This window comes from Camelus ferus, chromosome 15 (assembly GCF_009834535.1).
Source record: "Camelus ferus isolate YT-003-E chromosome 15, BCGSAC_Cfer_1.0, whole genome shotgun sequence".
NCBI classification, from domain to species: domain Eukaryota; kingdom Metazoa; phylum Chordata; class Mammalia; order Artiodactyla; family Camelidae; genus Camelus; species Camelus ferus.
Window position 1 is genome coordinate 31017396 of NC_045710.1, and position 930768 is coordinate 31948163.

General features: G+C 37.9%; 10 protein-coding genes and 3 long non-coding RNA genes across 33 annotated transcripts; 9 read left to right on the top strand and 4 right to left on the bottom strand.

Annotated features, from left to right (window-relative positions):
- Positions 1–19972: 19972 nt before the first annotated feature.
- PLEKHH2 (pleckstrin homology, MyTH4 and FERM domain containing H2) lies at positions 19973–107359 on the top strand. Of its 6 annotated transcripts, XR_004326290.1 has the most exons (31): positions 19973–20120; positions 26698–26827; positions 35606–35668; positions 43140–43289; positions 44397–44480; positions 45072–45153; positions 46717–46902; positions 48598–49559; positions 52352–52427; positions 53771–53865; positions 54471–54615; positions 56852–56988; positions 57096–57206; positions 57375–57461; positions 58792–58950; positions 66344–66424; positions 70321–70500; positions 73706–73814; positions 74761–74873; positions 77998–78177; positions 79495–79592; positions 80971–81148; positions 82053–82208; positions 84242–84339; positions 90420–90561; positions 95597–95742; positions 96789–96918; positions 97679–97765; positions 100127–100264; positions 101532–104483; positions 104998–107359. XR_004326290.1 is itself a non-coding variant. In XM_032497419.1 (30 exons), exons 2-30 carry the CDS (start codon positions 26705–26707, stop codon positions 101712–101714), a joined length of 4479 nt encoding a protein of 1492 aa, XP_032353310.1. In that variant the 5' UTR covers positions 19973–20120; positions 26698–26704; the 3' UTR covers positions 101715–107359. The 6 variants fall into 6 exon arrangements, 2 of the variants coding, with proteins under 2 accessions (XP_032353310.1, XP_032353311.1); XM_032497419.1 differs by having other exon boundaries at positions 101532–107359; XM_032497420.1 differs by lacking the exon at positions 44397–44480 and having other exon boundaries at positions 101532–107359.
- On the bottom strand, positions 33460–34577 carry C1GALT1C1L (C1GALT1 specific chaperone 1 like). The gene has a single exon (XM_032497936.1). It carries the CDS (start codon positions 34575–34577, stop codon positions 33588–33590), a length of 990 nt encoding a protein of 329 aa, XP_032353827.1. The 3' UTR covers positions 33460–33587.
- A 2048-nt stretch (positions 107360–109407) lies between the features above and the next one.
- On the top strand, positions 109408–138189 carry DYNC2LI1 (dynein cytoplasmic 2 light intermediate chain 1). 2 transcript variants are annotated; one of them, XM_014560976.2, is made up of 14 exons: positions 109408–109686; positions 111585–111702; positions 118144–118178; positions 119182–119251; positions 121341–121429; positions 125477–125663; positions 126618–126686; positions 127297–127374; positions 130521–130597; positions 131199–131269; positions 132809–132906; positions 133329–133421; positions 136482–136557; positions 137885–138189. In XM_014560976.2, exons 1-13 carry the CDS (start codon positions 109484–109486, stop codon positions 136548–136550), a joined length of 1257 nt encoding a protein of 418 aa, XP_014416462.2. In that variant the 5' UTR covers positions 109408–109483; the 3' UTR covers positions 136551–136557; positions 137885–138189. The 2 variants fall into 2 exon arrangements, with proteins under 2 accessions (XP_014416462.2, XP_006186864.2); XM_006186802.3 differs by lacking the exon at positions 136482–136557 and having other exon boundaries at positions 109417–109686.
- A 697-nt stretch (positions 138190–138886) lies between these two features.
- ABCG5 (ATP binding cassette subfamily G member 5) lies at positions 138887–165331 on the bottom strand. 2 transcript variants are annotated; one of them, XM_006186801.3, is made up of 13 exons: positions 165049–165331; positions 164265–164386; positions 160247–160383; positions 160055–160153; positions 155970–156102; positions 154487–154626; positions 153602–153731; positions 152990–153203; positions 152702–152907; positions 151746–151884; positions 146315–146500; positions 141625–141737; positions 138887–140858 (listed from the first exon to the last, which is right to left on the bottom strand). In XM_006186801.3, exons 1-13 carry the CDS (start codon positions 165192–165194, stop codon positions 140665–140667), a joined length of 1959 nt encoding a protein of 652 aa, XP_006186863.1. In that variant the 5' UTR covers positions 165195–165331; the 3' UTR covers positions 138887–140664. The 2 variants fall into 2 exon arrangements, with proteins under 2 accessions (XP_006186863.1, XP_032353312.1); XM_032497421.1 differs by lacking the exon at positions 160055–160153 and having other exon boundaries at positions 165049–165224.
- Positions 165332–165420: 89 nt separating this feature from the next.
- ABCG8 (ATP binding cassette subfamily G member 8) lies at positions 165421–182530 on the top strand. The gene is made up of 13 exons (XM_006186800.3): positions 165421–165614; positions 169782–169883; positions 170848–170998; positions 174307–174545; positions 175021–175153; positions 175244–175513; positions 177768–177930; positions 178021–178104; positions 178993–179192; positions 179556–179632; positions 180370–180637; positions 181641–181768; positions 181853–182530. The coding sequence occupies exons 1-13, from the start codon at positions 165435–165437 to the stop codon at positions 181988–181990; spliced, it is 2133 nt and encodes a 710-aa protein (XP_006186862.2). The 5' UTR covers positions 165421–165434; the 3' UTR covers positions 181991–182530.
- Positions 182531–191579: 9049 nt separating this feature from the next.
- Positions 191580–285339, bottom strand: LRPPRC (leucine rich pentatricopeptide repeat containing). Its single transcript, XM_032497422.1, has 38 exons — positions 285142–285339; positions 273383–273579; positions 271889–272011; positions 269292–269413; positions 269130–269188; positions 268362–268448; positions 267593–267719; positions 267120–267264; positions 266683–266828; positions 266303–266408; positions 266114–266221; positions 262396–262514; positions 260579–260672; positions 257388–257454; positions 248078–248105; positions 246296–246353; positions 245117–245223; positions 244814–244891; positions 244442–244486; positions 243984–244097; positions 242840–242970; positions 242035–242120; positions 240412–240619; positions 232423–232547; positions 231840–231946; positions 220603–220671; positions 219721–219811; positions 213613–213755; positions 213372–213477; positions 210238–210364; positions 205517–205605; positions 201725–201929; positions 199860–199999; positions 199608–199723; positions 197062–197136; positions 194949–195033; positions 192840–192982; positions 191580–191739 (listed from the first exon to the last, which is right to left on the bottom strand). Exons 1-38 carry the CDS (start codon positions 285288–285290, stop codon positions 191683–191685), a joined length of 4182 nt encoding a protein of 1393 aa, XP_032353313.1. The 5' UTR covers positions 285291–285339; the 3' UTR covers positions 191580–191682.
- Positions 285340–347504: 62165 nt separating this feature from the next.
- Positions 347505–367441, top strand: LOC116668846. Its single transcript, XR_004326040.1, has 3 exons — positions 347505–347598; positions 366083–366178; positions 367206–367441. It is a non-coding gene; the product is annotated as an uncharacterized LOC116668846 (long non-coding RNA).
- A 42248-nt stretch (positions 367442–409689) lies between these two features.
- Positions 409690–488459, top strand: PPM1B (protein phosphatase, Mg2+/Mn2+ dependent 1B). 5 transcript variants are annotated; one of them, XM_032497424.1, is made up of 7 exons: positions 410006–410136; positions 449077–449936; positions 457588–457705; positions 461452–461563; positions 461957–462014; positions 481626–481670; positions 482374–488459. In XM_032497424.1, exons 2-6 carry the CDS (start codon positions 449091–449093, stop codon positions 481668–481670), a joined length of 1179 nt encoding a protein of 392 aa, XP_032353315.1. In that variant the 5' UTR covers positions 410006–410136; positions 449077–449090; the 3' UTR covers positions 482374–488459. The 5 variants fall into 5 exon arrangements, with proteins under 5 accessions (XP_032353318.1, XP_032353315.1, XP_032353316.1 ...); XM_032497425.1 differs by lacking the exons at positions 481626–481670; positions 482374–488459 and adding an exon at positions 472201–473946; XM_032497423.1 differs by lacking the exons at positions 481626–481670; positions 482374–488459 and adding an exon at positions 470299–471361.
- A 13276-nt stretch (positions 488460–501735) lies between these two features.
- On the top strand, positions 501736–545310 carry SLC3A1 (solute carrier family 3 member 1). Of its 6 annotated transcripts, XR_004326295.1 has the most exons (13): positions 501736–501880; positions 507612–508072; positions 511420–511599; positions 511867–512021; positions 516943–517068; positions 526300–526419; positions 528268–528392; positions 529883–530078; positions 532685–532852; positions 533992–534108; positions 540291–540403; positions 544488–544857; positions 544961–545310. XR_004326295.1 is itself a non-coding variant. In XM_006186795.3 (11 exons), the coding sequence occupies exons 2-11, from the start codon at positions 507643–507645 to the stop codon at positions 537872–537874; spliced, it is 2058 nt and encodes a 685-aa protein (XP_006186857.1). In that variant the 5' UTR covers positions 501738–501880; positions 507612–507642; the 3' UTR covers positions 537875–538072. The 6 variants fall into 6 exon arrangements, 4 of the variants coding, with proteins under 4 accessions (XP_032353319.1, XP_006186857.1, XP_014416459.1 ...); XR_004326294.1 differs by having other exon boundaries at positions 544488–545310; XM_006186795.3 differs by lacking the exons at positions 540291–540403; positions 544488–544857; positions 544961–545310 and adding an exon at positions 537434–538072 and having other exon boundaries at positions 501738–501880.
- PREPL (prolyl endopeptidase like) lies at positions 536030–570757 on the bottom strand. 3 transcript variants are annotated; one of them, XM_014560970.2, is made up of 15 exons: positions 570565–570757; positions 568742–569282; positions 563863–563985; positions 562413–562479; positions 561666–561869; positions 560145–560280; positions 555024–555240; positions 554219–554404; positions 549587–549784; positions 546895–547070; positions 545514–545730; positions 540474–540623; positions 539971–540094; positions 539069–539142; positions 536030–538685 (listed from the first exon to the last, which is right to left on the bottom strand). In XM_014560970.2, the coding sequence occupies exons 2-15, from the start codon at positions 568958–568960 to the stop codon at positions 538596–538598; spliced, it is 2181 nt and encodes a 726-aa protein (XP_014416456.1). In that variant the 5' UTR covers positions 568961–569282; positions 570565–570757; the 3' UTR covers positions 536030–538595. The 3 variants fall into 3 exon arrangements, with proteins under 3 accessions (XP_014416456.1, XP_006186853.1, XP_006186856.1); XM_006186791.3 differs by having other exon boundaries at positions 561666–561872; positions 570565–570755; XM_006186794.3 differs by lacking the exon at positions 568742–569282 and having other exon boundaries at positions 561666–561872; positions 570565–570749.
- Positions 570758–571084: 327 nt separating this feature from the next.
- Positions 571085–887105, top strand: CAMKMT (calmodulin-lysine N-methyltransferase). Of its 3 annotated transcripts, XM_032497430.1 has the most exons (12): positions 574584–574992; positions 575650–575695; positions 577852–578024; positions 584782–584846; positions 837465–837525; positions 839501–839555; positions 840619–840682; positions 848221–848287; positions 864082–864156; positions 870859–870922; positions 880753–880884; positions 886549–887105. In XM_032497430.1, the coding sequence occupies exons 2-12, from the start codon at positions 575693–575695 to the stop codon at positions 886624–886626; spliced, it is 837 nt and encodes a 278-aa protein (XP_032353321.1). In that variant the 5' UTR covers positions 574584–574992; positions 575650–575692; the 3' UTR covers positions 886627–887105. The 3 variants fall into 3 exon arrangements, with proteins under 3 accessions (XP_032353322.1, XP_032353320.1, XP_032353321.1); XM_032497429.1 differs by lacking the exons at positions 574584–574992; positions 575650–575695 and adding an exon at positions 571086–571336; XM_032497431.1 differs by lacking the exons at positions 574584–574992; positions 575650–575695; positions 839501–839555; positions 840619–840682; positions 848221–848287 and adding an exon at positions 571085–571336.
- On the top strand, positions 621230–636290 carry LOC116668967. The gene is made up of 3 exons (XR_004326296.1): positions 621230–622528; positions 627402–627405; positions 636280–636290. It is a non-coding gene; the product is annotated as an uncharacterized LOC116668967 (long non-coding RNA).
- On the top strand, positions 640509–652938 carry LOC116668968. The gene is made up of 2 exons (XR_004326297.1): positions 640509–646175; positions 646938–652938. It is a non-coding gene; the product is annotated as an uncharacterized LOC116668968 (long non-coding RNA).
- Positions 887106–930768: the final 43663 nt, after the last annotated feature.

A 930768-nucleotide genomic window follows, 5' to 3' on the forward strand; every position in this document is an offset into this window, starting at 1 on the left:
TATCCCAAGGGAATTTTTTAAAGAATCAGTAATCCTTAATATATGAAAGTGTAAGAGGAAACATTTAACTGACATCTTACTGTAAAAGTAGACTACATAAAATCATGAAAAGTGATCAGTATATCCATGTTTTATTTAGTGTAGTTTAACTTTGTAAATATGTACCTGGTAAAGCAGCATTTTCCCCTCAGGGAAGGGTATTTTTATGGTTATCTAATGGCACACTTTCACGCATAATGGTTTTTTAAACTTTTTACATTTGGAAGGACATTTGGATAATTAAAATTTGACCTTTTGAAAACCACCAAAAAAGACTTCAATGCCTGTTCATTTAATACTTGTTCATAAACTTCAAGACCAATCAGAAAGTATGGTATTGTTTTTCAATAACTGAGAAGTGTAATAGAGTCTGTCAGTCGCATAATCACCCTTAACATCCTAAAAAAGCACAATTTATGGTAATCTGCCAGCAATGCATGCTAATTTACATAACTAAGGAATCCCTCCTAAAAAGTCCTGTTTAATAGTTTCATGTGTAAAATGCAGTCCAAAACTAAAGCTGTGAATGTGAATATTTTATTGTTTATTAATATAAGATTATATTTTGTTCTTTGTTAATATAAAATGTTATTTAATATGTTTGTCCCCAAGTCAATGAATGAAAGCATAGTACTTCTATTATTTATCTATTGATGCATAATAAATGATCCCAAAACCTAATGCCTAAAACACTAAAAACATTTATTAGCTCAGTTTCTATGAGTCAGAAATTCAACAGTTGCTTGTCTCAGTGCTTCTGGCCAGGGGTCTATCATAAGGTTGCAGTCATCCAGGGGCTTAGCTAGGGCTGAAAGATCCATCTCCAAGATGACTTAACTCAATGGTGCTCATTGTTGACGGAAGCCTCAGTTCCTCCCTAAGTGGGGCCTCTCCCCCAAGCTGCTTGAGCATTCTCACAGTATCGTGGCTGGCCTTCCCCAGAGAGAGCAAGGTAGAAGCTTCGGTGGTTTTTATGGCCTAGCCACACAAGTCACACACATCTCAACAATATCCTGTTGATTACAAAGATCAGCCCTATTCATTGTGAGAAGGGACTACACCAACCCATAAATACCAGGAGGCTAGTATAATTGGGGGTCCATTTTGGAGACTAGCTACCACAGATCTACAACACGACTGCAGATTTCTCTTGATACTTAAAATGACTAATGGTTTACACCTAAGGAATGATTTATTTAAGAGTTGATTGATTATAATTTCCAAGTACCTCTTAGGGAAACACTAATGCTCATGTGTTCTTACAAACTTGTTTGCTTTTTAGTGATACACATTTTCATAGAAGACAGCCACAAAATTTAAACATAAAACTAGGTTTACTAGATGCATAGGGATCCTTGGGGCCTGAGACTGGCTTCCAACCTAGCTTCCTGGGACTTTGGTAGCCTTCATACCAGACTGGCTGAGTGGCAGGGCAGAAGTCAATCAAAATGACCTAGTGGGTCCTGGAGGAGATTAAGAGTGATTTAGCTGATCCACTATGTTGTGGAGTATCAGAACACTAAGGCTTGACAAATGAGTGCACCCAGTACCAGCATGTGTTACATAGAAATCTCATTTATTTGGCTACCATCACAGATGCCAACCCAACCAGTGCTTCAGAAGCAATGGAATAATCTTCCAGTTGGCTGTTGAGAGGTGTAATTGAATGTAATTCATTTCCTATGGAGTAGAGAGACAGGATCTTTACCAACTTAACTGCTTAAAACATAAATGAAACTTCTGTGACCCTTTAGAAAATGTGAAAAAAGCTATTCAATTAAGTATTCTCAATGTAAATATTTATTTTAATAATTAAGCAGATTTCCTCTAAAAACAAACAGGTTTATTATGAGTAAGGAACATTTTAGATGTTCTTCAAAGTTTTTCTTTCCAAAGAATTCTGATCCTATCCCTTCCCTACTTAAGAGCACATAGTGGCTGTCTTCCATGTGAGTTCTCTTTTCCTTCCCCATACACCACGCTCCAACTTGTGGGACCGTCTCAGTATTCCCTGATAGCCCTGTTCTTTCATGCACTGTGCTGTGCTCTCTGCTAGAACAGAAACATAAAAATATTTTCTCAACTGCCCCACAGATTGGTTAAAACAACATCTCGAAACTCATGTATCCAAATTGTGTGATGTTTCACTTACTTCCTCCGCTTGCCACAGCGTCAGGCGTGGGTGTACTTCTTAGCAAACTCCTTCCGATCATGGGCTGTAGTGCCATCCTCTAAGTCGTGTTTCTTCAGGGCCTAAGTAGCGCACTCTATGGAGTCCTGTGTCATCTCCTTGACACATATGCATTACGGTTGCAGGTGGTTCCCCTGCAGCAGGGCCTGGCCATCAGCTGTGGTCTGGGGGAGATCAAGCCAGGCACATCTCAGCTTGGACAAGACTCTTCTGGTTTGGCTGGCGCTAGCCTCTGCCTGTGCCCAGACTTTGGTTTGGGAATGGGTGAATTCAGGCAGTGAGGGGACCATTCCATAGCATTTTTGAAAAATTTGTCCAAACCTGGCACCTCTTCCTGGTCTGGTAGCACGCACAAGCCAGAAGGGCAAGGTTGAGGATTCTCAGAAAAAATAAACTATGCTGGCTGTACCACAGCATTCAGGAAACCTTTGTGCTGTTCTAAGAAGGGGAACATACCTCAGAGGGCCCCACAAGAAGAGGAATAACTGCCAGCCCAGGAGTTAGGCTTATACTAGCCCATCACTCTGGAAGCCAGGCAAAGTCTCTCCACCTGCAGGACTCCATGCTGGCCCCTAGGCCCAGAGCTCTCCTGGACTAGGGAGAAATAGATGTAATCCCTTCAACCAGACCCCTTCCCTTAGCCCCAGTCATTCTCATTCATTCCTCAAACACAGACCTGGGAAGCAGGCAGGGCTGGGATTCTCATTTTACTGATGGAGAAACATTAAAATGGAACAGATTGCTAGTGTGCGATGGTTCTGATTTTTAGTCTAGGGCTCTAACCATTATATTACACACTTTCCTTTTATATGCAAATGAGGCCAGTTGTGTCAGTGCCACTTTCCTACAACATGAAACAATGCCCTAATAACAAGGTCTTGGGAATTAATGGTACTAAATGGGTAATTTGGGTTTAATGTTAAATCCTGGAGTAGGTGACCCAGAGCCAGAAAGAATGGTTTTCCAAGTGTCACCTCTGCCATCTGGTGGCCAAATGGCAATACAACTAAAGCATCTGAGTATTGATACTATCATCATAGAAAAGTCACGCATGACCCAGAGGCTAAGTGAATGATCTGAGTGTGAGCTCTGACTTTTAGGGCCTGAGATGACAAAATAAAATGTTAAGTCTACAAATTAAGGTCAGAGGTTTTCCACAGTTATTTCTGCTCACGGTGAGGAACCTCATAGTTTACAATGGAAGAGCCCCTTCATCCATTTATTCAACAAATATTTATTAACCTTGTCTTAAGTCGGTTCCCCAGGAAACAGATTCTAGGCAGAGATTTGCATAAAGGAGGGTTGCTGCGGAGTATTCTTGAGAACCACAGAACTGGTCAGAAAGGATTGAACTGGGATGATTTCGCTACAGAGCCTCTGCCTTAGCCAGTCCTACTGAGAGCTCTGGAGTTGGCTTGGCAAGGGACAGAGCCTCTGTCCTTCTGTCCTTCAACTAGTTACTGATCAGGCAGTGAGCTGTAGCATCTGAGATTAGCGCATCTGGGGCAGGGAGGAATAAATGAATTGGTCCTGAAGTGGAGATCTGGGCAGCACATCACAGCATCCACACTGTAGACCCCTACCATGTTCTGGGCACTGTGCCATGGTCTAGGGATACGATGTTGGACATTGCTGCCTTCAAAGGTACCCGTGGGTGCAGAATTAAAGAATAAATGTTTAAAAAAACAGGAAATAGAAAATTATCTTGTAGTCAGAAAATGTATCCCATAAACTTAAACAACAAAGAAAAATCCTTGCCATTTATTGATGACAATAAAGAAGGTTGAAAATATTTAGAGTGAAGTGAATTCACTTTCTACAAATGTAAAAATTGAAGAAGAAAAGAAAAGTCACCCAGGAACAGTTCTAGAGAAACTTGACCAGCAAACGTCACTGAAGCAGCAGGAGATTACTTTGGCATTCATCTGTGATGGACTGTGGATCCCTTCAGCTCTTCCCAAGAATAGTTGATGGGGCTTTATCTCTGTCCCGAGGCCTGTAAGTGGTCTCAGCTGTTGGAAAGGAGGGCTGCCTCTCCAAGCAGGTATATGCTGCTTGTGATGCTGGTTCTGTTCCTGTCCATTTGGAGCATTCCTATGGAATCTTTATTTCACCTCAGAGTAAAGTACTTGGATTTGCCAGTTATTCCAGCCTGTAAACTATAGCATGACAATGAACTTTATACCTTGAGCTCTTTAGGGCCTAAATATTTTAAATGCACAAAGCTATTCCTCTGCCAATGAGTTTCAGAAAAATCACATGGGACTTAAAAGGCCAAAAATTGCCTTCCTTGTTCGTTGGTTGAGCAGTAGTGTCTCTGAAGCAGGAGGGATGGATTGTCCTGAAGGTTTGGGTAGGTCAGAGGACCACAGTAGAGGTACCTGCTGACCATCCTAAACTCCCTTCAGAGATTCAGATTCTGACTTTAAACAAATATCTCTACTCGGGTGCCCTACCTCAAACTCCAGTCTCTTTTTGCCTCATTTCTGCCTAACTAACTTCTCCTCCCAAATCCTCTATACCACAGCTTGTGCCCTAAGCAAGCAAAAACTCTTGAGTCTTTCTTTCCCTCGAACTCCACTCCCTCCTAGCTGACTAATCACCGTTGACATTTTGGACCAATGATTTTTTGTTGTGAAGCTGTCCTGTGCATTATAGGATGTTGAGCAGCATCCCTTGTCACCACCCACTAGATGTCAGTAGCACCCCTTAGTTGTGACAATTAAAAAACGTCTCTGGACCAGTACTGTGTTGGGCCATGCTGGAGCCTGAGGCAAAAAGGAAAAATCTGTACTCTGGGTACAGTTATCAAAATGTCCTCTCATTTTCGGACCCAAATCAGAAAAGTTAATGAAAGTTCTGCAACAACAAGAAGACGGAATTTACTGTACGCTAATGGAAAATTTGAAGGAAAAAAGACATCTAGAAACCATTCCGGAGAAACTTTGCAGGGCCCCATACAAAATGAAAATACAGAGCCCCTTCTTTAAAATTATGAAGAATTTCAAGACAGTGACCACAGAGCAGTAAACCAGCTAAGCATGGGGTCCTTCTGCATGTAGGGCACTGTTCCGCTGCACGCTTGAAGCTAGCCCTGAACCCCACATTACCCAATCTGCCTGATGGGAGATGTAACAGCTATGTGGGCCCTGGGAACCCCAAGCTGATGGGAAACAGCTGTTCCCATTGCACAATAACACAGGGTCCTAAAACAAACAACATCGCGAATTTTTGGCATCAATTTTGATTTTTAAAAAATATTACATTAACATATTATTTATCTTGGTTACTGAGAATTTTACCAGCCTCTTAAATTCTGTGCCTGATGTGAGTTCCTTCTTAATCTGAGCCCTGCTCCAGACTTGTTCAAATATTCCTGCTGATTTAGAGCAGTGATTCAAACTTTGGCCTGTGTCAAAATCACCTGGAGGGCTTGTTGAAACGGATGGTGAGCCTCAATCCCAAAGTTTCTGATTCAGTCAGTCTAAGGTGGGGCTTGAGAATGCGCATCTTTAAATCCTTAGGCAATGCTGAAGCTGCTGTCAAGGGCACATTGAGAACCACTGCTTCAGAGCCATCCTCATGGCTCAGCAGTGAGAATGATATTTCCAAAATACAAGGCACTTCTCTACTTAAAACCAGCAGGTCCCCACATCTTAAAGGATACAATATATGGTACTTGGCATGGCATTTATCCCTCCTGTGGGCCCCCTCTAGTGCCCCACCCCAACAAGATGCTCTAGTAATATTGGACTGGACGCCTCTTAAACATCCTTTAACACTCAAATCAGCTGTCATCATCCCTAGAAATTTTCTTTAAGCCTCTAGATTGAGTTAGGTGCCTTTTCTTTGTCCTCCCAGTGAGCATTGAGTATACCCCTCCATTAGCATTTCACTTTGTATTGAAATGATCTGTTTATGTGAATGTCTACCCCATCAGGTAGCAGAATTCTGGAGGGCTGGAATTATCTTTATTCCTCTAGTCCCTTCTACAGTCTGTGACAAACAAGTGCTCCAGTAGCATCCAGAGAACTGAGCTGGACTTACCTGAATGCCATTCTGTTCTGATGTTAGTAAAAACAAAGAGAAAAAGACTACAAACTCAAGAGACAGCTGGAGATTCAAGTGCGTGGGGGAGCACAGCTGGGTCTCAAGAGTCTTGAGCTGTAAGAGTCTCTTAAACAGTTTTCCAAATGTCTGTAAGAGTCTGATTTTTTTTTATTCAGAATTAACCCTTAATGTGTCATTGGTGACCTCTAGATCTTATTGATAGCGAACTCCATATAAGCTGTGAAAGACAACAGCTAGGCAAGAAAAACGTGAAACGTTGGTTAGAACCAGTAAGAAAGAAAGAGCAACAGTAGAATAGAATGGTCTAGGATGACACAGGGGAAAAAAAAGAGCACAAGAGAAAAAAGTATTAGATTCAGAGGAAAGGTGTTTTCCCCCCACTAGAAGGTAATTTTTATAATGTTTAAATTCTTCAGTAATATCTATTATATTGAAAATGTTTCAAGAAATCTATTAGCTTCATTGCTTTAAGAAAAGGTTTAAAGAATCGTTTATAATATAAAAGATTAACACTAAGTACGGAGTTACCATATTAATCAGTTTAACAGAAATATGTTTGGATAGTTGGCTCCTGATGTCGTGGAAAAGGGATGGAATAATGAAATTCACAACACCTCAAAGGAGAGAGTGATCTGCAACCTGCCATGAAAAATGTTGTCTTTTGGGATGAAATAAACCAATATTCTGACTTTAAAATATTACCCATCAAACTTAAAAAAAAAAAAAAAGGAAGCTACAAGGCAGTGTTTCAAGTTCCAACAGTATCTCTGAGGAAAATGCATTCGTAGTATATTTCCAATATACTGATTTCCATCATACATCTTTGATGTTTTCCACACCTTTTTAAATACACACATTCTTGTTAGGGAAATTCGAATATAACCTACCTCATTTGTAATCATGACTGGAAGTTTATGGAGTAAGACTGCGGTGGATCCAGAGGTCCTGCTTCAAGGAAGGACTTGCTGCCCAGGCTGCTTGGAATTCGGTGACCCAACAGCCTCCAGCTGTCACTCCCATCAGGGTTTCCCTGAACTGTTGCCACATCTAAGCACACACCTTCCCTTCCAACTACTGATAGTATGTTTGTGGTCATTGTGGGACAACTCTGACTGGGGGTGGTATGTGCTCTAGGACTCCCCATGGCATTTCCTGAGGCTCTGGGGAGACTACATCTCATTTGCACTCCAATTCTACCTCCTCCCCTTCCAACAGGAAGTTGGTCCCTAATAAACATCATTCATCCAAAGCCCATTTCATTTCAGCTTCTGATTTCACAGAACTAACTGGAGACAAATATTAACAGGTTTATTGAATAAGACACATTTGTGGTTTTTCACCTCCTTTACTAATCAGGCAAGAGCTAGAATACAGATGGATGGATGGATGGATGGATAGATGGATAGATTTTATTTTGTTTTTTCTATCTATATCTATTTACACATATCTATAATTATATTGGTTTTTACTCTGCTGTCATTCTTTTCTTGATGTAGGAGAATCCTGGGCTTTTCCAGTCATTGTCTTCTCCAAGAACTAGCATCAGTAAATTACGTGTAGAATCAGTACAATTACTCATTCATACATTTAACAAACATTTAGTGAGTACCTATTCCAATGCTAGCCCCTTTGGGTTCCTAGTGCCTAAGCATAGAAAGTATATGAGACATACTTTCTGTTCTCTAAGGAATTTCATCTAGTGTTGAAGAAAAACATTGGCAAAGGCTAGAACAGAGAAATCAGCGATTATAGTGATGGGACAAAGTAGCGAGTGATTACTTAGGCTTTTGTAGGGCAGGAGAAGCCACACAGCAAAAGGTTTTTCAGGATGTAAAGGTGATTAAGTTGTAAACAGGGTGGCATTCTAGCTTTTCCCAGCACAGGGAACAATGTGGTGCAAGACTTGAACACATGAAACAAATCAGCACCTTTGGGGACATTAAGTCTTTAGCCTGACAACAGCCTCTCTCACTGTTCAGTCTTTCAATAGACCCGTCTCTTTCCATGAAACACTCTTGGCCCAGTAATGTTGGTTCTACAACATGGCTAATTTCTCTCAGCTATTTGGGGTAATATCATGAAGGATTTTTGTTAAATGTTCACTGTTATTATGGCTATCTTTTTAGGTACCAGCAAAACATCTCAAGATTCTTTATTTCACAGTCCATTTTACAAGGGCTCCTGTAATGGTCAGGAAACTCCTTTGTTTCTGAAGCCTTTTGAAATCACAGACTAACCCAAACAATACCTACTATCAGTACAAATATTTTATCTTTTGTTAGCTGGCACTGGGCAAGAGCAATTATATGGTCATCTGAACTGATTTAATTTCTGCGAGAAGCTTAAATTTCAAGGGTAAATTCAAGTCTGTGATAGCCTGCTTGGCAATTTTTAGTTTTTAAGTATGAGCCATTACAAAATTAAATCAGGAATACTCAAAGGAGTCTCTATGGGACATGGAGAGTTCCCTGTTAAGGGTTAAGTCATCACAGGGTGCTCTCTTTTCAGGTAAAGGAAGGAGAGTGGTTGTGTTAGTGTCACAGTGATATGGGAGGGAAATACAACAATATTTTAAAAGATGAAGTGACTAGCTGTAAAGTGATGAGCATTTACTATCAATAGAAGAGACTATATAGCACAGGAACCATTAAGGTTAATGGAAAATCTTAAAACAAAATCAGTTGATGTTTTTACATGTTACTGTTGCTGTCACACTTTTGGACCAGGTGGCTACGTTTTGGCTACTTAGTGAAATGCTGAAATGAGCTATAGGCTTTGAAAGATTACCATGGATTTGTGTTAATACCACTAGTGTTTATTCAGACTTTGTATGAACCAAAAGGGAAACAGGAATTGAGAATCTAGAATCCTGGAGAACACTTTAAATATATATAGATATAGATATAGAGAGATATATAGAGAGATATATAGATATATACACATTATATGTTTATATATATATATATATATATATATATATATATATATTTTTTTTTTTTTTTTTTTTTTGATGGAGGAACTGGGATTAAACCCAGGACCTCATGCATGCTAAGCATACACTCTACTACTGAGCTATATCCACCCCCCTGGAAAGAACATTTTAATAGGTAGTTGTTGTACTAATCTTTGTGCTTATACGTGAGCGTATAGTTGTTTTTTCTTAAATTTGTATCCAATCATAGAAAGTATTTTTATTTAAGGAAGACATTTTACCTAAGTGTAATTTTCCTAAGAAGATAAACTTTTTTTATTGTCAGGGTTTTTTTTTTTTAATCCTAAATTTGTTAAACAAAACTCATACAGGTTTTGAATTAGTTAAAATTTGGAGAATTTTACACAAACCTAAATATTCCTGTTTCCTTTTCTTTTATTGAGTAATGGAGCCAATCTTTGTGCTACCTACAAGTCAGGGAACTGAAAGATAGCTCTGTCATAAAAGGCATCTTAGCAGTTTTATTATTCTGAATTTGAGGACTGAATTTAGGAAAGGCAACATCGAGAGTGATTAAGGAGACAGATTCATAAATAGCTAAAGACAAAACAATTTTCAGTAAAATTGTAAAATCACAGCAATAAGCAAAAATTGTTGCTAGGAATTTAACTTTTTTTCAAAAGTAAGAACTCTTGAAAAATGATTTAAAACTATGTCAAGAAACACCAGGAGTTAGCAAAATAATTTGGTGACTTCCACTGGTCTGTTCATAAAATAACTTTTTAATTTTATAGAAAAAAAGATCCAAATTCTAATTTTACTCCTTTTGTATATTATTCATGTAACTATTTGAAGTAAAAGACTTATTGATATATGATATACCTTAATATGTATTCAATCCCACATACATAAACAGATACATATATATAAATAGATATTAATTTGAAGCCTTTAATTATAGTTTTATTTTTACTTTATTCTTTTTGTTTTTAGGTTTTTTTATTTCAGGGGAGGTAATTACATTTATTTATTTGTTTACTTTTTTAGAGGAGGTACTGGGGATTGAACCCAGGGCCTTGTGCATGTTAAGCACACAGTCTACCACTTGAGCTATACCTTCCCCTATAGTTTTAAAATATAATTAACTTAGTAATAGAGTAGATAAAATGTATATAGGATAGTAAATTTGCCATCTGAACAAACTATAACTTTCTTAATGAAAACAAAATCATATGCATTATCATTGCATATATATTTGTTTTTTAAAAACTTTATTGTATTTACTGTAATTAAACAATTATATTGTTATATTTAACCAAAGTAACCAACTTTTTTTCTTCAGACACAAAAGAAAACTAGAAAATTGAAAACCAAACGTGTTTTTCTCCTTTAGCACTTACTCCATATAATTGTATCAAATTTGAGGAGATAAAAATAAATAAGTTGTGTGTGTATGTGCGTAATACCATTTCAATGTATTTGCAAATGTTAATGTACTGTCAGTTGAAGCAAGAAGGTAACTTAAAATTGTTTACTGGCCAATTTTTCTGTTTCTTTTTTAGAAGCTGTCTCGACCTCCAAAGATTATTTATTAGTTAACTTAGTCATTTGTCTAAGGTTTTAAAGTTAAAGCTCTGGCAAATATAATTTAGCTAACACATTAAACCCTTATGATTTGTAGCATTGTAAGAACTTCATTAAATTAAATTCTTTGAACAGACATTCATTATCATTCCGTTTAGTTGAATACAATTTCATATGTATAATTTTTACTTAAAGCAAGTTATAGAAACAGTGATAATTTATTTAATTTATAAAACCAATGTAGGAAATTTAAGATGTTTGAATCACAAGAAATTTAACCCTGGCCCTAAATGAACCAAACTATTGTGCTGACTTTATTTTTATAGGCTGAACAAATTTTTTCTTAATGTTTTTCCATTTAATTTAATTTATTTATTTTATTTGGGGAGGGGGAAGGCAATTAGGTTTGTTTATTTGTTTGTTTGTTTACACATTTTATTTTATTGAGTTATAGTCAGTCTACAATGTTGTGTCAATTTCCAGTGTAGAACACAATTTTTCAGTTATACATGAACATACATATATTCATTGTCACATACTTTTTCACCATGAGCTACCACAAGATCTTGTATATATTTCCCTGTGCTATACAGTATAATCTTGTATATCTATTCTATATATACCTGTCAGTATCTACAAAATTTGAACTATTCATTTATTTTTAATGGAGGTATTGAGAATTGAACCCAGGACCTCATGCATACTAAGCATGTAGTCTTCCACTGAGCTATACCCTCCCCTTGGTGAACTAATTTTAAAGACTCTTTAATCGCAGCAAAAATTCTTCTTTTATCTTAAAGTTAAAGGCTTTTCTTCCTATTTCATAGCTGTTATGCAGGCTAATGTGTAAATATACTTTTTAGTGTCAACAGAAAGAAACACGGTTTAATAATTTTTTTCTTTCTTTGAGATATTTTTGACTGGTTACCTGGACTATACCCCTAGGGTGATCACATAACAACTAAGGCTTCTTTAAAATTAATTTGTCATTAAAGTCTCCCAAGAGAAGGAAAAAGAGAGGAAGAGAAACAGAAAAAAATGTGAGGGAGCTGTCTTCAGACAAATATGAAATTATTTTTGTAAAAAGCTAATTATGTTCCCTATGCAAGGAGGGGAAGAAAGTTTAGATGTAGAAAAATAAATTTGATGTATAGACACACAAAAGGGAGTGATGTGCATATGGTTTTGACATAACTTGAATCCTTGAAAATTTTTATCAAGCCATAAATTAGAACGTCAGATCTCACTAATCTCTAAAGTACAAAAAAAGGGAGAGGATATTTCTTAGGTTAAACAAACTTTTCTCTCTTTTAGGCAAACAAGACAATCTTCTTAAGAAACTTTCCTTTTTTTTCTTCTGAGGCACTTCTCAAATGAATAACCTCACTCATGTCAAAAGTTCCACAGATGAGCCACTTCATTCCAAACTGTCTCTGGTGAAATCGTGCCAGTTAGGAAGTCAAGTGTACAAGTTAGCATATAAAGAAGAAAACATGAAGGCAGCAGGTGTTTAGCCTGGAAGAGGTGCTGTTTTATATTGAGAAAACCCCCTGAGAATGGAATGGTCCATGAGGATGGTGCTTGGCTAACTTTGTGTCTGCGGAGCTTGGCCAAAGGCCAACTGTAGCTAATCCAGGGCTCAGCAGTCTCCTGATTTGCTGCAGATGAAATTAAACACAGCAGTTCTCAGGGAAACAAAGACAAGACTGAGGGAGAAGTCCTTATAAGGTCTGTAAAGGTGATCCATGGAAAAGCTCATTTTAATTTTCAAGCTGGTCTGTGGAGACTTATGAACTCCTTGGTCCTTGAGGCTTGCTCAGAGACAAACTAAATTTCCTCCCTCTACAAATATGAAATTGTTCTTTTAAAAAGCCAATTTCTCCCTGCAAGGAGAAGGAAGAAAGTTTAGGTCCTCCCCCTGTAGAATTTTCCTTTTACAAACAACACTCAAGATGCTTGTCAAGCAGAAGTGGGTGTTGGCTAAAAAGTAATTTTGCCAAAAAACAATACAAAACTGGTGAGGTTTTAGAAAAAAATCCCAAGGGCACTTATTCCTATGAAAACAAAATAAACCCAACACTAAAGGGCTTCAGTGAAATATTGGAGCTCCTTTTTAGCATGTGCAGGTAGAGACACAGGGATCTCAGATGTGCACAGGATTACTGAGAGTTGAGGGTCCTGCCCACAGTGAGGGCTTCTGCTGAGTCTCTGTGGAACATCTACTTCTGTCAACTCCCTCCAGCCAAAGACATGCTTGTAGTTAAACAAGTTGGGTTTATTACTTATTGCAGCTAAGACAAACACACACTGTGGGGAACCATGACGTGTCGGTAAGTGGGTGTAAAAAGAACTAATTATAGGATATAGAGAGTGGGACCCTCATTCACAGCTGGTGGGGATGTTAAATCATGCAGCTGCTTTGCAAAACAGTCTGGCAGTTCCTTAAAAGGTTAAACATAAAGTTAACCGTATGACCCAGCAACTCCAATACCAAGAGTTGCTGCAATTCTTCCAACAGAATTGAATACGTAAGTCCATACTAAGACTTGTACATAAATGTTCATAGCAGCATTCTTCATAACAACCAAAAAGTGGAAATAGCCCAAGTGCCCATTATTAGGTGAATGGATAAACAAAATGTGATATATCCAACACAATGGAATAATATTTAGCTATAAAAGGAATGAATTGCTGATACATTCTACAACATAGATAAATCTTAAAAACATTATGCTAGGTGAAAAAAGCTAGCCCCAAAAGACTGTATGGTTCCATTTATTTGAAATACCCAGAATAGGCAAATCTATAGGAGTAAACAATGGATAAGGTGTTCCTGAGGCCTGGTGGCGGGGAGGGGTTGGAAGGTGATGGCTAAACTGTATTGAGTTTCTTTTGGGGTTGATGAAAATGTTCTAGAATTGATCATGGTGATGGTTACACAAATCTGTGACTATACTAGAAATCATTGAATGGTACACTTTAAATAGGTGAATTGTGTAGTATGTGAATTGTATCTCAACAAAGCTATTATTAAAGTCTTCTAAGACATTATTACATTAGGAACATATTGAAACAGTTATGCTGTTTTTATAATAGTAAAAAATTAGAAATAACCTAATTGTGCAATAATAAGAGAATGGTTAAGTAAATTAGGGTAAAGTCCTATAGTGGAATATTAACCAATCCTTAAAAGTGTTTTCCAATAATACTTAATGACAAAGAAAATGCTCACAATAAAATCTTCAGTGTTAAAGCAAGATAAAAAGTATTCAGCATACTCTTATAAGGAAATCTCATTAAGGGAAAATGTGTCTTACAGGAAAAAAGACTGATGATGAATTGTGAGTAATCTTAGTTTTCTTCTTTGTTCTGTCTTTATATTTTCCAGTGAAAATGAATTTATATTGCTTTTATAATCAGGAAACAATATAAAACAACTGGCTATAGGGAACTGTTTTAGAAAAGTTATTCTATTGATTTGCATATATAACTGGATAACACAGCACTAAAGTTCAAAGTCCAGGGCCACCATATGAATTCGATTAAGTAAAGGAAAGACTTATTGAAAGCAAGGATGCAAGTAATTACTTTGATTCAATTGTTAGTTCAAAACACTGTTGCCAAGTCTTCTCACATTATTTCAGCTGGGCTCAGTGCAAACCCACTTCTTGAGTTCAACAAGACATTGACACTCTTCTGTTTCTACATACAGCCCTCTCTCATTTTTCCATTTCCTTTTTTCCATCTGCCCACTCCTCACCTCTACTCTTAGGATTTTCTGGCTGTATATCTGCAATCCTTCAAATAAATGCTCCATGCAAGCTTGTACTTTTGTTCCATGGCAATCAAATACCTCTTCATTCACCCTGTCAGGTTTTCTGAAACATCCGTATATATTCCATAGGCAATGGTAGAAGAAGAAATCTGATTGATACAGGCTCTTCGGATTGTGTTGTATTAAGTCATGCTCCTGAACACCTCAGTGTCAGCTATTAGAATCAGACTGTCAACTGACGCCAAACCTCTTTCCTTCCAGCTGGGCAGGATGACTCAGTCTCCCTCATGGACACCACCCTCATTCATTCATTCATTCATTCACCTACGGGTTAGTGCTTCTTGTCTTGGGCTTGGCTCTGGCAGTTTGCCTCACCTCCACCCCAGCAATACAGCAACCAGTTCCAACAATCTTTCCCCAGCTCATGCTGCACCTTTTCACTGAGTATTCTCTGCTTGTTACCATTCTGGTGACCTCTGCCTTCTCCAAAGTCTTTTGAAGATTCCTTTTCATTTTACAGTTATCACACAGCACATAATAATGTCCTTATAATGTGTCTTTTCTCCAGTTGTCAGTGTCAGGGGATGTTGTGATCAGTTTTGCAGTGTTTTTTGTTCCTTTACTTATGGTTTAAGCTTTCTCTTTATGCAATATAAAAAGAGGGGAGAAAGTTTTAGTTATTAGCTGTAATGAGCATCTGTACCAGAATGGCAGTCTCTGCCTGGTAGGTACTGACCCAAAACACAGTAAATCCTCTGTTCACATTTTAACACTTTTTGATACTCTTTGGGTCACTGTTTTCCTATGTGTCTCTCATGTGGTGTCTTTTTTTTTTTTTTCCTTTACTTCATGAGTCCTGACCAAGTTATTGCTGACTACCCTTCAATCTGCTCGTCCTTTCACCTACCTTAAAGTAAGTTATCCACAAAGCTCTGCCCCAGCACTTTTCATTTTCCTCTGTACACAATTGCTTTCCCCGTGGCCTTATCAGTGCCCATTAAACTCTCACCACCATCGGTCTTGACCTTGGCCTTGACCTGGCCCCACCTGTGAGCTGCTGCCCACAGCAGTCTGTGTTAGAGGGGGCCCAGCTCCCCTGGTGAGGCGGGGTTAAAGAGTGCCCTGCCTTCATTCAGACCCAAAGGACTGAACAAGCCATTACGCTGTAGGCACTGGGGACACACTAAACAGGCCATCTTCCTGTCCACCCCCTCTACGAGGGCCAGGTTGTTTGTCTGTCTCCCTGGTTCTAGGGACACTTTGGTGCCCAGAGTTTGCTGGTCTCTTGAGCTGCAGGTAAACAGCTTGGGGTGCCTGGGCCTATACCCCAGGTTGTACCCTAGTCAGCTAGTAAGAGCTTGCTCTACAGGCTCTTTTTTCCCCCCAATCTTTTTCTCATTGACTTTGATGTATTTCCTCAGGTGCTGGGACTTCTACTTTTTGAACTAGGGTTTCCAATATCTCTGCTCCAGAAGCCATATGCTCTTTCTAGTGGGGTCAGTGTCTCCTCTCCCCTTGTTTCTTTTGTGATTTTATGTGCAGTTGGATTAAAGAGCCAGACTCTTTTCCCTAGTATTTACCCAGCTCCCTTAACCCTGCCTCCTTCAAACTCTCTGCTCTTGCTCGCAGTATGCCAAGCAGCTATGTGGTCAGCAATCATTCTGCAATTTACAAAAATCTCCTCTCCATGCAGATTATCTTGAAATGTATGCCCAAACCCAGGCCTTTGTCCTCCACTCAGCCTGACTTATTTTCTTCTGGCTCTCTCTTCCCAGATATTTCAGTGGCACCTCAAGTTGCCCTCAGCTGATCCAAGACAGATCTCATTCTTTTTCTCCTTAACTAATTCCTTCTGCTCTTTGCTTCTCTACTTTGGTTAGTGGGACCATCATTTCCCAGTCACTCAAAGCCTCCAAGACCCTCATGTCCCCCTGTTCTAATCAATTGTCAGACCTGGTAGATTCAGTTTTTTGAAAGAAGTTGAGATGCTGTTATAGAGATGACTGTGAAGCCAGAATTCCCAGTCCCAAGCTTAATGTCTGTGCAACCTTAGGACAGTGATTTAAATTGTGCTCCTCCACTGCCTTATCTGTCAGATGGGAATAATTGTACCTATATCACAAGGTTGTCATGAGATCATATACACTAAAGCACTTGGAAGTGTCCTATGCATTGTAAGCACCACATACTTGTTTACTATTTTTATCTATTCCACCCAGAACCTTTTAATTCCCACCAGAGGCTCCATTTCATTCTTGCCATGAGCCCCCTGGTTCAGATCTCCATTGAACTACTCCCTTAGCCTCCTCATTGCTCTTCTCTCCAGCTGTTTCCTCCAGCACACTAGACAGAGCTTCCTAAAGCACAGCTATGTTCATCCATTGCTTCTTTGAATCACCTCCACTCCCCAGTTGCCACCACTTCTCACCAGGATAACTGACATACATTGAATCCACTCTTGCTCTTTTCTAATCCACTCTGCAACTTGCCACATCTGATCTTATCACACCCCTGTTTAAAAAACTTGAGGGGATTCTCAGTGCACTTAGAATAATGTTGCTGTAGTCTTGCTACTCAAAGCATAGCCCTGGAGCTTACTAGAAATGCAGAATCTTGGTCCACATCCCAGGCTTATCAAGTCTGAATTTGCATTTTAATAAGATCCCCATTGAAGTCTGAGAAACCCCGTTCTTCAAGGCCCCACATGGTCTGGCCCTCCCTCTGCAGCCTCCTCCTGCTCTACTCTTCCCCTTGCTCCCTGGGTCTCATTGTGCCCCTGCCTCACTGGCCTTCTTTCAGCTCCTCCTCACCGCAGGGCCTGGCACCTGTGGTTCCCATGCCTTAGGATGCTCCTCCCATTACTTCTTTGCTCTTGCCTGGCTTCAGACCTCAGTTCAACTGTCATTTTCTCAAAGAAGGACTTCCTGATTCCCAGATCCTCTTCTTATTCAGTTGCATAGCACCTTGTGCTGCTATTCCTTCAGAACTTCTAATGCAATTTGTAATTATGTATTTATTTGTGTGAACATCTAATGAATATGCACCACTCCTCCTAGACCACAATTCCATGAAGACAGAAACTGAGTCTGTTTGCTCCTGGTGACCTGGAACATTACAAGTACTTAAGAAAATATATCCCTTGCCATCTTCATTCATTTAATAAATACTTTATGTGTACCTGCTACCTGCCAGGCACTGTGCTAGATGCTCATATATATTCCAGAGGAAAACCAGTTTCTACTCATTCAGCACTTACAGTCTAGCAGGGGGAAACAGAAAATCATATAATTACAAATATACATAATGTTACAACTAAGGCAAATACAATGAAACAAAGGTACATAGTATCATGAACATTCACCAGGGCTGGTCAGAGATATTTTCCAACTGCTGCTACTTAACATAAAAACAAAATTCAGCATGTATTTTTTAACGAACAGCTCTATTGAGATATAATTCACATAACATACAATTCACCCATTTAAACTGTACCCATCAATGGCCTCTAGTATATTCACAGAGTTGCACAATCATCACCACAAATTAGAATGTTTTCGTTACCCCCAAAGAACCCCTCTCTCTTTAGCCATCACTCCCATCCTCCCCAGCCCCTTATAACCACTAATTTACTTTCTGTCTCTATAAATTTGCCTATTCTGCACATTTCATGTAAATGGGATCATACAAAACGTGGTCTTTTGTGACTGGCTCCTTTCACTTGGCATAATGTTTTCAAGGTTTATCCATGTTGCAGCATTTATCAGTACTGCTTTTCTTTTTATTGCTAAATAATATTCCATTGTTCTACGTATTTTTCTTAGCACAACCAGGAACCGGATGCCATTCCACTGTATTCTTCACGGCCAAACAAATTTAGTTTGTCATGTTTTTAGAAGAAGGTGACAGTAAGTAAATGTTGGCTGAGCCTTACGAGAGTGGCAGCCGTGTTTAGAAAGCTTCTTTTCATGAGTGACTTTATTCACTCAGCTCTCTTAGCCTATTTAGAATGACTAAATGTATTCTGACTCACAAACGGAAGTGATTCTATTTTGGCATTCTTTCTTTCTCCTGAACTTAGCTCTTTGGTCTCTACTGACTCGCTGTGTTAAATTTTGCAAGTTACTTAAACTTTGTTTATTTAACTCCTGCGTGCTCTGTAAAATAAGCCCAGTCCAGCCTGAGTGTTTGCCAAAGCTGTTTGGAGACGATTTTTCATATGATATGCATCATCAGCTCCCACAAAAGGCAAAAGGAATTTGATGTGTGGGGGTAGGCTGGGATCCAGTCCAAAATTAGTGCTCATCTGGAAGAAATATGGAAGCCTGATTCTCACTTGCTGGCTTTTTAGTCGTACTCGTTTATTGCCTTCCCTAAATCTTTATCTCCTTTGTGCTTTTTCTATATAAGGTGAGATAAACTGAAGGGAAAAAAAGATTGTAGTGAAAAAAGCCTTATTGCAGTTTCTATTGGCCACTTGTGAACCGAAGGGTGTAATGTGTCTGACCTAGCTTTGTGACCTGGGGAAGGATTACCCATAACATTCAGAATTCTCTCTCTCTTTTTTAACCCTGAGATTGGCCTCTCCAGACCCCATCTTGGGATGTAAAATCCAATTACATTAAAATTATCACTCACTTACTTATGCAATGCTCTGAGCTAGATGCTGAGAAGGATACAAAAAGAAAGAAAACAAATCTCTGGTTTCAAAGAGCTCACAGTCTAATGGAGAGATAAGGAATGGTACACGAGGCAGAAAGCTAAGTGCCAAGCGGAGTAAAAAGCTAAATGCTCAGGGAGCAGAAACAAGAGAAGAGATTACTGCTAGGTGGGGTGACAAGCATGGTTACCTGGAGAAGATTATTTGCGCTGTATCTTAGAGGATAGTTAGAACTTTTAAAGGTGGCCGTTGGAAATAGTAGGTAAACATTCTAAATGGACTTTCCTAGGATGGAGAAGTGCACAGCAATAGTCTCAGGTGTGTGAAAGGCAGCTGCGAAAAATAAACCTGACAAAAGTAGGATGGAGGCCTGGAATACTAGACTAATGAGTCTGTTCTTGATAACTTAAGCAAAAGGAAGCAAATGAGGGTCTCTGTTAGGGTGCACATCAAAACTGCGATTAAGGACAGTTAACCTGGGAAGAAGGTGAAGGATAGATTGGTAAGAGGAGACACTTCAGGCTGAGACCAAACAGGAGGGTGCCGAATCGAAGCAAAGGTAATGTAAAGGAGGTGACCGCCACAACAAGGTCTAAGTGTGGTAAAGCCCAGGGGTACAAGCTCCTGGACAGTACTCACTCCTTGGGGAGGGACTGGGAGGGGTCAAAGTCATAGCCACACCCCAGGTGACGTCAGGATGTCGACTGAGGCCTCTGATTGCCTACTCCGGCCGCCAGTCCCAGGACGAGGCGGTGCCCTGCCCCCCGCCCGCTCCAGGCTTGGTGTGAGGCGGGCGCGGGCTGAGAGCCCCAGGAGCCCCGCATCAGGCGCTGCCAGGACTTGGGCGCTGCCACCGGGGGCCGGCTCAGAGGTAGGCAGATGGGACAGGCCGGGAGCCGAGGGGCGACCCTAGCACCTCCGCTGCCCGGGGTCCCCGCCCCCTCGAAAGCGTGCAGTTGCGGGTGGGCGAGCTGCGCTGAGGATGGGGCTTCGGGCCGATCCCGCGGGCCGGACACGGGGGATGGAGCGGGCCGGCAAGGGACTCGCCTCTGCGCCTCCCGCCGCAGCCCAGGCGCTCGACGTCGCTCGCTTTGCTGCCCCCAGGGCTGGGGTCTCGTCTGGGGGCAGTGGCCCGCGGCTCCTCACCCTCTGGTCTCCTGTGACATTTTGTTTGAAAACGCGGGGCCCGGGTTTGTGTTGTAGCGCGGGCGTTCACGGGGAGCCCCGGGCTGCCCCGCGCCCTCGTGCCGAGTGGCCCACAAAGTTAGGGGTGCTGCCGCTCGGCCTCCGCTTCTTGAGAGCCCCTTCTTGTGTTCTCGGGGGCGAAAGTTCTCAAAACTTTAAAGAACCACATTCTACACCTTGAGCTGCTGGAATGTCAAAGTGCCCTTAGGTGACCTACCGTGAAAGCGCGCTGTTCCTGAAGTTATTAGACCACTTTTTAAAAGATGGAACACTTGAGCCGTAGATTTTGATGTGCGAAACGCAGTGGAAAGAGAAGTTGAGCCACTTACGCTGGAAAAGCCGTAGTGCTGTGCTACCTGCAGGTCACTGCTTTTTTTGTGAAAATGCCAGTTGCAAGCCTCGACCACACAGCTGTGTGTGACCCCGAGGAGCTGTGGAGTGAGGAGCACGGTTCTTAGCAGTGCCACCGACGGGCAGGCTTTGCCCGAGTGGTGTTGGGTGATGGTCGGGAGGTTCCTTAAACAAGGCAAGCCTCAGTGTGGTCAAGAAAGACATCTTGAATGCTTTAGAAACACACACACACACACACACACACACACACACACACGTTACCTGAATGCTTTAGAAACACACACACACACACACACACACGTTACCTGAATGCTTTAGAAACACACACACACACACACACACACACACACACGTTACCTGACCAAGTAAAGCTGACCCTTAAGAGAAGAGAATTAAAGAATATGAGTGGCTGCCCTGTGCTTCACTGGGGTAAGCCAAAGTAGATGAATTCTTTCTTTTCTTTTTCTTTCCCTTTAGGGATTTGGAAGAGAAACAGGAAGTTAAAGATTCAGGAAAAAAGAGCATTCACTCCACAATTGTAAACAGTTTATTTTGTGTCAGTGACTGTTTCCAAGAGTCATTGGGGGTATTTGGAAACCCAAGACTTTTTCCTGTCTGCTGCAGTGAAGATAGATTACTTTCAAATTCAAAATTTAGAAGTGATATTTATTTAGCACGTGGTTGTAGCTCCCAAAGTTATATCGTTAGGCTTTATAAAATTAGTGGTAGTGGAAAAAGATGGTGGACATTCGTTCAAAATTAGAATCTTCACTCAAGATGGTGAATTAATACAGCAGTTACTTTATACTAACTGAAATTGCGGAATGAAATGAGGAAATCAGGTGTCTAGACCTCAGAATAGACTAGTAGCCAACCAATCTTGTTGTTCTGAAATTTTAAAAATAGGGAATGCAAAAAAAATGGAGGATAGACTGGGATTTCAAAATTGTAGAATAGATAAACAAGATTACACTGTATAGCACAGGGAAATATACACAAAATGTTATGATAACTCACAGAGAAAAAAATGTGACAATAAGTGTGTATATGTCCATGAATGACTGAAAAATTGTGCTGAACACTGGAATTTGACACAACATTGTAAAATGATTATAAATCAATAAAAAATGTTAAAAAATAGAGAATGCAGATATTAAATGCCAATAATATTCTTAAGGTTTTGCTACTTCACTGTAAAATATGTAATTAGTGTAACTAAAAAGTAAATAGATATGTTTAACAGAATTTATCTGATGTGTTGTTTTCATAGCAGAGTATTCTTGGTAAGATATATGTCTGATACTTGTCGTACTTTGGGTTAACAGTTAACTCTAAATTATTTGAGTTAATGGTGGAATTCTTGGCAGGGATAACCGCAAACAATGGATTATTATTTATATATTCACTTAAACTATTACTTTTTCTTTACTCATTTGTAAATATATGCTCTTTTTTTATTGAGGTATAATTCACAAACCATAAAATCTACCCTTTGAAAGTGTGCAGTACAGTTGTTTTTGTTATATTCACAAGGTTGTGCAACCAACAGCCCCATCTAATTCTAGAATATTTTCATCACTCCAAAAAGAAACCCCAAACCCGTTAGTAGTTGATCACCATTGCTCTCTGTTCACAGCCCTTGGCAACCACTAAGCTACTTTCTGTCTCTTGGGATTTGCCTATTTCATATAAATGGAATCATGCAATATGTGACTGTTTGTGTCTAGCTTCTTTTACTTGGCACATAGGGTAATATTTTCAAAGTTTGTCCATTGTTGTAGCATGTATTATTGCTTTATTCCTTTTTTGTGGCTGAGTAAGATTCCATTGTATAGATATACCTCTTTTGTTTATCCATTCATCTGATGATAGATACTTGATTTGTTTCTACTTTTTGGCTGTTTGAATAATGTTGCTATTAACTTTTGTATACAAGTTTTGGTGTGGACTAATGCATTCAATTCTCTTGGGTATATACTTAGCATTGGAGTTGCTGGGACATATGGTAGCTTTATGTTAAAACTTTTGAGGAACAGTTAAACTATTTTCCAAAGCAGCTGTAGCATTTTTATGTTCTCAACAGCAGTATATGAGAGTTCCAATTTCTCTACATCCTCACCAACACTTGTTGTTACATGTCTTTTTTATTATAACCATCCTATTTGGTGTACAGTGGTTTGTCATTGTGAATTTGATTTGCATTTTCCCTTATAGCTAATGATGTTGAGCACCTTTTCATGTGCTTATTGTCCATTTGTATGTCTTCTTTAGAGAAATATCTATTTAGATCCTTCACCTACATTTTAATTATATTTTTTTTATCATTGAGTTGTAAGAATCCTTCATGTATTCTGGATTTAAGTCCATTATCAGATAATATGATTGACGGATATTTCTCCCCATTCTGTGGGTTGTCATTTCACTTTCTATATGGTGTCCTTTGAAGCACGAAATTATTTAATTTTAAGTTCAATTTATTTTTTATTTTTTTATGTATGCTTTAGTTGTCATATCTAAGAAACTGTCGAGTATTCAAAGTCACAAAGACATATGCCCATTTTTTTTTTACTAAGAGTTTAGCGCTTAGACTCTTAAATCTAGGTTTTTGATCCAATTGGGGTTAATTTTTACATATGGTATGATGTCTTGGGTCCATATTCATTCTTTTACATGTGACTATCCAGTTGTCTAGCATCATTTACTGAAAAAACTATTCACTCTCCATTGAATGAATAGTCTTGACACCCTTGTCAAAAATCAGTTCACTCTAAATGTGAGGCTTTATTTCTGTATTTTTAAAAAATGGATTTAATTGCTCCCCGCACCCCACTCTGCCTCCACACACACACAAAAAGAAGATATATTGAAATCCTAACCCCTGGTATCTCAGAATGTGATCTTATTTGGAAGTAGGGTTATTACAGATACAATTTTTTAATTGAAATATAATTGATGTACAATATTATGTTAGTTTTCAGGTATACTATATATGAAGTGATCACCACTATATGTCTAGCAACCATCTGTCCCCGTACGAAGTTAGTACATTGACCATATTTCTTATGCTGTGTATCACATCCCTGTGATTTATTTATTATACAACTAACATGAGGTTTGTACCACCTGATCCCCTTCACCTATTTTGCCCCCACCCTTATTTCTTATTTCCTTATTTCTGTACTTACAATTTTATTCCATTGGTCTATGTCTTTTTTTTTTAATGCCAGTACCACACAGTCTTGATTACTGCAGCTTTGTAGTAATTTTTGAAATTGGAATATGTGAGTCCTACAACTTCTTAAGATTGTTTTGGTTATTCTGGGTTCCCTTAATTTCCATATGAATTTTAGGATTAGATTGTCAATTTCTGAAAAAGATGCAGTTGGAATTTTGACAGGGATTGCACTGAATGTGTATATTCATTTGCCAGTATTTGCCATCCTCACAATAATAAGTCTTCCAATCCATGAATGTGGGGTGTTTTCCATTTATTTGAGTCTTCTTTAACTTCTCTCATTTTGTAGTTTAAAGAGAACAAATCTTTTGTTAAGTTTACTCCTAAGTATTTACTTCTTTCTGATGTTTTCATACATGGAATATATTCTTGATTTCATTACTGAAGTTTTCCTTGCTAATGTACAGGAAAACAAGTGATTTTTGTATATTGATCTGGTTTCCTGAAACTTTGCTGAACTCATATAGTTCTAATAGTTTTTTTATGGATTCCTTATAATTCTTTATGTATAGGATTATGACATATTAAAATAGAAATTGTTTCAGTTTTTCCTTTCCAATCCATATGCTTTTTGTTTAATTTCCTTGCCCTCGTTAGACCCTCCAGTATGATGTTGAATAGAAGTGGCGAGAGAGGACATCCTTATGTTGTTTCTGATCTTAGGCGAATCAGTCATTTACTATTAAGTGTGATGTTAGCTATGCTCTTTGTCAGGTTGAAGTTCATTTCTATTGCTAGTTTTGAATGTTTTTATCATAAAAGGGTATTGGGTTTTGTCAAATTTTTTTTCTGCATCTGTTGAAATGATCATATGATTTTTGTCTTTTATTCCTATGGCGATTTTCGTTTGTTAAAAAATATGTTCATGTTATTTTTTAAAACTGTAGAAATTTTACAGTAGAACATAAACAGGTTATTTTAAATGTGGAACAAAATTTGACCAACATGAAATAGACTCTTCTTATTGGTTAAGATAGAGGAATGTCCCTACATTTCTGGGCAGGGTTTAAGGCTGGTTCAAGGTTTAAGGATGTCCATTTCAGGACTGCTTTTTATTTTTAATATTTCACCTGTGTTTTCTTCCGTGTCCACTCGAAAGCTAATGAGGAGAGAAATGAAGTAGTAGCAGAACTTGAGAAAAAACTTGTGACTGACAAAGTGCCTTATTTACTTCTAAATCATTGATAATAAATGCTGATATGGGTAATGAAAAGGTCACTAACAATGCTAATATCCTTAGGAAAAAACTCAGAAAACAAAGAAATGAAAAGAGAACGATTTCTAGGTCTACAATAAGTTTCCCTTAAATTACAGCTAGAATTTAAAAGCATCTGGAGGCTTTGAGATGTTGGGGGAGCTGTTAATAAAGTTGTAGCCTTTGTAGAATAGCTGTGCTTATATTTATTTCTAAATTATTGAGTGATAATGTAAGTGTTAATGTGAACACTGATTTAAGCACAAAACAATATTTATGCTAGAAAAATAATCTTTTGCAGGTTTTAAAAACTGGTATAGGTTTAGGAAAGGGTTGTATTACACTAAATACTGGGAAAATAAACTTGGTTAATATTTTTGTAAAACAAAAGAACAGAATAGTACACTTCAACTGCAGTTCCATCCTGGGGTCTGAGAGTTTTGCTGTCACATATGTTCCAAAAGTAGGGCTTGGCTTCTCTCTCCAGGAGAGCCATTCCTAATGCAGATTCTGTCAGTTCATTGCAAGGGCAATTCAGAAATACACTATCAAGCCATCTATGAAAATGGCCTGATAAAACATTAACAAACATTTAAAACTACTTTAATGAATCCCAGAGCTAGAAACAGTCGTGCTTTCAAAATCAGGCAATAGTTTTTTGCACTTTAGAATTTCAGAGCCAGTTCCCCTGCCTCTTGGCTTACCCCTGATAGTGCTTCTCCCAGGGATTAATCTCCTCCAAAGGGAAAGTTAATATCATGGAAAACACTGATTCCAGGTTTACTTTATGTAGATGATTCCAAATTTCGTATTTATATGTTTTCTCTTCTTGCACCAAATAAAAATTGTGCAAACTTGTCCAGGATCATAATACTTTGCCCATTTAAATATGCCAAAAGATTTTTGGCTTGAAAGATAGCCTGGACCTGGACAAATTTAGTGTGATGGTGAGGAATAATTATAATATAACTCTAAGCCATAATTGCAACACCGATATGCAGTTTCTTCAGATTATTCTATCATGCTCCTAATTGAATCAAAACTATAACAATTCTGTAAGTTTAAGAACATGGTAAAATTATGAGCTGACAGATTTTTAAAAATTCGTTGAGGAGAGCTAAAATAATGACTCTGTTTGGTGCTATTATATTGTCCAAAGTGCTGTTGAGAACATCAATATTTAATTTGTTCCTTAAACATACTCATGAAGAAGGATGATTTGTTATTATCGCATCTCCCATTTCCTAGGTTGAAAAAGCTGAGATGTAGAAAGGATAAAAGTTACACAGAAAGTTTACGTAACCCACTTGGACCTCCAACCCTAGCCTCTTGTCTGTCACCAGTTCTGGAATTTATCTTAGAATTCAAAAAACTTGTGTCTAGATATCATTAGATGGTGACTAGAATGTGTACATTGGGTGATTTAATGAATTCTCTTAAATGCTAATTGGTATTATGCCATTTGAATGCTTTCTTTTCTAGAATAAATATGGCAGAGCTCTCTGAGACAGAAGGACCAGTAGATTGGAAAGAACGATGTGTAGCCCTGGAGTCCCAGCTCGTGAAATTTAGAGTTCAAGCAAGCAAGATAAGAGAGCTCTTAGCAGAGAAGGTAAGCTTTTCTCCCTCACCTTTGTTAGTAAACATCAGCTATTTGGGGCCCACTTCATTTGTATGAAATAGCCCCAGTACTTTAGGGAGTAAACATTTCTTAAGTAATGAATATAATTTAGCTTTTCGTCAGGGATCTGAGGCTGTATTTGGCATATTTTTCTGCCAGTTTTAGAATGGATTGGACATTAAGACAAAAAACACTTCTTTGCAAATACTAGTGGAATATGTAAGAATTGTGTATATTTGATGAAGGTGGAGTTCATTTATTCCAGAGAGAACAACTATAACTTATTTGATTTTATTAGAGAAGTGTGACAGCATTTTGATCTACTAAATGTTTAGGAAAATCAACTTTAAAGTGATTATAGAAGAATGTTCCCTATTGATAGTAGATTGTGTTTATACTGCATTTGGAAGTATGCCACCTATTTAGGAATTTGTGTTGACTAACTATATATCACTAAACTATCATCTGGGCTAGAATTGAATTAATATAACTATATGCTTCTCTTAATAGTACTAATCATGTGATTAAAATTTAATTTATGTCATAGGAGGTTTTTTTCACGTGTATGTGTATAAAACCTATAGATTAACTCATTTTTTATTCATTCAATAAATATTCATTGAGGGCTGATTTTGTGCCAGACCCTGTTCTTAATGCCAAAGTTACATCTGTGAATTAGACAACCCATGGTCCTATTTCTGGCAAGCTTGGATTCTAGACCTGCGCTGTCCAATATGGCAGGCACTAGCCACAAGGGGCTTATGAGCACTTGGAATGAGTCTAGTTCAAATTGAGATGTGTTGGAAATGTAAAATACACACTGGATTGTAAAGATATAGTATGAAAAAAAGAATGTAAAATATCTAATAATAATATTTATATTGATTACATGTTGAAAAGATAATATTTTAGATATTAGATTAAATAGAAAGTTTTAAATTTAATTTTACCTATTTCTTTTTACTTTTTTAACATGAGTACTAGAAAATTTTAAATTATATATACATCTCACATTGTATTTCTGTTGAACAATGCTGTCTGTATGGTTGGATAAATGATACTAATGGTTGTTCAGAACTGATCAAAAGAACTTATAGGTGGTTTCTTAAACTCTAGTCTGCATAATCTTTTTTGGGTAGAGACTGGTACACATATCACATCTCCAAAAATTGTCTTAAACCTTCCTTTCATTGCTAGCCCAAAATCTCTTAGCACAGAAGAATTCTAATAAAGTCCAGTAAAACATCATTCAGTTCAAACGTTTATATATAGCATCTTAAATTTTTGAGCTTTTACATCGGTTGGATGGAAAGATTAAAGTTATCCTATTCACTTTGGGTCAGACAGTGACCCAGTAATAGGCTTTGTGGAATGAATTCCCCAATATCAATTTGCTTTCTTTATTGTTATTAGAATAAAAACTATAACTTGAAAAGAATTGCCCTGTGAATATCTCCAAGTTGGGGAAGCCTATCCTAACTCAGGGTATATACGTGACTTGTGCTGTTTGCTCCTCTCTATAAAAATCATTTCCCAGGTTATACTCTGATTTGTCTAGTATTTTCCACAATCCCAGCCCCCCATGCAATAATTTTGTCAAGATTTCCAATTATAACCTTGTTGCTAAACTTCACGGGCACCTCTGAGGCATCCCAGATGCCCTAGCCTCTCAACGGTTGGCCCACTCTTGACCACAGCCTCCTCCAAATTTTCTTAGTTCCCTTGACTACTGTGCTCGCCTAGTCTCCTTATGGACTTTCTTTATAAGAAGTTATGCTTATTTGGGTTCCAATTAATTGACCTTTAAATTCTAAATTTAATGGCAACATTTGTTCTGTTTGTCAGACTTGTTGCAACAAATTTCTTTGTGAGTGCGCATTTTTTAAATTTTAAAAGTGTCATTTTCTCTGTAAGTAAAATTGTAAATTGTTTTTTGATTATTAATTTATATTATTAGATTTTCTTTGTCAGTGAATGAATATTGAGAGGACTATTATTTCAGAATTGCTGTTTTAGTTGTGGTTTCTTTTTCTTCTTCTTCTTCTTCTTTTTTTTTTTTGGTCTTCTGTATTTTGTATCTGTCTTAAATCTTTTGACAGATCTAAGAGATGGAATGATTCAGATGTGTTTTATACAGTGGAAACTGGATAAGTATGCCAAGTTACTCATGGTTTCCCAGTAAATATATTCAACACCAAAATGAGAATAACGCTTGTTTCACAGTATTTTCTGTTATATTCCATTATGAAATGTTTTTCTCTGGATTAAAGATTATTTTTGGTACTCAGCCATGTTTTAATAAAAATACCAAATATTGATTTATTATGTACCATGCACTTTACAGGTAGGATTTATTTAATTCTTATAACAACCTATGAAGTAAGAAGCTTTATTGTTCCCATTTTATAAATTAGGAAACTGATGTTTTCTATGTGCCTGGCAATCTTCTAAGTGCTTTTTGTGTATTAACTCTTTAATCCTTATAACAACCATGTGAGGTAGGTACAAATATTATTCATATTTACACAGGAGGAAACTAAGGTACATAAAAGTTATTTAACTTGTCTGAGTTCATGCTGAAATGTAAGTGATGGAGCCCAGATTTGAAAATAGGCATTTTGTTTGTTTTTAGAGCTTGAATGCTTAGCCATCACCCTATATGGCATCTCTAATCTAGTTTTATTACCACATACCTTGCTTTCTCTGATATTCTTACTTACTCATCCATTCTGTCTTCTCCTATTAGTCACACAATGTATAAATCCATCTCTGCTTGGCAGCAGGTGTCTGTGTAAGTTAAGATGTGCGTATGTATGCAGTAGTAACAGTTTACATAATAGTACATATTTTCCAAAGCAAACCCTATTGCATTGCTTCTGCATGCCAGCTTGAGTCAAATATTGCATTCCAGTGGCTAGTCTGATCCCATCCATACATAGCCTTTGGTTTTGCATTAGAACCATTTTGCCTCCACAGCTTCTTCCTAACAGTTCTCCATACCTTCCCTCTGGGTGGATGCAGGCTTAAGACGGAAGAGTCTTGAGAGCATACTCATTTGATTCTTCAGCTCTTTGCCAGAAATTCTGTCCAACTTTTCCTATCTGCTATAGTTCTTGTTTTCAACTCTGTTTTCTTGGCTCTGACTATAGGTAGCTAACACTAGGTGCCAACTATGATTCCTAATCCTGGACTACAGCCATTAACTGGTTTAAACCCCACAGTAACTCTATGAGATAACTATTGTTACCCCCAATTTCAAGATGTTGACATGAAGACTAAGAGTATCCGAGTAGTGTGCCCAGTGTCGCACAGCCAACAACAGCAGAGCTGACATGAAACCTTAGCTCTTTCACACTTTTTTGTGTGATGCAGCTAAAAGAGTTCCTGGCACACAGAAGTTTATCCTTCTGCCTGGACACACTGGTTGAGTGTACAAGGAGATGATTTAAACCAGTAATTATAGATTGATGGGAGACATCTTTCTGGATTTTTTAAGGAAAAATGTGTGAAAGGATCTCAGAGTGATTTTTTTTTTTATAATTAAAGGTGGATTTCAATTATATGCCCCTTATATATTTTTGGAGATGTATTAGGAGAATACATTATGGATTTTTTTAACTATTTTTTTCACCTATTTGGTTTTTTCCATCACAATTTCCAAGTAACTTTGAATATTGAAGCTTGTAAAGAAAAAGGCCTTATTGGAGTCTTGGGCAAATTCTGCTGTAAGTGGGAGAGGTCTTTAGAGGAATTTAAGGAATGGTGTTGGAAATATCTCTAGTATGCCAAACATAAACTCTTCAGGGAAGCTGAGATTTAAGTAGTTTTCCTACTTTACAGTATTACTAGTTCATTTTCTGAGTCAGGGAGGGAAAGAGAAAGTTTCTTTTTCAGTTGAAGTGAATGTTATTTCCTACAGGTTAGATTTTCAGTGAAAAGGAAAAGGTGAAAAGTATGAAGAATTTTCCCTTTCAGCATGGCCCACGTAACCTAAGGCTGCCTCTACCTGATACAGCATTTCTGTCTGGAGTTCCTGCCACTTGACCTTCCTCTTGTGGTATGTTTCCCCTGAGGTGGTGTAGGAGGATTCTCTTCTGGGAATAATGAGTCCCTAGGCAGCATGGTATTTGCTTTCATATAACAGTCCTGTCAAATCACAAGTATCTTTTCTTGTAACATCCTTGTCTGGTTTTGGTATCAGAGTAATGCTGGCCTCACAAAAAGAGTTTGGAACAGGTCCCTGCTCTTCTATTTTTTCTGGAATAGTTTGAGAAGGATTGGTATTAATTCTTTGAATGTTTGACAGAATTCACCAGTGAAGCCATCTGATCCTTGACTTTTTTGTTTGTTGGGAGGTTTTTGATTACTGACTCAATCTCCTTACTGCTAATTGTTCAGATTTTCTGTTTCATCATGATTCAGTCTTGGTAGGTTGTATGTTTCCAGAAATGTATCCATTTCTTCTAGGTTGCCCAAATTGTTGACATATAATTATTTATATTGGTCTTTTATGATCCTTTGGATTTCTGTGGTATTAGTGATCATATCTCCTTCATTTCTGATTTTATATTTTGAGTCTTCTCTCTTTTTTTCATAGTAAGTCTAGCTAAAGGTTTGTTAGTTTTATTTTTTTTCAAAGAATCATATCTTAGGTTCATTGATATTATCTACTGTCTTTTTAATCTCTGTTTCATTTATTTTTGCTCCAATCTTTATTATTTCCCTCCTTCTACTAACTTTGGGTTTCATTTGTTCTTTTTCTAGTTCCTTGAGGTGTAAAGATAGGTTGTTTATTTGAGACTTTTCTTGTCTCTTGAGGTAGCATTTATTGCTGTGAACTTCCCACATAGAATTGCTTTTACAGCATCCCATAGATTTTGGTATCTTCCATTTTCATTTTCATTTGTCTCAAGGTATTTTTTTAAATTTCTCTTTTGATTTATTCTTTGACCCATTTGTTTTTTGGTAGCATGTTGTTTAATCTCCACATACTTGTGAATTTCAAGTTTTTTTCATGCAAAAAATTTCTAGTTTTATACCTTTGTTGTCAGAAAAGATGTTTGATATGATTTCAGTCCTCTTAAATTTATTAAGACTTGTTTTCTGACCTAACGTGATCTCTTTAAATACATCTGAAATCATAATAAATGTTTTCTATTTCTATATATCATGTAGATGGAGTTTTCTTTACCTATCCCCTCCCATGCTTTTTTTCCCTCTCTGATACTTTGGAAGCTATAAACTGAATTTCTGTTCTTTTAAGTAGTTATTCTTAACTCTTTTTAAAAAGAAAGGTCAGCAAAAATACTTTATACTGTAACAGTAGAATTTGAAACTGAATATGGCAAGGAAATATTAGGGAGTTGGTGATAATTACCAAAAAAAAAAAAAAAACTATATATAGGGTAGTATTGTGGTGGGAGTTTGGTGAGGGAAAGAACAGGAAGCCAATACCAATGGAGAGCTGAGTATCAAAAACAGAATCTGCTGAAGCTGTTAGGATAGCCAGCACTGACTTTTCTTTAGAGAGCACTTTAGAAAATGGGCATTTTCTAAAATAAATAATGGCACCTTTAGTCAAAGTTTTCAAAGCAAGCTCTTGGAATGTAGGTAATTATTCAGCTTTGATGAATACTAGAAGATGCTAAATATTGTATAAGTCCATTAGAAGCTATCGAATGGGAAAATGTCAGGCAACCAGAAAGACTTCAATCATCCCATCTTGTCTTAGAACTAATGGTTTTTACAACATCACCATAAAACTACTTACTTTAAAAGCCTCAGGTAGTGTGGGGATGTGTTGAGATAGGATTTGCTAGTATCACATTTTGGGTAGGATGATAAATACAACCAAAGGAAATCTTTCAGTTGTAGTAACAATTTAGCCCTCAACAACTCCTTAGTCTGCCATGGCTTTGCAATAGCAGCAGACTTTTAATTTATAATATAGATGTGTTTTCATAAAAATAAAGAATACAGATATGTTTTACATATAAATATGTTTTAAAGGCTAAATCCAAAATGGCACTGTGTCACTTCCACTGCATTCTGTGGGTCAAGGCAAGTCACAAAGCCTTCCCAGTTCAAGAGAAGAGGCAGTAGACCTCACCTCTCAATGAAAGAGGTAGCAGAAAGAAAGTTAATTGGCAGTAGTAAAAATAATGTTCCTTCTTATAGGCACAGTACTTGACATATGTAATTTCATTCAATAATCTATAATACGTTAAATACCTCGTATGTATAAAGCCTGTATTAGGGTATGTAACAGTGAAGCAAACAGACAAGGCTACTGTCCTCATTGTTACCACTAGAAAGCAAACATTTCAGAAAGAGAAACCTGACTATATTTGTATGGTCCTTGTTCTGGCTGCTATGACAAAATACCGCAGACTCTAGTTTATAAACGACAGAAATTTGTTTCTCACAATTCTGGAGTCTGGAAGTCTGAGATCAGACTGATATGTAAAGTGAGGCATATGTAATTAAAAATTTTCTAATAACATTAATGAAAAAGAAACAGATGGAATTAATTTTAATATTATGTCTTATTTAATGCATCATATTCCAAAGGATTATCATTTCAATGTAGGTCACTATGAAAAATTGCTGAAGCTTTTATACTTTTTGTAATAGGTTTTCAAATAATATAGTATTGAGTGAAGTGTGTAGTTTACACTTACACCACATCGCAATTTGGACTAGCCACATTTCAAGTGCTCTTGGACAGCACAGTTCTGTTACTCCCCAGCCCTCAGTCATTTTCTGAACCATTTGGAGGCAAGAAAATCAGTGTGTCATTGAAATAATGTCCAAATGCCCTGAGCCGATACACACCATACATCATTACTGTCATCTTTTGGGGAGTCAGTCTACTAAAAGTAACAGCCATATCTGAACAGCAGCCTTCTACTACTGGCTGACGGTTATTAGACATTGTCTCTCTAATAAGATGTGCAATTGGTTTTGTATTAAATATAGCTCTTCCTTCAGAGTCCTCTGCATTTTCTGCAAGAACTCCCACGTATTTCAGGCAGACTGCCAGCTGCATATCTGCAGATGACTCCCAAAAGGCCCTTTGCTCTGCACACTTTTTAGTCTTATTAAGAAAGCTGTTAAGTCTTTTCAGAGTCTCCATACTTAAGACAATTCCTCCTTTCATAGTCACATATTTGAGGTCGCCAGATGTTGCAGTGTGACCCAGATAGAAAGGTTGTGATGCGTCCTTAGTAAACAGAAGATACTTTAAATTTTCAATGACAGCAAATGTAGTGGGGTGTGCAAGAAAGAACCAGCTGTAGTTGTCCCCATGCTTTTCAAAGACATGTTGGTAAGTTTTCCTCATCTGTGTCCACTTGTCATTTTCTTTATTAAACAAATTATCATTTTTAGTATTGTAGAGCTTTGCTTTGTCACAGTGTTTGGTCCAAGTCTCTTTCAGTACAGCCCAATAATGCTCATCATTGGATTCTCCAAGGATGATACAGTAAATACGGATATTTTTGCTAAGCTCCATGCGTTGCACTTCGGAAATGTTTAAGAAATCTTTTGTGTGAGGTAGGCGGAGGTGATGATGCGCGTGGTCTTGAGTTCTACCTCTGTGTCGCATGTTAATTTGCCCAAACATAGTTATAAAAACACAGCAAGTGCTCCCAACCAGCATACCCTTAAGAAATGATACACCTGTAGCAGGAAACCATCTTTCAGGCGTTGAGGACAGCGCGCGTAGGTCAAACGCAGCCATAGGTGGAATCTGTCGCCCAAGCCGTCCGGAGCCAATGGCCACGCTCCCTGCGGGCCGCTCTAGCTGCCGTGGGCCGCTTCTTGGTGGTTTCGAGAAGGGGGCGGGGCGGGGCCGGCGTATTGGCTATGGGGTGGTACCCAGAGTTACCCAGAGTCCTGTGAGTTTGAGATGCTCTAGAAGTTCTGGGCGTCCGGGAGTATCAACCAACAATAAAACTGATAATGAACACAGATCAAGCCACAGACGGCTCTAGGGCTGACCAGACTTCAACACTCAGAAAAAACGAATTTGAAATTTAGTTTTACATCACGTTTGTGTATTCAGTATTTGGTTCACACCTCTTATATTAATCTGCATTGGGTCCTTCATAAGACTTTTGTTTATTTTACTTGTAATATTTATTTTAGTATTTTACTTTAAATCTCTGAACTTTTTATTCTCCACAGAACTTAAAAAAAAAAAAAACCAACCAACTTTTACATTCTCTGTGCCCTATGCATTTGTGGACGTTTGTGGATTTATTTAGAGTCTCTTCTGTACTGTTTCCATCACAATCTATAAGAATTAAAACTACTTAGTCGTGACTTAAACATCCCATCTACGGAGCTTATGAGAATACACCACTTTCTGATATCATTGGGACTTTTTTTTTTTTTTTGAAGTAAAGTCAGTTTACAATCTTGGGCATTGGGACTTTTTGATCATCAAATCAAAATAGGACTTTGAGGTCTTACTATTCGCTTAGATTTAATTATAATTCTTAATACTATTGCCCAGTAATTTCTAACATACAGTCCAATGAAGAAAATTCTATTGATGAAGACTCATATAGTACATATTACATTGTATTAAAAGGATAAAACCTTTGGGTTTTTTTTTTTTTTTTGATCAGTTTAAAAATATACTCTGAAAGAGCCTTCAGTGTGTTAAATTGTATGCTATTCGTATCCACTGAACTACTTTAAATATTCTTAAAGAATTCCAAAAGGGATATACGAAATTTTAAAATATTTTCCCCTACTTTACAGATGCAGCAGCTTGAGAAACAAGTTATCGATGCTGAGCGTCAAGCAGAAAAGGCTTTTCAACAGGTAGGATATCATTTTATTGAAAAAATTGTTTTCTGCCTCTACCAATGTAAACATTGTTTTGCCCAAAACAGTCTCCTGAAAGTAGTCTTCAGCCCTCCTGTTCATCGTATCATGTTGACTCTTCATGAGCTGGATTCATAGAGAAAATTGAGACTCTAACATCATTTTGCTCCATGACAAATTTTCAAAAGGACAAAAATGCTTCCATCAGGAAGTTTTATCTCACTTCTGAAAAAATCAAATGTGACTTTTATCCCTAACCGTAATGAAATTTTATGTGTAAATATGTTCAAGGCAGCCTTATAGTAATAGAGTTGGAAATAAAATGAATGCTGTTTTGTAGGACAAAGAGTAAGTGAACTGTGTCTACTCCATGAAATGTTAAAGAACCATTAAAATAATTATTACAAAGGATATATACAAATATGGAAAAATGCGTAGAGTTACATTAGGAAAAATATACACAAAATTTTATACTTAATATGCTAATAGGTATGGGAGAGAAAAGTCAAACCTAAGAGTTGAAAAAAAGCTATTAGGAAACACCCAAAATTTAACAGGTTTGTGGAATTATGGATGATTGGGTTTTTTCTTCTATATTTTTATACTTTCTTGTGTTTGTTTTTGGTACTACTTTTATTTAAAAGTAATGTTTTAGTAAGTCACTTAACCCTTTCTGAGCCTTGACAACAGTATAGTGGTAAAATGAGTGGCTTGGATGAGCCCACCAGCCTTAAAGTTTGTCTAAGGAGCCTAAATTGATAACCTCACATTTTATGAAAAAGATTCAGTCAAGAATTTCAAAAGTCTTAAATACAAAAGTATTTATTCCAAGAAGTGCATATTAAATTTCTTATACTTACTCTAAGGTTTTAATGTTTCTTTCCTTCAATTTGAGTAGTACCAAATCTTGTTTTCGCCTAAAAAATTTTAATTTTATACAGGAGATTGTTTTAGTGGCCTGACAAATTTCTAAATAAACCCAATATAACCTAACACTTGATTTTCTTAAATTAGTTATTCTTGAAGATCTTAAAACTTTGTTATGCAAAATTTCACCCACTACAATAGTAGAGAAAATAGTATAATGAACCTCTATCATCAACTTCAACAGTTAGTTGACTCACTGTTAGTTTATACCTCCACCCACCTGCTCGCTCCCCACCCCTACACTGGGTTATTTTGAAACAAATCCTAGATAACATATCATTCCACCCATGAGTATTTCAGCAACTCATCTAAAAATAAAGATTTAAAAATCATAACTACAGTGCCATCACGACACCAGGAAATTACCAATAATTCTTTAAAACTTCAAATATAGGTTTTGCTACAAGTACTAGTAGTAATGGTAAGGATGTATACTTTGCTTGTTTTTTTTTTTTTTTTTTTGTATTTTATATTCTTTAGCTGATGGGACCAAATAGTAATATTTCTACTTATATCTATAAAAAGCCAATAATTAATAGTAAAGTCATGAAAGATCACCTTTATTCTAAAAGAAAGACTCCTATGTTTATGTCTCTCTATGCCAAGTGTGTTTTTCTGTAGTGGGCCCTATATGTGTGTCCCTGTTCAGCCCCACGCCTTGCTGCACACGTTTGCATTTTGTCCACCTCTCTGACTTTCATGTCTCCTTCCTTATCTTTCCCCTTCTGACTCTGGCCTTCCCTGTTGACATCTCTGTTTATCTGTACCCATGGCTGTCTCCGTACGTCTGTCTGCTCTTCCCTAGCTTTCCCTTCCCTTTCTCTCTTTTAACTGCCCATATTATAGGAAAAAAAGGAAAGAAATTCAGGATGATTTTGCCTTTTCTTAAAGTTCTGAATTCACATATGCAGCAAATGTGTTTAGCTCTGAAAATTAAACTAAGTTTAAGTATTTTTTATTTGTGATTTTTATTCCCCCACCCCTCTGGGTGGGGGAAGCTATCAGGGCCCAACCACTGATCTTGATAAGTTAATAGGAAGAATTTCTTCTTTGAAGCTGTCTTTTGAGGATATCAGGTGTAAAGTTATTTAATTCTATGTGCTACATTTTTAAGCAAAAAGATACAATGATTGGTTGTTTATGCATACTGCCTTAAATCAACACTCTCCCCCCTCCCCACCATAAAAGAATGAAAACTACAAATCTCCCAGAGCTTCCATATAATTTAGGAAAATCTGTAGATATTTCTTTTTGTCGCAACACTTTAAATTTATACAGTACCTGTTTTGCTATGCTTTAGAATAATTTTTTTCTTAAATATTTCATAATGATTCTAAAAGTTAACAGGAAATATAAACAGCAGATGAATTCTAAGGCACTGATTATATTACCTTTTTTTTTGCCTTTGCAAGACTAAGTAAATATTTTTAATTTAGAGCAACTGAATCCTTTGCTATCTTTAACAGTTTCCATGGGACTGTGACTTATCTGCTGTTTATGTTACTTAAATTCAGCTTGTCCTTTGTCATTGAGCCATATCGTAAGACTTAAACTGTATTTATATTAACCAAGAAAGAATGTTTCACCACTAAAAGCAATAGTCAGCTGAAACCAGCTCGACTCTACACTTTGGCTTTGTACATTTTTCTCCTTGTTTATTAATGGGTGGGTGTCACCTGCATAACCATGAAATCAGTTCTTTATAGAACAAAGAAAATCACACATTCTTCCAGAGACATCTTGGCAGTCTTTATACTTAACACTGTAGTATGTTTTTATTGTTGTTCACAATTCGGAACGCACTATGTGCAAATCAACCCAGTACTACTTAGGAGAACTCTTGTGAGGCAGAGAAGTGGCAAATAGCACATTTGAGAGATACTGATACACAGGATTCCTTCTCAAGTATCTGATTAGGTGTTTACTCCAGTCTAATATACTAATTTATGTTAATCAAAGAGGGGTAGATAATTTCCTCTGTAGAAGTTTGGTTTTCATTCTGTCCTTCTGGGCTCAATCCCTTGCCTGTATTTGATTCAGGTTTGGTAGAAGCTGGATTTAAATTTCCCTCTGACCATTCTAATATGTGAGCTAATCTGCCTTTTGTAAAGTTGGTTCTTAGTAGTATCCAAGTCATTTTTGGTTCTTAAAAAATGTTAACTATTCAACCATCCTAACATCCAAGACCTTGTGATGTTTTGCTTCATTGCGTAGAAACCTACTTGATCCACCACAGTTCCTTTTCACCTTCAGGGAGAATGGTTCTGACCCGACTGCATAAATTATGGAACACTCTGCCAAAATAATGATGTTTAAAATATGATCAGAATGATTAATTAATTTGCAATAAATTTCAAATAACTGGAAGACGATCTGGGATTCAAAATACTCTTAACAATTTCTTTCTGCATTGTATTTTGGAATGATTAAGTATCTTTGTCATATCGTTGCATTGCTTATATAGAAATTGAAACTTTCAACTACCACTCAGAAATATAGTCACATTTTGATTACCTGTAGTGGGGGAGGGAGGGATGAGATTAGAAATGGGAAGAAGGAAATATGGATGTGGGCAGTTACAATGGGAACAATATTTGCAGATTCTGCTTTCTCCTGCATGGGCAAGATAGTGGAAAATAGCATTAGGAGTTGTGTCAGGATCCCCAAGACTACCTTCAGGTTTAATGATTCACCAGGAGGACTCTTAGAATCCCGAAAAGCTGTTATACTCATGGTTGTGGTTTATTACAGTGAAAGGATACAGATTAACAACGAAGGGAAAATGTACATAGGACAGAATCCAGGAGACACCGGGGAGGAGCCTCCAGTTATCCTCTCGCAGTGGGGTTGCACAGGGATGCACTTGCTCCTCCCGTCCGTGGTGTGTGATAGCACATACAATGTATCGCCAACCAGGGATGTTCTGCCGAGCCCAGGTGTCTGGGGATCAGTCCTGTAGGAACGGAATGCGTGTGTAACCCACCTTAGCTACTCAGTCTTCAGCTCCTTCAGAGGTCAAACTGATACAGAGTGACCCATGATCCAGGTAAATGAACAAAAATGGCATTCACCATAAATCACATTGTTAGCATAAATTGTCTGGTGTGGCCCAATATCTCGGATATATAAAAACAGCCTTATCAAACGGAATATTCCAAGGGTCAGAGGTTAGTTCCCAGGAGACAGTAACGGGCCAGTTCCTTTTTTGAAATATTCTGGCTTTGAGCACCCCAAGTCTGCTGAGTTAACCCTTCACTTCACAAAAGCTCAAAATCAACGAGGCTTTCGAGAAGTGGCTGAGGAGTGTGCCAAGGTGGTGGATGTAACGAGAGGGTCTCCTGGAAGTAGAGGAGGAAGGTAGCCTGAAAATACAAAACATTCCTCACCAGAGGATATCCACATATAGATAATTGCAAGAGTGTAGTTAACAGCTAATTTGAATTTGTAGGTGTTTGTTAATTGGCCAATCTCCGAGTAGTTAATATTTTTATATAGGTTCAAGTTAAATGAATGGGAAAAGATCTGGCCTGTTTTCTGTGTACTTGTGGTGAGATATTTTTAAAGGCTGCTTGGTTTTTCTGTAGGCCTCTTAGCGTCTATAGACCTCTTGTTCCCACTAATTGCCAAGGAAGGCTGGTGAATCCTGTGGAATTTTGTCTGAATAGGACCAGTTGGTAAGAAGGTTGCCTGTAACTACTTTGTGATCTGTCTCCCTAAGAGATTTTTCCACCTTTATCAATACTTTTCTTGCCCAGCAAAATTGTTTATCTAAAAGTAATAGTCTAATTAAGCAGTTGCACAAGGCAAAGATGCAGCCAAGGAGCCCTGACTAGCATCCGTTCATAAAATGAGAACAACTTTCAGGTTGACTGTGTTTTTCAGGGAAAAAGAGTACTCACAAATCATAATTTTTCGGGTCTGCAGGCCTTTTTAAAGCAATTAATAGGGCAATTCTATGTGGCAGTCCAATGTCTGTAAGGTGGCTTGCTCCAACTTAATAAAAGGAGACTGTAGATGTAGGTCTGGTATTATTTCCTTTTATTCTTACTTAGTTAATTCTGTTTTTCTTAAGATATGTGATCTATTACTCTATGCCTGGAGGAGAACTACCATTTTGCACTTGGTCTCAACTCTTCTTTCCCTGCTTCCACAGCTACAGGAAACCATGCATGGAACTGGCTATACTCTCTTAAGACTGACCCTTGGTATTTACTGTCCAGCTCTCTGTCCTGCTCTGGCCGTTCTTCATGACAGCATCTCTGATATAGACCTTTGTCCTCCATTCTCTTGGTCTGCAGTTCCTGCAGAAAGCCTGCTATATTATGTTTAAAAATCTAAATCCTAAGATAACTTAAAGTTATCATTTGGATAGTGGAATATGTTTTTTCTCCTCTTTTTTGGATCTACTTTTATTTTCATTTCTTCCAGCCACGTGGGTGGTATTTAAATAGGATACTTTTGGCATTTGAGTTGAATTTACATTTGTGCAGTGAACCCACAGATGAAACCTTGTATTCATGGTTAAAAAAACAAAACCAAACTCACCTTAACACCTTCCTTCTAGGAGCCCTCATTAGTCAAGTATTTTTGAGCTTTGAGTAAGTTCATTGTGATTTTTCAGAGGTGTTTTAATAGTTTAAGATTTTTCATCTTAATGATCAACTTTAATTTCTCAAATGGCTTTACATATTTTTCTTCTTTGCCCCCTTTAATGTAAAACATTGCTAAAATTGCATTCTCACCTATTTGGAATGTATAGAATAAAAGTCTTAATATTGTGTACTGTGCTCAGTGCTTTATTTTCTTTCTTATTGTCATTAACATGTCACAATTCCCTTCAAAGCTTTCATGTGCCCAAATGTGTTCTGCAGAAGATCCAAGCAGAACCAGTACATCTTAGATTTTATAATCGAGGCACCACAACTCCCAGCCATACAGTGATCTCCTTTATCTTGTTTTATTTTCCCCATTCTCCTGATTACATTCTGTAACATACTGTATAATTTTTATGTCTTCACTATATTTGTGATCTCTCTTACCCACTAGAATGTAATTTCAATGCAAATAGAGATTTGGGGGGTCTATTTTATTCACTGGTGTCTTCCCAGGATCTGGAATAGACCTGGCACTTGGGAGGTATTCATTGAATATTTATTAAATTATTGAATCAATAAATCCTCAGAATCCACCTCAGGAATGCACTCTCCTACCTATATTTTGACTCTTACACTCTTTTGCTTTCTATGATTTTATCATTGAGGATTTAAGGTTCTTTTGTTTTCCTTTAGCTTTGCATTGCGTATGTGTATCTTTTTCATCTAAATTCAAAATTTTTCCCCAATATGTGTTATTATATTGGGTCATCCAACCTGAGTTTTATCGCACCACTGACCTTCTTTACTTGATATTCTTACTTCGTTTAAATATGAAAAAATGAGGGCTGGAAACTTTCTGATTCTATGCTTGTATGAAATACTTTGCATATTATCATTGCTCTACTTAACATGTACATTTCTTTACATGATAGCAATATCTGAGAATCTTTTTTTTGAAGTATAGTTGATTTACTGTTTCAGGTGTACAGCAAAGTGATTCAGCTATTCAGATAGCTATATATTCTTCTTTAGATTCTTTTCCATTATAGATTATTGCAAGATATTGAATATAATTCCCTGTGCTAGGCAGTAGGTCCTTGCTGTTTATCTATTTTATGTATAGTAGTGTGTATCTGTTAATCCCAAATTCCTAATTTGTTCCTCCCCTCTTTTTCCTTTGGTAACTGCAAGTATGCTTTCTGTGTCCATGAGTCTGTTTCTGTTTTGTAAATAAGTTCATTTGTATCATTTTTTTAAACTCCACATATAAGTGATATTATATGATATTTGTCTTTGTCTGATTTCACTTAGTATGATAATCTCTAGGTCTATCCATCTTGCTGCAAATGGCATTATTTCATTCTTTTTGTGGCTGAGTAATATTCCACTGTGTGTGTGTGTATATATATATATATATATATATACACCAAATTTTCTTTATCCGTTTATCTGTTAATGGACATTTAGGTTGCTTCTGTGTCTTGGCTATTGTAAGTAGTGCTGCTATGAACATTGGGGTGAATTCTGAGACTCTAATGTAGCCTTATGCATCTCAGAGGTAACACCAATTGGCAAAATAATCTTCAGACTTTATAATTGTTAAATACATTAAAACTTGCAGTTCATAGATAAACAACAGGTTTCTTCTGTATAGCACAGGAAACTATATTCAGTATGTTGTAGTAATCTATAATGAAAAAAATATGAAAACTAATATATGTATGTTTATGTATGACTGGAACATTGTGCTGTACACCAGAAACTGACACAACATTGTAAACTGACTATACTTCAATTAAAAAAAACCCCAAAATTTGCTGTTCAGCATTTCCCTTTTATGATGATACTTTTTAGGAATCTATTTAATGTTTAAGTAAAATTCTAAATTTAATACTATGATAAATTAAGTACATGCATAATTTAAATATTTTATGCTCTGACTTTAGGTACAAGTTATGGAAGAGAAATTAAAAGCAGCTAATATTCAAACCAGTGAATCAGAGACGAGGTTGTATAAAAAGTGTCAAGATCTGGAAATCCTAATACAGGAAAAAGATGACATCATTCAAAACTTGGAACTGCAACTTGAAGAGCAGGTTAGGAAAAATTTGATCATCAAAGAGTTCTAAATATGTGCATTCATTTACACATAATAGCAAAGATTAAAAAGAGAGAGCCTAAATTTAGATCAGAAATCTTACTCATTTGGTTAACCCATAGAATTTCATCACATCTGTTGGTGAAAGGTGCAAGTTAAAGTGACATCCACTTCAAGTCCGGGGTGATTCCAACGAAGCATCTACTGCTTTTTGGATGTGACAATACTCCTTAAGTTGAAAATGCTTGGTTATCAGTGGGCATTTATGTCTGTAAAATGTTTGAAACAAATATTTGCTTTAGATTATTAGAGTGTTGGAAATATTTATAGAACATTAAAATTTAAATATATGTTTGACACTAATCCTTCTGCTTAGAAATGTGTACACTATTGACATCATGTATAGTATTTAGTTTATTTTTAAAAATGTCTTTAGGAAAATTTTCATTAGGGTTATTTACTTAGAAGATCATTTAGCATCACTAAGTATAACCACTATAAAGTTGTTAAATGTTTAATCGTTTATTTTCAGTATTTTTAAAATTTCTCTGGGGGGGGTCAGCGTTCCTTTAGATCAGTGGTTTTCAGCCTCAGCCCCCACCCACTGAGATTTATATGATAGTCATATTCCCAGTAGTTTTGTGACCATGACCAGAATTAAAAATTGGTAGATGTGAGCTAGAGTTTCTCAGTCTTTATTTTTTCTTGATCTTTTAAAACTAGAACTCCAGGGGAAAATAAGCCATACCCCAGAGGAGAGTCTCATTCTCCCCTCCCTGCTCTGGTTGACTTCTGTTCCACCGTCCTCAACCCCAGACCATTTCCAGAAATGGTTTATTTTGTTGATTAAATTCTCTGGATTGATTTCAGTATATGATCTTTCAGAGAAAGAGAATAGCAGATGTTAAAACTAGAAATATTTGTGTATGCCTTTATTACTGTATCTGCTGACAGTCATTCTCATTTTTTCCTGTTTGGTAATGTGAAGGTAGATGTCTTAACTTGGAAAGAGTTTGTAGTGGACTTGCCTTTTATATCTATGATGTAACATTTCCAGACCAGTGAGCTTATGTTTGAACTAAACAAACTGCTAATATTATTTCAGAAACAAATAAGGATTCAAGAAGCTAAAATAATAGAAGAGAAAGCAGCTAAGATCAAAGAATGGGTAACAGTTAAGTTGAATGAGGTATTTATTGCCATATCTGTCTTTTCTTTACCTTTTAGTTCTTTTGAATAGAAAAGTCATCAGAAAATCTGAATGAAACAAAATTCTGATCAGTTGGTGGTGCTGCTGGCTTCTGGTATATGTGAGATAGGTAGCTTTCACTTTAATGTATTTCTAAAATAAAAACATTGATAGACTCATGGTAATCAGTATTAAGTAGCCTCATTCTGATTAGTTGACTTTAGTTCTCATTAGTTAATATTAAATAGAGAATATATGTGTATATCTCATAAAATTAATGTATTCAGTATCTGAGAAATACACATTATTTAGTTTATATGGCAGATTAAATGCTAGAATAACTTGGTATTTTACTGTGGAAAAAAGCATAGGAGTGAAAAACAATGAAAACTTTTAGTTCTTAAAAAAAAATATTAAAGCCGTAGTAATCTTGGTGATAAGCTGTGCTGATAAATTCATCTGATGTTTACTTATTTCTTTTGTATTTTGCTCATGTGTAATTAGATATTAACATTTTCTAATTACTATAATTTACTAGTATATTTTAGAAAAATTATCCCTGTTTAGAAGAAAACCATTATGTTCTTTTAGCTGGAATTGGAGAATCAGAATCTGCGTTTGATCAACCAAAACCAAACTGAAGAAATAAGAACAATACAGTCAAAACTGCAAGGTACGAGCACTTTGACTAAGACAACCTAATTGAATTTACTTGCCTGTTGCTACTGAGCACTTGATGTATGACTACCACAACCAAGGAACTGAATTTTACATTTTATGTAATTTGAATTGACTTAAATTTAAATAGCTACATATCCATATCAGCATAGCTAGACAGTAGTGAATAACTCAAAGGAGGTAACACTAATTTGCACATTTAATCTGAAGTATGTTTACTTTTAAAAAATCAATCTTGCTGTTTTCCATTTTCACTCTGTAGCATTGTGATCAACAAGGACTGAAATTTTTGCAACCTGAATATTTTGAGCAGAATTTTATAATGTGAATTAACCTTTTGCATTTATCCAATGCTTAGGGTTACTTTCTTTCTTTTCAACTTTAAAGCCTAAGGATAGGTGGTAAAGTTAAAGACAGAGATTTACTTACTTTGCTACTCCTTACGCTCAAGTGCTCACTGAGCTGAGGAGGAGGTGAATCAGCAGGGTGTATGGATAGCCTATGCATATTAGACCCATGGCCCAGTATAGTGCTTTTCAAACTTTTATTTAGGAGCAGAACCCTTTTTAAAACGTTTTTTTCCCCCCTGTAGAATCTCAAGAGATAAAAGAGGTAAAAGCATTATTGGGTGATGGGTCCAGAGTTCTGCAGACTCAGTCTCCCCTATGCCTTTTCTTGCATTTCTTGTATCCTCTGTGACGTTTCCACAAAGCCCTGGGGTTTCCTAGAATGCTATACTCTACTCAGTTATCAGTTGCTATTTAACTTAACCCTTTGCTGCTGTAATTTCTTTGGAAACTTTTCTTACTGTCACTGGGATCTCCAACCTTTTGATCTTAGAAGCAGCAATGCTACAAGTCCCAGAAGATGACTTAAACCCATGCTTAGGTGCTTGAGTAATCACTACCCTAGCTGTCTAAATTCTCTATCTAACAACTGTCCCCTCCTTTTTTTTCTCTAAGGATGTGATTAAGGCTCTTCATATTGTGGTCACCATAGACCAAGCCCCTTCATCTGGTTTCTTAGGAGAAGCATACTGAAAACTAAGCTAAGCAAAAAAGTTATTCCAGTGATCATGTGATATTTGCCCCAGTGATCATCTAAATTTTCCTGGATTGTCTTGGCAACCAGGACCTCAGCCCCTTTTTTCTCACTGATGGTAGCATTTCCAAACAATTATTTTTTACCAATACTTGAGTGGTATTTACCAATACTTGACTTTGCAAGAAGCTGTAACTCTCTAGTTGTTTATAAGCTGGTTTTGGGTTTTTTTGGTTTGTTTTTTTTGAGCATTAACTATTTTTAAGGGGATTAGATATATTTCTCTTTGCAGTTAAAAATATTTTGCACATTCAAAATAAATAAACTGATTTTAAATATTGGTGTGTGAGACTAGACACTGAGGGTTCCATGTTACTATACATAAATAAAGATGAACTTCAAGCTTTTTTCCTAGTATAAGGAGTGATTTGTCCAAGTTTTTATATGCTTTGGTTCCCTGTTTAACAAACTGTTATTTAAAAAATTCAAGTCTTAATTTTGATTAATGATCTTGCAGAAGTTCAAGGGAAGAAGTTGTCTGCTGTCTCCACGCCAAAGCTTTCAGAAGGCCAGCGCCTGAGCAGTTTGACCTTTGGGTGCTTTTTATCCCGAGCAAGGAGCCCTCCTCAAGTAGTAAAATCGGAAGAAACAAGCAAGATACCATCTAAAGAACCTGAGTTCACTGAAGAAAAAGACATAGAAGGTATTTATGGACTAAAGGAATTTACTTCGACATTTTTTAAAAAGGAAAAATCGTTTGCTAAGATTAATCCAAATATAGCTTAATTTTCCTTATTTTCTTCTTGACCACTTGATGCTGTAAGAGACTATTTCTAAAGCACAATACAGCATTTAACTTTGTGTATCTAGTTATCTTGTATTTTTTCTGAGACTCTTTGCCAGTGAAGCACAGGAAAAACTGGTTTTCCCTACTTGGTACTTTTTTCCATAGTAGGTAGCAGTAATATTTAAAATTAAAAAGTATATAGTCATACCTACAAGTACTTGTTTTAACTGAGTTTCAGATTAGAAGTATGAATTTTCTATTCATTATTTAAAGTGTAAAAAACTATCTATTACTCAATATGAAGTTAAATATGATGTGACAAACTTATAAAGAAAAAGAACACCAGGGGACAATTTAGTAACAGCTTTGATTTTCCCTTTATTGTCTCAAAGAGGAAAATATTTATCGGGATGTTTAAGCCCTGGACCTGTGTGCAGATTTCTACCCACTTTTAGTCTTAAAGCCCCTCTAAATTTTGCTTTATTATGCAACTGCTGGCTTTGCCACCACTAGTATGACTTTTCCCAGTTATTTTAGAGAAGCTTGAATTTGCCTCTTCTATTTTCGGTTCCTGTTTCCTTCCTCCAGAGGAGAAAAATTATAGCTCTCAAAGCTGTGTTGATTATGAAGTTCTGAAAACTACATAATGTTTTTCCATTCAGAAGGCTCCTTTGACACCTGCTTGTATGTCGTTACTTGGGGTTTTTTTTTTCTTTTTGAGAAGTCATTTTGACTTTTTCCCTACTTTCTAACAGTCAGTTGAGTATAGGTTGCCTGTCCTACAACTCTTGCTTATTTGCAGATTTAACAAACTGCCTGACACCAAGTTGTAGAGTGTATTTCTCGTGCTTCTGTATCCGTAATTATGAAGGTCCTGCCTATGTGTTCATGTTTTCTTTTGTACTCTCCTATCTAAATTTTTAGCTTACTGTTTATGAAGTCAGTGGTTCATTTTAATAATTATGTTATAAACAGAAACAGCCATATCTAAAGACGTTTTTAAGAGTGTTATTCTTATTGTAAAGACACATTTTGTAGTTATGATTAAACCAAAAGAGTGAGTCAGGCTTTTCTCTGTGTATGTTTTCTTCATGGTTTTGCATATTTCATGTATTGAAGCTTGGGAACAAAGTTTGTTTTTTAAACTATAGCTTTACATTTATTATGTTTAAGTTTATTTATGATAATTTTGGAATTTTGTAGAAAGAGGGTTGTCATTTTCTTTGCTTCAAGAATGGAATTAATGTTGTTCATTTTTTTAGCTGTCTCTTTCTTTGATAGTCAACATTGCCTTATTCCTCATTTTGCTCTTGTATTATCTCTCCCCTAGACTATTGTTAGTTTTTTTTTTTTTTTCAACATGTTTCTTTCTAAAAAGCAACTTCATTTTGATACTATTCTATTGAAGGGTTAGGGCTCCGTGTTTTATAGAAAGCTTAATAGGTTTCAAACTTGAGTTTAGAAAAAGACATATGACTAAAAAAGGGATAATGTAAATTGACTTTATTCATATGAAAATTCCAGTTTGTACAGTGTGGTTACATAAAGCTAAATGTACAGAAAGATTGCATGATGAAAGGCAGCAGGCCAATATAATGTGTGCTTTTCTAGAAATGGAAATTCCAGAAAAGTCTGTCGATAACCAAATTCAAGAAAACAACCGAGGTCAGAGAACATTGCACCAAACCCCTTGTGTCTCAGAACAGACTCGGAAAACAAGGACAAGCTTTGTGACGGATGGCGGCATGTCCCAACATTCTGGGGCTCCAGGGAGTGACTGGAGTTCTGATGAGGATGACGAGGGTAAAGGAAGATCCAAGTCCAGGTACACGTCCACCCTTTCCAGCCACACCTCAGAGGAAGGGGTCCAGTGTAGCCGCATGGGCAGTGAGACGTATCTCACAGCCTCCGATGACAGCAGCTCTATATTTGAAGAAGAGACTTTCGGCATAAAGAGACCAGAACACAAGAAGCTGTATTCTTGGCAACAGGAGGCACAGTGGAAGGCTCAGAATTGTCCTCTCGGAAAGGGAAATTCCGAATCGAGTAAAAAGGAGCATGATAGCTCCTCAGATGAACTGAATAAAAAATTTCAGTCTCAGAGACTGGATTATTCATCTTCATCGAGTGAGGCCAACACCCCAAGCCCTATTCTGACCCCAGCTCTGAGTCCAAAGCATCCTAACTCACTCCCCGGGAAAGGCACACAACTCATGCTTTCCTCAAACCTGCCACCTCCAAAGTTAAGGATTCCTAATGTTTTCAGCATTAGTGTAGCCCTAGCCAAGAGACACCTAAGCCAGCCACAGTTAAGTTCCGACAGGATGTTTGGTACAAACCGAAACGCTATAAGCATGATACGGCCACTGAGACCTCAGGAAACAGATCTCGATCTAGTTGATGACGACAGTACAGAAATTTTAGAGAATATGGACACAAGTTGTGATGATGGATTATTTTCCCATGACTCCCTGGAATCCCCGTGTTCAGATGACCAGGAAACCTGCGACTCGGCAAAGAAGGCGGCCTGCGGCAAACCTCCAACTCCTCCCCTGCACCGGTTTCCCTCTTGGGTAAATTATATCGCTGTGCACAATGCACACACACTCATTTTTTCTGAGCACTCATTTTTAGGTTTTACTTTACTTCTTGTCCTGTTTCTTTTCAAATCCAGCTTTGTTCTGTCAATCCCCAGTTTTCAGAATTCAGTCTTCCCCTATTTTTCCCCCAGAGTTCTGAACCAGTTGAAAAATAAGACAAGGATAAGACAAATGCGAGATCAAAATGTTACCTTTATTACCAATAAAACTGATTTTAGACAATTGGTGGGCAAATGAACCCATACTGCACCCAGGAAAGAGCTGGATTTATTCACCCAGTCCCGGGTAGCTCTGGACCAACCACCACAGCTTCCTCCAGTGAGCCCCCGCTCCTGTAAAGCATGCATCCTAGGCAAAGAACAAATGGTTTTTTCCTGCACAAGCTACTTCTCAGGAGAAAGGAGGGAGGAAGGTGCTGGGCTCTGCATGTCCAGTTTCTCCTAGGCTAACCTATCACGTTGAGCCACTCTTCCTTCTTGGAGAGGAGGAAGTGAAAGATTGGAGCAAGGTCAGGTGTGCTCAATTTTTGGAGCCCCCTCCACGTGGAAGGAAACATCAGAGGTGGAGACAAAAGTTTCTTCCTAACCGTGTAACACTTTTGGGTGAATTCTGGTCCAGGACACTTATTGATCATCAAGTTTTAAACTTAGTTATTTACTTGATTGGCTTTAAGAGAAACTTAATTGTACTCTTCATGAACTTATAAATCCATTGCTTTAACCAAAAGCATCTTCCTGTGTATCTAGAATAGACTGAAATTTCTTCCATTGAAACACTGACCATTAATACAATAATTTTGTGATTCTTCTTTGGAATCGCTAGATTAAAAAAATATCTTCCTATATTTGAAACAAAGTGAAATTATTCTGTTTGTAGATTTAAGTTTTCCTTCACATATGGGCATAATTTAACCTTTGGCCTCCAGAGAATCATATGGGTTATGGGATTTTGGGGGGGGGTTGGAGTCATGTTCTGTTATTATTTTTTATTTAGTGATGAATGCAGTTTTAAGTAAATTAAGGCAACTATGTTTTCCTACTATAAATCCAGACCTTGAGATATATCTGCTCACTCTTACTTTTAAAAGAACATTTCATTGCAGTGTCCACATGAAACCATCTGCAGTTTATTACTGAATTCTGGATAGCATAAAAAATTGGATGTTATTGGCTTGTGAACCTCTGGAATTCCAATTATGTTACCCGTTAGGCAGTCAGGAGTTGAAATTTTGCCTCTTTTATTATGTTGAGATTTTCAGAGATTTAGGTCCGGCTTTCAAGTTCGTTTTCTTTGGCAAGCCATTTTGACTACTTTTTTTTTGCCTTTCTTCTCCTTGTCTTCTGAAGCTATCCAGTCCTGAAAAAGTAGCATTGCTTTTCAAAGGCCTTCTAGCAGACTGGCCAAGTTTGAGGTGTTATTTCTGTTTGTTAGGGAAATTCAAGTTTCAAGGAAAAGAGAAATATTGTAGTTACCTCACTTTATGAGAGTTCAAGGATTTTTAAGAGTTTATTTTCAGGCACAGCCCATCCTTATTGAACTGGAATATTATTCAGAAATACAGTCGTCACTCTCGTGGGACAACAGGTGATGATTCAGCAGCCCCTCTGAGAGTCAGCTCCTTAGAAACAGGTGACACCCACTGTCCCTGGTCCAGTGGCTCAGCTCGTCCTCTCCTGTCTGCAGGGACTCTCTGCTTCTCTCACTGCTGCCAGCTGCTCTCCTTTGCTCTCTCATGGCTCAAAGGGCCTCATGTCTTCTACTTACTGCCTTAATTTTATGTCTTTTCCACTCTGCTGTGTGTCTCTCTGTGTCTGTCTCACAATCATGCTCTCAAAGAAACTGCACTTGATTCATTCGTTCAGCCACTCTTCAACCTAAAGTGTCTCAGATGGTTAGAGATCTCATGCCTGTTACTTCACAGGCCACTGGCTACCACGGTCCCGAGGAGGACTGCCTTGCTGCCCACTGTGTCCTGATCCAGGCAACTGTCCAGGATAGGTGCCTAACAAAGTCAGGACATGGTGATCGATGCCTTAGGAACAAACTGGAGTCTCTTTTCTCACAAGGGACAGGGCTGATAACCTTCCGGTACCCATTTCAGAAATCTCTCTCTGAGAAGAAGAGAAGGCAAAATAACAACCTACTTTTGGATCCAGATCATGTAAAACCCTTGCAATTCTCAGATTCATTTATTATTTGACCTCAGGTATTTCTTCTGCTTCATCGAAGTGTACATTGAAATATAAAGGTGATAGCACTTAATCCTACTCTGTGCTTTCTGACTTCACATTCTAGCTTTCTTTTTTCTTTAAGCATATTCTAGAACAATTGAATATTAAAGACAATTTTTGTGTGAAGTCAATGATAATGAATGGTTTCTGGATTCAAGTTACACCATTCAAGGTTTTCCCTTTTTGTTTTTCCTCTTTTAACCATTTCTAAAATGGTGGAATATTAATGGTGGTACTTATGAATAGTCAGTGATTGCAAATGTGCTTTCTCTCACCTTTTTCCTGTCTCTTCGAAAAAATTTAATATACTGAGCAAAAATTTGGGGACAAAGATAAATAATGGAATGACTAATGGATGGAAAACATTTCTGCAGTGCTGTTCATAGTGGCATATTTTAGTTGGCACTGATGACAGTTTTATAATAATGCTGTACTCGGGTGAATATTAAATGAAGAACAAATGAAAAACATGTGCACTGAAAGTAATCATTTCTTTGCTTCAACTATCCAGCTTAAATCTCTCTTTTACGTTAGGAAAGCAGAATTTATGCTGTAGCCAAATCAGGCATTCGAATGTCTGAGGCCTTCAATTTGGAGAATGTCCATAAAAGTAAGTGATTTTGCATGCTACAACATGGATAAACTTTGAGGACATTATGCTAAGTGAAATAAGCAGTCACAAAGGACGAACACTGTATGAGTCCAGATTAGATGAGGTATCTAAAGTAGTCAAATTCTTAGAAACAGAAAGTAGAGTTGTGATTATTAGGGGCAGGGAGTGGGGGGGAGCAAGGGGAAGCCGAGTAGTTGCTTAAGTGGTATAGAGTTTCAGATTTGCAAGATAAAAAAGTTCTGGAGATCTGAATCGCAGCTATGTGAATGCATTTAGCACTGAACTGTGCACTTATAACTGTTTAAGATGGTAAATTTTATCTTATGTGTTTTTTACTGCAATAAAAAAAGTTAGAAAGAAATAAGTGATTTTGTTTTGCCATTTCACTAGCCAAGAACTTCCTGAATGTCTAAAGTCATTGGAATAAACACAGCTTTGCAAACTTTAGAAAATGCTTTTTAAGGTTGCTGATTTGTATTTTAAAATTGAAATTCTTGTTACTCAGTATAGGGACACATACATATGTTCAACTCTCTCATGCAGCGAGTGCCTCATGTTTTTACCTAAAAGAGCCTAAAGCTAAGAAACGGTGGAGTTTCAGCTGTTTAAGTGGTAAAGATACCAGTCTGTGTCTTCTTTTCCCGGAGTTTAAAGCACATTCCTATAAAAATCGTAGGAATCTTTGCACAATGCTATAAAAATTATTATAGAAATAACACATGTCCCTTATGAAAAATAAAACTAAACAACAGAAAACTGTCTGGAATAAAAAGAGAAAAATTTCTGGGGTTCCTTCTACCAGGCCCCTCCCTATCCTGCTGCTAATCCATATCTTAGAGGTAACCACTGTGTTCCCGTCCTTTTCAGCTCTCTTCAGTTCTTGCCATTCAGGAAATCTATTCTCACCTTTCAACATGAGGTTCACCTGAGACAGGTTTAAAAGTGGCGATGTTTTAACACCATGTCCGTAACAGGGTTATGAATAATCAGAGAGTAGCTTCATAGGGTACTGCTTGCTGAGTGAGTCAGCAGGTGTTTGTACTCATTTCTGCCCAGCCTGAGCTGGATGGAGATGCTGAAGAATTAAAAGCTAAGACCCTTGCTCTCAAAGAGCTTACAGTCTAGTTGGGGAACCAGCACACTTGAGGAAATAATGAACCATGTAAGAGTATATAATTAAAACTCTAAATGCCATGATTCTTAGACTCTATAATGAATATCACGTGTGTTAATCCAATTTCTCTTTCATTGGAAATTTTGCTAATTCACATTCATAAGAAATAGACCTAGGTGCTAGTTAGAAGTCTTTTTAAAAAAACTTATTTTGTTTTCTGTTTCAGATTCTGTTGCAATGCTTTCCTGTACCACATCAGGACTGTATACATCTCTGATATATAAGAACATGACAACGCCAGTATACACAACCTTGAAGGGGGTAACTCATTATTGTTACCGTTAACATCTGGTTCTCTTCATGATAGATCAAGAAAACTGTTTATTCAAGCTCCAGATTCCATTCTTGACTTTTACATGGACTCTCCCTTTATAGAGAGTTTTAGTAGTTCACACTAACATAAAATATAAAAAGAGACGAAATGGAAACATCTGGAGAAGATATTCTTATCACAGTATTAGAGGTCTGATGGGCTCCTGTTTTGTTATGCTACATGTGAGCCTCCACCCCTCCATAGCTGTTCCTTGTTTAAAGGGGACAGTATTAATGAGGTACCAAAAACTCCTAATATAGAAAGATCTTTGCGTCACGGCCAGGGCTCTCCTCCCTTGTGTGAAGTACCTAATTAAAATGAGTATCGCCAGGTATTAACAGCCTTACATTCTTAGGAATCTTTTATAATTGACAAATGTCTTTTTTGATCAGAATTTGGGATTTAACAACATGACTTTGATAATGGCAAAATATATTCTTGTATTCCTTTTCAAAATCGTATTCCATAACTTCTTCTGATAAAACATCCTTCTATCTAAAAAAAGAAGTGACCTTGGAGGTGGACACAGGGAGATTGTTTTTCTTTTCCTTAGAAGGCGACCCAGATAAGCAGCAGCCCATTCCTGGATGACTCCTCTGGGTCCGAGGAGGAAGATAGTTCCAGATCCAGCTCCCGGACTTCGGAGTCAGACTCCCGCGGTCGGAGTGGGCCAGGCAGCCCCAGGGCCATGAAACGAGGTAAGGGAAAGTCTCAGGCATACAAGACGACTCCCAATCAGAATATTTAATGGGAATTTTATCTCTGTAATAGGACTTAAAAAAAAATCAAATTCCTGGCTTTCAATCATAGTAAAAAGAGAATTCACCAAGGACTAAGACGTGTATTTTAGTTCTAATTCTTTTCTTAATTCTCTGTATGATTACGGACAAGACTGTCTTTTTTTTTTTAAACCTTATTTTGTCTGTAAAAGAGAGTTCATTTCATTATAGGAATGAACTAAGGTACTTGGCCAAAATGAGGTTTTTCTTTTATAGTTACTGCGTGATTTTTTGGATAGTTTATGGGATAGACTTATTCCAGCTAAATTTCTACACTGCTAAATGGCAGAGACTACACCTAAAAATGTGGTAGTTAATCTCATAGTAAGATGGAAAGTAACAAAAGTTTACTTTGGGCATGTCTACAATTTTTAATGGATTTGGAAGAAATTTTTCGCATATGTACAGGTTATAGAGAGCGCTAATCACAGTGAATGACATCTGTATTTTACAAAAGTCTTTGATGCAGCACAGTATATTGGTTTTCAGACTGTGTTCCATGGAACCCCTAAGTACTCCCAAACCCCTCAGCTTCCACTGGAGCTGTTCAGCTCTCATAGGGTTAATATTTGGGGCTGTCATTGGTCTCTTTGCTAATAGCTTGCCCCTTTGACAGCCTGAATGAGATTATATCACACTTTTGCTCTTTAAAACACTGCAAGGACGCCTTATAATGATGATAAGATACTATGTGATCCTTTGATGTCTTTGACTTCATTTCCTCCTTTTTCCTCTTACTGAGCTCTGGCCACCCAGACCCTCTTGCTGTTCCTAGAACATGCCATGCGTGCTTTTATTTCAGGCTCTTTATCCTGATTGCTTGCTCTCCCCGGTGTTCTTCCCCCACATGTCTTACTGGCTGGTTCCCCAGCCTCCTTCAGTGCTGTGCTCAGACACTGCCTTCTTAGTGAGACCCACCCCGACGGCACCATTCAAACGCAGCCCTTTCCCCTTCTCCAGCTGCTAGCCCCTCTGCTCCCTTTAATCTGCGCTCTTTTATTTTTTCACAGCTCTTACTGTCTGTTTTTTTGCCTGTCTCCTCGACTAGAATCTGTGTTCCATGAGGGCAGAAGTTTTTTTGTTTTGTTCTCTACTCCATCCCTAGCACTGAGGTTAGTGCCTAGTGCTCTGGCCCCGGGGCTGGGAGCCTGAGATTTGCACTCCAGCATCGCTTCTGCCTAGTGGTTTGGCTTTGGACAAACCTTTTATTCTGTGGACCTTAGTCTCCTTAGAGAGTGAGGGCTTGAACCAGGAAGATCTCTAAGGTCCTTTGTCAACCTAAATTTCTGTTACTCTTTAAAAACTAAAGATACTACTATTATCACAGCCGTTACTTGTCTTAGTCAAATAAATAAGAGGAATGATACAGTGACATTGTCCTAAGGGGTCCCTTAAATGTTAATAAACACTCTTTAAAAAATTGCCAGATACTATAATGAATAGTGGCCTAAGTCCTTGATTTTATTTAATATATTCAAAATCTCCAGTTGTAGTGTCTCTCCAAATGTGGCTTGCAACTCGCAAGTGGTTTTCTAAAATGGCAAGTGAATTATTGTGAAAAATGTTCCCTTGAATTTTATATTAGAGCTGCTAGAAAGTGAAATGGTCTGTTTATATCTTTTAGTCTTAATTGCTTTTTTTATGAAAGATTAAAAAAATCTATAAACCAGTAACATTGGACTTACATGAAAAATACTACTAAAATTGTGTGTGTGTTTTTTTAATGTGATGTTACTTTAAAACTAATTATAAAAATTAAGTGATTTAAGGTGTGATTGTATAAATCTTGGTAAATTAAGATTCAATATTTGTTTGCCTATATGCCAATATGTAAATATGCATATTTTAATCCTTAATAAAAGAAACTTCATTAGGCTATTACATACACTTTATATATGTAAAAATAGCTGTGCTTATAATCATATCAAATATTATTCATGTTCCTTTGACTTCCTTGGGGATTTGCATGGTAAGATCCTTACCCTTTAGTTCTGTTTTCCACTTTAGTGGTTCTTCCTGGCCAAAGGCATGGAATAAATCTAGTCTAGGAAGGTTTATGATTTAGGAATAGCTGTATTCCTTAGAGAACTGACAGCTGGCATTTGGACCACCCAATTATTAAATACTGACTTGGTTTATTTCTTTATTCATCTAGGTGTGTCTCTCTCTTCTGTGGCTTCTGAAAGTGATTATGCTATTCCCCCAGATGCTTACTGCACAGACACAGAGTACTCGCAGCCAGAGCAGAAGCTCCCTAAAACTTGCTCGTCTTCCAGTGATAATGGGAAAAATGTAAACACTGAATCAGGTTTTTTTTTTTTTTTTAACATTGATGAATCTGTTAGCCTTGAGCCTCCAAATGGACACTTAAATATGTTTTAAAATATCTCTTTAATTAGGAACCACTGGAAAAATCTGGCTATTTATTAAAAATGAGCAGTAAAGTCAAGACTTGGAAGCGGAGATGGTTTGTTCTTAAAGGTGGTGAATTACTTTACTACAAATCTCCGGTAAGTGGAAAGTATTTGTTATTTAGAACTGAATTCATCAAACTGTAAATCAAATTGCTGATTGATTTTCGATTTTCTTCAGTGTAACACAATTAATTGGACAAAACATTTCTTATTATGACTGTTATAGGTAATCAATTTGCATTTGATTTTCTTCCTTTCATACAGAGTGATGTAATTAGAAAGCCCCAGGGCCATATTGAACTTAGTGCGTCCTGCAGTATTTTAAGAGGAGATAACAAACAAACAGTTCAGGTACTTTTTTTTTTTTTTGTATCATGCAAAATTCAGTTCTCAATTATGCAATAGAGTGGAGATTGGATGATTCAGTGTTTTGGTTTATTTTTACTCCATTTTGAGGTCAGTTTGATGCCTCAGAAATGTGTGAAACCCCAAGTTAAAATTAGAATATAAGCTAAGTTTATGTTAACTCCCCATTACACTTTCTTTGCCCTTTATCCTTTAGACTGTCCTCTCTCCATACTAACCCTCCCAGTCATTCTCAGTTCTCAAACTGTCAAGTTGTTTTAGCAGAGGGTTATTTGATAAATGAATTCCCAGTAAGATAATCATAATTTAATGTACTACTAAGTTCAGGAATGTTTGCATTTTAATACAGAGCCAGAAAATGGCAGTTCTGTGAACTTCAGATGCTGTAGCACCTAAGTGGGAAAGATATTGGTGAGCAGAAGGGCTGTTCTAGGTCCCACCAAGTCACACCATAGGGGTAGCTGGTGTCCATTTCACCCACACGTAATGCCAGTCTTGCCAGAAACCTTTGTTAAATTAAAAAAAAAAACAGGCTGTTGAGATAGTTTCGTATATGTGATTTAAATTTGAGAGCCTTTAGTTCTGAAATGCCTTCAATAATCATTATTTTCTTATTGCTCCTTTGGAGGGTGGAATGCAACACTTACTAGAAAGATACATTAACAGTGCTTCCAGTGGGTAATATCAGAGAACTACCCAAAAATGGAGAAAGAAGACTCAGGGAAAGCTTTGTCTTGGAGCATGGCAGATAAAAATCGTTTATAAGCTTCTGAAATATTTGAAATTTTTGAAATGAGGCTTATTTGAGCCTGAGAAGTTGGGAGTTTGTAGTATCTAATCACATCTTCTAAGATTCTCTTCTTCTATAAATGTCTTCTTATTTTACTTATTATAATTGATTTTCTCATTTCCATAACCGAGAGCGGCTCTTTATTTGCTTAAAATGTGTTCTTTTACTACAGTCTGCAATCATTCTGCTTAGTTCCACAACTAGGAGCCTGTAGCACATTTAAGGGAGAAAATAAAAATATCATGAATAAACAAGATAAAAAATCATGACCCAAAAGCTTAATACTGTGAACAGTTTTAAAGTAAACAGAAGTGGAAGAAAATTATTTCAACAAAAAGTTGTCATTCTCACAAAAGGGTTAAAATATGCTAAATGATTTATGAAATCATTTATTTAGAACCTAGGATTCAAAGTTTAGCATGTTTGATTCCTTGTTAGATAGTGATGTTTGAAGAATGGACAAGGAAATGCTATTAATTCTAAAATCTTCAATTCCTTTCCTCTCTCTTTCTCATCCCATTCTAGTTGACCACTGAAAAACACACATACTATCTGACTGCAGATTCTCCCAATATATTGGAGGAATGGATTAAAGTGTTGCAGAATGTTCTTCGAGTACAAGCTGCCAACCCACTTTTCCTGCAGCCTGAGGGGAAACCAACAGTAAAGGGATTGCTCACCAAGGTGGGAACTTTACATACCTACTAGCAATGTGCCTGGGCAGAATTAGCCCCACTGATCATGAAAAGTGGGCAGCAGAGAATATGTATATTGACTATTCATATGATCTTAGTAAGAGTGTTTTAAGTATGATACCAGAGATAACATAAGGATGAAAAATGACAAAATTGATTACTGTATAAAAAAATGTAAATGTTCTTACTATCAGAAATTCTCTAAGCAGAATTTTAAAAAGACAGATGAGAAGCTTTTAAAAGGTATTTGAACCATGAAAAATAAGCATTTTCTAATCAGTGAGTAAAGGCTAAATACCAGTGGGGGTTGGGGGATGGGGAGGAACAAAGGACACAGTGGGAGAGAGGCAGAGCTAGTAGAGATAAGGAGAAATACATGATCAATAAGCACATGGGAAAACGTTTTACTATCACTAATCATTTTCTTAAAAAGGGAAATTTGAAGTAATTGAAGTAATAGATATTTTTAAAAATCTGGTCGAGGGAAAACTTTTTTTAAAAGTATGAAATGCAGAGGGGGAGGGTATAGCTCAGTGGTAGAGCATATGCTTAGCATACACGAGGTCCTGGGTTCAATCCCCAGCACCTCCTTTAAAAAAGAAAAATCAATCAATCAATCAAACAAACAAACAACCTAATTATCTCCCCACTGTGGGTGAGGGGCGGGAGGGGAAGGGAAAAAAAAATATGAAAGGCAGTATTGACACAAATTAAGAAACTTTCTAGTGAGAGTATTACTTTTGAAGACAATTTGGCAATGTCTTGGCCTAAGTGTTTACTCAGTAAGTATTTTTGAATGAACAAATCAATGAATGAATGTTAAATGTCTTAAAAACATATATACGTATCCTGTGATCCACCAATCTCAATCTAAGAAATTTATGCTTAGGAAATTATCTTAATTTGCAAAAGATTTAAGTATTTCCATCACAGCATGGTTTATTTTTTTCTTAGTTAAAAAAATTAGATATAATTAACATATGTTGAAATGCAGATCGTGAGTGTAGCGTTTGTTCAGTTTTGACAGGTATTTACTGTCATCCTATCAAGATATAGAACATTTCCATTACTGCAGAAAGATTACTTGCATATCATAGTTTGTAAGAAAAACGGGAATCAACTTAGATATAGACTAGGGGATAGTTTAAGTAAACATTTAAATAATCAGATAATGCTTTTTACTATGCATTTTAAATGTTGTAGAAGAATATTTAATGTTTTAGAAATATGATGTATTGTTAGGTGATAGAATAAGTACAGTATTATATTGTTATCCCATTTTTGGTAAACGTATTTGTAGAAAAATGACTAAGAAATATACTCAGATATATTAGATATCTCTATGTGGTTTTACTTCATTTTTTCTTAGTTCTATTTTCTAACTTTTTTAGCATGAGTAAGTATTGATTTATGCTAAGATGAATATTATTTTTAAATTTTAAAAAGTTCAGTTGGTCACTTTTAGAACAACACCATAAAATACTTACAAAATATTATATAAAAATAATCTCTACATAAGCACTCATCACTTGTGTGCTTTGTTTATGTAAGAGGTGAAAAGTTTAACTGTAGATGGGCTATGCCACCATGTAATTTATACTTAATATTAATGTGGGGATTTAGTTGGGTGCTCTTCAGTAATATTTCCTAAGGCTGACCAGCTATTCTAAAAGTAAGAGGAAAAAATTCACCAATACATTCAACAAAGAGATGCACTATTTTTTTTTTCCAAAATATTACATTACCATGAAAATGTCTTTTCAGTTACTGATGGGTTAGAGAATTTACCCACTGATGGATATTGTGCTAATTTATATTTTCCAGCAAACACAGTGCCACTTTAAATCGCATTCTTATTCTAATACATAATAACTAGTTGTCTTCTTGTTTCAAGGACTATGTATATCAAACCTTAGACTTTAATATAATCTCATGGCTAAAGGTTTGTTACTTCTTTCATAATTAGTGTTTTTGTTTGTTTGCTTGTTTTTGATGTATCGTCATGGCTTCTCAATTTCTGCTCCTATTACATTTCTGTGGTTCCCTGCTTCCCATTTCACTGTTGCATTTTGAATGAATATAAGTTCATGTGATTATCAGATGTCTAAACCATTAGGGTTTGCAGACAGGATGCTTATTAGGTTTCCTTCCTGCCATGTGTGAAGGCTTGTCCACCCCCATATTTTCACCCTTAAAGTCTTAGAAGAGAAAAACTCCTGAGTGACTGTTTCAAGCTCACATGCCGGTTAGAATCCGAGATACTGCAGATACTGAAATACTTTGGAGGGAAGGAGCCTTTTTAAAGCTGTCACACTGTTATTATTAAGTACAGAAATATGTAGGTAGATATTAAGAACTTCACTAATTTGATTCTGGCTAGTCACTCTTGCAACTTTTATTTTAATGCTTAGGCAGAATATTTTCTATATAAAAGTTCACTTATTTAAAAAAAAATCTATTGAGCAGGCATGGTGGGAAGGTACAGTGCAGGGGCTAGACTTGCAGAAAGGTGAGGAAGGATGGTATTTAAGTTTGTGGGGCAATGAGTAAGAGCATTCAGATGTCCCCAGTTTTCTTGATGAAGATGGCTCTATTCCACAATTTTATGAGAGCAAAGATAAGGACTGAGAATAATAACTGAAGTAGAATATACCCAAGGACAGACAGAATGATCGAGCATTGTTATTGAGGACCCACTTGTCTTCAGTGATCTGAGTTCATCTTGATTCTTTTTCTCTAAGATGCCCAGAAATAAGAGCAGAGAATTTACATTGTAGGGATGTGAGGATCATCATTTTTTTCTAACATCTTATTATGTAAATTCTCAAATATGCAGAGAAGTCAGAAGAATATTTTGCAGTGAACACCCATATTCCCACCACCTAAATTCCACAATAACATTTTACTTGCTTTATACATATCAAGATGATGATTTAATTTTAAGATGTATTTACTTTATTTTTATTTTATTTATTTTTTGAAGGGGGAAGGTAATTAGGTTTATTGATTTACTTATTTTTTAAATGGAGGTACTGGAGATTGAACCCAGGACCCCGTGCATGCTGACCAGGCACTCTACCACTGAGCTATACCCTCCCCCCAAGTTGATGATTTTAAATCAGTTGTGTTTTATTATGGGCATTTTCAAACATCTGTGAAAGTGGAAGGAATAATAGAATCTTCATATATTCATTACCCAGTTTCAGCAATTATTAACTATGGCTGATGTTATTTCTTAAAACCTCCCATTACCTTCTCTTTCTTCCTACACTCTCCGCTGGATTACTTAAAAGCAAATGGAGGTGAAGTTTTGTTGAGTGGATTTGTTAAAAGCATAGGAATGCAACATAATCACAGGCCACAAGAGTTGTTTTGTGATCAAACATTGGATCCAAGATTGATGGAGAAGGAAGAGAGGCCAGGAGGGAAATGATAAACTGGAATAAAACAGAAGGATCGAGGACTTAAAAGTTTTGAATGAGGTAGGAGAATAGGAGAGCAGGCAAGGAGAAAGGGAGCTGCGGGGAAGGTTGAGCTCAGAAAGTAGAATGTAAATTTTAGAAGTGAAGCAGTTCCCAATGAAGGAAAAAGGGCCAGGGTGTAGCCAAGGGGATGGATGGCAAAAACGGAGGGATAGTTAGCAAAGGTTTTTGAAAATGAAGAGAGTGAGGAACTAACTGTGAGTTAAGATTGGAGAGAGGTGGTGTAGCAAGGAGGTGAGGGCAAGAATTTAGGAGCCAGACTGCATGGGCTCACATCCTGGCTCTGACACTTGTGTGACCTTGGATAGTTTACTTAAAGGCTCTGTGCGTTAGTGTCCTTATCTGTAAAGTGAGAATAATAATAGTGCCAACCTCACAGGATGTTGGGAAGATTAAATGGAATTATTTAAGCATGTAAAGTGCTTTAGAACAGTGCCCCATCATCATAAACACTCCAGACATACTCGCTATTATTATCATGAGAGTTTCACCTAGATGCTGAAATCAACGAGGCAGGTGGCAGGGTTTGTGGTGGAGAAGGTTACAGGCATGAAAATATAGGAGAGGAGAGAAGACCATGGGAACTTATGTTTTGTGCAGTGACAACGACTAATCAGGGTATGATATATGGTTTGTCATCAAAGTTTCAGACCTTTTTTCTTAATTCTTATTTTTTTATTGAAGTGTAGTCAATTTACAGTGTTACTTTCATGTGTATAGCAAAGCAATTCAGCTATACATACACATTTTTTTCAGATTCTTTTCCATTACAGCTTATTACAAGAAATTGAACATAGTTTCCTGTGCTATACAGTAGGTCCTTGTTGTTTATCTATTTTATATATAATAATGTATAGTTATTAATCCCAAACTCCTAACCTATCCCTCCCTACCTTTCCCTGCTGGTAACCACAGTTTGTTTTCTATCAGAAATTACCTTTGTTATAGATGCAAGGTAAAAAAATTATTCTTTCAATTACTTAGTTCACCAAAGCCTTGAGGTCTGAGACTGTCTTTAAATCTTCCCAAGGATTCTTCTAGTGTAATTTGCTTTACTATGATTTTTTCAGAATAAGTCAGAGTTGGAAGAAATCTTAATCCAATTAGATTTACATAAAATGATAGACTGTGTTTTTAAAACACAGCTTTTACAGTGAGTTGGCAAAGGTCTTCGTCAATTTGTAGTTCCTCAAAGGCACACATTGTTCTATTTAAAGATAAGTCATTTCAGAAGTATATTCTATATAGCCAGATGCTTTATGCTCCAGTTTTGGTGAGACTCCTTTCTGGAGTTTGTTTAAAACAGCAACAAAAAAAGCCTGCATAATACAAACTATTTAAAACTTCCAGGCTATTTGTCTGTAAATATATGTTTCTAAATTTAATTAAACTGAAACATATCTTGCCAAATGAAACATTTTTTTCTTTTTCCTCAAGCGACATTCTAAATCCGTCAAACTGTTAGATGGCAGAGTTATTTGTTTGTTTAAACCATAGCTTTGAAAGCCCAAAGGCTGGCTGCCTTTGTGGGTTTAAATGAAACATGTGTTTCACTTCTCCCTGTGCATAGTGAGGAAGAAGCTGTCGTTGAGTAACAGCTGTTATCCTTTATTTACATTTTCTCCTTTGGTCATGGCGACAGCCCCAGTGAGGTGTTCAATAGTCCCATGGTAACAGCAGAAATTGGGAGGTTAAGTCAGTTGCCTGAGAACATCCATACAGTACGTGATAGAACTGCAATTTAAGCCTTGATCCTTTTGACCTCAGAATCCAAGCCTTCTCTACTATCGTGACTTACCAACTGTAAAATCTACAGTGGCAATAGTTGATACTCTTCTCAATATGGTACTGTCAGAACAGTCCACATAAGTGATGTCATTACAAGGGCCCTGCAGATATGTGTGCTTCCCACCACACACGCTGCCCCTCCCCAGTGACGTCTCCCATTGCTCACTCAGTCTCAGACACAGGGGCCCACACCATCTCAGGGCCAGCGCTGGCTGCTTCTCTTGTCTGGAGTGGTTTTCTCTTCTTAGGTGATTGCATAGCTCATCTACCTCCTCCAGGGCCTGACTCAGTGTCAGTGGCCTTCCTGACCACCTTTTTATTTTATTTTATTTTATTTTAATTTATTTTATTTTATTTTAATTTATTATTTTTATTGAAGTGTAGTTGATTTACAATGTTGTGTTAGTTTCTGATGTACAACATAGTGATTCAGTTATACATATGTGTGTTCTTTTTCATATTCTTTTCCATTATAGGTTATTACAACCTATTGACTATAGTTCCCTGTACTATAACAGTAGGACCTTGTTATTTATCTATGCTTTATATAGTAGTTTGTATCTGCTAATCCCAAGCTCCTTATTTATCTCTACCTCCCCCCTTCCCTTTGGTAATCATAAGTTTGTTTTCTATGTCTGTGAGTCTGTTTCTGTTTTGTAAATAAATCCATCTGTGTTGTTTTTTAAGATTCCACACATAAGTGATGTCATATGGTATTTGTCTTTCTCTGTCTGACTTACTTCACTTAGTATGATCATCTCTAGGTCCACCCATGTTGCTGCAAATGGCCCTTATTTTAAATTGTAAAACATGTCACCCCGTCTCCAAGTGCTTCCTTCTCCTTTCCTGCTTTATTTTTCCCTTTCGTATTTATCACCATGGGCAAGCAGGACAGCAGAATGTTGCACTTTATTTGTACTGGCCAGTGTCTTGGTTTCCAAGTGGCAGTGCTACCCAGACTGAAGCCCACTCTGACTACTGCAGGAGAGGGTCAAGCCTCAAGGTGGACATTGGCATGCTGCCGGGGTAGTAGGCTAATAGGGCAAGCTCAACCAGGCACACCACATTCTGGGTCTGGGGCACCAGAGCCTGTTATAAATCTTACCCACTGGTGGGAATCAGGTTTTGGGGGTTTTTCTAGGCTTGGGCGTGAAGCTGGGACTGTCTGGCAAAGATCTGCAGTGCCTGTACCTGGGCAGGACTGGGATAGGGAGGAACTCACAGTGAAGGTCTTCATAAAGCCACCAAATGATGCAAAACCTTCAGTATTCAATACAAATTTTGGTAAAATGTTTTTACACACACAGACACAAAATACATGTACATGTGTTAAACTCTGTGTTCTTGATGAAGATACATAGCACACTGCTGTGTTACTTATCTGTCTTCCTCACAAGGCAATGAGCTCCTTGAGGAAGGAGACTGTGTCTCATTCATATCCATATCGCCAGTACCTAGACCAGTCTCTGACTATTCAGAGTCAAGAGCTAGATTCAAATTCCATCCCAGTCATTTAACATAGTTCCTGACCTATAGGAAGTACTCAATATATAATAATAGCTTTTAAAATGATTTTATTATTTTGTGTGAATCCTTCTGGAGAAGGCATAAAATGTGTATGTTCAGTGTATGGTTACTTCTGGAGAAGGCATCAAATATTTTGAACAAGTGAACCTTTTACATTTTGGAAATCACTGAAATTCTCAGGTTTCATTCTTTTGTTTCTAACATTTGGATGTTAACCTAGAGAGCCATAGGGTTATTGGAAATCTATGGAATGGATATGGAATATTATTGGATTATTAGTAATATGGAAACTATGAAATATACGTACTTGTGAAAATGGCATCTCTGAATCCTCAGTCCTAGGCATAGTACTTGACATATAGTAAACTTCTGTTAGATGTTGAATGGTGAGCACCAAAGCAACACACAAACATGCTACTACTATAACAGGTAAATTTTAAACAGCATTTGGGCAATCTAGTTGGAATATCACTTATACCTTGAGCAAACTGGATAGCTGAACAGCTTCGAACTGAGTGTATAAACCATACTTCAAGGTGTCAGAGTTCTGAGCTACGTTTGTAATTCTTTGAAATATGATTTCAGGTGAAACATGGCTATTCCAAGAGAGTCTGGTGTACACTTATAGGAAAAACATTATATTATTTTCGTAGTCAAGAAGATAAGGTATGTATGTATTTTTAATATGTAAATTAGAGGACTTTTGTTTGTTTGTTTGTTACGGCTTCAAGTTTTCCTGTTCATTGTTCTGTTGCTAGATCAAACTTTAGAATTTTTGGTAAGCTTGAAATTTTGCATACAATGTACTACTAAGGTAATCATAGACCTGTTAAGTGTCTTAATTCTTAATAAGCCTTAGCAACTCTTAATGAGTGCTTCTGAGACCTAGAGGAGAATTCTTCCTCTACCCCTCTGTCAACCATCAATTTATCCTATTTCTAACAGACTAGATCAGGTTGAATGAAAGGGAACAGCAGGCTAGGAAAGAACTAGGGAGGGAAAAGGATCCAGTCCTGTCCCAGGCCCTTGAATCCCTAGACACCACTTATCTATGCATCCATCTACCTATTTATATCCCATTTGTTCATTTTAACTAGTCTCTTCCCCCAAAGAACTTGAGTTATCTCACTTTTCAAAGCAAAAAGATGGATATCTTCCAAAGGTGCAGTGTATGCCTGACTATCAATATGAACACTCCATGTCATTTTTGGATTACTGAAGCGATAAGAATTGAACCAACGTGGGTCAAGAGTACTTGCATAAAGTAAAATGCCACCTCCACAGAATAGCAGCCTATGACTGATGACTGTGTTAATGAGACTAAACTTCTTGGTCCCGCGACCGTGTGGGTCAGTTAGTATTTCCGTGTTCTATTTTCACAGCCTGAGCTCTCAGTTCTGACTAGCTGTATTTAAAATGCATGCCGTTATTCTCAGTATTGCTCATGGAATGAGACTTAGCACAGCACAGCCATTAAGAATGGTATCTCTGAAGTAATGTGGGAATATGCTCATAAAATGATACAAGAAAATAAGTGCAACATAAAATTGTATGTTTAGTATAACCCTAACTCAGTTATCAGTCGGGGAAACAGAAGCCACTCCGTTTATTCCGGGTATAACTGTTTTAATGTAGAATTAAGAACATACATAACTTTTAGAAAAGTTGAGGGAACAGAGGTCAGAGAAGAAGCCGCCACTGAAGATTCGAGAATTCAGCACTGACAGTCTGAGCGCAAAGCGCAGAGGCAGCTGGTCCTCGGCAGTTTACTGGGATGCCTCTGTGATGCTCACATCAGCCCAGGCACCTGACTGCAAGTGTCTTGGGAGAATAGTGACTCTTCATTCACCCTTACCTTCCATGTTACATGCAAATTCTCTCACAGGTGAGCTTTATCTTGGGACCATATAGGGAAGGGGATTCTGACAAATATAGTTCCCAACTTCATTTCTGCAATTACGGGTAGACTTTAGAAGAGGGAGGTTGAGATGCTGAGTTTATAATTCTCAGTCCAGTGCAGCTATGTAACAATACACCAGCAGAAAGATCAGAAAGAATTGTACCAAAATTATCTGCGGTGGGAGAATTGTGGATGATTTTTTTTTCCTCCCTTTTTTTTATACCTTTCTGTATTTATCAAGTTTCTATAATAAACATATATTTTATAAATAGAAAAATAATTTAAAATTTGCTAAGAGAATAGAATTTTAATCTCACCAATAATAATAATAATAATAATAATTTTTATTATTTAATGAAGATGCATAGCATTGGTCACAGAAGGAACTAGTTATAAGAATGTAGATAGATGAGCAGAAATTGACTATAATTACTGGAAAACTATTGAGAATGCATGGAAGGGGTGTAAGCCTACTTCATTTTGTGCAATAGATGTTTCAGAAACCATTTGTCTTTAAAAAGACAAAGTGTCTTTTTAAAAATTCAGTGAAAATATTTAAAGGCACCACATCTATTCACTGTTTATGGAGCCATGGTGAGTCCTTTGGTGAAAGGAATAATCATCTTTAATTATTGGAGCAGATGGAACCTTGATTTTCATATGATTGGACATGCCTGAAGCACACAATTGGGATGGTATTGTCATATATTATAGTGGAATTAATTTTCTTTATCCCATTTTTAAAGCTTGCTTTTTATTTATTACTGTGACTTTTCTGCCTTGTTATTTAGCTTTTGTTTTACTACTTGTCTTTTTCTGAACGTGTGGTTAAGTTAATTTCTCATTTTTCCTTCAGAACTAAACATTCTTCATTCAGTACCCAGAATAGTGCTTTGCACATAGTAACTACTCAGAAAATAATTGTTATTAATTTGATGGGGAAAAGCAATGTTTCTTATAAAAGACAACACATTTAATTAAGTGAATTAATTTTTTACTGTTGATCAGCTATTAGGTAGATATTATTGCATTTTAGATAAGATACCTAGGTAAGACGTCACTTAGAAACTGACATTTAATTGGGTTCTGAAGGAAGTAAAAGAGGCAAGAACATTCCAGGCCAAGGGGACAGCAGGTGCAAAGGCCCCGGCAGGAGCAAATCTGGTGTGTTTAAGGAAAAATGAGAAGGTAAGTGTGACTGGACTGAAGTCCGTTAGGGACAGAGTAACAGGATGTGAGATCAGAGAAGTAACGGGGACCAAATCGCATGGGGTCTTATCAAAGGAAGGACTTTGGCTTTTACTCCAAATAAGATGAGAAGCCATGGGAGGTTTTCAAGCAGAACAGTGACATGATCTAACCTTGTCTAACGGGAACACGCTAGCTACCGTCTGAGAGAATTAGGAGGAGACTGGTTAGGAGGCTGTTAATAGTAATCCAGGTAAAAGATGATTGTCGTTTTGTGGTAGCAGTGGAGGTGTGAGAGGAGACCAGATTCTGGATACATTTTGAATGTTTTGGTGACAGGACTTGTTGACTGAAAGGGTATGGAAGGTATGGGATATGAAAGAAAGAAAAGGGTGAAGGTTTGACGATGCCAAGATTTTTGGCCTGAACAGCTGGAAAGATACAGTTGGCAACAACTGAGATGGGGAAGACTGGAGAGCAGGCGGGGAGGACTTAGCAAGTGATGTTTGAGACACTGTTAGACATCTAAGTAGAGGTAGTGTGAGTCGTTAGTTATCCATCTGGGAGAGGCTAATACATCCTGGTACTAAAGTCATGAGCTTGGATGAGATCACCCAGGGGAGTGAGTGTAGATGGGAAAAAAGTCCAAGCACTGAACCCTGGGCCTGAGCATGAAAATGTAAGATGGTAAATGTCTTTGGAGTTAGAATGAACTTTTTTAGACTGCAATTGCAACCCTGACCAAATATTTTAGAAGCTGTAAATCTAAAGCAGACTATATACGTTCCTTGAATAAACGTACTTAATTAAAGCAAAAGTTTTAAAACAAGCTAAATATTGAACACAGCAAATGATTGTTTTTGTCAGTAAAAGAGTAGGTAAAATTTAATGTAAGTCATTTTAGGATGTTTTTCTTATCCTTAAATTAAGATAGAAGAAATCATGGCATTTTTTTTGTGATATATTATGTATGTATAAGTAGCCTCAAAACCTCATTTTTTGAGGTTCAGAGTGATAGTTAATCAAACTTCTTCACATCAGCTGTTAACCTTGTTACTTTTTCTATGAATAGTATTGAGACTATATCTACAATTGCCCTTTTGATCCAATAGCTTAATCAGATCAATTCTATGGGGAAAAAAAGCCAAGTGACTATTGTGACTGAATAACCTACTTGTTTGACTAGGTAATGGGTCACTTTAGTCCAAGTGAATAATTCAAGCCGTTATAGAGAAGTAGCTTCTTGCTTTTTCCACAAAAGTTAAATGCCTGGTATTCAAATTGTTCTTTATATTACTATTGGCATGTTGGTTTTGGCCACTACTTTTGTAACAATATGGATAATCCAGTTACCTCTAGGCATTCATTTTGAAAAGAATGCTTTATAAAGGTAGGAATGAAAAGGATGATGAAAAATTTTAGTAGGAAGAGATTTAGAAAGTGCCTTCCTTACAATTACCAATATTTACTTTAGTTTCCTTTAGGTCAGATCAAACTCTGGGAGGCTAAAGTTGAAGAGGTTGACAGATCCTGTGATTCAGATGAAGATTATGAAGCCAGTGGGCGAAGTCTGTTATCCACACATTACACTATTGTGATCCACCCCAAAGACCAAGGGCCAACATATCTCCTAATCGGATCCAAGCATGAAAAGGTCTGTGAGGACTAGTTGCTTGACTTGGAATGATTTAGACTATTATTAAAGTATTGGAAATAATTTTCAAATGATCGTAAGTACAATCAAAGATGTACATATAAATTTGTTGGACATAGTATTCTTTTAGAAATAATTTTATTTCTGATATATTTCAAACACAAAATATAACAGACACCCTTTTTTACTTAACAGATGCTGGATTTCATAGTATTTTTTATCAGTGTGAAATTAGTAACCAGCTAACTGTTCATTGGTATGAAATTGATTAAATAAATATATGTCCATATAATAAAATACCCTGCAGCCTTGTATCTCTTTTTTATAAAGAATTTCTAGCAATAAGGAAGTGTTTATACAATGTTGGTAAAATTCAGAAATTATAATTTATCTTTTATAACCTAATCTCAATTTTCACTATGTGAAAATATAATGTACATACATATTTTAATAGAAAAAAATGCCAGTATATTTTATATTTGGGGAGAAGAAAAATAGGTTCTTTTCTTTCTTTATTTGTTACATACAAAAGCTATAAATAATGTATAGAATTTAATGTTTTAAAAAGAATTATGCACTCATGAAACTGTCACCACCATCTATGCCATAAACCTATCCATCAGAAAAGTTTCCTCTCAAACTCTTATTCATCTTGTTTAACCAAAACCATGTACTCTTTGATTAATACCTCCTGTTTCTGCCTCCCTCCAGCCCCTGGCAACCACCATTTCAGTCTCTGCTTCTATGAGTTTGACTTTTTTAGGTCTATCATATAAGTGGTATTATGTGGTATTTGTCTCTCTGTGTCTGGCTTATTTTACTTAGCAGAATATTCGTCTTCCTGATTCATCCATGTTGTTGCAAATGGCAGGATTTCCTCCTTAAAGGCTGAATAATATTCCATTGTGTGTATACACCACATTTTCTGTATCCATTCATCCATCGATGGACACTAGGTTGTTTCCATGTCTTGGCTATTGTAAATAATGCTGTGATGAGCATGGGGGTACATATTACCTTTTTGAGTTAATGTTTTATATAAATTTATATTACAAAGCTTCCTGAAGATAAACACCCAGAAGTGGAAATGCTGGATCATATAGTAGTTCTATTTTTAATTTTTTGAAGAACCTCCATACTGTTCTCCCCAGTGGCTGCACCAGTTTACATTCTCGTCATCAGTGTGCAAGTTTTCCCTTTTCTCCACATTCTCACCAACATTTGTTATTTCTTGGTTTTTTTGTTTTGTTTTGTTTTTGAGAATAGCCATTCTAATGGGTGTGAAGTAACTCTTTATGGTTTTGAGTTGTATTTCCCTGATGATTAGTGATGTTGAGCTCCCCTTCATGTACTTGGCCATTTGTATGTCTTCTTTGAGAAAATGTCTATTCAGATCCTCTGCCCATATTTTAATTGGATTGTTCATCTTTTTTGCTGTTGAGTTGTATGAGTTCTTTATATGTTTTGGATATTAACCTCTTATCAGAAATATGATTTCTTGTGGGAGGTGGGTATAGCTCAGTGGTAGAGTGCTTATTTAGAAATATGATTTGCAAATATTTTTTCCCACTCAGCCGTTTGCCTTTTCATTTTGTTGATGGGGTTTTTTGCTGTGCAGAAGCTTTTTAGTTTGATGTAATTTCACTTGTCTATTTTTGCTTTTGTCACCTTGTTATTAGTGTCATATCTAAGAAATCATTGCCAAGACCAATGTCCAGAAGCTTTTTCTCAATGTTTTCTTCTAAGAGTTTTATAGTTTCAGGTCTGATGTTTAAATCTGTATTCTATTTTGAGTTGATTTTTGTATATGGAGTGAGATCAGGGTCCAGTTTCATTCTTTTGCGTGTAGATATCCAATTTTCCCAACACCATTAATTGAAGAGACTTTCCTTTACCTGTTGTGTATTCTGGGCACCCTTGTCAAAGACTCAGTTGACCATATATGTATGGGTTTATTTCTGGGCTCTCTATTCTGTTCCATTGGCCTAATGGGACATTCATTAGGCCCATTGATGGGCCTAATGTCTATTTTTATGCTGGTACCATACTATTTTGATTACTGTAGCTTTGTGATATATTTTGAGTCAAGGAAGTATGATCCCTCCAGCTTTGTTCTTCTTGCTCAAAATTGCTTTGGTTATTTGGGGGCTTTTATTGTTCCTCATGAATTTTAGGATTTTTTTTTCTATTTATGTTTTTTAAAAAATTGGGGTTTTGGTAGGGATTGCATTGAAACCCTGTGAGTTGCTTTGAGTAGTATGGACATTTTAACAATATTCATTCTTGCAATCCATGAATGCTGGATGTCTTTCTATTTATTTGTGTCTGCTTTAATTTCTTTCATCAGTGTTTTGTTGTTTTTGGTGTACAGGTCTTTGCTTGGTTAAGCTGTTCCTAAGAATTTTAATTTTTTTTTTCTGGCTATTGTTTTGGGATTATTTTCTTAATTTCCTTTTCAGATAATTTCTTGTTAGTGTATTGATTTTGCATCCTGCCGCTTTGCTGAATTTATTAGTTCTAACTGTGTTTTTATGGAATCTTCATGGTTTTCTACAAATACGATTGTGTTACCGGCAAACAGAAATGATTTCACTTCTTCCTTTACAGTTTGGTTGCCTTTTTTTCTTTCTCTTGCTCTATTGCTCTGGCTAGGACTTCCGGTGGTGTGGTGAATAGAAGTGGCAAGAGTGAGTGAGCATCCTTGCCTTGTTCCAGATCTTAGAGGTGTGGGCTTTTCTAATATGGCCTTTCTTGTGTTGAGGTATGTTGCTATGGGATATTACTTTCTTCTTTATTTTTTCTAGATTTCCTGAGTACTTTATATGTGTCATTTGTATGTACTGGGAGTCGGATTTTAAATTTAATAGAATTTATTATATTTCTTAAAAGAATATTAACAGGTTGTATTTACTCTAGTCTCTTACTATCATAATACTTTCCTTAATTGTCTTTTCTTATGCTTTTCTAAGAAACAATTACAGAAAATAATATAAATGTGAACAATGGGAAAATATACTATGAGTACACTTCAAGTGAGCCTGCCTCAGAACTCTTTTTTCTAAATGGCTTTTAATTATTATTTAAAAATCAAGAGTTTTTTTTCAGTGTCAAAGTTTTCTACTGTTTATACAAGTTATGTTTTTCCTTAAGTCATCAAAAACTATATCTTGGTTAACACCTCTATTAATATGTTCTGATTTTGAAGGACACTTGGCTTTATCACCTGACTGTTGCGGCTGGAAGTAACAATGTAAATGTTGGATCTGAATTTGAACAACTTGTTTGCAAATTGCTAAATATAGAAGGAGAGCCTTGTAAGTTTATAATATATAAGGCTTTATGGTTTATGAAATGAGCCCCAATTCCTTTAGCCTAATAGAGTTTTCACTTTGTGAGTTCCTGGTTCCCTGCATTGTACCCATCTTTTCATTGGCTTTGCTTGTCATGGACCAGGATTCTCACTGCAGTTCTTCAACCCTGGGAACACCATTCCTCCATTAAACCACATCTTGTCACACTTCTCTGCCTTTGCTCACACTACTCTCTCTGCCTAGAACACCCCTCTTCCTTCACATTCCTCACCAACCTGATAAAATCCTACCTACCTTAGGAGCTCCCCAAGCCAGCCCATCCTAGCTCAGCATCTGGCTCATAAAAGGTGCTTAAATAAATCCTAAAATAATATCCCAATGCACTTTACCATTTAACCCTTTTGTAGCATTTGTTGCTTTGCATTGAATATTTTTTTTTGGCTGTTTCCCTAAAGTGAGTCTGGATTCTGATCTCTGCTTTACTTAATAATACAGGTCACATTTTATTTGCATATCCAGCATAAGAATTTAATAAATGTTAATTTGGGGAGTGACTTCAAGTTCCACTTTATATTTCTGCCTCCTCCTCCTCCTCTGGCTTCTCCTCTCTGTATCTTCCCCTGGTTCCCCCCTTATGTATAGTCATCTCTCTACCTAGGTCACCAATCTTTAGCACATTTAAGCAATATGATAGTGTTCTGGTAGACTTGTTTCAGCCTGGAATATTAGTACCAAACTCTCTAGATTTAATGTATCCAAAATAGAAACATGAGAATCCCAATGGCCTGAGAACTGAAAGAAAATAGTGTTGCCAAAGGTTTTTCATGACCTTTATGACTTACAGTTGTGAGCCAGGTCTGAATGAGCTAATTTCTAAAGGGCTAATTTAATGGGAGGCCAAAGTAAGTGATTCTTTCTGTTTCCTGCTCATATTTTATTCTATGTTTAGCCTCTCAGATATGGAGACACCCTACTTTGTGTCACAGCAAAGAAGGAATCATTTCCCCTTTGACAACACTACCTTCAGAAGCTCTACAGACAGAAGCTATTAAATTATTTAAGGTAAAATTTTATATGGAGTTATATGCTGTTAAACATTTTAATTGGAAAAAATTTGGGTTATAAGGTTTCATTCTTTCCAAGAAAATTCAAAATATGATGATGATGATGATGAAGAAAATCTACTGAAATAAAATTAGGTGAATTTAATATACTTTCTGAATGAGGATTTGAGATATACTGAAATAAACTATATGGTTTGGATCATGTGAAACACTTTATGTCAGAAGAATCATTTCCTCTTCAACCTCTCAAATGGAGAGACTTCTGACATCACATGTACCTCAGTGTTGGGAGAGGGGTCAACACTCTTCTTCTTCAGTGCTACTCTCAAATTCTTATTACTCAACCTCTATTAGAAATCCCTGATCACTTGAAACTGGCCATTCAACTATGTCACTGTTTATCCCCTGCCCCCAGCATCTCTGTCATCAGTCACCTTCTGATAACTTCTCAAATTTCATTAAGGATTTTGGCTACCAACCCACATTGTTTCTCTCTACCTCAAATCTTGCCATTATCCTAAACGATTTTATTATCACTTCACTCACCAATGCCATGGCCTTAAGATTCCTGACCTTCTCAGTGTCGGTAAGCTTTGCCTCTTTACTCTGCTTCACCTTCCCATTCTCCGTGTCCACACCCTGACCTCAACATTCCTCCTAAGTACACCACTTCTAAAACCTTAAATTCTAATGTATCTTTCTTTAAACATAATGTCTTAGCCCACGAGCTCTCTTATTTTCTTACTCTTCTATTACTCATTCTCACTAAGACTTTTCTTTTGAGCCATTTATTTTCTTTGAGATCAAGAGAGACCATGATAACTGCCTCTTGGCTTTTCTTCCTTCTTTACACAGTCTGGATTACTTTCATTAATACTCATATTTCCTTGGGACACAGAATTCCATGAATTCTTCTGCCAATCCCCAACCGAGATGCTGCTGTCTTGTCTGCTTCCATATTAATCACATGCATACTGCTAGAGAGTATCAAATAGCCATATGGACTGCAGCCAGTATAAATCTGTGGTCTTCATTCCTCAGGGCCAACTGTCTCTCTTTTTGCTTGTCTTTGGTCACATTGCCCTCTAACTCCCTACTCAATAATGCTTCTCACAACAAACTTACCTCTAGTTGGCCATGATGAAGCAACAGGAACTAGATTTACCCTAACAATGGTTCTCAGACATTGAACAATGGGCAGTGCAGGACAGTGATCCTCAGAAAAACAAATGAAGTAAGCCTTATGATTGCTGCAGCTTAATGTCTTAGAGAGAGTTTCAAGATTACCGTGCAGGGAGGGACACCCAAATAGTGCCTGGCAGTCTTCCTGAGTTGCCAAAACAGAGTTCAGAATTTGAGGTGGTCAAGATGGTTAGAATTCACAAGATTGAGAGGAGAAAGCTGAAGAGAAAGGGAAAGTATTCCACAGATCTGTAGAGGATTCCTTTTGACTTTTCAGCTGAGAACTGATAAGCATATGTGTACAAGGAAATTACTGGAGGCTAAGGAAAGAACTACCAGAAAAGAAGGGGAAAAAATTCCTGGAGGTTACGCAGAGCTGAAAATAGCTTGTGTTCATCCAGAATGAAAGGACCTCCTAGTGCACTGGGCATCAAGTAGAGTACCCAAGATGGAAACCACTTTGATTTTTAATAACATAACCTCAGAAATGGCATGTCATCATTTCTGCCATAGTCTACGGGTCACACAGACTAACTCCAGTACAATATGGAAGGAAATTACCTCAGGGTCTGAGGTATCAAGAGGTGGAGATCATTGGGGGCCATCTTGGAGATTAGCTACCACACTTCATATGTTCAAGAAGGTAAAGGAAATCATAAGCATTTTAAGAAGAGTAATGGAAGATATTTAAAAGATCCAGATTGAACTTTTAGAGATGAAATAATGTAGTGGCTAAATTGAAAAATACTATTGATGAGATTAACAACCAATAAGATGATGCAATAGGAAAGACTAGTGAACTTAAAGACATGGCAAGAAAATTATCCAAAATGAAACAGAGTTTTTTTTAAAACTGAAAAAAATTGAATAAAGTACAGTGAGCTGTGGGACATTTTCAAGCCGCCTAATATATGTGGAATTGGAGTTCCACAAAAGGGGGTAGAGCAACAGAAACATGTTTAAGGAAGTAATGGCTTAAATTTTTCCAGATTTAATGTAAACCCTAAATTCTCAAATCTAAGAAACTCAAGCTCAAAAAGAAGAAATATAAAGAAAACTACTCTAAGGCACATCATAATCAATTGCTTTAGACGAATTATAAAGAGAAAATCTTAAAAGCAGCCTGGGTGTGTACAGTGGGGAGAGTTTGAGGGGAATAACATAACACAGAGAATATAGATAAGAATAACACCCGACTTCTCATTGAAAAGTATGTAAGTCATAAGATAGTGGAGTAACATCTTTGGTGGGGGGAGGTAATTAGGTTTATTTAGTATTTATTTATTCCTGGAGGAAGTAGTGGGGATTGAACCCAGGACCTCAAGTATGCTAAGCATTTGCACTACCAGTTGAGCTGTACCCTCCCCCCCACCACATCTTTGAAGAACTGCAAGGAAAAATAGGTGGGCAAAGAGGTCATTAATGTTCCATATGGCCTTAACACTAATGCATATTTTGCTCCATGGCGGAGTACTCTACAAATGTCAATTAGGGCATGTTGGTTGATAGTGTTATCTGGGTTTTCTAAATCCATACAGATTTTGTCTACTTACTCTCTCAAATATTAATGGGGGTATTGAGATCATTGACTATAATTGTGAATTTTGTCCATTTATCCTGGCAGTTCTATCAGTTTTTTTCACCATATATTTTGTAGCTGTGTTATTAAAACATTTAGGATTGTTCTGTCCTCTACAGAAACTGACCCCTTTATCATTATAAAATGACCCTGTTTTCCTCTGGCAGAATTTCTTGCTCTGAAATCTACTTTGGCTGGTATTAATGTAGCCACTCCATATTTCTTTTGATTAGTGTTATCAAAATATGTATCTTTCCATCCTTTCAAACAAAAAACTATTGCTAAGAATTAATATAACTCATGCAGAATAAATCTAACCTTTTCTCACCTAGAGTATATCAATTTTTTTCATTTAATTCAGACCTGCCAGCTTTTTATAAATGCAGCAGTTGACTCTCCTGCAATTGATTACCACATATCTCTAGCCCAGAGTGCTTTGCAGATCTGTCTGACACATCCTGAGCTACAGAATGAAATTTGCTGTCAGCTCATTAAACAGACAAGACGGAGACAGCCGCAGAATCAACCAGGGCCACTGCAGGTATGTGTTGACACTCATACATGCAATTTTAAATGATGTTGTTTTCCTGATTGTAAGAATAATACATATTCAATATAGACATTTGGTAAATACAAAAAGTACGAAAAGGGAAAATAGCTATCAATATTTTGATGTAAGTCCTTTCACTTTATATATTCATATATAAATGTATATGTGTATATTTATGCACACTCAGTTTTTTTTTAGTTTCTTTTCTTTTTTTTATGGGGGAGCAATTCGGTTTATTTATTTATTTTTATATGTTATTACTATTTGTTCAATGAAGGTGCTGGGAATTGAACCCAGGACCTTGTGCATGCTAAGCATACACTCTACCACTGAGCTACACCCTCCCCCCTCACATTCCTAGAGTTACAGTGGGCATACTACTTTTTTAAAATGATAAAACATAATCATTTCCCCTATATCCTTCAACAGTTTTCAAAACATTAATACTAGTTGTATTAATATCAATTACTATAATTTATTTTTTTCCAACTATTTTTTCATATAGTAAATACCACTACAATAGACATATTTGAACCTAAATTTTGTGTGCAAGTACAGTGAATTTCATTAAATTCACTTCTAGAATTTTCCTATATCTTTAACAATATTCAGTGTAATTCTTCTTTTAAATTCTTTCCAGGTAAAAAATAGTATTCCACTATTGATTTTGGATGCACTTATTTAATTATTAGCACAGTTGAATTTATTTTCAAGTGGTTTTTAGTTGCTTGTGTTTACTCTTCAGTGAGTGCCTGTTTTAATCTTTGCTTATTTACTTCCTGTCAACCGCAGGATAATACAGAAATTTCTTACCGTAGCTTATAAGATTCTCAGGGGTGGATCCAGGTTTTGTGGGACTTGAAGCTTATACAGTGAATATTTTTGTACTCTCCAAGAGAAAGAGTACAAAATATCTTTCTTTCTTATTTTAAAAGAAAATATGACCATGTAAATACTGCCGATAGGGCCTGTCCCAGGGACCTGGAGGGGACCTGTGCAAGAGAGTAAATACATAAATGAACAAAAAGGAACAATTTCCCTAATCTTTGAGTGTGATATCAAAAAGGACTACTATATCATGTCCTTTGCACCTCAGTTGTAGACGACAGTATACCCAGCTAGATGGATCATGGATCTGACCCAACGTGGAGCTTTTATGTTTTTATGTATTATAAATGCTCTAAGCAGATAATGCATATGTGGAAGAAGCAAGAACATTTTGGGTCAAGAAAGATTATCATCATCCCTTTGCTCTCACAGCCTCTGCTAGTGGTGTAGATCTAACCTGTGATGCTTCTCTTCGCCCAGGGCTGGCAGCTCTTGGCGCTGTGTGTTGGGCTCTTCCTTCCCCATCATCCTTTCTTGTGGCTCCTCAGGCTCCACCTGAAAAGGAACGCTGATTCCAGGTATGCAGAATACTAGCCAGCTGAACCATTTATGTGGCCTCTGAAAGTCTACAATGAATCGTAAATGTGCTTGCCAGGTGCATTTGTGGAAGAATGTGTGAAACAAATGTTGGTACAGGAATCTTTTGTTAGCCCTTACACAGAGCTGGGAAAATATTTCCTTTGTTATGTTAAATCTCTTATGGAAGATTGCAGTAAAAGCTCGAAAAGCTGACAAAGAGCATTTTAAGTGAGAAGTCTATGCACATTTCAAGAATGAATGTTTTATCATTAGTGGATGTTCATTCAATCAAAGCAACTATTTTGTTTCCTTATTTTCCCTATTACTATTTTCCCCACACTGAATTCTTTTATGTAAACGACTTCTCTAATGGTCGTCCTGCCTTTTATAATTGCGTCTATTTGAATAACTTCAGAATTTTTACTCCTTTAAATAAGACATTCAAAATTCAGCTTCCAGAATGGTTTTCCTGCAGTGGGACCTGGGCACCCAGCCAGGGGTTATCAGGATCATTTAATCCAAGAGGTTCATGTTAGGTTGTTTAGACTCTGGGACTCAAACAAGTCAACCAACACAATGAAATGAAAAACTACTTGTAAACAGTATGAAAATACCCTCCAGTTCATAATATATTTTGGAGACTCTGTCATCAAGGTCATATGATTTCAGTTGCAGTCACTGAGGATTCTCCGGGCAAACGTAACATTTTAAAGTCTACCTAGAAGGCACTTGAATACAAATATATTTAAGAGATTTTATCAGTCTTCTTTTATAAACAGAATACAAATTATACATAACAAATGAGGGAGGGCAAATAAGATTATCCAGCTTTTACTGACTTTATTTACTCCAGCGGTTTTGTTTATTTACTGCTTAATATTTTTTTAAGAAGTGCATATTTTATGAAGAAAGGAAATACATTTTTATTTTTGAAGGTATTTTCCTACCTTGCTTAGCAGTCAGGCAGTAACCTCCATGTTCTTCAAAAGAGAACTCTGCTACGTCATGCACTTCTTAAGTTTTCCTGTACTAGTCTTTATACAATTATTTTCTTTATATTTGTTAATGTAATTACTGTGTTTGAACCATGTAATATCTAGTAATTTTAACTTAATTTTGTGACTCTAATAATACAATAAAGATAAAGACTGCTTCGTGGGAAGTCTGGTTTAGTCAGTGGCAAAAGTAAAGACACTAGAATTTAAGAAAAGTGACAGCAGTTAATACTATCACTCAAAAAGAAAAATTACTATCAACATTAGCATAATACACTGTAATAATGTACACCAGGGAAAGCTTTCTTAATGGCTGCATATATACAAAAGGTAGTCTTAGTTAAACTTATTCCTAGGCTTTATCTTAAATTTTGTGTTATAGGACAGAATTTGGAAAATATGCCATTTACTGCCAGCGATGTGTAGAGAGAACGCAACAGAATGGAGACCGAGAAGCAAGACCCTCAAGAATGGAAATCCTTTCAACTCTTCTTCGAAACCCGTATCATCACTCTTTGCCCTTCAGCATCCCCGTGCACTTCATGAATGGGATATATCAGGTGGATTAGACTTTCTACCTGATGAAAACATGCTTTGCCTAGAATCCTATGTATAGCCTCTGTGGAATAAGGAAGTGAGTCTGTCTCTCCCCCTCTGTCGGCAGCTGGCAGTGATAAACGTGCAATTATATTAGACCTCCTCTCAGGACAGCTCAGTTTTGAAACAGTTTTGCTAGAAAGGATTCACACTAAAAAAATCCCTACTGAACCAGATAATGGAGGAGTTTCACTGCCATTATAATTCTGATGGAGAAAAACAGAAATATTTTGGTGGAGGCCTTCTCCCACCAGTGTACTGGCTAGGTGAGGGAATAATTACTAACATGGGGCATGTACAGGTTTAGTCTCTAAAATCTCCAGATCACAGAAGTTATCTGTGAAAACTTGTCCTAGCCCTGCCAGCTCTCAGATCTAGATGCTTGCGTGTTAACTGAGGCAGCTGTATTCCAAAGCTAGCAATTAGTCTTTGCAGCTCTAAGCCTTTTATCACGGAATTCAGATACTTAACTGCATATTAAAGAAACAAAAATTAAATGTATAAAAGTGTTCATTTGTTTAAGTGCATTTCTTGTTTATTTTTTTTTCTCCTTTGCTTAAAGATTACATACTGTACAGTAGTTCTTGGCATAATATCTCTGCAAGATGTTTATAGCTGTCAAATGATCTTTCTATTTGAATTCATATCTGTTGGCTGAAGCCAAGATTTTTGAATTCTTACAGCAAGCTAATGACTAAGATGACATTAATTTTCTCCTGTGGAGCTTTGAAAAAAAAGTTAAAGCACCTAGATAAATGTATGTTATCATTAATCATGCATCAAGTATGCCCTGTTTCCCCACTGAAATCTGAGTTTGAAATGTGCATACCTTTTTATTAAGAGAACAACTTTGTTATTTCTGTTTAGGTTGTTGGATTTGATGCATCCACCACAGTGGAAGAATTTTTGAATACTTTGAACCAGGATACAGGGATGAGGAAGCCAGCACAGTCTGGATTTGCATTGTTCACAGATGATCCTTCTGGCAGGGATTTAGAGCATTGTCTTCAAGGAAATATCAAGGTAAAACTAACTCCTTTTAGGGAGGCAGACCCCTCAAACATGAAGAAGCTACTCTTTGCTATTTGCAAAAATTTAGCTCAAGAATTTTCCCCAAATTTAAACAATCTAATCTTCATAATAAAAAAAATATTGCAGGACTTTGTTGAAGCCATAGAATTCTGACAACAATCTGTGCACACACACATACTCCATGTTAAAGAAAAGGATTAATAATAATAATAATAATAATAATAATAATAATAATAATACCCTAAATATTAGGCTAAAAAGGGTGGAGATGTGGAAGCTCTAATAAAATGGCTTTCCATTTTATTCACTCACTCAGCAGTATTTACTGAACTATTTATTATGTCCCAGGAGCTGGACCAGACCCTGTGGGGATATAAAAAAGGACCAGAAACAGTTCCCGCCCACAGTGAACTTCTAATTTGCTTAGGGAAGAGTAGCTTTCTACACTGATAAACTTAAATCTGAATGTGATACATGTTTTAAGAGTGCGGTGAACATTCTACAGAGGGAGAGATTAAATTCAGATTGGAAATTAGGGAAAAGATCGACTGGACTTTGAAGGATTGGTAGAAAATGGACCTGTGGAAATAAAGAAGGGATTCTAGGCATGACGAAAATCATGAGCAAAAACGGAGAATTGGAAGATTCTTTAAAAATCTTTTCTAGATCAGAGTAAAATAACTTTATTAAAGTTTCCATCTAGTGATGGCAACAATTAAAAATATAGAATAAAGAACCGTAAGGAGGAGGGAGGGTATAGCTCAGTGGTAGTGCATGTGCTTAGCATGCATGAGGTCCTGAGTTCACTCCCCAGGACCTCCATTCAAAAAATCCAAAAAACCTAATTACCTCCCCCTGAGGAAAAAAAAAGAAAAAAGAAACAAAAGAAAAAGAACCGTAAGGAATCTTAGAGAAATAACCTACATATTTTGCAAATGAAGAAACTGATGCACAAAGTGGAAAATGATTTACTACAAATCAAGCAGCTGGAACCGGGTCTGGACCCTCTTACTTGAGGTTGTCCTTGATTGCTCTTGGGAATAAGTACTTTGTTACAGAGTGAAAATATTTCTGTGCTTTGAAGATTAAAGAATTAGAGCAAAGCAGGGGAAGCTCCCATGAGTTTAGAGCATATGAAACATCAGTACTTTCATCTGACTCCCAAAGCCTCCCTCCACTTGCGGAACGATCTTTTAGGTCTCCATGGGGTTCCACAGGATATGCTGAAGCTCATACTTACTTCGTTAGCAGTGTTCATCAGAAAATATGATCCTACCTCCCCCGCCACCACAGCCCCACCTGTTTCTTCACCTGCATATTGAGAGATCTAGATAAATGACTGTCTTTTTCTTCTCAGCTCTAAGTATATCCCGGTATATTAAGATCAACAACTCCAAATGTAGATTTTTGAGACAGACGCTCCTAGAGCACAGTTCTTAATGATTAGTCAAGAAGATAAGCTAGTATTTTTGGTTGACTTGGGCTCAGTAAATATTTGGGGCTTTGGTGAATAACTACTTACCACATAATTTTGAAAACTTTTATTTATAATTCTGTAAATGACCAGTTAATAAAACAAACATTTATTTGGTTCCTGAAGGATTTTTGTTCTTTCCCAATCAAAAAATATTAAGATTATATTTGATTCCTTTGGCATTCAGTTATTCCAATCTTTATAAACTCAGAAGGTAGAAAAGTTTCTTCTTCTGTGACTAAATCATGAAAAAATTCCTGGAATCTTCTTGTTTCCAGTCTCATGCAGTCCTTCATTAAGATTCCTTTTCAAGTAAAAAAATTCATGGCCATAGTCCAAAGTTAATGTGTGTCCAAAAGGATAAGTGGACCAAAGAGTGATTTATAATTAAATCCTAAACTCAAAGCTGCAGAGGCTTAAAACAGAAAGCTTCAGTCCATTTAGTTTGATCACATGCATTGAAAATTTTTAATCTACGGACATGCTTGTCTTAAAAAAACAAATACCAATGTGAAAAATATTGAGTCTCCATTTTCCACTTCCCTTCTAGATTTGTGACATTATTTCTAAGTGGGAACAGGCTTCCAAAGAACAGCAGCCTGGGAAATGGGAAGGTACGAGAACTGTGCGTCTCACGTATAAAAACAGGTGTGTAACGCATCGCCAAGTGCCACAGCAAGAGTGTGCACACGTACGTTCAAATCATGCACCTACAATTCAGTTTCCTACTGAATAGCCTTAAAAGTTATATTTATTTGTATGTTTGTTGTCCTACAAATGCTAACTCTACTTCTGCAGGAAGAAACTTGTCACATAAAATTTTGTCTCTAATGCTAGTCTTTTAATGTCACGAGTAATTATATTTTATAAACATAAGCATTTGGACAAAGATTGAAGAAAACCGTGGGGAAAAATATCTGCTCTCTTGGGATAGTCGATACAACGGTGAATTTTTCACTTTCAGAATTTCAATTAACACTGTTAATACACTTTTCATCAGACTGAATGCTCAAATACCCTACTGTAGATCTGTAGTAAGAAGAGATATTTATGTTTGCCCAAGTCTTTTAGCAGTGATATATTCATGTCCATTCATTCTTACTCTTTTGTATTCTCTCTGTATTTATTAAGCTTCAGCTATAAGCCAGGCACTTAGCTAGATGCTCTGAATACACGATAATAAAAACAAACACACTCCCTGATGTTTTGGAATTTACAAGCTAGTGGGGAAGGGAGTTGTTAATTTTCCAGTAACTGTAATGAGTATATAATGACACGTAAAGTTCTCTGAAAGAAAACAGCATGTCTCTGTGAGATTACGTAGCAAGTAGCCTGACCTAGACTGGAGACATCCGAGGCTTCTTTGAGGAAATGATACTTGTCCCAAGGTCAGAAGGGGGCTGGGAGTGGGAGCATTGAAATGGGTAAAAGAGGATGTTCAGAAGCCTTAGAAGGAGGCTGCACAGTGTTTCAGGAACTGGGAAAAAGCCAACGGGGCTGGAGCTCATAACTTCTCAACTAATACAGTTTTAATAGACTTTGGCATATGGTCAGACACCAGATTTTCTTCTTCTCTTTTAAAAATGTCTTCTTTTCCTCCATGTATTAGCAGAAGGTGGTGTTTAATAAACAGTGTTCACTGACCAGGTCATAGTAACTGTACCAAAAAAACCCACAAAAAACCATATTTTGCTTATTTTATTTAGCTCTTATACCCCATAAAATAAGGAATCTAAAATATTAGACTAAGATCCTGGTAGAATTATTGGTGTAGTCTTGACTTCTTTCAGAGGTCTACTTTTGGAAGATGTTCATAGATCTGAAATTGGAATGTAAAAAGTAAGGGTACTATATAACATAAAGAATGTAGTAGCCTTCGATCCAGTTCAGGATTTCTTTTTCTGATAATTTATCCCACAGGAATACCCATATAAGCAAGCAAGAGTATTCTAACAGTTTTTAAAACAGTGAAAAATAAGTGTGTGATGGGGAGGACTTACGTCTGTTAATAGAGGAGCAGTTACATAAATATTGGGCATTCATATTGAGGACCCCTCTCACACAGTCAGCGCTAAAGGGTCACCACTGCTTGAACAGACTCCTTTGATCTGAATAAATGGTGGCTGTGAGCCCCTGGAGCTTCTCTGTTCGGGGGTTCATGAGCTGTGGGGATTTGCCGGAGTTATGAGTAACAAGAAGGTGACTGTTGAGCTTTGGTATCTAAGGTTTTAAAGTCATGTATTCCTGGAGATGAGCAGGATTACTCAGATAATAGAAGTCTCACAGGCTCTGCTCCTGGAGAACCTGTTTCCACTGATGGCAGTCTTCATCTGTGGCCCTCTGGTGACTGGCAAGAACAGCAGGCTGGAAGACTTGCAGCTTCTAGATGATTGTTTTAGTTTTATGACCACTGGGGCAGTGGTTCTGAAAATGTGGACCCGGACCTGCAGCATCAGTGTCACATGGAAACACGCTGAAATGCAAATTATTCAGCCCCACTTTAGCCCTACTGAGTCAGAATCTCTGAGGGTAAGACCCAGGAGACTGTGTTTTAAGTAGGTGATTCTTACGCGTGCTAAGTTTTAAAAAGCACAGACCTAGAGGTCCGTGTTGATGCCCGTGTCTTTTGATCTTATCTTTGTGGAAGGAAGCCAGCTCCTGGATCTGATCTGCATATATCTTTATGTAGAAAAGCTTCAGAAATTCTCATTTGGTTTTGTTGGCACTAAATGGAATTACTTCCATGTCTAAGATTATTCCTAATAATATGTAACTTATGAATGCTGAATACATACTAATTTTGACTATGATGGCCACAGTTGGAACCAAAATTAAATTTGGATGCAGTGGAGAAAAGTGGTCTGAAAAACACATAGGAGTAATGCACCAAGTCCAGCAAACACCACCAGGAAGGGCAAAGACAGTCATGAATAACACATAACAAAGATTGCCTGTTAACAACAACAAAAAAGCCTCATGACAGTATCTTTGACGTCAGAAAAAAAAAGCAGCTCAACCATAAGGTTTAATTTTTAACAGAGGTCTGAAATGGCTGGACAGCCACAACTATAAGAAAGTACTATTTCTGAATATGGTCGTGCTTTGCATATGTGTGTAAATAGCTTAGACAATGAGCTCTAGTTTCCAGTGACACACTTAGGAGGGGAACTGTCGGTCTATCATGCATCCAAGGACTTGATTCTTCATCTGTCAAGCAGCACTGTAGTAAGTGTAATAAGCAAAACTCAGACATCAGCTCTCTATCATGGGGTTTTTAATGTATATTAATTCCATGATTAGTAAATTATGGAATTTCAATTATGTAGATTTAGTGGTTAATGATGTAATTTATAGGTTTTGGACTTGTTCTCTTAGACAGCCATTTGGAAACTAACGTTTAAATTCTGTTTATATTTAAGCTGCTTATTCAATTTGGTTTATTTCTGTGTATTTAAAATTGCAAAATCAAGACATGTTTTTAACCAAGCAAAACTGACAAAGGTCCTTCCCTGGAGAGAACAACTCCTCCCCACCCCCTTGAAACAAAAGATTATTTTCAATGATTATTTGTCCTTATTATTTTCCAGAGCATAGTTGAACGTTCCCATCTCTGCCACCCTTGCTGATGGTAAGGGCACCCAAGCCACTGAATCCTAAGTCAGGAAGCCTCTTGACTGGTCACCTGGTCTACCTCATTTCTTCCAGCTATGTTCACACCCAAAAAGAAAAAAAAAATTCCAGGATGAAGAGACTCTTGTGATTAAAAACCTCTAGAGAATAATAATAATATATTATAAAAATATATGGAATAAAAATTATTATTATTATTATAGTAAACAACTAGCACTTTTTGAGCAGTTACCACAAGGTCATTATTATCTCCATCTTATAGCTGAGGAAACTGAAGTTTTAGAGAGTTAACTCATTTACCGAAGGCTACAGAAAGGGGATTCTTCATGCTTTTATGGGCAAATAATCTCCATATTTAGCAACTCTGCCTACCGGTTATCTGTTTCACGCAGTAAACATCTGTTCAGTGTCTGCCAGTGCCAGGCCCTGTCGAAGCCCTAGAGATTCAAAGGTGAACAGAAATTTTCCTGCCCTCTAGAATCTTACATTTTCTAGGGAGACACAGACACGAATTCTTCGCGGTAGCAATAAGAGTGTGGCAGGAGAGTGAAGAACTCGGGCTCTGGAGAGAAACTGCCTGGGTTAGAATCCCGGTCCCCGCCCCGTCACTCTGCAGCCTTGAGCAAGTCACTTACCATCTCTGCGCCTCGGGTACCCTCGTCGTGAAACGGAGATGAAAACAGTACCTACCTTTAGGGTTGCCTGAAGGACTGAATGTTGGCAATGTAAAGCACTTGAATCAGAGTCTGCCGCCTAGCAGGTACCCCAGCAACATCTGCTCCTACTGTGAATGTTACAGCATCGCAACATTCACTCCTCTCATGGCTGTGACAAGATGTTGTGGGAACATGGACGAAGGCCTTGCAGAGTGTGACTTCTGAGCACAGGGCTTGAGGCGGTAGCCACAGAGGCAGGAAGAGAACGGGGCGGGGGGAGTGGCCACAACGGCATTATTTTTATTTATTTATTTAATTTATTTGTTTGTTTGTTTATTTATTTGCGTGAAGTATTATCAGCAAATCATGTGGACAAGGGAATGAAGGAAGGGAAATGGGGAGTGGAGGCAGGCTGCTTCCTCAGTAAGTTTACCCGACAATGAGAAAGACGACAGGAGGAAATAAATGTTCTGTGGCATGAAATACAGAGCCAGTTGGAGGCGAGCAAAAGGATGACCCAGCAGTGCTGAGAGCTCTGCTGAATTGGGAGCAGCGTGTGTTTGGTGACACTGGTCCACATGGCAGTGTGATTTCCATCCCACGGTGTTCAGCTTCCTGGATGTCAAGCGAGGAGGAGGACAGTTGGGAAGACCCCTCGCTGTCCAACCTGCACCCTCCTTGCTGTGACGGAAGCCCACTCTCTGCTTCAGGCCCCTTTAGGGCTGGTGGGCAGCAGCTGGAAGCTGGTCATCTTGGGAGAGACTCAGAGCACATTTCCTGGCGCCTTTCCTATTCAAGTTTTGTGGATTTAATTTTTGACTTCTTGATCATTTTTGTGACTCTTTAGATCCTCTCTATAGTCTCTCCAAATGCGTGTATAGTTGTCGGAGCCCAGACTGTTCCATTAGGGGCTCGAGCCCATGATTCCTATGCGTTGCATTCCTAGGTATGTGTCTGGAATTGTTTTTCTCTTTTGTGTGTTTTTCTCTTTTCTCTTATAGTGCTTCAGTTTTCCTCCCCAGATTCTATCTTCTTGGCATGCCAGAAATGACAGAAAGTAAACTTTAGCTCTCCTTGCCCGTAGCCATTTGAACATTTGGTTTTGTTTTCCCTCCTAGCTTTATGACCAGTCCAAACTCTTACTAAGACCCTTCCAGTGATAACACTTAGCTAAACCCTAGTGGATCACAGTGATGAATAAGACGTGCTTCTTAATGTAAGTGGAGAAAGTAAGCTAAGTACAAAAATGTTCACATGCCAAAAAGGGAGGGCTTTCATTTTAAACTTATTCCCTTGTTGTATACCCCTCTGCTGACATCATTTTGAATTTTGAATCTATTTCTATTGCACAGCCCTGTTCTTCTCCCAGTTAACAATTTGTCATCATGCAGTCACAGATTATTTTTTCAAGAAACCACTCTGAACGGCAGCCCAGACCAGTGATTCTTAAGCTTCCGTGAACAGAAAGAATTATCAGAAGAGCTTTTCCAAGTACACCCACCATGCCTCCCCCAAGATTCTGACCTGCTGCCCTCTCATCCCTTGCTATTTGAGATAATTATCTCCAGTGGTACTGTAACTGATGACAGTGTGTCCTCTCCCTCAAGTGAACAGGGGAAAAGAAAAAAGGCTGGCAATCCAGTTGTAGCTAGCCGAGCACACACTGAAGAAATGCTGGATCTGAATCTCTCTTTTCCTGCCACTGTGTTGTCATGACAATATTAGGGGCTGTCATGGTGCTGCTCACCCACCCCACTGTCACAGTGTTTCCAGCACTCTTTGCCTGCTCTGCAGCCTAAAGTCAGAGCCCAGAATTCTCACATACAAAGAAACAGCACAGTGAATAAAAAGAGGGCCACTGAATTGATGAAGACCCAGGTGAACAAAAACCATGTCATATTTCAACCATTAATAATAATAACATGTAAACTACTTTTGAGAGCCTAAGGCTGCTGATCAGAATGTGGCCCAAAAAAGTCAAAACATTTAAATGTGCAAATGTGATTTTTTAGATTCCCAGAGAAAACTGCCCCACTTGACCATTGGATGTTGATTTTGAATTGAAACGTTCATTTTCTATTCCCTGGTGTGTCCAAGGTATTTAGGAAGGATCGTGAGTGTTTTGAAAATTGGGTTTACTGGGTTTATACAGCCCATTGGTGTCTGAGGTCTTTCCGCAGTTACACCTAAGGTATTAAGGTATTTCAGGGCATAAAAATAACATCGAAGCATCCTTCAACCTCAACTTCAAAGCAGTGTTTCCTCAGTGTACAGAAAAACATTATAAAGTACAGAGAGGTCATTAACAGATGGTAATGGTGTAAGTTTGTGTCACTTAGAGAACTATTATTAGAACAACCCCATATCAGTCCTCTAGATTTCTCTTTACTTTCTTTTTTTGTAAGCATATCATTTAAAGAAAAATTTCCTCTTTTTTTACAGATTGTATTTCTCAACGCAAGCTCGTGGAGAGACTGATAGAGAAAAGTTGCTGTTAATGTACCAGACAAACGATCAAATAATAAATGGACTTTTTCCTCTGAACAGGGACCTGGCGTTAGAAATGGCAGCTCTTTTAGCTCAGGTAACTTCCGTGTTATATAGAGTAACATTTTGTAAAGATAAAATATTAATTTCTCCCCTGAATTAAATGTAGTAAAACAATATACCTTTCCTAATTCTAAATTCATTTTGCTCTGATTAACACCTTAAAAATTACAGGCATTATAATTACAGTGTGACTTCCATTGCTGACAATTGCAGTGATGCAGAATGAGACAATATTCCATAAAGAGAACCTAATTTCTTAATTCTCCTGAAAGTATCCCAGTAGGCTTTGCATTTAATAAAGGAGTTTGAGTGTCGAGCAGTGGGGCTGCGGATGCCTTGTGGAAATCGTTCAGTAGTCTAATAGGATTAGTCTTTTAAAAAGCTAAAAGCCCTTTCTATTATCTATTGTATCAATTAAGATTAAGTTCAGACGTCTGTGAACCCACACACGTGCGAATTAATAGTGACAATCAAAACAGAAGCGTATTTGTCTCTCACAAAGAGACTGTGGGGTCCAGGGAAGTATGCCCCAAAATATGCCTCAGTGACATATTGATTATTTTGAATTAAAGTTACCTGAAAAACAGCTGGTGAAAAAAAATGATATGTATTAAAAAAAAAAAACAAAAAAAAACCACTCTGACCTTCCTCCTTTCCCCTAAAAGCAGGAAATAAATCTCCCAAGTGAAGGTGTCCCCCCTCTACCAGGAAGATAGAAAGCACCCTTATCCACAGAGTTAGGGAATTCAAAGCTAAGAAAACTGTATAAACAAACTTTGTTACTTCTTCACTAGCCTGCTACCACAGCACAAGCCCCTTTGCTTTGTTAAATTTTCATAAATAATTGTCTTTTTGTCTAAAAAATGGTGCATAAGCAGCCTGCTTTGTTCATCTCAGGAGTCTGTTTTTATGAGACCTCCGTGTGTTAAATAGTTTTTTTTCTCCTATTAACCTGTCTTGTGTCAATTGAATTATTAGACCAGCTAAAAGAAGTCAAGAGAAGTAGAGGGGAAATCTTCCCCTGTCCGACAAGGGATAGGCAAGTTGGCGCCTCTGCAGTCATTTGGGGCATGGCCTTTATCCTGCCTGCCATTCTGCTGTGATCTTCACAGTCCTGGAGATCTGCCAGAGCTCCAGCCATTACATCAGTGTTCCAGGCATCAGACTGGATATGCGCATGCCCTCCTACCTTTGAGAAACTTCCCAGCAGTTACACAGAACACTTCTGTTGATGTTTCTCTAGTCAAAACTTAAGTCACATGGCCTTGCCAACCTACAAGAGTGACTGGAGAGTGTGGTCTTAGCTGGGCGGCAATGAGCCCACCTAAATTCAAGGTTTTTATTACTCAGAAAGGAGGAGAGAATGGTCGGAAGAGGCAACCCACAGTCTCCACCCAGCCTGAGTCTTTACACAGGTTAATTAGGGGGAAATAATATGTCATTATCATAGATTCCCTAGGGTATTTAGTATTCTCACTCCGCATACCAAGCCAGGACATCTTAATCATTCTCTTTATTTTATCTACAGCCTATGTTGATAATTCACAAATCTTTGCTCTCCGGCTTGTGTTTCTTTGATGGGCTTCCTCAATTCAACATATCAAGAACAGAACTAATCGTCCTCCCTTCTCTTCTTCCACATTTTGCATCTTCACTGTGATATTGCCTCTGCTCCATCTCCCAAACAAGCTTGTCACCGACTCTGCCCTCCCTTCCCCTGTGCCCCGAGTCGCCATGCCCTGCCCATTTTCACTCTGTTCCCTCCTCTCCATGCTGACCACCGTTGCTCTGGTTCAGACCATCATCATATCCTGCTTGCTCTCCTGCATCAGGCTTCAAACCAATATGTTCTCCTCTGGTCTGGTCCCCCAACACACTCTTATCCTCCACCCCGAATCTAGATAGATTGCTCAGGTTACCTAGTTTCCACATAGCAAATGACTCCAGGACTCAACCCAGAATAACAATTTGGGCAGAGACAGATAAGGACAGCTCATCTCTGCTTCATATGGCATCAGCTGGCAACGGTTACAGACTGGTTGTGACTTGACAGCTGAGGGCTGGAATCGTGAAGTCTCGTTCACTCACATGTCTGGGGGCTGATGCCAGGTGTTGCTTGGTACTCCTGCTGGGGGTATCTGCTGGGACACCTGCTTGTGGCCTCTTCAAGTGGCTGCTGGTGCTTCCTCACAGAACAGTGATTGGGTGACAAGAGCAATGTCCCAGAAGAGACAAGAAGTGGAAGCTGCCATTTTCTTAAGTTTCCAGCCTGGAAACTGTGCCATGCTGGTTTGTTAAGCAACCCTAGTAAATGGGATGGAGATACAGTAAAAATGTGAATCTAGCTACAGCATTCTCGTGTTTACTTAGGTCTAAAATCTGCCTGACTCTCCAGCTTCATCTCTTAATACTCCCTACCTTGAACTTTATGCTCCAAAAAAGCATACCCTCTGGTTCCCTGCACAGTCCCCTGACTTGTATATGATTCACTTTTTCTTACCTCTTACGCTTTTCTTGTTTGTCTGCTCTGCTTGGAACATCTCTACTCCCATGCCTCTACCTGCAGACTCCAGCTTAGCCTTTAGTTTTCATCTTAGCTGTCACTCATTCCAGGAGACCTTCTTGAATTCTGCCTGGGCGGGTTCAGTATCTCACCCAGGTTTCTTTTGATGTCCTGATCACAATGGTTTATTATTATTTATTTGTTCCTGCTTTGCACCACTGACTGTGGCCTTCCTGAGAGCAAGGACTATCCCTGTTCATCTTTGTGTCTAGAACAGTGCCTTACACACAATCCATTCTCCATAAATATTCTTGGATGAATGAACAGTGCTAATTTAGTGTACTATCAAAACAATCTTGTGGTCATCCAAACTTGAAAGCATTAGTGCTACACTGAGTGTTCCCTTTTTGCAAGTGATAAAAAGCTGAATAAAGGAGAACTAGGTCACGTTTTTTCTTGGTGATAGGATTAGGAATGATTCCTTATCACATGCCATTCTTGGTTTTGTTCTCCAAAGGCACAGATGCTCTGTTAAAATCACTCTCATTTTTACTAAAGTTTAAATTCATCTCCTTACTTTAACTTTTAATTTTGTCAAGAAAGCTTCTCCAAGAAAAACGACCATATACTTTGGAGATACATACCTCAAACATTTTTAAAATGAATTTGAGGAAGGGGTAGAAAGGTAAAGCCATACACATAGAAAATTCTGAGCACATTACTAACTAAGAAGTATGCTTTCTCATCGGCAAAAGGAAAGTTAAGCCATACCTCTGATCTTTTCCTCAGAGTAGTTTTTGTGAAGATAAATGAAACATGCTTAGGAAATCTGAGCTCTGTAGAAGAAAAAAGTTCTTTCTGTTGTCGATTTGAGTATCTGCAGGTCCTTGTTGATAATCTGTCTTAATTAGGAAATTCTTTGAGCTGATCATGAATTGTTGTTCAAAGTGTCTGGTAAGGTGTCACGTTGATGGGAGGCATATTGGGAATGATCTGAATTGATTTTTACTAATTTTCCAAATATTTACTGTGCTCATTCTATGCCATATAGTATGCCAGGGGCCAGAGAGAGAGAGACACTGAGCTTGAATGTCCCACTGGAGAGTTTTCTAACAGCCAAAGTTGCCTTGACTGGCCTCCTACATTTGTAACTACTATTTGTCCAACTGCCATATCCTTGGAGGTTAACTCTTGGTCTGAGGTTTCACAGCTAGCGCTGCTGAGTACTACCTGCTGAGAGGTGGGGCCAATGAAAAGCTTGCTCTGGGGGAAGGATTTTGGTGTGTTTGAAGAGCAGATGGACAACTTTTATTTGGTGTGAGGAAATTAGGATGATACCTGACTAGATAGGAGACAAGAGTGAAAAAGCTGAACAGCAAAGCCAAGCCAAGAAGCCAACAAGTGGGGTCAAGGAACCTAGAAAGTTATGAGAATAGACTGTAAGGGTGAAGCTCAGCCAAGGAATTTAGACAGTAACTGGTCAGATTAAGAACTGACTATATACTTCAATCAAAAAAAAAAAAAAAAAAAAAGAACTAGATGTGGAAGTCATAGGGGTCAGAATCTGAGGCTGGTCGTGCTAACAGCTTACCTGCCAGCAGAGGGCCCTTTTAAGATGGGACCATCCCAGTCTTGATGGAACCCTCCACCTGCTTGTTGGGGAGTGCTGCAGGTAAGGACGTGGATGTTCAGTAGGACATTCATCTGAATGTCCCCTACCCTGTCTCACTTGTTGAGCCCTCTCTGGTACCCTGGACAAAGCATTTAACACAGTTTATCACAAGTATTTGTTTATTCTTCAGTTTTCCCTACTAGACAGTAAACTCTTTGAGGATAGGGAACTGGGTTCAAGACTCAGTATAGGTTTGGATGAATATATGGGTGGATGTGAGCAGATGGAGAGATGGATGAGTGGGTGGTTGCATGGGTTGGCATCTGTGTAGCCTGTTAATAGAAATAAGGATTAACATTCATTCAGGGAGAAAGGGGAATGAAGGGCTTTATTTCCAGGAATAATAGGATGATAGATTGACAGAATGAGTATAGTAACATTTATGGAGAAAACCTAGGAAGGAAATGATCAGAATATAGTACTTGCTCCCGTTATATTCAGTAGAGACCCTTAAAAAGTCTAAGTAATACTTTTTAAAGATTTTTCATAGCTTTATAACTTTTTTAATCTTTCATTTTAAACTTCTACTTTGCCTTATTATTATCAATTAAAATAGTACCTTAAGAATGAAAAATTATCAGTGCTATTTTATAGACAATAGTACAGTAGTGGCCTTTAGCACATGCTACCAGGTATTAACCTTGGGTGGCTAATGTAGAAATGAAACTGCAATGTTTAAATTATAGATTTTTTTTCCATAATTAGACTTCAAATGAAATTTAGATTTTAATAGTAGTCCTTATATATTATTATAAGTTCAATAATTGCACAATCGTGACAAATAGATTTATGTATTATGTGTTATAAAGAATGTTTAGAAAAAATAAAGCTAATTTTCTTTTTAAAAATTCTTTTTAATATCCTGTATTTTCTCTCTTTTGGGTTTTCAATTAGGTGGAAATTGGAGATTTTGAGAGACCTTTTTCAACTCCAGCAGGGCATGTTAATAATCAGTGCAAAACAAATCAAACTCTAAAACAAGTCATAGAGAAATTTTATCCTAAAAGGTATAGAGATGACTCTTCTGAAGAGCAGTTAAGGTAAAGAACTATTTGTAACTCTTTAAAGGGCGGACGCACACTAGTTTTCCGGTGATATCTTTCTGTTCAAATTTTAAAGATGATAAAATTGTACATGACAATTTTCTCAAGATTTTTTTTAATACATTGTTGATTCCCAAGAGGTTATAGGCTTTTTAAAAAAATTTAAGATGTGCCTAGAAATTTTAGTATCTAGATTTAAAACTTTTTTAATGAAAAAAAGTTTACCCCATTCAGAAGATCTGTTTTTCATTTGATCTTCCATTCTTATCCAACTTAATCTTGCCAATAAAAAAGGAAAAAATTGTCCAATAAGATATTTAATTTCATGACATGTTTACCAAAAATTTTTGTCTCTTAGGGTATTACCTTATAAACAAATTGGAATAAAAATAAACTATCTTCTTACACAACATTTTCCGTATAAAAATTTTAATTAAACTCAACTAATTTGGAGGTATTATTTTTGAAAGCATATAAAGAAAAGCTGTAATTCAAAAATAGAGGCAAATCCAATTCAGGAATTTTTCTAAAACAGAAACATTTGAGATCAGCCCTTTGTGTAGAATAAATGGTTGCCTTCATGATTTTGTTTAAGAGGTTTCCCCTGCGTCCAGCATCTTTCCAAGCCAGAAGTGGTCATACCTAAAATTCTGCTGTTGAGGATTCATTCGTCAGTCTCAACTTCTTGTACTTTTCTATAAGAATGAAAGTTATTCCCATAAGAAATTAACTTTTGAACTAATTTATTCGAAGGTTTGATGTTAGCCTATCAGATTTTTTAAATTTATCTGAAGGGGATGGGGGACGGGGAACCTGGGTCATACTGAGAGCACTAACAGTATGAGAATTTGGTAAAAAGAATGCCATTAAAAGGACAAGGGGTGGACGGTGGAGAGACAGGAGTCACAGAACAACAGCTTCATCCAGGTCATGAGTAGGTCTCCCGGTGATGCCTCAGATTGGCTCAAGGAGAGCTTTATCTTGGGAGGATGATACACTGTTCATGCTTTTTCTTTTGTGTTTTTGCTTTTGTTCTTTTCTAGGCAGCTTTGCCAGCGCCTGTCAACCAGATGGATGGCCCTCCGGGGACACAGTGCTGCTGATTGTGTGCGAATTTATTTGACAGTAGCCAGGAAGTGGCCATTCTTTGGTGCCAAGTTGTTTCTTGCAAGAGTAAGAAAGAATGAGGGGTATTCAGTTCAGTAAAATGCAAAACGGTAACAGTAACCCCAGGATTAGTATGTTTGGCCTTTTAAAAGAAAAATAAGGAAATTCCTAACAGTTTAAAGAAAATCATGAAGGGACACTGAAGGAAAGGGCAGGAAAGCCATCAACGTCTTTCTTTTCTCCTCTGCTCCACTTCCCGCCCCTTAAATCATTCCCGATACTCAGTAGGCTTAATCATTGGACTGAAGACAACAGCTGAACTCTTTCTTCATTCATCCATTCACTCATTTACTCTCATTCATTTCCTCATTTGTTTAGTATTTATAAATTCTGTTGGCCAAACACTGAGCTAAGCTCTAGGGATACATAAGCCCATGGTTTCAGATCAGTTCTACTCAAATTCTGGGAACTCAGAACTAGTGTTGCAACAGGCCTGGAAACAACCACTGTGTGGTGAACACGGTTAAGAATGACATGAACAGAGTGCTGCAGGGACACTGAGGAAAAAGAGACGAACCCTTCCAGGGGTTAGATTAAGTGGCTTGTCCAAATGTATGTTTAATAAATGGCAGATTTGTGTCTCAAACCTAGGTCTCTTAATATCAGATTCACTGCTCTTTCCATTAGGCTCCACTGCCTACTCCCCAAGCAAGGTTTTTAATAATAAGTTGTTGTTTTTACAAATGTTGTGTTGCATTTAGACTGAAAAATATTTCTATAATTTTGCTTAGCATTTATTATATGGCATATTTTCACCTCTCCATAGCCCATAACCCCATCATCACTTGGGAGTACTTTCCTGTGGCTGGCTGTACATGAGGATGGTTTAAGCATCTTAGAATACAGCTCCATGGTAAGATTAAATCCTTAAGTTTTACATTGAGTCACCTATTTCCATTGCTCAGTGTACCGTAAATAAAAGGTGAATGATATCTTAATCTGATTTTTCTCATACAGAGAAAATATTTTTCCAAATACTGTATAATGAATAGTCATTTTGCAAATACAACTATGATTACCATTTAATCTTTTAAAACAAGATTAGACAAAAGGGACACTATGAACTCATCTACAAAACAGAAACAGACTTGCAGACTTAGTATATGATTTTATGGTTACTGGGGAAAGGGGGTGGGAGGGGATAAATTTGGGAGTTTGAAATTTACAAATGTAAATAAAAATAGATTTTTGAAAAAGTTTCTTTTGTATAGCACAGGGAACTGTGTTCAATATCTTGTAATAACCTTTAATGGAAAAAATATGAAAACAAATATATGTATGTATATGCATGACTGGGATATTCTGCTGTACACCAGAAATTGACACATTGTAAATGACTGTATTTCAATTAAAAAAATTAAAAATAAAAATTTTTTTTAAATTTAAAAATAAAAATAAAGTAAGATTAGACAGGTTATATATATATCATGTATAAGAAAAATATTAAGATACCATGACTAAATTGCAATCATTTGTATTTGCAAAATGACTTCATTTATAGTGTTAGGAGGATTGCTTCCTGTATAAAATGAACATCTTTACAATAACATTAAAGTGGAAATTTTAGTCACCAAAGTTTAAGTTCTGTTTCACTAAGGCTTCTAAAACCATGTTTGTAATTTCTCATAATATCACTTACCAGTTCACTTGTACATACACAGTATCTTAGAACTTTTTATGTGATTGAATATGAAGTCAAACAAGCTTTCTATATATTCATTTATTCATCTGAAATTCATTTTCTATGATATTTTCTATGTGTCACATTACTTTAAAAATTTTGCACTTTATTTTTAGCCTGGTGAGCAGGGATTGCTAAATTCACCTGTGGGTTGCCTACCTGGGGCTGTAGTCAGGATCACTGAGGATTTCTTGGAAACCAGACCATCCTTTAGTGTTATAGTAACTATTTCTCCTTGTTGAAAAGCTTTTTTGAAGGTATTTATGTCTCCTTGAATGCCTTTTAGTTCTTGAATAGATCATTTGAAGATAGATTATAAAATCAATGCCTTAAGGTGAACAGAAACTGTACACCAATATTGAGTTACCTTAGCTAAGTAAGCCAGTTCCTAGATCCCAGGAAATGGATGTACAGGCCAGGAAGTCGTCACTGCTGGGCTGTAGCACTTGAGACGTTCAATGATGCAATGGTTCACTCACAGTCTTGCAAGCTCATTATTAGACAAGCAGATTCCTTTACTTTTAGGCTGTACACCTTTGGATTATATTTTAAAAATTATTTTAGGATATTGGGAAACTATTTGCTGCATATATGACAAAGGTTTAATATCCTTTACGAACATGGATGTCTTATCAAACAGTAAGGATATGATGAACACACCAGTAGACCAATGGGCCAGGGCAATTCACAGAAGAGACACAAATGTTCAATAAATGTATTTTAAAATGTTAATGTCACTAATAATCAAATAAATTCAGTTTGAAACAGTGAGATTCTACCTTTCACCAGTCAGACTGGCAGTGATTCAAAAGAATGATGATTTCCAGTGTTACCAAGACTGTGACGCTGGGAATGTAAATGAGTATAACCTTTCTGAGTTTGGAAAAAATCTCAAAATTGTCCTTACTTTTTCAAGATAGCAGTTTCAGTTGTTGAGGTTTATGACCAAAGAAATAATTAGGTATGTGTGTTATGAAATATGTCCCAAAATATTCACTGGAGTATTGTTTATGATAGTTAACAGATTTAAGTATTCTTCAATAGGAGATAAGTAATGTCTATAAAATCTAAATAAATGTCTACAAAATTACTTATGTTATACAAGTGCATTTGTTGTCATGGAAAGATGTTCATAACATGTTGAGTTAAAAGAAGCAAAATGTTAAAAAGAAGCAGTATGCATGACACTATGTTTATATATATCAAAATATATATATCAGGGTGAACTATATGGATTTGCCAATATTTGGCCATTTTTTACCTTAAAAAGCATAGTTTCATTTGATTCAACCTAATACATAGAAAGATAATCAGCCTAATACGTAGAAAGTGTAAATACTATGTAAATAGTTGCTGGTGCATGGCAAATTCATTTTGCCTTTTGGAACCTGATGGAATTTTTTTTTAAAGTATTTTCAATCTGTAGTTGGTTGATTGTATCCATATTTTAATGGAGGTATACGTTGTTAATCATCTCTCAACTTCCTTTGAAAATGAAGTGTGTAACATATTTCCTTTTTCTTCTCTTTGAAGAGGTTAATAGTCAGCTATGTGTACAGGAGTCTAATGACCTTTGGAGGTTATCAAGATGATTTTATGATAGTCATTAACAATACGCATTCAAAGGACAAACCAACAGAGAAATTACTTTTTGCCATGGCAAAACCCAAAGTGAGTAGAAGCCTTTTCGCTGTTGTGTGCTAGTTTTTTCCCCTACTAAAACATACATTGTGCAAAGACTAAGTTCTCAATGGGAAAACACGCTTTACTTATAATCAAACAAGCATAGATCCAAATTTTGGCTTACTGCATCTTTCTAAGTCTTGGTTTCTTCATGTAAAGAGCGGTATGATGCTAACTTTGTGGGTTTTTTTGTTTGTTTGTTTGTTTGTTTTGCTTAAGAATTAAATGAAGGAACTGTAAAGTATTTAGCCCAGTACCTGGTATACAGAAAGTTTAAAATAAATGATCTTGGCCTACGTAGTTGTTGTCAGGTACTTTATACACATTATCTTATTACTTGGAGTACTTTACTTTACTCATTTATTTAGTGGGAAGAGTGAGGTTTTATGATTAAAATATACTTGTTTCTTTACTACTTTTAGCAAACTGTAGTTTTAATGTCTATAAGTAAAAGCAATAAATGAAAGGGCTACATTCTAACATGTAATTCCAATTTTAGGAAAAAACATGAGAAGTTAATTTTTCTAAAACCATAACCATCTTAAAATTGTCAACCAAAAGAGACTACTTTTTTAGAATTTGAACCTTTAAAAAAATGGCATATATGTCTCTTAATTAAATCTGTACTTAAGTAAAGGCAGATAGTAAGTGCAGATCATGGCACACTCAGTGCTTTAGTTTAAATAAAGAGTTGATAAAATACACTGAATTTCTTATTCATATAGTCACAAATGTGGCTTTAAGATAACTGATAGAATTGTACGACTGTCACATTTTCTAATACTGCCACTAAATTTGATTTTTTTTTAAATTATCACTCTTTCTGCTGGCTTAAGTAATGGAAAAATAGGTCAGTGCCTTGATGGTGCTGAACATATAAGTACCCTTGAGCAGCACAGGTATGAACTGCGCAGGCCCACTTACACGTGGATTTTTTTCAACAGTAGATACTACGTTAGTACGTGATCCATGGCTTACTAACTCCACGGATGTGGAACTGTGGATACAGAATTACCGTGGATACAAAGGGCCACTGTAAAGTTAGGCATGGATTTTTGACTGCTCAGCGTGTTGGCACCCTTAACCCCTGTGTTGTTCAAATGTCAACTGTACTGCACTGTTTGATCTGGTTAAAAAGGAATTCTGGTAGCTTGGGCACTTGCAAATGGAGACTTCCCATGGCCAACTCTTCACTCTCTCTTGGAAGTGATGAGAACTTCTCAGGACTATAACACTTCTGCTTTTCTTGTTCTAGATTCTTGAAATCACTCTGTTGATCGCCAGTTACATAAACAACTTCTATCAGCAAAAGGTGGTTCACCATCTCTCTGCTCCAGCGCTGCTCTCAGCTCGGACCCGGGGTCCCCAAGCCAGGGTGATGGGAAGCCAGCCCCTTCTGTCAAGCAGCAGACCAACCAAAGGCCCCACTTTACTCTGAAAGTCAGGGGTCTGAGCATCCACTCGTTTTCCTCCAAGCAATGGCTGTGTCATCTCCAAATAAGTTCATTTACATCTGGCAGCAGGGCACCCAGACAATAGTATTCCATTCTTTAAAAATAATGGGGGTTACTCCTTTATTTGATTCATAAATATTCAAATGAATGCTATTCATGAAACATAAACACAAAATTTTCCCACATACTGATTTTCTCTTAGATAATTAACTGGGTTAGATTTCATCATTTTTTCCATCGCCTTCTCCGTTGCCATCAGACGCATCATGCCATATGGCTTTTTTCTCTTTTTTAAAAAAATAAGCTAACAATCTTTAGAAAGGGAGATTCAAGGGAGTTTTGCCAAACTCATTTGGCAAACCAGTTGATGATTTGGAAATGCTCACTGCCAAAAAATTAAGTACTGTAATTAAGTGGGCTTTTAATTAATGAAACAGTATTTAGAAAGAAGTAGAGTATGCGGTGTAAGAAACACCTGCAGGGTGGTGTTGAAGGGTAAATTTTAAAGCAAGAACAGTAAGTATTCTGGCTCTATGAAGCATTGTGTGAGAAAACAGGAGGTAGGTAACCAGAACCCCTGTGTGGTATTAGAAAGTGTAGCCTGTCACCTTTTCAGATCACTGGAGTGTAAAACTTAAAACAAGACCGTGATTCCTGACATTCTTTGGCTGTCAGCATAACCCAAGTTCACTGGAATATTGCCCATATTTCATTGCATGGGTGCTAGGTCATCTTGACCTTTCTTTATTAAATAATAATATCTTTGAAAACAAAGACAACTCTTAAAGCTTTGACTTATAAAGTCCTTTCTAATTATAGTTTTAAAATAAATTCCCAAAAATATTTTTTAAAAGAAAAGAGAAAGTAACTCTTCTGTCAAAAGAGGTACATTTTAGTTGATACAATCTAGAAATGTATTACTTTACTAAGTTACATAAGTGGTCAGTACATTCCAGTATGTGTCAAAATTAGGTACTTATTGTTCATGATAAAAATGAAACTGTGATAAGACATGAAAATTATATTGTAAAAATGTTTAATTGTAGAGGTAATCATGAGTATACTTAACTTTATTTATGTGTAGAATATTTTATATTTATATTTTGGACATATATTTATCATTTTGTGTGTGCTATTTTTTAACCAATTTGAAAAAAAAAAGTTAGCTGCTGAATTAATTTGTTGGCAGAGCCTTCATGTTTTCTTGTTTGCTGCTTTCTCCGTATGGCAGTGTCCTGTTCTCACACCAAGCCTTTTTAAAATGTTCCATCCGATGTTAGCATCCTTAGAAAGGACAGAGCCAAGAAATACACTGATCAAGTAAAATTTTGCTTTTTGGTCATGACAAAGGTCAAAACCCCCATAGAAACAGATTTCCTTTTACTATTTCCCCTAAATCTTTTGAGCCACAACCATTCACTGTGTAAGCAAATTAATTTTTGAGAATCAGCTGGTTACCAGTTTGGTGACTCTCAGGAGTCTTTTGGCTGGGATACAGTAGAGTTTCTGAGTTCCCAGAAAACCATTTCATAATCATTGGTTGGTAAGCCAGAGGCTTGGCAGAGTTGTTACATATGTGTGAGGACTTTATTCTCAGGCAGTAGTTAGTTCACCATCTGGTAAGTGCGCCTCCAAAATCTTCTGATTTAACCAAGTAGTGAAGGCTTAGCTGAAACAGTAGTACCCTAGACTTGGCATTTATTTTTGATAGAGTGCAGAGATAAAATATTTTGATGGAAAGAAATCAACTTTCTGTAACTGATGATGTGAAAATTTTATTTTCTGGGAAATTACTTATATAGCCATTTAAAAAATTCAAAGTATGTTATTATGATTGGTTACAAGAGAATAATGTTACATGTTTAATTGTAATATTTGTCTCCTATCATTTTCTTCCCTTTCAATCATAATAAATGATTTACAAAACCCATTTCAAGCATTATCTTTTGAATAATCTTCAAGAAATACCTAATGTTTTCATTGTCAAAGCTGAGGTGTACTACTAGTGAAAATGGTAGTTATTACCTCCTTCTCTTGCACTCCTGCTTTGTCTTCAGTGTTGCTTTGTTTTATCCATATAAAAGGAAGCTCTTTTGGCAAATTGTAATTTTCATATGTATGTACGCACATTGACACATGTACGATATGTGTGAATCATGAGGTTCTCTCGTGATTTCAAAAAATTTTAATGAAGCTTATTTCACATAGGTGAGTTGATTAGACTGTGTTCTAAAAGTTTATCTTAAGTGTTCCGGATTTGTGTGTGTGTGTGTGTGTGTGTGTGTGTGTGTGTGTGTGTGTCCTTAAAGTCAAACACTGCCATAGTTCAGAAATGAGTTTAACTCTCAATTTGAAAGAAAAGGCAGTTATAACTTATACGAGTCTTTGCTTGAAAAATGTGTTCATCAGTGATTGTTTGGACATTTTTTCCATAGGGAAAAAAAAAATACATGGTAGTCATGTTCCTAGAACAGTACTTGTAACCCATAATTGTACTGAAGTATAATCCTGAAGAATTAACCATATTAACCATATTTCTCTAGAAACAGGCTTTACGTGTTCCTGGGACGCCAAGAACACATTTCACCTGTCTACCCATCCCCAGCTGTCGTGGAATTTGGACTTCCTCAATGCAGAGTCTCTGGGCTGATTCCTGTGGAGCGAAGGCTCCAGAAATGCGGAGACTAAGGAAGAGAAAGTGAAGAGCAGGAGTAACAACGTGAAGAAGCTTTTCTGCTGACGGGTTCATGCAGGTATTGCCTCTCCTCTCAAACTTCCCTCTATTTTCTCCCTACAAGAGCAATTTTAAACTCCAAATTAAGGTAAACTCCGCACGTAGAGATTTAGGGTGAAATAAGAGTTGTCCATATTTCACTGGGACCAAGACTCAAGCTCTTCTTGGGCATTTAAGTGGGAAGGTCAGTCCTACATGAAGAGTTGGATGGGCCTGGGCAGAGGCTGAGGTGAGGAGATGAGATAAACACTTGCTCTATAGTATCATTTTCCCTATTGAGCTTAATTTTACCTAAATTGAACATAGTCACAGTGATTCTGGAGGCACATTTATAATCAACATCAGTCCAAAAACCTTCATTGGATGCTTTTTAAGTATTTCTGGGTCCAATAACAGGCAGGAAACAAAAACTTTTACACGGGCAACATCTATTAGCAAATAACTCCAAAATAAGACATAAATGTTCACGCCAGCATGGGAAATAGAGTTCCCTTCCTTCCAACACTTCACTAACATAATTTTCTAATTGACAGGGTTTGTGGGGGGAGTGGCATCCTTTTCTGAAGGTGTTGCTGGATTCTATTGGTGGCTTTATTAAAATCAGAGGATTCTTCAAAAGCAACAAAATAAAAAATAGATAAATGGGACTACATCAAACTTAAAAACTTCTGCGTGTCTAAAGAAACAATCAACAGAGTGAAAAGGCATCCAACAGACTGGGAGAAAATAACTGCAAAGCATATATCTGATAAGGGGTCAATGTCCAGAATATATCAGCATATATATAGTTTAACAACAAAAAGCAACCTGAGTAGGAAATGGACTTGAAGAAAGAAGATACACAAATAGCCAATAAGCACAGAAAAAGATGCTTACCATCGCTAATCATAAAGGAAATGCAATCAAAACTACAATGACATATCACCTCATACCCATCAAGAGAGGCCACTCACTATCAAAAGAACAGAAAACAAGAAATGTTGGAGAGGATGCAGAGAAGTTGGAACTCTTGTGCACTGTTAGTGGGAATGCAAAATGGTACCACCATTATGGGAAATGCTATGGAGGTTCCTCAGAAAATAAAAAATAGGATTACCATATGATCCCGCAATTCCACATCCAGGTATATATCCAAAAGAACTCAAAGTAGGATTGCAGAGATATTTACACACCCATGTTCATCACAGTTTTATTCATGAAGCAACCTAATGTCCATCGACAGATAAATGGATAAAGAAAATGTGGAATATACATACAATGATGTATTACACAGACTTAAAAAAGAAAAATCCTATTAATGCATGATTTTTAAAAATGAGAATTTCATCTATAATTGTTTAAAGATGTAAAAAAAAAAAAGGGAAGGAGGAAATCCTGTCACGTGCTACAACCTGGATGAAACTCAAGGACCTTATGCTAAGCAAAATGTCAATCAAGAAAGGACAAATATTGTGTGATTCCACTCATATGAAATATCTACAGTAGCCAAAATCATAGAAGCAAAAACTAGGGAAGTAGTTATCAAGGATTACAGGAGGGGGAAGTGGCCATTAATGTTTAATGGGTATACAATATCCACGCTGCAAGATGAAAAAGTTCTGGATATCTCTTTCATAACAATGTGACAACAGTTAATATTACTGAAGTGTACACTTAAAATAGCTAAGAAGGTAGATGTTACGAGTTTTTTACCATAATAATAAAGAAATCAGGTGACTCTTCAACAGTGGCAGTGGCTGGAAAAGGCTAATTCCCTGTCTCACTATGTGGACCTAAGGAATCCCTAGCAGAGTCCCTGAGAACTGAATGTTGGGTAGTTCCAGAGATGGCTGAGAAGTGATTAACTTCCTCAATTTCTAGAAAATACTATGAGCTTATCAAACTCCAGTAAGTGTTGCCTTTTATGAAAGAAAAGTGTATAGAAAATGAGTAACCTTGGAAAAGCTTAAGGAGAGTTATTAGCTTTGGGATTATGCACAGATTATAAGATTTTTTTCCCCCTGGGATAAAGTGAGTATCATTAACACTGATGTCATACCCCCACTGTTCTACTGGAACTTTTCTATGTAAGATTACCATTGACCCACTAACTGCCAAATCCAGTGGACTCCAGATGATCCAACTGCCTACTGGATGGTATCTCAAACTCACCATGCCCTCGAAACCTGGTTCTTCGACTCTGTGCCCCCAACAATTGGTCAACAGTATCATCAACTCATCAGTCACCCAAGAGGGAAATACTGACTTTTCTCCCCTTCCCCAAGCCTTCACTTTCTGCTCTCTAGTAACTATCTATATTAGCCAGCACTGATTTTGTTGTAAATTTGAAAATTCAACTTGAACTAACTTAGACTAAAAGGAGAAAGCTTATTACAAGGATACTAGGATGTATCACACAATCAGAGAGCTAAGCAACCAAATCCAAAGAGGAAGACACGAGCCTCAAGGGCAATCAGAACCACGAGATTTGAGCCAGTACTTTCTCTTGACATAGCTCTGCGTCTGCTTCCTGTTCCCTCACCACAACATACCTTCTGTATTTAGCAGGAAATATGGCAATTTTCTCCAGAGAGGGAAAGACTTCATTTTCCTAATTCTAGTTTGAAAAATTCCAGAGATGGACTCTGATTAGTCTAACTCCTGTTAGGTGTTTACTCTGAACCACCTGAAACATTCATATTAGGAGAATGCGTAAGTAAATTACTAAAAAAAAAAAAAAAAAAAAAAAAAATCTATGTAGTGGAAGCTTATGCAGCCATCAAAATTATATTATGGGTTTTTAAAAAATTGATATGGGAAAACACATGTTAAAACCAGAATGTTAATGAACTTTATAGTAAAATCTCAACAATGTGAGAAAGATCAGAAAAGATTAAAATGAAATACATCAAAATGTTTAATAGTTGTTACTTCTGGCATTTGCTTATTATACCCTTTTTATTTTTTCTATATACCTTTTTAAAAATTTACTACAATAAGCTTATATAACTTTGAAAACAAGGGGAAAGTGTAAGAACTCTGTCACTTTCTGGGCGATTGTTAATAGCCTCCATATGGGCTTCCAGATGCCAAAGCATCCTGCACACAGCTGCAAAAAATTATCTCACTGATGCAGGCTCAGTCATGGCACACTTATTTGAAATCTTATTTGGTTTCTCATAACAACACAGTAAAATCCAGACTGCAAGATCTTTCACTGTAGCTCAGTCTACCTGCCCAGTTTGGTCTCCCACCTTGACGCCACCCTTAACTAGTCACAGGTCCCCATATATGCCCTGGACACATTTTTATCCTTCTGCACTGTTGCTCATCTTATCCAGCAAACAGTGTAAAATTGTCTCCTCTTTATCACCAGCATTGAAATCTGTGAGTCTTCTTGGGCTGATCCAGCACGGGAGCTCAAATCTTTGTATATTCTTACCTTAAGAACAGTTTTCATCTACCCAGTAAAGTCACTTTCTCTAAGTATGAAGCCTCAGGAGGCATAAGGGTAGAAAAGGGAATTCACCTGCTCAATCAGATCAACTGAATCAACTGAATTACTCCTAGATCAATGCTGGTGATCAGGGCCCAGACAGATAATTTTCACCTTCCTTGTTACCAGGCTCCCTGCTTCAACCACCTTTCCCAGTTATCCGCACAATTATAACTTTAAAGTGCCAGTCCTGTGCCTGGTCCAGAGCAAACATTTGGCAAAATGTTAGCTGCCATTACTGTTACCCATACCAACAGGTCTTCTGAATTAACATGCAAAGGGAGTCTAAAGTTCCAGAACCCAAATCATTACAATTCATCACAACTTCTCCCACATCAGTTTGTGAGTTTATAGGCTGGCTAGCCCCAGGATGTAGATGCTGAGTTAATGGTAGATGTAGCAATCTCCCTTGCTATCAGCCTTTCTTCATTGAATGCTACTCTATTACTTCCCTTCCTATGTGCAACTGTAGTCTTCTCTGTCTCCAGAATGCACCTAGATGTTGGGAGAATTTTGTCCCCAAAGATTTTATCTGAAGTGAATGCCTTGTTTTTCCCTACCAACCATCTACTTCATTTCCTTGTGTTTCTTTTTTCAAAGTAGCTGATTAGCAGTTTACCACATGATAACAAGTATTAAGCACTTATAATGTGTCAGACACACGTAAGTTATGTTTTATATATACTTATCTTATTTAAAACTCGTAATTTCCCTTTGCTTTACAGGATCAGAAACTAAGGCTCAGAGAAATTGAATAATTTGTCCATTGTAGCAATGTGGTAACTTAACCAGTGTGGCTGAGTCAGGACTTAAACCTAAGTCTACCTTACTCCAAAGCCCAAATTCTTGAACATTACACCATGGAGACCGAGACAAATGGCAGAAGGGTGGAGGGGGAGTTTCTCCTTCAAATATTCAGGACATCTTGGGCTAAAGAACCTGGGTCTACCAGCGTTCAAGACAGATCAAACACTGTCACTGCCATGAATGTTTCACCAACTCTTTAAGGCATAGTCACTTGTTCTTATGTAAATTGTACCTCTCTGCAATAGCGTGTTATCACTGGCTTCCTTTTGGTAGCTATACTTAGTCTTTCTGAAGGTTAGGGATCTTCATTCCTTATTCTGAGTAGCACATTGTCTTGCATATAGCAATAACTCCATGTTTGATACTGATTTGGAGATAAAGTAAATGAAGTATTCTGGACATGTATTTGCTTTCTTAGCTTATTAATAAATGATGTGCTATTGCATAAAACCCAATACAACTAAACAAGCAGAAAGTTGGAAAGTACTGAAATGGTAAATATTTTTTGCCTCTAATAAATCATAGAATACAGCTCAGGAGATTTTTTTCACCCTCCATTCCCAAATTGTTGCTATTAGGGAATAAAAAGTAATTAGAGAGGGCAGAGACCCTTGGCATGCAGTCAGTACTTTCAGTGGAATATTTTTTAAATAAAAGAACACTTCCAGCCCAGAGCTTTTAGGTCCCGGTTTTATTACCACCGTATCTCTCTCAAGTCTTGGGGGAAGAAGCTGGGGATGTGTCTTGGAACAAGAACGCTGAGAACTACATTTCCCATGATGCCCATCTTTCGCACGCAAGCCGCGCTTGTGACGTCGCTACCATGGCAACCCAGGAGCCTGCGCTACCGGACAGATCTCGGAGTTCGCGGTCCGGTTGATTCTACACTGGGCCTTACGCGGCTACCACGACCCTGGGGCAGCCGAGCCACTATGCCCAGGTATCTATCTCTACAACCCTGCTTGCGCCTGGCTTACGCTCCCCTCTAGAGCCTCCCCTCTTCCCCAACCCACTTGGAAGGGATGGGCGTTGAGGAGGACAGGCGGCTGGAGGTATTTGCGGGGGTGGGGTGGTAAGAATCCATGCGTGACGGTGGAAGTAAATTGTGGGTCTGCCCTGCTTGCAACTCTTGTCTGGATGGTCAAAGGGCCGTAGGCACTATCCTTGAGAATGTGGATTTTGAAATAGGTAGAAAAGTTACCCAGTTGAAAAAGTTAAGAGATGTTGAAACATCATTCAACTCCAATCATTCACTTAAATAAGAGTTTCTCGCGGGCCACGAAATGTTCTAGAAGCTGGGTTTCAGGCGGCGAGCCAGACCACAAAGCCGCTTCCTCTGGGACCACCCCTCCGGGTGCAGGGGTTCACGACAACCATAAATGAGGGGAAACTTGTGAAAGCACTCCGAAAAATGTAAGATGACATTTAAAGGCGCATTGGGGTAGGGTTTTAATCACCTATTACCATTTAGCTTTTCCCTTCTATGATGTCAATTTTTAATTACTAGTTCTCAAGACCATACCTAAAACTTTTATGAACCACTTATAAGGATGTGGGTGGGGGTGGGGAGGAGAGGAGTCCGAGAGTCCATCATAGAGCAGGTTGAGTCTGTTCTCACACTGGATCCACGATGTGATCTCCATTAAGTTTATAAACCTTAAAAACTGTCAGCTTCCATTCAGCATGTAATTGGTTACAGTTATAAATATTTCCACCAGTGGCACGACTGGTTACAGTAAGTCCTTCCCTCTTTTCTTCTGGGAACTTGGAAAGCAGATAATCACATTATGAAGAAATGGTGTGTAATTGAGGAGCAAGCAGGCCCGGGCTGAGGCCTCACCTGTGAAATAATTGTGTGTATTTTAATGCAAACATTTAGAGTCACTTATTTTGATTTTTTGTAACTCCCTTTTTTATTCCTGGTTCTTTAATGATAATAATGATAAACACTCAATAATTTTAGGTAATTTTCGGTAATTATATATAGGCCAAACACTAACCTAAGTGAATTATCACGTTTTAACACTCATGATAATCCTGTATAGTTGGTATTCTTTTTTAAGCAGCATTTTAGAGATGGAGGAACAGAGATGAGCTTGGGGACTAGCACAGAAGTTTGCATATATTAAGTGTTCAATAAATACTTATTAAATTACTAAAGGAATGAAGAATCCAGAGAGATTGGGTAGCTTGCCCAATTTGGCATACTTTATGTAGAAAGTAGCAGATTCGAGCTTATATCAAATCTTGCTCATTTTTTTTTTTTTTAGTTCAATACTCCGTATTTCATTTAGGGTTTACTTTTAAAAAATGATATAATCTTATTTGTATAAAATATATGTATGTAGACTAATGAAAGGATGATTTTCCAAAGTGATTTTCGGTGATTTTTTCCCCTTTCTTTATATTTTAAAAAAGAAATCTTGAGCCAGAAAATATAATTAAAAACAAACAAACGAATTCCAGGGAGCAAAGATTATGTGACACATTGGTTTTGCACGTTCACCATTTTCCTAGATGTTGGTGGTTTTCAAGTTGTACATTTCCAAAAGTCATTGTACATTCATGTGTGTGTGAGAGGCTAACACATACAGCTTTCAGCCTTGCCCGGAAGCCCTCAAATCCGGGTGAAAAAGGCTCGGTTTATCATTTTCCTGTTTCTCTGATGCACAAAGAAAATGACTAATCCTCAGAAGTTTTATCAGCGCATGGTCCCCTCAAGATAATGTCGATTTATTTCACAAATTTGACTGAAATAAAATTTCTCTGAGCTTGAAATAAATTTTAGAAAGGATTCTTTTTGTTTCTCTAAACTTTGGTTTTCTGCCTCTCTTACAGTGAAACACTCTGGGAAATCGCAAAAGCTGAAGTGGAAAAACGGGGCAGTAATGGAAGTGAAGGTGATGGAGTTGAAATTGGAGAAAAGTCTGTCTTCTTCATTGGCAGTAAAAATGGGGTAATGCATTTTTTCCAACCTTTTCTTCCCCCAAGTTTTGTGATGATTTAACAACCAGTGGTAAAATTTATTTTAATACTTCGGTGAGAATTTAGATACTCCAGCTCTTTAACCAGATGACCAATCTCTGGCTGGCTGGTTGGATCTGGCTGGGTGGGTGGGGACCAACATCCAGCCTGACTCTTGTCAAGCGGTGTGCCCTGACCTGGATCACAGCATCTCGGAGGAAGAGGTGCTTGTTCCTGATTAGACAGCCCAGAGAAGTCTTCTTTTCCCAATTTGCACAAAGGACCCATAAATACTCTTTTCATGGTCATGTTTATAGATAACTTGTACAACTGAAACAAGCGTATAGACGATAAAAATATGAACTATATAGAGTATAACACATTTAACATTCACTTTTCTTAAACTAGTGTCACTAGACACTGAAGGGAACTTAGCGATAGTCTACTCTTCTACAGTAGGGGTCTTTAGCCTGGGGTCCTTGGAGGTATTTATTGGGGGTCCATGAACTCCTTAGAAATGTATGCAGAATTGTGTACAATTGCACACCAGTGTCTTTTTTCTTTTTAATGGGAAATTAGATTCTCCAGCGTTCTAACATCTCCCCAAAAGGTTAAGAACCACTGCAAGCAGTGTTTATATGGTCTAGGTTTGAATACTTCCAGCAATGGGGGTGTTCTCTTTCACAAGGCAGCCTGTTTCAATTTTTGTTATTAGAAAATCCGAGTTACAAATCCTTTTTACTAGAAAACCAATGTCTGTTTCATTGTAACTTCCACCGTTGGTCCGAATTCTGACCTGTGAAAGTATAGGAGTAAGTCTAATTCTTCTACTTGTTAAACCTTCAAATATTTAAAAATTGCCCTTCAAATAGTGGCAACCACCTTGTCTCCCTGAGTCTTTTTCAGCTTTAGCATTTCTTTCAGCCATGCCTCTGTCATGAACTCTCTGTCAGTTGTGGATTGTCTTATCTGCCTTGATTCTAATGTGTATTTCTCAGGATGGAACAGAATTTTTGAGGTTTTGCTTAACTACTGTAGAAAGTGTAGATACCTTCTGTGTCATGGATGCTATATGTCATGGATTGTCTGTCTGTCATGATCTGGTAACTCAACTGGAATTATTCTAATGTGAAATTCTCAGAAGAGAACAGAATTTTTCAGGTTTCGCTTGCCTACTGTGAACTAGGACAGGTCTGTCAGCTTCTTTTTCCAGACGCTTGAGCTCCTGTTGTTGTATTGAAAAATGTTGGGTAGAGTATAGCTCAGTGGTAGAGCGTGTGCTTAGCATGCATAAGGTCCTGGGTTCAATCCCCAGTGCCGCCATTAAAAAATAATGATAATAAACAAACAAACAAATCTAATTCCCCCCAAAATAAATAAAAATAAAAATAATTTTTTAAAAATGTTAGTAATCCCATAACCCTGCTCACTAGGGATGAGCTTGGTCTCTGCAAGTCTTTTCATTTATGCTGTTGTCCTTCATTGTATTCAGTTGGATCCTTTGTTACAGTCTTTTTTTATTATTTTAAATTTACTTTTATTAAAGTAATTCATGTATGTAGTTTAAAAATTTAAAGATTATCAAAACGTGCATAAGTAAAATAACAAACCTCTCCACATTGTTCAGAATCTCTCCTCAGAGCCACTGTTTTCATATCTTTTTACTGTTTCTTCTGCAAGTTACTTCTGTATTTCTGAATAGTGTGCTTCTGGGCTATTCCCAGACTTTCAGTGTTAGACACTGCTGAATTTCTGATAATAGTAGAAGAGTATTTTACTATCCTATTTCTCTCAAACTCCTACTTCCAGCTACATTGTTGTTATCATTCTAGGCTAAATCAATATTCAGTGTTAATTTATTTTAAGTATCTAAATTGTTTTGCTGTTGTGCCAAGTGCAGAACTATGATTATTTCCTTTCTCAAATAACTTTTTCCTGAAGTTTAAAACTTTTAAAATTTGCTTAGTTTTCATATGTACCTTAGTTTTTATATGCATTGCCCCAAACTTTTAAAACAACAAACATTATCTCACCCAGTTTCTGAGGGTCTGGAATCTCAGAGCACCTTAGTTGGGTGGTTCCGGCTTAAGAATTTTCGAAAAGTTATAGTCAGGGTGTCATCAGAGACTAAAGTTCTCTCTCGGCTCAGCTGACCTTGAGACTCGGTTTCCAAGCTCCTTGACATGGTTGCTGGCAAGAGGCATCAGTTACTTGCTGGCTGTTGGCCAGAGGCTTTAGTTCTTCACCATGTGGACCTCTCCACAGGGCTGCTTACAACATGGAAGCTTGCTTCATCCAGAATGAGAGATCACAAGTGAGAGGGTATCTAAGACAGAGGCCACAGTCTTTTATAACCTAATTTTGGAAGTGACATGCCATCACTTCTGCCATATGCTATTGGTCACAAAGACTGACTGTGGTCCAGTGTGTGAGGGACTACATGTGGCTGTGAATACCAGGAGCTAGGGATCATTTGGGAACATCCTTGAAGCTGGCTCCGAGGGTATCTATTGCTAATGCCTTCCACAATCCCCTGTAGACAGTCAATATAATTTTTCATGTGGTCAATTGAATCAAATCATCTGAAAGTTCCCCTCTCCAGCCAGAGTCCTCCCATCTTTGGACCTTCTGTGCTAGTCTGTACTGGTTATTCTTGGGGACAGCTACCTGCACAGCTACCATCCCTCCCCAACATCTTGGGGACTCCCTTTGCCTCTTTCTTGTGTTGGAGCTTCAGTTTCCTGGATCCTGTGTCTTCCTTCTTCTTAGTTTGTTTACTTATCTTTGTGGAGCACATTCTTTTGTAGTTTCTTGGGAAAGTATACATGAGAAGTAAAATTTATAAGACCCTGCATGTCTAAAATACCTTTATTTTACCCTAACTCCTGATGGAAAGTCTGTCTAGGTATAGAATTCTGGGTTGGAACGAGTCACTTAATCTCTCTCTAATCCTAGTTTCTGTGTGGGTCTGAATCATTTCTTTTGGGAAAGACAGAAAACTCAATTCAGACTGCCTTAGGCATGATCTTGAGCAGTTGATAACTGCCTACACTATTTCTACTTTACCTATATTCCTCTTGTGATGTCTATCATGAGATATCCTATGTGTAATTCATTTCATATGGTCAGGCAACAGTCTCTGGTATATTGTCATGGGATTATATATGTTCTGCTCATTCATTTTCATTCAAATGCATTTTTTAGTGAAGTATAGTCGATTTACAATGTTGTGTTTAAATATCTAAGTCAGATTCTAAGTAAGTTAGTATCTTAATAATATTCATATTTTGGATTCAGTTACTTCACTTTTAGGAACTTCATTTAAAGAATAATTGAATTGTACCAATGATGTTTGTCAAAAGGTTGTTTATTGTTGTGAAAAACATGGGGGAAAAGGACAGCATATTCATTGGAACACTTTATAGCACTAGCTGTAAGTTTCTGTTTTGTTTAGCCAAGGGTACAAAAGGTTTTGAAAGTGGCCATACAGAGCTGGAGTAGATGCATCATATCTGCATGCAGCTTTGCTTAGCCCACAAAGTTCCTGCGAGAGACGCAGAACTCCTGGTGACACTGTCTAAAAAATGTCGAGGCTTACAAATCCAAGATGCCACAATTCATGTAGTATCATAGCCTGTTCCTGTTTGGGGTTCATATTACAAACCTCCTTCAACTTACAGTGGGATTGCATTCCAGTAACATCATCAAGTTGAAAAATAATAAGTAAAACTATCCTAAGTCAGGACCATCTGTTTTATTATATTATAAATACTACCATTTTATTTCTGCTCTTCATGCTTCTACCTAAGGGCATGTTAACAGATGTGAAGCTTTTAGGAACTAACTTCTGCATCAGTGAGACAACATTTTTACCAGGCCGCATCAGTGCCCAGGTAGCCCGAGCACCCCTGTCTCTGGCTGCGTCTCAGAAGGATGGATGGATTTTTGAGACCACACACTAAAGCTGAAGAGTTATTACTGTGGGGCTTCCTGAAGAAGTGGTTAGAGAATGCGTGGTTTGTGTGTGTGATTTTGGAAGTGGCACAATTTCCAGTAGTGAAATGGTTCGATAGAACCTTAAAAGTGACATGTGGCAGAAGCAGAGTGAAGGAAAAGGTCTCTTGAGGAGGCAAAGGCACTGAGAGGTTGGGGTCTTAGGTGGGTTGCCCATACATACGTGGGTGTAAAGTTGTTTTTTTTTTTCATTTTTCAGTTTTATTAGGTAGAATTGTTACAATTTGACTGCACATATACAATGTATTGCGTATAAATACATATACACAATATACTGCACATTTAAAAAAATTACATATACGTACTGTTCATTGTTTCTAAGAACATTTAGAGCTTTAGCTTTTTAAACTTACATAGTTTTCAAAGGAATGAAGCCAACCACAAAATAAGAATTAATTCAAAAAGATACACACACTGTGGGTGTGAAGTTAACAAGACCAATGACAGTGGCTGAGAGGGACGGGGAGACTGTGAGCTGAAAGAGACAACAACCATGAGTGTAGACTGATTTAAGCCTCTAAGGTTTATACAAGAGGAGGGAAGCAGAGTAATTGTTCAAAGGTGGCACTGGGAGCAGGGAGGGCCCTGAAGTACGTGGGGGTGGTGAGAATAAAGACTGCAGAGGAAGTGGTCCAGAAACAGCCATGTTTTAGTTCAGGCTGATAGGTACAGAGAACATTCTGAAGAAGAAGTTGAGGGAAGGGCAGTTTGTCTGTACCATGGAGTTGGAGCTGTAGAGTGGAAGGGTTTTAGAAGGGAGGGGATTATTATGCCAGATGAAGGGGTGTGTAGAGGATTATGGGATTAGAGTTGCAGTGAATTTTTAAAATTTGGATCATTATTTTAATGATAATCTAAAAATTGATTTCAGTGTCCAGAGTTGAGTTTATTTGGAATTCCCCCAAGTAGTTCTATACGTTTATATGAAATTATAATAAAAATAATTTAAATCAATACTATTGGACCATGAGAATTTGAGAAAATTGTCTAGAAATATCTAAGATTCCTTCCAATTCTAAAATATGGTTAGTCTGTATACTTTCTTGTACATAGAATACATTAATTTTTAGGTATTGTAGTCCTCATTTATTTAACACTACTTGTGACACATGTTTGGTGTAGGATAGAAAATCCTGATTATCTTAAAGAAGTTAATTACCTAGAAGTTTATCACCTGGAAACATTCACTATTAACATGTGATGTCTCTCTAGATTTATTTGTGTTTATTTTTCTATATATATCTATGTATGTGCATCTCAAAGAAGTAGGAAAAGATTTATTTTTAATTGGAAAACTGCGTCATGCCACTCTATTATGCATGTCTTACCTTGTCAGTATGTGTATTCCTACATCATCATTCCTAATAGCTGCATGCTGTTTCCTTATATGGCTTATCATAATTAATTTAGCCAGTTCTCTATTTGGAACATTTCTATTGTTTCTAGTTTTTCACTTTGCTATAACACCTACCTTTAAATGTCTTTCAATAATATACATTTTTAGTACTAGTCCAATTGTTTATGTATCTCATTAGAAAAAAGTCATTCAGTTTGATCATAGCCCAGATATAATCTGGAGTAATTTATTTATGATTTTTTTTTTGGTAAATGTTATAGGTTTCTTGGTTTAAAAAAACACACATACAGTAAAATAATCTATGTTTTTGGTAGTTCAGAGTTTTCCAAACTGCTTTTCTTGGATCCTAAAGGTTTCCTTCAGTACAGCTTTCCCTGCTGCTCCTCTTTTATCTATTTTCTTCTAAGAGATTATCCATTTAAAAAGAAATAAGTTTTACTATTAAAAAAAACAAACAAATAATGATTTAAACCACTGAGCTCGTCCCTGGTTAAGAGGTGAAGTTAAGTTTCATGATTAGTGGCAGAAATGGGACCAGAATCTGTATTTCATGACTCCTGAAAAGACAGTTAGGATAAGTACATCTTCTAGAAATAAAAGAAACCAAAAAAAGTACTCTACTCTGTATTGCTCACTTTGAACGTGTTTGCAACATGTCCTTTATTTGTATGTTATCTTTTTTTATTTCCACTTCAACAATTTGGAGTTAAAACATTTTAGAAGACACTACTCATCAGCTTAACCAGTAATTAGCGTTGATGAGTAGAGAGAAAATTTAAGACAGCTGCCAAGTTGACCACTAAAATGAGGTATGATTTGCTAGTATTTGTCATCTGCGGGACTTTATAATTATAATAATAGCAGTGTAGTTACACTCTGATGGAAAGTTGACAGTTAACTTTTTCCACTTATCAAACTTAGGAACAATTCTGAAAGTTTCTAGTTTCCAGGTAATTTATCATTCAAGTGATTAAAAGCTATTTTGGGCCACAATTATGAACAATAATAAAATTTTACATGTGGATGACATTAACACAGTGTTCTTTCTTTCTGAATTTCCAGGGGAAGACTACTATTATTCTAAGGTGTCTTGACAGGTAAGTGTTACATTAACCTCTAGAGACTACATTTTTGTGTATTCTTGTTGTGTGGGACAAGTTAGAACCTAAAAGACATATGGAAAGAGAATAATTTTGAGGCTGAAACAACATACTTTAATTCTTAGTGACTTAGTATGGCTTTTAAGATCTCCTTTAAAGAAAAAACAGCAGTCAAGCAAAATGTACAGGATTAATATTGGATTTCCTTATTTGGGGGAAGAAATTAACATAATTACTCAGCCTATGATAGTAATTACTTTTTTTGGCTATGCTACTTTGATATTTAATTTTTTTATTCTACTTATTTGAACATTGATTATAATCTTTAAATTGCTCATGGGTACATTTTGAAGTACATTATTGATCCTCAAACTGTGCATGTTACCATTTGTTTTATATATTTTCTAACTTTCTATACCATAGAAGCATGCCAGCAGATTAATCCTAAATGGATTATGATTGGTAGGTGTTGCAGGAAGTTGATAAGGAAAGTCTTATTTGTTTGCAGCTCTCATTAGCTAAATGATGTCCATGTCTGAGCTGTGATTTCGGATAGAGACCTGTATTAAAGTCTTTCACTGATGTTTCCATTAAAATGGATAGTCTTTAGGTTCCCAGCTCCCCACATCCAGGCTGAGCATAAACCTGATGCCAGAGCTTCTCACCTGGCCCAGATGCAGAGAGCTTGTGCCCTGACACGGCCGTCAGTACTGCCAGCCCCGCTGCCTTCTCTGCCCCACAACACTGCCTCTGGGTGCCCCCAGTACATGCAGGTGCCATTATTCACCTCCACAGCTGCTACTAAAATCTGTTAAGATGGTTCTTTGAAAGTTTATTTAATTTTTGTGTAAATTTTTAATCATTTTTACTTCAGTTGTTATACAAGTTATAACTTTACTAATAAAGTTTTTAAGAGGAAGCAAAAATAAACCAGGCAAGCTGATAGCATAAGAAAAGAGTACCACCCATGATGGTAATGCTACTTGTCTTTATTATGCAGGGATGAGCCACCGAAACCAACCTTAGCTTTGGAATATACGTATGGAAGGAGAGCAAAAGGGCATAACGTAGTGAGTGTCTCTTTTAAGTAGTATTGCTACGCCATAGATGGAGGAGTGGTCATCCTGATGCTCTTACTATTTTCTTATCTACAGTCAGTAAACATAGCCAGCTGTACGCTTCATAGCTATGTACTTTCTAAACTCAAATGCAACTCAGCACACATGAAGCCAACTGAACTGTGAAAATATTTTGGCCTTTTCATTTATTATGTCTTAAAATGCTGGAATAAGATTCCTTTGTTACTTTATTGTACAGTTTTTCAGCACCTTTATGTTGTGCTAATGTGACTTTTTCTTCTTTCAAGTGAGAATAATATTGTGAGTTACCTTGTCTCCCCAAAAAATCTGCTAAAAATATGGATGTGACCTGTAGAATATTTATGAAAATATACTGCTCAAAATCCAAATTATTAGTAATTTTACATATAAATCTTGAAAGTGGTAATGCTATTTGAGACCACAGGCCCTAATTGCTTATAATCCTATTCTCACTTGTTTTAGTGTATCTGCAGAGGAAAGTTAGAAATTATTCAGGATAGAGGAATAGTCTGGAGTGTATATTGGAATAAGAAATCCTAAATAAATTCTATATTGGAGTTCTCACATGAAAAGATGCCATTTCTTAAATAAAGTTAGGTGTACGGAAGAACAATCTAGAATAGAAGGTCCTACACCTCCCATAACATAGGCAAATTTTTATAGATTGATCCAGTCCAAATGTTTGATCATTAAGCAATGTATAAAGAATTAAAACTGCCTGTTGCTGCTTCCTGGATTGGTTATTAATGCAAGTTGGTTATTAAAACTGTGAAATTAAAAAGAAAAGAAAAAACGTAATATATTGAGATGTTGGGAGAACTTTATTTTTGTGACCCACATGAATTTCTACATGAGTGATAAGCCTAGAAGTGGAATTACCCTTTTCGTTGGAAATTTTGAGACAACTTTCATATGCTTAACTTTTGAGAAGAGCTGTAAAAACTTTCCTTCATCAAATTGTTAATCAAGGGAGATTTTCCAATGCAAACGTATTTCCCCAACAAATAGTGATTCAAATATCAACAGCAAAACAATTTTAGTGAGATGATCACTTGTCAAAAATACAAAATACATATATTCATCTAAAACTGCTTTAATAACCATCTTTCTCTTCCAAATTCATGGTATCAGATAAATAAAAACTCATGCGATTCTTTTTCATCGTTTTTTTTTTCCTCTAAACTTTGTGTTATCAAGTTGGACTTCTCCATGTTCATTCTAAAAGATTCATGTCTTTCTCAGATTTAATGTAACCTAAGAGTTCTAAATGGAAGCACTTTATCAGTTCCTCACACAATCTTGTGTCCTGAAGGCTCCTCAGCATCAGGCCAGAAGCAGAGATGCCATCAGCTAGTAGTCTGGGAAGGTTGTCATGGAATAGATGGTCCTATTTCCAAGCTGCCTGATGGCGCAGCCCTTTCAATCTCCTAATGTTTGAGTCATGTAGAAAGAGGAGCAGTTGTTGCGTCTCCCCTTGTTCCCCAACCTGCCACTTGTGCTGCCCGTGCTAGGGCTGCTGTGTCCCCCTGGGAGTCAGGCACAGATGGTCTGCTTAACTTTTGCTCAGGTATCCCGACATGCAGCCAGGACTGCCATCTGTATGTCTGATTTGTCTTGTGAGCTTCTGCCTCCCTAAGTGAGGATGTTTTCCCGTTCAATTGTTTAATTTCTATCTAGAAAATAACTTTTCAAAAGGTAATACCAAATGTGTTCAGCTGGTTAATTTTATTTCAAATTTGAGTGTCTGTTTCTGTGATATTTACAGAATTGGGGCACTGTTTACTGTCTTCTATTAAGGTATTACCAGAATTGAGGCATTTATGTACACACATACATATTCTTAATGTTTCATTTTTGTTCTTTGGAATCGATGTTCTGATGCATGTTGAGGGATGGGATAGAGAAAGGAGAAAGTTCTGACTGCCAAGAAGGGGTTGATTGAGGACTGTAATATTCCATATCCATAATTATTATTGGCTTGTGCTAATAAAGTATAAGAAATATTTAAAATTTTAAAAAAAGCAAAAATTTTAATATGAAAAATACCCTGTTTTTTCAGCCAAAAGATATTGCTCACTTCTGGGAACTAGGTGGAGGAACTTCTTTATTGGACTTAATCAGCATACCCATCACAAGTGACACCTTACGGTAAGTGGGCCAGCTCCAGAACAGCTGTTAGTAAGTATCCAGTCGAGTCCAGTGGACTAGCCTTTTGTGGGTCAGAATTTGTAGGAACAGTTTTATGTTGCTGAAGGCTTATGTTCATTTCCTTTCTATGTGCTTAAACTGTAATGCTCTCAGAGATTTTAAAAGAACCAAGGTTCCTGGCCTGTGCTAAAATGAGACTGTTGGCATTCGAACTAGTAACATTTTGCAAGGCTGCAGACAAAAACCCCCAAAAAACCAAAACATGTCAAGTAACATCTGGGCAAGGAATTCACTTGGGAAAAATAAATTTGAAAACTTAATTCTTTCTAATACCCGTCCAAGTGTGAGCTAATTCAGCCCTGAGTTTTTCCTTAAGCTGGATATTATAACTTTGAATTTAATGCTAATTAATACCATTGAAGATTCATCCAAGGGAATTCTATGAGTTAGAGGAGGAAGAAAGTCTATTTTGAAGATTCATCCAAGGGAATTCTATGAGTTAGAGGAGGAAGAAAGTCTATTTGCTGACCTTAAAAAAATAGAACCGGGTGGAAAACCTCAACTCTTTAGTGGTGTTTTCTTGACAATATATCCCACGTTTTGGCCAAATCGGATGTGGAAAATTGTGACATTTCTCATAATGTTCCTGGGAACCCATCTTTGCCAAGAAAAACAAAATTTTAAAATCTGAAATATCTTACTCTTGTCAGAATTTAACACAAACCACTGGTCTAGTGCTGCCTGGACCAAATATGAAGGGCTTGACAATTATTTGCTACATTGCAGCCATTAAGATCTTTAGAGTGGAATTATTTCTTGTTAACAGGACAATCGTTTTTCCATAACTAGCTGGTAACATTGGTAACTTTATTTGTCCAGTGATTTTTTTCTTTTAAAGAAATATAATTTACTGTCTTTTACTTACTGCAAAAGTAATGTATGCTCACGTAGAAAACTTGGAAAAATACTGAAAGGTACATAGAAAGTTAAAGCACTCTCAATCACATGAAAAATAACCACTGTTAACATATTGAGGTATTTTTTTCAGTGTTTTCAGTGTCTGTAAGTAAAGTACTGTGTGCAGATATGGGATGTTTTATATTTACATTTAGATCCTGCTTTTTCACTTACAACCACCATTTTCCGCTGACATTACGTGGAATTTTACAGCCATATAGTTTTTCCTTTGTCCTTTAACAGAGACCAGTAATTGAAGCTGCCTGGGAATTGGGGCAGCTCTTGGTGGTGTGGTTAAGAAGAGATGGCGGGGGCGGGGAGGAGCTGAAGGAACCAGGGCTGCTGGTTAGCCTGGCCTGAGGGTGACAGGGGTGGAAAGGCTGGGAGCAGCTCTCACCTCGCTGTGCCCTGGCTCCAGCTCTGGCCTTGACTTGTCACATCACCTGTCACATTACCTCACTTCCCTTCTCCAGACCTGCTGGGCTGGTAGAAATTCTGTTTTCTCAGGAAGCCAAATCTTTCCACAGCTGCTTTAATGCGTCCCTTTCTGTGTTCCTGGTCTTCCTTCCCTGGAACCCCAGGGTAGCTGGAGCCCTCTTTAGGAGAGAAGGGGGGTCAGGGTTACAATGAACGGACAGTAGGGGCGCTGGAGGCCTGGATCCAGAGTGGCTTACTGAGTGGTTGAAGAATTCAGGGAAGACATTTCGCTTCTAATGTCGTTACATATCTCAAGAGTGTTTGGTGACTGGAATTAACTTGACACATAATTTCCTTGTGTTGGACAAAACCCAGCAACTTGAGAAAATATTACCCAATGCTATTAGATACTGTTTATCTTTAAGATGACTGTTCATAAAATAATTATAGCTGCATTGAACATTTCTATAGACTTTAGATAATTTGTAATACAGCATTTCCTGTGGTCTGCTTCCCTGTTTTAAAAGGTTGTGTTAAAAATTTTTTTTTTAGCTGTCATCTGCTATGAAGGTAAAAGTAACACAACTATTTCCAGTGTACTGGAAACATAAATTTTAATCTTGGAAAAAAGTTGAAGAATCCATTTCTCCTTTGCTTAAGGCAAAGTTACTTTCATTTGGAAAAAATGATAAATCTTATGTTATATATATTTTACCTCAGTTGAAAAAAATTAAACCATAGTCCCCTTTTATAAATATTAACCATACTGAAACCCTGAGAATAAAGCAGTTTCCTTACTATTAAAAAAGTATATATATTATTATTATTACAATTAAGCAAAACTGTTTATGAGCTTATTAAAATGACATAGATATGATTGGCTAGACAATTTAACGGCACAATAATTTTACAGAAAATCTTGATAATTAATGTCTATGAAGACTACTTTCTGTATTGAGACCTGTAGTATAGAATTTAGCTACTGTTTTGCTTTAATTGCACAAAATAGCTGACTTGCTCAAACTAAATAACCTGACTGTATTATAAAATAACTAACATATATTATAATTCCTTGCTATCTCTACTAGCAGAATGTTTGCCCTGCTGATCCAGGACATGTTGGCCTATGATATGGTTCTACACACTTATTATGACCATTTTCTGAAATACTCCTGGATTTATATTTGTTCATTTTTTTGTTGTTGTAAAATATTAATATAAAATACACCACTTTAACCATTTCTAAGTGTGCAGTTTAGTGGCATTAAGTATGCTCACATTGTTGTGCAGCCATCACCACCATCCGACTCTAGAACACTTCATCTTCCCCAGCTGAAACCTTGTCCACCTTAAACAGTAGCTCCCTATTTTCCCTCCTGCAACCCTGGGCAAACCCCACACTAGTTTCTGTCTCCAATTTGACTAGGTATCTTATGTAAGTGACATCAAACTTGTCCTTTTTTGAGTCTGTCTTATTTCATTAGCATAATGTCTCTGAGATTCATCCATGTTGTAGCACGTATCAGAATTTTCTTCCTTTATAAGGCTGAATCATATTTAATTGTATGTGTATACCACATTTTGTTTATCCAGTAATCCACTGATGGACATTTGGGTCATTCCCACCCTTTGGCTGTTGTGAATAATGCTGCTGTGAGCATTGCTGTGCAAGTATCTGTGTGAGTGCCTGATTTCAGTACACCCAGAAGTGGACTTGCTGGATGTTTTGAGGACTCACTATGCTGTTTTCCACAGTGTCAGCTGTATTACTTTACATTCCCACCAGCAAGGTCCAGGGGTTCGAATTTCTCTATATCCTTACCAACACTTGTTATTTTCTGGAATTTGTTTGTTTTTATTTTTGTTTTTTATCATAGCTATCCTAATGGGTGTGAAGTGGTATGTCACTGTGGTTTTGATTTGCATTTCTCTAATGATTAGTGATACTGGCTATCTTTTCATATGTTTATTGGCCATGTATGTATCTTTAAATAGAGAAATGTCTATTTGAGTCCTTTGCCTATTTTTAAATTGAATTGTTTGTTGTTGCTGAGTTTAGGTTTACATTTGATACACACACGCATGTGGTAATGGTGGTGGGGTACAGTGGTCAGGGGTGTGCTTTCAGAAGCAACAGCTATGGCAGGTATGGATCTAAATACCAGCTCTCCAATTTACTAGTTATATAAATCTGTGCCTCAGAGTTCTAATCCACAACGTGGCCATCATAACATCTTCTAGGAGGTGGTGTTGTTTAAGAGTAAATAAGCTGGACAGTCCCCTAGCAAGGTCCATGGGTGAGTCTGTTTCCTTCTCCTTCACCTGATTGTTGCATTGTTGCTGCTGCGATGATGATTATTTTTGCTTTATTTGGGACACACAGCAAAATTGGATCTAAACATGGCATTGTTGGGCCCAATTGTTTATAGATTATTTGAACTGGATTATTATTAGTTCAAACAAAAGTTTCACTGCCACTATTGTTTGTAACACTTAAATATCACTAGACGAAAGCACTGGAGTAAGTAAGGCTATAATTTTGAATTTTTTTCTTAGAAGATTACTGAGTTTTTTCCCTTAAACTATAGTGTTATTCCTTGAAAATAAATTTCAGTATAATAGGGCGGTGATTATTTTGAGTCTTTTTTTGAAAGGTGTTTTTTGTTTCTTTAGGACATTTTCTATTGTTCTTGTTTTGGATCTTTCAAAACCGAATGACCTTTGGCCCACCATGGAAAATCTGTTGCAAGCCACAAAACTTCATGTAGATAAAATGATGATGAAACTGGGGAAGACAAATTCTAAAGCAGCTTCGGAAATGAGACAGAAGATGTGGAGTAATATGCAGAAGGACCATCCGGTGAGTTGCTGCTGGGGTTATTCCTGGAATTCTTAGCCCCGTACGCAGTTAAAGATAACATCACAAACAACTTCTTTGGATTTTTACGCATGAGCTGAAATTCACTTGATGTAGATGAACCTGTTCACTGGAAAATTATAGCAATTTAATAAAACCTCAGTAAGAGCAAAACAAGGAAAAGATTTCTTATGTCTTCTTGTTAGACATCTGCTGTGATTGTTATGGCATATTACACCAGTCAAAAGGAATAGAGTTTTAAAGTAGGAGTTTGATACTGATTTTATAATCTCTGTAAAATGAAGATAAAAAACCAGATTGTACAAATGTCACCTGGCAAAGACTAGATGAAGCTACAATTTTAAGCAAGGAGTGGAGTTTTAGCCTTCACCGTCACTCTGTACTTAACATTCATTTAGTGTCTGTCACATAATATCTTTTTCTCAGCTGACACTTAATTAAATTATAAAATTGCAATATGGTAACATAAGTCCTTTATATACAGTCATAAATGTCATCTTCTAGAAAACTAAGAGCAGTATTTTATATTGCCTAGAGTTTATATGAATGTGTTTTACAAAGGTGACATCAGAACAAAACTGATAGTTTATGGTTCCCATATATGCAGTATAAATGTTACTGTAACAATGGTTAATACAAAATAATAAAAAAAATTTTAAACAGAAAGATGACATGTTACATAAGAAAATAAAAGGGCAGAACATGAAAAATATTTATCACAGTAATTTGGGGAATTGTCATTTCTAGTTTTATACTTGAGAAGTATAGCTTAGTTAAGTGAAAGTTAAATACCGGAACAGCTTCTGTGTCAAGCAAACAATGTCAACATCTATGAAAAGATTTGAAATGATGTATTTGTGGAAGTAAGTAGAAATTGCTGAATATGTAATAAAAACAATTAATTTTAATAAATCAATGAAATATGTTTGTTAACAGGATCGTGAACTGATTGACCCATTTCCAATTCCTCTGGTCATAATTGGAAGTAAATACGACATTTTCCAGGTAAGCTCTTCCACTTCTCGTTGAGTGTGTTGTACACGCACGCCTCAGCTTTATAGGTGAGGAACAGAAGTAATGATGAAATGAGAGGAGTGATTCTGGAAGGGAGAGACCAAGGAGTCACACATCTTAAAGAGGATTTTGGAAAAGAGAATAGAGTTGGGAAAGACAAAATAGGTCAAGAACAGTAAACACAGTGGGGGAATAAGGCAGTAGAATGGGGATACGGTAGAAGATTTGGAAACTGAATCGTTAACCCTGCCACTGAGGGAGAGACTTACACCCCAGCTTTTAAACTGAAGGAAGTAGAAAACTGGTTTCTTCTTATCTTTGCTTGTCAGAGAATCCTTAGGGTATTCCACACTATCAAATGTGTGCTTATATCTAAATTCTGTTGAGCTAAGTGTTTAAACAAGGGCAAGTCTGATAGTCGCAGCTCTGTCGCTCCGCCCCCTGCAGAGACAGACACCAAGGTAGTGGAATCCTGCCCCTCAAGGTATGTGCCCAAAAACAAACAAATAAGAAAATCTATTTCTTTAATAATTTCACCTTCCTACTGCAGATACTCATTCTCTCAACTTGTTTTTTTCTTTTTAATATCATGTTTCTTCAGGATTTTGACTCTGAGAAGAGAAAGGTCATATGCAAGACACTTCGATTTGTTGCACATTATTATGGAGCATCATTAATGGTTTGTACTTTTCCTGTCCTTTGGGCTTGAATGGACAGTAACAGATTTGGGCAGGTTAGCAACTTGATGCACAGTCGTGAGTACCAGTGCTTTTACTAATGCCTGTCATCCCCTCCTTTCCTTTCCGTTGCCCCCAACCCCCTTGTTACAGAGTGACTGTAGTATGTGTAGAGAACACAGTCTGCTAGATGGCCTTCTTAGTTTCCCCTTAAGAATCAGAATCTGTATTCTCGTGAAAGAAAAAGAAAAAATCTTTTAAAAGTACGTTCCTTTTTAAACTTAAAAAACATGCTGTTTGTTGTAGAGGTCAGAAATATGAACTCAGGAGTCCTGCTGGCCTGGGTTCAAAACTCAGGGCAACCATTTACTAGATGTGTGATCTCAGACAACTCCTCAATCTCATTAAGCCTCAGCCTCCTCCAGGTAAAATGGACAAAAACAGTGCCTTCCTTGTAGGGTGGTTGTGAGGACTGATAGAGGGTGTACAAGAGGAAGCTTAGCACAGGGCCTGACACACAGTATTGTTCAGCAAATGTTGGTTATTATAATTACTGCTAGCCTTATCTTCCACAGCAGGGTAATTTTGCTGGATATCTTTTAATGCAATAAAATATAAAAACATTTTCGTTAAAAAAAAAAAATACTTTCTTCCCATTTGAATGGTCTCTTTTCCCCTCTAAATCAAAGTGCTCAGAGGAAACTGGAGACAACATGGCCTAGGCCCCAGCCTTCACAGCTGGTATGTTAGAACTAAAAGTAATAAATACGATCTATGTTTAAAATTTGTTATACTTTTCAGAATACTCCAAATACATTTTATGATGTATTTTCTTAAAAATCATCCCCTCTTACGTTTGTACTGTATCTGCTTATGTATTAAGTTGACAGAGTACTTTGGAAATATTCTTTATTATTTTGAAAAGGTAAGGGGAATTTAAAGTAAATGACTCATCCAGGGGACAGGAGCAAAGACTGTGGACCTTGTAGTTTCTGATTTTGGCCACTAGATAAGGCCCCACATTTACTTCTTGTTAATTAACTGAGGGAACTCCCTATCTTTCTTTAGAAACAGATCGCATTTGATGATCAGTCAGGGCCTAATCTGGTCTTATGGGTACAAATTTGAAAGAAGTCAGGTCAACCCAGGCCACAGCAGGCCTGCCATTAACCATGGCTCAGAAGACCCTAGAAGACTGGGGACCAGGGCAGGGATTTGAGAATCCTTCATCTCAGCATCAGTAAGCCAGAGGGATGAGAGGTTGGCGCTATACCTAAGAGCACTTCTGAGCTACCAAGAGAACCACAAAGCTTTTCTAGCTCCCCAAACCATGAAGAGAGCAGCCGAAGTTCTCACAGCCCCATCTTTCAGTTTCACCTCTGCTCTTACCCTCCAGCCCGTCCCAAGGAGAGAGCTGGGTGCTGCTGTACGAGATTCAGTGATACTTAGCAGTTTTTCCCAACACTGTAGTGGATCCTTAATCATTTAGTCAAGAATACTGATTCAGTAGTATGAGCAACCTAATCAAGTTAATAAACCAAAAATAGAAAAACACTGATAAGTAGGACCAGATTTGGTGGAGAGCCACCAGGATGGTATAGGACTTAAAATTATGATACATAAGGAAGAGTATAAAATTATAGTCTGGCATCTAGAATGCAATGAACACTTTTAAAATATTTGAAGGACTGTTCAATGGAAAAGGGAATAAATGCATTCCTTGCTCTCTGAGTCGAGAACAAGGAATCAGTAGAGTTTAGCTCAAATTTAAGAAATAAATTTCTAATACTACCATTATCTGAAAGTGGAGTGAGTTGCTTTTGGAGATAACGAGTTCCCAGGCCCTGAGTTTATGAGCAGAAGCTCTGCGGTTATTGGTGGAGGATGTTTTCAAGACGACTGATGCAGCAGCTGGGTAAGGTCGAATTAGAGACTTCTCATGTCCTCCCAGGCCTACAGTCCTATGAAATATATTTGTGGTTAGGTTTTTTCCCTCACCTTATAGGAAATAATACGTAATATAATAATAATAGTAAGTTGTGTTTGTAAAATTCAATTAAAGTTTTCCTGTTAAAAAATTACCTTGGGGGGATGTTATAGCTCAGTTATAGCTTAGCCTGCACGAGGTCTTGGGTTCAGTCCCCAGTACCTCCATTAAATCAATCAATGAATCAATCAATCAATCAACCAACCAACCAACCAACCAACCAACCAACCAACCTAATTACCTCTCCCCAACAAAAACAAAACAGAACAAAAATTATCTCACTATAAGCATTAAAATTGTTTCAATTTTTAAAAATAAATGTATCATATCTTATATATTCACATGAATGTCCTCCTTGGAATACTTCCCCTGGGAGCTTATTCTTAATCCAGAATGAATCTTATCCTGAAAATTGATCTCTCTGCCTTGTAATTAATTTTATTTTGGTTCAAGATTGTTTTTCCAATTTTGATATATCTTAGTCATTCTGATTTGGTTGAGTGACTTTTCATATTTCCAGAAAACAAATGTAGCCTTAAAAGATTTGAAAGGTAACCACAATGTCTCGGTTTTCACCTGATTTCTCAGCTTAATAATTAGTACCCACCCTGTTTCATTCTCTAAAACGTTCTGGTTATGGTCACCCTGGTTACAGACCACCACTGGGATATTCAGTAGCTTATTTTGCAGGTTCCAAAGGCAAGAAGAAAAGTTTAAAGATTGTTTTAGTGAGTATCAATATTGTTGGACTAGTCAGTCTGCAAGTTCCACATTAACTGCTTTGAAGGCAGCAGTATGCCCTTGAATGGAAAAGTTATTTATGAAGCATACCACCTATTTTTTAACCAACCAGACTGCATTTTGGCAATGAGGAGGATCCATATGTGGGAGTAGCTGAAATGATTACTGTATAAACACAGATCCATTCAATATCATGTACTCATAAAGTTTGAAGAGTGAGTTAAAACAAATTTATCAAAATTTCTTTCTTTTCCTTTATTCAGGTTTTGTTGTACCTATTCAAACACAAGTATTTGCTGGGCAAATAAATAGTAATTCTCTCTGCAATCTGTACTTGTTCACAGCCATATTTATTTTACCTGTTTCACTGATTTGAAAGCAGAGCAAATAATTTATTCTCCTGATTTTTTTTCTTTTTAGTTTACCAGTAAATCAGAAGCTCTGTTACTAAAAATACGTGGAGTTATTAACCAGTTGGCATTTGGCATTGACAAAAGGTACTGTTAAAGTATTTTAAAATATCTTTTTATTTTATTATTTTTTTGGCCAGTATTTTCATCTGGTTATTGTTCTCGCCAGGCTTTTGTTTCTTGACCAGGAAAGTACCCCAGATGGCTGTTCTTAGAGAAATAATTTCATACTATCTCTTGCTTCTTACATTGTTTAAATATTTCTCAAATTGTACAACTAAAATGTTAAAAATACTTAGACTAGAATAAAATAATGATACTGCTATACTTGTTTCCCTGATTTCTCTTACTTTTCTTTCATTTTAGCAGCTTTCCCTCTTTATTACCACTTTCTTATATTGATTAGAAATGGAATTTCTAATTTTAGTATGTATTTTTCTTAACCCTGCTACTTTTGGGGGGTTTGATTTAAAGTCATTTGGGTCTGTCACTTTTTTTCCTATAAAACCTTTACTAATGCTATACTTTAATTTTTGAAATCACTTACATTAATGTTCACTTACTCATTTGGGGCAGTGCTCTCACCAATAGCTAGACATAAAACTTGGTTCTTGTATTTACAGTAGAGAGTGACAAGATACTCGATTGCTAAACTAAATTAGATTCTTTTTTCTTCTTATCCATGTAGCAAATCAATATGTGTGGATCAGAATAAGCCACTGTTTATCACAGCAGGATTGGATTCTTTAAGTCATATAGGTTGGTGAACTTATTAAGCTTGTTCAGTCTTTTTCTAATTGCTTATTGATTTTATCCTACTCCCTGTTCGCTTCATCTCCAACATACCACCATTTCTGGTTTCATTACCATTGCTGCTGTTTCTTATATATTTACTTGTATACACAGTATTCATTGCAAAATGCACCACATTGACATATTTATGATGGAAGAGATGTAAGATGAAAAATGTACATGTATTTTCTTTCCCCCACTGATTTCCAGGTACTTTTAAATTTTAGCTCCTTGAGTTTAAAAGAAAACCAGAAGCATAGAGTGGTCAAGAAATTTAAAGCTATATATTATGGGCAATGATGAAAAATGTAAGAAATTCAAATGATGGAATAAACCAAAAAGAACACAGTTGTATTAACTAGCTATGCCTTAACTTTGGAGTATGAGAAGAGCTTGCCTCAGCTAATGGGATGTGCTTCCTAAATTTATAGATGCCCTAGGCTCACGAAGCAAAAGGAATTTTAAGTTTATATAGTAAAGCTCCTTACCTTCCCATAGAAGCTGTTTTCATTGTGGACATTTTCAGGCCTAGCAACTCTTTATACTCCGGGGTTGGCATAGTTTGGTTTTAACATGCTGATAGTAGTTTTTGTTTTTATTTCCCATCCCTCATTACTCTTACAAGCTAAAGTTGACTTGACTTCAAATGTGGAGATCTTTGTCATGAGATTATAGACTGAATTGGAATGAAAAGAATAGAGCTGTTAATGAATAGTTATAAAGACTGAGTTTTATAATTATTATTAGTACCAACTTAATTTCATTAGCAGTAAGAATCACTGTATGTACTGATAGGTAGTGCTGATGGAAATCTTTTGCCCATGTAAGTAGTTGGAGATCAAAAAAAAGGTTGAAAATGATTGAATTTTAAAAATCATGGAGCTTGGACCTCATCAAAATGAAAAACTTTTGCTCTTAAAAGCCCATGTGAAAAGGATAAAAAGATGCTATAATCTGGGAGAAAGTATCTTCAAACTACATATTTGACAAAGGACTAGTATATGGAACTTAACAGTTTGAAAAAATCCAGTTAGAAAATATGCAAAAGACATGGGCAGACATTTCACTAAAAAATATATACAAAGGGCAAATAAGCCCATGGAAAGATACTTAATATGATCTTCTAGTATTTTCCATTATATTTAGTAATGCCATATTATCCTCCAAATTAGCTGTCCCAGTTTGCACTCAGCAGCACAGAAGAATATGTTTCCTTACAAATTCATGAATACATGAGAATATCAAACTTCGTATTTTTGCTGAGCAGCAGTTTAAGTGTGAGGAAGGAGAATTACAGATTACTCATTACTCTGTCTCCTCTTTGGTACTAGAATTTCCCCCTGGGCCTTGCTACACTGGGTTAGATAAATTTTAATAGTGACTATATTAGGGAGAGGAGAAATGAGTGATCTAAGATTTATATTTTTATAGGTATCATTTGTTTTATTGGTAGAGTTTGTAATGTTTTATCAATGCAGCCATTTGGAGTAAAACTTTCAATTTTAGGATCTCCTCCTGTTCCTGATAATGACATTGGAAAGCTTCATGCCCATTCACCAATGGAATTGTGGAAGAAAGTGTATGGAAAGCTCTTTCCACCAAAGGTATATTTTTCTAATTCTTTTAAAGCAAGAATTTTCAGCACTATTCAGTAGTTATTGGGAAATATCCCAGTGGGCCTATTATGGTGACTTTGTTTTCTATTCACATGCTCAAAAGTCAATTAAACATTTGCTAAAAATCTATTGCATATGACACACTGTGGGGCTTAAAAAATGAGTAAGACACAGTTCTCACTCTGCTTTCAAACGGAGCTTTCTGGCTCCAAAAGGGAGAGACAACATCTGAAAGCAGAGGGAGGAGGGAGGACATGGTGGAGTTTGAAATGGCCCTCACTGGTGATGATAAAAGATCCAAAGATCAGCCCTTGCTGGTGAGCTGAGGAACGGGAAGTTGACTAGTGAGGTTGATAACAGTCATTTTTTGGCTTATGGGCATAAAGTGATTTGAAGAATTGTGATTTCAGAGTACCAACACACTAAAAGACGTCAAGGACCCTGCAAAAGACCCTCAGTATGCTGAAAGTGAAGTTGATGAAATGAGAATTCAGAAGGATCAGGTATTACCCTAAACCATTTCTTTTATTTCATCTTGAGTTTTATCACAGAAATATCCTTAGAATTCCATAAATTTTTCTCAATTTGTTTCCTTAATTTTTTCACTTAAATAGTACCTCTCTTGTACTATTTAAGTGAAAGAAGGAACTAAAAAATCACCTATCATTCTGTCATCCAGAGATGACTTAATGTTTACATATCCATTTTGGATTTTCCAGTTTATGTTAAAGATGGGTAATGAGTTTTACCTCACTGCTGGGGAGACACTTCCGTAATATCCTTTTGTTTGTGGGATTACTTAAAAGGTTTTTTAAAATTAGGACATTTAGATGTATCTATACTTTTCTTGTATCAGAAAAATTAAGGATGACCCAGTCTGAAAGCACTCAAACACAGCTGACAAAACCCAGGATCTCTCAGGAAAGTGGTTAAAAGTGGAGACTGCATTCCATATATGCCCAGGTAGCACCGTTTGTGATACACAAGTAAGAATGCAAAAGGTGGTAAATTCATCGTGATCCAGTATTTAGCTTTTCCAAGATCTCCTCTTAGTTTGATGAAAACAGACTCTGTGCATGCAGCCTGTGACCTTACATCAGTAAGCACAGTAAGCTGAGTGCCCTCATCACCTCTCAGGTGGGATTTACAGAGCTGTGCCACCTGGCCAATCACACTGTTGCAAGTGTAACCTGAATGCAACCAACCACCATGAGCAGTGACCAGGGTCTTTTTCTCAGCACTAGCCTTTCACTTTCAGGGGCCCTATAATGAATTAACAATGTTTTATTTGAACATAGTCCAGAAGACTTTTGAAAAACATGTCATGAATATTTAGAGGGCTTTTAGCTGTAGCAAAGTGAAAGGCATGTTGTAGGATCAGTAAAATGACCTCATGTAACCCTTATTATGTGTGCAGCTTGGCTCTAGAGATTAGTTGGAAATCATCTCTGAATTAATATTTAACTAGGAGTCAGTGACTAACCGCCATTGTTGATAAGAGTATCTGTATTATATAGTGGTCCCTTTTATTACATTTATACATATAGGTATTATTAAAAGTATTTCTGAGTGTCATGAGTTTTCATATTCAAATTCATCTTCCCTAACTGACCTAAAACCATACAAATTTTGAGTGAAACTGGAAAGCAGCCCACAACACCTGTATCATTCTTCACTCAACCTTTGTACCTCACTAATTACTATACTGTCTTGCCTGACATTTTTTTTAACTCACCCGAAAAATTATTTCCTAATTTTGCCTCTAAATCAGTTTCTTTGATAGTATTTTAGTAGATGAATTGCATTGAATTCAGTTTGCACATGTAGTACCATCACATAATTTTGTGCTTCTGCTTTAAAGTCACCCTTATGATTACCAGTTGATGCTCAGTTACTTCATCTCCACATCCAAAGGTTGGCATTCTAATAGCCAAAATTTTAAATTTGTATATTCTTTCATGTTCTTCCAAAATAGTTTCAGGGCCTTACATTTTTTCCAGTTGACAACTGGTACACACAGAAGCTGATTTAGGTATGAGAAAATTCTCTATAGATTAACTTTGAAAGAGCCCTCTTTCCCTCTAAACATTTAACAATAACATTTTCATTTTTAATATGGGCAAGACCGTCGATGCCAGTTTTATTAACACAACCTATAAAAGAATCTGCATTAGGTGAAAATCTGGTCTACAGCTCTTTCTTAACATTGCCTGCCTGCCCTTTTGATCTTTTAATATGATTATTGCCACATAACATTTTTCAGTGAAAATAGCATTATAGTCTTTAGATTTATCAAAATAAATCAGAACCATCCATATAAAAGAAATTTCTCACTCAGGGTTTTCCATAATTACACAAAAGTATGTCCTAACCTAGAAGCAACCTGTAAATGCTTAAAGAAGTCTATACTCTGTGCCTGTCTGCATACCTTTAACCCAATTACTTCTTGTACTTCTTAGGAGGAAAGATGACATCCTGTTTCACTGAAATATAACCCAATTGCATGGGTGGAAGGCTGGCCCTGAGCCTGTCTGAGACCAGATGTGATCCTCCTCTTGACTCCCTCCCCATCCCTAAGCCCAATTATTAGTGGCTTAAATAATCAGGAATCAAACAGAAAGATCAGGGCCCATAAGCTTTGGCAGTGAAATTAGAGCACGTCACTTCCAAGATGGGGAGTCTAACTCATGAGTTCCATTCAGTTCCTCTAATGCTTAAGCCTTTCAAAAAGACCCAAGTCATGTAGAATCATCAGGCAAGAAAGACGTGTCCATTCCTCCGCCCCTAAGAACTGCACTTAAACCATAACAGCTGTCAAAGAATCTCGCCAGAGTGGGGAGACACTGAGCCGCAGTATTCCATGATACCTTACTATAAGTCCTTCGTAGAAAAACATGTCATTTAGGGGAGTTGCCCAGAATCCCTTTTGCTCCCGGTCCCCACAGATGCATGAGGATCCTCACAGTCAGTCCTCACGGGTTTGAGGGTCAGTCTTAAGACCCCTTTCACCTTTCCTGCAGACTAAGTGTCTTTCTTCATTAACTCTCTTTGCCAGACTTCACAGGAGCACCAGAAAATACTTTCTCAGTAGTTACTTTTTTTTAAAAGCCCTCTAGTTTTAAAGGATTCTTGACTTTAAGGGAAATGAATATAGAAAGCACTTGCTGAACCCTTCTCCCTCTTTTCTACCTTTTTATTGTCAAATAAAAAAAAAAGGAAAAGGTTTGGGCAAACAATTATTTTTAAGGTCTTCTTGCTCAACCATACGTATCTATTTTGAATCCCTGTTTTCAAAAATCAACTTGTTTATAATCCCTAGGCCTATAATTCAAACACACACACACACACACACACACACACACACACACACACACACACACACACACACACACACTTGCATGTTTAGGGGGAAAGGTTCTTAGTGTTCTTAATTAAAGATGCTGTTTAGGCATTATCAGACTGTGGCCCATTTATATTTGAAAACTTTAGAGGCTTTCAAGAGGCAGGGTGGAAACCTTTCTTGGTTTTGCTTTCTCTTTTAAAATACTAACGCGGCCATGAAGATTTGCAGTGTAAAGAAAAAGTACCATCATATAATTGTGAGGTCACTTGTGCACATCCTGGAGACCTAGTGGACAGGTGAGTTCTGTACCACATGTTACTCAACTTCCCTCTGGCATGGCTGGTGCGACCAGCCCCATTCTCTGCTGTCTTTGGAAGGGAGAGTCTGCTAGCCAAGAATCTCAAAGCAATGTCCTCACCACTGCCATTGGTAAAAATAATTGAACACTTCCAATTCAAGACAAAGTTTATGGTAACTGATTACTAGCTCATAAATGAACAGTAATCTTTGAAACCATAAGCTTCTGGTAAGGTAATTGATGAACTGAGTTAACTTCTTTAGAAAAAAATAGACCAAGCTATAAAGACTTCTTTGGAATTAATACTTTAAGAATTCTTCCAAAGTCTTTATACAGTTTTGAAACTTTCAATATTTAAATTTTAATAACTTAGAGTATAGATATGAAAGAGACAATCTACAATTTTTCTGAAAATGAGAATGGAATTGTCTTTTCCTAGCAACTATGAACTTCAGTGACATTAGCCAAAGGGCAGTGATTGCCTTATCTTGCAGCGTAACCACTTTCTGCTTATCTGAAATAACATACTTTGTACAGTTACTTAGACATTGAGCAACGTGTAAGAGGCCAGGAGGCAACCCCTTAGATGATCCCTTCTGCATGTCAGTCATCTCATGCAGGATTTCCACCCCTAGTAAAATTTATCTTTGTTTTATGAATTGTAAAAGTAACATATACTCATTGTGGGGGAAAAAAAAAGACATAGAAGTATATAAAGTAGAAAATGGAAGTATCCTGCCCTCTCCCCACCTGTTTGCCGTTTTCATGTGGCACATAGGACCACTGTTGCTTTTGATGTATTTAATCAGTCTTTACTTATGGGAGATCCCTAAGTTGTTTCCAGTTGTGTGCAGCACAGTGAGTGTCCTGTTACACCCTTGTGCTCTTCTCTGCCATTATGCGTGATAAATTTCTAAAGGTACAATCACTGGATCAAAGCATATGTACGTTTTAAATATTGATACTTTGCTAACTTCAGCCAGTTTGACACAAGTTAACAGCAAACCGTTAAAGATAAGATCACTTATATATACTTGAAATATGACAAATGCATTTAGTTGAAAGTTCATATGTACTAAATAGTATATAATTCTGTCTGAAACTTTAAATTCATCTCTCCTGCTCATGCTACACAGAAACTCTGAATACTCTATATTTCTAGAAAATAAATCCTAAGTATAATCATTTATAAAACAACTGTCAAGAAGTTTTGGGAATGATAATGCTATAAAGGATACACTGTTATAAGCAAAAAATGCTAAGGCAGTTTTAAGGTGCCTGTTTAAATTTAAAATTTTTTAAAGAAATACATACTTTTGTTTTAGGAACTGGAACAGTACAAAAGAAGTTCTTCCAAGTCTTGGAAACAAACTGAGCTTGATTCTTGAACCTCATTCAACTATGGTGTGTTTATTTCCTTTTCCTCAAATACAAGTAATATTTTTTTATTAACTATTATAGTAACAAGCGAGGAAAGTTTAGATGTGTAATTTGTTAAAGGAAAAGTGGAATTTCTTATATTAGTGCAACTCCCTGGATACTTTTAAGTCTCTTAAAAGGGAAAAAAATTGTATAATTACATGTAATATATTTTTTTAAATAAAAAGAACTTTGCACTGCTTACCTGTAACATGTTTAAGTAGTGTATACCCGGTTGAGCATTGATAAGTTCCTGCTTGTTTCCAGGAATACGAAAGCAGAACAGTTAGTAGTAACAGTTGTGAGTATAAGGTTAAGCGTTTATATTAGACATGGTCCTTCTCTAAGGAGTCCTCAGCTGCATTTGGTAGGAAACTGGAAGTGGGTTCACTTTCACAGGTGTCATCTTTTTACTCTAATAGTGCAGCACAAGAAGCATCTGAAGTCCTCATTTAAAACGCACATTCCTGAGTCCCTACATCCAGAGACCCTGAATGAGTGGGTCTGGAATGGGGCTTAGTAACCTGCATTTTAAATCAGCACCTCTGGTGATTGATGTACTTATTTTGGGTAAAACTTTTTGAAGAACAGGCAAATGTAAGGAGATACTCTATCAAATAGCAGGCCAAAACTGTATGAGTTAGTAATAACCAAGATCATTTCCAAGGTGGAATAGCCTTTAAGAAGCCTTCTAACTCATATAGATTTGTGTACCTGCTATCCAGATTCAGTTAGGAGTAAGCATAATTGCTGTTATTAAACAGGAAAGTAATTTATTCTGTGTTCTTCCTTCCACTATAACATATGTTGACTCTAACATGCCACGCACTCAGCTTCAAATACACACACTAACCCAAGAATACCACGATTGATGAGTGGTATCCGAGTGGATAGCAAACTAGCTGGCTATTGCAATGAAATAAGACTTCCTAAACTAGTCACAGTGCATGTGGTTCCAATACCCCTGAAAACAGAATTTTCAGCATGCCTCCAAGGAACCAGTCTTAGACAGGCGTCGTGCCTGTGTGCTGTGGAGAAAGAGCTCCCTTTAAATTAACAGTGAGCGTTCTGATCTCAGAAACATCACTGACTTAGTGGGAAGAAACATCCTATTCCACAATAGTAATAGGCATTTTTATTATATAATTTGATTGTCTTACACATCACTGTCCATTTTCAACTCGAGACACAAACTGTCACATGTTGAAAGTCATTGTGTTTTTCTAAGATGGTATCACTAACACTTAATAGCTTGAAGTCACGTGCTATGTCATTTTCCAAATGTTTCTGAGCTACAGTGAAATTCATCTGCATATGAATAGTAGAAAATGCTTCCACTTACATTGTACACCCATATCTCTAGCAAGTTGAAATCAGTGATTTCAAAAGAGATTCCTGTGGGACTCTCTTTGAACTACTTTAATAGATTATCATTTCCAGAATTATCTATAACTGATGTGACATACATAATCTGTAAGGAATTATGTAACTATTATACCATAATCATCAGTGTCAAAGACCTTTTATAAAAATTGACAGTACTATTCTGGTAATTTACCAATGTCTCCAGAACCTTAAATACTGTTCTAAGAAACAGAATTTTACTGTGGTTTCCTTAATGAAATGATCTTTTCTACCATAATGTGAGACATTTCAAATGCTATAATTTATCATTCTTTACAAGGTAGGTCACAGTAACTGAACAAGTTCATGTACTCTAAGATACCCTCACTCAAAGTTACCATGGTAACATGGAGACAGTTTCATTTCAGAAAGATAATCATGTAGTCCAGAACCCACTTTTAATAATCTATATACATCATTTCATCCCTAAAAATATGTCCTTATCAGCACTTTTTCTCTTTAAAATTCAAGAACATGAATTCCTACTGTGTAACTGTTCTTAGTGTAAATGTGTCAGTTGAGCATCTTTTCTATATGGACTTTAAAAAACAGCTGTTCTCCAACCTTAGAAATGTCATTTCTCAGTGCATACACTTTTCTAGTAACATTTACTTTCATTTCGTAAGTAAACTAAGTGGAAAGTGAAAAATAGCAAACTAATCGCTTTGGTGTGCTGTGTTCTCAGTTCAGCCCATTCCTGCCATTTTTCTTTTTAACCTTCAATAAAATCAGTGAATGCTCTGTGTCAGGGGTCTTCATCCAAAATCTGCCCAACATCCTCTCCATTTAATCAGGTAACTTACGTGGACATGTGCACATAAATACAGGTTTTCAAATGATAATGAAAGCAGTCTTATCTAATTCTGCATGTTTTGCTTCAATCAAACCCACAACTCTTTTCTATTATTTACAGTCAATAGTCATGCAAATGTTTTCTTTTTTACCAAATCCTTTATCAATTGTAAGCGTAATTTTTAACTGATCTATTTTTCTGTGTCTAGAACAAAGAAAACAAATAGTCACACTAATCTCCCATAACTTGATGAATTATTCTTATTTACATCTTTGGACCAGCTCAGTCACAATTTCCAAATACCACATGTCCCAACAAGTTGGAATAGCACTGAAGGCCTGCATGGATCCAAGGGGCACAGATGGAGTCTTAATGGTCAACAGATTTAAGATACACTATTAAGAACCACGTGGCATTCTTATTTCAGAAATTCAAAGCAGTCATATGCATCTAGGAGCTTACGTTTCATTTTCACAGCAGTGTTCTGTACTATCTGCTAATGAGATGATCCCTTATTTTAAAAACAATTATTCCTAGGATGACAAGAACTGGGATAAATGAATACAAAACCAGAAAGTTTGCTGTGAATCTGGATGTGGCACCCGGGCAGGTTCTCTCAATGAACTGAGTTCCTTGAGTAATGGCACACATTGGATTAGTTGACACAGAACCATTTGAGCTGCCTGTGGGGAAAAGATTGACAATGTCAAATATGGTGCTTACAAGGTAATTCAATCAACATGTATTTACCAAATGCCCACTAAAATGCTTAGCATCCTTCTTCATAAAGATACAGGACATTTTAGAGAGCCCAGAATTCATTATTATATGCAGCAATAGTGAGTATTTGGGGCCATTTTGGGTCTACATTACCACAGTACTGATAACAATTATCACGACAGTACTGAATATCCCAAGGTTACTAATGTCATCACCCAAAGATATTTACAACAGCTACTAAGGTCTGCCCTGTTCTTCATTCGTCTTCACAGAGTGGCCTGGGATTTGCAATGGCCTGGAGGGCCTTCCTGTGCTCCCACTGCCATCTCTTGGGATTAGGGAACAGACTTTGGCCACAAATGGCTTTACTTAGCTATATACTATGTACACTTTGGGGAACAAGATGCCACTGCAACCTGCTTCAGCCTGTTCAGTAGCTGGAGGAACTGATTCCACCTAGAATATACTGGAGTTTACCTCTGTATATTACACTGGGCTTGTCATTTTCTAAAAACATCAGAGTGGCCTTAAGCTAGTGACCTTTGACAGGTGACTAACTAGACTACTTGCTTGATTTATTTTAAAAATCAGAGAAAATGTTAGACTCTTATTTCAAAGCAAGGTTTTAAATATTTTAAAATACAGCTTTTATTTTAAAAATATATTTCCCTCAAGAAATTGTTTTCTCAAAGTAATATGTAAAAATAAATTCCAAAATAGAATACTTACCACAGGTGAAATTCTGTCCATAGAACTCATTGACGACAAGAATCTCAGAGCAGTATTTTTGGAATGTAAAATAACTGAAGATTTTAAAAGGAATGGTCATTTCTTCTGTGTTTCTTCAGAAAAAGCAGAGAGAGAAAGATGAAATTCAGTAGGCTCTGGTAACAGTCCTATCAAATGAAAAAGGCATCTCTTATGTTTCCCAACAGAAATACACATAGTTGTTCATCTTTGTTATAAAAATTATGCTTACTATAGTCTACAAACAGTAAATGCTAGAGAGGGTGTGGAGAAAAGGGAACCCTCCTTCACTGTTGATGGAAATGTAATTTGGTGCAGCCACTATGGAAAACAGTATGGAGAGTCCCAAAAAAACTAGAGTTATCATATGATCCAGCAATTCCACCCCTGGGAATATATCCAGAGGAAACTAATTCAAAAAGACACTTGCACCCCTGTGTTCACAGCAGCACCATTTACAGTAGTCAAGACATGGAAGCAACCGAAATGTCCACTGTCAGATGAATGGATAAAAAGGGTGTGGTTATATATATATATAAAATATATGATGGAATATTACTCAGCCATAAAAAGAATGAAATAATGCCATTTACAAATGGCAACATGCATGGACCTAGAGATTATCATACTAAGTGAAGTAAGTCAGACAAAGACAAATATCTTCATATTTGAAAGACATAATTTCACTTATATGTGGAATCTAAAAAATGACACAAATGAACTTATTTACAAAACAGAAACAGACTCACAGACACAGAAAAACAAACATGGTTACCAAAGGGGAAAGGGCAGGGAGGGATAAATTAGGAGTTTGGGATTAGCAGATACAAACTACTATACATAAAATAAACAACGAGGTTCTACTGTATAACACAGGGACTTATATTCAATATCTTGTAAGTAATTAATGAAAAAGAATATATACATATATATATATGAAACTGAATCACTTTGCTGTACACCAGAAACTAACACAACATTGTAAATCAACTACAATAAAAGATTATGCTCACTATAAAAATAAACTTCAAACAACACTGAGAAGCAATCAAGAAATACCACTGCCCAGAAATAAGTACTGTTAACATTTTGGTGATATATGTAATATGTGTATTTATAGCATTCTACACAAATGGAATTAAACTCTTTATCCTCTTTCCTAACCTGCTTTTTCAAACAAACACATGTCTCAGACATCCTTTCAAGTCAGTAAGCGTAGCATTCTATCATTTTTAATCACAGCTTGGTGGTTCATTATAGTAGAAACCTTAATTTAACATTCCCCTGATGATGGACTGGTATCTAATTTTATTGGTAAACACCAATGATAAAACACCCAAAACACATCACATTAGAGGAGGGCATTTGTATTAAACAGAGATTTGAGAGCACTAGTGTGTGAAGTGAGAACTAAACTATAATACAAGGGGAAAAGGCTGGAGAGAACAAGCAGGCATTCACTGTAAGTGAAGTATGCCTCCTCTTCAGCCTATTTCGGGAGAAACTTAATGCTTACCTTGTGGCCTTGGTCCATTATATAGCTTCTGTCAGTCAACAAATATGAATTAAATTCTATCGGCAAAGCACTAGTTATAGGTGCTTGAGAAGTCAAAAGAAGTATCCTACCCCTAAAGAACTCATGATGTAGTTCGGGGTCATAGACCATATATCCTTAAAACTGTAAAAATACACAGTGGTGAACAACTTGTTCCCAGAAGGTATAGGACACCAGTACCACATGTCCATGACGTTCTTGTATTTAGTATTTATGGTGTCATGTATTCCCAAGGGATCGCCAAACTCCATGACCTGCAGTTATTGGCAATCTTCTGAGGCACAGAATTGAATTAGTCACATGGAGAGGCTGCTAATAGGAAAGGATAGATAGGAACCTAGGGAGGAAGTAGGGGAAGAGGAAGGGCACAAAGAAGGCAGAATGGTGTGAGCACAGGCATGTCAAGAGCTGCTTGTGGGACTGGATGGACTAGGAAAGCTGGAGCAGAGGATCGGAAGTGGAAACAGTGGAAGGTGAGCTTGGAGTGGTAGCTGGAAACCAGCTGTTTCAGGGCCCTGCAGTGGGTTGACACTGAAAGGACCATGAGAAAGATCACACTGCAGTCACTGTTCTAAGAAAATTAATGTGGCACCAGCAAGGAGGATGGAACAGAATAAGGGCAGATTAGGAACAGCAAAAAAGCAAGTAGGCTACAGCAGAAGTTCAAATGTGAGATAACAGAGGCCTGGAATAGGATGATGGCCATGAGAGGATGGCCGCCCAGCCGGCTAGAGTGTCACTTCCTCGAGGCAGGAACCGTGTGCCTTCATCTTGTACTGCACCGCACAGGGCAAGCTCAAAAGCTCCACATGCATTTGTGCTTTGACATCAGAGAAGAAAACCAGCATGATTTAGTGACTGATCCAGTGAGTGGGCAGTCTGAGAAGAGAGAGGAGTCCTTCATTTATTTACTCATTGCAGATATTTTTTGCAAACCTTATTAAAGGCCTTGGACTGGCCACTGAGAAGAGCTATAATGAGGAAGGAGACACAGCTGCTGCCCTCAGGAGACAGTCGATCAAAGGGAGACTGCACCACAAGCACCACGTGATGGGCTGTGAGACCAAACATGGGGGCTTTCTGAGAGAGCTCGTCCTGCCAAGGGAATGACAGGAGGCAGAGGGAGGGAGACAGATCAGTAAAGACCCGGGAGGAGAACCAAGCTGTGTCACAGAAATCCTTGCAGTACATCTGAGAGGGAGGACCCACAGATCTAAGTTTATTGACATGGGACCATTCACACTATATTGTTCAATGAGAAAAAAAAATCATGCATGCTTTACTCCTTCACAATAGTATGAACTCTTTTTTTAGTAAGAGCTCATTTTAATTAAAGATTATATGGAAGTCTAGCAAGATACACAACAAAATTTAACTCTGGATTGTGATACTTCAGGTAACTTTTACTTCTTTACACATTTCTGTTTTGTGTGCATTTTTTCCCCCAAAGAACCTCTATTTTGTAAGCAGAAAGAACAGGAAAGTTATTTCCATTTGTGTTTAAAGGAGGAGGCAACCAAAAGTGCAAATGTTGCAGGCAGTCAGGAAAGTTGGTGACTTGAGAGGAAAGTTTAAACTTGATGACTAGGAAGTTGATGTGGTCTTCAAGAGTAGAGTTTCAATTTAGTGATGGGAGTGGAACCCAGGTAAAGCCGTGGGATGTCGAGATTTTGCAGAGGACCCAAGAGCATTTTGGTAACATTGGCCACTGCCTCCCTCTTAAGAGTAATTAATCCCCTTTTCCTATAAACCAAATACATGAAATAGTTTCAGATTGACTGGAACATGTATGTTTCAAATATGAAAGAGGAGACGCGGCTCAAGGCTGGGTTTATAACTTGCTGGCTTGATTTTACGCCACTGGGGCAATTTGATTTGTTCATTTTTCATAGATGCTAACAAGCCACTTAAGCAACACAGACAGATACAATGTAATGGTGTCATTGTGAAAAAAAAATCCTCCTCGACTGATCAAGACCTAGCTCACTTGGCTTTATAACAGTTCACCTTTTATAACTCCCTACAGTTTATAAGGTGTTTTCTTTCATGTTGATGACTTCATTTGCTTCTTGTGACCCCTTGAGGCAGGTGGGGCTGAGATGATTATCTCCACTTTATGAGTGAAGAAACTAGATAAAAAAGTAACTTGCCAATGGCCACTCAGCAGCTAAATGGTAGGAGGAAGACTGACTCCAAGGTCAGTCCTCGCTCCAGGGAGCCACGTGCCTCCTGGGAGAGTCTTCAGTTGTTGTGACCCCACAAAGTCAAGCCTGAACTTGGTTTTCTTACCTGAACATGGATTGCTCTGAGAGTTAAATAATTCAATATAGTTACATATAGTAGCCACTCAATAGCTTTTTTGTTTATTTGACTTTTAAGTCAAAGAAACAGAACCACCTTCTCATTTTCTCAGAGACCCAGATTTACTTATTAGAACCCACTCACATCACCCGTCCGAGACCACTCTCACCCCTCTAAAATTTTCCACACTTCCTGCTGTTTTTTAAGACGTATGTATTTATGTGCGTATGTTTTTCTTGATTATAAAATGATGCTTATCCATTACAGAAGATTCATAAAATACAGGAAAATATGAAGAAAAAATTAAGTATCACGCAGAGGTAATTACTGTTCACATCTGGTGTGTGTCCTCGTCCTGATACTTTCTTGAGCAGTCTTATCCTTCAGGCTCTTTTCTGACTATCCTTACTTCCTTAAAGTAACTGGGAATTAAGAGCTAAAACAGTGATTCAGCGGTGCCAGGGAAGGAATGAACTAAATGTTTGCTGTTTGGCCTCTCATAGGCTGTGAGTTTTTCTGGATGACAGTTTGGTTCTCCTCCTGTTAATAATGGCTTATGACATGTGAGTCATATTGATAACATACCTAAGTTGTCACTTCCTGATTCTCACTGTGAAGACGTTTTATTGAATAAATAAATAGTGAGCAAAGACTGGACAATAATGATTAGCAAGCTCTATAAACACTCGAGACTGTCAGGTAACATAGTAAGAGTATCACAGAGCGTACCTCTGGAATTCCTTATAATAATCATTATCAGGAGGTCATTAACATCCAGTCATACCAGTCTAAGTTGTTGGAATTGTCAGATCTTACCTCAGGAATCCAGAGCCCACAAGCACCCCAGCGATGCAGAGCAGAGCCACCACACTGTTGACCACGTTGGGGTTTTGGATCATGCCAAGTAGCACAAGAGTTAGAAATTCACCAATTAAGTGGGGGGCCAAGAGAGCAGCAGAGAAATACCCAAATCTGGCAGCCTCAGGGTATAAGGCCAGAGTCCTAGAAAAACATAACGGTCTTTAGTTTCTCTCCAGGGGTTATCATTTAAAAAAAATCCCACACTTGCCTTCTATGAAGAAATCCACGGTGGTTAGTGGGTGGGAAGAGTCTGCAGGGGAAGCCAAACTCCCCTTTGAAAGGGCTTGTTGGAGCAGAGCCAACAGCTGAGGCCATTTAGTACCGCAGATTGGTTCTGTTGGGCCCCAAGCCAGTGGAGATACCTTTTCCTTTTTACAGCTCCTCAACTCTCACAGAAAAATACTCACACTTAGACGATGGTCACAACTAACTGCTATGCGTAGGGTTGAACCATCCAGGCTTCTCCATAAGGATCCACACTCTGCCGTTAGCACTGCTCCTCCCTGGGCCAGCCAGAGCCCTAGCGCTCAGGACTCACCCAACCAGCTTCTCAGCCCCTCCCTCCCTAAACCTCACCCATGTTATGTGGGATTACCACCAGCGTGAAACCCTCCGCCATGCTCATCCTCCAACGGATCAGCCCTCCCCAGGCCTGTTCCGCTCCACTCTTGGCTTTTATTCTACCAGTGCCTTCCACTGATTTGACCTTCATGTGCTTGTAAACAAGCTACCCTACATCCATGCCCCTTAACCTCTTACAGTCCTTTCACCAAATAACACTTCCCTGGTGATAGCACGTCCTCAACAACCATTAGACATGGCTGCTCTTCCATCTGTAGAGTAAGGAAGAGGAGTTGGCATGTCTTACATCCACCCCCCTCCCCCCACCACCACTCTTCAAGGCAATCTGCCTTTCCTCCTGTACAAATCATGACATTTGTTTATACTATTAATTCTCTGCCCCAGTCCAGTCCTCTATGACTTTAAGACACTATCTCACCTTTGATGATTTTGCAGCTTCTGGACCAAGGTCAGTCTTTGCACTCCTGCCCACCATCATTACCCTCAAGGTCTTTAACCTCCCTGATGAGCCATCAACATCAGTGCCTCCTAATTAGGTAACCTCATCAATTCCAGTGGCTCCACCCACCCGACTTGCTCACTCACCATGTCTTGGATTTAAATATTACTTGTTACTCAAAACTGTTTCACTTCTAAGATTTCAGATCCTGAAAATGCCCTTTCTGATCATGGCCTGTCTCCCATTTCCCATCTCCTCACTGCCTCAGATCCTCACTCCCTTCTGCTCTTCTGTGCCTTACCAATCCCCACAGCTGCAGACCCTTGCTCTCTCACTTGAGTTGTACTAAATGGATCCACTCTGCCACTTTGCCTCAGCTCACCCATAAATCCCTAATTTCTCCTCCTTGCTGATTGGGTTCCAGCGGCAGCTAATGTAAACTTCTCCTTTCAATTACACCCTCTTCTCGGGGAATTTCAAACTCTCTCCCCAGTGCTCAGCAGATGGATTCACCTCCCATTTTGTGAATTTCTATCTTTATCTTCCCTACTTTTCATCTTCTTTGTCCCTCTCTGTCTGCTTCTCCAGCTTCATCCTATCTACTTGCATCTTTGATCCTGTTATCCTGATTTCCCTATCCCTACCTTGGTCTTATTTGGAAACTTGATCTATGAATTATCCAATTTTTCTATAGTTTCATCTACCTTCAGTCTAACGTTTTTCCCTGGTGGTCTTGCCATATTGTAAATAGCATAGCTTGAGTCTGATCACCTTTTAAGCAACTGCCCCCTCTTCATCCTACCCTATACCACCAAGCTTCTCAAACAGCACCTGCTTCTTCCATCTCACTCCTTATCCTTTGTAAACCTGACTTGCACCCCCACTGTCTACTGAAACCCTTTTTGGGAAGATCACCAATGACCTTCTAATCTTATGCTTCACCTCTTTGAACCTCTGCAGTTTTGAACGGGTTTGCTGCACTTCCTTGAAACTCTCTCCTCTCTCGGCCTCTCTGATGCTGCCCAATCCTGCTCCTCCTCCCACTTCTCTGACCACCCCTCTGCCTCTCGTCACTGGATCTCTTTCCTCTTCCCACCCTCTGAATGTGCCTCATAAGGTTTTACACTCAGACCGCTTCCTCCCCTCTATTCTCTCCTATAGAATCCATTCCCAGGTCTTTACTCCTATCTTTTCTTTCTACGCCAACCTATCACCCAAACCTCAGATGGACACCTCTAATTGGGTGTCCCGTAGCATCCCAGATGCAGTGTATTCAAAACCACATCCATTCTCTTTCCTGGCAGACTTGATAAGGATGCTGTCACCTTCCCAGTCCCCCAGGCTGAAAACTCAGGCATCATCCATAACTTTCTTTACCCTCAACAAGTCCATTTGGTTCCTGAGTCCATTGGATTCTACTTTCCCAGTAACTCAAAGTGATCCCCACTTTCTGTTGCCACTGCTCCTCTCTTCAGCAGGGCCTCTGACTTTCCCACAAACTTGCCAAAGCTGCTCACTGGGCTTCCCAGCGTCTCTGCCCTATCTCCAGTCTGCTACCAAAGTGATGCCAGCCAGCCTCACCCTCCAGAGCCCAACACAGATGGGTCATTCCCTGGTTTAAAAGCCTCTACTATGTCCCAATATCTAACCCATGCCAGCCCCTCATCCTGGCACTCAGCACCTCTCCTACCAGGCTCCCAGGCTGTCAGTCATATTTTCCACCACTCCTTCCAGTCCTCATTTCCCCACAGCACAACTGAGCCTTTTCACTGGAAAGATCTTGTGTGTTTTGCTTCTGAATCTATGCTCCTTCTCTTTCTATATTCCTTCTGGAAAGCCCTTGCTCCTTTTTCCATCTATTCAAATGTTGCTTATCTCTCAAATTCTCCCCTATTAAGCCTCCAGTAGTCCCTCTCCCCGCCCAACCAAATGGACCCCTGGTCTCCTTCATAATTAACTGGGATAATGAATGTGAGATGGGGAAGAGACTTGCCCTATCTGTGCCTCTGCTTTGTCATCTTCAAACAAGGGGAATTAATAATGCCACCTTCATAGAACGGTGGCAAGGATTACATGAATTGATATATTTAAGCCTCTTAGTGCCTGACATAAAGCAAGTGCTTAATATGTGTTTGCCATTATTATTATTATATTCCTCAGCATAATGTTTTGCTTCTTTATGATATTAATTTTACACTTCTTCAAATTAAAGTCATCTGGAGATTTGTTTCTGTCCACAATCCATCATCTGAAATACTTTAGGGCCAGTTATGTTTTGGAAGTGTGGCAATTTACAAATCTGAGAAAAATTTCACACTGTGTAGACCATCCTTCCTACAGTGGGGCCCAGGACTCCACCTGGATTCAAGCACATTCGTATTTCTGCTAAACAGGAGTGCTCCTGTGGGAAAGGTACACAGAACCTCGAGTCGGTTCAGATTAGTTTTTGCCACGGAGTGAGTTCAGGTCCAATGTGCTGCTAAGACTTGTAAAACACTTTGGCTTTGAGAGCCGTTCCGGTTCAAAACTGCAGACTTGAGGACGGCCCCTTCAGTTTACTCCCCTTTAAATTCCCTGTTGCACGTGGCCCTGTGCCCGGCACCTCGTAGGCATTCAGCAACATTTCTGTCATTGATTCTAAGTACCTGCTGCATTGCTAACAGCTGTGCTGCCGCTAGACCTGCTCCTGCATTTTTGTGTCTGACTTCTTATCAGAAATAGTCATGACCGGATGTTTACACTGAACCTAGTTTAAAACTGCCCTGTCTTCTCATGTCTAACAGAACTCTGTCTCATGAGCAGTTTTACAAATACTAGGTCTTCAAAATCAGTGCTTTGCAAATATTACAATGCATATGAATCACCTAGGAATCCAATTCAGTAGGGCTGGGCGCGAGATTCTGCGTGATAAACAAGCCCCGAGGTAACGCTGACTCTGGCCTGAGAGCAGACCAGCAAGACCGCCGGTACCAGGGAACGGCGGAGCCCACAGTCACCGCAGGGCCTCTGAAGTAGCCGGGGCCCAGGCGCAGGGGCCGCAGGCACGCGTTCGCCCAGCTACGCCCAGCGCCAAGGCTGCCGTGAGCTGGAGCAGCGGTGCTGCCTGAGGTTCCGCTGACCAGCCTGGGACGTCGCGCTTGGGCTGGGTCCGTGGGCCCCACTGAGCACAGGATTCTAAATTAACAAGGTCCTTAACTTTCAGCCAGCTTTGTTGTACTCAAAAGTGGTCAGCTGTTAAAAATTTGCTCTGGATCATTTAACCTGAGCTAGACAAGCCTGTGGTTTTCATCACAGATCAGAGACTCAGCATGTTTCTGAGTGTCAGAGAATAAGGCGGCTTCATCAGGGCCAACAAGGAAGGCGACGTCCCCTCATCGCCCTCAGCTGAGAGTGCAACCTTCTGCTAACCACAGCGAGCAGCTGGGCCTCTGTCACTCCCCAGGGTGGGACGGATGTCTGAGAGCCTGCGGCAAGAACTTCCGCTCTTCGCCTGGGAGCTCATACTAACCAGGCCCTTGCTGGCCTGTTACTTATATCTCACTCGATTCATCATAATTATCCACATCACGTATCATGGGGTCTCTATACTGGTTATGGGCAGGAGCACCTGCACATGAATCCAGTGGCCTGAAGAAGGTAATGTCTTCAGAACTACCTGAAGTCCTCTCTTGGGACGACAGGCTGGCTACCTTTCACGACTGGTGTCACAGAACATCAGGCAATTCCCCATCTTTTCTTAAGGGAAAGCCACAGGGATGAGGGAATATACATCTCCCTACGATAACACATCATACAAACAGCTCTGCATATTTTCAGTTTTTTATCTTTTAAAAGTTCTATGAAATAAAAAGCATGGTCTGCAAACCATCAATCAAAACCCAGCATCAGGGATGCTTCATGGCTCCCCAGTGCCCTCTTCCCACAGTCACTCTTGATTCCTCAGCTTTCCATCACCCCAGCCCAAGCGCGACGTCCCAGGCTGGTCAGCAGAACCTCAGGCAGCACCGCTGCTCCAGCTCACAGCAGCCTTGGCGCCGGGCGTAGCTGGGTGAACGCCTGCTTGTGGCCCCTGCGCCTGGGCCCTGGCTACTTCAGAGGCCTCCGCTCCGCCCAGGCCCTGCGGTGACTGTGGGATCCGCCGTTCCCTGGTACAGGCGGTCTTGCTGGTCTGCTCTCAGGTCCCTTGCAGCCCACAGTGGGGTTCTTTTAAGGACAGGACACTGTATTGAACGTTGATGGGCAAAGCCAGTCCCTCCAGAGCAGAGGCCAGGGAGTTCTCCCTCCACAGGTCCCATTGGCCATCCAGGACCCAACGGGAGGCGTGGCCTCTGAGAACTGAACACTTCTGAACACCCTCTTCCTTACCAGTAGCATATGCTGCTGAATATCACGGTGGCAATGGCGCTGAAGGGGAGGATGTGCAGCCCATAGGCCAACAGCATCTGCCACTTCTGGTACAGGCCATCCTGGCTCTCTTGGTCGCTGACAGCTCGCAGCACAGGAACTGGGAATGGAAGGCAGGTTTCGAAACAGCCGGTCACCACACAGCTGGGGTGAGGGGAGGGAATGGGGGCTAGGCCAAGCTGAACTTGAGGTCTATCAGGACTGGATGGTGAGGACCAGGTGGGGCTCCCTAGTCATGGAGAGAGGGGACCTGCCTTCCATAGAACTATAACACCTCCCACCCCGAAGTCTCCACTCTACCTGAATTATAATGTGATTACAAAAGGAGTCATAATTTATTTCCTTCTCTCTAAAGTAGGGGGAAGGGTGACACCAATTCAAGAACACACATGCAGAAGGGACACAAATGAGTGACATAAGGCAATGTGTCCTCTTTTAATGCAGTCTTGGCACAAAACATCAGACAACTAGGTGTTGCTTCTGGGCTCCCACTGCGTTTGAAAACCAGGTGCTGGCTGTCCTAAAACAGGCTCCAAAGAGAACATTCACGGTGCATAGTTAACCAGGCATCCGGGCCCCTATGGGCCGCACCTCCTAATGACTAAGACAGGATACCAGGGATGCTCTTTTGAAGAACCCTTCCCAAACTCTGGCTCGTCAGCTCCTCATTACATCATGTTTCTCTGGATCCTCAGAGACCCTCAGGGAGATCCACCTGATGAGTTAATTCCTAGCAAGGTGTTAGTAATTCATGAGTAACCTTGCCCCAGAGAGAGAACCTGGAGAGGGCCAGGTTGAGCTCAGAGAAATGCCCTTATAATGGTGGAGACTTGCAAGGTACCAGTTGGAGAGGGGAGACATTCAGGGAGAAAAAAGCCCCCCGCCCCAGGGGCACACTTCCTGGGCATGGCACTCACACAAGGTCACAGCGTTGAGCATGCCTGTGTACGGGGTGGCACCCACGAACTGGTACAGAACACCCACGCGGTCCTGGATGGCACCCTTTAGCACATCGTCCTGGACCCGCAGAAGGAAGAAAATGACGAACAAACCCATGATCATATTCTGAACAAGACGCATAGTCACCGCCAGCTTATTTCTCATTAAGTTTCTCATCACTCTCCTGAAAGCCAAACAACCCTGTTTTAATGGCTTTTCTTTTATGGGTGGATATCGACCCACCTGAAATGGGGTGTGGCTCTTACCTCAAAAGAACACACAGTTTAGAAATTACTCCAGGAGAATCTTTGGTTTTGAAAGGAATCATCGGTAATGTTTTCAGGTGTTTCGTTCTTTCAATATCCTCCAAGGTTTTGTGATAAATTGCTGATTCTTTGTAGGCAGATTCAATCATCTGGACTCTCCTGTAGGTTTCTATTTCCCGTTCTTTGCTTTGGGTGTCCACTGATGTCAGGTCCACTAAAATCCACCCCCGCAAATGATCCATGTGTTTTTAAATGCACATATATACACAATGGCTAATAATATGTTTCATCACTGATTCAGGAGTTCTAGCCACAATATCTCATCGTATCAAAATAACACCTGTTGTTAATGCCCACCCATAAAATCAGAAGTTTGGTTAATTTTTCTCTGACAAAGTAGAAGTTCCCCAATTCAAGAGAGATCCTCCATCTCATTCCAATAGGTCACCTATGGCAAGTTAATTGACTTGGCCAATTAATTTTTTGAAGAGTAAAAACACTGAAACCAAAGCAGAAATAAAACCCACTTGTGCTGGTGTTACCCAGGCCAAAAATCTGAGCTGATAAAGTTTAAAAGACTTTTATGAAGGGGCATGTGGAAGAACAACTTACCATAAAAATCAAAAGGGTTTGAATGTTCAGGACAAGGGTAACCGCAGCCACTGAAGAAGTCAAGCATTTCCACAGGTGTCCCGCAGAAAACCAGCTCTCCACAGCTCAGAATGGCGATTTTGTCAAAGAGCTGATTGAACAGTAGACAGTGTTAGTATGTCGTCAGGTCACCACCACATCCTTATGGAAAGTAAGTTTAAAGCGGTCAGTCCTCTGGTTGTCTCAGCCATAAAGCAGTACTCTTACTGCGTCCATCGGCGCCACTCAAAGGCATCCCTGTTCTTTCCAGCATGGGTGGCCACCGTGAACCCTGCTGTACCCCAGCCTGCACCCAGCATCGCGTCTGGGATGGAGGAGAACCACTGGAGTGGGTCAGTGGACCAGGGTTTGAGTCCCAGCCGTGCCCCTGGGTGAGTGACCTTGGACAAAAACAATTTGTTTTTAATCTCTATAAAATGCAAAGAAGAGCTCCTTAAAAGGATTCTGGGAAATTAAGGTTAGAGTTCTTGAAGGAAATCTATTATGATTTAGAGGCAAAACACAGACTTTAAAGCCAACTGGACCATGAAGGCCAATTCCAGCTTTTTGTTAACTGTGATAGTATCTCAATTTGGCATCATTTCTAAGTCTCACTCTTCTCTGTAAAGTGAAAACACTGGTGTCCACCTCATGGGGTTGTTGTGTAGATTACATGAGCTAGTGTGGAGAATGCATCCGGTACATGGCAGGTGCTGAAAGAACCGTTTCCATCCTCTTCCCTTCCCGTATCAGGAGCTAGCGGCTCCAGCTGCTCCGGTTTAAGTACTCATTTCTACCCCGAAACCTCCAGCCCAGCACACACATACCCACCCTTGACCAGCTGAGCTGGAAGAGATGCCCCCTCACCTGGAAGAGCTCGGAGCGGGGCTGGTGGACCGTGAGGATCACGATGCGGTCCCTGCGAGCCAGCTCTGCCAGCAGAACGACGATCTGATTTGCAGTCATGGAGTCCAGGCCTGTGGTTGGCTCATCAAACAGCATGACCTCTGCAGGCAAAGGAAGCTCAGATTCTGAGTCACTGCCGAGCCCCGGCCCTGCACTCTAGACTCAGAGCTCCGAACAGTTCCTTACTGAGCTGTCACATCCCATCCAGACAATGCACGGTGAGAAGCACCTCAGCCTGAGCCCAGGAGAAAGCACCTGGCCTGAGGGGCCCACCTCCTGGTTCCAGGGCACGTTTTGGCTTTAATCCCTGAGGAGACAGGGCAGCAACCAGAGCAGGCCTGTCACGTGGCTTGCTGGGCTGTTTGGGGTCCATCCAGGGAACCCTAACAGGGAACAAGGGCTGGCAGGCTGGCCCCAAGGTGTTTCTAAAAGGCTGAGGGAGACTGTAAAAGGCCAATCTTACTTCATGTCTAGAGTTTCCCAACACTAACCAGGTCTTTGCACTGCAAAAAGCTGACCCATGAAACAAAGTGCAAGACGAGGCAGGTATTCAGATTCTTTAGAGGGTTTCACTCTAGCTTATTTCCATCCAAAAAGGACAGGGTCTCTTAAGAACATCTCTTTGTATAGCACAGGGAACTATATTGGGAAATATATTCAGTATCTTGTAATAGCCTAGAATGAATAAGAATATGAAAAGGACTGTGTATAGATGTATAACTGAAGCACTAAATTGTACACCAGAAAGTAACACAACATTATAAACTGACTAGGCTTCAATTAAAAAATATATGAGTATTGGTTAAGAAAAAGAAAAAAGAAAAAAAAAAAAAGAACATCTCTTAGTTTCTCTGAAGAGCAGGCAGACTTGGTCTGGGCCTGTGAAGGAAGTATACAGAGGCAATACGTCCCCTCTCAGGTGCGATTAAGAGGTGGAGTTTCCCCAGGTGGCAGGGAGGGTGACCAAACCAGGCAGGAGAGGCAGGTGACTGGCTGTCCCCATTTTGATAGCCCCTCCTTCCAATACATCCACTTCCTCATGTACCACTCAAAGTCCTATTTTAATTCCTGCCATTTTATAAACACTTCTAGTCACACTGAAACCTCTTGGCTTTCCACAGCAGACACAGTGGTGCTGCTGCAGTAAGAAGTGGGGCTGGACAGGGCAAGGTCCCCTATTCATGAAAGACCCAAAATGAACATCAAAACACAAATGCAGTGCTTCCAAGTCCAAGGGCTCTTCATCTACTTGGATGATGGAATAGCACCAGGAACTACATGGTATTTCCAAAGAAACTGCGTGCCCAGTTTCAAAAGCCTCAGTGCCTTCAGTTACACACAGACCCCTTTCCAAAGGGAGACTGTGAAGAAAGGGCTGAAACTGTCTGCAGACACATGGAAGATGCCCAGGCAGCAGCTAGCAGCAGTTCTAGGCCCCACTTACTGGGATCCTGGAGGAGCTGGGCCGCGATGGAGACCCGGCGCCTCTCGCCACTGGAAATTCCCCCAAAGTTGTAGTTGCCAATCTGTCGATCCGCCACATGGTTCAGACTCAGCTCTGTCATGACTGCCTCCACCTGTAGGAGACACAACATCCAAGAAGGCTGGTCACTGCTGGGCTACTGTTCCAATTTATGGGCTGAGGATCACATGGGAAAGGCAACACCCTTCCCCTGAGTACTTGGGCCACTATCAGACTCACCGCGCCCTAGGGAAAGCACGCCTGTTACAACAGAATCCGATTTGCTTTAAATCGCAATATTTGTATCAGGTTAAAATAAATAATATGATTTTTTTTTCAGAAGTCCTTAGAGCAACAAAAACTGCTTCTACCTGCTTCCAGGGAAATTCAGCAGGATGGAGACTTCATTGGACTCCTATTTTTTTAGATGCTGCAGTCAGTCCAGCCCATACAGAAAAGCCCCCGGAGGCAGTTACAATATACCTTATTTTTATTAATCTTTGGTTTTTGAAACTTTATTATAATAAATGTTATATGTAAAAAAATCCAATTTGGTTTGAACTAAACCTGGCTTCCCCTAAGTAACCCAAGTCAGTCCTAGAGTCCCATGTGGTCCAATCTCACTGTGGTTTTGCATCAAATACAACCCAGCTATCAAAAGTAATTAAAAATAAAGCCTATCTTTATTTGAATCTCTTCAAGGACTTTAAAAGCAAGCCAGTTTATAACCTACAGCCACACTTCTTAAAATCCCCTTCCCCTCAATTCTTGTCACTCTGCTTATCTTATATTCTGCAGCTCCTTGAAACCCTTTCCTTACTCCTCAGCTCCCCAAAACTGTAACAACTGAAAAAATTGTTCACTGACTCTCTAATCCAGCAGGTTGGCCTTTTCCCTCCCTCTCCCGCAGGTTGGCCTTCTCCCTCCCTCTCCCGCTTCCGTCCTCAGCTTATCTCCTCTCCAGAGACCCTTTCAGAAATCTCTCTCTCTGGCCCTCCCCTGACTGAGTACCCCTATCAGCATAAGGCCCTGGGAAAAGCAGATAGAAAGAGACTGAGAATACTTAAACCTCTGGTGATGAGTTTTGTCCCCAGACACCTCTAATGAGATTGTGCCACTATATATAATAATAGATTCTTTTTAAAGTTTCTTCTGTATAGCACAGGGAACTATATTCAGTATCTTGTAATAACCTTTAATGAAAAAGAATGTGAAAACAAATATATGTCTGTATATGCATGACTGGGACATTGTGCTGTGCACCAGAAGTTGACACATTGTAACTGACTGTACTTCAATTTAAAAATATTTAGAAGATTGTGTCTCGAGGGGATGATTTATAGAACAAAGTTCCAGAGGAGACAGGGGGTGGGACCCATAGATGAAGCTCGACCAGAAGAAAGGACACATCTGCAATAGATACAAAGGAATAACGAGGAGGTTAAAAATGCATAAGCAAACCAGGATGATTTGTTCTGGAAAAAAGAAAGGTCTTTTCTTGCTGTTAGAGGGGAAGGATCCTGGACTTGAGCTTCACTTGACATGTTAGGGTGTATGTGCTCACAGCCAGGGCACACCCCTGGGCGTCCCTTTCAGCTGCTCTGCAACAGCAGGAAAGGAGTACAGCTTGCCCCTCCTGGCTTGGGAGGGATGGACAGAGGAGACATGTACTTCATCTGTTTCAGATGTCACACTCTGGCCAGAAGCCTCTGCCATGTCTTGCAGACGCCACTAGGAATGACATTCACAGACTCTTGGAAGGGACCACTTGGATCCACTGGGATCACCAACCCTCTCCATGCTTTGTGATTTCACATGAACTGATTCATTCTTCACATCAGCTCCAGGAGAGATACATTATTATTCTATTTATTATAGAAAAGAAAAATAGATCCTCGGAGAGGTCCATGGATTGCCCAAGGTCACACCTTTAGCAAACAGCAGAGCTGGGACTCAGAGTAAACTGTGTGGGTTCTCTCAAGTCATCCAAGAAGCACAAGGCTTGGCCAACAGCCCAGCAGACACAGCCTGCCCACATCAACCACGGCTCCACGTCCAGGTTCCGCAGAGGACAGGACAGAAGCGGGTCTGCTGTGCTGCTGCCACCAGCACGTCCTTCTCTCTAACTGACTTCGTCAGGATGTTACACCCTGTGGACTGAATTTGCTCAGAAAGTTCTCTCAAGCAGGGAAAACTTTATGGTAGAAAACTTGGCAGGACATGTAGGGGCTGCCAGTGCCAGGGAGAGGGACCATTCACAGAAGGCAAATTTGCCAGCAATCAATGTCAGATACCCTTGCATTTTCTGAATATTTATGCAAATACGTGCATTTTCTGGGAGAAAGCCTCAGTGGCTTTCTCAGATTCTCTCAGTGGGGTATGTGATGTAAATGGATCACTAACTCGAAAGAATCTGTTTATGACTTCATTTCTCCTACCCAAATACCAATGACATCTTCTCCTGCGCATTTCAGAGACAAAAATACTAATGCAAGCAGACAGAAAGCCTGCAAAAGGGCTAACCTGTCACTCACTGTCAGGGCAGCTAAGTCAGGTGAACATGCCTGTGCCTCACCATAGGCTGAACTCTGAACTCTCAGAGCACAACGGTGATCAGGAGACCCTGGGGGCTCAGGGAGGCACAATGGAGCTAGAGGACCTGGGTTCACGTCCCAGCTCTGCCAGTCTGAGTGGCTGGATCTTAAACTCCTTGGGGGTCAGTTTCCTGCAGTAAAAGAAGGAGATAAGGCCTCCCTCATACAGCTAATGCCAGCATGAAGTGAGAGTTTGTGTGTGAACAAGGCTTGACTGATGCCAGCCAGGTGTGAGAGCCTAGAGCGTACGCTGGCAGAATAGCAAGAAACCTGCAACACCTCCTGAGCCCTCTCTTAAGGTAACCTCCAGCCTCGCTCTGGGGCTGACGGCCCTTCTTGAAGGGCCGGCCCCTTGTAAGGCTCCTCTGAAGTGAAAGCTCCAGCACATCCACGACTCTGAAAGAGAAGAATGCCCTTTCCTGACCCAGTATTACAACAAACAAGCCTGCCAGTCCTCAGGACACAGGACAGACCCAGCTCCACTTGCCAAGCCCCAAGAGTCCAGTGCCTGGTGACCGGCTTGGCAGTGCCTGATAAAAATGCAGTAACCTACTGTCCCCTGAGCCAAGATGGGGGATTCCCCGGGAGCCTCAGTGGCATTAAAGAAAGGCCAGCGTTGGAGCCTGAGCTGCAGATGTCACCTGGGTGCCCAGGAGGAACCTCACTGCGGCCTCAGGCTGGGAAAACCTCTGAGGCCGCTGTCCCTGTAGTCCCTGGCCTGAGAGCCCATTTCCCAGGGAACGAACCTGCTGTGCACAAGGCACACTGACCTGCCCATGGTTCCCTGTGTGTTTCCAGTCCAGACAAAAAAGAGGCAATGTTTCCAGGTGAGGTCCCTGTGAGTTTACCTGCAGCTACTTCCAAACTGGGTATATATATGTTTAGAGAAACAGACTGGAAATGAGACAGAGTTGACAATTCAACATTTCCTCCATCATCAACTGAATCCATTCAAGACACCTCAAGGAAAGTTGAGAAAAATCTCAACCAGGCTGCAGGGCAAAGTGCAGTGAGGAAAATAACCATATCTCTTCAAACACAGAGCTCCCAGGACACTCAATAGAAATACAATGCAAGTCACAGACAGAATTTAAATATTATATTGGTCACATTTTAGAAAGTGAAAAGCAGGTGAAATGATTTTTAATGGTATAATTTATTTAACCAATACAGTCAAAATATTATCATTTAAATGAATAATCAATATTTTAAAAATTATTAATGAGATATTTCACAGTCTGTGGTTCCAGATTAAGTTTCTAAAATCTGGACTGTATCTTACACTCACAGCACATTTCAACTAGGTCTAGCCACGTTTTAAGTGTCCCCAAACTACATGTGACTAGTGGCTGCCACAGTGGACAGTGCAGGTCTGGACTCTTTAAAAGGGTGAAGAGTAAAGGGGAGGAATGGACAAGTGGAGGGAACAGGGGGCGCAGAGCCCCTGCGGGGTGGCCCCGGGGCGGCACCCACCTTCTTCCGGAAGAAGCCCTGGGAGCCTCCGCGGACAGCCAGCAGCGCCGTGTAGCACAGCGTCTCACGGACGGTGAGGCTGCTCAGCAGAGTGTCGCTCTGCGGGGGACGGACGTGTCAGCATCACCAAGCTCCCAACTGGCCACATGGGCAGGCAGGGTGAGGGGGGGTGGGGGTCCAGGACGCACCCACCTGCAGGACGTAGGAGAAGCAGTCCTGGAACTGCTCCCTGCGCAGCACCCGGCCATTCACAAACACCTCCCCAAGCAGGGTCCCCGTGCGCCGCAGCCTCCCGGACATGGCATCCAGCAGCGTGGTCTTCCCTGAGCCTGGGAGGCGACAAGAGAAGGCCCTGGAGGAGGCCCTCCACGAGGCCTCGCAGGAACTTCCCAACACCCTCCCTGGACCCGTGGTCCAGCTCTGACTTGTTCTGGATATATACCCAAAAGAATCGAAAACAGAGTCTTGAAGAGATATTTGCATACCTTTGTTCAAAACAGCATTATCCACAGTAACTAAAATGTGGAAGCAATTGCAGTGTCCATTCATAGCTGAATGAATAAGCAAACTATGGTCTATACGTACAATGGAATATTATTCAGCCTTAAAAATGAAGGAAATTCTGCAATATGCTGCAACATGAATGAACACTCAAGACATTATGGTAAGTGAAATAAACCAGTCACAAAAAGACAAATACTGTGTGATTCCATTTACATGAGGTACTTAGACTCGTCAAAATCGTAAGGACAGAAAGTGTAATGGTAGTTGCCAGGGGCTGAGAAGGGGCAGAAGGGGAGTTATTTACTAGGAATAGTTTCAGTTTTACAAGATGAAAAGGGCTGTGGGGATGAATGGCAGTGATGGTTGCCCAAGTATGTGAATGTGTTTAATACCACTGAACTGTACACTCTAAAATAAACTCAAAATGGCTTAAAGCCTTAAATATAAGACATGACATATAAAACTCCTAGAAAAGAACATAGGCAAAACATTCTCTGACATATATCATAGCTATGTTTTCTTAGGTCAATCTCCCAAGGCAAAAGAAATAAAAGCAAAAATAAACAAATGGGACCTAATCAAACTTAAAAGCTTTTGCACAGCAAAGGAAACTATCGTCAAAAAGAAAAGACAACCTATGGAATGGGAGAAAATATTTGCAAATGATGCAACCGACAAAAGGTTAATTTCCAAAATATATAAACAGCTCATACAGCTCAATATCAAACAAACAACCCAATCCAAAAATGGGCAGAAAACTGAAATACACATTTCTCCAAAGAAGACAACCAGATGGCCAACAGGCACATGAAAAGATACTCAACATTGCTAATTATTAGAGAAATGCAAATCAAAACTACAATGAAGTATCACCTCATAATGAATGGCCTCATAATGAATTCTCAGTCAGAAGGGCCATCACTAAAAAGTCCACAAACAATAAATGCTGGAGGGGGTAGAGAAAAGCAAACCCTCCTACACTGTTGGTAAGAATGTAAATTGGTGCAGCCACAATGGAAGACAGTATGGAAATTTGTTATAAAAACTAAAAACAGAGTTACCATATAATCTAGCAATCCCACTCCTGGGCATATAGCCAAAAAAGACAAAAACTCTAATTCGAAAAGATACATGTACCCCAAGGTTCACAGCAGCACTATTTATAATAGCTAAGACATGGAAACAGCCTTAAGTGTCCAACAACAGATGATTGGATAAAGAAAATGTGGCATATACATATAATGGGATACTACTCAGCCATAAAAAAAGAGTGGAATAATGCCATTTGCAGCAACATGGATGGACCTAGAGATTACTATACAAAGTGAAGCAAGTCAAAGAAAGAAAGATAAATATCACATGATATCACTTATATGTAACATCTTTAAAAAATGATACAAATGAACTTATTTACAAAACAGAAAACAGACTCACAGAATAGAAAACAAACTTATAGTTACCAGAGGGAGAGGAGGGGGATAAACTAGGAGTTTGGGATTAACAGATATTAACTACTACATATAAAATCGATATACAACAAGGTCCTACTGTATAGCACAGGGAACTGTATTCACTATCTTGTAATAACCTACAATGGAAGAGAATCTGAAAAAGAATATATATTATATATTATGTATGTGTGTGTATATATATATATATATATATATATATAATATACATGTAACTGAATCTTTGCTGTCCACCTGAAATACAACATTGTAAATCAACTATACTTCAATAAAAATAAAAAATAAAATGGTTAAGATGGCAAATTTAACGTTAAGTGTATCTTACCACAATAAAAAAAAAGAGAGAAAAAGGGGAAAAACAGTTAATGCCTGATAGGGCAATAAAACCATGATAACCTTTGGGCTTATCTTCTCTAAAAGGACAGAAATCATCTGTAACCAAAGAGTCTTCTGTAAGAGAGCATGCAGCCTAGAGTCTAGATCCTAGATGATGGAAAATAATGAGTCAAATAAAATTACCTTCCCCTGGAGGGTTGGCTGACCACAGGCACGCTTTCATTAAACCATTCTCTAGTGAGACTTTGAACACCTAAGTCATCTTTGGCCTCCCTAATAAAAGATCTGATGAACAACCCTGCTTTAAGTAAGACACCAATGAAGTCACATCATTTCATGAAACACTAAGAATAATTCATAGGATCAGTTCATTTGCTCATGCATTAATTCAGCAAATATTTACCGAGCACCTACTCTGTGGCCAGCCCTGTTCTAGCTGTTGAGGACACAGCAGGGAAAAAAAGAAAGACCAATCTCCCACCCTCATGGAATTCACAGTCTACTGTGAATTCATGTTCAGTGTAAAAGGATGGACACTGTGATAAAACCACGATAAGGTATTATCAGAAACCAGCCCACAAGCCCCTAGAACAGGGAGCCCCATCCACTGTCCAGCTGGGATGTGCATGAGGCGTGACACTGGCCTGTGGGACACACTTCTGAGAAGACAGGTTCACTTTCTTGTTGGGCCACATGCCACCTTTTTTATCCTCCACGAGGAAGGCAACGAGTGACGCATTATTATAGGAATAAGTCAGCTTTTTTCTTTTTAAAGAAGTGTGGTATAATTATCAAAAAGAAATTTAGAATGACCTTGGATGTTATGGTACATGCATACAGTTAGAAACGATTAAAAACTAGAGGCAGGAAAAGACAGGAAATCTCAGGAAAGCATAACCATTCTTGTTAGTGAATTCCTTTTCATTTCATCTTAGCACTACTGTTGCCACCGAGTTGTCCACCTGCTGTAGCAGGGGAGTGGCTATGGATTTAACTCCCTGGATCGAAAGAGACTGATCATGCTTGACTTCCATCAGAGACTTCCGCTGCCCACTTCTACTAAAGCGAGTGAGGCAAGTGGAGAGTGGCAGGAAGTGTCAAGCAAGATCTCAAGAGGCTCCTGAGAAGCCAATCTGCCCAAATCTTTCAACCTTAAAATGTGCAGGATAACCTAGGGTAGTGGACCCTGTGATGTGTCACATGAATCCCTTCTTCAGGGACAATGCAACTCCCCCTCAACCATGCTGAGGACGCACAGCTGTGACCCTCACAGGGTGCTGCCCCAGCCACAAGGGGCTGCCCCTCTGGAGGCTACACCCTCCCTGGGCAATGACTTGCTGCTACAAGGAAAGAGGAGGACGAGGTGGGGACTGGGCATAGAGACAGCCTCAGGGAAATCTGCAATATTTAATTCCCCCTTTTTAAAAAGGATCTGAAACAAATATGGTATAATGTTGAGATCTGATAAAGCCAGATGTTAATACATGAACACTCTTTATATTATTCTTTATTCTTGCCTGTGTGTTTGAAGTTCATTAAAAAAAAAAAAAAGACCAATGACTGTGGGACTAAATGGGCATCTTCTGCTTATTTAATTCCTTTTCCTGTCTCCAGGTAGGAAAATTGTGTTTACCGAGCACCCCTATACACCACGTGTGATGGGTACTTTTGAAATATGAATGAACTTACATGTTGGGCAAGATTTTAATTTTTCATGGATCTTTCCAAATATTTCACATGAGTACCAGGTTCCAGTCATAGACACGTCATCAGATTTCACCCTGATAATAGACTTGTGCCCTTCTAGCTACAACTGAAACCTGTCTCTGCAACGTGGTATTCAAATCCAGCCACAACACATTCTCCTCATAGAGAATTTAAAGAACACCTTCCCAGCTTACCTGAGCTCCCTAGGATGCACATGATCTGTCCGCTCTCGACGTACAAGGAGACATCTTTGAGGATCTGCCTGGTCCATTTCTGTTGGTGAGATGCGATGTCCCACCAGGGCCCCACGCGATGGCTTTAAAGGAAACCCCGAGAGGGGAAAGGCAGCATGGGGTTCTGGAAGGGGTGGGACAGACCACTGTCCCCCAGCACTGATCCTAGCTCTGCTCAGCCCGGGTGGACTCTGGACAGGTTCCTAAGTGTGTTTCAGCCTCAGTGTCCTCTGTAGACCCTGGCAGGTAGTGACAGATCATCATCTATGTAAAGCACCTGTCAAGCAGCTGCTCTGAATGCCAGCTCTCTCTGGCCAGCTGGTGGATGGCAAACAGGACACTGTTTATTCTTTGGTTGACCCTGCGTTCCTTCACCTGGTTTCATTACACCTCGTGTTCCCAGCACCCCCATTCCCCAAGCCCTCTCCATTCTCAGAGGGCAGGCTGCAGCCCAGGGAGACAGGAGGGGGAAGGGCACAAAGCAGGGGCATGAGGCAGAGCACAGTATCACGTGTCATCCGAGCTTCCAGGTCCCGCTGTGGGCAGGAGGAGGGGCCGCTTACCGAGGCTCCTCACTTTCCTCTGGCAGCCCTTCCCCTCTCCCCACGCCCGTCCACCACAGAGGGAGCCCCAGCCTCCGTGCGTGCCCAACCCCATGAGTGAGGAAAGCCTGCAGAGGGGAGGGAGGCCCACTTACCGCGGGATCACAGCCCAAAGCTCTCAGCAGGTGAGGCATCCGCCTTACCTGACACTGTAGGAGGTGTGGAGGATGCCCAGGCTGTGCGGAGGGTTCACAGCAGACGTGGAAACCTCCTCTAGGGGGCACTGGGAGCCCCTGTTTACTCGGCATGCCGAGATCCCGGCAGGGGTGGAGAACGGGAGCTTGCTCATGGCCAACAGGCAGCAAGGGCAGGTGAATCTTCTGGCCTGACCCTCCCTGGAGTGGCCTCAGCCGAAGTGCCAGCAGCAGACTCTCCCCGCCTGCTCCTCACCTGGTCTTGGAGCCCCTCCTCAGGCCTGCCCAGTGGCAGGACCAGGGTTGGCCGTGAATGCCATTATCTGATGTACCTTTAGCCAGAGTGTGTGTGTTATCTCAGATCCTGTGTTTGTAGGAGGGTCTGCCAGAGAGGAATGCTGGGAGACGGACCAGAGGTTGCCCAGCCCTGGGGAACAGAACACTGGTGCTGGCAGGCAGCAGCTAAATCCAAAGGAAGCTGCAGCAACAGGGCGCAGACACTGCTGGGCCCCATGGCCGGGGAGGCCCCAAAGGAGAGAGGGCTGGAGAACAAGGTCGCTCCCCAGGATGACTCGGTGAGTGATGGGGAGTCACTTGGTCCTGGTGGGTGGGGGCAAATCGGACCTTTCTTTGCTCCCTCGGGAACTTTCTGTCCTAACTCACCACCAGGACCATGAGCAGGACTCTGCTTCCTGGGCACCAAAGGGCTGCAGGTGGCGGGCTCAGGGGTCGAGGGGTTGGTGGGGGGGGTGGTCTCTGAGGTCACTTCCTGCCCTGAGCTGCGCTCCAACAGGGAAAGGATGTTCTTGTTTGTGACTGGGGCTGATCCAGCCTTTTTTTCCAAATGAGGCTCCATCACAGAAACATGCTCACACATACCAGGGACACTGTGGTGCCTGCTTGGTCCGTGGGGCTGTCAAGTCAGAGTCTCAGTGACAGCAAACTGATGAGACAAGATGGTAGAGGACTTCTGCAGGAGCCTCAGAACTTGTGCTCCCAGTGTGGCTACAGCAGGCGGTCTTAAGATCCCAGAGGGAGCTGGAGGGATAGATGACAGCCAGGGGGCCAAGAGGCTGGGGTCCAGGGCTTCTGCACTCATTGTACAGGAGAAATGTTTACCTGAAAAACAGCCTTTGACTGAGATCAGGGGTGGGCGGGATTTGAGCAAGAGGCCGAATCCGAAGAGAGAGAAAGCAGGTCCCCACCCTCCACCCCTGCCTCCTGCCACCGTCTGTTCTGTCTCTGCTGGCCGTGGGTGGAGCGCGAGGCATGGGGAGAGAAAGCCACGGAGGGCTGAGGACTCCACACCTGGCTACCTGGACTGACCTCGAGTTGCCAGGACCAGACTTCAGCCGAGCCAAGAACCTACCATTCCTCGTCAGCCCTGCAGCCACAGCAGATGCCCAGCTCTGCCCTGGGAATACCCCGGGGACCAGTCCCCGCCGGGAAATGATTCATGGCCTGAACAGGATATAGCCACTGGTGGCTCTGGGGACACTTTCTGCCTGGACGGTCTGACAATTCAGCCCCCACAGCCTGGGATGCAAAGAACTGCCCGAACCTGACATCCAGGAATGTGTGCAGACCCTGCCGATTCCAATTTCCTTTCCTCCAGTCCTGTTACTGAAGGTGCCACAAGACTGTCTGCCTCTAATATTTATGGCGCCCGGAACAAGAGGCTGAGGGCTACATAGACTAGGTCTAGATATTTAGAAGTTTTCAGTCAAGTTATGAGCTAGTTAAAGTTTCTATCTTACCTTGACATAACTTTTCCACAGCATAGAAGACCAAGTGTAAAAGGAATTCTGAACTTGTGGCTTCCAGCTCAAGCCACAGTCTACCCTCCTTCTCTGCCCACATCCAGTGCCACACATGACCTCCCACACCCCTACAGGGTCGCCACATCCTGCCCACCCACATTCCATCCGCACCCTCCACAGACAAATGCCCCTCTGGCCTGGGGTGCCCAGGATGGGCCTGGGATGAGGTTCACGCAGGCCCTAGGAGTGGGCTCAGAGTCATCCGCACAGGGAATTCTGTGGTCATGGGCACCTGGAGTGGCAAGTGCCCTTGGCCCACAGACTCCTCAGTGCACTGGCAGGAGCTGGGCCAGAGGACCAGAGGGGCCCAGGCCTCAGTGCAGAGCCCTCAGCACATCACCCCTCCTCCTGGGCCCAGGCTCCTTGTCTTAGAACAAGGGTCTTGGGCCCTGTGCTCCCTGAGCTCCCTTCTACTCTGTGCTTCTGACGCAGGCATTTGATCAGAAGTTAATACAAGGAGAAATTACAATGTAGCCCAGCAGGAGCTGAGCTGGTTACCTACAAATAAACCTGCTTTTGCTTTTTTGGGTGTCACCTGTCAGAAATTCAAGTGATGTTCTGACAGTCATACTGATTAAGATGTCAGCCGAATAGATATTTAAGTATTTGAAAACTACAGAGAGTTTGTCAAAACCTCAGGAAGAGTCTAACAAATCCTTCCTGGGAGCCAAGGAAAATATTTCAAAATGGAACAGCGGAGGTCCCACACTCAGCCAGAATTCTCTTCTTCCGAAAGTTGAGCTGCCTGTGCAGCTCCAGATGGCACAGTCCCTTGGTGGTGGCTGGGGTCCTAGGCTGACCTGTGCCCTCCCTACTTAGCCCAGGGTGAAGGGGGTAGGAGGAGCCGGAGAGCAGGGGGCAGGCACCCTCTCCTTCCTTTCATCTGTCTTCCCATTCTGACACCTCTCTCTGTCTTCTCAAAACTCCTGCCTGGAAAGTGGAACTCCTGGGTGTCAGGTCACCTCCACATACTGCTCCAGACTCCAAAATGTCGAGCCCCTCTTTCTCAGTAGCCCCTCCACCTCGAAATCCAACCTGGGGAGGTTCTGGTCAGATGTTTGTTTGCAGAAGCAATTTTTGAGCTAACTCACATCTCATACCAATTGACTAATGTTCCTCCTGCAGGTACTTACTTTTAAAAAAACCAAACAAGCAGGATGCATGTCAGCCCAAATAAGTCTCTCAGCAAATGACAAAATTTCCAATGGTTTAACAAAATAAAATTGGAAAACTAGGTAGTGCAAATGCTGGTGGTGGAGGTAGTGAGTGAGGGTCAGGGCTGCCCGGGAGACCTGCCGGAATCCAGAGCTGCCCTTGACCTTCCCAGGAGCTTCCTTCTCCACCTCTGAGGGCAAGACCCTCTCACCTCCTCCACCCCTACCTTTGGAGGCACTGGCAGCCGGGGATCGAGATGAGAGTAGAACTCTGGAGTCACAGACTCACTCTCTCAACTTGAAAACACGTTTTGAAATATTTCAGACAAAGTAGTTTAAAGAATAGTGAACTCCCATGTACCCATCACAATCCACCAACAGTTTTGAAGCCCACATGTTCCCCCTTCCTGCCTTCAACCCTTCCCCCTTGTATGCCTTCCTACACCCCAAAGATGGCCCTTCTGCTAACTTTGACATTTATCTTTCCTGCATTTTCCTGTATAATTTAGGATCTTTACTGTACTAGTTCAAACATTAAACAGGGTAAGTAGCTCTGGTCTGCTGTTTCCACTCTCTCCTAGAACCCTGGGGGCTACTCACCATGGGTCTGCAGCAGGCCATCACCCGTATTCACTTCCCTCCACTTCCATCGGCCTGAATATCCTTTTTAAGGACCTCTTACCTCCACCATTGCAGGGATGTTTTGACAAAGACTGTTGGGTGTTATTTTCACATTAAGTCATAAGCCATGTTGTTTTCACATAAAGCATACGGGGACACTGTGTACACAGTGAAGATACAGCTTGATCCACGCCTAGCCTGTCTTGCTACATCCTCATCATGTGTCTTGTCCACTAAAATCGAAGCTTCTCAAAGACTATCTTTTTCACCATCCCACCAAACACCAAGCCTAAAGCATGATGTGGGATCCCCATAAGTGTTCGTTGGATGCTTGCTTGATTGACTGAAGGAACACATCAGTGGGGGAATGGCAGCTCCGAGGGAAGAAGATTGGAATCTACAGGAACTTGTGAATGAATGCATGCATACTTTCCCCTGTACTACTACAATGAAAAGAAAATTGAATGCATTAAAAGATGGAAATCTTACTAGGCAGGTTCTTCCTTGTTTGGGCCTCAGTGATTTAAATGACTGGACTGAACTGAAAAACAGAAGGAATTCAGATCTGCAGATGGTTAATATCATTCCAAGTTATCACCTGATACCATGAGACACAGATTTGAGGTGAATTCAAATAAAGCAGCACTCCAACCACAGCAACAAGATGAAGAGGATGATGATGATGACGATGAGGATGATGGTGACAGTGAGGGTGATGACAGCGACTTCCTCTAAAATCTCCCAACAGATTCTGATGCATCAGAAGATATTAAGCCAGATGCAGGGAACAGAAAGCCTCAGGTCTTCCCCGAGCACAGAGGCTCACAAAGCCTCCGGGCCAGGGTCTCAGTCTCATCCATGATAGGCTTCTTGTATTCAGGTTCCAACAGCCTGTAATTCAGCTTCCCTGGGGCCAGGAGCTGTGCTGGAGGGAAGCCTCAAAACTCTCTCTGCAGGGAAAAGGAGACAAGACCCCACAGGTGCTCCTACTTTCTCAGAGCCAATGGGCTCCTCCTGCCCAAATCCATCCCATTCGGGGTCTCACTCATGCTAGCTCTTGCTGTCACCTCTCAGGTCTCCTCCCTCTATTTTCTCCTATGTCCTCGTCCTCCCAAAGGAGCCCCTCACCTGTCATGTCTCCCCGCAGGGCCTCCAGGACAGTGTGTTCTCCTCTGAAACTGACAACAGCCTGTACTTCACCTACAGCGGCAAGTCCAACACCTTGGAGGTCCAAGATCTCAGCTACCAGGTAGAGGCACACCTGGGTACAGGTGGGAGGAGCAGACAGGGAAGGCCAAACAATTCCCCAAGTAGAAGGGAGGTACGGGCCCAGCTGGGGGGGCCTCTGCCTCTCAGGACAGAGTCCAGGCCACACTGATGCCTCACGTGTTGGGTGCAAGCACCATGGAGACTTCCCTCAACGACACGCACTGTAGCTGGCATGAAAAAGAGAATGAGACTTTTGTTAAAACATAAAGCCAGCCATGTGGACCTGTGGGGAAAAAAGCTCTAAAACTCATTTTTAACTATATTTTGAAATAATTTTCGACTTTTGAAAAAGTTGCAAAAGTAGTGCTGACTTCCCGTATACCCTTTGTCCACCCTTTCCTAATGTTAACATCTGGCTTACCCATAGCACAATTATCAAAACTAAGAAAATTAACCACTGTATAATAATATTAACCAAACTACAGACTGTACCCAGATCTCATCAGTTTTACATATATATATATAGAACATCCGGAGTGCACTGGCCTTTCAGAGGTTCTTGGGAAACCCCTGGTCAGATTCAAAGACCCCTATTTCCCCTGTCCTTCCAGGGCCAGAGACCAAGTGGCCCAGATGGAACACGGTGGGGCCTGGGATGGTAAATGAGGACTGAATGAGATAATGGGTATAAATAGATTAACAAATGCCTTGCACATAGTAAGTACTTGATAAATTAGCTAATTACTATTAAGAGAAGACATGGTTTTGCTGCATGTGTTCTTATTTTTGTTCCATTATTGCACATGCTTCCCAAGCCTTCTCGTCAGGTTTGGAAATGGCAGCTTCACGTTCTCAGCATGGTGGTGTCCACCTCCAAGTTGGATAGAACTTGGGTGGGGGACACCCCTCAGATCTGTTGTGTATCAGCTGGAGGATGTCTCCTGGAGGGAGCTGAACAGAGGTTGCTGAAGCTCTCTGAGGAACCTTTCGATGTCTCTCCACAGGTGGACATGGCCTCCCAGGTGCCTTGGTTTCAGCAGCTGGCTCACTTCAAGATGCCCTGGACATCTCACAAGGACTCTTGTGAGCTAGGCATTCAGAACCTGAGCTTCAAAGTGAGGAGTGGGCAGATGCTGGCCATCATAGGGAGCTCAGGTATCACTGAGGGCAAATAGTGGGGCAGTGGGTACTCTCTCCTGGGAAGCAGGGTGGCCCCTCAGACAAATGGAAACTCCTTAAAGAACCCTTTTCTGGCTCGCAGAATAACATAGCAGAGCACAGGTCGAGGCCCAACAGAGCTGGGTTCAAACCTCAGCTCCTCCATTTACTAGCTCTCGGGTAGTTGCTGCCACTATGAACGATGAGCGTGCCTCTTGAAGCTGTGGCCAGAGCTTTGGTCCTTTGTTAACACCTGTATCAAGGTAAGGTCTTTCCAACAGCATCAGGAAGCTTCAGAATTGAGTGTTCTTTTTAGGGGACTTTTCCACCACAAGGAGCACTCCTTCATTGTTCCCGCCCAGTCAGACCCCTGTTTTGGTCAGACCGCAGTAGGCACAGCTCCCAGCCGCAACTCACTTCTCAGATACTCCAAGTCTTAGCTCAACCTTCAACCATCTGCAAAGATCCAGATTCCTGAAGTGCCTCAAAAAGTCACTTAGGCCAAACTTAACAGTGTAGGTAGGACACCAGAGCTGAAAGGTGGTTTGGAGAACGGAGTTCATTTCCTTCACTGTATTCTACCTTTCTTTCTCCTTATCAGCCTGGAAGCATCTTTAGAGCAGGGTTTTCAATTTTTCTGGTTCTCAGTATTTCTAGTGTCTTCCTGCCCCTACACTATACCCCCTTCATTTGACAGATGAGAGGACTAAAGTTTAGGAAAGAGGAAGGGGTCGCTGAAGGACATACATTTAATGCAGAGCAAGAATGAGAACTCTGGTCTCCTGATTCTCAGATGCTAACAAAAAATTCAGCTGATTAAAGTTAAAGATCTTACTGGCTTTATTCAGCGATTTATGCATTAGGCAGCATCCCATGTAGCAGATAGAAAGCAGCTCTGGAGAGCAGTACAAAATGAAAGGTTTTTATAGGCAGAAGGAGGTGGGACAAGGTAGTTATTCTGGCAAAGGGCTGATTGTTTTAGGCAAGGTCACCTTTCTTTGGGGGAAAGCAGGGGGTCTACCACTGCTGACCAGGCAATTCTATTGACTGGTTTCAGATCCCACTCCTGGGAGAGGTTGAAACTGTAATTAAATCAGGTATTAAGTCTCAGTTTGGCGACACGGGGCTTAGCACAAATGACTCCATTTGGGGTTTGTTGTCTCTTTTTATTAAAACACAGATCAAGGCGTTTCTCCCTCACAAAGTGTTAGAGGAAACACTTTATACCTTTCAATTAATCATTTCCAAAGAGATTACTCAACTTTTTGAACATCTGCTCCAAATTCTTAGCATCCTGATGGAGAAGTTCTGTTCACTGTCTAACCAAAGATCAAATGAGATGATCTGTGTAAATACACTTTGAAACAATGCCCACAAACCAAGTCTCGCCCACTTCTGGCCCTGCCCCTGCAACTCTGATCTAAACAAGATAAGTGTGGGAACTTCACAGGCCAATTTTATTTTCATTTGTAACACCTGGTGGCTTGTCCTGTTGTTTCTGCTTTTTCTTCACGAACTGAGAATCTGGGGGACACGTGGGCCTTAATAGGCACTTTCAAAGCTGAGAGCCATCACAGTTAATCCTGGCCACACAGTCCTATAGCTGGTTGTATTCCCGATTTACGATTTGTGGCTGAAGAAAGTCAAGCTGGGAGAGGCCAAGCGGGAATCCCACTGAGTGTCTCCAGAGCTCTCGGCCCTAGGTTCAGTGTTATTTAGCTTCAAGCTTACTTGGCTGGTATTATTTAAATGATTTCTTAGAAAGGTTTATCGATTATACTGCCTATGATTTATACTCCACTCACCAAAATAATAATAAGACAATAAAAGTAATGAATTAGTTCAAACAGCCCCAGGCATTTTAGCTTCTGTAGAATCAGCAGTAGTGCCAAAGGTGTTTTCCAATGAATGAATCAACTGATTTGAAGATTCTGGCCCTTTTATAAGGGTCCTGAATGCATGTGGGGTGTTTTCTCCTGGTTCATGGAGGATCTCCCCACATATACCTAGCAATTTCCTCTGGAAAGGCCACCCACACCTCTTACAAAGTTTTGTTTAGGCAATGTGGTCTTCCTGCTTCGTGACTGGGAATCCTGTGGTCACTGTAGATGTTGGCAAAGTCCCCTGAGTTCCCAGAGCCTGGCTCAAATGATGTCCTAGGCTGAGCAGGGAGCAGGGCCAGAGTCCTCCCCTCTGGTTTCTCTCCTGGCTATTTTGTACCAAAGTTCTCAGGGACCTTGAATGAGATGCACGCAGGAGGCAGGGTACAGGTCCCTCTCTACCCTGAGAACCTCTGGTTGGCAAGCAGAAGGACCACTGGAGAGGCATCTTGAATTTTGATTTTGCACTGGGGGCATGGGGCTGCCTGCAGGAAGCAGGGGTCTGTGGCAAGGAAGAGTTGTTACATTTGTGTATTGGAGCTTTCCCTGTTTAAAAACCACTTGGAAATTTTGCTCTTCAAAAGGAATTTATGTGAAAGAAACCAGAACCCTACCTGGGAGATTTAGATTGAGTTGTTCCCAGCACTTTTGCAAGAAGGCTTCTCAGATCCTAAGTCCTATTTTCATTTGCAGTTTAAATAGCTGTCAAAGAAAGTCTCATCAAATGCTTTTGGAAACCTGATCCAATCTGACACTTATTTTCCCAAATCGATAACAACTGCTATATCATTTAGAAGTGGATGGTGTTAATTTGAGTGTAACTGAATCTTTTTTTTTTAAAGAGAGAGTAAAAAGTACCACTGATAAAAAAAATATATAAGAGCATAGAGGGTGCAGAGAAATCCAGAACCCATGTGTACACTGTGCTGTCGTTTTAAAGTCATTTCCACATCTATTACTTCTCTATATTTTCTCCCTTATTTCTGGAAATAGGTTCCAGTTTTGCATTTTTAAAAGACACCTTATTCATTCTCCAAAATTAGTCCTTCCCACAAAGCTAGCTTCCGAGCCAAATACTTAATGCTGAAATGCTGCTGGCATGTTCGCCAGCCCCAAATAGTGAAGCTTCACAGTGCAATTAATGCCAGCCTTGCTTGGGAGAGGGGACATACACTCCAGGCACAGGCAGCTGTGTGACAGTCAGGATGCCAGCCTTGTTCTGTCATGCTGCCATGGGCCAACCCGGCCTGAATGTCCCAACCCCACCATGCAGGTCTGAGGGCTGTGCCACCTTCCCTAGGCGCTGGTCACATCAGGGAAGACAGAGCAGTCCAGAGTGGCTGGAGAGTGCCCCAGCAGCAGTGGCTTCCAGGCTGGCTCCCACAAAAAGCTCTGCTCTCAGGGATGTCTCTGGTGGTTTCTCAGGCTGTGGGAGAGCCTCTTTGCTGGACGTGATCACGGGGCGAGACTACGGTGGCAAGATTAAGTCAGGCCAAATCCGGATCAACGGGCAGCCCAGCACGCCGCAGCTAGTGAGGAAGTGTGTGGCCCACGTGCGCCAGCACGACCAGCTGCTCCCCAACCTGACCGTCCGCGAGACCCTGGCTTTTGTGGCCCAGCTGCGCCTGCCCAGAACATTCTCCCAGGCCCAGCGTGACAAAACGGTAACTAACCGAGGTTGCTGACCCCCAGAAGCCAAGACATCCTTCCTCTCCCCATCCCCCCCACCCCCACCTCCCCGCCTCAGAGCCCAGCCACAGGTCAAATGTGAGCAACCCAGCTCACCACCTGTCCATCCGAAAAAGTTCATCATGTGCTCAGCCCTGCCCTTCCGCCCTCCTTTAAAACGCCCCAACTCAGCGCCAACTGTGTGAGGCGTATTTGCTTACTTCTTGTCTGGTTCTCCGTGTGGGCAGGGAGCCAGGGCATGGCCACGTTCCCAATCATTGGCGCTATGCACGGCACACGGGAGCTGCTCCGGATGCGGGGAAAGGCTCAGGGAACAAACACGGCATCAGGGAAATGAAGGCTGGGGCTCTAAAGCCGGGCGCCTCTGCCCTGCGGGGCACACCAGCCTGGCCCCATGCGGGCCCGCGCAGCCCCCCTAAGGCCCTCGCCTCCCCCACCCCACCCCCACAGGTGGACAGCGTGATCGCGGAGCTGCGCCTGCGGCAGTGCGCCGACACGCGCGTGGGCAACGTCTACGTGCGGGGCGTGTCCGGTGGCGAGCGGCGCCGAGTCAGCATCGCAGTGCAGCTGCTGTGGAACCCGGGTGAGGCGGGAGGGGCCTGCTTCGGCCGCCTGGCTTGGTCCCGTGCAGCCTGAGCCCTGCCCTTTAACTAGTCTTCTCTCTGTCGGGAAGGAATCCTCATTCTGGATGAACCCACCTCTGGGCTCGACAGCTTCACGGCCCACAACCTGGTGAAAACCTTGTCTAGGTTGGCCAGAGGCAACAGGCTGGTGCTCATCTCCATCCACCAGCCCCGCTCCGATATCTTCAGGCTGTTTGATTTAGTCCTCCTGATGACGTCTGGCACCACCATCTACTTGGGGGCAGCCCAGCACATGGTCCAGTACTTCACGGCAGCTGGCTATCCGTGTCCTCGATACAGCAACCCTGCCGACTTCTATGGTGAGCCAGCCAGACCAGAGGCCTGGAACCGGGTTCCCCGACACCTCAAACCTTGCCAGGAGAGAAACTCTCAGAGGCTTCAAAAGAGCAGGACCAAGCATGGAGGGTGGGGGCAGGGCGGCACAGGGGGTGTATTACAGGTTTCAGTTTGCCAAGCAGCCAATGCTGGAAAAGGGGGCCTGAAGGAAGCAGCTTCTGACATAACCACCCTTGTGAGCATGACAGAAAAGAATCTTATGAGAGCTCCAAACCCAAGGAGATATAATCCAAGCGAGTTTTGATCCATTTCTGGAATTGTGGTCTTTATTTAGATTCTGTAGGGAACTTAGGATGTTTGAATTTGGGAAGCCACCAGGAAATCTTCAGGCTTTGCCCTGGTGCCCCCACAGAGGCAGGCAGCCCAAAGGCACTGGGCGGTGGAGAGGGCCCAGGCCACAAGCCAGCTCAGGGTCTTTTGGATGGCCCTGGCCAATGAATCTCTAGATACAAATATTGCTCTGTCAGCACCAGAGATGCCTTTCTGCTTGGGGTCCTGAGGTCTCAGTATATGGCCCTCAGTGGAAGTGTGAGCCATTATCTTTATTCCTTGGGGACAGTTGCCTCCTCGGATGCTTGCCCTAAAAGCAGGTGCCTGAATCCTGAGTGCTGAGGAATGCAGTGGTGCTGGACAGGCTGCCCGGCTGTACCAGGGCCAGTGGCTTGTCCCAACCATGGGTCACCTGGAGCCCCAGCCTTCCTCCCAGGACACTCTCCCCAATAAACATGATGACAAGAACCATCTCCCGGAGGGCAGACGCTATGCCCACAGGTGCCAAGCACCAAAGTGTGTCCCTTTGACCCTCCCAGCCCTGCCAGGCCAAGGTCATCTTTGTCCTTACAGATGAGAAGACCAGAGTCCTTACAGTATGGTGCAGGAATGGGACTCCAGCCTCTTGTGCCCAGCCCTGCTAACCACGCCTTCCTGGCATCCACCCTCCATTATTCCCCTAGGAGGCAGGCCACTCTCTCTGGTCCACCAGCCCTCGCCCTCTGCACTCACTCACAGTGTGAACTCACCTAGAGGTCACCCTCCCTCCCTGTGCTCGGGTGCCAGCTTGGCTTCCTGCCAGTGTGTCATCCTCTGGCTGGCCGGCCCTCCCCAGATAAGGGGGCAGAGGGCACCTGCCAGCCTGGCCACTGACAGCAGTATGCAGTGACCCTAGAGAGGAGTTGCCAGAAGTCAGCTGCCATAACAGATCTGGAAAAAAAAAATTTCCTTTTTCATTATTGTATATTATTTTCTAGTGGGGAAGATTCTTGCCCACAAACCCTGGGGCAGCAGACCCTCAGCAATCCCAGGGAATCTGGCATTTAGAGCTACAGTCCTGCACACTGAGGCAACCTATCATGGTTTACAAGGCCCCTGCTAGACCTGACCCTGCCTTGAGATGTGTCATGAAAATGGGAGGAGGGAAGAGGCAGAGAGGTAGGGGTAACTCCTGCCCAAGGGAAGAATGGAGGGAAAAGAGGTTTAGGAAGGCCCTATGACTGTGACTGGTGGGTGTGCCTTTCTGGAATTTCAGATGAGAGGAAAGCTGTGGTCTGGGGCTACCAGGTGCTTCCCACTGGGTAACATGGAGGTGGTGAAGCCCAGCCTGGTTCTCCTGCTGGTCAGGCCAGCTCCCTCCTCCAGGGGCAGGGAGAATTATATTTACATTTGCCTGGATCCCATGACACCCTCCAGCCAAGAGATTCTTCCCTTTTGGGCAGGCTGCTTGGGAAGCCAAATGACTACAGTGAGAACCAGAGCTGCCCAGAGTCCAGACTGCTCAGCCTCCCCCAGGCCAGCCCACCTTCTCCCCACGGGCAGGCGCATCTGGGACGGCCGGAGCTGGAGCCAGCACATAATGATGCCATGGCCTTTGGCTCCGAGGGTCCAAAGCCTCTTTTTCTGTCCTGGAGCTGTCCCCATAATGGGCCTGGGGGTGGGACCAGGGCTAGTGCTCACAGGGCCTCCTGTGAGCCCTTTGCCCTTTCCTGATCCATTGGCCCTTCCTCTGAGGCAGGCTGTCTATAGATATGGGGGACCAGCCCTGGGCGTCTCTCTGCCTCTCTGCTCTGACCATTGCTTCAGGGTCCTCTCTCAGAGGGTAGGGAGTGTGTCTTAGAGTCTCTGAGGGCTGACCAGTGTCATGGGCTGGGCTTGCACTGAGCCCTGGCCTGGGAGCCCAGGCAGGGACCGGGTCGCCCGTGGCCCCACACCCTCTGCTTACAGTGGACTTGACCAGCATCGACAGACGAAGCAAAGAGCAGGAGGCGGCCACCAAGGAGAAGGCTCAGTCACTTGCGGCCCTGTTTCAAGAAAAAGTGCATGGCTCCGATGACTTTCTGTGGAGAGCAGAGTCGAGGCAGCAGGGGGTGTGCACCTGTGTGGAGAGGTAAGGCAGGCTGGGTGGCTCTGGCTGGGGAGTGTCCTGCAGAAGATGGTCGCCCCCACGCCCCAATGACACCCTCTTGTCTCCTGACAGCCTGGCTTCCCCGAGGGACACCAGCCCCTTGCAGACTCCCACTAAGCTGCCTGGCCCCCTACAGCAGTTTGCCATACTGATCCGGTAATTGCCATTTCATCATCCCCCCCCACCCCCGAAAGTCTTTGTTGAATCAAGTTTAGCCCTTTGCTCCTAAAGTGAATTTGAAGGAGGAATTTGAATTTGAAGAGGTAGCATCATTTGAAAAAAACAAAACAAACCTGCACCAGCCCTCACGTGATACAGCAAACTCTTGTTACTTTGATTCTTTGGACAAAAATAAAAATTTCCTTACTAGCCAGATGATCATGGAAATCACCCAGGATCATTGTGAAAAATTCAGACCATACAGGAGACCCTCCAGTGGAAAGAGAAGGTTCCCTGACACACTAGCCCCCAGAGAAAACCAGACTCCAGTGTTTGGTGTGAGTCTTTCCAAGATGTTTCCACACCCATAAACCTTTTAATACATAAATGGGAATCACACTCTGCATGTTGTTCTGTAAACTTTTTCCCCCCACGACTTAGAACAGTGCCTCTACCTCTCATCTGGTTAGGTCTTCCAGGCTGGGTTTCCAAATCTAGCCATAGTTCATTTACCCATAAAGCCCATTTTGATGGCCAGGTTATTTTCAGGCTTTTGCTATTACAAGTAGTGCTACCACAGACATCCTTGTACGTACCTCATTATGGTCCTGATCATGGTTATTTGCCCAGGATAACTTCTTTAAGTAAATTTGCAAGGCTGATACACTGATGATAAAAGTAACAATCATTTGTTGAGTAGCTACTGAGACAGATGCTTTCATCAGTTTTCTCATTTGGTGCTCGCAGTAACCCTGTGAGGTGGGTACTGCTCTCCCCATTCTACAAAGGAGAAAGATGAGGCTTACAGAGATTAAATGACATTGCCAGGGTCACGGTGCTAGTACATGTTGTTCTCTTGGCGCCTCTTTCTTCTGTTTTTTTAAGACGTCAGCTTTCCAATGACTTCCGAGACCTGCCAACCCTTCTCATCCACGGGGCAGAGGCCTGCCTGATGTCCCTGATCATCGGCTTCCTCTATTACGGCCACGGGGCCATCAAGCTCTCCCTCGCAGACACAGCGGCCCTCCTGTTCATGATCGGGGCTCTCGTCCCCTTCAACGTGATCCTGGACGTCATCGCCAAGTGTGAGTGTGGCCTGCATTCCATGACCCGCACCGGGAGCAGCGGCCGCCGTGCTCTGAGCTGGTCCACGGTCAGCCTGAGTTCCTCTACACTCCTGGAGAAACCGGGTCTGCTGGATAATTTCACCATGACTGTGAAATAAAAGATGATGGTGGTTTTTGAAGTTCGAACATTAATATGAGTATGCAAATGAGAACAAATTACCAAGGAGTCTGAGGCATTCCTGTCCTGGCAAAAGTAATACTGACAGCAGTGCACAAGTCCCAGAATCTCAAGTGTCTAAATTAGGATCTCAAACTGCTGGGGTTTTTTAAAAAATAGGGTATTTAGGCAATATTTTTGTTCTCCTTTTCTCCACTTCTTAGGTCACTCGGAGAGGGCGCTGCTTTACTATGAACTGGAAGATGGGCTGTACACGGCTGGGCCGTATTTCTTCGCCAAGGTGACCGGTCAGGCCGGATAGTGAGGGGCCATGCTGGGTGGGCGGAGGGGTGGGAAAAGCTGCTCCACGCTGGACAGAATTTCCAGGGAAGCATTTTGTGGAACTGCGGGGCCGCGCATCATGTATGGTTGCAGATGCCACGTTCCCAAGAGGAGTTTCAGAGACTCCATATTTTTTAAAGTTTACCAGAAGGTCAGGACTGTGGACCAGGAATGACATTTTTCTGGTCATCAGAAACCTTACAAAAAAGAGGTGGGAATTCATATACTCACCTAACACATGTCCTTCACCTCTCCAGTCTCACCACGTCCCTACTAGTCCCTGTGAAGCAGATTGGGCAGGTGTGACTGTCGTCATTTGAAGGCAGTGGAGGGAGGCCCAGAGAGGTTATGCAGCTGTCTCAAGGCCACACAGCTTACCAGGGCAGGCAGGGTGGGGACTTGAAACCAGATCTTAGGAGAGCAGATACCCCACTGCCATTTTCACTGGGCCACGTGCCACCCTGGGGAAAACTGCTCTGAACTGCCCTGGAGGAACACTTGGCATCTGCAGGGGGACACCAGCAGTAAGTTCATGCTCAAGGGTCCTGCCTCCCTGTACCCACCGGCCCTCCTGCTGCAACCCGATCTCCACCAGGAGGGAAGGATGGCATCGCTTGGGGAGGCTGCCTTTGACCGTTTAAAGAGCAATAGCAAATGAAGGTGTTGGCTCCAGGTCCTCACAAGGGCTCTTTGCAGATCTTGGGGGAGCTGCCCGAGCACTGTGTCTACATCTTCATCTACGGGATGCCCATCTACTGGCTGGCCAACCTGCGCCCAGGCCCGGAGCCCTTCCTGCTGCACTTCCTGCTGGTGTGGCTGGTGGTCTTCTGCTGCAGGACCATGGCCCTGGCCACCGCCGCCCTGTTACCCACCTTCCACATGTCCTCCTTCTTCGGCAACGCTCTCTACAACTCCTTCTACCTCACTGGGGGCTTCATGGTCAGCTTGGACAACCTGTGGACAGGTGAGGCTTGCCCCCTTGCCTGGTCAAGCTTTTTGAGGTCACCTGTGGCTGGATCTGCCCACTTTCCCCTGGAGAGGAGAGCTCGTCACTCAGGGGCCAACTCAAGACTGGCCCTTCTGAGAGCAAGTGGCCTGTCTGGCTGTCCTGTGTGCCAAGGGAATGTCTCTGGGGAGGAGGGCAAAGAGCACCTTCTCATATGCCCTGGCCGACACCCAGGGGCCACCCTTGACTCTCCCTCGACTCCCTCACCCTCCACATCACCAATGAGCCAAACCAATGCTGCCTCCCATGTCTTTCTGAAACATCCTCTTGCCTCATCCTCCCCCCACCCCTATCAGCTGATATGGGGCCACTGCAACGGTCTCTGGGACACTGCTTGCTCCATGTCCCCCTCAACCCTCACCCATGAAGCATTAGCTTCCTAAGGTGCAAATCCAGCCGCTGCTTTGTTCGAGTGCTTCTAGGCGGTTCATTCGCTGCTGCCTCCACCCAGCTCTTCTGAAGCCCCCAGCACACTCCACGCTCTCATGAGTGAGCCTGCATGTCCCTTCTCTATGGGAAAGCCATTCTCCACCTTCCAGGCCTTTCCTGACCAGCCGGGCAGGGTCCACTGCTTCCTCCTCCTCCCTTAACCTCCCTGATAACCTCCGCAGGGTCAAGGTACAGACTTGGTCATCTCTGGTTTGGGGCTGCTGAGTCTCCACAGTTCATCAGCTCTGTGAGGCTGATCATGTGCTGGGATGTCTGATTAAATTACTCTCTGGAGTTAGCAGTGATGACCCCGATGTTATCATGTGGTGACCCTGCAGCCACTTGGCCCTTCTGCCCCAGTCTATGTCCCCAGCTCCCCCTCTGCCCTTTTACCTTTTTGTCCTCCCCTGACCCTGACCCTCAGGGCACTTGCTGCCCCTGGGTCAGAGCCACCATGGCCCTTTCTCCAGGTGCGTTTCCAGGGGAGCAGGTGGTTAGACTGGGTGAGTAATGTGACTCTCACTGTGTCCAGTGCCCGCGTGGATTTCCAAGGTGTCCTTCCTCCGATGGTGCTTTGAAGGGCTGATGCAGATCCAGTTTGGTGGGCACGCTTACCACATGGCATCTGGCAACTTCACCATCTCTATCCCAGGAGACATGGTAAGTAGCCAGGCCTTGGATACTAAGTAGATAGCATCCATCCGAACATCTTCTTACTGAACTCACTGACGCCTGTGTCCCCAGATCCTCAGCACCATGGGCCTGGACTCGTACCCACTCTACGCCATCTACTTCATCATCATCGGCATTTGTGGTGGCTTTGTGGTCCTGTACTATGTGTCCCTAAGGTTCATCAAACAGAAATCAAGTCAAGACTGGTGATTCACACCCAGACCCCTACCTGCCTGTGTGGGTCTTGAGAAGGCGCTTCAACTGCCCTCCCTTCCTCCCAAGGAGCCTCTTCCCTGGCACAAGGACAGTGAGAACAGAGCTCAGCTGTATCTGGCCCACGGTGCTGCAGTGGCACAGGCGGGCCACAGGATGGCAGTAGAATAAAGACAGTCAAAGGGGATTTCTGATCACTGGCTGGAGCTTGCGATTACTGGGAACGTGAAAACCATACTTGGGGTTACCTATAATGTTGCTAATTTATTTCTTTTTGATGTATATTTGTATAGCCAGCTAATACAAGATGGGAAAAAATTAGGTATGAATTGAGTCATTAGACTTTGCAGGTACAATAACATAACAGCTAGTGGAATATTTGGCCTCATCTTCTAGGGTTCCCAAACTCTGTGTTGAACCACTCTCAACACAGAAAATGACCTGAAACATACCAGCAGGATGACATCCCTTCTTTTCATGTGGGGTCATGGGCCCCCAAAGCCAAACTGTACAATTAAAAAGTTATTGAGCAACTGCTCTGCACCAGGTACAGTGCAAAACACTTATTTATGTGGATGACATCATTCAATTTTGTTAGAACAGTCCTTTGAGGTGGGCAGTATCCCATTTTATAGATGAAGAAACTGAGGCACAGACTAATTCAGTTTGCTAAGAAAACTCACAGGACTACTGTGTGATGGAGTCATGTGGGGTCAGAAAGGCCTTTGAGGGCTTTAGGAGTTAGAGGGCAGAAGGCAAGGCCTGAGCCGCTGTAAGGCTTGGAAGGCCAGGGAAGCTCTGGAAGATGAAGTGGCTTATAGACACTGTCAGCTCAGCCAGGCCTCTTACAGTTGCATCTCACTGGCCCTGGCTGGGGCTCAGGACCAGCCTGGAGCCTCTCACAGTGGCCCATATTGGATGGAGCAGGCCCAGGTCCCATGCCTTAAGCCTGAGCACTGAGAACCAGCTGATGCAAAACAGACACACAGAAAGCAGGGACTGGAATTACTCCCCAAGGAAAATGGGAGTCTGTAACCAAGAGAGGAGGGAAGGTGGCTGCTTAGGGGGCAAACAGCAAATGTTCACCATGGGTAGTAGCCCTTGCTACTTTGAGTGTGGTCCCTGGGCCGGCAGCATGGGCCTGGCCTGGGAGCTGGTTACACTGGCAGAATCTCAGGCTACCCAGACCCACTGAATCAGAATCTACATTTGAAAAAGATTCCCAGGTGATCTGTATGCACATTCGAGCTTGAAGAGCAGTGCTCTAGCACACTGCCCTTATACAACCGCCAAACTGGGGATATTCATGTTGTCACACTGTAATACTGCACGTGTCCCATCACCACCACAATGGGCAGACCCCAGTCAAGATCCACTAGTTGTCACTAATTGTTCTGACAATGTCCTTCAGAGCAAAAAGATCTAGTTCAGGGTCTAGCGTTGGATCTAGTCATCAGTTCTCTTTGGTCTCCTTTCGTTTGGAACAATCCTCCACTTTCTTTGACTCTCATGACCTTGACACATGAAGAGAGATGTGGATGACATCATTCAGTTTTGTTAGAACAGTCCTTTGAGGTGGGCAGTATCCTATTTTATAGATGAAGAAACTGAGGCACAGACTAATTCAGTTTGCTAAGAAAACTCACAGGACTACTGTGTGATGGTTTGTCTGATATATTTTCACGATTAAATTCAGGTCACACACCTTTGGCAGGAGCATCACAGAAGGGATGAACTCTTCTCATTGCCTCCTGTCAGTGGCACATGATTTCATTTTGTCCCGAACTGGTGTTAACTTGAATCACTTGATCAAAGGGGTGCCTGCCAGGCTTCTCCACAGTCAATTATTTTTCCTCCGTTTGTTATTAATAAGCATTTGTAGGCAGGTTATTTTGAAACTGTATAAGTGGCCTGTTCCTTATCAAACTTTCCATTTATTAGTTTTTAAATTTATATCAATATAAACTTGTGGTTTCCTATTTTATTCAGTGGGTTATAATCTTTTACTATCATTATTAATTTTGATGCTCAAATGGTCCCTGATTTGGCCATGAGAGCCCATTCAAGGTAGCTTCCCCCCTCTTTTGCCGTGTCCCTATCATTCTCTGAACACTTTCACAACAAGGTGCTTCAGGCTTATCTTGTACTTTCCCACCCCTAGCCGTGGAAGCAGACACTTCTCTAAAGAATTTTGGTTCCTTTCAGTGGAAAATGGTATTTAGAAGCCAAGATCTGAGTGATAAGCATGCCCATTGGTACTGGGGCATCATTGCCCCCTGGTCCTCTTAGTGGACAAAGCTAGGAACTATAAACGCATGTATATGTTTATGTGTGTATGTATATCTGCACACACATAAACACACCTGTCCAAGTTTTATATATATATATATATAAAAACATATATAAAGTGTATATATATTTTCTACACATTGATTCATCCAGTTCCAATCTACCACCACAAACTGACTCTGGTTTTCCTCCTTTTTGTAGTTATAACTCTCCTCCAATTGTAAGAAACCTGGTTTCCATTAACCTTAATATTTTCACTCATTTGGTTAATCCCTGTACATTAACCAATCTCCCATCTACACTGAATGCCTTCTCTTGTGTGGATACCCTGCTACCTCTAACTCCCAAGTCCAAGCTGTCCCCAAGTCTGCAAAGAGGCCCTCTTCACGCTACTCTGGCCCACCACAGCTCCCTCACTCCCACTCACACCCCTACCCGCTCCGTGGTCTCCTAGTGGCTTCAAGGCCTAAGTGGAGAAGAGAGAAGGGCAAAGACCGGGATTTTTTCTTTAACTCCCCAGTGATTCCAATGTGCAGTGAGGGCTGACAGCCACTGAGGTACATCATATAACTTCATGAGAGTTACAACCACTCAGTTTACAAAGGACTCTAATAACTCAGTGGGCTGAGGGGCCAAGGAACAAAGGTCAAAGTGCCAAGGCAGGAGAGATGTGGAAACTCCAGCAGCACCACTGCTTTTTCTTTTTCTTTTTTTCCCTAGAGCAGTGGTTCTTCACCCTGGAGATGCCAATGTGGACCCACCTCCAGAGATTGATTCCACTGGTCTTTTTTTAAAAAATGCTCCCTAGAGCGTGTGAGGCCAGGGTGAAGAACCATTGTTTCAGAGGCATGCACACAGTTCAGTGAGCCCTCCCTGCATTACAGGGGTAGAGATCTATTTCTGTGTAATTATCAAAAGCAAGGGGTGCGAAGAGAATATAGGCAAAACATTCTCTGACATAAATCATAGCAGTATTTTCTTAGGTCAGTTTCCCAAGGCAAAAGAACTAAAAGCAGAAATAAACACATGGGATCTAATCAAACTGAAAAGACTTTGCATAGCAAAGGAAAACATCAACAAAATGAAAACCTACAGAATGAGAGAAAATATTTGCAAATGATGCGGCTGACAAGGGATTAATATCCAAAATACACAAATAGCTCATATAATTCAATATCAGAAAAACAAACAACCCAATCAAAAAATAAGCAGAAGATCTAAATAGTAATTTCTCCAGAGAAGACATACAGAAGGCTAACAGTTACGTGAAAAGAAGCTCAACATCACTATTTATTAGAGAAATGCAAATCAAAACCACAATGCGGTAGCACCTCACACCAGTCAGAATGGCCATCATCAAAAAGTCTACAAATAATAAATGCTGGAGAGGGTGTGGAGAAAAGAGGAACCCTCCCACACTGTTGGTAGGAATGTAAATTGGCGCAGCTACTATGGAGAACAGTATGAAGATTCCTTAAAAAGCTGAAAATAGAGCTACCATATGATCCAGCAATCCCACTCCTGGCATATATCCAGAAAAGACAAAAATTATAATTCAAAATGACACATGCACCCCAGTGTTCACAGCAGTACAATTTTCAACAGTCAAGACATGGAGAAAACTGAAGTGCCCATCAACAGACGACTGGTTTAAGATGTGGTAATATATATACAATGGAATACTACTCAGCCATAAAAAAGAAATACTGCCATTTGCAGCAACATGAATGGACCTAGAGAATATCATACTAAGTGAAGTAAATCAGCAAGAGAAAGACAAATATTATATATCACTTAGATGTGGAATCTAAAAAATAATACAAATGAATCTGTATATAAAACAGAAGCAGATTCACAGACTATAGAAAACAAATTTGTGGTTGCCAAAGGGGAAGTGTGGGAGGGAAGGATAAATTAGGAGTATGGGATTCACAGATACAAATTACTAAACATAAAACAGATAAGCAGCAAGGATTTACTGTATAGCACAGGGAACTATATTCAATATCTTATAATAACTAATAATAGAAAATAATTTGAAAATAAAGACAACTGAATCACTTTGCTGTACACCTGAAACTAACACAATATTGTAAATCAACTATACATCAAAAAAAAAAAAAAAAAAAGCAGGGATTGCAAATCTTTCCCATTAGGGGTCAGATAGTAAATATTTTAATCTTTGCAGGCATAGTCTCTGTTGCAACTACTCAAGTCGACTGTCACAGTGTGAAAGTGCCACAGACAACTGCAAAGTACGGGTAGTATGGCTGTGTTCCAGTGAAACATTATTTATGAGAACAGGCAACACGCTGGATTTGGCCTGAGGCTGTAGTTTGCAGACCGCTGATCAAAAGGTAAAGGTTTTGAAATTTGCATTTTAAGCCCTCCAATTTTGAGTTATGCTATTGACAGGGAAATTTTAATTAAGCAGAAAATAATTACCTATATTGACTCAAGTATTTCCTGATGTGATTTTTTTTTAATTGCTTTCGTTCCTATAAAGATTATTTAAGACTCAATCCTGCCCTCAGTCAAGCTGATCTCCCTGGTCAGGCTCACAGAGGTATATCTTGCATTTGCTTTTTTGTTTTCTTCCACTTTCTTCTTGTTTTGATCCCAGATTAAACAGCTAGCAGCAGTGATATTTAAATCTACCCCAAATCCAAGTGTTAACTACAGACCTGGAGCTAGGGGGTTCTACTGAGATGGAAATAAGTCACTTGGCAGAGTTGAGCACAGCTGCCTTGAGCCACTCTCCTCTGGGCCCAGTCATGGGTCTGGAGCACCAAGCAGGCTCCGAGGAAGAGATCAAAGGCCCGGGATGCAGGAGTGAGGAAGCATCTCACTGGCTGATCTGTGCTTATTTGAAAAATATACCCAATGCTCATGCCTGAAAGAAAGCATCCTTATTGGCAAATAGTCTTAACTAGGTAGTTCAAATCTCAAGTCATCTGTCACTTGTTTTTGGTAAAATGATTGGTTCTTCTGAAGTCACTGGGGCATAGAGCAATATCCTGTATCCCCATCACACGGTCCGCCCAAGGCAGCTGGGGCAAGGGAGGAGGCGGGCAGGTGGAGCATAGCGCGCTTTCTGGTGGCGGCCCAGAAACAGCCGCTCATGTGGTGTTAGTAGCTAATAATTAAAACAGTGTTTTAAGCAGTGAGTTGAGAGTTTTAAACACACAGCAACTCAAAGGCCTGGATAACAGTTCCCAGCTTTCGTATAATAGTGCTCACTTTTATCGTTTGTGTGATGGTCTTTGTAAAATTGGAGGTGTTCCTTGTTTTCCCAAACTGCTAAAAAGCTCTCCGGCCCCATGGTAAAATGAAGCTTGGTTTTTGTCCATTCTACTCACTGTGCTTGCGCTCAGCCTGAGGTTATCCAATTTCATCACATTTGAGAGCCTGCCTCCTCTTCCTGATGGCAAATGTGGAAATGCTTTCACGTGGCACACAGGTTTTGAAGGACTTCTTGGGCTTCAACCCCCAATAACCTAGCTCTGAGCTACCTACCAAGTGGCATCTCTGATCTGCTATGAAGATGTGTGTGTGAGGAAACCTTCAGTGCACATGAACCGTAACGTCTCAGAAAAAACATGACTTGGAAAGGGGGACAGGTGATGTGCCCAATGAGCCATTCAGTGATGCTTACTGGCCACCTGCTGGTGCTAGGCTGTTCTAACAGGTGGGTCTGTGGACCACTGGGAGAGTTCAAGTTCTTGGGGAGGAAGCTACAAAAACAAATAACTAACGGGTAGAGTCTCAGCAAGTGCACACCCAGGGGCAGGGCTGGTGAGGTTACTTTCAAGAGAATTCTCTAAACATGGGTCCCAAGGGCCAACCATCATCCGAACAAATGTGCAGGGGCAGTAAGTCTGAAGTTGGTTAAATGTTTTTGTTCTACCTGGACCTGATGTTTCTTTTTTTCAGGTTTAAAAAAAAAAAAAAAAAAAAAAGAGGTAAGTGCCTATTTTGAATTTGCTGATGCAGCCATTTTATTTGTACTAAGGCAGCATAATGTGGGCTTTGTAAAGCCCTCAGGCCTGAAAGCAGGATACATGTCTAATGGAAACACTCATGTGCATGATTGTACAACAGCAAAGCAATAAATTACCATGATTTTGTACCCCCTGCAGCTATTTAGTTCGACCATACTTCAAGAATGCGGCTTTCACTTACAGAAAACTCCACAAATATTGGTTGTCAGAAAGACAAACACTGAATGAAAATTATGCTCAAAGACACAGGAAAAAGTGTACAGAGCACACACATTGCAGACCTGAGAAACTGTACTAGGAAAAACAATGTGCAATATAAAGCTTGCTTAATAACTTACAGGAACTTGAAAACCTGGTGATTATGCCAGGTCCTGGGTATTTGATTAAATGGAAGAAAATAACCTTACAGTGCAAGCTGTCCAGAGCCTGGGAAAACCTATAATAACATAAAAGTATTTTTTTAATATTCTTTTTTTGGGGGTAGGGTAATTGTTTTATTTACACATTTATTTATTTTAACGGAAGTACTGGTGATTGAACCCAGGACCTTGTGCATGCTAAGCATGCACTCTACCACTGAGCTACACCCTCCAACACTAAAAAAAAAAAATTCTTATAGAGCTTCCAACTTGGCATTAACTGAATTTTTAACGGAGTTAACTGGACTGCATCAGTTTTTTTTGCATTCTAACAGTAATACTGTCAAGAATCCTCGACATGTGATGTATCGCTGTGATTCTGGACAAATTAACTTCTGTGAGCACGTTTTCTCACTGTGAATATCAGGCAAGAGGGGTGCCTGACATGTGGTAGAACCCACAGAACCCACCTGACAACTCGGGTATATGCAAGGCCTGGGGATACTTACACAGAGAGCTGCTCCCCTGAAGTTCACAGCCTGTGTGATATTGGTTCTGCGTTCAAGTGGCTGTGGGATCTGCAGAGAGAGAACAATTAATACACTGGCTGGGAGCGGTGACACTCGTAGCGGCCTTGGGAGCACTCACAAGCCAAGAACAGGAGGGTGGGGACAGGGCTCCCAGTCATCTGCATGCCTGTATAATGCTCCGTCTGACAATTGAAAGCAAGATAAAATCCCCTTCGTTTTCAGTGTCGTTTACCATAACCCAACTCTAACTTTGTTATTCTTCCTGGTACAATTTATTAAATAGCTCCTTAAACAGAATACAGTGACTTTGTTGATTCTGAACACCATTTAACAAAGAAATTCTGGCCACAATAGTGGCCACCACACAATTTTCCATTAAAAATTTCCAGACTAAAGTCCTTGAAATGGCTTAAAGCGGTTATGCAATTTGCTAAGATAAAAACGAAGAAGCCAGTGGGGTTTTGGAGTACAATTTATTCAAAGCATTTCACATTAAAATTATATTAAAGTACAATCATATAAAACACTATACTTTTCTGAAGTTAACAGATGTTTACCTTTTAGAATTAGCTGTTTGCTTATAATTTGAGTCTAAAAGGTATCACTCAGTGCTGCTATAATTGTGTTTACTGTTTCTATTTATTTTAATTTTGCTATTAGATACTTAGAAAGCATTCATAAGCCCACCCAGAATATGCAATGATTACATTTTAAATATTTACATTCCAAAGGGGAAACCAATACAGTGCTACAGATATATGACTTGGTAATTCTTTACTGCATGTAATATATTTAATGGTCCAGACTGCTGTTCAGAATGCTAGACGAAGGATCTGCATCTGTTTCTTCTGTGCTAGACCCACCTTTTACCAGAGTCCATATACAAGACTGCCCTGGAACTGCTTCATGCAAATGAGTTTGTACTCCCAGTTTCCCCAAAGATGACTGGGAAGTCCAGATTATGCCCCAAAGGTTCCACCTCACTTTAGAGACCTATTTTAGTGACTAGCAATAAAATTTAGCTCAACTAACTTATGGTTAGCATAACTACAAACTATAAGGCCTGCTTCAGTGGAATGACTAATGGAGTGAGGCTCACGGCAAATCAGGTAATATCAAAACTACAACGTGTACAAGTCCTGCACTGAGGAGTGCACAAAGGAAAGCTTCACCAAGTCCTCCAGGCTGGGACTCGGCACTGACCGAGCCCCTGACTCTACCACAGAGAGAAGGAAAGCATGGCTGATGCCATGATGACGTTTTTTTCTTGGCTTCCGTCCATCAACCCTGCCTCTCATGCCATCTGTAGGCTCTAGGATGGCTCGTCCCACAAGACACAGGTTAGCAACATGAACAGCATGAGGCCGGCTTACCCGCCCCAGCCCCTTCTGCCAAGGCCGTGTCTCTCTTCATGTAGACGGTGGGAACCAAGTAACTTCACTGAAACCAAAACAATAGCTAATCATCGATTTCCAAATGGACAAGGAATACATCAAGGTGGGGATAACTCTCAAATAAAGCACTTTCAACATTTTAAAAATTAATTACATAATCCCCAAATAGATCAACATTACATATTAAGATGGCAAACCATCTTGACTACCCATCTTGGGTTCCTTTACAGTAACTAGTTACAATATAGATATTAACAGGCATGAAGGCCAATTTGGGGATAACTTCGATAAAACTGAACACAAACCAAGATTTCACTCCTTCATGTATACTTCATCACATGTTCATTGGATATGAGTCCAGTGTAGGGTATAGCTTGTGCTGATGAAGACCTGAAACCAAGACAAGAGAAAGCGCATTGCTCTAATTCATGACCAAAGTCACGACTCAGATGTAGTTTTGGAGACGTCTGTGAACAGAGGCTCATGGGGGCCATTGTGGTAGAGGGAAGACCCGGAAGGGAGCGCCCTGACCAAGTGCAAGCCTCTGTGAGTCTCAGCTTCTCACTGGGAAATGACGAGCGCTGGATCTGATGACTCATGAGATGCCTTCTGGCGCCAACATTTTACAAGATCAGAAAAGTGTACAGGGCTTTAAATAAGTAAAGAATTGTTATTTCACAGAATATTAAGCATTAGAAAGCTCATTGAGCATCATTTTGTCCAGCTCCAAAAGTTTCCAGACAAACATTACTGACAAGCAAGTCTTAACTAAAGGAACAACCTTTTTATGAAAATAATAAATGAAATAAAATAAGCATGGGATCTGAAGAGTCAACTGGGAGAAGAACCCTGAAAAACAATGGCTTCATACACCGGACACCTCAAAGAAAATGCCATACAGTTACATTATAGGCAAACTTCCCAAAATTCAAGTGACTCTGTACACACAGTTATTGTCAATAAGATGTTGAACATATCCTATACTATGAATAAATAAAAGTACATAAACAAGGTAACTTTTCATTTGTTTATTTTGTCCTCTCAAATACATTTAAAAAATAACATTTTAGACACAGAATCACAAATACACACAAAACAAAGTAGTGCCCAGTTGTTTCACAAAGGGTTTTCCTTCAATTCCTTTAGCTGCTTTGCATAAAATTCAAAGCTTTCCTGTAGAGAAAAAAAAAGGAGGGAAATTACACATAAAAGTTACCAGCAAGAAGTGATGGTACAACACTCAAAAATCATAAAGTACTGCCCCCCACCCATGTTCATTACAGCATTTACAATAGCCAGGACATGGACACAACCTAAATGTCCACTGATGGATGAATAGATACAGAAAATGTCACACACGAATATTATTCAGCTATAAAAAGAATGAAACCTTGCCATTTGCAGCAACATGGGTGGACTCTGAGGGTATTATGCTAAGTAAAATAAGTCAGGCAGAAAAAGATAAACACTGTGTGATCTCACTTACATTTGGAATCTGAAAAACACGAATAAATAAAATCAAGCTAATGGATATGGGAGAACAGACTGGTAGCTGCCTGAGGTCAGTCGAGGGTGTTGAGGGAGGAAGAAGATAGGTAAAGGAGTTCAAATTTCCAGCTACAAAATGAGTTAAGTCATGGGAACATAACGTATAGCACAGTGAGTCTAGTTAATAATACTGTACTGCGTATTTGCAAGCAGCTAGGAGAGTAGATCTTGAAAGCTCTCATCACAAAAAAATCTTTTTTGTGATTCTGTATGGTGACAAATGTTAACCGGACTTATTGTGGCGATCGTTTTGCAATATACACAAATATCGAATTATTATGTTGTACACCTGAAACTAAAATAATGTCAATTATACCTCAATTAAAAAAATTCCTAGATGAAATAAAAACCAACTTATTTAAAATGGAAGTGAACAAGTAATTAATAGTGACATAATATGCTTGGCTATTGAAATACTGGCCATTAAATCCTATTTCAAGTTGAAATGAAGAGAGAACTGCCCCAAGGACATTTGATAAATTCATACCTAGAGCTGAAGGTCTGAGATTGACCTCATATTTTAGACCTCAGCCCCAGAGGGCTATGTTCTCCCGCAGCCAAACCCACGGCACGGCTGTTCAGTTCCTGAAGCCCTCCCTCCAGGGTCCTTCACAGAGATCTAATCCTCATGTAATTAAGTATTCAACTTATTTTTTTACACATTATTATGAAGCACACACAAATCTGTAGAGGTATTTTTCCCCTCTTAATTAAGAAATACTCACAGGGGGTTCAGTGAAAGGGACAGACTCTCCAGCATTCTTCAGCAAAACTGCATAACGCTTCAGAAACATATCATTCAATTTTACATCCTTCGCAGTCAAATTTTCATATAGTGCTTTAGCAGATGCAACATCATTGTCCAAGACTGAAGAAGAAGATATTAATCATAGATAAAGGCAACCCATCTTCTCCTTTCCCCAAAACACTTAGCCTTTCAGGGACTCCTGGATCTCTTTTTATCCCAAAGCAAACAAATACTTCATCACCTTCAGCAGAAAGCCACATTCAGAATCTGTAACCTCCCCTCCTTCATTCCCTACCCCTCATTCAGCATTATTCCCTATGAAAGATAAGGAGAGGTTTTATTTTAAAAGACGCATGCTACTTAAAGTGACCACAAACTGAAGTCTTCAAATATAGAGTAAGTATACAGCATTCAACCTTCTTTTGCTTAAAACTCCACTCGAAATCAAGCTAATTCGGGGACTGCTGCAGTGAGGGGCCTGTAAAGTAAGTGATGTGGAAGTCTGTATCTATACCAATATCAAGATCATCAGCTAAACACCACCAAACGACTTTCAATACCTTTTCCCATTGTCAAATAAGCATATGAGGAATATAGTTGGCTACGATGACGGAAAGAAATATATATACATTATCAATATACATAAAAAATTATATACACCCATAAAACATTAATAAGTTACACTGATATTTCACTTAATTGGATGAAGTAGCCTAGGGGCTAAGTTTAGCTGGCTCTCTACTTGTGGCTGATTTGCAAAAATTTTGTTTTTAAGTTCACTGGTAAGATTAAAAAGGCTCTGCTAACAATTACTGTTGGTGATTCAACTCTTAAATTTTGCATTAGATTTTTAGTATCTAAGCAATTAACAACCCCCTGCCCTACACTGATGCTGAATAACCTATCCCAACTCTAGGAGCACCAAGGTGAGCCTCCAGGATGGATGTGGGAAGGTCAGGGATCGATCCAAGAATCTCCCAGAAGGGAAGGAGGGTGGGTGACTCTTCAGGTCTCCCTGGACTTGAACAGATCTTCACAGTTTGGGTGAAGTAGTTCCCTCTATGTAAATCCCTTGTTCCCCTCCCTAAGGGACCAAATCCTTCCCCTGAGTCAAGGGCTCAGCTCAGGTTCTACCTTCTAGGAAGCTGCTGGGAAAACTCTCCTCTCTTCCCTTGCACTACTTCCTGGCCCCTCCTGCTCTTCTCACTCCTGGCTCCCAAGTGCGATTACATAACATAGTAGTAGTTTTACACTATTTCACCTTTTTTCGTTATTAGTTAATATTTGCCAATTCCCCATATAAAACTTTAAGAAAGCTTGTGATTATAGCACTGTTTTGAAATACATCATGTTCCACTCATAAGGGTGAAAAAATGGAGAGCCAGTTTATTAATTCTGATTGCTGAGTCTGGTGTCCTGCCAGCAGTAAAGTCAACAAAACAAATATCCACCCCTTGCCTCAAGTGAGCAAATCAGTGGGTGTCAGATGGACAGGTGATCATAACTCAGAAATGCTAACATTTATCTGGATTACTGAGGAAACTGTAGACTGGCTCCTTTTCATATGTGATTGGCTGGCAATCAGGGAGCAAACTGTTTAAAAGACTGGAATTTTACCTGTGACTTAAGGTAAAACCTTGGGACCCACTTTTTAATTAAGGGGTCCGCTATTTCAAAGGAACAGGTAGGCAGGAGAGGAGGGCACTGATGGAGCAACAAGGCAAATCAAGTGATAATCTCAAATATGTACCTATTTCATGTTACATTTTAGGTGGCAGGCCCTTGGAGAGACTGGACTGGCTCCCAATATGTACACCCAAGTGGGCTTCCAAGTTCTTTCCAGGAGCCTAAGAGCATACTTAATAATTGTGGGCCCCTCTGAAGATGCTCAGTGATACTTTATGTAAAAATTTTATGAATAATTTCCCATTTTCCTTAATATATCTTAAAAAACATATTCTGAAGCTAAATAATTTATATCGTAAGTAATATCTGATAGGATTACTGCCTTTGAGCTGAAGACTTAGCTGACTATACTACAGATATTTAAATCACTTAAATAATGCAGTTAGAGTGAACTTGTTACCATAGCTTTTCATGACGGAAGTATATGCTTCTTCCTTTTCAATTAATTCAGGAATCAATTCTAACAAAGATTTCATAGCTGGTGCCTAGGAAATTAAATACAGGTAACATTACTACAACTCAAAAGAACGGTGAAATAGAACACTGGTATATGGACATAATACAAAAAAATCTTGACAATAATGACAATACAACTGTCTGTTCAATTTAATGGACTATTTCTCCCTCTGTATATCTTAGAGCAGTCAGCCCTCTGTATCCAGCGGGTTCTGAATCTGCGGATTCAACCATACACGGATTGAAAATATTCAGGAAAAAAAAAAACCCAGGAAGTTCAAAATGGCAAAAGTTGAATTTGCGTCATGTCAGCAAATATTCACACAGCATTCACATTATATTAGGTATTATAAGTCATCTAGAGATGATTTAAAGTATACGAGGGATGTGTGGTAGATTATATGCAAATACTACAGCATTTTATATCGTGGACCTGAACATTTGCAAAGTTTGGTATCCTCAGGGGTCCTGGAACCAATAACCTGCAGACACCAAGGGATGACTACATCTGATGTTGATTTAATAATTTACATCCAAAACAAACCAGCATTTTTCAAAAGTTAATGCAATTCCATTTATATTTCTATGAATATTTTTATAAAGTATTATAAAGGTTGCTTGTTTTGTCAACTGGTAACCATTCCAGGAAGTTATGTGATCCCAAAGAGTAGAAGACATAATAACCGTGTCTTTTAGGTGCCAAAATTTTTAGATGAAATGTAAAGAATTCAATCAAACATTCTGAAGTTTTCCCTACTTGGTATATAAGCAGAGCATTTCCAAGGTATCACTGAAACTTTTACTTGATCACTTTCAGGAGTATCCAGACATAGTTACAATTTTACTTCCTGTAGTTCATACAGAACTACCACATCCTAATGAATAACCACTGAATATTTCCAAACATACCCCAATGCTGCTGGATAAATCAAAGATTTAGATACATTATAAAATTGAGGATTTTATATACACATTTATGTCCTGCTTCCGTAATACCAAGGAACGCTAAATCTGGCTTAATTATTCCACCATCAGAGAGCTAGACATTTTAACGGGGAATTTTCAAAAATCCTGATTTACTTTTTAGCATGTTTATTCAGTCCATCCATAGTTGGACCTGCATCTTCGCAGGACTTCTAGCAATTTAAAGTGTCCTGGGAAGAATGTTCTACACAGATATATTACGATACATTTCCTGACCCATCCTCTGAATAAGGCAGTAGGTACTTGGCAAAGCCCCACTGGTGGAGTGACAAGTGCTTTAAAAGATTTCTTACACTTTTAAATTACAAATTTAAAAAGACAGTCTCTTTGAAAGGAAAAACAAAGGACCACTAAATATTTTCTAAATGTTATTTGTTGTAAATAAATACAGGAGTCAGAGATTAAAAAGTGCAATTAGGTAAAAAAAAAAATTTTAAGTGTTTTTTTGGGGGGGCAGTATATGAAAATTAAGGAAAACTAGACCTCTAAGAGCTGGAAACAACCTGTTTCACACAGAAATCTTTTTGAAATATGCTTTTATTCTTTTTTCAAAAAAACATCAAAAATAGGACCTGGTTCTCTTTCACATGTACTTTTTAGTGTAAATAGGTAACTGCACAAGCTGAGAACATTAATTTGTGGCACATATCAGTCTGAACGCTAACTGGTTCATCTACCCGACGATTTCCATCCGACAGGAGACGCCCCGCGGTGGAAGTCTCCATCAGCAGTGCTCTGTGCTCTGTACTATTAAATGTACCAAGTGACCCAAGCAACAGGATTTTTACCTTACATTTCTAAGGGCCCTTTCTTGGGGATCAGATCAGTGCACAACTACATGAATGAAGAATTCACCGCATAAACTTGTTTTGCATTTCCAGTACAATCAATGAGCCAGAACTGACTCTCTATCCACATCTAAAACAGTAAACAAGTACAGACCAGCAAGTGTTCAATATCTGCTGTATTTTTCGAAAAGGTCCTGTGCAAATAAGCTCTTCTGTGATACTCGATACCTTTGAACAAGACTGGCTTATAGCGTTAATGATTTATCAGCAAGTAAAGCACCATACCTTTCCCAATTTCCGAGAAGTCCTAATACAGAACACCGAGATAATTGGAATTTGTTCAGCAATTGCTCCACATCTCTGAAAATTGAAACAGTGGTCAGGTAAGTGAAGGTTTCTGATAAACAAACAGACCAACGTGAATATTTCCAATTAAGAAAGTTCACAATAATACAGTAATGTATCATTACCAATAGGAAGGCCTAATAGTCGGCCAAATTTTTTAAGGCAAGAAGAAAGAAAACAAATGCAAACTATGCCAAGCTTTTGTGAATGCTGCCCATGGCACTGCAACTATAAAGTTTGTTTAAAAAGAAAAGGGAAAAATTAAACTAATGCTTCAACAACCACAGAATAAGGTTTAGGACTGCAAAGGAAGATGAAAAAAAGAAACACTATTCCTCTCCAATTATACTGCCAAGCATTCACAAGTGAGCTAGGGATCATAAGGTTAATTATACATTTAATAAGGTGTCAGGGAGATAACTGCTCGTTTCTTTATAAAAATTAAAATGTACAAAGCAAGTTCTCTTTAAAGTATAATTACCTACACTTATGCATACAAAAGGACTGATTTCAATCTCTCTATTTTATAAAAGGCTTTCATGGCAACAGACAGCCAGTGCTTGAGAAAGAGACAAAAGTTAAACTCAAAAAAAAAAAAAAAAAAAAAAGTTTATATGACAGACCAGATAATCAAGTGTCTATCCCATCTTAGATGCTATAGTAAAATCAAATATGGCAAGACCGTATTTTAGTTTACACTCATCACAAATGTCATTCTCTTAAGTTTCTAAAAGCACATTGCTCTTTCAAAGCTTTAAAACATTGTCAATACTAAAACGACTAGTATAAAAAGAACTTTGGGGGACACACAGAACACTTATACTATAAACGGATGCTTTCGACATCTGTGAATAAAGTATTCTTCACTACAGCAAGAACAATCTTTCACTGTTTGACAAGCAAGCAAAGAATGGGTAAAGGGTTTATCATCTAAAACCTCAGTCTATTGAAGGAATAAAAATGAGAAGACTGTGCTGTTGCAGCAACACTCGGCTGTCATCAAGAGCCCTAGACAGGCCGTTGCGGGTAAACGCAGCTCCAAGGGCAGCTGCGACGTCCCTGCTATCTCCCACCCTGGGCTGTGGTCAGTCCTGCTTCTAAGAGCCCTGAAGATGGCTCTCAGAACAAGCTGATAGCTGAAATACCAAGGGTCACTTTCTAAAGAGCTATCAACACTGTGTTAAAACTGAACAGATACTATCACATGTAAAGTTAGACGTGTATAAACCCTGAGTAGGTACACTCAGGTATGTACACACAGAGATAAAGCATTAGATTTACTTTCAAGGTAGAACTTTTAACTCTAAAGACAAGATAAAGCAATGAAAAGATTCCTGAAATCCTTATCACAAATTGCCTTTTCTGTTTAAAAAAAATTTATAAAGGAGAGAAAATGTAAACAAATCAAACCAAACAAGAAAATTCTGTTACCTGGAACTTCTCTCCCTTTAGGATCAAAAGTGAAAAAGCTTTAGAGGAAGTGCCAATTTATACTTTGTACAAAACTATTAACAGGGAAATGTCTCAGGAATTCCTTTTAAAAATGGCTTGGATTCCACTGTCAAAATTGATGAACTTGGAAGGATCAAAAGTAGAGCTCCAGCCAATGGGTACAGTTTTACCTTCCCTATCTACTTACTCAAGATGTGTCGCAGCTCGTAAAGACGTAGGTGAACATAATACTATTTACTATCGAAATTGGTCCCAGGCCTCAATTTGACACAGGGAGTCTACACAAACACAGCCGGCTGGCGGGATCACAGTGACTGTTTGACTGCCACCTGCTGGGAAGGGGCTCCCCAGCGGGGCCTGTTTGTGTACATTGCCAGTGGCAGCTCTGATCACCCGCCGTTCTGTCGGCACTTGGCGTGGCTTTATACTTAGTGCTGTTAAAATGGCATGAATGCAGTTGTCTCCTTCCCTGAAGATTGCTAATTTAACTGAGAGTGTGGGCCACAGAGACCTGCATTTGTCATTTAATGTGTCTGTGACACACAAGTGAATAGAAAGCAAATTCAACTCTTAATAAACCTTGAATAAGGCACTGAGAATGTTTGAGTATGCAAGTGAGAAGCTGTACGTGAAAAGCAAACATTTCCTACTTTTTGTTTGCAAACTGTGTTGCCATGGTGATGCACAGTATTTAAAGCATAAGAGAAATTAAAGAAGGAAATCAAAGGAAGTGTTTTGCATTACCTATCTGCACAGAAACATTTGTCTTTAAATCACTTCAGCAAAACATGTCTTCTCCCACCCCCACTTAAATCTAAAGACAGTTCTAGCCCGATCTGGCATCTTTTAAACCAGCAACCTGTAACTTACAATCCAGTCCTTGTCATGTAACCTTGATTCACACTGACTTTAAATGTACTAGCAGCACTGCACCTCATTTCCAGTATTCTACCACACACCTGACTCTAGTAATTTCTCAGCTGACTTCTCACAAGCCACAAGCCCCACTGCTCCACGTGCGGTGCGGTCATTACCTGTAGGAGAGCTCTGGCGTCCTCCACCTTGCCTGAATCCACAAGCTGAAGGAAGAGATCGGTGACAGGTTTGTAAACTGCAAACTGATTGGCCAATCTCTCTGCCATGATGCTTACTGAAAAAATGACGGGTAAGAAAAAATCTTTCGTTTAAACTGTGGTGTAACTAAGTCATCCACCAAGGTCAGTCAGCCCAGACTCACTCGAGAGAAAAAGTGCTTCTGTGTTCTCTGGCTAGAACAGCACACTTACGCTTTTCAAGCGCTGGTTCCAACTGCTCCTCTATGACTTTTCGGAATAAGTATGCCAAGCCAAAGTACTGAAGTTCCATGGCCTGAGTCCCTGAGGTTAGCATATTTTCAATGTTTTCTATGGCAGCGTCTATGTTATTGCTGTAAAAGAAAGTAAAATAAATTATAAAAAAAGATTTGCTTTTGTATTAATGCTGCAGACAGTTTCAGCATGAGTGCTCTGGGCTTCACAAATTTCACTTTAGGAAAAAAAAAGGAAATACATTTATAATTAACTGGATAAAAAACACCATGCAAGTTGAACGCAATCACATCTAGGTGGCAAAAGCAACCACTAGATGTTTCATGCTACAGTAACTCAAGTAGCTGCTTATTTTAAAACACTGCTCTAGAGAAAATATCAAACAATTATATACAGAAGAATGATGATAACAAAAAAATTATATCTCAAAGATTTAATTTGATTTTTGTAGCTGTTTGGATTTAAATGAAAACTTGCTTAAATGCTACAGCTACAACTGGTCACTACTGCAGGAAGTAAAGATAATGTGTAACATCTCGGGATTCTTAAAAATGCTGATAATGTTTCACATCTCTCAACCCATAGTCACAACAATTTGTTTTTGTCAGGTAATATACAACATTTGAAAAATACTCAGTTTATACTAAAATTCTCAGAAAAAAAGATCTTCACATTTTACAGTAAAAAAAAATCAATTACATGGCTTTTTTCAACTAGTTATGATAAAAAAAATTATCTTTATGACTATCTTTTTGGGTAAGGTTCTCTTTTAATTGATACTGCACAATTATGATACGACACTCCAAATCCAAATAATTTATGTTGGAATTATTACCTAAAATAAGAATTCTCTAAAAATGAACACTCCATTACAATAAATTTCTCTTACAGGTTTTACAGAATTATTTAATAGTGACTAAAACCATATTCTCCACATCATATAAAACTGTGTTTATATGGTAACGTTTTAAAATTCATTCAGATCTTTCTTGGATAATTTTCTGGATCGTCTAACTCAAAATAATCATATTTTCTAATTAAAGGGAAAGTTTAAAGTTCTACCTGGTAAAATAGTTTTAAAAGGAGGAAAACTAAAAGAAAACCTCTTCTCTGCCCAAATAAACATGAACAAACAAAATACCCTGTAAAAACCAGTGTGACATTTTAATATCAAAACCCATGGAATGCACGTAAGATTACTAAGGAACATTTTTTCTTTTGAAAAACCATTAAGAATGTTACTTCCATAATCACAATCACCCTGTGAATCTTTAACTTTGCTAGTGAAGTTAGTAAAAATCAAGTTCTTATTTACTTCTACAGTAGTGATTCTCAACAAGGAATCCAGAGGTGGTGGTAAGAGAATCAGCTCTAAAAAACTCCCTTTGTGTGGCTGTGTGCTAACAGGGGTAGACGAGCAGGAGGGTAGGGAAAGTGGAAATGCATGTAATTTTTAACAAGCTTGCTGGGCCCTGTTTCACAATGTGCTAGTAGAGCATCACCCTCAAGTGTTGCTGACAATCAAATGAACTCAGTTTTCACTTTTGCAACCAACTGCTCTGACAGCAAGAAAAGTTAAACGAGAAAAGTTACCAACCATGGAGCAAGTTTAATGAATTTGAAAAATTTGATAAATGTTGTTTATTCTACAATTTAACTTAAAGCTAAAACATATTTTGTAATGTATAATTATTCCCTGATACTTAAAGAATAACCAGCAACTGCCACCAATATTTCCCCTGTAGTTGATATGGTTTCTAATCGCCTAGTTTTTAAAAGGTGGTATTTGAGGTAATGCTTCTTCCAGTTTCCAGCAGAGGGAAAGAAAGCTCAACAATACTCACTTCTTTATTTGTGCTAAAGCAATGTTATTGATGAAAACCATTCGGGAAAGTCCAATTGAATCTTCGAGTCCATTTACCAACTTCTGAATTGCCTGTACACTTTCCGTATCACCCTTCAAGGCGCATGCCTGAATAAGGCGGGTCACTGCTACCCTAGAAGGTACCTGCTCCAGATCTAAGGTTGTTTTTAGCGTTGTCAGAGCATCTACAAAAGAAGAACAGGTGACAGTTTTTCTTATATGAACTGTATTAACTTTAATGCATCTTGAAGACCAGCTTTTAAATATGTGTACCAAGTGGCTACACACAAAAAGCTATGAATAATTTATTCTGTATTACAGAAAATATTAATACTTTATGAGAAACCTAAAAAATATAATGATTTATTTGACTACAAAATATCAGAGATCAGAGAAATTTCTTCTTTAAGTCACAGAGAAAAATGCAAATGTTACTGACAAAACATGAGCTCCACTCAGGGATAACATTTAGTGACTAATTTCAAGGAAGCTTGACAAGTTCAGAGAAGTACAAATAAGAATGAGTTTTAAAAATTAAAAACTTTCCAAAAATATGTAACTTCTACCCACTTTCATACTTTCCCAGATTTTATTACACTCAAAAGATTCATGATTATCAAAATCTTCTAATATCCCAAAGATTCTTCCTTGAAAAATGATGTCTCTTTCTAGTCCAAAAAGGGCTGATCATACAAGGCCAGCCAAACCGGAACATTCGAGTTACACACTTAACAAATTTATTTTACATGATTTAAATCCCTAGTCAATATTTTCTTGCAATGATTTTTTCAGAGAAAATAAAGCTCATCTGATTCCCAGGAAGACTCTCCACAGAAGTATTTGTTTTTTAAAGCATCATGCTCACTATAAGTACTTAATTATGGATAAATATGGAATATCCTTCTGATTTACTAACTCCTGTGCCAGTGTAGCAAAATCAGTATTAAATAAAGTGGCAGACTGGGAGAATGTAACACTTAGCATAACAATCACCGCTCTCACTACCTAAGGAAACTTCATGGCTCTGTAGCAATTAAAGTGGTGTAACCTGCGTAAAACTGAGACTCTCAAAGCAGCTTTCCAAGGAAGAACGGCCTCTCTTTTACAGAAGAATGGGGAAAAGGCAATAATTAAACACTCTATTAAAAGTGATATAGTAAAAGACATAATGAATTCAGTATTTATTACTGAATAAATAATTTATAATTACTCCAACGTTACATTCTAAACCAGTGATTCTCAAGTGGGGAAAAGAGAAAAGAAGTAGCTTTAGAAGGCATATACAATAAAATGTTATAAATACACACAAACACACAGGAAACAAAAAATGCTATTTATACTACTTTAATATTATCTATAGAAAATAAGCCTGAGGAAGTCTTCTTAACTGGCAGGCATACAGAGATAAACAACTTCAGAATATTCTTATTAGCCGAGAATACTGTCATCCAAGGAGGATCTTTCTACGAGTGGATCAAAATAATATCAACAAAAATAAGATCACGATGATGATGACAGCAACCAGCATTTTACCACATTTGTTGCGCATTTACTCCACGCCAGGCACAGTATCAAGCAGCTACACTCACAACTACCCTTCTGAGGGAAGCACCAATTTTATAGGTGAGAAACTGAGGCACAGATAATTTATGTACTTTGCCCAAGGTCATACTGTTAGAGACCAACCCAAGAATCTAAGCAGCCTAGAGTCTGCATCTATGGGCGCACGTGTTCGTAACAGCGTGGAGGTTTGAGAATAGATCGTTTCACGTCTATCCAAAGGGAGCACATGACCTTTGAAGTGAAGTCATATCCCCATACAGGACTTACCTTCTGAACAGTTTATGACTTAAGGGACACCAATAACGATTTCCGTCCTACACCCCTCCCTCCGAGTCCTTTACATGCTGTCACCTAATTTACTAGTAATATTGATGATACTGCAGAAGTGTTATGTATCAGTTGTTAATATTCCAGAACAGCATTAGCTTATAAAATTAGATTAAGACTGAACTGACTTTATTTTTCTTCTGGCTTTAGATGGGATTGAGAAAAAGAAACCTGAAAAAGAGAAGGGTAGTTTTAAAATTGGGAGCTCTAGTTGGCCATGAAGCAAAATAAAGAGAGGTGTGTGGAGAGTGCCAACACCATTCGCACCTTGCCAATAACCACTTCAACAGCAGGTCAGTCTGTGGTGAGGCACGGGAGGTGGAGGTGGTTGGTAGTGGGGAGCAGTGGGCTTCTGCTCTCAGCCAACCTCCAGTTGAACTAAATAGCTGAGAATAAATGTGAAATTGTATCATAAAGTTTCTTGTCGTGATCATAGGTACCTAACAGACAAGCAAAGGGTAGCAGTCAAGTTAAAACATTGTTCAGATTCAGCTCAAAAATTAACCCCTTGAAATTAAAAGCTGTTTTTTTTCTGATCTTTATGTCTACAGAAACTTTAGCTATTTACAAAAATGAGCTTATTTATATGGAGAGCAAGCTTAACTTTCCAATGTTTTAAAATTGTTTATCATCTCTATATTAAATATCAATTTGTCATAAAGCCTTTTTTATTGAAAATAAAATGAAAGCTTTTAAAGTTTTTATAACAAGTCCTACAACACTCAATTATGACTTAAGGCTGTCTAGATGTGGCCGGCCCTGCCTGTGGAATACTGAAGTAGAAATTCTGCAAAGGGAGAAACTATCACATACATGCTCAGTCCTAATCAATTAGGAAGACATCTAAAGACCAACACTTCTAGGTATTACGGGAATACTAAAGCTGAACAATTAGACAGCAACTCTCACGGATGGGAAACTATTTTATAAACATGCAAGTGAAGAGTAACCCCATTATTACAGACTGAGGAGGAAACCAGGTAACATATTTAACAGTTAATGAGCTTTGTTCAGCCCTCCTTAGAGAGTTCCTAAGTGGGTTTTGTTGTGTGAGCAAAACTGTGGTGTTACTGTATTGACAAAAATTCAAATGCAAAACTGAATGTGAAAAGATGCCTACCTAAATTTAAGAGATTCATCATTTTCCCCCTTGGGAGCTCATTCATAAGACCTCCAGATCCAAATCCACCCCTCTCTGCCTGCAATCCCATTAAACAGCCTCTATCAAACAAACGGCCCCCATCTCAATCCGCCCCAAAGTCATCTCCGCATTTTTCTGGTGTTATCCTCTTACTATTAATTTAAAAACTCCAAACTCCAAACAAACACTGCATTTTACTGCTGTTGGTATTATGAACTATTAAACAAGTATTAGATTAAGTTTTAAAAATCAATATTATAATCATTTGGTGCACAATCCCACACATTTAATACTCAATTTAACTTATTTGCTATCTCACACACAACCAACACAATATGCAAGAAACAACTGCTGGGAATTGTTTCAGATGCTCTAAAGTATGTTAATTTCCAAAGCAAAATGACTTGGGCTGTGAATTTTAACGCACTTGAAAGCCTGTACTTTCTCTCGTTCTGGAACACAAATTTTGCATGTCTGAAGAGCTGTGATTCATCTTAAGAAAACCCATCTTGTGTTAAATGGAATGGAAACTGGACTAAGTGGTCAAATGACAAGTACATTCATATTCAAGCTGTATTATAAATGCATGTGCAGTAATTTACGTCTCTCAGCTACCACAAAAGGCTCTTGATAAGCAGGTAATTTGCTAAATGGACTCCTTTATCCAAGTATTCGAAGGGCGTTACAAGAAAAATCTGCAGAGGCATTAATGTGACGTAAAGGTCAAGCATTGTGACATACCTTTCAAATAATCCCGCCTAACTTGCGTTATGATGAGGAGGCTGTTGGCAGCATCGTTCAGTGTGAAGCCCTTGATGTGGGTCTCAGCGCTAAAAGAAGCAGACATTTAGAAAGGAATTACTGACATGCTTCTGATACGATAATAAATGGTTGAGCACCAAGGTGAAATTATAAAAACTACTGTTCGTATGTTAAAAATATTGCTGCAAAATATCGACCTGGAGACAGCTTTTGTGTTATCCTGTCAATGGTTATAGAAGGATAATTTTTTTTTGCATTCTGACAGATGACAAAGTTGGAAATGAGCAACAAAAGAAACAAAGTACAAGATTTTTTTTAAACAATCGGTTCAGATTCTTGAATGCTGACATATTAGATGACTAAAATAACTGCATGCCCTGCATTGTTCTGCTGTATCCGAAGCAGGATACTTTTTCCTCTTTTTTCTACATTCACCATAATTATAAAAATGTAAAACTATTCTTTCGGCAACAAAAATGAGCACTTATTTTCAGCACTTTATATTTTAAATATAAACTAAAGCACATTACTAACACCGTATCATTTGGTTGATTAATTTTCAAATTTCTGTCATCCAGATACATACAGTTTTTAAAGAGGAATATACTGCAGAACTAAAACCATCGTTTCATTAAAATTAAAAATTTCACACAATCTTATCCCGGCATTAAATTTGAGATCCTCCCTCCCCAACTTTTTAAAACTCAAGAGCAAAAATTTGCTTTATTTATGACTAAAACCTACATGATTTATTAAAAACAAACAAACAAACAAAAAACCCTGAGCCAGAGACTTCTGTTTGCTACATTGTTTGCACATCTCCTGTGATGAAACTTTAGCATCCTTAATGCCTCTGGGTTCATCTCCAGATTAGGAAATCTCCACAGGTCAAAAGAAGCAAAAGCAATTGCTGCCATTCGCCTTATCAAGCTCAGTGATGATCCTGCTGCCAACAACCTCGGCCTGCCGACAGGAACGTCTGAGCTGAGCAGATTGCGAGAAAAGCAGGGTCACTGCTAAATTATTCTCGTCAATCCCAAGAAAATCCTCCAAAGACACCGTGATGTGCCCATCCTCTCAGTCACTTTGAGCCTCTGAGGTTCCCCCCTGCAGTCTCCGGGCACAGGATTTTCTTATCCCCAACCAATCCTCTTAATCCCACCAGAGCACCCATTGCTCACTTTGACTTTTTCCCTTTGTCCCATCTGTCAAAGCTCTTAAGTCAACAACTCGTGCATGAGACTATAAACTGCAGAAAATAAGGGATTTGCTTTCTCAATCTTTAGCACGATTAAATCAACAGGAGACACTATTAAAATAGTAAATACTAAACATTAGAATAAAAGCTCACTTCCTACACCAATATTATAACATGTGTTCTATCACGTTTACTTGAAAATACTACCTAAAACTGACTTAAACCACTGAGGTGACAAAACTTCTCTAACTGACATCACACTTGATGTCAAGTCTCTTGAAAACCTCAAAACACAGAATATTCTTTTTCAATAATCTCTTCTTATCTCAAGAAGGTGCCTATTGAGCAGTACAAATTTGAAAGTGAAGTTAAATAGGAAGCAAAAAAAGTTCTCCTCAGCTCTATTTTATACTGAACATATATATGTTTTATACATGTAAAAAGGGACTAATCACAACCCAAATATATTCCAAACTGGCAAAGGGAGAAGAACTACAAAGGGTACTGCTGATCTCTGCACTGGACTCATTCATACAGTAAGTTTAATTCTGAATCATAATTATGAGCTTCCAGGAAGAAAAAAAAAAAACAACCAGGGGAAAAGAACTACTACAAAGATGTCAAATCAAACTTCCTATGATGACAGGAATATTCTTTATCCATGTTGTCCAACAGGGTAGCCACTAGCCACATGTGGCTATCTGGTTACTGTGATGGAGGAATGGAAACTTTAATTATATTTAATTTTAATAATTTAAGAAGGCACTTATGGCTCGTGGCTATGGGACTGGACAATACAGAATTCTAGACATTTTCTTTTCATTTTTAGAACTGCCAAAACAAAGGGAAAAAATTACAGAGAGAGACAGAGAGGTATTAATCTTTTAATTCACAATCAACTGCAAAAATTACTGTCTTAACCAAAGAAGACAGTATTATAGGGAAAGTTTCATACTAGAGATTTCAGAGCAATGCCTGGTCTATGGATTGTACTTACGTAACGTGCACATAGGACATTAGTCAGTGATTACAATTTATCTTACTTTGGATAATAAAAGCTGGCCAATCCAGTAAAAACCATCAGTGATTGATTTAGCATTATTTTTAGATCGAATGAAGTAAGAAGCTAGCAGGAACAAGAGAAAATGAAGTGCTATTTGCAAAAGATAAAAGCAGAGTTATTGCCACACAATTCTCAAATTTCCTAAGAATACAGTTTAGCGTTATAAGAGATTTGAAATAACAGTTTGTATTCCTTGCTGCTCTTTGAATAAACAGTTCCCCTCCCTTGGAAGAATTCACTATCCATAAAGTTTTATCCTGAAACACGAGGAAATGTAATTCTAATTAAAAATGAAAGAAATTAACTTTCTTTAAAAAATTTTAAAAGCCATCTATTACTGTTACTTCTGAAGTTCCATTACTTGTCGGGAAACTTAAAGACCTTAATAAGACTTAAGAAATCTCATTAGTAGTCAAGTGAATCTGCAACAAAATAGAGATAGCAAAGCTACAGCAAAAACAAAGATCGCATTAGATCCTAGGGAAAACTACTGCTCTTCAGACTAGACAAGTGGCATCGTGTAGGAAGGTGTAACAGACTGCTATTTATAGACTGAGTGACAGTGCCAGATAACACTGGGAGTACTGCCACTTGCTACAGTGCTCATTTGGTCACACCATATTACAATAAAGAAGCCTACCAAAAAAAGGGCAACAATTCTTCTTCACTCTTATCATTGATACAGAGCTGGAATGGAAGATGATCTAGTCTGATGCAGGCAATGAACCAGGATGTGAATCCAGAGAAGTTATGTGACATTCCTCCAATAACATAGTTACTCTTTTTTCTGACTCTCCTTCCTCCCAAATCACTGTTGCTTCAAAACACCTTTGATTGTTATGGAGATGGTGTTGGGGTAAGGAGTTAATATAATAATTTTCTGAGAGAAGTTACTTTAGGGAAAAAACTGCACCTCTTAGATGACTTCAAAGGTTACAGATGACAGGACACTGTTCAATGTCAACTTTTCCAGGTCACTAACTGAGGATGTACTGAGTATTTTATAGATAATTTAATTAGCAACTGAGTAAACACACAAATGAGACACGGAATGTTAAAAACTTGAACTTAAAAGTCTCAGTGTGACTGTCTTCTAACCAGACATATAAACGACGATTCAAGAGCACAGATATATATGGTGTATATGTATGTGTGTGTACATTGTACGTGTGTATATATATTTCCACAGACGAGTATAGTTATATATAACATATTTTTGAAAATGTACTGAAACAATCAGTAAATACGGCCCTAAGATGAATTAACTTTAACACTAGGTTTTCCAGCAAATTCCAAGAACGGCAAACATTCATTTTCTTTTCAAGATTCTAATATTCCAAAAGTGCTATGACTTAAAAAATTTAAGGCCAAAAATTAGCCAGAGAGATGATTTCAAAACTTACAATATACTAGGAAAAGGCTGACCTTTGCCCTTGAAAATAAAGCTAATGACTCATCAATAGGACAGGTCTACGTTCAGGTGACCTTGATCTACTCCTTTGCAGGCCCCTTCTGATTAATTACTTAACTTTTGAAGGTAACTCCTTGGGTTGCTAAGACAACAGTCAGTTAACTGACACAACACCAGGGAAGAAAACTTTATCTTTCTTCTTCTTCTTTTTTTGTTTAAATAAGGAAGCATCCTTTTATTTATTTTTGAAGGGGGAGGTATTAGGTTTATTTATTTAGTTTTATTTTTAAAGGAGGTACTGGGGATTGAACCCAGGACCTTGTGCGTGCCAAGCAAACGCTGTAACACTTAAGCTATACCCCGCGCCTCCAAAGAAAACAATATTCTTGCTCTGATTAACAAAGTTTTTTTACTCTAGGGAACCAGCCAGAGAGACAAAACCACTACCACCACCCTAAACAGATTACAAAACAAGTGGAAAGAGAAAAGGTATTTAAAATGTGTTGAGCAGCACATATTTTTCTACTTCACTTTATCTCCTTCAATACCCAGTCGAAATCATTAACGTAAGATCATTTATCATCTACTCATCATACAGAAGACGCAGCTCAGAGACAGGAGGGAATTTCCCAACAGCTTTCAAGTAAGATTCAAACCCTAGCCTAAGTTCAAAGTCCATGGTGTCTTCATGTATTAGGCTGTTTCCACCATAAAAGGTACACACATCTAGCTGATGAATAAGAACCGGAATATGATTTAAAAAAAAATTACTGTATATGAATAGCATACATAAGTTGTAAGGTTATCTAAGGTAACTAAAATATACTGTACTGTGCAGGGACAGTAAAGGTTATATTTTATATAGGTTACAAACCCCCATAGAATTAGAAAACCATTTCATGTACATTTTTTGTGGGTAGTTAAAGCTAATTATTAAGCAACTGCTACTACAATACATCATTAGAAAAATCCTAATGACAGCTGATAGTTTTTAAAGTGAGAGGTTTAATGAATGGATTAATACTTACAAATCTTTCACTTGTAACGCTTGTGCAGGATTATCCTTCATCAATAGTAAGTTTATAAGATTGTTATAAGTTTCATTGTTAAACACAATATTTTGCTTCTCTGCTTTCAAGAAAATATTAAATGCATCTATGAAGGAAAAAACAACAACAAATGAGATGACATTATTCTGAAATGGCAAAAAGGAGGGGGAGGGGGAGCTCTAAAACAAAGCCCTAAACCCACATATTTCCCTTTCTTTTTCTACTCACTCACTGTACCACTCTACAGACATACAATGACCAAGCAAGCAGATGTTTTATCACTCTTCCAATCTTTAAAAAAAGAAGTGACAGTTTTGGAAACTAATACTTAATCCAAATGGATGGTACCTGAAAGGGCTTCCTTTTAAAATTATTTTTCATACTAGCTCTCTATTTTCATGCCAAAAAAACCGAAAAACAGCTCTTCTGAATTTGTCAAAAGATGAACCCAGTTTCAAAATAAATTGCAAAATGTGTGTTAAAGTCCAAATAAACCAGGGGTATAATTTAGATTGAGGGGAGCAAAAGATTCATTTTAAAGCAATCTTTAATCTATAAGTGGGTGGTTACTATGGTTAACATTTCAACACAATAGCATTAAAGTGAATATAGCCTATAATTCTAAAATTAGGAGATCAAATTATTTGGCTACGACAGGACTTATACAAAAACATACAATTTTCAAATATACAGATATCTAACAAGTAAACTAAGCAACATTTGTTTGACTGATTAACAGTTTTATTTCACTTGTTCACAATAACTGTCAGTGAATGAAAAGATGTTACCAAAAGAGAAGTAACTACACTTTTCAGTCACTTACTTTTCTGAAATAAAATTGCCTGGCTATAAACATCCAACTGAAACTACAATCCACACTCTGGTGTATATAAACAAATCACAATAAAGACAGGGCATAACTGAACTATCACGTAAGACCCTTTATGGATACACACAACTAGGAATGAGCATGACGTTAATGCTCAGAAGAACAGTCTGAGCTATTTTAGAGGTTTCTGAACAAGCAGACATTATGCTTGTGTTTATAAGTTAGGGGTGTTTGAATTAGCTCTTCAATTAAACTGAAGCGACAATATCAAAAACATCCTTTCAAGTGAGAAAAAAGGTATGATTTGCATCTTAACTAAGAACAGGTAGAATCTCTTCTTTAGTATATAATACAAGTATTTTCCTTTTAAGGGAGCTTAGAGGTTAAGATGTATTGCAATTATTGGCTACACCTCAACAAGTATATATATAGTTCACTAGCTTGATGAATGAAAATATACAAGGTACAATTTGAAAATTTAAGATCAGCAAAATAATCCAGAAAATCTTAACTAGTTTTTTTTTTTCTTCTAAAATTGTAGTCTGTGCATGAAATTGTTATGGCTGTGTTTATTATTTTCCATTAATTTTTTAAAAAGGCTATTGTTGTAATGCACCAAACTCATTCGTCACAAGTTTCTGTTGTGAAAGGCACAATATCCCTTTAATATACTGAACTATCAGAAATTCAATAGTGTTAATGCAAACATTCAATTTTCAAAGTATTCATATTTTGCCACACATTCAAACCCTGAGATATACACAAAAGTAACTAAAACCTTTGAAGAATTAACAGAATGAAACCAACTAGGTAAATGTAAATTGTATATTAAAATTAGAATAGGGGTATATCTTTCTTTGCATTTATAATACACATTGCATTATATTTAGTTAACTGGTTAAATGTTTTTACTTAAACTTAAAAAGAAACAGTTTAAAAAGGTAATATAAAGCATTTTAGAATCTTAAAACAGGAGCTATACCTTATATTCATTCAGTCAAAGCAAAATTCCATTAGAATATTTAAACAGTATTGATAACAATTAAATTTATATGTAGGTTTAACAGATACATGGTGAAAGAGTCAAGGATGTATAGACTGAACTTGAAGCAAAGGAAAATGACTCAAAAACAAAGTTACTCTGCAGAATTGAGAAAGCGGAAAGCTTAATTCTTACTTCAGATACTTTGTCAGTGTCACAAAATTTCTAATTAAGGCAAGAAGTCAAGAGAGTCTATAAATCTCCAAATTGATGGCTTTCAACTGAAAAGAGCTGAAAACCGGCAATACAAAAATGAAAAAAAAAAAGCTGCTGCATTATGGTTAAATTATTATAAAGCATATTTGAAAAGCCACACAAAAACTGGAAAAATTAAACAGTTGCATCCTATGGAAAAATATTAGAAAGGAAATATAAAATACATAAACATACAACATAAACATTAAAAACAGAAAAAGAAACAAAAATAATACATAATTTTGGGAGAGTACAACAAAGCCTAAATGAAAATATCCAGAATATAATAGACAAGCTTGTACCAGAGGGTTCAAGATGGTCACAGGAATTTTAAAGTAGTCATAACAGAGGTAGGCAAGCCTTCAGGAAGGTTTACCACTAGAGAAAGAGAACAAGAGCAAGACACAGGGCTCATGTCCTGTCTTCAACCCTGAAATACTGCTTGACCACTTTAACACACACTAGTACGATGGTTAATGCCCTAATCATTTTCTTCTTTCAAATGAAATCGAAATATGCAACAAATGTATTTGCCAAAAACCATTCATGATCATGCTATTTTCAAAGTATAATTTTGATACAATGCATAGATCTACTTTAGCCTTTAGTATGAAAAATTTCAAATGTAAGAAAAATAAATAGTATAATGAACCCCTCCATATACCCATCACCTACGTCTGATAATTAACATTTTGCTAGAATTTGTTCTTTATAGCTTAAGTATTTTAAAATAAATTACAGAAATCTTGATTTTTTTTTTCATTTCTCAATATTTCATTATAGATACCAGAACTTAAGGACATTTTTCTATAAATCATAATACCATTACCATATCTAACAAAACGAGAGCAACTCCTTAATTACCTACTACTCAGTCAATATTTCAATCTTCCTAATTGCCCCAAAATGTCTTTGTTAATTTAAAGAATGACAGAAAATAATGAACATATATAATTTAAGTTCCATCTCTATCCTAGATCACGTCTAATTTATTGGGCTTAGACCCCATGTTGCTATTAGAAAGAAGACCCCAATGTACACGTTTACCTTTGTTTCTCTTCCTTTGGCAGGCAATCAGCAGATCTTTCTGGAGACTATCGTCTACAGGTGTGGGCGATGAAGTCACAGAAAGGTTTTCATCCTCATACCACAACTTAAAAACAGAATCATTCAATTAAAGAAAAACCGGTAAATACAGTGAACTTTTCAGTGTAAAGCTGGACTAATCTGTAACCTAAAGTTATACTGGCAACAAAATCTGTTATGCTTACAGTTAAAAACAAATTACCTCAGGCACATCAAATGGAACTTCTTGATTATTGTTTCTAAGGATTTCTGCTAATAATCTTAGTGTCTTCCCACGAGGAATAATATTTTCTTCTTGCATTTTATTCCAGACAGCATCAGCTCTTTGCCAGTCACCATTTGCTTCTGTAAAAATAAGCAGAAATTAATGAATGTACTAAATAGAATTCATGAGCATATTTAGAACTTTTAAAAATTTGATGCTGAAGGAAGCATTACAAATATTGTCTCCATGGAAAGGAACAGAGTGATTGTGGATCAAAGATGAGAAGACTTCTTCCTGTATACTTTTTTGTATCTTTTGAATTTTAAACCACAGAGATGCCTTACCTATTAAAAAACAGCACGGAAAAAACCCACCCTACTTTATTTATTAAAAACTTTCAAAATCATGTTGATAAAAAGTTTGTCTTTTTAAAGTAACTGAGAAATTGCTCACTGCTGACATCAAAATCAGAAACAGCTAACAACTCAACTATGCCTATTAGACTTTGGAAAAATGATGGGATACATATGTACAGTTAGGTACACAGCCGAGGGTCTAAAATGATTGGAAGCGTGCAGATGTACGATTTTTGTCAAAAGTGACAGATCAACAAACCTTTTTCACTTAATTAGGTAGGGAGAATTCTGTTCTTCTGTTGACTTGAAGAATTTCTGACAGTGTGTGATAGATTTCCTATCTCAATAGATAATGCCATCAGACTAAGTAAGTATTACAGGGGGACAAGGACGTTTATTGGAAACAAACGGATTCCTTCATATTGAATTATCTAGTTCCTTCTACGTGGTAACTGAGTCTGCACAAATAGCAAAAAGGTAAGAATCAATACTTTATTTTTAAACATTCTGATGGGTTTTGAAAAAGAAAAGGTCAAGTCATTTAATTTAGCAAGTTTCTGCTTGTGAAAAATAGAGCAAAACATGAAAAATATCTTAAGACATTAAGTTCAATACACCTATCACACACAAAGAAATACTGTTTTAAATGTGGCCTTTAAAAAAAATTGCAAATATGAATAAGGACTATCTCAGTGGTGTATGGTCAGCTCTGGGAAGGGGGCTTGCTCAAGGCACAAATGGTCCAGAAACCATGAGTTAATTTATTTCTTAAAAATGCCAAAATGCTAAAATGAATGGGATTTTCCTAGAGTTCCTTCCCACTCTAAAATTGAAGAGCTTATTAACAAGCTCTTTGATAACTAATGACCCCTGGAGATAAAAAAACTCAAAGAACAAAAACAAAACACATTTACATTCCATCAGAAATCGGCAATAAACAAAAATGTAGGAAATAGAAAATTTCCCAGGGGTCATACAAAGATTGCAGCCCAGACTTCCACACAGAAAATAGTAAAAGGTGGCCCAAACAGCAGAAATTAACCTGAACTTCAAAGTGATTTTATACATACTTTGATAATAAAATCAGCCTAACATAAAACCCTTATTAAATTTACAATCCATTTTCAAAACAAGACTCTCATAAGCTAATTATGCTTTTCCCTCATCAAAATGTTCTCATGTAATGTAAAATTCAAGAGTAATTTTTCAAGCATGGTAATGATTAAGACTTTATACATAAAGTTTATCAAATAAACTTTAATTTATTTAATTAAATAAATTAAAAACAAAAATCCAAGCACCAGAATCTTTAATTCCATAGAAGGGAAAGGCGGACCACTTCTGTTCCCTACAAAAGGGTACTATGGACTGTGGAAGACACAGGGAGGGCTGCCAAGAGCCGGGAATAGCACTGCTAAGGTACTTTTTAAAGAGATTAACTTTTAAGCTAGCATAACTATTTTGAACAGCGAAGATGTGGATGAGGTACAATTCTGCCTTCAGACTGAAAGAACTCTGGGAAGATAATTCTTTTTAAAAAAGCACAAACTATATGAAAAGCTTCTAATCTGGGAGGGTATTACACAGATGCACCTATTCAAGTGAACTAGAAGCTTATAACAAGAAAATATTTCAAAATACAGGTGAGAGAACTGGACAGTGTACATAGCATGAAATGACTGAGATATACATATATATATACATACACACACACACATACACACACTTTTTTTTTTTGAGAAAAAATTTCTTGGAAATGTCCCTGAATCACAGAATATATACCCAAAATCTAGGGCAATCAAACTAGTCAGTGCCAAAATCTACAGCTGTGTGTAAAAAAATCTCACAAAGATACAGAAAGGCCATGCCTTTCTTTCATAATATGCCTCTGGGGCTTAAAATTCCTTCAACCAAGACAACAACAATCATACTTGTTATCTGAAGAATGAAACAGCCACAAACCCAGGCTGTGACCAGGGAATGGACGTTGCCTTAATAATTCCATCACTTTCCAGGAACTCCCAGCTCTCTCTTCAAAGAACAAGAGCACTGGCTGCTAAATGATCTCTGAGAACTCTTAAGCTACAAAACCAGCAGTTTCTGACACTATTAGTGAATTTTACAAGAACACAGTTGCGGGCTACATTTTTGGCCATCTGATCAGTGTGTAACAACAACTGGTACTTCACATGCAGCTTCTATGGTATTAAACCAAGAGATGAAGATTTCTAGATTTCAGGATTTTAATTATAAAGCTGTTGAGTTTTTACATATTACTGATAGGCTGGGGAAGTTTCCAAATTCCCCATGTGTCAGTCACCTGATCATGGTCTGTAAATATCACTCCCCTCTAAAATAAGGCTCTAGGTTTGGGACAGGAATTATGCCACATAAGCCTGGATGGCCCTGTTTTCCCTGAAAACAAGGACCTATCAAAGACTAACGGGGTGTGTCAAATGACACAGAAGCCGATGCAAAGGGGTTCCCAGCGGCCAAAGATGGGAAGTTTGAGCACCAAAAAGAAAAACGACTGCAACAAACTGAAACACAAATATACAAAAAATTCATGAACTCATGACTCAAAAAAAAAAAAAAAAAAAGATAAACGTAGGAGGTTCTAAGGATACCTGCACTTAAAACTGGTAGTTAAAGGGAGAAAAAGCAATCATATCTTTTGCTGTGAATTTATTTCCTATTAATTAAAAAAAACACAGAACATAGAGTATGAAACACGTAGAGCATAAAACAATCAAAATAACAGGTGCATATGTAAAAAAAAAATGGATACAAACGTAGAGAGTGAATGGGAAGGATGGCCAACTGAAAAGACTGTGAGGTGAACACAATGACGTTTCCACATTTTTCTCTGTACACTAGTGTACTGCTTGAAGCTTCAGTGATTTAGAATATATTCATGTTTTATTTGTGCAATACTAGAGGGGGAAAGACCACATGGCATGAAAAGAAATGTCAATGGCTCTAAGTACCTGAAGAAAACAGCAAATAAGCAACTTCTGAGGATAAATGCTCAGGTTTTAAACGTTGGGGTTTTACAGATAGATTCAAAAAAAATTTTATTGCAAAATTATGAATGTAAGGAAGCTTTCTTTTTGGATAGAATACTTTATATAGACAAAGAATAAACTATCTTTACTTTGTATATGTACAGAAAGTGAAATGTTTCGAATATAAGAAAGTGGTAAGTGAAAATATTGTCATTTAGAAATAACAGTATATTCTTTATGAAGGTGAGGGAGTTGTTTCACTCATGTAATGTCTGTTGTAGGTCTCAGGAGCTAATTTAAAAGACTACCACAATGAAAGGTAAAAATGCATTAGAAAGCATAGAACTCAAGTTTGAATTATGGTAGATTCTTGTTACAGATCACCTATGAACATCAAATTATATAGAATAAGTAGAAAATGAGAGCAAGCTTAATACAGCTATTATTTAAAGGTATGAAGAGTTATATTTTCTATTCCTTAATCTAGATAGATTATAGTTACATGGATGCTGGCTGTCAGAAACCATCAAGCAACGTATCTTTGGGCATGTTTCTGTAGGATGTTGTAATTCACAGAAAAATTAAATGCGTATCTGCATTTGTGAGAGGTACTGTTTTAAAATGAACAAAGCAAAACTGCTCTTCAACAAACCCCTAAATAACTAAATGAACCCCTTTTAAGGGCTAAAATTACATCATGAAAAAGAATGAGCTCATGAAAAATTCCAGTAGGTCAAAAAAAGGTCTTCTCAGAAAGCCACAATCCAAAATATGGATTTTTCAAGTGTTATAGGGCCACGTTTCATGTATCACTCCATACCATATGTTCCTTTTCAAACAGATTGAGTCTACAGTCTTTATAAATTATTTCATACACAAGTAGTAGTTTTAAGTCAGAGGGCAAAATGGGCAGAGGCGGCCACAGTGGGGGACAGCTTACGTCTTCAGAAAGGGATATTACTGATTTATAGCACTACAGAAGGTGGGAAGTAAACAAATTGGGTAAAAAAAGTATACTTCCCTATAATGATTCCTCTGGCTTCCAGACCCACAGGAGGCCACCCTCATGCTACCTCAGCCTCCGAGGCTCCGAGGCTGAGGGGATGACAGCTCCTCAGACTACTGGTTCAAACACCGGGCAAGAAACTGGACGGAGGTGTCCATCAGAACAGGCGGAGGGGAGTAAAGGAAAGGGTAAGAAACCTCAGAGTTTATCTTTAAGAGTTCCTGCTTAACCTGAAAGGAAAGCTGGTTTTTCCTTTTTTCTTTAAAAAAAAAAAAGCAAAAGCGAAAGGTCCCCTGCAGAGGAAAAGGCGGTCTGTAGGGCTGCCTGCATCTCATTCCTCCCCGGAGGACCGGAGGACCGCGGTAGCCCAGTTCCGCGGTAGCCCCCCTCCAGTTCCTGTCTCACCCCGCACTGCCGCCTCGCTTACGGCTCTGAACTCTTCCTGCAGCGCACTCTCTTCCTGTCTGCAGTGCCCACCGCCCGCCCAATGGCTGGCGTAATAAGGGCTTCACCAGTATTTCTGAATCAAAGTTTATATAGTCTTCCCTGGGGATGACTTTAAATGCTGAAACTCATTTAGATACATAAACTCAGGTTTTTTTCTTTTTTAGTTTGAATAAAATTAGAATTCAAGCATGAAACAGTTCTTCAAAAGTAAGAAAGAGGGAGAATTAGCACTCCAACAATGGTTATAATCAACTAATTAAGGACTAAATGCCTAAAACCTAAGTTTAAAAATTCTATAACATTCAATAACAACCTCATTATTGTTGCCAGGATGTGATCATCATTCAAGCGAGTTTACAGAATTACATCGTGAAGTGTGTGTCAATGCAATCACCAAGTGAAATGTAAATTTTACAGCAAATCTTATTTTACATACACCGTCAAGATGTAAGATAAAGCTTCCAATGAGAATAAATACAAGTTCCAAAAAGACAAATGAATCAACTTATTCACTGCTGTCTATGTTTAGTGAAGGAAAATTTTCCATGAGAAAAAGAGAATAATCTAGATCAGGAAAGAAGGAAGAAAGGGAGGGAGGAAGGATTCACTTTTAATACAAATACAAATTCAGCCTAAGGAAACAATTAAGGGCGTGAACAAAGATTAAGGTACAAAGATGACTAATGCAGTGTTATTTTACAATATGGAAAATTGAAATCTATTGACATGTCTAGTGGTAGGAGACTGGTTGAGTAAATTTTAGTGTATCTGTCCAGTATAGCCATTTGCAGGTGATAAAATGTAGAAAAATGTTTGTAATACAGAATTGAGACAAAACTGCATTATAATATGATCACATTTTTAAAAGTAATTGTTTAGCAATAAGTTTGTACATCAATATGCATTTTTGGGGAGGAAATGATCTATACAAATGAACAGTCAATGATTACCTATTTATAGAAGTGACAAATAAATCTACTAAAGAATTTAAATTAAAAGAAGGAAAAGAATAGTCTCGCCTGAAAAAGTCCCATTAAATTCTGTGGCTCTGATGAAGATTTTTCTCACCTCATTATTGCAGTAAGAATGTTAGAAATTATGAAGGGTTTCTAGTGATACAATATAACATTCTGTGATAAAACTCAATCTGGCCTCTATTGAGCCTCTGTTGAAGACACCACATTTGACAATTCCTGGAACTTCCTCAAAGCCTGATACTCCTTTCTGGCCACTGCCTTCTACAAAATAAATGTCTCAAAACGAAAACATGAGGAATAGTCCAATCACTTACTATATAGTTTTAGTAGACTGTAGTATAGCTGGTCTCTATCACATTCAAATAGCTTCTGTGTCAGCTCCACTAATTTTTCTAGAGTTTCAACCTTAAAAATAAAATTAACAGGTAGATCTAGATTGTGTAAAGGATACATTTTATAGCTGACAAATCACAGCTGAATAATGCTTCAAATTAGCTTTATCCAAAGGTCAGATTAACTTCACTTCCAAAGTTAAAGGACTGAGTACATTTTGAATGTACTTAATGCCACTGAACTATACACTTAAAACAGTTAAAATGATAAATTTTATCTATTATGTATTTTATCACAATTAAAAAAAAATTTTTAAGTTAAGCAGCTGAAGGACTCTTTGGAGTCAAGAACACATATAGAATAACTTTCTAGTTGAGGGAACCTCCACGAAGAGGCATTTTGGAAAATTCAAAGATACTTAGGGTGGAGGACTCAGTGAGTACATCTTTATTTGTTAATAAGAATATTCCTCCACTCAAACATTACACTTCCCCTTCCCTGTGGCTTTTTCTTGGCAGGATGTGAACAAATACCTGCGCTGGAGGAGAAATAAAGCAGAAACTCCACTGCGCTCCTATCAAGGGACTCCTCTGGTCACTAAGGACTGAAGCAGATTTAAATTGCCAAGGAAACAGCATGAGCCTGCTCAAGCCAACAAGTGAATAAAGCAAGCTAAAATCTTCAGGGCCCATGTTAAAATGTTTAGAGATTTCATGGGACCTCAGGAATCAGAATTAAGCTACTGCTTGGTTTGAATATAACAAAGATAACCAATGCTGCATCTCCTGAAATCCCCAAATGCTCATATGACATGCTTTCTACTTACAGTTTCAGGTGTTTGAGACCAGAAATTAAACACAAACCTGATTACTTGCAATACATCTGTCACAAAACCACTGAAGTCTTGCAGATCGAGCTCTAATGCCTGGAGTCTGTAAAACAAAATAATCAAATAGCACACAAGGTAAGGGCTTTAGCCAAATGTTAACTTTCCCTCAAAGACAAGTAGTTTTCCTCCTCTTGAATCTGCTGCCACCTTCCCAAACATATAGGTTTCCCAAAAGAAACCTATAATTTAACCCCACAGTTATCAAAGACCTTTAGGATTAGAACAACCTACACTTAACAACTGTGTCTACAGGATTCATGTTATTTCAAAATGTTATTTTGTAGGTTAATTTTCATTCCATAAATTTTCAATTATTAAAATAGCTAAGCTTTCTGTAATTCAAAAGCAAAGCTTGAAATGATGAACTAAATCAATCCCAAAATATGTCAAATTACACATACATACACATGTATTTTAGAAATCCCGACACATTCAAGAAGAAAAATAATTAATCTGTTACATAGGCTTATTAACAATTGTCACAGTGATAAACCAATGGCTTTTATTTTTAAAGAAACACACTTTGTAAAATTTAGTGATAAAAGTATTCTGATACCACATGCTTGCCTAGTATCTAAATGTTAAGAGAGCTAAGTAATAAAAAAAAAAAAAAAAAAAAAAAAAGCCAAGTACTTAAAGTTAGTTCATAGTCCTGGTTTATTTCAGTAATTGAGATGTATGTTATATCCTCAATTAGGAATTACTAAGGTTTAGTCACTAACTCTGGCTTCAAAGCAATGGTTTTACAATTTTGACTACTAGGATAAAAGACAAACTGTTTTACACATAATTCCTAGGATCTGTGGCACTACCTATAGTGGTTTCATCACCTGTAAGAGCGCTTCACTATTAAATACTACATTTCAGTCACAGCACTGTAAGAAAATGACACTCATTACTCTGGCTGCTTCAGTCCAGAGGATCTACCTTTACTGCTTTCTCCACTCAGCTTTGTGGACTATACCAGATCTGATCTCTCATTTCTAAGATCTCATTATTTTTTATTTCTTAAAACTAATACTGTACAATGTTAAATTAAAATCTGATGCAGGAACCAATATCTCAGAGCTAGAGTGACAGAAAAAAAAATGGTACAGAAAAAGTTGTATAAGTGTTCTCATTCTAACTGTGCAAGTACCCATGTTTTGGGATACAAGGAACAAATGCTGAATAAATCATTGACATACATTCTCAAATATCATTAATATTTACATTTTCACCCAATTTCTACTCCAGGAGTTTCTCATACTACCTGCTTGTTTCACACGCATTACACTGAAAATGAATCCAACATCAAATGCATACAAAAAGCCCTTGAAAAAATACTAGATAATCCTCTTTAAAACATAGCAAAATGCAAGGACTACATTCACTTATAACTTTCATATTATTGCTGATCTAAATGCCAATGATCTAAATAGCACAACTTTTATGGCAAACTCTTCCTTTTTGTGGCTGATAATCTGCCTGTCACTGGCTTATATGGCTGATATTCCTATGTTTCATTTTGAAATTGAGAATTGTTTTCACAAATAAATCTCAATCATCAAAAGAACATCTAGGTCAGATTAACTAAATCTCCTAGGCTTCTGTAACATTCTACATTTCTGGCTTATCTCTGAACATCTTATTAAATTTTAAACACTGCAAGTTGAAAGCAAAAATAAAAAATGTAATAAAACCATAGAGAAGAACAGAATCCTAACTGGGGTGTTGAATGTAACTTATCCAAAACCAGTTAATGCTTAATTAAAACAATGAACTCACCTCTAATTTTTCCTGTTTTTGCTACATATAACCTACTCAGTAGACAGTGAGGATAAAGTAATTGTAATAATTTTTTTTAAAAAGGCATGATTGATTCTATAAGTGTTACTGTGCTTCAAAACACTTTGTGTAGTTCCAATTCAAAAAATTACTTTTATTAAATTTTATTATTTCTCTGATGTAAAGTTGCTGTTATTATAATAGGCTTCTATGTATACCAGTAAATATATATCAAGTAAATATTACCTTTAAAGTGAAAAGAAATGAAGAGTCTTCTACTTCAAACTTTATCTCAAGGAAAATTACTTTAACTTCAAAATAGCAATTTCTTGCCATTACTGCCAGAAACGGAAAATGGAAAACAAAGAAACAACTACTCTGGCTTCATGTCCTCCAGTTGGAGTAGGAGGAGGAAAGTCAAGTGCATGAGGACAGGACAAACAAAACCACAAAGAAACCAACTATCATCCCGTGGCTAAATAGCAAGGGAAGAAAAGGGGTGTCCTGAATTATAAAACCTTCCAGTATTGTCCTCTTCCCTAAAATCTGCAGAGATAGACTTAAGGACCATATCTTGTATGGAGGAAAATATGGCTGAACAAGTCAAACTAAAAGCCTAATTATCATAAATGAAGTATGAACCACTTAACTAGGTGCTACAAGAAGATACTAAGTAAACTCATTCATGGGAGAGGGGGTATGAATTGGCGTGAGAATTGACATCTCTTGAAATCTGGGAGGTAAGGGGGGAAAAAATTAGCTCTAAAATCCCTTCTGTACATATAAGATCCACCCTGGCTTATTAAGGGAGGCAAGTTAGGATAAAATCCTGAATTTGATCTAGTAAAGAACAAAGGGAAGAATAACAAAGGTTGGGAGATCACTGTAATCCAAACCCAGTCTTACAGGCCACGTCATAAATAAAGAGAAGGGTCTTGCCCCCTCAGAAGACAGCAAATTTACTCTGGCTGAAGTGTGATGGAAGAATAGTGGTAGTCAAGAAGAGAGGGGAAAGTCAGGGAAGAGGAATTTCGGAGAAAGGGTAAGTTGTTTTGGTGGTCCAGATACTGAGGTTAAGGGATCATGGAGGTCATACTGCAATATATAAATGTATTAAACCAACACTTCCAACACCTTAAATTGATGAAATGCTATACCTTATTTCACTTTGAAAAAAAGAGAGATCATGGAGGTGGGAATGGTGTAGGGGAACCAACAGAAAAGATTTCAAATTCCATGACCACTACTAACCAATAAGCTCCACACTCACACCCTGAACTGGAGTTTTGTTACCTCTCAGGGTTTCTGTGAGAGGCTCACATGAGGAAGTACATGAAAATCATTTGAGAAAATATAAAGATGTTACCAATATCGGTTATACCATTTAGCTTGAAATCTAGGTTTGAACCTCAACAGAAGAAGTTAGAAAAAGAAACGCTAAATAATTTTAAAGCAGACTCTAATTCGCCTTTGGGTTTGTATCCTGAGAACTCAGCAGTGCCTGGCACATGGCAGGCACTCAGTAAGTGATTACTGAACTGCTCAAAGGGTCGAGAATAAAATTAAATAATATATTTTATAGAAACCCTTCATATGGTTATTTAACATTTCATTTCATTATTTTTCATACTTGTATGTATCACCTCTCCTTGGACTTAATGTCCAATGTTAAAATACAAAACGAATTATCCAAACAGTGTTAATTTATTTAAATAAGCTGCAACACTTCCTTCCTGGGAGGTGACTGAAGTACCTTAAAAGATATTTGACTGAAAGAATGAAGTTTTTTTCTTCCTTCCTTTCTTTTTAAACAAAGAAATACCACCCTATTTTATCATAATTTTGAGCAAAAGAAGTATAAGGACTAGAACTCGGGAGGCTTGGGTTTCAGGCCATATCTGTACTACAAAGAACCATAAAAGAGGTATCGTCTTTAAACACACAACAAAATTTCTATCTTTATGTATCAGAGCCCTTAAAAATTGGAATAACATTTGACCCACTTCTGAGAAATAATCCTAAGTAAACAATCTGAAAATCAAATATGCCAGTAGCTAAAGATATGAATTATGACAATTACTTATAATAGTGACAATTTTTGTCAAAGGAGGAATGGGCAAATAAACTTTAGTTCACTTACACAATGGAATAATGTGACCATTAAAAATGCTTAGAAGAGTTCTTACTGACATGTAGGGAAATGTAGAGACAGTAATGTAGGGTTAAGAAAGTATTAAATAAGCTGTATGAACATAGTTTTGGAAGTCCTAGCCACAGCAATCAGAGAAGAAATAAAAGGAATCCAAACTGGAAAAGAAGAAGTAAAACTGTCACTGTTTGCAGGTGACATGATACCATTCACAGGAAAATCCTAAAGAGGCTACCAGAAAACTACTAGAGCTCATCAATGAATTAGGTAAAGTTGCAGAATACAAAATTAATATACAGAAATCAGTTGCATTTCTATACACTAACAACAAAATATAGAAAAAGAAATTAAGGAAACAATCCTATTTACCATCACGTCAAAAAGAATAAAATCCCTAGGAATAAACCTACCTAAAGAGGCAAAAGATCTGTACTCTGAAAACTGTAAGATGCTGATGAAAGAAACTGAAGATGACACAGATGGAAAGATACACCGTATTTTTGGATGGGAAGAATCAACTGTTAAAATGGCCATACTACCTACGGCAATCTGCAGATTCAATGCAATCCCCATCAAATTACCAATGGCATTTTTCACAGAATTGGAAGAAGATTTAAAAATCTGTATGGAAACACAAAAGACCTTGAATAGCAAAAAAATCTTGAGAAAGAAGAATGGTCCTGGACAAATCAGGCTCCCTGATTTCAGATATACTACAAAGCTACAGTAATGAAAACAGTATGATACTGGCACAAAAAAGACATATAGATCAATGGAACAGAATAGAGCCCAGAAATGAACCCCCAAACTTTTGGTTAACTAATCTTTGACAAAGGAGGCAAAAATATGCAATGGAATAAAGACAGTCTCTTCAGCAAATGGTGTTGGGAAAACTGGACAGCAGCATGTAAATCAATGAAGCTAGAACACTCCCTTATACCATACACAAAAATAAACTCAAAATGGATCAAAGACTTAAACATAAGACAAGATACAATAAACCTCCTAGAAGAAAATATAGGCAAAACATTATCTGACATACATCTCAAAAATGTTCTCCTAGAACAGTCTACCCAAGCAATAGAAATAAAAGCAAGAATAAACAAACGGGACCTAATGAAAATTACAAGTTTCTGCACAGCAAAGGAAACCATAAGTAAAACAAAATGACAACCTACGGAATAGGAGAAAATTTTTGCAAATGATGAAACTGACAAAGGCTTGATCTCCAGAATATATAAGCAGCTCATACAACTTAGTAAGAAACAACCAAACAACCCAATCCAACAATGGGCAAAAGACCTAAACAAGCAATTCTCCAAGGAAGAAATACAAATGATCAATAGGCACATGAAAAAATGCTCAATACCACTAATTATCAGAGAAATGCAAACCAAAACTACGATGAGGTATCACCTCACACCAGTCAGAATGGCCATCATTCAAAAGTCCCCAAATGACAAATGCTGGAGAGGCTGTAGAGAAAAGGGAACCCTCCTACACTGCTGGTGGAAATGCAGTTTGGTGCAGCCACTGTGGAAAACAGTATGGAGAATCCTCAAAAGACTAGGAGTAGACTTACCATAGGACCCAGGAATCCCACTCCTGGGCATATATCCTACTTCAAAAAGACAGCTACACCCCAATGTTTGGAGCAGCACTATTTACAATAGCCAAGACATGGAAACAGCCTAATGTCCATCAACAGATGACTGGATAAAGAAGATGTGGTATATTTATACAACGGAATACTATTCAGCCATAAAAATGACAACATAACGCCATTTGCAGCAACATGGGTGTTCCTGGAGAATGTCATTCTAAGTGAAGTAAGCCAGAAAGAGAAAGAAAAATACCATATGAGATCGCTCATGTGTGGAATCTAAAAAAAAAAAGAACAACAACAACAAAAAAAACCATAAATACAAAACAGAAACAGACTCATAGACATAGAATACAAACGTGTGGTTGCCAAGGGGGTGGGGGGAGTGGGAAGGGACAGACTGGGATTTCAAAATTTGTAGATATTGACAGGCATATGCAGAATAGATAAACAAGATTATACTGTATAGCACAGGGGAAAATATACAAGATCTTGTAGTAGCTCACAGCGAAAAAAAATGTGACAATGAATATATGTATGTTCATGTGTAACTGAAAAACTGTGCTCTACACTGGAATTTGACACATTGCAAAATGACAATAACTCAATAAAAAATATTAAAAAAAAAGATTTAGGTTGTAAAAGTAAACCAAAAAATATTAAAAAAAAAGATTTAGGTTGTAAAAGTAAACCAAAGGAGAATAAAAATAGTAGAGGCAAGAATAGAGAATATTTTTTCACCTAAAATATTATCTGACAGTTGGAGTGACTTATGGGAGTTTACTTGGTGTTAGCAGGCTTAGAGGTTTAGCCTAAGTTTAAATAATCTGGCACATAAGGAAAGTAAATGTGAGCGAGGGTTTATAATAATCCAAAACCTTGTCAGCCCTGCAGCCCAAAGAGGAGCCAGCATGATGGGAAAAGGGAGGTGAGGCAGGAATGGGGGTGGAAAGGAACTCATCATGGCAGAAGAGAGCTCTTTAGACAGTCTGTAATGATGACGCTGTATTAGATAGGTATGTTTGCGTGCACAGGTCTTCAGGACTGAATGTGTGTGTCTCCCAAAAATTTATATGTTGAAATCCTAACCTCCAATGTGATGGTATTAGGAGGTGGGGCCTTTGGGATGTGCTTATGTCATGAGGAATGGGACATTATCCCTTGTGAAAGGGCTTATCCCTTGTGAATGGGATTACTGCCTTATAAAAGAGACCCCAGAGTGCTCCCTCATTCCCTTTGCCATGTGAAGAAACAGTGGGAAGTCACTGGCTATGAACCAGGAAGAGGGCCTTCCCCAGAACGTGACCATGCTGGCGCCTTGATCTTGGACTTCCTAGCTTCCAAAACTGTGAGAAATAAATTTTTGCTGTTAAATCACCCAATTTATGGTATTTTTGTTCTAGCAGCCTGAATAGATTAACAGGGGAAGGTGCTTAATTTTTCTTTATTTTCAATTTAAATGTTAGGATGTACAAGGCTAATATGTGCATTTATTATTTTTAAATACAGATATTTAGTCATTCAAAAAAAAAGAAAGAAAGAAAGAAAATAATCCAATTCACTAGATTTCCAAAAATTATAAAATACTTAGGAATAAATTTAACAAAGGTTGTGAAAGATCTGTACACTGAAAACTTTAAGACTTTAATGAAAGAAATTGAAGACATAAATAAATGGAAAGATATCCCATGTTCATGGATTGGAAGAATTAATATTGTTAAAATGTCCATACTATCCAAAGCCATCCACAGATTCAATGAAATCCCTATCAAAATTCCAAAAGGCATTTTTCACAGAAATAGAAAAAACAATCTTCAAATTTGTATGGAACCACAAAAGACCATGAATAGCCAAAGCAGCCCTGAAAAAGAACAAAGCTGGAAGGACCACACATCCTCAGCTCAAAATATGCTATGAAGCTACAGCCATCAAAACATAATAGCACTGGCATAAAAACAGAAGCCAAGGCCAAAGGAATAGAATCAAGAGGCCATATACTCTCATATATATGGTCAACTAATATCTGACAAGAGAGCCAAGATTACTCAACAGGGAAAGGATAGTCTCATTAATAAATGCTGTTGGGTAAATTGGATAATCACATGCAGAAGAATGAAATCAAACCCCTATCTAGAAAAATTAACTCACAATGGATTAGAGACTTTAACATAAAACCTGAAACTGTAAAACTCCTAGAAGAAAACAGAAAAAGCTCCTCGATATTGGTCTTGACAACAATTTTTTGGATAAGACACAAAGGCACAAGCAACAAAAGCAAAAATAAGCAAGTGGGACTACAAACTAAAAAGGTCCTGTACAGGAAAAGAAACAACAAAATTTATAGGCAACCTACAAAATACGAGAAAATATTTTCAGGTCACTCACTCACACACACACACACACACACACACACTCACACTCACACACAGAAGAATACTACTAAGCACAAGAAAAAGAAATCTTGCCATTTGCAACAACATGGATGGACCACGAGGGCATCAGGCTAAAGGAAATAAGTCAGACAGAGAAAGGGAAATACTATATGATATCATTTATATATGAAGTCTAAAACAGTCAAACTCCTAAAAAGACAGCATAGAATGGTGGCTGCCAGGGTCTTGGGGGTGGGGGAAGTGGGGAGATGTTGGTCAAAAGGTACAAACTTCCAGCTCTAAGATGAACAGGATCTGGGGATCTAATGTATAGCATGGTGATTCAATACTTGACACAGTATTGTATATTTGCAAGTTGCTAAGAGAGTAGATCTTGAATGTTCTCACCACAAAAAAGAAATGGAACTTACGTGAGGTAATGGGGGTGTTAACTAGCTACTGTGGTAATCATTTTGCAACATATAAGCATATCAAATCAACATGTTGTATACCTCACACTTACACAATGTTAAAAGTCAATTATATCTCAATAAAGCAGGAGAAAGAACGATTACTTAGATTTTGCTTTCCTATCTCTGCTCTACCTCTAATACCTTTAATACATTTTCCAAACCTATCAAACTCCCAAGTGTGAAGAGTACAACTACATCCATCAATCTACACCCCATACCCCATTTTCTCCATAAAGTCCTGCCTAATTTCCTCCACTGGGATAAGTTCCACTCTTAAACTCTCAGAACTATTTATGCTTTTCTTACAGCAGTTAACACTTCTCAGTCTTATACAGACGCTATCTTCACACATTAATCTCATGTTCAAGGAGCTTCACAGTATCTCTTTGAGGGTTGATCTCAGTCTGATTCACTTTTGTCTCTCACTCTCTTTCTTTTGGAAGAAAATAACACTTTTCCTGAGTATATCTAGAATAAGAATATATATGTTTATTATTGAAAACTCAGAAAATACAGAAAAGCATAAAGCAAAATACCGGCTATAATCCTACCCTCCTACAATAGTCTATGTGCAGAAGTCAAACATAAAACTATGTTAAAATGTATTATACATAATACATGATACATGTACACCAACTCATTTAAAAATAACACAGGTCATACTATACACTGAATCTTGTCTCTTTCTTCATTTAATGAGAGGCATTTTTATGACTGGTTTATCTTATCTCTCACAGAGCTTCAAATACAAAGAAATTTTATTGTACATTTTGCTTTGGAAATTCAACCCTAGTGAATCTACCCACTGATAAGACACAATTGCATATTGGGAATGATAAAAATGCTGCTCACTATTTATAATATTCTTTCACATGCTGACATAGTCTTGGTTTATTAATTTTCATTACTTTTAATATTTTCAATAATCCTTAGAAAACCACAAGAGAACTCCCAGTCTTGAATTTTAATAGTCAAAAAAGCCAAGTTCCCAGTTTAATTTAACTCCAATTAACCATAAAAAAAAGGCAATTGAAAACGTGCTTCAGAATATTCCCACATATTGCACACCTAGCTGTCCAACCCTGTGGTACTGCAGGGATTCTGTAAAGCTATTCTTTAACCTTTAAGCAATTCTGTACACAACCACTATAAAAATTCTGTCATCAGCAGACATTAAAGCCATTCCTAAATGATTACACTCAATGATGCTGTACATTGGCAGAGACTTAAAGTAATTAAAAGGCAGTCTTCTCTTGCCTATTCGTGTGACAAGCATGTACTTTATGCTAAGTGTCATATTGTGAATTACATGGGGTTAAAAAGACAACACAATCCCTACCTGTAAGAGGCAAAGAGAATTAATATTATTGCCACCATAATCCAGGAAACATGCAAGCTGCTTTACATGCATTACGTGATTGAATCTTAAAGACAGATACTACATTCCCTTTTATACATGAGGAAGCTCAGAAAGGTTTAGCAACTTGTCCACTATCACACTAGCAAGTCGATGACAAAAGGAGAACTCACTCTTATGCCTTTGGTTCTTCCTACTAAGTGTTGCTTACTACACAAAGAGAAGAGCATGATTTCCTATTGGAGAACCTCTAATCACTATCATCTGAATACTTGAGCTTGATTTCTGCTCTGATCAGTGCCTACTAATACTGAGACCATGCAGACAGAGCAGCAGGACTCAACAGGCAGACAGCAACTCATTTTCAGGCACATACACTGTGCACGTTCAGTGAGGGAATTTATGCCATTTTCTAGAAAATACAAATGAACTACTTGAGTTACAGAAGCATCTGTCCAAGACAGACAGCATGCCCCACTTCCCTCTGACAGGAGGATAGACTGAGTTGTAAGACAGAAAGAGAAGAATGCTCTGAATTAATTTCACAGTCCTCCTTTTTCATAAAACTTCCAAAGAAACTAATAATTTTCCGAATTGTGTAGCTGTATTTTCCATTTCATGATAAGCAGTCATCAACACAAAAACAAGGAGGCCAAATACCACCTTTGTGTCTTGTCCACCACTGGCACTTTTGGAAAAAGATACGGAGTAACAGCAAAGTATATCTGGGAGAAATGTGATTACTGATATATTTACAAATTTATTTTAATCACATTAAGTAATATTTCTTAAAGCGATGGGTTCTTCTTCTGTGAAATTTCTTTTTTTAGTGAACACAGAGTTGTTTAATAGTGAAATTAATCACAGTTTGGACAGACTTTATAGTTGCCCTTTGACTTACCAATTTCAGTAAGCAAAATTTCAATCAAGTCTAGATAAAATATACTAATCCTAAATAGCCCAGGTTTGTCACCTACCATTTCCCATAAGCTGCTTACCATAGTGAAAAAAAAGAAGAAATTTTAAATTAAATGCCAAACAGTTGCAGACAGCACTTGTTTGGCTGATTAACTTGTAGACAAGCATTACAAATAAATCTGAGCATGGTCTGCAGCAAATTAAATTCCACTGCTTTTAAGAACAAAGAATTCCTTGGCAAAGAGGATTAGCAACTTTACACCCAGGAATGCCAGTTTAATTTAATTGTTCCACAACCCAAGATTTAATATGCAAATATCATTTTGATATATAACAGTGAATTTAACTAAGTGAAGAAACAAATTCAATATACAACCAGGCGGCCTTTTCTGAACTGTAATTACATACAATAAAGAAGCTGGCCATATCTCCCCCCACTGGCCCCCATTATTGGGACTGAATTATATTAACATGAATCAGAGCAAGTGTAATTAAAGGTTAAATTTTAAAAATATATTCTAATTAAGAGTCTAAATAGCTGCACAATTAGAATATTGTAGTTAAAACCATACCTCAATGATCTTCTTGGCCTCCTTGTAATTTCCTGTTTGTAGGAAGGCAAAGAAGAGATCATAGAGCATCGTCATTTCACCTTGTTCTTGGCTCACGAAGTCCATTGCTAGAGAAGAAAGAACGTTTATTAGAAGAAAAATGTAGAGAAACACAATAGCACTAGAAGAGTTCTAGATAAACACAAGAAAACTTTAAAACAAATACTGAGAATAACCTAAGGGTTACAGCTCTATCAACCGATTTTCTGCCACACTGCTTACCTAACAGCATACACTCATGACATTAAGTACCTCTGACTAGCTTCAAAGAGAACTGGTGAGAAGGGTAAAAATCCTCATAAAGACAAATCACCAAGTGGAGCCAAAAATAAGAGGGGCAACTTTTCACAATGAACAGTTACTAAAATCAGGGACATTTATAGTATTAAAAAAGTGGTTACTGGAAATTTTTCTTTTCAACTTAGAAATATAACAAAGTTTCTCTAGATGTGCTTGCCTTCCTGTTAAATTTTCTCTTCACAGCATTAAGATTAAATAAGGGGAAAAGAGAAAACCAACATTAAAATATTAGAAGGTGACTCACCTTTCTGAATTAGATCAGTCTCGCCTTTCTCTATCAGTTTACATAAGACATCATGAATCCTTGGTAGTACTTTATACTTTTCATAGCAGTCAAGGGTGACTTCGAGAGCAGTAGGTAAGTCATCTCTTAGAAACATCAAAATATTAACAATGAATGAAATATATGTAATTTAGTTTAGAGAGATACACAATGACCTGTCAAAATGTAAGCTGAGCTTTATTTAAGGTAGAAAATCACAAAGCCAAAATGTGGGGGGTGGGGGATGGGGGGGTGGAACAATCTTATATAAAAATCAATGCTCAGAGTTCAGACATCATTAGTGGTTCTCTGTTTTCCCTGCTTCATCTTTTATTATTTTACTTGCTAAATGGCACTTTTTAAAAAGTTCAAAAAGTGAAGGCATTCTCTGAGATGACACATAAGTTGCTATAAGAATGCATTATTTCTAAAAACAAGGATTACTGTCAAATATTTTTTCCAACCACTTCTATGTGTTTATGGTTCTCAATAATTCCAGATTTGGGAAACTTTATTAAATGCCCATCAATAGCCATTACAGAATTTTCAAGCTTTTCACCTTCCTCATCATATTTCCATAGTGCTGCTTCTCCAGATAAGGAGGAAATAACTTCAGGATTCACATACACAGAAACTTACTATAGCTAAACTAAGATATTCTTACATTCGGTGAATTCTTAGAGAACTCTTAAAGTTTTTCATTAGAGGGTAAGCTTTTAAAAATTTCCAATTATAAAGTCAAAGTTTCTCTTATGCGGTTCATTAAAATAAAAAGATATTTTCATTAAGTAAGTTTCTTAAACAGAGTGTGGAAAATACATTCCTGTGGGTCCTCAAAAACTACTTTTTCATTTTAAATGGAAAATGACTGTATGAGACCTTGGAAAAGCTGTAGAGATGATGTGATCCAATTCTACATGCCACCTTCCTTTATTTTTAAATAATGAGGCAATTAAGGCATCTAGAGACTTGACTGATTAGCCAAGACTACTAGGGAAGGCTCTGCCATCAGGACCCTGGACTTCTCACTTTCAGCAGAGTCCATCTAATTATACTTTATGCTCTCTTAAAGGCACTGTTGTTTATTTAACCTGATAAGGCGGCACAATATGGAATAAAAAATTAAAGTTTTTGAGAAGACAGTATGAAATATATTTTTTAAAAAAGAAGCATGGTTAGAGGCATGGACCAACGTACAACTAGTGACAGTGGTGATAATCTTTGGGGAGAAAACAAATTTCTCTCACACACGCAATAGTTTTCAAAAGGAAGAAAGCCTTTTAAAATTTTCCACTGAAGCCCTAACATTTTGGTTCATTATACAAATGTTATGTTGCCCTAGATTGAATTACTATTTTATCTAGATTAAGATTTTAAACTGTACTAAAAAGTAAAATACCATGAAGAAGCATTAATTTCATGGCAATAATACTGACATAGTGAAAATGAGCCTATCCTGATGGAACTCTACCTTATCCTCTTACTAAGCCCTGTTTACAGTGCATCTTCTGGCACCCCACAGAGTCATTTGAATTTTTGTCATTTGGGGTGAAGACTAAATTACAGGTTAATTTCAAAACTGCAAGTAGATGTTGCAGGCTAGATTACTGTCATACAAGAGAAATGCTACAGTAGCTACCACATATGATATAAAGCTTTATATAATCAGTATTTTTCCTTGCTTCAGACACAAGTTCAGTTATTACCTTTCCACAATTCCATTTAATGGAAAACTACCAAAATATTTTTAAAAGAAAAACTAACACATACTGACTTTTAAAAAGCAATAACATCTACTTTTTCAGATCAATTCCCAAACTAGAATTGTATTTCCCCTACATTATGTCAAAGCTATCAATAAATGAATGAATAATTGTTCTGTCAATCAAAGAGACATGTTAATCGTCTCTGGTCTCCAAATATATGCTTCTGAAGATTATACATGCTCAGAAAAACAACAGAAAAGACACGAATAGCAAAATGGAAACAATTCATATATTTGTTAGTAATTTTAAGTAACAACGTTACTGCTCCCAAGTTGCCAACAAAATGAATTAGAAATCTATAATGAAACATTTCATATAAAGTGTACTGATGATAGAAATGAACTAATAACTAGTCATTTCTTTTCAATCCCTATTATCTACATTCTGATCTGTGGCTGGTTGGATCATGTTACTATAAAAAGAGATAAAAATGTCCATTCCTCATATAATTTGATGTCATCATTAATCTTTCTGTTAAAGCTTGAAAACTCTGGGTAATGGAAATGAAAAATACTAGAAAGTATCTAAAATTCACATTGCTATGAAAATAGTTGCATATGTACAGGACTTCTGAATTTCAATCCCAACTGATAGGTACTATTCGCAGCTAGGCTACAGTAATGTGATACATTTTGAGAAGTGGCGATGAAAAGCAGATTATCACAACAGCTGAACTCAAGAACCTCTGGGTTCCCTCCCAGCTTTAATACTGTAATGTGAGGTTCTATGAACTTTGGCTTATTAAGTTCGTCAACTCAAATGCTTCACACCAGAAGAGAAAATCATCACATGAAAATCACTTTTACTGGGCAGGATGAAATCACTAAGTACAGCAAAATATCAAAGGGAAAAAGGTAGAAACTGCTTTCTACCCAAAATGCAAGACAAGACTTTATCAATCAGTGTAATTCTAATTTCTGTGACCTAAAATGATTCTGTGATTTCCTATGTACACTTTAAAACACTAAAACAGATTTAAAACCCCACCTTAAAATAACAATAATCCTTTCAATAAATCTTGTTGATAACATTAATTCTGGACTCAAAACTAATTCCATGCTCATTTCAGTATACATACATAATTCCTAAAGCTTTATATACAAATGGGTCACAAATGTTTAAAAGTCCAGTCCTAATAAAAATTTAGCCACTGCTTTCACAAACCTCAAATAATACTAAATGAAAATCAACTCTATAACATATTACCTAAGAAAAATCCATTGTGATATTTTCAATGACTAGACCTCCAAAAAATATTTCAGTGAAATATAGAAAGAAATTTTAATGAATAAAACTACATATGCTAATAAAAAGTAAATAATCATTTAAAAACTATTTTTGATAAATGCTAATTAACTCAACATAAACTTTATCAATATTCTGTGAGCCAATGAAATAAAAACAGAACAGAGGAAAGGAAGACTATAACTCTAAATCTTAAGAACACATATATATATGTATATTATATATATATAATAGGCTGAGTCCAGTAAGTACTTTTAACACTTAAAAGAGTTTTATTCATTAACCTTAATAGATTCACTTGGGTCATATTAAAATTCATTCTAGAATTTCTACTTTACTTTTTAAGGGAACACAACCATTTATAAAATTACTACAAACTGTAACTCTGTATCATCATCAGGAGGAACATGCAGAAAGGTAAGCTTGAAGCTCATATGGTAAATCTCATGTTCCCTCCTGTTTAGTCCTTATTATGAAATGAAACTATGCTTTACAATGTCATTGACAGAAAAACAAACAATGGACATAACATTTATTTTGAGGCTCCCACTGATCATAAAAATATCTATTTAAAGGTATCAGGACACAAAGCCCTCCTAACTCAAATTCCTTTATACATAACCGTAAAAATCACCAATGTGCGTCATACAATCTAGAACTGTTAGAAGAACAACCAGTGACAACCATTTGTTTACCTACCAGTAGCTTTAAACTTAGTCTCCTTACTTACAGTAAAAAAAAACTTTCCAATGCAGCGCGCATGCTTAATTTAATCAAAAATTTTAAGTGACAAATATTGATGTTTAATTGGTTTAAAGTGCTTCAACATTATGCATAAAGTGTTAGTGAAGTGGCAATTTACTTAAAGGGCTTACTGACTGAAAAGCTCTTAACATCTGAAATCACTAGAGAAAAGAGGAGCTTTGAGGGAGAAAAAAGTTTAAAACAAGGGAAGGAGGGGAAAAAGAACCCTCACAGGTCTAAAACCTGACTATTCTATAAATCTTAGGCAGATGTTCAGTGTGGAAAGAAATCAATTCAGGAGGAACCACAGACTTCAGAAAAATTATTCTGTTAAGAGAACCAGCCCTTGAAAAAGCTACATTTTTTTTTTCTGTTCATCATCTATAAATGAGGAATCTTCAAGGAGACTGGTGTTGCAATTACAACTAATCCTCCCCAAAAAATTAACTGTTGAAGGCTTTGTAATTTCCCTAGGTACAATTTAGCTGTCACTTACTTTAAAATTTACTCAAACATGCGTTCCGAACAGCACTAACTTCACATGTCAAGTGCTTTCCAGCCAATTGAGTCTAAACTGGAAGTCGGTGTTAAACAACTGAATGATTAGACAAGATAGCTCATTTCCCTGCTCTTTTGTTCAGAATAAAATGCCACATTTACATTATCAGGCTCAACAGGATTTTCTGACAGAGGGAGAAAAAACCCTACTGAACACTGTCCGTACTAAGCACATGAAGCCTGTCATTTACCAATCATCCTTCAAAAAGCAATAGCCATGAATGTAACTTAATTACGACCCAATGATCCTTGAAGAAAAATCATCTTATCACTGTCCTGTCCCCCTAGGGCAAATGAACCACTTTTTGTCCTTTGGCGCTGATGATGCTAAGTTCTTAATTGCAATAATGGAGTAAAAGAGCCAAACCTCCTTAATTTCCTTTCAGCACATGAAGAGTTTTACTCTAGAAGTAGCATTCCCATAAATAATAAAAGTATCTAGTACAAATGAAGATGCCAAAATTGAACGGGTGTATATATGACAGAATAACCAACATTTTAAAAAGTATATTTCCCACTTCTGTAACACATTAAAGTGTCACAGTGAGTTTTTAAAACATATTGTTATAGGTTCGTCTTACAGAAATTGTGACCTTTATGAAGAACTCAAGATTAACTTAGCAAGAGTTCGGGGAGGATTATATGTACAAAGTCCATGATTCACTTAAATGAAATGCATGTGGGCATACACAGATTATAGCACAAATCAGCACAGAAAAATCCTTAATGGAAAGCAGAAATTAAAGCTTCTTTGATCATTTGCACTAAATAATCCAGTTAAAACAGCTTCAGATATTTTTCACAGGCAATGAAACCAAAATAGATCAGTTATAAAACAAGTGAATCTGAAACTGCATTATACAAATTTCTATGCCTTTAAAACTAATGGCCCAGATTTCATTAATTTCATTTCCTTTACCATAGCATAAAGACTAATCAAAAGCTCTTTTAACCTATGTTAAAGCGTTTCTTTCTTCCTTAATATGGAAGATCCAGGTCATCTTTCAGGATCAGGCATGATTTCAATTAAAAAAAATTTTTTTAAGTAGTTACAAAAGAAAATGTTTAACATTGATGTGGACAACATGTAGACATGTGGCTTACAGAACAATCTCAGTGTCAATAGAACACAAGGAAATATTGTTCAATTTGGCATATTTCTCTCTGCTCAATGCAAGTTACTATTTTGATAATATAGAAGCAGGTCACTTTTCACTTTAGTAACTTCTCCATAATCTTGCAAATCTGTTATTATTTTGGGTTTCCCTTGGCAAATGAATAAAAACAAAATGTGTATTATTTTTCATACCTATAAAGCTTTTTATACAAGTAACAGACACAGTATTAAATTTCTTCTATGTTTTATCTAATGCTGGAAAAGTCAGTCCAAAATTAAGATCTATTGAATCTTAAATAGATCCTCTTTGTAAGGAATTCAACCTCATAGATCTGTTCCAGAATTACAGTATGTAAGTGATAGCCTCTTCAGAGTCTTGCAATGACTTTCCAAAAGGATGCTTGCCTTTGAAACTATGAAGATTTTGTGCAATGTTCTGAAATGTTTCTCGTAATTTTACTTCATTCCCCAGATGAGCTCAAACCTGCTGAGGCCAATTACGTGATATTATTGAAGATTAAACATATCTAATCAAATCAAACACACGTGGGCTTTTTGGCAGGCTAGTGTAGCTAATTCTAGTACTGCACTTGTCATGATTCTGTACTAATTGGCTATCGTCCATCAGTTGGGGAAAACACAACTGAAAAAAAGTTTCAAAGTCACTGTTTTCCTCCAACTTAGCCCCAACTAGGAGTACTACCACCATTTTCCACAAAACATGAAGTCTCCTTTACCTGCTTTTTATTATTCTCCCAACTCTGAAAGAGTCAACCAAACCTTTTTATTATGACAGATGAAACAAGAAGATCTTGTCATGGAGACTGCCTCTGCCAAAGCAAAGAGAGTAAAAACAAAAAACCAAACCAAACCCAGGCAGATAAAAATAGAAGGTAAATGATTTCTCTTTGTATCTGAAAGTAGTTAAAAAAAAATCATAAAAGATATGAATTTAGATTTTTCTAGCCCAATTAACAGGGACAGTCAAATTTTACTGAGACACAAATCTGACTATACTATAAAATCAGAAGCACAGAGCATGCTCCAGGTTAACATCTGAATCCCATGCTATTTCCATCTTCCCTTGGTTCATGAGCCCCATCTGCAGACCTCTTTCAGAAAACTTCTGTATTTCCTCTGTCTTCAAAGTATTTCTATTTGTAAGGTACTTTTCTACCATGGCCTCATTTTCATTGTTAATTATTTTATTTTTGCTCAGTGGTGGAGGAGGGCCTAATTCTTCTGGGCACTGGGCCCATTTCTTTCAAATCCGCATGCAGAGCTCTACATGCAATTTGCAGAGATGGGTCTTTTAAACAATCAAAAAAATTCTAGGAGGAAGCATATTAATTATAGGATTTCTATATAAAGTTGGCTGTGAACATGAGAACTCAATAACACAGTAATTGTTTGAATCACTATTTCTTTAAAAGGATGTAATGCTGAGATTGTGGAGGTTAAAATTTGGCCAATCGTCTAACTTGATAAACTGTTTCTTGATTGGATGGCAAAAAAGTTATTTCATAAAACGTGTGTGTGGATATAAATATATGTGTGTATACACATATTTCCTAACACAGAGTTAGTTAAAAGAGATGGTTTTTATTCCACATTTTAAATACTAAATCATTCATTATATTCAATTGATTATACCCCGTAATAAAGAAAAACCACTAGAAATTTGGGGGAAATATTTTAACTGTTAAGACAGATCTTTTACTTTTCTTCTGGAATTGATAGGACAACATCCATACAAAAATCAGAAAATCCCAATCATGAAATAAGCAGATTAAAACTGCATTAAGCCATAGAAAAAAATGACAAAGAGGTAAGGGCTAAGAAATTTTAAAAAACAGAAGAGAAAAACAAATGCAAGAGGAAAAGAAGATAATAAAGGGTGCTTCATTATCTTACTAAAATGTTTCACTCATTGTAAGACAGTAGGTTGATTTCCTGATCTGCATTGAAAAATACCTTATATTAGGCACCGACATGAACATTCCAAGTGTAAAAATGTTCAAACTCAGTAAATGTTACCCTATCAACAAAATTCATCCTCTTCCCACAAGATAGAGACAACTTCTACAGTGTTTACCAAAGCTAAATAACTACTGTATTGGTACATGCAACTAAAATACTATACAGAGAAAAGGAGCACTGAAGAAACACTGCTACATTATTACCTGAATAACAGTCATGAAGCACAATCAAAAGCCACAGAGAATCCTTCTTTCTTACATTTATTAATAATTAGCACTTATTAGGCTCAAAACTGGGAAAAACTAGATTTGATTTCAAGTAATAGCATCACATCCTCACACACACAAAAAAAATCACCATAGACCACTCCGTTGAGAAGTCCACAGGACCACAGGGCACTGGTGATTTTAAAGGTCACCTACTCCATGTAAGTCTTCTTATTCTGTGGCAAATAACCTCCAAGGCTTCCGCAGCACCGAGTATTTACAAAGCATAATCCCCAAGTGATTAGATTCATTCTTTTAATGCCAACATTTAAAATTCAAAATTCAATTAACTTACTTTTCCAGATATAGGGTGACCAATGGGGAAGTTAAGGTGGTGGTTGGTTTCGCTAACCCTAGAGTCACGATGGCTTCATGCAACTGTTTTACTGTTTCAGTTTCACCTCTTAAAGCTGCGCCATTTAGGATGTGGAAAAAGGACAAGACTGTTGCATCTTTGATAAGAACATCCTTCTCTTTCATCTCCTTTAGAATGTTAATAGCATCTACAATGAAGTAGCACAAAAGACCCTTAGGTAATTTCATGTAGGGAAAACAAACTGCTATTAAAACAGCATTTCAAGCCCAGCAGGAATGTAAATTCTAGTGTATAATGCCGATTTCAAGTTAATTACTACTTGCATTTCTAAACGAGACTACAATTATAAATCCACAATAGCATGGTTTTATCATTTCCCTGCAACTTTGACTACAAATTATAGATAGGGACTGTGTGCCCACTCTGCACCGCATAACCCTGTACGGTCTGCCCTATAGCTGCAAGATCCTCCTAAATGGATGCTTTTATCGTTCAGAGCTAACATCTGCTAAATCACACCATTGTTTCTTCAGCAGATGGCTTGTCAGGAGGCCAGATAATAAAGATGTGTTTACACTGTATATACAGCCAGACTAATGGTCTGATACCGATAGGGCCTGTTTGCTATGTCGATACTAATTAGCCAAGCAGAGCCAATGAAAGCTTTCCAAAAGACTGCATGTTAATACATTAGATTCATTAAGCTTCATTAGGAAGGCAGAAACAAACATTTTAGGGTATGGAATAAGTGCATTTTTATAATGTTGTTCTTAATTATTGCACAGACAGAATGTTTTGACCGCTTTACAGAAAGTGATTTTTAAAAAGCAGGCTAATCTTTATAAAGAGTTTTCTGTGTTAGCAAGGCTTCCAAGGAAAAAATTCAATGTTCAAATCAAGTATTTTCTCCATACACTTTTCACTATAAATTTTTTTAATCTTCTCTAGGCACAAAGAGAGGAAAGCTAAAGAAAAACAGTTTCAAATATAAAGCCCAATGAGAAACTGAAGAAATGATCAAATAGTAAGAATATATTATCAAGTGTAATTAATTATGTTAGGCTTAGCATTATCTCAACAATGAGAAAACTGGAGTATGCATATCAACTATACGTCAGCTAGGCTCTCCCTGCAAACTTTTCTAAGTAAAAACTTATTAGAGTATACATTTTGCTAATGTTATTAAAAGTTAAGACAAAGACTCCTGCAAAATTCATATTCTGAAATAAAGGCTATGTTTATAGGTTTTATGTTCAGCCTTCTGACGTTCTTAAGCAAAAACAAAGCCATTAGTGCAGGCATATAAGCAAATTGTGCCATAAGTCATGATCTTCAAACTCAGTCCAAACAGCAATGCTAATAAAAACTAGCTGCAGAAATGCAAAAAGCACTGAGCTGTGCAAATGTAAATGACAAGCTTGCCAATCCATTAAAACTAATGGCCTACACTGTCCATGCAGCTCTGGTTGGATTCACATGCAAATTTGTATGCAAAGTGTTCAAGCACTCTGAAGGACATGATATACCATTAATATCAATTCACATGTTACTGCAGTGGCAAGATACTTGCATCACGTATTTCCTTTATGTGCTGATGCTTACCTTGGAGCTTGCCATGTTTTCCCAATACTCTTACAAGTGCTACATACTTGCCGGTGTCAAGGACGGCAGACGAATCTAAACGGTCACTAAAAATTAAAGCCACATTTGTATTATGTCAGAAATTGGTTAACTGAAAAGGACTGCAATAGCCACTTGATCACTTTTCAAAAACTCAACAGTCAACCTGGGTTGCTATTATCATTGGCCTCTACATTTCAGTTGAGGTTTATTTTTGAAGCCATATACAAATTCATATGTAATTATATTCAAAGCGACAAAAGAAGAAAAAGTATAACATTACATATATATTGCATCTTTCGATCTGTAAGTGATACTCATGAAGAAACTCTCCTGCTTCATGGCATTTAAGGTGATTCGAACTTTGTAATGAATACCAAAATACCCAAAAAGACATATTTTTATTTGGTAAATCTATCAGGATAGGAAACCAAAGATACTTGAGAAATGGACAGAATTTTGCTTACACCACAGTATAGACAGGGGACTGTTTAACAAGCCTTATAAAACAGTTACCATCACCACTGTTCTAATATGCAGTTGTGTAACTGTTGGGAAAAAATCTTGGCTTTAAGGAACAGAATGCTTTATCATACTTACACAAAGGCTCCTTGCTGAAAACAAGCCATAATTAATCCGAGTCTTACAGTATGAAATTTCAAAAATGCTGACAAAAAAGAATTTTTAAAAGCTACATTATATGCAAGTAGGATTCAATCTACATGATCCATCAAGAACTGTGTATCAGCATAAATGCTGATGATTTGCTTCAGAGCCGAGTACTCACAATTCTCGTTTCAGGTTCAGTGCATCTTCTGCATTATCATGTCGACAGCACAAATTTATTAAAGATGCATAGCCACCGACAACCATGTCCGATTCATATTTTGCTTTCAATTCAAGAGCTTTTTGCATGTTCTAAAATAAAGGATAGAGGTGAATAGTAAGATATGAATATAAAAGTAAAAATGTGAAATGTCTAGTTTCAATGTTTGGGGTGTAAAAAAAAGTTAATAGTACTTTTAACATAAATGGATTCATGTTATTAACTTCACCTTGCTTTCTGGTATTTTTATTTGCCTTTTAAAAAGCAGGAAAGCCATATATGTAGGGTTTAAAAGATTTGTTATCTGTAAGGCAAAACACACCACTATGCCAAATTTGATGTTTTAGATTTGGGTACCATATTATAAAAAAGACTTCCAGATTAAATGCATACCAAGTCAGCCCTCACTCACAGTCCAATTTTCATGCTCAGAAAAATATATCATTGCAAAGTTCCTCACAGTCTAATTTAATATTCAAGTAATGTGAAGAAATATTTTAGAATTTAACAGTACCATATTATAACCTTAAAATCAGTTGTATTTTTTCCCCCCTAAAAACACAGGCATACAACCAAATGATACTGAACTAGAAACTGGAAAAGTCTAGTGCTATACCACAAATTGTAGACACACACTAAAATGAACACAAAGTACAGCTGGACGCCTGCTGAAAAAAGGCAAGAGACCCTTTATCTCAGAAAGAGCTTTTTTCCAGCAGGAAAATGGAATTTCAATCCCTGCATTAACAACCTAGTAATATTTGACTTGCAAATGACTACTGCATGTATCAGTTGCTTGACAATCTAGATACAAGAGACCGGAGCCATGGCTTGAAAGGACATTTGGCATGTATGATAAACCTATCACGGCTGTTACTATCATTCACTTTGCAGATTATCATAAACAAACTACAGCAACCCGAAAACATGCCATTCAAGGTGTAGCTAAAATTAGTTAACCTTTCATTTAATTGCATTCTTCACAGACATGATGTATAATAATCAACTGTAAAAATCATAAATATTATATTTAACTTTGCTTACTTTTACCTACAAAGAATTTTTTACCTTAATAGCATATTTGAAATATTTAAACAAAGGTTACCTCTTCTGAACAAAGCATTAATATGAGTTGCTTTAGGACATCTCCTATAGGTTGATTTTTGGCTTTTAGTTGTTCAAGTTTAGACTCCAAATGAGATGATGTAAACTGTGTAGTCTACAGAAATGGGAAGAAAAAAGAAGGAAAGAAATTTACTATAAATCTCATGCACTCTTTGTCTCTCCTTGTCTTTAAACTGACCTTTCCTAAATGTCATAAATGCTATCAAAGATATTAATCTGGGTATCTGTGGATGGACTCCAGGGGTTTATAAAGCTCCTAGATTAAATGCAAATTTCTTAGATATGTTGATTTTTCTGAGGTGGGAAATGGCTTTCACCAACTTCTTGGAGGTATACTGATGATAAAAATGCTAGGTTTCATAAGAACATAAGTCTATAAGAATTCACGTTAAATGCACTTATTATAGCATGTAAAATCTACTCAGAAAGCCTACTTACTTTTTGAGCATCTGTCTTCTCTCTTTCAACCAACATATTAACATCCTAAAATTAGGATTTAAATCCGAATTAGAAAACACGTGGAAAATATATTAGCAAATGTACAAAGCAAATTTTGAAAGTCTCGTCTCATTTTTACTGCTATTTTCCCACCTTTCCAAAATTTTCCAGAAATGCTGTTTATACTTTATTAACCACTGTAATAAATATTTAAAACATATCCTTCAATATATAAACAGCATTTACCAACAATCAATGAAAAGCCTTGTTTTACAGGTTGTCATTTAAATAAACTTTTGGCCAAAAGCATCATGTTTAAATAAAATTTTAAAATTAAGCATTTTAAAAAGTTGATTACAATTTCACACACACCTTAATCAATTCAGGAACATGGTAGCTATCCAGTAGATTACGGATGCCTCTGTAGATATTCTCAGGAATTTTTACGTTCTGTGCAAAGTGAAGGGAGAAAAAAAACAAAACAAAACAAACAACCCTAAGTTGTAGACAACCAAACTGAAATTTGTCTAACAAATTATCTCAGACATAATTTAAGTCTCCAACTCGTGTATGTCATTGAGAAGTGGTCTGGTTGTACGTAAAAGCAGCAATTTCAAATCTAATAGATACATGTCAGGCAGGACAGGCATTATATAGCAAAAAATGAAATGGTACCATCTCCTTCAGCTGATGGAAGTATTGTCTCAAACGCTCCTCCTTGGCCTGTACCTCTGAGTCACTCATGCTGTCAATCAAGTTATAAAGAAAATAGCCAACAGCTTCTGTGGAAAAAAACAAGAGAAAGCATTCCACTAAAATTACTGAGACTGTCATGTTATCAAGATTAATTTATAAGAAATCATTTTGGTGTGAGATGTCACCCTGATGAGAGGCTCTGAAATGGCAACAATGATCACTGAGGCATAGAGATTATGTGGTTTGGGAGCACATATCTAACTGGTGAGTGAAAGGAATATTAATTATTTTCAGACCGAGTGACAGCTTTTCAGTACAGAATCTTACTTCAATCTATTTTTTTCCACCACTCTGTGACAGAAGTGGTCCTGCCCAAGGCCTTACCCCTTTCCTGTCCAAATCACAAAGAGTGAGAATAAATGCCTTGTGTACATTTCTATACTAATTTTTTGGTGGGCAATATTTAGGGAAACACATAAAATTAGAGTATTGTTAAATGTTGAGTATAGAAAGTTAAATAATTTTAATAAGCAGATACAGTAATCCTGTGGAGAGCTGCCTATTAGCCAATGAACAACCAAGATTAACAAAGATGCTTTGTAACAACAGTAATTTTCCTATGCATTCAAGCATAAAATATATAGGGCCATGTGTTAATCTAGGACAGAAAAATTTGAACTTTTAAGAAGGGTACCGGGTACCTTCTTACAGAAAACCCTATAGTCTAGGCTTTATTATATGAAAACAAAAATTATTAAATGTCAAAATAATGTACTTTGGGTAATAAATTATATTTAAGTGGAAAGACCTCTTTATTGCTTTGTATGTTTAAATTACACCTGCAAAAACACTAAAAACTCACAAACACTAAGGATTACTGACTGTTAAGCTTATTTTGATAGGTGCTATAAGAAGCATTTCTTCAATATCTAAAAAGAAACTGCCCCCAACTCTGTCTTTAAAAAAAATAATTATGATAAAACCAAACAACTCATAGATCTCAAAATGCTGTGGTTAGCAATATAAAGATTTATAATCAAATGTTTTCAAATTTCACTTTCAAAAAGAAAGCATTTACTGCTGTAATCCTTCTAGCCCATCATTACACAGAAGAATGGATTTGTGGATAAGTTACAATCATCGAAATTGAAACGCTACCCGTTGGTCCTGGAGGCTTCTGGCAATAACGTCCATCCTTGTACAACAGTTCTGTTATCTGGTAAGACAGAAAATGCGCACATTGCAGTAAGAGAAGCAAACAAGAACAAATACAATCTGAAATTGAATTCTTGAAATAATAAAGCCTCTGCCCAGTAAGGTATTATTCTATATCACAGTAATTCAACACCACCCCCACCTGCCAAGGAGATTGTTTCGTTTTTAAATAATAGGTTTGTCTTTTAAAAACAAAAATAAAACAAACCTATGTTGAAGGAAAACTGCAATGTTTCATGAAATGTCACTAAGAAAGCCTCCAGACTGACTTGTTAATATATTGTTCTAAATAAATTGTTATAATAGGAAATAGCTTACAGGAATTATCAACCAAAGTTATTTGTCATTGTATTGTTTTTGGTCTGTTTGAAACTGGGCCAGTTTCTTCCTTTTAAATGAAGTTTTACAGAATTAACAAAGCAAAATATAAGTTTGTTGTCATTGTTGACAGTTTTTCAACAGTTTTCCAGTCATCTTAAAGGGTCAAAACTTCTAACGTGTTTGTTCTCATGGATTCTTATCAATTGAATACACAAACACTAAAAGACTTACTCTTCGACATTAATTCTGCCCACAAAATTTCAATAAAAAAATCCAAATATGTATTTTATGACGAAAATGATTACAAAACCTACAGTACTGACATGTAACTTGAAAACAGTATTTGACTATATATCCACAGGCTGAAGATAGTAAGAAACAGTTATCTGAAGTGATACAAGTTAGGAATTCTGAATAACTTTTATGTATATTCTACAACTGAACTTATTAGTTCTTTAAATAGTGCCTGCCACATATTATAACTTAGCAACTCAAACGAGTTACTTCTGCAACTATTTATTTTCTAATATGGAAAATTAGGCAAAAGTGACCATATCCCACTTCACTCCACCATGAATTAATGCTGTGGTTAATAGCAACTCAAAGGATAGTTAAGACAGAAAGTGTTCAAAAGTAAAGCAAAACAAAACAATCTTCACCTACAAATTGTTTTTTAACCAACACAGACATGTATATAAGACAGACAATAAATTCTACCAGAAGCTGTAGCCATACATTAGACACAGGACAGCCACATTTAATACCAAATTTTGTACAAAAACACATTTAAAAAACCAATGAAAAATCTTTCTAGTCAAAAAAATTATTTCTAAATATAAATGTCTCAACCATATATTACAACTGACTATTTAGTTTGAAAGGCAATATAATACTAAAAAAAGAACTGAATGAAAATAAGATTTAAAAAAATACTTAACTTGGTCATTCTAATCAGTAATGCATATTCTGATTTTATTAAGCTACAAATATTCTTGTAATTCACCATAAGGGTAATTGTACTTCCTGCATAAAAGCAATTAACTTCTTAAAAAAGATAGCCATTTAAAAGTGATCTATCATTCATATATAGATACACTTACACAAACATATATGTACATGCATATATTTTTTAAAATAACTATTAAATCTGTATGGTCAAATGCCACTGCAATAATGTTAACAGCTGTTTTTTGGAAAAGTTGGAAATCTTAGGAACAATTTAGAACTAAGTCAAGGTTCACTGCAATAATAAATTTCATGCCCCAGGAAGGCATTTTCAAAACTACCAACTTTAAGATTCTATATTCATTAACTTATAATGATACATCATTAATGTATGAAGCTATTACAACTTTTGCTTTTTTTATGTATCACCTTATGATTTGCAATATTGAGAGTACTTACCTTGCTCCAAAGACTTATATTCATACACCTGCAGGGGGCAGCAAAGGATTAAAAATAAACCCAGAGGTTTGAAAAAAAACACTTCTAAGTTAAAACACACTAGCAATTACTATATGCAACGGATACAGATCGAAGCTTTAAAAAATAAGTACATAAATGTTTCCAAAATCAAGGTGAATTTTCAGGGCAAGGTAATTCAGAAGGATTGACTCTCGGTTACTATGAACCCTCAAAATAAAGATCAATTTGGGCAAGAATCATTAAGAAACATCCCTAAATCTTGGGGTCCCAGTTTGACGGAGCAGGATGTTTGCATGGTCTCAAAGTGTCTGCCCAAGACTGCTTACTACTTGCAATAGTAAAGACAGTAACCACATAATGGGGAAATGGAACCAATGTCTCCACTTGAGTGATCAAAACTTTTATCACTAATGAGATGCTGATGGACACTGTTTTTAGATTTGATTCCCTGAGAATGACAGAACATCACTCCTGTGGTATTCCAGCCAGGGGTGTAACATGAAGCTAAGTAAGTATGGGGAACCACCAAGAGGAACATTCTGTAAAATAACTGGCCCATTTTCTCCAAGACTATCAATGTTATCAGACAAAGGCTGAAAAACTATTCCAGATTAGAGAAAATTAAAGAGAAAAGACAACTAACATCCATTCCTGAACTGGATTCTGTACAGGAGGGAGAAAATACAAAAAAAAAAAAAAAAAAAAATGGAGAGAGAGAAAATAATTGATAAAACTGGTACATGAACATTAGATTAAAATATTCCCAGTGTTAAATTTCTTCAATTTGTCAACTGTGCTGTGGTTGTATAAGGGAATATCCTTGTTCTGTGGAACTACACACTGACATATTTAAGGGTAAAAGGTCATGACATATGCAACCTCAGCCCAAATAGTTCCGAACAATTAAAATTTATATATATGTATACATGTGTGTTTAAATAGATGGAGAGAATGTATAACGATAAGGTGGCAAAATACAAAAAGTTAATAAATGGGGTATATAAGAGTTCTCTCTACTACTCATAATTTTCTGGAAATTTGAAAATACTTCAAAGAAAGCAAAAAGAACAGCTCACTCAGATTTGCCTGTTTAAATGAAAAACCATTTACAAAACTGGGTAGCCAATGAACACTGGTCTTATACTATTTCTAAGCTTTGTAAACATATGTCTATAAGCTGTGTATATTTTAATTCAAACACAGAAGCTACTTTAAGATGACTGGTTATGTGTTTTAATGATAATCTTACAATGCAAGTATAATTTATATAAGATATTTATTGTAGTTGTGTATATTATATTTACATTGTAAAGTGTGTACAAAACTTACAGGCTTTTTTAAACCTATACCCACAAAAATTCAGATTTCTTTAAACTTGAGTTTGGGTGGATTGCTTTGGTACAGTGAGTTAACAAGGCACTTATTTTTACTTTAAAAACATATTCAGAATGAACTACTGACACACAAGACAAGTTGGATGGATTTCAGGGGCACTACACTGAGTGAAAAAAGGCCAATCTCAAAATACGATATACTCTCTGAGTCCATTTATACAAACTCTACATCTAAAATCATAAAAATTGAGAACAAATTAGTGGTTGCCACGGGTTAGGGACAGTGGAGGGAAGACAGAGGGGAGATAAAGAGGCAGTGGTGGGTAACTTGTGATGATGGAATAGTTCTGTATCTTCATTGTAGTGATAGTTACACAAACCTATACATGTGATAAAATGTCAGATCTATACACACATGTTGTACCAATGTAAAATTCCTAGCTTTGATAACGCACTATAGTTACATAAGATGTAACCACTGGCAGGAAATGGGTGAAGAGTATATAGGCCCTTTGTGTCCTATCTTTGTAACTTCCTGGAACGCTCTAATTATTTTAAAACAAAAAATAAAAGCATGCTCCATGCCCCTCTGTAATCTTCTGCCTTATGATAAAAGCATCCCTCCTACTAAAGCATGTTAAGAAAAAGTTTTGAAAACGATGAAATCTTATCTGTTAAGTGGGAAAATGTTTATAAAGCCCTGTGTTTAGCATAGCGCTTATTTTGATTTGGGAAAAATTCTTTGAGCAGTTAGCAGAAGAAATGATAAACTGACTTAAAAATTGCACCTCTAGGCTGCATCAGAAAACAATCTCTCACCTATTACAGGAAATTTTCATCTCATCCATCCACAGATTACAGAGTAGCCTCCTCTGACTACTTGGTATTTCCATATGCAGAAAGTTCTTTTTTTTTTTTTGCCAATTAGGAAGTGAATGTGGAGTAAGCCCTCAAAATGAGGATAAAATGCTCCTCAGTGAAGAATGAGTAAAAATCTATAGTGATAAAAAGTCAGGCATCTTTTTGGTTAGGCCAGTAACAGCTTTAATTCCAAGGAACCTGAACCTGTAGCTAGATGCCTACCACATGTAAGGACTGGGGGAGGGGGCTGAGGGGAGTAAGGAAATCAGAGTTTGCAAGTGAGAAGCCAATGCCCAAAAGTGCACAATGTTAAGTGGCAAGATTAGCTTTTCTGCACCATGGACCCCTTTGGGAATTTGGTGAATTCCTCTTCTCAATTATTGTTAATTTTGTCAGATGCGATAATATTACAGTGGTTATGCTGTCTTAATTAAAATAAGTTCTGAGACATGTACTAAAGTATTTATAGATAGAATGACAAGAGGTCTGTAATTTTAAACAGTCCAGGGGGAAAAAGGGGGTAAGTGGGGGTGGAGAAGGAACAGATGAAACAAGATTGCCAAAACCTTAACTGTTGAAGCTGGGTGGTGGGTACTGGGGAGTTCTACTTTTGTGAAAGATTGAAAGCGCCATTAAAAAAAAAAACACTCATATGCATATACCATCTTTGGTTTAATTAGATTTTACATCTCTACTCAAACTCTCAACATAAATAAAACTGAACTTTCTTTTAAAGAAAAGCTACTTTAATCATATTTTTCATCAAATATCAACTTAATGTAGGATAAAAAATATTCCTAAGATAGTAAATTGCCCTCAAACTTGGCCTGAAGTACCTAGGGAAGGCATAGAGGTAAACTTTCAAAATTGTACATATAGCTAAAACAACTGAAAATGACTAAAAGCACTATCTTGAACATGAAGTTTCATGATGGATGGCACAGGTCCAGAAAAAAACAAACCAACCCCATGCAGAATCTTTTCAAACCAAGCTTGTGTAAACAATAGTCAACACTTACTCATTACACATTCATCCCTGCAATATGACTTCTGGTCCCAAACTTCCACAGAAAGTACTCTCACTATTATCAGCAATTTCAATTCAAAATTCAACCATCACTTTTTGGTCCCCTTTGACCAAGTTTTGGGATGTGCTGTTGATCGTTCCCTCCCAGTCTCCTAGTGATGCTACTCAATCTCTTAGAAATTCTCCTTCCCCAGCTGCTTCTTAAAAGAAATTCCTCTGTACTAGATTCCAAGTACATCATATTTTTTTATTTTTAAGATAATCCTGCATGTAGATATTTAAATTCCTTGTTTCACAACAGAGGAAACAGACTCAAAGGCTAAGTGAAGTATCTTCACCTGAAGTTCCACAGGCTCCTCGAAGGATCCCCCAAACTGCTGATCATCTCTTCCTGTTGTCCCAGTCCCCCATCTACTCGTATCTGCACCCTTTTCTACCCTCTTTGAAAATCCAGTCAGTCTTATCTTCATTATGTCAATCTTTCAGTGCCTCAAAGCCATGACTCAAGGTCTAAACCTCGTAACTTAGAATGAGCTCATTCATGAAGAGCCCCAGGCTACCATTTTGCTTTATTCCTTGCCATTACTTCATGGTACTGGGCTACCATTATGTCAATCTGTCATCAGGTCCTCAAATGCACTATTCTCTCAGCCCCAAAGTCTTTGCCTAGAATGCCCTTCTTTCCTCTGAACAAATTCTTACTCATCCTTCAATGCTCAGCACCTTCTCTACGTATCTTGCCCTGACCCATCCTTCCTCTAACCTTGGCAGAAAGAGATAGTGTCTTCTCTAAACATGCACAATTATCAAGACTAGTTTGCAGTTGCAGTCTTACTTTCTGGTCTCCAACTAATGAACAACTTGGGGGCAAGACGATTTCTATTCATCCTTGAATTACCTATTATCTTGCAGTCCCGGCCCTCAGTACACATTAATACGAGCTACTATTTTCTTTTCTAAGCACTCACAAATTGTAGTTCATGAAGTATTTCCCCTCCTCTTGTAAAAATGTCATGTGTGGAAGTCTCACTGGCTGACTGAAAAGAGGACTTAACATGAGGCACTTGGAGTCTTTGATACAGCTAGTATCAGAAACTTGATTTTCTTCAACATATGAAAGGCAGCTCAACCTTTCACCACTGGGTCAAAAAATCCTTCCTTATATCACAGAACTCTCTCTCTATGGACTACAAAGACTTAAATGCCTCCATACCAATTCTGAAACATTTCTCTTTTTGATATGTTGTATCGCCAAGCAAATTCTGAACTATCTTCAGTGCCATTTTGTCTCTTAGAAGTGAGTCAGTATTTCTGGTGGTGGTGTTTTCAGTAACATATAAAATGTACACTACCTTCTTTCCAATTTGAAGTTCGTTCAGCTAGTGCTACTGTTAAAAGGGAAGAAAGTCTTATTCATACTAAACATCTACTTGCCCTGGATTTGACAAAACAATTTACTAACTTTATCAGTCAGAGGTAAATGCCCTTTAAAATACTCTGGAAATAGCTTTATTTCTTTATGAAAGTTTAAAGTAAAAATTTCCTAATAATCTTGAATAATCTAACCTTAACTAAGTAGTACAGAATTTAAAAAGTTTTTTACAGGGGACTTTGCCTAGATATGTTAACAGACAATTTAATTTAGAAATTGGAAAACTTTGGGAAGCCATTACACTTGATTGGTATTCAATGATCATTCCTTGAGTTTAACAATTTACAGAAAGATTAGCTTGCCACTTAAACATCACTCAAAATATATGAGAAAAAGTGTTGGTTTTTAAAAAAAATATTGTGGAATAGCATAAAAAAATTCATCTGGGCTCAAATAGGTTACACAACACATGACAGGAACTACTGCCTCGTGGACCCTGGACCTACCCCTATTAGGGAGGTTATACTAAAGGTAGATAACTATTTCAAAAATTGCATTCCAACATTGAAATACACATCCAAGTTTCCCTTAGGATTAGCTAAAGTGTCTGTCATATCTCGTTTAATATTCCATAACTTCTTACATTTCTGATAACACTGAATAATTATATTTGGTAAGGAGTAACTTTAAGTGAATTTGTTATGTGCTAATCCTTACAGGAGCTGCAGGACTCTACTGACCACACCAACCAGATCTCAGTTTTCTCCTAGTCACTGGGCCAATCCTAAAGTTACTAGAGAAGCACATGACAAGCGATTGTTTCAGTAGCGGTGCTGACTGTACTGACAAAGAGACTTAAAAATATACATACTATTCGATTCAGCGTTGAATGAAAGAACAGAAGGCTACGCTGATGCCAAGATAATGGACTATAACAACTATGTTTTGAATTATTAATAGTTTTGGGGGTGGGAGGAAAAGAAAGAAATCACCTCTAGTCCCAAACGCTTCAAATTACACACATTCTTACGATTAATGCCAACCACAACCTGAAACTTTTCTGTATCTATGATAAAATTCATCAACATAATATAGTTTTAGAACCTACAGATTTAAAATATTTCCCCAAAAGGGACTAACTGAAATTTGTTTTTATAGGGCGGACTATCAGAGCAGAGAGACCTGGACAAAGAGAGCCCTAGGGATCTGCAGGGAGCTGTCCTCAGTCTTCAGCTGAGTACTGATAAGCACATGCCAGTGAGGAAACAATCTGAAGCCAAGGAAACTACCCGAGAACTTTTCAGAAGCTCCAAAAGAGACAATTCCCAGAACTCACACAGGGATTGGAATAGTTTACACTCCCAATAATCTCAAAATACATGGCCTAGCAGATAGAGTACTCAGGAGGATACTGCCTTAATAGCTGGGCTCAACTAAGTCAGTGGGAATAATCCTAGACCAAAAGCTGCTCTAGTCCTACCCAACAAAGCAAGCACTAAGAAAACTGTCCTACCCTAATGTATAGTACAGAGAACTACATTCAGTATTTTGTAATGACCTATGATGAAAAAGAACATGACAAAAGCATATGTATGCATGTATGTATAACTGAATCACTATGCTATACACCAGAAACTAACACAACATTGTAAAAAAATAATAAACTGGTTGCTTCTTTAAAAAAAAAATTGTTCTAAGTAACTTAAGACCATCTCAGAACAAAGCTCAAAAATATTCAGAGAAATTGAAAAAACAAAAAAAAACCCAACCAAACAACAACAAAAAACCCACATCCACCAGCATAAAATCCACACCTGGTATCCAGTCAGAAATTACAAACAAGCAGAAATGTATGGTGCATAATGAGAAAAGTAATTAATTAAGAGAATTAGTAGACAAGGACATCAAGACATCTATCATTAACACCTCCAGAGTCAAGAAGGAAAAAAAGAAGCATGAGCATGTTAAGGAGATGTGGGAGGTTAAAAAAAAAAAAAAAATTCAATTTCTAGAAATGATAAATACAATGTCTGAGCTTAAAATAGATTCTGGATGTATCTCTGCCTCAGCCAAGCCTCTGCACTGCACAAGTTAGTCTACTTTTGTCACAATAAAGAACAAGTTCCTCTATGTTACTTAAAATATTTTACAATCTGATCCTAACCAATACTTCTAATCTCAAGAATACTTGTTAAATTAAAGGGAATGCTCAAAAACAGGCAGAAATAGAGAACAAAAAGGCCTCAGTAATTAATTCAACAGTGCTAATCATGTGCCAGGTATTAATATCTACGAGCTAAAAATAGTGCAATAAACCAAACATGGACCTTATGTTCTAATAATCAAAACATCTGCCTCAAAATCTTTGTCATAAAATAAGAGCAAAAAAAAAATGCATGCTCTTATTTAGAACCTTTTATTTTTCCAAATTGCAATGGCTTAGGTTTATTTAACTTCCCAGCCCACAATGAACCAAAACCAGAAAATTATTTAAGCATATGTAGGTTACTTTTTTTTTTCATTGCATTTTTTTTGTCCTTTTTAAGGGGGGAGGTAATTAGGTTTATTTATTTATTTATTCTTAGAGGAGGTACTGGGAATTGAACCCAGGACCTCATACATGCTAAGCATGCACTCTACCACTTGAGCTATACCCTTCCCACCTATGTAGGTTACTTAAGGTAACTACACTGAAAGTTGGCAAGAGGAAGATTGAAAAAAAAATCTTACAGCAAAGATGACACAAAATTAAAAAGAAGCAAAAAACACAGCAACCAGACACATTTACTGGAGGAGTAAGCAACTCTGCATTTTAATCATTAAGCCACTAAAAAAGATCAGTGACAGACCTTGGTATATATCAGAATATACAATTCAGCTTTCTTCATCATATTGGATCAATTTTATAGTCCAAGTACTTTGAGAAGTCCACAATTTGTGAAATACAACAACTGCCATTCAAACTGACTAAAAAATAGGTTAGTAAAGCTAAAGAAGGAAATACCCACAACCTGGAAGTTTATATTAAAAACTTGTTTTCAAGTCTTAAGGACAAATAATGTATGACAATGTCACTGTATTTCACTTCATGATGCATTAAGGGTTCTTTTTTAAAAATCTAGCTCTACTAGCATTTTTATCTGCTTGATTATATACATGTGTTTTTCAAACTTTATTTTTAAAGGCACAGACCTTGTTGCTTTTTGTTTTTTTTAAACTTCATACAAAGCAGCTAATCATTTATAAATGTATGCAGATGTATGAAAGGAGTGGAACTACACCAGCTGAAGAATCCTACCTGCTTGTTCTCTCTCTTGTCTGCACTGGAGCTTCCGGAGTTGTCTATAGAACTAGTGTTCCCATCAACAAACAGTCTAAAAATTACTGGGATTATTATCAGAAGTCATTAACATTATAAACACAGAAAGAATGAAAAAATTACAAACTCATCCTTTTGCAACTACCACAGTTAACAACTGATTTGACGAATTACCAATGGCTGCTATAACCACTGAAAGTAGCTAGGAATCAGGGAAGACACACTGTCTCAAAGTATCACCCCACAGACACCTTAATGATCACAAAGGAGATGAGGTTCTTTTGCAAGGGAGACGCAGGGGCCACCAACGTAAACAAATGATCAACCCTCGCTGATGGCACTAATACTGGACACCTGACATTATACCCCTTTAAGCCAATCACCTATGAAGTACACTTGCTAAAAATGTTCAACCTAAGTCTGATCATGAGGAAGAAATTAGACACAAATGTGAAAGCAACATTCTACAGAGAAAGTAGCCTGGACTCTTCTGCCCACCCCACCCCCTAAAAAGTAGGGAACTGTTCTTGATTATGAGAATAAGGAGATACCAATCACATACCATGCATAAACTTAACTGAATCCTCAAAAAGTAAAACAGCCATAAAAGAGAAACTTTAAACAGCTGGGACAATCAACATAGACTATATATATTGGATGATGTTATAATATTGCTAATATTTTAGGAGTGATACTGGTATTTTGATTATATAGATGATGACCTTATTCTTCAAAGAGATATGTTGAAGAATTCAGCATCATGTTGTCTACAAATTCAAGTAGTTCAGCAAAAAGGGAAAAAAAAGTGTATATATGTACATGTCTGTGTGTGCATATAAATGCGTGTGTATATTAGAGCGAAAGTATATGAGAGAGGAGGCAAGTCAATGTGGCAAAATATCAACAACTGGTGAATCTGCAGTAAAGGATATGTGGGTATTTCCTTTCCTGTTCTTTCAATCTGTCTCTACGCTGGACTATCTCAAAATAACAAAACTGGCAGAAAAGGTCATTAACATTCCCTGAGCACACCAAAGCAGAGAGTAGTTTCATACCGAATAAAAGTCATCTTGTAATTAAATGCTCAAAGTATAAATCAAATACACATGTAAATTTGTCTATAACGCCAACTCACCACAAGCAGTGCATTCTTTTTTGAAATAAGACTTTTACCAAATCAGTGTTATTTCTGAGAAGAGATGATATAAAAGGTGACCTAAACTCAACTACTTAGTAGAAACAATTAAAACAAGTAAGGTTATTTCAGGTAACTAGTATATTGGAAGATAAGAATATCTGTTTCTTTCTTGACAAAGGAGGTCAAAAGGAGCAGTCAGTCAATATTCAGGTAAACAACATTATATATATCATCTTACCTTCTAAAGCCTAGAATTAAGCTGCCTCTGAACGAAGTAAGTGAGAGAGGCAATGTATTTGATTCTACTGCAAAAGAAAATGAACATCATAAAACCCCAGAGCAAAAACAAAAACTTAAATTATCAACTTATTTGGAAACACATTTATACCAATACTTTTCAATTTTCATTTTGCAAACAGTATCTTAAGAATGGAAACGTTTTCATACAAAATTAGACAATGCAGTAACATATACTGGCAATATAATCTATCCTTTTAAAACATTTTACTTCATTTACATAAATATACACAACTATGATTTTATATTCTCTTCTATAAATGGCAGTAACTAATCTACCAGCATACTCAAAGTCAGCCTGGCACACATACCAAGGCTGTATGTTATTGGACAACACGGCACTACGAAGGGAGAGATTGTAACTACCCTTTAAAAACAGAAGACGAGGGAAGAAGTTCTTTTCTAAGAGTGGTGTTGGATTTTGCTGAACCATTCACACTTTCTCATTCCATTTTCCACTATGATCTATGGCTTGCATTCATGCAAGAGTGACAACCTAAAGTCATAATAACCTCTTTATCTCTGTTACATAATTGACTTTTACTGATTGTTCACTTTTCTGATGATTTGTTTGCTCTACTATTCATTTTGGCATTTAAGTCTACAACCTTATATGTTTCAATGCCGACACCATGAGCCTGACTTGCCTTAGTGTAAAAATCAGGCCTTAAGGCATAAGACCTGATTTTGCACATAATCCTTGCCATAATCCACAGAATGGAATCATGGTAGGCATCGCCTGAATTTCTTTTTCCCTGTCACTATATTAAAATGGTGTCCTGTTATAAATAATTGTTGTAATCTTTTCAGTATACATGTAAAGTGGCTACTGAATGATCCAAGAGGGATGAAATTAGGAAGGAACTCATAGTGGGAACAAATTCTGAAGAGAGAATTAATGAATATCAGGTAAAGATTAAGCTACCTGGTTAACTTTAAAAAAACAAAAACAAAAAAACTCATGGGAAAAGACACAGTAGGTTTTAAGATTTGCTCATTTCCCTAAATATGAGTAAAAATTTAACCTACATACATAAGGAGAATTACTTTAGATCGACTGTTAGATCCCCTGAACAGGAAGCTTTAAGTTTCACAGTGGTTGTATGCAGCATTTGAAAATCTAAAAATCATTTCTGAAATGACCTGCATTTAGTCACTCCAGGAATTTTAAAGTAGACACACCACATGCTTTTCAGTAACCTTCAATTTTGCTTGATCAAATTAATTTCTATGCCTACAAACACAAGTGGAAAGAATGTTTCTTCCTACTGTACAAACTTGATCAAGATAAGCCATTTACTAAGTCATAAGGATGTAATGTACAGCATGGTGACTACAGTTAATAATACTATGTTTCATATGTAAAAGCTGCCAAGACAGTAGATCTTAGAAGTCTTCATCACAAGCAAAAACAATGTTTGTAACCACGTACGAGGACAGACGTTAACCAGACTTATTATAGTGATCATTTTGCAATACACACAAATATCAAATCATTGTTATATATTTAAAACTAATATAATGTTCTATGTCAATTATACCTCAATTAAAAATTAAAAGCACAAGTCATTTACTCTTCTCTACTACCTGCCATTCCTTGTAGTAACCAAAAGGGCTTATCTAATAGCAGCCTACAGTGAACACCAGCAATTACAGAACTAACTGCTCTTCAAAGACCTGTAAATCAAAGGTGGAGGGAGGGCACTGTTGGGAGTGTGAGCTGAAATCTTCTTTAGTCTTTAAGTTCATGGCATCTTTTTTTTTTTCACACAGTTAATAAATAACCTCTTGGAAACTTATTTCTAAACTATTCAAATTAGTATTTTACAGAATATAATCAAGTTTTTATTCATTAAAAAGGTGACCAGAAATATCTCAGCAAGCTGGAAGGCTGCTGACAAAAAGCACCTAGTTTCCCTAGCAACAAACAAGTCTAAAAGAAAATCAAGAGGTTGACAGTGAAGCAGAATGGATGGTATGATAAAGGGAAAGGCAGCTCTCATGTATCCACCTTATGTGCCCAGATTCCTCTGCTAATGCTTCTGTTTTCATCTTGTCAGTATGGAAAATCTATATATTATACAGAGTGGAAGGCAAAATCAATACACTCAGATAGCAGCCAGCATTAATTCCAACCTTGCACTCAAATAACTACACCTCTAACAGTCACCACTTTTCATACTGAACATTTTGCCTTTCCCTTACAATAATACAGTAAGTTACTTTCAATAACACAGATACAGGTAATATATATTAGTAACTTAGTTTTCACAAAGCTTCCATGTATACCATTTGAATATACATTAATCAAAGCTTAACTTTTAACATTTTCAGGGACTAGAAATTGATGTCTATAGGTTTTTTTTAATGATTTTTTTTCACAAGATCTGAAACACTGTCAAGTTAACGTCACAGACATCTTTTAAAATGTTTTTTTAATGTAGAATTTATTAAAATTAAAATATAGGGAAAAAATAAGGTTAAGGTTAGATGATCTTGTTTCTGGCTCAATCGATAACTTTGGGCAAATCATTTAAACCTCTCTATAATTTTCTTCATCTATCAATGGAGGAATTTTATTAACATGTGATGAACACTATAAAGCACCCTAGCATTTATAAATGTTTAGTAAACATCTGTTGTGTTTTTGTTAATGAGGACCGGTAGATGGCTTCATGCAACTTAGGGCTATAATAGGCATTAGTTTAGAATACACTGCCAGAAACAAAATCTCATGATTTTCAAGACTTCCACATGGTAAGACAAATAGGTTATACTATTCCATTTCATGAAACTGAAGCGAAGAGTGGTATACAGACTTGTTTCAGGTCCCATAATCAGCAGCTTAGTTATAAATATAATCCAAGTCTTTTGGGTCTCCAGTCCAACCTAATACCATGTGTTTTCCAAGGACCTTTTAACTTTAAAGTTACTTCCAAATTATGCACAAGTTCAACTGATAAACTGTCTTAGCAGTCTGACCTAAACAAAACATATAAAAATTTCCCTGCTTTCAAGGAATTTACTTTGAACTACATGGCGTAGGCACTGAGGGCATGAACTACCCTGTATGCCCTCAATAGTAACTGAAATCAACATTTGCCAAGTTTACTGCTAATGCTGCATACTTACAAAATGATAAAACATAGTCTAAGTTTCCATTTACTGCTTCACTTCTCAATTCAGCTTGAGAAAATATATCATTTTCATGTAGACATCCATGTTCCTAGGGATAAAGCATATTTCAATACTACACTTCAGTTAAAAATATTTTGATATGCCATTCAAATTTCCTGTTTTCCCATTTCTTTGTGTCACCATATTCTGAAAATCCTTCATTTAAAAAGATCATTTTCTAGAATAACACATATAAACTGAATAACTGAACTTTAGCAAAAGCTATGATATGGTGTACCAACATTTCAAATTATATGCTTATTTTCAAATTCATATAATCTGTTACCCTCAGAGTGCCTTCCTTCTAGGAAGAGTTTACTACTGAAGACACTGGAACAATTCTCTCATTTGAAGCAAAATAAAAATTTAACACATTGATTTAACATGATATTTGGGGGCATATAATAAGGTAAAGATCAAATTTATTTTTATTTAACTCCAAATGACTAATTACTTATCTCAACATCATCCTTTAATAATTTAAGTATATAAGCCAAAATTTAGCCATTTATTGAACCACTTTTTATTAACAGTGTATTAAAAAGCAACTAATACTGCATAAAGATAAATTATGGTATATCCATACAATAAAACAGCATGCAAACATAAAAAATAATTGCGTAACTACATACTATAATGTAAAGGTGCCAAGTGAAAAAAGGAGGTTTTTGGGAAATAAAAATATGGGGGCAAATTACTTTTTAAAATATATTTTTAATAGTAAAATATGTATAGCACAGTCTCAAAATACACTGCTAAGTACTCAGGTAAAGACACTGAAGACGGGTGGGAGGGGATAAACTGGGAGTTCGAGATTTGCAGATACTGACAGGTACATATAAAATAGATAAACAAGTTCGTACTGTATAGCATAGGGAAATATACTCAATATTTTGTAGTAGCTCACAGTGAAAAAGAATATGAAAATGAATATATACATATTCAGGTATGACTGAAGAATTGTGCTGTACACCAGAAACTGACACAACATTGTAAACTGACTATAACTCAATAAAAAAAAAAAAGCTTAAAAAAAAAAGTGAAGACATAAACTCTACCTTTAAGAGGACTGTAATTATGTAATTTTTTCAATGAAAAAAGAGAACACTATAACATCAATATGAGAAAAATCAAGGCATTATGTGAATAACCACCTAGGAAACAGGTCTTCTGAACAAAACACTTCTCATTAAGGTATCTGGTGCTCTGCCATGTTGTTCCTAAGTGTACAGCACTTAATTTCAAAATTGAGAGTGCAGCCATTGCTGACCCAATGCACCGTCCAAGTCAGTTTCTTCATATGCCCCTTCATAAATGCCTTGCCTATTCTGGTGGGGACAGGAAGCATCTGGCAGGAAAATAATGCTTTGGGGTCAAATAAAAGATTATTTAAAAAAAAAAGGAATAGTAAGTATACTAGGAGTGTATTATAAAAATTCATATAGAAGTGAAAAGTAATACTCAAAACATGAAAACTGCAGTTGCACTGTAAAGTAGGATTAAAGAGTGAATATTGTTCTATCTAAATTTTGTACTGGCATTGTCTTTTCAAAACACAAGAAAAATACTACTTTACTTTTTTTAATCTTTTTAAGTTTAACAACTATAAATGTCACACTAACCAGTATTTTTACAAAGCTTTAGAAAATTGTATATAGACATAACCATTTTAGCCCTCAGTTCAGTGACTTTTTTTTTTTGTGGTTACCACAGAACACTAGGGAAGAAAGATGTTCTCTTCAATTATGAATTAAAACCACACTTGCACTCACCTGCAAAACAGCACGGACTGACTTGATATTATCAAAACATGGAAACACGTAATTTATGTACGTCTCCTGATCAGGAGTTACTCCTACTTCATGCATTCCTTTGAGGACTTCAACTACACCTGTAAAATCAAATTTAAAAGCACAAAGATGAGGAACTTGGTATACATTAGCAAAATATCAAAAAGTTCAGTTCATTTACTCTCTGAATTATACTGTGGGAAAATTGCTCAGCATTTTGTCTGGGAAATAAGATAATGATTTAAAAAATCTCCTTAGATGTTACATAGACTAGATGTAGCATAAGGGAACCATATATTTGATTTTCTATCGTTGGAAAACAGGCCAACACAGTGCTTGCAGATAGAAGATTTTTATTCCTATACAAACACTTTCCCCATCATCTATGCCTCAAATACATTTTATTCTTTCATTCTTCATTTTCCCAATAATGTTCTTCAGGGAGAGGAGTGCATTCTGCTCATTCAGATGATCTGTGTTGGTAGTATTTTTAACTTACGTTATCTTTCTAACTGAAACTAAAGCAGGTTTTAAGAAACATGAGTTCACACCATTGCTCAGATAAGTAGTCACTCCCTTGAGCACTCTGAGGAAACATGCAAGGGTATTCAGCTCAATAACTACAGCCAGATGGGAAGAGGGAAACATTCGTCAATAAGGAGAAAAAAGGTGGTTGATCTGACATACATGCATACATCCTCCCAAAGGATACAATTCATATTTTTCTGAAAAAATAAAAGATTAAAATAATCATACATTAACTTAGATAAACATGTGTATCCAAAAACATCTGTGAATTTAGAGAATCTAAACTAAGACTAAATAAACAATCTAGTAAAAATGTTTCAAATGTAGGCACAAGAAAGTTTATGACTCTAAAGGAAAGTCTCCATTCAGAAAGTTTTATTAAAATAGTTCAAACTATTGGGAAAGACACATGGTTTTCCTGAATAACATTTGCCAGCTAGGGCTGTTCACTTCACATTTCACATATATTTTTAATATTTTTTTAAAGTTTATTTTTGTTATTATTTTTTTAATGGAGGTACTGGGTGAACCCAGAACCTTATGCATGCTAAGCATGCACTCTACCACTGAGCTATACCCTCTCCCTCTCCACATGATTTTAGACTACCCAGGGCATTCACTTTAGGAGGAGGCAATTTCTGACTTTTTAAAAAGTTCTCTCTATTCAACCACTTCACGCAACTGGCATTTTAGGCTTTCATATCAGTCCTTCCTTTTATATCTTTCCCCTTTCATATTCTTCGTTTTATGTGTCCTAAATATACCAAAGGATGTAGATCCTCAATCATTCTGCATTATTTCCTCTCACTCGGACCAATTTGCTAAAATTCTAAGAGAAGACTTTTCCGTTTGCACCACAGAGAAAAATACTAGCAAGATAAGCCATGAGGAAGTCATTGTAACAATCTCTCTTACGGGCTGCTGATAGCCAAATCTGAAGCAGAAAAATTCTAGAGTTCAATAGAAATTTGATTATCCTATTGTTAAAAACTTGGTTCAGTTTGATCTGACCTCTAAATACCTTCCCTGAATTTCCTAAAGGATATTTTTATTCCTTGTGAAACACTTCTCTACATCCTCCATTTCTGCAGCCTTTATTTCCCTCTGTTATTTATTTCTACCATATATAACTCCCCAGACAAAAAAAAAATTCACTGCACTGATAAGCATGTTACTTTCTTACCCTACACCAAAGAAAGCATACAGAAGACATACAGCCATTTTCCTGTTACATAAAGAAAAGACTGTAGAAATATATACTTTACTCTATTTCAAGACCTCCTGCAAAGGAGAAACTAGTTTTTAAAAACTATAAAACAGCTGACAATCTCTCATATTCTCAACTTACCTTTCCCAGCTTTCCTATTTTTCCAGATAAAACCTTCACTGATAAAAAAAACTTGGTACCACTTTTTCAAATGTCCTTAATGCAAAAATCAGTACCTAGTTTTTAACCAGTAGCTGAGAATTTTTATAAAATAAATACAGCATAATATTTACAAACGTCTAATATGGAGGTGTTATGGTATTAAAAAAGATTATTTAAAATAGGACAGAAATCCTAGTTCTAACGCCAGCACCAGTGACAGCCACATGTGGAACCTTAGACGAACCACTGAGTCTCTCTGGGCTCAGTTCCCTTATTAATATAATGTGAGCTTCAAACAAGGCACTTTTGACCAACTAAGAATCTAAGAAAAGATTAGGGGGAGGATATAGCTCAGTGGTAGAGCACATGCCTAGCATGCATGAGGCCCTGGGTTCAATCCCCAGTAATTCCATCAAACTAAATAAATAAGTAAACCTAATTATCTTCTTCCCCCTGCAAATAAATAAATAAATTTTCTAAGAAAAGATAGATTCAAGATGAAGTCCACTTTTCTACTAGTTTGAGCTACAACTATAGAAAGAAATTATCTGAATTCTGTTTACTAAGTAGTAAATATGTAGTAACCAATTCAAGTCTAGATACCATGATAGGTTGAGAAAAGCAAATCTACCTGATGAACAAACATTTCAACAGGAGTACAAAAAGTGTTTTCCTATCTGCATAAAAGTGGACAATGCTAATATGCCCAAAGATTTTCGTGGAATGATGTCAACTTTCCGTGGTTCAAAAATACTGGGTTAAAGGTTACCTCCTAGAGTTTACAGAACTGGAGGATATGCAAAGAGTTAATCAACTGGCATACTGTTTCCACAAAGATTTTTCTAAAAAGGATTTAGAGACTTTTATAGCCAGAAACAATTAGGGAATACTTGTTTCACTATTTCCTTTAAACCAGAAGACGACTATATATTTAAAATAAAATTGCAATACGAAAGTCTGCTAAAAGCACTTTTTTTGATGTTTGTGCATTTTGTTTGTCACCCAACGTCACACTAACAACTCTGCATCTCATTCTAAAGCACATTATACGGTGAGATAAAATGAAAAAGACCATTTTTTGTTTCCCCAAGGGGGAAGTACTTCTGTTAAAAGCATCTTTTTATGAGACTACTCTTTCTGAATTACCAATAATGCAAACCAAAGAATTAGATACTGTGCTCTAAAATTTAATATTTGTTCAATTCTTATTCATATCCTATAGACATCCCATGTGTACAGGGAAAAGTATGTTAAATGCTGAAATGTACTTAAGAACCTGAAAGATTGAACATTTCTGTCCTTCAATCAGCAGGCTGTCAGGTCATGAGCACTCATTTTGCAATAAAACTTTTCCTGCCTTTCCTATTACTGTAACTCAGCTCAGTTAAGAAGAAATAGACTGGCCCACAAAGAAAATGGCCTGATTATATATAACTTTATCTTTAATAAGGCTAGATAAACTAATTTCAAATGCTGTATGTATGTAAAATCAAGAACTAAAGAGATTTTTGAAAAACTTAAAAATAATGAACTATTAAAGCCATATTCACAAGCTTGAATATCAAGATCAGAGATGAATTAAGAAACTAAATTAATGAAATTAAGATGAAAGAAATTCATTATGTTTGTTTTTTAAAACACTTACCTAACACTTTACTATGATTTAAATCAATTCCATTTTCTCATAAGAGCTAATACTCAGGAATAAGTATGTCTTCCCAAAGAATTCAATTCGATGTGTGTAGAAACTGTCTCACTGGCTATCTGAACACCATTACAAATTTGTAAAAGGCAAAACCTAACCTTGAAGATTTTTCTTCTTCTGATGTCCAACTAGCAATGGCCAGAAATAATGAGTTCTGATAGGAAAACCTTCTTCCTTCAGAGCCTTCATTAGAGTTTTTGCCAAATCTGAAAGAGATACCATAAAACATTACAAAGCTACCTCAGCAAAACTTATTTACATGAGTTTTAATTATGAGAATACAGTACCGAGGTTATTGGCCAGTAAAGCACACTGGAGTGTGAACTGGAAAGGAGATGCGTGCAGCGGGGCTTCCTTTAACTTCTGACAGTAGTCTTTAATCTTCTCTGCAGGCTAGAAAAGAAAGGCTCCACATCAGCTGAATCTGCAAAATGCCTACCATGTGACCTTCTACAAATATTCTACCACTTTTGGGATAAAAAATTTGAACCTCTCATGATCTTTCTACGCAATAATCTTACAACACAAAAACAAAGTTTTCATACTACTTATAGTTAGTAAAATCTGTAATATGTTCTAATCTAATCTCATAATATGTTCTTATACTTTAAAAAATCTTATTTCATTGTCTATTACACTGTCTACAAAGTAAAAATGAACTGAATACCGTGTTCATAGTCACACAGTGTCGTAAAAAGAAACTGCCAAAGTCACTTGGACTGTCTTCCCTTGATAAAGGACATGCTAATAAAATCTGCAATGCTGTATCTTCCAATTTTTCAGTGACTAAAAGCAAGATGAGGTTCATCGCATCTGAAAAGAAAACAAAGACAACTTTTGTTACTGACTTCAACAATTTTTCTACACTGCTACCAATATGAAAGACAACCAAAAGGATCTGCCTAAACAACAGTGAAACACTTCCAAACCAAAACATTCCCATGTATTCATTAACTCAAGTCTTTCAGTTTATGAAGCTGACTTTAAAAGAATCATATGTTCACCTACCACAATACTCTATTGCTAGAGAATGCCCTTTCTATCATGTAAAAATAGTAATTAAGATTTTCGGAAAAATCATGAAAATAAAAAATTTTACACTACCTGGAATATACCTTCTCTCATATGTAATTTTTTCCAAAATTTCTGAGACATATTGAGGATAACCAGCTTTACTGAAGCTAAGAATAATTTGCAATAAATCACGGTCCATAAGGTAAAGATCAGACTTCTCCACCTTCTCCAGGGTCTATAGACAGTTCCAAAAATTAGAAGAACAAGTTAGAAACCAGTCATTTTTTTTTTTAAATTAAAGCTAAGTAAATTAAAATAACAAGATTTTTAAAAACTAGGAACATATACCAGCTAAAGGTTAAGCACTTCTTCCATAATTCTATATCAACAATAACTGTTACATCAACACCAAAGTACTGAACTACTGTAAGAATTTTCCTTCAATACCATCTACAAGAGATATCTTTAAAAACAGATATAACCTACACTTCTCTGCTTCATGCAAAATGTAACACAAGTTTATACAAGTGATTTTAAAGTATGTTTACTTATATAAGTCATACCTGCTTAACACGGTCAATGTCACCCTTCTCGGCATACGCATTCAATAATGCTAAGTACGTGTCTGGACCAGGCTCAATTCCTGCCTCTTTCATCACTGTGAGAATATTTTCTGCATTCTCCATATCTCTGTAAATTAATTCAAAGAAAATTAAACAGATTACTATAATACTGCCAGATGTAATATTATTCAATCTGGAATGTTATTACCTACGCTTATTAAAATGGAAAGTTCTTAAGTTAGATTATAACCATTTAGATTATGATAACACTGGAAAAGGACAAATACTTATTAAACTGGTTACAGGTTTCTGAAACAAGAAATATCATAAACATCTCAAATTTTTACAGGTAATTTTTCCAAAACAGAAATCAAATTATATAATAATTACACAGATATTAAATAATGTGCCCTCTTTCACTAAGTATGTTGTGACTCAAACTTACCTTTTTGAGGAAAGAATAACATTTAATAAATGATTCTTCAAAAATAAAAATATTTTCCAAGGCACTAGCAGAGCAGTTAACAAACTTTACAGTTACTTTGGATCAGGCCCAATTTTTAAAACTGAAAATCTTCAAATAAAAGTTTTATAAAACAGATAGATTTAAGAATAAGGTATTTTAAGATACGCATGTTCTACCTCACATACACCACGGTTTTTGTTTTTTTTTTTTGAGAGGGTGGACAAACATAGTTGAAGAATTTTTTACAATAGTTTCCTACAATTTAAATCTCACTTGAGAACAGAACCTTATGTTGAACATTACCCGGCTCTTGCGTGCCCTGTAACGAGGGCACTGAATACTGCTTCTGTGACTGGAAGATCCTTAGTTTTCATAAATCCAAGAATCTTGCTGCAATAAAAGAGAAATAAAAATACTCTTTGGAAATACACATTTAGAACACTTTTTACAACATGTGTACACAAAATTCCACTCTCTTAAGCTATATCAATAGTCTTGAAGTAGTCTTGTTAAAAATAGTAGGTAATTTTTAAAAATCTGATTGTTTCTTCTATACTAATTAATACCTTTAAAAAGCATAAAGTTTAATAAAATTCATTTGTTAAAAATGAGATTGTACATTTCAATTTATTCCTTATTTCCTAAACCATCCATCCAAAAGTACTAATAAATTTTACATGAGCAGAGAAATATCACAACTGATTTTATATGAACCACTAAAATACAGTATTATCAGTTTTATAAACAAATAGTTTAAATGGCTAAGAACATTTCCTTTTGGAAACAGCAATTTAAAAAAAAAGTAAACTCAGCTTTATACCTCAACAATTTTAAACTTATGCTCTAGTAAATCAAGTATTTAATTAAAATAACAATTTTCAATTATCTTTCCCTTCTCACACAATTTTATTTTTTCTAAGTCATATGACCAAATTTGCTGGATTAAAATACTTCTGAAATAATTTTCTTATGAAGAAGAGAATTTAAAAAAAAAAAGAAGATTAAATATATTCTAGATTTACAAGACTTACAAATTTATTTGCTTAAGCATACATTTATGAAACTACATACCTGGCACCTTCAATATCTCCCACATTACAATAAGCAGCAATCAACCTTTGGTATGTCACCTGTCAATGAAATGGGCCAGTTAATACTTTTTAATAAATTTTTTTTCTGGGTAAAAATAAAAGTGGATATGACCAATAAACATTTACAATAGCAACTACCTACTCGATTTGGTTGAATGTTCGCTTTCTCCATTTTTGCCAAAAAGTCAGTTGGTGAAAATTTATACTCATTTTGAAGGTAGACTTTAAGTAAAGCATTATAGTGACTTACATCATACACAGTACCTATAAATGAAATTTAAATCAAATTTTTAGAATAGCACTTAAAATCACGTCCTTCATCACAATTAAAATATGTGCACTTAAATGTACAAACAAAAAGGGTGAAATTATCACTTTACCATTTTTCTCCATTTTTAGACCCATCTATATAGAAATCCTGTCAGAACAGAGCAACCTAAGTACATGTAAGATAGTAATTACTGAATTAATGGACAGTTACAAGTAACTGCCTACTCAAGTTATTAAGAGGTCTCTTACTTTTGAAGCATAGTATTCCTTTCTTGTTGGAAAACACTGACAAGACCCCCGTATTTAAAGTGACTGAACAGTTTTTTTATATGAAGCAGCCCTTGCCATACTACACAGAACCTCAGATGGCTGGACTGTGACTGCAGTTGTTTTACAGGGAGGACTGTGCTGACAATTTTGCTAATTTTTTAGCCAAGCTACTAAGCTTGAAAAATGGATTGATTTAAAGAGTAAGAAACAAAGAATACTTCAGAAAACATGAATGAACAACTTGAACAAAAAAAGTTAAGGAGACTTATATTATCATGATGTGGCTAGGAAGTACACCAGAAGTAATCCTATTTTTAAAAAGTTAGCAAATGGCAACATTAAAAAGGGAGTCTGTCATTTCCAGTGTTCTTTCCAAAATCTCCTTTACTCTGGAAACCTCAGTTCCAGTCTCAGATCTGTCAACAGCTCATCCTGTAACTTTGGGCATGTTACCTAAGCTAAAATAACTCTCACAGCTTTAGCAATCTGTGAACAAGAGTCACAGTGGCAACCTACCAGGTTCTAGATATATTAATTCAACAAGTATTTACCAAGTGTAATATGTACAAAGCATTATGCTACTGGCAAAGAGGAAAACAAAGATGTTATGGATTCTACTCTCACAAAACAGGATATATAGTATAAAGACATGTTTGTGAACAATTATTATAGAAAGTTAGTAAGTGTCTATTTTTCCATTGAGGTCTTAATGTTATGACTAATGAATTAAGAGCTCTGTTTTAGATTATAGCCTTTCTTGCAAATATTTCTCCCAGTTCAGTATGTGTTTTTAAATTATGTGGCCTACTGACATATAGACATTTCTAGTTTTTATAGAGTTAATTCTTTATCTTTTCTCCTTTTATGCTTAGAAAACCCTTTTCCATCCTAAAATCCAACATTTAGCTCTATTTTAAAAACTTTTTCAAAATAAACTTGTCATCAAAATTAATTCTAGATAAACTCAAAACTCTGAGGTGAGATTCTGTCTTTATCCTATGGGTTTTTTTTTTTGTTTTTTTTTTTTTGATGTGAAGTGCTACACATCTTTTGATGGACATTCCTAGATACTTTATGTATTTCTGACTAAACTTGGATCCTTTTATCCATTTTCTCACTATGAAAAGTTATGGATTCTTGAATATTTAATGTTTGCATCTACTTTATTGTAAATTGGTTTTCTGGGATTTTACAGATAAGCAAGTACATCACCTAAAAAATAATTCCTAATATTTCACATCTTATTCCATTGCCATTATACATATTAGTTGACTTTAGATTTTAACATGTTAAAGAAGCATCCTTCTATTCTTTGTTAATATTTTCTTAAATCAGGAATGAACATTGAATTTTATCAAATGGCCTTTCAAGCAACTTTATTTTTTGAATAGGTACTATGTTCATAGCCCCAAATTGAAAAAGTATAAAAAGGTATAGAGTAAAAATTGTATCTAGTGTTTATCATTCTTCCAGAAATATTTTAATATTATATGCACATTCACATATAAACGTTTTTCTTCAAAATGGTAGAATACTATACACATTGTTCTGTATCTTAATTTTTAACTATATTTTGGAGAACACCCCACATTAGTATGCAATGAACTCCTTCATTTTTTTTTAACAGTTGCACAATATTCCATTTTATGGACACTCCGTAATTTATTCAATGAATCCCTTAGTGAGGGACAGAAGAGTTAGTTCCAACTTCTTACTATTGTGTTTGCAAGCTAAAAGAATATCCTTTTGCACACGTGAGTGTATCTATCTAAATTCTAACAAATGGACTATGTTGTACACCTGAAACTAATATAATATTATAAATCAACTATACTTCAAAAATTTTTTAAGTGTAAACACACTAGAACGCTGAAATGCTTGATATATTAATAAATAAATTATAGCAAATGGAACTGCTTGATCAAATGGCATGTGCATTTATAACTTTGACAGACCAAACGCTTTTCTATTTTATTCTTTTTCTTAAGTTACCATAAAACTAATACTCATTATAGTCATTTTATTCTCAATGCCCCTAGATGTCACTATAACTCACCAAATAAATCACATCACAAAAAAATGAATCAAGTAGCCCTTCCATAAAATAGTTACATCATTTATGTGAAGAAACTCCTTATTACTAAAATAAAAAATATCTACATCTTTTATTATACACATTCTCTATTCAAATAATCATACCCAATTTCTGAAGTTCATCCCATATCCTGTGAGCAAATTCCGTTCTCTCTGAGAGCTTCAGTTCAGGCAAGAGAGAACCACAGCTACGCAGTAGAAGCAAGGCTTGATTACCACCGGGGCTACCTATGAAAATGGGTTAACGGATGATAGTTAACACAGTGCCAATGCCCTAAAGATAAATGTCAAAACTTAAATAGAAATCCATATTTAAAAATCTCCTGCCTCACTTAAAGATATTAGAAGAGTACTCACAAACAAGAAGAATTCTACCCCAATCAACAGGTACCATTTACAATGTTACTAAAAGTTATGTTTTTTAAAATGATCTTTCTTAAGGAAGCTGAAGTTATAAATCTATATAATCTGCAAGACTACAGAATAAAAAAATACATAGAGCCTAATTTATAAGCAGTGCTCACTGCAATTCAAAGGCTAAGCTTCTCAATATCTTATGAAAATAGTTCAAAGCAGTACAGTTAAAACCCATGAATATCTAATTTAGGTTTATAATCTGTTACAAAACATAAACTTCCTTCTCACCTTATCCATGACTTTTTATCTACAGCTTTGTCCCTGAAAGCTGACTTTAATATAAAACAAAAACAAAAATAAACCATTTATTGCAGGATTCCATTTACATATAGCATCCAGATAAATCCACAAGGACAGAGTACATTAGTGGTTGCCTAGGGCTGAAGGCATGAGGGTTTGAGAGCTGATGTCCAGGGGTGTGTAGGTTTCTTTTTGGGGTGATAAAAATATTCTAAATTGACTATGCTGATAGCGGTACAACTCAATCTTTGATTTAAAGAGAGAAAATGATAAAATTTATCTTTAAATGCACATAATTACAACTGACACTTCGCTGATAGTCCTTCCTCATCGTTAGATTCTACAGCTTCTTAATGTGACTGAAATCACAGATAGGCTTTAAGAAGCTGGTGAATGCTCCAAAATTATATACAAAATTATGTGTGTCTGAATGTGGGCTTGTGTCTGTGTGGTGGCTTTTTCAGGGGTGGGGAGGGGTAGAAGGCCTACAAGTTTCCAGATGATCAAAGCTGCATATATGATTCAAATAGACTTTAACAGCTAAGTGAAAATGAAAGGAATATAATGATTATCAGCCTTCCTGAGACTGTCATGTGTGATTATCTTAGGGGAATCAAACACTATACAATGGAAGATAAGAAAAACTAGTTATCGTCCATGACAATTTACCACTGACAGTGAATCTTTTATAAACTATGGGAAAAGTCAATTTTTATTTGCTGATTTTGAAGTAAACATGAAAAACAACATATTTTAGTTACTCAACACTTGGCCCTCATGAGTTGGGAAAACAGAGATCACAATCAGCCCATAAAATCATGATGATCAAAAGAAATAACAAACAAAATTAAAAGTATCAAATAATGTACTCTACAATGAACTTATCCTCAAACAAGTCCTTAATAAGAAGTGCAACTTTCTGAACAGAAAATTTTGAAGTACCTGAGTGGCGGGTGTTTTCAAAGACTTTTTGTAGAAGAGTCTTAGGGATGCGGCCAGTTCTTCGGACAGAATTATCTAGCCTCATTAGAGCCCAATCAAATTGACTGGCATTCCTTCTATAAGAAATGAATTCTTCTTGAAGATAATTCTTTTTTTCAGCAGCAATGGCATACAGCCTGGTTTGGCTCAGTAGCTGTCTATAAAATGAAACACAATTAGTAATAAACTAAGACAACTATTATCCATCCATAAAGTCATCTTTGAGAGTAAAATTTATACAAAGCTTTTTTATTAGTTACTAAATACCTAAATTCACAGCACAATAGCAAAAATGCTCAGAGAAGTGTAAATGGGTAGGAAAGTTTGCTTTAAATAAAATCACAAGCACATAAATTGTACGCAAAGTAATCCCTTGAATAACTGGCTGTGTCTCGATAACCTTCTACATGGAATCATTTCAAACTAGACAATAATATGGTATGTTTTCAGCTTTTTAATCTCCCTTAACCAAAACCAAGTTAATGAAGGAAAATGAAGCAGATCATGCTACAAAGTTCTTCTCAACTTTACAAATGAGATAAGAGATCTAAAATATATCTAAAATTCTGATAACTACCTTCGAATGCTTTCTAGGTTTAGCTTACTACAGATTTAAAAGACCAGTTTCCAAGTTAAAATTAGGCAGGTTTTTAAAGGGTCATTAAGGACAAAAGAATTCCTCATCTGTCTAAATAAATTTGAAACATTTTATAGTGGCAATGTTTCAGCTCCCAATTCATATTTGTTAAAATGCTAACTGTATACTTAGTTCTAATTATTTTAACTGCAGCCAACAAAAATAAAACTAGATTTCTAGGGTTAAACATCATTCATTTGGGATAGTCAAAAGGAAAAAAGTTTATAAATTAAGTAAGGTCAGACTAGTACCTATGTTTACAAACAGCCAAAGACCTTTAAACCATCCAATATTTTAATAATAAAGGTCTAACATGCATGCCAAATGCTCTAAAACAAGAAATCAACAGTATTCCATGTTGTAGAAATTGAGACTGTATGTGACTTAACTAATCTCAAACTTAGAAATAATCCTTATGTGTGAAGGAAACCCTGTTATAAATCTATGATGAATTTAAACTTTCTCTGCATTCAAATCTCACCTACACAAAATTATCTAATTCACAAAGATTTCCATATTTACCCCAAAACACCTTAAACTTTTCAAAATTAGCTAGTAATTATAACTAAATAATACACACTAAGTATATATTAACTAAATGTAATGTGAAAACACTATTAATTCAAGAATGTCTTTAGGATTATAATCATTCTTCTAGTAGGTGTACATTTTTTACCAGCCAATTACCAAAATATTTACATAGTGGGTTTAAAAATAAAATTATTGGTTTTATCCTATGTCATTAACCTGGAAAACCAGTCACAATTTGAATGATTAAGTACATGATGTTACATTAAAGAAAGCTACACCAGTAATTTCACCACAAGGTTATATAAAACACAGAGGCAGTAACTGATACTAGATTAGAAATTCTACCACTGTGACCTAGGACAAATCACAACCACTGTGGCCATCAATGGCTCTACCAATGTAAACCAGGAGACTGGAAAGCAATGGCAAAAATCAGGATACCAACTAAATAAGACAATGTCTCACCTTTGTAAACCGAAGCACTTATAGATGGCTAATTGATTAAAGTTTGTTAATTAAGCTGAATTAATTAAACGCTAGATTTTTACCTACAAACCAAAGAAGTTACACTCCTACGTATATTTATCCCTTATTTTCAATTTTTCTCTGGCCGTTTATCTGACTACTGGATCAGTTGTTATTAAACTATGCCCTTGTTAGTCAGGCAAACACAAAATATTATTTTAAATCACCCAGAACAATGTGTAAGGTTCAAGTGAGTGTGCAATAATATTGTCCAACAATGAAAGCTAAATATTATAAAGACTTCAAAATTGTAGTGAAGTATATTTGTCAATGTTTTTTACACAACCCAAGTCTAATAAACTGTGAAGGAGCATAAAAATAAAACCTTTGCCAAAAATGCAGTTTGAAAATATAAGATCAAACACAAAGAAGACAGAGGTACTAATAAACCAGTACAGCATTCTGACCATTCTAAAGTTAATTTTTCTCACAAAATAAATCTTAAATGCTGTCAAGTCAAAATAGGAATCTACTATGAAATAAACTGTGGCAGGGGAAGAGTTACATATTTAAAGCAAAGTATTCTTCACTCTTCAAAAGGATTCTTTGGTGCTTCCCCACATGGCAGCAGTTTCTACACTTATTATTTGGCCCAGAATTTCTTTTTAAATTCATTTGAACACACCCTGCAGAAACAAGAATTTCAGAGCCTGAAACAACAGGTACATTGTGATAGAAAGGAAAGGAAAGATCAAGTCCAGGGGTTAAGGTGGTCCATGCAATGCAGGAACCCACCCCTCAACCAGGCTCGCACAAGCTGGAATGCACTGCCTGCACATCCTGATGACCACAGTTGATGCAAACTCGTAAGAGAAAATTATTTTATCAACTCATCCAAGTGTCATAAATGGCTCCTTTATATTTTGAGTTAAACTTCTCAGGTACCCTCCTAAGATTTCGGCGCTTACTACTAACATCCAGGTTACCCATGAATTTTCTCTGGCAAAATTTGGCATTTAAAAAGTTTTTCTTCTCATTTTTTAACTTGTATTGTTTTGTAATCAATGGTGGTGGTTTCTGACTCTTCAGTGCAAAAAATAACAAGGTACAAGGATCAGAGTATTATAAGCAGGTTTCCATGGGACTCCTCTATTAAGCCTGTAACTTTTAAATATTAATTCTTTACTTTTTCAAGGCACTTCTGAGTTTATAGAAAAACTGTCCCATAAAAGTACAGAGTTCCCATATACCCTCTTTCCTCTTCACCCAGTTTCCCCATTAATATTTTGTATTAAGACATAGAAAACAAACTTATGGTTACCAAGGGAGGAGGGAGGATAAATTAGGAGTTGGGGATTAACAAATACACACTATATATAAAATAGACAAATAACAAGGACCTACTGTATAGCACAGGGAGCTATAATCAATATCTTATAATAACCTACAACAGAAAAGAATCTGAAAAAGGATATATATGTATAACTGAATCACTTTGCTGTACAACTGAAACTAACACAATATTGTAAATCAACTATACTTCAATTAAAAAAAAACACTTTATATTGGTGTATACATTTATTACAAATGATTACCATATTGATACATTTTTATTAACTAAGGTCTACAGTTTACCATAGGGTTTGTTGTATACATACCTATGTGTTTTGACAAATATATGGCACGCATTACAGAACTATAGAGAATAATTTCACTGCCCTAAAAATGCCCTGAGCTCCACCTACTCATCCCTCCCCACCTCCCCCGAACCCCTAGTAACCACTTTTTACTTGTCTATATAGTTTTGTCTTTTCCAGAACATCATACAGATGGATCATACAATCTGTAGTCTTTTTCAGATTGGCTTCTTTCACCTAGCAAAATACATTAAAGGCTCCTTGGTGTCTCTTTGTGGCTTGATAGTTAATCTCTTTTTAGTGCTGAGTAACATTCCACTGTATGGAGGTACCACAGCTTGTTTATCTGTTCACCTATTCAAAGACCTATTGGTTGCTTCCAATTTGGGGCAAATATGATGCATTCCCACATGCAATGAGAGTTCCTACTGCCCACATCCTTACCAGCATTTGATGCCATAGGTGTTTTGGATTTTAGCCACTCTAACAGCTGTGTAGTGGTATCTAATTGTTGTTTTAATTTGCAATTCCCTAATGACATATGGTAAGAGCATCTTTTCATATGCATTTTGGTACTCTGTATTTCTTTGATGAATTGTTCAGATCTGCTCATTTTTCAATTGCATCGTAAGTTTTCTCATTGCTGAGTTTTAAGAGTTCTTTGTATGTTTTGGATACTCTCAGTTTTTTTTCAAGGTAACTTTTTATTGAATTGTTATTCATTCCTTTTTAACTTTGACTATACACCAAACTAACCACATACATTCTTAAAACTCTCCCTTTTCTATTCTCCTTTTCCTTTTTCACTGCTATGATGAGCCAATTCAGCATCACTTTGGATCTATCAAGATTTTTAAAGGATACAAATATATGATAGAATAAGTATAATCATAGTTGTGTTTATTATGCATCTAATACATGCTGGGTGCCAGAAAATTACAACTATAATAACCCATGAAGATAAGAAAACTGAAACAACTTGCCCAAAGTCATAGTGAAAGCTAGTTGATGACAGGGCCAGGATTTGTACTCAGGCAGTTTCATTCTGAAATGAGCTCAATGTGGTAGAAGGGCATCAAGGAAACTCATCTGGCTGCAACAGGGGTTCACACTGGAAAGTGGTAAAAATTAAACCTAGGCAGGGCAGGTGAGACTAGATAAGGGAAAGTCTACAATGGTTGATAACTAAAGGATTTGGATTTTATGACATGCTTATAAAATACAAGACTGACCTCTATAAAGCTGCTTTCAGCTTATTTTGTTGAAACATTTTGTAGGCAATAGGTATCTCAGGTTTATCTCTTATGTTCTCACCAATCCCTTATTTTTTTTAATTGAAAAAATTGGGGTAATTAGGTGTATTTATTTTTTTAATGGAGGTGCTGGGGATTAAACCTAAGATCTCATGCACACTAAGCATACCCTCTACCACTGAGCTATACCCTCCCCTCAACCAATCCCTATTTTAACTATTCCACTTGAGTTTTCTTTAGCATATTGATATGGTTGATTGCATCAATTAATTTTTTCAAATGTTGAGCTAGGCTTGCACACCTGAAATAAACCCAACGTGGTCACAGTACATAATTCTTTTTATATATTTTATATATACACTGATTCCAATTAAGTTTTAACATGTTAAAAATTCAAAAAGATAATGATTCCTAAAAGTGGTTGGTAGTCCTTTCAAATTTCTCCACTGCTACTGACTATACCATCTTTATACTGTTCCTTCAAGCTCAAAATCTTAAGACATTTTATTGCTCAATCCCTCTCATATTTCACACTCCATCTGTTGAGCCCTCAGATTTCTCTTTATTTCTGAGTTCCCTGTTCAATACAGAATACATGGATTCTGCAACAAACCACTAATCAGCTTCTCAGGCTTCAGCTTTTCTTCATACAACTACCAGATCAATCATTCCCCAAAACATCTCCATGTCACTACCTCTTTAAGATCCTGTACTTGCTTACTTTTACCACAGTAAACCTAAGTTCTTTCATTTATTGATTCAAAAACAATGTACTGAGCACCTTCTATGTATAAGGCACTGTGCTAGGATTAGCCTTTCTACTTACCTAGTAAGTAAATCTGATAATCAATTAGTTACACTTTAAAAAGTTATATTAAGTTCTGTAAAGGAGGGACTCCAAAGAAAGAATAACAGCAGGGTTCTACCCTGGATAAATGTACAAAGATGATGACAGTTAAATTTTTAACCAAGGATGAACAGTAGCAGCCATACATACAACAGGGGATGAGCATTCCAAGGCAGAACGGTCAGCAGACCACGCAAGTGAGCAACAGATGCTCAAAAGTTGGAGAGGAAGACTGGGCTAGATCATGAAGGATTTTGAAGCTAAGGAATTTGGATTTTATTCTAGGTACAGATTTTATTCCAAGTACAGAACTGTATCAGAACCCTATTGAAGGTGTATAAGAGGTTGTAGCATGATCTATTTCTGTTTTGAAAAGACCAGTCTAGCTGCCTGGTAGAGAATAAATTAGAGGGCAGCAAGAATTATAATAGAGATACCACTCAGGAAGCTGCTGCAGTAGTCCACCTGAGAGACTGATGGAAGCTGAGAGCAGGATGGGCAGTAGAGATGGGAAAGACATACGTATCACCAAGGCCCCCACCTGATTTACCTGCAAATTCCAGGCAACAAGTCTCACCAGTACAATTTTTACATTTTCACTTCCACGTAATAGGGAAAAATTCACATCAAAGTACCCTGCAAGTTACAGTAACTCTAAGCCTGTAAAATCTCTGAGATAACAGTATTTACCTCACAAGAATATCACAAAGATTGAGATAATGCAGTGCTTCCCAAAATATTGTACTTCTGCCAGGAAAATGATTTTAGATAGCATGTATCAAAGATATTCCACTTCAGTAGTTTTATTTAACAACTATCATATCAAGCTCTTTATTTTACTAGCATTCTTAAGACAAAATTAAGTCATAAAAATGTCAATTTAAACCAAAAACCAATGAAAAGTAAAATATTAAATATAAATAAGAGTTTAAGTAGTGCTCAGATTTGGCAAAAAATCAGAAGGCAGTACACAAATGCTCGAGGTTTGGGCAGTAATACTAAAGTGTACATAAAGGACCAAGCAAAGAAAGCATAATAAATAGTAACTACATATTTCTTCTTTTTAAAATATGTCAGCGGAAAGTACAAGGCATACTGAAACCCAAGCTATGCTATTTAACAGCCATGTGACTCTGAGAAAGGTATTTGGTCTTTCTAAGCAGTAGTTCCTTCACCTAAGGAAAAATACCTACCTTGTAAAGATCACATAAAAAAATAAGATTCCTCATAAGAGTGCTCAGTAAATAGCTCTTACTCTAGAGGGTAATCAATAAATATGTTGATTGATCTTTTAAAAAATCTTTCATAGTCACAATGAACGTTATCCCTGAACTATTTTTTCCCTGAACATTCTCCCTGAATTTTGTAAGACCTCAATTCTCCAAAAAGTCTTGCCCAGTTGAGCTGTCCCCCAACACTGCTTTATGCTTTATGGTACGTCACAGAATTTTAGGCTGCCTTGAAGCACCAATGCCTTTCCACCTATCCAGATGTCCCCTCCATCTCAGGCTCCTCCAGTCCAAAGGGATGTCTCCTTTGTCTCAGCTATGACAGGAAGTGATGAAGAGTCAGTTAACGAGGCTGGGACCTATGTTGTGACGTGGAGCAAGACTACTCGGCAGAATCTATAAAGTGAGAGTGGGACAGACTAGATTAATTCTAGAGATCCCCTACAGAGTTGACATTCTGAGATCTTACTTACTTGCTTACTTACTTGTGATAGCCTTTAATTCCTAAACTTATAATGTGTTATGTATTGCTTTAAAAAAAAAAGTTTGTATGTCCTTAAGTAATCCCTTCAGCATCTAAAACACAACAGGAGACACACAAAGCAATCTCCTAATTTGTAACATCAACCCACAGAAAATGAAAGGTGTGTGTGATATATTCATATAAAGACAGTTTGAAAATGGTAAAGATCTACACCAAAGATACTATTATTTAGCCTAATTTCCAAATCTATTCTTCCTAATGCTGCTGACATCTTTGCCAATCTCCTGTTCTGTCTCTCAGAAAAGGAAGTAACTTTTGAGTTACTAGTTGAGGCCCCATTAACCCTAATCTGCAGTATCAATGTTGTTCCTAACTGGTCTATCCATCTCCAGCCTCTCTCTCTCCTAGAGTCTATGTAAACTTTGTCAAGATCTGTATCTCTTGAAACCCTCCAATGGTTTTTGACCAACTTCCTAATCAACCTTGGTAGCTTCAAGGAAAATGGACTGACCTTTGCAGTATCAACATCCACCACATCCCAACCCAAACAGCTACATAGGATAAAAGTACAGCCTCCAAGTTCTTCATGCTCTTTCTTTCCCTGGAACATTGTAACTACTCATTAAGACGTGTCCTCTTAAACTTGAGCAATCACCTACCACAAAACAAACGTGACTCTCTTCTCTCCGAAATGCCACGGTATTATATTCCCCTCTTGCGAAGAGCGCACATACCATAGTTGTGTGTGCCTATCACAGTCCTCTGTGACTGATAAACACACAGGGAGCAGAGGCTGAATCCCAACTCCAAAGGACCCATGCAGATTTTTAATATTTGTTGAGAAAGGTTTTTTTAATGAAAGGTAAACAAGGAAAAGTTTTCTTTTCTTTCAACCTTAGAAGTCACATCATTCTGCCATAGGGCAATATATGATCGTCACCTTTAACACAATCACCAACCTAGATCCACTTCCAAACTGATTTAGCTCAAAGCTCACCTTTCCTCTAAAGCACTTAAGTGTTGATTAATAAATTCTAATAATTTCATTCAATAATACTCACCTGTCCTTCTCAGACATTCCTGGAAACCAAGATCAGGGTGAATTTGTGGAGATCCACTGCATAGTATGAATGGGTTAAGTACCCCTTCAAACGTGTTTGCATCTCACAATATTCCTTCCTCAATGTCTAAGATTTTCATTAATTCACTTAACATACATTTGACACGTACCACGTGCCACAAAGTTAGACACCAGGGAAGGCAGTGACTCAGAAAAGAAACCACAGGAAAGCAGTGGTCAAATGGGGAGAAGCTGTCAAGAGAGATTTAACAGAAGAGACACATCCCAAGAGTGAACATCACATTCAAAGGCAAGGAGATGTACAAAACAGCCCATCAAAGCTTTGCTAGTTCACAGACCAGCAGCACCTCTACCATCTGGGGGCCTGCTGAACATGTAAAATCTCAGTCCCCTGCCTACACCTACAAAATCAGAAGCCACATTTTCATAAGCTTCCCAGGGAATTCTTCCGCTCATAGTTTCAGATGCCCTGCTGCAGAGGACTTCAAAGTAGTAGTTTGGTATGGCTAGGATAGAGGATCCCATGGGAAGGAACGCATAAGAAGTAAGGCTCCAGAAGCATCTCCAGATCATGAAGCACCTTATCCTGGAACTAATGGGAGCCACCAAAGCGTCTCATTTTAAGTAGGAAAATGACATGATCAAATTATCAGGGAATCTACAGAATACTGTGGGGGTTGGAGGAAGAGGGGAATCATTCCAGATGAAGCAGATCTAACAGAATTTAAACATTTGTGGGATCAATACATAGGGACAGGGTGGGGACATGAAGGTGTCAAGGAAATATGAATGAGAAATCTCTAGAAAGCAGATAGGAATAGCAAAACTCATAAAACAGGGAATATACAAGAACACATTTAGGAGGAAAGACAAATCCAGTTTGAGATGTGATGGGTTTGAAGTAACCGTAGTTCAATCAGTGGAGGTGTCTAGTAGACAGTCTATGTCCAGGAGAAGAAATACTGCAATCATCAGATATGTGTGTATGGGCTGATGGCCTGAAAATGGAAGACGTAGTCCAAAGGGAAGGGGGAAAAAAAAGAGAGAGAGAGAGAAAACAAAAGGACTAAGGACAACCACCCCCTGCAAGACATCAGCATTTAAGAGATGAACAGAGGAAAGGAGATGCTACAAAGCAAGTGAGAAAAATTCTGAAAGAGAAAAATCAAGAAAGAGTGGTGTCATCATCAATGCCAAGAAAAAGATCTCATTAAGGAGGAAACAGGCAACAGAGTAACATGCCAGAGGTCAAGGACTTACAAGTGGATTTAGTAATTAAGAAATCCCTTGGAAAAATTAAATGAAATAAACTTACATCTCACACATACATAAATTATTTGAAAAGATATACATATATCTCAATGGCTCTAAGTGATAGAATTAAGAGTGATTTTTAGTTTACTGCTTTCCCCCTTGTGTTTTACAACTGTTCCTCAAGGCATGTAAGTTCTAAAATTTAAAAACATACAATAAAAAAATTAATAAATAAGACAGTGATGGCTTTCCCCAGTGGTGTGGTTGCAATGTGAAGCGAAATGAGGGAGACAGGAGAGGGGGCAGGGAGGAGAGACTGGGAAGCATCTAGAGTTAAGCTGAATTCCAGGAAAGGATCTGTTGTTCAGGTGGGACAGGTGTGGGCATGCTACAGGCTGTGGGACAGGAGACTGGAAGGAAAGAATGCTCAGAGTCCGGGAGAAGAAAACAAACTCTTCTTTAGTGCTTGCTATGAGCTGAGCACACAGTGGTGAACCAGACAAAGTTCTGCTCTCATGTAACTGACTTTCTACGAAGGAAACAGAGAGCGGATAAATAGTATCAGACAAACATGCCATGGGAAAACCAAAAGAGGGTTGTTTTTAGATTGAGTGTTGAGGTAAGGTCTCTCTGAAGAGACAGCATTTAAGATGAGTCCTGAATGACAAAAAAGCGCTTCACAAAGAAGAGGGAAAGGCCTAGTTACCTGTACTTTACAGATAACGAACTGAGGATCAAAAAGATAAGGTAAGATTACGCAGCAAGTAAGTGGAACCCAGGTCTGAGGACCTCCCAGACCAGGACCCTTTCCACTAGATTGTGTTCCCTCTACTGTTTTCCTCAAATGCAACGGTGCAGATGAACTATAACATCGACCCTCCTCTGGCCTCACAGGGATATTAAAGACTAGAAAAATATGAGTAACTGGCACAACTTTCTCAAAAGAAGCTCTTTGAAAGCCAAGAGATGTAGTTCTGCAAAAGCAAAGGCATGACTTCTAAAGGTTAACTGTTCGGATCTAAGTAGGCTCCAAGTTACAAGTAGGCTACATTCCAAAGATCTTTAACTAACTTGTTAAGAAATCATAAAACATTTCCTCTATATAATTTTACACATAAAGTAGGTTTCCAGGCTGGTCCACAAAGATTTATGCAATCATTAGTGGTACTATTACAGTAACTAATAAAACATTTACTAAGTACCAAGCCCTCTGTTAAGAGCTTTATATGAATAATTTCACATAATACTATCAACACTATTAGTATTCCCATCCTATCCAAAACTAAGGAAACTGAGGCCTGGAAATGTTAAGTAACTTGTCCCATGGCATAATGTAAATAAAAAGAGGAGCCTGCATAAGCCCTGGCTTATGCCAAATCCTTAGCTCTTAGTCAGCATGCTGTCTCCCACGGTACCTTTATTTATAAACACTAGTCTTTCAGAATCAGTTTTTCTCCAATTCTAAAACCTCAGCGCACATCTGCCCTTCTCAGGTGGTCAGAATACTACCCAAATTAAGGCTTTCATCAAGCTTCCTTATCCTCTCCCTGACAAAGTCTATACCAAACCTATCTCCTGATAAACCTCAATCCATGAGGGCATTTATTCACACATTTGACACCCACTGAGAATTTAACTTGCCTCTGCACCCCCAGTTCCCACAGAGTGCCTGGAATACGTTCACGTACCCACTCACTGACACTTAGAAACCCTACGTTGACAATTCCCAACCCACAGAACATCCTCGTAAATACTAAAAAGTAAACTCCACTCGAGAAAAGGCAGGCAAACACCCAAACTGATCATAATTTAACGCCCAGCTCTAAGCTATCCCGAGCTCACCCAAAATTCCCAACCTATCCTCCCCACCCCCAAAGAAAGCTCTCGAAACCTAAGTCCTAGCTGATGACTGAGCACCAATAATGCTCACACGTGGCACAGCACCAAAAGCAGTCAACCATCAGGAAAGGAGTAACACCTGATTCCTCCGCAGCAGCCTCCACAGGCCCCCTCAGCATCATTGACCGTCGGTAGCCTGAAAGCGGGAAACCGAGTCGGAGGCGGCGACGGCAGGATCCATGCCGGAAGCGAGCCATGCCCGTGGCCGTGACCTTCTGAAGGCGACCAACCCTGTCACCCGAAATCCCTCTTGTGGGGAGAGTGGTCCGAAGCTCGAGGACGCTCGGCCCTGAAGAGGCCGTGAAGAGAGCACAAGTGGGACCCGGCCCCCGCCCGCGCCCATGACCCCGGGGAACGGCCGCGCTGCAGGCAGGCAGGCAGGGGGAAGCGGCGCAGCACTCACCCGGCGACCCGCCCGGCGCGAGCGGCGGGCAGACAGAGGGCGGCGTGCGGCCGGCCTGGGCCGCCGGCGACCAGGCGCAGGGAGAAGGGGAGGCGCGGCGCTGCCCCGGCACGGAGAAGCCAGCGGGCGGGTCTCAGCAAGGCTGCCATGGCTCGCCCGTCCCCACGGCGGGATGCACGTTCGGCGAGAAGGACAGGGGGAGCACGTGACCGCGGGGTCGCCCGGCGCGGGAGAGACCAAAGGCCGGGCGCGCCGGGCGCAGGGGGAGGCACGTGTTGTTATAACATAGAAGACGGAAAAACACGTTCATCCCAGGCAACGTGCGCCCCATGCGATGTTGACAAGACAAGGTGGCTTGATGTATCATTTCAGGGAAAGCCTCTTTCCGTCTTCTTTCCTTCACGTCAGCATGTTCGGTCCTTCCACCCCTACACTTTTCAGTTGGTAGAGTCGGAAGAGGTCGACTCCTCCCAGGTTAGCGCAAGGGCTTGCGGGGGACCGACTAGCAAAAATACCCGGGAAGTTTCGAGAAGAGCCAACTGTGAAGATCCCGAAGTGTGGGACAAGTCTGCAGAGTGCCGGCGTCGCCGCCGGCGTTCCGCGGTTCCCGCTCCGCACCAACTGAGAGGAACGTCTCTACTCTCAGAAGTGTGGGACAGGAAAAAACGTCAAGGACATTTGCACTGTGCTAGCAGCCTTCAAGGTTAAATGTGATGTGGTTTATATGCCTGGTGCCTGGGGACAGTATAAAGGAATACGGAGGTCCAACCCTAAGTCCATAAGCAGTGCCTCATTTTATGAAATGATGGATTTTAACGAAGGTCGTACAGTTTTAAAGCTGGAAGTGAACGCATTATCTCCCCCAAACTCCCACCCAGCCCCTTCCTTCAGTAAATGCACCGGCATCGGAGGTAAGATAACAGTATGATTCAGAGTCCCAAACCAAATCTGGAGCTAAAACAGGAGAGCCCTGCCTGATGATCTGGAAGGGTACCCTGTGCACACGTGGAAACAAGCTTTAAATGTAGCCAACTGTCCAACGCCCTCTTCACCTAGCTGTATTCTAAGCAATCCCAGGTGAGGGCTCAGAAGTCTTCAGAAACCGTCCAGGGTCGTTTCCCTTTTGACTGTTATCCCACTGGACATCGAGCTCCGTTACCTTTTAAGGAGTGTGTGGCCTTTTCTTGTGGCTTTTCTTGTGTGACCTTTCAAGGAGTGTGTGCCAAGCATACAGTGGGTTGCATTAAATAATTACTGAATAAATGTGTTTGGAGATTATCTAGCTCATTTCTCCTCTGAGAGATGAGGAAAATGAGATTCCCCCCCACCACCACCAAAAAAAGATTAAATGATTTACTCAGGGTTCTACTACTAGGCATTAGGAATATAATTTCTTCACTTATTCAGTACTAATTTCACACACATTCGGTGCCAAGCACTATTTGAGATGTGGGTACGGCAGAGAACAAAGCAGACCAAGTATGGACTTTGATTAATTGCTCTAAAGCTTGGTTTAGGAAGACAGACAAGAACTGTGATGTAAAGTAAATAAGGGTAAGGGGATTGAGGGTGACATGTTTTAGCCTTTTCAAAGAACAAGAAGGACCATATGGATGAGAGGAAAGAACAAAGGGAGATGCGGGTGGAGAGGGACAGTGAGCATGGAGGTCTGAGAGGTAGCTGGGGGCCTGGTCAAGCAGGGTGTTACCAGTGGCTGTAAGGACTTTGATTTTTATTCAGAATGACATGGAAAACCATTGGAAAGTTTGATGTGTTGCTATGATATGAATTCATTTGGATTTTTAAAGGATCACTTTGGCTGCTGTTTGAAAAGTTGATTGTAAGAGAATGTGGGTAAATAAAAATAGGGAGATCAGTGAAGAGGCTCTTGGAATAATCCAGGTAGTGGCTTGGATTAGGGGGGTGGCAGGTGAGATCATGAGAAAGGGTCAGATTCTCTATTTAATAAATGAAACCAAGAAGATTTACTGATGGACAAGCTATAGGGTGTAATTCAAGAATGACTCCAAAATTTTTGACCTGAGCGATTAGAAAGGTGGAGATGGCACTGATTTAAAAGGGGAAGACTGAGAGGAAAGCAAATTTAAAAGGCAAAATCAAAAGTGGTCTTCTGGGATATTAAACTTGAGGTGCCTGTTAGACATCCAGATATCAAATATGAGTAGGGGATTGACTGTATGACGTACAAGTCTGGAGTTTAGAGCTAGAGATACACTTGAGTGTCTACAGTCGATACCTAATATTTGAAGCCATGGAAATGGATGAGAAATGGATGAAAGCACTTAGGAAGAAAATATAGCTAGACAAAAGATGAGGTCATAGGACTGAAGCGTGTGACATTTCAATATGTAAAGGATGCAAAGATGAAAATGCAGCTCAGTAAACAGAAAGAACAGCCAGAGAGGTAGGAGAAGGACCAAGAAAGTGGTGAGTTCACACACACGCAAAAAGGGGGAAGTCTTTCAAGGGGATTATCAGCCAGGTAAAATGCTGCTGTTCTGGTGAAATTAACACTCAAAATTGACCATAGAATTTGTCAACTCAAAGGTCCTGGTGATGCTGAGAAGAACCATTTGGTGACATGTTGAGTCAAAGATTGAAGTTTAAGAGTACTTGAAGGAAGGGGGAAGTGGAGGCAGAGAGTATAGACAAACCTTTTGTAGAATACCCTGTAAAGGAGGGAGCAGAGAAAGGGAGTGGTATCTAGAAGAAGGTCTGAATTCAGGGGAGGTTAATTATTTTTTTAAGATGAAAGGATTAAGGGCATATTTGATGCTAATGGGAGTTATCCATATGTAACTGTTTTATTTAATTTAAATTAAACATTTAAAAGATTCAGTTCCTTAGTGATTAAGCACATTCAAATACTCAATAGACAACATGTAGCTGGTAGCTACCATGTTGGACAGCACAGACAGAACATTTTCATCATCATAGAAAATTCTACTGGACAGTGCTGCAGTAGGGAGGGAAAACTTGATAATGCCTGAGACAAAAAAAAGAGTACTTTTTTTTTAATTGAGTTATAGTCAGTTTATACTGTTGTGTCAATTTCCAGTGTAGAGCACAATTTTTCAGTTATACATGAACATACTTATATTCATTGTCACATTCTTTTTCGCTGTGAGCTACCACAAGATCTTGTATATATTTCCCTGTGCTATGCAGTATAATCTTGTTTATTTATTCTACATATACCTGTCAGTATCTACAAATTTCGAACTCCCATTCTGTCCCTTCCCACCCCACCCCCGGCAACCACAAGTTTGTATTCTGTATCTATGAGTCTGTTTCTGTTTTGTATTTATGTTTTGGTTTTTTTTTTAGATTCCATGTATGAGCGATCTCATATGGTATTTTTGGAAAAAGAGTACATTGAGTAGGCAAGAGGGGATGGGATCGAGTACAAAAGTGAAGGGATTGACTTTAGGTAAGAATCCAGACAGTCCACCTTTGTCACAGAAGTAGAGACAAGGCATGTGGTTACAGAATCCAAAAGGCTGGTAGAGGTAGTGGTGAGAATGAATGGATATTGTCCTCTACTTGCTTCTAGCCCTGAAAATCTTAATCCCCAACCATTGTTCTCTCTGTTCTTGTCCTGGGTGTCCTCTTGAAGTATGAAGCAATACTGATGAAATTTGTCCAGCTATTCACTTATTCAATCATGAATGTACTCACTATTGAACACAAGATCTCCCAGCAGCAAGTTAAGTGCTAGAAAAAGCATGCTGGGCAAAAACAGGTGTGGTTATTACAGTTATGGAGCTTCCATTCCAGGGGGCAATCAGTTACTCGCACTAAATGAATTACATACTGAAACAGGGGTTCTGAAGAAAAGATACATGTTTCCATGAGAGAGTGTGCCTGACCTGGGAGTCAAAAAATTCCCAGGGAAAGTTTCCTTAGGTTTGAAGAATGAATAGTTGTTAGCACGTACAAGGTATGTGCACACACACACATGTTTGTAAGGGAGAAAGAGTGGGTTTTGCTTGTTTTTCTTTTCAGACTTCCCAAGTTGTTCTCAGATTCCTTTAGTCTCCAGAGCTGTGCTAAAGCAGAAGAGAAGTCCAGGCTGATCATCCTTGGTTTCTCCCTTAGTTTATTCTGAACCATGAAATGGATTCAAATGTTGGTTAGAAAATTAGGGGTCCCTATCCCAGTGAATGGAGTAGCCTCTGAACAGAATCTTATTAGGAAGGACAGCTTTTAAGAATATAAGAAGCTAGACTTTGCAAAAGTACATAACTTCTTGGTAAACTGGCGATATCTACCCTTTCCTCCCTAGGAATTTTTGGGACTATTAGATAAAATAAGTAAGGTATTTACAGTACCAGGCATATAGGAAACTGAAAAATAATGTCGCTACCACTATTGTTGCTTTTCATGCTCAAGTCTAAACCTCATGAATTTGGGCTCTTCTCCAGTCTCTCCTTGTGGCCCAATTTTTGACACCAATGTCTTTACTGTTTAATCATCTCTAGCCAGTGTCCCAAATTCCCAACTCAGTTTATTCAGTTGTCAGATGCTTAGCATAAGCAAAGCACAGGGCAGGTTACATCTCAGGGCAAAGGAATTATGCGTACTGCACTTGATGAGCCTAATTTATAGGACCAGGTAAAACACATATTGCATAGAGATAACCATTACATTAGCAGTGTGATGAGTGCAGTGAAGAGGCAAACCACGTGATAGCCAGGCAGGAGAACAGAAGAAGGGTTCATGGTGGAAATGACATTTCAGCCCTCCGAGGCTGGGGAAGATGTGAAATAGTAGATAGGAATGGTGGCGAGAGGGCTTCCAGGCAGAGGGAACAGCAATAGCAAAGATGCAGAGCTCTGCTTTCTGTATATACATCCCTCCTTAAACTGCAGAAACTCATTTCGGACACAGAAGTCTGCCCAGAGCCTACTGAGTAAAGGAGAGGATCACTGAACCAGTGGCTTTCATGCTTCTGTGGCTATGGCCAACAGTAAGAAAATACATTTTATACATGACACAAATACACATATACATAAAGAAATTTTATAAAACAATAATGAACCTTACTGCATGTGATGCCATTGGATATTTACTGATCTTTTTTCCTCTATTTTGTTTTTTAAAATGCTGATTGATCCTAATTTAAACAGCTAGAAGAAGACATTTTTTAGATGGGGTACGGTACACAATACGAGAACTATTGCTAACTGTTCCAGTGTAATAATGGGCTCTGTGGTTATGTAAGAAAATATTTATATATTTTTGGAGATACATGCTGGCATATGTAGAAGTAAATTAACATGCTGTCTGGAATTTTCTTGAAGACATTTCCCCATGGACTTAAAAAAAAAAAGCAAAAGAATATAAGAAGCAAGTGTGACACTATCTTGATATTTGTTGAGTCTGAGTGATGGGTGTATGGGAGTTCATTTTACTGTTCTCTACTTTGTATGTGGTTTTAAGTGTTCAAAAAGAAAAAGATTGTAAATGCCGGTTGTATTTTGACTTCACTACCTATTAATACAGCATGACTTGGAGTTTGAAAACACTGTACTCAATCATGTCGATTTCATGCAGGGTAAACAGCAGGCAGACAAATGTATTGGGCTGTACCTCTTAGAGCTAGAGACCTGTTCACGGGAACAACATAATTGACTTCTCCAGCAAATAGTTTCTCAAAAATCAAAACTTGCTGTTGTTGCTAAACCATTTTACATAAAATATGAACTATCTGAGATTGTGACCATACAATCTAAGACAAAATAAAAAAAGAAACATTTACTTTCAAAATTCTGACCTCAGATTATGGTACTCAGCACCCTGAATGGGAAATTAACAAGGCTGTGGACATTAATCTCCTTTACTTTGGTCAAATTAACCTTTTTTTTTTGGCCTCATAGTAATTTATGATGACCCACAAAGAATCAAAAAATAGAACTGATCATTTATAATTGTTGGCCTTTTTGGAGTCTCCTCCAATTTTCACACAAATACAAAATAGTGTGAGCAAAATACCAAGTGATTGCCTTGAGTTAAAAAGCCTATTTTGCTTAAAAGCCTTAACATAGTTTAAGCGGCAGATTTAGTGTTTAGCTATGATTGTATTTTCTCTTAAGGCAACTTGTCTGATGAATCAAGGGCCTCTTCCATCTGTAACTACATTTTTCATATCCATATTTATTCATGCATGTAATTCCTAATTATTCAAAAATATTTCCACTCAGACCTTTATTTGCACACAGCTCCAAGATTCTCATTATAAGTGGAGGTCTAATTTGTCATTGTTACACCCTTCAGCAACACTTGTCAAACAATAATTCTTTCATAAGTGCAAGAACCAGGAAGACAGATGCAGGGTCATTTACTGTAAGAAAGTATCCAGCACTGGCAACAAGGGGTTATCACTGGTATTTTCCCAGTGTTACCATGTGTAAAGGCTGAAAGTTATGTGTTTCCCACAGGGCGGATAGTGTCTGGATAAATCAATATAGAATAATAGTCAAACATAATTGGCATTTCAGTGTACCATACAACTTGAGTCCCTTCAAGATGGAAAACAGTTATCATCCTTCTTATAGCTGAATAGAAACTTTAGGAAGTCTTTATTGGCAGTCATTGTCAATTCCTGAAATGTGACTCTCTTAAATTTTCTGATTAATTGAAGTTTTTTGTTTTGTTTGTAAGGAACTAGAAAATGTATTTAATTTTCTCAGAGCAATAAGTAATGTGAAATTTTTGTTTTAGCTAGTATCTCTCTAAGGGTTGGGAAAAATTATCTTTTACAAGTTAGACACTTTTATGCAACTTCTGATAACTTCAGTATAATTTGGAGACAGAGACTAATAAGAGTTTACTTGGACTTAGTAAAGAATATATGGATTTTTTTTTCCATTGTATTAAGTTGCAAAGACACTGATATGGCTGCTGTTCTTGGCTACCCATCTTGCTTTCCAGGCCTGATTGGGAGGAATGCAGATCACCTGGAAACATGGTAGAGCAAAGAGGATGTAGAAACAATGTGTGTCTTGGGGTTGTCTCCCCCTGGAGAATGAATGGTGTGTTTTCAATATAGTGTGGGTCAGTTGAATTATGTTAGATTAAAGCACTTTTTTGAGTTATAGATGGGAAGAAAGATATGTGTTATTGCTGCTTGTTAGAAGAAGACTATGCCAGCATTTTTCCTTTTTTTTTTCTTTTGATTTTTCCAGTGTTCCCCCTGTATACATACCTCTGATTTCCAATATCACCCCTCACTTGTGGTCACAGGGATCAGCACATGAGCCAGGCTTAGCCTATGAGAGAATCCCAACCTTTTGGCTAGAGTGAGAGGGACCCAAACTAAGGCAATTGGCATAATTCATTGAATTTTACTAACTGCAGTTGGTGGGAAAGACGTCTCATTGTGGATTTATCAGCCATGAAAATGTGACTCAGTAATTGCTGGTGGCCATTCTCCCTGCCCCATGAAGACACCTGCATGTAGTAAGAAAGAATTAGAACAATACAGAGAAGCAGAGCCAAGGACTGGACAGAAGCCTGGTGACTTCATTGGAGTTTCTGTGTCCAATTGTGCTTAAAGCCCAATTCACGCCTAGACTTCCCAGGTACATGAGCCAGTAAATCACTTTTGTACTTCAGCTAGTTTGAGAGAGGTGTTTGCTGTTGCACTAGAAAGAGGCCCAACTTAATACATACTGAGTTTGGATAGGATCATCATTCTTCATAGTTTTAGGTTTAATTTTTAACAGCATGCTTCTTCTAAACATAGATAAGGGTTGATTCTTTTAAAATATTTCAATGTTTTAATTCATTCTCTGTGTTCTCATTTTTTAAATACCTTTACCATGGTATGATTCCTGTATAGTAAACTACATTTTCAAATGTACAATTTAATGAATTTTGATAGACATATATACCTATGAAACCATCATCACAATCAAGATAGGTAACATTTCCATCACTCCCCAAGAGGTGTAAATTTCAAACTCCTGATTTATCCCTTCCCATTCCCTTTACCATAAGTTCGTTCTCTCTGTTTGTGAGTCTGTTTCTGTTTTGTAGATAAGTTCATTTGTGTCCTTTTTTAAGACTCCACATATAAGTGATATCTTATGGTATTCTTCTTTCTCTTTTTGGCTTTCTTCACTTAGAATGACAATCTCCAGGTCCATCCATGTTGCTGCAAATGGCATTATTTTATTCTTTTTTATGGCTGAGTAGTATTCCATTGTATATATACCACATCTTCTTTATCCATCCATCATAAGTGGACATTTAGATTGTTTCCATGTCTGGGCTATTGTAAATAGTGCTTGTATGAATACTGGGGTACATGTGTCTTTTTGAAGTACATTTTTCTCCAGATATATGCCCAGGAGTGAGATTGCTGTATAATATGGTAAGTTTATGTTTAGTTTTTTAAGGAACCTCCATACTGTCCTCCATAGTGGCTGCACCAATTTACATTTCCACCAACAGTCTAGGAGGGTTCCTTTTTCTCCACACCCTCTCCAGCATTTATCATTTGTGGACTTTTTAATGATGGCCATTCTGACTGGTGTGAAGTGATATCTAATTGTAGTTTTGATTTGCATTTCTCTAACAATCAGCAATGTTGAGCATCTTTTCATGTGCTTATTGGCCATCTGGATGTCTTCTTTGGAGAGAAATCTGTTTAGGTCTTCTGCCCATTTTTTGATTGGGTTGCTTGTTTTTTTGATATTAGGCTGTATGAGCTGTTCGTATGTTTCAGAAATCAGTTCCTTGTTGGTCGCATCATTTGCAGATATTTTTCTCCCATTCTGTAGGTTGTCTTTTCTTTTTTGTTGATGGTACCCTTAGCCGTGCAAAAGCTTTTAAGTTTAATTAGGTCCCATTGGTTTATTTTTGCTTTTATTTCCATCACTCTAGAAGCTGGTTCGAAAAAATATTGCTGTGATTTATGTAAAAGAGTGTTCTGCCTATGTCATTTCTGTTTTTTTTTTATCATTTTGTTGATTATAACTTCATTACATTTTTTAAAAATATCACACTGAAAATTCTGAAAGGTTAAAATAAAACCAAACTATACTTCAAAGTTTCAACAAAAAGGAGTAAGTCAAGAATAAATGAATTTTTTAAAAAAATCAGATATACTCCAAACTGAAAGTAACACACCAAAAATATTCCAGAGCAAAATGGTGCAAGAGGTTGAGGAGAAACACCCTAGAGCAAAGGTATAATGGTTTGCTGATCAAGTGGCTTGGCAGTGAGACTTTCAAAGAAAAACATCTCAATTAAGTTCTACACTACACTCTACTATCATGTCCCCAGATAAAATTAACTGCTTTTAGGGGGCTTAGTTTCTTTAACTTTTACAAACCCCGTAACATAGTTTACATAAATTCTCCAGGTGATTCTGTTACACACCAAATTATAAATTTATTGAGCAAATTATATGAATTCATTCATTTATTGTTCCTAACAGTTCTGTAAGGTGGATTCTATTAACTACATTTTATAAATGAAGAAACTAAGGCACAAAAAGGCTAATTTGCTCAAGATCACACAGCTAATAAATGGTTGAGCCAGGTTTGAAACTCAGAAAGGCTGGTTCCAAAGCCAGTCTATCTAACCACCACCCTGCACTGTTTTAAAATAATGACTGTTATGCAAAAGCACAGCAATAATGGTGACAATTGTGGGCAGGCCAGGAAAAGATGTATTTGGGTTCATTTGGAGTCTTTTGCTACTCAGTCTCCCAGGAACTCTTCCACCCCAGCCAACACTGATTTCTCTCATTTCTGAACTTTGTAACTTAAAATCAGTATCTCACAATTTGGCATTTGATTATACTCCCCTTTCCTTCTGGCAGTTTGGTCTTCTCAACTGGATGAGAAATTGAGAACTCAGGTGCAGTTTACTTTGCCCCTTGCTTGTAGCATTGGAAAGTTGTTTGTTGACCAGATTTAGAAGTGCTAGATTAACCTCAGAAACCTGTGACTTACGAATTTTAGATTCATTTAGGACTGACTTCTTAAGATTGACGTTACCTGTTACCAGTTCCTACCCGTTTGCAGTTTTATGTGTTTAACCAGAGATTTCCTTCCTTCAGTCACACCAGATACTCTTTTGTTGATCCGCATTACTCAAAGCCCACATTTATTTTGTTAATCAGTTTCATGTGGGAATGTTCCCTTCCTGCAGCTGAGAGCAGTTCTTGAAAGATTTTCCTTTTGAGAAAGCTTCCAGCAGGCTCTTTCCTCCTTGACTTCTGTTTGCTTCCTGGAAATGCCCATGCTGAGACAAATTACTTTATCCAGATACCGGTGATTGAAAACACATTCTAATTATCTGTCGATAGTAAATTATAAAACTTGTTTGGAAATGCTTTTGTTGAGCTTGTGAACATTCAGAGGAGAGAATATTTTACCTAGTACCACTAAAGTAAGCTTGGCATTTGGAAATGCCGTCGGCTTGATTGCGTTGAATTATAAATTGAATCATTACTAACCTAACCTCTGAGAGGTTTTCAGTGATTGTTTTATTCAGCTTTACTGACTACACTGCCCACAGCAACTCTGGCAATGATTCCCCTAGCGGCACGTAGAGGCTGCCCAGCTGCAGAAATTCATGACAGCTGCATTTGCCTGCAGAGTTTGGAAAGATCTAAGGTCTTTGGAGACTAGAAATGTGTTTTTTCCTTGTCTTAACTGGCAGTATGAGCCTCTGGCATTTCACAGTGCAAGTCATTAGTGTCCACTGGGGTGATGTTAATCTGTCTGTGTTTCAGTCCCAGGACATTTTCCAGTTGCTTCTGCCACAACAATCTCTGCCATCTCAGTGCCTCTGATGCCCCTTGTGAGTTTGGGAAGCTCTGCAGTGCCAGCAGGACTTCACAAAAACCAGTTGCTACCCAATCCTCTTTCTCTTCCATCTTTATGTCATCTCTAAAGAAATCTCAAAACTTCTTTAAAAGGTGGGGCTTTTGATTGGCATTTTCAAACTTGAACTGAGAGAAACCTGTTACTGTTTTGGATTTTTTTAGATTCTCACTAGGAAGGAGACTTTCTTTTGCACTTAGGGCTTTGAGTCATACAATCTGGGGAACTTGAGCTGACATTGATCACATTCAGGAGAAATATAAAACTGGAGGACAGAGAGGAGGGAGACATGAGAATTGCCAGAAAGCAAACAAAAACAAGGCCCTTGAATGGTTGGAAGGGACTCAGGAAAGCCAGAGGGTCCAGGTGATGCTTGGAATGGGTGTGAGGGGTCAGAACTGTCAGGACATCCTGTCCTCCTTCATCTTCCCGGAGAGGCTAAGCTGACCTGCTGTCTGAGCGATGATTTGGGGGAGGGCCAAAAAGGGGGAGGGTGTTCTCTTTTCATCATATCGTTCCAGACTTCCCAGTGGGTTAATATGACATGGAGCCAAACTGCACTGAAGAGCTAGTTGACGGTTAAGAGCCTTGGCCTTTTATTTAATCATCAGAAAAACCAAGGCTGTAGGTGCTGGTAAAGTGCCAGATTAATTATTTAGAAACAAGTGCCTGGGATTGGACCAAGTGTTATCTCATTTGCATGCAGTGTCCATGCTGGAGTCTGGTTAGAAAAGCCTCAGAAGCTGCAGGAGGGGTCGATGGGAGGGAACTTTCCTTATATTGTGCTCTGAAATATCATACTGATAGAATGCCCCCATTTCCAATATAAGGTCTGCTCCAGAATGTGCTCTGGCCCGGGCCCTGTTCTGGAATATGCAAGACAATTATTCTACCAGCCTCCTGAATCTCTGCCTATAAACTTGGCTTTCTTCCCTCTTACAATCCACTGTGTCTAAGGCCAACCCTTCTGCTTTTGTTCAGATCTCACCTCCTCTGACCTGCTCAAGGACTTCACTCCTGAAGTTTTCTCTTTTTTCCTGCACCATCAAGTTACCCTCTCGACTAAATGATTCCATCAGCATGCATTCTAATGTATTTTCCATCTTAAAAAAAAAAAACTATTAAGACTCTACTTGTCTCTCTAGCAACTGTTTCTCTTTTTCCCTTTACAATAAAATCCCCGAAAAGAGTTATCTATAGTGTTTTTCCCCTCTACTTCATCAGTTTCTATTCACTCTTGAACTTATTCACATCCGGCTTTTGTCCCCACCATTCCACTTACTGATATTTTTCTGTAACCAAATCCACGGGGAATGCTCCTCTTAAGTCTGTTTTTCTGGATTTCCTCCTTTCTCCAGCTTTTAAATGTTGCAGTGCCCTGGGCCTCAGGTCTTGAGTTCCTTCTCTCTCTACCTTGGCAGTCTTCTCTGGTCTCGTGCCTCTCTATACCATCTTTAGGATGATGACACCCAAATTCCTATCTCACTTCTCTGAGGGCCAGTCTTCAGTTCCCACTTGAATGTTATTATAGTGACCTCAAACCCCACATGTCCAGAGCAGAACTCTTCATCCCCTGCTCTCTCTGACCCAAACTGCTTCTCCCACAGTCCTCCCTGTCTCGTGGCTGTTCCAATCTCCTGATTCCTCTGTGCAAAACCCTAAAAATCATATTTTCCCTCTCCTCTCTCTTAACACGAGGCATCCAGTCTATCAACAAGTCCTGTCAACTCCACCATCAGGACATCCTGCACTTCACAACACGTCTTCTCCCCTGTATCACCGCCTCCCACCATTACCAGCTCTCACCTGGACTCCTGAAATAGCTTCCTAACCACTCGACTATAGTCTCTTTTCTACACAGCAACCAAAGAAATTATTTTAAAAACATAATTGAATCATTGTATTCCCCTAATCAAAGCTCTGTATGGCTTTTCCATCACACTTAGAACAAAGATCCAAAGACCTTGCTGTGGCTGCATCAGATCCTCCCTGATGTGGCCCCCCTCATTTCTGCAGCCTCGCCAACTTGCTCCCTGTTGGTACCTCTTCCCACTCACACTAGCCTGCTTGTGGCGTCTTCAACACCTGAAGTTTGTCTCTCAGATGATGGCATAGTCCCAAGTTTCATTTATAGTAACAGCATTTAGTAACTACCATTTATGGAGCTCCTACTCCAGGCAAGCCAATGCATAAGGCATTTGACAAATATAATTTTTAATTCTAACCATGACTCCTCAACATAGATATCATCTCCTATTTTACAAATGAAGAAATAGAGGCTCAGAGAGGTTAGGTAATTTGCCCAAAGTAGCAGAGCCAGACAGTGGTAGAGCTGGCATTCTCATCTCAGTGTGTCTGGTTTTAAAGTCTAAACTCTTCCCACTACATTATGCTACTTTGTGACCAGGGTATACCAGTGTGGATTTAATTCCCTCAGTAAAATACTACTTTTTTTTTAAAAGAGGGGATATATGTGTGCTGATCGCCTGGTGCTCATTATAAAAAAAAAAGCTTTTGAAAGAGGTTGCTAGGGAAATTGATCCTGTTTGTAAACTCCTTGGATCACCAGATGGGTAGTGTGTGTGGAGGAAGGGGGGCAATGCAGCATCTTCCCACCTGAGAGATGGAGCCTGTAGGCCTGGGGAACAAGCCCTGGGGATCAGCTGTAGTGAAGGCTCTCTTTTGTCTCCAAATGCTAATAGTTCTGGATTCCAAATCTTTTTCTCTCTTTGACTGGACCCAGAGATAATAAAACAGAAAACTTACAGCATATAATTTGGCATTTTACTGGTATGGTAGACTCACAAAAATTTTGTTCTCCCTGACAAGGCTCAGATAATTCTATCAAAATAAATCTCTGAAGGAAAAAAGCTTTCTTTTAAAGTCTATGAGGAGCCTTTTCAAGAACAAAAATAACACTTAAAACCGATATTCTATGTATCTTCTTTTTCTTTTCTTTTTCAGAAGAAATTCTGCCCTTTCTGATAATAGAAAATAAAAATGTCAGGGGGAGAAAAGTCAAAATTTGGCAAGTGTAGAGTGGAAATTTCCTCCAACACTGTACTTTGAATTTTAAAGAGTTTTGGGCACAGACTGTGCAGAAGTCAGGTTTTCACATCTACGTGAAAACTTCGTGAAAACTTCCCAGTGCCCATGTCTGTGAGTTTTGCACTTGTTCGTCAGACATTTATTGAGAACATGACTATATTAGGGCTCTCCAGAGAAAGAACCAGTAGTAAAAGAAGAAACATTATAGGTTTGGCTCACAGAATTATGGAAGCCAAGAAGTTTCCCAATCTGCCATCCACAAACTGGAGACCCAGAAAAACTCATGGGGTAATTCAGTCCTAGTGTGAAGACCTGAGAACCAGCAGTGCTGATGTCCAAGGGCAAGAGATTTATGTCCCAGCTCAGGTAGAGAGCAAATTTGCCCTTCCTCCACTTTTTTGTTCTATTCAGGCCCTCAGTGGATCGAATCATTCCCACCTACATTGGCGAGGTCAGTTTCTTTACTCAGTATACCGATTCAAACGCTAATCTCATCGAGAAATACTGTCACAGACACACTCAGAAAAAATGCCTAACCAGCTATCTGGGCATCCATTTAAGCCCAGTCAAGCTGACACATAAAATTAACAATCACCATTTCAAAAGCCAAGTATTTTAACATCTTCTCCAGTGATACCTCTTACGTTTGCTCTCCCTGCCCCAAATGTGCTTGATGAAAGATGGCCAGTTCCTGGAATGTGAATCACAAAGCAAGGTTGAGTCGATGAGCTGAATTTTGCATGCAGTTCAGTAAAGGCACATTTACCATGTGTGCAACATTGTGCTAGATGGTATGAAGGCTGCAGTGGGGAAGAAGAAGAAAGCAGGAACTCATTAATTGAGAGCCTACTGTGTGCCAAATAACTTACACTGTGTATATAATGCCATAATCCATAAGGTAGACATTATTCTTCATAGTTAGAGAAGAAGGTTAAGTATCTTACTCAAGTTAGGGAATGGAGGAGCTAGAATTGACCTTGAGGATTGTCTGATACTAAAACACTTGCACTTTCATTGTACTACATTGGCCTAGAACTAAAGCTGAGATTCCCTTCCAAATGTGCTATGGTCCAAGGTGAAATGCCAAAGTTTCCCGGTAACAAATTCTGAAGGAATTTGGAGAAGAGAAAGAACTAAAATTAATTGGATTATCAAAAAAGGTTACATGGAGGAGGCAAGGTAGAGGCTGGGCTTTGAAATCTGGGTGGAGTTTTTAATGAGCAGAAAGGAAAGTTATAGAGGGAAATTACAGCCTGGGGACCAGAATGAGCTGGAAGTACAAATGACAGTGGCATGTGGTGGGTGAAGAGGCAGTTGCTCTCACTGCTGCAGAGTGTGTGCTGAAAGCAGGAGATAGGGCTATGCAGGTATTATGATCAGATTGTAGAGTACTTTCAAAGTCAGGAGAGTTATAATAGAGGGATATGGGGAAGAGCGGATAGCCCAGGTGCCTTCCAGAAGGGGATATTTTATAATCAACTGAAACATCATAGAACTTTCAGTGTATGTGAACCCTCTACATACATTGGGATATGTAAACCCTAATTTTGTTCCACAATATAGTAAAAATTAAAGTTGCTCTTCAGATAGAAAGTAAAATACAACTATGGCCATTTTGACATAGTGCTCTTCAATTCACTTTGACTTTCAATTCACCATCATGTGTCTCAGAAATAAGAGAAACAACCGTATCTACCTAACAGACCGTGATCATCAGCACCACGGACAGCGGTGCTGTGGCAGCAGGCTGCGTCTCCGAGCAGAGTTTAAACTTGGTGACGTAGATCTGTCATACCGAACAAGTGGGATGGAATCTTTCAGTGAATTTCAAAGATTAATCTTTCTACCAAGTTTTCTTTGAACTTCCACCAGGGAGAGAAGGGCCTCCTGTGTGCTCTCTGTAGAGACTTGATGTACAAATGTGTGTTTATGCGCATCCACACACAGAGAAAACTCAAAGCTTTCAGAAAATTAAATCTAAGTCTTTTTTTACAAAGATTAAGGACCCTGGAAGAAAAAAATAGGTAGCAACACTCTTGCCCTTCTGAACTCAACTTTCCCTGATTACCAAGACATGGAACTCGGTTGTCCAGTATAACAAGCAGCATAAGACCAGCCAGTCCTCCCTAGTCTGAGGCCCCCAGCTTTCCTCCTGCTGAGGCCCAGGAGAGAAAAGGACAAGAAAACTGCAGAAGTTGGGAGGCTGAATTGTAAGAGAATATTTTGAGGGTTTTTTTTTTTTTCTATTTTCTTAATTCTCATCTGCAGTTTTGTCAATCAGGCTTAGCTTGAGGTTGGACATCTGAGGGCTGGAACCAGGATAAAATAGTATTCTTTGTTTAAGAGAGAAAGAAAGGGTGGAAAGAGAAGTACGAAAGGATTTAAATCTGTAAAAAGTATCTGAAGCACACCTACTTTTTAAAAAGAGGGACAGTTCTGTCACTGAGGGGCATTATCAATTTTGCTCTTATTGGAGACTTTAACACAATTCTGATGGGACTGCTTCCTGCTAACAAACCTTCAGTGCATAAAGCAGCCTTATTGTTTTAAGTCTTTAGTGTGGCAGCCATGAGCTCCCTTTCCATCTTGTACTCTAGGCTGACCTCATACTAATGACTGTCACCCATTGGAAGGTTCTGCTTCTCTTATCTAGTGCTTTGCCCCAAACAGAACTTATGGTCCTCTGCACCATAGTTCTCATGTTCCCTCTGCCTGCCGTGCCCTAGCACTCCTTACTTTTGTCTCTCCCTGAAGATTTTGCCCATTGTCTAAACTCTTAGTATTCAGAAGCTTTTCCTAATCCCTCAACTAAATAAGGCGTCTTAAGACCCCATAGTATCTACAGTGCATAGCTTTGCATATTGGTACCTTGTGCATTTGGATGATTTCTCTAATTCCTTGAGAGCATAATTGTGATTTATGTTGTATGTACCACAGGCAATCCATAAATATTTGTTGAGTTTTAACTATTCAGGAAAATCCTATTAGGCTACACTTGTGTACCAGTCCCTCAATTAAACCTTCAACATAGACTATGAAGGCTGAGAACCTCTTAGAAGTGAAGAAACAACAGACAGGACCTAAGTGGATTGCCACCAGTCACCTCCTCCCTTTGCCTGTCTTGAATTCCTTTGTAGCAAAAAGAATGCAGTGTTGGCTTCCTCATTTAAGCATTACTGTGGCTTTTGAGGCTCTTAAAAATTAACTTTACCCTAATACTTTTCTAAAATGCCACTTGACAACAGTGTACAGGTATTTTACATAACTACTGTATCCTGGAGGTGTCTTCAATAGAATGTAGTGATCAAAATCCAGGTCATAATTATATCCCGTCAGTGTTTCCATTATAAGCTCCTCTCCAGAGGGGTTTGTTACCCATTTGTTTAATTTGTATCGGCTTCAGCCTGACATGCAAGTTCTCAGTCCCACTGTAATGTAGGGAATCTTTTTCTGCCTCAAAACATACATTTAAATCAGTACAGTAGTTCTGTATATGAAATACTGGGTTTCTCTGCTGGGAAAGCAGACTCATTTACCCACACTGGATAGTCATATAACACTGGATATTCATATTATATCATGTTTCCTTCCCAGGGCAACTCTTATGGTCAAGGCTGTGGCACTGCTCAGGGTACCCTATGAGCAGTCCTATGGTGTCAATCCTGAACACAAGTGACCCAAGGGCTCTTGGGAACATGGGTCACTTGTGAGCATTTATAACCCTGAATCCTCAGGTTAAAATGCTAAAGACAAGGGGGACTCAAGACATTTACCAGCCAAGATGCCTGGCCTCCTGTTATCTGCTGACCTGGGTTAGCAGTGGCCCCTCAGGAAAACTAAAGGCTCTCTGATTCCTTCCCTAGGAGTCAGTCTTATTTTCGTTTCTCTGGATTTGCCTCAGTCTTTGGAGACCGGAGTTTATTGCCGCTTCACTCCTCCTAATTATGAGAACTTGTACCTGTCAGGGTCAGGGATTAAGGGGAGAAGTGCTTGCTCCTCACGGATCTACTCTAGGGTGGAAGACACTCCTGGACTTTTCTTTTCCCCCAAGCCCTATTCCTCTGGATAAGCTATTTGTTTTTAGACATCTCTATTGGATTTATACCTTCCTTATCTTTACATTGGATCTTCCTGGGACCCTTCCATGATATTAAAAGCATAAAGAGTGGCAGGGACTGAAAGAATGGAGGGAAGGTACAATTAAAGTTGGTTATTTTGATTCTCACAAGTTTGCTGTGGGAATTCCTCCTAGAAAACTTTCTATTTAGAAACTTCCTGCTCTAGGAATTCTACCCAAAGACTTGCTGTGTAGCTCAGGCCAATTACTTATTTGCTCTGTTTCCTTAGGTGTCAGGGGAGGGGATTCATTATTTAAGGCACTCACCAAACACTTACTGAGCAAGCAAGAGAAATACAAGCCCTATCCTTATGCTGCTCACAGGCTAGCTGTAGTAATAAACAGTTAAAGAAGCACTGACAATATGAAAAAGGAAATAAATATACGTCCAGAAGGAAACATACAGGAGCTCTGACTGGGGAAGTTTTAAAGGTAGTTTCCCAGAGGTATCATTTTAGCGAAAGCCCATGGATGAGTGGAGGTTACTTGGCAAGAGAAAGTGCAATCCAGGCTGAGGTCCCAAGGCAGAGAGAGCTTGGTCCACGGTGGTGTATCTTATGTAGGCTACTGAGAGCAGACTCTTGTTAAATACCCCCTTCTCTGTTCAACACAATTGTTCAGCAATAATCATGAGCTGAAACAAAGGAATAATGAAAGTCATTACAAGAAAAGAGAAGTTTATGACTATGTATGGGGACAGATGTTAACCAGACTTATTGTGGTGATCACTTAGCAATATATACAAGTTACACTGTACACCTGAAATTAATTAATGTTGTGTGTCAGTTATACACAGAAAGTAATAATGCCCAATGAAAAATCCAGATAGTGAAAACTTTCTTTTATTGAACATCATTTATATGATGCCCAGCCACAAAACCTAAGAGGGTAGAATGGAAATTTTTCTCAATAATTGTTTTTCCCTCAAAAATTGGTTTTCAAACAATTCCAATTTAAACAAAAAAATTCCCTGAAGACAATGCATCAGACCATCCATTGCTGCCTCTGTTGCAGGAGGATGGGGGACACAAGAGGATGTTTCAGAAGGGAAAGCTGCCCTTGGGTGCACGGGTGGTTAGTTTTTATGGGTTGGGTAATTTCATATGCTAACAAGTGGGAAGGATTATTCCAACTGTTTTGCTCACTTTTTGCCTTTTATGGTCAGCCTGGAAACTGTCATGATGAATATGGGTGCATCGTTTATACTAATGTATTAAAATGAGTGTGTAATGAGGCCCAAGGTCTATTGGAAGTTGAATCTTCCACCATCTTGGCCCTAGTTGGTTCTAACCAGTATTTGTCCTATCAATGGCAGTGTCATTCTTTTAATGGTCCTGTCTATTTAGGTCCAAAATAAAGACTATTCCGGTGTTTGCCAAACTTCCCAGATGATAAGAATCACCTGAGGGTACTTATTAAAAATATACCACACCCCCATTTATCAGAGTCTGGATAGGGGCCTGGGAACTTACATTTTAATATGTGCCTTAGGGGAGTCTTGCCACCAGGGAATTCTGGGAAATATTGATCTCTTCCTTTTCTTTAAAAGGGCAGCTTTATGTTAGATAATTTAATAAGGCTTAAGGGTACCTGGCTAGTGTTTGGGGGATATAATAAAGCTGGATCACTCTGTATACCAAGATAAAATTTGGATGAGTGAATGATATAAGCATAAAAGCACAAATCCGTAAAAATGATAGCAAAAAATATAGGTGAATTTAAGAAATATAATCTGCAATATAGAAGATTTAACTTTCTAAATTTCAAAATATAAAACCATAAGATATTAAGGAAAAGATTGATATGTATGTTTGGATGTGACAAATTTCAAAGCATGTATATTTAAAAATGACCACAAAGTTAAGGCAAACTTGGAAAATATTTGCAACCCAATAGCAGACACAGGTTGTGTTAAACTGATAAGAAAAAGATAAACAATTCTGTTAAAATGGTGAAAGGATGTGCATCAAAAGATAGTTCACAGAAAAGGAAACACAAATGTGAAATCTCACTCAGAATTTTTAAAAAGTAAATCAAAACAGTGATATCATAGGGGTTTTAGTTTTGTTTTCTTTTTTTCCTTTTTGTGTTTTGCCTTCCAGAAAGTTGTATCACTCAATTAAACATTTAGGTATCTTTATTCATAGTATATATTTTTAAGACCAAGATGACAACAATGTTTTAAGATTTTTCTTAACATTTATTGTTGCCATTTTAAGTCACAGCACTTTAGCACCTTGATTGCTCTACGCATCTGAGTTAGATTGTATTCTAAATTATACTCTGAGAAATAATACATACCTTTAATTGGATACTCTGTCTGAATAGGTGAGGTTTCCCTGAGTTTCTTCAAGAACAGTGTCAAAATATGGTCCCCAGACTAGTAGCATCAGCATTACCCAGGAATTTGTGAGATATGCAAATTCTCAGCCTCCTCAGACCTACTAAATCAGAAATTCTGCAGATGGAGTGTATCAGTCTGTGTTTTAACAATCCTCCAGGTGACTTGGATGTCAGCTTAAGTTTGAGAACCACTTCCTAAGAGAATCCTGATCCTATCTTCAACTTGGCCAATCATTTCATCTTGTGGATCTGCACTTAAATGGCAACTTAATCATGTTTGGGAGCATAATCTTGAACTCACTACTACTTATTATAGATATTGCCAAATTGTCTTCCAAAATAGTTGTGCTGATTTGCTTAGTGTATTAATGACTAATGGTTGCCCCACATCCATAGGCAATACTCAGTCAATACTAACTTTGGATCAGCTGAATTGACCCAAAGTTCAGCTTCAGGAAGTAATTACAGAGAATTATCAAAATCACTTCATTCAAGACATGATTCTCAGAATTTATCCTTGAATGGTGGCTTCCAGAAATTGTTCTGCTGAACCTCAGAGGCTGCCAGGCAGGTGGGGATGGACAGGAGATGGGAGGTATTTAACAGGCCTCTTATTTCCCTTTCAATCAGAACTGTTCCAACTGAATCAGTTTTAGGTGTTCGGACTCCACATGGGATTTCATTTTTAACAAAGAAGTCTGTTGTTAAAGAAAGTTTGAAAATTAGTGGGTGTGGTTGTTACAGAGCAAAGTACCAGAACTACATTATTTTGGCCTTCCATATGTTTACTGTAAAATAAAAAAATCTGATTCATTGAGGGTGGCTTTGAGAAGCTGGAAAAGTCAAGGACATGGAATTCACCCTGGAGACTCCAAGAGGAATGTGGTCATGCCCACAACTTGGTTTTACCCTTGTGAGAGCCATGTTGGATCTCTAGAACTTTGAGATAATAAATGTGTGTTAAGCCACTAAAAAAAAAATCTAATTCATCAATATTGAGAGGCATTATTAAAGAAGAAAACAGCTTGTAGAAATATGTTGTTGTACTTACTATACTGATATTTTGAGAACACTCCATAACACAGTGCAGTGTCCCCCTTATTAGGGCCCATGGGATAAAATGCTTGTGTCTCAGACTGTGAATTCCATGCTACTATTGAGCAAATAGTTTGTTCTTATTTTAGGAACACAGTGAAACATATGCATTATTCTGTTTTCCTTTTTGCACCTACTTCAAGAAATCTTAGAGCCCAATTTTGTGTTCTGCCTTATTTGTAGACCCCCCCAACACCACCCTTTGCCTAGATTTTCTCCATTAATTTCTTTCACTGTATATCTTAATGAGATGTCTTAAGTTTATTTTTGGAATAAGGAAGGGTGTAAATAAATAAGTAGTAGATAGGAAATTATTAACATTTGAGTGGTAGTGGAAATTGAGGCAGTGGATAGGATCACCCAGGGCGGGCAAGCACAATGGGAAGAGAAGAGGACCAAGGATAGAACCCCAGAATAGCAAATTTGCATGGCTTGCTGAAGAAGGAGGAACCAAAGAACAAGAACTAGCAAAGGAGAGCATTTCAAGAAAAAAGAGGTGGTGTCTGAGAGTAGAAAGAGGTCTCATGAGATAAAAACTGAAAAATGGTCCTTGGATTTAGCAACCAGGAAATCAGTGGTGACCTTTATGACAGTTTCAGCAGAGGTGTGTAGGGATGCGAAATGAAGTAATGCAGACTGGACCTTGCAAAATGTTGGCTAAGAATAGAATTAGAGAAGATGGCTAAAGGGGAATATAAGATGGGAGATGGGGGCAGTTTGTCTTAATTTTTAGATAGGTTAGATACAAACATATTTGTATACTGAAGGAAAAGTTCCAGTAGGGAGAGAGGTTTAAAGTACAGAAAAAGAGAAGAGGCAGCAATTGGTGGAGCAAGATCCTGGAAACGTGTGGTAGGGGGAAGGGGGATGGTAAAACCGGACAGTCCTGGATGGGGGTGTGGAAACAGGGGTGAAGATGAAGCCCACTGAAGCTGGGGCATCAAGGAAATATTTCAGCCCCAAAATGAAGCCACTTAGAAAAATATGCTCATGAAACTGATAAAAAGTAAATCCTAATATTGCAAACAAGCTAAAAGAACTATTTTAAATGATAGAAAATATAAGAGAATGACAAGTTAGAATTAGAAACTTACAGAAATGAGGTAATAAACCCAGGAAGGAATTAGAAATAAAGGGAAAATTTTATTTCAGAAATGAAGACTAAATTAGGAAAACACAAAAGAGAAAAAGCACAATAGTTAAATGAATGACTACAGAGAAATAGTAAAAAGGGAGAAAAAGATTTTTAAAAGGTAGGGAGATAGGCCAAAACAAAGTAAAAACATTAAAATATTTCTTATGGGAGTGGGAGAGAATAGAACAGGAGGAATGGTTAGAATTCTTTGAATCTACACTGTTTTGTAGATTTGACTTTGAAACCATGTGAGTATGTTACATAGTTATAAAACAAAATATTTAAAAAGCTAGCCTGAAAGTAACCCCCCCACACACACACACAGAGTAGTCTGATTTAATCTCTCTCACGATTTCAGTGTCCTTGCTTCAGTCTTGTTTGTTCCTATGGGAAGCCAAAGGAGACTTGAACGGTTTCCTTGCAATAGACATTTTGCATTGGGAGTTAACAGAACTTCCCTTATCCTGGGCCGAATGATCTCAGTTCCACTTCCCTTTTCTCTAAGGCCCAGTTTTAGCCTGATTCCCAAATCTCCCTTGATACTTTATAATTTTGTTAAGATTTCCTAGGTTCAAGCCTAAGATAGAGACAGGGATCTGACTCATGACAAGTCTTGTAAATTTTGCTTCTTTCACTATGACACAAGGCAGCAGCATCACCAGGAGGTTAAAGAGTATTTAAAGCTGCCTGGAAACTGCCACAGAGTGACTGAGGAGACCCCAAGATATATTAATTTTTACAGGTATTTCTTATTCTCTTAGCAGTTTCCTTGTCAAGACTCCCAGGTAATTTGACCAAAAACACTCCCCCCAAGGCTAGACCTAGTGGGTTACAAGAGGTGATAAGCTACTTGCCCTCAAATAACTTACAGTTTAGTGGAGAGAAACTGCTGTTAACACATGAAACCAAGAACAGTGCCCAGACTTAAATGTAAAATAATCACACTTTAACACTGATGAGTTGTCCACTGTATTTTCCAAGTGGAGAGAGTCATCAGTTGTCACAGGGATTCCTGTGAGGTGCCCCCACCTCCGCTGGAACTAACATGTAGGGACATCTAATTGTTGAGACCAGCCAGCTAGGGAGAGACTTCACGGTCTGAAGACGGGTGAATGAGCACCTGAGATGGAATCCCCAAAACACCCGTGGGTTAGGTGAGCCCAATCAGGACAAAGGAAAAGCAGTGATTTTCCTGGAATCTAAAAAAAGGGTGAAGAGGATGGAGGATGAAAGGAGGAATAAACCTTTGGTGGGATTCAGAGGTCAGGCAACTAACTGATGTATATCATCTCACTTAACCAACAAGCTCCTGAGGCTAAGGGTGCCTGCTCACTGTGCAGATGAAAAACAATTCAGGAAAGTTAAGTAGCTAGCCTAAAACGACTTGCTTAAGACCCACCTACTTTTTAAAGCCTTTCATCTGTGTTAGCAATAATCGCTCCCTCTTTGAATGATCCTGGATATCTCCTTTGGCCTCTGTTTGCAGGAATACACTTGTTATGGGAGTGGATGTAGAGCCAGGAGGCAGCTGAGCTGGGAGCTTGGCTGATTCATTTTTACCACCTGCTTTTATTGGATCAGTAGTCATCAGAGACCTCCACTCACAAGCGAGATGTCTTCTGTTGTAGGTTGGGGCCTCCAGGAAGCAGATTCTGAGATGCAGTTTAGCAGTCAGCTTATCTGTTAGGGAGTCTTCTTGTGATTAATACCTATAGGAGGGAGGAGAAGAAATTAGGATTGGGTGAGGGAGAAATTAAGTTGTGATGCTCTCCCAACAAAGAATTTAGCCGCACAGGGAACTCTGGCATCAGGAGGAGCCCCTGGAGTTGTTCCAAGTTGGACCAGTCTTTATATCCCCACATTGGTCAATAAATGGATGCCAGTTGCCCCTGGAAGGAAGCACGACCTTGGAGGGGCAGTTTTCTTCACTCAAGGCTAAAATTTTAGCAAGCCTCCTAGCAGCTGGGGAAATAAGTTTTTCCTACCTGAAGGGGGTCCGGATCACGCATCACAGCATCCACTAAAACTCCCAAAAGTTGTGCAGACTCATCCAAAGTGAAGACTTTAGCCCAAATGATTATTCTGTCCCTTCTGTCCCTTTCCCATGATTTATTAGTTCATATTTGCCCATCTCAGTTATTTCTGAGTATGGCAAATCTTTTTTTGTATATGTTTTTTTAAAAGTTTTTATCTTTTCATTTATTTTTGTTGGTGAGGAGGTAATTAGGTAAAATTCATTTGTTTATTTTTATTGGAGGCACTGAGTATCGAACCCAAGACCTTATGCATGCTAGATATGCACTCTACCACTGAGCTATACCCTCCCCTCCCCTGCATGTGGCACGTCTTTCACTGCAATTGTAATGCAACGAAAAGAGGTGTCATCCAGAAGAATAAGCCATCTGACTAGAGAGAAGGGCAAAAGGGGGAAGTTGTACAAGAGTGACGTCGTTGTCACGGTTGGTTGGCTTACAGCGGGAAAGAAATCAGAACAGCATGATAGATCCACTTGAGGTCATTGAGAATGTCTGGTAAGCAGGTGCCATGTTAGTTCTGAATCAGATTTAAAGGTCATGTGTGGTTCCCTTTCCATCCACTGTATGATCCTCTATATTGAGAAATCATTGTGGAGAAAAGCTTGACCAGCCTCCTTCTCCCCAGCTGCTCTTATGGGTCCCACTTTCTAACCCAAGGTCTCCAGTGCAAGCCCAGAAATGAGAAAGAGGAAGAAAATATCTTTTAAAAATGATAATATTCCCATTCTCTGCTCACCCTGGAGGCTTATTTTGAAAATCACGGTGATTTAACTTGTTAGCAGTTTAATTCACTTTTAAAAGATTAACCAGACTAATTATGCATCAGATTTCACCATCTTTGTCAGCCTCAATAAGGATCCTTTGTTACAATGATTAATGTGTTTTAATTGTAGCTTCTCTCAGAGCAATAATTCGATCGCACAGTATTTGCCGAATCTATGGAAATCTTGGAAATGCTTTGACAGCTGAGCTATTCTTGGGAAATGAAAGTAAAGGAATATATGTAACTAACAAAAAGTGTTTTATAGCATATCATTAATATGGATTTTCCCTCTCTGACAGACCCTGCTTTACTTCAGTCCGTGAAGCTGCTTGCTGTGCACATCAATTTGCCATCCAGGAGCTATCAGGATGTGCAGATCAGTTAACACAGGTGACTGGACTTTCTCCAACTGGTGTCCTCAAACATATGCTAATTGTAGTAATAATTAAAGCAAATATGCATAGATCACAGGGAAAGTTAATCAACTACCCAGTGTCCATAAATAATCATCCAATTAAGAGAGTGGATCCCATGTTGATCATTCTATTTTCTACCCAATGCTTCATCTTCATTCATTTAACTGGTGGCTGCTGTCCAAGTTACAGATTTTACAAAATCAAAAAGACGTCTGTAGAACCTGGTAGAGAGATGAATTATATGTGGCCAGTACTGATCTCAAAATTAAAACGTATTTTAATGGTATTATTTTTTAAAGCACACTGATTCTAAGACCTTTGGAGTCAGATCTGGAGTTGATTCTTGGCTCTATTGCTTATTAGCTATGAGACCTTGGGGGAAATGAGAATACCTGGCCTCCCTGAGCCTCACTTTCCTCATCTCTAAAATAGGTATAATAATACCCACCAAATAGTAAAGATTAAAATGAGGCATTGCATGTAAGACCATAGTAAGCATTTGATAAATTATTTTTGAAAAAGCTGTAGGTCTTTATACTTTAAGAAAATCATACGTACATGAGAATCAGGGATCTGATCCTCACAATAACCCCGAAATGAGTAGGAAAGGTGTGCTTCTCTTGTTCTTTTTCACAGAAGAGAAAACTGGGCACAGGGAGGCGTGGTGATCTCAGTAAACATGTCATACATCCATCAACTAACCAATCAAGCACAAAGGGTGCTCTAAAACCCACAGGTGCTGGGCCCCATTCCAGTGCTTTTCCTACTACAACCTTAGAGGCACTGGGGGCTCTGAATGAGTAGAGTGGTTGAGAACAGAATAACTAATTTATTGTTTGCTGACAAATATTAACCCCTCTGTTAGGATATATGCATCAATAATAGCAAACAGAGCCACGCCTTACCTCATTTAATTCATATAGCAAGCCTAGGAGCTATATATCACTGTTGCCCCCACTTTATAGCTGAGGACACTGAGGCTTAGAGATATTAAATAACTTGTTTGACAGATTTAAACCCAGGTCTGTTCAACTCAAGTGTCTGTTTTAATCATATACAATTCTGCCTCCTGCCAATCCCACTTTAAAAAAATGCTGTTTCAAAAAGGTAGTGTTTTAAGTGAGATGTATGAGATCTGTATCGTAACTAATCGGTATGCTTTAAATTACCATCCCAGTGATTTGGACACCATGACTCCACAATCTCCTTCTGAACCAGAGGTTGGGACTGCTGATAATTCCTTCACTTGGGGAACAGCACTGACTGTGAAAAACAAAGTTAGGAAGTACATTCTTCCTTGGATCCTCATAATACATGACTGCATATTGAAGGTTCTGAGAAATACTGTGGTTTAAAAATATTGTTTAATTGTGTTAAACCTGATTCATAGGCTTATTTGACACAGAACCCTTTTTAGTTGCAATCATTAGGAACCTGTGGGAACCCGTTTAGGTTCATTTAAATAATAATCATGGCCAAGTTTATAGAACACTTTTATCTCCCAGACTCTGATCTCAGAACTTCATCTATATTAACTCATATTATAATGTTCTTATGAGGCAGGTGTCTTTAGAATAACCTTATAAGGCAAATGTTGCTCTCAAACAATTTTCCAAAAATCACAAACTATTTTTTAAATTTTTTAAAATTGAAGTACAGTCAATTATAATGTGTCAGTTTCTTATGTACAGCACAGTGTGCCAATCATGCATATAAATACATATATTCATTTTCATATTCTTTTTCAGTAAAGGCTATTATAAGATATTGAATATAGTTCCCTGTGCTATACAGAAGAAACTATTTTTAAGTCTATTTTTATATATAATGGCTAACATTTGCAAATCTCAAACTCCCAAATTTATCCCTTCCCACCCCCTTTCCCCAGTAACTATAAAATTGTTTACTATGTCTGTGAGTCTGTTTTTGTTTTGTAGATGAGTTCATAGTGTCCCTTTTTTTACTTTTTTCTTTTTGTTTAGATTCCACGTATGAGTGGTATCATATGGTATTTTTCTTTCTTTTTCTGGCTTACTTCACTTAGAATGATGATTTCTAGGTCCATCCATGTTGCTGCAAATAGCATTATTTTATTCTTTTTTATGGCTGAGTAGTATTCCATTGTATAAATATACCACAGCTTCTTTATCCAGTCATCTGTCGATGGACATTTAGGTTGCTTCCATGTCTTTGCTATTGTATATAGTGCTGCTATGAACATTGGGGTGCATGTATCTTTTTGAATTAGAGTTCCCTCCAGATATATGCCCAGGAGTGGATTGCTGGAGCATATGGTAAGTCTATTTTTAGTTTTTTTTTCAAAGACTCTCCATACCGTTTTCCATAATGGCTGCTCCAAACTACATTCCCACCAGCAGTGTAGGAGAGTTCCCTTTTCTCCACACCCTCTCCAGCATTTATCTTTCATGGACTTTTGAATGATGGCCAGCCTGATTGGTGTGAAGGGTGATACCTCATTGTAGTTTTGATGTGCAGTTCTCTGATAATTAGTGATATTAAGCATCTTTTCATATGCTTATTTGCCATTTGTACGTCTTCATTGGAGAATTGCTTATTTAGGTCTTCTGCCCATTTTTGGATTGAGTTGTTTGTTTGTTATTAAGTTGTATGAGCTATTTATATATTCTGGAAATTAAGCCTTTGTCAGTCGCATCATTTGCACATATTTTCTCCCATTCTGTAGGTTGCTGTTTTGTTTTGCTTATGGTTTCCTTTACTGTGCAAAAGGTTGTAAGTTTAATTAGGTCTCATTTGTTTATTTTTGCTTTTATTTCTTTTGCCTGGGTAGACTGCCCTAGGAGAACATCGCTAAGATTTATGTCAGAGAATGTTTTGCCTATGTTTTCTTTTTGAAGATTTATCGTGTCTTGTCTTATATTTAAGTCTTTAAGACATTTTGAATTTATTTTTGTGTATGGAGTGAGGAAGTGTTCTATCTTCATTGATTTGCATGCAGCTGGCCAGTTTTCCCAACACCACTTGCTGAAGAGACTGTCTTTTCTCCATTGTATATTCTTGCCTCATTTGTCAAAGATTAATTGACCATAGGTCTGTGAGTTTATTTCTGGGCTCCCCATTCTGTTCCGTTGACCATATGTCTGTTTTTATGCCAATACCATGCTATTTTGATTACTGTAGCTCTGTAGTATTACCTGAAGTCTGGGAGGGTTATTCCTCCAGCTTCATTCTTTTTCTTCAATATTTTAGGATTGTTTGTTCTAGTTCTGTGAAAAATGTCCTGGGTAATTTCATAGGGATCGCATTAAATCTGTAGATTGCCTTGGGCAGTATGGCTATTTTAACAATGTTGATTCTTTCAATCCAAAAGCAGGAGATACCTTTCCATTTCTTTAAGTCATCTTTGATTTCCTTAATCAATGTTTTGTAGTTCTCCATGTATAAGTCTTTCACCTCCTTTGTTGTTTACTTTCTTTTCCTGCTAATTCATTGTTGGTGTAAAGAAATGCAACTAATTTCTGTATGTGAATCTTGTATCCTGCTACCTTGCTGAATTCTTTTATCAGCTCTAGTAGTTCTTGTGTGGAGCTTTTAGGGTTTTCTCTATATAGTGTCATGTCATTCACATAGAGTGACAATTTTACCTCTTCTCTTCCAATTTGGATCCCTTTTATTTCTTTTTCTTGCCTGATTGCCAAAGATCAAAAACTGTTAAGTGTCAGAGCCAGGATCTGGAACTCAGGGTGTCTTCCTCTGGAACCTGTGCCCTCACAGCTGCCATGGGAGAGCTGATGTAGCACAGCATACTCAAAAGCATGTCATGTTTTTTTTTTTTTTAATTTAAAAATGGGATAAGTAGGCTATATCATATTGCCATTTTAATTAAACTGACCCAACCAAGATGGAAAAACCACCTCTCTGAATCAGACAACACAATCACATTTGTCTATCTGATATCAATTACTTCATTTTTTTTTCCTAAAGTGCTGTTTAATTCTTAAAATACTTGATACAGTTTTAGGCATCAACTTATATTTTGTGTCAGACACACAGGTAACATCCTCTTATCACCCTGTCTCTTCCCTTGAATAGTCACTTCAGTTTTCCTCCAGGACTAATGCACCAAAATCCTACAGATAAGAATTCTCACTTAGAGATAGTCATGTGATCACCCATCTCAAATAGGAAAGCTGTTATTTACTCTAGGAAGGCGAGGGCACAAGAATTCTCTTTTTTCTTTTCTGCTTTCCCTTTCCTTATTTTCTTTTACTTTATTTGATTTTGGTTAGTGGAGCAAATGACATAGAATGACAAAGTTTGGGACTCACTCACTTAACTGAAGGTACCCCAGCCAATAAGGACCGGGACAGAAGGCAATGCCCCAAAGGTGCAGAAAAGCCCAAAGAAAGCTTCCAAGTACTGTTCTTGCCTTCTTTTTCTTTTGATCCTCGCTCCCCATAGGGTGACTTTTTTTTTTTAAGCATACTTTTCCAAGTTGTTACATTAACAAATTTGCACTGATTTCTTTATCCTTGTCATCTAAAGACCACCTTGTCGGCGGATGGCAAACTTTTCCTTGATGCCAGGCCTGCTGCACTGTCTAATGTCACAAGTGTCTGCTCACATTAGCTCCTGGAGACTGGAGAAGATTCCGCATGGGGCCTTTCCAGCAAGTTGATTTGACAGAATGAGTCCCCATGCTAGCTCATGGCACTTATCAGTTAGTCAGCCTTCCTCGGGGAGGAGAATTTAGAGTGCACCATATTCAGTTTCCGAATCAACTGCTGTCCCCTCAGGAAGCTGTGTGTTGCATTATTAAAAGAGATGCCTTCAACCATAGCACCATACTTAAACATTCATCCACATTAAAAAAAAAAAAAGAAGCAGGAGTGAGGGGGGCAATACCACCGTGCCCCACACCCTGCACTGCATTAACTCTTTCTCCCCAGGTTTCAAGTCTCCCTCAATGAACGGCCTGTGACTTTTATTCGTGAACACGAACACTGGCATTTTGTGAATCTTACCTTTACTTAAAAGCCGGTGCTTTCACATTACTTGGGTTGGCCACAGTCACAGAGCTCCTGTAGCAAAGTTAAACCCCAAAATCGAGCTGCCCCAGAAAGGGCAATGAATTTGATTGGTCTGTTACCTACCTCTCCCAGGAGTTCAAATGAAAAGCAGGAATTAGTTCTGAGTTGAAAGTGAACAGATCTGAAGCTCACACTTTAATAATTATAACTTTGGATATTTATAAATTAAAAAAATTATGTCCAGTTTAGCTTTATCATTTTAAATGAGAAATTGACAAGATTGCTGGAGAAAAGGAGGGATTCTTTTTAAAGCTGCATGTTGATATAAATATGAAAATGGATTAAACTCTGCTTCCAATTTCCAAACATGTGTACTTCAATGAATATTAAATGGCAGGCCCCTATCATCATCATGACTTATTTACTCACCAGAGTTTTTATCAAAAAGGGACTGGAATTGCCTGTGAAGCGTGAAAGTCTCCTGTAATTGAGTTTAGAGTGGTAAATCCACTAAACAGGCCACGGCCCCAGAGACACCCCCGAAACCCACCTGTCAGCTGGTGTTAGATCACAGCTCAAACAAGGCATGGCTGCCTGCTCCTGCTGAACACTGATGTGGCCGAAAACAAAACGGGAAAAAAAAAAAGAGGAGTGATTTCCCCCGGGGTGAGGGAGGGCTAGGGGCAAATCGTGGGGGTTGGGAGGGCAGGAGGAAAACTCTCATCTAACAGCTGCCCCATGTCAGCTGGAATCATGATCTGAAACTCAACTTGGGAGGGGAACTGGCTAGGGCCTCACTGGGTAAGGTGTCATTTCTTTAGTCCAACATCCGTTAGGTAGGAGCGTAATGGAGTGGACAGGAAGCTTTTTCATCATGGATGAGCCATGGAGATCAAAGCCCAGAGTTTCAGTGAGGATAAAGACCCAACAGGCTTAGGCTGAAAGATTCACATCTGGAAATGGAGCGGTGTCCAGTGGAGACCTGCTGGACTTGCCAGGGATGGGAGCAGGAACATTTTCAGCCAAAGAACCATCATTCATCCAATAACTATTTATTGTTTACTCATGCTGATTACTGTATCTGTTTCTGAATGTATCAAAACAAATAAGACATAGTTCATGCCCTGCAGGAACTTAAAATGTAGTTGGGGAAACATACAAATCAGTCAACTATCACAGAACAGTGTGTCAAGGGCTATGGGGGCAAAACTATGTGCTTAAAAAATAATGTTAGGAAGGCTTCTTGGAGAAAGTGACATGTAAGCTGGGTTTTTCAGAACGAGTGAGGTTTAGGCAGGCAAAGGAGAATAGGGTGTGTGGGGATGGTGGTAGGAATGAGAAAGCTCTTGCTGTATAGAGGAGATACATGATCAAAAGGAACAGAGTGGTACTTTTATAGGGCTCCCACAGGCTTGATGTGGCTGGGCCATCTCTCAGCATCGAATGATGGATTAGATGCTGAGAGAGAGAGAGAGAGAGAGAGAGAGAGAGAGAGAGAGAGAGAGAGAAGACAAAGGATCAAGGAGTTTTATCAGCCTGACTAATGAGTTTATCCTGAAAGCCAGGGGGAGCAGTGGAATGGAAGAATTTTAAGCAAGGGAGTGATGTGGTCAGGTTTACCTCTTAGAAAGACCAGTTTACCTGGTGCACATAGCATGCATTAGAAGGGGCAAGACTGGGAAGGCCAGGAGGGAAGCAATTACAGGAGTCTTTGAGAGAGGGACTGATGGTCCACACCAGGGAAGGTGTGGTGGAGATGGAGAGGAGGGGAGAGATTAAGAAATATTATAGAAAAGAATCAGCAGTACTTGGAAGGTAACTGAAAATGGAAAAAGAGGGAGGAATTCAGGATGGCTTCAAGGCCTCTGGCTTGGGTGTAGGGTTGCTAGATTTAGCAAATAAAAATACACACACTCTTTGGGACATGTTGATACCCCAAAAAAAGGTTTCTTGTTTATCTGAAATTCAAATTTAACTAGGAATCCTGTATTTAAGCTGGCAAACCTACTGAGGTGGCTGGATAAATGTTAGGTCATGTGTCAATCTGGGGATTGGAGGAGGAGGCATAGATATGGGACAGGGTTCCAAGAAGATGGTGAGCGTACTTCTATTTTTATTGAGTTTGAAGTATCCCAGGGAAACATCTGACTTCCAATTATCTCCCAATACCTTGCTGCTCTTCTTCTGTAAGGATAGTGTCAGCTGGCACATGACCCCTCAGCCAAAGACTCCACTTCCGAGCTTCCCTTGCAGAAAGTGGCCATGTGACCACACTCTGGCCATTAGGATGTGAACAGAAGTGATGTGTGTCTTGCTCTTAGAAGGACTGGGCATAAACTCTCTTGACTCATTTCTCCTTTCCACTGGCTAAGAGATAACCACACTGAAGCAGCCACCTCGGGCTCAGAGATTAAAAGCACATGGCGAGGATGACAGAGCATCCAGCTTGCCATGGGCCAGCTACCTCTGAATTGTTATATGAGAGAGAAGTAAACGTGGCCTGTATCTTAGTTACCAAGAGGAAATAAGTTCAATAAGCAGTTGGAAATGCAAGTTTGTGGCTTAGGAGAGAGGCATGAGCTAGAGAGGGAGAATTGGGAGGGATCAGTACACCGGCACTGAATGAGGCTTAGGTTAGATGAGGTCTCCCAGAGAAATGTGTGGTGTGAGAAGAATTAAACACAAGAAAGCCAAAGCTATCTTTTTTCTTTTGACATTTTTTTTTATTTTTTATTTTTAACGGAGGTACCAGAGATTGAACGCAGGACCTTGTGCATGTTAAGCATGTGCTCTAAACTGAGCTGTTCCCCGCCACCAACACGATTTTAAACCTACCCTCAAATTAATAGAGATCTTCCAGGAATACTAGGATGGATGTTTGGGAGTTGTTTTTATTTCTGAAGCCTTTTCCCCTCTATGTAGCTATGCATTAATATTCAGTACTACTAGAAAAATTTGAAAATTAAAAAAAAAATTCAGTACTACTAAATTTGTTTGAATTTGGAATTTTATGTCCGCACTTTCTGGAAGGCAGTGTGTTCTCATGTCCTGTGGGTGCTTGGACATTTGTGCACGTCCTGGTGGCTGCGCTAGTGTCTGTGCCAGGGTCAGTATACATGTGTGTAGTCTGTACCTTGTGGGCGTGTCAGGATACATGTTCATGTGTTCCTCTGTGTTCTGGCTTGTGATGTGCCCTGAGGGCATCTTTGCACGTTTGTCTGTGGGAGATGCTGGTTATTTTGGTTAAGTTAGTAGGCAGTCCCCAGCACTGCCAAGAAATAGCCTGTTAGATTCTTCTCACATGGAATTCTTCTGTCCATTTTGGAGACTGTAGAATAGTTTTTAAAAGATCATTTCAATTATCTTTTAAAAATAGACTTTATATTTTAGAGCAATTTTCAGTTCTCAGCAAAACTGAGTGGAAGGTACAGGTATTTCCCATGTACCCCCTGCCCCACCACATGCATAACCTCCCCCATTATCAACATTCCCCTGCCCACCCCCCGCCCCGGAGGTATACATTTGTTACAATTGATGAACCTACGCTGACATATCATTACCATCCAGTTTACAGTAGGGTTGACTCTTGGTGTTGTACATTCTATGGGTTTGGGCAAATATATAATGGCTTGTATCCACTGTTATAGTATCATACAGTGTGGCTGTACCATTTTGCATTTCCACCAGCAATGAATGAGCATTCCTGTTGCTCCACATCCTCGCCATCATTTGATGTTGTCAGTGTTCTGAGTTTTGGCCATTCTAATAGGTACATAGTGGTATCTCATTGTTTTCAATTGTCTTTTTAAGTCCAAAATGTTTGAAGGAAGAGTCTCACAAACTTCCCATGGGCATTCCTTGCCTCTTCTATATGAGTCTACGTGTCCTTCCCAGACCCCAAACTGAGGCTGAATTTTACATAATATGATATGAACTGAGATCTGCATGGAGGGTTGAAGGCACCACAGTGTGTGTGTATGCATATTTTTTTATTATGGAAATCTCTAAACATACTCAAAATTAGAATAAAAAGAACTTCCATGTATCCAGCACCTAGATGCAATAATTATCAGCATTTTGACAATCTTGTTTTATCTACCCCTCCCATTTTTCCTGCAGGTCTATTTGAAAACAAATATTAGATAGCTGGTCATTTCACCAGAAACATTTCAGTTTTTATCTCTATTTGATGACTTTTTTTACATTTCATAATATCATTATTTACCTAACAAAATTAACAATTCCTCAGTATCATCTAAACCCAATGCATATTCAAATTCCTTGGTTATCTCAGATATCTTTTTACAGTTGTTTTTTTTTCAAAATCCATGAATTGCATATGGTCATGTCTTTTCAGTCTCTTATTCTGAAGCAGTCCACTCTTACCATTGATTTGAGGAAGAACTAGGTAGTTTGTTCTGTATAATGTCATGTGCTCTGTATTTGTCTGATTGCTTTCTTGTGGAATCAGGTAACATGTCCCTCTTTCCTCCATATTTCCTGTAAACTGGTAGTTATATCCAAGGCCTCGATTAGATTCAAGATCAATATTTTTAGGCACCAGTACTTTACAGTGTGTTGCTGTTACTTTGAGGCATATAGCATCTGTTGTTTAACTTTTGTTTGTTTGTTTGTTTGTTTTATGTCTTGGAAGGGGAGAGGTAACTAAGTTTGCATGTTTAGTTTTGGAGTGGGTACTGGGGATTGAACCCAGGACCTTGTGTATGCTAAGTAGGCACTCTACTACTTGAGCTACACCGTCCCCCCTTGTTGTTTCAATTTTAATGATGCCAAAATTGATCAGTGGGTTTAGGTAGTGTCAGCCCACAAAGTTCCGTTAACCTTTCACCTGATGATTTTAGCATCCATTGATAATTGTTACCTCGTTCCATTGTTTTGTTTGGAGTTTTAGTGATTTAAAAAAAATCCTTTTATTCCTCTGCATTTATTAGCTGGGACTCTTCTAGCTCCAGAATATGGCTGATCAAAGGAGATAATGGAAGTGCCAGGTGCTCAGGGCCAAGTGAGGGTCCTATTTTCCTGGCCTTGTTCCATATTTAAAAAGATCGGTTCACTCTCCTGACTACTTGGTGGTCAGGCCTGAATTCCAGGCTTGTCCCAACTGAAGTGACCCTTTGTGCTCAGATCGCGTTGAAGTCAGTGAGTATCCTAGGAGACAGGCTCTACCTCGTGCTCCAGGAAAAGGGGGCTCTAGGAGTTGCAGGGGGGCTTTTCCCAGAACACAGGGAGCTCAAGGCCTCTCAAGACCTGACCACCAGGGACTGGCTTTGCTAGTCTGAGAAGGGCTCTCTTTGGCCTCTCCGCCCCTAGTCTGGCTCAGTCTGGGGCTCTGGCTCTCCTGCTCTTCAAGGAAGCAGCAGCCCTTCAAGCACTGACCGCAGGGACGAAATGTCTGAGTCTCTGATGCTTTAACTTTCTGGTCCTTCCTCTGTGTCCTCAGATGCACTTGGGGCCCTTTGCCTCCCGTGGTTTGGGCACTGGCCTCCACACCTTCTTTGAGAAACAGCAGCAGAGCTAATCTCCTGCTTCGTGTCCCTCCATTAGCCCTTTCCCCCATCAGAAGTCTTCTGAAGAAAGCCCCAGGGTGAACAGATCTGTGGACAGGACCCAGTTCTAGGTTTAATACTCAGCTCTGAGGGACCAGGACTTGAGGGGAGCTGGGGATCCATCAGGCTGTATAGGCAGCTCTCTACTCAGCAGCTGAATAAATCAAACAGACCATTGTTTTAAAAAGACAAGCCTACATGGAAAAAGTGGCACGAACACTCATTTCTGGGGGGAGAGGTATTTTAAATTCTGTGTAAAAATGTACCTTAGTAGGATTCCGTGGTATACATAGTTGGGTTTGAAAAAACAAGATTTTTAAGACTCTAATTTTAAAAACATATATATTCCTCAAAATAGTTACCTGCCTTTAGATGGTTATAAACCACAGAGGAAAATCTATGTTGTTCTTTGTATTCTTACCAATAACCATTTGGCTTAGCATGACTTGTTAGCTTTTTCTAAAAAACCAAATCCACTCTGAAAGCAGAGTAGTCTGGCTTCCTGGAAGGCAGCCAAACAAGATGCTGCAGGCTGAGTGCAGCCCACAGTGCGAGGCAAGCATGTTTGCCCTGCGCTGCCCGTGCATGGACACTAGATGGCAGGCTTACCTTCTAGATGAAAGTAGCGCTGGCAGCCCAGCTTCCAGCAGCCACACACTCAGGGGCAGATCCCAAAGGCATCTAGTGGGCTCCCCAGGGAGGGTGTGATCAGACGTGAGACCAAGCCTTGGTGTGAGGTGAGGGGAAGAGGTGTCTGGTTTGGGAACGACTACCTGCCTGCCTGCAGTTGCAATGGGATCCAGGTTGGAGCCCACTGGATCCCAAACTTCATGATTTGTGGACATGGTGTCACCACTGTGGTGACAGTCATGCCCTCCTCCCACCTGTTTGTCCCAGGTGTGGGACTTAGAAATGTCTCTAGCTTCCCTTAGACTGACTCAAAGTGCTAGGTCTCTCAGATGTCCCAAACCTCAGAGGTCCTGATTTATGCAAGCTTCTATCAAACAGAGCTTCTGCCCAGAATGAGGGGACTGCTAATGGCCAGGAGGGAAATGCACAAGCCTGTGCTTACCTTGGGCTGAGGTCTGTGGTTTCACTAACATTCAAGCCTCATGGTATTCTTTTTTTTGAATTTTGAATTTGATAGATAAGTCTCCTTACCATCTGTCACCATACAAAGTTACTACAGTTCCTACTACAGTAACTTTGTGGCTTATTTATTTATTTATATTGACTTATAGTTGATTTACAATACTGTGTTAGTTTCAGGTATACAGCAAAGTGATTCAGTTATATGTATATATATATGTATATATCTATATTCTTTTTTCAGTTCCATTGTACTATGTTACAAGATATTGAATATAGTTCCCTGTGCTATCCAGTAAAGCCTTGTTGCTTATCTATTTTATATATGGTAGTGTGCATCTATTAATACCCTACTCCCAATTTATCCCTCCCCCACCTCCCCTTTGGTAACCATAAATTTGTTTTCTATGTTTGTAAGTCTGTTTCTGTTTTGTAAATAAGTTCATTTGTATTACTTTTTAGATTCCACACATAAGTGATATCATATAATAGCTCTGTCTTACTTATCTCACATAGTATGATATTCTCTAGGTCTTCCCATGTTGCTACAAATACAGTATTTTATTCTTTTTGTGGCTGAGTAGTATTCCATTGTATGAATATACCACATCTTCTTTATCCAGTCATTTGTTGATGGACACTTAGGTTGCTTCTATGTCTTGGCTATTGTAAATAGTGCCACTGTGAACACTGGGGTGCATGTGTCTTTTAGAATTAGACTTTTCCTCTTTTCTGGATATATGCCCAGGAATGGGATTGCTGGATCATATGGTATGTTTGTTTAGTTTTTTAAGGAACCTCCATGCTGTCCTCCATAGTGACTGCACCAATTCACATTCCCACCCACAGTGTAGGGAGATTCCCTTTTCTCTGCATCCTCTCCAGCATTTATTATTTGTAGACTTTTTGATATGGCCATTCTAACCAGTGTGAGGTGATGCCTCTTTGTAGTTTTGATTTGCATTTCTCTACTAATTAGTGATATCGAGCATCTTTTTATGTACCTGTTGGCTATCTATATGTCTTCTTTACAGAAATGTCTATTTAGGTCTTCTGCCCATTTTTTGATTGGGTTGTTTATTTTTTTGTTATTGAGTTGTGCGAGCTACTTGTATATTTTGGAAATTAAGCCCTTGTTGGTCACATCGTTTGAAAACATTTTCTCTCAGTCTGTAGGTTGTCTTTTTGTTTTATTTATGGTTTCTTTTGCTGTGCAAAATCTTGTAAGTTTGATTAGGTCTCATTTGTTTATATATTTATTTTATAAGTAGAAGTGTGTACCTCTTAATCTCCCTCACCTGTCTCATAGCATTCTTAACACTCCTTCTTTTGGTTGCTCCTGCCCTCCTCCCATCCAACCTAAACCCTAAACCCAGGGTTCAGACATCATTATAGGTCCTCCTTGAGGCAAGAACCTCAGCTGGTTTACTTCTGGATTCCTCATGTCTGGCGGCTGAGTGAATGCTTGCTCAGTGAATGGCTGATTGAATTAATTAATATTAAAACTGAAAAATCATTTAATTTAACCTCCCAATTCTAGAAAGGGTCCCAAATGAATGGAAGCATGTTCCATTTTCTAGATTGCCTGCCTTCATCTTTTCTCCTTCCTCCTCACCCCTCACTGAGATTCCACCTGAGGATCTGAACTTGGGATATGCCTGAACCGTTCCTATATCTAGCCGAAATTTGAGACAGCTCTCTTTGCTGTGACCTCAGTGCACGCCGATGATGGGATTAGGGGACAATATTGTTATGAGCTGAACTTTGTCCCCTAGAATTCATACGTTAAAGGCATAACCCCCAGAACCTCAGAATGTAGGTGTAATTGGAAACTGGGTCTTTAAAGAGGTGATGACAGTGAAATGAAACTGTTCAGGTGGCCCCTAATCCAACCTGACTGGTGTCCTTATAAGAGCAGGAGATTTGGACACACAGAGGGTCACCAGAGGTGCGTGCACAGAGTAAAGGCCGTGTGAAAAGGCAGCAAAAGGGCTGTGTGCAAACTGAGGAGAGAGGTCTCAGAGGAAACCTGAAACCTAACAGGCCGACACCTTGATCTTGGACTTCCTGCCTCCAGAACTGTGAGCAAATAAATGTCTATTTTGTAAGCCATTCAGGCCGAAGTATTTTGTTATGGCAGCTCTAGCAAACTAATACAAAATGATATGATATGATATAATGATATATTTTGGTTATGGTGTAGCAAACATGATATGATACATCATGTTTTACCCCTTTTGTCAGCTTGTCTAGTGTCTAAATGACTATCAAACATCAGTCAGATAACATCAGATGGTTGAGGTTTTCACCCGCCCCTGGCCCCTGGCTCTTACCTGACAGGCAGGAGGGGTGAAAGACATCCTAAGAAAGGAGAGCTGTTCACAGCTTTAGTCACAGCACGGGCTTCCCTCCCAGGTCCTTTTTAGAAAAGAATGGGCACAAATGTGATGCAGAATAGGCTGACACGGTCCTCAGGAGAGGGGGTTCCTGAACATCCCAAAAGCCGAGCTCCCCTAAAAGGTCAGCCCGGTCTCAGCAGCCCAAAGGTCGACACATCAAAATAAATTGGGTTTGTCAGAGAGAAAAAGCAGCAAAGGAGGCTGCTTGTTGGAGATTAGATTAGATCAGAGAAGATTTCATAAAGGCTCCACAACTCGGGGATTGAGGACATGGGAGGCAGGAGGGAGGGCCCAGGGCTGGTGGAGGCTGTGTCAGATGCACTGAAGCAAGAATCAGCTCAGTGAACAGAGAACAGCCCAGGGTCAGAGATCACCGCGGAGCAGCTGTGAAAAGCAAGGCGGTGCTGTCTCCTGGAGTCCTCTGTAAGTGGTAGGGTTTGGTCCTGTAAGAAAGGACTGAGGGTAATTTACTCTCTAGAAAGTGGAAATTCTGGGTCCCACCGGGGTGGAGGGGCCAGGATGGATGGACAGAGTTAAAACAGACTCAGCTCTCCTGGGCACATGGCCACTAGGACACCTCTGGGGCATGGTCAGGGCTCCCTTCCTTACCCAGCTAGAGACCCTCTCTCTCCTCTCATAAATGCCACTGTGAGTAGATATCACTGGGGAGAAGAGAGAGACACCCCAACAGCAGTGCACATAGAAGAGGGAGACCATCATCCATAAAGAGCATCTCCTGCCTTGGCGCAGACAGGTAAGAAGGGAAGTGGGGAAGAGACCTTTGTCCTCTGCTCCTAATTTCCAACGTAGCCTGGCTCAGATGTGGGACCTTGGTCCTGCCTCTTTAGCTGCCCTGGGTCTCTTGGTCCTGGGCTCCATGGATTAGCCTCCCTCCTCCCTCCACTCACCCCGCTGCCTCACCAAATTCCTCACTCCAGGTAGAGCTGGAGGAGAACGTGGACCTGCAGTTCCAACCATGCACCTGTAGGTCACAGAGCTGGGCAGTTGCACTCAGTGTTGGGTAACACGGGGCCCCTAAGAAAGAAGAAGAAATTATGAGCAAATAAGCTTAGATATCATCCAATTAACACCCCCATTTTCCTGGTAAGGTTGTTGAGACCCAAAATGGAGAATCTGCCAGCAGTCACATAGGGCTGATCAAATCTTCTAATAGATATTACCAAATACATATCTCAAAGCTGCGTGGGTCGTTAATAAAACACATCCCGCAGAGCCATAGCTCAGTTCCAGTCTTTTTTCCTGCATGTGTACCAGTCCAGCCTGTTTTTAAAAAACCAGCCTTTGAAGCACTATATTATCCCCCAACTTCTTTATGTCAAATAAAATTCTGACATGAAAATAGGTGCACATGAAAATAGACGGAATCTGCTCCGTCTGTTGCAACCACGTCTGGGTGAGTGGTTACTTCTGGGCCCTGGGTTCTGTAAAGCACATCAACGTGGGAGATGGGGGACAGGCTGATTATGGTGGGGAAGCATCTCTGAGAACCAGGCCATACAGAGGAGGAACTAGGGAAATTCAACGTGCAGAAGAAAATACTAAAGGGAACCATGACAGTGAGCTCCAGCAGGTGAGGGCTGAATGTAAGAAAGGCAGGGGTCACTTATGTATTGTTCCTTAGGGCAAAATTAGGACCTAAACCTGCCAGAAGTCAGATTTAGGTCAAAAGAAGGAAGAACTTGCCAGATGAGGATGGGATTTCTTTCTCCTCAATCCTCTTGGGAAAGAGTTATCTTCGTCCGTGTCAGCTCCTATAACAAAATATGCCAAAAGTTGGTGGCTTAAACAACAAACATTTATTTCTCACAAGTCTGGAGGCCACAAATCTAAGGTCAGGGCTCCAGCATGCTCAGGTTCTCGTAAGAGCCTACTTCCTGGTTTATGGACGGCTGCCTTCTCCCTGTGTGGTAGAGAGAGAGAGATGGATCTTGTGTCTCTTCTGTTTTTTATAAGGGCATTAATCCCATCATGAGCCCACCCTCATGACCTAATCTAACCCTAATTGCCTCCCAAAGGTCCTGCTTCCAAATACCATCATATTGGAGATTAGAGTTTCAACATACAAATTCAGGAGAGACACACACACACATTCAGTTCATAACGGGGTCTTTGGTAAGATATAATTGATATCAACAAGAGAAAGGCTATTACCTTGTAGATGTTTCCCTCTGAGAGACCCCAAATCCCCTCAAAGAGCTGAGTGTGGTCCATGATGGAGCCATATCCTGCAGAGAAGGCAGAAGTATAGGAAAACTCCAAGGAGACGTATGGAGGAGGAGAGGAGTGGAGCGAGAAGGGGCTCCTGAATGCCTGGGTGTTGTGTTTCTCGAGCAGTAGGAGCTGGAGGTTCAGCCTCAGCTGGGGGTGTGCAGGACATGGGTTCTCTGGCTATCACAAGGTTCTGCTGCTTCCTGTGTGGGGACCTGGGAACCATTTTTCTGAGCACATAGGAGTGGAGCGAGCCCACAGTTGTGTTGTGGTTTCCTTTGTGCATGATGGTTGCCAGCCCACATTCGCTATCACACGTGGGATATTTTTGAACAGTGTGGTGACAGTGGCACATTTAATGCGTAGTCCTCTCCACTGGAATGGAGCAGAGAGGGACGCAGTGCCAGTAAAGGCAGGGCCACTGTTGGAGAAGAAACTCAAGGTATTTGCACTCTGTCGTTCTCTTCTTCAACCCACGTGAACTGTCTGGAGCAGAGCTACAGCATGTAGTTGTATCTGTTGTGCACTGCACAACTCCAGACAACATGAATCACAGCCTGTGCAACTCTAACTGGCAGCTCTCTGTGAAGTCAGGGACCACAGGGAACCCAGGAGCCACCTCCAAATTGCCATTTTAAAAAGACCCATCGCGTTGAGAGGGGCAACTGACCTTTTCACAAACATTGGTATGAGATTGACAGGATTCCAGCTACACAGCCAGTGAAAGATGAGTAGCCCTCCCGGTTATTTCCCTCCCAGAGATGACCTTCAGGAAAATTACAGTAAATGGTTCTCAATTTTCACACTAAGTTGGATGTCTTTCTTCTATTTTTCCTTGACATCGCGCAGAAGCAACTTAACCAGTGGAATACGCTGATGGAAAATGTTGTATATTTACATCCCAAAGTATAAGTTATAGGCTTAATTTTAGCCTAATGTGATTTGAAATGGGAAACCATAGTTGCAAATAGCCTTGAATGTGATTAAACTCCAGTGGGGGTTGGGAATAATGGAGACATGACAGACCCCCTCACAATGGCTTGCTCCACACAATAGGCTAATGAAATTATGTACCTGACACGCAGCGTGTTTTCTGAAAGCTGAAAATGCACTTAATATCTCTACAGTTGATATGCCAGAGATTTTTTTCCCCCTCATGGAGAACATTAAATTTTTAAATTATTTGTTATATGTTTTTAAGTTGCTAGGAGAAACTCTGATTTGCCAACACTACTTACTGGAGAATATATGACTCCTCTAAAAAATAAATCTCCTTTCCTTCTTGGTTTTAGAAGAGAAATTTGGAAAAAAGAATGATAAATTGGCCATGATGTTGGGAAGGAGAAATGTTGATGGGGCCAGAACCACAGGACTGGGTTTAAATAGGAAAGAATCATTCTGGTTTCAGCGAAACTTCGGATGGGGATTCCTGGAATCACGGAGAGCTGAACAGTGGACTTGAGTTTGGTAAATTCTGTAACATTGTCCATTTCTGGGTGAGAGAAATAGGAGGCAGCAGAGGGTGAGGGCAAATGTGTTTTGAAAACAGTATTTTTTTTTCCTATAAAAAATCCTTTTTTGATTCCACTACTCCACTTCATTGATCTGCTTCCCTTTATTGCAAAACTTGTCAAAAGTTCACTATTCGCTCCGGAAACCACTCCAGTCCCAGCTTTTGCCTCCACTATTTTGTAAGCACAATGGTCAGTTCTTGGTTGGCATCTCACTAGGCCTATTAGCTGGTTTTTTTAAAGGGTTGTTTTTTTGTTGTTGTTGTTTGTTTTTCTAAATTTTTAAGTTAATTTTTTGTGGGGGAGGGGAGGTAATTAGGTTTATTTATTTTTAGCAGAGTTACTGGGGATTGAACCCAGGACCTCATTCATGCTAAGTGCACACTCTACCACTGAGCTACACCCTCCCTCCTTAATGGCTATTTTTGACATGGCTGATCATGTCTTTCTCCTTAAAATACTTCCTTCCAAGATATTGCCCTCTCCTGGTTTTCACCTCAGTCTTGACTTCTCTACTTGAACACCTATAGGCACCTCCAGTATGTCCAGAATTAGATCTTAAGATCTACCATCCAAATTTGTTCTTTCTGCCTGTCAGTGAACGCTTAGATCAAAAATCTTGTAATCATCTTTAATGTTTTTTTAATTTTTAATTTTTTTATTTGGGGGAGGGGTAATTTGGTTTTTTAAATTTATTTATCTTTGATGGAGGTACTGGGGATTGAACCCAAGACCTTGTGCATGCTAGGTACACATTCTTTTTTTATACCCCACAATCAGTCCTTGGGCAATTACTTTCAAATCTACCTTCAACATAGAACGGAATATAACCTTTGCTCACCCCCTTCACTGCTGTCCCCCCGGTTCAAATCCTCTGCCTCCCTCCGCTAGGTGATTGCGATAGCGTCTGAGCTGCATTCTGCTTCTGCTCCCCTCCCCCACCCCATAGACTGTTTGCAACACACCAACCCCAGTGACCTTGTTGTCATTTCATCTGATACCAGGATCTTTCTCTATTATCCTGCCGTCCTCCTACTTCCAAAAAGGGTTTGGTCTCTTCTAGGTAGGGGGACGAGGAAAGGGTTGGTGGAATTAGGACTTGAGTCAAGCCTGAAGTAGGGATGGAATGAGTGAGGAAGGACAGTGCATTCTGGGGAATGCCACGGGCAAGGGCATTAAAGCAGCCAGTCTCCTGATGCATTCAGAGATTGGAGAAGGGCCCAGTGGGGTGGACATCCAATTCATGTCGGGGAGTGCCTGGAAGGATTAATTTGGGTCAGCTGGTGGAGGGCCTTGAATGCCATGCTCAGGGGTTTGGCCTTTATCCTGCATTTTCCAGCAGGCTTGGGCAGAAGGGAAGTGGGAGCAACTATGAAATTCACTTAGCATAGTTATCTCAGCTGCCTGCCAAGTAGTCTATTTAGTCCAATTCACAGGCAGAGCTTTGTTGAGCATTGAGAAGTCACTTGCTCCGTGTGAATCCAATCACCACGGCGGGCACACCTCAAAGAGGGAACACACAGCCACCTCTGAAAAAACCTGCCCCACACTCTGGCAACTCAATTCATGAATATGCTTTTCCGACGTCTGATGCCACTGCTTAGCAAAGATATTATGGGACAAATCCTTGATTTGACCTTTTGTATCTCTATCCATCCCACTGTGCTAAAAGCAATTATGTGCATCTTGTGTGTGGCTGTTGGAACGGGGAGTCACTTAGTGAGGGTCCTTTTCACACTCCAACTCCTCTCGCTCATTTCTTCCCCGTCTCACAGTGGCCGCACAGCAGGCCTCCTCCCCGCTGCTAGGCAGTCTAAAATGGCATTAGGGGGAGGTGAGCAGAGATGTAAACAGGTGGAAACAGTTCTGTCATGGTGATTAGCCTTCCCTTTGGCTGGGCACAGCTCTGGATGAAAAAAAAAATGGGGCAACAGGGGGACAGGGAGGAGAAAGCTGGCAGGGGAGCAGGAGGCAGAGGAGGGCTGAGCCCATTGTCAAAGGGGATGCCAACTTCCCACACAAATGTCCTGCGAAACAGAGCAATCCCAGTTTCAAGGGTGGGTGGTAATGGTCTCTGTCTAGGGACAGGTGATCTGTCAGCCGTCTTCTTCGTAATAGGTTTATATGAGCTCATGTCTCTGTGATTAAGTATCAAGGTCTGCATGTGTGAGAACGCACAGTTGTGTCTTTGGGTGTCTGCACGTTGTTGGGTACTTTCCAATGCTGTGTTATCTGTGTATCTAGACTTACAGGTCTGGATGCCTAAGAGAATGCATGCTGGTGTCTGTATGTGTCTGAGGATGCATCCGTGGAGCGTGCACATATGCATGACTGCCCGTGGCATTTCCGAATGCAGTATATTTGTGTACAGACAGTCTGTGTATGGGGTACTCATGGGTATGTCTGAGTCAAGGGCTGGCTGGGGAAGAGCTCCCCATCCTTTTCTTTGATGGAGCAGCTCGACATGACCATGGAAGCCACTCCAGTCCTGGCCAGAGAGAGGGGCTTTATTTTGCTAACTAGGTCTGGTCCTTCGGGAACTGACACCCTTGACTCAGTTCCCCGCTTTCCCCAAACTCCAGCCCTAAATGTAGTTGAAAGACAGACTGAGAGCTAAGGAAGATGTCCAGGAAGACAACAGAGGGAGAGAATTAAAGTACTGGAGGCAAGACCCTGGAGGGGTTGGGAGGAGAAGATCAAGGATCTTTTCTGAGCTTTTGTATATAAATAATTTACAGTGGAAAAGTGAGCTGGCCTCTTGGGCAGGAGGTAAATGCAGACAGTGAAATAATGGTGAGTAAAGTGATCTGCTCCCAGCCCAGGCTCACCCCTGATTGAGTTGAGACTAAACTGGAGAAGGAGAGGAAACAAAACTGGCAGGTGGGGGAAACTCATCAGAGCTGACCTGGACCATCTCTGCTGCCTGGAAGAGGGCTCCTCTCCTAGTCCCAGGTACCAACACCTGATGGTGCTGCCAGTGACTCTGGAAATTAGGGCAGAAAGGAGAAAATTAGCATTGCCTGCAATCAGAACTATATATTGTTACCCAAAAAAACCCTCCAAACACAGCAGGTTTTACTGTAATTGGCAGTTTCCTGCCACTCCAACTTCCAATCAGCAATGTGTGACCCAACATGATCTTAGCACCCATTCCATATCACCTTTGGGCCTCTCAGATTGTTCCCAAAGGAGGGAGGGGTTGATGAAACCCCAGGGTCAGGCTGACTGCTTTTAAAATCACCCAAAAGTCTCACTCAGACAGACCTTTTATGATTACTCGTTGATTGCTCATTGTATGCAAGTTAAGAATAAAGAATAGAAAACAAAACAAAAATTATCCGTGAGGATGCAACCTGGAAATAACCAGCATTTAACATTTGATGTATATCTTCCCAGGCTTTCCCCCCCTCTATATGTAGCTACATCTACATATATATCTACAAGCTGTTTTATAACTTATTTTTTTACTTACTAATATGTCTTAAATATCTTTTCATGTCAATAAAAATCTACACCATCGTTTTAAATGGCTGCTAAATATCTCATTGCATGGGTATACTATAATTCATTTAACCAACCTTTTGTTTGTTAGATATTTAGGTTTTTCTTTTTCTTTCTTTCTTGTTCTTTTGAGTTCAGATTTTAAAATTTGAGATCATGATACTCAATGAGTTGTTGCTTATTTAAGGTCTTTCACGGTCCCTTTGGTGGTATTGGTGGCAGAGGTGACATTAAAAGCAGAGAGCTTGACCCTGGGGTTTCATCACTCCCTATCCACCTTGAGAATAGTCTGAGGAGGCCAAGGTGACCGAGGGCAGGTGATAGAGTCATATAGGTCCCGCTCTGGGGGCTGGAAGCTGGAGTTGCAGGAAGCTGCCTGTTGTCGTCATGAGATCTACAGTATTTGGAGGTCTTTCTGGAACGATGTGTATGTATTATGTGATTGCAGGCACTGCTAACTTTCTCTAGGAAGCTTCCTTCCTGCACAAGTTCCAGACACAATGGCAGCATCAACAGGACCATCTCTGCCCTCAGCCTGTCTAGACAGAAGAGGACCAGGACCGTGAGCAGAGACTTCCAGCAGAGCTCAATCTCATAAACAGCTGGATGTAGAGGGGTTTTTTCTTATTCTGCATTACTCACTCTGGTTTTTATTTCTACCTGGATCTCCTAAAAGTTTGTTTTGCCTGCTTCTGCTCCCAAATTTAGAGTTCTTTACAACTCATTCTGTTTCCTCAGTTTACTCATTCATCTATTCCACATACATTTATTCAACACCTGCTCTGTGCCATTCCATTGTGCCAGCACTTGGGGACACAAAGATGAGTAAAATACAGTCCTTGGCCTTCAGGTATTTCCTGAACAGAAGCAGGGCACAAAGAGATAAAGACCGAATCATAGCTCTCTCTTTCCAGATCCGGATGAATGCCTCCTACTTCATAAATCCTCCCCAGGCATGGGGCAGGGCTTCCCCATCTTGACTTCCACATCTCAGCCCTTACAGCCGTTACCACAAAACTGTCCACACTTAGACTGAGAGCGTCTCAAGGCCAGAGACTGGATTCTACTTACCCCCACGAGCCCAATGCCTGACTCTGTGTTGGTCATACAGCAGAGAAAATGCTTAATGAGTGCAAGTACCACGAACCAGTCTTAGTGCCACTGGATGGTCATTCCAGTCATTTGCACTGATGGCCAGTCCGCTCCAACCTGCCAAGGATCTCAGCTAAGCCTGTGGGCTCTGAAGCCAGAGTGTGTGAATTCAAATCCCTCCCTTTTTAAAAAAAAAACAACATTTTTTTTATTGAGTTGTAGTCAAATCCCTTTTTTTCCCCTCTATTTACTATGTGATCCTGGGTTAGTCACCTGCCAGGTCTGCTCTCATCTATGAAATGGGGTAAGAATAGGACCTACCTCGTCACAAGGTGTGGAGAGGATTATTTGGTTAATATTTGTAAAGCACTGAGAGCAGGAATGGGCACATCGTAAGCTCTCAATTATGGCCAGTTATGACCATCACCACAATTCATACTTCAAATGGAGAGAAGTGTACCTTAAGTGAGCCTTTCAGCTGAACTTGCAAGGTTCAGCCTCTTGTAATTATATCTCTTCAAAAGTAGCTCTTTTCTTTCAAGTTCCTCTCTTCCCCTCTCCAGAGACCTGGACCATGCCTCCCTGGAGGCTCTTAAGCATAACATGGCCTGTGCTGCCCACGTTACCCAAAGCAGAGAGCCTGGCGTGCACTGCTATCCTGCATCAAACGGAATTCTTGGCCTCTCTCAGGCATGTGTCTCAGAGATTGAAGGACAGTCTTTGTCCTCCCATTTCTGTATAATGGGAATCTGACCCTTGGCTCCAAAATCACCTTTATAATTTTCCCCAGGACCCTGGAAGCCCCATTCACGCTAATACAGTGTTGGTGGTCTGCGGTGATGTCTAAGCTTCTGGGGTGGGCACATAAACCCTCAGGCACACTGGCATATTGTCTCCCATCAAAAGTTGTACATCTGGGCTTGGGAATGCATTGCAGGAATTATGCATATTCTCAGAGTCCTTTGTGATCAGTCTATAGTAGACTTTTTAGCAGGGCTTGTCTGCAGTTAGGAAAACTACGTGGTGCTCGAACGAGGCAATTCCTTGATGTGAAGGAGGTGAAGTCTGTCCCCAGTACGCTCGTCTGTCCATTCAGGCCTAGCTTATTGATTCATTCAGTGAACGCTCTTTGAGTGACTACTATGTGCCAGGCAGTGTCCGGTGCTGGGACAGTGCAAAGTCCAACATGGAACCGGTGCCCTTGGAGTTCACAGTCAGCTGGGGAGACAGGTAATAAATGACCATATAGTAAGTGCACTACGATTAGGGAAGCAGAAGGAGCTATGGGGATACACAGACTGAGATGAGTAGGGAAGGCTTCCTAGAGGAAGTGATGTCTTACCTGAAATTTGAAAGATGAATAGGAGTTAAGGCAGCCAAAGAAGTGAGTGCAGAAGCCCCATAAAAAGACCGGCAGGATCCCCAAGCAGGGCCACTACTCTCCAGCCAGCACCATCCGGTTCCCTGATGGGGAAGCTCTATCTCACTTTTTGCCTCTGAAACGGCTTACTTACCCCTAAAATTCTATTGGTTCCCTGAGCTCACTTCTGATTGGTTATTTCCTTCATTCTTGATTGGTTATTACTCTCACTCCTGATTGGCCCATTCCCTCACTCCTGATTGGTTATTTCTCTCACTCCTGATTGGTCTATTTCTACAAAGCTTGTTCCTAGTTGGTCAACTTCTGTTATGCTTTATTTGCATATGATGTTGCGAAGTGTAAAACTGGCAGCCTATAAAGTCCTGTGTAAACCTACAGACGGGCTAGAGCTTGGAGTGTTAACTCATCTAGGCCTGCTGGCATAATAAACCTGAATTCTCCAACTCTCCGAGTGCTGCTTGGTCTCTTGCTGGGATAGAGGTTGCTGTCACAGCTGAGCTGTAACACATTTTTCTGCAATAGTATGTCTAAACGCTGGAGAGCAAAAGAGAGCAGGGAATGATGAAGGGTGTGAAATTGGATGCTACAGGCTTTTGGTGTTAAAAGGCAAGAGTGAAGAGAAATAAAGCTGGTGGGGGCAGGTAGAGGCCAGATCCTGATGGGTACACTGAGCCATTTTAAGGAGTTGGACTGTATTCCCTGCCCCCAGGTACTTGTCCCAAGTCCCATTCTTCCTGATTCTCAGTTATGAAATCTGCTGATGAGGCTTAATACCACAGGGAAGGTGGGGAGGGGGGCTGCATTTTAGAAGGGACCTCAGAGGAGGAATAAAAAAATTCCTAAAGGAAGGAAGCTATAATGACAGCTAGTGGGGTAGACGTTTTGGAAGTGAGGAGCCCTGCCTAAATCCTCTTCAAGCTGCGATGTGCACCTGCTTGCTTCTTAACTCGAGGAACAAGTTCTCTTGTTTCTCTTTTTCATAGGAATCAAGTGGACCAATTTTTGCCTCATAAAGACATGGAAGCCATAACCCTGTGCACTGTGTGAAGAGGGAAGCCAGTGGGCACACAGGAGAGATTTAAGTAGACTTAAGTGAGGTAACACGTGTACAAGGGCCTCCCACAGCAGGCAGCACATAGAGGACATTAAATAAATACCCGCTGAACCTGCTCACACCGTGTCAACTCACCATCCTCAGACGGTCACCCTTCCTGAGTGCCCGGCACAGTGGGCAGGGATAGTGAGGTTCGAAGAAGTACAGGACAAGGGAGCATGTGGTCCAGCCCGGGAGCTCAGACATCTCTGCTCACAGAGATGCACAGGGGTAAATGCACATGGTGGACACGGTAGCAATGAGGTCTGCCCTGTGGGTGGCTGAGACAAGCAGCGCTTTGGGAACTCTCTTCTGGACAGTTTCCTGAAGGAGACGGGACTCGAGGAGGGCCGGAGGAGAGAGTATCACCTAGGCAGAGAAGATGGGGGTCAAGGATGGGAAGGTGGGATGTGTTTTGCTAAGAACTGGGAGAACTAGGGGGAAGGTGGGAGTGGGAGTGGGACCAGACTCAGCAAAGGCATGGGCAGAAAACGCAAACCCAGCCACTAGGTTCTGCAGGCAGCTGGACTGGGGTTTGAACCCAGGCATCACCTCTTATAAAAGCTGGATGAAACTGGATAAATTACTTACCTTCTCTGAGTCTTAACTGTCCTCATCTTTAATGCTAATAATAACTCAATTAACCTGAGAGGCAACATGGACTAGACCCTATGCTACAGAGGTTGTGAGCAAGGATTTAGGGGTCAGATAGAAGTGGTTTCAGGTCATACTCAGCAAGATAATAACTATATGGATTTGGGTAAATTAATTATCCTCTCTGAGGCTTACTTTCTTGTTAGTCATGCAGATTGTTGTAGTAGATGTCATAGATCTGTTAAGATGAACAGATGAGATAACGCAGGTAAAGGATGCCCCACTTGGCACCTCCAGCATGATTGGCTGCTAATTACTAGGTAATCAGGTGGGAGGAATACATCTGGGGAGGGGGACAGCATGAAATCAGTGCAGTGGGACTTCTCTAGTTGCTCTTTTGGGCTGGAGGGTCCAAGCTTAGAGGCTTTCTTCCATCCTCATTACCAGTAACCAGGGGCTGCCTTTAAGCAAAGCACCCATACTACCTGGAACTGCCAAGTGCCCCTAGAGCTGCCCAGACTAGACACTGCCATTACCATAAGAACAGCACGGGCCCCAGATCGACAGCTGAGTGTTGCCATCTGTGTTTCAAAGGACAGGAAGAAAATGCTCTGATCAATCAGCTAACAAGGGCTGAATGTGCACACCCGTGCACAGGGTGTGGCGGGCAGTGCAGAGTGAAGGGAGTAGAGAAAGAGAAGGTGACATGAAGATTCATTAAGTTCTGTTGACCTGGAGGTGGTGAGATGTCAATATTGGTTTCTAGTGGGAAGTTTTATCATGGATCAAAATCCAGTGAACCAAAGGGCTGGATGTTTTCCATCACAAGACAGCTGGCTGCTGTGGAGGTTTAACTATCATTTTGTTTTGCCTCCTGAGGCAAGTAAATTTGAAAGCGGAAACATTCTTTTCCCCTCTGGAGTTGCATCAGGTCTGGCTGGGTTAGAGGGGGTCTGTCGCACGGGAAATGGAACACATGGCAACCAGGGCCTAGGCCCCAGCTCTGTCTCCCCCTGCTCTGCAATGCTCTGAAATGTACCTAGTCTGACAGCCTTTACTTCCCTAGCTGCAGTTTTTGCCTCCTACCTGAAAAGGATCTCTTTCATTAATATGTTTGTTTGTGTGTGTTTGTTTATTAGCCTAAATTGTTGAGTGCCTTTTAATGTGCAGTGTTGCATGGAGTTTTCACACTCTGCTGGGAAAGGCAGACACACACAGGTAACATTTACTTCAAGAGATAATTGTTTTCGTAGTGGGATGAGCAGAGGGCCATGGTTGCTTAGAGGAGAGTCCGTAATGAACATTCCAGAGTGCAGTGCCAATGCCCACTGCCTCTCTTTGTCCTGAGTCCCTCACTGGAGGGCAGAGGAAGGGTCAATATGGAGACAGCATCCCCTCCAGAGGGACCTGGGCGTACTGGTACCCTCAGGCTCCGTGACAAAAGCTGGACTGAATGTTTCCATCGGTTGTGTTACCTGCAAATCTTGGCTGCCTGTCTTCAGTGTGCACATCTGGGTGCTAGATATTTTTGTGTCAGGAAATAACGAATGAGTAACGAAATGAGTAACGAAATCATGTGGACTGGACCTCAAGGAGCTTATAGTCTAACTGGAGAGTTTAAAAACTAAGATTGCAAACAGATGTGGTGGGAAGGGTTTTTCCTCCTTCCCTTTTATTCTTGGATTTGGGTGCCAAGCAGGGTGTGATGACAAAGGGAGAGAGGCCCTTTTCTAGTGCTGCTGGGTACAGGCTGTGCACTGTACAGTTTGAGGGAGAGCCATTCACGTAGACAGTGGGTGACCCTACAGGAAGAGTCCCAGGCAGTGCAGAAAGTCAAGTAATTTTAGAGGTCACATACCCTGACAGACCACTATGAAGTTCTCTTTCTCTAATTTTGTTCTCCACTTGCCAGGATCCAGGATCCAGTGCCCTCCAGAGTGGCTCTAGTCAATAGAACTTTCTGGGATGCTAGATATGTTCTTTATCTGAGTTGACCCATTTGTAGGTCACTAACTATATGTGCCTATTGGACATTTGAAATGTTGCTAGTGTGACTAAGAAACTGAATTTTTAATGTTAATTTTAATTAACAATTTAAATAGCCACATGTGGTGGGTGGTTAGTACTGGACAGCACAGCTCTTGAGTGAATCTGCATGGAGTTGAAGGATAGGTAACCTAACAAGAAGCAAGACCCCAGAGATGAGGGCAAAAGGAGATAAAAGGACTCACGGACTGTTGAGAAGGAAGAAGATGTAGATGGTCCAAGGGTGAAAAGTTTCCTCTGCTAATCACAAGAGAGCAGACATTTAAACAGGGCTAGGAACACCAATGCAAAAAGTAAGTGGCGGGGCACATACATATGATTTCATTTATATGAAATATTCAGAATGCTTAAATCCATAGAGTCAAAAAGTAAATTACTGGCTGTCAGGGGCTGGAAGAAGGAGGGATAGAGGGTGACTGCTTAATGACTACAGAGTTTTCCTTGGGGTGATGAAATGTTTTGGAACCAGACAGAGGTGGTGGTGGCACCACACCATGAACGTGCTAGATGTCATTGAATTGAGTGCTTTAAAATCGTTAATTTTATGTCATGTAAACTTTCTAAATAGAAGTATAGTCAGTTTACAATGTTGTGTCAATTTCTGGTATACAGAACAGTATTTCAGTCATACATATATATGCGTCTGCTCCTTTTCATAATTCTTTTTCATTATAGGTTACTACAAGATATTGAAGAAACTTGTTGTATATCAATTTCATATATAATAGTTAGTGTCTGCAAATCTTGAGCTCCCAATTTATCCCTTCCCTCCCCTTTTGCCTCCTGGTAACCTTAAGTTTGTTTTCTATGTCTGTGAGTCTGTTTCTGTTTTGTAAATAAGTTCATTTGTGTCTTTTTTTTCTTTTTTTTTTTTTTTAGATTCCACATATAAGTGGTATCATATGGTATTTTTCTTTTTCTTTCTGGCTTACTTCACTTAGTATGGTAATCTCCAGGTCCATCCATCTTGCTACAAATGGCATTATCTTATTCCTTTTATGGCTGAGTAGTATTCCATTGTATAAATGTACCACAACCTCTTAATCCAGTCATCTGTTGATGGACATTTAGGTTGTTTCCATGTCTTGGCTGTTGTAAATAGTTCTGCCATGAACATTGGGGTGCATGTATCTTTTGGTTATATTATGTAAACTTTACATCAGTTTTTAAAAAAACCAATTAGGTGGTGGGCCATGGGGAGTTCGAAGATTACTACTGAGAAAAACATGTGAATAGTCCCACATCTCTAACTCTCCTTGTGGTCTCTAAAGAGATGGGATGTGTGATGAACACCCAAAGTAAAAGACTTTTATACGCTCTTCAGGACTCTGTGTGAATGTGTGTGTGACCACCAACATGTAAGGCCATTTAGAGCATGGGCTGTCCTATGTCCTCCTATCCAGGACAGAGATGTGTGCTGCCATGATCAAGGAGTATAGTTAGGGATGACCAAAGACTAGACTATGAAGGGGAAATGATATCAGAATGGCTTGAAAGAAACATCCTCAGTCATTTGTCTGCTCTGATTTGGCCATTGCTTTTATAAGGTTTTATAGATTTGAGGGCTTGAAAGGACCCAAAGCGATCACTAGGCCATTCCTCCTCCCTTGGGCAGTACCACCCTCAAGTGAAAGTGGCCAGATGGTCCAGCCTGGCAGTTATAGAAGCGGTAGTAGTTGCAATAGCTTCTGTTTACTGAGGGCTTTCTCTGTGTGCACAGCACTGTGCTAAGCACATCACACAAATTACTGTATTTAATTCTCTCCACAACCTTGAGAAGTACATACTTCACAGATGTTCTTCTTCACAGATGAGAAAACAGGTCCAAAACACTCATTCAGACTAGGAAGCATCAGAGGCAGGATTCAAATCCAGAAATCTCCAACCCCAAAGCCTATGCTCTTAACTCCTACTCTACATTGCTTCCGGTGTACTGTATTTATTTCAGTATGTTTTCTGGGTAAAAGTGGCTTCCTTAACAGAAAAAAAAAAATCATCACCCCTTGGCCATGCCTTACACACTTTCCTCTGCCATAACTTTGTTTGATTCTTCTTTTTGTCTCTGAGATTCCCACCCTTCAAAGGCCAGCTCAAGCCCACAGTCTCCAGGAAGCCTTCCCTTTGTTATTTTAGATCAGAATAGTCCTTCCCACCTCTAGATTCCTGTAGTATTTTTCTTTAATTTTTTGATAGATTATTATTTTTTAAATAATCTTTTTTCCTTTAGGGGAAGGTAATTAGGTTTGTTTGTTTGTTTGTTTGTTTGTTTATTCATTTATTTTAAATGGAGGTACTGGGGATTGAACCCAGGACCTTGTACATGTTAAGCAGGCACTCTACCAATGAGCTATAACCTCCCCTCTTTGATAGGTTATTTTTAAATGTTAAAGTACAACATGTTTTTACTGTACAATGCAATGAACTTTTATGTATATTACCTGGGTAGCCATCAGATCACGATATCAAACATTTCTAGCACTCAGAAGATTGATTCCCTTGTGCCCTTTCCCAGTCCATAACCCCCATCAGACTTCTACTCCCATCTGTCAGTTTGGTTGTTCTTAAAATTTATACAAGGGGATCATAGAGTATGCAGTTTTTTATCTGGCCTCTTCAGCCTGTGATATTTGTCTATGATACTCATCCATGTTGTGGTCCAATAGCATTTTATTCTTTTTATTGCATATTATCTTTTTATTCTTTGTATGAATATACCATAATTTATTTTTCCATTTTCCTGTGGATGAGCGTTGGGTTTGTGACAGTTAGCTTTCTGAGTCAACTCGGCACAGCTATAGGGCCCAGTCATTTAATCAAACACTAATCTAGGTGTTACTAGGTAAGTGTACATGCAGTAGTATCTACAATCAGTTGCCTTTAAGTAAAGGAGATTGCCCCTCATAATGTGGGAAAGGCCTTACCCTAATCAGTTGAAAACTGAGTTTCCCAGAGAAGAAAACAATTCTGCCTAAAGACTATAGTGTTAACTCCTGCCTGAGTTTCCAGCCTGCTGACCTGCCCTGTAGATGTCAGATATGCCAGTCTCCACAATTGCATGAGCCAACTGCTTAAAATAAATTTCTTAATACATATACGTACATGTCCTATTTGTTCTGTTTCTCCAGAGAACTCTGGCTGATACAGGTTGTTTCCAGATTTTGGCTCTTATGAATAAAGCTTATTTGCATATTCTTCTAAGTATCTTTTGGAGGATATACACACTAATTTCTCTTGGTTATATCCCTACCAGATGAATTGCTGAGTCACAGAGCACTTATTTTCTGAATCACGCACATGGCAGTTATGACTGACAGCCTAGAATAATCAGTGACACTTAAGGTAGATTGGTTAGGGCTAACGGGACTGTAGAATTTGTTTTGTCCATATTCTTCACTTTCCATGGGAGAAAAGTGAAGTCTAGAGAAGAGTTATCTGCCCATGGTGATAGAATTAGTTATGTACATATTTAGTTATTGCTGGAAGAATATTTTGGGCTGCGAGGAACGTAAAACTGAATTCAAATTGGTTTAAACAATAAGGAGACATATTACTTCATACAAGAAAAAACCCACGGGTATGGGAGTTTCAGGATTGGTTAATTCAGCAGCTCAACAATATCATCAAAGATACAAATTCTTTTCACTGTTCTATTCTGTCATCCTCAGGATATTGGTTCTGACTTCAGGCTACTCCTTGCTCAGTCACAAATTGAGTACAGAAGTTCCAGGCATTAGGCATATCGATACCCAAAGGGCAAAAAGTTTGTCTCTCCCTTTTGTCTCTTGAAAAGCAGAGAGTCTTTCTCTGAAATCCTCCAACACATTCCCCCCCCATCCCAATACCTCTTGGTCAGAACTGGGTCAGATAGCCCCTCTCATGTCAATTACTGTCAAGGGGACTGAGACCTTCATGACTGAGTTAAATCAAACAAGGTTTATTCCTGAAGCGGGGATACAGTCTTTCCTTCTGGAGTCATGTGGGAAAGAGGTGGATATTTGGATACAACTGGGGTTCTTCCAGCAAAGGAAGAAGAGAGAATGGATACTGTGGAGTCAAGTAATAGTGTTTCCCACATTAGTGTGCCCAGGTAGCTTAAAACCTACTTGAGGACAGAAACGGTGTTGCGTTTTCTTGACTCCACAGTACCCATGAAGATAGTTGGGGGCCTCTCGGATTTCTCTGCTGGTGGAGGACAGATTTTTTTCATTTTATTTTTTATTCTCTCTACTTCTTTTAATGTGGCTACCAGAAAAATTTAAATTATATACGTGGCTCACAGTATATTTCTATTGAACAGCACTGGCCTAGAGTTTAAGAGAATGAAATTTGATATCAGGTAAACTTGAGTTTAACTCCCATTCTTCACTTTTCTAACTAGGTGAACTTCAGCTAGTTACTGAACCCATCCCTTATTCTTTTTCAGTTTTAAAACAGGGATAATGACTGTACCTAGCTCAGAGAGCTATTGTTAGGATTAAATGAGTTGACAAAGCCACTAGAGCAGGGAGTTCCTGGCATCTGTTAATAAAAATTAGTACTTATTCTTATTTCTACATTTTCTAAGATGGAGGTGAATTTCTTATGTAATTAAGACAAAAAAGAAAATTGAAACAATTAAATTAAAAACTAAAAGCATTTCTTTTAAACTATGACCAGAAGCTGAGTATTTATGTTGTTTTAAAGCTGTGTAGTAATGTTTGCTTTGTTGTGTAGTGTGTGTGCATGCGTGTGTGTGCATGTACAAACCTGGGATGTGAGTGGAGCCGGGGCCCATTACAAGTGCCCATTTATTAGGCAATCTCATTCTTGCCTTCTGACCCTGGTCCTCCCCCTTCCATCAAGGGGAGGGGACGATTGCATCATGGTTCTCCCTGGCACGCACAGCACACCAAGTGTCTGCCTATATTTAGCCAACATGAAGTCACTGAAACTCTATGCCCACTAGACGCAATTCGGGCTTTGTTATTTGTCGCTCACATGGCTTCTATCCTGACTACTCTGCATAGTTTGTGTCCTTAGATGAATTTAAAAGGACTGAAAAACCGTTTGTTGCTGGGGAAACTGCCTGGGGAGTTGCAGCTGAAATCCCAAGTCAATGAGCCCCCTGGAAGGGACCCTGAGGTGAATACTCGATGCCTCCTGTGAGCCAGGGAGACCTCAATTATCCTGCTCTTTGATGGCAGGCTGGGGAGGGAGGGAATGTCTATGTTCTACGCAACTGGTAAAAGCAGCACGTCTGGCCACTGGCTCCAAATAATGGTCCCAACTCCACTTTCCTTCCAGCAATGAAGAATGACACATGGAACCCCCAACACAGAGCAGCGACGCCGCAGAGGTGACTCTGCAAGTGAACGAGGGGTTGGGGGTTTCGCACAGTGTGGTTTCAGAGCTTCAACCTGTTGGCTGTTGCCTCCATTTTACTCTTGGGGCCTCCTTCCTCTAGTTGAAGGCTCTGAATTGTGTGTGTTTATACGTGTCCGTGTGATTGGGAGCATTAGTTTAAAAGTTCCAATTCTCAAATTTTTGTTTCTCACATTTTTTTCTCCCTTTGGAAGACAAAGACTTAAACTCCTATCAGAAAACCAAGTTTTGTTTTATTTAACAAACAAAATAAGTTCAGAGGAGCAGGCAAAGAAATAAGGCAAACACTATTGAAAAGTATTTCTGAAGTAGATAAGGCATTCATAGAAGCCTTTTACCCGGTTAGGTAAGACAGTCCTGAGCCCAGGGATCCTGTACAGAACTTAGAAGCCAGCTGCCACTTCTTAATACCCTCAGACATTACCGTTCTCTTGTTCTCTGTCTCATCTCATCAGTTAGGACTTTTGTTCTGCTCCTAAAAACCAGTATTTTATAATGAAAAATATACAAGAGTAACTTTTAAAAGAATCTTAAACTCTATTTTGAAAAACATTTCTGAAAGTGTTGTTTTTACACCACAGGTTTTATTAAAAGTGAGTAAATATTTCAGAAAAGCAGCAAGAAACCCTACTTCATTTAACTACATAAATAGATTTTAATGTTTAAAATATTCATTTATTCATACATTCAACAAATATTTACTGAATACCTGTGTGAATAATAGTCCATTTCATTTGTGTCATCACTTTAAGTCTTTCATTAAATAATCATCATTTTTGTAGTGTTTGTAACAAATATGTTTCCAGCATCATTCTTCCTCATTGCAATAGAGATGTGGTGAACTTGTTAAAAACACATGCTTGAGAACCACTATGCTGTACACCAGAACTAACACAACATTGTAAACTGACTATACTTCAATTAAAAAAAAATGTATCCTTGGACAACATTAAAAAGAAAATGAAAGCAACCATATAAACTTAACTCTTTCGCATGGCAATCTGAAGTGGCCTCGCTATTAAGGGTACATCATTATATCCTGATGAACTGTGGTCAAGCGGTTCTGGACAATTACCAGCATACCTTTCTCTCTCTCACAAAAGAAGTATGCAAATGAGATCAGGTGCACTGATTCCAGTGGGAACACTAAGTCAACTTAGGTTTCTTCAGAAGTATCTCAGACTTTAGCATGCTATTATTAGTCACAAGTTAATTTCCACATACCTTGCACTCAACTGGGAATAGCTGTGTTGGATAAGAAACCAGTCATCAACACCTCAGTGTGAATGAAGATCCGAGAGTAGATTCTAAGACATGAAGTGAGGTAGAGAGAAGGAGAGAACAGTGGGTACTTGGAGTGGGGAGAGGGCCCCCTGGGGAGAAAATGCCTCTAACTTTCTATTTCTGCACAGAAACCCTGGTCTCTGGAATAACCTCCCCAGATTCTAGTCCTCCTTTCTCCAAAATCACAGAAACTGAGTTACTTACAATTATGATTCATATTCTACTTCTACTGATTGCTATGATTACAACTACTAATCACCATGATAGGAAAGGGAAGCCTGCTCCTCTGAGAGCTCTTGTATGTTGACAGTCATTAAAGTGACCATTTACGGTTAAGTTTTGAAATGCTTTAAAATGGCTGCAGTGAGGCTGGGAGTAAATATTGTTGCTATAGTTTTAAAATATAAATAAATAAAAATAATTTCATTTGTACAAGAGTTTAAACATGCCAAAGAGGAATTGACACATTTAAACAAGAAAATAAAGGTGAATCGCCATCTCACCTCTTATATAGAATACATTTTAAAAGGTCTACAATTAAAAATAGAATAAATGAATCCATTAAAATTCCAAAAGATAAACTGAGTGCGTATTTTTACAATCTTGGAATAAGGAAGATCTTTTAAAACAGAAACCCTCAGGAAAAGATTATCAGTTGGGGTTCTTTAAAATCAAAATGTCTCCACAGAGGGCAAAAAAAAAGTCTCTTTATTCCACAAAAACAAGGATGAAACAACAGGGTGAAATACACATACAACATTCATATACAATGACCATAGTAAGTTTTAATTATTAGAACAAATAGTCCTATTAAAAATTAACAAACAAACACAAAGGGCAAAGACTTGAACAAGAGTTCAAAGAAGAAACACAACTGTCCTCTCCCAAATCGTTGAGCACAGTAAGATGTCGAGGAAGACACTTTTTGAGGTCACCAGCCCAACCTCCCATTTTACAAAGAGCAAACAGGCTCAGAGAGGTTCAGTGACATGCCTCATGTCATCCAATCCAGTGGTGCAGAATTAATTAAACTTTACCTTGATAATCGTCTGTAGAGATCTTCATACATCAAATGGGAACAAAAGATCAAGTTGCGACCCTCCCCAACTAGACCTGAACACGTGGCCCCTGGAAAGTCATCACGGAGAACATCGGAGAAGCAAGGAAGAGCCCAAGGCCCCATCTGCACTCGTGGCTGCAGAATACAAGGCACCCAGCTCACTTGGCTTGGCTGCTCTTAAAGCAGCTCTCAGAGGCTTGGGATGTGAGGCACTGAGATAAAAAGACATTCCAGGTCAGCCCCGCATGTGTTTGGATGACCACCTCCAGCCCATATCCGTTAAAGTTCACTGCCTGCAATGGATGCAAACACTAGACCTGCCCTCCAGGGCTGGACACTGATACAATCTGAATGGGAACCAGAAGGAAAGCAAAGAAAGCAAAATGTGGATAATCCTAGTGGCTTCTGCTTTCACCCAGGTCAAGGGTTTCCTAAGTCTAACCTGCCCACAACTGAGGGCATGGGAAGTAAGAATTTCAGGGCGTACACAGATAGATTTAAATTGTCTAATGGCCTTGTATTGTTTCAATATGTATAAAAACATTAGTGGCAAGTAAAAAATCATGATTTCACTTATTTATTTTTTTAAGTATGAGCCCGCAGTAAGTGTCTGTGTAAAAAAGTGACCTCATTTAACGATTAATTAATGGTGCAGGTATTATTTGAATATGGCAAAAATTCTGAATGAGGTATGTAAATGACTTAAGTTTGGGAAATACCACTATACTCCATTTTGTAGAATTTTTTTTTTTGCCAGCCCTGGAAAGAAATACATTTTGCAAAGCCTGCCAGCCTATACATACATACATTTAAGAAGCTGTAACAAAGATTTTGAGAGACAATATTTAACCCTACTTGTGTGACGCACGCTGGACCCTAGATTCATCTTTGACTCCCCATTTTCCTTTTCTTTCCCCTTCTCTTTATATTTAACTGCCTTTAAGTCCTTCCTGACATTTCTGCTTCTAAAGGCTCTTTATTTCATCCCTTTTTTCCATCTTCAGTGCCTCATTCCTGGGCAACAACCTCATTACTTTTCACCTGGTCTCTATCTTAACTCATCTCCTGACCTCCAATCCAAGTTTTCCACACTGTTGCCAAAAAGGTTTTTCAAAACCCTGTCATGCCCAGTGCACAGGATAAAGTTCAAGCTACTCGTGAGGCTGATTTAAAGGCATCTGGTTGCTGGTTCCTGCTAACCTTCCAAATTCCAGTACTGGACTAGAAACCTGGGTGTCCTGATTCTCAAATCTAGTGCTCTGCTCGACACAGCATGCTGCTGTCTCAGACACTCTCTCCCTGTTGCTCCACAGGTGATACGTGTGTAACTCCTTGCCTTTTTGGCACAGGGAGTTTTGAGTAAACCCTGTCTCATGCAACAGACAGGACAACAGGACGTCACAAAGAAGACCAGACGTGCACAAAGGTATTGTGTCTCTTGTCCATTATGAATACATAATATCATAAGTGGAAGGCACAGAAAGGGCTAGAGATAGAAGTGAATAAGAGGGCAATTAAAGTGTCCCTTAGGCAACACTGACTTCATGTTGGAGACCACCAATACTGCGTAAGGATTATCTTGGCCATCCTCACTCTGCAGTTCTCCCACAAGAAGCACATGTCTCCAGTGAGCAGACAATGACTCCCAGGTTCAACTCTGGTCTGGATCAGTTTACTAGAGTAAGCAGTTTGTACCCACCCCTCCCCAAGCTGACGCTGGACTTGCCTTACCCACTGGAATATTAACTAACAAGATCCAAACAGAGGCTCAAGTGTGTTTGCCTATTTTGACTTGGCCTCTTGAATTGGCCACCCTACCCAGCAGAAGAACACGCCTTGGGTAGCCATTGTCCTTTCTTCCTGGGTCCAGAAATGGAACAACGTTGAGCAGACCTGTCAGATCTGAAGCGTAGAGTCCAGCCTAACTCAGCCAGCCCAGGTGAGCCCAGCTCAGATGGGACCAAGCAATTAACAAGAAAAATCAATGCCTGTTGTCTTCAGCTACTGAGATTTTGATGTAGTTTGCAATGCAGCAAAAACTGACTAATCCAAACATAAAGTGGGTTTGGTTTTGTTTTTGTTGCTATCAAGTCAAAAATCTCCTCATTTCCCTTTTGTGGATCATCTACATGGGGAAGGAATCAGGGCGCCGCTGACCTTCTCCCAGCCTCCAGCACATTTCTAGGGCATCTCCCAGCATGCTGGTTACATAATAGGAAAACTCCACAGCCTCATTCTCAGATTAGCCTGACAAGAAAGTAAATTAGGACTGTTACACTCCTGCACTCCATCCCCCACTGAAGTCACGGTGGCGCTCCAAGTAAAACAAAATCAGATGGCCCTTTGTTATTAGAATACCCACGCCACTGCTTCTCCTTTCAGAAACTGGGGGTTGCTTCATCAAGCGTCTCCAGCGTTGGACGCCCTGTCCCCACGTAGTTCTAGCCATTATTTTTTTCTAGCGAGAGTTCATGGTGCCTGAGTCCTTTTATAAAAGGAATGTTCCCAGGACGAAGCCAGCAGGGTCATCGCCACAATGTCCCATGGCGTGGATTACACAGACCTCGTTTTCCTCTAGCTGAGGTCGCGGAGGACTTCTTCCCCGTCTTTTTAGCCCCCTCTGTGTTTCCCTTCCCCTGCCCGCGTCTAGCCGGCTCGCTCCCGTTTTCTCCGGTTGCTTCCAGCGACCAAGGACCGCTTCCCAGTAGCCCAGAGCCTCCGCGCCATTGCGGACGCTCTCCTCCAGGTGGCAGTAGAGAGCCACTCCCTGCCCAACAGCTTACGTCACCTTGTTTACCCGGCTCCGGGTCATTTTTAGATCTAAGATCACAGGATGTTAATTAGGCCAATGATTTCCCATTCATTTTGGCAAAAGGCCCTTCTTGTGGGCGTCGGGACAAGGATGTCCTTCTTGCCAGTGAAATTTTGCTGCATGGGGTATTTATTTGCAAACACTTGGAATTTCATCTTTGGGAGATGGGAAAGCAGCGCCTTGGTCTGTGCTATGGGCTTGTTTTTGGGTCACTTAAGTTTTGGAGCCCGAACAAGGGTGGGGTTAACTAGGGAGAGGGAAGAGGCATTGCCAGAGCCAGCTGAGAGCCTTCAGAAAGAGTCTGCCTTTTTACTTCCCCTTCCTCCTTACAAAATAACTACTCAGCAGGAAAGCATTTGGACTTTGGAACTTGAAGAAATAAGGAAAACAGCTGATTTGGTCAATCTGTGTCCTGATACATTCTGGGGAGACACCTTAAAGCTCAGGGGCTCGGAGGCTCCTGCCTCAGTTGCCCTCACCCAGAAACTGGATCTGAATGTCTTACCGCCATAAATCACACGTTTCACGGGCTGGAAATTTTCATCCCAACAACAAGCACCACTTATTTATTACCCGTGCGCTACCCAGCTACTGCTGAGGAAAGGTTAGGCACGGAGGAGCTGAATGGCCTAGCTTATCCTTTCGTGTCCAGGCTGTGTAATTTTTGCCCCGAGGTTTCTGCTCTTTTGATGCCAGCTTTGGTGGGTAGGGGATGGAAGGAGCTGGGAGTTTGTCTGTGACTATACAAGAGGCAAAATTAACTAATAGGAATTTTTAAACCTTTACAAGAAAAGGGTAGATGCTTCTTATGCTAAGGGGAAAAAAAGAAAGTCTATAGATTGATGTTAAAAATAAACAAACGAGCCTCTAAGTTTCTTAAGTCCCTGTTTGTCCCAGCCCACCCACTTCCCCCCATCTCATCCTTTTACACATTCCTGCTGCTGCTGCTGCTACGTAAAAACCAGCTCCTAAAGAGGGCAAAGTCCCTCTCCCTCAAGCACTGCACAATCCACGGTAGTGATCATGCTGGTCTGGAGAAAGAGATGGTTTTCATGCAGGCAGGAAGGGAAGGAAAATTGAATTTGGTTCCATTCAACAATCATTTCGTGAGCTCCTAATCTGTGTTACCTACTCAGATAGGCAATATAGGTTATAAAAACATGAAAAGACATGGTTCCTGCCACTATGGAACTTTGAGTCTCGTAGAATTTATAGTCACAGGGAGTTTTTTGTTCCTTTTTGAAAGCACATAATGAAAGAAGGGTTGAAAGAGACATTACACTAGAAAGAGAGGACGCCAGGTAAATGGCTTTGAAAAGTGTTGCTCCACTTTGGTGTCTACTTAAGAGTGATGCAGGGAACAGGGCCTGGCAACAAAGGCAGAGGTGCCCCGTGGGGAACAGGAGACCCACACTTCAGGCACTTGGGGGCTGAGAGGGGCAGAAAGAAGGAGCTGCTTGCTCAGAGTCAAATGGTGCATCGAAGCACAGGGATTTGGAGCCAGTCAACAAGAACCATGGAGTTGTGCAAAGAAAGCATTCTCTCCAGCTGCCTCCAGGTCTACATCCAGGGCAAACATTTAGACCCAGCTTCAGTTTTCTTGCACTTGTGAATAGGAAGAAATGTGCAAGCTGGGAAGAAATAAGTGGCCCCAGGTCCACTTATCGCCAGGAAAATCACCTCATTAAATGCCTTTTGGTAAGAACTTGGTGATAATTCAGATCCACCCTAATCACAGGGAGGAGCAAATGAAGAGAAAACAAACAATGCCACATTTTTATTTTTTGCATGACAATTTTAAAAGATTTTTTTAAACTTTTAACTTGTTAAATATAAAACAAATACAGACAACAGTATAAAACAGATGTACAGCTTAAAAAATTATAGGGCCCACATCCTAGTAACCTTCTAACCACTCACGAAAGGAGACAGAATCATGTCAGCAATCCCAGCAAGAACACTTTAAGCCACAGTAGCTGCTGCAGGTTCCAAGGACGGACTGGGCGAGCCACTTACAGGACATTCTGAGGACTCCAAGGAAGAAAAGGGCCCTGCTGTCATCAATCAGGTCATATTCGTTGAGTGCATATCATAATGCCCCATACTAAGTATAGGACCTCATCCCCACACATTTACCTGAAGGAGGTGAGAGAGGAAAGAAACCAGCATTTATTCAGTGCCTACTGTATACTAAGTGCTTTACCTGTGTTATCTCTAAAAGAGATCAGATAGGCATTAACTCTCGCTAGGACTCTGTGAGGTTGGTGTCATTGTTCCCACCTTATGGCTGAGAATATGAACGTATAGAGAGATCCTGTGACTTGCCCAGAGTCATGTGGTTAAGGCCGAGGCAGCGGGCACTTGAACCCAGGCAGCCTGGCTGCAGAGCCATTTGTTTTACCATCTCCCTAAATAGTGTGCTAGAAACTTGTTTGCCCTGCAGGATCACACTCCATCGTTCTCCACCCTGCCTGTGTGCTGCAGACCCTGTCAATGGGCTCCCTTATCCTCAGGCTTCTGGTTGGATTTAGCCAGTGGTCTCCCAGGCAGGAGTGCAGAGGGCTGGGGAAACATGAGGGAGCCTGGGGAGGTGGGTGGAGCACCTCCGGGATGGCTGCATTTCTTGACACAGTCAGAGCTCTTGTCAGGTGGCCCTAAGCACACAGGGCACTCTCTCCAAGTTCTGGTGACTGCACCTCCTTTCCCCTCTTCAGGCCTAGGGGTGGTCAAGTAGCTGTTACTTATTGCATTATAGCTGTGGTTTCCCTACATCCTACCCACACCTTTGTAAATAGCCCCTTTATTCAACTCTCATCAAATTACCCAATTTGAGTTGCCATCTGTTTCCTGCCCAGGTCTGGCCTGATAAAAATAGGAAATCAGGGAAGCAATAGCTCAGAGGCCCCCTCCCTTCATGGGCATCAGTCCTCATGGGTACAGGACAGTTGCAGGTGAATCGAGATGACCTGTTATTTGAAGGATTCCAGGATGTCTGTGTGTGTGTGTATGTGTGGCCTGGCACTGCAGAGTGAGGTTACCCCCGTAACTTAGAGCCTCCTGAATCAAGACAGGCCACAAGTGGTTCTATTGGTTTAAGGAATCGTAGGCTTTCTGGGAGAAGAGCTAAAGGGAGGAAGCAGAAGGCAGGGAGGCTGAGGAGGGGGCCTCCTGTTGCCACGCTGCCTGGATTCAAGTCCCAGCTCCTCCACTTACTGGGTGTGTGACCTCTGGCAGGTCGTTTGACATTTCCATGCCTCTGTTTCCCCATCTGTAAGATGGGTTGGTAACAGTAAGGGACTCGATAAATGTGTAATGTCTGGCCCACATTAAGGGTTATATTATTGAGGGAGCTCAAACATAACATTTTTGGCCTTTGAAAATGCAGGGCAGATTCATCTGCCCCAGCGCTTGGGAAGGACGCAATGGGAAATTAGGAAGTGAACTGGAAAGCGGATTGCCACGGCTTGGATACTGGGAGCAATATGGAATACTAAAGGAGCCTCAAGCAGGGAACCCCTTCCAGTCAGTACCTCTTGGCCCTGTCCTGGATTAGGCTGCTATTTGAGGGCACACAGAGCAGATGTCCATCAGAAAACCAGAGCACATAAAATTACTAGAAGGATCTCACACTAAGAGAAGGAAGTACCCCTTCTCCTTCCCTTCCCAAAGGCTTCCCTTCTACAAATACCACTTCTCTCTCCTGCATCATCAATTTCTCCCTCTCTATCTGAAACTCTCCTTTGATTTCATATCCACTTCCATTTCTCTGATCCCATTTACAGCAAAACTTCAGAGTTGTCTGTAGACACTGCTTCCCCTCCTAGTCTCTCTTCAACACAATCCATTAGCATTTTACTCCCAACTGCCCCACCCCACCCCAAATTGCTCTTCTCACAGTCTCCCTGTAGCTCCACGTCGCTTCTGCTAATGGTTACCTTTCTATCTTCCTTGGCCTCCCCAGTGGGGTGACGCTCCTTGCATTGACATATCTTCCTGCCTAGGCTTCTGGGGATCCCCCCTGGATCTCCCCCTTCCTATCCAGGTTTATCAGCCTGCAATGGCAGCAGGCTTGCTACCCGAGAGCTCTTAGGGCATCTGGTGTGCAGAGATTAGCTCATTTATCAGTCCTTCACAGTGCCTCAGGAAATGTGAAGAAACTTCCTTCTTTGGTGACCATTAGATGCATGAGGCTGTTGGGAGTTGGTGAAGGGTCGGGGAGCCAAAAGGAAACACTGGTGGTGGTGTAGGAATATTCTGTAGCCCTGTGAGCTCACAGCAGTCAGATGCAGACATTCATCTCTGGATTTTTATGGTCAACTGGCCCTTATTATTCCTTGTTTTACAAGGGAAGAAAATAGAAGTAGGGAGGAGATGGGATTTATTCATCTTCTCAGTCAGGGGCCTATGAGGAGAGGCGGCGCCCTGATAAGGTTCTGTGCAGAAGAACTCCCACCCTTCCCCACCCATGTCCTGCAGGGTCTTCAGAAAATAAAACACAGTCTACAGCATTTTTCAAACCTTTACCAGAATCAGCCCTCTCTTGAGTAAACTGGATCGGGCTTGGGACAAGAGCTTAGTCCCAAGAGATGAGCTCCACAGTTCTTCTTTGTCTCTCCTGGGTGCCTTGTTTTGTGGGTTGAGGGGAAGTGTTTGGGGCAGGGAATGGAATGGGGAAGGGAGAGGCAAACACAAAGAACAGCTCCCTTTAATCCTGTCTGCAGAGACTGTGTCATGAACGTGAGAGGCAGAATTTTCCTTGGTGAGAAATGCTTGAAGGAGCCAGTGTTGGTCTTTAGCCTTTACAAAGTCTAAGTGCCATGGCCAGGTTTGCGGGACCAATCTGGGGCCCCAATGTCAAAATGTCTGAGGGTTTCCATTCTTTCTTCTTGCTTGAAGGAACATCCAGGGTCTCTGGTAAGGGGTGTTTTGAGGACAGGGTTTCATGACCCATCCAGGCAGCTTCAGGAAGTGGGAATTCTGTTCCTTTCTTCCTTCTATACCATATCACTGACCCAAGTAGCTTTCCCTGCGTGTTCATCCTCATTTCTTCCACCTTGTCTTTGGAAAGCTAATGAGAGGTGAAGTGAAGAGAAAAACAGAGTCAGACTAGATCTGGGTTTCAATCTGACTTGCCCTGCATAGTAACCACGTGATTTGTATACATTTATTTATGCTCAGAACCTCAGTTTTCTCATCTATGAAATGCAAATAATAAAATTCACCTGGTGGAGTTGCTGTGTGCTTTAGAGCCAATGTTTTTATGGGTCTGGTGCAAGTGCCAGGTGGGAGCTCAGTAAGCAGCAGCTGTTAAAGTTCCCACTAGGCTAGCCTTTTACCTAAACCCCTTCCTATACAAGAAGATCTGGTGAATCACTTATATCAGTTAGGATGCTTTCAGCTATAAGAGACAGAAAATCCAGCTGAGACTAAGTTGACCATAAGGAAGATGTATCATCTACTTAAGAAATCCAAAGGTAGCTTCAGGGATGGCTGATCTAAGCTCAACAATGTCAGAGAGGCCACACTTTTTTCCAGTTCTCTGTTCTGCATCTCCAGCCTGTCTGCTTTGTCCCTAGATAGTCTTTCTCATGGTGTTAGGATGGTGGGCACAGTTCTTGGTGTCACATGGAAACACAACAACATCCAATAGCAGAAGAGGGCTGTGTCTTCCTATGCATCCTTTTACAGCAAGAAAATTTTTCTGAAAAATCCCCCCAGCAGACTTATCGTCATATCTTATTGACCAGGATGATCTCTTGTGTTTGACCAACAAGAAGACAATCACATTTGGTTGTTTCAATCAGATTTTATTCCTCAAGCGGGAAGGATGGTTATTGGCTAGACAGTCAACTAGTGATCTGCTCCACTGTTTAGTGACATCCAAAAAAAGTTGATTGAGCACCTATGATGTGTGCAGGCTTTGGAGGTACTGACATCATTATGTAATGTCAACCACTGCAAATTTAGAACCTAAATGCTGGCGATCTTGACTCACAGAGAGAAGGTATTCAGGGAATGTCCTCTGAAGCAAGGAGGTAAAGGGCAAGGCAGAGGTTCCTGAGCCAGGTTCATTCATGGCCAGGAAGCAGCAGTCCTGGAAGCAGGGCTTGCCAAGGAGGTGAGGGAGCTCCGCAAGCTTCAAGCTGGCACTCAGCTCCCGATTACGATTCCAGAATTATTAGCTTTGATTCTGTGAGAAAGGAGCACATCAAAGCCAGAATCCTATGAATTAAAATGTTGACTAATCAAGCTAATTATAGTTCAGGCATCTGAATTTTCACACAATGAGCCCGAGTTCTCATGAAAGCCTTCTCTTGGACAGGAGGCTTTGATGATGAAGCAGCTATTTATGTCCCAGATTCAGCCCTCCTCATTCTGGCCAGGGAACCCTCACTAGAGTGCCTTTTGCCTGCTGAAAACTCCTATGGGTTCTGCCCCAGGTTTCTTGAAGGCTGAAGCAAACTCAATTGAAACAGAGATTATGAAGATGTTGGGACCACTGTTCCCCTGCCCGGAAAAAGATCTAACCAGCGTGTCAGAATGTCATGATGGGATTCTTTCCATTTTCAGTTTTATTCCAGATTTTAAAATACTTAGGTAATTTACATAGCCTAATTATACTTTAGGGAGAACCTTCTCACTTCCCATGTCTGTTATCAGATGCAAAGTGGTATAATAAATTTTAATCACTATTTAGATGTTCTTTGCCTAGTTAATAATGTAGACTAAGCCAAAATCATGGATGACCTACTGTAGACATTTCTGGTTGTCACAACTGAGGAGGTGGGATGCTACTGGCATCTAGTGTGTGAGGCCAGGGATACTGCTGAACATCCTGCAATGCACAGTTTAGACCCCCACAACAAAGAACTATCTGATCCAAAATATTGATGATGCTGAGGCTGACACCCTGTATTAAAGGGTGAAGATCTGCACAACACTTGTTATCCATTCAAGGTGACAGCATCTTTACTTACATGGTGTTATATGCCACCAAAAGATACATTTGGGCAGATTCCTTTATGCTTAGTGTTTCCAAAAGACAGCGAGGAATAAAGAAACAGATTAACTCCATGGCAATCAGTCTCATGGCTTATGGAAGATGATTAATTCTTCCTGGTCCGTATGCTTGCTCTTCAGGTAGCTGGCCCTTGATGAATAACAGTGATGTTTATGGATGCACAGGCCCACTGGTTAGTTATTCTTCCTCTGTGGACAATTAAAAAGTAGGTCTACAGAGCATGGTCCTCTCTGTATGTTCCTGTCTGCAAACTACCTCTTTTTAAAGGAAGTTTTAATTAATTCTACTATAAATTGTATAATATGTAAGCAATAACAAGGTTTAAAATCATGCAAGATCTAGATACAAATTAAATACTCTTATGATTAAACAAACTGTGACGAGCCCCACGGGCCTTACTCTTACTTCCTCTTTCCTCTTTTATCCACCGCATTTAGAGCTTGAAGTTAATTTGCTTTGTCAACATACTTTGCACTGTAAAGATATTCTGTTCTGTCTGGTCCTTTTGGAGAAAGACCACTTAAAAATTGTTTTAAAGAACACATGCACATAATTCTAAAAATCAAGTAGCTTTAAAAGACTAATGAAATTGAACAGTTTTCTTCCTCGTTCCTTCCCACTCCTCTCAGTCTTATTTCTTCTGGCATTCACACATTACTATATTTTAAATAATATGCATGTGCTATTCTCTTTTGGTTCAACGATTTAAAATGTACTAACTTCCTGTTACGGTAAATGAGGCTTTAACACTCTTTTCAGCTATCCCCTCTGTTTTACCTCCCTAGCCCCTCCTACATAATTGTATTATAATTTTTGGTTAAGTTAGTATTTGGTGTTTACATCATTATACACATGCAAGGAAAGCAGAGCATTATAATTTACTATTCTTTTTCTTTGTTACTTTTTGTTTTTCCTGATGTTAAGAATAGCTTTGGTTTTTCACTAGTGACTAGTTTAACTTTCTTTCTTTACAGTACCTTTGGTCAAAAGTATTGTACTCGTGACCTAATTTCTTTTTATAGAGGCCAAGTTTAGCCAACATTCTGAGTTTTCAGCCTTGGAATGCTCTAGACCTCATGACTCACTGGAAAGAGACTGAAACCTACAGGCACAGACCATTTCCCATCATCAGCTTTATTTTCCCCAAATGGAACATTCTTCAGTCAGAGATTTTTATTTCCATTTAAGAACCTAGCTCCAGCTCACGTTCTGTGGCTTCTTGCTGGGAGCCATGTAAAAGTAAATATTTGAACCCTCATCACTATAGTTTCTAAGCATATCTTAGATCAGTTATTAAACAGCCAACACTGGTTTTTCCAGAAGGTCCCAGGGGTAATACTGGTTCCAACACAGGTGAACGCAAATTCAGTAGCTTTTAAAACTACCGGTTGGCAGCATTCACAGATGGTTGCCTCTAGGACCTGTTTCCTCCTTTTTGGCTTTATGCTGTTTCTAGCTGCCCTTTGGATCCAGGACCTTTAGGATGCCTATTCGAGTAATCCTGGACTGCGAACAATCCAGGGGTTTATTCAGAATAGCATGGAACAAATAGCAACCTTCTTTTGACTTCTGCTGTCACTGAACACAGTCTATCATATCCCCAAGATCAATGGCCCTGTTCCTAGTCATCTCTTAAAGGGTCTGTGCTGTTACTAGTACATGGAACCCTGATATTCTTGTCCCCAAGGATGAGTGGTCTGTCACAGGAGATGAGAACTCCAGTGTTGAGGAGAGCAAACCTCATTACAAATATACATGGCTCAATTCATCCAGAAAAAAGACCTCTTTCAGTAAGCAGAGGCTCTCCATCAGAAGAGCTTTCCCAAAGTTTACTGGCCTCTCCAGATGCTTATAGCAGCTTCCTGACTTAGCTAATTCAATCCTGGTCTGCCTGCTCTCAGAGGATGCTTGATCATGTCAGCTTCCTGGTGATAACTGGCCTGAGCCTACCATGCCTGTGTCTATTCCTGTACCTTTCTTCTGGAATTCCTTTATATCCCAAACTGAGCAGCTGTGGAAGGAAGTCAAGCAGTATATGCTATGAAGCCTTGAAGCATCTGGATCTCTCCCTAAACCTGATGACCCTGCTCCTAACAGAAAGATGCTCTTGTAGACGCCGAAACACTGGGGCAGTATCTTTTCCTCATGTACAGCCTTGGCTTTCTGCTTCTGTATCTCTGCTCACTTCTCAACAGAGAACAAAGGGATTTTTGTGGAGGCAGACACATCCCACCTTCCTAGTTTCCAGAATTTATTTTTAACCAGAACTACATTTAGAAATATATGAGCTACTATACTAGTAATAATGGGTGGAAAAAGAGAAGGGGTGTGTGTGTGTGTGTGTGTGTGTGTGTGTGTGTGTGTGTGTGGATTCGTCTTCCTAGGTATGTGTGGCTCCAGTTAATATTTAAAATGGTCTCGAGTTCTCTGAGCACACATTGACTGTCTGATGAGGGAGGTGGTGAAGACAGGGACAGGTGGCAGTGGGAAAGCTGACCTAAGATTAAAAATTAATTGTACTCAATTTTCATATTAGATCACTGTAGGCAGATGGCTGTGAATTTTAATATGATTTCATATTTAACTTTTTTGGAGGAGATTTAAACTCTATTATTCACCAACTAGGCAATTTATGAACTCACATTTCAGCTCTAATTCTACCTCATCACAAGTAGAATTATAGGGCTGGAAAGACTCTACCAATCATCTTCCATTGGGAAGAACCACACCCAAAGCCAGCCAGGGCAACAGGGATCCCTAACACATTTTTTTTGAGACTTCTAATTTAAGGTGTTCGACAGCCAGTCTCCTTTGGGAGCAAATTCTGGTCTTTGACTTTTCCATTCTGTCTGCCTCTGCTGTATTCCTCTTCCTGTGCCCCATGCAGCTGGATAGACTGAGGAATCCCACCCCACTGCAGGCTTCATCAGCTTCCACCTAGTCTGAGTATCTTAAGGGTCCTGCATTCCTGTTCCATGGGCTGTGGACTGAGATGCGCTGGATCAGGTCACAGCCCTGGGCCAAAAGGGAAGGACAGTAAACAGGGAGGCTCTGCCTACTTAAGGTATGGGATCTGGGCTGGAAGGAACTAACCTGATTCCAGAGGCTGACCCCACAAGGTGCTTCGTCTATTCAAGACAATGTGCCCGAAGGGAAAAGAAAGCTTGGGCAAACAGTAGTACTATAATGTCCTATTGGATGGTGTGTGGTGTGGAGAGATTCCAGGCAGCAGCAATCACCAGGATAAGTCCTGCAGAGATGTGGTTCTGGAAGAGCTGAACATTCACAGAAGGTATCAGCAAATGGATGTGGCCGCAAAGAAGAGAATGTTTTCTTTCAGGGAAAGAAAGTGGCAAGAAGGCAGGGTGTCAGGGCTGTGAATAAGCAGTCCAGAGATCAAAATAACAGTCAAGTTCTAGATGGAAGGTGGGATCCCTTCTAGTGGTCATTGCAGATGCAGCCCTCCTCGCCCTGCCCACTCTGTCTGGGCACCTAATTACATCAATGACCACCTTTATGACTTCCTGTTTTAGCTCTCTAGTCTATACCCCTTACCTAGACTCCCGACCTTCATATTCAGCAGCCTTTTAGACCCCTCCACTTACATGTCCAAAAAAACTCACTAGCTTTCCCCAACCTGCTCCTCTTCCTATGTTCTTTATCTCAAGGAAGGGACTCATTCTGGACTCTTCCTTCTTCTCATCCACCATATTTACTCTTTCATCAGTCTTGCATCTGCCTTCTGAATGGCTCCTAACTTTCTTCCCTCCTTGCCATTTCACTGCTGATATCTTTGTTCTGGTCATCATTACCTCTCACGAGAATTTGTACTATAATCTCTTAATGTCCTTTGTCAATCCTTCCCCCTAAATGCAACTTTGATTTTTATCTCTCTTTTGCCTAATATCCTTCACTGGTACCCATTGTCCTCAGGATAAAGTGTGAAACTTACTAACATGACTTAAAGGCTTATGACCTGCCTTGCCAGCCTGGCCATCTTCATCTCTTGCCCCGTCTTCCACATCATCCTCCAGCCATATTGAACTTGCAGGTCCCTAAGGAAGCCTTGATTTCTCTGGACTCCACAGCTGTGTACAAGGGGTTCTCAATGCTCTTCATCTGAATAACTTTGACTCATCTTTTAGGGTTCAATTCAAAGTACCATCTTCTTGAGTTCTCCCTCTCTGGGTAGGTGCCCCTCACACATGCTCCCACAGCCCAAGTCTCCCACCCTCATGCTTGTCTTCACTGTGTGCTTTCCTGACTAGACTGTGAACACTTCCAGGCAGAGACTAGGTCTTTTTCAGTGGGGAGCAGCATGGCAATGTGGAGACTGTGGGCTTTGGAATCAGCCAGACCTGGGTTTGAAACCAAACGTGGAGCTAAGACACCCTGGGCAAGATTTTTATCATTTCAGGATCTCTGTCTCATTAGCTATAAAAATAATGATACTTCTTGATAAACTGTTGTGAAGATTAAATGTGGTAATAATACCAAGCACTTAGCATTGAGCCTGACACATTGCGGATGCTCAATAAATGTTGGATGAAGAAAGAGAAGCTCCAAACAGGCTTATGGGACTGTGGTCAGTTGTGAGAGAGTCTCTGTGGGTCATCATGGCCTTGGCCATCTTGGCAGAGATACAGCAGAGCTGACTCTGTCGGGAGAGGAAGTGCTAACTGAGCAGGAGGAAGGTGACATCAAGGGCTGATGGAGAGCAAGATAAGGGAGACCGGAAGTGGACGGGGAGGTCTCAGTGAGATTGCCTGCAGATTTGGCTCTGACGGGGCCATTACTAAAGGACCGGCTCCAAGGGGCAGACTCGACAAGGGCCTGAAACTGGCATTGGACAGTAGGAAGCACACCTCTGTCTCACTCTGGGGCTTTGAAAACACACTTGCCTGGTCCCCACCTCCAGAAGTTTCTCTCAAGTCCTCTAAAGTTGAGCCAGGACTGGGTATTTTTAAAAGCTCGTCAGAGAATTCCAAGGCAGGGAAGGCTGGGAATCAGCACTCCAGAAGGGAGGAGTTGCCACACTGCATGGGCCATGTAGGGACGAAGTTTGCTCCTAGACCCCAGACTGTTCCGCTGAGCATCACTGAGGGAATGGACAGTGGAGGATGACTGCTTCTTCTCTTACCTGCCCTGATGAGGACTAGCTCAACACCAGAGCGGGCCCATTCACAGACCAAGTGGTGGGAAGCAGCTAAAGACAAGGGTAGAGAAAAATGAGGCTGATGGACATACCTTTCTGATCTGCCTCTCCAGCCCCTCCCCAGAGGAGACCAGCTGCTCTTGGGGAGAAGGAGGTCTTTGGAAGGTGATGGGATGAAGGTACATCTTCTTTTCCTTTATATCCACTCAGGCAGCTCAGGGGAAGTCAGTGGGAGCTGCTGTTTGCTTCTCTAGGGAAACAGCTCAGAGATGGCAGCTTAGAACTCACGGCCATTCTAAGAATGTAAGGAATTTTTTTTTTAGATAAGAAATAAACCCCCAGCCAGCTGCAGAGCACTCTTAGTTTGAAGAGGTCATAAACAAGAATGAGAAAAAAAGAAGGGAGGAACTCATGAAAAATTACAATCAACTGACATTTATTTGAAACATGCCTAGTTCCCCGCTCTGTGGATTTCCACAATCTGAGTAGGGAAAGGTAAGAAGGATGGTGACACGTATTACAGTTGACAAGTAGACCCACCAAGAAATGACATCATGAAGTGACTTCTGGTAAAAGCTGCCCTCTATCTTATCACCCTGGTCCTCACTAGATCCTGCAAGTATTTGATCATGCAAATCTGATCAAAAGTTACTGATCATGAGTCTATCCAATTCAAGCAGTCTCCTTCTCTGCCTCTGCCTGGAAGAGAATAAAAAAAGATGGCCATGGATCAGTAAGAAGTAAAAGTACCCTCTCCTCTCCTCTACTTTGAGTGCAGAGTCATAGCTCAGGGAAGTCCCCAGCCCCACCCCACCCCACCACCCTTCACCTGCATACACCTGTATGTACACCTATTCCTCTTATCACCTTATTGTAAAATCAGTGCTGTGCAAAAGTAAAGCTTTCGTGTCAACAAAGTGTTCCCTCCTTCCCCCACAAAAAGGCAGGAAATTTTGTAGAGTGGTTCATGATCTTCCTGGAACTTACCTAATTGTAGAAAGACCTGAAACTAAAGGGGCTTCCGTTCCCTCCGGGTACGGACTTGGCACAGATTATTTTAGTTCAAGTATCTCTTCCTTTTGGAAATTAACAGCTCAAGTCTGTATTGATTGAACATGCTGTCCCTGTGATGCAGTGGGGATTTCACACAAGTAATGAGGACAGGCCATTCTGTGGCTACTTACCCTTTCTGGTCATTTGTTTTTCTAATTTTTTTTTAAAATGAAAACAAATACAGGAATCTCTTAGCGGGAGCAAGAGAGAAACCTGCACTTCTGAATCATAGTTTTTTTTGTTTTTGTTTTTTTTTGAAGAACGGACTCCATTAAGACAATAAGTGACTGGGCAGGGAAAGGAGGAAGGAATGAATATGAGCCTTAATTTTCTTTCTTGGGTCTCTGTCTCTGTCTTTGAATAAGTCTGGAGCTGTGCTTGCTTGCAATGATATCAGCTTGCTGTGGGTAGAAATTATGATGGTGGACTAAATTAGGCACCATGACTTCAGTGTAGGAACGAGGAGGAGGAGAAAGGAAGGGAGGCCAGAGCTGCTGTTTAAAGTATACTTAATGGAGTGATTGTCAGGCTCGATCAGTTACTTTATACAAAATAGAATTGTCAGAGGGGATTCTCCCCAAACCCCTGCTGCTGCTTCTTCTTCTTTTTTTTTTTTTAAGGAAGGAAGAAGCAAAGTTCTTTATCCTTGATGATTTTAAGGATAAGGAAAGTCTTCCAAATCAAGAGAGGGGAGAGGGGAATAAAAAAAGCAGCTTTATTACACCAGGCCACTTAGCAAATATTCAGTGAGCACGTGAGGAAGCCTGTGCTGGGTGGAGGAGAAACCCCACCCCTGCCGTTGAGCAGGGAGTTGTGTGGGTGGAGAGATCATCGTTACATCCTGGTTTGCGCCCTACTTAGACAATGCCTTAGTGTCACACACTATTATAAGCTGGTAAAATTTGTCTCTGGAATCCTCCTCTCCACGCCTACCTTGTCTGGAGGTCATTGCCAGGTGGTTGACAGGTGTACCAGTGGCCCCGACCTGGACCCTTCCCCCCAAGTTTGTCTTGGTTCTTTCCGTCAGGGAAACTATGAGTCGAATGATGGAAAGAGCCCTCACTGGGTGAATTTTGGGGAGTCACTTCACTGCCTTGAGTCTCAACTTTTTCTGTAAATAAGAATAGTAGTAACGCTAGCACTGGGAGGATTACATGAAATAATGTGAATTAACCGTAGCTAATTTTTGGAGAGACTGTAGCATGTGTCAGGCCCGGTGCTGACTGCTCTCTACAACATCCCATTTCATCCTTCTAACAGCAGGTCATGCAAGCGTTCTCATGCCCTTTACAGATGAAGAAACTGAGGCTTAGAGAGACTAAGTAACTTGTCCAAGTCCCACTGCTCGTTCTTGGAGGTGGCAGGATTTGAATTCAGTTCTTTCTTACTCCAAAGTCCATGCTGGTGATCACAGTGTCCTGCTTCCTCTATAAACACCCCTGTAAAATGCTATGTTGACAGAAGATAATTTTATTAAATACAGCTAATACGCAGTACCATTCATTATCAGACAGACTTGAAGGTACCAAAGATTACATCATTTGCATACAAAAAGTTCAGGGCAATTAATTCACGTAGTACCACAGGCTTTTATAGGGTGAAAGGGACCTTTGAGATGATCTAGATTTGTGGTGTTGGAACTGCTTCTCAGAGGCCCCATACTGAGCTCTGTTTTAAAATTTGTTATTATTTCTAGGTAGCATTTTGTCTGGAGAGTAGTTTTAAGGTTTAAACTCTTTTCTAATTCACTCACTGTCATTTTGCAGTGGCCTTTTGGGGGGACACTTTCCTGAGGCCTTACGAGATAAAGAGACCCAAGTTTCCTGACTTCTGGCGCAGGTCTTCTCTTCATTCCTCAGTCCTAACTCTTGACACGTGTCTGATGTAATAAAGAAGTGAGAATATGAAAAATTATAATCAAGAGAGGCTTTTTCAGGAGAATAGCTTAAGAAGACACATAGGTCTGACTGATCTAAGCAAAGACAGTGAAAAACTCAACAAGTAGAGAGTAATTAGGCATGGTAAAAAAATAAGAAATAAAGATTTCAAGGGGGGCTTGGAAATGATGTCAGTGATGACTATTATGATGTTGTCTCCAATGGGAATAAGAAGAGAAATACCATCCAGTGAGGCCCTTTAAATTCATTCATTCATTCAGCAGTCATGTGTGAGACATCTGTTGTATGCCAGACACTGTGCTAGGTAGAGGGACCACAAAGGTGAATAACATAATGTCCCCTGCACTCAAGGGGCTGACTAACTAGAGTGGGACGTGAGGAGACAGCAGCATCAGTGTGGAGAGAGCAATGATAGAGATTTACAGAGTCCTGGGGCTGCTTAGAGAAGAGACATCTTATCCTGGCATTGGTGGGGAGAGGATGGTGGTCAGGAAACCCTTCCAGGAAGATGTCACACCTGACAAGAATTTAAATTAGAGGAGACTGACACAGAGGACATGTTCTGGTCTTAGGGAGAAGAGAGTTTAGTCTCTTTCTACTTTTTCCCGATGAGGCAGAGATGGGCCATCCAGCAAGCCTCCTTGACCGGAAGCCACAAACTGATCAAAACCCAAACCACATTGCCTCAGGGCTATTGCTAAGTAGAAGTTCTGCTTTCAATTACTATAAATAGGTTTTTTTTTTTACAATGATGAAAACAGCTATTCCTCAGAATCAGAGCTGGGTGGCCTTTCCTCAGTGATCCCTTGGCTCCCATCTCCTTGGGGTGATTTCTAAGGAAGTGTATGCTGTGGGAGCCACACTGCATACCTGCTGGATACTCAAAAAAACATGAAAATGAACTATACTAGTGATGGGAGGCTAAACTACTGAAACAAATGGTCCCTGCAATACAATGGCTGAATTCCAGCTGAAGTGTACCACTCCTAAAACAAGGTGAGTATTCAAGTCAGCAGCAGCTCTCTTCCCCGTGGAGAATCATGGCCCCACACTCCTCCATCTGAGACTCTGCTTCCCTGGGGCCTTGCTGTCTCTCTATGTTCAGTTAAAGGATGGGGAGATAACATGTAAACACTTTGTGAAAGAGCGACACCCAGGACAGCACATATCACTTCTCTTATTTTATTGGCAAAAATTAGTCACGTGGTCATATGTGGCTGTGGGAGCTTCTGGGAAATGTGTTTCTAGACTGAGCAGCTTCTTTCAGGCACAACTCTGTTGCTGTGGAAGAAGAAGATTTTGATGAGCAGGTACTATTTTCATCACATAAACTGAGAGAAGGAAAACAGATAGTTACAGAAAATCTGAGCTAGAAAGTTATTAGTAAGAATGGCACTCACAAATCAACAAGTTGTAGTTACACAATGTTATGTGTCAATTAGATCTCAATAGAGTTAGAAAAGAGGAAAAGAATGCCTCTCAGCTCCAGGACATTATTATTTGCTTGGTAATATCAATACCAGTTTTATCAACCCTTTCAAATCAGGACCCAACAAATATCCTCCGGCCTGATGTCGTCTGAGCCAACAGAATGAGACCAAGTTCAGGGCGAAGCACAGGCAAGCTTTATTCTTCGGTCAAAGAATGGAGAGGTGGGAAACCTCGCCCTAGAGCACAGGCTATTGCGGAGAGGTGATGGACGGGGCTGCTTTTCAGTGATCTCGGCAGTGGGGAGGGGGCGGAGTTCTCGCGGGGCTGACGCATCTGCGCTGCTCCAGCTCCAGGTCACCCTGCCCTCTGCTGCCATCTTGAATTGAGTGTTGTGGGCAGCGCTTCTGCACACGGTCCGTGAGCTGAGGGATGGGCTCTGCACCGGGTACCCTGTGAACAAGTAAAACTAGACTAAGTACGAAGGGAAAAAAAGAATGGTTAGACTTATTTTATTACCTAGATTCTATTCTTACTTCCCAGGTATTGTTAATGGGCTTTGCCAGTGACACCTGCTCACTTGTGACAAGCTTCATGTGGAAGCCTATTCACGAATGGAAAACATGGGGCCGCAACCAGGTGATTGATTATTGCTTCTTGGTTAAAATGCTTATTAGTTTAAAAAATATTTAGGAAATCTACAACTAGGTAGATAATATCAACAGCAGTAAATTGTGAGAAACTCTCAGATTTTTCCAATTAGAGCAATTTAGTAACATCTACAAATGTTTTTCAGTGCCTTTCCTGTGCTGAATGCCTTGGGGGTAATATTAAAAAAAAAAAAAGACACTACCATTTAAATTCTTTTTAAAATATGTTTGTATGTATGTATACAACTAAGATTGAAACTGAAGTCATATAGCCCAATAATACTATTGATTGCCAAGCGGATTGCCCAGGAAAAATTGTAAGTACGGTCAGAAGGCACGGAGAAGGCAGGATTTGAGCACTTGAAGTGTTTGTGAAATGTTGCTAGGTGTAATGGATGGGAAGGCATGAAAGTTCCAGAAGCAAAAGAGAACAAAGCATGTTTGGGGAAGAGAGATCACAGATGAAGAAATGAATGACATTGACTCATGGTGGTGTTTCTCTATGAATGGGGTGAGGATGCGAGAAATAGAAAGCTCCAAAGGTGTAAATGAAGCAGAAAGTAGTGTGTGTAACTTAAAAAGCTCCCCAAGTAATGCTGTTACATGTCTTCATTGAAACATCTTAAAATACCATTTAATTACGTTATATTTAATTATTTACTGAAAATATTTTACTTTTTAAACCTGGAGTAGACTTCAAGTTTAAGCACCTGAAAAATCTTTGAAACCAAAATTAAAATTCCACTTAGTGTGACTGCAACTGGTACAATGTGCTTAATATGTGGCCAACAGATTATTGAATTGATAGACACCTTAAGGTAGGTTCACAGAATAATCACGTGGTAGGCAGAATTCTAAAGACAGACCCCAAGATTCCTGTCCCTGGTTATTCAGTCAAAACTAATATGAGCAGTGCTGTAAAGAGATTTTGCAGCTACAATTACAGTCCTAAATTAGTTGCCCTTAAGATATAGAGAGCCCTTCTAAAAGCAGCGCTTTTTCTCTGGCCTGTGCAGAAGAGAAAGTCAGGGATTGGAAGTGTAAGAAGGACTCAGTGTGCAACTGCTGACTTTGAAGATGGAGGAGACCATGTAGAAGGAATCTGAGTGGCCTCTAAGAGCAGACAGTGGCCCCTGGATGACAACCAGCTGCCAGACACTAGATTCTACCAACAACTCTAAAGAAGTTGGAAGCAGATTCTAAGAGCCTTCAGAAAAGAGCCCCACCCGACGAACACTTAGATTTTGACCTTGTGATACTCTGAGAGCCCAGTTGCGCCTGCCCAGACTTCTGCCCTACAGAACTAAGAGCTCGTAAGTGAATGTTATTTCCAGCTACTAAGTTTGCAGTGATTTGTTCCACAGCAATAGGAAACTAATATAAACGGATACCTGAATTCAACCTAAGCAGAGATTGTGTACTTTCAAGGCTCAGCTTTAATCCTCTATGAAAATTTTTTGATCACCTGAGTGATCCTTTTCTCCTCTCTAGTCTTCCCGGGCTTCCGGTTTTTATCATTCTGGGGTTAGATTTCACAGTATTGCCTGGTACTTTGTGTACCTGATCTTTTAATGTCCCTAGATAATAAGCTCCTTGATGGCAAGAATCAGGCCCTTACAGTTCTGCTTCTAAGAGAATGGGGGTGCAGGAGGAGGTGGTAGGCAGGCCTGATTTTCAAGAATTCTCTCTCCACAAAAGCAAGTGAAATGTTCTTGAGAAAGAGGGAGTAGCTATCATTTTCTCTCAACAAATACGAACCTGAGACAACATTCAGTTGCTAAGATCAAGGTTACGAATCTCCCTTGAGTGCCAGCCTGACCGGGTACTATCGCTGTATAATGGGCAAACCAGAATGACTAGTCTGACTCATAAAGGTATAATTGAGACCCTTCCAGTTATGAGTCTGTTTTATTCTTAGCGCCAGTTATTACTCCATAACCATCACTTCATTTGGTCCCTGTCTACTGCTGAGGCTGTGACCATGGCAGGCCCCGACCTACAAATTACAACGTTCTTTTCTTAGGTAATCACGTGAATACAGTCTTACTAGCTTCCATATGCAATATCCTTTATTTCCAAGAAACTCTTTAATGCATGTGTATTTCTAATATGAATGGATTTTATCCTTTTATCTTTAAGCATAACCCACTAATAAAAATAAATTTGAAAAGGTCCTAGCTCATGTTATACACCTGTAGACTGATTCTGTAATGAGTTAACAACGTTCTTACATAGTTCAGGAGGAAAACGTCTGCTCCAGGACAGAGAATTAATTTCTCCTTAATTCCCCCATGGGTATCAAAGGGAGAATGACCCCCTTTTGAGGTGCCCTACAGTGCCAGAAGAAATGACCAGACAATACCTGAAATGGAAGAGTTCTGTTTGGGACCAGTGTTTAACCGGAGGTTAGAATACTTGGTTTTAGGAAACTCTCATGACATTCGATGGTGATTTTGTTTGTTAAGTTTCAGAAATTCAATCAAATACAGGTTTAAATTTTTTTCTGATAAAAAAGATTTTAAAATTTACTAGCAATATTTTTACTAGACTTCCTCAGCCTCATGTTGCAATTGCCTTTTTATTTTTAGACTGAGCTATCTACCCATTTTCCAGTTTTACAGAGATTGTGAAAGCATCCTAAACCTTCTCCTACTCAGCCACTGCCCATCTCCCCGACACCACATTCAAGTTCAAATTCAGAATGTTCTACCTACAAAATATATTTCTTTTTTAAAAATTAAAATATAGTTGATTTAGAATGCTGTGTTTATTTCTGGTATACAGCATAGTGATCCATTTATACATATATGTATATTCCTTTTCATTATAGACTATTACAAGATATTGAATATAGTTCCCTGTGCTGTACAGTAGGACCTTGTTGTTTATCTATTTTGTATATAGTAGTCAGTATCTGCAAATCCTGAAGCCCCAATTTATCCCTCCCCACCTCATTACCTCCCTGGTAATTATAAGTTTGTTTTCTATGTGTGTGAGCCTGTTTCTGTTTTGTAAATAAGTTCATTTGTGTCCTTTTCTTTAGATTCCACATATAAGTGATATCATATGGTATTTTTCTTTTTCTTTCTGGCTTATGTCATCTAGAATGATGATCTCCAGATCCATCCATGTTGCTGCAAATGGCATTATTTTATTCCTTTTTATATCTGAATAGTATTCCATTATATGTGTGTGTGTGTGTGTGTGTGTGTGTGTGTGTGTGTGTGTATATACATATATATATACACACACCACAATGTCTGTATCCAGTCATCTGTTGATGAACATTTAGGTTGCTTCCATGCTTTGGCTATTGTAAATAGTACTGCTATGAATATTGGGGTGCATGTATCTTTTTGAATTAGAATGTCCTCTGTATATATGCCCAGGAGTAGGATTGCTGGATCATGAGGTAAGTCTATTTTCAGTTTTTTTAAGGAATCTCCATACTGTTTTCCATAGTAGCTGTATCAAACTGCATTCCCACCAACAATGTAGGAGGGTTCTCTTTTCTCCACATCCTCTCCAGCATTTGTTGTTTGTGGACTTTTTAATGATGGCCATTCTGACTGCTATAAGGTGATACCTCATTGTAGTTTTGATTTGCATTTCTCTGATAATTAGAAATATTGAGCATCTTTTCACATGCCTATCAGCCACTTGTATGTATTCACTGAAGAAATGTTTGTTTAGGTCTTCTGCCCATTTTTTGGTTGGGTTGTTTATTGTTACTGAGTTGTATGAGCTGTTTGTATGTTTTGGAAATTAAGCCCCTGTCAGTTGCATTGTTTGCAACTATTTTCTCCCACTCTGTAGACTGTCTCAAGATATCTTTCAAAACCATTCTCACTTCTTTATCATTATCCTCACTGCCTTGGTTAAAGACCCCAATCTCCTACTCTGGCATTTCTGCATAGTAGCCCTAGATTTTCTAAAACATCAATCTAGTCATGTCATTCACTGTTTTGCTTAAAACTTTCTGTCCCATTGCCCCTGAAGTACACTTCAAACTCCTGAGCCAGACTGGTTTTATCTTTGCCTGCTTCACCAGCCTTACCTCCTGCCTTCACCCGCTTCCTTTACTCCTTCAGTGTTTCTCAAAATGCAGTCCTTGGACCATCTCCAAGAAAATCACCACTTACTAAAATTACAGATTCCTAGGTCCTGTCTGAGGTCTACAGAATCAGAAACTAAGGAATGGGGCCAGAAATCTGCACTCTTAAGCTCTGGGGTAAGTCTCAGGCAACATGAAGCCTGATAACTGCCAGTAGCATTTGCAAACTACTTCAATATCCCACATTCTCTCCTCTTCAAGCCTTGCCCGGTGCTCTTTCCCCCCACCCCACCCCCACCCCCATTTCTTTACCTGCCTGAGTTTGGACTCTGCTTCCAGATTCCTTCTAAATCTTCTTTAAAAGTTACTTATGGCAAGCCTTCCCTCACTCCCCTAGGCTGGCTGGAAGAGCTAGCATCTGTATTGCCCTTAAGGCATAGACTCGCCATTTGTTATTGCTACAGCTGTTTGCTTGTCTGTTCCACTGCCGGGTGAGCTGTTTACAAATAGGGGCTGTTTCTTTCACCTCCGTCCCCAGAGCCAAAGCGTTGGGAATGTAGTTAGTGGTCCCTAATAAGTATTTGTGAATGTATGAATAAATAAACAAATGCACAATTTTCTGATCTTATTAAGAAAACATAATTACTACAAAAATATTAAAACACACACACACACACACACACACACACACACACACACAAGAAAATGACTAACTCCAGAGACTATCAGCTCTGGTAAAATTGATTGAAAAAGAAGAAGAAAGAAAACATAATCTGATACATAGGAAAAAATTAAAAGAGCTTCTTAAACTCAGGGAATTTTGCTTTTCTCTGGTCATTTGTTGTGACTTACAGCATCAGTGATTCTGGTGGCTATCACTGATAGATTGCCCTTTTGTCGATAAAAACTCCTGCGTCTCTTAACTTTTTATTTCTTCTTGATGATGATCTGAGATCAGATGCACTGTGCTGTAGAACGGATAGATGGATCTGGGAGTTAGACAGCCCTGGGCTCAAATCTAAGCTCTGCCAACTACTAGCTGTGTAACTTCAAGCCAGTTGTTTAATTTCTCTGAGTCTGCTTCCTCATTATGTGAGTCAGAGAAGACTTTCTGCATGTGCACAGAGAGAATAACACATGTACTCATAGAGGGAAAATGGATGTAATAAAATAAAGTGTGGGAGACATAGTAGGTAGTGAAAAAATTTATCCTCTTTGTGGTAAGAAGGAAACTTAGATTGCTATTTACTTTCTATTGCATGCCAAGTATTTTATTAGATACTGAGGAGGAAAGAAGAATGCAAAAAATATAGAGACTGAATATATTCAAGAGACAGTATTTTAAAAGAGCTTACAATGTATTGAGATTATAAATAAACTAAAAAATCAACTTTGTTAATTTTTATAGACAGAAAAAAAGAACTCAGCTACCAGGATTATGGCCTGAATTAAATAATGTAATGGACATAAAATCACAGAGCACTATGCATATAGTAGGCAGTCAATAAACCCTACATAATATTGTTATCATGTCTGTTTCTATGTTGATTGAGTCTACTTGCTGGCATTTTCATTAGCCACATACGCTCAGTATGTTATAGCTCACTTAGCTATGTATGCCCTTACTACTAGAAATTTATGTTGTCCCCAATTTTTCATTAGTAGATAAGATAGACTCAAATGGTCCAAGAGGAGAGTCTCTCCCAGGCAGGACGATCATGGGTAAAAGCTAAGATGACTGTCTATAGTCTGACTATAAGAAAACTGTAGCATTTAAGATCAGGACCATGTCCGAGAATCTGGAACATTATTATTGCTAATAATTTATTTAATTGAAAATAACAATTTATTGTTACTAGCAACAAATGGTACAGTGTGCCAATAAATGGATATTAATGTTTTGAATTGAAATTAGTTTTGGTGGGAGCAAAACCCCTGTTTTCAAAGAAGAGAACAAGCTGAAGACGTGAGTGTGTGTGTGTGTGTGTGTGTGTGTGTGTGTGTGTGTGTTGAAAGGGGTGGGATGATTACTGAGGGAGTGTCTTGAGGGATAGTCTGAAGAGTTGGGATTTGATACCAAAAGTGTTCTTGAATAAATATAAATTCAAGTAGTGAGTTTTTCAGTTTTCCTTGATATTCCCCTAAGGTTGGTCAAGAGATTATTTTCACTGGAAATTATACTTTAGCAGAAATGTAAAGTAATACATGCTCAATGATGAAAGCAAACCCGTAAAACAAATCTCAAGAGGGCTAAAAGTAACACAAGGAAACAAATCAGCAAGTATTTTTTTAAACAATAGAAAGAATTCCCATTTGTATGTAATGAAATACTAATAAAACCCTGCTTTCCACAGGGATAAATAGATCTATTTCTACTCTTATTAAGAGACACTCTGGATCATTGGGGAACTACTGTTTATTTATTTCAACCCGATTGCAAAATAAATTGGTTTTGTGGTAGAGAAAGTAGTTTTCACCCTGTATTCCATATGCTTCCCTGTATTTCCCAGTCTCCATTTGTTGTCAGGTTAGGGCCATGTGACTAGTCCTTCCCCGGAGCCTGTGAGCAGACGTGGTCTGTACAGGTCCCTTCTGATCTGAGATTGGGAGTAGAGGGGACAGAACCACGTACTGGTAGTGTCACAGAAGATGGAGCCTAGTTTCCTGAGTCACCAAACTGAGGAGAGTTTCACCAATCTGCTTGGAACTTTCAGGGGGTAAGAAAAAATTTTTTATTGTGTTAAGTCACTGTGTCAGTTTGCTAGGGCTGCCATAAAAAAAAAAAAAAAAAAAAAAAAAAAACCACCACCACAGACTGGGTGGCTTATACTACAGAAATTTATTTTTTCATAGTTCTGGAGGGTGCAAGTCTAAGCTAAGGCACCTGGCAGGTTTGGTGTCTCCTGAGGCCTCCCTCTCTGGCTTGCAGATGGCCACCTTCTTGCTGTGTTCTCACATGACCTTTTCTCTGTGTGGTCACATCTCTCTTCTGGTGTCTCTCTCTCCTTCTAACCAGTCATATTGGATTAGGGCCCCATTTTAAAGGCCTTATTTTAACTTAAGCATCTCTTTAAAGACCTTCTCTCCAAATGCTGGAAGTTAGGACTTCAAATATGAATTTGGGGGAAGGACACAATTCAGTCTCTAACAGTCACTGAGATTTGGGGATTTATTTTGTCATTGCAGCATGGCATAGCTTATTCTGACCAAAACAGTTTTCCTGGGAACAGGAGTAAAGATGTGTTTGTTTTGAACATACAAATTTATGTTTATATATGAGGATATATGTTGGGGTATGTGTGGGTGTGGGTGTATGTGACGTGCAGAATGATACAGCCTGCGGATGAGTTACATGATATCGAGGTATTGTTCCCTCATCCGTGGGATAGCTAGGTAGGTCCTGGGAGGTGGGAGTCTCAGCTTAGGTCATAAGCAGCCCCCTCTGCTTACCCAGTGTACCATACAAATATTATCTTCTATGAATATAATGGTTTTTAAAAAATTCAAATGTACTTTTATTCACTGTGAATAATTATATGCCATGTCAACATAAATATTTTATCAATTTCCTCTACTTTATGGAATATAGGGAAAATTTGTTAGCCTAAGTGCCAAACATTGTTCTAAATTCACTATTCTAATAAATAAAAATCTAAATGTGTATATATATTAACTCACTATTTTCTCAAAATAACTACAAAACTATTAATATCCATTTTACAGATGAGGAGACTGAGGCACAGGTGAGTTCAAGACTTGCCTATTTACAAAGATGGTAAATAGTGGAGCCAGAATTTGACCATAGGCATCCTGATTCCAGTCTTTCTGGAGCAGCACTTATAGTCATTGACAATTTTAAGCAAAAAAATACTTTTTTTAATGAATGAATTTCATGGTTGGATTCTGGAATTTGTTTTTTTTCCCCTTATGTCTAGTAGGCAGTGGTTGAGTCAAGTTTACCTCTTTTTATGCCTTTGAAGAGTGATTATTATTTTGCTTTGGAACAAAATTAAATCCTTGCTCTGAAAAATGATGTACTGCAGAACATGAGTGAACACAATGTGAGCTGAGGATTAGTGCTATAGTTCCAATCAATTCAGTTCAGCAAAGTATTTGTTGAGTAATGACAGTGTGCTAGGCTCTGTGTTGTGTGCTCAGAATATAGTAAAGACTAAGATGACACTGTTCCTTGCGTAGTGGTAGCCACCATTACAGAGGGGTTTATGTTATTTTCCTCAAAAGTGTTACTAAAGAAAAGTTAAGAGCCATGGTGGCTTAGATCTCTATTGAGCTACCAAGAACTTAGACATTAAGATGGAGAATTTTAAAATATTTATTCATTCATTTAAAATAGTAATAAGCTCATTGCATGTTAACAACATATATTTTATGAAAAATAATTCTTTCCAAAACAAACAAAATCCGGTAAGAAGAGTGGCATTGGTTTATTTATTTATTTGGCCAATTTCCATAATGCCATACTTTAAAAAAAACAGATTCTCATATTTGCTTCTGCATTCAATCTGTTGCAATGTGTTGTTTGGGTTGAAACACATGAGGAAAATCTAGACTCACACAGGTAGTTGGAAAAGGAGGAGGATTTTTAACAGTCTTTCAGATGATTATGGATATTCTTTGATATTACATCAAAACTTGACAAGTTGTAGCTTCTTAAAGGTTAGTTTGGAATCTGAGAGCTGACTATTTCATACTTTGTTATATTAAAATCAGTTCATCTCGTGCCTTGAATGGACATTTTACCTATGCATGATTTTATACCATCATGCACTGTCATTCAGAAAATATTGGTTCGTTGAGTTATGCAGATCTTCCAAATGTTGACACATATCATTATACAAAACCAAAAAAAAAAAATTACTTCATTAATATTACCACTGATCTCAGTGAAAAGTCTTTAAATACTGGGGAATGGTCAAGTTTGCAGTGTCAGATACAAGGTTCCTAAAATTCTAAGTTTTACTTGAAAGCTCAAATTTACCACTGACGACTCATACTGTCAATTGTTTTCCTTGAAATGACAAACCCAGTTCCTTCATTTTTGAGAAAATGTCTGCCAAATACCCAAGTTTGAATAGCTATAATCTATCTACCAGTCATTCTTTTAAGTCAAAATGGTGTTCCATGAAAAAAGCAGTTAGTCCAGGGTGCAGTTCAAGGAACAAGTGCTTTTCCGCAGAGCCCCCCATCTCAGTATGTAGCACAAGGGCTTTATGTGTACATTTCACTACAGATATTAAAAAGATATGGACTCCAGGGTCAACAGTGAATAAAAGTAAGAAATTTAATTGTTTCATTAAGAACATTCCTTAGTGAAACTGGCATCTTAAATTTTACTTGTTCGTTTACTGCTAATGCTTGGCCGGTAACTATGTAATGGCTATTCTAACAGTATGGTGCAACTGCTTTCATTTACTTTAAGTCACCAGCAGTTTTACCCTTCATTGCTCTTGTACTATCAGTGCAAATGTCAATGTAATGAAGAGGGGAGACTATAGCTCAAGTGTTAGAGCACATGTTTAGCATATATAAGGTCCTGGGTTCGATCCCAGCACTTCCTCTAAGAAGGATTTTTTAAAAAGACAAATAAGTAAGCCTAATTACCTCCCCCCTAAAAAAAGCTTTTTTTTAAAAAAAAAAAAAGTCAACATAATGAAAAAGGCAAATAATGTCTTAGTGTTATTAGGAAAATAGTTTCGATCTCATCGACCTCCAGAAAGGATTTTGGTGACCCCCAGGGACAGGCAGATCACACTTTGAGAACCGCCATCACAGAAAATAGACATATTGCCTCAAAAAGAATCTTTAATATCTGGAACAGAATGCTGGAATAGATCACTGATTATGATATATGCCATTTTAATAGGGTAACTACTCTGAACATCACAGAATGGGAAAACAAAGGGACTTAGGAGTAACTTAGCTTTTCTAATATATGTGCTTAAAAACAAACTTAGGGTCGACAGTTTAGAGACTTAAAGTTAGCTTAATTATATTTTTGTTTTCCAGCTTTAGAAGATCTATCAATGAGGTAGCTTTCTCTCTCCTGTTACTTATCCTCTAAAAATAATTATATTAATGGGAAGGGATCTGAAAAGACATTTCTCCACAGAAGATACACAGATGGCTAATAAGAATATGAAAAGATGCTCAACATCATTAGTTACTAGAGATATGCAAATCAAAACCACAATGAGATGCCACTTCACACCAAGATGGCTAGAAATCAAAAAGCCAGACAATAACAAGTATTGATGAAGATGATGAAAAAGTGGAACCTTAATACAATGCTGGTGGGAATGTAAAATGGTCCAGCTACTTTGGAAAACAGTCTGGCAGTTCCACAAACAGTTAAATATAGAGTTAAATATGATCCAACAATTCCACCCAAGAGAAATGGAAACATTATGTCTACACAAAAACTTGTATATAAATGTTCATAACAGCATTATCCATTATAGCCCAAAGGTGAAAATAATCCAAATGTCCATCAATAGACAAATAGATAAACAAATAGGATATATCCATACAATGGAATATTATTTGGCTATAAAAATGACTGAAGAATTGATACATTAAACAACATGGATAAGCCTTGAAAACATTATGCTAACTGAAAGAAGCCAATCACAAAATACCACAGTATTATATGATTTCACTTACATGAAAATTCAGAATAGGGAAATCTATAGAGACAGAATGTTGATTAGTGATTTCCTGGGGTTTGGGGGTGAGGAGTATGCAGGATATGAGAGTGGTAGGGGTTTCTTCTTGAGATAATGAAAATGTTCTAAAATTGACTGTGGTGATGGTTGCACATAACTGTGAATATCCTAAAAACTATTGAACTGTACACTTTAAATGGGTGAATTGTATGGTGTGCAAATTATATCTCAATGAAGCTGTTACCTGCAAACCAATTACATTATGTAGAAAAAATTAACCATAAGAAAATTTTGTAGAGAGAGAATTTTATAGAGAGGGAGACTGAAGCCCCAGAGAGAGAGGTGATTGACCTAAAGTCACACAAAAGCTGGGACAAGAACCCAGGTTTCTGATTCCCGTAGTAGAGTGCATTTCATCCCCCAGAATAGGATTACAATACCTCTTTCACTTCTGGGAAGAAAATTCTGATGATCATACCAAATGCATTCAAACTGCAGTCAGCTTAAGAGGTGAAAAGAAAGTATCTACAAGAAAAGCACTCTATCTAGAATTCTGCTCTGAACAATGTCACCCTTTGTGGAAAGAAGTGAGAAACTGAGAAGAATCAGAGAGGAGAAGTAGACTTCACCTTCTGGCTTTAAACACTAACCCATTTATGGGCAGGCTCATAAGCCACACCAGTTGCATAGGCTTTTGCCAACTCCTTTAAAAAATAGCTATTTATAAAAATAGAAATCACAAAATGTAGCAGAGACGTTTTGGTAGGTCTGTGGACTAGTAAATATCATATCCCTTCACAGTCAAACATATTGCAGTGGACAACTTGGTGTTTGTCTCACAAATGGTTTGGTTCCAGTGCTAGGCAGAGCTACAGGGATGCCTCTGATTTGTGTAATACTTTGAGTTTCAACCTGCTCTTACATAGTATCACATCTGATGCTCAGAACAACCCTGTGAAACCAATAGGGCAGGTATTATTAGCCCCATTTTGCAGATAGGAAACTATTTTTAGTTAAGTAGGACAAGGTTTTGTTATCAGCCTCATTTTATGAATGAGGAGTGTTATTTTACACAAGCAGCATGATAAAAATAGCTGCAAGAGAGAACTTAAACTTGTAGCTGGTACATGAAAATTCGAGAACTATTTAAAACTGAGAACAAGAGAACAGAGTGTACAGCTGGGATACTCATGGAAATGACAAATTTATTGCCGCTTTATATTTATTACACCTCCATAAACTGTTTTTAGACAGGTCAGACCCTGGACTTGCAAGCTGTAGTGTGCTATGGAATGATCGGCACTGCTGCTTCCTTGCACAGCTCTAGGAGACACCATTCACTTGGAGGTGACACCATCCCCATAGCATTAGATATGAGTAGTGTGTGACCCCTGGCATTAAAGCAGATTCTTGGCCCTAAGTCAGAGATGCTACGTAGCTGTCACAGACATGAATCAGGCAAATCTCAAGGTCCATCACAAATCCCACCTTTGCCATGAAATCTGCCCCAATAACTTCTGTCCTAATAGTCCATTTTATGCATTGTATATTTTGATAGTTCTTTATATTTCATTTTATTAAATTTTTTTATTATTAATGAAATTTATTGTTTTCATTCTACTTTTACAAGCAATGCATGTTCATCACAGACAACTAGGAATATATAAGCATAAAGTAAATAATAATTATCATCCATAATCTCCACCCTCTAGAGATAACCACCATTAGCATTTTGATGCATTTCCTCCCATTTTCCCATTTCCCTCCGTTTTAACCATAATTTATCTTTTTACATTATTCTTCCATGTTTGTTTCATCTTTAAGTATTTGATTCCTATAAGTTTTATCTCCTTCCAAAGATTGTAACTCTTAGAGGGTAGAAACCATATTATTTTCCACTTCTTTATGCTCTATACTTTCTTATGTATAGTGATAAGTACAGTAGCCAATAATTCAATTGAATTAGTTTGTCTTTGATAAATTTGAGTCATTTGGTATTATAAGTGCAGTAAAGAATATAAGTAAATCTAGAAATATACCAATTATTCCATATATGATAGTTTCCTTTGAATTTATTAAGTTAGTTACATTTCATGTTATATAATTTTTTTGTTGTTTGCTTGTGTGTTAGTTTTGGTTAAACTTGAGAGACATTTATTTACTTCCCCATGCCATTAGTCATGGGTACGAGTGGCTAAGGCTTATATCTCCTCAGGAAAATACAGCACAATTGAGTAACTATCACATCCTTTAGAGAACTTCCATCTTTGATCACAGTATTTAAAAGCACCTGACTTTGGTCTTTAATCCTGTTAAGTTTCAAGAGCCAACTGCTGGTGGAACAAATACCCAATCATAGAACTGTTTAAAGATAAACTGAAGCATATTAAAAATTTGAAGAGTTTACTTGAGCAAAAATCAATTTGAATCAGAACACCCAACTGGAGAGTTCACCAACAGGAATGAGGGAAAGATTTTATAGAGAAGAAGGAAGCAAAGCAAGGAGATGACTTGGGCTATCGATTAAGCATTTGCCTTATTTGGAAAAATCTTATTGGCTGTTTGTGACTGGTTTTAATTTTGTAAACTTAAGGCATTTACAGGACTGGGTTTGGTTTGCTTATGTAAGGCCACTAAAGCATTAGAACCACCTCAGTTTAATGACCTCCTTGTTTAATTAATTTAACAATTGCTATATCTGAATTGCATTTTCTAAGAAAGAAGATATTATGTAGCTTATGATTCCAAACAGTTCATCTAAAAGTCAGGGCTTTAAGGAAAATCATAATTAATTTAAAACAAAATTTTTTTAAGTGTATCAGTTAGGGATTGACTTCAGCTTCATGTGATAGAAACCTGACTACAGTAGTAGCTTAACCAAATAGGATTTTAGTTTTCAAAGAGCAAGAAGTCCAGAAGCTGATAGGGTTGTCAGCTTTCACAAATGAAAATGCAGGACATCTAGTTACATTTGAATTTCAGATAAAAAATTTTTTAGTATAAGTATGTCCCATGGGACAAATTTAACTGGAAACCCTGCATTTTATTAGGCAATCATAGAAGCTGGCCATCTAGGATGGGTACAGCTACTCAAGGATGTCAGCAAGCTCCTTCTAGCATCCTACTCTACTATCCTTTCTTTGTGGCTTTTGTCCTCATGGTTGCAAGATGGATGCTCTACCTCCAGGCATCAAATCCATGTTCTAGGCAGGAAGAAATGGGGGAAAGAGAAATGGAGAATACAATAGTCCTAAGCCATCTGAGTCTGATCCTTTGAATCAGAAAAACAGTAGCTTCTCTGGAAACTCCCCTGTACTCTGGAAAACAATAGCTTCCTTGGAAATTCCATCTTGTAGACTTATATCTTACCTGCCAAAACTGGGTTGCCTGGCCACCACTAGCTGCAAAAATAACCAGTGAGGTGAACATTTTTAATTGGGTACTCTGCCACTCTGAATATATTGGATTTCCATTAGGAAGGAAGAAGAGAAGGGTAAGCAGGGGATAGACAACTTGCAGTATCTGCAGAGAAAGGTAAAAGTAATTTTCAATGTCTGTTTTGAATTTTATTTTGACCACATAAATATGCATGGTGAATTTGGAAGGTGGAAGAAACTCAAAAGATGAAATTTCCCATTGTTAGTCTTAACTACTCTTACGGTCCTCTACCTTCCTAAGAAATTAGTGCCCATAGATTTAAAGATAGCCTTAACTCTAGAAAATTAGTGGAGAAAGCTAAAGAGACTCAAAAATGGAAATAGGGTCCCTAGAGCCACACTTCAAAGGCTATATACCAAGGAAAGGTGTGTCTCTCACTATAAGATGCACACTGATTTTGTTAACTTACTGAAGTCTATTAAAAGAAATTCATCTCAAATGTCTGTAGTGACTTATATCTCCATAGGCCAGAAACTCTTAAACCTGATAGAACAATTGTCCTCTCATCCAACATCATTTTACAAAGAGGTTTCTCCCTGATATAAAATGTTATATGTGTGGTTTTCTTACCAAGATACAATTAACACCGGACAGTAACACCTCTCTCAGCCTCTTTAAACAATTAGCATCAAATTATTTCTTGTCTTCTGGAAAATTGAAAAGAAAATCATTAACAAATGGTACCAAATTACAAGATTTTTTTTTCTATTTAGTTTTTCTATTTTGCAGTGGTTTTACAAACACTACTGGTTCTTTTTTTTTTTTTAGCAGGAGCTTCACACTTATGATGGGACATTTTCTGCCAATGACAAAACCAGTGGCTCATCTAATTTGGGACTATCAAAAGCAGTATCATGTGGTGACCGTAGCCAGTTTCGTTTTTCTGTACCAGTAGAGAAGTACACGTAAAATAAGAATGTAATTTTCACCACGACTAATGCATTTCCAGTAATAATTACTCTGAAGATAAATTCTCAAAGAAAAATAAACATTTAGTTGTACTAAACTTTTTTTTCATTTTGTTTTGTTTTTACAACTTGGCTGCCTGTCTGTTTTCATTAAGGTAATACTTATTTGATTTCTATTAAAATAGAAGATTTTGTCTAACTGAATAAGCAGCATAATCATTTTGTCAGGGTATAATGAAACAAACATTTCTTCCCTTTTTTTGGAGTGGTGTAGTTTTTACAAGCTCTCCAGAAGATATCATTCAGATAAGGTCACACCAAATAGGCGTTTTGCTCATTGGATTAAAAATAGATCAGCTCAATGACTCAGCAGGTAGCTTACTGCAGTTGCCTATTGAGAACATCCTAATTCTTCCTAGTACTACATCACGGTGAAGTACTCATGTGGCTTTATGAGGATTAAGCTTATTCAGCTATTAGAAATAAGATCACAGTAGATCTAGGACATTCTGTGAGGTATAACGGCACTGAGAGTATTATGGGTCAAAGTGTATGTAAGCACATATTCAACAGAACTATTTAAATTCCTTTTACCGAGAGTATCATGGGTCAACTTCTGGTTAAGTACATAAGTAAGCACATATTCGAAGATATAAGTTTCTTTTAATAAACTCACAATAATGTGGCTAAACTCACAATAATGTGGCTAAAGTGAATAGTGGAATCAGGTTACAGAGAGCACTTGACTGTGCTTGGATTTTTAGGGCAACGCCTGTTTCATGACCCCAGGAGCCTTCCTACTGACCTCCCCTCCCTCTGCCATATGGGAAACCTCAGGGAGGCCTTTAATGTCTTTCCCTTTTTTCTTACTCACATTCTGGCAGTGGCCAAGTCACCTCCAGTCCCAGAACAATCAGGAATGGTCTAACAAATGGAATTGGTATTTGTCCTGAAAGGAGACAGGAATAGAAGGCCTACCTTCCTCAAAAATATCTCCCTCCAAATTATTGGCTATCAATAGAGAAACACTTTAAGCTAGTATCTTCCATTAATACATGTTAATATACCCAGCAACTACTTGAAAATCATCCTTGTACAGCCTCCAGGTATTAGGTGCTAGAGAGGCATAGATGAATAAAACTAGACCTTGACCCTCTAAGGGCTCCCTCTAGCTCCTTATTTATCAGACCCCTGAGTAAATAGATAGGTAATTTACAATGTGAGGAAAAAGAAAAGTAGGAAGTTGGAAAGATGGGAGATTCAAGTCATGCCAGGCCGTGTACTGGAGAGTCAGCCAGGCTAGCAGGCCAGGGAGAAGGAACAGCATGGGAGCTTGTAGGGGCTTGGAAGGGAGGGAGGGAAAATCAATGTAGAGGTTCTGAGATGTGCAGAAAACAAGCTTCATTCTCATAAAAATTTGACCTAGAGCTCAACTTGGAAACACTGCCTGGTTCAGCCCATTCCTCTTTTAGGCTGGGCTCTTAACAAAACAGAGGTAGCTGCCGTTTGTCTCTGGCAAGCAGTTTATTTTCCATTTGGGTGGCTATTTTTCCTCCAAAATCACTAGATTTATTACAATCTCTCCACACTCCTGTGTGGAGATCTTTCATCTATTCTAAAAGTACTGATTGATTGCAAAAAGTTAAGGAAGACTTCATTGATAAAGGCTTAAAGTAATATCCCTGCTGGTAATATTTGTATTTTTATGCAGGAGTCTGAGAAGCTCTTAAGATTGTTCAAATCAGACCACTAAACTCCCATCTAATGCCAACGTATAAGGTTAACTTGAAAGGTGTTACATTAATGAACACAGAGGTCATTAGCCTGAGGTGGTTCTAATGCCCTGGAAGCATACGTAAGCAAACCAGAATCTAAGCCTGCAAATGCCTGAAGGTTATGAAATTGAAACTTGTCCAACCAATCACAAACTACCATCTAGGCTTTTGCTATAGCCAATCAGTAATTTCCTTACTTTGCTTCTACCTTTTCTCTATAAAAGTCTTGTCCCCATGTCCAGCTCCTGTGGGTGGAGTGCTCCTAACCACTTCTGATTTGGAACTGACCAATTGGAATAGATTTTTGCTCAAATAAACTCAAAATGTTTAATATGCTTTGGTTTATCTTTTAACAAAGATTAATCTTAGTCAGTATCTCAAGTCTCTGTCCTAGCCTCATAGTTTTACTTATTTTTCTTGTGTTTTAGTTACCCATGTAAATGGCTTTCCATTCATTTGTTCTGAATGAATGCTATTTTCTTTTTGTCAATTATTAATCCCAATGAGAGCATTAAAAAATATTTATACTTCTCTTAAGAGTAGAGCTGACTGTAAAAATAAATAAATAAATAAATAAATAAATAAATAAATAAATAAATAAATTTCTAAGCATTATTTCAAGGTTCATCCATTTAGCTTGCATAGGAGCCAGTATTAAGACAGACTTGAATACATCCTCCATTCACATATTTCTTGGAACATGATTCTTCATAACCTCCAGAGGGCAGAGGCTCATCTATTGTCTTTGGCCCAGCACGTGGGCTTCTGTCTGACCCTGGTCTAGGGGGTCAATGGATTGAACTGAAACATCTGCACAGTTGCTCCCAGGTTCTTGGAGCTGAAAACTGGCAATCATTTCATAGGATTTACTGAATCCTCTTTTTGGCAAAGGAATTATGAGTTTATGTAAAGAGAGTATATCAGTCCAAGAAAATGACTTGAAAAAATTTACAAAGCAGTGTAAAATTAAATGTAAATAAATGGAGTGAAAATACAGTGTATAAAGTCAGTCTCTGAGCATACTGACTGATCTTTAGTGCTGGAACAGGTATAAGGACAAATACAAATTTTCTCCTCGCTGAAAACAAGCAGAGATTTTCCCCCTCTCCCTTTGCTTTCTGAGTTTCTTTCTCTGTCCTTTTCAAATGTATGTAAATCTTTTTAATGGCTAAATAAGCCTCTGGACAGTCTCACAACTCAAGAATGTTTCCTCAAAGGCCTGGGAGCCATCTCTTTGAAGTCATCATCAAGGAAGATAATTCCAGCCTCCCAGTTTCCTGGGAAAAGCTGAACTTGTCACCTGACTCCAAATTGGAAAATCTACCTAAGTACTGAATGTGTTGTATCTGCTTAGCTGTATAAAAGAGGGAGAGTCCTTTCTGTCTTTGTAATCCCTTCAGCAGGAAGCTGCAGTCCCTTACCAGTATTATATACCACGTTCTGGTTTAATTATTTTTTTTAATTGAAGTGTAGTCAGTTTCCAATGTTGTGTCACTTTCTGGTGTACAGCATAAATAGTTCAGTCATAATACATACATATATTCATTTTCATCTTCTTTTTCATTATAGGTAACTACAAGATACTGAATATAGTTTCCTGTGCTATATACAGTATAAACTTGTTGTTTGGTTTAATCTTAATCAAAATAAAAAATTTTCCTTTTTTTCTACCTTTGTGGGGAGCTTTTGAGTTGAGGGAATATTTTGTTTTGATTATATTTCCCCAACACATACATGGGCTGAGCTTTCTGGCAGCTGAGATACTGATGTTTCGGTAGATTTCAATCATGACATTAATTCTGTTGTCTTGAAGTAATGGAGAACCAGTGCGGCATAGTGGTCAAGAATGTGGACTCTGGAGTTAAAGTGCTTGCCTTCAAATCCTGCTCTGATTTACCAGCAGTGTCAATCAAGTGGAAATTACACTGAACTTTCACTAAGTCTTAATTTCCTCATCAACATTTTTAAGCCTCAGTTTGCTCATCTCTAAAATGGTGAGTGGTGAATCAGCCCTGCCTGACCCTCATGGGAAGAAAGCCCCCCCCCCCCCCCGACAAAGAGAGGCTCAGTTGCTGGAAGAAGTAGAAGGGAAGGCTGGCTAGGCAGAACACAACATCTGGTGTGCAGACCGCTGTTACTCTACCGCTCAATGCTAAGCTCCTTGAGGGACGGGGCTGTGTCTCACTTTATACCTTCAGTGCCCAACATAGTACCTAATACTTCGTAGCTGCTCACTAAATGTGTTTTTTTTTTTTTTTTTTTGACTGAATAAACAATGAATGAATAAATCTCACAAGCAAAGTTTTAGGGTCACAAAGCTGAAACAAGCAATACAGAGAGTAACAGTTGGAAATATAATTGAGATTTAGGTTAAGGCCCTATAGTAGGAGGCTTAAGTGCTAAGCTGAAGAATTTGTGCATTATTCTGTAGGCTGTCAGGAACCACTAAAAGTTTGTGGTCAATGCTAAACCTTAAGAAGAGCAAACCAGCAGCAATGTCTAGAATGAATGGGTTGTTCCTAGTAGATGGGAAGGTGTTTCTAATAGAAGGCTCTTGCAGTCATTCAAGGTAGAGCAGTGGTTCTCAATTAGTGGTGATTTTGCCTCTCAGGGGGTATTTGGCAATGTCTGGAGACACATTAGATTTTCAGAAGTGAGGGGGTGCTACTGGCATCTGGTGGGTAGAGGCCAGGGATGCTGCCAACCATCCTACAATGCACAGGACAACCCCCACAACAAAGACTTATCCTGTCCAGAATGTCAATAGTATCCTACTTGAGAAACTCTAGGTTAGAGATAATTAGAATGGATAAACAAGAAGAGAAAAGGTGGGGCATACATAAATGGCACTGTGGAAGTGGAATACACAGGATTTTGAAAATGACCGAATCTATAGAGCAGAGAAAACAGGATTCAAAAACAAAAACATTCCAAGGTTTAAAGCAGATAACAGGGAAGAGGATGTCAGAACCAGAGAAGTCATAAGGAGGGCTGGATTTTAAGGGGGAGTGATGAATTTGTTTTGAGTTTGAGATTTAACTGGATACCTTAGCACAATTCCAGAGGCACCCAAAAATGTACTTGCACAGCCTAGCGAGAGGCTAAGATCAGAGATACAGATTTTAGGAGACATTTGCATTGAGTTACTGGTTAAAAGAAGGGGAGCAGACAAAGTGCTGAAAAAGAGCAAAGAGGAGACGTCTGAGAACAGAATTTTGAAAGACTAGGAGGAAATACAAAGGTCATATTATTATAAGACAGTGATGTTTATAAAATCATGTTATTTTTTCAGAATATTGCTCCACTTTAGCAATTAACCTCCCCCTACAAATCCAACATAATAATTAGACCACCTGGAAGTGAGCTGTTCCTAACTGTTCCTAAACTCTTGTTAAATCCTTATCAAAGAACCTCTTGTTCTCTTGTTTTTAAATAATAGTTTTATTAAATTCCTCAAATCCTCTTATAAATCCCAAACATATTCTCAAGCTTGGCACCATAGAACAGCATTTTTAAAGCATTCTTTTCCTTTTATTCTGTGACTATCTTTAGCATTTAAGAATTATTTAGGAATTATTTTCAAGACCAGCCTTCTGCAAAACTGAGAAGTAGGTTATTTGATTTCAGAGCATAGCAAGCCTCGTGGCTTCTTTGCTGTCCACAGAGGAAAAAAAATGTGAGCATGAATTTATATCCCAGCTCTGCCACTAGTAAACCATCTGACCTTTCGTAATATTCTCTCTCTCATTTAAAAAATTTAATTATTCCTACAAAAAGCTACATGAGTCTTGTCAGAGAATAACATACACGTTTAACATGGTAGTTACCCACAGACCCATCTCAGTCTAATGTATTACCCATACCTTCGGTATAAATTCCTAGGCACAATTCAGAAGCATTACAGATTTTTTTTTAAAACTTTCCAAAGTTTTTATTTTGAAATATATCAAACTATAAGAAGTTGAAAAAAATAGTGCAACGAGCAACCATCTACCCTTCACCTAGATTCCCTATCATTAACCTTCGTAACATTTGCTTGTTCTATCTGTCTGTGTTTATCTATTTACCTACCTGTATTTATTCTTTGCTAAGTGACTTGAGAGTAAATTATAGATATTACAAAACTATATCCCTAAACACTTAGTATACATCTCCTAAGATCAAGGACTTTCAGCTGTATAACTACAATATTATTATCTCACTCTAGAAATTTTACATTGCTACAGTGTATTATCTAATATATATTTAAATTTTAAAATTGTTCCCCAAATGCCCTTTAAAACAATTTTTTTTTCAAGATAGGATTTAATCAAGGTTCATGTTTTTCTAGTCTACTTAGAAAAGTCCTTTGCATTCTTTGGTCTTTTATAACACTAATAATTTTGAAGATTATAAGCATGTTGTCCCATAATCTCGAATTGTCTGATTGTTTCCCCCTAATTAGTTTCAGGTTAAAATTTTCTGTAAGTGTACTGCACGGATGTTGCTGTGTCCTCTCGCGTATCACCTCAGGAGACATGTCACACCTATTTGTCCCATTACTAGCGATATTAATTTAGACCACTTTAAGTATATCAGACTCCTCCTTTGTAAAAGTAGGGATCTATTCCCTATTTTAGTTACTAAGTAATCCATGGGATGATATTTTAAGGCGTGAAATTAGCCTACATTGTATCTTGGAGTTCTCATCTGGCCTAACCTTCTGTAGTTCTTGCCAGTTTTTTACATATGGTTCACCAGAATTTTTTCTTTCTTTTCTCTTCTTTTCTCTTCTTTCTTTTCTTTTCTTTTCCTTTTCTTTCCTATGTAAACTATCCTTTATAATTTAGTAGGGTTGGTTGGTTGGTTGGTTTGTTTTTGGAGGTGGGGAGAGTTTGCTAGAGTTAGCCAGAATGGGCCTCTGTTATTTTCCACCAAATACCCTGAGCCCTTCAGTGTGTGAAACATTGTATAAAATTCCTACCTCACTAGGGTAAAAGATCAACATTATCTTAAGAGTTTCGAATGTGATCATGATACACCACACAAAGGCCCATCCATACAGGATGTCCAGATTTATTCAGATTACCTGTAGAAAAGCTTTCTTTTTATCAGAATGTGTAACTGGTGGGCCCTGGCCACACTTGCTTAGCTCTGTCCCTCCTAGGCCTCAGATAAATGATACACATGTTCTTGGACTCATCATTGTTACCTAGTTGCAATGAGGCTACCCTGTTTGTGATGCTTAGTCATTATCATAACTCTGTGGACAATGTAGCATATTGAAACTTAGTGCCAGACTCTATATCCATCTATATCCTACCTGTATCCTAGTTGTTTGATACAGGTAGGTGGCCCGGCTTGCTAAAGGCAGATTTCACAATCACATTAGGTAATTTTGCTGGAATTTCAGGGTGACATGGGTTGCATTTGTTAATATAATAGCTGTAGTAATAGAAAAACTCTAGAATCTCAATGCCAATTAAACAGAAATTTAATTTCTCTCTCAGTCAAATTTCAATTGCTGTTTGGTGAATGGCCTTCCATATAGCAACTCAGACTCTCTGATTTCTTCCATCGCACGGTCTGCCATCTTCTGGAGCCTTGTAGTTCTTTGCTTCCAGTGGAAGAAGAGAAGGATCATGTAGGTTTTTGGTTTTGGTTTTTGAAGTACAGGGTTTATTGAATCAATTTTAAACAGAGAGCAAGAGGAAAGAGAATGAGATAAATAGCAAGCGTTAAGATAAGGTACCAGTAGGGTGGACGGATCACTGGAGTGCGTTTTATGCAGTGTTCATAAGTAGTTGAGTAAAGAGTTTCAGCAGAAGGGAAGAGCTGATACAGGCTACTTCCAAGGGAGAGAAGCAGAGGCAGGTACATCTGGCGAATAGCTAGCGCTCACCAGCAGCAGGGTTTAACGGGCCAGGCTGGAAGTGCTGCTTATCGTTTCTGCCCACATTGACATTCTGTTAGCCAAAACTCATGCCACCCCTATCTGTAAAGGAGGCTAGGAAACATGGTCTAGAAGCAAAGTGATACAGCTTCGGAAAGCAGGCAATCGTTCTCTCTCAGAGAAGCTATAAGAATTTGGGTAAACCTCTACCTTGGAAGCTGAGAGGGGCTGTGGATGCTAGAGAAGTTGCAACCACTAAACACCCCCAGCCTGATGGCGTCTGTTGTTTTTGGCTGGTTTGGTCTCAACTGCTGCAAACTTTTACTTGTGTTAAATATTTATCAAAGAGTGCTACATTTCAGTGGGGCCTCAAACTCACTCCTCTGCAGGATTACTTCAGTAGTTGAGAAGCACTGCCACTACTTCCCTAATGTTTCTTTGGAAATGTTAATGGCATCTCTAGCTAGTCACCTAACTGTAAAGAGTGTGTGGTCTGTTTTATATAGATGCTGAGCTCAGCGATGTGCAAATATGGAAGTAATCCTACTCAACATCACCGGTTTCAGCTAAATGTCACTGCTCGGTGAGAACTCACACATAGATCCAGTTACTCCCCAGATAACACAAAGTCCTTTGGTTTCTTTCAGACATGAAGGGGTCTTTTCCAGATTTCCAGAAGTATGTGTGTCCAAAAGGAAAATGACACAGATTTGATGACCAGCCAAAAGGCTGTAAGAGGTTTGGTAAACTCTCCTTTGTGGATTTTACCTAGAATAAGTTACTGAAAAAAATATTAAAAATGTGTTGCTGATTGGCATGTTACAAGGAGGCCTAGTTAGGCCTAAAATGAAGTTATAGCAGAAATTCTAAGAGGTAAGCTGTGCATCAAAGCTGGCTTAAAGTTTCTGAAGAACTCTGGTGACCTTGAGATTCTACTTCGATAGCCACACAGAATTTGAGGGACAGGACATAAAGGTTAGGGCCTACTCAAGTAGGGAGTCTACTTGGAGATCTGCATAAAGCCAGGACCCCAAGAATCCCAAAGAAAATTAACCTATCACTCAGGAGTAGACAGCAAGAAAACTTACATCTTGACCCTAGTTGAAGACAATAAAATAGGAAAATCTCCCCTGAGCATTTATAACACAAGCTGGCCTCCCTGTGAGGTTTTAAAAACTCAAACAATCATTGAACTTGAAGTGGTCTCAGGTTGGTAATTCCCCCAGGCAAGAGGCAGGACTGCAATTTCAACCTGGATCTCAAAGAAATTCCACAGATAAAATGCCAAGACCAATGATTCAGCTCAGAGAAAAAAAAAAAGTCTAACAACACAAGGAAATAAGGCACTCAAAGCTGGAACTAGCAGAAACAAAACAGAAGAATCAGATCTGCAGAGACTTCAGAGACTGCAATTGTCAGACCCAACATAAAGGCACCATGTCTAACATATTTTAAAAAATGAGTGGCTTAAAAACACAAGCAAGGGGGAAGGGTATAGCTCAGTGATAGAGTGTATGCCTAGCATGCACAAGGTCCTGGGTTCAATCCCCTGGACCTCCATTAAAAAAAAAGTAAATAAACCTAATTATCTCCCCACAAAATAAAGATTAAAAACTAAAAAAAAAAAAAAAAAAAAAATTAAAGCAAGAAACAAAAGACTATTAAAATAGTAAAGCAAATAATCCTAAAATTTGTATGGAACCCAAAAAACCCCAAAATTGTGAAAGCAATCCTGAGGAAAAAGAACAAAGCTAGAGGCATAACCCTCCCAGACTTCTGACAATACTACAAAGCTACAGTAATCAAAACAATGTGGTATTGACACAAAAACAGACCATCCATAGATCAGTGGAACAGAATAGAGAGTCCAGAAATACAGTCACACACCTATAGTCAATTAATCTTCAACAAAGATAGTAAGAATATACAATGAAGTAAAGACAATCTCTTCAGCAAGTGGTGTTGAAAAAGCTGGACAGCTACATGTAACTCAGTGAAGTTGGAACACGCCACACCATACACAAAAATAAACTCAAAATGGCTTTTAGACTTAAATATAAGACATGACACCATAAATCTCCTAGAAGAGAATATAGGCAAAACATTCTCTGACATAAATCATACCAATGTTCTTTTAGGTCTATCTGCCAAGGCAATAGAAATAAAAGCAAAAATAAACAAATGGGACCTGATCAAATTTCTAAGCTTTTACACAGCAAAGGGAACCATAAACAAAATGGAAAGACAACCTATGGAATGGGTAAAATAGTCACAAATGATGAGACTAACAAGGGCTTAATTTCCAAAATACACAAACAGTTCATGCAACTCAATATCAAAATAACAAACAATCCAATCAAAAAATGGGCAGAATTCCTAAATAGACATTTTTCTATAGAAGACTTACAGGTGGCCAACAGGTACATGAAAAGATGCTCAACATCACTAATTATTAGACAAATGCAAATTGACACTACAATGAAGTATCACCTCACACTGGTCAGAATGGCCATCATCAAAAAGTCTGCAAATAACAAATGCTGGAGAGGATGTGGAGAAAAGGGAACCCTCCTTCACTGTTCGTGGGAACGTGAATTGGTGCAGCCACTATGTAAAACACTATGGAGATTCCTTAAAAAACTAAAAATAGAGTTACCGTATGATCTAGCAATCCCACTCCTGGGCATGTATCTGGAAAAGATGAAAACTCTAATTCTAAAATATACATGCACTCCAATGTTCATAGTAACACTATTTACAATAGTTTTTACAAAGTATGGAAGCAACATAAATGTCCGTCAAAAGATGCATGGATAAGGAAGATGTGGTATACACACACATATACATATACATATACACATACATATACATAATATATATAATTATTTAGCCATAAAAATGAATGAAATAATGCCATTTGCAGTAATATGGATGGACCTAGAGATTATCATACTAAGTGAAGTAAGTCAGAGAGCATGACAAACATCATATGATCTCAGTTATTTGTGGAATCCAAAAAATGATACAAATGAGCTTATTTACAAAGTACAGACTCACAGGCATAGAAAACAGTCTTGTGGTTACCAAAGGGGAAGGGTGGAGGGATAAATTAGGAGTTTGGTATTAACAGATACTCACTACCATATATAAAATAGGCAAATAACTAGGAATTACTGTATAGCACAGGGAAATATATTCAATACTTTGTAGTAACCCATAATGGAAAATAATCTGAAAAAGAATATATATATGAATTATTTTGCGGTTCACCTGAAACTAACACAACATTGTAAATCAACTGTACCACAATAAGAATTTTTTTTTTAAATGATTAAGCAGATATGACAAAGAGCCAAACAGAATTTCTGGAGATGAAAATTTTCTTAATTGTTTTGATTTGTTTTTGTAGATCTTCTTCTCTTTCTTCTTTTTTTGTTCTCCTTTCTTGTGGTTTGTTGACTAGAGAAGTTCCTTTAACATTTATTGTAAAGCTGGTTTGGTGGTGCTAAATTCTTTTAGCTTTTTTTAACCTGTGAAGATTTTGATTTCTCCATCAAATCTTAATGAGAGCCTTGCTGGATAGAGTATTCTTGGTTGTAAGTTTGTCCCTTTCATCACTTTGAATATATTGTGCCACTCCTTCCTGGCCTGTAGAGTTTCTGCTGAAAAATCAGCTGATAAGCTTATGGGAGTTCCCTTGTATGTTAGTTGTTGCTTTTCTCTTGCTGATTTTAATATTTTCTTCTTAGCCTTAATTTTTGTCAATTTGATTACTATGTGCCTCAGTGTGTTCCACTTTGGGTTAATCCTGTGTGGAACTCTCTGTACTTCCTGGACTTGGGTGACTGTTTCCTTTCCCAAGTTAGGGAAATTTTCAGCTATTATCTCTTCAAATGTTTTCTCAAGCCATTTCTCTCTCTCTTCTCTTTCAGAGACCCTATAAAGCAAATATTAGTGCACTTCATGTTGTCCCAGACTTCTCTTAGACTATCCTCATTTCTTTTCATTCTTTTTTCTTTTTTCTGTTCTGTGGTTGTGATTTCCACTATCTGTCTTCTAGCTCACTAATCCATTCTTCTGCCTCATTTAGTCTATTCTTGGTTCCTTCTAGTGCATTATTCATTTCAGTAATTTTATTCTTCAACTCTGTTTGGGTGTTCTTTATATTTTCTAACTCTTTTTTAAAAACTTCCCCCTGTGCATCTATACTCCTTCTGAGTTCTCTAAACATCTTTTCCATCATTATTCTAAACTCTTTCTCAGATAGACTGCCTAGCTCTTCATCACTTATTTCTTCTTCTGGGATTTTATCTTATGCCTTGGTCTGGAAGATATTCCTCTGCTGCCTCGTATTGTCTAGACTTCTATTTGTATTTTTAAGTAGGTTAGTTATGTTTCTCAACCTTGGAGAAGTGGCCCTCTGTGGGAGACAGAAATAGAACAAAAAAATCCTAAACTTTGTATAGAACCACAAGACACTGAATAGCCAAAGCAACCTTTAGAAAGAGGGACAAAGCTGGAAGCATCATGTTCTCTGATTTCAAACTATATTACAAAGCTATAGTAATTAAAACAGTATGGCATTGGCATAGAAACAGGCACATAGATCAGTGGAACAGAATAGAGAGCCCAGAATTAAACCCACACATATGTGGTCAATTTATTTATGACAAATCAGCAAGAATATACAATGGGGAAAGGCAGTGTCTTCAATAAACCGTGTTGGGAAAACTGGACACCAAACACAGAAGAATGAAACTGGACCACTATCTTATACTATACACAAGAATTAAATAAAAATAGATTAAGAATTTGAAAGTAAGAACCTAAAGCCATAAAACTCGCAGAAGAAAACATAGGTAGTAAGTTCCTTGACATGGGTCTTGGCAATGATTTTTTAAATCTGACACCAAAAGCAAAAGCAACCAAAGGTAGAATTAAAAAGTTGGGACTACGTCAATCTAAAAAGCTTTTGCACAGCAAATGAAACCTTCAACAAAATTAAAAGGCAACCTTCTGAATGGGAGAAACTAATTGTAAATCATATATATGATAGAAGGCTAACATCCAAAAAATACGAAGAGCTCATACAAATCAATAGCAAAAACAAACAATCTGATTTTAAAATGGGCAGAACATCTAAACAGACATTTTTCCAAAAAAGACATACAAATGTCTAACAGGTACATGAAAAAATGCTCAGCATCATTAATCATGAGAGAAATGCAAATAAAAACCACAATGAGATATCACACCTGTTAGAATGGCTATTATCAAAAAGACAAGAAATAACAAGTGTTGGCAAGAATGTGGAGAAAAGGGAAGCCTTGTGCACTGTTTTTGTTTTTTGTTTTTTGTTTTTTAAATTTTTTTGAGGTGGAAGTAATTAGGTTTACTTATTTTCTTACTGGAGGTACTGGGGAGTGAACCAAAGACCTAGTACATGCTAGGCATGCACTCTACCAGTGAGCTATACCCTCTTCCTTGTGCACTGTTGATGGGAATGTAAATTGGTGCAATCACTATAGGAAATAGTATAAAAGTTCCTCAAAAAATTAAAAATAGAACTATCATATGAGCCAACAATTCCACTTCTGAGTATTTATCTGAAGAAAATGAAAACACTAATTTGAAAAGATATATACACCTCAATGTTCAATGTAGCATTATTTACAATAGCCAAACTAAGTGTCCATTGATGGATGAGTGTATAAAGAAATTGTGGTATACATATGCAATAGAATATTATTCAACCATAAAAAAGAATGAAATTGCCATTTTTCAACAACATGGACAGACCTCGAGGGCTTTATGCTAAGTGAAATAAGTCAGACAGGGAAAGACAAGTACTACATAATCTCTCCTATGTGTGGAATCTAAAAGCAAAACAAGCTCATAGATACAGAGAACAGATTGGTGATTGTGAGAGGTGATGGGTAGGGGATGGACAAAATGGGTGAACTTTTTTTTACTTTATATAAATTGAATGAAAATTTTAAAAAAACTAAATTGAAAACTCAATAGATTTATTAAGTTTCAGAATAGAAACAGCTGAGGAGAGAATTTGTAGAAGAGTCCAGTTCAAGCTATTGATCACTTAACTTCAGTCTCGTTGAAGACAATTTCAAAATTCCAAACTTGTTTAAGGTAAATCTTCTTTGCTTCTTCAGCTCAGAGCCTGAGGCTGGGGATGTGGCCGTGTCAGCTGCTTCTCTCCTGTGGAAATACTTCTGCTACTTCTAAGGGCTGTTTCTGACCTCTCCACCAGGTGTCAGGGGAAAAAGAAGATTGGGGGAAAGGAAAACAGTTTTGTATGCCTGGTACTGTGTCACCTGGTGTCAGTGCCCTCTGGGCATGGAGACTACCCAAAAATGACTCTTTCTCTCCAAATTTTTCTCAGAAGTACACCCTCTGCCCCTGCATACCCTAACTGCGGCTCCGTGTTGCAGGTAACACTTTTGATAATTCCTTCCTCACTGGGGAGTGAGGAGGCAGAATTCTTTTTCAGATGATCCCAGGCCAGTGCTTTTTATGGATTCCACTTTGTCCTCTGGGACATACTACGCTTTGCCTCCTGTAAGTGAAAGTCCAGTTGACACGCAATGTGGCCCTGCAAACAAGTGAAGCTACAGCTGTACCTCCAGCCTTCACATTTGGCAAGGATCAGACCTAAGTCCTTCTTCCTGAAACTCCTGGGAACAAATTCTGGAAGGTCTCCTTGAGGCACTTCTCATTTGGCTTGAGGGGAAAGGGGAGCACCCTCCTCCCTGCCCTCATGTGAAGGTAGGGGGAAGAGAAAGCCCTTTCCAAAGAAATCCTCACCCTCCCATCTTTCCTACCTTAATCTCTTTATACTGTCAAGGTCATCTGTGCATTTATGAAAGGCAAATATTTATAGGCTTAGGAAGTCCAGAGTGACTTGGGAGTACTGGTCACCCATTTTATTGATTTCACCTTTGGGAACCTGGCCAAAATGAAGAGAGAAGTGCCATTTGAGCATCTTGTTTCATTGGATTTTATCCCAAATAACTGAAATCATTACATTTTTTAATGTAACCAAAATGCAATAGATCCTATAATTTCTTTGATATCAAAAATTCAAGACTGAAAATGCAAACCACTTAGGGGTAGGAGATATCTGCAATGCATATTACAAAGGTTAATGCATATTACTCAGACTACATAAAGAATTCTTACCAAGAGTTGATGAAAATAAGGAGCAGCTAAATTTTTCCTATACAGTGGGGTGCGGGTGGGAGTGTAAATTAATACACTCAACATTGCAAAACTGCCTAGCAGAAGCTATTAAATCTGAACTCTTGACCCAGCAATTTCATTCCTTGGGTATTTACTCATAGGGCATACATATGGTATACCAAAAGATATTCTCATGAATGCTCATAGCAGCATCTTTCATGATAGCCCCAAACTGAAAACAATTCAAGTATCTATAGATAGTAGAATGGATACATAAACTGTGGTATGTTCATAAAATGGAATACTATGCAAGAATAGAAATGAATGAATTACTGTTACATACAATAAAGTAGATGAATCTCTTATGTAAAAGAAGTTGAACACAAAATTATTCATACTATATGATTCCATTTTTATGAAGTTTGAAAACAGGCAAATATATGGAAGGTCTGGAGAGTGATTTCCTTTTGAGAAGGAGGGAATAATGATTGAGAGAGGGCAGAAATGGCATATCCAATTTCATGCCCTATTGTTGATAACATGGTGTATTCACTTTGTGATAATTCCCTGAACTGTACACTTATGATTTGTGCACTTTTCTGTACCCATTTTACACTTCAGTAGAAAAGGGAGTTTTTTAAAGGGGGGGATAACGTGCTATAAGAAGACAAAGATCAACTGTGGGTCAGAAATAGATAGTGAACACTGAATTTGAGTCTGTGTTGTTTCCTTCCTAGATTAATGACACTGAACAAATCCCTTGATCTCTGTGAGCCTCAGTTTCTTCATTTATGAAATGGGATGATGTAATTAATCCTTCCTCAGGGGATTGTTGTGAATGTCAAATGAGAGGATATGGCTTTGAAAACCATAACAAGAATCAGTTATGGTAGCAGATATATATTAAATGACAAAAAATTTCAAGGCTAATTTTCCTTCAAAAATTGTTCTCTTTTAAGAAATCATGTAACACCCAACTGAGAATCAGGGAATGGAGGCCTTCCATACTATTTAATCCTTGTGAGTCATGAACAGATGCACCTTATAGCCGCACAGATATGTGAGTCTACAAGATAAATTTAGAAGCAACAAAGTGTTGGCATCTTACCATGATGAACTTGCCTCAATGGACAATGTAGGAAAGACTCCTACTTTTAATTTGGGTGTCTCAACTATTTTGGTTGCAAATAACAGAAATCAGCTCAAGCTAATTTAAGCAAAAAAGAATGTGGAAATGTCTCAAAGAACTCAAGGGCAGTAACATAGTTGGGCTTCTGGAATCAGAAACTGTTCAGCCTTGAAGAACGTGGCAGAACTTGCTCTTGTGTCTCACCATGCCTCTTTAAGGATTGTTCTTCACGTGCAACAGTTTGGTTCTCTTTCCTTTCCTGTGCAGAATGGGCAAAGATGGTCCTAAAACAGTTCTGAGTTGACAACCTGTTCTCTCAAAAGACCAGCCTAGCTTGATGGGCAATTTCTTGGCCTCAAAGCAAATTTCCCAAGAGAAAACCATTTTTAACTGGCTTGCGAAGAATGATCACCCTGGTTTGGTCAGTTACAGGCTCATCTAGTACAAATGTATCTGTTGGGGGACTAACCCAGTGGGCAAGGGGTAATATTTTCAGAAAAGGGGGGTTATGAGCTGGAAGACACCCATAAAACTTTTGTTGCAATTTCTTATAGATTTTAAGTGTAGTAGTTGCATTAATTAAAGCGCCTGCCTTCTCCCTTTCCTCTTCTTTGAGAGTTGTTCCCACAACCCTACTGAGAATAGATATCAAACCACATGACCCTTGCTATCCAGGTGACAGCTGATTGGGTTAGGGGTTAATACCTGAAACATTACAGGCCAATTGTAGTTTTTCTGTCTGAGGTTTGGAAATGGGATGTGAAAACTGGGTCAGTTACTGGTGAGTTGTGGACTTGTAAAACCATGGAAGGTTGATGTTGGAGTAAACATGCTAAGACATTCAGGCAAGGGAAACTGGCCTACATATACACAGTGGCTGGAGAAATGGAAAAAAGATCATGCTAGCTTTTAGAAAAAGACACTGGTTTCTGACCTTCCAATTCCCAGGTTCAGTCTCATGCAGTCTTAATCACCAGTGTGCAGTGGGGTTCCATGAAGTCATCTTGTCTGTTTATTAAAGGTACCTAACTACTCAATCAGCTTGAGTAGATTCATTTCGCTGTAACCAGAGGAATCTGGATGAATTTGAAAACATCAGTGCCCAGTGAGTGTCCTTTCTACCCCATACAGACATTTTTTTGCTTTGAGCTCTGGCCACAGTTGTACAAAATGAATGGCTATTTTTAGATTTTCCAACAAGACATTACTTCGTGCCTACCATGTTTAGTACAAAAAGCATTAGCAAAGAAATAAGACACATGGTCCTAGCCTCAGGGACTACAATCTAGTTGAATACAAAACACACCTAAAATAATCAGAGACTAGCACAAAACAGTATATAATTAAGTATTAAACTGCGTGGCATAGAAACATTACTACCATACAGGAGAGAGAGCAGGATCCTTGTGGCAGGAATGAGCACAGCTGAGAGGAGAGAGGGAAGGGTTCCACAGTGAACAAATCAAGCAGGACTGGAGAAGGGAGTTCACATGGCTAATTCATAGGAAATTTACTTAAAAATAGTTTTCTTATTTCTAATTACTAGCTGCAAGTCGGTGGAGAGTTCTCTTGTAATGTTGGGAAATTAAAAAAGCACACTGCTTTAATTGAAGTTGTTCTTCTCTATAATCTTATAGCATTTTCAGTGCACAGTCTGCTTTCACTCACTTCAGCTTGATATAAGGAGATTAAGTTTCCTGGGGCCAATCAGCTATTTGTCCTATTCAATGAAGTATTGTGCAACAAATACTAACAATCATGTCTAAAATCTCACATTGATTATTGTATGTTGTCCTGTGTGATGGCGATTAATAGCAAATAAACTGTAATACAGTCATCTAAATATGAACAAACATGCATATTTATGTAACAATTAAATTCATAAAGTGCTTTACTTTATAACATAATCACCGTACAGTAAGTATATAGAAGTAACACTAGGAAATTATAATAAAAGAAAATTGTTATAGTCATTATATATAATCTTCTAAGACACACGAGAGATATAGCCTGGAGAATGAAACAAATATATATATTCTTTAATGATTTATTATTATGAAATTATTATTAGAATTCCAGAATTGACCTATGTAATTAATGAACATGACCTTTACTTGTGTTAAACTTGCCATCGATTTCATGAACCGTTAACAAAACCACCAAAATAGTTGTCCTATGTAAGTAGATGACTACTGTGATATGGTTTGAAAATTATATTTAATTTATTGATGATGATCAGTCATGTTCCAAAATAATACAATAAAAACCATGCTTTAAAAGATTCTCATTTTTTCCCCTCTGTAGCTATTTACCATGTCAAATTTAACCTTAAAGTGTAGTGATGGATACAAAAGAATTCTAAATAGAGAATTTTCACAGTCCATTCTGTCCTTTCTATATCTTTGTTTAAAATATTGTTCTGAAAAGACTACTTTTGGTATCTTTTATTTTATTTATTATTTTAATTTTATTTATTATTTTAATTTTATTAAGAGAACTATAATTTTGTGTACTTTGTATCCCTTTAAATTTTTTTAAGAATCAACGCATATCAGAGATTTATTGATTTATTAATAGGAGAACCAGCAAGATGGTAAAACTTGTCTAAAATATATCTCTTTAATTTTTAAAAATAGTTCTGTCAGAACTGTGTCCATCCCTTCATGCAAGTAATTTGAAATTGTAGTCTATTTTTTTTTTTAGTTTTATTACTTTTTTAATGTTTATTTTATTTTTATTTTTTGGAGGGGGGAGGTAATTAGGCTTATTTATTTATTATTATTTTTTTAATGGAGCGACTGGAAATTGAACCCAGGACCTCATGCATGCTAACTAAGCATAAGCTCTGTCACTTAAGCTATACCCTCCCATCTGTAGTCTATTATTTTTAAATGTTGTATTTTAAAGAGATAATGCTAGCAGAAATAACATCTAAAGAAATCTAAAAACGTATTTGGATTAAAATATTAATTTAGAATTATTATGATTTATCTCAAATTGTTTTTAGAAGTACTTTTCAGAAATCATTTTATATAATAAGCTCAAAATGAAGCTTTACTTTCAAAATGTAATCCCAAAGCAAAGCAAGGTAAAGTGTAGCGTAAAACTTCAGTTGGACTTTATGTTTTGCAGCTGACTTGGCAACAAAATGTTCAAAGGAAGAATCATTCTTGGGAAGTTTACCAATCTGAAAATAACCCCATTCTTAGACAAAAAGTAGGGACTTGGGGGAAAGAAAACAGCATTTCTTAAGCTTCTATGCTATGCTAGGCATTCACATAATTATCTCGTAGTAATCCTTACTTTGCAAAATAGATATGATCTCCCTCTTATGTAGCAGAAAATGAACCTCATAGCAGCTAAATAACTTCCTCAAGGAGTCCTAGCTAGTGATTGCTGGAACCCAATTATTATTTTGTAAATTTGCAGTTTTCTCGTCTTCTTTCAATGGCTGTTCTATTTGGATACATATCAATCAATGATCAGGTTAAATTTCAAAATCTTAGAATCACAGAAAAGGAGTTTCTTTTTTTTTGTAAATAGGTGAAACTGAAAAATGTCTTTTTTATGAAATTATTTAACATTATTAAAACTATTTCTATAACTGCCTATCTCTTTAAAAAGTTGATATAAAGAAAGGTGGGGGGACTGTTTTAGATTAAAAGCATGTAAAGAGATTGATGGGGTTGAGGACACACTGTCCCAAACATGGAAAACTTTTTCGTCCTCTGCAAGATAGAACAACCAAATGCAATGCATAAAACTTTATTGGATTCTGGTTAGGAAAAAACATGTATTAGAGATATTCTTGGAACAATTGGAGGAAAATTGAATAAGAACTGGATCTTGAATGACATTATTGAATTAATTATTAACTTTGTTGGGTATGATAATGGTATTATAGTAATGAAGGAGAAGCTTCCTTTTCTTAGGGATGCATATTGATGTATTTAAGGGTTAAATGTTATACCTGCAACTTATGTTTAAATGATTCAACAACAGTGTAAAATATATATAGATAGATCATTGGAGAGTGATGAAATAAATATGGTAAAATAATTAAAATTGTTGGATCTAGATGGAGGATATAGAGATGTTCATTGTAATTTTCTTTTAATTTCTCTCCATGTATTAATAAGTTCATAATAAAAAGGTTGGAGAGAAAAATCTAGTCTGTAAACTTCTACTTAACCTCAGTTTTTTTTTTTAAGGACACTGCAAATTATGTAAATTAAGTAGATGAACTTCAATCACTGTCCTTTCAATCACAAATTCAAATCAGTTTCATTTAAAAGTGAGTTTCATTCATGTTTTGAGTATCTACCCAGTTCAGAACATTCCATTCTTGCAACGCTGATTCAAAAGTGATGGAGAAGAAAAGAATCCAGCATTTGGGATTAGGATAAGCACCTGTTAAGAAATTAGGGTAATAAAATAATCAACAAGTGCTGAGGAGTTTAAGGGTAGTGGGAAATCTCTGAGGACTGCACTAGTGGGATCTGAAGCCTATCCTTCAAAAATGGGGTGGATTTGAATAGGAGGAATTGAAAGATTACAGTTGAACGAATCAAAATGAGCAAAGACATAGAAGTGAGGGCAAGTCTATGTTTTATAAATCAAAGATATAAGACTGTCATTCTAAACTTCAGATCACAAGGAGGTAACTGGTATTTCTTCACTGAGTTGGTATAATTGTAGACTGAAAGTAAGAAAGGTGGCCAATATAACCGTATTACAAGTAAATGCATGATTTCCTTTAGGTTTTTTTAAATATTGAAAATACCTGTGTTAACCAAAATTTCAGAAATGGAGACCTAATTGAAATAAAAAGGTGTTTATTTGGGGTTTGTTAGGACTGCAGCCCAAGAAACATAGATTCAAAAAGCACTTGAACTGTGTTCCCCCAACACAAAGAGGGGAGCTTTATAAAGGTGAAAACCATTGGTTACAGGAGTTATTTATCAAGAATTATAATTGGAGCTGGCAAGAAGTAAAGGGGCTTGTTAAGTAAGGATTGGTTTGGGTCCTAAATGGTTGCAGAGTTACAAGGGGGTGCTTTGAAATCCATGAGATTGCAGCTGGCAGTGCTATTCTGAATATGTGTCTGGTAAAGTTCAAAGAAAGTTCAGGTTTACAGTGGTGCAGAGACGTGTCTGAGACCAGAACCTCGGTGGCTGACCAATTCATTTTTGCATGCCTGAACTGTGAGCTCTTAGATTCCTTTGATTACTTTTGACCACCATTAGAGATGCTAGCTACTAATATAGGGGGCTGGGAACTGTCATTGCCAGTAGCTGTTAGGTTTTTTAGGAGTGAGGAGATGATGGGCTGGACTAATATGGTAGACAGTAACTAGCAGCAGCTAGTAAAATAGGCCCCCCATGTAGAGGCTAATCTGGGCCCCTCCACAAGGGGCTCCAACACATGAGGGAGATGGTTTATTTACTTCTTAACAGAGGTACTGGGGAGTGATCCCAGGACCTTGCGCATACTAAGCATGTGCTCTACCACTGAGCTATACCCTCCCCTCGACCCCTGTCTTATACTTGGAGACAAGTTCTGGTTCCAGGCAGGGAGAATATAAGAGGAGAGGCCCTAATTTGACCTCTCACTGGTTCAGTTTCCAGCCATTTCTGCTGCTGACCTGCTCTGGCTGTTCTGCTGGGATTCTCTGCCTTCCTCTCTTGTCACCATTTCTACGTGGCCTTAGAGCCTGAATTTCTCAACCCTGATCTCCAATCTTTCTGTGGCCAGGTCTTGATAAGATACCTACCTCTACACCAGTTGTCTAACTGGCTGAGGTCTCTTCTATTTGCCAGAAACATAAGGACTTTATCTAAAGGACGTTAAATGTGGGCCTTCTTATGAAACTCTTTGAACTAATAACATTTGTGTCCAATTTCCCTTTCACCATGGATTTTTTCATTTGAGAGTGTCCTTACAACTATATTCCTGCATGTTTATTGATAAAATGATGAACCTGTGGCTTTATTCATGTGCTCATCTCCTTGATGTCTGTTCCATCCTGAAAGTCTGCTTAGATTTCTCAAGATCAGAGCTCATGCCTAACTTTAATAGCAAGAGATAAAGAGCTTTCAGACAAGGTAAACAGGAAAGGAGTCCTTGCAGATGTGGAAAAAAAATAAGGGAAAAGTTGAATGCATGAGCATACTACCATATTGCATAAGCAAATGGTAATGCTCCCCAGAAGCAAAAGACAAAGAGTTGGCAGAGATGTATCGTTTGTTGTAAAAAGAAAACAAAACATACCAAAGTGAATGAATAATGTCAATGAATTCGGGCATAAATGCTCAACTGCTTACCAACATGGCTGATACTAGAGTCTTCCACAGCCCAGCGTGTTTAAACATCTTGTAGTTTGGCAGAATTTGTATCGTTGGGCTCCAAGTGAAAAATGTTTCTGATGCCACCCACTGTGTTGTAACCGTAATCTCAATCATCTCAAAACACAAAGGCGCATCTGGCTCTGAGGCAGCCCGCTTTGCCCTCCAAGGCTGTGGGGATTGCATGCAAGATGGTGATAGCCTGATCAACTTCCTCTCTTAGGAGGAAGTGGGGGCCGGCCCAGTGTTGGCAGAGTGACATTGAGGAAAAGGAAAACATCCAGTGAACTACTTGAGATCCCCCAAATTCAATTCAATAAGTAATTATTGAGCATCTATTGAGTACAATGTACAGGAAAGGAAATAACATCCTTGCTGAACTGGAGATTATTGTCACGGTCACAGCAGGGGTTATTACTCCCTGTACTTTTTTTGGCAAAGGACACCTTTGATGAATCCTGTGAATAATCTTAGATCAATCAATAATAATCAAGGAATAAGGTTTTAAAATACATAAAATAAAGTTCATAAGATTTTAAAGGAAATCAATTATACTGAAAGTCATCAAACTATTAAAAAAACAAATTTGCGATACAGTAATATATGTGCTTCTTTATCAATGCTTTCAATAACAAGATCTAGCAGTGAGTTTAATAATTCCTGTAGTTTCAAAATAGTGTTGGTTGTAAATGGTATTTTGACAAATCTGTCCCAACTCAATGTGATATAAAAATATCAGTAATCTCTATTGGTGATAAAGTCACAGGTACTGTTAGTGCTTCTATGGTTTGTTGTCCACATTCATAAGAAATAAATGCTAAATTTCAACTAGAGGTTAATAAAAATAAATGTGTAGTTTTTTTTCTCCTCTAAGTTCATAAGCTTGTAAATTCAATTCCCTTGGACTCTGTGGACCCCAAGTTAAGAACTTCTCACTGGGTGTGTACGTGTGCATGCACGGGTGTGCTTGTGGGTGCACACACGTGCTCACATACATGTCCTTCAGAGAGGGTGGCATGTTGGAACAGTAAGTTACCGAAATAATTGAAATAGGAAATAGAATAGGGTAAGTTCTCTAGGACTAGAGCAGCAAAGTGCTACAGGGATTCAGCAGGGAGAGGAAATCTGAAAAGACTTAAAAATAAGTAAAGGGGAAGAAAAGAGAGTGGAGATAAGGGAGGTAGGCATTCTACCTTCTGGGCCATCCTTTTTTCTCCCATCCTCCTCTTCCCCAGTTCATTAAACTGACTAAAGCTAGCTTACTCTTGGAGCTAGCCTTAGGTGGAGTATAATTTAGAGCAGTTTTCTTTTTTTAATTAAAAAAAATTTTTTTTAATTAAAAAAAAACTCTTTAGAGGAGGAGGTAATTAGGTTTATCTATTTCTTTATTACTTATGGTAGAGGTACTGGGGGTTGAACCCAGGACCCTCATGCCTGCTAGGCATGCACTCTACCACTGAACTATACTCTCCCCTGATTTAGAGCATTTCAGACAGTTTGGTCTCGGAGTCCCTTTGCACTCCTATGAATGACTGAGTACCCAAAGAGCTTTTGTCTGTGTGGGGTTGTATCTATAGATATTTTTTGTACTAGAAATTAAAATTGTGAAATTTTAAAATATTAATTCATATTATATATTCACATAAATAGTACTTTTTGGTGAAATGTCACTACTTTCTATAAAAAAAATAGTAGTGAGGAAGGAGACACTGTCTTATATTTTAGTATTAAAGTAAGTATTAAGTATGGAGCAGAGGGCAAAATTCTATGGATTTTAAAGATAATTTTTAGCATGTGTGGCCCAGTTCTTGCTGGATCCCCAGATACGTTGGGATGATAGAGCCTCAGTTCTAAGGCGTCCTTCTCTGGAACTGTCCTTCTCTGAGAAACACTTTTAAGAGAAGCTATATTGTGTGTTCATGAAAGTCAGAGTTGAACATTTCTAAGAAAGTAGTAATGGTCAATGAAAGGGAAAACTTTTTCTTGCTCTACTCACAATGCTTCTGACACCAAACATGTTAAATTGTTTAATCCTCACGTTAAACAATTCTGACACTAACTACCCAGAGTTAGCACAGCCCCCAGAGGTTCAAAGGTTTAATCCCACAAGAACACCGCCCCCACCACCCCACCACCCTGCCACTTCAGAGACCAGTCACCCATGCCAGGGTGCGGCCTGTACTTCTGACCTACCGGCTATAAATTAGGGCTTCCCACAACCCCCTCCTGGGGTTTGATAATTTTCTAGAACCACTCACAGAACTCAGGAAGACGCTTCATGATAAAGGATATGACTCAGGAACAGCCAAATGGAAGAGATGCACAGGGTAAGCTAGTTGGGAGAGGATGTGGAATTTTCATGCCTTCTCAGGGCTCATCACCCTCCCAGCACCTCGATGTGTTCACCAACCCAGGAGTTCTCCAAACCCTGCCACTGAGGATTTTTATGGGGGCTCATTGCATAGGCATGGTTGATTAAATCATCAACCACTGGTGAGCTCTCTTCCCTCCCCAGAGGTTGGGCTGAAAGTTCTTCACCTCTCATTACACGGTTGATTCCTCTGGCAATCAGCGCCCATTCTCCAACAGTTACTTCATTAGCATAAATTCAGGTGTGGTTCAGAGGGGCTTATTATGAATCACAAAAAAGTCTCCTCTCACCCCTTTTAGAAGCTCTGTGCCAGGCACCAGGGATGAAGAACAAGTATGTATTTCTTATTGTATAGCATAATATCCCAGTTCATTAATTCCATAGACAGCAGTGCCTGTCACCTACTATAGTACCTGATTCATAGTGAATGCTTAATAAATATTTGTAGAGTGCTGAATTTTTTTTAAGTGAAGAAAACAGGTTTATTAGTAGAACATTTCCAGTGGTTAAGAAGGGAGTGGATCAATCTGTTCAAATCAGACTACTTGAAGTTTGACACTGAAGCTCCTTGTCAGAGAATAGTCATCTGCATATAACAGGTACACAAATATGCTGAATGAGTAAGTGAAATTTCTGCTATATGGTAAAGATTCCGATTGAGCTGTGACAGGCAATGTATTACGTGCTATTATATAACATATCCCATTTAATCTTTGAAACAATCACATGAAGTAGGCAACACTGGATTACCAAATATGGGTTTAGTGCACTAGCAAAACTGGGGCACCCAAAATTGTTTGGAGAAAATTGATATCTGATGTCTTATTTAAAAAAGAACTTCAGAGTACCATAGTCAACATTAGAAAAATCAGAACCATTTCTACATTACATTTAGTATTGTTTCCATTTTAAATTATATATTGGGGAGTGCTTTGCATTACTAAGAGTGTCTAAAGTTCCTCATCTGACTCTGGAAGAAGATGTTATGATTCCTATCTTACAGAAAAATAAACCAAGGCTCAGAGAGCTTAGTAATTAGCTGAAGCCACATAGCTGGTTAGTAGCAGAGCCCACTATGATGGTACTCAATGTTATGACACGTGGTATATTTATGATGGTACACACGAATTTTGTGAATCTTGTTGGGCCTTCTTTATTAGTTTAGTGCTTTAATTGAATAAAGCATACAACAGAGTTAACCTAAATATCTTTTTGATCCCTGTTGTATTCTCAGCACCTAGAACAATATTCACCTAATTTTTAGTGATTGAAAGAATGAATGCCGGAAAATCATCAGCTCAAAATGATTGTGCTTTGTATTAGATTTGAGGTCAACCAAGGGAACATGAGAAGGAAATCAAGCAGACCAAGGAAATTCTGATGCCCTTTGAGGTTGCTTGGATTCTCAGGACAAGAGTCCCTGGATGTCTCTACTTTCATGATCTTTAGCATGATTCCCATTTTGGGATCTGTGATCCCAGATTCTCTTAACCTTATAAAAGGTGTGTCAGGCAAAGAAGTATGATTCAAGGAAATGGATTCTATGAGTCATTTAAGAAATAATTCCTGAGAATTGTATGATGCCATACTGATGATAAAGGGGACAAGGGAAAGGTAAAATCTAAATGGGCCTTCTTTTCTCATTGTTTTTCTTCCCAACATGCAGAAGTAGGGAAGCTGAATTTTAGCTTATGGTGTCTCTATAACCTACACTAGAGGATCTCAATCATTGGTATGCATAAAAATCACCTGGGAGAGCTGTTTAAAAATTTCCCCAAGTCTTGTCCCCAGAGTCCCTAATATTATAGATATGAATGGACTGAGGAATCTGCACCCCAGGTGATTCTGATGTTGGTGGTTTAGCCACTATGCTGAAAGAAACACTACCCTTATACAAACTTGAGTAGATTAAGAAATATGAATTGCAATCTTGTCTTTATTTCTGCCATCCACACCATGGCCAAGACAATCGCCCTATTCTTAAATTTGCCCTTCTCCCCAAAACATCAACAGCCCCTGAACTGAATAGCACTCAGGTCTTAGCGTAATTTTCTGCCCAAACCAATTTACACAAAAGTATGAATAAGATTTAAATCTTTTTCATTAAAAAAAATTGTATCTTAAGGTCTTAGGATGCTTTCATTACACTTTAGTTTTATTTCTTTTGGTGGGTTGGTGGGGAGGGGAGCGGGTGGACTAACCTGGCATGATGTTTTAGTCTAATTTAATTGCTGGAGGAATTATGTCCATGTCCCTCTTCTGCCTATTGAATCATTCATTCTAGACCCATCCTGTATCTTTGTGAAGCCTTCCTCAGTAAACTTACCCACCGGAAGGATCCTCTATGTCACCACCGTCCTTTCCACGTTTCAGTTTTAGCACCCATCATCTCATACTGGGATTACTTAATTAATTTTTGTATCTCAGCTCTACACACAGTGCCTGGCAAATAACACGCACTCAATAACTGTGGAGAGAACGAATAAATGTCAGAGTCCCGGCCGAGAGTTTCTAAAATCAATGTTGACTAAGAAACAAAACACGGAAATGTCAAAGGCTGAATGCCAGGCATAAAGGAATAAAAATAACCCCTAACAACACGGAATACTCCTGAAGGGATCACCTGTCCCATTTTCTCATGTCACTTTTTGGCCTTTCCTGACACCCTAATTTCCCGCTCACTAACTCGTTCTCTTTCCTTCTGGGGACGGTCAGGCAGGTATCCCAGTTCAGCTGCTCTGATTGGCCGGCGATGATTTCATTGTTAGGGAACATCCGGGCCTTTCCCCTCCCCGCAACACTTCTCCCAGAGCCCTGCCTTCCCAGTTTCCCTCTCCCGCGTGCGCCCCACCCGCAGGCTGAAGCAAAACAACCGCCTCTCCCTAGATCACTTCTTGTCCTCGCTGGTGCCATCCCTTCCCGTCTCTATGCCTGAGTGGCGTTTAGTAGCCTCCAATGAGGACCTGGTAGGACTTTGTTAGCCAATCAGCAGACGACCCCCTGCAATTCGGGGTGGGACTAGGCCTCCACACCTATAATTGGACGGCCCGTTGGCTCCTTTATGGCGTTTGTTTTACGCAAGACTTAGAGGTCAAAAATAAAGGGGCACAGCCCTCACACAACGGGAAACAACCCTACAGACTCTCTGGGTTTGCCCATTCTCGAACACTAGCCAATCGCTTTTCGAATACTTCCCCGCCTTTTGCGCGTTCATTTAAAAAAAGCCGGTGTGACGGACTTGGAAATTGGTTCGGTGACAGACATGTAGAGAAAACCAATGATTGAGAGTTCGGGCCAGTCTTTGGACCAATAAGAAAAGTGAATCGCCAGGGCACAGTCTTTGAGAGGCGGAGCGCAGGTGGGCGTTATTTGATTGACGGCGGTCTCTACTTATGGCTGGTAGGGTGGGTTGGTTTCTGACGTCCAGGAGGTAGAGCAGAGGTGGGGCTGAATGAAGTAAATGGTAATGAAGGGTTGGGTCTCACTTAGTGGGCGGTGTTTGATGGATAGTTGACCTTGCCAATTGAAGGTGGTGACTGACGTCCAATGGGAAATTAGGAACCCAGAGGCGGGGCATTGTGGGCGGAGAAAACTAGGTATGGAGGTACAGGGGCCGCCGGAGTGGGAGGGAGGGCCATGATTGACGGGCCGGCCAGCAAACCGCGAGCAGCGAGAGGCCGCGCGGCGTCAGTACGGGTAGGAGCTGGGGGCGGGGCTCGCCGAGGGGCGGGGAAGGACAGGGAGCGGGGAGGGGGTTGCAGAAGGAGCCCAGCGGCTGCTGCTCAATGGCGGAAAAGCCGCGGTTGCTCTGACCGCCTCGTCCCCCTACAGTTGCGGGGGAGTTTCCTGCCGGCGCGGCTGGCGTCTCTGTTTCTCAGGGTTCGGTGGCTGGAAGATGCTCCAGAGAGACGAGGCTGCGGCGGAGGAGGTGGCGGCGGCAGAATCGGCAACGGCGCTAGGGTGGAGAGAAGGCGGCAGCGGCGGCGGCGGCGGCGTGCGGGGCCCGACGGTGTAAACAGCCCCGAAGGCGGCGGAGGCGGTGGCCGAGACCCCGAGGGGGAAGCGGCGGCTGAGGCAGGGTCGCGCCTCCGTTGGAAGCCTGGGCTGAGTGCAGCGGGGGACTCTGCTGCGGGCGCAAGCGAACGCCCTAGACCTCGCCTCCCTCCCTCGCCCCAGGTAAGGCCGCTGGGCGCTCCGCCGCGGAGGAAGCGGCTCGCGGGTACCGCCGACGCTCCGGACCGTTTTAGGGGTGTCGCCGTGCGGCGACGGGGGCCTCTGCCCGTCTGATCCTCTTCTCTTTCCTTCGGCTGCGGAGCCTGGAGGAGCGAAACGCCGGGCCTGGCTCCTGGCTAGGCCCCTTCCGCAGCCGCCGCCTCCGCGCTCGGCCGAGGCTGGGAGAGGCTCAGGGCAGGGAAATTTAGTTTGCTCCGACGCCTGGAAGTAAACTGCTTGTCCCTATTCTCTGCGAGCATCTTTCACCTAAAAGCACTGGGGCTACACCAGGCCTTAACTCATCCCTTCCTGGTGCATGCCTATTTGAAAACACTGCTTTTTCCCGTTTGTTTCCTCATTAGCTTCTGCCCTCCTCTGCGCTCCACTTCACTTCCTTGTTAAATCTTCTTTCTCACTCTTCTGTCTATGCGTCTCACCATCTCCTTCCTCCTTAGTGGCTTTAAATCGTTTCTCTTTCTCTTCTCAGCAGACTCCGGTCTTCTCTTCCCTGCCTTCCCCAGCAGTCCTTTTTGGATGTCATTCTTTTTTTCTTTTTCTTTTTTCTCCACCAGTGAAGCTCTTAAATGAAATTGCTATCGTCAATATCCCAAATCTACTAGGGACCCATTAAGAGTATACTCACCAGCTTTAAGTGGCAGGTCAGTTTTTTTTATAATGTAACCGAGCCTACCGTCTTTAAAAAACAAAAAACTAAAACCAGAAAACAGATTGTATTATTAGAGTGTGAGAATAACCCTGAAGTTATTTTAAAAATGAAGGGCTCAGTGAGAATTGGAAATAGTTATTTCATTTTTTTAAGTCTCACGACCTCTAATGTCAGATTGAGCAGATCTAGAACATTTGCCCGTCTTGTTTGGCGAAAATGCTTCTTAAACATTTGATAGCGGTTCACATTAATCAGTATTCAAGTTGGCTTAAAAACAACTTGGAAACTTTAGAAAAAAGACATTATTAAGAACAACTAGTAAGCTGTCTTGATGAAGTCGTTGTTAAAGACCATTTAAAATAGGCTCCACATGTTTAATGTATCAAAATAAATTTGGCAGGAGTCTTGTAAAAGGATTATTTGGGAATTTGAGTAGTCTTCGTATTATGTAGCTATTTTGGGAAAAACATTCTTTTTCTGTTAACAAACGTTTACAACTCCTGTGATGTGGGAATTACCAAGGTTTTTTGTGGGATTAACACAGGAACTCACTTTATTTGAGCTACTCCGTGGATGTAAAAGTGGTAGGGTAGACAGTGTAAATCAGTATGTTCTAAGAGATGGAGAAACCTGCCATCAACACTGAATGTTAATAGGCCTTATTTCATTTACTTTCTCTGTTGTGCAATAGCGAAGTTCTTACTGTTGGCCTACTTTTAAATAGAGCGTTTCTAAGTAAGTAGTGAGGCAGGTTATTCTATTTATTTTAAGTCTTTTCCAAATATACAACCTTTTAAAAAATATATTTGAAGTTATGCTATTAAAATGGTAATTTCTTAAATATTTTTGTAGACTCCCTGAATGGGCATTGGGCTGTTTCAGTAGAACTTTTATTTGGTATTTAGAACAGATTTTGTTAGTCAAGAGATTTTCTTTCAAGGATAATCTTGATTTTTACTGTGCCTCCGATGGCCTCTCAGTGTCTTTCTCTCTCTCTTTTTTTTAATCGTTGTTTGTGTTTTCTCCTCTTCATTTATTTTTGCTCTCATAAAAAGTCTTACCACAGTTTCTGCAGTGGTTCCTTATGTTCCATTATCAGCATGGAATAATATTTGTATTTGCTCTTTCATACCCCTTAGTTAAGATTTCCCCAGTTTCTTATATATGATCCTTCGGATTTGTTCATGTTGTAATTCTCTTAGAAGTGACCAGCACAGCTTTCAACACCTATTTTCTTATACTGGGTGTCTGATTTCCAAAGAGACTCTAGGAATAAGTGAAAGCCTTTTCAGTTTGTCTGATAGTTTTGTCAGTAAATACCGTTTTATGTTAGTAATTCACGTATAATTACCAATTCCCTTAAGAGTACCTCATATGGAGGAATAGTGTAGTGTCTGAATAGCTGTGCTTCTAAGAACACCTGATTCACAAGTTGGAGGAGGTTAGGAAAAGTGGCTCTCTCTTGTACTTTTTTTTTGTGTGGAGTCCTTTGAATTAAAATGTGATGTTGATAGACTATCTCTTGTAGAATTTGCCATAGTATTGTTTAACGACTGTGGAGTTTTATTAAAAACTGGCAGAGTCAATAGTGGAATGATTGCAAACATGCCCTTGTAGATACATTGGTAAACATTTCTGTTACTGCACATGATACCAGAGTGAATTTTTTCTCCTTTCACATTCATTGGTGTTAGTTACACAACTACGTTATGTGAATATTTGTATATTATATGTAACTATTTTAAAGTATTTTTTGATATTATCTAGCATAGAAAGTAATAAAATAGTATCATTCTAACTCTCCAGTAGTCCATAAGATGTTAATAAAGTGAATAAAATTAACTTATTAAAATATAACATGGTTATTTTACTTTTTTGTAAAATAGACCTTTCATAGTTCACTGATAATAAGCAAAAGTTAGTTGGGAAACAACTAATAGTATCAGTTCTAAAGTTAAAAAAATTTTTTTAATTCTGAAATTCTAATAAAGTTTATTCAAGTAATAGCTTAAAAATTATAATTAGTGGTAAGAGAATTTGGGGGAATATGAATTTGCATTGATTTTTCATGTTGTACTTGATTCTTTTAATTTTTTCTCAGTGAATTAATTTCAGAATTTGGATTGAAACTGAATACTGCTATGTATATTAGTAGCTTTAAAGTTTTATTGTAGAATGTATCTTATATATCATATCAGCAGAATTGTGGATTTGGAGAATTGATTAATTGGAGATATGAGATAAGATTCCTAGAAATTGGGTAAACTCTGTAAGTGTAATCTGGGTTACTTCCCATCTCACTATCTTGTACTCAAACAAAACAGTGAAGGTAGATTTGGGAATATTGATTTTTATATTTTTCTCTTGACATAAGATTTATAAAATGACAGTTTGTCATCAACTTCTAGCAACTGATGTAACAAGTATAGGTGAAAATGATACAGGAGTTTCATAATCTGTTTCTGTTTTTTCCTTGCTTTTGGTGACACTTGTTTATATCAAAACATTGATTTAAAATAACTTTTGGTCTTTTAAACTAATTTAAGTATGCTGATATCTCTGATTAGCCATCTTGGAATCTTTTTTCAAATGAAACATTTCTAAAGTGATTTATTTAACCCTCTTGTGCAGATTTAACTTGAGTTACTTTTCAACATTCTGTCAGGTTTGACCCCCAAACCAAACCACCACCATTTAGACTAACATGAGTGATTTGATCAGGTAGTTGAATCAGTGTTATAAAAATAAGTCCTCACTAAATTCTTGATAATGTTATGAAATTTTCCAGAAGTGTAGTCTATCTACTGTAGTTTCATTTCTTAGGCTTTGTGACGATTTTGAGATTTAGTTTTTAGTATCATCTAGCAACTTTGGAAACAAATACTATATGGTAGTTCATACTTTTTGGTTTTTTTTCCAGAGTGTTTATTTCTCCCCTTCAATTTAATGTTTATAACGTACATAAGCATTTTTCTCTAAATTATGGCAAGTCATTACACAGGGAATTTCTCAAGTAAAATTTTTTCTTTCTGTTTTATTGTAGCTAACTTGTACAGTATTTTAACATAATGATGCCCTTTGTAATAATTTACTGAATTTGGAGACCCTAGTAGCATAACAGTCAATTGTAGTATTTTAACTTGCTTTTATATATTTAGACATTTAACATGGTTTGCAACATTTAAAGCAGAATTTGCCAATTTAAAGCTTTTATGACTTAATAAATAGCTTAATAGTGCTAGAAATGGATTCAAAGTTTTCTTTGGAGTATGTTGAAATACCAAGATTATATTTATTGGCTTTGAGTTGGTTTATTTCTTGAAAATTAAAGATCTTAAAGTTTAGAAACATAACACTAGTTGGAAAACTGTTTTTGCATCCTTTTGAACAAAAGAAGATTTACTAAAACATGGCCTGATATTCAGAGAGGAGAGACAACCATTGGAAGACTCCTGTGCTTTTTGTCTGTGTAGGATGACCCCCCACTTCAAAATAGGTTGTGACTGAAAGGTACATTTGTATGAAAGAAACATGAAAAGCCTTTTCCTTCATGGAAAACTTTTTAAATGTGGTTATGTAATCATTAGATATAATAAATTTGTAACATAAGAAAAAACCCAAGTGAATAGATTTTGTTTGCTACATAGGACATAACCTGAGAAGAAGCAGATTTGATAAATTTGTAAAATTCTGAAGGATTTCAAAGTGCTTTTAAAGCTTGAGAGTAATGTTGCTAATTCTTAAGTAATAGTTGCATTTTCTTGATGTAGCTGTGTGTAAGTGCACTCCTAACGTTGATAAGAGAGTGGTTAACATGTTCTTAATGAGTAAGAATCTAGGAGTGTGCATATTACTCATGAGTGCTTAAGCTAGATAATGAACTGGCGTTATCTACTGAACGCAGGTAGCCCTTAGTCTCTTACAAAGAAGAAATAATTAAACTCAAGGCAACTCTTAAGTGATAGAATGTATGGGAGATCAAGCTTAGATATGGGAGGCTTCCTGTTACTTGTACTCACTCTAGGCTACCGGCCAACTGAAAAGTAAAATTTTAGTATAACTTAATAGTATTTAATAACGTTTAGTCTGTAGGCTACTCCCAACCCCCTCCCCCAGGCCTCCCCGGCCCCCATTCTTGCATTCTCTGAGTGCTTGCTTATATGCAAGGCTCCATTCTAGGCTGGAGGCCCAACAAAACAGACTAAATCCCTGCCCTCATTGATCTTATATTCTGGTAACAAACACTCTTCCTCAATTTTTATTACAACTGTGCTCCCTTTGTAGATGGCTTAAATTATCAGCGGGAAATTTGGGATGTATGGTGCTTTCTACATTTTGCTTAGAAGCTCTGATTAGAACTTATTATTTTTAACGAGAGAGGGAAGAAGAGTTTTTCTGTAACTGGACAAAAACTGGAATATGAAAAGAGGAAGTAGGAAGGGAGAAATACTGTTGTACCTAAGATTAAAATGTGAACAGAAGATGAAAAAGAGTTACATTAGGCATGAGGGAAGCTGGGGGAAACACCATTTACTGTCCAGCCTTGGGTAGATGAGTTCCTGGACAGGAGAATGGGAGAAAAGATGGGATACTGGTAAGAGGGTAAACAGGACTTTTGACAAGTCTGGTTTAATGTTCCTATGAAATATATATTGTCATTTGTGTTTGGAAATGATCCTGTTGTTTCTGTTCTTTGGTGAATATAGCTGAAAGATACAATGTCTGGAAATAGTGTCACTGATTTGTGACTGCTAATCTGCTAATTTGACAGTTCTGTTGAAGACACAGCTATGGAATCAAGGGGGACATAGCTGATGGAGCCAATCCATCTCTTAGTTCATTGTGGGCAGATTGGTCTGTACATCGTCACTACCCTATTGATTCCATAGCTGTGGTGTATTACTTGAAGTTGTGCCTTTTTTCCTGCATTGTAAATCTGCATGAGGATATTGCACTTAGAGATGAAGTGGGTGCTTAGTTTTCTACTTTCTGTTCTGTAGCTTTACTAATGATGGTCCAGTTTGGTAAAGATGTCTCTTCTTGAGTTTACATAAACATTGCACACTTAAGATAAGCACGAGAGATCTTTGATCTTTGTTTTTATTTTAATGCATAATTGTCTCTTTTGCTTTCATTCGTGAGTCATTGATTCCAAGTCTCATGTGATTTTGCTTTCTATGGTGAATTGAGTTTTTTTTTTTTTAATTTTAAAGCAAATCAACTTGTGTTTATTTCAGTGCCCCAATATAAAAATGAACACTGGTTCCATTCATGACCTAAGAGACCTCCTTTATAGCACCCGAATAAGCCTTCCAATGACTAGTTTTGCTTTTAATACATTTTTGTAACTGTATTTATCCCTTTTATCAAAATGCTGATGTGCAAAAGAACTTGAATTTTTTAATATATTAAATTTAGTACTGTAACTCAGACCAGGTTCACTAAGCTGTTCAACATTTGGACATCTTTGAGTGCCTTTATTTTAGACTAAAAGACAAAACAAAAACAACCTTACTTGATTCCTTAACTAGTCAAGTGTAAGGTATATTTTGAGTATCAAGGAGTAGAGATGTATAGTTAATTACAGACAGCTGGCTGGAATAACATTGATCTTGTGTTTTTCAGAGGACTGAAAACAACCTAACAAGGTAAAAATAAGTGTGATGGTTAATTGGTTGTCTGATGTTTTGGCTAACCAAGTTTGAGATGCTAGGTACCAATAGCTTCAGGAGTGTACATGAAAGATGGTCAGAGGGGTTGGCCAGTTGGTGATAAAAAGAGTGTTTTTAAGGCCTTAACTCTATTACTTGAGAGTAATGCCTTTGAAAATGATAAAATCCTTCTTACTGTTGTATGAAGGAAAACTGTTCTATATCCACAGGCTTAGGTGAGAATTACTGTTTCAAAAATGTACATCAGCATCTTTTCAACAGATTTATATATATATTTCTGAATTTTGCTACTCTGTGCATTTTAGGTAACGCTGTAGGATGCTTAGCACTGTTTATTTGCATACTTTTTAAGTATATAAGTGTGCAGAACCTCTGTTTGGAGCAGATTATGTTTCTGGAGAAAGTTACAGGAGGAAGGTGATTAGGAGCATTGACTCTAAAGTCAAACTGCTTGGATTTGAATACCTGTTCCACCACTCTATAGATGGATAACTTAAAGCAATTTTCTTAATATTTGTAAGTCTCAATTTTCTCATTTGTAAAGTGAAGATGTTTCATAAAATTGTTGGGTTGGGATATTCCGTATAAACTCATTACCATAGAGCTGTGGAATGTTATAATCATTAACAGACGGTTGAGTGCTTTCTCTTACTGCTGTAATTGCTGTCACTGCTACTACTAAGTGACGTGGTAAGTTGTATATAGCTAAACTAGGAGGCTAGAAGACTGAGGTTCCCACTGAACCTTTTAATGATTCTGTGACTTTGTGATTTATCATATTCTTTTTAGGATTTAGTAGCCTTAATCTGTAATGTAATATTTTTACCTGAGTTAAGGAAGCGGGCTGGACCATAAGATAGCTTGAGGTCCTTTGACTCTTAAATTGAGTTCTGTTTTAAGATTGTTATTTAAAGTGTAAACTACGTAAGGACAACAGCTGTTTTGTATGCAGATTTATCCATGTATCTATATTGTATTCTGCATTTACTGAATAAAGTTTCCCATAAAATCAGTATCTTTTATGGGAGGATAATAGGGCAAAGAGGGGAGATAGGTTTGCATTTCTTCTCAAAGATTTGATGCTTAACTTGTTAAAGGTATGAACACAGGATTCCTACTGTTTAATTTTTATTTAGTAAATAAATATTGTCTGCTAGTGTTAGCGGCTTTAGGTAACAAAGATTACTGAATCTGCCATGTGTGGGATGAGAGAGGGAGTAAACGTGTATGGATCATTAATTATACAAGGTAAAAAGTAAAAATGCTTAAAGTGATTATATTTTATATATTAAGAATCTTTCTAAAATATGTATAAATCAAATGGCAGTTTAACTAGATTACCTTGTGATTTGCTTTGTTCTCACTTTTAGAAATCAGATGCTTAAAAGGAAAAACAGCAGGGTTGTGAACTTCAGAAAGTTTCTTTTGGGTTAGTTTTGATAGGTGACTTGAGAACTTTGGGGGAAACTAGGACTAATTTAATATTTGGGGAGGAGAGTGATGGATAAAATAAATTTTTTTTTTGCATTTTGGCCTTTTTATTATGAAATTTTAAATCCTTTATTGAACAGTACACTGAGTTTCTATATACCACCACCTAGATTCAATAGTATTTTATATTTTTGCCGTATTTGCTTCATCCATATAATCTTGGTGAACCATTTAAAAATAAATTATAGACATCATGTCACTTCATTCCCAAATGTATGAATACTTATGCCTGAATCTTAAAAAAAGTGACATTTTCCTCTATACTTACAATGTTATTATCATAGGTAACACAATTACCTAATCCCCAGAAGTCATGTAATCCCCAGTCCATATGCAGTTTCAACAGTTGGGTTAAGAATGTCTTATATAGCTTTTCTCCCTCCATACCAAGGTCCAGTGAAGGATTTACATTGCATTGCATTTGCTGTTATGTCTCAACTCTCTTTTAAACACAACTTTTAAAAAATTGACTCTTTCTGAAGAGACTAGTTATCTTGTAAACTGTCCTATATTCAGAATTTGATTGTTTCTTTGCGGTCTTGTTTAAAATTTATTTCTTTTTCTTCTGTAAGCTGTTAAGTTAGAGCCAAAGACTGCGTTAAATTCAGGTTAAACATTTTGGCCACGATACTTCATAGGTGATGCTGCTTCGTATTACATCATATCAGGAGATACAAAGTGATTGATTGTCGTCACACTATTAGTGGTGTTAAGTTTGATCACTGGGTTAAGGTGGTGATTGCTACATGTCTCTGTGCACAAAAAACATTTTCTCTTTTGTGGTTACCAGGTAATTCATGGCATATTTTGTTACTGTAGAAATCCACTTCTCTTTCAAACTTTCACTTAATGGAATTACTGTTTTCTTTTTTAAAAATGGATTCAGACAGGGGTTACCAAAACATAGTTCCTTGGCCAAATTTGGTCTGCTGCCTGTTTTTGTAAATAAAGTTTTATTGGAACACAGCCATGCTCATTTGTTTACATAATGTCTGTGGCTGCCTTCCCACTGCTATGGCAGGGTTGAGTAGTTGTGACAGAAGACATATGGCCCTGAAGAGCCCCCAGTATTTACTGTTTGGTTCTTAAAAGAAAAAGGTTGCTAACCCCTGATTTGTATTACTTCCTTTTTCTCATTATATTGATAGTAGTGGTATAAAATTGGTGTATATATGTTCCCTTTCCTGCACCCTGGTATTATGCAAAATATAACTGCTTTTTGGACATGGTTAAAATTGTGATGTTTTTGCTTATGTCCCCAAAACGATAAAATATACCCAGTTTTAGTGCTATACATGGTATACAGAATCATATGTTAAAAACAGAAATATTTCAGACATAAAAAGTTATAACGAATAGTGAACATCAATGTACCCACTACCCAGCTTAGTTAGGATGTAGAACGTTACCAGTATAGTTGAAGCCCTTCTGTGATATTCCTGGATTCTCCTTTCTTTCCCCTCTTGAATTTTGTGCCTGCCCTCACATACATCATCTCCATGTAAGTATTTCTGTGTAAATAGCATCTAGTACTGTTTTAAGAGATTTTATAGTTTTTGTGTGTGATTATATATAGAATGTCCTTTTATACAATTAGCTTCTTTCGCTTAACACTTCTGCAAAGTTCTTTCCCGTTGCTATGTTCCTTTTTTTAAAAAATAGTATTGTATAGTATCCCATTGTGTGATTGTAACACATTTTGTCGAGTCTCTTTGGATAGACATTTGGGTTGTTTTTGTGTAAGTAAACAATCGTGCTGAAACATAACTGACACCTCTTTTTGTGTATATGTGTGAGATTTTTCTCTAGAGGACAAAGTTAGGAGAATTGCTGAATTGTAGGTTATTTTTATGTTACAACCTACCTAGATCTTTGCAGTCTCCAAAGTGACTACCAATTTATATTCTCACCAGTGGTATATAAAAGTTTCTATTGCCCTATATCAATATCAGTGCTATCCTATATAAATATAATGTTGGCCAGACATGTAACTTAAAATTTTCTAGTAGCTACATTGACAAAAAAGGTGAAGTTAATTTTAATGATATATTTTATTTTATCTAGTATATCAAAAATACCATTTTAGTATGTAAAGAGTACAAATTGATGAGTTATTTTTGTATTCTCTTTTTTCTATTAAATCTTCAAAATATGGTCTATATTTTATATTTAGTAGCAAATTTCAGTTTAGATTAGCCACATTTCAAATTTTTACTAGTCAGAAGTGGCTAGTAGTTGCTGTATCAGACAGCACAGCTCCATATCTTTGCCTTCATTTGGTATTAAGGATCTTTTTTCCCCTTAAATCTGAGAGAAAAATGATGTTTCATCGTAACTTTAATTTTGCATTTACCTATTACTAGTGAGGATGAACGTTCTCGTATGTTTATTGGCTATTTGAATTTCTCCTTTTGTGTATTTGCTATTATCAATTGCCCTATTTCCTATTTTCCTATTTGTGTTTTTCTTCATGACAAAATCTTACACATAAATACAGATTTACTTTGCCGTTAGAATGCTGGTGTTTTTGTTAATTGTGTTTAAGAGTTTTTAGGGATTAATTAGATGATGTGTCTATAAAATGACACATTAAACATTTTAACTTAAAGGCAGTTTTAAAATAACTACAAAAATATTTGGATTGAAGTGAATGCTAAAAAAAGTAGTACTTGAATGGTTATTGGGGGAGAGAGGAAGGGTAGGGTGATTGCTTTATACTTCAGGTAAACAGTCCTGTGTATATATTTCCTTTTCTCCATACATACTTCCCTCAGCTTTGTCTTGCTGCTTCTTTCCTTAAGTCTAACCCCAGTGACCCCTAGGAAGAGCTAGGCTGAATGGATTCTGGCCTAGAGCCAAAGATGTTCTGAAAAAGGGCTATGGAGCTAGACTGAGGTGGGGAGTTGGGTGTGCTTTACGCTGAGCATCTGGAAGCAGACCAAGTGATAAATTCATTAATGTGCCCGCTGTCTGCAGTTAAGTGGGTGTAATTGGCTAGGTTCTTTCAGTGTGAAACACCACATGTAAAATGCTGGAAATCAAGAGCTGCTTGTGCTTAATAAATGTTAACAGTAGATGATAGAGTTTAATCAGTCTTCCAATATAATATTTTTGTAAATGTTGGAATGGCTGACTAAGATACATTTTCTTGAGGAAATCTCTTTAATGTAATGTGTTATTTTATTCAGTACTTGCTAGGCGCCAAGGTCACAAGTTAGGGTATGAAGGGATAAGGAAGGCAAAAATCTTAAAAGGAATATGATCGTAGAGGAGTGGTGAGCGGGTGGGATGAAGGGTTGGGGGATGGCATCAAGGAGGTGTTATTTCTTAGGCCCCTTGAATGATGTGGTTATCTCAATTAGAGAAGGTAGGACAAATTGACTGTGAGGTTGGAATGGGCATGATATATTTGGCTTGTGTAAGTCCTAGGCAGGGCAGGTTAGAGAAGAAGGTTCCAGACTGGATATTTTGTGCTTAATTCCCATTGAGGAGTGGGAAACAACTTTTATCTTCTTGGGACAGTTGAAGTATATTATAGGGAAATCCAGTTGGTGGTAATCTGCAGAGTAGATCGTAGTAAGGGGAGGTTGAAGTCAGGCAGACCAATTAGGAGGCAGTTAGATAATCCAGACAATATGTGATGCTACTCAAGATTATGATGGAGGATAAGTGAGACACTTATTAAAAGGAAGATTTGATGGAACATGGTGACTTGATGTGTGGTGGTTGGATTTATATAAAAGATTTACAGTTGAGGCCCAAGTCACTAAAAGAGGGATTATGAATAGGTAGGTTAATAAGTAGTTAGATTGGGATATAAAAGTGGTTTGGGGGCAGAGATGAAGATTTTGATTATGTTATGTTTGAAGAGATATGTAAACAGCCAAGCTTAATGATTAAAATCTAGACTAAAATTTATCTGAGAAGTCAATATGCAAGTGATGCTGAAGCAGTGATATTGGATCACAGGGTAGATACTGTGATTTGAGTTGGAGGCTACTTACTGTTTTGGGGGGGGTCCACTTTCTCAAATTTAGGAGGCTGAAGGAGAAAGAATGAATGTGAGTGATTGTGAGTGTTTTGATTTCAAGCATTTTGAAAGTCAGCAGAAGTGTAAAGTTTCAGAAAGGGAGGAGTTATCAATAGCATGAGGTGCCACAAAGTACCACAAGGGCTTCTTGAGAAGCCTCCTTTTTAGGACCAGATTGTTTGAGCTAATTCTTTTAAGCAGGAGCTAACTCTGCCAAGCAGAACGTCGGTGTTTTGAGTTGTTTTGCCAGGAATATCGGTGATTTTTGTACTGATGCCGTTATAAATCATATCTTGAGAAACATTCTCTATTTGAAACATTCTAGATATGTTGGTCCTACTACAACCATGTGCCAGGGTAAAGTAAATTCACTTTGGAGGGTATGAGGACTGTGACTGTACTGCAGAGTCTGCCACTGCACTAACTACTTACAAACGGAGGACATACGTGATTAAATAGTCAAACCTACAAACCAGGTTTTTTGTCTGATTTTTTTCTTCATTTGCTTTTTATAATCTGGAGCCATTTATTTACGATGGAGGAGAGAACATCTGCAAATAAAATCATGTAGCCCTGAACTTACTTTATTGTCATTGCTAATAGAAAAACTATTGGGATTGCTAGGAAGAGCAGTTATTATTCCTGGGCTGCTTTGCTGAAGTTAAAAAGCTGATTTTTGTCAGTATGTTTGAAATCAGTCTTGTAGTAAATGAACAGGCATAAAGTTATTACAGAGTCCAGGGTGCCTTTAGTCCTTAGTTCATCATCCAGGCAGTCAAATACAGGTAGGACATGAACTCCTGATTTCAGCAGCATGAGCTGAAAAAATGCAGTGTTGGAGTCAAGGGGGGAAAATGCTTTTACCTTAGAATATTAAGCTTTTAATGGACATGTGCAGGTAGCTGGTGATGTGTTCTTTACACAGAATAACTGCTTTTTATGAACTTTGCTCAGCCTTCTTCCAAATCTGTTAGAGCCTAAACATTTTTTAAAGAGCCATGGAAATAATAAAAAAGAACAAACTGGTGATAAACCCAATGTGGATGAATCTCTGAAACATGCTAAGTGAAAGACGCTAACCAGAGAGGAGTACATACTCTATAATTCTATGTACATGGAATTCTAGAAAAGGCAAAAGTACTCTGCTGACAGCACATCAGTGTTTGCCTAGGTCTGGAGGTGACGGGGAAGTTAATGTCAAAGTTGGCAGGGAGGAACTTTTTGGAGTGATAGAAATGCTCTGTATCTTTATTGTGGTGGTGGTTACACAAGTGTATACATTTGTCACAGCTCATCAAACTGTATACATAAAGTGGGTACATTTTATTACAAATAAAACGATAGCAGCCAGGGGTCTTCAGCAATAAGGACAAGTTGGATAGCTGAATGGATTATGGATTGGACTCTATCTGACATTTTCATAGTGAGTTGACCTTTTTTTTTGACAGTAAAACCATCTAGCACTGGTGAAACCTCTTCATGTGTCTTGACAGCGAGTTATCCTTATAAGAAGGTAATTCATATAAATGCAGTGATTTTTACTACATTTGAAGTGTGTGTGTGTGTGTGTGTGTGTAGAGAGAAAATCAGCTAAAATGATCTGATAGTATCTTTTTTTTTTTTCCTGGTTTGCTGGTTTCAGAAGTCATTGAAAGGGTTTCAGAAATGAAAAAAGCTTTTAAGAATATTTGAATAGTATAATTTAGCCTAGCTGGAAAACCTGAGAGTTCAGTATATTATCTATGGGATAATCATTCTCTTAAACATCAGATATTTTCTCATTTGTCAATTTATATATGAATAGTTGAGCTGGAAATCTGGAACAGAAGCTATACTTTTTTTTTTTGGCTATTTCAATACATCTGATTTTATTTATATATTAGGTTGGTTATGATAGTTTGAGGTATGACTTGTAAATTACAACAGTAATAATAACTAATACTTTTAAAGCACTTTATGCCGGGAACTGACCTAGACAGTTAACCTGCACTATTTCTTTCTGTTATACAACAGCTCTGTGATATAGGTGCTTTTATTACTCCTGTCTCTTCGATGAATACATCATGGTTTTGAGGAAATTAAATAGTTAGATCAAAGTCATACAGTAAGTGGTTGAACTGACATTTGAATTCAAGTATTTTGTGCTAAAGCCCATACCTTTTTTTTAATATATATAAAAAAAAAAAAAACAGAAGTCCTGAGCTGGAAAGTGGTGGTTTAAAAGAGAAGGCATGACATGGGATTTCTGCAGGTTCTGTGACCCATAATAGGTGGATCTTTGATACCAAAGAATCTGTCATTTCTAGCTTTTGGCAGCCCATGATGGCAAGCAATACTTCATGAGTCTGAGTTAATGTTTACGATGGCCATTGGGAATGAAGTTCCTGTCATTTCTAAGGTCTTTCATCCAGCAGACTGGCTCCATGCCTTTAGGAGAAAGACTCTGTCTCCTCTTTCTCTTCCTCATCAACTCAAGATTCTTCCAGAAAGCCTCATAGGAACAATATTCCCTGAGTTTTTGCATGTTTGCAAGAGTTTGTTTATACTCGAAAGTCAGTTTTGCTGGATGAAAAAAATCTATGAGAGACATTTTCTTTCCTTGTATATCTTAAAATACTGTTTTCTGGCATAGAGCATTGCTGTAAATGTTTGATGACAATCTAATATAGCCTTAGTGCATATTCCTCACTGTTCAGATATGCATGTAGTCTAATTTTTAGAACACACTATACATATCCAAACAGTGATAGGTTTTTGTTTTCTCATCAAATTTCAGCTGAAGCAAAAAGCCACTGTCAACAAAATTATTTCCATTTTGTGATCTACTTTTTTCTTTTTGAAAGACTGAGGCATTAAGAGTGGCAGTGTTGCCCCAAATTTGGAATTTCTAGGTATGCTTTTGAGTTAGAACAAGAAAATATGAGTTATTCTCATATCTGGTGAACCTCACTTATCATAAAAATAAATTTCACAAAACTTGTGTGATTTACTGAATTGTTCTCATAATCTAGTCTAGAGCTATAGTTTCTAAATTTGGGGAAATTTTTAAAAACTGTCCAGCATGTTCCCATCAGTAACATCTCTTTATTGCTGGAGCTGGGTGTGGTCAGTGCCTAGTTATTCAACTATTAAAAATGGCTAAAAGTAACAGTTAACTATATTTAAACCCTTTTTAACTTTCCGTGTCTATTATTATTTCAGAAATCTTAATCAACTGCTACTCGTATTACAATTCACCAAAGTTGATTTGGAATTCAGAGAGAACTTTTGATTTTATTTTTAAAGCATTAAGAATTGGAGGGATGAGAGCCAAATGATGTGTTCAGTGAAGGGGACAAGTATTCTTCCTTTGATTCTCATTCAAGGAGAGACTAGTGTTTTAAGATGTGAGGTAGATATTTGTGAAAAATATGCTCTTTAAGACTCTGGTTTGGTATTAGTACTGTGTGACTTTTCAAGCATCATTTCAAGCATGAACTGATTATGGATTTTGTTACTACTATCATTAATTTTAGTGACATATTATACTAATAAAATCTCTCAATCTAGCAACAGGCTATTAGTGAAGAGTACTTGGCTACATCAGACAAACATTTCTTAATAACCCTTAGGAGACTATGTGGCCTCAGTTAAAATTTGAATATGGAAAGAGGCACTGTTCAATGCTTTTTATGTGCATTAGCTTTTAAAATTTTCACAACTCTTTGAGGGTAGGTATTAGTTCCTTACATTTTATAGAAACTGAGACACAGGAAAGGTTAAGTAACTTGGCCAAGGTCACCTAAGCGTGTAGGAGATAAATGCAGATCCAGGCAGCTTACCTCTAGAGTCCTTGCTTTTAACTTCAAGTAAAATAGAATGCATGGAGGAAATAAATTACATTGAGAAGTAATAGCTTATTCAATATCTTGTAATAACCCATATTGATAAAGAATATGAAAAAGAATATATATGTATGTATAACTGAATCTATACACCAGAAACTAATGCAACATTGTAAATCAACTATACTTCAAATTTTTTTTTTTAAAGAAGTAATAGCTGAGAATTTTTCAGACTTGATGAAACTGGAATCATCTGAATCAGAAAGGTCAGCGATTCTCAACCTCAAAGTAGTATTTAAAAGTTTAGGGTGCTTAGCCAGCAGTCTGGAACTACAATCTACAGCATGAAATGACTCAAGTTGTATACTGTTTCTGCTTTTTTTGTCCTGCTATTGAATTATAAATTTTTAGTATACTGGCTAATTTGAACATAATATACCAGTATTACTGTTATGAATGCTATAATACTACTGTTATATCAGCAAGTATGTTTCCATTAAATTTGTTTTGCCTTAGATTTCTTCATTTCTAAATGCCATTATACTACCTTTACAATCTTTTTTAATTCAGAAAAACATGCTTCATGTTTTATAATGGAAAGCAGTAAGAAAATAGGTTCATTTAACTTTATTTTGTTAATCTATTAAGTAGTCTATCAGCTCAATAGATTCTTTTATATTTAACAGTTTAAAAAACAAAGTAATATGTGCACAGTTTAAAATAAAAAACCAAATTGTATAGAAGACTTACAACAAGGAAAATAAATATTGCTCTCCAGAAACAATACTTTTTGATAATATCTGTGGGCTTTTCTGATAATTACTTCCATTATCTTTAACTAAAATGTTTATACAACAATTTAATGATTTTTGTTTTAGATAGACATTATTATTTGATTTTGTGCTGTGGAACATCAAAAGAATTTTCTGTTACCTAGCTTTGCTAAGTTCCATGCCATTTGGATTTTTGTTTTTATGTAGATGACTTTCCAGCTCCATTCTTAACCTCAAAAGCTTAGAAGAATTTTTTAATTGTAGTTAAAAAACACATAAAATTGACCATCTTAACCACTTTTAAATATACAATAGTGTCAAGTATATTCATGTTGTTGTGCAACAGTTCTCCAGAATTTTTTCATCTTGCAAAACTAAAACTGTCTTCCCCTTAAAGAACTCCCCTTTATCCCCTCCCCTCAGCCCTTGGTAACTGCCATTCTACTTTCTCATTCTATGAATTTGGCTAGTTTAGATACCTCACATAAGTGGAACCATACATTATATGTTTGTCTTTTTGTGACTGGCTTATTTCACTAAACATAATGTTCTCAAGGTTCATCCATGTTGTAACATGTGATAGAATTTCCCTTTTAAGGCTGATGATTATTCATTGTATGTATATACCACATCGTGTTCATCCTTTCATCTGTTATTGGACACTTCGGATACTTCCTTCTCTGGGCTCTTTTGAATAATGCTGCCAGAACATGGGTGTGCTATATCTCTTTAAGACTCTGCTTTCAGTGCTTTCAGATATGTACCCAGAAGTGGGGTTGCTGGATCATATGGTGGTTCTGTTTTAGTTTTCTGAGAACCATCATATTGTCCTGAAAACTTTAAAGAGATTTTCTTAATTTTTGGACATCTGAAAGTTCACAATGATCTGTTTAAACATGGGGCTCTCCTCTAGTTCACTTCTCCCTCAAGCAATAAGCTTTGAGTATTTGTATCTTCCCTCAGCTCTGAGAAATTGTTTGTTTGTTTTGTTTTTAGTATTGTTCCTTTGATAATTAATCCTCTTACTCTCTTTTGGAATACTTATTTGGTCTGTTGCACTTTCTAGATTGATACTCTATGATGCTCACTTTTTTTTTTTTTTTTTTTAATGTTTGTTATACAATCTGAGAGGTTGCTTTGACTTATTTGAACTCCCAAAAACTATCCAGTGAGGTTTTGGGGGTGGAATGAAGGTAGGAGAGTGGTGGGGCAGTCATATATTTAAGTGTGAACAGCTATTTCTAATCCTGTGTTCCATTTTCATCCTGTTCTTGTTTTATGGAAGCAAGAACCAGTATCTTTTTGAATTTCTAAGCATTCTGATATCTGATTTTTAAAAAAATTTCTCTTTTGTTGTTGAAATTCCATTTCAGTGGTGTCTTTGTCTCCTCCCCTCTGTTTATCATGGTATTTGCTGCCTTCATGCTGCTGGGTTTCCTTATATGTTTGATTATCCTTGGCTGTCTGTTCATTCTTACTCTTTAAGTATGAGTAGAAAATTCATCTTAGATTTCTTGAGAAAATAATACTTCTGATTTTTGTTTGGGATAAAAGTCTGACAAGCTTTTCTGGTAATGGACTAGGTATGAGGAGAGGGTGAGGTTGATGGTTCTCTGAATTTCACTAGCTCCCTCTTTTTGCTGATGTGCAGTCTCCTGTTTTACTTTGTCCATGCACATGCTGTGTCTCAGTTCTGTCTAGGAGTCTCTCCCCACTTCTCATTTGCGACTTGCACATTAGAAACTGCTGATCATTCCATTCTGTTTTGTTAATCACTGTGTTTCCATCTGCTTTACAACTTTCAAAGATTTTTAATATCTCTACCTATTAATGGGGCCCCTCACTTCTGTCTTTACCCCGTGTCATTGTTTGTTTCATACTTAAAAAAATTCCTTTACTAACATTTTAATGGTATATTGGGAGGAATTAGAAATAAGGGCTGTAGTCCATGTCTTGAACTAGAAAATCCTTTATCACATGGGTTAATATATCAATAATGAATGATTATTTTTGTTATAAAAATTTCACTAAAGATTAAGCTACCATAGGGTATTTTTGGGTATCACATACCATGCATTTGATAATAGTATAGAGAAATTTAAATATATTGGATTTTGAGAAAATATTGAAACTTTGTCTCATGTCTTCTTTCTTGTAGCATTTTTGAAGCTTTTCTCCCATTTACTTGTCCCATTTTTTTTTTAAGATTTTTCCTTTTCTTTTCTTTTGAAAATAATTGTAAAGAACGCTGAAAATTTAGTAGGCCGATTAAGGTAAATGAGTTGATCTTTTATTTGTAAGTGTTAGACCAGGCGTCTGTTAGAACAGAAGTGACATTTATTTTGGCTAAACAGTTTTTGTTCTACATATGTGTTTACATAGCATTTTCACACTCCATAAATTGAACAGAGCAAGTACTCATATTTTTGGGTTGTCTAAATTTTACTGTAACGTTTGTCAAGGAAATGGGTATTGATGATCATTTAATAATAAGAGACATTGGTGCAGAATTACTGTGTTGAAATAAAATACTTCTGAGACATGATTTTTTGTATCACTGTATGTAACTTTTTGAGGAAAATGAAAATTTTCTTGCAGCAGGAAAACTTAAGCTGATTCTTGACATGAGGATTCATGTGTGATATCATCAAGATTTAATGGACCTTAAATTTTGCTGTTTGCTTCAAACTGCTCTCAAAAAGAAAGAAAATGTTAACGGCTTTATCTGAATATTACCACTCTGTCTCTTCCCTGGAAGTTGGTGTTGATAGTAGTTTGTTTTCATACCACTCAAGCATGTTCTTAATACCTTTGCTGTATATTCACATCTAATCTGTTTATTGTTTTGTGAGTTTTTAAAATTTTACATAGTTGCACTGTCTGTATCTTTTTCCAGCCAGCTTTGTTTTTGAGATTTATTCATGATGATGCATGTGGATGTAACCCATACTTTTAACTTACGTAGGATGTTACATTGTGTCAGCATCATGGTGTGCTTCCTCTTGTGTATAGATGAGAATTTCTCTAGGATGAATACTGCATAACCCAGCAATTTCACAGGAAGTTATGTGCAGCTTTACTTTACCAGGTATTACTCTGAGATTTCTGATGCCGTCTGGTTCCTGTTTCTCTGTGTGGGAACTGTTTGTTTCCCTCTGGGAATTTTCAGGGTTTTTATCTTACCAATGTTTTGAAATTTCAGTTACCTTTTTTTTGTTGTGGTGGTTGTACTTTCATCAGTTTTGCTAGGCACTTTCAATCTTGACATTTATGTTTTTTAGTGCTGGGAAACTTTCCTGAATCATTTCTTTGATAAATGTATTCTCTTTGTTTTTCTTGTTCTTTCTTGAATATCTGTTAGTTGGACTGATCCAAAAATTGTCTTAGTTTTATCTCTCCAATTTTAAGTCTTTGTTGTTGGTGGTGGTGGTGGTGGTTTTTTTGGTCTGGGGGAGTTGCAGAGAATCCTTTTGGGTTCTTTTTCCAACTTAATTTTGTAACCTTTTATTAAAAAATTACTATCCTCATTGTAGTGCCTGAGAGGACTTTTTCTCTAAAAAAAAATTGTATAACATTTCATTCTTGTTTCATGAATACAATACTCTTATTTCTCTTGAGGGGTTTTTTTTCACCCCCTACTCTTTCTTCTCTGATTCCTTTTGTTTCTTCCTTTGGTTCTGTTTTCATGTTGTATGTTTTCCTTCAGTGTCTGGTAATCTTTGGGTGCCTTTTCATGTTTAAATTTGGAAGCCTTTTGTGAGTGAGTGGGGCCTATAATTTAGTATTTGGTAGGCCTCCCTGTAGGGCCACCTGACCATTTCGTTGAGTGTTCTTGTAAGTAATCTGTAAAGGAATACTGAATTTCCCTCAGAGCAGTAGAACTGTTGCTGGCTTGAAGTTTAGAAGATTTCTGAAAGTTGAGTTGGGAAAGAAGGCTGAGGATACCAGCTTTAATAATGCAAATTTATAGCTTGAATCTCTGGTTTTCAGTAGGGCTTTTTTACCCTGGCTCTCAAGTAAATCTGCTGTCTCTACATCCAGAGCTTTTGTAATTCAGCCTTTCCAAAGTAAATCCTCCAGTCTTTTGCCATTTGTGGTAGTTTTAAAACCGGTCTGCAAATTATTTTTTAGTCTTCATGTGTGAAAGGTGATGCCTGTGTCCCTTCCCTTTGAATCTGAACTGGCTTCAATAACTTGTTTGTAATACGGCATGCAGCACTGGTGACACTCAGAAAAGGGCATGTAGCTTCTGCTTGGTTCTCTAGGGATTTTCCCCTCTGGGGAAATCCAGGTGCCATGTAAGAAGTCTGACTACCCCAAGATGGTCAAACTGGAGAGACCACCTATAGGCGCTCCTGGGACAGTCCCAGCTGAATCCCTAGCCAGCAGCTGCCAATGATTAAGTAAGTTTTCTGGGTATTACCATCATCCTTTGATATCTGTGGGGGATTGGTTCCAGGACCCCCCACAGATACCAAATTCCACCGGTGTTCAAGTCTCTTTTAGAAAATGGTGGAGTATTTGCATATAACTTATGCACATCCTCCTGTATATTTTAAATCATCTCTAGATTACATAAAATACCCTCTGCAATTTAAATGCTATGTAAATATTTGCCAGAGCATGGCAAATTCAAGTTTTGCATTTTTGGAACCTTCTGGAATTTCCCCCCCCCCAATATTTTCACTTGGTAGTGGGTTGAATTTGCAGATCCATGACTTGGGGATACAGAGGGCTAACTGTTTCTCCCCAGCCATTATCTCTGAGCAATAATGCGAGAAACTCCAAGTGGGAACTGCCCAGTTGAGCCCTTACAATAAATGAGCCAATATTGGTCATTATTAACTGAAGCCCGTCCTCAGGTTTCCTTAGTTTTTACCTAGTGTCTTTTTTCTGTTCCAGGATCCCATTTGGGTTATACTACATTACATTTAATCATCATGTCTCCTTAGGCTCCTCTTGGCTATATGAGTTGCTTAGATTTTGTTTTCTTCCTGACCTTTACAATTTTGAGGAGTACTAGTCAGGTATTTTGTAGAATGCCTCTATTGGGATTTGTCTAATGCTTTCTTATGATTAGGCTGGAGTAATGGGGTTTGGGGAAGAAGACCACAGAGATACAGTGCTATTTTCATCACATCATATCAAGAGAACATGTTGTGAACATGATTATGACTGTTGATGTTGACCTTGATCACCTGGCTGAGATAGTGTGTGTCAGGTTTCTCCACTGTAATGTTACTCTTTTTGCCCCCCTTTTCATTTTGTGCTCTTTGAAAATGAAATCCCTAAGCCCAGGCCACACTTAAAGGGTAGGAAGTCGTAGGCCACCGATTTTGAGTATGGAGTATCTACATAAATTACTTGGAAGATTTGTCCATTCTCTCCCATTTATTCATTTATTTTTATCAGCATGGACACATGAATATTTATTTTGTACTTCGGGTTATAATCTACTGCTTTATTATGTTGCTCAGATTATTCCATTTTGTTCACACCCCACATCCTCTCCCCACCAAATTGTTCGATCTGTCACAGGCCCAAAGCGGTGAATTAATTCTGTTCTTTTGTTTCTGGTTGTGTCCCCTACTGGTAATTTTCGTGTTGTGTTATGTCACTAAGGGAAAACAAAAGACTTCTAGGAAAGAAAAGTAGGTCTTCAGGAGAGTAGATGGGAGTTAAGATAGTCTTGTGACAATGTTTAATTTCTCATCCCAGTGCTGACTTCTTATCCCAGGTGTTAGGAGTCGATCTCCCCTGCTATTGGAAGCCTCCTTTGAAGGGGCATTTTTGCCTAGTTCAGTTCTTTGGAAGATGCTACTTTTTAGACAGAAAAGGGGAATGGGGTTCAAACAAAGCCTTTTTCTGCATCTGTTGATTTTCAGATGTCTCAGAATAATTTTTATGCTACTGGGATATAATTTGCATCCCTTCACATTTGAGAGAATAATAGTTTAGTTAGAGATAAAACACTTCTGTCACGTTCACTTCCTTGAGTTCTGATACTGCTCCACTTACCTCAGAATTGCACTTTGGAAGACTGAAACTAGCCTGATGTATCTGCTCCTTTCCTGCTTAAGTGAATGTATTTAGAAGTGTGGAGGAGAGTGCAGTTGAATTCCCATGGAATTCTTTATTTGCCTTTAAAATCAAATATCTGAAGTATAGTGTGCTATTTTTCCCTAAACATAAATTGTAACTGTGTTCCCCCAAATTCTCTGTAGTCATGGTATATGATATTTCATCCTGTAGATGAGGGTGTATTAGCCTCAGCTCTGTTGGTGTTTGAATTGTTAATTCTTTGCTGCAGGGCTTTCCTGGGCACTGTAGGACATTTTACCGCCTTCCTGGCCTCTTCTAAACAGATGCCAGTACTATCCCCTCCCCATGTCAGTTGTGGCAGTCAGAGATGTCTCTATAGACATTGCCAGATGTCTTCTGGGGGCCAAAATCTCTCCTGGTTGAGAACCACTGCTATAGATACATTCCCTCTGTTGTTAGAAATGCAGGTTGTTTTTATATTCAGTATAAATAACACTGTAATGAACATCGTTATACACAAAGATTTTTCTCTTTAGATCTGTTATCATGATGAATTATATTAATAAGTGCTAAATATATAACCATTTTTCTGTTCCTATTATAGAAGACTTTATGCTGATTCTGTTTATTAGTATTTTTAATTTTTTAGAATGATAACAATATTTATGTACAATTGGGGTTATTTCTTTAAGGTAACTTCTCAGAAACAGAACAACTGGGTCAGAGTTTCCAGTTAGTATATAATCTTGGCATTTTAAGGATACATTTCTAAGCCACCCTAGCGTGATTGGCAAGATCACAGGTAGAGAGGTTTTCCATAGCCGGTTTATAATCCTTGCTTTATCCAACACTTTGGTTGGTATGAGGTGTTTTACTTAACTGAGACTTACCTGTTGCTTTAAATTTTTTTTAAATGAACTTTTAATTTTGAAATAATTTTAGATTTACAGAAAAGTTACAAAGATAGTATAGAGTTCCTGCATAGCCCTTAACCAGTTTCTTCTGTCAACTTCTTACATTCTAAACTAAGAAACCAACATTGGTACTATTCTGTTAACCAAACTCCAGACTTTACTTGAATTTCACCAGTTTTTCTAGTAACTCCCTTTTTCTGTGCTAGGATCCAATCTGGGTACCACATTACATTTAGTACCCTTGCCTTTTGGGTCCCCAAACATTTATATAACTGTCTTTGATTTTAAAAAAAGAAGGAGAAGTTTTTTAGTGCATTAATCTCTTAAGCCTTGAATTTAAGAAGGCAAGCTCTAGGCTAGTCTCCTTTGGTTTGAATCCTGACTAGCCACTTAAGTTATATTGTGTTGGTACACTAGATATCTCAGTTTTCTCAACTGTAAAATAAGAGTATTAATAGTGCTAGCTTTACTAAGTTGTTCTTTGATTTAAATGATAAAGGACACATCAATCGTAATATAAAGCCTGGCATATAGAGCTTACAGAAAAACTAAGCATTTTTATTGTTGCTGTTTATATTAGTTTCTCACAACATACTAGTCTTCAGAAACCCTTGAGAAAAATCTTGTCCATAGCCTGAGGCATCCCTGACACCACTTCTTTTTGATAAGAGGCAGACGGGATTGACAGATTGTGCTACTCTTAAACAGGGCTCACCAATGTCCATGCGCCCCTTTAAGAAATAGTGTGCCAAATGTAGAAGGGAGAGGGGGATTTTTGCAGTATCTGAATATCCTTTGTTGAAATTTTATGATTTTGCTTTGACTAAAGATTTTGTTTAAAGATCTCTTTCAGAATTATTTGCTTCTTTGATACTTGTTATTTTAAAGGGTAGGATTTAATGAGTTAATGCTTATGATGCCTTTAAAACAGTGCCTACCACAGAATGAACGTTGTCAAAGTATTTGCTTAATTTTCAGTGCCTCAAATAAGATAAAAGCATATTATGATTACTTGTTATAATGAGCCTCTGGAGCAAAAATTAATTGAAATAATAAGTGGTGAGAGGACCATTAACCCTCTGAGATTAGTCACCTGGTTGTTTCTGAAGGGGCTTGGTTTCTGACCAGAGCTCCCTGCAGTCTACCCCATCATGCTGTTGAAGAGCAAAAGATTTACCTTTGTCCATGGGGCTGGTAAAAACGTGAGTAGTATCTGGCATTTGTAATTATGAGGGAATAAAGGGAGAATGAAGTGGTTCAAACATTTTTTTTCTCTACATGCCCTGCAATTTAAATATTGTTATGATTAAAAGTGTATGAAAGTATGGTTGCTCAGGAAAAAGTGGTGTTAGTTTTGGTAGAACCTACAGAGACAGCATTAAGTTAATTTAAGAAAATCCTGGTTATAGAAATTTTCAGTCATACATAAAGGTAGGAATAACAGTATGCATTGAGCCCCCATGTACCTATCACCTACTTCAACATTCAGTAATTATTGACCATAATAATTAAAGGTAGTATTTTAAAATTGCTGTGAACTCCCATAACATTATCAGTCTAACAGCAGCCATATTCATTTTTGTATATTTTCTGTTATGTGTACAAGTTTTATATTATTACATGGGTACAATTTTTTTTTCCTTTGTATTATCCTTTATGTTTCTCAATAGTATTAGTAATAGTCATTTTAGTGGAAACCACAGATTTTATGTTCCTCCACTCCCCCTTCTTTGTTTATTTGCTCCCCTTTTCATATTCTATTTTGACTTTAGCTTGGAAAGGGCACTAATATTTTTATGTTGCAGTAGACGCCAAGATAATGATGCATCTTGGTTTCCAATATGTTTATAAACAACAGACATCTTTTAACATAGAGGTATCTTAAAAAAAAAAAAAACTTCGGTGGGGGTGGATGGATACATTTTTAAATGTTAAATGATTGAAGGACAACTGAACTCCAGTTTTTTGACTTAATTGCATCCTTTCAGCATCCCCAATAAATAACATAATCTTTTTAAAAATGTCTAAATGTTAACCAGACACCTGCTAGATCTGTCCTCTGAAACAAATGAATAAGCCGTTTCTTCTTTTACAAGGATTTAATATTCACTATGAGCCCTATTAGGACTTAATACCTCTTCTTTAGTCTAAGCATCCCCACTGTCTTCAAATATTTGTTCTATGATGTGTTTTTTGAGCTGCCTGCTATTCTCATTCTTCTGCTTAGGGTATATTTTAGTTTTGCCAATGTCCCTCTTAAAATGTGGTTCTTAGAATGGAATGTGTTGCTTTATCTGTTTGGCAAGTCTGAGTACTGAACCTGATATTACTCCAGACTGTTTTATTTACATATATTTTTTAGCTTTAATGAGCTTGAGTTGGGAACCAGGGTTCAACCATTTTCAGTTGCAGTAGGCCCCCCATAATGTGAGCATTGTCAGATTATTTATAGCAAGCCACCTACTTCATTTGGTGCTCACTTGCTCATTCATTCATTCCGTAAATATTTATGGAGTGCTTACTATGGGCCATGCATAGTTTTAGTCATTTTGACAGTGAACAAGACAGATGTAGTTTCTCTTCTCTTGGAGCTTACATTCTGATTGGGGTCAAAAAAGGAAAGAATTTAATGGAAAACAATTTCAGCAAGCCATGAGTAAAAAACATTTGGAAGATGAGCAGTTGTGGTGTTTCAGGAATACTTTAGATTGGGTAGACAGGAACGGTCTCTTTGCGTTGACATTTGGGCTGAGATCTAAATGTCAAGAAAGAGCCAGCTAGGCAAGTATGGGGGTGGAGAGATAAGGGTGATTCCAAGAAGAGAAAATAGAACAAACAAAAATCCGGAGTTGGGGAACAGGCTCGACATGTTGAGGGAGTAGAAAAGTCTAGAGTGTCTAGAGAGCATAGGTGATGATGCAGAGTTATAGGAAGTGAGGTGAAGAGCTAAACAGGGGTCAGATCATAGAGGGCTGTAGTAAGTTTGGATTTTCTTATAAATTCTGTGTGAAGTCAAGAGTAACATGATTTCATTACTTTTAAGAAAGATTGTTCTGGAGGATGAATTATAGAGAGACAAAAGTGGAAGCAGGGTCGCTTTTTAGGAGATTATTATAGTAGTCTGGGCAAGAGATGATGTTCACTTTGACAGGGATGATGCAGCCACAGATGGAGAGCCGTGGACTGATTGGGGATATATTTGGAGATAGATTTGATAGGATATGCTAATGAAATACATGGTGTGTTTGAGAGAAACCAGAGTCAAGACTCATATACAGATACTTTTGTTCATGAGGAGAAAAAGACCTGGCATATTTTTAATATTTACTGTGGTGTTTGTTGTTGATGGTTAAGAGAATGGACTCTGGAGCCAGACAGCCTGGTTACATAGCTCTGCTACCTATCTTGGACAAGGTCCTTAGCCATTCTGTGACTCAGTGCCCTCATCTCTAAAATGAGGGCAGTAATAGTATCTACCTTATAAGGTGGTTGTAGTGATTAAGTGAATGGATCGATACAGGTGAAGCTGATACAGGCCATAGTGCCCTGTCATATTAGAGAGCCTGTTAAATAATAATGTTAGCTTTTATTGTTTTAAAGGTTTTTGCAGGGGTAATTTTGAGTCTACATAATGTTAGCCATATGCTGACTTTATATACCAATCTCTATATAAGATACAATTATATTCTTTAATTGAAACTTTTTTTTGGTTTTTCTTCAGTGACATCTGTAATTTTTTGTTTACTGCCATTGTGAAAATACGAAAAACTTGTCTTATAGTTATATGTTGCTAGCCAAATCTGCTTAATATTGCATTTGTATCAAGTCTCTTTCAGAATATGATTATACTACAATATCTTACACTGAAGAAATGTCTTGCAAGAGGTACCAGAAATACTGGGGTTTTGCTAGCATGCCTTGTAATACAGCTTTTATATTCACGTCTAGAGAAGTATCTGTTAATCCTAGTTCTAAAAAATTATAATATACACCATGATTTGTTTTCCCTTTGTCTCTTACAGAAATGCAGTTCATTTAAGTAGAATTTGATATTTTTATTTACAATATAGCAATACTAAATATTTAGTCTTGGTCTACATTCTTTCCAGAGAGGGATTTGTCCCTCTGTGGTATAAAGGTCTCTTTATGAATTTAGGATATGCTTTGCCATAGTTTGATACTATCTTATAGAGGCCATTAGTTACATCTCAATTTTTATCTTGCATTGAGTGTAGAATTCATGCTTTTTATTCTTTTTAATAGCAGGATTCACTTCAAGGAAATGATGATATATTAAAATGAACAGGATGTATGTGCTGGGTCTTGACGTAGCTGCTGGATCTTTGGCTCGCTTACTGTGTCAGTATGAATGATTGTTTCTTTGGTTTGTTTGCAGAGAAAAAAAATATTTGGATATTAATATTTATAGTCATTTAGATTTTTATAGATTACAGCTTTTGATTGCTAAAGCCTCCTTTTAAAGGAATTTTCCTAACTGAAATAGCATTCATTAAATTTCAGTTATTTAATTTTTATTACATTTACATGGCTTAAAGTGTAAAAGGTACAACATGGTATATAATGGGGACTATCTCTTGCACTCCTGTCTTCTAGTCTGTTGATTTCTCTCCTCCAAAGGTATCAGTTCTGTGTAAACTTCCAGAAAATGAATATATACATCTATGTATGAATATATGCATCTCTGTGTGCGCCCACACACGTGTGTGTATATATTCTTTTTAAAATAATTGTAGGGTATTATGTTTTATATTTTATAATTAAGCATGTATCATAATTCATCCCTGTTAAATAAAATCATCAGTTCCCAAATGAGTGATACCAAGATAGTTTCATGTATTTTACTTTTGCCCATGTATCATTTTGTACATGTGGGAATAAACTTGTAGGTAAATTTTTAGAGTTTGGTTGAAGAGTATGTGCAGCTGTAAGTTTTGGTAGATTCTATTAGGTTGCCTTCCACTCAGATTGTACCAGCAATGTAAGCTCTGCATCATCTCTTCAAGAGAATGGTTACCAAAGCTTTGATCTTTGCTGGTATGACACATGAAAAATATCTTGGTATATAGTCTTAATTTTCACTTCTTCCGTGAGTGTGAAGTTGGACATAGTTTAAGATCCATTTGTGGGGTTTTAGGGTCCCTTTTTCTGTCATTGATCTTTTTTTTTTTTTTTTTTTTACTGATTTATGGGACCTTTTTATATTAGGGAAATTAGGTGACACTATGAAATACTATTCTTTGTTTCTTACCCATGAAGTAGGCTGTTGTTTTACTTTATGCGTCTTTAATTGTTTAGTTGTTTTGTGTGTGTGTGTGTCATTAAAATAAATATTTACACAGTTTAAAGAACCAAATAGTTCTATAAGCTCTTCTTGGAGAAGATTCCCCAGAACCGTTAAGAACTCTTACAGCTGATTTCTTTGTAATTTATCTTCAAATTTCTGAACAACTGTGCTTGATTTTTTAGTTCTAGAAATGAACTATCCCATTATGGAAGATGAGATTTAATCACTACCCCAAACACACGCATACACCTTCCCCCCTCCACCTCCCCTCACCCCTGTTCTTTCTCATCTTTTCAAGATAGGATTACTTTTTATTTCTCGCGGAATTTCTTGTTTTCCTTGGAGTTAATAAGTTTTGTTTGATGTACTAAAGTTATTAAGTTTTGTTTGATGTACTAATCATTAATTAAATCCCAGATTTTCCCCCAGCTGAGACCAGTGCCATTCTGATTCTTAAGTTTTTGTATGAAATTTTTCTCTTTCTCTCTCAAAGCATATGGGCTCTAACTACTTCCAGTGTTCTGAAATTTTTGATAATGTGCCTTTGTAAGTATCTATTTTCATCATTGTGTTTGGCACAGAGTGGGCCCTTTCAATCTTGAAATTCATGCCCTTCAGTTTGGAAATTTTCCTAGACTATTTTTAAAAGTTAAAATTCTTCTCTTAAATATTCTGTGTTCTCTTACTCTGTTTTTTTGGCTCTTGAACCTCCTGGACTGATCCTCTGCTGTTTTACCATGTGCTTTAATTTCTGGGAGTTTCCTTCATCTTTTATCTTCCCAACTTCCTATGATTATGTTTTTACTTTACAGGAGCCCTTTTGTTCCTCTGAATGTTCTGTTTTCCCTTTTAATAACATTCTATTATTTCATGGATTCAAAATTTTATCTTTCTGATTTTGCTCACTTGCTTCTTTACTTCCTTCTTTCTTTCCTTCAGTTTCCGTGCTAATCCCTTTCTCTTCCTGGTTGCCCTTTTCTGCTTGTTTTTGTCCCTCTCTCTTCTATTAGGGAAATTCTTCTGTGTTTGGCCATGGACTGTCTGCTTATATTTTAAAAGTGGGCATTGAATAGCTGATTGGAAGCTTTGAGCCTGTGCTTTGATTGGCCTATTTGTTTGAATAACCTCCAATGTTAGCACCTTTAGCAATTCCTTTAGGACTAGTGAGATTCCTAAGAGTAGAAAAGCTCTTCTCTTGTTTAGAGAGTATGAATTTGATTGCCTGCATGTTGGAAACCAAGTGTCTGAAAAAGGTTAGTATATCAAATAATAAATATAAACTTTCAGTTAATTTTACATTTTAAATCTAGCTTTCAGCTCGCATCTCTGCCGGTTCCAAAGGTCCTCTTTTATCTTCTTCAGAAATAAACCTCCTTCTCTTCGGGGAGTGAGGGTTGTATTCATTCATTCAGCTACACTGAATCAGAGGGTTCTGGGAGTCCAGCTACTTCTTCAGTAGACTTTCAATCAGTCTCCCTGTTTTTAGCCCCAGTTTCACCTCTACTTCCAGAGGAGTTTAAACTAGTTTGCTTTTTTCTTTCCTCACCACTGTCTTAGTTTTTAGCTTAGTGGTCATTCCACTAAAGTCTGGTTCTTCTGCTTCCCAGCAGTGCCTTTGTTGTCTCCATTACCATTAACTTTATTGTTATGGGTATAAAAGGTCTCTTATCAAGTTGAGCAGAATTTTAGAACAGAAGAGAAACAAATGCTTCTGTTCAGTCCTTCATCTTTAACCAGAAGTCCTTTACATGAATCAAATATTGTAGCTCATTCAGAGGTAAGCTTGGATCAGGTAAACTAATTCGCAGCCTTTATGACTGTTGCTTTTCATCTGTTTTTGCCATCCAAAAGTTCTTTGATTATCTGATGAGTGTTTTGACCCTCCCTCTGAGGGGGAAAATATATATATATATATTTGTAGTATTTTGTAGACATTTTATATTTTTAAAAACTTGCATTCTGTCAGTGGGGGAGGTGTTCATTGCTAAAATGTTATTCCCTTCTTTTGTCAAACAGTGCCCTGGGACATGGAGAAGCATTGACTGCCTTTGCATAGAATGTAAACCTAAACTTCCCCCAAAGGTAGCCATGCCAAATATGTGACGCCTTTCTTTAAAGAAAAAAAAAGTAAAATCCAAATTGCACAAATAATAAAAATATAATAATAAGCAAGCTTAATTCTGCATAAAGGTAAGCTTCAGCAAGAAGATTGCTTTTGGCTTGAATAAAACGAAACTGAAACTCAGTTCTACATGATACAAGCACATTGAGAGGTGTATAAATGTTAACAAAATACAAGGCTTATCATAAAGCAGTTTATAGTTAATTGCCTTGTGTGTGAGAGACACTATTTCTAGAAGTTCAGAAAGATGATAAATACTTTTGTTTGGAATGGTTTATAGGCTTTCATATAAGAGGATGTACTTGACTTGAGGCTGGTTTAGTTGTTTTTTTTTTTAAGTTGGAGAAGAGGATATGGTTGCTATCATTTTGGGAGTCTTGGGCAACAAGCCCATAAAACTTCTTTAACTTTCACTTGGAAATTGAGTAATCTGGTTAAATCCTTAGATCCTTATTACTATAATTTTTTTTACATTAACCAGGTATTGCATATGAGATACGAACTTGTCCAGTTGTATTGTTCTATCCATTGTAAGCTGTGTTTTGATCTTAAAATGCCACATATAATCTTTCAGCTGTCGTTAGCTGGTAATTCACTTACAAATAATCAGACTCTAAAAACATAGGATTTCAGAACAGAGGATATTCAGTACTGTTTTGTATAACTGTTTTTCTAGGAAAACAGATACTTGATAGAGCCAGGAATCAAACCCAATGTTTAGACATTATTTTCCTTGTTTTCCTACAGTTCTTGTCTTAAGATGATATTGGTTGCATATGTTTATAATTTTGAGTGCGAGTTAGTATACCTTTATTATCAGAAAATTTTTTTTAGGTGGGAGAGTATAGCTCAAGTGGTTGAGCACATACATGCTTAGCATGCACAACATCCTGGGTTCAATCCCCAGTACCTCCTCTAAAAATAATTAAACCTAATTACCTTCCCCCCAAAATAAAATAAATAAGTAAATGAATTTAAGAATTTTTTTTAGTTTAAAAATTTTTTAAACATCGTTTTAGGTGCTATAATGTCTTGGTTCTTTGGGGGTCATTTCATTGAGTCTTTTGGAGTTTAGATTGATGTGTATATTCAAATACATAGTTTTCTGGACTTTCTGTTGCATAACACTTTCCCAGATCATTTCAGTAAAATATGGCACTTGGTCCTGATAATCTCCTCTAATAGATATTTTTGTAATTCATCTGAGAACATCTTCATGCCAAACCTGATAGATGATCCTATGGAATGAACCATTATAGTTAAAATGACTTTAAGTATGTATGAGTAAACTTATTTCTTAAAAAAAAAAAAGTCCAGATCCATGCAGATAGTGGCCAGTCCTCTCATTCCCAGCTCTTTTTCTTAAGCCAAAATTTCTCTCCCCTTTGGGAGACCTTCTCCCTTTTTACTGCTGCCCTTCAATACTGACTTAACAGGAGGCAGACAACATTCAGTTTACCTTCAGTACCCTCTCTAGAACATGGGCATGAGACTTTCCCCCCTTAATCTGACATGAGATAATTGAGATAAGAACTTTTAAACTTCACTGAAGGTAGGGGAAATCCAAAGGTAAATAAAGTAGAGCACAATAGCCAAATACGTAATCTAGTCTAGGCCTTGTCTTCTGGAATGCACAGCTTCCTTCACATAGTATAATTCTTGGATTGCCTCCATGTGGTGGACACCATTTTAGCATCCATTACCCCAGATTCCGTTCCTGGATGCTATCCTCCCTGGAAGTCTCCTTTGAGAGAATGAAGCTCTTCTGTAATGAGTTCAGGGTTGGTTTTGTTTTTTGTTTTTTTATTTTTTTGCGTGAGGCTTTCTCCTTTCAATATAATAATACAATATAAAGGATGTCTATTTCCTTCATAGAATCTACTCCAGTTCTGGGGGGTGTGTGGCCTTAGATAAAGGCCACATAACAAAGTTATCGCATTTACTAAGGATGGAAATGTTGCTTTGTCAAACAACTTCCCTCAAGCTAATTTGAAAAAATACCTTCCTAACATATATTTAGTACTTTTTTGGCAAGAAAATAAAGAAATATGAATTACTGTTTTGGGAACTAGGTGTACACAGAAGGGTCATTAATTATACAAAGTAGCATACTCTAGTGCTAAGTGGATGGTAAAGAAGTGAGCATTAATGAAGTTTAATAGAGCACCATGGGGAAAGGATTTCCTGAAAAGATACGACCCAAACCTGACTTTGCAAAGATGGAGGATAGTTAAGAAGAGAGGGCATGATTTTTAAAATGTTTAAATTATGTCCTACTTTGATTTTTAGGCTATATTAGAATCAGTTACTACAAATGTTCAGTAGAGTAAGGAATTTTTCCTTTGCTTTTCTAAATTACTTGTTATTTAAAAAAATGAAGCTATATTATTTGATGACCTATTGTTTCCTGTTGTGCTATCAATTTTGTTTATAAATGTGAAATATAGTTGGGCTTGATTGTAGAATTTTGAATTCAAAGGATTTTTAAAGACTATGCTTCAGATAATTTTTCTTTTTTGTCGGAGTTTATCATCAAATAGATTATTAGCCAAGTGCACTATATTTAATGTTTTTAAAAATAGTAGAGAATTTTATCCATTGATTCTTGGGTATTTTGTGACTGGAGATTAGCCTTTTCACATCTTTAGCAACTATGAATCCAGTTCTTTCGATGAAGTTCTATTCCCTAGATATGTTTAGGGGGAAAGGAAGAAAGAAGCCTTTGTCATATAGATTAAAGAGTAGAGATGATTTTGAGTGAGCTAACGGCGGGGGCGTTAGAGAACGGGAACCTAATACTCAGTTTTGAAACTGTTGTATCTGGTGATGAGTAATGTTAGTATCTTTTTAATATGTATATTTGGAAGTATTTGACCTTATTTTGAACACTGAAGTAATATTTCAATTTTGAGTTTTTAAACAGCCCTTAAAGTTTCTTTTAACTGAATTTTGGCTTGTTATATGTAAAGATTATCCATCCTGTACCCTCACCCCCTTTCAGAGTTGGCTTGTAAGCAAATTCAAAGGTATCAGAGTTTTTTTATGTGGAAATTTACTCTAGAAAAGAATGTCAGCTATATACAGGTATCTCCCTGTCTAAATTTTAGAACCTCTAGAACTTCTTCCCAGACTTGTTCTTCTCAGTGAAAAGCAATTATTCTCACTTGGGTTTGCTGCTTGCTTAGACAGAAGGGGGATGACACATCTTTTAGTTCCCAAATCATGATTCTAAGGTAAGTAGACAGTAGATATCTCAGTAGGAAATAATGTCATTCTTAGGATTTCATTGCTGCTTCTTTGCTTCTTGAAATGCTTGTGTGTATACACATAGCAATCATACCAAATTAATTGTGCTCTTACTCTTCTTTTGGTCTGTGTATATGTTGTCTAATTTCTTCTCCCACTTACTTCTTTTAGGTCTCAGCTTAGGCTTCTTTCTTTGGAAAATTTTAACTACTTAAGGCTTTTTTGACCCCTCTTCTTGGCAGACCTGTCCTTATCCCACCATACCCCTGTATCAGAGTATGCCTTCATAGCTTACCAACTGTCTTTATCTTCCACCAGCCTTATACATTCCTTTAGGGGAGGGGCATCTTATTCCCAGTACCTAATGCCAGTGCCCAGCATGTAGGAGGCACTCAGAAAATGCTTGAATGAGTGACTGCACTGTTGAACTATTGTTAAAGTATTCCTGTGACCAGTACATTAAAAGTTGTATAATTTACTGCTGTGTTTTATGCACTTAAACTATAAATGAAACATTTTTAAATAAACCCAGAATTTAATGCTATGTAATATATAAACACATGTGAAACCTTTTGAGTGATTTTTAAAATGTGATTAAAGTGATTTAAGCAAATTACTTAAATATTAAAAGCCAATATTCTCCGATCTTTTGTGTATGAGAACTCCTTTTAAAATATCCTTTCTCAGGTTCTTACTTGATAGTACAGTTACTGTGTGCCACTGATTAGGAAAGTAAATAATAACATTATGCTGCTGTGGGTTCAGCAATGTATTTTTGTCAAAGAAGGCAATGGAAAAAGACAGATGTGTAGACAACATTGTTTATTCAGTCTTGAGACAATGCATGCTATGCATATACCCTCAGCCTTGTAAAAACTCTTAGGCCCACAGAGTTGTATAGACCAGGTGGTCTCTAAAGTGAATGGTCCTCTAAAGGACCATTCGTCAGTGTTAATTTTTTTAAAATTAGAACTTCCATTTATTGTCTTTCATCTTGAAAAGGGCAGATTACATTTAATGTAGTGATTGGCACTCACTTCCCCACACATGGGCTGGTGAGAGATTGTCAGGAAGGGTAGAATTTTCACTCCTTCATTTGTGCTCATCGTTCTGTCACATTGAAGTTGACCTGTGATTACACTGATTTCCATTTGATCAAGTTTTAATTAAACTGTCTTCAAAAAATAAGCAAGTGACTGTAAAAGGTTCCTATCAAAAAATTAGATTGATTAAAATATAGATGTTTGTAACATACTTTGCCCTTAGTATTTGCTAAGTTTTGTTTCAGTAATAAAATCCATTTTGGGGGAGTGAAGAGTAAAAGCAAAGAAGTGCTAGACAAATGTATATCCTCAACAGTAAATGCTTCTTTAACAAAGACAGTCTTTTATGGAAGAAAAATCATAGTCACTTAAGGTGAAAATCGTTCACGGCATCATTTATAGGCAAATTACTGCAGCAAAGAAACTGAATCTGGAGTTCAGAGTTGTTCGGGTGTCATCAGTGTAGTTAATTTTATAAAAATCAGACCTTTAACTTTAAAATCCAGTGAGCTATTTACAGCGGTGATACCAAAATATGCCAATGCACAAGTCCCTTATATAAAATGGCGTAGTATTTGCATAGAACCTACGCACATCCTCCCAGTGTCACCACTAGATTGCTTATAATACCTGACACTATATAAATGCTAGGTAAAAATTGCTGCTGCCTGGAAAATTCAAGTTTTGCTTTTTGGAACTTTCTGAAAATTGTTTTTCCCTGAATATTTTCAACTTGTGGTTGGTTGAATCTGAGGATTTGGAACCAGTTGATACTGAGGGTTTGCTGTAAAAGAGATGAGAAGTGACTGAGAAGCTACAGTTTACCACATTGAGATTTGATGATTATCTTATAGCAAGTTCTTTGCTTTTGAAGAGCTAGAGAACTTAAAATAGAAATTGCTAATTCCAACGTGGATATTTTCGGATAAGAGAAAACACATACACACACACTCTTAATCTTCCCATCAAGATGAAAGTTACTTAGAAAATAATTATTTTAAAGAAAATAGTGTTAGCAAAAGAGCATTTAGGAAATGTCTGGAAATGGTTTGTTTTGTGATTTTCTTGTTGTTGGGGAAAAATCTATATTAACTGTAAACTTCAAGCACTTGGGAATTTAAGTATATGTTCTAGGAAAACACATGTGCACCAAGATTTTTCAAAACAGCACTGTTTTATAATTTTTAAAAATGAGAACTGAAATACTCATTGATAGTGGAATGGATAAAACTTGTGGTACAAATACTCAGTGGCATGAGTGAAGGAACTACAGCTCTGTGCATCAGTGTGAATGAATCTCGGAAGTACAATTGGTTCAATCAGGAAAAAAGTGCTAGAGTAATACATACTGTACTTCACACCAGTGTAAGGCGTCAGACATATAAAACTAAACAGTCCCAAATGAATGTGGTTAAACTAGAAGGGATACTGATTATAAATTTCAGGATTAAATAGGCTTCAGTGGTCTTGACAATATTCTATTTCTTAAATTGTGTGGGGGGTATGTGGGTATTTGTTTTATTACTCTTTAGCTGTACGTATACATTATGTAAAATATATGTATGATATTTCCTGATGTTTGAAGAATTAAATCATTAATGGGACAACCTCAACTTTAAAATGAGATCAATTTGGAGCCTAAAAAAAAGATTACTAATTTGGAAAAGAATTCAATCCCTGTTTACAACCAATAGGTGTGCTGGAGACTGAAGCTCAGTCAGATAAATATTAATTTCCCAGACTTTGAATCTTGAGCAAGTGACTTTCAGAAAGGAAACAGGCAGAAAGAGAAATCGTTGCAATGATCAGCAAGCAGCAGCAGGCAAGGCTGCTCTTGGTGTAGCTTTCACAGTATTCAGCTGCCCAGACTCAGGGGTCCTGTTGTTTCCTGATGGTTTTCCAAGCTGGCCGCCCACCCTCCCTATCGTTCCTGCAGTCCCCTCTAGCTTTTTATTGAAGACCCCACCTGCCTTCCAACCTTTCTTTATTCCTAAATCAAAAACAAATTTGGAAATAGAAATTCCAAACTATTTTTAAAAATCTTATGAGAAGCTCTTGTGGGTTTGGTGAAATGTGAAACAGCAATGCCAACAAATAATGTATTTTTTTATATAAATGATACTTAGGATTGAAAAGTGGTTGATAAATACAGTCAACAATTCAGTTTAATTTGCATTTAGGCATCATTATAAGGTGTCTTTTCAGGTGAAATAGGCATTAAAAACAATCTAAATTAAAATGACTTAGAACTAGGCTTTCAAGTCACTGTATTGAAGTATTAAACCAATGTGCTAAAAATAAGCATATTCTATTACACTGCTCTCAATACAAAATATAATTTTGTATTATACTTGAATGAAAATAATTTTTATGTATGTGTAAAGTCCTATTCTTTCAAAATTCCTTTTTATAAGTATTTGTATATAATTTCTTGGTACAATATTATGTATAACTCATAAAAGTTATAAAATTGCTCTAATTTATAAATACATTATGTGGTGGTTCATTGAGTTTTTACAAATAGGAATATATAGTTTTCTTGTGAAGTTAGGTAACAGTCACAGCTGAAAAAGGTATCTTACAAAGATATGTAGATCCACATGAAAGTCAGTTGAGCTAGACAAGTGTCTCTCAAAATGTGATTCTTTAGTTGCCAGCATGCTCTTTTGAAGATCTCATCCAACATCTATTGGGAAAAAAAATCTTTAGTTATAGGGATGAGGCTATGAAATCTGTATTTTGAGCAAATAATAACAGCAAACAGTTTATGAGGTTAATCGTGTTTCAAGCACTATTCTAAGCACTACGCATTAACTCATTATTCACTGCAACCCTGTGAAGTGTAGGTACTACTGTTGTTATTACCAAGTGACTAAGAAGTTTACTCAAGGTCACACAACTAGCAAGTGTTGGGGCTAGGGTTGTATGTGGGAAGCATACCAAGGCATTCTCCTTTCCGAAGTCATTTGAAATTGGAAAAGCTTTACTCTAAAATAATGGTAAAGTTGGGAGGGAGGGTGGTGCACAGTAGTACTTTACAGTTCTCTATGGTTTTAAGTCTTTGTCAGCCGGCACTGAGTAAAAGCTATCCTAGTGCTACTTCATGGATTCAAGACTTGGCAATATTAAGCAGTGTATTCTTTAGCACGTCATTTGAGTTATATTTGTTTTTAAGAGAATCCAAGTAATGGGTTTCAATCAATCAAGTAAAGTCTTTAATTTGATATTCAGTGAAACCTAGGCAAAGTCAAATGTTTGTAGAACCGAGATTTTTATGTTTAATTAAATTTTGGAGTTGTCTTTAGGATCACTGGCAGAAAAAAACTTGATTACAGCAAAGTGTTGCACCATTCTGAATATTCTGATTTTTCCATCATATATACTGAACCCTAGAGTTATAAACTGAATTATTTTTTTAAAAAAACAGGTTTTGTTTCTTGGTTTTCCTTTGTCCTAGAACAGTGGTTTTCAACTTGCTGCACATATGAATTACCAGAGAGGCTTTTTAAAAAAAACTACTGGTATCTAGGTCCCAACCCCAGAGATTCTAATGTGCTAGGATCGAAAAACCACTGTTCTAGAAGAAGGATGTATGGGGATATTTTCTTGGCTGCTTTTTTGCTGTTCTAGTAAATTTGGATAATACTGAAAAAAATATACTTGAGATTAGGATTTACTAGAAAATAGGTAGAATATTGTAGATAAATTTTCTATCCAATTTAAACATGTAAAAGAAATTTAAACATGTAACACCTACAATTTTTTTCCCTTTCAGATTCATTAATAAACATGGGTGCATTTTTGGATAAACCTAAAACTGAGAAACATAATGCTCATGGTGCTGGGAATGGTTTACGTTATGGCCTGAGCAGCATGCAAGGATGGAGAGTGGAAATGGAAGATGCACACACAGCTGTTGTAGGTATTCCTCACGGCTTGGAGGACTGGTCATTTTTTGCAGTTTATGATGGTCACGCTGGATCCCGAGTAGCAAATTATTGCTCAACACACTTATTAGAACACATCACTAATAACGAAGACTTTAGGGCAGCTGGAAAATCAGGATCTGCTCTTGAGCCTTCAGTGGAAAACGTCAAGAATGGTATCAGAACTGGCTTTTTGAAAATCGATGAATACATGCGTAACTTTTCAGACCTCAGAAATGGCATGGACAGGAGCGGTTCAACTGCCGTGGGAGTTATGATTTCACCTAAGCATGTCTACTTTATCAACTGTGGTGATTCACGTGCTGTTCTGTATAGGAATGGACAAGTCTGCTTTTCTACCCAGGATCACAAACCTTGCAACCCAAGGGAGAAGGAGCGAATCCAAAATGCAGGAGGCAGCGTAATGATACAGCGTGTTAATGGATCGTTAGCAGTATCTCGTGCTCTGGGGGACTATGATTACAAGTGTGTTGATGGCAAGGGTCCAACAGAACAACTTGTTTCTCCAGAGCCTGAGGTTTATGAAATTTTAAGAGCAGAAGAGGATGAGTTTATCATCTTGGCTTGTGATGGGATCTGGGATGTTATGAGTAATGAGGAGCTCTGTGAATTTGTTAAATCTAGGCTTGAGGTATCTGATGACCTGGAAAATGTGTGCAATTGGGTAGTGGACACTTGTTTACATAAGGTATGTAAGTCTTTTTATTATAATTAATATACCCTACTAATTTTGATAAGGCATGGTAAGTAAAATTAAGCAAACTTAAAGTTTTAAAACTTTTAGTATTTTCATTACTGAAGACCTATATATATTTCAAAATTATTTTCTTCACCATCCTTATTTGTCTCAACCTTCTAATTGGAAAATTAAGTTTAATAAATTTGTTGTCATTTAAGTATGGCATGTTGTGGCAGTGGCATCCATACAGAATTGTGACTTTTCATTAAAATTCTCAACATTGACAGTAGTTGTCTTATGCCTGATTATGAAGCAGTTTGATAATATACATATATATAGTATGATTCTGTGCTAGATGTACAAACGATCAAGAGCCACATAAAATATTGAAAGATATACCAGAAACCTAGACCAAAGTTCTGTAATTTAGTTCTGAGCCTGCTAGCAGCTAAGACAAAAACTGAAGTAAGAATTGTGTATTTCTTATTATGTAGTGAAAAAAGCTTTTTCCTAGCAATAAAATCTAAAAGGAATTTACATGTGACTCTTTATATAAATAATGTATGACATGGTAGAGAATATCCTACTTTTATAGAAGAGATCAAAATTCTTTTCCATATAGATATTTTTAATCATCACTGATTAAAAAACAAAGATTATTATGAAATACAATCCTATGAAAAATTCCTGTGGAACACTAAACTTTAATTTACGTTTGTAACAGTCTATGAATCTTAACTTGAAACAGTAATGGGGGGGAGTGAATCTAGACTAACAGATAATTCGCAATTTCCTTGGATATCTTTAAAATGTTCAGTAGTTTCAAGTGGGTTTTTGACAGTGTCTATATAGTCATCAATTAAAATTTGAGTTATCTGGCCAGTGCCTAGAATATGCAGGTATTCTGTGACTGATTGAAAAGACACCAAGCCAAAACTAACCTTTGGTTATATGATATTTGACTTATTTATCTTATCTAGATTAGAGCAATTTTATTTCCTTACCATGACAGTTGCTGTGGAAGATATAGGCATGGCCAGAAAGTTATTCAAAGGATCTCTGGAAATATCCAGGTTTTGCTGGAGGCATCTACTTTTCTAGAATGGGAAGAGACAACTTCAAAAAGAAAATTTAAAAGCTGGTGTTTCCAGGTGGCAGCCTTTTTCTGAAAGGATTTTAATGATGGTACCTCTGGCTCTTCTGTTTTTTTATTTGTTTTGAAAGCACATTGTATCCTTTTCAGTTCTCTGGATGAATTAAGTACAGAAATATTCATGGTTGTCAGTGATCGAATAGTAAGTGGCTCTAAAAATGTCTTCCCCTCTGGACTCTAAATGGAGATTCTGACCTGCAGCTTTTTGAGACAAAACCATGCATGTTTTTTTTACCTAACTAGGAAGTGAAAACAGCATTTTCCCCAATTATTTGGGGGAAAAAGAAGTGTATTCTTGTTATTGGGAAAAAAAATCCAAATAATACAGAGTATATTTTTAAAAATCTAGATATTACAGAATATGTAAAGAAACACTCAAAATTTGCCACCCACCTAAGTTGGCTATTTTCATTAATGTGGTATATGTTTTTCCAGTATTCCCTGCTTCAGAAAAGTGTGTATTTTTTTTTATAAAAATGAGATCATTTTACATATTCTACAATTTGCCTTTTTGTTCAACAATATGTAGTAGAGAGATCTCTATGTCTGTATGTATTGATCTAAATTATTTTTTGTGGTTCTATAGCAGAATGACATGCAGTTTTGAGGAAATAACCAGAAATCTGTTAAGTCTGTAATTTGGAGTAAAGAAAGACATTTATATTGGGGATTAACTGCACTCCCCCTTACGTTGAAATTTTGGATGTTAGTTTTCAGGAATTTTGACTCCATTCTTCTGAATGGGGTTTAAATGATTCTGGTGGTATATCTCCATTTGATAGGTTTTTATCAGTTTAAGGTGATTCAATATTTCTGTTTAGTGTGTTAAAAGATTAGGCAGAATCCTAGAATCTCAGAAATGAGAAATGATAAAAGGGACAAGGGTTTGGAACACCAACCTCTTCATTTAATTTAGTTGAGTGAGGTTGACCATCATAGTTTGAATGAAGTGGTATTTAAATTGAAATCAGTTTTCAGAAGCTTAGTTAGCTGTTTTGTGTTGAAACATAACAGATGTATTAATTTTTGAACCAACACTGCATGCTGCTTATAGGACTAAATAAACCTCTGACCATTCCTGTTTTTTTCTAACTCCATAATTTTGTCATTCAAGTTGTTTGTATTGTAAAACCAAGGGTTAGCAGTATTATAAAACAATATGATTAAAATATATGATTGCTTTGAATTAAATCTGAAAGATTGAATCTAAATTTTAAAATCCATGGGAAGCGTGTAGGCCAGTGCTTAGCACTTGGCAATTGTTCGGTAGGTGTTAGCTGCTTGAAGAGGAGAGAGAGAAGTATATCTAATTTTTAAGTAAATGTTTTAAAGATGTTTTCCTGATAATAGATTGAAATTAAGTGTTAATATTTTCTAACACTTGTCATGCCCTAATAGTTTACAAGAACTTTTACACGTTAACTCATGAAATTTTTGGGGATTATGATCATCATAATCACAGTAATATCAATAAATTATTGCTTTTTATTAGCCAAATGCTGTTCTAAACACTTAACACATTTTAACTTGTTTAATTTTCACAACAAACTTAAAGGGTCATTAGCATTATTATTGTTGATGATAATCGTCTTTCAGGGTTGTTAACAATATGAAGCTGTAAGTGTTGGATGACTCTGGTCAGGTATCACCCTATTTAGATAATTAACACTAGGGGAGAGTGGTCCCTAAGAAGGCAGCTTTCCCATTTTATTGCCAGTGCTACTAGTATTCATGGTGTTTATACTAACGAATTTCAGGTTGCATAGAATATGTAACTGCTATTTCCATTGCCTTTCATAACTTAGAAATCACACTCATTTCATTTATCCTCATAGAAACTTTTGAGGGGAACAAAATAAAAATTTTTATTTCTAATTTGCTAGTAAGAAATTAGAGGTTTGTCATTAAAAGACTGTTTTAAAAAACAAACAAACTGTAAGTCAGCTATTTGGTGACTGTTGAAGCAGAGACTAGAATCCAAGTTTTCTGACTCAAATTTTGTTATATATATTGCCAGTATTTCCCAGAGGGTTTGATAAAAAAATTTTCCCAAGGGAAACATTAAGATTTTCCTTTTCTTTCTTCAGTAATTATAAGATTAATTTTAAAAGTTTTGAACAACTACAACAGTGTTTGAAGTATTTATTAATCTTTATGTCCCTCATCAGTCTCATCCCCCTTAGGTAAACCCTGTTTAGAGTTTGCATATTATATATCCTTCCAAATAGTTCCCTGTGTTTATTCACACAAATGTATAAAAGTATTTAAAAAATAAGGTTTTCTTTCCTTTTGTTTTTATTTTTTGCTTTTTACAAAAATGGCTCATACTATGCATGTTACTTTGCCACTGCTTTGCTTTTCTTAAATCATAAATATCAATACTCCTTTAAATTGGTTTTTTAAATATAATTTGATTTTCCTTAATTTATATTGTATACACCACCTGTCAGAAGCGTGTTTATTTTAAAATGTGAGATAATACCTGATAGTTGGATTAAATTGAGGGGAAATTAATAGCACTGTCCAGAGGCAGTATCAGTCCAGATTATTGATAAAACATGAAAAATGTACTTGTATATACCCCCCACAATAATTGTTTAGCTCTAAACTCAGTTTTTCCAGTATATTTTTCAAATATCATCATAAATAATGCAAAAGTAGACGTAGATAATATTAGAGTGGGGTGTGTTTGGGTATTTTGAAGTATAGAAAAGAAGGGTGTAAAAGAACATCATATGTAGTATAAAAATTCCCATATTTCCTTGGTTCATGGTGCCTGAGTATCTCAATTTTTTTACAGTGCTACTTGGCCCTATTAATATTTGACAGTTACAAGTATTAAGTAGTTAGATCCAAACTCAATGAGTATATCTGTCTTAACAGAATAATACACATACATGGAAAAAATGTTTTATTTCACTCTTTAAAAGACTCCAGTTAAATACTAATGAGATGTGTGCACTTGTTGGACACTGCACAACTTCTCAAACCTTGGAGTCATTGGGCATTGCCACCCTTGTTTCCTGTAACACGTTGACTTTTATGAGGATTTGCTTTTTATTCAGCAATCCCCAAAACCTCAGCTTTGGAAGGATAGAATGTCATCAAGAGGAATATAGCGCTATCTGACGTTAAAAGTGTGAACTACATCGGGCTAGTTTCTACAGATGTTGAGTACTGCTGTTTCCTCCTCGTTTAAAATAACTCTGAGTGCTCTGTGACCCTCTGGGGCTCCTTGGCACTGTTTAGAACCCAGGTTTAGTACCAGGATGTAGGCTTTGGAAACATAGAGCTGAGTTTTAAGTTATTCTGTGCCACTTAATATGAATTTGGGCAAAGCTTCAGCTTCTTCATCTTATATAAAATAGAGATGATAATATCTTCTTCGTGGAGTTGAGAGTAAATAAAGCTTTTGGCAAGTGCCTGAACAGTATCTGGTTTACAGACCTCAATAAATTTTACTTCTATTGATGATGATTATGAAACAAAGAAATAAATTTGTATGGAGGAAATAAAGGTTCGGGCTATTAGGTGATGGTAGAATTGAGTATTCTTGAAAGGAAGTAATGATAGGCTTCATCTTTCATGGATAGGTGAAAATTTGGTCTATTCCTTAAGCTTGGCTGTTTTTTGAACTGTATGTAAGTGAGATAACTGCAGTGAGTGCTTGTTTTTAAAAAATTGATTAAAAAATGAATACTGATTGTTTCCTTATCAGATACTCATTAGTTAACTTTTGGTGGTAACAGAGATTCTGTTCACAATCTATTTCATATGCTGTGTTAACACTTAATCCAGGATGCTTCTTTGAAACCATGAAGCAGTCAACTTGTAAACTTAATAGCATTGAGGGAAGGTATAACTCAATGGTAGAGTGCCAGCTTAGCATGCACAAGGTCCTGGGTTTGATCCGCAGTACCTCCATTTAAAACAAACAAACAAATAAACTGACCCCCCCACCCCAAAAAAAAGTAAAGAAAAAAAAACGCCCCAAACTGAAACTGGATGTGAGGGCAATCTGGCTGTGACATCTGTCACCCCATTGATCGCCAGAGTTGATTCGGCTGATCTGTCTAGCTAGGCAGGTGTCTCCTTCCTCCCTCACCGCTCAATGTGCGTCCTCCCGAAGCTGCGCGCTCTGTCGAAGAGGACGACCATCCCCGATAGAGGAGGACCGTTCCCCGTCAAGGGTATACGAGTAGCTGCGCTCCCCTGCTAGAACCTCCAAACAAGCTCTTAAAACTGAAACTAACAGCATCAAATTATTTTCTCATTAATTTTAGGCATCCTTACTTACGGCAGGGCCACTGCTACTTTGACCTATAATTGTCTGTTAAAGCTCTGATTCTGTAGAATACTACTGCTGTGCTTTTGTCAAAATTTTTTTAAAAAATAAAAGATACTGAAATAATTAGTCTTAAACATCTAGCTAATTGCCTTAGTTGTTCAAGCTGGTTTGGTGGAGGTTTTTTTGTTTCTTTTTTTTTTTTTTTTTTTGGTTAATCATTTCATTTCTGGACTTAACAAAAAATTTATGCTGATTATGCAAGGATGATTTATCTCTAGAAAATTTAAAGAAGCATAAAGGGAAGGATCTTTTCCAATTGCTGTATAAAAATTACTCAAATATACTTATACTTTGTGTTTAGGGGAAAGTCATCTTTATGTAGAAATAGAAGCACTGTCATTGAAGTCACACATGCCAAGGTGTTAATGTAAATTATTTCCTTTAAATATCTTTGGGTATTTAAACTTTTTGAAACTATCTTTCAGTTAATTTTCCAAATCATAGGGATGTATATTTTTAACTTAGAAAAATCTAATGGAAAATACATATATATATATATATATATATATATATATATATAAATAGATTAGGAATGGCTAAACAATACTCCTATTATCAAATTAGAAAATGGTTAGAAGAAACTGGATTTCTAAAAATGTAAGGTGTTAATTCTGTTTATTCATAAAATTGCTTTTAAAAAATCATTGGTATTCAAGGAATGATTGGTTCTTGAGTATCTGGTGTAGAGTTTTTGCCTGACCTGAGTTTCCATGGTAAATTCTGATTCCTGTGAAATGTATTGCTATTTGGAACCATCAGGTTTTAATATATGTGTCTTTGTGTGTGTGTGTCTGTCTCTCTCTCTCTCTCTCTCTCTCTCTCTCTCTCTCTATATATATATATATATATACACACACAGCCAATGTAGTATATCTAATATTAAGTCACTATGAAAGGTTTGGTGGGTTTCATTAAGGAATGAAATTTGTTTGGGCTAATTTGGAAATACTGATTTTTTTTTTCCTCCAGATATTGAGAATCTGTTTCTCATACGATTCTTCTAAAGCATGAGAATCTGTGGGGTGTTACTCTTTTTGAAGTCTTAAGATCCATCCTTTTCTGCCTTCAAACTTGGCTCCATTGAGTTTTAGGAGGTGGTAGCAGTTTTTCAAGGGCTGCCTCAGTCTTTGGCTGTGTCATGCGGATCCCCAAAAGGTGGCAAGTCTGAAGCAAACAATGCCTGCCAAAATTCTGGCCATAATGACTGAAAAGACTAGCATGGGTGTGGCCTTGGCTCTTTTCACTTGGATTGGCAAATCCCACCTTTACTGACTAGTTGTTTAGAATGATGAATGGAAGGGGGGGCGGTGTTAAATCACTATTCTAAGAATATTTTCATTCTGTTCTAAGAAACTTAAATACATCTACAAGAAAAGTAATAAGAAAGTGTTTAAAATTTATTGCTTGTAGTCTCATGGTAATAGCATAGTATATATTCTGTACTTCTTTTTAATATAGATCTTTTGTGATGGTGTTATTTAAAAGGCAGCAGTAAGTAAAATTTGTCCTTATTTTAGCAATTTTTAGCTGCTCTCTACAGATCCTGACACTATTTGTAATTCTGTATAACAGTCTGATGTCATTTCTTCAAAAATTATTACATCTGACGACAGTGTATCACAGTCATCCAGTTACATTCCATTGTTCAATACTCTCAAAGCAGTTTCCAGTTTAATTTTTCTTCTCTGCTTGTTGTTCAGTTTAGTGTCTTAGTGTTTAATGATCAGCAATTTTCAGCTATGTCAGTAGTTTCAGTAGCATTGCCCTGATGCAGGTTAATTAGGGAAAAATGGCACATTTCTTTGGGAGGAAGTGTTTTGGACCTGCATCACTTTGGGAATATTCAATCTTGAATAGGAAGTAGATTTCAAGATTTAATATGTATGAAGATACCTTATTTCTCAGGTTGTGGAATGGTGGTGGATGAGAAGAGGTATACAGAATTAAAAGTCATAGAATAATTACAGATCTACCCATACCTGGAGTCCTTGCTTCTTCAGGGTGTGTTTCAAACAGTTCTTTGGAATGAAGGCGAAGGCTGTACAATCGGATGATTAAATTATAATTGCTTGATGCGATTGAATCTGTTTTGAAATAAATAATACAAAGTTGGGAGACTATAAAAACACAGTTTTTCTTTTTCTTTCTTTAATATACAGGGAAGTCGAGATAACATGAGTATTGTACTAGTTTGCTTTTCAAATGCCCCCAAGGTCTCAGATGAAGCAGTGAGAAAAGATTCAGAGTTGGATAAGTACTTGGAATCACGGGTAGAAGGTAAGAAAGATGCTTTTCTTTTCTTTTTTTTAAGAAAGAAAGGAAAAATAGCATTTTTTTATCAGATAATTCTTTTAAATTTTGTAAAGTTCTTTGGGCTAAAAATCCATTATTCAGGAATGAGGGAGTGGAGAAGCTAGTCTGTTTAATATCGTTGCTGATATGTTTGGGTTTAAATCTATCATCTTGTTTGTTTACATATGTTCCACCTATTCTTTTTCCCTTTTTCTCCTTCTTGCCTTTTGGATTAGTCACTATTTTCTATTCCAGTTTATCCCTGCATTTGCTTATTAATATACATTCTTTTAAAAATTCATTTAGTGGTTACCTTGATAGAGAATACATGTTAGAGATTGATATTGAAAATGAACTTAATACTTTATTTTGATTTTATATGTGCTGTTCTTAAGATGTAAAATTACTTTTTATAAAGTTATAGTATGTCTCTCCTTGCTTTCTCCTCACCCCCTCTTTCAACCCCCACCCCCTAGTTGATAATCATTCTTACAAAATTCTTTCCTCAATTCAGGGTTACATACTGACCTATATTTTTGTTATACTTTTATGACCTGTTATTATTTTTAATGGTAAATTTGAATGATTATGGTGTAGTAGGCTTGTTGAATTTAGCCTATTAGTCATATTTTGGACATATGTCCAAATATGTAGCTATAGTAAATGGTAGAGTTTTGAAATGTGAAGATTTGTAACTTCAAATGTGTAATTACTGAAGGAAAATTACATTCTTCTGCAGCTTTGGGGAGGGGGGCAGATTTATCTTTTCTGAATTTACAGCTATCAAACCCTAAGCAAGGTGCTTAAAGATTTTTTTTGTTGATCTGCAATTTCTTGAGCTCTGAATTGTGAGCTCTGCTTTCAGGATAATGGAAAGATAAGAAACATATGTAAACACTTTGAAGACCATGTCAGAGGCTCTCTTATTCCTGTTGATAATATAATAAGAGGAGCTGTTTATAGAATTTGTTAATAATACCCATTTTCTGATAAGCTCTATTGTGTTTGGGTGGGTAATTGCTGGTTCAAGTTTATCAGAAGACAAGAAGTGTTTTCTTATTGTCCTATTTCCTCATTCATAAAAAGGAAATTAGATAGTTTTCATTTGGGGAAGAACTCTTCATTTTGGTTAGCCTACTTAATTATGTGATCTTGGCTAACTTGCCTAACCTCTTAAGGCTCCCTTCTTTATTATGAACTAAAGATAAAAACACCAACCATGGAGGTTGTTTTAATAAATGAATGAGATAACTTTGTTAAGTACCTGATATGGTGCCTAACAAATAAATCTTCAGCAAACCATAGCTTTTATTAACTCTTGTGTAACAGCTAAATTTTAATTTCTTAAATATGAGGTCAGTTCAGCTCAATATGGGTTGTTAACATTTGGTATTAATTTTCTTTTACATAATTTTAATTTTCCAAAATAAATATTATGTGGCAGTGATGACAGGTAATATTATGAAATGATCTCGGAGGCCTGTGACAAATGCTTGATTCTAATCAATCAAAAAAGGCTTAAACATCCTTGACTAAAGCAGCCACTATAAGTCAGGATGCCCTGGTACCTAACTGTTCTATAAGACAGTGTTCTTCAAGAGCATTATATTTCTGTTAGGGTTTTAAATCATGTAGTCTGACATTAAAATTTTGAGGTAAAAGCATTCTGGTGTATTGGCAAATCTGTGTATGTGTTTTTAGTGGGAGTGGGAGGGGGAGGTGTGATGCTAAAATGAACAGGGACTAGCCTTTAACCTAAATTGATTAATTAGGTATTTGGTGAGCGCCTTCTGCATGTGTTCTCTTCTTCAGCTTTACCTGAGCATGTGTGTCACTGGGGATGGAACAGAAAACAAAGCAGATACGTTCTTGATCTCATGGAGTTTATGTTCTAGTAGAGACCAATAGTTTTTTTTTTTTAAGTTGAAGAAAAACAAAGCAAGAAGCAGATATTAACAAGGAATATTGGTTACAAGGGTCTCTGTGAGGAAAAACGCTTGAGCAGATACCTGTGTGTGGGAGAGAGTGGCTATCTGAGAGAGGAACATTGGAGGCAAAGGGAGCAGCAGAGACTGAGGAGGGAATGTGATTAGAGTGCGTGGCTGGATTAGGATAAACTGGTAGAAAAGTGAAAGACTAGGAGACAGGTTGCTGAGAAGCAGATCATGTAGGTCTGCAGACCAAAATGAGGACTTTGGACTTTATTCAAATGGTGATGGGAAGTCACTGGAAGATTTTGAGTGCAAGAGTGACATGAACTGACTTTTTTAAAGGGGCCCTCTCAGTTGCTTTGTGAAGAAGAGATTGTAAAGAGGGGACAAGAGAGGAAGCATAGAGACCAGTTAGGAATCATGCGTCGATACAGGAGGCAGATAGATGATGGGGGTGGATTCGGCTGCAGCAGCACTAGTGGAAGGGTGTGAAGATTGGTTGGTAAAGGGCTAGACCACAGTGGATCTCATTTGGGGGAGATTTTTTCCCCTAAGGAGACATGTGGCAATGCCTGGAAACAGTTTTGGTGTCTTAACTGAGGCAATGCCACTGGGATCTAGTGAGTGAGATCAGGATGTTACATTCTGTAGTGCAAAACAGCCTTCACACGCACACACACTAATTGTCCAAAACATCAGTAATGCTGAGGATGAGAAACCCTGAATACAAAGATACAAGTGTAATGTAGAAAAATTGCAGTGGTGCCTTCCTGAAGGTTGCAGTCTATGACACAGGAAACCTCGTGTACAGTGGGAGTATGTAGCAATACATCTATGCCAGGTTTGGGTCAGAGAAGAATTTGACATAGTGACATATAAATTGAAACCTGAACAATGAATACAGTTTAACCATACAAAGGAGTTGGTTGGATTGGTGTAAAAAAGTGTCCCAAAGCAAGAGAGGAAGTACATGTGAAAATCTAGACAAGTAGAAGGCTTCTTTGTATAGTCTTTGGAGATACTAGGTGGGAGTTGAGCAGAGTTGAATGGGAGTGGTGAAAGTTAAGGTCACAGTCGGGGGCCTTGTGAGACATGGGAAACAGTTTGGATTTTGCATCTTGATGGCTACTTAGGACACTGCTCTTTTGTTGTCTTAAAAGTAAGTTGCCATTGTCTGATTTTTGAGGAGTTTATGTGTTGATACTGGCCAAATAATTATGCCTTAAAAATCTGTTTTCCGTAAATTGTAAGTATAAGTGGAACATGTAAATGTTTTATTTTGTTCTCAATATTAGCAAGTTCTGAGATTTATTTTCCTTTTTTGTTTTAAATTATTGTGGAGCATAACTATTTAGGCATCAAAAAACCTGTAAAAACACTTTAATTTTCCCCTTTCTCCTTATAATCCTTATCCATCCATTGCTTTTGTTTTCCTTGAATTACAGTATTAATAACTTTTGTATTTTTATATAGAATAGAAAAAAACTGTTTTTCCGTGTAGCTGTGCTGTGTTCATAGGGATCATTTTTAGTGATTAAAAACCATTTCTCTCAGTGGCTGTACAAAAATTTTCTTAACTGTCCCTTTACTGGACATTTAATTTGTTCCAATTTTTGCTTTTATGAATAGTGCTAGAGCATATATATACAAATAACTTTTAATCTTTTTTTGTTCCTTGTGTGGTAGTAAGGTGATACTGCTTTTCATATTTTAAAATAGGCACTACCCAATAGTAGCTCGTTTCACTTTGTGAATAGGAGTTATCACATTAATTTAGAAACTCTTTTTCAAAACCTACAGAAATTATGAAGAAGTCTGGTGAGGGAGGAATGCCTGATCTTGCCCATGTCGTGCGCATCTTGTCTGCAGAAAATATCCCAAATTTGCCTCCTGGGGGAGGTCTTGCTGGCAAGTAAGTAGAGCAAAAAGAACTAATTTTGACTTCATTTATACTTAGTAATTAAATAATTTTAGGAAGAAGTACATCAATTATCTAAAGATGAAGTGGGTTGATAGTTCTTACATCAGAGAAGAACTCTAAAATTCCATCCAAAAGGGAATTTTTTAAAGGAATTATTTATTTTACTCTTTGAGGATGAAGGCCCTTCTTTCCTTGGTAAGTGAGAAATGGATTGTGCAGGATCAAATTCTGCATGAAATGCATAAACTATATTTTTGGCAAGTATTTAGTGCAGCAGTTAATTTTTTTTTAGTATAGTCAAGATATGAAGTATTATTTTAAATACTTAGAGGCTTAATAATAATTGTATGTAACTTAATAAAACTAAAGCATAATTTTTTTTAGGCGCAACGTTATTGAAACTGTTTATAGTAGGCTGAATCCACATAGAGAAAGTGATGGGGTAAGTTTTATTTTATTTCTTAAGTATTTTAAATAACTTTGTAATATAAATGCTAGATATGAATGGATGCACACAATGAAATCTATAGTAATTTATGACTGCTTTTCATTTTAAGGAGTCAGTTAAAGTTTAAAGAAATGTATGAAGTCGAGGTAGAGAGAAAGTTCTGCTTTGTAGATAGGTTTGTTGTCACTTAATGGGCATCAAATACCCTTTTGTTTGGGCTGTACTTACTTTCTCCCTGTGTGTCTTCCTTTCCTTCTTCTCTTCCCTTAAGCCTTAATTTTGAGTCAAAAAATGTGCTTTTCAATATCTTAGTTTCTTCTCCAGCAGGCTGCTACCATCACTGACAGTGATAAAAATCAGTTATTATTTTAAAGACCTGACCTTTCAGTGCCCCTGTGTGCCCAGTTGAACACCTGAGGATAATTTCTTTCTAATATTCTTACTGTGCTGTGGGTTGTGTGTTGAACTGGGGTAATCATTTTTGTTGTACCCTGCTGTGCTTCACCAGAGCAAAACGCTTTGTCTGTCCCTTTACCTTCCTTAGGAATACGGATGAGCTGTCTGCTGCTCCTCCGTAGTTTGTTTTATTTTAGTATTAGTACCAGAAGTCAAAACAGTGTCATTTTAAAAAATTGCCCTAAATTTCAAAGTCAGTACTTCAGGTAACTATCTTCTCATAGAGTTTTCAAGGTTTTTGGACATTTAAAATGAATAATTTAATTTTTAACATGTATGCTGCAAAGATTTAAGGGAGCCGAACTTAATAATGAAACTTGTTGAGAAGAAATAGACTCACCTTCTGAGTCTCCAGCTCCTCTTGGCAGGTCTTGAGAGAGACATTAGTCACTGAGAAAAATTATATATCATCTCAATTGCACTGTTTTCCCAGGGTTCTTTATTGCACAGAAATCTCACATAATTTATTTTTTTCTTAACAATAAAAAGTATTCTGACAAAAGGAAATTTTACAAGTATACATTTTAGTTAGTGGAATCACAGTGATGCTATATATTGCTACTAACAATTTATATCTTGGTCTGGAGCAGTGATTCTGAGTCTTCATTTTGTGACAGGTGCCTCATAGTATTAAGAATTATATTCAAAGCTGTGGAAATTAAAGATATGTTATGTAATGCATTTAGAGAATCCTAAAAGAAATGAGGATAGGATGTTGATAACAGCTAAAAAGATGGTGGTAATTGGGAGGTAAAGAGAGTCTTATCTCTTCAGCTAGCCGTAGATTCTTCACAGCATTCGCCACCATGTTTAGAGGAAATAAGCCCTCAAATAGTTATTGATTATTGGCCTTATAAGTACTCCTGTTTCCTTATGTTTTTGCAAATTCAACCTTTGTGTGTAATCGGGAAAAATTATTTCATTATACTTTGCTGAATTTCTTGGTCTCTCAAGAAAGTTGGCAGCTTTTACTCAAAAAAAAAAAAAAAAAGTTTTATAACCTGAAATTTCTGTTTAACATACCAAGGATGAATTTGAAGCTTTTTAAAAAAATAGGAGATGCTTATACGTAGCAGCTATATAAACTATGAATAAATAGGCAACAGAACCATGAAACTGAGGGGAGATGCTCAGAATATTAAATTGCCTTAAATATGATTATTATATGACTGTATAAATTAAGGAGATGTATAGTTAATTACCTTTATATATAAACTTTCTAAAATCAAGCACTGACAATCTACCATGTAGTGAATTGATGTGGGGAGGAGACTGATCACAAAACACAAGGCATGGTCCCCCATCCCTACTCTCAGTGCAGCTGGCAATGTAGATTTAAAACAAAAGTTAAATAATAAATGGTTTCACATTATTTACTAAAGAATAAAAAGATGATGAAATATAGAATGTGATTAATTGCCATATGTATTGTACAATGATTGCTTGCAGTCAGATTTTCAGAGAGAAAATGGGATTTGAAGAATGGTTGAATGGCAGAAGTGAAAGGAGGAAGGTAATGGTTCTTTGAAAGGAAGAACATCATTTTGGCTAGAGCAGAGAACTGCTGTGGTGACAAAGAATTCAGGTGCCAGAAGTATTTCTGGAGAGACTAGAGAGGACTTTTGAACTTTGTGTTTTAGAGTGAGGAGCCACCATATGTTTGGAGCATTAAAATGATAGACTCAAAGGAATATCTGTGGATATCTGTGGTATTTTACTCTGTTAGAAGTGTGCAGTATTAGATTAAAGAGAGGCTGGAAGTCAAATAGTTGTGAAATGATTGCAGAGATCACATAAGTGTAAACCCATCGTTAGTAGATAGATGTGTGGATTAGAGAACCTTTCCTATTTGTTGTTAAAAAAAAAACACCTCATTTTTGCAGCCCAGAATCCCATTTTAGGAAACGTTACCCTTTCAGAGTAATTATGACCTTGGAAAAATGTTGAACGATAATCACAAGTAGCAGAAATGTACTAAAAAATATAAAAGAAACATAAAATGAAGAAATTATAGATGTTTGATTAAATTCTTAGCTCTTAACTTGACCTACTAAAGCAGTGAGTTAGGCACAGAAGTGCTTCGCAAATGCTTTTCAACTTGGTTAGATCTGTGCCATCTGGAAGATGTTGCCAGGAAGTACACAGTGGCAGGAGCTGTTACAGGTAACTTGCAGAATGGGAAAGACAAAAGTCTGGTAGAAATACAGAGGAGAAGACACTTGGGAGGTATTATTTAAAACAATTTTGCTTAAATAACAAAAATAATTTTTATTCAGATTTTTTTCTTTAAAAAAAGCTAGCCAGAGTTAACAGCGATTGTTTAGATTCCTAAAATGTCTACTTTGTATCACATACAGAATTTTTCTGCTGTAAATGCCTATATGCAGTACCATTAGAAATAGAGATTCATCTATTTTTCTTATATTAAAATCTTTTGGTTAATTAATGTATTTTTAAAAGCTGAGTTGGATATAAGTCAACTTAGGTCATTTAAAATATATTCAGAAAGTTCACTATTAAGTTATTTTTTAGTTCAACTTTTTAGAATATGTTCAATTAATGTAAGCAATATTGATATTTTCCCAGCTTTAAAATCAAAATCTGCGGAAAAGCTTCTAGCATAAGGGGGTTTGTGAACCTCCCAAAAGTCTTTGCAGATATATTTATGTGTGCATACACATTCTCTAATGATTTAGAGTTATGTCTGCAATTTTCATCAGTTCCTCAAACGAGTTTGTAACCCCAAAAGGATAATCTCCTAGAGGACCAGAAAAAATAAAATTACGTTTGTTCTAAGTTGTTGTTATATGAGATCACTCCCAGTCCACCCCCTTTTCTTCCTCTAAATGCTAGCTTGGTTTTGTAACTAGAATGTACATTCTCTGAGATCTGGAACTTTATCTTGTTTATTTATGGCTGTAGTCCCAGCACCTATAGCAGTGCCTGGCACATGGTGAGAGTTCAATAAATACTAGTTAAATAAAAAATATTTCTATTTCTTTCTTTCTAGTAGTTTGCTAAGACTATCCTGAAACCATATATTTCAAAAAATAATTAGAGGTTGCTAATTGGTATGGAAGTTTATTTTTTGAGCTTTGTATTTTCTGTGCCAAAATGTGAAGTTCTTCCTTCAAAGGAGACTTAGAGTGCTTTTGAATTAGTGCACCACTGATCAAGTAGCTGTGTAAGTAGAAGTTTTCCAAGGGAAAAGGGGAAACTTGTTTACACCTACTTCCTCCTACTTGTGCCAAGCCGTATCTGTTTGTCTGTATCTAAATACTGATCATAGGTTATCTCCTCAACACCCTTCTTTTACAGAGAAGACTAAGACTCAGTGAGATGGAGTAGCTTGCCCAGGTTGCACAGCTGGATAAACCGAGTAACAAGAATTTGAATCTAAGTCAGAATGACTCAAAAAACTATTCCCTTTATTTTATACCTTTCCGTGCAGCCTCTCTAAGATAGAGGGTTTGTATGTATCTGTACCCCCACTCTGTCCACTGTGCAAGAAAAATCATTGCCCATTCTGTTGTGAATCTTATATTTAATAGTCTTAAGGTGCTCTGTTTTTGATGAGGAAGTTGTTGTGACTAAGCAGTCAAGCTCAGTGCCTTATTAGTTATTTTTCATTTAAATACATGTTTTTATTTATCCTGATTCAAAAAACTTATTTTAAGACATTTGGATTTTGAGAGGGGGGAAGGAGGACAGGACAAAAAGCCCTAAAGAATCTCCCTGTTTTCACATTGTTAACTTTTGTGTACAATCTTCTTTTTTATTTTATTTCAAATAAAGCAAGTATATTTTTATATTACAGTTTTAGGACTTTACTTTTTCACTTGTCAAAGCATTCTTATGGAGAAGACCTACCTACACTGTTGGAAAATGCACTAAGTTTAGTCACTACTTTTTTAGGTGTCATTTAATATACCACTTCTTACAGCTTTGTGGTCTTGACCATTTAAATGACTCTTAAATTATTTCAAACTGATTAAATTTTATAGAATCTTGCAGATAATGTATAATTTATTAGATTCTCCATTAGTCATTGTTAATTATACCTCATGAAGTCATTTTTGAGAAATGTCTAAAAATTATTTTTACCTGACAAAGCAGGGCATGGGGACTCTTAACACAGTAAATATTTATGCTGGCATTCTTTTTCTCCACTGTTTTAGCTAGTCTTTTGAGGAATTTTGCTTATGGCAACTGTGTTTTTAAAAAACTGCTGCAAATAAATAATAGCTAGTTAAATTTTATTAAATGTGCCTAGATTTCCTTCCCCTCTGTTGGCTCTCTGCCTGATTTATCCATATTCCTGTGCCTTACGTGGTGCAAGGCAGTGTTTTTATAATGAGAAATTTGATTCTCAAGCTGTATTAGTCTAGATGATAATAAAGCCTTAAAAACAAAATCTGAGGAAATGTCCTGAATTCCTAGCTCCATAATTGATTTTTTGTCCTATAATTTCATTAATTTTTCTATATGAAGGAGAAATACATTATAGACTTCAATATGAAATAATTTATGTTTTAATTCTACAATAATTTTAAGCAGTATTTATTTAGTATGTGTCTATTTATATGGGGCACTTATATGCAAAACCTGTTACCATAATGTATTCAAAAGAGCATTCAGAGGGACGTTGATGTCAGTTGCACCTGTAAACAAATCTGAGCTCTGTCACTTACTAGCATTGTCACCCTGACAAACAACTTAAATCTCTCTGAGCCTTAGTTTCTTCACTTATAAAAATTAGAGTTACAGTACCTGTTACATAGGGTACGTACAGGATTAAATGAGATTATGTATATAAAGCTCTTAGTTCTTAGCACTAATTTTCCTTCCCTAGGTGGTAGGGAGGATACAGAAAGGAATAGAATTATCTTTATTTCAAAGAGTTTACAGTCTAACTGGAGAGATAATTGTGAACAGTAGCAAGGTGGAATTAACTGCTATAATAGATGTGCAAACATGATGTGCTTTATGAGTTCAGGTAAAGAGGGTTTAGCTAAGCAAAACAATCCTTTTCTGATACTAATGAAAATCCACGACAGAGTTGTGTAACAATATTTTGAAGAATCAAATGAAATGGCTGGGAAAGAGGTTTCACCCTTCCATTGTCTATGCAGCACAACAAAAGAATATAATTTGCGATAATATAAAATAACTTAAATGTGGCCGTTAGCTCAAATTCTTTTCAATTGGTTGTTGTAAATCCATGCTACTTAATTTACAGTTTTTAAAAAGCAACTACTTCTCTCTCCCCAACTGCTCTGCAGTTCACAGAAACATAGATGATTACTGTAAAAAAGAAATGTGTCAGATGGAGAAAGAGGTGCTTTATCTTTGAAAACCACCTCCCCCCCCCCAATTGACTGAAATACAATGAGTATAACAACCTTTGATCCAACCGTATCAGTAAGTTCAAGTAGGTAGAGTTAAGACAGCTTATCAGTGGTTCTCCATCTTGGCCATATATCAGAATCACCTGTCAGGCTTTAAAAATAGATCACCTCAACCCACTGAATCTGAATATAATGGGATGGAACTTTGGCAGTATGTATAATTGTAAAAACTCTATAGGTGATTCTGGTGCGAAACCAGGGTTGAGGTCTCAGCGTGTAAATCAGCTGCCCACTTGAAGCAGATTTTGTTTGAGTGTCCTGGAAGTTCTTCTTTTTTTTTTTTTTAAATAGAGAGTTGTTGGTTTGAGGGACTTTTCTTTAGAGGGCAGGTAGGAGTCTTACGCCCTATATTGAAAGTTCTTTGTGATTTACTATCAAGTAGAAAATTTCCTTTTGGAAGACCTGATTAAAGACTGGTAAGATTTGTGATTAGCAAGACTCTACTCATTGTTCCATTTTAACCTTTCCTGAATAGATTCACATGAGAGACTTTATTTAGGGAAATAGATTTATTTAGTACAGAAGGAAAGGTAAGGGGAAAAATAAGAAAAATCTCAACAGCACATTTTATTATGTTCTCCCCACACAATAAACTTTGCAAATTAAAACGTAAATGATTTTGACAGTTAATATTCTTGATATAGAAAATTAGAAAATTCAAAGAAAATAAAACATCTGAAACTTCACTACCTAATATTATCATTTTTATATTGCTGTATTTTCTTTCCTCCCAGACATTTTACATATAATATCCTAAAATGGACAGGTTCACAGACATATATGTACATATAAAACATATGCTGTACACAGTCATCTATTGCTTTTTGCCACAAGGACACTTTCTTTTTTTCTTTTTTCTTTTTCTTTTTAAAGCATTCATGTGCTCTCATTTTTCTAATAAGCATTGCCATTTATTATGTGGTTATAGTAGTATTATCTTTGTTATAGAATTATAGAGTAACAGCCTTCAAAGATGGTTAAGAGTTTGTGTCAGATCATCTATATCAGTAACCTTTTTGTATTTTATTTTCCCCACATTTAATGATGAAAACTTCCAAAAATGTAGAAAAATTAAAATGATCATAATGAACAATTGTATACCTTCTACCTAGATTCAATACGTAATGTTTTACCATATTTGCTTTATCTCTCTTTATATATACATGCGTGTATGTACATACATGACTTTTTTTGACTGACCCTTTGATAGCAAATTGCAGACATCATAATATTTTACCTCTAAATATTTTGGCATGCAGCTCTTAAGAATGAGGACATTTTTCTACATAACCATAATATTATACATAAGAAAATTAATAATAAATTTAATGTCATCTAATATTGATCCCAAATTTTCCCAGTTGTGCCTAGAATGACTGCTAGTCCATTTGTTACCAGTCAAGCCTATTAAGCAAGTCTTTGACCGAGCCCCCAATTCTTTTCCCCTTGACACTGATTATAATGAGACTGAGCAAGCTTTTTATAGGATGTCCTACATTCTGGATCATATGATTCTTTGTGGTGTCCTTTCACATGATCCTCTTTTTCTTGTTTTCCTGTAAATTGGGAATTAGCTTCATTAGTTATTAAACATTTTTGGCAAGAACATAGGACATAGCTTTGTCCTCCCTGATGCATCACATCAGGAGGCACAGAATATAAGATTGATTTGCTTTTTAGTCTCTCAGTGTAACTATAATCAGATTGGATATTAGAGCTTGTTCTGCTAACAAGATTAAGTAGCTACTATTTTAGAAACCTGTAGATTTTATAAAATTCTATGAAAGGATTGAGTAGTGTACTGTTTGCAACTTAATTACGTTTTTGAATAATTGGTCTATTTTATCTAGAAATGTTTTTATTAAAATATTTAAAGACAAAAAGTAATATTTTTATCCACAAAAGCTTTACAATTTCCCCAGTATCTAGTTTAAATTTCTATAGTTTTACATTTTGTGTCTCCTTTCCTTCCTATCATTTAGCAGAAATGAAGAAACTAATGTTCTCATGGCCTGCTTTTCTGTCCTTTCCTACTGCTTTAAACACTAATTTCCTTTTATACTAGATAATTATAGCCAATTGTTTTTTTTTTTTTTAAGTAAGTCAGCTTTAGGAGATGCTTGTGTTGCCTTTGAATTTTAATAGCCAAGTAAATTTCAGATTAAACTTCGAATATCAATGTGAAATAAACGTGAACTAGTTCTTGATAATTTGCTAAAAATAATGAGATACTTCAACTGGAAATTTTTATTAATTGACACAAATAAGCCTTGATACTTATTTAATGAAATGTTCTCATGCCTAGACTATATTACTCATGGTAGACAAATGAGTGTTTTGCTGTGATATGTTATGAAATACATGTGATATCCTAGTTTGTCTACTGACACTGGGGTCTTGAATCTTAAAAAAAGGCCTCCGATGAAGCAGAGGAAAGTGGATCACAGGGAAAATTGGTGGAAGCTCTCAGGCAAATGAGAATTAATCATAGGGGCAACTACCGACAACTTCTGGAGGAGATGCTGACTAGTTACAGGCTAGCTAAAGTAGAGGGAGAAGAAAGCCCTGCTGAACCAGCTGCTGCCGCTGCTTCTTCGAACAGTGATGCTGGAAACCCAGTGGCAATGCAGGAAAGCCATACTGAATCAAAGAGTGATCTTGCTGAACTAGACAGCTGTAATGAAGATGCAGGGACAAAGATGAGTGGTGAAAAAATATGACCTTACTTTGTGGTAATATTTTTGTGATCTTTGATTTGATGGTTTTTACTTAGGAAATACAATGTATGCGTTTATATAACCGTTTTGTTACTTGAATATTGGTAAACTAGTTTTATTATATTCATATAGCCTTGTTTTTTTTTTAAGAAGGCCTTTGCATACATCTTTATCAGATAGTTTAAAATCGGCTATTTATATAGTACCTTGAATTTAATAAAATTATATGTCCTTTCATGTTGTATGCTGGAAATAAGGCCACCAGTTATTAGTCAGTAGTTAAATTCATACTAGATAGAATTAGAGATTACTGAATAGCAAGGTTACTTTATATTGTGGAAAAACTTGTTAATATAGATTTATACTGCTTCACATTATTTTCCGTAATAGTACATTCATAGTTAGCTATGTAATAAATTTGTGTTTTCTTCAGTAATTTTAGTTATTCAAAGAATGGCAGATGCTGGCCTGTAATTTCTTTTCAAGAATGATCATTTGTGTGTTCTTTGAGTTGTTTATATTTCACTCTCTGTAGTTTTATTTTTAGAAGTTCTGAGATACTGGATGTGTGATTATTTTTCCTTTCTCTGTATTCTTTATGAAACATAATTTTTGAAAAACCTATGTATTATTCATGCAGCTTTGGTTTGTATATTCTGTATAGCCTAACTACATACATCAAAATGTATGTCAACCAAGTGTTTAGAATGAAATTATAAGTGTTTAAGTCCAAATAAAGCATGTGATGTGGAATAACCTATGCATGTTGTACTTATTTTTAAATTATTATTTTTTAAACAACCAGGTTTGGTATATTGGGAAAATACCCATTAGAATTTCATTTGTATTTATATAAAATTTAGAAAACTTTTGGCTTGGTGCATTTTTCATTAACTGAAAGGAAAAAAATGTTGAGAAGTCTTGCTTACTCAAAGTAAATCTATTTTGTTTCTTATCCCCTTTTTGTGATGTAAAATATTAATCTTTAGACAGAATGGACACACGTAGACATGTTAGAATATTGCCATGATGAGCTTTTAAAAGATTGCAAGACTGTCAGCTTTGCTCTAAGCATTCATCAGATATTAATAAATGCGAGAATTATGAGATATTTTAAATAGCAGATATGAGTTTGGTTTTTGTTAAAATGAATCTTTAGAATACAGATGACTGTTAGTCACATGGGAAAGTGTTTCTTAAAACAACTATTTTGTGAATGTAGAACATTAACTTTTCTTTTTCATGTTTTACGTTTATCGTGTGTCTAAAGTTGCTTGAGGTACCATAAGTTGAAACTGTGGAATCTTCAGGTGTAGCTGATGTTTTGATATATTTTTCCAATGCCAGAATGTTTTTAAGTGGTTTGAGAAACAGGAAGGCATTTGGTGGAGAGGGGAGAAAAACCCAGCCAGTTATCTATCTATATTAGATCCATGTGTATACACACAATGTACAATTCACACACCTCTCTATAAAAGTACCTTTTCAAAGAAAGGAAGGTAGTTTGTTCATCTAATTTTGTTTTCTTTTGAAATTCAATCCAACCTGGAAGTGGTTTAGGTAAATAATAATAATATTCTTCCTTTTTTCTTCCTGTAGGGTGCTGGAGATCTAGAAGACCCATGGTAGCCTTATAAACCTTCTAAAATGCTTTTGATTCTGAAAATTGGGGGAAAAAACTTTTAATCACAATTTTCTTCAATACAAGGGAAAAAATATTCTTGTGGATTCCCAACGTTTTGTGATATGAGCAGAAAATCATTAGCATTTCCCATCATTTGTTCATATTTGTGTTTTCTGATAATTGCCACTTGTAGCATTGCCTGTACTACAGTATTTTTTGCCAGCCTCAGGCGTACTGGTTACAACTGTACTGAACTTTTGGCCCTAGAAACCAATGGAGTTACTTCACCACAAATAACATATGCCTGAGGTGCATGGGAATATAGTTAGCTATCCTCTGAAGACACATTATTTTTTTTTTTTTAAACAAGACACACAACATATAAGCATGTAAGAGCAAAGAATTGTATGAGATGCTCCTTTTTTCAGTTCACCAAGTTGGAAGCCTTTTGCAGCTCTGTGGCTTAAAATTTCATTTGAGCGATTTACTATAGGATTTATATTTATTATTGTTATTTAATTTTTTTCCAATTTTACCTGTATTATCAAACTGGGTTCTCCAATAATGTCCAAGTTGTAATGTTGCCTGCTTCAAGATAAAGTGTTTTTGGCAATAATACTCTAAACCCTTACAAATTTTATGCATGTGTCTACTACATCCTTCAACTCTCACTAGAAAAATCTCTTGAAACCAAATGGATTAATTTATGGCTATTTATAATTTGCTTTGACATCTCACTGCTGCAAATTTTTTTAAATGATGAGATTTGCCTTTATAATGTAAATTGTGATTTTTGTTTTACATGTGGGTTTCTATAGTTTTAATTTTTCAGCTTTTAAGATAAAACAAGTTTTGTGTAATTTGGTATAATTTTTAATTGTTTACATTATTTTAAAAGCTCAGAATATCACATTGAAATGACTATAAATACATTTAAAATTATCTATTTTAGGTCTAAGGAAATATTACAGAGATATTTTCATGGGTTCAGTAACCTTTCATTTTATAACATTGGGCACGGTACAGAGTGGCTATCACATAAGGTACTTGAAGACTATTAGTTTAATTCTATTTTTACAATAACCTTGAATCCTTGAATTCCTTTGAGTTTTGCATGTTTCCAATTAATACTGAACATGAAGAGTGAAATATTTATCTAAAAGAAGCTATTGGGGTAGGAGAAGCGATGAATGTATCCATTTGTACATGGTTTACATGTGGTGGATGCTCTGTAAACATTTTCCTATCTGTTTAAATTGTGTTTCAGCAGGATGTAATTGCCCTTGTGTATAGTTAAAATGAGTCATCATCTGGTCCTGTGTGAAATGGAATTCATGGTATTTTCTGTAACATTTTCCTGAAGTTGTTTCTGGAGAGCCACACATCTGAATACAGCTTTCTTGATCATTTGATTTATTGTGCACCTGATTTTTGGTCTAAAAGAAATTAATGCCACAACATATTTTATTTATTCTTTAGATTTTAGCCTTGTAAGTTAAAGTGCTTTCCATGATGATGTTAAAAGCTATTTGTCCCTTGACTGGATTTGGCGGGTTGTTAAAAGATAGGGAATGAAGAATGCAAAATGGTTTATTGTTCAAACTGTCCACTCTGATCCAACCCTGTACTGATAGTACCTTTCCCGTATGATATTGTGATGTTTCATACAATGCAGTGAACATAACCAACTTGTTACCTAAATAAAGAATTGATAAAAACAGTGTGACATAATTACTATTTCATATATTTAAGAGTGAAAGTCCAGTTTTGAATGTTACTTTAAACATTTTATATAGTAGGAATAATTATCATGAAAAATTTCATATAAAACTGTGTAGGCAAATTATAATTCCAAGGAGGAGTTAACCAAACTGTATAATAGAACAATACTAATTAACCCCTTCTTCAATCCAAAAACATTTTTTATACCACTTATTAAAAAAAATCCTTTTCGGGGGTTTGGTGGCCCTGGAAATACAAATAATGTGTGGAGTAGCAAGAGAAAAACCCATATTCAATATTTACTGTTTTGAATTCCCTATTCCAGCTGTTTCTCAACTGTTTTGATCTTAGCACCCATTTATATTTCTCAGAATTCAAGATCCCAGAGAACTTACGCTTTGTGGGTTATATCTATTGATGTTTATTGTATTAGAAATTAAAGAAATTTTATGTGCTATTTTAATTCTTTTTTTTAATTACCTGTTAACATAAATAGCATTGTTTTATGAAAATATTTTCAAAATCTAAAAAATTTAGTGTGAAAATAGCGTTGGTTTTGATTTTTATAAATATTTTAATGTTGGGCTGGATAATCTTCTGTCTGCTTTTACATTCAGTCTTTTGGAATGTGGCACTGTGTTAGAAGTGGATGAAGAAGTCTGGCCTCACACAAACACCTTTGTGGAAAAGTACTTTTAAGCTTTAGATAATTATAGTTATTCTTCTTTGATACTTTATCTAAACTTCAGAACTGGTGGTTTCTTGAAGGTTAGTTGCAATGTGAAGTCTGAAACTGTCAATCAACTTTGTACTTTGTTACGTTAAAATCAGTTTGATTTGTCTTACAGTTTGAATAAGGGTTCTACTTTTACATGATTTTGTAACATGCATTGGTCATTTGGAAAATACAGGTTCATAGAAGTATGCAGTTCTTTAGAATATTAACATTTTATTATGCTGTGTTTGTAATTTTTGTTGTGATCTCATCAGAAAAATCTTAAGTATTGGGACGCTGTCAAGCACATGGTGATGGATACAGACTTTTCAAAATCTTAATTTTCATTTGAAAGGTGAAATTTTATCATTGGCAACAAATATTGTCAGTTGTTTTCTTTGAGTGACAGGCTTATTTCATTCATTTCAGAGAAAATGTCTGTTGAATAACCACAGTCTTTCAGTCATTCCTTCAAGTAAAATGGCATTCTTTGAAAAGTGGCTACTAGTTCAGCTCACGTCTCAAATAATAGCATGAGACAACCATCATACTTCAGCCTGCTGTAGACCCAGGACTTCCCATTTCATCATCTAAGCTATTAAAAAGATGTGTACTCGAGGGTAGAGGTGTGATGCAATTAATTTTTACTGCTTAAGGACATTGTTAACTGAAATTGGTCCCCCCTGCCCCTTTTTCTCTGTGAGTACAGTGGTGAACATGTAATAGTGACTGGTTTGGTAATACTGTTTCTATTCATGCTAATAATATTGGTGCCTGTAATTTTTCCCACCATTTCTTTTGCACAGTCAGTGCAAATGTCAAGACCTTGAAAAAAAAAAAGTATTAATATTGTTGAGAAAATAGTTTGGATTTTACAGACCTCCTTGAAAGGTTCTCTGGGACCCCCAGACTTTGGGACTTGCTACCCTCGTCCTTTTGGACAGCTTCACAGAGTGTTCTTTTATTCCAAGTATTACGGTACTGTAATATACTATTATATAATATAGTAGTATACCAAGTATAACAGTAAATGAATCTTAAGACAGATCTGATGTAAACTTTACTTGCGGGGAGAGGTGATGTTTGTATGGTTACCATTACACTGATACTTAGAAAGCAAAGTAAAGAAGGTGGAGTCTTTACTATTGTGCTTTTTTTCTCCCAGAAAATTCTGTGATGTGTTTCAACTTGGAAAACTCATGATTTAAGGTTGTTTAACTGTAGAGCTTGATTTTTTTTATGGCATATATTTGGATCATTTTAATCTTTTAAGATGTCTTCCAATTATTGTAGATTTGTGTTATTTCTTTGAGAAGGTTTCACTTTTATGTTGAAGTTTAAAATTCGTATTTTAAATAAAATCATTTTAACATTAGATGTCACTTCAGGTTGGTCAGATAAAGATGGGATTTTTTTAATGATGACTAAGTGGATCAGAATTTTATGTTGAGTTTTTTTGGTTAGACTTTTCAATTTTCTGAACATTCAACAAGATTGGGGAGAGTTAGCATGGAGATTCTTGGTTTTTTTTAAAGCACTCATAATTTCTGTCACACATTGCTTGCCCAATTATGAGGCTTGGTAATTATAATATTTACTTAAGATAGTTGTTACATGAGTGTTTGGTTTTTAATGTGTTTGGGTAGCCAAAAGTGACTGCAGCTCTCATTTCTCCATAAGTCAGGTTTATTTTCAGATGTATGGGATTCAGTTGGGTCTTGATGTCTTTTAATAGTGGTGTTAGGCAGTTTATGTTGCTTGTGTTAAACTGAGTCTTAGTTTCAGCTTCCATCATTGAAATTAACCTGAAGATGTCCATTAAATTTCTTCTGCTAGCCAAATCTTACTCTTACCTTGAATTTAGGTTGCGTTTTTAAATGACGTCTCAAATTCACATTTCCTCTTCCAAATTGCCCTTATTTGTATTTTGGAATGAATCTGGTTTGATAAGGGAAAGCATTTGATGAATATTTTAGAATACATTTTGTTTTGCGTAGCTAAATAATATTTTTGGAAAATAGTCTATTGTAATTTGCACCTATTAAAACAGTGCACAGTGTGCAGGAAATCTGTAAGGTAGTCAAATGCTAATGTAGTAATCATCAAGACGAGGATTTAAGTTATTTCAAAGTAATTCTGAGAGTTCCTTGCTTTTGCAAATAAATTTGTAGATATGCATTATAAAAAGTTGCGTTGTCATTTTTTTATGCTCAATTGCTGGTTTTCATTTTTCTATTCAAGATTTTTTTTTCTGTTCAACTTTGAGGATTATTCTGTAAGCTTTAATGAAAATGCTGAGCAAGTGTTTATTTTTGCCCACTGTTCTGGTGATTTATGTATGTTATATTGTCAATCAGAAGTAAAACAGTGTAACTACTAATACAGAGTAAGTTGCTTCTCAGGCAGCATCAGCACTGATTCTGACTTCTTGCTGGCTTTCCTGGCTGTGGTGTCTTCTTCCCCTTATTTTCCATTTCACTTTCATGCTCCCTGGCAAACATTTCTATTAACTGTGTACATTGTTTCCCACTCAATATAACTGGTAGCTGTGCTCTTCTAGTTCAGGAATGAGGGATGCATGCATGAGCTTGGTGTTTGGAGGTTAGTTACTGTTTTTCCTCTTAGTATCCACAACTCTAGTGGGGCACAAAAGAACCATAACTTTTATTTATGGGTAGAATCAAAGCTTTGGATTTGTTTTTCCCCTTTGACTAAAAACCCTAATCTTATAATGTTGGCAATAGTGATCTTTATGATTAAGTCTGTACAGCCAATGTTATTCTCTTACTCTGTCGGCATAATACACACTTCTAATGAAAATACTTGGGCGTGTATTTGCAGTGAAGAGCACCAGTACAATCCAAGAGCTACTCTAATATATGGGTCTGGGAGCTCCTTTCCCTTTCCTGGGTCCTTAATGTTTTCTTCACTTGCGTGCTCACTATAATGAGGTGGTTTTGCTTCATTTCTATCTTGGAGACATGAAGTGCAATTTATTTTGACAAAATTCCACAGTAACTTGGTTTAGAGGACCATGGAGTTTATTTTCATGAGACTTTTGCCTGTGAATAAGCATCTTGTAAGTAAATTCACAATAGTATAAAGCTTAAAGTTATTTAATGTTTGCTATTAAAATTGGTCTTAGACAAGACTAGCTATAATTATTTTGATGCTATTGAAGTATATTCCTGAAGTGAAAGTTAGTGAATTGAATTGTTATAGTTTCTTTAGGAACCTACAAATCTCTTCATGAAGAGTTCACATTTAAAATTTATATGTAGTCAAAAATAAACTAATCTTAAGAATTTTCATCTAGTTTAAACTCTCCTTAAAATATTGTAATTACCAGAGGAAGTTCTAGGGTACCATTTCTCAACCTCCAGAGTGGTCCTGCTTTTTTACTGTTACTTGTTGGGATTCCATGTAAGATTTCATTTGAATAAAGGTTGACTTTATGAAAAGTTTGAAAATCACTAGGCACAGAGAGTACACGTGACTATACCAGTCTATGCAAATGAAACTAGATATTACTCTTACAAGAAAGAAGACTCAATAAGAACAGTGTTTGACTAAGCAGTAAACAGTATTTACAGGTTTTGGTTTGGTGATCTACCCAAGGATTGTTACTTAGTTATGTTTAGAAGGTGGGGAAGGGGACACTGGGTTGGAATAAGAGTCTGATACTGCCTACCATAAGAGGTCAGTTCTCTCGTTAGCCCTTCCCCCACATATGACCCACCATGCGTGGCTGGTTTTGATTTTGCTGGGGGTAAAATGGGAGAGGAAAGGGTGTTATTCCCAACCTCAGGTTTGAATTTATCTGCTCACATTATTACCTCTGCATCCCCCTCTTCCATAAAACAAGAGGTTAAATAAAAAGAATAAACTGGTATAGTATTCCTTTGTGTGACTGCACCACAATTTATCCATTTCCCCACTGAAAAGAGATGAAGATTATTTGCAACTTATTACTATAAAAAAACTAATGACTGGCATGTGTCTCTTGAGCACTTGTACTAGCATTTTCTGTAGTAGTTGCTTAGAAATAAAATTACTGGGTTATAGAGTATGCATCGTTTCCAGTTAATACTGCAAATGCATTATGCTAAAGATGTACTAATTTGCACTTCTACTAGAAATGTATGAAAATCCCTGTTCCTCTGTCCCTCCCCGTCCTCAGTAACAGTAAATATTGTCAGACTTTAAGTTTGCCAGTCAGGTGAATGTGAAATAATATTTAATTTGCGTTTCTGATTACATCTGAGATAAACGCCTTTTCCTGTATGAGCCATTTGAGTTTCCTCTTTAAATTTTACCTGTTTTTCTTTTGGGTTGTCTTTTTCTCATTGATTTGTAGTTTTTTTTTTTTAATGTAGTCAGGATACTAGTCCTTTGTTACATGTGTTGCAAAATGTATTTATTTTATTCTTTTATTTTGAGTATGGAGCCTTTTGTTACTTATCCATCTTTTTCCTTATGGTTTGTGTTATTGTCTTGTTTAAGAAGTCATTGCCATCTCAAGTTCTGTAATCTCTATTTTCTTTCAGGAGTTTTAAAGTCATCTTTCCAAGCACATATGCTTAGGTTTTTCATTCATCCTGAATTTACTGTTTTATATGAAACAAGGAATCTAATATAATTTTGCCAACACCATTTCAGCCCCGCCTAATACCAATTTCCCATATATGTATGATCCATTTCTAGTTTCTAAATTCAGTTCTATTGTCTTTTTGTCTAACTATGCAAACATCACACCATTTTAATTGCTGTTGCCTCATAAATGCTGATACCTGGCAGGCAGGCATTGTCTTCATCTTACATAAGTCTAGTTCATTTTAATAAAAATACAATTAATAATCTACGTTCTGTAATTCTTAATAGCCTGCATCTATTTGAGGACCTAATATTGAAAATTATTCACGCTACCTATGAAAATTACTTTGTTCCCATTTCACATTGACATTTTAAACTGTAGTGTAGTATCACACGCATCACTGTGATCCCCATTCTTCCCCTGTAAGGTTGGACGAGTAAGAGTGCCCTGCAATGCTATGTTGGAGCTTAAGGCAATAGGAAAATTAAGCAACAATAATTGTCTTTTAAAATTTTTTGGTATTTTGTGCATCATGGTTGTTGTGTTCATTTTGATTCTTTTAAATGTTGCATTAAAATATTTCTCTTGATCACTGAATTTTTTTGGCACCCCTTAAATTTCGTCTCCAAGGTGAGTGCCTCACTTGTATTGCCCTGGTCCCAACTGGTAAGTATGTTCATTCCTGGGCCTTGGAAGTGACTGTCTCTAGACTATTTTCCTGATTGAAGGCAGATGTTTCCATTGAGGAATAACTCTTCCCTATTAGTTCCCTTCAGCATAAATCAGTTTTTTTCTGGAACACTTAGAGGAATGGAGGAAAGGCTGGGCTAAGAAGAGAATCTGGTGCTCCTGCAGCAGCTCGTTGCTACTGGCTTTGCTTCCTTGGGCAGTGAGCCATCTTTTAATACTCAGAAAACATAATGCTGAGGGAAACAGCAAGTTCCAAAAGAACGTCGTTTATGTAAAAGCTTAAATCTCCAAAGTTTATTTCAAAATGAATTTTTTCGTATTTTAATATCTTTGAAATTGAGAAGCATCTTAGATCATGACATCTTACAATTGTACCAACTTGGTCATAGCTGTTCATATTTTGATTCCATAGTTGGGTTTTGTTAAAATCAAAGTCTGAAAAACCTATTACAATAAGTATAAAATAATCCTAAATATTATTAAGGCATTATTTCATAGTTAGCACATTTTTTAATCATACATAAAGGAATGGTACATAAAATAATGGAAACTTAGAGTTGATGGACTATGATGTGTATAATTTATAGGTACCTAGTATGTATAAAACATGCATGGGAAAATGACACATTAATTTAGGACAGTAGTTCTTCAGAAGCATTGGAAAGAGTTTTTTTTTAATATTCCTTCAAAAGTAAAATTATAAAAATGTTAACATCTGTTAAATCTGAGTAGTAGGTAAGATTGTCCTATATTTTCTGTAATTTTCGGTATGTTTGGATTTTTAATAAACTTTTGAATTAAATATAAAATGCAGAAACTAAGTGAATCAGTGGTCCTGGCTTGTCTTCCAGGAATGGTACCAATTTATAATCCCAGTAGTATATAAAAATACTCATATCTTCTGCTTTTTTGGCAGTATTGCACATTGCCAATCTGGTGGGTAGAATATTGTAATTTATGGTATTTTCTTGATTCTCAGTTATTTGGTTACTAATGAGATTGAACTTTTTTTTTCTTTTTTTGCTAATTAAATGTCTTTCATTAAAGCCTGTTCATATATGTTGCTTATTTTCTGTTACATTGATCATTTTTCTTACTGATTTGTGAGAGCTCTTTATATATTTAGGAAATTAGCCATTATTCTGTTACATGTTACAAATTATTTTCCTGAGTTCACCAGTTGCCTTTTAATGCTCTTTGTTTAAATAAGAATGTCAAAGAATGAATGGGACTAAACAAAACACATTTAACAATAACTGAAACGTCCTAATTCCTGAAGAGCTACAAGCTCAATGGTGTAGGTTCTCCCCCCACCCCCCAATCTTATATCATGCTACTCTATTTCTGTGTTTTTTCTCACACAGTAACTTTGTTTCTGTGCCGGCTTTTCCTATAGGCAGAGTAAAGGCTTTCTAATCACTGATAGTAGAAGCACTAGAGGGAGCTATGATGCTCTGATCTGAAGAGTATTAGGTCAAAAATAACTCCCTTTTTTTCCTCCATATACTGTTTTAAGTCAAGTATAGTGGAGTTCATTTTTTGTTTTACTTTTTTAGAAAGTTAAATTTATGTGAAGTAAACTTGCAAAGATCTTAGGTGTTCAATTTGATGAGTTTTGAGAAGTGTCTTTTGGTTTCATGCATTCAATAGTTTTAGAATTTTATCATTTTCTTTAACAGTTTGAACCTTCAATTGTATACTTAGACGGTCTTTTCACATTCTGAGTAAGTATTTACATATATTTTATGACTTTTGGCCTTTTTATTATAAATATATAATACAAATGGAATTTATTTGGGATATTACTACAAGGCAAAAATCATGTAATATTTTCCATTATTCTCTCACAGTAGTAACACATAAGCCAGTCTTTTAAAATTTATTTGAAAACGCCTTTTTACTGCATATTCTTGTGTATGTTTGTATTTTATGGGCATTCTATTTCATTACTTTATATTATGTATCTATTTCATCTTTATTATAGTTTTATTATACATTTTATTATCTGGTAAGGAGAGTGCTCCCTTAATAACCTACTTAAACAAAAATTGAATGTTTATTCTTCCAGATTAACTTTTGAATAATTTGGCCAAGATTTCCCTGCCAGATAAAAGTCCTGTTGATTTTGTTTTGTTGTATATGTACATTAATTTGGAAGTCATTGGTATCTTTAGCAAAGATAAGTTCCATTCCAGGAAAATGCTACATCTTTCTATTTATGCAAGTGTTTGTTTTTTGTAATACCCCCAGTAAAGTTTTATCATTTTCTCCATATATTCTATGCATTTCTTAAGTTAAATCCTTATTTTATATTTCTTACTGTGTTGTGAAGTAACTAGTTTTGAATATTTTGAATTCATACCTTTTTAGTAGACAACGGACTTAATCACTTACAAAAATCATTTCAATTTCTATCATTTCCACCAGATGGCAGTCTTGGGCATGTCCACTTGTAAACCCGCTGAGCGCTCTGGTGACAAGAAAGGCAGTGGCTGGCAGAACTTACAAGGCCATTAAAGTACAAGAACAAAAAGGTTTTTGTAAATCTGAAATAAAAACGAACCCCACATTATGTAATTGTAGGATTTATACTGCTATTAACCTTTAACCTTATAGCCCATTAGTGGAAGCCGAGAACTGTCACTGCACTCTTCAAAATCCTGTTTTCCTCTGTCCATGTGATAAATACCTGTGGCTTCTTGGCAGCACTTTTGCTTTTATTCCAGGGACTTTCATGGTTAAAGGCAGGCTTTAATCTGTCACTGTTGTTTCCCTTCTCCTAAAGGCATTATTTAAATCACAAGTTACTGGGTTTCTAAATATTTGTGTAAGAGTAGCTTGTGACTGTGGCTTTTATGATGCCCAGATCTCTTCTGAAATATGAAGTACAGTGTTTATAGTTAATAGAAAGGGAGATAGGTTTGTTACTGGCTTGTTTTACATGAATACAAATCTTAATAACCCCCTTAAGTTAGATACTTTTTAGCTTCACCTTGATGACTTCAGAGCCCTATGTTTAGGAATATAGAAGGTAATGAATTTCTTCATCAGAAAAGGAATCAGCTCAGGTGTTTTCTCATGGATACTTTTCCCAGTTGCCAAAAGAAAGTACTTTTGGACAACCATACACCTCCTAGGTAAGCTCCCCTTTTGTACCTTTTATTGCAATTCCATTCGCTAGTTTATATAATCAGGGAGTGGTAAGTGACTGTGATTGTGCAGTAATTATGTCCATTCCCTTTCTGAGAGATTTTATTTCCACTCTGAGATTGAAAGGTGTGAGAAAGTATAGGAAGAACAAAAGGAACACATTTGCTCCTTGAGCACAAACGTGTGCCAAGGTTGACTTGCCTTTCCAAAGAAAATTAAATATTCTAGGAGGTAACATAGAAAACTTTACAGACACTAGGTAACTTCTTTTAGGGAAGATCATGGAAAAGTTTCCTTTTTCAATCCCTGATAATTCTAAGATGTAGTTATGTGGAATGGCTAGTTTCTTTTGTGTATTGCATGGATTCATGTTTTGTGTAATCGATGAGAATGAATGTTGAAACGGACTTAAGGGAATCTCAGCTATGCAGTAGTTATGCCTAGAGCTTTCACGTAGCGTGCTAAGACATACCTTTAATAAGACAGAATCAAAATTGGTTAGAATTAGGTTTATGTCACACATTTCCATATAGTTAATGGGTAGCCTAAATTATATAAAGAAAGCCATAAGTTAAATACACCTGGAAGATTGGCTATGTAAAATTATCTTTGAAAAGGAAGGAATTCTAATAACCCATGATTGTGTGTGTGTGTGTGTGTGTGTGTGTGTTTTTAGGGCTTTTGGCTTTTCAGGATGGGACACATGAATCTGGCAGTTAAGACAGTAGTCTTTATTACAGTGTAACAGTGTATGCACTGCACTAGTCAGATGTCTTTTACCATCAAAAGTTTACACGTCAATGCCAACTGCTTTAACACTAGGAGAAATTGCACATCAGAAAGACACACACACACACACACACACACACACACATATAACACATATATACACAAATGCCAACTTGAGAGATAAAGTGACCAATAAAGCAAACTAATCTGTAGATTTACATCCTCAAAATCTTTAACATAGTAGTTCTGAAGAATTGTCATTTGTGTGTTCTTCAAAGAGAGAATAATAAATTTTATAGCTGGATAGATCTTTAAATACGTATTTATGATATCTCAAAGTTGGAAAATCCCCAAGTGCCAGATGGTTCTTTAGCAGCTCTGATCCGATTCACCAGGGACCAGATCGACTTCCATTTGGGGGCAGCTCTGCCTGTCCTGGTTCATTCTCTGTATCTTCCCGTCACTTGTCTTACTAACCCTTTGGGGCCAAACATTTAAGCACCGGTGTTACAGTGACTCCCAGCAACTTCTCTTTTCTTCCCTAGTTATTTCCCTCATATATCTTGGCTTCCATTGTCTTTACCATCCAAACCCCAAAGGCTTTGTTTTTTCTCTATCTTTCTTAAGCTATACAATCCAGAACTGATCATTTATAGGTAGCAGAGCTGTTGTCCTTTGTTCTTGTTAATACTCTTTTGTTTTTCTATTTAACACCCAAATGTTGAGCCAGCTCTTCTGACACCCATGTGATACTGGTGAACTGAGATTACTTGTCTTGAGTTATACTTACCAGTGAGATACTGATTAAGTTGAGATTAATTATCTTTACTGCTGTTAAGTAGTCTTTCTCCTGCACTTGTGCAGTTAGTGTTTTGTTTAACCTGCTTTGCAGGACCTTTATTTATTGTAAATTTTCTTGTGTTAAATTTATTAACCTTTTGAAATATCTTTGGATTCGTCTGAAATACATGTGCTATGTTATTCTTTTCGGTCACTCCAAAATTTGATATGTAAACATTCAATATTGAATGAAACAAGTTTGAAGGCAGCGGCCTGTGAAACTTCTCTTTGGTATGATACAAGTTGGCCAGTCTATCAGTCAACACCTGTTAGGTAAGAATTCAGCATTTTACTGATGCATCTGTCAGCCCGTTTCTCTCCACGTTTGTCTATAAGGATGTCATGGGATCTTACATTCCTTGCTGAAGTCCTGCGTTTTCCAAGTGTTAATCAAGTAACTGTCCCCAGAAGTTCATGAAATTAAGTCAAACCTGCTGATACATAGTGAACAACGTTCTTTTTCCAAAAGGTTTAAAAACATCATTATAATAAAGATCTACTAGGGCCTTTCCTGGGATCAGTATCAATTTGTTGCCATCTTTTATGTGTTCCAAACACTGGGATGACATTTACCTTTCTGATGTGGCCTCTCCACACTTCGTTATAACTACAGTTGGCCAGCCAGAAGTAATCTTAGATTTTCAGTATCATTTTCTTGTTTTCCATTACTGTAAAATAGGAGATAAAGTTCTTACTGGCCCTATCACTTGTGTATAAGTCAACTTTTTTAGAGGTTTCACTGTGACCCTGTTCCCTTAGGTCCTTGCACATCTAGGTGTTTATTTGTGCTTATGATGTTTCTTGCCTCATTTATGTGTTTTTGAGATTCTGAACTTGTTACATTTCTTTCTTTGTAAACTGGTAGTTTCTTCTTTTCGTTTTGTGGTGGTGGTTTATTCTTTATAGGTACATCTCCCTTTTTATTCTGTATGTATGTGATTCTTCAACTAAAAAAAAATTTTTTTTAAATAGCCCCAATGCATTTAAGCAAAAAAATCAAAACTACAACTTGTTCCACAGCCTGAGGTAAAGTGCAGCATGTAAACTGGACAGAACAGAACAGTGCCACATCCAAAGGGTGCTACTCACATCACAGACACGGGGAACTTAACTACAACTTTCTAGCAAGTGGCAGGAAGGTGTTCTTACTAATAGTATAGTTGTATCTGCAACAAATATCTGTCAGGTGGAAGTAAAGCAACTGGAAAAAGGAATCTTTCTGGAGAGTTTTGGGTTTTTTTTGCTTTTTGGTTTTTTACCAAAGATACCACATGGGCTAGCAGTGGCCCTGGAGTGTAGCACTTGTTCTGCAGAAGGAGTAAGTGTAGCTTCTCTCTCTACATCCCTCCCTACCTGTATTACATCTTCTTCCCCTTAAAAAGTGAGGAAAAGTTGCACTGTAGTAGTGTGGTGGAGGAACTGAGCAGCATGTACAGGACCAGCTTTGTATTTCTAGCCTTGAGCTGGAAAAGCCTCTCTGTGACACACTTTGGGTGCCCTTTTATCTCTTGTTTTCTTGACGTTCTTGATTGCCAAGGCTCCAAAAATAGCACGTAAGAAAGAAATAACGGAAAGGAAGAAAATACCCCAGATGTAGACAGCTTCATAATTTTCTGCAGATAGATGAATTATATATCATGTCTATATAGGTAGTACATTTCTTGGCACACATTTCTGTATACATGCTGTATTTCAATAAAAATACTTTTAAGAAAGAACCTTGGCTGATACAGTAAACTTCATATATATTTTATTCATATGAAGATTTTGTCTGTTAATGGAACACATGAAAATAGTTGAATAGTTGTGGCAGGTATGCTTTAGGTTGTATGAACTAAAATGTAGACTATGTGTTTTGTGAAAAATTCACTTTCAGGGAAGTGGGAGGCAGAGGAGAACCTTAAAAAGATGGGCAGCATTTTAATAAGGGTAAGCTGAACTGTTTACAACATGCAGAACCAAACCTGTAACAGTTCAAACAATAGAAGTTTATTTCATGCTCATGTATATAGACCGAGGTGGGTGTTCCAGGTAAGTTGTGCTTCTTTCTTTCATTGGTGATTCAGGTATGAAGCTTTTTCTGTTTGTGGCTTTATCATCACTTCGTTATCTGTATCCAATTAGCAGAAGGGGAAAGTAGGCAAGGAAAAGATACCCCTGCTTCTTAAAATTCTCACTAAATTTAAGGGGCATTGAAATCATACAAGGCATATTCTCTGACCACAGTGGAATTAGCGTAGACATCAGTAACAGAAAGATAAGAACAACATACTTAAATAATCCATGTGTCAAAAAATAAACTACAAGAGAAATTAGAAAATATCTTGACTAGAATAAAAATGAAAATCCCAGCATATCAAAATTTGTGGACCAAAGCTAAGGCAGTATTTAGAGGGAAATTTATAGCTTTAAACATACATTAGGAAGAATGTAAGGTGTCAATTTAAGAAACTGCAAGTGCAGGAAAAGAAGGAAACAATAAGAATAAAAGAAATCAGTGAACTAGAAAACAAAGAAAAATCAAATCAGAAGTTGGCTCTTTGAAAATATCAGTAAAGTTGATAAACTTCTAACCAGACTGATCAGGAAAGAAAGAAATTATCAGTATCAGAAATGAAAGGGGAGATAGCACAGATCCTATAGACATTTTTTTTTAATAAAAGGAATATTATGAAGTATTTTCTGCCAATGAAACTGACACCTTAGAGGAAATATTTGAAAATAAATCAGTGTAATTCCACACTGGGAGTAAAAAAGAAAAACCGTATCATCTCATTACATTCAGAAAAAAAAAATGGTAAAATTCGACCCATTCATGGTAGAAATTCTCTGCAACCTACAAATAAAAGGGAACTTGCTCAACCTGTTAAAAGGTGACTATGTCATACCTCATCCTAATACCATACTTAGTGGTAGAAGACTGAATACTTTCCCTCTAATAAACCGAAAAATACACTTGTATTCAATGTTGACTGGAGGTTTTAGCCAATGCAACAAGACAAAAAATAAAAAACATCCAAATTGGTAAGACACAAAACTGTTTCTTTGCAGATGATTTGATTGTGTAAATAGAAAGTGAAAAGGAACTATAATATACTACAACTCTAATTAGCAAGGTCACAGGATACAACTTCAATGTACCAAAATATTTATATTTATATATACTAGAAACAATTGAAAATTGAAATGAAAAAAAAATCAATAACATTTACAATAGCATCAAAAACCTTGAAACAATTGGAGCTAAATTTGATGAAGTATGTCCAAGACCTAAACATGGGAAACTACAAACCATTTTGAGAGAAACTGAAGAAGACCTAAAAAATGGAGATATGATGTTCTTGAATGAAAGATTTAATATAGTTAAGATGTCAGTTATCCCCAAATTGATTTAAAGATTAAGTGAAACCCTAATCACAATGCTTAGCAGCCATTTTTTTGGATAGAATTTGACGAACTGATTGTAAAATTTATAAATACAATTGGACCTCGAATAGTCAAAACAACTGATAAAGTAGGATTAAATTAAGGGATGTGTATTACCTGGTTGCAAGAATTACTATAAAGGTACAGTAATTTAGATAACATGCTTTTGACGTCAGGCTATATATATACATATGCGTACGCACACATATCAGAGGAACACAGTAGAGATTCCAGAAATAGACTATGTAACGCTTATATGGTCAGTTGATTTTTTACAAAGCTGACACAGTAATTCGATAGGAGAAAGGAAAGTTTCTTCAACAAATGGTTCTGGAACAAACACATAGCTATATTCAAAAAAAAAAAAATTAACCTTTACCCCCTATCTCATGTCACACAAAAACTAACTTGGAACAAATCACAGACTTAACTGTAAGAGCTAAGACTAAAATTTCTAGATGAAGACATTGGAGGAATCTCGGTTAGGCAAAGCTCAGGTAAGAATAACTTCTACTCTACTAGAGAGAGAAAGACACTGTTAAGAAAATGGAAAGGCAAGCCTTAGGCAAGACGTATCTGATTAAGGACTAGTGTTTATAACAGATAAATTTTTTAAATAAGTATAAGATTGAAAAACTGAGTATTTCACCAAAGAAAATACACAAGTGGCAAATAAGCACCGATGCTCCAAGGTATTAGTCATTAAGGAAGCGCAAATTGTACTAACACCACAACTCACTGGAATGACCAGAGTTACGAAGACTGGCGTCGCAGACAGTCAGTGAGAGTGCGGAGCAAATGGAGCTGTCACACATCGCTCACGGGAAGGTAAAAGTCCAACCATGTTAGAAAACAGTTTAGCAATGTCTTACAAACTTAAACATTACAAACTAGTCTTATGGCCTAGCAATTCCACTCGGTATTTCACCCAAGAGAAATGGAAACATATGTCTACACAAAAATCTACATGAATGTTTATAAAAGCTTTTTTAATAATAGCCCAAAATTGAAAACACCCCAAAAGTTCACCAGCTGGTGAGAGGATAAACCACATCCATTTAACGAATACGAATTAGCAATGAAAAGGGCGAACTACTAATTCATGCAACAACATGGGTAAATCACAAAACATGCTAAGTGAAAGAAGACGGACCCCAAAGACTTCATACTCAATGATTTGATTTATCTGAAATTGGAGAAAAGGCAGGATTTAGTGACAGCAGATGGGCTGTTGCCAGGTGCGGGGGGAGGGGACTGACTAGTAAGGAGCGGCAGGCGGCTTCCGGGAGTGACGGGATTGTTCTGTATTGCGATGGCGGTGGTGACTACGTGAGCATACACTTGTCAGGACTCATCCAAGCATACACCTAGTTTGTGTTTTATACCTCATTAGTCTGACTGAAAGGAAGAAAGAATATAAACAATAAAAATGTGTTAATGTAGATTTGGGCTTGGCTGTAACATTCTTTCACATCTGTTTTATATTTAATAATTTTCATTTTAACGTATTTCAAAAGATACAAATGAGGTAAAATTCACAAGAAAAGTTACTTTTCACATGGGCTTCTCTGGTAAGTACCACCAGGGATTTACTATTTATGTACTTATTTAGTAGTTATCTACATGAATGTATTTATTATTTGATTGATTAATGCTTTTCTTGAGTAATTGCTGGGATGATGGGGTTGGATGAGGAGGAAGCTTTGCTATGTAATCTTTAAATGGACTGAATTATATGATATTGATGGCTATAAACCAATCAAGGTCACTTTAGTATATAATCCCATCTGCTACCCTCTCCTGACAGTCAGGAAGTCTTACTAATAAACTGTAACTTTAAAATTTTCTAAGAGTAATTTAAAAAATTTTTTTGAAATTCAGCTATAGAAGATGCCCATAGTTGAGTTTCTCTCTTAAAGAGCCAGTTTTGTAATTTTTTAGAAATGTCTCTTTTGCATGGCATCCTCTCTAATGCAACATTCCCAAAACCAAAAACAATTTCATTCACTACTTATAAGGAGTAGAGTGCTTCCATTTTAATTATGACTTTCATTTTGATGTTTCCTCAAGCTTAGGAAAGTGGAATTCTACCTTTTAAGCAAAGGTTGTGGTCTTTCTGGTACAAAAGTATATATAGGCTTAGCATGGCATCCTTTGAGGCTTTTGGAGTGATAACTTTTTTTTAATAATAATAATAATCTCTTAACATATTTAGTTATTGCTCTTTATTCTGTAGGTCAAGGGTCAACACACTTTGTAAAAGGCCAGAGATTAAATAGTTTAGGCTTTGGGGACCACATTGGTCTGTCTCTCAACTCTTCTACTGTGGCGAGCAGCCCCAGATATAAACAAGTGAAAGTAGATGTGTTAGAACCAAGCTTTATTTACAAAAACGTGTGTTGGGCTGGATTTGACCTGGGACAGAGTTTGGTGACCCTGGCTGGACCCCCCCCCAAAGTAAATCCGCTAGTTGTTGTGACAAAAATGTTTGTATACTCAAATAACATATTTGTATACTCAACTAACATAGGTACATCTATGAAGAGAATGAATAATGATAACGGCAGGGTTCAGGACATGCTACCCCAAAACATGGCACCTGGGCATGTTGCATACTCCAAGCTGTAGGAATGTGAGAAATGATGGGTGCAGGAAGGGCCTTCTGACTTTCCCCTGAAGCAGTTCATAAAACCCTCCTTATACCAGGAGGAAAGAAGCATCCTTATCTCTGAAGACAAAGGGACTCAGGAATCTGAATGAAGTTTAGCTTTGCTGATTTCCCCAGTTTACTACCCTTGCCTCACACCCTCTGTCCTAGTCTATCTTTCCACTCTTCAGCAAACTTAGCATGAAAACATTCAGGCTTGATCGTTTCCTCCTGTTTTTATTTCCTTATGAAGGTCCCATATCACATAAAGCTTCAATAATTTTTTTTTTCTTGTTAATCTATCTTTTGTTACAGGGGTCTCAACCGAGAGCTTAAAAGGGTGGAGGAAAAAGGTATTTTCCCTGCCCTGCAATAATAAAGTGTTCATCAGGAAAGTTCCATATCAGAAAATCAGGGTCTGCATATTCTATGACTGTGATTAACTGTGTGCAAAACTCTCTCACTTCTAGAAAATACAAAGATATTTGTCCAACATAGCTTACAAACTATTTAATGTATTTGATTATGACTTTGCCTGATAAAGCATGCTTTAGTTACGAATGTAAAATTCAGAGAGCAGGTTTTACTTTTGTTTCCCCTTCTACAAGATTATACTTTTTAATATTTAGCAAGTAGCTGAAGATGACCACTATTTTTGTTAAAACATGCCAGCAAATCAAATTCACTCCTCTTGAAGATTTAGTTCCACAATTTTTCACCCTTGGTGGTAAGGAGTAGATAAGGACGTGACTAACACTGATGACCAGAACTTGAATACAGTTTGTGGTGCTTCCTATATTTAGATCGTCCCCCCCTTCCCCCCCCCCCCCCAGTTTAAAGCAGAGTTACTAATTAAGGATTAGCCAGTGATCAATTATGATTTATGTAGAGGTACTATTATTAAACAGAACTTGGAAGAACTAAGAGTCCTTGTCCTCATGGTCTTATCGTTCAAATTAAACAAATAGACATTTAAGTGTGGAAATAGAGGAAATAGAACCAAAAAGGATATGATGGTAGATATTATTATCCTCTGCTTCTCTTCAGTGTTTACTATCAAAGAGAACTAATATTTGTTAGTTTTAAATTTTAGAACCAATACTTATTACAACTAGTATTTATTCCTTACTTAGTGAGAGAATATCCCAGTTGCATCTTGGGATAATGGAGGATAGAGAAATTACCTGTAGGTGCATCATTCTTGTTTTGTGAAGAATCTTTTGAGAAAAGAAGTTCCCTTTAGTTCTGTAGATGCAGTAAGTAGACTCCATTGTCCTGATACTTAATACTAATGGTTATTAATATATTTATAATGTTAACAATAGCAACTTTTATCAATGACTCTAAGGCCTTACTTTGCAAAGCTCTTTGCTGGGGAGGAAGCTGACCAACCTTTACAAGAGGAGCCTGTTACCACTGGTAGGTAGTTTGTATATGCTATTCAATTCAATTAAAAATTTAATCAGACTTTATTTAAATTTAATTAAAATAAATTTAAATGTTTCATGTATTTTACTTAATCTTCACAACAACCCTATGAAGTACGTGTAACAAATGAAAAAGAAAGCTGAGATCCATGCAAAGAGGCTGAATGGATTATCCAGGACCATGAAGCTTAGAATCTGCTGATCTGGGATTCAAACCCACGTCTATTTGGCCCAAGACTTTCCCATCTCACTATGCTGAGTGAAGATGAGTTCCATGAAACTGTAATTCCACCAGCAGGAAGAGCAGAGAGCACTGAGCTTTGCCACTAAAGCAATAGGCAATGAGCAAGTCACACAGTCTTTCTGCATCTTAGTTTCCTCACCTGTAAATAGGAGGGATTAGATTATCAATGGTTGCCCCAAGCCAGGACTTGAATCAAAGTCTGCACTTGTCCCTCACAAAATTAGAAAAATAAGGACGATGTAGTTTCTCGTAAGGCTACAATTAATTCTACTTAAAGAATTATCCTTTGACCTAAGATTATATTCTTCCTACATGTTTTGGTGTTACAATATCCTTCATAATAAGATGGAAGAGATTTTTTCCTTCCAGTTTTATTAAAATGTAATTGATGTAGAGCACTGTATAAGTTTAATGTATACAGCATAGTGATTTGACTTACATATGTCATGAAATGATTACCACAATTAAGTTTAGTGAATATCCATGGATACAACATTAAAGAAAGAGAAAAAATTTTTTTTCCTTATGATGAGAATGCTTATGATTTAGTCTCTTAACAACTTTCATATATAACATACAGCAATGTTAAATGTAATATTGTACATTACATCCCTAGTACTTACTTATCTTATAACTGGAAGTTGGTACCTTTGGCCTTTCTTCACCCAATTCCCCCTCTGCCTACATCCTGCCTCTGATAACCACAAATTTCATCTCTTTTTCTATGGTTTGTTTGTTGTTTTTAAAATATAATTCACCTACAACACTATGTTCGTTCCTGGTATACAACATAGTGATTCAGTATTTCTGTATATTGCAAAGTGACCATAGTGGTAAGTCGTGTGTGTGTGTCTACCACATCTTCTTTATCCATTCATCTATTAATGGGCACTGGTATTGCTTCCATAGCTTGACTATTGTAAATAATGAACATAGGGGTGCATGTATCTTTCTAAATTAGTGTCTTCAATTTTTTTCAGATAAATGCTCAGGAGTGAAAATGCTAGATCATTTGGTAGTTCTATTTTTAATTTCTTGGGGAATGTCTATGCTGTTTTCCATTATGGCTGTACCAATTTACATTCCCACCAGTAGTGCATGAGGGTTCCTTTTTCTCCACATCCTCTCCAACACTTGTTACTGTCTTTTTGATAATAGCCATTCTGACATATGAGAGGTGACATCTCATTGTGGTTTTGATTTGCATTTCCCTGATGATTAGTGATGTTGAGCATCCTTTTGATGTGCCTGTTGGTCATCTGTATGTCTTCTTTGGAAAAATGTCTATTCGGGTCCTCTTCCCATTTTTCAGTCAGGTTGTTTATTTTTTTGATGTCAAGTTGTATGAGTTCTTGGTATATTTTAAAATTAACCTCTTGTTGGATATATTGTTTGCACATATCTTCTCCCATTCAGTAGATGACAGCCTTTTTAAAATTGTTGATTTCCTTCTATATGCAAAATCGTTTTAGTTTGATGTAGTCCCATTTGGTTATTTTTGCTTTTGTTTCCCTTGTCTGAGGAGACAACCAGAAATATTGCTAAGATTGATGTCAAAGAGCTTAGTGCCTATGTTTTCTCCTAGAATTTTTATGTTTTAGGTATTACATTTAAGTCTTTAATCTATTTTGAGTTGATTTTTGTATATGGTATGAGAATGCAATCCAGTTTGATTCTTTTGTATGTCGCTGTCCAGTTTCCCAACACCGTTTATTGAAGAGCCTGTCTTTCCCTGATTGTATATTCTTGCCTCCTTTGTCATAGATTAATTGACCATATAAAAGTGGGTTCATTTCTGGGCTCTCTATTCTGTTCCATTGATGTATGTATCTGTTTTTGTGCAAATACTGTACTGTTTTGATTACTGTAGCTAGTGTTGGCCCACTGATGGGCAAGCCAGGTGCCAGGTCGGCTGGCTGCAGGGTCAGGGATCCTGGAGCTAGTGTCAGCCTGCTGGTGGGTGGAGCTGGTTCCCGACAGTGCTGGCTGTGGGATCCAGGGTGACCTGGAGCTGGTGTCAGCCTGCTGGTGGGTAAACCTGGGACCCAGGAAATCCCAGGGTGGTGCTGGCTTGCTTGTGGGTAGGCCAGGCCTTGACATGGCTGGCTGTGGGGCTCTCTGGTCCCAGGGTTGGTGTTGGCCCGCTGGTGGTTGAGACTGGTCCCAGGCTAATACTGGCCCACCAGTGAGTGGGGCCAGGTCCTGGTCCCTCTGGTGGGTAAGGCAGGTCTCAGGGAAACGATGGGTTCAGGGGGCTCTTGGCTAGTGGTGGGTATGGCCATGTCCCCACTCAGCTATCTGCCTGACCTGGAGTGTCCCGTACTGGGGCCAACTGACTGGTGGGCAGGACCAGGTCCCAGCACTCGTCAGCTAGAGGGAGGATTCCAAAATGGCAACTGCCAGCACCAGTGTCCTTGTGGTGGGATGAGATCCCAGAAATGGTTGCTGCCAGCATCTTTGTCCCCAGGGTGAGTCCCATTTGTCTCCTGCCTCTCCAGGAGGCTCTCCAAGATCCACAGATGGGTCTGACCCAGGCTCATTTCAAATTTCTGCTTCTTCCCTGAGTCCTCAAGCATGTGAGGTTTTGTGTGTGCCCTTTAAGAGTGGAAACTCTACTTTCCACAGTCCTCTGTGAAAGTAAGCCCTGCTGGCTCCAAAGCCAAACACTCTGGGGGCTCGTCTTCCAGGTGCAGGACCCCCAGGCTGGGGAGCCTAACGTGGGCTCAGACCCCTCGCTCCTTGGGAAGAACCTCTACAATTGTAATTATCCTCCCGTTTGTGGGTCGCCTACCCTGGGTTACGGGTCTTTATTGTACCATGTCTCCACCCCTCCTACCCGTCTCTTTCTTTCTCTGAATCTTTAGCTGTGGAAGATCTTTTCTGCTAGTCTTCAGGTGATTCTCATCCATAGTTGCTCTATAAATAGTTGTAATTTTGTTGTGCTCAGGGTCTTCCTATTCCGCCATCTTGGCCTGAATCCTAGATTATTTTTAATATCCTTATTGAGCAAGATAAAATGTTGGTACCGTATTTTTGTTTCCAATTTTTTCTTTTTTGATTTTCCTTGCCTATAAAATCCCAAAATTTGAGTATCATTTTTCTAACTACACACAAACTAGCAGGTAGAATATTTGCTGTTTAGGCCATAGATTTTTTTTTTAAGTAAAAAAAATCTTTTCAGTTTGAACAACTCCAGTCTGTAGATAAAGCTTGGTCTAGAAAGAAAGCTAAAACTTCAGAAAAAACAAAGACAGTATTATTCAGTCACAGAGAACCTTTAAAGAGATTAGGGGCGTGTTGTTCAAATCCTCTCAATCAAACAAATTTGAATGAACTTCCCACAAACAAAATTTGGGGAATTATGCCTATTAATACAGATTTCCAGCTTCTCTGAGAAGTAGCTGTGTCAGTCTTGGTTCTTCCTTGTTGCTGGAGCTGAGTGGCTCTTGACCCTTTAGGGAGGGAGGGAGGGAAGGAGCCTCCTGGTTTGCTACCATCCACCATCCCCACCACTTTCTGTCGCGTCTCACCTTGCCTGCTTCACTCACTTATGTGCACCATCGCAGCCTCGTGCAAGTGTGGTCCAGGTACCACGGCACCGGCATCACCAAGGAGGTGTTTAGAAATGCAGACTCTCAGGCTTCACCCAAAATTCTCTGAATCAGAATCTGCATTTTAACAAGATGTCCAGGAGATTCATATGCAGATTAAAGTTTGAGAAGCCTTTCCCGAAATGTTCTGCAAAGTCCTTTCCCCAACAAGATTCTGAGTGTTGACCATGGGCCAAGCCCTGGACTGCTCACTTTAATAATAGGTACAAGTCTCAGTTGTTTAGGGTGGGGAAACCAAATAAAGTCGTATATTCAAATAAACGCCATTCTAAGGATGTACATAAAAATGAATAACACAAGAGTTCTGGGAAGGCTAGATCAGTGTCCACTGGAGCGATGGTGGTGGTGAGGGAAAGGCAGACCTGTAAGAGAGACAGGAACAAATGTCCCAAACAAGGTCTTCCTGGCCTACAACGAGAGGACGGTGAGCACCACTGGTTGACTGGAGCGGAGGTCCAGATTTGGAGATACTAAGAGAGAAGTAAGATTAGAAGTGTAGTATGGGCATAGCTTACAGCTTAGACATTCAGGCTGAGAGGTTTAGAGTTTGTTCTCTATAGTGAGACGCCATTGACAGCTTTCCAGTTGGAATAGGAGTGTTTTGAGAATACTAATGATCTGAGTATAGGAGGGCTTCATTTAAAAAAAAATTGTATACAATGTTGAAAGGTAACTTTCCATTTACAGTTATTACAGAATATTGGCTGTATTCCCCATGTTGTACGATACATCATTAAGCCTATCTTATGCCCAATAGTTCGTACCTCCCACTTCCCCCACCCCTATGTTGCCCCTCCTCCCCACTGGTGACCACGAGTTTGTTCTCTATGTCTGTGAGTCTGCTGCTGCTGCTTTTTTTTAAAATTGAAGTACAGTCAATTACAATGTGTCTGCTTCTTTTTTGTTATATTCAGTGGTTTGGGGTTTTTTTAGATTTAAGTGGGCTTCATTTTAAAGAGACACATTCACAATTGTTTTATGTATGCCTCGACGTGGGTAAAGCAATTTCCCAAAAGTAGGTCATGTTTTGTGTTTTTTCTACCTATATTGGCACTTGTTCCTCTGATATATGTTCTCAGAGACCCCTACCCAGTGCCCAAATCATGCTGAACATTTCCTAGCTTTAGTCAGGCCTTGTCCAGAGAGTGTCAATTAAAGGTCAGGGAATCTTAAAGCTCCCCCAGGAGTACTGGGTCTGGCCTGGGAATTGAAGAATTCACTTAACATCCAAGAACCACATTTCTGCAGCTGTAGATAGCAGAGAACGATGTTTGTGTCCCAGTGAAGTTCTAATACTCAGTGTTCTCAGATGACTGTAGCATTTTAAAAGTAGCATGTGACTCATGCTCTCTGAATTTGCATCAAGACTATTTGTGACAGTACAGTGTCTATCAATGCTAATAATTACAAGTTTTAAAGAACAGCTCAGTGTGTCTGAATTTGACATATTTGTCACAGGGTAGGTAACTTGGCATTTAGCTGTTGGGTGATCTTTTTCAATAGAACTTTGTCAAAGACCAAATATGTGTTACTCTTTCTCTTGTGATTCTGGACTGTTTTGGAGAACAAAGTCTTAAAGCAGTAAAGAATGGAAACACCCCAAGGTTAAAACCCTTTATAAATCAGCCCATTACACTGTGTATTCAATTACATTGTTGGCCAGTGAGGACCTAATTAGGCTTTTTTGTTTGTGTGTGCATTGTTTTATTTTGTAACGTGTGGAGGACTGGCCACCAGGAAGGCATAGTGATGAAGTATTACTATTAAGTGGCTCTGGGTCGACAATGGCCACAGAAAACCCCAAGCTGTGATTATCACAAACTTGAGTCTGAGATACACAGTTGCCTCTCATCAAGCTGAAGCACCCAGCTCAGGGCTGCACCCCGTGTTGTAAGTGCCTGTTGAAAATACAAATCAAAACATTGTTACAATTCGACAACAAAAAATCAAATGACCTGATTTTAAAAATGGGCAAAGGACTTGAATAGACATTTCTCCAAAGATGATATACAAAAAGCCAAAAAGCACAAGAAAGATGCCCAGCATCACTCATCATCAGGGAAATGCAAATCAAAACCACAGTGAGATACCACCTCACGCCCATCAGGATGGCCACTTTCAAGACAAAAACAAAAACAAAAACAAAAACAAAAACAAAAACAAAAAACAGAAAATAATGAGTGTTGGCAACTATGTGGAAAAATTGTAACCCTTGTGCACTGTTGGTGGGAATGTAAAATGGTACAACTACTATGGAAAACAGTATGGTATTTCCTCAAAAAAATTAAAAACAGAACTGCTGTATGACCCAACAATCCCACCTCTGGGTATATAGCCACAAGAATTAAAAGCAGGATTTTGAAGACATATTTGCACAACCAATCCATAGCATCATCATTCACAATAGCCAAAAGATGGGAGCAACCCAAATGTCTGAGGGATGAATGGATAAACAAATGTGGTATTTACATACAATGGAATACTATTCAGTCTTAAAAAGGAAGGAAATCCTATCACATGCTACAACATGGGTGAACCCTGAGGACATTATGCTAAATGATGTCACAAAAAGTCAAAGACTGTGTGGTTCCACTTATATGAGGTATCAAGGTAGTCAAATTCAAGGAAACTCAAAGTAGAATGGTGATTACCAGTAGCTGGGGATAGGGAGAAAAACGAGAAGTTTGTTTAATGGGTATAGAGTTTCATATTTGCAAGATGAAAAAGTTCTAGGGATCAGTTTCACAACAATGTGAATATACTTAACAGAGAATTTTGAACTTAAAAATGGTTAAGATGATATATCTTTTGTGTTTTTTAAACCACAATTTAAAAAAGCGTTAAGGTGCATGATAGATTAATTGCATTAAAAGCCCAATTAATGGATTCCCTGTATGTCGTTTGCCCTATAGCTTCCCAGTCCCTTCACACATGGACTCTGGGCTTGGTACATAAAGTGCAGTCAAAAAGATGCTATGTGACTTCTGAGGCTAGGTCACAAAAGGGATACAGTCTGCCTTGCTTTCTCTCTTCATCTGAGACATCCACCTTGGGGACCAAGCCAGAATGCTATGAGGAAGCCCAAAGTAGCCAATGCGGAGAGGCTGCATGGAGAGATCCTTGCGGAGAGAACCGAGACCTGCTAGCTGACTGCCAGCATCAGCTTCACTAAAAAGATACACAGATGGTAAATAAGCACTGAAAAGGTACTCAGCATCATTAGTCAAAAGGGATGTACAAATTAAAATCACAATGAAATAACCACTGTAGTAAGTACTGGCAGGGATGTGAAAGAACTAGGACCTCCTACATTGCTGACGGTAATGTAGAATGGTCCAGCCGCTTTCTGAAATAGTTTGGCAGTTTCTTACAAAGTTAAACATACACAATGTACACTTGCCATGTGACCCAGCCACCCATTCCTAGATGTTTACCCAAAAGAAAAGAAAACTCTATCCTTACAAAGACTTGTACATGATTATTCACAGCAGTTTATTTTGTAACAGTAAAAAACGGGAAAATACCCAAGTGTTTGGTTATCAACAGTGGTATATTCATACAATGGAATACTACTCCCTAATAAAGAGGAATTAACTAAACAACAAGATGCTACTCTACTCCAATTAGTTTGACTTATATCCAAAACAGTGACTACTCTATTGGCAAGGATGTGGAGCAACAGGAACTCTCACCCACTGCTGGTGGGCATGTCAAATGGCACAGCCACTTTGGAAGACTGTCTGGCAGTTTCCTGCAAAGCAAAATAAGAGTCTTACCACCCAATCCAGCAATTTTACTCCTTGGTATTTACCAAAAGGAGTTGAACATTTAGGTCTACACAAAAACCTGCACATGGTTTATAGTAGTCTTATTCATAATTGCCAAAACTTTGCCAAAACTATGGAAGCAACTATGATGTCCTTCAATAGGTAAATGGATAAACAAACTGTGGTACATCCAGACAATAGAATATTATTTTGCACTAAAAAATGATCTGTTAAGCCACAAAAAGACATAAAAGAAACTTAAATGCATATTAATAAGTGAAAGAAGCCAGTCTGAGAAGGCTCATACTATATTATTCCAACTATATGACATCCTAAAAAAGGCAGAACTATAGAGACAGTAAAAAGATCAGAGTTCAGAGGGAGGGAGGGTTGAATATGTGAAGCACAGAGTATTTTCAAGAAAGTGAAATTATTCCATATGATACGATAATAGTGGATACATAACATTATGCATTTGCCAAAACCCTCAGAACTATACAAGGCAAAGAATGAACCTTAATGTAAACTATGGACTTTAATTAATAATGTATCAATATTGATTCCTCAATTGTACATCAAATGTACCACACTGATGCAAGATGCTAATAAATTGTGGAAATAGGGTACTTTCTGTAGTTTCTGCTCAATTTTTCTGTAAAACTACAACTTTCTCTTTAAAAAAGCTTATTAGGTAATAAGAATGAAATATTACATGCAAGATGGATAAATGTCAAAATAATTGTGCTGAGCAAAAGAAATCAGACAAAAATTACATATTGTATGTATGATTCTATTTGTATAAAATTCCAGAAAATGCAAACTAATGTATAGTGAATAAGGCAGAGATGAGTGGTTGCCTGGGGACAGGAGTGGGGGTGGGGAGATGAGGGTGAAGTGTAGGGAAGGGTAGGAGGGAAAGAGTACAGAGGGGCAGGAGGACACTTTTGCAGGTGATAGACATGTTCATTATTTTGATGTGATGGTTTCATGGGTATATACACATTAAAACTTATCAAATTGTATATTTTGAGTGCAGTTTATTGTATGTCATCTATTCCTTAATAAATCTGTTTTTTAAAGGCCAAAGCCAGAAAGTAACCAGACCATTTATTAATTTTCATGATGCTAAAGTTGTTCATAGGACAGTTTGGCTGACCTGGACTAGACTCCACTGATCCCGGCTGGGCTCGCTCAAGCATCCGTGGTCAATTGGCTGGCTGCCTGGGGACTGCCTAATCTAGAGGACCCTGGATGGGAAGTTTCCATACTCCTTCCCACATCTCCCACATTCTGCAGCAGGCCAGCCTGGGCATCATCTCATGGTGATGGCAGTGGTCTAGAAGAGGGGAACTTTTTAAAGCTGCTTTTTTGTCAAGTTTCTTATTGTCCCCTTGGCCAAAGCAAGCCGTGTGTGCAAGTCCAGACTCAGTGTGGTAAGGGACGAAGGAATGATGTGGCAAAAGGCCATTATTTACAGGGATACAAGGATGCCATTAAATTGAGCTATTAATGCATTTAATCCATCATGTACTTTAATAATCTTTTAATTTGTATTTCTTTAATTCCACCAGGAATGTACCTTTGTTCAGTGACTTTTACATGATGTTACTCTCTTATATATCATTTGCAATCCCTTTTAATCTCTTATTGAATGTAGTTTTTGATTTTATGTGTTTGCATTGATTATAGAAATTGTAAAGTTTTGTTGTGACATTTGTCACATTTTCATGTTCTCGTAAATGTCTCTTTTGCTGTTTTGTTATTTGGTTATAAAAACATTTAAAAATAGTTCAACTTCCAGTAAAACATGTTTAAATATTTTCTTTTGACTTCAATGGTTATGTAAGTTGAACTTTCCTCTCTAGCTGGGCTACATCTATTTTTCTGTTTCCTTCTAATTAGAACTGTTTTCAGAAACATTGTACTCTGAGCTATACTTAAAAATTTAACCCCAGAACCAAATTAATTTTGCAGCTGAGGTTATAAAGTCTGACAGAATATTTGGTCTAAGATCAAGCACAGAGCAAGTGGTGGAGGAAGGCTTGAATCTTACTTTCTCTGACTTAAAATTTCACTCATGAAACTGTATCAAGGTAAGAACATTTGGCTCAGAGACAAAAATCTACATTTTTGTGCAGAATGTACTTTTTCTCTTTTTTTCTCCCCCTCCTGCTCCCCGTCTTCCTCCTCCTCCTCCTTTTTTCTTCAGCATAGGGTTAGATCTATCTGTCTTTAAATAACTCTTCTTTTATTCATTTAATAATGTACCAGGTACTGAGCTAGCTGCTGGGAACTTAAAGATGACAATGCAGCAGCTTCTATGCTCTGGTCACAGAGGCTGTGAACAGGTAAATGCAATATGGAAAATCCTTCTATTTAAAATGTTTACTAATCTGACATGTTACGTGGTGCAAGTTACTTTGATGGGTTTGCTGCTGAGTGGAAGTTTTTGTGACTGGATGGCTTTAAAATTCGTTTAATTAATTTTAATATATACATTTTAAAATATATATAATATAAAAATACTTTTTTTCCCCATTGATTACCGCATTTTGTATGTTTGTTTGTTTAACTGCAAGACGTTTCTGGGTCCTGTGATATCCCCCATTGTTGTATTACCTGTTTTCTAGATACTTCATTCTTCTTTGCTTATTACTATGGATGAGTACTAACTCACTTGGGATTTGAATTTACTGAGGGAGTTTATCTTCATTTCATTATCGCTGATTCTTTGTTCTGATTATCTGAGTTATTTCTTAAAGCTTCCTCGGTGTCCTTGTTCCTTATTCATGTTTGCAAGTTAACAGGTAGTGTGCTTGGCTCTCTGCAATCAGCATTTCCTTCTGTCTCCTTGAAAGTAACACTGATACCTTTGTACTTGCTTGCAATTTTTAACTTTGTGGCTATCTTCTCCTGTTTATGGTCAATTTACTCTTCCCTCCAGCGCTTCATACTCGTTTATTGAATCTATGTTTTCTTTCAGCTTTTGGGAGTTTGCTTTTTTCTCTTCCGTTGATTTCTGAGTATGGGATGTTTACGAGTTCTGGGGTGGCTGATGCTAGGAGGAGTCACCTTACACCGAAATCTCCCGCCTGACTGGAAGTTCTAGGTAGATTCCAAGCTCAGGGTTCCCTAACTTAATTTTTTCCAATGGAACAGTAATACATATTTATTATAGAAAAATTAGAAAAATCCAGAAAAGTTTAAAGAGCAAAATGAGTATCACTCATAATCTTAGAACCCAGAGATAAACACTCTAAACATATTTTCTAATAGGACTTTCCAAACATAGATAAATTTTTTTTTTACATAATTGGGATAGCTACTTTATATCCTGCATTTTCCCCACTCAACACATTAACGTGGATTTCTTCCATGTCATTAGAAGTCTTTAATACTATACTCAATGACTAATATTCTATAATATTGATATATAATCATTTACTTAGCTAGTCTTGTGTCATTGAACATTTTGGCTATCTCCAGTATTTGCTATTATAAATAATACCATAATTAATAAGCCTTATTATTCATAAATTTTTGTCCCTGGATTATTTCCTTAAGGTAGAGTTTTAGAAGTGGAACTGCTGAGTTAAAGGATATAAACATTTTCTCCTCTCTCTTTATTATGAAAGTCATACATGCTGAGGACAAATAACTCAGAGTAAAGTGAAAAGTAAAAGTCCAAAGATTATCATCCTCATCTCTTATTCTCAGTCTCCAGGCAACAAGTAGCTGAAATTTAACATGCATGCACAAATGCATATGCCATTTTTCTGATATTATACATACTCTCCTTATCAGCCTAGATAAACTCACTCTTTATAGGAGTTACTTGGTATTCCATTGTCTGAATATGCTGTGATTTATTTAAATGATTCTGTATAGATTGTTTCCAATTTTGTCGCTGTGTACATCTGTTATTGAGTCCAAGCTTGTACTGCTCACCTCAGGACAGACCAATAAATCGAGAGGTGAGTTGTTGTGGCAAGAAATAGTGACTTTATTCAGAAAGCCAGCAGACCAAGAAGGTGGTGAATTGGTGTCCCAAAGAACCACCTTGCCCAGGTTTGGCTGCTAGCTTCTTTTACAGAACAAAGGCAGGGGGTTGGGGGTGATGTGAGGAAGTAAAGTAAAAAATGTGATCTGGTTGCAGCCAGACTCTGGAGGAGATGTATTAATTTCTTCTTTCCTGCAGCTGTTCATAGGTGGGCCTGGTCAGGATGTTTTCAGTGAGCTAAAGAAAGGTATTTTAGCTTAAGGCTCAGGCATGGGAGGCAGGGTTCCCAGAGATGGCCATTATATATACTTTAAGTTATAGGCAACATCCCTTTAGTGATTAACTTGTAGCAAGTGCAATAGAATACAAAGGTTAAAATAAAAGAAACAGATCCAACATGGAGTCAGATTTGTTCTTTCCTATAATACATTCTTGAACATATATCTTCTTCATTGCATCATCAAGATAAATTTTTAGCAGTGTAATTTCTGAGTCAAAGGTTATGAAATTTATAATTTTAATATATACTCCCAAACTGTTCTACACAAAAGTTGCACTAATTTATATTCCTACCACAAATGTATAAGAGTGCCAGTTCCCTATATATTTTTTGATGCTGGGTATTTTCAAGATTTCTCATTTTTGCCATAATAGTTTAAAAATAGTATATCCTTTAAATTTTTGTTTCTATTTAATTTTGAGTGAAATTTATATTTTATGTTTATTAACCACTTGTATTTCTTTCCTGTCAACTGTTTATATCTTTTGTCTATTTTTCTATTTGTTGGTGTTAATTTGTATAATCAATTTCTATATCATGGAATTTAGCTTGTCATATGTGTTACAAATACTTTCTTCTGGTTTGCCACTTGCCTTTTATCTTTGTGGACTGTTCTGTTTGTTTCTAATTTTTGGAATAAAATTTATCCATCTTTTCCTTCATGTGGTCAAGGTTTTGTATTTTGTATTATATTTAAAAAGACTTTCCAACTCTTAAGATTATTTTTTAAATACACAGATTTCTGTCTAACACTTTTACAGTTTTATTTTTTACTTTTAAATGTGATCCACATGGAACTTATTTTGATGTAAAGAATAAGGTAACCTATATAGCTTTATTTTCTTTTCCAAATAGCTAGCCAATTGTCCAACATTACTTACTAAATAATCTTTCTTTTCCCCACGAATTTCCTCGCTTTTCATATTCTAAATTTCCTTCTGTATAGGGGTCTACTTTTGATGACTCCAGTCTGTTTAATTGATCTTTTGACCTGTCCCTCTTTAGTATCAACTCTTCATTTTTCTGGAGTTATTTTAAAATCTGGTAGAGCTAGCATCATTTATTACTCTGAAAATGTTAAAACTCATGCTACACATTGCCAAATTACTTTCCAGAATTATGATGTCAACACTGGATCCTTCCCCGTACTATTATCTTTTAGAAGCTCTTTGCCAGTGTGATTGAAAATGCTTACCTATTTCTCGAATATTAGTGAGTTGATTTCTGTGAAATGTCTGTTTACATTCCTTTTTCCAAGTTGCTATGGGTATTTATATTTTTTTAATTGGTATCATGAAATTTCATATATGTGTACATGTCTAACAACATATACGCAACTTTAATGTTAAAATGTTTGGCATACTTATTACCAATTTCCCAATTTGCCATATGCTCTTCAATTAGTATGCCTTGTGATAAAACAAATTAGAAAATTTTATTCAATCAATTCAATCTTCTTTTGTTTTAAAGATTGCTTTTATTGTTAAAAAAAAAAAAATCCTCCCGCCAGAGACCAGACAATTATTCCAGATTATTTTTTAAAAGATTCTAGTGTGTATATTCTTGAAGTGCAGTCTTATTGTTGTTATTGTTATTTTAAATAAAATGTGGGGAAGTGGAGGGGGGTGGGTAGACCTCTGGGGTAGAGCTCATGTTTAGCATGCACGAGGTCCTAGGTTCAATCCCCAGTGCCTCTACTAAAAAAAAAAAAAAAAAAAGTGGAGAAGTCAAATGGAGCATTTCTGTCATAAAAGTGTATTGCTATGATGTAGAGTTTTCTTTGCATTTTTATGATTGAACACTTAAAATTAAATGATTTATAATGAAAAGTTATTCATTTTTATAAATATTTTAAAATATTTTAAAAGTATAGGTATTTCTGCATATATTTTTTTCTTCCCCAAATAGTAACTGCTTTTCAAAAATTAGCTTCTGTTGTGAAAATTCTCATTATATGTTTGAGAGATAGAGCAATTTCAAGACATAAAAGTTAAATTCTTCAGATTTTTAAAAAACATACAATCTGCATAATTAATAATGATGAGCAGCACCACTTGTTGGATGCATTCAACGAGCTAGGTATTGGGACTTAACTCGTTTTTTAAAATAATTTGGCCAAAAACTAATAACTCATTCCTCTGTACCAATTATTTTATTCTACTGCTTCCATGTCACTCTACAAAATAACTAATATTAGGAAATCATATAATTTTCCTTGTGTAAAAGAAAAAAAATCTTGTTATTTGGTCAGATAAGTCATAGGGCTCTTTATTATTTGTACCGCTGATTGAATGGAAACCATGAATCATCACATTATTTTAGGACTTGCATGGTCTTCTAGGAAAGCACACCTAACTTTAATGCAGTTTCCTCAGGGTCGCGAATTTGTCTTTTATACTTGTTAATGATTAAACAGCTCTTTAGTGCTTGTATTCAGAATTGATCACCTATAATAAAACACTTGAACTTGCTAGAACAGAGAATCCTTCCCCATTCTGACATCCCTGCTTCAGAGACTGCTTCTAAGAATGGACGGCCATTTTCTTTTCTGAAGATAGGAAATAAGACTGAAGGCACCTGGGGTCAAACTGAGTGTACAAATGGATATTTATAGAGTTGGCCTGAACTGAGATAAAATAAAATTAGCTTCAGTAACAAAGGTGTTGTTGTTCCCTGTCTCCAGATCCTCTTCCTCTAGGATTTGTAGGAACAGAAGAGACCTTCAAAACAAAAAATAAAGAAATGCCTGTTTCCCCTTGCAAAATTCACTGTTTCTTTTTCTCATACCTAGCTAAAAAGAAAAAAACTTTAAGCTATTTTTTATTATTGTAAAATATAGATAACACTTACCAATTTAACCATTTATAAGTGTACAATTCAATGGCGTTAAGTACATTTCCATTGGTGTGCAACCACCTCCTGAACTTTTTCATCATCCCAAATGAAAACCTTGTACTTGTTAAAGAGAACTCCCCATTACCCACCTCCTTCCAGCCCCTGGTGACCACCCTTCTACTCTCTGTCTCTCTGACTTTGTCTAGGTACCTCATAAAAGTGGAATCAATTTCTACCCTTTTGAGTCTGGCTTCTTTCACTTCACATAATGTTTTCAAGGTTCATCCTTGTGTAGCACAGTCAGAATTTCTTTCCTTTGAAATGTGTAAATCACATTTTGTTTGTCCATTCATCCATTGATGGACACTTGGCTTGTTTCCACCTTTTAACTGTTACAAAGAATGCTGCTGTGAACGCTGGGGTGTACCCAACCAAGTAACATCTGAAACTGCAGTGGAGCCCTGTCTCCCCTTCCCGTCTCCCCTCCTCTGTGCCCCTGTACCAGTCTAGATTGGAATCCCTCAGTGTTGTGGCTGTAGCTGCCATCAGCCTCACAAGTGTAAAGAGAATTTTTTTTAAACCCCCTTTACCTTTACCCTTCCTTCCTTGGCTGGACTTTGTCCAGCCCAGGTTTATTCATAAACCACACAAAGCTCATTAATAGGACCAAGCACTTCAGCAAGTTACCTTCTCACCTTTGTTGCTGCAGGAAGGCACTCCGAGGGGTAAGATTGTGAGACATGGCTGAGGAGAAAAGCACCAGTGTCTCCATTGGAATGAGTATGAAGGGAGGCCGGACAAACAACGGGTTTGTCCAAAATGAAGACACCTTGGAGAGGAACTCGGATCCAGGCAGCCCGGAGCACAGCCCGCAGCACGACACCGTGGACGTCCTCGGCCCCGCGGGGCCCGACCTGAAGGACGTCCGGCCCTACGCCGGGATGCCCAAGGAGGTGCTGTTCCTGTTCTCAGGCCAGGCCCACTACCGGGTGCCCCGGGAGGTCCTCTTTTGGCTCACCGTGGCCTCTGTGCTTGTGCTCATCGGGGCCACCATAGCCATCATTGCCATCTCTCCAAAGTGTCTGGACTGGTGGCAGGCGGGACCTATGTACCAGATCTACCCAAGGTCTTTCAAGGACAGCGACAAGGATGGGAACGGAGATCTAAAAGGTGAGTGCCCCGGAGGGTTTAGGGCGGGGTCGGAATGAGGCTGGTTTACGGCTCTTTTCCTTGAGAGCTAATTACGCCTAGGTTGTGTGGTAAGGACATTCCATCCTGTATGACTGGTCACACTAAGTTTTCTTTGTTTATGATACTTAAAAAAGCCACTCAGCAGAATCCAGCAATTCTTCCCGTATGATGGTGTTGTTTCCTGGAGCCCTTTGAGCTCCAAAAGAGCTGTTTATTTTATTGCCCACTGCAAACCTATGCTTACTTGGTCATCAATTCCAACTTCTTGTATGAGCAGGTTCCTTCCTGAAATGTGTTCAGCTTCCCTGCGCTTTAGAGTTGATTATCTCAGAGTGACTGTTTAGAATTCCTTTCCCAGTATGAGCAGTGGCTAGTTTGGCAATCTGGCTGAGGGTTTCTTATTAACGAACGAAGTGTTAATAATATTTTAGGAAAAGATTAAGTGATATATTTAAAGGGTATGGGCTGAGTCTTTAAATCTTAAATCCTGAGAAATGAAGGAAAGAAAAAACAGGCAAAGCAGTGGATTGGTCAAAAGTTGGATTAAGGATTATTTAAAATAATATCCATATTAATATAAAAAAGAAGGAAAAATGACTCTTTAAAATTATGCTAACAAGACAGGCTGGGACCTGGGACCTTCTACCAGTGTGCTTGCACTTATACACCTGACAAACGTCTCCTTGAGCAACAGAATACAAAGAAACTATAAGGGACTAAACAGAACTGCAGGCATGCACAGTTGAGCAAATTATGAACACTAAGATACAAAAAGGCCAAAACCCAACTGTCACATCTGAGTGCTGGCAGCAAAAGGGCACTGCGCATGATCCCTGCTCTCAGCACCACCGAGGCAGTAGGCAGACCACCTAAGCCACCCCTCTGGCCCAGCCCGTTGACCCACCCCTACCCTCACCCCATTTGAAGAACCAGCTCGCCCCGACTCAGGGAGCAAGCAAGGGCACCTGTTACTTGTTTTCATTCCCTCATGCAGCAGGAAGAGCCCCAAAGCCTTGCTGAATTCCCCCTCTGGCCTCTTATTAATTTCTACTGATTAAGGAGTCCAAGGACCACAATCAGTTAATACTACTAATTTCCTAATGTGTTATGTATGGAATGTCATAATAATTTATTGCTCAACCAAGAAACAAACCATACACTGGAACTGCCCCAGGCTAATTGGTTGATATGGTTATCCTAGTTAAGGGCAACAATAAGGAACAAATAAACTAATAAGGTAATTTCTGATAATGATATTTGGTTTGAAGGAGACAAAACAGAATGATTTAATAGAGTGGAGGAAGTTGGAATGGGCTGAATTGAACTGGAAAATGTTACAGATGCATTCTAGCAGTCTCCAGTTTTCCTTCATAACAAACTAAAGACTTTTCTCGGTCATACTCATATCATTTTTCTCCCTTTTAAAAATCATCCTGCATCTTAACTAATTGAAATATTATCTGTCCTTCAAGGTGCAGTTCAAACCCACTTCCTTCATTAATCATTCGCTCCCCCACAAAGCGGTGCAGTGATGCTTTGGACTGTGTTTGTTGTACCTCTGATACTACCTTGAAACGTATCTGAGTCACTTCTTTCCAACTCCCCCATCCCGGGCATGGCCCAAGCACCTGCTGCCTCTTACAGAGTAAGCGCTTAGCAAAAGTGATATTTTGATGGAATAGAGCCCAAACCCTAAACCCAAAGATGCACTCCTCACTTGCTTGCCCTCCCACTGTAATCTTCTAGATAGACCCCAAATTCTCACACACAGGGCAGCTTCTAATCACCTCTCACATTTGTCATTTCTAATAATTTCTCCTTGAGGGACTGGACTGGCTGCTTCCTTTAATCCATAGGTGTTCTTCCTTGAGGATGAAGGGATTTTGTTATTTTTTTTTAGTAGACTTTATTTTTTTAGAGCAGTTTCAGGTTTACAGCAGAATTGAGCAGAGAATACAGAGTTGAAGGGATTTTGTTACTATTTGAAGAAACTGTTCCAGGGTTCAGTCTGGTTTTGGCAGTTGCCTTTTGTCCCCTGGAGTGTGGGCTGGGATCCCATGCTTATTTCGTGTCTGTTCAGCCTCTTTGTTTTTACCATCCTGTTCCTCTGTGCCTAGTTTTGATTTAAGGTATTGTTGCTCTGACTTAAATCACAATTCTTTTGTTGCCTGTTAACACACACCCTAAGTGAGAGAACTGAGGTATGTTTATGATGAGGACAAAAACAAGCAGCCTGTTATAGGGGAAGAGACCCAAGGCCAGGAGTCAGGGGACTTTGTGCTTTGGTCTCAGTGACCTCTGACAGGCTCTGATTGTAGGAAACCAATGAGGGTCCCACGGAAAGTTACTGGAGACTGAGTACTAGATTTACCTGTGAATCTGCGTTTAGGACTCTGAGCTAGAAGCATAAACCCCAGACTATCTGCTAATTATCCTCCAAGGTCCCAAGTACAGAGAGGTTCATTCCTGTATCTCTTCTCAGCCAAATCTAGAATTTTCTTCTGTATAAATTCTTGGCTTCAGCACTGTCCAAAGGAAACAGAATGTGAACCACATATGTAATTGTAAATTCTCCTGAAGCCACATGAAGAAAAAGTAAAAGAGAAACAAGTAAAATTCACTTTAATAATCTAGTTTGTTTAATCCAGCATATTCACTGTATCATTTCAACATATAAATAGAACTTTTTATTATTCTGTTTATGTGTTAATATTTTATTATTTTATATTTTATCATTATTTATTATTAAATTTTATATTTTTATATAAATATGAATGAGCTATTTTACAGTCTTTCTTTTCGTACTGGGTCTCCTAAAGTCCGGTGTGCGTTTTACATTTACAGTGCTTCTCATTTCAGATTAGTTGCACTGCAAGTGCTCAGTAGCCACATGTGGCACTGGCTACACACTGGACACTGCAGCTTAGACCATGTGACCATCAGGGGCCATATACTATTATTTGTACATTGGCACTTAGCCCAGCATCTGGCCTGGATTGGATGTTCAAAAACCATGTGTAGAATAAATTAACAATACTGTAGTGTTGGTTTTAAATATAAGATATGAACAAGCCACAGAGAAATTTTTTTAATGTTATACATCTATATTAAAAGTCAAAGACTATTGCTAGAAGACTAACTTGCTGTTGTTTTGTAGAACTAGACTTTGCTGTTTGAATGTCACCCCAATTCAACAAAATTCCAAATATTTCTGTCTCAGTATAAATGCTTTGATCTTAGGCATATTCCTTTTACTTTTAATCCTTCAGCTAAAAAACCCCAAACTTAATTTTTTAATTTCTCATGGCCTTGATTATTTCTTTAAGGTATTCAAGATAAACTAGACTACATTGCAACTTTAAATGTAAAAACTGTTTGGATTACTTCATTTTATAAATCATCCCTTAAAGATTTCCGACATGCTATTGAAGACTTCCGAGAAATCGATCCCATTTTTGGAACAATGGAAGATTTTGAGAATCTGGTTGCAGCCATACATGATAAAGGTAAATTGAATGGAAGGTGGGTGGGATGGGTTGAGAAAAATATTTCTTGTATAGCTCAGTGGTAGAGTGCATGCTTAGCATGCACAAAGTCCTGGGTTCAATCCCCAGTGCCTCCATTAAAAAAAAAATTAATAAGCAAACCTAATTACCTACACCCCTAAAAAAAGCATTTCTCCAAATGCTTACCTTAAAGCATTTTTTCTTTAACTGTCATGTATTAGTCTAATATAATTTTTTCCTAACATTTGAAATATTTTCACTCATTAGGTTTAAAATTAATAATAGATTTCATACCAAACCACACCAGTGATAAACATGCTTGGTTTCAATGGAGTCGGACCCGGACAGGGAAATATACTGATTATTATATCTGGCATGACTGTACCCACAAAAATGGCACCACCACACCACCCAACAACTGGGTAAGTACCAACGTGCCTGGTTTACAAAGGGAAAAAGGGCAGATCTTCAGTGATTAAACCGCTTATTTATAAAGCCTTTTTAAAGGAAATAATTGATGGGTATACGTTTATGGGAAGGGGAACAAGTTTCCCAAGGAAATAGAAATGAAGTCCCAAGTCTCCTAATCATGTGTATTTTTCATTTCATTGTAGAGCTGCTGTGTTCTAGCAAACGAGCCCCATGCTCTCTATTGGCCTCTCCTCCTGTTACTCCCTACACTGTCCAGCTTCCACATCCTATTAGTTCAGTAACTGTCTAGCTACCCGCCAGACTCCTTTGCCACTCTGACTTTTTGACTCCCCTCTGCAGCAAAGCACTAGCCGTGAATGAGCCCAACCATCCGTTTTCTCTTTGCCTGAACCTTGGTGTCAGAGCCCTGGCCTGAACTGAGCCATTCAGTCTTTTTGGGACTTTTACTAAATCCAACTAATCTACATGCCCTCCTTTCTCTTCAAACATCCTACCTGCCTTCTCCCCATCTTATCATTCTCAGCAACAAACTCTACTTCAAAGAGAGAACGGAAGCCATCAGACCTGCCTGCCCCCTCTTCCCCTGCTTTTCCTTCTCACTTCTTTGGCAGTAAAGACTGTGTCTTGCCTGTCTGGGGTTACCAGATATACAAGTAAAAATCCAGGAAGCCCCCCCAAAATCTGAATTTTGGACAAACCATGCATACTTTTTTAGTGTAAAATATTGCATGGGACATACTAATACTAAAAAAAGTATTCATTGTTTATCTGAAACTGAGATTTAATTGGATGTCTTGTATTTTATTTGGCAATTCTACACCTGTCCCAGGTCAGTCCTTACACCCATTCTGGGTCATCTCTCCCCACCCCAGTGCTGCCTTCTCTCTTTTTGACCTCCATAAACATTTAACGAGGCTGACTCCCGGGCATCAAATTTAGATGACCCAAGGGCACTCAGATGACATATCAAAGCTGATTGTGTGATCTCCCCTCAACCTCCCAGATCCCAGGTTCCGTGAGTAGCACTAATATTCAGCCTGGTGAACACGTCATCTGCAAGTCCTGGCAGTTTTACCTTGCTAATTTTTCTTTTCCTCAGTCCACCACTTTTTAAAATGATAATGACATTAGCAAACATTTGCTTAAGGCTTATATGCAAGGCTCTGTGCTAAGTGTTTTGTATTCATTAATTCATTTAATCCACCCTACAATCCTATGAGTTAGGCTTTAATTCCTGTTTGGCAGATGAGCAGATGGAGGCAGAGAAATGTTAAGCGCCACAGCTAATACATGAAAGGGCTGAGGGCTGGATCTAGTTAGTCTAGCTGCACAGTCTGCCTTAAAAATAATTTTTTTTTAATTGAAGTATAGCCAGTTTACAGTGTTGTGTCAGTTTCTGGTGTACAGCATAATGTTTCAGCTGTACATATACATATATGTATTTATTTTCATTTTCTTTTTCATTATAGTTAACTACAAGATATTGAATACAGTTCCCTGTGCTATACGGTAGACACTTGTTGTTTATCTATTTTATATATAGTAGTTAGCATCTGTGAATCTCAAACTCTCAATTATCCCTTTCTACCCCTTTTCCCCCCTGGTAACTAAGTTTGTTTTCTATGTCTGTGAATCTGCTTCTGCTTTGTAAATAAGTTCATTTGTGTCTTTTTTTTTTTTTTTTTAGATTCCACATGTAAGTGATATCAAATGGTATTTTTCTTTCTCTTTCTGGCTTACTTCACTTAGAATGACGATCTCTAGGTCCATCCATGTTGCTGCAAATGGCATTTTATTCTTTTTTATGGCCGAGTAATATTCCATTGTATAAATATAGCACAACTTCTTTATCCAGTCGTCTGTTGATGGATGTTTAGGTTGCTTCCTAATGTCTTGGTAATTGTATATAGAGCTGCTGTGAACATTTGGGTGCATGTATCTTTTCCAATTAGAGTTCCCTCCAGATATATGCCCAGCAGTGGGATTGCTGGATCACATGGTAAGTCTTTTTTAAATTTTTTAAGGACTCTCCATACTGTTTTCCATAACAGCTGCACCAAACTGCATTCCCACCAATGGTGTAGGAGGGTTCCCTTTTCTCCACACCCGCTGCAGCATTTATCGTTTGTGGACTTTTAGATGATGGCCATTCTGTACTTCAGACTATATCATCTTGTGCCCATAGGCTGTAACAGCTGCATCTTTTGGTATTCAGTTCTTTCATCCTTCCATCATTTCTCCACTGTAGCCAGGATTGTGGGGTTTTTTTTGGTGATAGTTGATACTTATAAAAATACACATAACATATGATAGGTGTAGAAACCCCTATACAGCCATACAATGGAATACTACTCAGCAATAAAAAGGATTGGACTGTTGATGACAAGTAACAAAATGGATGAATCTCAAAATATCTACAGAGTGAAAGAAGCTGGTAAAGAGTATATACTATATAATTCTACTTACATAAAATTCTAGAAGATTCAACAAACTCATCTCTAGTGACAGGAAGCAAATTACTTGTTGTCTGGGGATAGGAGGGAGTTGGGGAGAAGAGTGGGATTATGGATTATGGATGGATATGTTCACTGGATAATGGTGAGAAGTTCATGTGAGTAATATGCCAAAACTGATCAAAGCTTACACTTGAAATATGTGCAGTTAAATATGTGTATTCAATTATACCTGAATAAAAACTGTATAAAAATACATGTGCTATATATCTAAGCTAGGGAAAATAATAATATAGTGAAAATTAGTGAACCCATCCCCAAATTAAGAACTTGAACGTCACCCACAGTGCTGAATGCACCCGAGGGCTCCTCCCTGTCCATCCCCACGCCTCCTCTTAGAGGTAACCAAGATCTTAAATTTTGGGGTTTTCCAAGTCCTTTTTGTTTTGCCTTACTACATATGATATGTATTTTTTTAACAAATTTATTATTTAGTTTCTTCAGTTTTGACTTTATGAGAAGTGTCATGCTACATGTAGTCTTCTATAACTAGTTTTTTTCCCTTAGTGTTTTAATGTTTACTCACATAATTTCTGGTAGCTGTGGTTCACACATTTTCACCGTTGTATAATTAATAGTCGTTGTGTGACTCTCTCATGATTTAATTATCTACTCTTCCACTGATGGTCAGTTGGAATGTTTCCAGTTTTTACTGTTACTAACAATAGTAAGTAAACATTGTGACATTCTCATTAATCTCTTTCTCCTGGGGCACAGGTACAAAAGCTTCTTTAAAGCAAATGGCTAGGAGTGAAATTGCTGGTTGCAGGATACTGCATGCTCAGTGCTACCAGATAATGCCAAACTGATGATCAAAGCGGTTGTACCTGTTTATATCTCCTCCAGCAGGATTAAAAAAATACATACTCTCACAACAAGGACCTACTGTATAATAGCAAAGGAAACTTAAGTATCTTGTAATAACTTATAATGGAAAAGACTCTGAAAAAGAATATATACATGTATATGTATAACTGAACCCCTCTGCTGAAACTAATACAAATTGTAAATCAACTATACTTCCATAAGAATAAATTTTAAAAAGAATTATTTAAAGATGAAAAAATGAAATAAAGATGAAAAAAATAATTTTACTAACCATAAAATAGAACAGCTTAAAGTTTAGCTTTCTATTACAAATTAATTTGCGAGTAAATTCAGCCTCAATCTCTAAAAACAAAAAAATAATAATCTCATTAATTGCTGGTACTGCCATACTTTGTAATTTTTACCAGGGAAACATAACTTGATATCACACTGAGGTATTAATTTTACATATATCTAAATGCTACTGATTATTTATCTAATTAGTAATTATTAATGTGGAATTTATTTAATTACTAATGATGTGGAACATCATTTCATACATTTATTCATTTGAGCTTGCATTTTTGTGCAACACCTGCTTATGGTTTCTTTCCCCAATTTTTTGTTGAATATTTTTGTCCCTTTGAAATAGATTTGAGGAGGTTTCTTTCTTTCTTTCTTTCTTTCTTTTTTTTTGTATTCTGTATACTGATCTTTTCTTGGCTATATATACTGTAAAAATCTTATCCTGGTGTATATCCAGGTGGGCCATGAGGTGAGGTGGCGAGGGCATGTTTCCTTGAAAGACAGAGTCTACTTCTTAGCTTGGGCTGGTTGTTCCAGTGTGGCAAGGTCTTCCAATAAAAAGATAATATTTATGCAAAATCCCTCAATGTTTGAATGTTGTCCAGATGTTCTCTTTAGCATGAAATGGACAAATGTCCCAAGACAGAGAACTCTCACATTTAAGGACCCTCAGAGGAGACTGAGAAGTGCAGTGAGGGCCAATCATGGAGCCAAGGACGTGAGCATCTCTATGAGGAGGAAAGCTTAGCAAAGGCTGCTGGGTACCAGTGCTCAAAGTTGTTAGGTTTCTTTTTTCTCCGAGGACTAGTAGAGTTTTAAATTGAATGATCCTAACACTTTTCTGAGGATACAGTTTACTCACTCTACCTGGATTCAAGCTCCAAGACAATGGAATGTGTCTTTCTCCTAAACTGACCATCATTTGCTTTTCTTCACAAACAGGAGTCCAGAGCCTGGACAGAAAGTTCAAGACAATGTATTAGAAATGTCTACTCCTTAAGTTGACCTTGTCCTGCGTTTGAGAGCACTGGTTTGATTTTGTGGTTGTTATGAACAGCTCCTGCGTACAGACACATCACAGCCTCATTTGTGGGGCATTATTAGGCCAGCAGGTGGCATTTTAGGGAATTAATTTACCTACTGCTTTTGTTACAAGGAAGATTCTGGGACTTTGTGCAGTCACTCAGTCTGCATGGGGCCAGGGATGGCAGCGATCATTTCTTTGTGGGTGATGTTGTCATAGGAACTATGCTAAGTAACGAGTGTGCTATTTTCTGTTTGCAAGTTAAGTGTATATGGAAACTCCAGTTGGCACTTTGATGGAGTACGAAACCAATGCTATTTTCACCAGTTTACAAAAGAGCAACCTGATTTAAATTTCCGTAATCCTGATGTTCAAGAAGAAATAAAAGTGAGTATAGCCATCCACACAAACTTCTCCATTACACAGGTGCTTAAGTGGTTATTCGATACGCTTTATGTTGAACAGTAATTGTGCAGGCAAAACCAGGCAGTGTAACTAAATTCTGGGATTAGGGTGCCTGATGCCAATAGAGACTCTGAGGCATGTCGGTGGCCCACTCCTTCCTCTAACCCCAAAGAATTGAAATGGGATGGAGAGGGAAACACCTGTTACCTTAGCTCTGAGTTGCCCCTCTGCCTGTGATGAGCTGGTGCGGTGAGGTGGGCCAGACCGGGACTCTGGGATCCAGCTCCCGTGACTGGACCCAGCCCCACCATCGGCTGCAGGGGACTTCTAGGTGAGTTACTGGGCTTTTCTGTGTCTTGGATCCCTCATCTATGAAACATAATCGATGGCAGGCTTTGTCTCAGAGGACTTTTGGGAATATGAGGTGAGATAACTCATGCACAACACTTCTGTGTTCACTCAGTAAGTATTAACTTACTGTCTGCGCCGCGCAGGGTCCCATTCTCAGCACTGGGAATGCGGCCGTGAGTGAAAGGCGCCCTCCCCACAAGGAATTCCCAGCATACCGAGGGGAAGGCAGACAACGAGCAGCTGAATATATAACACATCAGGTGCTGATGAAGGTTTAGGGTAAAGAGCTTTGGAGTGCCAGGGAGAAGTTGGTTCACAGACACTATGATGAGGTCCTGTTTGCACAAAAACCTGATGTTTGAAGGGGAGCCCTGTGAACATCTGGGGGAAGAGAATTTCAGACAGAGAAGAGCAAATGCACAGTTCTCTTGGGGGTGGGGGGACTGAGCTCTTCGTGCTTCAGAAATGACCTGGAGGCCAGTGCACTGGGCCGCCAGATACAGCAAATAAAATTACAGGACACTCAGTTAAATTTTAATTTCCAATGAACAATGGATAGTGTAATATTTGAGACCTGCTTCTACTTAAAAATTATTCATTGCTTACCTGAAATTAAAACTTAACTGGTCATCCTGTGTTTTACCTGGCAACCCTACCAGTGCACTGCAGTGGAATGAGGGAGAGTTAGGGAGCTGGGGTGCAGAAAGGAGGCTGGGGCCTTGAAGCCTATAAGGCCTTGACTGCTTTGTAAGGGAGACATGCAGAGCCACAGAAGATTCCTCTGTGGTTCATACAAAGTAGATTTCCCGCAGTGACCCAGGTGAGGTGACCTGTGTGGTAGCAGTGCCAACAATAACCTGACACCTAATTCACAATACACATCAGCCATATTACTGCTATCATTACTGCTACTGCTGTGGCCATAATGGGCGAGACTTTAGGTTACTGGGGTGGCATGCTGCGGTGGCGGGGAGGAGATCAAAACAGAACACATCAGACAGATGCGGGTCCCTTTCTAAAGCTCACCATGTCAGCCGGAGGAAGAGGACGCAGGCAGCCACGTTGGAGTCATAACGGCACCTGCTTCCCTTACTTTGTTCTCATTTTGTTTTTAATAAGTTTTATTGCATTATAATTTACATACTCTAAAATTCACCCCTTTCAAGTGTATAATTCAATGGTTTTAGTATATTCACAAGCATCACTACTAATTTCTGAACACTTTCATCACCCCCAAAAGAAACCCCATATCCATTAGAAGTCACTCCCGTGGTCCGATTACTTCCTCCCTGAGCCCTGGCAGCCACTGACCTGCTTTCTGCCTCTCTGGATTTGCCTGTTCTGAACGTTTCATATAAATGGAACCACACAGAATCTATATGACTGTGATATATATCTATAGTTATAATCTGTATTTAAATATTTGAGAAACTGTTTTCCAAAGCAGCTGGCCCATTTTACGTTTTTACTAGCAATGTGTGAAGGTTCCGGTTTCTCTGCATCCTCACCCACCAACACTCGTTACTATCTGTATTTTCGATTATAGTCATCCTAGTCTGTGTGAAGTGGTGTTTCATGGACATGCATTTCCCTGGTAGCTAATGGTGTTGAGCATCTTTTCATGTGCTTATAGTTTGTCTATTTTCATTGGACAAATGTCTATTCAAATCATTTGTCCATTAAAAAACTGTGTTATTTGTCTTTTTTTGTTGTTGAATTATGAGAGTTTTTCATATACTCTGGATATGTGATTTGCAATTAACTTTTTTCCTTTCTGTAAGTTGTCTTTTAACTTTCAGCTTCATTCCTTTGCATGTAGCTCTCCAGTTATCCCAGCAACACATATTTACAAAAACGTATTCTTTCATCATTGAACTGTCTTGGAACCCTTGTGAAAATCAGTTGATCATCAATGGCAGGGTTTATTTATTTCTAGACTGTTCTGTTCCATGAATCTGTATGTCTGTCCTTAATGCCAGTACCACGTTGTCTGCATTGCTATAGTAATGCTTAGAATAAGCCTAACTTAGGAGATTTTATGACCATTTTACACAGAAGGAAACTGAGGCATAGAGAGGTGAAGTCACCCACCTTGGGAGTGAGGGAACAGGATTCAAACCCAGGCACCGAGATTCCAGAGTCCACGCTCTTATTCACAACTCCACACCTGATTTGACGCACATTGTTTCTCTCTGTGTGTTTCACTTGTCCGGCACAGTTTTTGCAAGGAGGTTTTCAACTGGAAAGTCATAAATGGGAGAGTGTCATAAATGGGAGAGTGTAAACCAGTTGGTTTATCAGGCAGCAGATTTCTCCAGGCTCCTTGGGGCAGTAGTGATGGATTGTTTGGAGATGTTTAGACAAGTGTGAGAGATCTTGCCGTAATGTGCCTGCAATACGTTAATTATTTTTTGACTAACCCAGCTGTTCTCTTGCAGTCACTCAAGTAATGGAAGACATGAATAGGAGCCTTATTTACTAGTCCTGCAGGATGGAATCCTTCTTGAGATGAATCATTACTGCCTCTGGTTGAGAGGTCAACCATTTCTGGAAGGCTGGTTTAGAAGATTTACTATTAGAAGTAAATAAGAAAGGCTGAAAGCTGGAAGGGAGGGCTCTTTGCTTTTGGAAAGGGACCTTTCCCACGAGGGGACTTCTGACACCCTCCTACCCTCCAGCAGCACTTATCTCTGCCGCAGAATTAAGCAGGTTAATAATTTGCAACCGCAAGGGTTTGTGGTGGGGAGGCATTTGGACTGACTCCTGCTTGTGCTCACAGAGCCTGAGCCTTCTTCCTCCTGATTCCTATCAGATTTCAGTTTCTCTGCACACTGGGAGGCTGGCGTGCAGGGCACATCCCACCTGGGCCACTTTACAGAGAAGGAAACTGAGGCTTAGAGCCCAGAGCACCCTCCTCCCTCCTCTTTGTCCTTCCCCATGCACCGGCCCTTAGGGGCCTCGGCCCTGCCCTGAATCTCCCGGGGCTTGAGCGTTTTCAGCTAGAGAAGTCAGGAAGTCTTCTCAGAGGAGGTAGGGGCTTATATTTGTATTGTATTTTTTCCCCAATCACTTCAGTTTTTATTTGCCCTGCACATCCCTTATTTGACAAAGGAGGGAATTGAGCCCTGGAGAGGTGAAGAGACCCAGTGGGTTAGCTGCAGAGCAGGGAAGAAACTCCGTTTGGCCTGGACCCACTATGGGGATCACTGAGTTAGGGTGTTCACAGCAGCTGGGGACCAGGAGCCAAGATGCCCTCCTGGCTTAAGATGGCCTCCAGAGCATAAATGTTGGCTCTGCTCTGTGCTTACTGAGCATGGCATTGCTAGGGACAAGGAGCTCATTTCAAAATCAGACTTACTACCTGCTTTATAAGCCAGCTCTGTGCTTTATAAGCCAGCTCTGTGCTTCATGCTAATAACGGTCCCATTTATTGCCCTGCCAATATGCCACACACTTCATTATAGATCATTCACTTACTTAACAATGTGTGTTGTGTATTAACCAAACATCAGGGGTCTGATGGTCGGTAAGGCAGACACAGGTTTGTGGCGGTCATGGGCTATCACATTATCTTATGGAGGGCAAGGTGGACCAACAGGAAATTACAACAAAGTGCATTGAGTGGTCATGTCAGTGGGGTCAGTGGCAAGTCAGAGTATGCGAGGCAGGCACCTCACCTGGACGCAAAGTAGGAGAGACTAGGGAAGGGTTTTCAGAGGAAGCAGTGATACCTAGAGGATGAATAAAAATGAGCCAAGTGAAGAGACACACATGTACAGAGAAGGGATGTGACTGGACGAGACTAGATAGGTTGGTAGGAACCAGGTCATGAGCAGCACTGGAGGCCATGGTAGAGATTTGGGCTTAAAAGCAGGGAAATAATTTTTGATTTGCATTTGGAAAAAATCAGTCTAGTTTTGGAGAGGGGTTTGAGTAAGGCAGGTTTAAAGGCACAGGGACTGGGGAGGTGGGTGGTGCAGTCATCAGGAAAGAATGGTGGGGACTTTAGGCCAGTGAGGGTGGTGTGGGGTTGCAGAGAAGTCATCAGGCTTTAGAGAGGAGTCTGGTGTGACCCCCAGGTTTCAGATTTGAAAGTTAACTGGGTGATGGTGCCATTTCCTGAGATGGGAGACACAGAAAGATTGGGGGGCGGTGGGTGGGCATGGTCTTAGTTGTGTAGAGTTTGAGCTGTCTGTGAGACATCTGAGTGTTCAATGGACAGCTGGATATAATGCCATGGAGCTCAGGGGAGTTCTGGTCTAGAGATAAAACTTTGGGGTTTGTTGACATGGACAGTGCCCACAGAGATCAGGCAGGTAATATCAGTGTGAGAACTGGGCCGGCTGAGTTGAACAAGGGGGCCAGTTGTAACTTAGCTCGAGTGGATTGTGGTCTGTGGGAATGAGCTGTTAGCAGGTCCTCCAATTAAAAAATGAAAACCAAGGAGGGCTGCACAGCAAATGGATAAGAGTGCCACAGGGTTCCAGTTCTGAGGCACCACTTACTTGCCACGTGACCTTCATCAAGGTACATCGTCTCCTTGTGCCTCAATTCCCTCGATGGTAAAATAGGAACAATAATGGTACATACTTTATGGGGTTGTTTCGGGATTCCATGGTTTAACCTTTGTGAAGCTCTTAGGACAGTGTGTTCCTTATTGTATAAGTACTTGTTAAATAATCAGTAAATGGTAGATAAATGAGTGAATACAGCTGTGAAGTGAAATGAACAGAGGGTGTAAGATGGAGCCCAGAGGAGTATTAATCGTTAAAGGACTGCAGAGCAGACAGAGGAGGGGCAAACCAGGAGCGTGGTATCCTGGGCTAAGGGACATGAGTATTTCTAGAAGACAAGGTTAGTCAGCAGTGTCCAGCATGGCAGAGAGATCAGGTAATGTAAAGACCAAAGTGTCAGTTGACTCTGGCAGCAATAATTCATTTAATCCTCATAAAATCCCTGCAAGGGAGGTTATTATTTTATTGATGAGGAAACTAAGGTTTACCGAGGTCACGCAGATGACCTAACTCAGGGAGCTGAACACTGGGGCAGACGGGATGGTACCCAGATGGGTCAGATTCTGGAGCCCCTGAGCCTTCCTCTCTGTCCTGCTCCTGGAGGAGTTAGCAAAGAATTTTACCAAGATTTCTGAAGAACAGTAGGGTCAGTTTTCTTTCCTCTGCCCCTAAGCAGAGGATGCAGTTTTCTGTCTGTATTTTTGAGACCTTCTATGCTGTTTCATTCCTTCTTGAGATGGAGACCTGGGATTTATGTCATTCTCAAGAGGGTGTCTTATATATCATCACGTGTAAGAGCAGAGCTTTTGTCTGTCTCAAGCCTGGCTTTTTAGGTAAATGGACCCAGTAACTTCAGTCATCTCAAAAGGAAGGGTTTGCCTCAAGGTTTTGAGAATATGGGTGTCAGTAATGTCCAACTGACTCCCTTTTCTACTCAGAGCAGCGAGTTGTTTAGGGAGAAAAGAATGAAAATGTGCTGGTGGAAGAACCAGGACTGTGTGATGTTGTGGGAGTTGGACCGGAATCGGGGACATGGTGTACTGTCCTCAGAGTCCCATGGTCCCCGCATGTGTCACCCAGACCTGGAGGAATCAGGCTCTGTGCCCATTTCCGTGTCCGGCACCCTGGGGGAGCTTAATTGGCATAAAGAGAGGGTTAACGATTAAAATCTGGAGCTCTCTTTTTTCACCTGGTTGAGAATAAGTAGCACGAAGCAAATATTTTTCGAGATCAAATTTTAGATTATCTGGGTGAAAACCTCAGCATTTGAAATTTTACGCTCATAAACAAGCATCCAGGTTTTGCTGTTTTGTCTCATCAGACAATGATAACACCTCTCACTGGACTGCAGTGAAAATCCCTGCCAGGCTGTATGTCTGTGCTGGGGTGCCCATTTCTCATTCTTTAATGTCGGGTCAGTGGTTAGCAATGCTGAGATCCCCAGCATGAATGAGGACTCCATGAAGAAAATAAGTAGCTTTATTCTAGCAAATCAGTGCTCAAAAGCTTACTGTTTACAAACGGCATGGTGTTTAATGTTTCTCCACGTTTCTGTCAGAGGCTGCCTGGATCCATTATGGTTATCTGTGCCCCAGCCCCACCCCGATCCTCTTCCAAAGTTCCTGCTGGTAAAGAACAGCGCCACCTGCGGGTGGACCCGGGTTGTGTGTGATCTGAAGCTTGTAAAATTTGGGGCCTTCTTAAAATAAAGAGTATAAAATTAGGCACAGAAAAAATAAGTGTTTGTTTAGAAGGAGAAAAGAATGTGGGTAGAAAGGGGCTCACACAGTGAAGGGTCCTGAAACGTAAGCTTGGTTAGCTTCATGCTAAGTGGGCGCTTTGAGCCCACGACCACAGATGAGGAAAGTCTCCATACAGATCCTTTTCTACAGATAAGGTGCCTTCCTATCTGGTGACTTCTCTGGCTGAATCTCTAACCAACTGCCTTCACTTCCTGCCCTCCCGCTGTGCTGATCTCCCAGGCAGATCCTGCTCTTTCGCAGGCTTGTATTACCATGTTCCTCTCCTTTAAAGCTTTATCACACCTGTGGTTTAAACATTTTTGCCTTACTGTTTGTCTAGCTGGGGATTCTAAAAAATCCATGAGACCTAGGACTGTGTCTACGTTGTATCATATTTTGCTCACGGTTGTAATTCCAGGACTTAGCTAAGTGCCTAGTCGCAGTTAGAACTCAAATACTTTTTTTTCTTAATTGAAATATAGTTGATTTACAATATTGTGTTAGTTTCAGGTATACAGCAGAATGATTCAGTTATATATATATTTTTTTTTCAGATTATTTTCCATGAGAGTTTTATTACAAGATGTTGAGTATAGTTAGTTCCCTGTGCTATGTAGTGAATCCTTGTTTCTTATCTATTTTATGTATAGTAGTTTGTATCTGTTAACCCCAAGCTCCTCCTCCCTCCCTTTCCCCTTTGGTTTGTTTCCTATGTCTGTAAGTCTGTTTCTGTTTCCTATATAGATTCCCAAATACTTATTGTATAAATCAATTTGATAAGGAGTAAAGATGCTAGTAAGAATAAATCTGTGGGCAGTTCTGCCCCAAATAAAAATTCCACTGGGTAGAGCCAGGTTAAGATTATTCAGGTCATCTGTGTTCATGACAAGGGTTGTCAGCAGCAGAGCCTTCTCTTAGATTTGAAAAATTTATTCAAGCTTTGCCATTTAAAATCTCACCTTGAAGGGAATTGACAACAGCAGTATTAAGCCTTGTATTCTGCATAGAGAGACCTTTGGACCCTTGAACTGCAGCACTCCAGAGACCCCATATCCACATGTAGATACAAGAAACACACTTCATTCTTTCTGTTGTGTTTTTTTTTTTAATTGAAGTATAGTCAGTTTACAGTGTTGTGTCAATTTCTGGTATACAGCATAATGTTTTAGTCATACATATACATACATGTATTTCTTTTCATATTCTTTTTCATTATGTTACTACAAGATACTGAATATAGTTCCCTGTGCTGTACAGTAGAAACTTGTTTATTTTATATATAATAGTAGCTGCAAATCTCAAACTCCGAATTCATCCTTTCCCACCCCCTATGCCGGGGGTAACCGTAAGTTTGTTTTCTAAGTCTGTGAATCTGTTTCTGAAAAAACACACTTCAAATCAAACAAGTGATTTGGGGGACAGTGCTCCTTTGGGATCTATAGCTCTGTTCCCCCCACTAGATGAAATCGGCGACTTCACCCTAGTACTTTAAATTACAGGTGATTCTGCTCTAATGTGATATACACACATTCCTGTAAAATCTTCCTTTCAGCAAGGATTGAGCTGAAGGGAGAGGCGGGAAGGCCACTGGCCCTTTGCAGAAGGGAAGCTCTCGGTGGGTGCAGGAGTAGACTCAGCTGGGAGGGGTTGCCTGGGGGTGGGGAGGGGAGCTGAGACCTGTGCCCTCTGCTTTTCAAGGTCCCCTGGTCCTCTTAACCGCCCTGATACAGGTCAAGTCAGTCTCTGCCTCCATGCTTGGCTCATGCTGTCCCACCACCAGTCCAGAACATTCTTCCAGATCTCACTCCCTGACGAAATCCCACTGGCCAAGTTCAAGCTCTAGCTTTTCCTTGACTGGCGGAGCCCACCCCTGTTAAAGTTGACCTTGGCAGCTCTAGCAGCCCTCGGATGGAGAAATCTCCTCTTGTGATGTTGAATAGCATCCTGCCTTGCATTAGGTAAACTTCTCATGGCTCATGAGTCCCCAGCAACTCTGTAGATGCCTCGCAGCCAGCGATCATTCTGTCCTTTTTCAGTCCCAGCTGCATCACACCACGTTTGACTCTTTCATTCCACGACTGGTTCCCTAAGTAGAGGATGCTGTGTCGGTGGCAAGGGAAGCAGAAATGAAAGGTGCAGTCTTTCTCTCAAGACTCTCCCCGTCTGGTGGGAGAGCCTTTCATGACTGGGTGCTTATTGGGTTATTTTCTCTCACTTTGGAGTGACCTTTAAGGAACTGGGCATGGAGGAGAAGAGCTATGTTCCCAGTTTCTCCCGAGTCCTATCTTTCATTGTGGTTTCATGCTTTCATTTTAAGTGGATTCTTTAAACTTTCGGAACATGCTCATAGCATCAATTACCAGTGTAACATTTTCTGAATTCAAGTATGAGGGAGGAATGGGAGCGCATAAATGCACTTATTCAAAGTTCATCATGCTCAGACCCTGCTGTGCTCCATAGGTCAGAATATGCTACTGAGGGCTGTACTTGTTTTGTATGTGGAGGTGACCTATGATGGAAAGTCATTAACAGACAAAACCTCTATTAAACCTTATGAAAACAATGTGTAGTTAATGTAACTAAGCATTTTGCTTCTTTATGTTTAGGAAATTATACAGTTCTGGCTCTCAAAGGGTGTGGATGGCTTTAGTTTCGATGCTGTTCAATTTCTTCTAGAAGCAAAACATCTGAGAGACGAGGCCCAAGTGAATAAGACCCAAATTCCGGTAAAGTTTTGTTTTAAAATATACACACACACACACACACACACACACGTTTTTTAAAAGTATACTTAAACATATGTTTACATATATTATATATATATTATATATACTTTTTCTCTTCCAAAAATGTCGAATGTTTTCCTTTTTAGCCTGAGACACCTCTTACCAGAGGTGAGTTCTGTCCTGCCTATAGGAAGAACTTTGCATCATTTTCTTTAGGAAATACAGAGGAGTTTCAAATGCATGCTTCCTTCCACTGGTTTCCTCTGGAGAGATCCCTTGAGGAGTTCTTCGGTGACAAGGGTTCTGAGGGGCATGGACAGTGTGGACTCCACCAAGGGCCGATCTCTTGTGCTGGCAGAATCCAGGCTCTTTGTGCTTCCACACCTAGGGTACTCAGCCTTCCCCAGTGACAGGTAGTAAGCACATGCCACCCCCATCCCTCTTGCTGACCACTATTCTACAGTTGCTCTGTTTTCAGTGGCCAAGTAGACAGTAGTCCTCAAATATATCCTGAAATAAAGGATTTGTATATTTATGCCATGGAATGTCAAAATAAATGAATTGGGGGGAGGGTATAGCTCAGTGGTAGAGCACATGCTTAGTATGCACAAGGCCCTGGGTTCAATCCCCAGTACCTCCAGTAAAATAAATAAATAAATAACCTAATTCTTCCCCACCCAAAATTTAAAAAAACAATGATTTATAGTGACACACAGCTATATTGGTCAATCTTAGTGATGTAATTTATAGCAAAAAAAAATCTAAAATTATTATATATAGCCTGATGCCCTTTCTGGAAAGTAAGTAAAATGAAATTCACATGGTTATCAAGTTTATTATCAACTTAATAGTTTTTTTCTGAGTAATAAAGGGAGGCTGGCCATGCATGGGCTAATTGTGAGCACCACGTTATGAACCAAAGCTTATGATTAAGCCATTTTTTTTCTTTGCACACGACTTCCAGTAGAAAGGAAAAATGAAGGGGGAAAAAGGTCATGTATTAACCACTTGTGCCCATTAGAAGCATTGATCCTTGGAGAAGTCTCAAAATAACCTTACTAATTATAATGAGATATCATGAGATAGACATACGTTTCCAGTCATGGCAAATGATCAGAAGAATGGGTTTTGTGTGCTACCTAAGAAAAACATAAAGAGCGTGTAATTTCAAGACTACATCTAAGATTTCAAAAAACTTCACTTGATCTAGCAAGGGAAAATCACTTATAAAAAAAGGGGTTCCCCTGAATGGATGGCAACACATGGACTGCCTAGTCTGTCCATGTCCTAACCCAGGACTTACAGCCTGAACTTGTATTAGACATAATCTTTTATTTTGGATTCTAGAAGAAAAATTACTGAAACCCGGGAAAGTGTAACAGTTAAGAATAAAGGATAGAAGTGGTAAAGAAACAAATTTAAATGCATGATGTTAATAATCTGTGAGCCGATCAAGTACAAGTGTAATAATGCACTCTATAATCATTAACATTATTTATTTTGTTTGCCTTTAAAAATTCTTGGAGCATTTGGGACAATAAAATGCGTAGGGGGAGGATTTTATTAAAGACACTTGTAATCAATGTTTAGATGTTTGATAAAATTTAACTTGTTTACTAGATTTATAGTTAGTAATTTAAGCAACAAATGAAATGCTAATAGTTCTGAATGTTCTTCTCCATCCACAAAATCCCTTAGGCAGTGAAAGTCCTAGGACCATCTTTGAGCACGTATGTTTCAGCCTGAAGCCTTTGGCCCTTTGAAGAGACAGTCCGTATTCACATAAGGCCTGGTTGTTGGGCATTTGACATGTGACATGATGGTAACCGTGCTGTCCTGTTTTCATAGGACATGGTCACACACTACTCAGAGCTGTACCATGACTTCACCACCACACAAGTGGGGATGCACGACCTTATCCGCAGCTTTCGGCAGACAATGGACCAGTATAGCAGGGAGCCTGGGAGATACAGGTAACCACAGGTCACACTTCTATTCTTGACAGGCGCAGCGTGTGATCTGCAGTTTATTCCTCATAAGCAGGCATTCTCAAGAGGTTCAGATTATAATTTAACAAACTGGCGAAATTATAATGTATGGTAACTCAGTTATGCCAGGCTTGGGATAATCTCATGTTGCTTAATTTTCCTGATTTTCAGTTTCCTCTTTTATAAAATGATGCTAATTACAGTACTTATTCACAGGAATTTTTTGAAAATTAATTAAAAGATTAATTAATACATTATTTAAATGTTAGCCATTAGCTATTCTTTTTATCATTATTTGACCTGTTAGTGTCTTTGTATAGTATGAATCCAAATGTTCCAACTAAACTGTCAGTACATCATGATAGTGAGGAGCATCTTTGGTATCAGATGAACTTAAGGTGGATTCCTGTGACCTTGGACTGGTTAGTTAACCTAAGTCTCAGCTTTCTCATCAATTAAAAGGTGATGAGGGGAGGGTATAGTTCAGTGGTAAAGTGCGTGCTTAGCACTCATGAAGTCCTGGGTTTAATCCCCTGTACTTCCACTTAAAAAATAAATAAACCTAAGTACCTCCCCTACCCCAAGAAAAATGTTAAGAAAAGGTGATAGGGCTACCCCTATAAGACTATCGTGAGATTACATGAGATAATGTCTGTGAAGCACTTAAAGAAGTGCCTGGCACATAATAAACACTCAGTCAACTTAATTCTTACCATGTTTACATAGATCACCCAATAGAATCAACAGAAAAGGATTTAAAGAAGTTTCTTCTCCTTAAAGTGGGTCCTTGTATCATTGTGCCCATTTTACAGACGAGAAAACTGACACTTTGACCATGTAGGTAATGGTCACATAATAATGGCAGAGACAGGATGGAACTGAAACACCTGAGCTCCAGATACTATGTACTTATCCATTAACATAACACCTCAAACAGCTAAAGCTAGCATTGATGTGGGTCATTTCAGGCAAATGTGTCTTCCTCAAAGAGTGGTTTTCAACAATCGAGAGTGCACTCCAGTAATAAAATGAGACTTTACAGGGATTTCACTACAAGGGGAAGTTTTTGGGGAACCTCCCTCCTTACCTTATATACAGACATATACTGTACAGTCTAGATGGAGTGATGAGAATTGCTAAAGAATGTCTTCCTGGAAGTTAACGAGTTTCAATCAGTTTTAGAAAGAAAAGGACAGTATTGGTTGAGATCCAAATAAATGTGTTTCTTAACTTTTAGACAGCAGTGCCTGGTATAGGCTAGTGTTTGGGTTTATTATGATGAGAAATTGCCAAGTGACCCAGCGTGCCATTTCTTGGTCATCCGGCTTGAGTGCACATCCCAGTGAGCCCTAGCCTGATACGGTCATAGTGTGCACTTACCCCCGACATCCTGTCTGTTCGATGTGAGCAGCTGCAGAGCGCTCTCCCAGTCTCCTGACAGACCCTGAAGGTGCTACACCTGCCAATTCTTACAGGTTCCTGGGGACGGAAGCCCATGGAGAGAGCGTTGCCAAGACCATGATGTACTACGGCTTGCCTTTTATCCAGGAAGCCAACTTTCCCTTGAACAGTTACCTCAGTAAGCTAGACACCCCTTCTGGGAACAGAGTGTTTGAGGTTATCACATCCTGGATGGAAAACATGCCAGAAGGAAAGTGGCCTAACTGGATGGTAAGTCCTTATGCCCAGCTTACGCTTGCGGAAAAGTCACCTCTGAAACAAGGGGTACACCTGTCCGTAAGTGACCTTCACTCTTCCCTTATTCTGTGATTGTGTGGTGAACCGTCCCAGCTCCTGACCAGTTCCTGTCATTCTTTTCCTTCTGGTTCTCAGAAGATAATCTCAACTGATCTGCCTTATTTGCCACTTCCTCAACAGTTCACATCTGTTAGGCCCCTCTCGTGACTTTTTCATTTTAGTTTTTGTAATTTTCAACTCTGACATTTCTATTTGGCTTTTATAATTTCTCTTTATAGATAGTATCTACTAGATAAGATGTTGGTTATTCTCGTATTTTTAAAGAATTCTGTAGATTTAGTTTAGGTTTTTGAACACGTGTACAGTTGACTTAAGTCATCCACTCAGTCCAGTGTTTGGGCTTCCTTAGCCAAGTTTTCCGTTCTCTTGCTCTCCCCCTCTGCATGGGCCATACTTTCCCGTTTCTTTGAATGTCTTGTATTCTTTTTTGTTTAACACTGGGTGCTTTAAAATAGTAAGTGTAGACGTTCTGGAAATCACATTCTCCCCTCTCCAGTGGTGGTTGTTTCTGCTTGTCTCTTTAGTGACTTTCTTGGATTAATTCTATTAAATCTGTGTTATTTGTTGTGTGTGGCCACTGATGTTTCTGCTTGGTCAGCATAATGGCTAGAAAGATTCCTTAAATGCCTTGAACCAGTTAGGTGTTCCAGCCTTTGCTGAGGGGCTGTGTGTAGGGGGCATGCTTTCAGCACTCTGGCAGGCAGCGTATGACTCTGAGCTTCACTTTCTGCTTGCACAGAGCTTCAGGGTTAGCCAGAGGTGAGAGGGCAGAGCCTTCTCTGGGCACCTGCACAGCCCTGCATGTGTGTGTGTAGGCTTCTAAATTCCAGGGATGTCCGAGTCTTTCAAAGTCCTTTAAGGTCATCTCATTCCCCAGCTTGTAAATTTCTTGGTCAATCTGTTCAGCCCGTTGGTAATCCCACTTTAAGCAGGTGTGACGATAATCAATTACTGCAGATTTTTGGCAAATGCCTTGGGGACAGGACTAGCTACTCAGTCAGCTCTGAGTCAGATCAGATAAAAAAATCCAACCCAAAGTAAGCTGCTAGAGAGGTCAAATGTGACAGTTCTCTAGAGATGGAGCGCTTGGTGAACTCTAAACCTGTTCGTCCTCCAGTGGTTTCTAGGCTGCTGGTTTTCACACCTACTGTTGGTTTTCAGGGTTACTGAGGATCTGAGGGGGAGAAGCATAAGATTAGGGCCACTTAAAATGACACAAAGCTTGCTGTCCTTACAAGATGCAGCTGTTTTTTCTTAACTACTCCTTGGATGGTTGTCAACTTTCAATTCCCAGAGTTTTAAGGTGGATTTTTGGTTTTTGCCAGTGTTCTCCTTGCTTTTGTGGAAGACACTTTTGGAGGTGCTTACTCCACCCACTCAGGAAGTAACCCCTGTATCACAAACTTTATAATATACTTTTTAGCACTTTTTTTACCCATATATTTAATATATTGAATGTGTCACAGGTACTGGACCTCTCTCAGACTATGAAGGGCCCTGATCTCTGTCCACTGGTGATCTTGATTTCAGTTCTGAAAAAGCAAAGTGCTCTAGGTCCAGAAGGGTTTCTTGTCAGATGCTTTTGAGATAATGAAAAGAATAAACAGTGGCAAAGTTTGACCTAATTTTCTGGCCATAAAAATAGAAAAATACTTTACAATGGTCTGTAAAAACATAATTGTAAAGATATTTTTAGTAGATCTAAAGGAAAATAAAAACAACCTCCCTTTTCCTGAATTCTAACAACCAAGTTCGTATTCTCAGACTTAAGTTCAAAGGCTAGTTCTGCCTCATAACCTTGACCTGAATAAACTGCGCTTGTTTCATCATTTGTAAGACGGAGGTAACACCTGGCAGCTCTGCAGTGGAGGGGTAAACAGACTAAACCATGGGTGTGCCAGTCCCGTTAAACAGCCGGGGAACATGGAAAGGTCTGTCAGGGGATTTAAATAAACTGTTAACTAAGGACTAAATGTTAAAATACAAAATTAGAACATTTAACAGAGAACTGTATTTAAAAATAGAAAACCCTTTACAAAATTTCTTCTTGGACTCTAAATGTATTTTTACAAGTGATTTATCTTTTAACTTAAAATTTGTTTTGAAAAGTGACACACACACACACACACAAAGGGACACATTAGAAGTATTTCTCCCACCCCTTCCCCTCTACCTGTTCCCTTCTTGGGTGAAAACACTTTTGCTTTCTTTCCTGTCAAGAGTCTTTCTTTATCCAAATGTGTGAAATATTAATATGCACCCTCATAAATTTCATCCTATTTGCAATGTCATTGTGAAGTAAACTGTTACCACCATTTTCTTCAGTATAATAGCCAAGACAGTCAATTGGTCAATTATAAAGCAAAGAGCATGGTTAGGACTGAAGTTCAGGCTTGCTGAGTCCAAGGTACCCATGGCTAACCATGTTTCTCTGCCTGGTGAACTTCTTGTGAAATGGGGCAAACCTTCCAGAAAACTATGTACAGAGTTATGTTTTTAAAAAAGGACCTGCCTTTCAGATTGGTGGACCAGACAATGCCCGGCTGACTTCTCGTCTTGGGGAGAAATATGTCAACATCATGCACATGCTCATTTTCACTCTGCCTGGAACTCCCATAACTTACTACGGAGAAGAAATAGGAATGAGAAATCTTTTAGCCACAAATCTCAATGAAACCTACGATGCTGTAAGTTAATATAACTTAACCACACACCATATCAAATCCTCATTTTTTGCCAAATCAGAGAATTTACTATTTCTAGTCTACTGCTGAAAATCATGAGTACTAGCTTTTATTTATTACTGTTTGATATGGAGAATTTTCAGCTTTCTTGATTGGGGGGCTTGTTAAAAATGCTGTTTCCTGAGCCACACAACTGCATTTTAAACACGTTTTCCAACTAATTCTTAGGTACACTAAAATTTGAGAAGCCATGTTTTGAGTTTGGAGTATTATTCATTCCCGTCTACCCGGAACACAGAGTTAGGAACATTTCTTGTAGTGCTTGTCTGTATTGCTAGATCTTGTCTGACCACAGCACAAAATTCTTCCTTTTATTTAACAAATGTAATGTACAGGGTTAGGCCTGAGAGGTTTAAATTTTTTGTTTGAAGCTACAGATCACCAACTGTGCTCCTGGGCAGAAGAATGAGATCTTAAACCTGTAGTTTGTATGGTTAGCTTTCAATTGTATGAGATCCAATTTCCTTAATATTCGGCTGAAGTGAAACCTTGTCTATAGCTCCTGAATTTGTGTGAGCACTCATGCAATAACCAGGCTGGGTAAGAGGACAGAATCTAGACTCAGTATACATGGCTGCATCCTTGAATTCACCATCACCACTATCACAGTATGATGAGTTTGTAAGTGGCACATTTTGAAATCCTGTGTTACTCATTTTTAGGGAAAAGCAGGAAAGATTCCAAGCATGTATCAATGTTTAGTTAGTACAGCTTATTCACACTCAAGATGTCATGAACTATTTTCCTATTGAAAGTGTAAAACTGGTTTATGTACTGAGTGTTAAGGCCTTTGCATTATGAATGAGCACTAGCTGAGAAATACAGGGAATTAAATAATTATGCAGTCAGTCACGGCCAAATTACATTTCTTTTTTTTTTTTTTTTTTTTTTTTGGCGTGGGGAGGTAATTAGGTGTTTTTTTTTTTTTTTTTTTTCATTTTTTTTTAAATGGAGGTATTGGGGATTGAACCCAGAACCTCCTGCATGCTAGGCAGGTACTCTACCACTGAGCTATACCTTACTCCCCTGCATTTCTTTTAATAACCAGATCACTGTTTTTTCTTTATGGCCTTTTGACACAGGATACACTTCTCTCAAAGTCACCAATGCAGTGGGACAACAGCTCAAATGCTGGTTTTTCTGAAGGTAGTCACACCTGGTTACCCACCAGTTCAGACTACCACACTGTGAATGTAGATGTAAGTATCAATGAACATTTCATTGCTGCTCCAGGAACAGAAATGAGCTTCTGCTGCTGACAATATATACTCACCCTGAGTTGCCTAAAACCTTAACTTATGCTCTTTAAATCAATCACATAGATGTCTCTTGCAGTCTTCATTTTTAAGGAGTTTGCAAGTCATGTTTTTGTGAAAATACAAACAGGTACGGAAGAGCTGGTATAATCAATCTAGGCTAATGTGGACTTGAGAGCAAGGCTGCTTACCTACAGAAACTGATGACATGAATAATCCCCAAAAGTAGCTGTTCTGGAAAAGTGCACCGTTCAGCTTTTGCTTATAGTATTTTCTGTTCTCATGGTGATCAGGTTTGCCGAATTCGGCTTAACAAATTTCCTAAACAAGAACACACTAATTCCACTACATTTCCTTATACCAGAAAAATGTGAAATGGCTTCAAGTGAGTTTCAGGTGTGGAAAACACAATCTAAACTACTTAAGGGGAAGATAAATTATTGGCATTACATGAGGATACTTAAAAGTTTTAGCCCCATCTACTAGATGCTCCGCAGATTATTCTGATACAGAAGTTCAAGCTAACCCTCCTGTTCCCACAACTCCCTACTTCAGGCACCCCAAGGATAGCTTTGTTTTATATATTTGTAGGTCCTTGAAACACAAAAATTGTGTTTTGGATTAAGTGCACTTACTGATTTTCATTTATGTCCAAATGTCCAAAATATTCCCATAGGCCAATTTGAATCCAATAGGTAAGAAATCCTACATAAAAACGTATACCAGCAAAGATGGAAAAATGTAAATGCAAACTAAAATAAAAAAAATATTTTTTCTGTCAGATTAGTCAAGTCTTTAGAAAGACCCACAGTAATTCTTGGAGGGATGCTAAATCAATCAAATAATCAAAAGTCTCAGCAATGCTATTTTAGTAAAATACATCCATAACAGCCTAGAATCAGGTGAGAATTTAAGTAATTTCTAGAAGACAGAAAAATAAGGTTGCCTAGAAAGCAGTCTGCAGTACACAGGAGAAAACGGCACTAACAGCACAGGTGAGAGCCCCGCAGGAATGTCCCTCAGCTGCCGCGACTGGCTGCCGCAGCATCCTGCCCGAGGGGAAAACCCAGGGCCTGTTTGGTGATCATGCTCGTGCTAAATGAGGAGAGAAAAGCTCGAAATGGTGTTAAACTTCTACAAGCACAGCATAAGAAAGAAAAGGAGAAAACCTAACTCAAGCTCTCAGAACAAGAGCTTGTACTTCTCAGTTCAGAGGCCAGAAGAGGAGGGCAGGACCCTAGGTAGCTTATCACCATTAAGCAAGAAAAGAACCCTACACCCCAAAGACAAACCAAACCTACCTCCAACTTGGCTTCTCACAGTTACTAGAGGCAGGCAGCCAAAGACAGGCAAACAAGGAGTACCAAATGCAAAATGAATCACACTACATTTGAGAAAAATTAAGACCAGGAAAGAACGAGACCATTCCTAACAAAACACTGTAAGAAAGCAAAGCAAATATAACAAATGTAAGACTTCACTATTAGTAAAACTGACTCCTCCCTGACAGACTGTTGTTTTATGTGGCCCCTTGACTCTCTTTTAAAAAGGATAGAATTCTCTGTGCATTGATATGACACCATCTCTAACATGTACTAAATAATTCAAAAAAACAGAATACAGAATGGTAACATGCCACTATTTGTGTAAAGAAAGAAAATGTGTCTACATATGTTTGCATAGGCACAGAATGTATCATTTCATATAATTTATAAAATGAAAGATTTTATAAACACCCCTGGGAGAGAAAATGGGAAGCTAGGGGATGGTGCTGAAGAAAACTGTTTTATTTATCTATTCTTCTTATAACTGAATTTTATATTCTCTGCATGCACTTTCTATTTAAAAAAATAAGTTACAAAAAGCAGGTGTGGAAATATTTAATAACAGACAAAATAGAATTCAATATGAAAAGCATTATGAGACAAAGGCAATTTTGAAAAATTGATAAAAGAACACTCCACTACAAATCATAAATCTGTGCATCTAACAATAGGTTCAAATTATATAAAACAAGTACTCTGAGAAATCCATAGAGAAACAGATAAATCCACAATGACAGAGAGACACTTCAACATACTTCTAGAAAGTGGTAAACCAAGTAGACAAAAATAATAGTTAACACTTACTTGGCACTTCTTCTGTGAGTGGCACTGAACTATGCTTTTTCATGCATTATCTAAAGACTATAGAAAATGTTAATAGTATGACAAGTCATATACCATATACATGTACCATAAATACCTTTGTACCTGATAAACACAGAGTATTTTTTCAGACATTTATTAGTCATTAAACACCACACATCAGACACCTGCCCCCCAACAACCACTACTACCACTGAAGTCAACACGGCTGGCTGGAGTACAATGAAATGAATCTCACTGATTTGGCAACAGCTTTTATGAAGACAAATTTGGCATTATGTGTCAAGTATCCATACTCTTTGACATAGGGTTTGTCTTTCTGATATTTATATCCTAAGTAAATAATCCAAATATGAGGGAAGCATATTAGAAACTCAAATGTCAAAATGAAAGGGAATGGTTAAGTATGGTATAACCATTCAATAGAGTATTATTCTGCCATTAACATGACATTTCATATAGTAACAGAGATGCTTGAAATGTTAAAGGAAAAAAAGCAGTATTAGATTATATGTTTTATGTAGCTGCTATTTAATGAACATATGTCACTTTTATGGTTAAAAAAAGTACAATCTTTAACATTCACTGTTGGCTGCATTTTGCTTTTGCATTCTTTTTCTAATTTTCTGTTCACAGTTAGCTATGCAAGAAATAGATACCTGCTGAAGTTACACCAACCTACACATTATTTTACAAGAGAACAGAAAAGCCCCAATTCACCAGTTCTCAGAGTCCATGGCCATGGTGGCTGCTTTTCTATAATACAGTACAGCATAAAGAGACTTTATTTGGGCAAGCTAAATATCCATTAACTTAGACATGAACATTTTTGGGGGGTTCCTAAAGTGGAGTCAAATTCGGCCAAGATGCAGTGGAAAACTGTGCACACAGCAACGACTCCCAGATATGGTGAAACTGCATTTGCAGCCTCTATTTAGTAGTTAAATATAATTATTCTTACCTACTTATTAATACTTAAAATTTGGTAGTTACTTTAAGGGGCAGAATTGGAGCAAGTTTTTTTTTTAGGGAAATTAATTCCTTAATTGATGCTAAAAATGTTTTTTAAAAAAAACCTCTTAGAATCAAACATTTATTAATACTCTTTTTAAAAAAATTAGGTCCAAAAGACTCAGCCCAGATCAGCACTGAAGTTATATCAAGAATTAAGTTTGCTTCATGCCAACGAGCTGCTCCTCAGCAGGGGTTGGTTTTGCTACCTGAGGAGTGACAATCACTCTGTTGTGTACACAAGAGAGCTGGACGGCACAGACAGAGTCTTACTCATGGTTCTGAATTTTGGAGAATTATCAGTGCTAAATCTAAAGGAAATGATTTCAAATATTCCCACAAGAGTGAGGATAAAGTTAAGTACCAATTCTGCCTACAAAGGCCGTGAAATTGATACACATGCCATTACACTGGACAAAGGAGAAGGACTCATCCTTGAATACAATACGAAGAATCTCCTTCATCACCAAACAGCTTTCAGAGACAGATGTTTTGTTTCCAACCGGGCGTGCTATTCCAGTGCACTCAACATACTGTACAACTCGTGTTAGGCACCTCTATGAAAGAGATGAAGACGTGGGCATTCTGTTCTATTCTAAGCATTTGCAGTAACTTCACGTTACTGCAGACTGCCGGGTAAACTTTATGAACAAGTCATTAATTCTTAGATATTTCTGTAGCTTGAATGTAAATGCTTTAGGAAAGGTTCTCAAATGTTTTTTCAAGAATAATAAAATGTTTAAAGAAAACTGTCACTTGCAGGAACTTGTAACTTTTTTGAGACAGCATCAGAGATGAACTGAGCACCTCAGGACTCCCGATTATCAGAAAGATCTAATGAATTTTAAGAATGTTATCTTCTTCCATAAAATGCAGGTACAGAAACTGGATGATGACTTACTGCCACAGTACCTAAAAATGTTCACTAGCAACGAGGCAAAACCTTGGTTTGTAAACCATTCAAAGAAAATTGTAGTAAATAAAACAAAGCTGTTCTGATGGGGGAAGGGGGCAGTTTCTGCTGTCACCAATCCTCTCACTCCCTTCTCTATGTCCTACAGAGCATGATTTGAAAACTACTTTCCTAGGTTAAGGGGCATGTGCATCAATGGAGACAACAGTATAAGTGAGCTGGATACTAAACAAAATTTGGATGGAGAAGCAAATATAAAAAAATTATTTACCAACTTAAAAAACTCACTTTTCTTAAAACAGCTGGCAATACGACTATGAAATATTTCAGTGTTTCCAGTTCCCACTGAATGTAGCATTTCAGAATTTTAGATATTTCTTGAGATTCTCAAAAACACTGGTGCTGTCGAGTCCAAGTTCCTCATACAGGAATTTAATTTGGGCTGTAATCTAAAAGAAACACATTTAAAAAAAACTAGAGAGAAGGCCTTTGTGGTAAAACTCCAGTGTTCAAGTCTCTCCCTTGTCCATCCATTTTCACCCAACCCGGAAGCCAGCAATTTATGGCAAGGGTATTTGTTATTTGGGACAGAGGCAGAAGGCTCCCCAAATTAAGAATCAATTACTTTCTCTAAGAGAACTCACTTATCAAGTACAAGAGAGAAACTTTTCTTTTTATTGACTCTGCATTCCTCCTTCCCCTGTCGGGTCTCAGCCACAGACCTGACAGCTGGTGAAGAAGCTGGCATGAACCCTGCTGGGACCACTGAAAGGCTGAGTATAACACATCACTGCCTGGGGATTTGTCAACTTAGAGGGCCTTGATAACATACCTTTTTGTGAGAATCCTCAATCACATGATTGCCTCCAGGCTGAATATCTAAAGTAATATTGGGGGCTTGATAGCCTGAAAGAGTTAACATATTAAACGATTAGAAGGTTTTGGGCCGATTGAGACCCACCCATTTCACCCCTCTCCTTCCAAGTACTCTATTAAAATAATAGTGAAGGACAAAGGCATAAACCACCACCAACAACAAAGAGAGGGAAGAGGGCAAGCAGCAGCAAAGAAATTTCTGAAACAGGAAAAGCAGGAGGACCAGAGGCTGAGGAAGTGGGATGGAAGAGACTGTAGGGACACACAGAGAAGGCTGTAACCTAGGAGGAAGCCAATAGGTCGTAAAGAATCTGTGAGCCTTGTGACCTGAAACACCGACTACAGCAATGGGTGAGGATGAGACATGGAACTGAACACAGGGGCAAATGTTTGAAAACTTGTTTGTGGGTTCTTCCCACTCTGAGCTCAGAAGGTATTGGCATGTCTTGGTAAGGAAAGAAGGTAAGAGTTCTCGTCTAATAAAATTGAAAGATCTAGAGAAAATTAAAGCAGCTAGTTTGGGCACTGAAGCTCCAGAGCAAAAACTTCAGAATTTGTTTTTTATAGGTTCCCAAGAATAATGGCTCAATTAATTTTGCTGAATGAATGATTGCATGATAGTATACCTCCACGTTATGTCTGATATTTCAATTTACTTCTTCTTTGTGCCTTGCCTATCTTATTCTAATAACATCCTTTGAAAAGGGGCAAGGCAGTTATAGTTATTACATTTGCTTCAACTGCATAATCAACATGGGCAAAACAATGGTTTGTCTAAAATCAGGGGCAGATGATTTGGTGTGCAGCATAAATGTACTATTCTGAGCAGTACATTGAAGGCAATAGTCCATTTCTTACCTTCGCCAGTGTCCTTAGCATGCTCTGCGATGGCTTCCTTGAGTTTCTCAGTATAGCTTACAATTCCTCTCAGAGGTACACGTTCGTCATTTTCATAAGCTGTTATGTGGATCGAAGGATAATGCTGAAAGAAAACACATGTACAAAGAATCTGTATTATTCCTCATGGTCCCTTTCTACCTTACGGATTATAAAAGGTAATTCCCTTCAATTTTTTTCTCTCTGTGCTAGATGTTTTTTTCTAATTTGATATTCTTGAGAGATTTATAGCATTACAATTCTAGACTATGTGTTACCTGGAATCATCTTTTCTTGAATAGTGAGACCTTAATCTAATCTAATGGAGTACGAGCCGAGATGGGGCTGAAAGGTGTTTTGAGTGCTACAAGGACAATCAATCTAAGATCTTAACTGAATTCTTGCTTCAGCTCAGGTAAATATTCTTTTGATTATTTTCTCTTATCACTTCATGACAGTAGTTTATCAAAGCTGTCTTTCACTACCTGAGGTTTAATATTTTGATAGGGACAGTAACATTTGATGTAGTTCTTGTGTTTTTCATCAGATGAAGGATTCCCCCATTCTTCTAATTCTTCCAATGTCAGAGGAAGTGTAGTGTCCATCATGGTGTTGAGAACATCCAAGAAAGGTGCCTGAAAAAAAAGCCAAAGGAATTTAAACTTCAGTTAACAAGCTGGTAAAATGAGTTTTAGAAAAATACTATACTTTATGAATATACATGCTGACATGAGAATAAAGCTCAAGAAGGAATGCACATTCCCAGGAGCCAGATTAATTAGCCAGTCTATCACCAGGGCCTGTGATGTAATTGGCTTTTAAGGTATTCAAACTCCTTAAATGGCATAAGGGTTATTTTCTAGTTTCACAATTTTTGCTTTTAGTTTTGTGTCTTTTATTCATATATGTGTATGTCTGTGTGTGTGTGTGTATATATATATATTTTTTGCAGAAACTCAGTTGACCATATCATGCTGTTTGTATTTTTTATTTATTTATTTTTACTGAAGTATAGTTGATGTACAATGTTATGTTAGTTTCTGGTGTGTAGCCTAGTGATTCAATTATATATAAAAGTATATATATATACTTTTTCATTATAGGTTATTACAAGCTATTGAATATGGTTCCCTGTGCTATACAGTAGGACCTTGTTGTTTATCTATCCTATATATAGTAGTTTGTATCTGCTACTACTTCTTCCAAACTACTACTCTCCCCTCCTTTCCCATTTGGGTAACTGTAAGTTTGTTTTCTATGTCTGTGAGTCTGTTTCTGCTTTGTAAATAAGTTCATTTGTGTCATTTTTTTGTAGAGTCCACGTATAAGTCGTATCACATATTTGCCTTTCTCTGACTTACCTCACTTAGTATGATGATCTCTAGGTCCATCCATGATGCTGCAAGTGGCATTTTATTTCATTTTTTTTTTATGACTAAGCAGCATTCCACTCTACGTATATACCACAACTTCTTTATCCAATCATCTGTCGATGGACATTTAGGTTGTTTCCATGTCTTGGCTATTGTACATGGTGCTGCTAGTGAACACTGGGGTGCATGTATCTTTTTGAATTAGAGTTTTCTCCAGGTATATGCCCACAAGTGGGACTGCTGGATCATAGGGTAAGTCTATTTTTAGTTTTTTTAAGGAATCTCCGTTCTGTTTTCCATAGTGGGTACACCAAACTACATTCCCACCAGCAGTGTAGGAGGGTTCCCTTTTCTCCACACCCTCTCCAGCACTTATTGTTTGTGGACTTTTTGATTATGGCCATTTTGGTGGGGGTGATACCTCACTGTAGTTTTGATATGCATTTCTCTGATAATTACCAATATTGAGCATCTTTTTATGTGCCTATTGGCCATATGTATGTCTTCTTTGGAGAAATGTCTATTTAGGTCTTCTGCCCATTTCTTCACTTGGATTGTTTGTTTTTTGGTTATTAAGTTGTTATGAGCTGTGTGTACCTTGGAAGTTAAGCGCCTGTAGGTCACATCATTTTCATGTATTTTCTCCCAATCCATAGGTTATCTTTTTGTTTATAGTTTCTTTTGCTGTGCAAAAGCTTATGTTTAATTATGTCCCATTTGTTTATTTTTGCTTTTATTTCTATGGCCTTGGTAGACTGACCTAGGAGAACACTGTTACAATTTATGTCAGAGAAATGTTTTGCCTGTGTTCTCTTCTAGGAGACTTATGTCTTGTCTTACGTTTAAGTCTTTAAGCCAGTTTGAGTTTATTTTTGTATATGGTGTGAGGGAGTGTTCTAACTTCACTGATTTACATGCGGCTGTCCAGCTTTCCCAGCACCTCTTGCTGAAGAGACTGTCTTTTCTCCATTGTATATTCTTGCCTCCTTTATCAAAGATTAGTTGACTGTAGGTGTGTGGGTTTATTTCTGGGCTCTCTATTCTGTTCCACCTATGTACGTCTGTTTTTTGTGTGCCAATAACACACTGTTTTGATTACTGTAGCTTTATAGTATTGTCTGAAGTCTGGGAGGCTTATGCCTCCAGCCTTGTTGTTGTTCTTCAGAACTGCTTTGGCTATTCTGGGTCTTTCCTGATTCCATATAAATTTTAAGATTATTTGTTCTAGTTCTGTGAAAAATGTCCTGGGTAATTTGATAAGGATTGCATTAAATCTGTATATTGCTTTGGGTAATATGTCAATTTTAACAATATTAATTCTTCCAATCCAAGAGCATGAGATATTCCATTTCTTTAAATCATCTTTAATTTTCTTAATCAATGTTTTATAGTTCTCAGTGTATATTTCAGCTCCTTGGCCAGGTTTATTCCTAAGTTTTTTTAATGCAATTAAAAACTTTTTTTTTTTTTTTTTTTTTACTTTCCTCTTCTGGTATTTCACTGTTAAGTGTATAGAAATGCAAGAGATAGATGTATGTTAATCTTGTATTCTGTTACCTTGCTGAATTTGTTTATCAGCTCTAGTAGTTTCTGTGTTGGAGTCTTTAGGGTTTCCTATACATATATATATTTTATATAAAAGTAATAAATGTGGCCACTTCACATCCATTAGGCTGCTATTAAAAAACAAAAAATAACAAGTGTTGACAAGGATGTGGAGAACCTGGAACACCTGTGCACTGTCAGTGGGGGTGTAAATGGTATAGTATGTTGTTTCTCAAAAAATTAAACTTAGAATTACCATATGATCTAGCAATTCTATTTCTAGGTATATATCCCAAAGAAATGAAAGCAAGGTCTTAAAGATTATAGTATCTCTGTTTGTAGCAGCATTATTTACAATATTCAAAAGGTGGAAGTAAATCAAGTGTTTACTGATGGATGAATGGATAAGCAAATTATATATAAATACAATGAAACAATGAAATTCAGCCTTAAAAAGTATGAAATTCTGACACATGCTATAACACAATGGACCTTGAGGACATTATCTAAGTGAAATAAACCAGTTACAAAAAAACATGTATTGTATGAGTCCATTTATATAGGAGGTACTTCAGAATAGTCAAATTCATAGAGACAGAAACTAGAATGGTGGTTCCCAGGAGTTGGGGGAAGGGGAACTAGGGAGTTGCTATTTAATGGGTACAGAGTTTCAGTTTTGCAAGATGAATAGTTATGGAAACTAGCTGGAAAACAATGTGAATGTACTAAACACTACTCAACTCTAAACTTAAAAAGAGTTAAGATGGTAAATTTTACGTTACCTTATCACAATTAAAAATTAAAAATAAAATCTCAACAACACACTGAATAAACTCAGTTGGACACTTTACATTAAAAAAAGATAATAAATGCTAACTGAAGAAAATCTGGAAAATATCCTAGTTGAAAGAAGAGAAAATCACTCACTGGCTTATAACCAGTGTTAGAACATTTAATAAAATGGCAGCTGCCTTATAATCTGTTTCCATGTATTCTACTTTCTCTTGTATCAACATTAAGTAAGTACAGTGTCCAAATGTAATTCTTTTTGGCTGCCTAGCATCTTAGTTCTTTTTTGCCTTTAGAGTATCCCTAACTTTATGAGACAGAGACTGCCTCTCACTGTGGAGGTGCTGTAATACATGCCAGACAGTTCCCTTTCCCAGCTTCCCCTCAGAGTGAGAGGAGCCATGTGACTCAGGTTTACTAGACATAATGTGCCGCAAACTTTGAATTAATTGTTGAATATTTAGGTTAAATCCAGTTCTTCACTATTGTAAGCCAATGTGGGATAAATAAATGTCCTTACACATACAGCTCTTACTATTTCCATTCTGATTTCGACAAGTCAAAGTTATTTCTAGAAGTCAAAGGTATTTGCATTTTCTTTATACTGTAATTCTGCCATTATTATCTTTGTGCACAGGGTTTATTTTTTCCTTATATACTTAATTTTCTATTAAAAATAGATTTACAGATCAGGATTATTTAACACTAATTTACTTTAATACAAGCACACAGTGTATAACGCTCACTCTCAAAATAAAAAAACCTGAAAATAATTTATTCTCTCCATCCTAGTGACTGTCTTCTAGAGTATCTACCGTAGAAGAACAAAAATTGCCGCCCCCAAATTATTTCAAGCTGAAAACAATCAAGGCCCAAAAGACTCAGGAAGAAACTCTGACCTTGTCCTGAACTGCCTGAAGAATTCAGATAGAGGAATAGAGCCATCGGCAGATAGTGCATGTGGGCTAGGTATAGTGGGGGGACAGAGATCAGAGTCCACTTTGTGTCCCAAGGTCTCTGCATAGACCAGCAAACGTTTGTTTACCAAACACTTGCTTCCATCTCCATGTGAATTGCCTTCCATCCCGTGAAGTCCCAAATCAAACCCCAACGTCTTCTTTAGCTGAAGATGGTGTTTAAGGTGAGAACTCCGGCCTTTTTGGTGAGTTACTCAGTTTTACTGGGGCTTTACCATGTATACATATTATTACGCTCTTGCTTGACTTTTCTCCTGTAAATCTATCTCATGTCAACTTAATTCTTAGACCAGCGAGAAGAACCTAGAAGGGAAGAGGAAAATTTCTTCCTCCCTGACACTAGCCAGGAAGCAGGAGAATGATGGAGGAAATGAGCTGCTATAATACAACTTCATATTTCAATTAAAGTACAGAAGTACTACCCCTAAAGACTGTTAATAAGAATGGAGGATCTGAAAATAGAGAGCTCCTAAACCCAAGACTGAAATGTTGGTCAGTAAATGTCCAAGGATTTCACACATTCCAGAGTCAGTGTGCTCTGTCTGACTTCCTGGATCTGGTGTATCATATATGCTTTGTCTCTTTCCCTCCAAGTCTGAATGTTCTTACAAATAAAAAATGATCAATAGGAATAGCCATTAATATCTTTCAGTGGAAATTCTTAAAAATTAATAAAGAACACTGTCAGGGAAGTTCTCCTGGGGGTATAATTCTGTGTTTAAAATGTACAAGCTTTGTTATACTCCTATGCTATGGTAAAAACTGTAACAGAAATTTTTTCTTAGAGCATCTATGGCTTCACACTTCCCTATTCTGTAAACAATGGAGACAGAGTACTTACCTCCAAAGTCACAGCTCTCAGCAGCTCTGGATTAGAATTACACAATGCTCCCACAAGCACCCCTCCAGCACTGAAAGCAGTCAGGGTTGTTAGACTTGGCTGAGAAAAGCCTTGGTCATGAAGCGTCTTAATGCAAGCCTCTAAGTCAGCAAGGCCATTGAGTTTTTTAGTTAGACGGCCATCAGCGTGCCACTGGAGGCCTAATTCACCACCTCCCCTGAAATTAAAGGGCAAAAAAGTTTTAGTGTTAAAGAAATATTCACGATATAAGTCAGGGTCAGCAAACTACGGCCTATGGGCTAAATTTACCCAGAAGCCAGTTTTTGTATGGCCCTAGTGCTAAGAAGGATTTTTACATTTTTAAAGGTTGGGAGAAAAAAGTACCAACCAGGTATATGCAACAGAGACCACATTTGGCTTGCAAAGTCTAAAATGTTTACTATTTAGTTGTTCAGAGAAAAAGTTTGCCAACCCTTGACATAGGCAATCAAAATCTGATTCAACAAATATGCTTTGAGTGTCTGCTTACTATTGCCCAGGCATTGTGCTAAATATATGCTTTAAAAATATGTATAAGCAAAAATCCTCTGTCCTGGAGATAATCTGTGGGAAAAGTAAAGAGCTTCCAAGCAATGTGGTCACTGCTATGACCTGAGACCAGAGAACATCCACCTGTCAGGTTAGGGGTAAATACAGGAGGCAGGAACATGAACGCTTAATGAGTCTTGAAGGAAGAATGTGAGTTCCTAGAAGGACAAAGAACAGGAAGGCATCAAGACAGCACGTGCAAGGGCACAGAGGGGAAAGAGGCTGTCATCTGAAAGGATGTAGTAAGGCTGAAAGTGTAGGATGTGCGTGGCTGGAGAACAGGACGTGTTTGGGGAGTGATGACAAATGCCACTATGAAAATAAGCCAGATCATTAGGAGGTTAAAAACTATACTGAGGTATTTAGATTTTACTGAGGTAACGGGGAAGTGGTGAAGAATTTGAAGCAGAAACATGAAACACTATTTGTTTCTTGAAAACAGCTAAAATAAAATGGAAGTTAGAGTGGAAAAAAAGGAGTCCAGCTTAAGAGGCTATTTTAGAAAAACCTAAAGTCAGGAGAATTAAATGGAAATAATAATGTAAGTAAGTTCAGAGATTTGTATATCTATTCTAAAAATCCTGAAAATCTGGTGTAAAATCCTAAAATCTACTCATTTGCTTTTGGGATTAATTAATCTGTTACTGAATCAGGTTCTACCAGCACAGGTGTAAGGATACACAAATTCAACAATACAAATGAGAAAATAAACTTCTGCTCCCCAGTATACTGTTATACTGTACATGTCACAATGCTCCAGCACTCACATGCCAGGTAAGATGTGTTGACTCACCGAACATGACAATATGCTAGTATCCATCCATCATCCACCAATACCCGCCTTTCAGGCCTGAAATTCATTTTCAAATCCATTCCATAAGCTCCATATACATGTACTAGGAGAGGTTTCTTCTGTAAGTCTTCAGAATCCATTTTATGGAAAACAGTCATTGGCACCAATTTTCCATCCTGGAAATGAAGATTTACTATGTGTGCTAAGAAGTCGTTTGAAATAGTTTTATTCCCAATTTTACGTGCTGCTTGTTTAATTAAGACAAAAGAGTCATGGTCTGTAAAAATCCATACCCTTAATTTTCAGCTACTTTGCCAACCTAAATTAGTAACTAGAATAGAGCAGCAAGACTCTGGCTTGAAAACAGCTTATTAAATGCAGATTTTCATGACAGTAAAGTGATTTTAAAGAGTTCTTCACTACTCTGTATAACTGAAATTGTTTTCTTTCAGGACAAGCCAAAATACCTATTATCAAGGTTAGATATACTAGCATAGCATTCTTCCTATATCTCAGGCTACATAGTGCCATTTCTCATCTTTGAATAGTTACATATGTGCTAACTAAAAAAGTTTGAACAACTCAGTTTTCTTCACTCAATAGTCAGAATTCTCAACTATTAAAACCTTAAATCTCTTACTGACCTAACACCCACCCACATCCTCTTCAAAGACCTATTTAACTTTATTTTAAAAATGTTTAAAAGAGGTTTAAGTTCTATAAATTTTAACACCTAAATTATTTTTAGGGCAAGTAAGTATTCCCCAACGTAATTCACATTCAATTGACTGAACCTAGGCAGTCTCTGGACAGACAAAATTAAGACAATCTGAACTACCTCTGACCTTCCTTGCCACAGAAAAAGGGTAGAAAAGTTGGTTCTCACTCCACTTACAGAAACTAATGAAATAGCAGTTTACATAAGGAAAATAATATAACCAGGCCACTCTCCCTATTTTTTTTCATTCTCATTTTGAAAACTTCACTTTGGGGCACTAGAGTGTTATCAAATAAGGAAGAACTCTTCTCATTCTTTATTATGCTTAACTTGTTATGACAGTGTAACTGAATTTTCACTTCTCAGATTCATTCTTATAAAATGATGTAGATTAATTTCTATAAAATAATCTAGTTGTTTTTATCTTCCTGCCTCCTTCCCAACTTCAGTTGAATAAGCAGAGAAAAAACTTGCTGGTTGAAAATTTAGGAGAAGGAAGAGGTAAGGATGTAGCAAATCCCGTGATGGCCTGAATCCTAGAGTTGGTCAGCAGTGCAAAGACCCCTGTGAAGTTACCAGCAGCTTCCCTTTGGCAGTTGCTTCCCTTCTTCCGCAGTATGTAAAGGATCTCTTGGCTCTCCAAGAGCTTAGCTTCACTGTTCTTTCCATTTGGGGCATAATAATTACAACATTTTGGTAGATTGGTATAAAGCCCATGTTTGTAAATAAAACAAAGCTTAAACATATGTATTTTGTTGACAAAAAAAAAAATCTGGAAGGCGATAACACTAAAAATGATTAATTCTATGAGGTACAGCAAATGGGACTGAAGAATAGTCATTTAAACTTTATACCTTCTATATTTTTAAGCATGTATTGCTTTTGTAATATAAAAATAATCTTTGCTTAAAGATATTAAAAGAAAACGACCTTAAAGAAAAAACTCATAAGTAAAAAAGGCTTGTCTCAATTCATTTCTTGTCAGCACATGTGAAATTATCTGATATATGATGTGCTAAGGTCTGAAAATCCCTTAAATTCACGGCCACCATTTATATTAGTTCCTCTCTTGCACAAATTTTCTTTTCTATTTACTACCTCCCCAACCTCCTACTCCGCTGGACAATCTCCCCTCTTTTAGTCTACACTTTTGGCCACACTATTCTCCTTTACACTTTTTTTTTTTTAATTTATTTATTTATGTTTTTTGGCAGGGGGGCAGAGGTAATTAGGTTTACTTATTTATTTTTAGAGGAGGTACTGGGGATTGAACCCAGGATCTTGTGCATGCTGAGCAGGCGCTCTACCACTTGAGCTATATCCTCCCCCTACACTTCTTGAATGCGCCATTTCTTCCTCAATTCAGAGCCTCTGCACAGAACAGAATCTCCCTTCCTCCTTTCTAGCTTAACTCTTGATCATCTTAGAGGTCTTACCTGATATGTTACTTCCTCAGAGAAGCTGTCCCCAGTCTCTCCAGACCAGGCAAGGTCCCTATTTACCAGATGTTTGTACTCAGTACGTCTTCTTTTGCAGCAATTAGCACATTAGTAATTATTTCTTCAAAATCTGGCAGCTTCTCCACTAGATTTAAGCTCCACAAGGGCAGGGACTGTATTAGTCTTGTTCACTCTAGTCAGTTGCTTACCACCTTCATAATTTTTGCCATAACTGTAAACGAACTTTGATTATTTTTTCTTTAAACTAACTTTTAATACTCAAATATACACAACACATGAAATCAAGGGCTTCATGTCCTGGTTATAAATTTTCTAATCCATGTTAAAATAAATGCATGAGTATTAAAGTTAAAAACAAAGTCCATGTACCCCTTAAAATCAGTTGGGTCTTGCTATGGAATGTGAGATCCACTTTACAAAACTATGCTAATGTAATCCCAGCAACTGCATAGTCCTGGACAAATGGTATGCTTTCAATAAACGGGGGCTGACAGCATGGGTTACAAAGACTCACCTTGCTTTTGGCTTCTAAACGTAAAACACGGCTAGTCTTTGTGATTGGGTCTTCATGCCCAGTTTCCTCAAACAGTTTGCCTTCTGCAAACTTGTATGTGTAATATTTAGGTGGGCGTATTGGAGAGCAGAGCTGAAAGGGGCAGTTCTTTGGGTCTGAATTTGTATCCATTATGAATCCACAGGCCCAAGGAGGGAGCTGAGGAAATAAAAAAGTTATTTTTTATTCTTTATCTAGACAGTAAGTATTCACTAAATTTCTGGGTCTGCTCCAAACAAGATGATTTGGACATCAAGTTTTTTTTTTTTTTAACTCCACTATCACTTAATGCCTCATTTAAGGATTACTTTAGCACAATAAAAACATTTCAAGTAAAAAATGAAAACTCAGTTAAACTAATGACCAATAAAATAAACTAAGGAAAAATTACAGGAAAATGGTTTTTCATGATTCTGGATCTGTTAGAAATCTCCTTTAATAAGTCTATTTTGGGGTATATAAACTTGGGCAATGAAACAGCAAAAGATTAAGAATAATAGCAAATCAAATAGTAACTCCAGAACCAAGACATCTCTTAAGATCTCTGTTCTCATAGAACATGAAATCTCTCACATGTGTTTTTAATAATTTACCCAGCAGCCCTAACTCTACTGCCCCGACAGCCACAGTGATGACAGTTATTATTCCAGGGCTACAAACTGGCTCAGCAGCACTAAAGCATTTACAATTTGTTTTTAACTTACTTCCCAGGCTAACCATTGTGCAGAACAAAACCTTTCCTGCACATCCACTCTGACAGACTCACAGCTATTATGATTAAGATTCTTAACTTTAAGAAAAAAAGGAAAGAAATCAAAATTTATTCTCTAAAAGCAGCAGGGTCCAGCCTCAAGCCTTCACTAACATCCTTCTTACAACCTTTTAAAGAACTCTAGTAAGCAGGCTGACAGTATGTTAGAAATGGTACTAAGAGTCAGAACATTAAAAGAAAATTGCCTTTCTTTTCCTGAGTAATTGTAGAAAGAGCAAATTCCTTACAAAATCAGAGGTCTTGGCATAGCAACGTCACTGGTGGGCACTATTCAGAAAGGGTAGGTGGGGGATGTGTGCATAAAGAGTGTATGTACCATTTAACCTGCAGAAACTACATATAGCCAAAGAGCTTATGTTCACATAGCAAATTTCTTGTAATTAATCCAAAGAATCCACTGCCCTGAAACATTAAGGACATACATTTGTAATGTCTCTCTAAAAGAGTTCCTTATTTACTCTCCTCAGATTGAGGATTATTTTCAAGGATAATTTGTTTATTTAAATACAAGCCATATTATACTAAGTGAAGTAAGTCAGAAAGAGAAAGACAAATACTGTATGATATCACTTATATGTGGAATCTAAAAAATACAATAAACTAGTGAATATAACAACAACAACAACAAAGCAGACTCACAGGTATAGAGAATAAACTAGTGCTACCAGTCAGGAGAGGCTGGAGGGACAAAATGGGACGGGGAGCAGGAGGTACAAAGTATTAAGTATAAGACGGACTCAAGGATGTATTGTACAACATGGGGAATATAGCCAATATTCTGTAATAACTGTAAATGGAAGGTAACCTTTAAAAATTATATAAAAATTAAAACAAAACAAAAAATATATATAAATAAATACAAGCCATAATTGGAAAGAAAAGTGTAATCAAGAAAGTTGGGAAATCTGGTAGCATAAATGAAATGAGTAAACTGAGACCTTATTGAGAAAAAACAGAAAAAGCATTGCTACTAACCTTACGAGATGTTCAGTCTGAGGGCATAAGGCTCCTCAGCCCACAGGAGCACAACTTTTTCTCTCCCTTAAAACAGTTTCCATGTGACTCATGCAGTAAGCTTAGTTTCTGACTAAATGGTTCCAATAAATCAGAAAGTCTTTTGGATGTATTTCTTAAACTAATGGGAGTGAGGTTAAAGTTTTAATTATAAAAAAAACTGATCCAAAGCTATGGACTTTTTAAAGTTTTTCCTGCTGATAAAGAACTAGGTATTAACTAACTCAAAGATACCTTAAGCTACCTTTCCTATTGAGATAAGCCTACAGTACCATCTATATATATTAATGGACAGCACCTGAGCAAAATTATAAATTGGCCAGGTAATAGGCAGATATTTCTTAGATATTTGAAACAGGTTTAGCTCAAGAATTATTGGCCTAGTCATGCAGACTCCTCTAAATGAATTGATGCTATTAGCATAAAATAAAATAGTTCCCAATTTGCTTAAATTAAATATCATAACCAATTAATATGTCATAACTTCTTTTCATGAAGAAAAAAAAAACATGACCAGGAAATACTGATGACATGATGACCAAGGATAGGAGGCAAGTATATTAAGGGATTTACATTTTTATTGCTGAGTTTGAGTTTACAAAGTTCTTTTAGTCAGTCAACTGCTCCCTGGGCAGAGATGTTACATACAGAAATACTTTAAAATCCACTCACAGTATGGCTTAATGATTTTGTCCTCTGTATATGGCATTGTCTATGCGTATTAATCAGTGTTACCCAGTTCATAAAAAGGCTCTGATGTATAAAATTCTCTATAAGTAGCACCTGGTATATAATGTAGTATCTGATTATTCTATGTGATGATGACTCAGAACATCATACTTGGAACATCATAATAGCCACTACAGGTTGGAAAAGGTCAAATAAAGAAATAGAGGATACAGAAATAGAGGAGTAAATGAAAATATGATTTTGTTCTAATGAAACTTAAAACCATGGAAACTGAGGTTTATCATTAAAATACACAATACTTACAAAAATATAAAAGGTCATATTTACTTAGAAGTTAAATCTTACAGCAAACTCATGACATTCCTAATTTTGACAGAATTTTATTATAATAAATGCATTGCTAAAAATTAAATATTTTCTCCCAGCCCTATTCTTATTATAGACTGCAATAAAAATAGATGCTCTGCCAGTTTCTGGATTGAGATGCCTGAATTTGGCATCAATTAGCAAGTGAAACGACACACTTTGAATCTAGTAGATGAAGGCAAGAAGAAAACTGCTAGAGTTAAAATCATCATTTTTGTTTTAGGACACCTAAACAGCCTTCTAATGCACCAGACATTGTATTTCAAAATTTGATTTCATGAAGCAGAAGGAAAAATTTGGTTGTTTCATTTAGGCCTTCATTATTTCTTACTTACACCACTGTAATAATGTCAAAACTAATCTCCACGTCCCTTACTTCCTAGTGCTTTGGCATACTCTACCATGGCTGCCAGATAACCTTGTGAAGTATAGCTTGACTCCTCAAATTATTCCCCTGCCCCCAAACTTCAAATGTTCTGCTCTTCATAATTTATGCATAAATTCATCACCCTGACAGTTAAAACATATCAAATCATAGCTTTATCCTCTAGAAATTTATTCTGCTTCCATAAAAATGAATTATTAACAGTTTCCTGAATATTTTCTGAACTTTTCAAGTTTAGGGCTTCACTTGATGAAGTTTCTCATACTATTCCCCTCCCTACACATCAAAATCCTATCTATCCTCTTTGGTTTATCTCAAATTCTACTCCCCCCAAAGCTTTCCTGTGCCCTCTTCCTTTCCTTTGGGCCCCACAGCACATTTTATGTTTTTGATACCACTATTTAAACCCACCTTATACCTATTCTTTGTGTATTAGTCTAATCTCATGATAAACTATTCTCCTTAACGTCAGATATTTTGTCCTGGTATCTTTCCATTCTAGAGTATTCAATACAGAACTCTGAACAAAGAAATTCAGTGAACATTCAGTGATTTACTGGAACTGCATTTTAACAAAAATTGTGATTAATACTGCAGTTAGGGAGGTATATGTGGTCTATGCTGGTTAATTGTCTCCATAACTCTTAATACATCAAGTGAAACAGAGGCCTCTCTTTTTCCCTCCAGTGCCTGTTATCTTAACTCACTCGTTAATGCTGCTTTAAAACTGGGCAATAATGTTACCATTCACCAAGTTTAGCAAGTTCACTTCTGGAGGCAGATTATCTTTCCTGGCAGCCACCGGCAATATCAGTGGGTCACCCTGCCGGGGAGATGTGCCAACCTTACAGCTGTGCAGTGGTGGAGAACTCTGCTACCTCATTGTTGAAAGAACTAAAGTTCACCCACTTCCTGCAGGTGAGAAAACTGGCAGAGATGATGCAGGCAAAGATGTAGCGGCAGAAACACAGCGGCATGACTAATATCCCTACTGAAGGTGGCAGGAGAGCAGGAGGCAGTGCTTAGACACTAGCTGCCAAGTGGGCCTGAGTTATTACTACATCTGAAGTTGTAGAGATCTGTGATATATAGTTACGTAGAGAGAGAAATATAATAGCACTTAACTTGACTTCTGAAGTTCATGCTATAAGACAGTATTTTTAACTAAAAGTGTATTAAAAGCAAGGTCCCCTAAGTAATTCTGAAATAAACCTACTAAACCTGATAAAGACCCAATATGCTAAATTCCATTTGAATTAATTTCCTTTTAAGAAAAAGGACACTGTGATTATTCAAAATTTGGTGTTCTGTTAATAAATTGCATGTATTGTGATTAACAGTATTATCTTTTGAAAATTAAGCATACCTTTAGAGACCGAACTGAATCATCAGCCAGACCAATCACATTAACATAAAGCAGATTGCTGTGCTTTAGGAATAGAACACAGTGATCCTTAAACATGTCCAGGTCGACAACTTTGGTATTTCTCTTCATTGTGAAAAATAAATCCCAATTCATAATAGCAGGGGTATCAGCTGCTGTTCTCATTAGCTGTATGGAACAAAATAGAAGACATCTAGGTACCAGAACATGGTGACTACCACATCCTGAGAGAAAACCACTGGAAACCAGACCATACTAGTCAGTTTTATGAAGAGCTGAAGGAACTAACTCTGCACCAGGACTGAAGTGTGAATATTACTGTATGAATAAGCCCAGGCTAGCCTGTGGGGTGGGTATGGCCCAGTGCTTAGCTGACAGTCAACCAGTGGACATCTGAGTGAGAGTGCTGACAGCCAGTTGACTGTGGAACCATCAGTGAGCCTAACCAAGACCTGCAGAAGCACTAACTGCCTAACTGAGCTTAATCCTGACTCACAAAATCATGAGTTTATAAAAGTTTGTTAAGCCACTTAGTTTGGCTTTGATAACTGATACATACACAATAGACCATGCTTTAATTTACTAACCTTTTTAGGTACAATTAAAATATGAACAGGAATTAGCTCTAAGGGAAGAGAAATGGGATTGTTCATGCATAGGAAGGTAGCATCAATTTTTATACTTTACCCAATGCCTACAAAAACAATCAACTCTTAGAGCAAGTTGTTGGTGTTAGTGTGACACTTCTTAATAGCCTAAGTGGAGACAAGGAGAATACAGAATTTACCTTGAATTCTGTAGGCTCGCCAACATTAGTGAGAATGTATAATTCATCGTCTCTATGTTCTACGTAGTAAAGGACCCCATGTATTCGCTTCTGGATAAGTACTGGTGGGTCCCAAGGGCTCAGGCCGTCTATCAACCACACCTCAGAAGTGGTCTTGTTCATAATATTCATGGTGAGAAAACGACTGTCTTTTGTAAGATAAAGGAAAACAAAATAGCTACACAGAGGAAGGGGGGAGGGGAGGGAGAAAGAGAGATGAAAATCCAATGAATTTCAATTGCAAGCTCTTTGTTAATGATAATATCTCACTGTTCAGTATACATGTTAATTTGTAACGCAGACAAAATAAAAACAACTCCTTAGTGAATACTGCTTGTAAAAACTGGCTATTATTTTTCTCATTTCCTCCCCAAAGGCATTCAAAATAATTTTTTCTCTAACATTTTATAATGAGTATTTTTCAAACAGACAGAAAAGTTAAAAAAAATGTAAGGTAAATACCCATATACCCACCACCGAGATTCAATCATTGACATTTTGCTATATTTTATCATATATCTATGCGTGCATCAATACTTTTTTTTTTTGCAAAGTAATACATTTATTATCTATGACTGGCAGATATAGTGCTGATTTATTCTCTCCATATTTTAAAAGAATTTCAAAGTAACAAAAGAATTTTATATACCATACAATTCAGGGTACAGTTGGACTCAGGGGACCAATACATTTTTTAAAAAATGCTTTTCAAGGTAAACTACTGACAACATCTGACTCTCAATTAATCACATTAATAGATTATAGGGCTTTTTGCTGAGAAGAGGAAATAAACTTCCTAGAGGAGATACATAGTTATAGGGAAGAAAAGGGGCACAGTTTCATTTTTCCTCTCTGCATGTTAGATATCCTGTTTTCCTACTCTTAGTTTTTTACAAAACAAGAGTCAGGAAGAAAACCCCTCATAATCCCACTAACCTAACACATGTTGAAAATTAACTATTTTAGTTTTTCTGTTTTTCCTTCTAAGGCTTATTTGTATTTTATATATGTCTTTAAATAGATAAAATATAGGTGCAATTTTGGATTCTGCATTTCTTACTTCACATAATATCATCATCTCCCTGCACATTAGTTACACAGTCTTTATAATCATTATTTTTCATGGCTACCTAATATTTTATCAAGTTGAATTATCATAATTCTTAAAAATTTAGATTATAATGTTTCATTGTAATAAATAGAAAAGGAAACATATCATGAAGATAGTTTCCCTAACTTTTATAATTACTTCCTTAGGATAAATTTAGTAATAGAAATACTATTTTAATGATTAAGAGTATTTTTACAACTCTAGACAAATATAATCAAATATTATTCCAAGAGCATAATACTAAGTCATATTGATATACCAGATGCCTTTAAATGTTATGTCTACAAGTTTCTTTCTTACAAAAGAAATTCATGCTGAAAATACTGAAAAATATAAAGGATGATAACCCTAAATTCCACCATCCAGAGATAAGCATGGTTAATGCTTTGGTAAATTCCTCCTATCTTACCATGGATTACATACCATGACTGTCAATTTTATTTATTCTGTAACATGTCAGTGTCTATTTTAAACTTGGTGATGTAGTTTCAATTACTGATCTATAACCATCTCTTTATAAATTAAAGACATTAACTTTTTCTTTTATTGAAACTCCTTTCCCCATTTTGTCACATGGATTTAATTTATTTGCTTACAATAGTTTCTGACATAAGAATTTTAATATTTTAGGTAATCAAGAATACTGGCATTAACCTTTGTAATTTCTTCTGTTGATTTTATGCTCTGGAAATATTTCAACCAATTGAGTGAAATGCTTGTATTTTCACCTAGGTTTTGTTTTGTTTTGTTTTTTTGATGGTTTTATTATTTTACCAACAGATCCTTTAAATCTTTTAGTAATATATGCTGATATATGAAGTTGATGAAAATTATTTTTGTCCAAATATTCAGTATTTCTCACATTAAAATATATACCCATTCACTTTCCCTAGTTTGTGATACCTCTTTTATAAGTTTTTATACATACTAGGGTCTGTTTTAGAGTTATTTATTCAGGTCTCTTTTATTTGTCTGTCAATTCGTATTATTTTAACTGTTTTAACATATCATTGTATGGCAAGTCCCCTTCCCTACTTTGCTCTTTATTTCAACACTTCCTTTGCTATTTTTATCTACTTATTTATGTGTGATGATGACACAGGTAATCAAAAGATAAATTACTCAATCAATTATTTGAACTGCAGATATGTCGTTACAGGGAAGTAAGAACACAAGCAGCTCTGTAAGTAACAGTTTTATTAGAAAGAGAAGACAGGTCATGGTAACTACCAAGCAAAAACCTACAGTAGATACACAAAAGATAAAGAGAAGGGAATCAAACTACACCACTACGGAAAATCATCAATTCACTAAGGTAAACAGTAAGAAAGGAACATGGGAAGTACAAAACAGCTAGAACACATGAATAAGATGACATTAGTAAGTCTTTACCTATTAAAAATTACTCTAAATGTAAATGAATTAAATTCTTCAATCAAAAGGCACGAAATGGCTGAATGGATAAAAAAAGAGCCAACTATATGCTGCTTATAATAAGACATTCATTTCAACTTCACAGACACACATAGGCTCAAAATGAAGGGATGAAAATAGACATTTCATGCAAGTGGAACAAAAAGGGAGCAAGGGTAGCTGTTCTTGTACCTGACAAAATAGATCTTAGCTCAAAAGCTGTAATAAGAGAAAGGCCACTATATAATGATAAAGGTGTCAACTCATCAAGAGAATATAACAATCACAAATATACATGCACTCAACATCAGAACACCAAAATATGTTATGCAAGTATTAATAGATCTGAAGGGAAAATAGAAAACATAACAATCATAGGTGACTTTAATATCCCACTTTCAACAACAGATAGATCATCCAGACAGAAAATCAGTGAGGAAGCCTTGGACTTCAACTATACTATAGTACAAATGGACCTAATGGACATATATAGAACACTCTATCCAACAGCAGCAAAAAACCCAAAAACCAAAAAGACCCCCCAAAAAACCCCCAAAAACATTCTTCTTACGTGCACATGGAACATTCTCTAGGACAGATCATATGTTAGGTCACAAATTAAGTCTTAAAAGGAAGAAAACTGGAAAATTCACAAATACATGGAAATTACACAAAATATTCCTAAACAAAGAAAGGGTCAAAGAAGAAGTCAAAAGGGAAATGAAAAAAAAAATCTTGAAATAAATGAAAATGGAAATACAACATACCAAAACCTATGGGATGCAGCAAAAGAGAGAAGTTTATAGCAATAAACGCCTACATTAAGAAAAAAGAAAAGTCTCAAATAAATAATCAAACTTTACACTGTAAGGAACTAGAAAAAGATAGAAGTTATAAAGTCATTTGGCAAAACTTACTTGTGAGAACAGAAAACCAAAACCTGGAGATCAAAATCAACACAGTAAAAAGCAGCTCAGTTTTAGAAGTTCTACAAAGACCTTTATTCCATTTTCTGTTCAGGTATGCTACTTCAGGTAGGATTGACCCTTGAACAACATGAGTTTGAACTGTAGGGGCCCACTTACACACAGATTTTTCTCAATAAATACAAACCACAGTACTACACCATCTGTGGTTGGTTGAAGAGTGAATACAGAGGTCCAACTGTAGTTATATGTGGGGTCAACCACACAGGGGTCAGTGCCCTTAACTAACTCCTAGTTGTTCAAGGATCAACTCTATTCAGAATCCACAAACTAGTTTATGCTGTAGATCAGATGCCAAACTAGGTTTAAGCATACTTAATTATGGTTAATTCTTTAATGGGGCAGAAAAAGCATGCTAGAAGCCAAACTTACCAAGAATCTTAAGTGTATGTATGATAACGCACTTAACCTTAGAACTTAGGACAGTAACCAAGATATGGCAACCAAATACCTTTTTTAAGGGTATAGCTCCCTAGGTTAATTTTGAGTTTTATTCACAAGATGGAAAATGATTCATAATCATAAGTCATTGATATAATATAGTAAATTATTAGCTTAAACTGTCATCTTCAAAAGATATTCTTGACAAATGAGACATGTAATGGTGGAATCATATGAATAACTAGTTCTAGTAATTTCTCATTAAAACAGTCATCAGAAAAAAAGCAATGACAGCATTACTGGACCAAGACTGTTGTTCTATGGGCTGGAATAATACAATTTCTCCAGACCTTAAGTTTTTTATATAAACCAAGGGTTGTACCAGATTTTCTTTAAGGTCCTTGTCAGCTCTGAGAATTCATTAAGTGAAGGGTTAATTTTCTTGTTCTGGGTATCAATTTCACTGTAATAGATTTGGTGTTAAAGCTCATTTTTTTTCCCCTTTCAAAATCTGTTCAGACATTGTCCAAACTATATAGTTAATTGATGTACGTGGACAGTACCCTGGTATTAAGATATAATCTGTTTCTCATACATCATTTGGAAAAGTGTATCTGGGTAAGAGTTAAGGGATTTTGCCAGATAAATTTACTATCATTTCCTCCCAAGCCTGGTTAAGTGGTAGTATTAGGCATGAGCCCTGGAGTAAAAATAATTAGCTTTAAGGAGGAATTCCCAAAGTACTGGGGAAAGTAAAACTTAAAGACCAACATATTTTCATGGCTCAAAGCAAAGCAATTTAAAATTCAGATAATCTATACAAATAGAAGAGTGAATTCTTGGTAACTGACACCATGGTTATTCCAGGTATGACTTACAAAAGATTCTTAACTGCTGAATGGCAACCCTATTAAATGTTTAATTAACAACTCCTCTCACGTGTAATAGTCCAGAAAGAATGTTAGTATTTCAGCATTTGTAGTCTAATGATATATTTGTGTTCACTCTGAAGTTTGAATATAACTAGACTCCAATTTTGAATGTAAACAACTTATAAAAGAATGACTATGCTCATCTTAGCCTTATATCTGATTCCAGTCGAAATCAATGTTTTAGGTTCTACCAAGAGCAGCACTTTAGATAACTACAGAAATCTAAGAAGAAAAAGACTTAATTGCATTGTTCCAGTACCTTGGGTCTTTTTCTGTGTAAAAACGTTCATTACGTTTGTTATCACCAAAAGTGGCTCGATATACATCATGACAGCGAAGATTCCTCTGGAAGGTGTAGAATAAAACATCTTCATCTTCTTCATCCTTTACCCATTCTGAAAGAAAATAATTAGGGAATTATACATAGCTACCTCCTTATGGAAAAAAACAAAACAAAACATAACAAAACAAAACAAAGGCAGAGTACATTCTAATTTTGAGTGCCAAATAGAAGACAGATGCAAGTTTATCCTTGGAAATCTAAATCTAACATAGGATTGATTATATCTAACCCTGTTATTTATATGAGAGATATTTCCAAAGAAATATCTACTAACTACTCTATCAGTTCTAAGTTTTTAAGTGGTTATCAGTCTCAGGGTACTCAAGTTTCTAAATAAGAGCTGAATATTCAACATATAGGAAAAGACTTCAGTAAAGTCACATTTGCTTTCAGGAGATAAATTATGTTTAAATCTACAACCTCTAACTTAAAGTCTGAGGAAATACTGGATCACTTTCCCTCATGCCTAAATGTTTTCTGTTTTCAAGCCACAGGATATCTCAAATTACCAAATATACTTTAATGCTGGTGTTTTCTTGCCAGCATCTTACCAGAAGTTGTCAACGGAAATTTTCACCAATTACATCATGACTGCCACCTGGCTGAGAGGGACTGTAAGACATCACTGTATAATATGCATCCTGATTTTAGAGAGGTTAAAATGTACAAGAGGTATGTCTTAAGAATCATTAAGACAGGGTGTAATTTCAATTCATTGCAAAAGCCTTCAGTTATTAAACAATGGGGAAATTTATGGCAGAAAATGAAAACAGGGGATAAAGTATAAACGTATGTGTCACTCAATGATAAATGATAAAATTTAAAGTTGGTTCTACTGGTAAAAATATCACAACTTTTATTTATTTTTATTTTTTTTTAGGTTTATTTATTTTTAGAGGAGGTACCTGGGATTGAACTCAGGACCTGGTGCGTGCTAAGCACGTGCTCTGCCACTTGTGCTATACCCTCCCCTCATCACAACTTTTATTGATGAGTAAGTTAGTTCAGTATGTTCCAGAGTTCCTTGGTAGTGACCTTGGGCAATCTGCTGTAATGGCTCGACAACATGATGTGAAATTTAAAAAATCATACCTAAGCTTAAGGTTGAATAAAATTTTGAGATACAACTTATATGCAAAACTATATTTTAAATAATAAGTTAGCAAGGAATTACTGATGTATTTTAACATACACTGTACAGCCTGGGCTCTGATTATAATACTTCAAAAAATATGAACATGAATTTGGATATACAACTAAAGAAGAGAAAGTCTCCTGAATAAGAGGTAGAGGAAGGCATGGAGTCCACAGGGAAAAACAGACAGGCATTCACCCTCTCATTCACTCACACGGGCAAGTAAAAATGTTTCAAAGGTGTGGACAATTCTCTTACTGTTGCCTTTTCTATACAGAAGACTATTTTGGTTGGTGGCTTACCAAAACTGGACACATTTGGGAAAGAAGCTTCCACTGAAGGCTGATCACTGAGCTTCACAACTATACAGGTAGATGCTTCAGAATCTTCAGTCCTTATCTTGGCAGCTACATATTTTTCATCAGGAGCAACTCTGATACAGTCAATGAAGGGCTGGTCTAATTTAAGTTCCTCCATATTGAACAAAACTTCATAATTATCACTGTCTGCTGCATAAAGAAAAGGATAAAAGAGATAATTGCAAAAGATACACTTTAAAAAATTTTAAATTGTATTTCAATGTTTCAAATTAGCATTCCCCTTCTGTAAGATGTCATATTCTGTCTTCTCTTAGCATTGACAGCAGCTTAATGTGTTACAGAAACCAGCATTGGTAATTTAATATTATTCTATGCTATTCAGTATTATCCTATGCACCAACCTACGTGATGTTACTTGATACAGTTATAGTCTAGTACTTCTAAACCATATAGAACCTAAAAAAGTAACAGAATGTAAGTGACACTGAATAATCTATGTAGTGCCTAGCACAGAATCTGGGATTTGGTAGATGCTCAAAAAATGCTGGTTCCCAACTCCATTCTCTTTTGAGTGTAGCTGTTAGTTATATCTTAAGCAAACAGATATTTAAAATTAGTCATAAAAAAAATCAGAAATCTAAAACAAATGTTTTCTATACCTTAGAAAAATTAATACTGAATTTCCTATGAAAAATTAGATGTTTCTTTAAAGGAAAAACTGTTGTGTACCTTCTTCATCTTTGGAACGAACCAAGCAGCAACCCTCTTGATAATAAACAAAACCACCATGTTTAATCTGACAATGAAAAGAAAAAATGGTTTATTTAATAAGTTATTCAATGATTTTACACAATAATCAATACATATATAAAAACTAAAAAAAGTGCAGTATACTGTTTATATGTATTTATATGCAATATAATGTGTATGTGCAGTTGAACTGTAATAATTCTACATAATAAAACTAGAAAAAAAAGTTATTCAATAACTTAAACATAATTTAATCAAGTATTTAATGGTCTGACTATTCACGATGAAGAAATGAGATTTTCCATAAAAAGCAGACCTGTTCAAGTCTATGAATGAACACATAAAAAATATAAAATGGATCACTTCTTACAACACTGTGATTCAGATATGGTTTTCATATGTTTACAAACACTGGAGGAATTTCTAATACATAAATGTAAGAGGCAACAAAGAAAATGCGTAACGAAATCTATGTTGGTTCTTGCAACTATACAAATCACTTTATTTTGGGAACAGAACATCTGACAATTAAGAGAGATCAAATGGCATCTTTAAGATAATCCAAACTGATGCAGATGTGGAAACTGTGACTTAGACTAGTCTGAAAACCCAGTCAATAACTTTCTGGGATTCTTTCCTCTAACATGCTGTTGCTGCCAACTGTTCATGGTTTGCTTTGGTTTTACACAAAGCATCTTATCCTCTGTGAGGGAAACAGATACAGACAATTTGAGACTGAGAGACTATTACCAATATATAAATTGTGCTCTAGTCTAATACCTACATATTAAATGCAGTGGAATGATATGGTTTCAAGTAGCTTAAGACGCATTTATTACCTGCTAGTAGGTGGCATAATTTGACTCTGGAATTCATGATTCTTAATCTATTGTTATTTCCATTCTACTGTGTATGCAATTTTCACTCATAGCTGTAGTTCTGTTTCCCAATCTTATCCAAAAATTTTCAACATGCATGCTCAGTCTGTTTTAACTGAATAGTTATGATTGTGGTGAACACAAAACGGTCAAGCAAATACTTGGTTTTCATGGTATTACACTATGTAAAGTGAATTTTCTTTTATTAAAAGAAGTGTAGATAGAGCAATCAAATACTTTTCAAATAATAAAGCATTATGACTTAGTTTCATTTGAACTTCTCCTTGGAATTATTTAAAAACAGAACTGGTTGTTTCCAAAAACCAGAATTAACATAACACGCTTGGAAATTCACCTTGGTTTTGATCTTTATAATTTATTTTATGGATCAGACTCAACTTATTCTTTGTTCTTGAAGTTTTTCAGCATAATTTAAAGGCTAAAAGAAGTCTAATTTTGATGCAGGATTATGTTTATAAATCACAAGGTATTTCATTTTTAACCCAACTGATAATATCAGATAAAAAAAGAGAAGACATAAGATATCTTACCTCTGCATTGATAATTTCGTATTCTTCTTGTGGCTGTGTTTCTAATTTTGTTCTCACTTTTTCAAACGCATCCATGTTTTCCGGAAGGGATTTTTTGTTTTCTTGTTTAATAGGCAGAAAATTCTGGAAAAAGTTTTAATGGTATGATCATGGTATTTCAACTATGAAAAAAATCTTTGCTTTCTAAAGATAACTCTTATTTCCTTCTCATACAAGTACTACAATGTTAGGTCTATACCCATGAAATATTATGCATTTCACAGACTTCAAATGTTGTTTTATAAGCTCAATAAATTATTTCCTCTGTCTCATTTAAAAATGTAAACAAAGAAAATAAGGTGGATACTTGATGACTGTATTATTAATTTAATTAATTAAATTAAGATGCAGAAGTACTAAGAAGTGCTGGAGAGTGTTCAGAAATACTACGGGAAAGCATTAAAGGCTATCCTATGTACATTTACATATTTAGTAGTCAACAGGTGTGAGAAGGAGAAAAAGTCTACTGGTTTTACAAAGTACTAAAATACCTCCTAAAAAGAGGGAAATGTCAAAGGGAGAGGAAGACATTATCATTAGTAATAAATGTTCACTCGTATCTTATTCACAGTGAGAGTTATGGTAAGAAGTTTTTCCTACTTTACATCTTCATTAGCCATAATTTTCTTCTCCTGGGGAGACAAGGAATCCTCCAAACAAAACTGTTTATCAGATCAAAAGGTGAATTAATGATTTATAAAACAGAGCTCATCTTTAAGAAAAAAATAATATACTCATCTTAAAAAATGAAGAACAAAAATAATGATATAATATATATTTACATAAATATATTTATATAAATTATACATACCATATATAATTATATATAATATATAAATATATAATAAATATAATATATATTATTATATATATTATATATAATATAATAATGAGTAGAGATATAGGTGAAAGCCAAGTAAAGCATTCACTATCTTATTAGGAGTATCTAGAAGCCAAGAGCTTAGGCTGACCTCTGGTGAGCATGTAAAAACCGTATGAATTATTAAAATTCGGGTAAGGTAAATAAGCTGTTGTCAAATTAAAAAAAAAAAGTTTCAATAATTCAACACTCTACAGGCTTGTCTTGCTTAAGGAAAAGAATTCTAGCCAATATTTTCAATGTCAGCTTTCTGCCAAAGATGACAACTGTACAGTGATTTGTGCCAGAGAGCACTAAGCATTTGGTAAGGACCCCCAACAGCTGGCAACTATTTATTGCACAAGTGTGTCCATGATACTTTACCAACAGTGTAGAGAATCTAAGCTATAAATACTGTTTATATCATAAAGAGTTTACAATCTAAAATTAAACACAACGAAAATAAAATAGAAAAATCACCGAAACAAAATGGAAATAGAATTTCATAAAGTTTTGTAGACTTTTTGAGATGCTTTATGATTTGGATTAGATTAACATTAGCAACAATGGTTGTTACAGTAGTCTAAATCATTCAGTCTCTACTTCAATCATATAATTAATATGCTTGAGTCATTGTTTGAAATCCAAATACTAAAAGCCCATGTTTCCTTTTCTTTTTTTTTTCCTACAAAATCTGGTGGTGATCTTTAAGAACAGTGAGGCAAAATGTCTGTATCAATAATTTCCTACTATCATCCAAAGCACAAATCTTTAGAAGATCACTAGAAATTTAACTTGACACTATAACATAGTGGTACAAGCTGACTTTTCATTTCCAGATCTATGCTTACCTGTTCTGTAATTCCCATTAGAACTTCTGAAGTAGAATCGGGATAGCTAGGAAGAGAGTACCTCCTTCTACCACCTTGTAGCTCCTAACACACTGTAGGTCAGGAGCTGGGCTCTGCCACTTTTAAATACACGTTCTTACTGAGCGCCATGGCCGATGCAGGGCTAACGGCAATAGAGCTGGGCCCAGTACCTACCCTCCTGAACTTATTTTACATTATTGATTAACTTTCTTTTGTGTCAGATATCCAAATAAACTGAGCTTATCTGAGCTAAAACAACCTTGAAAGCAATAGGATTTTTAACTAACTTAACAAAATTGAAGTAGAATTCAAGAGTTTTGCAAATAATTCCTCAAAAGGAATTACTCTCAGGGAAACTGAGATTTTATAGAATATTCATAAGGTACTCCAAATTGTTTTTGGTTAAGTTCTTCCCCAGCAATAACCACTGGGTGTTTTAAGCTTTCATTTCAATGCCAGCTAGCATTACCATTAGGGTATGCAGGCAAATCTATCCATTTTAGCCAAGTATCTTAATACATTAATAGTCTAGAGAGTCCCAAATGTATAGATGACAATATGTTGGTAAAGTAATAAGGTAGAAATATAAAATCATGAAATTTTAGCACTTGGAGGACTTTTAGAGACCACCAAGTTGAACCCCCCCATCCTTTTTCCCAGTCAGAAAGATTAGAGTCCTGCCTGGGTCACAGACACACATGTCATGGCCAGGTCACTTCCCTTCTGACATTTCTATTACATAGGGTGCGCTCTCTTATTCTTTAGTTAACTTATCTAAATACTTTAAGCAAATATATTTTAATTTGTCTACAAGAGTAATTGCTTTTTCGACTTTGTTGTTCCCATAAGAGTGGACCAAGTTGGAACTGAGTGGATGCTTACTTAAATGTGCATTGTTGTCTACAAGTCTCTTCACAGCTCCCCCAGGTCCCAGTGACCACAAACGACACAGACCACAGCCTTTAGATCACATCATTTCTCATAAAAGGAATGGTTGATATAGTGACATGTGAAAGCAGGACCATTTTATCAGGTGAAAGAATTATTAAAAGAGCTCCTTTTCTTGGAGTCACTGAGTCAGGTTAAAGTTTCTAGGTGACAGTAATCTATGAAAGAGAAAAGTTGCTTCAGGGACATATGGAGGAAAAAAATAGCCAACCTCCTGCACAGGGTATAAGCTAACCTCACAGCTGTCACTCTGATGGTAATTCTTGCCTACTATTTATAAACTAAGACAAGATAAAACTCCAAGATGACAAAATGTCCTAAACACAAAGTAAAAAGATCTCAAGGTCTAAAATGTGTCCAACTGGTAAAATTTTAAAGTTTATCTTTCTAAAGTAGGACATGTGTGCAAATACACAAACAAAAAGGGTAATAATGAAATAAAAGGAAAATATTCTTTCTTTCTTTCCTCACTCAGAAATCAAGTGCTGAAGTAAGATGCTAAAAAAAGAAAAATAATTTGAAAGACTGAAACATAAAGAGTAAAAGTCTAGAACTAATAGATAAAAAGTTAAAAGCAAACAAGAAGAAAATCCCCCTAAAACCCTCACAACAATTAAGTATGAGCTAAGAAAAGAGCAAAAATTTAATAAAAAAAATCATAAGAACTGAGTAAAGTGAAGATTAAAAAATCATTTTTAGAGACAGAAGCTGCTCAAGTGTCTATCAACAAATGAAGGGATAGTCAAAATGTGGTATACACATATTATGGAATATTAGTCAGCCATAAAAAGAACAAAGTTCTGATACATGCTAACAGGGATAAACCTTGAAAACATATGCTAAGTGGAATAAGCCAAACACAAGAAGATAAATATTATATGATTCCATTTATATGAACTATCTAGTATAGGTAAATTCAGAGGGAGAAGGTGTAGCTCAAGTGGTAGAGCGCATGCTTAGCATGCACAAGGACCTGGGTTCAATCCCCAGGGCCTCCTCTAAAAATAAATAAGCCTAATTACCTCCCCCAGAAAAAGACAAAACAAAGCAAAATAAAATAAAATAATTTAGAATAGGTAAATTCAGAGACAAAGTAGATTAAAGGCTTCCAGGGGCTTAGGAAAGGCAGGAGTGGAGAGTGCTTGCTTAATGGGTGTATTTTTTTCAGGTGATGACAGGGTTTTGGAAATAGTGGTGACAGCTGTAAAACATTGTGACTGTAATTAATGCTACTGAATCATACATTTAAAAATGGTTAAAATGGCAAATTTTGTTATATATATTTTACCACAATGAAAAATAAGGATGTCAAAACAGACTAAAAAAATTAATATGCAACTATTAAAATCAGAAATTAAAATATTAAAATATGCTAAAATATTGTAGGAGTATCAACCCCAAATGCAATTCAAGGAATCTAAGAAGTATAGCAAGTGTAAGACATGAGAGGTGTGAAAGAGGCACCAGCACAAACAGCTTAATCTCAAACAATTAGGATGAGCATATAATTTATCATCCTAACCAGGACACTTCTGAGAGGAAAGGAGACACTATTAATAATTACATCAGGACAACAGGTGTACATTGAGACTGTATGAGGCAATCCAGGATATGTGGTCATTCTATATATATGGGCAATAAGTCCTCAAAGTTGAGGTCACACCCACAGCTTGGGGTCTGGACAGAGTACAATGGTCTGAGAGTGTATTCCTGAAGGACACAAGTGGTTGAAAATGCAAGTCTTTTTTTTTCTTTTTTACAAAAAAGTAACACAGTTACACAGTTTTTTACTTAAGTTCACTAATTTGGGATTCATAAAACAATCAGCACATTATTGGATTTTATTAAGAGCTTTTATGATGGTCTAGGAATTTTAGAAAGCTGAATTATACTTTGAATTGCACTGTAGGCACAATAAGGAACTCCTAAGGTGAATCATTTTTTTAAATAAATCTACATTTTAATATATTACATTGGAACTCAAATATATGTATATATTCTTTTATACTTATATATGACTTTAGACAATTAAGCATGAACATTTAAAAAATCAAGCCAGAATTACTAACAAAATTAGTAACTGATTTCCTACCCATTCTTTATTTTTAAACTAAAATTAATCTTAATGGCCTACAAATAGGTTAACTTAAACAGTCCATACCTTACATGAGAAGCTCCGACTTGGGATGTTTCTTGCTAACTCTGATATCTTGGGTTTATTCTGCAGACACTTGGTTAGGTGATATTTTTTCAATTTTATTCTATTGTAATAATGATCAGCGAAGTTACAGTGTTTCAAGTGCTGTTTCTGCATGCATTTCCCAAGGTGAGGAATACTATACTTCAAAGCTTGGAGAAATAATTTGCTCTTCTGCTGCATGATATCAAATTCCCTGGTTTATGTTCCCTTTGGGGCTCCCAGCACATGAATGATTTCATACGAATGATTATACAGTAGTGGGTTCTCAGAGTATCTAGGATCTGCAGTTCTTATCCCTTGCCTTTGGGGCCATGTACCCCTTGGGTTGTGAATAACTGCAGACAGCTGATAACTCAAGTTAAAAATATCAGAAAACTTGTGTAAGTTAACGTCTCATTCAAATCATACTTCGTGGTGGATGTGACTTAAACGTCTCATTTGTAAAGTCAATCCTATCAGGCTCAAACTATGAAGCACTGATTCTGGTACACACAGGGGCAAACTAAAACAAAAACAAAAAACAGAAAACAACAAAAAAAGAAAAATTTGCAAATAAGTACACATACTTAATGGAAGAATCTCAGGAACTGAAGGCTTTAAAAGGCAAAATGGCTTTGATTTTACATAATTCAGAACTTATCTTTGGTACGTATGGAGGATAAACTGGAAAAGCCTACTTAACAAAGGTAGAGGGGGAGGGATTATTGAGTATTTGCTACATGCCAGATGCTTTTATATACTTCATCTAACTGAAACTTCATAGGGACCTCAAAGAGAAGCTATTAGTGACACTGATTTTACAGGTGAGCAAACTGTGACTCAAGCAACTGTCCAGGTCCTGGACAGTTAGTAGGAAGGCAGTAAGTCTATCTGGACATAACAATGACTGGACTTCAATGTTAAAAAAGTATTTAGCTCTTTAGTTAAAAAAAACAACACTTCAGTAAGCACAAATGAAATGTGAGGCCATCTCTTGTTTTCTGTTGGGAAGCTGGGTCTTGTTAATGAATCAAGGTAAGGCTAGTAAGTAGTTATGTCAGAGACCTGCGTTTAGGTCTTCACTCCTGCACTTATCACCTGTGCCTAGTTTCTTCATCTGCAAAACAGAGATAACGACATTTACTCTTAGGAGTAGTTGTTCTGAGAATAAAATGAGATAATTTATGTTAAGATCGTAATACAATCCGGCAAGTAGTAACCACTCAATAAATGGTGGCTATTATTTTTAGGCATAGGAAAAATCTGGTTACGTCGCACTGTTGAATATCATCATGGAAGTCTCCCATAAAATGTCCCTCAGTATCAAAGGCACAATACTGCATCAGCTTTACCACAGCTCGGATCCGCTACGACGCCCCTGCCCCCCTTAATCTCTTTCTATGTCGCAGCAAAATAACGGGAGGGAGGGGATAGAGGATCAGCAGCCGACACCAGCAAAAAGAAAAACCAGATACATAAAATAAAAGCCCTAAATCACTACATCCATGCCGGCAGCCTCAATCCACCCATCTTTCACTTGCAGGGAGAAAACAGTATGCAAAGCTAGGGGTGGGGGTGGGGTGGACGAATGGCTGTTTTGGGAAGAAACTATTCCTTTTCCTTGTGCAACTCTCCACCGCAGAGATGAGGCGACCCGACTGCGAGAGGGAGTGGTACCATGTGCCATGAAGTGAAGGGACAGGGGTTAAAAAGCTAGGACCAAGGGACTGAGGGATGGTTGGGTGGGGGAAGGAAGGGGCGAAGGGAAGAGACACCCACTCCCAGCATAAGCCCCCCATACATACGCAAATTGAGATAATCTGGCTGTAGACACCGAAACGAGTGAAGGCAGGCTGAAGAAGAAGAGGCTCTCAGGATGGAGAGCAGCTACCACCTCTGCCGCGTCCTGCCGAAGTGTGCGTTCTGCAGCTAGCAGCACCACAACCTACCCAGAGCCGCCGGGAGGTGGTTTGCAGCACGCCGTCTACGTAACCCCTATGTAGCACGAGAACTAAGCGGATTCCGCCATCTTTACTGTGGTAAAAAAATGGACATGTTATATACTTCTCTCCTCCTGGGTTCTTTAGCCTTCAAAGATAACAATCCTTTTTGTTCTTTGATAGTCTTCAGAGCTTGAGGTGAGGAAGGGGAGAGGGGAACAAAAGGGGCACCGTCCCACTAGGTCTGCCACTGTTCCCTCACGCTTTGGTTTGCCCTCAGTGAAGATGGCCACCATCAAAATGGTGCAGTGACGTGAGCCGCGCTACCCTGGTTGCCACGGAGACGCGATACCGGAAATGCGAAATTCGGGGAGGGCGCGCACGTTTGGGCAGTGGGAGGGAGGCCTGGCGTCACAGGTCCTGACAGGAAAGAAGTAAGTTAGTCCTGGCAGGGGAGAGCTGTGGCGGCGGCAGCTTGGGTATAGGCGGTTTCAGCGGGATGGAGTCTCGAGTCGCGGACGCCGGGGCCAAACAGGCAGAGCGCGCCGGGGGCGAGGGTCCGGCTAGCAGCGGCGCCGCTCAGGGGCCCGCAGTCTCGGCGCCCTTGGGTGCTGCCCGGTGGAAGCTACTGCGGCAGGTAAGGGAGAAGCCACTCGACTCACCTTTGCCTCTGGCCACTCCCCTCGCAGGTACGGAGCGAGCGGACCAGCAGCTACTCTCCCCTTGGCAGCTCCCGGAGTGCCCTCACAGTTTTGCCGGGAGCCAGCTAAGATGCGCCGCCTTACTTCACCTAAGCGTCCCACCAAAAGGGAGGAATCTGGTGGCGTTGGGCGGGGAGGAGGCAGCCAAGGCTAGGAAACTCAGATCGAAGTAGAAGGTCCCTTTCTAGGCATTAGTCTGCATCTGAGGGTCTTTTCTCCTTGCTCGCCAGTAGGATTGGTGGGTCCGCCGCTCACCACCCCATACTGCTCTGTTTTACTTTTCCCCCAGGTTTCTTCTTGCTTCTTAACTCCCTGCCTGATTCTAGTCCGAAGTCTGGCCCCTCTCTTGGTGATCAGCGTGGTTGACTGTTGTTGGGACTGTGACGTTGCACGTGTTGCTTCGGTTTCTTCCTTAGAGCGGAAAGTGAAGGCAGTTGCAAGAGCTGCCCCCCACCTTTTTCTTGTGTAAGTGAGTGACATGCTTATCTTGTAGTTAGAGGTGATCAGCGAGAATCTCGGTGTCTAAGGTGGACTATTTTTGAGTGTATTGATTTGTTTAATGGTGGTTATCTTCTAGTACTTGAAAGTTTCTGCGGTTGCTGGTAACTTCAGTCGTGTGCAGGTTCGAAAAATTTCTGATTTGACATCGCTGACGCTCTGAAACTGTTTGAAGTGAAATCTGTTTATTGTTTATACCCCAGTGTTAAGGCTTCTGCCTCGTGATTCCTGCCGAAAACTATTCAATAGGACACTTGGCAATTCCGACTTGTATTTCGAGGAGGCTTTCCCAGCCATTGCCACTTGAGATTGTGCGTTAAGTATTTTGGGGGTTGCTTTATTTGCCATTGTTTCCGGTCATCTTTTCATGCAGTGGCCTTCCAGTGCTGTCATGACACAACTCAAAGATCATTTCTTTGCTGATGCATTGAAAGCCTTTGCAGAGCATTAATGATCTGGTTTTGCTATTAATGTTACAAATGGTATTATAGCATAATAAAATCCATGTTCTCATAGATCATTATCATCGGAACTTTTTATAGTGAAGTAAACATCAGTTATAGTTGAATTATCAAAATAGTAAATTAGGGCTTTAAAATGATCAAGCAAATCTTACTGTGATGACTTCAGTGATAACTTGATATAGTAAAAACTCTAGTTGACCACTACTTATTTTCATTCTGTTTATTTATTTATTTAAAAAATTTTAATGGAGTTACTGGGAATTGAACCCAGGACTTCGTGCATGCTAAGCACACGAGCCATATCCTTCCCCACTTATTTTCGTTCTTATTTGCTGCCTACATTACATTTGATCAGAGTCCATCTTTCTCACTAGAAGGTGTTCTCCCTGGGAAAAGTTGATGTTTTATTTATCTCCATCCTCTGCACAGGACCTGGCTAGTGGATTTTTTAGTAAATACGGTTATGTGTTATCGAAAGCCTGAGAGTAAGGACTGTCTTTAAGTGGCCCACAGCACCTCATCCTCAGTGTATTGTATCAGTTAATTGTTGCTGAGTAACAAACAACTACACCATCACAATGGCCTGTAACAGTGAGCGTTTATTCTGTTTGTGGGCCACCTGGGAGTTGACATAGGCTTTGATCAGCTAAGTAACTATTCTGTATGCTTGGTCCACTTGCCTCTCATCCTGGGACTTCTTGGCTGATATGTTTTCATGGTGATAACAGAGGTATAAGAGAAAATCAAACCACCAAAACACATTTTAAGCCCCTGCTAACATCCTGTTAGCCAAATTAAGATACTTGGCCAAGCCTAAAGTCAGGAGGAAGAGAAGTGTGTTTTTCCTTGAAGGGGACGGGGAGGAAATGAGTATTTTTCCATAATAATAGAATCTACCATGTATTTTAAACATTTGCAGGCTTTCAGTAAATGTGTTTCAAATGAACAGACCATTTGCATCTTGAATGTGTCCAGAATTAGAAAACTGTGAGAAATCTAAATCATGCTAGAGATGCAACTCTCTTTCTTTCTCTTATGGGACATTTTCATGACATCTGCTTATGTTTTCTTCCTCACAATTCTGTCTTTCCAGTAGGGCTCCAGTGTTATCTCGTGACCTTTCACCTTAACTGTTCAATATTTTCTGTTTTATAATTAACATTTTTGAGAGAAAACCTGGTGGATCTAGTTCATCATTTGATACGAGGTCACATGATAAATTGCTGACTTTTGTGTTTAGTGCCTACTTTTATCAGATGAGGTCTGGAAGTCTATGGATCAATATCAATAGGGGCTGTGGATATTGTTCTATTTTTCTCTTTGTTGGGTCTTGTTACCGGATGGCAAAAATAGCTATTGGCAACTTCATCATCCACCTAGCTAGTGATCCAGAAGAAATAACTCTTTTCCCCAATACCGAAATCATTTCCTCCAAACAACTCTTATAGGCCAAGTTTGAACCAACTGCTGTGTCTAGGAGAATGGTGCACTTTGGCTAACCTGGGTCATCAGCCCACCCTGTGGCAGGGAAAATAACAACCCCATCATTATTACATAGCATGAGGAAGGGGCATTTCCCGAGAGGAAGGGACACAGAGCAGATGAAAAAGTGGCAGTGACCATTACACACTTAGACACATCTTACAATCACCTGCAAAATGAATAATGGTACCTAGAGGTCTGAATACTTGGCTGAAGAATCTGATTAATGGAATATTTCAGGGTACAATTTAAATTAAAGCAGATTGCTATATAGTTGAGATGATCAGTGTGGAAAGAGGCAGTGTGATTTCTGAAATAGAATTTAATACAACTTGATTTTAGGCTCAGATCTGCCAGTAACTATTTGTATAATGGTGAGCAACCTGTTTGGACCTCAGTTTTTTCATTTATAAATGCGGGAGTGGCACTAGATTTCTTTAAGATCTCTTCCATCTCTGATTATTTTAAAGTGAAATTACTTTCCAGGGTTAGAAATCAGTTCATTTTTTTATTTTCCAATACTATTATTTTATGTTTCCCTAACAAAGAATTTGAAATATTTTTAACATTTAAACATAGCTTACATACTGGATAAATATGCAAAAATGTGTGTGCAAGTGAGATCATCACAGTACCTTTATCAAAAAGCTGATTTTTGCAATATTAAAGAAAGCGATCTAAAACAGGATATAAACAGTATGTATAGTATGAACTCTTTAAGAATTATTCATAGCTATATGTATGTGTGTAGATGTATGTTTAACAGTGTGCTTTCCCTGAATGGTAGAATTTTGAGTTTTTACTCTTCTGTATTTAAACTTCTTTTACAGTGACCATGATTATCTTCAGAACATTTTTCATATCAGGGAATAGCAGAGAAATACAATTCTGGGTCTGCAGGCTCTGGTGAGAAATAGGCAAATCCAGAGAACAGAGGAGATGAGTATTCTTTTATTGAAGAAAGGAGGAAGTTGGTAGGGGCTCTTTTGAAGGAAAGTTCATTGGAGGAGAGCCAGAGTTCAGGCTTGTGGAAGTTTCTCATTGACTGAGTTGTGGTTTCTCATTGGCTGGGTTGTTGTGGGGCAGGGAGAAAATCTTCCTTCTTCCTGCCGGGGTACATAAAGTAAACTGCCTTGAGTGATTCGCAGGTGAGAGCTCCCCCTTCAAGGCTACTGACTCCATTTGTGTGTGTGTGTGTGTGTGGTGTGTGTGTGTGTGTGTATTTAATTGAAGTATAGTCAGTTTACAATGCTATGTTAATTTCTGGTGTACAACATAATGTTTCAGTCATACATGAACAGACGTATATTCGTTTTTATATTCTTTTTCACCATAGGTTACTATAAGATGTTGAATATAATTCCTTGTGCTGTATAGTATGAACTTGTTGTTTATCTGTTTTATGTATATTAGTTAGTATGTGCTAAACTCAAACTCCCAATTTATCCTTTTCCACCCCCTTCCCCCTCTGGTAACCATAAGTTTGTTTTCTATGTGAGCCTGTTTCTGTTTTGTAAATAAGTTCATTTATCTTTTTTTTTTTAGATTCCACATATAAGTGATATCATATGGTATTTTTCTTTCTCTTTCTGGCTTACTTCGCTTAGAATGACATTCTCCAGGTCCATCCATGTTGCTGCAAGTGGCAATATTTTTTTATGGCTGAGTAGTAGTCCAATGTATAAATATACCACAACTTCTTTATCCAGTCATCTGTTGATAGACATTTAGGTTGTTTCCATGTCTTGGTTATTGTAAATAGTGCTGCTATGAACATTGAGATACATATATCTTTTTGAATTAAGGTCCTCTCTGGATATATTCCCAGGAGTGGGATTACTGGATCATATGGTAAGTCTGTTTTTAGTCTTTTGAGGAATCTCCATACTGTTTTCCATAATGGCTGCACCAAACTATACTCCCACCAACAATGTAGGAAGGTTCCCTTTTCTCCACGCCCTGTACAGCATTTGTCATTCATGGACTTTTTAATGATGGCCATTCTGACTGGTGTGAGGTGATACCTCATTGTAGTTTTGATTTGCATTTCTCTGATAATAAGCGATATTGAACATTTTTTCATGTGCCTATTGGCAATTTGTATGTCTTCATTGGAGAATTGCTTGTGTAGGTCTTCTGCCCACTTTAGCATTGGGTTTTTTTTTTTATTATTATTAAATTGTATGAGCTGTTTATATACTTTGGAAATTAAGCCCTTGTCAGTTTCATCTTTTGCAAATATTTTCTCCCATTCCTTAGGTTGCCTTTTTGTTTTGCTTATGTTTTCCTTTGCTGTGCAAAGGATTATAAGTTTAATTAGGTCCCATTTATTTATTTTTGTTTTTATTTCTATTGCCTGTGTAGACTGCCCTAGGAACACATTGCTAAGATATATGTCAGAGAATATTTTGCCTATGTTTTCTTCTAGGAGATTTACCGTGTCTTCTCTTATATTTAAATCTTTAAGCCATTTTGAGTTTATTTTTGTGTATGGTGTGAGGGAGTGTTCTAACTTCATTGATTTACATGCTGACTGCATTTTTGAATGAGGTTTCCTCTACTCATTTTCAGATTTTGTGTGTGTTCTGTCTGCCTTTTTCACCAGAAGTTAGTTAACTATTTATGGAGCACCTACTCCAAATCAGACACTTTCCAGACACTGTCTTACCCAGTTTTCACAAAAGCCTTGCAGTCAGTACAGCTATTGTCTGTCAGGTACTATATTAGAAGCTGCAAAGTAAGCATTGTTATTCTTGTCTTATAAAAGTGCTCACACTCATGTAACTGTTGAGAGACAGGTTCTCCCTTTACAGTACCCTTGCTTATTTTCTGAGTGACCCTGCTTTTAGTAGAATATTGGTTATTAGGGTTCCAGCATAGTTATGTTCAATTTAGTTAGTTCTGGAACAAACCAGTATTTGGGTTTCTTCCATTGTGTTGTTGCATACATTGTTTACTTGATGGGCCTAGAACTAAGTGCCTTTTTTTTTTTTAATTTAAGATATTTAATATTTGGACATAAACTTATTTAATATAACACTGATATTTGATTAAATAGCTCCTTGATTTACAGGGATGAAAAAATGCCTTGACTTTGAGCATGTTCTTTCACCCCTGATAACCCCATTTTAATGTTGTTTAATTATATACATAGGGGCTTAGAAATAGAAATTCTAAAAGGGTAAGTGATAAGACTATACCTTGCTGGGAGAATTCAGTATCCTCTCAAATCACAAAGCTACAAATATTATTGATGGCCTTAAAATAACTGAATCTTTAAAAACAAACATCAAAAGTAGTTTGATTTGATCTTGATTGTGATTACCTTTACTCAATATAAATTACATAAAGAAATGTTTCCTTTTATTTATTCTAAATATATTGCCTGTTACTTTCACTGAGTATCACCTTGTCATATTGTAGATGATAGGATTTACTGAACCATAGAAGCACCTTCCAATGTTGTACATGTGGTGACAAATTATTTTTTACCTTAGTGACTTATGACATTACCTTGACATTAGAGTAATTGAATTAGTATAGAAAGGCATTTACATTTTGGGCATTAATTGGACAAGATCTAAGACAATTTATATTACCTATATCTTACATTTTGGGGAGATAATTAAGTTTATTTTATATTTATTTTTACTTGTCTACTTTTTTAATGGAGGGGCTGGGGATTGAACCCAGGAACTCATGTATGCTAAGCACGAGGAATTGACAAACGTCTCACAAGAAAAGTGGTTGCGAAAGCCAGGCTCACCTCTCTAGAATTACCTCCTTTTAAAGATCCTAGACTGGTAGATCTTCACTATCTTCTTTGCTCTTTGATGCCTTCCAGTAATGTTTTAAAATATTTTGTACATCTTTTCTAGTTGTCTTCAGTAAGACATTGGTCTGAATTATCTAATCTTCTATTACTGGAAATGAAAATTCCCTTACCACTTAAACTTTGAAAACTTAATTTATATAATATGACCATAATATTTGGTTTTATTTCAAAGGTTCTGAGGCAGAAACATCTGGATGATCATCTACGGCATATATCTGTAAGAAGATTTGAATCATTTAATCTGTTTTCAGTAACAGAAGCAAAAAAAGGGGAAACTGAAGAGGAAGTTGGTGCTTGGGTCCAATATACAAGTGTCTTCTATCCTGAATACAGTATTTCCTTAAGGTAAACATCACTTTAGTTAAGATATTTTTAAAAGTATTTTTCTTTTGTAGAAGAAAAGCAATCTAATAAGAATCTCATTGTTCATTCTATTGAGTTCACAGGCAGTCTTAATCAGAATTTAGGTTTTGCAACTTTGTGTTTGGAAATCCTGCTGCTTAACTGGGTCTTGCTGTATTCTCAGAACTAAAGAAAAAGCATTCTCAGGAATGTAGCGGCATTTGACGATAAAATGGGTTGCAAATCAGAGGGTTCATTTAACCATTTTCTCATAGCATTTGTTTATGACAAGAAGCCAGGTTCTTTTTGAGGCGAAGAAGGCTAAAAGTGAAAACAGAATTTTCCCAAGCTGCTCTTCCAGTAGTAGTTATTTGAAAAATCAAGCTTTGTATTTTTCCCATTCATGTTTTGTTACTTTCAGAATAGAATCCTAAGACTAGGAGAAGGAAGTTTAGCCAAAAACACTGATATCGTGAGACACATACAGACTGTTCTGGCTTTAACAATCATTAGAAAAGAGATAAGAGAGTTGCAAACTGCAGTAACAAGATACGATTTTTACTGAATTAATTTTCTCTCACAAGTCTAGCATGTTGCAGTATTACTGCAGGTGTTTGATTTTATAAAATCTACCTTTTTTGACAAGATTTCACATTTTGAAAGGGAGGGAGGAGCACATTTACAGTAAATGTAAGAAGAACAAAAAACATTTTAAGTGGAAATGTGACTGAATACAGTTTAGGCAAGGTTAGGAATAATTTTAAGAAAAAAAGTTTTCACAAAGGATGTCTATTTATAGCATATGTTTCTTGAACTATTTTAATTTAAGAGATCTAAGCTTTAAAAGATACCATAACAGCTTAAAATTTGGGATTTGGATAAAAATTGACTAGGATGGGCAAGGCAGTACAATTAGGATCTGGTTTCATAATATTGGTTCATTGAAAACTAAATAGAAGATAAAAATTTCGGGATTTGTGAGCTTGCCTGTACATTCATTATGAGTTTCTGATTAGAATACCTCAGTTGCTTGACATTCTGTTGGAGGTAATTAGTTTAGTCCTTGGTTAGGAAAGAAAGAAAAATTTACTAAATGCTTACTGTATGCCAGGAATGGTACTAGGTGCTTTGATGTGTTCTGATTTATGTACGTCTTCAAATAACTATATGAAGTAGGAATGAAGATGATGTAACAATTAGAAGATGGAATATAAGGAAATCAAAAACTATCAAAAACTATAAGGAAATCAAAGGGAAGGAGAAACAGAGTGGTCCAGCAGGGGTCTTCATGTATAAAGTTCTAGAACTCATCTTCTTTATCCACTGTGACAGGAGGCAACAAGTATAAACTGTACCAAGAATAACTTCCTGACATCTTCAAGGCCCTGCAAAGGTTAGCTAGAGAAAAGTGTGAAATCTTCTTTTCTTGAGAGCTTTCAAAATAAGGCAGGGTTCTCTACCTGACGGAGTGAAGATGACCCTGATGTAGCAGGAACCCAGGCTACAGTGGGTAAACTGAGACTCCTCTCCAAAAGTCTGGTTCTTTGTGATATATCCATTTTTGAAAGAATAAATATGTCATCAAATTCTAGTTTATAGAGAGAAGATAGATGACTGAGCTAAAATTTTGACCACAAAAGCTACCAAGTTTTTGTTGTTTTTTCAGACTAGTTAATATCTCTTCACATCAGTAGTGTAAAAATAAGATAGCTTAAACATTCAGAATTCTAGAGCTGATTCTGAATTCTGAATAAGTAATCATAACATTAATAATGACTGATAATTGAGTGCCTACTACGTGACAAGCACTGTTGTGAGTGGTTTACATGTGTTAGCTCATTTAATTCACACAGCATCTTATGAGGTAAATACTGTTTTTATTATCATTTTATAAATGAGAAGAGTGAGGCCCAAAGAGGTTAAATAACTTACTGAGGTAACACAGCCAATAATTGTGCCCCTATTCAAACCCTGGTGATCTGGTTCCACGCCTGTACTTTTAAAAACTTTTATTTTGAAATAATTACAGACTTTCAGGAAGTTGCAAAAATAGTACAAGGAGTTTTATGTACCCTTCACCTAGCTCTCTCCCTTGGTTACATCTTATACAATGATAGTCCCCACCTACGCTTCTTTTTCTATACATCCTGCTTCTCATGAGGCAATCACGCATCCATTTATTTGTTTTCAGATGAAGGGATTGAGCCCTAGATAAACTGATTTCCTGATTGCTTATTCTGAGCATTCCACTTTTTACTCCATAATCCTGTTACCATTTAGGAATCACTGATACTACTGAAATTGCTTAGGTAGGGGAGGATTTCTGCCAAGAACAGTTCATTCCATTCCATTGCCAATTTTGTTCACATTGATTTCTTATGGTTACAACTTCTCCTTGTTTACTGTTATCTGCCCAACATGAATTTCCATTCTTGTTCCTTTAATATTTCAGATAACTCTTTTATCAATGTGTTTCCATGACATTTCTTTAGCTACATTTATCTATTTTCTTCAGTTATTTGAATTGTGAACATTATAAAGTTTAAAAAAATTATGTGTAATAGCCAAAAGTAGTGATTAGAAAGTAGTTTTGAAATGGAGTACCATCATCATCCTCTGTATGTTTTGTTCCTTTAAAGTTCCTTTAAAGATTTATGTTCCTTTAAAGTTCTATTAGACTGGAAATGAATACCCTAAGAGGGTAAATAACTAAATATTGTGAATTCTAAGTCCATAGTTGTATATCGTTTATATTGTTAAAAAGTATATAAGCAGTGACCTAAATTAAAATTTTGATCATTATTTTCTGTCAGCTTTACATGATGAAGGAATAAAGAATTTCTCTTAGTGACTTTTCATCAGAAGCAAAAGTCTGGACAATGTAGAAGTTAGGTTATGAATTCCACAATATCTGTTGTCTTTTCTATATATCTGAGGATGGTCCACTCTTTGTTTCAGAGTGAGTGTTCAGAGTAAATTAAAATCCAGGGTATGACTCCTACTTTATTCCTTAGCAAAGTCTTCTTGATTTTCTATTGTTTCATTTCTTATAACTTTATAAAAGAGACTCTTGCTATTAAACAGATGCATGTTTAGAAAACAAATATATACCAGGAAGTGTTTATACTAAAAAATCTTTCATTAAAAATTCCTTCTCCCTATCTTATACGCTGCAATTTGTTATTGTATAGAAATAGCTGTATAGATACTAGAAATTGTTCCCCATCCCCATATTTTAACTTTATTTTAGTGCAGTAGGAATTTGCATATTCTGAGAGCTTTAGAAGACTCCCATGATATTTGAAACCATAAAAGTGCCTGAGGCACTTCAAGTTTTGTTGAATTTTATCAAATGTTTTTTCTGCATCTATTGAGATGATAATGTGGTTTTCTTTCTTTTGTTGATGTGGTGTATCACATTGATTGATATCCATATGTTGAACCATCCTTGTGTCCCTGGGATTAATCCAAGGGACTTGATCATAGTGTATGATCTTTTTGATGTGTTGTTAGATTCAGTTTGCTAATATTTTGTTGAGAATAGCTCGGGCTTATGTTTAACCTCTAGTTTCAATCTATTGATACCTTCAGGCTTCAATTTTTTCTCTAGTAGCTTTTCTTTTTTTTCCCTCTGTCTTCAAATAATTATTTGCCCCAGTGACTTGCTTCTTTGTCCTTATTTCATAGGCCATTCTTAGGAGAAACTCAAAGGTTCTCAGTTCTAGCATAGCTTTAGGTGCTTTGGAAGAAAATTGGTTGGGTTTGGGAGGAAGAAACTGGCTATTGATAGATTTTTTTCCAGCTTTATTGAGATATATTTGACGTGTAACATTGTGTAAGTTTATGGTGTACATTGTGTTGATTTGACATTTATATGTTGTAAAATGATTATCACCATATGACTAATCTATCATGTCACATAATTATCATTTTTTTTTGTCATATGAATATTTAAATTAAAGGCTTGAGAAACAGGTTAACGCTTTAGAGTTTAGGAGAAAGATGGAGTGAACTTTTTATGCAATGGATACCTTAGCAAAAAGTTGTCATTGTTATATAACATTAATTGTAAGTATAATGCTAAGACTGATGTTTGATAAGGTCCATTCCTTGTAGGTGTTAATATCTAATCACATTGTCTAGGCAGGACATAGGAAAACAATTGAAAGATTAAGGGTAAGCAAGAACTTAAGAGCTGTCACTTGAATAAAGTAGATGACTCACTGAACAGAGAACAGTCCTTGAGTTTCAGGCAAATGAAAAGGAACTTGAAATAAACTGAATCTTTACCACACTACCACACACATCATGGCAGTTTTCCTGTAATTAAGCACTAATTCTTGTACCACTGAAAATGATGATTGTTGACATTATTCTTTCATGAGATGCCATCTTTAAGGGTTTCTACAGACTTCATAGATAATTGATTTTCACTTTTGTAAGTTATTTAGAGGCTTAGGATTAATTTTACTGGTTTTCCACCCCTGATCCCATTAAAAAAAGTGATAGAGTGTACTTTCTGTTTCTTGGCTTCAAGAATAGTGCTTTCAGGAAGACAAGTTTTGTGTCACACGTTATAGTTTGAATACTGCTTTTAACTTTTAAACATGCATTTCACTTCAGTTATCCCAGTTTTTGCTTTTTAGAAATATTTAACCTCTTGAAAAATATATGCACCTTTATATTTAGTCTTGTCTCAGGTTTCATTTCAAATGTCTATTTCATCCTGATTTGAGAGAGAGAGAACACGTAAATGAGAGAATGTCCATATTAAAATTAAAACAATATGCATAATAGCACAAAAGTAGCCATAATCTAAAACTTCAGCATAAGGTGTTGGTTCAATAAATTATTGTGCGGTCATTCATTGGACTATTTGTCAGCCATTAAAATCAGGTTGCAGGAGAGTATTTAATGATGTGTTAAACTTTATAATATGTTAAATGAAAAAACACAAATTGCAAAACAGTATGGACACTCTGCTTTCAATAATTTAATGATAGGTATATGAGCATAGCATAAAATTTGAAGGCTGTATACCAAAATATTAACTGTGGTTATCTCTGCATAATAGGATTACGGGCATTTTTTTCTTGAGGAAACTATATATTGCTTTTACATTTAGGAAGAAGTTTTTTGAGTTCTATGCCATATTGCTGATCATTTTAATAGCTTCACCTTATTTTTTATATATAAATGCTTTGTTCTATTTCTTTTCTTGTCTCATATGTATGCTATAGTTTTCCATGTTAGTGTAAATAACCTCTTCTATGCCTATAATCTCGCATCCACAGAGAAGTTACAGAATCATTGTGTTATGATGATGAAAGTTGGATTTGTGGTAACTTCGTTGCCCTAGATTATGATACTGTTGAGCCTAATGGTTATCGGGCCAGTGATTATTGCAAATGACTTTTTGTATTCTCACTTGGTCACTCAAAGAACTGCTTCTCTGTGATAGAAATCAAAGTTCTTCTGAAAAGAGTAATACAGTTTACGTGTATTCTCTTACTGTGTATATTAGCTTGCTTGGGCTCCCAAAACAAAACACCGCAGATTGGATGGGTTAAACAACAAATTAATTTTCTCACGGTTTGGGGTCTAGAAGTCCTAGATCTAGGTGTTGCAGGCTTGGTTTCATTTGTGGGCTCCCTCCTTGACTTGCAGGTGGCTGCCCTCTTGCTGCCTCTTCACATGGTTGTCTCTCTGTGCATGTGCCCTGTTGTCTCGTGTGTCCTCATCTCCATTTTCTCGTAAGGACACAAGTCATATTGGTTTAGAGCCCCCCCTAAGACCCAATTTTAACTTAATTCTTTCTTTGAAGGCCCTGTCTCCAAATATAGTCACGTTCTGGGGTTTTGAGGGTTAGGGCTTCAACATTTGACTTTTGGGGAAGACACAGTTCAGCCCATAACACTATATACATTGTTCATGATAAGTTTTAATGACAAAGTAATATTGACAAAATAAATTTTATTGTGAATTATTAATAGTTATTATAAATTATTACAACAACCTAAGGAACTACAGGTGTAAGTATATAGGGAAGAATGTAGAAGATTGTAGATACATTAGCACCAATTAAAAAATTTTTTTTTATTACCACTGGAAAAGTAACTTAGGCCTTATGACCTATTGACAGTTCGGTCCATTTGTATATGAAGAATAATATCTTTTCTACTAATAATATTAGTAATTGAATTAAATATTTATAGGGCTGTCAAGTAGAAGGCGATTAGAATTACAAGGAATAGAATTAAAATCAGTGGGCAATATGTGAAACATTGTCCTCTGACATTCAGAACAGCCTATAAATGGAATGTACAGGCCTGAAGGTTGGTTAGTTCTTTGTGACTGAAGTTCTGAATTTGCTGGACCACTTTAAAGGGCATTTGTGTATTGTGGAGTATGGTTATGGAGGTTGATTATTTTTCTTTTGAGATTATCGAAGTGTAAAATTTGTTTTTAAGAAAGTTAATAATTTATCTCACATTTTATAACTAAAACAGCAACCATAAAATATTTATGCATACTTTAAAATGTAGATTAATCATCAAGAAATATTACATTAAATATCCCAAAGATTGTTTTCTGTTATTTCTGTCCCTTCTCCCTCTAGTGGGCAGAAATATTTTTAAAAAACAACATGAAACAGTTTACTAGTATTGGATGTATCACAATGCATAGTCTCATCTTTTAAAAAAATTAATAAATGTTAATATTTCAGAATCATTAAAGAGAATGTTTTATTCCTTTCCAGGCATAATAATGGATCCTTGAATGTTGAAGATGTTCTTACCAGCTTTGACAATACAGGAAATGTTTGTAAGTTATATTCTCACTGTGTAGAAATATTTTTAGTGTTTTAAGTGAATTTTTAATTTTTTTTTACTAATGTTTATTTTACTGACTAGCGTGAGTGTGTGTATAATCAAAACTTTGGCTGTTTTTAGCTGCAAGATAAGCCTCGTATAAGGTGCACGTACTAAATGCGATAAAACAGGTTTCTACTCGGCAGTTTTGTGTGTATGTGTTTGACAGAACGTAGGCCTGAAGGAACACTGGATTCTCCAGTTCTATCCCTTTTGTTTCATGCTCCATTTTGACCTTCTCCGTTAGTCAGTCTGGCAGAGGGGCTCTCTCCCTTCTTGCTGTGTTTTTGGGCGTGTGCTTTTCTACTTTTTGCTGCTTCCTTCGTTCACTACAGAATAAATCCAGAACATGTTTTCCTCGCTGCTAATGTATTTTAATATCAGAATGTTTTTTGTTTTATACATTATTATAATGTTATATAGAATATATTTTAATCTAAGCCTCTGATTAAGTCATGATAGAATTCTCCACTGAGAAAATCATTGAAATAGTTACATAGTCTAATGAGAGAAATCAAACAAGAATATCTTTGTATCACTGTGTTAAACAACATACCACGGTCGAAGCTGTCTACTCCTTTATGTGTGTTGCATGAGCTATTTCTCTTAAGGTAGTCAATTATCAATGAAATATGACCATTTTAAATGTAAAAATTATACTAAAATACTTTTCTTTTCAAAGAAAATTTTACCACTGTAACTACTTATTGTCTGAACTAAAATAACATACTCTGCTAACAGTACTACATTATCAAATGCTAATTTTAGATCTGCACAGAATAATTTCCAACAATATTTAGGCAATAATTTTGTTCTTATGCCCACATTATGGCAAGCTTTTGATTGTACAGAAAAATATTTATGTATTTTGTCCTAAGGAATCTATAAATATCCTAAAATTATCCTAATATATTTAAAATAATGTAGGTTTTTTTTTCACAGGTAGTGACAGGTATACCTTGTCATCTCTACATGTTGGCACTTGCTGAATTCTTTCCCAGTGTCTTTACTGGGGATTGGGGCAAGTTGGTGGTTGAGGAGACATTGTCCTTTAGCTCTGTGGTAAAGATCATTGTGTAAAGTATCACTGTCAGGCTTATGCATATGTAATTTAGGAACATGATCCTAGAATGTTCCTAAAAATGTGGATTTTTTGATTTGGTAGTGTAAAAATCAAGTGTTGTTCCCAGTGGCTCAGTATGAAATAGGGCCACTATAGGCTGGCAGCATTATGTAAAATAAAAATATTTTCCTATAGGTCTAAGCTATTGTTTTATACGTGGATGACTATCTTTTACTTCTGTAACATTTTCCCCCATCAACTTGTCTACCCTGTGCTCCATGCTGTTGTTGTGTTGACAAATGGAGAAATTGCATGTGAAAAGTTTTTTTTCACTGCTGTCTGTTGTTTGGTAGAAAGGTTTGAATCTTTGGAATGAGACGAACCTACATTTGAATCTTGGTTCTGAATTAATCTGAAGCAATTTATATCATCCCCATGAAGTTCAACTTTTTTTCATCTCTTAAAACTGCATATAATGTATAAAAAGTTTATGACATATACTGCATCCCTCATAGCTGATACTCAGTAAATGGAAGCTCTTTTTAAATTATTACTGGTGATGACTACCTTGAAAACTTTTCAGCTTTTTTCTAATAATGAAGATAATACTATTAAGGATTATTCTAATGTTTTAAAATAAACTGTTTTGATTGAACTAACCAAGCAGGAAAAATAGATCAAATTACCAAAATAGTAACTTATTAAAATGTCTTATAAATATAGTCTTAAAAACCTGACTACATTACCAAATGATAGAAGATGTGATTAAAAGTCCTATTAAAACATGTTCAGTGTAACTTTTAACTCCTTTTAAGAAAAATCTATAATGATATTTCAACTTAATGATAAACTTGTAAAGTACTGTTACAATACAGTAAATATTGATTATAACTTTTATATAATCTTTGCCAAGGCTTAAAGTGATCTAGGATTGAAAAAGTGATTTTTTCACTCGATGTCTCAAATGTTTGATTTTATGCTGATAGTGATAATAGATTGAGTTTTTGACTGGGAAGCCCAGCAGAGGGCACTACAACCATAATTGTGTCTCACAGTCCAATATTACTTGGAATAAATAACTTGAATAGGAACCCTTAGCTATGTTTCATCATGTAAACATAGAAAGATATGTTTTAAACATTTCCATTTGATTTATTTCTTATGTATTTAATATATTCACCAATTCCTTATTGCAAAAAATAGATTTTCCTGACTGATTTTTTAGTTCATTTTTTTCATTTTTTGTTTTAAATATCAGTTTAATTTTTATACTTGTAGCTTTAAGTTAAAGAATACTTTGGTCTTGTTAATCTTAATAGTATCAATTCCTTAGATAAACAACAAGGTCCTAAGGTATAGCACAGGGAACTACATTCCATATCTTGTAATAACTTATAATGAAAAAGAATATATATATATATATGTATAACTGAATCACTATGCTCTATACCAGAAACTAACACAACATTGTAAATCAACTATATTTCAAAAAAAAAGAATATCAATTCCTAACTCACCACTGTGGTAGTACACTGATACACTGATGGCGCACTGAAGGATATTTGGAATGAGGAAAAGTTTCTAATACTATGAGAAAAACAATAGATGGAATTATCCATTTATTTCGGGAGTTAGTTTTTAGGTTAACATAATTTCCTGATAATAGAAAAAATAACTTAATTAAAATATTTTATAGTTACAGAAAACCTGAGATGTGTTATATAGTATGTGTGTGTGTGTATATATATGTATATATATAATGTGTATATACAACATATATTCATGCTTAGTAGAACCATTAATTTCAATTTTAAGTTAACTTTAAAAGCAAGTAATGCTTTTATTCATTGTAATTTTCAAAGATGTGAGGATCAGTCTTACTTCCCAAATTTGTTTATGCTCTAACCAAAAGATATGGAAAAACCTTTAATTTTGGAAAATAAATGAAGCTTCCAGATCATTTCTTATTTCCTGATATATTAGAAAATGAAATATTCTTTTTGTTTACCCTTATTATTTTTAAATGCGTGACTTGCAAAGTGTTTTATATTTTTGAGATATCCTTTCAGTGTTTGAATTCCTTTAAATGTTGTAGGAAGAAATTAAAATGAATCTCAGTCATTTCTGCATAATGATTCATTGCTCTATAGGATATGACCCCAATCTTATTGTTATATAGTTAAATTTGCTATTGTGGAAAACAAATTATTTTGAAAGCCAAGCTTCTTTTTTGCTTACTTCTAACTAGGGATAGGTGTGCATATTCTAGTCTTTGGGTTCTACTACTTGAGAACCTACTTCCTTTTGAAATATCAAAGCTACTCTGTGGAGAGGTTGTGTCTGCTATTGATTCTTCATGCCTGGAAAGAGATGCCCTCAAGCTATCTGGGGAAAAGTACAGGATGCATCCTTCACTCAAACGAGTTGCTGGCTGCTTCTGTGTTTCATGCAGCATGTCACTCAGATACCTTGGGTCACAAGAGGGTATTCTGCAAGCACGAAGCAGATCTCTTGCTTCTGTTTTCTCTGTGGGCAGAGTCTCCTTTCTAGCCAGTCCCTGACCTCCAATCAAAAAAACCCCATCATGCTATATCTTTTCCGAAACCATTTTCTCTTTCTCCAAGTCATTTCTTTCCTCTACTGAAATGAAAATTTTTAAAAATGAGATTCTCTTCAGCACTTAGTTGATCTAAATTTTACTATCATATTACAACTATTTGCTATTACTATTTGGTATGTGTAAAATCTCATCAGTAATTGGACATATAATTGCTTCATTTGCTCTATTTTAGCACATCATCCTTGACAGCATGAACAGATGATTAATACTTCTCATAATTTATTATATACAGTGTATACAATATAATGTGTGTATGCCCCTAAAGGCTTAGGAACTCAATAATTATTGTATTTCATTACAATACCGTAGTATGAATCAGGAGTCCTGGCTAACATTGCGATTTAAATTTGGGAAATGAATTGGTAATATCCCTTCTGCCATTCTAAAAAAATTTTTTTTTCCCTCTTAGCTGGGCTACATGACAGGGCCTTGAGATAGTTGGTGTTTCATGGTTCTGGAGATATTTGTAGACCCTCTGCCTTATATAATACTACAAGTGACAGTGCTGATTTTTTCCCCCCAATGATTACTGGGGCTGACCTGCAGTTTTATTGCACACAGCTACAGTCTCCTGCTTCTACATTCTTCCTAGGGGTCTCATAATGGAACCTGTTTTGTGATATATCCAAAACTGATCTCTTTTGGGTTAGTAATTACTTATTACTAAGGAAATAGTCTTATTAAAATAGAGAATATTTTCACTTTCTACTTGTATTTGGGAAGCCAAAGGTAACTATCTCTCAAGAAATGTAGTTCACATTTTTTAGGTTTTCTATTTTATTGTTATTGTGTTATGTAGTTAAGGTCTGTAATATTGGTGGAATTATTAAAGCTTCAGGAGTGTCAGCTTGAATTTAAAGTTTTTCCTCATTCAAACAAATAGATATGTGTGTTTATGTGTATGTGTATAGGCATATAGTGCATTTATATATTTTATATATACACACATACTTGGTAAGGTAGTTTGATTTAAAAATGAGAAATTTGGGCTTTTATGGGTAATTGCTCTATTTTTAACTTAGTGGGGTCATGGAAGGATCATGGAATATGAAGTTCAGGTTTTAGCTTAGTTACTAGCTGTGTGATTGTAGGCAAGTCTTTGAACAAATTTTAACTACTTGTAATTAAATAAAACAATATCTACCTTGTAGTGTAGTGAAAGTAGTATTAGATAATGTGAATGTCTATGTAAACTGTAGATAATATTTATATTAGTTTTTATTGTTAGTATTATTATCTATCTCATTTATTTTTCTTGGACCTTTTCAATGCCTTTGATATTGGAAAATAACACGAAATAGATAATTTTGGTGTGCGCCATCCTGTTTTTTTTTTTTTTAACATTTTTTGTTGATTTATAATAATTTTACAATGTTGTGTCACATTCCAGTGTAGAGCACAATTTTTCAATTATACATGAACATATATATATTCATTGTCACATTCCTTTCTCTGTGAGCTACCATAAGATCTTGTATATATTTCCCTGTGCTATACAGTATAATCTTGTTTAATCCTGTTTTAATATTTTACACTATTTTGTACATGAAAAAACATAATGCAAAGCTACAATATTAAAAATGTAGTATTATGCAGAAATACAGATATAAACCAGTGTTTCAGAATAGGAGTTTCAGAAAGACAGAAATATATATGATTTACCATATGATGAAGATGGAATTTCAGTGAGAGAAGAAAGGATGGATTCTTCAATAAATAGTATGGCTAAGAATTTAGAAAAAAAAAAAAACAAACCAAATCTCTCCTTTATATTATATGCCAAAATAAATTTAAGATAGATTAAATATTTAAGTAAAAAACTCTGAAACTCCTAGATATTTCAGATGAATAATTTTAAGATATTGAAGTATGGAAGGCCCTTCTAAGTGGGACCCAAATCTCATGAATTTAAAGGTGAGCAGATTGAGTAACTAAAAATTTAAATTTACTTTATTCAAAAAGCATCAAAAAAGTTGAAAGACTAATGACACACTGGTAATTATTATTTATGACATGTATGCAGATAAAGATATATTCTCTTTATTGTGTAAAGAGCTCCCACAAAGAAATAGCAAGAACAGGCTGTAGATTTGTAAGAAAAAGACAAACCATAGTCAAAAATTAGAAAAAGGTATTTCACAGAAGAAATACCAATGCTTTATAAATACATCAAATGATTATTTTACTAGTAATGAAGTAATAAAATGTAGTTAAAACAGTAAGATAGAATTTTTGTTTATCACATTGCAAAGATGAGAGAAGATAAGCAATAATCAGTGAATTGTAAGGAAATGGGCATTCTCATCTACTGTTGGCAGGGGATGTAAATTGATCCTACTTTTCCAGAGGCAGTCTGGCAATATCTTTCATAATTTTAAGAATCCATATCATTTGACTAATAATTCCTTTTCTAAAAAATAATGAAACCAATGGAAAGGTTGAATGTAAAGGAATTCACTGTAGCACAGTGAATAACTAAAAAAAACAGTAAATCCTTAATTTTAGGCAACTGATTAATTACGGATAATTCATGAAATGGAATATTTTATAGCTGTTCCAGATCTCTAAAACATATTCAGTTAAAAAGTAACTACAGGGAATATGATTCTATTTCTGTGAAATAGATACATACACATTAAGTCAGTATGTATATGCATAGAACTAGGTCTTAATGTTCATAGTGTTTTGTTAGTGTATTGGAGTTATGGGATGATTATTACTTTATATTTTTTAGTATTTATTTTTTTAATGGCTTAGTTTTATAACGGGAAAAGGCAATATTATTTTTATTTTGAAAAAAAAAGTAGATACTCTTTAATTTCCAAATTTAATATTAATTTTTTTTTGACTGAAAGCTATAATAAAATCTCAAATTGCTTAGGACAGTGGAAAAAAAGGAGCAGTTCATTTTATCAGTGGAAAAAAATATAAAGTATAAAGTATTTCATTTTTAAACCACACTTCTCTCCAAGGAGCTCACAGCATGTTAGATGTTAATGTGTTAGTCTCCAACACACTTACGAGATAAAAAAATCAAAGATCAAATCACTCTAGGCCCATATCAGGTCATAGGAGTACAAAGAGATTAAAAGCTCAGTCAATGGAAGGATGTTGAGTTTGGACATAGATAATTTATAAGTTCTGTTGGAAACTAAACTTGAAGATTCAGTGCATTACATGGTTAGTGTGTGTGGGTGATGGTCAGCAGCCCTGAGACTGTAGGAGGCCCCACTGCGAGTGGGGTGTCGGTGGTATTACTCAGCACTGGCTCTGGATCTGGCTCTTAGCCCCTCTTGAGAATCGGCAATGTATATGTACTCTTTATTAGACAGACTTCTGGAGGGTAGGTTAGAAAAGATTTCTGGAACGTAGGTTAGGTGTCTGGATGGTAGTTTTCCTAGCTGTGTACCTCCAAGTCTCTGACTTCCTAGCTCCAAGTTGTCAGGGCAGGGTTTTTTTTTTTTTTTTTTTTTTTTTTGACACAATATTGGGTAAACATACCCCTAAAGCCATAAACAGAGTGCTACACATTTGTTTTTACTATTTACCAGGGAAGAAACATTTAGAATACACCTCTAATTCACTTAAAATTTTAAAAATTGAAATTAAAAATTATAGGGTTGTGATGGTTCTCTTTGATAATAGAAGGTATTGGTATTGTGAGAAAAGACTGAAATAAACTCCATAATAATCCACTAAACTCCAATAATCCTTTCTAGATTCATAACATGTATTAGTGCTTAACCAGTGCAATAATACTGGAAGGTAATTCATGTCTTTGTCATAAACTTGCTAGTTTTTTTCTTCCTTTATGTATTTGAAGGGATGTTCCTAATTTAGGTGTCTCCAAGTTTTAGCAGAAGGTATGCCACACAAGGCTCCTCCCCTCTCCCCTAGCAAATAGTGAGCAGTACTTCTTTATCTTCTTTTAAATTACTACCATTCTTTTGCAGTCCCCTGCAGTATTTATCAGGAACTTTGTGAATATTATTCCTATTTAATCTTCTTAACAATTTTGCAAGAGGTGAGGAAAATGATACTCATATAAAGATGACTTGCTAAAAAATTTATTTTTAATAAATTTATTTATTTAGTAAGTGGTCACACAGGAATTTATACCTATTTTACCAGTATTTCTTAAAGGTAGCCTTTCTCCAGAATGATGAGAAATGAATTTTAAAAGTTCATGGTGGGAATTGAGACTAAAAGTAGTAACTTGGAGTGCTAGAAAATAACTTTGGTAAATGGAAAAGAATTCTGTCCAGTGGATTGTGTCTCAGAAGAGACTGATTAAAGGTCACTGGAAAATGGGCTCTCTAGGGTTTCTGAAAGGTAGTTGACAACCTAATGGAGTGGGGATTTGGGGAGTGAGGATAGGGGCGAGAGAATGCATTTTCTTTTAATAGTCTAAAACCAAATGTGGGTTTTGCTTTATTTCAGATTTTTTTTTTCTTTTTTGGAGAAGTGCTGGTTTTTGCACAATAATACAATAGTACTACTGATTTGTGTTTTTGCATGGCCCTTTCTCTAAGGTATTTAATGTGTTTCTCAAGCTTATGGCTATAGTGATATGTAAAAATTGCTTACATAAACATAAGTCACACAAAAAGCTCAGCTAAAAGGATATTCCTGTCTTTAGGACAGCCTTTCCACAGGGAATTGTGTATATTTGGACATTTGTAGGGCTTGTGTGTGTTGTATTACTCTATGAATGATATGAACAAAAATTATTTGGTGATTGAATGAATTTAGCATTTGTGTTTATGTATCTCGTCTTGTTTGTATTCTCCTCTCTCACACATCACCCTCCATTCCCAGTCCTGAGTCTGAGTATTTGTACTTTATCCTGGGGAGGTGGGGACAGTTTATGGAAGAAATGAGGGAAAGTTTCAGATTGTTCTGCCTGTGTATATGAGTTGGTAAATGTAGATGTCTTACATGTGATGTAGATGCTCACATGCTTACAGTCTCCTTGTTCTAGTGTGCTGGATCAGGCAGTCTTTGCTCCTGGTGGCAGATTCATGTTTTGTCTGAAGCCTTTGCCCATCCAGGTGGTTGGAGGCCAGACTTCTGCGTCATTGCCATTGCCCAGGGGTCCCTTAGTTTCTGACTGAAAAATGTGGTGGAACCTTGACTTACAACTTAAGTATCATTTTCAATTGTGTGATAGTCAAAGAAAGATAAGTAATATTTTGATTAATCCTGAACTTTGGTTTTATTTTAATATTTGACAACGTAATCAGAATTTAGTGGGGATTTGTTGTACTGCTGCTAGGTACAATTGAGAAGTGGCATTTATTTATGTAAACCGCAACTTCTCTGCTTAAGTTTATCCCCTTGATTCCTTTAAAGGAGAAATTAGAGTAATTAGAAGAGAAAGATTGATTCATATTTCCCCCTTGATCTATCTCTTTTAAGTCTTTCAGATTTGTAGTTTGTGTTCTACAATTTAGCACTGAATTTCATATCATATTGTATTAACCATTTCTTAATCTTTTTCTCCCAAATTAAAATATAACCCCCCACCCCCACCCTGCTGGTTGCAGGCACCATAGCCTCTCTGGTTCAGTCTCAAGGGGTGTTGGTCTAAAGTCCATGTAATAAAAGTATTTTCAAATAAATGGAATATTTTACCGCTCTTGATTAAGTGACATGAAAGCAACACAGTCTTTAGCAGTTTTCCTTTTTTCCCCTTCTCCTGTCCACTATCATCCCATATTGATGCTGATTCTGCGCCTCTACACACAAAATAATCAAACAAAAAACTTTAGAAAACAATTCTTTGGTATCTATCATAAGGCAGCTCTTGTCTTCCCCTCCTCTCCCCCCCTTTCCTTCTGATTCTCCATCATAGGACTGAGGAACTAGTCTGTCAAGATAGGATCTTCCTTGGAGGGTGTGAGCCTGGGGTAGGCAGGGACAAGAGGCTGAAGCTGATCAGTTGCTTTTAGTTGGGGTGATGGTACAGTCAGGTTTGTCTGGCATGATCCCAGTTTACACCTATTCTTAGCATGATTATTAACAGTACCTCCTTTCACTCCCCAAAGTGTCCTGGTTTGGTTGATAAATTATATGCCAGTCTTTGGAAGATCAGGAAAGAGAGAAATATTGGAAGCTTATTTAATTATTTATATCCAGTCTTACCTCTTAATTCTACCATAGTACCTTGAACAAGGTCTGACTCAAGTAGTATTCAATATGTATTGATTCATTTGAATCCTTAGTCACAGTCAAATGAATCCATTCATTCTACACAAGTGTATTTGTATTTAATATACATAACGGAGAGGTAAATCTAGGTCTCAGTTTTAGAGGGCATATACCACAGTCCCCATAAACTAATAGAAACTGAATTCAGAACTCACACTTTTGATTAGTTAGTGCAGTAATTGAAAAAAAGTTGAATTAACTGCCAAGATTTGAAAATAGGAAAATTCATACAAAAACCTAGATTTCTGCTTTCTCTTTGAGACAAGTAATGATCTAGCAGTCTGAGTCTGAGCTCACATGGTAATCGTTATCCTGGACCTGAGCAGATTCTCCGTTTTGTGTCCTTACCACCCCACCCATGGACATTTGTATTTGGAGGCATTTAAGGCAGGTTTTATCTTTGTAAAATTTTCAAATTATTTCAGATTATTTAGTTATATGTTTAGTTTAAGAAGAGTCAATTCTGGTTAGTCATTTTGTTTATCAAAGCTAATTAAATAAAATACTTATAAATTCTTTTGGAGATCAGCCTTTTAAAATGCAACAGATTAATAATTCATTTTTGGGAAATTTTTTCCCTGTGCTGTCTAAGAATATCAGTAACTATGAACAAATATTTATATTGTTATATTTAATAGAAAATAAGATACTATTTTAAATATTTTTCAACAACCAATACCTTCAAGAAAACATATTTTTGAAACTTATTTCAGTTAAAATTATAAAATATACTGAAAATATAAGATTAGAAACTAATGTAGAGCTATAGTAGAAATTTTAAATATTTGTGAGTGTATATATGTGTTATGTGCATGTGTATGTATATATATATAAAATAGGTAGTTAACTTTATCTTCATTTGCCTCTTCTTTATTTATAGATTGGAAAAGAAAAAGCAGTCTCAACAAGTGTTTATTAAGTGCCTATTATGTGCTGTCCTACATTTTCAGTTCTCAAAACGATTTTTCAACTCTGCCTAAACTACTACAAAGAAATAAAACATTCTTTGTACACATATTGAAGAAACTACTGTGTATTAAAATCTGGATAAATATCTCATTGTCTGATGCATACAGGTACATGGATGATCTCTGTGAATTGTGTCTTAAGTCTCATCAGCAAACATTTTTTTTTCTTTCTTTTTTAACAGAATTACTAGGGATTGAACCCATGACCTTGTGCATGCTAAGCATATGCTCTACCACTGAGCTATAATCCTCCTCCCAGCAAACGTCTTTTAAAAATAATTTAAAATAGCTACATTGCTTCATCAATGAAGAATTCACCCTGATAACAATTTTTAGAATATTGGCGAGAAAATGGCTTGACTTAGTCTAACTACACTAAATATAAATTTAATGATGTAGGCATACTGTCTCAGGACATGATTTTCTTTGTATATTTTTAAGGTTTAAAAGGTTTTCACTTAAAATTATCTATATGTAGACCATCAATTTCATGTTCATGAAGTCTTTTCTGATGCCTTCTGACCTGTTCCACCCTGATCTCTGGTCCTTCTGCAAATCTTTCATCTTGAAATCTCCCTTCACTGTCATTCTGGGGATTCTTATCATTTCTCTTTTTTGTTGGATCTCATTTCCCAAATACCATGGCTTTCTTTTTGTTTACTCCATCATTTTGGGTGATGATAAACTCCTATAGCTTCCTGAGACAGTAAGGGGAAGTAATTTTTTAGATCTGATGATACTTTGGTTGGAAATAAAATAATAGAGTTTGAAATAGTTTCTCCACCAAAATTTTAAGCAGTGTATTACAGCTTCTAGTGTTTCACTTGAGAAGTCCAATGCTATTCTAACTCTTTATCTTTTTTATGAAACTTGTTAGTTCTTTCTGGAATTTGACAGAATCTTCTCTTACTCTCAGTGTTCTAAATTTGATGATATGCTATCTTGGTGTAACTCTTATTTTCAAATATTGTGTTTGGACATTTGGTGGGCACTCTGTGTAGAAAGTCATGTCTTTCAGTTTGCAAGTTTTCTTGAATTGTTTCTTTAATGGTTTCCTCCTTTGTGTTTTCTCTGTTGTCTCTGGAAATTCCGTTTTTCAAATGTTGGACATCCTAGACAGGTAATCTATCTTTTCTTCTGTTTTGCGTATTTTTGACTTTTTCTTTACTCTCAGGGAGTATCTCTATAACTTTATCTTTCAACCTTTCTGTTTAATTTTTCATTTCTATTTTTATGCGTTTTAATGACTCAAAACTTTTTTTCTTAGTTTTTCCTGTTGCATTCTTTTCTATTTCTTGATTGCTTCTCTTCGATTTTTAAATACTTTGCTACTTTTTTTTTCTTCTCTCTTTATTGTCTGTTTCCTTCACGTTACTTTTTCTGTTTTCTTTGGCCTCTGTCTTTTCTAATAGAGGCCTTCATCAGATATCTGGTGAGATTTGAGAGTTGTGTACTACGAAACTGATTGGATGCTACAGTGATATCCTAGCTTGTTGATTACAGGTTTCTCTGTGGGATGATCTGGCTGGGCTGTTCTTTGGAGAACCTTGGATGTCCATATATTTTGGTGTTTCTCTCGAGCTGGTCAGTTTCCCAGAGAAAACTCTTTTGAATCTTTTGCCTTGGATGTGTGTATACCTTAGCTGCTAGCATTTTGGGTTAGATAGAAAGAAGAGTCTCAACATTCAGTTACTCAATTTCTCACTTAAAAAAATATATTTTACCTTATCCTTCACTACCCTCTCTCAACTGGGCTATTGCTTCACAGTTCAGAGATCCTTGGATTTATACTTTTTGGAGACTAGATGGGAGAACATCTGGGAGGACAAGTAGTTACCTGGTTGTTTTAGAGTGGGAGATAAGATTTCAGGGTCTAACTGCTCTGTGAATGTATTTTCAATAAACCCTTCTGTATTTAGCCCATTCTCACTTCCATTCACAGAGGTGTAAATGACTTTCTCCACTGCCAATTTAGGATTTGGCTTTTTGCTGTTGTCTTCTTGTACCTTTATAAGCCCTCGATTTACTTTCACATCTACTTACTTTTGTTTTAGGTGGGGTATCAGGAAGGGAGTGAACCTAGTATACAGATTTAACTTAACATCTTAGGTACCATCTTTAACATATATATATTTACACACACATACATCAATCTCACATAAATGCTGCAACAACTTAAAAATAACTTAATAAAAAATTAAAAACTTAATTTTTAAGTAGATCACATATGATTCTTGTCAAATCTACACTATTCTGCACTATAGAAAAATATTTCCAGTTTAAATATACTGAGATGAATCACCAAGGCTTTGTGCAAGTTTTAGAAATTCTTTTCCTCTTCACTTCTGAATCCCTCTTTAGCCTTTGAGATTCAACTCAAATGTTGCCTCCTCTATAAATCCTTTCCTGACTCTCCTAAGCTAAACTTCAGTGGTCCTTGTTATGTTTACTTGTAGACTTAAAAAAAAAAAAGACACTATTAAAACATGTCACATTGTATTATAATTGTGTCTAAATTGCTCACTAGGCTGTAAGCTCCTAGAGGTAGGAATGATGTTTTGTCTGTATCCACAGTGCCTGGCATATAGTGAATAATCAATAAATGCTTTGTGAATTTGTGAACTTAATATTTTTAAAAGGAAGGCACACTTTAAACTAGGATATGATTATTTTATAAAATGTTCACTGTGAAAAATAATTTACTTTAGGATTCCTTTAAATAGCCCATATCTACAGTGCACTTAAAATTTCATTATATGCTTTTTTTGAGGAACACATTTGTGTCTTTTGCATAGCTATGTACATATACAGGCATTCTATATTCTTCTTTAGTAGGAATGTTACTTATATTTAAAAAGAAATAAATGTTATTTTGTTAGACATTGGTGATGTTTTTCCCTCTAAATATCTTTTGCTGGGAGAGCACTAAGTGGCTACTTACCTAGCTTTCCGATCAGTGCAATGTATTTTAAGCAGCTAGTTCCAAAATACATTCAAATAGCATGTCCTATTCCTCATGAATTGCTATTTCTTTGCTTAAATTTCCCCACTCGGACCACCAGCAATCCCTTAAGTACTTCTCCTACCAGCTAATGCTAGCTTTTAAAAATCTACTTAATGTTATTCCTTTCTTTCTCTTTGTTGCTTCTGTCACTTAATCTACCTCTATGCCTGCCTGATATTGTTCCTTTTCAAGGTCTTTTTATGCTTTTAGGATGATCTTTCTTAGTCTTTTTTTCTACTGTCTTAGGTGCTTTGATTCTGCTCTTTCTTCATTGCAAAGACCTTAGTGCAGGGAGGAAGTGAATATTATGGGTGACTTTTTTAAAAAGTTATTATGTACAATATTAAAAAGAATACAAATGTTGGTGGTTACTATCTAACTAGTGTTTCAAAAAAGATTTTGATAAACTTGTAGAGTCATTTATGGAGATCTATTAAAGTCGGATTTGTTTAAATTTTATAGATAAGAGGAAAAAGGAAACATTAAAACCTGGCAGTTGTTAAAGTTGAATGATGAATAAATGGGAGTTCATTATTTTCTATTCACTTTATTTTTGTGTATATTAAACTTTCCCATACAAGGCTTAAAGAAATTTCAAGTGTCACTTTTCATTCCTTTTGATCCAGCAATCCCACTTCTTGATATCTGTCCTCCAGTACCTAAGGACACATGTACAGGGATGTTAATTACAGTATTATTTGGGTTGGAAAGGAAAATAACCTGGAAACAGTCTGATGACTCTACTCGTATCTAGTGGAATTGTTGGATGAATTATGGTTTATCTGTAAAATGGATTTTTATGCAGCAGTTAAAAAGAATGAATTGAGTTATATGCTACATTCTGGAGGGATAGCCAAGACGTATTTGTTAAGTAAGTTGAGTAATGTGTGTAGTGTGATTTTATTTTTATAAAAAGAAACTGTGTGAATATGTCAAAAACTGAGAAAACATATATACAAAATTATCAGTATTATTTCTGGAAAGTGGGACCTGAGAGGATGGAATGGAGAAAAAATTAACTTTTTCTCTATTATCTTTATATTGTTATATTATATATCTTTAATTTGCTTCAGGTATATATTACTTTGAAGGGGGAAAGGTAAATATTTTTAAGATAAATGTAAAAGTAGAATATTTTCAAAATGAGTGTCAGTTCATTCATGATAATAAAAACTCACTTTAAGTTTTAAAGAGAAGTGGAAAGTGATACACATAGGAAACCAGTGATGAATTAGATCATAGTTTTCTTTCAGAAAGAAAAAAAATGAATTGCTGATACTCATGTCTATGGAATGAATTGATGTTGAACTCTGACCCAATCTTCCAACAGAAGTTGTCTGGTGACAATTAGAACATTTGGCCAGCTCTACATTTATTCAGTAGTCCCTAAAAATTTGTCCCTTAAATTCTAGCTTTTTGTGTTATAGTGATTGAACGAATCTATTTCATAAATAAAGATGTCCCATTTTCAAGTGGCTAGTTTAACTTAGAACTAGGGTACATTGAGTTCTTTGATTGCAAGCAACAGAAACCGACTCTGGCTAACTTAGGCAAAAAGAAATGTATTGGAAGGATACCAAGCAGGTAATAGAATTTAAGTTTCACCTGAATTGGCGATTTGCTTTGTCTTAATATGCAGTATATTTCCCACTTTTAATTACAGCATTGCACTGAACATTCCTAGACAAGCGTATTTTGTATCTGGCCTTTTAAGGATTGAATTTAAAAGAATTTTTTTTAAAGGGAAACTTATGTAGCGTCTATTCTTTAAATTGTACTCTAGTAAATGATGAGTTTGGAATTATAGTTTCATTTATTGTAAGAGGTATAACGTTCAGGTAATTATGGATAGCCTTAACCTACATATATTATTTTAGATTGGTCAGCACTGAGTCTTCTTTAATATTGCATCAGTGTCTTTGTGTGTGTGTGTGTGTGTGTGTGTGTGTATGTGTGTAGGTGGGTGTGTTTGGGTGTAGCATAGCTGTTTGGTTTTTGTTTCTTGTTTTACTGGTAGAATTTCCAGAGAGATTCATTTTAAATGCTTTTTCATGTTAAATTATAAATTTATAGCTATGCTATTCTTTCTAATTTTTATCTACTTAACTGAAACACACTGATTTTGCATTATGACTTAAAAAAAATCTACGGAATAAATTCTTCCAGAAATTTCTCACCCTTTAGAAACAGCATGCTAATTTTGACTATATTTTTCAAGTTAATTGTCCATGTCTAACAACACACTCTTCTAAGGGCCTTAACACAAGTTTTATTATAAATTATAATAATTATATGTTATATATAAGTTACATGTACATGTGTAAATTATTTATGTTAAAAATTAAAGGCCAGCTTAGTGTTTTTCATTTAGAGAAGCATAAAATTTTTCCCTGTGTACCACATATAGGTAATACTGCACTTATATAGAGTATATTATACTTATAATAAAATTAATTCATTTTGAGCCTTTCTCTCCTTTGGGGCCAAGCTTTCAACTGGCAGTAGGAGTAGAGGTGTCAGTGGCAAGTTCAGGGCCAGACTTTCCAAATAGTCTTTCTTCCTTCCCATTTCTCCCTTCCTCTTTTTCCTGTGAATCAACTCTTAAATAATCATCCTAAATTATTTTTGACATTGTAGCAACCTCAGACCATTGAGACAAAAAAAATGTCAGAGAAGCTGCAAAATTATTATGATATTAACTGACCAAGAACACGTAGTTTTGTTGCCTTTTATATAGGTATGTTGCATCTTTTAGATCGAGCTATATAAGGAAGGTCAAGGAAATACTATCTATTACAATTAAAAATGTAAAACCTCAAAAACTTGGTCAGTTGAAAAATATACTTTTTCATCTTATTAACATTTTAGTATACCTTCTTCTGAGCCATTAGTTATATCTATGTTTAGGACTTGTGAGGTTGCCCGGTAAAAGAGATTTCAGATATTCAAATGAGAGGAACAGCATGGAATGTGATGCCCATATAAGAACATTGTTTTAGGAAGATAAGGATAGAGAAATTGAATTTTCAGTGGTTTTTGATGAATTCCTTTTGAAGCAACTAATTGAGTTAGAGGTCACTTTCCTTAACTGTCCCATTACATTTTCTGCTTTAGCTACTATCTCCTTTTCTAGCAATTCACTACTAAGGATATAGTAGATGTGTAATAAATCCTTTCTTAATGAATGAGTGCCTGACTGTTTATTATACAGGAAAAAAAAATAATTTAAGACATACTCTGCTCTGAAAGTGTATAATTAGTACATTGTTTATACAATAGCGTTTATGATATGCAGCAGTGTGGTGAATACAAGGATGGATAAAGGCAATATCTTGACCTTAAGGGACTCTATGTTCTAAAAGGAGTATGGACAAGATCACAGTGCATTGTAATGAATTAGATAAGAGATACACATTGAATGTTATCAAAGCCTAGGAGGAGGAGGATACCTTTTGGAAGTGGGAGGTGGATTCAGCAAAGACTTGTGAGAATGATGTACTGAATAATCTTCAAGGGCACTTGAAATAATATAAGATGACGGACATGACACTATTATTTAAATTTAAATGCAATATTGTGTGATATTAACTTTAAGGGTAAAGTACCTAGGACAGAGAATGGTACACTGGAAACAACAGAAAGAGGCGGGCAAAACCGCAGGTTTGAAGCTAAAACATCTGACTATAGGCCATGTTCTGCCACTTCTTAGTGGAGAAGTCTTGGCCACATCACGTGCATTTCTGGAATAAATCTCACTTGATTATCTTGATTAACTTTGTATGTATTTCTGGATTTGACTTGTTAATATGTCGTTAAGGTGTTTTACATTGATGTTCATGAGGGATATTAGCCTGTGGTTTTCTTTCTGTGTAGTATTTTTTTTTCACTTGATTTTTAGCATTAGGTATGCTGGTCTCATGAGTTGGAAATTGTTTCCTAGTTGGAAATTGTTTGTGTTGAATTAGTACTATTTTGTCCTTAAAAATTTGGTGGAATTTACCACTGAAGTCATCTAGGCCTGGAGTTTTCTTTGTGGGAGTGCTTATAACTCCAAATTCCATGTTCTTAAGTCTGTTTTGTCTGATGTTAGCATAGCCACTATTGTAATTTTTTTCTCCTAACTGCTTTGAAGATTTTTCTCTTTATCACTCTTTTTCAGCAGTTTGAATATTGTTTTCTTTAGTGTGGTTTCCTGTAGGTTTATTGTACTTGGATTTGTTGAGCTTCTTACATCTGTAGGTTTATAGTTTTCACCTAATTTGAAAATTTTCTGCCATTATTTCTTCAAATATTTTTCTTCTTCCTTCCTTAGGACTCTAATTATATGTGTGTCAGAATGCTTGATATTGTCACTGATGTCCTTTTTTTTCAGTTTTTTTTTTCAATAGTTATTTTTAAATGTATTAATTTGTTTGTTTTCATGGAGGTTCTGGGGATTGAACCCATGACCTTGTGCATTTCTGTACGTGCTTCATTCTGGATATTCTGTTGCCGGGCTTCCACAGTCACTGATATTCTGTAGTTTCTAATCTATAGTTAGTCCCATTCAGCTCATTTTTCATTTCAGATACCATATTTTTCATTTCTGGATGTTCTATTTGGGAACCTCCTATGTCTTCTAGCTTCCTTCTCATCGTGCTCATGTCTTCCTCTATCTTCTTGAGCATACGGAGGTTATTTACATCAACTGTTTTAACTTCCTTGCTTGATAGTTTGTTCTGTCATCTCTGTCATTTCTGGTTCAACTTCTGTTGATTGATTTTTTTCCTCCTGGTAATGGGTCATATTTTTCTGCTTTTTTGCATGCTTGATGATTTTTTAAAATGAGATGTCATATACTGTGAGTTTTATGTTTGCCAGATTTTGTTATATTTCCTTAAATTGTGTTGGACTTTGTTCTAGCATATAGTTAATTAGAATCAGTTGAATCCTCTTGAGACTTGCTTTGTGCTCTGTTAAAGTGAGATCCAGAGGAGACTTTCATTCGAGGGCTAATTTAATCCTATTTCTAAGGTGATACCCTTCTGATGATTCTAGTCAGTGTCTTATGTAGTACGAAGTCTGATCTCTCTGGTTTGTGGGAAGATTAACTATTTCTAGCCCTGTGTAAGCTTTGGTAGTTCTTCTACAGACAGTTTTCTAGTGTTTTTTCTCCTTTGGGTACTTTCCTCTCATGCATACACAGATCACTTCTCAGCTGAAGAAAGAACAACGTGAGACCTCTTTGCAGATTTCTAGAGCTTTTTCTGTGCAGCTCCCTTCTCTCTGCTACTTTTGTTCCACAAATGCTAGCTGCTTTGCCCTCCTGAAAATCAAATCTCTGTTTCTTTAACTCAGAAAGATTGTTGGACTCTGTTTGGATCCCCCTTCCCCAGCGCTATGGCCTAGAAACTTCTTTGGGTAGTAGGTTGGTGCAACTGTAAGGATTGCTTAGTTTGTTTCTTTTCTCTGAGGGATCACACTTCTGTGCTGCCTGTTGTCTAATGCCTGAAAACCATTGCCTCATATTTTATCTGGTTTCTTAGTAGTTTAAAGAGGGAGTGTAAATTCAATTGCCATAATTCTATCTCAGCCAGAAGCAGAAATCTCTTGCCTTCTTTTTAAAAGACATTTCACTAAGTATAGAATTCTAGGATGCATTTTTTTTCTTTCAGTACTTTAAAGGCACTGCTGCATTATTTTCCAGCTTGCATGGTTTTGATGAAAAGCCTTCTGTAATGTTTATCTTTCTTCTTCTGTATATAATACTCCCTTCCCCTACCCCAGCTGCTTTCAAGATTTTCTTTTCATCTTTGGTTTTCGGCATTTGATTATGATGTGCCTAAATGTGTTTTCTTTATATTTATTCTGCTAGAGGTTCTATATCTTGGATTCTGTTGATTTTTGTCTCATTCACTTTGGAAACTTCTTGGCCATTATCTCTTAACATGTATTTTTTGCTTCTTTCCCTCTCCTCTCTTCATTGATTCCAACTACACATGTGTTAACCCTGATATTATACCATAGCTCTTGAATGCTCTATTCTGTTTGTCTCATTTTTTTTTCTTTGTGTTTCAGTTTGGGTAACCTCTATTTACCTATCTATAATCAAGTTCATTGTCCTTTCCTCTTGCTGTCTAGTTTGTTGATAAACTCATTGAAGGTTTTTTTTTTTTTCTTAGATCTCTAATATCATGGTTTTCATGTCTAGCATTTCCATTTGACTCTTTTTAAAAAAGTTTTCTTCTTGCTGCTGACATTCCCCATGTGTTTATTATCTTGATTATTTTGTCTCTTGATAATGTTTTATTGTTCCTTAATATTTGTATCTATTGTACTTTATAATTGAATACCAAACATTGTGAAAGGACAGCAGGAACTGGAGGTAATATTATTCATGCCCAGAAGTGGACATGCCTCCTCTTCTGTTCGGTCATTGGGGGTGGGGGTGGGGCGGGGAGCGTGTTCAGTCAATCTGGTCAATAAATGAGCTGGGTTTACGTTTTATAGTTGCTATTGTTGTCTTCAGGGTACCACAGATTTTGAGTTGTTCGAGACTGTACATGAACATTCTTTTAAAATTGTTTTCTTCAGCAAATAGTATAGAGTTGTACTGAATTCTCCACAAATCTACCAGGATTCTGGGAGTAAAGGCATGTGGTTGAGAAAAGACAGCATGTAAAAGTAACCACAAGGAGATGGAACTGATTGTCATGAGCATTATGTTCCAACCAATTGAATGAAACAGCTAGAGATAACCCACAAAGAGTCTGTCTATTTACTCCATATCCCCTGCAGAACCTACTGTATAGTTTATACATACAGTGGAGGAGCAAATATTTGGTGAATGAATGAATAATCAAAATAATGGAGAGCATAACTTTTCCACAAATTGTTTTGGGACTATCAGAATATTTAAATTAAATTCTATATGAATAGAAGTATGGAGATGCTGAAGAAGAGGGAATTTATATACAAAAAACTGCTGCTGTTTTTTCTTTTCCATTCTGTAATATTCTCCATTTTAAGCTTCTTTTATGTGAATTTAGCTGTGTTTGTTATTCTTTGTTTACTTCTAATTTCAACATTTATAAGTTATGAACTATTTCAGGAATACACAAAAGTAAAGAAAGTATGAGAACCATCCGTGTAGCCACCATTGTGATTTAGCCAGTGTAGACATGAATTTTTTTATAGCATTGTATAGTTATGAGTCAGTCTTGGCAATCCTGTATTAATTAGTTATTTCCATTGTCTCCAGACTATGGTGATGGTGATACAAATTAAAGAATCACTTGGATAAGTTAACGGTTATACTTTCTTTGAGCCTTTTTCTTCAGATTTTTAATTGGTTATTTGGCATTACTTGTGTGAAATTGTGTGAATTTCTAATGTAAACAGAGAGAGCAAATTGTGTGTGCGTGTGTGCATGTGTGTGAAATCTATAATGAAATCACAGTTTAGAGAAGGAATTATACGTTTAAAGTCTTCAATTTTGTGAAAACAATGATTCCACATTTCTTCAAGTGGCTGCCATAGAATGGAAATTAAAATCCCTGGGTGGGAAGTGTGCTAGAAATCATAGTATTCCTTTTCAAAGTATTTTGCATCCCCTTATACGTATATTCAGTACTTCATTTCTAACCTCTACACACTGAATCATGCTGTGATTTCATAATACTGTGTTATGTTTTAAATTCAAATATTGTTTTTAAAGGGAAATTGCTACTAATGTTGGCTAAGCTGCACATAATAGTTTAGTAAATGGTTGTAGGTTTGATTCTTCTCATGTCAAATCTAAATGTGAACTAATGTTATTCAAAATCCTTGTAAGATATTGAATAATTGTTTCAGTTAACTGAATGCTTTACCAAATAATATCAATTTATGAATTGTAGTTGAATTTAGAGCATTTATTATTTAAAGAAAAAAGTAATAGGTGCATGCCTATACAATTAAATGTTAATGGATATCTTTTTAGTAGCCCAGTGTTTAGAGAAAGAGGCAATTTAGTATCTTAACAGAACAATTAAATGGTAGATCATTGAAAAATTTTGAAGTAATATATGACTTAGTTTCCTCTTTTGTCATTTAATTTTTTTAAAGAGCAACTTAATTGAGATATAATTTATGCAAATAAAATGTACCCATTTTGATGTTTTGAAAATTTTATATGCTCATGTAACTACTATCACAATCCAGATAGAGAATATTTCCATCAGCCCAGAAAGTTTCCTTGTGCCTTTTTCTAGTCAATCCCCAGTTCTCCTTCTGGGAAGCTGTTTATCTATTTTCTGTCACTATAGATCAGATTAGACTCTTTTGGTGTTTCATATAAATGCATCTTATATGTACTCTACTTTTTTCCTCTAGCTTCTTCCACTTAGCATGTTTTTGAGATACATCCATGTTTCTGTGTATATCTGTTATTTCTTTTTTATTGCTGTGTAGTATTGTATGAATATACCCACAATTTGTTTATCCATTCATCTGTTGATGGATATTTGCATTGTTTCCTTTTTTTTTTTTTGGCTATTTTGAATAACACTGCTGTGAACATTCATGTATAGATTGTGTGTGTGTGTGTGTGTGTGTGTGTGTGTGTGGGCATATGAAAATCTCTCTGGGATACCTAGGATTGGAACTGCTGAGTTATATAAGAGGATGTTTAACTTTGGAAGATGTTACTAAACTATTTTCCACAGTAGTACTTATACGTTTACACTGCCTCCAGCAATGTATGAGAATTCCAGTTGCTTCATATCCTTGCCAGCACTTAGTATCATCAATCTTTTGAGTCATTCTACTGGGTATGTAGTGTTATCTCATTGTGATTTTATGCATGTACCTGATGACTATGATGTTGAGCATCTTTTCATATGCTTATTGACCATTTGTATATTTTCTTTTGTGAAGTGTATGTCAAATCTTTTGCCCATTTTAAAATCGGTTTGTCGGTCTTCTTAATGAGTTGTAGGAGTTCATTATATATTCAGAATACAGGTTCACTGTCGGGTACTTGATGGTTAGCCTTTGCATTTTCTTAATGGTGTTTTTCAAAGAGCAAAAGTTTTTAACTTTGATAAAATCCAGTTTATTAACTTATTTTCTCTGGTTCCTAATTTTTGTGTCCTAAGAAATCTTTGCCTGTACGAAGGTCATGAAAAATTTCTCCTGTATTTTCTTCTAGAAGTTTTATAGTTTTGGCTTTTATAGCTTGGTTTATGGTCCATTTTGAATTAATTAAATATGACATGAAGTAGAGGTCAAAGTTCCTTTTTGTTGTTGTTGTTGCACATGGATATTCAGTGTTCCAGCACCATTTACTGAAAAGACTATCGTTTTCCATTAATTTACTGTTGCATTGTTTTTGAAAATCAATTTCAATTGACTATATATGTATAGAGCTATTTCTAGACTTCCTATTCTGTTTCATTGATCTGTCTTTTATACCAGTATCACATTGTTGTGATTGTTGTGGCTTCATGGTGTAAAAGGGAAATGGGGTTAGTCTTCCAACTTTGTTTTTGTTTTTCAAAATTGTTTTGGCTCTTCTGGGTTCTTGCATTTCCATATAACTGTTAAAACTAACTTATCAATTTCGATTAAGTCTACTGGAATTTTGATTGAGATAGCACTGACTCTGTAGATGAATTTGGGGAGAGTTGAAATCTTGACAATATTAAGTCATGCAATCCATGAATATGATGTGGCTTTCTCTTTATGTAAGTATTCCTTAATTTCTCTCAGCAAAGTTGTAGTTTAATTTTGAAGACTTTGCACATACTTTGTTTAATGTATTCCTAAATATTGCATTTTTCAAAATTGTATTTTAAATCTTTTTTTTACATTTTGATTTCCAGATGCTTGTTGTTAGAAATTGGCTTATTGTAGTCAGGAAATATATTTTAAATACAAGTGAGGTAAATTATTTTAAAAAGTTCTCTACATTTGAGATCCAAATAACTTGGCCAAATCAAGCAAATTTTGCCAATTTTTGTTCTGTAGTAATCTTGAAAGATGTGGATAATTTTTAAAAGGGTAAATTTACTACTGTTTTATGATCTATGCTTTTCAATAGATACAGTGTTTTTTAAATTTGTGTATGTTCAATGTAATACCAGGTAACATTTAAAATGAGGCTATTGGTTACTTTTGGGGCTTTTGTAATTGTTAAACCTGAGACGGCAGCTAGAATTATTACATTTAGGTAAATTACTGCTTTTAGCTTATGTAATAAAAGTTCTTGATAGTATGTCTTCTTTTCTACGATATTACTATATAAAATGTTGGCTGGATCCCCCCTCAAAAAAATGAAAGTAATTTAAGTTATAAATATATAAAATAATTATAAAATAACATGATGTAAGGCCTAACAAGTTAGTTCCATGAACATACTATCTTCAATATTAGTAAACCGTGGGGACATATTTGAATGTAATGTTAATGAAAAATCCAATGATTATATATCAAAGTAAAATGACAAAAATAGATAATTTCTGAAAATTTTTAGTATAGTGTCCGATAATCTTAACTGTTAGCTCCTCCTTCCTTTCCCTCATCATTCATTTTTAACCCTAAAATAGTCAAGTTTAACTGATCTTTACACTTAGGTGAATATGTCAATATAAATAGGAGCATGGTTTCACGTAACTGCTTTAAGTACTTTAGACTCATTGCAAATTACCTTTGAGATCTATTTCTAAAATATAAGTGAACATAAAGATTTGAGGATTGCCCCTTCGGTATTTAAACTTTCACGTTGTAGAACTGGCCTTAGGAGCCCATTGGCTAAAGCATCTGACCAAGTATAACATCGTCTGGACCCATTTTGAATTTAGCATGTAATCCTAAATGTGAAACAACTGTTTACAGATGTTCAATTTTAACTGATTAAATTTTAACTGACTGACTATTTAACTTAATTTTAAACTATTTAAATTTAGTTTTAACTAATTTATTACTTTAGCTCTCTATCAACTTACTATGAGTATGTTAGTACTGCATTTTTTTCCCTTTAGTAAGAAATCATCTGAACAAAAACTGCATTTAAGTAACATAGTTTGAATGGCACAATGTATTCAGAGAATATTGAATCATTTCTATCAGAGTGGAGATATTACCACATCAGGGTAAGATTTTGAAGTAGTATATTCAGTGATTTATATTTCAATTCCATGAAGATTTTAGAAATATTAATACATAGATAAAATTGATTGTATTTAGTTACCTGTTTAAAAATGGAAATATATTTATTGCTTCTCCATATAATACATTCTCACTGAAAAAAAACCCAACAGTGTAAAAATGTGAAAGTCCTCTTGAAATTCTATCCCGTAGAGATAGCATTTGTTTATGTTTAGTGGATTTCCTTCTAGACTTTTTAATGCATATATAAACATAATTTTAAAAACATATGTTGAACCATGCTGTGTATGTATTATTCTGTACTCTTTTTCTAACTTAGCGGTAAATATTAAACATCTCACCGTATTAAGCCAGCAAACTTCTAGCTTATCTTTTTAATGGCTGCAGAGTTTGCACTGTAAACTGTTCCTTAGTTTATTAGACTCCCTATTGACAGACAGATTTTCCTTGACTTTCTATTGTAAACAGTACTTCAAGGGATACACTTATTTTATTGCTATTCTAACAAATTATCACAAACTTGGTATCTTAAAACAACATAAGTTTATTATTATTTTACTATTATCTATAGGTCAGAAGTCTGATACAAATCACACTGGGCTAAATTCAAGATTATGCCTCCTTTCTGGAGGCTTAGAGGCAAATACATTTCCTTGCCATTATCAGCTTCTAGAGTCTTTCCTCATTCCTTGGCTCATAGCCCTCTTCCTCCGTCTTCAAGATGGGGAATCAGGAAATTGCCACTGGAACTGTTGAGTTCAAGAATGTATACCTGAGATTTAGAGATCAGTAAGCTGCCTATGTACCTTCCTCTTTCATCCATAAAGTTCATGGCTGGACACGAGTGTTTTTGCAAAAGAACTCAACATATCCGTCACTGTGCTTTCCACTTGCAACAGCTGGCCAAAGCATTATCTTATGTCCACATTTCAAATCTCATGTAAGTAAATCTAAGTAATGCAACCTGTTGTCCATCCAGAAACTTAGCTATAGTGGAATCTGGGAAAGTAGTTTTCCTGCTTCTATAATACAAAAAGTCAGTCTAGAGGAATTTGGAATGTATGCTGAGTGTTTCTGTTTCACCATATCTTGCACAGATACCTAGCCATGTACTGAAAGATTGATGCTAATGTGTGTTTGCTGCATCGAGGCTGACCAGGAGTTAGGAAAATGAGTCCTTCTATCTGAATCAGGTTCTTAGTTGCAAACAGCAGAGCCCATGCTACTTGGTTTAACTAAAAAGGAATTTATTAAAGTATCAAGGTAACTTATGGAATCTTAGGAGAGGCAGAAGGGCAATATATCACATATAATGCCCAGATCACATTAGGAAACTGCTTCAGTGAAGGCAGCATTGATGCCACCACTTGGCATCCATAGACTGTGTTGAATCCCATGGGACACTGCGTCTTTGCTCACTAGTAAACTGAAGTCATGTGCAGGGGTGTGTGATTGGCTGAGCCTGCTCTGCTATTAGCAGGGTAAGATGGGAAAGTGAGTTCTGGCTTTTACTCTAGAAAGGAGGCATTCACAATGTGGAAAAATTTCCAGACATTAAAAGGATGTTTAGAAGGTACAGAGAGTATCCAAAGACGTGAAGATGTCCACTATGGAGAGCAGTAAGTTGAGGACAAATAAGCTCTGTTGTGTCATATCTAAATTCCTCTGTGTCAACTCCTAGCTTTTTGTAGATCTCATTTAAACAGTCTAGCTTGTCTCAGCTGTGTATTGTGGGACTGTTTTAGGACATTTGTAGGCTTTAGGAATTCGGAGGCAAACTCTATGTCAAACTCATTAATGTGCACATATTAATACAACTTAAGTATAATCACATGGGCTAAATTGAAGTTTACTACTTATATTGTGTAGACATTTATTTGAACTTTGTTAATTTTGATCCTATAGTTTCTGTTTTGTATGTTGGCACAATATTGTTTTTAGATTTCAAATATTTTCATAAGTCTTTGGAAAGCACATAGGCCCTGAGCAGTGTGTCTCTAGTGCCTAAAGCATCAAACAACCTTAATGCTCTGTTTGGAATTCATTGTCCAAACTTGGACCAAAGGGTTATATTGGTGGCCTCCCCCAGCAAGACAGTGTTGTACAATAGTGGTAATAAGTGATGGGATCCTTAAGGGGAGAGGAGGAGACAAGAGTCAGGCTGTTAGATATCTGTATGTGTACAGTATAATAAAGGGAACACACAGCTAGTTGCTTTTCTTATGGCTTGGAAGATATAACTGTTTTATGAGAACTGCGAAATTTACATATAAGGTGCCATAAAAGAAAGAATGTGTAGATATATAAAATAATCTGTATCACAAAATCAAACCAAGCCAACGTAGGTATTTCAAAACAGGTAGCAAGTGATTAAAAAACCCCTTTGTCTACTGTGGAATCTTTTTTAGCAAGGATCTATTCAAAATTAACAAATCATTCCTTTGATCAGCCTTGTTAGTCTGTGACAATTTAATCAGAATTTATTTTTCTGTGTTTTACCTAATGCTGAAAAGTCCCAGTACTTTTGTGAATAAAGAGGTTTACCAGTTTCCGTTTCTATTTTCGTTTTCTTATAAATCTATAAGCGGTTGTATACATTTTATGAGGTTCAGGAAATGAGCCTAAGAGTGTTTTTTCTTCCATGGTTGGTAGTAATCACTTTTTAAAGTGCAAAGAGTATCATAGTTACCAGACACAATAGATGATGTAGTGCCATCATTCCTTCTTTTTAGTATTTAGAGCTTTTATGCTATCTGAGAAATACTCATACAACATCACTGATCATCCAAGCTTAGATGAATACTCAGGAGAGAAAATTATACATTTATTTTAAGTAGCTATATATGAAGATTTATTAATTATAAAAATCTAACAAGAGTTTAGTAATGATAGGATATAGCTTAAATCTCTGGCTTTTAAAAATTTCCAAGGATCACATGCAGGTGTATGAAATAAAAAGGTGATGTAGTCATCTGTGTATAATTTGCATATTTCTGTATAAGTTACACAGTCAAGTCTCAGACTATTTAGAATTCATCTTTGTTGTTTCTTTCATGAGTTTTTCTTTTCTTGTCTGTTTTATGAAAGCAACAATGGTTATTAAGGACCCAAACAGTGCTTTTTCCCCATTTGTGAGAGAAGGAATACATATGTAAAGAGAAAGAATATACAAAACCTAGGTACGCTGAGGTGCATCTGAGATATTACTTGGATTGTTATTATTGAAAGTAATATGGAGAATATGGGGCTAAAAGCATTATTAGGCCCTTGAAAGTAGTATGGTGAATATGGGGCTAAAAGCATTTAATTACATTTTTAAAAATATTAATTTGATGGAGTGTGCTGGCCTGTTATTCAAGACAGAGTATCATCTATTTATTTGCCTGCATTCTGCTGGAGAAGCTTACCTGTTTTTTCCCCTTAGGTAGAGTTTTTTTTTTTTTTTAATTTGTCTAAGGGATTAACTGTTACTTCATCTTTGTTGATCACGTCTAGAATTTTTTATTATTATCCATCACAGTGGTCAAGAGGACCACAAAGAAAGTACTAAATCTTTATTCACAAGGAGACTTTATTATTGGCTGCTGCCTATATCTGCATATGTATTTCCTTTGAACATTTGTTGGGTAGTAATGGTTAAATTAAATTAAATTCCTGAAAGTGATTCTTAGTATTGTGTTGGTGGGATAAGATTTGATATCAGAACAATATTGAATATCAAATAAATCATAAAGTAGAACAAAAACCATTAAGATATACAGCTGTTTCCTTGGAACCACTTACATTATTCTCCTATTCATGTAGTTCTTTTTAACAGTTTTCTTGAAAGTTTTGAAGTAAGAAAAGACTTTTTCCTTTTTTAAAAATTAAAAAAAAATTTAGTAATGTAAGAAATTTTACTGTTTTTTTATTCTTAATCAACTTCTTTACTTCATGTGTTCTTTTCCAGTATTATTGATATATAATTGACATTTAACATTGTATGAGTTTATAATAATTTGATATATATATATATATTGTGAAATGATTACCACAGTATGTTTAGTTAACATGCACCACCTAACATGGTTAAAAGTTTTTTTTACATTGTGATGAAAACTTTTAAGATTTACTCTCTTAGCAACTTTCTAATACACAAAACAGTATTGTTAGCTATAGTCATTATGTACATTACATCTCCAGAACTTATAACTAGAAGTTAGTGCCTTTTGGCCACCTTTACCCATTTCTCCATCTCTTAACCCCTACCTCTGGCAGCCACAAATCTGATGTCTGTTTCTGAGTTTGTTTGTTTTTTGTTTTTTTTAGATTTCACATATAAGTGAAATCATCCAATACTTGTCTTTCTTAACTTATTTCACTTAGCATAATACCTTCAAGGTCTGTCCATGTTCCTGCAAAGGGCAGTATTTCCTTATTTTGTATGGCTGAATAGTTTTCCATTGTATTTATAAACCACATTTTCTTTATCCATTTCTCCATCAGTGGACACTTAGATTGTTTCCACATCTTGGATATTGTAAATAATGCTGCAGTGAACATGGTTGTACAGATACCACTTCAGGATGGTGATTTCTTTTCCTTCAGATATAGTCCCAGAAGTAAAATGCTGGATCATATTGTAGTTCTATTTTTAATTTTTTGAAGAGCCTCCATACTGTTTTCCATAGCTGTACCAGTTTACATTCCCATCAACAGTGCACCCAGGGTTCCCCTTTCTCCACATTCCTACCTACACTTGTTATTTCTTATCTTTTGTTGTTGTTGTTATCTCTTATCTTTTTGATGACACTCATCCTAACAGATGTGAGGTGATATTTGGTTTTGATTTGCATTTCCCTAATGATAAGTGATGTAGAGCACCTTTTTATTTACCTGTTGTCCATTTGAATATCTCCTTTGGAAAAATGTCTATTTAGGTCTTTTGCCCATTTTAAATTGGATTATTTATATTTTTGCTATTGAGTTGTATGAGCTCCTTATTTGACTATTAATCCTTTATCAGATGTGTTGTTTGCAGATTTTCTCCTACTCTATAGGTTGTCTTTTTATTTTGTTGATCATTTCTTCTGCTGCGTAGAAACTTTTTAGTTTGATGTAGTCCCATTTGTTTTTTATTTTGTTGCTTGTGCTTTAGATATTATATCCAAAAAAATCATTGCCAAGACTCATGTCAGGAAATTATTTCCCTGTGTTTTCTTTTAGGAGTCGTATGGTTTCAGGTCTTACGTTTAAATCTTTAATCCACTTTGAGTAATTCTTGTGTAGGATAGGGGTCTAGTTTTACTCTTTTGCATGTGAATATATTTATATGTTTGATAAAAACATCCATGGACATTTCTTTCAAAGATTAAAAAAACTGTAAAAATTGAAGTTATAAAATGAAAATGCTCTCTCAGCTAAGAATATCTTTCTACAAATGTATAAATGTAATTATCCTTTAATAAATAAGTATATCTTCAAATTTACTCAGTAATGTGTCACTAAAAAAAATTAAAAGATGATATTACTACTCACAATAACAATACAAAGTGAAAACAATTGCAACATAGATTCAGGATGTTAGAGATGAATGAAAAATTATCTTGCTTCTTATAATTCAAGTTTGCAGGCTTAGTATTTATGAACAGGCATATAGACATCTTAATTACTCAGGTGAAATACTATTGTCTTTGTTTCTAAAGCATTCTCTTTTTCTTCCTAAATCAAAACAGAGAAAACTTAAAGCACATGACTCAGTTATAATTTTTAGAACAACAATAGGTAAGAATGTTTTAAAGACTTAAGAATCCATTCATCTCTCTGACTTTTCATCATTTACATTCTGTGCCTAGTTTTTGGTTGCAAAATAACAGAAACTGACGCTGACTAACTTGAATATAAATAAAATTTATTGGATGTTGGGCAGTTCCCAGAATCTGTGGGGAAGTTTGAAAAATGAGGCTTGGGACAGGAAACAAGGCAGGCTGGACCCAGGAACCTCTGGAGATCAATCTGTCGGATCAGTCTCCACCTTTTTTAGAAGGTGAGCTTCTTTTTCATGAAGGTATACATAGATACAGTGAATTTCCTGGCTTATCAGCTTACAGCTTTACATTTTCAATGTAAAGTGAGATCCTTTTTCAGAATCAGTGTGCTGTGATATACCAAATGCCCATCACACCTTGTATCAGCTTTTCTTTCCTTCTCATCTTTCCTCTGTATCCTCAACCTGCAGAAATAATGAAAGTATCATAAATGATTTTTTAATGGATTCCTCAAGAAGAGGTATCTTAGTTTTAGTGGAAGCAGGACAGGGGGTCCTATTCTCATGGGCTGAATCTCTTGGGTTTTTTTGGATTTGTGCCTTCCTTCTTGGTGTACTTTCTTGTTTTATGGAAACACATCTTCAGGTAACTTCCAAAGAAAGAAGGAAATTTTCTGAGTCCTTGTGTATCTGGAGAAGTATTCTACCTTCATACTTTATTGTTTATTAGATTGGGTATAAATTCTACTTAGAAAATAATTGCCTTTTAGAACTTGAAAGCCCTGTGTGTTTCCTTCTAGCATCCAGTGTGGCAAATGGAAAGTCTGTAATTTGTTTTTTAAGAAGCTTTTAGGGTTTCTTTTTGTCCTTTCTTTGAAATTTTTCAGTGAAAAACCTAGATATGAAAAATTGACTCTTCTGGAAATGCAAATCAATACTACAATGAGGTATCACCTCACACCAGTCAGAATGGCCATCATTAAAATGTCTATGAATGATAAATGCTAGAGAGGGTGTGGAGAAAAGGGAACACTCCTACACTGCTGGTGCGAATGTAGTTTGGTTTAGCCATTACGGAAAAAAGTGAAGATTCCTCAAAAAACTAAAAATAGACTTACCACATGATCCAGCAATCCCACTCCTGGTCATATATCTGGAGGGAACTCCAATTCAGAAAGCTACATGCACCCCAATGTTCACAACAGCACTACTTATGGTAGCCAAGACATGGAAGCAACCTAAATGTCCATTGTCAGATGACTGGATAAGGAAGCTGTGGTATATTTACACAATGGAATACTACGCAGCCACAAAAAAGAATAAAATAATACCATTTGCAGCAACATGGATGGACCTGGAGATTGTCATTCTAAGTGAAGTAAGCCAGAAAGAGAGAAAAATACCACATGACATAACTCATATGTGTAATCTTAAAAAAAAAAGACACAAATGAACTTATTTACAAAACAGAAACAGACTCACAGAGATAGAAAGCAAATTTATGGTTACCAGGGGGAAAACGGGTAGGAAGGGATAAATTGAGAATTTGAAATTTGCAGATACTAACTACTGTATATAAAATATATAAACAACACGCTTTTGTATAGCACAGGGAACAGGGAACTAACTATATTCAATATCTTGTAGTAACCTATATAATTCATTATCTTGTGAAAGAATACGAAAATAAATATATGTATGTATATGTATGGCTGAAGCATCATGCTGTACACCAGAAACTGACACAACATTGTAAATTGACTAAAGTTCAATTAAAAAAAATTGACTCTTTCTGTGCATAGATAGGCCTCTTTAATCTCAAATCCAATATCCTTCAGTCTGAATTCTTTTGTATTAATCCCTTGACTATTCATTTTCTCTGTTCTCCATTTTAGAACTCCTATTAATCAACATTGAATGAAGTAGATTGAACCTGTTTCTTATTTTTCTCTCTGTCTTCTATATATCACTATAAAAATTAAAATAATACAGATGGGTTTATGGTAAAACATAAATTCTCACCATGATCACATTTACCCTGGTTCCCTGAGAACAGCACTATGGCAGTTCTTTTTTTTTTTTTTCCTTCTCTAATCTTTCTAAAGGTAGCTTATGCATATTGTGGCAGAGATTGTACACCAAAATACTTGTTTCCTTTTTCCTAGGAACACAGCTGAACTATAATTTTCCAACTTCCTTTGCAGTTAGATGCAACCATGTGACTAGGTTCTAGCCAACAGATGTGAGCAGAAGTGAAGTGTGCTATTTCTGGAATGCCTTAGCTTTTACTAGTTTCTGGGTCTTCTCTTTTTCCTCTTTCACCAGGAAGATGCAGTAAATTACGTGGCCTCTAGGGGATGGTAGAACCATAACACAGAAGGATCCGGGGTTAATAAATCACTGCTTAAAAGAAAGCTGCCCATTGACCGGGAATAGAAGTGAACTTCCATTATATTTAAGCCATTAAATACTCTTGGGTCTGAGGGTGATACTATGTAGCTCTACCTAATACACAAATGCAATCATTTCTCTGCATTTCTTTTTCTTTTCCTTTTTTTTCCCTCACTATTTTTGAGAGTTTCTTTTTATTATCTACCCTTTGTAGCAAATTATTAATTTCTAACAGTTCTTTCTTGTTCTATAATTTTTTTCCTTTTAATGCACTAAGTTCTTACTTTATATCTGCAGTATCTTCTTGAATCTCTCTGAGACTTTCAGAATTTCTTTTCCATCTATTTCCAAAATTATTTCTAACTTCTCCCAGATCATTTTCCTGTTTCTTTGTTTGCCTTGGTCTTTCTCTGTTAGTTTCAGCTTTTTCTCAACTGTTGTTGAGCTTTAGTTGTCCAGTCATATGTAAGAATGAGACCACTGAAACCAGTGAGAGCTCCGTGGATATATGGGTAGGGAGCTGCTTTAGAATGACCAGATGGAGAACTCATGTGTGAAAGGCAGAGTGTTCCCTCTGTGGGCTTTTCAGGTTCTTTTTCTATTGGGTAGATACATGGCTCTAGGAGATCAACTACCCTATATACAGACTTTCAGTTAGTCCCTCCAGTTTTAGCTCTGATCTTACCCCTCTTCCCTTATATCTGGTACATCGAAGTCTCTAGGATTCTGATGGTACAATGTCTTCTTTCTCCATTTTTGGGTTCCTCTGCATAGCTTCACTAATTGTCACTCTTCCATTGCTTTCCATCTTCCATAGGGACATGGGAGGGATAGTCTTTTTCTCTATTATGTTACCTCCTAATTTCTTTTTGATATTGTGGGTTTGTAGTTTTTAACTCCTTTATTGCCGTTTTAGTGGAACCTCTAGAGGAAGAGGAGGTAAATGTATGCTTTCAGTGTTACAAATTCTGCTGTTGACTGTAGAATTCTGCTGCTGCATGTGTGAGCTTTGCAGCCTGTTGTGTGACTCAGCCAGCTCCACTTAGAAAGCTGAGAGCAGAATAGGGGCAAAACAAAACCTTTAGGGTTTTGGTTTTTAAAATATATGATACAGAACATTAAACAAATCCTTTAATTTTAAAAAAGTACTCCCTTTGGTAAATAGTAAAATCTCACACCCTCCTTTAATAGTATTCAAAATTTGAACACATTCAATACTGTGACTCAAAGTTAAGGGACAAAGTCTTGCTTTGTTTTCAAATTGCACAGACTCCTTTAGAGAGACTTTGGTTCAGAATCTGCTCCCTACTACCATTCCATCCTAATCCTTAGAGAATTGCGAATTTGAAGCTTCATTGAATCTTATAGTTCTTTGCTTAAAGAAGGAAATGTTTAATTGCATTTAATGTGAAAAATTCAGCACACTGTTTCAGGGGAAGTTTTGAAGAATATTTCTAACCAAATAATACAGCGTTATAAAGATAAAGATACTTGTAGTATTATATAGGCCTATGTACCTGGTCTCATAAAAGGAGTTCAACATAAAGTTAATAAAGAAAATGATATTTTTATTTTTATAATGACTTCATTTACATTAGTTATAAAAATGAATAATAATTAAAAATAAAAGAAAGCTATTTAACTATAGATAATGGCCAAGTTTTTAAATGAATACAACTTTATCTTACCAAAGACAACAGTATCTTAAAACCAGCTGAGAAGAGACTAATGAATCTACCTGTCTGTTATCCATTGTTAAAAAACCCATTTTGATGGAGAAAATTTACTTACATTGTGAGAAAAAGAATATCATGACTAAAAGATGACAACAGTGATTGCAAATTATCATAGGAATATAAAGATAAGGTCATTATAGACGCTTTGATAGTTAATAGAGCAATCAAAGCAATGACATTTGGTATGAACTGTTTTGATTACAGAAAGGGCTATGGCTCATTTTTACATTCATATATCTACTAGAAAATTTTCAGATTTATAAGATTGACTCTTTATGCATTTTTTTTTTGGTAACGCAATGAATAAATGATGTTACATTTTTCCAAGGGCAAAAGAACTGTTAAATCAAAAACCATATGTATAAAATGGAGACTATTTCAGGGAAACTGATTTTGATTCTCTCTCTGGTTCTATCTAGGATTGAATCCATTAAGCAAAAAACTTAATGGCTTTGTCCATGACTTTAAAAAAAGTGAGAGTCATTTTGCCGAGTAATTTGCTTTAGAAGAATAATTAGAAATTTTGCCAATTCTAAAGTATAGCTTAAATTTTTTCAAAATAATTTTAGTGTTTGTATAAAACAGAATTAAGCAAAGGCAAGTCAGCATAATTGGTAAAGGAAAAATATACTTAGTGGAAGGGTTACTTGACTGTAAGTAAGATAATTATTTGAATTTCAGCACAAATAAAAATTTGTGGTTCTACCATTGAGAATGATTTCTTAGCAATTAGGAAAATCTAAATACCTAGTGATTAAGAATATCTGGGAAAATATTTGACTTGGAGAAAAATGCTAAGAATTTGTTAGTATACATTATAATAATCAAATACATCCCCAAGGTCAGTTGTCTGTTGAAACTTGAGTACTTGTGATTCAGGGTAGTCAGATTACCAACAATCACACCAAAATAAGATACTTAGCAAGTTTTGCTTGAGGCTGTATTCCAGCCATATATAACTAGGAAGCAAATGAATAACACTTTGGCATAAGATGGTTGCCTACAGAGTATTAACAGGCTTCACATGTAAATTAACATGGAGCTCAAGATGCCGATAAATATCCACTGTAAAATATACTAGATTAATATTATAATGAATATATGTGTGATGTGCTCTGGTTGCTAGAGTGCCTGTATGAACCTGGTACTGTTGGAGCAGGTTATTTTGCCTTTTCCTGTCTTTTCTTCATCCACTGGGGGCTTTAAGACTTTGAGTCTAAAGAAGGGATTTGAAATACAGGTTGTGAGAGTATTCTAGCTATCTTGAACTTAAGTCAAGGAGCCTCGTCCTTCTTGTAAGGCCCTTGGACCCTGCCACCAAAAACAGGTCTTATCAGGTGAGTTCACCTGATCAGCTCAGAAATGTATGAATCCCACTTAGACTCGAGTTGGCATCCCTATCCTACAAGCTGTGCAGCTGACTTTGAAGCAATGTGAAATTGTTAGTCTGGTAACTCAAGTGGTTTTATTTAAAAACAAACAAAAAAAACTTTTCAATATTGTTAATTCAAACTAATATTTCTAGATACAAGTCATATTCCATCTATAGTTTTGGTTGGTTGCTCAGTCTGAATTAGCCTTAGCCAGACCTGTGTCTTTGCCTCTTTCTTGATCTTTATTTTATCACACTTTCTCACCATCTACCAAAGCAGAACTACTAATGACTTACCAGGTTACCCTTCCAAGGTTTGGGGGTTTTGTTTTTTGGTTTGTTTGTTTGTTTGAGAATGTAATATTTTAAGGAGACTAAAAGAGGAATGTATAAGACGAAAGAACGGAACCTACCAGAGTTAGGTTAACTTGCCATAATTAGGTAGGTTCTCATTAAATAGGGTTAAATAGAGTTTGTGATAGATAATCATGTATGGGGGGTGTGTGTGTGTGTAAAAGTATATTAAGACAAAATTTCCTGAATAATAAAAATAGTAAGTCACCAAGGGAGAAGTTTTCTATAAAGTGAGAGCATTGTTTTGGGAATTGTGACTTGAATAGCAGAATGGGCTTTCAGCTCTGTATGTTTGAGAATCTCATGTTGTAGGATCAAGTCAACGTGTTCCATCTGAAACAAAGGTCCTCTTGGTGGAGCATGTGGAATAACCTCCCTTGTGGTCTCTGATGGTATAAAAGAATCTGCTCAAACATATGATCTCCATCAAATGTAAAGTTAGGGCCTGGAATCACACCTTTCATTTTCTTTTTTTCTCCTTTAGCAGCCCTGAAGAGTTTTCACTAAATTGCAAACTGGAGTCAGGTAATAATGTTTGTTTCTGAGTTTTCAGAGGAAGCTGTTTATTTTAGTAGGCAATTTTCATGTGTGATGGAGTGAAATGTTGAGAAGGCAGCCTCTCATCAGTGGACAAACAATGCCTAAGAATTTAGCTAATGGCCCCCCTTCAGTGCAGAGAATAGATGGCAACAATTGTACTTGCAGACTAGACCCAGAGCTACTTGTTTGGCTGCTAGGTGTTAATGCAAATTTGTTCTTCAGCTCATTCAACCCTGGGGCTCCCATCCTTTGATTTAATTAAATGTAATTGGTTACATTGCTCCTCCCAGGCCCCTGAGGTGTTTTTGTTTATTGCTTACTCTTTGCAATAAAGCTTCAATTCATGGCACAAAATGCTGGATAAATAAGAGTCTTTTTTTACTATGTTGGATTTGAAGGGAGATTATTCCCTTCAAATAGTTTGGCTTTACTGTTAAAAGTAAATGACCAGTGAAATAAACTCATTGGGTGGCAAATGTAGCATATCCAGAAGCAAGGAATTAAGTAGGGTAAATTACATGAGATTAGGAAAAGATATGAAGTTGTAATGTTAAATTAGTAAAGATTTGCTGAAGTCCAATAAGAGATAACAACACTAAATAAATAAGGCTTTAATAAGTAAGATTATCATTGTTGTAGCACATTATTATTAAAAAGTTATCTTAAAATGCCAGCTATGAAATAGTCAATTCATGCAGAATTCTCTTACTCATAAATATGCAAGTGGCATTATTGGGGACAAAAGCAAGAATGATATTGACTTAAATTAGGCCAGCACAATTAACCTGTTCCTTTTTAATGAAAGATTTTTTTCCATTCTGCATGAGTTTGTTTTTTTTAACCTGAATATACTGTAAATAGAATTTTTTTTTGATAAAGTGATGTTTTTCCTCTTTCAAGTTTTCATTTTAATTTGAAAAGTGGGATAAATTATCTTTGTGCTAACTTCTGAAGAAGAGCTCAGAATCTTAGGAAAATGAGAATACTATCATTAAGCACTTCCCAATTCAATTTTACGTACCAAACTGAACGATTTTTTCCTGTTTTGTCGTTGTCAGTTGGATAAAATGGCCTGCCAGTAACTGGTGTTTATTATAGTGTTGTCTCGTTAGTTCCTTTATTGCTTTCTTCTTTTCCTGGTCTTTATTTTTTTCCTTTTTTACTGTAGAGGTATAAGATACTGCACCAATGCCATTTTCATTAATGCAATAGGCTTTCTAAATCTTGCTGTGTCACCAGCCTAGCTCATCTCTTCTGATGGAAAAAATGAAAAATCCATGCTAAGAATACAGGTATTCTCAGTGCAATATAAATCTTCAATTTCTCACAATCGGATTGTTTTGCAGGATTTTTTTTCTAGGCTCCTGTCATATTCTGTTGCTGGAGAACTGGGGTCTTAAGCTTATCACATTGTGCTATTAGAAAATTAGGCCTTTCTTCCAGTGGATGCACCTGATGGAAACCAAGTGGTAATTATAATAGAAAACTAGAGGACACGCCCCTTGGGAGGTAGACAACTAGCCTCAGATGTCAGCTCAAAGGTAAGTGTTCTGAGAAGAAATGGAGTGCTGCATTCACATCTTGGACATGAGCTGTCAAAGAAGCAGTGTTTTTTTTCAGAGCAAGTTTTAGTTAGGCTCTGTCAGATCAAGGGTAGGCAGAAAACCCAATTGTGGTCCTAAGTTCGAAAACCTTAGCTGAAAAGTACAGGCTTTGTCAGCTGGGCTGTACAGGCTTTGTCAGCTGGGTTCAGGATGATGTAACTTCTCACCTAGTTTACATGAAAGAGTTTAAAATAGTTTAATGTAACTCTTAACCCACATATGGGCAAGTAACCCATTTTACATATTACAATCTAGTGGATACTGAAGGTTTCTTTTGTAAATGGAAAGGTAACATCATAGCCAGAAGGGAGGGAAATGTTCCAGTGGTGTTTTAGATAAAACCAGATACTCTTCTCTTGAACTTGAGTAATTTTCCTCCCTGTGCACTGGTAATAATAAGCCCATTGCCTGTCCCCTGACTGCGACTCTTCTGAATCCACAGCTTTGATTGGAAACTCTCAACCCCTGACTGGCCTCGTGAGCACTGATTACAGAGGCACCCCACACACTTCCCTCGTAAACATTTGGCAGATCAGGAAGTGCTGCGAAGCGATGCCCCTGGCTCTCAGAAGAGGGTACTGGTGGGAGAAGAAATAGAACATTTTCCCCCTTGCAGCTGTCAGAGAGTGATTATGTCAAATGGGTTTTCAAGGAGCCACAAAGTAATTACAGGGTAACTTCTTGACATTATTTTCTAATGTTTGACTCAGCAGATGATGATGATTAATTGATGTGTATTATTTTATGGCTCTCTGAAACTTTGTTTGATACTTTAGATAGAGGTCAGACTAAGTCTTCATTTAGAATAGTATTGCAAATTTGCCTTAAATTTTAAGTTAACTCTCCGTTTATAATAGGCTAAGATGATTTCTTAAACTACTAGTCTTTTGATGGCTAATAGAGATTATTTGTGCTACCTTTTTCATGCAGATTTCTTTTTAACAAAATCGTGCTTTCAAAGTAGTATTTTACTCTTACTGAGATGTTACTGTTGATTTCTGGGGCTACTAAAAAATTAAATGAGTTAAATTTTGAAAACTGCTTAATGCCTGGCACATGGTAAACATCAGCTATATTGAAACATGACATAGTAATCATTAAACGTCAAAAAGGTATTTCCTTGTCTGCTATCTCACTAATGTTGTGGTCTACACGGAGGGAAGAATCTGACACCCTGTTCATTTTCTTCTGTAGTTATATTACATTAGAGCTGGTTTGTTTATTGGTTTACATCTTTTTATTAATTTTAGTTCAATTTAAAATAATGGGGAATATTTAAATACTGTGGACTTGAAATGTATTTATATTTATGTATCCTTTTCCAGGGCATATCTTACATATAAATGTCTATATTAATTGATTTTGAGCAAATAATTGATTTAGATAGGCCAAGATCTGGGCATTTGTGACTGATATAATTGAAATTAAGACAGACTAATTAAAATAATAAGTAATAAATATAGTAGAGCTTTTATTATTTTACTGTTTATAAATTTTGTGTGTTTTTTTAAATCAAAATTGTCAGTGATGTAGGAAGTGTTTAGTGATCTTTGTAGACTTTCATAAGCTTGTGTACTAAAAGATATTTCATGTTTCGTATGAGAAGAATGGAAATATGTGATATTCTGAGAATTCACAGCACTTTATATTTAGCCTAGCTTAAAAAAAATTGTCTTAAGGTTCAATTTTGCCTTTGTTCCCTATAAAATATTTTCTTTTTGCTGGCCCACAAACTGTTCACCAAAAAATAACTACTGTGTGTTTGAATGTCATGTGAATGAATGACTTGATTATGACATAAATGCTAATATTTAACTTTCAAGAACATGCTTGAATGTAGTTACTTAAGTAAGTGCTTTTGAGGAGATTTAAAAAAAATTTGGGATATCAATATTTCATTCAAAAGTATTGTGTTCTCATAAATTTAAGGGAAGTATCTTAGTATCAGATATCTTGCTATAATAGGTTGCTGCCGTGTCCTTTTACATACTGAACGCACTCATTTGTGTGGTGGCGTCTGTGTGCTGTGCGTGTGCGTGTTTTGTAAATAAAGGAAGTAGGTGAGCTATTTATTGGCCGTACTGCTTCTGCCTGCCAACTAGATGTATTATCAACATTCCAGGTACAAAAGATGCTTAACCAGTTCAACTGAATAGTCTTCCTTTGTCTCCACATGTGTTTCACAAAGAAAAGATGTTGCTCTCATGGTAACAGAAGGATGGCAGTCTAGGGTTTGCAGTGCCATCTTTATTATGTGTATGCTGAATGAAAAGAAACCAAGTATTCAACCGTGGGCTGTGTGGTTGTGAGGGATTTTTTGTTTGTTTTTGGTGTTGGTTGTGGTCCCCATTGATAGGATATTTTAGACTTAAAAAACCATCTGTTTATAGGAAACACAGGGGGTGCACCCGTCTGTTGAATTTATTATGCGTGTTGCAAATAGCAGATGGCTCAGCAATAGATTTAGCCTTCTGTAGGAATTTGTTGCTTCTAAAAGTAGCAAATCTTTGTCTTTCAATATTAACACATCTTAGGACATTTGACTGAGGTTTGTTTTCCTTCTAAAATGATGCTCTCTTTGGCAATCTGATTTACATATCTCTCATCAAATGACTAAAACCTGCCTGGTTGCTCTGAATCATCAGCTTCTCTGCTGTATTCAAGTTCCACCCTTTGACGTATTTGATACTTTTTATTGTCTACCAGAATTATTATCAGAAAACATCAGGTGCCCAGGACTTTGCCAAATCCTAAGGTTGTATATATTTACTCTCTATCTCTATGATTGCACCTAGTGAATTGACATGCACTACCTATAAAAAAAGTTATAATATGTAGGCAACTCTGTATTATTGTGTACATAACTCAGCTTACGTTGCCTTTATTTAAATTTTTTTACATCTCTTGTGTTTCCTTGAATTATTTTTTTCTTTCTTGTGAGGTGTGCTGTAAGTTCTGTAAGAATGGTACTCTGCTTCCTTATCTTCCTGCAGACTTACTTAAATATGTTGTTTTTGTTTAAGATTGTGAAGAGGTACCAAATAATATTTATAACACATATAAGAGATAAAGACGAACAGAACAACATACATCCATGCATGAATCCACTACATTGAATGAGTTAATTATCCAAGGTAGTAAGATGGGGGCATGTGTATAGATATTGAGGGGTAAATGGATAATGTGTCTGACTGAATTGGGACCAGAAAAATCTTTCACAGAAATGGATACTTAGCCCACATCCTAGCTAGTAAAACTGCTATGGGGAACATCCTTTTTCTTTGAACAAAGTTTTTGGCCAGAGTAAGTGGGGAGCAGGCTCTCTGCTAAGTATGATGGTTTTAAGCCAGATGGCCAACATTTCAAGCGTTGAACAAAATGCAAGCACTTTCCATAGCATTACATGTACCCAGACGAAAGTTCAGTAAATGCTGTTATTTTTACGGTGGTATCATTATGTATGATAATTTTATTCCTTATTCCTCTAGCTCTTGTTTCTATAAATTTTTCTATCAATTATTTAATGTTGTACTCTTTTTCAAGTCATTGTACCTTCTGTCAGTCTTATCCTAACATTTCCCAGATTTTTTAAGCGAACAATATCATAGTTTAATCCTATTTGATGTATCTATATTCATTCTAGGCTTGTCTGGAGGTATTCAAATTTTTAACTTTTCTAGCATGTATATTACTAAGGTCTATAAAAATTGATATTTTAACCTGAATTCAACTAATTTTTTTAAATTTAAAGTTCCATGTTTATTAAAGTAAAGGAGAGTTTTCTTTCAGGTTTTTTTTTTATTTTTAAATTCAGCTTTTTTTAACCTCTGGTCTTTCCTTATCTACTATTTATTGATACAAATGCAAGTTACTAAAATTAAGTTTCTGTAAAAAATATACTTAACCTAATTTAAAGTAGCCTCAATTTTTATAAGTTCTGCTTGATATACATGAAATTTGAATTTTTTTTTTTAACTGAAGGAATCTGTAGATATCCGCAGGCCTATAGATATCATCACTCTCCCCCATTCTTTGCTCTCTCTGTTCCCTGCACATATCACTCCATCTTCTCAGATGACCGAAACTGTGAACTGTTACTTTCTCTGAAGGGCTTACCTCATGTCCCCTAGCAGCGTTGGTGGCTGGCTTCTCTTTGTGTCCAGAGCTCTCTGTTTATACTTTAATTGTAACCATTGTCCTATTATATTGTAATTATCTGCTTACCTGCCAGTCTCTTCAGCAGACAGGGCAGTGGCTATGTCTTATTCATTTGCCTCCCCAAACTCAATAAACACAAGTTTGTTGAATGAATGAAGTAGTCCTGTGTGTGTGTGTGTGTGTGTGTGTGTGTGTGTGTGTGTATGTGTATGTGAGAGAGAAAGAGAGAGAGATCCATCAGAGGACATCCAGAGATGCTGTTAATTCTCCTCCTTTAAGGATTTGATGAAATTCAGCTATTTTATGAAAGCTCTCCTCTTTTTAGATAAAGGTTGCTAATAGGTTTCCAACAAAAATGGCAGAAACCTAGACTGCTAATTTACTGTTTATGTTTGCATATATTAAACTAGGACCCCAAATGAAAAAAATTAGAGTAGAATGTTAATCACAATTTGAGGTCAGATCAATTAGAAAACATTATAAGTAAGTTTGTTGTTATTTCCAGCTTCACATAATGGCATCATATGGTCTTTGGGGGCACATATGTTTTGGAATATGAGCATCGTTAGGTTCCTTTGAACAACTGTACACCAGCTCATGAATTTACATACATGAATACTACTGGTTGACATTTGTTTATTATTTTGCATTTCATTGCTATTTGCTAACAGATTTCAAGACAATAGACAATTTTGTAACCTCAGTTTTATAAAAACCACTAGTATTTTTGGTCCCTAGCAACCATTTAGTATGTAAATTAGGTATTCTCAGGCTTAATGTACTTCATTTTTATAAAACAAATACATCATTAATCTGATTAAGTTCTTGGATGGGAGTGCTGTCCTCAGATCATTGTGGATCATTTATTGTTGGGCATGCATCCAAAAAAAATTCAAGCATGGCACTTACAGTCTAGGTTTAGGAAAATTGTTGAAACCTCCTAAATGACATTTTCCAGAAGAATAGAAAGGCACTGCTTACTTACAATTGCAAGCATTACCTAAAATTTAATGATGTTCTTATCCTTAATTGCAACTCAGTTTGATGATGATTCAGTGCCTAAAATTATGCCATGTTTTGCTTTGATGTTAAAAAATGTAAAATGAAATAAAGGTGATCCAAGTGAATCAAAAAATAGATTCTGGCTTCCCAGTAGTGACTTAATCACCATGTTTCTGAATTCAAAAGTTACTTGACTGTCATGGCTATTATTTGGCATGTCTTTAGCTTTTAGTCAGATTTACTACTTAAGAACTGAGTATGTTTTATATTAAGGTTGAAGAAAGTTCATGATGTTTTAATTTATATAGCAGAAGAACCTTTTTAAGAAAATTTAAAACAAAGTTTACTGAATTCTGCTTCTTTGTTCCATTTACAAACTTGTATATCCTCTGTTGGGAGGTAGTCTTTTTCTAATGAAGCATGATTATAGTAATGGCTTTCATTTATTGAATATCTACTATAGTACCTCATTCATTATCCTGTAAATTTTGTCAAGTTGTTCTGTTTATTCCCATTTTACAGACACTTAAACAAAGGCTCAGAGAGGTTAAGTTAGTGCCCCAAAACATGCAGTGGTTAATCTAGGACACAAACACAGCTCTCACTCTAGAGCCTCTGCCTCCTCACATAGGGAGAGAAAGAAACAGAACATATTAACTCACACAGGGGTTGACAAACTTTTTCTGTAAAGGATTGGATAGTAAATATTTTAGGTGTTGAAGACCACACACATGTTGTCTTTATTACATATTCTTGTTTTTACTTTTTTAACAAACCGTTAAAAATCTAAAAACCGTTCTAAAGCTCAAGGGCCATATAAAAACAGGCTGAGGGCCAGATTTGACCAAAAGTTCTTAGTTTGCTAATCTCTGATTTAGGACAGTGCCAGGACTGTGTAATTATTGTCAACAATAAGATAATTTATGACAATGACTTTCAACATCAAGAAAATGGACAGATTGGGTTCGCTAATACCCTATGTAAGAGGGCATGAAAGCATGGCATCTTAGGTTTTCATTAAAAAAATCAAAATAAAGTTTTAATATTTTTCATGATTTTTAGATATCTGAAAGATTCAATGTTTTGAAACTATACATTTTATCACAGCAAAAGCGAAAGATTATATTATCACAGCAAAAACGAAAGATTATAAGTAGGTTTTGACAGTTACAGAATTTATAACATACTACTTTAATTTCATCCTTAAGTGTTTAATTTTTTTAAACTTTTTTTATTGAGTAATAGTCATTTTACAATGTTGTGTCAAGTTCCAGTGTAGAGCACAATTTTTCAGTCATACATAAACGTACATACATTCATTGTCACATTTTTTTTTCTCTGTGAGCTACCACAAGATCTTGTATATATTTCCCTGTGCTATACATTATAATCTTGTTTATCTATTCTACATTTTAAAATCCCATTCTGTCCCTTCCCCCCCCCCCCCCTTGGCAACCACAAGTCTGTATTCCATGTCTGTGAGTCTGTTTCTGTTTTGTATTTCTGTTCGTTTTTTTTTTTTTTAGATGTCACGTGTAAGTGATCTCACATGGTATTTTTCTTTCTCTTTCTGGCTTACTCCACCCAGAACGACACTCTCCAGGAACATCCATGTTGTTGCAAATGGTGTTATGTTGTTGGGTTTTGTGGCTGAATAGTATTCCATCATATAAATATACCACATCTTCTTTATCCAGTCATCTGTTGATGGACATTTAGGTTGTTTCCATGTCTTGGCTATTGTAAATAGTGCTGCTATGAACATTGGGGTGCAGGTGTCATTTTGAAGTAGGGTTCCTTCTGGATATATGCCAAGTGTTTAATTTTATTTTAAAAAGATTTACCCCCTTGATATTTGAGAGCTTAGTATTTTGTTCCTATATTTTTGATATGGCAGACTACTAGTTCCTCTTTTTCACAGTACACATTTTTATAGCACCCTCACTGCTGAATGGACATACTGGTAGCAGCCTGGGGATAAAAAACATCAGCAGAGTTGGCCTGAATATTCATCTTCCCTTGAGAGACTTCAATCTAAGAGAAGAAGGAACTGTGTAGAGGAGGTGAATGAGGGAGATGTGTGTGACTCAGCTTTTGCAACTATCTTGCAAAAGCATCAGTCACCCTAGTAGACGGCCCATCGGAAGCCCAATAGCATTGGTTATAGTTTCCCAAAGAGCTGTGTATGTGTATGTAAATATGCTTTTGGTACATATATTTATAGTATAACTATTATAACATATTATGTATATAAAAATATATAATAAATATACATAAACAAATACGTATAACAAAACTACATATTTTTAATTCTTTTTAAATTAAAGCATAGTTACAATGTGTCAATTTCTGGTGTACAGCATGATGTCTCAGTCATGCATATATATACATTTATATTTATTTTCATACTCTTTTTCATTAAAAGTTATTACAAGATACTCGATATAGTTCCTTGTGCTATACAGAAGAAATTTGTTTTTTTATCTATTTTTATATATAGTGGTTAATATTTGCAAATCTCAAACTCCCAAATTTATCTCTTTCCACTCCCTTCCCCCAGTAACCATAAGATTGTTTACTGTGTCTGTGAGTCTGTTTCTGTTTTAGTAGATGAGTTCATTAGTGTTGTCCTTTTTTTCTTTCTTTCTTTTTTTTTTTTTTAGATTCTACATGTGAGTGATATACGGTTTTTTTTTCTCTTTCTGGCTTACTTCACTTAGAATGACAATCTCCAAATAACTATATATTTATGTAGTGTGTATATATACACACTACATAAATATATATATACATATATATATATACATATACATAGTTTGTAAGTATATTTATTGTTCATATCTGTTCATATTTCTTTGACTAGTCTAGTGTCAAGGTTTTCATGATATGGCGCCCTTAGAGTCTATTCATGGAACAAACTTGAAACCTATGATTTCTAAGTACTAAGTGTCATCTGTTGCCTCTAAGCCATGTATTTCTCAGCACTTCCTGAGTAGGTCAAACTTTTTTGCTACAACTTGCATTTCAGTGTAATGTTTTTTTCTGTATCTCTGCCATGAGGATATTCCTCTCAGTTCTCTGTTAGACTTTTGCTAGTTTTTTAGATACAACTGAAATGCTGCCTTCTTATTAAAGCCTTCCCAGATTCCTTTAGGCCAGGGCTTCTTTCCTTATGTTCCCACAGTAGTTTATTCTTCTGTTACAGCACTTGGCACATACTGTATTTATCACTCTATATGTCATCTCTCTGTCTGGTGAGTTTCTGAAGCAGGGGTTGCTTTTATATCCTTAACATCTAGCACAGACCTAGACTTACAATAGGTTCTTGACTGAAAGAATAAATGAGTGAATAAAACATACCACCTCACGTTTGATACGTGGTTAAGTTCTTCCAACTGCCTTTTCTTTTGTGCTACTTGTCTTTATCTTCTTCCTTGTCACGTGTTCTTCTGTCCCACCTGGTAGATCTTAGAGCTTAGGAAATATGTGTTTAAAGATTTAAAATATAGTGCCTTGAACTCCTTAGAGGAAAAGTCTATGAATAAATAATTAGACTCATTTCACATCAAAATCTAAAGTGTGAGAAAAATGTTCGCTATCATTTGGTGCTTTATTCACTTGTATGGTAATCTAATGGCATATCCATTGTTATCACTGAACTATACTGAAATATTTTACTCTTGGGGCTTTTTCATGTGACAAAAGGAGGCTTTTTAAAAATGAAAAAGCATATTTCTGTCCTTAGTATGCCAAGGGGCAATTTATTAGTTTTGTAATGCATGGGTTAATATTACCATGCTTTGTAGTGAACATTACTTGAGAAAATTGCTATTAATATCACTGCAGCATGTATGTATATAGGTCCTGTCATCTTTGGGGTATGTAAATCAGGAATGTTGCTGAAGAACTACTTAGCATTTTCTTGGGGGTGAAGTGCTTAGTTTTGGAATTTAATTGTAGGTTTTACATTTAAGCTGTTCAGTATTACTCTTATAAAGGTTCTATAAATTTCTGGCTTTGTAGTTTAACAGGTTTAGTCACTACAGTTGAAAGGCATCATCCTCATAATGAAGCCAGAAAAGAATAAAGGTTGATCATGCAGGGCTGGCTGGCTGTGACATTGAACAATAGAGCTTGACTTCTTCATGTCTGTTAAATTAGACTATGGGGTGTGCTTATCTTGCTGCAATGGTATTGAATTGTAACAAGAAAATGTTATGTTGTGCAGCTCTGCAGAGGGGGTGTGCATCTATTCTCACTTCACATGTATGGGAAAAGCTTTAAAACACTATTGAAGCTGCCTTGTGAGCTTAAAGTCTAATGGCACAGACTGAGCATAATACTGAAATAAAAATAAATAAACAAAAAAATTGCAAAGGCTTTTAAGTAGTTTTATCCATCACAGTCTTTCTTTAAAGGACTGAAGGCAGTTCAGGAAGTATATGCTGGAAAAATTCAATTTTGAAGAGGTCTTTGAAACATAAATAATATGGCCTGAAGGAAAAAAAAGAGGATATTATGTTGCATAGGTGACAGATTTACTCTAAACTTTTCTACATTTGTACTTGATACAGCTCAACTCAGTTCTCTAAATATTAATGAAATACCTTCTATGTTCCCAGCACTTGTGTTGGATACTACAGGAGGTTTTGAAAAAGTGTGTGATTCAGTCCTGCCTTGATGAATTTAGTATCTTTTTTGAGGAGATGAAAATTAAATCCGTGAAATAATTTCTTAGAATTGTCAGATGTATGAATGACAGTATTGTAAGCTGTCAAGATCGTTTAAAATTTTGATTCTGTTATTATACGTATCATCCCCAGATGTGTCACATGAGCATTTGATAGGCATCCCTTTTTATGTCTTAAGTCACTGTTAAAAATATTGAGAAGTCAAGGGCAAGGTTAGGGGCAAGAAAGAACTTCTGACACTTCCCACGCATGTTCTTGGCACGTGTTTGTTATCTGCTCTTGAACAATGTGTTATTCTCTTAACACGTATAAACCACCTAGTTAATAATCTGTTTCAGAATTTTATCATGAGTGTTAAGCTATTTTTCAGGTTTCCTATATATACCTATTTATCTTTTACTAAAAATCCCAACAGCATTTCCATACCTGTATTTCTTTTCCTTTCTTTCTTTTTTTTTTTTTTTTTTTTTTTTTTTGCCATTTGTCATGATTCCTCAGTGTGATTACTGACAGAAAATTACAGATACAAGTTTTAAATTTAGTTAGCATGGTGGAATGTAGATTGTCCTTCTTAAAAGCAGCTTCTAGATCCTCTGTGATTTCCTTACTTCTTGTAGGATTTTCTTCTTTATTGTTGCTTTATCTTTTCCTTCCTTTCTGAAGACCATTTTTCTTCCCAGGGAGGACTGGATTGAAGTTGAAGGTGAGAACTGAAGTAGCTGTATTTGATGTCCATTCCCTCTCTCTTCTTCCTTAATAACAGAACCAGAACTCAGGTTTTGTTTAGGTTAAGAATGTGCCCAGTCAAAATACTATCTGGACACCCTTGGAGCTTGTGGGTGGCCTTGTGACACATTCTGGTCAATAAAATGTAGGGAGAGAAAAGAAAAAAAAAATGTAGGGAGAAATTGCTGGGTGGAGTATATTAGTCAGCTGATACTGCATAACAAATTACTCCAAAACTTAGTGGCTTAAAATAACAATAAACATTTATTGTCTCACAGTTTTTGCGGTCAGCAACTCAAGAGAGGCATTTGGCTTAGGGTCTCTCATGAGGTTGCAGTCAGTGGGCCTGCAATCATCTCTGAAGGTTTGACTTGGAGGATCTTTTAACCACTATGTTTTATTGCCTAATAATAATAATAATAATAAATTTAAAATATAATCTACCCCAGGAAGGTGATGCTAAAATGTTTTGACCACTATTATAAGCCAAACACCATTATGAACTTCAAGATGTTGATTAGAATTAAGTCCATATTAATTGTCATTGATTTCTCTACTTTTGAAGTGTTAGGATACTTTAAGTTCTCTCTCCTATAACTTGCTTTCTCTTGTAGAACATTTATCTCTCTGAGAAAGATATCCTTCTTCTCCATCTGATCAGATAGCCATTGCATACTCTCACAATTTGACCTAAAATAAATAAACAGACAAAAAATAGTGCAGGATAATACAAAATTAAGTGCCAAATTGATTATCATCCAGAGTAAAATCTACCAAACAGAGACTGCATTTATTAGGAATAGAGGAATCAATAATGGCTAGAGGCTGGGAAGGACACACCATTGTATGAAGAGGAGACATGACTAACCTCAAAGCAAGAGACCCTTGGATGATGATAAAGAGATTAAAGAAAGAATTGATAACAGAATATCCATTATTATATGTAGCTTTGAGGCAAGAATTCATTTGCTGAACTATGAATAAGAGCTTAATATGTATAGATTTCTCTTCCTTTAAGCAATGCTTCTCCCTTATATACAGATAGCTAAATGTGTAAAAATTATCAAGAGGCTGCCAAGCATGGCAGGTAACTAGCATTATAGCTAGGGTTGAGGATGGTGTGGGACATCGCTCAGGGAACATAATGGCGCAGCTGAGGCCTTGACTGAAATAAAGCAGCTTGTTCCTCAGCACACCCTGTTCTTTGCCTTATGGTGAAGCCTGAAACAGCTTATTTGGGATCTTTATCTCATAGGAGGTGATGTTTACCAGAAGAGAGAAGATGTTGGTAATATGATTCATCAGTAAGTTGGTATTGTGTTTAGTTTGGAACTATTAGGGGAAGTAAAATTTCTTAGTTGAAAGGTTACAGGATCTGTATCCAGTCAGCAGGTATTTATTGAATGTCAGTTATTTGTCAGGTTCAGTGATGTTGATTATTCATTCTCAGCATCTTCTGGATTTGTTCTTTCCCTGTGTTCTCATTTATTTCAGCAACTAAAGTTTATAACCCAGTGGCTTTCTTCCGCCTCTGTCTTCTACCACTTGCATACCCTGTGTGCTGCCAGGGACTGGTGGTAGCAAATCCACATGTCTTTGTCCAGACTGAGGCCTGTTATCAATCACAGTCTTTGCTCTAATGTTTATCTTCTGTCATTCCTCATTATAACCACAAGGAATTGGGTCCACACCTGGGTCTTTACCTTTGTTGTCCTATGTACTGTTGATTCCTACATCTGGGCTTATGTTTATTCCTTTTTCATTTTAGCATTTATGAAGACAGCCTATACTTGATTACCCAGGGTTTCTTTCTCTGATGTCATATTCTGACAAGTAAAAAATTTTGGTACATTCAACCATTTAAATCAAGAGTAAACAATTTTTATTTACCTTTTTTGAAGTTCTGTTTTTATGTAGTGCACATGTGACCTATCTAACACTACTTTGTTATAGAAACGTGGAACCTCAGAATTGGAAAAAATGTTTGAGTACACTCTCTTTCCTTAGTTTTCAGGTAAGGAAACTGAGATTCAGAGTGGTTAAGAGATTTGGCTTAGGGCATTTGACTAATAAGTAGGAAGAGCAGGTTTAAAACCCACATTTTACAACTCATCATCGAGTGTGCTTTCCACTAGAATAATTGATCCCTTTTATTCTCCTCTTGCTTTATGTATCTCTTTTATAATACCTCTAAATGTAAGAGCTGTATTTTCTACCCCGCTGCCCCTATATCCATAATGTTAGTGCCATACAGTAGTTTCAGAAAAGTAAACTGGGAAGAGATTTAATTGTCATGTAGATGTATGTGAATATATCAGTCATAATGGGATAAGTTATGCTCAATAACAACCAGCCCACCCCCTTGACTTCAGTGGTTCATAACACCAAAGTTTTTTTAATGTTGCATGTTTATCTTGGGTTTATTGTGGCTCTGTTCCACGTTATCCTCAGTCTAGGGCCCAAGATGATAAAACAAATTCTGGAGCAATTGTAGGAGACAGAAAAAAGACAGTGAAACATGTACATACTGGGTCTCACCAGAGCAATTTACATGGAAAAGCCTCCCTTGCCAATAGGGAGGAAAAGTATAATCCTTTTCAAGGCAGGGGCAGCAAATATTTTTGAAAAATAATACAAAAATCCATCTACCGTGACCTTACATAGAGAGTGTGGAGTATTTTATAGTTTTCAGTTTGTGGCACACACACTATCATCATTGGTTCCTGCATGGCCACTTTCTTTTTTTATTCATGTTATTTGTTTGTTTAGTGTATTCTTACAAAATATGTACTGTTGTTTGGGATATGTATTTTGAATTTATATAATGGCATTATGTTAGAGGTTGCATTTCTTCTTGATGTTTAAAATGTGTTGTCATATTACAGGATTTATCCACATTGCTGCATGCTCACCCAGTTGTTGTTGCACCTGGTGAATGCGTGGTGTTTCATAAACATCTGCCACTCTTTGCCTGTCCACTCCCCTAGGTTACCTTCAACTCTCTGCCACAGTGAGTGGTGCTGTGTGAGAATTTCCTTGGGCTTTATAGTCACTTGAACTGATTGAGTATTGCTCTGTGAATATTTTCACTAACATTTCAGAAGTATTAATTCTTGGTGTTATTGGAGTTTAGCAATTTTATGTATTGTATCTTATAAATCAGTGTTACTAATTCTGTAAGTCAGTCAAGCCCACCCAACTGAGAATGCACATATAACTAATGTTAACATGTAATTCACATCTGTAAAGAGATTTCCCACTAATTGTTATGTATAAGCATATGCTATAAACTACTGTTCTCAGGCATTATTTTATATTGCTATAAAACTCCATCATAAATGGATAAACAAAATGCAGTACATTTATTCAATGGAATATTTTTCAGCAGTAAAAATGAATGACTTACTGATACCTGCTATGAACTGGATGAACCTCAAAAACAGTACACTAAGTGCAAGAAGCCAGTCACAAAAGCCCATATATATGATGATACCATTTATATGAACTATCCAGAACAGCCAAATCCATAGAGACAGAAAATAGATTAGTAGTTGCCTCTGGCAAGGGACTAGGGAGTGTGTGCCAAATGATATGGAGTTTCTTTTTGGGGTAATAAAAATATCCTAAAATTGATTGTGGTGATGGTTATATAACTCTTAATATATGAAAAACCATTGAGTTGTGTGCTTTGAATGGGTGAACTTTCATGTATGCAAATTATATCTTAATAAAGTTGTCTGAAGGAAAAAAAAAAAAAACAGAACACCTCAATTGGATCATTTTCCAAGAAGCAGATTGAAAATGAGTTCAAGGCTGACCCCTTAGTTTCCTTCTTCCTTTGTGGAAAGAGTAGGGGAACATTTTCTCCTCCTGTGAAAACCTGACGAGGAAGAATCAGGACAGTTTTGTCCCTGAGCTCTAGCCTCAGATTGAAAATAAACCCAGGCATGTTATTTCAACTAACAGTCTCTGTGCTGTTATCCTTCCCAGCCCTCAGCTTTTAACTGTTTGCGGTATGTCCAGGACATTTTTATATAACCCGCCACTGGTTCTCTTCTCAATATTGAATTTTTGCTCTACCTTCAGTTTTAATACCTCAAAATTCAGAAAGCTTGGGCATCTTTTTTCTTTTTTCTTATTTCTAGATCCAACCTTTTATCATGTCGTATTATGTTATCTTGAAATTATTTTCCAAATATGCCTTCATTTATTCATTGGACTCGACTCTGCCCCAAAGTAGAAAATTTTTAAAATTTCAGAAAAGAGGAATGGCATATTTGTGCTAATAATAATGGTTTAAAAACAGCAAGGAAATTTTTTCTTTCAACAGTACTAACAAATATCTGACATAACACTTCTATGAATAAAATGGGAAGATTCAGTCCTCATTTTTACTTTACTTTACATATGTCATCCCATAGTCACCATAACACTTGTGTTTGTCAAATCGATGGTAGTTTTTAAGAAAAGTATCAAAATCCTTGATAACTAAGGGGTGCTCAAGTGATTTGAATGCTTCAGCTTGAGATGGGTCAGCTTTCGGGGTCAAGTTGTGAAGAGAAAGCCATCACACACACTTCATCAACACTGTGGAATGAGAGACCAGTGCATTTACTGAGCAGTGGATTTCCAGTGAGCATATAAACTAATTGGTGGATGAACATGCCCCAGGAGCAATGATTTTAAGGTCATAGCAGGCTCAGTGAATAATGCTGACTTACACTGCGTCTCACTGATAGCTGATCTTACCAATGAGCAGTTTAGAGGCATTCAAGCCTGAACTCTCTTCCATGTGCCTTGAATGGCATGTCAGCGGTCACTGTTTTTGACATCCTTTATATTTGTCCAGTCAGCTCTAAATCTTTAGGTTGGGCTTCAGAGTACTCAGGAAAGAAACGAGAAGCAATTATTTTCAGTCATTGAGTTTTGGAGATCTTAGCGTTAATTATGCCAAACATTGTTGGTTCATCAACAAATAAAAATGTTAAAAGGCGGTATGAAGCATTCCAAACTTGCTTAAACATAGTTTGTGGTGATTAAGAATATCTTGTATACACTAACATATTTCTAAGATACACTTTTACCCATGCATGTTCATGTGTAGTTTCAAAACCAAATATTGAAATTAAAGTTATTTTCAACTTTGGCGAATAAATATTGAAAAGCTTATTCACTTTTGATTAGCATACACTTTTTTATCATTTGAGAAGAGAGGAATAAAAAGCTCAGTTCACTATTTCTAGGTGGAGCCCAGAATAATTTAGGGTATGAAAAATATTTCAATAAAACAAAATCACAGTGTTCTAGCTTTAGTACTACTGTTTAACAATTATTTAAATAATAGCTTTGTGATTTAGGGAGTTTTCTCCCACTTAAGTCTTTAATTTATAAACGATTATTTGAGCATTAAAAATGTGCTTTACCTACTGTTTTTCAATCCCTGTGCTCTCTGACCTGTTGAAGTCTTGCAGGAAGTACCCAATCAAAGGATTTGAGGAAGTGGTTCTGAACATTCTTTGCAAGTGTTCATCTGAGAAAATGAAAGTTAGAGGCCAAGGTGGTATTGTTCGTGACTCAAATTTTAAAATTTATTTCCCATTTAAATAAAATAAGTTAAAGGCAGAAGGGATGTAAACTCTCTACATCTGCTGGAATCTTATGTGTGTTAATGAAAAGATAATTTTATTGTAGCAAAAGAAACACATTTAGTTCCTAGAGAGAGGACCATGGGTGGTATTCTTTTGTTGAAATAGAGATTTGAAATAGAATAGTTGTTTTTCATAACATACACGTATTATGCTAGACACAGTGTTGAATTAGAATAGTTTTAGTTTCTGATACATTAGTGATTAGAAAAATCATTACCCTAATTCTCATTTTGTAACTCAAAAACAAACAAAAGATTTTTATTTCCTGGAGGTCCTTATTCTTTCCAAGTGATAAAATATGTTCCACTGTTACTGTCATATCTTGCCTTTCATATTAAGATATAATAATCAGTCAAAATGTAACACAGAATTAATTGAGATTTGGTTGTCTCTGTTAAGACAAAGCAAAGTCATAGTTTTAAAAAATGGAGATGATCATTTATGAGAATTTAGCTGCAATCAAAAGCAGTAGCTGTTATCCTCATAAGTTCACTATTCATTAAAGCATTGTACTCTTTTTGCTATTGTTTAATTTATTCTTATGAAGTATGTTTATCTTTCATTAAAAATTTCTGTTTCTGTTTTAGGAGGAGGGTATAGTTCAGTGGTAGAATGCATGCCTAGCATGCATGAGGTCCTGGGTTCAATCTCCAGTATCTCCATTAAAAAATAAGTAAATAAATAAACCTATCCCCTCCAACCAAAAAAATGGTAAAAAAAAAAAATTCTGTTTCAGGTAGATATATAATAATATAAGCATGGTAAAATGTTAATGATAACATCGAGGTGGAGGGTATATGGGTCTTCTCTGTAAAATTTTTTCACATTTGCTATATATTTGAAATTTTTAATAATAAAATTTTTGGAAAAGCTTTCTATTTTGATTGAATGCCATAGCCAAACAGCCAAAATAACATTTCATTTTTGAAAAAGTATATTTTAATTTTCTTTTGCTTTACAGCAAAACAATGCAATGCACATACAATATAATTTATGTATTACTAATATCACATATTTAATCAGTAAAACATAAAACTGATTCTTAATTGTAAATCTGTTCTCTGTGTCCCATTCATATTTGGTTGGTGGTTGAAAAGCTAATTCGGGCATTTTTAACTGAATCAAGGCATGTACATCAAAAATAGATTTTAGCTGGACTCACTACCCATGTTGTTAAAGTGACCATGATAAAGTGAAATATTTGGAGTGTTTTAGGAATAAAATATAGATGTGTATGAGGACCTGATTCAGTTTAATATAGAGTAAATTTTCTTCCTAGTTATTTCCAATGTGCCTTGGAGTGTGAAGAATATTGGTAAATCATGCTTATCAAGCTTTTAACTAGGCATAGTGCTGATTATTATTTTAGAGGGAATATCTTATCCTTACAGTAAATAAATACAACAGCTGCATCTTTTGGGTGTTTTTCTTCTTGCTTTCATTCAACTGTTTGTTGCACAAGTGCCTGACGTATTATTGACTCCTAGAAGCAATCTTGAAATGTAATATGTGTAGTGTGTATGCCCCCCTTTATTTTAACACACTTAAAATTTACTATTGTTCCTGCCCTGAAATCTCTTTTTTTGGTAAACTTGGCTTACAAAGTTTAATCTTGCTGAAATATTGATGTTTATTTTATCTTCACCAACAATGGGGTCTATGAGTTTGTAAGTCATTATACCTTTTATTTTCCAATGTAGGAGTCTAGAAGTGACTTTTTTTAAAGTAAAATTAATTTTTAATGTCATGAGTATTCTCTCTTCTTACGTGACTCAAGTAGTAGCTTCTGTTTATCAATGAAGATAAAGACTTGTGGAAAAAAAAAACATTAACCTGGTCCTTGCATTCATTAGATATATTTACAAGTCATCTGTGATCAGTTTAGTTACCATCTCTTTGATATCCTGTAGCTGTTATTGCATGCTTTTGGGGTTATGATATCATGCTGTGGAAGAATGGATCAGCTGTGGGTGTTATGTGCTTTTTTATAGTTGTTCACAATATCTCATACTAAATTATGTGGTGAATTATTGTACATTAGCTAGTTAAAAAGATGCCTAATTGATTCGCTATGCTAAAATATCAAAGACTATATGCTGCAGGAGTGATGTTTCCAGTTAACAACCTATCATGTATTCATGGAGACGACAATGCTTGCTCACATATTGGCAATATTATCTAATTTGGTGTGCCCTGTGTTGTAATTCAATCATCTATTATTAAAAATAGATATGACTATAGGGAGCAAAACCACATACAAACCCATAAACACACATCTGTGTGTATTTACTTATCCTCACATATATATTCAGTGAATTTTTTGTCTTACCTACTATTAATGCTTACACTAGTGAGTCATACATGGAAAATACGTATTAGCTTTAAGGTAAAACAAAACAGATTTTGATTTAGTTCAGATGAACCATCTCATTTAAAATTAGCCCAGGGGACTTGTAAAGAATGCAAGTAATCTAAACATAATAACACACATTGCCCAATTGCTTCTGTGTATGATACAGGTTCAGTATTGTAGTGCTTTGACAGACCATTACTGAATGTAATGAACAGCTATTTTTAAACAGAAGAAATTCAGGTTGACAGCGTGGCAATGAAATTCAGCTAGTGGGATAATTTTTGTCATCTTTAGTATAGAGAATGGATTCAGTTTGGTGTATCATGTAGTTTATAAAGCATACATTTTTATTAAAAAGATAATTGTGTTGTCCATTTTGGGGGCAGATGTTACTGTTAGAATAAGGAATCAGCCTTTAATGCATATTTTAATGAACTGCTGAGACATCATCTCTAGAACGTAGGTTTAAAATCAGATTTCCTTTTTTTTCTCTCCTGCCATGGGTGAAATATTCAGTCTAGTCAAATGACTATAAGAGTGACTATAAAAGGTGTTTTTCAATGCTGCTTTTTAGTCTTTCAGAGTTTAAAAGAAGCAGCTTTTTAGAAATAAGGGAGTCTTGGAAATGTACATAAAGCTTCAGGCAGTGTGGTCTTAATGGAAGTTAGTATTAGATAGAATAGCATGGAGGGAAAGAAGGAAATTATCTGCCTGACTGTATATTTTAGAGAACTTCTTTTACCAGGGATAAGGGGACTGGTAACATCTGATTTTGACAACTTTTGAAAAAGTTGGAGAAACTTGTTCTACGGTTCTTAAATAAAACAGGTATATTTTCAACTCATACCATAAAAAAGAAGAGGGTAAATCAAAGTGAATTATTTCATGTTTTCCTGTTGACAGCAAAATTTGTTAGTTGCTATTTTTCCTAAGTGTAGCTAATTTTTAGGGCTTTTCAGATAGCAATCTTAGGTTCAACACTGAGGATTTGTGTAAATGTAGCCTGAAAAAAAAAAAACCCAAAAAACAAGAAACAAGCTATACATTATTCAGTTAAATTTGAGTGAGTTAAATTAAATTGAATACTTGACCTAAATGGGCCAATCGTTTCTGGCCCAATTCAATAAAACAACTTAAGTCTGAGGCAGTGGTGGAAATTTAAAAAATTGTCAGAGTCATCCCTTCTGAATATCTTGCCAGAAACCTCCATGCATGGATCTTCATGACCCTTCCATGCTTCCAGGGACCCTCCTTTGAGTCCCCAAGAGGCTAGCACCTGAGTGCTATCTTTACTTCAGACTATGCCTGAAATTAGGAAAACAGCAAATCATATTTAATAGCCAGGAGACTTTTCTATTCCTGATCTATTTCCCTATTTTACTTATCTCTTGAAAAGCGTAATGGCCCCTGAACATAATGTAGCAATGAATCTGTCTCCAAGTCAAGCATTTTTGGAGAGGCTTTCGTGTTAGGTCACTACTGTACTCTTTAGAATTGTATCATATCAGTGAATCAAAAGAATTTCTTGACATGAAAGGATTGGTGCACCTCAATAAACATTTTATTTAAACCTAGAGAGGACATTGTTCATCTAACAGGATCTAGCTTATTTCTAGCAATAGTGCCTTCCGTTTATATCCTGAACTTTGAGCTCTTGATTTTGTTGTGAAGTGACCCTCTTGAAATCTAGGTTTACCCATCAATAGAGGAACTTGTATGAGGCAGAAGGGCATTATCACATTAGTCCTGCTTCTCTGTGGCATCATGGGGTGCTAGCTCAAGTACCTGAAGGATATTTTCACTTTCTTGATGGCAGAATAATTTGAAAAGGCACCCAGGTACTCAGATATTGAAATAATAAAATAATTTATTATGTATGGTGTTGTTATTCATGGGGAGGAAATGACTGGCAATGTGAAAGCAGGACTGTTGTTGCCAAAACCAAGCCCAGACATCTATTTTTTAGAAGGATGCTTAGCTCTGAAGATGGGCAGGATGAAGAAAGTTACTGGTAATTCCAATAAATACTTTCCATGTTAAAATCTGGCTTTATTTTTCTGTCTTCTCACCTTTTGAGCTGTACTTTCAGCTCTGGGCAGTGCAAGAAAGGGAGAAGAAATAGTGTACCCTTTATACACTATGGAGGGCTTGAGAAAAATATGATTTGGCAGTGGTTTGCAAGATACTGAGAAGGTTTCCAACCCAATTATCATTCATTGCAGCTGGAAGAATTTAATGGGATATGGTCCAATGAAACAAACCCGTTGAAATGTTTTTATAGTAGACTCTAGTGTCTTGATAATCAATATTGTGTGATAGTTAAGAAACATTCTATCTGGACCCTGACTGCCTGGGCTTGACTGTTATCACTTACTAGCTGTGTAAGTTTGACCAAATTCATGTAACTACTTTGTGCCACAGTTTCCTTAAAATGACAAAAATCACATCTAACTTCCAGGTTGGTTATAAGGATCTTAGAATAATGTCTGGCATTTAGAAAGAGCTTAGTACATGTTCTTGTTTTAAGGTTCATTTTCTACTTACACTTACATTTGTATAATTTAAAGAAATAATTTCAGAATCTGTTATAGCTGGAATGGTCCTTGTTAAAGACTTGGGTCTTTAATTGAAGGTTAAAGGTATCAGGAATTCTAACTTTGAAAACAGAAAGTCAAAGTAAGAACTCAGTTTAATTTGATTAATATTTATCAACCATAAATATTAAGTAGCATGGGGTGGGATTTATAAAATGTTAAAATCATATCTTCTAACCTTCTAGTAAACTCCTTGAGAGTAAAGGACATGCTATATGCTGCCTATCTTTGTAACCTAAATCGTAGCTTCTATAATTCAAGCATTTGTTCAGTGAAAGTCAGATGAACATGAATCCTTATATATTGCTAGTACATATTAGATGCTTGATAAGTTCAACTTGAATGAAAGGATATTTGTGTATGTGTGAAAATAAATTTTCACTATTGTTGGAGAACTTAAATGTAAGAATTTTAGGTTTGATAGAATTAGAAGCATCCTGACTCTTTAATAAGGTTGGGAAACATTCCAGTCTTCTACTAAGAGAATTAACAGAATCTATGTAATTGTAAAGAATAGGTTATCAGTTGATATTTAACTATTTACTGTAGGTTTAGATCTTTCTTGGACCATCAAGCCCTCTTACCCTATAATTCTCAAATTTATTAAACTTTGTACATTCTTGTGAAAGAAGAAGCAAAAAAGACTTTAGAATGAAAAGATTTAACTATAGCCAGTTTTACCTTTTCTGTATGTCATCCCTCTCTCTTTTAGGGGAAAGCAACTAGGAGAGAAAATGAAAGAAATATCACCAGTAACAACTTCTTCTTCTTCTTCTTCTTCTTCTTTTTTTTTTTTTTTGGTTTAGTGGTAAACATGCTTAGGGAGAAGGGGCTCAGAAGAAAAAATATTTTTGGCTGAGGCAGCCTACCTGTCCTTACCTTCATGATCTTGACTACAATTGGAGCTGAAGTCCTCAAGCTACATGTTTTTCTTTTCCTTCTCTGAGAGATCAGTAATCAGTTATCCTATTTTTTCTATTTTAAGACTTCTCTTTCTCCAGCCCAAGTATGTTTTATGTAAAGCTAGTGTCTGGGATACTATCTATAACTCATTCAAGCAAGCGTCTATGCTGTATTGTTAGAATAAATTCTATTTAAAATACTTAGTGAAATACAGAATTCGTAAGATAGTTATTGCTTTAGGTTGCAGCTGCAGTGATACTGATTAACATTCATCATAGACAGATGAAAGTGATTTATTTATGTTTGGAGGTGTGTACGTATGTAGGTATGTTTTGAGTAGGTAGTACACTCATATGATTCAAAGTTCAAAGTGTCCAAAAGAGTATATACTGTGAAAAGTTTCCTTGCCATCCTTGTCCTTTTTCAACCCAGTTCCGCTTCCTGGAGGCAACTGCGATGACCAGTTTCTTTTGTATCCTTCCAGAGTCTTTTTTTTTTTTTTTACAAACAAACAAATATATTTGATGTATTTTTGTATGCTTAAAAAATGAAGACAGTTTTCCTTTTGTAAATTTATCACTTTCTGAAAGGCCAACAGATGAAAGCCAAGGTAGGCCAAGTGCTCCTTCTGTGAATGTCAACTTGCCTTAAGTCATATTTCTTAAAAGGACCTAGTGTGTAAGAGTATTTGATAACAGAAATAAACAAGAGAAACCAAAGATGGATTAGAAAGTCTCAGTAAATGTTTTCCTCTTGAAAATTTTCTTCTCAAGACAGAAATTCCGTATTTTACAATTTGAGATAGCTAGTTCCTCTGTAACTTGTGGAACGATCACACAGTCTGGAAACTAACAGTGAACCCCAAGACTTTCTCGAAACCCCAAGCTTTTCTTGAAAGCAGCATGCACAAGGGTATAAAGAAGAGCATGCACCATTTTGGAGCCAGTTTTATCTGGGTTTGGAGACCAGCATGAGGACCTAGTAGCTTCATGACCTTTAGCCAGTGCCTGGGTCACTTCCTGAGACTCTATAAATTGGGAGTAATCAAACCGAGCCATGTGGTGTATTTCAGAGGATTAAATGAGAAAATGTAAGTGAAATAATGTTTGACACAAAATAGATCCTCAATAAATGTTAGCTTCTTTTTTTTTTTTAACCAGTCCACCATTATATTTAAGACAAAAAGGTTTACTTTCATTGGATTATGGTCTTTAGTCTTAACTGTGTTTCTCAGAATTAAAACAGCATTTAGAAAGAAGTTTTAGGCTCCTGCTGGCGTGGAAGACACAACCTCCATCAGCTCTACATCCACAAGGAACTGTATTCTGCCAACAACTTCAATGAGTTTGAAAAAAGACTCTGAGCCCCAGGTGAGAGCTGCAATCCAGTAGACACCTTGGTTGTATGTAGCCTTTTAAGATCCGAGTAGAGGGTCCAACCATTCCGAAACTCGTCACCCATGGAAACTATGAGATTATAACTTTTGTTATTAAAAAAAAAAGAAATTTTAGATGATCATTTTGCATGTATTAGAATTTTTTTAAACCTAACAACCAGCTTTTTCATAGTGCTTTAGCAGTTAACAAAAGTTCACTTTCTGTTTTCTTACTAATCTCTCTGAGGGACATGAGAGAAGTCGATGAAAGGAGACTGCAGATGAAGACGACTTTAGCAATATTTGATAGATTAAATTATTTTAAACGTTTGTTTTCCTTTTTACCCCAGTTTTACTAGTATAGGGCTTCCAAAGGCCGTAGTGATGGACATAAAGAGAATGACTAGCTGGGATGACAAGACTCTCAGATTAGATTTTAACTTCCCAAGTATAGTAATAAGACAAATAATGAGGCAAAAATAGCGCTGAATTTTAAGTGACAGATAAGCAAATTGAAAATTTACCACCAACTTTTTGAATTTTAGTTACACTAACTCGCTGTGGGATCTGGGCTAGTCACTTCACCTTTGTAGTCCTTAGATTACTTCTAAATAAAAAAAAAAAATGGGTTTGGGAGTAGTAACCTTTTCAGATTTCCTCAGAATTATAGTTGTAAGCAGTATATAAATTTATAAAAAATAGTTTTGAAGACCAGCTTTAGAATTTCAGTGGTTATTGTATATTCAAAACAGCTATGGAAGCACTTTATTTTCATTTTAAAGATTTACAATTAAAGTGATTTTATGTATACCTCAAATGCCTGATTATATACAAACCCATTACAGGGTTTATGCACACATTAAATCTCTCCTTATTATGGGGTTTTGTGCACATTAAATGCCTGGTTGTTATAGATTGTTGTTTTTCTTGTTACCGTTAAATGTAACATTTCCCTAGGTGATGAAATGTATTATTATTGGGAACATTTATTTTAGTGTGTGTTCTGTATTTTAAAGAGAAAGATATTTAAACAGCAAAGATGTAGCTGTTAAGAAATTTATTTTTTTATAAATAGCTTTCAGCAGAAATCAGAGCAGTGCTTTAAAATTACAGTCAAAAAAATCATTTAATCATCACACTCCTTGTTGGCTAATAGGATACTAAGTGACTTTTTTCTCCCCTGCAATAGGCTATTCTTGATATGCTCACTAAGTGGACCTAAGAGTACCAGTATATTTTATGTTAGCAAGCCTTGATAGCAAAGCGCTGAAAGTTCAGGGGGCATTTGTCTCCTTTCTCACAAATTCATTTAAGTACCAGTCTTGCTGGAGCTTTAACTGGGGCAGACAACCATACAAATGACTTGAGATAAAATGAAAATAATGGACTGAGCTGGATTCTGGGGATGGTAGTTATGCTGAACACACATCAATAAGCTTCGAGTGTGATTCTATGCTAATGCAAGCCTGATGGATCAGCTTTCTCTTTTAGCCTGGAGGACCATTAAGCTCTGGAAGCTGGGTCAAACTGATAGAGTCTGCAAATATAGCCCATTGGTTAGCAGCAGTAGTTAACTAGCTGTGAGTCCTAATGTGCGAAACTAACATTGCTTAAAAACCCTCTATGATCAGGACATAGATCAGGAAGAAGATAATAGATTCTGTTTTAATTTGCATAATCAAAGCTTCTCATTTTTCCACCTATAGATAACGTAAGAGGGGAAAACAAACAGCTGTGACTACTTCCATTATGTTGTTAATCTTGAATCACAGCAAATAATTTCCATAAAAATGTAAATAACTTGTTTCAAAAGAAAAGAGCATAATTGAAAGATTTTCTGTGTTATTTCTTTGGAATTAAACTGTAGGCACAGTTATGCGGGTTTGGTAATGAGGATCTTGGGGCTTGGAAATGTAAAAAAAGTTCTTAAAAAATTTGTGAGCTATTCTTAGTGATTTGGTTCAAACACTAAAACTTGCTGCCTGTGGTCAGTCAGATTTCTTTTAATGCATGAGCTTTGAAATAGTACGTGTAGATTAATACTATGACCAAAATGACAGAAACTTGATCATTTCTTTTTCTCCAAAAGAAGAGAAAATGAGCTAATTTGTTTCATAATTTGTTCAGTTTACAATGAACAACATCAGAATGGAAAGAATCCAGAAACACTATTTACTTTTATGCAGCACAACTGCTAAGAGGACTCTGGTGTTATAAAAAAGAGGGGGCTTCTACTCACTCACACCACTCTTACTCCTTTTACTCATTCCTTTTTTATCTGAATACACTACAGCTATGGAGAACAGTCCTATATTTAACTCTTATTTTATATAACTTTTATTTATTTTATAAAAACTTTTATAAAATTTTATTTATTTTATATAAATATAAATAACTATTTTCATATATAATAAGGTATAGTACAGTATAGCTATAGCATAATAGTTTTTAAAAAAATTTATTTTTATTACTGGGGGAAGGTAGTTAGGTTTATTTATGTTTAGAGGGGGTACTGGGAATTGAACTCAGGACCTCGTACATTTTAAGCATGCACTCTACTTCTTGAGCTATATCTTCCCCTCAAAAAGTTATTTTCATATAATATTTAACGTTCTATAATATCTACTTGAGGATATTTACTCAAATTCTATTGACATTCTTGTGATGTTGGAGCTCTTTTTGTTCATTCATTTAAAAAACATTTGTTTCAGGCATTGTCTTGGGCACTGGTGGTGTGGTTGTCCTCTTTGAGCTTACTTTTTTTTTTTATAGAGGAAACACAGCAAACAAATTAACAAAGACATAATTTCAGAGAATGATGGGTTCTTAAGAGGAATCTTTTCCACCTGGGAGTCTACTCAAATCATGTTTCTGCCAAATAATAGACTCAGATATTAAATATGATGATGTTTTTTCAACCCAGAGTTTCCAGACTGTCTCAAATTTTTTTTTAATGTAAAGGTCATAGGTATAAATTAAGTACTTTTGTGTACCTTATTGTAATCCAGACTGATATGTCTAAGAAAAACCTAATAAAATTCTGTATGTGTGATTTTCCCCCAAATGCTTAATATATATGCCAACTCTCTGCAAAGCACTTTACTCACTTACTAAGTTATTTAAAAAACTTTAAGAGGAGATGTTATTCCCAGGTAAGGAAACTAAGGCAAAGAATGTTAAATAACTTGCCAAGTTATTTAGCTAGTAAATGGGTGAGGTGGGATTAAAACCTGGATAGTTTGGCTCCAGAGTCAATGTTCTTAATCACTATTACTCTGTGTCAATGTGAAGAAATTTTTTTAGCTGAAAATGTGTTGCTATATTAAAATGTAAATTCTAGGAGGTCAAGGAATGTGTCTATTTTGTTCAACTCTGTCCTTGCACTTAGCACTGAACCTGGGCTTTAGTGGTTGCCCAATAAATATTTGGATAACTAATAAAGTAAAAATAAATCATATTCTCATTACTCAAAATGATTCATGATTTCATCATTTAAACTTATTAATTCTGTGTTAATATTTTGGTAATTATTCTTTCAGATAACTCTGTCAATTTAGGCACTTATGTATTTCAAATAAATCTGTTTATATTTTACGTATCATTGGGTCACCTGCATTTTTCCAGTAAACAATTGATTTTGGATTTTTTCATGGCAATGAACATTATATGAGCATCATAATTATTTTTGGATCTTTAATTGGATACCTAATAATAGACCTAAATTTATTTCTTCCTTTTATTTTTGCTATTGCAAAGAAAACTGCAGTGGACACACAAACACACAGACATGTATACACACATATAAATTGTTGCTGGATCAAAGATTTTGTGTATCATTGTATAAAATCCTTGTATTTATTGCTTAAGGAATGTCTGTGTGCAAGAGGAATATTATATGAGTAAATAGAAATATAATTTAGATATCAGATATTTTTAGAGAATGCTTTAAGTCACTTAATTTTTATATGTTTGTTTCCTATCTTCTTTTATTTTTCTCCTGCTTGAAGTTTGTTGAAGAAACTGAGTTACTTGTCCTGTGGATTTTCCTATAGACTCTGAGTTTTGCCTATTACATGTCCAGGTTGTCATTTAACATAAACTTCTATCTTCTGTATTCCCTGTAAATTAATAGATCTAGAAGCTTGCAATGTTTCAAGTTTTTCCTTCCTTCCTTCCTCCTTCCCTTCCTCCCTCTCCTCTCCTCTCCCTGCCTCCCCTCTTCTCCCCTACCCCCCCCTTCTTTCCTTCTTTCATTCCTTCTCCATAGAGGGTGTTATTCTCCTCTGCCAGGAAGGACTCAATGTCTGGTTGAATGTCATATTATAATGTTCACATTCTTGATTAATGCCACCAGTCCTTAAGTTAATATCTTTCCAATCATTTGAGTTGTTATTCTTGTTCCTGAATTTGCATAACAAACTACTTCAAAACTTATGGCATAGAATGACATCAGCAAGATGGCAGAATAGGAAGTCCCAGACCTCAGTGTTCACAGAGACACTGGTTTAACACAATATACTGTCCAGAAAGCCTTTATGAGAACTCCAGAAACCAGTTAAGAGGTTGCAGTGCCACAGGCAAACTCAAAGCCAAGAATAGCTATATTGAAATGAGTAAGAAAAGCTGTTTCATTTCAACCATGTCAGCCCTTCCCTCAAGCTGACATAGATCATGGTCAGAAGGAAAAGCCCAACTTCTCTTCTAGCTTCTCTTTTTTGGAGGGAAAGAGAAGAGTGGAATGTACATCCAAGTTCTAGCTTTTGGGGGACTGCCTCAGTAACTAGTTTATATCGCACCTGAATCTAAGCACTGATTGAACTGGCATATCTTGGATGCCTGGCAGCCACAGAGTACAAAAGAGAGGTGAGTGACTTGTTACAATGCCAGAGAACCTGTAGTATCATAGACATACTCCAGAGGAAGCAAGAGACTACAGACTCCTAAAAAGGAAAATGGCAAACTTCTCTAACTGGGAAATTACACACACAAACCCAGAGAAGACACATCTCCACAAAAAGTTTGAGAGGCCCCCAGACTCTGTAGCTGAGCTGACTGATGATACTATTTTCTGTAGAAAGCCAGTCCATAAAGACTGAGAGAGGTGATTGTTTTTGCAAATGCATAAATCACAACAAAAAGCACAGGAATAAACAGGGAAACATGACCGAAGTGGCCCAAATCAAAGGAAACAATGAAATATCCAGAAATTAACTGTAAAGAAATGGAGTTCTATGAATTACCTGACAAAGAATTCAAAATATCTTAAAGAAGTCCAGTGTGCTACAAGAGAACACAGATAACTAAATGAAGTCAGGAAAACAATGCATGAACAAAATGAGAATGCCAACAAAGAAGTAAAAACTGTAAAAAGTACCTAACAGAATTCTAGAGCTGAAGAATACAATAACTGAACTAAAAATTTCACTAGAGGGGAATCAAGAGCAGATCTGATCAAACAGAAGAAAGAACAGTGAACTTGAAGACCGGTCATTTGAAATTGTTAAGTTAGAGGACCAAAAATAAACAATAATAAAGAAGTGTGAAGAAAGCTTAAGAGACTTATGGAACACCATCAAATACACCAATAACTTCATTAAGGGAGTCTCAGGAGAGCGAGAGGGAGAGAAAGAGAGAGGGAGTGAGGGAGGAAGACTGGGGCAGAGTGCTTATCTAATAAATAATGACTGAAAACTTTCCAAATCTGAAGAAGAAATTAGACACCTAAATTCAGGAAGGCTTAAAGACCTCAACTAAGATGAACTCAAAGAGACCAACACTGAGACACATAATTAAACTGTCAAAAATCAAAGACAGAGAATCTTGAAAACAGCACCAAAACAAACAAACAAACAAAAAACCACTTGTCATGTACAAGGGAGATCCCGTAAGATTATCAACAGATTTCTCAGCAGAAACCTTACAGGTTAGAAAGGAGTAGGACAATGTATTTGAAGTGTGGAAAGAAAAAAAGTTAACCAAGAATACTATATCTGGCAAAACTGTTTCTCAAAAATGATAGAGATAAACAAAGCTGAGGTTGTTCATTACCACTAGGCCTGCCTTGCAAAAATTTCTAAAAGGAGCCTTCAAGTTGAAATGAAAGAACATTAGACAGCCACAAAAAAGCATGTGACTATGTAAAGCTCTTTGATAAAGGTAAATATATAGACAAATAGAGAATCCTTTTATACTGTAATAGGTATGTAAATCACTTTTAAATATAGAATTTGAAGGATAAAAGTATAAACTATAAAAACTTGTGGATGGATACAAAATATAAAAAGATTAATTTGTGACATCAATAACATATAGTGGAGGGAGATGTAAAGGGGAAGTAGGGTTTTTGTATGTGATTAAAGTTAAGTTGTCTAAAATAAATTGTTATTAAAAATGGTATATGTAATCCCCATGGGAACCACAAAGAAATTACCTATAAAAGATGCACACAAGAAAATGAGAAATGAATTGAAACATGTCACCCCACAGAAAAGAAATCAATGAAACACAAAGGAAGACAGGATTTAAATAAGGGATATATATATATATATATATATATATATATGCATAAATATGTATTTATTTTATGTACATGTATAGATATATATATGTGTGTGTGTATATGTGTGTGTGTGTGTGTGTGTATAGAGAAAGAGTAGGTATTTGAGTATTTGTTAGGTATTATAGACCCTCAAAACAAGGGGATCAGTTGGGTGATGAAGTAAGAAAGCTAATCTGTATAAAATGTTTACTCTGTGGGTAGCCATTGTGTTTTTACATATTTCTTTTAGAAGTAAACTTTACAATAACCCTGTGTAGTAGATACTATTATCCCCATTTTGTAGGCATTAGGAAAATAAATTGACATATTAGAAATAACATGGACTTCGGAGTTGAGTAATTAGATGGAGTAAACGTTAACTACTGACTAGCTGTGTGACTGATCAGATCACTGCTGTCTCAGTCTTGGCTTTCTCATAGGTAAAAAGAAGATTAAAAATAGCACCTTACTTCAAGGAATTGTGAAGATTTTCAAAGGAATTCTTTATGATTTTTCCCTGAATAATAAAATAAACAACCCTATTTTAACCAGTACATGGAATTCACTTTTGAAGTTCATTTGAATGGTTATTATTTCTTGTTGTGAAGATTAAATGAGATAATGTATATAAAGTATATACCATAGTAGACATTTAATAAATGGTAGCTATTACTTCTATTGTCAGGGGGCTCAATCTAATAACTTGTCCAGGGTTTGAACTTGTGTATCAGCCTTCAAAACACTCTTTGCACTAAAATATACTATCCAAATAATTTATAACACAAATATTCCATGTCTTCTCTTTCACTTTAACAAATATTTAGAGGTGATAATGTAAGCCAGACCCTGAGGATACAGAAAAGTAAGACATGGTTCCTTCATGTAGAGGCCACCATTGGTAGAGGGGGCAGGCAGGTATAAGAAAGAAGAGATTGCTTTTTTGAAATAATGCAGGTCAGAAAACAGCCTTTTGAAATTTGGCTTTTGACAGACTTCGATTCTCCAGACAAAACAAGTTATGTGTTGATGAGATAAATGATGGAGTCAAATAATAAGATATTTATTTATATACACTTATTACCTCCTTCCATAATCATCAAGTTGTATTTTTCCTAGCTGCTTTTAAATCTGAGCACGTTTCCTTCCTACTTCTGCTAAGATTGATAATGTGACCAGACCTTTTCAGTTACCATCATGAAGAATGAACTAGAGGAGAGGAAAGTTGGGGAGCAGCTGATTTAGCCTTCACTTTTTGAATACAGTGTGTCCGAATGGATAGCTCTATCATGTTTCTTTCAGTTCCTCTTGGATTTGGAGGAGGGGGGCAGAAGGAATATTTCTATTGGGGAAATTGAACTGCAGTGTGGTACATCCTCCTATCAATCATTACTAAAAAGAAAACCAGGGACATGGATTCTCATTGGCCAAAGTATGTTTTTGTGGGCATTTGCTTTCCATTTCACTTTAAGAAAACGTATAGCCCTCGTATTAAGAAATCAAATAATTTATATAATTGAAACCTTATTAATAGATTTTAATCTGTTTTAAAAATTAAACATTGAATCACTAACAAATTAGATCTAAACAAACAGTTTTATTGTTGGAGAAGGATCATAGTGATGGGTTAATACAGTACTTGTTTTTTTATAAAGAGCACTATGTTTAGTACATTTTAGAAATAATTCTGTAAAACATTAAATTTTACAATGTGAAATTAGAGGCTTTAAAAATTGAGAATCACTATACTGTACACCTGTAACTTACATATTGTACATCAACTATACTTCGATAAAAAATAAAAATAAAAAATAAATATAAGGAAAAAGAAAAATAGATTTAGAGAAAAAAATTATCTGGAGAAAATTTAAGTTATATACAACAAATTCCATTTAATAGGAAATAACATTTTGGACAATGAAATATTTCCATCCCATGATTTTACTCTGTGTCGAATTTTTAAATAGATACTCTGAGGTTACAAAATATAAAAGCAACCCTTTATCCCTGGGGAGTTTACACTTTAATGTGGGATAAGTAAACTATGTGGTAGAAACCTAAATGACAAAAGCTAAAACAGTTTATGAGAAAATCTAACTACCCACAGAGGTAGTAAACTTGCTAGAATCATAGTCCTCTATGGCTGATTTTTTGTTAATGGGGTACCCATCATTTATCTGTGCCCTTCCTTTCAACTGCCTTTCAACCAGCAAACTGAAACCAATTGTTCCATTTAGAGATTATCTGTCAAGCACCATCCAAATTGAATACTATCAAGCAGCAATTACATGAGCTCTAGCACAGGTTATCTGCCTACTAGCAGCACATGGTAAAAGAATGATTGTTTTGGAACTCCATTAGTTTCGTCACATCATACATGATATATGAGCATCACAATAAACATCATAGGTCTTCGGAATTATAAAATATCTCTTGAACCTAATAGAAATTAAGAGTACAAAACAAACATTTAGAGAAAAAAAAAACTAGTCATGTGCTAGAATAATTTAAAAATATACATTTATATAACCAGGTCAACATCTTTTGTTACTATTTAATTCCTATATGTCAACCCAGCTGTATCTCAAATCTCTAAAGCAGTGACTGCTTCAGATTCAAATTCAGCAAACAGCTCTGCTGGGTGTCTTTCCTGATCTTCCTCACCCCCCTAGACGAAGTGCTATTCCTCTGTATTCCAAATAGCATTTATATTATCTCTGTCAATTGCATTGACACCGCTGTAGATTCACTGAAACACTTTCTATTGGAAAGCCCACGTTTGCTCTCTTATATTGCTAGAATATAAGCTCCTCAAGCTAGTAATTTTGCCTTACTTAATACCTCAATATGTAAACTGAATACTTATAAACAACACTGCCTAGGCACAAGAATAATAAGACCTGAGTGATAGGTGTGATTCAGGAAAATTATTATTACTATTATTTGAACAAACTTGATTCTAGTATTTACCAAAAAATATATAGTTGAGAGAGCCTAAATATAATCTTTCTGTATAGCATGTGACATTAGTTTAGTATCCATCATGTTCTTTTATATCCCATTGAACATTTAATAAATTGTATTAATATCTGATTTAAATTTTTAAAGGAGATAAATGAAAACTTAACAAAAATAAAAAGAAAGTCTTAGTAAATCATAGGAACTTGTTATCTTGAATAGAGGAATATAAGACTGGCCTTATTTTTAAAGTAGGAGTTTGTAAACATAGGTAGGAGTGGGTAGAATTTTTGGAAAGAATCAACTGGTGTCCCCAAAGCAGAGCTAGCAATATCCAGTGTATGTTGTGAGGATGGCCCCCAAAGGGGAGAAGCTTGTTGAATAACCCACTATTTTAAAGGAAAATTTCATTCAAAAAGCCTCATACATGATCTCATTTTCATTTTGATTTACTAGAGGCATATGGTAGGCATATCAACAGTACCCTTCAAATCAAAATGAATCATCATTTAGGAATTTCTGAAGGGGAAATAGTCTGACTGCACTTGCCAAGAACCATCTGCTCACCTACCTATGTCCCTTAGAACCAAAGCTTTAGGATATCCTTCAAAACCTTTTCTTTTGTTTCTTATTATGTAACGTATGACTGAAATATTATTGCACTTGATTTTTTTGTGTAAAACAGGATTAATCACTTTAAAAAAAAGAATGAGATGCCTTTACTTGATTTTTTAAAAAGCCTTCCTCTTAATATATTTAAGACATCTAAAATGCCTTTTTCCTCAGGGTAGCACTACTGTTCTTTGGTGCTTGAGTTGATATTGCAATTTAATACTGCACCTACAAAGAAAATTACAGTTTTTAAACTGTTTATTCCAAGTGCTTTCAAAATGAAGACACTGCAAAAGTGGTAAAAGTATGTTGTTGAAAAAAATGAGGTAGGAGGTTATTAATTCCTTCAAGATCAAGAACATTGCAAATTCAAATGATCCCACTCATTATCAATATGGGGTCCCTTTATGGGTTTGCATATTGTAATATGTTCTTAAAATGAAATAAATAATGACTTTGTAGCATCAGCTACAAAGCTGATGAATCCCTTTTTTTTGCTCTGAGATTGCTGTGTGATAATGTATATCAAGAATATAAATGAAATTTTAAATCTTTTTACATTTAGGTTTTTATGATGTTTTATGCATTTTTAAGAATTTTGAGTGACCCAGCTTTGTAAAATAAACTGTCTTGTAAAAAAATTGCATTAGCATCATGTGTTTCATGTAGCAGTTACTCAAATAATTTTTGTTTTCAATTGAATTAAATTATATCCATAGTTGCTTATGGAAGGAGCACTTACTTTGTAATCTAGGGGGAGGGGATAGCTCAGTGGTAGAGTGCATGCAGGAGGTCCTGGGTTCAATCCCCAGCACCTCCATTTAAATAAATAAATAAATAAATAACCTAATTATCACCCCCCCAACACCAACAAAATAATTTTTAAAAAAATATTTGTAATCTATAGGCCTGGTGGCCTTGGGCAAGTCATGTAATTTCCCTGTCTTTCAGTTTCTTCATCTGTAAAATGGAAACAAGATTTCATAGAACTGGTCTAAGGATCAATGCTTTTGAGTAAAAAGCCCCTAGCACATGACAAATGGTAGGTACAAACTATATCATAGCTATTATTATTATCCAACTGACATTATTGAAGTAATAAAGTTTTTACACAGTTACATCAGCAATTGCTTTGGGTCATAGACTCTGAGAAAGTATTTGTAGTAAGGATACAGAGAATTTAGGAAAATAAAAATAACGTGTAAATGAAATTTGAAAAACTTTTTGAAAATGTAAGTACCTCATACAGTTCTGCCCGTCTGCATATCTAATCAGTCTTTTTAAAAACACGCAATAAAAGTCCAGTTTAATACAGTTCATTATTGAGTTAATAGGAAATTGGAGATTTGACCTAATAAAGCAGATCATTTTATAGCAGACCAACCCACAATGCCATTATAAAGTTTGGAAAAGCCTAGGATCAGGGTATACACATATATCCATCCTGAGAACCAGTGGATATTTGTAAGAGCTGGTATATTAGTTTCAGTACAATGATTGTGTTTACATTCAAATATATCAGAAAAATTTGTTTAACCCTGTTACAAATAAAAACTATTCTAAAACTATACTTACCCTCTCTGGGAAAATTTAAAAAAAAATTAAAGTTGAAACAAATGATTGAATAAATAATTCAAAAATAACTTGTGTAGATAGCTGGAAAAAAACATTAAAACTTGAAAGTATAGATGTAAATCCCAGTTATCTGGAATTCAGTTTTACTAGTACATTGATTGATCACTTACAGTTTCTTCTATTCTCTGCTTACCTAGCTGCCACTTCTCAACTATGAAGGGTTTGAAAGACAGCCAGGGCTTTTGTCAGTAGCACAGAATAGTCATTTTAAGAAGATGGTGGCCAGACATGTAGAAACACATAAAGAAAAAATTAAGGTGATAGGTCTAAATTCAGGACAATCAGCATGTTTATGATGGGGAGGTGTGGGCTAGCCTCATCCCAGGTGGAAGATGTTAGCGTGAGAACTCACGGCATTAGCAAGCTATGTCACACAAAGAGGGGGATGATTCTTCTGTGTAGAGACTTAAATGGCAAACATGGTGTATGTGAGCTGCAGTGACAATTTATTTCAGTGGCCTTAAAGAATTTATATATACCGTAGAGTTAATTAATTATATGGCATGTATAAATTATATGAGTGTAAAATTAAGAGCCAGTGTATTAATATGTGAATCTGTGTTTTGTGGGAATCTGTGGTTTTGTGACCAAAGGTCAGAATGATACTCATTAACAAATCACAAGCTTTTTTTCTACAGAAACATGATAAACATCTGGAGCGTCGGCCAAACTTTTCAATATTCACCTAAAATTTCAGGAATATTCAACATTTCTATAATAATTTTCTTTAGTTTTTCATAGTATTGTTTTGTTTCCGTGTTTTGTCCTGAGGTCTATATTTTTTTCTTGGCATTTGCTGTAATTACAGATGGAAGGTTAGAGTTTAGTATTTGCAGTATCTTGCTGTTGAATTCAAAATTGTCAGTTGATGGCATGTCGATAGCAATATAGTGGGTGATATTTATTTATTTTCATACTGCGAGTGCTACTTGACTCTGTCTGAATGTTTTTTTGTTAGAAGATTTTCTTTGCTTTATAAGCCTACTTTATTTTGGCTCTTGAATATGTCAAACAAAATTCTTTACTTCTGCCCTTGGTTATAACACCTTTTATTTTTGAACACTTAAAATGTTCTCCAATCTTTAACAATAGTAAAGGCATTGGCTATTTTAATGAATTAGTATGGACAACATAAAACAAAAGAAAAGCCTTTGTTTTGTCATTTGATGATTATGATAAAAACATAGGAAAATTAATTGATTTTCTTTTCCAAGAGAAATTGTGTTGGCCTTTTTTGTATATGTTATTGCACATGAAGGTTTGAGTTTTTGAATTCTCAGTAGTAAACAATGTGTAAATTTGCTTAAAATTACCCAAGAATGCCACAAGAAACTGTCAGCTTTGTGGTTATTTCATTACAAAGTATAATAAATTCTAGGAAAATGGGACTAATTGTGGTAACTTGCATTTTACACTCTATAAACACTTTCCTTAATCTTGTCCCTTTGCAGTGAGTTACAGCAGAATGCCTCTCTCTTTTGTGGCCTTGTTGGTACAGCTTGGCACCAAGTGACATCAGATTAGCAACGGGGCTACACTTTGTGAAACTGTTTATGGAAGTGAATTTGCCCAGTTCAAGACTGTATTTTTTCCTATCTCCAATCACCTAGCAACTTTAGATTCAGGCAGAAGTTGGAGTTTATTTTACAAAACATGAAAAAGCTTTTAAACCAACGTCTTTGAGGTAAATCTGTAGCAAAAGTGAGGCCACCTGCTGTTAAGAAAAGTGCTTACACATTTCAGCACTTTTCCGTCCCCAATAGAGGGTACTGCTGAGTAAGGCACTGTCATTATCGTTCACATCCTATAGGTGGCACCAGTTCCCGTAGTTTCAGAGCACAACAATGGCTTGATTTGCGGGTCTAAGAATAAAGCTGTCATGAACTCATGTGATCTTTATCCTGTAAGGACTCTTCTTTGAAATGTGATACATGAGAAAATTACCTTTAGTTTTTAGTGTCTCTTTTAAGGTTTAAGTGGCCTTTCTTTCTTTCAAGTTCCATTTTATATTTTAAATCATGTCCCCAAACAAGTGTTGTTCACAGCCATAATTTTATGGTGTTACTTTATGAAGTATAAATCTCTAGGTAATCAGAGAGAAAAACAAGATAGAAACATTTTTTTCCTTTTCCCTTTTCCCCATTAATTACAAGAATAATCCATGATTGATTTTTACTGCCGATGCAGTCTTGGGAAGGAAATTCTGGTTGCTATACAAGCATGATTTTCCTCATGTTCAGGAGCTGAGTGGTTAATGGTTTAACATTGCCATTCAACTTCTAGGAGGCTTTGAACCAAATTGTAGCACCTATAAAGTGATTTTGTAACTGTCTTTAATAAATACCGTGGTTTCCCACTAGTGGACTCAGAACTGAGGAAGTAAGTAAGCACTCTTAGAGTGATTCAATCACCTCTTGCCTCTGAGAAGCTGCAGAGTCATTATCAGTATAGCTGTGACACACACACACAGACCTCCAAGATTAACTCTGCACTAGGTATAAAGTTTGTTACTCATTTCATTTTAATGTCCAAAGTGATTTATTTAAAATTTTTTTCCTTGTCAGTTATTTAATTCAGAGTGTTGCAAAATCCTAAATGAAACTAGTGTTTTGGTTCAGGTTAAAACAGTTAAGTTTACCTGAAATGTTTATTCAGAAATTTATTAACCTTTGCCTTATTGTTCAAATACATTATCCAGTAACTTTAAAACCATAATTTATTTAAATTAATACCAAAATCTGGGAACTCCTTATCTTTCTTTTAAATTTAGGAAAGACTAGGTTCTCTTTATCATTTGAGATAACAGAATAGTAAATTAACTTCAATATATGAGAATCTAATATATCTTGAAAGGAAGAAGTTAAACTCTCACTCTTTTGAAGCTGACTTGTTTTTATTAATTAGACACCTTTTAAGTGCTATTGAATCTTAGTTTTTGGAATTAACGTACTTCTAAGAAGTAATACATTATCAAACTAAAATTAAAACATACATATTTATATACATTATATATATCATATACAGATGTGCATGTGTACATTTCTTATAGATAAAGGAACTGTAGCTTTATGAAGTATGAAACATTTGGATTATACAAGTTAAAAGATATATGCCTGTATCTATCATTCCACATATCAAAACATTCATTCACCTGTATGTTCAGAATGGTGTTTTTCATAAAGAATGTTGAGTGTTACATATATCTTCACATTGCATTTGATGGGTATGAAAGGAAACAGAATTATAAAAGAAAAATGTTTGCTAGGAACCTTCCATGCTCTTATTGTCTATCTATTGTCTGCTGCTTAACAAATCCATGTTGTTTTTTAAAGCAGTTACTAGGAGCAAGAGTACAAATTATTTTTGAATACTCTTAATTTATATGTTCACATGAAATCTATTTTTGATGGCATATTGATAATTTAATTATGTATAAATATATTTCTTTTGTCCTTGCTGTTGTTTTTGGCATATTTAAAATAGCTAACGGCATAGCCAAAATCCATCACTTTACAGCAAGGCTCTTTTGGTTATCTGTTAGCATTGTATTCTCTCTTTAAAAATATTTCAGCCAGATACACACCAAGATATTACAAAATGAATTTTTTTTTTGCAATTCTTTTTTTAGAAACTTTTGTTAAAATTGATCTCAATTTCTTAGTTTCTGACGTAATTGTTAACATAAAGGTGATCACCTAGCTCTAGTTTGTAAATTTTATGAAGTATTTTAGTAACATGGTTTATGTCCTTCAAGGAATTTATATTGCTGTTTAACAAGATATTCCCTAATATTAAAGTTGATTTTACTTTTTGTAAGTAAAATTATTTTGCTGAATGAAAAAGCTTTTGATGAGTCAGATACTATGATTACTTGGAATTGTTTTCAGTAATTGAAATGTATGTAGATTTAAAAAATAAAGTAAAAACATTTTAGGCATCATAAATATGGAAAAAGAAAACGAGATATTTGGTTATTCTTGAATGGTTTAGACTCACTTAAACCCAAGTGTTAGTATTTCTTTTCAATTTCTTATAATTAAAAGTTCTGCTGACCTATTTAAAAATGATTTTGCATTTTACTTCATCATATTCAGTAATAGCAAACTCTAATATTGTGGAACGTTACCTAAAAGATGTTCACAGAAACTGTTTACATGTTTCAAAGGACAGAATAAGTTTAACTTGCATATTCTGAGGGGAATTTTTGGGCTTAAGATGACAGACTGATAGGGAAAGACTTTCAAGAGAGGAAGCACAGTGACTGATAGGTCTGAATTGGAGAAAGCAGCAGATACAATAAACCCTTGATGTAATGGTTGATGAGTAGAATTTCTCATTAATTGAGTTTTTCTGTTTAACCAATTATCCATCCATACACACTACACATGTGACCAGTTTTGTAAGCTTTAGAATATAAGATAACTTTAGACACATACTAAAAGGTAATTGCTTCTAAAAAAAGTTATTCAGGAGGCCCGTTGGGATCTTTAGTTTAACCGATTACCATCATGATCATCTTTTGCTATTTGAGAGTCCTGTTTATGAGGGAAAAGAATTGGACAATGATTGAGTTTTCTGGTTGCTTAGGTTCCCAATAAATGAAAGTGTTAAAATATTAATTCTGTAAATTTAAGTAAGGATATTTATTATTTAAAAACAGTGAGCTAAAATATTATTATATAAGCATAGTTCCTTTCTGAGTAGGATAATTTCAAATAACAGGGCCTCAGGCACCTTTTTCCCCCAGTGGCTTTCAACAAATTCTTGGATCCTAGAAATTGTCTTATCCCAGGAGAGCCCTGTTCTTTCACAGGCCTAAAACTCTTTAGAATCCATGTTGCGTATTATTAATGAGCATTTTTTTTTTTCTATGTGGGGAGAGTGATGATTGGAAAGGGCAATTAGTATCATAAACATGCCAAGTATTCCAGTATCTGGGGAAATTGTTCTTTCCTTTCGTGGATGGCACATTGTCTTCATATGCATCTGATGTCATGACCCACAAAAAGGGCCCGTTGAGTCCTGGGCATATAAAATCAGGCTCTGCCTAAAGTTAACATCGTAAAAGGCACCAACTCTACCATAAAGAATTATGATGCCAATGCTATAGCTTCGAGTGCTCTTAAGTCAAATCAACAAGTATACATAGCATGCATGCTGTGGGCAAGATACGCGCTTAGCATCGTATGAAAACACAATGAAAACTCCTGCAAGACATTTTCCCCTTCAGGCCTGACTCACCTGCCCCATCTGCTCTCGCACTTAAAAAGGCAGTATGGGGATAACAAAGCCCAGTGTAAAGTTTAGCTTCCCTACTTTAACATTGAAAGCCAACTACACGTTCAATTTAAGAATTTTTTTCTTAGTCTCTCTTATGTCCTTCTGTAAAAACAATGATGAGATCAAAATTAATTAATCACGAATTCAGCTGCAGTCATTGAGCTTCAGAATTTTTAAGGTGTAGGGATCCAACAGTATCTGTCCTGAAGTCCTTTGGAGTCTAATGGACTGTAACAGTCGTAAAGTCATCACCCAATTAATGTAATACAGAAACAGGCAATAATTGCCCTTGTATGTATAGAAAGCCTTTAAAGGAGTAGTTGTAAATACTTGATGGCACAGCCTAAACTGGAATCCTAAGTTCTTGACTTCTAATCATAGACCACTGTGCTTCTAAAGTTTGTGAGTTGAGTGTTGAGAATTCAGAGGCATATGAACGTATGAAAGTATTTATGTAGCTGAAGTTCTAAGGGAAAATAATGCTGTAGCAGTTCTCATAATAATACGAAACAAAAATGATTATATGAGAAATTACTTTTTTTCTTTGTATATTTTTTATTGAAGTATAGTCAGTTTACAATGTTGTGTCAATTTCTGGTGTACAGCATAATGCTTCAGTCATACATGAATATAAATATATTCGTTTTCATGTTCTTTTTCACCATAAGTTACTACAAGATATTGAATATAGTTCCCTGTGCTATAGAGTATGAACTTGTTGTTTATCTATGTTATATTTATTAGTATCTGCAAATCTTGAACTCCCAAATTATCACTTCCCATCTCCTCCCTGCCCCCAGTAACCATAAGTTTGTTTTCTGTGTCTGTGAGTCTGTTTCTGTTTCATAAATAAGTCTGTTTGTCTTTTTTTTTTTTCTAAGAGTCCACATATAAGTGATATCATATGGTATTTTTCTTTCTCTTTCTGGCTTATTTCACTTAGAATGGCAATCTCCAGGTCCATCCATGTTGCTGCAAATGGCATTATTTTATTATTTTCTATAGCTAAGTAGTATTCCTTTCAAGTAAAACTGGTTTTAATCAAAAAAAGAGTAACCCCAGAATACCCTTTGCATTCTAAAATTCCAACAATTCTGTGATTCCCTTTAATTTTAAGGGGTGGTATGAATATCCTCTGAGACTTTAGTAGTATATAATGCTGGCAATCATAAAAATAAATTTCTAGAGAAATCTGAATAGTTGTCTCTTTAAAAAATGTTTCCTCACAAAATCCTTAAAGGGCTGAAGGAAATTTCTAAGAATTAGGGGATTGCTCCTCAAGCAGTGCTGTAAGCCTTCAATCTGAAGCACCTGATATTAGTACCCCATTCCTCCTTTGTAGAAATTAGTGCTCCTTATTACACAAAGTCCTAATGAGAAGAACTATGTTCCAAAGTGATCTGAGGATATTGGGCAGGAGACAGATGAGGTACTGTTAGCAGAAATTGACAAATGATTCTAATATTTATACTCAAACACAAAGGACCAATAGTAGTCAAGGTAATCTTGAAAAAAATGAAGAAAGTTGGAAGATTTACACTACCGAATATCAAGGCTTATTATAAAGGTACAGTAATTTAAAGAGTGTGGTATTGGTGTAAGTATTGATGAGAGTCTGACAGAACATTGTGGAGTCCAAAAATAGACCCAAGTATATATGGAAACTTGATTAAATGGCATAGGTGCACTGCAGAAAAATGGAGATGGACAGTGTTTTCAGTAAACATTCTGGGCCAACAGTTTAGCTTTATAGAAAAAAAAAAATCCTGATCCCTTACCTCACATCATATACAAGTATCAATTCCAAGTGGATTATAAATCTAACTGTGAAGCATAAAACAGAAGTTCTAAAATAAAGTGAGAGTATCTTAATGTAAAAAGTATGTAAGAATATCTTTATGACTGAGGTAGACAAAGATTTCTTAAACAGAATAAAAAAAAACCATTTGGAAAAGATTGATAAATTGGTTTATATTATAATTAGGAACTTCTGTTACTGAAAGATACTGTTCAGAAAGGGAAAAGGCAAGTTACAGAACAGGAGATCTTTGCAATGTATATGACTGATAAACGACTTGTTTCAAGAATATATAATAGATTCTTACAAGTCAACGGAAAAAGAAAGAATCTAATTTCACAAATGCAGAAGACATGATCAAGTTCTTTACAAACAGGATGTCCAAATGGCTGACAAAGAAAAAGACACTAAACCTAAATAGTCACCACAGAAAAGCAAATTAAAACTGTAATGAGATAACAGTGCACCCCCAAGACAATGACTAAAATTTAAGAAACTGACAAAACCAACTGTTGTCATATACAAGAATGTTCACAGTATTATTCACGTAGCTAAACACTGAAAATAATGCAAATGCTCATCAACATTAGAATAAATAAATAAATTGTGGTTTATTTGTACAGTGGAATAGTGTAAAAGTGGAGAAAATTAATCAGCTACTTTTATATAAATCTGGATGAATCTCATAAACATAAGGTTGAGCAAAAGGTGCCCAACTCAAAATAACACAATATAATAATGGAATTCCATTTATATAAAGTTTAAAGGATGATAGAACTATAGTGTTAGAGATCAAGATAATGGTTACATCTAGGGAGGAGAGAAATGGCCCAAGGGAGGCTTCAAGGGTGCTGGTAATCGTTCATTTCTTAAAGTGTGTGGTGGTTATGTGGATGTGTTCACTTTGTGATCATTCTTTCAGCCACAATTTTATTATTTCTTTGTTTTTCTGTTATGTAGATTGTACTTCCACAAACAAGTTTAATTAAAAAAAAAAAAAAAAAAAAGAAGACCCCTGAGCAGGAGAATTTACCCCTGAAGATTGTTGGTTATTTTCTTGGGGTTCGGTTTTTATTTTTTTGGTTTTCTTTGCCACTAATTTTAGTATTCATTCTGCTTTCTAACCAAAATAAGTTATTCTATGTTTGTGTTATTAATGCTTTATTCAATATTGATATTTGTAGGTAAGGGGTTTGGAGATTTGGGTTTGCTCTAGTTTATTTATTTTTTCATTGTTTGTTTTTGCTTATTATGTTAAGCAGAATTCCTACATGAAAGGTACTATTTTGCTAGACTCTAGACAAAAAATATTGTATATAAAGAGGCTGTTCTTTTCTTCTTTAAATAGATAAAAAAATTTCTATCAATTTTAATCAGTTGTAACTTATGTTAAAGACAATTTGATACAGAATAAGATTATGACAACAACAACAACAAAAAGAAGAGAGGTGACAGGAGTTTGTTTGTTTGTTTAAGCTTTTCAAATAGAGAGCAGAGGAAAAATAGGCCAGAAAGTGGATCAGGAACTCTGGAGGCCCTTTTTCTGACTTGGGGGAGGTGGTTCACAGATGAGATCATCAGTAGTGTTCACTCAGCCACCAGTTCATAGCGTATACTGATGTCGTTCGTAGAATGCCATACATAGGACTACAGGGTGCTGCAGGCTCCCTTCTTTACCTATGTGGGGTAGTGTCTGTGGACCTGAATGTTGTCCAGGCCAGGAGCTTTAGTCATAGAACTTAGAGCTATTGAGTTTGAGCACATGTTGCTCAGCACAGATGCCACTGCTTCCTAAAGCCTTTCCTGACCTATAAGTTTGGGCCAGGTGCTCCTCTTTTGTGCCGCCACAGTACCAATCCTTGGCATGTGTACCCCAACCCCCTCCAGACACTGTGAGATTCTTGAGGGAGTAACTGTCTTGTTTACAATTCAAATCCCAGTGCTAGCCCGGCATGGCGCCTCGTACTGAATAAAACAGTTATGCGAATGAATGTAAATCAGATATTCATAGCATGAGCAGTGCCAGTGTTTAACCATTTTGTAGATAGTTTGATTATTAGGAAATATATAATTCTTGATAGCACTTAAAATTAGGAAGAAGAATTTGGGACTCTTTTTTCAGGTACTTGCCTTTAATTGTAGTTGTTGTAGTGAAGTTTTACAGTAAAGTAGAAACTTGAAAAGGCCTGGTATTCCTGGTTCCAGAACACAGCACTTTTCTCAAAGTAATTGTGTTCTTTTCTTGAAAGTCTCTTGTTACTCAATAATATGTGAAATCATTTTTTCCTGATAATATACAACTTAGTGTTATTTTTAAATTGCCATTGAATCATTTAAAACCAGAAAAGAACTTTATAACAAAGTTATTACAGGTAAGTGTCCCAAATGTTTTGGGTTTTTGGTATTTCCTTTATTGTACAAAGTTGAAATATGAACTATAGTCATGATTATAATCAAATAGAGAAGGTAGGCTTGAATTTCATATTTTTACCATTGGTGTGCTTTCTGTCAAATTAACTGTGTTTTGTAAAAGTGAAAATTTGACATTAGAGTCCTAAGAACAGAGATGCATGTCATATCACAAATATAAACTGTTTAATTTAAAGACAGTGCCAAAACCAGATAACTAGAGTGAAGACAAATGAAATTCTTCCTTTTGTATTGTTTGTTGTGTGAAGGCAATTATGAGATATGTGAAGTGGATGTGAGTCCTCACATTTCATCATTTTGTGCATTCAAGTGGACAGACAGAAGACCATGAGGCCACTCAATACGGTGGCTCTCCAGTGGATTCAGCTGTCACCTTTTCTAAAGTCTTTGATATCACCTCTTCCTCAATGAAGTAATTCTGCTTCAGCAGGTAGAGTTTCATATTCATGGCCTCTAGTCCAGATTCCAAATGCTCTTTGGTATTTTCTTTGTATCATGGAGCATTTGGGTTTTGGGTAGTTTTTGCCTCATATTCACAGTTGGTTTATTAAATTTTCTGTAGTGTGTAAAGAAAGCTCTGAAATTGAGGTTTTTCACATATAATTATATGAAAAATATTTTAGCTATATGGAAGAATGGCATGGAATATACGTCTCCTACCAGCAGTAACAACATTAGGTCTCCAAAAAACACATTGTTTTTCATACGTTTATTTTGCCTATCCTTAGGGGTATGAAATGTGTATGTCTGCCAGTAGTATATAATTCAATAATATTTGTATTATTTTAGTAACTTATTTGTAGAGTGATGTTCAGTTGTGTTACTATGAAATAAAGTCTTCTCCAGGACATTTTTCAAGTTCAATTATATTTATTACAAATTAGAAAAGCCTTAGTTTTATGAGGCCCATTTAAAATATTTATTAACATTTCAGTTTTTATTTTTCTAAATTTGGACTGATTTCACTAGGCAGTGTTTTCTTGTTTTGTTGTACTATTGAGTTTTGGAATTTTTTGTTCTTCCTCTACCTCTAGTGGTTTCCAGATCTATTTGATCATGGAACACTTTTTATATTATGATGTCATGACAGAACTCCAAAATGAACTCATGAGATATATAGAGAATTATAATACTTGAATTAACATTGACAGAATAATAAACAAACTTTACAAATGAATTACTATGAGAAGTAATAACTGTGATTCTTATGCTTTGAAAATTTTATAACAGAATGGAAGAAATAATGGTAACATATAAGAAAAATTGGATTATTTTATAGAGAACAAGAAAAATTCAATTTAAAATGAAGTTTTAAAAGGCTTTCAATGAGAACAAGGTTTTTTTTTTTATGTCATCTTATCCATTTAATACAGGAACAATGTATCATAGTTGGATTTGGGTACCAGGTGCAACAACCAGTTATATTATTGTATTTTGTTTTGATGCATAGAAATTAAGAATCCTTTTCCACACATACATGTTGTATGAAAAGAAAAAACATACAGATTATTTTGCAACAGTTAAGTGCTCTTGAATCAGACTGTTCCAAAAGTATTTAATTATTTAATTTCCAACAGCTCACTTTCTCTTTTTTCTAGCAACTAAAAGCTCTACTTTCATTTTGAAGTGTTTTGGATTTTGAGCACATGAGTATTATAACTCACATTCTGAAAGCAGTATTTTACTAAATGAGCAGTATTTTAGTTTTATTTCTCCCCATTCCAGCCTAATAATTCAGTAAGATCTAAATTCAGCTTTACTGTCTTCTTTGTAAAATGCTTAAAATTAAACGAACAGAAGGAAGAAAAGGAAGAAATGGAAACAGTGAAGAAGTCAGTTAAGAATGATAAGTAAATGGAGAGTATGCCAGAGATTGTGACAAGGTCTTAGCTGTTTCCATTTTTTGAGATATCCAGCAGGGCATGCCAAAGACTGGAGGGGGTGGTAGGGGAAGTCCAGTCGAGGGCCATAAGGGGTATTAAGAGAATTTTTAAAAATAGTAAAATTGAAAGTTGATCTGCTGTTAATTATCACCATGTGCCAACATTTTTTTTTAAATGCCAGTGATAAAAACATTTCTCTTTACTGGGGTAGAACACTTCTACCATGACCCACCCCTTAGTGCACCATTGGCTTCCAATGTATTTTAAAAATGAAGAAAATGCCTAAAGAAGGTTACAAAAATTGTGGAATATTTTAAATGTCCTAAGTTAATAAAGCAATTTTTCTAGTACAAAAATCAATTTAATTGAGCTGTTCATAGGGTGATTGCATAATTTATAAAAATATTAATTCATAGTACACGGTAATGGTGGTTTTTCTTTCACTCTGGTCAGTCTGTGTCTTGTGACTAATATATATGACCTCTGTTTGATGATTTTTGTGACTGTGAAGCCTGAACCACACACTTTTCTTGCTGCTGTTCTCTCGCTCATTGCACCCCCTGTCTGATTGGTAACTAATTGCCTTAAGGGTAAGTTGAGAATAAACATTATCTGAAACTATTAACAAATTTACATAAAATCTTGGAAAGCATGAAATTCAGAAAACGTTTTCCTTCTTTCTTTTTAAATAAATTAAATAGCCAGACTTAGTTCTGTTAATACTATTGATTCATCTTTCCCCCTCCAGCTTTATTGAGATATAATTGACATATAATTGATTCATCTTAAATCCAGATGCCCGCTGACCAACTTTTTGAAATGTGATGCGCTCACTAGTAGTTTGAGTACTACCGATGTGAGACTGTTATCATTCTAGATCTTAATTAGGATTTTATTGCTCTTTGGATTTTGAAGGACAGAGGGAAAAAAGGGAGGTATTACACATAAACCTTAGAGACTATGTGAAGGTTAATGAAATTGTCATAAAGCTTTTGGGTTCTCATTTGTCTACAGAATGCTAGCATGTGAGAATGAAGGATAGTCACTAATTTCTAACATTCATTTGAAATTTTAACAGAAGTTGATCATATTTGCAAATGAAGCTTAGTCTATGGATAATTTAAGAGTTTATTTCTTCTTAAGGTTGTTATCAACTTCTATTAATTTAAATTATTTAAAAATTTTTTCTTTTTCCTTTTTTTTTTTTGATGTCAGTACTTCTATCCAACATGGACCATATTAAACTGTTAAGTTTCTAAAGTGTTCTAAGTTTTTCAACTCCTCTTATTTCTAGCTAAGAATAAAAATGTGAAAAATATTTCAGAAGTTAAAAAAAAAATGCTGCTTATAGTAAGCAATGTAACTAAGCTGTTTTGCACCTGGAAGTATATTTGGCCAACATAAATGAGGGCAAAAACAGTGATTGACTATTGTGATGACATCTCTTGACACATCTTCCTTGGACCCAACATCAGTGATGGTGTTGATTTGTAGGTTGGCTCTTCTTTTACTGCTTGGTCCATCTTCAGATCTGATCAGTGATGATGATGATGATGCAATTCATGACAAAATATTTTTTATTGAATATTTCCCCAGTGGGAAAATGAGATACAGTTCTTTAAAGAATACATAAAAATATAGGCTTTTCCTTAAGGCACTTGTACCTCCTTTAGGGATTTGTAGCAGAACATGCTTCTTTGTAGTTATTAAGGCTAAGTTATCAGATCTTTTGGGGACATACTCTATCTTATTATTTGCTATATTAAACAATGATCAACAGAAATAAAAATTACTTTGAGTCCTAAAGAAGTTCTAGAAAAGGACTTTAGAAGAAAGTCGTCTATGCCAGAACCTTAGGCCTAAGAAACAAATACCCTTGGGTATACTGTGTATTTAAAAACCAAGCAACAAAACTTCTTTTCGCTTTTAAGTTTTAGTTCTGAATTTCTACTCTTCCAGTCCTGTTTGAAAACTTGCTCCTTCTCTGTCTTTTCCATCTGAACAACTCAAGAGTACATACTCTTATTTTTTGTGTTGCAAAGCACTAATCAAGCTATTGATATTCTAACTGTAAAAGTTTAAGTTCTAATATGACAGACAAGTTCTGATATGACATTATTGATGATAAAAATAATTTTTTTGATAATAATGATTTTTGCTTTTTTGTTGTTCTTCTTGATGAAAATTTTCCCTGGGCAAGTTGGTGAGGACATTTTGACCACCTGATTTTTACCAGCTGCCACTGACTTTTCCTTTTTGAAGTGAGACTAAGCTTTTGACAGCTCTTTCTTTGGTAATTCATAAAAGAAAAAGCCTTCAGGAAAAAATATTTGTACTTGACTTTAAGGGGTAACTAAATTTCTTTGTTGTTTGTTTTTTGGAATTGTGTTAAAGAAAATTGTGAAATTGTAATGACTAAGTGCATATTTTTGAAGGTTTTTACTTTGTTTATTTCCTTCATCAAAACAAAACAAAACAAAACAAAAAACCCCAAGCAAACCAGTAACTGTTAACCCTAATTTATTTTTACTCTTCAAGTGACATTACTTTTAACTGGCTACATTTGGATAATAAAAGCCATGGATTTCAAACCACTTAGTAATTTGGTTTCATTTTTAACACAAATAACACCTTTTCATCCATTTTTATATAAACTTCAAACAACGTATGTTTTAACTTACTGCCAAATAAGAAGAAATGTGTTACATTAAAGTGCATGTTGTTTGCTTGCGCATTTGGAAATACCATTCATTTTATAGCAATTTTGAGTTATTTTTCTGTCATTTTGTATTCCTATTCAAAGAGACATACAGAAACCCTCACTCAAAACAACTCCCTTAGGGTTTACTCCTGGATGTCAGTAGACATGAGCAGGAGGTACAGTGTGCAACAAGCTTAGGTCACGGAAATGTCAACTCTCGGTGACTTGCATTTATTCTTATTCTTTGAATTGTGTCCTCTTGAAATTCTGTGAGGGGTATTTTAATATATTTCCTTTATGTTTAGGTGGATCAGGGAGAGATACCACCTCATTTCCTCCCCTGCTCTTGCTGTTGATTTAAAAAAATTTAGACACACTCATTTTCTAGAATTTGGTCCAAATTTTAAAAATGTGTGTATTGCCAAGGGATAACAAATATAGAATGTGAAATGTTAATAACACAAAAGACTAGGACATAAACCTGGAAACTTCTTCAATGTTAAGATGCAATTTTAAGTGTTAGATTGTTTTTAATATAATGAAGTGAATCAGATGTTAGAGAAATTCAGAGCAAAATAGAGTTTATTGCATCTTGCTCTTCCTTTTGGGAACTTGAGATGGTTTTTTTGGTTGAGAATTCAGAGTAGTGAAGGGATTAGCAGACATGGATACTAACACCTGTTTTGCTTCTAATTAGCTGTGTGACCTTGGGCAAGCCATTTTATTTTCTGAGCCACAGGGACTCAAGTTCTCTCTAAGTGTAGCAGTTTAAGTTCTGATATGACAGCCAAGATGGTGCAGAATCACTGCAGGATGGTGTGGTAATCTCCGGGAGCCAGAGGGGTGAGGTGCATAAGAAGTACTGCCTCAGATTTAGTATCCTTGGGTAGAATAAAATTATCTGGGGAAAGGGATTATTAAAAACAGGTGATAAGATGTATGTTCCATCGTTTTCTCTTTTATACCTCTTATAAATTCAGTTTAGTAGCCATCAACAAAAGATGGGTTACTATTTTTCTCAAATTAAAAAGCAGCACGGCTGTTACAATGATGGGTGTACCACTAGATACACATATATATTTACAGCCCTTTCTGTATTTTCCTACAATGTGAAAAGTTTCTTAGAGGGATCTGATTTTTTTCTAGGGTTCTGCAGCAGATTCTATGGCAAGCTCTCTGTCTGGAATGGGTGTGAGATGTTTTGTTACCTGAGTGGCCAGTTTGCCAGTTTACTGTCCTTGTCTGTCTGCTATATTTACAGGATTGAAGAGCATCACAGGGCAAGATGTGGAGGAATAATAGAAAAGCTCTTCTGGAGCTTCACAGTGGTTCTGAGACAGTAGTGCACTGGGAGGTTAGAAAGGATCACTTCTTGCAAAAAAAAAAAAATATTTTTAAAGCCCTTTTCCTTTTGCACTTTAAATTATACCAAGAGAATGTGGTTTCTTTCAAAGAATATGAATTAGTGTTACTTACAACATACTTATTAGGATAGGAAAGAGGCGGCTCCTTTATGGTAAATATGGATTAGGTAAAATTTATAATTGGCTAATTAGACAAATTGAAAACATCCTCAGGAAGCCTTCTCTGACCTCTCTCACCTGCTGCCCCTGCTAGGTTGGGTGCCCCTCTGTGAAGCTCTTGTGAGCCATGCTCTGGGTCTGCCTCTCATTGTTGGAGACACGCACTCATGACTAGCACAACATCACTGGGTGGAGAGCTCCTTGAAGGCAGGGACTGTTTGATTTAGTACTCTCACCCATGTCACACAGTGGTTGCTCAGGAAATACCTGTTGAATGATGTCAGGTGTAGCGAGATGATGGACAGACCACCATTAAGTAAATAAATAAGCCTAATTCCTCCCCCCAATAAATAAATAAGTAAAAAGAAACTGCCACCTAAAAAATTAAAAAAATTAAATTAAAAAAAAGTTTGGAAAAAGAGAGACTAAACCAAAAAGTGTTGTCACTTGATTTTCTGGTAACTTGACTGCTTTTGAATTTTTTAAAACCTCTGCAGTGTTAATTTTGATACTGTCCTTTATTCATGGTGAAGGATATCAGTCTGAAGCAATTCATACTCACTCTCAGTTGCTGACCAGCTAATGTGAGCAAGGCAGATTTGGACCCAGGCTGAAATAACTGGTCAGGCCCCATTCTTTAGTTCAAGCAATGATGTGCACATTTCTTATTCCTCGTTAGTATGAGATCACAAAGAAAGCCACCAGTGAACAGCACCAGCCAAAAGTTTGACTCTCATTATATTCGGCTGCTGTTGAATAGATCCAGTTTTATTTTTATTAATGATTAAATTAGACTTTTTCCGCGTATAAATGCATGTTTTTGGCAGAATCTCATATTTTCTTATGAAATCTGATATCTAGTAGCTCAAAGTAAAGAGCAATAAATAATCCTACACCTCATCAGCAAAATTCTTTTCCCTCTTGTATTCAGAATAAGGCCATGGTTGTGCTGCACCATAACCAAGTGTATAATTTTTAAATTGTCAAAGCATTTGAAGTTTTTCAGATTTCTGTTGTTAAAGTCCTCAGTACAACTTTACACTATCCTTTATATCGACTGATCTGAAGATTTGACTATTAATTTAACCAACATTATTATACTTTTCCTCTAGAATAAATCAAAGCCCTTTAAGTGAATTGATCCTTTACTGTCCTATAACAATAAAGCATACGCAGCAGTCATATTTTTCAGACACCATTGCACAGTATTGTCAATACTTGAAGAGAAGAACAGCTGTTGTCTGGTGAGTGAGGGTTAAAGGCAAACACTCCCTGCTGATTCAAAGAAACACTGGCACCCTACTTTATTATGTATATGTAAGGAGAGCTCAGTAGAAAATATGGTCCAATTTCATGTATATTTTGTAGAGTAACAACAGCATTTTCCACTTTTGCCTAATATAGCCCTTAGAGCCCACCCTTGTAGGTGATTCGTATGATGCCATATGCCCTGCAGGCACACAATAAATATTAACTGATGATGAGAGATGAATATCCTTGCTTTTCAGTTCTGCACCTGAGATAACCAAGCCTTTTAGGTAGAGTTAATTAATATCTGGTGGTCTTCTACCTTCCTGAGGGAATTATCTCTCTTCATCATAGATGAATTTGTAAAGTCAGAAAAGTAGTTGTCCCATTTTGGAACTTGGGAAATGACATTTAACTAAGTAATGGTAACGTATGGTAATGTAAATGCTTAGTTGTACTAGGCATTTAGGTCTAACGTGTAGCATCTGGGGACTCTGATATGCTCATTTACTTGTAAGTGAGAACTGTCAGTGCTCTTGGCAGTGCTATTTGTTGGCATCATTTGTTGCATTATTAGTGCAATAGTGGATTTAAAAGTTAAGTGTCAGCCTTTGGCTGGAATTATCTGGTAGCCAAAGAACCTTAGCCATTTTCATATTTGGGTTTTTTAATTGGAAAAGGGAGAACATCCCCATTTATTATTCATAGATGCAGTACTTGTTATGATTCCTTTGTTAAAAGTGAGACAAAATGTGAATTAAAACCAAAGACAGTCTCAAAGACTCCAAAGTAAATTAAAAAGTTGGTTTTATACATCTTCAAAAATTATGGTTTTAAATTTTATTAGCTGATGAGTATTTCATTCACATTAATTAATACTGGGGATGTTGACAGATAACTAGACATTTCTATTTGACTGGAAATAATTAGTCTCTATTTCTCATAGTCATAAAAGTAAATGGTATAGTACTGGGAACAAAATACTTGGGAAAAGGAATAAAAAGTGGATGTGTGTACAGCTCAGTGTGTGGGATGGGATGGATTCAGGGAATTCATTCTTTTTTATTTCATTTTTAAACTCAGTTTTCTCCATGTAGGCAAGACAAAAGGTAAGAGAAAGAGTAACAAAGAACTATTCTTGTGAAGAAAACAAGAACAAAAACCAGACAAACCAAAACAACAAACATGTATCTGAAAAAAATATACCTGAAAGCTGCATACTGAAATTATTAACAGTGACTACCTTTGGGAATCAAGCCTCTAACCAGAGGGTCTTTTCTTTCTTTCTTTTAAATTTTACACACCTCCAAATTATTTGAATTTACTTTGAGGAGCATGTATTATCCTTATAATTCTTATTATTCTTATAATTAAAAAATATTAAGGAAACAAGCAAAAAGATTAGGGGCAGAGACAGAGACAGAGAATATGAAGGGCTATAGGTAGTCAGGGAAGGGCTAGAAAGGCAAAGACTGGGGCTCAGAACTGGATTCTGACACATCAGCTCAGACCTTGCTGGCTGTGGGGAGCAGGGTGAAGAAGAGAAATCAAGAGCCCAGGCCAGTGGTGAAGGAGCGGCGGCCTGTGTGGGGAAGAGAGTAGGTCTGTAGAGTGGCATGTTGTGGTGGAGGAAGATTGGAAAGGTGAGGTGATTCATTATGGGGAAAGCTTGAAATAAAGGCATCAGTGGTCATGGAGTGTAGTTAGGATATGATCATTCAACCTGGGGAACCCTTGGGAGTTCAAGCATGTGTTTCTATTAAGAGAGATCAGTCATAGTGAGCCTTTATTTTTGTTATCAGTAATAATAATCAGCATTATATAACAATTTAGTAATAATTATTATTACTATTTATCAGAAAATGAGCAATGCTTAACCTCCCTAGTCAGCTTCACAGCTTCAATATAGTGACATGACTGCAGGTTGCAAAGTTGGCTGGGGTTATATCAACATTTAGAAATGTAGTTACTCATTCTTTTCAGTTTTGGTGATGACCCATGTAAAACATTCTTTAAATTGTCTAATACGAGGATAGGCTCTTACACCTAGAAACTGAAGTATAAGAAACTATTAGCTAATGGAGTGGATTGATTAATCCTTTGCTAAAGTAGACATCTGGAACTACATCAGTATATACAGACAGAAACACACGCATATACGTTCTCTCCGTAAGGTTAAGATCTACAAAGCTAAATATATTCATTAATATCACTTAGGAGATTCTCTTTTGTCATGTTTCTTTGGCAAAAGCTAGCAGTTCTGTTAGCAGTGGTTTTGATGATAAAATCCTGTAATTCAAGAGGTTGGCTCATTCAACTAAATGACTGCTACCTTGGGCAATGCTGGACCAACTGTGAGGGGTCTGTTTTCTTGAGACCTGGAAAGCGGTTCTGTTTGCTAAACAAAGGAATTGTTGATTTCAGTGATTTAATTCCTCTTTTGGCTAAAGGCTGCTGAATGAAAACAGTGCTTATTTGGGAAGGAATCTGTTGCTAAGGCAACTGATATCTCCTTAATTATTGGCCAATATTCCCATATGAGATTGGTCTCATTTGATTGTTGGAAATAACCAAATTATCCTTGAATTTGGTGGTGATTATGCGGAGTGGGAGAATTTCTCTCCAGTATATAATCAGAAATCACCCATTTGGGTTGATATAGTGAAGGCACTATGGTTTTTTTTGGGGGGGGGGTAAAAATATAGGTAAACTACATATTTGCAAAATCTCTTGCATTGTAAGAGATCTTGTTACTTAAGACTAGTTACAGTTACGCGATTATAACTCAGTCTTTTTAAAAAATTGAATTATTTGATGTCTATAAGAAAATACAATATGTATAATCAGCCATTTATACTCAAGTGGGCAGAAATAAGGAGAAACTTGCAAGTTCTATTTGAGTAATTATGCTAACAAGGACTGTCTTCAGGACTCCGTAGCCATTTATGTGGGTGTATCTGGTGGTACATATGCTGACCTTGGAGAGTGACCTCTTTCTGCCTATTACTTTATAGGATCATATAAAAGACCTGTGATTTCTTGTCTTTCAACAGTGAAGTTGTTTGATCATTTAAAATTAATTGAAACTTTTAAATAGTCAGGCTCAAGGTCTAGTGTATTCATATCATATTTCATAATTGTTCTCCTCTGGGGTGAAAGACACAAAGAAATCAGTAAAATCCTTACAAAATGGGATTTGTCTTTTCTAATTTTATTGTATGTCCTTTAAATACTTATTGTGAATCAGAGAGATACATTATCTAATGCCCTTACAACAAAATGGGAATTCACTGTTCTTGTCCTCTGACAAGCCTGGTGATGAACACTGATGAAAGTCTTCTAATTTATTACTCATGTGTCCCAGATCTTCTAGTTGAGTGAATGTGAGGTTCTGACATGTGACTGTTTGTGATTTTTGTGCTGTGGAACCATGTGCAAGAGTCTCACATGAAAGGCTTTTGGCAGTATAGTACTGGATAAAATCTGTTTTGTGATACTTTTGGAAGGTTATAGTTCTTACTCAGGATTAGTCTTTCCATGTTTCATGCATAGAGATGACATTGGTTTTACACCTTGGGTTGAATTGAATATGAAAACTTGTACTATGTATTAGAATAATACTTGAGTTGGATTTCATGTACATTTTTATTATCTGTTCTAGACTTTCAGAATTTCACTCTTCGGTTTAGCTTCATAGCTTCCTTCACAGCTTCAGGAAGTAAATACAAATAAGATTCACTTGATGAAAATATTAAAATATATGAACAGGACAATAGCCTGCAACACTGTTGACAAAAACATAAGCTCAAAGCCACACAATATAGGTTCAAAGTGGTTGCTGTCCCTACATGTGTCTTCAACATCATTAATCTGGTTCTCATGTGTGGGTTTTGCAGTATCTACTGAAGTTCTTCCATCTGAGACTGATAATATAAACATACAGTTAAATCCATAATACATTTTGAATTATCCTACTTTTAAAAAACTCTTTTGAGCTTATGTCTTATTTAAAGTATGTTGAAGTCTGAACTGTCAGATGTTATTTTTTGAAAGCATTTTTTGGGCTTTATTTTTCAATTCCATAATATTTGTTAAATTTTCAAAGATATTTGTTCTAATCATCTATCTTATGAGATTACTTTTCTGGATTATTGTAAGAAAAAATCATTTTTTCTAAGATTACACATTCTCTCTTGATTAGACCATAAAAGCTTGATCCAGGTTATTACATATATTAAATTCTATGCATATAAATCCATTAATTTGTTTTGTCGTATAATAGTTGATGACACTTTCCATCAAAAATATAGTGTTTCACCATTTTCTCAAGTTGATTGAAGATTAAAGATGTCGAGAATATTTTGTTAGCATTTTCTCAGCTCTTCAAAAAAACATTTTATTTTCTGGGGACTTGTAGTTAGTACTAATTTTCAATTTGCTTAATTATATATTAATATATTTGATGTGAATATTTACATATTTATGACAAATCTTAATCTTTATATATGTGTATAACAGTGTTCTTTTTTTTCCTGCAAGGGTAGTTTTGTTTCTTTTTTTTTTTTTTCCAACTAAGCCTGGTTAATTCTTTAGTCAGTGATTTATTTCTCTTTGTTTGTAGCCATGTGTGGTATCTTTCTTTCGAGAAAGCATTGAGACACTATTACTACTGGGTACTTTTCATTGGATGATATAGAACTGTTGATGGTATGTTATGTGTGTATGTACCAGAGAATGTAAAATAACAAAAGAGAAATATTCTATCTCCTCCATTTTTTAACTGCATCTTGTGGAACTTGTGGGCTTCAAATTTGCCATGGTGACATTGGCAGGAGAAGAATGAAATGAAGGAGGGGCACTAGTTCTTTGCTGCCTTGGTCTGAACTACTTGGACCAGACCTCGTCACATGGGCCCAACCTAAATGGAAGGGAGGCTGGGAAGTGCAGAGGACTCCAGGAGCAGTAACAGTCTTTGTCTTACCAGAAAGTCATGAATTTCAAGAAGCAGTGGGCCGACAGCAGTATCAGTACAGTGGAAAGATCCACCTGAGGAAAGAATTGAATGAATTTTAAGAAATGTGAGAATATTCTAGGTAGGGATGCCTTTGGCATTCAGTTTTTTTTTTTTTTTTTTTTTCTAGTGAGCACCTCTGATTTTCCTGTGAGGCTTCTTACCAGTCAGAAGGAGCTTTGTGAATAGTAGAAAGTGAACACAAGGATGATCTTACTGTTAAAATGGGAACATGTTCTTTTCTGCTAAGACAATGGAAAGCAACTCATGGGTCAGTTTTGTGTTATTTAAGGGACAAAATTTAGATTGCCAACGTCTATCCTTCTCCCATTATACAACAGTTTTAAAAATACATAATGTTCAGGAAAATTATCCATAAGATGTGTGGAATTTTATTTTTTCATAGTATAATAGTTATAATGCCCTAACTTAAGGAGGAAAAAAAAACAAGCCTAGTAACCAAAAAACTGGGTTCTAGTTGAGACTATAATGAAATAGAATAGACTGTGATGAAATAGAATATATTGGAATCTATCACATACAGTAAGGGCAAGCAATGTTTTTTGAAACTTTTCTTTCGATTACAGGTGTGTGTGTGTATGTTAATGTATTTGTTTTTATAAAAAACACATTTCTTACTGTGGGTCATGGACAAAAAGAAGTTGAAAGATACTAGACTAGATATCTTGCTGGGATTCAAGGGTGTAGGTCAACACTGCTTTTGACTGATGGATAGACTCACCCCTCAGGCTAGAACCTGGAGCCAAGTGAAAGAGGACTCCAGGGAAGAGGAGACATTACAATCAGAAACTGGAGGAGGAGGTGTCTGACCTTGAGAAAGCAGTGTGTTTTGGTAGACAGCGTATAGGTGTCAGAGAAAAAGATGGTCCCAGTTATCTGGAGGCCAGCCTACTTGAGGGAAGACGTCTAGGCAAAGTGCCTGTGGGCTTTGTCAGCTGTTTTGGTTATTGATTGCTTACATAATAAACTGCTCCAAAACTCAGTGGATTAAAGCAACCATTTTATTTTGCTCATGATTTTGTGGGTTAAGAATTTTGGAAAGGCTCATCTGGTCAGTGAAGATGGCTCTTCACCCACACGTCAGTGCCTCAGAGCTCTTTGGCCACTCTGTCTCCACATGTGTTGTCATCATCCAGTCTCTCCACATGGCTTGACCTTTTTTTTTTCTTATAACACGATGGTTTCTGGGTGGATGGTCACATTTCTTCCATGGCAGTTGGCTTCCAATAATGAGTGTTTCAAGAGATAGGAAGTAGAAGTTGCCCAGAAACTGGCAGTGTCATTTCCATCATATTCTATTGGCCCACCCAGGTTCAAAAGGAGGAGAATAGACCTTACTTCTCAATGGGACCATTATCAAAGAATTTGAAGCCATTTTTAACGTGCTATATTGGCTAATCCATGGTGATTGTTTTAGAAGGATAGCCCTCTCCTAAAATAACCTAGTAAGGTTTTTTCTGCTTTTATTGGAATTATTAAGATCAGAAATAATTATTATATTAGTTTAACTGTTTAAAAATTTAAAAATTTGTTTCCTTTTTCCTTTCTTTTATTTAAAATTTTAAATTAAAAGTAGATTCATATGCAGTAGTAAGAAATAACATGGAGAGATCCCATGTACCCTTTACCTAGTTTCCCCCAGTGGCAACCCTTCCAAAATAATAGTACAATATTACAACCAGGAGATTGATTCACTCTACCAATCGTATTCAACTTTTCCCAATTTTACGTGTATTCATTTTTGTGTGCATATGTATTCAGTTCTGTGCAATTTTATCACATATAGGTATGTGTATCTACCACCACAGGCAAGATACAGAACAGTTCCATCACCACAAGGATCCCTCATGTTGCCTTGTATAACCACTCCTATCTCCTCACATCCTAATCTCTGGCAACCACTAATCCTTTCTCTATGTCTATAATTTTGTTATTTCAAGAATGTTGTATAAGTGGAATCATGTGGTATATAACCTTTTGGTATTGGCTTTTTGTACTCAGAATAATTCTCTTAAGATTTACTCACATTATTGTGTGTATCAATAGTTAGTTCCTTTTTATTGCTGACTCGTCTTCCACAGTATGAATGTACCACAGTTTGTTTAGCCGTTTACTTGTTGGCTTGATTGTTTCCAGTTTGGGGCTTTTATGAATAAGACTGCTGTGAACATTCATGTAGTTTTTTTAAATATGTTTTTATTTCTCTAGGATAAATAATAGTGCAATTGCTGGGTTATACAGTAATTGCATTTTAGTTTTAAATTGCCAAACTTTTCCCAGAGTGACTGTACCATTATTCATTACCAATGTATGAGTGATTGTTTTGCTGCATCCTTGCCAGCACTTGATATTGTAATTATTTCTTATTTTGGCCATTTTAACAAGTGTATAGTGATATCTCATTATAGTTTTAATTTGCATTTTCTTAATGGCTAATAATGTTGAAGATCTTTTCATGTGCCTATCTGCAATCTATATATTCTCTTTGGTGAAATATCTGTTTATGTCTTTTGCCTATTTTCTAATTGAATTGTGTTTTTTTTGTTTTTGTTTTGTTTTACTGTTGAGTTTTAAGAATTCTTTGTATACTCTACATACTACTTCTTTGTTGGATATGTAGTTTATAAATATTTTCCTTTAATCTTTCCATCCTTTTAATACAACTTTTGTAGAGCAAAGTAATTTAATTTTGATGAAGTCCAACTTACCTATTTTTCTTTGTGGATTGTGCTTTTTGCTTCAAGTCTAAGAACTATTTTCGTAGCCCTAGATCCTGAAATTTTTTCTCCTATGTTTTTGCCTAAATTTTGTAACTTTATGTTTTACATTAAGTCCATATTCCATTTTGAGTTAATTTTTATATATGGTGTGAAATTTTGGTTATGATTCATTTTTTTTGGCTGATGGAGGTCCAGTTGCTCCTTTAAGTTTTAAAATACAGTTGTAGTTTAAAATGTCAGCTGTCTCAGATAAATTGAGGAGAAACAAGGAGTTTTAATCTGTGTTTGTTCCAAGGAAAGAAGGGGCCAGAAAATGATTAAATGACTAAATGGTATAAGTATAAAAGGGAGATAATTGAATAAGGAAAGTTATCAAGGAAAAAGAGGTGAGGACTACTTGTAAACTTCATCCCTTCTGCAGAATATATTTATTTCTATTCAAGAGTTTTTTCATTCCTTAAGGATTTTGTAATATGAGTCAGTGATTCTCTTCCTGGTATATGAAACAGTTTTCAGAGATTTTTACTTAAATATAGTACATTATTTTTCTTATTTGTTTCTGATTATACTTGATTTTTGACATTTGGGGATAGTAGTGGTTGGTTTTATTCAATATCTGTGTAATTTATTCTTTATTTGTTGGGGTTTAATTATGTTAAAATCTTGATTATGATCTGGTTTGAAGTAAGCCTGATTTCTCATCGGAGGGGGACTTCATCAATACAGATACCCACAAATCCAAAATTTTAGTGTTAATAATGAGTAATAACATGAGGTAGTTCTTGTAGTATAAATAATTCAGGATACCCATCTTATATACCAAATTGGATTTCTGTAATGAGTCTACTTTTCTGACTAATTTTCCTCCAAAATTAACTCTGTTTAAACCATTCTTGCTTTTTGTCATATTTCAAAATGTGTTAGCTAATATTACTTTAAATAATCAAGGTATCATTTTTATCTTGCAAATTTATGCTGATCAAAAAATCTTCAAATTTGAAATGTTTATAAAAATGACTATGTGACAGAATGGCAAACATACTCTTTAAAATGTTTTAATTTTAAAAGCTCACAAGGCATTTAGAAAGGTAGTGCCTACAAGAAAAGCATTAGCTTCAATATTATTTACCTGTTCATTTTGGAATTCGAAAAATTTGGTCTTTTTTTTTGAAATTTGAATATGTGGGTCCTTATCATCAGAAAGGAATAGAAAAATGAAGGCAGTTTGCAGCTGAATAGAAGTTATTAATGAGCTTAGCTTTGACTGAAATGACAGATTAATGGCTAAATTTTCTTCTATAACAAGTCTGTTAAAACTTCTAGCTTGCTTCAGTAAATTCTTTTTGTCATTACAAATTGAAGGCAAAAGGCAAAGTAGTTTTAATTTCAATTTTGAAATTCAGACCTTAAATCTTTAGTGACCTTCATTCAGAACAAGGACTAGTTGTACTTTTTTGGAGCACTTAAAATAAAAATTTTATGGACATTGTGAATCATGTAACACATAACATTTTCTTCTTTGTATTGACTACAAAAAACACTGAACCAAATTGGTAGGCTCTATTGGTATCCTGTATTATGTGGTGTGCCTTTTTTGTAACTCCCTGCCTTTATTTCATTTTTTTCTTATACTTTTTGCCCTGATTTCATCATTTTAGAAATTCTGTTATAATAATAATAATAATAATAATTCATATTTATTTAGTGCTTTTTATAAGCACTCTAAAATATTATATTAGGTTAAATGTTTAATATCCCTTTGAGACAGGTATTTTTATTATCCCCATTTTATTGGTGAAGTGTAGAACAGTGCTACTCGAAGTATGAGTCTGCAATGAAATTAGGACTTTGTACAGAATTAAATCAACTTGCTACTTCCTTCATCAAGAAAGTCATGCTATTAAAAATTATCTGTTCAGCTAAACAGTGTGCCTAATGATATAGTTAATTTTAATTCTGATACAAGGAATTTAGTCACTGACTGGTAACAGACAGTTCTTTGCCAGTTTGTATACTACCAAACCAAAACTTAGGTCTACTCACTCATGCATAGTGAAGCCAATCTACTGACAGCAGGTTGTGGTGAAGAAAAGCTTTTTAAGCTGTTTATTTTAAGCTGCCATAAAAGGAGTCCCAGACAGCTAATGCTCAAAAAATCCAAACTCTCCAGTGAGTTTCAGCAAAGCATTTTTAAAGGCAAGGTTAGGGAGAGGGATTTCTGATCAGCCAGTGCACAATTCTGTGATTGGTTGATGGTGAGGTAACAGGGCCGTGTCATCAGGGTTAACATTATCAGTCCTTAGGCACCAGTAGGTCTGGGAGCTGTGTGCTCATGGTCATCAAGTAGTCAATTTCTTCTATTCTGTGGGGTTTTTAGCATCTGTAAAACAACTCAGGAAATGGGCATCAGATACTATTATCTGGGTACTTCAGAGAAGAGCTAACACAAAGAATACGGAGGAGGGATTTGTCCCAGGCAGTCCTCATAGGGCCCTGCTCGGTTACATGGAAACCAAACTTTGAGTAGCACTGTTCCAGAACAGTGTTTCTCAAACTATCTGAAGTGAAGGACCATTGTGTGTGGATTTCTTTTTAAATGTTCAATACTTGTGGACAGATACTTTCATAGAATGCAATAAAAATGTTGTGGTAATGTCAAAAGTTTCTATACTTTTTCTCTAATTACCTTGTTTTGGACCAAAACAATTTCAGACTGGCTCAGGCAGACCATGCTTTGAGAAGCACAGGTATAGAGCATATTAGTGTATAAACTGTTATTCTAGATTCTAATGAGAATCACAGTATCTTATTCAGCATTAGTATGTCTGATTTGCATAGTAAACCTATGGCCCCATGGTGGAGAATAGCAGAGTGGACATCTAGGTGTTAATCCTGCTTAGGATAAGGACCATTGGTTGAACTGGTTTGCATATGGCCAGTCACAGCAAGGGAGTGAACCTATAGGTACACAGGGCAGAAAACCTGGAGGAAAACTGGTCACAGGAAGGGAGTTCCCCACTACAGAGTTTAAGAACTCTGAGCTTTATGCACAGTGGACCTGCTTCCACTGCAGGAAAGCCTGGCTCTCTGCTTTCCTCACCCTTCAAGATTGAGTGTCAGGTTGAAAGTTCTGAACTTCACCCTGATGAAAGGATCTCATCTGCAGAGAGAAGGGGGAGGTGGGAACAAACATCCATGCCTACAAGGGACCATTGTGGATGTCCATCTAGAGGTGAAGTACTGTGACTCCTTTCCTTACACCCAAAGAAGTGTGTGCCCTCACTTCCCCTCCCTCCATTTCCACGGCCTTGCTCCTCTTTTTCTTGTTTCTGTAGAACTAATCTTCTCACGTCGCTCCATGATTTGCATACTTAGGTTTTGCCTCTTGTATCTCCTTATAATTTCAGACTTTTGAACAGCGAGATATGAATGACAACATTCTGAGAACTTTCTCTGCTGGTGGGCGGAGGAAGATACGCCCAGCCAAGTTGCTCTTAACATCGCCTCCTTAATTAAGTCAGCTGTGGCACCGTGGTTCCTGGTGCTGTGGCTTCCCAAGGAGCTCAGACTCCAGGCTGCCACCAGCTTGCAGGAAAAAATCACCGATGCTTGGCCACTTCTGTATAATTTTGTACATCAAACAAAATTTCTTCCTTTTTACCTATTTTTTTTCTCTTTGACGAAGCAGTGGTGTTGTGGTTAAAAACAGAGCATAAAGTTATTAACTCCTCCCTTTAACCAACATTTTTATTTGGACAGTATGTCTCATTTTGTTTATAAACTGAGGCAAATAAATAATAGATTTGCTGTAGGGATGAAATAAGAAAACACACATAAAGCACTTAGCATGGCACCTGGCATGCTGTCAGCATTCAGTGAGTGCCAGCTATTATTATTATTATTATTGTTATTATTATTATTATTATTATCATCTAGCTTTTATGGATTAATTTTAAACATGGCAGAAAATCATACTTTCATCTATCTTATTTTGACAGTATACCTCTTCTTCTGACCTGCATTACTGAAATTTAAAGAACATTTTTTTTACCCTTTTATTATTGTTAGCCTTTCAAGAGTCCCCTATCTTTTTTGCACTATCTCAATTCCTGGGATATGGTGTGTATGAACTACAGTAAAATAAAACTAGTAGTTTTTCTATATTGGAAGGCCACCTCGTTAAAGACAACATAAAACATATCTATATCTAAATCTATATCTGTACAAAATTTTGAAAGGCATAATGTATTGCTAACTTAAGATTGTTTTATTATACTTGCTGAAAATTGAATTTTAATTTAATTTATATTTTTGAGTTTTTTCTTAAAACAAGGTAAATGTAAACAAACTTCCTTTGGAGGCAAAGCAGGTTGTCCCAGGATTTCCTGAGAAACTTGCAATGATATGATCTATGCTATCCCCTAGCTGTGTGTGGAGCCAGTTCAGAAGAAACCTGTTTAGTTACACTTGGTGTTAATGCTAGTCACAAGTCATGCATTTTCATGGAATTAAAAACATTCTGATGAGAGCTTTGATGACTTCCTATCTGTGTTTATTTTCATAGTTGGTACTGACTGTTGATCGTAATTTCCAAGCCATGCATTGGGAGAAATGCCTTCAGGCAGCTCTTCTTGGTAGCCCACTATAGTCAGCCAGCTTGTCCCACTGCCCGATCCCCACCTGCACCCCTACCCCTGTTTTTCACAAAGAATTAGATGGGAGCCAGAGGAAAGGCAGTCATAGCATAGGAATATGACCCATACATAGTAGTGACTCAGTAATTGTTGTTGAATTAATGAACAAGCTAGAAATGTTAGAGCTAAATTTACTATTCAGCTATAGCAACTAGATAGCTGTCTGATACATTTGTATTTCTACTCCTGATTGCTTTTTTAAAAATGTTTTCTTCCAGTTTTATTGAGATATAATTGAAATACAGTACTGTGTATGTTTAAGGTGTACAACATAATGATTTGACTTGCATACATGATGATGTGATTATCGCAAGTTTAGTGATATCCATCATCTCATAGAGATACAAAATTAAAGATATAGAAAAATTTTTTTTCTTGTGATAAGATGTCTTAGGATTTATTCTCTTAACAACTTTCATATATTTGTCATGTTGTACACTACATCCCTTCTATTCCTAATTGTTTTTAGATTTTGGTTATCCTGCTTTATGGTTGCTTTAATATTATAAGCTCCCTCCCATATTTGGACTATGAGGCTTAAAGTAAGTTTGGTTTCAAGTGCATGGTGTGTATGCAAGTAGAACTCTTCTTGGGACCATGGGCCAGTTCCAACTGTGCCTTCCTCTAAATACAGCCTGCAGTGCTCAATTTAATCTGACAGTATAGAACAGAGCTTGTAAAAGCTGGGGCAGACATTTCCCCCAGCTCCCAAGACAGAAGAGAAAATGTTAAAAAGAGAATCCCTTAGCACTTAGAGAAATCAAAGGGTGCATGGTTATGTAGAGGCCAGCAGGAAAAGCACCACAAGAGGAGATGAAGAAACTGAATTAGCTGTACAGGGTTAGGACCTGTATCCAAGAAGGGCAGATGCTTTTAGGAGTAACATCAAATTTACTTAATGTTTTTGCCAGGTGATGCACCAAAATACCTTTGGCCAGACCTTGGTGGCTGGCTAGATAGCGTTTGATAGAGGGATAAAATTGGTGAAATGAGGCATTTTTAGGGTGGCATGCCATGAATGGCCCAGAATGTCCAACTATATCCAAGATCTCTCTTCTCTAAGGAATAAGCAAGCCTGGACCTTGTTCTAAGAGCAAGTGAGCATTGGTTTATGAAAGCTGGTAGTTTGTACTGGGTAGAAAGTCAAAAGAGGGAGTGCTGTGCAGATTAATCATGGGTGTCTCATTCCAGAGCAAAAGATGCCAAGATGATAAGAAAGGCAAAGGAGGAACCAATAAGATTGTAAATGCCATGAGAGCAGGGATCTTTTTTGTCTTATTCATTGCTCTGTTTTTAGCTCGTAGACTAGGACCAGACTCATGGTAGGTGTTCAATAGATAGTTTTGAATGATTGTAGGAGAACCTTCCAACAGATTAAGTACAAACTCAATTATACACAAGAGTTATTGCTTTATCAGTGAAACTCATGCCTAGATTTCTTCCTAATCCTTCCTGACTATTTTAAGATAATTAAGTATGTATTGGAGGAATATTAGGTAATATGGTATAGTTGCTATGATTTACAAGATGGGACAAGAGATGGTTTAGTATATTCACAAGGGAGGAAAAAGTATTGGGTACAAGGCCTGTACCTCTATATAACTCTAAGGAGTGGGAGAAGGGAGTGGCTAGGAAAAAGGAGAGGATCCTAGGATTAACATCATCTTCATAGTCATAACATCATCTACATCATGATGTCATCTATAAAGGTTGTACTTAGAAGTGAATGGGGCCTCACTTATGGTTCCCATTTCCATTAGAGGAGATTTGATCTATTGCAAGATTAGTTCTTCAGATGCTGGCTTTCATGTCAGAAAAGTTTTTTGGGAAAGTGGCTCTGGTCACCAGTGGGGGCTTTTCAGGGACTGGGGAGAGGTTAGGAGGAATTTTGGATTTGGATATAAAGAGACTTGTGACACTGGGTCAAAATGCTTAGAGCCAGACTAAAGTAGCCCTTCAGACTGTGGTGGAATATCTGCAATGTCTGTAGTATATTCTAGAAGACAGGGCTTTAGAGGCAGTAAATGACCAGCAGAACAGGCAGTTTATTCACTTGTCAGTTACAGAGGTCTTACCCACTTCTAGGGAATGTCTGAAATCAAGAGATCTACTCTGTCATATGATTCAAAGATATAACTTGAGAAATTGGGGCAATCATGGCACCAATAAATGAGTCAGGGAATTTGGAAGGGGGAATTGGTTTGGGAGGAAGGATGGACATTTTGGTTTTAGAAATTCTGAGTTTAAAAATGACAGCATGGCATGTTGAAATGTGTAGTAGGTAGCTGGGAAGAACAGAGGAAAACTTGGGTGAAAAGACAAGTTAGGGGCTTTTTGCTCTTTGTCCAACTGCCCTGGGAAAGCTGTGAACTAAAGATCCCACATTTAGCCTCTTGCTACATGGATTTTTGGGCTCTTTACCTATGTGTGTTCTAAGAGCATAGAACTGTGATGTGCTGTGACGAATGAAGTGGGGAGAATACAGAGCAGTGACTTCCATTTATTAGAATGGGATTCTAAAGAACAAGAGTCACAGATGAGCAATTTTCTTTGCTATTTTTTTTTTCTTGAGAACTTCTCATTATTCTCAAGGTTCTATCAGGAAATACATGCTCAAAGACAAACAAAAATGCCTCACTGCTTATGGTGAAATGCATCAGGGAGGCTGATGAGTGAAAAAAGAACCTCATATAGAGCACCAAATGTTCTAGTAATCTTCCAAACCATACCGGTTTACTTAAAATTTCTTTCACAATTCTCGTTAGACTCATGCAGTAAATAAATTAAGTACCTTTCCCACTGGGAGTTTTTTAGAAACACTTAATGAAGTAAATGCCACAGTTTGGTCAGAGGGGAGCCATGCTATTGAATTATTTTTAGCATGCATTTCTAGTTGAATTTTTGTTGGTTTCTTTTGATCTGGGTGTGAGTCTTAGCCAGAAGTGTGGTTCAGGGGACAGAGGACAGGGTGGGAGAGAAATTTGGGTTTAATGCCTAGTACACATAACCAAGAGAAACTACTTTTTTCTCAAAGGTTAAAAAATTTTGTTTGATAAGAATGCCTCTCTAAATATCAAAATAACTGTATTGGGCACAGTTGAAGAGACATACTGTTAACTCATTACCCTTGAATGCTTGGAAAAATTCTATGTGCTTAATTTTAACTATATAATGACTTTAAAGAAAAGTATTATTATGTACTATTAAAAATAAACATCCTTAACAATAAAAATCTTGAACATAGCTTAATCTTTAAAATTAAGAAAGCTTTTGGGGATCTTGAAGGACTGTGAATCATTATTAGGAGAATTAAATAATTATTATATCATAAATGTGTGTAAGCATTTATTAATCGAGTTTCTGATTAATAAAATTCTTCAAAAGAAACTATAAGCACATTCTTTGAATAACTAAAAGCAGTTACTAAATGAACCAAAAATAAAATGAAAGAAAAAATATTTTGGAGTAAAGACAATGTAAAAATGTGTCAGAGAAGATGAATTGCATCTGGAGGGAAATCTCCAACTTTCATTAATTTACTTTCTGAGCAACTTAAGAATTAATGAAATATAAAGTTAGAGAAATTACAGCAATACTTTCCCACTGTTAAATTGTTCAAGACTCTTATAATTTTCCAGTGGTATACTTTTAGAAATATGGGATTTAATCCTGGAAGGAAAAATGCCCCAAAGACGGTTTTCTTTTTGCACAGAACTCTATAATACCTCTGCACACTGTCTCAACAGGGAATACTGCTCCTCATTTTAACTTGCAGCCTATAGAGAGCATGGTCCAGCCTTTTTTGCAATCTCCAGGTAGTCAGAAAGTATTGAAAGGTGTAATGGGGAACAAAGTGGAAAACGGCAGTATCCTAAGTTACAGGCCAAATGGATAACCCCAAGAGAAAGATTTTGACAGCCATAAATATTTCATCTCTCAAGGCCCTGATGCTACTGTGTGAGAACAATTTAGCTAGAAAGATCATCAACAATTAGGTGACATCTCTATCACACCTATTACTGAGTTGAAATTTCGCTGACATGAATAATAAGGGGTCTTGTTTGACATTTAACAGTTTAATTAATTTGTTTCCGAAAGTGAATGATGTTTTACACTGTGATTTTTCAATACGCCATCTCCATACACTGGAATTTTTTTTCTTTTTCTTTTCTTAGGAAACCATGCCATTTTCCTTTTCCCTTAATAAATGACCTACCCATCTTGGCTCTGGTGCTAGTCAGTGTTTGGTGGGGCTCAGGGGGTGGGGCTAGGGTTTGGAAAATTAGGAAGCGCTGTAGATCTTCCTCCACTATTCAATTTTAGAGGAGAAGCAACGTAGGAACATGAAAAAAAAACACTTTTTCTTTTCTTTTTGAGTAAATAGAGTGCTTTGTTGTTGTTAAACCAATACCCAAGTCTTGCCTCTTTGGCCACTCCAGTCATAAAGGATCATTAAGGGGCCATTATGTGTAGTCACACCTGTCATGTGGGATAACTATTTGCACTGTTCCTTATATGTTACTGACTTTCTTGGTTTCTGCATACCTTCAAGATATGTTGTATATGAATGTAATGTCTGCAGTGCTGCTTTTGAAAATAAAACACATAATGTTTGCTAAAGGTCACTTACTAAAACAGCCGCTGTGAAAGTAGGACTAATCCAGCATGACAATAGAAAGTATGAATCTACTATGTATTCTCGCAAATAGAAATAGACTTTAGAAAAATTAGTCAATACAATTAAATTATTTACTCTAATTGCCCCTATACAAACCTCAAACCCCCTGCCTTAGACGATTTCCCTCTGCAAAGAGTTTTTTGGATTTTTTTTTTTTTTAAACCAAAGAAGTGTGGGAAGGCTACTTCTCTCCCACTCAAACCTGTAGGACATCAAGGTAAATGATACCTGGGTTTCTTCAGAATACAAGTGTCCTTCACTGTCTGATTACGATGTATATTTCTGATAGATGGAGTTTAACTGGGTAGATGTGCCTCCATGAAATCGAGCGAGTGCGTGTTCGTAACAAGTGTGAGTGGGAGAAACATCTTAGAACATGTCATCCCGAAGAGACAACGCTGAAACACTGCAGGTTGAAAACTGAAAGGGGAAGATAGGCAGCAGCTTTTGGGGGGAAGATAGTCCAGGACACACCTCCCACGTGATAACTTCTTTCCTTGTCATCTGCTCTTATTTTATAATGGTGCTGAAGAAGTAAAACCCGTACCACCACTTTTCTGAGCTGTTTAGGGCCAAATATGATGAAAGTGGTATGGAACTGTTTTTTTAACTATTAAACCTCTAAGATGGATAAACTGTTAATACTATCAAAAAACACCATGAGATGCTTCAGCATAATAGAGAGCTAGGAAAGTTGAAATTGCTGCTATTGTGTATCTCAGACTTGTTAAAGCTGTTCCAGACCCATGGTGAGATAGATTGCTTCCTTCCACTGATGGAAATTGAACTTTTTCCCCCTGTATGTGTGTTTATAAATAAGCTGAGACAAACTCTTCCTTTGGAACATGTTTTGAAGCAGAGATGTGTGTTCATAGAGAGTATTATGTGTATTACTTAAATGTTTCTTTTTTCAAAACAGCTGGTTTCCAGTTTGTAATTTTGAGCCTGTATAATTTTCATCATGATTTTCTCCTCCTCTGAACTGAAATACCATCTAATAAATGAAAATACTTTATATTCATTTTTAAGTGCTTTTCTCTCTCCACCTTAGTACATGTATAGAAAAGTGCCAAGAATAATTTACCAGAGATAATTAACCACAAGTCTTGAGTGAATTTTTTCTGCCACAAAAACTTAAGAAATGAAAGAGCTGAGTCAGCACGGTTTGGATTAAAAAATTTTTTTGACATAAAGCATAGGAAATGTATATTTACTAAATACTTTTACTGTGTGCCAGGCATTGTGCTTAGAACACAACATAACATTGTCTCATTTGATTCTAACGACCCAGTGAGGTAGTTTCTATTATATTGTTTTTACTTTGTCCACAAGGAAACCAAAGCATTTAAAATCACTCTGCAATAATTCCATTCATCAGCACTCTACCATTATATTGTCCAGTATCATTGTCCCATGATACCGTTGTATCATCATGGGTAAGTTATTTAGACTTTGGGGGAAGCAGTTTCTTCATCTGTCAAGCAGTGGTCATGGTCCTGGCTCCTCTTATTTCAAATGCAACATGATTCATTGGAAAGAGCCCTGGTCTTAGAGTCATGGAATGTGGATTCAAAGACTGACTATTAGTTATTAGCTGAAGGACCCCTCATTATTCACCTAATCTCTGTAAACTTGTTTCCTCAGGATATACCTTGGGAATAATAGTATCAGTACAACCTATCTCCACAGGGTTGTTTGAGGACCAAATTGAAAGTGAGATAATAGAGGTGAATATTTTTTGTGGTAAATCATATGTATCTACATTTGTGGAATGTTCACCCCCAAGGTTGCTACTGTTCAAAACATCTTAAATTTATCTCTTTAGTTTTGCACAACAGCCTCACATGGTAGGTACTGTTACCCCAGCTTCATAGATGAGGATACTGAGGGCTGGAGGGTCCACTTCTAAGATGTTTTCTTTGCTCACATGTCTAGTTCCTGAACTGGGATGACTTAAAGGCTGACTTAATTGGTACTGCTAGTTGGAGTACTTCTCTATGGCCTATGTGGCTTGGGCTTCTTCAGCAGTGTGCTGGGTTCTTGGAGGGAGGGTCCTACAAGGGAGCCTCCAGAGAGCAAGTATTTCAAGAGCAAGGATCAGGCACAGGTTGTATGACTCTGCTCACCCTACCTCTGAGGTCACAGTAGTGCTTCCACTGAATTCTGTTGGTTGAAGCAATCATAAGCCTGTGCAAATTCAGGGGAAGGAGACATAGAACTCACCTCTTGATGGCAACAGTGTCAAAGAATTTTGGGTTCATGTTTTACAATCACCACCAGGATGGTAAAATTCAGGAGGTAATATAGTCTGGCTCTGTGGTCCAGTAACTTCTCTCTCACCCCGCTACCCCCACATCCACCTCTTCCTCATCCAGGAATTTCTCCTTCCAGGGCCAAATGGAAGGTTTCAAGATATTATGTATTTTATTAAAGATGAGAGTGTTTCTATCCTGAGGTGGTATTATTGTTGTTGTTGTTGTTGTTGTTGTTGTTGTTATTATTATTATTATTATTGCCTTCCTTTTGCTAATGATCTTCTACTTATCTTCCTCATCTTCTTCCTTTCTTCTCTTTTCTTTCCCCTTCCTTTGTCTTTCTTTTCCTCCTCTTCCTTCCTCTAGTTCTCTTCTGCCTTCCTTCTCCCTCATCGTTTTCTTCATCAGCAAGTAGTATATACTGGACATTCCTTAGTATCTGTTTTCATTTTTTGCTGTTGTTATTTGGTGGCTGTTAGCTCTAAAGACAATCTGAAATCTATAACATATCTCATGCTGTAAAATCTGAAAAGAGGACAAGAGCACAATGGAGAAATAAATAGGATAAAATGCTGGGGAGAGAAATGTTGGAGAGCATTTTCATCCTGTGAGTGCACTGTATCGGTAAGGAGTAAAGCTGAAGGAAATTCTTATAAAACAACATACAGTCTGTTGTTTTCACTTCCAGGGAGATGAAGTATGAGAAGCTATTTGGACTCCCCAGTTCCCCAAGGGTAACCAGTATATGGTATTTCTGATAAAAATGAGAGAAGGTAACTGCTAACCTCACACAGATCCTCTTATACTGTCAGTGCAAATCACTTAAAATGTAAATGGAATTGGGAGAGGTGTATTGGCCAGAAGAATCTGTGAGTATCCTATGAGTATAGAAAAGCACAGGTTTATGGTACACATTTTGTGAACTCTTAACTGAGTCATTTGCCAGTCATGCATACTAATGGAGGAGTGTGGGGTTATCAATACTCAAATATCGTTTAGAGTTATGCTTTACTTGCTTCATATTATTTCAGCCCATACCAATTTATATTGTGAAGAGTAAACTGGGGCCCATCTAGATTGCAGGTAAATAATCAGTAATCAGCCTAATATTTAAAACTTTAAGCTGATAAGCCACTAAGTGGACAATGCCTTTGCAAAAAAAAAAAAAAAAAAAAAGGAGAGAGAGAGAGAAAATGTTAAATTTGGAAATGAATTAGGTGAGTCAGGATGACTCATGTGAAGTTGAACAGGAATTTTAAAATAGCATTTTTCAATAACTCAAATAGCTGGTGTCACAAAAATGCACAATAACTTGAAATGTCAATGCAAACTTAACTGCCTCAAGTTTCTTCTGCCACACACTCCCGGTAACATCCATTAATTGCCCTCCTCTAACACTTTAGACATTAATGTAATTATTTACATTGTCTGCTTGCCTCACTAGACCGGAAGCTCCTTGGGGAACATTAGGTCTATCTTGTTTACTTCTGTATCCTCAGTACCTGTACATATTTGGTAAATAAATGAACTAGACACTAGGGCTTGAGAATTCTGTCCTTTACCTCATCGGTGATACTCCAAGGTACTGAAGAATTGCTTATTTTTGCAGTTAGCCAAGCTTTACTTTATACTCTAGGAATGCTTTGTGCATCCCTCTGTTCACATTTAGCTCATTCTGTTGGAATTCTTTGCTTACTGACCTGAATATGATAGTAGACTGGGAGCTCCTGGTGGGCAAAATTCATCATTAATCTACCAGCTCTGGCACCGTGTTGGAATTAAGCGAATGTTTGTGGAATGGTTAAATGAATGAATAATTTTCTTTTTCTGTTTTTCTTCTAAACAGTAAACATTATGCCTCCTAAAATCTTTTCTTTTTACTTGAAGGTATTTAAGGGCCTCTGCATGAATGCAAAGTATCATAATAAAATAACCAGTTTAGCTTGTTAAGCATCCCTTTGTATTATTTTCATTAAATATTCATTTTAAACCTTTTATTTTATGTGAGAATAAGTGAGGTTAAGATATTTAGCAAATATTAGTAGTTACAGCAATAGTAGTAGTACTAGAAATATTTTTCATCTATCCTTCTGCTTATTGCAACCCTCCCCCCAACTGAATTATTTCTAAGTGATTCACAATCTTCATTCATTTCACTCATACATATTTCAGTATGTATTTTAAAAGATACAGACTTTCAGAAAAAATTTAACACAATGACATTATTATACCTTAAAAATTACCAGTAATTCCTTAAAATCATCGAACAGCTAATCATTGTTCAAATTTCCCTGAATATATCAACTTTTAAAAAAACTGTCAGTTTGTCTGAATCAGGATCCAAACAACGTACCCATTGCATTTTAATCTATGGTTTGAATCTATAGTTTCCTCTGTCTTCTTTCCCCGTACTCCCTTGCTCCTCATTTGTTAGAAAAACTGGTCATTCTTGTTGTTTTTCACATTCAGAAATTGCTCATTGCATCCCTGCGGTATTGTCTAATACATTTTTCTGCTGTAAACTGGTGGTTAGCTTAAGAAACTTGATCTGACTCAGGTTCATTTTTTTGGCAGGAAGATTTCATTGGTGGTATTCCAAATTTTCATTTCAACCAAGTATCTGATTGTCTTTGTTTTGTGATTTAGTGGCCATTATTTACTTACCAATTTGCAAAGTGGTTATATTCTAATTCTTGTACCTTTCTTCATCTATTAGCTGAAATACTTAGAAAAACAGAAACTTTCTCCTATTGGTAAACTGTAGTACAATTCTTATAGGAAAGGCAGATTAAATGCTTGATTTCTTTCTCTTTATCTACCAGTTTTCAGAATAGTGAGTCAGCTCTCTAGCATGCTCCAAAGGAGACCTACCAGGTTATATTTGTTTTTTTTTTTTTTTAAGTATCAATATGAACTCATAGATTTTTAACCTATTTGATGTGTTTCCATGGCAGTTACTATTCAAACTCGAAAATGAACATAAAATTTAAAAATTGGATCATTTAAGGGTGATTCCATTACAAATGGTTTTCCCCCATAGAATTTAATTTAAAAAAAGCTTCCCTGTGCAGTTACACATGATTTTCCAGGAATACATCCTATACATAAAGTGGACTGAACCTGCATAGGGCCTTTCTTATGCACATATACTTAAATGAATGTGTTTGTGTGTATCTCTGGGACTGTGTATGGTATCCTAAGGAACGATTACATGTTCACTTTTATAAAAGAGATCCGAGCCATCTGCTTTGGTCTAGGATTGTGTCTAAGGTGAGAGCCGTTCTGTAGCAGCTTTTCTGGATCTTGAACACATGAGCACAGCCTCCTTCTGCGAGTAAGCTCTTCGGCTCTGACCACAGGAGGGGAGCTAGGCTAACGCTCAGTGATTTGTCAGGTTTACCTGCATTTTCATAGTATTTCTATCAAAGAAATTTGTCCTAAGTGTCAAATTGCTGATTTTTCCAGTGACTGAAAGGTTTCATGGGGACTTCTGTTGTTATTTACATGTATATGGAGAAAATTGCAATCTGTGAGTAATTTGAGAAATTTCAACAGTTTCAGCAGTAGTGATCTAGAAATTGAATGGGTTTCAAATACAATATTCCAGTGCAGTGCTGCATATATAATGTATGTGCAGCATATGCTGAGGTCTTTTTCAAAACATTTACATTAAACCTGTCAGGTATTTATGAATAGCAAAAATTAATTTCCCCTAGTTCTGTCATCAGTTAGAGAAATGGATTTTAGCATAGAAGACTGTCAGTGTTTCCTGCATACCAGAACAGCTCACTTCAATGTCATAGTATTACACCAGGTGGCCTTCTAAGAGTCAGCTTAATGTGATTTCAAATGATAGGGTAGAGAATGTGAGGGAAATTAAAATAGTATCATACTTATGATTTAAAAGCAAGTTAATTACAAGGGCTTGTTAATAAACAAAGAAAAATTCAGAATGTATTATCTGTTATATAGCATATCAATAACAAGTGTGATGCTTTGAAAACAAAAAAATCTACCACTATGTGACTTTGAGATGACTTAAAAATATTTAATTAAATTGTTGACAAATGTGTTAGTCTAACTAATGGCCTTATAGCATTTGAAAGAATTTTTAGATACTCATTTTAGCTTTTAAGGCACTTTTAAAAGCATTGTTTAACCAAAAAGATTAGCTATATTGTGGGCATTTTATCTAGAAAATCCCTGATGATGTGTTTGATGTGAATGATTCTAACAGCACTGTACTTTGTCAATGTTCAGTCAATGCATTTTCTCCAACTGAATACTTTTAAGGTTCTTAAAGGGCCAAAGCACATGCAATATTACTATTACTAAAACAAAACACATTTCACTTGATGAATGATTTAGTGTTTTTGATGGTCATGGGTGATGTTCCCCCAGTACCAATGTTCTTATCTTATATATGAGAGGAAAGAAAAGGGGAGGGTATCTGATGTATTTTAAGAATTCATTTAAATTCTTATTTTAAAAAGTCATTCTGAAATTTTATTGTATAGGAAGTGCTGAAAATGTCCACTATTTGTTAACCTCTGATAATACTACAATAATTTCCAGGTCTAGATTCTTTTTAAAAATTATTATTAACAGTTTAATATTGTGATGGCCTTAAACAGAGCAAGAGATGATGACGAGGACGTTCCCCATAGTGCATATGAACTTGCTGGGGGCCTGGTGTATATATTAGTATAAAGAACAGAGACTGATCTTTTTAAATATATGACTTATGAAAATCTTATTTTCTAGTCACAAGATAAACTGAGGATCGATTCTTCCTTCTCTGGATTATACTGTTAGGTAGTTAATAAACCTATTCTTTTAAAGATTATTCCAAGGATTTTAATAGTTGTGGCCCCACTCTGTTTGTAAGGTTAAGAATTCAGCCCAATTTTAACTGGTCTCCTTTTAAATAGTGGGTCCAATACAGCAGGGTTATTTGGAGTTCAAATCCTAGAAATATATGACTCTATTTACACACTATTTTATATGGTATTTCTCTTTAAAATTGCCTTGTTTAATATTCCATGGTATAATCTGAGACTGCACAATCATGTTATAAAGGATTTTTTTGGGTAAAATCCAGCTGTTTTAAGGTTCTTTAAATGTCCTGGCCGATAGCCCACAACTGCTGTGCTGATGTGGAAAAAGAAATTTCATTTGAATGAGAAAGACAACTGACATTATATTCATAGTTTATCAAAAGACATAGCATTATCAGTCACAGGAGCCAGTGTTTTGGTTCTAGTCGTATATCTCTTTTTCCTTAAGACTTCCTATTTTGTGGTTATTGTTTATTAATATACATATGTCTACTTATGTAAAGTAAATGGTGATACCACAGGTCTCTTTGGTGTATAGTAATCTATTTGAAATTTGTCTATGTCATGGCAGTTCTGATAAACCTTTGAATATCATGAGAATATACTTGTATTTTCTCAGTTATATACAGATTCCCTTTAAGAAAAGGAAGCCAAATATTTTTGAATACATTTTAAAAGAACATAATTTATGCATTTTGGGAGATCTTAGCACAGTGTTAAAGTGCTATGTCATTCTAAAGCATCTTCTATAAGAGTTTAAGCATTAGAAAATAAAAGGCAGGAAAGGATCTTTTTTAGAGACTATTCAACTAACTTAAAACAAATGTTATGTCATAGTAATTGAGAAGTAAAACTCTTGATTCTGATTTTTGTTGTGCTTTCCTACAGTCCTATGTGTACTATGTATGTATGTACATGCATTTTCTAAATATGGCTTCCTGCTGATCCAGTGTCATTTTTTAATCTTTATCAATTAGTGACTGAAAAATAGTACCTACAGCATAGAGAGAAGCTAACTACTTGCTTTTGAAGTGTCAATATGTTGAAATAATAAGATATTTTGTTGATCAAAGTTATAATATACAAATGTCCAAGAAATCATGATTATTAATATTACCACATATAGATTATGTTGACAAATACATGGGCATATGAATTCAAAAGGAAGTGAACCTGATGATCTGTTGATGTACAAAAGGGAAATAGTTAATACAATAGGAACCATGGGTTGGAAGAAATCCAGAAATCCAAAAGCTGGAATATCTGCTTGTGTGCTGATGAACTTGGAATACACTTAGACTTGTATCACAAACATGTATTGAGTTCCTTCTACATACCAGGTTCTGTACTTGGTACATGAAATGAGTATGACAATTTACTTGCTCTTGTGGAGCTTAAAGTATATTGGAGACACCTGGCATGCAAATAAATAGTGCGTAATAGATACAATAGGATGCATACTTTCCAATGGGGACACAAAAGGGGACAAATTTATTTTTCTGTGGGAGCCAGGGAAGGCATCACTGTTAAGGCACATTTGTTGGAAAAGCAGAAAAGCAAAGTGTTGAAGCTGAAACTGTTTATGAGGAGTTTGTAAGGTCATGTTAAAGAATTTGACTTTTATCCGAAAAGTAATTGCATGCCATTGAAGATTTTTTTTTAGCAGGTGACAGATCATATTTGTGTGTTAGAAATACATTTTTAATTGGCTGAGTAAAGATGGAAGTAACCACCATCTTTACTCTGAGGGGAAAATCCAATAATCTCATTTTCAGAATAATGGGAATGGATGAATAGGCTGATAGTAGGAGACTTTATAAAAATTTTTGGCATGAAGTCTTAAGGAGCAGATAGGGTGAAGCATGTTATAGGAAGCATGCTTTCAGGCGGGTGGAGTTGAGGAAAGAGACTATAACTTGAGCAGCCCTGGAGTGCTAACTTCATTTGGCTTGGGGAAAGGAAAGGCTCAGAATTTATTCAATCTTACGTTCTATTAGAAATCTGAGGGAGGGTATAGCTTGGTGGTAGAGTGTGTGTCTAGAATGCACAAGGTCCTGGGTTCAACCCCTAGTACCACCATTAAAGATAAATAAATAAAAACCTAATCACCACCCCCCCCCCAAAAAAAAGAAAGAAATCTGAATAGCCTAATTGCCTGGACTGTGGCTCTGGCTCTTCCCAGCTTGAACCTCCTACGAATAGCTGGCCTTGGAAAAATTCATCTGGCTCAAAGATGAGTAATTAAAAAAAATAAAAGTCAGCATGATCAGTACAGAAAACAAGGAAACTGAAGGAAAGAAACAGAAAAAAACAAGTGGCAACAAACACTTACTGGAGAAGTGTTGGAGTAGAGGCAGAAACAATAATTAGTCATGAATTTAAGATATAAATACATAAATAAAAGAAAGAAGGAAGGAAAGAGCAAGGAATGGAGGGAGAAAGAAAGGGGAAGGTAGGGAGAGGAAGGGAGGGAAGGAACAAAAACAAAAAAACTTAATGAAAGTAATTGCTTCTATAAAATAAGACCAGGACTAGAGAAATAAGAAATCAGAGGGTATAATGATTCAAATGAAGAAAATGAAACATGAGTTGCAAAAAGCTTAGAAAAGAAGAAATAAAATAAAAACCATTACAAAAATGAAAGACATAGCTCATTCTCTGTGGACTGATCATATATTTTATCATCCAAACTTGAGCACTTTTGGGGTTAATAACATGCCAGGACGACAGGCATAAATCGGGATATTCTGGGCAAAGCAGGACCTATGATTACTCATTATTCTGTCATCTTAGAGTTTCTATGAATATTTTCTTCTCTTACTAATAACTTGTTTTCAGAGGGACTCTTCATATGGGCGATTGATTCTGTCGGTGCTCCATCTGGCTTCTTGTGTTCTTGTTTGCTTCCTTTTCTTTCCTTTTATTTTTTATTTTATACCAAGAAGACCAATATAGTCAGTGTGTTCCAATGGCTTTCTTTCTCTGGGGCTAGATTGGTTTTTTCCTTCATTCACACCCTTTACATGAACTCCTAAATCCTTTACTTGGAAATACCAATTATTAATATTCTACTCCATTCACTTTAACATTCTTTTTCTGTATATACACATATATATACATAAAATCTTTGTGTACATACAGTACCTCTCTCTATATATCTTATCTTTCTATCTCTATATCTAATATCTATTTATCTAACCATCCATCCATCTAACTTGTGAGTAAATTGCAGATGTGGTATCCCTTTACCATTAAGTACTTCCTTGCGAATTTTCTAAGAACAAGAATATTCTCCTGCATAAGCACAGTATCAAAATCAGGAAATTTAACATTGAAACAAAATTATTATCTAACCCATAATCCATATTCAATTTAATCAGTTCTCAATGATTTTCTTTATAGTTATCTTCTCCAGACCAGTATCCAGTTCATGATCATTCATTTCATTTACTTGTCATATCTCTAAAGAGTCTCCTTAATCTGAAAAGTCTCCTTTAATCCAGAACAGTTCCTCAGCCTCTCTTTGTCTCATGTGACCTTGATATTTTTGAAGAGTGAAAAAAGGCTAGTTATTTTGTTGAATGTCCTTCAATCTGGGTTTGCTACTGTTTCCTTAGGATCTAATTCAGGTTATGCCTTTTGGCAGACATATCACAGAGGTGATGATGTCCTTATCAGTGCATCATATTGGTTTGTCCCATTACTAGTGATGTTGCCTCTGATCACTGTACAAGGTGATGTCTTCTAGGTTTTCCACTGTGCTCAGTAGTAGAGTGCATACTTAGTATGCACGAGGTCCTGGGTTCAATCCCCAGTACCTCCATTAAAAATAAATAAATAAATAAACAAAAACAAATAAATAAATTAAAAAAATATATATATATATAGCCTGGAAATCATTGTATTAGTTCATAGAGATCTTCCTCATTCTTTTTTATAGTTATTTATCACTCCATTGTGTTGATATATTATGGTCTATTTAACCACTCTATTGTGTATAGACATCTAGATTGCTTCAAATATTTTGAACTTAAAAAAATGCTGCAATAAATAACCTTATGCATATGTATTTTTGCATCACTCAGATGTTTCTTTAGGGTGAATGCTGAGAAGTAGGGCTGCAAAATGAAAAGGTAAATGCAAATGTAGCTTTATTACGTATTGCCAAATTCCCTTCTCGTAAGGGTTGGTCCAGCCTCCATTTCTAACAGCATTTTGTGGGAGTACCTCTTTCCCCTCAGCCTTGCCACCAGAATGTTTGGTCAAGCTTTTTGTTGCTAATCCGATAGGTAAGAAATTCTATCTCAGTGTAGTTTTAATTTCTATTTATTTTATTATGAGTTAAGTTGAACATCTTTTCCTGTGTTTAAGAGATTATCTATCTGTCTGTCTGTCTGTCTATCTATCTATCTATCTATCATCTATCACTACCTATCTAATGTGATTTTAGTTCTTTTTCTCTCCTCAATTTTTCACTGTTTATCTTTGATACGTGTTACAGATGTTTCCACAGTTGACTTTGTTTATAGTGTTTGTGAGCTTCTTTTTTCTTTTGCCATGCAAAAGTTTTATTTTTCTTAACTTTCATGCAGTCAAATTTACAAATTTTTTCTTGTATTACAGCTAGATTTTGAGTCATAGTCTTTCCCTGCACTCAGGTTATAGAGGAATTTACCCATTTTTTCTTATACTACGTACATAGTTTAATTTTTTACATTTAAATCTCTTATCCATTTGAATTTTACTCTTGTGTATGATGTAAAATATGTTTCTAATTTTATTTTTTTTCCAAGTGACTCCCCAATTATTCCAGCACTCTTTACTAAAAAGTCCACCTTTATCTCAGTGATTTGGCATGTCACCTTTTTTATATGCTAATTTTTATATCTTCTTGATCTATTTCTGGACCTTTTATTCTGTTCCACTGGCCTGTCTACACATGTGCTGGTATCACAATGTTTTTGTTATAGAGGCTTTACCTTATGTTTTAGCATCTGATATAGCTAGTTCCATCTCATAGCTTTTTTCCCCGAGGGTTTTCCTGACAAATTTTGCAGGTTCTTGTTCTATACAAACTTTAGTACCAACTTATCTAGTTCCATTACAAAATTGTCAGTATTTTATTGAGATTGCAAATGAATTTATAACTTAGCTAGGGAAAACAGGCATCTTTATGATGCTGAGTCATTCTGTCCAAGGATAGGGGAAATGGCTTTCCATTTGTTCAGGTTTACTCTTGGGTTTTTCCCAGAATTTTCCTCATATAAATTTTGCACATTTCTTGTAAAGTTTATTCATATTTTATCTTCTTTGTTGCTACTAGAAGGGGATTTTATTTACCATTATATCCTTGAACTGGCTATTATATGTGTATTTAAAGGCTATTAATTTCTGTATATAATTTTATATCCTACCTTACTGAATTTTTACTAAGCACACATATGTATTCTTGCTAAGACTGTTATTTCAGAACAGCCTCTGAAGGTAGTCACATCCTTATCTCTGTGAATATAATCAGCTCAAAGCTAAGTTTGTGTGCATAAATTATTTTTAGATACTGTTCCATGCATAACTTCTTTCAAGTCTTTTGGAGTATACTTATCAAGTGTAAAGTGATCATTACCTAGTCCTATATAAGCCCCTCAAAAATCAGCTAAAAAATCTAGAACAAATAGTTATTGAGCTTTTGCCATATGTGAACAGTGCGAGGTACTTGCAGGTTACAAAAACAAAAAAAAAGAGGAAGATGACAATGAAGACCTTCACTCAACTTGCTGAGAGTCTAACTTAAGAGACAAGATTTTCTCTCTCTCCTCTCTCTCATTATGCACATATATAAACTTGGCTGGCAGGTCAAGGGATTATATAGAAAGAACTAAATGAGTTAGTTGCAAAACAGAGGGTCAGAGGAGGGAGTAGGAAGGAGGAAGGCTTATGGAAGAGACAGGACCACTGCCTGGCCTAGAAGTAGGCACCGTATTCAAAGAGGCCATAGTCTCAGGATGACAGTTATGGAATGTGTAGGCATAGGGAAATTTCCCCCTCTACCCTTCTTGAGTTCTTGTTGCTGGACTAATAATAAAACTGGCATAAGACAGAATAATAGGAAAAAAAATTGATAAATTTTAATTCAAGCATATGGAGATCTCATAAAAACAGAACCTAAGAGGTGGCCAAATCAGGCAGCTTTTAACCTTAGACAAAAAAAAAAAAAATTTATGAGCAATTGACTGGACAAAGAAACTTCAGCTTTGGGTACTTAATCAGTGAAGAATCTAAACAAAGTTTGAGCTTGGGATGGTGAGTTAAAGAAGTAATCAGTTTTGTTTATGCAGACTTCTAGCCCAAATTCCCTGTCTCTGGCAATAAGGGTGTCCTTCTGCCTCCAGATGCAATGGACACATTTCACATGAGAGACTTATTTCCTGCTTTCAGGGAGACAGAGAGGAGGGTTAGAGTGTCCCTTTTGCATTGGCCATTTCTTAAGTAGCTTTAATTCAAAACAAATAATATGCCATTGAAGCATAATTTGGGGTGGCCCACCCTGAACCCCAACAAATTCATAAGGCAAGGACCAAATAAAAGGTCAATGGCTTTATCTGGAGAGCTGGGGGAAGCAGGGGAGGAGGATAAAACTGGAAGCCCAGATTAATGGTCAGATGGTGGGAGACCCTGGTACCAGGTTAGAGAGCTTGAACTCCATTTCTCTTCATCCTTCATTCCCCACCCTCATTAGCTTTTAGAAGCCATGCTTCCTTTTTTATTATCATAGAGAACATGGTTTTCTTACCACACAGTTTCTTTGATGCAAATTATCTCTTATTAGTTGGTAAATAGGGGAATGAAGTAGGAATAACACATGGAAGTTGTGTTGTTTTATGGGTGACTTTCCCATTTTTTGATTAATGTTTTGAAGCCATTAGGGACAAGTTTTCTCCCAATTAAAGAGAAAGCCTGAGCACTTTATGAGAAGACCCCATGAGAAAAGCTGAAAATCTACAGAAGTACCTTTCTTTAGTGCAAATACAGGCTCATTTAGTGGCTTTAAGAACCTCTATTCCTTCCACTGGAATAAGCCATGTGGTGTAGCTGTGAGTGCTGAAGAGGCTGCAAAGACATTTCCTCTGTATTAAAACAGTGAATTAATGAAGAATACTATGCTCTGGATTATTCATACTTTTAATTTTTAAATATGATCTCTTTAGAATCAAATGCCCCCCAGGACCTATATTTAGAAGGAGGAAGCACAAGCCTCAAGGTTTTTTGTTTTTGTTTTTTTAATATTTTTTTATTGACTTATAGTCATTTTACAATGTTGTGTCAAATTCTAGTGTAGAGCACAGTTTTTCAGTTATACATGAACATACATACATTCATTGTCACATTCTCTTTTGCTGTGAGCCACCACAAGATCCTGTATATATTTCCCTGTGCTACACAGTACAATCTTGTTTATCTTTTCTACATTTTGAAATCCCAGTCAGTCCCTTCCCACCCTCTGTCCCCCTGGAACCACAAGTTTGTATTCTATGTCTATGAGTCTGTTTCTGTTTAGTATTTGTGTGTGTGTGTGTGTGTGTGTGTGTGTGTGTGTGTGTGTGTGTTTTAGATTCCACTTATGAGCGATCTCATATGGTATTTTCCTTTCTCTTTCTGGTTTACTTCACTTAGAATGACATTTGCTAGGAATATCCATGTTGCTGCAAATGGCGTTATGTTGCCATTTTTATGGCTGAGTAGTATTCCATTGTATAAATATACCACATCTTCTTTATCTAGTCATCTGTTTGGTTTTTTTTTTAACATTTTTAATTGATTTATAATCATTTTACAATGTTGTGTCAAATTCCAGTGTTCAGCACAATTTTTCAGTCATTCATGGACATATACACACTCATTGTCACATTTTTTTCTCTGTGAGTTATCATAACATTTTGTGTATATTTCCCTGTGCTATACAGTATAATCTTATTTATCTATTCTACAATTTTGAAGTCCCAGTCTATCCCTTCCCACCCTGCACCCCCCTGGCAACCACAAGTCTGTATTCTCTGTCTATGAGTCTATTTCTGTCCTGTATTTACGCTTTGTTTTTGTTTGTTTGTTTTTGTTTTTGCTTTTTAGATTCCACATATAAGCGATCTCATATGGTATTTTTCTTTCTCTTTCTGGCTTACTTCACTTAGAATGACATTCTCCAGGAGCGTCCATGTTGCTGCAAATGGTGTTATGTTGTCGGTTTTTATGGCTGAGTAGTATTCCATTGTATAAATACACCACCTCCTCTTTATCCAGTCACCTGTTGATGGACATTTAGGCTGTTTCCATGTTTTGGCTATTGTAAATAGTGCTGCTATGAACATTGGGCTGCAGGTGTCATCCTGAAGTAGGGTTCCTTCTGGATACAAGCCTAGGAGTGGGATTCCTGGGTCATATGGTCAGTCTATTCCTAGTCTTTTGAGGAATCTCCACACTGTTTTCCATAGTGGCTGCACCAAATTGCATTCCCACCAGCAGTGTAGGAGGGTTCCGCTTTCTCCACAGCCTCTCCAGCATTTGTCATTTGTGGATTTTTGAATGATGGCCATTCTGACTGGTGTGAGGTGTACCTCATTGTAGTTTTGGTTTGCATTTCTCTGATAATTAGTGATATTGAGCATTTTTTCATGTGCCTATTGATCACTTGTATTTCTTCCTTGGACAATTGCTTGTTTAGGTCTTTTGCCCATTTTTGGATTGGGTTGTTTGGTTGCTTCTTATTAAGTCGTATAAGCTGCTTATATATTCTGGAGATCAAGCCTTTGTCAGTTTCATTTGCAAAAATTTTCTCCCATTCCGTAGGTTGTCTTTTTGTTTTACTTATGGTTTCCTTTGCTGTGCAGAAGCTTGTAAGTTTTATTAGGCCCCATTTGTTTATTCTTGCTTTTATTTCTTCTAGGAGAACATTTTTGAGATGTATGTCAGATAATGTTTTGCCTGTATTTTCCTCTAGGAGGTTTATTGTATCTTGTCTTATGTTTAAGTCTTTGATCCATTTTGAGTTTATTTTTGTGTATGGTGTAAGGGAGTGTTCTAGCTTCATTGCTTTACATGCTGCTGTCCAGTTTTCCCTACACCATTTGCTGAAGAGACTGTCTTTATTCCATTGTATATTCTTGCCTCCTTTGTCGAAGATTAGTTGACCAAAAGTTTGTGGGTTCATTTCTGGGCTCTCTATTCTGTTCCATTGGTCTATATTGTCTGTTTTTGTACCAATACCATGCTGCCTTGATGACTGTAGCTCTATAGTATTGTCTGAAGTCTGGGAGAGTTATTCCTCCAGCCTCTTTCTTTCTCTTCAATAATGCTTTGGCAATTCTAGGTCTTTGATGGTTCCATATAAATTTTATTATGATTTGTTCTAGTTCTGTGAAATATGTCCTGGGTAATTTGATAGGGATTGCATTAAATCTGTAGATTGCCTTGTGCAATAGGACCATTTTAACAATATTGATTCTTCCAATCCAGGAGCATGGGATATCTTTCCATTTTTTTAAGTCTTCTTTAATTTCCTTAATCAGTGTTTTATAGTTTTCCGTGTATAAGTCTTTCACCTCCTTGGTTAGATTTATTCCTAGGTATTTTATTACTTTGGGTGCTATTTTAAAGGGGATTGTTTCTTTACTTTCTTTTTCTGTTGATTCGTCATTAGTGTAAAGAAATGCAACTGATTTTTTAACGTTAGTCTTGTAACCTGCTACCTTGCTGAATTCTTCGATCAGCTCTAGTAGTTTTTGTGTGGACCTTTTAGGGTTTTCTATATATAGTAACATGTCGTCGGCATATAGTGACACTTCTACCTCTTCTTTTCCAATTTGGATCCCTTTTATTTCTCTTGCTTGCCTGATTGCTGTGGCTAGGACTTCCAAGACTATGTTGAATAGGAGTGGTGATAGTGGGCAGCCTTGTCTTGTCCCAGTCTTTAGTGGGAAGCTTTTGAGTTTTTCACCATTGAGTACTATGCTGGCTGTAGGTTTGTCATATATAGCTTTTATTATGTTGAGGTATGTTCCCTCTATACCCACTTTGGTGAGAGTTTTTATCATAAATGGGTGTTGAATTTTCTCAAAACCTTTTTCTGCATCTATTGAGGTGATCATGTGGTTTTTGTCCTTTCTCTTGTTGATGTGATGTATTACATTGATTGATTTGCATATGTTGAACCATCCTTGTTCAACCATCCTGGGATGAACCCCACTTGATCATGATGTATAATCTTTTTTATGTGCTGTTGGATTCTATTTGCTAGTATTTTGGTAAGGATTTTTTCATCTATTTTCATCAGTAATATTGGTCTGTAATTCTCTTTTTTGGTGGTGTCTTTGCCTGGTTTTGGTATCAGTGTGATGGTGGCTTCATAGAATGAGTTTGGGAGTATTCCCTTCTTTTCAATCTTCTGGAAGAGTTTGAGAAGGACTGGTATGGTTCTTCTTTGTATGTTTGGTTGAATTTCCCGGTGAAGCTGTCCGGTCCTGGACTTTTATTTGTAGGGATGTTTTTTATTGCTAATTCAATTTCATTTCTAGTGATCGGTTTGTTCAAGTGCTCAGTTTCTTCTTGATTCAGTCTTGGTGGACTGTATGTTTCCAGAAACTTGTCCATCTCCTCTAGGGTATCCATTTTGGTTCCATATAGTTTTCATAACATTCTTGTATGATATTCTGTGTTTCTATGTTATTTGTTGTAATTTCTCCATTTTCCTTTCTTATTTTGTTTATTTGTGCTCTCTCTTTTTTCTTCTTTGTGAGTTTGGCCAGAGGTTTGTCGATTTTATTTACTCTTTCAAAAAATAAGCTTTTGGTTTGATTGATTTTTTTCTATTGTCTTTTTAATCTCTATTTTATTTCCTCCCTGATCTTTATTATTTCCTTCCTTCTGCTGACTTTTGGGTGTTTTTTGCTCTTCTTTTTCTAATTCTTTTAGCAGGTGGGTTAGATTGTTTTTTTGTGATTGTTCTTATTTTTTGAACAATCACTATAAACTTTCCTCTTAGCACTGCCTTTGCTATGTCTCATAAATTTTGAGTGGTTGTGGTTTCATTTTCATTTGTCTCAAGGTATTTTTTAATTTCAACTTTGATTTCCTCATTGACCCATTGGTTTTTTAATAGCATGTTGTTTAATCTCCATGCTTTCCTTTTTTTCTCCTTTGTTTCTCTGTTGTTGATTTCTAGTTTCATGGCATTGTGGTCAGTAAAGATGCTTGAGATAATTTCTATCTTCTTAAAATTGTTGAGGCTTCTTTTGTGCCCAAGTACATGATCAATCCTAGAAAATGTTCCATGTGCACTTGAAAAGAATGTATATCCTATTTTTGGGGGGTGTGATGCTCTGAAAATATCCACCATGTCTAATTTTTCTATTATATCATTTAATTTCTCTGTTGCCTTATTTATTTTCTGTCTGGAAGATCTGTCTAGTGATGTTAATGCGGTGTTAAAATCTCTGACAATGATTGTATTGCCATCGATACCCCCTTTATCTCTGTTAGTAGTTGTTTTATGTACTTAAGTGCTCCTATGTTGGGTGCATATATATTAATGATTGTAATATCCTCATCTTGTATTATGCCTTTAAGCATTATAAAATGTCCTTCTTTATCTTTCTTTATGGCCCTTGTTTTAAAGTCTATTTTGTCTGAAATCAGTACTGCTACACCTGCTTTTTGGCTTTTCCATTTGCATGGAATATCCTTTTCCATCCTTTCACTCTCAATCTATATGTGCCCTTCTCCCTAAAGTGGGTCTCTTGTATGCAGCCTATTGAAGGTTCTTGCTTTATTATCCAGTCTACAAGCCTCAAGGTTTAAGGCTGTAAAGAATTGACTATGTATTAACTGTAAATATCACCAGAGGTGAACTATGCTAGTATTTTTATTAGGATTGTTAGTATGTTTATTTATTCTCTGGTTAAAAGTTTTGAGTGATCTGAACCACTTTCCTCATAAGTTCCGTTATTTTTTAGTGCACACTTTTGCAGGATGCAAAGATTTTCAGGAAAGACTATTTTTAGAAGGCATCAAATTCTAATCTGACCATATATTTATACAATATAGTTGATCTAATGCAATAATCATGTGTTTTATTTCTCTTAAAATGGTATCCTCACTTATGAGTTTTTATAATACTATTTTAGTCTAGAATCTTATCTAATCTTTTTTTGTTGTTGTTGGCTGATGTGTTTTAAAATGAAAATCAATGTAGATGAATAATCTGACCAAGTTAGCATTTATTTTAATTTCTGTTCAGAGGGTGGTATATGTTGGTCACATCAAAGGCAAGGGACCAAGAAAGGCCGAATGAAGTTTATGAAATCCCATAAATACTCCAGACAAAATCTACTAGGCTACTGTTGGAGATAATAATTTGAAACAGATATGTTTGGGACAAGGCTTAATATTTTAAATCTAGTGCCCCCCAAAAAAGGGGTATGAGCAAATAATTTCAATTTTGGTATTATGCTAAATATATCTCATGTTTATTCCTAAAATAGTCAATGAAATTTTCTTCTTATTTAAAATATGGTTTTATGATTACCTGGCCATTGGGAAACTTAGCAATAATTTCAATTTATTCCATTGCTGGTTCAGAAATGACTGTTAATGCAAATCGAGAGGGATTTTCAGCAGCTTGAGCCTTCTTTTTCTTTTTAAGCTGGCAGAGTCAATGGTTAAAGGACAAAAATTCTAAATTGATTGAGTTACAAATGAATACCGTGTTAATTAAGCCAGGCCATTGTCTTTAAATTGGAGTCAGTACATTGGAAGTCAGATTTGTCTTACTGTTCAGTCAAACTGCCTAAGGCTGCGAATGCTTCCTTATTAGGTTACTGGCTATGGGGAGATGTCATTGTTTGCGGCTGTAGCTAGGCTTTCTGTTAAAAATCACAGCGTGAGGCTTAAACTGCTGCAACCATTATCCAGTGCTAACATGTCACTAAAGGTCTGCTAATAGAACGAGAGGAAAAATGTCAATCTTTAATTTTAGAACAGCTGAGTAACCTGTAGCACCTGTTCATTTTCTCTCATCAACCCATTTAAAACAAGACTACAGTGATCCTTTGATGGGCAGGCCATGAGATCCTAATACCATTTTTTTTTTCTTTCTTTTCTTATCAGGGGAAAATTTAGTCTTTAAGTAAAACTGAAGAAAAGAAAAAATATATATATATAAGTAAATTTCTCTTAAAAATTAGTTAAAAGGCAGGATGAGCTGATTTAAACCAATGATGACTAGGTTATTATGTTTTTTTAAAGAATAGTTTACTTTTCTGAAGTGCATTTTGTAGATAAAAGCTAATCAGTGAAGACACTACAGTGGTCCAAAAAGAGTGCATTTTCCGTACAGAGCAGAAACTCTTTTGAGCTGTAGATAACAACCAACTTACATTTACCTAGTCAAATATAATAAACAGAATTAGAACTTAGCAGCTGCTAGGTAGAGCTCAGGGCTCCATCACAGTAAGGGGCAAAATTAAAGAAGGCTTTGTGGCCTGGGCTTTAGGAGAGGTGAAAGCAAAGTATGGCTTCTGCAAACCTCCGTTAGCAAGGCAAGTTCCAAACCATTTCCAGTGATGCTAGACCACATACTACATACTAAGCAAATAAACACATAGTAATAAAAGCAGCATACGATTTAGTAAACCTTTACAGTCTCAGAGTATATCCATGTTTTATTTAGCTAAATTAAAAGGTAAGTTACTATTCTGAGCTGGTCACTTTACTAGGTATTGAGAATATCAAGATGAGTGATAGTCATGAACTGTTCTCCATCGTGGAATTTGCAATCTGTTATTGATTCCCCTCCACAGGACCTTTTTGCAGAACTAGTACATATATAGTTTTTGTTTGTTTTCTTTTTTGGTTTTGCTTGTTTGTTTGTTTTTGTTTTTTTGCAGGTGAGGAACTTGAGATATAGGGAGGTTGTGACTTGCCTAAGGTCACACATTACATGGCAGAATAAAGATTAAAAGAATCTAGTATTCTGACTTCTAGTCCAGGGCTTTAAAAAAAAAGAAACTTTATCAAGATGAAGGCACCATGGGAGGGAAGGGAATTATGAGGACATAGTTTTAATGGACACCTAGTGGAATAATACGAGAATGGAGTAACAATATGAGAGCCTTTGATTCAAAAGTTAATTGTAATGATGGAAATCCAGAAGCTAGATATATTTTAAGTATCTTCGAAAGGAGACATCAGTAAAATAACAAATTGCACCTTTTATAAAGAGAATTATATTTGTAACGTTCATCGGCATCTAATCACATTCTTTTAGATTTGCCTGGTGGAAATACCGTAGACTGCTAGGACACGCACACACGCACGCACACACGCACTTACACACACAACCCACATACACCTTTGACCAATTTCACATCTGAGATCTGACTTTTAGCCCTAAAATCTCCTTAGCCCAGAGCTGCTGTTGTCCTTGTCCCGGGCATTCCAACTTTTAGCATTTTCTTCCGTGGTCACTTGTGTGTTGCATCTGTCCTGAGGTCTACATCAGAGCAGGCTCAGCCTCATTCTGCCACGACCATTTCCATCATCACAAGTACTTGATCTGTTTCACGTTTTATGGAATCGATAAATCTCATCCCTAAAGAGTCCAGCAGGCCTTTGATTCCTGACCTGACATTTGCTAATGCTATTCCTGATGACCTGCCACTACGGATCTGCAGCACTGCACTCTGTGTTTGACAACACTCATAATATGAATCAATATTCAGCATTCAGTAAGTGAGCTGGGGAGTCATTTCACTGCTGCAAAAGGCAGCATTGCCCCTGGGCAGCTGTCAGAAATGGGTAGTTATTAATAGCCCTCTCTTTTCACTTAGCATAGTCAGTAGGGGTCAGGCATGAAATGATTTAATCAGTTTATGATATCTGTGACAGAGAGCACTTAAAATGTAATCACAAAATTTAGGTAGAAGTGTCCCTGGGCTGTTGTAATGTTTTTCTCACTTAATTTTCCCTAATGCTGATACAGTGCAGTGCACACTGAGAGACTGACCGTACCACAAAATGACACATCACTTGGTGTTGGTTTCATTTCTCCCTCTGTAAACTTGCCTTTTTCATGGGATTTTTCACTTTAAAATATAGGCTGTAAATCCCTAAGGGTAAATAAGGATAAATCCCTTAAGTTAGCTTGCCCGGCTCTGCAAACTGTGTCTGGTGTTGAGGGGCCTTGTGAGTGGAGAAGAGAGAACCTGATTGCGCAGAAGAGACTCAAGCTCATAAGCCTCTCTCTGGTCCCCAAAGAAAATGTGAACCGCTAGAAATAAGAGAACATTATCCAGGTACAAAATCTTCCACTCCAGTATCAGTAATCTCATTGGGCCTTTGGGCAGCCACTTGGAAATTAGCTTGAGAAAAAGAAGAATAGAAGCTGTCTAGACTGGTGATTTGGGAGGATAGTGCCTCAGTGGGGACTGATCAAGTTGGGAATTCAGGGTTCAAGTAAGAAGAGCAGGATAGGTGAAATCTAGAGTAGGTGAAAGATTAACCTAAAACTTAAAAGACTGAATGAAATCATTACAAGGTAACAGTTAACACGTGGAACAAGATTGGTACGTGGTTGGGGCTTAGAATCAGAAAGACCCAGAGTTTCAGATCCCACCTCTGTACCTTAATTTCCTCATTAGAAATAATACCCATTTCATAAAGTTATGATGAGAATTAAGTAAGAGCTTATATAAAGTGTCTAAACACAGGAGATGCTCAAATGATATTACTTCTCCTTCTCTCTTTCCTTATCAATAAAGACCTAATTTGGTTAGCTATAATGCAGTGTGGGGACAGTATGGAACTGAAGCTCAGGTGGAAAAGAATCTTCACCATGGCCATCCCTGACCATCCCTCCTGCAGCACTGTCCCCGCCACTGGCATGCTAGGCAGTCAGAGGCACACTGGTCACTCTAATGATCCTAATGGAGAAGTAGGGAAGAGCCTTAGCTCAGGATATTTTTCTATAGATTTCAGGAAATGGAAGAAAGACAAAAGCATAGAAATATGCTGGGTTTAGATTTGTGATTCCAACATTAATTAATATTTGTCCCCAACTAAACTGAGTTTTTTCATTCAGCAGATATTTTCTTAGGACCCTACAGTGAGCTTTCTGTGTGTTGGCATAGTTTATGTGGACAGCCAGCTGCAGGTCTCCTCCTGCCTCATTCCCGACTCTGTTGGATAATCATAGAATGAGTGTTAGACAAAGACATGCCACTTCTATTCCCAATCTAGAGTTCTCTGTGAATCCAGAGCCTTGAAAGCTCTGCCCTTTGTCTAAGACCCTTTTCTCTCCAAGGGCTTTGGTTTGTACAGGTTCTTCCCCTGTTTTACCCAACCAGGGAACCATGGGCTCACATGAAACCATGAGCACTGATAGCAGGTGTCTCCAGTGGTAGGCAGAATTCTAACATATCCTCATGATTCCTGGCCCTTGGAGTGCACACACCTTCTCCCATGTATTCAGTCAAACACTACTCTATGTATTGTTGTGGAAGGATTTTGCAGTCATAATTAAGGCCCCAGATCAGTCAACCTTAAGGCAAGGAGATTATCTGGGTGGATCTGACTCTTTAAATCTGGGTCTAGAGGTCAGAGACAGGAAGTCAGAGATGGGAAGCACAGGAAGGGTTTGCTGACGTGAAGATGGAAAGAACCACAGGGCAAGGAGGGTGGGTGGCCTCTGGAACTGAGAGCGGCCCCTGGGTGACAACCAGCAAGGAGTAGGAGAACTCTGTCCTACAATCACTAGGAGCTGAATTTGATCAACAGTAAGAATGAGCTTGGATGTGGATTTTCCCAGCATCTTCAGACGGGAAAATGTGGTCAGTACCTAGATTTATGCTGTGATACCCTGAGCACAGAACCCATCCACACCACACTGGATTTCTGACTCAACGAGCTATGAACTAATCAATGAGTGCTGTTGTAAGCTGCTAAATTTGTGATAATTGGCTAAGCAATATTAGAAAACTAATACATCTTCTCTCTTTGGCTCTTGCCCATTTCACATTAATTTCCTCCTTTGTCAGAAGAAAACATGATCTCCTTTTTCTGTTTTCACCTCCTATGTCCATTTCAGGTTCGTCTATTAAGTTCTTCTTTCTGTTGGAGGAAAACATTCTTAGTTCACTTGCAGAAAGAGATGACTGTGATCTTCTGAAACAAGTGTATGACTAAGGCTTTCTTACTTTAGTTTACCAGCTCTGTCCACTTCTTTGGACTCTGTTTGGTGACTAATCACTCAGGCACCCCCGAGGGGAATTCTCTGCAAGAGTACTGTGATTACAGTTATGTAATCCCCCAAACACTGAAAATGTACATTGAGTGGTAAACATAATTCGCCCCAAGGGAAGGGAAGAATCCTTCTCTCACAGCAGGAAGACTCAGCTTTCTCCTGTCAAGCCACCTGCCACAACCTCTTGAACTACTCATGTATTTTAAAAACATTTCTGGCCAGAGGATTATTATCCTTTTGTTTATTGGCTTAACTTAAGAACCCTGAAAGCCTCAATCTCCACTTAGCCTATGTCCTATGTGATGTCCACCAACTCCACCCCATTTTGGGCTGTCATCTTAGAGAGACAGAGTGGATCTTCTTGAACTTCTTGAACTTAGGCCATACATTTTTGTCCCAGACCCAGCTCTGCATGTTAAAAGCCATGGAGCTTTGTGGAGAGCATCTTTATTCCATCCTTTCCCTAATCAGTGCATAGTTCTTATTAGCTTTAGATTCTAGGATTTTTAAAATATGAGAGATTCATTCTGATCTGCCTGACTTGGAAGTAATGTTAAAAGGTGGGCAGGGAATGGGGAAGGGAGCTGCCAGGAAAAGGAGTGTGGGGGTGTGGATCATATTCACAGAAATGCCTTGCTGAGGAGATAATATCAGCACACAAAAAAATCAGCATATATACTTTTAAGACTGACAACCATTTAAGAATGCACTTACATATAAAATGCATGTACGAAAATTTCATACGTGGAGATGGTAAATGATTTAAATCAATTTTTGAATGTTTACTATAAAGTTAACATTAAGGTAGGCCTTTTGGAAGACAATGAACAGGGAGCTTATAGGCTCCTCATCTTTTTTTTTTCCTTCTAGTTTTTTTGAGATATAATTGGCATGCAGCACTGTGTAAGTTTAAGGTGTACAGCATAATGATTTGACTTACATACATCATGAAATTATTACCACTATAAATTTGGTGAACATTCGTCGTGTCATATAGATACAAAATAAAAGATATTTTTTTCTTGTGAGAACTCTTAGGATTTACTCCCTTAACAACTTCCATGTCTAGCATACAGCAGTGTTAATTATATACCATGTTGTACATTACATCCCTAATACTTATTTCTCTTATAACTGGAAGTTTCTGTCTTTTGACTTCCTTCATCCAACTCCCTTCCTCCAACAAATCTGATCTCTTCTTCTATGAGTTTGTTTGTTTATTTGCTTTTGAAGTAAAACTCCTTCTATCTTTTTTTTCTGCCTCCATGTGGTGAATATGGGAAGAAGTCAGTTACCAATTATCTGTTGAGCATCTATTCACTGTCTTCCAAACCAAAAAAGTTCTCTAAAAACTTTCAGTGTCTGGGTGAGTTGTATTCTCTGGTTCCCTCTTTTCCACTTGTTTTGTAATTTGGGATTAAGGCAATGATTATATTGTCTCGTACTTTGATTAAAGATGCACACGAGGACCATTGCAAGGTATAAAGGAAACGGCAGATGTTATGTGTATATATTCTCTGTACATCTTCACAGGGACTGCCAACAATGGGGCATGGGGTTAAAGTTTTAAACTACCCATCAGCGAATGTCCATCTACTTGAATTCCTGTACGCAATATATGTCAACTTGCAAGACCTGAAAGTTAATAGTTTTTAAAGCAGTTTCTTCAGTGTTTTGTAAAAAGCTATCTGTTCTACCATTCCATCTGTTCCACTCAGCTGCATAATTCCAGGTATTCCTGAGTTCAAGGTGGAGTACCTGGCAGTAATCTAATCACAAGATTACACAGTACTATGTAATTGGGCAAAATCTCGCATCTGCAAGATCTTCATTCTTTCGCTGACATTGCTAGGACAAAGAACTGGAGGCAGGGCTCCACACAGTGTCATCCAATGGGTTGGCATGCCTTACATGTCACATTAATTGAATTCATAACTTTACTCCAGAAACCTGAGCACGAAGACCTTAAATTCCCATTGTCCTAGTGACTCTAAGCAGATGGCTTATGCATAATGTTGGAAAGGTTGGAAGTTCTGAAGGGAGTGGTGCATGTTGCCCTTTGTATTCCTCTGGCCCTTACTGATGGGCCTTGAAGCTCCCTGGATTTTAAGCGTAAGAAAAAAAGATGTCAAATTCGCCTTCTTGAGTAGTTGTATCAGGGTCACCTGTGGTCTGTATTGAACATTTAGTTGCAAGAGAGATTTCCCAACAAAAAGACGCTGGAATACCGCCAGTCCATTAGCATCGAGGCCATGCTTTCTTCAGAACATTCTAACTGGGCTCTAAACCAAAGAATGCTTTTAAATGACAGCAATGGAAAAAGATTTGTCGAAATTTTATGTCACTATGGATGAATTTGTGTGGAAGAATAGAGATCATTATCAGCATAGTCAACTTTGGGACGTCACAGTAAGACAACATGCTAAGTGCTTTTGCACGTTACTTCGTTTGATCTTCCTAACAGCCCTGTTAGGATATTATGATATTATGCCTACTTTACATAAGAGAAAACTGAGGCCTATGAATGATCTACCTCTGTATAGCTATGAAGAGCTTTCCTTAAGGGGATGTTGTTGTTTGTATCAAAACCAGTTTAACTTACTCAGGGCAAAGTGTGATGTGTGCTTCTAACATGTTATGGATATATGCTCACAGTGATACACGCTGATATTTTGCCTACACTCATTACTACTTATGAATATTTTTAATAAAATTCAGAAAGGAAACTTTTAAAAACCTCATTTTACTTCTGGCTTTCTCATTAGCAAGCCATGCAAATTGAGCCACGTCACCTACCTTCTCTAGAAATGGGAGATTTTACTTGATGAACTTTACAGTCCATAACAGCTCTAAACTCCTGGGATTTTATACAGTTGGGGTCCTTCTACATAGAATGCTATAGCAGTGTTCAGAATCGGGTATGAGTTCTGAAACAACCACTCACCATCATATTTTCCATTTTGAGCACTTATATAGTATCAGGAACCATGATAAACAATTTATATACATCACCGTATTTAATTCTCACAACTGTCCTCCTGATGTTATTGCCATTCTACAAATGAGGAAACTGAGAAGCTAAGTAATTTGTCCAGAGTCACATAGTATATGGTGATAGAGCTGACATATGAAAACCGATCTGTTTGACCACGAGCCTGACGCTTAAGCATTGGGCTGCTTTGCCTCCCATTATTCAGCCTTAGGGACAGAATAAGTTTATGTAGTTTAAGCAGGACATTTCTCCCTGATAGTCATAGACAAATCTGTAATGATTTTAGAAGAAAGATAAATATTTTAAGGAAGAGAATAGGAAAGTTGGAAAGAAAGTAAGAAAAGACTTCTTTTTTTCAGTCTACATTTTCCTTATGTAGTATAAGGAATATTACTGTGTTGGCAGTGTTTGTAATATTAGTGTTAATATTGAGCTGAAATTGTTGTTATACCTGTCATAAATCTTCAGCTTTGTTTGCGTGTATGTAATTGAGAATGATTTTCTGTTCTTCATTATTCCCCTGGATAGTGTGTGGACTGCCTGATGTCTTACATCCATTTCTGTGCGTGGAACAGACAGGGCAAATTTAGGATGACCATGTAATTTATCATGCTAACAAGGATGCTTTGGGGAATGAAAGAGGGTACTGTTAATAACTGTGCCAGAACAATGACATGAACCAGGACATAAGCTATATTGTTACACTGGGCTTATGAGATAGGTTTGTGGTTCTTATTCTGGCTGACAGGACAGAGGTTTTCAGATATTTAGCCTGAAAAATAAAATTCTCTTTTGGATTCAATAAAATTTATTAACTCTTCATGTCAGACATTTGTTGGGCAACATCCACATGCCAAATTCTACTAGGCATGAGGTAAGATGATGCTTAGCAAAAACATTCAAGGTCAGAATACTCTCTCATCACAGAAATGAAGTACCAGACATGTGCTATGATTTAAAGTTTCATGGCACATCAAAGTCTCTTGTTCAAAATCTGTAAAATCTTCAGCAAGTAGCAGACCCTATTCAACTACCTATAATTGACAAATACACTACTGGCACTCTGTTGACTGTTGACTATTGACCTAGAAGGTCATGTGTAGACAGCACATGACCCTTCCTCATTTGATACTCTGTTCTCCCATACAAGTGTTGTGATTCTGGGGTAACTATCTATAAAAACTTCCAAGAAAAGACAAGTTGACTTCTAACCTCTGTCATATATCACTTTATCCATTAAAAAGGCATAGCATCCTTTTGTTCAGGCTAAGACACAATTTTTTTGTTACTGTTAGAAATGTGCTCTGAGAATAGTATTTCCTCTGGCCTACCAGAGTTGAATGGTAAGATACTCAACAGTTGTATCCTTTTTCTCTCTATTCTAATAAATGATAGCAATTATTCTCACAGCTCAGAGTTTCTAACTGTGTTTTTACATAAAAATAAAAAGAATAATTTACCAAATGAAGATATTTTAATGAATTTAAAATTTAAGACATCTGTCTTTCAAAGTAGCCTTCATTTTTTTTTTTTCAGTTGGAGTATAGTTGATTTACAATGCAGTGTTAGTTTCTGGTGTACAGCATAGTGATTTGGTTATACATCTATATACTTCTCATATTCATTTTCAATATAGGTTATTACAAGATACTGAATATAGGTATCCTATGCTATACAGTATGGTCTTGTTGTTTATCTATTTTATAATTAGTAGTTAGTATCCCAAACTCCCAATTTATCCCTCCTCCCACCACCCCTGTTTACCAGAAGTTTATTTCCTATGTCTGTGAGTCTGTTTCTGTTTTTTAAATAAGTTTATGTGTCTTTTTTTTTTATTCCACATGTAAGTGATATCATATGATATTTTTCTTTCTCTTTCTGGCTTACTTCACTTAGAATGACAATCTTCAGGTCCATCCATGTTGCTGCAAATGGCATTATTTCATTCTTTTTTATGGCTGAGTAGTATTCCATTGTACATATACCACAACTTCTTTATTCAATCATCTATCAATGGACATTTAGGTTGCTTCCATGTGTTGGCTACTATAAATAGTATTGCTATGAATATTGGAGTGCAGGTATCTTTTTGAATTAGAGTTTCCTCTGGATATATGCCAGGAGTAGGATTGCTGGATCATGTGGTAACTCTATTTTTAGTTTTTTAAGGAATCTCTATACTGTTTTCCATAGTGGCTGCACCAAACTACATTCCCACCAACAGTGTTGTAGGGGTCCCTTTTCCCCACATTTCTCCAGCATTTATCATTTATGGACTTTTTAATGATGTCCATTCTGACCCGTGTGAGGTGATACTTCATTGAAGTTTTGATTTGCATTTCTCTAACAATTGCCAATATTGAGTATCTCTTTTCATGTGCCTACTGGCCATCTGTATGTCTTCATTGGTGAAAATCTATTTAGGTCTTCTGCCCATTTTTTGGTTGGGTTATTTGGTTTTTTGTTACTGAGTTGTGTAAGCTGTTTGTATATTCTGGAAATTAAAGTCTTGTTGGTCTCATCATTTGCAAACATTTTCTCTCTTTCTGTAGGTTGTCTTTTCGTTTTGTTTATAGTTTACTGTGCAAAAGCTAATAAGTTTGATTAGGTCACATTTGTTTATTTTTGGCTTTATTTCTATTGCCTTGGTAGACTGACCTAGGAGAACATTACTACAATTTATATCAGAGAATGTTTTGCCTAAGTTCTCTTCTAAGAGGTTTATGCCTTATGTTTAAGTCTTTAAACCATTTTGAGTTTATTTTTGTGTATGGTGTGAGGGGTTTTCTAACATCATTGATTTACATATGAAGTAGCTTTCATTTAATAGTGTATTACCAAAAAAAAATAGTGTATTGACTACCTTTATTGTTTAGTTGGGTATTCTGGTACTGTGAAACATAAAATCTAAAAAAGGGGTTCTACCTAAATGTCCATCAATAGATGATTGAATAAAGAAGTTGAAAAAAAAAATTGTCTATATATACACAATGGAATATTAGTCAGCCATAAAAAAGAATGAAATAATGCCATTTGCAGCAACATGGATGGACCTGGAGATTGTCATTCTAAGTGAAGTAAGCCAGAAAGAGAAAGAAAAATACCATATGATATCACTTATATGTAGAATAAAAAAAAAGTGACACAGATGAACTTATTTGTAAAACAGAAATAGACCCGCAGACATAGAAAACAAACTTATGGTTATCAGGGGGGAAAGTGGGGTAGAGGGATAAATTGGGAGTTTGGGAATTGCAGATACTAAGTACTAGATATAAAATAGATAAACAAGATCCTACTGTATAGCACAGGGAACTATATTCAATACCTTGTTATAGCCTATAATAAAAAAGAATATGAAAAGAAATATGAATATATATATATACACATACATATATAACTGAATCACTATGCTGTATATCAGAAACTAACACAACATTATAAACCAACTATACTTCAACAAAAAAAGAGGTTCTAGGCATCAATATTAAGTGACTTGCAAATAAAGAAGTATGGAGACTCTTACGAAATGGATACTTGTTTAAGTTTTAAAAATGTTTGCTTATCCATTGTGACCTTTTTTGCTACCTCATTCATTCATTGAATAAATATCTTTATTGTATCGTATTATTTGAATAAGTGTCTGTATACTCAGTAGCAGTTACTAGAATAACTATTAGACATTCAAAGATGAATAGAATATAGTTTCTACCTTCAAGAATATTTCATGGAGGAGAGGGACATTAGAGTAGGAAAATCCAATAGTCAAGCATTCTGGTAGAGGTATGCACTTTACATCGGGGGAACACAGAAGTCTTCCTGGTGGTTAAGTAAACTGGACCCGGAACAGCTGGGGTTGAATCCTGACTTTGCCGCCGTTGGCTTTGTGGCCCTAGACAAATTATTTGTCCTTTTTGTGCTTCATTTTTTCATCTGTAAAATGAGAGTAACAATGAGTTAATATTTATAAAGCCCTTGGAACAATGCCAGGTACATAGCAAGTGCAGTATTATTGTCTGTTAAATAAGTAAATCAGAACAAATGAGTAGAAATTAACCAGATGAATGGAGTTTTGGTTGAGGTGGGAATAAGGGAGATGAGTAAGTTGGAGCAGAGGAAACTGCATATGTAAAATGACTTGGCAAGCGTGGTCTTGGAACTGCCAAAAAGAGTGGAAAGGTGGCAGCAATGAAAGAAGAAACTGGGGAGATAAACATGAACTATATTACACTATATTATATATTGTCTTATATAAAAGCATGGCAATGATTCATATTTTCAGATTCACATTTTTACAGTATTTGCATGGAAGATAGATTGGGAAAGGGGTTAGTCCAGAGACAGGGAGATCATCAGAGGCTGTTGACATAGTTCAAATAATATCATTGAGACCTTAAACTAAGGGTATTGGTAATGGGGATGGAGAAGAAGGGAATTGATTAGAGAACTCTTATGAAAGAGTTGTCAGGATTTGGTGACTGTGTGGGAAAAGAGATGAGGGGAAATCAGGTGTGACTCCCAGGTGTCTGACTTGTTTGACAGATAATGCTAAAGCAGGGACTATAGAAGATAAGAACAAATTAGGGTAAGGGTGGAATGGGAGAGTGAATTTCAATGTAGGTATATTGAGCATGTGGAGTCTGTGGGCCAGTTGGAAGGGCTGCCCCAATATGCCCTTTGTTATTCAGGAGGTCTGGGGATTAAGAGAGAGGTCTTAGCTAGAGAAATGGATTTGGGAGTCTTCTTCAAATGCATGTGAGTTACATTAAGAAGAGGAATAAAGAAAGAGCAGAATAGAGCTTAGGATACATTCCTGCTGATCACTAATTTGAAGGGTGGATAGTAGCATAAAAACATGGGAAATAGACTGAAAAGTCATGCTCAGAGAGGAGCATAACTGGGAGAAGGTGTTGTCATAGAAACAAAGAGGGGAGAAACTTTCGAGAGAGAGAGTGGTCAACCATGTCAAATCCTGCAGAGATGTTGGGTAGGATGAGGACAGAAAAGTGTCCATTGAATTTAGCAACAAAGAGGTCATTATTGATTTTGGCCGGAGAGGCTTCCATGGGTAATAAGGAGTGGCAGCCAGATTGCAGTGGGTTGAGGACCGAATGGGAGGAGTGGAAGTCTGGCTTGTCTGTAAAGGAAAATCAAGACACAGGACAGCAGAAAGGGGAGTGTAGGGTTATAGCTGTCTTGAGTCCTAAGTGGCATCTTCATTGCGAAGTGAAAAGATATTAAAAAATAGATGCAAATTAGGAGGATGTAATATTATTTCAGGGAGAAAGTATACAGAAAATATCCACCTGCCTCACCCCCATGAATGCAACAGCATGCAAAAATTTATCTTTTTTAAAACTCTTGCTTATGTGGTTTGCTTTGTCTCTTTTCACTGAGAAAATGCCTTCTTTATTGATTTACCTATACTTCGGATTCATCATAATTAATGATAATGTGGTTTGCAAGTGTTATTTGTCACAGAACTGTCCAGCGGAAATGGTAATGGTAATGACGGCTTTTTTTTTTTTTTTGGCATTACTTCAATTGTATTCATAGCTCGGTTGGATGACAGCATTGAAAGGAAGTGTTGGGAATGTTTTCTGTTTTCTTTCTGTTTTGGGGGATTGGGGAGGGTCCTGTGTTTAAATCCCAGCGCATTCCCTCACTTGAGGAAATAAGACTAACGTGAAACAAATAGGAAGCAAAACTGAACTATGTTTAATAAAGCACTTAATTTTGTGGTTCTATGAGGCCAGTCCTTTGTTTGGCCATCCTTTTTTGAAGAAGGGGAATATTAGTGGATGGTCTGGTGGTGTTGCTCCTTATCTTGAGCTGACTTGCTGGAATACCTTAAATAAGTCACTTAATTTATTTCAGCCTTCCCTCTCTCTATCCTTCCCTCTCTTCCTTCATCCATGTGTAAAATAGAAACAATAACAATAGTAATAATCTCTTTAGGAAAGGTTTGTGAAAGAAAAAGTATTCAAATAATTAAAAGAATGGTTGGTACCATATATCTGAGTCATCGTCCATTTGCTTGTTACCAGCAGACAGTCACTTTATGTGGAGAGACGATTTTTTTCAAGGCACTTTTGTTTTCAAGATTTTTCTGTTCCATGTTGCTGTTTTTAAAATGTAAGGAATAGACAAATGTCTCTTTTATTTAGTATAGGATAAACTATTAAGGGAGAATAATAATATATTAAGGGATAGGAGGAAGTTTAAGAATTACATTAGCTCTCTGCTTTATATCAACTTAGGTTGCCCCTACTCCCGACATGTAAGCCAATTTAATTTAAAATGCCCTTTAGCAGGACCTGACTAGCATTAAAGGAAAGCTCATGGGATGACTTTCTCCTTGAGATGATGAACTGCAGTAGTGTTGTCAGGTATCTTTTTTTTTTTTTTTAACATTTTTTATTGATTTATAATCATTTTACAATGTTATGTCGAATTCCAGTGTTCAGCACAATTTTTCAGTCATTCATGGACATATACACACTCATTGTCACATTTTTTTCTCTGTGAGTTATCATAACATTTTGTGTATATTTCCCTGTGCTATACAGTGTAATCTTGTTTATCTATTCTACAATTTTGAAATCCCAGTCTACCCCACCCACCCTCCACCCCCCTGGTAACCACAAGTCTGTATTCTCTGTCTGTGAGTCTATTTCTGTCCTGTATTTACGCTTTATTTTTGTTTGTTTGTTTGTTTTTGTTTTTGTTTTTTAGATTCCACATATGAGCGATCTCATATGGTATTTTTCTTTCTCTTTCTGGCTTACTTCACTTAGAATGGTTGTCAGGTATCTTTAAGAGCTCTTTTGCACTATCACAGCATCCTTGGTGCTTGCTAAGTGTAGACTTTGGGATTGGCCAATTTATACATATGGAAGGATGTAGGGACTGCTTTTGTCTTCTGTTGTGGCCTCAAAGCATATTCCTAAGGCAGAAATCTATCTTCAGTAGAAAAGGTTCAGAGAGACTTATTAGTTAATTCTCAGTGTCTACAACAGATGATTCTTCAAAGGCTTAGAAACATGAAAGCCATCCAACTTGAGAGCTGTTGGATTAGAGCACAACCTAGTGATGGTGTTGTTTTAATTAGGACACAATATTCACAGAATCATGGCATGATCATGTTGGAAGGGACTGGACAGTCATCTAGCTTTCTCCCAGTGCAGGAACCCCTCCAGTAAACATCTTGACAGATTAATGAGCATTTCCACTAGTAGTAAGTGCACATGGTTTAACTGTTGCAGGTGCGAGGAAATGTTCACCATCATGAGCCTAAATGTTCCTCTCTGTTATAATATACATTCTGTCCTGCTCTCTAGAGACCTGCCCTGTTTTCATGAGAGTCCTTCATGTATTTGATGATAATTCTCATGACTTTTCTGAGTCTTTATTTCTTCAGACTTAGAATTTCTATTTTGGACAAAACTTGTTTTTTTCATGTAGTCTTTGACTTTTCACCCTTGTCTCTACCAAATCTGTTATCCCTTTGAAAGATGTGTCTTGCACAGAGTCCAGTATGATGGACTACTGCATCTGTGCATCTGGACCCTCTATCTACTTACTGAAGCCTAATTAGGGAGCAGGTGAAAGGGTCTAGCACAGTGCCTGAAACAGTTGGTAGAACTAGAATTACATAGTTGGTTCATGAAAAAGCACTTTAGGGATATTGAGAATCATCTTTTTCATTTGAACTGCTAACAAGCTGAATCTTCTCTAATTTGTACATGGTGTTTGATTTTTTGTTGTTTTAAGATAAATTAGTTTCTTTATATGTCTACCTGCTGAATTTCACTTGAATTTGAATTTATTGGTTCCTAACTCATTTTTATACCGATCAAAGTCAATTCTAATTTTTATTCATTAGAATAAAAATGCTTTGGGCTATTGGAAAAATAGTCTGTAAGTTTGCCTGTGAAGTCTCTTTTCAAGTTGTCAATAAAAATTTTTGAATAGGCTAGATCTAAATACACCATTCTGGGAAGTTTCTCCTAAGACAAGTTGACATCCATCAACTAATTGGGCTGGTTGGTCTTGATCTTGTCCATAAGGATCTTCCTGAGGGTTAGTTAAATGTCTTCCTGAAATCAAGAGATACTCTGGCATTCTCTGAATGACAGCCTGATTGATCTGTTAAATAATAATTAAAAAAGGATGTGAGTTGAGTTTGGCATACTTTCATTTATTAATAGCTACAGTTTGGGGCAGGGGGTAGGTATGGACACTGGTTATGCCCTTTGGCTATACTGTTACCTGATCTTTACCTTTTAAAAGAATCTGAACATAGCCTATTACATTTCCATTCTCCTGGCACCTCCCCTGTTCTTTGGGATGTCTCAAAGTTCCTAATATTGATTCTGCACATTTGCTCTCAAATTCTTTTAGTGACCTGGGATGCAGTTGGTCTCAGGTTGCGAACATGAATTCATTTGAAGTGACTTCATGCTGTTTTCTTACTATCTTACATCTTAGTTGGGGCTTTGAGTCCTTCTTTTTGATTCTTATTCTACCCATCCCAGAGAGAAAGTTTAATCAGAGCCAAAAAAGGAGTTGATAAGTACTGCCTTCTTCCTATCACCCTTTATTATTAGAGTGCACACCCTGGACACTGGTTCTGCAACATTCTTGTTTATCTTCTTGTTCCAAACAACTTTTGTAATCTTTATCATTTTTTCTTTCTTCTTGCAAACTTCAGCATTCTGTAGTTTAGCCTTTCTGACATTGTGTTTTATAGGTTCCCACAGCATAAGTCTGGCGAAGTGAAACTCCTCATCACTACTACATCTTACCAAAATGTCAATTTTGTGTCTAGATTTAATTCTAAATCTTAATTCTTTATCTGACTGGTGGTTTATAGTATATATACTCTCATAAGACTATCATTACTGTTTTCCTTTCTTAATCTCTATTTTGTATTAGATTTTTATATAGATGGATATATTTTTAACATATGATTTAATCATTGTTCATCTCTATAAATTGGTATATAGGTATGTAAGTCAGGGTTCTTCAGAGAAACAGAACCAATAGGAGATAGATACGTATATAGATGGAGATTTATTATGAGGAATTTGCTCACATGATTATAGAGGCTTGGAAGCCCCCCCACCTGCCATCTGCATCTGAACACCCAGCACAGCTGGTGGTGTAATTCCAGTCCAGGTCTGAAGGCCTGAGGACCTGGGATCTAATGGTGTAAAGCTCAGTCCAAGAGCAGAAGACCATGTCAGAGCAAAGCAGGCATGCCAGAAGGAAGTAAATCCTCCTTTCCTCCTCTTTTTGTTCTATTCAGACCCTTAAAGGATTGGATGATGCCCACCCACAATGGCGAGGGCAATTTACAAATCCATTCATTCAGATGCTAATCTCACCCAGAAGCACCCTTGTAGACACATGGAGAAATAATGTTTAATCTGGGCACCCATGGCCCAGTCAGGGCATCACAATCTGCATTTGACCTTTTTTTTTTTCCCCTGTGGTTTCTCTTGAGATGACCAGGTGACCTCTCCCAGTATAATTCTTCTAAGTCATACCTGTAGGCCTTAATATTCCTATTTTACCTCAATCAGTTCAGCCATGCAACTAAGACATGAATGACAAACCTTAGAATCTGGTCCCATTGGGCCTCCTCACTCACTTGTGACAGAGTAAAGTAGATCTGATGCTTCTAAATGTTCAAGGAAGTGGAATTATCTGGTGCAAGGCAAGGAGGGCATGGATTGATTAGGGAAATTCTTGGAAATCACCAGACAGTGACGAAGTAGAGAAGTGATCCCTGGACAGGGCTGGAGAATGTAAATAGGAGAAAAAAATCAAGCCTCCATTTAGGATAGTTAAGGTAGAGATGATGGTCGTGGTGAAGCAGCAGTGGTGGTGGCGTTGCTTTTATGGTAATGAGTGTGAACAACATGAAAATACAAGGTCAAGTTGGTAGGAGGTTTATTGGAATATTCTGCCAAGGGCTTTGTAACTTGTCACATAGCTGAGGACTTTGAATCAGGATTCCTCTGATGTGTTGAACTACTGAGAAGGGCTAATGGCTCCTCACCCCCTCCCACTCCACCCTGGGTACCACATCAGAATTTCAGATCCAGAGCACTTTCACAATAAACTAGTTTTGTTTTTCTGTTTATCTTTTATTGTCTTCTAATCCATTTGCTTTGTGTACAATTATAATTGTTAGTAGTATAACAGCAGCACAGTTATTAACAACAATAATAGCTAATACTTCATGAGCTTTCATTCATATGCCAAATGCAAGTGTTAACTCATTTAATCCTTACCGTAGCCCTGTGAGATAGGTATTATTATTATCTCCATTTCTCAGATGAGGAAACTGAGGCTCTAGAGAGGTTGGGAAAGTTGCCCAAGGTCATACAGCTAGTAACCAGGATTCCTATGTCTCCAAAGCCATGTTCTTAAAATACAGTATTCCCACCTCTCTAGCCTGCTTAAGAGGACTTGCATCCATCAGTACTGGGGGTGTTGGTGTTGGTGGTGGGATATGGATAAAAATAATAAGGTATGCATTTCACAATATGCAAAGATTTTTAGAAAATCTACCCAAAATTATACCATTTGACCTAAACAACCTGGGCTGTAACTAATATTATTCCTATTTTATGAAGAGAAAAATAAGGCTGAGGTTAAATTAAACCTCACAAAACTTGGCCTCTACTGAACTTTTAAAATATTTTTATTACAAAAATAATCCTATAACTCTTTTGAGATATATTTTCCACAAGCGTGTATAAAAATTAATATTTTTTAAAGAGTTACACTATAAGTACTGTTTTATACTGTAACTTTTTTAAACTTCAAAATATACTGTGGCCATTTCAATGTGATTGAAAATTCTTCTGCAATATTATTTTAATAGTTGCATTGTTTTTCATTCTGTGAATATTACCCTTTGTGTTCCTGACACTGTCATAGGGGAACAGAGTAAAGACAGTAATTTAAACAGAAGGTATAGAAGCAGTAGTTTCACATTATTAATACAATTGACATTCAAAGCACATTAGTTGATTAGAGCTTTCTTCAGACTGTAAAGGCTTATGTTCCTGTTATTTGTCAAGCTGATAATACTCTAATTTTTGGTTGGGCCTTGTGGTATTATTACCTCAATGCAAGTGTCCACCATTATTTGTAAGTGACTCTCATGAACTGAGCCACCCCACGGGGTGCTGTTCAGGTTGTGCAGAATGGAATCATGGTGCAAAGAGCCGTTCCAGCACTATCCATTGTTTCCTCACTTAATCCGCCTCTTGTCAGAGTCGTGTGTGTTGTCCTGATTTTTTATGCTGGATTGTAGATTCTCATCTTTGTATCTCTCGCATTTCCTAGCCTCGTGCAGGTCAAGAGGGCCCTTCCCAATAGCTTAACTTTAATTTACATTCAATTAGTACATGAGAGAGGTAGCTTAATGGCTATGCTTTCAAATACTTTTTTAAGTCCATAAATTGGATCAGAAAAAGAAGTAAAATTTTTTTCCAAAAATGTGAATAGTCAGGCAATACTATTTCTTGGAAAGAATCCTGTGTTGGAGCACAAAGATGTAGCTGTAAAACTTTGTCACTAACTTGTTGAGAGAACTTAGGAAAGTCACTTGACTTCTCTGGGTTTCTATCTTCCCTTCTTGAAAATGAAACTACTTACATGAGGTGATTTTTTTAGATCATTTATAGAACTGACATGTGAGAATTGTATAATTCGTTATTATATACACCCTGAGCTGTACTTAATTTACAAAAAAACCACCACCACCAACAAAACCCCACAACCTCAAGAATAAACAGATGCTAAAGCAGATCTAAAGTTTGTCTGCACATAGCAGTCACCTGGGAAGCTTTAAAAAAAAAAAACAAATTGATGCCTGGATCTCACCCCAGGGAATTCAATTTAAGTGAGATAGAGTGTGGTCTGGGTTTGGAATTTAAAAAACAACAAACTCTTAGGTGAGTCTATGTTCAGCCAAAACCACGTTTTGAAAGGTCTCCCAGTTGTCTTATTAATAAATGATCAAGTCCTAGTCATGCCACAGGTGTTACTTTTTTGACCCTAATAGTAAACTGGAAGGCTGAATTCTCAAAAGTTGACAGTGCTATTTCAGCTCTTTTCACATAGAGCTAGTTTGCCATCCAATATTGTGTTGTCATACAACAACATGTATTTGTGTGTGAGTGCATGAGTGGGTGTATAAAGTCCATAAATCTGTTGGATAAATTAGATGGGGCCAAAATGATGAGGATTACAAATTACTCTACCAGCTGTTGAATATTTCATGTCAATTAAACATTTGCAAAAAACCAAGTATAGTATTATGATCCACTCATAACCATTACGAGCCTGGCACATCTCCACACAGCAATAGCCATTGCTGAGGCTACTGCACTCCTCTGGCACGAATCATAATAAATTGGGGTCCCCCTGGACATAATGAACAGTAATATAATTTTGTAGTTATTCTCCTAGCATGATGAAGCAGCAAGGCAAATTGAGTTTCTAGATAAATTTTGACATATGGGTCTTATTCCTCAAGAAAAAGAGCTATTGTTGCTCTGGCTTTGTTCCAGAATTCTGCAGCAATCCACGTTGTAGCTTATTGTTGCATTACAAAAAGATACTACAAGTGTTTTTTTTAATGAAAAAGAACAAATTGCTAAGTTCAATTAGTCCATTGGGGCCGAATTTGGAATTTCTTTTCAGTCTGGCTGCTGGATCCTATGTGAGCTATTGTTTGACTCACACAGGGGCAGTCCTAAAGGCCTATGAACCACAAGGCCACTGTAGGGGCTTCTAGCTGATGGTGGAAGGATCAAGCAACTTTCTTCTCCGCAGCAGTGAATTATGATGTTAACAAAATTTTTTAAAAAATCAGCCATAGGAAAAGAGGTTAAGAAGTTGTGGCAGAATTGAAACAAATCTAGGCTTTTTGACTGGCAATCTGAGAACCCCACTTGACGCTGATGAGTAGATACAGTGTGAGGAGTTGTGGATGCTTTTAATTTAAAAAGTTGAAGACAAACAGAAAGCATGCCTGTTAAACATCTCAGTTGTCACTGCCTCCTATGCTTATAACAAGGATTGACGTAAATGTGTTTTTAAGAGTTGGGCCCTGATCTGTAATATTTCTCAGGGACATAAGAGTCTAGGGTTAAACACCTAGTGGCAGCAGAATTGGAGGGTCATTGTATAGCCAAGTCAGAAGCTTGAGAGAGAAGGACAGCCTCCAAAGGAACCAGGATTCCAGAAGTAAATTCTGCCTATGAGAGTTACCAGTTGACCAGAAGATTCCTATGTGGGTTTGTAAAGAGTGTCAAATCTACAATTCTTAGTATGGAATTATTGGGATGATTTAATGGAGGAATAGAAACCTTCCTGCAGCTCTTTTAACAGTACTGGCTCAGCCTTGGGTTATCCAAAGAACTCTTAGATTGTCCTAATTAACATTAATTCAGCCCTTCGGTCAGGCTTATGTGACACTTGCAATGCAACCATCAGTCAGCAGCATATTAAAATGCTCTCCACAGGACCACAGAGCTGTGGGTGACCTCTGTGTGGACATGACGTTTGCTGAACAGGAATACTCCTATTTCTGCCCTAAGCACTGCACAGTGCAACAGCTATCAACTGTGATGGAAAAATTATGTTCATTTAGGAGAGTCTCAAAACACTTCCCTTCTCTCGCATGTAAATCCTTTCTCATAAAGTCAGAGAAAGGATACAACACACACACACACAGAGTCTTGAGTAACATTGTCTAAGCGAGTGCACTGATAGAAGTGGGGTCCTTTTTGGAGGAAGCTCAATTTAGGGCTCAGCTTGTTTTCTGGAAGGAAAAGATTGCTATTAGACGGAGACAGACATGAGTGGGATGAGAATTGAAAGAAGATAAAAGGAGAGGCTTTCCCAGGTCAGGTTTCTTCTGAAGTTATATCTGTTGTCTTGGCACAACCCTGCTAGCACAACTTTTGTCAGAATCCAAAATTTGGGAGCCAAGCCAGGCATTAACTGTTTTTTCAACAGCACAGCCATAGAAGCTAGTTCCAAAGTTGGTGTTCACTGCTCTCTGTGGATCTAGAATTATTCATTCAGCAGGTGTTTATTGAGTGCCTACTTAGCACTGGGGGCACTGGTTAATGAGACAAAATTCCATTCCTGCCCTCGTGTAGTAGATTACAAGCATACTTCAGAAAGGTTGTTTACTTCCAATTATGATAAAAGTTGTTATTAGAATTTATAAGGAGATCCAACTTTGCTAGGGGAGAGCTGTGGTGATCAAGGGATGCATTCCTGGGGAAATGACAGTTAAGCCTAAATCTAAAGGATGCATTGGTGAAAATGTGGGGCAAAGTGTTGTAGAGGCTGGCAGAGCATTTGCAAAGTCCCAGAGGTTGCAAGGAGCTTGGTACTGAAGGAACTAAAAGTCTAAAAAGGTCAGCTTGGCTGGAGCAGGTGAGCAAAACAGGGGAGGAAAGAGAAAGAGCCAGACTTTGCAGAGCCTCATGGGCCATGGCAGGGATTTTTGGCCTTTATCCTAAAAGCAATGGGAAGACACTGAAGCAAAGCTGGGGGAATGACATACACAGCCTGGTACTTTTAAAGAACCCCTGGTTACAGAGTGCACAAAGGACTAGGGCTGGAGCGGGGCCTGGATTCTGAGAGAGGCTACTGCAGACGCCCAGATCAGAGAACAGGGACAAGGGAGACAGTGAGGGAAGAGACAGAAGGGAGAAAAGTGGAAGCGTTCAGGATATATTTTTCAAGCAGAGTAGTCAAGTCTTGGCTTAGATGCGATGATAGTGGTTGAAATGCCTGTCTTTAAGGCAGTCTCAGAATTTCAGCTGACCGCTCTGGCCATCTTACCTCAATTTTTGGATTGTTTAGATTAATTCTTGACAGAGCCCCAAACTAAGTATGTGTTCTGAGAGACTCGGCCTCATGAATAAAACACAGGAAGGTGTGATTTTTATTCATAGAACTATTGTACCCAGAGACAACTCAGTAGGAAAACTGTTAATAACTGATGATAATATCATCTCACTTCTTCAAAATAAATGTTTTTCATTTTCAAAAGTTTTAAGTTCAGTTACTTGCAATATTTCTACTTATATGGTAAAGGTCTCTACATCAAGATGCAAATATCATAGGCTTCTTACAGCTTATTATAGTAATGGCGGTGTTTTTGGAGCATTTCACAAAATTTGCATATGTAATCCAATGGAATATATTCATTTCAGATGATTCTGAGTCACTTTGATATTTTTCCTACTTTCAAAATGAATTTTGTTTAATAACTGTACATTCCCAATCTATATACTATTACTATTATAACTCTCCATCAGTAGTTCTGTAAAATCCCTTCCAATTCTCAAATTCCATAATTTTCCTGCCTCTCTTCTTATCTCTCCCCCATCTCTTCTCTCAGTGTTTCATGTCTCCCTCTTTGTGGAGGTGGTGGCTGGTGTGATCTATGTGGGTTAGAATATTCAAGGAGTGTAGTTACCAAGGGAAGCTTGAGCCCTGGTCATTGCCAATCCTCTTTCCTCAGTTTTCTCTGTGCATTAGCTTCAAGTGCAGTCATTACTCATTTAGTCCGCAAATAAAATGCTCTCTGTTGCAATGACAGTTTTTGCCTGGTATAAGGCAAAATGGCATATCAGTTTGATAATGTGAATTTTATCACAACCGGTAAATTTTATTTGTGTGGGGAGTTTTTATAGTTATTGGTTTCCTTTTTTTCAAAGTTGCCATTTGGATCAAGGAGGATTTTATTTCTTAACTAGGATTATTCTTTACTGGATATTAATTTAGAAGTGGTTTTTGCCCTCTAAATACCAAATTCATAGAGATGCTACATAGTTAATTTTTTTCTTTTTAAGTGGATTATCCCCATGTCAGGTATTTCATAAAGCCAGGATAAGTGTATTTAAGAGAAAATACCCATCTTATGAGTAATATTTCCCCCAAATACAATGAGGCCCACTTAAAGGAATACCTGAAATAAAAATAATCCTAATGATAGATCTAATGCACTCTGTCTCAGACCCACTGAGTTCCTTTAAACCTTTTTCAATAAATGCCTGATTAATAAATAATCTTGTTAAACGAAGAAAACCCCAGTGTGCCAAATGGAGACATACAAAGCAATCATGATCAGACTTGTTATGGGAGAATGATAGATGAATAAATCTACTGTGCAATTAATTTATGACTGAACTACGATGAAATCCCTGTGGCAATACTAAATCTGTTAGAGGAATAGATTTATCATCTTCTTTCAAACAATTGCATTCCAGGAATTTAACAAAATACTATTATCTGAGTCTCCCCATAACGGAGATATCTATTCATTTACATGGGGGAAGGCAGTTCCTTCTGTGCAGTCAGAGCTAAATAACTGTTTATTGTTATTGATACCAACCACAACAGGAGCAATCTATGAAGGAAGCTACTAACGCTGGTAGCTATTCTTATCTGCTTCTGTTTTTTCAGACTTGATCAAAGTTGCCTAATTTTTAAATAGTTTGGTGTGACTAATTCTACTTTTTAAAAGATTAAAAGCAAACCAACAAAAACAGACCACCAGGCTATTTTGAAAACAATCTATACTACTGTGTAATGTGATTCCATTTAGCTTATGAATACACGGACTGGAGGACCATGCTTTGAAAAGAAGATCTTCAGAGATTGGTAGGGTATCAGAATGTTGTTACGTATTTTAACTTCAAAAGACAGCCTACTGGTTTCAAGTCCTGTTGTACTTTTAGACAGGCACTTATTGAGACCAAAAATAAAGGTTAAAAAATGTTTTGAGCTAAAGGTTAGATAATCTGAAATTCATAAGTGCTTAGATTCAGAGCATGGTGGCAAGGTTAAAAGGGATTTTAGGATCAACAAACGAAACCATGTTTAATGCAATCTTTCTTTTGCTTTGGGGGAACTAGAGCTGATATTTTAAATCCAGTCCTTTTTACTAATGTAATGGAATTTAAGAGGTAACACCTGCATAAAAAGGTAGATTTGTATAGTGATATAGAAAGATGTAGACTTTAACTAGAGGTTTATTTTTATTTGTTTCTTTTAGATAGAAAAATAAAGAATTTGTAAAGGTGAGATAAAAGAGGTGAGAATTCCTTAAAACTTCAGGGAGGCAAGAATTTGTCCCAGTGGGATAATACTTGATGTCACGTTTTACTAATATTTTAATATGCATTCAAATAAACACACACAGACTTAGGTCTATGGAAATGAAACTAAAACATTGTTCTAGTTTAAATCTAGTCTGCTCTTTTCACAGTTAGTAGCTAGGCATCTTTTTAAAAAATTAATATAATATCTGTGTGTAGCAATCCTATGTATTCTCTTGTTTCTAGGACTTAACAACTACTTTACAAATCCATACATGTAGTGAGTTTCATTTATTTGCACAGTCATTCATAATGAATATTATTCATATAATATTGTTCGAAGGCATTCTTTGATATAATCTTGGATATAAATAAATAAATAACAAGAAATAGAAATTATGGGTCTTACAGAGCTTATTTTGAGATGACATTAACATATGAAATACTTCATTAGAACATTGTGTCTGACATGTCACTCATTTATGAACTATCTTCATGAATTATTGCCAAATACTCTACTATTTAAAAATATTTTTATTGTGATAAAATATACATAACATAAAGTTTACCATTTTAACCATTTTTAAGTGTATGGTTCAGTGCATTAAGTCACATTGTTGTGCAACCATCACCACCATCCATCCTCAGAACTTTTTCATCTCCCCAAACCAAAACTCCATTTCCATTAAACAATAAATCCCCATTCCCTCCTCCCTTCAGTTCTTGGCAACCACTATTCTACTTTGTGTCTCTATGAATTTGACTACCCGAGGTACCTCATATAAGTGGAATCATCCAATATTTGCCCTTTGTAACTGGCTTATTCCTCTTAGCATAGTATCTTCAAGGTTCATCCATGTTGTAATATGTGTCAATTTCATTTTAAACATTTTGAAGCATATGATTCCATCTGGAAATTAGTTTTGCATATGATATGAGCTAAGATTCCAAATGTATTTTTTCTATATGGTCTTCCATTTGTTCAAACAAAATGTATTAAATAGTTCATCTTTGTTTCACTCTTTTGAAATATAATCTTTATCATACACTATAATCCATGTATGTAAGTGTGTCTGTTTCTGGATGCTGTGTTCTGTTTCACTGATTTGACTATTTCTCCTTTAATTAATATATATTTATAGTTATATTTTGATTTCTGATCAGGCAGAAATTCTTCTATTTAAAATTAGTCTTCTATTTAAAATTTTTTGACTGTCTTTATTTATTCTTCCAGGTGAACATTTGAATCTGTTTATTGAATTAAAAAATACAAGTTGAGTATTAAAATGTGCTTAGGATTTGTTTTAATCATGTATGGTAAGACACGCAGATACAGAAATGATTGTCATGAAGGAAGAAGCTTATACTCACCGATCTCTAGGAACAGGAGGCAGAGCATGCTATGCAGGGCCACATGGGGAGGCAACAGGGTCAGATAGGAAGCAGAAGAGAAGAGGGGAGAGCACGGCCTCGAGGCTTTATTGGAGTTTTCACGGGAAGGAATGGGTGAGGCAGGGTATGTATGTTGAGTTAGCTTAGTATCGTGTAGTTTGAATAATTTTGGTTGGTTCTGGGCTATAAGGGTGGTCCCTAATTTTCTAGTACCTGACCCTGGGGTGGCTTAGAGCAGGGAAGATATTGATTTGATGTGTGAGAATTTGGTGAAAGAGTTGGTTGGGGTTGTGGGCTCTGGATTGGTTGGTTTGTATATCAAAGGCACTCTTGCAAGGGGAGTCATTTGCTTTCTCTAGGAATTAGCTTGCCCTAGAAGGAGCAGTCTCTCCAGGATCAAGACCCCATATACCAGTGCAGAAAAAAAAAAAAGTGTATGTATATTGTCAATACAAATTGTGATTTTGTTTGAAGTTGCGTTAACTTCTAATTTGATAATGAAGTAATAACATCATTACAATACTGACTGCTTCCATCTAAGAATGTGGCGTGTCTCTCCATTTATTTAGGTGTTCTTTTGTGTTTTCATTTTTATTAGATTTATTTTATAAATATCCTTATACTTTTTGTTGCTTTTTTTTTGCCTGTGGGTTCACATAGCATGAAACCTTTATAGAACTTTATTCAATATTCAGTCATTCGTTTACTTTTCCAGCAATTTTTTTTTTTGACTCCTTATAAAGTATATGTCAGACTCTTAAGCTACTCACTAGGCATCTCCCTTCCTGGTGACCTGCTATATCCAAATCTGGGAGATGTGAGCATCCCCATGGAGGTGTTGAACATAGAGAGGGCACAGAGGGTGGAGAAGATGAAATGGACGAAATAAAAAACAGAAGAGAGAAGAGGCAGAAGCAAAAGAAGACCCAGGGAATCTGAAGTAGGGAAGATAAAAGTTATGAGATGTAGTAGTGCTCAGTGGCCTCAATATATTTCAGTGACTTGGGAAGCAGTCGCCTGCGGAAAATGAAGGGTCAGGGGCAAGTTTGAATAGTGAAGGATATTTACTGAAAGATAGAAAGCGTGCTGGACTACATGAGGGTCTGGTATGAGTGTGATCACTGCTTAAAGTCCAGGTGATTTGTGACTTACACTGAATGCATTTAATAGTCATAGGAGCAGGTGAGGAGAACGTGGCTGGTGGGGGTACCCAGGTCTGAGGAGTAACTTGTTAGGTTTAGTGCGAGAGGGGAGTCAAGAATAATAGTAAGTGCACTGTTGAAGCTAGCGACTGCTTACGATGTGCCCCCAAATAGCCTCATTTGCACAATTTAAAAAATGCAACTCAAAAGATAATCGCTGACACTTTAGTAGCCCCACACCTTCAGTACTCATCCTAATCCAGACAGAAATATGGCAAAGAACATTCATTCATTCAGTTTCTGTGAAAAGAATGCTTGAGTTTGATGCTGGACCTATTTCAAGGAGTTTATTTCTAAAAGATTTACTTTCTTGGACCATTTATTAATACTCTTTCTTCAGACATATATGTTATTCATATATGCAGTATCTTCTGTAAGCATTCTAGTTAAATGATTCCCCAGAGTAGGCAAATCACTTTGGTGCTGGTTGTACCAGGGAAATGCCATGAATTCCCAGATGCTTTTTTAATACAGGTGAGTTATAATGACAAAAGTAATGAGACTTTTTGAATGTCTCTCTTTTTTTAATTATAGCTTTATATAAATTCAGCATATGAATAATACTTGAAGGTAAATTAACATTGTTAAGAAGGATATAGCATAATATAAAGTACATTAACATTTACAATATAAAAGAGACCATTTATTAAAGAAAATACCATTGTACAATAATGAGGCTAATAATTTCATATGGAAATAATACTGTATTAATTTGATGTATTCATGCTAACAGTGAACATGATATTTTAAATTTTGCTGTCACATAATTATGCTGCTACTTTATGAAATGTTATACTGTCACCTAGAAAAACCCTTCTTTGAGTGTAGATCTGTGATCTTCAGCTTTAGATGGCAGATTGTAATGTGTCACTGAGGTATTTTTAAGTGAAGAGGTGGGAAAAACTCCTGGCTGAGTCATAAAGCTGAGAATTCTTTCTTCCCTAATTTTCTACTTAGAGCAAGGCTCTCTAGGATAGCACTGGCCTTTAGCAAAGAGCTGAAACACCGTTTTAGTTCTACAAAGCAAATTGGGTAATTGGGTGTGATATTAGTTTTCGAATGGGGAGATAGCTTAAGGTTGTGAGTCATGGTCTGTATAATTGTTGCTTTAAAAAAAAAGCATTCAAAGAGAAAGTGAGAGCTAGAAGGATTAAGAGACCATTCTGTACTAGTCAGCAAACAGTAGCTTACAACTATGAGTGAGTCTTTGTTACAGGCCTCTTAACCCCTTGACTCTACTAGTTATCTGTCCTGTTTCAAGGAAGATATTTCTGTAAGGAAAATGAACACATGTTAAGGCAGCTGATTAAAAGTGAAAAAGTTGATGTATTGGTGCATCAGAATAAATAATGCCTCAAAGTTGATTCAGTGGTGGAAATGAAATCAAAATACAAAGCTGCTTCTTTGACTAAAGTTTGCTAACATTTCAGGAAGTAGGTTGAAGTGACAGTGGGTAATACGAAACAGCAGACCTATTTCCCGCCTGCGATATTTTACAGCTGTCACTGGCAGTGTGTTTTCTTAAACTGATATCAGCTACTATTTATACACTTACAATTTCTGGTCAGATTAGGGTGGAAGGTTGTGGTTCCCAGGTATATAAAATAGTATAATAATGTTCTATTCTTTTTGGAACAAATTTGTTACATGAAATGTCAGATGAATCATTTTGCTCATGTCAGATATTTGAAAGTAATGGAAAGATGCCAACGTGGAAGGCCGGTAATTCATGCACTGGTGTAATGGAGCAAATGAAATGCAAAGCTCTTGTAAGGTCCAATTTCAGCACCAAACGCTTACCTGTCAGTCAGCAAAATTGTCCCTGAATAAAAATGAGCCCCATCTGAGAGACAAAGCATTTTAATATACATCATATTCTTTGACTCTATTGCGAGGTAGAAGCTGCACAGAAAAAGAGAGAATACTGCTGAAAAAGACATTTAACAGCAACCCCCGAGCACGCTAGAAATCTTGCTCGCACTGCTGCCCACAAAAGGTTTTTGGTTTTCCCTTTCTCTCCTGAGCTATTGACAAACTCTTTAGCATGGCTCCCCTCCTCCCCAGTATCTCTTATCTACATGGAAAGGTGGCTGATTTACCCCAGACAGTGAGAGATGTGACCGCTCACGGATGTGGAGACCAAGTAGTAGACAGGTAACTTTACTGCTGTCTGGGTGCAGCTGGAGCATGGATTTATGGAAGTGACAATTAAAAATATGTGTCACACAAATCGAAAGTCAGACATACCTCTGTAGAAATGATTATCGTCCAAAGTGACTGCCATTCTTTAGAAAAGCCTTTCATTTTGGAATTGGTTCACACTTTTCTATATGAGCAAGCATCTTATAGAAATGAGATGTCCTAGTTGTTTTTTTTAGACCCAATTCCTTGTGGTTTTTAAAAAAGCAAATGGGAAAGTTAAGAATTTGTGTGCGTCGGGGCCCACACACCAAGGGCTTCTTGAACCCTACCTCTAGGAGTCATGATTTGTTCTACCTTTGAAATGTCTGTTTTCTGTTTCTGTGTTTTAAGAGTCTAAGTGCTCATGGGAACCCAAGCAGCTATTGAAAACCAGTAATGACTAGTTCTTCTAAATGTTAATGATTGAGAATGAACTAGCAATCAGGGCTTAAAAATAAAATATAAAAAAAAATAAAGTGCTGTAGTAGAAACGATGATAATTAAATCAAGTCAAGGTGCCCTATACTTATGACTGCACTAATGCTCGAAAAAATTATGAGTACAGAGAAAATTTACATAAATCCTCTTTAAATGATGTATGTGGAAAAAAAGGGAAAGAAAGAAAACCGTGGTCACAGGACTGAGTTTATTTTAATCCCTGGTTCAAGTGGTCCTAGAAATAATCATACTTGTATCAATCTATATTGCATGACTTTTGTAAGATGTGAAAATAGTGTTTTCCACTAAATTGTCACTTATTATTGTTCATTTAAGGCCACTAACATAGAAAAATTTCTCAGCTACAGTGTCAAAAGAATAGGGACAATTTGATGTTTTCTTTTGATGCTGTTTGTTGATATCTAGACCACTGTAGCTTGATTGCCTAACATTAAACCTATAATAACAGTGCAATCATAGCAGTATCATCATGAATGTTGTTACAATAGAAACAACATTTACACGGCTTCAGAATGGTAATTATCAAACTTTTTGTCATGAAGCGCTTATTTGCTAGCATTGATCTGCCCTGGTCAGTTGTTAGCTCTTCTCATCTGAGGTGTATTGATTGTATAATCAGTAGATAGAGGCTGTGGGCAGATGAAATTCAGTGTTGTTGGGCAAATTATCGGCTGCTTGCCTGTTGACCTGGACCCTGCTGGTTGTACCTTAGACGCCGGTGGGATTATTACTCATTTCAGTGACCCTACTTTACAACAGAGCACTCTGTATTATTATAAAGATAAATGCCATCCTGCTTGGTGTGGTCGTGGTTGACTACACAAATCTCAGAATATAGCTGGTCCGAAAATTGCAAAGTACAGGCATCTTTCAGGTGACATTAAAAAGAGAAATTTTCAAAGACTTTATCTTTTCTGTATTTGTCTCTCCATAAGAATATAATGATAAAAGGCCCACGTGAATCTAACTGATGACAGTAATGAACCCTTACACGTATATAGCACTTTATCGTGGACTAAGAGTTATAAGTCGGTTAACATTCTTGTTTACCAATGAGAACACCAAGGCCTGGATTAAGTTAAGCAATGGGCTAAAATCTCATGGCCAGCCGTAGAGCTAGGAATTAAGTCTTTTTCCTCTGAATATAAGTCAAGTTTGTTATGTTCTGTGGCTCTGCCTCATTAGATTATATGACCTGACCGTTAAATATGTGTGTACGAAAGATCTAACGTTTTATCCAGCTAGATCAGGAGGGGAGAAAAAAAAAACCTTAATATAATTTAAATAAATTATTGCATTGGGTAGCTTTTGAGACTGTTTGAGCCATTAAGTATTTATAGTATTCCAAGAGCCATCGTCTAACATGGGACTGTTTTAAAAGGCCAAATCACTTTAATATAAAGAGCAATGTGAATTTTATAGCTGGTGGCTGTTTAAAATCTAGATGTGTCTAGTAGAACATTTTGCTCATGTGGGAAAATTCTCCAAGCTTATTTCTTTTGCCATTTCTTATTTTTCATAGTCTGGCTAGTCTTAACACTGTAGAATCATTCTACCTTTCATAGAACACTACAGCGTGGCATTACATCCTAATACCTAGACCTGGCCTTTCTGACGCGACGTGGAAGCTTTTTTTTGATATTCAAGTCACCCCACACGTGTATTTTTAAAAAACCTGATGGTGTTCATAATGGCATATTCACCTTTTCTCTCTGAAAAGAAAAAAAGCGTAAAAAGGGTGTACTTTACCACCAGTGTAGTGCCTTAAAAATATTAACACTTTGGAACTGATAATTCAAATCTCCAAATAGTAATCTAGATGAAGGGACACTTACACATCGTTCTGCATCTCCATATGCTCTTGGTTGTGTCTAGTAAGCTGTCTCATTCTTTCTGCTAACTTGTCCACCATCGTATTATAAAGGTCGCTGGTTACCTGCTCATTGTATTTTAAAGGCATATTCACAGCAAGCAGTCCTATAAGCAAGGCCAGCAGTACTACATTCTTCTTTCACCTTAAATTTTGCAGCTGTTGAATCATGAGTGGGCAATGATTTTTCCCTTCTTGAAAGCTATTTTATAGCCTTAGTTTTAAAAGACCAAAATGACTGATCTCCTACCTAAAATATTGCAGGAGACAATGGGTGAGCTATGTGAGTTACATGTAGAGGTGGCTTGAAATCGAAATATTTAGTGCTTTATATCTCTGTGAGCACCAAAGAAAACAGCTGTTTGAGTACTCCTTTAAAAGATATCTTACCCAAATTGGGCAAATAGCTAAATGGTAACTTCTAGTTTCCAGTAATTTCAAGCCTTTCAAGGGAAGCCTTAATTTTTGTGCATATTCATTTCCCCTTAACCTTATGGCTGTTGAAAGACACACTGACTACCAGAGGAATATTTAAAAGAAAATAGTTCTCTTTTTCAGACTTTCCACCCACAAGTTTAAAACACATGTGATACTTAAATAGTCATTATTTGTGTACTGATCTTATTGTATTGTTAGCTCTTCATATCTGACCTATTCTAATATTTTCTTCATTGCTTAATACTATGCTTTGAATATAGAAGGAACTCAAATATGGATTAGAATGGACTGGACATTCAGTCACAAAGTATTTATTGAGTGCCTACTATATTTGAGACCTGGTGGGAGGCATCAGATACAGTAGTCAATGAACGAGACACATACAGTCCCTGCTTTCAAAGCTCCTGATCAGAAAGAGGTGGGACAGACATTAAGCAACTAATTATATAATTAATTCTTTAATGCAATTTTTCACTTTAGTATTGTATGCAATATTAATTGACAACTGTATACACACACCTGTAGAGAAATGTATCTCTAAGTATATATGTACATCTAAGTATATAAGTGATATATAGGTATATCCATGTATGTAAGTATGTACATATATGTGTATATATGTGTAAGTGTGTGTACATATAAACACAGACATATGTATATACCCACATAATCATCACCTCAGTGAAGATATAGGATATTTTTACCATCCCAAAATGGTACCTTTGTGTTCTTTCCCAGTGTACAGCCCATGACCTTCCCCAGGCCCCTAGATTTGTCTTTCTTAGAGTGGCAGATAAATGAGATCATATAATATATATAATTCGTGTCTGGCTTCTTTTTCTCAGCCTGATGTTTCTGAGATTTATCCATGTTTTTGTATCAGTAGTGTTTCCTTTATTATTACTGATTAGTATTCTATTTTATGGATGTACCACAATTTAATTATTCATTTATTTGTTGATTGACATTTGATAGTTTCCTCCCCAATTATAGTGATTATGAATATAAGTACTATACACATTAATGTAGAAGTCTTCATAAGGACACACGTTTTCATTTCTCTTGAGAAAATATGAGGTAGATTTGCTGGGTGGATAATATAGAAAGTATATATTTAACTTTATGAGAAATCGTCAAATTGTTTCTCCAAAATGGTTTTATCTTTTTACATTGCCACCAGCAGTGCTTGAGGGTTCCAATTGCTCTATAGCTTTGCCAACACTTACTATATGGAAGTATAGTAGTGTCTCAGTGTGGCCAGAAGGTGGGAAAAATTACATTGCAATCCCCCACTTCTCTCCCTGCAAAAATAATCTTGTACTGTTTTCATTCCACTGCTTCTCCAGGGAGTAGCAGTACAGACCCAGAAGCTATGACATGTTGTGAGGGAGGTAAGGAGTCTGGATAGGTGGGAGATGGAAGAGAGGAGAGACTGAGAGATTGGATAGGTAGAGGTGTGCTGTAGAAGTAGGCTAGAGTTATCTTGTGAAGATTTGGGTATTTCTTTGTTATATTGTTGGACTCTGAAGGCAAAATGAAGATATTTTTAGTGGGGGAGGGTGTCAAGATCAGGTTTATGTTTTAGATTTATGTTGTAGAAAGATGATTCTGATGAACATACGGTTGTTTATATGAGTATGATGGGGTGGGGAGGGGGTCTTCACAGCTCTAGGCTCAACATTGGCTTTATTCTTTTCTCTAATCCTTAGAAATTTCACTGGTCCACTGACTTCATCCATCATCTCTAGGTTAATGACTTAGAAAGCTCCAGCCTTCCTCTCTTAGTTGTACTATATATTCTCAACCTCCTCCTGGCATATTCTCTTAGATGCCCTAACTTTACCTCAAACCCAACATATCAAAAAAAAAAAAAAAAAAACCCAAAGCCATCATTTCTGTTCACCCTTGTTCAACTCTGTTTCCATCACCATTCTTCCAGTGCCTAAGCTACAAATCTTGGAATTATCCTGACTTTTCTTTCTTCCTTATCTAATTTTTCATGAAGTTTGGTATTTTTTATCTTTTAAGAATGTCTCTTGGATTTGATTCTTTCACTTCTCACTACCACATTCTCATCACCTTAACCTGCTTTTCTGGACCAATCTCCTAACTTGGTTTCTCTTTTTCACTGAACACTACCTTCAATTTTTCCCACTCCTGCCAGATAAATCTGACATCTCATTTTCTTCCTGTCACTCTTTTGAAAGGAAAAGAATCTCGTTCTTACTGGGGACACTCCAGTAGGTACTTTCATACATGATTTCATTTAACTCTGGGGAGTAAGTCTCATTAACCACATTTTATATAACAAAAACTAAGGCTCCCAACAGTAAAACTGGAATTTGTGCCTAGTTCTGATTCTAAGCTTCCACTCTGCTCTCCTTTGCAAAAAACTACAGTGGGTCCCTTTGGCCAACAATTTTAAGTCCAAACATTACTGGTCTTCATAGCCCTACAAATTCTTCTCGCCTTCCTCACATCGCACCCTCCCACCCTCACCCTAGCCCTCAAGCTAAAAGCTTATATTTTCCAGCATCCTAAAATAAGACCTGTCTCTTCTGGTCAGGTTCTGCTATCTCAAAGGCTGGAATGCTGTACCCTGTTTTGCCCCTGTGTCTTTTCACGTAACATGTGAAATGTTTTTCAAATAGCATTTCTCCTCTGGAATTGTCTTATGTTTGCCCAGATAACATTTAGCCATCTCTTATTCCCACACCGTCCCAAACTAAAGTTGGTTCTAACAATTTTAAAGACCTCACCCATCTTTATACTAAGGGATGCATTTGAGAAGGGAAAATACAGAACATAAAGAGACCCATTTCTAAAAAACAAAATTTAGCCCTGGCTTTCAGTTTGGGAAATGAATAGGAAAAAAAATTATTAGTTATAGGATTAAGATTTAGAAAATTTTATTTTACAGTAAAAATTAATAAAAACACAGACCATTGTTCTTGTTCAAAGTCTTGTCTGTGAAATTTCTGTCTTCCCTAATGGGCTATATAGTAGGTGCTGGTGGCCTGAGTATGTCAAGAATCGGCTACATCATAAGGTGTCAGTTGCAGTAGAATATTCCAAAGAGAAATAAGGAAAAGGAAAATAAACTTCTTCCTTTGGCTAATCAACACTGGTTCCAACAAAGTAGTAGAAAAAGGAAGGTTTGTGGAGAAAAGAAAGTTGGCCTGTGTAACACACCTAATTAACACTTTCCTCGTACCTTGTTCTTACTGCCGGGTAAACTCACTGCCAGAAGTCCTAGAGGTTCCTGTATTTTTTAAATGAAGAATTTCAGACCTCCGAGCAACAATTCTTCAGACTCTATAGACAGCACTGTTTAATTGGAAACTCAGGTATGCATATGAAAAAGGAAGACATTTGTTGTTAAGTGAGAAGTGAAGGCAAACGAGAATAAGAAATTAAAGAGAGGCTAGCTGAGACTGACCATCTCTAAGGAAATACCTTTATATGGGGAAGTTTTTAGAGAACCTCCCAAGAGTAGGGCAGAAATCTCTAGTGCACTCATGTTTATGTAACCACAGACCGAACGCTTAAGGATGTCCAGACAAGAACACCACTTCACAGAGAAGGGGCACAATAACAGCAAAAACTCTTGCAATGAACCATCTCTCTTCTTCTACCAAATATAAGGTCCTCGAGAGCTGGGACTATGACTGCTTCTTCTGTCTCTCTTGGTACCTAGAACCTTGCTTGGCACATAGTAGGCCCTCCGAGTGGCAGAACAGTCCAGTAAAGAAGAGTTCAGGCTCAGTAGTAAGACAGACTAGAATTTAAGTCCCGTCTCTGCTAATTAGCCAGCTTTGTTACCTGTTATTTAATCACGTTAAACCTCAATTTCCTTGCCTATAAAACAGAGATGATTATATTGCTTTACATCTTAGGGTTTTTGTGAGGATTAAAAGATGTGATGGTGATAATGGATTTAACAACATGCTTGCCATATAAATTCTTAATAAAAAAGAGCTATTATTTTCATTGTTAGTTAGTAAAGTGTTTCATTAAGCTGACCTCAGATAATTGCTTAAGGTATCCTCAGTGATGTTTGTATCTTACTTGAATAGTTTATAAAATATAACCTCATCCAATGAGTTAATGGATTGCAATGCTGCTCCTTAACCTGTTCTCCACTGGGTCAGCCGAAAGTGGTAGTGTATTTTAATTTGTGAGTTACGGAAGTGTTTCAGAGCACCTGAGAGTAATACCTTGTATTTATCACGTATGAGTGATGATCCACATTGAAATCATTTTCATCCCCAAATGAAAGTGAGTTATTTAAAAAGCCCTACCTATAGAAACACTGTTTCACTGATAATTTATGGGTAATATTAAGTGCTCTCTAAATTGTTGAGTAGAATGTGAGACACTAAATTTAAATTAACTTGATACTGTGCATTGTGGGGTCCTTAGGGAATGCAATAATACTTCTTAGAATCAGAATTCAAGTCAACAAATATTTATGTCAGCTATACATACAGCATAATATTCACTTCTGTAAGGCAGAAGGTAAGCAGGATGGAGTTCCTGGAGGTCCTGTGGTCTGAAGTAGGAAAGTGAGTATCTGCATGAAATGATTTAAAAAACAGTAAAAAGGCTTCTTGATTAAACCAAAGCAGCTTTAGTGCCCAGATTTTTAAAAGAGGAGCAAACTATACCTCCTATAAGCCAGACAGCTTAACTTTGATACCTTTAAAGATTCTGTACTAGATGAAATCATTGAAGAATCAATTAGTCACCACATAGGAGAGCATGAAGCACTGAGTAGTCACTCTCTTGGCTTTGCAAAGAGCAAATTGTACCAGATCGATTTAATTTCCTTCTTCAAGAGATTGGCAGTTTATACAGACATTTAGGAGGCTGGATATGTAATTTATCTGAACTTTAGAAGGGACTTTGATTCAGTCACACATGACATTTTAACACTAACTCAAAGGATGTGGTCCAGTCCTGCCTATATTCCTGCAGGAAGGGGCTCACTTCAGGGACAAGTCACAGTTGAAAATGGTTACAAAGGGCTCAGTATCAACAATAAATCTTGTTCTGAGGAAAGCCCTGATGTAAGTGCTTTGGAAGGTTGTTATGTTTGTTATGGTTATTTAATTTTGTTAAATAAAATGATCTTCAGCCATGAAAATGAATCATTATATACCCTATGCAGAGCAGTAGGACCAAGTTCAAAATAACCTTCTGTGGTATCATGAGCAGCACCAAAGATAGATACAAGATACGAGCAGCGTGGCCATAAATATAACAAAAAGATTTGAGTCAATAGTGGAACCCAATCCATGTATCGCTGAGCAATTCTGTGTTATTATTTATAAGCAACACATAATTTTAGGATGTATAAAAAGGAATATGATTTGCAAGCATGAGGAGCCCAGAGTCATTATGCTGTAATAGTCAGTTTTAATCACAACCCTCAGACTATTCTAATTTTCCCCTGCAGGGAAGTTAGAAGGTCCAAAGAAAAGCATTCTAAATACGTAAGATGATGAATAGATGTTTCTTTAAAGTACAGACTAGAGAAGAGAGACTGCTCTTCAAATTGTATGAGGTATTATTTCATTTCAGAGTCATTCGTTGAGTAGCAACTGTATGTCAGAGTCTCACAATAAGTTTATGGAGTGATTGTTTTGTTTTAATTTTCACAGGGGTGAATTAAAACAAATAGGCTTAAAAGTAGCAAGAGTTTGATTAGGTAGAGGAAGAACCCTTTTACTACTGAGGTCATTAAACACTAAGATGTGTTATCAAAGAGTTCCTGAAATATTTTTTCTTGAAAGCTATTTGAAAACAGAATAGACAGCCTTCTGCCTAACGTGGCATAGGTGTTGAAGGCTTTGGTTTAGTCTAGTGGTTCCAAAATCTGACAGTGTCAGGATTGCTTGGATAGAATTTTTTGAAAAACAGTATAGTTCACCTACGATAAGTTGCACATATTTCAATTGTATAATTTGATATTTTGACTTATGTTTGTACCCATGATACTATCACCACACTCAAGATAATGAACATATTCATCATCACCAAAGGTCTTTTCATGCCCCTTCCTGCCACCCCTCCGTAGGCAACTGTTATCTGCTTTCTGTCACTACAGATTAATTTGCATTTTCCAAAATTTCATATAAATAGAATCAAATGGTTTGTATTCTTTTTCATCTGGCTTCTTTCACTCAGCATTTTCTTTTTTGAATTTTATCCATGTTGTAATGTGTTTCAATAGTTTATTCCTTTTTTTTATAAGAGTTAGATAGACCAAGGGACTGGAGTGGAGCCCAGTGCCCTAGACCTTTAGTCTTTTTTTTTTTTTTTGCAGGGGGAGGTAATTAGGTTTATTTCTTTCTTTATTTTTAGAGGAGGTACTGGGGATTGAACCAAGGACCTCATCCATGCTAAGCATGCACTCTACCACTTGAGCTATACCCTCCCCACCTAGTTTATTCATTTTTTATTGCTGAATAGTATTCCATTTTGTGTGTGTGTGTGTGTGTGTGTGTGTGTGTGTGTGTGTATGTGTGTGTGTGTGTGCGCATGCGCACGCACAATTTGTTTTCCCATTAATGGATATTTGGTTTTTTTTCCAGTGTATGGTTATTACAAACAAAGCTGTTATGAACATTTATGTACAAGGGTTTGATAAGACATATGCTCTCATTTCTCTAGGATAAATACTTAGGAGTAGAATCATTGGATCATATGGTAGGTAATGTTTAACTTTGGGGGAAACTGCCAAATTGTTTTCCAAAGTGGTGGTCCCATTTTAGATTCCCATCTGAAATGTGGGAGAGTTCTGCCAATAATTGAAATGATGAGTCTTTTTGACTTTAGACATTCTAATAGCTGTGTAGTGGTATCACATTGTGGTTTTAATTTAAATTTCCTGAATGACCAAAGATGTTGAGCATCTTTTCATGTGCTAATTTGCCATCTATGTATCTTCTTGCAGAGGGCAAGGTATGCAGGAAGGGTACAGAGCTTCTGTGCTCGCTGAGAATGCCACTCTCCCTGAATCGCCATGAGTTCATCAACCCAGAAGCTCTCCAAATCCCATCCTTTTGGGTTTTTATGGAGGCTTCATTACATAGGCATGATTGGTTAAAGCATTGGCCATTGGTGCTTGTTTCAACCTCCAGCTCCTATCCTTTCTCAGAAGTCAAGAGGTGGGATTGAAAGTCCCTCCAATCACATGGTAGGTTCTTCTGGCAACCAGCCTCCATCCTTAGGTGATCTAGAGGCATTCCAAGAATCACCTGATTAACATAACAAAAGATACCTTTATCTCTCTCATCACTGAGGGAATTCCAAAGGTTTTAGAAGCTCAGTGCTAAAAACAGGTTTGAAGACCAAATATGTTTTCTTGCTATAGATCACAATGTTATATTTGTCTATCTTTATACTGAAACCACACTCTTGATTACTGTAGCATTATAGTAAGTCTTAAAATCAGTTAGTATTAGTCTTCTAAGTTTGATCTTCTTTTTCAAAGATGTTTTGGTTATTCTGGGTCTTTTGCATTTCCATGTGAATTGTAGAATCAGCTTGCCAATTTCTATTTGATTGCCAGGATTTTGACTGAGATTGCACTGAATCAATAGATCAATTTGGGAGGAATAAATATCTCAACAATATTAAGTCTTCTAATCCATGGACATAGTATATCTCTTCATTAATTTAAATTTTAAGTTTCTTTCAGCAATGTTTTGTGATTTTCAGTGTACTAGTCTTGCACATCTTTTGTCAGATTTATCCCTAAGAATTTTTTACATTTTTCTTATGTAATTATGCCTTTATATCAACATGTGCAATTACTCAATTTAGTCATGTGATGCCAGTTAGCAACTTGTAAATAGGAGGTTTGGTATATGTACTGAACACCTGTGATAGAATGCAACTCTTGTGAACCTCATCTTTTGAAAACATGACTTCTAATTACCAAGTAAACTTTAGTCTTGTTACAATTCTCACAATTCCTGTCAGAATGACCTTCTGACAGAGTATTCTGCAAACTCTGGGACTTTGTGGGAGACACAGTTCAGTGATACAGGTCTGTAATGATGAAAACACAATTCAAAGCTGAAAGCTTTTGGCTGATCACAACCCATTGCCTCTTGAGAACTGCCATTTCCCTAACTGCTTGATGATTGGGTTGGACTTTAAGAGATGACATTTTATTAATCAGTGATTCCAAAATGTGGATATACCACAGAATCAGATGTTCAGCTTATTAAAAATAGACTTCTGAATTTACTCACAGAATGAGATTCAGTAGGGCCAGATGGCTTCACTGGTGAATTCTACCAAACACTGAAGGAAAAAATAATACCAATTCTTCTCAAATTCTTTCAGAAAATTGAGAAGGAAGAATATTGTGTAACCCATTTTATGAGAACATTACCCTGATACAAAAAATCAAAGACATTATGAGAAAACTATAGACCAATATCTCTCACAAACACAGATATCCTGTTACCACTTCCATTCAACACTATACTAGAGGTTCTCAGCCAGTGCAGTATGGGAAGAAAAAGAAAAAAAAGGTATCAAGATTGGGAAGAAATAAACAAAATTGTCCCTATAAACACACAACATTATTGTCTATGTAGAAAATTGTACAAAAAAAAGCTTCTAGAATAAGCAATTTAGCAAGGTTGCAGGATACAAGGTCAATACATAAAATCAACTATATTTCTGTGCACTAGCAACAAACAATTAAAATTTGAAAATAAAATTTACAACAACATTGAAAAATATAAAATGTATCATTGATTATAGTTTCACAATTATTGAAAAGGATTTGAATCATTCCAAACCTTATCAGAGCAAAGAGCTAGCTAATCAGTAACATGGTACAACTCATTTTCCTTAAAAATTTATAATTGTGAAATTTCCCCTGATAAAAGTCACCTTAGAGGTTGTTTATTATGCAGTAGATTCAAGTTAGTAGTTTTATCTTTTGGAGAACAGCTTTCTGGGTTGTCAGTAGTGGCTATTCCCCAAATGCATGTTAATTGACTGGCTGATCTATATTTGATGAATTTGATATGGTGTGACTTTTCACAAAGGTCCAACTTTCACACAGGTTAGTTAACTATCTTCACAACTAAATTCTGTTCCTAGAAAGGTGGTACTAATTTGTGAATAACAAATTTGTACTAACTTCTTACATACCTCTATTTTGGCCTACTAGGTATAGAATCATTAAAAAAAAAACAGTATCTGTAATTATTTTCAGTAATCTATAATCAATGATATTCACCAACCATTGATATCACCACCTTCTATAGAAAATCTGTCATTTTCTGGGCTCTTGGTTAATCCCAATTTTATGTTCCAGTAGGAAATGGAAACATAATATTATGTGGCAGATGGTGTGTAAGTATATATATTATAATTCCTCTAGCACAGAGAATCTTAACCTTTTTTATGCCATGAGCGCCTTTGGTATCTGGTGATGCTTATGAATCCTTTCTCAAAGTAATGCTTCAAATGTATTAATAAAATTATAGAAATACAAAAAACACAATTACATTGAAATACAGCTGTCAAAATATGTTTAAAACACAATTGTGATATAGTAATATATGTGCCTTCTTATTAGTGCAAAAAAAAATAAGATCTAGTTACAGCTCTGATAACTATTGTAATTTTTCATTAAGAATGAGCTTTTAAATGGCATTTTGAAATAACTGCAACACCTATAATACTTCATGAAAATATTATTCATAGCCTACTTTGTAATTGAAGGAAATGTGAAATTTTAGTTAGTTTAGTAAAAATATGGATATTTTTTTCCATCCAGGTTCATGGACCCCTGGATTCTTTCCATGAATCCTAAGAACCCCTGCCTACCTTCTGTTCATTTTTATTGAAAACTTTTTCTGAATCAGAAAAACCAGTTCCACAAAAATAAAGCATGGAGGGGTCTGGGAGAAAAAAATGAAGGTCCAGTTTCCTTGTAGAATTGGTTGAAAGTCTTTATTCAACATTTTGATATACATTTTTTTTTTTTTTTACATTCCATTGCTCCCTGCTGGAATTAGCATTGTCCTCTTCAATGAACCACTAATGAACAGCCTGACAAGTATGACTTAATCATTCAGCATTTTTAATCTGTGAAACCTATTCAGAATGTTAGCACAAAATAGAAATATAATGATATAAAGGAGAGAATTATATGCCATATGAAATCCCAGCTCAGGAGAACCTAATGGCAGCAAGCTTGGGACCCTTAAAATCTGAAGTCCTTCGGGTCATGTCTTGGAAACTTATTTGTTAAGGTCCCTGCCTAGTAGGTGGTGATGAGAAGATACAAGAAAACAAAAAGATGGAAAAGATAAAGTCATATTTTCAAAAGATGAGGTTCACAAGAGTTACATCCTATCACAGGTGTTCAGTACATATGCCAAACCTCATATTTGCAAGTTGCTAACTGGCATTGCATGATTAGATTGAGTAATTGATAAAAAGGCATAATTACCTAAAAAAAAATATGCATTTTTTCTGAGTAGGTTTCATCCATTTGGCATGTCTTTTAAATTCTGACCAACTGTAAATCTGTTAGCAACGTAGAAATAAAATCCTATATTTTTCTGTGGATCTTGACACATGTGGGTTCTTGATCATTGTTTACTAAACAGTTAGCTTTAACACTTAAAAGGGCATGGAAAAACACTTAAAACTAGTGAAAATTGCCTAGCTATGAGAAGCTTTGGGAGTTTGTTAGAAATTTCTGTTGTTCTCCATTTCTTAAACATTGTGACAATAACTCATAGTTTATTTACAAATGAAAGTAACACTTCATAATTCCTGGCAGCTTTCAAAACTGGATATATCTGTCCTTGTGTCAAGGGCTCTAATAACACTATTGTATGGTATTTTCTGCTGACCATCTGGCAGTTCTCAGGAACCCATCTCTCTCAACATTTTATAGCTACTGCACTAGTTACAGCTAATCCTTTCAATGAATGAGCTGGAAAATGTAGATACATCAATATCATATTCTCTTAGAGCCCATTTAATCCATGCCCTATTATTATTTCGTTTAATAGGGCCATTATCTTCTGTGGAAATGCAAAGTAATTTGTCAGAATCATTTCTTAAAATTTAAAGATCAATCTATGTAAATTTTTTCTAAAATAAAAGAAACCATAGATTTTTTTTTTTTTTAAGAATCTCAAATACACTCATTAAAAATCTTAGAAATGGGAGTCTAGAGTTTAGATTCCACACACATTTTTGGTCTCATTTTTCAGTCTAGGTTCTAAAATGTCTAGCTTAGTAACCAAGCTTGGGTTGGGTTGACTGTATCCCTGAGGAAGAATTTATATTAATGGTGGAGTTGATACCTCAGGAAGGTCAATGAAACAACTTGTATGTTTATCTTATTGCTTGCTTTAAGAAGCTAGGAAGAGATTCATTCCAGTGTGGGAATTTTATGAATTTTCCTTCAAAAACAATTTGAAGGACTTTGAAAAACTAACAGTTTTTCAATATCGTGTTTTTGATTTTGTTTTGTTTTGTTTTGTTTTTGGTGATTTATGAATCAAAGTCATGGAAAGCATCCAATATTCTCATTTTAACCTAGGTTTTACTTCACGGAAAACTCATGGGGGTTGAGGAATTTTGTTAGAAAGTCTGTTCCTTGTTTCTGTATTCTGAAGTTAACATTTATCATTGAATCAAAATGAAAAAAGGTAGTGATCCTTTTGTCAGATTCAGAGTTTAAAACTCTGTTCAGAATATCCTGTCCCCAGCTTCTTCATCCTGATACCAGGTTTTTGACAGGAAACCTCTCCCCTAATGTTTTGCACTTTCGCACTTAAGTACTTGAACTTTGGCAAGTTTTCCTCATATACACACATGCACACTCACTCACGCAAACTCTTCTGAGGTTGTAAGGGTGAAACTGATTTGTTATTCCCATAGTTTTTTGGTATCAAAATTAATTTTTAAAATTTCTTTAGAGTTTTATGGTGACTTCTGGGAAATCATTTCTCTTTATTTTCTATCGGATGGGGATTGAAACTATCCTGAAATTAAGTAGACTCAGGAACTTATGTAAGTTTTGACTAACAATTTAGCTGACTCTGTAGTTAGTCCCTCAGCCTCCTTTGTTAATACTCTCTTTTCTTCTTCCAACTACCAGGTTTCTGTCATAGCCTAATTTAAGGAGGGAATAATATCCATCTCCACACTAATTATAACATTGGGCTATATTTTGACACTCTTTGAATATAAATATTAGCTATGCCATTACTTTCTTTCCTTCTTTTTTAAGTCATAAAACTGTATGAAATCTTAAGAGTTTACTTACATAGTTTCCTTTCTTGTAGAGACTATTTTTAGAAAGAGGAAAGCTAGAGTCTCTGTTCTAACATAGAGTTACTTTTATTATCAAATACTTCCACATATCGGAACAAACTCATCCTAACTATTCTCCAAGCTCCATTCTCATTTCATTTCCTCTTGCTATTAAATATTGAACACCTTTGTTTTTTTTTTTTAAAGTTATTTTCCAAACTAGAGGATTTAAACTCATTATTAAATATTTTCCCCGTTCTCTTAATTATTTAAAAAATTTTCCCAATTAAGTAGGACAGTTTGGAAAACATACAAAGCTAAAAGGAAAACAAAGTTATAATCCCATGTCCAGAAGTAATAACTTAGTATATGTCCCTTTGTTCTTTTTTCTCTATAACTGTACTATTTAATTTTTGTTTCATAAAAATGACACATTGCACATGCTAGTTTTTATATAGCTTTTTAAGGACTAATCAATTTTGGTAATAAACATTCTTCCGTCCCATTGTTTTTAATGACTACCTAATATTCCATAGTGTGAATGCACAATACAACTGAACCTGTTTTCCAACATTTTTATTAAGAAAACAAACTACAAAATTGTTGAAATAATTTTACTGTAAATGCACACATACCCATCACTTAGATTCTATAACTAAGATTTTATTATACTTGCTTTATCACTTATCAGTTGAACTAGCCTTCTCTCTACCTATCAATCCATCTTGTATTTTTATGTATTTAAAAGTAAGTGGTAGACATTAGTATACTCCTCCCCCTCCAAGTACTTAAGCATCATTAACTAGAGTTCAATATTCACTTATGTGCCCAACCTGTGTTTTTAAAAACTCTTTACATTTAAATTGTTTTTCAACCTATTGGAAAAAATAACATACTCTATTAATGTAATAGGATCAGCTTTATATTGCTACATAACAAAATACCCCAAAACTTGGTGGCTTAACAGCAAAAAACACTTTCCTTGCTCATGGTTCTGTGGGTCAGCAGTATACACTGAGCTCAGCTGGGTGATTTTTCTGCTGGCCTTCCTAGGGATTACTCATACAACCACAATCATCTGGTAGCTCTGCTGAGTCATCTGGAACAAATGTCCTTACTTTATAAATTCCTGAAATTGGAATTACTTTATATTAAGTTATATATACACATAGCCAAATTGCCTTCGTTAATTATTTAAAATGTTTTTCTTCCCATAGGCTCTCTTTGCATTTTTTAAAATTCAAAGTCATTTTAGTTCAGAATAACTTTTTGAGATGCTGGCTAGATTCATTTTAATGAGTATATCGAGTTAGGCATTAAGAACAATACAAAAGGAAGCAACAAAAGACATTGTCTTTGATCTACAGAAAATTGTAATCTAGTTGAGAAAATAACACCAACACATAAAATAGTCAAACTGAACTGTAAGGCCTTGTATAGTTGTCAAATTGCTTACCTCTTCCCCCTTTTTAGCAGATAGGCTAAACTAATTACTTGACATCCAGTAAGTGTTCAGTAATTAAGTACTTAGTGACTACCTACCGAATTTCAGAGAAGAGCTGCATGAAAGTCCTCTAGACTAGGGGTTTTGTTAAGGAGGTGGGAGGCTTAATCTGAGCCTTGAATTAGAGATACAATTTAGATAGCCTCAGGAAAAGCATATATAGATTCGTGTGTAGAGTCACTGTTTTGGAAATTCATATTGCTTTTTACTCTTCCAAAAATTTATGGTTAGAAGTTATCTTCTTGTTTATCACGAACACAATCCTGTATTATCTGCTGAAATATTTGCCTACAGAGCCCATAACTGGAATTGCCATAGTGCTTATTTCACTACCAGATTTTTATTTCTGACCATCCTTTATAATACAAAGTGTGACTAGAGGGGAAACAACCAATTTTCTTAAATTCCGAAACTCTTATCAACAAACCCCACATAGTAGAATTCAAAGTTGGAAGATTTACAGCATATTGAAGGAAATATGTTAGGGGGATTTTGTGGTCACAAGCAAACCTATGAAAATGCATCTAAAATTTTTTTACAGGCACTAAAATATTATTTTCACACCCTAAATACACAAGTTAAAAGAGCTATAATAAGATTTTAAAGGCTTAACTTCTGAAGAATTAAAGTAGTAAACTTTTCAGGCTCTCCATCATCCCTGACTTTAACTCTGCTTACAAATTCAATTTGCTTTTGTTGCAGAGGATGCTCATACTAAAAGTTGGGGTTTTTTTTTCCTTTTCTGAACGTAATTGTTGATCCTCTAGCAAATTTTATGATACAGAGTTGTCTACTTCTAGTATATAATTCCCACCATGGTCCCAGAAAACTGGACATGTAAACTATTTGTGACATTTTATATCACCAATTGGAACAAGTATTTCGTTCCCTCCCTTTCAGTGTGAGTGTTAGATTGCCTTAGTTCCAAACTGAGTGCCTTTAGCCCCTGATAAACTTGGCTTCTTTAACCTAAAAGATGATGAAGTGCAACTCCAAGGCTTTTATGTACTTTTTCTCAGCTTCCTATCCCTCTCCCAAGACATTCATGGCAATAACTTATACTCTCTTTTACTTTATGTCCCTTTTCTTTTTCTAGCCTCCAGTTCCTTCCTTTCCTAATTATTTGTGGGATAGGGAGTCTAAAGCTCTTGAGGATAAAGCTGTAAGTGAAAGTGAATTTCACTTAAGGGGAACTCAAAGTTGAGAATGGTTATCATATTATAGCACTTAAACATACTTACACATATGAGTGTTACCCTCTTTATACTTGTCATCTTAGCCCAATTGTACTATTGCTCAAAGCATTTTTACTATGGTCTTTCCAAACTGTAACTATATATCCTCTTGAATATACTTGGTGGCAAATCTGTTTTCTTGAGGGGTAAGGTTTGTTTTGGAAACAGATACAGGTTATTTACAATCATTACTGGTGATGTAAGTGGATGGATTCATGCTGGGTAATATGTCTTCACACACATACACATTTTCTCACACATATAGGAATACAATTACACATACATAAAGTAATGGGACTAATTAATATGTGGTCTGTCATTGAAAAAGTGTTGTTTCCTAAGGAATTTGTTGTGTTTGTTTAGGCAAAACACTTTAGAATTTTAAGAATCAAAAGGTCAAAACTGAGAGGCTTAGTGGTCATTTATTTCAAAACCTTGAGGCCAATAAGACACAGAAAGATGAAATGACTCATGGTCAGTGATTGAAAACTCTTGAGATACTGGTTTTTATCCTCTGTGAACACACATCTTGCTTGTCCTAATTCCCTAACATGAGAGTGAGTTCTTGTATATAGACGTTCTTAAGAAAGTATGATGTCAGTGACAGAAAACAGCCACACTTATGCAGAGAGCTTCTTTAAAGTGTTTTTAATAGCTCCAGATTCTGTTGATAGAATCGTAACAATCTATAGGCAAATTTTCCTTTTAATCAGAAAAATAAAAAAGGAAGTAAGATGTCTGTGTATCTCATGATCATTTGAAGAATTTGAGGCTACATTCAACTAAATAGTTCACATGAGTATTGTTCAAAATGAACTACTCCAGGAATATCAGTTAAATGTTTTTGTGTTTTATGAGTGTTTGGATCTATCTTTTCAAGAATATTATAAATCAGCTATCTAATGCTTTCCAAAATCTAGACTTTTAAATGCGCCTCTAACATATTAGCCAAAAGTGATTCCTATTGCTATAATAAACTATGAGTCTCAAATACCTACTTTGTTAGGTGATTTGAAAAGAAAACAGATGGTCAGGAAATTAAATGATAATATATGATTGTTCACAGAAGTAGATTGAATGAAAAAAATTGTGTCTCAAAACGACCAATATCCTTTTCCATTTAAATAACCTTAAAGATCAGCTTCTCTAACACTGAAGACAGAGTTAAAAGATCTTGGATTGTATGATTCTCACTCACTGTTGGAAGAGACTAACTTTCCAAGAGACCAACTTTCCATCACTTTCTAGAGTGATGGTATCCAAAGCCAGTCCACAGACTGGTACTGACTATGACAAACATTCTGGGAGAGCACTTTAGCCTGTCAGTAGTGAAAGGAAAAAGAGGAAGATAATGTGGTAAATTTTGTCATAAAGCTAAATACACCCAGCTTTTTATTATTGAAGTGTCACTTTTGAAATGGTAGTGATAATAGATCTTTGCTGTTACTGTTTGTTTTTATTATGTTTTTACTTAGCAAAGCTGGGGTCCCCGGACTTAAAAAAAGTTATATCATACAGGAAATTGTAAAAATCTGGATACCGTTGCCTTAGATGCCATTCAGTTCAGTTGTCTCCCTTTTAGAATATAAATAAAGTGCTTGCCATAGAATTTTAAATATTTAATAAAAGTGGAATAAATTATTTTGAAGGTTCGTAATATAATCCTGCCCATCACCCCTAAGGTGATTGAAAGTCTGGTCTTCTATTGTTTTCAGTAGTTTGTTGCAGCGATTTCTAGGCAGTGATTTTTTTTTCCCTTCCATTTTCATGGCCATGCTGAAGCTTTCACTGAAGCGCGGCCTGCTCATGTAGATTCTGAACTGTTTGTCAGTATTAGTAGCTTATAATTGTGATTTGTCATGCAGCACCTCTTACAGTTCTTGTAACAGTTTCTTGGTTTTAAAAAGTTATTTTGGTAGCAGTTCCTTTATCATCAGAGGGAACATTTTGCCTCAATAGGGAATTCATTCTGTGCAGACAGGCTGCAAATTCCCATGACATGGTAGGCTCATCTGTCAAAGAATATTTTTTATTCCCATTTACCTCTTTGATTACATTCAGAATGCCCCAGTAATGCTGATGAGATCATTCTAACTCTTAACATGTTCCTCATGTTTTCCATCATCTTCATATAACATAAAAAGGTTTAACTCACAGTGAAATGGTAAAGAAATCTCTGTTTTTCTCTTTGGGAAGCTAATTTGGGGAAGGAAGGTCACATATATGAATATTTTTAAATGTTTTTAAAATTAGCAGTACCTATATTTATTTCTTAACTGAACACTAAGTTGCATATACCATATTTATATATACTGTGGATTCTAGCAGTAAATGACTTATAAACACAAAAATATTTTCTGTTTATTGCCAAGTCTATGTAATATGTATTGAAAGAATAAGAAATTCTATGAATTATTGGTACATTTTTAGTGAAATGTGTTGTTTTATGTACCATAATAAAAACCAAAATAGGTATACCCTCAGCTATGTGTTTTAAGAGCAGAAATATATAATTGATACAGTTAGATGCCTAATTGGCATTTTAAATAAAATCTGTATTTGTGCATATGTAAGTAATTATAATTTGAAAATTTTCTTAATTTTTAGCCTCTATTTTTCTCCAAATTATAATACTATATATATATATACACACTCAGGATTTTATTTTTAAAAAACTTCTAGTATGAAAAATTTAAACATTCACAAAAGTAAAGACAGTAATATAATGAGCCCAACTTACCCTCACCTACTTCAATAATCAAAGTATGCTGATCTTGTTTCATTTATGTCTTCATTCACCATTCTCTCCCCACTAGATTATATCAAATAAAATACCATCCTTTTATCCTCAGGACATCATTTCACCCTTAAATAGTTTCATCCATAACTTGTATACCAATAATACATCTAAAATATTTTTCCTTAATACCATTAAATATGCAGAGTTCAAGTTTTCCTCCCTGAGTATCTCATAGAGTGTGTGTGGGTTTGGGTTTTTTTTTTTTTTTGATACAGTTTATTTGAATCTGGATCAAATTAAAATCCATACATTTTAATTGTATTTGGCTAATATTTTTCCCTAAGTCTCTTAAATTCAGTTTTCCTCCTCCTCCCTTTTTTATCTTTTTGACAATCATTTATAAAAGAAAGTGGATCATTTGTCCTATACAATTTCCTAAATTCTGGGTTATTCTGATTGTACCCCTTTGGGGGTGTTGCTAACAGGTGCCCCTAAATTACTGGCTTCATGTATTTTAAGATTATCTTCCATCTTTGACTTGGAATGTAAAGTTCAACTTGTCTTCACTTCTGTACTTTATTCAAGTAAAGTACTTCATTTACTTCATTCAAGTAAAGTTGAGTCGAGCCTTTTTTTTTTTTTTTTTTTTTTTGCCATAACTGTCAATCCATTTGCAGGTATTTTAGAAGAGAGAATCACATATAAAAAGAGTGCTTTCCCACTTGCTCCCAAACCTCAAAAAGAGAGATTAACCCACTAAAAAATTTAGCTTATTCTTACTTGTGGGTAGCATAGGGTTCCACTGAGGTGTACAAAGGCCATTTTAAGCCCTTTAGTTCTTTGCAAGTGAGTCCCATTATGGTCATAAATTCTTAATTACTAAGTGCTTATTGACTTATATTTTTGTAGAATTCAGTTTCTGAAATTACAAAATTTGTTTTGATGGACTAATTCACTTCTCTTCCTAACTGTTCTAACTTAGTGTTCCTCTGCTTGCTGGGGAGAAGAGGGGAGAAAGGACTCATTTCCAGAAGGATGTATCAGGTTTACCTGTAAGGCTTTTCATGCCCACAGCTCTTCTTCACCCAGCCCTGCTGAATTGGGGACTGTGGCTGCAGTGAACGCTAATCATCAAAATCCATCAGTTGTGCAGGGGGTGAAAAATAGGCTGGAAACCACTGTCAACAGTCTGTTTACATAAGAACTTCACGTGAAAGTTGCTGTATAATGTTGCAGTGTAGATAGTTGACTTTCAAAGGCATCCTGTCCCAAGATGTTGACTATCAAGAAGACAAACAGATCAGAAAAAAATAATGGCCTCTCTTTCCCCACTAAGGAAGAAGGCTAATGTCACATACATAGAATAGATTAGAGCTGAGGATACATTTCTGACCAGGGAAATGAGTTTATTCTGTGAGTGGGGATTTATTGAGTGTCTACTTGCTGTTGCACTGTGCAAATCTCTGAGGGTGAAAGGAAATAAAAATTCTCAGTGCCTCTGTCCCCTGAGAGCTTATAGTTTAGTTGAAGAGAAAAGGCACATACACACTACAGAATTAAATAAAAATGAAACATAATATTTGATTAGGACTTGGGGCGAAAAAGTTTAGGAAGCAGAATGAAGCCAAGAATAAAGGCCAAAGGATTTCTGCAGAAATCTGGGGCCTCTCCTATTTGGGAGGTAGTAATTTTATTATGTGAAGTGAAGGTGGTGACCTTCCCCAAAAGCTCGTACGTTCCCTCCATATTCGTGATTCACGCAAGAAAATTACCCAAATTACCAAAATCTACAGTTCCGGTGAACAAAAACTGTCAGAACAACCAAAATAATGCACCCTTTCAATTAAACTGACAAGCTACACTTGCAACCTATTTGCTAAAAATAAATGAAACATCTCAAAGTAAAAATAAGTATGAGTAGTAAGCCCTAGTTGGATTCTGTTATTTTGGTGAGGATGGAAAAAAACCACAATTCTTAACCTTTCTGAGTTGGAGATTCTATAGAGAATTGATACGAGCTATAGAGCTTTCTCCCTTGGAAAATCATTGTGTTTACATACAGAAGTTTGCATCTATCTCAGGGATTCATGGAATCTTGGAAGCTGCCCCAGTAGCTCCATTTTTGAGAATCCTGACATATAAGAATAAAACAGAACCAAACTTTCTAACCCTCCTCAAATGGCGAGAAGGTTAGTAGACTTAAAGCTACAAACATTTAACAAACTGGGTCCAAGAAACAGTGCTAGGACCAGTAATCAGAGCAAAAGTGGGATGGGTTTAGGGAGGGTGGCGGTCCTAGGATATTATCTGAAGCTGGGCTTTCTTATGTACCTGAAAGCATATCCCATGGTTCAGCTGAATCCATTGAAAGAATATATACTTAGATACTTTAAGGAGAATATGGACCAATTTTGAAAAAAATTAGTAGTGAAAAATGAAGAAATCATAAAGTAAGTTACATTATCCCTAGTAGACTTAATTTAAAACCTTGGGTTCTGAAGGACCCACAAAAAGGAGTTCATTTTCTTTAGCCCTTTAAGCCTGGGTAACTTTCAAATAAACTGTACATGATGCCTCAGTAGTACCATATGTAATTTAAAAAGTCCTTTAACTTTATGTATTAGAATTGTGTTTGCAAACTAACAGGAAGCTGTTGTCATTAAAATGATCAAAACTTGATAATATTACACGAAAAAGAAACTTAATGCAGAGAAATGATAATTCAGGAAATAAACTAACCATTATAGAGAGAAGGTATAGCTCAGTGGTGGAGCACAAGCCTAGCACGCATTAAGTCCTGGGTTCAGTCCCCAGGACCTGCATTAAAAATAAATAAATAAACCAAATTACCTCCTGCCAAAAAAACAAAGAATGAAAGCAAAAAAACCCAGTATATATTGCCACTATAAAGAGGAATAGCTGTCAATATATGCTATCGATAATTAAAGATTTCCAGAAAATTTCTCCTATCTCCCTGCCAACCAATAAAGGTAGCATCACATTCATCACCATAGATTTAGTTGTCAGGAATGATGTATGTATTGACTAAAGGTAGTACTTTTAAAAAGCAGAGGAGAGAGTTAACTTTGAGGAAGTACTGATTGTAGAATGTTAGTACTGGTAGTTTTCTCTTACTCTAAATAGTATGACAATTATAAATGTATTTTTACTCTTAAGATGAAATATTTATTTAGTAATTACAGAGCTTTGGAAGTATAGCCCAGTACTTCATTAGCTCCTATTATAGGTATAGAAAAAGGCTTACTTGCAACTGAACCAGTCTGCGAAGAAAATCATTGACATCATAGACCAAGTGCCAATGAAAGATTGACTCAGGAGTTGGTTTCAAAGTTAATTAAGAAACATGTTTATTGCAATTATGACAGAGCCTCAGAAGTGATTTTAAAACTCATTGAATTGATAACTAGCAAGATTATTTTAATTATTGTTGAGCTCACTTTTCAATCTCTTCCTCTCTTTTTTTCTCTTTCTCCCCTTTGCTCTTTCTCCCTCTCTCGCTCTCTCTCTCACTCATTAACATTACTGGATTTTAAAACCTAAATCAGGATTTCTCTAAATATGAATAGGTCTTTGTCAATCTACTATGTCTGCTGCCTGCATATTCATTTCTTCCATACACATTATGTGGCAGCAGGCGTCCTGGTGAAAAGGAGAACATGGATGGATATAAGGACATAAAGAATCCATGGTTCTTTTAAATTTATACGAGATTTCAGTGAGTCTATTGAAGCAATGTAAGATTCCTGTGTTTGACATTATTTTGGTAACATAGCAGTGTCAGTGATGTGAAATTTAACTCACATATTTATTTTCTATTTGTATAATTAGTATTTGAATGTCTACTGTATGCAGTGCTATCAGCTATATGCAGTGTATACAGCAGAACAAGTATACCAGTTATTAAAATACTGAAATATTTCTCCCCTAGTTGGGAAATAGTGCTGCCATGGGTGCCATGCCCCACCTTCCATGCTCTGGAAGTACCAGACCCTCTTCCAGAAACCTCAGGATCTCCCTATGATCCAGTAAATAAAAGGAAAATAAAAGGCACAGCAGAGGGTCTTCAGGACGTGAACCTAACGGGAAGACCAGCATCATTCTGATTGCGCAGGTCCCCAGTGCTGCACCAGTTGTTAAAATTAATATTTAAATCACTGGGCTATATGCAAAATACTGTGTCTAACTCACCAGAGAATAAAAAGGTGAATAGGTCACATCCCCTAATCTCAAGGAGCTCACAGATGAATCAGTAGTAATAGTTATAACAACAGCTGACATTTCCTGAGCACTGCCTAGAAGCCTAAGCACTGTTCTACACATGTTTCATGTTTTATCTCATTAACCCTCGTGACATCCTTAGGAATTTCTTTTCTCTCTTTCACAGATGAGGAAACTGAGGCATAGAGAGATTAAATAATTTGTCTGAGGTCATACAAACAATAAGAGGTGAGACCATGATACATGTCAGGCAGTCTGACTCCTGAAAGGGCATGGGAGGATGCATGTAGAGTGCTGATTTGTGCCTGTGTTCCAGATACATTCAAAATGCTTGAGATAAACCAGAGGACAAAATAGAACAAACTTTCTGTCTTCATCAATCTGTATTCGTATGAGCAAGATAAACAAAAGATAAATAAATCAGTAAAATACAGAGTACAACAGATCATGAAAAGTGCATCGGAGAAAAACAAGGCAGGGTTGTGGGTGGGGTGTCCTGAAGTTGGGAGGCATAGCTTGCCATTTGAGATAGGGAGGTCCAGAAAATCTTCAGTTAGGAGACATTTGAATAAAATGCTGACAAGCCATGAAGGGAACAAGCCCTGTGACCCTCCAGAATGAAAGAATATTCCAGGCAGAAAGAATAACACATGAAAACTTCCTGAGATGAAAGTCACTGGTGTGTTCATAGAGCAGCTAGGAGACTGAATGGCTGGTTGGAGTGAGTTAGGGGATGGCAGTAGCAGGCTGGGTGGGAGAGGGGACAGTAGTGGCAGATTGATGATGTAAAAGAAAGGGGCAACTTTGGGGTGTATTGTGGAGCCATACTGAGACATGATTCTGGAGAGGACGCAGAGACCAGATCACAAAGGGCCTTGCAAACCATTTTAAGGAGCTTGGCTTTGTCTTGATGGCAGTGGGGAACCACTGAAGAACTTTAAGCATGGCAGTGACAGATCTAGCTGCCCCATGGAGAATGAATTAGATTCATTCAGACTCCATTCTCTGTGATTCAGGGTTGGGGAAGAGCAGTAATCAAGGTAAGGTGTGATTAGTTCCCGAACTATGATTGCTCCCAGCCAAGGGAATGGAGAAGAGTATGCAGACTGAGAGAGATTTCAAAGGAAAAGACTCACTAGAACTTGGCGATTGCTTAGATGTGGTAACCAAAGGAAAGTGAAGACCCCCAGGTTTCCACCTGGGGCAGCTGGATGGATGATGACACCATTGACTGAGAAAAATAAAGATTTTTAAGCGCTAAACCTAAAGCGAGATGATGAAAATGGTTGGGCACATTGCATTTGAGAGCTAATAGGCATGGTCTGGGCAGGGTTTAACATATAGATTAAAGACAGTAACGTTGTCCACTTCAATTCTTGTTGGTATTTTAAAGTGCTGTAATATATTTTTACAGACATACCCTAAGATGCCTGTCCACACACCAACTTATTTTAGACCTACAAAAAATTTTGCATCTATCTACCAAGCAATTGCTCCCCGTGGAAGAAGAGCTCAAGTGACTGCTTATTCCTTTGTTGTCCCTAATTCTTATAGTCTATAACCCACTTTATTTTGTCATTTGATTTAGATGACTTAAAGGCTTTTCTATTACAAGCCATATGTATACTAATAGAAAAACCTTCAACAATATGTATTTTTTTGATTCACCAGGAAAGGTGATCATTTCTTGGTGAAGGTGATCACAAGCAGTAATGTTTCTTGTTCTCAGCTCAGCCTCATTATAACTACACATTTGAGCAAACCAAGATATCCTCTAAAATGAGTCACCTCATCTCAGGGTTCAACTGACACAAAGAATTACCTTATTTTAGTCAGAAAACCTTAATTAGATTAGGTTGGCCTTTCTGGACTTTATGTGTTGCTACATCCAGGAGTTAAAAACCTTGATCTATGCATATCACACAAATCAGGAGGAAACAAACAGAAGCAGAAATGAACTCATGCTTCTGTATGCAGCTGCTTTGATGAAGACATTTCAAATAGAAACTGGAAAACCAGAAGCACAAAACTAAGGAGATAATAGCCAGTGAAGGGGAGAAGTGATTAATTCAGATCAGGAAAAAGCTGCAGAGTTCAAAGAGACTCTGATGAAATTATTAGAGGCTGCTGGAGATGTAATCCATATCTCCCTGTCACATATGTCCTATGTGATAGTCCCTTGAATGTCATGGGAGAAAATTAATGGCTTACAATATAAACATGTTTAAACCTTATGAAAAATACCCACACGAGAGACTGGTTTGATATATATACATTCAGAGATGGACGTGCTTGTCTCTACAGGGAAATTCATCTGCTACATGATGACAGCAGCTGACAATCAGGAAACTCCAAGTCACATCCTCACAGGACCTTTCATTAATACTGACCCATAATTGTGGCTCTGTAAAACTTTTTATCTTATTCTATTTATATCATGTCCTTTGTAATATGATAATGCATTTCAATGATTACTGTTGGATTGTAAGCAACATGCATCCTAAACATGCATTCCTTAGAGAAAAGGCCCAAGCTACGCTGCTCTTTGCTCTTCGGTAAAAAATATGAAAAAGTTATATAATTTTATATTTTTTTAAAAAACAACAAATCTTGACTAAACTTTAAATGCTACAGGAATGTTCTATTAAATTCTTTTATTAAAATTCTAAGAGAGTTTTAATCATCAAGATGGGAAGCTTGAGTGTGTGATGTAAATGTTAACATTTCTTTACTTTTCCCCAATAATTTATGTTGCACCCTGGGCTCACTGAGCTGTGTCTCTTAATTTGGAAGTTACCTGGAGTTCTGACTTATCACTACCTGATCTAATGTATGTGGACAAGTGAGGAAAACCCCTTAAATAAAGAGTGTTGTTACTTTAAAGAATACAGTGCATTTCCCCTGCATGAGCATTCATGATGTTTCTGTGGAAAGGGAGATGACATAGGACAGGGGATTACTTTGTTTTGATTGAAGATTGAATAAATGTTACAATACCAGTGCTTTGTCTATACACAGGCAACAAATAAATGTGTGATCTCGAAATGCAAAAAAAAATGGGATAAAGGTGGCTTATGTAAGAAGCAAATCTAGCAGAAGCATACAAACATCAAACTTTCCTTTAGTCAGACATCAAGAAAGTATGATGTCTGAGCTGTTCTCTTTATCTCATTCCTATTTCTCCCATGCAATGCTTTATGTACACTTTTAATAGTTAAACTGCTTTTAATGGATGAATTTTCATTTAAAAGTAATAAAAAGATGTTCTCTGCTTCAAGCAGCAGGTGTGTTTTTAATCTTTAATAGGTCACCTTCCCAAGTGCAAGCAGGCAAGCTGTTATTGATCAAAGAGGTTTTGTTGGGTAGCTCTCAGATTATTGAGTGACAAACTTTATTGAATTTGACTTAACAGAAGTCAGAAGACAGCTGAAGCATAAGAGCTTGCACTGCCATCAGAGTCATTTTACGACAGCCAGGGAGCAAAGCTCAGAGATGGATACTGAGCTCTTTGCTGGCCCTTGGAGATTAACTGAACAGCCTTCCTACCAATTCCCAAGCCTGTCAGCAGAACCAATTAGATTTTCAACCAGTAGACAAGAAGGGTGGCACTTGGGGACCTTTTTGCTTTAGGTCGAAGGCTTTTCAGACTGCGATGAGATGACATTGATGATGACACGTTGAGCATTGGTTGGTTTTAAGACAAGTTAAATTAGCAGTCTTGAAATGATTCCAACTGTCTCCTGACTTCTCACTGTTGCCATATTCAGTGGATCCTGTCAGGAGCAAGTTGATGACTTAATAGTCTTTCTTGAGTGGATTTGAGCACTTTGGCTGTGTGTTTATGTGTAGTTGTCATGCTTAAAATATTCATATGAAGGTTTGAAATATTTATTTGAAGGCGCCTTCTGCAGAGTTCAGCAGTAAGGCTCTCAGTGCATCTACCTACTTTTTATTTTATTTTATTTTTTTGCTTCTCTAAGCAGTTATTTTGTACAACTACCTTTTATTCTATTTCATATATAATTGATGACAATGTTTCATGTAGTTATTGATTACTTCATTTATGATAAAGTTAAAGAGTCTTTTTGACATCCTGCTTCTCTTCCAGACTACTGTATATTCAGATCTACTTACTTCTCGTAGTATTTTGGGGACCACTGGGATGGGGAAGGGTGCCGTTGTTTTTACTCCATGCCCTTTTATCCAAGAAACTGAGGCAGTTTAGAATGGAAGGGATATAAACACAAGAATGGAAACACAGATGTAATACTAATGCAGTTAATCTTGTCTTGAATAATAAAAACAGGGTATCTTTGAGAAGCTTCATTTTTGACCTTGAAAAAGTTATCCAGGGTACTTGTTTGAGACATTAAAAATACTGTAACTCAAGTCTGCATTTGCACTTAAAGGTTACTGAACAGCCTTAACTTCTGCTAACCTCAGAAGACTGTTATGGGCATACTTCTACATTATATAGATAATTGAGATTTCTGATTTAAAGTTTTTGATATTTAGCTGAGTTATGTGACACATAACTCATTTATAATAATTTATGATTTGTTGGACCTAACTCTTACATTTTTATAAGCGAGAATGATTTTAGCTGATTATATTTGTGTAGTTGTGTTCATATGCATCTGTAAACACAAATGTGCATGTTTATAGTTCATATTTTGTGACAAAGTTCTAGACATTCTGGTGCTATCAGTTGGTAATTATTGACCCCTTTAAAGGGGTGAAAATGAAAATATTTCACATGTATAAATTATTTCAGGCTGCTAGAAAGTGCTCTTTTGCTGAATTAGACTTAAAATTTTGTAGCTAGTGCTTTGGTGATCTACAGTAGTTAAGTCCTTTCAGTAGACTTTGATTTATATACAGAGCATCTTTGGTATACATAGTTAACACTGGATTTGGAAATATGACCCTATGGTTTCATACATATACACTGCTCTGGATAGCAATTATAATGTGTAGAAAGTAAATCTTTCAACATCAGATCATATTTTCAAATGGATTCTCCTTGCTACTTTTTAAGATATCCATGTTTGGTCAGAACCCCATGTAATCATCACCCAGTCCCAACAATCCATGGCTATGTAATATATATATATATTATATATTATATATATATAATCCATGGCTGGCCAGTCTTAGCCATCAAAACCCCCGTTCATGTCTTCTCTTGTATTCTTTTGAAGCAAACTCAAGATAAGCTTAAAGTTTTATATACATATTTCAGTATCTGGCTAAAAGATGACACAACCAAAATACCGTTAACACATCTAAAAAGACTGAACAATTCCTCAATATCATCAAAGATAGAGTCAGATATTGCTTGTTGTTGTTATACAGAATTACCAATGGTTAAAATGTTGATATATTTCTTTTTTCTAAACACACACATTTTCCTCCTTAGAACAATTTTCATATTGTTCTTTGATGCTTCTTTTTGACTCCTCATCCTGCCCAGCCTAGCTGAGCATTTCAATAGCACTCTCATCAACACCTCTAAAACTCTCATCCTTTGACCCTCTTTTATGCTTCCTCATCCAATCACCAACTGCATGTAAAGCTAACAATTGGTTTTCTCTGCTCCTGGACTGTTAAATGCCACTAAAGGCAAATGCGTAACTGTTGATGGCACTATTATATTTATGATTTCCAGCCTCATGTGACCCCTTGGTACTGCCTGGTGGTCAGTTTACCTATTCCCCACAGGAGCTATTTCAAATCCATACTTCTGGATTCCCCAAACTGGCCTCCAGTCAATATCATTAGGAATAATAGATAACTTCGACTTCGGTTCTCTAAGAAAGGACAATTGTCATGAATTGTTTCAAATGTCCTTTCTTTTTCCTAATTTAAATGTATCTTTATTAATTTTTAATTCCTACCCTCTGTCTCAAAAAAAAAAAAAAGTTCCTTCTTCTAACAAGATTAATGTTTTTAGGCCATGAACTCTGAAGCCAGATTGCCTGGTTTAGAATTCAGGCTCCACCCTTTCCTGACCGTGTGTCCTTGGGCAAGTTTTTCAGCTCCTCTGTGCTTCAGTTTTCTCATCTGTAAAATGAGAATTCTAATATTCTTGCCTCTAGGGTTGCAAAGAGGATTAAGTCACTGAATATATATAAAGTTCTATGAACAGAGGCTGGCACAGAAGAAATCACAATATATGTAGTAGTGGTTATTGCTATCTTTCCAAGGCTTTACTTTTGTTCCTGATTGTGATGAGTAGCATAAGGAACTGGAGGAACCTTCCTTACGTAGGTTGGTCTGGGAAGGCCTCTCTAAGAAGTGACGTTTGACCTGAGATCTAAAGGATGAGTCAAGTGAAAAACTGGGAAAACACATTCTAGGCAGAGGAAATTAGTGCAGAGGCCCTGAAAGAAGGAAATTATTCGTTCTTTTGAGGAATGAAAGGAAACTAGTGAAGGCTGAAGTGTAGCAAGAAGAGAGAGAATGACTCAAATGGAGTTGGGGAGATGGCTGAGCCAGCATCATATCGGGGCCTAGCAGGCCACCGTAAAGGGTATGCACTTTATTCTAAGTGCAGTGGGAGGCCACTGGAGAGTTTTAACCAGAGGAACAGCGTGATCTCATTTGTGTTTTATGAAGATTACTTTTTGTTTCATAGAGAATAAATTGTTAGAAGGCCAAGAATGGAATGAGGAAAGGTTGATAAAAGATAATTGCATTATTCTAATTGAGAGATTAGATTGGATTGTGGTGGTGGCTGTAGTAATGGCCTGAAATAAAAGAATTCTAGATATAGTTTGGGAATTCAAAGGAGGACATGGTGATAGATTTGTTGTGAGGGGATGGTGAAGGAAAGGTAAGAATCAAGTATGACTTCTAAGTTATTGGCTTGAACAGTAAAGTGGATGGTGGAGTTATTTATATAAATCATTCTCTAGCAGAGTCCACAATCTCCAAGCAGGCAAAGGTAAAGATAAGGTATAATCCAAGGTAAACTATGAAATTATTCATTTTGGTTTCAAAATGGCCTTGGTTTCTCATTCCTCCTAGTATGCTAGATGGCAAGGAAAACTTCCACTTATTTATGTCCAATGCTTTTTTTAACTTTAAAAAATCAACCTTATAAATGTACGATGTACAGATCAATGTACCCATTTTAAATGTACATCTCAGTGGGTTTTAACAAATGTTTAGAACTGTGTAATCACTACTCCAATTGAGTTATAAAATGTTTTCATCACTCTGAAAAGTTTCCTTATGTCCCTTTTGTCAACCTCCAGCCCCAGGAAACTAGAGATCTGTGTGTTATCTCTAAAGATTAGTTTAACCTGTTCTAGAATTCTATATAAATGGAATTATATAGTATGCAATCTTTTGTAGGTACCTTGTTCCCCTCAAATCATTGTTTTTTTTCAGATTTACCCATATTGTTATGTATCAGTAATTCAGCATTTTAAAATTTTGGAGTAGTATTCCATTGTACGAGTATATACCAGAGTTTGTTCATTTATTTACCTGTTGATAAACAGTTGGATTGTTTCCAGTTTGAGGCTGTTGTGAATAAAGCTGTTAGGAACATTTAGGAACCTTTGCGTACAGGATCTTTTATGGACAAAAGTTTTCATTATTCTTGGATAAATACCAGAATTGGAATGGCTGGATCAATATAATACGTATGGTATAAGTTTAACTCTTTAAGGAACTGCCAAACTGTTTTTTCAAAGTGGTTGTACCATTTTACATTCCCACTGGCAATGTATGAGTTTCTGTTACTTCACATTCTCACTAATACTTGGTATGACCAGTCTTCTTAATTTTAGCCATTATAATGGCTTGGTAATGTTATCTCATTATGATTTATATTTGCATTTCGCTGATGAATACTGGTGTTGATACCTTTTCATGTGTTTGTATATCTTCTTTTGTGAAATGTAAAGATTTTGTTTAAATTTTTTGTGTAGTTTCTAATTGAATTATATACCTTCTTTTTAATCACATTGTAAGACTTCTTTATATAATCTGGAAAAAAGTCATTTGTTTGATATATAAATTGTAAATATGTCCCTTTCTGGGGCTTGCCTTTTCATTTTCTTAATGGTGTTTTTTGAAGAGCAGAAGTTTTTAATTTTGCTATTGATATCACACATTTTACTTCTCCATGTGTCATAAACCTCATAATACATTCTTATTATTTTTGTTTTAAATGGCTATCTTTTAAAGCAACTTAAAAACAGAAAAATGTTCATACTTACCCATATATTTACCATTTCCAGTGCTCTTCATTCACTTATGTAGATAAGCATTTCTATGTAATGTAATTTCCTTTCACTTGAAGATCTTCTTTAATCATTTCGTATTATGCAGGTTGGCTGGCAATCACGTCTGTCATCTTCTGTTTGTCAGGAAAAAAGCTTTGTTTTTCCCTTCATTATTGGAGTTTCTTTTCACTGGACATGGAATTTTAGGTTGATGGCATGTTTTTTCCTTGAACACGCTTCTCTGGATAAAGACTTCTAGTTAGTTTTCTTCCTTTCTTTCTTTTCTTTTCTTTTTGAGACTTTCAGTTTGATAGCTTTTTTTCTTTAACATTTTAAAGATGTCATTTCATTGTTCCCTGGTTTGTATTATTTCTGATGAGGAGTCAGTAGTAATTCTTATCTTTGTTCTTCTGAATATACTGTGTCTTTTTGGAGAAGGGCTAATTTAATTTTAAGATTTTTCTCTTTATCAGTTTTCAGGAATTTGATTATGATGTGCCTTACTGTGACTTTCTTTGCAATTATCTTGCTTGGGGTTTGCTGGTCTCATATATGTTTGGGTTTATAATTTCCATCAAATTTGGGGCTTATTTCTTTGAATGTATTTCTCTCACATTTTTCTCCCCAGTCATTTTGAGGGCTTCAATTATGTATATGTTAGACTACTTGATACTGTCCCACGTATCACTGAAGCTCTGTTCAATTGTTTTTCATCCTTTTTTCTCTCTTTCAACTTGGTGAGTTTCTATCACTATTACCAATCTTTTCTGCCATTGAGTAATCTGATTTTAAGCCCCATTTGGTGAATTTTTAAAATCTTAGATGTAGTGTATTTTGGGCTCTAAAAGTTCATTTGATCCCTTTTTTTATAGTTTCCATTGTTCCCATTATTTTTATGTCTTTCTTTAATCCCCAAATATGTTTGTAATATCTTTTTATGACTTTTTGTTCTGCTAAATCCATTATCTTGTCATTTCTGGGCCTGTTTCTATTGATCAGATTTTCTTCTATTTTTGATCACATCTTTTTTTCCTCTTTGCAAGTCTGATAAGTTTTTGAGGATGCAAGATGTTATGAACATTACACTGTTGAAGGTCTGAATTTTGTTTTCTCTCACTGGAGTCAGTTAAGCTGCTTGTGGATCAGCTCGACTCTTCCAAGGCTTGTTTTTGTTTTTAAGCTTTGTTGGGGCATGTCTAGAGTAGCATTTACTTTATGGCTAGTTAAGCCTTACTACTAAGGTCTTATGTTTTGGGATTTTCACTGAATGCCTCCATTATTTAATGATATCTCTCCAATATGCCTAGATGGAGTTGGAACATCTTCCACCTTGGCATTCTTTGTCCAGCTTCCTGGAGTCACTTTATGGAAGCACAGCTCCATAAATGCTCAGGCAAAGGTTCAAGGAGGACCCAGTACCAATTTCTGAATCTCTGCTTCTGCATAGCTCTGTCCTCCCTAGTATTCTGTCCTGCAAATTCCAGCCACCTCAGCCTCCCTTGATTCCATCTCTACCTCCTCAGCTCAGCAAGTCATCCACATTCTGCTTGGAGTGATCATAAGACTCACTGCATTTTTCTCCCTTCTCCTGGAGATCACAGTCCTGTGCTGCCTGTTGTCCAGTAGCTGAAAGCAATGATTTCATATATTTTGTCTAGTTTCTTATAGTTTGGGGTCAAGTCTGGTACCTGTTTTCAATTATCATTAGAGATAGAAACATTCTGAAACCTTTTAAAGATCAATAATTAATTATTTAAAAACTCATTTATACATCATCCCACAGTGTTTATTAAGCACCTGCAATGAGCTGAGTACCATGGCAGGATTTGAGGATACAAAGGAATATTAAAGGAGTTAAACATGTATTATAAGTAATTACAAAGATGAATGTGAGCTCAGATGAGGACATAAGTAACTAAACGGTGGGGGTACAGGTATTGATGAAGAAATTAGTCTAGTTTTATAGGTGTTCCCCAGGTTGAGGGCTGGCAGAACGGGCATTCCAAACAGGCACAATAAATGGAAAGGTACAGAGATATCACACACAATGTGCTTATAAAGCTAGTTTTATTAATCATTCATTTGGTAAATATATCTTCGGTGTCTAGTAGATGCTATGCAATGTGCTAAGGGTTGGACATCCAAGGGGCAAGTAAGATGTTCATGATCTCTGCCATCATAGAACATATAGTCTAGCACTTCAGTATGAATGGAGCCGAGGGGTAGGATTTATGGGTGAGATGGCAGATAGGGGTAGGATTTATGGGTGAGATGGCAGGAATGGCAGGTTGAAGGCTGACTGTGAGGTACCTCAAATGCTGATCTAAGGGGCTAGTCATTGCCCTAAAAGCCCCTTTTCTCCAAACATTTTTGTTTGCATTTCCCACCTGTAAATTTTTTTGCATATTTACCCCCAACTTACGTATATTTGTTTACTAATAAACTATATATATGCACTACTACTATATTGATATATACACTAGAAAATATACAAAAGTGAAATGTAATAGGATGATGGAAGGATACACAGATATTCTAGTATTCTCTTCCTGCATTCCATGCTTCATCTTGCACATCCGAGGCTCGCATCCCTCACTTTGTAGGCCAGGAGGCAATGGGAATCTTTCAAGATTCTTATTCAGGAAATGAAATTGATCAAAATTCTGTGTTATAAAGATTCTGAACATGACTTTTATTCTAGTCAGGCTGAATAGTGCTTTTAAAAGCAGAGGAAAAGCTGAACTAGTATAATTCCTTCCAATCCCACATTTAAATAGCTGTGCCTGCTCCTTAGAAGAGGTTAGAAATTTAATCTACTGTGGTCATTTGTTGCGTTAGTAAGATGCAATACACTAGACTGGCCACGTGGCTTAAAGTAGAATATCCAGTGTGGAGCTACCATTCCCTGCATTGAAACTGGCTTTGTTACATGTGAGCCCTCACTTTGCACTCTGACCAATTACTTTTGGATGCACCCGTATTATGCCCAGAAGTAGAGAAACAAAGGCTTGGCATACTAGACGAGAAGCTGGACCCTGAAAACAAAACTGAGTGGTATTGGAGGCCCCAGAAATAGCAGTACAGGCTAGCAGGCAAGCCAAAGTCAGAGCAGCTGAAGACATCAGGCAGAATGAGAAGCCAGGTGGTTGAGAAGGAGATTGACCTGGAAGACAGAATTACCAGAGTTAGGACCCAGAAGTCTGCAAGAGCTTGGAGAATGGATACAAAGAACCAACCCCAAGGAAAAGTTGCATGAAGAGGGGGCTCTGCAGAGTCTCTGTACAACCACTGAGGCAGGCTGCCCAGGGGGAGCCTAGGTGGACTGGGACACAAACAGGCTGAACAAGAGTTGGTTTGGAAGTAGTCAGTGTGCCCCCGATTTATCCTGTGGCCGGAACGCTTCTATTTCTTATTTCCAAACTCCCAACACTTCCATTTAGGGTTTTGAAAAATATTATCTCATAGAATGAAAGTTCTTCCTAAATTGTAGGAGAATGTATTGACCGTATCCTTCTATATACACTTCTGAGGCTGTTTTAAGAGCAAAGATATATAAACTTCTGCGAATTGGAAAACCACGTCCAGAAAACTTATTTAGGTAGGAGAGAGTTTGGTTGCCTTTTCCAACTTTTCTCTGGCTTTAATTTTGTGTCCTGCCTAAACCAGTGTGCCTACCTCTTGCTCCATGTTACCTAACCTACTTCAAACAACTGAGTAACGTCACATCGCTCTAGAAACGGATGCTAAGGACATTCCTGTTATGAGTTCACCTGGCAGTAGATAGAGTAGTACTCCAAGCTGACAGGCATTTGGGGCAGGTAAGAAGGAAAAATTGGGTTACCAAAGTATTTATCTGACACACTGCTGCTGAAGCTGGCCTAAGGCTGGTGGGTGTTCACTGGAACCAAAATAGGCCATGGCCAGGGGCACCTGTAGAATGGTTAATGGCAGTCATTTAGCTGTCATTCATTTTTCAGTCGAAATTATTTTAAAATACTTTGTGAGTTCAGAATGTGTTTGTTTAAGTCATTTCAGTAGTAATACTTTTCTCCAGGAGGCAATTAGGTATTCTTCATTTTACAGCCCTTGCATAATAGCCGAGAAAACTGCATTTCACAAGCCAAATGCAGATAAACACCAGATTATCATATTAAAGTCCTTATTAGTCTGTCAAAAGAGTTTTTTTTTTTTTTTCACGGAATGCTTTTTGGTTTTTTATTATCCTTTTTTTTTTTTTTTTAAATCAGGATTTTCCCAATGTGAGTTTAGTTTTAAACTAAACATTTAGGTCTCCATTTTCATTAGGAAACTAGTCTTTTCTCTACCCCCTCTACACATATTAACGTCCGCCTGAAACAGCAAATTTCTCTTTAAAAATTTTTAAATGTACATATTTTATTCTTTTTCTGAGCTATCTGTGTAGTCACTAGCAAGACCAAGCCCCCCGTGTGGTGGAGAAGATTGCCTCTGGGTTGTCTGAACCGCCACAATAGCTCCGCAAATGGTTTGTTCCATGGCAGGTTTGATCTTTTCATTATATCCCGAATTACATTCATGTCCTTTGTTTTTTTGACACGGAGAAAACAAGACACAAGAAAATCAGCCGAGACTGGTCCTTTGATATTCAAGAAATACTCCAACCAAAACTAGATAGACTAGGTAATAGTCCAAAAACTAACTAAGAATATTGACAGAGCCCATGTAGGTCAGGATGTCTGATTGAAACGACTGTTTGATGGGGAACTCATATTAGTTAATTGTGTTCATCTGAACTTCCAGTGTGTTTTGATTAAGGTAGTGGATATAACTAGATATATTTCTCTGTTGCACAAACGGTAATTTCTTTTAGATTTCCCAGGGATTTTTATTCAGTTCTTATGGACATAAACCCTCATGGGTTTAAATTGCAACTCTGCCTCTTTCTATCTGGGTGGACTTGGGCAGATTGCTTAATCTCTGTTCTTCAGTTTCACCGTCCATAAAATGGGAATAGTAATGGTACTTACTTTATAAGATTGTAATGGATTATAATAAGTGACTTGGTAAATGTAAAAGCACTTAGAATAGTGCCTGGCACATAGAAAGCACAATACAAGCACGGCTGTAGCAGTGATATGGCTTATGTGTGACATACATGTCATTAGGGTAATTTCAACACCAGCTCCTGTCTTCTGTGGTTGAATATTTGGATACTAAAGATAGCCTGAAGCCCTCTGTTAAACTCCACCCTATTGATTAATCCTGTATGGGGAAGGCAAATCACCGACATGTAAGCTTAGGTTTTTCATTTGTAGTCAATCCACCCTCGATAATCCAAATGGAGGTTACTCATGTTGAGGACTATCCATGGAGATATTTCAATTCTGGGCTGTTTTACTCTGTTCAACCTCTTTCTAAGGGCACCTCATTTAATAGAAGTTGATTGGGTACTCTGGGGATAGAAGTTAATTTTATGAATTATCTAAAGACAAGCAGAGTAACTTAAAAACTTATAATATATTTGTAAAAATTTAAGAATGATTTATGTTTCTGATTGTCTCAACAGCTAGTCCCCACCCTAATCGGTTGACCCAGGCATTGGACGTGTTTTTATTGCAGTTTTGACTTCCCATCCTGTGGGAGGCGGCTACCAAGTACCCTACAGAGCATCCATTTCCCTTCTGTTTGAAAACTGAGCTTTTCTTGTGTAACACACATCCTTCCACTTAATACCTGGGTTTCCAATATTCACGTTAAGCAACAGACAATTTAAAAGTCATTTTACTATTGATGTGTCATCAAACAGACAATATGACTACCTGACTATCAATAATATGACTTTTGGGTAAAATGGAATAGAAATAGTACTTTAAATAGAACCATCATAACTGAAATGATGAGTGGTTCTTCATATTTTTAAGGCATCATTTGTAACAATGTAATGCAAAGAAACACCTTCTATGATTCCCTTCCCATTTTACGTAGAATTTTGTTTCGGAAAGTACCATTTTAAGTAAGTATCTGAGAGCCTGAACTCTTCTGCCGCTTTAGCCTCCAGGTGCAAAACGTAAGCCTGGCTTCCTGTCTTGGCTTTGCCACTTACTAGCTCAGTGACTGGGGCAGGTTACCTAACTTCTGTAGACCTCAGTTTCCTCATACAGAAAATGGAGCTACCATCCTGATAGAAGTGCTGTGAGAATATTTTAATAATAGATCCATAAAGCCCACGATACAGTGCCAACTAACTCAGTAAAAGTTAGTTGCTGCTGCTCTTACTCCTGCTAAGAATGCCGTTTGTTGTTCACTTTAGGTTTTTGTCTCTAACAGAGTCACCAAGAAGCGCTGCGTGGACGGCCTAGTTCACTCCTGCAATATTAATATTGAAAAGATCAGAACTATTTGCAGTCTTCCTTTAACATCCCAATGTTAATCTGTCAGCCATGCATTTCCTCAAAACTTCTCAACATGTCCAGCTCACTCCACCTCATGGGAGAATTAGTTCCATAAGCCTATTCTGTGCAGTATAAACCTGACGCAGAGTGTGACCAAGGCCACTTGTTTTAGCTTCATGGGGTGATGCCTCCCTCTGTCTTTTCATGTTATAGATTTGGTGAGCATATCACTTTTGATCTTGAAACGCACTGATAGTGATTTTTGTAAAACTCAATTGCCCTCTTTATCTCACACGTTATATTCTAAACCTAAAGAAATCTTCCAATGGCATGAGAATATAAATATCTTTTTAAATGTCAGCTTTTCCTTCAGGAAGATCACATTGAAGAGTAAAGCAGTATCATCATTTCTAATCTGTCTAGATTCTAGCATATGTAATTCATGCTACATTCTTTTTGTAATGTTATCCCTTTTAAGTTCCTTTCAAATAATTATAGGAGAATGTGGTCTCATGAGCCCATTCAGTCTGGTCCCTTACTTGGGCAAACATGAGTTTCCATGTATTAGGGGCAGCAGTTGTCACAGCTGAGATGATAGCATAGCCCTAGTCTTGCAAAAGTGACCCACCTAAACCGGTAGATTTGAACACATGCATCTGACCATCATTTGTTGTTTCTGTTACAGGGTCGAGTCCTGTTGTTCTGAATTTTTGTAATATTATCTTTTTGTCCTATCCCAGACATGAACCAGAGCTTTAGAAATGAACTACCATCCTTGTACCAATATTAAGTATATCCTTTTTGGCAACTACTGAGCTATCCTTACTCATCTTGCCAGCTGGCACCCTGGAATTTGGGGGAAAGACTTCTCTGGCCTACTATTCTTAAAGGTTTATGTTCTTTCCAGACCTCTTACTTTAATAGTTTGCGTTTATGAGAAAAGATATAGTATATTGGTAATGATACACTGACTTGTATTTTTTCTACTTCCTAGACAAAAATGATTAATGGAAATATTTATAAGGGAAGATAATTTTACCTTTGTGAGCTAAAAATCATCTTGAGCACCAGTCTGAACACTGCATGGGTAGTACAGGCAGGCCTCAGGAGCAGATGAGAACAAACCTGAAGGGTAAGCAAAGAACGAGCAGAGGGAAAATAAGGGTGTCGAGGAAATAGAGGCTCATCTGGCGGAAAGGAACAAAGTGCCCTTTGAATTGTCTCAAGTGCCTGCCAGTGGCACTGGTGGCATAAGGCAGCTGTGTTGAGTCTAAGCCAAGTGTCTCCCTGGTCCCCTGTTTCCTGGGGCTGAAAGGGTACAAGTCTTTCATCCACATTTATTGTAACTTCAGGGATGAGTGTGATCCAGGTATTTGAAAAGAAGACTGGTCGTCAGGAAGCGTTCCTTCTGCTTCCCTGCATTGTGTGTCTGTGACAATGTGTGTGACTTTCTCAGAAATCTCTGACCTTCTCTTTACGCCAGTTCTCTTGTTTGTGAAATAAGGCATGCCCTGATCGGGGTGTTGGCAAGCCTGATGAATGTGTCCTGAACTACTGCGGAGGAGGGTTGCAGGGGGTTGGGGGGGTGCCCTTGGGTCCAGTCTTCCTAGAGCACAAAAGGAAGTGACACTCTGGGACCCAGCTGCATGGAGACGCAGGGAAGATTTGGTAAAGGATTTCATCCAGTGCATGAAACAGTTAATTTTTCTTTGAATAAACAGAACGTACAATTACTCATGGATGACTCTCAAGCAAAAGGCTCATGTTGAGTGTCTGCTGTGTTCATGGCGTGGTTGTAAGCCTAATGGGTCATAAGATAAGAATACCTAATCCCTACTCTGAAGGACTGACAGTAAAATGGGCAGGCAAGCCAGATTGGCAGAAAACACATACATAGAACACTATGGATATAAGTAACTATTAATATATCAGTCAACAAATGTCATACTACCTTACTTTCGTTTAGCATCCATCACACTTTTCAAAGAACTTCCAGTTAAATTACATCCCGTGAATATATTGAAGGTGGCTCTTCCATTTAATTTGTGAAGTTTAGGCTCTTTAATGTATTTTAGAAAACAGTGAAAATAAGATATTTCAATCAGTCAGGTAGCTTTGGGGGCACTGTTACAGGGCATGGAGAGGGTAAGAAGTGAGGGAGTTCAAATTATTCAATTTACTGGAAAGTCAAAGACACATTATAAAACAATTGAAAAATAATACAAGAGAAGATATAGAATTATATATTAAGTAATGGATTATGTTGGATTTATTCAAAGGAGAGGAATATTATTATGGGCTAGAGAAGTGAGGGAGGGAGGGCTTGATGGAGGAAAAAGAGCTAAGCTAGTTCTTGAAAGATGTGTAGGAGCTAATTGGGCAAGGATGAGCTGAGAGAGCTTCCAAGCTAAAAGAAATAATACCTAACTTGTAAAATTGTCTTAGGAACATTTAAAAAGCCAAACTTGTAGGAGGAGGGTATAGCTCGGTGGTAGAGTGCATGCCTAACATGCACAAGGTCCTGGGTTCAGTCCCTAGTACCTCCATCAAAAGAAATAAATTGATAAACTTAATTACCTCCTCCCTAAAAACAATGCATTAAAAAGCCGAACTTTTAAAATATTCATTCTTCTTTATTACCTGGTGGGAAGAAGTAAAATATTTCTAAAGGAATTTAGGAATTTTAAAAATTGTAGAAATTTTCTATATTTTTCTCAGAAAAGGATTAAATATTCTTCTATTTAAAAGTAACCTTTAACCCTTCTGGTATGATTCAGAAATGTTTCTGTATTTGAACATCACTGTGACCTTGAGTTACACCTTTTTCCCATGAACCTGGAAAGATAACAGCATCGTACCCGAGATCAGCTAACATTTTATATTATGTAAATATGATGTATATGAATACAGTACGATAAAGTAGACCAACTAGAGACAGTGACAGTGTTGAGATGGTGGTATTGATGAAGCATTGTCTCTGCCCATTGCAGGAGAGTTGCTGCAGTTCTGTCAAACAATGATTACTTCTTGTGACAAAAGACAGTGTCTTCATATTTCTTCACTTTAAGTCAAAGCATAAATGTAGGCAGAGATGTTTCTAACTAACAAGACTATGATCGTCTATGTGCCATTATTTAATTGTTCATAGAGATCAAATTGTACTAGTGCAGAGGAACTTGAATCCAATCTCGAGCTGTCAGTGGAGAATGTCAGTCATTTCAGTAAATCGCCCCCTTAGTGTCATCATGTATAATTCTTTAATTTTAGACCTGAAAAACTCTGAAAGAAATATTGTGTAAGGTGAGCCAAAAAGAACTGTCCTGAGTAATACACTTTATGTAGTGTTTGGAAATAAAAATGGACCCTATGAGACAAGTCTATAAGTTGATCTTATCAAGGCACTCAGAGTGGTAACCATTAACTAGGCTTGTGTGTTCTTTAAAAAATTATCACATGTTTTTGAATTATGCATTTAATTTAACCTATCTTAACCCATGGAAGTTTTGATGTAGTTTCCTTTTTCAATCAACTCCAAAGAGTCGAAGTGATTATCAAAGCTGAAAAGGCTTTTTATATTTTCTTCAGATGTTGAAGCCATGTACGTGAACAACAAGGCTGATGAATTTGCTGTTTTATTTCGTTGACATTTTAATTCAAAATGTAAACTGAAGTTTCTTTTCATTCCTTTGCACTATTAATATTCTGTTTTTGGTTAGCTTGGGTAAAACTGTTCACTGGTGTCATTTTTGATAATTAGCCTTTTATATCTTGGGGTTTTGGGTAAGCAAATAAATATTCTAAACGTAATTGGTGCAATTACTGTATGTGCAGTGAACAACTTTATATTGAGCTTCATGTCATGTCACATTTTTATGCTGGTAGGCTTTTTATGATTTTTTTAATTGTATGTGGTATTCTTCTGAAATATATAATTACCAGCTCAGCCCTGAGTTGGAGAGGCAAGAGTTCTGTCGTTCTCTCAGACAGACTTGTATTGAAAGATATAGAAAAGCTTGCTTTCTTCTAACATTCTTTCCCCATCGATAAAAGTAGTTTATGTCTGAATGTTAGTGTTATTTTTACATCTCGTGCAATCCCAGCACCACATTGTTCTAGTAGGAGTGCAAGCAAACAGCCCGAGCTTAGTCTGAATTTGACTGGATAGAAACTAGAAGGTTGGGGGTTGGGGGCAGGGGATGGAAGGAGGTGATAAAGAGGAGGCCAGGGCTAAAAACTGAAGGAAACAAGAACAATGTAAACATTAGCTAAACGTGAAGTTTCACCCCTGGTCCTGCCTTCATGGAGTCATACAGCATGGTGCTTTAAGATGGTAGAGTTGCACAAAATGCCACTGGACGGCATGTTCAGATCACGTGTAAGTCGCAGCAGAGAGGCACGGGGCAAGGTTTTGTGTAAGTTGAGCACACAGAAAAGGGAGAAAGTAGCATAGGTCTGGCCCCCAGGAAGGTTAGGAGAGGCTTTAGAATTGCTGGACAGAAAAGAAGACTTAAACAAAAGCACACATAAGTGGGAAAAGGTCCTCATGAACAAAATCCATTGGCAAACAACAGCAAAAAAAACAAAAAACAAAAACCTAAAAGGAGTTACAGTGGAGAATGAATAGAAAAGATGAAAAACTTCTGGACTCCTTGCTGATTCTCTTTTTGAAAGGCCAGGGAGATGGGCTGTGATGAGGGACGGTGTCTCACTAAAGGACCAGAAAAAGAAATTGTCTTTGCTCAGTGTCAGACTGTTCTGTTCTATAGCATTGTAAACATAGCAACACTTAACAACCATTAGAACCCTACATGTGTTCCCAGCGCATGTGTAAGAATTTTTCTACTTTAAAAAGAGATTGCGAATCGGACTGAGACGGAAAACTGATGGTAGAACTGTCAGAAGGTGTCATGCTTGTGACCATCAATTGTGATAATATTATGTATACTCTGCTTAAATTATGATGAATTCATTGGAGGCATCAGAGCCAAAAGCACGTTGTGGGGAAGTTATTAACAGTTTAGCATTTCCAGTGTATGTGAGAATATGGATTCCATCTACCAAAGGGAGTAGTTCAGCTCAGGCAGGGTGTGAACAGCAGCATCGTGGGTGTCGGCTTTGCTTCCTGTGTGCCTGTAACTTTACAAAGTTAGACATTGCTAGGAGTTTGGGTTTTTTTAACAATATGAAATTCTATGATGTTTCAAGGGTCACTTGAGTAGAATGGCTACTTCATCAGGCTCACGATCTTACAGAAGAATGAAGGGCTGAAAGAGAAACATCAACAAATTTCTATGATTCCATCTAGTGATTTGGAAGTGGAATCGATACTGACTGCAATCAAGCCCAGTAGATAACTTAAAATGTTCACTACCCAGGGGCATGAAGTCCTGCAGACTCCCTCCCTCAAATCTGTGATAAACTCACTCTGTACTGAGATGAACACTTACCAAGCCTGCTCTTTAGGCTAGCCTAGAACACCTTCCCATGAGAAACTGTCTAATTTTTTTCCCTAAAGCCATGGGATTTCCATAACCTAACATTTATTATCATTTGGAAACACTTTATCCAAATTACTTTAAAGAAAACAAAAACCCAAGAGGGAAGTTACCTCAGTGAGAGGCCGAAGACTTTAGAGATACTAGATTGTCAGGGAAGGTGGAGTTGTGCTTTTTAAAGACCTGTTTATTGTCTCTCATTGGCCAACGATGTGGGCTGCTTAATGTTTTAGATGAAAGAAGGGTGAGGACTAATGGATCTGTGCTCTTCTCTGTTTGGAAAAAGAGAGTCACATGAAAAGGCTATTAGAGAAAATGTCTTTCCTGGTTACTTTTTTTTTTACAAACGATTTATTTTTAAAATATTCCTTGAGTTCTCTTAGAGTACTTAATTGCAAAGAAAAGCTCATGTTCACAAATCATATTACCACTTCATGCCTTTTACTGTAAAAGTGAATGAAATTTGCCATTGGATTTTAAGTCAGGGGGATTATCACAGCTTTTACTTCCCATCAAGAGCCTGAGCTTTGGGGTCAAGCAGACCTGGTGTGAGTCTTAGAGCTGCATTTTACAAGCAAACCTGACCTTGAACAAACACTGAATCTCTCAGAGCCTGACAGTCCTCACCTATCCAAAGGAGAAAATGATACTAGCTCAAAACATTGTTCAGAGTTTCAAACTAAATGATACATATTTAAGTACCTAACACAGTACCTGACTCAATAGACAGTAATTTTCTTTCTTCCTTTTTGCCCATCCCTTGGACGTTATTGAATGCCCGACTCGGTGAGAAGTGGTGCAACTGAACAGCATGCAATAGACCAAGTGAGCAGAAAGGAGGGTGCAGTTTTCTTTTGCCTGGGAAAACTGGGGGACACTACCCTGAGATGATATAGACAGGCTGGGTTTGAATAGGTGGAAAAGGGAAGAAAGCCATCTGAGGCAAAGATACGGACTTAGGAAAGGTCAGTTACGTTGGGGCTAAAGGATCCGGTTGGAGTAGAGGAGCAGCATAAAATGAGTCTGAAAAAAGGTGTTTGGACCTTGTATGCCGTGGGCGTTCAGTGCAGTGACCTAGTCAGATCTATACTTACAAATCTCCCCATCAGCCTCATGGAGGACAGATGACAAGGAAGCCCAGCAGGGGCGATGCTGGTGAGGAGGTGCTTCCCCTGCTCTAGAACTGGCTGAGGCCTGACCTGAAGCAGGAGCCGTGAAAGTGAGGAGAGACCAGGGTGGGCAGGGGTCTCAGAGGCAGAGCCGGTGGCGCTTGGTGCCTGATTAGGTATGGTTGGATGAGAAGGAGGTGGGAGTCAGAGATGAGAGCATCCTGGTGGATAGTGATGCCATGGTTATCAACAGAACATAGATGGCTTGAAGGGAAAATGAGTTCAGCTTTCGACTATTTAAATTTGAGGCGTTCAGGAGACACTGATGGAGATGTCTTAAATGCTTTGGATGCTCTTGACCTGAGGCTAGAGGCATAGCTTTGGCCCTCACTAATAAATTAATCCTAGTCATATCTTTGGAAAAGGATGTCCTGACTCAGGAAAAGGATATAGAGTGAGAAAAATGGGGTCCTGGGAAGCACACCTAGGGGGTTGGCAGAGAAAGAGAAGCAGACTGACATGGTAACACCTAAGGTAAGAGGAGAAGCAGAATTATTTCAGAAGTAAAGGATGGAGGGAATTTTAAGCTAGGAGTAACAGCCCTGTCGAGTGCTGCAAATAACTTAAATGGAAAGAAGCCCCAAAAGTGGTCATTGCACTTGGCAATTAGGAGGTTATTGGTGATCTTGAAAAGAGGCATTTAACGCAGAGGTGAAGGTAGAAAGTGTTTCTTTGAGTGAATTAGTAAGTACAGACAGCATTAGCTGAGCCTGTGTGAATCATCTCTTCAAAAATCTTTAAGAAATCATGGAGCATGAAAGAGGTGCCGTCACACTAAAAATGGGCAAACGCCTTCTCAGTTTTTGACAGCTAATGCAAGCTTTATCTTCGTGGCCCTTCCCAGGGCCGTAGAAGACGCCCATGCATGTGGAGGGCCAGGGAGCTTGAGCTCCTCACAATAAATCCACCACTGTCTGAGAAAAGAGCAAGCACCGCCTGTACAGGAATGTTCCCTACACCACGTCTGTAACAGGGAAAAATGGAGACAGACAACCTGAATGAAGAAATAGTTAAGTGAAAGCACGTTCATACTATGCAGCTGTTAAAAAGGGTGAGATAGGTCTTGCATGTATTGACATGGAAGGGTGTCCATGGCATATTGTTCAGTGAAAAAAAGCTAGTTTTAGAACATTGTGTAAAATATAATCCATGTACATAAAAAATGTGTATACACACATACATACATACACACACATACATGCACTCATATACACAGACACACATATACACACACATATGTAATACATAAGTATTTCTTTTTTTAATGAAAAACAATTTATTCACAAAAACAGAAGTAAGCCTAAGGTCTTTTAGCTTTTTCCCCCCTACTTATCTACTTGTATGTCTTTGAAAATATGCATATATACATTTTTAACAGAATATTAATAGAGTATAATTGATAGTTGACATTAACAGAGTTAACAGCATTGTATTATAGTCTTTTTTAATTGAGGTATAGTCAGTTTACAATGTTACGTTAATTTCTGGTATATAGCATAGTGATTCAGTTACACACATATATGTATTTCTTTTCATATTCTTTTTCATTATAGGCTATTATAAAGTATTGAATATGGATCCCTATATCGCTATACAGTAGGACCTTGTTTTTTATTTATATATAATAGTATCTGCAAATCCTGAGCTCCCAATTTATCCCTCCACCCCACCTCCTTCCCCCTGGTAACTGTAAGTTTGTTTTATGTCTGTGAGTCTGTTTCTATTCTGTAAATAAGTTCATTTGTGTCATTTTTTAAGATTCCACTTATGAGTGATATCATATATTTGTCTTTCTCTTTCTGGCTTACTTCACTTAGTATGAAAATCTCCAGGTCCATCTATGTTGTTGCAAATGGCATTATTTTATTCTTTTTTTATGGTTGAGTAGTATTCCATTGCATAAATAGACCACAATTTCTTAATCCAGTCATCTGTTGATGGACATTTAGGTTGCTTCCATGTCTTGGCTATTGTAAATAGTGCTGCTACAAACACTGGGGTGCATATAATACATATATATTTCTATTTCTAGTTAAATTTGATAGAAAAATCTCTGCAAAGCCCACCCAATTGTCAGCAATTGTTATTTTTGAAGAATAAGAATTGGAGACTGGAGTTAGGTGATGGGGAGACTTTCATATTCTCACACTTCTGTATTACTTTATTTTTTTGTGATTAAATTCATGATTCTTTTGTTAATTTAAAATCTCATGTAAGGAATAAGTTAAGCTATTTCGCTTATGCAAACCCTATCTCAAGGAGAGCATAATGACTTCCTTCAAAGAGCTGAAGGGTGGCCACTGAGAGAGAGAGATCAGATTTGTTCTGAAAGACACTGAACTGCAGAAATAGGGCCAATGGGTGCAATAATGAGATACATTTTTGAAACTATAAAAAGTTAAAAATATAAAGACGACTTGCAGCAACATGGATGGACTTAAAGGTATTATGCTAAGTGAAATAAGTCAGAAAAGAAGGACAAATACTGTATGATACCACTTATACATGATACCTAAATAATCTAAATACTACTAGTGGTTACCAGTGGTGGCTGGGGGTAATATTGGTGTGGGGGAGTGGGAGGTACAAACTATTGGATGTAAGAGAGGCTCAGGGATATATTGTACAACACGGGGAATGTAGCCATTATTTTGTAATAACTGTGGATGGAAAGTAACTTTCAAATTATATAAAAAATTAAAAATTATATTTATAAAGACCAGCCACAGCAAGCCTGGAATCATTTTCAATGTCACCAGGTTTTAAAAGGCTGTTCACAACTGTACTTTACGTGTGGCACTGTTTTGGTCATGCTCGGCCCCCTTGTTAGAAGGGGATCTTCCATCCTCACTTGTGAAAGTTTGGAGTCAACCTGCTTGAGACAGTATGTGTAGGAGTTCAAAGTAAGGCTGTGAGTCAGACTGCCTGGGTCTACTCCAGCACCATCACTTACTAAGCTTGGGGGTGTTCCTTAACCTTCATAGGTCTCAGCTTTCCTATCTTTGCAAGCAATGATATCCTCAAGGTGGAGTTAGAGTTGTTTCATATCTTCCCCCTCCACAATCTCCATCAGCTTGCTCCCCTAGACCACCCCAAGTAAATATACAATCTAAGTGAAAAAATGTGGGCCAGCTAAGTGAATACAGCTTTCAGACAAGTACTTTATTTATCCACTTCTAACCAAATTGCTACCATATAAACCTTTTCTTCATAAAAATTCATCTAGCGCCACTGCTGCCTCAGAAAGCAGTTGAGGGAATTTAATGAGATAATTAATGTAAGACTTTTAGCACAAGTCTGTGTAAGCCTAGCACAGAGTAAATATTCAATGAAATAAAAATTATATATACATGTAGCCCACTAAATCAAAATGTTATTATAAGTGAGATGACATTTCAAAGATTCTGGGGGTACATCTGTCAGGTTTTCCTTTCAGTAGGTGGGAAAAAATGGTTTGATGATGAAAAATCTGGCATGCTCTTGGCACTCTTGGACCTCATTTCCTTTCAGTTTTCCTGTCCTTGAGGTTCAGAGACTTTTCTCTATTCTTCATTCATTCAACAATCATTTACTGAGTACCTACTGAGTTCCAGGTTCACTCCTACATGCTGGTAGTACTAAGATGAAAAAAATAAGGGCTCTGTGCACAGGGAGCTCCTGGTCAAAAGGAGAATGAAGTTCAGATAATTGCAATGCGGTGTGATTAGGGTTAAAATAAAAAATGTGTAAATGATATTAATGGAGAAAGCAGAAAAGTGTACTGAAGTCTGTCTGAGGAGCCAGAGAAAGCTTCTTAGAAGGAACAGCTGACCTGGAGCTTGAAGGGAGAACAGAAGTCTGCTAGGTTGAAATCCTCTGTCAGAGGATGGAAAGAGATACTGCTTGATGCTTGGTGTGAAATTTTCCATGACTGCTTATAAAACTGAAATGACAAAAAGTTTGATTTCTCTTTTTCCCAACATTTGGTTGTAGTGATGGGAAATCCAAAAAGTTATCATTTGAACAGGTTAGAGATGTAGAAGCTAATGACAGGCTTCATCTGTCTTCCTGCTCCACTGTCCTTATCACATGGCTTTCATTCTCGGTGTCAAAAGGGCACCTGTACCTTCAGTCAAGGCCGTCTCCTTGTAAGGCTTCGTAATTCTATAAGGAAAGAAAGTCCTTCCCCCAATTCTTCCATTTATCTCTCATTAGAAAATAAAGTCCACACAACCACCATGAGTTGTGAGGGAGGCAGAAAAATTATTCTGGTCGAGGAAGGTAAGGAAAAAGGAGAGTGTGAATGGAATTGGCCAATCTACAGTGTCTGCCAGAGCAAGAAATACAACTTTTTCATTAGCAGGCAATAATTTGGTCTTACTTTTTACAGTCGTTGCCACTTGTATTCATTTACCAGAGCTCCTATAACAAGTACCACAGACTGGATTGCTTGAAACAACAGAAATGTATTGTCTTGCAGTACTGGAGGCTAGAATCCCAAATCAGAGTGTCAGCAGATGCTCTTCTAAAACCTGTAGGGGGACGCTTCCTTGCCTCTTCCTAGCTTCTGCTGGTTTGCCAGCAGTCTTTGGCATTCCTTGGTTATGCTTCACTGCGTAACTCCAGTCTCTGCCTTTGTCCTCACATAATGTTCTCCTTGTCTCTCTCTGTCTTCACATGGCCGTCACATTGGATTAGGGACCCACCTTACTCCAGTATGACCATTTAACCTAACTAATTACATCTGTAATGACTCCAATTCTAAATAAGGTCACATTGTAAAGTACTGGAGTTCGGACTTAAGCATATCTTTTTTTTTTTTTTTTGGTAGGGCAGGTATAATACAATTCATAACACCATTACTTTGCACTTGGAATATAAATAAGAAATTCTCTATTTCCAAATTATATTTCTTTATACCTAGATTTTATAGAGAACTTTTAAAAGCTTTATTTTTATTTCTAGTTAAAGTCCAATTTTATTTTAATTATTTTATTCCTAGTTTGCTCCAGTTTTGTAGTTAAAATAATTCCTAATTTTCCTAAAATAATTTAGGAAAAAATTAAAAATAATTCCTAATTATTTAAAGAATAATTCCTGTTTAACTATAAAACTGTAGCAATATGAAAGATTATTTGATAAATAGTATTCAGATAACTTGTTACAAATTTATGGAAAATTATTTTTAATCCATACCTAATAACATATGCTGAAAAAATGTACAAATAAATATATTTTAAAAGTTAAACAGAAGTCACAGAACTACAGAAAAACAAAGAACCTGGTCTTTTGACTATTTGTATGGTTATACTCAGAACCAAATGAGATAAACCTTCATTAATACTGCCCCTGGACATATTTTTCAAACCCTGCCCTTTATAAAAGGAGTAGAAATATGAATAAAACATCAATGTGTATGTTTTGAGTACAAATACCAGGATAAATTCTGCATTTAGTTCTGTGAATATTAAAGCTTGCAACAAGTTGAAAACCAACAAACAAAAAGATAGTAGAAATCATAAAAGAAAAGATCCACTAGTTCTAACTATATAGAAATTAAAGCTTTTTGTGCAAGAAAAACTCTGTGGGGAAATAACAGATTGGGAAATGCTGCAAAAAATAATTCAGGCAATAAACATAAATACTATGGAACATAAAAGATTCATGTAACTAACTATTGAGACCCCAGTAGACAGACAAAGGATGTTGCCAGACAATGTATTAAAACACCATGTTTGTTAAGCAAACATATGGGAAAATACATAGTAATAATTAAAAAGTGCAATTTAAACTGTAGTGTAACTGATAAATTATTGCATTGATGATAGTGATATAAATTGATACAGTCCCTTTGAAAAGCATTTGGCAAATACATCCAGAGTTATAAAAATGCTTATACAATTAATATTTCTGGAAATTCAGCCTAAGTAAATAGTCCTAAAGAAAAAAAACTGTGCTCATAAAGTTATTAATTAACTTTCAGCAGATCTTTATTAATTGCAGAATCCTTTGTAATAGTGAAAACTTAGGTGCAATCTAGTTGTCTGACAGTAGAGGAATGGATGGCTGAATTCTGATGCATCGTTTTGTTGGAATATGAGGCCATTAAAAAGTATTATAATGAAGACCTGTGGCCATGTGAAGAAATACTTATGTTTTAAAGCTACATGTTCTGTGAAGTGCCATATATGATTGCAATAATGTAAAGTTGAAAAGCACGCAGAGCAACGATGACATAGTCGAGTGTGCAGGTGTTAGGGAGCATGGAGTTGTGTTAAGGTGATATGATTATGAGTCATTTTTCCATCATTTCCCAAACTTTCTTGTCATTTAAAAGATTTTAAAGCATATTCAATTTACTGTTTGGTTTAAAATCCTCCTGTACTTCTCATATGTTAATGCAACCATTAAGAGGTAAGGAGAACTTAATGAGCTTTCTGGGAAAAAAAAATTTTTGCTCACGGCAGTATTGTAAATCACACGAGATGTTTTTCTTTCATAAATAAGTCTTGTACTAAGTGGTAGGAGTACTTTGATAGGAAAAAGTGACATTTGAAGAAAGCTTTTTAATACAGTATATGTGCATTGCATGATTATTGGCGATGTTTTTGACTGGTGGAGTAATTATTTTAATCCTGTCTCATCATTCACTTCAGTTTTGGTTTTGTGGCTGATTTAAAAGCCATACTTTCAAAGAAAATAACTTACCCTTAGGCTGGAGAAAAAATAGTTTTCCTTTCACTATGACAATTGATCTCTTCTGACTTTGTAGTTATGACTTAATAGTGTGGATTTCATGCCAGGTGATCAATGCAGTTGACACTGTTCTAGCAATCTCTTTATTTGCATTCTTATAGAGAGGAGTTGCTCCTCCCTTTTCGGAGGCTGAGTTTATAAGAACTGTAAAAACATGATCATTTGCTGTGCTCCTTGTTCCTGGTGAGATGTACCTAGCATACTCCCTAGCTTGCTGCTGGGCTGCCCACTGTCCCTGAGGGAACACAGGCGGCCGACTCTCTTTGGGGGTGTGAGAAATAACCAGGGATGACAACCCCTTTGGGCCGTCCACTGCCCAGGCTTGATTAGATTATGCCTCTATGGTTGACTAGGCTTTGCATCCATTAGTCTGAATTCACTACCTGAAGATTAAAGTCAGTGGTAGTGCCTCTCACCGCCTCCCCAAGGAATACACACACACACACACACACACACACACACACACACACACAAACACACACTTGCACGCATGCATACAATGTGCACGTAGACAGTGCAAAACAACCAATTTATAGCTTTTAGGAGAAAAGGAGTCTGATGGAGTGGGTGTGGGAGTAATGATGGAAAGACGTTAATCCCTGTCTCCAAAGTAAAGACTAGACAATGGGGATCCATGCAAAGCAGTGCTGACAATTGACATCTACTGGCTCCCTAGTGAAACGCAGCCTGCCCTCAGTTATTCAGGGGCCGATTGTCCGGAGTGTGGATTATCCGGGCCATATGCTTCTCCTCCTTTGCCATCTGGCCGGTTGCCTGCTTTGCTTCTTAGTAACAGAGAAAATACTCGAAATATCTCAATGGTTCTGCAAAACCATTTCCACTACCTGTATTGAACCCTCTCTTTAAACTTATTCAGTGCACATTTTGGTCAGATCTGGTCACTTGGCATTGGCATATTCTGATTCCTCACAGGGCACCTTGGCTAGTTCCTAATGTACAATCTTGGGCTCATTGATCCTTGCCTCATAATAGTCCTCTAGTCATCTCGTGGAAGTATTATTTGTCACTTCAGCCTGCTAGTGAGCTCCTTTAAAGTAGGGAGCATCTCCTCTGCCTTTTACGTCCTCTTCAACTGGCCCATAGAGCTGCTCTTCACAGAGTGGGTGCGGGACAAGTGCTGTTGGCTGACTAAGTACTGTTCATCGTCATTTCAACCAGATAAGTCAGGAGAAAGTCACAACAGTAAGGAGCAGTAAGCAGAAGTGCCATTTGCTATAGAAATCAACTAAAAGGGAACCCCAGACTTTTAGAATTGAAAGGAGCATGAGAGATAATTTTATCTTGTTGATAGGGACACTTGAATCCAGAGGAGTAAAGTAACTTGTCTTTGATCACCCAGAACATTTGTAGCAGAGACTAGACTAGAATTCAGGTGTTTAGAGCCTATTTCTATTATACTCCAGATTCCAAGTGGAGTCATGGAGAAGGTATGCAGAAAAGGAGTGGCTTAGAGTGCATTGCTGGGAGGAAGATAATGTATTAGTGACAGGTAAACAAGATTAAAGGAAAATTTTATCCCTCTTTTGTATAAGTTCATCTTTGGGGGTTATAGATATTATAGGAAAATTACAATTATTTGGAGTTATTTTTATTTGTTTTAAAGACTGATCTAAAACAAGAATTGAAAAGATCTCCAAGTGCCTAGAACAAACCTGACACAGTTGGAATCAATCAAAATTTGTCAAATGAAGGAATAAAATGAAAACTCTCATTTTTTAAGGATTAGGAGTATTCTCTGGTTTCTAGCATTATCAAACCCATTTATGAAAAATATTAAAGTCTTTCCTTGAATCAAAAGTTTCTTGATTTTGCCACATGTTTTAATTGACTGTGGACAAACAGTTCAGCTACAAATTAGAATGAATTTAAGTAGCTGTTTGTGGATGTCATAATTTACCAGAGAAAACTAGTGCCCTGTCACTTACAAATGAAATGTCTGTTGAACATTTTATGATCTTAGTCTGAGATGTTCAGGTTCGGATATAATTAATATAAATTTCCAAGGTAAATCTCAAACATCAGATTACATTTCCAATTCCAGTTGGGGGGGAAACTTTTTGTAATTTTAAAGAATATTTAGGTTTAGAATTCTGTAATTCATCAATCTCTACATGAAGGCAAATTGATTTATATTGCTTTAAAAAATTTTTTTGCATTCCTTAATATGTGTTTATTGTAGAAAAAATTAGAAAATAAAGGTAATCATAAAGAAGAATAAAACAGTTATTAACCCCAAGAGTCAAAGATTAACTGTTAACTATTAATTGTATACCCTTCTAGACCTTTTCTCTATGCATGTTCATGGGGTCATATACTACACACTGTTTAAAACTTGACTTTTTTTCATATCTTGTGTATATTTCTCAATGTCAATAAATATTTCTAAAAACCATTCTTAATGGTTGCATAGTATTCCATTATGTATGGGTACCATAAAAATTGCTTAACTAATCCCTTGGTTTTGGATATTTAGATAATTTCCCATTTTTCACTATTATGGATGATTCTGTGGTGAACTTCCTTATTTATACATCTTGACTCACGTGTTCAATGATATTCTTAGAATGGATTTTGAGGAGCACAATGGCTGAATTTAAGATATACTGTTGTCAAGGTGGAAAAATGAATTTTTAGGTGTCAAAAAGATAACTTTCATATAGACTTTGAAATTCTTTAAGAGACTAAAATGTCCTTGGAGACTTTGTACTTAATTTTGATTCTTCTTACTGAACACATTTTTTATTCCGCATTGATATAGTTGCAAATGATAATCTCCCAAGCCCATAGTTTTAGGTAGTTTTCAAATAATTAAATGCTTAAAATGGTGGTGTTCTCTTAATAACAGTAATAAATTATGCTGATTGGATTCCTTTCATTATTTTCAAAAGCTGATGCTTTGTTTGGCTGGTTGACATGAGGCAGTTTCTTGCTGAGGGCAAAATGTCATTGGACCGTGCACTAATCTTTTTCCCCCCCTGATTTTACCCATTTCCAGGCTGATTATATAAACAATAAGGTGGTGTCTTTTTAATTACATGAAAGTGACACATGACAGGTGCTTTTCAACAATCTGAACTTACCTGCTAAATAAGTTTTGCATTATCTATACCCAAATGAGAATATAATTGTTCAGGCAAGGCCACTCTAGAAGAGTGTTTAAAGTAAAGAGCACGGAGTCTTCTCCAGTTTTGCAGGCGATGGGATATAAAAGCAGCAAGCGCTATCCAATTAGGAGGAGAGCAGGCACGAGGGGAGGCCGGGGAGAGAGGCAGTGCGTACCAAGCTTGTTCAACTTGATGACATTATGATTTTCATGATAAAGTCTGCAATAACCTTTATCTTTTTATATTTAATTTAATGGCCTTGGAATCTGGAGAAGCCAGCCTGCCTCATTTATCATGTAGCAAACATCAGCCTCTTCTGGTACAATTTTTTGTGTGTGCTAACTAGAAGAGACATGAAATTAGAAATAGGTCAGAAGGCTTTCCATTCCAGTTTTGTTGATTTATGTGGGTGAGGGGGGTAGGTCAGGCAAAACATTAGTTTCTTTTAAGTGATATTATGGAGAAAATAATCTATAACAAGTGAAAAAGAGTTCAGAGCATGAGCCGAACACTGAAGATTATGTTTTATGAAATGAGTTCTTTCAACAGCATTAGAGAAGTATGATTATGAAAATGATTTCAAGTTGCCTACAAGTGGTTTTTGCTTGAAGAAAATAAGGGAATGTTATTTATTTGAAATATTTCGTTTATCTTTAAGAGAGGCTGTGATGGAAGAGGTGAATGTGTTTTACTCAATTATTCATTCATTCGTAAGACAATACGTGTCTGTCCTATGAGAAATTTTTCTCAAAAGGAATTAGTAGTTCTTTCTTAAAAAAAAAAAAAAGCTGTGCCAAAACAGTGGTACTTCTAAACATATGTTTGGAAGTCTGGGGCTTATCAGTAAGATTGTACGATGAGTGTAGACTCTGAGACATTTCAATTTTTCTCAAACATTTTTCTTCTGAAACAAACAAAAAAACCAACCAAAAGCAATAGTTCCTCTTTAGGTGTCTCTAGGAAGCCTGTGCTTAATAGGAATGGATACTAAGTAAGAATGGATAATAAAGGTAAATTCTGGGGCATTATTGCCCACAAGCTGCATTACTGCAGTGAAATGAATAACAGAAACACAAGTCGCTGTTGAAACCTAGATGGACTCCTTCTCCCTCTTCCATTCCACCATTAAGAGTCCCTCAGAGTTTCACTGAGCTCTCTCTGAAATCCATTATCCCTTCAGTTATAACACTAAAGAAGGCCTCCAGAAAAGGCCTTTTTTGTTGTTGTTTTTGTTTGTTTGCTTTTGGGGTTTTTTTTGCCAGAAACATGCCTCCCATCCCCTCACCATTACTCCCAAAATAAGAAAAAAAAAATTACAAGAATCAGTGTGGGCAGAACTGACTTTCTGACAGAAAAAGTTCCTCTTTTAAGTGATACAACACACACTCATATTCAGACAATTGATAGCTTTCAGGTGCACTGGATAAATACTTTTCTGTTACCGCAAGCAGGAGGGTAAGCATCCTCTTATATAGCAATGCCACAAATGCTCTCAAGAAGCAAATAAAACCTTTTGGCTAGCTGTTGTCAGACCCACAAAACTAAAATGATTGATTTTTGACATCCAGATGGGTAACATTAATATGTTTAACAAGTTAACTCTTTCAGATATGTGAGGATGTAGACAATTTCTAATTTATTTTAATGTACTGATGAGGGTGCAGTCCCACCCCAAATCCAATCTGTGTGAGAGCTATTTGAAGACCATCCTCTCTCTGAGTGGGGTTTTAGAGGAAGTTCCAGACCCCTTTTACATTTTGAGCCTTCTCGTACATTAAAGAACTGAAGAAATTTGGTTACATGTGCTTGAGATATTTCTGGCTAAGATCAGGCCTTCCACGCTTTATGTTGCATAAGTTTAGAATTCAACTAGGTCCTTAAGCGCATGACCAGATGAACATGGAGCTTTTTCTGAACAAGTCGTGCCTCTGACTGCAGATTTTCCTGAGGCCACTTCTGAAGGTAGGTCACCACTTCATTAAAACAGGAAAGCAAGGCAGTTCTGTTGTTCAGAATCTGTCTTCACCAGCTACATGCTTACTACTTTGTAGATTCTTAGGACAGAAGAAAAATCTTATCTCAGTAACAGAATGTAATAAAATTCAACATCCATTTATGATAAAAACTCTCACCAAAGTGGGTATAGAGGGAACATATCTCAACATAATAAAAGCTGTATATGATAAACCTACAGCCAACATAGTACTCAACGGTGAAAAACTCAAAAGCTTCCCACTAAAATCTAGGACAAGACAAGGCTGCCCACCATCACCACTCCTATTCAACCTAGTCTTGGAAGGCCCAACCACAGCAATGAGGCAAGAGAGAGACAAAAAGGGATTCAAATTGGAAAAGAAGAGGTAAAAGTGTCACTATATGCAGATGACATGATACTAAAAGGTCCACACAAAAACTACTAGAAATAATTGAAGAATTCAGCAAGGTAGCAGGTTACAAGATTAACGTAACAGAATGTGTGACAATGGTGGATTCTCAAGCATTTCTACTAATCAAAGAAAGGAAATGAACTTGTACCTTTAAGAGTCAGAGTTCAAAATAGCACAGCAAACTCTACATTTCTTTAAGATCTTAGGTTGTAGTTTTAAAATTCACACAATGTTGCATTCTTCTCCATACTCTGTTTTTATATAAGATAATAGGTGTCTCTTGCCACAGTCTTTGATTAAGTTTGATTCTCATGTACCCTGTTTGACTCTGTGGTGCCACACAGCCCTGGCACACCATTGTGTACCCATGTACCCCTGATGGTGTGTGTGTACTCCAGTCTGTAAATGCATGGACATAAGAGATATGTTTACTTTTTGTTCCCTATGATTGTCCAAGCTTTACCCCTATTAAGTTGAATTATTAAGCACATGGTAGTCAGGGGTGGCTCTAGAATTGGTGAGGCTCACAGAAGAAAGTTATTCATGAAGTAAGTTCCATTCTTCCAAAGTAACCAATTTTTTAAGTTTTCAAAATTGATTGTGTGTTCCCCGGTATCATGTTGGGCCTGGAGAGGGTATTTACAAGTGATTTAACTCATGACTATGGAAAGCCTGTTATAAGGTTCTAGGCCAGTGGTTCTTAAAGACTACATTTAAAATTTTTGTAGGATGTTTTAAAACTATCACAATATTGGGAGAAGCTACTGGTCAAGGATGAGGGTCAAAGGTTACCAGTCTCCTGTCTTCCATTACGATGAACATTTTAACCAACACTTGTATGGTAAAAAATCCAAGCTGAGAACTCAACTCCATTTTACGTACAAGAACAAATGATTTTTGGTACAGTTTTACTTCCCTGAATTTTCCATAAACGTAGCTGCTTGGAAATCAAAGGAAGACTGCATTTCGTTTTGTTTCACAACTTTCCTATTCCAGAATATCATGTCAATTGATAGCAAAAGCCACTAGTAACTGAGCCTCCAATACAGAACACCTACGTCATTCTGTAATTACTGTTGCTGAATTCAGGGTGATTCTACACTTAAGAGCAAGCATCTGACTGCTTCCATATATCTCCTAGCGCTGTCCTGCCCACGTATTTACATATTGATATGTATATTATTTATTATGAATTACTTTTCTCCTAGTGTCCTATTTAGAGTATTAAAAATATCTTCATAGGTAGGTGATATTACTTATGAGTTTCATTTCAGGAGATCAAAGGAAACATAAGAGAGTTATTATAAAAAGGGGCCTTGGATCTGCTAGAGTGGATAACCACTGCCTGAAGTGGTGGCCTAGCTGACTGTGTATTAGAGCTGCCTCTGTGCACAGTTGCACGCTGACCCTCTGAAAAATTTCTTTAGAAAAGTGTGATTTAATGTGAATGCGCTGACAGATTAGCAAAGTGTTTAAAACACAGACTTCAAAGTCAGGCAGACCTTAATTCACATCTTAGCTTTGAGACTTACGGCTGTGTGACCTTGGGCAGTCTGCTTACCCTCCAGTAGACTTCATTTCCTCAATTGCAAAATAAGATAACTCGTGAAACTCCTTTGACAAGGTTACCATTGCTGTGATTCCCCTCATCCCTCTCAGTGAAGAGTCTCAGGTGTACAACATAATGATTTGATACTTATGTATTTTGTGAAATGATCACCACAATAAGTCTAGCTAACATACTAATGTTTGTCTTAATAGGCAATAGCCAGATTCTCCTATCTGCTGCATTCAGTATGTTGCAATATCATACATCACGTAGCCTCGTAAGAAAATGAGAATGAAAAGGACAAATAAATACTACTACTACTACTACTACTAATAATTATTATTATTATTAGGGTCTTGAGGATGCTCAGGGCCCTGGGTCACACTTTGAGAACTGCTACTATAGAACATAGCCAATGAAAATGGCAATATGAGAAATGGAAATAATGTTTTTCCCCACATTTCAATTTTCAGTCCTTTCAGTGAGATACTAAGTTTTTAAAAATATGCCTCTTATGCTTCTTTCAAAGTTCATAGAAACATTAAGATCAAACTATATTTGAGGGAAATGTTTAGGTTTTTCCTTTAAGATCTGGTCAATGTATTTTGAAAGCTACTAGTGATATATGGAATCAATGTTATGCTTTTGGCAGTAGATTTTTTTAAAAATATATGTATTGAACAGAGAGAATCCTTTTAGTTGTGGCATATGGGAAGACTTGGCTTTTTTACCCTACCAATCTATAATAGTAAAACTAGTTTTATTAAACCATTATTTTTTGTATGTATTGCTTGTTATATCATCTTTATACCATTCAATAACTAGAGTAGAATGAATTGATTTCTCTTATTCCTGCTGTGAGGTGGTTCATGATGAAAGGTAGATGGCTTGCCTAATTTACAGAGTAGCATTAGGTTTAGTACAGAAGAGCAACACATTTAATTTTACTGTATTTTATTTATTCTTCTTTAGGTAATAGCAGCAATAGTTATGAGCAAGCGTTTAAGCCTTTGTATTGCTGTAAGAATACTCTTACAGTATATCTTGAAGGATACCAGCTCTGCTTTCAGTGTGATGGAATATCCAGTACAGTGTGATGGTGCTGGCCCCAGTAATTAATTTCTGTTTCTTTTTCTAGGAAAGAACAATCGTTACTTTCTAGTATTTCAGTAGGAGAGAATGAGGCTGCCAATGTTTAACTTGGCCAACAGTGGCATTAGAGTTAAGTTTGGGATACTTTGAAGTGGAGAGGTGATAGACAGAATTTTCTGCTTATGAGATATCGAAATCTCTTTAGGTTTCAGAGAGTGATAAAATAAGCATGATCAAGAAGTATCAACTACCACCTCCAATGGCAGCAGTACTCCCTGCTGGGCCCTGTGAGTCACCTTCAAATCACATCATTGTACTTTTCTCCTTGTGGATGCTATTCACAGTGTCTTAGATGAGTAGTTGTTCTAGCTTTGCTTGAATATTTCCAATTATAAAAACCTCGCGATTCCTAAGGCAAACCTGTATGATTTTGGACAGGTCCAATTACTGGGAAAGCTTGTTCTCAATCTGAGCTGAGACAGATACCCTTTTTCACACTATATCACTTCTAATGTTTGAAGACAACTTCCATGTTTCACTCTTATGTCTTCATGAGACTTCTCTTCCCCAGACTCAATCAACTCTTTATCTGAAAATTTCCTTTTCCTACCCTTGTTTTCTCTCCTGTTGGTCTGCTCCAGTTTTCAGTATCCATCTTAAAAGTATGGTACTCAGAATGACACTCAGTACTCTTGTAGCTGAATTACCATTATAGAGGTGAGTGGGTCCATCTGGTCCCCATTGCCATTATATGCCAACAGATCTGAAGATCTTCTAGCTTCTTTGGCAGTTGTATCACATGGATTTATACTTTACTATCAATGGAAATTATGTCTTAGCCACATCAGTGACTTTTAAGCTATATTTTCCTCCTGTACTTGCAAAGTGGACATGCACTTCAAAACTTAATCCATTAAAATTTGAAAGGAAGGTATTCTTTCTTGTTTTTTTTGTTTTCGATAGGAGAAATAACTTTTTATTTTAATGCAATTTTAAATCTACAGAAAGATTTCAAGGATAGTTCAAAGAATTATCATATACTGTTTACCTGGATTCATCAATTGTTAATATTTTACCCCATTGGCCTTACTATTTTCTAGATGGGTAGAGTGATATAAATTACATAAGATGTGAATAGTTATGTATTAATTTTTTTTCTGAACAACTTGAGAGAAGTGGCAGTTATCCTGACTCTTTAAATATTCACTTTGTATTTATCAAGAATTAAGGACATTCTCCAAAATAGCCAAGGTATAGTTACAAAATCAGGATATTTAATATAGATATAATGCTATTATCTAATCTATGGTCTATACTCAAATTTCACCAATTATCCCAATAAAGTTCTTAATAGATTTTGTGTGTATGTGTGTATGTGTGTGTGTGGTGGGGCTGGGTGAGGAGGGGATGTGGTTCCAAGATCCAGTCCAGGATCATGCATGTATTTGCTGATTTCTCCACCTTAAAAAAGATGTTCTTATGCTTCAGAAGTTGGATAGTAGGCATGGAGCTTCCTCAGGCCTTTGTAGTTTCCACATCATTGACTCAACAAACATTTAACTACCATCTTTAAATAAATAAATAAGTAAATCTGTGTATCTCTGAGCTTCCCCTTCTATGTATCTCTGAGCTTCCCCTTCTGTGTAATCTTGTTTGGCATCTTGACTCTGGACATTTCATTGTAGACATCAGAGGGCAGCAACTTTGTCAAGGTCTCAGTCTCTTTCCACTCAAGTCCATTTTCATAAGCTTTGCATTCATAAGAAAGTGAGCCTTTCTTCTCCTTCCTGCACACGTAACATGACCTCAGGGGAATGTGAGTCATTCCCCCATGTCTAGATTCAAGGGTTTTTGCTCACCTATAACATCTTATCATTCATCCTCTTTAGCCATCTAAACTCTTGTTTCCTCAAGGTATCATCTTGTTTGTGAATCTTTTCATTCATTTATATAACAAAGGTGTGTTGATCATCTTCAGGTGACAGGTAGTGCTCTTAAGTGCCAGGGGTACAACAATGAGTTTGATTTTAATTTATCAAGTCATTGCCCTTGAACCAGGCAATGACAGTCTTGCCTCTTGAACTTCCTGAATGGTTGATAAGAATTTGAAGGGATTTGTCCCTTGATTTCCCTGTCCTCATTATTTTACTGTTATTTGGTTATATTTCTTACATGCCCTATAAGCATCCTAAGGCTGAAAAGGGGGTTGTATTCATCTTTCTGTCTCCTTCAGTACCTAGTATTATCTTACATATATATATATATACCCATTACAAGTTTGTTGAATTCATTAGTTAATTAGTCAAAGATCAGAGTTTCATTAGATTTGGGGTCCATATATCAAATTGGGAAACTTAAAATATGAAGGCCTAAGTGAGAACACTGGCTACAGGACTGAAGAGAAGACCCACGTGAGAGTTCCCGCAGAAGAAGTGTATATATTTTTGTCCTCAAAAGGGGACCAAATCACTTACCCATCAAACTGACTCAGAGTCAAAGAGGAGTCAAAAATGGGGAAATGGAAAGAATTAGACAAGGCATGCAAATTTAGGAGAAGAGTTTGGATTTAAATAATTTGCTTTGAACGTTTAGAGATACATCCAGATTGAACTATTTCTCAGGCAATTAGAAATGCAAGTTTGATCTCTGGAAACAGGTTATGAGATTTCAATTTAAACTTCAGCATAGATAAGGAAAAAATAAAATGTGAGGCACAAAATTGTCCAATTTGAATAAGGGAGGTGGGAGGTAGTGGTTCTGAGCAGAATTTCAGGCAGTTTCTTCAAGTATTGTCTAAGAAATTAATACTGAAATAATATTGGACTTTTAAGTATTCTCTACTCTAAACTTGACTAAATTCTGCCACCTTTTCTTTTAACAACATTTTCCCAGTATACTATGTACTCTCAGCTTGAATGAAAAGGTCCAGGGTTCCTCCTGGGCTACTGACCCCTAACATGTGATACATAGAATAAGCAGGGCCTGGTGTCCTTAAGCTTCCTGTCCTGCAGACAGGGCAGGTAGATGAAGCCCAAGGTCTAAGTTCAGAAGGATGGAGGGGGACCATGTTCTCCAGTCCAACTTTGCCAGTAATGAAACTGACCTTGTATCTTGATTTATTTTTGGCTCCTGGTATCTGATCTCAGTTAGTTAAGGATCCACAGAAAAGAAGTAATAGATTCACCTACCCTCAAACCTTCTGACTTATAATACTTAGATCTTTGTACAGGTTATATACAGAGCCTGAGGATGTAGCCATACTCATGTAGGCATTTCATAAAATGTCCTGAAGTGGGCATTTTAGCTGTGGGAGAGGTGAGACCTCAGAGACCTTTGCACCAGCTTATGTTCTTGGAAAGAGAGCCTCCATTTCAGACCACCCCACTCTGGGAGCTCCAGGATCTAACCATTTCCTAATGGCCCTTTCTTTCTAGCTAAAGCCTCCCAGCTCTAGTTGGAATTGATGCCACATCTTCTAGGAGACTGTGTGGACTAATTCCATCATGACTCACTCCCCTGCTCATCTCTATCAGCAGCAGAAGACGCCCCCATCTGGCTCTCTCCTGGGGACCCTGCTACCCTTGCAGCCCTCTTAGAAGTTGGAGGTTGTTTCTCTTTTACCCACCTACCAAGGCTCCATGTTGCCACTTACACACATTCCTCTTCCTTCCTTTCCTCTCAAAATCTGTTGCCCCTTTGAAGCATTTGCTGTAAATATCTGCTGATCTCTAAGACACTGCCTGCCATGTGTTGAAGATATTAGAACTTAGCTTCCTATCTTTGTCTTTGTTATTATTCTCGAAGTCCTCAACATCCACGTAGACAGATGATCCAGCCCTAGTTTCTTCATTCCTCACCCTAATCTCCATAGTTCTTTGACTCCACACCATCTTAAGTACTGCCTCCTAAGTTACACTCTAGACTTTGTCACACCAGTAACTGAAATCCAGCATCCCAGGCTCCAATCCTTACCTTTTTTTCCCCCTACAGCTCAATTACTGGGATAACTGCACTCCAACAATGTGGAACCTTTTCAGACCCCAACTCCATTGACCTTGTATATTTTTCTTTGCCCATCACTCTTCCTGCCCTCTTCAGGTTCTCATTTTGTTTCTTATCTTTACATGTTCCATCCTCATCACTGTATAATTCATCCTTAACACATCCTCCACACTCCTCCCTCTCTCTCCCCTCAATAACCTCACCCAGCCCTAATTAAACTCTAGTCCTGCTTTGGATCTATGACCACAGATCTCAGATCAGTGTTTGAGAAATTCTGCTACATCTCCCTATAAATTTGCTCTTCACAAACCTCTGACATCTCCTCTCCTATCAGGACCTGGCCGATATTTCTTGAGAGAATAGAAACAATTACACTAGAACTCCTCATCTTCTCATCACCAAATCTGGCATCCACTGTACCTGAGCCTGTGTCTCCATCCTCCCTTCAGCAGTGATGGAAAAACTGCCCTGGCTTCTTCTAGCTGCTCCATTTATGCTCCAGAGCCCAGCTCTCTTCACCAGCTTACATATTTTGCTCCTATAATCATTCCTTCATTACCACATTTCCCTCACTGCTGATGAACTCCCATCACCATAAAAGCATATAGGTGATATCACTCATCTTAAGAAAAGGAAAGAGAAGACTCTCATGACTTTGTAACTTCTTGAGCTATCTTGTTCCTCTGCTTCCCTGACAGCAAAAGGCACCCAAAGAGTTGTCTGTACTGTTCTACCACCTCATCCAGTTTGCTCTTATTTTTCTTGACTTTTGAGGGGGTAAATACACATACAAGAGAATATATATAATGTATGTGCTTCATTCAAAGAGAAATGAAAAATAATACCTGTGTCCCCACCACCTGAAATTGAATGTTACCAGTGTTTTATGACACCTCCTGTGTGTCCTTCCACAAAGGTATTCCTCTCCCTCCACTGCCAAAATAACTACTCTAGAAGTTTTGCCATCATTCTCTTGTTTTTCTTTGTAATTTTACCACGTATGTACGAATCCCTAAATAATACATTTTGTTTTGCCTGTTTTTGAACTTCATGTGGATGGAATCTAATATATTCTTCTGTGACTTGCTTTGTCACTCACCTTTTAATTAAAAAAAAAAATCCACATTGAGTGTAGTTCATTCATTTTTGCTGCCATGTAGTATTCTCCTGTATGCTCATACCACAATATATTTTTCTGTCTTAACTTGGCTTGATGTCATTTTCTGGATTTTTTTTCTTTTTGCTATTAATGACTATGCTACTATGGACATTCTTGTCCTTGGCTCCTGGTGTGTGTGTAAGTACAAGAATTTCTGTAGGGTATATATTGAGGAGTGGAATTACTGGGTCAGTTTTACTAGATATTACCTGATTGTTTTCCAAAGTGTTTTATCAGTTTATATTACTATAAGTATGGGGGGAAGTTTTTGTTTCTCTACCTCTTTGCCAAAACTTGGTACCATCTGACTTTTTAAGTTTTGCTAGTCTGATAGTTCAGTAATGGCATCTGATTATGGGCTTAATCTGTATTTTCCTGTTTACTAATCAGTTCTTTCAGTGATTTTAAGCTTTCGTGTTTCCTCTTCTGTAAAATGCCTATTCATGTTTTCAGCCCATTTTTTGATTGGATTGTCTTTTTCTTATTGATTTTTAAAGCATTCCTTTTATACTCTGGATCCTAATCCTTGGTGAGTTATGTGTTCCAATGATCTCCAAGTTTTCAGCTTATCTTTTTACCACTGTCATGGTGACAATGAACAGAAGCGTTTAATATGTTAGGTTCAACTATAAGAAAATGCTGATAAGTGATCATTTTTGACCTATGTGTAAAATTCCATATGGTCCAGGAGAGCTTGTTAAAACACAGATTGCTTGGCTCCACTTCAAGAGTCTCTGATTTGAGAGGTCTGAAGTGGGAGGTGAGAATTAGCATTTCTAATAAGTTCCCAGGTGATGCTGTTGATCCAGGAATCAAACTTTGAGAGATTCTGCCTCAGTCCATTCTGTCTTTTCAACATCGCCTTTAGCCAGTCCTTCCTCCGCGGTTTCTTAGAGATTGCACTCCATGCCTAAAACATAGCCCACTTCTCCTGCTAACCACAGCATCCTTTTTGCCAAGGAAGTTCTTGAGCTATCCATCTTTTCCATGCCCTGCGTCACCTTAGTTGACTCTACCAGACCTTCCCAGTCCTGGGTTCAGATAGCTGCCTAGGAAACGCTTACAGGGTTAATAGATGCTGCCATTTTGTTCAAAGTTAACATGGAGCTTTTAAAATGCCCCAGTATTATTGATTAGCTGACTTTGTAGTCTCCTTTAGGAGTGTACTATGTGATTAAGTTATTTTGAAACAATATCAAATCATGAATCAAGCTCATTGTCTTGGATGTTCCCATGCCAAGCACCCTTCTCAAAAACTATCCCCCTTTTTTTCCCTTCAAGATTTCACTTAAAAGCTATATCCTTTTCTGTCATCTGTTAGTCTCCTTCATCTCCAGCCCTATTTGTGACACCCATGTGTTTTTCTACAACATGCATAACAATCTCAAACATCTTAATAGTAAAGACTCAGATGGGTAATAGGAATATAGAGTAAAAATTAAATGCAAATATTTGTCTCCCTTCTAGTTTATCTGGAGCAAGTTTTCTGAACAGTTGACACTATTGACGTCTTAGACTGGATAACTGTGTCATGTGGGGCTGCCCTGGGCATTGAAGATGTTTAGCAGTATCAGTGGCCTCTACTCATGATGCCAGTAGCACCCCATTCCCACCCAGTGTGACAACCAAAAACATCTCCAGGCATTGCCAAATGTCCCCTGAGTGTAACATCTCCCCTGGTTGAGAACCGCTGGTATAGAGACATCTTATGCTTAACTTGAGCTTTCATGGATTTTTCTTGTGAAATATTATCAGCTGGTTGGGGCCTTTACATTTCAAGCCCCAATCCTTCTTAACCATCTCCAGTTCTTTCTTTCATGTATTTCTTTTATGTCGACAGTGAAAGAAGGAGGTTATATTTTCATAACTGTTCTTTACTGAGCCTTAATCACATTTCTCCAAGACAAAAGGCAGCTCTCACCAAACACACAGAAGCAGACCGCAGGACAGACTTCAGATTCTTTTCCTGTCCTTCCTGCAAGTATTAATCTCACCATGGGATGGTGATAGTTACTGTGATTAATATACTTTTAACTGTAATGCGATTATAGAAAATCATGCCAAAATTGCTAGAGCTAAAACTTGACCTGCCCTGACAGGATGATGAAAACTCAATACTGTTCTCCCTGACCCACCCCACCCCCCACACTCCCCCAAAGAGTCTTGCTTCCTAATGAGTAAGAGGAGTTTAAGCTGCAATTATTTCTTCTTACACTGACTGTCCTTTTCACCCTGATTACTCTTTGGATGTATAATGGGGAGATAGCTGCTTGCAGGCTAGCAAGGAGGTCTGGTGAATGGCAGCAATACATACTTAGGAAGAGTGCATTCCGCTCTCAGAACAACCTGCTCAAACTGAATACAGCTCCCAAGTGGAGTGGGTGGAGCTTTTTATAATTTTGATTTGAAATGCCACTTTTCTAGTTTCTGTAGCTAAAACAGTAAATAATTTTGTGGAGGTTTTTTTTTTTTTTTTTTTTTTTTTTTTTTTTCCAGCTGCTCTTAGTTTGACATTTGCTGAATCCCTCTTTAATTTACGTTTGCAGAGTAAAACAACCATTTGTACCATTAGGCCATTGCTCCTTTTTAGTTGAGTTCAGGGACTTTCTTCTCCAATTTAGTCTCTTTTGACATGAGCAGGGCGTCTGTTCATTCAAAGGGAACATCATGACAGAGCAGGAGAATATGGCTTGGGAGGGCATTGTCTCTATGTTTCCCAATTTCAGAAAGTGAGAGCTGCTTTATTTGCCAAGCTATCAACCAAGCTCTGGATTACTGGGTACTTTTGTATATTTATAGTTTTGTGTTAGTTGAGATACTATAACTCTGAGGCATTATAAGATCTACAAGTACCTTGTGAGTCATTTTTTTTTAAAGACTGAAAAATAACAATATTTTGTACAGTTTGAGGGTTAGGTGAATTCTATTTGTAGCTGTTTATTTGAAAAGTAGCTGGTTTTGTAAATAGATATTTTGTAACCACCTAATCAAAATAAATCAGTAGTTTTTTCTTAAGGCAACCTTAGACATCAGAGCAGTGTTAAAACAAGGAATACTAATAATCCTAATTAATTGTGTGTTTCTTGGTGGATGACAGAGCACCTCCATGTATATGATCTTGTTTGTTTTAAAAAGTTGGCCCTGTGGGCAAAGAAAGAAGCCTTAAGACAGTGAGTGGTTTAAAAAAAATAGCTGAAGACCTAAAGATTATATTTGCCCAGTGTGATTGCTTGGTTTGCTAATTAAAAGGAAAAGGGACCTGGTTTAGTCATGGTAGCTTTACAAACCAAAGCACTGGCTGCAAAACCTGGAAACACAGGAGAATGCCAGGTGAAGGAGCCAGGCAAAATGAGAACAAAGGAAAGGGGGAGAAAGAAAGACTATGAAGGGAGACTAGAGGACAACGGAGGTCATTGGAAAGAGAAGCAAAGATTTAAACACTAACGTTAAGAAAATGAGAACATCACTTACAAAGAAATTGGGAGAGGTAGAGGCAAACAGCCCAGAGTAACTAAGCAGCCTTTTAGGACACCCATCCCTTAGGGCGCCAGGCTCACGGAGTGGAAGGTCCAATGTCCGGCTGGTTCCAGGCACCTAGGAGCTGCTCTGCTTCCTACCTTTCCAGCACAGTAATCGATGTTCGTAGCAAACCCCCTTTATAGGGAATGAAGAAAAGTTTGAATCATGTTTGCTGTTTTTTATGCACCAAAACCTTGTGTTACCCAAAGAAAAAAGAAGTTAACTGAATTTTCCTCATAAAAGAAGTCTATGCAGAATCACTCAACTGAGAGTGCTCACTATACTGGACGTTTCTATCAGACTTCGCAGGATACCTCATTTCTCTACTGTGCTGTATATGAATCAACTAGAATATGGTCAGTGCATTATTATATGAACTGTTTAAGATGGGAGGAAAGGTTGATAATCCAAGATGGTAATGCAACCCACTGTGACTTACACTTGGTTATTTGCATGTGTACTTTGATATTGTGCACATACCCCTTGTATTATAATGATCTGTTTACGTTGGCCTTTGCCACTAGACTATCAGTGCTGGGACTGCAGGGTCCATCTTAGTATCCAAAAGCTAGAGCACAGTCTCTGGCAGTTGGCTGGGGTTGAATCATTGTTAGTTGAATAAAATATTGAAGAAAGAGATATATCCACTCTGGGAAATCACTGTGAACAAAGTAATGCTTCCACACAATGGAAACACAGTCAGTAACACCTGGAAAGCTTAACTGCTTGTCTTTCAGACTGCTGTGAAGCCCCCAACCTCAACCCAAGTGCCCTGCAGAAAAATCCTTCCCCAGAACAACGGAAGTGGTTAAGTGTTCAGGTGTCAAAATGCTACCCTGCTGGGCTGCAGGCCGCATACAAAGTTATATTACATTGAGTTGGAAATGCTAACAAAGCAAGTAATTAAGCTGAGTAAGTGCTAACTTGCTTGAAAGCAAGATTTGAAGCTGATAAACCAAAATGCTGATAATTAAGAGTTGATTATACAGCTTTGTTGTTTCTCTACCCTGCTAATAGCCTCTCATTCTTGGCGCCTAATGATTTCTTCCCCACAAGGGAAAAAAAAAAACAAACCCAACCATCTTCTCCACTTCTCTCCCATCCCGAGAAAGGCTCGACTCCCTCCTTTCCTAAGCTAAACCCTCCATCTGTGCTCTCAAGCCTTCTCTCTTTCCTTGTCTATCTCTTTTGTCTTTTACCTCTCTCCCGCTACTAATTTCTTCTTTTCTGTTTACAAACATGCTCAGGGGTTACCAGCCAAAAAAAATAAAGCAAATCAGCAAGTGAGAGTGCAAGAATCCTTCCTGGTTCTGCAGTCCCTAAGCCTCAGCCATCTTTCTCCTCTCCATTCTCTAAACTCTTGGAAGAGGAATCTGCATTCCTTGAGTCCTCAGCTTAATTGCTGATTACTTCTTACTGCCCTCAGACTTTTCTGATGAAGTGCTTTCAGAAATCATGGATATATCCTTTTTTCCTGGAGCAGGGGACATAGGTAGGGTTATTTATTTATTTATTTTAACAGAGGTACTGGGGATTGAACCCAGGGCCTCGTGCATGCTAAGCACACATTCTACAACTGAGCTATGCCCTCTCCCCACTTCGATATATTCTTAATTGTCAGATTCCAGAATCTTCATTTTCCTTGATCCTTCAATCTTTCACATGGTTGACCTGCCCCTTTTCTGAAATGTGTCTTTTTGTAACTTCCATGACATTTTACCTTTCTGGTTTTCTTCTCAGTCATCTTATGACTTCTTTCCTTCCCTCCCTTCTTTGCTTCTTTCTTTTCTTCCTTCCTTTTGGTAAGAGAGGAGAAGAAAGAAACTAGTATTTATTGACATTTCAAACAAATTGTGTGACAAGTGTTGTGCCAGATTTTCAAATATTATCTCCCTTTGTCCTCACATCAACCCTAGGATATGAATATAATTACTCCCTTTAAAATGTTATTTATTTATTGATTTATTTATAATTGTGGTAATATACACATAATATAAAATTTATCATGATAATCATTTTAAGTGTCCAGTTCACTGGCATTAAGTACATTCACATTGTTGTGCAACCATCACCACTACCCAGCTCCAGAATACTTTTCCTCTTGCAAAACTGAAACTATTCACTAAGCGATAACTCCCTGTTACCCCATTGCCCCAGCCCTTGGCAGCCACACTTCTACTTTTTGTATCTATCTCTCTGTATCCACTCTGGGTACTTTATGTAAGTCGAATCATACAGAATTTGTCTTTTTGTGACTAGTTTATTTCATTTAGCATAATGTCTCCAAGGTTCATCCATATCATAGCATGTATTAGAATTTCTTTCCTTGATCAACTAATCTTCAACAAAGGAGGCAAGAACATACAATGGAATAAAGACAATCTCTTCAGCAAATGGTGTTGGGAAAACTGGACAGCAGCATGTAAAGCAATGAAGCTAGAACACTCCCTTACACCATGCACAAAAATAAACTCAGAATGGATCAAAGACTTAAACATAAGACAAGATACAATAAACCTCTTAGAAGAAAATATAGGCAAAACATTATCTGACATACATCTCAAAAATGTTCTTCTAGAACAGTCTACTCAAGCAATAGAAATAAAAGCAAGAATAAACAAATGGGACCTAATGAAACTTACAAGCTTCTGCACAGCAAAGGAAACCATAAATAAAACAAAAAGACAACCTACGGAATGGGAGAAAATTTTTGCAAATGAAACCGACAAAGGCTTGATCTCCAGAATATATAAGCAGCTCATACGACTTAATAAGAAAAAAAAATAAACAACCCAATCCAAACATGGGCAGAAGACCTAAACAAGCAATTCTCCAAGGAAGACATACAAATGATCAATAGGCACATGAAATAAGGCTCAATATCACTAATTATCAGAGAAATGCAAATCAAAACTACAATGAGGTATCACCTCACACCAGTCAGAATGGCCATCATTCAAATGTCCACAAATGACAAACGCTGGAGAGGCTGTGGAGAACGGGAACCCTCCTACACTGCTGGTGGGAATGCAGTTTGGTGCAGCCACTATGGAAAACAGTATGGAGATTCCTCAGAAGACTAGGGATAGACTTACCGTATGACCCAGGAATCCTGCTCCTGGGCATATATCCAGAAGGAACCCTACTTTAAAATGACACCTGCACCCCAATGTTCATAGCAGCACTATTTACAATAGCCAAGACATAGAAACAGCCTAAATGTCCATCAACAGATGACTGAATAAAGAAGAGGTGGTATATTTATACAATGGAATACTATTCAGCCATAAAAACTGACAATCTAATGCCATTTGCAGCAACATGGATGCTCCTGGAGAATGTCATTCTAAGTGAAGTAAGCCAGAAAGAGAAAGAAAAATACCATATGAGATCGCTCATATGTGGAATCAAAAAAAAAAAAAAAAACCAAACAAACAAAACATAAATACAAAACAGAAACAGAGTCATAGACATAGAATACAAACTTGTGGTTGCCAAGGGGGTTGGGGGTGGGAAGGGATAGACTGGGATTTCAAAATGTATAATAGATAAACAAGATTATAGTGTATAGCACAGAGGAATATATACAAGATCTTACGGTAGCTCACAGAGAAAAAAATGTGACAATGAATATATATATGTTCATGTATAACTGAAAAATTGTGCTCTACACTGGAATTTGACACAACATTGTAAAATGATTATAAATCAATAAAAAATGTTAAAAAAAAAAAGAGAAAGATTGAAAAAAAGAATTTCCTTCCTTTTTTAGGGTGAATAATATTCCATTGTAGGTATATATCATAGTTTGTTTATCCATTCATCCATTGATTATCCCCATTTTGTAAATGGTGAAACTCAGGGGTAATGTAAATGCTGTAAATGTGGCTCAGATGAGTAAAATAACTCATTGAGATCACATAGCTTTTCCCTATGGAAGCATTCTTCTAAATTCTTTCTTTAGTTTTATTTCTTCTCTCTCCCTCTCCTCTCTTTGCTGATCTTATCCCATATGTTATATTATAATCTCCTTATGGTTCTCAAATGTATATTCTAAATTTAACCTTGGCACTGAGTCTAGTTCCATATTTCCAGTAGATGCACCAGAATATCCCTCTGATGCCTTTGACTCACCATGCACAAAACAAGCCCATCATCATTTGATCCTCAAAATAGGCTTGTCATTCTGACACCCCATTGCTGTTAATGACACCGCAAATTCCCCAGTCACCTGAACCTAAATCTCTGAGTTATCCATGAGCTCCCTTCTCCCCCATCCCCCAAATTCAGGGTCATAAACTCCTATCAGTTGTGCTTTCCTAATCCTATTCATACCCATTTCTGCCCTGCTGTCCCTGTAGAAGTGGGAGGTCCTACAGTCAGGTGGATCTAAGAGCTTGGGTTGGGTTCAAACCCCAGCTTGGCCACTCACTGGCTTGGAGGGAAGGTAGGGTGTTGTGCTAGGAATTTGACCTCACAGAGCCTCAATTTACTGATTTGTGCGAGAAAACCCAATGTGCAAGGCATTTTGATCAATAAACATAATAATATTTATAAATAGCCCAGCCCAGTACCCAGCTTAGTAGATGCTAAGTGGTAGTTTTTTCTTCTCTTTTTAAATTCAATCTTCCTATTTCTAGTTCACTAGCCTTCTTCCCTCATAAGGAGTTTTCTTTTCAGTATTTAGTCACTTGCAAAAAACAAACCACTTTATTGTAGCATTATGTGTTATTTTATAGTATCCTTGATTCTGATACCAATCAGAGGACAGTGATTGTGTTCAGGGTTGACCCTTCATATTTGTGTTTGAGACTTGATTTGACATTTAGAATTCTTAAAACTATCTTGAAGAGAATTTCCATCTGTTAAACTGCCTCATCAAAATTGTCTTGTACAAAACAACTCAAATCTGCAAGATTTATTGAACTCAGTCTCATTTTTAAAAGGACTGCTATGAAGTCAGTGAAGTGAGATTTCTATGATTAAGAGCAGTTGGAGGGATTAATGGAGAGGTGGCATGAATTTATTCATAACTTTGAGTATACTAAGAGAGTTAGCTGGGATAAATGGAGTCAGCAAATATTCTACATACACACGCCAAAGTACAATTTAGTAAGAAAACAGGCCAAATTGTGCATTTTCAGCAGAAGAGACACCTAGGTAGAACATTGTCTTCAGTTCATGGAGTAAGGGAATGTGGGTGAATTAAATCCCAACTTCCTCATCAGCAATCTGCACTCTGGGGAGCTGTCCAGTGTAGCCAGGCCACGTCTAGCTGCATTGATGTGAAATTCCATGTATGGATCCTGACCTAATTGTGTTCCTTACCTTGCTTGGTTGCTGGGTCTCAGAAAACAAAACCTCCAAACAATCTTTATGAGTAGGTTGGAGAAAGATTTTAATAACAATGAGGCTTGAAAAAATTAGACTTGGGATGCAGCACTTCAGATTGGGCCTTTCCTTTAATGTTTTGGAATGGTGGCGAAGGAGGTAGTGAAGACTAGGGTGAGTTTGTACCCCATGTTCTTCTAGACATCCAGGCATAGCCGTGTATATAATTCTCTAAACTCAACTGAGCATTCTTTGAGATGGCTGCTCACTCATCAGCCAACAGCATGACCACCCTTGGTACCACCCTCCAGTTTCAAGCTAATGGTTCAGGCATGTCTAAGATGGCCAATCTATCCAAACACTTAGGTTGGATTCACTACTTCTGTCTTATTCCTAAAGTATGTAATCAACTTCTAAAGGCTGATTGCTCGGGTGTTCTTATTTTTCTTTTGCACAGCAGGTTTTACTCAGCAAAAGCAGACAGCGCTGCTGAGTGGGTAACTTAGCAGTTCACTTGCTACTTGCTGATGTTTTGTGTTTTCTCTTTCTCTTATGAGTAAATGTGAATGCTTGTATATTGTCTTCTGAGTTTTTCTTCTGATAGGCCCCCTTCCCATCTCTTCTCAGGCTTTCTCTTAATAAGCTCTAAGAATGGCCTTCTCTGGTAGTCTCTGTTCATGTTTTAGGCAGAGCTTGCTACTTACTCTTATTTGCCCATAACTATCTTGCCCCCAGGTCTTTTTTAACTCTCGTTTTTCTGGAGAATTTTTATTCTCCGGTCTCCATATGGAGTTGAAGAGATCCAGGAATCCAGTGACTGATTGGGGTTTAAGTTAGTTTGGTCCCAATAGAACCTTAACAGAATCCTCCTCCCATTCCTTTATGAATCGGATTCCTCAGATTCTTTTGAATAAACCATTATGATTTCCTCCAGGATGGTTTATTAGAGTTGGGTCATGGAGTTCAGAATGAAAGTTTAAATTCAAAAATTCAAACTCAAGGTTTTGGTGGGGTGAGTGGGTGAATAAACTCTTTTAGGATGTTGTAATCATTTCTTTGGCTATTCTCTTTTTTCCCTGCCCCAGCTTCCTAAAATAGTAAAATTAAATCTTATAAATATGGCTCAAGTTTTGGCAGTTACTCTATTGGATATTGTACTGCTGCCCCACTCTCAGCCATCTCTCCCCCTCATTTTTTTCTTCCACTCCATGTACTTGCCTCAGAACAGAGGGTTCAAGAATAAACGTATTACCAAAATGAAGGGAAACAGACGTTGAACTTCAGAGTGAAGAACTGTAAAGTGGCCAAGAGTCTGATTACCAGTCAGGCTTCTAGATGGTTTATTAATGAAGCAATGCATTATCCACAAGGGGAAAGAAATGCCATTAGGGTTTTACTCTGGGCACGGAAGTTCCTATTTAAGGAAAAGTAAATGCAGAGCGTGCACCATGTCAGAAAACTAATTTTAATGTTAACAATGAGTTGAGTATGTTCTTGTAGTGATGAGAAAATATTCCAGCCTTCATAGCCTTCCACAAATAAGTTGCTGGAAGTAAACGAAGTGTGCTATTTCAGTACCAATTTAGCAATACCTCCTCTATTATCAGCAACATGCACAGCTGGTTCATGGCGGAAGGCAAGCCACTCTTGTCGGTGAATAAGCATCAGGCTGACTGTGCAGGATGATAATTGCTCTGCCTTCACTTGCTTTGGCACCTACTGATCTCTGCTAAGTGGTTAGTAAAACATTTTTGTAGGAACGTCAAGGACTTAAAAAAAATCTGAAGGGCTTAGTTTTTGATTGTTCTTTTCCTTGGGTTTAAGTTGGAGGAAAGTTCACGCAAATCCATTCCACTGCTGCCATCACTCCTAGGAAGTGTCTTAAATAGCAGGGTGCCAGGGTGTCTGCGCTTGGCATCTTTTAATCCGTTGTGTTTTCTTTTGCATGATACCGTGAGACTAGCTGGGATGTGTTGGGATATCAAGTGACTGACTTCAAATGGATGGCAAATTCTCTAAAGTGAAAATGATTGTGGTAGTTCCCTCATTTCCCCCCGCCGTGTATGTAAAACTGACTTTTAAAGTGTTTAGTGGATAATGGATCATGTAAGGTCAGTACTAGCCACGGCGGCCACGGCTATTATTTTCTCTTTTCATGGGAGGGTGCTCAGCAAAATGAGATTGTCACACTCTTTTTTTGAGAGGACAGCGACAGACAGTTAAAAGCCTCTTCACGTAAGGATGTTATTTCATAAAGACACCAGCACTGGATTATCCCCTTCACTTTAAACTTCTGCCAGCTTGTACAATGAGATAAAACAAAATAGCCCTGGTCCCAGGGGTGGGGAAGTGCTGACCAGCTCAGCCTGGGTCCACGAGCTTTCATTTTGATTAGTCACATGTGAGGAAAATTCACTTAGGCTGAGAGGTAAATTTAATACCAGTTATGCCCATGCTGTTCATATCACAACCATTTTCACATGATGCCACTTAATTCCCTAAGAAGCAGAAAGGTAAATCGGTGGCTGGCCAGCAAAGGTGTCACAATGCATTAAGACCAGGACTCGCTGCAGGGGATAATGGTTCTGATTGCTGTTGACTCATGTCTCCACCAACTGCCTCATGTAAAATAAGTGACATTTAAAAGACATCAAGATGTGAGAAGAGGTAAGGGAGAGAGAAAGAAAGAGAGAGGTGGGGAAAAAGTATGTGCTACTAAACTGGCCACCCGAATGTGCCGTTTCTTTTCCACCCTAAGTGGTAGAGAATGATAACTCGACATGCCATGGGTGACCTGCACTAAGCTTTTAACTTCCTGTCTTGTGTTTTTAGAGAAAAAAAATCTGTAAAATTGCTTCTGGGAACTGCTCCAACATGTTATCATTTATTTCCAATTTAATTTTTTTTTTAAGTTTTATTCTTTGGCCCTCACATATCAGTCTATTCATCTCTGTAAAAGCTTTAGGCTGAATCAAGTTAGGCAATGGTAGACAACAAGAGGCCGTCTACTTTCTGAAGGCCCATTTATGTCTATTTTTATAAAGAGAATCAAATTCCAGTTTACAGTAAGCATATGCTTCAGTTGACATCTGTTTCTAAGACTTGGACGCTTTGTTTGCATAACAGTCACCAATAAATGGCCTTGTTTTAAGTCTGCTCACTGAGTTGTATGTGGGTTGTTCAGCTGGGGATTTTAGTCGCAGCTGATCCCCTACCGCTCATAGCTGATAGGAAGGGGGAAAATCCGAGAAGCCCAGTCCTATTTATTAATGCAGATTTTAACATTCTCAATGAACCACTTACCCAGTGTGGTTCGGCAACCAAATCCTTATTTGCTCAGGGAGAGGAGGGGGTGTTCTTCAAAGTGTTGAATTAAAGCTTACCAGCTTTTTTTTTTTTTTTTTCCTGGAGGGGGAGGGGATGCGAAGGAAGGAGAGAGAGCAAGTCCCTTTCTTTAGCCAGTCTCCGACAATTCGGAGTACAATGCGATTGAATCTTTAAACAGGACATCATAAACCAAGCTTATGTTTAATGAATTTATTGTTAACTAAGACTATCAGACATTGGTAGAGCTCTAGATGTGGGCCTTTTGTACAAAGTCTTCATGCTTTTTATTCAAAACCACTTAAATATCAGTTTAGAGTGTGATAGATCAGGGTTGTACCTCCTTCATTCATCTAATTGTGTTTTATTTTAAGGCATACCTGATTCCACATGCGTGAGAAACAGGCACAATAAATTAAATATTTCAAGATGTACATGTGACTATCTTTAGGATCATTAGTGCTAACTAAAGAAGTTGCTACTTGCGTTAAGCTGCTTCAAAAACAAAGCTAATCCGCAGTCTCCATAAATCTGCCCTTTCTCTCCCTCTGCCCCCTGAAAGGCATGCCAGCAGTTAAAATATTGAAAGTCCAAGGATGGCATCTATGTGCCCCGGAAAGTAAACCTGATTAATAAAGGGTTTTACTTTAATGCTCATATTTCTATAGAAGAGATCTGACTGTAATGTATTTGAAAATGTGTATTCACCGACTTTAACATACTGAACTTTTTCCCCGGAATTACTGTATAATATTCAGTAATCATTTATGAAATGTGTGTAACATTTTTCAAGGGGATTTACATATCAACTTTTCCTAGTGGAATCAACAACAGTAGCATGAAATGTATCTACTCCATTTACTCTTATCCAGTGCTCCTACTTTCTTTTTCCCTTTAATTTTTATATATGGTAAAAATTTCATTGAAGAGAGATTTTAGATGACAGGACTGTAATTTTAAACCCAATAGAAGAGGTGTAAGCAATTTGAGCTTAGCTGAAGCATAATCTTAGGTTGTCAAGAAGAAACACATTCTCCCTATGCTAATCAATCAGTGTATCAACCAACCAATCATCTCTTCAGCTTAGCATATATCCTAAGGTTTGATATATCTATTAACTGCCCATCATGCAGCTGGTCTCTGGATGATGAGATTCCCCCTATCTTGGCATTTGGCAGCAGATGACTGAGCTATCACAGCTCAGATAAATACCAAAGTGGGGATTTCAATCCCGTTCCTGAGTGCAGAGACAATCCAGAAACGTTCAAAATATCCTTAGAAGAGAATACACAGAAAATTACATTTCTTAACGCCATGTTGTGTGTGAAAATTGTATATATTACATGATTTCCCCTCCCTAGACACAACAAAATAAAATAAAATGACTCTTTTATTATGATTGGAATGCTGGTAATCAAAAGAATTGTTGGACTCTGCTATAAACTCTAAGTTGCAAGCCAAATTACATGGAGACATTCGAATAGGTAAGTATAGTGACCAATTAGATGATAAATTTCCTGAAAACAAACAGAAGCTCAATTTTATAAAGCAAGGCACATAATCATTGTCATTCTGGGGAAAGGGGTCACTGTTTTCAAAGATTGCACATTGCTTCCTGGCCTCAGTTCAGAGGTTCTGATATTAGAAGAGCTGCAGCTCAATATGTCTATAGTCTCTTCCAGGCCATGGTTTGGAGATAGTAAGTGTTTCTGTAAAACTATTTATTAGAAATAGAAACCTAAAGGACTTAAAATTGATAGCTAAGAGTCTGGGACTATGTTAAAATTGGAATGAGTATGATTTATTTCTTCAAGCACTGATTTCCACCTGAAAGGTAAAATCTTTCCACAGGATGCAAATTCAAATCATGATGTCTTTCCTACACTATCATTCAAGTCTCTTACTCTGAAAAGAGAAGCAAGGTGAGGTATTAGGGAACCGAGGTTCTAACCCAAGCTCAGCCGCTAACTAGCTACATAAGCCCTTTAATTCTAAAGAAGGTATTTACCTAAAGGCCTTATTTCATAAATTGAGATTTCTCTAAAGCACCCATAAAAAATAGTAGCTGATTATTCTCATCATATGTAAATACTATTTTATATTCTTCCAAAAGGCTATTGTTTTTTGTGTCAATTATGGAATGAATTTAGACTTTTACTCTAGTATTTGCTCAGCCAAAATCTCTTTGGGCAGCATAAATGGATGAAAAATATATTCCAGACTACACACAACACTCTGGGCTTGAAGCCATTTTTTCAATCATTTGTTGAGGGTGGGGCCAAGAAGGAGGAATAATGGAGTTCACGATAACATGAACTCTGCTGCCGGAGAGAGAAGGAAATCTGTTTTCTGTCCTGAGAAGTCCAGCATGAGTCCATAGAGACCACGATGACTTCTCCGCTCTCAACAACTCAGCCCGTGCACTTTGATCTCAACTTAAGAACACTCGTGTGTCCTGGTGTGAACGGGCTGGTAACAATATAACAGCTCTAGAATTTCTGTATTTTTCTCAACAGAAAGATAATTGTGATGTCAAGTTCAGAGCAGTAGTTCGGTTTAAATAGTATATTTTTAAGGCCCTCCACAAGGAGTTGTGATTCTCAGAGAAAACGCCTTGCTATATGGGTTAAGGTTACAAATTTTATCATAGCAAAGAGAAGCCCCCCCCCCCCCCAAAGGCAACTCAGAAAATCATTTTCTGTATCTCAAGTCACTTAAAGGGCCCATTCTGGGACTCATTCCAAGCTACTGTGATTAGAGACCCACATGTTTGTAGATATCTACAGATAAGCCCCAGATATGAGCACCCAAGACACATGCTCCGCTGAACAAGGCAAAAGGATTGATTTAGAGAAAGATGGCCTATTGAATGTGGATTCTTTGTTGCTGCCTAGAAACTTGTAAGCATGCCCCTCTCAGGCCCAGGACAGCCTTACTCCCCGGAGCATCTCTCCTGTCTTCTGGTGATAATTGTCCTGCCAGCTCTGCAGATGGTGGATATAGATAAGAAAGCCAGTGAAAGTGGATTGAGTGCAATTAGAAACTTATCCGCACAAGAATTGACCTGTGATTGCATTACCAGGTAGAATCAGGTCTTGAGTAGATACAGCATATAAAGCTCAGCAAATAGATCTTGTAAGAGAAGAGGGATTCATTTTTCATTGTTGTGAGTTCCAGGTTTAGAACATTTTGCTACTGTTCTACATGGATTCAGCCTGCCTTCACATACACCATGTAAACATGCCACAGAGAAATGAGAGAAGTAGTGAGCTCCCTGTCCTCAAGGAGTTTATGTTCAAAGACACCATAAAGAAACAGATCAAAGTATTTTTACGAAACCTTGAAGGTAGGATCAGCAAAATTTCTTCATCAGAGTATGATTAATATTTGCTTTTCTAGTATGAATTCTTTTAAGTGGAAAAGGGGGACTAAAACTGCAGTGAAAATTAAAGAGTAGGAGATAAGAGGAGATGGGTAAACTGAAGGGAAGGGAGGGAAGAAAGTAATGGACAGAGTGAGGGGCTCCACTGGGGCCATGGCTGTGCTCTATGGGCCCTGTCTACATTTTAGGGAGGGAATCCTTTCAGCTTAGAATGTTCTGGGGCTTGAGAGGGAGTGTTCACCCAAACATCAGGCACCAAAGGTTGACCACTGTCTTAGCTTGTGCTGCCATAACAAAATGCCAAAGACTAGGTGGCGTCTCACAGCTTTGTAGGCTGGAAGTCCAAGGTCAGAGTGTCAGCATCATCAGTTTCTGTTGAGGCTTCTCTTTGTGGCTTATAGGAGGCCACCAGGTCACCATGTGCTCACATGATCTCCTCTTTGTGCAAGCACAGGGTGGGGAGGAGCAGTCTCTTCTTATAAGGGTGCTAATCCTATCATATCAAGGCCCCACCCTTAGGACAACATTGTATAACCTTAATTATCTCCTTATGGGCTCAATCTCCAAATATAGTCGCACTGGAATTTAGGGTTTCAACATATGAATTTGGGGTGAACACAACTCAGTCCATGGCAACCGCCAATTGTAACTAGAAAGAATCTCTCTAAAAGTGTCTTTCCAACTTGCTCTTGAAGAAACCACTATTAACCAGTACAGAGCCCATGATTCTTAGCAGGATTCTGGAAGCATTGTGCCCAGCCATTAAGCAGTGGAGCAAAGGAGGGGAGAAAGCAGGCACAGAGAGGAGAGGGTGCACAGTGAATGCTTTATAAACACTCTGAATGGGTGAAAAATAATGACCTCTGACTTCTTTGTGGTTCACAACTCATGCTGCCACAGATTGGTTATAAGGTCCATATCACACTGTGATATGAAAGTATTAATTGAATAGGGGCAATCAGAATTTCTATGTGAATAATGACCTAGAAATAATATTCTGCCCATTCAACAAAGGAATGGGGAGCCAAGGCCTCACTTGGCTACACAATTCTCTTGATGGGGTCAGATTTTATTTTAAACCCTGAGGTATATGCATTGTATGTCCTATTTTAGCTCTTAAATCTGGTATGAATTTCTTTAGAGTAACTTAAGAAGAAGGAAGAGAATTAAGGGAGGAAAGCTAGGACAGATGCTAGTATTGTCCTTTTGGTTTAATTTGTGACTTTCTGACAGAAACCTTCATCACCCCCCATCTTGAATAGTAACCATTCCATTAAAAATAAACCCATGAATTTAGTTAATATTAATGTACCAACATCAGTTTCTTAGTTTTGATAACTGTAAGATGTTGACAAGAAGAGACACTGGATGAAGGGTATCCAGCAACTCTGAATTATCTTTGCAACTCTTTCCTTTTCTGTAAATCTAGAATTATTCCAAAATAAAAAGTTGATTTTTAAAACCCAGGTATGTGTGTTTTATAGTGAGCATGTTTGAATAAGAAAGCCCTTCGCTCTACATTTATGGGAGCATCTTCTCAGTGTTTTTGCAAATGAGTGCTCATTTAAATTTAACATCTAAGAAGCTGAGGGCCAACCTACATTCATGTAAACCATCAGATAGGTCTCTAGTTGATTATACTGAGATGCTCACTTATCTGATATTGAATCAGAAAAAGAGGAGGGTTTTAGAATTATCTGACTTTTTGGAATGCCACCTGACACAAAAATTATAGAAGAATCTCTTAGCATGTTTACTAGCCAGAGCATACAGCATCACACTGTGAGTTGCTTTCAAGTTTGTGTTTTCTATTAGGCTTGCCACGTGGTGTATTCATGATCATGTGAAAGTATCTAATGGTTACTGTAAAATTAGAGGCTGTCCAAACAAAACTTAAAATCCTAAAACTTTCTCTCCAAAGTGTGATAATTCTTGGCTACACCAGTAAACAGTTTGACATGTGTTTAAACATAATTCAATTTTTTTTTTAGCAGATTGTCTTTTCTTAAGGGTATGCCTAACAAAGTGTGTGACTGTATAATAGAGGAGACAGTATTTGATTTTTAATTTTTATGTTAAATAGTTTCCACAGTTTCCTATACTCATTTGAATTTTTGAAAAGTAGAAAGGTAATAGAAAACTGCATATCTATGTCCCTGTGCTTACTGCATTGTTTTCCTTATATTTTTGTCACCATCTTTTCCCCTGAAGAGTGAAGTCATTGAAAGTAGGAAATGCAGCCTCTATATCTAGCCCAATTCAGTATATAGTAAGGATTCAGTAAATATTTGTTTGAATTAATAATTGAAGGAAATCACATTTAAATGAATTACTTCCACTTTGAAGAGAACGAAATAACTGCCCATTGATTTGCTTTCTTCCTTGGTCTTGTTTTAGGACAGCGTCACAGTTTGGACTGGTTTTTATCATTGCTATCATTCAGCTATGTATACCACCCTTTCAGATCTGTCAAAAAAAAAAAGTATTTAAAAGAAAGAGAAATTGTTCATGTTTCACAACCTATTATAATGCATTTTCAAATATGTCAGACACATCTTTGTTAAAATTAAACCAGGGATTGGTTTTGAGCGAATAGCCCTATATCCTTACAGATGCTGTGGATGGATGCATCTAAGCTGCTTATTATATTGATGGGTTTTGCTGCTCTGCAGCAAATGAAAACAGGCAGCTGCTTCCTCCATCAAAGCAAAAAGCAGCCTGAGTTTTTATTAACCGAGTGTTCATTTCTTCTATTGCCAAAATTCTTACACAAAACAAAAGAGCAGTTTTAGCACATTATTGCTTAACTAGACATGAACAACTGACAGCAAGTGATAAGCCTGTCTGCTTTTCACAACTGGTAATCATTTTTGGAATAGATGTTTTAATATAGTTGAATATAAATTTTGTAATTTACATCTACAATGGTACGTGAATTTATAGATCCAGTTTGTTGCAGGAGAATGAAGGCTATAATCACAAAAGGCTTTCCCCAGTGTTGTTTAATTTTTAATGACTATTTGAAAACTGGGGAAGGAAAATAAAATCAAATTCATTTTTTTAAAAAAAAAATACAAAAAGTTGTTAAAGACAATAGTATAAGTTGGTTGGAGCCGTTTGTAGATGGCCCCGACAGAGCAGGACCAGTGTGTTTACAGCCAGGACGTGCCTTGCACTACATTTCCACATTAGTCGCAGTGAGCTGCCCAAGCTCGTGCACCAGCAGAAATTTCTGGAGAGCAGACCCTCATGTTTCCCTCATATCAATGAATAATGATGAGGCAGGAGACAGGAAGGACAGGGCCCTGGTCATTTTGCACCGCTGAGATTCCCAGCCAACTCTCTCACTGTTTTGTTTTGTTTTTTAGCTCTCTGAATATCATACATCTTCCTTCTGATAGAATGGCAGCCAGGGGTTTGTTTAAAGTGGGTTTAGACTGAGCCTCACCAAGATGTTGCCTTATTCACGAGGTCAATTTGCCGAATGGTGTTTTACCTTTTGGAACTTGCTAATGGCAATTCCTGCTAGAAAAGGAAGTGGTCCTCCTCATCCTCCTTCCTAAGAGGAGGAATTCGGAATGAAGGCAGTTTTGAAACACTAGGATGCGTGTCTTCCTAAATAAATTCTGTTGCCTAACTAGCCTACTCCCAGGGCCGTTTCATACATGTGTGTTGTGGCTTTGGCACCTGTAACACATGCCTCCTGAATACCATTTTCTCTCCAGGGGGGCTTTCATAAATGCACAGAGCGTACACTCCACATGGAACACAAGGCTTTCAATTTGTTTGGAATTCAGTCACAGTGTTTAATCAGAAGTGAGAAAGCTGGACTCCAAGGCAGGAAGCTGCTGTAGAAATCAAATTCACAAATCATGGGGAATGCGGGGAGGACCACACCCTCCTCACTATCCTTTGGTGTCCCGTGTAAGGAGTGTGTGCATCGACGAAGTGGCTCATACCTAAGATAAGGAACACTAATAGTTATTTCTAATACTTGCCTCTTCGTTCCACTCCATTCAACACATTGCTGCTTGTACGTGACTTTTCAAGACATAACATAGTCCTTTTTCAAAATGAAACAGGGTGATCTCATCAAAATAATGGCTTGGGATCTCACCCTGAGGACACTGAGCACAGAAAGCCATAGGGGAGGATGTTACTTGGAGTAAAACTGGCAATGAAAGTCTTCCTTTTTTTTTTTTCCCTGTGGGAAGGATATGCTGTGTTTCTGGGGAAACCCAGACCATGTTTCCCTCCTGCTAGGAGCCCTCTGGTCTGATTTTCTGGGTCTACCTTTCCTAGAAATGACTGTTCTCATTTTCCGACATCCTCTTTGACCAATGGAGATGGAGCATTTATTCACCCAGAGAGCTCACATGGGGAGATGTTCTTCTACCTGTGCTTTGAGACCTTGGAAGAATTTCTTCTGCCCAAAAGGTAGTTTGTTACCCTGTGGAAGAGGAAATGTATTTGAGGAAAAAATATAGCATGTATCTGAGAACTGTGCTCAATATTGGAAAGGGAAAATTGGACTTGAGGAAGTTGTCTGTTATTAATATGCTGGATTAAATAAATAAAAAGCTATCACCACTAGAATATAAAGATGTAAAAAAAAAACAGTTTTCTTCTGAAGCTGTGAGATTTAATTAACGCAGTTCTGATTCGATTAAAATGGGTGTGCTCTGAAGACTAGGGGTTTAACTTTGAGATTATTGTACAAATAAAATATTTAACCAACCTAATTTCTTTAAAATGTCATGGGCTAAAGCCCACTAACAATTTTATAGCTTTAGTTTGGAGATGCACAATATAATGGTGACATTGGATTTAAAGTTGGAAGAGTTCTCAGAAATCAATTTGGCCCTTCCATTTTATTCTTGAAGCTAGAGCCCAAATATGATTTGTCCAAAGTCCCCAGATTAGTTATTGATCGAGTCATGAGAAGAAACTAGTTCTTTTGATTCCAGAACCGGCCACTGGAGTTGCGGCAATTGGTGTAATGACTAAGAGACTGGGCTTCAGAGATTGGGTATGTGGGCTCACATCCTGGCTATGCCATTTAGGCTCTCTGTGCTTTGCTGTACCTTGGTGTGCCCCTTAACTGGTCATGACAGTGCATACCTTATAGAGTTGTTTTAAGGATTAAATGAGATAATCCATTTAAAGTACAAAGCCCAGTGTTTGCCAAGTAGTAAGGGTTCAATGAGTGATGCTAGTAATAATAACAACAGCAGACACTAACTGCGCTGACTTCTGGTTCATTTAGTCCTCACATCTAGACTTATGGCGTAGACAGTATTACTTCCAGAGAAGGAGCTGATGCAAGGAGAGCTTAAGTGACTTGCTAAGATCTCAAGCTAATAAGCCTCAGAGCTGTCTTCCAAATTCACGTCTCCACTGTATGAGTGGCTGAGGCTGTGGCTGTGGCGTATTCCTTTTTCTCAGTGGTGCTTCAGCATCTTCCTCATCCTGTCTCCATTTCTCATCTGCCTCTTACTTACTTTCCCAGCATCTGCTCTAAAGCTGACCATCGGACTGAAGGCTGGGGTCTGGGGAACGCGAGTCCCTGAAGACTTCCCCTCCCTGCTTCACGCTGGATCTGGGCCTCCTTTCTTCTTTCCCTTACCTCATAATCATCACATTAATAGGTATCTGAATTAACATGTAAGCTTTAAACTTTAATGCATTTCTAATCAGATCACACCCATAAACTGACCCAGCTTGTAGTCCTAGAAGAATTTATTATTGAAATAATTGGGTCATGTTTTGTGTGCTTTCACTTCCACATGCTTGCTTATGCTCTGTATCAGTTGGCTTCCCCAGGAACAGGAGAAGAAATGAAATTGCAGAACAATTCATTTGGACCCTTGTTTTTGCAGTCCAGGGGAAGGCAGGATGGCACCGAGGTTGAGGATAATGGCTCTAGAGTCAGGTGACCTGGAGTCAAATTCCAACTCTCTGACAAGATACTTGACTAATCTGGGGGAAGGTCTCAGTCTCTCAGTGCCCTGATTTCCTCTTCTACCTCAAAGTGCCTGGGCAGCAGTCAGCATTCAACAAATGTTAGAACGTCACAGAGCAAGTGTCCACCACTCACCACACTGGGCCACACAGACGTTGCCTTTCACCCAGCTGGACCCAAGTTCGCAGCGATCTGGCTTCACAAACATAGGAAGGCCTGCACTTAGTAATTTGCTATTCAGCGCAGATCTCTTCATGGATCAGAGCAGAAGGACAAGTATAGAACATTATTGTCCTTATATATGGAATTCTTCTTAGGGTTGATTTTCAAAGTTCCCAGAGCTAGAATAGATTTTTCCAAAGTACAGTTTTGGTTTGATTTTTGTGGATTATCGATTAGGAATGATGATCTTCCTGAAAGGATCATAAAAATATCATCCAGCTTGATAAAATTCCCTGGATAGAAACGTGTCAAAACAATAGCAAAGGCAGTGGCAGCAGCCACAATAGCTAACATGATAGAAAAGTGACTACGTGCCGGGCACTGTTCTAAGTGCCTTGCATGCATTATCTCATTTAATCCTCACAACAACAGTATAAGTAGTGGCTTGACTTAGCAAATGAGAAAACCGAGGCATTACCCAGCAATGCTGCTGCCTAAACTAGCAACAGCCTCCCACCCCTGTAGTTTTTCTCTATTTCATTAATGTTTTATTTTCTTCACAACATTTATCAGTATCTGAAATGACTCTGTTTATTGTCTGTTCCTCCTGTTAAAGTTACTTGGGCAAGGGCTTTGATTGCATCACTGCTCTATCCCCGGCTCCTAGAACCAGCCTGGTCACCAGTAACTGTGTATTGAAGGAAGGAAGGAATGAATGAGGCTTAATGTTTAAGTAGCTTGCCCAATAAGAGCCAATATTCAAGCTGAACTCTATTTAACTCCAGAGCATGAGATCTGCCTTCTTTCTTGTAGCTTTTTATAGTTTGAAGGCCCCCTAGACATAATCTCACCCAAGCCTAGTATTTTGCAGAGGATACTGATGCTCGGAAAGGCTAACTTTCTTCCCAGTATCACACAGATCGTTAGTGGCAGACCCAGTGTCAGACCCCAGACCCCTAGCTGGTGTTTTCGCACCATGAATTCAGCATGAGGAGGAGCACACGTCAAATTGCAGCAGAATCCTATATGCCTCTGCTATACATCAGCCACCCATGTCTTCGTGCCATAAACCTAAGTCATACTTGACACTTCCCTCTCTCCTACCACCCCCTTCATCTAATTCACGAATAAGTCTTGTCACTGTACCTTCTAAATATAGCTCAAATCCTTTCACTTTTCTTTATCTCCACTAACCATCACCCCAGCCACCCTCAGCACTCACCTAGCCAGCTGAAGTGGCCTCCTACCTAGTTTCCCTCACCTGCTCTTGCCCAATTCCAAGCTGTTTTCTCTAGAGTAGCCAGACTTCTAAAATGTACATCTGATCTTACCACTCTGCAGCTTAAAACATATCCTTTATTTTTAGGTGTAATTTAAAATTCTTAATCTGGCCTTGGAACCTGTGAGATCTGGCCCCTAAACCCCCCTCCAGTCTCATCTTGTACCACCTCCTCCTTTCTCACTTACTCTGCAGCTCCACTGAGCCTAATTCCATTCAGAGAACATTAGACTCTTCTCTTCAAAGCTCTGTTTCATGGGGCTCCTCTTCTAGGGACCATTCCCTCCAGCCCTGTGTCCCTCTTCCTCTTCTCCTTAGCTCTTCGTCATCTGGGTCTCCGCCTACACGCCACTTCTACAGGGAAGTGTTCCCTGAGGGACTCCTCCCAACCCTCCCAACCTGCCCTCCAACTAGGTCAGGTCCCTTATGATGGGTTCTCAGAAGCAGCCTCTATTGTTTCCTATACAACATTTATTTACAGTTATAATTAGGCTCATTATTTGTGTAATTACTTGTTTAATAGTCTCCTTCCCTAACTAGACTGAATCTGCAGGACCCATGCTGTATCATTCCCTGCTGATACACAGGGCCTGAAACATAGTAGATGCCCAGTAAATATTCATGGAGCATTCTGTAGTCTCCTTATGGATTTCTGCTCTGGGATGAAACATCAGTGATGAAGCAGGAATGTTTAAGGAAGAGGAGACAGAGTGTAAACACTGAAAACAGCCCAAGAGATTTACCTACCCATTCCAGCACGAGCAGCTTTTCATTTTAGTTACATCCACCAGAGCACTTCTTCCAAAAGAGTCAACAGCTCAGCCAAGGGTGTCCTCATTCATGACAAGTGTTTTAGAAAACAAGTTATCACAAATAAGCCATTAATTTAAATGTTTTGTGATGCTTTTAGGGGGATCAATGCTTTAGCTACTCTAAATGCCACTGTGGGCATTCTGCCTGGCCTCATCGGGTGACATTAAGAATCTAGCAGAAGTGCCTATAATTGATTAATAGAACCCTACAATATTATTAATGGAGTATAAAAATCTTGAGGAAAAGAAAAAGAAAAAGAAAAAACCCTTGCCATAGCTTGTGTGTCCTTCTAAAAATTATTCTCATCACTTTTACAATGAGTTTCTGTTTCACGAAGGAGAACAGCTGTAAAGGGATGCTTTTAAGACATAAACCCACCAGGATGATAGAATGAAGGAACAGACAACGTAGTTTTGAAGCTGGGAAGCAAATGGGTGTGAAGTCGCTGACTTAGCAAGAGATGAGAAAGCCAGCAGTAGGGAAAGTTGAGAGCCAACCCAATCATACTTCTGAAATTTTGAAAGGCTCAGGAACTGGTGGCACCAGGTAATTCTAAAAGGAGGAGTTGAGAGGGGCTAAAATAAGGAGGATTGACTGAAAGTGGTTTAAGAAGCAGTTATTTCCCCATTCCAGGCTGCTGGGTAACTGCCCCTTCTATACTGCCGACGGAAGAGGAGGTATATTTTCTGGAAAGGGTTAAATCAAGGGACAACAGGCACAGCTGAAATCAGAGGCTGCACCAAAGGCAGGCTGGAGGGACTAGGTGAACCGATGGACACTGAGGGCTGAGCCTTGCCACCCACGCCCTACCCACACCACTCAGCCCTCTTCACCTCCAAACAGCCTTTTCTCTTCCATAATTACATTTCTGCAAACAACAGAGAATTACCAGATATATCTGAGGAAAGCTTTTAATGTGACAGGTACCAAAACTAACAGAAAAAAAGCAACATGAAGAAAGCAGACTATGTGAAGAGAAGAAAAGTTAAACTATAATTAATATTTTCAAATAATTTTTAAAAGATATTGCATTCACGAAACAGGAGTAAGATGCTCTAAAAAGAAATATTCAGAGAATTACCACCAACAGCAGCATAAATGAAAGGAACAATAAAAGGTTTCGAATTGAAAGTTGAGAAAATTTCAAAGAAAGTAGAAAACAGTAAGAGAGGGAGAGCAGGAAAGAAAAGACATGAAAATGAGAAGATGAGTTCAGGAGAGTCAACATCCACACCATGAGTTTCAGAGAAAGAGGACAGATAAAAATGGAGGTAAGGAAATAATCAATGGAAGTTCCCAAGAACCTTTCCAAGAACTGAAGAACTTGGCTCTTCCAAATCGAAATTACCCATTGAATCGTTCAAATTCTCAAACATTGACCTTCCATGCACTTTTCTTCAAGAAGATACTTGAGGAAGTAGATGAAGGAAGGAAGACAAAGGACAGAGGAAACAAGAGATGGAACACAGCAGAAGGGCCGAAGGAAGGCTGGAATGGTAGTGAAGATGTGTATCAGCGGTGCATGGAGCATAGAGGGCGTTCAGTCCAGACTAAGGCAGGTCAGGAGACACAGGAGAGATTTCCTCATGAGGCTGATAGAATACCAGATGTGAGGGACTGTATTAAAAGGAGAAATTGACAACTGGATTTCGAGATTGAAATCTTAGCAAATGAGGGGGGGAAAATACAATTATAAACTCCAGAGAGGGGAAAAAAATTTTCTGTGAGAGAAAAATCAATCCTGGTTTACTACATGGCTCAGTTCTATTTCAGGGTTATAATAAAATTGACAATGAGTAGTGACCTTACCAAATGATAATATAGCTATATGAGGAAGACAGTGGTGGTTGGTGGCTAACGAGCGTGGTTTATGCGGTGTGGGAAGAGAATAGAGAGAAAAGTAAAAAATGCCTCTCTTCCATAGTGAGGGTCATCACATTTTGTCTAAAACTGAAAAATCAAGGAGTAATAGTACAAGCCTGTTATGTAGAAAAATGGAATAATTGCCAGAAGAATCAGCTAAAAGAACTGACAGTAGTAGTTTCTGAGGAAGGAGAAAGATTTGGGCAGATGGGCTGGGGACTACTGTTTGTCCTAACTGGTCTTATAGAACTCAGTGGCTCTTTAAACTGTATATATGTAAAACTTCTTTTAAAAAACATTTTTAAAAGACCATTACACTCTCTCAAATGGAATGAGAACACTTTTTATGATAACAGCTTTATTGAGATACGATTCACATACTGTACAATTCACCCAGTGGGTTTTAGTACATTCACGGAGGAGTGCAACCATCACCACAATCAGTTCTAGAATATTTCATCACGTCTAAAAGAAATCTCGTACCCATTAGCAGTCATTTCACATAAGTGGAAACATAAAACGTGTGGTCCTTTACGTCTGGTTTCTTCCATAGCATGATGTTTTCAGGTTCTATCTGTGTTGTAACATGAATCAGGACTTCTTTTTGTTGCCAAATAATAGTCTATTGCATGGTCATACCACAGTTTATTTAGCCATTCATTTAGTTGATGAACATTTGGGTTGTCTCCACTTTTTGGCTAAGATGAATAATGCTACTATGAACATTTGTGTACTGGTTTTTGTGTGGACATGTATTCTTTTCTCTTGGATATATGCCTAGGAGTGGCATTGCTGGGTCATATGGTAATTCTACATTTAACTTTTTGAGAAACTGCTACACTGTTTTCCAAAGTAGCTGAACCATTCTACATAATTTCCCCACATCCTCGCCAACGTTTGTTATTGTCTGACTTTTTGAGTACAGCCATCATAGAGGGTATGAAGTGATATCTCATTGTAGTTTTTGATTTGCACTGAGATAACTTAAAAGCTTACAGATAAGCAAAAATAAAATAGGTAATCAAAACGCTATCAAGGACAAGGCTTAGAAGAAATAAACACTTTCATTATGGGTGTAGTTTGGTACAGACTTTTTGGAGGACAGTTTGATATATCAGAATGTGAAATGTACTTGACTTTTGACCAGATTTCCCGATTCTGAGTATTTGACCTACAGAGAAGAATTTTTCGTTGGGGGAAAAAGAATGTGTCTTCATCGTACCACTGTTTATAATCGCATAACAAAACCTTAGAAGTTAACTTAAATGTCTATCAAAAGGAAACTGGCTAAATAAATTATGATACAAACATAAAATATTTAGGCAGTCATTAAAAATAATGATGCAAGCATAGTATATTTTTATTGTCATGAGATGCTATCCATCCCATACTAAGTGGGGCAAAATGAGATTATTCAATGCCTCCATAAGAAAATCCCACTTATGTAAAATATCTTTATGCCTAGAGAGATTTTTTTTTTTTTTGAAATGATGTCCAAAATGTTAAGTGATTAGATACAAGTAGTGGGATTTTAGGTGATTTTTAAACTTTGTTCTTTGAACTTTTTGTATTTCATTTAGTTCAAAAATCAACCTCTGTAATTTTTGGGAGAAAATTATAAAACTACTTTAAAAGACTATGCATTTTAGAAGTCACCTTTTTTTGTACTTAATCAAGACGTGAGTTTTAGTTAAATACCCTTCCCCTATCATTATTTTTTAAACCTCAAAACCATCTACTAAGGCATAAAGAAATTCATTATTGTGGTGACTATATTCACTTAGTGTAGAACACTGTCTTGGGCTCTCCCCTTAGAGAATTTTATTACATACTTTAGTGTTTATGGAGTTCTTTTTATGTGAGAGTATGCCAGATATTAGGACTTTGGGATCATGCCAAGTTCATGACTAGGAGAAGGTCAAAAACGTTCTTCATCTGTTCTGGTTATTAGGATAATCATTTGGGCTTCACATAGTCTCTCTTCCACTCTTCTCTCCTCCTTTGCAAGAGAATAACATTAACAACACATAATTTTCTTTTTCCTTGAGCTTGTTGTAAGTTGGAAAGTCCTAAGTATGTTTCATATACTTCACTCATTTAATCCTCACAACAATCCTGTGAGGTCGATACTACAGTTACATTATTTTACAGACGAGAAGTCTGAGGCACAGAGGTTCAGTAACCCATCCAAGGTCACTCAGCTAGGGAATGCAGAGCTGGGGCAGGAGCTGAATGAGTCTGCTTCCTAAGTCCCTGCGATCTTAACTGCTACACTCCACTGCCTCCCTGACTTTCCTTGTAAATATGACTCCAGACACTTCTTGCTGGTTGCCTTTGTTTCTCCCCCAACAAGTCATTTCTACCAGGAATGAGCTAGTTCGGACACGTGACTGGACTTTCCTGCAGCACACGCTCTAGAGTCGTTCTTTACTGTTCGTATGTTTATCCATTCATTCTCCTAGGATTTTACTTACCATTTCTTTGACATCATCTTCTCTGAAATCTTTGCCTTTCTTACTCCTTAAAGCTGGAGATGCATCTGGGAGAAGAAAATTAAGTCGCACTAGGTGTTTCAACTTTGCATCAGGGCCCATTAGAAGAGTGCTTGGTGCTAAGGCAGTGAACACACACTGCTCTCCCAGGACCGCGTGGCATTCTCCACCCCAGGCAGTGCGGATGCCTGGTGCCCTGCCTGATCCTGATCTTTGAGTCTGACCATGGGGGAAACATAATTTGTATGAGGGTATAGTTTATTCTGATTCTGTGAGTGATTCACTGTAAAAATTTGGAAAATACAAAAAGTGTAAAGAAAAACATTAAAAACACTTGTAATCCTACCGTACTATGATAACCACTAGAAACTCTCATTTCCAAGCATGTTTGTCTTCTCTTTAAGCAGTTCATATTCACTCATGACAACTATGTAAGTCTTCTAAATAAATGAGGTACAGATGATAATGTTAGAAAATGCCCCTCCGTGGAATTTAGTGGGTAGGATTATTGTTAAATTTAAAGATGAACTAAAATTGGTGAAATTTAAATTTCTCAATTTTATATTCCAGTTTGACTTTTTAATGAAAGAAAGGAAATAGTTATGCGTATTTTAAAAAATTATGGAATCAAACAGAAAGCTATAATGACCTTAGTGGTTCTATCTGTGCTCCGGCAAGTGATTTTTTCATTTATTCTTGCCTAATATGGGCTGCGTATACAGTAGGTCTTCAACTGATTCTTGTGAATTGGCCAAAAAGAAGGTTCCTGGGTACTAGATTAAGATCTACCTAAAATACCATTAAAACTTAATGTTTGATATTTGTCGTGTTGGTTGTTATTGTTTTTGCTGTTTCATTGTGACTGAAATCTAGTATAAGTTTTTAGGATATTTTACTATTTTCCTGGGAAAAGAGTTATAATCAACAACCAGAGAAACTCATGTGATATAACATGTTACTGGTAACAATTATGTTGATTTAAGTTTGATTCAAGTTGAAATAGCTTGTCCTGTACATTATTTTGAAAAGCCATTTCTTAAGAAAATCACTATAGAGAGCAATTATAGAAAAAAAAAATTCTATAATCAAAAAGTCTGTATCCTCTTGTGTTTTCCAGGCATCTGGCCAGCTGAAGAGGTTTTGGCTTACTACTGCCTCAAGCACAGTGATGTATTCAGGTACAAAGCTGCACTTAAAAATTTGTTTAGGCCGCTATGGGTATTGTATCTGCATATTAAAGACTGCCGTGATTACATTCTTCAAGTTAAATTGTTTTAAAAAATATAAGAAAGGAAGGAAGAAAGAAAGAAAAACAAAGAAAGGAAAAGGGGAAAAGGTCATGGTGAAAACATGTTGCTTCTGAAAAAGAAATCTGAATTGCCTTTGGGTACTAATATTGCACAGCAAGCTTTTTGCTATATGTCAAAGGCTTTTGATTTCCACTCAAGACATTTTATTTCACTTTGATTTTGGGGAAACAAAAGTGAAGCTCCAATCAATCCTTACTGATTGTGAAGGTCAAAAACAAAAAAACAAAAACAATAAAGACATTCTTTAAACTTCTGCTAGGAAAGTCACTACAGAATATTTGATAAGTAAATACCCCACAGCTATTATTTAAAGATGCCTTCCCACCCCTGATTGTAAAGGTATTTTATATACCTAACAAAATGTATTTGTAAATATAAATTACAATTACAGATTCCTGCTATAGAAATAAATGTTTTCAACTGTCAATGTGCACTATGGATTAAACCCATAGATGGGATTCAGGAAAAAGAAAACAAAAACTCCTTTTTTAAAAATGCTAAAGATGTTTGGCAGACCCAGGAAATACGTTTTTTTTTCATTTTAATTCTCATTTTATAAAAGTCATCCAATACATGCTTCCTGAATAGCCCATTATGATTCCAGACAAGCTGATCATTTTAGCAATATGTACTTATAAGATTGGGTGTGTGTTTTAACAATATGTACTTACAGGACTGGGTCAATAATATGTAGTTTTTGAAGCTCTGTGGGTCCGTATTTACCAACCAGCCTGTAATTGCTTTGAACGCCTAGATACTCATTAAATGTATTTCGGAATATGAACGTCCTGGCTTGGCTTCTTCTCCTTCTCTTCCCTCTCTCCTCTCCCTTGATTCTCTCTCTCTCACTCTTTTCTCCTGTTGAGGTAATAAACTTCCCAAACTGGGAAGAAGAAACAAGAAGAAACAATCTTAAGGGGCTAAGCGTATAAGGGGAAGAACAGGGCAGTGCTGAATTGGGCTGCAGCGCTGCCCTTGAAGCCTGGCATTTCCTCCTCTCGCTGGGCTTCATCTTGCCTGGAGCTCCAATCAGGGAGCAGTGAGCCAGGGCAAGAATGTCACACGTTGAGGGCTGATATTTAGGTACAAAGGGGGAGGTAAGTGCAGAGCGCCACCCCAGACTGTCAGCTTTAACTCTGAGCTGCTTTACTTCCGAGCGATGAAGTCAGAGCCCAGTCATTATTTAACCTGGGTATGCTGGCTCACCCATATTATGTCCCCGCATTGTTTATTCACTGTGTTGTGTTGGGGTCAATTGTGATTTAAGTGTTAATTGCTAAATGCTCTTTGTGTAGTTGTTCTTTATGGGGGCAGTTCAGCTTTCCCAAATGTTTCAGTTTGTTTTAGAATTTTTTTTTTAATTCAAGATTGCATGTATTTGTGTGTGTGTGTTGTGTGTATGTGACTATAAATATAGGTATATACACACTCATGTATATTCTTCATTTACTTGTCTAACTGTTTTTGAAGGAATGAATGTGGATTAACAGTGTTATCCTTCCCTAACAATTATCTTTCGCTACTCTAGCTAGTTTAGTTCTAAAAGACAGCGCCATTGACAAGGGAAAAAAGGGAACCTTCTCAGATTTTTCAGCTCAGCGGTGGTAATGTTGCAGTGAACACTAATGAGGGAACCCCCACTGATTCGCCTGCTTTGTGACTTTTCTATTTCATAATTATTTTTAAAACGCAAAACGACATGAGGTAGCCTAGTCTTGTCTCCACAACTTCCTGGTAGCGCCGTTCTTACTGCAGATGGCAATTTGTTCTTGTAACATATATGTCTCTCTGACCATTTTCATCTAATTTGTATGGGTTCTACCATTTCTTTTCTCTCTTTCAGGGACCTTGCTGTGTGTGAGCTAGGGGGTGGCATGACATGCTTGGCTGGGCTCATGGTAGGTCTTTTCTCAATTCCAATCCCATTCAGAGGGAGGAACAAAAGGAAAAATGTTCCAGGGCCTCCAACTGCTGGGTCAGAGAACCGTCAACAGCATCAGCTGCGGTCAAGCTGCCGGGTCTTGAGAGACCTTCTAGATTGACTTGCTTTCGGATCATATTGATTTTATGGTTGCCTCGATGAGCAGAAACATTTTACCTCAGTGTAGTCAATATCGCTTGTTGTGACATTCCAGGCCTCGCACGGTCTTTCTTCGCCATAGCAAAAGCATTTTTTTTTTTTTTTCAGATTAGAGTCCCATTTGCTAAGATACGGGAATAGCCCGGCGAATCACAGTTGGAGCACCATGATATAGCTGCTAATGTTTTGCCTGCATTATTACACCAACAAACATGATCCAGAGCGCTCAGTAATTAGATTCTTTTGAATGAGATTGGCCATTCAGGAACGTCGTTCCCCATTCTCTGGGTTCTGAGTCATGTATTCAGGAGATATTATGTAGCAGCACAGTGCATTAGACAAGTTTTTATGTCTCTACAAATAAAAGCATATTGTTACACTGATTGGCATTTGACAAACCTGTCGCTCTTACACAATGTGTCAGGGTTACAGCCCAATGTGCGAGCATGTCAAAGCTCACAAAAAAATTACCCTCACAAAGCCATCTGCCTGCAATGCAAAGTTATATGAAGGGCATCAGGCAGTCAGACAGAAGCAAGCTGAAAGGCAGAGTGACAGCCATGTATGATGGCTCTCCTAGATAAACAGAAGCCCACAAATGAAAGCCTCTCAGAATACCATCATCCGCTGTCACAATGCAATTACCGAACAGAATGATAGCAAGATAGAGGCTCCCGCAAATGGAATGATAAAAGTATTGACTGATTTGATTGAATGATTAAAATAATGCAGACATAAAATGAAAAAAGATTGAAGATTGTTACAGAGAAATAGGTGAGGAAGCATGATACTGAAGGCTTGTCACTCCTGTCTTCACTTCTACACAGACAAGCATATTTGCTCATTGTTTGCTGTGCTCCCTCTTTTTTTTTTTTTTTCAGGTTGCTATTTCTGCAGATGTCAAAGAAGTTCTGTTAACTGATGGGAATGAAAAGGCCATCAGAAGTATCCTTATTCAGATAGAAAACTGGTTTGTTGTGCTCATTCCTTTTCCCTGGCTGAGTAACAATTGATATAAAGAAAGACAGCATGGGGTGTTAAAAGAGAGTTCCCTGCACCCCCCCCCCAACACACACGATAAGTAATTAAGAAAAAGTAGAAATATATGGAATTCATGGGATACGACTAAATGTCTTTTTTTTAAATTTCGATGGGTTTTACAGTCACTTCTCATTAAAGGAGCCTATGATTTGTGGACCGCTTAAGGCAATAAGAACAGTTGTTTTCATAATAATTTTCAAGCCTTCTTGTCCTTTTATTTTTATTGAAATTTGCCAGTATAAAAGAAATGATTTAACATTTATTATATGGGATATTGCTTGCAAAAATTAACTTCCAGCTTCATGTTCGTTATTACCTTTCTTCTGTTTGATACTGTACATGTGGACCATTTAATATTGTACCTACTGTAATTCCTGAGGAGTTCCCTATATCTCCCCACTGGAAACAGCTATCAGTTTTTCATTATTTCCTCTTATTTGGGATTATAAAAGCTCTCTTTTTTTTCTGCTATGCTATTACCATTCAAACCCCATTATATCAGATTATGCTTTACTAATATGTACACAGAATTCAGGAAAATTGAACTGTACTTTAACTAAGAAAGCAAGCATAATTTGTGGCTACTTTAGCCATCGAGCTGATTTGTTCAGGGGCAGTTAACAGCCGTTAGGAATTGAGAGAAGAAGTGGAGGATCTATTTGCTTTGGGTTTTTTGGATTTTTCATCTGCACTATGAAAGAGGCAATCTACGTGTCTGCATTTTAGACCCTCAAAATGCCAAAGCAGTTTTGATTTTTGTGAAGACTTAAGCATCTTCTGTAAAGCTTATTTTCCATTTTCTTTTTCTACCTCTGCTCTGTAATTTTTTGAGAGAAAAATTTGCAGCAGCTCTATCAGGCTGCTCACCCAGGAGAAAGGAAGTACAAGAGGCACAGTAGCTAATATTGTTCGGCAGCACTCGTGTGCTCTCCAGAGCCCCACCCAGCTAATTGCCTGACAGACTTTAAAAAAAAAAAAAATTCAGGAAGGAAAAACAGCCAATCACAATCTTGGCCTTTCACACAAGGGAAAGAGATCACAAAAGGTGCTTCCTTTTTTAAAATGCAGGATTTTAATCATGATCTTCAGACTGTCGCAAGTTTCTCAAAATATTCCTGAGGATGAGCTGATGTTTCATTCATTCTGCTTTATTCTGAGTGCTTCCGTGCACTGTATCATTTCACTCCGCTCCTCCTCCACATGTCAGGGAACACAGAGAGCAACAGGAAGTCAGGTATGCTGGCTCAGCCCCAATGGATGTTTTTTTAGGGGGGGCGGGAAACAGGATTATTGGGAAAGAGAAGGTCATTTTAGGCACAGAAACTTTCAGATTAGGCCCAGCAACCTGAGGTTTTTCTCAAGTCAGCAGGTGTCTTATTTAATAGCATCAGAAACCAATTAGAACTTTTATAAAACTCTGGGAAGCATCTGCGGTCAGTATGTAAATTTAATTGTACTAAAATGATTGTTGAGCTAAACTACAGAGCTTCCAACAAAGGCAAGCAATGCTAATGTCATTAATTAATGCACCTTTGCTTTAAAACAGCAAAGATGCCACGCCAGCCCTCGAAATCAGAGAGGAAATCTCAGCTTCTGTATTCACTCTGCCGGTCTTTCAAAGAAATGATTGGTGCAGTCCCCTCCCAAGAAAATGGATTTTTAACATTTGGTCCTCAGAAGCTCAGCCCTGAGAGTGCTTTATTGTGCTGGGTTTTACAATGGGTTTAATATAGCGGGATGCCAAAGGGCAGGAGGGGAAAACTTTACAATGTAGATAAAGTAGGTCCTTTCAGGATGCAGACCAAAACTGGTAGTGTTTTTTATTTCATCTTTTAGGATTTGCCTGACAGAGTTCAGTTGTTATCATGCACTTGTTCTGTGTCGGTGTGCCTTTTTCTGTTGTAACTAGGTCTAATGTTTTTTAATTAAGAGGCAAAAAGAACGCATAAAGCCTTAAAAATTGACAGTGTGTTTTTCCCGCTTTAAATACAAATGTTATTCTTGATTTGCTCACAGACCTTACAACTGGCATTCATTGTCAGCTGTTTTACTGAGTGAGGTTAATATGAATGAAAAAAAATTTTTTCTATTTGTGTGCCCACTTTCTGTAAGCATAACTAATTCACTGAATCACATACTGTTGATGCATATAGACTGGAACAAACTCATTGAAAAATTACTGTTTACATCTTTCCTTTAAAATTTTAGGAAGCCTAAATTATATAGCAGTTGTAGGATATTATCCAAGAATTACTTTCTAAAAAGTAAAAGTGGATGTCAACAAAAAAAGAGGGAGAAACATTGCCAGAAGCCAGAAAATCTCTAAGCAAAGCTGCTAATTATTCTTAATGGGCAAGATGAGCACATTAAGAAACAAATGAATACATCAGTGAAATGTAATTGAAAATCGACCTGGCAATCACACATCGCATCTGAGTATTGGCCTGTATATTATTCTCATCATTTAAAAAATTATTTTTGTTGCTCTTGGCATCTGAATTTAATGAATCCACTGAGTCTTACTTCCTAGTCTCTTAAGCTTTAAAAAATATAGCGTTTTCTAAAATTTCCTTTTTATCTTCTCATTTCTATTTTTGGAATATATGAGGCAATGAATGGATACATTCTGCATCTTTATATCATAGAAACATATCAACCAGTTGTAAGGTTATTTATTGTCTCCTTGAATGTATCAGATAGATTTGGCTATGTCATAAACGTAGAAAGCTAAATGTGGATTGGAGATTTATTCAACAGAGATATTTGAAAAGAGATTAAGACTTGAGGTATAAGGGAATGTTGTAAATCCTAAATATTTTCTCAGACTCATGGGTAGATGTTCCTGAGGTTCTCCTTGGTCCTTTAACTGCACCACTGAGTCTAACCCCAAACCCCGCTACCTGAGAGCTGCCTCTCCCTACAGATGCTGTTTTATCCACATCCAAAGGGAACAAAGGATAAATTGGAAATGGGGTCATTTAGTTTATCCAGTTCTTGAATTTATCCTCAAACGTGTTCCTTTTTCTTTGGCACGGTCCTTTTAGTGTAATAAAGAAAGAAATCTCCAAGTGCCCACAGATAATAATTACTCAATAAACTCTGTAGCGGGTGTTGACAATGGCATAAGAATAAGGGAGAGAGATGGAATACTGAGTTGTTATTGATGCAAAGCCTCTTCCCAATCATAATGAATAAAAGTACAACACCTCTCTGTACACTCACTAATTCCCCCAACACAATGATCCTGCCTTTACCCATCCTTAGTAAACACCAAGTAGTTATCTGCAGAATAGGGCAATGCTTGGCAACCCATTCTCCTGCTACTGACCCAAGCATCTTATCCCCACAGTATACACACTCTGGATCATGATCTTGAGCTTAGGATTCTCCAAAAATTTGTACATCGCCTGTGCATTTCAAAGGAAATACCCCTGGCTTAACATTAGTTTATTTAACAGAATTTCTGAAAAAATTAATTAACAGAATTAATAAATTAAGCTTCATGTGGGCTGTGCAGCCAGCCTCTGCTATGGATGGTTGAGACCTTGGAGATGCCAGGCCATCATCCTGTGTCCACGCCCCTGCCTTCAATATCATGTTAGCTGTTCATCTATTTGCTAGATACAGCCAAAATGCACTCTGTGTGCCTCACATTGGGTAGGACCTCAACAAACAGCTCTGAAAATTTAACTTAAATTAACTAATAAATTAAGCTAATTAATTGATTTAAATGAATGAAACCACTATTAAATGCTCACCATTTCAGGTGTTATAGATACAGCAGTGGACAAGACAGACCAAGTCCCTGTTCTTAGAGGACACAGACTGTACCTTGATGAGAGCACATTTATACATGTGAAAGACACTGAATATCTACAGGGCAGAAGTTCTTTGGTTCTTTCCAGTTATTTAGATTCTGCAATAAAAATGTTCACGTAATTAGCTTTGAGCAACAGGGAAAGAAAATAAAGTTTAACTGCCAAACCTCACTTTAGTTACTCTCACTAGCCTCTCATCCCTCCAGAGCTTTTGCCTGAATTATTGAAAAAGATAATGAATTGCCATGATTTAGGCACCTGCTATGTGTCAGGCTTATCCTATGAGGTACCCCATTAAGCCTATAAAATAGGCACATTATTCCTATTCTTGAGATGGAGCTCAGAGAAGTTAATTCATCCGAATTCACACAGTCACTAAGTATCAGAACTAGCACAGGAAGCCAAGTTCATCTGATTTCATAGCTGGCCTCCCACCCCCATTAAACAATTCTCTTTCACCAAAAACTAGAATGATTTGATGAGTGTGATCTTGCACTGGAGGGAAAGGCTTCTCATCCATAAATGTTAACAGTTGACGTTGCTAATAGAGTTCACAGCACCTCTGGGTCATACTCTCAATTCATATGAGTAATAAGCACATTTAAGAATATTTTGCAGCCTTTAAATTAGCAAATATTGTCCCATCAGGCATTTTAAAAACCCTTTAGAGATCAAAATGAGCAAGACTTATTTGATAATTTTATAGCTTTCTACCCTCACCATTGATGGGCCAATGAAAATAAAGGTAGTATAAACCAAAAGAGTAATGCTTTGTGAATCACAATGTTACCATAAAAATCCTTTTCTTGCTTAATGAACAGTGGCAACTCTCAAAATGTATATGCAGCGACTGATAAACATAACAGTCACTAATTGCAGGAGCCAGCTAATATTTTAAACAAGATTTATATATAATTAGCTTAATAATATTTATATATATAACTTATATGTATAATTTGTTTAAATAACTATTGTTATACAGATATATATTTTTTAAGGATAAAAATCAATGGAAACTAAATTCAGATGGAGCCCCATTCTTGAACTATGCTTTTTCTGAGGAGAAAATCTGGTTGTAGAAGCCTGGTTTCTTTTAGCCACAAGCATATATCCCATAGCTCTGGAAGTCCAGTTGCCCAGACTAGGAGATTGAAGGTGATTGCTCTGTATCTATTTAATCAGAAATCACATTAAGGCTTTCTTTGCACCCAGCACCTCCCACTGAAGCCTTCTAGAAGGTGGGTGCATTCGGAGAATAGGATTTGGTCCATCCAGTTGAACACTATCCTGGACATATTGACTCAATTTGATTAGAATAGGATTTGGTCCATCCAGTTGAACACTATCCTGGACATATTGACTCAATTTGATTGAAATTCCTTTATTACCCTGACGTGACACAGAATGATAAAATCTATTATTGGACACAGTGCCAACCAGTCAAAGCACCTCAAAATCTGACCTAAAGTAAAGGGTGGGGAGCAGAATATCAGAATCTATCTCTTAAGGTAATACACTATTGCCATTTTTTCTCTTTGTACTTATTATGAAAAACACCTCCTGAACTACAAAATATATTTCCTTCCTGGTTCGAAAAATAAAGCAGCCTAAATACTACTGTGAGTTTTTTTCATTAAAAAAAAATTGCTTCTAGAATATAAATAAATATGCTTGCTTCAGCCTGACCACCTGGAGTCACAGGTTTATAAATTGTATAAAAGTATATAGTGTTAAGATGTTTACCAAAAATTATTAATAGGTTTTCTGAGTTATATAATTTAACTTCCCTGTGACTATTTCATCAAAAGTATTACCTCCACTAACAAAATAACATGTTTTGCTTGATAGATTAGTCATGTACTCGTACGACGCTACAGGTGTACCGGGCACATTATGGCGGGCGGTTGGATGTCATGGAAACGCCGAGTAGGGTGTGGCCAGAGTGTGGGGGAGTTTAATCAAAACCAATTGTCAGTTGACTCTTTCCTAATTTTGTTCTTCTCAGAATAAAGGTGTCAGCTGTCCTTTTCTGCAAGACATTTCATTTAGAAGACTTTCCTGAAATACTTTTCTTCCTGAAATAGACAAAACTGTAGGCCGATGTGTCATTTCAGTTAATCAAAACAAGGAGGCAAATTAGTCTCTTTTATTTTTTTAATGAATGTAATTTAACGGTATTTAATTTGCATACAGGAGAGTTCACCCAGGAAAAAAAAAAGTCTGCATTGTAGCACTTTTGTAAACCTCAACAAAGCCCTTCATTAGGAGACCTAATTGATTTTTCCTACCCACTCCTGGGGGAAGAAAGCTATCACAGTACCTGCTTATTCACTCAGCGAAGAAATGGGTGTGCCTGGTGTTTCAAGCAGAGGTTTGGGTTAAAAAGTCCTGTGGCTCTGTTCTTGCAGGGGGATCTTGGCCAATGCTTGCTTCAAGCGTTCAAGAAATCTGTTTTTCTGAGCAATGGGGGAACATCACTTGTCTGCTTGGTGTCCTCCCCATGGGCCCAATTTAGTTCAGCTTGCAACCTTCACTGGAATTATTTTATTTCTTGTTTATTTAAACCTTTCCTTATTCCAAAAGAGGGATTTTTGAGGCTTCTTACAGTGACACATAGAATATACTATATAAAATAAATGAGAAAGTGAGGGCAGTTGGACAGTAGAAAGCCAGGAAAACCTCCTGAAGCCAGAAGTAGGATCAGTACAGAAAAGATATGTCAGAGGAGCCCTGTGGTTGTTCAGCTTGGGTCACACATTTGGCTCTGAGTTGCACAGGGATCAGAGCAAAAAGAGAAAGAGGAGCAGTTTTAAGATATATAGTGTTTGGAAGTTGAAGCAAAACTAGTTGATCTGGCTTTCCCTGGTGCTGAAACCTGACATGATTTTTCCCATCAGTCCTCATAAAGATGGCGCTGTGTGGTGCAGCGGACCAACTCCTCAATCAAAACATCGCTTCGGTAAACATGGCTCTTTCTATACAAGTCCTTACAGGCCAGCAGATGGCCAAAGGCCATGCCCTAAGTCTGTAGAGACAGTTCTTCAAGGGGCCTTTCCCTGGATTGACTTTCTTCTTTAGTAATTAGTTTTCTCTCAAAGATTCTCCAAGCTTTTCTTCATCTTTCTCTTCTCACTTCCCCCAAGTCTTTCCCTGCTGCTCATGCTCACTCTCCCTACTAGCATTAGGAGATTTGACATACTTCAACTTGGAGGGTCTCAGGAGATTATCATTGCCCTCCACACGGACTGAGAGAGGCTTACCTTTGGGTCCCTAACTCTTTTAAGCAAGTGGGGCCTGGCACCCAGGGAACAGTCATCTCCCCCGACCAGTGCCCAGATCCCTGGGCCTTGCCAACATGCTCCCTGAGTGTACCTTTCACGTGTGACAAAACTGCAGTCCAGAAGTTAAAAGCGCTTACTTGTGGCAAGTAATTCAACATTTGGTGGCAGAGCCAGGGCTAGACCCTTCTCCTCCTGCCTCTCACCCTATAGCTCTTTTCACCATGCTGACCCCGAGTATGATAAGAAAATCATAGTGTTCGTGGGCCTTCTTTTTTTTTTTTTTTTTTGGTGGGGGGAGTCAGTTGACAGTCACTGCGGAAGCTTTCTTAACTGTGTCCTATAGATGTGAGAGACATCATCGCAAGAAATCAGAAGACTGGTGTGTTTAAGACTGGAAACATATCAAGCTGGTAAGATACCTTTCTGCATTAAAACACTCTGGTTGTGTGGGGAGGGAAATAGCTCAGTGGTAGAGCACATGCTTACCATGCATGAGGTCCTGCGTTCAATCCCCAGTACCACCATTAAAAAATAGATGAATTTTTCCTTTTTTTAAACAAAAAAACTTAAAAAAAAACCCACTCTGGTTAAAACTGTATTTCTCAGTACTATGGATGATTATTAAAACTAATAACAGCTTTAATTTATTAAACACTTACTGTGGGTCAGGCACTGTTTTAAGCACTTTAAAAGTATCTTATTTAATGCTCACAAGAACCCATCATGAAGCAGGCAGGCGTTTTCATGATCTACAATTAATAGATGAGAAAAACTAAAGATAAGTATGTTAAACACTGGTTTGGGAATGATTTAAGGATTGAGAGGGTACGGTATGAGGTTGGGAGAAGTCCAGCCTGGGACCTTCTTATGAATGGCTCTGTTCCACTGGTTCCCAACCCCAGGGAGAGGGGATGCCCCAGGTGCCCCAGGGACCTTTTTTATTGCCATAACTAGGGCAAGGCGGTTGCTACTGGTATCCAGTGGATGGAGGCCAGGGATGCTAAGAGGCTTCCTGCAGTGCACAGGACAGCCCCTTCTCCCACAACAAAAAAACTGGCCCAAAATGTCAATAGTGCCAAGACTGAGAAACCCTGCTCTGTTTCATGATTTTAAAAGTCTAGATGTTCATTCCCTTTTAGATTCTCTTAGTTCTTGTCCAAGCTAGGAGAATGCTTATCCTCAACCAAAACGATGGTGTTTTCTGTGAGGCCACATTTTATTTTTGCCCTCTTGGTATGGACCCAAAGGAATGAGTAATCTTTTAGTGGTTTTCACATGAAATATCTGCATTTGTGCATTTTTCCTGTATATTTTTAACTACAGATTTTCTTGGAAGAACAATCTAAGTTTTAATTAATTATTTAGTTTATTACTGTTTATCTGTCATCCTTTGACATTTGAGTTTTCTGTTTGAGGATGCTCAAAAGAAAAGGTGGATGAACAGCAACAATGCGTAAAGACAAAAGTGGTCAGTATATTGGGACAAGGATATGGAGTAGCAATATTTTTTTTTCTCTTATGTTAGCTGGTGAATGTAATGAAGTGTCCATAAATGTATTTTTCAACCCTGCATTAGGATGTTCAGAGTAGGCTGATGGCACAGGGGGCAGTATGCTCTGTGTTTCTCAAATAAATGAACAGACTGGTCCTGTTTCCCAGAAAGCCTCCAATAGGTTGGGAGAAAGAACAATCTGTTACCTGTGTATTCCTCATTCGTAGGACAGCGTTTACTCCATAGTGCAGACTGCCATAGCCTTCTGTGGAGGACTTCATTTGGGGATGTGATTTCCAACCTGGTCTTTTAGTTATCAATCAAAAGCACATTTTCTATGTTGTCCTCATTTACATTTATTTAATGCTTAAGGTCATTTGTGACCATTTGAGTGTATTTTAGCATATGGAATCAGGGAATAATAGATTTCAGCTTCATGCTGTGAAGAGAGATTGTGTTTTTACAACACATAATGTTGTTTACTGTGTGTTAATAATCACTAATTAATAAACATACCTAGAATTCTAAAATGTTGCATTTTGAGGAATAAAGACGTCAAGCGTTTAACTTACGGAGTGCAATAGTATTTCCTACCATCTTTTCATAAAATGATGAAGTTACATAAAGAGGCAAGGTGTCATTGTTCAACATAGGAAATATCCAAAATGTCTTTGTTTCTATTTGTTGTTCTCAAAAATGCTATTTCTAAGTATGTTGTTCTGAGATGTACCTGGTTATATAGTCTATATGTCATTTGTCCTACAGGAACCTCCAAAATGAGGGGTATTTTTCTGTCTTTATCTCATATTAACTGTGGTCAGTTTCTTCTCTTTTAACCACTGTCAGCATTTTGTCCAAAGTCAACTAAAGCACTTTGCCAGAATAACAGGTGGATGTGTCAGTCCTTGAAATGCCTTGATTTCATATTAGGAGCTACTTGACCACTGAACCTTCAAGAAGCTAAGGAAACTGCCAACCAGTGATGTAATAATCAGCAGTCCCTTTCTATCTACTGCCTTCCCACCCATAACCACTGCAATGTGATGAAAGTATTAGCTCCATGTGAGAAGAAATAAAAGGAAACTGTTCACAAAAGAGCTAAGATATAGTTCAATATTCTTTTTTAGTGCCTCAGTACATATGCAGAATTTCTCCTCCAAATTGGAGGTGTGGAATAACAGTAGCGACAGATAACTGAGAGGTATTTACCATAGCTACAAAGCCCACACGTGAGCCAAATATTTCTGCTATTAAAAAGCACTTCAAAGCTTGACATGAAGTTTGTAACAGCTGAATGTCTCCTGTGACTTCATTTGCAAAGAAGATGTAAAAGCAGAAAGGAAAATCGTGATATGAGAACTGTGAGCCTAGGAAATGGTGTTTTTAAAAAGGCACCCAGAAGTTTGATTTCCCTCCCCAGGCTCCTGTTCCCCCTGCTCTGCCAACGTTCCTAGTAACCAGCACTCCTCCTGCTACCAGCCTCTTCTACAGGCAAAACCCAGGTTGTGTGGGGCCTGACACTTATTTTGAGGGTCCTCTGTAGGATGAATTCAAGTATACCTTACTTAGGCAAATTCTACAGAAGGGTACAACCTCGTGAACCCATTACTGGGGCTCCTCGTGGGTCCTGTGCAAGGGAGAAGCCCCCAAGGCTTAGACTGCATTAGCTTGACAGTTAATCCACCCCTGCTCTCATCACCACCATCAGCCTTGCCTAGAATAATGCTCTCCCTTACAAGCTTTCTTACTCCTCCTGCTCCATGTTAATCCGAGTCTGATTGTTGCTAAATATGAAAGATGTGTTTGCAAAATCCTGAAAGTTTTAGCCCTAGCTAAGAAGGATCTAGGCTGCACATAAATGAAGCAGATAGCCCTTACATCTCAAAGATCTGAATACAGTTATTTGATGGGCCATTCATTGGTCCACCCATGCAACCATCTATTCGTTTAACTAATTTAGTCCAAGGTACTCTGCCTTTGAGAACTTAAATATAAAGTTATAGAGAATAACTCTTGAACAGAGAAAATCATGCTACTAAATATAGCTAGAGATTGGTGAAAGAGCAAGGATATTTACAGTGTCTCAATTGTTAGGTTTATCTGAAGCTGTCTTCAAAGCTGTGACTATCTAATAAAGAACTATTCGGAGCTTTTGATGTCTGCATATTTCTAGGTGTTCCAGATTGGTGAATGGCGTCATTCTCTGCTTAATAGTAGTTAATACTTACAATATTTTTTAAATCGATTAAATATACCCTGCTGTGATATTAAAAGGAAGTTTCTACTTAAGAAAAGAATTTAGCTTTACATGAAAATTGCTGGTGAATTTAGACCTGTGACTTTTTTTTTTTAATCATTCTTTGATAAACCATTAATTTTAGTATTGGACTCATATTAACTTTTAAGACTTTTTTTGTAACCCAAATTTTACCTTTATGTGGGCCCGCAGGATTGGCTATTGCCTCCATTGCCCTACTGCTTTTTAAGATTTATGTCTTCTTGGAGGCTTATTTTCCTCTTGAGATTAAATTGGGGACATGAAAAATGATTTTAAAATGTAAATCCCAACCAAGTGGGATCCAGACCTTCTGCAGTCTGCCCTCACTTTCCTCCCACTCTTCATCCAGGGTGGCTCCCACCATTTCCCAACAGACACCCTTCCCTTGGGTCACCCGAGCCTCTTTGCTGTCCTCCAGCACATTTGGTCTTAACCATCTCTGGTCTTTGCCAACCTTGTTCCCCTCTTCCTTATCCTTCTAAATCCTTTCCTCTAGGATGGCTTAATTACCATTTCCTCCTGCCTTCTGAGACTACATCAGCTTGCCCTAGTCTTTTCCTTCTCTTAACTTCCACTGGCCCTAAAATAGTCCCACAGAAAACATGGCATATTCTTGTCTGGTTCAGAGTGTGTTGTCTATTTCAGCTACATTGGTTCATTCATTTCTTGGTAAATATTTGGATCACCTTCTGTCTGCCAAATACTGTTCTGGGTTGCTGAGATGTAGTGATGATGGAGAAGACGGAGGCCTTCTTGGAGTTCATATTCTAGCAAGGGAGACAGATAATTTTCTCGAAGATAAGGACTCTGCTTAATATATTTTTCTGTTCCTTGAAGCAATTAGTATACTTTATCCTTCGTATTTGAAAGGTTTTAAGATTTCTATTTGGAGCACATTTTGAAAGACGTGATAAATGACGTGATAAATGAAAGACAGGATAAGAAGTGAATCCATCCATAAGGCTTAAGGAACCAAACAATTTTTAGTAGAAGAAAATCGAGCTCTGGAGATTCAGACATCAGTTTGTGTATCAGATAGCCGACTTTCATTTCAGGATAGGCTTCTTCTCAGGCACGCACATGCAGTGTCTGTAGACAAACTGACATTGTGAGTAGGCATTTATCTGTCCTTTGTCAGGTTGAAGAGGAAGGTTAGAAGAAGGTAACTGCGATAAGGAAGCTGACGGCTCGCTCTCTTTAAGAAGTTTTCCAATAAAATATACCTGTTAGTGAGTTTTGCTAGAATTATGGTAACAGAATTTCAAGAACTGCTGAGAATTCTAGAGATGCCACAGTCCTGTTTCCTTCTGTTGCCATCTTGGGTGTAGGAAAATGAAGTTACTCAGTGTACTTCATATTTTTTTTGTACTTCATATTATTAAAATCTTTTACTTGCTTGACACTTTTATAGAAGGGCTCATGTCCCTACTCTTTAGTGTTTTGCACTGAACAAATAAGCTCTCACAGAACAAATGTTATCCAGTTTCAGATATTTTGGTAGAGTTCTCCTTTATGTATTTAAATGAGCCAGATTTTAAAATTTGGGGGCATGGTATTTTTAGGGGTTCTCTTAAGCTTCAGCACATTAAAAATTAATAGAATATTCTAAAAATCATGTTGATATTTGTATTACAGTGGCATTTTCATTGTGACTGAAAAATATATATAAATCAACTTAATTTTGACTTCTTTCTAATTCTTGTATCTTTTTTTCTCTTATAGAATTTTATTGGATTAAAAAAAAAATCCCGGAATGATATTAAATACAAGGCATCTTTGAGTCTGACTTTGTTGGGAGTCCGCTAGTGTTTCACCATTAAGTATGCATTAGCTTTTGAGTTGAAGTAGATATGATATTTTTTATGTTGTTAAGGAATTCTTTATTGATTCCTGTTTTTAAAAGATTTTATCATAAATAAATATGGAGCTTTAGCAGATGTCTTTTCAGCAGGTATAGAGATAACCAAATTATTTTTCTTAGTTCACCTGTAACTATGACAACTCATGTTAACAGGTTTCCTAATATTAAAACATTTCTGCATTTCTAATCAATTGGTCATGGTATCTTAATCTTTCTTTTAATGTGCTTCTATATTCTAGTAATACGTTATCTGGGATTTTTTTAAAATAATGTGTTTATTGAGCTATAATTCAGATACCATACAATTCACCCACTTAAAGTATATAATTCAGTGCCCTTTAGTATATTCATAGAGTTGTGCGACTAATATAATCAACTTTAGAGCATTTTCACCACCACCCTCAAAGAAATTCCAACCCATTAGCAGTGCTAGATAATCACTAATTTAGTTTCTGTCTGTCTCTGTGGATCTGTTTATTCTGGACATTTCACATAAATGGAATCATACAATATGTGGTCTGTCATTTCTGGCTTCTTTCACTTAACATAGAGTTTTGAGATTCATCTATGTTTTAGCATATATCAAGACATCTTTCATTTTTATGGCTGAATAATATTCCATCACATGGATATACCATGTTTTATCCATTCATTAGTTGATGGACATTTGGATTATTTCCATTTTTTGGCTCTTATGAATAGTGCTGCTATGAACATTTTTATACAAGTTTTGTGACAAGTTTTATTTCTTTTTTGTGTATATGGTCATATGGTGACTCTATGTTTAACCTTTTGAGCGATTTGGGACAAGACACATTTGAGGTGGATGTAGAGCATAAATATGAGTTTGCTTTGTGACAATGACTAGCCAGCAGTGAGGAATAAAGGTTCAAATCTCAGGAAAGTGTTGTGCTATAAGATTTGGAGATCAAAATCAAGAGCTAAGAGCAGAACTATGGAAACTGGAGAGTCAGAAGAGAAGATGGCCAAGGACAGAATCTTGGGAACTTTTGCCTGTGATTCAGGAGTCGAGTAATAGGGGCCTGTAAGGGATGCTGAGAAAGGACTGGAGACAGGAAGGCTGAATCAGGGTGGTGTGGTATAATATCACTCCTTCATGGAAGCAAGTCCAGGAGAGAATTTCAAGGAGAGGGTGATCAGCAGTGTCAGAGCAATTCTAGTGATGGTTGTGAGAAGGGTCATATTGCCAGGACAGGTGAATCAACATGAGTAGACGACTCCTGCAAAATGTTCATGGCAAAGGGAAAGAGAAATAGGCTGTGGACTAGAGAGAAGTGGAGTTGCAGGCAGAATTGGGCATGTTGGCAGGCATGTCAGTATAGCTGAGGAAGAAGCAGTAAGTATGATGGGGGCCAGTATTTAATGGAGCAAGGATCTGGAGCAGTGCTTCTCCAAGTATGGTCCCCAGACCAGCAGCCTCAGCATCACCTGGAAATGTGTTAGAAGTGCAGATTCTCGTGCATCTCCATATGTCTCACCCCAGACATAATGAATCAGAAACTCTTGGGATTGAAACCCAGCGAGCTTTGTTTTAACAAACTTTCCTAGGATTCTGATGCACACTCAAGTTTGGAAACCACTGACCTGGAGGAAAGAGGAAGGAGTGGTTTTATCCTGAGCACAGGTTGAGGTGAGGGGTTCTCTTTGAAAGGATGGGTGGCTTTACTTCCTTTTGGACAACAGGAGAGGGAAAAATGAAGAAGAGGAAAAAATGATATCACATAATCCCAGGCTCTCAGTAAGGTCATTGGCTGAGAACAAAGACCTGGGATGTTTGCAGAGCTCATGACAGTGATGTGCACATCCCAGCCTCCAAATGTTTGCCTCTTCGGTAGGCTTTGTCTAAGACGGCCTTCCTCTTCCTCTTTCCTGTCCAAACCCTGTCTTTAGGATCACATTTCCCCTTTTGCCTTCTTCAGGGTACCTTCCCCCAGCAGGGCCATCTGTAGCAATTTTTTTGTTTCACTGGAGTGTCTTGTCTTCCAAATAAGACCATATGTTCCCTCCAACTATAATAACTTTGTTACTTAGAAACAAGTCCTCTTTGTACTACTGTTCACGGCCTTCAGTGAGGTGCTCAATAACACTTTGTGACGGACTGGCTCACAAATTAGGGAATCAACAGATTGCTATCCCCTCTTGTTCTCAGTTTTCTGTTCCAGACTTAGATGGCACCTTTTCCCCAAGAATTTAAAACATTTTCTTATAGTGGTTTCTAGCATATGGCATTTTGAAACTCAATAAGTGATCTGGAAAAATGAAGGGACAAGCGACAACTAGGGAATTGTTTGAAAGAATAGAAACGATTCCCCAGTGTAAGGAAACATCATAAACGACTCGAACGGGCCCTCTGTGAGGGAGAGCTCAGCCCACACAGACTTCGAGAGGTAAGATGGAAGAAACTGGGAAAGGCTACTGGAGTCCATGGCAAAGAAGAATGCCTATAACATCCATGCAAAGAAAACTACTGCCTTTCCCACTGCCGAAGAATCCTTAGCAAGCATAATGGGGAATTGTCTCTGTACACTACTGCCTTGTTAACAGCACAGTTAAAAACTGTGACTCACTCCCCAACCAGGGGTCTGCAATATAATGGTAAATAAGTATTAACCACGGGAATATGAGAAAAGAAATGCTTTAAATCTCTAGAGAGAGAGAAATCTGTGATCACCACAATGAAATACAAATTAAGTTAAGCATGTTTGACATTAGGTTTTATTACAAACTTGAAACAGAGACTTTTTGTTCAGTATGAGTTTTAAATCACAAGGTAGAAGTCCTATCAGAAATTGACTTGGCTTTGCATTTCAGGTTGAATGAAAAGACATAAGTTACTGCAAGAGTAAGAGAAGGGAAACTAATATTTATTGAGCACCTATAATGCACTTTTATATACACTATCTCATTCAAAGCTTTATCCTCCTGCAATGCAACCATCACTGTCTCTTTTTTACAGTTGAGGGCAATGATACTCAGCTTCTCTCAGCCTTGTAAGTGGTGGAGTATTTAAACTCAGAGCTTTGTAGCTGCAAAACCCAACATTCTTTCTGCTCTGCTATACCTGTTAAATCTACCAGGATTGACATGCCTGTAGCTATGAAGATTTTTAAAGCATAAGGAGTTTTGTAATGATTATTGCTTTTATATTTATATCTGTAAAAGGTACTTTGTAATGAATTTCAAACAAATAAGATTTTGACATTATGATGAAATAAAATGGAGACAACATACATTTTATCTTAGTGTCAATGTAATTACAAGTAGCACATTGACATAACTTGGGTGTTTGGTAAAATCATCCCTTACATGTCTTTACAGGAAATGTTATGCCTTAGATTGTAAAGCTCACATAGAGCAAGAGACCTAGCTATGTGTTTATATTTACCCTGCTCTCTTTCAGAGAGCATTTTCTTTTTTTTTTTTTAAACAGTTTTGATGTGGTAAAATTGGCATTCAATAAACTGTATGTAGACTTTTATAAGGTTTGCAATTTGTATACACCCTTGAAGACCATCCCCATAATCGAACTACTGAACATATCTATCACCCCACCCCCACCAAAGTTTCCTAGTGACCCTTGATGATCCCTCCTTTCTGACCCTTGAAGGTTCCTCTCTCTCCAGGAAACCACTGATTTACTCTCCCTTACTATAAATTAGTTTATATTTTCTAGAGTTTCAAATAAATGAAATCGCTCAATCACTTTTTCTTTTGAACCCAGTGTTCTTTCAGTCAGTAAAATTATTTTGAGATCGCCTATGTTGTTGCATGTATCAATAGTTCTTTCCTTTTAACTCCTTTTTTAAACAATTTTTATTTTTTATATATTTTTATTGAAGTAAAGTTGGTTTACAATGTTGTGTTAATTTCTGATGTACAACATAGTGATTCAGTTATACATATATATGTATATATATTCCTACTCATATTCTTTTTCATTATAGGCTATTACGAGATATTGAATATTGTTCCTTGTGCTATACAGTATAAACTTGTTGTTTATCTAATTTTTTTATAGTAGTTGATATCTGCAGATCCCAAACTCCCAATTTATCCCTCTCCATCCCCTTCCTATCATGGTAACCATAAGTTTGTTTTCTATGTCTGAGTCTGTTTCTGCTTTGTAAATAAGTTCATTTGTGTCATTTTTTTTAGATTCCACGTATGAGTCTTATCATATGGTATTTTTCTTTCTCTTTCTGGCTCACTTCACTTAGTATGACAATCTCCCTTTATTCCTGAGTACTATCCCACTGTGTGGCTATGCCTCAGTTTGTTTATCCTTTCACCTATTGATGAACTTGTGGGTTGTTTGGGCTATTACAAATAAAGCTGTAATGAACATTTGTGTGCACGTATGGATAGATGGATATTTGCTTTGTGTGGATATCTGCCTTCACTTTTCTAGGGTAAATACCTAAGAGTGAAACAGCTAGATCATATAGAGGCATATATTTAACTTTTAAATTAAGCTCCCAAACTGTTTTCCAAAGTGGTTTATTTTATATCCCCCCTCAGTAGTGTTCAAGAGTTCCATTTCTCCACATTCTCATCAACACTCAATATGATCAATCTTTTAAATTATAGCCTTTCTAATATGTGTATAGTGGTATCTTGTTGGGGTTTTAAATTTCCCTAATGACTAATGATGTTGGGTATCTTTTCATGTGCTTATTTGCCACTTAAATCTTCTTTGGTGAAGTGTCTATTAAAATGCTTTACTCATTTTTTTTAATTGGGTTGCTTGTTTTCTGATTATTAACATACTCAGACTTCTTTGTATCTTCTGGATATAAGCTCTTTATCAGATATATGTTTTGCAAAGATATAAGATATTTCTCCCAGCCTGTGGTTTGTCTTCACTTTCTCTTCCTAGCACCTTTCAAAGTGCAAAGTATTATTTCAATTCTTTGCGTGTCTGGTAATCTTTGACTTTATGCCAGGTATTTTGAATTTTACCTTTTTTGGGATCCTGAATGTTTTTGTATTCTTCTACATGTTTTGGGGTTTGGTTTTGGGACACATTTATTTTGAAATAATTTGTTCTTTGGGGGTATAACTTTTAAGATTTGTTAGGCAGAAACAAAGCAGCATTTAGTTTAGGGCTCATTATTCTCCACTACTGAGACAAGACCCATCTGAGGACCATACCCAGTGCCCTGTGAATTACGAGGTTTTTTAGTCTTGCTGGTGAGAACAGGTGCTATTCCCGGCCCTGTGTGAACACTGGCCAGTCCCCTCCAGTCTTCTCAGGTGGTTCTTTTCCCACCCACAAGTAGTTTCCTCATGCACATGCTCCAGTCAGGCCTCTGCAGAATATTTCAGGGAGAGTATCCACAGATGCTTAGAGTTCTCTGTCTGTGCCGCACTCTCCTACCTGGTACTCAGTACTGGGAACTGTAACTGCCTTGCTTTCTTAGCTCCAGCTCCTTAGCCCAGGGAGCCCACTTCGCTCCTGCCCAGATACCCTCCCTGTGCTGTGGCCTGGAAGCTCTCTTACGGCAGTAACGTGGGGTGATGGTATTTTCCCCCTCTCTCAAAGATTGTCCTTTGTTGCTGATTCTCAGTGTCTTGAAAACTATTATTTTATATATTTTGTGTGGTTTTGTGTGTGTGTGTGTGTGTGTGTGGTGGTTTCAGGCATTGAGGTAAATGAGGGCCTTGTTACTCCATCTTAACTGGAAGTAGAAATCCTCAGAAAGCATTTTAAGTGGCCTCCATATCTGCCTAATCTACACATGCTATTCAGAGAACAACTTAATATAGGAACCTCTGTTTCTTGAGTGCCTTCTGTATGCCAGGCTCTCTGCTAGGTATATTCATACACAATTCATTCAAATGACATGTTTATTGAGCAGCTATTATGTGTCAAGAACTCTCCTAAGGAGGTGAAAATACCTCATGGAACAAACAGATTTTAGAAATCCCTGTCCCAGGATGCTTATCTTCTACTGGAGAAAGAGAACTTTAAAAATTAATCATTGAGTTAAATAGCATGTTAAATGGTAATAATTGCTATAGAAAAATAAAGAGCAGGTTAAGGGAGTTCAGGAGCACTGGAGTGGAAATGAATGGTTGCCTGTTTTAAATAGAGTGGTCAGGGTAGACTTCTCTGAGAAGGTAAGACATTGGAGCAAAGACTTGAAAGGGGTAAGGGAACAGCCACAGGGATATCTGGAGGAGGAACAGCCACACAGAGGAAGCAGCCAGTTTAAAGGCCCTAAGGCAGAGGTGGACGCCTGGTGTGTTCCAGAAATTATAAAGAGATCAGTGTTTCTAGAGCAAAGAGAGCAAGGGGGAGAGGACTAGGAGGTGAGGTCAGGGTAGTAACTGGCTTGCACGGGGGTTACACGTCACTGGAAAGACTTTGGCTTTTATTCTGTGTGGAGAGAGGAGCCATTACAAGGTAGAAAATAGAGAAGGCTCATGATTTGATACACATTTTTAAAGAATCACTCTGGCTGCTCCCTTGAGCAGCAACTGTGGGGTTACAGCAGGGAGACCAATTAGGAGACTATACAATAATTCAGATGAGAGACGATGGTGGTTTAGACCAGAGTGGGAGCGTGGAGATAGAGAAAAGTTGGATTTTGACGTATTTCAAAAGTAGTGCTAACTGTATTTCTTGGCATATTCAATGTGGCGTGTAAAAGAAAAGTAAGAGTCCAGGATATAGTGAAAGGTTTTGGCCTGAGCTGCTGGAAGGGTAGAGTTAACAAGATGAGAAAGACAGTGAATGAAATGAATTTGGGGAAAGATGATGAGGAATTAAATATTGGAGATAATAAGTTTGAGATGTCAATTTAAACATCCAAGTGGAAATAATAAAATAGCAAGTTGGATATATGAGAGGTGCGGGCTGGTAGGTCAAATAAAATAAAGACTAACAACTGAGCTGAATTTAGCAATGTGGAGATCTTTGGTAGGTCTGCAAGAACATTTTTGGTGGAATGTTGGGGGCAAATGCCTGATTGGGAGGAGAGGAATTGAAAATAGCGAGTTTAAACAACTTTTTCATGGAATTATGCTGCAGGGGAGGAATAGGGAAATGAAGCAATAACCAAAAGGGTGGGTGGAGTCAAGAGAGGATATTTTAAAAGGAGAAAATAATTGCATGTTTGAATACTGATGGAAATAATCCAGTAGAGAGGAAAGAATGGATAGCACAGGATAAAGAAGGGAGAATTGCTGGAGCTATGCCCTACAGGAGACCAAAGAGGGTGGCGCTAGTGTGTAAGGAGGTACTGGCTCTAGATAGGAGTATGGCTAATTCATCCATGATAAGAGGCAGGAAGGAGAGTATGTAGGTACAGATGCTGTGAGGAGTGTTAAGTGTGGTGGTCGGAGTTTGGGGAAGTTCTCATCTGACTGCTGCAATTCTGATGGTGAAGTAGGCAGCAAGGTCATCAGCTGAAAGTAAGAGTGAGGGAGGAAGTGTTAGAATTTTGAAAGAAGTGAAGATGGTGGAAAATAACAAGCTGGGAGATCAGGAGCATAAATGGGCAAGGGAAATGGAAGTGTAACTGCCGGACATCAAGAATCCACTTGTGGTTCATGGTCATGAATTTAAAGCAAAGTCAGTCAGGATGCTTGTGTGCTTTCTCCAACCACAGTCAGGTGCATAGATGCAGCCTTAGAGCAGGCAGAGAGCTGGATTTAACAAAGGTGAGGAAGTGAGAAAGGGCCAAGGGAGCGAAGGGTCTGTGCAAGGGAGTAGTTAAGATGATTGGCTACGGGACTCAAGCTGGGCAAGGAGGGAAGATAAATGTTAAGAAGAGGGACGGTGAGGTGGTGATAACACCAGCAGGTTGTAGGCCGGTAGGACTGGATAATGGTTGGAATTAGAGTCCCCTCTGGAAGGGGTGAGCTGTGAAAGGTAGAGGGGCTGTCATGGTTGCAGTTATTGGTAGACAAGGACTAAGGGCAGGGCTGCTCCACGAAGAGGCCATGGACTGGTACCAGTCTGTGAACAGTACGCTAGTGAGCTGCAGCGAGCTAAGTTCAGAAATTGAAGTGAATGTTTAGAAATATTACTGTAACATCCAAGCATATGATCAGTGGACTTGTGTTTGGAATGTCTTTTCTTTTTAAATCTCACTTGTCTATTCACTTGTAATTGTATTTTACCAAAGTAACGGTCTGCCACAGATTGGTTATAAACAAACAAAAAAAATCTGGTCCTTCCCCACGAAGCACTGCTCTAGTGTGTGTGAGTGAGTGTCTGAGGAGGGTGTAGGGCACATTCATCAGAGGAGAGGATTTGGAAGGACCAGCTCCTTGAATATCGAGGTCACCAACATCTCTGGCCTTCCAAAGTAGAAGCCACCTGATTCCACCACTCTTGGCACCATTCTCATCATAGGCTGTGCGAAAGACACAACTCAGGATGCAGTGTGAATGATGCTCTGAGAGTGTTTGAGAAGGTGGCCATCGTTATCACTATTTTACAGATGAGTAAACAGACTTAGAGAGGTTACATAATTGCCCAAGTCCACACAACTAGTCAGGGAAGGAACCAATATTTGAACTTAGGTATGCCTGCGATGCCAAAGCTGGACTCTATCCATAACACTCCTCCTTCTTTGTCACCTGCTTACAGTTATGGGGACAGCATAGCCACTAAGCCTCAGGAAAACTGGGGGGAAATGCCTTTTGGGAATGTGTGGTGGTCCATGCGGCCAAGCTGAACACCCTACTTTCTTTTAGAATCATGACTCGTTACATCTGCTGTGGTAACCCACAACTGATTGCCATCTAGACCCCTATCTCTCCAGTTTGTCTTTTTGAACCAAGAGGCTGAAGCACCTCAGGAATCCAATATTACCACAGGATTTCCAGCACTTTCTGTCCTGGTGCATTAGTAATGACACATGCATTAGAAGCATTTTCTAAATAATGGTTCCTGAATGGTAAGATTATGAGTAATTTTACTACTTTGATTTTTTTCCCCAAATGTGTGCAGTGGATACATTACTTTTATGATCTGCGAAGGTCTAGCATTGAGCTATACTTTAAACAATCTTGTTCATGTAGAAACTAAGACTCAGGTCTCTGATAAGGGCTGAACAGGCCCGCTCTCTCACTGAGCCTGAGTCCCAGCTGCACCGGAAGCCTTAGCATTTCCAGAAAAGTTGGTGCTGGTTACTTCCCACTCTCCCCAGGTGCACGGAGTATTTGAGGAATCAATCCAAAAACAAAGTAGCGCTCATCCCTTAGGGGTTTCCTGGTTTCCTGGTTTCCTGTTTTCCTCTGTTTCTTGACTCTGCAGTGGGTCAGGGCAACTACAGCAAAACTACAGTTAATTTGTAAAGCTCGTCCATGTGCCACAGGACCTGTGAACAGAGGTGTAGTCCACTTCGTCTGTAAAGCCCTCCCTGGAGCTGAGTCTGTGTGCTTACATAACACCTAGGACACGGCATCAGAATTAGGGGCTTTCTGCTAGGCTGCCTCTGTGAAGGCATGGCCTGTAGGCCATCCCAGGGCCTGCCACGTAGGAGGCGGTCCTAAGGATGAGTCAAAGGAGTGAATGAACAACTGATGTTCAGTCTGCATAGGTATTTTCATGGAGATGTGTTTAATCTTTTCTACTTTGAAAACTTCACTGTCGTGGATGTATAGTAATGTATATGAAAAAATAAGACTTCTTTTTATATTCAAATACATGACTTTTCACCCAGGGAAGATGTAGAAGAAATAAAGAACTCACCAAGATAAGCAAATACAACTGGACAGAGTAGGCTGTGCTCACTCAGTTTAGTTTTAAATAATAATCAAAATAGATAATAGAAGCAGAAGTTTACTTTGAAAAATAATGCTGCAAATCAGAGTTGATGTGGTGGAACAAGGAGTCAGTAAAATACTTTAATATGGTAAAATGCTAATCATCCAAGTTATTAATTGAGAGTAACTTATAATCTCTGGTTGGTGTCATAGGCATAACTAGAATTTTCAAATACTTGTTTTTAATATGAGGTTTAAAACCTGATCCTCTTTTGGTGACAAAGTGTCAGGACAGGTGAATTTTAAAACGTACCTGAAAACTGAAAAATACCAAGTGAAAGTTTGGTATTCTTTTCTTCCATCTTGCCAAATTACTCACCTCATCCATAAGAAATGCAACCGACATGCCAGGCATTAAGTTTCACATCATTTTTTAAAATAAATTTGTATACCAGAAATAGGGAATACTTTGATTTCAGGATGTACCTCACTGATGTTAAGAATCTAGACTCATTCTGAGGACTGTGGTCAAGATAAGATATTTTTCCCTAGTTTGTCTACACAAACCTATAACAACTAGCAAAAGCTTAACTATTGTATTTGAATAGAGAATTCTCCCTCTTCTAGATTTGAAGGCTAAGTAAAATGTAGAACAGACAGTTACAGCCCTTGGTTTTTATTTTTTTTTTTTTGTATTATGCCTTTTGATATAATTTGTATATACCTTTTAAATAGTTTGCAAGTGCCACAAAAAATAATGTTAATAGCTCAAAAATCAAAAGTTAAAAAAAAAAACCCTAAGTATAATTTTAAAAATCTTTTTCTCCTCAAGCGTTTTACGATGGGATAATGAGACAGATGTCTCTCAACTGGAAGGACATTTTGACATTGTTATGTGTGCTGACTGGTAAGTACATAAAAATCATAAAAATCGTGTTAGAAAAAAATAGCTTTGCTGGAGTAATTGGGCTGTACTGCTTTGCTGACAGCGAGGCAAAGTCAACAAATGAGGCACAAAGCCGCCTTAACCTCAACAAATTAATATTCATCTCCATGTGACAGTTATAAGGTAGTCTTCTATCACACAGTAACTTCTACCACATTATTTCCCAAAGATTGATTTTGAGAAGCATTTCCATTTTCTGGAATTGCCTCTGTTTCATGCTTGACGTATCAGTAAATGGACGACTTAGGCAAATTGCAAATAATTATGGCTCGGAGAGGAATAGTCTGGAGAAAAAGGAGTTTATCAACACAAACAGCTCAATTAGCTTACTTCTTAGGAGAGATCTGACTATTGATATAAGGGAATATGTGTGTGTGTGTGTGTGTGTGTGTGTGTGTGTACACATACATGCTCCAGCATATAAACATATCTGTGGACTATCTTTAGGGAAATAGCTTTTCTTAAAATGTATATTTGCTATCTGGTATTTTCAGTGTCTTCAATTATGATATTTAATTATACATAAAGCAGGAATTATAAAATTACATTTTATGTTATGCAAATAATAATATTGAAATCTCTGTCAGGTGCCTGCCTTTTAAAAATAATTTACATGAGATGTTTGGTCTTCTCTTTTAGCCCGATCTACTTATGGTTAATGAAAGTCTGATCCTAAGTTACAGGATAAATATGTATCAAACCTTAATAATTATTTCAACTAATCTTATGTATTTTCTTCATGTGTTGAATAGTAATTATTTTAGCATATGGGAAATATAGACCATTCACAAGTATTTTTCCTGTTAAGAGTAAGACCTTATTTGATCGTGATTTTTTTAAATGACACTATAGACTTGAAAACACAAGTTCAGATTCTGAAGAAGTTCTATTATACTGAGAAGCCCAAACGTAAGATCCAGAACCTAGAGACGACTTTCTCTATCCTAGAGTTGAATGATTAGAATGAAATTTTCAGGAAGTTTTTTTTCTTTAATCATTATTTAATAAGATTTTCAGTGGGTAACTTTCTACCTGAGCCAATGGAATTAGGTTTGCTTTCTGTTTTCCCCTGGAAAATATTTCTCAGTGAAAAAGAAATATTTTCTTCAACTTTTAGTTGTGATTTTCCAGTTTTTCATGGCTGTTTTAGTCTCCCTGCATCCGATTTCAGAAAACCTTTTTACAAAAAAAGAGAGAGACGGATTTCTGACTAATCACTGATATTGTGTCTCAATATGACATCCCTCATCTAATCAAAAATAAGGAGCTAAAACCTCACCATATGATTTGAGCAAGTAATTTAGTAAATGCCTTTCCTCACCAAATATGAGAAAGGATCCTCCAGGTTTCATTGCACAGATGAAGATAATGCTGGCAGGATTAGATCAGATTAAGCATGAAAGTCAGATCAGAGAGCAGTGGAAAGAGGGAAGGAGGGCAGAATCTTCTTGGAGCTTCAGACGCGGGTCGCACACGGATGGACTCTGATTATGTGGGGAGAGTCAGGTCTGGCCAAGAGATTTAGAGTTAAATTTGTCCTCTGCACAAATATCAAAACAGCCTGGCTTTGTCATACCTTGTGTTATGGACACTTACACCATGTCATCCTATTTGTACCAGAGCAACAAGCAGAGGAAGTAAGATTTAAGCTCTTTTCTGATTAATGTTCTCAGTTAGGGTAAAAATAGCCACACAAAATGTTTGAAAAATAGTCTTTTCTCCCCGAGCCAACAACAGGATCTCATACAACTGATATACATAATGCATATTCAGTTAAGGCTTTCATTACAAATACATAATGTAATAGTACAATGTTCTTTGTACACACACCCCCCCATACACACACACACATCTAGTTGCTATTGGGAATGTATATATTCAAATGAACTAAATACACCAAGTTTCATTTTATAAATGGCTTTTCTGTGCATGAATTGTTAAGTTTTTTTCCCCCCTGGTGTTGTAAGTTCCAGACCGTCAGCCTGTTTATAATTTCCCATTTGTAAGTGGGAAACATTAAGCTACTCTCACTGTGACGCTGATATTATTTCCAGAAGAAATGCTTTGGTAATGGCCTGTCTTCAGATTCACAGGGATGGGGTAAGCTGTTTAGAAACTTAGAAAGTACAGTGATGTTCATAGTATACATGTTGTGTGTAGAGCAGGGAAGTTCAGGATGCCACGAGTTCTTTGTGTCCTGTAGGACTGGTGTTTCTCTGTCAGAGTTATCGCACGCATGGATGCTGCTCCTGGGGCAGGCAGGAAAGCAGACCATGTGGCTTTTTTTTTTTTTTTTTTTTTCACGAATGTCACAGAGGAGGAGAAGAAAGCTCTCTTTAGACACTACCTCCAAGATGAAACCTGAAATACTCAGTGCCAGTGGAAATAGGTGCCACACATAAATAGATCACGTTAAGTCTCACAGCATCCTTTAGTCATTGTCAGTCAATGAGATCTGGATTAGGCCATAGGAATATGAAGCGAGAGTCGGAGTTCAAATATTAGGTACATGGATTAAATTCTTACTGAAGCATTTCCAGCAAGGGTGGCATTGTCTGATTCCCTGAATAGCTAACCAGTGGTACTGCTTGATCCCATTTACATGAAAACAAGCTCTATTCACAAACCTATTCCAAACCCACATTGTGGTTCAAGTAAAATGCACATGATTACAACGGGCGGTGATATGTTTATGTTCTTAAATCATTCATATATTCATATATTTACATTCAAACATTCATAAACCTGTAGGCAATGGGGGAAATAACTTATCTCCCAGAAGAGACAGTTTCTTAGCTCACATCTAAATTTAGTAGCTCAGCTAGATTATAAAATAAAGAGGCAAACTGAAAGCTAGTCATTATTTCACCATTCAGCATTTTTGACAATGAAATATAGTTTCATGGTTCACCAGTTCCTAAGTAACTTGTAAAATGTCAACTTTGAAATAAACAGAAGGAAAAATCAAGGTACAGCCATACCTGCAAAAGGATGCTGTTGACAAACATCAAAATATTAGCATATTTAACCGCAGATGTAGGAAAAAAAAAACAAACCCTGCCTATTAAGTTCTTTGGTTGACTTGTTTCATGTTGAATTTAATATGAGTTCCTTTCTTCTGAAATGCAGTCCAGCCTGGTCCTTGCTGAGTTTAGACTAGCGAGTGATTGTTAATTTTAAGCCTGCCTTTCCAGACTCCTGTACAATCACAATAATCTGAGAGTCTGGAAGTAAGATGTTTTTTACCCAATGAACACTTTCATTCAGTGTTTGATGGCTTTCCAGTTTACTGTAGCTCTGCAAAAATAAAAATGAGTCTGTGAATTTGAAAAAAAAAGAAATAAAGAAAGATTCTATACATCTGGATTCTCTAAAGGCTTGGAAAGCAGGTCTGAAATGCCACCCGTAGCCAGACACACCTGCAGCCTGAGACTTGGGGAAGAAGAGGGGGAAGTTATATCACCTCACCTCCTCTGACAGCGTTTTTTCACTAACTATATACAGTGGATTGATTCTGTTTTCTATCATTTTTACTTTAAATGATGAAAAAAGTTTGGGTTTGGTGAAAAAAAATTTTTTTTCTCAAATAGGCTCTAGAATTTCTTTTTCTTCCAGATAGTGTGATCATAGATAGTTCTGAATCACGGTTCACAGACCTTTCCACCTGAAAGGATTTTTAACCCAAATGTAGTCAGCCCTCTCGCCTCACACCTGAAGAAATCTGGTCCCAGAGAAGACAGACAGATTGCCAAGATCTCACGCCTATGGGGTGGCACCAAGTGAGATCAGAATAAGGCTCCCCCAGCAATCAGTTGATAAAAACTGTTAGAGGCCATTCATCTGCTGAAAGTTACATCTAAAACAGTGAGTTTGAGCACATTTCACCTTGAAAACTACAGGGAGGTATTCCTCTCTGTGGATACTGACAGAAATGTCTCCTTGTTCTCTGCACTAATTAATTTCCCAATGAGAGGAGTGGTAGCTGCTCTGTACTCTGCAGAAAACCCTGACTGCTTCTAAGGAGGTGATGAAAATGGCCTGGCACCTTTCCTTTGTCATACAATCTGTGATTCAGATCAGTGGAACAAAATAAGCGTTGATTCCACAAGTGAATTATATAGAGGTGTGTGTGTGTGTGTGTGTGTGTGTGTGTGTGTGTGTGTGTGTGTGTGTGTTTAATGGCCAAACTAGACTGACTGTCGATGTATTTTGATCAGTAACTGAAGGGAGAGTTGAAACGGTATCTCCATCCCAATCACTGACCCACTCAGCCTTTTTTAATAGATCCACTTAAGCTACTGCTGTTCTCTGAACCCATTAGGACTTATTTAAGGGGTGAATTTTCAGGAGATTATATATCACTCCCACTACAGCACAGAGAAATTGCTCATAGGATGGATCCTACAAAGCGTTATAAATTCTGCACCAGAGCTTCTGCAAGGTGAGCTTGCTTGGAATAAAAACCTATTAGAGAGCTACAAGAATCACTTTGGGGAAATTTGATTTGAAGTGATGGAGTAGACAGCATTAGCTTTCAAATAACTGTTTTGAATGTGTACTGTGTGTTAAGCTGCATTTTCTAGTGAGCTGTGATGTTAAGATCTTGGTCACCGTTGTCAACATTAAGTAGAAATAGTACTTTATAAGGTGATGCTTTAAACTCAGCTTTTATGTTGTTGTTTATTTCTAACAATCTTACCAGCTCTTAGGATGCCCAGGTATAAACTGAGAATATATCCCAACCATCACTTGGGTCCCATAGACCCAAGTAACTGACAGAGATATTTCTTACAGAGATAGTCTCCTTTAACAAAATAGAATGCTTCATTACTAAAATTTAAGATATTACCTCACTAAAGAGTAAGATACATAGTCCCAAAGAGAAAATTTTAGAACACTTAAATACAATTTGATTCCTTTCTTATCAGTCCTTACTGGTTATTAACCACTGATTAATATGACTAAAAGGCACATTTTTGTAGCGTTCAAATTAAACACATTCTGTGCTCTAAGATTTTAGTGCCTGGTCTTATGGAACAATAAGAAATTTTCCCCTGGGTAATAATCAGGTTCTCCTGATTGATGGATGGGTTCCCATTCTAGACATAATTTCTAGCTCACCTTAAGTGGATTCTTTTTCCATTGCTCTAAGCAGCGTTTTATAGAAGAAACTTCCACTAAGTATGTCATGGTGAAACCCAAGCACTGAGTTCTTGGAAACATCTCATAAGCCGCTCTCCCAACTCCTCTTAAGTAAGAGAATTAGGAGAGAACCTGGTCTGATAAAACATCCTACCTAAATGCAGATTCCTCCTCAGCCAGACCAGTGAAAGAGCACGTTCATCCTGTTTTGGAGGCACTGAAACTCACCCTACGTAAGCGCCTCCGTTTCACGGACTGTGTTGATCTGCCGGTTAGGCAGTGAGTAAATATTTATTGAGCACCTTCCCCATGTGCGCTGGGCTAGAACTCGTGATGCAGCGATGGATACAGACAGAAGCTCCCTGAGGATGGGGATGTTGTCTTATTCACAGCTTATCTCCAAGGCCCAAACAGTCCCTACTATGTAGCAGGTCATCAACCAGTATCTGTCAGCTCACATTTGTCATTCATTTGGTGCCCACCACAGCCACACAGGTGGGTCTTTATTGACAAGGAAGCTGAGGCCTCATGTGAAGTGACGTGCCCAAGGTCACATGCAGAAAGGTCAGAGCCAGGCCCTAGGAAACCTTGAACTACGCTCTCCCCTTATCTGAAGTGTGGCTCCACACAGCTGTGCTCCTACTGATGGCCAATACTCAGCTCTAGCTCGGAGAAGGATGAGGCAGGGCCCATGCTGTGTGAGGAGCGGGGAGGCCAAATCAGAGGAGCCCACACCAAACTGCAGTGTTAGAAATGGGAGTAGGGGCTTTGCTCAGGCCCCTCATGAGATGGCTGAGGCACAAGGCCGCCCAGTGTTCTAGCCTGCAAGTCCCAGGTAAGGAGACTCTGTCCCAAGCTTCCAAATAAGGCCTGGGTCAGACTGACCCAGCCAAAGAGATGACAGAGCAGCAAGATAAATTCTCAAACCAGAAAAGACAAATGAAAAATCACATGGACTGGAAAAAAAAAAAATCAACATGGAGATCAAGGGGCGGGGGCGGAATCCAGAGTTGCCATGGTCTCTGGGTCACATCGCCTAAACCTGGTCTTTGCTTACTCGTGGGTCACTGGTTGAATCTAACCTCAGTGCTGTTGCTGGTCACTGAAAACCATCACCACCTGAGATCTGCTGCGTGAGTTGGGTGTGATAGGGCTGGTGGTTTGTTTTTGGAAGGTGGCCTCACAGCACTCTCAGTAACAAATATTGGGAGAGCTTCGTCTCAACCAGATGATTCCCCCAAACAGCAGCTTAGAAACTGTCCCTTTCACACTGACATGCGGCCCAGTCGTGTGTGACCCCTGGCCCATCACAGGTTGATGACTTGGCTTTGATTGGATAACACTGAGCACAGTATCTATTATGATTATTATTATTCTAGTGAGATATTTGAATGGAAGGAAACAATTTCTCTTTTTTAGTGTCAAGTAAACATGTGTAATTAGCCTTGTTCTTATCTCCATTAGTATCATTAGACTTGAAAACCCAGTTTAATCTGGATTCTGCTCTCTTCTCAATGTCAGCCTGTTTCTGGACCAGTACAGAGCCAGCCTTGTTGATGCAATAAAGAGATTACTCCAGCCCAGGGTAAGTATGTTTCTATTTTCTCCTGAACACTGGCTTCGGAATAATTAGTCTGTGCACAAAGATGCAGAGAGTAATGGAATGGCAGGATTAATGTCATGTAATACTTTAATACTTATTATGTCCAACTTCAATTGAGTCTTCTGATCTATCAGATTCTTTCCTAATCATAACTAGGGAACTTCTTACCCTTGGCCTTCTGATAAGGAACACAGTGGGTAGTAAAATAAATGAAACCGCTTCAAAGATAGTGTGAGATTATTTTTATCAAAGAATTTCTTGAGTCTTTTCCTTTGATAACAATATCTTCATATGAAAGTAGAAGTATGATATTGAAAGTTTTCTGTTGACTTCTGTCATTTTAAATCCCTTCAATGGTAACCTTTGTCACTGGGTATTTATTTATTGCCACAGAATATTTTTTTTCTTTTTATTTCTGTTTATGTTACAGAAAAGGGACTTCAGAGGAATCTGTGTATTAAAAGTCCTTTGCTTTAAAAGGAAGCCATTATTTACATATTATAAACATTAGGTCACAATGAAGCTAAGCATGGCATAAAACATTGTGCACATTTTTACATTTATATATCCATTTATGCCTGTGAGTAAATTACAGAGTTTGTATCCACTCTTATTTTGTTGGACTGTTATACTAAGCTAGGCGGTCCTGCAGCCTAAACGGAGAGTTAATATACATCTATTTAAAGTAAGAAAACAAGTTTAAAGCTCATGCATTAAAAAAAGATCTTGTAAGTATGTAAGACTCTTGCTGTGCTGTAAGAATTGAAAATCGGTTAACAATGTTAATGTAGCCTAAGACAGGAGCTCAAGAAAGGACTGCAGTGTGCGCATGTGTGTGAAGTATTTTCTAAAGTTGTTTCTAAAGTCTTTTTAAAAAAAGATTTGCTCTAGTCTTCTGACCTCAGTGAGACTTACAGACTAATACCTTTCAATCTTTCTTTTATATCGTTTTCACATTGCAGGTTCTCAGAGCGATTTGATAATCATCCTTTGCCTTACACTCTTGCTTTTTATTTTGTTATCTCTATATAGCTCAGAAACTTTCAATAGGCCTCTCAGAGGAGTAACCACAGCTTTGTAAGTGGTAATCAATTAAATTAAATTGGCCTTCTCAATTCCCCCTGTGAGGTGGGTCTTGAGGCAAGGAAGGGGTGTGCTCCAAGCTAGTGGTGGCAGCTGTCATGGTTGAGTGAGCGTGACTTCAATTTAAGGGTAGAAGAAAATTGGGGGCCCTTTCATCCCCCCATTAGCTCTGGGTGGTTCTTGTGAGCATTTGCAAGATCAGGATTTTCAGAGAGGGCACTGAGATTCCTGGATGTGAAGGCTTCTACGAACATCTACTACACAGAAATACAATGCTTTCGAGGACGCCTGGATCTCCCACTGCACAAACAGTACGTCACTCATCACCAACATCCCTACTCCATTTTGCAGCAGATTTGCATGATTTGCATAGAAAACTGCCCAAGCTATGCATAGACCTAAGTGCAGATTAGACTGGAATGTCTGACAGCTCTCCTGTACCCTCTATAAACTCTGGACACACTCCTCGTTGTCTGAAGTGTGGCTCCACACAGCGGCCCTCTCTGAGGATGGCAGCCTCCCTACTGACAGCTGATACTCGCCCTCAGCTCAGAGAAGGATGAGCTAGCGCCCTGGAGTCAGCAGCACATACTCCTGCTCCGTGAGGCGTGGGCAGGCCAAACCAGAGGGGCCTACGTCAAGGTGCAACATTAGAAATGAGAGTAGGGGGCCTCGCTTAGACCCCTGATGTCCTGCAGCCCTGCTCAGACTGCCAGGTGCTCTAGCCTAAAGGGTCGGGTGCCTACCAGAAGTGGGGGAGATCCCAGTTGTGGGTGGCACATGGACATACTGAAATTCCTATCCAGGAATCTCATCCCCACTGGGAGGTCTGGGGGCGCAGGGCATTTACATTCCCTGGGCCTCCACCAGGTGGACCCTAGAAGGGTCACGTGGACTTAGCAGAGAACAAAGCAGCTCCATATCCCATGCCAGTGGGTTGGAAGGGTTCCCAGGGCTTGGGAGTAACCAGAGGAATAACTGAGCTCTTCTTCTTAGCTGTCAGGGCCGCTGTCCTGCTTCCAAAGGACCTCCTCCTGCTGTCACAGTCCCAGACTAAGATAACATTAAAGGTTTTATTCCATTACAATGAGAGCTGCTTTTAATGTTTCTTGGAGCCCAGACAACCCCTCCATGGCTTTGTGGCCCAGAGGCTGAAGGCCCCTGAGAGGCCTACAGAGAAACAATGTGAGCAGCTGCACTGGTGGATCCTGAGTTCCTGGTAATTCAAGGCTCAGCAGATTCAATGGGAGAGGCAGCAGATTCTCAGGATGCTCAGAAAAAACTGCACTTTGGCCCAATGCTTCCAGTTACCCAGTTTCTGAAGGTAAACTATACTGAGTTGGGTAAGAAAATACCTACATACAAAACCCAAGTCTCTTCTGACCATCTAGCCACTTTCTGGATTCATCATCTCTTGAAGCTTCAGTTTTTCATCTGGAAAATGAGGAGTAAACAAGCCAACACACTGGAAAGCTTTAGCCCAGGACTGGCTCTGAATATGTATGTTAGCCCTTATTACCTTGAAGAACTAGAGAGACTTTGGGGCTGTGATGAGTATAGAATATAGGGGGCTCTTTCCAAAAATTTGCCTGTGAGAATTGCTGGTGGGAGGAGGAGAAAGAACATGTTCTTGACCTGGACTTGGACGCTTTCTATACATAACTGTACCCGCTGTGTCTCTCCTGCACCCGTGTCCCACATACCTGCCGCAGGCCCTGCAGTCCAGAGGACTGTCTGCCTGGTTGAAGATGACACTTTTTACTACAGACACATCCACCAGCAAAGGGAGAGAAATTACTACTAGGTGGCAAGAATGAAGTCATTGTAACACGAAGGTTCAAAGGTCAAGCTGTGGAAAGAAACGTATTCTGCTGTCACTGGGGAGTATGAGTCCTGGATTTCTAGCTAAGGCAGATATGCTGAGTGGAGACAGGATCCAGAAGCAAAGAAGGTAGATGGAGAGGAGGAGTTTCCCTGCTTTTCAGTTTTTATAAAGGGGATCATGAGTGAGCGGGGCACAGGCCCCGAGAGACAGCTTAGTCACCAGGGTGGGTTCCTGGCTTGGCTGAGGGGCAGTGTCAAATCCCAAGACTGAGCCTCAAGTCCTCAGATAAACAGGCACTTCTGCCTGGAAAGTCATTACCGGAAGCCCCAAATAGCAGCAGGAAATGATCGTTACCTGTTCCAGGTAGAAACTTCCCTGAACTTACTGGTTGAGAGAAACTGTAAAAACATTTGACTCCTGCCAGAAGCCTACAAGGGACTCCCCAGCAAACTTAAAAGATGAAAAGATCAGATCTTAAAAAGGAATAAAATCAGCAAATTTTACTCATTCCCAGAAGCAACACGTCCCTCCCCACCCACACCTTTCTCCCTCCAGGGGGTGGCTTCTCGCTGCTGATGAGTCATGGGTGACCCCCTAATTGTTGTGTTCTTTTAAAATACAGCTACAGCAGCCTAGAAGTTGAACGTTAGTCCGGAAATGACAGCCGACACATGGCACCTACTAGTATTCCTCTGATGGCTTTGGGCTCAGGGAGGGGAGCCAAACCAGTCAGACAGGATGAGTGTACTCAGGACTGTGCGGAGATGGATGGGGACGTGATACTGACAGCTCTCCAGCTTGCTAGTGCTGCTAACCGATTGTCAAGAATTCAAAAATATCACTGTGGGATTCATTTAACCTTCTTTAGAAGCTGGCCCTCAGTAACCGCCAAATTCCTGGAGTCCTGACTATAAGCAGCGCTAAAAATGTAAATCATGAACTCTCATTTCAGAAGAGCAGCTTCTTTTTACCACCAGATTTCCTTCATTTCCTCTTTTTTTTAATCTACCATCTCTGCACCCATCTGTACAAACCTCTGTTCTTGCTTATCTCAGGGAAATACCTGGTGAGTTTGGGCGCAGTGGCATGACCTGAGGTGGTGCCGAAAGACCCTTGGGTTCCACTCTGCTTGCTGGGCCAGAGGCCCAACAAATCCTCCCTTGTTCTTGGTGAGAAGCTGCATTGGGCCAAACCTGGCTCTCTCAGGAATAGAGTCCCCAGACTGTTTTTAAGACCCTCGGAGCAGGAGCCCCGCCCTTAGAAGTTCTTTCTGGAAGCCCACCCAGGTGTTCATTCAGTGTTTCCAATGTGGAATCTCTGCCCCTGAGGAACTGATAATGTGGTCGTGGAGATGTAACACACACACAGGGGGAACTCCAGTGGATGGTGCAAAATGGCTTATAACAGCCCCGCCCTTGATCACAGAGAGCCTGGTGCTGTTTTTATTTGTTTTGTGAATCTTTTTGATTTACACCTTCATTAGAATGTGAGGTACTCAAAGGTCAGGACTCTGTCTTGATTTAACAAACATTTGTTGAGTAACTACTCTCTGCCTGGCACCGGCCTGGAGAACATGGGGTATTAACAGGAATAAAGGGCATTGTGCGACTTGCACTGTGTAGCAGGAAGTCTAATGCAACATGGTGGGTACCAGGGATATAGCACAAAGACTGACTAACTGCCTGAGGACGGTTTCCCTAGAAGCAGTGCTATGTGACTTTGGTCTGGAATAGTAAGAAGGGCATCAGAGGAAGGGGACTGGAAAGGAGCCTCCCTGGTGGAGCAACAGTGCTCACAGTGGTGAGTACGAAAAAATGTTATGTTTGGGATCAAGCAGGAGTTTGCTCTGGCTGGAGTGTAAGAGTGCTGTGTGGTTAGGGTTTAGGGTTGAGGAGGGTCAGGAGATGAGGTTACAGAGTTTGTTTGGGGTGCCACATTATGAAAGGCTGAGAACACGATGATGGAGAGACTGGACTTCATTATGTGGGTAACAGAGAGCCATTGGTAGAGTTTGAGCCTTGATGTGGTCAGATGTGGGTTCTAGAAAGATCACTCTGGCTGGCAAAAAAGAAAATAGCTGGTTTGGAATAAGAGAGGGTTTGAAAGTAAGAAGGCTCTTTGTGGGTCGCCCATGGACCAATGTCTACTTAGAATTGTTCAGTTAGGAGCTAGTGCAGACCTAAAGATGGAGAAGAGGGAATGGAATGGGTGCTCACTGAGAGGTTCATTCAGCATTTATTGAGTGCCCACCTAGGGAAAGAGTCAAATAATCCTGCCCCGAAGGACCACACAGTCCAGCGTGAGAGACAAGCGAGCTGGCAGTTATCTGCTAGTGAGTTCAGGACATCGCAGTGGAAAGGGCTAACTGGGGCAGGAGGCACAGGGTGGAGCAGAGGAGGTCATTCAAGGCGTCAAGGGGCAGGGCATGTTATCCAAGTGCTGAAGGATGAGTAAGAGTTTACCATGTAGACAAAGAACTGGAGATAAGAGAAGCATGCCACCCAAAGGGAAAGTGTGCATGTGTAAAGACACGTGCGGTCCCTGGAAGAACAAATCAGGGGACTGCACTGAGTTTGGACTAGAGCCCCAGCTGAGTACAAGGGAGGGACGGAAACAAGGCTGCAGAGATAGACATGGCTCAGGTCACAGTGGGCTTTGCCTGCCATCCCCAAAAGGTGGAACCCACGTCATTGGTTTCCAAGCCCTGTTTAAATGGCAGAACCCTTCGGTCGAAGTATTTTTAGCCAGCACCCCAATTATAAAACATACAAAAGTGAGGCAGCTTTAATTAAATTGGACATGAGAAGCTTGGTCTCCTTTTTACCCCTCCAGGCCACCCTTGAAGCCATACGAACACAGTTTGAGAGCCACATGCAGCAGATGACAGAGATGGGGGTGCCGGGATGTGGCATTCAAGGGTTTTAAAAGGCAATGCCATGATTTCCTGGTTTCCAGTTTCATTTTGAAGGTGAAAGGTATGGAAGTGCTTGGTACTTAGTGGGTACTCAGCTGTGTGTGTGTGTGTGTGAGAGAGAGAGAGAGAGACAGGGAGAGAAGGAGAGAGATAGATGGGTGGGTAGTGCCCTGGGAAGGGTAATAGTTTGGGCAAGGATATTGAATTCCATTTTACACAGACTGGGTTAAAGGTACTTTCAGAACATCCCCATGGAGAGACCTAGTAGGCACCTGAAAATCCGCATGTGGACCCTGGACAATAGTGAATGCTGCAGTTTTGTACGTGAGAGTTTTTGATGCATAAGTGATAGCTGAAGTTGTAGATCTCAGTACAATTGCCTAGAACTGCATAGAACATGTAGAAAAAGGAGGCAGAGCCCTGGGGACCACTGACAATGAAAGGGCACGTGGAAAAGAGAAGCCAGGGTCGGGCATCTCAGAAACCAGGCAAAGAAATGGTTAGAAAATAACCATAAACTTAAGCTTGTAATCAGTATTTAATAGTTGACCACGTAGAAATGGAAAAATAATAAAGGTATTTCTTTGGCATAGCATAAATCTGAAGTAAAATAAATCTGAAGAATACTTATTTTTTCCAGAAATACACATCCTTTAATACATGAGTATAGATTAGCCTAGCAAAATAACCACAACTGAGCTTACAATGTAAACAATATCATTGTTGTTTTGTGGAACTACTCCTCTCTTCTCTCCAGGGATAAACAACTCTCAAATTTCTGCCCATCAGTCAAAATTTTACATTCAATTGAGTGTTCATTCTGAGTTTAAAATAATTCTGTGACTGTGAATGCTTAGAAAGTTGTGCTTTGGTAAATTGAAATAATTTTTCTAAAGTGATGGGCTAATTTGGAATCTATATTCTTGTTCTTGTTTTGATTTTTGCAGCCGAAATTGTAAGGAGTATTCCTCTGACTGTACCAAAGAGTCCTGCTCCACTGGGGGTATGGGGGGGGCTTCTTAAACCATTCATTATGGGGCGGATGCTGGCACTCAGTAGGGCTCAGTGGATGCTTATTGACTGAATGGATGATGTATTATTGTCCCTCCTAAATATTAATCCACATCTCAACGATGTCTGCATTCAATGAAATGAAAAAGAAAACATTTTAAAATTCATAACTGAGTAATTAGAGATTAAAACTACCGCTCGCTCTTTCTCTTTCTTGTGGGGACAGTATTGTACACAGAAAGCTGCCCTCTGAAATCCCATTATAGCCACTAACTCTGTAAAAGCTACTTGGAGAGAATCTTTTCTAAAGAATAAGCAATAAAACGTGGCCTTCGAATTCCCAGAGACTTGACTTTTTTGGATTATTCAACATCTGGATTTAGTTTATTCTCTCAACAAAAATTGACCGTCTGCCCTCTGCTAGGCACTGGGAAAATGCAGTGAATAAAACATTAGAAGGTCCTGTTGTCTTGAAGTGTACATTCTAGCCGGAGAAGATGGGCAGTAACAAACAAGGATATGATGTGTGTCCGTGGTGATGAGGGCTAAGGTCAAAACTAGAGCAGGGAGGAACGGTGGGGAGTGCAGGGGGAAGGGCTGCTGGTTTAGGGGTGGTGGGTGGGGAAGGACAAGGAAACTGAGACATATGCTCAGTTCAGTCCCCTTACAGCTCACCCCAACCAATAGGAGGCTGGGGTTTGTATCTTGTGAATGCAAACATCAACGCAACCAACAACCCCGGAGTCCTGAAAACATTACGGTATATAGTTTAGATAACAGCTGTTAAAAATCAACCCTTCGATTGTAACAGTAAGACGATTTTGCAGGTGACTCTAAAAGAAAACAACTTCCATTATTCAGAAATCTGGAATGGCAACCAGCTCTTAGAAAGAACTAAAATGACCTACTAGTGTTCCCTCTTTTTTTTTTTTTTTTTTTTACTGGAGACTTTTGCTCTCCTGCTGAGACCACGTATTATATCTAGTTTCACATCAAAATGAATTTTTGCTGCTAAGTTTGAAAACCGCCTGAAAATACCAATTAATATTGGAAAAGCTGACAGAACCTTAAGTGTAGTGGCGTGATTGGTGCTGGTATAATTATGTGCCTGGGTGTATACACATCTATGTAAACACAGTATGAAAACACACTTGATGTTCAGGACAGTGGATCAGTGTATTTCCTTGCAGCTAAATGAGGGGAAGAGACTGAGAAGGAGAGGGAACTGATGGGATTTTATAGCACTGGTAGGTGGCATAGATGCTTTTAGTCTTACATCTGTATGAGCTTGTGTTTTCAAATTATTTCCACTTTCATTACCTCACTGGATCCTCACGACGTGCTGGTGGAGGAGAAGGCAAGGGGGGCTTTGTTCTTCCCATTTAATGGATGAGAAAACTCTGGGCCAGGCTAGGAAAACTGGAGTTTCTTCTCTGAAAAATGAGGAGATTGGACTAACATCATCTCCCAGGTCCCTTCTAGGTCAACAGTTCTATGACTCTTTTCTTCTGATTTTCCTAAGGTGACACTACTGTTTAATGGTGGAGATCTCCTTTAAGTCCAGACCCTTTTCTGCCACACAGCTCCTCCTTATAGACTTCAAACCCTTCACAGCATGTTTAATCATCCGTAGGATGCAATGTCTACCGTACAAAGTTGTTGAGGGGATTAAAGGGAAGGCTCGTGGAGCACCTAGGAAAGTGGTAGCTATTATTATTATTATTGGCATCACTGTGACTCATAAGAAGAGCATTGGCACTGAAGTCAGGTAAATTTCCCATCATTCACTGGTTTGTCATCTTGGCCAATGATTCAACCTTTCTGAGCATCCTGAAAAATGGAGCTGAAAATCCCTATCTTGAGTTTGAGGGAAGTTTGAGGACTAAAGGAGATGAGACATAGAGACCACCTAGCCCCATGCCTGCCACATCCCAAAGGCTCAATAAACGGTTGGCAGGTATGAATGATGAACCCCACCTTTCAAAAGAAACTGGGATATAGTTTCTTGATTCCCTCAAAACCTGAAGTGGTATTTCATAGAGGTGAAGTGTAACCCTGAAATTAACAGAAGCATACAGTCATCTTTTAAACAAATAAAAGGAAAAGAAGATTCTGAAGTTGAGCCATTGTGTGCACATCTAAAAGGGAGGAGAAAAATCCACATGTACCCAGGAGTTAGCAAATGGTCGTTGTGGAATTTCATGTCAGAGGGCCTTCTGAAATCCGGTGTATATTTCATTCAAGTCCTCCCACTCTCCCCACTGCAACAATCAGATAAGGTTGTACAGTTTCTCTAGACAAGCTTGTTTGCCCTCATTATACCACTTGCTTTGCAAAGGAATCACTTGAATACCATGAGGAGGTGCTTTGCCATAATGATGCCCCTCATGAAGGATTCAGTGAAGTTGGAAATCAGGATCCTGTAGCTCTGTCTCTGACAGCATGGTCATGGAAAAGGCTGGTGGCAGAACTGAATGGACTGTGGTTACTTGTCTCTGTGGAGGATTTCTGGGCACTGAGTTTCCAGGGCACAATAAACGAACATTTATAGGCATCCTTGGCCACATGCTCTGGAGCTGTGTGGCAGATTTGTTGCCAGCTGCTAAGGAGTCGCAAGGTGGATGGCACTGCCCTGGACCAGTTATTCTAAAATCTAGTGGATGCTTTAATCCACTAGACCCAAGAGAGGTGTGTATGGTACAGAATACCAGTGTTGAGTCACGTATTGTTTATTACATGCATTGTTTGAAGATGATAAAATATAGCAACTGGCCACTTAAATATGAAATAGATTTTTTTCTTATTTGATGTATATCTATCCTTGAAATTCTTCTCAGCGCGAATGCCCATCCTGTGTGGACGTTTCAAGAACAACTGAGTTTTCTACCTGAGAGCAGTACATGGAATGCTCTGACCAATGTCTGTTATGTTTGGTTGCCTTCCAGCTTTCCAATGTGTGAATTTCTTTTAATGTTCCAGGGGAAAGCAGTGGTGTTCGCCCCACGTCGAGGGACTACTTTAAACCAGTTTTGCAATCTAGCTGAAAAAGCTGGTTTCTCTATCCAAAGACATGAAAATTATGATGAACACATTTCAAACTTCCACTCCAAGGTTAGTTTTCTGCTTGTGTTAGATAACACTTTAATCTGCATTGCATTTTGAAGAGATCATGGTCTTTTTGGCAGGTAACCTAAATATTTGATTAAAGGACTCCTTAGGTGTGCTGCTTCTGAACAGCTATTTGTATCTGATTATTTTGTGTGGCAAAGCCATCTTTTATCTTTGCATGTCTAGAAGGATTTTACAGAAACCATTCCTGTTTACTCCTTTCTCTGAAACAAACTAATCTTTCCATTCATAATAGACTAATTTGTAGGATGCAGGGGAGGTGGCAGAGAATGAATGATAAACAAGCATTTATATTTTAATGAAAAACCTTCAGCTTTTAAGTAGGTTAAATGCTTAGCTGCACTGAAATAAATAGAAGGTGAATGTCTAATTGTATCATGTTAGACTGTAAATCTTTATCTCTGCTTGCTTTATGGCTGGGTCAGTTGGCAGTTTGAGACTGTTAAATCTCACAGAATTTCACAGTTGTGGGGTTATATGTCAGATCGAGGCGCTACAAGATTTAGGTCAAAAGCACTTATCTGAGAGTGATTTCTAAGCTTGCTTACATAAAGCAATGTTATCAGCCTTTTTATTATTTATAGGTATGGAGCAATATAGGACACTGAGAGGCAAGCATTCCACTGACAACTTTTTAGGAATCTCAGCGTTTGCTAATACACATCACACTTACTAGTGTAACATGTATTTCTTCTGTAATTTTGTGCCTTACAGAAATCTTCCTTCTCTGAGCTAGTCTGACCTTGGCAAGAGACTTTGACTTGTCATTTTTTGCAAGTTGTGACGGCAGAAAAGTAAAGGCCTGACCTTAATGTTTCTCCTGGGAGAATGTGAATATGATATAATGTAGAAGTGTGTTGACTTTTGAAAAGTTATATGCAACGTGGATCTGATCTGCTAAGCAATAGAAAGGAAATCCTCACTTTCTGGAAATGGGTTCCTTTCTTTGGGTCTCTAGGGCTCCATGTAAGCTCCTGGGGGGAAGATGATGCCTTGTGAACCCAAGGGGTTAAATCACTTCCTCTCCCCGGTGGAGTCAGGCCCTTTGTTTACAATCAGAAAATAAAAACAGAATGGCATTTTATTCAAATCTTACCTACCTCCAGAAGGATGGTCTCCCTTTTTGGCTCCTCCCCAGAACAAAAGGAATGGCTTTGAGGGCTTTACCTGGTCAGGGAAGGGTCTCTCCTGGCCCACTGGGCTCCTCTACCCAAAGAGATAAAAGCAGCCTTCTCTCCAGGGTGGGGCTAGAGCTACAGGGATCAGCTGATGGCTGCTGCTTCAATGTCATGTCAGTCACTTTCCCTTTAGAATGACAAATGCTTTTAGTTTCTCAGTCATGGCTCAGGAGAGCAAAGGTGTGGGTTTCTCCACCGGCAGAAAATTTCAGCATTGTGCCTGATCCCCTCTGTCTCCTCCCTGCAAGATCTGAAAAGTGTGTTGGGACACGCCAGACAGTCAGGTCCTCAGGGGCCACCTCTCCTTTGTCTAGAACTTTAGATTGTCAGCATCTAGTGGACAGCGACCTCTTTTTCTTTCCAATGTTGTACACTACCCTGCTAAGCACAGCACATTTTATAAATCCCTAAACACGCCTCTTAGGTTACACTGTGCACCATGCCCTCAGCATCCCCGTAAATAATCATAGGCTGATGATTGGTCCCACAAAAATAAGTTTCCATAAATAACTAAGTGGCCTTAGAGTTTATCTCGTCATGATTGCTTTAAAGTTCATTTCCCCACCTGGCTGACACTGGGCTAAGAAATAGTTCCCCTCCTCTTTCCGTTCTTGTGGCAGGTGAGAGCTGCATTTTGTTCTCAGGAAGTAGAACCCTAGGGGAGTCTTCTGGGGGTTCGAGCACCCTACGTAGATGGTATCAACGTGCACCCATGACGTCTGTTTTTCATGATGAGAGCAATTTCAGCTGGTTTGTGGTTCTCCTGCGACTAGCCAGAATTTGCCTCTTGTCCCTTCCGTACCAGAAGCACAGAACGCCCGGCTTTTCTGCTCCAGCAGCGGGTTTAACCGTGTGCTGACTGCACGGAGAGAGGCCCGGATGACCCAACTGCAGCTGGCACGGGGAGGTCTCCTTTGCAAGGGGAGGATACCCGGAGAGGACCTCGCCCAGAGGCAGAGCCACGGGCCCAGCTGCAGGGACGCTCCCCGCCGAGCGCTAGTGCTCTTCGCCAGGACGCGGGGACTGCGGCCGGCAGAAGCCAGCACCCCGGCCCCCTTGGGCTCCTGCCCGCCGCCGCCCGCCCCGGGCTCCGGGGATGCGCAGGGGCCCGCGCAGCCGCCGGGATCCTCCTCCCTGGCCGCTTTTGTTTGCGGCGTGCTAATAGCCGGGGCTTAAAAGTTTTCCATCTTGAGCGGCAATCAGCTTTCTTCCTCTCCATCTCTGGCCAAACCCCCATGGTCCCAGGGACGAGCCTGCTCCCAAATGGAGAGGCAGCGTTTTCCTTCGGGCTGCGTGTTATCCTCTTAGCCCTACTGTGTTGGAATAGAGCGTAACCAGCTGGAGGACTGTAAGACGCCTGATAATGCCGCTCTTTTCCGCTGTCCCGTCTTAATCTTGTTACACAAATGGTTGTGAAGAGATTCATGAATTTTAATTTTGCCCTCTGCATTAGTGCTTCACGTCACTCATACACAGCTGCCTCCTCTGCTGAGTTTTTCACCCCTCCTCTTACAAGGAGGGGTAGGTTGAGGGGGGGGGGAAATTAGTTACAATCTTGGCAGTAGTGCAAGGTAAAAAAAAAATCTACAGATTTAGGCAACCACCCATGAAGCTGATTAACAGTCATGATCAGGAGGAACAGCTTTGCCTCTTAAACTTTTCACCTCTCATTGTTAACTGTGAAATTTTATTTCCGTTAAAGAGCAAGCCTGTAATCAAAACGGTGCCATTCTGCACTTTTCTGCCGGTGCTTTTGTTAAATGGTGCCCACACCATGCAGCCACCGTGCTCAGGAACCAGGCAGCCAAAGGTGTAGTAGGTTTTTAAAGTATTTCCTTTCTGTTCATCCAGGCAACAGGGGAAAAAAAGAACACACTTCCCTCTCTCACCCAACCTCTTGGTCTCCTCCAGGCTAGGAATCAAATGCATTGCCGGGTGGTGGGGATCCAAACCTTTAGGACGTTAAGACAGCCAATTGTTTATCGAGGTAGAGATTTGACTTAGAGATTACAGCTGGCTTGAAATGAGTTGATAGAAATACTCTCCGTCATGCAAAATATTCTTTGAAATATAATTTCACATGCCATAGTTTCCTTTTTTTTTTTAACCTTTGCAAAACCACCCGTGTGTTTATTTTCTTTATTTTTTTATTTAGCCATGAGAATTTAGGCTTGGGATCGGCTGTCAAGTCAGTACATTGTGTTAAAAGCACGGCCATATTGCACTTCTGCTTATCTATTCAAAATGCCACATTACAAGTGGCTGGTGCTTATAATCTGTGTGGTGTGCTGTTGATAATTGTGGATACTGTAAAGGGTAAACAGTCTGAACTTCACTCCCGCTGCTGCTGTTCGCGCCGTGGCGAGGCTGGGTGTGTTACATCCAATTATGAAGTAAAGCAGAATGCTACTAATAGCAGCTATATAATTTAGTTTCGTCCTCAAAGACGCTGTTTTAACCTATAAAATTGAAAAATTGTTTTATGCACAATCTGCTTGTTGTTCATTTTTTTTCAAGGTACTTTTTTATTTCTTAAAATTATAATTATTCATTGGGCAAGAAGTACGGTCTGGGTGAATGGAATTATTCTGAAACCACATAATGTTACCACATCGAAGTCCATATTTCCTAACAGCTCTGTGTGTGTTCAGGTACCCCACCCCTGCACCCCCGGCACAGACTGGACTGGGAAGTGACTTGGTGCTGGGGTGTAGTGTTGCCTTGGAGGGTTGTCCGTTCTCTCCCGTGGCGGGAAGGGCTCACAGTCAACACCGGGCTGGCCCCTGGCCCCTTTGAGCAAGGAAGCCTCCGCTTTGGCCTCCAGAGGTCAGCATAGAATCCAAGTTAAAAGTGATTTCTAACCCATATTTACAGAAGAATTATTTATCCCACATATTACCTCAGGGACTTTATAAAGAGCTCATTTGAGTCTCTGTATATTAGTGCATTGTGAGTGAGTAGGTCAGCTGACTCACGCTGAGTAATCAACTTTCCCTTATCCCCAGTCCCAGAGGAAGAATTTAGCTAGCTTGGCCCCCTCTTCCCTCAGTAAAATTTTTCAGTGAGCTCCTTCTATCACTAGGGCAACTGGCAACAAAGGTATTTACAGTCAGTAGGGCCTGGTTAGAGTGGGTTTGGTTTGGGAAGTTTGGGAAGCCATTTTTCAGGTCATTTTAAAAAATTAAAGAGTGATATTGGGGGACATGTGTTTAGGATTAACACTGTCACTACTTTGGTGGCAACAAAAAATCCATGAAGACCTTTCTAAATAGACAACTAAGCATCTGTAAAAAGAGCTAACATCATCTAAGAAAAAGGAATGAAGTGACTTCAACAATTATACCACCATCAGTTCTTAGGAAAATGGATTAGAAAGTCGAGACTGGGTTGGCTTTACATTCTCCAGTGGAAAAGGAAAAGCAGGATCGTTGCTGCTGTCCTTCATGGTGAGGGCACGTCATGGTTTGGGAATATGATTTAGAAGAAACATGCACTTTGAAAAGATCCAAGATTGAAGTTAACATGCCCCCAGACCCACTAACGCAGGAAAGTGTCCTGCTTGGAGCCATTCATTTGGACTCAGGGTGGGGTGGGATGTTTGTCTGATTTGAAGCAATAAAGGAATTGGTTCCATGTATAATTAAAAGAAATATTTATTTCTGATCCTTATAAATCCAAAAAATGGATTCACAATTGGCTCCAAAATACCGGCTTCAAAAATAGTAATTTTGTCTTTATAGATAGCAACTTATGATTTGCTAAAATAAATATAAATACAATTCTCAAAATTATTCAAGCTGGATGAGAAGTGTACTTTGGATTTGAGTACTCTGAATTTTTAAATCTATCATGGGAAGGCTGTCGGAAATTTACCTTGACTAGTATCGAAGCTTGGTGCTCTAATTGTTGGAATATGTCTTCCTCCTCGAAGAGAAGAATTTTTGAATTATCTGTCATTAATATTAAAACCCCTAAGAAGCAGCTGGAGAGCCTTTGAAATGACTTAGGCCCCACCAGCCTTTCCATCGTGCCCAGGTGCAGTCTCCAAATGATCTGAAACGCCTGCGGCCTGATTCCTGGGTCGCTGGCAGGGGGCAGAGAGGCCCCGGAGCAGAGACTTCTATGCCATACGGCTGGTCTGGTGAAGATGAGCTAGTGTCCAGCTCTCCCTTCGCTGAAGTGCCTCACAGTTCCTAGAGGTCACAAAAGCAGCCTGGCTATTTGTGAAAATAAACCCCACCCCACTACCAAAAAAAAAAAAAAAAAAAAAGATTCCTAATTTCATGCGTAGTATTGTCTTATCACTGCTACTGAGAACCACTTGGAGTTGCTTTTTTGCGATTTCTTTTTCCAGGACGGTATATTTTAGGTGAGAAGTCTTCATGATACTCAACATTAAAACTGGAGAGTGAAAATTCCCAATCTGAGTCTCCTTACCTTTTTTCTTCCTTTTTATTATTGTTTTCAGTTGAAAAAGGAAAACCAGGATATATATGAAGAAAACCTTCATTACCCACTTCTGCTCATTTTAACCAGAAATGGATAGAAGATGAAGCTGCTCAGAAGACAAGGAAAACAAATGCCCAGGGAATATTTTCACAAAAAAAGAAATCTGTGCTGGTTATAATCTACAGCAAGCTGTTGGCTCCCTGAGATTTTCAAGCCCCCAGGCCTCGGGCCCCACCACCTGTGCGTCGTGCCACATGTGGATGATGGAGTCCACCCTCCTCACCCACGTGATGCCCCAGCCACCCCAAATTCCTTTTTTGCCTTCTGCTTCCTGCACCAGACTTTTGTCTTTAAATACGTATAAACAGCTTGAGATTTGAATTGGACTCAACCAAAATATGTTTCCCTCTCATGGAGACAGAATTTCTTTCGGTGATTCCTACTACCCACCCCCCAACCTTTTAGAAAATATCTTGGTCTTTGTTCTGTTTCAGTGGTGGTAGTTTTTCATCTGTCAACACAGCAAAGGTTTTTCTTTGCTGGTAAAAAAAATAAATAAATGAAGCAAATCTTTCAGATCGCCCTCAAATTAATTGTATTAAATCTGCCAACTCTTCTTTTTTTTCTGTCTCTCTTGCTCATTCTCTTTTTCCTTTCAAACAGGATGTTTTTTTCTCTATAGATGTATAAGAAATGACTACATCAGCCCAAAGCCTCATAAACTGACCGTTTGTCCTCTGGACACAATAGCATGGCCAGCCCTCTGCTCCTCCTCTCCAATTATGTGTGATTAGTCTCAATGTGTTGTGTCAAGGAGGAGGAGTGTGCTGAGTGCTTATTATCTGTTTAGGTACAAGAAGAGCACATTTAGGCTCTGACTATGAATGAAAAGTGAGCCTTTATCAGGGCTCAAATCTACTGCTTGTTCCAGGCCTCTTTCAAAACAGGTCCTTTGCAGAGAAATTTTGAATACATGATTGATAAAATGAAACGGCAACCAGGGGGGAGTTTTTAAAAACTCAATCACACAATTATCTAATGTAAAGTCAGTGTATGGTTATATGCTGTGATGCAAGTGTATGGTAAACATTTAATAGGTGCTACCTAGGACTGAGACAGGATGACTTTTCTGCAGGGAACCCAAGCCTCTCCTTGCCTCTTGCATCCATGAGAAGCTCTAATGCCTTCTGTGACAATTCAGATGTTTATCTGTAAGGAATCATCTGTGCCCACTTTAGCGGTAATGTCATTAGTAGGTTAGCTATATATCCTATCTTCAGTGGAGGCAAAGCGCGGATTGAGTGTGATACAATTAAAGTGATAGGTGGGAGACTGGGGGAGTGAATCCTTTTGCATGTTAAACAAACTTAGCTGTCATCAAAACAGCGACTGTCAGGTGTCTTCTCTGCCCACTTCTATCATCAAACAAATTTTTCACCATCAGTTTGCATGTCCTTGTATTCACCACTTTTTCTGCTCCATTAGAGCACCTAGATGGATCTTTGAAGGCATAGGTCAAGTCGCAGTTAGATCATACATTTCTTTCTCACAAAAACTTGAATTGCAATGCCAAGTGATGGGCTAACATCACAATAACAGCAATTTATTCCTCTTTGGATAAAACAGCAGTCTATTCTCAGTGCTAGATAAAGACCAGGGCAATGCAAACCAGCCATTTAGCTGAGTAGTTCAGCTAGTGGCAGCTTTCCTTTGGCGAACTGTATAGGTTGCACACTGGCTTCATATTTTCTTGTTTAAAAATTAGAATTCAGAATGTTTTAAAAAGGCAACACGGGTAGTTCCATTTATATTGCTGAAAATACAGAGAAATGATTTCTTCTGTAAAACCTGCAACTAAATCTGCCAAACAAAGAAAACCCACCCCTGCAGTAGCATCTAAGATCATCTGTTCTTATTTTTTTTAAATGTAGAGTAGCAGAACCATGAGAATATCCCCATCATTTCCCATGAAAATACATGAATCGGCAAGAATTCAATTTGCATTTGTGTGTTGTAGATGTAGAAAACCAGAGTTTATTTTTCTGGGAGAAATTGTATCTTAAAAAGTAAACCAGTCATGTTTAAAAAAAAGTATCTGAGGATGACGTGTACAGTTACCTAAACTCGAGACTGGGTATAAGAATTGAGCCGTTGCTCCCAAAAGACATGTAGTAAAGAAATACGCCAATTGTGTGATTAAAAGTTAGAGAACCTTTTGTAAAGTGTTAAGGTTTTCAAAGGAAATGTTAACGTTTCATCGATCTGCTTTTTATGGGATCCTCACCAGGAAATGTCACTAGTCCAGGCTCTTTGGAAGTTTGTAAGAAGCTAAGGTTGTATATTATTGAATAATTGAAAAGTGCTTTTAATTTCTCAAATTTTAATGAAATGCCAGTATTGAGAGGGGGAGGAATACAGCTGCTTTAGGAAGTTTATCCATTTACATTTCTTTTGAACTTTATGATTAAGAGCTATTCCTCTGCATCAGGACCAAGTTGTATAATTGCGACTGAAATGCCCCATATTCCATAATTGCCTGTGTCATTGTGCATGTGTTGTTTCAAAACAAAGCCTGTCTTTGAAATTACGATATTCCTGTTCCCTGTGTACCTGTATCTTCTGATAAAACTCATGAATCTCCTTTGTCATACTAAGTAGATTTGGTTGCAGGTAGGAATGTTTCTAGGATCGCCCGTGGTCAGTTCTAACGCGGTGATATGAACAGCCACATACAAGTTGGTTATAAGAAATATATTTTATTTTATAGCAAGACATAGGCTTTGAATTGGGATAAGAGTGCTAGAAAAGACTACCTAAGAGGTTGATGCTATTTTGTATAAATTGTATATTTTGTTGGCTTTTTGACTGAGCATGAAAATGTAACTTCCATTAGGGAAGGGTAATTTAGGTGCTCAGTATTCAGCAGAAAACTTGTCGGGCCATAAAAGCTTTTCTGGCTGGTTCCTCGGGTGTTTTCAGAGAAGAGCTGCCCGCCCCTTGCTGATTTTCCCTTTGGCTTCAGTATGGGCTGAATTTACCACTGCATACCTGTTGAATCAATTTGGGGGATCCAGCAGTTAACTGAGTGAATGGAAGGATTAGTGGCCCTCTGGAGCCCTATTTCAACAGCCAGGTGTCTTTGCTTAAACTAGTTAACTGCTTTTGACAGTTGAAGAACCTGGTTTTAATACCCTAGGCAGGAGATTGTGGAGGTGGTGCTTTTTTTTTTTTTTTTTTCCTTCTTTCTACTCCCAAAGTGGGGCATACTTTCTTCTCCTAAGGGTTAGACTTTTTTTTTTTTTTTTAAATAGGAATGTACTGGTCCCCTTCCCTCAACCCAGCTTCTATGGAGTCTTTGTGCTTAGTCAGCATTTGACTTGTTTCCAATCTGTGCCAAACAATTTGGTGGCATTGTCTGGTGGGACCCTTTAATTAGACTCAGGGGAGTGGGGGCAGGATGCCCACACAGGGGAAGGAGTCAGTGTGTATGTAGACACATGTACATTCACACACTCACAGGGAAGATAAGGCTGTTTAGACCCTCAATCTAGGCTCCAAAGATTCCAGGTACACTCCCCACCTCAGATCAAAATCTGCTGATTTCAGACTGTATGAAATGTCATAATTGTGCTGAGTGTATCCCAGAGAGTGAAGATTGGTTAGAAAGTCAGTCTGGGTCTCCTTAGAAACTGAATTTAGATAGAGGGCAAATATGTTTTCCTGAGTGGACTATTTCCAAATTAGGAAGGAGCCTGTTGGTGTTTAACAAGCCATTAAGCCTGAAATGCCACTTTTAATTCTCAGATTTCATTTTACCCGGAGACCTTACTGCCCAGGCTGTGACTTAAATGCTCACTGTGTTCTCTGCCCTGGAAGTTGGTTCATTTGGAGTCTATATTTTGCCTTTTTTGTCCCCCTGACTTTTCAATTAATACATTTTTTAATAGATAAAACAGATCATACTGTGACTTTTAAAATGTCAACAAGCTTGCAAACAGAAATGTAATAAAATGGCTAATAGGAGATTCAATAGTTAATAGAGGGCCTGAAGTGTGAGCAAATACAGTAACTGTATATTGGAAACTGTGCAAGTGAAGATGGCTTTAGTATTGCAAACTGAGGAAGAAAATTGTTTTTAATTAGCACCTTCATAAGAACTGCTGATTAATACTGTTTTGTTTGGTGAAAAGCTTTCAGCTGAGTAATTTGTACAGCCATTACAACAGTTTTGTTAGAGCGGGACTCCTGTTGTTAAACACAAACAGCAGATGATAATGGTGGAAGATGAGTTTGTCATGTAACAATTTACCTTATTGAAAAAAGCTTTATATTAAACCCAATACAGTAGGTACCAGCAGAAATCACATATTTTAAATCCTTCCAAAATTGCAGTGTGCCATGCTTGTATTTTTTTTCAGGGACTAGAAGCAGATTTTATATCATTTTAAAATTATATACACAATTTAAAGGTGGTGTAGCATGGACAGACCACTTTCTCAGCAGCAGTTTACATCAGAGCAGTAAAGTGGCTGTGTATTCAAACATTTTCTAACTACACAAAGCAGGTTGGAAAATGGAAGCCTAATTAAATAATGTTACTCAAATGTAAATTTGCATTGGGACTGGATGTAGGGAAATAAGAATTGGTGTTTCTGCCTTAGGTAGGTTTATCACACAGAGGATCTTTAAAAAAAAAATCTCTTTCTGAAGGAAAGTTTAATTAACCTTTTTTTTTTTTTTTTTTTTTTTTTTTTTCCTGGAGGTGTTTTTAACTGACCAGGGAAAAAAGTGCCCATTCAATGAGACCTGACCAGGGAATAAGAGGCTGATTTCAGTGAACTCCCATCAAACGATATTACCCTAGCCAGAAGCATGGGAACTTTTTTTTTTTTTACCTTTTTAAATAAAATGCAATGGTAAAACATATTTGCATTAAAATATTACACTAACCTAGGCTGGTAAGAACTGTAAATTATTGGAGTGGCGTAATAGAGCATGAGATTTTTTTTTTTTTCAGACAGGCCTTCGGGGTAATAACAAGGGTTGAGGCTCACGACAGTGCCAAATAAGCTTTAGACAGCATAATAGTCTGCAAAGAAAGCCACAGAGCACTAATGTGAAGGAAGAGCTGTCCACCACATGCAGCAAAAATCACCAAAGGTCATTTTATGGTAGCAATTGTGACATAAAATTGGTGGTCATGCTACATGTCTAATACTCAGCACAGCTTTATAAATGATGGGCCCCTAGCGATGGCTGTCATTAAGTGCTTTCATCATAATAAACTTTAAACTGTTGGCTTTATGAATCGCCAGCTAGCTTCAGCTGTTCGTTGGATGGAGCTTGCAGTGCCTTAAGTGTGACAAGACCTATTAGGAATTGCAACCATGTTTCAAGCGTACTTGGCTTCCCCACTCCTGGGGTGATTGCTGCCTATTAAACGGCGTCTGGGAAGATTTTCCTCCAGCAATCTCTGATCAAGAGCTTTTTTGGGCTTTGACCTGCATTTCCTTCAAGACTTTCTCTGAGGAGTTTTATAAGAGCAAAACTCCAGAGGATTTATAGCCACTTCTGATTAATACCTTTCCAGTTTTTCTAGCAACTCTCCCACTGCTGCATAGAGAAAAGCTTTCATTGTTCCTGAGGTGCTTATTTGTGACCTTTTCTCTGCTTCCTGATTCCCTCTAACGTGTTCTCTCAGTGAAATCCTCGGGGTGGAACCAAGACAGTCGGTGAAGTTGTTACAGCTGGAGAGACAGAGGAGGAAAGACGGAGGCTTTTATATTTTTAAAGAATTACATGCAGAGCGGCCTGGCCCCGCCCATTTAAAATACCCGCTGTGACGTCACCGGCCGCCCGCGGTACCCAACGCATCCTTAATGAAGCCCTCGGTGTTAACCGAGCCGACACGTAAAGACTTCAAGATTCAAATTACACTTTCATTAACCTTTAGCATAGGAAGTCTTTCAGTTTCCATAAATCTTACAGTGGCTTGCCGTCTGTCCTACTGATGTGAATAATAGATGTTTGGGGAAATCGCTCTTTAAAAACCCAGGGTATTTAATTTACAAGGGCTAAATACATATTTCAGACTCACTCAGCAAGAACTTTAATTACTTCTTGTTGCTTTTTCTAACTTGGAGTTCGCCCCCCCCCCCCGCTCCCCAGTTTTCTTCTGCTTGACTCAGAAGTTTTAGAGATGGTAAAAGCTTTCAGTGTCTAAAGTTTCTGCCTTAATACTCTCATTAGTCTTTATTTTAAGCTCAGTAATGTCCTCAAGATAGTTACGGGAATGTCTCAGGTGTGGACCATTACACAATTAAATTAGCAAACCTCAGAGGGATTGGATTAGAACTCAGCGAGGAACACCTGGGGATTCCAGGGCAGGGCTGAGCTGAGTTTCTGAATAGCAGGGCTCTGGCCATGAATAAATAGTGAGGGTCGGCCCGCTTGGTAGTCTCAGTCACAAACTTGTGTCACCAGATATAAGTATAGCAGGCTAAACTATTTTTTCCCGGGAGTCGGTTCCCGTGGCTGTCGGAGTGAACGGGAAAACCATCAGCCAACGTGTCAAGAGGAAGGGAAAACAGTTGGCGGACGGCTTTTCCCATACAAAGGCATCCGCCCGTCCCTCCCCGCGAGCCAGCCAAGGGTGGACAAGTGCATGTGGAGGCTGCTGCCCAGGTGCACGGGGTGGGGGCAGGGCGAGATGCAGAATGCCCCAGAACAAAGGCGCCTCTAGGGGTCTGCGCAGAGGTCACCTGCTGCCTCCAGGGCAGATTAAGGAGGACTGGAGAGGGCATTTAGAGGAAATGGTGCTGTTCTTCATGGGAAATCAATTCGTCCCACCCCTAATGGGGCATACTGCCCTCCCTCCTTGGGCGTCCCAGGCCACGGGCTTCCAGGTCTCTCCAAATCAGTTCTGGAAGAGGCGGCACCTTCGCCTGCCGGTGCTCTTTCGAACAGCCCGTGCCCCCCAGAATCTCTGCTACGTCTCACTTCCCTTTTCTCCCTCCTTTGGGCTCCTCCGCCTTCTCTACCCAGGCTTCTGTAATAATGAGGCTGGAAGTGGAACTTTCCCCCATTCCCTTAGTCTGAGATTTCTTTTTTCCCAGTGACCTGGGCTGCACTTTGCCCCTACTCCCTGCCTGCCAATCTCTTCAGGGTTAGGGCCTCTCTCTTTCCATTCTTGGGGGCTCCCCCTCCTTGAGAGCTCCGGGAGGCCCAGCCTTCCAGAATCCGATCTCCTTCCAACACAGCAGCCCCCCTGCGGAGGAAGGAAGAGGCCTCCTCCGAATGAATGAATGGCGGGTAAGGAGGTTTTTAATTTGTCTGGAGCTACAAGAAAAAGGCCTCCGAGCAGCGTCCCTCCCTCGCCTCGTTTGGAAGCCCCCCTGCCTTCCCGGTGGGCGCTGTCACCTCACCACCACCTCACCATCCGTGGCCAGGTCCACCGGAAGAAATGGGCGGAGGGATCTGAAAATAGTGGTTTGTAAATTTTATTCTATTTTACTGATTGTTTGCGGGCTACCGATGTGAGAAATTTGGAACTTTAGCACGTTTCTGTCAGGCAGGGTCGGAAAGTGAGCTCAGCACTTCGCGGTCTTGATTTGCAATTGGCCGACTGATGGCGGAGCTCTCCTTGAGCTTGGGGGAAATGTCACCGTGCTGTCCCCAGCACGGAAGACAGTACACTTAAAAGCTCTGCCCACCTGACCTGTGGTTTCACCTCCAGGTGCATTAGCCTTCATTTTCTTCACAGGCTTTATTTTTAGGAGCAGAGGCCACAGCCCTGACCGGCCTTATGTTTTGAGTGGAAGGCACTCTGTCTCTCTTTCTTCTTGGCCAAACCACTTACATAAGCAGCATCTCAGGATGCCAGGAGAGGACAGCACGAAGCAGCTCCCAGGTTGTCCCAGGTCTTTCCTCTCTGCCCACTTCAGGCCCTGGACGACCGCTGGGCCTGGGACTCAGAGGTCCCAGGGACTCCAGCTTGCCTTTCTCCTGGCTGTCAGTGTTTCTGTCTCACCTCACAGCCAGGGGCTACTTCTGGTCCCTTCTCTCAGCCTCCTTCCCCCACCCCAACAGACCAGAGAAACCATAGTGTGGTTACAGCATTCTCAATATGATTATGCTACCAAGGGGTTTATCTGACTCTGCCCTTAAGATAGATTGAGAACAATGGCAGCAATATTTTGCAGCTTCTCCCATCAAGAAATGGAGTCTGTTTCTCGGCACCTTGGTTCTGAACTTGACTTGGCTCACTTCAGCCCGTGAGACGTTAGTAAGCATGAGTACAGCAGAGGTTTGAAAATTGCTTGTACACTGGGGTCTGCTGTCTCTTGGTGCTCTTGGAACCCAGCTGCCATGTGAAAAAGCCTGGGCTATCCTGCTGGACACTGGAGACACGTGACCCACTCACTCCCATCATTCCAGCCATGTGAGTGAAGATATCCAGGACAAGACAGCCCCTGGCAGACCTAGCTGCTGACTATAGCAATGTGAGCCAACCAGGTGAGCCAGCAGAAAATCTGCCCAGCAGAGTCCAGCCCAAAAGCCTTCCTCGCAGAATCATGAGCTAATAAATAGTGGTTTTAAGCCACTAAGTTTTGGGGCAGTTTGTTACATAGCAATAGATAACTGATACAATCTATTTTTAATTGATGTGTAATCAGTTTACAATGTTGCATCAATTTTTGGTGTACAGCATGTTTCAGTCATCCACATACATACATATGTTACTTTTCATATTCTTTTTCATTATAGGTTACTACAAGACATTGACTATAGTTCCCTGTGCTATACAGAAGAAACTTGTTGTTTATCTATTTTATATATGGAAGTTAGTATATGCAAATCTCGAACTCCCAATTTATCCCTTCCTACACCCTTTCCCCCTGGTAACCATAAGTTTGTTTTCCATGTCTGTGAGTTTTGTAAGTAGGTTTGTGTCTTTTTTTTTTTTTTTTTTTTAGTTTCCACATATAAGTGATATATGGTATTTTTCTTTCTCTTTCTGGCTTACTTCACTTAGAATGAAAATCTCCAGGTCCATCCATGTTGCTACAAATGGCATTATTTCATTCTTTTTTATGGTTGAGTAGTATTCCATTGTGTAAATATACCACAGCTTCTTTATTCAGCCATCTGTCAGTGGACATTTAGGTTGTTTCCATGTCTTGGCTCTTGTAAATGGTGCTGCTATGAACATTGGAGTGCATGTGTCTTTTCAAATTAGATTTCCCTCTGGATATATGCCCAGGAGTGGCATTGCTGGATCATATGGTATCTATTTTTAGTATTTTAAAGAATCTCCATACTGTTTTGTATAAGGACTGCACCAATTTACATTCCCACCAACAGCGTAGGAGGGTTCTCCTTTCTCCATGCCCTCTCCAGCATTTATCTAACTGATACAATCTTCGTCTTCTCTCTCTGAGGTACTTTTCTGCATCCTTAAGTGCACCTTGCGGTATCAAAACTTTGGAGATAATGTTTATCTAAAACATGTTGAGTTACATAGTGACTAAAACTGTGAAAACAGGAAAATAGGATTCAAGTCTCACAGGCCTCTCTCACCCTTCAGAAAAGCAGCCTACTGCAAAGGCAAATCACTCTCAGGCTCCTGGGAGAGGACACAAGAGAAAATGGACTGTGAGAGAAAGTACAGTGGACTCAGAATAACTAGATTCTAGCCTGGGCTCCCCCAGTTAACCAGCTGGGGATTTTAGGCAAACTACTTAATCTCTGTGGACATCTGTTGCCTTCTCTTTGAACTAGATAATTTAATTTCCCATTTCATGTGAAATTCTAAAGGAGTCAAGTTAAAACTCTCCATTATCAATCAGGGCCAGAGATTTTGATCACCTGGGGGAGTTAGAATTCTCTGATACAGGCAAGAAAGAGTTGTCCCACATTAGCCTGGCCCTAGGGAGTACTTAGTACTTCTCAGGAGACTTTGTCCTGTGAGGTTCTAGGATGACCCTGATGTCTCACCTTGCCCTGCCCCAGGCCGAATGCTGGGGAGCTGCCTCAGCTGCCACTGTGTGGGAAGAGAGGACCCTTAGGTGCCCGAGTGCCTCCATTTTTACTCACTTATCTAATAAATGTCTTTTGTGTGCTGGTCACCCTGTTGGATGCTGGGGCTCTAATAGTGAATAAGAAAGCCCCCGTGACCTGCTGGGGCCTTGTGAGAAAGACAAAACTGCTCTGCACACAAGTAGCCTGCGTTGTAAACATTAAACAAATGTGCCAGTGCACTTATAAAATCATTATAAATTGTAAATTCAATGACAAACCAATAGGGTCCTACTGGTAGAGAGTAATAGAGGGGCTTGCCTCAGACAGGATGGTGGGAGAAAGCATCTCCGAGCGGTCTGGTGAGAAGGGGCAGTCACGCTAAGAGACAGCGGTGGCGTGAGGCCCTCAGGCAGAGGGAAGGTGGACAGCAGCCCTGGAGCGGGAGCCAGAGCCGCTGCCTTTGAGGAGGAGAGCGAGGCCAGGGCTGCTGGGGCCTTGTGAGGAGGGACGTGAGATGGGCAAGGGCCTGCTGTGCAGGATTCAGTGAGCTTGGATTTTATTTGGAATCTGATGAGCGACCGTGGAAGGGTTTGGAATAGTGAGCATGACACAGTCAGAGGGACATTTTTAAAAGATCACTCAGGGTAGGAGTAGGGGGTTGGGGAAGGGTATAGCTCCGTGGTAGAGTGCATGCTTAGCATGCATGAGGTCCTAGGTTCAATCCCCAGGACCTCCATTTAAAAAATAAAAAATAAAAATATTCTGAATGCTGGATGGAGAGCAGTTTAGAAGAAGTGGAGATTCTAGTTAGGGGGCTCCTATAATGTGGTGGTCCTGGTGAAAGAACATGGCAATGTGGGCTGGAGACACGAGCAAAGAAGAGCAAACCGAGTCCAGGTGTGCACGTGGCCTAGGATGTACAGGGTTTGCTGGTGGCGTCCTCATGAACTCACAGGTGAAGATGTCAGCATAAACGTCCAAAGCTCCTGCTTGGGGAGTGTAAGCCTTTCTGCCTTGTCTACCTCACCCTACCTGTAAGGCTAGGGTTGTGTGGGGGTGTGAGGGGGATGAACCACGGAGAGGATGGCACCTCCCCTGGCTCCCCTTTCAGCTTCATGATCTGCAAGTTTACCGGCACTTGGGAACGGCGCCCCACCCCCACCCCCCGATTGGCCCTGCCTAACATCCTCTTCTCTTGGACAGGAGGGTGGCAGTGGCTAGGCAGGTTGAGGCTGTGGGATGAGAAATCTATTGCTGTTCTTTTCGTGGCTCTAACCTCCAGCCTATCATCCATACTGTTTTTCTAGGCATCCGGCACTCTTGGGGATGTTCAGGGAAAGACCCAAGGAGGTCAGAGACTGGCCTCTGTCCTGCTCATGAGGCCCCACTGAGATATATAGATGCAGAGCAAGTAACCACCAGTGTGGCAAGATTTAAGGAGCACAGGACAACAAACTCTTGGGTGGGTGGGAAAGAAATGTGTTGCTGATACTGAAATTCCACCAACAGCCACCTTCCCCTCAGCTCAAGGCAGGGTTACTGTTAAAGCGAGGCCCCTCTGGGAGCCATGATAGTCTCCTGGTCCTCGGCGTGAAAGGTCTGAGGATGGGCCTTAATGGGGCTGGGGTGTCAAGCAGGAGCTGCTGGCGAGAGGACACAGGGAACCTAGAGGAAGTAAAGGGCCCAAGACCCAGGAAACAGAGCAGAAATGGGAGAATCCAAGTGTCAGAAACCACTCACCAGCTTCACAATGTCACCCGGGCCAGGAGAGCTGTCGATGCAGCAGTGCACACAGCTGACGTGTCCTCAAATGAGACAAAACATGGAAAAGGACTGGCGAAAGGTTGTTAGAGGAGCAAGTACATTATAGAAGAGGAGGCAGAGTTCGGATCAACCTTCCTCTCTGCGACCTATGAGGTCCTGCACACCCCTCGCCCCATACTCTGCTCACCCGCCATGTGCCAATGCATCTGGGTTTTGCAGTGTGGCTCCTGCCACAGGGCCTTTGCATTTGCCATTGCCTCTGCTTGGAATGCTCTTCCTTTCAGTCTCCAAAGATTAGCTTTTTCATTTAGGTTTCAACTGAAGTGCTGCCTCCTTCAAGAAAGCTTCCTTGACTTTGTATCTAAAGGAGGCCCAGTCACTTTCTAAAATATCAACTCATTTTATTGTCTCGTCTGGGAGCAGTGGGGGCCACCAAGACTGCTGTGGACCTTTCCAAGGACCTGGCATGAAAGCGCTCCCACACCAGTGGATGTGGACACGGAAGCAGAGTCCCAGGTCTGTCTTTGGTGTGTGTGCTGAGCACAGGGCCTCTCCCAGGGCTCTGAGACATGAGCCTGGCCAGTCTGATGGGCCCCGAGAGCCCGAGGGCTGGTGCACTGACCCACGAAGGCAGGGGCCGTGCCTCATTCACAAGGCATGTAGTGGGGGATGGATGAGAAGGCCAGAGAAAAGAGGCTGGACAAGAGCCGGCCCAGGACAGCTCTCTGACCCCATCTCTACCCTCTTGTCTAGGCTGCATTCAGGAGTTGGCAGAAATGTCACAAACCTCCCAACAGGCACCTCTAAATGTTGTCCTCAGAGATCACATCTCCAACAATCGTGGGACTATTTAAAGGACAGAAAGCCCCAGATGAGGACTGGAAGGTCCCAAGGGGAAATTGTAGCACCAGCTCACATACATTGTGCGCTGACCGTGTGCCAGGCATTATGTTAAGGGCTTTACACACATCTACTCATTTCATCTGCACGACGCTCCTCTGATGTTGTTGCTGTCATTTTCCACCTTGTTACGGATGAGGAGAGTGAGGCTTAGAGAGGTGAAATGACCAGCCCAAGGAGAGGGCAGCTGGCTGCCCGCCCATCCCCGCCCTTGTACTGTTTCTGCTGAGGAAATTATGTGCCCAGATGAACCCTGGCCACTCTGCCTGGGATCCCCTTGCCCAGAGCAAAGGCCCGTCTAGAGGGAAGGCTCACAGGTTAATTTGAAAGCAAAGGAAAAGAAGAGTGGCATTGCCAGTGTGTGGCTGTTAGACTGTAGAGTTGCTGAAGCAAATCAAAACTGATTATACTTCAATTTTTTAAAAAAGAAGAAGAAAATTATAAATTATAGTAAAAAGAAAAACAATTGAAAGCTGGGTCTGGGCATTCGGCCCTGAACTCTGTGGCCGTGATGCACATGGTTTGGCCAGAGGCCAGGCAGTCCCATCTGCCAGATGTGGACACATCTGGGCCCTAACCACAGAGAGACTGGAGGTCAGCTACCTGTCAAAAGTTGTGTGCCAGACCTTCATGCCCTGCCTCGTGTGTGTGTGTGTGTGTGTGTGTGTGTCCACACACACAGCCTGCCTACGAAGGAGCTTCTCCTGGACTTTAGGCTCTGGCCTCCATGGCCCCCAAGTGGTAGCTGATGGTTGGGTGGTCCTGGAGGACAGCCTTTAAAATTGCCTTAAATGTTTCCTTTGCCTTGGGACCCGATTGCTCACCCCTGGAATGCACTTTGGGAACTTGGTTGTTGATGTCAAACACTGTGGCCCCTGCAGCTGCCCCCGCAGGGGTCACTTATGGTCAGCCAGGTGGGAAACAGTCCCTGTCTGGGCTCCCGCCCCTCCTCCACTGGCAAGGTAGAAACCAAGCCCTTGGACAGAGAACTCAAGTGCACCAGTGTGAGGATTCACCCCCTCACACGTGACTAAGCTGCTTCTGATCATCTCCACTCTAGGCAGACTATGAAATGAGGGAAGACTGAAGAGATGGGGAAAGAGGCAGCACAGAAACTTGTTCGCATCCATTATCACCATCTCTGGGAGGACAGAACAAAAGATGGGGCTTCCTCCCCAGGAAGCAAGAGGCGAAAAGGAGACCAAGAGTCATGTGCTGTGCTGTGAGGAGGGACAAGAAAATTACACAGCTGATCCACAGAGAAATCATTCCTGGATAATTCTGACTCTCGGCACAGAGGAGCCCACACACAGCTCTGTCTCTTGGGTGCCTGTTGCCTCGCTGCCTGGTTGCCAGGTAGAGGAGGAAGACAGAGAAAATTCTATTCCCTTACAGTGCCTTTGACATCACTGCAGCCATTAAAAAAAAAAAATCAACCATAGACAGATACTTCTTTCCCTGTGAGAAGGGGGAACTGTGAGCAAGGTTTGAGGCAGCGCACTATTCTCAGAGGACCTTTGGTCTCATTTGTGGATTCTGAGCCCTGGGGGTGGGAAGGGCGTGCATCCGAAAGGTCTATGCTGCTTGCAAGGCTCAGAACAGATAGACTGTAGTTGGTCACTTATCTTATCAGCACCCACTTACTGGAAATTTGGTTTTTGTAAAGTTAGGATTGAACAGCCATCTTTGATGTCAATGGAATGTGAAAGATTTTGATTTCTCCACCTTGGATGTCAGCAGCGACAACTACTAACCTGACATCAACAACTCAAGTTTCTCCCTCAGGTTCTGCCGCAAGCGGTGGGTCTCCAGAAAGGGGCTGAGGGGAGAGAGGTGTTTACTCAGCTCCTTCCCTCCCAAATTAAATATTCAAATGGGGTTTGTTCGGAGGCATTGTTGAGGCTGAAGCTTTAATTTAATGGGAAGGCATTGTCCCCTGAATAAAGGTTTCATTAGGCCAGCCCGCAAACTTTTCCCTCATCCTCCGGAGGGGACAATCCGGGTGACAGCCTTACCCATCATAATCCCCCGCTTCAGCTTTGTGGTGACAAAGGACTCTTAAGACAGAATATGTCCAGGAGGAGGAGAAACACTTCCCAAACAAGGGGTCTCTCCCTTCCAGGCCAGGTGACAAAGGGTCGGAGGAATTTGGTGGGGCCTCCTGGCCACCTGCCGGTTAAGCCCTCGGTCGGTGGATTAACTGCAGCTCTGACTGAGTGTTTGGAAAGGCAAGTTACGTGGCACAGCAAACAAAATTCAGACGGTGCTTTACACATGGTAATCCCAAATTTAATAAGCTTCTCACCACTGGGAAGCCAGAGCTGTAAAGGTGGCTGAGGTGTAGGGCTCTATTATTCCCAGCCTGGGATGTCGCCACTGGTTCTGAGCAGCCCGTGGACCACCCCCTGAGGGTCTGTGACTTCAGCTCGGAAAGTTCCTCCTGGCCCTTTGGGTGAGTCAGCTGTCTGCCCTACTTCCAGGTTTCATGGAGCTTGTCTGGAGACGAGTCACAACTTTGTCTGTTCTGAGCAAAGTCGCTGCAGAAGGCCCGGGTGGTCAGAAGGCCATGCTAGCCTCAAGCCCTCAGGGCTGCACCAGAATCTGCCTCCCTGACCACGGGGCTCTCTGTGGGCAAAGCTGAGGCTTCAGACAAGAGCACATGGAAGTTATGATTCAGGCCTTGGGCACTGCGTGGCCCAGTTGATTAGACCTCTAGGGGGGGCTGCACTCTGCTACCCTGGGGGTTATTTTTCAATCTACAGCTAGCTAAAGGAATGTTTCTTACCACCTTCATGAACATTCCTTTGTTCAAAAGATACTCCTTGAGCATCTGCTATGTGCTGGCGCTGCGCTCGAGGGCTTAGGACATCAAAGTGAACAGAAAACACATGGCCTTGCTCCGCAGATGCTGCGCACTGAGCTAAGTGCCGTAAAGGGGAGAGGAATTGTTCGACGAGCCCATAGGATGGAGGAACTTGACAAGTCAGGGGCAAATGGGAAGGCTTTCTAGGGAAATGGTGCTGGGGCCAAAATATGCAGATTTCCTAAGGGCGAGGCCAGGCTGAGGGCTCGAGCAGTTGGGATGAAAGAGGAAGGGGAGCCTGCTTGGTATTGCAGGGCCTCTCAGGCCCCAGGGGGAGGGAAGAAGATGGTCTGTTCAAGGGAGGGCTGCCTTCATTGTGTCTCCTGGGCACCTCAAACCTGTGCAGGAAGAAATTTGGGGCAACCAGGCTCTGGTTTACCAGGTGGACCATGGTTAAGAGTGAGGGCCACGTGATACTGAGCATCTGGGAATGCAAGCTTCTGAAAGGTGGAGCAATTAAAATTGTGTAAAAAATATAAATATTTCTGAATCTCTTCATAGTTCAAGATGGCAAACCCAGGACATACACTGGCCCCCTATCCTTCCAAAATCTTGTTGAGATAAAGTTTGAGAATTCCCAAAAGATGTAAATCTATCATATTAAAGAGGGAAGGAAGAGGTCACCAACACAGAAGAGATGGAAGCAAATTTATGGAATGTGCCAGGTATAAGGGAACAGGTGTCAGAGGAACCAGCTGAAGGAAGCCACACACAGAATGTGGGGCAGCAGAAGAGATGGGAGCCAGGTCACCCAGAAAGTCTCAGGCTCAGGGAAGCCCATTCAGGCAAAGTGGGTGCACAACTGCCCAAGGAGGCAGATGTGGTGGGTGAGCGGAACTACCCACATGAAGGAAATAAATGAAAATAAAGCAGAACAGTCTCACTCCTGGGGAAACAGGATTCAGGAAACTGAAGATGACTTTAATTTTTTTTTAGAATTCTCAGACAGGGTTGGGAAGATAATACATTCTAAAAATGGGATTTTTGAGAATAAGAACGAGCTCTTAGAAATGAAAAATACACTTGGTAAAATAAAATGTTCTGTGCAAGGACTGAAAAAAAAAAAAACCAGCAAAGCATTGAGCAGAAGGACAGAAAAAGAAAAAACGAGAGAGAAAGGTAAAAAATTGAGGAGAATAATCCAATATCTGACTAGTAGGAATTCTAGAAAAAAAGCAGATTTTAGAGAGAAGTAACCAAGAAGGTAAGGAAGGAAATTTCCCAGGGCTGAAGGAAGACGAGTCCTGACGTTGGGATGGCCACCGAGCGTCCAGCACAATGACTGAAAAAGACCAGCAACTAGACGCGTCCTGGCCAAATTTCAAACCACAGCGTATAAAGAGTAGATTGTAAAAGGCTCCGGAGAGAAAGATCGGGTCACCAATAAATGAACAGCAGTAAGAATGGCATCAGACTTCTTCTCAGCAACACTAGATGCTGGACAATCATGGAGTCACATTCTTCAAAATTCTGAGAGGAAATTATTTTCAGTTTAGGCTCCTATATGCAAACTCTCAGTCAGGGGGAGGATAACATAAGGGTTTTCAGAAAAACAAGGACACATAAAGTTTGTCTCCAACATGCCCCTTCTTAGGAAGTTACTTGAGGCTAGACTTCACTAACACTAGGGCATAAGATGGAAGAAAGAAGAAAAGCTGGAGTGTAACCTACGAGAGCAGCAAAGAGAAGTTTCAGATGTCAGGTGCACAGCAGCCTGGACGGCAAACAGCCCACCCTTGGAGCAGGATCCCAGAGGACTCTGAGGAAGGGGGCAAAGGCAGTTCTCAATAGAATTGATAATATAACAGATAGATTTGAAATAAAAATATGATTGTAGCAAATAATCGTAGCAAGGAAAAAGAAAGGCAACTGGAAACTGGGGGGAAACTGGTTAAAAAAAAAGTCAAGATCTGAATATGAAGCAAACTAAAAGTGACATGATATTAAGCAAATGATAAAGTAGTAAGGAATGAGACTGCATTTGACTTGTTTCTGAGCACATACTCCTTGGAGAGTCTTAAGGGTCATGACGCTGACTCGAAAAGCAGCAAGTGTAACCTAACGCTATTACTATAGTTCACATAAAAATCACATAATAATGGCAATAAAGTAAATATGATAAGTTTCCCATTTTAAGAGTCAACTTTTACACAAAACCTGGAAGACTAGGTTGTGTAGCAGGACAGAATATAAGTCTTTAACAGCCTTATTAATGTGAAGGTACGAGTATGGTGGCAGAAGGTGGGCCTGGAAAAAGAAAGAAAAAGTAGAGGAAAGGATAGGAAATCAGTAACAATATCTTAACTTACAAAGTAGACAGTCAAGAAGCACTGTTGAAAGATGATGGATCAATACATACAGGTTTAAGCATTTTGTTTAAGTTACAAAGACAAACAGTAGAAAAATGGAATAGAATATAAATATTGAACATTGAAATTGTTTCACACTCAGAATTCCACAGACACCGTCTAATAAATTGGTAAATGAAGAAATAGAGATATAAATACATTACAGGTATGATGTATGTAACACTATATATTGTATGAGGGACTCCTCCTAGGGTTGCCAGATAAAAGACAATATTATGCAATATTGGGGGCCATTTATTCATTTTTTAAATCTGAAATTCAGATTTGATGGGGGGTACTTTTTTTCCCTCTCAATCTGGCATTACTAGATCCATCAGGAGAACTAAAAGTCAAACAGATCAAAGAGGTTGCCTCTGAGCAGTGGACTGTCCAGTGGGAGAAGCTGTAGTATTTTTATCGTGAGCACATGTGTAATATTTGATTTGTAACTATATGTGTGCATTATTTTGATAAGAATAAAAAATGTTTCGAATGTGTTCAGTGCATTCAGTAAATCAATCTCTTATTTTGAGTATGTAGGAAGAGGCATGTAATTTTATTGATAGCAAATCAATGCTGTTCTACCCCAATGAAGAAATTTTAAGCGAGTATTTAAAGAATATTGGTTTGAGATATTCATGTTGTAAATACTGTAGATATTGTAGATACTGACATTTTAAAACTGTCAGACACCTTCAGGTCTTCAGTACTTGGACCAAGTATGGTCAGATGCTGTGGGTCCCTGAGCTTTAGGAACTTGGAATTTGGTCGAAGAGGCAAGATATATGTTGTGTGCAAAACAGTTAACCCTCCAGGGGAGGTTGGCTTCCATTACTAGAAGCCCAAAGATTAAAACAAAAACAAAAACTAAAACATGGTACATTCTAAATGCTACAGGAGCTTGGCTGAGGGAAAAGACTAAGGCTGGGTAGGATAGTGACAGAGGTGAGCCTTAAGCGGGGAGGAGTGGAATTTGGAAAAGGAAGAGACAGAAATTCCAGTGCCTGCTTTTTTTTTTTTTTTACTGTACAGTTGATTTACAGTGTTGTGTTAGTTTCAGGTGTACAGCAAAGTGATTCAGTTATATATATATATATATACATACGTATTCTTTTTCAGATTCTTTTCCATCATAGGTTATTGTGATATTGAATATAGTTCACTATACAGTAGGTCCCCAGGGGTGCCTTCTTTTAAAGTCTCTGTTTTAAACTGTACCATAGCAAAGGAGCAGGAGTCTGCCTCCCAGCACTTCCAAAAGTGCCCCAAGAAGCATTCTTTTTTTGTGGGTTCCCAAACTTTAGATGGGCTACTCCACTCATTGTTAAATGTCCAAGAACCCTTTGAAAGAGATGAATCAATGGTCAGAAGACAATTGGGAACCACTGCTCTGGTTGTCTAGGCAAACCTTGGACAGAAATCTCCAGGTCTTGGCAGGCTGAGAGGTCAAGGTCAAGAGGTCAGGAAAGATTCTTCCCCTGATAACTAAATGCAAGGTGTTGACCTTGTTTGGATCCTGATTTGCAGAACCATCTGTAAAAGGCCACTTACTAGACAAATGAGGAGACTTAAACATTGGCTCAGTATTTGATGATATTAAAAAACTACTATCAATTTTTTCATGTGATAATGGAATTATGGTTATGTTTCAAAAAGAGCTATTTATCTTTTAGAAATATATTCTGAAAGATTTAGAGCTGAAACGATATGATACGTGAGATTTGCCTCTGTATAATCCAATATGGCGTGGCGGGGAGGGGATTGGGGAAGGGTGAGACAATATTGGCTGTAAATTGATAATAGTTGAATCTGGATGACAGGCCCATGGGAGTTCAACATACTTTGGTATACTCTTGAAATGTTCTATAATAAAATTCTTCACTTAATAGGCCTTGCTCTCTCTATAGACAAGGTGACAGTATCTTAGAATTATTTAACATGTCTGGTATCTATTTACACCAAATAACTCTTTTGATCGTTGCCCTATCCTGGTTGGGCAAATGGGAAATTTTGCTGATGAGGAACTAGAAAAAGACAAAGGTCCACAGAGGCCTTTGACTTTGAGAGAGATCTTTCCCCCTCTCCTAAGTTTAGGTGGCACAGGTAAAGCCACCATCCTTGTGGCTGGCCAGACATGTTACCTTTTGAGCACTCAGTAAAAGTGCCCCCTTTGTTCATTTATTCAGTGTGTAGCTGGTGAATATCTGCTATTTGTCACACCTTCATGGGGCAGCGGGGATAAGAGAACAGACATTATCCCTGCTTCAGCTCCTCAGATATTTTTCCAAACTTAGATGGGATATTTCTCCCTAAATCTCAAGACCCCTTAGCTGGAAACTTCCCTAAACTAAGGAGGTAGAAACCGCAGGTGGGAAACCACCGCTTCTCCAATAACATCCAAGAGCTTTCTGGCCCATCCCTGAAGACCGAACCACAGGACAGGGCCCCTGGTGATTCAGATCACTGCAGCTCTTGGCCTTCCCTCTGGGGAAAGAGCCAGCACAGCAGGGAGCCCAGGTCGGGGGTGGGGGGGCAGGTCAGAGCATCTTCCCCATGACCTCTGCTGGAGGCCCCCAAGCCAGAGGCCTGAGCATCCCCTAAGCCTTCCACTATCTCCCACGTGGCAGTGTCCCTGGGGATCAAGAGTGGCCAAAGAGTCAGGACCGGGGACCAGGCCACCTGACTCCCATCAGCCACTCTCCCTTCCCTCAGATGCTGGACTCTCCTTCCTCAACTAGGTTTCCTCCCCTGACCCCACAGCACACACCTCTCCAGGTGCCTCTCTTCCTGGATGGCTTCCTGTCAGCCAGGCATTTTGTGGTTCCTCCTCAGCATTCCTCTTGTTACCCCAGCCCCCCAGCCTTTCTTCTCCCTGTGGGGCTGAAACAACCCTTGCTGAGGTCTCTAGGGAATACACTGTGACAAGGACCCAGCCACAATGGGCTGAAAGCGGAGGTGGCCACTTTTCTTTCTCTGACCTTCCCAACCTGCTTTCCTCCAGCCCCCATGTCCTGTTCCTCTGTCTTCTCAGTCAGTACCTCCCCTCTGTCCCTCAGGCTGCCTGGTGATTTCAATGTCCTGGCTCTTCAGGACTCACTCCTGAAGATCTTCCCCAACTGGAGGGCTCTGCCCCTGTTCCCAGCCATGCTTGTCTCTTCCCTCAACTTAGCCTGGGCCAACTCGCTGCTCAGGGACAGCCACACCCATGCCAGAACCCCCCCCCCCCCAGTTCTTTTCCTTTCTTTTCTTTTTTTAATTGAATTATCGTCGGTTTACAATGTTGTATTGTAAACAATTTCTGGGGTACAGCATAGTGATTCTGTTATACATATATATTCCTTTTCATATTCTCTTTTATTATAGGTTATTATAAAATATTGAATATAGTTCCCTGTGCTATACAGTAGGACCTTGTTTATCTATTCTGTGTATAGTAGTTAACATCTGCAAATCTCGAACTCCCAATTTATCCCTCCCCTTCTTCCCCTTCCCAGTAACCATGTTTCTCTGGTTTGTCTCAACTATGTCTTAATCTGTTTCTATTTTGTAAGTTGACTTGTGTCGATTATTTTTAGATTCCACATATAAGTAATATCATATGGTATTTTTCTTTCTCTTTCTGCCTTATTTCACTTAGTATGACAATCTCCAGGTCCATCCATGTTGCTGCAAATGGCATTATTTTATTCTTTTTTGTGGCTGAATAGTATTCCATTGTATGTATAAACCACATTTTCTTTATCCAATCATCTGCTGATGGACGTGTGGGTTGCTTCCACATCTTGGCTGTTGTGAACAGACCCCTCATTGTTCTTGCTTCTTTTCCTGGCCTCTGCATTTTAAATTTGAGGAGGGTTTATCAAGCATTTATTATGTGCTAGGAATTGTGCCAAATACTTTTGTGCTTTATTTCATTTAATCTGCCGAACAATAAGTTGAGCATTATTATCTTAGACTCAGAGAGGTTACGGAACTTGCAAGGGGGGGTAGAGCCAATATTTAAAGCAGGCAGTCTGTCTCTCTAGAGAGAGCTGAAGCCTGGGTGAAGGGAGTAGCAATAATGTTATAAACAGAACCACCACTGGACATAGAGAGATCCAAGTTCTATTTCCAGCTCTGCCTTGAAACAAATGTGTAATGATGGGCAAATCATTTAACCTCTCTGAGCTTCACTTTCATCTTTAAAATGCGCTGTTGGTGAGGTAGGAATAATACAGGCACTCTTTCCTGAGAAATATATAAATACACATGTATGTTTATAAACACATAACACTGATTAAGTGTGTGGACTCCAGTACCAGGTCAAACGATAGTTCTGCTCTTTGTGAATTCTGTGACCAAACTGCCTTGTGTCTCAGTTTTCTCATTTGCAAAATGGGTACGAAACTAATAGTACCTATCTCATGGAGTTATAGTGAGGACTAATTGGCACATATCAAATGCTTAGAGCACTTAATGCATAGTAAATGACATTAGCCATCATTAATACAATTTTTATTATTCATAACAAATGGTCTCATCCATCAGAATTCTATGATTTAGAATTTAGGATGCATTAGAACTTGTAGCACCATTGTTAATATAGCCAATATTTTCATGTTTAGAAATTAGGAAGTAAGGACTCTTTAATAAGAAGAAAAAACCCCACACCTGTATATATAGTAATTCACTCCTTTCAAAGCACATGGACATACAGTCTTAATTAGGACCACATAACTCTGGGAAATCAGTCATAAAACTGTACATTTGAATAGCTCTTCACAGTGGTCAGTGAGTTTGAGCCCACATCAGCTCATTTCGGCCCCACCCCGCACTGTGCGGCGGGCAAGATAGGTGGGTAGTGTGCCCTGTCAGAGACGGGGAAACTTCACTCAGCCTCAGTAGGCGACTTGCTCGAGGTGATACAATAATGGGTAGTGGAAGCAGCAATGAAACTGAAAGCTCCTCGTTCCCAGTCTGAAATGTTTCCAGAAAGAACTCTCTATATTCTGCAAAGTACTTGGTGCTTTTACATGTGTTGGGTCCCCCACACACCTGAACCTTGAACCTGGTGTGGAATTCTCCAGCCGAGAGAAAGATCTCCTCTCCTGTCGGCAAGGACATGACCCCATCTCCACGTGATGGTGGGGATGTAGGGTCCCTGCTACCTCCCAGAGGGTGAAAAAGGAGAGAGCTCTGGAATAAGAGAGACCCCGGGTCTTGTCTGGCACGTGACTAGCTGCATGAACTTGGGAAAATCACTTAAAATTCTTTAAACCACTCTCCAGAATGGGGATGAGAATAACCACTGATAAGGAAGCGGTCAGAATTGCCAATAACACGCGGCAGCATCAACGAGACACTTGATAAATGTAGTAGCTTAAAAAATAGAGAGAAAGAGAAAAGGCTCTTTTCTCCAAAAGGCCAGCATGGCTGACAGACCCAGCTTCTGGTTTCACTTCTGTTTCTCCACGATGCTGGCTCGGAGAAAGGCATCAGGCAAAGCAGACAGGTGACTTTAAGTCATGAAACATATATTCTCACCTTGGGCACCTGCTGTTTTTAATGACTAAATTTTTCTCCCTGATACAGCCATCATTTAGTAAATACCAAGACTAGTTATTAATTTAAAAACATGTTCAGCCTGTGCTTACAGAAACTGCCATTTCCCCCCTCGGGAATGAGTTTTTAGTTATGTTTTTAAAATTAGCTGGCGCTTGAATTTCATTTTCCATCCAAGCTTCCCTGTTATCTGTAAGGTCACAGAAACACGTAGGCCATGGACAGTCCAAGCCTAGATATTAGGCTCTTGGAATTAAAAGCTGAAATAAGTAAATAAAGAGAGAATGCCCAGGGATTTTTTCAGAGCAGAAAGCCGGTCCCCAGCGAGCTGCAGGAGCCAGGTTTCCTCCTTAAGTGGCTCTTCCCTTAGATTTTGAGGTAAAGGCTGAGGAAAAGGAGGAAGAGGGGGGGAAAAGGACTTGTGACCTATATTGTCAAGGTCTGCTTCTCCTCCGCTCAGCAACAGGAAAGAATCAAAAAGCATTCTGGAGGAAGAAGAAAAACCCAAGTGCTGATTGTCCCTTTAAGCCATTCCAATCACAGGCTCGCAGTTAAAATAATGCTCACCTACTGCGCTTCCAACTGGGCCATCTACCTTTTTCGCCGGCGGGGTCATGCCCAGTCAAGCCTGATGAGGCTGCCACCGGCCCCCGTGAGCTCGCTGCAGGCCGGGTTACACCTGTTTATCACCAAGTCACTTCATTTCCCTTTCCCTCCTCCCTGCTTTGAAAAGGAGCATTAATTAAACCGGTAAACAAGCCGGCTCCCATTCTAAATCAGAGCTGCAGGCAACGGAGAGATAACTTGGGCTCCGGAGAAGAGGGATTTTCTGTTAATTTATGGAATCCACCGCCACTCTCTCTCCGAGCAGCCTGCTCCCCGCTTAACGGGGAAATTGAAGCAGACAGCCTTTGTCTAAACACTTCTTTTGCCCAGAATATCTTAATTTTTCTATTTGAATGTTTAATAAGGTTTGGGGTGCTGCTGCTTTTTTAATTTTAATGGTGTAGACGTTTGGGTGTTATCACTTGGTTGGTGGCTGCAGGGCACCCGTCCTCCCGGGGTGTGGAGGGAAGGACCAGTTTTTTTTTTTGTTTTTTTTTTTTCAAGCTGGGCTCTGACAGCAGCGGAAGAAGGAGGCTGGGGTTTGAGGGAAGTCTGGGGGGTCCCGAAGTCAGTGCAGCCCAGAAACATAAAGCCCACAGGCACCACTCTTTCCTCTTGTACGTTCCCCAACGCCGTCGGTGCCCACAGATGCCCTGGGAACGCGGCCCGGACCCCGAGCCCGCTTTCTTTCTCTTCCACCTCCTGGAGCCCCCGGGGCAGGGCGTCCGACCCCACAGGGGCCTGGGAATCCTCTCAGCGGAAAGGCTGGACCACCGCTCATTTCCCACCGCGGCTGCGGGAACCCGGCGCTGCCTAAATTATTTCTCCAAAAAGGAGGCTGTGTGTGTGCGTCTTAGTCCCCACTGATACCTGGAGTTCCTCCGTTTAAGTGGGAATCACAGTGAAATTGTAGTTTTCATTAGATTATAGACAGTCCAAGAAAAAACCCTCCGTAAATCTTTGTCACTTTCGATGTAAACCTTCGTGAAATTAAAAAAAAAAAAAAAAAAGACCAGGAATGTCTTGTACATATTTCAAGTCAGTGTTCTTCTCCGGATGGCATATCCAGTAATCATGTTGACAAATTAATGGTAGAGAATTAGTTGTACATTAAAAGATTTAAATTATATTATGCAGCACATTGTCATAAAATGATATAAAACAATAGGAAAATAAATGTAAATGAATTCAAGTTACTGACATGTAAAACACCAGACTGATATCTGTACACTTAGAGATGTGCGCAGCTACGGGGGTGCAGCGCTGAACGCCGACGTGGCGGCCCAAATCCAGGGCTGCGCCGCGCCGGTCGGCGTGCCAAGGGTTAAGTGCGGCCGATCGGGGCCCTCCCTCGGCTCTCCTCCCCGGCGTGCGATTTTCAGGCCCGCCGAGCTGCCCAAGAAAGTTTTCAATTCTACGAGGCCGGAGCATTTCAGGGGCTGAGCTCCTTAGAAAGCTTCAGGGCCCCCGAGGGCCGACTAGCAGGGAGGGGGCGGTCTGCCCCGATCTGGACACGCTAATTACGAGGATTCGGTTTCCCCCGGTCTGAAGGAATGCATTACCTGCAGCAAAGGAGGCAAGGCCTCTCAGGAAGGCCCTGAGAGGAAGCTGAATGCCCCAGTGAATTCCAGCCCCATCCCTAGGTTTATACCCACCACCCCAGCCCATGCTGAGAGACTAATCGCTTGGCCATTGTCAGGGCTGTTGTCCAATCAGCCCCTGAATAGCAAAACTTCACAATGCCGAGTATGAATTAGACGGGAACAAATGTGGATGCAGACTTTTTTTGCAACAATACCTAACTGAGCCTTTCAGACAGGACAACGGATGCACAAAAGCTCGACGGAAATTGGAGTAACTTTTGGAGGCCCTTGCAGCTCCCGTCAATAAGCGTTAGCTCCATAATGGCGGCCTAGGCCTCCTCCATCAGCCCCCCTTTTCTGTGAGATGGATCAATTGTTCACGGGGTTGGGGGAAATGGTCATAAAAATTGGGCATTTTTGTTGTCCTTGTCTTGAAAACGGTGGCATTCTGTTGAACACGGCCAGATGGATTTGTCTCCTTTTTATGTGAATTGTGGATTTGGTCATTATTGGGCCCACCGTTAAGTACTGACAGCGTCCCCTCCCTGCTCTGCCCACCCCCAAAAGAACAGAATAGCTTCTTGAGCTATACAAATGTCACGTCTCTGTTTTAAAATTTAGCTTTGTTTACCCAACAGAATGGAATTCATTACTGTGTAAAAGTGGTTCCATTTTCTGATCTTTTTATTCAAAATGTTGAGAGTATCAAAAAGCTCATTTGAAGGTCACAGGTTTATGTATCTATTCTCTTAAGTGTTTTAGAAATTCATATGGAGGACACAAAAGGTGGAAAATGTGAAAACATACTGTTCATTGTTTATCCTAACCTTGCCATGGTTATTAGATAAATGAGTGTAGGGGGAAAAAATGGCATTAAAAGCCATTGTGAACTGGGAATTTTTTTTCCCCCTGAAGACTGTTAATTTTAGCCCTTGATCTGTAAAGGTCAATTTCTAATTCTTTTTACTGTGCAGTTTATATAACTTCTGCATTTCAAGTCTATAAAAAGCTTTTGCAGACTTTTCATAATGTAAGTAGCAATTTATTTCATTACGGTTTGAATTTTTTATGTAATTCCTATGGACATTTTGATGAAATTGTCAGGCTTAAAAGCTGTAGTGCTTTTCATTTGGGGGTGTGTGGACTTTTTTTTTTTTTGCTCCAATCCATTCTTGCTGGATAATTTAAAATTAGTGAGATTAATCAGTTCAGTGATGTAAAAGACCACTCTTTGGTTGGAACAAGGTCTGAGGCAAAATCATTTTATTTATTTATTTTTTTTATTAGTAAATGATTTAAAAGGTCTTTTCAACTAGTTATCTGAAGCCGATATTTAACTGTTACTTATTCCACTAATTTCTATCTTTTGTTAAGAGAACCTTCCAGCCTAAATCTCCTCGCTCTGTCCCATGCTAATTGCAGCTTACATTATATAAATGGCTTTGTAAAGAAAACTAGAACTCGGAGCCTTGAAAGTTGCGTGTTTCTATTTGCTCAAACTTGATGCACTTGTTTGGAGAGGGTCATTGCAGGGAAAGCTGTGTAGCCTATAAGAATGTCCTGGATAACAAGCTTAAACAGAACCTTTTGTTGTGCTTAGTATTCTCAGGACTCCAAAATGAGGCCTCCTTTTTCTAACTGCGGGCTGAAGTGGTTCATTACTGCTGTTTCCTCCGCCAGGCCAGGGCTCAGCCATTCCCACTACTGAAGGTCTGTAACTTCCTTAAAAAGGAAGAAGGAAAACATGGCCCAGAAAGGTCTTGTTAACACTTCCTATGTGAAATTAGCAGCTTTCTAAAAGGTACAACTCCAATTACCTCACATTGTGGAGGCGAGCACAAACTCAACAATACGCACAGCCCAGCAAGTGACATTCTGTCTTTCTAGAGTTACTTCCCTAATTAGGAATGAAGAAGCTCTATTCTGCTGAGTGCATCTATTTACAGTGGCCACAATGCTTTAACTTGAGCATCCTTCTCAAAGACCAGTGTTAAAAAACACAAGTGCTCTTTTCGCCGAGCAGGCTATGGTGAGGCGACACATTCCTAACGGTTACGCCCTCGGAAGGAAAAAAAAAAAAAGTGTAGCCGCTTTGGCCGGATTGTTAACACTTCAGGATTCATTTTCCACAATAACGCCCCTGCCCAGAGGGCTCTGGGAATTACAGTGGACAATGGGGAGGCATTCTTAGAAGGGTCTAATGATGGAATAAAAAGAAAAATATTTATTGCTTTTGACAGTTCCACAAGGGGCAAAAAAATCCTTGTCGTGGCTAAAGTTTCCCTAGCTGTTGGAGGAAGGCGGCTCACGGGGACTCAAACAGTCCCACTTCCTTTGTTAGGAGGCTGAGTACCAAGGCCAAGCTGGGAAATTAAAGATTAAGTTCATTAAGGTAAGATAATAGTGCCGAGGCATTGTTGTTGATACAGGTGAAGTGATGGGGGCTGGGGTAGGAAGCCCACTTACGCATAGGGACAACCCATTATACAGGCTTACCAGACGTGCCATGCAGATATGTTTATTATTTGCCTGATGGTTGACCTGTGCTTTCACTGTTTCATTAGTCAACAGCTCCCCCAAAGGAGGGCCAGGACCCCCCGCCGGGGGAACCAGGTGAATGAGAAGGCAAAGCAGTTTCTGGAAAGGAAATCCATCCTGTGGGCCCTCCTCTCCCTGCGATGCCCGCCTGTCCCCACGTCTAAGTTCTCCGCTGTCCCCATCCCCACACGAAAGGACCAGCCCTCCCTGAGTAGGTAGAGGGGACAATGCCCTCCCACCTGAGCAGGGCCTTTGGGTCTTTCTGGATGCTGACGGGAAAGGTTTGTGCAGAAAAGCATGCTCATTTAAAGTAGGTGTTTCATCCTTTCCTCTCAGTAGAATCTAGTAACTGAGTTTTCAATCTGGGAGTTTACCAAATGCTTTCCTTCCCCAGAGTTATTTATCTCCTCAGAAACTGACTATTTTGGAAATCTAGGCTGCCTATCTTTCAATTCAGCCTTCTGAAGAAAAAAAAAAAAAAAAAAGAAAAGAGGAACCAAACACCAACCCCCACCCTGCATCCCACACAAACACACGCACACCCTCTCTGCATTGTTATTGCAAACTGTTTGTCTTTGTTAAAAAGAGCTCCTCCCTGCCCCCTCCCTCACTTAGATAGCCATAAACAACTGAGAACTTTAAAAAGAAAAAAACTGTGAGGCAGTCTGGTGGAATTCTTGTGAGCAAGGGGTCCATCCCTGAGGTTTGTTTGAAGGGAAAAGGGGGAAAGGGAGGCGCCCAGGTTGTGGTCAGATGGCCGAGAGTGTGTCTGTGTTCAAGAAAATCCTTCCCACACAAGCCTCCCCTTTCCCCTGTGTCTTGGGCAGAAGGGAAAAAGATCTTTACTTTTGGTGGGGCCAATAGTTCTATTTCTGGTGAGCAGCTGAGAAATGCAGTTAGAGTTGGAGACGTCTTTGATAACACAGATCCTGCAAGAGAAGCGCTTGTTTATTTGCATGATAGGGTCACTTATTACACAAAAACTCACCAGCTTTCTTTTCTTTCCCCTCCTGCCCTCCTTCCAGCCCCCCTCTGAGGAAAATAAACAGTGTCATAATGATTTTGGTAAATAGAATTCTTTTTAAATCCACCTGATCATGGGGAGGCATTCTGAGAAGACCCTAGGATTTAGTTAGCGTTGGTGTGTGAAAAAAAAGACTTCATTTTAGAGAGGTTTAGAGAGAGAGACACACACACACACACACGGAGAGAATCACATGGTGAGATTTTTCTAGAGTTAAGAATAAACATGTTTTGATTCCTTTGGATTCTATGGTGTTGCTGTACTTCTTGTTGTAACTTTCTTTTCAAGGAAAAGGTTACATGAGATTGTTGATTTCTTTGAGCCTGCCAGGCATCTACAGTGTAGAGTGAAATGGAGAGTCTTTTAGTTATTTCCAGAGATTATATCAGAGAAGTTTTTGAACAAAACATTGCAATGTAATGTGCTTACCAGTTTGGGCAGAAAGAGGAATAATTCTGAAGCAAGCAGGCAACATTTACCAAACTTCTCAGTGTTTTTCTCCTCTTGTGCTTATGTCAGGGTTTCTTTTTATTTATTTCTATAAAGTGTCCTTTGTCCTTGAGACTGTTGAATAGACTTCTTTCAAAAGTTATCAGAGATCGGTCTGATAAATCAGAGGAGAAATTAGGAACATCTGAGTTATTTTCTAAGATGGGTTAATGAAGAGATGAGGATTTGCATTTTCTTTTAAAGACCTAATGAGCAAGTAAAACAGCCGAGGGAGGAGGGCTCGGAGGCTGTCACATTGTGATTTACCAGAAAGCAGAAAGGAAAATTTGATACAGACAAGATTCCAAGCCTCAGCTTACTCAAAATGTGTTAACTTTTTGAGAACAAGTGGATAATCACTGGCCAAATAAAAATATACCCTGAAAACCTCATACAATGTCCTCGGCACTTAAACATTTAACTCCACAAACGGCCCTTCAACGGAAAAGAAAAACTTTTATCAATAATCGGAAAAGAAAATGTTGCTTCCTAAACCAGTGGAAACGACATTGATATTTTCAACTCTGCTGAACTGAGATTGTTAAAACCTTTTCAGTCAGAGGCTTTTGCTTTACTGCTTGGGGAGGGGGGAAGCCTGTCATCACATTGTCGTATAAGGAGGGAAGCCTGATTTTGGAAATTATTTATAAGTTTGAGGTTCTTAGAACGATCACCTTGAATTTGGAGCTGTGATTCAAGTTGGTGAAAGAGTGAAGGGATGGTGCTACATCGCTCGGGTGTACATGGAAGATTTCTCGGATGGAAAAGAAGCCCAGGGCTGCTTCGCTTGCGGCAGATTGGAGCTCCATCCTTCTTCCTGCTGCTGGGGGCCAAGGGGACGGTAAAGCAGGCAGCCGGGGAGCCTTCTGAAAAACCCTGTAAATACTTCTCACCAAGCCAAGAGTACTTTAAATATCTGAGGCTATTTGCATCACAATTTCTGGAAATTCGGTTAGAACTTTAACATTTTATCTACTTAATAATGATGTTTTTAAAAACGTCCTCAAAAAACTTGTGTATGGGCTCTTTGGTACTTTATATTTGATATGAAGATATGAGAATATACTGTATTGAATTTTAATGAAAGCTATTAGGTTGCTATTCCCTAGTCTCTGCAGCTTTTTTTAAAAAAATTAAGGTGAATTTTACATAATATAAAATGAACCAGTCTAAAGCATCCAGCCCAGCGACATTGAGTATGTTCACAATGTTGCGTCTGTAGTTTCATTTTTAGTCGTAATTTCTCCTGTTTGCAGAATCCCCAACAAGTCTTTGTAGAATAGTTATTAAATACGGATATTCATTCAACAAACAAAATATTCATTGAGCAAATTGTTACAAGAGTGGTGTCAGGCTAAGCTTGGTTGTGGGTTATAAAGATGAAAAGGGACCTTCATGCTCTCAAGAATTTTTTTTTTTCTTTCTAATCCAAGAGAAGTCCAGGCATTAACAACTTTAGTCAGGGAATACTTAGTAATTTTCTGAATAAACTTTATTCAGCCCCACAGAGTTTCATCATCCTAAAACATCACGATATTGCTCAATCTTTCTCAGCAACATTAGCCAGCACCATTAGACCACGAAGGGTTGCGAATACTTACTGTACTGTTTTTCTTAGAGTGATTTCATTTTCTCTGACATGTTCCGAAGTTTTCAGAACTTGTAATACTTTGTTCAGCCAGGTTCCCCTTTGGTGGGTGTTTCCATTGAGTAGATCTTTTATTTCAGTGTAAAATTCTCTGCGTAGCCTTTCAGCAAATTTCAGCCTGTGTGGCAGTAAAAGAAAGTTGCACGGGGATAGATGTTGCCTAACTTTGCTGGAAAAGCTGTGCATGTTTCTCAGGAAACTTGAAGGCAAAAGCTGACTGTGAGGCCAATGGTTCAGCATACTAGCTGGGTAATGATAAAAGTGATGAAACCAAGAATGTGTGTAGTCTAAACTAGATTTTAAAGATGAAAACTGTTTAATGTTAAAAAAAAAAAAAAGGAAGGAAGGAAGAAAGCATGATTAAATGATCATCTGTTAAAATCTCTTTTTCTGGAAAAATATCTTTTCTTCAAATAAGATCTGTATTTTGATACCGAGGATGGTGACAGTGATGATGATGATGATAGTGGTGGTTTGGAGGTGAGAGAGTTGGCACAGAGGAAACGTGACAAAGAACTTGCCTCCATAAGGTTAGGTTATACAGCTTTGTATGATTGGTGAATGGAGGGTCTTCTTTGACCTAGAACGTGGGGAGATAGAACAAATCAACAAATCTTTGTTGGGATCACTTTCAGCAAAGGCTGTGCCTGGTGTCATTTGAGGAAGACAGTCAGTGATCAAAAAAGCACAATTTTTGGTGCTTGGTTGTTGTGGGTTCCAGTCTTAGTTCTGGCACTTTCTAGCTGTGTGCCTTTGGGCAAGTCACTTAGCTGCTCTGAGCCTGGTTTCCCTCTACTGTTGGGACAAATAATAGCTGCCTTGCAGGGTCCCCTGTGAGGATCAGCAGTGTCGTGATGCTGCATCTTATCCTCCGTACTCACTAAATCAGTAATTGCCAAGACAAATACACACATCAGTCCTCTTTGCCATGCCTTTCAGCCAGAGAACAAAGTCTGACATTCTACTAGGGAAAACAACGTACCATTTTGTGTGAGGTTTGCAAATCATAAAGCCTCAAGTTAATTTATCATAGTCTATGTGACATCTTGGGGAGATTGTTTTTAAGGCCATCTAAGAAGGGAGGAAGGCTTCCGTATTAGTTATTTTAAATGGGAATGTCTGGAATCTGTAGCTGTGACTGTTGAATACCATCTCTTGCTACCACTGAAAGCTTACAAATATCACCTGAAAAATTACTTCCTTTTGCCATCGGACTGGAATCATCAATTTATACCTGAAATGTGTCAAAATGTTGGGTATTTCCATAATGATAAAAATGATAGGAATTGCCGTGTTTAATTAAAATGTTAATCCGCTGTCATCTTACATGATCTCTATTTATAGAGAATTTTCTATTTGCTGTTAAGATGTTTTATTATTAAACGAAAATCCTGCTGTTTAGCCAATGCCTGATGCTAATTTAAGAAAGAGCTGCCAATCTGCTAGACATGAGGAGAAGTGACTCCATCGGGAGACTGTCTCTTGTAGTTAAAGGAGTGATTGCAGGGGAGCCAGAAGGACCACCCTGTCTCTAAAAATCCTCCCTAGTCTGCTCCCTGAGGTTCAGAATCTTTTAACAATAGACCTGGCTGAAATGCAAATGATTTGGGGGAAGGAACACAAAAGTTTGAGTTAACAAAAAAGTATCAAATGCCTGATACCCAGTCCTTTTTTGAGAATGAGGGTGGAAGGCTTGATGGGTACAACATGGGAAGAAGGAAAGGTATCTTCACCAAACTTACAATTTTGCTGGAATTGACCCTGAATCAGATGAAAACGGATGGGTGGTAGGGGAAAGGGAGGGATGAGCCTGAAACCTTGGTCTTAGGCACTGGCACAATCTCTGCTACCTTATCTAGAGAACGACTGGGTACAAGGGCCATCTCGATTGAAGTACAAGAGCAGATCCCAGGGTCTGCATTCTGGGTCCTTGGGAAGGACTTGGAATAACTGCAAGGTACCTTCTTCGCTTGGATTCAGCCCATCCTGCCTGGGTTACTTGCCCAACTAAACTTCCTAGCTGCCTCTTCCAGGGCTGGAGGGATGTCACTTTCGTATAGTTCCTTTCCTTCCATCTCCTTGGCCCTAACGATACCCTCCCAACCTGTGCTGCTGCACCTTCTGGCTCCTCTTCCGTTTCACTGGTCAGCTACTGGATTCTCTTCCTCATCCATTGGTCAGCTGCTAGCTCCTCTTCCCTATCCATTGGTCAGCTACTGGCTCCTCTTCCCCAGCCTTTGGTCAACTATTGCCTGCTTTTCCCCATCCATTGGTTAACTTCTGGCTTCTCTTCCCATTCATTGGTCAGCTACTGGATCCTCTTCCCCAGCCATTGGTCAGCTCCTAGCTCTTCCTCCCCAGCCACTGGTGATTTGCTCCACAGACTCCTTCAGCTACTCATCCTCTGGATGCACTTTTGCAAGTGGATTGTGTTCTCTCTCCCAGCCCAGTGCTTCCTGGGGTGGTGTCTCCATGGTAGACCCATTCTGCCCACTTCCCGTTCATCCTTTGCCCCAGCACCACTTGTGGAAATATCGATGCTTTCTTCCCTCACCTGTAGGACAGCTCCATAGGAGGTGGTGTTGAAGCATCTCAGCCTCATGCCTATACTTCCCCTACAAAAGCTGCTGGCCCTGGGAGGCTTGCAAAGCCCTGCCGTTCCTGCATTTACTGTCTCCTCCTGCTCAAGCATTCTTCCCCATCTCCCCTAGTCAGATCCTACTCAAGGAACACCTCCTCTGTGATGTCTGCCCTGGCCTTTATAGCCTTCTCTGGATAAAAGTCGTTTTTGAAATTGTGGTAAAAGTACATAAAATAAAGTTTATCATTTTGGCCATTTGTAAAGTGTAAGTTCAGTGGCATGAAGTACATTCAAAATGTTGTGCAACCATTATCACCATCCATCTCCAGAACTTTTGTGTCATTCAAACAAATCTCATACCCATTAAACAATAACTTTTTTCTCCTAGTGGCTTGGAACTTCTATTCCACTTTCTGTCTATGAATTTAAATGCTCTAGGTAACTCATATAAGTGGAATTATACAATATTTGTCCTTTTCTGTCTGACTTGTTTAATTTAGCATAATGTCTTCAAGGTTCTTCCATGTTGTAATATGTGTCGGAATTTCATTCCTTATTAAGACTGAATAAAATTTCATTGTATGCATATATCACATTCTGTTTATTTGTTCATGTTTGGTGGACATTTGGGTTGTTTCTACCTTTTGGTTATTGTGAATAATACTGCTATGTGCATTGGTATACAAGTGTCTGAGTATCAGTTCTTTTGGGTATTTACCTAGGAGTAAAATTGCTGGATCATATGGTAATTCTACGTTTAACTTTGAGGACCTGCCAAACAATGATCATTTCCATGACCCATTTATGAGACACTTCACGGTTTACCAAATGCTAGCTGTTTGTTTAGCTTCTCAGAACAAACCTGTGAGGCAAATACTGTTATTCACATCACCTTTATTCAGGTGAAGAAAATGAAGCTCGGAGGAGTTCGGTGACTTGATCATAGTCACTTACCACGTTGATGGCGACAAACAAGATTGGGAGACTAGTGGTGCCCAAAGACTTTCCGATGTTGTGTGACACCCCCTCAGTGTCCCTCATTGCTTTATCCCCACTGCTGGAATGACCTCTGGGTCACCATGATTGTGAACGTATCTGACCCCCTTTCCAGGCCGTCAACCTCAAGGGCAGGGGCTGTGTCAGAATTGTCTTTTCTCTCCCATGCAGCGTAGTGTCTGGTACATCATGGGCCCTCAGGAAATGCCAGTTGAATGGATAAATGAATGAATGGGTTCTTGATGGAGAGAGGGGGTGAAAGGAGGGTGGGGCCACTATAGAGACATGGCCCAGGGGGCCTCATGGTACTGTTCTGCCCCAGACACACAGGTGGAGCTGATGTCTCTGCACTGATGGAGACCTCTGCTCCCTCGTGCCTCTGAAATATCATTTCCGGGCCTGATCTGCTTGGCCCTGGGTATTCCTTGTCGTGCTGTGCTCCATGTTCTGTCTCCATGCTCACTGTGCCTCTGCCTCCCCAGGTGGACTGTAGGTTCCCGGACTGCAGGCTGTTACCCCAGCACCCAGCCTAGTGCCAGGCACAGAGGAGGTGCTCAGTACATGGTTATTGGCTCAACGAATTTTGCAATGAGGGGGCCTCAGGGAGTCACTTGTCCTCACTTGTCCACGCATCAGTGGAAGGGGTGTCAGATAGAATGCAGGACGCCCAGTTTAGTTTGAATTTCAGGTGAACAACGAATACTTTTCTTTAGGATAGTACAATCTTATACTAAACAATTCTTCATTGTCTATTTGAAATTCAAATTTAATTCAGTGTCTCGTATTTTTATTTGCTAAATTGGCAACCCTAGTCACTAGGTACTTCTTATAACTTAAGGTCACATCACCAAAATCCTCAGAAATGCTGGTTTTCCAAAGCTGAATTGCTAACTGTCTTCTAATTTTAAAAATGCAAATGCAAGGCATTTTTTTCCTAAATGGAAAATAATCCTCCACATGCAGCTACTTAATTCCCATTTGAAATTGCAGTTCCTATCTCCTCTCAGATAGCTCTGCTCTGGTGTCAAAATCTTTCAAGTGTTCATCCACTCTGACTTTGGCTAATCCTGGCACCCAAGCCATTCTTTCTGGGGATAGGCGTGCCCCTGATCATTTGGGACATGCCCCCAAGGCTAACACATGGGGGTCTCGCTCACCAGCAGGCCACCCATCCTGATGTGGCATTTATTACACTCATATTTCTGCAGGTTCTACTGGGCTCAACTGTTCTATAATCCAGAACTTCCTACCAGAGACTTCATTAGGAACCTGACTCAGTTTCCCCAGAAGCCTGTTTTTACCTGTGGCACTGGGAGGAGACACTGTCTAATCTCCCCCAGGGTCCTTTTGAATTCACCTGAGCCAGAGGCCTGAGGTCAGTTCTCTTCATTGGATGTACCTCAGGCTTCCTGGGATGAAGGCAGGGCAGGGGACCCGGGTGGGGAGCAGAGTCACTGCCTGTTTGACTAGGATGGAGTCTGCTAGGGCTTGGGGAACTACGGGGCTGACAGGGGGCTGAGACCAATCTGGGATGAAGGTCGGGGCGGCCAGAAAGGGCCAAGAGACTCTTCCATGGGTGTTCAGTCCTGTGGTTATCCTCCTAAGCACTGAATTATAACACCCCCCGCAGCTTTTCTAACTCACCTAATTTAATCTTGCTAGGATGCAATTACTTACGGGTCTGCTAATTTGGGGCTTAAAAAAAAAAACATTAGCTTTTCAGACTTAGGAGCAGCTGGGCTGATGAAAAGCCACAAAGTTGGAGTGGGGAGGGGCAGGAGGTGGCAGCAGCTCACCGGGTGCCTGGTAGACAGCAGTCATTCCAAACTGAGCGATGGGGAGCAGAGACAGACAGGGGAGGCTGGGGCTGCTGGGCAGCAACGAGGCACTTTCAAAGTTTGGTGTTTCACCCAGACGATGACAGGGTGGGAGGAGGGCAGAGAGGTCGCGCATCCAGGGACGTCTGAGTGACTCAACATCTGAAGTTGGCATCCTGAACTTAGGAAGTTCTTGGGCTAAGGGACCGAAAAGTCTGCATCCTTCCTGGGCCTCAGTTTCCCTTGGGCTCAAAGTGTGGAGGGCAATCTGGATACCCATTGGCCAGGACAAGGAGTAGCTGCTGTCCGGCCCCGTGCCTACTTAGGAAGACAGATACCGTCCAAGGTCCAGTTAGAATAGGTCCAAGGTCAAGTTTTCTAATTGTATTATTTGGAATCTACAATTCTTTTTTATAAGATGGTGAATTTAAGTTACTCAATGTTAATCATAATTTGGGAATATAGTTTCTAATGTATGCTTTACCTAAGAATTGTTAATCTGTGGTTTTTTACTTTTTCTGTCAATCTGTAATTAAACTATATGAAAACAAACAAACAAGCAAAAAGAATAAGTTCAAGGTGAGCAGGGCAGAGGATGCCCTTCCAGAATCATCTGTGGGGGGAGGGGGGAGGCGGGAATGTACAATGGCGCCATGCAGGGCGAGTTAGTCTTTGGAAGGTTAGTCCCCTCTGGAATAGGAAGTGGAATTTGCTTTGTCACCTCAAATCCCAGCTTTGCTTTCACTGTCACTCACTTGAGGGGACCTGGTAAAAACTGGTTGACGTGGGGCCAGGCAGTCCAGGGAATCAGCCTACCCTCTGGGACTTGCCACAAAGTCCCCAGTCTCCCCAAATGCTGGGGCTCAGACTGAAACAGAACAGCTCATGAAGATCTCATCACCTGATGTCCATCCCATCCCATCTTCAAAGGGAAGAGTTGTATGGGGTAAAGTAGCCCTAGGTTGTGTTTTAGAATCTATGACTTAAAAATTTTTTCTCTCAGGAGATCCCTGAGAAGAGGTCCATGGAGATGTCATCGTCTGATTACAGCCACTTAAGGGATTATATAGAAGACGTGACATGTGAGTTGCCCTCTGGTCACCCAGTCAACAAGGAAGAGACCGAGGTGATGGGGTGAAAAAGGGAGATGTACAGGGGAGATGGCAGGTCAGGGTCGGTGGGCACTGGTAAGCCCCATAACCCTTGCCCCATCAGGAAGGCCCAAAGAATGAACCAGCTCCCAAACATCCAGAAGCCTGAATCCAAAAGATAACAACTGTTTCTTGCCTAGATCTGGGGATCCCCTCCCAGGCAGGACTCTCCCTGATGATCAACAAAATAGGATTATTTTGTGAAGGTCTGAGAAATCAGATGATGAGTTTTATAATCTCCACTTCTCCCTTGTCTTCCCTTTGTGGAAAGTTCTGTTCATTCCATGTTGATGCAATGGGTGGGTTCGCTGGGAATGGTGCTTTGCTGGTGACACATGGGGCAGGAAGAGCTGGACTGCATGGGGTGGGAGGCTATGAACAAGCCTAGCCTGTGGGTGGAGAGCCACCGAGGTGAGGCGGGGAGGGGACCTTCAGAACTCTACTGAGAACAGAATCAGAGATGGGGGCCAGGAGGCTGAGTGGGGGGAAGGGGTGGGCCCTTCCTCTCAGGTCTCCGCTCCTCCCTCCCTCAGCCCAGCCCTCTCTCCTGAGTCCCTCATTCCTTGCCATTTGTGTCTTAATGATGTGGGGATGGCCAGAGGGGAGCCAGGAGGCTGGCCTCTTGTACAACCTGATAATTGGCTGTAATCTGTGTATGAAATATTTGGAGATGGCCTCCCCATTAACTCCTACCTGGAGAGGAGTCACATCTCCATATACAGGACTTTGGGCCAAGTTCTCCCCTCACCTTTCTGAAGCTCCTGTCATAGCCTGCATTCTACCAAAGGTGGTTGTAATTGTCCACACCCTGTGTGTACAGTTTTAACTCACCATAAATTTTTTAAAAATTCATATGCAAAGGGAAAGCCCTCCATTGATGTCTTTGAGTAAAGGTGGGAGTAAAATGCTGACAGAAAGAGGGTCTGTTAGGCAGAGTATGCACGTACTCAGTGTGATCCGAAGAGGGTCTGGCCAAGAATCCCGGGCGTAGGGGTGCAGGGTTGCGGGGCAGGGATTCATGTTATAGGTGTGAATCGACAGCAGTGCCTCTGGTTGCCGTGGAAACAGCACTCAGAGGTTGTTTAGACGTGGGAGGGGCCAGGGGAGGCCTGATACTCTTTCTAGGAGGGGGCAGCAATGAGCCAAGGACAGGTATGTGTGTGAAGCGTCTGGTCTGGAGCTTCTGGGAGTTCAGCCCTGTCTCTGTGTGCTGGCCTCGGAGCGTCGCTCAGAACTGTCTGCTCTCTGGGTGGAAAACCATTCAGGGAGAAGAAGAGGGGCTAAAGACTCTCTTAGGTGTTCAGTGCTGGCGATGCCCTGCACAAAGAAAGCCTTTCAGCCCCTGAAGGGTTGCTCGCAGGGCAGAAGGAGGCAGCCTGAAGCAGAACAAGCCCCAGGGAGACCTGATTCAGGCTGGGAGTCGGTGTTGAATGTGGTGCTATGAGCCGAGCCAGTGTTCAGGGACCCACCCGCTCTGCCAGGCCTGACAGACTAGGTGGTTCCATAGCGGATATACTTGGCGGGGGTACCAAGGGGCCCCTCTGTTCCCAGGTATCCCTCCGACGCTGGGCATGCAGCCTGACATCCTGCCATTTGAGTTCCATGCCTTTGTCCTCAGCATCTCCTCCTGAGGCTCTCCTTCTCGTTGTGGGTTCTCCTAAGGAGGGGGTCCCACATGGAGTCCCTGGGACCTCACTGTGGACTAGTTTATCCAACACTTCAGCAGGACCAGAGCAGCACAGAGTCTCAGGGAACCTAGAGCTGGGAGAAGGGAGAAGGATGGAGAAATGAGAGGTGAGAGGTTTCAAAGGTAAATGCTCTGACCCTTCCCGTCTGTCCGCCCTCCTGTCTAGGACTGATGGGCAGCTTGGATGTGGCATCAAAGGCATTTCCAATGATTCCTACCCCTCCTCAGTTCCCTGTGCTTGAAGGCCTGACAGTTCAGAAGGCTGAGAGGCAGGTGCTCTGAAAGGGTGCAGGGCTGCATGGGATACGTTTGTTTTACGATCCCAAGCAGCAGAAGGTGGAGGAAAAATGCTGTTTTGGTGCCTTTTCCCGGATGCGGCTGCCTGTCTATTCACGCGCTGGACCCGGGATGCCCAGAGAGTAGAGGGTGCCAGGTTAGACATGGGACAGCAGGTCAAATGGGATTTCAGATGAACAGCAAATGATTTTTTAGTGTAAGTATGTCCCGTATATGACATGGGACATAATTATGATTATTCATTGTTCATCTGAAATTCAAATTTAACTGGGCATCTTATATTGTTATTCACTGAGTTTGGCAACTCAACTGTGTGAGTGGCCGGGATTCCAGACGGGGCTTTGAGAGGGTCAGCAGCGGTTTCTAGCCCTCTCCTTCTCCCTCCGCTCCTCCCCACTTCCCCTCTTCTCTACCTCTCTCTCTCTTTCTAATCTTCAAGAACAGAAGTTTTAGAGTCAGATCTACCTCGATGCTGTCCTGCTCTAAAATGTACTGGCTGCATGGTCCTGGGCAAGTGACTTTACCTCTTTGAGCTTCAAGTCCCTCAAGTGGGATGGGGATGATATTAGGGCCTCCTGAAGCTGCCACCAGGGTTAAATGCGGTAATACATGGAAAGGACCCAGAACAGCGTCTGACTTCATAAATCCGGCAAAGGCTGTTGAGTTACCAGCACTCCCCTCAAATTCAGGTGTTTACGTGGACATGTACTGTCTGTTTCCATCCCCATTTGAACCCCAAGGCACACCCTGGCTCCTCTTCCAGCGAAGAAGAGTCTTCTCACACAAAGACATTTGTGAGCAAGGGAAACTTTCCACAGGAGAAACAGGAGGGAAATTAAATCAGGTCAAATCTGGCCTGATACCTGCTTTTGCACAGTGTTCAAGCTAAGGATTATTTTTACCTTTTTAAATGGTTGGGAAAAAATCAAAGAAGAATAATATTTTGTGACACATGAAAACTGTATGATTGAAAACTTATGTCCGCACAAACACCTGCACGCACATATTTATAGCAGCTTTATTCCTAATTGCCAAAACTTGGAGCATCCAAGACATCTATCCTTCAGCAGATGAATGCATAAATAAACTGGTACCTTCAGGCAAGGGACTATAATTCAGCCCTAAAAAGAAGTGAGCTTCCAAGCCATGAAAAGACACGAGGAAACTTCAGTGCATATACCAAGTGAAAGAAGCCCATCTGGAAAGGTTACCTACTGCCTGATTCCAACTATGCGACATTCTGGAAAAGTAAAAAGATTAGGGGTTTCCGGGGTGGGGGATGGGTGAGCACGGAGGCAGAGCTCAGGATTTTTAGGGCATGAAAATAGTCTGTGTGATACTATAGCGGTGGATACAAGCCATTATACATTTGTCCAAACCCACAGAGTGTGCAACACCAAGAGTGAACCCTGATGTAATTAAACTAGGGATGGTGGATGATAATGATGTGTCAGTGTAGTTCATCAGTTGCAACCGACGTACCACTCTGGTGGGATGTAGATGGCAGGGGAAGCTCAGTGTATGTGAGGGCAGGGGGTGCATGGGAACTCTCTGTACCACCCCTCAATTTTGCCATGAACCTTAACTACTCTAAGAAATAAAGTCTTAATTTAAAAAAATTATATGAAATAACACATTTTTAATTAGAGCACAGCCACACTCATACTGTCTGTGGCCGCTTTCCCTCTGTAGTGGTAGAGTTAAATCATTGCAAGAGACTGTATGACTCTGGCCCTTTATGAAAAAGATTGCTGAGCCCTGCTCAGGGAAACAGGGAGATAACTGTGGCTCACCCTCAGAGCAGGACACCACGCAGCAGTCACACGGGCATCCACAAAGGTACATCTCAGAATATAGCACTGATGGGGAAAAAGAATTTTCAAAAGATCCGTAAAATATGGTGCCCATCAGGTGCAATTTTAAGCAGTGTTTTATTATAGCATATATTATTTACAGATATTTACATAAATAGTAAAAGTTTTTAAAATGCCCTGGAATAATAAACCAACTTTAGGCACTGTTACCTTTGGAGAGGAAGAAAAGGAAGTGACTAGAGGAGAGTTTTAGCCATTGTTAACATTTCATTTCTGCTTTTTAAAAAGGTGACATGAAGTAAAATAAAATATTTGTGTCTTTAATACTAGTGATGGATGCTCGGGTACCTGTTATATGTACATGTAAAGATTATGTGGAAGTCCTACGAACTATTTCTCTGCAATGTTTTCCCAGTACACCGAGCCATTTTGAGAAAAGAAAAGAGAGATTAATAACTCACTCATGGTCACCCAGCTGGGAAGAGGCAGATTTGAAGAACCTGGATTTGAACTCAGTCTGTCTGGCCCCAGAGATAACTCTTACCACATACTCTATATCTCCGTGAACTTACTGATATAAATGCTCAATAAATGGTCCTTTCTCCTTTCTGCCTCCCCTACGAGCTTAGAAATAAGAGTAAAGTCCTTTGGCACCTTGGCTCAGCCTCTCTGTCCAGTTCCTGGGTCCTGTCCGTCCTGTGCAGGAGAGAGCCCAGCCTGCCCCCGGGGTTCAGTGACACCCGTGGGTCCACCAGGAAGCAGTTCAAGGATGCCTGGCAAACAGAACATGACAAGATGCCTAAATGTAGCCTTGACATTCTAACGGGCCAGTACAAAGACAGTGGTCTGGGGTCATGTGGAGGGCATGGGCTCCATATGAATCCCTCAGACTGTGGGACCACCAAAGAAGTTCCAGAAATGTTTCTTCCGAATCCTTGTTGAGAAAGAATATTCTCCGCCTCCTGCTCTCCTCATCAGAACGGCACCTACTAACCATTCCTATCACCCTTCCCCTCTCTGATGGGGAAGTGAGGAACTGGACAGGGAAGGAGTCTTCTGCAGGTGCAGGCTGACCTGGAGTGTGATGTACCCTCCGCACCACACCCAGCTCACCAGGCCACAGCAGCGAGGCCCAGGGCACAAGGGATCAGGGTTCCTGCCCCCATGCCCTTACTTTCCCCAGCTCCCACACTCCTCCCACCTCAGGAAAAGCCTTGTCTTTTGTCTACTTTGTCTGTCCTAGCCATCCATAAAGTCCATTTTCAAGCCCACCTCTTCCAGGAAGGCTGCCCAAATTCCCAGCCCACCATGCCTCTCCCTGCGGAACTCCTCCATCCTCCAATATTTCCTATCCAGAGTCTCCCGGCTCCTGAGGCGCTGCTTTGTTACTCTTTCCGTCCGCTCCTTTGATCTGTGTGATCTGAGCTCAGGGTCTTTGCCTCTTCTGTACTTTCCTGTGATACCGAGCACGATGCCAGGCACACAGGAAGCATTTATTAAGTATTTGTGAATAAGCCAACGAATGAATAAACGAACGATGCATATTTGAAGAAGCTCCTGGAATTCTGCTCCTAAGGAGGAAGAAAGCCCCAAGCTAGGTCAGGCAAAAGCAGGTCCTGCCCCTCCCCCCTGGTCTGGCTTTAGGGAGACCTCAGACACTCTTGGTGTGGGGGGCAGTGGCTTGCCTGGTCCCTGGCCTGGGAGACGGGGAAGAGAGAGGGAGGCGCAGTGCCCAGCCCAGGTGCCAACGGGGTGGGTGCTGGGGTCCCTGAGGGGGGACCTTGGCATTCGCCTCCCTTATATTTTTGTTTATTTTTCCGTTTGTGCCCAATTACCTCAGACAATGCCCCACACAGGCTAAGAAATATGAAACAGCTAAAAGAAGAAATAAAGCAAATGCAAAAAACAGGGAAAAGAGGGTAAACAAAGAGAGAATTTCAACCTTTCATTCGCCTGCAAAGTCCTCTGATGGGGAATGAAGTTAAGACACAAAAGCTTTGCGACAACAACATTTGGGGGAAGGCACAAGAGGGAATGAACAGCCATTAAAGCAATTAAGAAAAGATTAAGGTCGCTGGTGGGGAGACAGAGAGACCCATTAATCAATAGCCAGAAATCGCAGCAGGCTACAAAATTATAAGACCAGGCAAACTGGAGACACACAGGCTTACCTCTACCAAGATGCCTGAGGAACTCAAAGCAGAAACATTATATTCATTTCTCAGGCTTGGGGGAAAAAAACCACTTCTTGGGGAACCCTGTCCTTTTAACAGCTAATGGGGCATCCTGAGGTGGGGGTGAGATCCACCTGGATTCCAAGGCAAATTCTAAAGCCTCATGGTCTAAAGAAAATTCGTCATAATGCATGATACTGATGCCATGTGACTGCATTGGAGGGAACTCACAGCAGAACCCATGTGATGACATCAGGAAGGGTCTTAAAACTCCCTGGGGGGTGGGTTACATGATTGTTGGCAAATACGTGCTGCCCTTTCTAGGAAGACCTACATCCCTGCCCTGTTGGCAGTTCGGCTTGGCTGTGTGACTTGCTCTGGCAGGTGAACTGTGTCCA

Excerpts from the sequence above, each read along its gene's own strand:
- PLEKHH2 (XM_032497419.1), top strand. The coding sequence starts at position 26,705 with ATGGCAGAGCTCTCTGAGACAGAAGGACCAGTAGATTGGAAAGAACGA. Across the intron at positions 45,154-46,716 it reads AATACAGTCAAAACTGCAAG|AAGTTCAAGGGAAGAAGTTG; the intron begins GTACGAGCACTT and ends ATGATCTTGCAG. Across the intron at positions 95,743-96,788 it reads TCTTCTGAAGAGCAGTTAAG|GCAGCTTTGCCAGCGCCTGT; the intron begins GTAAAGAACTAT and ends GTTCTTTTCTAG.
- C1GALT1C1L (XM_032497936.1), bottom strand. The coding sequence starts at position 34,577 with ATGGCTGCGTTTGACCTACGCGCGCTGTCCTCAACGCCTGAAAGATGG.
- DYNC2LI1 (XM_014560976.2), top strand. The coding sequence starts at position 109,484 with ATGTGTCTTGGAACAAGAACGCTGAGAACTACATTTCCCATGATGCCC. Across the intron at positions 111,703-118,143 it reads TCATTGGCAGTAAAAATGGG|GGGAAGACTACTATTATTCT; the intron begins GTAATGCATTTT and ends CTGAATTTCCAG. Across the intron at positions 130,598-131,198 it reads GCATTTGGCATTGACAAAAG|CAAATCAATATGTGTGGATC; the intron begins GTACTGTTAAAG and ends TTATCCATGTAG.
- ABCG5 (XM_006186801.3), bottom strand. The coding sequence starts at position 165,194 with ATGAGCAAGCTCCCGTTCTCCACCCCTGCCGGGATCTCGGCATGCCGA. Across the intron at positions 146,501-151,745 it reads TTCAGCAGCATATGCTACTG|GACTCTGGCCTTATACCCTG; the intron begins GTAAGGAAGAGG and ends ATGTTTTTCTAG. Across the intron at positions 140,859-141,624 it reads TGGACAGAATTTCACCTGTG|GCAGCTCAAATGGTTCTGTG; the intron begins GTAAGTATTCTA and ends TTTTCCCCACAG.
- ABCG8 (XM_006186800.3), top strand. The coding sequence starts at position 165,435 with ATGCTGGGAGACGGACCAGAGGTTGCCCAGCCCTGGGGAACAGAACAC. Across the intron at positions 175,154-175,243 it reads GCAGCTGCTGTGGAACCCGG|GAATCCTCATTCTGGATGAA; the intron begins GTGAGGCGGGAG and ends TCTGTCGGGAAG. Across the intron at positions 181,769-181,852 it reads TCTCTATCCCAGGAGACATG|ATCCTCAGCACCATGGGCCT; the intron begins GTAAGTAGCCAG and ends CTGTGTCCCCAG.
- LRPPRC (XM_032497422.1), bottom strand. The coding sequence starts at position 285,290 with ATGGCAGCCTTGCTGAGACCCGCCCGCTGGCTTCTCCGTGCCGGGGCA. Across the intron at positions 266,222-266,302 it reads TTTACTGGCCAATAACCTCG|ATTTGGCAAAAACTCTAATG; the intron begins GTACTGTATTCT and ends TATCTCTTTCAG. Across the intron at positions 199,724-199,859 it reads GGAACCAGCGCTTGAAAAGC|TAAGCATCATGGCAGAGAGA; the intron begins GTAAGTGTGCTG and ends TCATTTTTTCAG.
- PPM1B (XM_032497423.1), top strand. The coding sequence starts at position 449,091 with ATGGGTGCATTTTTGGATAAACCTAAAACTGAGAAACATAATGCTCAT. Across the intron at positions 449,937-457,587 it reads TGGACACTTGTTTACATAAG|GGAAGTCGAGATAACATGAG; the intron begins GTATGTAAGTCT and ends TTTAATATACAG. Across the intron at positions 457,706-461,451 it reads CTTGGAATCACGGGTAGAAG|AAATTATGAAGAAGTCTGGT; the intron begins GTAAGAAAGATG and ends CAAAACCTACAG.
- SLC3A1 (XM_006186795.3), top strand. The coding sequence starts at position 507,643 with ATGGCTGAGGAGAAAAGCACCAGTGTCTCCATTGGAATGAGTATGAAG. Across the intron at positions 517,069-526,299 it reads ATGTTCAAGAAGAAATAAAA|GAAATTATACAGTTCTGGCT; the intron begins GTGAGTATAGCC and ends CTTTATGTTTAG. Across the intron at positions 530,079-532,684 it reads GAAAGTGGCCTAACTGGATG|ATTGGTGGACCAGACAATGC; the intron begins GTAAGTCCTTAT and ends CCTGCCTTTCAG.
- PREPL (XM_006186791.3), bottom strand. The coding sequence starts at position 568,960 with ATGCAGCAGAAGAGCAAATTATTTCTCCAAGCTTTGAAGTATAGTATT. Across the intron at positions 562,480-563,862 it reads ACGAAATTATCAATGCAGAG|ATTAAACATGGTGGTTTTGT; the intron begins GTAAGATATCTT and ends TTTCATTGTCAG. Across the intron at positions 561,873-562,412 it reads TCGTTCCAAAGATGAAGAAG|CAGACAGTGATAATTATGAA; the intron begins GTACACAACAGT and ends TTCTTTATGCAG.
- CAMKMT (XM_032497429.1), top strand. The coding sequence starts at position 571,199 with ATGGAGTCTCGAGTCGCGGACGCCGGGGCCAAACAGGCAGAGCGCGCC. Across the intron at positions 839,556-840,618 it reads CATGCTTGGCTGGGCTCATG|GTTGCTATTTCTGCAGATGT; the intron begins GTAGGTCTTTTC and ends TTTTTTTTTCAG. Across the intron at positions 864,157-870,858 it reads ATTGTTATGTGTGCTGACTG|CCTGTTTCTGGACCAGTACA; the intron begins GTAAGTACATAA and ends TCTCAATGTCAG.